The sequence below is a fragment of the Hemitrygon akajei genome, chromosome 29 (genome assembly GCF_048418815.1).
Source record: "Hemitrygon akajei chromosome 29, sHemAka1.3, whole genome shotgun sequence".
In the NCBI taxonomy this organism is placed as follows: domain Eukaryota; kingdom Metazoa; phylum Chordata; class Chondrichthyes; order Myliobatiformes; family Dasyatidae; genus Hemitrygon; species Hemitrygon akajei.
Genome location: NC_133152.1, coordinates 5,661,858 through 6,815,290, shown reverse-complemented (window position 1 = coordinate 6,815,290; position 1,153,433 = coordinate 5,661,858). Strand labels below are relative to the sequence as shown.

General features: G+C 42.3%; 1 protein-coding gene and 1 long non-coding RNA gene across 4 annotated transcripts; one reads left to right on the top strand and one right to left on the bottom strand.

Annotated features, from left to right (window-relative positions):
• The first annotated feature begins 188,872 nt into the window (after window positions 1–188,872).
• On the top strand, window positions 188,873–294,438 carry LOC140718210 (uncharacterized). 2 transcript variants are annotated; one of them, XR_012096651.1, is made up of 7 exons: window positions 188,873–188,992; window positions 195,750–195,983; window positions 196,931–197,037; window positions 259,626–259,911; window positions 275,458–275,765; window positions 279,258–279,358; window positions 292,337–294,438. It is a non-coding gene; the product is annotated as an uncharacterized lncRNA (long non-coding RNA). The 2 variants fall into 2 exon arrangements; XR_012096652.1 differs by lacking the exon at window positions 292,337–294,438 and adding an exon at window positions 283,400–283,502.
• epha8 (eph receptor A8) lies at window positions 248,765–816,164 on the bottom strand. Of its 2 annotated transcripts, none has more exons than XM_073031661.1 (17): window positions 816,031–816,164; window positions 802,985–803,049; window positions 631,927–632,590; window positions 414,186–414,341; window positions 398,101–398,436; window positions 394,748–394,872; window positions 380,667–380,829; window positions 379,218–379,314; window positions 373,262–373,329; window positions 369,425–369,550; window positions 368,650–368,835; window positions 360,287–360,348; window positions 357,752–357,961; window positions 312,731–312,880; window positions 297,954–298,144; window positions 283,377–283,532; window positions 248,765–258,004 (listed from the first exon to the last, which is right to left on the bottom strand). In XM_073031661.1, exons 1-17 carry the CDS (start codon window positions 816,110–816,112, stop codon window positions 257,890–257,892), a joined length of 2,952 nt encoding a protein of 983 aa, XP_072887762.1. In that variant the 5' UTR covers window positions 816,113–816,164; the 3' UTR covers window positions 248,765–257,889. The 2 variants fall into 2 exon arrangements, with proteins under 2 accessions (XP_072887762.1, XP_072887763.1); XM_073031662.1 differs by having other exon boundaries at window positions 380,667–380,736.
• Between the last annotated feature and the right edge of the window lie 337,269 nt (window positions 816,165–1,153,433).

Below are 1,153,433 nucleotides of genomic sequence, written 5' to 3'. Positions count from 1 at the left end.
ACCCAAGTACTCCATACTAGTTATTTTTATCAGTTACAGGAACATCAGCATGGAGATCTGTGATGACAGGACCCAAGACCACAATACTACATATTTATATCAGTCACAGGAACATCAGCATGGAGATCTGTGATGACAGGACCCAAGTACTCCATACTAGTTATTTTTATCAGTCACAGGAACATCAGCATGGAGATCTGTGATGACAGGATCCAAGTACTCCATACTAGTTATTTTTATCAGTCACATGAACATCAGCATGGAGATCTGAGATGACAGGACCCAAGACCACCATACTACATATTTATATATGTCACAAGAACATCAGCATGGAGATCTGTGATGACAGGACCCAAGACCACCATACTACATATTTATATCAGCAAACTCACCATCAGTCGCAGGAAAATCAGCATGGAGATCTGTGACTAAAGGACCCAAGACCAGCATACTACATATTTATATCAGTCACCGTAACATCAGCATGGAGATCTTTGATGACAGGACTCAAGACCAGCATACAACATATTTATATCAGCAAACTCACCATCAGTCGCAGGAACATCAGCATGGAGATCTGTGATGACAGGACTCAGGACCACCATACTACATATTTATATCAGTCACAGGAATATCAGCATGGAGATATGTAATGACAGGACCCAGTACCACCATACTACATATTTATATCAGTCAAAGGAACATCAGTATGGAGATCTGTGATGACAGGAACCAAGTCCACCACACTACAAATTTATAAAAGTCACAGGAACATAAGCATGGAGATCTCTGATGACAGGATCCAGGACCACCATACTACATATTTATATCAGTAACAGGAACATCAGCATGGAGATCTGTGAAGACATGTCCCAAGACTACAATACTACACATTTTCTGAGTCACAGGAACATAAGCATGGAGATCTGTGAAGACAGGTCCGAAGACTACAATACTACAGATTTATATTAGTCACAGGAATATCAGCATGGACATCTGCGACGACAGGACCCAAGACCACCATACTACATATTTATATCAGTCACAGGAACATCAGCATGGACATCCGTGATGACAGGACCCAAGTACTCCATACTACTTATTTTTATCAGTTACAGGAACATCAGCATGGAGATCTGTGATGACAGAACCCAAGTCCACCATACTACATATTTATATCAGTCACAGGAACATCAGCATGGAGATCTGAGATGACAAGACCCAAGACCACCATACTACATATTTATATATGTCGCAAGAACATCAGCATGGAGATCTGTGATGACAGGACTCAAGACCAACATACGACATATTTATATCAGCAAACTCACCATCAGTCGCAGGAACATCAGCATGGAGATCTGTGACGAAAGGAACCAGGACCAGCATACTACATATTTATATCAGTCACAGTAACATCAGCATGGAGATCTGTGATGACAGGACTCAAGACCACCATACGACATACTTATATCAGCAAACTCACCATCAGTCACAGGAACATCAGCATGGAGATCTGTGATTACAGGACTCAGGACCACCAGACTACATATTTATATCAGTCACAGGAATATCAGCATGGAGATATGTAATGACAGGACCCAGTACCACCATACTACATATTTATATCAGTCAAATGAACATCAGTATGGAGATCTGTGATGACAGGAAACAAGTCCACCACACTACAAATTTATAAAAGTCCCAGGAACATAAGCATAGAGATCTCTGATGACAGAACCCAAGACCACCATACAACATATTTTATATCAGTCATAGGAACAACAGCATGGAGATCTCTGATGACAGGATCCAGGACCACCATACTACATAATTATATCAGTAACAGGAACATCAGCATGGAGATCTGTGAAGACAGGTCCCAAGACTACAATACTACACATTTATATCAGTCACTGGAAAATCAGCATGGAGATCTGTGATCACAGGACCGAAGACAGTCGTACTACATATTTACATCAGTATACTGACCATCAGCATGCTGATCTGTGATGACAGGAACCAAGACTACCAGACTACATATTTATAAAAGTCACAGGAACATCAGCATGGAGATCTGTGATGACCGGACCCAAGAACACCATACTACACACTTATGTAAGCAAACTGACCATCAGCATTGAGATATGTCATGACAGGACCCAAGACCACCATACTACATATTTATATCAGTCACAGGAACATCAGCATGGAGATTTGTGATGACAGGACTCAAGACCACCATACGACATATTTATATCAGCAAACTCACCATTAGTCGCAGGAACATCAGCATGGAGGTCTGGGAAGGCTGCACCCAGGACCACCATACTACATATTTATTTCAGTCACAGGAACATCAGCATGGATATCTGTGATGACAGGAACCAAGACAAACATACTACATACTTATATCAGCAAACTGACCATCAGAGTGGAGATTTGTGATGACAGGACCCAAGACCACCCTATTACATATTTATATCAGTCACAGGAACATCAACATGGACATCTGCGACGAAAGGACCCAAGACCACCATACTACATATTTATATCAGTCACAGGAACATCAGCATGGAGATCTGAGATGACAGGACCCAAGACCAACATACTACATATTTATATCAGTCACACGAATATCAGCATGGACATCTGCGACGACAGGACCCAAGACCAACATACTACATATTTATATCAGTCACAGGAACATCAGCATGGAGATCTGTGATGACAGGACCCAAGTACTCCATACTAGTTATTTTTATCAGTTACAGAAACATCAGCATGGAGATCTGTGATGACAGGACCCAAGACCACCATACTACATATTTATATCAGTCACAGGAACATCAGCATGGAGATCTGTGATGACAGGACCCAAGACCACCATACTACATATTTATATCAGTCACAGGAACATCAGCATGGACATCCGTGATGACAGGACCCAAGTACTCCATACTACTTATTTTTATCAGTTACAGGAACATCAGCATGGAGATCTGTGATGACAGAACCCAAGTCCACCATACTACATATTTATATCAGTCACAGGAACATCAGCATGGAGATCTGAGATGACAAGACCCAAGACCACCATACTACATATTTATATATGTCGCAAGAACATCAGCATGGAGATCTGTGATGACAGGACTCAAGACCAACATACGACATATTTATATCAGCAAACTCACCATCAGTCGCAGGAACATCAGCATGGAGATCTGTGACGAAAGGAACCAAGACCAGCATACTACATATTTATATCAGTCACAGTAACATCAGCATGGAGATCTGTGATGACAGGACTCAAGACCACCATACGACATACTTATATCAGCAAACTCACCATCAGTCACAGGAACATCAGCATGGAGATCTGTGATTAGAGGACTCAGGACCACCAGACTACATATTTATATCAGTCACAGGAATATCAGCATGGAGATATGTAATGACAGGACCCAGTACCACCATACTACATATTTATATCAGTCAAATGAACATCAGTATGGAGATCTGTGATGACAGGAAACAAGTCCACCACACTACAAATTTATAAAAGTCCCAGGAACATAAGCATAGAGATCTCTGATGACAGAACCCAAGACCACCATACAACATATTTTATATCAGTCATAGGAACAACAGCATGGAGATCTCTGATGACAGGATCCAGGACCACCATACTACATAATTATATCAGTAACAGGAACATCAGCATGGAGATCTGTGAAGACAGGTCCCAAGACTACAATACTACACATTTATAACAGTCACTGGAAAATCAGCATGGAGATCTGTGATCACAGGACCGAAGACAGTCGTACTACATATTTACATCAGTATACTGACCATCAGCATGCTGATCTGTGATGACAGGACCCAAGACTACCAGACTACATATTTATAAAAGTCACAGGAACATCAGCATGGAGATCTGAGATGACAGGACCCAAGACCAACATACTACATATTTATATCAGTCACACGAATATCAGCATGGACATCTGCGACGACAGGACCCAAGACCAACATACTACATATTTATATCAGTCACAGGAACATCAGCATGGAGATCTGTGATGACAGGTCCCAAGTACTCCATACTAGTTATTTTTATCAGTTACAGGAACATCAGCATGGAGATCTGTGATGACAGGACCCAAGACCACCATACTACATATTTATATCAGTCACAGGAACATCAGCATGGAGATCTGTGATGACAGGACCCAAGTACTCCATACTAGTTATTTTTATCAGTCACAGGAACATCAGCATGGAGATCTGTGATGACAGGATCCAAGTACTCCATACTAGTTATTTTTATCAGTCACATGAACATCAGCATGGAGATCTGAGATGACAGGACCCAAGACCACCATACTACATATTTATATATGTCACAAGAACATCAGCATGGAGATCTGTGATGACAGGACCCAAGACCACCATACTACATATTTATATCAGCAAACTCACCATCAGTCGCAGGAAAATCAGCATGGAGATCTGTGACTAAAGGACCCAAGACCAGCATACTACATATTTATATCAGTCACCGTAACATCAGCATGGAGATCTTTGATGACAGGACTCAAGACCAGCATACGACATATTTATATCAGCAAACTCACCATCAGTCGCAGGAACATCAGCATGGAGATCTGTGATGACAGGACTCAGGACCACCATACTACATATTTATATCAGTCACAGGAATATCAGCATGGAGATATGTAATGACAGGACCCAGTACCACCATACTACATATTTATATCAGTCAAAGGAACATCAGTATGGAGATCTGTGATGACAGGAACCAAGTCCACCAAACTACAAATTTATAAAAGTCACAGGAACATAAGCATGGAGATCTCTGATGACAGGATCCAGGACCACCATACTACATATTTATATCAGTAACAGGAACATCAGCATGGAGATCTGTGAAGACATGTCCCAAGACTACAATACTACACATTTTCTGAGTCACAGGAACATCAGCATGGAGATCTGTGAAGACAGGACCCAAGACCACCATACTACATATTTATATCAGTCACAGGAATATCAGCATGGACATCTGCGACGACAGGACCCAAGACCACCATACTACATATTTATATCAGTCACAGGAACATCAGCATGGACATCCGTGATGACAGGACCCAAGTACTCCATACTACTTATTTTTATCAGTTACAGGAACATCAGCATGGAGATCTGTGATGACAGAACCCAAGTCCACCATACTACATATTTATATCAGTCACAGGAACATCAGCATGGAGATCTGAGATGACAAGACCCAAGACCACCATACTACATATTTATATATGTCGCAAGAACATCAGCATGGAGATCTGTGATGACAGGACTCAAGACCAACATACGACATATTTATATCAGCAAACTCACCATCAGTCGCAGGAACATCAGCATGGAGATCTGTGACGAAAGGAACCAAGACCAGCATACTACATATTTATATCAGTCACAGTAACATCAGCATGGAGATCTGTGATGACAGGACTCAAGACCAACATACGACATACTTATATCAGCAAACTCACCATCAGTCACAGGAACATCAGCATGGAGATCTGTAATGACAGGACCCAGTACCACCATACTACATATTTATATCAGTCAAATGAACATCAGTATGGAGATCTGTGATGACAGGAAACAAGTCCACCACACTACAAATTTATAAAAGTCCCAGGAACATAAGCATAGAGATCTCTGATGACAGAACCCAAGACCACCATACAACATATTTTATATCAGTCATAGGAACAACAGCATGGAGATCTCTGATGACAGGATCCAGGACCACCATACTACATATTTATATCAGTCACAGGAACATCAGCATGGAGATCTGTGATGACAGGACCCAAGTACTCCATACTAGTTATTTTTATCAGTCACAGGAACATCAGCATGGAGATCTGTGATGACAGGATCCAAGTACTCCATACTAGTTATTTTTATCAGTCACATGAACATCAGCATGGAGATCTGAGATGACAGGACCCAAGACCACCATACTACATATTTATATATGTCACAAGAACATCAGCATGGAGATCTGTGATGACAGGACCCAAGACCACCATACTACATATTTATATCAGCAAACTCACCATCAGTCGCAGGAAAATCAGCATGGAGATCTGTGACTAAAGGACCCAAGACCAGCATACTACATATTTATACCAGTCACCGTAACATCAGCATGGAGATCTTTGATGACAGGACTCAAGACCAGCATACGACATATTTATATCAGCAAACTCACCATCAGTCGCAGGAACATCAGCATGGAGATCTGTGATGACAGGACTCAGGACCACCATACTACATATTTATATCAGTCACAGGAATATCAGCATGGAGATATGTAATGACAGGACCCAGTACCACCATACTACATATTTATATCAGTCAAAGGAACATCAGTATGGAGATCTGTGATGACAGGAACCAAGTCCACCACACTACAAATTTATAAAAGTGACAGGAACATAAGCATGGAGATCTCTGATGACAGGATCCAGGACCACCATACTACATATTTATATCAGTAACAGGAACATCAGCATGGAGATCTGTGAAGACATGTCCCAAGACTACAATACTACACATTTTCTGAGTCACAGGAACATCAGCATGGACATCTGCGACGACAGGACCCAGTACCACCATACTACATATTTATATCAGTCACAGGAACATCAGCATGGAGATCTGTGACGACAGGAACCAAAACCACCATACTACATACTTATATCAGCAAACTGACCATCAGAGTGGAGATTTGTGATGACAGGACCCAAGACCACCCTATTACATATTTATATCAGTCACAGCAACATCAGCATGGAGATCTGAGATGACAGGACCCAAGAACACCATACTACATATTTATATCAGTCACAGGAATATCAGCATGGACATCTGCGACGACAGGAGCCAAGACCACCATACTACATATTTATATCAGTCACAGGAACATCAGCATGGACATCTGCGACGACAGGACCCAGTACCACCATACTACATATTTATATCAGTCACAGGAAAATCAGCATGGAGATCTGTGATGACAGGACTCAAGACCAACATACGACATATTTATATCAGAAAACTCACCATCAGTCGCAGGAACATCAGCATGGAGATCTGTGACGAAAGGAACCAAGACCAGCATACTACATATTTATATCAGTCACAGTAACATCAGCATGGAGATCTGTGATGACAGGACCCAAGACCACCATACTACATATTTATATTAGTCACAGGAATATCAGCATGGACATCTGCGACGACAGGACCCAGTACCACCATACTACATATTTATATCAGTCACAGGAACATCAGCATGGAGATCTGTGACGACAGGAACCAAAACCACCTTACTACATACTTATATCAGCAAACTGACCATCAGAGTGGAGATTTGTGATGACAGGACCCAAGACCACCCTATTACATATTTATATCAGTCACAGCAACATCAGCATGGAGATCTGAGATGACAGGACCCAAGAACACCATACTACATATTTATATCAGTCACAGGAATATCAGCATGGAGATCTGAGATGACAGGACCCAAGACCACCATACTACATATTTATATATGTCACAAGAACATCAGCATGGAGATCTGTGATGACAGGACCCAAGACCACCATACTACATATTTATATCAGCAAACTCACCATCAGTCGCAGGAAAATCAGCATGGAGATCTGTGACTAAAGGACCCAAGACCAGCATACTACATATTTATATCAGTCACAGCAACATCAGCATGGAGATCTGAGATGACAGGACCCAAGAACACCATACTACATATTTATATCAGTCACAGGAATATCAGCATGGACATCTGCGACGACAGGACCCAAGACCACCATACTACATATTTATATCAGTCACAGGAACATCAGCATGGACATCCGTGATGACAGGACCCAAGTACTCCATACTACTTATTTTTATCAGATACAGGAACTTCAGCATGGACATCTGTGATGACAGATCCCAAGTCCACCATACTACATATTTATATCAGTCACAGGAACATCAGCATGGAGATCTGATATGACAAGACCCAAGACCACCATACTACATATTTATATATGTCGCAAGAACATCAGCATGGAGATCTGTGATGACAGGACTCAAGACCAACATACGACATATTTATATCAGCAAACTCACCATCAGTCGCAGGAACATCAGCATGGAGATCTGTGACGAAAGGAACCAAGACCAGCATACTACATATTTATATCAGTCACAGTAACATCAGCATGGAGATCTGTGATGACAGGACTCAAGACCACCATACGACATACTTATATCAGCAAACTCACCATCAGTCACAGGAACATCAGCATGGAGATCTGTGATTACAGGACTCAGGACCACCAGACTACATATTTATATCAGTCACAGGAATATCAGCATGGAGATATGTAATGACAGGACCCAGTACCACCATACTACATATTTATATCAGTCAAATGAACATCAGTATGGAGATCTGTGATGACAGGAAACAAGTCCACCACACTACAAATTTATAAAAGTCCCAGGAACATAAGCATAGAGATCTCTGATGACAGGATCCAGGACCACCATACTACATATTTATATCAGTAACAGGAACATCAGCATGGAGATCTGTGATGACAGGACCCAAGACGACCAGACTACACATTTTCTGAGTCACAGGAACATAAGCATGGAGATCTGTGAAGACAGGTCCCAAGACTACAATACTACAGATTTATATCAGTCACAGGAACATCAGCATGGAGATCTGAGATGACAAGACCCAAGACCACCATACTACATATTTATATATGTCGCAAGAACATCAGCATGGAGATCTGTGATGACAGGACTCAAGACCAACATACGACATATTTATATCAGCAAACTCACCATCAGTCGCAGGAACATCAGCATGGAGATCTGTGATGACCGGAACCAAGACCAGCATACTACATATTTATTTCAGTCACAGTAACATCAGCATGGAGATTTGTGATGACAGGACTCAAGACCACCATACGACATATTTATATCAGCAAACTCACCATTAGTCGCAGGAACATCAGCATGGAGATCTGGGAAGGCAGCACCCAGGACCACCATACTACATATTTATTTCAGTCACAGGAACATCAGCATGGATATCTGTGATGACAGGAACCAAGTCCACCACACTACAAATTTATAAAAGTCCCAGGAACATAAGCATAGAGATCTCTGATGACAGAACCCAAGACCACCATACAACATATTTTATATCAGTCATAGGAACAACAGCATGGAGATCTCTGATGACAGAATCCAGGACCACCATACTACATAATTATATCAGTAACAGGAACATCAGCATGGAGATCTGTGAAGACAGGTCCCAAGACTACAATACTACACATTTATATCAGTCACTGGAAAATCAGCATGGAGATCTGTGATCACAGGACCGAAGACAGTCGTACTACATATTTACATCAGTATACTGACCATCAGCATGCTGATCTGTGATGACAGGAACCAAGACTAACAGACTACATATTTATATCAGTCACAGTAACATCAGCATGGAGATTTGTGATGACAGGACTCAAGACCACCATACGACATATTTATATCAGCAAACTCACCATTAGTCGCAGGAACATCAGCATGGAGATCTGGGAAGGCAGCACCCAGGACCACCATACTACATATTTATTTCAGTCACAGGAACATCAGCATGGATATCTGTGATGACAGGAACCAAGACAAACATACTACATACTTATATCAGCAAACTGACCATCAGAGTGGAGATTTGTGATGACAGGACCCAAGACCACCCTATTACATATTTATATCAGTCACAGGAACATCAACATGGACATCTGCGACGAATGGACCCAAGACCACCATACTACATATTTATATCAGTCACAGGAACATCAGCATGGAGATCTGAGATGACAGGACCCAAGACCAACATACTACATATTTATATCAGTCACACGAATATCAGCATGGACATCTGCGACGACAGGACCCAAGACCAACATACTACATATTTATATCAGTCACAGGAACATCAGCATGGAGATCTGTGATGACAGGACCCAAGTACTCCATACTAGTTATTTTTATCAGTTACAGGAACATCAGCATGGAGATCTGTGATGACAGGACCCAAGACCACCATACTACATATTTATATCAGTCACAGGAACATCAGCATGGAGATCTGTGATGACAGGACCCAAGTACTCCATACTAGTTATTTTTATCAGTCACAGGAACATCAGCATGGAGATCTGTGATGACAGGATCCAAGTACTCCATACTAGTTATTTTTATCAGTCACATGAACATCAGCATGGAGATCTGAGATGACAGGACCCAAGACCACCATACTACATATTTATATATGTCACAAGAACATCAGCATGGAGATCTGTGATGACAGGACCCAAGACCACCATACTACATATTTATATCAGCAAACTCACCATCAGTCGCAGGAAAATCAGCATGGAGATCTGTGACTAAAGGTCCCAAGACCAGCATACTACATATTTATATCAGTCACCGTAACATCAGCATGGAGATCTTTGATGACAGGACTCAAGACCAGCATACGACATATTTATATCAGCAAACTCACCATCAGTCGCAGGAACATCAGCATGGAGATCTGTGATGACAGGACTCAGGACCTCCATACTACATATTTATATCAGTCACAGGAATATCAGCATGGAGATATGTAATGACAGGACCCAGTACCACCATACTACATATTTATATCAGTCAAAGGAACATCAGTATGGAGATCTGTGATGACAGGAACCAAGTCCACCACACTACAAATTTATAAAAGTCACAGGAACATAAGCATGGAGATCTCTGATGACAGGATCCAGGACCACCATACTACATATTTATATCAGTAACAGGAACATCAGCATGGAGATCTGTGAAGACATGTCCCAAGACTACAATACTACACATTTTCTGAGTCACAGGAATATCAGCATGGACATCTGCGACGACAGGACCCAGTACCACCATACTACATATTTATATCAGTCACAGGAACATCAGCATGGAGATCTGGGAAGACAGGACCCAGGACCACCATACTACTTATTTATATCAGTCACAGGAACATCAGCATGGAGATCTGTGACGACAGGAACCAAGACCACCATACTACATACTTATATCAGCAAACTGACCATCAGAGTGGAGATTTGTGATGACAGGACCCAAGACCACCCTATTACATATTTATATCTGTCACAGCAACATCAGCATGGAGATCTGAGATGACAGGACCCAAGAACACCATACTACATATTTATATCAGTCACAGGAATATCAGCATGGACATCTGCGACGACAGGAGCCAAGACCACCATACTACATATTTATATCAGTCACAGGAACATCAGCATGGACATCTGCGACGACAGGACCCAGTACCACCATACTACATATTTATATCAGTCACAGGAACATCAGCATGGAGATCTGTGATGACAGGACTCAAGACCAACATACGACATATTTATATCAGCAAACTCACCATCAGTCGCAGGAACATCTGCATGGAGATCTGTGACGAAAGGAACCAAGACCAGCATACTACATATTTATATCAGTCACAGTAACATCAGCATGGAGATCTGTGATGACAGGACTCAAGACCACCATACGACATACTTATATCAGCAAACTCACCATCAGTCACAGGAACATCAGCATGGAGATCTGTGATGACAGGACCCAAGACCACCATACCACATATTTATATCAGTCACAGGAACATCAGCATGGAGATCTGTGATGACAGGACCCAAGTACTCCATACTAGTTATTTTTATCAGTCACAGGAACATCAGCATGGAGATCTGTGATGACAGGATCCAAGTACTCCATACTAGTTATTTTTATCAGTCACATGAACATCAGCATGGAGATCTGAGATGACAGGACCCAAGACCACCATACTACATATTTATATATGTCACAAGAACATCAGCATGGAGATCTGTGATGACAGGACCCAAGACCACCATACTACATATTTATATCAGCAAACTCACCATCAGTCGCAGGAAAATCAGCATGGAGATCTGTGACTAAAGGACCCAAGACCAGCATACTACATATTTATATCAGTCACCGTAACATCAGCATGGAGATCTGTGATGACAGGACTCAGGACCACCATACTACATATTTATATCAGTCACAGGAATATCAGCATGGAGATATGTAATGACAGGACCCAGTACCACCATACCACATATTTATATCAGTCAAAGGAACATCAGTATGGAGATCTGTGATGACAGGAACCAAGTCCACCACACTACAAATTTATAAAAGTCACAGGAACATAAGCATGGAGATCTCTGATGACAGGATCCAGGACCACCATACTACATATTTATATCAGTAACAGGAACATCAGCATGGAGATCTGTGAAGACATGTCCCAAGACAACAATACTACACATTTTCTGAGTAACAGGAACATCAGCATGGAGATCTGTGAAGACAGGTCCGAAGACTACAATACTACAGATTTATATTAGTCACAGGAATATCAGCATGGACATCTGCGACGACAGGACCCAGTACCACCATACTACATATTTATATCAGTCACAGGAACATCAGCATGGAGATCTGGGAAGACAGGACCCAGGACCACCATACTACTTATTTATATCAGTCACAGGAACATCAGCATGGAGATCTGTGACGACAGGAACCAAGACCACCATACTACATACTTATATCAGCAAACTGACCATCAGAGTGGAGATTTGTGATGACAGGACCCAAGACCACCCTATTACATATTTATATCAGTCACAGCAACATCAGCATGGAGATCTGAGATGACAGGACCCAAGAACACCATACTACATATTTATATCAGTCACAGGAATATCAGCATGGACATCTGCGACGACAGGACCCAAGACCACCATACTACATATTTATATCAGTCACAGGAACATCAGCATGGACATCCGTGATGACAGGACCCAAGTACTCCATACTACTTATTTTTATCAGTTACAGGAACATCAGCATGGAGATCTGTGATGACAGAAACCAAGTCCACCATACTACATATTTATATCAGTCACAGGAACATCAGCATGGAGATCTGAGATGACAAGACCCAAGACCACCATACTACATATGTATATATGGCGCAAGAACATCAGCATGGAGATCTGTGATGACAGGACTCAAGACCAACATACGACATATTTATATCAGCAAACTCACCATCAGTCGCAGGAACATCAGCATGGAGATCTGTGACGAAAGGAACCAAGACCAGCATACTACATATTTATATCAGTCACAGTAACATCAGCATGGAGATCTGTGATGACAGGACTCAAGACCACCATACGACATACTTATATCAGCAAACTCACCATCAGTCACAGGAACATCAGCATGGAGATCTGTGATTACAGGACTCAGGACCACCAGACTACATATTTATATCAGTCACAGGAATATCAGCATGGAGATATGTAATGACAGGACCCAGTACCACCATACTACATATTTATATCAGTCAAATGAACATCAGTATGGAGATCTGTGATGACAGGAAACAAGTCCACCACACTACAAATTTATAAAAGTCCCAGGAACATAAGCATAGAGATCTCTGATGACAGGATCCAGGACCACCATACTACATATTTATATCAGTAACAGGAACATCAGCATGGAGTTCTGTGATGACAGGACCCAAGACGACCAGACTACACATTTTCTGAGTCACAGGAACATAAGCATGGAGATCTGTGAAGACAGGTCCCAAGACTACAATACTACAGATTTATATCAGTCACAGGAATATCAGCATGGACATCTGCGACGACAGGACCCAAGACCACCATACTACATATTTATATCAGTCACAGGAACATCAGCATGGAGATCTGTGATGAAAGGACCCAAGACCAGCATACTACATATTTATATCAGTCACATTAACATCAGCATGGAGAGCTGTGATGACAGAACCCAAGACCACCATACAACATATTTTATATCAGTCACTGGAAAATCAGCATGGAGATCTGTGATCACAGGACCGAAGACAGTCGTACTACATATTTACATCAGCAAAGTGACCATCAGCATGCTGATCTGTGATGACAGGACCCAAGACTACCAGACTACATATTTATAAAAGTCACAGGAACATCAGCATGGAGATCTGTGATGACCGGACCCAAGAACACCATACTACACACTTATGTCAGCAAACTGACCATCAGCATGGAGATATGTCATGACAGGACCCAAGACCACCATACTACATATTTATATCAGTCACAGGAACATCAGCATGGAGATCTGTGATGACTAGACTCAAGACCACCATACGACATATTTATATCAGCAAACTCACCATCAGTCGCAGGAACATCAGCATGGAGATCTGTGATGAAAGGACCCAAGACCAGCATACTACATATTTATATCAGTCACAGTAACATCAGCATGGAGATCTGTGACGAAAGAACCCAAGACCACCATACTACATATTTATATAAGTCACAGGAACATCAGCATGGAGAGCTGTGATGACAGGACTCAAGACCAACATACGACATATTTATATCAGCAAACTCACCATCAGTCGCAGGAACATCAGCATGGAGATCTGTGACGAAAGGAACCAAGACCAGCATACTACATATTTATATCAGTCACAGTAACATCAGCATGGAGATCTGTGATGACAGGACTCAAGACCACCATACGACATACTTATATCAGCAAACTCACCATCAGTCACAGGAACATCAGCATGGAGATCTGTGATTACAGGACTCAGGACCACCAGACTACATATTTATATCAGTCACAGGAATATCAGCATGGAGATATGTAATGACAGGACCCAGTACCACCATACTACATATTTATATCAGTCACAGGAACATCAGCATCGAGATCTGTGATGACAGGACCCAAGTACTCGATACTACATATTTTAATCAGTTACAGGAACATCAGCATGGAGAGCTCTGATGACAGGACCCAAGACCACCTACTACATATTTATATCAGGCACAGGAATATCAGCATGGAGATATGTAATGACAGGACCCAGTACCACCATACTACATATTTATATCAGTCACAGGAACATCAGCATGGAGATCTGTGATGACAGGACTCAAGACCACCATACGACATATTTATATCAGTCACATTAACATCAGCATGGAGAGCTGTGATGACAGAATCCAAGACCACCATACAACATATTTTATATCAGTCATAGGAACAACAGCATGGAGATCTCTGATGACAGGATCCAGGACCACCATACTACATAATTATATCAGTAACAGGAACATCAGCATGGAGATCTGTGAAGACAGGTCCCAAGACTACAATACTACACATTTATATCAGTCACTGGAAAATCAGCAAGGAGATCTGTGATCACAGGACCGAAGACAGTCGTACTACATATTTACATCAGCAAAGTGACCATCAGCATGCTGATCTGTGATGACAGGACCCAAGACTACCAGACTACATATTTATAAAAGTCACAGGAACATCAGCATGGAGATCTGTGATGACCGGACCCAAGAACACCATACTACACACTTATGTCAGCAAACTGACCATCAGCATGGAGATATGTCATGACAGGACCCAAGACCACCATACTACATATTTATATCAGTCACAGGAACATCAGCATGGAGATCTGTGATGACTAGACTCAAGACCACCATACGACATATTTATATCAGCAAACTCACCATCAGTCGCAGGAACATCAGCATGGAGATCTGTGATGAAAGGACCCAAGACCAGCATACTACATATTTATATCAGTCACAGTAACATCAGCATGGAGATCTGTGACGAAAGAACCAAAGACCACCATACTACATATTTATATAAGTCACAGGAACATCAGCATGGAGAGCTGTGATAACAGGACCCAAGACCACCTACTACATATTTATATCAGGCACAGGAATATCAGCATGGAGATATGTAATTACAGGACCCAGTACCACCATACTACATACTTATATCAGTCACAGGAACATCAGCATGGAGATCTGTGATGACAGGACTCAAGACCAACATACGACATATTTATATCAGCAAACTCACCATCAGTCGCAGGAACATCAGCATGGAGATCTGCGACGAAAGGACCCAAGACCACCATACTACATATTTATATAAGTCACAGGAACATCAGCATGGAGAGCTGTGATGACAGGACCCAAGACCACCTACTACATATTTATATCAGGCACAGGAATATCAGCATGGAAATATGTAATGACAGGACCCAGTACCACCATACTACATATTTATATCAGTTACAGGAACATCAGCAAGGAGATCTGTGATCACAGGACCGAAGACAGTCGTACTACATATTTACATCAGTAAACTGACCATCAGCATGCTGATCTGTGATGACAGGACCCAAGACTACCAGACTACATATTTATAAATGTCATGGGAACATCAGCATGGAGATCTGTGATGACCGGACCCAAGAACACCATACTACATATTTATATCAGGCACAGGATTATCAGCATGGAGATATGTAATTACAGGACCCAGTACCACCATACTACATACTTATATCAGTCACAGGAACATCAGCATGGAGATCTGTGATGACAGGACTCAAGACCAACATACGACATATTTATATCAGTAACAGGAACATCAGCTTGGAGATCTGTGATGACAGGACCCAAGACCACCTACTACATATTTATATCAGCAAACTCACTATCAGTCGCAGGAACATCAGCATGGAGATCTGTGATGACAGGACCCAAGACCACCTACTACATATTTATATCAGCAAACTCACCATCAGTCGCAGGAACATCAGCATGGAGATCTGTGATGACAGGACCCAAGACCACCTACTACATATTTATATCAGCAAACTCACCATCAGTCGCAGGAACATCAGCATGGAGATCTGTGACGAAAGGAACCAAGACCAGCATACTAAATATTTATATCAGTCACAGTAACATCAGCATGGAGATCTGTGATGACAGGACTCAAGACCACCATACGACATACAAATATCAGCAAACTCACCATCAGTCACAGGAACATCAGCATGGAGATCTGTGATTACAGGACTCAGGACCACCAGACTACATATTTATATCAGTCACAGGAATATCAGCATGGAGATATGTAATGACAGGACCCAGTACCACCATACTACATATTTATATCAGTCAAATGAACATCAGTATGGAGATCTGTGATGACAGGAACCAAGTCCACCACACTACAAATTTATAAAAGTCCCAGGAACATAAGCATAGAGATCTCTGATGACAGGATCCAGGACCACCATACTACATATTTATATCAGTAACAGGAACATCAGCATGGAGATCTGTGATGACAGGACCCAAGACAACCAGACTACACATTTTCTGAGTCACAGGAACATAAGCATGGAGATCTGTGAAGACAGGTCCCAAGACTCCAATACTACAGATTTATATCAGTCACAGGAATATCAGCATGGAGATCTGTGATGACAGGACCCAAGTACTCGATACTACATATTTTAATCAGTTACAGGAACATCAGCATGGAGAGCTCTGATGACAGGACCCAAGACCACCTACTACATATTTATATCAGGCACAGGAATATCAGCATGGAGATATGTAATGACAGGACCCAGTACCACCATACTACATATTTATATCAGTCACAGGAACATCAGCATGGAGATCTGTGATGACAGGACTCAAGACCACCATACGACATATTTATATCAGTCACATTAACATCAGCATGGAGAGCTGTGATGACAGAACCCAAGACCACCATACAACATATTTTATATCAGTCATAGGAACAACAGCATGGAGATCTCTGATGACAGGATCCAGGACCACCATACTACATAATTATATCAGTAACAGGAACATCAGCATGGAGATCTGTGAAGACAGGTCCCAAGACTACAATACTACACATTTATATCAGTCACTGGAAAATCAGCATGGAGATCTGTGATCACAGGACCGAAGACAGTCGTACTACATATTTACATCAGCAAACTGACCATCAGCATGCTGATCTGTGATGACAGGACCCAAGACTACCAGACTACATATTTATAAAAGTCACAGGAACATCAGCATGGAGATCTGTGATGACCGGACCCAAGAACACCATACTACACACTTATGTCAGCAAACTGACCATCAGCATGGAGATATGTCATGACAGGACCCAAGACCACCATACTACATATTTATATCAGTCACAGGAACATCAGCATGGAGATCTGTGATGACTAGACTCAAGACCACCATACGACATATTTATATCAGCAAACTCACCATCAGTCGCAGGAACATCAGCATGGAGATCTGTGATGAAAGGACCCAAGACCAGCATACTACATATTTATATCAGTCACAGTAACATCAGCATGGAGATCTGTGACGAAAGAACCAAAGACCACCATACTACATATTTATATAAGTCACAGGAACATCAGCATGGAGATCTGTGATAACAGGACCCAAGTACTCCATACTAGTTATTTTTATCAGTCACATGAACATCAGCATGGAGATCTGAGATGACAGGACCCAAGACCACCATACTACATATTTATATATGTCACAAGAACATCAGCATGGAGATCTGTGATGACAGGACTCAAGACCAACATACGACATATTTATATCAGCAAACTCACCATCAGTCGCAGGAACATCAGCATGGAGATCTGTGACGAAAGGACCCAAGACCAGCATACTACATATTTATATCAGTCACAGTAACATCAGCATGGAGATCTGTGATGACAGGACTCAAGACCCCCATACTACATACTTATATCAGCAAACTCACCATCAGTCGCAGGAACATCAGCATGGAGATCTGTGATTACAGGACTCAGGACCACCATACTACATATTTATAAAAGTCACAGGAACATCAGCATGGAGATCTCTGATGACAGGATCCAGGACCACCATACTACATATTTATATCAGTAACAGGAACATCAGCATGGAGATCTGTAAAGACATATCCCAAGACTACAATACTACACATTTTAATCAGTCACAGGAACATAAGCATGGAGATCTGTGATGACAGGACCCAAGACCACCATACTACATATTTATATCAGTCACAGGAATATCAGCATGGAGATCTGGGATGACAGGACCCAAGTACTCGATACTACATATTTTAATCAGTTACAGGAACATCAGCATGGAGAGCTCTGATGACAGGACCCAAGACCACCTACTACATATTTATATCAGGCACAGGAATATCAGCATGGAGATATGTAATGACAGGACCCAGTACCACCATACTACATATTTATATCAGTCACAGGAACATCAGCATGGAGATCTGTGATAACAGGAGTCAAGACCACCATACGACATATTTATATCAGCAAACTCACCATCAGTCGCAGGAACATCAGCATGGAGATCTGTGATGAAAGGACCCAAGACCAGCATACTACATATTTATATCAGTCACAGTAACATCAGCATGTAGAGCTGTGATGACAGAACCCAAGACCACCATACAACATATTTTATATCAGTCATAGGAACAACAGCATGGAGATCTCTGATGACAGGATCCAGGACCACCATACTACATAATTATATCAGTAACAGGAACATCAGCATGGAGATCTGTGAAGACAGGTCCCAAGACTACAATACTACACATTTATATCAGTCACTGGAAAATCAGCATGGAGATCTGTGATCACAGGACCGAAGACAGTCGTACTACATATTTACATCAGTAAACTGACCATCAGCATGCTGATCTGTGATGACAGGAACCAAGACTACCAGACTACATATTTATAAAAGTCACAGGAACATCAGCATGGAGATCTGTGATGACCGGACCCAAGAACACCATACTACATATTTATATCAGTCACAGGAATATCAGCATGGACATCTGCGACGACAGGACCCAAGACCACCATACTACATATTTATATCAGCAAACTGACCATCAGAGTGGAGATTTGTGATGACAGGACCCAAGACCACCCTATTACATATTTATATCAGTCACAGCAACATCAGCATGGAGATCTGAGATGACAGGACCCAAGAACACCATACTACATATTTATATCAGTCACAGGAATATCAGCATGGACATCTGCGACAACAGGACCCAAGACCACCATACTACATATTTATATCAGTCACAGGAACATCAGCATGGAGATCTGTGATGACAGGACCCAAGTACTCCATACTACTTATTTTTATCAGTTACAGGAACATCAGCATGGAGATCTGTGATGACAGAAACCAAGTCCACCATACTACATATTTATATCAGTCACAGGAACATCAGCATGGAGATCTGAGATGACAAGACCCAAGACCACCATACTACATATGTATATATGGCGCAAGAACATCAGCATGGAGATCTGTGATGACAGGACTCAAGACCAACATACGACATATTTATATCAGCAAACTCACCATCAGTCGCAGGAACATCAGCATGGAGATCTGTGACGAAAGGAACCAAGACCAGCATACTACATATTTATATCAGTCACAGTAACATCAGCATGGAGATCTGTGATGACAGGACTCAAGACCACCATACGACATACTTATATCAGCAAACTCACCATCAGTCACAGGAACATCAGCATGGAGATCTGTGATTACAGGACTCAGGACCACCAGACTACATATTTATATCAGTCACAGGAATATCAGCATGGAGATATGTAATGACAGGACCCAGTACCACCATACTACATATTTATATCAGTCAAATGAACATCAGTATGGAGATCTGTGATGACAGGAAACAAGTCCACCACACTACAAATTTATAAAAGTCCCAGGAACATAAGCATAGAGATCTCTGATGACAGGATCCAGGACCACCATACTACATATTTATATCAGTAACAGGAACATCAGCATGGAGTTCTGTGATGACAGGACCCAAGACGACCAGACTACACATTTTCTGAGTCACAGGAACATAAGCATGGAGATCTGTGAAGACAGGTCCCAAGACTACAATACTACAGATTTATATCAGTCACAGGAATATCAGCATGGACATCTGCGACGACAGGACCCAAGACCACCATACTACATATTTATATCAGTCACAGGAACATCAGCATGGAGATCTGTGATGACAGAACCCAAGACCACCATACAACATATTTTATATCAGTCACTGGAAAATCAGCATGGAGATCTGTGATCACAGGACCGAAGACAGTCGTACTACATATTTACATCAGCAAAGTGACCATCAGCATGCTGATCTGTGATGACAGGACCCAAGACTACCAGACTACATATTTATAAAAGTCACAGGAACATCAGCATGGAGATCTGTGATGACCGGACCCAAGAACACCATACTACACACTTATGTCAGCAAACTGACCATCAGCATGGAGATATGTCATGACAGGACCCAAGACCACCATACTACATATTTATATCAGTCACAGGAACATCAGCATGGAGATCTGTGATGACTAGACTCAAGACCACCATACGACATATTTATATCAGCAAACTCACCATCAGTCGCAGGAACATCAGCATGGAGATCTGTGATGAAAGGACCCAAGACCAGCATACTACATATTTATATCAGTCACAGTAACATCAGCATGGAGATCTGTGACGAAAGAACCCAAGACCACCATACTACATATTTATATAAGTCACAGGAACATCAGCATGGAGAGCTGTGATGACAGGACTCAAGACCAACATACGACATATTTATATCAGCAAACTCACCATCAGTCGCAGGAACATCAGCATGGAGATCTGTGACGAAAGGAACCAAGACCAGCATACTACATATTTATATCAGTCACAGTAACATCAGCATGGAGATCTGTGATGACAGGACTCAAGACCACCATACGACATACTTATATCAGCAAACTCACCATCAGTCACAGGAACATCAGCATGGAGATCTGTGATTACAGGACTCAGGACCACCAGACTACATATTTATATCAGTCACAGGAATATCAGCATGGAGATATGTAATGACAGGACCCAGTACCAACATACTACATATTTATATCAGTCACAGGAACATCAGCATCGAGATCTGTGATGACAGGACCCAAGTACTCGATACTACATATTTTAATCAGTTACAGGAACATCAGCATGGAGAGCTCTGATGACAGGACCCAAGACCACCTACTACATATTTATATCAGGCACAGGAATATCAGCATGGAGATATGTAATGACAGGACCCAGTACCACCATACTACATATTTATATCAGTCACAGGAACATCAGCATGGAGATCTGTGATGACAGGACTCAAGACCACCATACGATATATTTATATCAGTCACATTAACATCAGCATGGAGAGCTGTGATGACAGAATCCAAGACCACCATACAACATATTTTATATCAGTCATAGGAACAACAGCATGGAGATCTCTGATGACAGGATCCAGGACCACCATACTACATAATTATATCAGTAACAGGAACATCAGCATGGAGATCTGTGAAGACAGGTCCCAAGACTACAATACTACACATTTATATCAGTCACTGGAAAATCAGCAAGGAGATCTGTGATCACAGGACCGAAGACAGTCGTACTACATATTTACATCAGCAAAGTGACCATCAGCATGCTGATCTGTGATGACAGGACCCAAGACTACCAGACTACATATTTATAAAAGTCACAGGAACATCAGCATGGAGATCTGTGATGACCGGACCCAAGAACACCATACTACACACTTATGTCAGCAAACTGACCATCAGCATGGAGATATGTCATGACAGGACCCAAGACCACCATACTACATATTTATATCAGTCACAGGAACATCAGCATGGAGATCTGTGATGACTAGACTCAAGACCACCATACGACATATTTATATCAGCAAACTCACCATCAGTCGCAGGAACATCAGCATGGAGATCTGTGATGAAAGGACCCAAGACCAGCATACTACATATTTATATCAGTCACAGTAACATCAGCATGGAGATCTGTGACGAAAGAACCAAAGACCACCATACTACATATTTATATAAGTCACAGGAACATCAGCATGGAGAGCTGTGATAACAGGACCCAAGACCACCTACTACATATTTATATCAGGCACAGGAATATCAGCATGGAGATATGTAATTACAGGACCCAGTACCACCATACTACATACTTATATCAGTCACAGGAACATCAGCATGGAGATCTGTGATGACAGGACTCAAGACCACCATACGACATATTTATATCAGCAAACTCACCATCAGTCGCAGGAACATCAGCATGGAGATCTGCGACGAAAGGACCCAAGACCACCATACTACATATTTATATAAGTCACAGGAACATCAGCATGGAGAGCTGTGATGACAGGACCCAAGACCACCTACTACATATTTATATCAGGCACAGGAATATCAGCATGGAAATATGTAATGACAGGACCCAGTACCACCATACTACATATTTATATCAGTTACAGGAACATCAGCAAGGAGATCTGTGATCACAGGACCGAAGACAGTCGTACTACATATTTACATCAGTAAACTGACCATCAGCATGCTGATCTGTGATGACAGGACCCAAGACTACCAGACTACATATTTATAAATGTCATGGGAACATCAGCATGGAGATCTGTGATGACCGGACCCAAGAACACCATACTACATATTTATATCAGGCACAGGATTATCAGCATGGAGATATGTAATTACAGGACCCAGTACCACCATACTACATACTTATATCAGTCACAGGAACATCAGCATGGAGATCTGTGATGACAGGACTCAAGACCAACATACGACATATTTATATCAGTAACAGGAACATCAGCTTGGAGATCTGTGATGACAGGACCCAAGACCACCTACTACATATTTATATCAGCAAACTCACTATCAGTCGCAGGAACATCAGCATGGAGATCTGTGATGACAGGACCCAAGACCACCTACTACATATTTATATCAGCAAACTCACCATCAGTCGCAGGAACATCAGCATGGAGATCTGTGACGAAAGGAACCAAGACCAGCATACTAAATATTTATATCAGTCACAGTAACATCAGCATGGAGATCTGTGATGACAGGACTCAAGACCACCATACGACATACAAATATCAGCAAACTCACCATCAGTCACAGGAACATCAGCATGGAGATCTGTGATTACAGGACTCAGGACCACCAGACTACATATTTATATCAGTCACAGGAATATCAGCATGGAGATATGTAATGACAGGACCCAGTACCACCATACTACATATTTATATCAGTCAAATGAACATCAGTATGGAGATCTGTGATGACAGGAACCAAGTCCACCACACTACAAATTTATAAAAGTCCCAGGAACATAAGCATAGAGATCTCTGATGACAGGATCCAGGACCACCATACTACATATTTATATCAGTAACAGGAACATCAGCATGGAGATCTGTGATGACAGGACCCAAGACGACCAGACTACACATTTTCTGAGTCACAGGAACATAAGCATGGAGATCTGTGAAGACAGGTCCCAAGACTCCAATACTACAGATTTATATCAGTCACAGGAATATCAGCATGGAGATCTGTGATGACAGGACCCAAGTACTCGATACTACATATTTTAATCAGTTACAGGAACATCAGCATGGAGAGCTCTGATGACAGGACCCAAGACCACCTACTACATATTTATATCAGGCACAGGAATATCAGCATGGAGATATGTAATGACAGGACCCAGTACCACCATACTACATATTTATATCAGTCACAGGAACATCAGCATGGAGATCTGTGATGACAGGACTCAAGACCACCATACGACATATTTATATCAGTCACATTAACATCAGCATGGAGAGCTGTGATGACAGAACCCAAGACCACCATACAACATATTTTATATCAGTCATAGGAACAACAGCATGGAGATCTCTGATGACAGGATCCAGGACCACCATACTACATAATTATATCAGTAACAGGAACATCAGCATGGAGATCTGTGAAGACAGGTCCCAAGACTACAATACTACACATTTATATCAGTCACTGGAAAATCAGCATGGAGATCTGTGATCACAGGACCGAAGACAGTCGTACTACATATTTACATCAGCAAACTGACCATCAGCATGCTGATCTGTGATGACAGGACCCAAGACTACCAGACTACATATTTATAAAAGTCACAGGAACATCAGCATGGAGATCTGTGATGACCGGACCCAAGAACACCATACTACACACTTATGTCAGCAAACTGACCATCAGCATGGAGATATGTCATGACAGGACCCAAGACCACCATACTACATATTTATATCAGTCACAGGAACATCAGCATGGAGATCTGTGATGACTAGACTCAAGACCACCATACGACATATTTATATCAGCAAACTCACCATCAGTCGCAGGAACATCAGCATGGAGATCTGTGATGAAAGGACCCAAGACCAGCATACTACATATTTATATCAGTCACAGTAACATCAGCATGGAGATCTGTGACGAAAGAACCAAAGACCACCATACTACATATTTATATAAGTCACATGAACATCAGCATGGAGATCTGTGATGACAGGAACCAAGACTACCAGACTACATATTTATAAAAGTCACAGGAACATCAGCATGGAGATCTGTGATGACCGGACCCAAGAACACCATACTACATATTTATATCAGTCACAGGAACATCAGCATGGAGATCTGTGATGACAGGACACAAGAACACCATACTACACACTTATGTCAGCAAACTGACCATCAGCATGGAGATATGTCATGACAGGACCCAAGACCACCATACTACAGATTTATATCAGTCACAGGAACATCAGCATGGACATCTGCGACGACAGGACACAAGACCACCATACTACATATTTATATCAGTCACAGGAACATCAGCATGGAGATCTGTGATGACAGAACCCAAGTCCACCATACTACATATTTATATCAGTCACAGGAACATCAGCATGGAGATCTGTGATGACAGGACTCAAGACCAACATACGACATATTTATATCAGCAAACTCACCATCAGTCGCAGGAACATCAGCATGGAGATCTGTGACGAAAGGACCCAAGACCAGCATACTACATATTTATATCAGTCACAGTAACATCAGCATGGAGATCTGTGATGACAGGACTCAAGACCACCATACGACATATTTATATCAGCAAACTCACCATCAGTCGCAGGAACATCAGCATGGAGATCTGTGATTACAGGACTCAGGACCACCATACTACATATTTATAAAAGTCACAGGAACATCAGCATGGAGATCTCTGATGACAGGATCCAGGACCACCATACTACATATTTATATCAGTAACAGGAACATCAGCATGGAGATCTGTAAAGACATGTCCCAAGACTACAATACTACACATTTTAATCAGTCACAGGAACATAAGCATGGAGATCTCTGATGACAGGACCCAAGACGACCAGACTACACATTTTCTGAGTCACAGGAACATAAGCATGGAGATCTGTGATGACAGGACCCAAGACCACCACACTACATATTTACATCAGTCACAGGAATATCAGCATGGAGATCTGGGAAGACAGGACCCAAGTACTCGATACTACATATTTTAATCAGTTACAGGAACATCAGCATGGAGAGCTCTGATGACAGGACCCAAGACCACCTACTACATATTTATATCAGGCACAGGAATATCAGCATGGAGATATGTAATGACAGGACCCAGTACCACCATACTACATATTTATATCAGTCACCGTAACATCAGCATGGAGATCTTTGATGACAGGACTCAAGACCAGCATACGACATATTTATATCAGCAAACTCACCATCAGTCGAAGGAACATCAGCATGGAGATCTGTGATGACAGGACTCAGGACCACCATACTACATATTTATATCAGTCACAGGAATATCAGCATGGAGATATGTAATGACAGGACCCAGTACCACCATACTACATATTTATATCAGTCAAAGGAACATCAGTATGGAGATCTGTGATGACAGGAACCAAGTCCACCACACTACAAATTTATAAAAGTCACAGGAACATAAGCATGGAGATCTCTGATGACAGGATCCAGGACCACCATACTACATATTTATATCAGTAACAGGAACATCAGCATGGAGATCTGTGAAGACATGTCCCAAGACTACAATACTACACATTTTCTGAGTCACAGGAACATCAGCATGGAGATCTGTGAAGACAGGTCCGAAGACTACAATACTACAGATTTATATTAGTCACAGGAATATCAGCATGGACATCTGCCACGACAGGACCCAGTACCACCATACTACATACTTATATCAGCAAACTGACCATCAGAGTGGAGATTTGTGATGACAGGACCCAAGACCACCCTATTACATATTTATATCAGTCACAGCAACATCAGCATGGAGATCTGAGATGACAGGACCCAAGAACACCATACTACATATTTATATCAGTCACAGGAATATCAGCATGGACATCCGTGATGACAGGACCCAAGTACTCCATACTACATATTTTTATCAGTTACAGGAACATCAGCATGGAGATCTGTGATGACAGAACCCAAGTCCACCATACTACATATTTATATCAGTCACAGGAACATCAGCATGGAGATCTGAGATGACAAGACCCAAGACCACCATACTACATATTTATATATGTCGCAAGAACATCAGCATGGAGATCTGTGATGACAGGACTCAAGACCAACATACGACATACTTATATCAGCAAACTCACCATCAGTCGCAGGAACATCAGCATGGAGATCTGTGACGAAAGGAACCAAGACCAGCATACTACATATTTATATCAGTCACAGTAACATCAGCATGGAGATCTGTGATGACAGGACTCAAGACCACCATACGACATACTTATATCAGCAAACTCACCATCAGTCACAGGAACATCAGCATGGAGATCTGTGATTACAGGACTCAGGACCACCAGACTACATATTTATATCAGTCACAGGAATATCAGCATGGAGATATGTAATGACAGGACCCAGTACCACCATACTACATATTTATATCAGTCAAATGAACATCAGTATGGAGATCTGTGATGACAGGAAACAAGTCCACCACACTACAAATTTATAAAAGTCCCAGGAACATAAGCATAGAGATCTCTGATGACAGAACCCAAGACCACCATACAACATATTTTATATCAGTCATAGGAACAACAGCATGGAGATCTCTGATGACAGGATCCAGGACCACCATACTACATAATTATATCAGTAACAGGAACATCAGCATGGAGATCTGTGAAGACAGGTCCCAAGACTACAATACTACACATTTATATCAGTCACTGGAAAATCAGCATGGAGATCTGTGATCACAGGACCGAAGACAGTCGTACTACATATTTACATCAGTATACTGACCATCAGCATGCTGATCTGTGATGACAGGAACCAAGACTACCAGACTACATATTTATAATAGTCACAGGAACATCAGCATGGAGATCTGTGATGACCGGCCCCAAGAACACCATACTACACACTTATGTCAGCAAACTGACCATCAGCATGGAGATATGTCATGACAGGACCCAAGACCACCATACTACATATTTATATCAGTCACAGGAACATCAGCATGGAGATATGTCATGACAGGACCCAAGACCACCATACGACATATTTATATCAGTCACAGGAACATCAGCATGGAGATTTGTGATGACAGGACTCAAGACCACCATACGACATATTTATATCAGCAAACTCACCATTAGTCGCAGGAACATCAGCATGGAGATCTGGGAAGGCAGCACCCAGGACCACCATACTACATATTTATTTCAGTCACAGGAACATCAGCATGGATATCTGTGATGACAGGAACCAAGACAAACATACTACATACTTATATCAGCAAACTGACCATCAGAGTGGAGATTTGTGATGACAGGACCCAAGACCACCCTATTACATATTTATATCAGTCACAGGAACATCAACATGGACATCTGCGATGAAAGGACCCAAGACCACCATACTACATATTTATATCAGTCACAGGAACATCAGCATGGAGATCTGAGATGACAGGACCCAAGACCAACATACTACATATTTATATCAGTCACACGAATATCAGCATGGACATCTGCGACGACAGGACCCAAGACCAACATACTACATATTTATATCAGTCACAGGAACATCAGCATGGAGATCTGTGATGACAGGACCCAAGTACTCCATACTAGTTATTTTTATCAGTTACAGGAACATCAGCATGGAGATCTGTGATGACAGGACCCAAGACCACAATACTACATATTTATATCAGTCACAGGAACATCAGCATGGAGATCTGTGATGACAGGACCCAAGTACTCCATACTAGTTATTTTTATCAGTCACAGGAACATCAGCATGGAGATCTGTGATGACAGGATCCAAGTACTCCATACTAGTTATTTTTATCAGTCACATGAACATCAGCATGGAGATCTGAGATGACAGGACCCAAGACCACCATACTACATATTTATATATGTCACAAGAACATCAGCATGGAGATCTGTGATGACAGGACCCAAGACCACCATACTACATATTTATATCAGCAAACTCACCATCAGTCGCAGGAAAATCAGCATGGAGATCTGTGACTAAAGGACCCAAGACCAGCATACTACATATTTATATCAGTCACCGTAACATCAGCACGGAGATCTTTGATGACAGGACTCAAGACCAGCATACAACATATTTATATCAGCAAACTCACCATCAGTCGCAGGAACATCAGCATGGAGATCTGTGATGACAGGACTCAGGACCACCATACTACATATTTATATCAGTCACAGGAATATCAGCATGGAGATATGTAATGACAGGACCCAGTACCACCATACTACATATTTATATCAGTCAAAGGAACATCAGTATGGAGATCTGTGATGACAGGAACCAAGTCCACCACACTACAAATTTATAAAAGTCACAGGAACATAAGCATGGAGATCTCTGATGACAGGATCCAGGACCACCATACTACATATTTATATCAGTAACAGGAACATCAGCATGGAGATCTGTGAAGACATGTCCCAAGACTACAATACTACACATTTTCTGAGTCACAGGAACATCAGCATGGAGATCTGTGAAGACAGGTCCGAAGACTACAATACTACAGATTTATATTAGTCACAGGAATATCAGCATGGACATCTGCGACGACAGGACCCAAGACCACCATACTACATATTTATATCAGTCACAGGAACATCAGCATGGACATCCGTGATGACAGGACCCAAGTACTCCATACTACTTATTTTTATCAGTTACAGGAACATCAGCATGGAGATCTGTGATGACAGAACCCAAGTCCACCATACTACATATTTATATCAGTCACAGGAACATCAGCATGGAGATCTGAGATGACAAGACCCAAGACCACCATACTACATATTTATATATGTCGCAAGAACATCAGCATGGAGATCTGTGATGACAGGACTCAAGACCAACATACGACATATTTATATCAGCAAACTCACCATCAGTCGCAGGAACATCAGCATGGAGATCTGTGACGAAAGGAACCAGGACCAGCATACTACATATTTATATCAGTCACAGTAACATCAGCATGGAGATCTGTGATGACAGGACTCAAGACCACCATACGACATACTTATATCAGCAAACTCACCATCAGTCACAGGAACATCAGCATGGAGATCTGTGATTACAGGACTCAGGACCACCAGACTACATATTTATATCAGTCACAGGAATATCAGCATGGAGATATGTAATGACAGGACCCAGTACCACCATACTACATATTTATATCAGTCAAATGAACATCAGTATGGAGATCTGTGATGACAGGAAACAAGTCCACCACACTACAAATTTATAAAAGTCCCAGGAACATAAGCATAGAGATCTCTGATGACAGAACCCAAGACCACCATACAACATATTTTATATCAGTCATAGGAACAACAGCATGGAGATCTCTGATGACAGGATCCAGGACCACCATACTACATAATTATATCAGTAACAGGAACATCAGCATGGAGATCTGTGAAGACAGGTCCCAAGACTACAATACTACACATTTATATCAGTCACTGGAAAATCAGCATGGAGATCTGTGATCACAGGACCGAAGACAGTCGTACTACATATTTACATCAGTATACTGACCATCAGCATGCTGATCTGTGATGACAGGAACCAAGACTACCAGACTACATATTTATAAAAGTCACAGGAACATCAGCATGGAGATCTGTGATGACCGGACCCAAGAACACCATACTACACACTTATGTAAGCAAACTGACCATCAGCATTGAGATATGTCATGACAGGACCCAAGACCACCATACTACATATTTATATCAGTCACAGGAACATCAGCATGGAGATTTGTGATGACAGGACTCAAGACCACCATACGACATATTTATATCAGCAAACTCACCATTAGTCGCAGGAACATCAGCATGGAGGTCTGGGAAGGCTGCACCCAGGACCACCATACTACATATTTATTTCAGTCACAGGAACATCAGCATGGATATCTGTGATGACAGGAACCAAGACAAACATACTACATACTTATATCAGCAAACTGACCATCAGAGTGGAGATTTGTGATGACAGGACCCAAGACCACCCTATTACATATTTATATCAGTCACAGGAACATCAACATGGACATCTGCGACGAAAGGACCCAAGACCACCATACTACATATTTATATCAGTCACAGGAACATCAGCATGGAGATCTGAGATGACAGGACCCAAGACCAACATACTACATATTTATATCAGTCACACGAATATCAGCATGGACATCTGCGACGACAGGACCCAAGACCAACATACTACATATTTATATCAGTCACAGGAACATCAGCATGGAGATCTGTGATGACAGGACCCAAGTACTCCATACTAGTTATTTTTATCAGTTACAGGAACATCAGCATGGAGATCTGTGATGACAGGACCCAAGACCACCATACTACATATTTATATCAGTCACAGGAACATCAGCATGGAGATCTGTGATGACAGGACCCAAGACCACCATACTACATATTTATATCAGTCACAGGAACATCAGCATGGACATCCGTGATGACAGGACCCAAGTACTCCATACTACTTATTTTTATCAGTTACAGGAACATCAGCATGGAGATCTGTGATGACAGAACCCAAGTCCACCATACTACATATTTATATCAGTCACAGGAACATCAGCATGGAGATCTGAGATGACAAGACCCAAGACCACCATACTACATATTTATATATGTCGCAAGAACATCAGCATGGAGATCTGTGATGACAGGACTCAAGACCAACATACGACATATTTATATCAGCAAACTCACCATCAGTCGCAGGAACATCAGCATGGAGATCTGTGATGACAGGATCCAAGTACTCCATACTAGTTATTTTTATCAGTCACATGAACATCAGCATGGAGATCTGAGATGACAGGACCCAAGACCACCATACTACATATTTATATATGTCACAAGAACATCAGCATGGAGATCTGTGATGACAGGACCCAAGACCACCATACTACATATTTATATCAGCAAACTCACCATCAGTCGCAGGAAAATCAGCATGGAGATCTGTGACTAAAGGACCCAAGACCAGCATACTACATATTTATATCAGTCACCGTAACATCAGCATGGAGATCTTTGATGACAGGACTCAAGACCAGCATACAACATATTTATATCAGCAAACTCACCATCAGTCGCAGGAACATCAGCATGGAGATCTGTGATGACAGGACTCAGGACCACCATACTACATATTTATATCAGTCACAGGAATATCAGCATGGAGATATGTAATGACAGGACCCAGTACCACCATACTACATATTTATATCAGTCAAAGGAACATCAGTATGGAGATCTGTGATGACAGGAACCAAGTCCACCACACTACAAATTTATAAAAGTCACAGGAACATAAGCATGGAGATCTCTGATGACAGGATCCAGGACCACCATACTACATATTTATATCAGTAACAGGAACATCAGCATGGAGATCTGTGAAGACATGTCCCAAGACTACAATACTACACATTTTCTGAGTCACAGGAACATCAGCATGGAGATCTGTGAAGACAGGTCCGAAGACTACAATACTACAGATTTATAATAGTCACAGGAATATCAGCATGGACATCTGCGACGACAGGACCCAAGACCACCATACTACATATTTATATCAGTCACAGGAACATCAGCATGGACATCCGTGATGACAGGACCCAAGTACTCCATACTACTTATTTTTATCAGTTACAGGAACATCAGCATGGAGATCTGTGATGACAGAACCCAAGTCCACCATACTACATATTTATATCAGTCACAGGAACATCAGCATGGAGATCTGAGATGACAAGACCCAAGACCACCATACTACATATTTATATATGTCGCAAGAACATCAGCATGGAGATCTGTGATGACAGGACTCAAGACCAACATACGACATATTTATATCAGCAAACTCACCATCAGTCGCAGGAACATCAGCATGGAGATCTGTGACGAAAGGAACCAGGACCAGCATACTACATATTTATATCAGTCACAGTAACATCAGCATGGAGATCTGTGATGACAGGACTCAAGACCACCATACGACATACTTATATCAGCAAACTCACCATCAGTCACAGGAACATCAGCATGGAGATCTGTGATTACAGGACTCAGGACCACCAGACTACATATTTATATCAGTCACAGGAATATCAGCATGGAGATATGTAATGACAGGACCCAGTACCACCATACTACATATTTATATCAGTCAAATGAACATCAGTATGGAGATCTGTGATGACAGGAAACAAGTCCACCACACTACAAATTTATAAAAGTCCCAGGAACATAAGCATAGAGATCTCTGATGACAGAACCCAAGACCACCATACAACATATTTTATATCAGTCATAGGAACAACAGCATGGAGATCTCTGATGACAGGATCCAGGACCACCATACTACATAATTATATCAGTAACAGGAACATCAGCATGGAGATCTGTGAAGACAGGTCCCAAGACTACAATACTACACATTTATATCAGTCACTGGAAAATCAGCATGGAGATCTGTGATCACAGGACCGAAGACAGTCGTACTACATATTTACATCAGTATACTGACCATCAGCATGCTGATCTGTGATGACAGGAACCAAGACTACCAGACTACATATTTATAAAAGTCACAGGAACATCAGCATGGAGATCTGTGATGACCGGACCCAAGAACACCATACTACACACTTATGTAAGCAAACTGACCATCAGCATTGAGATATGTCATGACAGGACCCAAGACCACCATACTACATATTTATATCAGTCACAGGAACATCAGCATGGAGATTTGTGATGACAGGACTCAAGACCACCATACGACATATTTATATCAGCAAACTCACCATTAGTCGCAGGAACATCAGCATGGAGGTCTGGGAAGGCTGCACCCAGGACCACCATACTACATATTTATTTCAGTCACAGGAACATCAGCATGGATATCTGTGATGACAGGAACCAAGACAAACATACTACATACTTATATCAGCAAACTGACCATCAGAGTGGAGATTTGTGATGACAGGACCCAAGACCACCCTATTACATATTTATATCAGTCACAGGAACATCAACATGGACATCTGCAACGAAAGGACCCAAGACCACCATACTACATATTTATATCAGTCACAGGAACATCAGCATGGAGATCTGAGATGACAGGACCCAAGACCAACATACTACATATTTATATCAGTCACACGAATATCAGCATGGACATCTGCGACGACAGGACCCAAGACCAACATACTACATATTTATATCAGTCACAGGAACATCAGCATGGAGATCTGTGATGACAGGACCCAAGTACTCCATACTAGTTATTTTTATCAGTTACAGGAACATCAGCATGGAGATCTGTGATGACAGGACCCAAGACCACCATACTACATATTTATATCAGTCACAGGAACATCAGCATGGAGATCTGTGATGACAGGACCCAAGACCACCATACTACATATTTATATCAGTCACAGGAACATCAGCATGGACATCCGTGATGACAGGACCCAAGTACTCCATACTACTTATTTTTATCAGTTACAGGAACATCAGCATGGAGATCTGTGATGACAGAACCCAAGTCCACCATACTACATATTTATATCAGTCACAGGAACATCAGCATGGAGATCTGAGATGACAAGACCCAAGACCACCATACTACATATTTATATATGTCGCAAGAACATCAGCATGGAGATCTGTGATGACAGGACTCAAGACCAACATACGACATATTTATATCAGCAAACTCACCATCAGTCGCAGGAACATCAGCATGGAGATCTGTGACGAAAGGAACCAAGACCAGCATACTACATATTTATATCAGTCACAGTAACATCAGCATGGAGATCTGTGATGACAGGACTCAAGACCACCATACGACATACTTATATCAGCAAACTCACCATCAGTCACAGGAACATCAGCATGGAGATCTGTGATTACAGGACTCAGGACCACCAGACTACATATTTATATCAGTCACAGGAATATCAGCATGGAGATATGTAATGACAGGACCCAGTACCACCATACTACATATTTATATCAGTCAAATGAACATCAGTATGGAGATCTGTGATGACAGGAAACAAGTCCACCACACTACAAATTTATAAAAGTCCCAGGAACATAAGCATAGAGATCTCTGAGGACAGAACCCAAGACCACCATACAACATATTTTATATCAGTCATAGGAACAACAGCATGGAGATCTCTGATGACAGGATCCAGGACCACCATACTACATAATTATATCAGTAACAGGAACATCAGCATGGAGATCTGTGAAGACAGGTCCCAAGACTACAATACTACACATTTATAACAGTCACTGGAAAATCAGCATGGAGATCTGTGATCACAGGACCGAAGACAGTCGTACTACATATTTACATCAGTATACTGACCATCAGCATGCTGATCTGTGATGACAGGACCCAAGACTACCAGACTACATATTTATAAAAGTCACAGGAACATCAGCATGGAGATCTGAGATGACAGGACCCAAGACCAACATACTACATATTTATATCAGTCACACGAATATCAGCATGGACATCTGCGACGACAGGACCCAAGACCAACATACTACATATTTATATCAGTCACAGGAACATCAGCATGGAGATCTGTGATGACAGGTCCCAAGTACTCCATACTAGTTATTTTTATCAGTTACAGGAACATCAGCATGGAGATCTGTGATGACAGGACCCAAGACCACCATACTACATATTTATATCAGTCACAGGAACATCAGCATGGAGATCTGTGATGACAGGACCCAAGTACTCCATACTAGTTATTTTTATCAGTCACAGGAACATCAGCATGGAGATCTGTGATGACAGGATCCAAGTACTCCATACTAGTTATTTTTATCAGTCACATGAACATCAGCATGGAGATCTGAGATGACAGGACCCAAGACCACCATACTACATATTTATATATGTCACAAGAACATCAGCATGGAGATCTGTGATGACAGGACCCAAGACCACCATACTACATATTTATATCAGCAAACTCACCATCAGTCGCAGGAACATCAGCATGGAGATCTGTGACTAAAGGACCCAAGACCAGCATACTACATATTTATATCAGTCACCGTAACATCAGCATGGAGATCTTTGATGACAGGACTCAAGACCAGCATACGACATATTTATATCAGCAAACTCACCATCAGTCGCAGGAACATCAGCATGGAGATCTGTGATGACAGGACTCAGGACCACCATACTACATATTTATATCAGTCACAGGAATATCAGCATGGAGATATGTAATGACAGGACCCAGTACCACCATACTACATATTTATATCAGTCAAAGGAACATCAGTATGGAGATCTGTGATGACAGGAACCAAGTCCACCAAACTACAAATTTATAAAAGTCACAGGAACATAAGCATGGAGATCTCTGATGACAGGATCCAGGACCACCATACTACATATTTATATCAGTAACAGGAACATCAGCATGGAGATCTGTGAAGACATGTCCCAAGACTACAATACTACACATTTTCTGAGTCACAGGAACATCAGCATGGAGATCTGTGAAGACAGGACCCAAGACCACCATACTACATATTTATATCAGTCACAGGAATATCAGCATGGACATCTGCGACGACAGGACCCAAGACCACCATACTACATATTTATATCAGTCACAGGAACATCAGCATGGACATCCGTGATGACAGGACCCAAGTACTCCATACTACTTATTTTTATCAGTTACAGGAACATCAGCATGGAGATCTGTGATGACAGAACCCAAGTCCACCATACTACATATTTATATCAGTCACAGGAACATCAGCATGGAGATCTGAGATGACAAGACCCAAGACCACCATACTACATATTTATATATGTCGCAAGAACATCAGCATGGAGATCTGTGATGACAGGACTCAAGACCAACATACGACATATTTATATCAGCAAACTCACCATCAGTCACAGGAACATCAGCATGGACATCCGTGATGACAGGACCCAAGTACTCCATACTACTTATTTTTATCAGTTACAGGAACATCAGCATGGAGATCTGTGATGACAGAACCCAAGTCCACCATACTACATATTTATATCAGTCACAGGAACATCAGCATGGAGATCTGAGATGACAAGACCCAAGACCACCATACTACATATTTATATATGTCGCAAGAACATCAGCATGGAGATCTGTGATGACAGGACTCAAGACCAACATACGACATATTTATATCAGCAAACTCACCATCAGTCGCAGGAACATCAGCATGGAGATCTGTGACGAAAGGAACCAAGACCAGCATACTACATATTTATATCAGTCACAGTAACATCAGCATGGAGATCTGTGATGACAGGACTCAAGACCAACATACGACATACTTATATCAGCAAACTCACCATCAGTCACAGGAACATCAGCATGGAGATCTGTAATGACAGGACCCAGTACCACCATACTACATATTTATATCAGTCAAATGAACATCAGTATGGAGATCTGTGATGACAGGAAACAAGTCCACCACACTACAAATTTATAAAAGTCCCAGGAACATAAGCATAGAGATCTCTGATGACAGAACCCAAGACCACCATACAACATATTTTATATCAGTCATAGGAACAACAGCATGGAGATCTCTGATGACAGGATCCAGGACCACCATACTACATATTTATATCAGTCACAGGAACATCAGCATGGAGATCTGTGATGACAGGACCCAAGTACTCCATACTAGTTATTTTTATCAGTCACAGGAACATCAGCATGGAGATCTGTGATGACAGGATCCAAGTACTCCATACTAGTTATTTTTATCAGTCACATGAACATCAGCATGGAGATCTGAGATGACAGGACCCAAGACCACCATACTACATATTTATATATGTCACAAGAACATCAGCATGGAGATCTGTGATGACAGGACCCAAGACCACCATACTACATATTTATATCAGCAAACTCACCATCAGTCGCAGGAAAATCAGCATGGAGATCTGTGACTAAAGGACCCAAGACCAGCATACTACATATTTATACCAGTCACCGTAACATCAGCATGGAGATCTTTGATGACAGGACTCAAGACCAGCATACGACATATTTATATCAGCAAACTCACCATCAGTCGCAGGAACATCAGCATGGAGATCTGTGATGACAGGACTCAGGACCACCATACTACATATTTATATCAGTCACAGGAATATCAGCATGGAGATATGTAATGACAGGACCCAGTACCACCATACTACATATTTATATCAGTCAAAGGAACATCAGTATGGAGATCTGTGATGACAGGAACCAAGTCCACCACACTACAAATTTATAAAAGTGACAGGAACATAAGCATGGAGATCTCTGATGACAGGATCCAGGACCACCATACTACATATTTATATCAGTAACAGGAACATCAGCATGGAGATCTGTGAAGACATGTCCCAAGACTACAATACTACACATTTTCTGAGTCACAGGAACATCAGCATGGAGATCTGTGAAGACAGGTCCCAAGACTACAATACTACAGATTTATATTAGTCACAGGAATATCAGCATGGACATCTGCGACGACAGGACCCAGTACCACCATACTACATATTTATATCAGTCACAGGAACATCAGCATGGAGATCTGTGACGACAGGAACCAAAACCACCATACTACATACTTATATCAGCAAACTGACCATCAGAGTGGAGATTTGTGATGACAGGACCCAAGACCACCCTATTACATATTTATATCAGTCACAGCAACATCAGCATGGAGATCTGAGATGACAGGACCCAAGAACACCATACTACATATTTATATCAGTTACAGGAATATCAGCATGGACATCTGCGACGACAGGAGCCAAGACCACCATACTACATATTTATATCAGTCACAGGAACATCAGCATGGACATCTGCGACGACAGGACCCAGTACCACCATACTACATATTTATATCAGTCACAGGAAAATCAGCATGGAGATCTGTGATGACAGGACTCAAGACCAACATACGACATATTTATATCAGAAAACTCACCATCAGTCGCAGGAACATCAGCATGGAGATCTGTGACGAAAGGAACCAAGACCAGCATACTACATATTTATATCAGTCACAGTAACATCAGCATGGAGATCTGTGATGACAGGACCCAAGACCACCATACTACATATTTATATTAGTCACAGGAATATCAGCATGGACATCTGCGACGACAGGACCCAGTACCACCATACTACATATTTATATCAGTCACAGGAACATCAGCATGGAGATCTGTGACGACAGGAACCAAAACCACCTTACTACATACTTATATCAGCAAACTGACCATCAGAGTGGAGATTTGTGATGACAGGACCCAAGACCACCCTATTACATATTTATATCAGTCACAGCAACATCAGCATGGAGATCTGAGATGACAGGACCCAAGAACACCATACTACATATTTATATCAGTCACAGGAATATCAGCATGGAGATCTGAGATGACAGGACCCAAGACCACCATACTACATATTTATATATGTCACAAGAACATCAGCATGGAGATCTGTGATGACAGGACCCAAGACCACCATACTACATATTTATATCAGCAAACTCACCATCAGTCGCAGGAAAATCAGCATGGAGATCTGTGACTAAAGGACCCAAGACCAGCATACTACATATTTATATCAGTCACAGCAACATCAGCATGGAGATCTGAGATGACAGGACCCAAGAACACCATACTACATATTTATATCAGTCACAGGAATATCAGCATGGACATCTGCGACGACAGGACCCAAGACCACCATACTACATATTTATATCAGTCACAGGAACATCAGCATGGACATCCGTGATGACAGGACCCAAGTACTCCATACTACTTATTTTTATCAGATACAGGAACTTCAGCATGGACATCTGTGATGACAGATCCCAAGTCCACCATACTACATATTTATATCAGTCACAGGAACATCAGCATGGAGATCTGAGATGACAAGACCCAAGACCACCATACTACATATTTATATATGTCGCAAGAACATCAGCATGGAGATCTGTGATGACAGGACTCAAGACCAACATACGACATATTTATATCAGCAAACTCACCATCAGTCGCAGGAACATCAGCATGGAGATCTGTGACGAAAGGAACCAAGACCAGCATACTACATATTTATATCAGTCACAGTAACATCAGCATGGAGATCTGTGATGACAGGACTCAAGACCACCATACGACATACTTATATCAGCAAACTCACCATCAGTCACAGGAACATCAGCATGGAGATCTGTGATTACAGGACTCAGGACCACCAGACTACATATTTATATCAGTCACAGGAATATCAGCATGGAGATATGTAATGACAGGACCCAGTACCACCATACTACATATTTATATCAGTCAAATGAACATCAGTATGGAGATCTGTGATGACAGGAAACAAGTCCACCACACTACAAATTTATAAAAGTCCCAGGAACATAAGCATAGAGATCTCTGATGACAGGACCCAGTACCACCATACTACATATTTATTTCAGTCACAGTAACATCAGCATGGAGATTTGTGATGACAGGACTCAAGACCACCATACGACATATTTATATCAGCAAACTCACCATTAGTCGCAGGAACATCAGCATGGAGATCTGGGAAGGCAGCACCCAGGACCACCATACTACATATTTATTTCAGTCACAGGAACATCAGCATGGATATCTGTGATGACAGGAACCAAGTCCACCACACTACAAATTTATAAAAGTCCCAGGAACATAAGCATAGAGATCTCTGATGACAGAACCCAAGACCACCATACAACATATTTTATATCAGTCATAGGAACAACAGCATGGAGATCTCTGATGACAGAATCCAGGACCACCATACTACATAATTATATCAGTAACAGGAACATCAGCATGGAGATCTGTGAAGACAGGTCCCAAGACTACAATACTACACATTTATATCAGTCACTGGAAAATCAGCATGGAGATCTGTGATCACAGGACCGAAGACAGTCGTACTACATATTTACATCAGTATACTGACCATCAGCATGCTGATCTGTGATGACAGGAACCAAGACTAACAGACTACATATTTATAAAAGTCACAGGAACATCAGCATGGAGATCTGTGATGACCGGACCCAAGAACACCATACTACATATTTATATCAGTCACAGTAACATCAGCATGGAGATTTGTGATGACAGGACTCAAGACCACCATACGACATATTTATATCAGCAAACTCACCATTAGTCGCAGGAACATCAGCATGGAGATCTGGGAAGGCAGCACCCAGGACCACCATACTACATATTTATTTCAGTCACAGGAACATCAGCATGGATATCTGTGATGACAGGAACCAAGACAAACATACTACATACTTATATCAGCAAACTGACCATCAGAGTGGAGATTTGTGATGACAGGACCCAAGACCACCCTATTACATATTTATATCAGTCACAGGAACATCAACATGGACATCTGCGACGAATGGACCCAAGACCACCATACTACATATTTATATCAGTCACAGGAACATCAGCATGGAGATCTGAGATGACAGGACCCAAGACCAACATACTACATATTTATATCAGTCACACGAATATCAGCATGGACATCTGCGACGACAGGACCCAAGACCAACATACTACATATTTATATCAGTCACAGGAACATCAGCATGGAGATCTGTGATGACAGGACCCAAGTACTCCATACTAGTTATTTTTATCAGTTACAGGAACATCGGAATGGAGATCTGTGATGACAGGACCCAAGACCACCATACTACATATTTATATCAGTCACAGGAACATCAGCATGGAGATCTGTGATGACAGGACCCAAGTACTCCATACTAGTTATTTTTATCAGTCACAGGAACATCAGCATGGAGATCTGTGATGACAGGATCCAAGTACTCCATACTAGTTATTTTTATCAGTCACATGAACATCAGCATGGAGATCTGAGATGACAGGACCCAAGACCACCATACTACATATTTATATATGTCACAAGAACATCAGCATGGAGATCTGTGATGACAGGACCCAAGACCACCATACTACATATTTATATCAGCAAACTCACCATCAGTCGCAGGAAAATCAGCATGGAGATCTGTGACTAAAGGTCCCAAGACCAGCATACTACATATTTATATCAGTCACCGTAACATCAGCATGGAGATCTTTGATGACAGGACTCAAGACCAGCATACGACATATTTATATCAGCAAACTCACCATCAGTCGCAGGAACATCAGCATGGAGATCTGTGATGACAGGACTCAGGACCTCCATACTACATATTTATATCAGTCACAGGAATATCAGCATGGAGATATGTAATGACAGGACCCAGTACCACCATACTACATATTTATATCAGTCATAGGAACATCAGTATGGAGATCTGTGATGACAGGAACCAAGTCCACCACACTACAAATTTATAAAAGTCACAGGAACATAAGCATGGAGATCTCTGATGACAGGATCCAGGACCACCATACTACATATTTATATCAGTAACAGGAACATCAGCATGGAGATCTGTGAAGACATGTCCCAAGACTACAATACTACACATTTTCTGAGTCACAGGAATATCAGCATGGACATCTGCGACGACAGGACCCAGTACCACCATACTACATATTTATATCAGTCACAGGAACATCAGCATGGAGATCTGGGAAGACAGGACCCAGGACCACCATACTACTTATTTATATCAGTCACAGGAACATCAGCATGGAGATCTGTGACGACAGGAACCAAGACCACCATACTACATACTTATATCAGCAAACTGACCATCAGAGTGGAGATTTGTGATGACAGGACCCAAGACCACCCTATTACATATTTATATCTGTCACAGCAACATCAGCATGGAGATCTGAGATGACAGGACCCAAGAACACCATACTACATATTTATATCAGTCACAGGAATATCAGCATGGACATCTGCGACGACAGGAGCCAAGACCACCATACTACATATTTATATCAGTCACAGGAACATCAGCATGGACATCTGCGACGACAGGACCCAGTACCACCATACTACATATTTATATCAGTCACAGGAACATCAGCATGGAGATCTGTGATGACAGGACTCAAGACCAACATACGACATATTTATATCAGCAAACTCACCATCAGTCGCAGGAACATCAGCATGGAGATCTGTGACGAAAGGAACCAAGACCAGCATACTACATATTTATATCAGTCACAGTAACATCAGCATGGAGATCTGTGATGACAGGACTCAAGACCACCATACGACATACTTATATCAGCAAACTCACCATCAGTCACAGGAACATCAGCATGGAGATCTGTGATGACAGGACCCAAGACCACCATACCACATATTTATATCAGTCACAGGAACATCAGCATGGAGATCTGTGATGACAGGACCCAAGTACTCCATACTAGTTATTTTTATCAGTCACAGGAACATCAGCATGGAGATCTGTGATGACAGGATCCAAGTACTCCATACTAGTTATTTTTATCAGTCACATGAACATCAGCATGGAGATCTGAGATGACAGGACCCAAGACCACCATACTACATATTTATATATGTCACAAGAACATCAGCATGGAGATCTGTGATGACAAGACCCAAGACCACCATACTACATATTTATATCAGCAAACTCACCATCAGTCGCAGGAACATCAGCATGGAGATCTGTGACGAAAGGAACCAGGACCAGCATACTACATATTTATATCAGTCACAGTAACATCAGCATGGAGATCTGTGATGACAGGACTCAAGACCACCATACGACATACTTATATCAGCAAACTCACCATCAGTCACAGGAACATCAGCATGGAGATCTGTGATTACAGGACTCAGGACCACCAGACTACATATTTATATCAGTCACAGGAATATCAGCATGGAGATATGTAATGACAGGACCCAGTACCACCATACTACATATTTATATCAGTCAAATGAACATCAGTATGGAGATCTGTGATGACAGGAAACAAGTCCACCACACTACAAATTTATAAAAGTCCCAGGAACATAAGCATAGAGATCTCTGATGACAGAACCCAAGACCACCATACAACATATTTTATATCAGTCATAGGAACAACAGCATGGAGATCTCTGATGACAGGATCCAGGACCACCATACTACATAATTATATCAGTAACAGGAACATCAGCATGGAGATCTGTGAAGACAGGTCCCAAGACTACAATACTACACATTTATATCAGTCACTGGAAAATCAGCATGGAGATCTGTGATCACAGGACCGAAGACAGTCGTACTACATATTTACATCAGTATACTGACCATCAGCATGCTGATCTGTGATGACAGGAACCAAGACTACCAGACTACATATTTATAAAAGTCACAGGAACATCAGCATGGAGATCTGTGATGACCGGACCCAAGAACACCATACTACACACTTATGTAAGCAAACTGACCATCAGCATTGAGATATGTCATGACAGGACCCAAGACCACCATACTACATATTTATATCAGTCACAGGAACATCAGCATGGAGATTTGTGATGACAGGACTCAAGACCACCATACGACATATTTATATCAGCAAACTCACCATTAGTCGCAGGAACATCAGCATGGAGGTCTGGGAAGGCTGCACCCAGGACCACCATACTACATATTTATTTCAGTCACAGGAACATCAGCATGGATATCTGTGATGACAGGAACCAAGACAAACATACTACATACTTATATCAGCAAACTGACCATCAGAGTGGAGATTTGTGATGACAGGACCCAAGACCACCCTATTACATATTTATATCAGTCACAGGAACATCAACATGGACATCTGCGACGAAAGGACCCAAGACCACCATACTACATATTTATATCAGTCACAGGAACATCAGCATGGAGATCTGAGATGACAGGACCCAAGACCAACATACTACATATTTATATCAGTCACACGAATATCAGCATGGACATCTGCGACGACAGGACCCAAGACCAACATACTACATATTTATATCAGTCACAGGAACATCAGCATGGAGATCTGTGATGACAGGACCCAAGTACTCCATACTAGTTATTTTTATCAGTTACAGGAACATCAGCATGGAGATCTGTGATGACAGGACCCAAGACCACCATACTACATATTTATATCAGTCACAGGAACATCAGCATGGAGATCTGTGATGACAGGACCCAAGACCACCATACTACATATTTATATCAGTCACAGGAACATCAGCATGGACATCCGTGATGACAGGACCCAAGTACTCCATACTACTTATTTTTATCAGTTACAGGAACATCAGCATGGAGATCTGTGATGACAGAACCCAAGTCCACCATACTACATATTTATATCAGTCACAGGAACATCAGCATGGAGATCTGAGATGACAAGACCCAAGACCACCATACTACATATTTATATATGTCGCAAGAACATCAGCATGGAGATCTGTGATGACAGGACTCAAGACCAACATACGACATATTTATATCAGCAAACTCACCATCAGTCGCAGGAACATCAGCATGGAGATCTGTGACGAAAGGAACCAAGACCAGCATACTACATATTTATATCAGTCACAGTAACATCAGCATGGAGATCTGTGATGACAGGACTCAAGACCACCATACGACATACTTATATCAGCAAACTCACCATCAGTCACAGGAACATCAGCATGGAGATCTGTGATTACAGGACTCAGGACCACCAGACTACATATTTATATCAGTCACAGGAATATCAGCATGGAGATATGTAATGACAGGACCCAGTACCACCATACTACATATTTATATCAGTCAAATGAACATCAGTATGGAGATCTGTGATGACAGGAAACAAGTCCACCACACTACAAATTTATATCAGTCACACGAATATCAGCATGGACATCTGCGACGACAGGACCCAAGACCAACATACAACATATTTTATATCAGTCATAGGAACAACAGCATGGAGATCTCTGATGACAGGATCCAGGACCACCATACTACATAATTATATCAGTAACAGGAACATCAGCATGGAGATCTGTGAAGACAGGTCCCAAGACTACAATACTACACATTTATAACAGTCACTGGAAAATCAGCATGGAGATCTGTGATCACAGGACCGAAGACAGTCGTACTACATATTTACATCAGTATACTGACCATCAGCATGCTGATCTGTGATGACAGGACCCAAGACTACCAGACTACATATTTATAAAAGTCACAGGAACATCAGCATGGAGATCTGAGATGACAGGACCCAAGACCAACATACTACATATTTATATCAGTCACACGAATATCAGCATGGACATCTGCGACGACAGGACCCAAGACCAACATACTACATATTTATATCAGTCACAGGAACATCAGCATGGAGATCTGTGATGACAGGTCCCAAGTACTCCATACTAGTTATTTTTATCAGTTACAGGAACATCAGCATGGAGATCTGTGATGACAGGACCCAAGACCACCATACTACATATTTATATCAGTCACAGGAACATCAGCATGGAGATCTGTGATGACAGGACCCAAGTACTCCATACTAGTTATTTTTATCAGTCACAGGAACATCAGCATGGAGATCTGTGATGACAGGATCCAAGTACTCCATACTAGTTATTTTTATCAGTCACATGAACATCAGCATGGAGATCTGAGATGACAGGACCCAAGACCACCATACTACATATTTATATATGTCACAAGAACATCAGCATGGAGATCTGTGATGACAGGACCCAAGACCACCATACTACATATTTATATCAGCAAACTCACCATCAGTCGCAGGAAAATCAGCATGGAGATCTGTGACTAAAGGACCCAAGACCAGCATACTACATATTTATATCAGTCACCGTAACATCAGCATGGAGATCTTTGATGACAGGACTCAAGACCAGCATACGACATATTTATATCAGCAAACTCACCATCAGTCGCAGGAACATCAGCATGGAGATCTGTGATGACAGGACTCAGGACCACCATACTACATATTTATATCAGTCACAGGAATATCAGCATGGAGATATGTAATGACAGGACCCAGTACCACCATACTACATATTTATATCAGTCAAAGGAACATCAGTATGGAGATCTGTGATGACAGGAACCAAGTCCACCAAACTACAAATTTATAAAAGTCACAGGAACATAACCATGGAGATCTCTGATGACAGGATCCAGGACCACCATACTACATATTTATATCAGTAACAGGAACATCAGCATGGAGATCTGTGAAGACATGTCCCAAGACTACAATACTACACATTTTCTGAGTCACAGGAACATCAGCATGGAGATCTGTGAAGACAGGACCCAAGACCACCATACTACATATTTATATCAGTCACAGGAATATCAGCATGGACATCTGCGACGACAGGACCCAAGACCACCATACTACATATTTATATCAGTCACAGGAACATCAGCATGGACATCCGTGATGACAGGACCCAAGTACTCCATACTACTTATTTTTATCAGTTACAGGAACATCAGCATGGAGATCTGTGATGACAGAACCCAAGTCCACCATACTACATATTTATATCAGTCACAGGAACATCAGCATGGAGATCTGAGATGACAAGACCCAAGACCACCATACTACATATTTATATATGTCGCAAGAACATCAGCATGGAGATCTGTGATGACAGGACTCAAGACCAACATACGACATATTTATATCAGCAAACTCACCATCAGTCACAGGAACATCAGCATGGACATCCGTGATGACAGGACCCAAGTACTCCATACTACTTATTTTTATCAGTTACAGGAACATCAGCATGGAGATCTGTGATGACAGAACCCAAGTCCACCATACTACATATTTATATCAGTCACAGGAACATCAGCATGGAGATCTGAGATGACAAGACCCAAGACCACCATACTACATATTTATATATGTCGCAAGAACATCAGCATGGAGATCTGTGATGACAGGACTCAAGACCAACATACGACATATTTATATCAGCAAACTCACCATCAGTCGCAGGAACATCAGCATGGAGATCTGTGACGAAAGGAACCAAGACCAGCATACTACATATTTATATCAGTCACAGTAACATCAGCATGGAGATCTGTGATGACAGGACTCAAGACCAACATACGACATACTTATATCAGCAAACTCACCATCAGTCACAGGAACATCAGCATGGAGATCTGTAATGACAGGACCCAGTACCACCATACTACATATTTATATCAGTCAAATGAACATCAGTATGGAGATCTGTGATGACAGGAAACAAGTCCACCACACTACAAATTTATAAAAGTCCCAGGAACATAAGCATAGAGATCTCTGATGACAGAACCCAAGACCACCATACAACATATTTTATATCAGTCATAGGAACAACAGCATGGAGATCTCTGATGACAGGATCCAGGACCACCATACTACATATTTATATCAGTCACAGGAACATCAGCATGGAGATCTGTGATGACAGGACCCAAGTACTCCATACTAGTTATTTTTATCAGTCACAGGAACATCAGCATGGAGATCTGTGATGACAGGATCCAAGTACTCCATACTAGTTATTTTTATCAGTCACATGAACATCAGCATGGAGATCTGAGATGACAGGACCCAAGACCACCATACTACATATTTATATATGTCACAAGAACATCAGCATGGAGATCTGTGATGACAGGACCCAAGACCACCATACTACATATTTATATCAGCAAACTCACCATCAGTCGCAGGAAAATCAGCATGGAGATCTGTGACTAAAGGACCCAAGACCAGCATACTACATATTTATACCAGTCACCGTAACATCAGCATGGAGATCTTTGATGACAGGACTCAAGACCAGCATACGACATATTTATATCAGCAAACTCACCATCAGTCGCAGGAACATCAGCATGGAGATCTGTGATGACAGGACTCAGGACCACCATACTACATATTTATATCAGTCACAGGAATATCAGCATGGAGATATGTAATGACAGGACCCAGTACCACCATACTACATATTTATATCAGTCAAAGGAACATCAGTATGGAGATCTGTGATGACAGGAACCAAGTCCACCACACTACAAATTTATAAAAGTGACAGGAACATAAGCATGGAGATCTCTGATGACAGGATCCAGGACCACCATACTACATATTTATATCAGTAACAGGAACATCAGCATGGAGATCTGTGAAGACATGTCCCAAGACTACAATCCTACACATTTTCTGAGTCACAGGAACATCAGCATGGAGATCTGTGAAGACAGGTCCCAAGACTACAATACTACAGATTTATATTAGTCACAGGAATATCAGCATGGACATCTGCGACGACAGGACCCAGTACCACCATACTACATATTTATATCAGTCACAGGAACATCAGCATGGAGATCTGTGACGACAGGAACCAAAACCACCATACTACATACTTATATCAGCAAACTGACCATCAGAGTGGAGATTTGTGATGACAGGACCCAAGACCACCCTATTACATATTTATATCAGTCACAGCAACATCAGCATGGAGATCTGAGATGACAGGACCCAAGAACACCATACTACATATTTATATCAGTTACAGGAATATCAGCATGGACATCTGCGACGACAGGAGCCAAGACCACCATACTACATATTTATATCAGTCACAGGAACATCAGCATGGACATCTGCGACGACAGGACCCAGTACCACCATACTACATATTTATATCAGTCACAGGAAAATCAGCATGGAGATCTGTGATGACAGGACTCAAGACCAACATACGACATATTTATATCAGAAAACTCACCATCAGTCGCAGGAACATCAGCATGGAGATCTGTGACGAAAGGAACCAAGACCAGCATACTACATATTTATATCAGTCACAGTAACATCAGCATGGAGATCTGTGATGACAGGACCCAAGACCACCATACTACATATTTATATTAGTCACAGGAATATCAGCATGGACATCTGCGACGACAGGACCCAGTACCACCATACTACATATTTATATCAGTCACAGGAACATCAGCATGGAGATCTGTGACGACAGGAACCAAAACCACCTTACTACATACTTATATCAGCAAACTGACCATCAGAGTGGAGATTTGTGATGACAGGACCCAAGACCACCCTATTACATATTTATATCAGTCACAGCAACATCAGCATGGAGATCTGAGATGACAGGACCCAAGAACACCATACTACATATTTATATCAGTCACAGGAATATCAGCATGGAGATCTGAGATGACAGGACCCAAGACCACCATACTACATATTTATATATGTCACAAGAACATCAGCATGGAGATCTGTGATGACAGGACCCAAGACCACCATACTACATATTTATATCAGCAAACTCACCATCAGTCGCAGGAAAATCAGCATGGAGATCTGTGACTAAAGGACCCAAGACCAGCATACTACATATTTATATCAGTCACAGCAACATCAGCATGGAGATCTGAGATGACAGGACCCAAGAACACCATACTACATATTTATATCAGTCACAGGAATATCAGCATGGACATCTGCGACGACAGGACCCAAGACCACCATACTACATATTTATATCAGTCACAGGAACATCAGCATGGACATCCGTGATGACAGGACCCAAGTACTCCATACTACTTATTTTTATCAGATACAGGAACTTCAGCATGGACATCTGTGATGACAGATCCCAAGTCCACCATACTACATATTTATATCAGTCACAGGAACATCAGCATGGAGATCTGAGATCACAAGACCCAAGACCACCATACTACATATTTATATATGTCGCAAGAACATCAGCATGGAGATCTGTGATGACAGGACTCAAGACCAACATACGACATATTTATATCAGCAAACTCACCATCAGTCGCAGGAACATCAGCATGGAGATCTGTGACGAAAGGAACCAAGACCAGCATACTACATATTTATATCAGTCACAGTAACATCAGCATGGAGATCTGTGATGACAGGACTCAAGACCACCATACGACATACTTATATCAGCAAACTCACCATCAGTCACAGGAACATCAGCATGGAGATCTGTGATTACAGGACTCAGGACCACCAGACTACATATTTATATCAGTCACAGGAATATCAGCATGGAGATATGTAATGACAGGACCCAGTACCACCATACTACATATTTATATCAGTCAAATGAACATCAGTATGGAGATCTGTGATGACAGGAAACAAGTCCACCACACTACAAATTTATAAAAGTCCCAGGAACATAAGCATAGAGATCTCTGATGACAGGACCCAGTACCACCATACTACATATTTATTTCAGTCACAGTAACATCAGCATGGAGATTTGTGATGACAGGACTCAAGACCACCATACGACATATTTATATCAGCAAACTCACCATTAGTCGCAGGAACATCAGCATGGAGATCTGGGAAGGCAGCACCCAGGACCACCATACTACATATTTATTTCAGTCACAGGAACATCAGCATGGATATCTGTGATGACAGGAACCAAGTCCACCACACTACAAATTTATAAAAGTCCCAGGAACATAAGCATAGAGATCTCTGATGACAGAACCCAAGACCACCATACAACATATTTTATATCAGTCATAGGAACAACAGCATGGAGATCTCTGATGACAGAATCCAGGACCACCATACTACATAATTATATCAGTAACAGGAACATCAGCATGGAGATCTGTGAAGACAGGTCCCAAGACTACAATACTACACATTTATATCAGTCACTGGAAAATCAGCATGGAGATCTGTGATCACAGGACCGAAGACAGTCGTACTACATATTTACATCAGTATACTGACCATCAGCATGCTGATCTGTGATGACAGGAACCAAGACTAACAGACTACATATTTATAAAAGTCACAGGAACATCAGCATGGAGATCTGTGATGACCGGACCCAAGAACACCATACTACATATTTATATCAGTCACAGTAACATCAGCATGGAGATTTGTGATGACAGGACTCAAGACCACCATACGACATATTTATATCAGCAAACTCACCATTAGTCGCAGGAACATCAGCATGGAGATCTGGGAAGGCAGCACCCAGGACCACCATACTACATATTTATTTCAGTCACAGGAACATCAGCATGGATATCTGTGATGACAGGAACCAAGACAAACATACTACATACTTATATCAGCAAACTGACCATCAGAGTGGAGATTTGTGATGACAGGACCCAAGACCACCCTATTACATATTTATATCAGTCACAGGAACATCAACATGGACATCTGCGACGAATGGACCCAAGACCACCATACTACATATTTATATCAGTCACAGGAACATCAGCATGGAGATCTGAGATGACAGGACCCAAGACCAACATACTACATATTTATATCAGTCACACGAATATCAGCATGGACATCTGCGACGACAGGACCCAAGACCAACATACTACATATTTATATCAGTCACAGGAACATCAGCATGGAGATCTGTGATGACAGGACCCAAGTACTCCATACTAGTTATTTTTATCAGTTACAGGAACATCGGAATGGAGATCTGTGATGACAGGACCCAAGACCACCATACTACATATTTATATCAGTCACAGGAACATCAGCATGGAGATCTGTGATGACAGGACCCAAGTACTCCATACTAGTTATTTTTATCAGTCACAGGAACATCAGCATGGAGATCTGTGATGACAGGATCCAAGTACTCCATACTAGTTATTTTTATCAGTCACATGAACATCAGCATGGAGATCTGAGATGACAGGACCCAAGACCACCATACTACATATTTATATATGTCACAAGAACATCAGCATGGAGATCTGTGATGACAGGACCCAAGACCACCATACTACATATTTATATCAGCAAACTCACCATCAGTCGCAGGAAAATCAGCATGGAGATCTGTGACTAAAGGTCCCAAGACCAGCATACTACATATTTATATCAGTCACCGTAACATCAGCATGGAGATCTTTGATGACAGGACTCAAGACCAGCATACGACATATTTATATCAGCAAACTCACCATCAGTCGCAGGAACATCAGCATGGAGATCTGTGATGACAGGACTCAGGACCTCCATACTACATATTTATATCAGTCACAGGAATATCAGCATGGAGATATGTAATGACAGGACCCAGTACCACCATACTACATATTTATATCAGTCAAAGGAACATCAGTATGGAGATCTGTGATGACAGGAACCAAGTCCACCACACTACAAATTTATAAAAGTCACAGGAACATAAGCATGGAGATCTCTGATGACAGGATCCAGGACCACCATACTACATATTTATATCAGTAACAGGAACATCAGCATGGAGATCTGTGAAGACATGTCCCAAGACTACAATACTACACATTTTCTGAGTCACAGGAATATCAGCATGGACATCTGCGACGACAGGACCCAGTACCACCATACTACATATTTATATCAGTCACAGGAACATCAGCATGGAGATCTGGGAAGACAGGACCCAGGACCACCATACTACTTATTTATATCAGTCACAGGAACATCAGCATGGAGATCTGTGATGACAGGACTCAAGACCAACATACGACATATTTATATCAGCAAACTCACCATCAGTCGCAGGAACATCAGCATGGAGATCTGTGACGAAAGGAACCAAGACCAGCATACTACATATTTATATCAGTCACAGTAACATCAGCATGGAGATCTGTGATGACAGGACTCAAGACCACCATACGACATACTTATATCAGCAAACTCACCATCAGTCACAGGAACATCAGCATGGAGATCTGTGATGACAGGACCCAAGACCACCATACCACATATTTATATCAGTCACAGGAACATCAGCATGGAGATCTGTGATGACAGGACCCAAGTACTCCATACTAGTTATTTTTATCAGTCACAGGAACATCAGCATGGAGATCTGTGATGACAGGATCCAAGTACTCCATACTAGTTATTTTTATCAGTCACATGAACATCAGCATGGAGATCTGAGATGACAGGACCCAAGACCACCATACTACATATTTATATATGTCACAAGAACATCAGCATGGAGATCTGTGATGACAGGACCCAAGACCACCATACTACATATTTATATCAGCAAACTCACCATCAGTCGCAGGAAAATCAGCATGGAGATCTGTGACTAAAGGACCCAAGACCAGCATACTACATATTTATATCAGTCACCGTAACATCAGCATGGAGATCTGTGATGACAGGACTCAGGACCACCATACCACATATTTATATCAGTAACAGGAACATCAGCATGGAGATCTGTGAAGACATGTCCCAAGACAACAATACTACACATTTTCTGAGTAACAGGAACATCAGCATGGAGATCTGTGAAGACAGGTCCGAAGACTACAATACTACAGATTTATATTAGTCACAGGAATATCAGCATGGACATCTGCGACGACAGGACCCAGTACCACCATACTACATATTTATATCAGTCACAGGAACATCAGCATGGAGATCTGGGAAGACAGGACCCAGGACCACCATACTACTTATTTATATCAGTCACAGGAACATCAGCATGGAGATCTGTGACGACAGGAACCAAGACCACCATACTACATACTTATATCAGCAAACTGACCATCAGAGTGGAGATTTGTGATGACAGGACCCAAGACCACCCTATTACATATTTATATCAGTCACAGCAACATCAGCATGGAGATCTGAGATGACAGGACCCAAGAACACCATACTACATATTTATATCAGTCACAGGAATATCAGCATGGACATCTGCGACGACAGGACCCAAGACCACCATACTACATATTTATATCAGTCACAGGAACATCAGCATGGACATCCGTGATGACAGGACCCAAGTACTCCATACTACTTATTTTTATCAGTTACAGGAACATCAGCATGGAGATCTGTGATGACAGAAACCAAGTCCACCATACTACATATTTATATCAGTCACAGGAACATCAGCATGGAGATCTGAGATGACAAGACCCAAGACCACCATACTACATATGTATATATGGCGCAAGAACATCAGCATGGAGATCTGTGATGACAGGACTCAAGACCAACATACGACATATTTATATCAGCAAACTCACCATCAGTCGCAGGAACATCAGCATGGAGATCTGTGACGAAAGGAACCAAGACCAGCATACTACATATTTATATCAGTCACAGTAACATCAGCATGGAGATCTGTGATGACAGGACTCAAGACCACCATACGACATACTTATATCAGCAAACTCACCATCAGTCACAGGAACATCAGCATGGAGATCTGTGATTACAGGACTCAGGACCACCAGACTACATATTTATATCAGTCACAGGAATATCAGCATGGAGATATGTAATGACAGGACCCAGTACCACCATACTACATATTTATATCAGTCAAATGAACATCAGTATGGAGATCTGTGATGACAGGAAACAAGTCCACCACACTACAAATTTATAAAAGTCCCAGGAACATAAGCATAGAGATCTCTGATGACAGGATCCAGGACCACCATACTACATATTTATATCAGTAACAGGAACATCAGCATGGAGTTCTGTGATGACAGGACCCAAGACGACCAGACTACACATTTTCTGAGTCACAGGAACATAAGCATGGAGATCTGTGAAGACAGGTCCCAAGACTACAATACTACAGATTTATATCAGTCACAGGAATATCAGCATGGACATCTGCGACGACAGGACCCAATACCACCATACTACATATTTATATCAGTCACAGGAATATCAGCATGGACATCTGCGACGACAGGACCCAAGACCACCATACTACATATTTATATCAGTCACAGGAACATCAGCATGGAGATCTGTGATGAAAGGACCCAAGACCAGCATACTACATATTTATATCAGTCACATTAACATCAGCATGGAGAGCTGTGATGACAGAACCCAAGACCACCATACAACATATTTTATATCAGTCACTGGAAAATCAGCATGGAGATCTGTGATCACAGGACCGAAGACAGTCGTACTACATATTTACATCAGCAAAGTGACCATCAGCATGCTGATCTGTGATGACAGGACCCAAGACTACCAGACTACATATTTATAAAAGTCACAGGAACATCAGCATGGAGATCTGTGATGACCGGACCCAAGAACACCATACTACACACTTATGTCAGCAAACTGACCATCAGCATGGAGATATGTCATGACAGGACCCAAGACCACCATACTACATATTTATATCAGTCACAGGAACATCAGCATGGAGATCTGTGATGACTAGACTCAAGACCACCATACGACATATTTATATCAGCAAACTCACCATCAGTCGCAGGAACATCAGCATGGAGATCTGTGATGAAAGGACCCAAGACCAGCATACTACATATTTATATCAGTCACAGTAACATCAGCATGGAGATCTGTGATGACAGGACTCAAGACCACCATACGACATACTTATATCAGCAAACTCACCATCAGTCACAGGAACATCAGCATGGAGATCTGTGATTACAGGACTCAGGACCACCAGACTACATATTTATATCAGTCACAGGAATATCAGCATGGAGATATGTAATGACAGGACCCAGTACCACCATACTACATATTTATATCAGTCACAGGAATATCAGCATGGAGATATGTAATGACAGGACCCAGTACCACCATACTACATATTTATATCAGTCAAATGAACATCAGTATGGAGATCTGTGATGACAGGAACCAAGTCCACCACACTACAAATTTATAAAAGTCCCAGGAACATAAGCATAGAGATCTCTGATGACAGGATCCAGGACCACCATACTACATATTTATATCAGTAACAGGAACATCAGCATGGAGATCTGTGATGACAGGACCCAAGACGACCAGACTACACATTTTCTGAGTCACAGGAACATAAGCATGGAGATCTGTGAAGACAGGTCCCAAGACTACAATACTACAGATTTATATCAGTCACAGGAATATCAGCATGGACATCTGCGACGACAGGACCCAATACCACCATACTACATATTTATATCAGTCACAGGAACATCAGCATCGAGATCTGTGATGACAGGACCCAAGTACTCGATACTACATATTTTAATCAGTTACAGGAACATCAGCATGGAGAGCTCTGATGACAGGACCCAAGACCACCTACTACATATTTATATCAGGCACAGGAATATCAGCATGGAGATATGTAATGACAGGACCCAGTACCACCATACTACATATTTATATCAGTCACAGGAACATCAGCATGGAGATCTGTGATGACAGGACTCAAGACCACCATACGACATATTTATATCAGTCACATTAACATCAGCATGGAGAGCTGTGATGACAGAACCCAAGACCACCATACAACATATTTTATATCAGTCATAGGAACAACAGCATGGAGATCTCTGATGACAGGATCCAGGACCACCATACTACATAATTATATCAGTAACAGGAACATCAGCATGGAGATCTGTGAAGACAGGTCCCAAGACTACAATACTACACATTTATATCAGTCACTGGAAAATCAGCAAGGAGATCTGTGATCACAGGACCGAAGACAGTCGTACTACATATTTACATCAGCAAAGTGACCATCAGCATGCTGATCTGTGATGACAGGACCCAAGACTACCAGACTACATATTTATAAAAGTCACAGGAACATCAGCATGGAGATCTGTGATGACCGGACCCAAGAACACCATACTACACACTTATGTCAGCAAACTGACCATCAGCATGGAGATATGTCATGACAGGACCCAAGACCACCATACTACATATTTATATCAGTCACAGGAACATCAGCATGGAGATCTGTGATGACTAGACTCAAGACCACCATACGACATATTTATATCAGCAAACTCACCATCAGTCGCAGGAACATCAGCATGGAGATCTGTGATGAAAGGACCCAAGACCAGCATACTACATATTTATATCAGTCACAGTAACATCAGCATGGAGATCTGTGACGAAAGAACCAAAGACCACCATACTACATATTTATATAAGTCACAGGAACATCAGCATGGAGAGCTGTGATAACAGGACCCAAGACCACCTACTACATATTTATATCAGGCACAGGAATATCAGCATGGAGATATGTAATTACAGGACCCAGTACCACCATACTACATACTTATATCAGTCACAGGAACATCAGCATGGAGATCTGTGATGACAGGACTCAAGACCACCATACGACATATTTATATCAGCAAACTCCCCATCAGTCGCAGGAACATCAGCATGGAGATCTGCGACGAAAGGACCCAAGACCACCATACTACATATTTATATAAGTCACAGGAACATCAGCATGGAGAGCTGTGATGACAGGACCCAAGACCACCTACTACATATTTATATCAGGCACAGGAATATCAGCATGGAAATATGTAATGACAGGACCCAGTACCACCATACTACATATTTATATCAGTTACAGGAACATCAGCAAGGAGATCTGTGATCACAGGACCGAAGACAGTCGTACTACATATTTACATCAGTAAACTGACCATCAGCATGCTGATCTGTGATGACAGGACCCAAGACTACCAGACTACATATTTATAAATGTCATGGGAACATCAGCATGGAGATCTGTGATGACCGGACCCAAGAACACCATACTACATATTTATATCAGGCACAGGATTATCAGCATGGAGATATGTAATTACAGGACCCAGTACCACCATACTACATACTTATATCAGTCACAGGAACATCAGCATGGAGATCTGTGATGACAGGACTCAAGACCAACATACGACATATTTATATCAGTAACAGGAACATCAGCTTGGAGATCTGTGATGACAGGACCCAAGACCACCTACTACATATTTATATCAGCAAACTCACCATCAGTCGCAGGAACATCAGCATGGAGATCTGTGATGACAGGACCCAAGACCACCTACTACATATTTATATCAGCAAACTCACCATCAGTCGCAGGAACATCAGCATGGAGATCTGTGACGAAAGGAACCAAGACCAGCATACTAAATATTTATATCAGTCACAGTAACATCAGCATGGAGATCTGTGATGACAGGACTCAAGACCACCATACGACATACAAATATCAGCAAACTCACCATCAGTCACAGGAACATCAGCATGGAGATCTGTGATTACAGGACTCAGGACCACCAGACTACATATTTATATCAGTCACAGGAATATCAGCATGGAGATATGTAATGACAGGACCCAGTACCACCATACTACATATTTATATCAGTCAAATGAACATCAGTATGGAGATCTGTGATGACAGGAACCAAGTCCACCACACTACAAATTTATAAAAGTCCCAGGAACATAAGCATAGAGATCTCTGATGACAGGATCCAGGACCACCATACTACATATTTATATCAGTAACAGGAACATCAGCATGGAGATCTGTGATGACAGGACCCAAGACGACCAGACTACACATTTTCTGAGTCACAGGAACATAAGCATGGAGATCTGTGAAGACAGGTCCCAAGACTCCAATACTACAGATTTATATCAGTCACAGGAATATCAGCATGGAGATCTGTGATGACAGGACCCAAGTACTCGATACTACATATTTTAATCAGTTACAGGAACATCAGCATGGAGAGCTCTGATGACAGGACCCAAGACCACCTACTACATATTTATATCAGGCACAGGAATATCAGCATGGAGATATGTAATGACAGGACCCAGTACCACCATACTACATATTTATATCAGTCACAGGAACATCAGCATGGAGATCTGTGATGACAGGACTCAAGACCACCATACGACATATTTATATCAGTCACATTAACATCAGCATGGAGAGCTGTGATGACAGAACCCAAGACCACCATACAACATATTTTATATCAGTCATAGGAACAACAGCATGGAGATCTCTGATGACAGGATCCAGGACCACCATACTACATAATTATATCAGTAACAGGAACATCAGCATGGAGATCTGTGAAGACAGGTCCCAAGACTACAATACTACACATTTATATCAGTCACTGGAAAATCAGCATGGAGATCTGTGATCACAGGACCGAAGACAGTCGTACTACATATTTACATCAGCAAACTGACCATCAGCATGCTGATCTGTGATGACAGGACCCAAGACTACCAGACTACATATTTATAAAAGTCACAGGAACATCAGCATGGAGATCTGTGATGACCGGACCCAAGAACACCATACTACACACTTATGTCAGCAAACTGACCATCAGCATGGAGATATGTCATGACAGGACCCAAGACCACCATACTACATATTTATATCAGTCACAGGAACATCAGCATGGAGATCTGTGATGACTAGACTCAAGACCACCATACGACATATTTATATCAGCAAACTCACCATCAGTCGCAGGAACATCAGCATGGAGATCTGTGATGAAAGGACCCAAGACCAGCATACTACATATTTATATCAGTCACAGTAACATCAGCATGGAGATCTGTGACGAAAGAACCAAAGACCACCATACTACATATTTATATAAGTCAAAGGAACATCAGCATGGAGATCTGAGATGACAGGACCCAAGACCACCATACTACATATTTATATATGTCACAAGAACATCAGCATGGAGATCTGTGATGACAGGACCCAAGACCACCATACTACATATTTATATCAGCAAACTCACCATCAGTCGCAGGAAAATCAGCATGGAGATCTGTGACTAAAGGACCCAAGACCAGCATACTACATATTTATATCAGTCACCGTAACATCAGCATGGAGATCTGTGATGACAGGACTCAGGACCACCATACTACATATTTATATCAGTCACAGGAATATCAGCATGGAGATATGTAATGACAGGACCCAGTACCACCATACTACATATTTATATCAGTCAAAGGAACATCAGTATGGAGATCTGTGATGACAGGAACCAAGTCCACCACACTACAAATTTATAAAAGTCACAGGAACATAAGCATGGAGATCTCTGATGACAGGATCCAGGACCACCATACTACATATTTATATCAGTAACAGGAACATCAGCATGGAGATCTGTGAAGACATGTCCCAAGACTACAATACTACACATTTTCTGAGTCACAGGAACATCAGCATGGAGATCTGTGAAGACAGGTCCGAAGACTACAATACTACAGATTTATATTAGTCACAGGAATATCAGCATGGACATCTGCGACGACAGGACCCAGTACCACCATACTACATATTTATATCAGTCACAGGAACATCAGCATGGAGATCTGGGAAGACAGGACCCAGGACCACCATACTACTTATTTATATCAGTCACAGGAACATCAGCATGGAGATCTGTGACGACAGGAACCAAGACCACCATACTACATACTTATATCAGCAAACTGACCATCAGAGTGGAGATTTGTGATGACAGGACCCAAGACCACCCTATTACATATTTATATCAGTCACAGCAACATCAGCATGGAGATCTGAGATGACAGGACCCAAGAACACCATACTACATATTTATATCAGTCACAGGAATATCAGCATGGACATCTGCGACGACAGGACCCAAGACCACCATACTACATATTTATATCAGTCACAGGAACATCAGCATGGACATCCGTGATGACAGGACCCAAGTACTCCATACTACATATTTATATCAGTCAAATGAACATCAGTATGGAGATCTGTGATGACAGGAAACAAGTCCACCACACTACAAATTTATAAAAGTCCCAGGAACATAAGCATAGAGATCTCTGATGACAGGATCCAGGACCACCATACTACATATTTATATCAGTAACAGGAACATCAGCATGGAGTTCTGTGATGACAGGACCCAAGACAACCAGACTACACATTTTCTGAGTCACAGGAACATAAGCATGGAGATCTGTGAAGACAGGTCCCAAGACTACAATACTACAGATTTATATCAGTCACAGGAATATCAGCATGGACATCTGCGACGACAGGACCCAAGACCACCATACTACATATTTATATCAGTCACAGAAACATCAGCATGGAGATCTGTGATGAAAGGACCCAAGACCAGCATACTACATATTTATATCAGTCACATTAACATCAGCATGGAGAGCTGTGATGACAGAACCCAAGACCACCATACAACATATTTTATATCAGTCATAGGAACAACAGCATGGATATCTCTGATGACAGGATCCAGGACCACCATACTACATAATTATATCAGTAACAGGAACATCAGCATGGAGATCTGTGAAGACAGGTCCCAAGACTACAATACTACACATTTATATCAGTCACTGGAAAATCAGCATGGAGATCTGTGATCACAGGACCTAAGACAGTCGTACTACATATTTACATCAGCAAAGTGACCATCAGCATGCTGATCTGTGATGACAGGACCCAAGACTACCAGACTACATATTTATAAAAGTCACAGGAACATCAGCATGGAGATCTGTGATGACCGGACCCAAGAACACCATACTACACACTTATGTCAGCAAACTGACCATCAGCATGGAGATATGTCATGACAGGACCCAAGACCACCATACGACATATTTATATCAGTCACAGGAACAACAGCATGGAGATCTGTGATGACTAGACTCAAGACCACCATACGACATATTTATATCAGCAAACTCACCATCAGTCGCAGGAACATCAGCATGGAGATCTGTGACGAAAGAACCCAAGACCACCATACTACATATTTATATAAGTCACAGGAACATCAGCATGGAGAGCTGTGATAACAGGACCCAAGACCACCTACTACATATTTATATCAGTCACAGGAACATCAGCATGGAGATCTGTGATGACAGGACTCAAGACCAACATACGACATATTTATATCAGCAAACTCACCATCAGTCGCAGGAACATCAGCATGGAGATCTGTGATTACAGGACTCAGGACCACCAGACTACATATTTATATCAGTCACAGGAATATCAGCATGGAGATATGTAATGACAGGACCCAGTACCACCATACTACATATTTATATCAGTCAAATGAACATCTGTATGGAGATCTGTGATGACAGGAAACAAGTCCACCACACTACAAATTTATAAAAGTCCCAGGAACATAAGCATAGAGATCTCTGATGACAGGATCCAGGACCACCATATTACATATTTATATCAGTAACAGGAACATCAGCATGGAGATCTGTGATGACAGGACCCAAGACGACCAGACTACACATTTTCTGAGTCACAGGAACATAAGCATGGAGATCTGTGAAGACAGGTCCCAAGACTACAATACTACAGATTTATATCAGTCACAGGAATATCAGCATGGACATCTGCGACGACAGGACCCAATACCACCATACTACATATTTATATCAGTCACAGGAACATCAGCATGGAGATCTGTGATGACAGGACCCAGTAACACCGTACAACATATTTATATCAGTCACAGGAACATCAGCATGGAGATCTGTGATGACAGGAAACAAGTCCACCTACTACATATTTATATCAGGCACAGGAATATCAGCATGGAAATATGTAATGACAGGACCCAGTACCACCATACTACATATTTATATCAGTTACAGGAACATCAGCAAGGAGATCTGTGATCACAGGACCGAAGACAGTCGTACTACATATTTACATCAGTAAACTGACCATCAGCATGCTGATCTGTGATGACAGGACCCAAGACTACCAGACTACATATTTATAAATGTCATAGGAACATCAGCATGGAGATCTGTGATGACCGGACCCAAGAACACCATACTACATATTTATATCAGGCACAGGATTATCAGCATGGAGATATGTAATTACAGGACCCAGTACCACCATACTACATACTTATATCAGTCACAGGAACATCAGCATGGAGATCTGTGATGACAGGACTCAAGACCAACATACGACATATTTATATCAGCAAACTCACCATCAGTCGCAGGAACATCAGCATGGAGATCTGTGACGAAAGGAACCAAGACCAGCATACTACATATTTATATCAGTCACAGTAACATCAGCATGGAGATCTGTGATGACAGGACTCAAGACCACCATACGACATACTTATATCAGCAAACTCACCATCAGTCACAGGAACATCAGCATGGAGATCTGTGATTACAGGACTCAGGACCACCAGACTACATATTTATATCAGTCACAGGAATATCAGCATGGAGATATGTAATGACAGGACCCAGTACCACCATACTACATATTTATATCAGTCAAATGAACATCAGTATGGAGATCTGTGATGACAGGAACCAAGTCCACCACACTACAAATTTATAAAAGTCCCAGGAACATAAGCATAGAGATCTCTGATGACAGGATCCAGGAACACCATACTACATATTTATATCAGTAACAGGAACATCAGCATGGAGATCTGTGATGACAGGACCCAAGACGACCAGACTACACATTTTCTGAGTCACAGGAACATAAGCATGGAGATCTGTGAAGACAGGTCCCAAGACTACAATACTACAGATTTATATCAGTCACAGGAATATCAGCATGGACATCTGCGACGACAGGACCCAATACCACCATACTACATATTTATATCAGTCACAGGAACATCAGCATGGAGATCTGTGATGACAGGACCCAAGTACTCGATACTACATATTTTAATCAGTTACAGGAACATCAGCATGGAGAGCTCTGATGACAGGACCCAAGACCACCTACTACATATTTATATCAGGCACAGGAATATCAGCATGGAGATATGTAATGACAGGACCCAGTACCACCATACTACATATTTATATCAGTCACAGGAACATCAGCATGGAGATCTGTGATGACAGGACTCAAGACCACCATACGACATATTTATATCAGTCACATTAACATCAGCATGGAGAGCTGTGATGACAGAACCCAAGACCACCATACAACATATTTTATATCAGTCATAGGAACAACAGCATGGAGATCTCTGATGACAGGATCCAGGACCACCATACTACATAATTATATCAGTAACAGGAACATCAGCATGGAGATCTGTGAAGACAGGTCCCAAGACTACAATACTACACATTTATATCAGTCACTGGAAAATCAGCATGGAGATCTGTGATCACAGGACCGAAGACAGTCGTACTACATATTTACATCAGCAAACTGACCATTAGCATGCTGATCTGTGATGACAGGACCCAAGACTACCAGTCTACATATTTATAAAAGTCACAGGAACATCAGCATGGAGATCTGTGATGACCGGACCCAAGAACACCATACTACACACTTATGTCAGCAAACTGACCATCAGCATGGAGATATGTCATGACAGGACCCAAGACCACCATACTACATATTTATATCAGTCACAGGAACATCAGCATGGAGATCTGTGATGACTAGACTCAAGACCACCATACGACATATTTATATCAGCAAACTCACCATCAGTCGCAGGAACATCAGCATGGAGATCTGTGATGAAAGGACCCAAGACCAGCATACTACATATTTATATCAGTCACAGTAACATCAGCATGGAGATCTGTGACGAAAGAACCAAAGACCACCATACTACATATTTATATAAGTCACAGGAACATCAGCATGGAGAGCTGTGATAACAGGACCCAAGACCACCTACTACATATTTATATCAGGCACAGGAATATCAGCATGGAGATATGTAATTACAGGACCCAGTACCACCATACTACATATTTATATCAGTCACAGGAACATCAGCATGGAGATCTGTGATGACAGGACTCAAGACCACCATACGACATATTTATATCAGCAAACTCACCATCAGTCGCAGGAACATCAGCATGGAGATCTGCGACGAAAGGACCCAAGACCACCATACTACATATTTATATAAGTCACAGGAACATCAGCATGGAGAGCTGTGATGACAGGACCCAAGACCACCTACTACATATTTATATCAGGCACAGGAATATCAGCATGGAAATATGTAATGACAGGACCCAGTACCACCATACTACGTATTTATATCAGTTACAGGAACATCAGCAAGGAGATCTGTGATCACAGGACCGAAGACAGTCGTACTACATATTTACATCAGTAAACTGACCATCAGCATGCTGATCAGTGATGACAGGACCCAAGACTACCAGACTACATATTTATAAATGTCATAGGAACATCAGCATGGAGATCTGTGATGACCGGACCCAAGAACACCATACTACATATTTATATCAGGCACAGGATTATCAGCATGGAGATATTTAATGACAGGACCCAGTACCACCATACTACATATTTATATCAGTCACAGGAACATCAGCATGGAGATCTGTGATGACAGGACTCAAGACCATCATACTACATATTTATATCAGCAAACTCACCATCAGTCGCAGGAACATCAGCATGGAGATCTGTGATGACAGAAACCAAGAACACCATACTACACACTTATGTCAGCAAACTGACCATCAGCATGGAGATATGTCATGACAGGACCCAAGACCACCATACTACATATTTATATCAGTCACAGGAACATCAGCATGGAGATCTGTGATGACAGGACCCAAGACCACCTACTACATATTTATATCAGTCACAGGAACATCAGCATGGAGATCTGTGATGACTGGACTCAGGACCACCATACTACATATTTATATCAGTCACAGGAACATCAGCATGGAGATCTGTGATGACAGGAAACAAGTCCACCTACTACATATTTATATCAGGCACAGGAATATCAGCATGGAAATATGTAATGACAGGACCCAGTACCACCATACTACATATTTATATCAGTTACAGGAACATCAGCAAGGAGATCTGTGATCACAGGACCGAAGACAGTCGTACTACATATTTACATCAGTAAACTGACCATCAGCATGCTGATCTGTGATGACAGGACCCAAGACTACCAGACTACATATTTATAAATGTCATAGGAACATCAGCATGGAGATCTGTGATGACCGGACCCAAGAACACCATACTACATATTTATATCAGGCACAGGATTATCAGCATGGAGATATGTAATTACAGGACCCAGTACCACCATACTACATACTTATATCAGTCACAGGAACATCAGCATGGAGATCTGTGATGACAGGACTCAAGACCAACATACGACATATTTATATCAGCAAACTCACCATCAGTCGCAGGAACATCAGCATGGAGATCTGTGACGAAAGGAACCAAGAACAGCATACTACATATTTATATCAGTCACAGTAACATCAGCATGGAGATCTGTGATGACAGGACTCAAGACCACCATACGACATACTTATATCGGCAAACTCACCATCAGTCACAGGAACATCAGCATGGAGATCTGTGATTACAGGACTCAGGACCACCAGACTACATATTTATATCAGTCACAGGAATATCAGCATGGAGATATGTAATGACAGGACCCAGTACCACCATACTACATATTTATATCAGTCAAATGAACATCAGTATGGAGATCTGTGATGACAGGAACCAAGTCCACCACACTACAAATTTATAAAAGTCCCAGGAACATAAGCATAGAGATCTCTGATGACAGGATCCAGGACCACCATACTACACATTTATATCAGTAACAGGAACATCAGCATGGAGATCTGTGATGACAGGACCCAAGACGACCAGACTACACATTTTCTGAGTCACAGGAACATAAGCATGGAGATCTGTGAAGACAGGTCCCAAGACTACAATACTACAGATTTATATCAGTCACAGGAATATCAGCATGGACATCTGCGACGACAGGACCCAATACCACCATACTACATATTTATATCAGTCACAGGAACATCAGCATGGAGATCTGTGATGACAGGACCCAAGTACTCGATACTACATATTTTAATCAGTTACAGGAACATCAGCATGGAGAGCTCTGATGACAGGACCCAAGACCACCTACTACATATTTATATCAGGCACAGGAATATCAGCATGGAGATATGTAATGACAGGACCCAGTTCCACCATACTACATATTTATATCAGTCACAGGAACATCAGCATGGAGATCTGTGATGACAGGACTCAAGACCACCATACGACATATTTATATCAGTCACATTAACATCAGCATGGAGAGCTGTGATGACAGAACCCAAGACCACCATACAACATATTTTATATCAGTCATAGGAACAACAGCATGGAGATCTCTGATGACAGGATCCAGGACCACCATACTACATAATTATATCAGTAACAGGAACATCAGCATGGAGATCTGTGAAGACAGGTCCCAAGACTACAATACTACACATTTATATCAGTCACTGGAAAATCAGCATGGAGATCTGTGATCACAGGACCGAAGACAGTCGTACTACATATTTACATCAGCAAACTGACCATCAGCATGCTGATCTGTGATGACAGGACCCAAGACTACCAGACTACATATTTATAAAAGTCACAGGAACATCAGCATGGAGATCTGTGATGACCGGACCCAAGAACACCATACTACACACTTATGTCAGCAAACTGACCATCAGCATGGAGATATGTCATGACAGGACCCAAGACCACCATACTACATATTTATATCAGTCACAGGAACATCAGCATGGAGATCTGTGATGAAAGGACCCAAGACCACCATACTACATATTTATATAAGTCACAGGAACATCAGCATGGAGAGCTGTGATGACAGGACCCAAGACCACCTACTACATATTTATATCAGGCACAGGAATATCAGCATGGAAATATGTAATGACAGGACCCAGTACCACCATACTACGTATTTATATCAGTTACAGGAACATCAGCAAGGAGATCTGTGATCACAGGACCGAAGACAGTCGTACTACATATTTACATCAGTAAACTGACCATCAGCATGCTGATCTGTGATGACAGGACCCAAGACTACCAGACTACATATTTATAAATGTCATAGGAACATCAGCATGGAGATCTGTGATGACCGGACCCAAGAACACCATACTACATATTTATATCAGGCACAGGATTATCAGCATGGAGATATGTAATTACAGGACCCAGTACCACCATACTACATATTTATATCAGTCACAGGAACATCAGCATGGAGATCTGTGATGACAGGACTCAAGACCATCATACTACATATTTATATCAGCAAACTCACCATCAGTCGCAGGAACATCAGCATGGAGATCTGCGACGAAAGGACCCAAGACCACCATACTACATATTTATATAAGTCACAGGAACATCAGCATGCAGAGCTGTGATAACAGGACCCAAGACCACCTACTACATATTTATATCAGGCACAGGAATATCAGCATGGAAATATGTAATGACAGGACCCAGTACCACCATACTACATATTTATATCAGTTACAGGAACATCAGCAAGGAGATCTGTGATCACAGGACCGAAGACAGTCGTACTACATATTTACATCAGTAAACTGACCATCAGCATGCTGATCTGTGATGACAGGACCCAAGACTACCAGACTACATATTTATAAATGTCATAGGAACATCAGCATGGAGATCTGTGATGACCGGACCCAAGAACACCATACTACATATTTATATCAGGCACAGGATTATCAGCATGGAGATATGTAATTACAGGACCCAGTACCACCATACTACATACTTATATCAGTCACAGGAACATCAGCATGGAGATCTGTGATGACAGGACTCAAGACCAACATACGACATATTTATATCAGCAAACTCACCATCAGTCGCAGGAACATCAGCATGGAGATCTGTGACGAAAGGAACCAAGACCAGCATACTACATATTTATATCAGTCACAGTAACATCAGCATGGAGATCTGTGATGACAGGACTCAAGACCACCATACGACATACTTATATCAGCAAACTCACCATCAGTCACAGGAACATCAGCATGGAGATCTGTGATTACAGGACTCAGGACCACCAGACTACATATTTATATCAGTCACAGGAATATCAGCATGGAGATATGTAATGACAGGACCCAGTACCACCATACTACATATTTATATCAGTCAAATGAACATCAGTATGGAGATCTGTGATGACAGGAACCAAGTCCACCACACTACAAATTTATAAAAGTCCCAGGAACATAAGCATAGAGATCTCTGATGACAGGATCCAGGACCACCATACTACACATTTATATCAGTAACAGGAACATCAGCATGGAGATCTGTGATGACAGGACCCAAGACGACCAGACTACACATTTTCTGAGTCACAGGAACATAAGCATGGAGATCTGTGAAGACAGGTCCCAAGACTACAATACTACAGATTTATATCAGTCACAGGAATATCAGCATGGACATCTGCGACGACAGGACCCAATACCACCATACTACATATTTATATCAGTCACAGGAACATCAGCATGGAGATCTGTGATGACAGGACCCAAGTACTCGATACTACATATTTTAATCAGTTACAGGAACATCAGCATGGAGAGCTCTGATGACAGGACCCAAGACCACCTACTACATATTTATATCAGGCACAGGAATATCAGCATGGAGATATGTAATGACAGGACCCAGTTCCACCATACTACATATTTATATCAGTCACAGGAACATCAGCATGGAGATCTGTGATGACAGGACTCAAGACCACCATACGACATATTTATATCAGTCACATTAACATCAGCATGGAGAGCTGTGATGACAGAACCCAAGACCACCATACAACATATTTTATATCAGTCATAGGAACAACAGCATGGAGATCTCTGATGACAGGATCCAGGACCACCATACTACATAATTATATCAGTAACAGGAACATCAGCATGGAGATCTGTGAAGACAGGTCCCAAGACTACAATACTACACATTTATATCAGTCACTGGAAAATCAGCATGGAGATCTGTGATCACAGGACCGAAGACAGTCGTACTACATATTTACATCAGCAAACTGACCATCAGCATGCTGATCTGTGATGACAGGACCCAAGACTACCAGACTACATATTTATAAAAGTCACAGGAACATCAGCATGGAGATCTGTGATGACCGGACCCAAGAACACCATACTACACACTTATGTCAGCAAACTGACCATCAGCATGGAGATATGTCATGACAGGACCCAAGACCACCATACTACATATTTATATCAGTCACAGGAACATCAGCATGGAGATCTGTGATGACAGGACTCAAGACCACCATACGACATATTTATATCAGCAAACTCACCATCAGTCGCAGGAACATCAGCATGGAGATCTGCGACGAAAGGACCCAAGACCACCAAACTACATATTTATATAAGTCACAGGAACATCAGCATGGAGAGCTGTGATGACAGGACCCAAGACCACCTACTACATATTTATATCAGGCACAGGAATATCAGCATGGAAATATGTAATGACAGGACCCAGTACCACCATACTACATATTTATATCAGTTACAGGAACATCAGCAAGGAGATCTGTGATCACAGGACCGAAGACAGTCGTACTACATATTTACATCAGTAAACTGACCATCAGCATGCTGATCTGTGATGACAGGACCCAAGACTACCAGACTACATATTTATAAATGTCATAGGAACATCAGCATGGAGATCTGTGATGACCGGACCCAAGAACACCATACTACATATTTATATCAGGCACAGGATTATCAGCATGGAGATATGTAATTACAGGACCCAGTACCACCATACTACATATTTATATCAGTCACAGGAACATCAGCATGGAGATCTGTGATGACAGGACTCAAGACCAACATACGACATATTTATATCAGCAAACTCACCATCAGTCGCAGGAACATCAGCATGGAGATCTGTGACGAAAGGAACCAAGACCAGCATACTACATATTTATATCAGTCACAGTAACATCAGCATGGAGATCTGTGATGACAGGACTCAAGACCACCATACGACATACTTATATCAGCAAACTCACCATCAGTCACAGGAACATCAGCATGGAGATCTGTGATTACAGGACTCAGGACCACCAGACTACATATTTATATCAGTCACAGGAATATCAGCATGGAGATATGTAATGACAGGACCCAGTACCACCATACTACATATTTATATCAGTCAAATGAACATCAGTATGGAGATCTGTGATGACAGGAACCAAGTCCACCACACTACAAATTTATAAAAGTCCCAGGAACATAAGCATAGAGATCTCTGATGACAGGATCCAGGACCACCATACTACACATTTATATCAGTAACAGGAACATCAGCATGGAGATCTGTGATGACAGGACCCAAGACGACCAGACTACACATTTTCTGAGTCACAGGAACATAAGCATGGAGATCTGTGAAGACAGGTCCCAAGACTACAATACTACAGATTTATATCAGTCACAGGAATATCAGCATGGACATCTGCGACGACAGGACCCAATACCACCATACTACATATTTATATCAGTCACAGGAACATCAGCATGGAGATCTGTGATGACAGGACCCAAGTACTCGATACTACATATTTTAATCAGTTACAGGAACATCAGCATGGAGAGCTCTGATGACAGGACCCAAGACCACCTACTACATATTTATATCAGGCACAGGAATATCAGCATGGAGATATGTAATGACAGGACCCAGTTCCACCATACTACATATTTATATCAGTCACAGGAACATCAGCATGGAGATCTGTGATGACAGGACTCAAGACCACCATACGACATATTTATATCAGTCATAGGAACAACAGCATGGAGATCTCTGATGACAGGATCCAGGACCACCATACTACATAATTATATCAGTAACAGGAACATCAGCATGGAGATCTGTGAAGACAGGTCCCAAGACTACAATACTACACATTTATATCAGTCACTGGAAAATCATCATGGAGATCTGTGATCACAGGACCGAAGACAGTCGTACTACATATTTACATCAGCAAACTGACCATCAGCATGCTGATCTGTGATGACAGGACCCAAGACTACCAGACTACATATTTATAAAAGTCACAGGAACATCAGCATGGAGATCTGTGATGACCGGACCCAAGAACACCATACTACACACTTATGTCAGCAAACTGACCATCAGCATGGAGATATGTCATGACAGGACCCAAGACCACCATACTACATATTTATATCAGTCACAGGAACATCAGCATGGAGATCTGTGATGACAGGACTCAAGACCACCATACGACATATTTATATCAGCAAACTCACCATCAGTCGCAGGAACATCAGCATGGAGATCTGTGATGAAAGGACCCAAGACCACCATACTACATATTTATATAAGTCACAGGAACATCAGCATGGAGAGCTGTGATGACAGGACCCAAGACCACCTACTACATATTTATATCAGGCACAGGAATATCAGCATGGAAATATGTAATGACAGGACCCAGTACCACCATACTACGTATTTATATCAGTTACAGGAACATCAGCAAGGAGATCTGTGATCACAGGACCGAAGACAGTCGTACTACATATTTACATCAGTAAACTGACCATCAGCATGCTGATCTGTGATGACAGGACCCAAGACTACCAGACTACATATTTATAAATGTCATAGGAACATCAGCATGGAGATCTGTGATGACCGGACCCAAGAACACCATACTACATATTTATATCAGGCACAGGATTATCAGCATGGAGATATGTAATTACAGGACCCAGTACCACCATACTACATATTTATATCAGTCACAGGAACATCAGCATGGAGATCTGTGATGACAGGACTCAAGACCATCATACTACATATTTATATCAGCAAACTCACCATCAGTCGCAGGAACATCAGCATGGAGATCTGTGACGAAAGGAACCAAGACCAGCATACTACATATTTATATCAGTCACAGTAACATCAGCATGGAGATCTGTGATGACAGGACTCAAGACCACCATACGACATACTTATATCGGCAAACTCACCATCAGTCACAGGAACATCAGCATGGAGATCTGTGATTACAGGACTCAGGACCACCAGACTACATATTTATATCAGTCACAGGAATATCAGCATGGAGATATGTAATGACAGGACCCAGTACCACCATACTACATATTTATATCAGTCAAATGAACATCAGTATGGAGATCTGTGATGACAGGAACCAAGTCCACCACACTACAAATTTATAAAAGTCCCAGGAACATAAGCATAGAGATCTCTGATGACAGGATCCAGGACCACCATACTACACATTTATATCAGTAACAGGAACATCAGCATGGAGATCTGTGATGACAGGACCCAAGACGACCAGACTACACATTTTCTGAGTCACAGGAACATAAGCATGGAGATCTGTGAAGACAGGTCCCAAGACTACAATACTACAGATTTATATCAGTCACAGGAATATCAGCATGGACATCTGCGACGACAGGACCCAATACCACCATACTACATATTTATATCAGTCACAGGAACATCAGCATGGAGATCTGTGATGACAGGACCCAAGTACTCGATACTACATATTTTAATCAGTTACAGGAACATCAGCATGGAGAGCTCTGATGACAGGACCCAAGACCACCTACTACATATTTATATCAGGCACAGGAATATCAGCATGGAGATATGTAATGACAGGACCCAGTTCCACCATACTACATATTTATATCAGTCACAGGAACATCAGCATGGAGATCTGTGATGACAGGACTCAAGACCACCATACGACATATTTATATCAGTCACATTAACATCAGCATGGAGAGCTGTGATGACAGAACCCAAGACCACCATACGACATATTTTATATCAGTCATAGGAACAACAGCATGGAGATCTCTGATGACAGGATCCAGGACCACCATACTACATAATTATATCAGTAACAGGAACATCAGCATGGAGATCTGTGAAGACAGGTCCCAAGACTACAATACTACACATTTATATCAGTCACAGGAAAATCAGCATGGAGATCTGTGATCACAGGACCGAAGACAGTCGTACTACATATTTACATCAGCAAACTGACCATCAGCATGCTGATCTGTGATGACAGGACCCAAGACTACCAGACTACATATTTATAAAAGTCACAGGAACATCAGCATGGAGATCTGTGATGACCGGACCCAAGAACACCATACTACACACTTATGTCAGCAAACTGACCATCAGCATGGAGATATGTCATGACAGGACCCAAGACCACCATACTACATATTTATATCAGTCACAGGAACATCAGCATGGAGATCTGTGATGACAGGACTCAAGACCACCATACGACATATTTATATCAGCAAACTCACTATCAGTCGCAGGAACATCAGCATGGAGATCTGTGATGAAAGGACCCAAGACCACCATACTACATATTTATATAAGTCACAGGAACATCAGCATGGAGAGCTGTGATGACAGGACCCAAGACCACCTACTACATATTTATATCAGGCACAGGAATATCAGCATGGAAATATGTAATGACAGGACCCAGTACCACCATACTACGTATTTATATCAGTTACAGGAACATCAGCAAGGAGATCTGTGATCACAGGACCGAAGACAGTCGTACTACATATTTACATCAGTAAACTGACCATCAGCATGCTGATCTGTGATGACAGGACCCAAGACTACCAGACTACATATTTATAAATGTCATAGGAACATCAGCATGGAGATCTGTGATGACCGGACCCAAGAACACCATACTACATATTTATATCAGGCACAGGATTATCAGCATGGAGATATGTAATTACAGGACCCAGTACCACCATACTACATATTTATATCAGTCACAGGAACATCAGCATGGAGATCTGTGATGACAGGACTCAAGACCATCATACTACATATTTATATCAGCAAACTCACCATCAGTCGCAGGAACATCAGCATGGAGATCTGCGACGAAAGGACCCAAGACCACCATACTACATATTTATATAAGTCACAGGAACATCAGCATGGAGAGCTGTGATAACAGGACCCAAGACCACCTACTACATATTTATATCAGGCACAGGAATATCAGCATGGAGATATGTAATTACAGGACCCAGTACCACCATACTACATATTTATATCAGTCACAGGAACATCAGCATGGAGATCTGTGATGACAGGACTCAAGACCACCATACGACATATTTATATCAGCAAACTCACCATCAGTCGCAGGAACATCAGCATGGAGATCTGCGACGAAAGGACCCAAGACCACCAAACTACATATTTATATAAGTCACAGGAACATCAGCATGGAGAGCTGTGATGACAGGACCCAAGACCACCTACTACATATTTATATCAGGCACAGGAATATCAGCATGGAAATATGTAATGACAGGACCCAGTACCACCATACTACATATTTATATCAGTTACAGGAACATCAGCAAGGAGATCTGTGATCACAGGACCGAAGACAGTCGTACTACATATTTACATCAGTAAACTGACCATCAGCATGCTGATCTGTGATGACAGGACCCAAGACTACCAGACTACATATTTATAAATGTCATAGGAACATCAGCATGGAGATCTGTGATGACCGGACCCAAGAACACCATACTACATATTTATATCAGGCACAGGATTATCAGCATGGAGATATGTAATTACAGGACCCAGTACCACCATACTACATATTTATATCAGTCACAGGAACATCAGCATGGAGATCTGTGATGACAGGACTCAAGACCAACATACGACATATTTATATCAGCAAACTCACCATCAGTCGCAGGAACATCAGCATGGAGATCTGTGACGAAAGGAACCAAGACCAGCATACTACATATTTATATCAGTCACAGTAACATCAGCATGGAGATCTGTGATGACAGGACTCAAGACCACCATACGACATACTTATATCAGCAAACTCACCATCAGTCACAGGAACATCAGCATGGAGATCTGTGATTACAGGACTCAGGACCACCAGACTACATATTTATATCAGTCACAGGAATATCAGCATGGAGATATGTAATGACAGGACCCAGTACCACCATACTACATATTTATATCAGTCAAATGAACATCAGTATGGAGATCTGTGATGACAGGAACCAAGTCCACCACACTACAAATTTATAAAAGTCCCAGGAACATAAGCATAGAGATCTCTGATGACAGGATCCAGGACCACCATACTACATATTTATATCAGTAACAGGAACATCAGCATGGAGATCTGTGATGACAGGACCCAAGACGACCAGACTACACATTTTCTGAGTCACAGGAACATAAGCATGGAGATCTGTGAAGACAGGTCCCAAGACTACAATACTACAGATTTATATCAGTCACAGGAATATCAGCATGGACATCTGCGACGACAGGACCCAATACCACCATACTACATTTTTATATCAGTCACAGGAACATCAGCATGGAGATCTGTGATGACAGGACCCAAGTACTCGATACTACATATTTTAATCAGTTACAGGAACATCAGCATGGAGAGCTCTGATGACAGGACCCAAGACCACCTACTACATATTTATATCAGGCACAGGAATATCAGCATGGAGATATGTAATGACAGGACCCAGTTCCACCATACTACATATTTATATCAGTCACAGGAACATCAGCATGGAGATCTGTGATGACAGGACTCAAGACCACCATACGACATATTTATATCAGTCACATTAACATCAGCATGGAGAGCTGTGATGACAGAACCCAAGACCACCATACAACATATTTTATATCAGTCATAGGAACAACAGCATGGAGATCTCTGATGACAGGATCCAGGACCACCATACTACATAATTATATCAGTAACAGGAACATCAACATGGAGATCTGTGAAGACAGGTCCCAAGACTACAATACTACACATTTATATCAGTCACTGGAAAATCAGCATGGAGATCTGTGATCACAGGACCGAAGACAGTCGTACTACATATTTACATCAGCAAACTGACCATCAGCATGCTGATCTGTGATGACAGGACCCAAGACTACCAGACTACATATTTATAAAAGTCACAGGAACATCAGCATGGAGATCTGTGATGACCGGACCCAAGAACACCATACTACACACTTATGTCAGCAAACTGACCATCAGCATGGAGATCTGTGATGACAGGACCCAAGACCACCATACGACATATTTATATCAGCAAACTCACCATCAGTCGCAGGAACATCAGCATGGAGATCTGTGATGAAAGGACCCAAGACCAGCATACTACATATTTATATCAGTCACAGTAACATCAGCATGGAGATCTGTGACGAAAGAACCAAAGACCACCATACTACATATTTATATAAGTCACAGGAACATCAGCATGGAGAGCTGTGATAACAGGACCCAAGACCACCTACCACATATTTATATCAGGCACAGGAATATCAGCATGGAGATATGTAATTACAGGACCCAGTACCACCATACTACATATTTATATCAGTCACAGGAACATCAGCATGGAGATCTGTGATCACAGGACCGAAGACAGTCGTACTACATATTTACATCAGTAAACTGACCATCAGCATGCTGATCTGTGATGACAGAAACCAAGACTACCAGACTACATATTTATAAATGTCATAGGAACATCAGCATGGAGATCTGTGATGACCGGACCCAAGAACACCATACTACATATTTATATCAGGCACAGGATTATCAGCATGGAGATATGTAATTACAGGACCCAGTACCACCATACTACATATTTATATCAGTCACAGGAACATCAGCATGGAGATCTGTGATGACAGGACTCAAGACCATCATACTACATATTTATATCAGCAAACTCACCATCAGTCGCAGGAACATCAGCATGGAGATCTGTGATGAAAGGACCCAAGACCACCATACTACATATTTATATAAGTCACAGGAACATCAGCATGGAGAGCTGTGATGACAGGACCCAAGACCACCTACTACATATTTATATCAGGCACAGGAATATCAGCATGGAAATATGTAACGACAGGACCCAGTACCACCATACTACGTATTTATATCAGTTACAGGAACATCAGCAAGGAGATCTGTGATCACAGGACCGAAGACAGTCGTACTACATATTTACATCAGTAAACTGACCATCAGCATGCTGATCTGTGATGACAGGACCCAAGACTACCAGACTACATATTTATAAATGTCATAGGAACATCAGCATGGAGATCTGTGATGACCGGACCCAAGAACACCATACTACATATTTATATCAGGCACAGGATTATCAGCATGGAGATATGTAATTACAGGACCCAGTACCACCATACTACATATTTATATCAGTCACAGGAACATCAGCATGGAGATCTGTGATGACAGGACTCAAGACCATCATACTACATATTTATATCAGCAAACTCACCATCAGTCGCAGGAACATCAGCATGGAGATCTGCGACGAAAGGACCCAAGACCACCATACTACATATTTATATAAGTCACAGGAACATCAGCATGGAGAGCTGTGATAACAGGACCCAAGACCACCTACTACATATTTATATCAGGCACAGGAATATCAGCATGGAGATATGTAATTACAGGACCCAGTACCACCATACTACATATTTATATCAGTCACAGGAACATCAGCATGGAGATCTTTGATGACAGGACCCAAGACCACCATACGACATATTTATATCAGCAAACTCACCATCAGTCGCAGGAACATCAGCATGGAGATCTGCGACGAAAGGACCCAAGACCACCAAACTACATATTTATATAAGTCACAGGAACATCAGCATGGAGAGCTGTGATGACAGGACCCAAGACCACCTACTACATATTTATATCAGGCACAGGAATATCAGCATGGAAATATGTAATGACAGGACCCAGTACCACCATACTACATATTTATATCAGTTACAGGAACATCAGCAAGGAGATCTGTGATCACAGGACCGAAGACTACCAGACTACATATTTATAAATGTCATAGGAACATCAGCATGGAGATCTGTGATGACCGGACCCAAGAACACCATACTACATATTTATATCAGGCACAGGATTATCAGCATGGAGATATGTAATTACAGGACCCAGTACCACCATACTACATACTTATATCAGTCACAGGAACATCAGCATGGAGATCTGTGATGACAGGACTCAAGACCAACATACGACATATTTATATCAGCAAACTCACCATCAGTCGCAGGAACATCAGCATGGAGATCTGTGACGAAAGGAACCAAGACCAGCATACTACATATTTATATCAGTCACAGTAACATCAGCATGGAGATCTGTGATGACAGGACTCAAGACCACCATACGACATACTTATATCAGCAAACTCACCATCAGTCACAGGAACATCAGCATGGAGATCTGTGATTACAGGACTCAGGACCACCAGACTACATATTTATATCAGTCACAGGAATATCAGCATGGAGATATGTAATGACAGGACCCAGTACCACCATACTACATATTTATATCAGTCAAATGAACATCAGTATGGAGATCTGTGATGACAGGAACCAAGTCCACCACACTACAAATTTATAAAAGTCCCAGGAACATAAGCATAGAGATCTCTGATGACAGGATCCAGGACCACCATACTACATATTTATATCAGTAACAGGAACATCAGCATGGAGATCTGTGATGACAGGACCCAAGACGACCAGACTACACATTTTCTGAGTCACAGGAACATAAGCATGGAGATCTGTGAAGACAGGTCCCAAGACTACAATACTACAGATTTATATCAGTCACAGGAATATCAGCATGGACATCTGCGACGACAGGACCCAATACCACCATACTACATTTTTATATCAGTCACAGGAACATCAGCATGGAGATCTGTGATGACAGGACCCAAGTACTCGATACTACATATTTTAATCAGTTACAGGAACATCAGCATGGAGAGCTCTGATGACAGGACCCAAGACCACCTACTACATATTTATATCAGGCACAGGAATATCAGCATGGAGATATGTAATGACAGGACCCAGTTCCACCATACTACATATTTATATCAGTCACAGGAACATCAGCATGGAGATCTGTGATGACAGGACTCAAGACCACCATACGACATATTTATATCAGTCACATTAACATCAGCATGGAGAGCTGTGATGACAGAACCCAAGACCACCATACAACATATTTTATATCAGTCATAGGAACAACAGCATGGAGATCTCTGATGACAGGATCCAGGACCACCATACTACATAATTATATCAGTAACAGGAACATCAGCATGGAGATCTGTGAAGACAGGTCCCAAGACTACAATACTACACATTTATATCAGTCACTGGAAAATCAGCATGGAGATCTGTGATCACAGGACCGAAGACAGTCGTACTACATATTTACATCAGCAAACTGACCATCAGCATGCTGATCTGTGATGACAGGACCCAAGACTACCAGACTACATATTTATAAAAGTCACAGGAACATCAGCATGGAGATCTGTGATGACCGGACCCAAGAACACCATACTACACACTTATGTCAGCAAACTGACCATCAGCATGGAGATATGTCATGACAGGACCCAAGACCACCATACTACATATTTATATCAGCAAACTCACCATCAGTCGCAGGAACATCAGCATGGAGATCTGTGATGAAAGGACCCAAGACCAGCATACTACATATTTATATCAGTCACAGTAACATCAGCATGGAGATCTGTGACGAAAGAACCAAAGACCACCATACTACATATTTATATAAGTCACAGGAACATCAGCATGGAGAGCTGTGATAACAGGACCCAAGACCACCTACCACATATTTATATCAGGCACAGGAATATCAGCATGGAGATATGTAATTACAGGACCCAGTACCACCATACTACATATTTATATCAGTCACAGGAACATCAGCATGGAGATCTGTGATCACAGGACCGAAGACAGTCGTACTACATATTTACATCAGTAAACTGACCATCAGCATGCTGATCTGTGATGACAGGAACCAAGACTACCAGACTACATATTTATAAATGTCATAGGAACATCAGCATGGAGATCTGTGATGACCGGACCCAAGAACACCATACTACATATTTATATCAGGCACAGGATTATCAGCATGGAGATATGTAATTACAGGACCCAGTACCACCATACTACATATTTATATCAGTCACAGGAACATCAGCATGGAGATCTGTGATGACAGGACTCAAGACCATCATACTACATATTTATATCAGCAAACTCACCATCAGTCGCAGGAACATCAGCATGGAGATCTGTGATTACAGAAACCAAGAACACCATACTACACACTTATGTCAGCAAACTGACCATCAGCATGGAGATCTGTGATGACTGGACTCAGGACCACCATACTACATATTTATATCAGTCACAGGAATATCAGCATGGAGATATTTAATGACAGGACCCAGTAACACCATACAACATATTTATATCAGTCACAGGAACATCAGCATGGAGATCTGTGATGACAGGAAACAAGTCCACCTACTACATATTTATATCAGGCACAGGAATATCAGCATGGAAATATGTAATGACAGGACCCAGTACCACCATACTACATATTTATATCAGTTACAGGAACATCAGCAAGGAGATCTGTGATCACAGGACCGAAGACAGTCGTACTACATATTTACATCAGTAAACTGACCATCAGCATGCTGATCTGTGATGACAGGACCCAAGACTACCAGACTACATATTTATAAATGTCATAGGAACATCAGCATGGAGATCTGTGATGACCGGACCCAAGAACACCATACTACATATTTATATCAGGCACAGGATTATCAGCATGGAGATATGTAATTACAGGACCCAGTACCACCATACTACATATTTATATCAGTCACAGGAACATCAGCATGGAGATCTGTGATGACAGGACTCAAGACCAACATACGACATATTTATATCAGCAAACTCACCATCAGTCGCAGGAACATCAGCATGGAGATCTGTGATGAAAGGACCCAAGACCAGCATACTACATATTTATATCAGTCACAGTAACATCAGCATGGAGAGCTGTGATGACAGAACCCAAGACCACCATACAACATATTTTATATCAGTCATAGGAACAACAGCATGGAGATCTCTGATGACAGGATCCAGGACCACCATACTACATAATTATATCAGTAACAGGAACATCAGCATGGAGATCTGTGAAGACAGGTCCCAAGACTACAATACTACACATTTATATCAGTCACTGGAAAATCAGCATGGAGATCTGTGATCACAGGACCGAAGACAGTCGTACTACATATTTACATCAGCAAACTGACCATCAGCATGCTGATCTGTGATGACAGGACCCAAGACTACCAGACTACATATTTATAAATGTCATAGGAACATCAGCATGGAGATCTGTGATGACTACACTCAAGACCACCATACGACATATTTATATCCGCAAACTCACCATCAGTCGCAGGAACATCAGCATGGAGATCTGTGATGAAAGGAACCAAGACCAGCATACTACATATTTATATCAGTCACAGTAACATCAGCATGGAGATCTGTGACGAAAGAACCAAAGACCACCATACTACATATTTATATAAGTCACAGGAACATCAGCATGGAGAGCTGTGATAACAGGACCCAAGACCACCTACTACATATTTATATCAGGCACAGGAATATCAGCATGGAGATATGTAATTACAGGACCCAGTACCACCATACTACATATTTATATCAGTCACAGGAACATCAGCATGGAGATCTGTGATGACAGGTCTCAAGACCACCATACGACATATTTATATCAGCAAACTCACCATCAGTCGCAGGAACATCAGCATGGAGATCTGCGACGAAAGGACCCAAGACCACCATACTACATATTTATATAAGTCACAGAAAGATCAGCATGGAGAGCTGTGATGACAGGACCCAAGACCACCTACTACATATTTATATCAGGCACAGGAATATCAGCATGGAAATATGTAATGACAGGACCCAGTACCACCATACTACGTATTTATATCAGTTACAGGAACATCAGCAAGGAGATCTGTGATCACAGGACCGAAGACAGTCGTACTACATATTTACATCAGTAAACTGACCATCAGCATGCTGATCTGTGATGACAGGACCCAAGACTACCAGACTACATATTTATAAATGTCATAGGAACATCAGCATGGAGATCTGTGATGACCGGACCCAAGAACACCATACTACATATTTATATCAGGCACAGGATTATCAGCATGGAGATATGTAATTATAGGACCCAGTACCACCATACTACATATTTATATCAGTCACAGGAACATCAGCATGGAGATCTGTGATGACAGGACTCAAGACCATCATACTACATATTTATATCAGCAAACTCACCATCAGTCGCAGGAACATCAGCATGGAGATCTGTGATGACAGAAACCAAGAACACCATACTACACACTTATGTCAGCAAACTGACCATCAGCATGGAGATATGTCATGACAGGACCCAAGACCACCTACTACATATTTATATCAGTCACAGGAACATCAGCATGGAGATCTGTGATCACAGGACCGAAGACAGTCGTACTACATATTTACATCAGTAAACTGACCATCAGCATGCTGATCTGTGATGACAGGACCCAAGACTACCAGACTACATATTTATAAATGTCATAGGAACATCAGCATGGAGATCTGTGATGACCGGACCCAAGAACACCATACTACATATTTATATCAGGCACAGGATTATCAGCATGGAGATATGTAATTAGAGGACCCAGTACCACCATACTACATACTTATATCAGTCACAGGAACATCAGCATGGAGATCTGTGATGACAGGACTCAAGACCAACATACGACATATTTATATCAGCAAACTCACCATCAGTCGCAGGAACATCAGCATGGAGATCTGTGACGAAAGGAACCAAGACCAGCATACTACATATTTATATCAGTCACAGTAACATCAGCATGGAGATCTGTGATGACAGGACTCAAGACCACCATACGACATACTTATATCAGCAAACTCACCATCAGTCACAGGAACATCAGCATGGAGATCTGTGATTACAGGACTCAGGACCACCAGACTACATATTTATATCAGTCACAGGAATATCAGCATGGAGATCTGTGATGACAGGACCCAAGTACTCGATACTACATATTTTAATCAGTTACAGGAACATCAGCATGGAGAGCTCTGATGACAGGACCCAAGACCACCTACTACATATTTATATCAGGCACAGGAATATCAGCATGGAGATATGTAATGACAGGACCCAGTTCCACCATACTACATCTTTATATCAGTCACAGGAACATCAGCATGGAGATCTGTGATGACAGGACTCAAGACCACCATACGACATATTTATATCAGTCACATTAACATCAGCATGGAGAGCTGTGATGACAGAACCCAAGACCACCATACAACATATTTTATATCAGTCATAGGAACAACAGCATGGAGATCTCTGATGACAGGATCCAGGACCACCATACTACATAATTATATCAGTAACAGGAACATCAGCATGGAGATCTGTGAAGACAGGTTGCAAGACTACAATACTACACATTTATATCAGTCACTGGAAAATCAGCATGGAGATCTGTGATCACAGGACCGAAGACAGTCGTACTACATATTTACATCAGCAAACTGACCATCAGCATGCTGATCTGTGATGACAGGACCCAAGACTACCAGACTACATATTTATAAAAGTCACAGGACCATCAGCATGGAGATATGTCATGACAGGACCCAAGACCACCATACTACATATTTATATCAGTCACTGGAACATCAGCATGGAGATCTGTGATGACTAGACTCAAGACCACCATACGACATATTTATATCAGCAAACTCACCATCAGTCGCAGGAACATCAGCATGGAGATCTGTGATGAAAGGACCCAAGACCAGCATACTACATATTTATATCAGTCACAGTAACATCAGCATGGAGATCTGTGACGAAAGAACCAAAGACCACCATACTACATATTTATATAAGTCACAGGAACATCAGCATGGAGAGCTGTGATAACAGGACCCAAGACCACCTACTACATATTTATATCAGGCACAGGAATATCAGCATGGAGATATGTAATTACAGGACCCAGTACCACCATACTACATATTTATATCAGTCACAGGAACATCAGCATGGAGTTCTGTGATGACAGGACTCAAGACCACCATACGACATATTTATATCAGCAAACTCACCATCAGTCGCAGGAACATCAGCATGGAGATCTGCGACGAAAGGACCCAAGACCACCATACTACATATTTATATAAGTCACAGGAACATCAGCATGGAGAGCTGTGATGACAGGACCCAAGACCACCTACTACATATTTATATCAGGCACAGGAATATCAGCATGGAAATATGTAATGACAGGACCCAGTACCACCATACTACATATTTATATCAGTTACAGGAACATCAGCAAGGAGATCTGTGATCACAGGACCGAAGACAGTCGTACTACATATTTACATCAGTAAACTGACCATCAGCATGCTGATCTGTGATGACAGGACCCAAGACTACCAGACTACATATTTATAAATGTCATAGGAACATCAGCATGGAGATCTGTGATGACCGGACCCAAGAACACCATACTACATATTTATATCAGTCACAGGAACATCAGCATGGAGATCTGTGATGACAGGACTCAAGACCATCATACTACATATTTATATCAGCAAACTCACCATCAGTCACAGGAACATCAGCATGGAGATCTGCGATGACAGAAACCAAGAACACCATACTACACACTTATGTCAGCAAACTGACCATCAGCATGGAGATCTGTGATGACAGGAAACAAGTCCACCACACTACAAATTTATAAAAGTCACAGGAACATAAGCATGGAGATCTCTGATGACAGGATCCAGGACCACCATACTACATATTTATATCAGTAACAGGAACATCAGCATGGAGATCTGTGAAGACATGTCCCAAGACTACAATACTACACATGTTAATCAGTCACAGGAACATAAGCATGGAGATCTCTGATGACAGGGCCCAAGACGACCAGACTACACATTTTCTGAGTCACAGGAACATCTGCATGGAGATCTGTGAAGACAGGTCCCAAGACTACAATACTACAGATTTATATCAGTCACAGGAATATCAGCATGGAGATCTGTGATGACAGGACCCAAGTACTCTATACTACATATTTTAATCAGTTACACGAACATCAGCATGGAGAGCTGTGATGACAGGACCCAAGACCACCTACTACATATTTATATCAGGCACAGGAATCTCAACATGGAGATATGTAATGACAGGACCCAGTACCACCATACTACATATTTATATCAGTCACAGGAACATCAGCATGGAGATCTGTGATGACAGGACTCAAGACCACCATACGACATATTTATATCAGCAAACTCCCCATCAGTCGCAGGAACATCAGCATGGAGATCTGTGACGAAAGGACCCAAGACCAGCATACTACATATTTATATCAGTCACAGTAACATCAGCATGGAGATCTGTGATGACAGGATCCAAGACCAGCATACTACATATTTATATCAGTCACAGTAACATCAGCATGGAGAGCTGTGATGACAGAACCCAAGACCACCATACAACATATTTATATCAGTCATAGGAACAACAGCATGGAGATCTCTGTTGACACGATCCATGACCACCATACTACATAATTATATCAGTAACAGGAACATCAGCATGGAGATCTGTGAAGACAGGTCCCAAGACTACAATACTACACATTTATATCAGTCACTGGAAAATCAGCATGGAGATCTGTGATCACAGGACCGAAGACAGTCGTACTACATATTTACATCAGTAAACTGACCATCAGCATGCTGATCTGTGATGACAGGACCCAAGACTACCAGACTACATATTTATAAAAGTCACAGGAACATCAGCATGGAGATCTGTGATGACCGGACCCAAGAACACCATACTACACACTTATGTCAGCAAACTGACCATCAGCATGGAGATATGTCATGACAGGACCCAAGACCACCTACTACATATTTATATCAGTCACAGGAATATCAGCATGGGGATATGTAATGACAGGACCCAGTACCACCATACTACATATTTATATCAGTCACAGGAACATCAGCATGGAGAGCTGTGATGACAGAAACCAAGTCCAGCACACTACAAATTTATATAAGTCATAGGAACAACAGCATGGAGATCTCTCATGACAGGACCCAGTACCACCATACTACATATTTATATCAGTCACAGGAACATCAGCATGGAGATCTGTGATGACAGGACTCAAGACCACCATACGACATATTTATATCAGCAAACTCTCCATCAGTCGCAGGAACATCAGCATGGAGATCTGTGATGACAGGACTCAGGACCACCATACTACATATTTATATCAGTCACAGGAATATCAGCATGGGGATATGTAATTACAGGACTCAGTACCAACATACTACATATTTATATCAGTCACAGGAACATCAGCATGGAGATCTGTGATGACAGGACTCTAGACCACCATACGACATATTTATATCAGCAAACTCACCATCAGTCGCAGGAACATCAGCATGGAGATCTGTGATGAAAGGACCTAAGACCACCATACAACATATTTATATAAGTCACAGGAACATCAGCATGGAGAACTGTGATGACAGGACCCAAGACCACCTACTACATATTTATATCAGGCACAGGAATATCAGCATGGAGATATGTAATGACAGGACCCAGTACCACCATACTACATATTTGTATCAGTCACAGGAACATCAGCATGGAGAGCTGTGATGACAGAAACCAAGTCCACCACACTACAAATTTATATCAGTCATAGGAACAACAGCATGGAGATCTCTCATGACAGGATCCAGGACCACCATACGACATATTTATATCAGCAAACTCACCATCAGTCGCAGGAAAATCAGCATGGAGATCTGTGACGAAAGGACCCAAGACCAGCATACTACATATTTGTATCAGTCACAGGAACATCAGCATGGAGATCTGTGATGACCGGACCCAAGAACACCATACTACACACTTATGTCAGCAAACTGACCATCAGCATGGAGATATGTCATGACAGGACCCAAGACCACCATACTACATATTTATATCAGTCACAGGAACATCAGCATGGAGATCTGTGATGACTAGACTCAAGACCACCATACGACATATTTATATCAGCAAACTCACCATCAGTCGCAGGAACATCAGCATGGAGATCTGTGATGAAAGGACCCAAGACCAGCATACTACATATTTATATCAGTCACAGTAACATCAGCATGGAGATCTGTGACGAAAGAACCAAAGACCACCATACTACATATTTATATAAGTCACAGGAACATCAGCATGGAGAGCTGTGATAACAGGACCCAAGACCACCTACTACATATTTATATCAGGCACAGGAATATCAGCATGGAGATATGTAATTACAGGACCCAGTACCACCATACTACATATTTATATCAGTCACAGGAACATCAGCATGGAGATCTGTGATGACAGGACTCAAGACCACCATACGACATATTTATATCAGCAAACTCACCATCAGTCGCAGGAACATCAGCATGGAGATCTGCGACGAAAGGACCCAAGACCACCATACTACATATTTATATAAGTCACAGGAACATCAGCATGGAGAGCTGTGATGACAGGACCCAAGACCACCTACTACATATTTATATCAGGCACAGGAATATCAGCATGGAAATATGTAATGACAGGACCCAGTACCACCATACTACATATTTATATCAGTTACAGGAACATCAGCAAGGAGATCTGTGATCACAGGACCGAAGACAGTCGTACTACATATTTACATCAGTAAACTGACCATCAGCATGCTGATCTGTGATGACAGGACCCAAGACTACCAGACTACATATTTATAAATGTCATAGGAACATCAGCATGGAGATCTGTGATGACCGGACCCAAGAACACCATACTACATATTTATATCAGGCACAGGATTATCAGCATGGAGATATGTAATTACAGGACCCAGTACCACCATACTACATATTTATATCAGTCACAGGAACATCAGCATGGAGATCTGTGATGACAGGACTCAAGACCATCATACTACATATTTATATCAGCAAACTCACCATCAGTCGCAGGAACATCAGCATGAAGATCTGTGATGACAGAAACCAAGAACACCATACTACACACTTATGTCAGCAAACTGACCATCAGCATGGAGATATGTCATGACAGGACCCAAGACCACCATACTACATAATTATATCAGTCGCAGGAACATCAGCATGGAGATCTGTGATGACAGGACCCAAGACAACCTACTACATATTTATATCAGTCACAGGAACATCAGCATGGAGATCTGTGATGACTGGACTCAGGACCACCATACTACATATTTATATCAGTCACAGGAATATCAGCATGGAGATATTTAATGACAGAACCCAGTAACACCATACAACATATTTATATCAGTCACAGGAACATCAGCATGGAGATCTGTGATGACAGGAAACAAGTCCACCACACTACAAATTTATAAAAGTCACAGGAACATAAGCATGGAGATCTCTGATGACAGGATCCAGGACCACCATACTACATATTTATATCAGTAACAGGAACATCAGCATGGAGATCTGTGAAGACATGTCCCAAGACTACAATACTACACATGTTAATCAGTCACAGGAACATAAGCATGGAGATCTCTGATGACAGGGCCCAAGACGACCAGACTACACATTTTCTGAGTCACAGGAACATCAGCATGGAGATCTGTGAAGACAGGTCCCAAGACTACAATACTACAGATTTATATCAGTCACAGGAATATCAGCATGGACATCTGCGACGACAGGACCTAAGACCACCATACTACATATTTATATCAGTCACAGTAACATCAGCATGGAGATCTGTGATGACAGGACTCAAGACCACCATACGACATATTTATATCAGCATACTCCCCATCAGTCGCAGGAACATCAGCATGGAGATCTGTGACGAAAGGACCCAAGACCAGCATACTACATATTTATATCAGTCACAGTAACATCAGCATGGAGATCTGTGACGAAAGGATCCAAGACCAGCATACTACATATTTATATCAGTCACAGTAACATCAGCATGGAGAGCTGTGATGACAGGACCCAAGACCACCTACTACATATTTATATCAGGCACAGGAATCTCAACATGGAGATATGTAATGACAGGACCCAGTACCACCATACTACATATTTATATCAGTCACAGTAACATCAGCATGGAGATCTGTGATGACAGGACTCAAGACCACCATACGACATATTTATATCAGCATACTCCCCATCAGTCGCAGGAACATCAGCATGGAGATCTGTGACGAAAGGACCCAAGACCAGCATACTACATATTTATATCAGTCACAGTAACATCAGCATGGAGATCTGTGACGAAAGGATCCAAGACCAGCATACTACATATTTATATCAGTCACAGTAACATCAGCATGGAGAGCTGTGATGACAGAACCCAAGACCACCATACAACATATTTATATCAGTCATAGGAACAACAGCATGGAGATCTCTGTTGACACGATCCATGACCACCATACTACATAATTATATCAGTAACAGGAACATCAGCATGGAGATCTGTGAAGACAGGTCCCAAGACTACAATACTACACATTTATATCAGTCACTGGAAAATCAGCATGGAGATCTGTGATCACAGGACCGAAGACAGTCGTACTACATATTTACATCAGTAAACTGACCATCAGCATGCTGATCTGTGATGACAGGACCCAAGACTACCAGACTACATATTTATAAAAGTCACAGGAACATCAGCATGGAGATCTGTGATGACCGGACCCAAGAACACCATACTACACACTTATGTCAGCAAACTGACCATCAGCATGGAGATATGTCATGACAGGACCCAAGACCACCATACTACATATTTATATCAGTCACAGGAACATCAGCATGGAGATATGTCATGACAGGACCCAAGACCACCATACTACATATGTATATCAGTCACAGTAACATCAGCATGGAGAACTGTGAGAACAGGACCCAAGACCACCTACTACATATTTATATCAGGCACAGGAATATCAGCATGGAGATATGTAATTACAGGACCCAGTACCACCATACTACATATTTATATCAGTCACAGGAACATCAGCATGGAGATCTGTGATGACAGGACTCAAGACCACCATACGACATATTTATATCAGCAAACTCTCCATCAGTCGCAGGAACATGAGCATGGAGATCTTTGATGACAGGACTCAGGACCACCATACTACATATTTATATAAGTCACAGGAACATCAGCATGGAGAACTGTGATGACAGGATCCAAGACCACCTACTACATATTTATATCAGGCACAGGAATATCAGCATGGAGATATGTAATGACAGGACCCAGTACCACCATACTACATATTTATATCAGTCACAGGAACATCAGCATGGAGATCTGTGATGAAAGGACCCAAGACCACCATACGACATATTTATATCAATCACAGAAACATCAGCATGGAGAGCTGTGATGACAGAAACCAAGTCCAGCACACTACAAATTTATATCAGTCATAGGAACAACAGCATGGAGATCTCTCATGACATGACCCAGTACCACCATACTACATATTTATATCAGTCACAGGAACATCAGCATGGAGATCTGTGATGACAGGACTCAAGACCACCATACGACATATTTATATCAGCAAACTCTCCATCAGTCGCAGGAACATCAGCATGGAGATCTGTGATGAAAGGACCTAAGACCACCATACAACATATTTATATAAGTCACAGGAATATCAGCATGGAGAACTGTGATGACAGGACCCAAGACCACCTACTACATATTTATATCAGTCACAGGAACATCAGCATGGAGATCTGTGATGACAGTACTCAAGACCACCATACGACATATTTATATCAGCAAACTCACCATCAGTCGCAGGAACATCAGCATGGAGATCTGTGACCAAAGGACCCAAGACCAGCATACTACATATTTGTATCAGTCACAGGAACATCAGCATGGAGATCTGTGACGAAAGGACCCAAGACCACCATACAACATATTTATATCAGTCACAGAAACATCAGCATGGAGAGCTGTGATGACAGAAACCAAGTCCACCACACTACAAATTTATATCAGTCATAGGAACAACAGCATGGAGATCTCTCATGACAGGATCCAGGACCACCATACTACATAATTATATCAGACATAGGAACAACAGCATGGAGATCTCCGATGACAGGATCCAGGACCACCATACTACATAATTATATCAGTAACAGGAACATCAGCATGGAGATCTGTGAAGACCGGTCCCAAGACTACAATACTACACATTTATATCAGTCACAGGAAAATCAGCATGGAGATCTGTGATGATAGGACCCAAGACCATCATACTACATATTTGTATCAGTAAACTGACCATCTGCATGTAGATCTGTGATGACAGGGATCAGGACCACAATACGACACATTTATATCAGTCACTGGAAAATCAGCATGGAGATCTGTGATCACAGGACCGAAGACCATCGTACTACATATTTACATCAGTAAACTGACCATCAGGATGCAGATCTGTGATGACAGGACCAAAGACTACCATACTACATATTTAAAAAAGTCACAGGAACATCAGCATGGAGATCTGTGATGACCAGACTCAAGACCACCATAGTACACATTTATATCAGCCTACTGACCATCAGTGACAGGAACATCAGCATGAAGATCTGTGACAACAGGACCCAAGACCACCATACTACATATTTATATAAGTCACAGGAACATCAGCATGGAGATCTGTGATGACAGGACCCAGTACAACCATACTACATATTTATATCAGTCACAGGAACATAAGCATGGAGATCTCTGATGACAGGATCCAGGACCACCATACTACATATTTTAATCAGTCACAGGAACATAAGCATGGAGATCTCTGATGACAGGGCCCAAGACGACCAGACTACACATTTTCTGAGTCACAGGAACATCAGCATGGAGATCTCTGAAGACTGGTCCCAAGACTACAATACTACAGATTTATATCAGTCACAGGAATATCAGCATGGAGATATGTAATTACAGGACCCAGTACCACCATACTACATATTTATATCAGTCACAGGAACATCAGCATGGAGATCTGTGATGACAGGACTCAAGACCACCATACGACATATTTATATCAGCAAACTCACCATCAGTCGCAGGAACATCAGCATGGAGATCTGCGACGAAAGGACCCAAGACCACCATACTACATATTTATATAAGTCACAGGAACATCAGCATGGAGAGCTGTGATGACAGGACCCAAGACCACCTACTACATATTTATATCAGGCACAGGAATATCAGCATGGAAATATGTAATGACAGGACCCAGTACCACCATACTACATATTTATATCAGTTACAGGAACATCAGCAAGGAGATCTGTGATCACAGGACCGAAGACAGTCGTACTACATATTTACATCAGTAAACTGACCATCAGCATGCTGATCTGTGATGACAGGACCCAAGACTACCAGACTACATATTTATAAATGTCATAGGAACATCAGCATGGAGATCTGTGATGACCGGACCCAAGAACACCATACTACATATTTATATCAGGCACAGGATTATCAGCATGGAGATATGTAATTACAGGACCCAGTACCACCATACTACATATTTATATCAGTCACAGGAACATCAGCATGGAGATCTGTGATGACAGGACTCAAGACCATCATACTACATATTTATATCAGCAAACTCACCATCAGTCGCAGGAACATCAGCATGGAGATCTGTGATGACAGAAACCAAGAACACCATACTACACACTTATGTCAGCAAACTGACCATCAGCATGGAGATATGTCATGACAGGACCCAAGACCACCATACTACATATTTATATCAGTCACAGGAACATCAGCATGGAGATCTGTGATGACTGGACTCAGGACCACCATACTACATATTTATATCAGTCACAGGAATATCAGCATGGAGATATTTAATGACAGAACCCAGTAACACCATACAACATATTTATATCAGTCACAGGAACATCAGCATGGAGATCTGTGATGACAGGAAACAAGTCCACCACACTACAAATTTATAAAAGTCACAGGAACATAAGCATGGAGATCTCTGATGACAGGATCCAGGACCACCATACTACATATTTATATCAGTAACAGGAACATCAGCATGGAGATCTGTGAAGACATGTCCCAAGACTACAATACTACACATGTTAATCAGTCACAGGAACATAAGCATGGAGATCTCTGATGACAGGGCCCAAGACGACCAGACTACACATTTTCTGAGTCACAGGAACATCAGCATGGAGATCTGTGAAGACAGGTCCCAAGACTACAATACTACAGAATTATATCAGTCACAGGAATATCAGCATGGACATCTGCGACGACAGGACCTAAGACCACCATACTACATATTTATATCAGTCACAGTAACATCAGCATGGAGATCTGTGATGACAGGACCCAAGTACTCTATACTACATATTTTAATCAGTTACAGGAACATCAGCATGGAGAGCTGTGATGACAGGACCCAAGACCACCTACTACATATTTATATCAGGCACAGGAATCTCAACATGGAGATATGTAATGACAGGACCCAGTACCACCATACTACATATTTATATCAGTCACAGTAACATCAGCATGGAGATCTGTGATGACAGGACTCAAGACCACCATACGACATATTTATATCAGCATACTCCCCATCAGTCGCAGGAACATCAGCATGGAGATCTGTGACGAAAGGACCCAAGACCAGCATACTACATATTTATATCAGTCACAGTAACATCAGCATGGAGATCTGTGACGAAAGGATCCAAGACCAGCATACTACATATTTATATCAGTCACAGTAACATCAGCATGGAGATCTGTGATGACAGAACCCAAGACCACCATACAACATATTTATATCAGTCATAGGAACAACAGCATGGAGATCTCTGTTGACACGATCCATGACCACCATACTACATAATTATATCAGTAACAGGAACATCAGCATGGAGATCTGTGAAGACAGGTCCCAAGACTACAATACTACACATTTATATCAGTCACTGGAAAATCAGCATGGAGATCTGTGATCACAGGACCGAAGACAGTCGTACTACATATTTACATCAGTAAACTGACCATCAGCATGCTGATCTGTGATGACAGGACCCAAGACTACCAGACTACATATTTATAAAAGTCACAGGAACATCAGCATGGAGATCTGTGATGACCGGACCCAAGAACACCATACTACACACTTATGTCAGCAAACTGACCATCAGCATGGAGATATGTCATGACAGGACCCAAGACCACCATACTACATATTTATATCAGTCACAGGAACATCAGCATGGAGATATGTCATGACAGGACCCAAGACCACCATACTACATATGTATATCAGTCGCAGGAACATCAGCATAGAGATCTGTGATGAAAGGACCCAAGACCAGCATACTACATATTTATATCAGTCACAGTAACATCAGCATGGAGAGCTGTGAGAACAGGACCCAAGACCACCTACTACATATTTATATCAGGCACAGGAATATCAGCATGGAGATATGTAATTACAGGACCCAGTACCACCATACTACATATTTATATCAGTCACAGGAACATCAGCATGGAGATCTGTGATGACAGGACTCAAGACCACCATACGACATATTTATATCAGCAAACTCTCCATCAGTCGCAGGAACATGAGCATGGAGATCTGTGATGACAGGACTCAGGACCACCATACTACATATTTATATAAGTCACAGGAACATCAGCATGGAGAACTGTGATGACAGGATCCAAGACCACCTACTACATATTTATATCAGGCACAGGAATATCAGCATGGAGATATGTAATGACAGGACCCAGTACCACCATACTACATATTTATATCAGTCACAGGAACATCAGCATGGAGATCTGTGATGAAAGGACTCAAGACCACCATACGACATATTTATATCAGTCACAGAAACATCAGCATGGAGAGCTGTGATGACAGAAACCAAGTCCAGCACACTACAAATTTATATCAGTCATAGGAACAACAGCATGGAGATCTCTCATGACATGACCCAGTACCACCATACTACATATTTATATCAGTCACAGGAACATCAGCATGGAGATCTGTGATGACAGGACTCAAGACCACCATACGACATATTTATATCAGCAAACTCTCCATCAGTCGCAGGAACATCAGCATGGAGATCTGTGATGAAAGGACCTAAGACCACCATACAACATATTTATATAAGTCACAGGAATATCAGCATGGAGAACTGTGATGACAGGACCCAAGACCACCTACTACATATTTATATCAGGCACAGGAATATCAGCATGGAGATATGTAATGACAGGACCCAGTACCACCATACTACATATTTATATCAGTCACAGGAACATCAGCATGGAGATCTGTGATGACAGTACTCAAGACCACCATACGACATATTTATATCAGCAAACTCACCATCAGTCGCAGGAACATCAGCATGGAGATCTGTGACCAAAGGACCCAAGACCAGCATACTACATATTTGTATCAGTCACAGGAACATCAGCATGGAGATCTGTGACGAAAGGACCCAAGACCACCATACGACATATTTATATCAGTCACAGAAACATCAGCATGGAGAGCTGTGATGACAGAAACCAAGTCCACCACACTACAAATTTATATCAGTCATAGGAACAACAGCATGGAGATCTCTCAAGACAGGATCCAGGACCACCATACTACATAATTATATCAGACATAGGAACAACAGCATGGAGATCTCCGATGACAGGATCCAGGACCACCATACTACATAATTATATCAGTAACAGGAACATCAGCATGGAGATCTGTGAAGACCGGTCCCAAGACTACAATACTACATATTTATATCAGTCACAGGAAAATCAGCATGGAGATCTGTGATGATAGGACCCAAGACCATCATACTACATATTTGTATCAGTAAACTGACCATCTGCATGTAGATCTGTGATGACAGGGATCAGGACCACAATACAACACATTTATATCAGTCACTGGAAAATCAGCATGGAGATCTGTGATCACAGGACCGAAGACCATCGTACTACATATTTACATCAGTAAACTGACCATCAGGATGCAGATCTGTGATGACAGGACCAAAGACTACCATACTACATATTTAAAAAAGTCACAGGAACATCAGCATGGAGATCTGTGATGACCAGACTCAAGACCACCATAGTACACATTTATATCAGCCTACTGACCATCAGTGACAGGAACATCAGCATGAAGATCTGTGACAACAGGACCCAAGACCACCATACTACATATTTATATAAGTCACAGGAACATCAGCATGGAGATCTGTGATGACAGGACCCAGTACAACCATACTACATATTTATATCAGTCACAGGAACATAAGCATGGAGATCTCTGATGACAGGATCCAGGACCACCATACTACATATTTTAATCAGTCACAGGAACATAAGCATGGAGATCTCTGATGACAGGGCCCAAGACGACCAGACTACACATTTTCTGAGTCACAGGAACATCAGCATGGAGATCTCTGAAGACTGGTCCCAAGACTACAATACTACAGATTTATATCAGTCACAGGAATATCAGCATGGACATCTGCGACGACAGGACCTAAGACCACCATACTACATATTTATATCAGTCACAGTAACATCAGCATGGAGATCTGTGATGAGAGGACCCAAGTACTCTATACTACATATTTTAATCAGTTACAGGAACATCAGCATGGAGAGCTGTGATGACAGGACCCAAGACCACCATACGACATATTTATATCAGTCATAGAAACATCAGCATGGAGAGCTGTGATGACAGGACCCAGTACCACCATACTACATATTTATATCAGTCACAGGAACATAAGCATGGAGATCTCTGATGACAGGATCCAGGACCACCATACTACATATTTATATCAGTCACAGTAACATCAGCATGGAGATCTGTGATGACAGGACCCAAGTACTCTATACTACATATTTTAAATCAGTTACAGGAACATCAGCATGGAGAGCTGTGATGACAGGACCCAAGACCACCATACGACATATTTATATCAGTCACGGAAACATCAGCATGGAGAGCTGTGATGACAGAAACCAAGTCCACCACACTACAAATTTATATCAGTCATAGGAACAACAGCATGGAGATCTCTCATGACAGGATCCAGGACCACCATACTACATAATTATATCAGACATAGGAACAACAGCATGGAGATCTCCGATGACAGGATCCAGGACCACCATACTACATAATTATATCAGTAACAGGAACATCAGCATGGAGATCTGTGAAGACCGGTCCCAAGACTACAATACTACACATTTATATCAGTCACAGGAAAATCAGCATGGAGATCTGTGATGATAGGACCCAAGACCATCATACTACATATTTGTATCAGTAAACTGACCATCTGCATGTAGATCTGTGATGACAGGGATCAGGACCACAATACTACATATTTATATCAGTCACAGTAACATCAGCATGGAGATCTGTGAAGACAGGTCCCAATACTACAATACGACACATTTATATCAGTCACTGGAAAATCAGCATGGAGATCTGTGATCACAGCACCGAAGACCATCGTACTACATATTTACATCAGTAAACTGACCATCAGGATGCAGATCTGTGATGACAGAACCAAAGACTACCATACTACATATTTAAAAAAGTCACAGGAACATCAGCATGGAGATCTGTGATGACCGGACTCAAGACCACCATAGTACACATTTATATCAGCCTACTGACCATCAGTGACAGGAACATCAGCATGAAGATCTGTGACGACAGGACCCAAGACCACCATACTACATATTTATATCAGTCACAGGAACATCAGCATGGAGATCTGTGATGACTGGACTCAGGACCACCATACTACATATTTATATCAGTCACAGGAATATCAGCATGGAGATATTTAATGACAGAACCCAGTAACACCATACAACATATTTATATCAGTCACAGGAACATCAGCATGGAGATCTGTGATGACAGGAAACAAGTCCACCACACTACAAATTTATAAAAGTCACAGGAACATAAGCATGGAGATCTCTGATGACAGGATCCAGGACCACCATACTACATATTTATATCAGTAACAGGAACATCAGCATGGAGATCTGTGAAGACATGTCCCAAGACTACAATACTACACATGTTAATCAGTCACAGGAACATAAGCATGGAGATCTCTGATGACAGGGCCCAAGACGACCAGACTACACATTTTCTGAGTCACAGGAACATCAGCATGGAGATCTGTGAAGACAGGTCCCAAGACTACAATACTACAGAATTATATCAGTCACAGGAATATCAGCATGGACATCTGCGACGACAGGACCTAAGACCACCATACTACATATTTATATCAGTCACAGTAACATCAGCATGGAGATCTGTGATGACAGGACCCAAGTACTCTATACTACATATTTTAATCAGTTACAGGAACATCAGCATGGAGAGCTGTGATGACAGGACCCAAGACCACCTACTACATATTTATATCAGGCACAGGAATCTCAACATGGAGATATGTAATGACAGGACCCAGTACCACCATACTACATATTTATATCAGTCACAGTAACATCAGCATGGAGATCTGTGATGACAGGACTCAAGACCACCATACGACATATTTATATCAGCATACTCCCCATCAGTCGCAGGAACATCAGCATGGAGATCTGTGACGAAAGGACCCAAGACCAGCATACTACATATTTATATCAGTCACAGTAACATCAGCATGGAGATCTGTGACGAAAGGATCCAAGACCAGCATACTACATATTTATATCAGTCACAGTAACATCAGCATGGAGAGCTGTGATGACAGAACCCAAGACCACCATACAACATATTTATATCAGTCATAGGAACAACAGCATGGAGATCTCTGTTGACACGATCCATGACCACCATACTACATAATTATATCAGTCACTGGAAAATCAGCATGGAGATCTGTGATCACAGGACCGAAGACAGTCGTACTACATATTTACATCAGTAAACTGACCATCAGCATGCCGATCTGTGATGACAGGACCCAAGACTACCAGACTACATATTTATAAAAGTCACAGGAACATCAGCATGGAGATCTGTGATGACCGGACCCAAGAACACCATACTACACACTTATGTCAGCAAACTGACCATCAGCATGGAGATATGTCATGACAGGACCCAAGACCACCATACTACATATTTATATCAGTCACAGGAACATCAGCATGGAGATATGTCATGACAGGACCCAAGACCACCATACTACATATGTATATCAGTCGCAGGAACATCAGCATAGAGATCTGTGATGAAAGGACCCAAGACCAGCATACTACATATTTATATCAGTCACAGTAACATCAGCATGGAGAGCTGTGAGAACAGGACCCAAGACCACCTACTACATATTTATATCAGGCACAGGAATATCAGCATGGAGATATGTAATTACAGGACCCAGTACCACCATACTACATATTTATATCAGTCACAGGAACATCAGCATGGAGATCTGTGATGACAGGACTCAAGACCACCATACGACATATTTATATCAGCAAACTCTCCATCAGTCGCAGGAACATGAGCATGGAGATCTGTGATGACAGGACTCAGGACCACCATACTACATATTTATATAAGTCACAGGAACATCAGCATGGAGAACTGTGATGACAGGATCCAAGACCACCTACTACATATTTATATCAGGCACAGGAATATCAGCATGGAGATATGTAATGACAGGACCCAGTACCACCATACTACATATTTATATCAGTCACAGGAACATCAGCATGGAGATCTGTGATGAAAGGACTCAAGACCACCATACGACATATTTATATCAGTCACAGAAACATCAGCATGGAGAGCTGTGATGACAGAAACCAAGTCCAGCACACTACAAATTTATATCAGTCATACGAACAACAGCATGGAGATCTCTCATGACATGACCCAGTACCACCATACTACATATTTATATCAGTCACAGGAACATCAGCATGGAGATCTGTGATGACAGGACTCAAGACCACCATACGACATATTTATATCAGCAAACTCTCCATCAGTCGCAGGAACATCAGCATGGAGATCTGTGATGAAAGGACCTAAGACCACCATACAACATATTTATATAAGTCACAGGAATATCAGCATGGAGAACTGTGATGACAGGACCCAAGACCACCTACTACATATTTATATCAGGCACAGGAATATCAGCATGGAGATATGTAATGACAGGACCCAGTACCACCATACTACATATTTATATCAGTCACAGGAACATCAGCATGGAGATCTGTGATGACAGTACTCAAGACCACCATACGACATATTTATATCAGCAAACTCACCATCAGTCGCAGGAACATCAGCATGGAGATCTGTGACCAAAGGACCCAAGACCAGCATACTACATATTTGTATCAGTCACAGGAACATCAGCATGGAGATCTGTGACGAAAGGACCCAAGACCACCATACGACATATTTATATCAGTCACAGAAACATCAGCATGGAGAGCTGTGATGACAGAAACCAAGTCCACCACACTACAAATTTATATCAGTCATAGGAACAACAGCATGGAGATCTCTCAAGACAGGATCCAGGACCACCATACTACATAATTATATCAGACATAGGAACAACAGCATGGAGATCTCCGATGACAGGATCCAGGACCACCATACTACATAATTATATCAGTAACAGGAACATCAGCATGGAGATCTGTGAAGACCGGTCCCAAGACTACAATACTACATATTTATATCAGTCACAGGAAAATCAGCATGGAGATCTGTGATGATAGGACCCAAGACCATCATACTACATATTTGTATCAGTAAACTGACCATCTGCATGTAGATCTGTGATGACAGGGATCAGGACCACAATACAACACATTTATATCAGTCACTGGAAAATCAGCATGGAGATCTGTGATCACAGGACCGAAGACCATCGTACTACATATTTACATCAGTAAACTGACCATCAGGATGCAGATCTGTGATGACAGGACCAAAGACTACCATACTACATATTTAAAAAAGTCACAGGAACATCAGCATGGAGATCTGTGATGACCAGACTCAAGACCACCATAGTACACATTTATATCAGCCTACTGACCATCAGTGACAGGAACATCAGCATGAAGATCTGTGACAACAGGACCCAAGACCACCATACTACATATTTATATAAGTCACAGGAACATCAGCATGGAGATCTGTGATGACAGGACCCAGTACAACCATACTACATATTTATATCAGTCACAGGAACATAAGCATGGAGATCTCTGATGACAGGATCCAGGACCACCATACTACATATTTTAATCAGTCACAGGAACATAAGCATGGAGATCTCTGATGACAAGGCCCAAGACGACCAGACTACACATTTTCTGAGTCACAGGAACATCAGCATGGAGATCTCTGAAGACTGGTCCCAAGACTACAATACTACAGATTTATATCAGTCACAGGAATATCAGCATGGACATCTGCGACGACAGGACCTAAGACCACCATACTACATATTTATATCAGTCACAGTAACATCAGCATGGAGATCTGTGATGACAGGACCCAAGTACTCTATACTACATATTTTAATCAGTTACAGGAACATCAGCATGGAGAGCTGTGATGACAGGACCCAAGACCACCATACGACATATTTATATCAGTCATAGAAACATCAGCATGGAGAGCTGTGATGACAGAAACCAAGTCCACCACACTACAAATTTATATCAGTCATAGGAACAACAGCATGGAGATCTCTCATGACAGGATCCAGGACCACCATACTACATAATTATATCAGACATAGGAACAACAGCATGGAGATCTCCGATGACAGGATCCAGGACCACCATACTACATAATTATATCAGTAACAGGAACATCAGCATGGAGATCTGTGAAGACAGGACTCAAGACCACCATACGACATATTTATATCAGCAAACTCTCCATCAGTCGCAGGAACATCAGCATGGAGATCTGTGATGAAAGGACCTAAGACCACCATACAACATATTTATATAAGTCACAGGAATATCAGCATGGAGAACTGTGATGACAGGACCCAAGACCACCTACTACATATTTATATCAGTCACAGGAACATCAGCATGGAGATCTGTGATGACAGTACTCAAGACCACCATACGACATATTTATATCAGCAAACTCACCATCAGTCGCAGGAACATCAGCATGGAGATCTGTGACCAAAGGACCCAAGACCAGCATACTACATATTTGTATCAGTCACAGGAACATCAGCATGGAGATCTGTGACGAAAGGACCCAAGACCACCATACAACATATTTATATCAGTCACAGAAACATCAGCATGGAGAGCTGTGATGACAGAAACCAAGTCCACCACACTACAAATTTATATCAGTCATAGGAACAACAGCATGGAGATCTCTCATGACAGGATCCAGGACCACCATACTACATAATTATATCAGACATAGGAACAACAGCATGGAGATCTCCGATGACAGGATCCAGGACCACCATACTACATAATTATATCAGTAACAGGAACATCAGCATGGAGATCTGTGAAGACCGGTCCCAAGACTACAATACTACACATTTATATCAGTCACAGGAAAATCAGCATGGAGATCTGTGATGATAGGACCCAAGACCATCATACTACATATTTGTATCAGTAAACTGACCATCTGCATGTAGATCTGTGATGACAGGGATCAGGACCACAATACGACACATTTATATCAGTCACTGGAAAATCAGCATGGAGATCTGTGATCACAGGACCGAAGACCATCGTACTACATATTTACATCAGTAAACTGACCATCAGGATGCAGATCTGTGATGACAGGACCAAAGACTACCATACTACATATTTAAAAAAGTCACAGGAACATCAGCATGGAGATCTGTGATGACCAGACTCAAGACCACCATAGTACACATTTATATCAGCCTACTGACCATCAGTGACAGGAACATCAGCATGAAGATCTGTGACAACAGGACCCAAGACCACCATACTACATATTTATATAAGTCACAGGAACATCAGCATGGAGATCTGTGATGACAGGACCCAGTACAACCATACTACATATTTATATCAGTCACAGGAACATAAGCATGGAGATCTCTGATGACAGGATCCAGGACCACCATACTACATATTTTAATCAGTCACAGGAACATAAGCATGGAGATCTCTGATGACAGGGCCCAAGACGACCAGACTACACATTTTCTGAGTCACAGGAACATCAGCATGGAGATCTCTGAAGACTGGTCCCAAGACTACAATACTACAGATTTATATCAGTCACAGGAATATCAGCATGGAGATATGTAATTACAGGACCCAGTACCACCATACTACATATTTATATCAGTCACAGGAACATCAGCATGGAGATCTGTGATGACAGGACTCAAGACCACCATACGACATATTTATATCAGCAAACTCACCATCAGTCGCAGGAACATCAGCATGGAGATCTGCGACGAAAGGACCCAAGACCACCATACTACATATTTATATAAGTCACAGGAACATCAGCATGGAGAGCTGTGATGACAGGACCCAAGACCACCTACTACATATTTATATCAGGCACAGGAATATCAGCATGGAAATATGTAATGACAGGACCCAGTACCACCATACTACATATTTATATCAGTTACAGGAACATCAGCAAGGAGATCTGTGATCACAGGACCGAAGACAGTCGTACTACATATTTACATCAGTAAACTGACCATCAGCATGCTGATCTGTGATGACAGGACCCAAGACTACCAGACTACATATTTATAAATGTCATAGGAACATCAGCATGGAGATCTGTGATGACCGGACCCAAGAACACCATACTACATATTTATATCAGGCACAGGATTATCAGCATGGAGATATGTAATTACAGGACCCAGTACCACCATACTACATATTTATATCAGTCACAGGAACATCAGCATGGAGATCTGTGATGACAGGACTCAAGACCATCATACTACATATTTATATCAGCAAACTCACCATCAGTCGCAGGAACATCAGCATGGAGATCTGTGATGACAGAAACCAAGAACACCATACTACACACTTATGTCAGCAAACTGACCATCAGCATGGAGATATGTCATGACAGGACCCAAGACCACCATACTACATATTTATATCAGTCACAGGAACATCAGCATGGAGATCTGTGATGACTGGACTCAGGACCACCATACTACATATTTATATCAGTCACAGGAATATCAGCATGGAGATATTTAATGACAGAACCCAGTAACACCATACAACATATTTATATCAGTCACAGGAACATCAGCATGGAGATCTGTGATGACAGGAAACAAGTCCACCACACTACAAATTTATAAAAGTCACAGGAACATAAGCATGGAGATCTCTGATGACAGGATCCAGGACCACCATACTACATATTTATATCAGTAACAGGAACATCAGCATGGAGATCTGTGAAGACATGTCCCAAGACTACAATACTACACATGTTAATCAGTCACAGGAACATAAGCATGGAGATCTCTGATGACAGGGCCCAAGACGACCAGACTACACATTTTCTGAGTCACAGGAACATCAGCATGGAGATCTGTGAAGACAGGTCCCAAGACTACAATACTACAGAATTATATCAGTCACAGGAATATCAGCATGGACATCTGCGACGACAGGACCTAAGACCACCATACTACATATTTATATCAGTCACAGTAACATCAGCATGGAGATCTGTGATGACAGGACCCAAGTACTCTATACTACATATTTTAATCAGTTACAGGAACATCAGCATGGAGAGCTGTGATGACAGGACCCAAGACCACCTACTACATATTTATATCAGGCACAGGAATCTCAACATGGAGATATGTAATGACAGGACCCAGTACCACCATACTACATATTTATATCAGTCACAGTAACATCAGCATGGAGATCTGTGATGACAGGACTCAAGACCACCATACGACATATTTATATCAGCATACTCCCCATCAGTCGCAGGAACATCAGCATGGAGATCTGTGACGAAAGAACCCAAGACCAGCATACTACATATTTATATCAGTCACAGTAACATCAGCATGGAGATCTGTGACGAAAGGATCCAAGACCAGCATACTACATATTTATATCAGTCACAGTAACATCAGCATGGAGATCTGTGATGACAGAACCCAAGACCACCATACAACATATTTATATCAGTCATAGGAACAACAGCATGGAGATCTCTGTTGACACGATCCATGACCACCATACTACATAATTATATCAGTAACAGGAACATCAGCATGGAGATCTGTGAAGACAGGTCCCAAGACTACAATACTACACATTTATATCAGTCACTGGAAAATCAGCATGGAGATCTGTGATCACAGGACCGAAGACAGTCGTACTACATATTTACATCAGTAAACTGACCATCAGCATGCTGATCTGTGATGACAGGACCCAAGACTACCAGACTACATATTTATAAAAGTCACAGGAACATCAGCATGGAGATCTGTGATGACCGGACCCAAGAACACCATACTACACACTTATGTCAGCAAACTGACCATCAGCATGGAGATATGTCATGACAGGACCCAAGACCACCATACTACATATTTATATCAGTCACAGGAACATCAGCATGGAGATATGTCATGACAGGACCCAAGACCACCATACTACATATGTATATCAGTCGCAGGAACATCAGCATAGAGATCTGTGATGAAAGGACCCAAGACCAGCATACTACATATTTATATCAGTCACAGTAACATCAGCATGGAGAGCTGTGAGAACAGGACCCAAGACCACCTACTACATATTTATATCAGGCACAGGAATATCAGCATGGAGATATGTAATTACAGGACCCAGTACCACCATACTACATATTTATATCAGTCACAGGAACATCAGCATGGAGATCTGTGATGACAGGACTCAAGACCACCATACGACATATTTATATCAGCAAACTCTCCATCAGTCGCAGGAACATGAGCATGGAGATCTGTGATGACAGGACTCAGGACCACCATACTACATATTTATATAAGTCACAGGAACATCAGCATGGAGAACTGTGATGACAGGATCCAAGACCACCTACTACATATTTATATCAGGCACAGGAATATCAGCATGGAGATATGTAATGACAGGACCCAGTACCACCATACTACATATTTATATCAGTCACAGGAACATCAGCATGGAGATCTGTGATGAAAGGACTCAAGACCACCATACGACATATTTATATCAGTCACAGAAACATCAGCATGGAGAGCTGTGATGACAGAAACCAAGTCCAGCACACTACAAATTTATATCAGTCATAGGAACAACAGCATGGAGATCTCTCATGACATGACCCAGTACCACCATACTACATATTTATATCAGTCACAGGAACATCAGCATGGAGATCTGTGATGACAGGACTCAAGACCACCATACGACATATTTATATCAGCAAACTCTCCATCAGTCGCAGGAACATCAGCATGGAGATCTGTGATGAAAGGACCTAAGACCACCATACAACATATTTATATAAGTCACAGGAATATCAGCATGGAGAACTGTGATGACAGGACCCAAGACCACCTACTACATATTTATATCAGGCACAGGAATATCAGCATGGAGATATGTAATGACAGGACCCAGTACCACCATACTACATATTTATATCAGTCACAGGAACATCAGCATGGAGATCTGTGATGACAGTACTCAAGACCACCATACGACATATTTATATCAGCAAACTCACCATCAGTCGCAGGAACATCAGCATGGAGATCTGTGACCAAAGGACCCAAGACCAGCATACTACATATTTGTATCAGTCAGAGGAACATCAGCATGGAGATCTGTGACGAAAGGACCCAAGACCACCATACGACATATTTATATCAGTCACAGAAACATCAGCATGGAGAGCTGTGATGACAGAAACCAAGTCCACCACACTACAAATTTATATCAGTCATAGGAACAACAGCATGGAGATCTCTCAAGACAGGATCCAGGACCACCATACTACATAATTATATCAGACATAGGAACAACAGCATGGAGATCTCCGATGACAGGATCCAGGACCACCATACTACATAATTATATCAGTAACAGGAACATCAGCATGGAGATCTGTGAAGACCGGTCCCAAGACTACAATACTACATATTTATATCAGTCACAGGAAAATCAGCATGGAGATCTGTGATGATAGGACCCAAGACCATCATACTACATATTTGTATCAGTAAACTGACCATCTGCATGTAGATCTGTGATGACAGGGATCAGGACCACAATACAACACATTTATATCAGTCACTGGAAAATCAGCATGGAGATCTGTGATCACAGGACCGAAGACCATCGTACTACATATTTACATCAGTAAACTGACCATCAGGATGCAGATCTGTGATGACAGGACCAAAGACTACCATACTACATATTTAAAAAAGTCACAGGAACATCAGCATGGAGATCTGTGATGACCAGACTCAAGACCACCATAGTACACATTTATATCAGCCTACTGACCATCAGTGACAGGAACATCAGCATGAAGATCTGTGACAACAGGACCCAAGACCACCATACTACATATTTATATAAGTCACAGGAACATCAGCATGGAGATCTGTGATGACAGGACCCAGTACAACCATACTACATATTTATATCAGTCACAGGAACATAAGCATGGAGATCTCTGATGACAGGATCCAGGACCACCATACTACATATTTTAATCAGTCACAGGAACATAAGCATGGAGATCTCTGATGACAGGGCCCAAGACGACCAGACTACACATTTTCTGAGTCACAGGAACATCAGCATGGAGATCTCTGAAGACTGGTCCCAAGACTACAATACTACAGATTTATATCAGTCACAGGAATATCAGCATGGACATCTGCGACGACAGGACCTAAGACCACCATACTACATATTTATATCAGTCACAGTAACATCAGCATGGAGATCTGTGATGACAGGACCCAAGTACTCTATACTACATATTTTAATCAGTTACAGGAACATCAGCATGGAGAGCTGTGATGACAGGACCCAAGACCACCATACGACATATTTATATCAGTCATAGAAACATCAGCATGGAGAGCTGTGATGACAGAAACCAAGTCCACCACACTACAAATTTATATCAGTCATAGGAACAACAGCATGGAGATCTCTCATGACAGGATCCAGGACCACCATACTACATAATTATATCAGACATAGGAACAACAGCATGGAGATCTCCGATGACAGGATCCAGGACCACCATACTACATAATTATATCAGTAACAGGAACATCAGCATGGAGATCTGTGAAGACCGGTCCCAAGACTACAATACTACACATTTATATCAGTCACAGGAAAATCAGCATGGAGATCTGTGATGATAGGACCCAAGACCATCATACTACATATTTGTATCAGTAAACTGACCATCTGCATGTAGATCTGTGATGACAGGGATCAGGACCACAATACTACATATTTATATCAGTCACAGTAACATCAGCATGGAGATCTGTGAAGACAGGTCCCAATACTACAATACGACACATTTATATCAGTCACTGGAAAATCAGCATGGAGATCTGTGATCACAGGACCGAAGACCATCGTACTACATATTTACATCAGTAAACTGACCATCAGGATGCAGATCTGTGATGACAGGACCAAAGACTACCATACTACATATTTAAAAAAGTCACAGGAACATCAGCATGGAGATCTGTGATGACCGGACTCAAGACCACCATAGTACACATTTATATCAGCCTACTGACCATCAGTGACAGGAACATCAGCATGAAGATCTGTGACGACAGGACCCAAGACCACCATACTACATATTTATATAAGTCACAGGAACATCAGCATGGAGATCTGTGATGACAGGACCCAGTACCACCATACTACATATTTATATCAGTCACAGGAACATAAGCATGGAGATCTCTGATGACAGGATCCAGGACCACCATACTACATATTTATATCAGTCACAGTAACATCAGCATGGAGATCTGTGATGACAGGACCCAAGTACTCTATACTACATATTTTAAATCAGTTACAGGAACATCAGCATGGAGAGCTGTGATGACAGGACCCAAGACCACCATACGACATATTTATATCAGTCACGGAAACATCAGCATGGAGAGCTGTGATGACAGAAACCAAGTCCACCACACTACAAATTTATATCAGTCATAGGAACAACAGCATGGAGATCTCTCATGACAGGATCCAGGACCACCATACTACATAATTATATCAGACATAGGAACAACAGCATGGAGATCTCCGATGACAGGATCCAGGACCACCATACTACATAATTATATCAGTAACAGGAACATCAGCATGGAGATCTGTGAAGACCGGTCCCAAGACTACAATACTACACATTTATATCAGTCACAGGAAAATCAGCATGGAGATCTGTGATGATAGGACCCAAGACCATCATACTACATATTTGTATCAGTAAACTGACCATCTGCATGTAGATCTGTGATGACAGGGATCAGGACCACAATACTACATATTTATATCAGTCACAGTAACATCAGCATGGAGATCTGTGAAGACAGGTCCCAATACTACAATACGACACATTTATATCAGTCACTGGAAAATCAGCATGGAGATCTGTGATCACAGCACCGAAGACCATCGTACTACATATTTACATCAGTAAACTGACCATCAGGATGCAGATCTGTGATGACAGAACCAAAGACTACCATACTACATATTTAAAAAAGTCACAGGAACATCAGCATGGAGATCTGTGATGACCGGACTCAAGACCACCATAGTACACATTTATATCAGCCTACTGACCATCAGTGACAGGAACATCAGCATGAAGATCTGTGACGACAGGACCCAAGACCACCATACTACATATTTATATCAGTCACAGGAACATCAGCATGGAGATCTGTGATGACTGGACTCAGGACCACCATACTACATATTTATATCAGTCACAGGAATATCAGCATGGAGATATTTAATGACAGAACCCAGTAACACCATACAACATATTTATATCAGTCACAGGAACATCAGCATGGAGATCTGTGATGACAGGAAACAAGTCCACCACACTACAAATTTATAAAAGTCACAGGAACATAAGCATGGAGATCTCTGATGACAGGATCCAGGACCACCATACTACATATTTATATCAGTAACAGGAACATCAGCATGGAGATCTGTGAAGACATGTCCCAAGACTACAATACTACACATGTTAATCAGTCACAGGAACATAAGCATGGAGATCTCTGATGACAGGGCCCAAGACGACCAGACTACACATTTTCTGAGTCACAGGAACATCAGCATGGAGATCTGTGAAGACAGGTCCCAAGACTACAATACTACAGAATTATATCAGTCACAGGAATATCAGCATGGACATCTGCGACGACAGGACCTAAGACCACCATACTACATATTTATATCAGTCACAGTAACATCAGCATGGAGATCTGTGATGACAGGACCCAAGTACTCTATACTACATATTTTAATCAGTTACAGGAACATCAGCATGGAGAGCTGTGATGACAGGACCCAAGACCACCTACTACATATTTATATCAGGCACAGGAATCTCAACATGGAGATATGTAATGACAGGACCCAGTACCACCATACTACATATTTATATCAGTCACAGTAACATCAGCATGGAGATCTCCGATGACAGGATCCAGGACCACCATACTACATAATTATATCAGTAACAGGAACATCAGCATGGAGATCTGTGAAGACCGGTCCCAAGACTACAATACTACACATTTATATCAGTCACAGGAAAATCAGCATGGAGATCTGTGATGATAGGACCCAAGACCATCATACTACATATTTGTATCAGTAAACTGACCATCTGCATGTAGATCTGTGATGACAGGGATCAGGACCACAATACTACATATTTATATCAGTCACAGTAACATCAGCATGGAGATCTGTGAAGACAGGTCCCAATACTACAATACGACACATTTATATCAGTCACTGGAAAATCAGCATGGAGATCTGTGATCACAGCACCGAAGACCATCGTACTACATATTTACATCAGTAAACTGACCATCAGGATGCAGATCTGTGATGACAGAACCAAAGACTACCATACTACATATTTAAAAAAGTCACAGGAACATCAGCATGGAGATCTGTGATGACCGGACTCAAGACCACCATAGTACACATTTATATCAGCCTACTGACCATCAGTGACAGGAACATCAGCATGAAGATCTGTGACGACAGGACCCAAGACCACCATACTACATATTTATATCAGTCACAGGAACATCAGCATGGAGATCTGTGATGACTGGACTCAGGACCACCATACTACATATTTATATCAGTCACAGGAATATCAGCATGGAGATATTTAATGACAGAACCCAGTAACACCATACAACATATTTATATCAGTCACAGGAACATCAGCATGGAGATCTGTGATGACAGGAAACAAGTCCACCACACTACAAATTTATAAAAGTCACAGGAACATAAGCATGGAGATCTCTGATGACAGGATCCAGGACCACCATACTACATATTTATATCAGTAACAGGAACATCAGCATGGAGATCTGTGAAGACATGTCCCAAGACTACAATACTACACATGTTAATCAGTCACAGGAACATAAGCATGGAGATCTCTGATGACAGGGCCCAAGACGACCAGACTACACATTTTCTGAGTCACAGGAACATCAGCATGGAGATCTGTGAAGACAGGTCCCAAGACTACAATACTACAGAATTATATCAGTCACAGGAATATCAGCATGGACATCTGCGACGACAGGACCTAAGACCACCATACTACATATTTATATCAGTCACAGTAACATCAGCATGGAGATCTGTGATGACAGGACCCAAGTACTCTATACTACATATTTTAATCAGTTACAGGAACATCAGCATGGAGAGCTGTGATGACAGGACCCAAGACCACCTACTACATATTTATATCAGGCACAGGAATCTCAACATGGAGATATGTAATGACAGGACCCAGTACCACCATACTACATATTTATATCAGTCACAGTAACATCAGCATGGAGATCTGTGATGACAGGACTCAAGACCACCATACGACATATTTATATCAGCATACTCCCCATCAGTCGCAGGAACATCAGCATGGAGATCTGTGACGAAAGGACCCAAGACCAGCATACTACATATTTATATCAGTCACAGTAACATCAGCATGGAGATCTGTGACGAAAGGATCCAAGACCAGCATACTACATATTTATATCAGTCACAGTAACATCAGCATGGAGAGCTGTGATGACAGAACCCAAGACCACCATACAACATATTTATATCAGTCATAGGAACAACAGCATGGAGATCTCTGTTGACACGATCCATGACCACCATACTACATAATTATATCAGTAACAGGAACATCAGCATGGAGATCTGTGAAGACAGGTCCCAAGACTACAATACTACACATTTATATCAGTCACTGGAAAATCAGCATGGAGATCTGTGATCACAGGACCGAAGACAGTCGTACTACATATTTACATCAGTAAACTGACCATCAGCATGCTGATCTGTGATGACAGGACCCAAGACTACCAGACTACATATTTATAAAAGTCACAGGAACATCAGCATGGAGATCTGTGATGACCGGACCCAAGAACACCATACTACACACTTATGTCAGCAAACTGACCATCAGCATGGAGATATGTCATGACAGGACCCAAGACCACCATACTACATATTTATATCAGTTACAGGAACATCAGCATGGAGATATGTCATGACAGGACCCAAGACCACCATACTACATATGTATATCAGTCGCAGGAACATCAGCATAGAGATCTGTGATGAAAGGACCCAAGACCAGCATACTACATATTTATATCAGTCACAGTAACATCAGCATGGAGAGCTGTGAGAACAGGACCCAAGACCACCTACTACATATTTATATCAGGCACAGGAATATCAGCATGGAGATATGTAATTACAGGACCCAGTACCACCATACTACATATTTATATCAGTCACAGGAACATCAGCATGGAGATCTGTGATGACAGGACTCAAGACCACCATACGACATATTTATATCAGCAAACTCTCCATCAGTCGCAGGAACATGAGCATGGAGATCTGTGATGACAGGACTCAGGACCACCATACTACATATTTATATAAGTCACAGGAACATCAGCATGGAGAACTGTGATGACAGGATCCAAGACCACCTACTACATATTTATATCAGGCACAGGAATATCAGCATGGAGATATGTAATGACAGGACCCAGTACCACCATACTACATATTTATATCAGTCACAGGAACATCAGCATGGAGATCTGTGATGAAAGGACCCAAGACCACCATACGACATATTTATATCAGTCACAGAAACATCAGCATGGAGAGCTGTGATGACAGAAACCAAGTCCAGCACACTACAAATTTATATCAGTCATAGGAACAACAGCATGGAGATCTCTCATGACATGACCCAGTACCACCATACTACATATTTATATCAGTCACAGGAACATCAGCATGGAGATCTGTGATGACAGGACTCAAGACCACCATACGACATATTTATATCAGCAAACTCTCCATCAGTCGCAGGAACATCAGCATGGAGATCTGTGATGAAAGGACCTAAGACCACCATACAACATATTTATATAAGTCACAGGAATATCAGCATGGAGAACTGTGATGACAGGACCCAAGACCACCTACTACATATTTATATCAGGCACAGGAATATCAGCATGGAGATATGTAATGACAGGACCCAGTACCACCATACTACATATTTATATCAGTCACAGGAACATCAGCATGGAGATCTGTGATGACAGTACTCAAGACCACCATACGACATATTTATATCAGCAAACTCACCATCAGTCGCAGGAACATCAGCATGGAGATCTGTGACCAAAGGACCCAAGACCAGCATACTACATATTTGTATCAGTCACAGGAACATCAGCATGGAGATCTGTGACGAAAGGACCCAAGACCACCATACGACATATTTATATCAGTCACAGAAACATCAGCATGGAGAGCTGTGATGACAGAAACCAAGTCCACCACACTACAAATTTATATCAGTCATAGGAACAACAGCATGGAGATCTCTCAAGACAGGATCCAGGACCACCATACTACATAATTATATCAGACATAGGAACAACAGCATGGAGATCTCCGATGACAGGATCCAGGACCACCATACTACATAATTATATCAGTAACAGGAACATCAGCATGGAGATCTGTGAAGACCGGTCCCAAGACTACAATACTACATATTTATATCAGTCACAGGAAAATCAGCATGGAGATCTGTGATGATAGGACCCAAGACCATCATACTACATATTTGTATCAGTAAACTGACCATCTGCATGTAGATCTGTGATGACAGGGATCAGGACCACAATACAACACATTTATATCAGTCACTGGAAAATCAGCATGGAGATCTGTGATCACAGGACCGAAGACCATCGTACTACATATTTACATCAGTAAACTGACCATCAGGATGCAGATCTGTGATGACAGGACCAAAGACTACCATACTACATATTTAAAAAAGTCACAGGAACATCAGCATGGAGATCTGTGATGACCAGACTCAAGACCACCATAGTACACATTTATATCAGCCTACTGACCATCAGTGACAGGAACATCAGCATGAAGATCTGTGACAACAGGACCCAAGACCACCATACTACATATTTATATAAGTCACAGGAACATCAGCATGGAGATCTGTGATGACAGGACCCAGTACAACCATACTACATATTTATATCAGTCACAGGAACATAAGCATGGAGATCTCTGATGACAGGATCCAGGACCACCATACTACATATTTTAATCAGTCACAGGAACATAAGCATGGAGATCTCTGATGACAGGGCCCAAGACGACCAGACTACACATTTTCTGAGTCACAGGAACATCAGCATGGAGATCTCTGAAGACTGGTCCCAAGACTACAATACTACAGATTTATATCAGTCACAGGAATATCAGCATGGACATCTGCGACGACAGGACCTAAGACCACCATACTACATATTTATATCAGTCACAGTAACATCAGCATGGAGATCTGTGATGACAGGACCCAAGTACTCTATACTACATATTTTAATCAGTTACAGGAACATCAGCATGGAGAGCTGTGATGACAGGACCCAAGACCACCATACGACATATTTATATCAGTCATAGAAACATCAGCATGGAGAGCTGTGATGACAGAAACCAAGTCCACCACACTACAAATTTATATCAGTCATAGGAACAACAGCATGGAGATCTCTCATGACAGGATCCAGGACCACCATACTACATAATTATATCAGACATAGGAACAACAGCATGGAGATCTCCGATGACAGGATCCAGGACCACCATACTACATAATTATATCAGTAACAGGAACATCAGCATGGAGATCTGTGAAGACCGGTCCCAAGACTACAATACTACACATTTATATCAGTCACAGGAAAATCAGCATGGAGATCTGTGATGATAGGACCCAAGACCATCATACTACATATTTGTATCAGTAAACTGACCATCTGCATGTAGATCTGTGATGACAGGGATCAGGACCACAATACTACATATTTATATCAGTCACAGTAACATCAGCATGGAGATCTGTGAAGACAGGTCCCAATACTACAATACGACACATTTATATCAGTCACTGGAAAATCAGCATGGAGATCTGTGATCACAGGACCGAAGACCATCGTACTACATATTTACATCAGTAAACTGACCATCAGGATGCAGATCTGTGATGACAGGACCAAAGACTACCATACTACATATTTAAAAAAGTCACAGGAACATCAGCATGGAGATCTGTGATGACCGGACTCAAGACCACCATAGTACACATTTATATCAGCCTACTGACCATCAGTGACAGGAACATCAGCATGAAGATCTGTGACGACAGGACCCAAGACCACCATACTACATATTTATATAAGTCACAGGAACATCAGCATGGAGATCTGTGATGACAGGACCCAGTACCACCATACTACATATTTATATCAGTCACAGGAACATAAGCATGGAGATCTCTGATGACAGGATCCAGGACCACCATACTACATATTTATATCAGTCACAGTAACATCAGCATGGAGATCTGTGATGACAGGACCCAAGTACTCTATACTACATATTTTAAATCAGTTACAGGAACATCAGCATGGAGAGCTGTGATGACAGGACCCAAGACCACCATACGACATATTTATATCAGTCACGGAAACATCAGCATGGAGAGCTGTGATGACAGAAACCAAGTCCACCACACTACAAATTTATATCAGTCATAGGAACAACAGCATGGAGATCTCTCATGACAGGATCCAGGACCACCATACTACATAATTATATCAGACATAGGAACAACAGCATGGAGATCTCCGATGACAGGATCCAGGACCACCATACTACATAATTATATCAGTAACAGGAACATCAGCATGGAGATCTGTGAAGACCGGTCCCAAGACTACAATACTACACATTTATATCAGTCACAGGAAAATCAGCATGGAGATCTGTGATGATAGGACCCAAGACCATCATACTACATATTTGTATCAGTAAACTGACCATCTGCATGTAGATCTGTGATGACAGGGATCAGGACCACAATACTACATATTTATATCAGTCACAGTAACATCAGCATGGAGATCTGTGAAGACAGGTCCCAATACTACAATACGACACATTTATATCAGTCACTGGAAAATCAGCATGGAGATCTGTGATCACAGGACCGAAGACCATCGTACTACATATTTACATCAGTAAACTGACCATCAGGATGCAGATCTGTGATGACAGGACCAAAGACTACCATACTACATATTTAAAAAAGTCACAGGAACATCAGCATGGAGATCTGTGATGACCGGACTCAAGACCACCATAGTACACATTTATATCAGCCTACTGACCATCAGTGACAGGAACATCAGCATGAAGATCTGTGACGACAGGACCCAAGACCACCATACTACATATTTATATAAGTCACAGGAACATCAGCATGGAGATCTGTGATGACAGGACCCAGTACCACCATACTACATATTTATATCAGTCACAGGAACATAAGCATGGAGATCTCTGATGACAGGATCCAGGACCACCATACTACATATTTATATCAGTCACAGTAACATCAGCATGGAGATCTGTGATGACAGGACCCAAGTACTCTATACTACATATTTTAAATCAGTTACAGGAACATCAGCATGGAGAGCTGTGATGACAGGACCCAAGACCACCATACGACATATTTATATCAGTCACGGAAACATCAGCATGGAGAGCTGTGATGACAGAAACCAAGTCCACCACACTACAAATTTATATCAGTCATAGGAACAACAGCATGGAGATCTCTCATGACAGGATCCAGGACCACCATACTACATAATTATATCAGACATAGGAACAACAGCATGGAGATCTCCGATGACAGGATCCAGGACCACCATACTACATAATTATATCAGTAACAGGAACATCAGCATGGAGATCTGTGAAGACCGGTCCCAAGACTACAATACTACACATTTATATCAGTCACAGGAAAATCAGCATGGAGATCTGTGATGATAGGACCCAAGACCATCATACTACATATTTGTATCAGTAAACTGACCATCTGCATGTAGATCTGTGATGACAGGGATCAGGACCACAATACTACATATTTATATCAGTCACAGTAACATCAGCATGGAGATCTGTGAAGACAGGTCCCAATACTACAATACGACACATTTATATCAGTCACTGGAAAATCAGCATGGAGATCTGTGATCACAGCACCGAAGACCATCGTACTACATATTTACATCAGTAAACTGACCATCAGGATGCAGATCTGTGATGACAGAACCAAAGACTACCATACTACATATTTAAAAAAGTCACAGGAACATCAGCATGGAGATCTGTGATGACCGGACTCAAGACCACCATAGTACACATTTATATCAGCCTACTGACCATCAGTGACAGGAACATCAGCATGAAGATCTGTGACGACAGGACCCAAGACCACCATACTACATATTTATATAAGTCACAGGAACATCAGCATGGAAATCTGTGATGACAGGACCCAGTACCACCATACTACATATTTATATCAGTCACAGGAACATAAGCATGGAGATCTCTGATGACAGGATCCAGGACCACCATACTACATATTTATATCAGTAACAGGAACATCAGCATGGAGATCTGTGAAGACATGTCCAAAGACTACAATACTACACATTTTAATCAGTCACAGGAACATAAGCATGGAGATCTCTGATGACAGGGCCCAAGACGACCAGACTACACATTTTCTGAGTCACAGGAACATCAGCATGGAGATCTCTGAAGACTGGTCCCAAGACTACAATACTACAGATTTATATCAGTCACAGGAATATCAGCATGGACATCTGCGACGACAGGACCTAAGACCACCATACTACATATTTATATCAGTCACAGGAACATCAGCATGGACATCTGCGACGACAGGACCCAAGACCACCATACTACATATTTATATCAGTCGCAGGAACATCTGCATGGAGATCTGTGATGACAGGACCCAAGTACTCTATACTACATATTTTAATCAGTTACAGGAACATCAGCATGGAGAGCTGTGATGACAGGACCCAAGACCACCATACGACATATTTATATCAGTCACAGAAACATCAGCATGGAGAGCTGTGATGACAGAAACCAAGTCCACCACACTACAAATTTATATCAGTCATAGGAACAACAGCATGGAGATCTCTCATGACAGGATCCAGGACCACCATACTACATAATTATATCAGACATAGGAACAACAGCATGGAGATCTCCGATGACAGGATCCAGGACCACCATACTACATAATTATATCAGTAACAGGAACATCAGCATGGAGATCTGTGAAGACCGGTCCCAAGACTACAATACTACACATTTATATCAGTCACAGGAAAATCAGCATGGAGATCTGTGATGATAGGACCCAAGACCATCATACTACATATTTGTATCAGTAAACTGACCATCTGCATGTAGATCTGTGATGACAGGGATCAGGACCACAATACTACATATTTATATCAGTCACAGTAACATCAGCATGGAGATCTGTGAAGACAGGTCACAATACTACAATACGACACATTTATATCAGTCACTGGAAAATCAGCATGGAGATCTGTGATCACAGGACCGAAGACCATCGTACTACATATTTACATCAGTAAACTGACCATCAGGATGCAGATCTGTGATGACAGGACCAAAGACTACCATACTACATATTTAAAAAAGTCACAGGAACATCAGCATGGAGATCTGTGATGACCGGACTCAAGACCACCATAGTACACATTTATATCAGCCTACTGACCATCAGTGACAGGAACATCAGCATGAAGATCTGTGACGACAGGACCCAAGACCACCATACTACATATTTATATAAGTCACAGGAAAATCAGCATGGAGATATGTCATGACAGGACCCAAGACCACCATACTACATATGTATATCAGTCGCAGGAACATCAGCATAGAGATCTGTGATGAAAGGACCCAAGACCAGCATACTACATATGTATATCAGTCGCAGGAACATCAGCATAGAGATCTGTGATGAAAGGACCCAAGACCAGCATACTACATATTTATATCAGTCACAGTAACATCAGCATGGAGAGCTGTGAGAACAGGACCCAAGACCACCTACTACATATTTATATCAGGCACAGGAATATCAGCATGGAGATATGTAATTACAGGACCCAGTACCACCATACTACATATTTATATCAGTCACAGGAACATCAGCATGGAGATCTGTGATGACAGGACTCAAGACCACCATACGACATATTTATATCAGCAAACTCTCCATCAGTCGCAGGAACATGAGCATGGAGATCTGTGATGACAGGACTCAGGACCACCATACTACATATTTATATAAGTCACAGGAACATCAGCATGGAGAACTGTGATGACAGGATCCAAGACCACCTACTACATATTTATATCAGGCACAGGAATATCAGCATGGAGATATGTAATGACAGGACCCAGTACCACCATACTACATATTTATATCAGTCACAGGAACATCAGCATGGAGATCTGTGATGAAAGGACTCAAGACCACCATACGACATATTTATATCAGTCACAGAAACATCAGCATGGAGAGCTGTGATGACAGAAACCAAGTCCAGCACACTACAAATTTATATCAGTCATAGGAACAACAGCATGGAGATCTCTCATGACATGACCCAGTACCACCATACTACATATTTATATCAGTCACAGGAACATCAGCATGGAGATCTGTGATGACAGGACTCAAGACCACCATACGACATATTTATATCAGCAAACTCTCCATCAGTCGCAGGAACATCAGCATGGAGATCTGTGATGAAAGGACCTAAGACCACCATACAACATATTTATATAAGTCACAGGAATATCAGCATGGAGAACTGTGATGACAGGACCCAAGACCACCTACTACATATTTATATCAGGCACAGGAATATCAGCATGGAGATATGTAATGACAGGACCCAGTACCACCATACTACATATTTATATCAGTCACAGGAACATCAGCATGGAGATCTGTGATGACAGTACTCAAGACCACCATACGACATATTTATATCAGCAAACTCACCATCAGTCGCAGGAACATCAGCATGGAGATCTGTGACCAAAGGACCCAAGACCAGCATACTACATATTTGTATCAGTCACAGGAACATCAGCATGGAGATCTGTGACGAAAGGACCCAAGACCACCATACGACATATTTATATCAGTCACAGAAACATCAGCATGGAGAGCTGTGATGACAGAAACCAAGTCCACCACACTACAAATTTATATCAGTCATAGGAACAACAGCATGGAGATCTCTCAAGACAGGATCCAGGACCACCATACTACATAATTATATCAGACATAGGAACAACAGCATGGAGATCTCCGATGACAGGATCCAGGACCACCATACTACATAATTATATCAGTAACAGGAACATCAGCATGGAGATCTGTGAAGACCGGTCCCAAGACTACAATACTACATATTTATATCAGTCACAGGAAAATCAGCATGGAGATCTGTGATGATAGGACCCAAGACCATCATACTACATATTTGTATCAGTAAACTGACCATCTGCATGTAGATCTGTGATGACAGGGATCAGGACCACAATACAACACATTTATATCAGTCACTGGAAAATCAGCATGGAGATCTGTGATCACAGGACCGAAGACCATCGTACTACATATTTACATCAGTAAACTGACCATCAGGATGCAGATCTGTGATGACAGGACCAAAGACTACCATACTACATATTTAAAAAAGTCACAGGAACATCAGCATGGAGATCTGTGATGACCAGACTCAAGACCACCATAGTACACATTTATATCAGCCTACTGACCATCAGTGACAGGAACATCAGCATGAAGATCTGTGACAACAGGACCCAAGACCACCATACTACATATTTATATAAGTCACAGGAACATCAGCATGGAGATCTGTGATGACAGGACCCAGTACAACCATACTACATATTTATATCAGTCACAGGAACATAAGCATGGAGATCTCTGATGACAGGATCCAGGACCACCATACTACATATTTTAATCAGTCACAGGAACATAAGCATGGAGATCTCTGATGACAGGGCCCAAGACGACCAGACTACACATTTTCTGAGTCACAGGAACATCAGCATGGAGATCTCTGAAGACTGGTCCCAAGACTACAATACTACAGATTTATATCAGTCACAGGAATATCAGCATGGACATCTGCGACGACAGGACCTAAGACCACCATACTACATATTTATATCAGTCACAGTAACATCAGCATGGAGATCTGTGATGACAGGACCCAAGTACTCTATACTACATATTTTAATCAGTTACAGGAACATCAGCATGGAGAGCTGTGATGACAGGACCCAAGACCACCATACGACATATTTATATCAGTCATAGAAACATCAGCATGGAGAGCTGTGATGACAGAAACCAAGTCCACCACACTACAAATTTATATCAGTCATAGGAACAACAGCATGGAGATCTCTCATGACAGGATCCAGGACCACCATACTACATAATTATATCAGACATAGGAACAACAGCATGGAGATCTCCGATGACAGGATCCAGGACCACCATACTACATAATTATATCAGTAACAGGAACATCAGCATGGAGATCTGTGAAGACCGGTCCCAAGACTACAATACTACACATTTATATCAGTCACAGGAAAATCAGCATGGAGATCTGTGATGATAGGACCCAAGACCATCATACTACATATTTGTATCAGTAAACTGACCATCTGCATGTAGATCTGTGATGACAGGGATCAGGACCACAATACTACATATTTATATCAGTCACAGTAACATCAGCATGGAGATCTGTGAAGACAGGTCCCAATACTACAATACGACACATTTATATCAGTCACTGGAAAATCAGCATGGAGATCTGTGATCACAGGACCGAAGACCATCGTACTACATATTTACATCAGTAAACTGACCATCAGGATGCAGATCTGTGATGACAGGACCAAAGACTACCATACTACATATTTAAAAAAGTCACAGGAACATCAGCATGGAGATCTGTGATGACCGGACTCAAGACCACCATAGTACACATTTATATCAGCCTACTGACCATCAGTGACAGGAACATCAGCATGAAGATCTGTGACGACAGGACCCAAGACCACCATACTACATATTTATATAAGTCACAGGAACATCAGCATGGAGATCTGTGATGACAGGACCCAGTACCACCATACTACATATTTATATCAGTCACAGGAACATAAGCATGGAGATCTCTGATGACAGGATCCAGGACCACCATACTACATATTTATATCAGTCACAGTAACATCAGCATGGAGATCTGTGATGACAGGACCCAAGTACTCTATACTACATATTTTAAATCAGTTACAGGAACATCAGCATGGAGAGCTGTGATGACAGGACCCAAGACCACCATACGACATATTTATATCAGTCACGGAAACATCAGCATGGAGAGCTGTGATGACAGAAACCAAGTCCACCACACTACAAATTTATATCAGTCATAGGAACAACAGCATGGAGATCTCTCATGACAGGATCCAGGACCACCATACTACATAATTATATCAGACATAGGAACAACAGCATGGAGATCTCCGATGACAGGATCCAGGACCACCATACTACATAATTATATCAGTAACAGGAACATCAGCATGGAGATCTGTGAAGACCGGTCCCAAGACTACAATACTACACATTTATATCAGTCACAGGAAAATCAGCATGGAGATCTGTGATGATAGGACCCAAGACCATCATACTACATATTTGTATCAGTAAACTGACCATCTGCATGTAGATCTGTGATGACAGGGATCAGGACCACAATACTACATATTTATATCAGTCACAGTAACATCAGCATGGAGATCTGTGAAGACAGGTCCCAATACTACAATACGACACATTTATATCAGTCACTGGAAAATCAGCATGGAGATCTGTGATCACAGGACCGAAGACCATCGTACTACATATTTACATCAGTAAACTGACCATCAGGATGCAGATCTGTGATGACAGGACCAAAGACTACCATACTACATATTTAAAAAAGTCACAGGAACATCAGCATGGAGATCTGTGATGACCGGACTCAAGACCACCATAGTACACATTTATATCAGCCTACTGACCATCAGTGACAGGAACATCAGCATGAAGATCTGTGACGACAGGACCCAAGACCACCATACTACATATTTATATAAGTCACAGGAACATCAGCATGGAGATCTGTGATGACAGGACCCAGTACCACCATACTACATATTTATATCAGTCACAGGAACATAAGCATGGAGATCTCTGATGACAGGATCCAGGACCACCATACTACATATTTATATCAGTCACAGTAACATCAGCATGGAGATCTGTGATGACAGGACCCAAGTACTCTATACTACATATTTTAAATCAGTTACAGGAACATCAGCATGGAGAGCTGTGATGACAGGACCCAAGACCACCATACGACATATTTATATCAGTCACGGAAACATCAGCATGGAGAGCTGTGATGACAGAAACCAAGTCCACCACACTACAAATTTATATCAGTCATAGGAACAACAGCATGGAGATCTCTCATGACAGGATCCAGGACCACCATACTACATAATTATATCAGACATAGGAACAACAGCATGGAGATCTCCGATGACAGGATCCAGGACCACCATACTACATAATTATATCAGTAACAGGAACATCAGCATGGAGATCTGTGAAGACCGGTCCCAAGACTACAATACTACACATTTATATCAGTCACAGGAAAATCAGCATGGAGATCTGTGATGATAGGACCCAAGACCATCATACTACATATTTGTATCAGTAAACTGACCATCTGCATGTAGATCTGTGATGACAGGGATCAGGACCACAATACTACATATTTATATCAGTCACAGTAACATCAGCATGGAGATCTGTGAAGACAGGTCCCAATACTACAATACGACACATTTATATCAGTCACTGGAAAATCAGCATGGAGATCTGTGATCACAGCACCGAAGACCATCGTACTACATATTTACATCAGTAAACTGACCATCAGGATGCAGATCTGTGATGACAGAACCAAAGACTACCATACTACATATTTAAAAAAGTCACAGGAACATCAGCATGGAGATCTGTGATGACCGGACTCAAGACCACCATAGTACACATTTATATCAGCCTACTGACCATCAGTGACAGGAACATCAGCATGAAGATCTGTGACGACAGGACCCAAGACCACCATACTACATATTTATATAAGTCACAGGAACATCAGCATGGAAATCTGTGATGACAGGACCCAGTACCACCATACTACATATTTATATCAGTCACAGGAACATAAGCATGGAGATCTCTGATGACAGGATCCAGGACCACCATACTACATATTTATATCAGTAACAGGAACATCAGCATGGAGATCTGTGAAGACATGTCCAAAGACTACAATACTACACATTTTAATCAGTCACAGGAACATAAGCATGGAGATCTCTGATGACAGGGCCCAAGACGACCAGACTACACATTTTCTGAGTCACAGGAACATCAGCATGGAGATCTCTGAAGACTGGTCCCAAGACTACAATACTACAGATTTATATCAGTCACAGGAATATCAGCATGGACATCTGCGACGACAGGACCTAAGACCACCATACTACATATTTATATCAGTCACAGGAACATCAGCATGGACATCTGCGACGACAGGACCCAAGACCACCATACTACATATTTATATCAGTCGCAGGAACATCTGCATGGAGATCTGTGATGACAGGACCCAAGTACTCTATACTACATATTTTAATCAGTTACAGGAACATCAGCATGGAGAGCTGTGATGACAGGACCCAAGACCACCATACGACATATTTATATCAGTCACAGAAACATCAGCATGGAGAGCTGTGATGACAGAAACCAAGTCCACCACACTACAAATTTATATCAGTCATAGGAACAACAGCATGGAGATCTCTCATGACAGGATCCAGGACCACCATACTACATAATTATATCAGACATAGGAACAACAGCATGGAGATCTCCGATGACAGGATCCAGGACCACCATACTACATAATTATATCAGTAACAGGAACATCAGCATGGAGATCTGTGAAGACCGGTCCCAAGACTACAATACTACACATTTATATCAGTCACAGGAAAATCAGCATGGAGATCTGTGATGATAGGACCCAAGACCATCATACTACATATTTGTATCAGTAAACTGACCATCTGCATGTAGATCTGTGATGACAGGGATCAGGACCACAATACTACATATTTATATCAGTCACAGTAACATCAGCATGGAGATCTGTGAAGACAGGTCACAATACTACAATACGACACATTTATATCAGTCACTGGAAAATCAGCATGGAGATCTGTGATCACAGGACCGAAGACCATCGTACTACATATTTACATCAGTAAACTGACCATCAGGATGCAGATCTGTGATGACAGGACCAAAGACTACCATACTACATATTTAAAAAAGTCACAGGAACATCAGCATGGAGATCTGTGATGACCGGACTCAAGACCACCATAGTACACATTTATATCAGCCTACTGACCATCAGTGACAGGAACATCAGCATGAAGATCTGTGACGACAGGACCCAAGACCACCATACTACATATTTATATAAGTCACAGGAAAATCAGCATGGAGATCTGTGATGACAGGACCCAGTACCACCATACTACATATTTATATCAGTCACAGGAACATAAGCATGGAGATCTCTGATGACAGGGCCCAAGACGACCAGACTACACATTTTCTGAGTCACAGGAACATCAGCATGGAGATCTCTGAAGACTGGTCCCAAGACTACAATACTACAGATTTATATCAGTCACAGGAATATCAGCATGGACATCTGCGACGACAGGACCTAAGACCACCATACTACATATTTATATCAGTCACAGTAACATCAGCATGGAGATCTGTGATGACAGGACCCAAGTACTCTATACTACATATTTTAATCAGTTACAGGAACATCAGCATGGAGAGCTGTGATGACAGGACCCAAGACCACCATACGACATATTTATATCAGTCACAGAAACATCAGCATGGAGAGCTGTGATGACAGAAACCAAGTCCACCACACTACAAATTTATATCAGTCATAGGAACAACAGCATGGAGATCTCTCATGACAGGATCCAGGACCACCATACTACATAATTATATCAGACATAGGAACAACAGCATGGAGATCTCCGATGACAGGATCCAGGACCACCATACTACATAATTATATCAGTAACAGGAACATCAGCATGGAGATCTGTGAAGACCGGTCCCAAGACTACAATACTACACATTTATATCAGTCACAGGAAAATCAGCATGGAGATCTGTGATGATAGGACCCAAGACCATCATACTACATATTTGTATCAGTAAACTGACCATCTGCATGTAGATCTGTGATGACAGGGATCAGGACCACAATACTACATATTTATATCAGTCACAGTAACATCAGCATGGAGATCTGTGAAGACAGGTCCCAATACTACAATACGACACATTTATATCAGTCACTGGAAAATCAGCATGGAGATCTGTGATCACAGGACCGAAGACCATCGTACTACATATTTACATCAGTAAACTGACCATCAGGATGCAGATCTGTGATGACAGGACCAAAGACTACCATACTACATATTTAAAAAAGTCACAGGAACATCAGCATGGAGATCTGTGATGACCGGACTCAAGACCACCATAGTACACATTTATATCAGCCTACTGACCATCAGTGACAGGAACATCAGCATGAAGATCTGTGACGACAGGACCCAAGACCACCATACTACATATTTATATAAGTCACAGGAAAATCAGCATGGAGATCTGTGATGACAGGACCCAGTACCACCATACTACATATTTATATCAGTCACAGGAACATAAGCATGGAGATCTCTGTTGACACGATCCATGACCACCATACTACATAATTATATCAGTAACAGGAACATCAGCATGGAGATCTGTGAAGACAGGTCCCAAGACTACAATACTACACATTTATATCAGTCACTGGAAAATCAGCATGGAGATCTGTGATCACAGGACCGAAGACAGTCGTACTACATATTTACATCAGTAAACTGACCATCAGCATGCTGATCTGTGATGACAGGACCCAAGACTACCAGACTACATATTTATAAAAGTCACAGGAACATCAGCATGGAGATCTGTGATGACCGGACCCAAGAACACCATACTACACACTTATGTCAGCAAACTGACCATCAGCATGGAGATATGTCATGACAGGACCCAAGACCACCATACTACATATTTATATCAGTCACAGGAACATCAGCATGGAGATATGTCATGACAGGACCCAAGACCACCATACTACATATGTATATCAGTCGCAGGAACATCAGCATAGAGATCTGTGATGAAAGGACCCAAGACCAGCATACTACATATTTATATCAGTCACAGTAACATCAGCATGGAGAGCTGTGAGAACAGGACCCAAGACCACCTACTACATATTTATATCAGGCACAGGAATATCAGCATGGAGATATGTAATTACAGGACCCAGTACCACCATACTACATATTTATATCAGTCACAGGAACATCAGCATGGAGATCTGTGATGACAGGACTCAAGACCACCATACGACATATTTATATCAGCAAACTCTCCATCAGTCGCAGGAACATGAGCATGGAGATCTGTGATGACAGGACTCAGGACCACCATACTACATATTTATATAAGTCACAGGAACATCAGCATGGAGAACTGTGATGACAGGATCCAAGACCACCTACTACATATTTATATCAGGCACAGGAATATCAGCATGGAGATATGTAATGACAGGACCCAGTACCACCATACTACATATTTATATCAGTCACAGGAACATCAGCATGGAGATCTGTGATGAAAGGACTCAAGACCACCATACGACATATTTATATCAGTCACAGAAACATCAGCATGGAGAGCTGTGATGACAGAAACCAAGTCCAGCACACTACAAATTTATATCAGTCATAGGAACAACAGCATGGAGATCTCTCATGACATGACCCAGTACCACCATACTACATATTTATATCAGTCACAGGAACATCAGCATGGAGATCTGTGATGACAGGACTCAAGACCACCATACGACATATTTATATCAGCAAACTCTCCATCAGTCGCAGGAACATCAGCATGGAGATCTGTGATGAAAGGACCTAAGACCACCATACAACATATTTATATAAGTCACAGGAATATCAGCATGGAGAACTGTGATGACAGGACCCAAGACCACCTACTACATATTTATATCAGGCACAGGAATATCAGCATGGAGATATGTAATGACAGGACCCAGTACCACCATACTACATATTTATATCAGTCACAGGAACATCAGCATGGAGATCTGTGATGACAGTACTCAAGACCACCATACGACATATTTATATCAGCAAACTCACCATCAGTCGCAGGAACATCAGCATGGAGATCTGTGACCAAAGGACCCAAGACCAGCATACTACATATTTGTATCAGTCACAGGAACATCAGCATGGAGATCTGTGACGAAAGGACCCAAGACCACCATACGACATATTTATATCAGTCACAGAAACATCAGCATGGAGAGCTGTGATGACAGAAACCAAGTCCACCACACTACAAATTTATATCAGTCATAGGAACAACAGCATGGAGATCTCTCAAGACAGGATCCAGGACCACCATACTACATAATTATATCAGACATAGGAACAACAGCATGGAGATCTCCGATGACAGGATCCAGGACCACCATACTACATAATTATATCAGTAACAGGAACATCAGCATGGAGATCTGTGAAGACCGGTCCCAAGACTACAATACTACATATTTATATCAGTCACAGGAAAATCAGCATGGAGATCTGTGATGATAGGACCCAAGACCATCATACTACATATTTGTATCAGTAAACTGACCATCTGCATGTAGATCTGTGATGACAGGGATCAGGACCACAATACAACACATTTATATCAGTCACTGGAAAATCAGCATGGAGATCTGTGATCACAGGACCGAAGACCATCGTACTACATATTTACATCAGTAAACTGACCATCAGGATGCAGATCTGTGATGACAGGACCAAAGACTACCATACTACATATTTAAAAAAGTCACAGGAACATCAGCATGGAGATCTGTGATGACCAGACTCAAGACCACCATAGTACACATTTATATCAGCCTACTGACCATCAGTGACAGGAACATCAGCATGAAGATCTGTGACAACAGGACCCAAGACCACCATACTACATATTTATATAAGTCACAGGAACATCAGCATGGAGATCTGTGATGACAGGACCCAGTACAACCATACTACATATTTATATCAGTCACAGGAACATAAGCATGGAGATCTCTGATGACAGGATCCAGGACCACCATACTACATATTTTAATCAGTCACAGGAACATAAGCATGGAGATCTCTGATGACAGGGCCCAAGACGACCAGACTACACATTTTCTGAGTCACAGGAACATCAGCATGGAGATCTCTGAAGACTGGTCCCAAGACTACAATACTACAGATTTATATCAGTCACAGGAATATCAGCATGGACATCTGCGACGACAGGACCTAAGACCACCATACTACATATTTATATCAGTCACAGTAACATCAGCATGGAGATCTGTGATGACAGGACCCAAGTACTCTATACTACATATTTTAATCAGTTACAGGAACATCAGCATGGAGAGCTGTGATGACAGGACCCAAGACCACCATACGACATATTTATATCAGTCATAGAAACATCAGCATGGAGAGCTGTGATGACAGAAACCAAGTCCACCACACTACAAATTTATATCAGTCATAGGAACAACAGCATGGAGATCTCTCATGACAGGATCCAGGACCACCATACTACATAATTATATCAGACATAGGAACAACAGCATGGAGATCTCCGATGACAGGATCCAGGACCACCATACTACATAATTATATCAGTAACAGGAACATCAGCATGGAGATCTGTGAAGACCGGTCCCAAGACTACAATACTACACATTTATATCAGTCACAGGAAAATCAGCATGGAGATCTGTGATGATAGGACCCAAGACCATCATACTACATATTTGTATCAGTAAACTGACCATCTGCATGTAGATCTGTGATGACAGGGATCAGGACCACAATACTACATATTTATATCAGTCACAGTAACATCAGCATGGAGATCTGTGAAGACAGGTCCCAATACTACAATACGACACATTTATATCAGTCACTGGAAAATCAGCATGGAGATCTGTGATCACAGGACCGAAGACCATCGTACTACATATTTACATCAGTAAACTGACCATCAGGATGCAGATCTGTGATGACAGGACCAAAGACTACCATACTACATATTTAAAAAAGTCACAGGAACATCAGCATGGAGATCTGTGATGACCGGACTCAAGACCACCATAGTACACATTTATATCAGCCTACTGACCATCAGTGACAGGAACATCAGCATGAAGATCTGTGACGACAGGACCCAAGACCACCATACTACATATTTATATAAGTCACAGGAACATCAGCATGGAGATCTGTGATGACAGGACCCAGTACCACCATACTACATATTTATATCAGTCACAGGAACATAAGCATGGAGATCTCTGATGACAGGATCCAGGACCACCATACTACATATTTATATCAGTCACAGTAACATCAGCATGGAGATCTGTGATGACAGGACCCAAGTACTCTATACTACATATTTTAAATCAGTTACAGGAACATCAGCATGGAGAGCTGTGATGACAGGACCCAAGACCACCATACGACATATTTATATCAGTCACGGAAACATCAGCATGGAGAGCTGTGATGACAGAAACCAAGTCCACCACACTACAAATTTATATCAGTCATAGGAACAACAGCATGGAGATCTCTCATGACAGGATCCAGGACCACCATACTACATAATTATATCAGACATAGGAACAACAGCATGGAGATCTCCGATGACAGGATCCAGGACCACCATACTACATAATTATATCAGTAACAGGAACATCAGCATGGAGATCTGTGAAGACCGGTCCCAAGACTACAATACTACACATTTATATCAGTCACAGGAAAATCAGCATGGAGATCTGTGATGATAGGACCCAAGACCATCATACTACATATTTGTATCAGTAAACTGACCATCTGCATGTAGATCTGTGATGACAGGGATCAGGACCACAATACTACATATTTATATCAGTCACAGTAACATCAGCATGGAGATCTGTGAAGACAGGTCCCAATACTACAATACGACACATTTATATCAGTCACTGGAAAATCAGCATGGAGATCTGTGATCACAGCACCGAAGACCATCGTACTACATATTTACATCAGTAAACTGACCATCAGGATGCAGATCTGTGATGACAGAACCAAAGACTACCATACTACATATTTAAAAAAGTCACAGGAACATCAGCATGGAGATCTGTGATGACCGGACTCAAGACCACCATAGTACACATTTATATCAGCCTACTGACCATCAGTGACAGGAACATCAGCATGAAGATCTGTGACGACAGGACCCAAGACCACCATACTACATATTTATATAAGTCACAGGAACATCAGCATGGAAATCTGTGATGACAGGACCCAGTACCACCATACTACATATTTATATCAGTCACAGGAACATAAGCATGGAGATCTCTGATGACAGGATCCAGGACCACCATACTACATATTTATATCAGTAACAGGAACATCAGCATGGAGATCTGTGAAGACATGTCCAAAGACTACAATACTACACATTTTAATCAGTCACAGGAACATAAGCATGGAGATCTCTGATGACAGGGCCCAAGACGACCAGACTACACATTTTCTGAGTCACAGGAACATCAGCATGGAGATCTCTGAAGACTGGTCCCAAGACTACAATACTACAGATTTATATCAGTCACAGGAACATCAGCATGGACATCTGCGACGACAGGACCCAAGACCACCATACTACATATTTATATCAGTCGCAGGAACATCTGCATGGAGATCTGTGATGACAGGACCCAAGTACTCTATACTACATATTTTAATCAGTTACAGGAACATCAGCATGGAGAGCTGTGATGACAGGACCCAAGACCACCATACGACATATTTATATCAGTCACAGAAACATCAGCATGGAGAGCTGTGATGACAGAAACCAAGTCCACCACACTACAAATTTATATCAGTCATAGGAACAACAGCATGGAGATCTCTCATGACAGGATCCAGGACCACCATACTACATAATTATATCAGACATAGGAACAACAGCATGGAGATCTCCGATGACAGGATCCAGGACCACCATACTACATAATTATATCAGTAACAGGAACATCAGCATGGAGATCTGTGAAGACCGGTCCCAAGACTACAATACTACACATTTATATCAGTCACAGGAAAATCAGCATGGAGATCTGTGATGATAGGACCCAAGACCATCATACTACATATTTGTATCAGTAAACTGACCATCTGCATGTAGATCTGTGATGACAGGGATCAGGACCACAATACTACATATTTATATCAGTCACAGTAACATCAGCATGGAGATCTGTGAAGACAGGTCCCAATACTACAATACGACACATTTATATCAGTCACTGGAAAATCAGCATGGAGATCTGTGATCACAGGACCGAAGACCATCGTACTACATATTTACATCAGTAAACTGACCATCAGGATGCAGATCTGTGATGACAGGACCAAAGACTACCATACTACATATTTAAAAAAGTCACAGGAACATCAGCATGGAGATCTGTGATGACCGGACTCAAGACCACCATAGTACACATTTATATCAGCCTACTGACCATCAGTGACAGGAACATCAGCATGAAGATCTGTGACGACAGGACCCAAGACCACCATACTACATATTTATATAAGTCACAGGAAAATCAGCATGGAGATCTGTGATGACAGGACCCAGTACCACCATACTACATATTTATATCAGTCACAGGAACATAAGCATGGAGATCTCTGATGACAGGGCCCAAGACGACCAGACTACACATTTTCTGAGTCACAGGAACATCAGCATGGAGATCTCTGAAGACTGGTCCCAAGACTACAATACTACAGATTTATATCAGTCACAGGAATATCAGCATGGACATCTGCGACGACAGGACCTAAGACCACCATACTACATATTTATATCAGTCACAGTAACATCAGCATGGAGATCTGTGATGACAGGACCCAAGTACTCTATACTACATATTTTAATCAGTTACAGGAACATCAGCATGGAGAGCTGTGATGACAGGACCCAAGACCACCATACGACATATTTATATCAGTCACAGAAACATCAGCATGGAGAGCTGTGATGACAGAAACCAAGTCCACCACACTACAAATTTATATCAGTCATAGGAACAACAGCATGGAGATCTCTCATGACAGGATCCAGGACCACCATACTACATAATTATATCAGACATAGGAACAACAGCATGGAGATCTCCGATGACAGGATCCAGGACCACCATACTACATAATTATATCAGTAACAGGAACATCAGCATGGAGATCTGTGAAGACCGGTCCCAAGACTACAATACTACACATTTATATCAGTCACAGGAAAATCAGCATGGAGATCTGTGATGATAGGACCCAAGACCATCATACTACATATTTGTATCAGTAAACTGACCATCTGCATGTAGATCTGTGATGACAGGGATCAGGACCACAATACTACATATTTATATCAGTCACAGTAACATCAGCATGGAGATCTGTGAAGACAGGTCCCAATACTACAATACGACACATTTATATCAGTCACTGGAAAATCAGCATGGAGATCTGTGATCACAGGACCGAAGACCATCGTACTACATATTTACATCAGTAAACTGACCATCAGGATGCAGATCTGTGATGACAGGACCAAAGACTACCATACTACATATTTAAAAAAGTCACAGGAACATCAGCATGGAGATCTGTGATGACCGGACTCAAGACCACCATAGTACACATTTATATCAGCCTACTGACCATCAGTGACAGGAACATCAGCATGAAGATCTGTGACGACAGGACCCAAGACCACCATACTACATATTTATATAAGTCACAGGAAAATCAGCATGGAGATCTGTGATGACAGGACCCAGTACCACCATACTACATATTTATATCAGTCACAGGAACATAAGCATGGAGATCTCTGATGACAGGGCCCAAGACGACCAGACTACACATTTTCTGAGTCACAGGAACATCAGCATGGAGATCTCTGAAGACTGGTCCCAAGACTACAATACTACAGATTTATATCAGTCACAGGAATATCAGCATGGACATCTGCGACGACAGGACCTAAGACCACCATACTACATATTTATATCAGTCACAGTAACATCAGCATGGAGATCTGTGATGACAGGACCCAACTACTCTATACTACATATTTTAATCAGTTACAGGAACATCAGCATGGAGAGCTGTGATGACAGGACCCAAGACCACCATACGACATATTTATATCAGTCACAGAAACATCAGCATGGAGAGCTGTGATGACAGAAACCAAGTCCACCACACTACAAATTTATATCAGTCATAGGAACAACAGCATGGAGATCTCTCATGACAGGATCCAGGACCACCATACTACATAATTATATCAGACATAGGAACAACAGCATGGAGATCTCCGATGACAGGATCCAGGACCACCATACTACATAATTATATCAGTAACAGGAACATCAGCATGGAGATCTGTGAAGACCGGTCCCAAGACTACAATACTACACATTTATATCAGTCACAGGAAAATCAGCATGGAGATCTGTGATGATAGGACCCAAGACCATCATACTACATATTTGTATCAGTAAACTGACCATCTGCATGTAGATCTGTGATGACAGGGATCAGGACCACAATACTACATATTTATATCAGTCACAGTAACATCAGCATGGAGATCTGTGAAGACAGGTCCCAATACTACAATACGACACATTTATATCAGTCACTGGAAAATCAGCATGGAGATCTGTGATCACAGGACCGAAGACCATCGTACTACATATTTACATCAGTAAACTGACCATCAGGATGCAGATCTGTGATGACAGGACCAAAGACTACCATACTACATATTTAAAAAAGTCACAGGAACATCAGCATGGAGATCTGTGATGACCGGACTCAAGACCACCATAGTACACATTTATATCAGCCTACTGACCATCAGTGACAGGAACATCAGCATGAAGATCTGTGACGACAGGACCCAAGACCACCATACTACATATTTATATAAGTCACAGGAAAATCAGCATGGAGATCTGTGATGACAGGACCCAGTACCACCATACTACATATTTATATCAGTCACAGGAACATAAGCATGGAGATCTCTGATGACAGGATCCAGGACCACCATACTACATATTTATATCAGTAACAGGAACATCAGCATGGAGATCTGTGAAGACATGTCCAAAGACTACAATACTACACATTTTAATCAGTCACAGGAACATAAGCATGGAGATCTCTGATGACAGGGCCCAAGACGACCAGACTACACATTTTCTGAGTCACAGGAACATCAGCATGGAGATCTCTGAAGACTGGTCCCAAGACTACAATACTACAGATTTATATCAGTCACAGGAATATCAGCATGGACATCTGCGACGACAGGACCTAAGACCACCATACTACATATTTATATCAGTCACAGTAACATCAGCATGGAGATCTGTGATGACAGGACCCAAGTACTCTATACTACATATTTTAATCAGTTACAGGAACATCAGCATGGAGAGCTGTGATGACAGGACCCAAGACCACCATACGACATATTTATATCAGTCACAGAAACATCAGCATGGAGATCTGTGATGACAGGAACCAAGACGACCAGACTATACATTTTCTGAGTCACAGGAAAATCAGCATGGAGATCTGTGATGATAGGACCCAAGACCATCATACTACATATTTGTATCAGCAAACTGACCATCTGCATGTAGATCTGTGATAATAGGAATCAGGACCACAATACGACACATTTATATCAGTCACTGGAAAATCAGCATGGAGATCTGTGATCACAGGACTGAAGACCATCGTACTACATATTTACATCAGTAAACTGACCATCAACATGCAGATCTGTGATGACAGGACCCAAGACTACCGGACTACATATTTATAAAAGTCACAGTAACATCAGCATGGAGATCTGTGATGACCGGACCCAAGAACACCATACTACACACTTATGTAAGCAAACTGACCATCAGCATGGAGATATGTCATGACAGGAACCAAGACCACCATACTACATAATTATATCAGTAACAGGAACATCAGCATGGAGATCTGTGAAGACTGATCCCAAGTACTCCATACTACTTATTTTTATCAGTTACAGGAACATCAGCATGGAGACCTGTGATGACCGGACCCAAGTCCACCATACTACATATTTATATCAGTCACAGGAACATCAGCATGGAGATCTCTGATGACAGGACTCAAGACCACCATACGACATATTTATATCAGCAAACTCTCCATCAGTCGCAGGAACATCAGCATGGAGATCTGTGATGACAGGACTCAGGACCACCATGCTACATATTTATATCAGTCACAGGAATATCAGCATGGAGATATGTAATGACAGGTCCCAGTACCACCATACTACATATTTATATCAGTCACAGGAACATCAGCATGGAGATCTGTGATGACAGGAACCAGGACCACCATACTACATATTTATATCAGTAACAGGAACATCATCATGGAGATCTGTGAAGACATGTCCCAAGACTACAACGCTACACATTTTAATCAGTCACAGGAACATAAGCATGGAGATCTCTGATGACAGGGCCCAAGACGACCAGACTACATATTTTCAGAGTCACAAGAACATCAGCATGGAGATCTGTGAAGACAGGTCCCAAGACTACAATACTACAGATTTATATCAGTCACAGGAATATCAGCATGGACATCTACGACGACAGGACCCAAGACCACCATACTACATATTTATATCAGTCACAGTAACATCAGCATGGAGATCTGTGATGACAGGACCCAAGTACTCTATACTACATATTTTAATCAGTTACAGGAACATCAGCATGGAGAGCTGTGATGACAGGACAGAAGACCAACTACTACATATTTATATCAGGCACAGGAATATCAGCATGGAGATATGTAATGACGGGACCCAGTACCACCATACTACATATTTATATCAGTCACATGAACATCAGCATGGAGATGTGTGTTGACATGACTCAAGACCACCATACGACATATTTATATAAGTCACAGGAACATCAGCATGGAGAGCTGTGATGACAGGAACCAGTACCACCATACTACATATTTATATCAGTCACAGGAACATCAGCATGGAGATCTGTGATGACAGGACTCAAGACCACCATACGACATATTTATATAAGTCACAGGAACATCAGCATGGAGAGCTGTGATGACAGGAACCAGTACCACCGTACGACATATTTATATCAGTCACAGGAACATCAGCATGGAGATCTGTGTTGACAGGACTCAAGACCACCATACGATATATTTATATCAGCAAACTCTCCATCAGTCGCAGGAACATCAGCATGGAGATCTGTGATGACAGGACTCAGGACCACCATACTACATATTTATATCAGTCACAGGAATATCAGCATGGGGATATGTAATGACAGGACCCAGTACCACCATACTACATATTTATATCAGTCACAGGAACATCAGCATGGAGATCTGTGATGACAGGAACCAAGTCCACCACACTACAAATTTATAAAAGTCACAGGACCATAAGCATGGAGATCTCTGATGATAGGATCCAGGACCACCATACTACATATTTATATCAGTAACAGGAACATCATCATGGAGATCTCTGAAGACATGTCCCAAGACTACAACACTACACATTTTAATCAGTCACAGGAACATAAGCATGGAGATGTCTGATGACAGGGCCCAAGACTACCAGACTACAGATTTTCTGAGTCACAGGAACATCAGCATGGAGATCTGTGAAGACAGGTTGCAAGACTACAATACTACACATTTATATCAGTCACAGGAATATCAGCATGGACATCTGCGACGACAGGAACCAAGACCACCATACTACATATTTATATCAGTCACAGTAACATCAGCATGGAGATCTGTGATGACAGGACCCAAGTACTCTATACTACATATTTTAATCAGTTACAGGAACATCAGCATGGAGAGCTGTGATGACAGGACCCAAGACCACCATACTACATATTTATATCAGGCACAGGAATCTCAACATGGAGATCTGTGATGACAGGACCCAAGACCAGCATACTACATATTTATATCAGTCACAGTAACATCAGCATGGAGAGCTGTGATGACAGAACCCAAGACCACCATACAACATATTTATATCAGTCATAGTAACAACAGCATGGAGATCTCTGATGACAGGAACCAGGACCACCATACTACATAATTATATCAGTAACAGGAACATCAGCATGGAGATCTGTGAAGACAGGTCCCAAGACTACAATACTACATATTTATATCAGTCACAGGAATATCAGCATGGACATCTGCGACGACAGGACCCAAGACCACCATACTACATATTTATATCAGTCACAGTCACATCAGCATGGAGATCTGTGATGACAGGACCCAAGTACTCTATACTACATATTTTAATCAGTTACAGGAACATCAGCATGGAGAGCTGTGATGACAGGACCCAAGACCACCTACTACATATTTATATCAGGCACAGGAATCTCAACATGGAGATATGTAATGACAGGACCCAGTACCACTATACTACATATTTATATCAGTCACAGGAACATCAGCATGGAGATCTGTGATGACAGGACTCAAGACCACCATACGACATATTTATATCAGCAAACTCACCATCAGTCGCAGGAACATCAGCATGGAGATCTGTGACGAAAGGACCCAAGACCAGCATACTACATATTTATATCAGTCACAGTAACATCAGCATGGAGATCTGTGATGACAGGACCCAAGACCAGCATACTACATATTTATATCAGTCACAGTAACATCAGCATGGAGAGCTGTGATGACAGAACCCAAGACCACCATACAACATATTTATATCAGTCATAGGAACAACAGCATGGAGATCTCTGATGACAGGATCCAGGACCACCATACTACATAATTATATCAGTAACAGGAACATCAGCATGGAGATCTGTGAAGACAGGTCCCAAGACTACAATACTACACATTTATATCAGTCACAGGAACATAAGCATGGAGATCTGTGATGACAGGAACCAAGACGAGCAGACTATACATTTTCTGAGTCACAGGAAAATCAGCATGGAGATCTGTGATGATAGGACCCAAGACCATCATACTACATATTTGTATCTGCAAACTGACCATCTGCATGTAGATCTGTGATGACAGGAATCAGGACCACAATACGACACATTTATATCAGTCACTGGAAAATCAGCATGGAGATCTGTGATCACAGGACTGAAGACCATCGTACTACATATTTACATCTGTAAACTGACCATCAGCATGCAGATCTGTGATGACAGGACCCAAGACTACCTGACTACATATTTATAAAAGTCACAGGAACATCAGCATGGAGATCTGTGATGACCGGACCCAAGAACACCATACTGCACACTTATGTAAGCAAACTGACCATCAGCATGGAGATATGTCATGACAGGTCCCAAGACCACCATACTACATAATTATATCTGTAACAGGAACATCAGCATGGAGATTTGTGATGACAGGACCCAAGTCCACCATACTACATATTTATATCAGTCACAGGAACATCAGCATGGAGATCTGTGATGACAGGACTCAAGACCACCATACGACATATTTATATCAGCAAACTCTCCATCAGTCGCAGGAACATCAGCATGGAGATCTGTGATGACAGGACTCAGGACCACCATACTACATAATTATATCAGTAACAGGAACATCAGCATGGAGATCTGTGAAGACAGGTCCCAAGACTACAATACTACACATTTATATCAGTCACAGGAACATAAGCATGGAGATATGTGATGACAGGAACCTAGACGACCAGACTACACATTTTCTGAGTCACAGGAAAATCAGCATGGAGATCTGTGATGACAGGAACCAAGACCATCATACTACATATTAGTATCAGCAAACTGTCCATCTGCATGTAGATATGTGATGACAGGAATCAAGACCACAATACTACATATTTATATCAGTCACAGGAACATCAGCATGGAGATATGTGATGACAGGAACCAAGTCCACCACACTACAAATTTATAAAAGTCACAGGACCATAAGCATGGAGATCTCTGATGATAGGATCCAGGACCACCATACTACATATTTATATCAGTAACAGGAACATCATCATGGAGATCTCTGAAGACATGTCCCAAGACTACAACAATACACATTTTAATCAGTCACAGGAACATAAGCATGGAGATGTCTGATGACAGGGCCCAAGACTACCAGACTACAGATATTCGGAGTCACAGGAACATCAGCATGGAGATCTGTGAAGACAGGTCGCAAGACTACAATACGACACATTTATATCAGTCACAGGAATATCAGCATGGACATCTGCGACGACAGGACCCAAGACCACCATACTACGTATTTATTTCAGTCACAGGAACATCAGCATGGAGATATGTAATGACAGGACCCAGTACCAACATACTACATATTTATATCAGTCACAGGAACATCAGCATGGAGATGTGTGATGACATGACTCAAGACCACCATACGACATATTTATATCAGCCAACTCACCATCAGTCGCAGGAACATCAGCATGGAGATCTGTGATGACAGGACCCAAGACCAGCATATTACATATTTATATCAGTAACAGGAACATCAGCATGGAGATCTGTGATGACAGGACTCAAGACCACCATACGACATATTTATATCAGGAAACACACCATCAGTAGCAGGAACATCAGCATGGAGATCTGTGACGAAAGGACCCAGTACCAGCATACTACATATTTATATCAGACACAGTAACATCAGCATGGAGATCTGTGATGACAGGACTCAAGACCATCATACGTCATATTTATATCAGCAAACTCACTATCAGTCGCAGGATCATCAGCATGGAGATCTGTGATGACAGGACTCTGGACCACCATACTACATAATTATATCAGTAACAGGAACATCAGCATGGAGATCTGTGAAGACAGGTCCCAAGACTACAATACTACACATTTATATCAGTCACAGGAAAATCAGCATGGAGATCTGTGATGACAGGAACCAAGACCATCATACTACATATTAGTATCAGCAAACTGTCCATCTGCATGTAGATATGTGATGACAGGAATCAAGACCACAATACTACATATTTATATCAGTCACAGGAACATCAGCATGGAGATCTGTGATGACAGGAACCAAGTCCACCACACTATAAATTTATAAAAGTCACAGGACCATAAGCATGGAGATCTCTGATGATAGGATCCAGGACCACCATACTACATATTTATATCAGTAACAGGAACATCATCATGGAGATCTCTGAAGACATGTCCCAAGACTACAACACTACACATTTTAATCAGTCACAGGAACATAAGCATGGAGATGTCTGATGACAGGGCCCAAGACTACCAGACTACAGATATTCGGAGTCACAGGAACATCAGCATGGACATCTGCGACGACAGGACCCAAGACCACCATACTACATATTTATATCAGTCACAGTAACATCAGCATGGAGAGCTGTGATGACAGGACCCAAGACCACCTACTACATATTTATATCAGGCACAGGAATCTCAACATGGAGATCTGTGATGACAGGACTCAAGACCACCATACGACATATTTATATCAGCAAACTCACCATCAGTCGCAGGAACATCAGCATGGAGATCTGTGACGAAAGGACCCAAGACCAGCATACTACATATTTATATCAGTCACAGTAACATCAGCATGGAGATCTGTGATGACAGGACCCAAGACCAGCATACTACATATTTATATCAGTCACAGTAACATCAGCATGGAGAGCTGTGATGACAGAACCCAAGACCACCATACAACATATTTATATCAGTCATAGGAACAACAGCATGGAGATCTCTGATGACAGGATCCAGGACCACCATACTACATAATTATATCAGTAACAGGAACATCAGCATGGAGATCTGTGAAGACAGGTCCCAAGACTACAATACTACACATTTATATCAGTCACAGGAACATAAGCATGGAGATCTGTGATGACAGGAACCAAGACGACCAGACTATACATTTTCTGAGTCACAGGAAAATCAGCATGGAGATCTGTGATGATAGGACCCAAGACCATCATACTACATATTTGTATCTGCAAACTGACCATCTGCATGTAGATCTGTGATGACAGGAATCAGGACCACAATACGACACATTTATATCAGTCACTGGAAAATCAGCATGGAGATCTGTGATCACAGGACTGAAGACCATCGTACTACATATTTACATCAGTAAACTGACCATCAGCATGCAGATCTGTGATGACAGGACCCAAGACTACCTGACTACATATTTATAAAAGTCACAGGAACATCAGCATGGAGATCTGTGATGACCGGACCCAAGAACACCATACTGCACACTTATGTAAGCAAACTGACCATCAGCATGGAGATATGTCATGACAGGTCCCAAGACCACCATACTACATAATTATATCAGTAACCGGAACATCAGCATGGAGATTTGTGATGACAGGACCCAAGTCCACCATACTACATATTTATATCAGTCACAGGAACATCAGCATGGAGATCTGTGATGACAGGACTCAAGACCACCATACGACATATTTATATCAGCAAACTCTCCATCAGTCGCAGGAACATCAGCATGGAGATCTGTGATGACAGGACTCAGGACCACCATACTACATATTTATATCAGTCACAGGAACATCAGCATGGAGATCTGTGATGACAGGAACCAAGTCCACCACACTACAAATTTATAAAAGTCACAGGACCATAAGCATGGAGATCTCTGATGACAGGATCCAGGACCACCATACTACATATTTTTATCAGTAACAGGAACATCATCATGGAGATCTGTGAAGACATGTCCCAAGACTACAACACTACACATTTTAATCAGTCACAGGAACATAAGCATGGAGATCTCTGATGACAGGGCCCAAGACGACCAGACTACACATTTTCTGAGTCACAAGAACATCAGCATGGAGATCTGTGAAGACAGGTCCCAAGACTACAATACTACAGATTTATATCAGTCACAGGAATATCAGCATGGAGATATGTAATGAGAGGACCCAGTACCACCATACTACATATTTATATCAGTCACATGAACATCAGCATGGAGATGTGTGATGACATGAATCAAGACCACCATTCGACATATTTATATAAGTCACAGGAACATCAGCATGGAGAGCTGTGATGACAGGACCCAGTACCACCATACTACATATTTATATCAGTCACAGGAACATCAGCATGGAGATCTGTGATGACAGGACTCAGGACCACCATACTACATATTTATATCAGTCACAGGAGTATCAGCATGGGGATATGTAATGACAGGACCCAGTACCACCATACTACATATTTATATCAGTCACAGGAACATCAGCATGGAGATCTGTGATGACAGGAACCAAGTCCACCACACTACAAATTGATAAAAGTCACAGGACCATAAGCATGGAGATATGTGATGACAGGACCCAGGACCACCATACTACATATTTATATCAGTCACAGGAACATCACCATGGAAATCTGTGAAGACAGGTCCCAAGACTGCAATACTACACATTTATATCAGTCACAGGAACATCAGCGTGGAGATCTGTGATGAAAGGACCCAAGACCAGCATACTATATATTTATATCAGTCACAGTAACATCAGCATGGAGATCTGTGATGACAGGACCCAAGACCAGCATATTACATATTTATATCAGTAGCAGGAACATCAGCATGGAGATCTGTGACGAAAGGTCCCAGTACCAGCATACTACATATTTATATCAGACACAGTAACATCAGCATGGAGATCTGTGATGACAGGACTCAAGACCATCATACGTCATATTTATATCAGCAAACTCACTATCAGTCGCAGGATCATCAGCATGGAGATCTGTGATGACAGGACTCAGGACCACCATACTACATAATTATATCAGTAACAGGAACATCAGCATGGAGATCTGTGAAGACAGGTCCCAAGACTACAGTACTACACATTTATATCAGTCACAGGAACATAAGCATGGAGATATGTGATGACAGGAACCTAGACGACCAGTCTACACATTTTCTGAGTCACAGGAAAATCAGCATGGAGATCTGTGATGACAGGAACCAAGACCATCATACTACATATTAATATCAGCAAACTGTCCATCTGCATGTAGATATGTGATGACAGGAATCAAGACCACAATACTACATATTTATATCAGTCACAGGAACATCAGCATGGAGAGCTGTGATGACAGAACCCAAGACCACCATACAACATATTTATATCAGTCATAGGACCATAAGCATGGAGATATGTGATGACAGGACCCAGGACCACCATACTACATATTTATATCAGTCACTGGAACATCAGCATGTAGATCTCTGGTGATAGGACCCAAGACCACCATACTACATACTTATATCAGCAAACTGACCATCAGCATGGAGATCTGTGATGAGTGGACCCAAGACCACCATACTACATATTTATATCAGTCACAGGAAGATCAGCATGGAGATATGTGATGACGGGACTCAAGACCACCATACGACATATTTATATCAGCAAACTCTCCATCAGTCGCAGGAACATCAGCATGGAGATCTGTGATGACAGGACTCAGGACCACCATACTACATATTTATATCAGTCACAGGAACATCAGCATGGAGATCTGTGATGACAGGAACCAAGTCCACCACACTACAAATTTATAAAAGTCACAGGACCATAAGCATGGAGATCTCTGATGACAGGATCCAGGACCACCATACTACATATTTATATCAGTCACTGGAACATGAGCATGTAGATCTCTGGTGATAGGACCCAAGACCACCATACTGCATACTTATATCAGCAAACTGACCATCAGCATGGAGATCTATGATGACAGGACCCAAGACCACCATATTACCTATTTATTTCAGTCACAGGAACTTCAGCATGGAGATCTGTGATGACAGGACCCAAGACCCAGATCCTGCACCTAAGAAATAATGCATATTCTTTCTAATTATCCAGTATTATACTTTCAATTTTTGATGTGAGAATGGTGCAAGTTGGCATCTTAGAGAGTTACCTAACTAGTATGAAAGTTTGGAGCTTATGATAAAGCATATTCAGTCTACAGTTCTTCTTTTAGGACAAAAGCCTTGTTTAAGTTAAGGGTTACAGTGAAAATGTGGTTGATAAAAATGAAGCCGTACAATCAGTGAAATGGAGATCAGCGTAGGTTTCTCTTTGTGACTCCAGAATCCTGGAATATTAAGGCACAGAAGGATGTATCTGGATGATCTTATGTGGAGCCCGGAATGCTTGGATGCTGCCCATTATTTCTTCACTGTAAAACAGCCTATCATCAGAGAAAATCTACATGCCCATGCATCTTATCACTTTCTGCCCAAAGTGGAGGTGAATTCCTCGCTCCAGGTAATGGCAAGCCTTCTGGTGCCAAGCAAGGCTAAATATTATTCCCTTGATGATGTAATAGATTGCAGAATCACTTAACTCAGACACCAAGGTGCAATTTAAGAATCAGAATGCAAAGTTTGCACAAAACCATTATTGATGATGCTGCGGTATTGAAGAACCTGTCCCAATGTTGTAATTGTCGTGCTTTTTTGAACAGAGCAAAGGTTGTATGAGTTTCAATAGACCAACAATTTCAATCTAAGTTACAAAACGTGCAAGACTCAAAATCTGAGCCTGTGAAATTACAGCATCAGTGGAGGCGGCTTCCAAAACACAGAAGAAATTTGTTAATGTTGTGCTCTTGACAGCAGCAGCAAAGGCGGAAGCTCCAATGTTCATCTGGACTCATATAAGTGAATTTCACACAAATTGTAGGACTGATGGGGAGAGTTATGAGCAATGCGTATGAGATTATCCATCACTGGGATGCCAATAAATGCAGTGGGACATTTCTGTTGTGAAAAGAAAAAAGCATGTGACCTGAGTGCGAGAGGACTGGCCACTGCAAGCCAGAATAAGATCAAAACTTCAGCAGTGGGAAGGATTGAAAAATTGAAGTGCATCGATGATCAGTGTATTTGATCTGAAGTTAGAAGAGACCGCGAACGCTAAAATGTGAAGTAAAATACAAAGTACTGGAGGACCTCACCAAGTCAGATTATATCTGTGATGGGAAACGGACATTGAATGGTTTGGATCAAAAGCCTTCACCTGCACAAAATGAAAAACTATACGCCTGTTCAATCTTGATGATGAGCAGAGATTTGTACATCAAGCCATTAAGAAATGTGGCATTTACATAAAAGCAAATTGATTCAAAGACCATATTCTGGTGAGACACAGAGGAAGCTGAGGTCAGGCACGATCCCTCATTTCCAAAAACTAATGTTTCCTCTGTGTTTTCTGAAACATATGGAAGAGTGAAGCTGCCAATCAGCAGCTGACTACACAAAGAGAATAAATCAGTTAGAAGAAGATTGAAGTATTTGAGGTGAATTGGAAGGATATATTTATTTTGAGCTCCATATTTGGATCTGCTTCCAGGGCAATATGAAGATAGATCCAAAGAAATTTAAAAGAGCACTGAGGCACACATTCCCTTTGCATTATGAAATACTACGCCCATTCAAGCACAAACCTAAAGGCTCAGGCAGAGGAGATGAACAAGCCTGAATGATGCCACACATTCATCAAAACTGTACTGAATCTTTGTCTTGAATCCCACTGACGATTAAAGTGAAGATTTCCCTGGATGCTACCTGACCTGCCGAATTCCTCCAGCATTTTGTGTGTTTTGCTGACGATTAAAGTGTCCAGTTTTGTGGGGATTATGAGGCAGCTTAAAATCATGGCATGGGTCTGAATAGTACTCTTTACCTAACTTCCAAGATTTGCATGCTGAATTGACAGTGGGTAGACTCATGCAATAACATACTTCAACATGAGCTTTAAATGAGCTAACACTGTTCCTCATTCACCACGCTGCACTGTGCTTCAGCAATCTTTGCACTTTAGGCCTCTGCGACATTGAGCTAAATGAAAACGACCACTATCACTGCAACTGAGGTGATGTTTTGATTGCAACCATCATTTAGAAGGAAAATGCCACACTACATCAAAAGGTTTAAGGATTCTCAAGAGCATAGCATTAAGTTGCAGAGGTATAAAGGTGTCTTTGGAAGTAGTTTACATGCACTGATCTAGGAAAAGGCTGAGTTCATTCTTAAGGATATCAAAACTGAGTATGTCACTGAAGTATAATACTTCCAAGATACATTCCAAGATTCTGTCAGTCACGACACCACTGTTTCTACACCTGAAATATGAATGATTAGGGTAGGGGGACAGTTTGCAGAAGAAGAACCTCCATTTGGGAAGTCATAACTCTGGAGCCCACCACCTGTATGAAGTGTTACACACCAAAACAGTAACATATAATTTACGAGCAGGTGATGATTTATCCCCTGAAGCATAACCTGCCAGTCAACAAGATCATGACTGACCTGACTAACCTTAACTTTGTACTTTTATAAACCTTTGTATATCAAGAATCATTTTACCTCCATCTTAAAAGTATAAATGACTCTGACTGCACAGCTGTTCGGGATTTCAAAGAGTCACAACATCTGAGAGATTAAGATATCTTCAAGAACCCAAAACTAGTCAAATGGGCAGTTATGTCACATCATCTTTCCTGTTATCCACATGAACAAATAGTGAGAGGAAGAATGTTCAGATAAAAGAGTAATCATCGAGTAATACACTTGGAAGCAAAAGTTTTGTTAAATCAATCATTTATGTTGGTCACTGACCATATACTTTTAGTTATTCCTGGATCCAGGTCATTCCCATACTGGTGGTAAGAATTCAGCAGTGGTCATCTTCCTGAACTTACATTGAATATTGAGCCTAAACAAAGTTTACAATGGATGCATTATCGGAACTGTAGTTTGAAGACACTGATATTGACAGAGTGTGCAGTAGTGAAATGGAGATAATGATGCTGTTGCAGAACAATTGGACATTGAAATGAGTATGAGTATACTTAGGCGGCTGAAATGATTCTGACACCAAATTTGGACGAGAATATGAAGTTTCTTCATCGCAGATGTTACAAGCATTGCAGAGCAAGATATAGGTCCTAAGGGCAAAATTGCTGTATTAGAGGGAAATGAGAGATTTCTGCATTTTCAGTTTCATTGAGACTTGGCTCAACCCACACACTGGACACTGGATGCAAGGGGTTCTCAATCCCCCATATGGACCAGACAATCTCATCAGGAAAGTGGTACTGTCTTCATGATAAATTCATCATGATGTTTGGATATAATGGTCTTTTCTCACTCTTATTCACCCGACCAGAAACATCTTATGATTAAGTGCTGGCTGTACTACTTACCAAGAGAGTTGACCTTTGTAATCCTGACTGCAGATTATGTACAAACAGAGGTAGACATCAAGCATGCATTCAATGTATTGAGTGCCATGATTAACAAACAAGAAACAGCCTATTCTGATGCCTTTTGCATCCTTCCCTGGGACTTCAACATGGCTAGCTTGAAGCTGTTCTGCAAAGTTCCCATCAGCACATGACCTGCAGCTCTAAATGACCCAACATATTCAACCACTGCTACACTACCATCAAGAAGGCCTACTGCTCTATCCTTCAACTATGTTTCAGGAAATCTGAACATCTGGCTATCCTCCTCCTACCTGGAAAGGCAAAGACTAAATAGCATGGCACTAAGACGTAAGGACAACAAAAAGATGGTCACAGGAGGCACAGGGATTGCTTCGAGTTGGTAGACTGGGCCATGTTCAAGGACTCAGAAGAGGACCTGAATGAACTTGCCACAGTTGTCATGGACTTTATAAATACATTTATTGATAAGTGTGTTCTCACAAAATCATTTAGAGTCTTCCCCAATCATAAGCCCTGGATGAACCACGTGATTCAAAATCTACTGAGAGTAAATCAGTGGCTTTTAGGACTGGAGATCCAGCAAAGTAAAATAGGTCCAGGTCTATGTTCCCGTAAGCTGTGCGCGTGTGCGCATACAAACACGTTTTTCAACCAGCGCACAAAGTTAATGTGCGCACAAAAGGTTAGTTACCTAAAGTAATGCAGCAATTAATAATTATACTTATTAAAAACAATCTTTTAGCTAAATGTTTCTGTTAACTAGTTAGTTGGTTTTTCAAATACCACAATGCACGTCACTAATTTATGTCACCTCACCTTTCCTGTTCTGGTTTGTACAGCTGCATCACGGCGGCAGCCATCTTTGGCAGACAGTGTTCATATCATAAAGTTTACAAAGATCTGTTTCAAATCCTGTAGATAGCTTACTAAGTTTTTATTGAAAAAAATATTGATTCACTATGTCGAATTCAAAAGAAGCAAATAGCATGAAGCGCAAATTTGTTTAAAGTTAAATGGCTTAACAAAATAGTAGAAACTGCTACACCGGAAGCTCATGAGGTCATGAACGTTCAGCTACGAGAAATACTTATGTATGATTCGGAAACCAGAGTTATCTGTTTGTATTGTTGTGATGCGAAAGTTGCTGGAGAATTTGCTAATGGAACCAAGTGGAATGATATTTGGAAGCTTGACTTTTTGAAGCGTCATTTGGCAAGTAAATCGCATTTGGATAGTGTACAAAAGCTCAGGCAACTGAACCCATCATTACCCGTTACAGGAGTGCTATGCATGTTACGGTTGAGTGCAGATGAGCAAGAGCGAAAACGATCAAACCCAGAGGAGATCAAAGAATGGGTAAATGCCAAAGACAGGAGAGAGAAAAAATAACTGAGTGACTTAAATATGTATGTTATTTTGTTGTTATTCTGTGCAGTTTTATGTCAAATATTTTGTAAACCCACATAAACTGTGCCATGTGTGTACTCAGTGCGCACATACTTTTGTCACAGGAAAAAATTTGCACAACATAAGATTTTTGTGGACAATGACTACTAAAAATTAGACAGAACATTGGTCCAGGTATAACCAGCTGAAAGCCATGTTACACTCAAAGTGGCAATTCCAAACTAAACTTGAATCACAGAAGGTCAACGGCTGAGCAGGGCTTGAATACCATTACTTCCTATTAAGCAAAACCAAGCAAGAAAAATGACACCAAGATCACCAAGAACTCAAAATGCACAGTGCAGAGTATTCTAACTAGTTTCATCATGACCTGGTATGGTACACCTGGTACACCAATGGTATAGGAAGTGTGGATACAGCCAGTACATCACAGGGAAAGCCCTCCATTGCCACAAGAAAGCAGCATTAATCATCAAAGATCCACACCATCCAGACTACGGTCTTACAACTACCATTGGCAGGAGGTACGAAAGCCTTATCCCACATCACCAGGTACAGAAACAGTTATTACTCTACAACCATCAAGCTCCTGAACTAGCATGGATACCACAACTCTGAACTGATTCTACAACCAACAGACTCAATTTCAAGGACATTTTACAACTCATGTTCTCAGTATTATTTTATATATTTGCACAGTTTGTCTTCTTTTGCACATTAGTTGTTAGTCTTGGTTTATGTATAGTTCTTATTTGTAAATCACTGTCTAGTATAGGGTGGGGGGCTACTGTACAGGACCAAAAGAAGCTGCAGAGGGTTGTAAATTTAGTGGCTCCATCTTGGGTACTAGCCTACAAAGTACCCAGGACATTTTCAAGGAGCGGTGTCTCAGAAAGGCAGCTTTCATTATTAAGGACCTCCAGCACCCAGGACATGCCCTTTTCTCACTGTTACCATCAGGTAGGAGGTACAGAAGCCTAAAGGCACACACTCAGTGATTCAGGAACAGCTTCTTCCCCTCTGCCATCTGATTCCTAAATGGACATTGAACCCTTGAACACTACCTCACTTTTTTGATATATATTATTTGTTTATTGCAATTTTTGATCTATTCAATGTGCTTATACTGTAATGGATTTATTTATTTTTTGCATCTCTATTATGTATTGCATTGAACTGCTGCTGCTAAGTTAACAAATCTGACCTTCAGTGAGATGTCCTATGCAGTATACTATTTTCTCAGAAATTATGTCCTATATTTGCAAAAAACATTTAAACTGGAATAACTAGCTTTAATATAGTAACATGACAAAGAAAAAATGCTATTTTGGCTCATTGAAGTTATGCTGACTCACAAAGAAATCCCATTGTCCAATGATTTTCCTATTTTCCCCATATTCCCATCAACTCCCTCCCCACCACCACAAAAATTCTCGTACACACCTCCATTAGGGGGTCTTGGCCCAAAATGTGGACTGTTCATTTCTCTTCACTGATCTTGCCTGACCTGCTGAGTTCCTCCAGCATTTTTGTGTACTACAACAGTCAGTGACTTTACCAAATCATGTCTTTGAGATGTGACAGAGTCTATGAGCAACGCATGCTGTAACATGCTGAGCATCCTAACTCAGCCCAGAAATGGACAAGGATTACAGGAACTGTGCAGTGGTGGCTCCACTAACTGCTTTATAATGCCAATAATATGGCCTCATGTGGGCAAACGTTGTGGCCAATCTTTTTTAAAATATAAAAGTGGAGAAGTTTGACATCTGAAGAGTGACAATAAAAGAATGACACAGAGTTCTGAATACAGACCTGATAGTATTGACGACAAAGATTGAGTCTTATGTGTGAAGTGAATCAAGAAACATGAAGGAGAGGATGGAGTTAAAGACAAAAATCAGTCAGGGTGTTATTAAGTGGTTGAACCAGACTGAAGACTGGAATGGTCCACAATGCTACCAATTCTTGTATAAGACAATGAAAGGACACATACCTCTTTGCAGAAGGAGTTTTGATATACTGTAAAAAAAAGTGGCAGAAAGGTTTGTGGAGTCTGAGTAAAGTACTTCTTCACCAAAGTAATATCAAGGGTTCAGAACTCGTTACCTGAAGGGGTGGAGGCAGGGACCACTACAAGATTTAAAAGAAACTGAATATGCAACGTGCTCTGCTGTGATGGTTACAGGCGGAGCAGCGGCGCAGCGGGTAGTGCTGCTGCCTCACTTCTCCAGAGACCTGGCTTCGACCCTGACCGATTCTGCCTGTGTAGAGTTCACGTGTTGTCCCTCTGACCAAATGGGTTTTCCCTGAGTGCTTCTGTTTTCCCCCGCATCCCAAAGACATTTGGTCAATGTGAGTCACGAGATGGGCAGTAAGAGAAGCAAAGTGGAGTAAGTGGGCTCATGAGATTGTTATACATAGTCAGCATGAACTTGATGGGCTGAATGCCCTTCTATGTGTTAAAAATATATAAAATATAGGACACTTAAAAGAGAAATACAAATAAGCTGTTTATCTTCTGCTCAGTTGGAATGGACACAAAGTATTAATTGTGTTTTTTGTCTGAGGATTCTATAATCTTTGGAACCTTATGACTTTGGCTTCATTTCAAGCACAGCAAAAATGCATGAAAATGGTGAATTAGGATTACTGTTTAAGTTTGGCCAATATGTGCACAACAGATGTGAGTTTTCTCCTGAGTTCCATTTACTATCAGGTATGTAAAGGCGCCATTGCTTGCATAGGTCATTATCAGAAACCACAGTTAAAGTGCTCCAGTCTGCGGTATTTAGATGGAACAGTGGCATTCCTCACTCTCCAATCTAGCTGGTTACATAACTTTCTCTTTAATTTCTATTTCTAAATAGCATGTTCCGCAGACTTCAACACTCGGCTCCCAGGTGCATAACGGCTGAGATTTTGTGCTGAAGAACCCCCCCCCCCCCCATCATCCTGAGTGTGTTCAAATATGAACATGTAGCCTGTAAATCAACACATAGTAAAACACCACATCACTTCTACTCCTTGTGCTGACATCTACTTCAAGGACAAACACGCCTTCTTCAGAAAATGTCGTTGGGCTTGGACAATTAACAGCATTCATTGCATATATAGCTTAATATTTACATTCAAACTGAGCTATACCCAGGTTTTCAGAAGATGAAATGATTCCAACCTGGAACAAATGATAAATCCCTCTTCAAACTGTCAGTGAGTATGATACCTTTGAGTTTGCAGCATTTGCAGTTCTTCATCAATGCCAATTCCTTCTAAACCTGTTGACTGTATCTCTACTGAGTATCAATTAGCTTCAGTCACAATGAAGAAATCTTCCAGTCAGATAAATGCAAATAAGTTCTTCTCACATACACCTTAGATTGATAAAACATCACATAAATCTCAGCAAGCTCTCTTTAATTAATTGGTCTGTCAGTAACTGTAGCTTTGCACACAGCACATCTGTTGTTGTAAGGTATGTTTAAACCTCTCAGTGGACTGTCAGTGCATCTTAACTACCAAACACACATTCACAAAATATCATTAAAGCCTGATGGTAAAAGGAAATTTTCAAACTGCTAACTCAGCTGCTTTGAACTTTATCCAATTAAATAAACATTATCAGACTATTGTAGCATTCAATATCTCATAAGCATAAGAAATTTTGTAGATGCTGGAAATCCAAAGCAACATACACAAAATGCTGGAGGAACTCAGCAGGTCAGGCAGCACCGAATCTTTTGGGTCAAGACACTTCTGAAGTTTGTGTAGATTTGGCACGTCACCAAAAACTCTGACAAACTACTATAGATGCACAGTGGAAAGTATCCTAACTAGTTTCATTATGATCTAGTGAATCACATCCCATCTCTTAAATAATTTGAAGTGACTCAGTAACTCAGCTGTTGAGCCAGCTGTCAATATGAAAATATTAATATAAAGTCATTACTTTATATTAAAAATATATTTGTAAAAAATCAGTAATTGTACAATATATAATATGTACAATACAATGGGCAATATAATATTATATGTAAGGAAGGATGTGCTGACTATGAGGAGGGTCCAGAGGAGATACACAAGAATTATTCTGGGAATGAAAGGATTAACCGAGAGGTTAATCAACTGCTATCTCAATGGAGTTCAGAAAGATAAGGGGGGATCTTATTGAAACCTTCCAAATACTTCAAGACCTGGATAGAGTGGACTCGGAGAGAATGTTTTCATCAGTAGGTGAATTTAAAGTCTGAGGGCACAGCATCAGAATAAAAGGATGTCGCTTTGTAACTGAGATAAGAGAGATTTCTTCAGCTAGAAGGTGCTGAATGGTGGAATTCATTCCAATGGAGACGGTAGAGCCAAGTCATTGGGTGTATTTAAGGCAGCAATTGACAGGTTTTTGGTTGGTAAAGGGGTTAAGGGTTATGTAGAGAAGGCAGGAGAATGCAGTTTAGAAATATCAGCCATGATTGGTGGAGCAGACATGATTGGCTAAATTGTCCACACTTCACTGGCTTCAGACAATGCACATACTGAACTCTACACATACATTGGACATGCAATATCCACTGGGTGGCCTAGAGTTACTGCAAGCATTAAACCCATTGGAGATCATGCATTCAATGCCATACTACTATCACTCAAAGGACATCAGAAGCAGCACAAATTGCACTCGTGTTATACAATATGATTAAAGTGTTGTTGCCATTTAACAGCTGGAAGTAATGCTGCTTCCAGCCCATTCACTGGAATGATTACACACATTTAGTCTTTGAAAGTGACCTTGGGAAACTCTGAGACAGCATTGGTAAAGGGATAAATAAAGAAATTTCTCAAAGCATTTCTTTCACTGCTTAAAGTGTCTAAAATCAGAGTGGATATCTTGTAGGTACAACATTAGACTGATCTACTGCAAGCTCAGGTCAAACTTTCAACACTGCAATTTGCTGCAGGTGTGAGTTTCTAATGATCTGCCAAAGCTTGGGGCCATATGTATATCTCCAAAATCAAAGTGAGCTATCTGAAGCAGAAAGGGGAGAGGGATATATTCAGTTCCGGAGGAAGGGGGAGGAGTATTACATTATAACTCAGCCTAAACCCTGATGTTAATGGAGAGCATGCAAAATGTTGGCAACTGATTTTCTCCCATCGAGTTGTTCCTGAACTCCTCGTTTCATTCACTGGTGATCCTGGAAATCATAGCTGATCGATCAGCTCTGTTGGCAGGCGCAAGCCTGGGACCCCAGGAGTTCCAAGTTGTTAGTAACTATAGTGTTGTTGACAAAACGTGACCTGACCACACAGCCCCTCTCCCAAACTCTCCTTTTGGCTGGACTTAAATCAGCAGCCTCACAGACTAATGGATGGACAACTAGGTAGTGTATCTATTAGCCAGCCTATAATCAGCTACTTAAACAATCTGTCAGTTCAAATTCAAACCCATTCTCTATAGAGATGGAGACAAAGACAACATTAAATCTTCAAATTATTTAAGAGATGGGATGTGATTCACTAGACCATAATGAAACTAGTTAGGATACTTTCCACTGTGCATCTATAGTAGTTTGTCAGAGTTTTTGGTGACGTGCCAAATCTACACAAACTTCTAAGAGGTGCTTCTTTGTGATGACACTTTGTGTTGGCCCCAGGCAGATCCCTTGATGTACTCATGCTAAGGATGAAAGCTATTGACCTTGGTACCTCTATTTCCCTGTTGAGGACTGGCTCATAGACCCCCGGCTTCTTCGTCCTGTAGTCAATAATGAGCTCTTCAGTTTTGCTGTTACTGAGTTAAAAGGTTGTTCTCGCAGCACTCAACCAAATTTTCATTCTGCCTCTCTATATGTCGATTTGTCGCCATCTTTGATTCGGGTAGTGACAGTGGTGTTGGCAGCAAACTTAAAATAAGGCATTGGAGCTGTACTTAGCCACAGAATAGTAAATATAAAGTGAGTAGAGCAAGGAAGCTAAGCACACAGGAACATGGTGCACCCGTGCTGATGGTGAATGGAGAGGTAGTGTTATTGGACATCCAAATTGCCAGTGAGGAAATTGCAGATCCAGTTACACAAGGAGCCACCAAGGCCTGGTCTTGGAGCTTAGAGATGCGTTTTGAGGGGGTGACAGTGTTGAATACTGAGCTGTAGTTGATGAAGAACATCCTGATGAACACATCTTCATTGTCCAGATGTAACCGAGCTGAGTGAAAAGCCAATGAAATGGCATCTGCTGTTGGCATGTTGTGATAGTAGGCAAATCGGAGTAGATGCGGGTCACTTCTTAAACAGTACTGGATACGCTTCATGATTTACTTCTGATTGCACTTCACCATGGTGGATGTACAGTAATTGATACTGTACAATAGTCATTGAGACAGGTTAACACACTCCTCCTGGGCACCGGTATGATTGATGCCTGCTTGAATCAAGTGCCTAGGCGAGAGTTTGAAGATATTGGTAAACACTCCAGCAATTTGATTCACTGTATCCACTGGATATAATGCTAACTCTAGGTCCACTGAACATACTGCAATTATTGGGGATAATCTCTGGATGCACAGCATTCTATTGACACCCTGCACGAACCTGTGGCTCTGCTTTTATTACTGGATGCATTAAACTCATTTACATGTTGCACTTATTTGTGTTCTGAAACACAGCACACTATTGCCTCACTGATTAAATACACTGTTTCCATGGGCACACTCCACAGCATGCTGTCCTAGCTCCAGATATTGCAGGATTATTGAAGGGAATGACACACGAGTTACATTTGACTGACTTAACATACTGCGTTCACCAGCCTCCCTCACACCTTGCAACAATGAAACTGGATACCAACCTACAAGTAGCTGCCCCCTGTCTTAAGTTTGTCATATTCTTTATAATGATAATAGAATCAGCCTTCCCTCAATTGAGGACTTTAATTTACAGATCATCTTATCTTTTCTCATTACGATCTTGAAATATTCAGTGTTTCTCGTCGCTACCTGCGAAAATGCTCTTCCAGTGGCGCTCCAACCAGTTCCCAGCTGCTCTCAAGTGCTGGGTTAGTTTCAGCGCAGCCCTTCTTTAGTAGGATTATCTACGTACCAGCTCAAAACACCCTCTTGGAAACATGTTAAGAGTGCCACCCCCCCCCCCCCCCCCACAATCCTTCCACAGAGTGTTCCCAGATAATATTGGGGAAGATTGAATTCCCTACCGCTCTAACGCTTTTGCACCTTCACCTCTCCGTGCTTTGTCTACATATCTGCTGCACTATCTTCTGCCGATTCTTTGGAGGTTGGTATTATACATCCTGCATCGCGAATGGCCCTTTTTGTTTGTAATCTCTACCCACGTGGCCTCAGTAGAAGAGATTTCTAGCCACCTGAACTCTACACTCTGTACAGAATGGACTCACTCTAAACATCTGATACAGTGCCTACTCCACACTACTGAAATTGTTCCCACTAAATGCACAGCACTCATGAAAAAATCAGTTGTACTATTGGCAATGAGGAGGATAGTCTTAGGCAAAGAGATGACGCTGAAATGGGCAGAATAACATCAGATGGAATACAATCCTCAGTGGACATCCTACCATAGGCTCCACTCACGAGTCACTGGATGCCCTGTAGTCACTGAGTACTGAGCACACATGGAATAAACTGCACATAGCTCTCACCAATTGGACTGTATAGACAGGTCATACTGATTGAATGTACCACGCTGAACACTTTAGAGTACAACATGCATTAGTCTCCTTGTCCATTGCAAATCACATACACATTGAACCACCTGCACTGACTGGAGACCCAGCACTCGCTAAACACAAAGCATTTATTACAACTCTTTTCTAACTGGTCACACATCACCTACTACCTGTGCTCATGTAGGTTCTGAATATCTGAATATTCTGAGCACCTGGGCTCCTGAATATCCTGCGCTCAGTACACACTTCATCCAATACACCACTGCACTCAATATATTCTGTACACAGTATAGCCTCCACCCAATATACCCCTCATACAATCCACACAGCATCCAATAGACCCTATACTCAATAAATTCTGCATCTAATACACCAGTGCACCCAATATACCCTTCATGCAATACACACTGCACCCAATGCATACTTCCCATAATACACCAGTGCACCCAATACACCCTTCATGCAATACACACTTCATCCAATACACCACTGCACTCAATATATTCTGTACCCAGGATAGCCTCCACCCAATATACCCATCATACAATCCACACAGCATCCAATAGACCCTATACTCAATAAATTCTGCATCTAATACACCTTGCACCTAATACACACTTCATGCAATACACCTTGCACCCAATACACACTTCATGCAATACACACTGCACCCAATGCACACTTCCCATAATACACCTTGCACCCAGTGCACCCTTCATGCAATACACACTGCACCCAATGCACACTTCCCATAATACACCTTGCACCCAGTGCACCCTTCATGCAATACACACTGCACCCAATGCACCCTTCATGCAATACACACTGCACCCAATGCACACTTCCCATAATACACCTTGCACCCAATACACTCTACATTCAATACAAATGAAGGAGGAGATATAAAATTATAGGAAACTTACAATGCAGAACAAACCAGCCAGTCGATTGAGTCACGGTTGATGAGAGAAGATCTATATGTATTGAAAATCACCCCAACCGCCAGCAATGGAACATCAGCTTCTTCAAAAGCAATGTCACCCTTTCAGTCACTTGAATTCCAGATCTACACCACCTTTGGTGAGAAAAATATTCTTTTATCTTCAGTCTGTCCCTTTAACAATTATTCAAATCCACTCCCTTTGGGTTTTGATCCCTTTGTCAAGGGAGATAGATCCACCTCACTTCAGTTAGGGTCCACATGATTGCACACACTTCCCATTTCTGTCCCCTCAAGCCTTCCCCCTTTAGTCCCAGAAACACCCTGACCCCGTACATCCTCACATCCTCTGCACCTCCCTAAGCACATTTGTCCTATAATCTGATTAACCATTGTTGTGTACACTTCCAGCCCACAGGCAACCACACAGCCAACTTTCTGTATCATCTGTTAATATCTTTATCATGGTCCCCATATTTAAATTAATATTTAATGTATATCAGAAATCAAGTGACCAAGTTTTGAGCCCTGTGAAACTGCACTAACAACAGCTTTCTAGTATAAAAGCACCAGTTAATCAATCTCCTTTGCTTCCTGTCTTTCAGCCATTTCAGGATCCAGTTTGTTCCTTTCGCTTGGATTTCACATCCCCCTTTGTACTTGCCTGTCTTGTGAGATGTAATCACATCAGATTTTACTGTCCATATCAATTTTTGAATATGAATGGAATAAAGGGAAATGTGGATTTGAATGATATTACCAAAGTTCTGGAATTTGTGGATTTGTGGACTGTGAATTTCAGTTCAAATTGGTCTCTTTTAGTGTTAAGTTTTTTTATATTCTGTGTTTTAGCCCATTCTTTCTTGTTGCCATTCTGCACTATTTGTTAGTTTTGTTGTGCAGAGGGGGTTGGGGTTTGATGTTCTTGCAGTTTGCTTCACTGCATAGAGGGAGGATTCTTGATGCTATTTGCAATTTTTTTTTTGCGTAGGGGGCTTGATTATCATGCTGCCGTTTGCATGATTTGCTTTTTTTGTGCATTGTTGATATTTTTCTTTGAATGACTTCCATGGTTTTCTTTGTTTTGTGGCTATCTGGACAAGACAATCACAGAGTTGTATACTGGATACATACTTCAATAATAAATGAACAGTTGAACTTTTGAACCTTTGAGGGAAAGTGGTACATTGCAAGTTATCAGTCATAGTCTGGCTCAACCTTTTTGGCTTACTGGCACCGTGGCTCGACACCACACCCACATTGCCACATAAGAACATAAAAAATGGGAGCAGGAGTAGGCCATATCTGACCCATTGAGCCTAATCTGCCATTCAATAAGATCGTGGCTGATGTGGCCATCGACTCATCTCCACCTACCTGCCTTTTCCCCATAACCCTTAATTCCCCCACTATGCAAAAATCTATGCAACCTTGTCTTAAATATATTTACTGAGGTAGCTTCCACTGCTTCATTGGGCAGAACATTCCACTGCTTCACCAGTCTTTGGGATAACAGTTCCTCCTCTTTCTTTATCAAGTTTTTTATTAATTAAAAAAACAGTACATATACATATACATATATATATAAAGAGGAGAATTATCTCAAATATCTATATCAATAGCAATTCATATAAAAGGTAAAATAAACATTATCAAGATCGTACATAGTATTAATCTAATAGTATGCAATAAAGAATAAGATAATTGATTCTCCTCTTATCATTCCATGAAAAGAAAAAAATAGATAAAGAAACTTTTATAATTTTTATATACATAAAAAAGCCACTAAACAAAACAAAAACAAAAAAAGAGAAAAAAAGGAACTGGGCAGCTCATACTGAGAGTGAAAGCAGGATAAAAGAAAAACTTTCTGATCAAATCCAACATTTTGAGGAGGTAACTGGAAGAGCCATAAATCAAACCATATGAAAATATTGAATAAAAGGTCACCAAGTTTCTTCAAATTTAAGTGATGTATCAAATGTCCAACTTCTTATTTTCTCTAAACTTAAACAGGGCATAATGGAAGTTCCTCCTCATCTCCAACCTAAATCTACTCCCTCGAAACTTGAGGCTGTGTCCCCTAGTTCTAGTCTCACCTACTAATGGAAACAACTTTCCTCCCTCTACCTATCCCTTTCATGATTGTATATGTTTGTATAAAATCTCCCCTCATCCTTCTGAATTCCAGCGAGTATAGTCCCAGGTGACTTAATCTCTGCTCATAATCTAACCCCCTCATCTCTGGAATCAACCTGGTGAACCTCCTCTGCACTGCCTCCAAAGCCGGTATATCCTTCCTCAAGCAAGGAGACCAGAACTGCACGCAGCACTCCAGAATTAATTTAAAAACTGCTCTTAAATTCAATCCCTCTAGCAATGAAGGCCAACATTCCCTGTGCCTGCTGCACCTGCAAGCCAAATTTTTGCAACTCATGCACAAGCATTCCCAAGTCCTTCTACATAGCAGCATCTGCAGTCTTTTACCATTTAAATAATAATCTGATCTTCCATTTTTTCTTCCACGTGGATGACCTCACAAGGTTAATTCCCGGAATGGCGGGACTGTCATATGTTGAAAGATTGGAGCGACTGGGCTTATATACACTGGAATTTAGAAGGATGAGAGGGGATCTGATTGAAACATATAAGATTATTAAGGGATTGGACACGCTGGAGGCAGGAAGCATGGTCCCGCTGATGGGTGAGTCCAGAACTAGAGGCCCCAGTTTAAGAATAAGGGGTAAGCCATTTAGAACAGAGATGCGGAAAAACTTTTTCACCCAGAGAGTGGTGGATATGTGGAATGCTCTGCCCCAGAAGGCAGAAGGCAGTCTCTGGATGCATTCAAGAGAGAGTTAGATAGAGCTCTTGTAGGTAGCAGAGTCAAGGGATATGGGGAGAGGGCAGGAACAGGGTAGTGATTGTGTATGATCAGCCATGATCACAGTGAATGGTGGTACTGGCTAGAAGGGCCAAATGGCCTACTCCTGCACCTACTGTCTATTGTCTATTGTCTATTTACCAACATTCTAGTCCATTTGCCAGACCCTTGCCTGCTCACTTAATCTATCCATATCTCTCTGTATCCTCTGCACAATTTGCTTTTACACTTGTTATGCCCGCAGCCCCCTCCTTTGTGAGAATCGCAAGAGCACTAGTGGGGGTGGGTCAGTGGACCCAGGAAATGGGAGAGAGATGTGCCGGATGCCTCGTTCCCCGGCGATGCAAAATAACACGACATTGGCCATTGTCTCTTGGAGACACATTTGTGGATTGGGGACTAGGCTACGTGCAAGCCCTCAGGCAAAGTGGGCTGGTTGAGGGAGAGATTGCATCACCCCCAACCTGATTGACATCTACTACCCTGCGAGTCAAGATAAAAGAGGGGCTGTAGAGACGGCCCCTCAGACGCACCAGAAGACACGCTAGCGATCCCGTAATAGCAGGCAGCCATTTGAAGGAAGCCACGTGCGTTCGGTTCCCTTGCCTGGGAGCCAGTGGCAGGTACCACAGAAACAATTTTCTTGAACTAACAACGGGGAACCAACTCCCCCGACTCAATGGATTGGCCTCATCAAAAGACCTGGGCAAGTTTCTTTTCTCACAAATCTCTCTCTCTCCAACAAGTGAAAACCCAGCGGTCCCAAAAGGCTGAAGCCTTCAGGAACTGAGTGACTTTTATTTTTCCAAAGGACAATACAGAAACCCCTAGACAAACGACAGAGCTATTTCTTATTGATGATTATTACCATACCCGCGCTTTTAGATTGAGTATTGACGACGTATATTATCTGAATGTTTGTATTAATCTTATTTTTGTGCCCCTTTATAAATAAAGACTTTTAAAAATAGTACCATCAGACTTCAACGGACCTCTCTATCTTTGCTGGTAAGTGACCCAGTTACGGGGTACGTAACACACTCAATTTAGTGTCATCAACAAACTTAGATACACTGCACTCAGTCCCCTCTTCCAGATCGTTAATGTATATTGTGAACAGTTGCAGGCCCAGCACCGACCCCTGTGGCACACCACTCACCACTGACTGCCAACCAGAGAAACACCCATGCATCCCAGCTCTCTGCTTTCTATTGTGCGAATACCTATAATGTGATTACCAGTCTAACCGTTGTTGTGTACACTTCCAGCCCACTGGCAACCACGCAGACAACTTTCTGTATCATCTGCTAACTTCTTTATCATGGTCCCTAACATTTAAATTGATATTTAATACATGTCAAAAGTCCAGTGACCAAGTTTTGAGCCCTGCAGAACTGCACTAATAACAGCCTTCTAGTATAAAAGCATCTGTCAATCAATCTCCTTTGCTTCCTGTCTTGTGAGACATAGTCACATCAGACTTTACTGTCCATATCGATTTTGAATATGAGTGGAATAAAGGGAAATGTGGATTTGAATGATATTACCAAAGTCCTTTCCCTTTCCAGCCATTACCCAAAAACAATGAAGAATTTTGATTTACAATACACAATGAAAGAAAATAGGAACCGCAAATTAAAAGCAGTGGCAAATAATTGTATAAATTATTCAAATCTTTTTAAAGGTACAAATAAAATTATTTTTGACTTAATTACAATAAAAACAATTTCCATGAACAAATTTACAGTGTGCATCCATCTATTTACTACTTCATTGCTTTTTCACCTTTCAATGAGATGGATGAGTTTGGGGCAATGATATCAGCTTCTCGACATCAGGCTGAATGTTCCTCAGGAGGAATCTCAGATCCCCACATTCAGTAATTTGCCGTCTGTTTCTTTGATATAAAAGAAGTTGAGTGACTGCACTGAAACTGATGTTGGATAGGCAACAAAGAACATCTTGACCTTTTTCCGTAGGGCAGGATTGCATTCAGATATTCTTTTCTGCAACCAAAAGTCATGATATGAACCTCAACTTCATCTCAAAGTCATTTTGTAGCAAGATCAGCTCTTCCTTTATCCTTCCTGTTAATTCCTCATCACAAGTGTTGAGGAATGGATTTAATATCCTGTCTGGGATCTGGATGGAAGGAAGACCCTGAATCTCCTTTACATGTCTTTATGCAGCTCATCCAGGTGGGCACAGTATATTTAAATATCATCATCCGGTATTCTTTCTTTCTCTTCCAACACAGAGAGGCTCAGAAACTGGAAAAGGTCTTGACAGCCAATGGTGTACTTAAATCAGGTTAACTTGGACGGAAATGTGGAGATGACAGATTTGACTTTAATAAGATTCACATCATTCCCTTGCAATTAAAGACTGATTTCGACAGACAGACAGACATACCTTATTGATCCCGAGGGAAATTGGGTTTCATTACAGCCGCACCAGCCAAGAATAGTGAAGAAATATAGCAATATAAAACCATAAATAATTAAATAATAATGAGTTAATCATGCCAAGTGGAAATAAGTCCAGGACCAGCCTATTGGGTCAGGGTGTCTGACACTCCGAGGGAGGAGTTGTAAAGTTTGATGGCCACAGGTAGGAATGACTTCCTATGACACTCAGTGTTGCATCTCGGTGGAATGAGTCTCTGACTGAATGTACTCCTGTGCCCTAACCAGTACATTTCATTAAACTTTGAGAGTAATTCTGAAAAACAAGCCATGTCATGCCTAATATTCTTGAGTATTCTGAATGAAGCATTTGAGTCTTCAAAGAATTTTATGACAGTTTTAAAAGCACATAAAATCACTCAAGCAGTTTGCTTTTGAAAGCCATCAGACTTCTGTGTGCATCAGCAAGTGTTCCAACTGTTCATCATTCTCAGTAAAAAGCTCTTAAAATAGTTGAGAATGAACTTGATTTTATTTACCACAATGATAACAGTATTTCATAATTTGTGCAGCCAATCACCTTTTTTGCAACAAGAGGTTGTCTGTGAATTACACGATAAATGGTATATATGATAGGTACAGCTTTTTTCAAGAATCTAAGAGCATCGCGATGGTCCATCATCTGTTATTGCACAAGCAAGAATGTCAGTGAAAGAAATGTCCTTCTCTTTGAAAAATTGCACAACAACCCAAAACATTGCCTTTCCCTTCACATCGGTTTCTAGTCCCCTTGCAAACAGTGACTGTTGAATAATCTTTTATGAAACAAATTTTCCGAGTTGCCTGGAAAAGTTGACTCATCAACTGCAGAGCAAATTATGTTGTACAATGTGTCTTCCACATTGTTAGGGGACTGCTAGAGCCTGCGGTTTACAATTTGGAGTTAGTTTGAGTGATCCAGTGTCTTGCTGAGTCTGAGAAGATTCCAGGAAGCAAGCACGTACTCAGACGGCTTCGATGCGAAGAAACTTCATAACGGTTTGTGGGCCAATGTTCAACTCCATTTTGCTGTTTAAAGCATCTATTAATAGCCGATTAAAGCATTGAGGAAGATTGAGACATTGTGATAAATACAAAAGGCAAGCAAGAGTTTCAGCATCAAATGCTTTTTGATTGCTATCAGAGAAGGAATCTGTGAGTGGCCTGTTTCTGTGTGGCTCACTGTGGCAGGTGGGTAGACCTCTCTGCCTCTTTTTCAATGAATATTGGTGATATCATAGGATGGTATCTTGGTTCTGCGTTTGTGGATTGGATTATTTCATTTATAGACTGCTGACTTTTTTCAGACTCAAGCTTTTTATATAGTGTTTTTTATCGCCTGTTTCTTTACCTTTTTGTGTGAGGGGACAACATTTGGGGGTTGATATTCTGGTTCCTTTTTCTGCGAGGAGAAGGGGATTTTGGGGCAGTTGATGATCAGGGCTGCCATTCATTTTTCTGGGGGGGTGTGTTTGATATTTCTCTCTGAACAACTTTCATGTTCTTTCTTTTTTTTATGGCTACCTGGAGAATGCAGATTTGTATAGGGATACATGCTTTGATAATAAATAAACTTTTGAACCTTTTTGAACAATCTCAGACTTTTCATCTATTCACCTTTGAACAGATTTGTCACTGAGTAGAATCTGAGACTGACAATAAGACCAGTTCTTGTTTGCTTTAAGAATGTGTTCTTTTAAAATATTCAATCATGGTTTCAATGTCTCATTTTTCAAAAAAAAACTTTTTCATACAACAGGCATATTTGCTGCTTTTTCTTGCATGGTATTGATATAAATCAAATCAAATCATATCAAATTCCAGTTTAACTATTATTCAACCATACATAAATACAGGCAAATGAAATGCATTCCTCTGGGGACAAGGTGCAAAACATACACAGCACATTCAAAATAGCGAGCAAAAAGAAAGACGCAAAGGAAAGACCCTGAGCGAAATGTCCCGAAGGTTGATTGTACTGATTACTGGTGGTGTGCAGCAACTGAAATCCAGCCTGTCAGTCCACTGATCGAAGATGGAGAGCAGCACCAACAGGAGAGGCCAGACCCAGCTGAGTATGTACACATTACTGTCCTTATTCAATCAAATCCTCTACATTATGATTGGACCTGACGATCTCCCTCAGGGTGAACAAGAACAGAAAGGAAACCCTTGAGAAGAATTAGGACTGGCCACACAAATGAACCCTCATTCTATCCCCTTGCTGCTTCATCACTGATATTAACAATAACAAAATAAAGCATTGCATATTTGGTTCAGTTTGTGCTGTAAGTACTGTAGTAGAAGAAAAAAATGCTGGGAACACTCAGAGAAGGAACTCCAGGTTAAAGAAACTTCCTATTTTTTTATTATCCAGGGGAAACTTCAGGGGAGGGGGATTATTGAAAAGCTCCCTTTATGGTTGACACAAGTGAGTGGGATGAAGATTCTGTTTTGGGGCTAATAGATTGCATGATAGTGTCCTAGTCCTTGTGCAAACTTAATTATATACAGGATTTTACATTTAGGTAAGAGACTTAACTTTGCCCAGAGGGATGTGTTGCTTGCTTTATTCAAAGATAAGCTCTCTCACTTGATAACATCATCTGCTGATTTGAAATAGGCAATCCAAAACTATATTCTCATCAGTTTTCAAAACTTAATTCAAATCCAAACATTTGAGTAATCTCACAGGAAAATTAGGTTGCTAATATTAAAAAGCCAGAGTTATGAGTAATAAAGTGAAGATAAATACAACGGAATCAAATTTTGGCAAATGGCTACCAGGCAATTGCTACATTGAGCAACAGCTGGAAATGGGAAAGTTCAGTACTTATGTTCTTCAGTCATCTGATACAGTCCTGAGCAACAAGCAATCTGTTGGAGAAACTTAGTAGGTCATGTATGCAAACAGTGCTCAACCCACTGAGTTCCTCCAGCAGATGATGAGTGTAACATGAATGTGAGGAAGAACAAGCCAATGGTGCTGTTTTTAAATATTCATAGCATTCAGAATAAGGTCAACAAACTCGAGGCACAAGTAGAAATTGATCGGTATGATTGAGTCGTGGCTGAAAGAAGGCCATAGTTGGGAGTTTAACATCAAAGGATATACCATCAGAGGTTCACAAGGATGATTCCAGGAATGAAAGGACTAACATATGAGGAGCATTTGCCAGCTTTGGGCCAGTACTCACTGGAATTTAAAAGAATGCAGGGGGATCTTACTGAAACCTACTGAATGTTGAAAGGACTAGATGGGTTGGATGTGGAGAGGATGTTTCCTATGGTGGGGGTATCAAGAACTAGAGGACACAGCCTCAAAACTGAGGGATGACCCCTTATAACAGAGATAAGGCAGAATTTTTTAGCTACAGAATAGGCCAAGGCCATGTCTATATTTAATGCGGAAGTTTATTGTTTCCTGATCAGTCAGGACATCAAAGAATATAGTGAGACGGCAGAATCGAAGAATATGGTGTATGGGTTTGAGTGGATCTGGGACCAGCCATGATGGAATGGCAGTGCAGACTCGATGGCCCGAATGGCCTAATTCTGCTCCTATGTCCTACGGTCTTAACAGATTATTCATTGCTCCAGATTCCAGCACTTGTGTGTTTCTTCAACGTATGTCAATGTCAAGGTGCGTTTCTTCAAGGTTTGACAAAGTTTTCCTCCTCTCTCTGAGGAGGTTCTGTGAGACACTCTCTGCCTGATCCCCATCTGTGGTGTTCTTTCTTGCCGCTCCCCTACTCCTCTTTATATCAGCCATCTCTCTTGGTCCTGATGCAAGGTTTCAACTGAAAACTTCAAAAATTTATTTTTTTCCACGGATGCTACTCGATTTGCTGAGTTCCTCCAGCAGATTGTCGCTCCAGATTCCAGCATCTGCAGTCTCTTGTGTGTTCATATAACCTTGTGGCTCTCCAATTGCATTCAAGTCTGTTGTCATTCCAGAACTTTCTCTTTTCTTCAGCAGAGTTAAATCTTCAGAGAATTTGTCAGTTAATTCAGTCAACACATTAACCAAGCACAATTCGATAGTTTTGCAATAAGCAGTGGGAATAAAAAGTTATAGTGTGCAAAATACACTTTGTTTCACTACAATAATAATGTTGCTGAATAATGCCACACATGGCCTATATTTATTATTTTACACTGGGCAAAAGCCTCTGACCAATTCAAATTTATAAGATTGGGAGAACAGCATAAGTAATTTATTTCTGATTGCCAGTGCCATGTGATCATTCAGGGGTGACCCATGTTATTTCTGTTTCCTGAAGCTGTGTATTCACAACCAGTCACCAATGAAATGTGGCACTGTGTAGTGTGTTAATGAAGGTGTGCTAACAAGACAGTAAAGATTTTATGATGTATTTGCAAATTGGTTGGTTATTATATGCAGCACTAGTTCTGCCTTGGGTGATAATGTGCAATTCTATCAGTGAACATTTGTGGGGGTGATCGTAGACATGTGCAATTGTGTAAAATATTCAATAGTGAATCAATGGGAATTGAAATTGCCTGATATGCAAATCCAAGATACCTTTTCGTTATCACTCATTTTATGCTGCTACCCAATGACCTAATCATAATGATAAATCAACAGATCTACGCATTACGTGTTTAACATGAAACCTTTTTCAGCTTATTATGACTGACTCTGATAATTTAGATACATCTGATAATTCTACAGACGTACCATTCTGACTGGTTCCATGCATATTATCAATAGAGGCTGTAGGGGGTTAAAGACTCCCTATGTGTGTATGTGTGTGGGGGTTGAAGACTCAGACATCATGGGAAAAGCCCACCATTGAGGACATCTCCTGACAAAGGGTCTCGGCCTGAAACGTCGACATCGCTTCTCCCTATAGATGCTGCCTAGCCTGCTGTGTTCTACCAGCATTTTGTGTGTGTTGTTGTTCAAAGGGTGGTGTCTGATCAAGGACCCTCACCATCTGGGACATGCCCGCTTCTCGCTACTACCACCAGAGCGGAATCTGAAGAGCCTCACTCAGCATCTTTCACTTTGCCATTAGATTTGTGTGTGTGTGTGTGTGTGTGTGTGTGTGTGTGTGTGTGTGTGTGTGTGTGTGTGTGTGTGTGTGTGTGTGAGTATGTGTGTGTGCATGTGTGAGTGTGTATGTGTGTGTGTGTGTGTGTATGTGGTGTGTGTGCATGTGTGTGTGAGTGTGTGTGTGATTGTGTGCGTATGTGTGTGTGTGATTGTGTGGGTGTGTGTGCATGTGTGAGTGTGTGTGTGATTGTGTGTGTGTGGGTGTGTGTGTGTGAGTATGTGAGTGTGGGTGTGTATGTGTGTGTGGGTGTGGGTGTATGTGTGTGTATTTGTGTGTGTGATTGTGTGCATGTGTGAGTGTGTGTGTGTGCATTTTTTTCTTCCTTTCTTACTTTTTTTCTTCTTTGTTTTCTTTCTAATTTTGACTTACACTAAGTTTTATATGTATTGCACTGTACTGGTGCCACAAAACAACACATTTCATGACATGTCAGAGACTGTAGATGTAACTCTGATTCTGATATTACTGTGAACGTTTATTAGTTGCTTTTTCCTCCACTCTCAATTTGCCTTTCTAGTCCACTCACAATCATGTTAATTGCATTGGAAAGCCCTTTTTCTCACTGGAATAAAATATCAATACAAGAGTCATAGTGTGAAGAAATACTGTCACTCATTTTCTAAACATCGCTTTTTACAACTCCTACGGTGAGTTTTATCTGAAACACTGGCTTCAAGGCATCTGTACATTCCTTGACTTCTGATTCAGGTGTTATCAGATCCATCCCAGAGGCCTAAGCACATAATCCAGCGGCAGCTCAAAGAGAAGTTGTGAATCAAGTCATTTACTGCGGTGCCAGAAAACAGCAACCTGCAACATAGGGACCTGTCTTTGGCACTGTCAGCAACGCCATCTTTCAAATGAAGGTCATGTAGGCACTTTGGAAGAATGAGAAAACTGCCTCACCACTTTCAAAAGTAAAAGGAGCCAAAACTGATATCTAAAACAAGCCTTCTATGAAGAGATGACTGGCCATTTGACACTTGCTGTTTACTGGGATCTTGCTATGCATAATTCAGCTATCAGTGTTTCCTTCCATTTGAACAGGGATTGCATTTCAAAAATACTCCTGGGAAAATGGAACTGAGCTTCTGAAAAATGATTTCGAAGTTTATTTTCAATATCTCTCATTATAATTCACAATAGGAATAAATTCAGGCTTTTAATATGTGCTTGTGTGTGTGTGTGGTGGTGGTGGTGGTGGTGGTGGTGGTGGTGGTGGTGTGTGTGTGTGTGTGTGTGTGTGTGTGTGTGTGTGTGTGTGTGTGTGTGTGTGTGTGTGTGTGTGTGTGTGTGTGTGTGTGTGTGTGTGTGTGTGTGTGTGTGTGTGTGTGTGTGTGTGTGTGTGTGTGTTTTAGAGTTTGCCAGCTGTCATAGTCAAATATTGCAGGAACATCTATGTAGAAATTGATGTGTCAATTTGAAATGCAGAGCTCAAAAGGACGATGAATTCAATTTGATAATGTGCATTTTGAGGTCAGGTTTCATTCACCTCGGGACAGCCAGAAAGCTGTGAATAAAATCACTTAAAATGGTATCAGGGAGCCTGCATCCTGCAACATGTTTGGCACTGTCAGCAAATGCAAAATTCATGACATCTTCTGAGGGGCTTAGAGGTGTGAAGTGGAAGCGATCAACAAATTCTCCAGAAGATCAAAAGGAAATAAATGATTAGCCGGGTCAAAAGTCAGAGATTGTTACTGTCAAAACTGAGCTGGCAGGGATAACAAAAACATTGCAAATCACTCACTCCCAGGCAGGAGAGAAATACCCAAACAACACACGCTCTGGAACGTGGATATGGAATACAGAGACTCAATAAGCAGTTCCTCCGAAGGAAAACCCAAATTAATTCCATATACACATAACGTAATAAGTATGAAATATGAATGATGACTACTTCACTTAAAATTTTTTTAAGAGAGGGAGGGTGGAAAGAAGAGGATACCAGAGACAGACAGACAGTGACAAATAAGGAGAAAGAGAGGGGGCAGGCTGAAGCCACAGAAAGATACCAGTAGAGTGAGCGGGATAAAGTCTTTTGGTCGTATAAAAGGAAAGACAGGTGTGGTTCTTTGTTGTTTAGGTTTCTGGAACGGATACTTTGGCACTAAGCTGAAGATATAGAAATATTGCTTCCCATTCACTTCGAAGGATTCCCCATAATGATACTTCAGCACAATTTCCACAATTAGAGTCTGTGATGGTGTTGTCATACATTTTCCCAGACAATGAATGCCAGCAAAAGAATCTGAGCTGTTAACTGAGGTGAGGAAAATTCCTTTCTGTTTCCCTTTCGAACAAAAGAACGTTTGAACAATAAAGAAACAAAATACACTCTAAAGAAAATAATCATAAGATTTCCTAAATCACAAGTATTCAAAACTTCTCAGAGATTTCAGTATCATTGCTGTGACAGTAACTTTCAGGGTATTAATCATTTAAAAATTAGTCTTACTGAAAGACAACAGCCACTTCAAACAAAGCCACAGAACACAAGAGCTAGAACTTGGGGAAGGGAAATAATCAGAAATTGAATATTTGAAAGGCTGAGTGATGTTATCTTTACCTCATCACCAGACTGACAGTATTATAGAAACATGCAGAATGGGAACAGGTGATGTTCACTCGTCCCTCCGCGGCGCTGAGCCTGTGAGAGTGCACTGGCTGCCACGTGCTTCATATCTGCAAACGTCACAGCAATTCACCCACGATATGATGAATTGAGATCAAAGCTTTGCGTTTACTCTGGCTGTTCCAGGCTTTGGGTCAGTCTGGTTCGGAATGCTGTTGACGTTGCTGGCTTCTATTGTTGGCATGATTTGTGTTTTATTCTCTCTTCCTCCGCGTATTGGGCATTGGTCTTTCTTTTTAATTGGGTTATTTCGGGTTTCTTGCTTTGTAAGCAGATGAATCTCAAGGTGGTACAATTTAAACAATGTACTTTGAATCCTTTGAAGCTCTTGGCCCATTTAGTACATGCTGACCTTCAAGCACATGTTCATACTAATCCTACCATAAACCCATTTTCTTCTCCCATCAGTTCCCCACTCATTTGGAGCAAGTGGCAGAGGCCAATTAACTTTCCAAGTTGCATGATCTGGAGAGAGGCAGAGCACCCAGAGGAAACACATGCCATAACAAAGGGTTCCACTTAATCAGCAGCAGAGCTCAGTGTCAAACCCAAGTATTTTGAGCAGGGAAGTGACATCCCCACCAGGCACAGAAAAGCCATTCACCCCACCACATGTGAGATAAAAGATTGTTTCTGTAATCATCATCCCAAATTCTTATTTTGAAACTCTTCCAATTAGCTTGCACGTGAACACAAAAGGGAATCTTGCAGGCATTAAGTAAGCTCTATTAAAATTTCGGCGTATACTTAACATTTTTTTTCAAAATACTAGTTGATAGGATATTTTGATTATAATTACTATTAAGAATCCACTAACAAATGTTTAACAGCTGAAGCAGACTTTTATTTTGAAATGTTCAATATGTCTTACGTAAATGAGAAATTTGCCAGTGATTATATATTGTAGAAAATAACTTGATTGATTAAAGTGGTGCTGGTTATACACTGTGTATAAATGATGGGCACTTAATTCAGGGTAATTAATGATAAATTGCAAACCTGATTAAGAACAGCTTTAACAATGGAGAGCAGAATGTGAGGATAATTGAGAAAATTAGGGGAGGATTAAAGCCATCTTGTTGGGGGTGGGGGGAGCTGAGTAAAGATGAGTGAAGAGGGAAGTCAAACTGGAACTAGATGAGCAAGATAGGAAATGGATACAAGATGGCAGTTGGTAGGTACGTTTTCCTAGCTGTGTACAAATGTTGTAGTTACACTTTGACTATGCTAAGTGCAATAAGACCATAGAACATAGGAGCACAATTAGGCCTTTTGAGCTAAAGAGTTTGCTCTTGATCATGGCTGATTAATTTTCTCTCTCAATTCTGTTCTCCATAGCTTTTGATGCACTTAAGTACCCATCAACCTCAACTTTAAATGTAGCCAATGAAGACTTCCACTGCACCTGTGACAATGAATTCCACAGATTATTCACCCTCTAGCTAAGGAAATTGCTCGTCATCTGTGTTCTGAAGTGTGTCCTGCTATTCTGAAGCTGTGTCCTCTGGTCCCAGATTCTCACACTATTGGAAACATCCTCTGCATACCCACTCAATTTAGGCCTTTCAATATTCAGTAGCTTTAAATTAGATACTTCCTCATTCTTCAAAACTCCAGCGAGTACTGAGGCAGAACCATCAAACGCTCCTCACACATTAACCTTTCATTTCTGGGATCATTCTTATAAACTTCCTCTGGACCCTCTCCAATGTCAGCACACCCTTTCTTAGATAAAGGGGCCCAAAACTGCTCACACTTTCTGTTTAATCCAGCTCTTGAATCCAAGAGCTACCTTGATTCTGTTCTTATGAAATAGAAGGGGGTCATTTAACTTATCAAGTTTATGCCAGCCCTCAGAACTATCCCTTTAACCCATTCATTCTGATAGGCTTCTTCACTATCAAAAGATGACATCATTGGCCATCCTGGTGGACAGGCCAGCAGTGAACGACCCTTCCTACCCACTATGAGATCCTACAGTCATCTCAGCCTGGATGCAAGGCTGTTGGAAAAGGTTGAGAGCATCGGTAAGAGAGAAAGGCATTCAGAATGAATAGTTGGTGACCAGTGTGAACCATTACTGGACTTCATTTCTTGAAGTGCAGGAGAACGGGGGAAGATCTTGTAGAGGTATACAGTCGGCTCCCCTTATCCACGAGGGATTGGTTCCGGGACCCCTCGCGGATACCAAATTTTGCGGATGCTCAAGTCCCTTATTCAACCTGGCTTAATGCGCTGGACCTTAGGACCCTGTGGAACCCAGACCTTATTTAGCCTGTCTCAGTGCAGTGGACATTAGGACCTGGCAGCAGAGGTCTGAATCTGCAGTGTTTCTGTTCACAAAAATAATCACCATCTCGACTGAAAATAAAGTGGAAATAAAGTGATCGGAAAGAGGTGGAAGGCCATCGGTCATTGGAAAAGCATTAGGCTATGTCAGTGAACGATCAGAACAATTTTAAAGGATAAAGTGAGAAAGGCTCTGCCCCGATGAAAGCTACAATTATTACTAAGCAACGCAGTGGTTTAATTATTGGGTTTTGGGTTTTTGATCCTCCACATCGATGGAGAGCGCACTTGGGAGCGGTCTGTCACTGGATCAAACTCAGGAACTTCCATTCCCGAGCCCGACGCTGAAACATATGTTCTTAAATGTTTTATGTGCATAGAAAGGTAAAATATATACTATATACTAAGACAAATGTTTGACTAACTGACGCTAAATTATACCGGATGTACCTGTTCCGACTTACCTAGTAAGAGAACTTCTGATTTTTTTCGATCCCGATGCACGATAACCCACGCACATCCTCCCGTATACTTTAAATCGTCTCTAGATTACTTATAATACCTAATACAATGTAAATGCTATCTAAATAGTTGTTATACAGCATTGTTTAGGGAATAAAGACAAGAAAAAAAATCTGTACATGCTCAAACAACAAGTGCTGGAAGAGCACTTCTGGGTTTTCGTGATTCGCGGTTGGTTGAATTTGCGCATGCTGAGTTTGCAGATAAGGAGAGCCGACTGTACAAAATTATGAGGGTATGGACTGGGTTAATGTATAAGGGCTTTTTCCCACTAGGTTGGGTGAGACTAGAATTGGAGGTCACAAATTTAGCAATGATAGGTGAAGTATTGAAGAAGGATCTGAGGGGGACATTCTTCAATCAGAGGGTCATGGAAGCATGAAGTGAACTGCCAGCAGAAGTGGTAGATCTGGGTGCAGTTGTAACACTTAAGAGAAGTTTGGATAGGTACATGGATAAGAGGGGTGTGGTGGGCTGTGGTCTGGGTGCAGGTAGATGGGACCTGGCAGGAGGTCAGACTGGCACAGTCCAGATGGGCCAATGGGCCTGTTTATCTGTTGTAGTAACACACCCCAAATGGTTTTGTATTTGCTTATCTTGTTCTTTGGGCGATTGTTTTCAGCAGATGCATGTTACAAAATGATTGTTTGTCTACATGTAGAGTCATTCAGCAAAGCAACTGGTCCTTTGGCCCAAATGGTCCATGCTAGCCAAGATTCCCATCTAAGCTATATGTCCACGTTTGGCCTATAACCACCTAAACCTTTCTATATATGTACCTGTCCAAGTATTTTTTTTTAAATGTTGTTACTGTTCCTGCCCAGCCACTTCCTCCAACAGCTCATTCCATATACTGACCACCCTCTGAGTGAAAATGATGCGCCTCAACTTCTTACTAAATCTCTCCCCTCTCACCTTAAACCTCTGCACTCTAGTGCTCGACTCATCGGCCCTGGGGGGAAAAACCCACACATTCACCCTGCCTATGCTCCTGATTATTTCATACAGTCCTCTCCCTCAGCCTTTGAGGGGTTATGAATAGACAGCGAACATTCTTCGATGGTGAATGAAGGGGTGCTGAACAAAGAGAAGATGAATCAATTGCAGGATGTATGGGAAATATGGCAACGTTGATACAGGGAGAAAGCTGTCATTGGTCAGTGTAGTGTTGAGGAGATATGAGTAATCTCCAGATGTTATTGGTTGTGCTGAAGTCATACTTGGAATTCCTACACATAGTGGAATTGATATCAAACAACATGCAGCATCAAAGTGGTGGCTCAGACTAATTGGGCCCATTGTCCTGGAAATGAAAAGCATATCAATCCGCATTGTTGGAAATCAGCAAATTCCAGAAAAACTCTACAGGCCAGGCACTTCTTGAAACAAAAGAAATAGAAGCACCATTTCAAGTCAAAGTCTCTCAATAAAAACTGCTTAACAAAATATGTTATAATATAATGGAGGCAATGATGGAGGGGGGATGTGGGTGGATAGAACAAAGGGAAAGCACTAGACAGCATCAGCGGAGAATTGTTTTGGAGCAAATAGGCTTTTGATGTTATCTGCTTTTTTTTAAAGATCAATGGGGGAATTTAAAGAGAACACAATGGAACTTAAAATCTGCAAAGTTTAGAGCTGTCTTGCAGTGGTTGGTTAAAACATTGCCCCAATCAGAAACATTCTCAACATGCTGGAACATTTGGTGCAACAGTTGTACTTTTGGCAAGGAAAACTCTTGCAAACAGAGCTGAAAGCACCTGAGAATTTAAGGTTCATTTGCATGTTATTGCCCCCACTTTGTTCATTTCCTGCTTTTGAGGCTGGCTTGACATCTGAATGGTTGATGTAAAATGTCAATTAGTCCCCAGACACCCAACTGAAATTAGAGTTTGGGAGTTGGAGTCTGAAAGCAGAGAGCCAGCCTCCATCAACACAGGCAGTTGTTCAGTGTTTGGGAAAAGGGATTTGTGCAATATTTAATGACACTTTTTGAACTTTTCTAGACATTATTAAGGCATTTTCCAAGGATCTGTCAAATTTCATTTGCATTGAGCCCTGAGAAAATCGAGAGAGTTGAGAGGCTCATATTGATTTACATTATTTCACAGAAGTCAATGCATTTTCAAACTTATCCAATCCCTAGACCTGTTAATAACTGTAATTATTTACAGTATGTATATTGTTTAACCATTAGCGACACTCTCCCTCGATGCTGAAATTAATAGGCGTATCAGCAAAGTAGCATAGATCCTTGCTTGACTCTCCTCTCGGGTCTGGGAGAATTCAAAACTCACTACAAAGACCAAGACTGCCGTGTACAATGCATGCGTTATCAGCACCCTCCTGTATGGTAACGAGACTTGGACCATCTACTCCAAGCAGGAGAGGAAACTCAATAGTTTTTACCTGCGCAGCCTTCGCCGCATCCTCGGCGTCACCTGGAGAGACAAAGTCCCAAACCCTGAGGTCCTCTCCTGCGCTGGACTTCCTACAATGTTCACACTTTTAAGACAACACAGACTGCGCTGGCTGGGCCACGTCCATCGTATGAAGGATGGTAGACTGCCAAAGGACATCCTCTACGGAGAACTAGCAACATGCAAGAGAATCGTTAGTAGACCCCAGCTTCACTTCAAGGACCTCTGCAAGCGTGACAGGGAAGCCTTAAAAATCAACACAGAGTGCTGGGAGGACACAGCAGATGACCGCAACAAATGGCAAGGTACTCTTCAGCAAGACCTAGAGCAAGGTGAAAGAGTGATCCTGAGTCAGTATGAGGAGCGGAGAGCACAGCGGACAACGGACAGCAATTCCACGATGCCCTACGCATGTAGCAACTGTGGCAACCCTACCATTCCACGATCAGCCTCAATAGCCACAGTCGACATTGCTCAACAAACCAGTGACTACCAGAGGCACAGTACCCATGGTCGACCACGACCGCCGGAGGCCGCACATTGTTTAACTTCTGACCCACATGTATTCTAAACTTATGGCTATCAGAAGCCTCAGAATTTTGCATGTGGTGCTGCGGTATATATAGATATCCCATTCACATCTTTCCATGAAAGTTGTAATTTATTTGGATAACCACCTAGCAACACAAGTTAGTGTTGAATTAGTGGAATTTGTTACCACAGGCAGCTGTGGAGGCCAGGTCATTGGGTGTATTTAAGGCAGAGGTTGATAGGTTCTTGATTGGCCATGGCATCGAAGGTTGCGGGGAGAAGGCCAGGGAATGTGGATTGAGGAGGGGAGAAAGGTTCAGCCATGTTTGAATGGCAGAGAAGACTCAATGGGCCAAATGGTCTAATTCTGCTCCTATGTCCTCTGGTCTTAACCCAAAGTACAATACTAATGTAGCATCCATGCCCCCGTTCGCCTAGGGTGAACCACCATCACCCTGCCAACAGTGTAAACGGTGTAAATACGGAGTAATGCCCCCCAAGCACACGCTCGCAACACAAATACCAGACAATACACCAAAGGCGAGTAAACAATTGCAACTTTATAGTTATTTCTTAGTGATGGGTTAGTTAGAAACTGATAACCTAAAGGCACTAAATCAGTAAGTTTATCAGTTTTTGCACATTATATTTTAAGACGTTGGAGCTCACGCCTCCAGTTCCATCCACAACGACCTTCCGAGCTTTCGGCCACCGTCCGAACCGTCGACGTCTGATATCCGCCACCCTGGAACCGCTGACCGCTCCTCACGTCTGTCCTCCTCACTCGCCTCCCAAAAAAGACCACAAACTCCCACTCAGCTCACACTTACAAGATAGCAGAACAATTCTCCATTGGTTAGATCCCCCTTATCAGCAGTCGTAACCCAAACATACCAGACACAAAAACCCAGTACAGCATTAAGTAAGATTACAGAGAAGCCATTTTGTTAGCCTGAACAGTTAACACCATAGCTACTGGTTCTGAGAGCCCTACACTAATTTGATTTTGGGATCAAAATTCAATTTTCCTTCTTTGTAACACTGACAATCAAGTTTCTAGCCATAGCCTCAGAATATTACTGACGTGAACATAAATACACAGAGGTGGTGCACCTTTGGAATCATTACCCAAGAGGGCAGTGGAGGCTCATTCACTCAGCTACTCCAGAGAAAACTCTGAAAACAGTAACATCTTTTTTGTCTTTCTAATAGCCCTTTTACTTACGGAGACAGTTCACTGCCATTGTGAATGTGGCTGTATGCATCCCCCAAGCTGTGCAAACATTGGGGAAGTAATGAGAGAAGTCAATGGCACCAGTAGTCACTTGCAAACCACACACCCCGCTGGGTTCTTAATTGTTGTTGGCAACTTTAACCTTGATAACTTCTCTCCGCATGTTCAATTTGCTACCCGAGGCAAGAGCACATTAGACCTAGTTTATACCAACATCCATAGTGTATACAGAGCTTTGGCTTGACCCACTTTGGGTGCTCTGACCACCCATCTGTTATGCTAGTTCTTGCCGACTGACCATTGACCAAATGAGTCAAGCCAACTCAAAGGAAGATAATGACCTGGCCAGAAGGAGCAACCTCAGCAATGCCAAACTCTTTTAAATGCACAGTCTGGAACATGTTCCACGGGCCGGCTACCCAGGATCATCATGTAGCGTTGATGAATATTCCGGATCTGTGAATGGCTATATAAAGAAGTGCACAGAGGACACATCTGTGAGAACACATCCGAATCCAGGGTTGGTAGCAGAGGTCCAAACCTGGCTGAGAGATCGGGATGCTACCTTTGGATTGGGGGATAAGCAAGCTCTCGGGTCAGCAAGAGATGTGCCTTCCAGAGCCACCAGGAATGCAGAATGGGATTATTCACAGAGAATATAAAGCCATTTCTGTGCCACCGGAGACACGAAGCACATGTAGTGGGGCATTTAGACCATGATGGGCAACAAATATATCAATGATCGTGATGCCTCTCTTCCTGATGAGCTGAAAGCCTTTTACGCTCAGTATGATGCGTGGAACGATGTGCCGGCAAGGAAGACCACCCCCACTCCCACCAAAGAGTCTGGCCACAGCTGATGTAAGGAAGACCCTAGCCAGGGTCAACCCGTGTAAAGCTATGGCATTTAATAGCACACATGATCGGGTGTTGAGGGTCTGTGCAGCTCAGTTAACAGAAGTTCTGTCAGACATCTTCACCAACTGTCTGGAACAGTACACTATCCTCACAGACTTCAAGGCTCCACCATCATTCCAGTGCCCAAGAGGACAACAGTAACCTGTCTTAATAACTACCGTCCAGAGGCACTGACCTCAACAATATTGAAATATTTTGAATGGATGGTTATGGGTCGCATGAAATCCCATCCTCCTGCAACATTGGACTCTTTCCAGTCCGTTCATCACTCAAAAAATTCCCGTTTTAAGATGGTGTTACCGAATGCATGCTTACTGGTAGTTTGAAACGCAAGAAATTTAACTAAAACATTACTAATAACACCTTTTCTGAAGAAAATTGTAGTAAATTATCATCACATTCAATGAAGAAACAGGCGGAGGTGAAGCTAATTGGGAGGATGGGTCTTGCAGCTGCAGGGCAAACGCAAAGCACAATGTGTTCAACACGGAGTTGCAGATGGAGTTGTTATCGCTGTGGGAGATGAAGCTGGAGTGAGCAATTTGGAGAGAAGTAGATGCGGAAGAGTTTCGATGCCCATTCACCTAACCCGGGTGCAGGGTTGTACTGCTCCAAGCGCCGAGCCAGTTTGTTGAGATCGAGAATGGCTTTGGGCTGGGCATCCAAGCGCACCATGGCCAGGGTTCAGTTCCTAGAGTGAGGTACTACCCAGTGCTTTGACAATTTAAACCCTGATCCAGATAGACTGGAAAGCCTGAGTGGCTGGACTGGAGGTGAGAGTCCAGCTGAGTTTGCTCACTCTCCTGCCGAGGTTCATTCACCTTGGCGGTAAACTGCTCTGGCTGCTGTGCTACTGAGACCAAGGCTTGGGCCTACTCTAGCTGCTCCGGAGAGTGGATCTAAGGACTCAATGTGTTTCAGAACGCTGTCGCTTGCTTCCTTAGTTTGCATGATTGTGCTTTTTTTTCACCCTCTTCCTTTGCACACTGGTTTTGGTCCTTTTTATTCGGTTCTCTAGATTGCTTGCTTAGTGGCTGCCAATGCAGACAAATCTCAAGGTGTATAATTTATACATCCTTCGATGATAAATGTACTTTAAATTTCTGAATCTTTGATATCAGTCCACTAATGACGCCATAGCCTCTGCCCTCCACTCCATCATATCCTACCGGGAAAATGGTCCCTTATACATCAGCATGCTTTATATCAATTTCAGCTTGGTATTTAATACTATCATCCCTCAAAAGCTGATGGGTAAACTGTCCTTGTTGCATCTCAACACCTGCCTCTGTAATTCGATCTAGGACTTTGTGACAGGAAGACCACAGTTAGTGTGGTTGGCAGTAACATCTCTAGCTCCATCACACTGAGCACCGGCTACCCCCAGAGCTGCATGTTCAGCCCACTGCTGTACACGTGCTAACTCAGTTCCAACCGAGTCACCACGTTCGCGCATGATACAATAGTGGTTAATCTCGTCAACAACGATGATGAGATGGCCTACATGGAGGAGCTGGAGCCTCTGGTGGAATGGTGTGAGCTGAACAACTTGAGTCTCTATGAAGACAAGACTAAAGACCTGATTGTGAACTTCAGGAAGGTGTAGCCTGACCACTCCTCACTACACATACACGGCTCCTCCATAGAGAGAGTTAGGAGCACTAACTGGGAGTGCACATAATGGACGATTTCACCTCATCCCTCAACACCTCAACATGTTACTGGAAGCACAGTAACATCTCCACTTCCAGAGAAGACTGAGGCAAACGAGTCTCCCCCACCCCTTTTCTAACCAATTACAGGAGCAACATCATGAGTGTACTGACCAGTTGACCAGCTGCCTCACTGTATGGTGTGGGAATTGTAAGGCATCTGAGCTCAAGGCCCTACAAAGGGTTGTGAGGACTACTGAGTGGATCATTGGGGTTTCTATTCCATTCATCCGAGATACTTAAACCAGGAGCATTGCATATGCAGGGCTCTTGTCAATGATCTCTCCCTTGTATCCACCAATCTCTTTGCTCCCCCCCCACTCCCCACCATCAAGCAAGAGGTAACGTAGTATTAGTTCAGGGACTGTTAGGATGGGAAACAGCTTCTTTCCCCAGGCCAAGAGACTACTGAACTCCCTGCCGTCACACAGGTCTCACCACATGTGAAACCGGAGCAGCGTTATACTGTTTACTTTTTAACTTGTGGTGTAAATGCACCTTATACTTTATTAATTTATTTGTTGTAAAATTACTTTGTGTTGTTTGTAAGTCATACATACTGTGTTATGCACTTTGATCTGGTGGAATGTCATAGACTTGTATATGGTTGAAATGACAATAAATTTGAACTTGATAGATTTTTGAGCCTGCCCTCTAACATTTCTGGATTATTAGCAGGTAATATTGAATGTATCACAGGTGTTACAATAGGAGAAAGAAGTGTTGGAAAAACAATATTAATTGCTTTTCACCTCTCCTCCTCTTGGTTTCACCTATCACCTACCACCTTGTATTTCTTCCTCCCCTCCCCCCACCTTCTTACTCTGATCTCTCATCATCTTTCTCCAGTTCTGATGAAGGGTCTCGCCTTGTTTACTCTTTCCCATAGATGCTACCTGGCCTGCTGAGTTCCTCCAGCATATTGCTTAGGGCGGATCCACTAGCTCTGAGGGCTGGACAATTGGATAAGGCATGGTAAACTGTGGATAGATTTGAATGCAAACTAAGTGTTTAAAATCTGAATCGCTGACAAACTGAGACACAACAGAGGTCACAGATTATTAGAGTGAGACAGAAGCAGATCTTGATATGAACCAAGATTCAGACAGCAGTGTTTTAATCAAATGATTCAAAGAGATTGATTCAAAGGGGTTTGATCAGGAAAATGGTGCGGGGCTCAAGTCAACTAGTAGCAAAGGCCAGAGTAAAGCATCAGAATGTAAAGGGTTAAACCTGGGATGCAAACTAAGGATCCTCACCACCTGGGACATGTTCTCTTCTCATTACTAGCATCGAGGAAGAGTTATAGACCTACACTCAATGAGACAAGAACAGCTTCTTCCCCTCTGCCATCAGATTTCTGAATGATCCACGAACACTAGCTCACTATTCCTCTTTTGCACTATTTGTTCACTTTTGTAACTTTGAGCAGTATCACATATTCAGTGATAAATCTGATTCTGATTTACATGTTGATATTTTAACTCTTTGGGCATGTCCTGAGCAATGTTCACTCAAGGTCACTGCAGTGACATTTGAAACTGTATGATTGTCAAAGCCCACTCTTGATTTTCATGTTGCAAGGTGTCCACGCAAGGCTGACAAACCTTGCAGGAGTCTGATTATCTTCCACACAACAACCAACGGTGAGGATGTGATCAACAATGTCAATGTTCATCTGTGCCCTGAGGCCACAATTAGTTCTGGTTGGTTCTTTACAACAGCAAGTCAGAGGACCACCTTCCTCCCCCCCATAATTCTGCCAAACCCACTCAGACATTGAGCCAGTTTTGAAGAAACTGGGTTTATAATGGGCTTTCTCACATTTGTATTGCTGTCCAAGACCAATTAGAACTTCTCCCTTTGTCTTTCATTGTGATCAGACCTTCAGCTGAAGTCAAAAACATAAACATATTAATGTGTACCGGTACCAGAGAAGGGTTATTATGTTTCCTCATATTTGATTCCCCAAATAGAAGAAAAAGGTCTCTTGTTGCTCAACCATATCCATTTCCCTTAATATCTCGAAAGCTTAAATTCATGCTCTTCTAGGGTGTTACTGGAAGTAACTGAATCACCCCACTGCAGATCCCTTACTTGTGTATTCTCTCTTCCTAATTTAACTCTTGTTGCATTAAACCCAGTTAATGTTCTGGTAAATCGATGGTGTTCTATCGAGGCCAATGCATACTTCCTGAAGTATGCTACCCAGATCTCTTGGGACAGTAGGACAGGTACGTGGACAGGAAATGTTTAGAAAGTATTGGGCCACACGCTGGCAGGTGAGATTAGCTTGGGCGGGGGCATCTTGGTTGGCATGGTCCAGCTGGGCTGTAGGGCTTGTTTCCCCACTGTATAACTCTGTGACTGTTTAACTAATCAAAGTTTTATACATCTCCAGCAGAAGCTCTCCCTTTCTGCATTATAGTCTAGATGAGAACACCAGGATTTCATCCACCTTTTCAATATGTTCTTTACTTATCGGTGACAGGTTAATCCTTTGCCTGTCTGTGAATTCCCAACTCAGACTTGTGCTGCAGTGTGCCAAGAGCCCAAAGACTGAAACACCGAGCAGAGAGATTCTACAGCAGCAGAGAGGCGGTAGTTCTACTTCCAGCATTCCCACTGAGTTTAACTTCATAACTTACAGAGATGAATTAAACATGGAGCGAGGTCGGGTGAGTATATTAAATTGGAGTTTCATCACAAGAGCTTATTAAATGTTTTATGTGGCTTTTATGGATGAAGCCGGATTGAGTTCTCAAAGAGCTGGGGCTGTAGTGTGACCACGCTGAAATGTTGTGCAGAGGGAAGTTAATAAGTAAACAATCAACCACTGACCTGCTTGTCCTCTATTAAGCATCCAACCTTATGCAGTACTGCCTCAGGGTGCTGAGATATATTTTCATGAGGGGTATTCACATAAAATGCAATAGCTTTAACAGCTCCAGGATGGTCCAGCATCAAAAATCCTATTGCATAACTCTCAATCCAGCTTCGCACTCCTTCCATCTATCACAGGGAAATCGCACACGACTTTTGTGCCATCTGCTTGGAGTTGTTGCAGAATCTTTATAGGTCTCATGCACTGTTCTACAAAACAGGCAATTGAAAAATGGCTCTGCCGTTACCAGAGCAATTTGATCTATTATCATACAGGGCCTCTTGCACTTACCGGCTTGTCAGATAACCATCCATAGTCTGACAGTTAGTGAGGACAAATGGTTGGTTATATTGGATGTGCATATTTCTCTTCAGTTTGAAAAAGCTGATGTCGGTGGATATTTTTAAGATGTAACTGAATGTATCATCCATTGTGTATGCTCTGGGGCATACTTCTTGTATGCTCACCCACTCTGTCAAGCATTCTGAAGTGTTTTGCCACCATACCCTTGTCCATTACATTAACCATTGTCAGAAGACCAGAAATCTATTTCAATAACTGAAATTACAACAGGGACGGCAAAAGTAGTCCCTTACATCATCCAGGGACCCTGCTGATCCAAATGTGGAACACTGATAAAATACCAGGAGTTCCAGCCTCTGAGTCCATGAAAAGAAGCAATTTCATTGCATATGAAGCAACAAGTTGTGGCAAGCATTTGGTGGTCCATACAAACAACTCGTTTAACTCAACTGCGTTGTTCAGTCTCCTGCAGATGGGGAGGTGATTATCACACACCCCAACCTCTGGCTCGGGAGGGGAGCCAAGCACCAGATCCACTGGCGTGCTCATCTCCTGCGCAAACACGAGCACAGTCAGTGAACACCTGATGCCCACAACACTAGGGGTAGGTAACAATCCCAGCTAATGGGGATTTCAAGCTGCCCAGCCAGGGTGCGGTTAAAGCGCTCCGGCAGCCCGTCGCTTTGCGGGTGAAGGAGGGTGGTTTGCATTTTGGTGATTCCTGGCCGCCTGCAGTCCTCACTAAACGCCTGTGCCTCGAAGTCGTGCTCACAGTGGAAATCCTCAGGAGTGCTGAAATGGCAGAAGTCTCTCAGCGGAGGTGTGGGCACTCTGGTCCAGGACCACACGTACCTCTGCCACTTTGTGAAGTAACCCACGGCCTCAAGAACGTAGCAGCTCTCGGCATCGGTGCAGGGGAAGGGGCTCAGGATGTCCACCCCTCTGTGCTCCATTGGGCCCCTCCAGGTGCTGCTGCATTGGTGCCCCAGACTAGCAGCCGGCCTGAGCCCTCTGGGACCTGCCAATTAAACCAATTGTGCAACTTGCCCAACTTCTTTGCGACCCCGATATGGCCAGACCCCTCCAGCCTGTGCACCAACCGCAGCGCTGTGGCACAGAGTCCCTGGGGAACCAGCACGTCGTTCACCATTGGGAAACTGCCAGCAATGGAACAGCTACCCGTCGCACACCTCCAGCATGTCCCACTGTGAGTATAGGACTTTTGTCACTGGATTCAGGGCAGAGGCCTCCCCCACCCCGGTCACTGTCTCACGCCCAGCCATTCCCTCACCCGGGACCGCAAGGGATCGTTGCACAGCTGCTGCTGGTCAATGGTCGGGTGCTCACCACAGGCTGCCACCGTCCCCTGGCCCCACTCAAGGAGGCGGAGACGGTAGTGATACTTGTGGCCTCACAGACACAACAAGAGAGGGTGTCAGCATTGCTGTGGTGCTGCCCCTCAAAACCGTAGTTCTGGAGGGCCTCCAACCCCCTCGGGCCCTCTGAGGTTTAACAGCCGGGTCAGTGACACATGGTCCATACAAAGCAGGAAACATCGGCCGAAGAGTTAGGGGCGGAAGTGGCGGAGGGACTGGACCTTGGCCAAGCGCTCCCAGAGGGTGACACAATAGTTCCGTTCAGGCAGTATAGCGTGCAGCTGAATTTTGCCACAATGCGTTCTCCATGGTCCCTCTCCTGTGACAGCACTGCCCCGAGCCCCCCGTTGCTGCGGTCTGTGTCGGCAATGAAGGGACGTGATGGATCAGAGTACACCAGCACCGGGGCCTCCTGTGACAGGACTGCCCCGAGACCCCCTTTGCTGCGGTCTGTGTCGGCAATGAAGGGACGTACTGGATCAGAGTACACCAGCACCGGGGTCTCCTGTGACAGCACTGTCCCGAGACCCCCGTTGCTGCGGTCTGTGTCGGTAATGAAGGGACGTGCTGGATCAGAGTACGCCAGTACCGGGGCCTGAGTGAACGCACTGCCCCGAGACCCCCGTTGCTGCGGTCTGTGTCGGCAATGAAGGGACGTGCTGGATCAGAGTACGCCAGCACCGGGGCCTCCTGTGACAGCACTGCCCCGAGACCCCCGTTGCTGCGGTCTGTGTCGGCAATGAAGGGACGTGCTGGATCAGAGTACACCAGCACCGGGGCCTCCTGTGACAGCACTGCCCCGAGACCCCCGTTGCTGCGGTCTGTGTCGGCAATGAAGGGACGTGCTGGATCAGAGTACACCAGCACCGGGGCCTCCTGTGACAGCACTGCCCCGAGCCCCCCGTTGCTGCGGTCTGTGTCAGCAATGAAGGGACGTGCTGGATCAGAGTACACCAGCACCGGGGCCTGAGTGACAGCACTGCCCCGAGACCCCTGTTGCTGCGGTCTGTGTCAGCAATGAAGGGACGTGCTGGATCAGAGTACACCAGCACCGGGGCCTCCTGTGACAGCACTGCCCCGAGACCCCCGTTGCTGCGGTCTGTGTCAGCAATGAAGGGATGTGCTGGATCAGAGTACGCCAGCACCGGGGCCTGAGTGAACGCAGCTCGGAGCTGATGGAAGGCAGCAGTACAGATGTCAGTCCAGGCAGAGGGCCTTCCCTTCTCGGTGAGCTGGTGCAGGGAACTAACGATGGTGGCAAAGCCCTCAATAAACAGGTGGTAGCTCCAGCCAGCTCCAGGAAGCTACAAAGCTCAGAGACATCGAGGGGGGCCATTTGTTGATCACCACCACCCATCGCCACTCCTTCCGCCTTCACCATGTGCCCAGGAACTTTGGCTGGCCGCGCAGCTGGGACAGCCTTTCGCACGGTTGGTGCACAGGTTTGCCTGGACGATGGCGGTGAAGACCTCTTCCAAATCCTGCAGGGTATCATCAACAATGGTGGCGGAATACCAGAACCTCATCCAATTAGAAGACACAGCAACTCCATGGAATGTGAGCCATCAGCCTCTGGAATGTGGCAGTGGCATTAACCGGGCCAAACGGCATTACCCATAGCCCTTGACCAATGGTGAAGGCAAATCACTGCGGAAATCGAGAGAGCTGAACCAGGTCCAGCTTGCAATACAGTTCAGGGCATCCTCAATTCGGGGCAGCGGGTAGGAGACCTTCTGGGTCACAGCATTGAAACAACGGTAGCTTACGCAGAATCATCTTTCTACCTGACCGACACCACGGGGGCTGCCCACGGGCTGTCAGAGGGCTTGATGATGGTGATTTCAGGCAAACATACTGCCAAAGGTGGTCCAGCATCAGTGCCTTTACAAAGGCAAGGAGGGCAAGCTCTTCCTGGGCCGTGGGAGGGAACTGGGGGTAGCCATGCTGAGCACAGTGGCAATAATCTGCTGTGAATGCCCCTCAAACTTTCTCCCAATTGGCACCACTTACTGCCCAACTCTTCCCTCATTGCTTCTGCCAGTGGCCTCTGCTTGAAACACTGCTCCAGGGGCACTACGAGGGCCCTGTCATCACACTGCTGCGCTTGTATTAAGTCGAGGAGGGCTTGTAGGACATCCGCCTCCAGCACCAGGGCAGCCATCAGGTGGGGCTGCAGGCAGATGGTACCATTCTCTCCGGGAGCTTCATGGTGGACCTTGTGGTGTTTATTGCCGAGTCCTGTTGGCTTTCCTCTTGCTTAGACGTTGTTGGTGATGCCTGCAACATTAGACATCCTCCCGTGGCTGCAGCAAATTGGGTTCCCCACTGTGGGACATGAGGGAGGTGGTGATGCACGTTGCCGTGTCCCCTAGGTTGGGGATCTTCAGTATGCTCACCCCGTCGGAGTTCCCTGGTCTTATCTCCGGGCTGGAGTCCAGCCCAGCCCTTCAACTTATTCCCCAGGTCTTAAAGGGATCCGTCCGATGTCATAACTCTTCAATCTCACCATCAATTTCTAATCCCACTCCTGACCCCAATGCAGCGTGCCTTTGATACTTGGCGACAGAGAAGTAAAACTCTTCTAGCTCAACAGCCATTTTTATACGCACAAAAACAGACCGGGCACTATGACCCGGGGAGAGAACTCACCCAGTCACATTCAAGTGCAGGAGGTGATTATCACACACCCTGCTTACAGTCGGGTGGCCCACAAGCAGACAAGTGAACGGCTGTATAACCCCGGCTAAAATGTAACAGTAACTGAACTTGAACATCCCACCATAATCCCACGAACACATTTTCAAACAAGAACAATAAGAAGCGCTGGCTGCCAGGAATGCTGGGATGAGCTGACAACCACGCCTCCCTCTTCCACCGCACCCCCACACCCGGGAAAGCCAAGGGTGTATGTGGTGACAGGCATGTACCACAATATATTAAGGTGGCATTTCAGTGTGAAAAAAGATCACAATAAGGAAGGAAAGTTGTCCAGAGCAAAATGTAACCAGCAGAACAAGCAGCAGTGAAATTGGAATTATAAGCATGATTCATGGAATTTAAGTGATCTTTGACCTCCAATAGTTGACGTTTATATGTTTGTGGGTAAAAGACATTGGACTTGATACTGGTATTCAAATCCTGGTGGAAGCATGTGGAGGAGGGAGGTCGTGACACTGATTGGTATACAGAATTGGCTTGACCTCAGTATTGCATCTGCGAGCTCTCCTTTACATCCAGTCCTTTCTCTTTGATTTGTACTGGGGTACATTTTCAGCAGCATTTTACACGTTTCTTATTTCAGATGTACAATAAGAAAGATAGGATCCGTTTCTACAGAGTATACGGATTAATCATTCCTTCTCTGTTGACTCTGTGCTTGCCTCACACATGCAAAGTTCAACGTAAAATTTATTATCAAAGTAGATACACATCGCCAAATACAACCCTGAGATTCTTTTTCTGCAGGCATACATATATAGAACAGTAACCGTAAATAGGATCTGTAAACTGTAAACTGTACAAACTGTGCAAATGCCAATAATAAATAAATAACAAGATGAAAGGGTCCTTAAATGAGTGTAGTTATCCCCAAGAGCCTGGTGATTGATGAGTAGTAACTGTTCTTGAACCTGGTGGTGCAAGTACTGAGGCACCTCTAGCTTAAGTTAGATATGGCCCTTGTGGCTAAAGGGATCAGGGGGTATGGAGAGAAAGCAGGTACAGGGTTCTGAGTTGGATGATCAGCCATGATCATACTGAATGGCGGTGCAGGCTCGAAGGGCCAAATGGCCTACTCCTGCACCTATTTTCTATGTTTCTATGTTTCTACCTGATGGCAGCAGCGTGGAAAGACATGGCCTGGGTGGTGAGGATCTTTGCTCTTTCTTTACATAAACTTCAAGCAATGGGAAGAACTCTCACTGTTGCTGTTTAAAGAGATTATCTGCTATTGGGTTTTTTTCTTTGCCAAGCAGCTCCAGCGATGCTTTTTCAAGAGTTTTGCCATTTCTAAGATTGTTTTTAATTCAATAAGTCTCTGGAGAGTATTGCTGTAAGTTGTGAAGCTTTTCTTTTTGCAGAATTCTAGGTTTCTATGTTTTTGCCAGTTTATATCTACAGTATAACCCCAGTACGTTCAAAGCTAGCCAGCTGTTATGGTTATACGGAATCAAAATGACCACTTAAGTGTCTTTGAAGGATTTATGGACTGCATTGGGCCACATCTGGAAGAGCTATTGCCTCACAGTGCCAGGAACCGGCTTCAGTCCTGCTCTCTAGTGCTGCTTATGTGGGCTTTGCTTGTTTCCCCTTGGATCGCAAGGGCTTCCCCCAAATGTTTTATTTCCCTCCCACATCCCAAAGGTGTGCTGGTTGGTGAGTTCATTGGCTGATGGAAATTGCCCCTGGTGTGTCGGTGAGTGGTAGAATCTGTAGGGACTGGTATAGAATATTGGGAGAATGAAAAATGATTAGCATAAATCATTGCCTGAATAGCACGAACTCAATGGGCTGATAGATCTGTTTCCATGCTGTGTATGTCTCTGTGACTCAATGGCTTATGAGTATTACAATGAGTTTTCTGGCATCAAAAATGAATTATTTTGAGGAGATTGTGTGAAACCAAAGGACCAGTGAAGCGTTCAGATATATAATTTTAAAAATGCTATATTGTGCACGGAGGTGTAAGAAAGGGAAATTTCATTGATACAAAATTTGTGCCTCTGATAATCAAAATCAATCCAGTAAATAACTCTTTTTGACTGGACAATATTGAAGCATCTCTTATCTCCACTGTTCTGTGTGCTTTAAAACATTAACACCATCAGACATTGGAATATAGTTATAAAACCTTCTCTATTTATTTGATTCTAGTGTTGGATGTGAGCAATGTGAGGCTCTCTGTCCAGTCGACCATCAGTTGCTGGGAAGAGCTGTGAAATATGATGCAGATTGAATGAGAAAGCAGCAGGACCAGGAAGCAATGAGCTCTTTCAGTGAATCCCATCTGAATTGATCCAACAGAACCAGTTCACTGAGTAGGATAATTCACTGGGTATGTGATGTGACTCAGTTCCTTCTCTTCAACTTGAGGTTGTCCTTGCACAGGTGAGCAAGGCTCTCTACCAGATTACCATCTTCTAGTATAAATTTGTTTTGTGTCACATCAAGTAATTCATAGAAGCCTCAAAATGAAAGGCTGCTTATAAATGTATCCAAAAGGGTCTGATCTGATGCCTCTCTGCCTACAGGGAGTTATTAAATGCAGTTTGATTTTCTGTTAGGGCTTATTCTGTACATTGTACATCAGATATAAAACTGTATACCACGATACAGGTTCTTCCGCCTACAGTGCTGTGCCAACCAATGTAATCCTATCCCATGACGAATCTAACCCTTCCCTCCTACACAGCCCATAAGACTCCATTTTATTTTACATCCATGTGTCTATCTCAGAATCTCTTAAATTTCTGTGTTGTATTGGCTTCTACACTCACCCCTGGCAGTGCGTTCCAGCCACTTCCCTCTCTCAGACCTACCTTTGACACCTCCCCTCCCCTCAAAACATATAACGTCAGCCTAATCTTTACAATGACTACTTGCTGAGGATGGACCCAGATTTCTGGATCTTGGCCTGTGGATCAGCCTCTGTCATTCATGTTTCTGCTTTCTACTTTTTTTGTTGCTATTTTGGGCGACTTTGTTTGGGGCGGCCTGCAGAAGATGAACTGAGCATCCCTACCTCTTCGATTTTGTGTTTTATATTCTGTGATTCTCGCTTGTCTTTTTCATTGCTGTTTGCGTGATTTTTGTTACACACATGGGAGGATTGATGTTTTTCTTTGAACAGGTTCACGGTTTTCTTTGTTTCGTGGCTGTCTGTGGGGAAGGCTTTGAATCTTTATCCCTTGAACCCCAGCGGCTGGCAAAAAGTGGAAATCAATAAAACTGCAGATGTGCTGAATCTGAAATAAAAATGAAAGTCACTGAAAACACTTAACAGTATCCGATGAGGGGTTCCTTGACTTGCTAAGTTATCTCTGCTTGAACCCTAGGAGAGACTGACATGTGATTTCGTTAGCATTCTCAGAAACTGACTCTTACCCAGGCACAGGGAGAACATCAGTACCACGGGTGGCCCAGAAGTCAATGTTTGTGACAGGTAAGGCCATCATATAGTGTCACGGAAAGTCTGTCTGTCTTGTTGAAACTGATCAGTAGAGGGGTTCACAATGGGAAGGAAAGGGGAAGCCACTGACTCCTCTTTCTCCTGGCCCTGAAAACCTAATGAAGAAGTTAATCTTGTGTCAAGAATCCCGCTAGGCTCCGGAAGGGTATTCTGCTCCCTACAGAGAGGGGTTCTGGGTATGACGCCACAAAACTGCACAAGATCAACAGCTGATGAGGACACAGCTAAAACAGCTTTATGGTAAAGTGATTTGACTGTGAGGAACAGAATGAGCGAGGTAAGGGTGTCTGATCTTGTGAACAGACTTCCTGATGAAAGGAAGTACCAACAGATGTCCTTACAGTAAAGAGCTCACCAGCTGATCAGGAAAGAGGATATGTGTTGTCCCTCCAGTCCACCGATGAGTGACAACTCAAAATGATTAACTTCAGAACTGCAAGAGACCCAGCGTAGATTAAGAACAAAAGAAAGCTTTGCAAAGACAGGAGAACAATTATAGAAAAGATGAGCAATCTGAGACATCAGGAGCACCAACTTGAGCACAACCATTCTAAGAAGGAGGCTTGTGAGTTCGGAACTGTGAAGCTGACTAATTTTCTCTCATATGGGGAGTATTTATGTACAAGCCATGAGTCTTGTGAATGAATATAAAATGTGATAATTTGGAACAGTAATTCAAACATGGCATTGTTGGAAGTCAGTGATCCACATACATACTTCAGTCATTTGTATACCAATAGAGATAAGGTTGCACTAAAGCTTTGTTTAGGGTGGGGGTTCCCAACGTTTTTCATGCCATGGATCCCTACTATGAACCTCAAGTTGGGAACCCGTGATTTAGTGTCTCTTTTTTTTCCAACGTGTTAGTTGAACCCCCCCCCCCCCCCCTGTCGAGGGAATAGGGTCCACACTGGGTGCTGTTGTCACCAGTTATGTGATCCATAGCTAAGCTTGTGGGGAAGACGGTGCATGTGAGTCACGGAGACACAGACTGGTGCAAGATCTGACAGCAAATGCTCCAGGAATATTCCACGGTTAATGAGAGGTGAAGTCTGATCTTATGTAGGACAAGATGGACAACTCTTAACCTCACAATCTACCTTGTTATAATCTTTTACCTTATTGTCTAGCTGTGCTGCAAATTCTCTGAGATGTTATGCTTTATTGAGCATCGTTAATGTTTTCCCTTGTTTTTCCTCAATGCACTGTGTAATGATTGTATGAACAAGCTGTGTGAGCAAGACAAGGTTTTCACTGTAACTCAGTACATGTGACAATAATAAACCAATTCCAATCCTGATTCTGCTTGGTCCAGAAAAAGTGTTGACATTTCTTTTAGTAAAGAAGCAGGTTGAAAGCTTCCCAAAATGGAAGAAGCACACTTCATGGGCCTGGGGGAGTTACAGCAGTTTAGTGCATGATCTGGGTAAGTGAAGTTAGTGAATCAAGTAGCATCTGGTAGATCAAAGCTAAGGGGAATGGAGTGGACAGACAAGCAAATGAAGAATATTTCAGTACATGTGTGGGTGAAGGAAAGGGATAGCAAAGGAAGAGAGCAGACAGATCTGGGGACGTCAACCATCAGTGGAACAGATACAGGAATGGAGGGAGTAAAAAATGTAATATCTGAGCTTGTGGAAGCAAACACCAAGAAAACTGTTTAGTGGAGAATTGACCCACGTATGCTAAGATATCAGATTCCACAACAGCAAACAATTGTAAAATTACTTAAAGTGAAAACATAAAATGCCCATCAAGCCATTGAGCATCTGTGAATACACTTTGATTTTGACCTTTAGCTCTTTTTCTCTCCTCACAGATGCCTTCTCTGTTGCTGAGTATTGCTCATAATTGCCCCTTGCTCAGATTTTCAGCATCTTCAGTTTTTTTTCTTTAATTTTCTTCTGAAGGAAGTTGCTTTACGTATTCACAAAGTAGGCCTTGTATCTCCAGTTAGAGCCTAATTCAGAGGAGTGACACCAAGACTGTTCAGAGAAGTTGGAGAAGGATTGGGTGGTTACAAAGGAGAGAAATGATTAATGGAAACTGTGATGCTCATGGGTCTCAGATCCACAAATGCTATAACACATGCACCATCTGATGTTACTGAACCTGCCCTGTGGCCCTGGTGTGTTTGCATATCATCTCCACAGAAGATATCTCTAAGAAGATTGATGGAAGTGGACTACATGTTCACAGATGATCTTTGATGGACCGGAGAACAAAAATAGATAGAAATGAGATATAACTTTGTTTGAATGGACAGTTCACTCCGTCTTATCTTGCCATTAATGTCACAGAGTTAGTATCATATGGTTGAATGATAATTGCAGAGTAGAATCTGGGGAGCCTTCACAGGGATTTTGGATCTTTCACATCCACCTGAGAAGGTAAATCAGGAATTGATTTAACTCTTGGGTTGAGGACGGAGGCACATTTGAGCAGATGATTACAACTTTGTCATTGAAAATATAAAACAACATTGGAAGTCTTGTGGATGGAACAGTACTGCCGCTATCACACTGTACCGGAGACGGCTCAATTCTGATGTTCGGGTGCTGTGGGTGTGGAGTTGGCATGTTCTCCCCGTGTTCATATGTGTTTCCTCTGAGTAAGGTGGTTTCTTCCAACACTCCAAACATGTGGGTTTGGTCACTGTAAAGTTCCCCTAGTGTGTAGAATCTGGGAGGAGTAGGCAGGAGTCCACAAGAATAAAATGGATGGTTGATGTTTGACACATAGTGGAGCAATGGGCGTATTTCTGTGCTGTTTCTCTCTATAACGGCATCTACAAGAAGGTTCATGAAAGCTGAATCTATCACTGAGGATCTCCACCACCTAGGCTATACTGTTTACTTGCTGCTACCGTCAGGCAGGAGGTACAGAAGTCTGAAGCCTTATACCTCCGGCTTCAGGAACCATTGGGGTCTAGGACCAACCTGCCAAATCGTAACCCTGCCTCAGATAGTGTCTTTGATTTTTTTTTACACCAAGGTCTTGCTATTGCAGTCTACTTATTCATTGTATGGTATAATGTCATGCGTAACTTGTGTATAAACTATGTTCTGTGTGATGTCTGAAGCTACGGGTTTGTGATACTACTGCAAGGAAATTTTTCATCATTCCTGCACCTCACCATAATTGTGCACTTGACAATAAACTCACCTAAACCCTAGAAATCCGTGCCAAGGTGAGAGACTTCTCCAACCTATCGGGGTGAGAGGGGGGAGGATTCACTTGCTCTGGTTCGTAATGGTGCCAATAATTTGGGGTGCAGTAAGCAAGTGGTCCTGTTTAGAGACAGCATGGCACTGGGAATTAAGTTAACAAGATCTCCAGTGAAACTGTCTGGATTATTATCCAAGACAGATGCAAAAAAAAAAAGAGGATGGATAAACCGATTCAGGTGATTTTTGTAGAATGTGCTCATGTGGGAAAAGAGATTTCATTGCACGAGCATTTGTTTCAGTATTGGCATAGCAGGAAGTATCATTGACATAGACTTCACCTTAACTAACGTGGAAGCAGGGTCCAGCCAACAGGGTAAGTGACAAAGATCAGGGAAGGGGGGAGATGTATGTGAGGTAAGAGGCTGAGAAGAGAAGTTACACCAGTAACAGCTCAAAGACTAATGATCAGGACAAGTATTAAGTAATAGACCTCTGGTTAACAAAACAATATGTAAGTTCATTAAAGTGAGAGGGAGAAGTAAGAAATCTGTTAGTAACACAAGAGAGCTGAAGGGTGCAGCCCAGGTAAGTGTCCATTTAGAGAGAATGAATTCCAGGGAGACTGGAAACAGAGGCTCTTCAGAAATATAGTGAATGTTTCCTAACCTAAGTGAGAGTCTCTGCAGCAGCAGCTATATTCCTCGAAGAGGAGCAGGTATGGAGCACTTGTGTGTTGTCAATATCTACATGCCAGTGAAGTTGTTGCAAATACGTTTTTCATTATAGTGTTCATAACAGTAGCTCAACTGGGCTTGAGAAACCCATGTTTCTTGACTTGTTCCTTGTCCCAAGGTGAGGGACATCTCAAATGAACTTCAGTGAAAGGGTGGGTGTGGGGGTTGGGGGGGTTCACTTGCTCTCCACATAAGGACACACACAGATGGAGAAAACCAGCTTTAGCTAAACAAGATACTCGTCAACCTGAAGCAATGATCCAATGACAATCATGGCTACTGCTGAATGTCCACAGATACTGATGCATGGGCAACATTGTGAACAAACTGCACAAGTAACTACTACTTCTAACTCGCAGGAAACAAAACGAAGAATACAACAAGATACTTCACTAAGAACAAAGAATACAACAAGATACTTCATTAAGAATACTTTTTCTTGTAAAATTTATGGTAAATGATCACCACAAAAAATGGAGAGGCGAGTGAAGGCAAGGTTGAGTTGAGGGTCGAAGGGTACGGGTGCAAGGCAAAGTTGAGGTGAGGTTGAGGCATGTTCGAGGCAAAGTCAGGGCGAGCAGAGTGGAGGGGTGGCTTATTCGAAGTCCGTTCACCTAAATTGAGAGTGAGGATTGATCAGTCTAAGTGCCAGGCTGATTTGGAAAGGTCGGGTACAGGCCGCATTGTGGTGATGGTGTCCAAGCCCAGAGCTTATCGATACAGCAGGCCTGGGTCCTAGTGTGAGGAACAGCCCGATGTTTGGATGATTTAAAAGCCAGGACATATGGATTGCCTGCCAAGTCAGGGTGTCAGGACAAGAGGTGAAGGTTGGGCTGGTTCTATTGGCTGCTCCACGATGTTTACTTGGCTCTACACCAAACTGAGACTGAGGCTGTGGCCTGCTCTGGTCTTCGTGTCTCTGGCTCACTTTTGTTCTGAATGCTATATGCTTCCTTTACTTGTTTGTACAATTTGGTTTTTTTTTCCTCTCTGTACATTGGGAGTTTGAAGGTCTTTTTTTATAGGTTATTTTGGGCTTCTTTGTTTTGTGGCTGCCTGTGAGGAGATGAATCTCAAGGTTGTACCATATTACATATATATACACTTCGATAATAAATGTACTTTGAACTTTGAAGTGAACTACCCCTTAAAATCACCATCTCTATCTACCATGCTTTTGAAATGAGCCTTAAAAATGCTTTGGAATGTTCTCCTTTCTCCATTAATTTCTATATATTCCATCCTATGCTATTGTTTGAAAATTTGCAATGACCTTGACCTTTCTTAATTAAGTTCATCAACAGTATTGCATCATGCTAGTACCCAGTAAAGAATGGGATCACCAAGCTGGAGAGAAATTATTTATCAATGTATTTATTTATAGAAGCATTTTGACACACATTAATCATGAATTTGCAAAATCATGTGCTGAAGTGAATTTTGAAAATGAATCTTCGAGTAAGTGGTTTTGATCATGCAAATAACTGACCTTTGGTAATAGCTTTGTATGACTAAATTAAAGGTATTTTAATAAAGATCATTTTCTTTAAACCTCTGGCATAATTGCAGGTCTTATTGGCACTTGTTAATTAATGGAGCTGGAAGAGGTAGGCTTGTAAGATATCTTAATTAACTAATCTGTCCAACCAAGATTTGTATTTCATTTCCATTATTTATTATCTAATAGCTTCCTGAGTAGAGATATTTCATTCAGAAAAAAAACATACATTATTAACCAGTCACAAGAGGCTCGTTAACTGCAACACCTTCTATTCGGGTTTGTGAGTTCAGAAGGTCTCTGCCTGTTGACTTTATTTTACTTCTGAGTTCAATTAAAGGTATGTACTGCCTTTGAGAAACTACCGTTTGGTGTGACAGAAAATGCTCTAGCTATCTGCTGCTGTTTAGTTACCAATGCTTAATATTGAGACATATGAGGAGTGACATATGCCATCTCCAATAATTATAGGACCATAACTCATAGGAACAGAATTAGGCCATTTGGCCAATCGAGTCTGCTCCACCATTCAATCCTGGCTGATCCTTTTATCTTCTCCTCTGCCCCACTCCCCAGCCTTCTCCCTGTAACCTTTGATACCATGTACAATCAAGAATTCAGCAAGTTCTGCCTTAAATACACCCAACAACCTGGCCCCCATAGATGTCTGTGGTAATAAATGCTGCAAATTCACCACACTCTAGCTAAAGAAATTTCTCCACATCTCTGTTTTAAACGGATGCCCCTCTAACCTGAGTTTGTGCCCTCTTGTCCTAGACTCCCCCACCATGGGAAACAGTCTTTCCACCTCTAGGCCTTTCAACATCCAAAAGGATTCAATGAGATCCTCCCTCATCCTTCTAAGTTCCAATGAGTACAAACCCAGAACAATCAAACATTCCTCGTATGATAACCATTTCATTCCCAGAAATATCCTTGTGACCCTCCTCTGAACTCTTTCCAATGCCAGCACATCTTTCCTCAGATGAGCAGCCCAAAGCTTTTCACAATACCCAAGGTGAGTCTTCACCAGTACCTTATAACATCTCCACTTCACATCACTGCTCTTCTATTCAAGACCTCTAAAAATGAATGCTAACGTCGCGTTGCCTTCCTCACCAATGACTCTACCTGCAGGATTTTCTCCCAGTTTAGAAAATAGTTTGCACAAATGTTTCTACTCCCAAAGTGCATGACCATTCATTTTTCAACATTATATTTCATTTGCCACTTTCTTGCACATTCTCCTACTCTAAGTCCTTCTTCAGCCTACTTGTTTCCTCAACACTATCTGCCGCTCCACCAATCTTCATATCATCTGAAAATGTGGCAACGAAGTCATCATTTAAATCATTGATATACAGCATAAAAAGAAGCAGTTCCAACAACGACCCCTGCAGAACACCACTAGTCACTGGCAGCCAACCAGAAAAGGGTCCTTTTATTCCCACTCACTGCCTCCTATCAATCAGTCAATGCCAGTAACTTTCCTGTAATGCCATGGACTCATAATTTGGTAAGCAGCCTCATGTGTGGCACCTTGTCAAAGGCCTTCTGAAGGTCCAAATATACAACATCCACTATACACCCTTTATCTATCTTACATGTAATTTCCTCAAAGAATTCCAACAGGTTTGTCAGGTAAGTTTTTCCCTTTGCTGGCTTTGTCCTATCTTGTCCCGAGTCATCAAGTACTCCATAACCTCATCCTCAATATTTGACTCCAACATCTTCCCAACCACTGAGGTCAGGCTAACTGGTCTATAATTTCCTTTCTGCTGCCTTCCTCCTTTCTTAAAGAGTGGAGTGACATTTGCAATTTGCAGTCTTCTGGAACCATGCCAGAGTCCAACGATTTTTGGAAGATCATTACTAATGCCTCCACAATCTCTGCCGCTACCTCTTTCACAACCCTAGGGAGCAGCTCATCTAGCCCATGTTCCCATAGATCTTTCAGCTTTTTGAGCACCTTCTCCCTCCTTATAGTAACTGCACTCACTTCTCTTTGCTCACACTCTTCAATATCTGGCACATCCAGCTCTCTAATATTTTAGCAAAAATTGTATATGAGTATTTAAATCTGCAGGAATTTCCATGTGTATTTGAAATTATGCATTTGTGTGCATTTATCTAAATACACACAGACTGACTACATTTACTTGATAGTACATACTTATTGTCCATTATGTCACTGACATTTAGGGCAGCAATGACTGTCCTCCATCTCTGACAGTGTTCAGGGCTTCCTTCATCATGTCAGTAGCTTTTCCTCAGTTTTCACTGCTGTCAGTCACGTAAATCCTGTGTGGAGACTCGAGAATACTGTACCACTCAGATGTGGGATTCTTCATTGCCATTTTGTTTTACCAGTCAGGGTTGTTAGCCCTAAGCTGAACCCCCGAACTTGGTGGACTGGTGGACATTCTTCATCTGTCCTCTACCCCTTGGTCTGTTTGGCCCTACCAACAGCCAGAGCATTAAACCCTGACTTCAGCCAACAAAGTTGAAGCATTGATTGGAGTCCTGCACAGACACAACAGAGTGTTCCCGCACAGGTCCGACAAAAAGCTTGGAAACGCCTCAGATTTTCCGATGGAAGTCATTGATTGGAGTACTGCACAGACGGAACAGGAACATTTCTGTACAGGCCCAACAAAGAGCTTTTTAAAAACCAGGTCCCTATAAAAGAGAGGTACCGCCTAGCAGAGCGAACGTCGCGGGAGCGGTTATTGTAGGAATAGTCTTGAGTCAGAGTAGTAAGGTTTGGTGAGAACAGGCAGAGGCTGAGTAGTAGACTTCCAGCCTCCCCAGTGGCCGCATCTGCACCAGGTACCTCAAGAAGTCGCTCCGCAGAGACTGTGTTAGGGAACCTGAGCTGCAGCTCGATAACTTTCGGTTTGTTAGGGAAACTGAAGCAGTGGTAGACAGGAGCTACAGGGAGGAAGTCACACCAAGGCTACAAGAGACAGATAAGTTGTGACTGTCAGGAGAGGGAAGGGGGAACATCAGATAGTGGAGAGTACCTCTGTGGCCAATCTCCTCAACAATAAGTATTCCATTTTGTGTAATGTTAGAGGGGACGACCTACCTGGGGGAAGCAACAACGGCTGTGCCTCTGGCACTCAGTCTGGCCCCGTGGCTCAGAAGTGTAGGGAACTGAAGAGAATGGCCACAGTTATAGGGAACTCTATAGTCAGGGGACATATAGGCTATTTTGTGGAACCGAAAAGGAAGCACGAATGGTATTTTGCTTCCCAGGTGCCAGAGTCCAAGATATTTCTGGACGCATCCACAATATCCTGAAAAGGAAGGGTGGCAGGCAGAAGTCGTGGTACGTATTGGTATCTATGACATAGAGAGAAAGAGGCAGGAGTTCCTGAATACAAGGAGTTAGGAAGGAAGCTGAGAAGCAGGACGCCTAGCAGAAGCAAGAAGCAAGAGTAGTAATTTTAGGATTGCTGCCTATGCCACACAACAGTGAGGATAGGAGTAGAATGAGGTGGCAGATAAATGCATGGCTGAAGAATTGGAGCAGGGGACAGGAATTCAGATTTCTGGATCTTTGGGACCTCTTCTGGGGCAGATGGAAGTGTTAGAGTCTATTATTAAAGATTAGGTTTTGAGGTACTTGGAGACTAATGAGAAAATAAGTCAAAGTCAGCATAGTTTCTGTTAAGGGAATTTTGCTGACAAATCTGCAAGAGTTCTTTAAGGAAGTAACAGGCAGTGGATGTCACTTGCTTGGATTTTCAGAAGGCATTAGATAAGGTGCCACACATGAGGTTGCTTAACAAGATAAAATCCTATGGCATTACAGAAAGATATTGGCATGGATAGTGGAATGGCTAACAGACAGGAGGCAGCGACAGGGAATAAAAGCGGACTTAGCTGGTTGTCTACCGGTGACTAGTGGTGTTCCTCAGGAGTCTGTATTGGGTCTGCTACATTTCACATTGTTTGTCAAGGATTTAGATAATGGAATTCAATCACAAACAAGAGAAAATCTGCAGATCCTGGAAATCCAAGCAACACACACAAACTGCTGGAGTAGCTATGGAGGCCAGGAAGCATCTATGGAAAAGAGTACAGTCAATGTTTCAGGACCCTTTGGCAGTCCTGAAATATTTACTATATTCTTTTCCATAGATGCTGCCTGGCCTGCTGAGTTCCTCCAGCATTTTGAGAATGGAATTGATGGCTTTGTGGCAAAAGTTGCGGATGATACGAAGATAGGTGAAGGGGTAGGTAGTACTGAGGAAGCAATGCAATTGTAGCAGGACTTAGAAAAATTGTAAGAATGAACAAAGAGGTGGCAGATGGAATACAGTTTTAGGAAATGTATGAAAATGCATTTTGGTAAAAGGAACAATAATGTGGACTACAATCTAAATGGGGAAAAGGTTCAAACATCTTTGATGCAGAGAGATTTAGCAGTCCTCGTGCAGAACTCCTAGAAGGTTAATTTATACGTTGCATCTGTGGTAAAGAAGGCAAATGCAATGTTGGCATTTATTTCAAGAGGAATAGAATATAAAAGCAAGGAGATAATGCTGAGCCTTTATAGGACACTTGTCAGGCCACACTTGGAATATTGTCAACAGTTTTGGGCCCCATATCTCAGAAAGGATGTGTTGTCATTGGAGACAGTCCAGAGGAGGTTTACAAGGATGATATCAGGAATGAAGGAGTTAAGATATAAGGAGCGTTTGGCAGCTTTGGGCCTGTAATCACTGGAATTTAGAAGAATGCAGGGGATCTTATTGAAACATACTGAACATTGAAAGGACTAGAACGGGTGGATGTGGAGAGGATGGAGTATCCAGATGTTTGGGGTATCCAGAACTAGAGGGCACAGCCTCAAAATTGAGGGATGACCCTTTAAAATGGAGTTAAGGAGGAATTTTTTTAGCCTGAGAGTAGTAAATCTGTAGAATGCTCCCACAGACTGTGCTGGAGGCTAAGTCCATGGATCTACTTAAAGTGGAAGTTGATTATTTCTTGATCGGTCAGGGCATCAATGGATCAGTTTTGGTCATCCTGCTGTCATTGAAATGGAAAGAGTGCAGAAGAGATTTTCAGTCACTGAGACTTAAGGGAGCTATGGAAAGGGACTGGGTGGGCTAGGACTTCATTCATTCTAGCACAGGACGTGAAAGCTGATATTGTGGTAAGCATTTGGTCCAGAATGAGTAACGAGGAAGCTCGTTAAACACAAACCGGACTGGGCAGGAACACAGACAGGAAAGGAACTTTAGGGTGATATGGACAAAATGCAGGCAAATGAGACTCACTGAAATGGGTGTCATGGTTAGCATAGGTCAGGTGGGCTGAAGGGCCTGTTTCCATGTAGTATGACTCTATGGTTCTATGACCCTACACAAGCTGTGTGTACGGTATATATTTAAACACCTGTATGCAGTATTTGAACTTAAGCAGGCAATGTATTTCTTGTATACTATTTTAACACAGTGAAGATGTTCTTGTATGCATCAGTATGCAGCATACCTACTTTTAGTCTCTGTTTATCTATTTACCTGTTGGGTTGATGTAAATAGAATCAGCCATTTTTGTCAGTTCTCTGAGAACCAAAGATAGTATCCTGAGATGCTGGAAGCCTAATTGTGGATGTGTGTGTTGTTTAGCAAGTCAGCCCCCCTCTAAGGAGGGGTATACGTAGTCGATGATTCAGGCTAAGGCCCTTCATCTGCCCAAGGCAGTTAAAACCAGTGTAATTAGTTTGACACAGCATTATGGGCCATGGGGTCTGGTCCTGTGCTGGACTCTTCTAAGTTCCATTTTCTCAAGTCAAGTCAAGTCACTTTTTATTGTCATTTTGACCATAATTGCTGGTACAGTACACAGTAAAAATGAGACAACATTTTTCAGGACCATGGTGCTACATGAACAATACAAAAACTACACTGAACTACATAAACCAACACAAAAACTGCACTAGACTACAGACCTACCGGGACTGCATAAAGTACATAGAACAGTGCAGTCATTACAATAAATAACAAACAAGGCAATAGGCACAGCAGAGGGCAGTAGGTTGGTAATCCAATGGCTTAGGGGAAAATCTGTTACATAAATAAACAGCTGAATGGCGGCGTCCGGGATTCCGTCCGTTTCTGTACTCTTGCCGAGTATTTTGTTACCACAGATGTAGTCCAATTTAATGTCCATTGGAGACCCTACATTCTGTGAGAAGGTTCATAGTTGTCAAAGGGAAAAAACAAAGTGTTCCGATTGGTAATTTTTTAGAATTCAGCAAAGGATGATCATGGAATTGATGAAGAAAGGGAAATAGAATATTAAATAAAGCAGTGAGAACCAAAAATAAAACAGATAAATCAAATGTTCTAATGTAGAAAAGGAAAAGACTATTCAGGGTAAAAGTGGTTCCATGGCAGACAGTAAAGGAGAATTCAGAATGGAAATAAAAGTTTTGTGTCTGACTACAAAAACCTCTCTGATATACTGCAGCATGAAGAACAGAAATCCTGTTAAGTGCTGACAACAGGCTGAGAAAATGAAGGGCAACGCACCTACAGAATACTGGCGTGCGTTTTGTACACACTGCTCCAAATTGCCAGCATTTGTAGAAACTCTTGTGTCTCTAAGAAAATAATGGAATATTTAAAAATAATTTTCAAGACACTTAGAAAATAATAATAGGACTGTACAAAGTCATCATGGAAAAATGAAAGTAAATAATGTTTGATTTATTAATCAAAGTTTTTTTGAGGATATGCCAGCTGGAGTAGGTGAGAGGGAATAAGTGGATTTTCGGAAAGCTTTCAGTATGGTCCCACACAGGATCGGCGAACAAGGTTAGCAGATACGGAATTGAGGATAATGTACAGAATTGGTGAAAAGAAGGTTTACAGGATTGAGATAGTTGTTTGAATAAAGATGATTGACTCCTCTTCGCTATAAAAGCTTCCATTGTTTGCCAATTAAAGCAACAGGGGAGATAGAAACATCGAGGCAAATGCAGAAGGTGAGTGATTGTTCAGTGCAGGCTACCTGTCTATCGAACCCTCTGCTGCCGGAGGAGCCTGTGTGGCCTATCGCTGTGCCCAGAGAATAGGCCTGTGTGCTCGAGCTGAGACTCTCTCCTTCAGTGATGTTGAAGGATGTTACCAAGATTCTCCGTTTATGGATTTGGACTATGGACTTTTTCAGTCTTGTGGTTTTTATATTCTATGCTTTTGCCCATTCTTTCTGATTGTTTTTGTACGGGGAGGGGGATTTGGGGGTCGAAGTTTCCTATTGCGTTTTTGTGCCGAGTAAGGAGGTTTGGGGGCTGATGTTCTTGCTGCAATTTTGTTAGCTTTTGTGGGGGGGGGGAGGATTTGGGGGCCAATATTGTTATTGAGATTTTTGTGAGGAAGGAGGGGGTTTGGGAGTCAATGTTAATGTTGCGTTTTTGTGTGTGGGAGGTGGGTTTTCAGTTTTTCTTTGTTTCATGGCTGTCTGGAGAAGAAGAATCTCAGTTTTATGTTGCATACATACTTGGATAACAAATCACCCTTTGAACTTTGAAATTTTGTATAGTATCACAAGAACAACATCACACTCAATGTCAGGGATTGAGTGTGGATTTCAGGAAGGGAAGTCAGGAGCAGACACACCAGTCCTCATTGAGGGATCTGTGGTGGAAAAGGTGAGCAGCCTCAACTTTCTGGGAGTCATCATCTTAGAGAATCCAACTTGGACCCAGCACATTGCCACCTGAGATGTGCTCGCTTCATGTTACTACCATCAGGAGGCGGTACAAGAGCCTGAAGACCTACACTCATTGCTTTAAGAACAGATTCTTCCCCTCCATCATCAGATTTCTGAATGGTCCATGAAATTATGAACACTACCCCACTATTTTTCACACTATTTATTTATTATTGTAACTTTTAATCATTTTTATGTCTTGCGCTGTACTGCTGCCACAAAGCAACAATATCACAGCATAAGTCAATGATAATAAACCCAATTTTGATTCTGATTCTGATTCTGTAGTGGCTTGGAGTGACCGTAGCCAGTTCCCTCCATTTCATTGTGAATGCTATTTGTTCTGTCTACAAAATGCACTGCAGTTATCCATCTCAGTTAACATCGCTCAGACTCACAACCTCCACTACTGCCAACAACAGCAGCACGAGAACACCACCATCCACAGGAACTCCTTCAAGCCAGTGACCATTCTGACCTGGAAATAGCTGTACATGCAGTTTTTAATATCTCCTGCAGGAAAATCCAGATCACTACTTGTGCCCGACTCACAGGACCACTCCAGGCTTTAAAAGATCAAGTATAATGTCAAGTTCATGTTTATGGTCATCACATGGTCGCATCCACGCAAACACGTGGCTAAATGTGTTTATGTGCACATATACAATCAAATGGAACAACGTTCCTCCAGACTAGAGTGCACCCACAAAACATATATGACACACAGCACATAAACCAAAATGTCAGCATAAATACAGTAAGTTAGTAAAATATTCCAAAGGCATGGAGTGCACAGCACAGATGAACAGTGAACAGTAGACTGATCACTACCTTAGTGATGAGAGGGCGGTGGCGGCAGGGCATTCATTAGTCTCAGAGCCTGAAGGAAGAGGCCGTTACCCAGTCTGGCAGTCCTAATCCTGGCGTATCTGTACTTCCTTCCTGACAGTAGTGGGTCAAGGAGATTGTCAGATGGGTGGTAGGGATCCTCAGTGATCCAATGCTCCCAGTAAATGTCACAAATTGTGGTGAGGGAGACCCTGGTGATCCTCTCAGTGGCTTTTACTGTCCTCTGTAGGCCGTGTGCTCTGATGTCTCACAGCTTCCACGCCACACAATGAGGCAGCCAGACAGGGCACTCTCGATGGCGCTCCTGTAGAAAGTTGTTCAAATGGAAGTGGGGAGCCTTGCATGCCTCAGTCTCCTCAGGAAGTGTCGATATTGGCTTCTTGACTAGTGAGGAGCTGTTGTGGGTCCAGGTTAGATTGTCCATTATCTGCTCACCAAGGAACTTCATGCTCTTCACTTTCTCCACAGCAGAGCCACTGATGTGCAATGGAGAATGGTTGAATTGTGCCTTCCTGAAGTCCACAATCATCTCTTTTTGTCTTGTCCATGTTGACACACCATTTGGCAAGACTCCCTAGCTCCTCTCAGTATGCTGACGTCAGCACTGTGGTAGCATCAGTGAACTTGATGAAGTGGTTTGAGCTGGACCCAGCGATGCAGTCATAAGCCAGCAGTATGAACAGCAGAAAGCTGAACAGACTGCCATGGAGGCATGATGGATCTTGACGTGTTGCTGCCAACTTGGAGTGACTAGGTTGTTCCATTGAGAAGTCAAGGGTGTTGAGTCCCACGATCTTCTGATGGAGATGAAGTCAATGAACAATATCTTGGCATATGAGGCAACATTTCTGAGGTGGGGGATGACAGAATGGAGGGCTAAGGCTATGGCATCATCAGTGGACCTCTTTGAGTGGGAGGTGGACGGGAAAGGGTCCAATGTAGCTGGAATGTGGGAATATATACGATCCATTACAAGCTGTTCGAAGCACTTCCTGATTGTTGAGGTGAGTACCACTGGGCACCAATTGTTTAGGCCAGTAACCATCACTCTCTTGGGCACTGGAATAATGGTGGCTGCCTTGAAGCCTACAGGGATAGCAGACTTTTTCAAAGAGATATTAAAAATAATCATTGAGACCTCTGCTAGATGGGCTGCCAATCCCTCAGCATGGGGCTGGGTATATTATCTGGCCTTGTAGCTTTGTGTGAGTTTACCCTGGCTATGATACTCCTCACCTCGGCTACAGCTACAGCCAGACAAAGTGCGTGTTCTTCGGGGGGGTGGGGGGGTGAGTGGGTTTCCCCAATGTCACATCATTCAAAGCATCAAATCTTGCAGGGAAGGCGTTTAATCTATCAGGAGGGGAGGCGTCACCGCTGTTGATATGCAGGGTGGACTTGTAATTGACTATTGTTCGGATACTATGCCACGTGTCCCTGGTGTCACAAATGTATCTGTGAGTTTTCTGTGCGTACTCATGCTTTGCCTTTTGGATGGCCCAGGAGAGGGTGGCTTTGCTGACCTTAGAGTCGTCCTGTCCCCCAATATGGAGGCAGCGTCCTGATATCTAAGCAGTGAACATCTGCAGTCAACCATGGCCTCTGATTTCCCTGGCGGTGTAGTGTTTAATCATGGTCACATCCTCAATGCATTTTCCTATGTGGCCAGTCACCGATCCTGCTTATTCATCAATGTTGACGTGATGATGCCTCCCTGAATATGCTCCAGTCTGTGCTTTCAAAATAGTCCTGGAGACTAGAGGTGGCACCTTCTGGCCAGATCCTGATCTCCTTGGTTGAACTCATTTAACCTGTGGTCTGAATGCAAAGATTAGCAAAATGGATATGTGGTCCGAGTATCCACGGTGAGGTAGGGGAGGGTAGCCTTGTAGACTCTGTGAACATTGGTATAAACCAGTTCTGATATATTCTCTCCTCTGATTGCAAAGTTGTCATGCTGGAAGAACTTGGGCAGGGCTGCTTTTAATTTGGCATGATTGATGTCACCAGCAATAATTTGAATTTTGAATTTATTTAAATCTTACATCCACAACGTGAAAGAGTAAAAATCTTTGTGTTATGACTCCGTCACAATGTACAGACATGTGAATTTGTAAGTCTAATGGCTTGTAGAAAGAAGCTGTCCGGTGGCCTTTTGGTCCTGGCTTTAATGCTGCAGTACTGTTTGCCATATCCAAGCAACTTAAGCAGTTTATGGTTGGGGTGACTGGTGTCCCTGATGATCTTCTAGGCTTTCTTTATGCACCTGCTGCTATGAATGTCCTCAATGGGGGGAAGTTCACATCCACAGATGTGCTGGGCTGTCTATACTACTCTCTGCAGTGCCCACTGATCAAGGTTGGTACAGTTCCCATACCAGGTGGTGATGCAGCCAGTCAGGATGCTCTCAATCGTGCCCCTGTAGAAGACCTTGAGGGTTTGGGGGCCAATGCTGAACCTGTTCAGTTGCTTGAGATGGAAGAGATGCTGTTGTGCTTTTTTTACTGCACAGCTGGTGCATACAGTCCAAGAAGACACCACTGGGGTGAGTGGCTTCAAGGTTGCAGATGGCAGGACCAGCCAGGGTAGATCTCATGCAGTGAATGGTAGGGCAATGAGGAGTGCGGTAGAACAAAGAGATCTGGAAATACCGGTACATAATTCATTAAAAGTGGTGTTACAGCTAGTTAGGGTGGTAAAGAAATCTTTTGGCACATTGGCCTTCATAAATCAAAGGACTGAGTACAGGAAATGGGATGTTATCTTGAAGTTGGATAAGACATTGATGAGGCCTAATTTGGAGTATTGTGAGCAGTTTAGGTCACTACCTACAGGAAAGATGTAAATAAGATTGAAAGGGAACAGAGAAGATTTACAAGGATGTGGCTGGGACTGGAGGACCTGAGTTCTAGGGGAAAAAATTGAATAGGTTATGACTTTATTCTTTGGAATGTACTGCAGAGGATTGAGAGGAGATTTGATAGAGGTATGCAAGACTATGAGGGTTGTGGACAGGGTAAATGCAAGCAGGCTTTTTCCACTGAGGTTATGTGGGACTACAAGTAGAGGTCATGGGTTAAGGGTGAAAGGTGAGATGTTTAAGGGGAACATGATGGAAAACTTCTTCACTCAGAGGCTTGTGAGAGCTGCCAGCATAGGAGCTTGATTTCAGCGTTTAAGAGAAGTTTCGATAGGTTCTTCAATGGCAAGGGTGTGGAGGGCTATGGTCTATGTGCAAGTTGATGGGAGTAGGCGATTTAAATGGTTCAGCACAGATGAGATGGGCTGAAGGGTCTGTTTCTTTGCTGTACTGTCCTATAACTCTATGGCACTGCAAAGCTCCTGCAGTACTTTCCCAGTGTTAGCACGGTGCAGAGGTGGGGGGGGGGGGGGGGGCGGTGTTTGTATAAACAGCAATAATCACAATTGCGGTGAACTCCTTTGGTAGGTAGAAGGGTTTGTACTCACCATGGAAATCTCTGTCTGTGGTGGGCAGTGGATCATTATTGCCAAGGCATTCACGCACCAGTTCTTACTGACATAGTCACACAGATTCCTCTGTGGGTCTTGCCAGAAGTCAGACCAATTCTGTCCACCCAAAAGGAGATTAGGCCAAGTCTGGAGTGGTGTCCTGCAGCCATGCTTGTGTCAGGATGAGTGTGCAGCAGACCCTCATCAGACGCAGGTTTAGGTAATCCAGTTTATTCTCTAGTGATTGAATTTTGGAGCATAGGATCACAGGGAGTGCAGGCCTGCAGGAAGCTGTGTTAGGCCTTGCACAAATACTGGCACACTTATCGTGCCTGTGTGTTCTTGCACAATTACTGGCACACTTATCGTGTCTATGTGTTCTTGCACCCCAGGTCTGATGGCCATTTCCCGTAAGCAGCTGTAGCAGGCTGTGACACAGAGCGAACCCCTCGTTAGTCTGAAACTGCGCAGAATCTTCATTATTCTACTTGCTAGATTTCAGTCTTGTTTATGATCAGTGTTTTTCGGTCATAGAAAAGATGAACAGGACAAGAAATGTCACTGTTGATTGGAGCCAGAGAGGCCACTGTGACCTTGCGCACCGCCATCTTGTGACTGCCCCTCCCACACATTTTATAATATTATTATTATAAAGTAATAATCACAGCTTAAAGGAATTCAATTAATAGATGAAACAAAATTTGATAAAGGGGATTTAGGGAGCTTTTGATGTAGATGTGCCTGATGAAAGATGTTTCAAAACAAAGTAGTATACACACAATTGAGCCATACTCTGCCTGAGGCCAAGTGTGAAGAGGTTTCAGTGAGCTGTTGTGATTCTCAGCCACGCTTTGAAGTTAGAAATGTTGAGTTGAATGGCTGTGTTTGAAGTTAAAATGGGATTGGCATTTCGAAGTAGAGAACTTTCATTGTGATAGGAGAGAGAGTCAGTGATAAACTGTCAGTAGAGTGAAGTGAGGTGAAGGACAGGGAGCAGAGTATGATGAAGTTCAAGGGGTAATTACAAGAAATCCCTCAGTGAATTATAATCAAGGGCTTCAGATGAGGAAACTGAACATCAAGCAGCTTATTAAATGTCTCCTTTAGTTAACACTTCCAATGTTATTTACATTTTAAGTGAGAAGGTGATTATGTGCCTTGCCTTTTAATACACCCACCATTAAGGCTGGCAAGCTGCCAATCAGCACTGCCCATGCTTGCAATAATATTATGTGGGTGACAAATAATGTGGTTTCATAGACTGTTAGTTTTGTGACATAAATGCACAGTAATTTTTAGCAATGAATTATAGAAAACAGTAGCACAATGGAATTACATTCAACAATGTACATTAAATGTCTGATTTTACTACCATGCCCTTGAGATCTCCACTAGAGTTGCTCACAATTGTCACATCAACCATTCAGATGGTTTGACAAATCATCCTGGAGCTTTGGAAGCAATGCTGCATATCTCTTAATATGGGCTACCTTCGCAATTCTCTGGGTTACCCTAAATCATAAAACAGGTTATTCTTCATACAGATGACCCATCTCCTCTTATTCCTAATTCTCCTTCTGTGTCTAAAGAGATAATTAACTTCACCGTGAAGCATTATTACCCAGCTCAGCCTGAAACGTTCATTCCCATTCATGGATGCTGCCAGCACATTGTATGTATTGCTCTAGATCTCTAGCATCTGCAGTACCTCTTGTGATTATTATTACCATCTCCTTCTCCCTTACGTGCTAGATGTGGCACTCTTATCTGTGAGCCACCTCACTCCAGAGAACTCTTTTCCATAGATGCTGCCTGGCCTGCAGAGTTCCTCCAGCAGTTTGTGTGTCGTGCTTGGATTTCCAGCATCTGCGGTTTTTCCCTTGCCCCTGACCTGTGTTCTTCAGTCATGTCGTGGCCACAGAGAGAGATTAATGTTTCACCACTGGAACATCAATGTGTTGATGAGCAGCTGATTAGTTCTCTGTACTTTTGAGCAATGAGTAACTTTGACCAACTTCGTAAGATGTGTGGTGGAAAGTGTGTGGACTGGCTGCATTATGGCCTGGTATGGTATTGAGCACATCTACTGAAACTTTGTCATAGAAAAGCAGCATCCATCATCAAAGATCCTCACCACCCAGGCCGTGCTCTTTTCTCACTGCTGCCATCAGGTAAAAGGTACAGGTGCCTCAGGACTCGCACCACCAGGTTCAAGGACAGTTACTACCCCTCAACCATCAGGCTGTTGAACAAAAAGGGGATAACTTCACTCATTCAGTTCCTGGTGTTCCCACAACCGATGGTCTTATTTTAAGGACTTGTTATTTTGTTATTTCATGCTCGTTATTTATTGTTATTTATTTATACATGCATTTGCACAGTTTGTTGTTTACAGTTAGTTTTATAAATTTGTGGTATATGTCTGCAGGAAAAAGAATCTCAGGGTTGTTTGTGCTGACATTGTACGCACTCTGATAATAACTTTTACTTTGCGCTTTGAGGGATCAGTTTTGCTGACCGCTGCCTGTATTAAAATCCCGTGCCTGCCGGTTGTTCATCCTCACAAAGGGCTTTGGAATGGATGCAAGATGAAGACTGCAGGATTGAGATTTGTGACCAGATACATTAGACCTGCATCTACATATCCAAAGGATTTAATGTAAGGGGGAAGAAGACAACTGAGAAAGTTGTTCACACAAAACCAAGGCGAGTACCCAGAATTCACTGTCTGAGTGACTGGTGGAAGCAGAGTCACCAACAACATTTAAGAAATCTTTTGATGAACACTCGAAAGACTCTTCCCAACACAGACGTTCTCTCTTCACCCTTTCTGTCAGGCAGAAGATGCAAAGATTTGAAGGCTTAAGAGGAGTTTCTGCCCCTCTGTTATAGAGCTACTGAATGGACCTCTTGTATGAGAAGATGGATTCTTGACCTAGCAATCTACCATGTCATAGTCCTTGCACCATACTTCCTTCTGCCACTGTCGCTGTGACACCATATTCCATTATTTGCTGTTTATTTTGTCCTTTCAATTACCTCGAGCACTGCAGCAGTGGACAACCAGTGCTTTTTTTCCCCAGAGGTGGAAATGGCTAATTCAAGAAGGCATGATTTTAAGCTGGTTGGAGGAAAGTATAGATGGAATTTCAGAGATAGGTTTTTTTGCACAAAGAGCGATGGGTGTGTGGAGCATGCAGCCAGGGGTGGTGGTAGGGACAGATGCATTAGGGACATTTAGGGGACTCTTAGATTGGCACATAGAGGGCTATGTGGGAAGGAAGCATTAGATTGATCTTGGAGTATGACAAAAGGTTGTTACAACTTTGTGGGCCATAGGTCTTGTACTGTACTGTATGTTCTATGCTCTGTGCACTGTGGGAAGGGGTGCTGATGAATGATGGTGAATGAAATTGACAGCGGTTGTTGAAGTAAATAGTCATTTAAATTTACAACAGGCTGGTGATTAGCAGGGAAGGTAGACAATGGAATGGCAAATGGGACTTCACTAAAACAAAATCATTTTGGGAAGCTAAACCAGCTGTACACAGTAAAAGGCAAAGCCCTGGGAATTGTTGAGGAGAGGCATTCGGGTTTGACTCCATGAAAGTGGCAACATAGGTAGATAGAGTGGTGAACAAGGGGATGGCATGCTGGATCTCATTAGCTGAGGCTTTGAGTACAAATTATGGTACATTATGTCACAGTAGTATAAACACTGGTTAGGTCACGTTTGGAATATTGTGTGTGGTTCTGGTTGGAGAAATGCGATGGGTGCAGAAAAGATTCATAAGGATTGAAGTGATTAAGTTGTAGGGAGAGACGGGATATGCTGAGTCTATTTTCCCTGGAGTGAAGGAGCCACAGAATCAGAGAACACTACAGCCTGGTAACAAGCCCTTTAGCCCATCTAGTCTGTGTCAAACTATTTATCTGCCTAGTCCCATTGACCAGAGAAGCTGAGAGCTGATATGAAAGAGGTGTATAAATTATCAGACACAAAGATAAGGTAGATAGCCAGTTGGTTTTCCCATGGTAGGGGTGCCTAAAGCAAGAAAGCAAGGGTTAAAGATGAAATAGAGAGAGCTTAAAGGGGATTTGAGGGGTAAGTTTTTCACTCACAGAGTAGCCGGTACCTGGAATCAATTGCCAGAGGAGATGGTGGAGGCGGGAACAGTAACAATATTTAAGACATCTGGACAATTATTTGAATGAGCAGGACACGGGGGTGTGGGGAATATGGAAATTACTGAGAGAATGGGATTAATATTTCAGCATGGAAATGGTCTGTTTTTACGCTGGACCACACTTTGGCTCTGTGACACCCAGTAGGTAAACCACTGAACAGTTTGAGAGCCGCTATTCACTCTCTCTTCCAGGGCAGTTTCTCCACCATAGGATGTGGAAAGTTCACTACCAGCTGGTTTCCTGCACTGAGATACAAGGAGAAGTAGCCCATACACATCAAACCGGAGACACTGGGGTTGGAGGATGAGGGTACAAAGTCAGCAGTTTGAAGAGGGGCAGCTTCCGCATTGTGATATGAAAGATAAACAACGCTTGTTTTGCCGTGGAGTGTTGCTATTTATTCAGCAGGTTAAATGGGTCTCCTTCACAACTGAAAAGGATTACAATTTACATCCTTTGGGATGGATCAATTCATTTCTGTGTACTTTGCACTGACCTTGCAGGTAGACTGAGCTGGAAAATCTCCAAAAACACTATTGTAATAAGCAGAAAGAGCCTCTCATAGCAATGGTGCTACTCTGCTGTCGCTCCCTCAGGCTATGTTTACTTTGTCACTGCTGACAGCACTTGTACGTGGAGTGGAGGGAAGTGGGAGAGTTGTGATGGGGTTAATTTATGGTCTATAGTGTAAAACTTGAGCTACTGATGCATTGTCAGGGCATTGAGAATGTAATGTCCTCAAACGCCAAAACATCTTCATCCTGTAGTTTCACACTGCGCTCTGCCAGAGTGAACATCGTGTACCGTAGGCTGTTTGGCTGGTTACGGCTGTGGGTCAGTAATTACTGTCCTAGGAGAATAATTAGCCAGTTTTCCTGGATCAGTGCCTGAGTAAAGTGAGTTACAGAGGCACATCAGAAACTCCAGGTATGTCAGGAAGCTCCCTGTTCCAGACCAGAATCTGTCCATCCACCAACACAACTAGAACTGTGTTACAATGTGAAATTTACACTGTGTGCTGACGTTACAATGTGAAATTTACCGTCAGATTTCACTCTCTCGCTTCCTTCTCTGGGGTTCAGAAATGCACAGAAAGTTTATCAGGTTAGAGGTCATGTCTTTCCTCACCGTTCGTCAGAATTGGAATTTGTTCATTCTTGTCACAGGCACTGAAATGCAATGAAAAGCGTTTCCCGCATGCCTTTCATACAGATTAAATCATTGCACAGTGCACTGAGGTTGAAAAGGGTGAAACTATCAATACAGAATAAAGCGTAACCGTCACAGGGACAGCGCAGTGCAGGGAAACAATAAGGCACAAGATCGTAATGAGGCAGACTGTGAGGTGGAACACTGAGCCCATTGCATACATGCCACCCACACCCACAGGAGGTTCATATCATTCTGTATCTCGCTTATTTATTTGTCTGACCAAATTTCTTTAAAACACAGAATTGTATCTGGTTCAGCCACCACCTCTGGCAGCACATTCCAGATATCAACCTCTCTCCATGCAAAAAGGATTGCCCCTCAGGTCCTCTTTTAAACTCTTTCCTCCAGCCTTAATCTCCTCTTGTTTGATACCCAACTGTTGCATTATAAAAATATTACATTCTATATCTAATTTAGTTTGCCAGTGTGCAACTTGTAAGTAAGACATTCTGTCTCTCCACTTGCATATTTCTAGAGACTGTCACATTATCCCTGGAAATATTTATGAATGAAAAAGACAACCCAGACTGTGTGCTACCTTTCCGTGAATAAGTCACTGCCATGTAGTCACTTTATTGATCCCAGAGGAAATGTAAGTGCAGAATCTGTATTCACACAGTAATTACATTGGAGAATCTGTTGTCGAGTTCTCTGCTAACATCCTACCAATATGTAGCTTTCTATTATCTAGTCTGACATTCAAGACAGAGTCACGCAGTAACACGCTCTTCTGCACAACTGATCCGTATTGCCCAGGTGCTGTATCCAAGCTAGCTGCACTTGCCTGCTTTTGATCGATAACTTTGCAAGCTGTCCTACTAGTTCACCTGTCAAACTGTCTCTTAAATTATGTAATTGTACTTGCCTCAACCACTTCCAGTTGATTCTAAATACAGTGCCGATAATAAAAAGTTTTCTCCTCCCCTGGAGGTTTTCACGTTTTATTGTTTTACAACATTGAATCGCAGTGGACTTAATTTGCCTTTTTTGACACTGACCAACAGAAAAAGACTCTTTCGTGTCAGAGTGTAACTCACTCGAGAGGCAGAGCAAGCATGAGAAAACCTGCAGATGCTGGAAGTCCAAAGCAATAGACACAAAATGCTGGAGGAACTCAGCAGGCCAAGCAGCATCTATGGAGAAGAGTACAATCAGCGTTTCAAGCTGAGACCCTTTATCTGTATTGGAGAGGAAGAGAGTTAGTTGGGGGAAGGAGAAGAAGGTGATAGGTGAAACCAGTTGAGGGGGAGCAATAAAGTAAAGAGTTTGGAAGTTGATTGGTGAAAGAGATAAAGGGCTGGAGAAGGGGGAATCTGATAGGAGAGGACAGAAGACTACAGAAAGAAGGGAAAGGGGAGGAGCACCAGAGGGAGGTAATAGGCAGGAAAGGAGATGAGGAAGAGATGAAAACAGGAAAGGGGAATGGCGAAGGAGGGGCAATTACCAGAAGTTAAAGAAATCAATGTTTTTGCCTTGAAGTTGGAGGCTACCCAGATAGATTATGTGGTTGCTTCTCCAACCTGACTGTGGCCTCATCGTGGCAGTAGAGGAGGCTATGGACTGACATGTTGGAATGGGAATGGAAAGTAGAAGTTGAAATGGGAGGCCACTCGCATCTTGTGGTGGATGGAGCGAAGGTACTTGGTGAAGCTGTCTCCCAATCTACGTCCGGTCTCACCAATATACAGGAAGCCACACCAGAAGCACCAGATACAGTAGATGACCCCAACACACTCAGCGGTGAAGTGTCGCCTTACCCCCATCAGGAGGGCCTTAATGCTCTTCGCTTCTTTCTGGAAAACAGATGCAACCAGTTCCCCTCCACTACCACTCTCCTTTGTCTGGCAGAACTGCTCCTCACCCTCAATAGTTTCTCCTTCAGCTCCTCCCATTTCCTTCAAACCAAAGGTGTAGCCATGGGCACTCGAATGGATCCCAGCTCTGCCTGCCTTTTCTTCGTGTATGTGGATCAGTTCATGTTCCAAACCTATACCAGCATTGCTCCCCAACTCTTTCTACACTACATTGACAACTGCATTGGTGCTGCTTCCTGCACCCATGCTGAGCTTGTCGGTTTCATCAACTTTGCCTCCAACTTCCATCCTGTCCTCAAATGTACATGGTCCCTATCTGACAACTCTCTCGCATTTCTCGATCTTTCTATCTCCATCTCTGGAGACAGCCTATCTACTGATATCTTCTACAATCCCACTGACTCTCTCAGTTATCTGGAGCAGAACTCTTCCCACCCTATCACTTATAAAAATGCTATCCCCTTCTCTCAGTTCCTCCATCTCTGTTGTATCTGCCCTCACTTTGCTTCCGAGTCTACTGTATCCAGTGCTCCCAGTGTGGCCTGCTGTATATCAGTGACCCGGCGCAGATTGGGAGACTGTTTAGCTACGCACCTTCGCTCCATCTGCCACAAAAATTGGGATCATCCGGTGGCCCCCACTTCAATTCTACTTCCAAATCCCATTCTGACATGTCAGTCCATGGCCTCCTCTACTGCCGTGATGAGGAGACAGTCAGGTTGGAGGAGCAATACATTATATTCTGTTTGGGTAGCCTCCAACCTGGTGGCATGACCATCGATTTCTCAAACTTTTGGTAATCGCCCCCTCCACCTTCATCATTCCCCATCTCTGTTTCCCTCTCTCACCTTTTCTACTTACCTGCCCATCAGTTCCCTCTGGTGGCCCCTCCCCTATGGTCTTCTGTCCACTCCTATCAGATTCCTCCTTCTCTAGCTCTTTATCTCTTTCACCAACCACCTTCCCAGTTCTTTACTTCACCGTTAACCACCATTCCCAGTTTTACCTATCACCTGCCACCTTGTACTCACCTCGCCTCCCCCCACCTTTTTATTCTGACTTCTCCCCTTCCTCTCCAGTCCTGATGAAGGATCTCGGTCCAAAACACGACTGTTTACTCTTCTTCTTATACGATGACTGTCCTGCTGATTTCTTCCAGCATTTTGTCTGAGAGGCAGAGCAGTCTTCTTAAAACGGGAACTGATGAGTTAAGCAAATTTCAGAGCAATGAGGAGAAAGAGAGCAGTCCAGGGATTTGTAGTTAGTTCATGAAGGTTTCTTCAACTCTCTATACTACCTGTTTCTTTTGCAGTATCTTTCGTGAAGCCAGTGGTTTCTTGCTGGAAATGGCCCATGGATTCAGATCTTTTTTACTCCACCTGGTTAGCATTTATCCTGTGGCAAGTGAGAAGACTATTTGACTGCGAATTACTAATAATACGTCATCTGACACGACCAGGACAAGCAATTCAGAACAATTTCCCATCCTTAACCAATGAGCCTATTCTAGACTTTTGCTACCTCAAGCTAGATTTTTAAATGTACCATCATTCAAAGGTTAAATCTATTTAATTCCTGGTCTGTTTTTTTTCTCTGATGGGCACTGGCTTAACTGTCAGGGCATGTGCAAATTATTTTCCTTCAAAACTAGCAGATCTTAGTTTTTGGAATCTTCCTCTCATCTAGGTATTCAAAGAATCTACTGGAGGAACTCAGTAGATGTAACGACTGACGCAGGACTTTGATCTGAAGCATTGACAATTCCTTCCCCCCACAGATGTTGCTCGACTTGTTGTGTTCCTCCAGCAGACTGTTGCTCCAGATTCCAGCATCTGCAAGTCTGTTATGCCTCTAGTATTTGAAGATTTCTTTAAGCAAACTATAAAGAATTCTTGCTGGTATAAAAACCAGAGATTTTCTGATAAAGTTGAGAAGAGCAGAAATAATAAATTAAGGCAGAAAATATGCACTTACATAAAAATGTACTTCCAAAATTTCCTTGCTGCTATAATTCAAGGCTTCCTATCAGCCACAAATGCCTGAATTAAGTTTTAAAACATGAATTCATTTTTTCACTGACTTTTAATGATTTAAAATAGCTCGACAATTTGAGCTTCAGCTGAGATGAGGGTGGATCAGAAAAATGGTGATAAATTTGGATAATTGGCTTTTGTTTTAGTTAAAGAGATGTCAAGCCCAGGAGACTCTGATATTGTAGAGACATAACACTAAAAGTAGGAAATGTACTTGGTATTATTTGCATATTCTACACTTAAAGGTGTTCAGGGCTCCACTCAGGTTTTGAAGTAGAGAATAATCTTCATTGCTGAAATGGAAATGACATCCATGAAGAGTGATGTAACTTGCCCTGGAGATTGACGTGAATTTAACAGCACTCATCAACAACGTGTTATGCACAGCGGTGATCGAGCAGTGGCTGTAGAGGGTGTGCTTTTCATTAATATGCTCATTCTGGTTCCCCAAGATTGTCTGTGGAGCTGTCAAATTTTGTAGGCTCTGTGTAACTTTTTGATTTCTTTGCTTCAATCTCACTCATTCAAGCAATTTCTTGCTCAAAGACAGTGACAAGGCTATTTCCTCCTTAGCCTGTCTCGTGGTTAGACAGATAATGATATGTTCTGCACATCCTTTGGCACTTTGATGCAGTCCATGTTCCATTTGACCTGCAAGTTACCCTGCATCCAACTGAGGTAAGATCAATCAGCTCCCACAATGTGTGGAAAAGGACTCATTAGCAGATGAAGCCAGGAGACTGGGCAGCAGTAAAGACCTTAACTAAAGAAGGAAGTGAAAAAAAGTGAACAATTAAAGTAAATTAGTATTTCCGTAATAATAATTAATAGAGGAAGAAAGAACAAGTTCACTCTTTAAAAGACACCACAAGGAACAAATCCTTTGATCTGCATAAATCTTCCATTTCATTACGTTTGCCTTAAAAGTGGATTGCAGAATTCTAGCCAACCTGAAAATGGACTCAACCTGGAGTATTTCACATCCACAATGCTTTCAGTGAGAAATCGTGTTGATTGTGAAATCTGACCGTGCACTTCCTTGACAAAATGCATGCCAACATAGTTCTCAGCTTCAGATATCCATCTCCTGACAAATCATTATACAGGGTTATTTTCTAGCTTCAGCGTACAAAGATCAAAGTAAATTTATTATCAAAGTGCACATATGTCACCATACACTACCCTGAGATTCATTTTGTTGTGGATATTCACAGAGCTACGAATAAATACAATGGAATCAATGAAAAACTACACACAGAGACGGCCAAACAACTATTGTGGCTTCTGACTTAACAATAGATCTTCCAGGTTGAGAAGCAAAGCCACCAAGAAGCAAAGAGCAGAACTCATAATGTTCTCCTTTTCCGGGTCCCTTCAGCCAGCAACTGCAGACTTCAGAGATCAGGTTAGAGCTCACTGAAGACAGCCCTCTTACTTTCCCAGGTGTTCACCTTTTACCAAAACTAATGGCTGAGGATTGTTCATGAACTGCCCTCCTGGGCATTGCTGCAGTTATTCAGCCAGCAGTCACATTGAGTGGGAGCTTCAGATTTGTCATCGGAGGAACTCAGAGAGAACCCTGAGCTCCAACTTAGTCATGGAAACAGTAAGGGTCTGTAGATGCCGTTACCTGGAGCAACATGCGAATTGCTGGAGGACCTCAGTGGGTCAGGCAGCACCCGTGGAGGGAATTGGACAGTCAGTGTTTCTAGTTGGGACTCTCCATCTATCCAGGTGAAGGATCGTGACCAGAAATGTCAACTGCCCATTTCTGTTCACAGATCCAGCTAAATTTTTCCAGCAGTTTCTGGGTTGCTCCAACTTGATCATTCCTTTTTATGTGTTATTGTTCCTCCACCTATCACTCTTTATCTCTGTCTTTACTTATTCTAAATCAAACCAATCAATATTCAGAGAAATCTCCTCATACTGCAACTCATTTAGTGTTATTCTGATGAATTAATGCTTCAGCTCCTCAGATTTAGTGAAGTTGTAGCATTTGTACATGTATTATTTAATCAAAGGTTTGTAATAATATTTCCTATATGTTGGTGCTAGGGACTGTAGAGAAGCAAAGTTGTGGCTGTGAGGACAAAATCACCCCCAATTTGGTAGCCAGTATCAAAAAGGAAGTAAGCCCTTTATCTTATGGGCTGGAGTACAAAAGAAGAGAGTTATGCTGCAAATCATAAGAACAAGAGATTCTGCAGATGCTGGAATTCCAGTGTAACACACACAAAATACTAATGGAATTCAGTAGGTTAGGCAGCATCCATGGAAATGTCAAAAACAGTCTACATTTTGTACAAAACGGGAAATGCCAGATAAGAAGGTGGACAGAAGGGAAGGATTACAAGCTAGAAGGTGATAGGTGGAAAAGGTAAAGGGTTAAAGAAGAAGGTATCTGATAGGAGAGGAAAGTGGAATATGGGAGAAAGGAAAAGAGGAGAGCCATCTCTATGTGGCCTCAGAAATATTAAACTCAGTCTCTCAGCAAGGATCCATTCCATTGCACTGGGAGGGACATAACTCCAGTTTTTAAAGAGCTGGAGTTAAATGGTAAGAGCCTATCGCACAGACCAAATGTTTGTGCCCTTCTTGCCCATCTAAGTACTTAGTGCATACACACTCCTTTTCTCTGAGGTTGGCCTAATTCTGCTTGTGTGGTCTACAAGCAGTCTTTTAACTACAATCCCTTGTCTCTCGATCTCTGTTTCCCCAGCATTAACATCCAGGCACCCCTGTAGCCACATTCAAAAGCCTCCTAAAGGTTATTCCCATCTTGGAACCCTTGCTGTCTTCTTTCTTTTTCAGACCACAAAAAGATCATGAGACATTGGAGCAGAATTATGCCAGCCATAGCTGATTTATTTACCATCTCAATCACCTTCTCCTGCCGTCTCTCTATAACCTTTGACATCCTTATTATTAAAGGAATTATCAACCTCCGCTTTAAATATATCCAATGACAGCCTCCATAGCTGTCTGTGACAATATATTCCACAGGTTCAACACCCTCTGATGAAAGAAATTTCTCCTGATCTCAGCACTAAAAAGATGTCCTTCTACACTGCGGCTGTACCCTCAGGTCCTAGACTTCCCTATTATTGAAAGCATCACTTCTACATCCACTCTATCTAGCCCTTTTTATATTCAATAGGTTTCAGTGAGATCCCCTTCATTCTTCTAAACTCCAGTGAGTTCAGGACCAGAGCAATCGAACGCTCCTCATATGATAACCTTTTCATTCCCGGGATCATTCTCATAAAATGAGGGATATTTTTTCTCCTGTTCATTGTCAATTCTTTGACTGTGCCTCCATGATGTCCATTTCTCCTCACAGTGGTTTCTCTGCAGAGTACTTTTCTTCTAATTCTGATGGCAATAATTTACGCATTCCTGATTCTTTTTAATGGAAAGGTAAAATATTAAAAAAACAGAGAAAGACGAAGCTTCCTTTGGTTATAACAGTTGGATGAGGAGCTGATGTTTGATGATCTCCTGTGGATTGGTTTAGTCTCTGCTGGATATTCTCTGAAAGCTATCGACTTCACTTTAGTGTGTGGTTTTTAAGTGGAGACACAAGGGACTGCAGATGCTGGTATTCAGAGCAAACAGTGAGCTGTTGGAGGAACTACACAGATTCTGTATAACGCACTGAACTTTTCCAGCAGCTCAGTTATTGCTGAGCTGTGTGTGCGTTGGCTCTCATCACCCCACATTGAGCTGTGACCTTGGGTGTCACGACTGATCCTTCTGCATGGTGTCATACTTGGGCAATACCTTCATGTATAAAGTATGTCCCTTCCAAAAATTCTGGAGGCCAGTAGCAACAATACAAGTGCTGTCCCTGAGCTCAGTCAATATAGCCAGGTCTGCTGTTTAAACTGGGACTATCCTACCGTGTAACCATTTGCAATTCACTTAGCCAAATGTGTAATGCATGTACTAATTTAATATGCTTGCATTGGCACTCTCAAAACCTCAAGGATAATTGGTAAAGAAAATCAAACACTGTTGAGGTATTTTCAACTTTATGTCTAAAGACAGTAGCCCAATGTGACTTTCTCTCTGTTTTTCCAAACATCCTTTTAATTTCTGAAAGTAAAGGGCTGTAAAGAATATCTCATCGCAACAAGGCAGATTTTCAAGTTCACCTAACTCAGCGCCAAACCTTTAAGTCACAGGTTGTGTCACCTCTGAAACAATCATGCCATCACTCTTTGTTTCTGGTCAGAGAACTTCAGGTTCATTCAGTCACCATCCTCGAGATTTTAGGTCTGAGTGTTGAATATGTGTTTGTCCTCTGGTAAATAATTCATAGCTCCTTTCCCAATATAATGTAAGAAGATAAAATTTGCATTCCAAAATCTCTCTGGAATATATTTGTACCTGCCTTGGTTTCTTGTGAATATTAACCAACCCGTAGACATATGTTCTATATGACAGGTAGAAGCAGCCATCAGTAACTAACCTTAACTATCTATGTGCAGACTGAGCCCAGAAGACTGGAATTCATCACAAAATGCAACAGCAATTAACTGAGCCTGTGATAAATCTTCTTTTTAAATAGGAAATAAAAAATGAAAACAAGAAAATAGACAGCATTTCATTAATATTAACATTGCTGGAGTTATGAACACATTAATCCACCAGATTAAATACTTGAAGCAACATTAGAAAGCAGGACGTAGGTCCAATAACAAGAGTAATGACCAGGGTTTCAGTGGTCTGTCCCATAACACATTCTGTTTGCACCATCGCGAAATCCTGTCAGAGAGAAGCCACTTCTTGGTGATCTATCAGTAACATATTCAAGATCTTTCATCTGTAGAAGTTCCCATTAAGCCTTTCATGTTCTTATCTCTGCATTTAATGATATTTGTTATACAAACAGCAAGGTTTATCTGCAGCTTCCCGCTGGCACAGACTTTGTGGTGCTCAGTCTACATTTTACAGCCAATCCAACTTATGACCAACCCTCCACCTCTATTCTACCTTTATGACGTAACTCAAATGAATAACATAACACCGACGTGGCTCTGAAGAAAAGCAGGTCGGAAGTGAGCTGCTCTATTATGGTTATCCTCCATTCCTCTCTTGTGATTGCACCTGCCCTGGATCAACACGATAACTGCACTCCTCTCCTCATTCCTTGCCACTCAGCCTAAAAGTGGGTCATTTGGTCCAATTGCTTGTTTTATAATCTCCATGACTTTACTCACCATTCCTTAAAGTGGGGTTAACTCAGGAGGCAGATTAGCCTGTCCATCCTAACCCATCCCCATTTTCCATTTAATAACTGACAATGCATTTGTCATACAGGAATGTGCTCAGAATTTTATGACCCACACGTTCTGTACACAGCACATTATTTCACCTTGTCATATTTCATTCCATCACATTTCTTTCATTTGCCACCTTTTGTGCCATACAGGAATTGTTTAAGGAACAATTGATGTACTTTTGAACATTAAGAATATATCAAGGAATGATCATGCAATAGGAACAGAGACAGAAAGGAGTGTGAATATTAAATCAAAAGATTATGTGATCAAGTGCAGTCCGTAAAGATAGTTCAGCATAAATCTAGAATAATATTACACTCTTGGGGATAGTTTCTTTTAAATGAAATGTCAAACAAAATTCAGTTTGTCTGCTCAAGTAAATGTGAAGTTTCTCATTAAGCTACTTTGAGTAGCTCTTCTCTTAGAGGAGTCCTTCTTGGTATTCTTGGCAAGACTTATCCTTTAACCAGCACCATTAAAACTATTGGTGCAGCATGGTAGTGTAGAGGTTAGCTCAAGGCTTTACTGTACAGTGACCAGGGTTCAAATTCCACCACTGCCTGTAAGGCGATCTAACATTCTCTGTGTGACCACCTGACTTTCCTTTGGGTGCTCTGGGCTCCTCCCACAGTCTAAAGATATACCACTTGGTAGGTTAATTGGTCGTTTTAAATTGCCCAATAATTAAAGTAGTATTAGTTTTGGGTGATTGTTGGCTCAAAAGGCCGGAGAAGTCTATTCTGGGCTGTATCTCTTTTTCTTCTTGCACCCTTAACTCCAGTTGGAGTTGTCGGGGCATTGTCATGACAAGCTTTGCACCAGTCTGTTCTATCTGTCGCGGTTGTGTGCCAGAGCCTGGGTCACCGTAAATGTTTTCCCTGTCCATTCTTTAATGTTGTCCGTCCATCTTTTCCTCTGTCCGCCTCTCCTTCTTTTCTCCTCCACAGTTCCTTGTAGAACAGTCTTTGCAAGGCCACTGGATCTTGTTACGTGGCCGTTCCATCTCAGCTTTCTTTTCTTCACCGTTGTGAGAAGGTCATCATGGGGGCCAATGTGGTGCTGGATGGACTTGCGGACCTGCTCGTTTGTGATGTGGTCCAAGTATGAGATGCCCAAGATGTTGCGATAGCATCTCATTTCCAACGCCTGTATCTTCCTCTGTAGCTCTGCTGGGATGGTCCATGACTTGCATGCGTACAGGAAGATGGAGAATATCAATGCATGCAGGAGTCCTCCTGCTGTATATCAGTAAATAATTAAAAAATTGAAAAATAAATTCTTGCAGATGCTGTAATTCTGAAATAAAAGCTGACACCTCTGATTATATTCAACAAGTCAGGCAGCACCTAGAGAGAAAGAAATGGTTAACATTTTTCTTTTTGTATATGACCTACTAACCACATCCAATAGAGCTATTTGATATTATTTCAATTGTGTTGTGGGACACTGCACTGCAAAAATGGCCTACTCTCTGCACGTAATTAGCAACTGGGTCAACTGCTTTGGAGTGTTCCATGACTGTGCAAGAAGCTCCTTAAGCAACAATCTTTCCTCCTTCCTGGTTGATCGCAGCTTTGCCCTTTAATCTCAGTAAGGAAGAGCTTTAACTCTGGGGCTTCAACAAAGTCTTGAATGTATGGGCATCCAATGGCAAAGCAAAACTAAACAGATGATTTTTTTCATCAAAACAGTTAACAGAATCAGTGATACTAGTTAAGCAAAGGGAAAGGGTGGCATCCATCACTAAAGACCCATCCAGGACATGCTCCCTTCTCGTTATTAACATTGGGAAGGTTAGAGAAGCCCCACTCCTTTATTCAGGAACAAGTTCTTCCCTTCTGCCATCAGTTTTCTGAATGGCCCATGAACCCATGAAAATGACCTCATCATTCCTTTTTTAAATTAGTTTTGTAATTAAAGATAAATTTATGCATCTGCACTGTACTCTGGCTGTAAAACAACAAATTTCATGTTATTTAAGTCGCATAATTTCCTGCCATGTAATAAACCTGATTCTGATTCTCAATTTGCTGTTCTTTGAAAACCTTGTTTAGATCTGGAGATTAATGGCAGTGCATGAATTTTGCTATGTTCTGTTCAAAAGGAGACAATTATATTGAAGAGTTCTCAGAAAAGGGTGAAAGGATTCACTTCAATTAAAAGGGCACAAATTAAGCTAACTTAGCTAGAGTGAAGATGAGTGAAAGATCCCAAAAAGCAAGTAAGAGAAATGCAGAGATGATATAATTACAGGCAGAATGTTGACTTGGGTCTACCGGAGAAGTAGAAAACATTAGTACAAAATTAATGTTATTTAATTGAGAGCAGAGTTCAGAAGGATGTTTTTGTGTGTTTGCACACAACATTGAACAGGCTCTGAGTAAAACTAATTATTGACAAAGTGATTGAGATCTTTAAAAAATATCTGGGCAATTATCTGTTTTGAAGCATGTTTGATGACAATTGATAAAGATACTCAATGGACTTTTTCATCCGTGTTTGAAAATGGTGCAATGGACAATAGACAAGCAAATGTATGTAAGCGCAGCAAGTGGTAGGAACTTTTTGGGGAGTGTGTTAGAATTTCTTTCCCTTAAGATTGAAGTAGAGTTATTTATATTGAGATGAATCAGATTACTAAGGTTTAGGCACTCTTATTACATCCCAAGAATATGGATTATATTCAGGAAAATGCAGGGTATCCAGTTTGATTCAGATAGGGTTCAATAAAGCAGAAATGTGGTTCATATTAGAGTTGGCTTTCCATGCATTGTGCAGTGACTGTAAGGCAGGGAGGGGCTCCTTACCTGGGTCTATGGACCCCTTGGTTAATGGCAGGGGTTCATGGCAGAGAAATGGTTGGGACCCCCTGTTCTAAGTTAATGGTACGTACTTATGCTATAGGGAAGGTTTTACATTCAACGTAACGAGAATGACAGCTATCCAGACCCCATGTGCAAGAGATCAGGAAAGAGGAGTCAATGGTTAGGATGTCAGCTTCATCAGTGTAGCTGGAACACAAAGTGGCGCCTGAAACAGAAGACCGAATCAATGGATAAGAATGTTCTTTCAAAGTTTAGCTTCCGGAGGAATTATTATACGAAAAAATTTTGATACTATTTTGATACGGTTGTATCACCTTATATGTGTTTCACCGCGTCTGTCATTTCAACATGCCCACTGTCTGATGTAATCAGCCTTTCAACAACCTTCTCATTTCACAGCAACACACACAAAATGCTGAAGGAACTCAGCAGCTCAGGCAGCTTATATGGAAATGAGTAAAAAGTCAATGTTTCAGACCAAGACATTTCTTTGAGGCTGAAATGGAAGGGGAAAGATGCCAGAATAAAAAGGTGGCCAGAGGGGAAGGAGAGGAAGGTGAAAGGTGAAGCCAAGTAGGTGGAAAAGGTCAAGGGATGGAGATGAAGCAATGTGATAGGAGAGGACAGTGGACCATAGGAGAAAGGGAAGGAGGAGGAGACCCAGGGGGAAGTGATAGGCAGGTAAGAAGACCTAAGAGGCCAGAATGGGGAATAGAAGAAGAGGAAAAGGGGAAGGAAAAATTACTGGAAGGAGAAATTGATATTCATGCCACCAGGGTGGGGAATATAAGGTATTGCTCCTCCACCTTGAAGATGGCCTCATCTTGACATACGAGTAGGTCATGGACTGATATTTCAAAACGTGAATAGGAATTGCAATTGAAATGTTTGGCCATCAGGAAGTTCCGCTCTTGGCGGATGGAGCTCATTTCACATGTGGACATTTTGTTTCCTGGGACAGCTTGCTACACAATCTGACACCGGCAATAAAAGGTATATTCTTAATCATGGAGTCCACAAGGAGATTGTGGATGAAACACTGAGCCCACGAGAGTATCTACTGCAGATGGAACATTTTTAACACAGCACAAGGACAATTCTTACGGAACGTTTCCTCAAGGGAGCCAATAAATTGGGTCAGCTTCAGAAGTCATCAGAGACCAAGTTATTCTTGAGTTAGTGAATTCCCACCTTTTGCTGATGTTCAAAGGGTAGTCAAGAGACATCACTACATATTTTATGTTTGTGTCAAGAATCATCGAGTAGCACAGCACAGAGATGTGCCACTGCTCACCTTTTTGCCTACCTATACTAATCCCAGTTGATCACAATAACATAGTAATTGTATGTCTGACACCATCATCTCCCCTGGCAGCACATTCCAGATATCAATCACAATCTGTGTAAGAATCTTATCCTCTAAATTCACTTTAAAACTCCTTTCTCTCACCTTCAACCTATGCCGCCTTGTTTTAGATAGTTCTACCAGGGGAAACAGTCCAGCCTACCTATGTTTCTCATAATCTTATACTTTTATAATTTCACCCTTCAGCCTAGGGAAAACAAGCCCCTGCTATCCAATCTCTCCCAATAAGGTAAGAACTCTAACCAATGTAACATCTTGGTGAAGACACAAGAGGCTGCAGATGCTGGAATCTGGAACAAAAAGAAAACAAACTGCTGGAGGAGCTCCACATGTCGAACAGAATTTCAAAGTTTAAAGTACAAAGTACATTTATTATCATAGTATATATGCAACTCTGAGATGCATCTTCTCCATTTATGGAGGAAGCACCTCTCCATCTATTATCCTTCTTCACCTGGATCCATCTATCTCCTGCCAGCTCTTGCCCACCCTTTTTCCACACTGTCACCACCCTATCTTTCAGTCCAGATGAAAGGTCTTGACCTGAAACCTTTGCTGCCCCTTTCCCTCCACAGATGCTGCCTGACCCCTCTAAGTTCTTCCAGCATTTGTGATTTTCTCCTTCCTTAACAACCCTGACGAAAATCATCAGTTCCTTGGAATGTCAGTCTTTGATGAAATACCAGTAATAATTAGGTGAGTGTTAATCACTAATTCAATATTAGATCCTGGGATTTTGAGTATGCTCAGGGCTTTTCTCTCCTGTAAATACCAATGTAAATTCATTCTTCAACATATCCACTATTTTCATATTTTCATTTACATTGTAACCATCAGTTATTTTCAAGAGTCCACACTGGTCGTGCCAACCTTTGCAAGTAAAATATATCTGTGCGTAGTTTTGATACAGTCGTGAGTGTAGAGAAACTGGAGAAGTGGACTGAGTACACATCCTAGCGGTGCACTATGTTGATCGTCAGAGAGGAGGAGATGTTATTCCCAATCCTCACTGCCTGTGGTCTTCTGATAAGGAAGTCAAGGATCCATGTGCGGGGAAAGAGTAGTGAGCAAGGTTTTGAAGCTTGTTGATTAGTAGTCAAGGGATGATAGTGCTGGATGTTGAACTGTAATCAATAAACGGCAGCTTAACTTATGCTCTTAGGGCCCTTGGCCCTTTGGGGTATCAAGTAAAATAACTCCTTTAGAATCATTAACAGATTTGCCCAGTTTAATGTGGACAGTCTGTAGCAGGCTAAGCTAATTTTTAAACATTAGAAATACTTCGAATTTCCTTCATTTTGTATACAGTTAGGTTACAGTTTCACCTGGCTCTTAGCTAAATACGGATTATTGCTCAGTACCAAATGTGTTCTGAACCATTTGTGGTTCCAGGATAGAATACTAATAGAAACTCTTCTGAAAAGATTCTAGCTGCATAAGTGGACAGCATTGTGCAAAGAATGGAAGAAAACAATTCCCTCATTCATATCATTAATAAACAGTATAACATGAATCCAAGATGGGTGTCAGTGGAATGCCTCTAATCGTCAGCATCCAAAAAGAAACAAACCCTTAATTCCCCTTTATTACCACACTTTGCCTCCTGCCAGTCAGCCAATCTGTTATGCATGCTAGTATTTTTCCTGTAATACCATGGTTTCTTACCCTGTTTAGCAGCCTCATGTGTGACACCTTGTCAAAGGCCTTCTGAAAATCCAAGTAAACAACATTCATGCCTCTCTGTCTATCCTTCCAGTTATTTCTTCAAGGAATTATAACAGATTTGTCAGGAAAGATTTCCCCCAAAGGAAAAATGGCTGACTTTACCCTATTTTATCACATGCCTCCAACATCATTCTTAATAATAGACTCCAAAATCTTCCCAGCCACTGAAGTCAGGCTAACTGGCCTATAATTTCCTGTCTTCTGCCTCCCTCCCTTCTTAAACAGTGGAATGACATTTGCACTTTTCCAATTCTCAGTAACCATTACAGAACCTAGTGATTCTTGAAAGATCCCTACAAATGCTTCCATAATCTCATCAGCCATTTCTTTCAGAACCCTGGGTTCAGTTGACTTGGTCCAGGTGACTTATCTACTTCAGATCTTTCAGTTTCCCAAGCACCTTTTTCTTAGTAATAGTAACTTGTTACGTACCCCGTAACTGGGTCACTTGCCAGCAAAGATAGAGAGGTCTGTTGAAGTCTGATGGTACTATTTTTAACAGTATTTATTGATAAAAATACACAAAAATAATATCAATGCAAACATACAGATAATATACGTCATCAATACTAAATCTAAAAGCGCGGGTATAATAATAATCAATAAGAAATAGCTCTATCGTTGTCTAGGGGATAATGTATTGTCCAATGGAAATATAAAAGTCACTTTAGTTCATTTAAGTTGCAGCTTTTTGGTTGGAGAGAAAGACGGGTTAAAACTTGCCCATTCCTTTTATGATGTCAATCATTCGAGAGTCGTTCGGAGTTGATTTCCCTGTTGTTAGCTAAAAACCGTTCTTCCGGGGTAGAGGCCCACCGATTCCGGGGCAAATGGAAAAGGACGCACGTGGCCTTCCCCCCCGGTTTTTGCTATTACGGGATCGCTAGCGTTTCTTCTGGTGCGTCTGAAGGGGCTGTTCCCCAGACCCTCTTTTATCCTGACTCACAGGGTCTCAGATGTCAATCAGGGTGGGATGATGCAATCCCTCCTCCAACCCCCCCTCGGTTCATTTCCTGGGGGCTTCGATGCATCGTACAGGATTCAATACACGTCCGTCTCCAAGAGACAATAGCCGTTATCAATGGTTCCGCCTTTCGGAGGCCAGGACACATTCCAAACTCTTTGTGGATTCTGCATGTCTTTCTCTCATTTCCTGGGTCTCCTGACTCGAATCAATAGCGATCCTGCCATTCTCAAAAAGGAGGGGGCCACGGGCGTCACAAACTACATACACTTATGATCCCCTAACACTCTTGAATTTCTGGCATTCTGCTGTTGTCTTCTATAGAGAAGACGGATGAAATATACTTACTAAGTTCATCTGCCAATTCTTTGTCCCCTATTATTATCTCCACAAAGTAATTTTCCAGTGACCCATTATCCACTCACACCTCTCTTTTATTCTTAATATATGTGAAAAATCTTTTGGTATCTTTTTTTATATTATTGGCTTGCCAATACCTTCATATTTCATCGTTTCTCCCCTTATAGCTTTTTAGTTGCCTTCCGTTACCTTTTAAAAGCTTCCCAATCCTTCAGCTTGCAACAACCTTCTCTTCAAATGTAGGGTAACGTAATTGGGAGAAATGTCCATAATACACAACCACCAATATTGAGTTGGGGTTTCACTCTAAGAGGCTGGTCTGACCTGATGATGTTATTATGTAAAGATTTTTAGTGCTCTTTTGGTCTTTTGGTTTTGGAATTCAATAAAATGTTTATAGGTTTCATTAAACATAAAACGCCTCATTTCATTTTATTTGTGAAAACCTACACTGGTGACTCTGATGCTCTAGGATGAATTACTCAGCATGTTGGCCAACGCAGTCGCTTTGAAAATGCTGGAGTTTTGGGAGCAAAATGCCATTGCTTGTTTTGTACAAGCTGAGGCTCAATTTGCACTTTGAGAAATCTTTGCTGATGACATGAAATATTTCTACGTAGTACCATTTTTCCACAGCTGTGAGAGTGGTGAGTCTGCTTGAACACCTGCCTGAATACAATAAATGCTGATCAGTGAAAACTCACCTATCGCAGACTGTTTGGACTATCGAAGTCTGAGTGTGCCAAGCCGTTACTCTCCTTGCCCAGTCTCAGTGATGGGAAGTTTTCAGAGCAAATGGACCACATGCTGTGTCTCCTGGGAAATCTACATCCTTGTTTTGTTTTTAAAGATCTCTTCTTGCAGCAAATGCCTGATCAAGTTAGCATAGCCCTCATAATGTAGTCAAGAAGGACTATAGGAAGCTTGCTAAAATGGCTGATAGTCTTCTCTCAGCTGGGCAGCGATGCATCATTCCTCCTCCTTTCTCAACCTCAATAAGCCTGGTCAGCAAGGCCCCAACATAAGGACACCCGCGGCTGGGAAACAGATGACACTGGGCCTGTGCTTTTACCACACTTATGGACACTATGAAGTGCCAACCGCCTTGCAGCCTCAACAGTGCCAGCGAATTGGGACATCAGAGGTCTGTGAACACTGTGGCTTCCAGCTACCAGCAACATCTACTGTTCATTACGGACACCCTTTCAACGCGACGCTTCCTGTGTGACACGGGTGTTCAAGTGTGTGTAGTACCAGCATCACTTACTGATGAGAAGGCAAAGAGCGACAAAGCCTCGCTGGAGGTCACCAATGGCAGCAGGATCTGGGCTCACGGGACACGACGGGTGACACTCTGCTTCAGTGGGCGACGTTACACATGGGATTTCATCCTTACTAAAGTGGCTAGACCTCTGCTTGGTGCAAATTTCCTATGTATCCAAGGACTGTTAATCGACCTTAAGAAATGCTGGCTTGTAGACGTCAAGGACTTTGGGTCGCTACCCTGCTCCCCCAGAAAGTTCCCCACAATGACTCTGTCAAGCACGTATGTGAGTGCTGGGCAAATTCCCAGACTTCACCAAGCCCACATTCTCCACGACAGTCACAAAACATGGGGGTCGAAAACCACATTCCCACAACTAGCCTGCCAGTCCATACCTCTGCACATAACTGTACCCAGAAAAGCTGGAAACTATGAAGGCTGACATGGAAATACTCAAATAGCCTCTGGGCTTCGCCCTTCCATATGGTCCCTAAGTCCAAAGGTGGTTATCGCCTATTTGGGGATCAGCGACACCTTAACTCCTGATCATTACTTAGTCACACACATTCAAGCCCATTCAGCATATTTAGCCAGAAAGTTAATTTTTTCCAAACTCTATCTAGTTCCTGTGTGGTCAGAGGTCATTCCAAAAAAGCTGTGATAACCGCATCTGGCCTTTTTCAGTTTCTGTGCATGCCATTTGGACTGGAGAATGCAGCACAGACTTGCCCTGGATTAAAAGACTTAGATTTTCTTTTCTTTAACCTGGATGTGTGACCAAAACTGAACACATGTCACATCTCTGCACACTTCTTGAGCGCTTAAGCCAATGGGTTGATTATTAACCCTGTTAAGTGCCAGTTTGGGTTGTCAACCATTGACTTTCTCAGCCACTGCACCTCTGCAGGAGGTGCGAAACCCCTCCTATCAACAGTAGCCGCTATTATGGATTTCTTACCGCCCACAGACAAATAAAAACACTACAGGAGTGTGTGTTCTCTGGACCTCTCGCCCTGAAGTCTCATGTCGGTACACCACCAGCCGGCAGGCTGCCCCTATATAGTAGGCTTAAATGCAATACTCCTCATCAAGTGCTTGGCTGGTCAGTGGATATCACCAAGGCATTTGATAATACCAAACATGGCAGCGTGTAGTGTCTGAATACCTCTGTCAATAACATAGTACACTGTTTTATAGACAAGAGAAAATCTGCAGATGCTGGAAATCCAAGCAACACACACAAAATGCTGGGGGAGCTCAGCAGAACAGGCAGCATCTGTGGAAATGAGTACAGCCAATGTTTTGGGCTAAGACCCTTCAGCAGGACAGGAGACAAAAAGATGAGGGGTAGAGTTAAAAGGTGGAGGGGATGGGAAGGAGAGACACAAGGAGAATGGTGAAACCGGGAGGAGGAGGGGTGAAGTGAAAAGCTGGGAAGTTCATTGGTGAAAGAGGTACAGGTTTGGAGAAGGGGGAATCTAATAGGAGTGGACAGAAAGTCATGGAAGAAAGGAAATAGGGGAGGAGCACCAGAGGGAGGCTATGAGTGGGCAAGGAGCTAAGGTGAGAGAGGGAAAAGGGGATGGGGACTGGTGAAGGTGGTGTGGGGTATTATCAGAAGTTCAAAAATCGATATGCCATCAGGTTTGCTACCCAGACAAAATATAAGGTGTTGTTCCTCCAACCTGAGTGTGACCTCATCGTGACAGTAGGGGAGGCCATCGATAGACAAATCAGAGTGGGAATGAGAAGTGGGTGGCCACTGGGAGATCCCACTTTTTCTGGCAGGCAGAGCGTAGGTGCTCAGTGAAGCAGTCTCCCAATCTACTTTGGGTCTCGCGAGACCACACCAGGAGCACAGGACCCCAACAGATTCACAGGTACAGTGTCACTTCACATGGAAGGACGGTTTGGGGCCCTGAACGGTAGTGAGGGAGGATGTGTAGCACTTGTTCCACTCGCGAGGGTAAGTGTCAGCAGGGAGATCAGTGGGGAGGGATGAATGGACAAGGGGGTCAAAAAGGGAGTGATCATTGTGGAAAGCAGAAAGTGGGGGGAGAAGGAAAGTTATGCTCGGTGATGGGACCCTGTTAGGGATGGCAGAAATTGCAGGAAATTGTATGCTTGATGCAGAGATTGGTGGGGTGGTATGTGAGGACAAGAGGAACCCTCTCCCTGGTAGGGTAGCGGGAGGATGGGGTGAGGGTAGACATGCATGGAATGGGAGAGCTGTGGTTGAGGGTAGTGTTGATAGTGGAGGAAGGGAAGGCCCTTTCTCTGAAGAAGGAGGCCATTGCCTTTGTTCTGGAATGAAAAGCCTCATCCTGAGAGCAGATGCGGTGGAGACAGAGGGATTGAGAGAAGGAGATGGCATTTTTACAATTAACCAGGCGGGAGAAGGTATAGTGCAAGTAGCTGAGAGAGTCAGTGGGTTTCTAGACATCAGTAGATAAGCTGTCTCCAGGGATAAAGATAGTAAGATTGAGAAAGGGAAAGGAGGTGTCAAAAATGGACCAGGTAAATTTGAGGGCAGGGTCAAAGTGGGAGACAAAGTTGATGAAATCGACAAGGTCCACATGGGTACAGGAAGCTGAACCAATGTAGTTGTCAGGAAAAGTGGGGGATAGACACCAATGTAAGCTTGGAACATAGACTGTTCCATGTAACCGACAAACAAGCAGGCATAGCTAGGACCCATGCGAGTGCCCATGGCTACACTCTTTGTTTGAAGGAAGTGTGAGGAGCCAAAAGAGTAATTATTAAGAATGAGGACAAGTTCTGCTAGCTGAAGGAGAGTGGTGGTGGAAGGAAGCTGGTTGGGTCAAGTGTCCAGAAAGAAATGGAAGCCTTTCTGGTGGAGGATGGAGGCGTATCCTGGACATCGATAATAAAAATAAGATGATGGAGGTCAGAACTTTGAAATCTTTGAAATGATCCAGAGCAGGGAAAGTGTCACGAGTGTAAGTAGGAAGTTACTGAACTAGGGGGAATAAAACAGAATTGAGGTACGCAGATATAAGTTCAGTGGAGCAGGAACAAGCTGAAACAATGGGTCTACCTGGACAAGTGGGTTTGTGGATCTTGGGTAGGAGATAGAAATGGGAGTGTGTGCAGGATCTATGAGGTTTGTGGCAGTGGATGGGAGATCCCCAGAGCTAATGAGATCGTTGATGGTGTGGGAGACAATGGCCTGGTGTTTCTTAGTGGGGTCCTGTTTGAGGGGTAAGTAAAAGGTGGTGTCTGGGAGTTGCCACTGGGCCTCGGCAAGATAGAGGTCAGTCTGCCAGACACTACAGTGGGTGATTTCAGTATGTTCAGTAAATTCAGACTATCTGCCAGTTTGATTGTGAGGTTAGGTTTAGTGCAGAGGGAGTGGAGAGCAGAGCATTCAGAAGAGGTGAGGTTGGAATCGGAGAGAGGAGTGCTAAAATCGAGATGGTTGATGTCCCAGCAGTAGTTGGCAATGAGAAGATCCAGAGGAGGCAGAAGACCATGGTGGCATGTCCAGGAAGAGGAGGAGGGTTGAAGATGGGAGAATGAGCCGTTGGTGTAGGGAGGAGAATCCTTGCCAAAGCAGTAGGCTCAGAGACAGGGGCGGCAGAAGAGAAGCTCAGAGTCATGGTGGGCATGGAACTCACTGAGGTATGGGCGCAGGGGGATGAAGGTGAGGCCCTTAATGATGACGGAATGTTCTGCCTGAGAGAGGGCAAGGTCAGAGGGAATTGTGAAGACCTGGCATGGAAGAGAGCTGAGATCAGATGGGGAAAGGGGGTTTGGGGTTTTCAAGGATGCTGAGATGAGAGGAAGCTCATGCAGGTTAAAGGAGCAGCACCTTATATTGCGTCTGGGTAGCCTCCAACCTGAACATCGATTTCTTGAACTTCCGTTAATTGCTGTCTCCCTTCACCATTCCCCTTCCCCTTTTCCCTCTCTCACCTTCCCTCCTTACCTGCCCATCACCTCTGTCTGGTGCTCCTCCCCCTTTTCATCTTTCCATGGCCTTCTGTCCTCTCCTATCAGACTCCCCCTTCTCCAGCTCTGTATCTCTTTCACCAATCAACTTCCCAGCTCGTTACTTTACCCCCCTCCCTCTCCAGGTTTCACCTATCATTTTATGTTTCTCCCTCCTCTCCCGCACCTTTTAACTCTGCTCCTCACCTTTTTTTCTCCAGTCCTGCCGAAAGGTCTCGGCCTGAAATGTCAACTGTCCTCTTTTCCATAGATGCTGCCTGGCCTGCTGAGTTCCTCCAGCATTTTGTGTGTGTTGCACAGTTTATAGTATTGTAGTGGTATTGGTAGTGTGCTAATTTGTTCTGTATTGCATTTAAATACATAATTGTTTGATCAGTCAATGGTAGTTGGTCTTTTTTAAACTAGTTAGCTGAAACTTCAGCTAATTGGTGCAGCTTCTTAATTGGGCCAAAACATACTGATCCTGAAGCGTCCCAATTAATCGGAATCCACTGTACTTATATATCCAGTCCCTTTGAATACCTTCGAATAACTTACCAGCTATATGATGTCAGGCTCACTGGCCTATGATTTCCTGGTTTATTCTTCAAGCCTTTCTTAAACAACGAAACAACTTCCAGTTCTCCAGTGCCTCACCAGTGGCTCAGGATGATTTAAGTACCTCTGCTAGTTCCCCTGCAATTTCTGCATTCACTTCCCACAAGGTCCAAGGGAACAACGTGTCAGGCTCTGAGTATTTATCCACCCTAATTTGCATCAAAATAGCAGACGCCTCTTCCTTTGTAATCTGTATAGGGTCCATGACTTTGCAACACTTCTGTAGACTGTGTCTGTCTCCTGAGTGCACAAAAATCCATTTCAGATCTCTCCAGTTCCTTCGGCTCTATGCACAGATGACTACTCTGAGCTTCCAGAGGACCAACTTTGTCCCTTGCTATCATTTTGCCCTTACTGTATTTGAAGAAGCCCTCGGGATTCTCCTTAACTGTGTTTGCAAGAGTAATCTCATGCTTTCTTTTAGCTCTCCTGGTTTCCATCTTAAGTTTTCTCTTGCATTTCTTATACTCCTCAAATACCTCATTTGTTCCTACCTGCTATGCACCTCCTTCTTTTCCTTAACTAGGGCCTCAGTATCTCTCAAAAACCAAGATTCCCTGTACCTGATATCCTTGCCTTTTATTCTGACAGGAACATTCAAACTCTATATTCTCAAAATCTCATTTTGAAAGCCTTCCACTTACCAACTACACCTTTGCCAGAAAACAACCTGCCCACACGTGCCAGATGCTTTCTGATACCATCAAAGTTGGCCTTTCTCCAATTCAGAATCTCAACCCAAGGACCAGACCTATCCTTTTCCAAAATTACCTTGAAGTTAATAGCATCACGATCACTGGATGCAAAATGATCCCCAACACAAACTTCTGTCACCTGCCTGTCTCATTCCCTAAGAGATCTGGTGTCACACTCTTGAGTTGAGACCTCTATGTACTGATTAAGGAAACTTTCCTGAATACGTTTGACAAACTCTATCCCATCCAGCCCTTTTACAGTGTGAGTCCTAATCAATATATTGAAAGTTCGAATCACCTATTATCACAATCTTATGTTGCTTGCAACTGTCTGTGATTTCTCTACAAATTTGCTCTTCTAAATCCCTTAGGCTATTGTGTGGTCTGTAATATAATCCCATTAAAATGCTCATCCCTTGCTTATTCTCAGCTTCTCCCATATAGCCTCAGTACATGAACTCTCCAATCTATCCTGTCGGAAAACTGCCGTGACATTTTCCCTGACTAATAATGCCACCTTTCATCCTGCCCACTCTGTTTTGTCTAAAAGAACAGAGCCCCAGAACATGAGATGCCAGTTCTGCCTATTCTGCAACCAAGTCTCAATAATGGCTACAATGTGGTAATTCTGTGTGCTGCTCCATGCCCTGAGATCATCTGCCTTTCCTACAATACTGCTTGCTTTGAAACAGATCTCAGAACATTAGTACTATCATGCTCTTTCTTTCGATTCCTGACTCTATATAGGCTTGAAAACATCTATCCCCACAACCATCCACTATCTTCTCTGGCACTTTGGTTCCCATCGCACTGCAACTCTAATTTAACTGCCCCACAGATTAACAAGCCTTCCCGCAAGGATATTAGTCCCTCTGCGGTTCAGGGGCAAACTTTCCCTTCTGTACAGGTCTCTCCTTCCTTGGAAGAGAGTCCAATGATCCAAAAATTTGAAGCCCTCCCTCCTGCAGTATTTCCTTAGCCATGTGTTAAATGTATGATCTTCCTATTTCTGACAATGTCACTCTTTCTACCCATGTCATTGGCACTGAAACGGGCACAACTTCTGGCTGCTCCCCCTCCCACTTAAGGATCGATCTGAGATGTCCCTGACCCTGCACCTGGGAGGCAACATACTATCAGTGATTCTCACTCTCATCCATAGAACCTCCTGACTGTTCCCCTAAGCAACAAATCCAAATCAATACAACTTGCCTCTTCTTCCCCCTTCCCTTCTATTTTTCCCTCAGCTTGGTCAACAGTATCCAAAGCTGCTTTTGAGGGAAATGGAGTTAGATGTATTCTGCACTGGCTGCCTATTCACCTTCCCTCTCTTGATGGTCACCCAGTTACCTGTGTGCTGCACCTTGAGTGTAACTACCTCCCTGTATGTCATATCAATCATCCCCTCACTCTCCCAAATGGTCTGCAGTTCATCCATTTCCAGCTCCAATTCCATAACATGGTCTGAAAGAAGCTGCAGCTGGATTCACTTCTGGCAGCTGTTGTTATCAGGAACACTGGAGGTCTCCCTGCCTCCCACCATCCTGCAAGAGCATTCCTGTACCCTGCCTTGCATCCCCACATCTCCGTGCAATAAGAAAGGAAAAAAAGAGCAAAAAATCTACTTATAGCCTTTGCCTCTCCTCACCAAGCCCTCTATGAGCTCAAGCTTGATCTCCCAACTCTAACACTGGCCCACTCACTCCCCTTAAACCCGCTGAAGGGTTTCGGCCTGAAATCTCAACTGTACTCTTTTCCTAGATGCTGCCTGGCCTGCTGAGTCGCTCCAGCATTTTGTGTGTGTTGCTCCACTTAAATCCAACTTCTTTTTTTATTGACCCTTACCAAGTGCCTAATTATGTATAATCTAATGTCTCCTTGGACACTGTGTCACATTAAGTGTCTTAACTGCCTCCACTCGCTTTGTTTGAAATCTCTTCCTGCTTCACGATCCAATGCTTTTTATACAGATGGTTCAGAAGATCCAGTCATAGGTCGTTCAGCTGGTTCTGTTTATGTTGCATTTCAGGTGACCATTAAGAAAGGATTATCAAGCAAATTATCAGTATTCATGTCTGAGGTGGTTGCTATAATTTTAGCCTTGGTATGAATTGAAGAAGTACACCCTGGTTATGTACTACATCCTTAGTTTTGACATCTATTAAAAAGGGTATTTCAAACTGTAGGCCAGACACTCTTCTTGAGATTGGGCAACATCTGTTGAGGCTGCAGGGTCTAGGCTTGTGTATCCATTTCTTGTGGTTCCCTGCTCATGTTGGGGTTGAAGGAAACAAGGTGGCAGATATTCAAGTATTCAATCACTCAGACTTAAGGATGGAAACGTAGTGGTGCCTTTGCGTAAAGGGAAGGTGAAAGTCGTAATTAAAAGGTCCATTCAATCATTGTGGCAACATAGCTGGGGTAAGGGAAAGAGAGGATGGCATTTACATACATGAAATTCAGAAGATCGTGGAAGCTCAGCTGGGGGAAGGGAATAAAAGAAGGGAGTAAGCTACAATTACACCTTGTGCACTGGACATGCAAGGCTGAATGTTCAGAATTAATATGCATGATACAAACATTTGTAGGGAGAGTACAGGTCAAGAAATGGTGCAGCATATGTTTTGCTTGAATGCAGATCCTATGAGTTGCAAAGAAATACTAAATTAAGGTCTTTAGGACAGACAGGGTTTAATATGGACAGTTTGTTAGGATCACTGTTGTTTTAATGTATACAAGTACGTTCTTGACTTTCTCAAAAGCATTTGACTCTTTAATAGTATTTGAGTTTTTTGGTGGTGAATAAAAGTGGGTATACTTCCTGTCCCTTTGCTCCACACTGCACCTCAATAGATGGTGGTATCCACCTTATGTTGGTCTGCCAATGGCCATTGGACTTTACAACAAGAAGAACAATCCAATGTCTCCTCAGGAACTGTGGCATGCTGAATGTCCTGCCTGTGAACACTCACTTCTTTTAAAATCTTTCTCTCACTATGCAATCCAACATCTCCTTGGGAAGTATGGTGCACAGAATGTCCCAACTACTCCCTCTCACAGTTTTGAAAATCTCTCCTGCTGCGCAATCCAACGTCTCCTTGGGAACTGTGGAGACACTGGTCCATGCACACCCTTGTGCTGACTCCCTCTTGTCAATGGCCACAAGTCAAATTTGAAGTAATTCATGTCATGGATATTCCTGCATCCTGTTCAGGTAACTCTCCCTCTCCATGATGCATAGTAGTGTTTAACACAATGGGGTCCACCAGCTCCTACATCACTTGATCCTGCATCCCTATTTTTATGTATTTTGTCTCATTTGGTAATTTTGTAGTTTAAATTTAAAAAAACCTTACCTGCAACTCACCTGTTCCGCCTTACTGAAACCTTTTGAGACAAAGCCTTAGATCTCAGATTCCTTCGCTGGCCCAGTCACATAATGGCTGATCTAAGATTGTCTCTGGAATCAAGATACTCTCCTGTGCCTCTTCTCACCAAATCCTCTTGGGCCAAAACTCAGTTTGTCACTCTAACTCTGTCCACTCCGCTTCTTGGCCCAAGTGAAACTCACAGAAAATGAGACTTGCTACTTTCAATGGTTCCTGCTCTGGCTCTCATCTCAGATCCTGCTACTTTTCACTCCATTCCATCCAGGCCAATCAGTATTCAATGAAATCCTCCTCATCCTTCTGAACTACATCAAGGGTGGACTCAAGAGTCACAAACACACCTTATACATTAAGTCTTTCATTCTTGTGAACCTCCTCTGGCCCCTCTCCAGGGCCAACACATCTTTCCTTCAATATGGGGCCAACTGGATACACAAGATGGAAAATGACTCTGGCCTCCTAGAAGGTGAGAGTTAGTTGTCCTCATCAATCTTTGTTATAGATTCAAAGAGTTACACAGCACAGATGCTGTATAGCAGGCTCTTTAGCACAATGATCCATGCCAATCAATATGTCCATCCAAGAGAGTGCCATTTGCCAGTGTTTGGCACATAACCTTCTCAACCTTTCCTATCCATGTATCTGTTGTTCACACTGTGGTAGGCGTCTAACAGAACTCTGTAGTTGGCCTCAGTATGCGTCTTTCTCTAGCCAACAAGAAAGACTCAATCCAAACCCGAGAAAGGCCAGTCAAGATATGATGGTAATGAGAGAACTATGTGTGGTGGTGAGGCCAAGTGCAGAGTACGGCTTAGAATTAACTCAAAGACTCAGACTTGAAATAACAAGATGGCACAAACAAAATCCAAAGGCAAAATCTCAAACAGTAGTACTAGAAATGAATAAGCTCTGAAGGCTCAGCACGAGGCCTTCAGGTACAAGCTATCTACAAAGGAATGTGGCAGGCAAAATTGGCATTCTAAATCTTAAAGGGACAATAGCAGCTAACCATACTCCAGGGGTTAGGAGAGCTGAAATTTGGATGCCTGCCGCTGTTCAGTCAGGACCATGACAATGATGTATCAGAGAACTATGGGAGCCCTGGAAAGTCAGCTTAATCAGATAGAGGTAGGATGGTCTGAGATTGTGAATTATGCCCTCAGTATGATGTACTCTCCACAGGCAATCTTCTGCCTTCTATAATGTGAAATTATTTGTGTGAAGTGGACATGCCCACCATTTCAGGCCTCTCTGCTCTATAAAACTCCCGGGGCCCTGTCATTCACTGTTCATGCTCTGCCCTGGTTTAGCTTCCAAAAATGCATCATTTTTCACATGCCTGAGTAAAATTCTACCTGCATTCTAGATCCTGCTGTAACCTAAACAATCTTCTTCCCTGTCAAGTACACCACCAATTTTAGTGTCATCCAAAAAGTTACTAAACCATGCCAGCTGAATTCTCATCCAAATTGTCAATATAGATGACAAACAACAGAGGACCCTATGGTACATCACTTATTACAGGCTTCCAATCTGAAAAACAATCCTCCACTATTACTCTTTGATCCTTTCCACCTCACCAAATTTCTTTCTAATTGACTGACTTATTCCATCTAGCCTACTATGCAGAACCTTATCAAAGACTTATCAAAGTCTATGTAGACAATATCTACAGTCCTGCCCTCATCAAACATCTTGATCACCTCTTCAAAAATCACAATCAAATATGCAAATCATTATTTCCCTCACATAAAGCCATGGTGACTATCCTTGACTGCCTGAAGATCAAGTGATAACCAGACATAGACTCGGTAATGTTCCAGTACTACAATGTGGCAGGTTTTGTGCAGTGAGTACCTTCAATCCTACATTTTACAAAATAATCTACAGATTCTGCATCAGGTCCAAAGCGAAACATCAGCTTCTGTGATCTACCACCATCCTGATGTTCCTTAGAAAACATCAGTTCATCTGCTGGGATCACTTTGGAACAGATTTACATTCACGTGGCAGGGAGGAGCAGAGAGGCAAAGTAATGATGCACAATAGCTGTTAGGACTTTGACTACTGAAAACAATTACGAGAAGAACCAGTGGTGGAAATTGCTTCATGCATTGCCATACAGGGACTTACTGTCCCAGTGGGATCTTCTTTGCCAGACTCTGTGGCCTTAGCCCAGGCTCTTTAAGTAATCCAAGTCAAATGCACTCAATAGCCCTCTTCTACAGTGTACGATTCTATGATTCAATGAAATTGGTTTCAGGAAACAGGGTTCATTTCTTTGGTGGCAAAATTATATCCAGTAAAGCTACTCAAAAGACTAAGAATTTCACTGAGAGAGCATTGCTTACACTAAACAGGAGGGAGTGACTTAAAATATATACAGTATGTATATACCCATGGCACAAGGTTACCAATAAATCTCCATTCATTTCTCAGTACCGATTCTGTTGGATAAAAATTATGTATTAACAACTTAGATAGCAATTAGAGCTATTACATTAGCAAGACAAGGTAGATGGAGAAATCGGTCAAACAGTAAAAAATTCCTGGAGTTTCATGAGCAGAATAATGCCACATTTATTAAGAACAGAAAGCAAATAAATAAAAGACAAAGTAAAGCAGCAGAAGAACAGTTAAAATGCAAGTGCAAATATCCTTCTTGTACACAGCAACATGGAAAGCACAATGAAATCTTTGGTTTGTAATTGACAATTCTGTACAGTAAATAATCCCAACTCTTAGCATTTACATTGGCATTTTTCATAAATAAAGTAGAAAAATAGATCAATGCAAGAAGAGGTCATGTACCTTAAAGATTTAAGAAACAAAGACAGATTTTTTTTTATTTTTTTTATCTGAACAAAAGCTAAACTTTAAAAATAATAACACATTATATCTGCTTACACATCTTCCATGGGAAGAGATCAAAGACATAATTTGAGCATCATTTCATTGAACAATAGAATGACTTGGCTGTTTTCTCTTTCTATGTCAGACACAGAAATAACTCCATAATCCTTATTGCTTTGATTTGAACTCCAAATTCCCTTCAGTAGAGAAATTGTTAAACTAGGGAAGAGGAATTAATAATTGACTGTGATCGACCCAGGAATTTTGGAAAGATAGATTCTCAGGTCTAGATGGATATCTGTGAGTTTGCACCCAGAATGTAAGTTTGGACTTCCCTAACAAATATTCCCCATGTCTTTGAAAGTCCACGTAGAATCCATTCATCTGGGAGGATTTTGTGCCTTTAGCCAAAACCGCTTTCAAAACCCCATTCAAAATCACCTGGTATTCAGTCCCTTTTTCTTTAAAGTAGAAAGTTTACTTTTAAAATTACACAAATAAAGATTATTATATATATATATATATATATATATATATGCTTGAGTTGTAGCCAATCAAGCGACTTAGTGATTACAGATCACTACAGCCATCAGCTTAATTTCATACCTTAATCTAATGTCAGCTGAAAGATGATAAACTTGACTCAGCTGCAATAGTGTTAATAGAGAAAAGAAGTATCAATATTTATATTTTTAACTCTTCAGTGTGATAGGTGTATATTGATAAAATAGTTAATTTATAACTGAGTGAATGAACTACCAATCTCAGAGGAAGGATGAAGTGTTTCCGAAAGTATTAGTCCATATCAGTGACACAATGGTAATCCAGGGACTTTTTTTTTGCTTTTATGATATCCTATCTTATGCAAAATTTCCATTTTGAGATACCCTACTCCGCCCAAAAGCTGTGTAATATTTGGATGGGATCATATTAACGCTCCCATCCTCGAATTAGCAGAGTTAAACCAATAGAACTGCAACACAAAGGAGGCAATGATGTCTTTACCCGATGAGTTTTGCCTGGCAGGATTTTACATGCCTTCAGTTCTTTCATAGCCTGTATGCATGCTGGGGGATATGTGGAGGATGATGAGAAGGGAACTGACATGGGCTAACGCTTTGTAGATAGATGATTTTTAGATAACTCTTAAGTCTGAGTTGCAACAAGAAAGCAAGTTTGCAAATTCTGGTGTGTTCTGATAAAGGATGGGTATATTTTGCATCTATCATTGGCCAATTAAGTTCACATCAAATTTCTCCAGTCAGTCTGAACAATTTCTCAAGTAGGTTATCACACAGAAAAAAGAACTGCTATATTTACAAAAATACAGTAAAAACTCCCAACTTTCAGTTGACACAATTCCCTTCAGGGAACTCAACCTACAAAGACACTGACAAGAACCTTGTGACTATTGCTGTGCTTGGTGGGTTCATGTGCAAACCGTAACAAGCGTCTGTACATACACCTCCACCTGCTAATCAAAAGATTTCTTTATGATGTGAATTCAGCTGTAGTGAATCTATGTAAGCTAGAATGCAGTAGTTTAGCTGCAAACATGAAACCACAGCACTGTGCTTCACTCAGGAACTATGTTACACAGTCCCAACAAATTATATCATTCTCTTTTGAAAGGAATCAGTCCTCATTTTTAAGGCTAATTTTTTCTTAACTGCCTGTGCTTGATAAACAGCGTGATAAAATTGCTGAGTGCCATCTTGTCATTTTTAGATTGGTTTCTATTGACTACAGTAAAGCATAAGTAAGATTTACAGATCCATGCTAAGCAACAATGCAAGCTATCTATAAAGGTCACTAAATACCCACTGAAATCCTGAGCCCACATTGAATTTTTCGTATGGACAGACAATGCCTCATTAGTACCACGTCCCATTTCATTTCAAGAGATATCAGTTAATCCCTGAAGCCTTAAATCAGCCTTGGCAAAAAGAATTGATGAAAGGTTCAGACACTGCAAACCTGCAGCTGAGCCTGTATTATATCTTTTCTTAAAGGGATAAAAAAGAAATCTATTTCAAAAATATTTGTTCCATGAAAAGAAGTTCTGTCTGGCTAAGACCCCTCCAATTGGAAATGCTAATGACATTTTGGTGTCTTTTTCTCACTAGTACATGAGCTAAGTCATCTCACTGTGTGATGTCAAGATGGAAGCACAGTGCAGTAGGACCACGTCAGTAATAAATCTCTCAAGTGGACTTGGAAAGACGTCAACTAAATTAGCCTCACAAATCCCCTCTACACCCATTATTCATAAAGGTTTGCTTTACTGCATTATTTATTGCCCATTCCTTGCTAACACTACACATATTGAAATTTCCAAAGTAAATTATAATTAATGTAATCAATCAATTGCAAAGCCTCCCATGTAGAATATGATTACCTTCACTTAACAAGATTAAAATTTTATTGAGTTTCTGTAAGAAATAGGGAAGAGCATGCATTTATATATAAAAACGTCTCATGTCCTTATGATTCTACAAGGTAACTTCACAGCTAATTAATTGTTTCTGAAACATTGTCAATATTTTGATTTTAATGGAAATGGAAGTTGGATGGACTATGAAATACTCAGACCATGCAGGGTCATAGACAAGGTACCCCTGCACCAAGACAACCTGTAACCTCCAAAACATACACTACAGTGTCTTTCAAACACCAATGAAACAAATGACTGGCCTATCTGTTTCAGAACTGTTGATCAAAGGATAACAGCCTGGCCATCAGAATAAATATTATTATTATTTCCTTGTGTGCATGTGAAAGGCAAGCCAGAATTTGGCCTAATAATTGTTAAATTGCAACACTAGCTCAGTAATGTACTTCTGCATAATGTGGTTATCACCCGGGGAAAAGAAAAACACAAATTTTAAAAGGTGTATTTGTGCAACCTCTCGTATCCAATACATTCATTCTACTTCAAAGGCCTTTCCAGGAATTGGGTAGACAAGGGTGCAAGCTTTGATAATTTGACCATGATTGAAATGAGTAACTCTATTACAGGATCAAACGAGGAAGCCGTCTCCTTCTTGGAGGCAATGTTCTCACCGTTTTGACCATGACCATGATAGGGTGCTGATGGGGAGATCAGCCCGCTGTTTCTCTCCGTGGGATGCTGATTTTAACCACTTCTGCTGGTGAATGTGATAGGCAATTGTGGCAGGGCAGATGAATGGAGGGTCCACCCCCGAAGTATTACAAGTCGAACTGGTGTTTGGTGTTCCAGAATTGCCAGGCCAATATCCAAAAGCCTGATTGCTTGCTGCTGCAGTTAGCAGAAAGCAAGACCCAGGGTGTGAAGAATTGGCTGCTGCCCAGCTTGAAGCAGCATCCTGTTACCACCCAAGTCTCCCCACCAGTATTTCTTGACCCAGTGGCACCTTTGAATGTGTCCTGTATTGAACACTTCCACTACTTTTGATCTTGTTTAGTTTTAAGAACAATCCCTTGCTAAGTGCTAGTTAAGGAAATAAAATACGTTAACCTTTACGTCAGCTTGGTAAATTGTTCATGATGATGTCACCTGCCAGGGTTTACACCGATTGCAACAATAAACACTCCCAACACTTCCAATCTCCTGTCACGTTCATTCTCAATCCTGTTCCCAATCTGCTATCTGTACAGGCATTGCTGTTCCAATGCAGACCAACTTAAGAAGAAGGAACCTGCACCTCATCTTCTAACGCAGCACTTTACACCTGTCAGAACTCAATTTCAAATTCTACTATTTCAGATAACCAGCCTTCCCTGTTTGTGTGAGCAGTAAGTGCCTACATACATTTCCCAACAGTTGCTGAGTACTGCATCACACAGACAGTACTAACAGAACCGCTGACACCCAGAGAATCTAGATCTCCACTCCATCACAGACATTCTCCTCTTTGGAATTTAACACAGTGGTTTCTTTAATCTCCGATTTCTGGAGAACGACTAGCCTCCTGAAACATTAACCCTTTTTCTCTCTCTCCAATGATGCTGCTTCACATACTGACTGTTTTCAGCATTTTCTTTCTTTTTATTTTGGAAAATCCTGACAATTTTTCACAGCTGTTTGAAAATTACAGCACAGTTCATGGTTAAATATAGTGTATCTCTAGATTCATAGTGTCAATGGGAAGCACTTAAGATTCTCTTCATAATCATCTCTCTGATTAAATTCATTCCAGTCTCTGGGATGGCAGAGTGGTTGACAGCAAATAAGTGATCAGTTGCTTTTTACACATCCATAATTTCAGTGGAGAGCAACATCAAACAGGTGAGTTGTGTCTGGCTGCATTTATTATATAACTTGTTACCTGCAAAACCTTTACTTCACAACATCCAGGCTGTATTCATTCATAAATAATAATAATTAAACTGTAGTAAATGAATGTTAATTAAATCATGCAAGCTCTATGTTGGTGGCATTTTCACTGACATGATCTTTTTATCAAGTTACTTTTCTCTAAACAACCCTTCGTTACCAGGAGATTGGATGCTGTAATCATTGTTGCTAATTGTCTTTATGCATGCAAATGTGGTGTAAATAAGAAAGATTCTACTCATACAGTAATTAAAACTAACAATGACTTCCCCCGCCCAGGGTGTAAATAGCTAATACAAAATGACATAATTTTAAGGTGATTGGAGAGAAGTTTAGAGGGGATGTCAGAGGGAGGTTTTTTTTAACATAAAGAAATGATGGATGCTTGGAACGTGCTGCCAGGTGTGATGGTAGAGGCAGATACATTAGGGATGTTTAAGAACTCAGACAGGCATACAGTTGAAAGAGAAAAAGGAGGGCTATGTGAAAGGGATAGGTTGGGTTGATCTTGGAGTAGGTTAAAAGCTCAGCACAGCATGTGGACCCAAACAAACCGCACTGTGCAGTATTCTTCTGTGTTCCACTATCTATGCCAACCAAAACACAATAATCCAGTCAGGAGGCTCAGGCAATGAACTGAGGAGACCACTGAAGTCAGCGCTGCTGTAACAATCTACATTTACATTATTATATATTTTTATTTCTGATGGTTATCCTAATCTGGTTTGTGAAGTTGACATGCTGCACAATTGTAAAATGACTCTACTAAATTGATCACTTCAATGGAAGTCCTTGAGTGGTTATTGATTGGACTCATTAACTTTCTTTTCTCTTTGCAAGTGTTGCTTACCAGTATCCAGTGTTTTCTCTTTGAAGTGAGGTCATTTGAATTAAACTAACTAATTTAAGTAATTAGTTTTTCCGATCCGTGGTAACTGTGGGTGAGCACAATAGCTCCACACCAATTAATAAACGTTCATATTCTAATTTCAAAGGAATTGATGAAAAATAATTTGGGCCACTGGTCATCAACATCAGATGCTGATGGTTATGCTGTGGTTAGTAATGAACACTTTGTGACACTGTTGCTACAGAGTTATGAGGTGACCATTCAAAGTGAGTTAGCTAACATTTCAGTGTCCTATATTAATTTAATAAAATTCATTTTGCATACCGTATGTCACACTCTCTCAGTTTAGTTATTTCATACAATGCAGTGTCAGTGAATGCGATAAATCCAATAAGAAATGTTAACTTAATAGTTTGTAGAAAATACAGAGATCTTTATGAAGTTGAGCTAAGGGTGGCCTTGCCTGTAAGGTTTATTCAGCAGCAAAACTCATTAAGATCCCTACTGTATCCAGCTTTCTTAAGCATGTCTTGTTTAAAGGTGTTCAGCACAATGGCCTTTCCATTGCTGCTGTAAGTATTAATAAGCAGAATATTAAGCACTCCTCAGCATCACTAAACCTATAAGGTGAGAACAGAAGTCCTTTAACCATTGCCACATTAACTCATTTGGTCTCACCCCATTAGAGATATTCCATATTTTACCCACCAATAAAAACTAATTTGTTTTCTCCCTTTCCCAAAGCCGATGAAGGGTTTGGGATCTAGAACATTAACAGCCACAGGTACAGCCTGACCTGCTGAGTGTCTGTGGCATTTTCTGATTAAATTCTGCTGGAAATGTGGTTGTGGGGAATGTAGAAATGTCTTCTCTGCTGTATGCCAAGTCAATTTCACTGTTCATTTGGGTTACTTACAAAATGTATTTCAATTCAACCAATTATTGCCCAAAGTTCATTGATATTGTCACATGAAATATTGAGATCAATTAAAATGATGATACAGTTTCTGAGAGGAAAGATTGTGGTTTCAAATATCTACAAAAAGCAGAGAAAATATATCAAGAGCAACAATTACTGCACAGATCTTCCTTAAGTTTTCACTCTAGAGTGCCTGGAAATCCAGTGGAGACTTTCCAGAGAGTGTAACTCTAGAGAAGTATTTAAAGGCCAGAATTCCACTTGAGAATCTCGTAGGGAAAACACCTCAGTGACTCAAACTTCAACACAGACCCGCAGAATCTGGACCATCAGTACAAACCCTCAGACCCTTCCTCTTCAATAGAGTGCCAATCTAAAACATAATAGTAACAAATTAACTGCTCCAAGATGCAAACCGTGAACAGAGAGAGGCTCAGCCAAAATTGCCCATCACAGTCTACTGATCATGGAACATTAGAGATTCGTGTTATGTAGGCAATTCCTTAAAAACCTTAGGTTCCTGCTTTTTTAACAGATACAAGAAGAACTATGAAAAGACAATTCTCAGAGAAACTGAGGTCTGGGATAATCACAAATTTTATCATTTTTCAATTTTCTTTGGGGCACAATGAAATGAAGAGATCGATAAAAATAAACAATGAGACATGGAAGTATAAACGTAGTGGAGCTTACATGCCTACCAATACCCTTAACCTTGCAGCATGTTATCTCATCAAGTTGCTAAAGGATAGATATCATTCCTCAATGCATATTACCATCAAGTTTCATATTGTTCATAAAATGTACTCATTAGATCATAGTATTCTCCTTAATATCCATATTTTACAAATGTATTCACTCTGTAGTTAGATGCATTGTAGAGAACTAACTGTCAATAGCTTCATGGCGTAATGTAATTGGGAGAAACCCATATATGGATGTTAAGAATGCCCCTCTCTGCCTGCTCTATGGAAGTGTTTTTACATTTCACTAATTCTAATCTATAACTATTGAACTATTGAAACTTCTATCCGTGTAATAGTGAGGTACATAAATGAAATAGATGTAAACATTGCAATTCATATAAGAACATCGCCATTAGCCTTGGAATCTCTCATAGCGTTGTGTTCTAGCACGGGTCTTGGAAGAGGAGAACTGCAACACTGTTCCCTATGTTTCTTTCAACTTCAAATAGCATTTTACAAGCTAGTCATATAAATTACAAATCTAACATCCATTCTGTTCTGCACACCTACAGTAAATGAACTCTGCCATATAAAGAATAAATTTTAGATAAAGACATGTCTCTGTCAAACATTGAGTCAATATACCAATAAATATGCCTGTCCCCCTTGGCACTACCCATTACTTGTGGGTTTAATGTTTCAAAACTTTATACTCTCAGCTCAGCTCAGCATCCAATACTGAATTCAATGCATCAAGTTTTAGGAAGGGTGTGAGGCTAAAATGACATTCTGCTTAGAATGACTTTAACACATTGGTTACTGAAAGTGCTTGGACATTGGCACTGAATTACTATATAATTATATTATGGTAGTAACTTTTAAAGACCAAATTCAATGTGTAGACAACAAAACAATCACTACAGAGCTAGAGACCTGAAACTGATAAGCACGGCAGCCCTTCTGGTCCTTTGTGCAATTTTAGCACCAGAGGCTGCAATTGACTTGTTGGATAACTATTATAACAGGCATGATTCCTAACAAGACCCAGAGCTCACTTGGAATAACCTCTGCGGCTATTGCTATTCAGGAGGCACTGAAACTCCTAATCAAATGAACAGTGTAAACCTTTGCATTACTGAGCCAAACTTGTTGGTCATACCTTATGTCTCACAAGGTCTAGAAAAGTGTAATTATTTTAATAAGAGGGGAGGCTGCAATTTGTAGACTGGTGTGATGTAATATGTATGATTTACTGATAAATACACAGATCCGACACACTTCTTTCAGATCCTAATGCTGCTGTCTGAGCAGGTCAAATAGTTTCCCGGTCAGAATCTCATATCATCTTAAAACTACAGCACCAAGCAAAAGGACAACAGTAAAGGGTCTGCACTGTCCATACTATCGTTCAGTGGAGAAGAAACAAATAAATCTTTTTTTATGTTTTGAAAATTAATTATTTTTAAGCCATCAGCCAAATTCCTCATATCATTAACATTCTTGTCGGAGCTGCATATTAAAATTGAGCTCCGTTTCAGAATTTCACAAAAAAGATGGGCACCATCTTTCAGATTGAGTTCCATCCCATCATAAGTGTCGGAGCTGTCCTGCGATATTTCCACAGTTGCTGGCAGTATTAACTGGGGCTCAGTCATTCCCCTGTAGACCACTTCCTCAATGCAAGACCATCTCTTCCTTGGTGACGTTCTGGCAGAGTACTTGCTTATTCCATTTTCCACAACTCTCCCAATCCCGGTTGGCTCCGGATCAGGATCATCCAGCAAGTAGAGAACAGCGCCATTACACATCCAGGCATGGCTCAGGTTTCTGGAGAAACTCATTGACTTTAGGGAGATCTTCATAATATAATTGATAATGATGCTGGATTTCCAAGAGGTTCTCTCATGAGAGAGGCAGTACCCATCTTTTGCTTTTGTAAATCTTTTACATTTTGTATTAAAGGCAAGATTGTAAAGGTTCGCTGTGCAGGCATTTTGATTCCATTGTGCCATCAGTTTTGAGTTACTGTACATTCTGAAATGACATCTTTGTGGCTATACATGTATACCTGGGCCATTTGCGCACATTAGTTGTGTCCTCATGATCTGGATGCTGCTGAGAATCTTCTTCTGATGTCCCATCAGTGTTATTCCCAGTCTTCGGACATCCCTGTGATAGAGTGACAAAGAAAAGGCAGTGAAATGTTTATGCCCACAGTAAAGAGCTTAGTGTTCCCAAAGTTTGTGCATCATTATTACATTAGATCCTGCACTGATCTTTAAATTGTGTTTCAAAGTCAGTGCAAAAACTGCTGGCCACCGTGCTTCAAGTATTGATAGTAACATTGGAAATAGCAGGGTAAAATTAATTCATTTTTGCTTTGGAACACTTTACAAAGTGACACAGGCAAAATGCTGGAGGAACTCAGCAGATCAGGTAGCATCTATGGAAATGAATGGATAGTCAATGTTTTGGGCCGAGACTCTCCTTCAGGACTGAGAAGGAAGGGTGAAGATGCCAGAATAAGATGGTGGAGGGAGGGGAAAGGGGCTTGACTTCAGTTTAGCACCTTTTAGGCTGAGATATTAAGTGTAGGAGAAAGAGAAAATATCTTGAGATGGAGGGTTCAGCACAACTATAGAGAGTTCTTGCGGAGGTTGGAAGGTATGGTACGTAGACAACCACCTTTCCAAATAAAGCTCAAATCAGTTTTGGCGGTGTCATGTGTGAACTCTCTGATGGTGCTGTATGTTCCTTCATTTACATAACCTGATGTAAAGTTACTAATTTCACTGAGGGAACAAATAACCACGCTTTCATCTCCTGACACCTGGTTACAGCGTGAACTTTTCAGAGTTGCTGCAACGAAGTCTACCCAGCCCCAGCTTTTACCTCTTTCCTCCACATTCTCCCAACGCTGAACTGTTATCTCACACACACACACACACACACACACACACACACACACACACACACACACACACACACACACACACACACACACACACACACACACACACACACACACACACACACACACACACACACACACACACCAAAGTCTACCCAGCCCCAGCTTTTACCTCTTTCCTCCACATTCTCCCAACGCTGAACTGTTATCTCACACACACACTCACACACACACACACACACACACACACACACACACACACACACACACACACACACACACACACACACACACACACACACATCTATCCAGCCCCAGCTTTTACTTCTTTCCTCCACATTCTCACACACACACACACACGGGGGGGGGGGGGGGGGGGGTGATACAAAGATTTGTACTGACATTATATTTATCATAAATGTGTAGCACACAGGGCAGCAAGAACAATGTAAGCCAAAGGAGGTCTTATTAATTCACTCAAGATTTAAAGCTATTCCTCCTATAAGCATTGTTCCACTTGAAATATGATCATTGTAGTTCAAGACAGATTCCTTTTCCATAGTCTGTGAAGTCCCTCATCAATGATCTCAGCATTGAAATCCATGTAAGGATGTGGAGAAAGATATTTACTTATGGAACATCAGATTCTTTCTGAGATAAGCAATAGTTTTCATGGTGTGATCAATCATAATTAATTCCGAAGAACTGACAAGCCCTAAAATGTTTATATTACAAGTATGAAGTTTCATTCCTTTAAAATATAATCTTAATTTCTATCTGCATTGTTATATGTCTATTTTACCCTTCCCTTTATTTCATTTTTCTTTCCGTGTAGTTTATTACATGTGACTACAATCTAATTTATGTTTCTTCATTTAGGCTCTGTGGATCAGTTGAATGGACTGGAGAATGTTGCCATTGCTCAGGTTACTCAGACACAGCAGAGGCCTTGCACAAAGAACCAGGTTGAATCAAGCACCCAACAACAGCAAAATGATTCCAAAAAAAAGTCAAAATGTCTTTGAGCATCTGCCGGCACAGTGAGAGGTGTACCTTTGCTCCTAAGTACTTATTCCAAGCCTTCACGGCAAAAGCTTATGAGAAAATTCCTCTAACAGTTGCAAGCAGACTTCAAACCTTGGGGAACATAAATTAATCAAACCTGGTATGTCTTATATTACTGTTACTTTTATAATAAGGAATTCCCCAATCTGAAAGTAACTTCACACACACACTGATGTTTTAAATTTGAAGCTCTTGTTCCATTGAGGATTGATTATCATCACATGTCTACTTTTTAATTAGACATGATAATAAAGAAATGGCTTGTTAAAGTTCTTCTGGTTGAAGGATGGACTATTTCATCCTCACAGGCAGAAACATCTCAATCACAGTGACAGTCTACTTTGTTTACGTGGGTAAGGCAGATTATTGATTGATGTTGATTGGGCAGATGGCAGGTTGGTCTTTTCTTCCTTCTGAAGAATGATCAAAGGGAGATGAATTTCAACAATTTCACTTGCATTTCCCAAGGATACTGGCCAATGGTGTAGAAATTGTAGTGATTTGCCAACAACCTCATTCAAAGATATTCAAAGGGGTCAAGTGACTTTATAAATTAAAACTTGTCCTTCCAGTGAAGGCTACAGTCAGCAAAGGAGTTTTATTATTTCAGAATAAACTGATGAGAAAATATTGCAGTTTAAAAAAATCACTTCTTTAGCTCACCCTGTGCTTCAGATATTGCGCAGTGATGGGTGTGGTTGATCTAAAGGTTACTGATTTAGTTATATCTCAGAACAGTGGTCCAGATGGCAGGGAGACTGGTAACCAAGTCCTAAAGCAACAGTCTCCCCTGGTCCCAGTGAGACTCACTGGTATTGCTTCTGAAATACTTAACAGAACAAAACACGTGTATTTTTTATTTGAAATGCATTAAAGATTTGATGAAGCAGAGAAAGCAATAGATGAAGAAATCAAGTTATAGCAGCAATGTAAGAAGAGTTCTTCCATCTGAGCCAGAATCCCATTGCATCAGGCCGATGGGAGTTCGGAGAGCTGGGTTAAACACAATAGGCAGCGATTCAAACAGAGAGAGGAGAAATGGGTTAAAAATTCTATATCTGAATGCACGAAGTGTCAGGAATAAGGCGGATGAGCTTGAAGCCCAGGTGCGAATGGGTAACGATGATGTTGTTGGGATAACGGAGACATGGCTGCAGGGAGATCAGACCTGGGAAATGAATGTACAAGGGTATACGTGCTATCGTAGGGACAGAAATGTGGGCAGAGGGGGTGGGGTGGCCCTGTTGGTGAGGAATGGGATTCAGTCCTTTGCAAGGGGGGACATAGGGTCAGGAGAAGTAGAGTCTGTGTGGATAGAACTGAGGAACAGTAAGGGCAAAAGGACCCAAATGGGCGTTGTCTACAGGCCACCAAACTGTAGCATAGATATTGGGTGCAAGTTGAATAGGGAGTTAACATTGGCATGTGGCAAAGGTAATGTCGCAGTAGATATGGGGGATTTCAACATGCAGGTGAACTGGGAGAATCAGGTTGGTGCTGGACCACAGGATAGGGAGTTTGTAGAGTGCCTACGGGATGCATTCTTGGAACAACTTGTACGAGAGCTGACCAGCGACAAGACTATTCTGGATTTAGTGTTATGTAATGAACGGGATTTGATAAGCGATCTCGCAGTAAAGGAGCCATTAGGAGGTAGTGATCACAATATGATAAGCTTTTATCTGCAATTTGAGAAGGATAAGGGCATCTCAGAGGTGTCAGTGTTGCAGATGAACAGGGGAAACTATGGAGCCTTGAGGGAGGAGCTGGCCAAAGTTGACTGGATGGATAGCCTAGCAGAAAAGACAGTGGAACAGCAATGGCAGGTATTCTTGGGAATAATGCACAAGGTGCAAAATCAGTTCATCCCCCAGAGAAGGAAGGATTCAAAGCAGGGAAAGGGGCCTCAGTGGTTGACAAAGGAAGTCAGAGATTGCATAGCATTAAAAAAAAGGAAATATGACGGAGCTAAGGTGAGTGGGAGAACAGATGATTGGGAAGTTTTTAAGGAACAACAGAACTTAACTAAAAAGACAATACGGGGAGAAAAAATGAGGTACGAACGCAAGCTAGCCAGGAATATAAAGGAAGATAGCAAAAGCTTTTTTAGGTATGTGAAGAGAAAGAAGATAGTTAAGAACAATGTTGGGCCCTTGAAGAATGAATTGGGTGAAATTGTTATGGGAAACAGAGAAATGGCAGAAGAATTTAATGAGTACTTTAGATCTGTTTTCACTAAGGAAGACACAAGCAATCTCCCAGATGTATGGATGGGCCAAGGACATAGGGTAACAGAGGAAATGAAACAGATTGACATTCGGAAGGAAACGGTGATGAGAAGACTGATGGGATTGAAGGCTGACAAATCCCCAGGTCCAGATGGTCTGCACTCTAGGGTACTAAAGGAGGTGGCCCTGGAAATTGCGGATGCATTGGTAATCATTTTCCAATGTTCCTTAGATTCAGGATCAGTTCCTGAGGATTGGAGAATGGCTAATGTTATCCCACTTTTTAAGAAAGGAGGGAGGGAGAAAACAGAGAACTATCGACCTGTCAGCCTGACATCGGTGGTGGGAAAGATGCTAGAGTCCATTATTAAGGATGAAATAGTGGCATATCTAGATAGCAGTGATAGGATTGGGCCGAGCCAGCATGGATTTACCAAGGGTAAATCATGCTTGACTAATCTGTTGGAGTTTTTCGAGGATGTAACCAGGAAGTTAGATGGGGGAGATCCAGTGGATGTAGTGTACCTCGATTTTCAGAAGGCATTTGATAAGGTCCCACATAGAAGATTGGTGGGTAAAATCAAAGCTCAAGGCATCGGGGGGAAGGCATTGACATGGATAGAAAACTGGTTGGCAGATAGAAAGCAAAGGGTAGCGGTGAATGGGTGTTTCTCAGAATGGCAGGTGGTGACTAGTGAGGTGCCACAGGGCTCGGTATTGGGACCACAGCTGTTTACCATTTACGTTAATGATTTGGATGAAGGCATAGAATATAACATCAGCAAATTTGCTGATGATACTAAGCTGGGTGGCAGTGTGACATGTGATGAGGATGTTAGGAGAATTCAGGGTGACTTGGATAGGCTGGGTGAGTGGGCAGATACTTGGCAGATGGCGTTTAATGTGAATAACGTCGCACGTGATGAAGACCATGGAGCGGCTGATAATACAGAATCTGAGGCCACAAACCAGGCACGCCCAGGATCCTCTTCAGTTTGCGTATAAGGAGAAGGTGGGAGTGGAGGATGCTATCACGTATTTGCTGCACAAATCACTCTCTCACCTAGATGGGGTCAGTTGTGCTGTGAGGATTACATTCCTTGACTTCTCTAGTGCCTTTAACACCATCCAGCCCAAGATCTTAAGGCACAAACTAACGGAGATGGGAGTAGACTCTCACATGGTGGATTGGATAGTGGACTACTTGACAGATAGACCTCAGTATGTGCGGTTGGGAGACTGTAGGTCTGACACGGTGGTCAGCAGCACAGGAGCGCCGCAGGGAACCGTACTCTCTCCGGTCCTGTTCACCCTGTACACATCAGACTTCCAATATAACTCGGAGTCCTGCCATGTGCAGAAGTTCGCTGATGACACGGCCATAGTGGGGTGTGTCAGGAATGGACAGGAGGAGGAGTACAGGAAACTGATACAGGACTTTGTGATATGGTGCAACTCAAACTACCTGCGTCTCAATATCACCAAGACCAAGGAGATGGTGGTGGACTTTAGGAGATCTTGGCCTCATATGGAGCCAGTGATCATTAATGGAGAATGTGTGGAGCAGGTTAAGACCTACAAGTATCTGGAAGTACAGTTAGACGAGAAGCTAGACTGGACTGCCAACACAGATGCCTTGTGCAGGAAGGCACAGAGTCGACTGTACTTCCTTAGAAGGTTGGCGTCATTCAATGTCTGTAGTGAGATGCTGAAGATGTTCTATAGGTCAGTTGTGGAGAGCGCCCTCTTCTTTGTGGTGGCGTGTTGGGGAGGAAGCATTAAGAAGAGGGACGCCTCACGTCTTAATAAGCTGGTAAGGAAGGCGGGCTCTGTCGTGGGCAAAGTACTCGAGAGTTTAACATCGGTAGCTGAGCGAAGGGCGCTGAGTAGGCTACGGTCAATTATGGATAACTCTGAACATCCTCTACATAGCACCATCCAGAGACAGAGAAGCAGTTTCAGCGACAGGTTACTATCGATGCAATGCTCCTCAGACAGGATGAAGAGGTCAATACTCCCCAATGCCATTAGGCTTTACAATTCAACCGCCAGGACTTAAGAACTTTTTAAAAGCTATTATTAATGCTTTTTGAGATAGTGATTTAGATGCATATCATATTTTTTACTGAGTTAAGTATTGTATGTAATTAGTTTTGCTACAACAAGTGTATGGGACATTGGAAAAAAGTTGAATTTCCCCATGGGGATGAATAAAGTATCTATCTATCTATCTATCTATCTATAAGTGTGAGGTTATCCACTTTGGGAGTAAGAACAGGAAGGCAGATTATTATCTGAACGGTATAGAGTTGGGTAAGGGAGAAATACAAAGAGATCTCAGAGTCCTTGTTCATCAGTCACTGAAGGTGAATGAGCAAGTGCAGCAGGCAGTGAAGAAGGCTAATGGAATGTTGGCCTTTATTACAAAGGGAATTGAGTACAAGAGCAAGGAAATCCTCTTACATTTGTACAGAGCCCTGGTGAGACCACACCTGGAGTATTGTGTACAGTTTTGGTCTCCAGGGTTAAGGAAGGACATCCTGGCTATAGAGGAAGTGCAGCGTAGATTCACAAGGTTAATTCCTGGGATGTCTGGACTGTCTTACGCAGAGAGGTTAGAGAGACTGGGCTTGTACACGCTGGAATTAAGGAGATTGAGAGGGGATGTGATAGAAACATATAAGATTATTAAGGGATTGGACAAGATAGAGGCAGGAAATATGTTCCAGATGCTGGGAGAGTCCAGTACCAGAGGGCATGGTTTGAGAATAAGGGGTAGGTCATTTAGGACAGAGTTAAGGAAAAACTTCTTCTCCCAGAGAGTTGTGGGGGTCTGGAATGCACTGCCTCGGAAGGTAGTGGAGGCCAATTCTCTGGATGCTTTCAAGAAGGAGCTAGATAGGTATCTTATGGATAGGGGAATCAAGGGATATGGGGACAAGGCAGGAACCGGGTATTGATAGTATTTGATCAGCCATGATCTCAAAATGGCGGTGCAGGCTCGAAGGGCCAAATGGTCTACTTCTGCACCTATTGTCTATTGTGTGTCATCAGTCTTAACTAAACAAAAAGCCTGAGACAAGGATCCAAACATGCTCCCTGTTGTTCACTAAAGGATTGTTTCTATTTATGGAAGTGTTCATTCCTCTGAATGTCATCCTTAATAAATGATGATGAGTCTGGTATTGATAGCATTTACAAGGAATTATTTTTAATCGGTATCTTAAAGGGCTCCTTTTTAAATTTCTTAGTATCTGTGCATATCAGCCTGGAGCAGTGTGTGAATTCTGAAACACTCTATGGAGCCGACATTGTTAAAATATTCTTGATATTCTTGTCAAAGTAAGTTAATTGAAGCTGGTTCATTTGTACTGACATTAGCTCAGCTGAAACTAAGCCATTTAGTTAACCATGGACTGATCTCATCCAAGGACATTGCATAATCCTGCGGCATAATTCCTACCTGGGTGTGAATGCGTCTGCCCTGTGATAGAAGGAACAGAATCAGTGGGATGTCTCATGTGTGAGTTAGTGTCTGGGGTGAATGTATGTTAGAAAGGTGGAATGCGAGATGTCAGCATGTTTCATTGTTTAGCAAAGCTTCCATCCAGGCCATCCAATTCTCCAGTGAGTGTTAAGAAGGAATTTCACAAGGAACAATAGAGGGAATGAGCTGGATTGAAAAGGAGTTATTATACTATTTGCATGGAATCACACAAATTCTTAGGGTGAAGCAATTTTTCTTCTTCATCATGTGCCCCCTCCCAAATATAATTCAGCAATCAGTGGGACTATTCTGTCCTCTGCATACATTTGCGTGTATTCATATTGCGATCGAATTGGACAGAAGAGTCATGTGGTGTGTCTGCATCGTGGCAATGTAACACGGTCACTGCCAGTACATCAGCTTAGAACCTCAGTACAAGAATATGGTTTAACTGGCCCTTCTTGCAAATTAATACTACCTCGTTATACAAATATGTTATATACTGATTGTGTCTCAATAAATTTGTGTTGGCTTTAAGAAATAAGAAATTAACCCATGATAAAATAGTCACCTTTTGTAATTTGTGTCAATGCATGTGCCTGAATGCTATGAACTATTGTACACTCATTTACACACACTGTATGGCATGTACAAATAAGGCATACACACTGTCTGCTTCTATTCTGCTCGTGTGTAAATTCTGGACTAGACGGATAATGGCATCACCTTTATCCACATGCCACACAGCAAAGATGCCTTCCTTCCATCAGCGACCCAACAATCCTCATTTTCTGTCTCCTAGTCAATATACAGTAATAAACTTCTGTGAATATCATCTCCCTGTCGTTGTGGTGAGGCTTGTGAGTTCTTGAGAGCAATGGCCTCTGGAGCTTCATTCCGGGTATGGCCACCCATGACGGTACTGTCATAGGGGAGTTCCAGATAAAGACCTCAAAAGTAGAGCTTGCCGAAGATGATGACAAATCACAATGGCAATGAAGGTGGAGGTAGGCTGCAGCAGTCATCTCAGAGACCATGCCACTGGACCCTAACCACAATCAGTCAAGGACTGTGTGATGGTTGTCTGTTCATCAGGCTGAACATCAAACAAAGTCACACACAGGCTTTCTCCATTAAGGGAATAACCATTTGGGAGAACATCATACTAGTGACCTCACTACTGCTACAGCAGAACTATTCTCACACTACACCAGTCCTCCTTCCTACTTTATCAATTACTGAAAAATTTAAAAAATATATATTTATATAAAACAGTGCATAATATATGACTATAAAATTGAGACTAATTAGAACCCCACACACTATACAATTACTCATTACTTCTTTAATCCCATTTTACCTGAAGAGGAAGATAATTAAATCAATTTCACTGTATGAAACTTTAGCTTCAGTATTATATTTTTGAAAAGCTCATTTTAATGAGATTGCGTGTGAATTGTAGAGAAATAATGGAACAAAAGCAATTAGTTGATTATTTGGTTGATTACACATTTAATAAATGTTATTACTTTTAGTTTTAATCAAAAAATAAGAACCTTTTGAATATTAATGTATGTATTAATTTGCTAGGAAAATATAATAACTTATTAATTACACCTTAATTATTGTTATGCATAACATGCCAACCAAAGAAGATTGAGCTTAGTCGCATGAATTGGTTTGCATTTGCACAAATATAAATGTACAAAACAGTTTCACTAGCTGGGATCTGGTGCTGGTCGAATCCAGAACTGTTGTTTCAATCCAGAGATGTGCACTTAGCAGGGAAGCGATAGTTCTTCATTTAATGCAGTAGTTCTACATCTGCAGCATGCTACCACACACACTGGGCCCCCTATAATTCACCTACCCAATGCCGTAGCCACACCACTACACACTGTCCTCACTCACCTGGAGAAGAGGGGTGCTTTAGTCCAGAATGGTGTTAGACCATAAGACATAGGAGCAGGATTAAGCCATTCAGTCCATCGAGTCTGCTCTGCCAATTCATCATGGCTGATCCTGTATCCCATCCAACATACACTTGCCCTCTCACCATATCCCTTGATGCCCCAACCTTTCAAGATTCTATTAAGTTTCATTTTAAACATACCCACAAACTTGGCCTCTACTGCAGACTGTGGCAGAGCATTCCACAGATTCTCCGCTCTTCAGCTAAAAAAATTCCTCCTTACTTCTGTTCTAAAAGTTCACCCCTCTAGATCTGGATAACCCCACCAGAGGAAACATCCTCTCCACATCCACCTTAACTAGTCCTTTCAACATTCGGTAGGTCTCAATGATATTCCCCCACATCTGTTCTTGGACTACAGTTCAGCATTCAACACCGTAACTCCCCCAGGTTCAACAAGTAGCTTAGAGACCTCGGTCTGCACCTTGTCTTGTGCAGCTGGATCCTGGACTTCCTGTCGGTTCGCCAGCAGGTGGAAAGGATGGGTACCCTCACTTTTGCCTCTCTGACCCTCAACACAGGAGCCCCCTTGGGCTGTGTCCTGAGCCCCGTCCTCTACACCCTATACACCCATGACTGTGTTGCCATGCACAGCTCCAATATGCTGATCAAATTTGCAGATGACACAACATTGATAGGCCTTATTTCCAACAATGATGAAGTAGCCTAAAGAGGAGAAGTCAACACCCTAACACAGTCGTGTCAAGAAAACAACCTCTCTGTCAGTTTTGAAAAAGAAAAGGAGTAGATCATGGATTACAGGAGGAACAGAGACAGCAATGGGGCCGTAGTTGAGAGGGTGAGTAGTTTCAAGTTCCTCAGTATACACATCACCAAGGATCTCGCTTGGTCTACACATACTGGCTGTGTGGTGATAAAAGCACAATAGTGCCTCTTTCACCTCAGACGGCTGAAGAAGTTTGGCATGAGTCCCCAGATCCTTAGGAATTTCTACAGGGCACCATCAAGAGTATCCTGACTGGCTGTGTCACCACCTGTACAGTACTACCCTCAATCGCAGAGAGTGGCCTGGTCAGCCCAGTGCATCTGTGAATGTGAACCTTCCTCTATTCAGGACTTTTACAGCAGCAGTTGCATAAATAGAGGATCATCAGGGACTCCAAACACCCCAACTACAAACTGTTTCAGCTGCTTCCATCTGGCAAACCGTACCACAGTGTTAAGGCCAGGACCGGCAGGCTCTAGAGCAGCTTCTTCCACCAGACCCTCAGACTGATCAATACATATTGATCGGATTGCATATCTGACTGTATATACACATATACAAAACAATTATGTGTACATTCTTAGTGTTTGGGTAATATCTTCTCACATTTCCCTTCCTTATTGCTTGTACGTAGCGACAGAGACGCAACATAAAGATTTTTACTCCCTCATGCTGTGAGATGGATGTAAGAAATAAAAATTCAAATTCTAATTCTTATATGATGATGGTTCACATCAGTCCATCTCTGTTTTAAGAAGCCATATAGAACCTCAGCATGGCCTTGGAGAGAGTCAAGAGGTGGTTAATAAGAATGCTCCAGGGAATGAAAGGGTTAACATATCAGGAACATTTGAGTCTGTAGTTGCTGGAGTTTACAAGAATGGGGGATCTCATTGAAATGTATGGAAAATTGAAAGGCCTCAACAGGGTGGACGTGGAGAAGATGTTTCCCTTTGTGGGCAAGTCTGGAACCTCAGAGGTACATCTGAGGTACATCCCTTTCGAACAGAGATGAGGAGGAATTTCTTCAGCCAAAGGGTGGTGAATCTGTAGAATTCATTGCCACAGGTGATTGTGGAGACCAAGCCACTGCTTAAATTTAAAGTGGAGTTTTATTAGTCAGGATGTCAAAGGTTATGGGGGGGGGGGGGGGGAGGGAGGCCAGAGAATGTGTTTGAGAAGGATAATATATCACCCATGATGGGATGGCAGAACAGACTCGATGGGCCAAATAGCCTAATTCTACTCCCATGTTTATGGTCAAAGTAATTGAATATCACTCCATACAAAGTAGGAGTGAAAAAGATTTTATTTAATGTCATTACATTATTAATGAAGAATTGAAATCACATAAAGTTCTCTGCCTTACTGTCACGTGCCTTCTCTCATTTTGTGACCAGGCCACTGTGCCCTAATAATATATTTTTACTTTATCTTTGGCACAGTACTGTCACAGGTAGAGGTTAGACATGACTGATGGTTGCAGTTATTCTGGTTGCCTCTCCCACTTTTATGTCTGGGTGGCTCTGAAGAGGAGGGTATAGTTGCTGCCAGGACCCAGGGTACCCTCCATGACATCTTGGTACTGCAGATATAGGAGGAAGAAGTGGATATGTAAAATTAGGACAGAAATACCTATGTAAGAATAGGAAGAGGTGATGCTGACCATTTATTGAAATCAGGTCTTGTAATTCAAGCTCTTATATTCACCCTTATGGGTGGTAGGACGGAGATACATCGCTACCAAAGGAGGTGTAAGGTACTCCTTCCCTCCATTAGCTTGCGGGTTACACCTTAGCACCTGATTATCCTTCCCTCCCCACCCCCCGAAATCAGGGTCACCTGAAGCCATGGGAGCAGTTGGTGGATGGTCGTCTGAGCAGCGGGTGTACATCACAAATCCTAGTTATGTGACCATTGACATTAGGCGGGCAATCTCTGAAGTGTAGTGATATTGGGGTAGTGGGGTCACCTGTCTTGTAAAAATACTGCCCAGAGGAAGACAGTGGCAAACTACTTCTGTAGAAAGATTTGTTAAGATCAATCATGGTCACGGATACGACCATGTTCGTCCATATCATAATGACACAGCACATAATGATGCTGATATTCACCCTAGATCTATTTCCCTTAAAATGCAATTCCAACAAATCTCTATCAAGTTCAATCTGGAAAATTCTAAAAGTTCCAACATCCATTGCCTTTGGAATGGAGTCTTCCAGAGTCACACGATTCTTGTGAGTCAAGTTGTTTCCTGCATAGGCCAGTTCCACTGCTTTTAAAATTCTCTCCCAATCTTCTACAGCTATCTCTCCGAGGGAAGTTCTATATCGATGTTAGAAAACCCATTCTTTTTGAATATACATTTAAATACCCTTTAGATCCCATCACACTTTAGGGCTTTGGTAAATCCTAGATAAGGTATTATATTATCTTATCACCTTAATTCAGGATGTGGGCTTTACAGACTGGGCCTACACTTAGCTACACATCCGTCACTGCCTTTGAAAATGAGCATCCTTCTTGAATCACTGCAGATCTTCATAATTGAACCTTTTATGTCCTGCTACAGTGATGAACAATAAATGCTGCCCATGTCTGCTGGAGAGACACAGACTACACAGCATCTGTGGGAGGAAAGCAATTATCAATATTTCAGGTCAAAGCACTGCATCAGGGCTGACAATGCTGCTTGATCCACCAAGTTCTCCCAGAAGGCAGTTCTGTTGCTCCAGATTCCAGAAGCTACAGTCTCTTGTGTCTCCTGCAACATTTGCATCCCATGACTGATAGCAATAAACCCTTTCATTGTGTATATGTGCGCAATAAAAATAGTGTTGCCTGGGAAGCTGCTCAGGATGGAGAGTCTCAGCTATGAAGTGAGACTGAAATGTAGAAGATTGAGAGGAGATTTGACAGAGCTATACTAAAGTTATGAGGGCTATAGATAGAGTAAATACAAGCAGGCATTTTTCCACTGAGGTTGGTGGGACTACAACCAGAGATCATGGGTTAAGGGTTAAGGGTGGAAAGTTTAATGGGAACATGAGGGACAAGCTCTTCACTCAGAGGGTCATGAGAGTGTGGAAAGAGTTGCCAGTGCAAGTGGTGCTTGTGAACTTAATTTCAACATTTAAGGGAAGTTTGGGTAGGTATCTGGATGGTAGCGGTATGGAGGGCTATAGTCCTGGTGCAGGTCAATAGGAGTAGGCAACTTAAATGGTTTGGCACAGACTAGATGGGCCAAAAGGCCTGTTTCTGTGCTGTGCTTTCCTATGACTCTATGGACAGGCTGTGATTGTTTTATCTGAGTTGAGATGGCTGAGTGATCTAAATGAGATACAAAATCAGGAAAGATCTATAGAGAGTAATTAGTAAGTAGCTTCGAGAGATAGCTGTGACCTAAGGTTGTAGGTTTAAGGTACAGGAGAGGAAATATTGAAGGGACAAGGAAGAATTTTGTTACCCAGATGGTACTGAAATCCGGAATGCATTGCGAAAGAGGGTGATGGTGGCAGGAGCTCTCACAACATTTAAAAGATACTAAGATCAGTACTTGATATTCCACAGCAAAAAAGGCTACCAGCCGAAAATTGGGAAATATAGTCATAGTCACAGCACAGAACTTAGTACTTTGGCCTAACTAGTCCTTGCCAACCAAGATTCCCATTTGTCCATATTTGGTCCATATCCCTCCAGACCTTTTCTGTCTGTGTATCTGTCCAAGTACCTTCTATAGGATGGGATGGGATTGATATAGACAGACACTCCATGATATTGATGTAATGGGCTGAAGGGCCTGTTCTTGTGTTGTATAACTCTATGGCTCATTGACTCTATCCCAAAGTTACTTCCCGTAGTACAGCACAGAAACCAAAGTCCTAGAAGCCAGATGATGACTGAGCATGGCAGCCTCTGTCTTCAGTTTCTTTTAAGAACGATCAACTGGGGACACAAAACAAAGTTATCAAAGAAACACTGTGACAGAATGAGGCCATTCAGTCCATAGTGTTTGTGCTGGTCGTAAAATTCCAATCCTACCTTCAGCATTAGGTGCTCAGATTTGAAGGTCATGACTCTTTGAACAGACTTGGAAGTTAAATGTGGTGAAATACTGCCTTCTGCATCATTTCAGGTGGAAAGTTCAATCACTTTTCACCATCTTGATTTCTTTTTTGTTCTTATTTTCCCTCTAATCATTCTTCCAATTAGTTTAGTTCTTTGAAATACCGAGGTGTAAAGAATCAGCTAACTTCTGTTGCTATGTTAGAATTGGGAGCCTTCCCTTGGATTGAGCATTTGATCAGAAATGCCCAACAGCACATCTGCAGAAAATGTGCTTTGCATTCCACTGTCATTGCAGAGCGAGTCTGTGTGATGCCTCATTCAAATCAGCACTTGTGCTGATTCACCAACTGGCCAGCCCTTGATTAGTGGGATGCTGTGGGATGAAGTCATTCAACACTTACAGAGACAATGCCTAGCGAGGACAGTCCATATGGGTAATAGTTTAACTCTACTTTGTGGAATGCAAAGCGACACTGAAAGACTTGCACTGAAAATGATGGCATATGATTTGAAGCAATGCTTGCGTAGTCTCAGACAATTTGCAGGTGGACAGGGGTTCATCCAAAGGAGACTTCATTCATTTATTTATTGAGATACAGTGTGGAATAGGCTCTTCCGGCCCTTCAATCAATGCCGCCCAGCAATCTCCCAATTTACACCTAGCCTAATCACAGGACAATTTTCAATGACCAATCAACCTACCAACTGGTATGTCTTTGGACTGTAGGAGGAAACCCACATGATCTCGGGGACGGGGGAACATACAAGCTCCTCACAGCCAGCAGTGGGAATTGAACCTGGGTCACTTGCACTAAAGCATTGTGCTAGCTACTGCATTGTCCATGCTGAGAATTCATCGCTGATGTATATAAATGATCTCAACATAGGTAAAATAAATAATTGAGGTTTTACTTATATTTACTTTGAAGGAATTATGAATGAAAGACTGCAAGTTATTGATTGAGTCAGTGTGCAGGGTCACGGGCAATTCAGGGCACATCAGTGTGAATTTTTTATGAAGAAAGGAACAGGAAAAGAAAAATAACCCCAAAAGTGAATACCTTATTTCCTCAAGACATTCACCATAATCTACAACAGGCCCAGGCCAATTTGGTGATGGAAGATGGGAAAATGTGGCAGTCAGGCAGTTTGGGTCAGATGATCAGAGTTGATTGTTGACTTCTGAAAGGGGAAGGAGGGCAGCCATGCATCAGTCTGTATTGGGAAATCCAGAGTTGAGGAAGTCATCAGCTTTAAATTCCTGGGTGTTAATGTTCAGCGCTCAGCACACAGATTTCTGGGGCCTCACCGACATTTATCGATGCACCGTAGAGTGTATCCTATCCGGATACAGTATAGCTGGGTAGGGCAAGTGTGCTGCCCATGACCACAAGAAACAGCAGAGAGTGGTGGTCACAGCTCAGCATATCAGAGAAACCAGACTTCCCTCCATGGATTCTGTTTGCATTCCTCACTAGAGCAACAACCCACCCTAGTCATCCTCTCTTAACGCCCTTACAACAAGCAGAAGGTACAAAAGCATGAAAGCATGTACCACTAAGCTCAAGGACTGTTTCTATCCTGCTGTTAGAACTCGATTGAATGGTTTCCACAGTATGATATGATGGACTCCTGACAGTCTACCTCACTACGACCTTGCACCTTATTGTCTGTATGTTCTGCACTTTCTCTGTAAATCTAACTCTTTATTCTGCATCCCATTATTCATTTATCTAGTACTATCTTAATGCATTGTGTAATGAATTAATCTGTATGAACAGCACGCAAGTCAAGTTCTTCACAGTATCTCAGTACATGCAACAATAACAAACGTTTTACAATTTCGATACATTAACAGGGAAGGTGCATCAACATCTGTACTTTCTTTGAAGGTTAAGGAGGTTTGGTTTGTCAATGAACACTCTACAAATTTCTACAGATGGACTGTTAAAAGTATTTTGACTGGTGGCATCATAGTTTGGTACAGCACAGGAACGGAGGAAGCTGCAGAGAATTGTGGACTCAACCCAGTACATCGTGAGCATATTCCTCCCTTCATCAGTTGTATTTACATGAGGCACTGCCTAAAGACAATAACATCTATCATCAAAGATCCCCAGCATCTAGGCTATGCATCTTCTCACAGCTGCCATCAACAAGGAGGCACAGGAACCTGAAATCCAACACCATGGGTTCAATTACACTTCAATCATTTGCTTCTTGAGTTAACACTGCAGTTTAGCAATACTGTGATCACTTGGGGTAATTTTCCACCACTTTTTCATCTCATGCTTATTGCCTTCTCCCTTGTAAAAATTGAGTATAACTTATATTTAGACCATAAGATAAAGGAGCAGAATTAGGCCATTCGGCCCATTGAGTCTGCTACACAGATTTATATTTCCCCATGAATGCTGTTTATATGATGCTTTGTGCCCATAATGCTGCTACAAGTTAGTTTTTAAGGGCACATATGCATACATGTGACATTAACCTCAACTTTGACTTTAGATTTTATTTCAACAAATGCTTTTGGAGATGACTTTGACTTTGATCATCTAGTATGGAGCAGATTTGTGCTGGAGGGGGAACCACGGTCACAGAGGCATCAACACTCCCAACTAACACCCTCCAACTTCAGTAATGGCATGATAAATGAAGAGGGGTGCATATGTATGGGTTTCTATGCTGGAAGTATAGCCATTGAAACAATGGTTCTGCAGGATTTTTACAGTGGGGGATTGAATATGGATTTAGGAAATGCTGTTGAACTTTGTATTTCTGGAAGGGATACAACTGTGTAACTGTCCAGTTCTGAGTAGTCCATTATAACTGTGTTATTAAAACCCTGGAAAACTATGGAGAAAACTCAATAAAGTAATTGAGATGTTTTCCACAGAAGGTGGATTTTGACTGTTAATAAATCAAAGGATGTCAGGATTTTGAAATAAAAATAGAAAATGCTGGAGACAGCATGTCAGACAGCATCTGTGGAGAAAATAACATAATTAATATTTCTGCTGATAAACTCTTTCCACTGATTCTGCCTAAGCTATTGAGTGCTTCCACTGTTTTCTATTTTAGTATTTGGTGATGAGATCTGTACTGTTACATTTAAAACTATCATTACTGCCCATGGCCTTACTTTTCTTTCCTCTCTTCAGCTAAAGAATCCAGTCAGGTGTACAGCAGTCTGACTTACTATTCATTTGGAGGAATGCACTCCTTACAACACCAATGTTAAATATGCAATCAAACATCAAATCCAGGATAACAACAGCCCGCGGGTGAATGTCCCTCAAAGAATGGATTGTACAAGGGCATGCTCCTTTCACACAAGAAGCTTAGAGCGTGCTCACAAGATTTCTTGAGGACTGATTTCAATCTGGACCCGGGATTGTTGAATAATTCAAACTAGTACTGACAAAGGAAGATCAGATGCTTGATAAAGTGGGCCAAAGAAGATTAAGGGGTAAGAAAATAGAGGTTTTGAAATTGTAAAAGACTGTGTAAAGGTGAAAGATTTGATTCAAAGTAATCTCTTGGAAAAGAAAGTGAATAATTGTACAGAATAAAAGGAATAATGCATGGGAGAAGCATGTAGTTCAAATACAGGACACCATCTGAGACCTATCCAAATGCAACATAAGAAACAGGAGTAAAATAACTGGGCCTCTCAGGTTATGCATTGTCCATTTTAATGCCAAGGCTCCATATTTTCTCAGCTATTCATTGAAATGTTGCCAATTTAGTTTATGTTAGCTTTCAGAGCAATCCCATTAATCCCATTCCTCATTTACTTCCAATAACCCATTCACTCCCACATGTCCATCAATACTACCCAATCATCTGCACTTGAATTAATTTACTACTGAGAAGTGAGATAAATAGGAACTCCCAGGGAAATCCATATCATCACAAGGAAAATGTGCAAATTCCTTACAGAATGCATTTAATGTCAGGATTGATTCCAGGTTTCTGGAGCTACGAGAGCACCAGAATCTGTAATGGCACTCTACTATCTTCTGAGAGCCAACAAGTGCTTAAGGCATCATTGCAGATTGAACAAGATCTATGGTAGAGAAATCCAAAGATTTAGAAACTTCTGCATAAGAATATTTCTTTTCGCCTTAGAATGAAATCACCTTCTCCTTCTTCTAAGCTGCAGCTCCCTGACCCTGGTCTTTGTCAAACCTCAGTACCTCCCTGTCAATGCTTTCCTGATTTCTTGTTTGCTTCTTTAAATGGGTATAACACCATCTCACCCAAACTTTCTTCACAGAACAGCCTCTCATCCTCGGAATCAACCAAAATTAATCCATGATTTGTTTCGCAGTCTCTCACATTCTTTTTCAATATTTTGACACATTATTAACCCTGTGTGAGGTAGGAGAAGCAAGTTTAAGTTATAAATATAAGCAAACACTTTTCTTTGTTTTGAGCTACACCATTAAATTATACTTGATAGGGTGTTTAAAAGTGTGCGTCTTCATTGAAACTGAAGACTGCAAGGTGATAGTTTCCTGCAGTTTCTTGTGTCTTTGGAAACTGTCAAGGTAATCACTTCAGTGGCCCCACACTGTGAACCAGTAGCTGCAGTATTCTCTTTATTGTTGAAAGAGAACCCATCACATAGGAATGTATTTCCACTTATAACATAAGCTTTAATGGGAATTGGGGCTTTGCATTGTGGAATATCATAATGTTATAGTGTTCTGGCAATCCAAATCTCCATAATGCGAGTCTGGCCTACATTGTTCTCCAACCTGAAAACTTACAATTTTTGTTAATCCTAGTCTACTTTTTATTCTTTAACTAAACCTATTTTGGTGTTAAACTGATATATCAGTCCTTCAAGCCCTTAGTTTCTGTTGTAATAAACTATCATTAACCAGATATACAATATCTACATATTCCCCATCTACTCTTTATTTATATACTCAAGAATAAAGCTGATTAAATTTGTTAAATGTGACTTTCCCCTCATAAACACTCTGTCAAATCATACTGTGATTTATTAAATCTATGTCACCATGTCAATGATGGATTTTTCTTAAATTGCGTTATATCATGATTAAAGCCCCATGGCTTACTAATTTTTTGAAGACTGTCTGGGCTCTCAGCCCACTTCCTGATGACCCAGTCAGTCAACTGGCTGCCTTTCAGTTCCAAATACATAATTATCATTAATTGTATTAAATATAAGACCATAAGATATAGGGGCAGAATTAGACTAATCAGCCCATCAAGCCTGCTCCGCCATTTCATCGTGACTGATCAATTTTTCCTCTCAGTACCAATCTCCTGCTTTATCTCTGTATCCCTTCTTGCCCTGAGCAATCAAGAATCTATCCACCTCTGCCTTAAATATATGGAAAGACATGGCCTCCATAGCTGCCTTGGGAACAAATTTCACAGATTCACCACTCTCTGGCTAAAGAAATTCATCCTCATTTCCATTCTAAAAGGACATCCCTCTATTCTGAGGCTGTGTCCTCTTGCCCTAGACTTTCCACCTGAGGAAACATCCTCTCCACATCCACTCTATAAAGGCTTTTCAATATTCGATAGGTTTCAATTAGGTCACTCCTCACTCTATCGCCCAGTAGCACTCACATCTATAGTGATGAAATGCTTTGAGAGGTTAATCGTAGATAGGATGAACTCTTGCCTCAGCAAGGACCTGAACCCACTGTAATTTGCCTATCACCACAATAGGTGTACGGCAGACACTACTTCAATGGCTCTTCACATGGCCTTAGAACATTTGGACAATATAAACACCTATGTCGGGATGCTGTTCGTTGCCTATAGCTCAGCATTTAACACCATTATTCCCATAGTCCTGATCGATAAGCTACAGAACCTAGGCCTCAGTAGCTCCCTCTGGAACTGGATCCTCAACTTACTAATTGGAAGACCACAATCTGTGCAGATTGGTGATAATATCTCCACCTCACTGATGATCAACAGTAGCACACCTCACGGGTGTGTGCATAGTCCACTGCTCTCTTCTCTCTATACACATGACTGTGTGGCTAGGTACAGCTCAAATATCATCTATAAGTTTGCTGATGATTGTTGGTAGAATCTCTAATAGAGATGACAGGGCATACAGGAGTGGGATATACCATCCAGCTGAGTGATGTCGCAGCAACAACCTTGCACTCAATGTCAGTAAGACCAAAGAGTTGATTGTGAACTTCAGGAAGGGTAAGATGAGGGAACACAAACTAATCCCCATAGAGTGATCAGAAATGGAGAAGGTGAACAATTTCAAGTTCCTTGGTGTCAAGATCTTTGAGGATCTAACTTGGTCCCAACATATCAATGCAGCTAAAAAGAAGGCAAGATAGTGACTATATTTCATTAGGAGTTTGAGGAGATTTGGTTTGTCACCTAAAACACTCAAAAACTTCTACAGATGTACTGTGGAGAGCATTCTGACAGGCTACATCACTGTCTGGTATGGGGGGGGAGCTACTGCACAGGACTGAAAGAAACTACAGAAAGTTGCAAGTTTAGTCAGCTCCATCTTGGGTACCAGCCTCCGTAGTACCCAAGATATCTTCAACGAGCAGGATGCAGGAAGGCAAAGTCCATTATTTAAGACTCCCATTACACAGGGCATGCCTTCTTCTCATTGTTACTGTCAGGAAGGAGGTACTGAAGCCTGAAGGCACACACAGTGCGATTCAGGAATAGCTTCTTTCCCTCTGTCATATGATTCTAAATGGACAACCCATGAACACAACCTCACTTTTTTAATATGTATTATTTCAGTTTTTGCACTATTTTTAATCTATTGAATATATATATATCTTACTGTGATTGATTCACTTATTTTTTATTTTTTCTATATTATCATGTATTGCATTGAACTGCTGCTGCTAAGTTAACACATTTCACAACATATGCCAGTGATAATAAACCCAATTCTGATACTGATTCTTCTGAATTCTAGGTGAATACAGGCCCAGAGCTATCAAACGCTCAATACGACAAGCCATAAAATCCTGGAAAAACTTTTGTGAACTTCTTTTGAACCCTCTCCAGTTTCAGCAGGTACTTTCTAAGATAAAGAGCCCAAAACTGCTAACAGTACTCCAAGTGAGGCCTCACCAGTGTTTTATGAAGTCTCAACATTACATCCTTGCTTTTATATTCCAGTCACCTTGAAATGAATCTTAACATCGCATTTGCCTTCCTCACCACAGATTCAACCTGTAAACTAACCTTTTAGGGAATCCTTCACACAAGGACTCCAAAATCCCTTTGCACCTCAGATTCTTGAATTTTTTCTTCATTTAGAAGATAGTCTAACCTCGTATTTCTTCTACCAAAGTGCATGACCATATATTTCCTGGCACTGTGTCCCATTTGCTGCTTTATTTGCTCACTCTGATCATCTGTCTAGGTCCTTCTGTAGCCTCTCTGCTTCCTCAAAACTTCCTGCCCCTCCACCTATCCTCGTATCATCCGTAAACTTTGCAACCAAGCCACCAATTCCGACATCTAAATCGTTGACAAATGACAAAAAGAAGTGGTCCCAACACAGACCCTTATGGAACACCACTAGTCACTGGCAGCCAACCAGAAAAGACTCCCTTTATTCCTACTCTTTGTCTCCTGCCAGTTAGACACTGCTCTATCTAAGGTAGTATCTTTCCTGTAATACCATGGGCTCTTAACGTGTTAAGTAGTCTCACATATGGCACCTTGTCAAAGGCCTTCTATAAATCCAAGTACACAAAATCAACCATTTCTCCTTTGTCTATCCTGCTTGTTATTTCTTCAGATTTGTCAGGCAAGATTTCCCCTGAGAAAACCATGATGACTACAGCCCTATTTCATCATGTGCCTCCAAGTATCCTGAAATCACACTCCAGCCTCTTCCCAACCACTGAAGTCAGACTAACTGGCCTGTAGTTTCCTTTCTTCTGCCTCTCTCCTTTCTTGAAGAATGGGATGGCATTTGTAATTTTCCAGTCTTCTGGAACCATTCCAGAATCTAGTGATTCTTGAAAGATCATTACTAATGCCTCCATGATCTCTTCAGCCACCTCTTTCAGATCCCTGGGGTGTAGACCATCTAGGCCAGGTGACTTATCTACCTTCAGACCTTTCAGTTTCCCAAGAACTTTCTTACTAGTAACGACAACTTCACTCACTTCATGACCCCTGACTCCCTGGAACTTCTACCATACTGCTGGTGTCTTTCACAATGAAGACTGTTGCAAAATATTTATTCATTTTGTCCGCCATTTCCTTGTCCCCATTACTACCTCTTTAGCATCATTTTCCAGTGGTGTGATATCCATTCTTGCCTACTCTCTATGTATTGATATTATTGGCTAGCTTACTTTTGCATTCTATCAGTTCCTTTTAAATGACCATTTTAGTTGCATTCTGTTGGTTTTTAAAAGCTTTTCAATCCTCTAACTTCCCACAAAGTTTTGCTCTGTTCTTTGCCCTCTCTTTGGCTTTTATGTTGGCGTTAACTTCTCTCATTAACTGCGGTTGTGTCACCTTGCCTTCAAAATACACCCTCCTCTTTTGGATGCACAATGCCTATAAAAAGTATTCATCCCCTTTGGGAATTTTCATGTCTTATTGTTTTACAGTACTGAATCACCGTGGATTGAATGTGGCTTTTTTTTTGATACTGATCAACAGAAAAAGACTCTTTTGTGTCAAAGTGAAAACAGATCTCAACTAAGTGATCTAAATTAATTACAAATATAAAACACCAAATAATCGATTGCATAAGTATTCATCTCTTCAAATCAGTATTTAGTAGATGCTCCTTGGGCGGCAAATACAGCTTTGAGTCTGTGTGGATAGGTCTCTACCAGCTTTGCACATCTGGACACTGCAATTCTCCCCCATTCTTTTTTACAAAACTGCACAAGCTCTGTCAGATTGAATGGGGATCATGAGTAAACAGTCCTTTTCAAGACCAGCCACATATTCTCAATTGGATTGACGTCTGGACTCTGAATGGACCACTCCAGAACATCAACTTCAATGTTGTAAAGTAATAAAATATGAAAGCTTCCATATGAAAACTTTCACTACACACATGATTGAAAAACTCTAGCAAACCTGCCCTCAAGGATATTGGAAACCCTTGGGCTCGGGTGTAACCCATCCTTTTTGCAATTTCTGTTCCTCTGGGTATGGAATCTCTGATTAAACCTTCAGTCCTCTTCACGCTCACCTATTCTGAGCCACAGCACCAGACTCAGTGCCAGACACCCAGTCGCTGTGGCTTCCCCGGTAGATTGTCCCACTCAACAATATCTAAAGTGGTATACTTATTACTGAGGGGAATGGCCTCAGGTGTACTCTGCTCTGGCTGTGCATTTCCCATCCTTCTCCTGACAGTCACTCAGTTAACTGTCTCCTGAAATCTAGGGGAGACTAACTCCCTGTAGCTCCTATCTATCACCTCTTCATTCTCCTGTGTGAGTCAAAGGTCATCAAGTTATAACTCCAGTTCCTTAATATGTTTGGTCAGGAGCTGCAGCTTGGTGTACTTTGTGCAAATGTGTTTATCTGGGAGACCTCTAGCCTCCCAGACTTCCCACATCCCATACAGATTACAAAACACTGCCCCTGGAGCCATTCTTATTATACTACTATGCCCTACCAGCTGAGGAATGAAGAAATAAGAACAAAAAGAGATAAACTTACTGGATACCTTTCCTCGCCCAAGCTGATCGTGCTAGAATGATGAGCCAAAGCCTTGACCCATTCAAAAGAATGGCCGCTCAACTTGCACGTGCCATTTTTATTTGCCCTTTATTTTATATGATGAATTATTGTGAATGAATAATGTGATGAATTGTTCAGTATTTTATCATCCTTGAGCACTTTAACCATTGGAGACATTTCCAGTTAGAATGTACATTTTTGTCTAAATAAAAACTTGTGGATTGGGATTGATAACAGAAAAACATGTTATCATCAGAAAACATAGAGGTAAACACATGGTAGAAACAAATACTAAACAAAGAAAATATTGGTTTCTGGACATAGTATTGGTGCACCTGCATGTGGATCCACACCGTGTTTCCCAGCTCTCTGATCCAAGCAACCTGCCTTTTCCTCCACCTGTACACATGCACGCACACACACACACACACACGCGCGCGCGCGCACACACACGCACGCACACACACACACACACGCGCGCGCACACACACACACACACACGCGCGCGCACACACACACACACACACGCGCGCGCACACACACGCGCGCACACACACGCACGCACACACACGCACACACACACACGAATGGCACATGCACACTCTTGTCCTCAGCAGCATACTCTTGCTTTTTTCTCTTTTTTCCTACCCATATCCCTCTCTCTCTGCTCCCATTTCCGACTCCTCACTGCACTGTGGTTCGTTGCCTCTTTTCTCAGATTATACCTACAAGCACTGCAACTTCCATCCTGTTGCCTTATTGCCATCCTTGCCTCCAGCCTCATCATCCTATAGCCACACCCTATGTCCTCTGACCAACTTTATTTCTCTTGTGTCGAGACAACTGCTTCACGGTCAGTCACTGACCTTACCAGTCCCAACTGCCCTGTCATCTGTGGCCGATAGCCTTGTTGGGCTCCCCCAGCTTGTCCCACAGATAAACCCTCTGGGAGCTGAGATTCCAACAGTGGCCGGAGTGGGAGGCTGTGATCACCTGGTGCTGGATGTGAATGGTCAAGATGACAGTATCTGAGTGAGGGAGAGTGGACCCACTGGATAATTGTAGCCTCTCTTACTCCATTTGAACCTGCCAACACTATCAAAGTCAGAGAACTGCTGTCCCCATCATCTTCAGATGTTCCACAAACAGCTCTCCCATTTGAAAATGAATCAAAAGTTTTAGATTTAATTTTTTCCAAATAAAGGAAATGATCAGTGATCTCAGAATCCCACACGCAACATGATTTATTGGCAGGGGAGAAATGAATGTTAAGTTTCATTTAATAGTACATTTCACTGCAAAAATGAGCATTTTAATCCATCATATTAATTCAGAGTATTAATCATTGCATTTTCCTGGTACTTACTCCATGTTCATTCTCATTACCAGACCCAGTGATAAATAACCTGCAGCTGCAAAGTTGTCTTTATAACGTCCCATTTTAATGACATCCAGCCATTCATCCACAGACGCAAAGGATGTGAAGTTGGGGCTATTTCTGTTCAGGAGTGGGCTGTTCATTCTGCAAGATAAGAAGTGCGTGGTAACATAAAATGAGTACTGAGAATTCTATTATACTACATTGGACTCTATTCAGTGTCAGCTTTATACATTCAATATATTCTATTATGCCTCATCTAAGAGAAATATGCCCTTGCCTGTAGCATAGAAACCCTAATTATGACCTTTAATTCACATGACAGTAGCCCTATTGCTCCCATATCCTCTATCTAGAATGGTACATTTAACTTCTGAATACGTAGCTTGTCCTTTTCCAAACTTGCCAGCAGGTTAAATATCTTAGCTCATTGTGGATAAATTACAAATTAAGTCAGAGAAATCATTTTCTGCTGAGGGCAATGTTTTTGGGAAGAACTTGAGTGCCATGCAGGTGTCAGTGGGACATTAGTTACTGACAGTCATGAGAACAGATGGAAGTCTCTAGCCACACACAGAAAACGCTGGAAGAGCTCAGCAAGTCAGATAGCATCTATGGAGGGGAATACACAGCTGATGTCTCAGCTTGAGACCCTTTCGGTCAGTTTGCACAATCATCGGAAAAGTCTGTCACCCAGAAAAAAGTTTCCATTCCAATCCCTCTCCTGGGTCATTAGATTTGTTGACCACTTTGGTCCAAATTAGTAGACCTCAGCTGATCATGCAGTGTAATCCTATGAACCTTTAGGCCTGGGCAGGGAGCAGAAGCTAATTGTCAGTCTTTTTCTGGACTTAGTTCCTCTTTATTGCTGTGTATACATGCATAGACTAGAGGCAGGGAGAGGTTACTTCCATCTGAGATGCCCTGTGAAGAGTATGCGAAAGGTGACAACTTGGAAAAGTTAATTCAGTGCTGCTGACTCTTTTTGGAATTGAATTCACACAATATCAAGTCCACTCTTGGGTCATAGAGGAAATTGCAAATATAAGTGGAATTTGACAATGTTTTTAAAATTTGTTCTCAGATTGCAGATGTTTTGATAAGGTTGTTAAAATGTATGGAGGATACAGGCTTTGAGGAATAGAGTAATATTATATAAAAGAAAAAGTTGTTCCCTGTTAGAGTGATTTTTGGGTTTAGGTCATTTACATTTAGCAAATGGCTTTGGCAACCAGTCTTCAGTTCCTTGATAGTGTATTGTGGATTTAATTTGGAACAATGCATTTCCTAAAAAGCTGCGAATCACAGTCCAAACTATGCTGGTATCTGTGAGATGGATGCGAATCAGAAGGTGTGAAGTTTGTATGTAGTTTCAAAAGAAAGCATTGTGAATAATTTTGCTTTATTAATTGGTAAGCATTATGGACAACTCCAAGTATCAGAAAAGATACATACAAGGTGTGTCTGTGTTCTTGACTTGGAATATGAGTGAGACAGAGAATATGGAAATACAGTAAAAATGTGGACATCCTACTCTACGTGCCCACATCATCAATCCTGCAGAGATATGGAGAGATGCTGCAACACGTGCATGGTTTATTCACCTCATTGAATACACAGCACAGCATGAATTCAGATCCAACGTACATCACAATAAGCTCACTCTGGTGTAAAGAACCACAGAAAAGTTACAGAGAAGATTTACAAGATTGTAACCAGGGTTGAGTGACTGTGGTTATGAAGAAAGATTGGAAAAGCAGGTTTGTTTCCCTGATAACACAAAAGCATAAGAGAAGGAAAGACCCGTGCTAGTATCATGTCTTCACCACATCCAAAAATACCTCAGAAGTGATCCAGCAGCAGCAAAATGATGAGAGCTTCTAAAAAGTTGAAAATTGTTCCCTCTTGCAAATATGTTAATAACCAAAGGTTTCAGATTCATAACTGCTTCTTAGAATATCTAGTGCAAATCAAACGTTGCCATTTATCACACATAGAGAGTTGCTGGAATTTGTCAAAAAACAACGTAAAATATGCTAAGAGCTGATTCTGCAAATGAAATCAGGAAGATACACGAAGATAAGATGAAGATAAGGTCGGCAGGGTAGCATACTGCTTAGCACAACACTTTATAGTACAGGTGACCCAGGTTCAATTCCCACTGCTGTCTGTAAGGAGTTTGTACTTTCTCCCTGTGACTAGGTTTCCTCCCACAGTCCAGAGGCATACTGGTTGGTAGGTTAATTGATCAATGTAAATTGTCCCATTATTAGGCTAGGGTTAAATCGGGGTTACTGGGCAGCATAGATCAAAGGGCCAGAAGGGCCTATTCCACATTGTATCACAATAAATAAATAAATACATAAATAAGGTAAATGAAAGCCAGTAACACTGATGTGGGATCAAACACTGGGTTCACATCCCACAACATGCAAAATTTGCTGCCCAGTCTCCTTCTCAGTTGTAAGTTTCCATAAATCTCAAAACACCCTTCAGTCCCTATAGAAGATGATTAAACTTTTCTCCTAAGACCATTGCATTCCTTATTGTGATGGTATGAAACAGGCTGGACATCAAATAAATTGTTCTGTCAGTCAGAGCCCTTCCCCTGAGCTCTGTACGTGACTGTTACACACTCAATACTGGCTATAAACAAGAGATTGTTTTAAATGTTGGAAATCCAGAGCAACACGCACAAAAAGAAACATCCACTAGCAGCTACAGAAATTAATAAAGAGTCGATGTTTCAGGCAGAGACCCTTCATTTGGACTGGAAAGGCAGGTGGAAAGAAGCCAGAAGAAGAAGATTGAGGGAGGGGTAGAAGTACAAGATAGGGGATTGGTGAAACTAGGTTGGTGGGGGAGGTTGAACAAAGTAAGAAGCTGGGAGGTGATAAATGGAAAAGGAAAAGCACTGGAGAAGAAGGTACCTGATAGGAGAGGAGAGTGGACCATGGGAGAAAGGGAAGGAGGAGGGGTACCAGGGGCAGGTGAGGAAAATAGGTAAGAGGGCAAACAGAATGGGGAGTGGGAAAGGGGAGGGAGAAATCACCAGGTTGGAGGCTACCTATACATTATATGAAATGTTGCTCCTCACACCTGAGTGTGGCCTCATCATGGCAGAAGAAGAGGCCATGAAGCAATATGTTGGAATGGGAATGGAGATTGGAATTAAAATGGTTGGCCACCAGGAAATCTGGCTTGTTTCACATGGAGCAAAGGTGCTTGACAAAGCAGTCTGCCAACCTACACAGTGTCTCATCACGGTCAAGGAGGTCACATCAGGAGGGCAGATACAACAAATGATCCCAAAAGATTAACAGATGAAGAGTTGCTTCACCTGGAAGGTCTGTTTGTGGTCCTGAGTGAAGTTGAGGGAGGAGATTAATGGGCATGTATGGCATTTCTCTCACTTGCAGGGATATTAGTGGAGAGGGACAAATGGACAAGGAATCTCGGAGGAAGCGATCCCTACAGAAAGCGAGGGGGGTGGGTTAAAGATGTACAGTCCCATTGAAGACATGCTGGATGTGGAGACTCATTGTGATAGGTCAGGACAAAAGGAACTCTATCCCTGTTAAGGCAATAGGAAGATGAGGTGAACACAGATGCCCAGGAAATGGAGGAGATGCCAGTGAGGGCTGCTTCAATAGTGGAGGAAGGAAAACCCCATTCTTTGAAGAAGGAGGACATCTCTGATGTCCTGGAAATGATAGACTCATCCTGAGATGCAGTGGAGATGTAGGAACTGAGAAAGGGGAATGGCATTTTTACAGGAGACAGCGTGGGAAGAGGCACAGTGCGAGTTGACAAGTTTATAATAGATACCAGTAGACAGTTTGTCTCCAGAGAAGGAGGTAGAGAGAGAGATTGAGAAAGGGGAGAGAGTGTCAGAAATAGACCAAGTGAATTTAAAGGAAGGGTGAAAATTGAAGGCAAAGTTGATAAAATTGTGGAGCTCAGCATGGGTGCATGAAGCAGCACCAATGCAGTCGTCAATGTAGCACAGAAAGAGTAGGGATCATTACCAGAGAAGGTATGGAACATGGACTGCTCCACCAAGCCAAAGAAAAGGCTGGCATAGCTGGGGCCAATGTGGATGCCCATGGCTACCTCTTGAGAGAAGGCGAAAGAGAAATTGTTGAGTGTGAGGACTAGTTTTGTCAGATGGAGATGGGTTATGGTGGTTGGGTTCTGACCAGTTCAGCATGTGTGTTGCTCTGGTTGTGAACAGTAGGCTTTTCTTTGTACTGGATACCTCCTTACAATTTCTAGTCTGGCTCACTGTATCTGAGTGGTGTAGATGCAGCTGACTGTGACCTTACCAAAGGTAATTCTTATTTCTTATTAAGGCTGTTGTGTCAGAATGACAAGAACAAGAAATGGGAGCAGGAGTGGACCATGTGTGGTTCTCAAGCCTGTAAATGCTACTTATAACATCCTGGCTGAATTTTTACATCCTTCACTTCCTTCTTAAAGCTCCATATCACAATGCCCTCAGTGTCCAACAAGTAATTGGCCTCAGTGTGGAATAGATATAGTCCCATGCTGTTTGAGAGCATGAACAATATATCCTATTCATTCTAACAGGTTCCAGTGCTTTAGATGCATGGAATTAGGTTTAATTTAATTCATTCAATTTGTTTAACATGATCTGAATAGAAGAGCATTTCAAAGTACATGGTTCTCAATACAAACTGCCAGCACGAAGCATCAGTCAGTTGTTTTATGATTTATTACAGAATTTCAATCAAAGCAAGTGTTTTTCTGAGAGTATTTTTGAGCATCTTCATTAAATTCCACAAGGCTTGAGGCAGAAACAAATAATCTTCCTTCTGTTCAGTAAAAAGCTATTGCTTAAAACGTGACTGATTTTGATCTTACAGAGAATTAGCACATCCTTTATTAGAAAGACTTTGATGAAAATTGGACAGAGGGTGGGATTGACGTGTTGATGTTTACAAGTAGATAAGATAATAGGGAATTATACCCACAGTTACAGCAGGTTGAAGTGTTTCAAATGATGGAAGGATTGCTCAAACAACAACGCATTTAACCTGCTTCTTTGGGGCAAACATTTATATTCAGCTTGGAAGTATATGTTTACGCTGGTGGCTTTCACGTGCAGGATGGTGTTGGTTTCTTCTATTTGGATACATCCCAGATAATAATGATAACTGCTCTGCCCAGGACTGTAAGTTATGAATGAGGCCTAGCAAGCCACTTTCCTCTCTATTGACACAGTCTACACTTCCTGCTGCCTGAGTTAAAGCAGCCATCACAGTCAAAGACCCACCCCACCCTCGTCATTCTCTTCCTCCCTTCTCTCATCAGTTAGAAGCTGCATAAGCTTGGTAGCATGCACCACCAGGCACAAGGGCAGTTTTTATTCTGTTGTTATCAGACTCCTGAACAGATCTCTTGTTTGCTAAAACTGAATTCCTGATCTCCTAATCAATCTCAGCATGATCCTAGCACTTTGTTTGTCTTCTTGCACTGCACTTTCTCTGCAGATACAGCCTGATATTCTGCATTCTGTTTTCTTTTGACTACCTCAGTTAAATTATAAGAGAAAAAAAATGCCTAGATGGCACAGAAAGCAAAGTTTCTCACTGTATCTCAGTACACTTAACATTAATAATCAACAACAATCTTCCAGGACTTAAATAAACAACCAAAGAAAATGAATAGGTAGAAACTCAGAATAACTGGCAGTACAAATTGCACCAAAAGTAGGACATTCTGGTCACAATGACCTTTGCTGTTAATTATGAATTGATTCAAGGTGAATGGCAACAATTTCTTCCTAATATTGAAACCTGATAGATGTTCTTTTAAGAGCAGCATAATTTCAACGGTTTATAATATTTGGCTTTGGCTTTGATTCAATAATTGTGTTTTTGTTGTTATTGATAGGGCTCTCTGACCATCCCATGTTCCATTGTCTCTCTGTGGACAGGAAAATCAAGTGCTGGAGCTACTCAAGCACAGTGTCCCAGACAACCAGACTGAGTTGGGCATTGAACACTTTCAGATATCCTTCAACTCTGCAATTGGCTGAACTGCTAAAAAAAAAACAGCTTTTTAAAGCATCTGATAATTTTAAATTTATGATGTCTGAGAAACAGGTTGAAAATATACTGGATGTATCCATACACTGGACGGACTGCTGAATGTAACTGGATCTCATGAACAGAGATCCTTATGGGGAATGTTTAAGTAACTCCCAGAGCAAGCAATGAGATTAAAAATAGGAGAAATGCATATATAAGTTAAGTGACTAGGTATTTAAATGTTCAACCTTCTATTCTTGCATGAGTTAGAATTGGAATTGGAATTGGAACTGTTTTGTTATTGTCACATGCACTGAGATACAGAGGAAATCTGTTTTGCATTCTATCCAGACAGATCACTTCAAACATAAGTACATTCAGGTTGTACGTAGGAAAAAGCAATAACAGAATGCACAATAGCATGTTTCAATTACAGAGAAACTGAAATACTGTATTAGCTGTAAAGTGCCTTGGGGTGTTAAAAGGTGACAGAAATTATCATCTTTCTGTTTTTATTGCTGCCTTTAAGATACATAACAGAATTTCTTCGGGATGTCCAAGTAATGCAGGGTTACTTCATACAGGCTGATTTGTGCTCAGTGTGTAATTTTTCCAAGTGTTTACTGGAAAAATTGCACCAACTTCCACCATTGGTCTCTTTGAAAACTTCGGAAGCTTTGCTTCAATATTCACTATGGAAAAGGATCTTGGCAATTGTAGGGATGCCTTACCGAGGACTGAAAAGCTTGAGCATATAGACATTAAGATAGAGGATGTGCTGGAGCTTTTGAAAGCATCACGTTGGATAGGTTACCGGGTCCAGATGAGATGTACCCCAGGCTACTGTGTGAAATGAGGGAGGAGATTACTGAGCCTCTGGTGATGATCTTTGCATCATCAATGGGGACAGGAGAGGTTCCGGTAGATTGGAGGGTTGCAGATGTTGTTCCCTTATTCAAGAAAGGGAGTAGAGATAGCCCAGGAAATTATAGACCAGTGAGTCTTACTTCAGTGGTTGGCAGGTTGATGGAAAAGATCCTGAGAGGCAGGATTTATGAACAATTGGAGAGGCATAATATGATTAGGAATAGTCAGCATGGCTTTGTCAAAGGCAGGTTGTGTCTTATGAGCCTGATTGAATTTTTTGAGGATATCACTAAACACATTGATGATGGTAGAACAGTAGATGTAGTGTACATGGATTTCAGCAAGGCATTTGATAAGGTACACCATACAAGGCTTATTGAGAAAGTAAGGAGGCATGGGATCCAAGGGGACATTGTTTTGTGGATCCAGAAATGGCTTGTGCACAGAAGGGCAAAGAGTGGCCATATTCTGCATGGAGTGCCTCAGGGATCTGTTCTAGGACCCCTTCTCCTCGTGATTTTTATAAATGACCTGGATAAGGAAGTGGAGGGATGGGTTAGTAAATTTGCTGATGACACTAAAGCTGGGGGTGTTGTGGATAGTGTGGAGGGCTGTCATAGGTTACAGTGGGATATCGATAGGATGCAAAACTAGGCTGAGAAGTGGCAGATGGAGTTCAACCCAGATAAGTGTGAAGTTGTTCATTTTGGTAGGTCAAATATGATGGCAGAATATATTATTAATGGTAAGACTATTGGCAGTGTGGAGGATCAGAGGGATCTTGGGGTCCGAGTCCATAGGACACTCAAAGCAGCTGCGCAGTTTGACTCTGTGGTTAAGAAGGCATACGGTGCATTGGCCTTCATCAATCGTGGAATTGAATTTAGGAGCCAAGAGGTAATGCTGCAGCTATATAGGATCCTGGTCAGACCCCACTTGGTGTGCTGTGCTCAGTTCTGGTTGCCTCACTACAGGAAGGACGTGGAAACCATCAAAAGGGTGTAGAGAAGATTTGCAAGGATGTTGCCTGTATTGGGGAGCATGCCTTATAAGAATAGGTTGAGTGAACTCGGCCTTTTCTCCTTGAAGGAACAGAGGATGAGAGGTGACCTATTAGAGGTATATAAGATGATGAGAGGCATTGATCATGTGGATAGTCAGAGGCTTTTTTCCCCGGGTTGAAATGGCTAACACTAGAAGGCACAGTTTTAGGGTGTGCAAGTAGGTGTGGAAGAGGGTACAGAGGAGATGTCAGGGTTAAGTTTTTTTACGCAGAGTGTGGTGAGTATATGGAATGGGCTGCCAGTGACAATGATGGAGGTGGATAAAATAGGATCTTTCAAGAGACTCCTGGTTAGGTGCATGGTGCTTAGAAAAATAGAGGGCTATGGATAACACTAGGTAATATCTAAAGTAAGTACATGTTCAGCACAGCATTGTGGGCCAAAGGGCTTGTATTGTGCTGTAGGTTTTCTATGTTTCTACAACCAATAACTGTTTCCAAATACCCCCCTTGTAAGAGCAACTAAGGGTTAACTTTGAAATCTTGAAGCCGTCTATGCCCCTGCTGTACCATTGATAGTTACCTACATTCTTGCTCTTTCATCGCTGTCCTGACAATGTACCCATCCCATTCAGTCATTTCTGGATATTATCTCTTCAGGCAGTATTTTTTTTAGCTCATGATAACTTCTTGCCCAAGAAATTCTTCCCATCTGACTTTCAGCTTTTAACAAAATAAATTTCAGGGAGGAGAAGAGTTTTAGACCCTTTCTCCAGACAACCTACAATATTTTCTTGGAAAATAAAGAGACTACAGCTGCTGAAATCTGGAGCAACAATACATGAGAGGAATTCAAGTCCGGATAAAGGGTCTCGACCTGAAATGTTGATTTCCAATTTCACTCTGCAGATGCCTGGCCCATTGAGAGCCCCCAGCATTTTGTTTGTTCTATCTCAATACAAACCAATTTTGCTTGTTTTCTCCCCCTTTAAGTATTCCTGACTCCTTTCTCTGTCTCGTTTCAGCTCCTCTGTCACGACTCCTTACATGATGCTTGTTGAAGCAGATTTAACTGTAGCAACACATGCAAAATGCTGGAGGGAATCAGGAGGTCGGGATGTTCCACATCAACAGCCGAAACCCTTCTCCTGTGGTGCTCTACGTGTGTATGATGACAGTTGAATATTACACGCCAATCAATATGGCAATAGATTGAATTCTCTGCTACTGATGAAACAAATTATATTGTATCACTTCAGACTACAGACATCTTCAACAGTGTATGAACCTCTGGCAATAGATGGGATCTTGCCGATAAAAGAAAGTAGCTTTTTTTGTTCCTAACAGCCTGTGTGAGAGAACTAACATAGTTTCAAATGAAGTGGAAACCTTATGTCATCACAATATTGCAATGCGGATTGGTTGCCGGTAAGGGAGCATGCTCTTTCTCTTCACTACAGGTGTGGTAACAGTATCGACTTTCTCTCACAGGGTAGTACGTTAGACAAACCAGCTCTGGAAACATGCTGAGATGCTCAATGAGAAATTGAAAGATAAAATATTAACACAAATTGAAACAAGAATATCTTACTCCACAAAATACATCAGAGTGTAAAAATTGACTTCATGTATTCACTCAATGTGTCAGTGCTAAGTACCTCTAGCTCCATTTATGTCTAATCGAAAATGAAAGCAATTCCACAGGAAGAATGAAAGGATCATTCAGGAGAGAAAAACACTTTAATGCTGTGTACTCTGTAACACTGGTTAATGTTTGTTGTAAGGCAATGGAGTGATGAACAGGTGGCACTTAAAAACAATACCACCAGTACCATTGACAGACACTGCTGAGGAATTTTACACCATTTGTCCACAGTAAAGATTTATAGAAGGATTGCATTTTTACACACTTTTTTAAGGCATTAAGACCAGGAGGAAGTTTAAATGCATCAATGCAGTTTCCTTAAGGACTGCAACTTAGGGACAAATAACGTTCCCTCTGTAACCAATGTCATGAGTGTTGACCAATCAGCAAGCCGCACAAGATTACCCTTCCTCTTTCTTTTTAAGTACATGGAGATGGAAAGTGGAAATGGGCCATTGAATCACTGAGATTTTACAAAAACTAAAGCTGAATGGGTCATTACATCAAGCAAAAGGGCTAGGATGCAGCATGATTTCCCTAACCTCTGGTAATCAACCATCCCGCGTGCCCCCTTCCACTTCTGTTTTCCCTCATTTTGGTGGTCCTCTCACCCTTCTCTTTCCCGCCCCACTCTCATGACATGCCCATCATCTCTCTTACTTTCCCACCATCCCTCGCTTTATTCCACTGTCTTCTCCTTCTTCCTTCTTCTTCTTCAGCCCTTTAACTCTTCTACCTATCACCTCCACTCTTCTCATATCCCCCCCCCCACCTACCCGTCTTCCCCTTCACCTAGCCTCACCTGTCACCTGCCAGCTTGTACTCCCTCCCCTCACCCAATGTTTTATTTAGGCTTTTGCGCCATTCCTTTACAGTTGTGATAGAGTATCTCAGCCTGAAATGTTGACTATTTATTTACCTTCATTGATGCTGCCTGACTGGCTCAGTTCATTTAGCATTTTGTGTGTGTTGTTCGGGATACAAGTTAACAGTTAGAGAACATATTAAGATCAGCCAGGACAAAGCATAATATTTTAATTACAGCAGAATATCATGCGAGGATGGTTTAAGTGATTAACTGGGTTCAATGTACAGAATTATCTCCCGTGTCAGTATTTGTGAGTGAGTCTGACCTCACCTGTTCACTCACTTCATGGTAGCACCTTGTAATTGTAATCTCAGGTGTTTCCTTGAAACACACGAGGCACCACAAAGGAACTCAGTCCCTAGTTTGTAGTGTGGAAGGGAGCATGTTTCACACTGCTGTATTAGACAGCAATCGATTTGTAAATAAATGTACAACTTGTCTGTGCACCACACTGCCACCTCCACCTGGACCTTAATTAAAGCCAGAGCTTGTTCTCCAGCTGCGGCAGCTGAAGGATTGTCACATTAGCTTTGTGCAGCTGGTGCTGTTGCTATCAAAGGAAATGCTCCCTTTCGTCATTTTTCTGTTAACTTGATAGTGTAAATATTCAATAAATTGCCATTGTTTCAACATTTACAACAATGTTCTGAAACCTACTCTAATGAAGGGAAAGTTTCACAGCAGTGCTCGGACAAGACAGACTGGGCTAGTGAGCCCTTATGTGTAGAAGTGAGGAATAAGAAAGGTATAACCACCGTAATGGGATTATATTATAGACTACCCGCCGGTCCGCAGGATTTAGAGGAAGAACATTGCAGAGAGATTGCAAAATGTTGCAAGAAACATAAGGTTGTGATAGTAAGTGATTTTAATTTTCCATATACTGTAAAAAGGCTGGATGGATAAGAGATTGTTAAACATGTTTAGGAAATTTTCTCTAATCAGTACATTAGGGCAGGTGACAGAAGTTTGTGTAGGGGAACACCTTGGATCTAGTGATCATTATGCCGTTAATTTCAAGATAATTACGGAAAAAGACAGGTCTTGTCTTCAGGTTGAGATTCTAAATGGGAGAAAGGCCAATTTTTATGGTATCAGAAAGGATCTGTGGATTGGAACAGGTTTTTTTCCCCAGCAAAGGTGTACTTGGTAAGTGGGAGGCCTTCAAAAATGAAATTTTGAAAGTATAGTTTGTATGTTGCTGTCTGAATAAAAGGCAGAGATAACACGTTTAGGGAACCTTGGTTTTTGAGTGATATTGAGGAGCTGGTTAAGAAAAAGGAGGTACATAGCAGGTATAGGCAGCTGGGAACAAATGAGGTACTAGAGGAGTATAAGAAATGCAAGAGAACACTTAAGAAGGTAATCAGGAGAGTTAAAGGGAGCTATGAGGTTGCTCTAGCAGACAAGATGAAGGAGAATCCCAAAGGCTTCTACAGATATAGTAAGAGCAAGAGGATAGCGAGAGACAAAATTGGTCCTGTGGAAGATCAGAGTTGTTTATGTATGTCTAGATGGGGGTGATCTGAAATGGCTTTTTTGCATCTCTATTTCCTCAGTAAGTGGACACAGGGTCTATAGAAGTGAGGCAAAGCAGCAGCAAGGTCATGGACCTTAGGCAGATTGCAAAAAAGGAGGTGTTTGCTGCCTTGAGGCAAGTTAGACTGTATAAATCCCTAGGGGCAGACAAGATGTTCCCTCGCACCTGTGGAAAGCTAGAGCGGAATTTGCAGGGGCCTGAACAGAGAAATTTAAAACATCTTTAGCCATAGGTGAGGAGCTAGAGGATTGGAGGATAGCTAAAATTGTTCCATTTTTACAGAAAGGCTCTAATAATAAGCCTGGGAATCATAGACCGGTGAGCCTGACATCAGGAGTGGGGAAGTTATTGGAAGGTATTCTAGGTATTTGGATAGACATTGGGATAGTCAACATGGCTTTGTGCACGGTAGGTTGTTTGTAACCAGCCTTATAGAGTTTTTCAAGAAAGTTACGCGGGAAGTTGATGAAGTCCATATGAACTTTAGCAAAGCATTTGACAAGTTCCCACATGGGAGGTCAGTCAAGAAAGTTCCGTTGCTCGGCATTCAAGATAGGGTAGTAAAATGGATTCGTCTTTGGCTTTGTGGGAGAAGCCAGAGTGGCAGATGGTTGCCTCCTTGTCTAGAGGCCTGTAACTAGTGGAGTGCCACAGGGATCAGTACTAGGTCTGCTGCTGTTTGTCACCTATATCAACAACTTGACGATAACATGGTGAACCGGATCATAAACTTTCGGCTGACACCAAGATTGGGAGTATAGTGGATATTGAGGAAGACTATCAAAACCACAGTGGGTCTGGACCAGCTGCAAAAATGGACTGAAAAATGGCAGATTTAATTTAATGTAGACAAATGTGAGGTGTTGTACTTTGGGAGGACCAACCAGAGCAGATCTTACGCAGTGAATGATAGGGCACTGAGGAGTGCAGTAGAACAGAGGATTTACCTTTACCTTGTAAGAAATATTTACAAGGAAATCGCTGGGTCTGGAGGGCCTGAGTTATAAGGAAATAATAAATAGGTTAGGATGGTATTCTTTAGAACATAAAAGATTGACAGGAGATTTGATAGAGGTATACAAAATGATGAGGGAGATAGGGTAAATGCAAGCAGGCTTTTTCCACTGAGGTTTGGTGAGACTACAACTAGAGGTCATGGGTCAAGAGTGAAATCTGAAATATTTAAGGGGAACACGAGGAGGAATTTCTTCACTCAGAGGGTGGTGAGTGTGTGGAACGAGCTGCCAGAGTTAGTGGTAGTGGCAGATTGAATTTCAACATTTAAGAGAAATTTGGATCAGTGCATGGATGGGCGGGGGATGGAAGGCTATGGTCTGGGTGCAGGTCGACGGGATCGGGCAGATTAATGGTACGGCATGCACTAAATTGGCCAAAGGGCTTGTTTCTGAGTTGTAGTTTTCTACAACTCTTTGAAGCAAAATAGTGAAGGGACCATCAATCCTTTTATAAACCACTTTAATTTTGAATTATTATTGTCTATTAATAATTTAAGACAAGTGGGATAATGATGCAAACACCACTGGAGATGTTTGAAGTAATAAGTTAGGACCTGGCTGTGTGTGCTAGATTAAAATGTCTCGAGTCACATCCTTCCTGATTGATTTCAATGGAAATGATGTAAGCAGACCACTTACTTATTATTTCTTCTGATGAAGGGTCTCGGTTTTGTACCATTAACCTTATTTCTCCTTCCAGTGACACTGCCTGACTGCTAAGTGGTTCCAGCACTTTCTGCTTCTATTTCAGATATTCTGCATTTGTAGTTTTTTTTTTAATCTGGTTGTTTATTTTAGATCTCCCAGTATCTCAGTCTGCCAAGGTGGCCTGATCATTGGAACAGCAGCATGGTAACGCCCTGTGTTGAAATTGAAGGGGGTAAGACTACAGTGGCTAATGTAGTGAAGGAGGCAATAGGATACTGGCCTTCCTCCACCAGGCAGTGAATAAAAGAGCAGAGAGGTTATGCTCCAGGGTTTTAACATATTGGCCAGACCGCAGCTGGAGTACTCCAAGTAGGTGTGGTTATATCACTATAGAGAGGATGTAACAGTGCTGGAGAGGGTGCACAGGCTCACCAGGTTGGAAGGAATGAACTGTTTTAGTTACAAGGATAGACTGGAGTGATGGGGTAGGTTTACCCTGGAGCAGAGGAGGTTAAAAGGGTTCATGACTGAGATATATAAAATTCTAAGGGGTATAGATATGGCAGACTGCAGGATACTTTACCCTAAATCAGAGGCCATTAACATAAGAGTACATAGAGTTAGGGTAAGGGATAAATAACTCAGAGATTTTAGGGGAACCTTTCAGTAAATAGATGAAATAAACTGACTGAGAGATTGGGGCAAGCAGAATTGCTGACAGCATTTAAGAAGTGACTGGACAACCACTTGAATCACCTAGGCAAAACAGTCTATGGGCCAATTAATGGAACATGGGATTAGTACAGATGGTTGCCCACTGGTTGCCATGGAAATGGAAGGCTGAATGGCCTGATTTCATTCATGGTGACTCAGTGACCCTATCAGTCTTCCCGAGCACACAAAGCTGCTGTTGCTGGCTTCTTACCTGCTCATGGTCTCAAAAATTTTGAGGCTGGTGGGGTTCCTAATCAGCTTGTCCAACACACCAACGATCTGGATGAACTTGGGCCTCTCATTGCGGTCTTTCTGCCAACAGTCCAACATTAGCTGATGCAGGGCAGCGGGGCAGCCCATGGGAGCTGGAAGGCGATAACCTTCTTCCACTGATCTAATCACCTGCAACACAAATCAGGGATGAGTGGGAACTCAGTGGTAAGGTTCAATGAGTTAGCAACACGAACAGACACTAGGGAACATCACAATATTTCCATACACCGGGCCATATCATATCATGAGCCAGCAGAGGAAACCTGAGGCACTCACAGATGCCCAATGGGATTTACTCATCTTTAGCATGGTCTATCACCCTACTTTCATGGAGATACATGGAGGGTACTCATCACACGGCAATATCAAGTAAGTTTTTCATTGCACCTGTGCACACATATACATATGACAATAAACTTGACTTTGTCATTGACTCTGGCAAACGGGCTCTTCTTCCCGTTTGCCTACTTGCATTTATCTAACTCTAATCGCATGTTGGTCTTTTGACATTCTCACTGAGATGCTATCACTCACCTACACACTATGAGCAGTTTACAGTGGGCAATTAACCTGTTAACCTGCACATCTTTTGTGAAATGGGAGGGAACTGAACAATCTGAGAATCATAGAGTTATCGAATACTACAGCACAAAAACAGGCCCTTCAGCCCACATAGTGCATGCTAGCCTGGTTTTCTGCCTAATCCCATCTTCTTACACCCAGACCATAGTCCTCCACACCTCTACACCCAGTGAAAATCTACAGAGAAAGTGGCAAAGCTCAGCACCCGAAGCCAACATTCAACTGGTACCCTGTGGCAGTGGATCTGCCAGCGGTGCCACCCCTCCAGTCACTCAGAGCCGTATTTCATTCTGCTCCAGGCTGTATAGTGAAGTCTTATTTTTGGTATTCACTGGGGATCGGAGGGTCAGGGTTGGGATGGTGAGGTGAGGAGAGGACAAGATAGGAGGGGCGATAAGGCAGGGTCTGTGCAGGGACGAGGGCTGATATGGGTCCAGAGGCATTACTAAGTCATGAGATTTGGGAATGACACTAAGTTCTGGTTCCATAATGCTTTAAACAGGTGGCCTTTAGAGAAGGCAAAGTGATTACAGGCTTGGCTCCCAGATTTGAGGGGAATACTCAGAAAGAAAACTGATTACCGGCTTCCAGGCAGGAAGGAAAAACTTTAGAACAGGCCTGAGAGTCAGCAGGGGTAAATTTGTCCCTAGAGAAATGGGAAAAGGGTACCCAATAGGAATGTATATGAGTAGGGGCAGTAGTGGTCAGTAAACTGGGGGGAGAGGGAAGTGGGGGTTGTGGACAGTTATCTGAAGCCATTGGTAATTTCAGGGAGTATGGTGACAGTATAGATGATGGGGCGGTGTGGCGACTGAAGGAGATCTAGTTGCTCTTGGGGGATGCAGAAAGGGTCAGGTATATTTGGGTAAAGAGGTGTCTGGAGAGGAGAAGCAGCAGTTCAAAACAGGCTCAGTGCCAGTCAGTGAAGAGACACAGAAACCCACAAGGCTTACTTCCCCCGACAGCAGGCCTCATCTCCCATCAGCTACCAGATGTCTTGAGGCCTGATAAATGCAGCCACCCAGGTGCCAGTGAAAACAGAGCCTCCAACAATTGGGTTGGCTGACTCTGCCCATAGTTAATCAAAAATGGAGCTGGATATATTCTTGGTAGGTTGGATTTGCGTTTGTGTCCATAAACATATTTACTTCCAACTTTCAGAACAGATATGTTTTAAAGGCATGTGTCCAGGAGGCCCTGGAAGTAATATTTGATCTTACACGAGGCCCATGATGTTGTGCCTGACAGAGAGAAACTCATACAGGCTTTCCCCTGAGTGGCCCAACTGATTATCAGCCACGTGTCCCCATGGCATTGGGCTTCACATACAGCAAATTTTAGTTTTAGTGGATCGTTGGTCACACGAGAGAGATGCCCTGCATGTAAAGGGGCAGGAAAGAGCATAAACATGGCACAGTTGATTAAAAACCTGCGGAGCAGTGCACAGACGGCTTTATAAGATTTTATATAGTATAAATGACATTAAAGACTTGCTTTTCTGACAAGTCTTTTGTTCATCTACTCTGTAATGAATGAGCTGTGGCGGCACGTTAGTGTAGCAGCAACACCACGCATTACAGCACCAGCTGTAAGATGGACATTTGGTTCCTACCACTGTCTGTAAGCAGTTTGCACATTCTCCGCGTGATCACAAGAGCTTTCTTCGGGTTCTCCGGTTTCCTCCCACACTCCAAAGAAATACAGTTTGTGTTATGCTCTGTGGGGCACAGGCCATGTTGACACCAGAAATATGGCTACACTTGCAGGCTGCCCAGCTCAAATCTTGTTGATTTGATTTGATGCAAATGAAGCGTTTCACTGCCTGTTTCAATGAGATTGTGACAAATAAAGTTAATCTCTTGGACTTTATTTTTAAGATTAACTGCAGGGAGACTTCGTAACACGGATGGCAAAGATGTTGATGACTAAATGAAAAATTTGACAGAGTTTATTGGCTGATCAACTTATGAAAACCTGAACTTGCATTGAATACCAACAAGTACAACACAGCAATAGGCTTTGTTATACCACAACACACTTGGCTCACAATGTGCTCAGCAAGATGCATGCAATCCACATCACTCCATTCTCTGCATATGTGTGTGTCTATCTAACAGCCTTTTAAACAACTCTGTAATATCTAATTCCCCCACAACTCCTGGTCCTCACCACTCTCTATGTAAAAACTTGCCTCACACATCTTCTTTAAACTTGACCCTTCTCATCTTCTGGACTTCCACCTGGGACTTTGTCAAAGACCTTGCTAAAGTTTATGCAGACAATTTTCACTCCTTTTATTTTAGCAACTTACAGACAGACAGACATACTTTATTGTTCCCGAGGGAAATTGGGTTTCATTACAGTCGCACCAACCAAGAATAGTGTAGAAATATGGCAAAATAAAAACCATAAATAATTAAATAATAATAAGTAAATTATTCCAAGTGGAAATTAGTCCAGGACCAGCCTATTGGCTCAGGGTGTCTGACACTCCGAGGGAGGAGTTGTAAAGTTTGATGGCCACAGGCAGGAATGACTTCCTATGACACTCAGTGTTACATCTCGGTGGAATGAGTCTCTGGCTGAATGTACTCCTGTGCCTAACCAGTACATTATGGAGTGGATGGGAGACATTGTCCAAGATGGCATGCAACTTGGACAGCATCTTATTTTCAGACACCACCATCAGAGAGTCCAGACCACAAAGTCATGTTAACTATCTCTAATCAGACCCTGCCTATCCAAGCCCTTATATATCTAGTCCTTTACAATACCTTCCAATAATTTGCCCACTAATGACATCAGGCTCACCAACCCATTATTTCCCAACTTATTCTTAAAGCCTTTCTTGAACAACAGAATAACACAAGCTATCCTCCTGCATATCACAGATGGCTAAAAATGTTATAAATACTTTGCCAGAGCACCTGCAATTCCTACTCAAGCCTCCCACAGGATCTGGCTGAACACCTTATCAGAACCTGGGGACTTATTTCCCCTAATTTTCCTCAAGATGACAAGTACCTCCTCTTCAGTAATCAGGATATGGTTCACAACCTCACTATTGTTTTGCCTCAGTTCCACAGACTCCATGCCCATCTCTGAGAGACTCTACATCTGTCTTCTATGTTCTACACATACGTCTAAAGTAAAAAGCTCTAAGTACCAGACCAACATAGGATATTGGGAGAATGAAGAAAGCGCTGCAAAATCAGGCCTGTTTCTCAATACAACAAGCATTGCAAGACAAACAATTGCATACTGATAGTTAGAATTACGGCAAGCTTCACCATCTGACCGTTCAGTAGCACTAACAAAGAACCAGACCAGAGCCTGATCGGAAACAGGAGTTATTTAGTAACAAGACTTCAAAAATAGCCTCTTGTACATAAAATAATAGGCTTGAGAACAATACACTGCATTGAGACAGGACATTGAGGATGCAGACAATAGATGTTCATGTACCAACTTCTGAAGTTAATGTGTACATGCAAAAACACTGATGAAACTGATTTGCTTCCTTGCTTTTTAAGCTATAACAGCAGGTAGAACAATTCTTTTTCGCATTTCAGTAATGATAATTCTATGCTATTTTATTATTTCTGTAATATTTTATATAATTTTATATTATCTATTTGGTTTAGATAGGACTTGATGGGTGAAATGAACCTAAGGGTCTATTTATGTGCAGTATGACTCTATACATCCATTCAATATCAAAACAAAATTCCTAATTAATCAACTCGGTTTCTATGGACACCATTGATCTCACAGTCTCAACTGAAGCCAAATCTATTTTTTGTGCATTTAAACTTTAACCAGTTTATAAAAATGGTACCATTGCTCATTTTCAATGTTCAGTGAAGAATGTGTTTTATTTATCATATTCCATTTTCTGTCACAGTATAATGCCTGAAGAAAATCAATTTTACAGAAATTTTATGTGAGGAAGTGGCAGATTGTGTGATGAATCTGAAAAAATCATTCATTTCTCAAAGAACTGACAGAGGCATTCATTTCCCAGAAAGGTTTCTGCACAACATTGGATTGACTCTGTACCATACTCCCGCAACTTATCTCCGTTCTTCAACTTGCTCCATGATGCACAGTACCATTCACACCAGGCCCCATCGAATACACTTGGGGTATCTGAAGCTGCTAATGTTTTAATCATTTGTTACAACACCAAAGGAGATGAATAATTCAACCGACTGACAATGGTATCAGCCTTGCTTAACTCTGAGCACCAGCAGAGTCCACCAGCGGTTCATCAAGTTTCAGATGATAGTCAAGATAGTTTGATAACTGTGATCAAAGCAGCGGTGTGCCTTTTAGATTTCATTTCCCACTTTTGATAAAGCCTTCTATCTGAAATGTAGATCGTGCATCACATGACTGGAAACCTGATCCTTATCAGAAGGGTTGAGTCCATTGTGCTCGCAGATATTTTATGTTTTCTTTCAGTCGTTTCCCCTGCCCGGATCTGTCAGGTAACATCATCACCGCAAGATGATAACTAGAGGAATGTTCTCACAGCCCAGAGCAGATTGGGATAACAGTGTCACCACAGCAAGTCACAAAATGGTAATACAGCTGTTGATAAACATGCAATGAATTAACAAATACTGGAATCCTTCACAATATGCACTCACAGGCTTTCACTCAAGTTGGTGTCTATCACAGGGTGGTTAAATTTAGTTTCACAGTTTGAAGGCAGATAGATAACTGACGATTGTATGATCCTTCCTTTATTCCAATATTCCTTGACATCGGATTAACAGAAATATACTTACATAGTTTCTGGGGTTCATCAAAGCCTTTGTATAAGATAATATGAAGCAAGATTATTCCATTAACTGTTTGGCACGAGTCTATTACTGGATAGAAAATGCACAATAGAAGTGAGCCAGAAACTGATCATTCTAATGTCAATTAGCACTGAATGTTCCTCGGAGATTTGAAGGGATTAGGAGTTATGAAATTGAAATGTCATGGTTTTTCTGAAGGGTTTGGTTACTTTGTCAAGCACTGCTTTACCTCCAGTATGTTCTTGATATCAGGTTGAAACTCTGGGCCTCAGCCATCAGAAGCAATGCACACAAAATGCTGAAGGAACTCAGCAAATTATGCAGCAGATATGAAGGCGAATAAACAGCTACCTTTTCAGGCTGAGACCCTTCACTGGGACCCAATGCAAAGCAGTATTTTGTCCCAAAACTTAGACTGCTTGTTTCCCTCCATAGATCTGCCTGACCTGCTGAGTCACACCAGCATTTTGTGTGTGTTGCTCCTGATTTTCAGCATCTGCAGAATCTCTTGTGTTTATGCTCAAACATCAAAAGCAAGCTCGCTCGCTGAGAGGGAGAATGATGGGAGACTTGAATATCTGCCTTGAATCTGCTCTCGCCACCATTTCTCTTAAATCAGTTGAGCCTCCTCTATATTTTGCTTTCATGTATTCGATAATTACTTTCTCCTTTTGTACTTTTTAGGAGTAGAGCTTGGAGAATGGGGAGAGGAAGGGTGAGTAACTTGGTGGGGGTGGAGGGAGTTTAGGGGGCAGGACGGTGGGGGGGGGGGGGGCTGCTGCACCAGATTCTAAACTTCATCATTTTTCACATTTACAGTATTCTCTTCAAACATCTTTCTCATAGGTTCTTTCCCAGGGTTACTTCCCTTAAAAATGTTTCATCTTCCAGCATGTCACAGACCTAATAAAAGTTCACTGACGTCAGACACTGCCCCCGGTTCGCTCTCCACAGACTCCACTTGACCTCCTTGCCTCCTCCAGCAACATCATGTCTTAAGCTCAGTTCAGGTCACATGGCCAAAGAGTGAACGGCTCAGAAATATTCAACGGAGAGGTAGCGTATAAACACCTAACCACAGAATGATTCTCCACTTATCCCAATGTTCCTTGACAGTAGATTGGCAGGAATTCACTCATACAGCCCTGGCAAAGAAGGTTTGATCTCGGCCTCGGGTACTGTCCTTTTAGTGTCTGCGTGTGGCCAGCTGGGCTTCCCTCCGGTACTCCAGCTTCCTCAGAAATCCCGAATGGATGCTGGCTGGTGGATGTAAATGATCCCTGATGTAGCTGGGTGGAAGAAGGGGGTACTGATGGGTGTGTGAGTAGTGGAAAGCAAACAAAGCAATGGAACTGCTGGAAAAAGTCGGAGAGTTATCATAGACACCATGGGCGAAATGGCTTCCTTCTATATGGCTGTGAGATAGAAAATGATGTTGAATTTAAAATCAAAGTTCAAAATACATTTACTATCTAAGTATGTACAACCTTGAGATTCATCTTCCTGCAAGCAGCTACAAAGCAAAGAAACAAAATAGAATCCACAAAAAAAAACCATCAAAGACCGTCAAACATCCAATGTGCGGAAAGAGAAGCAATTGTACAAACAATAAAAAGTAAATGCCATTTTATTGTAGCGGTAGGTGAGATGCTCTGACAGCTCAGGGTGTTCCGGAGTTCAGCGTTCAGTGTTCTGCCGCCGTTCGGGAAGGAGTGTCTGTAATTCCTCACCGTGGAATGCGTAGCTTTTCTCCAGGACCTCCCACCGGGAGGTTACTGTAGAGTTGTCCCGTGATTATGTTAGGGTTAATCAGGTTTGCTGGGGGCTGCTAGGACAGTGTAGCTTGAAGGGCCAGAAGGGCCTATTCCATGCGGTATCACAAAATAAATACACAAACAAATAATAGACAGAATATGAACCACAGTGAGCAAGGTGAGTGAAGATAGTTCAGGAGCCCAATGACTGCAGGCTACAGCCACAGAGCCAGTTCAGTGCTGAAGTGATTAATTTGTCCTTTGCCCTTGACCTCGAGGCCTTAATGTTTTTAATCTGGCTTGGCACTTGAATTCGCTAAACATTGGTTCATTTTCTACTCTCAAACCCAGGCTCCGCTGCTTCAATCTGGCCCAAAATTTCAATTTAGACTGAGGTCCATTTCAACAATGCTGCCAAGGCCATACAGATAGTTCAAAAGCCCAACTCCCAAAAGGAAATTACAGGCTACGAATCACTGTGGTCATAGTCCAGAAAATGTACATGTAAACAAATAGATTGTTACTTTATTTGTGGCCTGCAAAACGTCACTGTGTTTCGCTAGTGCCACTTTAGGAATATGATCATATAATACACTTCAGGAAAGAATCTCTTTTCTCTTGAGAAAAGGCTGAGGTGTGATCTATTAGAGGTCTTTAAAATAATGAAAGTATTGACAGTGATACAGAGAGAGGGGATCTACTTGTGGGGAGGAACATAACCAGAGACAACCAGCATAAGATGGGCATCAAGAGATTGAGTAGAGAATTCAGAAGAAATTACTTTACTCAACGAGTACTGAAATTATACCAAGTGGTTGGAGCAGATAGTCTGTATGCATTTCAGAGGAGGCTGGATCAATACATGAAGGGAAAGGAGAGAGGTTTTGGTGAATCAAGATATAGATAAGTAAAGACGGGAGGAGCTTTGAGGAAAGCATTAAAGTTGACAGGAAGTGGAAGGGCCAAATGGCCTTTGTATATCCTATCAGATCTGATACAGTGTACAGTATCCCTTCCTCTTTGGTAGGAAGTCACATATGATTCAGAGCAGCTAAGGACAGGTTTATAATGTCAATCTTCCAGTTTCGCTGTCTAAATTACTGCTGCAAATAATGTATTCCAAATTTATTTAATTGATTGAATCTAAATAAACCAGTGGTTGCAGTGGGTTTTGATGCCCCCAGATCATTAGCCTGGGCTTTTGGATTATTACGTTGTTAGTCTGAGCCTCTGGTTTACTAGTCCAGTAATTTGATCATGAAACTACTTCAGTACAGCAACACTTGCTGCTTTATATGTATTACTGTAACTCCCTGCACTCCCCTGATGTCTCAAAGCAGCAAGATTTACATTTATATAGTGTCCTTAGAATACAAATTGTCCAAGATTCTCCATGGAAACATCCGGCATTTTTAAGTTTCCATATCAATTGACTTCATACTTTTGAGTTGAGCCAATGTAATGTTGCTATTCAGTGCCCTTCAGTGAGAACTCCAGCTCATGACTTTTGTCAGTCTCTTCTGATGAGTGGGCCTGCCCCGTGAGAAGACTCTTGTTCCTGATGTCTGTGGCCTACCATTCAGAGACAGAAATAAATGAAAACACAGGATTTTGTTTGTCTCGCCAAGACTTATAAACACCCAGTAGGTGTGGAATGGGGGTACAGCCCACAGAAATGAATTGAAAACTTGCAAGAACCCCAGTGGCTTCCTTGCCCTGTGCATGAATATAAATGAATCTAATCAGTGCTAAACACCATGGTTCCACCTGATTTAGCTGACAACTCAAACGTTGAAATGATTGACTGATTCCAATGGGTGGAGTGAGAAAGAAGCATTTGATTAAATGTGGCAATAAGGACTCCTGGTGAAATTGAATCAAAAGGGCACCAGGAGCACACAACAGTGACAAGAGTCGCAAAGGAAGGTGGTTGTTATCGCTAACAGCCAATCATCTCAATATCAGGGCGTCACAGAAAAAGTTCAGGGTATTCTCAAAGGTTCCAACATCATCAGCTTCCTCATCAATGACCTTTGTTCTGTTTCATTGCATCTGGTTCTGTTCCATTCACAACCTCCAGGTAGTAAGACAGTGTATGTCTGCATGTACCAAAACTAACATTTAGCCCTGATTATATATAACACACAGTATTTACACAATGACCGTATCCAATCAGTATCTTTTTGTTATACTTAGTTTCATTAAAAATACCCTTCCATTAATCCAATGTCCTATTGGCCAGTATTCTATCTGGACCAGTGATATAAGTACTACCACCACAAGAGGAGCACAAACGCTGGGAACTCTCTGAACTTTCTGGCTCCCTAAAGAGGTTCTCATATTGACAGCGACAAAATTGGCACGAGATGGGATACTGTCCATTTGCAACATACACAAAATGCCTGAGGAAATATGCAGGTCAGGCAGCATCTATGGAAATGAAAAAAAACAGTCGATGATTTGGGCTGAGACCCTTCATCAAGTCCTGATGAAGCGTGCTGAGCCAAAATGTCAACTGCTCATTTTCCTCTATAGAGTCATAGAGAAGTACAGCACAAAAACAGGTCCTTCGGCCCATCTATCTATCCCCATCAACCTGCACCAGAACCATAGCCCTCCATATACCTACTATCCATGTACTTATCCAAACTTCTCTCAAACATTGAGCTTACATAAACTACTTGTCCTGGCAGCTCAATCCACATTCTCACAACCCTCTGAGTGAAGAAGTTTCCCCTCATCCTCCCCTTAAACTTCTCATCTTTCACCCTTAACCCATAATCTCTGGTTGTAGTCCCACCCAACCTCAGTGGAAAAAAGCCTGCTTGCATTTAACTTGTTTATAACCCTCATAATTTAGTATACCTCTCTTAAATCTCCTGTCAATCTTCTATGTTCTAAAGAACACAGTCCTAACCTATTCAATATTTCCTTATAAGTCAGGTCTGCCAGCCCCAGCACCATTCTTGTAAATTTTCTCTGTATTCTTTCAACCTTGTTTACATATTTTTATGTAGGTGACCAAAATACTTAATACTCCGAATTAGGCCTCACCTACGTCTCATACAACTTCAACATCTCCATTTGTTCATAGTCCGCAGACCTAAATGGTAGAAGACTCTTTCCAACAGCATTGTGGTTATCCCTTCACTACAGAAATCCAATAGATTGAGGTGATGGCTCATAAGGACCTAAAGGGCAATGATAAATACACAGTAAATGTCATAGGTCTCTGAAAGCCAACTTACTGAAGCCTGAGGCAGTCGAGAAGGCAAACAATATGTTTCTCTTTATTGCAGATGTAAGTGAATAAGAAATCATAAAGAGTCTTGCTGAGAGCATACCTAGTCTCCTTTTCACTGAGGGAGTGTAATGAAAGTTCAATGGACTGTTTCCCGGGATGTCAGCTTAGTGACTGAGTAGACTAGACCTCTTTTCTCTGGAGCTCAAGAAAATGTGAGATGATGTTATTGAAACATACAGGCACTTAGAAGATCCAACAAAGTAGAAGGAGATGTTTTGAAAGGCAGGAGAGCATAATACGAAGAGCTACCATCTCAACATAAGAGGTAAGCAAATTAGGATGAGGGTAAGAAATATTCCTTTTCACTCAGCTGATGATAAATCCAGAAGTCAGTAATTTTACTGAGAAATCAGAACGTATAGAGCTCAGGATATGAGGTATCTTTGTGAAAGAATATGGAAACTTTAGATAGGGTACGGAGAAGTATTACGAGGATACCTGGAGTAGAGATTGTGTCCTTGGAGGAAACTTTGAATAAGCTAAAGCTTTTCTCTTTGGAATGATGAAGGATGAGAGGCAATTTGATAGAGGTGTAAAAGATTATTAGAGGCAGCGACATGATGGACGGCCAACACCTTTTTTTCCCAGGGTGGCATTGGCCAACAGCAGAGAAGATTTGTTACAGGTGAGTGGAGGAAAGTTTAGGGGAGGTGTCAGAGTTAGGTTTTTCTACAGAGGACTGTGGCTGCCTGGAATGCACTTTTAGAGGTGGTGGTAGAGGCTGATATAATAAGTACATGTAAAAGATTCTTAGATAGGTACAAGGGTCTCAGCCTGAAATGTTGACTCTTTGCTCATTTCCATAGATGCTGCCTAACATGCTCAGTTCCTCCAGCATTTTGTGTGTGTTGCTTTGGATTTCCACCATCTATAGACTTTTTTGTACATAAGGAAAATGCAGGTTTATGGGCTCTGTGGGGATGGGGGGAAGGGTTACAATGCAACATCATGGGCAGACAGACCCATACTGTGTTGTACCATTTTATGCTGTATGATTTGAAGCATAGGGTCCTAACGCAAGAAAATGGGGCTTAGGTAGAAGATCAGCTATAATCTTGATGAACGATGGAACAGGCTCAAAGAGCTCACTCCTGTTCCTACCTTCTCGGGGTAATTGGAGATGCACAACAAATACTTGCCCTTCTACTGGGGCTTAGCTTCCAATAGTAGAATGTAAATAAAATCATAGTTTCTGCAAAAGTCAAAGGAAATCCCAGAGATCCTCGGTGGAGTTGCAAGAGTGGACCTAGGCTCAGTGTGCTACACTAAGTGAGTACTGGAGAACCCTGGACCACTCAGTGAGCTGAGTAACAGAGTCATAGAGTGACAGAGGACAGAAACAGTTCCTGTGGCATTCTCTTTCCCTCCCAAGTACACATCAACCATCAACTTACACTTACCCTTCCCTAACCCCATCCAATTCTACCACATTTCCACTGACTCCTTCTGGAGCCTATGACTCACCTACTAACGAGGGGTAATTTATACTGGTCTCTATCCGTCTAATAGGAGTCACCTGCAACTTATTTCTAGCACATCACCTGCAGCCTATTTAAACCCAGCTCTCATACATAATCTTTCTTCCAGCCAGATCAACCAGTTGCTCCTAGCCTTCAGTTACCTCATTGCCTGTTGCGTTTAGTATCTGTTCTGTCTTGTTTTGAGACCTCATGTGGCTTGTTATTTTTGCAGTCCATTATTAAAGTTATCGCTTATCACTGAGTCCTTTCTGCTGCTCTGCTTTTGGGTCAAGCCTCCTCTACGTTTCCTGACAGGGATCTCACATGTGATCACAGAGGGAATGTGTAAATTCCACACTGGTAGCAACTGAGATCAAGATGGACCCTGGGCCTCTGGAGCTCTGCTTGTTTTGCCACAATGCTGCCCCTGACTTCTGGCCTCCTGGCAGATTAGTGTACCTAGCACAATGCTGGATTAAAGCAGAAGATCCAGTATGCAGGCAGTCAGTGTTCTTAAGGTTATGGATAATCTTCCTCGCTAATTTTTGTTTACATTCAACCATTTAATTGACTATTAATCACTTTTGAAAGTTTCTGAAATATAGGGACACAAAAACACCTTTAATTTTTTACGACACAAAAGATTCTGCAGATGCTGGAAATATTGCGCAATGCACACAAAATGCTGGAGGAGTTCAGCAGGTCAGGCAGCATCGATGGAGATAAATAAACAGTCAATATCCTGATGAAAGGTGTTGGCCTAAAGCATCAACTGTATTATATGTAATTGAGAGAGAGTCTGGGAGAGTTAATGGGAATGTGGAAAGAAAAAAATGTAGAAGTGTCGGAATGGTGTATATGGATGTTTGATGATCAGCACACGCTCCTGGGCTGCGGAGAATGTCTCCCTACAGTATGACTTCTTGACTCTAAGAATAAGTACATGAATGCCAGAGGTGGGTTTATTTGGCTTACAGCTGGCAGCAAGTTCTACAGCGATATTTATATATCTTGTGGATTTTTCAGTATTTTGACAAAGAAAATCAGACTGGAGTTTCTCACTCGGTTACCTGTCAGGAAGAAGTTGCTGAAAGCACTGGCAAATTCAAAAGCAAAGTAAGTTATGTCCATTCCACTGAATACAGTCATTCAATACTAAAATAATATTGGTTTGGACAAAGCTATGGATTTGACAAGAGACATGCTGCAGTTTAAAGGTTTATGGCAGCAATAAGTCAGAACCAGGTCAAACCAGCAGAAATTGCTGAAGATACCTCATCAGCTCTGTTAAGTCTCCCTAGTCCTCTCTTTGCTCCAGGATTGCCTGTCGTCCCTTCACTATAAAAGTCACCCCCTCAGTCCTTCTGCCTCTCTACCTTTGTCCTCCTCTTTTGAAAGCTTTCAAGTTCAAAGTAAGTTTATTATCAAAGTACATACAGGTCACCATATACAGACCCAAGATGCATTTTCTTGCAGGCATTCTCAATAAATCCAAAACAAAATAACCATATAGAATCAATAAAAGACCGCACCAACTTGAGCATTCAGCCAGTGTGTAAAAGGCAATAAGCTGTGCAAATATCAAAAGAAAGGAATAATAAATATCAAATACACGAGATGAAGAGTCCTTGAAAGTGAGTCCATTGGCTATGGGACCATTTCAATGATGGGGCAAGTGAAGTTGAGTGAAGTTATCCTCTTTGTTTCAAGAGCCTGCAGTCTGAGGGTAATAACTATTCCGGAACTTGGTGGTGTTAGTCCTGAGGCTCCTGTGTCTTCTTCCTGATGTTAGCATTGAGAAGACAGCATGACCCGTGTGAAGGGTTCCCTGATTATGGATGCTGCTTTCCTGTAACAATGTTTCATGTAGATGGTGGGAAGGGTTTTACCTGTGATGGACTGGGCTGTAACCACCACTTTTTGTATGATTTTCCTTTCAAGGGCATTGTTGTTTCCATATCAGGTTGTGATGCAGCCCCTCAATACACTCTCCACCACATGAGATGTTTGTCAAAGTTTTAGATGTCATATCACATCTTTGAAAACTCGTAAGGAAGTAGAGGTGCTATTGTGCTTTCTTTGTAATCGTACTTACATGCTGGGCCCAGGACAGGTCCTCTGAAGTGATAACACTGAGGAATTTAAAGTTACTGACCCTCTCCACATCTAATCCTCCAATGAACACTGGTTCATAGACCTCTAGTTTCCTTTTCCTGAAGTCAATCATCTATTCCTTGGTCTTGCAGACATTGAGTAAGAGGTTGTTGTGGCACTGCTCAATCAAATTTTCATTCTTCCTCCTATATGCTGATTTATCGTCAGCTTTGTGGTCAGCAAACTTGAATATAGCATTAGAGCTACACTTAGCCATACAGTCGTAAGTGTAAAGCGAGTAGACCAGGGGGCTAAACACACAGCCTTGTGGTGCACCTGTGCTGATATTGATTGTGGAGGAGATGTTGTTGCCAATCCAAATTGACTGGGATCTGCAAGTGGGGAAATCGAGGATCCAATGGCACAAGGAGGTACTGAAGCCAAGGTCCTGAAGCTTTTTGATTAGTGTTGGATGCATGACAGTATTGAATACCAAGCTGTAGTCCATAAAGAGAATCCTAATGTACTGATGGAATTCAAAATACTTAAATGAGCAGAACCAAAATCATAAATATACTCATGATTTGGAAGGTGATTGTATCTGTAGCTAGAATCTCTTTTTTAAATATTTTTAAGTGTTCTAGTGGAAATAAAGATGACCCTTCGAAGCGTTTACTCACATCAACATGTCTGAAGCAGAAGTCAATACTCACGTCTCGGTTTGTCATATTCCAATACGGCCTCTCTCCGTATGAAGTGACCTCCCACATGACCACCCCGTAGCTCCACACATCACTGGCTGAGGAGAACTTGCGATATGTTATGGCCTCTGGAGCTGTCCAGCGAATTGGAATCTTTCCTCCCTGCAGAAAAGGTTTTACAATTAGGGCAAGTTCAAAAACTAAAATCCTGATTGTTCTCTCTATGTCTAAAGCAGACTGACAATATTCTAGACATGAGATATTACATTAAATATTGATTAATTGATTAGTACTTGAAAGGAGAACAGGTTTCACTGAGAAGGGAGAGCAGGGGAGTACAAGCTGGTAATGTGAAAAATGACTTTCTACCATTTTGTGTGATTTGAAGGCTCAATGAATATATAAGGTTCATAATCTAAAACCCTGTGAAGATAAAGAAGTAGTACGCACTGTGCAATGAGTTTAACATCAGGATCCTAAACTACAGGGTATGAAGCTTGCTCCTGCCACTCTTTACACTAACCCCCCCCCACATAAACACACCCATACCAACACTCCTGAATCCTACAATACTCTGCCTGTGAACATACTGTGTTGCCTGTAAAGAGACAGATCTCAAGGTTGCATATAGTTTACCCTGACATATTTAGTTGTTTGTTTTTTTTTCTCTCTCTCTGCCTGTTCTCCATTTCCCTCTGGTGCTCCCCTCCCCCTTTCTTTCTCCCAAGGCCTCCTGTCCCATGATCCTTTCCCTTCTCCAACTCTGTATCCCTTTCACCAATCACCTTTCCAGCTCTTAGCTTTATCCCACCCCCTCCGGTCTTCCCCTATCATTTTGCATTTCTCCCTCCCCTCACTACTTTCAAATCTCTTACTATCTTTCCTTTCGATTAGTCCTGACGAAGGGTCTCGGCCCGAAACGTTGACAGTGCTTCTCCCTATAGATGCTGCCTGGCCTGCTGTGTTCCACCAGCATTTTGTGTGTTGTTGTTTGAACTTCGTACTCTGTATGGAAGAAGACTTTGGGCAGGGAGGACCACAGAATTCAGGCATATACACGAATGCAGTTCAGCCCAGGGCATCAAATGACTATTTAACAAACTAACAACGGTTGTAACCAGAGCAAGTTTAATCGATAACCACAAAATCAAAAATTCCTCTTTGGACTGGTGATTTACAGTAGATTTTAAAGTCTCTTTATCACTCCATTCACCTGCAGTAAAAACTAAGACCAGTTATAAACACATGAAAGTTTGCAGATGCTGGAAATACAAAGTAACACACACAAATCGCTGGAGGAACCCAGCAGGTCAGGTAGTGTCTATGGAAATGAATAAACAATCGATGTTACGGGCCAAGACACTTCTTCAGGACCACATTGAGACCAATTTTACAGTGCTTACTGTTAGTCACAAAGATTAATATTCAGTACATGGAAAACAATATATGTGTCGACAAGCAGGGGCAAAAGAGTGTCAACAATATGACAAGTCCCTACTATAAGCTGGCCACACCACATATGGCGCATCCAGAATGCACAGTTAAGAATATTAATATAGCATAGGAGATTCTAAACCATAGCACAATATGGACTTTTGAAGTACGGCCACTGTGTAACATCCATAGCCAATCTACACACAATGAGGTGTCAGAAGCAATGACATAATTATGATATTGTTTATAGAAACAAAGGAATCATACAGGATGGAACCAGGCCCTTTAGCCCCTAGACTCTGTGCCAACCATTATACACTATTTCTACCAATCCTTCCTGAAAGCTGTTTTATTCTCTCCACATTCTCATCAAATCTCCCCAGGTCCAACCACTCACCTATGCACAGTAGGGGTGATTTACAGCCATGAATTAGCCCACTAATCCACACTTCTTTGGGAGGTGTGAGGAACCCTGAGCACCATGGGAAATCTCATGCAGTTATAAGGAAAATGTATAAACTCTGTACTGACAGCCCTGAAGTTCAGGATTGAACCTGGGAACATGGAACCATGCTGCACGGGATAAGCATTGGCCAGGAAGCTGGTATTATCTCTACACCAGTGGTGCCATGGAACCTGTTATGCCTGCCTCAGAAAGCATACAGGGGCTGCAGTTAATGTCCTACAAGTGGACATCTTTCCAAACAACCTGGCCTCACTCACTGGTACCTACTTGGATTATGTGCTCACACTCCTGAAGTGGGATTTGAACCCAATAGCTCTGCCTCAGAACTGAGAGGAACAGCTGCACATTGAGCCACAGCTAACAGCTTAGATAAGACAGCAGAAATACAACCCTGCACTACAAGAGGGCAGTATGACAGGACAGCTGAGAATGGAGAGGAAGTAATACCACAGGGCTGATAAGAACTGGCAGATCATATGGTCCTTTAAGTCTGCTTTCATCATTTAAGAAGACCATGGACGAGTTGGTTTCGACTGCCCTATTGCCATACTTAATTTACCTGGGAAGTTCCCTATTTTTTCTCATTTTGTCCGTTTTTTTCTAAACATCAAGGGCACTGAGATATACTTCCCCCAACTTTGGTTGCAGTGCAATAGCATTGGTATAATGACTATTAAATCAGTCATTCACAACAAGTAGTCATAGAATTAATTGAACTGGGCCAGTGCCCAGGGAACATTCACACTTGATCCGTAGTGACGTCAGATGCACAGGGCTGGTTATAGTACAGAAGCAGACCATTCAGCCCACCATATCCATGCTGGCTATCTACCAGAGCAATTAACAAATCCCATGCTGTAACACCTATTTTCCTGTTGCCTTGCAAGTTTTACTTCATTATAATTTTATCCAATTTCTCTCTGGAATGCCACAGTGGAGTCTGCCTCCACCACATCTGTAGTCAGTACATTCCAGATTCCAGTCAAAAGCTATGCAATAGGTTTAATTCCTTAACCATGCATTCTCTTCCCCTTGTGTCCTCAACACTTCCACCAGGGAGAGCGGCCTCCACAATATCCAGACCCCCATTATTGTATATTTATCAAATCTTCTGTAATCTTCTTTTAAAGAAAATAGTCACAACCTCTCTAATCTATCCTTCTAAATGTAGTTTCTCATCCTGGGAAGTAATTTTGTAAATCTTCTCAGGACCCCTTCTAATGCCCTCACATTCCTCCTATAGTGAGGCAATCAGAACTGAACACAATGCTCCGTTTGTGGCCTGACCAGTGTTTTATAAAGGTTCATATATCCAAGTCACTGGGTAACAGGATACAATGCACACATTTACATATGGCTAGATGCAAAGCCAATCAATGCTCCGAAGAGATAAATTAAAATGGAACTGCATAGACTAGAACAAAATGGTGTGCTTGTAACTACTGGCTAGAGGGGGAGGCATGCCAATTGTGGTTGTTCTAAACTTAGACAAAACAGTGAAGCTGTGTGGAAATGATAAATTAATGCAAAGTCAAATTATTGAGTAATATTTACCTCTTTCTTCATAAGAGAAATGCAGAGTCAATAGAATTAAAGGTATCCATGGAATTAAATCTCACCCATGCCTATACACAACCGAATGTCAGAAAACATAACAGTATCACCATTAATGTACACAAAAGGCTCTATTCCAGAAGACTAACCCCAACGAGTTATGTCAGCTCAAATGAAGGGTCTCAGAGCTGAAATGTTACCTCTGTTTCCACCTTTACTGCCTGCCTTGTTGCACATTCCAGCATCTTCTGTTTTTGTTTCAGGTTTCCAGCATCTGCATCTTTTTGATATTCATATATTGAGGCTCCTGTGTCACTATGTCCTGGGCTACCTGATTCATTATCATAACCTTCTGACCTCAACCAATGCTCAAATGCAATCTAAGGGAGGTGATTCACTCCTTTCCTCCACATCCCTTAGTTTATAGTATTTAGTCAGCTGTAAGACTTTATGCAAAAATACATTAACTTAGAACCATAGAACACTACAGCACAATACAGGCCCTTCAGCCCTCCATGTTGTGCCGACCCATATAATCCTTAAAAAAAATAAGTACTAAACCCACACTACCCCATAACCCTCCATTTTTCTTTCATCCATGTGCCCGTCCAAGAGGCTCTTAAATACCCCTAATGTTTTAGCCTCCACCACCATCCCTGACAAGTCATTCCAGGCACTCACAACCCTCTGTGTAAAAACTTACCCCTGATGTCTCCCCTAAACTTCCCTCCCTTAATTTTGTACATATGCCCTCTGGTGTTTGTTATTGGTGCCCTGGGAAACAGGTACTGACTATCCACCCTATCTATGCTTCTCATAATCTTGTAGACCTCTATCAAGTCCCCTCTCATTCTTCTACGCTCCAAAGAGAAAAGTCCCAGCAATGCTAACCTTGCTTCATATGACTTGTTCTCCAATCCAGGCAACATCCTGGTAAATCTTCTCTGCACCCTCTCCATAGCTTCCACATCCTTCCTATTATGAGGTGACCAGAATTGAACACAATACTCTAAGTGCGGTCTCACCAGAGATTTGTAGAGTTGCAACATGACCTCTCTACTCTTGAACTCAGTCCCCCTGTTAATGAAGCCTAGCGTCCCATAGGCCTTCTTAACTACCCTATCAACCTGTACCGTGACCTTGAGGGATGTATGGATTTGAACCCCAAGGTCCCCTTGTTCATCCATACTCTTAAGTAACTGACCATTAATCCTGTACTCAGTCTTCTGGTTTGTCCTTCCAAAATGCATCACCTCACACTTGTCCAGATTGAACTCCATCTGCCATTTTTCTGCCCAACTCTGCAGCCTGTCTATATCCTCTTGTAACCTTTGACAACCTACAGCTCCATCCACAACTCCTCCAATCTTCGTGTCATCTGCAAACTTACTCACCCATCCTTCCACCTCTACATCCAGGTCATTTATAAAAATCATAAGTAGCAGGGGTCCCAGGACAGATCACTATGGCACTCCACTAGTCACCAACCTCTAGGCAGAATATTTTTCTTCCACAACTACCCCCTGCTTTCTTCCTTTAAACCAATTTTTTATCCAAACAGCCAAGGTTCCACTTATCCCATGCCTCATGACTTTCTGGATGAGTCTCTCATGAGAGACCTTGTCAAATGCTTTGCTAAAGTCCATGTAGACCACATCCACTGCCCTACCCTCATCAATTTCTTTTGTTACCTCTTCAAAAAACTCAATTAGGCTCATGAGGCACGATCTTCCCTTCACAAAGCCATGTTGACTATCCAAGAGTAGACTGTACTTCTCCAAATGCTCATAGATCCTATCCTTAAGAATCCTTTCCAGTAGTTTGCATACCACTTACGTAAAACTCACCGTCTATAGTTCCCAGGTCTCTCCCTATTACCTTTTTTAAACAACGGAACTATATTTGCCATTCTCCAGTCCTCCAGCACTTCCCCTGCAGCCAAAGAGGATTCAGCAATCATGGCTAATGCTCCTGTGATCTCTTCTCTCAATTCCCACAACAACCTGGGGTGTATCATATCCGGCCCTGGGGATTTATCAATCTTAATGTTTTTAAGAAGATCCAGAACTTCTTCTTCCTTAACCTCCACACTGTCCAGCACACAGGCCCGCTCTACTTCGACCTCATCCTGATCAAGATCCTTTTCACTTGTGAATACTGAAGCAAAGTATTCATTTAGGACCTCCCCAACCTCCTCCACCTCCAGGCACATGTTGCCCTCTTTATCCTTTAGCGGTCCCACCTTCGTTCTCATCATCCTCTTATTCTTCACATATGCATAGAACGCCTTGGGGTTCTCCTTAATCCTACATGCCAAGGCCTTCTCATGCCCCCTTCAAGCTCTCCTAAGTCCTTTCCTTAGCTCCTTCCTGGCTACCCTATTTTTCTCATAAGCCCCTCCTACTTTCTGCTTCTTATATCTAACATATGCTTCCTTTTTCCTCTTGACGAGTTGCCTCACATGTTTCGTCAGCCATGGTTCCCTTTTCCTACCATTTTTTTCCTTGCCTCAGTGGGACGAACCTATCCTGATCCCAGCTCAAGTGGTCCTTAAACTTCTCCCACATTACTTCTGTGCTTTCCCCTTTGAACATCTGTTTTCAATTTACTCTCGCTAGTTCCTGCCTCATCCCTTCAAAGTTAGCCTTTCCCCAGTTAAGCACTTTACCATTTCGTCTGATTTTATCCCTTTCCATAGCTATGCTGAAGCTAAGGGAGTTGTGGTCACTCTCACCAAAATGCTCCCCCACCAAGAGGTCTGTCACCTGACCAGGTTCATTACCCAGAACTAGATCCAGTATAGCCTCTCCTCTCGTCGGCCGGTCCACATACTGTGTCAGGAATCCTTCTTGAACATACCTGACAAATTCAGCCCCATCTATCCCCCTTGCACTCAGGAGAACTTATAAGACAAAATTGTAAATCTTACTGTGAGAAATTTGCACAGACCGGAAGTTTGGGAAGCAGTGTAGATGAGTTCCTTTTCCTGCAATAGAGGCCCGTAATTGAGATGGTAAATCTCCAACAAACAAAACTGTAGATTGAAGTGTAAAGTGACTCCATCTATGGTGTTTACAATTGCCTAGATAGGAGCCAGAGTGAGGGTATTTCTGACATACTGTCTTTTAAAGAGTTACTTTATTATTAGCAAAATAAAACAAGGTATGCAATAGTTCAATGTGAAGAAGAACAAAAATGAAAATATGAAATAAATAAACCTTGACTGAGACCCTCACCAATGTAATTTCCCTCTGCTTTTTCTAGACTCTTAGAAATAAATCTTGCAAGTAATAAAGAACATAAAAGATTATTATTTCCCTCTGATTTTCAGGTGGACATTAAATTTATCAGAAGGATATGGAATTCTGCATGTGAGGTTTTTAGGAAGGGAAAATTTTTATTCGTATGAAAACTTTCATGTCCTAATTTGGATACTGCTCTTTATCTCAAATTCTTTCTCATCATGGCCTTGCACCTTATTGGCTGCCTGCACTGCACCTTCTCTATAACTGTAACACTTTTTTCCGCATTCTGTTAATGATTTCTCTTGAACTACCTCAGTGCATTGTTGTAATGAAATGATCTGTATGGTTGGCATGCAAAACAAAAGTTTTCACTGTAGATCAGTACATGTAACAATGGTAAAGCAATTTACCAATACTATCCAATGGATTATTTTTTCTTTTCTTTCTTTTTCAATATTTTTATTAACTTCTTACATAAAGCATACAGGGTACAGTAAGACATATAATATATATCGATTACAATATATTGAAGTATTTTTGATATGGCATGACTATTTCATAAGGTGTCAATTTGCCAGTAGCAAACTTCTCACCAAAAGCAATGAGGCAAGTGACTAATTAATCAATTTTAATGAGGCCAGGGGACCAAGGTAAGCTAAGAATCAAAAAGAGTTGCAGATGCTGGAAATCTGAAATAAAAACAGAAAATTCTGAATACACTCAATATCTGTGCAAAGAAAGTTGAAAACCATTTTCTGACCAATATGAGTTGCCTTGCATTTTTTCATTGCTGGCATGCAGGCATTTTTGTGTCAATTTAAGACAACAAACAGAGAGAGCCTTGCTCTAACATATCACTTGAAAGACACTGCCTCTGATCATGTGGTTTTCCTTCAGCACTGTTACCCTGGGCTGCATGTTCAGACTCAAAGTGAACCTTAGCTTTCAAGAGCCAATGAAATAAATATACTAAGATATTATGTACTCGTTTACATGTCAATACAAAAGATCCAGGGCAATGACAACATACTCAGAGAAAGCAACACACACAAAATACTGGAGGAGCTCAGCAGGCCAGGCAGCATCTGCGGAAATGAATAAACAGTCAACATTTCAGGCCGAGACCCTTCATCAGGACTGAGAAGGAAGGGGGGGAAGACGGCAGAATAAAAAGGAGGGACGAGGGGAAGGAGGCTAGCTGGAGGTGATAAGAGAAGCCAGGTGGGTGGGAAAGGTCAAGAGTATGAGAAGAAGGAACCTGATAGGAGAGGAGAATGGACAATGGGAGAAAAGGAAGGAAGAGAGGATACAGGGAGAAATAATAGGCAGGTGAGAAGAAGTAAAAGGTCAGAGTGGGGAATAGAGGAAGGGGGGAGATATTTTTAATAGAAGGAGAAATCGATATTCATGCCATCAGATTGGAGGTTACCCAAATGGAATATGCGTGTCACTTCTCCATCCAGAGGATGGCCTCATCTTGAGACAAGAGGGTCCCCTGGACCGACATGTTGGAATGGGAATGGGAATTAGAGTAAAAATATTTGGCCATTGGGAATATTATTTCTGGATGTAATACGTTTTGAACATGTGTTATCCATATTTTAGAAACTAATGTCAAAATTTTGTGTCCGAAGCACTTCATTCTGGTGTTACACTGCTATCTCTGAACAAGGCATTTAGTTCTGAGACTTGCAATTAAGATATAATATTGAAACATTGAACCGAGACCAGGAGAATGCTCAGGAATGAGAGGAGAAAGCTGAATATTACATTAGGAATTATCAGTTCCTAATTATGAAAGGTTTGTGCAGGTAAATTGTGAAGTGTTACTTCTTGTGGTCAATGGATCTTGACAAGAAGTTAGGAGCAGCACTGCATGCAGAAATGGAGCAGTAACTCCTTTCTGTTAGCAAGGTGTTGTGGAAGATGGAAGGCAGTGAAAGTAAATGACAACTGGAGCTTAGTCATATGAGAATGAATTACAAAAACACTTGACACGAAACAGGACTAGTGGGTCGAAACTAAATTAAATCAGCCAGACCTAAGGCAGAAATGATGAAGATAAAGCTGCCCTGTACTGAAATTTCTATAAGTTAGTGATTTATTCCAGGCAATGTAGGGTGGGCTGGCTGACAGTGCTCTTTGAAGAAAATCTCCAAAGTGAAATTAAGCTTCTATTCTGGATCACATTAAAAATGCTCATCTGAACTAGTTCAAACTTTAATTTGTAATGAATGAGCTGATTTCAGATCATTTCTTAAAGTAACTTCAGTTCCTGAAAGCACTTCTGTTAAGAGCCAATTAATATATGAATAAGGAGATTGCACTCAGTTCTTCTGTCAAGAGACTCACTATTTGAAACAATCACCTCACATCACAGGAGACTGCAGATGTTGGAATTTGGAGCAACAGTCTGCTGGAGGAACTCAACAGGCTGAGCAGCATCTGCAGAGGGGAAGGAACACAAGCACAGTTTTGCATCTTTCCCCCGGAGATGCTGTTCAGCCTGTTGGGGTTATCTAGCAAATTGGTTATAAACAACCTTATGTTGCTTTGTTCGAACACCATGGGTTGCCTGGCAATGCCAGAGAAGTGAAACGATGGAATTAATTTGATAATAACCACACAGCTTTATGTGTCAGGAATGAGGGGCCATTTACAGAAAGTGAAATGCAGGAAGTGTAACATGGCAAGCAGGGGGATGTTCACTCAGAGATCACTGAGGTAAAAGAGTCATAGAGACAAAGAGCAATACAGCATCGTGTCAGGCTGTTCAGCCCACATATCCATGCTAATCACGGTGCCCACTCTTTTACACCCAGTTTCCTGCATTCATAGAACATACAGCATAGACCAGTACAACAGAGTATTGGCCCTTCTGCCCATGATGTTGTGCTAATCAATATAAGCTCCATAATCAATTTAACCCTTCCCTCCTATGCAGTTCAAAACCCTCTTACATCCATGTGGCTAAGATTTTTTTAAATGTCGCTATGTAGCAACCTCTACTACCATCCCTACCCTGTCAAAAAGCCCACTTCATCACATTATCAAGTTCTGTAACATCACCCATTGTTCTCCAGACTCTCAGCTTACAGAGTTCACTCCCTAGTTCAGATCTATAGTATCATCCAAGGCTGGTTGTGGATAAAATGACAAAGGGAGGACAAAGCACTGTCTATTAGCTCACATGAAGGTTAGCTCACTAGGTGGAAAGGCCTCTTTCAGGGTCGTTAATTCTGTACAGTTCTGGCCTCAGTTACTGTCTGTGTGGCGTTTGCATGCACTCCCGTTGACCACAGGGATTGTCTCTTATCACACAGTGGATGTCAGTAGATTAACTAGCTACTGTAAGTGTGGAGGGATGGCAGAACTAACGGGAATGTGAAGACACTTGGTTACAGGGGAAGTCGAGGTGGATGATGGATTTACTGAGATTCAGCAAGGGCTTGCTAGGCTGAAGGAAGTATCAATGATGAATTGATAATCTCCCAGGAGCTGCACTGTGTATGATGAGTACTAGTGAATTGGTAACTTCTCTCATTAAAATTGGGAGTGGTGAAAGACATGCCAGTCCATTACTGTGCAATGTTACACAATTGCACGAACTACATCCACCTTATAGAGTTAAGGCTTAGTAAGGGCTAGCAGAGATGGTTCAGATTCAGTTTTGTGTATTTTATCACATGTACATTGAAGGATACAGTGAAATAGCCGACACACCTAAGGATGTGCTGGAGTCAAGCTCACAAATGGACCAGAATGCGGTCGGTTCCCATTTAAAACCACATACCTTGTCCTCAATCTTGACATGAATTCCCACACCCACATTTATACTGAAAACTGCCAGCGTAAACTGGTCAAAATATAAGAGCACCTTCTGAAACAGCATCTCTGCAATATTGCAGAAAAAAACAGGAAATTGGTAATCAAAGCATCAATAAAATAGTGACCCGTATAATATTGCAATAGAGAATATGTTGGATGTTATGGTTATTAAATCTAACACAATTTTATTAAAACAAAGTAAAGTAATAATCTGGTGATAGAAGCTCAAAAAGGTTAGTCTTATATAAAGCTGATTCAATAAGAGCTGACACAGCAGCTTTCCACACAAGGTAACTGCTGTGGGCCCAGGGGACACAGCAGAGCACGAGGCTCGAAATGTACACCCTGGCAACTCAACCTGAGGTCAGTCTTTGTTCTTGTATACCGGGGAGTTGTACCATGTTTAAACCAATTTGGCATTCCTAAGAGATAGACAATGAGAATTCAACCGTAAAACCACCAGGTCAAGTGGCAGACTGAAACAGAAAGACGGATATTCTTCACAGCCAACTTTCCATGGCAACATTATTTGTATAATTGTAGTTCTGAGTTTGGTACAACTAAAACGCATGCCAATTAAAATTAAAGTGTGGGAACATTTTCCTTGGAGTCAGGAGGTGGAGTTGTTACCTTACAGACATTTATAAAGATATTTATGAAGAGTGTAGATAAGATGAATAGCCAAAGTGTTTTCCCAGAGTGTGGTAGTCCAAATCTAGAGGGCATTAGTTCAAAGTGAGAGGGGAAAGATTTAAAAGGGATGAGAAAGGCAACTTTTTCATACATTCTGGGTACCTGTCTCAAGCACTTCCTCTAGCAACTTATTCCATGTTCATACAACCTCTTGTTGAATGTTTGCCCCCCACCCCCCGAGTTCCAATTAACTCTCTCCCCTTTCACTTTAAACCTATGCTCTCTCCAACTTTTTGATTCTCCAACACTGGAAAAAAGACAGTGCTTTCACCTCATCTGTTCTGCTCATGATTTTACACATGCTGGGAAAGGAAATGGAATTTAGTCAAAGGTCTAACACTGACAATAGCATTGGTATAATGGTCTCCATCTATGAATCTACTGAACTCACAATCAGAATCAGGTTTAATATCATTGGCATATATCATGAAAGTTGTTCTTATGTGGCAGCAGTATATTGCAATATACAATAATAAAACCTGTAGATTATGCTATGCATATATATATGTATGTTTTTAATGTTAAATTAAATAAGTAGTGGTGAGATAGTGTTCTTGGGTTCTATTACCATTTAGGAATCCGATGGCAGAGGAGAAGAATCATTGAGTGTGCATGTGCCTTCAGGCTTCTGTATCTCCTCCCTTATGGTAGCAATGAGAAGAGGGCATGGCCTGAGTGATGGGGGTCCTTAATGTTGGATACCACCTTTTTGAGGCAAAGCTCCTTGAAGGTGTCCTGGATGCTGGGGAGGCTAGTGCCTATGATGGAGCTGCCTGAGTTTACAACTCTCTGCAGCTAACTATGATCCTGTGCAGACCCCACCCCCATACCAAGCAGTTAGAATGCTCTCCACGGTACGTCTGTGCAAACTTGTGAGCTCTTAGTAAAACATCACAGCAGACCAAAGTCAGAGACAGGAGAGAAGTGAGATTCTACTGACGGACATCTTTGAGAAATGGTGTTTGTCTCCGATTGGATTAACTACTGGATCATAAGTTATCTCAATTCCCAATACTCCCCAAACTTTGAGAATTAATAAATGAAAAGTCGAAAGAAAATATTTTTTTTTGTTTTGTTCCATTTGTCTTGGGCTGCACACAGCAATGCTTTGGAGATCCAATCCAAACTAAGTCTTTGTGCCAGACCAAGAGCAACTTCTTTACATTGCAAAGTAGTAGCCCGGTTGGTTGGAACTTTATGGGGCAATTGGGGATGGATCGGCAGTTAGGAGTAGCAGAGATCAGAAACAGTTTGCCAGTGTTAAAAGCACTTTATCTGGAAAAAATCAATGGCAATTTCACCCAGACATGAGTGATTTTTTTATATATGGCAGCTAACTTAGTAATGTTTTTCAAAGGTTCTTTTGTTTCAATTTAAATTTACAAATTCTTTTCCCTAGTGGTTTGGCCTGTATTTTTCTAAATGTTTTTGACTGACAAGTTCCTTCTCTGCCAGTACAAAAATCTGCTGGTGTTTGTCCTTGGAGGATTGAATGCAAACACTAAATTCCACTTCATTACTCCCATTTACATGGGAAAATTGAGCGTGTGTAGATCAATTTGTATTAATGCGGATCAGTGACCATATAAATGACCTCAAGAATCATCTCAAAGGTGGCCTCACGACTGATTTTCTTTCCCAACCTTAACACTTTGAGATCCAGAAGTTTTTCTGTTAACCAACATCTCCACATGTTGAAAAACTAATTTATAAAGTAGATGAAGAGCAATATATAGTATCAAAGGTGCGGATAGAAGTCCTACAGACAGGCAGGTGTTGATTTTCAATTTAAGCTGTTGCAGTGTGACTTGTTGCCACGGTGCTGTACATGTCCTGGCAGGATGAATTGAATGCATAGTGATTAGAAGACAAGTTAGAAATCATTATGTTGCTGGCTCAGGAGACTCAATGAAATTCCTGTTCTGTCTGAGAGAGATCTCATTGCATCACTTTTCCACTACAAACGTCCATGCCCAAAATCATATCAGCAGCTGCTGATTCTGATCTTCCCTGTAGCAGCGTCCGCAGGTCTGATTTTTATCTGGAGTCTCTGGGGTGAAGTGGGCTAGGGAAGCAAACCTAATGCCAGACCACTGACGTGCCCTCTTTATGCCTCTCTGTGTCCTCTTTGCCACAGACAATGTCCAGAGTCGTGCACGTGCCAGACCCTGTTTGAGGCGTTCTTGATGCAATGTGGCATTATAGCATATCAATTTCACAGCTGATGTGAGATGGTCTTCTGTGCAGTGTCATATTAGACTGCAACATCAGCCAGCAGAGGAAAGCAGAAAGTACAGGAAATGAATTCCTAAAGGAATTACAGGCAGCATGTAATTTACTGTTGACTGTTACATCAAATCAGCCGTCACAAGATACCACTTTCAATTACTCCATACACCTGCATGAGATTATTTATATACACCTAAAATTGTGCAAACTTTGATTCTTCCCCTTATGTCCTTAATGAACATACGGCATGATCTGGTATCAGCCTTGCGTTAGTCACTGTTACCCATGAATGAGTAAACACCATTGAAATGAGCATGAAATCGGGGAAATTACCCACTTCAATAAGAGGAAGTGTTGCTGTCTTTGTTGCTTTGCTAGAGTGTGTATGGTGTTATATATTGGAGCAAATATTGAAACAGTGCTCTGCCTGCTCTCTCAACTGGGTTTATGGTATTCCATGGCTGTGGATTCTCCTCGGATGACACGGCAATAATCACTCTCCCCTGAGTATTAGATACAGTCCAAAGGAGATAAATAAATTAGATCAATTTTATAATGGCTTTAATAATTAGAAGCATGGGGAGAGATCTTATTGAAACAAATGAACTTCTGAGGGAGCATTATAGGGCAGATGGTGAGATGTTTCCACTCGTGAGAGAATCTCAAACAAAGATACATAGTTAACAAGATAAGAGCCAATCATTTATGAGTAATTTTCTCACAGAGGGTGGGGAAACTCGATTCTCCAATTCACAAGGTTGGATTATTGGGGCCATTTAGAAACATAGAAAACTACAGCACAATACAGGCCCTTTGCTCCAGAAAGCTGTGCCAAACATGTCCTTACCTTAGAAATTACCAAGGATTACCCATAGCCCTCTAATCTTCTAAGCTCCATGTACCTATCCAGGAGTCTCATAAAAGACCCTATCGTATCTGCCTCCACCACTGTCACCGGCAGCCTATTCCATGCACTCACCACTCTCTGCGTAAAAAAACTTACCCCTGACATCTCCCCTGAACCTACTTCCAAGCACCTTAAAACTATGCCCTCTCGTGCTAGCCATCTCAGCCCTGGGAAAAAGCCTCTGACTATCCACACGATCAATGCCTCTCATTATCTAATACACCTCTATCAGGTCACCTCTCATCCTCCATCGCTCCAAGGAGAAAAGGCTGAGTTCACTCGACATATTCTCCTAAGGCATGCTCCCCAATCAAGGCAACATCCTTGTAAATCTCCTCTGCACCCTTTCTATGATTTCCACATCCTTCCTGTAGTGAGGCGACCAGAACTGAGCACAATACGCCAAGTGGGGTCTGATCAGGGTCCTATATAGCTGCAACATTACCTCTCAGCTCCTAAACTCAGTCCCATGATTGATGAAGGCCAATGCACCGTATGCCTTCTTAACCACAGTCAACCTGCTTAGCAGCTTTGAGTGTCCTATGGACTCAGACCCCAAGAGCCCTCTGATCCTCCACACTGCCAAGAGTCTTACCATTAATACTATATTCTGCCATCATATTTGACCTACCAAAATGAACCACTTCACACTTATCTGGGTTGAACTCCATCTTCCACTTCTCAGCCTAGTTTTGCATCTTATCAATGTCCCGCTGTAACCTCTGACAGCCCTCCACACTATTCACAACACCCCCAACCTTTGTTTCATCAGCAAACTTACTAACCCATCCCTCCACTTTCTCATCCAGGTCATTTATAAAAATCACAAAGAGTAGGGATCCCAGAACAGATCCCTGAGGCACACCACTGGTCACTGACCTCCATGCAGAATATGACCCGGCTGTAACCACTCTTTGCCTTCTGTGGGTAAGCCAGTTCTGGATCCCCATAGCAATGCTCCTTGGATCCCATGCCTCCTAACATTGTCAATAAGTCTTGTACAGGGTACTTTATCAAATGCCTTGCTGAAATCCATATACACTACATTTACGGCTCTACCTTCACAAATGTGTTTAGTCACATCCTCAAAAAATTCAGTCAGGCTTGTAAGCCATGACCTGCCTTTGACAAAGCCATGCTGACTATTCCTAATCACATTATGCCTCTCCAAATGTTCATAAATCCTGCCTCTCAGGATCTTTTCCATCAATTTACCAACCACTTAAGTAAGACTCTCTGGTCTATAATTTCCTGGGCTAGCTCTACTCCCTTTCTGGAATAAGGGAGCAACATCCGCAACCCTCCAATCCTCCTGAACCTCTCCTGTCCCCAATGATGATGCAAAGATCATCGCCCGAGGCTCAGCAATTTCCTCTCCTGCCTCCCACAGTAGCCTGGGGTACATCTCATCTGGTCCCCGTGACTTATCCAACTTGATGCTTTCCAAAAAGTCCAGCACATCCTCTTCCTTAATATCTACATGCTCAAACTTTTCAGTCCACTGTAAGTCATCCCTACAATTGCCAAGATTCTTTTCCATAGTGACTAAGCACCTCTGCTATCTCCTCTGGTTCCATACACACTTTTCCACAGTAACACTTGATTGGTCCTATTCTCCATGCCTTATCCTCTTACTCTTGACATACTTGTAGAATGCCTTGGGGTTTTCCTTAATGCTGTCTGTCAAGGCCTTCTCATGGTCCCTTCTGGTTCCCCTAATTTCATTCTTAATCTCCTCCCTGCTAGTTTTATAATTTTATAGATCTCTGTCATTGCCTAGTTTTTTGAACTTTTCGTAAGCTCTTCTTTTCTTCTTGACTAGCATTTGTACACCATGGTTCCAGTACCCTACCATCCTTTCCTTGTCTCATTGGAACCTACCTATGCAGACCCCACGCAAATATCCCCTGAACATTTGCCACATTTCTTCCATACATTTCCCCAAGAACAAATGTTTCCAATTGATGGTTCCAAGTTCCTGTCTGATAGCCTCATATCCTAACTTATCTGTTCCTATCACTCTCCAAAACTATGATAAAGGATATAGAACTGTGATCACTATCTCCAAAATGCTCTCCCACTGAGAGATCTGACACCTGACCAGGTTCATTTCCCAATAACAGATCAAGTAAGACTCTCCTCTTGTAGGCTTATCTACATAGTTTGTCAAGAAACCTTCCTGAACACACCTAACAAACTCTACTCCATCTGAACGCCTCATTCTAGGGAGATGCCAATCAATATTTGGGAAATTAAAATCTCCCACCATGACATCCTGTTATTATTACACCTTTCCAGAGTCTGTCTCCCTATCTGCTCCTCGATGTCCCTGTTACTATTGGGTGGCCTATAAAAACAACCAGTAGAATTGTTGACCCCTTCCTATGTCTAACTTCCACCCACAGAGACTCTGTAGACAATTCCTCCATGTCTTCCTCCTTTTCTGCAGCCGTGTCACTATCTCTGATAAACAGTGCCACACTCCCACCACTTTTGCCTCCTTCCCTGTCCTTGCTGTAACATCTAAAACCTGAAGCATTTAAAGTGGAAGTAGAAGTTTTTTTTTGTAATTGGGCACCTGAGGAATATGGGGAACTGGTACACATGGGGGGATGAGGACTGGGGCAGATCAGAAGTGAATTATATCAAAAGGCAGGGCAGGCTTGAGGAGCTGAGTGGCCTACGCCAACTCTAATATTAACAGACAAAAAAACCAGGTATACTATTTATTAATATGTTAATGAAGACTTTGGGCAAAAATGGCCAATGTATTTCCTCTCTTACAGCAGTAATTGAGCTCCAGAAATATTAAGCCATCAAGGTTTAGGTAGAGATAAGTAAGCAAAGGGTGTTCTGTAAAAAAAGTTCTCACTTTCTATGCTCTCTAACTTCTCTCCCAGTCTCAGAATTGGATATATCTGTCATTCTGCACTCCAATTGATGCAAACAGTCTGCACAGCTTTTGTACTGAGTAAAAACACAAAATGCTGGCAGAACTGAGCAGGCCAGACAGCATCTATGAGAGGAGGTAGTGACGACGTTTCCGGCTGAAACCCTTCATCAGGAGTGAAGTAACATGGGATGGTGGAGAGGGGATAAGAAGTGGGGGGAGGGATGAAGAGGAGAGCTGGGAAGTGATAGGCTGGAGGGAAATGGGCTAGGGGGAAGGTGGAGAATTATGGGAAATAAAAAAGAAAGAAAGGTAGGGCTGGGGGGAAATTATAGTGAGGGGGGAGAAAAGAGAGAGAAAGAGAACCAGACTAAAATAATAGATAGGGATGGGGGTAAGGGGAGGCAGGGGTATCAACAGAGGTCTGTGAGCTGGATCTTCATGCCGGCAGGCAGGAGGCTACCATCTATCCTCTCTCCACCATCCCATGTTACTTCACTCCTGATGAAGGGTTTCGGCCCAAAACGTTGTCACTACCTCCTCCCATAGATGCTGTCTGGCCTACTGAGTTCCACCAGCATTTTGTGTTTTTATTTATTTCCAGCATCTGCAGATTCACTCGTGTGCTTTTGTACTGAGTAGTTACCTTTGTGGCATTTCACATTCTATCGAGTGTTGTACCCTTTCCTTCAGACAGGAAATGATTCTTGTTCCCTCTAAAGCAGGTCATACTGCACAGGTAGCACAACTGACAGACTTACAGTGCATCAGTTAACAGCATGAATGATGATTAATCTTTGAACAATGCAACAAATCTACACAGACACAAGTTCAAGTTTGGGAGTTTTTTTTTCCTTATTCAAATACGTCATACTCTCAGCTACTCTTTTTCCATCTTTGTTGCATATTCTCTGATGCCCTGGTTGAACTGTTTCAATTCCCACAGCTTTCTAAGACTAAGAGAGAGACCAAGATGTCTGCTGTCCTTCCAGGCCCACATAATAAGACTGAGTCTCTTATGCTGAATTGGCTACTGAAATAAATTCTCTCAATGTCAAGTTTAAAATGGCTTCTTTGTTTTAGTCATCAGTTAGATCTTCTTTCAGCTTTCTAAACTCAAAGAAATAAGCCCAAACATTCTCAGTGCAGAAGGTTATTTTAAGGTCGAGAAAACAATTCCGATTGAGGTTAGAGACAGAATTGGATGCACGTCAACACTGACAGAATTTGCAGGCCACTACTTCCTGCAAAGAAAAACCTAACTTCAGGAACGCCTATGATACTTCACTCCCCGACAAGCTCAAAACCTTTTAAGCATGGTTTGAAAGAGAGATTAAAGCTACACCTGTGCGAATCCCTGCAGCATCTAGTGACCCTGTGATCTCTGTCTTGGAAGCTAACTTCAGAACATCTTTCAAGAGAGTGAACCTTCACCAGGCATCAGGCCCTGATGGTGTACTTGAAAACGTGTGCCAATCAACTAGCGGGAGTGCTCAAAGGCATCTTCTATCTCTCACTCTGCAGTTAGAGGTTCCCACATGCTTCAAAGGGGTGACAATCATACCAGTGCTCGAGAAGAGGAGAGGCAGTTGTCTCATTGACTAATGCCTAGTTGCACTTACGTCTACTGTCATGAAGTGCTTTGAGAAGTTATTCATGCCTAGAATCAACACCTGCATAAGTAAGGACCTGGATTGGCTGCAATTTGCCTATTGCCATAATAGGTCAATCATGGATATAATTTCATTAGCTCTCCACTTGGCTTTGGTTCTCCTGGACAACAGCAATATCTACATCAAGCTGCTGTTTGTTCACTACAGCTCAGCACAGTCCATACCCTCAGTTCTAATCAACAAGCTCCAAAACCATGGCTTCTGCAACTGGATCCTTGATATCTTCGCCGGGAGACCACAATCGGGGTGGATCGGAAATAACATCTCCTCCTCACTGACGGTCAACATTTGCGCACCTCAGGGATGTGTGCTTACCCCACTGCTCTACTCTCTCTACACCCATGACTGTTTGGCCAGGCACAGCTCAAATGCCAGCAATACATTTGCTGATGACACAACTATTGTTGGCAGAATTTCAGATGGTGATGAGAAGATGTACAAAAGTGAGATATATCAGTGAGTTGAGTGGTGTCACACTAACAATTTTGCATTCAGTGTCAGTAAGGCCAGGGAATGGATTATGGAATTCAGGAAAAGGAAGTCAAGAGAACACACACAAGTCCTCATCGAGGGATCAGAAGTGGAGAGTGCAATTTCAAGTTCCTGGGTGTCAACATTTCTGAGGATCTATCCTGAGCCCAACATATTGATGTAATTACAATCATTGACTATACTTCATTCGGAGTTTGAGGAGAATTGATATGTCACCAAAGAGATTTGCAAATTTTTACAGGTGTACCATGGACAGCATTCTAAGTGGTTGCATCACCATCTGGTATGAAGAGGTCACTGCACAGGATGGGAAAAAGCTACAGAAAGTTGCAAACTCAGCCGGCTCCATCACGGGCACCAGACTCCCCAGCATCCAGGACACCATCATTACGAAACCCCATCGCCCAGGACATACCCTCTTCTCATTGCTACCATGAAGGAGCCTGAGGCACATGCTCAACATTTCAGGAACGGTTCCTTCCCCTCTGCCATCTGACTTCAGAATGGACAATGAACCCATGAATCAACACGTACAAACAAGCTGGATGAACTCAGCAGGTCAGGCAGCATCCGTTGAAATGAGCAGTCAACGTTTCGGGCTGAGACCCTATTTTTCTCTCTTTTTGCAGTACGTATTTAATTTCATTTAACTTTCTCTCTCTCTCTCTAAATATATATATATATATATATATATATATACACATACATCTTTTAGTAATTCATAGTTTTTATTATTATGTATTGCAATGTACTACTGCCGCAAAACAACAAATTTCACAACATAAACCTGATTCTGATTCAATTCATGATTCAGTTTTTTCAGGCCCACTCGCATCCTGGTCTCTCTCCTGTTTCTCTATACAAAGTCAATCAACCTTTCCTGAATTGCATCTTTATACTTCGACTGAAACGGGAGGTGTAAATTGAATAAAAAAGGAGAAACACAATCTATCCTTTCCCCCCTCCAGTACTGGATCGTTCAGTTAAATCGTGGCTGCTCTGTCGCTCGAAACATTCAGCTGCCACTCAGTTTTATCAAAGCTCTACAGCACACGATAACACCAAGAATAATGACAGATGGGCCACTTGGCAATACCTACAAAATGGATTCAGATATGACACAGGACCAGTTGACCCTGCAAATTCCTGACATAAACATCTGGGCGCTGTTGTCGAAATTGGGAGATCTGCTCCACAAACTGACGCAGCAACGCTCTCAGAGTCTGATCCTCGTTCAGAGCTCCTCAATAATCAACGGACACATTTAATGATGAATACATACGCACTTATAATTTGTATCTGGTTATCGTTTCCCTACAAAGACAGTTAAATTTAAATCTCTGAGGACATATCAGTCATAACTTTCAGCTAATGTTCCGGAGTCATTAATCAAGACTGCTGCGCATATCCTTCTATGGTAGGTCAGAGCCACCTGGTGATTTGTAGAGTTGGTGAGAAAGAGTAATCTTAAGAGGCTTTGCGTCAACTCCAGACTCCATCAAACTTAATGTTAGTCATGTTGAAACACTGAGGCTATGTCACAACCACGGACTCTGCCACGGAGTCCAGGCGCCATTGCAGTCGGGTAGGCAATTGCACATGAAACAATGCACATTCCAGCCAATTAGGGTTTATTTATTGTTATATTTAATGCCCTTCCTCTTGTTTCAGTCTTGTTGAGTCTTGACCAAAGCATAGTTCAAGTTTAATTATCAAGAATACCAATGAATACAGCCAAAGGAAGCAGTGTTCCTCCAGGGTCAAGGTGCAAAATGCAGTCCCACACAGCACACTGCACATATCAGATGGCAGTAAACAAACAGTCACACCAAATAAGTAGCGACAGCAATGCTCCCTGCTTATCCAAGTCCACGTTTCGGGAAAGAAGATTACAATTTAGATTAGCACTTCAAAGGAGCGTTTATTTAGTATTGTTACTGTTTCTGAGCTACAGAGGCTCAGGAGTGGCTCAGATGTTAGTTTGAGAATTTTCATCAGTGGCCTTGCTGACCTCATGTTTATTACTTTCCTTTGATTGTGTACAGTTCTTATTAAAACTCAGTGAACTGTTCATCCTGCTGCTGTGTCTCTCCCTCTGCACTTCAGCTATCACTGAACACCATGTCAGCAAGACTAAACATGGTCAGCAAGAAAATGGCCCCATCGCAGAGAGCACAGATGACCTCAGCCCTGAATTCCACTGGTCAGGCAGACGAGAAGTTAAAGTCAGTGGAGGCTTGGCTGGCAGGAGTGGCTTAGGCAGTGCAACAACTAATCACAGAGTGGCCAGCCCAGCCCAAACCAAAGTTCATTGGTAGAGAAGTCAATGTCAGTGGAGTTGGGGTTAGCAGAAATAGCTCGTGCAATGGGAATATTACTTTTAGAGCAACAAGCTCAGTCCAAGTAGAAAGAATGTGTGTGTATCAGTGCTCACAGTGAGATCTCTACCTCACCACAGACTGCCAGTACCACTCTCACTGCTGCTATTCAGCAGCTCACTACTGACATTACTGCACTCACTGCCACAATTCATCAGCCTCCTGCCAGGAGAGTGCCACTCCCAGCAGCAGGCTCTCGCTCTCACGCCTCCTCCTCCATGACAGTCTCCTCAGCCTCAGCCACTATGGTCCAAACTCAGATGGCAGCTTCTGGACCAGAATTGTGCATGCTCCACCAGTCAGATGCTCTGGTGACCCTGACAGCTGTAGGAATTGTATTATCTAGTGTGAATTGACTGTCTAAGCCCAGGCAGGTTAGTTTGGTGATGATACATGTAAACTAGCTTAGACTAGCTTAGATGAATCTCTTAGACTTGTTCAATGTTCTACAAGAGCAAGTTTTCTCAGCAGCCTGGCCTTTCCAGCAATTTGATGTCGAATTTAGAAGAGCATTTAATCTTCTAGTGTGGGGCAAGGAGGCTGCCCACTGACTCCTGGACCTTTGCCAAGGGAAAGAGACAGTGAAGGCCCATGCAGTAAAGTTCTGCACACTTGTGGTTGAGAAGGAGTGGAACAAGAGATTACTCATCACTGCTTTCCAGCATGGGCTGAGTGCAGAGGTCTGATTTGAGATCGCAGTGCGTAATGAACAGGACAGTCTGGATGATCTCATAAATCTGGCCATTTGAATTGACAACCAGGTAAATGAATGGCAAAGCGAGAGAAAGCCCTGAGGATCCTACTCTTTAGATAACGATCTGCTGTCACCCTTTCTCTCATCACCCATTACACAGCCTGCGGAGGAGCCTACGCAGGTGGGGGGAGGGGTGTAACTATCTCAGGAGGAATGAGAATGGTGCAGGAGAACAGGTTGCTGCCTCCTCTGTGGTGCTCCAGGACACTTCCAGCCATCAAGTCCCAAGCACTCAGTAAAAGAGGATACCCATCAGCAGGAAGGGTCACTTCTTCCTGCGAGCATCTTCCCCTAATCGAAGTATAAAAAGATATTCCTTGCCTCAAACACTGTCAAACCAGGATTTTTCAAGTTCAAGTTCAATTATCATTCAACCATACACAAATACAGTCAAACCAAAGTGTTCCTCCAGGACTACGGTTGCCAAACACATTACCAACAGCACACTGTACAAACAGAACATATGGCTATATCATGAGTTTTATCACACAAAACGTTGGAAGTGTATCAGCAAATAATACCATGTGGACAGAAAATCAGGTTTTATCAGATATTGTTGAATCCCTTTATAAAAATCACACAAATGGACAGAAAGTAAGGTTTTAAGGAGCCTTCTAAGCATGGGAGAGAAAAGTGGAGCTTAAAAAGGGAATCCCAGAGTCTTGGTGGCTGAAGACAAGTCAGTATTAATGGACTTAAAAGAAACATACCGGTACTTTAAAGTCCAGACTGCAAGGGCGTAGTTGAACAGGATTTCCATATTCATTATTTTTCATTATATTTCAGTATTTCCCATATTCATTTTTGTGCCTAATTCTTTGAGGTAAATGGGTGACTATAAATGTATATATTGTGACTAGGAAAAAGACTATTTCTTCATGGGTTTTCAGTATAACTAGAGAATGCACTCAGTATTTGAATTCAACAATTTCTTATTTTTCAGGGGAACAAAATGACACATTTTACTTCAGACTGAGGAAGTGTTTTCCATAAGTCATTATTTGCTCTTCATTGTGAGAATTCGTAAATATTAAACGTTAACTCATTTTTTCGGAGGTGCAAGTTTGAAATTGGAGCATATTTGTACAATGACAGTGCTTGCAAAGTGAAATAATATTATGGATCTTATGTTTTACATTCACCAGAACCCATTTCCTAACCTTCAATCTTCAATTCGATTACACAGCAAATTATGGGAACAGGAATAACACTGATGTAAATAGAAATGGAAACACAATTAAAGTAACTACTGAAGAAAATAGTTCTTTGACATTAACAAGCTGGAGTTTGATATACTCCTTATATAAAAAAAACACACTCAACTGAGATTGTGGGACAGCTAATGGGAAAATGAGCAGTAAGTGTTCTGGAGAGTTTATTAGATTTTATATGTTTTTGCCTCTCATTCAATATAAAATATTATAAAAATTATAACATACAAAGAAACACATATTTCATAAATTGATTTTAATTTCAGAGTACTGACAAAGAATCATAGATCCAAAGCATTGACAGCTTCTCCTTCCACGTTTGTTGTTTGTGCTTTCAGTGCTTTGTATCAACTTTATGCTTCCTTCTTTTGCCTCAACAAGCCCTTAATAATTCCTGACTTCCAGGATTCCCTGGGCTTAGTGGCCTTGCCTTAAGATCTGTTTTTCAGATTCGCTATCCTCTCTGGGGAATTCATTAACTAGAAGATATACAGTACTTCTGAAATGTGGTTGTGAACTTGGATTATATGGCCTGCAGCTCAGGAAACTCAGCAGCTGAAGGGACGGAGGTCACTTCATCCAGAAAATAAGTAAACGTTGTGTGCGAGTCATGATGATTTTCCCTTGGCCAACTAGACAAGGCAGCTACGGTCTGACATTGCTCACAGGCGTTCTCTCCCTTGCAAAGAACTCTCTTTCCCTCTTCTCCACCCCTTAAGCCCTCGCCCTGCACAGGCCCAGGTCTGAGTGAACACCAAAACCTCATGTCAGACATGAATCCCTTTGGTAACTAGGAGACAGATCTCTAAAATAATTTCCAGAAGTAGAGAAGGGAAGATGAGGAGAATTATTTTGTTATACACTATATTATTATGTTTTGGAAAACTGCCGAAGAGTGATAGAAATGGATGTAAGGGTAACTTTTCACAGAGGGATTGATCTAAACAGGAAAAGGAGAAATCAGTGGGGCTACAGCAAAGAAACAGGCATATGGACCCAATTGGTTAGCTCTTTCAAAGAAGCTTAAGGGGCTAATGGTTTTCTTGTGCAAATGTACTCGAAGGTTGCGTGCTGATTGCTGCTGAGTTAGCTGCAGAGAGCAGGACATGCAGAAAAGGGGGAATGTTCAGTGGCTCCTACATTAGTCAATATCTCATGTCCAATGTGTAGCACGTGTGTGTGTGTGTGTCTGTGTGTGTGCGTGCGTCTGTCTGTGTGTGTGTGTGTGCACACGCGTCTGTGTGTGTCTGTCTGTATGTCTGTGAGTTTCTGTGTGTGTGTGTGTGTGCGAGTGTGCATTTGCGAGTGGGTGTGCGTGTGTGTCTGTGTGTGTGTGTGTATGCGTGTGTGTGTGTGTTTCTGTGTGTATACGTGTGTGTGTGTTTCTGTGTGTATGTGTGTGTGTGTATGCGTGTGTGTGTGTGTTTCTGTGTGTATGTGTGTGTGTATGCGTGTGTGTGTGTGTTTCTGTGTGTATGTGTGTGTGTGTGTGTATGCATGTGTGTGTGTGTGTTTCTGTGTGTATGTGTGTGTGTGTGTGTGTGTGTGTGTGTGAGAGAGAAAGAAAGAGAGAGGGGAGTTTGCTGCGGCACATGTGTCGGTAAAATTTCATTCCTCAGCTGAGATACTCAGCTTACTCGTTACTTGTGCACCCATGGAACACACCCCATGAGCAGTTATCAGATTTCTGGCACAGTCCAGGATAGAGTGCGGGGGCCATGTGAGCAGATCTTCTTCAACCAAAAGGGGACCATCGGGGGATAGTGGCGGGGAAATATAACACTCAACAGACTGAAATACTTGAAACATAAACAAATAAAAATATTAAAACAAAAAAAAGATTTATTTTATTTTCTATTTAATTCAGAGATTCAGCACAGTAATAGGCCCTTCTAGGTCAAGGAGTCCGTGCCAACCAGTAACACCAGGTAACCAACTAATCTACTAATCGTACATCTTTGGATTGTGGGGGAAACTGGAGCACCCGGAGGAAACCCCCACATTCTTGGGGAGAAGGTACAAACTCCTTACAGAGCATGGAGGAATTGAACTTGGGTCACTGGTGCTGTATTAGCGTTATGCTAACTAACTGCTATGCGACTAAAACGCCCCCAGACAACTTAAGTTGCAATTTATTGTCACTTAAAACATTACAATAATGTTAATCATGGACAAAGCCACTGTCACCTTTTCCAACAGGATTGGAAGACCTATTCATTTCCATCCATGACCCAAACATTATTGGATCCCCTGCTCTACAAACCACAGCCATGCCTCTGTCTTCAGTGGTGCACCGGTCAGCAGCACTAGTTCTGACTCTTGCATCTCTAGGATTTCTCCTTTGGCTCGGCAGCCTCCAAATTTCGTGATATATTAAGGTCACAGGTGCAACTTCCCAGCAGGACCAATTGTCAGTCGAAATGCTTCAACCAGCCAAGTAGCCAAAGGTGAATTACAGTCATAGAGCAGGACAGCACAACAGGTCTTTTGACGAACCTTGTGCTGAACTGATGTTCTGACTAATCCTATCAACCTGCACCTGGACCTTGGCCCTCCATACCCTCTCATCCATGTACTTGTTTTAAATGTTGAAACTGAACCCGCACCCACCACTCCTGCCGGCAGCTCGTTCCACACTCTCACCACCTTCTGAGTGAAGAGGTTCCCCTTGAACACCACCCTTCATCACCAACATACCACCTCGTCTTACCCAGCCTCACTGGAAAATGCTTGTTTGCCTTCACCCTATTTGTACCCCTCAATTTTATATCAAATCTCACTCCTTCTCCTACATTCTAGGGAATAAAATCCTAGCCTATTCAACCTTTCCCTATATCTCAGGTTCTCAAGTCCCGGCAACATCCTTGCCACTTTTCTGTGTACTCTTTCAATTTTATTGATAACTTTCCAGTAGGTGGGGGACCAGGACTCAAGGCCTCACCAACAACTTCAACATAGCATCGATTTACGTCAACGATTTAGATGAAGGCATTGAGAATAACATCAGCAAGTTTGCTGATGATACTAAGCTGGGTGGCAGTGTGACATGTGATGAGGATGTTAGGAGAATTCAGGGTGACTTGGATAGGCTGGGTGAGTGGGCAGATACTTGGCAGATGACGTTTAATGTGAATAAGTGTGAGGTTATCCACTTTGGGAGTAAGAACAGGAAGGCAGATTATTATCTGAACGGTGTAAAGTTAGGTAAGGGGGAAATACAAAGAGATCTAGGAGTCCTTGTTCATCAGTCACTGAAGGTGAATGAGCAAGTGCAGCAGGCAGTGAAGAAGGCTAATGGAATGTTGGCCTTTATTACAAAGGGAATTGAGTACAAGAGCAAGGAAATCCTCTTGCATTTGTACAGGGCCCTGATGAGACCACACCTGGAGTATTGTATACAGTTTTGGTCTCCAGGGTTAAGGAAGGACATCCTGGCTGTAGAGGAAGTGCAGCGTAGATTCACAAGGTTAATTCCTGGGATGTCAGGACTGTCTTACGCAGAGAGGTTAGAGAGACTGGGCTTGTACACGCTGGAATTAAGGAGATTGAGAGGGGATCTGATTGCAACAGAAAAGATTATTAAGGGATTGGACAAGATAGAGGCAGGAAATATGTTCCAGATGCTGGGAGAGTCCAGTACCAGAGGGCATGGTTTGAGAATAAGGGGTAGGTCATTTAGGACAGAGTTAAGGAAAAACTTCTCCCAGAGAGTTGTGGGGGTCTGGAATGCACTGTCTCGGAAGGCAGTGGAGGCCAATTCTCTGGATGCTTTCAAGAAGGAGCTAGATAGGTATCTTATGGATAGGGGAATCAAGGGATATGGGGACAAGGCAGGAACCGGGTATTGATAGTAGATGATCAGCCATGATCTCAAAATGGCAGTGCAGGCTCGAAGAGCTGAATGGTCTACTTCTGCACCTATTGTCTATTGTCTAAATCCTGGATTCAATACTTTGATTTATAATGGCAAATGTGCCAAAAGCTTTTTTTACGATGTTATACCTGCGACACCACTTTCAATGAATGTTAGATCTACATTTCCAGATCTCACTGTTCTACCATACTCCTTAGTGCCTGACCATTCACTAAGTAAGCCCTACCCTGGTTGGTCCCTCTAAAGTGTAAAGCCTCACATGAGTCTGTTTTAAATTCTATCTGCCACTTTCCAGCTTATTTTTCCAGCTGGCCCATATCTTGAAGGTTTGATTGCCTTCCTCACTCTCCACTCAGTCTTAGTGTTATCCACAAATTTGCAGATGCAGTTTGCCACATTATCATCCAGATCATTGATAAACAGCAACAGACCCAGAACTGACCCCTGTGGTACACAACTAGTCGCAGGCCTCCAGTCAGAGAGGCAACCCTCTTTCACCACACCCAAAATGCTGGAGGAACTTAACAGGCCAATCAGCAACTATGGAAAACAGTACAGTCGACGTTTTGGGCAGAAATCCTTTGGCAAGGCTGGAGGAGAAAGCTGAGGAGTAGATTTAAAAGGGAAGGGGAGTGAGAAATACAAGGTGAAAGGTGAAAGCTGGAGGAGAAGGAATGAAGAGAAAACATAGAACCATAGAACATTACAGCACAGAAACAGGCCTTTTTGCCCTTCGTGGTTGTGCCGAACCATTTTTCTGCCTAATCCCACTGACCTGCACCTGAGCCATATCCCTCCAAACCTCTCTCATCCGTATACCTGGCCTCAGTGGAAAAAATCTGCTTGCATTCACTCTATCTGACCCATCATAATTTTATATACCTCTATCAAATCACCCCTCATTCTCCAAAGCTCCAGGGAATAAAGTCATAACCTATTCAAACTTTCTCTGTAACTCAGTTTCTCAAGTCCCGGCAACATCCTTGTAAACCTTCTCTGCACTCTTTCAACCTTATTAATATGTTTCCTGTAATTAGGTGACCAAAACTGCACACAATACTCCAAATTCGGTCTCACCAATGTCTTATACAACCTCACCATTACATTCCAACTCTTATACTCAATACTTTTTGATTTATAAAGGCCAATGTACCAAAAGCTCTCTTTACAACCCTATCCACCTGTGATGCCACTTTTAGGGAATTATGTATCTGTACTCCCAGATCCCTCTGTTCTACTGCACTCCTCAGTGTCCTACCACTTACCTTGTATGTTCTACCTTGGTTTGACCTTCCAAAGTGCAATACCTCACACTTGTCCACATTAAACTCCATCTGCCATTTTTCTGCCCATTCCTCCAACTGTTCCAAATCCCTTTGCAGGCTTTGAAAACCTTCCTCACTGTCCACTACACCTCCAATCTTGGTATCATCAGCAAATTTACTGATCCAATTTGCTACATTATCATCCAGATCATTGATATAGATGACAAATAACAATGGACCCAGTGCCATTCCCTATGGCACACCACTAGTCACAGGCCTCCACTCAGAGTAGCAATCCTCCACTACCACTCTCTGGCTTCTTCCATTGAGCCAATGTCTAATCCAATTTACTACCTCTCCATGTATACCTAGCGACTGAATCTTCCTAACTAACCTCCCATGTGGGACCTTGTCAAAGGCCTTACTGAAGTCCATGTATACAACATCCACTGCCTTCCCTTCATCCACTTTCCTGGTAACTTCCTCGAAAAACTCTAATAGATTGGTTAAACATGACCTACCAGGCACAAAGCCATGCTGACTGTTTCTAATAAGTCCCTGTCTATTCAAATACTTGTAGATCCTATCTCTTAGTATTCTTTCCAATAACTTACCTACTACCGATGTCAAACTTACCGGTCTATAATTTCCCGGCTTACTTTTTGAACCTTTTTTAAACAACAGAACTACATGAGCTATCCTGTAGATAGAGAGCTGGGAAATAAACTGGTAACAGAAACAGAAGACCATGGAGGAAAGAAAAGTGGGGAGGAGCATCAGAGGGAGGCGGTGGCTGGTCAGGGACATAAGGTGGGGGAGGGAAAAGGGGATGGGAAATGGTGAAGGGGGGTGATCATTACTGTAAGTTTGAGAAATCAATGTTCATGCCATCAGATTGGAGCCTACCCAGACGGAATATGTTTTTCCCCCAGTCTAAGTGTGGCCTCATCATGACAGTGGAGGAGGCCATGGATAGACATATTGGAATGGGAATGGGAAGTGGAATTAAAATGGGTGGCGATTGGGAGATCCCACTGTTTCAGGCAGACAAAGCGTAGTTGATCAGCGAAGCGATCTCCCAATCTACGTTGGGTCTCACTGATATACAGGAGGCCACACCAGAGCATTAAACACAGTATATAACCCCAACAGACTCATAAGTGAAGTGTTGCCTCACCTGGAGGGACTATTTAGGGCCCTGAATGACAGTGGGGAAGGAGGTGTAGGGGCAGGTGTAGCACTTGTTCTGCTTGCAAGGATAAGTACCAGGAGGGAGATCAGTGGGAAGGGGGCAAATGGACAAGGGAGTTTCATAGAGAGCGATCACTGTAGAAAGCGGTTAGTGGCAGTGGGGAGGGAGAAAGATATGTGCTCCCACACATACTGAGGATCCTAAGGGGTATCTACTCTTCAGCTTCTTTTCTCCAGTCCTGCTGAAGAGTTTCAGCCCAAAACATTGACTGTACATTTTCCCTAGATGCTGCCTGACCTGCTGAGTTCCTCCAGCATTTTGTGCATGTTGCTGGAGTTTCCAGATTCTGCAAATTTTCTCTTGTTTGTGATTGGGCATCTGCTACCACTCTCTGACTTCTCCCACAAAGCCAATGTCTAACCCAATATGCTACCTCATCCCGAATGCTGAGTGATGGAACCTTCTTGACCATCTTCCCATGTGGGACCTTGTCAAAGAAATTGGCAGGTATGACCTTATGGGAATCACTGAATCGTGGATGAAAGAAAATCACAGTTGGGAGCTTAACATCCAAGGATGTACATTGTATTGAAAAAACAGTCAGGTAGGCTGAGGGGGTGGGGTGGCTCTGTTGGTAAAAACTGAAATCAAATCGTTAGAAAGACAGAGGATCAGAAGATGTAGAATCTTTGTGGGTAGAGTTAAGAAACTGTGAGGTTAAAATGACACTGGGGGAATTATATACAGACTTCCAAACAGTAGCCAGACTGTGGGCTACAATGCAACGGGAGATATAAAAGGGACAGTCTGTTCTAATGTCTTGTGGCCTTATGATAATTGGAATAACGTATCTTCATCGTGATGAATAAGGATATTCTAGATATGGGGCCACCAGAATGGCCACGAGGCAGAGGCTTGTAAGCATCAGAAAGTCTAAATGGTTCCGTTTATAATCAGTGAATATATACAGTACACAACCTGAAGTACTTCACATCCACAAAACCAGAAGAACACCAAAAGAATGAATGACAGAAAAAGCATTCAAACTCCCCCCTCCCCTGCGCAAGCAGCAGCAGAGCCACAACGCATCACGTATGAGATTACATGTAAGCAGGATGTTGTCAGAGTTAACTGATCACATGTCTACTCATCGTGGGATGGTCAAGAAGTGATAGTCATAGGTTGTTCCCCTTACCTCTAAATGTACATAAAAATGCTGTGAATGATAGTGAACAGGCTTACCATTTCCACTTCAAGGAGAAAGATCAATCGAATAAATACCATAGACTCACAGATTCATGCAGCATTGAAATAAATACTTCACTCTACCAAGCTTTACCCCAGCATCAAACCCCCGTTTAATCCTAGCCTAGCCTCATTGTATTCTCTCCATGTTCCCCACAACTCCCCCCAGATCCCACCTCTGGCTAATTACCATGCCAACCTGTATGTCTTTCGGATGTAGCGGAAAACTAGAGCACCAGGGAGAACATGCAAACTCCACACAGACAGTAACAAAGGCCAAGATTGAACTGGGCCACTAGAGGTATAAGACCTGTACCACTGTGCTCTGTACAAGGGCTGACCTGCTTACAGGCTGTTTTACAACCCAAAACCAGCAACGTGGAAGCTGGACTGTTTTATGTCAATTATAAGGAATTCCATTCGAGTTAGGTTTTCACAGACAATTCAAAGAAGAGCAGAAACCAGTCCCCATTTAATGAAAAACTGCTTCCATCTGAAGACAAGTCAGTGCATTCGCCATCATCACAAACAGTTTTCCCAATTAAGTCCTAGTCATTTCCATTTTTATGAAAAAATAGACAGTTTCTCAGATTCTGATTAACAAGCCCTGCAGTGTGGCTAAAAATCTCACAATCCAATGTAATAAAAACAGAACTCGACTCTGTCACCATAAGGCAGCAGCATCAAATATGAGTTTTCAGCTATCAATTACCATATTACGCATGCCAAAACCAATAAGTGATTTGAGCTACTTAATCCTCTTTGCTAGTTATAATGGTATATCACTTTCACCACACTTCCTTCAGGGGAGCAATTAGGCAGTCAGTTTAAATCATTGTAGACAGCCTTTAACTCAAATCTTGAATTATCATTTGAAAATGTTGATATTCACCAATGCTGAGCAGTTCATTTTAACAGGTACTTTGGAGGATTATTTTAACTGTATTACAACTTTGTGGAAGGAATTATGGCCCAGATCATTTTAGACAAAACTTAGAGAGAATTACAAGAAGTTAAGATGGCACTAAGAGGCTGCCTCTTTGAGCTCATCTGTGGAAACAGCTTAAATTCCTCTCTTTAATGTCTTTTTTTTCCTTTTCAAGGTGGTTGGTGTTTGATTGAGGTCGTGATCTGCAAGTGGCACTCAGACAGCGTTTTTTTTTACATGGATGAGTTCCCACTCCTGGAGCTCGTTGGACGACTGTCTTCTGATATTCTCCAGGTGTGGATAGGAAGGTGGTGTTTCCAGGGTGCGGCCCCGTGGATGACCGATTCCAGGCTGGAGATTGAATGTTGCAGCAGATTTTTGGAAAACAATACAGCAGACTGTAATATTGTAACGGTGTCCGTCAGTCTCCCCTTTTGCTGTGAAAGTGGGTTACGTCACTGTCTCTCGTTAGCGAGAGAGAGTCAGCTTGTGGCATATCGAACTGTTGGGTGAACAATAGTTCTTGTTGACTGCAGATCATGGTCTCTCTTTGGATGCTTTGCTATTGCTTGGTGGGTGGTGGGCGCTGCTGAAACAAATGGAGAGGGGGAGTTTGATGCATTAATGCTTGCTGCTGCTTGTGCATGGGAGGGGAGGAGAGGGGGTGTTGGGGTTCATTCTCTTAGGGTTCTTCTGCTTTTCGTGGACATCTGCGAAGACAAGTATTTCAGGTTGTATTCTATATACATTCTCCGCTAATACACGGACCCAGTTGAATTTGAAATTGAACAATGTGCAAGAAGAACCAATGGGAATACTTTGCACAGAACATATTATTTTGATTCTGAACAGCTTGATGTATACACATGTTGATGATATCTGCAAGCAAATATAAACACCAACGAGGAAAGTCATTTGTTCACCATAGCACGATTGTCCAACTTGTCTCAAGTTCTGAAGGTTTAATCAATTCCAAGTTTATTGTCTGTACAGTTTGCACATCTCACCTGATTGTAGCCTGTGCATTCTCCTGGCCTGTCTGTGTGTGACTGTCCTCTTATGGGTCCACACTCGTTGTAATTCCAGCCAACTGCTTTCAATATATCTTTTCAAATCAGGTCCTGTTCTGGAAGTAATTTCACTTTCTTCTTTGATATATCAATGACCTGAATGAATACAGCTTGGAAGTTTGTTGATGATGTTGATCTCATAAATCACGATCAAAGGGAAGCAGATACATGAAGCACAGTAGACTGACAAACTGATGAAATGGGTAGCCATGTGTGAAAAGAAAGTAATCTTAAATCATGGAATCGAACAGTAGTAATTGCAGATAAGGGATCCAGCAGACCATGGATTCTTGTAAACAATTCAATCCCATTAGCCTAAGGTTTCTTCACAGATCTACAGCCTATCTTCCTTCAGTACTTGTCTTTGATCTGATCAAATACCCATTTGGAAGCCCTGATAGGTTTTTCTTCACATCCAACTGCAAGCTTAGCCCTTCACTTTAAGTCTGTGTCTCCTGGGTCTTGACCCATCATTAGTGAGAAGAGTTTCCCTCCTCCTAACCATTCTGAAACAACTATGATCTTATCCATCTCCGTCAAATCTCCTCAGTCTCGTCTTCAGTAAGGGCAGCTTTTCCAGTCAAACTAGGAGCTGACGTCCCACATTCCATATCTGTGGGACTGCTGTGCCTTCATGGTCTTTATAAAATCATAAGCGACTGGAAATGAACGTAAGAGCTGTGGCTCAAGTGTTTTCATGAGATCCCAACCTGGAGTCCACAGCATAAAAAACGGGTTGGGAACACCTGTTTTAAAGGATCAATATAGTCTTGCTCCATACCACAGATTAGGAAACTCAAATCCATTCTCTTAACTAGCTGTGACTTTCAGATACTGTATATGCCACTGCAAACTTGACTCCCTCTGTTCCTGCACATCCTTCATTACTGTGTCACTAAGATCACATTATTTCCCTTTATCCTTTCTGCAAAAATTTATCACTTCACATTTCTCTGAATTAAATGACACCTAACATTAGTCTCAGATTCCATCCGTAATCTTTTGCTGCCTGTTAGCATCCTTCTCACTATTTACCACACACGCAGCTCCTCGAAACTTGTTTAAATGCTAACCTACACATCCCTGTCAATAATACTTGAAAACCAGTTGGTCCCAGTGCAAGCCCCTGAGAAACTGCATTGTTGGCCAGCCTTTAATCTTACAAACAAAATTGTTGCCAATTCTGTTTTCTACCCTTGAGCCAATTTTACATTTACCTGTTTGTGCTGCCACTGATCCATTTGTCCCATGGGCCTGTTTTGTTAACTAGCTCCTTATTTGTTAACTGTCTTCTGAAAATCCATATAAACATCGACTGCATTCACTTCAGCTACTTCCCAAATTACTGCGTTCAAAAATTCAATCATATTAGTCAAACACAACTTGCTTTTAACAACTCTGAAATGACTATTTGTTTTTCACTTACTTTTTCCTCACACTTTAGGTTTCTTTGTTGTTGGACATTGTCTTAGAACTGTCATTAAGCAAATATTGCCTTTTCTTATCATTTTGTTACTATATTGAGGTTAAAACCCAACATACATCAACTGAGTATTTCTTTGAAAAAAGATGTTACATTTCCCATTCCTCACAACTCTAACCTGTATTCAGCAAAGATTACAACTTCTGCTGAACTCTTGGTGACACCTCTCATAAAAACTTGGGATCTTTTTCATCTGGAGCTGGTGGCATGCCTGCATTAAATGTGGTCAAAACCTACTTAGTACAACCTCATTAATATCCACTTTCTCCATTAACTCTACTATATCCACTTCGACTGAGATGGTCATTCCCCCCCCCCCCCACCCCCGTAAAATCCAATACGCAGGATGCAAACACGAGGAGATCTGCAGATGCTGGAAATTCAAGTAACACACACAAAATGCTGGTGGAACACAGCAGGCCAGGCAGCATCTATAAGGAGAAGCACTGTCAACGTTTCGGGCCGAGGCCCTTTGTCAGGTCAAAGGGATGCATGCAGGTTTGCTCTCCACTTCTCTACACAGATGATGTCCTTGTTCTCCAATCATTCTCTTTAGGGCAGTGTTGGTTCCTTTCATGTCATATGCTCTCTATTCCATTCTCTCTTTGCCCAGCTCCTTTCCTCTGGTCCTCATGTGTCTTTTCCACATGGGTCCTAAAATTCTTGTTTTGCTATCCAAAGTGGTGTAGCTTCCCTTACCATTCTCCCCTGTGGAGCCCACTGTGACCATCCCTGAAACACCTCAGTTTGAAAGGCCGCCTGTTATTCGGCAGTGGTTTACCTATAATTTTTTTAATTCCAAAAAAAAACTGCAAATGCTGAAAATCGGAAATAATCTAAAACAGAATATGCTTGAAACACAGTGTTTCAGACAGCACTCTTGGAGAGACAAACTGAGTTCGCATTCAGATCAATATCCTAATGGAAGGTTGTTTAGCTGAAACACTCCGTGCTGTTCTTTGCACGGACAACTGTCTGGTCTCCTGTGTGCTTCCAGAAGTTTCTGCTTTTATTTGCATTTACAACCCTTGGAAATGGGTGAGCAAGCTGAACATGTATTCAGTGAGGCATTCAGCATGTAAATAGGGTCAATTAATACATTTGTAAATAGGCCAATTATTACATAATCAAGTCTTGATGAACCTGTGAAAAGATCTGCTTAGATTTAGACTAGAAGACATGACAACAGAATTAGGCCATTCAGCCCATTGATTCTGCCCCACCATTCAATCATGTCTGATCTATTACCCTTCTCAATCCCAATCTTCTGCCTTCTCCTCTAAAACTTCGACATCCTTACTAATCAAGGACCAATCAACTTCAAAATATACTCAATGTCTTGGCCTCCACTGCCATCTCTGGCAAAGAATTCCACAGACTCACTATCCTCTGGCTAAAGAAATTCCTCATCTTTGTTCTAAATGCACATCCTTCTATTATGAGGCTGCGTCTTCTGGTCCTAGACTCTCCCATATCCACTGTATCTAGCCTTATCGATATTCAATAGGTTTCAATGAGATCCCCCCCCTCAGCACCATTCTTCTAAACACCATCAAGTACGGACCCAGAGCCATCAAACACTTCTCATATGCTAATCTTTTCATTCCCATGATCATTCTCATGAACTTCCTCTGGATCCTTTCCAACATCAGCACATCCATTCTTAGGTATGGAGGCAACAAAAACTGCTCACAGTACTCCAAATGTGATCTGAGCAATGCTTTATAAGGCCTTAACATTGCATTCTTGCCTTTGTATTCTCGTCCTCTCAAAATGAATGCTAAGATTGCATTTGCCTTCCTCACCACTGACTCAATCTGCAAACTAACCTTTAGGGAATCCTGCAAGAGGACTCACAAGTCTCTTTGGATTTCTGACTTTTTCTCCATTTAGAAAACTGTTTATGCCTTAATTCCTTCTACCAAATTGCACTTCCCTAAATTATATTCCATTTGCCACTTCTTTGCCCATTCTCTTAATCTGTCTAAATCATCTGCAGACACCTTTCTTCCTCAACTCTACCTGCCCCCCAACCCATCTTTGTATCATCCACAGTCTTGCTTTAAACACATTTCAGAACAACATGGCTCAGGAAGGAGGACAGGTTCTGAGAAGACCCAGGTCAGTTTCATAGGGATTGTGCTGCCAGGAGTGAGGGGTTTTGGCCGTGAGCGGTGACTGGATGAGGGAACTGTGAACCTTGCTGAAAAAGATATCAGTGGAAGGAGACAGGAAATAGCAGAAATGCACCTTTCTCCCAGGGCAGCAATGGCCAATACAAGATGTCGTCCTTTAAAGATGATTGAAGGATAGTTTAGGGGTGATGTCAGAGGCTGATTTTACACAGAGTGAGTTAAGTACCAGGAATGCAGTGCCAGGGGTGGTAGCAGAAGCTGAAACATCAGTAACACTTAAGAGATTCTTAGGTAGGCACAGATCTATGTATGAAAGAAAAATGGAGGGCTATGGGCTGTGTAGGAGTGAATGGTCAGAATGATCTTGGAATAGCTTAAAATTCAGCACAACATCATGGGTTGAAGAGCCCTCACTATGCTGGGCTGTTCTATGCTCAGACTGGAACCCTTGAAGCTTAGGGAAGCCCATCAGAGAATCTCTGTGCGATGTCAAAGAGCATTACGCAGAGAAGCAGCGATTCTCACAGGTTTTAAAGCCCATTCGGTCCAGTGTGGTGCTCAGTTATCTGGGAAGTGGCCAAAATGTGGGTTTTGTTCTGATTCTTACTAATATCATGTAATGAGCCCCTTTGTAAAAGTAATGGATATGTTTTGGAATGACACCTGATACTCTCAGTAAATCCCAGGACTTTGCCAAGTATGGAAAACAAATCCATTCCTGCCAGCCAGCCATCCATAAACTAAATGGAGTGCTCCAGGGAATACAATACACAGCAGTGAAGAATGAACCTGCTTTTTTAAAGCCTTTTTCAGAATGGCCTAAAGAAGTTTGTCACCAATCAGATTCATGAAGTACAAAGATTGATATAATGTATGGATTGAGCAGCTAATTTACATATGGAATGACCCCACAGAGAGAAAATGAATTAGTTAATGATCATTTAGTTATTTTTTGATACTGATTGAATGATTATTATTACTGAGACTCCCTGCACCTTTTTTTAAAAAAAGAATCACATCTTTTACATCCAGCTTAAAGGAACAGACAGGACACTGGTTAAATTCTCACATGTGAACCGCACCCCTGATACTGTGGGTCTCCTGTCATGTTGCACTGCACTGGATTACAAACACAAAACCTGGGCTAAGAGTTGAGTCTGAAACCTATGAATTAAACATACTCTGAGTAAGGGTGTGGCCAGGAGGGACAGATTAATTCTTCTGAGGTCTCCAATAACCAATTAGAATTACTCAGTAAAAGCCCATGCTTCTAAATGGGAATACTATTTGTGTTGTGTGTCAATCTCAGTTTCCAGGTGACGACACATAAGAGAATGGAATCAGGAGCCTCAAACAACCTGCTGGAGGAACTCAACAGGTTGAGCCAATCTGTGGAGAAAAGGGAATGGCTGATGCTTCACACCCAAACATTGAAAAGACCTTTCCTTCCACAGATGATGCCCATGACCTATGCCAGCGATATTAAACCGGATTCTGATTCAGGCTATTTGTTGATGACGTAGCAATGTTCTGGTCCATTACTTTTGTTGCCCTGTGATGCCAGAACGAGTGGCAGAAATGGTGCGAGAAGCGGTTGCCTCTGCTGAAGTATAACTTGCCTGAAACTCATTCTGTCACTAGTAAGATCCCTATTTTCAATACTTGAATTGTGACTGGAGAAAATGTATTGAATTTCAAATTCAATCATAACTGGAGAACACAGATAATGAGGTAGCACATTTACAGGTACTCTTCTTTGTAAACTATCAAGCATCTATTTAAAATTAAGCAATGAGAAAACAGCATGATCCAGTGCTTGAGTGCTTGTCAAAGCCACAGGGAATTGTGCATACATTGGTAATCATGTTTCAGCAACTTTTATGGGCTAGATGGACATTGCAATCTCATATCAGAAAACAGGAGCATTTATCAGCTCAAACTGGGTCACCAAACACCAAATTATCCCCTTCCAATGATCAGGGACCAGGAAACTCCTTATTCCATCCTCGTATGTTATTCAACATTGAGGCCCAGTTAGTGAATTTGTTGACAATGTATTAAACAGGGATTGTTACCTAGGGTTTGCTTAAAGCATTTGCAGATGTCGAAGGGCACAAAATGAGCACAACTAAGATCTTCTGAGTGTTGCAGTTCCTTCCTCATGTTGGTTAGTAAATTGATCATTTCCTTTAAGTCACCCTGTAGGTGTATGACATGATAATTGGGGGGAGTTTGATAGACAGTTGATAAAGAATACATAGACTGATGGGAATGCTCTAGGAACTAACATAGTGTTTTGGGGCTAAATGGCCTTCTTCTCTGTTGTGAGAAATATGAGAAAATGTTTACTTTTTTTACTTTACTGCTGTGAAAACACTGAACACTTACTCAAAGTGCAAAACATTAATTCATCTCCAAAACTCAAACTCCTCTGTAATCCTGCAATCTGCTACCAGGACCAGCTCCGTAATATTGTACTGTTTCAGTAAACTTTATGGCTCGAATTGCTACAGTTTTCATGTTTCCAAAATTGGGATTACTTTGTCATTGTCTTTCCGTACTGCTGTTGAATAATGCCACAAAAGTTTGCAATTTAATTGCAGCAGGAATGGACTTCCGGATGAACAATGGCAAAAAGGAAAGCTATTAACATTGTAATTTGTCTCTATATTTTCAATTATGTTGAAGTGCGTTTGCTTTCCTTGTCTCTTGCACTAATTTGTCGTGTCACAGCAACAATGTTGATCAATGGGGGAAAGCGTGGGGGGAAAGAACAGGAGCCCGCACCTTTCAGAAATACAGGAACAACTGGTTAGGTGGATTCATTTTCTGGGAAGCAGAAAAGGCTGATAGGACCTGTCAATGGTGGTCATAGGTAGGGTAGGTAAAAGCAAACTTTACCCTAGAGCAGAAATATCTCTGAATTAGAGGGCATGGGTAGGGTAAGGGGGAGGATGTTTAAAGGGGATCTGAGGAAGAACATTTTTCTCCAGAGGGTGAGTGGAATCTGGAACATACTGCCTGAAGAGATATAGGAAAACTGCTCTTACGTCTGTAGAGCAACATTTGAATTGCCAAGGCATTGAAGGATCTGGACGAAGTGCAAGTAAATGGGATTGATATTAGTTACTACTTGCTGGACAGAATTGATCTGATGGGCTGAAGGAGCTGCTTCTAGCTCTATGACCCTAAATGTTATCCAGCCGTATGTCTTGATTCATGCTATCCTAGTCTGTGTCTCTTCATCGATATACTATCTGTCAAATGACACTGTGGTTCAGAATAGAACTCATTTTGCAGGAACTCACTAATTGTTATTGTGGACACAGTGTGCACTTTTTCCTAGATACAGTTTGCAAAATCCTTGATAGCATCTGCACACCCCACCTCTGCACCACGAGGAAAGCACAGCTGGTTGCTGGGTGCATGTCACCTTACCTTCTCCCAGTCACTCTGATTTACGACTCTGAACTACACCAGTATTTGCTGGCTTAGTTCTGGAGCAGCCACTCAGTTACACAACAGAAGTACTTCATACAGGGTTCAAGAAAATTGCCTACTTTCTGTGAAAGTCAATTTCCTGAGGGAACACATATTGGGAAGGGTTCATTGTACCCCTTTCCCAATGCCCGCCCCATCTTCTTATTAACACCATAAGACCATAAGATACAGTTGCAGAAGCAGGCCATCCGACCCATCGAGTTGGCTCTGCCATTCAATCATGGGCTGATCCAATTTTTCCAGTCATCCGCACTCCCCTGTCTTCTCCCCATACTCTTCGATGCCCTGGCTAATCAAGAAGCTATCTATCTCTGCCTTAAATACACTCAATGTCTTGGCCTCCACAGCCACTCGTGGCAATAATTTCCATAGATTTACTACCCTCTGATTAAAGTAATTTCTCCGCATCTCAGTTCTAAATGGACGTCCTTCAATCCTGAAGTCATTCCTTCTTGTCCTAGACTCCCCTACCATGGGAAATAACTTTGCCATATCTAATCTGTTCAGGCCTTTTAACATTTGGAATGTTTCTATGAGATCCCCCCCCTCATTCTCCTGAACTCCAGGGAATACAGCCCAAGAGCTACCAGACATTCCTCATACGGTAACCCTTTCATTCCTGGAATCATTTTTGTGAATCTTCTCTGAACGCTCTCCAATGTCAGTATATCCTTTCTAAAATACGGAGCCCAAAACTGCATACAATACTCCAAGTGTGGTCTCACAAGTGCCTTATCGAGCCTTAACATCACATCCCTGCTCTTATTTTCCATACCTTTAGAAATGAATGCCAACATTGCATTCGCCTTCTTCACCACCAACTCAACCTGGAGGTTAACCTTTAGGGTATCTTGCACAAGGTTATGTTCCAGCAGAAGCAACCCTAAATCTCTCATGTAGCTGTATCTAGAAACAAAGAATTCTCTCCCCATCTTAATAATAGTTTGCCCATTTATTTCTTCCACCAAAATTCATGATCATACACTTTCCAACATTGTATTTCATTTGCTACTTCTTTGCCCATTCCCCTAAACTAAACTGATGAAGGATCTCGGCCTGAAATGTTGACTGTTTTGCTGACTTGCTGAGGTTCTCCAGCATTTTGTGTGCTTGCGACTTGGGAGTCCTTGTTTTTCTGAGATGAAGGATATCAGAAACATGGAAAGAGACGTGGAGAATGGAACACAGGGAGCAAGAATTACCAGCAGCTAATGGAAAGTGGTGTTAACGGAAAGTGTGGCAAAAGGATAGCTTCAGCTACCCAAGGCCAAAGTATGTAGTATAAGACAAGGGTAAAAAAGGTATCAACAAGTAACAATGTTAGATGGGAATTAGAGGTTAGTTTCCAATGTTAGAGTATATTTCCTGGCATCTATTCCTTGACAGAATGTGTGTATCATTAGCAATGTCTGGATTTGTTGTCCAATTCTAACTGCCTGAACTGAAATGGCCTGTGAAAGATGACCAAAGAGTCAGATATTAAACATCAACTGTTGTTACCCTCTACAGATGCTGGCTGACCCAATGAATCCTGCAGCATATTTTGTGTTGCCCCAGATTCCAGCATTTGGAGTCTCTTTTAAATCCAGAGTTGTGTTTGGAGTCACATTTCAACCCTAATTGGGTAGAATTATAGAATACCTCTTGTGGGGCATCAGTGAATTTTCACAACTTCAGCTACACAGTCACTTTTACTTAACTCCTGCTCTGTTTAGTTACAGGAATTTAAATTTCTCGGCTGGCATGCTGGGTTCAGTCTCAGGTCCCTGGATTGATGGCTGAAAAGTCAGGATGTTATTGCAGTAACTGAATAATTACAGCAGATTTTGGAATATCCAATATAAATGTCAACCTTAGCTCAGTGTCCTGTTTGCTGCAGATCACCCTGCAGTCCTGAGGTCAAGATTTAGGTTGACACTGAACACAGCCCTGAGGAATGTCACAAAGCCAACAAGCAATGAAAATAAGGGACTGTCAATCACACACAGGCCAACTGAAGAGTAGCAGGGCAGCTTAGCACAATATCTCAATCAAGGCCAACTCCTCCATTAGCCCCACTGAAACTCCTCAGCTTGCATCATTGAACTGAATATCAACAGTTTGCCTTTAGATGACCAACATTTACCCATGCAACTGCAGTGGTTTGGGACTCCCAAATTAAGAAGCAAGTGCCAAACTTCCAGCTGCTTTGCGGTCAACAACATCGTATCTCAGGGAGGGAGCTCGAACCTCGTGGGTGTCTCATCCCCTGGTCTGAGAAACTTGCAGGAGAATCTGGTCCCGTCAATCTAATTGTTTCATTGTAAAGTGAGTGGTTGCAGGATGGAAGATAAACAGGATTAAACAGAGTTTGCTGAAGTGGATATAAAATAAGTGTTCATTTATTTAAATTTATATCCATGACGCATTTTTGTTAGTGTTTCTCATCTTTAATGGTTGGGGCAATCAATTTCTTTGATAGTTTTGACAGCTAGTAAGGAGGGGAAAAGCAGAAGCTGGCCATTTACAACTGAAACCATTTTTTTACTGTACCAGGGAGCTGGCCACCACGGGAGATTATCCTCAGGACATGGCCCAGAGCAGAAGGTAAATTAGCAGTGAGTCTGTGGCTCCGACTGAGTTAACATCTGCAGGTACACCTAACGCAGGCTCAGAGATATTGATGATGGAAGGGAAGTGAATTTTCTGAACCTGATCAGTGGCATGGGATAAAGTTGTTCCAGTTTATTCAATTCAGAATCTTAACAGCCAACATATCCTCAACACAATCTCAAGTGGGTGGTGGGCCCTATTGTCTTGTTTATTATTTATTGTAATTCCTGCACTGTTTTGTGCACTTTATGCAGCCCTGGGTAGGTCTGTAGTCTAGTGTGGTTTTTTTCTGTGTTGCTTTTTACATAGTTCAGTCTAGTTTTTGTACTGTGTCATGTAACACCATGGTCCTGAAAAACACTGTCTTGTTTTTACTGTGTACTGTACCAGCAGTTATGGTCAAAATGACAATAAAAAGTAACTTGACTTGACTTGGCAGTGTAGTGGGGCAAAGTAACTATCACCTGATCAAGCGTGGGCTCATTCATTGAATCTGGAACAGTACTGCACCGTACACTGTTTCACAGTGTTTTGCTTATCTTTTAACCAGCTCCAACCTATCCCCCGACTCATGCATTCTTTCTCTGCGTCCTGTCCCATGTACTGTATTCACTCTGCTCTACCCTACCCGGCCCTCTGCACCCATCCCTAATTCATTGACTCTGAACCCTTCCTCATACTAGGTCCCCTGTACACTTCCACCATCCCCATTCCCTGAAATCCTCTCTGTCCTCCAGTCGACCCTCACCAATTTATATCAATGCACCATAGAAAAAGTTCTATCTGCAGGTATCATGGCTTGGGTGCCACAACAGCTCTGCACGTGATCGTGAGAAACCAGATTCCTCCATGGACTCTGTCTATACCTCTCAGTGCCTCAGTAAAGCAGCCAGAAAAATCAAAAACCCCACCCACCCTGGACATTCCCTTTTCTCCCCCTCTCCTGCCAAGCAAAAGACACAAAAGCCTGAAAGCACCAGGCTCAAGGGCAGCTTCTGTCTTGCTCTAATCAGATTCTTGAACAGATCTCATTGATTGAACTCTTGACCTCACAACCTCACTTGTTATGATTTTGCATTTTATTGTTTTACATGCATGGAACGTACTTCATAGCTTTTACACTTACACTCTGCATTTTACCTTGTTCTGCTTCAAAGCATTGTGTAATGGTTTGATCTATATGAACAATGAGCGAAACAAGCTTTTCACTGTATCTCTGAACATGGAACAATAATAAACCAACACAAAACTAGTACAGTTGTAACCATACTCCTGACCCCTCTACCTTACCTCCAGGACATATCCTTTCCTCTCGTGTTCTTAACCACTGTATACTTCTAGAAGGACTATAACTATTCTCTCCATTCCCACATTCTACCCTACTCACAAAGACTATATCCATTCTGTCCATTCCCTTCTCACAAAGACTATATCCATTCTGTCCATTCCCTTCTCACAAAGACTGTATCCATTCTGTCCATTCCCTTCTCACAAAGACTGTATCCATTCTGTCCATTCCCTTCTCACAAAAACTATATCCATTCTGTCCATTCCCTTCTCACAAAGACTGTATCCATTCTGTCCATTCCCTTCTCACAAAGACTGTATCCACCCTGTCCGTTCCCTTCTCACAAAGACTGTATCCATTCTGTCCATTCCCTTCTCACAAAGACTGTATCCATTCTGTCCATTCCCTTCTCACAAAGACTGTATCCACTCTGTCCATTCCCTTCTCACAAAGACTGTATCCACTCTGTCCATGCCCTTCTCACAAAGACTATATCCATTCTGTCCATGCCCTTCTCACAAAGACTATATCCATTCTGTCCATTCCCTTCTCACAAAGACTGTATCCGCTCTGTCCATTCCCTTCTCACAAAGACTGTATCCACTCTGTCCATGCCACTGCACTGCTGTCTCATTTGTTCTGTCACAGTAGTTGTAAACAGCATTATCCCTGCCAACTTATGACTGATTAAAATTCCAAACCGTACCGTGGTGGTGTAGGCTGCATCTGGATCATCTTCTAAAATTCGGGACAGGCCAAAGTCCGACACTTTACACACCAAGTTGCTGTTCACCAGGATGTTTCTAGCCGCAAGGTCCCTGTGGATGTATCCCAAGTCAGACAGGTATTTCATTCCCGCAGCAATGCCACGCAGCATTCCGACCAGCTGGATCACTGTAAATTGTCCATCATGTTTCTACAGGAACAGAGATAGTATCAGTCACTCTCTTCCGAACTCCAAAGTTCGCCTTCATAAATGGAAGAGAAATGTTATTAAGTATTTCAAATGGAAAACGTTAAACCTGGCCCGGGAAAGTATTTCTCTCAAGTTGTTACAATATGCAGAGGTACAAGTTATTGATTCACCCTGTCACCGATGGTCTTTGTCAACAGGACGATGGACAATCTCCAGGTTACAGTAGAGCCACTGCCTCCTAGCTCCAGAACCCAGGTTCAGTCCTGACCTCCAGTTCAGTCTGTGTGAATACTACATACCCACCCTGTGATTACGACAGTTTCTCCTGGGACCCTGCATTTCTTCCCACTTCACAAAGCTGGGGCTTGGTGGCCTGAGAGAACTTAATAGACATGTGAAGTATATATGGAAATTGAATTTAATTCAAGAAATAAATGTTTAAATTATGGATTAAATTCCATTTAATCCAAAGAATATGAGAAGTGCTCAAAGGAATATACAATAAACAAAATATTAAGAGGTTAGATTGAATAAAGGGACCTAGGAGGGTATATTTACAGATCCTTACAAATATTAGGACCGGTTAACAGATGATTAAAATGTATTATCGATGCTTTCTATTACTAGGTAAGGTTATATAACTGCATTCTATACAGTCGTGGTTAGGCCACAGTTTGAGTACCGAGTTCCTACTCACCGACAGGAAAGACGTGATTGCGAAAGTCAGAGGGCAGAGATTCAAAATAATTGAAAAACAAGAGGGAAAAGGAAGAAAGATATTTTTCCACGCAAAGGTGGTGTTTCTAGAGTTCACTGTCTAAGAGGATGGTTGAGGCAGAAACCTTAAACAGACTTAAATAGTACTTGGCCCTTCCTGAGACAATGGAATGAATTTTCCTTATTTCACCATTTTGCCATCGGCAGTGCCAGACTCCACCATTTATCTACCTGCAAGTGGCAATTTACAGAGGACAAGTAATGCATGCCTTTGGGACGTGGGGGTAAACAGGAGCACCCGGACACATGGAAAACATTGAAACTCCACGTAGATGGAAGTTAGGATCGGAACTGAACGTGGGTCTCTGGCACTGTAAGGCAGCAACTCTACTCACTGATTTTTGCCAGGAGGATGACAATGACACAGGACAGTTACAGGCTCACACCGCTCATGACACTATAGAATGGCTGGGAAGGTTTTTGAAGAAAGGTTGAAGGACACTGGTGGGGTGTTAAGCTCTTTTATCTGTTTCCCTGTTAACAATGCTCACAGATCCAAGAAAATGAGCTTTGATACAGGTGATCCAGCTCAGATCCATGGTCCAGAATACTTCCCTCCACAGATGCTGTATGACCCACTGGGTTCTTCCAATGTCTTAATGTGGATCCGGATTCCAGCATCTGCTGACTTTTGTGTCTCCCATTCAGATCCAACTAGTTCTGGTCTATTCACAGGACTGTAGCGGAAATAATGCCTGGCTCTTTTGAAGCCTGTCAGCTTCCCCTGGATGCCCGGCTGGGTGTAATGGCCATGACTATCCTGTCCCGTTCACTGGTGGCAGATGTACAGGCACAGTATTTCACAAAGGAAACAATGCATAGCAAAGTGGGAATAAACGCACAGTAATCAGTCACACAAAGTACATTTTCTTGTAATTAAATTCTGCATGAATGAAACGAAAATACCATTGCAATTTCAATATTGTGTATTTATGAGGTGTTGGCTGAAAGCACAGCAAAATATATAAATCATAATTTAATAACATTTTCTTATTACCACTGAATATAACATTTCTGCGGGATGTCTAGATTTCACTTTTCCTTCCACTGACATTTTCATTTGACTTTGAGTGTGAGTGGACAGAAATGTAATGCTATTTGGTATTATTTCCAGGGTTTGATCCTTTGCCGGTATAGTTAAATTTAGTTTTAAAATAAAATTTGAGACACATTTTGAACTATGTGCATAACTTCTGATCTACAGTCACATTATAAATGGCAGTGTTTGTAAAACCTAATTTAGAACAAAAGATTTAAGCGTGACTGTTATGAAATATAGGGCTACTTCACTTGAGTGCTCCATTAAATAAACTCACTGAAGAAGTAAACTTATTTATAATGAGGAGAGAAATCTGTAAAATAATTGAATCAGTCAGAAAATTGATTTTTTACTCATTTGAAATACTCTCTTTACTTTTAATTTAGTTCCAAAAAGCAGTCATCTCTGAAGCTGCCCATCTCAGATATTCAGCAGAGCAAATGAAGCAAACAGGTGTTTAGAAGCTATATTGTCTAAAATGAAAAATATTAATCCTACAATCAGCTTACCCTCAAAAATGAATCCAGTGACCCATTCTCCATGTAGTCTGTAACTATCATCACTGGTTTACCTGCAAATAAGAGAGTCAGGGAGTCAAGCATGGTATTGCACTATCCTGGACAGACTTATTCTGCAGTGGTGATACATCAGTCAGGGTAAAACGGAAGGAGAAAATGAAAGCAGAGGATTCCATAAATACTTAGAAACCACTTCTTCCTTCTCCTTTTGGCTTCTTCTCCTGTCACCAGATAAAAGTCTGAGGTTGTGTCTGAGTATCCTGAGTATCTGGATGACTGGGTTGTAAATCCTTTTACAAATCAGATGCCCTGAACCTGAGATCCTGTTGCTATCAATTAGGCAATGTTGAATCCCACTGGTTTTCTGCTGCAAAATTTGGGTCATGCAGACGCATCACACAGTTTCAGAACTTTCCATAACCTTTGTAACTAGGGGGGGCTCCTGTGTTAGGAACAGCTGCTGGGCAACACTACTTGGATATAACTAAGTCAGTGGGAAAGATTAAGGAGAATTTAACATACAATCTGGGATGTTAGTGAGCAGAACTGCAATGTATTCCATTCAATCAAAGTGTTAAACAGCATGTGTTAAGGTCTTGAACAAGATATGGAATATAATTGACATATGTGTTCCACCAAATGCATAGCAGGGATTTCAATGATCAGAGTTGATTCTGGATATCAGAAAAGGAACAGATGAAGACTTCTTAAACTTGAAAAACATTCATCAACATTTCCCTAGAACAACAGCTGGATTAAAGTTAAAAGTAACTTTATTATCGAAGTGAACAGGTTCATGGACCTCCCATTTCCTCCATGTGAAGTCAATAATCAGCTTCTTGGTCTTGCTGACACTGAGTGAGAGATAGCTGTTGTGGCACCACTCAGCCAGATTTTCAACTGATATGCTGAATCATCATCACCTTAGATTTGGCCAACAATAGTGGTGTCATCAGCAAACTTAAATATGGCTTTGGAGCTGTGCTTGGCCCCACAGTCGTAAGAATAAAGTGAGAACAACAGGGGGCTAAGCACAGCCTTGTGGTGCACTTGTGCTGAGGGAGATTGTGGAGGAGATATTGTTGCTAATCCAAACTGACTTGGGTCTTCAAGTGAAGAAATCGAGGATCCAATTGCAAAAGGAAGCATTGAGGCTAAGGTCTTGAAGCTTATTGGTTAGTTTTGAGGGGATGATGGTATTGAACGGTGAGCTGTAGTCGATAAGAAGCAACCTGATGTATGCACTTCTGCTTTTCAGATGTTCAACAATTAAAGAGGCTGGTTTATACTGTTGGGTGACCTTGAACTATTTCGCTAGGGTTTGAGGAGGTGAACCAGAGAACATAATGTTAATATAGTTGTGAACTGCTAGACCTGAGAGGGAGATGACTGGCCCCTTTCCCCAAGGGACAGAGACTTAAACTGTTCAAAATAAATTTTTTATCCAAGTACATATATGCCAAATTGTCACCATACCTGAGATGTGTTTTCTTGCAGGCATACACAGTAAATCCAAGAAAAACAATAGAATCGGTGAAAGACCACACCCAACAGGATGGACAAATGACCAAACCACTAAAGCCAATAATGATAAATAAATAAGCAATAAATATCAAGAACATGAGGTACAGAGTCCTTTGGTTATGTGAATAGTTCAGTGTTGGGCCAAGTGAAGTTGAGTTAAGTTATCCGCTCTGGTATTTAAAATCCAATTTGCAAGGGAGAAGAGTAACCCTGCAAAAGAAATATTTAGCAAAGTGTGCAAATATTGTGCAGCATACCGTCTCAGATCCTGGAGATGCAAAGGAAAATCGAGGTTCATAAAAATGATTGCAAGTTTGGGAAGCACAGAGAAATGGAGGAAAGTTGTGGAACTGAATTTAAAAATGAAGAGGCGACAATGGAAAATGAAAAGATGGACTATGGGCAGTGAGGTAAACATTGACACATTTATCATAGTCTAATTTTTTTCTCGTGATGCTTAAGCAGATGTAAGTGGGGGCAGTTAGTTTCAAAGAAGGACCAGGTTCTGTGGGTCTGTTTATGTGTCCTCGCATTTCTTGCCAGGCTTGCTGTGACTGTTCCTTCAGCACATCAAACACAGCAGTTGAACAAGAAGGGCTAATAATATCCATTCAATAAATGATGATGTTGCCACCTAAGCCAACACTGTGACCATTTAATAAAAAGAACATGAAGAGATTCCAGAGGAATGCTGAACTTTGCTGTAAAGTTATTACAACATCATAAGCCTTAAAGGGTGGATCATTCCTCCTGAGCTGAGAAGCAATTAACTAAAGTGATGGAAAAACAATTCCGCAAAATGCTGGCTGGCAACAGGTTAACAGTTCCTGAAGTCAGATGGAAAATCAGAGGAAGATTAAACCTGAAGTCAGACATTTTTCTCCAGTAGGTGTTAAATTTCAAACAGATATGCAGATCAGTTAAGCACCAGGAATCCAATACCTCCTGTTTTATGTTGAGATCAGCATCAGGGACCACATAACTTAATGCCTTTAGTAATGCTTCATAGCCCACATAGTGTGTGTGTGTGTGTGTGTGTGTGTGTGTGTGTGTGTGTGTGTGTGTGTGTGTGTGTGTGTGTGTGTGTGTGTGTGTGTGTGTGTGTGTGTGTGTGTGTGTGTGTGTGTGTGTGTGTGTGTGTGTGTGTGTGTGTGTGTGTGTGTGTACATGCATGCCATTTTTGGGACAAATAGAGTGGAAAAGAAACAGGATTAGGTAGGGAGAATGGAGGGACTGGTGGGCCACGATGTTATCTGAGGAAGGATTGGCACTGAGGCTGGGGTTGCTGTCCTTTAGAGGGCAGTGAGTCAGGTCAGAATTAGTTGCAGGATAGGTTGTCCAGTGTTAGTTGAGAGTGGGATGGATACAGCGGGTGAATACAATCATATAAGAAAGAGCAAAGAAGAGGGATTTTCTATATCACCTTACATCAATCCGAAGTTACCTTCTATTCACTATTAGGTTCAAAATGTATACAATTAAAACCAGGCTGGTCACAGCATGGCATGTGCTTTACTAAGTGGAGCTCCAAACTCAGTAACCAAAGATACAATGACATTGATGTGCAGACTTAGATCGATAGCCTTGCCATCCATTCATTAATTTCATGGGAACAACACACTGCATTTCATTCACAAGAAGTGAACAAGTTTGCAATCTCCAGACTGACTAAGCTGTTTAAGTAAAAGGAGGCCATCCAATGATGAGTATTTCATTTGTGCTTTGACTAATTGACCCATTATGCATTCAAGTCAGACCCTTTAGCTTTGAGCAGCATAGACATACTTGTTGCACAACAAAGTTTGATTAGGTCTTATTAAAAGCTGAAAGTATATATACTCCATTCCAGCTTGAGATTCATTTTCTTGCAGGCAGCCACAAAACAAAGATACACAACAGAATCCACAAGTAAACCCACAGCAGAAAGACGGTCAAACATCCAATATGCAAGAAAAGGACAAGTTACGCAAACAATAAAAAGAGTAAACAAATGAACCGAAGAGTTGCCGAAAGAGAGTCCACAGACGGAATCAGTTCGGTGATGCAGTCAGTCCAGGAGTCCAAAAGTCAGCCCAGCGCTGAAGCAAGTGAAGCTGGTACAGGAACATGTCAGCTGTGTTCGTTCTCTGTCCTCGGCCTTAACGCTTTAATCTTTTAATCTGGCTCAGTGCTTAAATCGGCTAAGCATCAGTTCACTTTTTTGCTCTCGGGGCCTGAACCTGTCACTTCAATCCAGCCTGAAGCTTCAGTCCAGCCCTACATCCATCTAGCAGTGGCCACCATGGCCGTCCCTGCACTCCGGATACCGCAAAAACGCCGGGTTGTGCAGTACGGACGGTGAAAAGCACAGCTCCCAGACCCAAATTACAGGCTTCGGTTCGCAATAATCGTACTCCAGAAAAAGTATTTTTAATCAAATAGTTAGTCATTTTGTTTGTTGCCAACTAAATGTGGCCAAGTCTCTCCAGCACCATTTTGGGACTTAAATTGAGGAAATGGTACCCGTTAAATGAATGAGTGATGCAATCACAGCTATTGAAAGCATATCAATTGCATTTCATTAATGACTGATTTTGTGTGGAATCGATACAAATGTTATTTTATGGAATTAAGTGATGCCAATTTATTTACAATTAAGTGTATGACTGTTTTCAACATGAAGGATGAAGGACTATAGACTAGGTCAAGTCCTAAATCTTAACCAGCAATTGGGTCAGACATTGGGAGAAAGGGTCCTGCCTCAGGTCTGGACACATTGTACTGAGAACCACCTTGATGTTTTAAGAGGAAAGGACAGATTTAGAGCAAATCTTTATTCCAGAGCAAATCAGTGTTAAGGCTATATACAAAACGCTGGAGGAACTCAGCAAATCAGGCAACAGGAACTGATGAAGGCTGTTGCCTGAAATGTTGACGGTTTATTCCCTTCTGCTGGACTGATGAGTTCTGCAGAACCCCTTGTATTTATGAGGCTGTTACTGGGACTGAAGGTTTTGGGTGGATGGGCTGGGGTAATTTTCCCTGGAGTGTAGGGTCTGAGAATTGGCCCCATAGAGGTCTATAAAATCACGAGAGGCAAAGATAAGGTGAATAGCTGAAGTGTTTTCCCCAGGGCGTGAGAGTCCAATACCCGACGGCATATTGAAAGAGGGAAGATTTCAATGGGAACTAAGGGGTAACTTTTTCACACGGGGGTGACGTGTGTTGTCAAAGTGATTGAGGCAGGTAAAACTGCAATGTTTAGACATACAGGTAAACCTGGATAGAGGGATTTTGGCAAAAGACAGGAAAATAGGATTTGGCTCGATCAGTTAGGTGACTCGTTTGACAAGTACAAGATGGGGCAAAGGGCCTGTTTCCCTGCCGGATAACTCCAGGTCTCTGGGACTCCAATAATTCTAAGAATTTGTTGGGAATGGGAAAACTCATTTGAGCATTTTTAACTCCTTGAAGTGTGACTGCAGGCAGACTGAATCACACGCTGGATAAATTAGACTGAAATGGCTCAGGGACAAATAGTTTTCAATGTTTAATTACAAAAAGAAACGGTGAGTGTGAATGATGATCTGCTGTTTCTGAAAGGTATTTAGAAAGGAGGTAATAGAGCAGGTTGCATGGTAAGGGTAAATAGCTGAAGTTCATCATAGGCAGTTAAGCTTTTTGATTTTAGGTGACAACTGCAAGCTCATTTTAAGCATGCTGGGTTTCTTATTTCCACTATTACATAGGGTGGCATGGTGTCACTGTGGTTAGCACAACACTTTACACTGCCAGTAACCTGGCTTCAGTTCCCACCGCTGCTTGCAAGGAATGTGTATGTTCTCCCCACCAACGCATGGGTTTCCTCCAGATGCTCCAGTTTCCACCCACAGTCCAAAGACACGCCGGTTGGTAGGTTAATTGGCCATTGTAAACTGTCCTGTGATTAGGCTGGGATTAAATTGGGGGATTGCGGGGAGGCGTCGTTCAAAGGGTCGGAAGGGCCTATTCCACACTGTATTTGAATAAGTAAATAAATTACAATCAGTTACAGTCACACAGCAGGCAATTAGGAAATAGGCCCTCTGGCCCAACTCAACATGCTAGCAAGTTCATCCCATCTAACCATGTTTGGCCCACGGCCCTCTGAAACCTCTCTGATCCATGTACTTATCTAGATAGCTCTTCAGGTGGCCACCTCAACCACCATTTCTGGCAGCTCATTCCAAATATACACCAGTTTGCATGAAGAAGCTGCTACTGATGTACCTTTTAAATATCTGCATCTTAAATCTTATGGCCTCTCATTTTAAGCACCCCCTCCCTAAGAATCCTTGCCCTAATTCTAACATGCATCGTTGGCAGATACAGTGCAGTCAAGGAGACAAAATTATTGAAACAAAACATACTGGGAAATCTCCACAGATCAGGCAGCAACTGCACAAAATGAAACGGCTCATGTTTCCAGCTGGAAACTCTTTATCAGAATTGATAAAGATACTCTAACCATAGATGTTGACACTGTTCCTTTATCCACAAATGCTCCTTACCTGCTGAGTGTTTTCAGTATTCTTTGATTTTATTTTATATTTTTACACCTGCAGTTTTTTATTTTTTTCCCACAAGGTGAAGTATTGGACTGAAGTCTGTGTGGGAATGCCAGGAATTTGGTAGGAGAATGTGGGCAATTGCTTGTGGCATCAAGGTAAGGATTCTCACACAATTCTAGGACATTATGATTCCTTTTCACTAGACTGTGTTGGAACTGCCCATGGAGACCCAAAGAGGGCCAACCTGCGGTGCTGGTGGGAAGTCTGCAAATGGGACCCAGCAGGAATGGCTCTGCAACTTCATGTGTGAGGCAAAAGATGAAGAGTGCATTGTTCCACTTTAGGTCTTTGGGGATTACTTTCTCGATTAACTAAGTTTAGTTAAATGATTTTAATTGCTTAAAACTTCTTTTGCATTTTAATTCAGTTTCTGTCTCTTGGATTTTAGTAATTTTAAGAAATTCTCCATTGTTAGATTGAAACAGTTTCTGAATGCCAGAAACATTTAGAAGGACAGGTCTGACCGCCGGTTATGTCAGGAGCATTGGTGGCTCCTGTGAAGACTTGCTGGTCCACTATGCCTGGAGAGGGACAAGAGAGTATAAGGATCCAATACTAAATTCTCTTACACAAACATTTCCCAGTGTCGAGAACCTTATGATCAATAGTCATTGGTCAAATCAAGCCTGTTCAGGTCTTGGATACACCTGAAAGGAGAACGTTCAGAGGTCTCTGCTGGGTCATTGAAAGAAGCAACCAGCTTGGGCCTCCTCCCACCTTTTTCCCATAATTTACAGTATATCATTCCTTTCTCAACTTTCCATTGAATCTGCATAATGGATCATATGAGTCCACTGTATGACAAGTCTCATCTCATCAATACCCCGCCCCACCTCCCCCACCATTCTTGGGTCAGTGACTGTAATGGGAGATGGTGTGCTGGGCATTGGCGCCTGTACTTGCCAAGGTGTGTTAGGCAGTGCCGATGCGGTGGGCTCTCAGTTTGTCCATGGGCGCAGCATGATGACATTCAGTGGCACACGGGCCTTGTGTATTACCCTTCCCCAGCAAAGCTTTCTACCACTGAGAAGTGTACAAACAAAACTCAAAAGGCTTGGTGGGATGCAGCTGGAGAGGGGAAGTCCAGATGAGTGAGTAGAGGGATTGTGATGAGGGTCAGCTGTTGTGGCTTGCTGCTGAGATGGGCTGTAATCATCATTTAGGCCTTGAGGCTGATGTGGATGCTGAGGAAGGGATCTTTGATCAGCCTTGAGTTCTACAACAAAGAAACAGGCTCTTAGGCTAGTAAATCTGTGCTGACTATCAAACACCCATTTACACTGATATTAGACTGAAACCATTTTACCACTCCTCCATCTTATCACTTGCCTACAATCATCGACACACTAGCAGCAATTCACAGAGGTCAATTGACTGACTAAGCAGCATGTCTTTGAGATGAGGGAGGAAACTGGAGGGAGAACATGTAAACATCACACCGGCAGCAGCTGACATCAAGACCGGACTCTGTCAGCAGTCGGTGTAGTTGCTGGTTTGAGCTGGATCTTGTGACCAGTGTGTGGAGTCGAGATTTAGTGAGGGCAATGATATTGTTGGCTGTTAGGGTGTGCACCTGAAGCTAGGGAGTGAAGAGAAGCAAGTAAATATATCACTTAAGGAGGATGTATTGGTTTATGTTTCTAGTTCTGAGATTGGACCTGTGCAGGGAGTCCTTAGAAGCCAACCTCTCCAGCATTTGGGACTCCCACAAGTGAACAGTTCACACCAAATGAAAAATCTCAGGTAGACCACTGAACAATGAATTGGCTGCTATTGCACACCTAGTATTCTCCACACCACATGTATGAAGCCCCTAACTTTCATTCAAGTGTTCCCTTTCAGGGAAATTAGGTATGTAGCACACAAGAACATACCACAGTGCTTGAACCAATTTCCAAGCCATGGTGCTTGGTACTTATGAGTTTTAAATTTGTTCTCACCTAGATTACTTGATGTTATAATCATTCACTGTTCCATCATCAGTTCCTGAACAATCAAAGTCCCATGAATGATCAAAGTAATATCAATATTTCTGAGTATTTATCTATTAAGTGAAATCACTCAGAGTTTCTCCAGAGGTATTCTATAACTTCACTGCAGCTTTGGTGTGGAATGGGAGCAATTCTAGGAAACTCTCTGCCAGTGAATTGATTTCCAACAAGACAGGTATTACAGTAAAGTACAGCTATTGTTGAAATGAGTAATAACTATCTTTGAAACTACAGCCATTTCAGTACTCACTTCGAGTGACAACTCCTTCCAGTCGGATGATGTTGGGATGGTCAAATTGGCCCATGATACTGGCCTCACTCAGGAAGTCCCGCCGCTGTTTTTCTGTATATCCTACTTTGAGAGTTTTTAAAGCAACAGGGATCTCTCGTTTTGCTGGCAATTTCAGACGACCGTAGCATACTTCACCAAATTCACCTGTATAACAGATAAGTGTTGAAAGCGACAGTCCAAATCTAATGGATTCCAACAGAGAGCATTTGCTTTGGGTGTTGGTGCTAAGTCAACAACATTGGCTTAATATTCAGTTTCATGGAAATGAATATTGGATAGGAACATAACATCTTATTCTCGTAACAACATGCACTCAACCATACCAGCTTCGGAGGTTTAGATGCTCTAACTTTCAGGAATATGGATAGGGGGTGCAGCCCCTTTAAAGATTCAGGCCACCCCATTAATTGGCAGCCATGTTTTGGCATCAAGATTTAATATTTAAAGAGTACCTGAACTGAAGTTTGGTACTCAATCATTCAGCTCAATTTTGGATTCTCGTCTAGCATCTCATTTAGAATCCTGTCTTCATTTCAGTTGTGTCTCACTTCTAGTCCCGGCACTTGACTCCTAATTATCCTCATCTCGGTCTCCCATCACAGTTATCCTCCAAACAGCTGAGTAAAGGGTATAAATAATGCCCTCTAATGACCCAAGAATAAATAATCACGGAAGCATCTGCAATAATTATTTACATTGCTAAAAGGGAAAGAGAAGCAAATGAATTTCTCACCTGAACCAATAACTTTCTCAATTTTTATTCGTGATGCCTCTATTTCTCGGGCAAATTCTCGGACAGCGAGACCTGGGTCTTCGTAGGTGTGAGGGTCAACGTAAATCTTTGGGTCTGGGAATCTGACTGTTAAAGCAACAGCACAACAGTTTCTGTGACACTATTTCAAACATTATGGCAAGATATGAATTAGTCATGCTTGGCCCGAGTATCAGGGTTCCAGAACCTGGGTGAAGAAAATGAATGCTCCGTACGTTGGAGTGCCAAACAGTCCTACCTTGTCCTGCATATAATTAGCTTTATTGAGTATTTTTGGAGTGGGATTAATTCAGGTAAGCCACAGCACTATACCAGTACCTTCAGATGGAATTACATCTTTAGAAAGAGGTGACATAGGGTCAGAGAATGTAGAATCTTTGTGGGTGGAGTTAAAAAAAGCCATGATGGGAATCATATATAGGCCTCCAAATAGTAGCCAGGATGTGGGGTTGAGATTGCAAAGGGAGCTAGAAAAGGCACGTAATAAGGGTAATGACACAATTGTAATGGGGGCATTCAATTTGCAAGGAAATTGGGAAAATCAGATTGGTGTCGGATTGAAAGAGAGGGAATTTGTTGAATGCATACGAGATGGCTTTTTACAGCAGCTTGTGCTTGAGCCTACTCAGGGAAAAATTATCTTAGATTGGGTGTTGTATATTAACACAGACCTTATTAGGGAGCTTAATGTAAAGGAAACATTAGGAGGCAGTGATCATAATGTGACTGAATTCATACTGCAATTTGAGAGGGAGAAGCATAACTCACATGCATCAGTATTGCAATGGAATAAAGGGAATTACAGAGACATGAGAGAGGAGCTTGCCCAGGTGGATTGGAAGAGGATACTGGTGAGGATGACGGCAGAGCAGAGATGGCTGAAGTTTCTGGGAATAGTTCACAAGGCGCAGGATAGATAAGTCCCACAGAGAATGAAGTTCTCAAATGGCGAGGGTAGGTAACCATGGCTGACAAGGGAAGTTAAGGATTGCATAAAAGCCAAGGAAAGGGCACGTAATGTAGTAAAAGTGAGTGGGCAGTTGGATGACTGGGAAGCTTTTAAAAACCAAAAAAAGGCAACTAAAAAAGCTATAAGAAGGTAAAAGATGAAATATAAGTGCAAACTAGCCAATAATTTAAAGCAGGTTACTCAAATTTTTTGGTTATATAAAGAGTAAAAAGGGAAATAAGAGTTGATATTGGACCATGATATTGGACAATGATGCTGGTGAGGTAATAATGGGGGACAAAGAAATGGCAGGTGCACTTAATGGCTATTGCATCTGTTTTCACTGTGTAAGACACTATCTGTGTGCCTGAGATCCATGAGTGTCAGGGAGCAGGAGTGAGTGTCAATTAAATTACAAAGGAAGAAGTCCATGGCAAGCTCAAAGGTCCTAAGGTGGATAAGTCACCTGGACCAGATGGACTACATCCCAGAGTCCTGTGAGAGCTTGCTGAAGAGATAACAGATGAAATGGGCAAGATCTTTCAAGAATCACTGATTCTGGCACGGTACTGGAAGACTGGAAGATTGTAAAGGTCACTCCACTTTTCAAGAAGGGAGGAAGGCAAAAGAAAGGAAATTTAAAGGCCAGTTAGCCTAATGTCAGTGGTTGGGAAAGTGCTGGAGTCTATTATTAAGGATGAAGTTTTGGGGTACTTTGAGACTAACGATAAAATAAGTCAAGGTCAGCATGGTAAAGGAAAATCTTGCCTGACAAATCTATTAGAGTTCTTTGATTTAGTAGCAAGCAGGATGGATAAAGGAGAGGCAATGGATGTCATTTACTTGGATTTTCAGAAAGCATTTGATCAGGTGCCACACATGAGGCTGCTTAACAAGATAAAATCCTGTGACGTTACAGGAAAGATACTGGCATGGATAGCGGAATGGCTGACAGGCAGGAGGCAGTGAGTGGGAATTATAGGGACTTTTTCTGGCTGGCTGCCAGTGACTAGTGGTGTTCCTCAGGGTCAGTATTGGGACTGATACTTTTCACATTGTTTGTCAATGATTTGAATAATGGAATTAATGGCTTAATGGCAAAATTTGTGGAGGATATGAAGATAAGTGGAGGGGTATGTAGTGCCAAGGAAGAAATGTGATTGCAACATGATTTTGACAAATTGGAAGAATGAGCAAAAAGTGGTGTATGGAATACAGTGTTGGGAAATGTATGATAATGCATTTTAATAAAAGGAACATCAGTGCGGACTAAAATCTAAATAGGAAGAAGGTTCAAACATCCGAGGTGCAGAGAGACTTGGAAATCCTCATGCAAGAATCCCAGAAGGTTAATTTACAGGTTGAGTCTGTGGTAAAGGTGGCAAATGCAAACTTGACATTTATTTTTGAGGGGGATAGAATATAAAACTAAGGAGATAATGCTGAGCGTTTATAAGACACTAGTCAGGCCACACTTGCAGTAATGTCAACAGTTTTGGTCCCCAAAACTGTTGTCATTGGAGAGAGTACAGAGGAGGTATATGAGAACTATTCCAGCAATGAAAGGGTTGACATATCAATGTTTGGCAGCTTTGGGCCTGTACTCACTGGAATTTAGAAGAATATATGGGGATCTCATTGAAATGTACTGAACATTGAAAGGACCAGACAGTTGGATGTGGAGAGGATGTTTCCTATGTTGGGGGTATCCAGAAGTAGTGGGCACAGCCTCAAAATTGAGGGGTGCCATTTTTGAACAGAGGTAAGGAGGAATTGCTTTAGCCAGAGAGTAGTGCATCTGTGGAATGCTCTGCCACAGACTGCAGTGGAGGCCAAGTCTGTGCGTATTCTTAAAGCAGAAGTTGATCATTTCCTGATCGGTCAGGGAATCAAAAGATATAGTGAGAAGGCAGGTGTATGGGGTTGAATGGGATCCGGGATCAGCCATGATGGAATGGTGGAGCAGATTCAATGGGCTGAATGGCCTAATTCCACTACTATGCCTTATGGTCTTATGATCTTCATTAGAAGGAATGCAATGGTTCAAGAGTTCACTCATTGCCATCTCCTCAGAGGGTCAGAAAATGCTGAACTTATCAAGGATGCCATTATCCTATAAGCTGATTAAAAGAAAACCAAGCATTAGAATCAGAACTTAAATTTGGCACTTTCTTTACTTATATTGCTAAATATATGTCATATTTCTGTTTAAATTGAATGATTTATTGAACTGAATATTTCTTCAGTTTTCACATAGATTTAAAAAGAATCAAGTGAACAAGAGCTATTGCCCGCTGTCTGGATCACCATAATGTCACTTTGGATAGGTCTATTCAGGAAAAGCCAGAAATGTGAGATACATCTCAGGCCACACTGTAGTTGTGTCTCCTCCCTGTGGAATGGGAGTTTGAATTAAGTTCCAACCTACAAGCTGCATAGATGTAAATCATCCTGATAGTATTTGAATAAGAACTTGCAGTTCCTTTCTTGACTTGCCTTCTATTTATTTCTATCTTAGCCATTGGTACTCAGACCAAATGATTTGGACAGTCGGTCATTCATTTGGCATGTGTGTGATTACCTGTGTGAAAATTAGTTGTTTTACATACCCTACCTCTCATAAACATGATGCTAACTTAACTGGCTACTCTAAGTTATTCCTTGTGAGTGTAGTGAACATGTGGCGTGCGAGGGAGAATGGACTATGAGGAAATCAGGAGGAGGTTATAGAACAAATAGTCTCCGCCCATGTCAAAGAAAGCAAATCTATAATACGATATAAAAGACATCTCATTCTCCATGATCTAATGTCAACTTCTTAATGAAGCGAATATTATTCCTGTACTTACGGTGTCCATTTTGGTAATACATCTTCTCTTCGTCAGGATCCTGAAATGCTTTACTGTACCCACACCTCCTGTAAGAAAGATTTAACCATGTTACAGTAACTCTAGAGGGATCTTCAGTTTGAACAGTGTCTGCTCAGTAACACAGCCCACCGTGTGACTCTTACACGGCATGCATTTAATCACTAGGCCTGCTATTAATGTGCCATCAAGATCAATAGCTTCTTGTAAAACCTTTCTTTGAAATTGAAACTGTGGTTTGTAATAGTTGAAAACAAGACAGAGAGATTACTGCGCATCACAGAAATTGTCAAATTGGAATTTCAAAAGAGAAAGTCTTCCTCTTGCCATGGATGCTGTCTGACTAGCTGCGTTTATTTCAATGTTTATTGTTTTTATTTCATGCTTCCAACATCTGTGTTACTTTTTTACATTTTCATTTGAATTATCATTTATCTTGGCTCTCATTCTACGAAACAAAGCAATCTTCAATACTTGCCAGATCCTTGGACAGTTAGTTTTGGACAATTATAATGCTTGTTTAAAAAGTATAATTTATTGGAGTAATTTTAAAAAAATATTTAAAAGGCCAGGTGGAGTCTGGAGAGAAAGAAATCAAGTCAACTGAACTACAGGTGCTGAAAAAGAGTTATTGACTTGAAACTCTAACTCATCCCAAAAGTGCTGCTTGACCTGCTGAGTTTGTTCAGAGCTTTCATAAGAACATAAGGAGTAGGCCATTCGGCCCATCGAGCCTGCTCTGCCATTCAATAAGATCATGGCTGATCTAACCATGGACTCAGCTCCACCTACCTGCCTTTTCCCCATAACCCTTAATTCCCCTACTATGCAAAAATCTACCCATCCATGTCTTAAATATATTTACTGAGGTAGCCTCCGCTGCTTCATTGAGCAGAAAGTTCCACAGATTCACCACTCTCTGGGAAAAGCAGTTCCTCCTCATGTCCGTCCTAAATCTACTCCCCCGAATCCTGAGGCTACGTCCCCTAGTTCTAGTCTCACCTACCAGTGGGAACAACTTTCCTGCCTCTTTCTTATCTATCTCTTCCATAATTTTATATGTTTCTATAAGATCTCCTCTCATTGTTCTGAATTCCAGTGAGTACAGTCCCAGGCAACTCAATCTCTCCTCATAGTCTAACCCCCCTCATCTCTGAATTAACCTGGTGAACCTCCTCTGCACCGTCTCCAAAGGCAGTATATCCTTCCTCAAGTAAACAGACCAGAACTGCACGCAGTACACCAGGTGTGGCCTCACCAGTATCCTATTAAGTTGCAGTATAGCCTCCCTGCTCTTAAATTCAATCCCTCTACCAACATTCCATTTGTCTTCTTGATAGCCTGCTGCACCTGCAAACCAACTTCTGTGATTCATGCACAAACACTCCCAAGTCCCTCTGCACAGCAGCATGCTGCAATCTTTTTTACCATTTAGATAATAATCTGCTCTTTCATCTTTCCTTCTAAAGTGGATGACCTTGCATTTACCAACATTGTACTCCATCTGCCAGACCCTTGCCCACTCACTTAACCTATCTATATCTCTCTGCAGACTCTCTGTAGCTTCTGCACAATTTGCTTTGCCACTCAATTTAGTATCATCAGCAAACACTCGGTCCCCTCTTCCAGATCGTTAATGTATATCATGAGCAGTTGCAGGCCCAGCACCGACCCCTGTGGCACACTGCTCACCACTGATTACCAACAAGAGTAACACCCATGTATTCCAACTCTCTGCTTCCTATTAGTTAACCAGTACTCTAGTATAATCTAATATATCACCTCCAATTCCATGCATTCTTATGGACAAGTCTTTTACGTGGCACCTTATCGAACACCTTCTCGAAATCCAAGGAAGTAATGTCCATCTGTTCCCTTCTATCCACTGTGCTCGTCAGATCCTCAAAGAGCTTCAGTAAGTTTGTCAAACAGTTCTTTCACAAGAACACAAAAAATATGGGAGCAAGAATAGACCACTCAGCCCCTAATTCCTGAACCAGTGTTCAATACTGACCCACTGCTTCAGCTCCTCTTCTGTGCCAGTTCCAAATAACCCTCAATCCCCTGAACTTTCAAATATTTATCTATCGCTGCCTTAAGCGTATCCAATGATCAGGCCTCCATTATTCCTTCCAGAGATTCACTACCCTCTAAAAGATAAAAAACATCTCCATGCCTTACTTTTAAATGAACAGCCGTTTGTTTGCCATTATACCCATATGTATGTACTTTTATTTCAGGTCTCCTGCATTTACATTTTTCTGCTTTTTAGTTTTTGATAATTACTTGGCTTTACTCCAGAAAATTACCATAAAATGTGTGGATGGACTGAAATACCCCCCACCCCCCCACAGACAGCTCTTTCCAGCCATGTCTCCATCCATGTCTCCATATTGTCATATTCTATATAGGCATCCGTTAGTCTCATGAGACCATGGATTTGCACCTTGGAAGGTTTTTCCAGGGCGCAGGCCTGGGCAGGGTTGTATGGGAGTTGCCCAAGCTGCAAGCCTTCCCCTCTCCATGCCACCGATGCTGTCCAAGGGAAGGGCACTAGGACCCATGCAGCTTGGCACCGGTGTCATCACAGAGCAATGTGTTGTTAAGTGCCTTGCTCAGCTGAGGCTCGAACCAGTGAAGTTCAGATCACTAGACCGATGCCTTATCCACTAGGCCACGCACCAACACCGTCAGTGCAATATAAAATACCAACCGGTTCCTTTTTCTGACTGCTGGTGTTCTAAGAATGAAAGTGTTCGAAATTGAATTAGAAATTTCAACCATGGTTTAAATAGTCATTATTAATTATTGAATTAGTAAAACTGAAATTTGCACATCCTGTTCATAGCAACGGATTTACCTTCAATCACCACATTCAACTTACAAGTCTTATAGAACGGAACAACATTCTCATTGGACAGAGGAATCAGGAATAGGAGTAGACAGTCCAGCTCTGTTCCGCCATTCAACAAGATTGGTTCAGGTCTTCTACCTCAGTAATGTTTTCCTGATTCTCTTCATGTCAGAAAGTACCTAAGTGCTGTAAATAGGTTCTCCAATTGTCCTACTGAAATGCCTACAGTGAGCTGCAGATGTGGTCTGTACCTTGACTATAGACTTGGGCACAATTGGGTTACACCTTTTCCTTAATTAGCAAAGGAATCAGTGAAACGTTAATTTTGGGGTATTCTTTGGCTATGGCTGGAAGTTATATATATAGGCATCCGTTAGTCTTGAGAGACCATGGATTTGTGCCTTGGAAAGTTTCCAGGGCGCTGGCCTGGGCAGGGTTGTATGGGAGACCGGCAGTTGCCCAAGCTGCAAGTCTCCCCTCTCCACACCACCGATGTTGTCCAAGGGAAGGGCAAGGGTCGATACAGCTTGGCACCCGTGTGGTTAGGAGCCTTGCTCAAGGTCACAATACGCTGCCTTAGCTGACGCTCGAACTAGCGACCTTCGGATCACTAGACCAACGCCTTAACCACTTGGCCACACTGGAAGTAGATCAAGCAGTTTATACTTAAGGCAGGTCAGTATAGGAAGAGGAACAGCAGGCTTTGCAAAACAGAGTAAAATTAAACATAAATCTAGGCAGGCAAGTGAAACCAAAATGAAGAGTAAATGAATTGGATTTAATTAGGTGTCCTAGGATTGATCTTACAACTAACAACCATTGTAACTTTTTCACAGTAATGTTTTATGTTCTGATTATATGTAAACAAGACAGAAAAGCAAGTTCCCTGTAGCTGTGGGGAGTGTGGGAAATCTCTTATTTAAACAGAAACACCATACCTACATCTATATTCTGATGCATAAATCTATATATATCTGCACATGAATATTTCTACTACTTTTTTTTAGCACACTGCAGCAGCCTTTTACACACATACATACATTTCACAGAAATAAGAGCACCTCCAATGTCATCATTTTCTACACTGCAGAGAAATGTAATCAAGTAAACATGAGGCTCTGGGGTAGGATGTTAATCTGGGCTGGTGTGCACATTGAACTGATCAGCTTCCATCAGAGAATCACTGACATGCACTGATCAAAAAGCAACACAGGAACAGACTCAATCATTTTGTAATGTGTAAAAAGGTAAGGGTCTTTTTCTCCTCCCAACGAGGAACAGCTGCCACAGCTGAGATGTGGTGTTTATAGTCAATAACTACAATCTCAAAAAGCTCTGTGCAATCTTTAAGTTATTTCTACAAGAGTGTGTACATATGTAAACTTTCAGGGCAAGATTTCCATTGGTAAGAATTATCACAGCTCAGTGAAATAAAAATAATAATTCTGACAGAGAAATTATTCTAGCATAAAGGCCCTCTCTGATCTATTTCAGTTGATGAAAGTATCAAAATTTTTGCCCTGTAGTTACCATGGTGACCTTAAATGTACACACCATAACCTGCATTCAACAACAGGACCAAGGGAAAAGCATTTATGTGTGGCCTATTGAGCCATTCATCCAGGAGGACCACAACCTTGTCATAGGGTTTCGAGGCTTGCGTGCCTAGTGACCCGGAGACCTAGGTTGGCTGGAGTCAGGGCTTCTGCTCTGGCTCTTAGCAGGGTCACCCATGCCAAACAGGTCAATGAGTAGAGGCCAGATGAAAAGTGGCCCACTGGTCCTCTGGACCTCCAGCTTTGGGGCTTCAGCTCAGGGTTTGCTACCCTGACTGGTCAAAAACAATCGTTAGGGTAAAAGCAATGAAGAGTTCTTTTATATAGACAGAGTTGGAGGCCGCTCATTGCTGCCCCAAATGCCAGTGGCATACCAGTAATTAAAGTTGTTCCATTCCTGTCCATCACAAGGCAGAATATGTGCATTAATAGGGAGAAGGACTCGCAATTCCTCCCCAAACTTTCTTCTGCGAAGCTTCATTCATCAAAGTACAGTATTAAGCACTGTAATGTTTGCTTTGAATCTCTATTTGGCTGCATTTGTTTGTAACCAAGGCTGAAAGAAGATGTGGTTTTCCATATGCAGCTTGCTCTGAATATTTGAATGTTCATCAAAATACTGATCTAAGCAGCAGGAATTGATAGCTCTTCCCATCATGTCTGGAGGACAGGTGAGCTGAAAGTCTCAGCTCTGAGATTATAATGTAGTTAAGTGACTGGTCTGAATATGACTTGATTATGCTAATATAAAATACAAAATAAAAAATATACAATGGGCAGAGTTGACTGAAAAGTTGAGGGGAATCATCCTATAAACTGACACAAAGTATTTGAAGGTATGCACATGGTTCCCCTGGAATTTAACTTCTAAATAAAACTGTAGGACATGAGAATACAAAGTCAAACCAGAGAAAGGTAACTGTCACGAAGGAAGGCCTCCCACACCAGATTACAACCTTTGTTGGGATTCATTCTATAGATTTGATGAGTAGGCCCACAACAAAATGAATCTCAAGGTTGTATGTAGTGACGTGTATGTACTTTGATAACAAAATTTGCTTTGAACTTTGAACTTGGGAAAACAATAATAAAATACAGAATAAAATGTTACGGTTACAGAGAAAGTGCAGTAAGGCCGATAATAAGATACGAGGCAGATTTTGAGATCAAGAGTCCACTTTCTTGCCCTAGGGTCAGTCCAGTACTCTCATGGCACTGCCACTGAGTCTAATGGCAGACGCCTTCAGGCTTTTGTACGTTCTGCCCAATGGGAGGGGGAGAAGACAGAATGCTGCTTTGTTTTAAAAATAATTAAATGTAGCAAAGACCTGATGGTTCAAGGTGGCTGATAGATGACAATGAAATGACTGGCTCTCTGCCCTGTACTGAGCTGGCAATGAGAACATAATAAGCCTTTTTCAGATCCAGCCTGGATTGGTATTGTGCTGAGGATCTCTGCACTATAATACATTAAATGAAGAAGGTGAAATGGATCCAAACAATTATCATGTTATTTCCCCCATTTTACCTTTTCCTGCAGATAAACATTGCAAGGAGAATGATCAGGCCCGTCACCAAAGCAAAGCAGATCCAGATTATTGTGGTGGTATTATATCGGAGGGAGACTAAAAGGAACAAGATACATGTTGTTAAACTGATACCTCCAATTTGTTGTCACTCTACAATTAGGCAGCAATTAAACAAATGAAGAATCAAATATTTTCCTTTAATAACTAATGATTGAGACAAATGTGATGCCAATTTTCAGTAATGCAATTATTTTTACTATGGTTACTATGGAGATCAACCTTAATCAAATAATGCATCTGAACAGATATCTTAATTATAAAAAGAGCTAAACAGTTTCTGAGTAGTTATGGCAGATTTTATTCAAATATTTTGCTACAATTGAGGCTTGAGATTATTGTCCTTTGGTTACCATGGTGACCTTGAATGTGCACACCATAATCTGCATTCAACAATAGAACCAAAGGCAGTGCATTTATGTGTGGCTTGTTGAGCCATTCCCATACATCACAGGGTATAATCTGTGCATTAACTCGGGAGGGCAACTCTGGTTCCCTCATGAAATGCTACTACATCAAAGAAACAGTGCAGAGAAAAGGATGGTTATAAATCTTAACTTGACGCCAACTCACAAGAAAGGCCAGAAGAAGTTGATTTAGACTAGAGAACCAGGCTCTGCTAGGGATGAGTCTCCAGGATCCCGGGAATGTTAGAGTGTGTGTCTGTGGGTTTTGAGAATGTTGGAATGCAATTTCTTAAAATGTTGGAGCATGAATGTGGGAATGTCAGGGAGTTTTGGGGCTTCTACCTAGTAATGTCAGGATGTGGGTGAGAGAATGTTGGAGTGTGTGCCTCACAAAATGTCAGTGTGTATATATCCCAGAATGACAGTGTGTGTGTCACAAAATGTTGGGGTGCAGGTCTGCGAATGTCAGAGTTCATGTCTCGGGATGTTGATGTGTCTGTGTCTGGGGACGTCATGGTGTAGGTCTTGGAAATATTGTGGTGTGTAGCTGGGAATGTCAGGGTGTGGGTTCAATGTAAATAATGATTTGCCTTCTCATTCGTTCTCCCAAATTGGGTAACCTCTAATCTCCATGTATTAAACTTCCATCTTGTCCCCTCACTTCACCTGTGCGTCCTCTTTGCCTTTCCACTTTGTACCGTCAAGCTGATTCCCGGGATGGAGGCTCTGGTGTATGAAGGGTGGTACAGAAGGATGTGCAGACACACAATGGGATATGGATAAAGGAGTGGTGTTCGCATAGAAGAATCTGTGGATGAATGGTGACCAACCCAGCACTGGCTTCACTGAGATTAGAGTTGAGCTGGTTTACTGTTGCATTAAAGCAGTTCCCTAGAGTAAGTTGTTCAATGTGAGGACATGCATGTGTACATAACCCTCAGCACTGCCCTGGTCCTCCTCTCTATGAGGATTCAGAGCACCTACCTATTTTCCCAGTTTCAATCTCGACAGTCTGACTGAAGCGGCCGCACCCAGCCGATGTTCGCGCTCGCACCTGAAATACATAACGGGTTCCAGGTTTCAGGTTGGAGACAGTCACACTTGTCCCCCTGGCTTTCAGTGTGGAGTAACTCTGTTGTTCCTTACCCTGTGGGACAGTAAAAATACTCCATTTTTAGGAGCAGCTTTTGGTAAAACCATACCGCAAGATATCAGCTACAAATTCAGAGATAAAATCACAAATTTGGCTTACAGCCCTGTTTCATTTAGATTTATCACACAATCATTTATGGTAACATCATCCAGCTGTGTCTTTCATTGCCTGACAAAGCTCTCATCAATTCACTGGCCTAAAACATCTACAATCCTGCTCCTTCGCCTCTCCCTTCTCTTTTATTCTGGTTTCTGCCTCCTTCCTTTCCAGTCCTCATGAAGGACCTTGGTTGTTGACTGTTCATTTTCCACCACAGATGCTGTCTGACCTGCTGAGTTCCTCCAGTATTTTATGCATGTTGTTCCATAATCCTCCACACTCTGAAAGCCACTGCATTTGTAATATGCGTTTTTAGTGACTGCTTAAGGAATGGCTACATCCTCCTTTATTTTGTTATCGTTTCTTACTGGGCTGGTCAGACAAAGGAGAAGGAAATGCTTCTCAAGTTACTCACAGGTGTACCTGGAAGGATAAACGGAATGGGGGGGAACCACAGGGCAATCCAAAAGTAACAATAGAAAACTTGTTTTAAGCAGCAAGTAATAATAGCCTGTGAAGCAACGGCACAGGTTGTAGCAGAGTTAGGTCCAGTGAAAGGAAAGTGGACAAATCAGAAGTTCATGGACATGTGAGACAACTCCAAGAAATAAGTCTCACTTTTATACACTTCTATCTGCCACCCTCTGGCTAAAGAATATCTTCTTCATCTCTGTTATAAATGGATGCCCCTCAATTTTGAGGCTGTGCCCTCTGGTCCAAGATGCACCCACTATAGGAAACATACTCCCCACATCCACTCAATCTAGGCCTTCAATATTCGATAGGTTTCAATGAGATCCCCCCCTCAATCTACTAATCTCTAATGAATACAGGCCCAGAGCCATCAAAGACTCCTTATATGTTAAGCCTTTCATTCCTGAAATCATTCGCATGAAACTCCTCTGGATCCTCTCCAAAGCCAGTATGTCCTTTCTTAGATAAGGGGCCCAATGCTGCTCACTGAACTCCATGTGTGGTCTGATCAATGACTTAGCTTCACATCCTTACTCTTATATTCTAATCCTCTCAAAATGAAGGCTAGCATTGTACTGAGAGAATCTGCAGATGCTGGAAATCCAAGCAACACACACAAAATGCTGGAGGAATTCAGCAGGCCGGGCAGCATCTGTGGAAGAGTACAGTTGACGTTCCTCCAGCATTTTGTGTGTGTTGGTAACATTGCATTTGCCTTTTTTTTTTACCACCAACTCAACCTGCACATTAAACTTTAAGGAATCCTGCAAAGGGACTCCCAAGTCCTTTTGAAATCTGGTGTTTGAATTTTCCTGCTATTTAGAAAATAGCCTATGAATTTAATCCTTCTACCAAGGTGCACGACTGTACACTTCCCTACATTATAATCCATCTGCCATATCTTTGTCCATTTTCACAATCTAAGTCCTCCGGCGGACACCCTGCATCCACAAATTTACCCGCCCATCCACCTAAATCAGAAGAAGAGGGCCTTTAAAGATGGTGATCGGTTGGAGCTTAAAAGAGTTCAGAAGGAACTCAGAGTACAGATAAGGGGGGCAAAGGAGCAGTATAGGAGGAAGCTAGAACAAAAGCTGCAGAAAAAAAGCATGAAGGAGGTGTGGGATGGGATGAAGATCATCACCGGCTGCGGTGCAAAGCGGGGGGCAAACATAAGTGGAGATGTGGAGAAAGCGAACCAGCTGAACAACTTCTTCAATAGGTTCGACAGCACAATCTCATCCTCACCGCAGAACTCCACACCAGGCTTGTCTTTCTACTCATCCTCCCTCTTACTTCCCTCACAGGAAAATAGCCACTCACAGGAGACCTTGCCCACGCCCAGGATTACGGCTGCACAGGTGGAAGGTCAACTGAGGAAGATCTGTACCAGCAAGGCGGCTGGACCGGATGGAGTATCCCCACGATTACTGAGGGCCTGTGCGACTGAGCTGGGAGAACCACTACAGCGCATCTTCAACATGAGCCTGGAGCAGAGAAGAGTACCCAGACAGTGGAAAACATCCTGTATTGTCCCGGTACCGAAGAAACCACAACCAAAGGAGTTGAATGACTTCAGACCTGTTGCCTTGACGTCGCACGTGATGAAGACCATGGAGCGGCTGATAATACAGAATCTGAGGCCACAAACCAGGCACGCCCGGGATCCTCTTCAGTTTGCGTATAAGGAGAAGGTGGGAGTGGAGGATGCTATCATGTATTTGCTGCACAAATCCCTCTCTCACCTGGATGGGGTCAGTGGTGCTGTGAGGATTACATTCCTGGACTTCTCTAGTGCCTTTAACACCATCCAGCCCAAGATCTTAAGGCACAAACTAACGGAGATGGGAGTAGACTCTCACATGGTGGATTGGATAGTAGACTACTTGACAGATAGACCTCAGTATGTGCGGTTGGGAGACTGTAGGTCTGACACGGTGGTCAGCAGCACAGGAGCGCCGCAGGGGACCGTGCTCTCTCCGGTCCTGTTCACCCTGTACACATCAGACTTCCAATATAACTCGGAGTCCTGCCATGTGCAGAAGTTCGCTGATGACACGGCCATAGTGGGGTGTGTCAGGAATGGACAGGAGGAAGAGTATAGGAAACTGATACAGGACTTTGTGATATGGTGCAACTCAAACTACCTGCGTCTCAATATCACCAAGACCAAGGAGATGGTGGTGGACTTTAGGAGATCTAGGCCTCATATGGAGCGAGTGATCATTAATGGAGAATGTGTGGAGCAGGTTAAGACCTACAAGTATCTGGGAGTACAGTTAGACGAGAAGCTAGACTGGACTGCCAACACAAATGCCTTGTGCAGGAAGTCGACTGTACTTCCTTAGAAGGTTGGCATCATTCAATGTTTGTAGTGAGATGCTGAAGATGTTCTATAGGTCAGTTGTGGAGAGCGCCCTCTTCTTTGTGGTGGCGTGTTGGGGAGGCAGCATTAAGAAGAGGGACGCCTCACGTCTTAATAAGCTGGTAAGGAAGGCGGGCTCTGTCGTGGGCAAAGTACTGGAGAGTTTAACATCGGTAGCTGAGCGAAGGGCGCTGAGTAGGCTACGGTCAATTATGGAAAACCCTGAACATCCTCTACATAGCACCATCCAGAGACAGAGAAGCAGTTTCAGCGACAGGTTACTATCGATGCAATGCTCCTCAGACAGGATGAAGAGATCAATACTCCCCAATGCCATTCGGCTTTACAATTCAACCGCCAGGAGTAAGATATGTTAAAGTGCCGGGGTTGATTGTATTTAATGTATTTAAGTAAACTACTTAAGAACTTTTTAAAAGCTATTTATTAATGCTTTTTGAGAGGGTGATTTTAGATGCATATCATATTTTTACTGAGTTAAGTATTGTATGTAATTAGTTTTGCTACAATAAGTGTATGGGACATTGGAAAAAATGTTGAATTTCCCCATGGGGATGAATAAAGTATCTATCTATCTATCTATCTATCTATCTATCTATCTATCTATCTATCTATCTATCTATCTATCTACCTACCTATCTTTGTATCATCTGCAAACATGGCCACAAAACCATCAATTCCATCAACCAAATCATTGATATATAATTGGAAAGATGAAGTCCCAGTAACAGCCCCTTTGGAACACCACTGGTCAATGATAGCCAAGCAGAACTGGCCCATGTTATTCCCATTCTTTGCCTCCTGCCAGTTAGCCAATCTTCTATACATTATAGTATGTTTCCTGTAATATCTCAGGCTCTTATCTTATTAAACAGCCTCATGTGCGCACCTTGTCAAAGGCCTTCTGAAATTCCAAGGAGACAACATCCACTGAATCTCCTTTGTCTATCTTGCATGTTTTTTCCTCAAAGAATTCCAACAGATCTGCCAGGCAAAATTTCCCCTTAAGAAAGCCTTGCTGACTTTGGCTTACCTTATCATTGTCCTCCAAGGAAACAAAACTTCATCCTTAATGATGGACTCCAACATCTTCCAACCATTGAAATCAGGCTAACTGGCCTATAATTTCATTTCCTCTGCCTCCCTCCCTTCTTAAAGAATGGAGTGATATTTCCAATTTACCAGTCCTCAAGAACCATGCCAGAATGTACTGGTTCTTGAAAGATCATTACTAATGCCTCCAGATTCTCTACAGCTATCTCTTTTAGAACCTTGGGTTAAAGTCCATCTGGTCCAGGGGACTCATTTACCTTCAGACCTTTCAGCCTCCCAAGCATCCTTGCCTTAGTATCAGCCACTACACTCACTTCTGCCCCCTGACATTCCCGAATTTTTGACATACTGCTAGTTTCTTCCACAGGGAAGACTGATGTAAACCACTTATTAAGTTCATCTGTCATTTCTTTAACCCCATTACTACCCTTCCAGCATCATTTCCCAGTGGTCTGGTATCCACTCTCACATCTAAGAACATAAGAAATAGGAGCAGGAGTAGGCCAACTGACCTGTTGAACCTGCTCTGCCACTCAATAAGAGCATGGCTGATTTGACTATGAACACATCTCCTCCGAATCTATCTTTTCCCCATAACCCTTAATCCCCCTGCTATGCACAAACACTCCTAAGTCCTTCTGCACAGCAGCCTGCTGCAATCCTTTCCCATTTAAATAATTATCTGATCTTCCATTCTTCCTTCCAAAGTGGAAAAGCTCACATTTACCATCATTGTATCCATCTGCCAACTCTTGCCCACTCATTTAACCTTTCTATATCTCTCTGCAGACTCTCCATATCCTCTACATGATCTGCATTTCCACTCAATTTAGTGTCATCAGCAAACTTAAATATCTACACTGGGTCCCCTCTTCCAGATCGTTAATGTATATCGTGAACATTTGCGGGCCCAGCGCCGACCCCTGTGGCACACCGCTCACCTCTGATTGCTAACCAGAGTAACACCCATGTATGCCAACTCCCTGCTTTCTATTGGTTAACCAATCTTCTATCCATGTTAATAAATCATCCCCAACTCTATGCATCCTTATCTCATGGATAAGTCTTTTATGTGGCACCTTATCGGACGCCTCCTGGAAATCCACGTAAATAACATCCATCTGTTCCCCTCTATCCACTGTGCTTATTTTGTCCTCAAAGAACTCCAGTTAGTTTGTCAAACAGGACCTGCTTTTGCTGAATCCATGCCACGTCTGTGTGACGGATCCATTTCTTTCCAGATGCCTCATTATTTCTTCTTTAATAATACCTTCAGGCATTTTCTGAACTACAGATGTTAAACTAACTGGCCTATTATTATATGAATTTTGCCTACAACCTTTTTTGAACAGTGGCATGACATTCACCTTCTTCCAATCTGCTGGAACCTGCCGCCCGGTGTCCAGAGAATTTTGGTAAATTGACACCAAAACCTCAACTATAACCTCTGCCATTTCTTTTAGTACCCTGGGATGGATTCCATCAGGACCAGGGGACTTGTTTGTCTTTAGGCCCACAAGTTTGCTCAGCACTACCTATTTACTGATAGCTACTGTATTGAGGTCACTAGACACTAGAATACTACAGCACAGTATAGGCCCGTCGGCCCTCAATGTTGTGCCAAACCATATATTCCTTTAAAAAAAGTACTAAACCCACACTACCCCGTAACCCTCTAATTTTCTTTCATCCATGTGCCTGTCTGAGAGGCTCTTAAATACCCCTAATGTTTTATCCACCATCATCTCTGGTAAGTCATTCCAAGAACCCACAACCTTCTGTGTAAAAAACTTACCCCTGATGTCTCCCCTAAACTTCCCTCCCTTAACTTTGTACATATGCCCTCTGGCGTTTGCTATTTGTGCCCTGGGAAACAGGTACTGGCTATCCAACCTATCTATGGCTCTCATAATTTTGTAGACCTCTAACAAGTCCCCTCTCATCCTTCTATGCTCCAAAGAGAAAAGTCCCAGCTCTGCTAACCTTGCCTCATAAGACTTCTTTTCCAAGCCAGACAGCATCCTGGTAAATCTCCTCTGCACCCTCTCCATAGCTTCCACATCCTTCCTATAATGAGGTGACCAGAAATCAATACAATACTCTAAGTGTGGTCTCACCAGAGATTTGTAGAGTTGCAACATGACCTCTCTACTCTTGAACTCAGTTGCTCTATTAATGAAGCCTAGCATCCCATAGGCCTTCTTAACTACCCTATCGACCAGCGCAGCGACATTGAGGGATGTATGGATTTGAACCCCAAGATCCCTCTGTTCATCCGCACTCTTAAATAACTGACCATTAACCCTGTACTCAGCCTTCTGGTTTGTCCTTCCAAAATGCATCACTTCACACTTATCCAGATTGAACTCCATCTGCCACTTTTCTGGCCAACTCTGCAGCCTGTCTATATCCTCTTGTAACCTTCGACAACCTACAGCTCCATCCACAACTCCTCCAATCTTCGTGTCATCCGCAAACTTACTCACCCATCCTTCTGCCTCTTCATCCAGGTCATTTATAAAAATCACAAAGAGCAGGGTTCCCAGGACAGATCCTTTTGGCACTCCACTAGTCACTGACCTCCAGGCAGAATACTTTCCTTCCACTACTACCCTCTGCTTTCTTCCTGTAAACCAATTTTTACACCTCCTATCACATCCATATCACCTCTTTTCGGCAAGTTAGATGTGTCCTCCACTATGAAGACTGACACAAAATAGTCATTCAAAGCTTTAGCTATTTCCTCAATACCCAATATCAGTCCTCCTTCTTGTCCTCCAAGAGAACTATGTTCACTTTGGCCACCCTTTCTGCTTTATATATTTATAAAAACTTTTACTATCCATTTTTATATTTTGTGCTAGTTTCTTTTTACCCTTTATATATCTGAAAAAAAACCTCTTTTATATAATTGTCTAGTTCCTTATGGCCTTTTTAGTTGCCTGTTGGTTTTTAAAAGCTTCCCAATCCTTCACCTTCCCATGAATATTTGCTATATTATACACCCTCTCATTTGCTTTTATGCTATCTTTGACTTCCCTTGCTTTCCAGTTGTCTCATCTTCCTTTTAGAATTCTTCTTCATCTTTGGGATGTATCTATCCTGCACCTTCTGAATTGCCCCCAGGAACTCCAGCCATTTCTGTTCTGCCATCATCCCTGCTAGTGTCCCGTTTCAATCAATTTTGGCCAGCTCCTCTCTCATGCCTCTGTAAATTGCTTCACTCCACTGGAATACTGATACATCTGACTTTACCTTCTCTCTCTCAAACTGTATGGTGAAGTCTATCATGTTATGATCACTGGCTCCTAAGCCACTTTAAGCTCCCTAATCAAATCTGGAAATCATACTTGAGGAAATTTAAAACAGCCAATTCATCTACCAAGCAGTATGTCTTTGGGGTAAATGAGGAAACTGAAAGAAATCTCACAAGCCACAGGGAGAATGTGTACACTGTGCACAGGAGGCACTCGAGTTTGGGATTGAATCCGGCTCTCTGAGCCGCGAGGCAGCGTTTCTACCACCTGCTCCACTCTGAAAGGAAATAATTTGCTCTGGTTATTAGAAGAGTTTAAGGGAGTGCGATAAGTTAGATTCCCCTTACATAGAGCTGGTATGGACTCAATAGGTCAAATGTTACCATTTTAGAACTTACCTGAGTTTGAATTCCAAGTTCAAGAGTAAAAGGAGAAGTTCAATGAAGATGAAGCAAAAACTATTAACATCAGGGAAAGCTGCAGAAAAGTGATTTCAGAGGAGCAATGGTATTTTGTCTCAAGCTACTGAACAGCCAATGGCTTAAAAAATTGAAAAAGGTGAGCAAACCACAAGAAAAACAACTTGATATCGAGAATGATTTAACACAAGAGAAGTTGTATTTAACACAACCTAGGTGTAGGACGTAGGACACCCCATATCTAAAGTAGTCAAGTTATCATTTTAATGTTAACTATATCAAGATGCCAAAATAATGGTTAGAGAATTGGGTTTTAAGAAGTGTCTTAAAGGAAGAACAGAATGCAGAGAGGCAAGGATTAAAGGCACAATTTCTGAGCTGAATGTTCAGGTGGCTGAAGTCATAATTGCCAATGAAGAGATTTTAGTCTTTATAACTAGTAGTGTTGATTGTTTGACAAGAGAGTGCAGAGATGGAGACCTGGTGGAGAAATATCTCCATTAAAGTCAGACCTGCCTGGCTGACCAGCCCTTTCAATTAACAGACCTAATTTGTGATGTGCCTGCATTACCCTTCTCTGTGTTTGGCCCGAACCAACACTGAAAAGGGATTCGTAAACACAACATTCTCTGAGTGGAGTTTGTCTGCCAAAAGCTAATCCAATGTTCTTAAATAACTGCAGTGCATTGATTTGAAGTTCAAGAAGTGGCAAGCATTTATCCCAAGCAATCTCACAACATGGCTCAGTTGAATTATCCTCCATTTTAGAAACACTCACGTTTAGGATTTCTGTGACAAACTGCTTGGTTTTAATGCTCCGTGGTAGTTGGGGTAAGTTTTGGAGGAACATTGAGCAGTAGGATATCTGTTCAGTGTCATTGGTGTTAGCATAAGGTCTTCAACAGAGACAGATTGTGGGCAGCTGTGTTTTGGTAGGGTCTCCAATGTGTATGTGTTATGATTTAGCGAATATTTTACTGACAATTAACAATAAATGTAATAAAATAAACCTCATCTAGAAACGGTTCCACTTAAATGGTCAATGTGTTGAACTGGAGCCTTGTGGCAATGTGAACACAGGTGTACTGCACCACGACAAGGGGAGCCCAACAGGATGAATGTAACGGTCTATATTAAAATAAATGATAATGAGTGGATTGTTTCTCAATGACGAGCTCTCTCTGTGGAATGCAATGTCTCACAATTGTATTATTGATGATATCTACATCTTGCATTACATTCTCCCTTAATCACCATTCCCTGTGTCAACATTATTTAAAATGGGCCTTGACAACATGTGTATATAAATGTACAAGTCACTGCCAGATGATCATGGCTTGAGAAACACTCCTTTCAGAAGTGAATCACTCAGTTAAATTCTGTTCTGAATCTAAACTGGACAGCTTCAGTCCAAAGTGAGTTAGTAATTGTTAATGAAGGACAGTTTGGGATTTGCATAGTTCATCACAAAGAAACAACAATAATTACAAATGTTTAGCATATCACACCCATGAAACCAGCAACCAGTGGTCAGAGCGAACCAAACACGAAGTGTATTGATCAGAATCAGGTGGAAACACGGCCAGCTCCAGCTGTGCAGTCTGGTGTAAGAACATCCCAGTAACCAACTTGCCACCGTCAGCCAGTAATTCATCTATTTCCAGACAGTCCTAATATTTCATGTGGCATCAAGAGTAGGTGAGAGAATCTGACACAAGGATTATGGAACACACCACTCCCCACTCACAAGTGAAGAAACAATACCAAGGTAGTTTCAATGGCATTGAAAATTGCTCAGATACGGATTGTCCACCAAAAGCAGCACTCAAGCCCAAATCTCAACTAACCCAATTACTATCCTGATGGAACATCTCTGATCCAGTGGGAATCTGTACACAGCAACCTCCCATAAATAATAAGGACAAGTTAATCAGATCTATACAGTGTGTGCATATGATTCTGCTTGTGCTTTCTCTAGTGTCACCTTCATCCTCCCCCTGAAAATGACAAGCTTCCACACATTGACGACTACTTTTTCTGATTGACCAAGACCATTCAGTCAGCTGGAAGTTCGGCTGAAAAGGCAAACATTCAACATATTTGCTAACTGATGCCTGACTGATGTAGATTCAATGTGACTCTGTAGACAATGTGAATGATAGCAAGGAGGCAAGGCACAGTGCGGAAAGCACAGAGAAAAAGAGATGGAATTTATCAGTGGAGAGTGAAGAATTTTATAACCCCTTGTAATATAACACATACAACAATATATATTTCATCTCAAAATGAAATATAAGTTACTCTGTATGACAAACAACATCCATGGTTTACAAGTAATTTGTCTGGTGTTTATACTTCTGTGAACTTGATGGAGAATAAAATTATTGGATTGTAATCCAATCCTATCAATACCCTGCTCAGTGAGTTAGATTCAAGTTATCCAAGATGCCCTTGCTCGTGGTTAGTTTGTATGGCTTTTCAGTGTTGTGTGCTTTCTTGATTTAATATCCAACAAATCAATCTGTCAATTTATAGTCTGAAGCTTAATTCACACAATGATCATTCCTCTGTGATGGGGAACTTGGCAGCACGGGTGTCTTGTCCAATGGATAGCAACAGTGATAACCAGCAATACACAAGTACAGCATAAAAGACCCTAAATTTGATCAGATTAAGAGTGAGGAACACAGGGGACAATTTCTGAATCTTCCAGTCTAGTGAGAGTCACACTTGGTGATTGGAGCCAGTAATGCTTTCATCTCTCTGGATCCTTGTTATTCTTGTCAATTAAATCTTTCAAATCCAGGTCTGAAGTTCTCTCCAGGAAAAACATTTCCTTAAAGGCAGCAATTGACTCAAGCCTCTTCATCTGGAATGATGCAATACAGTATGCACTTGAATCCAATTGAAGGATCACAACTCCAAACATTGACTACCCATTTCCTTCCAAAGATACTCCTCGAACTGTTGAATTTTTCCAGCATTTTGTTCTTGTTCTATATAAGTCATGGGGAGCTTCTTTTTCCATTGGAAGACTTTACAAAGCAATTATGACAATATGTTCTCAATAAATGGGGTCCCACTATGGCTTGCTGTCAACAGAAATGCCCTCTGCTTTGGGACAGGCATGTTTGTGTGATAAAACATGGGCCACAGCTCTGAATCACTGATACTGGTGAGCTGCTGGAAGATTATCCCATGCCTGAATGTTGCCTTCTAAGATCATTAATTGGACAGTTTGACAGTCCGATAGAAAGGCTGTTAATTATGACTGACTAGATGGTTTGAGTATGTGAATGGCAGGACCCTTGAGGCAGAGAGAAGATTCTGCTCTATATTTTTTTTGCTGTATTGGTGTAACAGTTTAAATAATTCCATTCTAATGTGCAGAAGCATCTATCACAATAAAATTAAATGTGATTGTTCTCTTCTAGGTCTGCCTTTAACGGAAGTCTACACCACAGCTAGTCACAGTGAAGAAGAAAAAATTAAATAGCGAGTAGAGCTCCTCAGATCAGGAAGGGGAAAAAAAAACTTTAATCAACTTTACCAACAGTGCTCGCCAACCCATCTGTCAATGTCAAAAAAGTCATGTGGAATTATATCACCTGGTTTGGAGAGGGTCTGAATTCAGAAACGGTAGATAACAGATGAACATTCAGCCCATCAATCCATGCCAGCCACTACCCTTTCCTGCTCTGATTTCCTTGCAACCCTTATTCCTTCTAATTTCCCATCAGCTCCCATTTGAACCTTTTATCACTTACGAAGTCATTCACTGTGGCCAATGATCCTACAACATATCTCAGGAAAATGAGAGGAAAAAAATTCAGACAACCTCTGGGGAGACTCATCCAGTAATGGAGAGAATGTGTAAGCTTTGCACAGTTGACACCTGAGGTCACATTTGAACACTGACCTCTTGAGTTCTCAGTCCACCAGCTGTGCTATGATATAACTAGCCCAATGTAAAAATGCACATGGGTGACAGTCATTTGAGTAACCTCCTCTAGAGGCAAGCGAATCATTTCAATAATATTTTTATTTTGCAATTGTGTCTCTGATCCCGCCAGCCTATTAGCTTCACTGGCCATGGGTTTGGTTTCTCAAGACGGGAGGAGGACTCCAGGAGTTGGAGAAAGAGCGAAGCAGTCAGCTTCAATAACTTCTCCAACCAAATCTTAGTTGATCATTTATTCTATGGCCGTACATTTAATACATGGATTTTGAAGCTTCCAAATAAGCTTGTAAGTACTTCTGTATCACAAAATTTGGCAACAGGTGGATGATAAGGGTTCCAGCTGCCTCCAATATCTCAAAGATGTGCTGATGGATAAAATGGCCACAATAACTTACTGCTTAGCATACACGAGTGACAAAGAAATGAAAGAGAAGTTGATGGCTAGGTGAAAGAATAAATGAAAGGATCACAGGAAATTAAATTTGAAATGCTACAGATAAGAGCAGCCCAGTACAGGCACAACAGGTCCAGTACTGTCCTTCCATTTAGTGAACTCCTATGCTGAGTTAGTGTGGATGGCTGCTTGCAGGAAGCCATCCTCACTAAAATTGTTTACAATCTCAAGTCCCATCCAAATCAAAAACTTTACTGTATTATGTGGGTAGAACTGAAATATTGCCAGAACTTTCTCTGGACTTTGGAAAAGGGAAGTGCCCAAGGCTCTCTATTCCTACGGAGTTTCATTTCATTTCATTCTTAGTATCAAGACAGCAGATGACTGGTCAAGTGCATGGATGTCCAAGACTTGCTGCTTTTCCCAAGCAATACAAGTTCCAATAAGTGACAACACTCTGCAGTATTTTTTATGTAGCATTAAAGCTTCAGTTTTATTTCTGCAGCTGAAACTTCCTCCCTCAGTGCTTCTCTTGCAGCGACACATTGATCTGTGCTGGATTCTGCCTGCCAATTTGGCTGATATATTTCCCTCTTGAAGACTTCTTTTAAAGGTAGTTTGATTATTGATCAAACAAAACTTGATTAAACTTCATTTTATGAAAGGTGATCAAAATCTAAAGAGAAAAAAAGATCAGTTGTTTGAAGCATAAGAGGTAGGGAGAGAGGCAGAGGGACAAGTGTGGGTACAGGACTTGAAGTGAAAGGCACATTCACCTGTTAAAATGGTGGTCATCAAGATAGGATATCAAAATGGTGGGTAAGGTGAGGAGAGAAGATAGCAAAGCTGGGAAGGATTACAAGAACAAGGAGGGGAAGATAGTGGAAGGATGCAAAAGGAAGAGGGAATTTAAAAGAACTGTACCAGAATGAGAGACAAAAATGTGACCAGAGTAGTGCTGGAGTAACAGGACTTGATGTGACCCAGGACATGAGCATGAATGGTTTAGATGAAGTTTTTTATGAAGAGTGGAAGTCGGGAGGTCAGCTAGCTCATGAATACTGCAGAAGGAGGTCTCCATTCATCCATTGCCAGAGCTATTTTCTCAGAGGATAGATTAGAGTGTTACAGTCCTATATTGACACGATTGTGGGTTGTAACCTCTGGGGTTTTACAGACTAACATTGAATGAAATCTCTCTTTCAAGAAGCTTCACAATTCGCATTTGCTTTTCAGATGACGGATGTGGGACTGGGCTCTATAAAGACTGGCAGGACGGAGGGTGGGGAAAGTTGTGGGGTTGGACTTTACTCCACCCATCCTCTAGAAACCAAGCAGGCAGGTAGTTAACATAATTTATAATCCTCAGAGTGGAACTTCTGTCCTCCCCTCCTTCTGTTCAAATGTAGGCACTTTCTGAGCAGGAGCTGGAAAACCACGAGTTCAGTCACAGTGAATGAATGTCCATCACACATCTCAAGAACACAATCAGCACATTCTGTGAGCATCATTCACTCTCATCCTGCATGTTAGAAGTTGCCTCCCATCAAATGCAAGTGGGGGATTCCTTTCCCTTTCCTGGACTATAACTAAGACAGTCACATTTGTGGAAATTGGCTCAATTTCAAGCCCAACCTTGATCTGAGAGTGAAAATGAACAGTTAACAAGCTATTTAAAAACGGCTTTGAGTATATTTTCTTATAAGAAATAACAGATTTGTGGTTGCAAAGTAACCTCAGAGGAACATGAGGATGGGGGTGTAAAGAGGTACCTCATGCCAGTTCCTTGTCCTGCAGTCAATGACACAGCAATTGCACCACTCTACACACACAGTTATGATTTATTTAAGGAGACAAAAGGAAAATGTTTACCTTCTCAAAGTACTTGATCTCATACTCCAATATGATGCCATTGGGCTGGGCGGGTTCATGCCACATCAACGTTACACTGTTCTGGCTGGTGTTTTCTTGCTTGACCACTAAGATCTGCGATGGGGCTGAAGGCACGCAGACACCCATGGGCAAAAATAAAACACAGCGATCAGACTGGATATTACAGCATTAGTGAGAAGCAGCGAGTTTTAACAGCTCACAAGAGGTAAACTGGATTAAAACAGACACACAAGAGTTTTCAATCCAGAGGACAACTTAGGGTACTGCAGTCATGTCAGTGCATCAACACATTTCCAAGATCTGCGTACGCACTTATCTTGGGCACAGGAGTATGTGAAACTAAGCTAAGTTTACCCTGTAATGGACTGTCATTTACTGTGACAAGGCAGGTTACACATACTGCAGGCCTTCAATAACCAGAAGATTTTCATTAGCTGAATACCAGCTCAACGACTGCTAAAACAAAGTGATGGAGAAGCAATGTCTCGCACCTTGTGGGGACATGGGAAAATTAGGCTTCAATACCAAATTCACAAAGAGAATCATTTTAGGCAGAGCCAGGTGGCGGAGAAGCTGATAATGTCAGCAGGTTTCCCCTTCCAAGTTACAGCCTGGCAGTAACGCTCGCAGATATGGCAAACAATCACCAGATGATCTGTAGGCAAAACAGGCTTCCTGGTCTGGAAGCACTGCAGAAAATAAAGCTTAAAAACAGTGTTTTCCAGCAGAACAAAAAGATCTTACAGCAGAGAGAGTCAAACTTGTCATTATAAATAATAACTCAAAAAGAAAAAAATCTTTACTGCAGACTTCTTCATGAAAGCTTCTGTTAAAAGGAAGAAGATGACAGAATATTTTCTGAGTATTTGGGAGTTCTCATGTGGCATTGTTCTAGGAAGTTTGATGCCCTGAGTAGACTCGTTTTCAATCTAGATATAATAGTTGATCCACTACTATATTACTCATGGAGCAGGATAGTGGTAACACTTCTTCGCAGAGTGATAGTATCAGGGCTTTATTAGTGTTACATTTGACCAAGTGCAGGGGAGTCAGACAGAGTCAGAATAGAGGGATGTTCATTTAGAGAAGAGATGAGGAGGAATTTCTTTAGCCGGAGATTTGTGAATTTGTGGAGTCCAATGTCGCAGATGGCTGCGGAGACCATGTAAATGAGCAGATTTAAAGCAAGATAGATAAGTTCCTGATTAATCAGGGTGTCGAATGTTAGAGGGAGAAGACAAGAGAATGTGGCTGAGAGGGATAGTAAGATGATGGAATGGTGGAGCAGACTCCAAGTGGCCTAATTGTGCTCCTATGTCTTATGGTCTTATTCAGTACATGTTGTTCTGGTCTGCATAGAGGTGAGCCAAGAAATAGACAGACCCAGAGCTCCAACACATTGAGGTCAGTGATGTTGGACTTTGGTCTGTCCTTTCAGCCCACATGGGGGTTTCCTCAAACCAGGGCAATCACCCATTTCAAGCTCACTTCCTATTCGCACATTGACATGTCGGTACATGTCCTCCTCTATTGCCATGTTGAGGCCAAAAGCAGGTTGGAGGAACAGCACGCCATATTCCATCTTAGTAACCTACAACCTGATGGCAAGAACATCAGCTTCTCCAACTTCCAGTAACCACTCCCTTCGTCAACCCTCCCCCACTTTGTTTTTCCTCATTCTGCTGATCATCTCACCCCTTCCCTTCCCCTCCTCTGTCCTCACAACCTGTCCATCACTTCTCTTAATTCCATCATCTACTGTCCTCTCTGATCAGATTCTTTCTTCTGCAGCCCATTAACTTTTCGACCTATCACTTCTCAGGAATTCCATCATTCCTTTTCATCCCCCTCTCCTCCACCCACCTACCTTTCTCCTCGCCTGGATTCATATATCACCTACATGAGAAAATCTGCAGATGCTGGAAATCAAACAAAGGAACTCAGAGGCCAGGCGGCATCTTTGTAAAAGAGAAACAGTCAATGTTTTGGGGACTGAGACTCTTCATCAGGATCCCGATGAAAGGTCTCGGCCTGAAACATTGATTGTTTGCTCTTTTACATAGATGCTGCCTGGCCCGCTGAGTTCCTCCAGCATTTTGTGGTTGTTGTCTTCACATATCATCTGCCAGCAGGTACGCCTGCCTCCCTCCCCGCCGCATCTTTTTATTTTGGCTTCTGCCTCTGTCCTTTCTGCTTCCGATGAAGGGTCTTGGCCTGAAACATTGGCTCTTTATTTCCCTCTGTAGATTCTTCCTGACCTGCTGAGTTTCTTGAACATTAAATGTTTGCTTCTCAAGATTTCCAGCATTTGCAGAACGTCTTGTGTCTTGTGTGCTATCACCTTGGGACTGGACATGATTTTGCAGGAGCAGATAATCCCCAGCCTGTTTCTACCCACATCCCATTGCCTGATGCCTGTGGACTATTACTGCTATTGGTCCCAGCCCTCCCCTCTCCGGTGCAAAGAAGCAAAACGCCACAGGCTGAACTGCAAAGGTTGAATCTAGGTAAGTAACGCTCACAAAGAATAACAAGTAATCACGATCTTCCATGATATTAGTAACAGCACGTTTAAATACAGGCACCACTCTGAACATTCCTTGAAGCCAGTTTCCACCTGAATCCAACCAAGAGAGATTTTACTCACCAGGAGCATTGGCTAAGGTGTCAGGTCTATCACTCTAAACCAGCATTAGGCTGCTCGCAACCAACAGACAGTGACTAATGAGCCAGCCTCCTGCCCACATCATACAACACTAGTTCCAACTGAACAAGTGGTTAGAATGGCAGCTGAGATCGTTAAAGTGTGTTTAGACGGCAATTTAAATCCCTTATCTTTAATACTTGCATCCTTGGCCACCTTACCCTAAAGCCGCTAGTGTTTTAACTGGCGTGTACCTCAGTCTTGCAACCAGTGAATACATTCCAACGAAACTATCAATAGAAGAGGCAACCCAGCTCTACCTCTGAGCTAGAAGGGGGTGATTATTTTCACCCTAATGTCATACTTAGGGCATTATAAAAGGCACAGAATGAGCAAGAGAACATGTGCTTTGAATGTTAATGCCTTCACTTAGCTTCTGCGCTTAATAAAATCAAAATTAAAATATGAAATGTCAAAACCAATGTAAATTTCAGGAGGAAACTAATAATACATGCTTTGAAAATGCAAGCCTTTAGAAAAAGTGAATTATAAATAGGCTAGATTGGTCTGTTCACATGTCTCGAGGTGATGGCACATAGAATTGATGGTCAATGAACCTAATTCACACACACCATAACATTCAACGTGGTAATGTAGAACTTAACTAAATCAGACTTATCTTTCATACCTGCCTGGTTAGTGGTGATATTAAGTGAAACAAACTGCCGGGGCTCCAAGCTGAGATCAGAAACGCCATTCACTGCCTCAACCTGCAGTGTATAGTTGGTGTGTGCCAGTAGGTTTACTATACTGATGGCTGGCTCGGTCAATCCCATCTGCTTCGGGCTGTATCTTATCTGGTTCCCACACGCTTCGCACTGACTTGACTCCCAAGCACACTTCCTGCAGATGACGTTGTATCGGACGTCACTCCTCCCTCCACTGTTGGCAGGTGGGCTCCACTCCAAGAATACCGAAGTTCCATTCACACTGGATAGGGCATTTACTGGGGCAGTGGGTGGTCCTGGTGTGTTGGGAGAATCAAAGATGCTTAAAGTCAAAGTACAATTGAAATGTCACACAGTATTGCAAATATATTTACACAATAGCATAGGAACATTTTTGAAAGCTCAGAGGCAAAAAAATCCCATTAATATTTTCTGTTAGTTCAAATTCTTTCTGAGAGAGCAACATAAAACATTAACACAAGAAAATCTGTCAAGCTGGAGATCCAGTGCAACACACACAAAATGCTGGAGGTCAGGCAGCATCTATGGAAATGAATAAACAGTCAATGTTACGGGCTCACTATTTTCAGCAATTCAAGATTCCAGACCCGAAGAAGGGTCCTGGCCCAAAACGTCGACTATTTAGTCATTTCTAAAGTTAGTGCCTGAGCTGCTGAGCTCCTCCACCATTTTGTGTGAGTAGCATAAAACATTTCTGTGGAATTGTTCATTTCAAAATGTCAACTCAGCTCTCCACACCATTAACAATAACATGGGATTCAATAATATTCAACAACAGTAGTTAGTGCGATGCTATTACAACTTGGGGCAATTTGGAGTTTGGAGCTCAATTCTGGCGCAGTTCTGTAAGGAGTCTCTGTATGTCCTCCATGTGGAATGCGTGGGTTTCTCCCGTGTGTTCTCGTTTCCTCCCACAGACCAAAGACGTACCAGGTAGGTTAACTGGTCATTGCAAATTGTTGTGTAATTAGGTTAGGGTTCATCAGATTTGTCAGGGAATCTGGGGCGGCATGGCTCAAAGGGCTAGAAGGGCCTACTCCATGCTGAGTAAAATCTCTCATCCAATTCTAATCTTCCCGACAGTGCATTAAACTTATCATCCCACTCTCCAAGGGGACAAAATGACTTGTAAAACAGCGGGGAAGGGAAAACTCTGAAATTTTCCTCCAGCCCAAAAGCAATTGAGAAAGATTGCTCAACGCGACTGATTAATCCTAGCATTAAGCCTTTCAGTCCTAGCAGGATTCCAGTCCTATCAATCATCCACAGGCTTAAAATGCACAGTGATGTGACAGAGTGAAGACTGAAATCACCATTCAGCTCAGTGAACCAGCAAGGTCAGGGGGTTGCCCAAAATACTTGGGGTTGATCTTCAGACATTGCAATTGTATTTGAAGTAATGTACAGCTCAAATGGCAATGGGGTGTGAGAGAGGAACAGGGCATTTCAACATGTTGTCCAATAGGAATCATTGATGAACCACAAGGGTATGATGGTGGCACCATTTTAATCACATGGGCTCAGTGGGATGGATATCTCCATGTCAGCCATCACTCTGCCACCTCCAACTCCACCCGGATACAACAGTTAAATAGATCAAAGAGCAGAGTATTAAAACTCGGTCTTCTAGAATGCCCAAGACTCTCTCTAGTGCTGGGAGGTGGACCTCCAGCTAATCGGGGAGGAGTTGTTCAGCAAAATGCCTTTTTGCTTCAGAATAGTCATGAGGTCACACCTCCAGCCTCTCCCAGGCAGCTTTTGAGTCTATAAAATCCCTACAGACATCAAGAGGCTAGGATACCTCAGTTATTCTGCATGTTTTTCAAAGAATTGTGCAAGAATTGATAGGGTTGTCAGTAGACAATCCATAACTTGCATAATGTAACTGTACGTTGTGGGTCAAGTGATTCATAGGCATTCTTTGCAGCTGATTAAGATGCCCATGGCATAAACATTTGAAATAGCTCTTACACTTACTGCTACTAATGGATACTGCTGTTACTGATATCTCAGTCCGATTGGTTTCACAACAGTCTCTTTTAAGAATTGTAGATTGGATTCCTTGTCCCTGACCCACACAAAGGATGAATCCCGATTTGTTACGTATGAGCATCTCTGGCATCTTTCCTCTACTAGAACCCTCCACTTCAAGTCCGCAAACATCAGTGAATGCCCAGAAGCATATCCATAAAAGTGGCAGTTAATCAACTAACCCTGGTGTAACTGTCAAAGACAGAATGTGGGCTCTATTTGTGATAAGTTCCCTTAAATAGCTCAAAATAGCTCAGCATTAAAATAGGTCACACTCAGCCAATTTGACAACCAGAAACCAGCATAATCGAGGAGGTTTGTCCTGCCAGACACATTCGACCCTGGATATTTTCTTTCCTTCCCTCTCCTGTCAGGCAGAAGATGACAAAATCTGAAAGCATGTATCACCAGATTCAAGGACAGCTTCTACTTAGCTGTAATAAGATGATGAATTGATTCCCTAGTACAATCCTGACCTCATAATCTACCTCGTTGTAATCTTGCATTTTACTGTTTACCCATGTTGTGCTTTTAGTATTTCAGTAATGTTTGTGTGATATTGTAAATATATTGTTTGATTAAGCATTTGTTGTTGTTTACATAATTCATTATGGATTACATGTAAAAGTACATGAATGGCGTATGTCATTATGTGCGCAGCTCACTAAAGTAAGAATGAAGTGGACATATTTATCCCTGTGGATCATGTGTTTTCTTTCGATTAGTATTGGAGTTACAAAACATGACAACCTGCATGCACTTCATCTGTAGCTGTTACACTTTATTCTGCATTGTTGATGTTCTACCTCGATTCTCTGTGTAATGATTCGACCTGTACGGACAGTATGCAAGGCTAGCTTTCCACTCTATTTTAGTACATGTAACAATAATAAACCAATAGGACTACCAATGGAAAAAGTAGAAGATCTTCTGTCATTTCAGGAGTGTCTAATCTTCAGTGACATAATAGAAGCAGCAGCAGCTTTGGGTGAATTAGACCACAGAATGATTGCAATAAGCACCACTCGTGCTGGCAGCTCAGTCCACATTCTAACAACCCTCTGAGTGAAGAATTTCCCCTTCATGTTACTCTTAGACATTTCACCTTTCATCCTTAACCCAAGACCTCTGGTTGTAGTCCCACCCAACCTCAGTGGAAAAATTCTGCTTGGATTTACCATATCTACATTCCCTCAAATCACCTCTGAATTTTCTATGTTCCAAGGAATAAGATCCTAACCTATTCAATCTTTCTTTAAAACTCAGGTCCTCCAGACCTGGCAACATCCTCGTAAATTTTCTCTGTACTCCTTCAACCTTATTTGCATCTTTCCTGTAGTCAGGTAACCAGAATTGCACATAATACTCCAAATTAGGCCTCACCAATGTCTTATACAACTTCGATGTAACATCCCATCTCCTGTACTCAATACTTTGATTCAAGAAGGGTCCTACAAGTAGGACAGCAAGGAGAAGCTAGGGAACTAGATTGCAGTGGGACTAACATTAGTGGTGGGATAGATACTGGAGGGGATTCTGAGAGAAATGATCTACCTGCAATTGAAAAGCATGGACTGGACAGGCATGGTCAACGTGGCTTTGTGCAGGAAATAACGTGTTATGAATTTGACTGAATTTTTTGAAGAGTTGACTGAGAGGTTTGCTATGTAGCTCTGCCTCTGATTCATCGATTGTACTTGGTCTAATTAGAGTTGAATTCTACCACATTTCCTCCCATAATTCCCGTTATATGGCCCAAGAAGACAAGTCAATCCCTGGATCGGTGCCAGCTTTTCTTTCTTCTGTTGCATCCGCATCACAGCTTCATGTTTCAGTCTGACAACTCACTAACTTTATTTGTGACCTTATACTGTAGACTTTGATAGCTTTTGTACAATTTGTATCTTTTTGATAATTCTGCAATATCCTCACTCTGGTCCCTCTAGATCTCAAAATATTTCTAATTTAACTACTTTAACCACATTCACACCTTGGCACTTGAAAGTTTCCTTCCTCGAAGGACATTGCGGACATGGATGTTTTTCTGACAACTTAACAAGTTCAATTTTCTATTCCTAGCAAGTAAGGTGGCTACAAAGCACCTTAAAGCCTTAAAGCATTAAACATATAAAAATAACCCATAGAACAAAACATGTGTAATAGAACAATGATTTCAAGATGATTTTCTTGAACCGTGGAGGTTCATTGTGCTGAAAGGAGGAGAGAGCTCTCCTGTCAGTGAGTTTAGGGGTATATTCGTAAAGGAGTGGAAATAACTGCATCAGTAACTAGTGGAGTAGAGTGACTCCAAACTTTGCTTCAGATACAGGAGGGCTTCCTGCCTTGTGTAGGGTCCCTCTCTTTCGATGAATGTCAGTGATATTGTGGTTCAGCATTTACGGATTAGGCTATTGCCTTTATGGACTGTAGACTTTTTCAGACGTACGGTTTTTAGAACCTGTGTTTTTAGTGCCCAGTCCTCTTCGGTTTTGTTGTGCAAGGGGAGGGTGTTTTGGGATTGGTGTTCTGTTTGCTTTTCTCGTGTGGGGGAGGGATCATTTTTGGCAGTCAATAATCCTGTTCCGTTTTGTGCGGGGGGAGGGAGGATTGGGGGGTGTTTGATGATTGGGATGCCGTTCTTTTATGCGTGAGGGGAGGGGTGAGTTTGATGTTTCTTTCTTAACGACTGTCATGTTCTTTTGTTTCATGGCTATCTGGAGAAGACAAATTTCAGAGTTGTATATGGATACATTTCGAATATAAATGAACCCTTGAACCTTGGAACGTTTGAGATTATCCAGCTGCATTTCTGATAAAAGGATTGTTTCTCTCACTCTTTTGCAGGTGGTCCAGACAGAATAATTTATATCAGGGACAGCAAAATCATGCCCATGACCTGATTATGCTCCTAACAGTGCAATTACTTTCCTGTTTTAGAAATTCTGCTTCTGACAGTTGAATTGTGTTTATGATATTATCATTATGTTTGTGACAAAATGGTTGTAACTGGGACATTTGGATGGTGTTCCTTATCTGGGGAAAGTATTTTAGTGTCCAATTAAGTTTCCCAACCATCAAAGTGATAGTTGTTTGCCCATCGGCCTGATTGTGTTTCTGACTCAATGGTTGTGACTTTAAAAATGAATTGCAGCTGTTTTTATTTGAGTACCTCCTTGCTTGAGTGTTATGGTTCTGACAATGGTGTCATTCTCTTGACAAAATGACGGTCCAACAGTAGGATTTTGCACTAAACCTAGTGATTGCGTTCCTAACATTTGAGTGATGCTCCTGGCACCAGGATGATACTTCAGCCCACCAAATGATAGGCATTTCTGCATCTCTGCTTTTGCTCTGGGCAGTGGATTTGTGTTCTGGACCAGAAAGGTCCTAGGGCTCGTGAATGTGATCCTTTCAGCAGGGTGGGTTGGGAGAGCGGCTCAATAGCAGAATGGGTACTGGATTCTATATATAGAGCCATTCAGGACCAGGTGTGAGGAAATGCTGGTTTGGTCACATAATGTAGTACTGTGATGGTACTGGGTTCACTGTCCACAGCTCTAAACGCAAAAGGAGTTATCTGATACATGTATCTCTATGTATTCCCACTATTTGGATCAACCTACTCTTCAAAGACTAGTTTACACCCCTGTCTGGTTTCCGTGGCAAGGCCTAGCTGCCTATTCCCTCTACTTGAGTAGTGGGTCCCTCCTCCCGACCAAGAGAAAGATACTTGCAGCTAACTAAGCTATTTAAACACAGGTTATTTCATTGTTAACTATATACATTTAAATATAAACAACTACTTCTTAATACACATTTACAAGCCACTATAGCGTAATGGTTAGTGCAACACTGTTACAGCTTAGGGTGTCGGAGTTCAAAGTTCAATCCTGGAGTCCTCTGTAAGGAGTTTATATGTCCTCCCTATGGAATGTGTGGGTTCCTCCAGTTTCCTCCCACAGTCCAAAGATGTATAGGTTGGTAGATTAAATGATCATTGTAAGTTGTTCTGTGCTTAGGCTAAGATTGAATGGGGGCTTGCTAGCAGCTTGGCTCAAAGAGCCAGAAGGACCTAATCTGTGCTCTATGTCTAAAAAAACAAATAAAACACAGAACATTTCTTATTTATAAAGGATTTTCAGATGATAAAAGAATTATAAACTATGAAGGATTTCCTAACACACGTGCAATTCTTATGAAATAATATATGAGAAACAAAATGAGTTGCAGATGAATGAGTCATCTGTCACAGAAGCCAAAGATTGAGGAATGAATTTTAGTTCTTCTTTCTGTTACCCTGTCTTTCAGTCATTCTTGTCATTCTTAACAATCCCCAATGTTTTCTAACTGTTTTACTACTAGTTGACCTTATCTGTGTGTGATATTAGTCAGATACTTTTGCTGGGATAAAGTAATTCACACAGATGGCCTAAAAGCTTCTGGGGACATGCAGTAGATCCCAGACACCCAAACTTAATGGTGTGAGGGCTGACTCGCGGAGTACACAAATATCCCAACTATTGATTGATCGCTTATACCTGTGACCAGATTTGATGTGATAAGTGATAAAATCAGTCTGGTCTGCAAACTTCCTTGAACCTGTGCACAATGGTGCAAATAATTTAGTTAACATTGTCTGGTTTGAAGCAGGCCAATTAACATAACCACACTGTCCTAAATTAAACATAGACCTACAAGACCTCACTGTTTGTTGTTTACCAGAAGCTGAGCAAAGAAATATTGGTAAAAAGTTTAACTTGGTCAATAAACAATTTTGGAAAGATTATGTCACTGAGCTAGAAAGCTAAGGTTAGCACTAAGGCTCTTAGGCACATGAAACTGCTGGGGAAAAGCCAGTGATTTTATGGTAAATAAGCCGACGTTTGACAGACAGATAAGTTACAGTAAAACTCTGATAATCCAGTACCTGTGAGACTTTGGTGGTGCTGGATTTTTCAGATAACTGGGGGCTACTCCTATTAATATCCAGCCATGCATTTCCTTCACTTTATTTTAATATGTTACACAATGGCACAACAAATTATCCAGTGAGCTCTGTTTAAATAAATGGAGTGCAAACTGAGACCGAAGAGTTCAAAGGAATCTGGAACTAGAATTCAGTGAGCTTCAGTTTGTAAATCCGTCCTTACTGTCCAGCTCTGGAGTTCCCAACCCAATCCTGACCCACATACTTGCACTTCAAATTCCCGCCTCACATTACTCACAAGTGAGTGAGTCAGATGCTAAACCATTGGGATGCCCATACACTTGCATCCTGGATTGTTGGAGTTCTACTGTAACAGAACAATACTGCCAGCATGTACAAACAAGGGGGATGAACTCAGCAGGTCGGGCAGCATCCGTTGAAATGAGCAGTCAACGTTTCGGGCCGAGACCCTTCGTCAGGACCTGCTGAGTTCATCCAGCTTGTTTGTACGTGTGGATTTGACCACAGCATCTGCAGTGTACTTTGTGAATACTACCAGCATCTGCTCATTTCTTGTTACTGAGCCAGCAGGGATCAGCCATGATTCCTGCGGGGTTTTGGAGCTTTCTTGCAATTGCCTGAAGTTGCTATGCTTGGTGCAAAAGAATTTGTGCTTACTGTAAGTCTCGTCCATAGACATGGGTCAGAGTGGGTATTCCCTTGGAGAATGAGCAGATGCCACAAACATCAAGAAAAACTGCTTCATGAGAGAAGAGTGCATGTGGTCAAGACCACCCAATTTATGCAGCAACCTTGACCTGTGGTTCCTAGGTCACAGAATGAACTCCCTTTGAAGGGATGGAGGATCGGAGGATGGCCTTAAATGAACCACTGGTCTCTCAAATTTTCCAGCACCTCCAGGTGTACACAGTTACTCAAAAGTGTAGTTAGTGCAGGAGGCTACATGTGCTTATCAATTGGGTTTGCTTTGAAACAATCATGCAGCTGAATTACCCATTAGGATCTCCACATCTGTTTTCAGGGGCCATTAAAGTTAGATATGTCCTCATATTTCTACCATCAGGGAGGAGGAGGTACAGGAGTCTGAAGATGTACATTCAACTTTGCAGGAACAGCTTCTTCCTCTCTGCTATTAGATTTCCAATGGTCCATGAACTCATGAAAACTACCTCACTATTCCTTTTCTACACTATTTACTTAAGTTTTTATTGTAACATAGTAATTTTTTATACTAAGCACTGTACTGCTGCTGCAAAACAACCAAAATCACGACATATATCAGTGATAAAAACCTGATTCTGATTCTGAGATTCCGATATTTGTAGACTTTTCTAGTCCTCATAAATGTCGTAACATCCAGCAAAATGCAAGTGCCTTTATTCCCGTAGTATGTTTGGTTAAGTATTATTGTAATATTGAATGCTGAAGTAAAACAATATTCAACTGTTGTTTCACTCACAGAATCAGGGAATTATACAGCACAGAAGAGGATTCACTCAGCCCACTTCATCTGTGCTCTCTGTAATGTCTTTCTATCCTATTCTCATTTGCCTACACTGGACCAATATCCCTCTATGCCTTTTCTATCTTCTACCTCCTCAGACAACTCATTCTCAATCACCACAACCGTTTCCCTCACATCTGCTTTAGATTACTCTCCACCTACCTTAAATATTTTCCCTCTTGTTCTAGACTCACTTTCCCTGCAAAAAAATACTCTATTTAATCCTACTTGTAGGTTTCATACTTTTATAAGCTTCTATAAGATCATCCCCAGGCTTCCTATGTTCCTTGGGAATAATAGGGTAGACAAGGAGTTTGTTTTTCACAGGGTTGAAATATCTAATACCAGAGGGCATGCATTGAAAGTGAGACGGGATAGGAGCAAAGGTGATGTGGGGGGTAAGTTTTTTACTCAGAGAGTGGTGGATACCTGTAATGTACTGCCTGGTGTGGTGGTAGAGGCAAATACATTAGAGGCTTTTAAGAGATGTTTGGATAGGCACATGAATATGAGGAAGATGGAGGGATAGGGACATAGTGTAGGTAGGAGGGATTAGTTTTTTTTTAAATTTACTTTTTAGCTGGTTTGGCACGGCATTGTGGGCTAAGAGGCCTGTTCCTGTATTGTACTGTTCTATGTTCCATGTTCTAAACATTATTGATCCATTCGCTCCTTTAAACTACAGCCCTCCATTCCAGGCAACATCCTGCTGAATCTCTTCTGCACTGTCTCCATTGCTACTGCCTCCTTCCTGAAGTGGATAAACTTGCCCTTCAGCTGCAACAGAAATCTATGAAGAATCATTTGATAATATGGCAGGAATTTGTTTCCACTGGCTTTAGATGTCAGCCCGCCTTGGAGCAGGTGATAATTGTCAACTTTGCTACCATCTTGAGGAGAATACAATGTGAAGTGGTCACTGAATCACCTACTGGGAATGGCTGGTCATTGTTGTTGGATGCCTCCTCTCTCGATACATTCAATGAGATGATTCCAGAATGCCTTCTAAACATCTACCAGAATAATAGTGCAGTCCAGCAAGAGAGGCCACATGAAAATTCGGCTGTAAAATCTAGCAACTGAGCAGAAATGTTTCCTTACTGTAATAAGATGGACTCTTGACCTCACAGTCTACTTTGTTACGAGCTTGCACCTCTTGTCCGCCAGCACTGCACTTTCTCAGTACCTATTCTACTTTATTCGGCACTCTGTTATTGTTTTGCCTCATTCTATCACAATGCACTGTGGAGTGATTTGATTTGTGTCAACGGCATGCAAAACAAGCTTTTCACTTCATCTGGATACACGTGACAAAAATTAACTAATTCCAATTGCAATTCAAGCTTCAAAGAAAGTCTGGATGATTGACAATGATTCTGATGTGATGCTTAAATTGTACTGAGGTCGGAGGGGAGTATTTATGCAGTGCATTGAAAGGGGATGTGATAATCACCTGGTGCGATGATTGAGTGTTAATCAGGCCTGGAATCTATGCTAAGGATTCCAAGGGCTGCTTGCTCCTACCTATAAACCTTTGCTCCTTCCTCCCTGGTGGATCCACCCCAGCTCTGAGACAGGATGTAAACTCATTTCCACCAGCAAAATGCCTCGATCTCCACCCATCAGCTCAGGACAGCTCTCACATTTCCTAGTTCAGTTCCACTTCAACTGGAGCAGCTTTCTGTTCACAACCCAGTGCCAGCTGATGATACTAACTCTGCCCCAGCTCAGTGCCAGCTGATGATACTAACTCTGCCCCAGCTCAGTGCCAGCTGATGATACTAGATCTGTCCCAGCTCAGTGCCAGCTGATGATACTAACTCTGTCCCAGCTCAGTGCCAGCTGATGATACTAACTCTATCCCAGCTCAGTGCCAGCTGATGATACTAGCTCTGTCCCAGCTCAGTGCCAGCTGATGATACTAACTCTGTCCCAGCTCAGTGCCAGCTGATGATACTAACTCTGTCCCAGCTCAGTGCCAGCTGATGATACTAGATCTGTCCCAGCTCAGTGCCAGCTGATGATACTAACTCTGTCCCAGCTCAGTGCCAGCTGATGATACTAACTCTGTCCCAGCTCAGTGCCAGCTGATGATACTAACTCTGCCCCAGCTCAGTGCCAGCTGATGATACTAACTCTGTCCCAGCTCAGTGCCAGCTGATGATACTAACTCTGCCCCAGCTCAGTGCCAGCTGATGATACTAACTCTGCCCCAGCTCAGTGCCAGCTGATGATACTAGATCTGTCCCAGCTCAGTGCCAGCTGATGATACTAGCTCTGTCCCAGCTCAGTGCCAGCTGATGATACTAACTCTGCCCCAGCTCAGTGCCAGCTGATGATACTAACTCTGTCCCAGCTCAGTGCCAGCTGATGATACTAACTCTGCCCCAGCTCAGTGCCAGCTGATGATACTAGATCTGTCCCAGCTCAGTGCCAGCTGATGATACTAACTCTGTCCCAGCTCAGTGCCAGCTGATGATACTAACTCTGTCCCAGCTCAGTGCCAGCTGATGATACTAGATCTGTCCCAGCTCAGTGCCAGCTGATGATACTAGCTCTGTCCCAGCTCAGTGCCAGCTGATGATACTAGATCTGTCCCAGCTCAGTGCCAGCTGATGATACTAGCTCTGTCCCAGCTCAGTGCCAGCTGATGATACTAGATCTGTCCCAGCTCAGTGCCAGCTGATGATACTAACTCTGTCCCAGCTCAGTGCCAGCTGATGATACTAGCTCTGTCCCAGCTCAGTGCCAGCTGATGATACTAACTCTGTCCCAGCTCAGTGCCAGCTGATGATACTAGCTCTGTCCCAGCTCAGTGCCAGCTGATGATACTAGCTCTGTCCCAGCTCAGTGCCAGCTGATGATACTAGCTCTGTCCCAGCTCAGTGCCAGCTGATGATACTAACTCTGCCCCAGCTCAGTGCCAGCTGATGATACTAGCGCTGTCCCAGCTCAGTGCCAGCTGATGATACTAACTCTGCCCCAGCTCAGTGCCAGCTGATGATACTAGCGCTGTCCCAGCTCAGTGCCAGCTGATGATACTAACTCTGCCCCAGCTCAGTGCCAGCTGATGATACTAACTCTGTCCCAGCTCAGTGCCAGCTGATGATACTAGCTCTGTCCCAGCTCAGTGGCAACCTGATGATACTAGATCTGTCCCAGCTCAGTGCCAGCTGATGATACTAGCTCTGTCCCAGCTCAGTGCCAGCTGATGATACTAGATCTGTCCCAGCTCAGTGCCAGCTGATGATACTAGCTCTGTCCCAGCTCAGTGCCAGCTGATGATACTAGCTCTGCCCCAGCTCAGTGCCAGCTGATGATACTAGATCTGTCCCAGCTCAGTGCCAGCTGATGATACTAACTCTGTCCCAGCTCAGTGCCAGCTGATGATACTAGCTCTGTCCCAGCTCAGTGCCAGCTGATGATACTAGCTCTGTCCCAGCTCAGTGCCAGCTGATGATACTAGCTCTGTCCCAGCTCAGTGCCAGCTGATGATACTAACTCTGCCCCAGCTCAGTGCCAGCTGATGATACTAGCGCTGTCCCAGCTCAGTGCCAGCTGATGATACTAACTCTGCCCCAGCTCAGTGCCAGCTGATGATACTAACTCTGTCCCAGCTCAGTGCCAGCTGATGATACTAGCTCTGTCCCAGCTCAGTGGCAACCTGATGATACTAGATCTGTCCCAGCTCAGTGCCAGCTGATGATACTAACTCTGCCCCAGCTCAGTGCCAGCTGATGATACTATCTCTGTCCCAGCTCAGTGCCAGCTGATGATACTAGATCTGTCCCAGCTCAGTGCCAGCTGATGATACTAGCTCTGTCCCAGCTCAGTGCCAGCTGATGATACTAACTCTGTCCCAGCTCAGTGCCAGCTGATGATACTAGCTCTGTCCCAGCTCAGTGCCAGCTGATGATACTAGATCTGTCCCAGCTCAGTGCCAGCTGATGATACTAGATCTGCCCCAGCTCAGTGCCAGCTGATGATACTAGATCTGTCCCAGCTCAGTGCCAGCTGATGATACTAGCTCTGCCCCAGCTCAGTGCCAGCTGATGATACTAGCTCTGTCCCAGCTCAGTGATGAGGAAGGCAAATGCCATGTTAGCATTCATTTCAAGAGGCCTAGAATACAAGAGCAAGGATGTGATGCTGAGGCTTTATAAGGCACTGGTGAGACCTCACATTGAGTATTGTGAACAGTTTTGGGCCCCTCATCTTAGAAAAGATGTGCTGGCATTGGAGGGGGTCCAGAGGAGGTTCACAAGGATGATTCCAGGAATGAAAGAGTTATCTTATGAGGAACGTTTGATGACTCTGTGTCTGTACTCACTGGAATTCAGAAGGATGAGGGGGTATCTCATTGAAACCTTTCGAATGTTGAAAGACCTAGACAGAGTAGATGTGGAAAAGATGTTTCCCATGGTGGGGGAGTCTAGGACAAGAGGGCACAGCCTCAGGATAGAGAGGCATCCATTTAAAACAGAGATGTGGAGAAATTTCTTTAGCCAAAGGCTGGTGAATTTGTGGAATTTATTGACACACGCAGCTGTGGAGGCTGGGTCGTTGGGTGTATTTAAAGTAGAGATTGATAGGTTCTTGATTGGACATGGCATCAAAGGTTACGGGGAGAAGGTCGGGAACTGGGGTTGAGGAGGAGAAAAAAAAGGATCTGCCATGATTGAACAGTGGAGAGACTCGATGGGCCGGATGGCCTAATTCTGCTCCTACGTCCTATGGTCTTGTGGCTTCGGTTTCCTCCTGCATCGCAGACTTCTGCAGAGGTAGGTCTTGATTTGGGAACAGCTCTTTTCTCTTCACCATTAGATCTCTGAATGTTCCATGAACCTACCAACACTACCTCATTACCTCTATGTAGATCCACCATGCCCATTCCCCGCATTTCCATGTTATGCTCTTTCACATGCTCTGATTATCAACCCAGTGTCAGAAACGTAGAGCTGCAATTGGACAGCGGAGAGGTGATTCAGTAATGCAAAGTGCTGAAACGGAGAGTGTCCTTTTCAATAATAATAACCTGTCTTGTCTGGTGGTGGAAGAGAAAACTACGAGAGCAGATAAAATAGGCACGAGTAACAAGGACAAAACAAAATCATAAAAACCACAGATCAGTGGTTGTACAAGTTATTGGTTGATCTGTACAGTAAATAAGAAATGTAGTAGATAGTAGAGAGCGGTGACTCCAGAGAGTTCTTATCTCATGGTGGTGTCAGGTATTTTTGAACAGAACAGAACTGATATCTGCTCAGAAATATGAGGTTGTCTGGAGATAAGGTAGAGCTTGCAGATTGGATAGGTCAGGCATGATTTCCTTGGAGCAGAGAGGGCCCTCACTAAGGGGACTAAGTAGAAGGTCAAAGGGCTAAGAAGAGGCTGGATGAAGGGAGCCTGGGGTGGGGTGGCAAGGAGTGGGGTAATGGGAGGAGGGGAGTCTGGCAAGGGACCAAAGTGCAAAGAAAAGAGCCTGGAAGTTGGAAAAAAAATGATGATGAGGATACCTGGAAAAAAGGAAAAGAGGGGAGAGGGGTTTGCAAGCACAGGAAGATGGGATAAGGGGAGAGGAGAACAACAGAAAGGGGAATTAGTAGTGGAGAATGAGAAGAGTGAAGAATGGTGGAAGGAGGGAATAGAAAGAACAGAAAGAGAAATACTGAGGTTTGAGGAAAACCAGGAGACAGGATTATGGGGAGAACTGGAAGATGGAAATGCTGGGAGAGGGGAATCTGAGAGTAAATAAAGTGAATAAAGGGAAGAATGAGATTAATGCTGAGGTTTATTTGATTTCTGTGTTGTGTTGAAGTAAAGAAGCCAGCATGACTGTAAAGTAATCCATCACTGTAACTACCAGATATTCATTTGGGGTATATGTAACCCTGAGGAGGTGATTGGGTTGAGGAGAAGTACAATGCATTGATAATGCAAAGTTATACCATAGACTTCACATCAATGAGCAAACAGCAGGTTGTCCCACTGGATTATGGAGCCATAGAGTGATGCAGCTGAGAAACAGGCCTATTGGCCCTGCTGGTCCAGGCTGACCACAGCATCCTCCCTGCTGGTCCCAGTTGCTTTCTCTTGGCCCATAACCGTTTATGTAGCTATTCAAATGCCTCTTAAATGTTGCAATTGTACCTGGCTTGACCATTTCCTCTGGCAACTCATTCCAGCTACTTCTTTGTGTAAAGAAGTTGCCTGTCAGGTCTCTGTTAAATGCCTCCCTTCTTTAACAGTATTTATACCCTCTAGTTCTGAATTCCCTAACCCTGGTAGAAGTCTATGACTGTCCACCTTATCCATACTCCTCATGACTTTATAAACTTCAATAAGATCACCCGTCATGCTCCAGGGAGTAAAGATCCAGCATGGCCTATCTCCCTCTATAACTTCTAGTCCTGGAAGCATCCTCGTAAAGCCCTTCTGCAACTTGACAATTTATTTTCTGTAACAGGCTGACCAAAACCGTACACAATACTCCCAAGTACAGCCTTACCAATGAATTATTATACCTGTAACATAACGTCAGTACACCTAAACTCGATGCCCTGACTGATGAAGGCCAGCATGCTATAAATACTATCTTCACCACCCCGTCTACTTTTGCAGCCACTTTCAGTGAACTGTGCCCTCATACTCCCAGGCCTCTGCTCCACAATACCTATCAGTACCGTCACCATTCACCGTAACAGTCCGTCCCTGGTTTGACTGTCCAAAATGCACCACCTTGCACTTAGCTAAGTTGAAATCCATTTCTCTTTTTGCTAACTGATCAATATCACTTTGTTTCAATGTGACCTGCTTCCCTAAGATTCCTTAATTTGGTATCATCAGCAAACATGCAAATTGTACCAGGGAAATTCACGTCCACATCATTTGCATAAATAATAAATAACTAGCTCCAACCATTGACAACTCGAGTACCTCATTAGTCACAGGCCTCCAATCAGCAAATCCACCTTCAACCAATACACTTTGCTTCTTTTCACCAAACCCGGTCTGAATCCACCTCGCTAGCTCCTCTGAATCCAATGTGACCTAATCTTCCAGATCAGCCTGCCATGTGATATCTTCTCAAATGCTTGACTGAAATAAAGCCTTTGACAAGCTATATAGATAATGGAAACCTCCTTACCTTTATCTATCTCCTTAATTATCTCTTTGCAAAAGCTCCTAAAGATTCATCATGCATGATCTCCCATGCACAACATTATGCAATTCCTGATTATCCAAGTGATAGTAGATCTTCACCCTCAGTATACCTTCCAGAAACTTCCCTACAACTGAAGTCAGGCTCATTGGTTTGTAGTTCCCCAGGCTGCCCTTCTTGAACAATGGAACTACATTAACCATCATGCACTCTGCTGAAACTTCACCAATGGCTAACAACAAAGCAAGTGCCTCTACAAGGGCCTCCACCACTTCTTCACTGGCATCCCACTAGTTCTAGGGATGAACGTGGTTATAGCCCTGGGTGTTGCCCACCTTAATGCGCTTCACGATGAAAAGAGATGAGTGATGTTACTCACTGGTACAAGGTGAAGAGGGTAAATCAGAAGGTGATCGGTAGTAGTTGGGGTCGCACTGGCAGAAGAGAGCACCCATCACATCTGAGTGACTGTGACGAGGGCATCTTGTGCAAAGCTGGTCTCCTGAGTTCGGCTTGAAGAATCCAGGCTCACAGGCTGGAATACAAACATAACAGATATCTCTCAATACTTCCCTTCAACAAAATCCTCAAACACATCAGTTATATATTCAAATCAATCACAGCTTTAAAGGTTGTTATATTTCATTGAATAATTATCGTGCTCACAGAACAGCAAAGCCTTGGAGACCTATGCATAATTTCCAGCTCCATTATGTCTCTGAGTGCCTGGTTCTGCTGCTGAATGTTTGTCTCCCTACAGAGCTCAGCTGGTGTTCCTGCTATGTGTGCAAAGAATTTGAAAGCTAGTTGGTGCAAAGGAGAGAAGTCAATGGAGATTACACTATCTGCATCAATAAAAGGTAGAGTTAGTTGCTGGACATCCCCTGTTAGATTCCTGTGGCATTCAGGAAGTTCTGAGCCGGGATTTTCCGTGGGTCACTTCCTTGGGCAGGACAACAAGGTCTCCCTTCATTTTTCTACCACTTGCAATGTTTAGTTAATCCAAAGGAAGCTCAGGAAAACATGGACAAAGATCCCAAGCAGTTAACGGAGGAGCATCTGTTGACATGTCCATGGTTTCAAGATAAGGAGCTAGTTTTTAAAACTGAGATTGTAGATTTTTTTTGTAGAAGGTCATGAACCTCTGGTATTTCCCCCTTCCAAAAAGGTTTTGATCATTAGTTGCCCCAAAGATGTGCTAGAAGTCTTGTGCAAAGCACACATAATGGGGGAGGAACCCAGTAGGTCAGGCAGCATCTATGGAAGGAACCAAATAGTCAATGTTTTGGGCTGAGACCTTCAATCAGGAACCTGCCCTTCATAGATGCTGCTTGCTTCTCAAAGTCCAGTCCTACATACCCGTCGTGAGAGGTGGCAAGCCAACAGCACTCTGGTGAAGCTGTATAGGCCCATCGCCTGTACAGTGGATGCAATAGACTGCAGAAGCATGATGAACTCCAGCCGTACCATCAGCTGCAGAGGACGATGGAGGCAGGAGGTTGACAATGGCCCATGCTCCAATTCAGAGCTAAGGGCCCAAGTAAGTATAGATGCTGACTGACATGCTGAATTCCTCCAGCATTTTGTGTGCATAGCTCAAATTGCAGTCGCTTCTTAACTTGTAATACTTCCAGGTTAATAAAACTTGTGTTTTCTTCTGTTTTAGGCAGCACAGTTGCACAGCCAGCAGAGCCCCTGCCTCACACCTCCAGTGACCAAGTCAGATTCAAGCCTCCAGAGGTGTCTACATGGTGTTTGTACGTTCTAACCATGATGGGTTTCCTCGTAGTACTCTGTTTTCCTCCCACGTCCCAGTGATGCACTGATAGGTTAATTGGCTACTGTAAATTACCCTCAGAATGGGGCGGGGTGTGCTAAAAATATCAGCAAGAATTTGATTGGAATGTGAGAGAAAGAATGAGTTGAAGCTATACCCCGAAATAAAGGGAGGGGAATGGGCCTAATAGGACTGCTCATCTGGGAGACAGCACTGACCTCTCTTCAGTGCAGTAAGTTTTCATGGAATTAAGTTTAACTATCTAAATCTGTTTGAGCAATGTTTAAAGATGAGACTGGGCATTTAAAAGAGCTCTGATGATCACCCAGGTGGTGAAAGCTGCCTGATGTTCTTGAGGTGGGAGGATTGAAGCCTTAGGCCTGCTCACTGCTCTCTGTCCCAAAGCAAGCTTGCTTGGTTCCCTCACCTCTCCTTCCCACACTCTCTATAATTTATTTAAACCTGTTCTTAGCAAACATATTCCAAGTCTGAAGGAGATCATGGTTATGGATGTTAACTCTGGTTCTCTCTCCGAAAATATTGTCTGCTCTGCGTAGTTCTCAAACATTTTGTGTTCGGTTATCACAGGAATACTATATTCCCTCTGAAATGCCACTGGTGAAGAAATTGCCATTAAACCCTTCAGAAATGTCTTTAGTGGAGAGACTATTCAATTTGCTCACTCTAGCATAGCTGGTTGCTATTAGGAACACCTGATGTTGTTTAAACAGTTTCTAAGCCTCATCCTTTCCTGGAGCTGAATTGGGAGGTAGAAATAAACATTAGAAGAAATTGGAGACTATTATAGCTACAAAGAAACAATTAAATCTCATCAAGTCACTATGCATAATAAAGAGGAATTTGCATTATCATATGTCAGGTAGATGAAAATGAATACAGAAAACACATTTTCAGAATTAATGCGCCATATGACCTGTGATCGTGGCATTTTCTCAAGTAACCCTTTCATTACACATATCTGCATATCTATTGCATAATTCATAGAGTGATGACTGCATTAAAGATGCAATGGGAGAGAAAAATGCAAATGAATGTTTGCTTTGACAACTTAATCAGCACAATTTAGACACATTGTCTTTTGCTTAAAGGATTTACTAATATTAATTACTCTCTAAATTGGTAATCTTCCCTGTAAACTCCAGCCCTAGTCAGGATTTTGAACTGCTAACACAAGATTAAAATCAGTGTTGCGCTATGAATGATAAAACTGAGGCAAATATTTAGATAACATACTTAAGAGTGCACATCTGCTTTTAAAAACTTGCTATGAGCATTGTAATGTGCATTTGGAGATAGCTGATAAATCTGCATATTTTCACTGCTTTGTATTTCTTTATATCAGCAAAGCGGCTTCACTTACAAAGTCATTATTTGCTTCTAGGCACAGCAATGTAGATTTTGCTCACCCCACGACCAATTGGTGATGATTAGGACAGCAGCTTCAATAAGATTGCAGTCTAGCTGGAACCTTGTTGTACAATAGGTGGAATCATAGAGTCACAACAGAAGCAGGTCTTTGAGTCTGTGAGGGTTACAATGATCATCACGTATCCACCTATACCCGGGCCACAGCTAACCTCTGATTCAATTACCATGCTCACCACAAGTAGGTTCCAACAGTATAGTGAAATTCGATCTTTCATCCACTGGTGGCTGCATGTTCCAATGCTGGACAACTGTAAGTACCAACTAAAAGCTGTCAAAGCTGAAAATGTATAGGTTTTTTTTCATTCGTTCAAGGGATGTGGACTTTGCAGGCTGAGCCAGCATTCAATTACCCATCCCTAATTGCCCCCTGGGAAGACTGGTGAGTTGCTGTGGATACACCCACAAGGTTGTTCATAACAGGTTAGGGAGAGAGCTCCAGGGCTTTAAGCCAGTAATGGTGAAGGAATGGCAATGTATCTTCAAGTCAGGATGGTGTGCATCTCGGAGGCAACTTCCAGACAGTGGCATTGCTATGCTTTTGTTGCCCTGGTCCTTCTGTCTGGCAGAGGTTGAAAGCTTGAAATGTGATGGGGTGACTATTATGGAAACTGCTTTGTCCAGAATAGTACCTGATTTTCTTGAGTATTGTTCAAGCTGCATTTATCTAAGCAAGCGGAGAGTGTTCCAACACAGAGCCTTCTAGATGGTGAGCAGGACTTTGGGAGTTAGGAAGCAAGTTACTCACCTGAGGATCCCCAGCCTCTGACCCACTCTTGTAATCACATTATGCATATGGCTACTGCAATTCGGTTTCTGGTCAATAGCAATCCCCAAGGTATCGACAGTGGGGAATAGATTGAATGTGAGGAGAGGCTCTTGTTAGATATTGTCACTTTAGTGGCACAAATGTTACTTGTCATCTATCAGCCCAGGCCTGGATATTGTGCAGGTCTTGCTCAATTTGGTTGTTTCTGCTTCATTATATGAGAACACTAAGTGCTGGAGGAACTCAGCAGGTCAGACAGCACCTACGGAAGGATAAGAACAGTCGATGTTTCAGCTCATACCCTTCATCAGCATTTTGTGCGTGCTGCTCAAGTTTTCCAGCATCTGCAGTCTCTCTTGTGTCTTCATTATCTGAGAAGTTGTGAATGGTGCTGAACATTGTGCAATCAGTTTAGGAATATGGATGGGATGAATAACTAATCTGCTAAATTTGCAAAAGAGTTTGTGACCCTCAAGCACTGAAATTGACCAAGGTTTTATATCTGCATATGCCATGAATAAACAACTCTCTCTATAAATGTACAGCTGTGAAAGGAGACAGATATTGGGATTTTAACCATGCTTTTTATTCTCTGACCCCTCTGTGGATTTTGACTCCTTCCCTGACAATAAAGCTCACAATGTAGAAACAAAATGGAGCTACAGATGTCTAGAACTGCATCAAAGACTTTGGAAGTGCTGAAGATCAAAGATTGTTAATGGTCTCTAGACGAGCACTTCAGTTATCCTAACAAACAGTCACTGTACAGTGTTCAAAGGACAGTTTGTTTACATTTGGAATTTCATGTCAATAAATAGTGAGCTCAATTCAATAAATGAACTTAAGCGCTGAAAAACCTTTAAGTTTGTGCTTCCCCATCTCAAATGATACCCTCATTGTAAATACGTAATTCTATTAACACTGCCCTTCTGTGAAGGGGAAACTCCATCATAACTAATGAAATTGTGTTTCACCACCTGGAATCTGATTCAGAATTGTGAATTTATAGTATTAAAATTTGTATCAAACATCGAGCACAGGAGAATGGGAAGAACAGGAAATTCTATTTGCTTGGGCCAGTGAGAGGGGAAGGCCAAAACTTAATGCCAAATAAAAGAGGAAAGTACAATTTTTATTGTCTTGGCAAGTGGTCTTTTAACTTACAAGTAAGACCTCTCAACTGTGAGTGTACATCCGTAAGATCACCAGAAGATCAATATATTGACTCCAAAGACATTTGTGAGTACACAGGACTCCCTCAAAACATAGAGGGGTAGATGGAAAGAAACTCCTAATTAAAGATATGTCACCTCAGGATAAAGTCCTGTCATTTACTAAAAATTATTACTCAGGACTTGTGAGCAACTAGCAGTAATTAAGTTATCAGCTATAACTGGTGAATGGGAGACCCTAGTCATTCTGGCCTGATGCACCAACTAGGAGCAAGACAGTGTTAATAATACTCTAGATGACATTGGATAAACTGGTAAGTTACCTCACAGGAGTTACATGAGGCTGAGTCAAGATCCAGGGCACACACTTAGGTCTTCACAAGGGAAAGCTGTATCTGGCAGATCCAGCACAGAAGGCAGAAAGAAAGGGAAGGGAAGCAGAGTTACAGTAATATGTGTCTAAGTTATGAAAGGAGTTGAGTGATGAGAGACAGTGGTAGAAGAACGTAGGAAAGAGTTAGATCAAGAGCGTTGTTCCAAGGGAAGATAAGAGGAGGGCACAGAGCTGCTGTCACAGTTCTAGACACCAGGTTTCAACTCTGACCTTTAGTTTTGTTTGCAAGCTCTCCTCGTGACCACATGGTTTTCTTCCGGGCGCTGCAGGTCCCAGGGACACGTCGTCTGGTAGGCTAATTGGTGGCTATAAATTCCACCAAGTACAAGCAGGTGATAGTTGACAGGAAAGTGGGGAGAGCAAGGCACACAAAAAATTAACTGAGAAAGAGGAATTGTCTGATGAGTCACCATGGCTGCCCTCTGAACAACAAGGAAACATAGTAGTGAAAGGAAAGATGGTAAACCATCAAAACGATGTAATAGATTTTTAAAGGAGAGGTTAGATTGGAGGATTGGTTCAGAGACCACAGAAAAATTGCTACATGATTTACAGACTGACTATTGGCCTGGGAGGAATGGAGCATCAGGATCCAGGAGGTGCTGTACAATGGCTGAGTATTTCAGTGCCAGGCTGATCCTGCAATATATAGACTAGGATCCGCAGAACAAGCTGGAAATATAAGTGACTGCATTGGAGCCAATGTTGTGTCATCTAGATGAATGAGAGCGAGGGATGGACAGGAAGCAAAGACAGTCCGGAGATAACAAATGGAGGAGACCAGGCTACAGATCATGACAACAACATTCTGGGTCACCTCCACTTGGTGTCAACCTTCAGCCAATGGGGAACCCAAGGGAGCTTAGGATGTCTTCAATCCTGTGTTTGTCCTCTAAAATTTGAATCAAGGCAGATAGCAGCGACACTGTCAAAGCTAGGGATAGGATAGATCTTACTGAGAATTTTCTAGATGTTGAGGAGAAGGTGGACTTGAGCAGGGGGAAAAGAATATACCGAATTGTCGTTGTAAACATTGAGTCATAACATATATATGGGGCTGTCTGCAGACACTAATCTAGGAAACAGGATCCATAAGAATTTAAAGGACAGGATGGTAGTGAAACTGTTAGCCATGGTTGGGGAGGGTGTAACTAACAAGAATTTAAAAAAGATTTTTCCTCATTCGTTGACTAACTGTGGTCAACGACAAAGAGGTTATGGGAAAGGTGCAGGGAGATCATGTAAAGTCCCAGTGGCCACTACTATATAACACCCACTGCCAGAACTGCACGATAGTTTTCCAGATTTTGATCCCAAGTATGATGATACCATTAAACAGACTGTGTAAAAGAAGCATTGGTCACAGTTTGATAAGCAGTAGGCCAATCTGAACAACAGAGGACTGAGAGGGGAAGACTGAGAGGCGAAGGAAGTATCTCACAGGAAGGAAGGAGCCAAAGACAAGAGCAGATGCTGGTGTTATATCAGTGGCCACAAAGGTACCTTTAAATGAGAATGTGAACAGCCACTCAAATATCAGGGAAGACTGCATTCCAACCAATCCTGTCCCAGTGAGATCAGCGTTAAGATCCTGATCAGACAGCATTAAGATCCTGTCCCAGTGAGGTCAGCGTTAACATCCTGATCAGACAGCATTAAGAACCTGTTACGCCTGTGGCCCCCTCCCTTTTGAGAATTGCAGGATCGCTATTGATTCGGGTCAGGAGACCCAGGAAATGAAAAAGAGACATGTAGATTCCTCAATGTTTGGAATGTGTCCTGGGCCTCTGAGAGACAAAGCCACGGATAACGGCCATTATCTCTTGGAGACGGAATTGTGTATTGAATACTGTACGATGCATCGAAGCCCCCAGGCAATGAACCGAGGGGGGGTTGGTGGAGGGATTGCATCATCCCACCCTGATTGACATCTGAGACCCTGTGAGTCAGGATAAAAGAGGGTCTGGGGAACAGCCCCTTTACACACGCACCAGGAGAAACGCTAGAAGTTCCGTGACAGCGTTTAATAGCAATTGCCGGTGGAGGACCCACGTGTGTCCTTTCCCGTTGCCCCGGGATTGAGGCCCTACCACGGAAGGCAGCTTAGCTAAGGAAGAGATCACCACCGATGCCATTTCGAAGGATCAACATCATAAAACGGAAAACCGGGCAAGTTCTAAGCCTCCGTCTCTCTCTCCAACCAAAAGCTGCAGCTTGAATGAACTAAAGTGACTTTTATATTTCCATCGGACAATACATTATCCCCTAGACAACGATAGAGCTATTTCTTATTGATTATTATTATACCCGCGCTTTTAGATTTAGTATTGACGACGTATATTATCTGTATGTTTGCATTGATATTATTTTTGTGTATTTCATCAATAAATACTGTTAAAAATAGTACCATCAGACTTCAACAGACCTCTCTATCTTTGCTGGTAAGTGACCCAGTTACGGGGTACGTAACAATCCTGTCCCAGTGAGATCAGGGTTAAAGTCCTGATCAGACAGTAGGGACCCGGAGTCTTACCCTTGAGATGCCTACATATGATATGGAAATCAGCATTTTTGAAGAGAGCACAGCCAGCCTAACTACCTATGCCTACTCATGTATGATCCCTGTGTGTAGTCAACATACTCAGGAGGAAGAGAAAGGATTTCTTGGTGGGATCAATAGCGATTCAATAATGGTCCACTCTGCTTCTGCCATGATATCTGCTCTGTTTTCTGTGTATTTCCTAGGATTTGGGCAGCAATACCATTGCCTTTAGAAGCAGAGGGTGGGCCTCTACAATCTAACAGAAAAGTATGTTTATCAAGTAGGATCAAGAGGATATGAGAATGCTGGTAACTCACTGTATGCTGATTTAATCAACCACCAAGGGTGTGAGCTATCTGTCTTAGGATTGTTTTAGGATGTCAAAACTGTTGCCAGGATCCAGGATGGCTGAGCTTTTCATTGGAAGATTATTTGCTCGACCATTGCTGGGTGTCAGGTGAGTAGTAAGACAAATCAGAGGTGGTCAGGAGGCAGTGATGAGGAGAAGCCAGGTATTGTCAGGGTGCACGGTTGACCTGGTATCTTTTCCGATGTTGCTGTAGTTCCTTCACCAGCTAGGAGAAGAAGGGAGCACTTGCAGTGGTATTGTGCTTTACTTAGCCGCAGCAAATCACTTTGGCAATCAAGACACTGTTGCTTTTTAGCAAAACATATCAGCCACCTGCAAAATCCCAGAAGCAACAAATACGATATGACAATTGGCCAGCTAATCTGTTTTAAATTGAAGGAAGCTTGTTGGTCTGGATACTGTGAGAACTGCTGCCTCTCCTGTGTATAATACCCTGGGACATTGTACGTCCACCTGGCTCACTGCAAGGCGGAAACAGAACTCTTGTTAATAACTAACTCGTGAGACAATCCTTTACTCCTTAACTACTGCTGTGAGGGGATGGCACACGGCTAGTGCACATTCAGAGCCTTCGGTCTCTGAGCTAAGTATTCTGTTTGAGAGCCAAAGCTGGACATTTAGCCCTTTTCCTAATTTTATGCTGTTACAAAGCTTTCTTAATTACAATGTTGCAAAAGATCATTTGCCCAGAATTTTCTGAAGCAATCTTAAAAATGCTGAGTGCCCCTCACTGCCTCACCTCAATCCCAACTAGAAGCTGAAGTTAAAGATACATTTATTATCAAAGTATGTATGCAGTATACAACTCTGAGATTTGTCTTCTCCAGATAGCCACAAAACAAAGAAAACCAGGGAAGCTGGTCAAAGAAACACATCAACCCTCCCCCATGCGCATAAAAGAACAAATAGCCCAAACAGCAACAAAAATATCAACCCCCCATGTGCAAAAATAAATCGTGTAAATGGCAACAGGAAATCAAAGCCCCAACTCCAAACACCCCTGCCAACCCTGCAGAAAACAACAAACAAATCATACAACAAGGAAGAACTGGCGAAACACAAAACCAAAGGAGTCCAAGAAATTCACGGTCCAATCAATAAATCGCAGACCCAGAACTCCGGTGACATCTGAGAGTAAAGTTACAAGCATGAACAATCTGTGCAATGGCCTCTCAAAGCAGCTGAGCTATTAATTGAAGGATAGACATCAGTATAATGGGATGGGGCATTTCTTCCCTGCCGGCTCTGTTCAAATGTCAGTCGCTGGAGCTGACTCCACATTGGCAGTGCCTGTAGTGGCTTTGTATCAGTCGTGGCAGCAGCTGCTTGCTTGTTGCCAAGAGGTACGGGGGGTTGTGTGGCACCGATAGCCGCGGCTGATTGTGCATTGCCAATGGCTGCAGATGTTGGTAACGGCTGCCAAGGAGTACAACTGGTTGCATTTTCCTGACAGCTGCAGCTGTTTGCATGCTTACCGCTAGCTGCAGATGTTGGCAACGGATGCAGCTGTCGGTGTCTGGCCAAATGCTTGTACCTGTGTACTTCTTCCACTGTAAATTCCACAAGGAGTTCTTCGCAGAGCGTCAACAGTTTTGAGGTGACAGCAGACAACAAGCTCCAAGTGAGAAGGTGACATTTTCTTTATATCATCTGAGCACAGGCAATTGTCCATGTGAACTCGATCCAGCCTGTGAGAGGATGGTCGATATTTTCATCAACATGATTTGGTCTGAGTTGAAAGTAATGGATATTTTAATAATGGATGAAGTAAACACAAGAGATTGGTTAAGATTCAGATTTCCCATACATAGTTTTCAAGTGAATGATGAAAGCAAAAATTGTCTTAAACCATGTTAATCAGCACAGAATGCTGAGGCAGCCAGGGGTATTCTCCTGTTCCTGTTAAATACTGTCATCTAATCTTTTACTTTCACCTGAGTCAGAGGCAGAACTTTAATTTGATACTGTAGCTACAACTGCTATCCCTAACGGTACAACGCTTCTTCAGTACTTTGGTCTCGAGTTGGACTGCTGCTTCAGGTCAAGTGCACCAAAACTAAACCACACTAACACTCCCTTTCAAAGTAAGCCAACAGAAGTGGGAAGGATGGGGAAACCAGACAGAAGCAATGATGAAAGTCATGAGGCCTGGGCAGATGTCCTTAAGCTAGAAAGAGCACAAAGAAGACTTCCAAGAATATTGCCAGAACTGGGGGGTCTGAGTTATGGGGAGAGGATGGGCAGGCTAGGACTTTGTTCATTGTGATGTAGGAGGCTGAGGAGGTGACCTTTCAGAGCTGCATGAATAAATTTTTGAGTAGCATAGATAGAGTTAATGTGCACAGTATATTTTTGCCTCAGGGAAAGGGAACCAAAAGGTAGAGGGAATAGGCTTAAGGTGAGAGGAAAAAGATTTAAATGGGGCAGCCTCTTCCCAGAGAGAGTGGTGCCCATATAGAATAAGCTGCGAGAGGAATGTTGAGTCAGCTACATTTACAATTTTTAAAAGACATTTGGACCAGTACATGGATAGGGAAGGGTTAGAGGAATATCGGCCAACAGTGACAAACTTGGGTGGGGCACATTGGCATGTTGGGCCAGAATGACTGTTTAGTTCTGTATCACTTTCTAACACCGTGACCACAGTACATCCAGACACAGACTCCGAGGTTCAGGAATCATTTCCCTTTATGATTCCAACTTGCTGCAGGTCTGCTCAGTTTGAATTTCCTCAGTCTGAGAGATTGGAATAGGTTGTTCATGGATAAAATTTATATAAGAAACACAGAACTGTTTCAGTACTCAGCTTCAGGTATTTGTGAATTAACAGTTCTGAGGGTTAAAGGATGATGGGTTAAACAATGGATTTCTTCACACTGGCGTTTTACAGCAGAGCGACTCTTCCTAAAGTGGTGAAGATGCCTTTTGTTGTACTTAAAACTGAAATGGAAATTTGGCTAGTTCCTGCTTCATGTTCAGCACTCACTTTATTCTCTCCTCTAGAGGTGCCTTTACTAACTTTTGATTCCAGGCCCAGCTTCAAATGGAACCAATCGTACCTACCACCCTTACCAGCATCAAAACTCAACTTCCAATGACTTGTCCACTCCACCTGCTCCAATTTCTGATCAGCAGCATCCTGCCCCAGTAATAACCCTGTGTCCCCCCTCCCCAACTCCAATTCATTATCATACCCCATCTCTGATTACAATCACCCCCACCTTGTGACAATCACCATTATCTTCCAACTCATCATCTCCCCAAGTCCAACTCACATGTCTCTGTGAGTGCAATTTTGCTGCTCGTAGTATGTTTGCACAACTCTCCTCGGCCATTTTCGCCAGTAACCCCTGACCTATAAATCCTCCTCTCAACTCCCAAGCTACTGAACAGGACACAACCACAGGCCTCCTGCCCAATATCCAACTATGTTGGTGCCAATGCTCTTTGGCCTTGACGTTAAAGGCCAAAATAACAACAGTTTTTTCCCCTCCATAGCTGCTGCCTGACCTGCTGTGGTCCTCCAACACTTGCGTGTGTTACTCAAGATTTGCAGCATCTGCAGAATCTTGGGTTATTCAATCTTTCTAATGTTACAATGTTATTCTTCTATACTCAGGCACTCCCGGTTTCATTGTACACACAGGAAGCCTTAAGAATAGGTTACAATGATGAGCCCCCCCCACCCCCCGCAAACTAGCACCTGATCAGCCAATGATGTGAGATGAGGAGAGCTCCTTGTATTGACCCAACATCACAGGCACCTCAGGTGAGGGAAACAGAGAAAAGAAGGAAGAAAGTGAAAAGACCTTTCCTGCTCCGTTCTGTATAAAGTGTCACACAGAGTCACACAGCATAAAAGGAGACCTTTTTGTCCATTGGATGCACAACCATCAAGCATCCATTTGGCACAAAGGAACCTGCAGCAAAAAATAACAAACAGCAGGCCAGGCAGCATCTGTGGAGCATTTGGCATTTCAGGTTGACAGCCTTCATCAGGATTTATTCTATTTGATCCTTCCCCACATTCACACCAACTCTCTCCAGATTCTACCACTCATCTACCCTACCAAACTATGCATCACTGGGATGTGAGAAGGATCGGGAGCATTCAGAGCAAACCCATGCAGTCACAGGAAGAACATGCAAACACAACACAGACAGCACTAAAGCTCAGGAATGAACTAAAGCTGCTCAAGTTGTGATGTAGCAGCAGCTCCGTCAGTTCTCCCATCCTTGGCAATATTTCCCAAGTGAAGAAGCCACTTCTGTGCCTAAGTAAAATTCCAGTGGATGTCACCACAATCTCAATGTCAGTCATCAGGACTGTTGGAAGAATTCACACTAAACCAAAGGCTCACTGCTTTTCTCCTTGATGATGCCACTGAACCTCTTGGGAGTGTTAAGTGGAGGTCTGATCCACTGCTCACCAATAACACTGCTGACACATTTCCTGGAAACGTCCTTAAGACACAAATAAGAAACATTCCGAGTTACTCACAGAGCCATGATGATGTATCCCACCGCCCCAGCTTCCCTTGACTGAAAGGATTGGTGAAGGAGGCAACAAGGTTACTGGAGATTCTAGTGAATGGTCTCCATCCTTATTGGCTGAAACCCCATTTCCTGCTTAAGCTTCTGAGAAATTGTATGCCGTTTCCAATGTTCCCAGACCTGTGTAAATGAGGTGCTCAGCAAAGCAATTTATAAGCACTTCACTCGCTGTGAAGTGAGTGAAGTGTTTTTTGTGGTACAACAGGGTACAGGAAATTTGTGCCCTATATGCATCATTGAGCTTCAGTTGCTGTGCACGTTGCTGTCTACATCAAAGGACTGTACTTCACTCTACTGCAGACCTTGCCTTTTTTCCGAGGCTGCCTTGTAAAACAAATTAATTCTTTGTGGTGTCACATAGGTAAATTAGTCCAAATAACCCTGCACCATCAAACATTAGATCAATGCAGTAACAAGTCATTATTTCCTGACTTAACTGTTAATGTCATTGACGATGGCACATTTATTGATGTGCTATGAAACTGTTATCAGCCTGAATTAGAGGATGAAGTGATTTCTCTATCACTCAACAAAGGCTTCACAACAGAGAAAGAGCACTCTTTCATAATACAACAGCACTGGAATTTAAAAGTGAGTACTGAGACAATTTCAAAGCTTTTATTCTGTAAGGTGTATCTCCTCCCATACTACAACCACAGACTGGATCCCTTGGATTAAATAAATTAGACAAGGACTCATTTGTGCTGCACTTTCCGCTATTGGTAAATGCTCAAGAAGGGTCTACTTGTGCTCCTGGATGTAATCTCCTTGTACGTCCCACAAAACAAACACACACTTGGTCATAATGATTGGTGTTAACAGGAAGGAAGATAACCCAGTCTTTTGTATCTTTGCTATTGATACACCTTGATTTTTCAAAACAATTGCTGACAAATTTTAAAGAATTCAAAGTGCTATGTGTTTGGGGGGGGGGGTGGCGTTTAGGACCAGCAACCCTCCTGTACAAAGATGCTGTGCGTAGCACAACACTCCATCCCTCAGTACCATCTAGAACACACATTATCTCTGCATTACCAACAGTGCAACCTTGGAATCTCCTTCAGCACCACCTCAGTTCTAACAACAGGACAGCACACGTTCAGCATCACCAATACCTCAGCCCTCCCTCACCACCACCAACAATGCAGCACTGCCAAGTCACACTCACTCAGTACTTTGATGGTGCAGTGTTCCCTCAGCTACCAACAGTGTAGTATTTCCTTAACAATGTTTTTGCGGATAAATTTATGGGTTCTGATGGAGCTGATGTGGCCAATGTAGGAACCATTGAGAAATTGTTGGGTAGTTTACAAACTGGTCCCACATAGGTTCTATGTGCTCCATGGTTTCAATGCCACCTTGAACACTCCGTCTGCATTTTGAGCTGTCAGGGATCTGAATGCATCAGCGGAGATTGTCTTCCTTCCCAAGGAGACATATGAGAAGATCTTTGACTCTTTATTAACTGTTAAACTTTTCCCATCATGGAGCTCAGGGCAGAGTGTTTGTTTTTAGTAACATGATCTTTATTATATGACAACTCTATGTAAAGTGGCAGGCAGCAGCACTAACCACCATCCAGGCATTGTGCACCCAAAACAGATGGTGCTTTTCACCAGAGGATGAATTAATTGCCCCAGTGTCAGAGTCAAAATGTCTCTTCTCTGTCAGTGAACAAGTCTCTTCCTCGAGTCAGAAGTCCACTTTGTTGGAACCTTTGCTTACCCCAAGCCTCTCTTGGTTCCATCAATTAGAATGGATTGCTCTGATGTGCGAGTAAGTTCTACATGTTTTCCAAGTTGGAAGAAATAATAAGGTAGTTGAAAGTGGCAGAATTTCCCCAAAGGTGTGATCAGCTGTTGGCCTGAAGCTGACATGGCCCCCTCTTTCCTCTCTGAACCAAAGAGCACCAATAGGCAAGAACAGAATTAGGTCCCCAACCCTTTAAGCCTGTCCAATCATTCAATATTCATGGCTGATCTATGCTGACCTCAAATCTTCTCTGTAACAGTTCCCATAATTCCTAAATCTTTCAAATATACACCTCCACCTGAAATACCTCCAAATGATCCAGGCTTCCCTACTGTTCAGAGCTCAGAATTCCAGATATTGTCTGCTCTCTGAGAGATGAAATCTCTATGCACCTCCATTTTAAATCATTGGCCACTTATTTTGTAGTCATGTCCTCTCTGCCAATAAGAACATTCAACATCCATCCTTAGGACTGTATATGTTTGAATAAGATTACCCCATATTCTTCAACTATTCTTCATTAAGAGTTTGAGAAAATTTGGTATGTCAACAAAGACATTTAGAAATGTCCACAGATGTACATTGTGAGTAAGGGTTGCATCACTACCTAATATGGAGGCTCCTATGCATAGTGTCAAAACAAGCTAGAGAGGGTTGTATTCTCAGCCAGCTCCATCATGGGCACTAGCCTCTCCACCATCAAGGACATCTCCAAAAAGCAGTGCCTCAGGAAGGTGGCTTCCATCTCTGCAAACCCTCACCTTCCAGGACAATGCCTTCTTCTCATTGCTGCCACCAAGAGCCTAAAGATACATACTCAATATCTAAAGAACAGCTTCTTCCCCTCACCAGATTTCTAAACAGTCCACAAACTCATGAACACAACCTCACTATTTTGCTCTCTTTTTTGCACTATTTTCAATATATATTTCTTATTGTAACTTAATACTATTTTGTGTGTTACTCTGCACTGCCGTCTCAAAACAACAAATTACACAACGTATGTAGTGATAATAAATCTGATTCTGACTCTAAACTTCAAGAAAACCCAATCCAAGCAGCCCAGCTTCTCCTCACAAGACATTCCTCTCATCCCAGGAAGTAATCTGGTCAATCTTCCTTGCACTGCCTCCAATGTGACAATATTCCTGGAGATCCCTCTGAACTTCGCTCACTTCCAATCACTCTCCATTTGGGTAACAACATGCCTTTGGACTCCTTGTTTTAAAGTGCATGACCTCACACATCCACGCATTAGCAAGGGTTTTTCACCCAAACACTCAATCTATCTCTATCCCAGTGCAGTATCACATGACCTGATACAAGTATATAGGATTATGAAGGGTATAGAGAGGGTAGACAGTCAAAATCTGATCCCCATGGCTAGGGAATCAAAAACAAACACAGATTTAAGGTGGCAAAAAGGAGTCTTAAAAAGGATCTAAGGAAAAGGCTTTTCACACAGAAAGTGGTTAATATACATACAGCATTGCACAGGTACAAAATCTAATCCTTCCATCTCCCGCATATACATGTGCTTATAAATGTCTCATAAAAGCCTCTAATGTATTCAAGTCAAGTGAAGTCAAGTCAAGTCACTTTTTATTGTCATTTCAACCATAACTGCTGGTACAGTACACAGTAAAAATGAGACAACATTTTTCAGGACCATGGTGCTACATGAAACAATACAAAAACTACACTGAAACTACGTAAAACAACACAAAAACTACACTAGACTACAGGCCTACACAGGACTGCATAAAGTGCACAAAACAGTGCAGGCATTACAATAAATAATAAACAAGACAATAGGGCAGTAAGGTGTCAGTCCAGGCTCTGGGTATTGAGGAGTCTGATAGCTTTGGGGAAGAAACTGTTACATAGTCTGGTCGTGAGAGCCCGAATGCTTCGGTGCCTTTTCCCAGGCAGCAGGAGGGAGAAGAGTTTGTATGAGGGGTGCACAGGGTCCTTCATAATGCTGTTTGCTTTGTGGATGCAGCCTGTGGTGTAAATGTCTGTAATGGCAGGAAGAGAGACCCCGATGATCTTCTCAGCTGACCTCACTATCCGCTGCAGGATCTTGCGATCCGAGATGGTGCAATTTCCCAACCAATTGCCTGTATCACCATACCAAGCAGTGCATTCCAGGCATTCACCACTCTTTGAGTGAAAAACTTAACCCTCACATCCCCTTTGTACCTACCCCCCTCACCTTCAATGCATGCCCTCTGGTACGAGACATTTCTACCCTGGGAAACAGATGCTCCCCGTTTACTCTATCTATTTCTCTCATAATCTTATAAACGACTATCAGATCGCCCTTCAGCCTCCAACACTCCAGAAAAAACAACCCAGGTCTGTCCAGCCTCTCATGATAGCACCTGCCCTCTATACAAAGCAGTGGTAAACCTCTTCTGCACCCTCTCCAAAGCCTCAACATTCTTCCTGTAGTGGGGCAACCAGAACTGTATGCAACACTTTAGATGTGGCCTAACTGGAGCTCTATAAAATTGCAACATAACCTCCTGACTTTTGAACTCAATGCCTTGACTAATAAAAGCAAGCATTCCATAAGCCTTCTTAACCACCTTATCAACTGTATAGCCACTTTCATAGAGCTATGAACTTTACAGAACTCTGAATCTGGAACATTCCTACTAGATAGTGGAATCACCTGCAATAACCATAGCTGAGAGACATTTAGACACTTAAATAGGCAAGGCATAGGATACAATCCTAATGTGGGCCAATGGGATTAGTGTAGACGGACAGAAAGGTCAACATGGACATAGCATGCCCAAGGGCCGATTTCTGTGCTCATATTCTTGTGTCATTGGCAAACCATGGGACCTTGTATTTCAGTCCCTCCTCACAGGTATCAATGCAAATAATAAACCGACAAGGCCCAGTATTGATACCTGGGACACTGCACTAATTACATCCATCCAACATGAAAAGTACCCAATTATTCCTTCTCCCGATTTTCTACATGATAGTCAATATTCAATCAATGCTAACACACTTCCTCCAATACCTTGGGGTCTTAAGTTATGCATCTCCTTTTTATGTGGCACGTGGCACCTTGTTAAATGTCTTTTGAAAAGCTAAGTACACCATAAATACACTTTCCTCTCTGTCATCTCTCCCTGTCACATCCTCAAAAAATTGAGCAACTTTGCTAAACATTATTTACTTTTTGTAAAACCACACTGACTAGATTTGATTGCACCAGATTTCCTAAATGGTTTGTTATTTTCTCTTTGATTATTGTCTTGAACATCTTGCCAACAATCAGTGTTGAACCTTATCAGCCTCTTGTTTCCCACCTTCTGTGTTCCTTCCATTTGGACATGGAGTCACTTTGGCTGGCTTCCAACCTTCTGGCAGAATTCAGTAAGTTTTGAAAAATTGGGTCCACTTTCTCTGCAGGCATTTCCTTTAAAACTCTTGGGTGCAGCTCTGGGTCCTGGAAACTTGTTTGCCTTTAGCCATATGAGTTTCTCTAAAACTTTCTCCCTTATGATTGGGATAAATCCTCCTTGTTCCTTGAAATTAGCCCAAGTATAACCTTAGGGACATTTACAGTGAAGAATGGTGCAAAAATAAAACATTTCTTTTTCTCCTGTTATTAATTCACCAGTCAGGTTCTCTAGAGGTCCAATATGTACCTTAGCTGCTTTCCTCATATTTATATATCTATGGAAACTTTTACCATTTGTTTTGATAACACATGTTTTCTCTCAAAACAAATTTTCTCCCTTCCCATGAGCTTTTCTTTTTAGTTTTTTTTTGCTACAGAATCGCAAAATAACTCCATTTTGTATGCCCTGTTTTTCAATTTAACATTTATCCTTGGCCTTCTTTGTTTACCACAGATTGCATCTCTTTTCCAAGGAATTTTGTCCTAATTGGAATTCATTCCTGCTGTGTGTTATGGACCAGTTGTTTGACTATCGGCCACCGCTCATCTATCTTGGATTATTTTCCCAGTCCACCTTAGATAACTCCACTTTCATGCCATTATAACTGAACACTGGTTATGGTCCTGTAGACTCAATCTGCGTCTGGAATCCAGTCATAATGTAGTTATAACTTCCCAAGGGACCTTTAACCATAAAATGACTGATTAATCCTTACTCATTTCATGACTAAATTTAAACTAGCCTGTTCTTGGTTAAGTTCCATAACATACTGCTCTGAGAAGCAATCCCTGACACACCACAAATCTTTTACAATACCCTTGACAGTTTGGCTCATCTAATTATTATATAGATTAAAGTCCCCCATGACAATAGCAGCTCCCTTCAAATGTCCTATCAAGAGGTAACATTTTGGGGACTTACGGACAATACTCACCTATTCCTTCTTTTCCTTGTTATTTATAATTTCACACTAAAATGATTCTATGTTATTGTCCACTCCCTCTGTATCATGACTCAGCAATGCCTGCAACCTTCTGTAAATGACACAATCTCACCTCTTTTCCTTTTTGGTCTATTCTTCTGAAATATCATATAATCTGAGCGGCCAGTCCTGGTCACCCTGTTAGCATGGTTCTGTAATGGCTATTAGATCACACTTATCTTTACTGTCAACTCACTTATCTTGTTGCAAATGCTACATACATTCAAATAAAGAACATTAATTGTAAGCTCTAACGTTTATTACTCACTCAGAGTATGCTCAGTGTTCTGTAACTTTGTTTCCACTTTCCATACCAACTTGTTATACACTGCTGGCAATTTCCCCCTCACTATCTTGTGCCAGCATTCTCTCACTTCCTTTTGATCACCAAACACCTCATTCTTGGATCCCTCCTCCGTCCTATTTACATTTTGCTAATCTGCTGGTGGTCCAGTTATAATCTGGAGATTTTCAGCCTTGTGCCTCTGCTTTCAAATTTGCTCACAGCTCCTCATAATCCCTCATCAGAGGTTCCTTCCAGTCCTTCTATGCCTTTAGTGCCTACATGGACCACAAGATTGGATCATTCCACTCTTACTCCGAATTTTTCTCCAGTCCGGAAGAGATGTTGTTCGTCCCACCACCAGGCAGGCAACCTTTGGAACTCCGTCTTTGCGGCAGAAGATACTGTCTGTTCTTCTAACGATGCTACCCTCCATGATAACCACATTTCTCTTTTCTCTTCCCACTCCTTATAAATCCTGCAGTCCCCACCCTCTCCCACTCAGGAACCAAGAATCTTACATGTTGCACAAGGAGAAGAGATGAGACTCATCCAGAACTACCCACTAGATTGGAATTGGAATTGGTTTATTACAGATACGTACATAATGTTCATACAGATCATTCATTGAAGTAGTGCAAGGTCAAACAATAAAGGACGCAGAAAGAAGTGTAACAGCTTTACAGAAATGGCAGTGCAGGTAGACGGTATGGTGGAAGATGAAAATGAGGTGGACTATGAGGACAAGAATCCATCTTTAACAATTTAGGGAACCATTCCATAGTCTTAAACAGTAGGGGAGAAGTTGTTGTTGAACCTGATGGCATTCACTTTCAGGCTTTTGTCTCTATGACTGATGGGAGAGGGAAAACAAGATCATGGCAGTGGTGGGTGGGGTCTTTGATTATGCTGGCTACTTTACGGAGGTATTCTCTATCTGCCCTTCCTTCATTCACAGTCTCCTGTCCCAGATCATTTGGTGAGTTCAAGGCAGTTAGGGCAGTGTTGCAGGTGGAAAACTTTGTGAGCTGGAACGCCAACATTGAATGTATGAGGCATTCAGAACTTCAAGAATTTAGATCTTGCAGAAAGTTTAAATAACGTCCCAACAGTCAAATGGGAAATATTGGGTTGCTGCATTGAAGAACTGCTGATAATTTCAGAAACTTCTGGTGACAGCTAGTTTCTCTCCCATGCACATCATGGTTAGACCACAAGAACATCTCCTAACAAGAATGCAGCACCAACATTTGGTGCAACTTGCATTTGTGAGATTTACCTACTATTTAACTTTGCTACACGCATCCTTTCACCTTCTTTTACTTTACATTTATTCTGAAGGCAACAGAAAATTGTTATGATTCTCACTCTGATTGACTGGATTGTGAGTGGTACTGAACATCACTTTATTGACTCACTGAGGACAAATGATGTTACCAACAATTTTCTTCTCTTACTTTCATCTTAAATTGTGTGTTATATATTTTTTTGTTCTTGTGAGGCAATGTCAGTCTCTAAGCTAGTCATCATGAAAATTATCATTCAGAAACCAAATGACAGGTGATTGACTGAGTTGCATTTTATCAATCATTTACATTTCCACCAGACTGTTATTTCATCAATCATGAACAAATTAAACTAACCAGCAACTGGTCAGATTGACATCAGAAACAGACAGGTGTAATTTTTTTTCAGGAAATCCAACCCTAAGAATGTAAATCGTGGGTGACATGACTGAAGTGTCTATGATTGCAAAAGGATTGCTAACAGAAGCACGTTGGCTGTGGGATCATGAAATTAGAGGTAGCAGAACAAGTCTATATGTAAGGCATACAGAGCAGAGACAGATGGGCCATTCTCACAAGCTATGCCTTCCTTTCACGGGATGGATGGAATGAGAGACAAGGGATGAACAGGATTGGAAGTGTTGACTCATGGAAAAGGTAAACATGAAAGAGTTGTTGGGCCAGAAGGTACTTCGTGAAGTGGAAGCACAGCAGTGGGTAGCTGTGTTCTCTCCTAGCACTGAACTTCTTTTCTCTAAATTATCTCTTGTAGTGTTAAAGGTAACACAGAACAGGACTGAGCAGGCAGTGAATGGTATTGAGATACAACAGCAACTGTGACTGATTCATTTGCAGCCTCACTTGAAATGCCTGATCTCAGGTGGATATCTGTATCCACCAACAAGACGGAAGTCTCCGGTATACATGGATCCCACCCAATCCACTCTACAGCAATGTAGTATCTGTTAAAATGTGGTCGCTGGTATTGCAGCCAATTTTCAAACACTAAGATCCCAGAAACAGAAACGAGATATTGAGTGGCTAATCAGGTCTTGTAGTGAACGTAAGTATCAGCCATGGTGCTGGGTTGGACAGTGAAGGGCAGGGAGATGGAGGGGAGCTCCTTGCTCTTCCTGTTATTCCTGTGGCATATTTTATGTGTTGTCTTGAGAGGAGGCTGTGGTTCACAGAGCAGAAATAGCAGTTGCTTCCAGCCCTGGCTGTGGGCCAGGAAACTCTGCTGGAAGTATAGATACAGCAGGAATCAGGGACTAGGGGTCTCTGACTCATGCAGTTGTCCAATTAGGATTGAAGTGAAGAGACACCTGCACTTACAGGGTGATAAATCTTTGCAAATTTCCACCGTGGTGGGATTAGAGGCTCAGTCACTGTCTGCATTCAGAAGTGAAATCAATCGACTTCTGGAAACTGGAAGAATGGGTTAGCACAGGAAATTACTTGTTGAGTTGGGCAGCTGACTTGAAGGCCAGAGAAATCTACTCCTGTTGCTACTCTTGCACCCGGGGTCACAGAGATCTCCACACAAAGACGTGGTGCTGGCTCGCGTGAAGAATAGATGAAAATGTCACCAGAGTTTATATCAGGTGAAGAGTTTACATCTGCAACAACCAAACCAAGTTAGATATGTTCAGCAACATCTTAAATCGTTTTGCACAGTAGTTACTGCAAGCACCCCGGTCCTCACTGTGAGCAGGTCACCTGTCAACCAGATGACCAGCACCTTGGCCACTAGAATTCTGGACAAACCAGAAACAAATCATAATGGACATTCAGATCGTTTTGCTGACGTTCTGGGCAGGCCTTAGGCTTCATGCTTGTGAACAGTGCTCTACTTCTATAGGGATGTGAGGAGGAGAATTGTCACAATGGATTGGAATATTTTTGTTAAACTGACAGTATTGATCCACAAGAGATGACAATTGTTTATAGATTTGTGGATGAAAATGAAACATTTGCATTTATTATCCAACTCCAGTTTCCTTCGAGAGCAAGGCATTGAGCTACCTTAATATGGCTGAAGAGGTGTGAGGGTTGAGATGGCCTACCATTCCTTTAATGTTATACATGTAGCACTAACAGGGACTGAGGAACAGCCCGCACATCGCAGACCATCCCATACATTTCTTGTATTTTCTATAAACATAAAAGGAGGCTATTTGGTCCATTGAGTCTATTCTGCCCCTCAAAGCATTCCATATAACCATATAACAATCACAGCACGGAAACAGGCCATTCCGGCCCTCCTAGTCCATGCCGAACTCTTAATCTCACCTAGTCCCACCTACCCGCACTCAGCCCATAACCCTCCACTCCTTTCCTGTCCATTCTCATCACTTATTCCTCCACTTGTTCCTCTGCAATCTATCTTCTCTTCCTTCTGCCCATCAACTCCTCCCCGACTCACCTACCACCCACCAACACTGGAGATAATTCACAATAAGCACACACCTCAGGCGTGGGTAGAACCCAGAGCACCTGAGGAAAGCCGGTCAGTCACAGAGGGAGGATATGGACTCCACACAGACAGCACCAGAGGTCAGGATCGAGCCTGGGTTATTGGGCTTCTAAGGCAGCAACACCAACTGCAACACCACTGCCCCATACTTCTGAGAAAAATCACTGACGCAGGGAGGGACAAGGCCTGATGTGAGGGGAAGTGAATCACTGAGGGTGGGACAGAGGAGAGAAGCACCATCTGCTCTCAATAAAGACATCCAAACGTTTGCAGTCTGACATTTTAAGAATGAGCCTTGATTACAGCCTTCCAGCTGCACTCACGTGAGGAAAGCAGGATTTCTGGCAGTGAGAGAGCTGTGAACAACTCACAGGAGAAAACTAAATGAACATTGGAAACAGCATCTCCTGTTGCAAAGAACAAACTTCTAAAGCACTGCTGGTTATCCCAGATGCATCAAGTGTTGCCATCGACGGAATCATCGCCTCATGAGCTCACTTCCTCTCAAAGACAGGCCACTCTCCGCAGTGAGAGCTAACCTGCTCAGCTTCCTGATCTCAAAACTGTCCATAGTCAACTAGCGTCAGGCCACCATCCGTGGGAGGGTAACACTGGGAGTTACAAGGGAACTCCCGGCCAGCAGTGCAGCACAGTCATGTCTAGTGATGGAGCACAAATCACTGATATACTGACAGCAACTGCGTCTGAGGCACAAACCTGTGTCTCCATCCTTCACTTTGTAAGAGACCTTCGAATTCATTACTCTGATGTCCATCCCATGCATTTGAATTTAAATAACTGAATTTCCATCCAAAATGTTCACGAGATAGGACAATCATCCAACAGTGAATTTGTAATCACATTCAAATTGATTTCTTTCTCTTTCTGTGTTGGAAAGGTTTTTAAGAAACATAGTCTGGGACTTTTTGATGAGCAAGACCAGTGCTGTCATTCTTTCCTTGATGATATTTACAGGTGTCACACACCTTCAGGTCAAGGCTGATATTTATTTAAACAGATCAAAACAAGAGTACCTCAATGTTCTGTCTGAGTATTCCTCCATGGTAAAATATACACATCTTACTTAAATAAAAGGCCATTTTGCCCATCAGGTTCATGCTAGCTCCTATCCATCCTGTAGCTCAGCAAGTTTCCTCTCCCACCCCTCTTTGGTTCTTTACTTTCCCATTTAATAACCCCTGGAGATAACTTGCAGTAGTCAGTTAACCAGCAAAACATCATTGGGATGCGGGAGGGAAGGGGGTCATGCAGGAAAACTCATGTGGTCACAGGGAGAAGTCTGCACAGTCAGTTTCAGGGATCAAGATCAAATCTGTGTCCCCGAGAGCTGTGAGACTGCCTGCGGCAGATGGTGGTGTGTGGAGCAATACGTGCTTTGTGTCTGGCTTCAGGTTCTAGCACTTGCAAACTCTAGTGTCTCCATCCAGCACCACTGGCTGACCCACAACGTCAGCCTTTCCATCTGGACTTTTCCCCAACAAGCCATGTTTACTGGGCATGTTGAATATTTCTGAGGAAACCGATGTCTCTTGTACCTAATTTTCTTCCATGTGGTGCCATGTCTGACACTGTTCAATAGTTGTGACTTCTCTCATTATGGACAGCCTTTGCCTTGTTCTGTGTCATGACTGGGAGTTGTGTTCCTGCACATCTGCTGCCAATGATGTTATCACTCCATTCAGTCAGAAAGATTGCCAATTTAATATATGAGGAACTGGGAAAACAAATGATAGATGGAATTGCTGCTAAAAAAAAAGTCAGTATTTTGATATTTCAATTAGGTCTCTGGATAGGAATTGTCAAGTAATTGTGTGTGGATCTTACTCTTAGAGTCATGGAGTGGCACGGTATAGAATCTGGCCTTTTGTCTCATTATGTCAATGCTAACATTTTTGCTTTGCTTTGAAGCAGCGGAGGCTGAGGGAAGGTCTGATTATAAGATTATGAGGGGCATAGATAGAGTAGACAGGGAGTATCTTTTTCCCAGGTTGAATTGTCTAATACTAGAGGGCATGCATTGAAGGTGAGAGGAGGTAGGTTTAAGCAAGATGTGAGGGTAAGTTTTTACTCAGAGAGTCATGGATGTCTGGAATACACTGCCTGGTATGGTGGTAGAGGCAAGTACATCAGAGGCTTTTAGGTAGACACATGAATGTGAGGAAGATGGAGGGAGATGGACATTGTGTAGACAGGAGGGATTAGTTTTGGGTTTTTTAAAATTTACTTTATCGCTGGTTCTGCGCAACATTGTGGTCTGAAGAGCCAGTCCCTGTACTGTACTGTTAGATGTTTTAATCCCATTTGCCAACATTAAGACCATAAATGCTTCTTTAAAAGAGTAATTCTATTTGACCATGTGTTCCAAATATCAACCACTATCTTTGTAAAAACACCGCTTGGACAAAATATCTTCCTTTCAAATAAACCCTACACCTTCTTGTTTCTGGTACCCCCATCGTGGAAAAAAAGTGTCTGATTATCCATCTCGTCTATGGCTGTTCTAAAGTGATATACTTCTCTCAGGTCAGCTCTGAACCTCCTTTGCTCCAGTAAGACCAGCTTATCCAGTCCAGCTGAAGTCATTCAATCCAGGCACCATTGTGAAGAAACCTCACTGTATTCAACACAGCGTAACCACATCCTTTCTATAGGGTGGTGACCAGAACCATGAGCAAAAAAAATTAAAGAAGCACTATTTTAGTGATTAGTCAAATCCCAGTCCACACTAGTCCCTGGGTGCCCTGCAGAGTAAGGCTGGAAACCCCAGGTAGGTATTGGAGAATGGAATTTTAAAAGGGATGGTGCTAATTAAAGATAAACTTAATATTTGCTCCCTAACCAGCAAGGAATGAGATTTACATCCTGTATTCATATTGGAAAATGCAACAATACCAATATGTTCCCCAGACCTGCTTTGAAAACAAAACTCTGAATAGACTGGCACAAAAGGACTCGACCTGACGAAGGGTCTCGGCCCGAAACGCCGACAGTGCTCCTCCTTATAGATGCTGCTTGGCCTGCTGTGTTCCACCAGCATTTTGTGTGTGTTGTTTGAATTTCCAGCATCTGCAGATTTCCTCGTGTTTGCTTTGAATATACTGGGATTGTTTTGAAGGTAAACCTCTATGTAGAGATTTGGTTACTATCGCTCAAGCACCTGCCAGAAATTTCGAAGTAATGAAAAACATTTCAGAGTACTGTGTGTCACTTAGAGAGCAGAAGGCACAGTTTAAGGCCCTTTGTTAATTGGGGTTGACCATAAATATGGCGCCTAGCTGTCCGCATAATACGCAAGCCAGTACATAAGCCAGCATAACAAGATAGAGCAAGCTGTTGCCCTTGTAGCAGGCTCCCCCTCTGCACGCAGCTGATGAATATAAAGGAATGGCAGGGACTGATTCAGTTGGGCACCAGCGCCATCACAAGATTTGCCAGTCAGCATTGAACTCAACTTTGGATTGCCTAGGTGTCTCCAGCTCCAGATGTTTTGCTCAGGGTTTACTCCCAAGGCCTTCTGGCCAAACTCAGCGACAATAGACAATAGACAATAGGTGCAGGAGTAGGCCATTTGCCCCTTCGAGCCAGTACCGCCATTCACTGTGATCATGGCTGATCATCCACAATCAGTACCCCATTCCTGTCTTCTCCCCATATCCCTTGACTCCACTATCTTTAAGAGCTCTATCTAACTCTTTCTTGAAAGCATCCAGAGAATTGGCCTCCACTACCTTCTGAGGCAGAGCATTCCATAGATCCACAACTCTCTGGGTGAAAAAGCTTTTCCTGAACTCCGTTCTAAATGGCCTACCCCTTATTCTTAAACTGTGGCCTTTGGTTCTGGACTCGCCCAACATCGGGGACATGTTTCCTGCCTCTATCGTGTCCAATCTCCTAATAATCTTATATGTTTCAATCAGATCCCCTCTCATCCTTCTAAATTCCAGTGTATACAAACCCAGTCGCTCCAATCTTTCAACATATGACACTCATATGACATATGAGTGGGTATAGCCACAAGGTAATGGAGGTTTGAGATCAGAGTTTCCCTTCTCCTGGATGAGCTGCCAACAACGACTGATGAGCCTGCCCAAAGCAACTGGTTTTAAGGCACCAGTAGCCCGCCCTTGCCTCTTCTCCTGACTGTAGAGATGGTTCCGCCAGGCTTAGTTGTCAGAGGCTATTTGAGACACACACCATTGGGAGTATTTAATGGACCGAGGAAGCTCATCTCCACTACCTCCTCTGACTATGACAACCTTAAAGAACTTGCAATTGCAGAGACAACTCATCCCCAAACAGATTAACCCGGAGCAGAATAGTGGTTGGAGTTCAGAATTCAATCCCAGTGTCCTCTGTAAGGAGTCTCGGTGCGCCCTCCCCATGGCACACGTGCGTTTTCTCTGGGTGCTCCAGTTTCCTCCCACAGTCATTGTGATTCGTCTTGTCATTAGATTAGGCCTGAATCAGGGTCGTTGGAGATTGCAGGGGTGGAAGGGCTTATTTCATGCTATATCTCTAAATAAAATCAATAATCTGGCTCAGGTGTGGGCAGTCATGATGCCACACTAACCTGCTGTGCCAGTCTATGCAGGTTTTCAACATATTGGATTAAAATTATCAAAGCATTAGGGCTGCTTCCTGATCCATCAGAAAGGATTGCCCAGATAAATGCTTTACTTTTGGTGTCTTATTTAACTTATGAATAATCCTGCAGAAGCAGGTGGGGTCTCACCACGATGGTACACCAGCATTATCAGCCCATACAGATGCAGGGATCAGTGCTGGGACCTTACGTTTTGTAACAGATATAAATGACATGGTAGGTGATAAGATTAGAAAGCTGGCAGACAACATGAAAATCTGGCCAGTCATAGGGAGTGAAGAAGTTTGTTTAAAGATATGGCAGGACACAGAACAGCAGGAAAATTGAGTGAAATGGCAGCAGATAGAACTTAATCCAGACAGGCGTGAGGCAGTGCACCTTGAGAGGCCAAATTCTGTTTGGATATATAGAATAAGTCACAGAGACCTTAAGATAGTTGATGTACAGTGAGACCTTGGGATTCAAGTGCATAGGTAGTTCCCTAAAAGTGAATACACAGGTGGACCCCTGTTTCGATCTAAGGGGTCAGTGTGGACATGGTGGAGGATTACAAATACATGGGGATACAAATTGATGATAAACTGGACTGGTCAAAGAACACTGAGGCTGTCTACAAGAAGGGTCAGAGCCGTCTCTATTTCCTGAGGAGACTGAGGCTCTTTAACATCTGCCGGACAATGATGAGGATGTTCTACGAGTCTGTGGTGGCCAGTGCGATCATGTTTGCTGCTGTGTGCTGGGACAGCAGTCTGAGGGTAGCAGACACCAACAGAATCAACAAACTCATTCGTAAGGCCAGTGATGTTGTGGGGGTGGAACTGGACTCTCTGACGGTGGTGTCTGAAAAGAGGATGCTGTCCAAGTTGCATGCCATCTTGGACAATGTCTCCCATCCACTCCATAATGTACTGGTTAGGCACAGGAGTACATTCAGCCAGAGACTCATTCCACCGAGATGCAACACTAAGCGTCATAGAAAGTCATTCCTGCCTGTGGCCATCAAACTTTACAGCTCCTCCCTCGGAATGTCAGACACCCTGAGCCAATTGGCTGCTCCTGGACTTACTTCCACTTGGCATGAATAACTTTTTATTATTTAATTATTTACGGTTTTATATTGCTATATTTCTTCACTATTCTTGGTGTGGCTGTAATGAAACCTAATTTCCCTCGGGATCAATAAAGTATGTCTGTCTGTCTGACAGGGTAATGAAAAAGGTGTTGGCTGAAGCATTGACTATTAGAGTTGGGGAATCATGTTGCAGTTGTACAAAATGTTGGTTGGACTTCACTGAAGTACAGGTCTGTGTAGACCGGTGTACACTGAAGAGTACTGTGTACAGGTCTAGTCACCACACTGCAGGACAGATATAGCAATAGAGAGAGATACACTGACATGTGGCCTGCAATAGAAGGTTGGAGTTGTAATGAGAGATTGGTTAGGGTGGGTTTAATCTCAGTGCAACACACACATTGAGGAGTAACATTTTTGAGGTTTATGAAACCATGAAGGGCAGAAATAGCATAGGTAGTGTCATTTCCCCAAGATATTTCGGTCTAAAACTAGAAGAGACAGGTTTAAGAAGAAGAAGGGGAAAATATAAGGGAATTTAACAGCTAAACTTTTCAAACAGAAGATGGTGAATAGTCCAAAGTTCAAAATAAATTTAACAGCTACCAGAGTTGGTAATGGGGGAATATACTATTACAATGTTTAAAAAACATTTGGACAGGAAAGGAGTGGAGGAGCATGAGCTTAATAGAGGCAAATGGGATTAGTGATGATGGTCAGTGTGGACACAGTGCACAGAAAGGGCCCGGTTCTGTGCTCTACATCCCCTTGATTCAATGATCTTGCGTTCAGTAGTGACTAATGATTATGCACTGAGTTGCATGCGCAGTTCACTGTGATTTACTCTGATTTGGGGTAAGTTATCTCTTCAATCGGTTCCATAGTAAATCATATTTGGTGAAAGGAAAACACAGGGATGTTATGGTTGAAGAACTCATCCATTTGTGGTAACTGCACTCCAGAGATAACCACAACAGATGTGCTGAAGAGCCCAGAAAGCGATGTGGGTAGTGGTCTGGTTCCGTGGCTTGACGGCCACCGTCACTTTGAGGCACTTCAAACTGCATCGGTTCATGCAAAGGTTTGTAGATTTACAGCCCATGACTTCCCTGCTCATGCCTGGCGATACTATAACCATTTAACTATTCTTTGGATGCTTGATAGAAAACATAGTGGGGTTATCTCCGGAGTGTGCCAGTCTCATCCATCAGAGGTTATCTTTAGTACCTCCTGATCAGACCCAGCTCTGCTTCACCTGATTATATAATGTGACTTATCCAATAATTCCCTTGTTCATCTGTTTATTAACAATCTGCACCTGTTGCCTCAGCACCCTCCCCATAACCTTCTTGCCCTATTCAGAGATTAGTGCCTTCTCTGTGGCATTACTTTCCAATTTCCAAACCCAGTCCTCACAAATTCTAATAACTTTACTGAAGATTCTTGTCTATCAATTTGGAGACAATTAATCTATTGATTAATTTTCTAATGGTTTCCACTTTTGTTTCTCACTGTGGAATGATATATCAGAGAAAAAGACCTTTCAGCCCACTCTCTCCATCCTACCCATTCAACATACCTTTGGGTTTGGAGCTTTCAGGGCTGGCACATCGAAACTACTGCAAATGGTTCATGCAATCTTAAAACATGTCTGAACATTAAAACACCATCATTCGACATTATGCTGGAATCAACTATGAAGATTTGATTTCCACAGACTCTCTGTGCGCTTTGAGAGAGAGCGTGTGTGGAATTCTTGCCCTTAATGGTTTGAAACATGTGAGAGAGAACCTTTCATAGTGTCATCTGCCTTACTGCTATGGGAAGGGAAACAAAGATGGAAAAGAGGGAGGAAAGATTCTTCCAATGACCATCTGTAACTGCCTACATTTATCATATTGTTCCTTAGAGATTAAACAACATCTGTTAATAAGCCGTAAGAATTGAGTGGATGATGAATGAGCCAACCCTTGGAGTCATCTTTGGAAATCAGGCATTTGTTTCTCTAACTGACAGTACTACTTCAATAGTATTTAAAACAGTCTTCGCTTCCACATAATTTAATGAGACTATGTCAGTCAGACCCAATGGATGATGGAGTTTGTTTTTAATCTGAAAGCGGAAGAATTTTGCATAGCGCTTGCCAAAATCTTAATAATAACATTTCCTGGGCTTGAATGCCAGCGTTCTTTTTCCTCGTTAATTAAGTTCCCATAAAACTTCCCTATGAGCACACCGCAGTCTAAAAGCTTTGTTGAAAGTAGTTGGCAACTACCAGTAAATAGTTCTAAAAATACAGTTTATCACAGAATAATTTCACAATCTCTCCCTCTCTGGGGACAACATGGTATTCAATGCATCAATTCCCTTCCATACACGATGTACCACTCTCAGGCAAGTTCCAGTGGAATGGGGTTAAAATTATTTCCAACTCAATAAAGAAAGAGGAACACCAGGCGCAAAGTGATTAATAGGTGAACAAACTATGCAATCCCATCCCTACAACAAACCAAAGGCAAAATCCTCTTTTCTAAAAATAATTGAGGGGGAAAAAAACCGAAGAGACTTTGGAAAATTGCAAAGGTAACAGCAACACTGGCAGGATAAAACAATGAATTTTATATAGAGTAATAGATAATGTAGCATTGAGACAGGCCATTCAGCCTTGAGGCTATGTCAACCATCCACTTTATTCTCCTTATATTCCCAGCAACTCCCCCATATTCTACCACTATTCTAATTTATAGTGTCCAACATACCAGCCAAATTCTTTGGGATGTGGGAGGAAACCAGAAGGAGGGACAATGTACAAACCCAGCAGATGTGGGGAAGGAAAGGATCACCAGAATAGTATAGCAGCAGCAGTACTAGCTGTGCCACCCTGATCTGATGTGGGCTCTCGACCTGAATCACGAACAGCTTTTTGCCCTACAGATGCTGCTCGTCTCACCGAGCTCCTCCAGCAGATTTGTTTGTTGCTCCAGATTGGAGCATCTACTGTCTCTTGTGTCCCTGGATAGTGAATCCTATTGACAGCAAGATGCTTGAAAGGCCTCTTGCCAGCGGTGAAGCTGCAGATAAATGTAAAAGGTTTGGCAAACAGTGTGAGATACTTACAATGAGGCTGAGTCAATTATTTTTAAAGAATTTGTCGATTGAAAGTGAAGAGTCAAATGAAAACAGTTACTGTGCCTATACTGTAAAAGTATTCAACCGCTTGGAAGCTCTCATGTTTTATTGTTTTACAACATTCCATCACAGGGGATTTAACTTGGCTTTCTTGATACTGATCAACAGAGAAAGACTCTTCTGTATTAAAGTGAAAACAGATCTCTACAAAATGATCTAAATTAATTACAAATATAAAACACAAAATTTATTGATTTCATAGTATTCACCCCCTTCAAGTCAGTATTTAGTAGATACTCCTTTGGCAGCAATTACAGCCTTGAGTCTGTGTGGATGGGTCTCAATCAGCTTTGCACATCTGGACACTGCAATTTTCCCCATTCTTCTTCACAAAACTGCTCAGGCTCTGTCAGATTGCACAGGGGTCATGAGTGAACGGCCTTTTTCAAGTCCAGCCACAAATTCTCAATTGGATTGAGGTCTGGACTCTGACTTGGCCACTCCAGGACATTAACTTTGTTGTTTTGAAACCACTCCTGTGCAGCTTTGGCTTTATATGTGGGATCATTGTCTTGCAGGAAAACAAATCTTCTCCCAAGTAGCTATTCTCTTGAAGACTGCATCAGGTTTTCCTCTAGGATTTCTTTGTGTTTTGCTGCATTCATTTCACCCTCTACCTTCACAAGCCTTCCAGGGCCTCTGCAGTGAAGTATCCCCACAGAATGATGCAGCCACCACCATGCTTCACAGTAGGGATGGTGCATTTTTAATGATATACAATGTTGGGCTTGTGCTTTGACTGATCGTGTTTTGACTGATGACCAAAAAGCTCAATTTTGGTTTCCTCAAAACATAGAACTCCTTCCAGCTGACTTCAGAGTCTCCCACATGTCTTCTGGCAAACTCTAGCTGAGATTTCATGTGAGATTTTTTTCAGCAGTGGCTTTCTCTTTACCACTCTCCCATAAAGCTGCAACTGGTGAAGCACCTGGGCAATAGTTGTATGCGTAGTTTCTTGCAGCTCAACCACTGAAGCTTGTAAAACCGCCTCAGAGTTGTCATAGGTCTCTTGGTGGCCTCCGTCACTAGTCCCTTTCTTGCACAGTCACTCAGTTTTTGAGGATGGCCTGCTCTAGGCAAATTTACAACTGTGCCATATTCTTTCCATTTCTTGATGATTGACTTGACAGCTATATAGGGCCCTGGTCAGACTCCACTTGGAGTACTGTGCTCAGTTCTGGTTGCCTCACTACAGGAAGGATTTGGAAACCATAGAAAGGGTGCAGAGGAAATTTACAAGGATGTTGCCTGGATTGGGGAGCATGCCTTATGAGAACAGGTTGAGCGAACTCAGCCTTTTTTCCTTGGAGCAACTGAGGATGAGGGGTGACCTAATAGAGGTGTATAAGATGATGAGAGGAATTGATCGTGTGGATAGTCAGAGGCTTTTTCCCAGGGCTGAAATGGCTAACATGAGAGGGCATAGTTTTAAGGTGCTTGGAAGCAGGTACAGAGGAGATGTCAGGGGTAAGTTTTTTACGCAGAGTATGGTGAGTGCACGGAATGGGCTGCCGGCGACGGTGGTGGAGGTGGATACAATAGGGTCTTTTAAGAGACTCCTGGACAGGTACATGGAGCTCAGTAAAATAGAGGGCTATGGGTAACCCTAGGTAATTTCTAAGGTAAGGACATGTTCATCACAGCTTTGTGGGCCAAAGGGCCTGTATTGTGCTGTAGGTTTGCTATGTTTCAATGTTAACTGTACTCCAAAGGATATTCAGTGACTCTGAATTTTTCTCGTATCTATCTCCTGACCTGTGCTTTTGAATAACATTTTCACGGAGTTGCTTAGAATGTTCTTTTGTCTTCATGGTGTAGTTTTTGCCAGGATACTGACTCACCAGCAGTTGGACTTTCCAGATACAGGTATATTTTTACTATAATCATTCAAAACACATTGACTGTACACAGTTCTCCAAAGACAGATCTCCACTAAACTAATTATGTGACTTCTGAAACCTAATGGCTGTACCAGTGATGATTTGGTGTGTCATATTAAAGCGCGTGAATACGTATGTAATCAATTATTTTGTGTTTTATTAGTAATTGATTTAGATCACTTTCTAGATATCTGTTTTCACTTTGACATGAAAGAGACTGTTTCTGTTGATCAGTGTCAAAAAACCCCCAAATTAAATCCATTGTGATTCAATGTTGTAAAACAATAAAACATGAAAGCTTCCAAGGGGTATGAATACTTTTGAAAGGCCCTGTACATCCATGAAGTGAGAGGAATAGGTTTATGTCAGAGGTTAGTGCTTCATACTAAATGAGGAACAGGAGCCTATACAGACTACCTTTCACCACACCACCATTCACAGTTCCAATTTCACCACCTTCTGTCCTGACAAAGACAAATTAACTGAAGGCTTAATTGTGTTTCCCTTTTCACAGATGATGTCTGATTTGCAGAGTGTTTGCAGAATCTTCTGCTTTTATTTCAGATTTCCAGCATCCCGTTGGGTTGCCACATGGCTTGCTCTGCCCGTGACCCCAGGAAACTGCAAAGAGTTGTGGACACAGCTCAGCACATCATGGAAACCATCTGCCCCTCTACGGACTCTGAGTATAGTTCTCACTCCCTCAGTAAAGCAACCAGAAATATCAAGGACCCCATCCACCCTGGACATTCCCTTTCTCCCCTCTCTGATCAAACATAAGGTACAAAAGCCCAGAGAGCACCGGGCTTACGGGAAGTGTCTATGCCACAATAATAAGACCAGGTTCCCTAGTACCTTAAGATGAATTTACAGTCCACCACTTTATAATCTTGCACCTTATCGTTTACCTGCACTGTACGTTCTCTGTAGCTGTTACACTTTATTCTGTTATAGTGTTACCTTATTCTACCTCAATGCACTGTGTAACGATTTGATCTTTATGAACAGTTTGCAAGACAAGCTTTTCACTGTACCTTGGTACATGTGGCAGCAATAAAACAATCCTAATCTTCACCAGTTTCTCACTCTCTCCTCATGCCCCTGACACTTACAGTTTAAGCTTCCATCTGTTTCTGCCTTGAATATATTCAAAGCCTCTTCCTGCACAGTTCTCTGGTGAATTCCAAAGATCCTCAACTCTCTGAGAGAAGAAATTCCTTTTTATCTCCATCCGACAAGTTATCCTGAAGCTATGCCTTCTACTTATAAATATCACTCCTCCAGAGAACATCCTCTCGGCATCCACCCTCTCAGTCCTCCCTCAAAATTTCACATGTTTCAACTAGATTATCTCTCATTTTTCTATTCTCCAATGAGTTTCGGCCCAGTCCCTCTTTGTTCATCAACCATATCACCTCAGGAATCAACTCATCATCTTCCTCTGCACTCCCTCCAAGACAAGGACAGTGCAATCCCTGGAATGAGATGAGGACAACCTTTCTCATTCAATCGTGAATTTATGGAATTCTCTACCACTAGAACAAGGTAAAACAGTAACAGAATGTGGATTAAAGTGTGACACTACAGAGAAAGTACAGTGAACTTAAACAATAAAGTGCAAGATCATAATGTGGTAGATTGTAAGTTCAAGAGTTCACCTTATGGTACTAGGAAACAATTTAATAGTCTTATTATAGCCTAGAAACTTTCCTTGAGCCTGCTGCTTTCAGGCTTTTGTATCTTCTGTCTGATGGGAGAGGGGAGGGAAGGGAATGTGGGGTCTTTGATTATGCTGGCTGCCAAATCATTGAATATTTTGTGTGAAATGGATGGATTTTAGTCATCAAGGGCTACAGAGGAGAGAGTGGGAATATAATATTGGCATAAAGAGTCATCATTAATCTCATTGAATGGTAGACCAGGCTAAAAGGGTCAAGTAGCTTAATTTGTCCTGTCTTCTGTTTCTATCATTCTAGTGTTTCCAGCTTTCCTCCAACATTAAGATTAAAAGTGTATGAAATGTTGCAGAATATTGGTAGCTCGGTTTGACTATTTGGAAGTTTGGTTGATCACCAAGCTTAGCAAAACGTTGGCGGACATTTCGGCTCCAATCGAGAAGCCTGTGCACTGTGCCTGCAATCATTTTGCCAAGCTCAGCGATCAACTAACTTTCCAAATCAGAAGTGCATGTACAGCTGCAGGTACTTTTTCACTTCCAAAGTTGCATTAAAACTTCCCTAAATTTATGCAATCACAACAATTTGTTTTCCCCCACAGATACTGCTCAACACAATGAGTTCACGATTGCTGCTCCAAATTCTAGCAACTGCAGTCTCTTGTGTTTTCCCTACATTTATACTGTACGTTATCCCCCTTGCAATTAGGGCCAGCGTTCCATGAGCTACCCAAATCCGTTGCTGTAACGGCATGTCAGATCTTTTTATACATTTATTGAGATCCCCTAGTTCCTCAGTGCAATTTGTGGTCTCACCTCATTTACAGTTAATAATCATTTGGTTTTCCATTTCTTCTTCCAAAGAAGGTAATCTCACATTTCCCACGTTATACTCCATTTGCCGATTTTCTGCCCACTTACTTAATGTAGCTACATCCTCTGCTGCCTCTTTGTCCTCTTCATAATTTTTGAACCCACTACACAGTGCATCAACAAATCTTTCGACAGTACACTTAGTGCCTTCTCCAGGTCACTGGTGACAATTGTAAGTAGTGGCATCACTGGGACAATCCCTGAAGGACCTTGTTAGTTACTGATCACAAATCCAAAAATGATCAATTTAACCATACCCTCACAACACACACAAAATGCTGGTGGAACACAGCAGGCCAGGCAGCATCTAAAAGGAGAAGCACTGTCGACGTTTCGGGCCGAGACCCTTCGTCAGGACTAACTGAAACGAAAGATAGTAAGAGATTTGAAAGTAGTGGGGGGAGGGGGAAATGCAAAATGAGCGGAGAAGACCGGAGGGGGCGGGATGAAGCTAAGAGCTGGAAAGGTGATTGGCGAATTCCTCCACCATCAACTCTGCTCTCAAACGCTTCTCTCCCATTTCCTGCACATCTACCCTCACCCCATTCGCCCGCCACTCCACTCGGGATAGGGTTCCCCTTGTCCTCACCTACCACCCCACCAGCCTCCAGTTCCAACATATAATTCTCCATAACTTCCGCCACCTCCAACGGGATCCCACTACTAAGCACATCTTTCCCTCCCTCCCTCTTTCTGCTTTCCGCAGGGATCGCTCCCTACGCGACTCCCTTGTCCATTCGTCCCCCCCATCCCTTCCCACTGATCTCCCTCCTGGAACTTATCCTTGTAAGCGAAACAAGTGCTACACCTGCCCTTACACTTCCCTCACCACCATTCAGGGCCCCAGACAGTCCTTCCAGGTGAGGCGACCCTTCACCTGTGAGTCGGCTGGTGTGGTATACTGCATCCGGTGCTCCCGGTGTGGCCTTTTATATATTGGTGAGACCCGACGCAGACTGGGAGACCGTTTCGCTGAACACCTACACTCGGTCCGCCAGAGAAAGCAGGATCTCCCAGTGGCCACACATTTTAATTCCACATCCCATTCCCATTCTGATATGTGTATTCATGGCCTCCTCTACTGTCAAAACGAATCCAAACTCAGGTTGGAGGAACAACACCTTATATACCAGCTGGGTAGCCTCCAACCTGATGGCATGAACATTGACTTCTCTAACTTCCGTTAATGCCCCTCCTCCCCTTCTTACCCCATTCCTGACATATTTAGTTGTTTGCCTGTTCTCCACCTGTTCTCTGGTGTTTCCCCCCTCCCCCTTTCTTTCTCCCGAGGCCTCCCGTCCCATGATCCTTTCCCTTCTCCAGCTCTGTATCACTTTCGCCAATCACTTTTTCAGCTCAGCTTCATCCCACCCCCTCCGGTCTTCTCCTATCATTTTGCATTTCCCCCTCCCCCCACTACTTTCAAAGCTCTTAATATCTTTCCTTTCAGTTAGTCCTGACGAAGGGTCTCGGCCCGAAACTTACAGATGCTGCCTGGCCTGCTGTGTTCCACCAGCATTTTGTGTGTGTTGTTTGAATTTCCAGCATCTGCAGATTTCCTCGTGTTAACCATACCCTCTGTTTCTTGTTAGACAATCACCTATCTGCAGCATGCCAATATATTAACCCTACAATATGCATACTTATTTTGTGCAGAAACCTTTTCTGTGGCACCATATCAAATGTTTTCTGGAACTCTGCTGGTTTCCTTTCATCTCCTGTTTGTTACATCACCTAGATTGCAAGCGTAGATTCACAGCACTGTACAGCACAGAAATATGCCCTTCAGCCATCACTTGCAGGCCAAATCTTTTTACCTATCTTCAAAAATCCTTTGCCCGCTTTTGGATTGAATCCTTCTACACTCAAAGTTCAAAGTTCATATTTAAAGTATCAAAGTACAGATATGTTACCACAAACAATGCTGAGATTCATTTCCTTGTGAGCATACTCAATAAATCCTTAATAGAATAATAACCATAATAGAATCAATGAAAGACACCACCAACTTGAGCGTTCAACCAGAGTGCGAAAGCCAACAAACTGTGCAAATAAAAAAGGATAAGCAATAAATATCGAGAACATGAGATGAAGAGTCCATAGGTTGTGGGAACATCTCAACGATGGGGCAAGTGAAGTTGTGTGAATCCTTTGGTTCAAGAGCCCGATGGTTAAGGGGAATTAACTGTTCCTGAACCTGGTGATGTGGGTCCTGAGCCTCCTGTATCTTCTTCCTGATACCAGCAGCAAAAAGAGAGCATGTTCAGGGTGATGATAGATGTGACAGCACTTCATGTAGATGTGCTCAGTGGTGGGGAGGGTTTTACTCATGATGGATTGGGCTTCTTGTAGGATTTTCTTAAGGGCATTGTGATGCAGCCAGTCAATATACTCTCCAGTATACATCTGTAGAAATTTGTCAAAGTTTCAGATGTCATGCTGAATCTTTGCAAACTCCTAAAGAAGTAGAGGTGCTGCTGTGCTTTCTTCATAATTGCAATTACATGCTGGGTCCAGGACTGATTCTCCAAAATAATAACATCGAGGAATTTAATGTTGCTGACCCTTTTCACCTTTGATCCTCCAAAAGAGGACTGGCTCATGGATGTTTGGTTTCCTCCTCCTCAAGTTATTAATCAGCTCCTTGGCCTTGCTGATACAGGTAGTCCCCGAGTTACAAATGTCCGACTTACAGACAACTCGTACTTACGAACCGAGGAAGGAGAACGCCATCCATCATTTTAAGTCAGATCGCGATGCCCCCCCGCCATTTTAAGTTGTTGCCATTGACACTGTGTTGAGTGTGTAACTTTGTATTTGGTTTAAATTTTTCTTAGCAAGATTCACCCAGACCCCGCACCCCGCCCCCCCACCCCCCCCCCAGTTCCAGTCGGCTGGTGGCGCAGTGAGATCAGCACTGGGCTGGAGAACGGAGGTTTCCGAGTTCGATCCAGTGACAGACCGCTCCCATGCCAGGTTGATGCCGATCCAGTGACTCCTGTACCATCCGTGCCGGGTTGATGTTGAGCTCGCAACTCGACCTCATAAAAAAAACGCTGCCACCTCCAGTTTAAATTCCCACGTGGAATATTGTGGATGATCAAATAACCAAACCCAGCACAGCCTCCACTTGTCCCATTTAACCTGTCTCAGTGCAGTGGAGTTTAGGACCTGGGGAATTCAATCGCGATTGAAAATAAAGTGTAAATAATAAAGTGTTTGGAAAGAGGTGAAACGTCATCGGTCATTGGAAAAGTGTTAGGCTACAGTCGGTCAATGATTGGAACAATTTTAAAGGATAAAGGATAATGGAGCATGTGAAAGGCCCTTCCCCGATGAAAGCTACAATTATTACTAAGCAATGCTGTGGTTTAATTATTGGAATACATACACTTCTTAAGTGTTTTATATGCATAGAAAGGTAAAATATATACTATATACTGCAGAATGAGCCTGTCTTCAATGATCCCTTCAAACAATATCTATTTGAGAGCTAATAAGACATTTGCCATATTTCAACAGTAGTTAGTAGCAGCCAAAAGTCAACCACAAGAAACTTGCTAATTTAACAATGCAGAGCTGAAAAAGAAACTGATACATATATCTCCTCCTGCTCTTGCTCCTACTCACTTGTGAACTGCCAAATGGTTGGTAAAAGAGGCGATATTTCAGGAAGCTGGCATCCAACTTTAGGGGTCCCCACCATCTGGGCACTGCTGCCATAGGTACAGGAGCCTGAAGACCCACACTTCAAAGTTCAACAGTAGCTTCTTGCACTTGCCTCAAGAGTCCTAACACTACGTTGAAGTATAGTTCATTTTCTCTCTTTCTCTCTCTTCTCAACTTTAAACATGGTGTTTATTTTGTTGTGCAAGTTATCTATAATTAATCTTAATTTATGTTAAATTATGTTTATTATGTTGGTAATGTATGGCGCTGCTACTGCAAACAAGTTAATGGTCAGGGCATTTACAGTAGATCCTCTGTATGTGTTTGGAAATAAATGAACTTGAATAGAAATGAGGGTGGTTCCCCATGATCATCGACCAGTTTGATTGCCCTGGATGGACAGCCACAACTCGGAGGGGTCATTGAGCTGCCCAGGATTCAGACGCATCATCGGGGTCCACACCCCACAGCGCAACATTGATGGGGAAGAGGGAAATGAAGATGAGTTGGGAACTGGTACAGTGAGTGAGGAGGATGTCCTCTCACAGGTAGCGGAGCGGAGAAAGACCATTCTGAGCTGAGAGGACCCACGTGGTGGGTGGGGTGGAAATCCCTCGATGAACGTGACAAGCACACCTCGATGTCGGTTGAAAACAGGAATGGAGACCTTTCTTGGCTGAATCTGTCCACGTTTAAAGCTGCAGACATGTCAACACAGTACAAGCAGTGACCAGTAAGACTGGCTGGTCAGAATACTGCAAGTCAATGCCATGAATGATATGTCTGCGGTGTTAGCTAAGCCCGCCACTTCACGTATTCTTGGAATGCTTTATAGGACTATAACTGTACCACAATATCAAGATGCCAAACAGGCACAACCCTCCGCACCATTGAGGACATCTTCGAAAGGTAATGCTTCATGAAGGCTCCTCACATCCCGGACATGCCTCTTGTCATTACTACCATCAGAAGCTTCAGGAACCTGAAGAACCACTCTCAATGTTTTAGGAACAGTTTTTTTCCCCTCTCTCAACAGATTTCTGAACAGGGTACAAGCTGATGAGCACTCCCTTGTTATTCCTCTATAGAGCCGTGTAGGAGTGTCGACAAAAATCAATACGAGTGTCATTCCTTCCATCGTTCACTTTATTAACCCCCATTCTGCTTAATGAAATGAAGGAGTCCTACACATGCCCCCCTCAGAATTCGCCCTAGCAGATAAAGTCAGATGAGCAGTGGCCTGCAAAACTCAGCCGAACCTCCTCCTGCCTTCACGGGCAGGTGCCGGGTAGGAAGAACAGTCAATGTCAGAAGCTCTGGAGGTGGGAGGCCAGTCCCTCCACGGGGGCTGTGCCACTTCCACTGGAGAGTCCAGGTCCAAATGGGCAGGCTTGAGATGACCCACAGAAACACCATCCGGGATACCTCCAAAAGCACAGTGTAAAAAACTATCCCTCACTTCCAACATGCAGAACGAGCCGTCATAAGGCGGTGCCAGGGGACCCCGATGATGGACAAAACCCTGGCAGCAGGTGTGACCACGGCAGGACATGCTGCGTTGGGGGAACTGGGGCGAAAGTTTTGGTGCTGTCGATAAAACCCGACCGCTGCTGTGAAGCGGAACGTGGGACCATAGATGTTGGGAGAAACTCCCCCGGCACCCACAGGGGTTGCCTGAAAATGAGGCAGAAAATGACCGAAGATCCACCTTAAGGGCCATCGTCAGGCCCAACATGACCCACGGCAGCCTGTCCAGCCAACAACCATCACAGAGCGGCTTTCACACAGACCATTGGCCTGAGGGTGATAAGCGGTGGTCTGGTTCAGTTTAAGCCCCAGATCACGGGCAACCGCTCACCAAAGCTCGAACGTAAACTGCATTCCTCAGTCTGAAGAGATATTGAATGGGATGCCGAACATAGCGATCGACGAGCCACCTCTGCAGCTGAAATGAACGACAGTGGCACTGTCTCCAGCTAACGTGTGGTCCTATCAACGATGGCGAGGAGCTGAGTAAACCTGTGGGACAGGGACAATGTGCCAACCAAATCCACATTCATGTGGTCCAGATGCCACACAAGGACCACAAAGGGAGTTAAAGGAGCCGTGGTATGGCAATACACTTTTACTTGTTGACACGCCAAACTAGCACCAGCCTAGTCCGACATGCTTCTTAAGCCTGTGCCACACAAACTTTTCTGTCACCAGTTTCCGTGATGCCCTCTGACCCGGGTGAGAGAGCCAGTGGACCACATTGAAAATGCACCGTAGCCAGCTTGCTGGCACAACCAGCCTGGTTCACCCTGTCGACACGTCACACGGTAGTGAAACGCCGCTGTCACCAAAAGCAACGTCCACCGATTTTAACTCTGTAGCTGCTGAACACAGCTCCCGCACGCTGGGGTCTGAAACCTGGCCTGCTCCCATCTGAGCACAGCCACAGCACCAGTGAGGGACCAGGAAAGGCAGTCAGCCACGAGGTCGCGATGTGCTGGGTGTCCGCGGTGAACTCTGAAATAAAAGAAAGATGGTGCTGCTGTCGAGCAGACCAGGGTTCAGAGACCTTAGCCATGGCGAATGTTAGGGGCTAATGTTCCACAAAAGCCGTGTGGATGGCCCTCTCGGGGAAAACAAAAACACCACACAGCCAAGTACAGGCCGAGAAGCTCACAGTCGAACGTGCTGAGAAGCTGACGGCTAAAAAAGGCGAGAGGCTGCCAAACGCCGATGGCCGGCTGTCCACGCACCACGCGGACTGTGCAATCTGACACATCCGTGGTGAGAGTGATCGGCGTGTCTGGGAGGGGGGCACCAGCAGCACTGCATTAGACAATGCCTGCTCAGTGACCAAGAACCCCTTGGATCTGTCCTCTGTCCAGTCCATGACGTGCTTGGCCGCTTTCTGCTTAAGGGCCTTGTAGAGGGAGCACATGAGCTGAGCCGCTTTAGGGATGACAAAATGGTGATAAAAGTTCACCATGCTCAAAAACCCCTGCAGGGCCTGAACGGTGACTGGCAAGGGAAGCACTTATTGGCCTCAACTTTAGCCGGCAGGGGAACAGCCCCTGCTGCATTTATGCAGTGTCCGAGGAAATCGACCACGGACAGTCCAGACTGGCACTTCACCGGGTTGACGATAAGACCGTGCTGATTAAGGCATTTGAAAAAGGTTCTTAGGTGTAAGAGGTGTTTGTTCCCAGAAGAGTTGGCTACCAAAATATCATATAGGTGGACAAACAGGAATGGCAAACCCCTGAGATTACTGTCCATGAGGTGCTGAAAGGTCTGGGCCATGTTCTTCAAACCCAATGGCATTTGAAGGAACTGAACCAAACCCAACGGCATAAGAACAGCGGTTTTAGGAATGTCACTCAGGTTGATAGGGACCTGGTGATAACCGCGAATGAGGTCCGCCTTGAAGAAAATAATTTTCCCTGTCAGGTGGGCAGAGAAATCCTGGATGTGCGGGATTGGGCATTGGTCAGGGGTTGTGGAGTCACTGAGGCAGTGGCAATCACCACATGGATGTCACCCGACCGCCAGTTTTCACACAATATAAAGAGGGGAAGTCCGTGGACTGTTGGACTGCAAGACGATGCTCGATGACGTCCAACTTAGCTTTGGGGACAGCTGGCTGCTCTGGGTTGAGGCGCCTGGTGCTGGCGTGAACGAGCGGGTCGGTGGTGAGGATGAGGTGCTCCACCCCATGTTTAGCAGTGGAAGAGGAGAAGGTGGGCTCGTTCAGATCTGGGAACTCATCGAGGAGGTGGAGGAAGTTATCGGAGGCGGAAAGGGTGCTGGAGAACTTTGAAGTGCCGTTGAATCAGTGCTGGATGTATGACACAAGAAGATGTCAGAATGTGCTTTTTGTTCGAGGTGGTGTTTTATTACGCATGGACATTGAAGCACAAGCTGTATCTGTTTTTGGTGGCATTGGCTGAGGCTGGAAGTGTGGTCAGAGGAACTTGTATCAGCCAAAGCATGTGGCTCCATTCACTTTTTTTCTTAATGGAAATGAGTATAAAGCTACACGATTGATACTAATCAGTATCACTGCATTCAAGCCAGAAATAACACTGACAGGTTAGTGGTAATGTATTGGGTTTAACAATGACTTTGGTAAGGAAATTTGTTCTGAAATGATGCATATCAGCAGAAGCCTCTCAGAATTGAAAGTATTTACACAAAGTACACCATGGAAGGTTTGGAATGATGAGTAAGTTAGACACTGCTTGTGTCTACATGGAGCTGGAATCTTTTAACCATGGGGCACAGAGGTAGCGGAAAGATGGTGGGGGATAGGATCGTGGTGGGGAAACAAGTCCATCAGCCCATTAAGACCTCACCCAACTCATCCATTTACATCATTCCAACAGACATCTCATCATATTCTTCCCACAACCTTGTCAACTCCAGATCCCAGCATTTATTGCCCTAGGGGCAATTTTCCATTCACCTACCACCTGCATCTTTGGGTTGTGAGAGGAGACCTGACCTCCAGGGATAATCCCACACAGTCACAGGGAGAATGTGCAAACTTCACACAGACACGAAAGTCAGGATTGAACCAGGGATTGCTGGGGAAGTGAGGCAGTGACTCTACTATCTGTTCCAGTGTGATGACCCAATCTTGCAGGTGGTAGGGCAGAGGCTGGAGTGATAACTTTTCACTCATGAGGTGGTTGGAGGCTAGAGATTAGATATAATTACAATGTTCAGAAAGAATTCGGACTGTACTTATATAGGAAAAGCTCAGAGGGATATGGGACTAATGTAGAAAAATTGGAATAACATAGGTTGGCATCACAATTGGCATGGATGGGATTTCTTCTGCAGTGCTCTATCATCTTGGTTAGCCAAAGAATGGATCCTTCACTTTCTCACCGGAGTATCACAGTTCTGCGTGGATCGGAAATAACATCTCCACCTCCCTGACAATCAACACTTAGCCCACTGCTCTACTCTCTCTACACCCATGACTGGGTGGCTAGACACAGCTCAAATGCCACCTATAAACTTGCTAATGACATGGCTATTGTTGGCAGAATTTCAGGTGGTGACGAGAAGGTGTACAAGAGTGAGAAATACCAGCTAGTTGAGTGGTGTCACAGAAACAACCTTGCACTCAGTAAGACCAAAGAACTGGTTGTGGATTTCGGAAAGGGTAAGATGAGGGAACACAAACCCATCCTCCTCGAGGGTCAGAAGTGGAAAGGGTGAACGATTTCAAGTTCCTGGGTGTCAACATCTCTGAAGATCTATCCTGTTCCCAACATATCGATGCAGTTACAAAGAAGGAACAACAGCAGCTAAATTTCAGTATGCCACCAAAAACACTCTACAGATGTACCATGGAGATCATTCCAACTTGCTGCAGCACCATCTGGTATGAGACGAGCTGAGGGGGGGCACTGCACAGGACTGAAATAAGTGTAAACTCAGTCAACTGCATCATCCAGGGCTCCTTCAAGGACTGATGCCTGAAAAAGCATCCATCATTAAGGACCCCATCACTCAGGACATGCCATCTTCTCATTGCTACCACCAGCGAGGAGCCATAAGAGAAACGCTCAACAATTCAGAAATAGCTTCCTCCCCTCTGCTATCGGATTCCTGAATGGACATTGAACCCACGCACACTACCTCACTATCTTTGTTTCTTTTTTTCGCTACTTATTTAATTTAACTTGTTTTATATACAGGTTTCCCCCACCATCCGAAGGTGGAGCATTCATATGAAACCGTTTGTAAGCGGGAATGTCATAAAGTTAAGAAGCAATTACTATTTATTTGTTCGGGAAAAATTTGTGAGCATTCACAGACAGACAGACAGACATACTTTATTGATCCCGATGGAAATTGGGTTTCATTACAGTCACACCAACCAAGAATAGTGTAGAAATATAGCAATATAAAACCATAAATAATTAAATAATGATAAGTTTTTCATGCCAGGTGGAAATAAGTCCAGGACCAGCGTATTGGCTCAGGGTGTCTGACACTCCGAGGGAGGAGTTGTAAAGTTTGATGGCCACTGGCAGGAATGACTTCCTGTGATGCTCAGTGTTGCATCTCGGTGGAATGAGTCTCTGGCTGAACATACTCCTGTGCCTAACCAGTACATTATGGAGTGGATGGGAGACATTGTCCAAGATGGCATGCAACTTGGACAGCATCCTCTTTTCAGACACCACCATCAGAGAGTCCAGTTCCACCCCCACAACATCACTGGCCTTACGAATGAGTTTGTTGATTCTGTTGGTGTCTGCTACGCTCAGCCTGCTGCCCCAGCACACAACAGCAAACATGATAGCACTGGCCACCACAGCCTTGTAGAACATCCTCAGCATTGTCCAGCAGATGTTAAAGGACCTCAGTCTCCTCAGGAAATAGAGATGGCTCTGGCCCTTCTTGTAGACAGCCTCAGTGTTCTTTGACCAGTCCAGTTTATTGTTCATTCGTATCCCCAGGTATTTGTAATCCTCCACCATGTCCACACTGACCCAAAATATAACCTACCAAATCATGCCAAATAACACATAAAACCTAAAATAACAGTAACATATAGTAAAAGAAGGAATGATGTGATAAATACACAGCGTACATAAAGTAGAAATACTTTTCTGCAATCATTGCAGCACTGTCCACCGTAGTGAAAATCACTCCAACGCTCTCGGCAGAAACACTCTCTCCAGTATCCTTTAAGCTATGAAGCTGCCAAATTGTACCAAATAACACATAAAAATACACAGCCTATATAAAGCAGAAATAATGTATGTACAGTGTAGTATCGGGAAGACAGTGAGCACACTGATGATGGTGTGTTAGGCTGAGTCGTCGGTAGTTGGAGTGGTGGGACACTGGGGTGTCATCTCATTGTCGTCTATTTCCATCAGGGCAGGCAGGTTATCTTCTTCATGTCTGCCTGCCTTGATGTCGGAAGTCGAGGTTCGTTGTCTGCTGGGGCTGATGTGGAAGGCTTGAAAAACGACAGTATGCTTGACTGCTTAGCCTCGTACATTTTTCTATCATACAGTTATTTGTAAGCACTCAAACCATCCTGCAAATATGCCCTAAACCTACGTACCCTGTCAAAATTAAAGTCGTGCTTTTCTGCAATCATTGCAGCATTGTCAATCGCAATGAAAATCTCATGCAGTTGCTTCACGTTCAGTTCCTGAATGACTTCACTTTCGGTCCGTTCGCTACTGCGCTCGGTTTTGATTGTTATCCTTTCCTCTTCATCAGCTCTTCATCTGTCAGTTCTTGGTCATGGGATGCCAAAGCCTCTTCAACATCATCTTCGTCAACTTCCTTAGCCAAACTCACTACATCCTTACTTCGTTCACCACGATCAAAACACGTAATTATGTCTAGTTTTACGTGAAGTGTAACACCCTTACGAGCTCTTTTAGGCTTTTCCGATACCTTAGAACTCATCTTGCTAACGGATGCACAAAATAAGTCGAGATAAAGCACAGATGCTCACAGGCACGTGTTTAAGCAATGGCGGCTAGAATGCAGTTCCAGGGGAGGAGCTTGGCTGCTTGGGGTGCGAGCTGCCTTTTTCGTAACAGTGAAAACACCTTCTGTAAGCAAAAACAGGTAACTAATGTACGTCTTTGGTAACAGCGAGGTATCATAAAGCGAACGTTCGAAAAACAGGGGCACGTACGTGTGTGTGTGTGTGTGTGTGTGTGTGTGTGTGTGTGTACTGCTGCTATGTAACAACAAATTTCATTACATATGCCAGTGATATTAAACCTGACTCTGCTTCTTTCCAAAACTGCAAAAAAATTACTTAGGGTTTGGAGTCACTCATTTAAACACCTGCAGGATGAGAAACAATTAGAAGATTGGTTTCTTTTTTCAGGATGACCTTTTTGGCCTCTCAGCGACGGCAAACATTTTGCAACTTAAAGTCTGTCATTCCTAGCATTAGAAACAAAGTGAAATTTACGACTATTTTTATAATCCCCTCAAGGATCTAGTCTTCAAAGACAAGAGCTGGTTCAGACATGGGATAGAGCAAAATAAATGGGAAAAAAAAATCACCAGAACTGCTTTGAGCATCAGATAAATGTGCCTGTCAAATTGTACTTTAAAAGAAAGGCACACACATGACACCTGATGGATAAGTTATTGACTTTATCTGACATTAATTTTGCTTCTAGCAAGCAAGCTATTTTTACAGCTTGCCTTAATCATCAGCTAACAATGTAGCAATGCTCTCGGAAAAGACAGCAACAAACAATGTATTCATGCTGAGTAAATAAAGTTGCAAATGTCTAAAATTAAGAATTTATTTGGATATGCACATCACCTACAAATTGCTTGTGGGTTTCCAGACAACAACATCCAGTGAACTCCAGAATTTTAATTGGTCTGTTTGAACTGGAATTATGCAAGGAAATTATTGTACATTTATATAGCAGCCTTTATAGATGGCATGGTACTGCAGCTCTTAACCTAAATGAGTTGTAACTCTAAATAAATAATTAAATGAGCTACAGTTGCAAAAACATTACAAAACCGAAGAAGCAAATTTGTGTACTGTGATACACAAAAAAATAAGGACCTTTCAGTGTGTTTGTAGTTATATGGGTTGAAGAAGGTGAAAGCCAGGAATGTAGGAAACTTCTCTTCTATAAACGTTGCCTTAGATACGTACATCAACCTGAGGGATACATGAGATCGCTTTTGATTTCTTTCTGGGATGTGTCCGTCTCTGGCAAGGCCTGCATCTATGGCCTGTGAGAAGGAGAAAATAATCCGCTTCTCGAAGCACAGCTGGTGAGGATCCTCCCAAACTGCTGTTGGATAGGAGTTCTGAAAATTAAGCTGTGAAAGAGCGACTGCAGTGCTCTCTCCGGATGGTACGTACTGTGGCCCACGATGCTGTGCTGACCTTTTAACCTACTCTAAGATCAACCTAACTCTTCCCCTCTAAATGTTCTCCATTTATCAATCACTCGTATGCCTGTCTAGAAGCTTCTGAAAAGTCCCGACTGTATCTGCCTCTACCACCACCCCTGGCAGTGTGTTTCATGCACTTACCATTCACTATGTAAAAAAAAAGTACCTCTGACATCCCACCAATGCATTCCTCCAATCACCTTAAAATTATGCCCCCTTGTATGAGCCCTGGGAAAAAGTCTCTGGCGATCCACTCGATCTATGCCTCTTAACACCTTGTAGACCTCTCATCCTCCTCTGTCCAAAGAGAAAAGCCCGAGCTCCTTATAAGACATGTTCTCTAGTCCAGGTGGTTCAGGGAAATCTCTACACACCTCTAAAGCTTCCACATCCTTCCTATAATGAGGCGACCCAATCTGAACACAGTATTTCACATGTGATGTAACAAGGGTTTTATAGAGCTGCAACATTTGCCCCATGATGGGACAAAGGCAGTGAAGAGCTCTGGAGTGAGTGGTCCTGGTCAAAACGGTTCATGACCTGGTGTTGGTCAGTGCTACTTGACAGCATTGCCAAAGATGGCTTCCAACACTCTGCTGATGCCTGAAATTTGCCTGATGGGTGACGATCGGTTGGATCGGATCTAATCTGCTTTTTGCTCCTGGACAGACTCCAGTGCCATAACTGCAGTGGAATGGCTTGGCTGGAGACACAGCAGACTTTGCAGTGCTGGTCTTCGGTATAGCAGCTGGGATGCTGTCCGCTTCTTAAGCCTTGGAGTTTCCAAAGCTCTCAGCTGTGGTGCACAGTTATATTGTAGTGAGGGCCAGATTTTCAATCCAAAATCCTCCCAACAAGCACATTGAACTTCAGCTGTACGTTTTAAAGGCAAGAAATCCCCCCTCCCCTCACTCTCCCTCGATGCCCCTATTGATTCTATTTCCTCCTCACTTTCTAAAAGTCCTCTCTCTGCTCTCTGACTTCCCCCTTATTGCTCCCACATTTGCTCCTCACTACCCACTCATTTATCTCCCCACTCCCTCTCACTGCTGCCTCATTCTCCCCTCACTTTTCACCATTGTTCCCTCCCCTCACTACCTCCCCTCTGCGTCTTTGCTCCCTCTCACTCCCATATCGCTCGCCTCTTACCACCTCCTCACTACTCCATTCATCACATTGCTCAGAATAAAGCTAACAACAAGGCCCTGCACGGTTGTCACAATTAGTAAGTGACATGAAAATGGGTCGTGTTGTGGAGAATGAGGAAGGTTGTCAAAGGGAACAGTAGGATATACAGTAGATGAGCTGGAAAAGTGGTAGGAGCAATGGCAAACATAATTTAATGCCATGAGATGTAGTTTGGGAATCCACGTAGGGTTGGGATATATACAGATAAAAAGCAGGCCACGAAGGAAAATTAATGAACGGAGATACCTAGGGTAGTCTATACTGGAAGTGGCAATACAGGGAGATAGGTGGTGAAGAGGACATACAGCGTGCATGCCTTTAGAGATTGAAGAATAGACTATAAAAGTTGGGTTGTTACGTTGTAACTTTACAAAGTATTGGTTACTCTCTGCTTAGAGTATTAGGTAGAGTTCTGGTCACTACACCACGGGAAGGATGAAATTGCACTGGAGTAGTGCATATGGGGAGAGAGTGAACAGGCTGGGTTTGTTTTCCCTGGATTGAGGGAGGTGATTAAGGGTGTCTCAATGGCATATAAAATTATGATAGGACAAATAGTGAAAATAGTTCTCCCATGGTTGGGGCATCAAAAATGAGGATAACATTTTATGTTGAGAAGAAGTTTCAAAGGAGATTTGAGGGTAAAGTTTTTTAAGCAGACAGCTGGAACTCTGTGCCCGAGGAGGTGGTAAAATCAGATTCAAACACTAGGTCCAAAAGACATTTAGACAGACATATATAGGCAAGGCATAAGAGGATAGAGCCTAATCTGAGCAGTGTAGATAGGTAAGATAGTTGGTATAGACGTAGAGGGTCCAGGCACCAGTTTCTATATTGTAAGAATATAGAACTCTGAAAAATCTCCTTCACACATTTACAGTCTGACCAAACTATCCCCCTGAATTATACAACAGACCTCTGCCCAAATGAATTCTCCCCCCGTTATACAATAACAGAATATTTGCCCATATGAACTGCCCCCTTGTACTATATAACTACAGAACACTTCCCATATGAATTTCCCCCCTGTGTTATACATCAATAGGACATTTGCCAAATGAACTGTCCCCTCTGTGTTATACAACAACAGAACATTTGCCAAATGAACTGTCCCCTCTATATTATACAACAACAGGACATTTGCCTATATGAACTGTCCCCTCTATGTTATACAACAACAGGACATTTGCCAAATGAACTGTCCCCTCTGTGTTATACAACAACAGGACATTTGCCAAATGAACTGTCCCCCCTGTGTTATACAACAACAGGACATTTGCCTATATGAACTGTCCCCTCTGTGTTATACAACAATAGGACATTTGCCAAATGAACTGTCCCCTCTGTGTTATACAACAACAGGACATTTGCCTATATGAACTGTCCCCTCTGTGTTATACAACAATAGGACATTTGCCAAATGAACTGTCCCCTCTGTGTTATACAACAATAGGACATTTGCCTATATGAACTGTCCCCTGTGTGTTATACAACAACAGGACATTTGCCTATATGAACTGTCCCCTCTGTGTTATACAACAATAGGACATTTGCCAAATGAACTGTCCCCTCTGTGTTATACAACAATAGGACATTTGCCAAATGAACTATCCCCTCTGTGTTATACAACAACAGGACATTTGCCTATATGAACTGTCCCCTCTGTGTTATACAACAATAGGACATTTGCCAAATGAACTGTCCCCTCTGTGTTATACAACAATAGGACATTTGCCTATATGAACTGTCCCCTCTGTGTTATACAACAGCAGGACATTTGCCAAATGAACTGTCCCCTCTGTGTTATACAACAACAGGCCATTTGCCAAATGAACTGTCCCCTCTGTGTTATACAACAATAGGACATTTGCCTATATGAACTGTCCCCTCTGTGTTATACAACAACAGGACATTTGCCAAATGAACTGTCCCCTCTGTGTTATACAACAACAGGACATTTGCCAAATGAACTGTCCCCTCTGTGTTATACAACAACAGGACATTTGCCTATATGAACTGTCCCCTCTATGTTATACAACAGCAGGACATTTGCCAAATGAACTGTCCCCTCTGTGTTATACAACAATAGGACATTTGCCTATATGAACTGTCCCCTCTATGTTATACAACAATAGGACATTTGCCTATATGAACTGTCCCCTCTATGTTATACAACAACAGGACATTTGCCAAATGAACTGTCCCCTCTGTGTTATACAACAATAGGACATTTGCCTATATGAACTGTCCCCTCTATGTTATACAACAACAGGACATTTGCCAAATGAACTGTCCCCTCTGTGTAATACAACAACAGGACATTTGCCTATATGAACTGTCCCCTCTGTGTTATACAACAATAGGACATTTGCCTATATGTACTGTCCCCTCTGTGTTATACAACAACAGGACATTTGCCAAATGAACTGTCCCCTCTGTGTTATACAACAATAGGACATTTGCCTATATGAACTGTCCCCTCTGTGTTATACAACAACAGGACATTTGCCAAATGAACTGTCCCCTCTGTGTTATACAACAATAGGACATTTGCCTATATGTACTGTCCCCTCTGTGTTATACAACAATAGGACATTTGCCTATATGAACTGTCCCCTCTATGTTATACAACAACAGGACATTTGCCAAATGAACTGTCCCCTCTGTGTTATACAACAACAGGACATTTGCCAAATGAACTGTCCCCCCTGTGTTATACAACAACAGGACATTTGCCTATATGAACTGTCCCCTCTGTGTTATACAACAATAGGACATTTGCCAAATGAACTGTCCCCTCTGTGTTATACAACAACAGGACATTTGCCTATATGAACTGTCCCCTCTGTGTTATACAACAATAGGACATTTGCCAAATGAACTGTCCCCTCTGTGTTATACAACAATAGGACATTTGCCTATATGAACTGTCCCCTGTGTGTTATACAACAACAGGACATTTGCCTATATGAACTGTCCCCTCTGTGTTATACAACAATAGGACATTTGCCAAATGAACTGTCCCCTCTGTGTTATACAACAATAGGACATTTGCCAAATGAACTGTCCCCTCTGTGTTATACAACAACAGGACATTTGCCTATATGAACTGTCCCCTCTGTGTTATACAACAATAGGACATTTGCCAAATGAACTGTCCCCTCTGTGTTATACAACAATAGGACATTTGCCTATATGAACTGTCCCCTCTGTGTTATACAACAGCAGGACATTTGCCAAATGAACTGTCCCCTCTGTGTTATACAACAACAGGCCATTTGCCAAATGAACTGTCCCCTCTGTGTTATACAACAATAGGACATTTGCCTATATGAACTGTCCCCTCTGTGTTATACAACAACAGGACATTTGCCAAATGAACTGTCCCCTCTGTGTTATACAACAACAGGACATTTGCCAAATGAACTGTCCCCTCTGTGTTATACAACAACGGGACATTTGCCTATATGAACTGTCCCCTCTATGTTATACAACAGCAGGACATTTGCCAAATGAACTGTCCCCTCTGTGTTATACAACAATAGGACATTTGCCTATATGAACTGTCCCCTCTATGTTATACAACAATAGGACATTTGCCTATATGAACTGTCCCCTCTATGTTATACAACAACAGGACATTTGCCAAATGAACTGTCCCCTCTGTGTTATACAACAATAGGACATTTGCCTATATGAACTGTCCCCTCTATGTTATATAACAACAGGACATTTGCCAAATGAACTGTCCCCTCTGTGTAATACAACAACAGGACATTTGCCTATATGAACTGTCCCCTCTGTGTTATACAACAATAGGACATTTGCCTATATGTACTGTCCCCTCTGTGTTATACAACAACAGGACATTTGCCAAATGAACTGTCCCCTCTGTGTTATACAACAATAGGACATTTGCCTATATGAACTGTCCCCTCTGTGTTATACAACAACAGGACATTTGCCAAATGAACTGTCCCCTCTGTGTTATACAACAATAGGACATTTGCCTATATGTACTGTCCCCTCTGTGTTATACAACAATAGGACATTTGCCTATATGAACTGTCCCCTCTATGTTATACAACAACAGGACATTTGCCAAATGAACTGTCCCCTCTGTGTTATACAACAACAGGACATTTGCCAAATGAACTGTCCCCTCTGTGTTATACAACAACAGGACATTTGCCAAATGAACTGTCCCCTCTATATTATACAACAACAGGACATTTGCCAAATGAACTGTCCCCTCTATATTATACAACAATAGGACATTTGCCTATATGAACTGTCCCCTCTATGTTATACAACAACAGGACATTTGCCAAATGAACTGTCCCCTCTGTGTTATACAACAACAGGACATTTGCCAAATGAACTGTCCCCTCTGTGTTATACAACAACAGGACATTTTCCAAATGAACTGTCCCCTCTGTGTTATACAACAACAGGACATTTGCCAAATGAACTGTCCCCTCTGTGTTATACAACAACAGGACATTTGCCAAATGAACTGTCCCCTCTGTGTTATACAACAATAGGACATTTGCCAAATGAACTGTCCCCTCTGTGTTATACAACAACAGGACATTTGCCAAATGAACTGTCCCCTCTGTGTTATACAACAATAGGACATTTGCCTATATGAACTGTCCCCTCTATATTATACAACAATAGGACATTTGCCTATATGAACTGTCCCCTCTATGTTATACAACAACAGGACATTTGCCAAATGAACTGTCCCCTCTGTGTTATACAACAACAGGACATTTGCCAAATGAACTGTCCCCTCTGTGTTATACAACAATAGGACATTTGCCAAATGAACTGTCCCCTCTGTGTTATACAACAACAGGACATTTGCCAAATGAACTGTCCCCTCTGTGTTATACAACAATAGGACATTTGCCAAATGAACTGCCCCCTCTGTGCTGTACATGAACAGACTCCACCCCACAAGTCCAGCACTTGCACTTTGGTCCAAAGAAGGACCAGGTCTGATATGAGCTTTGGATTTCTGGTTCCTTAATATCTCATTTCCAGGAACAGACCCCAGCTCCACTCTGTTCCCTGGACTTTAACTCAGCATTAGTTTGGAATTGGTATTGGAACTGGTTTATTATTGTCAAATGTACCAAGCTGCAGTGAAAACATTGTCTTGTATACTGTTCATACAGATCAATTCATTACAACAGAGCATTGAGATAGTACAAAGTAAAACAATAATAGAATGAAGAGTAAAGTGGCACGAACAAGAGAAAGTCTGCAGATGCTGTAAATCCTAGCAACACACACAAAATGCCGGAGGAACTCAGCAGGCATTGCAGCATCTATGGGTCCTCTCCTCCTTTATCTTCCTTCCGTGGCCTTCTGTCCTCTCCTATCAGATTCCCCCTTCTCCAGCCCTGTATCTCTTTCACTAATCAACCTCCCAACTCTTTACTTCCCCCCTCACCCCCTTCCTAGTTTCACCATTCACCTTGTGTTTCTGTCTCCCCTCCCCCCACCTTCTAACTCTAACTCCTCATCTGTTTTTCCAGTCCTGCTGAAGGGTCTCAGCCCGAAAAATCAACTGTACTCTTTTCCGCAGATGCTGACTAGCCTGCTGAGTTCCTCCAGCATTTTGTGTGTGTTGCAGAATAAAGTGTAATAGTTGCAAAGAAAGTGCAGTACTGGGAGATACTGAGGTGCAGGATCATAATGAGGTATTTTGTGAGGTCAGAAGTGCACCTTATTATACTGGGGACTAGAATCTGTCCTTGAGCTTGGTGGGACATACTTCCACGCTTTTGTATCTCCTGCCTGGTCGAAGAAGGCGTGTCCCGGATAGGAGAGGTCTTTGATTATGCTGGCCAGCTCTACTGAGGCAGCAAGAAGTACAGACAATGTCCATGGAGAGGAGGCTGCTCTCCATGATGCTCTGCAGAGCAGTTACCATACTAAACAGCAACGTATCCAGATGGGGCATTGATAAAAACTGGTGACATCTGATGAGGACATACCAGATTTTAGCAGTGAAACCTTACAGTGTGTTACATAAGGAAGTAGAGGTGGTCTCAAACCCTAGTACTGAGGCAGTCCTGACACCAGATTAGACCATTCCTGGGGTCCAGGACCATCCTTTGAATAGATCTTGAGGATTGGCACCTAGTGCTATATAGGGCCTTGCATTAGATAGGCCATGAATTCTGTCCTAGGTGAGCCACAAGGATGTGGTCCTTGCATTGGATGTAAGGTTACTGTAAACCATAGGTTTAGCATCCTTACTGCTTACCGACAGTGAGGCACCCCACATTGGTGTTTGTCAGTCTGAAATGTGTTCCCAGTCTGGGATCAGAAATATTTTTATTACCCCCATCCAAAAAATTGCTTAATTCCAACGTGTCAATCTTCCATCCCCAAATTTCTGTCCGAGGATGTTAGATTTTTCTACTTCCTCTCTGGAACCTGGCATTAGGACACAAAACTGGAATTTCATTCTTGCTTTGTGCCATCTATGGGCACTAGCCAGCAGCTTTGGTTAGATATATTCCTACAAATTTCCCACATCCCTCACCACATCAGCAGTTACTTAGTTGGCACCATTTTCAAAATGATTTGCTTTTCTGATTTTTGCTGTTATCATTTAGTGTAATTCAGATTCATATTCAGCCCAAGATGACTATGCTGAACGTGATGCTGATTAAGCTAAATCTCTCCTGCATGCACATGATCCATATCCTCCAACTACTGCGTACACTCGTGCTCAGCTAATGACTCTTAAACACTACTGTCATATGTGTTTCCACCATCACTTCTGGCAGCCTGATCCTGGCATCCATGACACTCTGTGTAAAAAAATCCCTTTAAACTTTCCCTTCTCTCAATTGAAATACACCTCTAGTACATGACATTTCTATCCTTAGAAAAAGATTCTGACTTTTTTCCCTACTTACGCATCTCATAATTCTATAAACTATCAGGTCTCCCCTTGATGAGAAAACAACTGGATTTATCCAACCTCTCCTTATCGCTCATTCCCCTAATCCAGGCAGCATCTGTACACTCTCCAAGGCCTCCGTGTCCTTCCGATAATGAGGCAACCAGAATATTTCACTCTTGCCCACATCCTAGCCCGCTGAAGAGCCTTTGTGTCTTCCTTACATTTCCAGCTTGTTTTTGTATCATTTTACAGATTTAGTTACTTTTATTTATTGTCTGTTTATTTATTGAGATGCAGTAATAGCAATCCCAGCCTAGTCACGGGACTACTTACAATGACAATTTACAATTTACCAACCGGCTGTGAGAGGAAACCCAGATGGTAACGGGCAGAATGTATGAAATCCTTACAGGCGGTGGTGGGAACTCAACCTGGGTTGTCTATACTGTAAAGTGTTGTGCTAACCATGATGCCAGCATGCCACTCCACACTTAGACTTTGCATCCATGATATCTGAGGAGCCTGTGCTGATCCTGGTGACACTGCACTCATCTGCTAGCCTCAGAAAATCTGTTCCTTCTTGCCCTATTTCCTGTCCTTTAACCATTCACTTCATTTCAATGCCTTGCACCTCATCCTATGAGTTCTATTGTGTGGAACATTATTCGGTGCCTTTTGATAATCTACATAACCTCCAATAATTTGCATCCAATTGTTTGCAAATCCTGATGCTGAGATATTTGGCTTACTCGTTAGTATGAGGGGTGACATCTGTAGCCTTGGGTCAGAGCCAATGACGGGAGGGCACAGGATGGCCAGATGAATCAGAGCCAACCAAATCGAAGCAGAATGTGCAAAACTGAAAAGGAAAATCTGTAGTAATGGAGGTTTTCAGGAGGTGAACAAAGGAGGAGTCTGGAGACAAACAAGTCAGAACTCACGAGAGATCAACTTTCACAAGGAAGATCAATGTCCCTGGGGCAAGAAGGAAAAGAAATTGGTAAGCCAGCAGGTCATCCCTATTACAGTGTGTGAGGTTGGTTCAGTATTGACCAAAAAGGAATGGCAGAATTCAAGAATTAGGTAGTAATTTCAATTTAATATGATGAGTTGATGCTTAACTTGTGAGTAGCTTGAAGTAATTTTTCATCTAACCTAAGCTGACCAAGGTCAATAAGTGCAAGTGGGGTGTGTTGCTGGTGTTGGTGTCCAGTCTGTGGGCTGAGTGTGCAGCTGAAGCTGGGTCATGACCTGGGTCACAAGAGATCTGGGGTGTGAGTCGGTTTATTGTTGGAAATGAAATAGATAGTATCACCCTTCAACACACCAGGTTCACTTGAAAACTTTTCAATGTGTTGAAAAGCGAAATAAACATCAGTTTGGTGTTTGTGGAAGTAACAGCCAGCAAATCTACAAGTCCAGCATCACCAAAATCCCAAGAACGTAAGTTATCAAAGTTTTACCGGACACCATATTCACTTGTGCAAATTTATCTAATCTGCCAGGCATACTGTCCAATAAAATCCAGCAATTATCCTTTCATGCAAATACTCTCACTCTACCTCAACCAATGAGATTTTAGGGTTTCCTTTGGCCTTCACATTGCAGCATTTTGCTAACAACAATATTAGACAAATTGAGTTAGTTGTGTTACATCTGCTGCTCTTCAATTTGTTTGAATGACCCACAGCCCTGGACATTTTGGAACTGCATTACTGATGTCTTCACCTCTGTAGCTCCAATCTAAATTTTCATGTGTTGGGCATTTGACTGTTTTTAATTTCCTTCAGAACTTCATTTTCAGTTCTATTAAATACATTAAGGTCCTTGCTTCCATTTGACTCTCACAAAGCCAAGTTTACAAACCTTACATTATGGTGTAGATTTGTGTGTCTATATTTAATAATTTATTGTTAATCCTGTTGCAATTCCATTAACATACAGTACTATAATATATAATGCTGTTTGAAGTCTGTGCAACACTGATATAAAGGGATGTGTAAAATAATAAAGATCAGATAAAGTGTGAGGGGATGTTCTGACTGGGCTCACAGTAAGGGTGCCCAGCTTTGCCTCTGTAACAGAACCTTCAGCCTGCTCAAACAAGTGGATATTAATCCCTCTCCCCACTGACCGTTATTGTACATTTTGCCCAGCACAGCATTAATCTTTGCACAGCTGTTTGCTAATCTACCTACTAGTTTTCGGATGCAGTGACAAACCCCGCAGCTCACAACAATAAATGACACCCCGAGTGAGGGGCAAGCATCGTGTTTGTCAATTTTCTTCAATTATTTTGCAGAAGGATTTTTGACTATGTTTGTCAGCTGGCCCTTTTTATCCCATCTAGAAGTGACATTAGGCACTTCCCTTGCATCTGTGGTAAAATACTGGATTATTTATATCTAATTAAGCATGACAAGCAAAACCTATCTGTACCATCCTTTGGCACACACAGTGCACCATCTTCACACACAGTGTAAATGCACTGAGCATCCATTTCTACATCAGCAGGCTCAACGACTCCAGGAGTGACGGCAGCTGCAGTGGAAACATTTTCATGAGCATCACTGCATCAAAACTGACATTCCATTAACCCAGTGCTGGCTGGTGTTTAAAGTCCATTAAAAACACCAGATCCAGCACTATGGGCTGTGTCTGCACAGAACAGAGAGATTTAAAGGAACGAAGCATGTCCTAGAACTGGGCTTCCGACTGTTAGAGTTAGGCGTCCTCCTTCAGCACTGACCTTTGTGCTTCTGATTCTGTCTGGGGACAGGACCATTCATTTCCCATCTCATAGAATCGCAGAGTAATGCAGCGTGGAAACCCATCTTGTCCACAGCAACAAAGGTGTCCCAGTCGTGAGGAGCCCATACACAGGCTCGTCCCAGTTGCCTGCATTTGACCTGTAACCCTCTAAACCTTTCCTATCTACATACCTGTCCAAAGCACACATTCATGGCTGAAAATAATGAGATGCCATGGAGACAGAATAGTTCCCACTGCCGCCCTAGAGCTCCAGGGATCAATCCTGGTGCTGCCTGCGTGGAATTTGCACATTCTCCCTGTGGGTTTCTGCTCAAAGCTATAGTTTCCTCCGGTTAGTTTATTGACCACTGTAAGTTATCTTATAGTGCTGGTAAGCCAGTAGGGAAAAGGTTCTTTGGCCGATATGTGTCCATGCTGACCAGAGTGTACGCTCAGTGATCACATGATTAGGTATTTACTGTTCCTAATAAAGTGGCCACTGAGTGTATGGTCGTGGTCTTCTGATGCTGTAGCCCAAGGTTCAACATGTTGTGGATTCAGGGATGCTCTTCTGCACACCACTGTTGGAATGTGTGGTCATCTGCCTTCAGCTTGAACCAGTCTGGCCCTTCTCCTCTGACTTCTCTCATTATCAAGGTGTTTTTGCCCACAGAACTGCCACGCACTGGATTTTTTTTATTTTTCACACCATTCTCTGTAAACTCTAGAGACTGTTATGTGTGAAAATTACAAGAGATCAGTTTCTGAGTTACTCAAACCACTCTGTTTAGCAACACGGTCGAAGTCACTTAGATAACATTTCTTCCCCATTCTGATATTTGGTCTGACTTACACCTGAACCTCTTGACCATAAGGAATACAGTGTCACAAACAAGAGAAAATCTGCCGTGGATTATGTGATGCTATTCATGTGTAGTTAGTAACAAGCTACATGAACATGTGGAATTTTCCTGCAATGCACAGTGAGTTATAACCTCTTAAAACCAAACACAAAGACAATTAATGTTGACACCTATTGAGCCTGATTTAGAATCAAAGATTCTCCAAACAAGCGACATAGGAGCAGAATTAGGCTATTCGGCCCATCACATTTGCTCTGCCATTTGATCATGGCTGATTTATTTTCTCACTCAGTCCCATTCTCCTGCCTTCTGCCCATAACCTTTAATGCCCTTACTAATTATCAATCACAGTTTTAAATATACTCAATAATCTGGAGTCCAGCTGCCTGTGGCAATGAATTCTAAAGATTCACAACCCTCTGGCTAAAGAAATTCCTCCTCATATTTATTCTAAAGGGATGTTATTCTCTTCTGAGGCTGTGCTTTCTGGTCCTACTGTTGGAAACATCCTCTCCGTGTCCACTCTATCTAAGCCTTTCAATATTCAATACATTACCATGAGATTGCCCCTCATTATTCTAAACTCAAGCGAGTACAGCCCAAAGCCAATAAATGCTCCTCAGATGTTAGTCCTTTCTTTGTTAGGACCACACAAAGCAGGAAGACTGAAAACCAGGACAGCGGGTGAGTAAGTATCACACATATTGGCACCATCCTAGACACTCCATCTCTTCAAGCGTATCAATGAAGTTCTGGCTTTTAATAAAACACTGTTGGTCAGTTCTACTTTTCAGTTTGTGTAATTGGAAGTTTCCAACTCAAATTCAGATACTCAGTCAAGATTTAAATCTGGATTAGGTTCTTTGGTCTAAATTACTGCTTCAGTAAAACAGAACCAATCTTCTCTTACTAACAATAGCATAATCCATGAAAAGAATAATTTATGCAGGATTAGTGGTTGATTGTCAGCATGGATTCAATGGGCCGATGGGACTGTTTCTATGTTGCATCTCTTTATGACTCTCTTACCATCTACAAAGAGATCAGAAATGAAATCCATTATAATAGTTGAGACAGTAGCACCATGGCTGTCTAAACTGCAAACAACAGCTATTGACAAATCTTCCTCAACAATTGGTCAAATGTGGCGGATTGAGTGTGTAGTGAACACAATGGCACTTCCACAGATGGTTGCTATGTCAGAGGTTGCTTAGATGTGCAATCACTTTTGATCAATTGTAACCAATGTGAATCCCTGCCCTGTTATCCATCACTTTAAAAAGTATCTACACTTAAGAAAGATTTGTAACAAAACAAAAATAAAAACAAAAGAGTTGGTTGTTAACTTCAGGAGGGCATGGAGCGACCACTCCCTGCTGAACATCGACGGCTCCTCGGTAGAGATCGTAAAGAGAACCAAATTTCTTGGTGTTCACCTGATGAAGAATCTCACCTGATCCCTCAACACCAGCTCCATAGCAAAGAAAGCCCAGCAGCATCTCTACTTTTTGCGAAGGCTGAGGAAAGTCCATCTCCCCCCACCCCCCCCCCACCCCCATCCTCATCACATTCTACAGGGGTTGTATTGAGAGCATCCTGAGCAGCTGCATCACTGCCTAGTTCGGAAATTGCACCATCTCGGATCGCAAGACCCTGCAGCGGATAGTGAGGTCAGTTGAGAAGATCATCGGGGTCTTTTTTCCTGCCATCACGGACATTTACACTACACGCTGCATCCGCAAAGCAAACAGCATTATGAAGGACCCCACAAACCCCTCATACAAACTCTTCTCCCTCCTGCCATCTGGGAAAAGGCTCCGAAGCATTCAGGCTCTCACGATCAGACTACAGTAACAGTTTCTTCTCCCATTCTATCAGACTCCTCAATACCCGAAGCCTGGACTGACACCTTGCCCTACTGTCCTGTTTATTATTTATTGTAATGCCTGCACTGTTTTTGTGCACTTTATGCAGTCCAGTGTAGGTCTAGTGTAGCTTTCTCTGTGTTGTATTTTTTTTATTACATAGTTCAGTCTAGTTTATTGTACTATGTCATGTAACACCATGGTCCTGAAAAACGTTGTCTCATTTTTACTATGCACTGTACCAGCAGTTATGGTCAAAATGACAATAAAAGTTGCCTTGAATTGATTTGACTTGACTTGACTTGACTTGACTTGTAATGAAGTACATCGGAAGTAAGATTTGGCCATTCCACTGTTTTGTTCTGTAGTTTGATACATCATGCCTGATTTGATTTTTGTCTTAACTCTTATTTCCTGCTCGTCATCTGCAGCATTATTTCCAAATCCTATATAGTTTATATAGTTGATACAGAATATAGTTTTTGACTCTGTTTCCATGGCTGCAAGAGGCAGAAACCTGCAAAATGTTATCCCCCAAAAGAAGAAATTCCTCAATTTGAAGTAGTGGATTCCTTATCTTGAGTGTACCTCTTACTTCTAGACTCCCTCAGCAGAGGAAGCATTTTCACAGAATCCATGCTGATTCAATGGAATCACCTCTCATTCTTCAAAACTCCAATTTACCCCAGCTCATTCTGCTCAATTTCCCCTGGAAGATGATCCACTCATCCCCGCAAGTAAACAGAATTCTTCAAAGAATACTCATCATATCTCCTGGAAACTTCATCCAACAGCTGACATATAACTAGTTACTTTAAGATGGGTCACCTGCTGTTAGATAGATATAGACATTAACTGCAGTCAATTTCACAAGAGTACATATAGGACCTCAACGTGAAGGAGACTAATGGTTCATAAAAACTTTCTCACACACAAAAAATGATCAATTGTTTTTCTGTGTGATTGGTGTTAAATACATGTGTATTCTAATCGAGTGATGGTCTTAGATGACCTACAGTTCCGATTGATACATCACAACTACAAGCAAGCAAAAAGCTATTTTTTTATTGAGGAGTAGCACTCCCATTATCAGCTATGTGGTTCAGCATTCCAATGCTGGCACATGTAGAAGTAACTAGAGGAAACTGTAGGTACCAATATCAAGATCTAATTGCACCATTGTTTAAAAGATGCTTTCTAAGTCAATAAATTCCTTCCACTGTGTAAAACTGGCTGCCCTGTGTTCTTGTCAGAGTCTGTGGATCTGTGAATCACCTCTAAACTCTCCCGTGGATCCACAGGCTGACAAACAGAAGTGCCATGATGTGGGAAATGCAAGAATAATCAGATGAAAAGTCTGAATGTGTTTGCAAACCATCTCTAACAAAGTGAATAGCTGTTTATCAAATAAACATAAAGAGTGTTTGGGGATCTCATTAGAAAGGAGCTGCATTTCAGAGCATGGGTTTGTAGATACTAAGGTCTGCCTCCAGCCTGTTGAGCACACAGCCTTGGCTGCACAACATTGAAGTGTAGTTCTTGGTCTTTGGTAAAGCCTGGGCAAAAAAACTCACCAGGGTGAGATAACTGACCAAGGGAGCACCTCACCAGGGAGACCTCGCTGAGGTGAGTCCCTCACCAGGGAGACCTCGCTGAGGTGAGTCCCTCACCAGGGAGACCTCGCTGAGGTGAGTCCCTCACCAGGGAGGTTTCGCTGAGGTGAGTCCCTCACCAGGGAGACCTCGCTGAGGTGAGTCCCTCACCAGGGAGGTCTTGCTGAGGTGAGTCCCTCACCAGGGAGGTCTCGCTGAGGTGAGTCCCTCACCAGGGAGACCTCGCTGAGGTGAGTCCCTCACCAGGGAGACCTCACTGAGATGAGTCCCTCACCAGGGAGGTCTCGCTGAGGTGAGTCCCTCACCAAGGAGACCTCGCTGAGGTGAGTCCCTCACCAGGGAGACCTCGCTGAGGTGAGTCCCTCACCAGGGAGACCTCGCTGAGGTGAGTCCCTCACCAGGGAGGTTTCGCTGAGGTGAGTCCCTCACCAGGGAGACCTCGCTGAGGTGAGTCCCTCACCAGGGAGGTCTTGCTGAGGTGAGTCCCTCACCAGGGAGGTCTCGCTGAGGTGAGTCCCTCACCAGGGAGACCTCGCTGAGGTGAGTCCCTCACCAGGGAGACCTCGCTGAGATGAGTCCCTCACCAGGGAGACCTCGCTGAGGCAAAGTCCCTCACCAAGGAGACCTCGCTGAGGTGAGTCCCTCACCAGGGAGACCTCGCTGAGGCGAAGTGCCTCACCAGGGAGACCTCGCTGAGGTGAGTCCCTCACCAGGGAGACCTCGCTGAGATGAGTCCCTCACCAGGGAGACCTCGCTGAGGCGGAGTCCCTCACCAGGGAGACCTCACTGAGGCGAAGTGCCTCACCAGGGAGAACTCACTGAGGTGAAGTCCCTCACCAGGGAGACCTCGCTGAGGTGAGTCCCTCACCAGGGAGACCTCACTGAGGTGAGTCCCTCACCAGGGAGACCTCACTGAGGCGAAGTCCCTCACCAAGGAGACCTCGCTGAGGTGAGTCCCTCACCAGGGAGACCTCGCTGAGATGAGTCCCTCACCAGGGAGACCTCGCTGAGGCGGAGTCCCTCACCAAGGAGACCTCGCTGAGGTGAGTCCCTCACCAGGGAGACCTCGCTGAGGCGAAGTGCCTCACCAGGGAGACCTCACTGAGGTGAGTACCTCACCAGGGAGGTCTCGCTGAGGTGAGTCCCTCACCAGGGAGACCTCACTGAGGTGAGTCCCTCACGAGGGAGACCTCACTGAGGCGAAGTCCCTCACCAAGGAGACCTCGCTGAGGTGAGTCCCTCACCAGGGAGACCTCGCTGAGATGAGTCCCTCACCAGGGAGACCTCGCTGAGGCAAAGTCCCTCACCAAGGAGACCTCGCTGAGGTGAGTCCCTCACCAGGGAGACCTCGCTGAGGCGAAGTGCCTCACCAGGGAGACCTCGCTGAGGTGAGTCCCTCACCAGGGAGACCTCGCTGAGATGAGTCCCTCACCAGGGAGACCTCGCTGAGGCAAAGTCCCTCACCAAGGAGACCTCGCTGAGGTGAGTCCCTCACCAGGGAGACCTCGCTGAGGCGAAGTGCCTCACCAGGGAGACCTCACTGAGGTGAGTACCTCACCAGGGAGGTCTCGCTGAGGTGAGTCCCTCACCAGGGAGACCTCACTGAGGTGAGTCCCTCACCAGGGAGACCTCACTGAGGCGAAGTCCCTCACCAAGGAGACCTCGCTGAGGTGAGTCCCTCACCAGGGAGACCTCGCTGAGGCGAAGTCCCTCACCAAGGAGACCTCGCTGAGATGAGTCCCTCACCAGGGAGACCTCGCTGAGGCAAAGTCCCTCACCAAGGAGACCTCGCTGAGGTGAGTCCCTCACCAGGGAGACCTCGCTGAGGCGAAGTGCCTCACCAGGGAGACCTCACTGAGGTGAGTACCTCACCAGGGAGGTCTCGCTGAGGTGAGTCCCTCACCAGGGAGACCTCGCTGAGGCGGAGTCCCTCACCAGGGAGACCTCGTTGAGGCGAAGTCCCTCACCAGGGAGACCTCACTGAGGCGAAGTGCCTCACCAGGGAGACCTCGCTGAGGTGAGTCCCTCACCAGGGAGACCTCGCTGAGATGAGTCCCTCACCAGGGAGACCTCGCTGAGGCAAAGTCCCTCACCAAGGAGACCTCGCTGAGGTGAGTCCCTCACCAGGGAGACCTCGCTGAGGCGAAGTGCCTCACCAGGGAGACCTCACTGAGGTGAGTACCTCACCAGGGAGGTCTCGCTGAGGTGAGTCCCTCACCAGGGAGACCTCGCTGAGGCGGAGTCCCTCACCAGGGAGACCTCGCTGAGGTGAAGTCCCTCACCAGGGAGACCTCGCTGAGGTGAGTCCCTCACCAGGGAGACCTCACTGAGGTGAGTCCCTCACCAGGGAGACCTCACTGAGGCGAAGTCCCTCACCAAGGAGACCTCGCTGAGGTGAGTCCCTCACCAGGGAGACCTCGCTGAGATGAGTCCCTCACCAGGGAGACCTCGCTGAGGCAAAGTCCCTCACCAAGGAGACCTCGCTGAGGTGAGTCCCTCACCAGGGAGACCTCGCTGAGGCGAAGTGCCTCACCAGGGAGACCTCACTGAGGTGAGTACCTCACCAGGGAGGTCTCGCTGAGGTGAGTCCCTCACCAGGGAGACCTCGCTGAGGCGGAGTCCCTCACCAGGGAGACCTCGTTGAGGTGAAGTCCCTCACCAGGGAGACCTCACTGAGGCGAAGTGCCTCACCAGGGAGAACTCACTGAGGTGAAGTCCCTCACCAGGGAGACCTCGCTGAGGTGAGTCCCTCACCAGGGAGACCTCACTGAGGTGAGTCCCTCACCAGGGAGACCTCGCTGAGGCGAAGTCCCTCACCAGGGAGACCTCGCTGAGGCGAAGTCCCTCACCAAGGAGACCTCGCTGAGGTGAGTCCCTCAACAGGGAGACCTCGCTGAGGTGAATCCCTCACCAGGGAGACCTCACTGAGGTGAAGTCCCTCACCAGGGAGACCTCGCTGAGGCGAAGTGCCTCACCAGGGAGACCTCACTGAGGCGAAGTCCCTCACCAGGGAGACCTCGCTGAGGTGAGTCCCTCACCAGGGAGACCTCGTTGAGGTGAAGCACCTCACCAGGGAGACCTCGCTGAGGCAAAGTCCCTCACCAAGGAGACCTCGCTGAGGTGAGTCCCTCACCAGGGAGACCTCGCTGAGGCGGAGTCCCTCACCAGGGAGACCTCGTTGAGGTGAAGTCCCTCACCAGGGAGACCTCACTGAGGCGAAGTGCCTCACCAGGGAGAACTCACTGAGGTGAAGTCCCTCACCAGGGAGACCTCGCTGAGGTGAGTCCCTCACCAGGGAGACCTCACTGAGGTGAGTCCCTCACCAGGGAGACCTCGCTGAGGCGAAGTCCCTCACCAGGGAGACCTCGCTGAGGCGAAGTCCCTCACCAAGGAGACCTCGCTGAGGTGAGTCCCTCAACAGGGAGACCTCGCTGAGGTGAATCCCTCACCAGGGAGACCTCACTGAGGTGAAGTCCCTCACCAGGGAGACCTCGCTGAGGCGAAGTGCCTCACCAGGGAGACCTCACTGAGGCGAAGTCCCTCACCAGGGAGACCTCGCTGAGGTGAGTCCCTCACCAGGGAGACCTCGTTGAGGTGAAGCACCTCACCAGGGAGACCTCGCTGAGGCAAAGTGCCTCACCGGGGAGACCTTACTGAGGCAAAGTACCTCATCAAGCTTACCATCAACAATAAAATGCTGGAAGAACTCAGAAGGCCAGGCAGTGTCTATGGAAAAGAGTAAGCAGCTGATGTTTCAGGCTGAGACCCTTACTTAGTCCTGATGAATGGTCTCGGCCCGAAACGTCAACTGTTTACTCTTTTACATAGATGCTGTAAGGCATTCCTTCAGTTCCTCCAGCATCTTATGTATGTTGCTTGGATTTCCAGCATCTGCAGATCTTCTCATGTTTGACTATCAACAATGCATTTATACTACTTCTACAATAATCTATTTTATATTCTCCTCAGCTTCTTATCAGCTACCCCCAGGATCAACTCATCACCTCCACAGGAACAGCAGCAATTTACAACAATCACTTCGCATACAGACACACATACTGTATATTTGGAAAGAGGTAGTACATTTAGCACCCGGAGAAAATCCACGCAGACATGGGGAAAATGTGCAGACTCTGCACAGATAACATCAAAAGTCAGTCTCAAGAGTCAAAGGTAACAGTTCTCCTGACTGTGCCTCTGTGTTGCCAATACATTGAAGGTGACAGGGCAAGTTACTAAAACTGAAAATAATTTACAAGGTCTTTAATCAATAGTTTATTCAAAGTGAAAGTGAGAAGGTTAATTCCCTGCTGGAAAAATATGACTGATCCAACTACAACACTTTCTGACATTATCAATAACCTTGGAGTGTGGAAATGATATTATGTGGAGATGATGGGACAACTCTCTTTGCAGGCCAGGAAGAGATATAACAAAACTTTTTTTTTAAATAATGAGGAGGTTTGACAGAGTAATAGGGTGAAATTGATTCAATTGCTGGACAGGTTGGTAATTAGATGCCATTGTAGCTAAAAAGGAAAGATGGATAGTGTTTTAAGTAGAATGCTGTCATCAGAAATTGATAGGCCAACAGCAGGACTGAAATAGAAGCAATTGTGTCTTTCAAAAGAGAATTTTTTGATAAGAGAGTTGTGGGGGATAAAAGCAGAGTGTGTCTAATTGGCTGAGACTTTCAAACAGATGGTGTAGGGATGATTGACCAGTGGGCTGACATACTGTACTTTACCATTTAAATAAACAAGAAGCATATCTCTGATCATTACATAAACCCATGAAATTAGCTTAATATAATCAGAAAGTTTACTGCAGTATTTAGTCAACTCTGTGGAAAGCTTCTGAGGCTATTGCTCGTAACTAATTCCATATGCGTTTGCAATCAAATCCAAAAATATCAAAGGTTACAGTCGTTTCCCATTTAAAATTAGAAATAGACTAAACAGAATGTAGTACAGTAATAAGATTAAACATCAAACAACTATTTCCACATTGGTTAATGTTTGTCATAAACAAGATCACCGCATAATAGCGTTGAAATATACAATTCCAGTCTGGTGTTATAGAACACTTACAGAACGTTTCTTTCACTGTCTCTAATTATAATCAGAGACTGTTTAGGGAATGGATAAGGAAATGCAGTTTTTTTCAGCAAGGGGATAGTCTGTTCAACTCTGTGGTTGAACCTGGTGTATGAAGCTATGTTGGACGTAAATGCAAGACTCAGATATAAGAAGTGCAAGTTAAAATCATTAAAAATCTATGAACTGAATATTCACAATCAGTTAGTCTACTTCATTGTCCAAGATCTGTGCTAATGCCAGTGCAGACTGTGAATTAGTCCATGGCACAGTAGCATAGCAGTTAGCACAATGCTTTACAGTACCGGTGACCCAGACTGAATTCCTGCCACTGCCTGTAAGGATTTTATACATTTTCCCTGTGTTTGCTTGGGTTTCCTCCGGATGCTCCAATTTCCTCCCACTTTCCAAAGACATGGGAGTTTTGGTAGCTTAATTGGTCTTTGTAAATTGTCCAGGGATTAGGCTGGGTGGCTCGACTTGAAGGACCAGAAGGGCCTACTCTGTGCTGTATCTCAAACCATAAATAATGAAATAAATCCCAGAGCTGCCATGGTACAGTCAGAGAAACACAGAGTTACTGTACATTGGATAGAAACAGGTCCTACAGAGATGGTCGACAGCTTCATGTTCCTTGGCATCCACATCATCAGCAATCTCTGCTGGTCCCTCCATACTGATGTGATGATCAGTTTTGGGCTCCTTATTTTATATATGACATTGGAGAGGGTTCAGAGAAGATTCACGAGAATGATTCCAGGAATGAAATAGGAATGTCCGGCAGCTCTTGGGCTGTATTCCCTGGAGTTCAGGAGATCTGACAGAAACATTCCGAACGTTAAAGGCCTGAACAGATTAGATATGGCAAAGTTATTTCCCATGGTAGGGGAGTCTACGACAAGAGGGCACGACTTCAGGATTGAAGGGTGTCCATTTAGAACAGAGATGTGGAGAAACTATTTTAGTCAGAGGGTGGTAAATCTGTGGAGTTTGTTGCCATGAGCAGCTGTGGAGGCCAAGTCATTGGGTGTATTTAAGGCAGAGATAGATAGGTTGTTGATTAGCCAGGGCATCAAAGAGTATGGGGAGGGGGGGATGAGTGTAAGAATTGGATCAGCCGATGATTGAATGGCGGAGCAGACTTGCTGGGCTGAATGGCCTACCTCTGCTCATATATCGTACAGTCTTATGGTCTAAGAAAGTGCATCTTGGTGTCTGAAGAGATTCTCTTGAGCTTCTATGGATGTATCATACAAAGTATTCTCACAGGTTGCATCTCAGCCTGGAGCGGCAACTATCTGCTCTGGACTGACCGAAGATGCTGGCAGTGGGGAGTAGGCTCATCATTCCTTCCATCCACTTCATCACAGTGCGGCTAACTGTGTCATTAAGGAAGCCTGCCACCCTGGCTGCTCCACTCTATCTCTTTGACCTTCTAGGAGAAGCTACACATGGTTGAAAGCCCAGAGGATACCTCCCCACTGCTATCAGACTTCTGAACCAATCACCTCTTTCACATTCACTTCCAGGTGGTGCTGCAACATTCTCAAACTCTTAGCTCTGTCTCACTTGGCTATTCTGTGTTATCACTTTAGCCTCTCCTTTTGCACTGCCTCAGCTTGTATGAATGTACTTTGCACCATTTTGCTGTTTTGCATTCATTGCTGTATTTCTTGTATTTATTATTACCATATACACTGTTTACTCTGTAAGCAAGGAAATTCATTGCACCATGGTGTATATGACAATGAACTAATCTGAATCCGAATTTGTCCACAGATTTAACAACAATGTCAAACAAATCAATAATACGTGTGAGAAACAACCATGGATCCAGTACCTATCGCTTCAGCATGCCACTTGTCACAGGTTTCTGAATCTGAAATACAAACTTCCACTATCACCAAACCAATTGTTTTCTCCAATTGGCTAACTCACTCACCATGGATCCCATGTGATCTAACTCCCTGTCAAGCCAAGCACGTGGGACCTTTTCAATGACCTTGCAGAAATCTACGTAGACTTCGGAAAGCACAGGATAGATACATCCCAAAGATGAAAAAATATTCTAGAGGGAGGGTGAGGCAACCGTAGCCGACAAGGGAAGTCAAAGGCAGCATAAAAGCAAACGAGAGGGCATATAGAACAAAAATGAGTGGGAAGTTAGAGGATTCAGAAGCTTTTAAAAACTGTCAGAAGGTAACTAAGAAAGCAATAAGGAGAGGAAAGATTAAATATGAAGATAAGCTAGTCAACAATATCAAAGAGGGTAACAAAGTTTGGTTTCAGATAGACAAAGAGTAAAAAAGAGGAGAGAGTGGATTTGGACCATTGAAAAATGATGCTGGTGAGATAGCAATAGGGGACAAAGAGACTGCAGACAAACTTAATTAGTATTTTGTGACAGCCTTCACTGTGGAGGACACTAGAGGTATGCCAGAAATTCAAGAATGTCATGGGCAGAAGTTAGTGCAGTTGCTATTACCAAGGAGAAGGTGCTTGGGAAGCTGAAAGGTCTGAAGGTAAATAAGTCACCTGGGCCAGATGGACTACACCACAGGGTTCTGAGAGAGGTAGCTGAAGAGAATAAAGAGGCATTTGTAATGATCTTGCAAGAATCACTAGATTCTGGAACGGTTCCAGAGGACTGGAAAATTACAAATGTCACTCCACTCCTTAAGGGAACTTCAGTAGCTGGGAAGATGTTGGAGTCCATTATTAAGGATGAGCTTTTGGAGTAATTTGTAGGCACATGAGAAGATAGACCAAAGTCAGCTTGGTTTCCTTAAGGGAAAAATTTGCCTGACAAATCTATTGGAATTCTTTGTGAAAATAACAGGCAAGATAGATAAAGGAGAGTTGGTAGATGTTGTTTATTTGGATTTTTAGAAGGCCTTTGACAAGGTGCTGCACCTGAGGCTGCCTAGCAAGGTAAGAGCCCATGGTATTACAGGGAAAATACTAGCACGGATAGAAGATCGGTTGACTGGCAGGAGGCAAAAAGTTGGAATAAAGGGGGCCTATTTTAGTTGGCTGCAAGTGACAAGTGGTGTTCTGTAGGGGTCAGTATTGGGAGTGTTTCTTTTCACATTGTATGTCAATTATTTGGATGATGGAATTAATGGTTCTTTGGCCAAATTTGCAGATGATACGAAGATAGGTGGAGGGACAGGTAGAGTCCTGGAAGCAGGGAATCTGCAGAAGAACTTAGGTGGATTGGGAGACTGGGCAAAGAAGGGACAGGTGGAATAATGTGAAGGGGAGTGTATGGTCATGCATTTTGGTAGAATAAATAATGGCAGAGAACTTTCTAAATGGGAAGAATATTCAAAAATCTGATGCACAAAGGGACTAGGGAGTCCTTGTACAGGATTCTCTAAAGGTTAGCTTGCAGATTGAGTCGGTGGTAAGGATGGGAAATTGCAATACAGGTGTCTCCCACCCCACCTTTACAAAGGTAGAGCATTCCTATGAAACCTTCCTTAAGCCGAAATGGCGCAAAGCGAAGAACCATTAATTTATAAGGGAAAAATTTCCATAAAGGCGAAAATCCTCTTTGTAATGCGAAAACAGGTTACTAATGTAGGTCTTTTGCAAAAGCGAAGTGGTGTAAAGCGAACATTCGTAAAGTGGGGACACCTGTATTTGCATTCATTTTGAAAAGACTAGAATATAAGCTTTCATGTGGTGCTGAAGCTTTATAAGGCACTTTTCAGACCTCACTTGGAGTATTGTAAGCAATCTTGTGCCCCTTATCTATGTAAAGTTATGCTGGCATTGTAGAGGGCCCAGTGCAGGTTCACTAGAATGATTCTGAGAATCAAAAGTTAACACATGAGGAGTGTTTGATGGCTCTGCGACTGGGCTCATCAGAGTTTAGAAGAATGACAGGGGATCTCATTGAAACCTATTGAATATTGAAATGCCAAGACAGAGTGGATGTGGAGAGGATATTTTCTACAGTAGATGAGTCCAAGAATTTCTTTAGCCAGAGGGTGGTGAATCTGTGAAATTAATTGTCAAGGACATCTGTGGAGGCCAAGTCTCTGAGTATATTTAAAGCAGAGGCTGAAAGGTTTTTGGTTAGTCGTGGTATCAAAAGTTACGGGGAGAAGGCAGGAGAATGGTGGTGAGAGGAATAATAAATCAGCCATGATGGAATGACAGAACAGATTCAATGGGCCGAATGGCCAAATCTGCTCTTATGTCTTACAGGCTTGTAGACATCGACTGCCTAGTCCTCATCAGTTTTCTTTGATGCCGCTTCATAAAGCTCAATCGAATTAGCAAGGCGTGATTTCCCACCCACAAATTCATGCTAACACTTCTATCAGTCTTAGCTTTTTCAAATGCATCTAGATCCTTTCCCTCAGAATCCTACAATCCCTCCCACCCCCACCCTTCTCAACACTGATGGCCTGTAGCTCCTGGTTAAATGAAGATGAGCCTTTTATATATACTGTAGTACCTACAATACCTGCAGGAAATCCTAAACATCTTCATGGGCAGCAAAATTTACTTTCCAACCAAGTCACTAAGAGCTGGAAAAGGCCAGAACCAGCTTGTACACAGAAAGTTTTGTGTATAGGTCAATGTTCTTTGATGTTGGTTGAGGGTTGCTCTGAGCAGTGGGAATCTCAAGGTATGGAAACACTGATCCACCAGAAGGATACTGAACCATTGTCAGTGTCCTCCCTCAGGCCTGCATCCCCAGTCGCTCACTAAGGACACGAATGCTGTGTACATACTGACAGCAGCCCAGTGTAAGTGCTGGAAGCATGGAACCACCTCACTTCACAAGCTACACAACAGCCTATCAAGCTCTCCTGCCTTATTTGTGGGTAAATCTGTGATTCCCAGAATTGCCACATCAGAAACCCACAAGATGGGGGGAAGAAACAAGTTGTCCTCGATCCAGAGCACTACCTTGGAAGAAAAGGACAAGGTTGTGAGATGAACTTTTTCCTCAGTCACTGAGATCTCCAAATTTCCTCCTTCCACATCACCAGGGAGTATCACCGTTAAAATTATAAATTGCTGGAGGAACTGACTAAGAGATGGGGGGGGGGGGGGGGGTTATGTATTTATTTTTATTTAACGATTCAAGGCAGAGTAGGTCCTTCTGGCCCTTTGAGTCGCAGCACCCTAGCAACTCTGACAACCCCGATTAACCCTAACTTAATCACAGGACAATTTGCAATGACTGGTTAACCTCCCTGGTGCATCTTTGGACTTTGGGAGGAAACTGGAGCGCCCAGGGAAAACCCACAGGTTCCACGGGGAGAACATACAGACACTCCTCACAGGATGGAACTGGAAAGCAGTTGAACTTCAGGCTCTGGAGCACCCCAAGCTGTAACAGTGATGCGCCAACTGCTTCTCTACCTTTAGGTCGAGACCCCGCATATCTTCTCTACCAGAAATATCAATCATCCCTCTGCACCCGCAGATGCTGCCCGACCCACTGAGACCCTCCAGCAATTAGTTCTTCAATCTACATTCCAGCAGCTGCAGTCTTTTGTATCTTGATTATTTATTTTCAGATGAGAGGGAGGTCTTGTTTTGACCCTTCATATGAAAAGAAGCTGTATCAATAAAGCACTCATTTGGTACTGCAGCAATATGCCAGTGTAGATCCTGTGAAGTTTGTGTCTTGGACGGGGGTTGGGGGTGGTCACCATGGTAGCATAGCCAATAGAGCAACACAACCACAGCTCGGGGTATTCCAGAGTTCAGTTCTGTACGGAGTCTCCGTACATCCTCCCTGTGGAATACATAGCTTTTCTCCAGGTCTCCTGGTTTCCTCCCACAGTTCAAAGGCGTACAGGGTAGGTTGATTGGTCATTGTCATTGTTCGTGATTAGGTCAGGGTTAATTGGGATTCTTGGGGGCTGGTGGCACGCGTGGCTCAAAGAACTGGAAGGGCCTTCTCCACGCTGTTTACACTCAGTGGCCACTTTATTGGGTACATCTATACGCCTGCTCGTTAAAGCAGATATCTAATCAGTCAATCACATGCCAGCAGCTCGATGCATAAAAGCATGTAGATATGGTCAAAAGGTTCAGGTGTTGGTTAGACCAAATATTAGAATGGGGAAAAATTGTAATCTAAGTGACTTTGACAATGGAATGATTGTTGGTGCCAGACAGAGTATTTGAGTACCTCAGAAACTGGTGACTGCCTGGGATTTTCATGCATAACATCTTCTAGTCCTTACAGAGAATGGTGCAAAAATCAAAAAATTGGCAGTTCTGTGAGCTTGTTACTGAAAGAGGTCACAGGAGAATAGCCAGACTGCTTTAACATGACAGGTGGATGACAGTAACTCAAATAACCACATCTTTGAAAGCAGAACACGTTGAACCTTGAAGAGGATGGGCTGCAGCAGTGGGAGATTACAAACATACACTCAATGGTCACTTTATGATGTAAAGGAGCTACCTCCTAAAGTGTCATTGGAGGCTGTCGCATTAGCATAGACCTACACCACGAGGTGGAGTTACCGGCTGATGCTCTTGAAGTTTATATGGAGTTATTTAAACAAATCTATTGATATTTATGACATGAAGACAAGCTCCTTGAGCTTGTAGTTCTTACATCTAACTCTTACACTTCATGTGTATTTAAAGATCTGACCCACAACCTATCAATCAAAGAATGAAGACATCTAGACCCTCTCTCTTTCTTGTCCTGATTGCTGCTTCTCTCACATGCAAGTGGACTGGCCGCTGTAGTTGTTTCTAGTGTAGATAAGTTTCAAAAGAAGCAGAAGGGTGCTTGATGAACATGGGAGTGAGAACAGGTTATGTTCTAGGGAATGGGAGTAGTGGTTATGCTCTGCCAGCCAACAGATCAGCTGAATGGCCTCTATATATGTTGAAAGTCAGACTGTTGGGTTTCTGTGACCTTCAGAGAGTTCACAATGTTGATAGGTTAAAATCACACCATTTCTTCCACATAACATCAGGGTCAGAAGCAGTTGAGTTAAAAATACTCCTGTCTCCTGCACCAGGCGCTGAGCATCCAGGTTCCACTTCAGAGGCTTCAGCACTGGAATCAATGCAGTGACGTTCCAGCGTTGTGCTGGAGCAGTGCTGCATTGTCAGAAGAGCCTTCTGTCAGATGAGACATTGAACCAAGGAGCTGCCTGCTCGTTATGTTCACTTCAAACAAGTGTGATTATCCCCAAGAGGGCAAGAGCATAGGGCCAACCAAGTGTGACAGTGGAAAAGTGTATGTGGAACTGGAGGAGAAAGCAGAGATACTTATGAATAATTTGCTTCAGTATTCACTACGGAAAAGGATCTTGGCGATTGTAGAGATAACTTACAGCGGATGGAAAAGCTTGAGCATATAGACATTAAGAAAGAGGATGTGCTGGAGTTGGATAAGTCTCCAGGACCGGACGGGATGTACCCCAGGCTAATGTGGGAGGTGAGGGAGGAGTTTGCTGAGCCTCTAGCAATGATCTTAGCATCATCAATGGGGACGGGAGAGGTTCCAGAGGATTGGAGGGTTGCGAATGTTGTTCCTTTATTCAAGGAAGGGAGTAGAGATAGCCCAGGAAATTATAGACCAGTGAGTCGTACTTCAGTGGTTGGTAAGCTGATGGAAAAGATCCTGAGAGGCAGGATTTATGAACATTTGGAGAGGCATAATATGATTAGGAATAGTCAGCATGGCTTTGTCAAGGGCAGGTCGTTCCTTACGAGCCTGATTGAATTTTTTGAGGATGTGACTAAACATATTGATAAAGGTAGAGCAGTAGGTGTACTGTATATGGATTTCAGCAAGCCATTTGATAAGGTACGCCATACAAGGCTTATTGAGTAAGTAAGGAGGCATGGGACCCAAGGGGACCTTGCTTTGTGGATCCAGAATTAGCATGCTCACAGAAGACAAAGAGTCGTTGTAGACGCGTCACATTCTGCATGGAGGTTGGTGACCTGTGTGTGCCTCAGGGATCTGTTCTGGGACCCTTACTCTTCGTGATTTTTATGAACAACCTGGATGAGGAATTGGAGGAATGGGTTAGTAAATTTGCTAATGACACAAAGGTTGGAGGTGTTGTGGATAGTGTGGAAGGCTGTCAGAGGTTACACTGGGACATTGATAGGATGCAAAACTGGGCTGAGAAGTGGCAGATGAGTTCAACCCAGATAAGTGTGAGGTAGTTCATTTTGGTAGGTCAAATATGATGGCAGAATATGGTATTAATGGTAAGACTCTTGGCAGAGTGGAGGATCAGAGGGATCTTGGAGTCCAAGTCCATAGGACACTCAAAGCAGCTGCGCAGGTTGACTCTGTGGTTAAGAAGGCATACAGTGTATTGGCCTTCATCAATTGTTGGATTGAGTTAAAGAGCCAAGAGGTAATGTTGCAGCTATATAGGACCCTGGTCAGACCCCACTTGGAGTACTGTGTTCAGTTCTGGTCGCCTCACTACAGGAAGGATGTGGAAACTACAGAAAGGGTGTAGAGGAGATTTACAAGGATGTTACCTGGATTGGGGAGCATGCCTTATGAGAATAGGTTGAGTGAACTCGGCCTTTTATCCTTGGAGCATCGGAGGTTGAGAGGTGACCTGATAGAGGTGTTTAAGATGATGAGAGGCATTGATTGTGTGGATAGTCAGAGGCTTTTTCCCAGGGCTGAAATGGCTAACACGAGAGGGCACAGTTTTAAGTTGCTTGGAAATAGGTACAAAGGAGATAATCAGGGGTTAGATTTTTACGCAGAGAGTGGTGAGTGCGTGGAATGGGCTGCTGGTGATGGTGGTGGAGGTGGATACAATAGGGTCTTTTAAGAGACTCCTGAACAGGTACATGGAGCTCAGAAAAATAGAGGGCTGGGTAATTTCTGAAGGAAGTACATGTTCAGAACAGCATTGTGGGCCGAATAGCCTGTATTGTGCTCTAGGTTTTGTATGTTTCGAAGTTTTTATGTTTCCCCATGGGTGACACTGCAGCTTGGAAAACTAGAGCACCTTCAGGGTCCCGAATTTTCATGGGTCTGTAGGTGGGCGGATTCAAGGCTGCTGCCTGATGCGTTGTGAGAAACGGATTTTCAGGATGTATATTGTATACATTTCTCTGACATTAAATGTACCTTTGAAATCTATTGACATTAATCCTTCAGTTAATGTTAGAAAATGGTTTTGGTTATTCCCATAATACTAGTGGTGGGAGCTTGCTGTGTGCATAAAATGGCTGGTGCATTTACTACATTACAATAATACTTCATTGGATGAATGGGATTTTACCTCAATTATAAACCTTATTTTACTTTCTATTTCATGGGTGTAATCAGTTTGGTCAGGTTCAGACACATGATCTCCTGTTGGGTTACTGGGTCTTTCTTTTAAATTCAGTACAGGTACTCGCAGAGGGATCTCACCAACCTGTCCCTGGGTTCTGATTAAATGCAAAAAGACATCATAAAGAAGATGATAGCAGACTGAAAATTCTTAAAGGAGCTTGAAGTAAAATGGCCATATTAAGTGTGATCACGTCTTAGGTGGCAGTGATTGTAACTGTGTGTCATTAGGTATCTTTCTAACTATCAGAAAGGTTCAGCCTTAAAGTACCATCCATTGGTTGGTCTAGAATGTATGAAAGAAGGGAGAAAGGAAGCTGATGGGATTGTACAGAAAGAGTTGAGGCTAGAAATAAAAAAGTATGGAACATCAATAGAAGTTGAAAAAAAGTATCCTAGTACAGTACAATGAGTAGCTGTTTTTAATGATTTTAGCTGGTCATACCTCAACTTTTCCAAAGTGCATTTATGTACCGCTGTTGCTAGCTAAATGAGTTGCAGGAATACGATGAAAGAGAGAAGCAGGATAGCAGAGAGTTGTTATGTCTAGGCCCATGAAGCTGATGGTGCAATGGTGAAAATTGAATTGGCACCTGAGATAAGAGTTGGGGGGGGGGGGGGCCCACAAATCCTAGATGATCATAAGACCAGAGGATGAGGAGGAGGGGTTGTTAATGAGGACAATAATTTTTAATTTGAGCCAGTGACAACGTAAAAGAATGGGAACAGGTAGTAGAATAAGACTTGGTGGGGAGTCAGGATGGGAGCAAGGAAGATAAAAGTCAGTTTTATCAAGTACAGAGTTCATGAAATAAGCAGTTTTAGTGGAGTGTGCGTGCTTTGTCGGTACAGTGTATCTGGATCCCAGGCAAACCAAGTTCCACCTGGCTCACTGTCAAACTTTGTCTTTGGATGAAGACTCTGAAATAATTTTGTGCACATCTCAGACTTGGATTAATCTGTCCCTTCAGTTCCAATTTTAAGGTGTTCAATCTCAGCAGTAGTCATTGAATAACGATTAAGATGGATTTGTTTGATTGTTAGCTCAAATTTCTCAGAAGCAGAATGGAGCTGACCTGCAGGCACTTTGTGATTGAGAATGACAGAGCAGATCTTGAAATAAAATGGGATATTGATAAACATGTAAATATACATCTCACGTCTGATAGATGGCTCAGGCTGTGCAAAAGATAACAATTTACTTCTGCTTGTTGAGTGAATTTGCATGCTCAAACAGTTGTACATCCAGCTCTAAAGAGAAGCTATGGGCCATTTATAAATACCATTGGTAATACAGTAAGGGAAAAATGTAAGCTTAGGCATTAGGTTAGGGCAAGCACAGATTGGTATATTTTTATAAACACCAGTAGACCACTGTATCACTCAGACATGCTCTATATGCAACTTATAAAACATATATTCTAAGTGTCAACCACACGTGTGATGCAACCTCATAAAATAAATATGGTGTGAAGTACAAATTTGAATCTGAAAGTGCAACTAAGAAGGAGGAATAAACCGGTGGCATTGATGTAAAATTCCATACTCCACGTGAATTACCAACCTCAGCTTAACATCAGTCTCTGACGCATGGCTGAAGTAGTTCCAGCCATGATGAATGCAGTATATAGACAGAACTTAGAACAGCACAGCACAGGAACAGGCTCTTCAATATACCCTGTCTATGCTGAACATGGAGATAATCTACCAATCCCATCTGCCTGCACATTCTCCGTATCTCTCTACACCAGATGAGACAAAGCCTCCTGCAGATTTCTGTTGTACATTCAGTGCTCCGGATGTGGCCTGCTCTACATCAGTGAGACCAAGCCCAGGCTAGGTGACCTATTTACAGAGTAGCACTGCTCTTTATGCAGTGCTCATCCCAAAGTACCACTGCACGCCATTTCGATTTCCCTTCTCATTCCCACACTAACCTGTCCATCCTTAGTCTTATCCACTGCTTGGCACAGGACCAAAGCAAACTAGGAGAACACCTCATCTACAGCCTGGGTAGTCTACTACCCAAAGGTATGAATTATATATTTTTCAGATACATGTAACCCTTACCTCCTGTTCCCCTTCTGATTCACCTCTGGTTTCATGTTTTTGTTCCCTTGCCCATGCTCCACCACACCTCTTCAACCTCCTTCTGGTTCCTCCATTTTTACTCCATATACTTTACCTACCATATTCCCTCCACCGTCAGGTTCCACCTGCTCCTCTTGTGGTTTCTTGTATGTTTTCCACTGATCATCCACCGCCCATTCCCCAACTGCACCCTTCCCCCTCCCCCATCGGACTCCTCCTGTTCATCAACCCCCACCTCATCTGGTTCCACTAATCAGCCACTGGCCCCCATCTCACCCCACCTCCTCTCCTCTTAATATCAGCTACCTTCCTTCTGCACTTTGAGCCCTAATGCAGGACCTTGACCTGATGTGAAGCACTGATAATTCGTTTTCCTCCACAGATGCTGTTTGACCCGTTAGTGCATCCACAATCTGTTCAGCTACCTCTCTTAGAACTCTGGGGTGTAGTTCATCTGGTCCAGATGACATATCCACCATCAGTCCTTTCAGCTTCTCAAGCGCCTTCTCCTTAGTAATAGCAGCAACATTCATACCACCCCGACACTCTCAAATTTCTGGCATACTGCTAGGGTCTTCCATCATGAAGACTGACACAAAGTACTTAAAAGTCCACCATTTTTTTGTTTCCTATTAATACCTCTCCAGTGTCATCTTCCAGGAGTACAACATCCACTCTCACAACTCTTTATATATCTGAACAAACCTTTGGTATCCTCTGATATTATTGGCTAGCTTACCTTCATATTTCATCTTTTCTCTCATGGCTTTCTTAGTTGCCTTCTGTTGATTTTTAAAAGCTTCCCAATCGTCTAACTTCCCACTAATTTTTGCTGTGTTATACTTTTATGTGGTTATGCTCCTTTGTCAGACACTGTTGATTCATTCTTCCTTTAGAATACTTCTTTATCTTTGGGATGTATCCATCCTGCGCCTTCTGAATTGCCCCCAGGAACTCCAGTCATTGCTGTCATCCCTGCTGGTGTCCCTTTCCAATCAACTTTGGGCAGTTCCTCTTTCAAGGCTCTGCAATTCCCTTTATAGCACTGTAATACTGATATATCTGACCTCATCCTCTCACTTTCAATCTGTAGGGTGAATTCTATCATCACCGCCTAGGGGTTCCTTTACCTTGAACCCCCTAATCAAATCGGGTTCAGTCCAGAATAGCTTTCTGCTCTAAAAAACTGTAGGCTTTCTACGAATTCCCCCTCTTGAGATCCAACACCAATATGATTTTACCAATCTACATGCATGTTGTAATCTCCCAATACTATTGCAACATTGTCGTCTTTACATCCTCCATTTTTTATCCCATGTGTTGACTGCTGTTTTGAGTCCTGTAATAACTCCCATCAGGGTCTTTTTACACTTGCAGTTTCTTTACTCTACCCACAAGGATTCTGCATCTTCAACCCTATGTCATCTCTTCCTAAGGATTTGATTTCTTTTTTTTACCAACAGAGCTACCCACCCCTTCTGCCCATATGCCTGTCCTTTCAAAACAATGTGCATCCTAGGATGTTAAGTTCTCAACGATTATCTTCTTTCAGCCAAGAATCAGTGATGCTCACAACATCATACCTGCGAATCTCTAATTGTGCAAAAGATCATCTACCTTATTCCATGTACTGCATGTACAGTATTCAAATATAACACCTCCAATACTGTTTTCATCACCCATGATCTTATTAAATGGCAGAACAGTCACAAGTAACCAAGTGGCCTGCTCTTGTTCCTAACACATCCTCACATGCATAAACCAATAGTTTACCACTCAAGCTAGATCATAATGCTTTAAGTCACTTGGATAGTAATAACAGAATTTAAAAGAAAAGTAGATTATCCAAGATAAACTTTCAAGAAAAAGGAAAACAAATTAAAGAAAAGGTTTTATTATTGTAAGAACAAACAAGGGTCTATTATAGCGTATATTGTTATAAGCCATTTAATGCTCACTAGTGTTTTGTATTCTGTATAGTGAGCACACATTGTAAGCATATGATTTATGGACATGTGATCTAAAGCAAAGATTTCAGCCTTTTAGTGTAACTAAGAAACAGTGCTGGTGAATCAATGAGACACAACATCAACGATGCTGGATGTTCTTCTGTTAAATCACTATAAAATGCTTCATGTCCATTGTCGTCCTTCCAATGTGTCACTCTTCCACTCTTCAGCATTTCAGCCTAGATTGTGACTTAATGGAGCAGATCATCCAATCATAGGGTAACACACCACTGTGGATCCTGCAAGACTTCACATGTGGTTCAATACTTGTCCAGCATCTGTGTTTGGATGAGCTGGAACTTCTTCCAGTTAACCAATGGGAAACTAAAGTCATGATCAGGGCCATGGCCATAAGCTCTTTAGCTTGATCCCCAACCTTGCCCCTTGTCAGCAGCACCCTCAGCTAGAATCAAATTGCATGTAACTTCTTCAATCGGCTTCTTCCTAATCTCAGTTTCTAAATTAGCTTTTCAACTACAAGACTGCATGAAACACAGCAGGTTGATGACTGTCGTCAGGGAGATCCTGCCACCGTGACCTTCCTGGATGTGATGTGATTCCCACCGTGTGTTACGTGGTTGGCTCAATCCACTCCACCTGTTCTAAAACCATAATCCAATTCCAGTCCTTCCAGGCTTCCAGCATCATCTCCTTCAGTGTCCCTCAGTACCTTCCTCTCCTTCACACTTCATCTTCTTTGGCTCAGTCAGAACTCATTCTCTCCAGCTATCACTGTTTTATGGACATACAGTTGTTCCCAGTTCTCAAGTGCCTCTCACTTACAATTCCAATTCTCTTGCTTAAAGCTCTCTCAGTCTTTTCCAATACTTCCTCTCTAACAATCCATCTGACCCTTCGCTCTTTTGACTACTCCTCCACCCATTAGATAGATGCTTTACCTTCAGTGATATCTACCCACAGCATCATCCCTACTTCTAATTTCCTTGAAACCCATGCTGAAAGTCTGAAAACCTTCGGTCACCATCTCTTGAGTTAGCACCTTCAGTTAGTCTATTATCGTGAATCACATTGCCGTTTAATGGTAAAGTACTACGGATCTGGGCTGTAAAGTAAGCAAAATAATTGATTTTGATATTCCACCAATGGAATATCCTGCCTGAAGGTGTTGTGCAGACAGGTCCAAATGTTCAAAAGTGAATTGATTGAAGACAAAATTATACAGTGCTGTGGGAAATTGCAGAGCACCAAGCAGGCAAAATGTGCTTGAATAATCCCCTTCTGTGATAAGCTTTCTTTCTTGCAGGTTCATTGGTGGAAACTCTGGAGTGGTCATGATATTGCAGAGGTTCTGAAAATGGTGCAGATCAGGTTTGCCTTCCTTGGCTGTGACCCAAAGCCAGCAAGTTTATCCATGTTTTAATGCAAATCGGATCAAACTTACAAATCAGGCAGACTCTCACTTTTGATCGTGCAAGGAAAATTGCAACAGCTTGGGAACAGCATGAGGAACACCGAAGGATTTCATCAACACAAGATACACACATAATAGCAGGTTACTGCCACCAAATAGGACCAAATTCAAAAGCAGAACCAGAACCAGGTAGATAAGAGCGAGAGAGTTGCTGCTGTTAATGTAATGGAAACTCTCTGTGTTACCTAAGCTGAGCCAAAACAGCAAAATGTATTAACAATCAGAAAATGGCCAACATTCTTGATATGCAAGTCTAAAGCCAAAATATTTATCGTAACAGTTGAAGTAACACTATTACAGTGCCAGTGAAACAGGTTCAATTTAGTCGCTGTCTGCATGGAGTTTCTGCTTTCTCCCTGTTTCCTCATGTTTCCTCCGGGTGCTCTGATTTCCTCCAAATATGTACAGGTTAGTAGATTAATTGGTTACATGGATGTAATTGGCTGGTGCAGATTCATTGGCTGGATGGGTCTGTTACAGTGTAGCTCAAAATAAAGAGAGAGATTGAAAGAGCGTGAGGAGCGAAAGAAGTTACGTTAATCTACCAACCTTATGTAAAAGTATTCAATCACATAGTAAGTAATTCTGCTTTTAAAACCCCAGCCAATAGTACTCAATCACCAGCCATTGTAAACATGGGTGGTGAGGAGAGACCTCCAGTATCCTCATGAAGTGCACCAGGCTGCAGCTCCTCAGAGACTGAAGCTGCACCTCAATGACTTTCGGCTCAATGGGAGAATGCAGAGGTGATACAGGGAGGTAGTCACCCTAAATTGCAGGAGGCAGGTACCTAGGTAACGTTCAGAGGAAGGAAAGGAAAGAGGCAGCCAGTGCAGAGTAAAGCAAAATAGCAAGGGACAAAATTGGACTTCTGGAAGATCAGATTGGTCAACTATGTGTGAAACTGAAAGAGATGGGGGAGATTTGAAATGCATTTTTTTGCATTTGTATTTACTCAGGAGATGGATATAGATGGTGGAAATGAAGCAGGAAGATCATTGACCCTATATATACAGATTACAGAGGAGGAGGAGTTTGCTGTCTTGAGGCAAATTAGCGTGGGTAAATCCCCAGGGCCTGACAAGGTGTTCCCTTGAACCCCGTGGGAAGCAAGTGCAGAAATTGCAGTTGCCCTAGCAAAGATATTTAAAATATCCTTAGCCAAGGGTTGGGTGCCAGAGGATTGGAGGATTGCTAATATTGTTCTGTTGTTTAAGAAAGCATCTAAGAATAAGCCAGGAATTTATAGGCTGCTGAGCCTGATATCATTGATGGGAAAGTAATTGGAAAGTTTTCTAACGGACCAAATATGTAAGTATTTAGTTAGAAAAGGACTGATTAGGGATAGTCAACATGACTTTTTGTGTGGTAACCAATCTTATAGAGTTTTTGAGGACATTACCAGGAAAGCTGATGAAGGTAAGACAGAGAATATTGTCTGTATGGACCTTAGCAAGATCTTTGACAAGGTTCCGCATGGGAGGTTGGTAAAGAAGATTCCGTCACTTGGCATTCAGGATGGGGTAGCAATTTTGATTAAACATGGGCTTCCCAGAAGAAGCCAGACAGCAGCTGTAGATGGTTGCCTCTCTGACTGGAGTCCTGCGACTAGTGGTGTGCCTCAGTGATTGGTGCTGGGTCCAATTTTGTTTGTCATCTACTTCAACACTCTGGATGATAATGTGATAAACTGGGTCAGGAAATTTGCTGATGACACCAAGATTGGGGGTATAGTGGACAACGAAGAAGACTATCAAAGCTTGCAGTGGGGTCTGGACCAGCTGGAAAAATGGCAGATGGAATTTAACGTAGTCAAGTGTGAAGTGTTGCACTTTGGGAAGACCAGCCAGGGCAGGTCTTACACAGAGGTAGGGCACTGAGGAGTGCAGTTGAAGAAAGGGATCTGGGATTACAGATTTATAATTCCTTGTAAGTGGCACCACAGGTAGATAGGGTCGTAAAGAAAGCTTTTGGCACATTGGTCTTCATAAATCAATATACAAGAACACAGGAGTTGCAAAGTTATGATGAAATTGTGTTGGTGAAGCCTAATTTGGAGTATTGTGCACATTTTTGGTCACCTATGACCAGGAAAGATATAAATAAGACTGAAGGAAATCAGAGAAAATGAACAAGGATGTTGCCAGTACTTCAAGACCTAAGTTATAGGGAAAGGTTCAATAGGTTAGTACTTTATTCCCTAGAACATAGAAGATTGAGGGGTGATTTTATAGAGGTATAGAAAATTATGAAGGTATAGATAGGGTAAATGCAAGCAGGCTTTTTTTTCACTGTGGTTGGGTGAGAGTACAACTAGGTTAAGTGTGAAAGGTGAAATGTTTAAGGGAAACTCTTCACACAGAGGGTGGAGAGAGTCTTGTACAAGTGGCGGATTTCAATTTCAATTTCAATATTTAAAAGAGATTTGGATAGTTACGTGGATGAGAGGGCATGTAGGGCTATGGTCCAGGTGCGATCAATGGGACTAGGCAGATTAATGGTTCAGCACAGACTAGATGGGTCCAAGGACCTGTTTCTAGGTTGTGGTTTTCTATGACTCAATGAGATGCAGATCCTACATTAGTTCAGCCACTCAACGAAAAGGAATACCTGACAATCAATAAACATAAGGGCCAGTATTTGTATATTGAACTAGCTTCCCTTTTAAGGAACTTTTAAACTGCCACAAATGAGATAATACAAGTGTAGAACCGTACAGCTGTAGAGAGTATTAGTGACACCACATCTAAGGTACTGCATGCAGTTGTGGTCTCTTTGTTTAGTTGTGTAGGAGGCAGATGGTTCACTGGGTTGATTCCAGAAGCTTAGCAGTTGTTTGGTGTGTGATGGTTCAGCAGAGTAGGTCGCCACTGATGGAGTTAGGAAGAATACAAAGTGACCTTACAGAATATATATAACTCTGACAGGCCTGAAAATAACAGATGCTGATAGAAACTTGCCACCCATGGAAAAATCTGGAAACAACGTATAATGTCTCAGATTAAAGGATCTATAATGTATGTAGATCAAGCCCTACCGGGCACATAGCCAAACCCTACTCCCAGCTCTTAGGTTCTCATGTTGGAGTTTATATCACAGATACCTGTAACATTGAGGCAGAGAGAAATCCATGCGGAAGGGAGTTTCCATGTTAAAGTCTCATGAACCCAATGAAGAAACAAATGGCAAACACGAGGAAATCTGCAGATGCTGGAAATTCAAACAACACACACAAAATGCTGGTGGAACACAGCAGGCCAGGCAGCATCTATAAGGAGAAGCACTGTCGACGTTTCAGGCTGAGACCCTTCGTCAGGACTGCACAAAATGCTGGTGGAACACAGCAGGCCAGGCAAACAGTTTCACTGCCTGACGAAGCCTGATGAAGGGTCTCAGCCTGAAACGTCGACAGTGCTTCTCCTTATAGATGCTGCCTGGCCTGCTGTGTTCCACCAGCATTTTGTGTGTGTTGAAGAAACAAATGGCCAGGTTTATCTTTTGTAGTTATGTGCCACAGATATATATGAGCGATCATGGGCAGGGACAGTATTGAGTTGCTGGGACTGAAGGACTACATGAAAGAAAACAGTTTCATTTAAATAGAGATGACCTGCAGAAAGCGGTCGCACAAAAGTACACAGTAGGTTAGTGTCAAATGATAGGAAGTAAAAAGACAAGGAATTATTGGTCCTTATTTCAAGGTACTTGTAGTGTAAGTCTTGGGATGCAGGCCAAAGGGAGGAGACTGGGATAAGCTCAGGTAGGTAACTTCGTCAGAATGAATGAGTTCGGCTGAAGGGCCTCTTTCTATGCTCTAGAACTCTATGGCTCCATGACAAAGTCTTTCAAAGCATGATTGTAACCACATCTAGAGCACTACAAACAGTTTTAGTCCTTTTTTAAAGGAAAAATATGATGTAATTGGAGGTGATTCCAAGAAGGTTCTTGAGGATAATCCTGGGTATAAAGGAACTAATTTATAATTTATCGTAATTACTCTTTTAAACCTTCTTGGAGTGATCCAATTTTTTTACTTTGGAAAAATAAAGGTATTAATTCTTTTTTGGACTTATTTAAAGAAGGCAGATTGATGTCTTTTGAACAATTAGTCGATAAGTACTCTCTCTCATATTCACACTTTTTACAATATCTTCAAGTTAGACATTTTTTACAAAAATATTTAAGTAATTTTCCTTACATATTGGAGGCTGACTTGTTAGATACTATTATGAATATGAACCCCTCATTGAAAGGTTCTATTGGAAGAATTTATAATTTATTATTACAATGGAATAAGCGTCCTTTACTTAAGATTAAACAGGATTGGGAGAAGGTACTCAATTTGACTTTTATATGGGAGGATTGGACACGGATTCTGAAGCTGGTTAACTCTTCTTCGATCTGTGCTAGTCATTCACTGATTCAGTTTAAAATTGTACATCGTTCGAAGGAGAGACTTTCTAAAATATTTCCCAATGTTGACAAGTATTGTGATAGATGTAAAGCTGAGATAGGTACACTGACACATATGTTCTGGTCATGTTCTATATTAAAACAGTTTTGGAAGACAGTCTTTTTGACAATTTCTAAAGCACTCAGAATCAATTTACAACCTAATAAATTGACTGTGTTTTTTGGAATAGTTCCTCAAAATATCCATGGTACTTCTGTGTCTGACCAACATGTTATTGCGTTTGTTACATTGATAGCTAGGAGGGCCATCTTGTTGAAATGGAAGGATATATCAGCTCCTACTTTGTCACAATGGTTTTCTCAAGTGATGCTGTGTCTTAGCTTGGAGAAGATTAGAAGTCAAACCTTTGAACCTTTATTTGATTTTGAGAAGAGATGGGGCTCATTTGCTTGTTATTATCATTTCAGTTAACTGATAGATTTCCTCCACGATCTAAAAGTAAATTTTTTTGATATATCTTTTTTTCTTGTTGGTGGTTGATGATTATTTTTAGAAGCTTTTTGTATGACGCATGGCTCCGGGGTTGTACCTCCAATGGGTTTCTTTTTTTCCTCACTTTTCTTGCTTAGTAGGGTTTTTTTTAGTCACAAAATTTTCAATCCTTAAGATAATTTCCTCTTTTATGAGGCATTGTAACTGTTGTTACTTCGATGTACTTGTGCTATTTTTGAATAATAATAATAATAATAATAAAAAGATTTGAAAAGAAAGGAACTAACTAATAATGAAATGCAAAACATGCCATGACAACCCAACTAATCTATAAATATAAACATGGCTGTCGACTTACGACTCTACTTATGTGACCAGAAGAATGAGAAGTGACTCAGTGAAATATAAGGTTCTTAAGAGGAGAAATAAGATAAATGCTAAGAGGATGTTTTCTCTCATGGCCAAGTCCAGGGTCAGAGGGCATGGTCTCAGAATGAGGAGGCATCTAAGATAAGGATTTTTTTTTCTTCCCGAGGGTTGTGAACTCCTTATCACAGAGAGATGTCAGGCAGAGTACATGTGTATATTTAAGGATGGTCAGTGAGTGAATCAAGAGTTCTGGGGAAAAGGTAGGAAACAAGATTTATGGAATGCCAGATCACTGAAAATCCGGTTGCAAAGTAGAGACGGTGTGAAGGGCTGAATTTCTGATTCCTTTTCCTCTTTCTTATGCCTCGTGATCTAATGGAGAAGATGTCAGCACTGGGCCGTGAAGGGACTGTTAGCCGTGTCAGAGGTGGACTTGACAGGTGCAAAGAGGAACGTGGAGGTCACAGGCATTGCTGGAACAGAATCACTGGCCACTCTAGCAGCCTCAGTGAATGAGACACCAATGGACAGCTTCTCACAACTTACAGAACAAATGGGGAGGAAAGTTTCATGAGGTAGATGCAATTATCATCATTTCGACTCTAAAACTCCATTATAGGCAGAGTTTGAGGGTGATCTATCTGAAGAGCAGTGTGAAACCTGGCCCTAAAGGTGAGATGTCAGACCTGTCTAAGAGGAAGTGAGACAAGTGTTGGTGCAAATGCCTACAAAGGGTGGTTACTGAGGGGGCCAAGTACTGTATATCCCAGAGCTGTAGTGGATGAAAGGTCACACTTCCTGAGGTGGGCTTCGCTCTGTTTATAATACCAATGGGGACACACCTTCAATCACATAAACATTTTTCAAAACTGGGGATGCCCTAAATATCATATCTAGTACTAAACATCATAAGTTGTGTTATAATTCCTTCTTCTTGAAGCTGCCATCATTGTCCATCTGCTCCCTCTCTGTCTCATATTTTGATTTCCATTTCCTTTAGAATCCAAACTTCTTTTCTCTCAATCTCTTTTACTGAAAGAAAGTCAGAGCCTTTGTTTCCAGTGCTCATAATTCAGCCAGACCTGTTTGCAGCCTACATTGCTGCAGTGTGGGACATTTCTGAATGACATTGTGCAGGGCTCCATAGTTTTGCCATTGCCAGTGCTTGGACCTTGGAGACCTTCTGTGCCAGGATCTCCCCACCTACAGGATTTGCTGTCTGTATTTACTTGTTTATTGTACACCAATTGGCTGCTGCATTTCCTGCACTACAGTACTGATTTTATTTCGGAAGTGTTTTATTGGCCATGAGATGCTTCAGAATCTCCGGAGGCTGTAAATAGTTCTGTTTAAAACCCAGTTCTTTCTTTTATGAGTACTTATAATGTATTAAGTGCCTGTTAGGAATCAACAACTCCAGTGTGGCAATCTAAATCAAAATGACAAAAGGATTACTCGTCAATATCCAATGGATTTGTCACTTCAAACTGCTAGAAGTTCAAAACCTCATGGGCACGGGAAAAATCTTTGGAACCATTTGCTGGAGTGAAGGAAGGAAAGTAATTGACATTATTCCTTTCTCATCTATCAATTAGCACAATGACAACATCTAGTCGAGCACCAGCCTCATGGAGCCAGAGGTCTGAGCTCAATGTTAACCTCTGACACTGTTAGTGTGGAGTTTGCACGTTCTCTCTGTGACCACAGATGTTTCCCCAGGGTGCTCTAGTTTACCCCACTTCGCAAAGGTATGCCATTCAGGTGGATTAACAGGTCTCCGTACACTGTCCCATCCCAAAGTGGGTGGTAGAACCTGGGAGGCATTGATGAGATTGTGTGAAGTATAAAAATTTGGATTACTGAAGGATTATTGTCACGGTGTGGCTGAGAGTTAGTGTGGACATGATGGATCAAAAGGCCTGCTGCCATGCAGGATCTCTCAATGGATAAAGAGTTTTTGTTTGCAGCAAGTAATTAGCCATTGTATTGTGGACATTGCATCTTAAAAACAAAGCAGGTTATGTACACCATGGAGACCATCACCATCATCTCTTACTCCTTAAATTGTTCATAGAATGCTTGATGCTATACTCAAGAGACTAGGCATTCAGAAAGGTTATGCAATAACCTCTTGCCCTTACTATTTTTATTTGGCCAAGAAACCACAATGAACAAATGATACCTCTAAATTTGGGGCTGAAAAGCAAATCCAATTAGGCCATAGTTTCTTTCAGTAAGTGGACAGAGCTACCACTCTTCATAAATTCAGAGAGTCAAAGAATCATGTAACATAGAAAGAGGCCCTTTGGCCCATCATATCTATATCGATAATCAAACACTCAACGCTAATCCCATTAACCAGCACTTGATCTGTATTCTTCCCTGCCTTGTGCAGAAGGATCCAAGCTCTTGTTTCAGAGAGTCACCTCGGACTTCAAAGTTTGCCCAGGGTGTAAGTGATGTCACATATCTCTCAACTTGCTTGGACAGAATCACGGCATAATGTGACTGTTGATGTAATGCATGGATCTATTTCTTTTAGAGCAATGACACCAACACCCCCCCCCCCCAACGTTATGTATTGATCTGTTATCTCCCGATGTGCTGCTGCCTACACGTGCATTGCTCTCTCTCTCACACTGCAATCTGAATTCACCAGTTAGAGCCGTCACTCGCCCGCGTGCTTTTATTTAAGTGATATAGTTGTATGTAAACACAACAAAGTGGCAATGAGTACGAACTTGAATGTCAGAAAATATCATGAACTACACCAACAGTCAAGACAAAAACAGCAGGAGTTAAACAGCACGAGAAAGCCGAATGACGTGAGAAACAGTGAAAGAAACACTGAATTTAAAGTGAAAATAATGTGGCAATGGCTTCAGTCTGGAAAGCTGATGAATTTGATAGCATAAATGACGCCTGGGAGTCGTATATCAAGAGGGTTGAACAGTACTGTAATGCGAACAACATGGAGGAGAAAAACAGCCCCAGCACTTCTTAGCTTAATGGGCGCAAGGACGTATGGTTTCTCACGCAACTTAGTAATTCATGAAAAGCCAGCAAACAAGACATTCAACAAAATTGTTACAATGTTACAAAATCACTTGAGCCTAAACTGTTAACAATAGCTGAGATTTAGATTTTACAAAAGCAACCAGTCAAAAGATGAAAGCATTTCTGAATATATTGCAGAATTGCACAAACTTCCCCAGTACTGTGGCTTTAGAGATGGACTTCCTGGTGCATTAAGGGATAGGCTTGTAAGAGGCATACATAGTCAAAGCACTCAAAAGAGGCTACTATCCAAAAGAGAACTAACCTTAGAACGGGCATTAAACATTGCAATATCATTAGAGACTGCAACAAACAATGCAGCAGGAGGACAGAAAAGGAGGTTAGAATGCACCATTCATGCAAAAACTGTCCCTGAATGGTGCAAAAAGCCAAAAATGTTATCGATGTGGCAATTCCTTCCAAGTTACAAATGACAGTTGGGTCGACGGAAAGGCCTGTAGGAAGTGTCACAGACAAGGTCATAGATAGAGACTGTGCAAGGCAGACTAAAATCACAACTGAGTGAAAAGTCTCAAACACAAAACTAAGCAAATGCATAAAGTTACCGAATGTAAAACAGAATCAGACAACACAGAGTGTGACAAAGGTGAACTGTCATGCCTAGAACTGCATAGTGTAACTGAAGCAGATCATAAATCATCTGGATCACAATAGATGTGTCTGGTGTAAAACTGAAAATGGAGCTGGACACAGGATCATCTTTGTCTATAATTCCAGAGGCTGACTACAACAGTTTTTTTCTAAGATACCATTACAGAAGACCTCATTGATGCTAAAGGCCTACACGAGTGAAAAAGTGTCTCCCAAAGGCAAACTGAAAGCAAATGTGATGTATGGAGGCCAAACACAAGCTACTTAATGCTAATGAGAAGGTGTCTGAAAAGGGTATCGGCAAACTCAAAGGCATGAAGGCCAGAATTGGACTGGATGAAACAGCAACACCAAGATTTCATAAAACAATCCAATGCCTTACACATTACATTCAAGAGTGGATGCTGAACTGCAGAGCTTGGAGGGATCTGAAATTCCCTCTAATGTTGACTGGACCGATTGGGCCATGCCTGTTGCCCCAGTGATCAAGAAAGGGAAGGCTGGAGCCGTTCACATGTGTGGGGATTTCAAGGTGAGCACTGACCCAGTGTTGTGTATTGTGCAGTTTCCCCTGACACAAATACAGGACACTTTTGCATTTTTGGTAGGTTGGGAGAGGTTTTCAAAAATTGACTTGTCACAAGCCTATCTGCAAATGGAGTCTGAGGAGTCAAGCAGGAAGTTCCTCACATTCAACGCTCACAAGGGACTGTTCCAGTGTAATCGTCTCATCTTTGGCGTCACATCAGCTCCAGCAATTTGACAAAGATCAATGGACCAAGTGCTCCAGGGATCGGTTCTGGGACCTCTACTTTTCGTGATTTTTATTAATGACCTGGATGTGGGGGTAAAAGGGTGGGTTGGCAAGTTTGCAGATGACACAAAGGTTAGTGGTGTTGTGGATAGTGTTGAGAATTGTTGAAGATTGCAGAGAGTCATTGAAAGGATGCAGAAGTGGGCTGAGAAGTGGCAGATGGAATTCAACCCAGAGAAGTGTGAGGTAGTACACTTTGGAAGGACAAACTCCAAGGCAGAGTACAAAGTAAATGGCAGGATACTTGGGAGTGTGGAGAAGCAGAGGGATCTGGGAGTACATGTCCACAGATCCCTGAAAGTTGCCTCACAGGTAGATAGGGTAGTTAAGAAAGCTTATGGAGTGTTAGCTTTCATAAGTCGAAGGATAGAGTTTAAGAGTCGCGGGGTAATGATGTAGCTCTATAAACCTCTGGTTAGGCCACACTTGGAGTACTGTGTCCAGTTCTGGTCGCCTCACTATAGAAAGGATGTGAAAGCATTGGAAAGGGTACAGAGGAGATTTACCAGGATGCTGCCTGGTTTAGAGAGTATGCATTATGATCAGAGATTAAGGGAGCTAGGGCTTTACTCTTTGGAGAGAAGGAGGATGAGAGGAGACATGATAGAGGTATAGAAGATATTAAGAGGAATAGATAGAGTGGACAGACAGTGCCTCTTCCCCAGGGCACCACTGCTCAATACAAGAGGACATGGCTTTAAGGTAAGGGGTGGAAAGTTCAAGGGGGATATTAGCAGAAGGTTTTTTACTCAGAGAGTGGTTGGTGCATGGAATGCACTGCCTGAGTCAGTGGTGGAGGCAGATACTCTAGTAAAATTTAAGAGACTACTAGACAGGTATATGGAGGAATTTCAGGTGGAGGGTTATATGGGAGGCAGGGTTTGAGGGTCAGCACAACATTGTGGGCCAAAGGGCCTGTACTGTGCAGTATTGTTCTATGTTCTATGTGTCTCAGGAGCAAAATGTTACCTTGATGACATCATCCTGACTGACAAAAATGATGAAGAGCATCTCCTTGGTAAAGTGCTAACCAGGCGGCGTGAGTATGGTCTTCTCGCAAAGAGAGAGAAATGTGAGTTTTTCAAGAATGAAATCTCATATTATGGATATGTCATTGACAACCATGGCTTACATAATACACAAGAGAAGACTGAAGCAGTGCTACAGGCACCCAAACCGGAAAATGTGTCATAACTCAGGTCGTATTTGGTCCTTGTAAACCACTACCACCGGTTTCTCGCAAACATTGCGACAATTCTGCATCCATTGAATGCACTGTTACAGACAGGAGCAAAATGGGAATGGTCACAAAGATGTGAAAAAGCATTCAAGGAAACAAAGAGACTAATAATATCCGATGAACTGTTCACCCATTGTGACACATCCTTGCCTATCAGACAGGCGTGCGATGCATCCCTTTATGGCATTGGGGCCGTTTTGTCTCACATTATATAAGATGGATCTGAAGGCCCGATTGCATTTGCTTCAAGATCACTGATGAGCACAGAACCAACTACGTGCAGATTGACCGAGAGGCCTTTAGTCTACTTCTGTGAACAAAAGTTTACACTGGTGACAGATCAACAGCCTCTTGTGTCCATTTTCAATCCCAGGAAGGGATTCCAGTGATGACTGCTACCTGGTTACCACATTGGGCAACATTCCTATTCTTATGACATGTATGAACCAAACAACACAGCAATGCCGATGGCTTGTCACTATTGGCAACTGAAGAAGAAAAGTCTTCGTACTGTAACCCAGCAGAGGAGTTCCACACTACATTGATGGACCAGTGGCCGGTAACAAATTCCAAAATACAAAGGAAATAAAGAATGGTGGAGCGGACTTAATGGGCTTAATGGCCTAATTTTGCTCCTATGTCTTGTGGTCTTATAGCCTAGATCACCATGCAAGGACAGCCAGCTCATGTTTCCAGAGCTCAGCAAGACGAGACCAACTGTTGATATGTCAAGGAGCGCTGATGTGTGTATCTCATCTCATGGTTCCCTCTAAACTGCGCATCAGAGTGTCAAAAAATCTGCAGGAAGGACACTTGGGTACAGTCAAGATGAAGAGTCTCGCCCGGAGGTATATGTAGTGGCTGGGAATAGATAAACTGAATGAAAACTTGGCCAAAAGCTATTCAGGATGCCAAGAAAGTTGAAAATGCACCCCTACATGCCCCACTACACCTGCGGAAGTGGCTGTCATTACCATGGCAAAGAGTACATATAGACTTTGTATATATATACATATATACATGGACTCCATGTTTCTGGTTGCTGTAGGATGTTCATTCAAAGTGGTCAGAGGTTCTACCACCTCAGCAAAGACGGTCTCCACCCTGAGGATATTTTCACCAGAAATGACTTACCAGAACAAATCGTGAGTGACAATGGACCACAATACACGTGAGAAGAATTCTGACTGTTTATGAAGAAAAATGGCATCAGACATTTCAAGTCAGCTCCTCACCACCCAGCAACAAATAGGTTAACTGAAAGGTTTATCTAAATCTTCAAATTTCAGTAAAGCAATGTATAAGGAGGACATTTCTCTACAGCACAAGGTAGACAATTTCCTTTCTGAGTATCGTAACTCTGTTCTTGCGATGACAGATCAAACACCTGCAATGCTGTTCATGAGCAGGAGTCTGAGATCTCACATAGACCTCCTGAAACCAGACCTCCAGAGGGAAGTACAGAATAAACAGTTCAGCCAGTTGACATGTGAAGTTGCAAGGAACTTCGAGACTGAGCAGGAAGTCCTAGCACATGATTACCAAGAAGACAAGTGGACACCCAGTAGGATAGCTGCAAGAATTGGACCACTGATGTACACAGTAGATGGAAACATAGAAAACCTACAGCACAATACAGGCCCTTTGGCCCACAAAGTTGTGCCGAACATGTCCCTACCTCAAAAATTACTAGGCTTACCTATAGCCCTCTATTTTACTAAGCTCCATGTACCTATCTAAAAGCCTCTTAAAAGACCCTATCGTATCTGCCTCCACCACCTTTGCCAGCAGCCCATTCCACACACTCACCACTCTCTGAGTAAAAAACTTACTCCTGACATCTCCTCTGTACCTACTCCCCAGCACCTTAAACCTGTGTCCTCTTGTGGCAACCATTCCAGCTCTGGGAAAAAGCCTCTGACTATCCACACGATCAGTGCCTCTCATCATCTTGTATACCTCTATCAGGTCACCTCTCATCCTCCTTCGCTCCAAGGAGAAAAGGTACTCAACTTATTCTCATAAGGCATGCTCCCCAATCCAGGCAACATCCTTGTAAATCTCCTCTGCATGCTTTCTATGGCTTCCACATCTTTCCGGTAGTGCGGCGACCAGAACTGAGCACAGTACTCCAAGTATGTTGATCCAAGATGTTGGAGATCCAACCTGGAGACATCATGTGGACAAGATCCTGGATGCTCAACTGAAGAATGCACCTAAGTTGACTGCATCCAACAAGACGGACACATTACAGTCACCAGACTTGCCTCTCAGTGATGATGTCACTGACACAGCAATGTGACACCAGAAACCAAAAACATAGTCAGAGACAAGACACCTACCAAACCTGAAGCCACTCCACAGGTCCAAGGGCACTATTCTGAAGGAAACAGAGCACCACCCAAAGGACTGAACCTTTAGAACTGTGAAGTTAGTTGTGGACTAAGTTAGTTACTGTGAAAGCATGGTTATTTGGAATATGGGTTGTGAAAGGGAAATTGAATGTTTTGTGCATATACTGTTTTATGTTTCAGTAGTCTAAAGGGGGAGAAAGTGTACTATATGGATCTATTTCCGTCAGAGCAATGACCCTTAGCACTACATATTGATCTGTTGTCTATACATTCATCTCCCTCTCACTGCGATGTGAACACATCAGTTAAAGCCATCTCCCACTTGTGTGCTTTTATTTAATAGACACGTAGTTGTGCACAGACACAACAGTTTACCTAGACATAAGTCTAGAAATCAAAGACATTTGGTGGCTTCCGTGACTTTGTAAAATTTTACATTTTGACTAGTACACAGTTGTCACAGTGAGTTGGCATGGCAGCATTTCAAATTCACAGAGTAATAGCGTTATACAGAGGGAAACATTCACATTGACCAAGGTGCCTACCCAAGGTAATCCCATTTGTCTGCATTTGGCCCATATGCCTCCAAACCTTTCCTATCCATTTACCTGTACAGTTCAGTCAAATACCACTTCCTCATCTGGTCTTTCAAACATGGACTAGACCAAGGCAGGACTGCAGAGTGAATAGATCTGTGTTTACAACAAACTAGAAGTTTTGTTGTCTTGATTACATATGATTTGTTTTTTTTTCTCAACGTCCACATTATTAAATGAATATAAATTCCACAGTGGGAATTGAACTTAGAGCCCAAGATTACAAGCAACCAGTGCAGCACCTCTGTGCACCACACACTTTCCCATGCCTTCCAAAACCCACAGTCGATGCAGTGAGGTCTCCCCATAAAGTGAGGTCTCCAGAGAGGTTTCCCCTTGTGAGGACACAAAACAACTTTCACCAGATGTGTAGATTCAGAGTATTACAGCACAGAAACAGGCCCTTTGACCCATCTAGTCCATACTGACCTGAACTTCTCTCTAGTTCCATCGAACTGCACCTGGACAATATCTCTGCCAACCCCTCCCATCCATGTACAGCACCTATCGAACCTTCTGTTAAATGTTACAATTGAACTATCATCTTTCACTGCTGCTGGCAACTCATTCCACACTCACAGCACCCTCTGAGTGAAGAAGTTTCTCTTCAGATCCCCTTCAAATATTTCACCTTTCACCCTGAACCTATGGCCGCTAGTTCTAGTCTCACCCAACCTGAAAGGAAAAGCCTGCATGCATTCATCTTATCTATACCCCTCATAATTCTGTAAACCTCTATAAGATCTTTCCTTTAAGATCTTACACAGCATGAAGCTGAACTCCCAGCTTATGTCAATTCTGTTTCTAAAGGTACTTCCTATGGAGTTGATAGAACTTTATTTGCCTTGCATTTATCCTTACTGAAGGATAGTGACTGCGTTATTTCTCCTCACATGAAATATTTCGCATTCAGGAACTGAAACATTCATATACTCTTTAATACAGGCTGCTTTCAGGTTGATAACCGTGCAGCCTTCAGCGATGTACCTGTTTGAAATCACAGGTATTGAATTATAATGTCACAGCAAGAACTTTAGCAACCAGAAGGATTCTGTCTTTCTTCTGTAGTTTAACATCAATTGAACTTTAATGAGAAGTACACAAGCTTGAAGAAAAGTTATTCAACAAAAATCAAATACAAATTCCTGTACAAATGAATGTACAGGAACTCAAAATGGAAATTCTAGTGCTAAGCTGCTGTGCTCGTTATGAATTCAGATGGTGCTTGATGAAATGGCTGCAAATTTGCCTATTGGCCATGGTGTCACAGGTAGTGTACCTGGACTTTCAGAAAGCCTTTGATAAGGTCCCACATAGGAGATTAATGGGCAAAATTAGAGCACATGGTATTGGGGGTAGGGTACTGACATGAATAGAAAATTGGTAGGCAGACAGGAAACAAACAGTAGGGATTAACGGGTCCTTTTCAGAATGGCCGGCAGTGACTAGTGGGGTACCTCAAGGCTCGGTGCTGGGACCGCAGCTATTTACAATATACATTAATGATTTAGATGAAGGGATTAAAAGTAACATTAGCAAATTTGCAGATGACATAAAGCTGGGTGGCAGTGTGAAATATGAGGAGGATGTTAGGAGAATGCAGGGTGACTTGGACAGGTTGGGTGAGTGGGCAGATGAATGGCAGATGCAGTTTAATGTGGATAAATGTGAGGTTATCCACTTTGGTGGCAAGAACAGGAAGGCAGATTACTATTTGAATGGTGTCAAGTTAGGAAAAGAGGAAGTACAACGAGATCTAGATGTTCCTGTACATCAGTCACTGAAAGTAAGCATGCAGGTACAGCAGGCAGTGAAGAAAGCTAATGGCATGCTGCCCTTTATAACAAGGGGAGTTGAGTATAGGAGCAAAGAGGTCCTTCTGCAGTTCTACAGGGCCCTGCTGAGACCAAACCTGGAGTATTGTGTTCAGTTTTGGTCTCCAAATTTGAGGAAAGACATTCTTGCTATTGAGGGAGTGCAGTGTAGGTTCACAAGGTTAATTCCTGGGATGGTGGGACTGTCATATGTTGAAAGGTTGGAGCGACTGGGCTTGTATACTCTGGAATTTAGAAGGATAAGAGGGGATCTGATCGAAACATATAAGATTATTACGGGATTGGACACGCTAGAGGCAGGAAACATGTTCCCGATGTTGGGGGAGTCCAGAACCAAAGGCCGCAGTTTAAGAATAAGGGGTAGGCCATTTAGAATGGAGCTGAGGAAAAACTTTTTCACCCAGAGAGTTGTGGATCTATGGAATGCTCTGCCTCAGAATGCAGTGGAGGCCAATTCTCTGGATACTTTCAAGAAAGATTTAGATAGAGCTCTTAAAGATAGTGGAGTCAAGGGAATATGGGGAGAAGGCAGGAACGGGGTACTGATTGTGGATGATCAGCCATGATCAAATTGATTGGCGGTGCTGGCTTGAAGGGCTGAATGGCCTACTCCTGCACCTATTGTCTATTGTCTATTAAACTCAAGCTCATCTGCACCCAAAAACCTCTTAATCTCATACCCCCACCTAACCCCAGCATCACAAAGATTGTGAGCTGTGAAAAGCAAGAGGTTGGACCTCAATGAGTTCCTTGAAGGTAACTCCTCTTTCTGAGAGGGAGGGTAGGGAACTTGTCAGCTTCCACACCCCCTCAGATGCACCATTCGAAGTGGCCAAAGCAACGTGCCAGCTACAGATCCAGGCCACAACGCATGTGATTTGATTCACTCAGGACCCACTCGCTTTATAAGTACTATTGCTAGAGGTCTACAAGGTTATGAGAGGCATAGATAGGGTGGATAGTCAGTACCTGTTTCACAGGGCACCAACAGCAAACACCAGAGGGCATATGTACAAAATTAAGGGAGGGAAATTTAGGGGAGTCATCAGGGGTAAGTTTTTTACACAGAGGGTTGTGAGTGCCTGGAATCAGATGAAGGTACAGACTCTGTGCCAAGGTAAGCACCAGAATTTGAGCAAAGCTATGTTTGAAAGGCTGCAGTTTACAGTGGAAAGGCTGAAGGAGAGAAAGGGCTCCTGGACTTGGAAATGTTGGAAAAGCATGAACTAGTGAAGTACTGAGTGACATGGGATTTAAAGAGACCAGGGCCACATCTGGGATTTACTCTGACAGATTTCAGTACTTCATAGTAAGTGTTTATAGCCCTGTAAAATAATGAGGAATATTATTACATTTGTTATTTTACAGCATGTTAGATATATAAAACTCCTTGCGGGAAAATGAAGCAGTATTTATTTTTGTGCAATATGAAATTTCATCAGATGAAAATGTCGCAGGGCTATTAACAGGAAGGATATCAAATGATCTTTTATTTGAATGAAGTGTGACTGAAGCAGAGAGTATGTTGTGCATTGCTGTGCCATGTCCTGGCAACCCCTCTGGCAGCATTCACATCTCTGGATAATAAGGCTCCACACTATGCTGGGAGGAGGGTAACAACAGCAACAACTCGCATTTATATAAAGCCTTTATGCAGTAAATGCAGCAAACTATTTCACCGGTGCACAGATAGGGAAAATTTACCATCCTAAGAAAATAGGATAGAAAAATTGCTTCTCTACAATTTAATTTCTAACTTTTCTCAATTGTGTTGAAATGTCACCAACTGCAAACATTAACCTTACTTCTCCTCCCCTGTGGATGTTGTGTCATTTGCTGAGAATTTCCAGCATTGAATGTTTGTACTTGAGAAACGGTGAGCTCTTGCTGTGCTGAAATTCTGAGGCCATGTTGTGCAGTTTAAAGAAGGAGAATAGGGCACATTATTTAAGAGTAAGGATTCGTCTCTGCAAATAGAAATGAAAATGTAGCTAGCATCCCATTTCTGGGAAAACTGGTTCACTTAATCTTCCATAAATGTTTGCACAAGCAGCATTGCGGTGTTTGTTCTGCACCTTGAGATGTTCGCTATCAAATAGTCCATTTCTCAAAAGTATCAGGTCATGAGTTTGTGCTAGCCCAATAGTGATCAAAGATGCCTAATCTTCAGAAATCAACTTCAGAGTACCAACAATGTTTATGTCCAAGTGTAGAAGCTGAGTAACAAGATTTCATCACCTCTTTTACTGGGACACCTGACCTTCTACTGAACGTGTGGTCCTCCAGCAACCTGTCCCCACTGCACCACGCTGCCCTCCCATGGTGAAACCCTGAACCACCTCTCGATGGTGAATTAAAGCTGCGCTGTTACTCAAATCAAAGTGAGTAGATAAATCAGGATTCTGAAGGGAAAGTAGGCTGGTGATCTGGGAGTTAGAAGTGATCAGTGAAATCCTCAGAAACAGCATCTTCGATTATGTTGGGTTGAGAGAAGAAATAAATTAAATATATTTTATTCTTTGCATCTGATTTCTGAATTTGTCCTGGCAACAATCATTGAAATAAGGGCACGTTTTACTCCATCTTCTCAGTGACCACTATGAATCAAATCTTTTGAGAAGTAAGGTCATGCTTGCAGCGAACTAGGAAAGAACAAATCTGGACCATCAGGACGGTGATTGCTACCATCACACACATTGTCTTTCTCCAGGCTTTGCATAGATTCATTAATCCCAGCCTGATTTTACCTGATTTATCTGCAAATGCTGCTGTCAATGTCATGTGCTGAAGCCCTAGGGTAGGGAATGATAACTGAAAAAAAAACCGATGACCTGAGTTTCTCACTGGGTTTGAGATTAATTCAAAGGAATGAAAGAAAATATACAAAATTCAGATTATTCCTAAACCACTCCATTTTAGAAAATGACAAATATCAGAATTGTAATTTGAGTCAAGCTATTTTATATGTGAGTTTGTTGCCTCTGTTTTGTTTTAGAGTGTAACGTCAACTCAGCCAGCTTCATCATGGGTGCAAATTCCCCCACAATTGCAAACATCTTCAAGGGGTGCCTCGCTAAGAAGGCAGTATGCACCACTAAGGAAAGGCATCATTCAGAATGTGCCCTCTTCATGTTAACATACAAGAGCCTGACGACCCACACTCAGTAATTCAGAAACAGCTTCTTGCCCTCTGGCATAAGATTGCTGAGTACTCCATGAATGCTGTTTTGTTATTCTTCATTTTCTTGCATTATTTATTTATTTCAGTTATCTATAGTAATTTTATCTCTTTGTACTGTACTATTACTGCAAACAACAAATTTCATGTCATATAAATTAAACCCGATTCTGATTCTAAATTGTTCCTGGGATTGTACATCAGACCTGCTCTCAGCATTGATTCTCTGATTCTACATTCTCTGATACTTCAGCTTCCATCAGTTGTGCTCTTGCACAACCACCCCACACTCACACTTGCCCTGCTCCTTTGCACTGTTACCTTCCTACGACCATCTGCCTTAGAGCTAATTTGCTCGGGAATATTCAAATTCAGTATCAGGTTTATGATCACTGACACATGTCATGAAATTTGTTGTTTTGTGGCAGCTGCTCAGCACAAGACCTAAAATGTGCTATAAATTACAACAAAGAAATAAATAAATCATGCGAAAGGTGAACAGTGAGGTCGTGTTCATGGACTGTTTGGCAATCTGATGGTGGAGGGAAGGAGCTGTTCTAAAATTCTGAGTGTGGGCCACCAGGCCCCTGTACCTACTGGCCGATGCTGGTAATGAGAAGACAGCATGTCCTGGAAAGTCTTTAAAGATGGATGATGCCTTCTTGAGGCAACGCCTCCTGAATGACGCAAAACACACAAAATGCTGGAGGAACTCAGCGGGTCGGGCATGTCTATGGAAATGAATAAACAGTCGACGTTTCAGGACGAGACCATTCTTCAGGACTGAGAGGGAAGATGCCAAAGTAAAAAGGTGAGGGAGGGGAAGGAGGCTAATTAGAAAGTGCTAGGTGAAGCCATGTTGGTGGGAAAGGTAAAGGGCTGGAGAAGAAGAAATCTAATAGGAGAGGACAGTGGGACATAAGAGAAAGGGAGGAAGAGGAGACTCATGGGGAAGTAATAGGTAGGTGACAAGATGTAGTGGGTCGGGGGGGAATAGAGGAAGAGGGGAGGGAGGAAATTTGTTTACCCCTTTCTTCTCAGTCCTGATGAAGGGTTTCTGCCCAAAACAGCAAAAGCATTTATTTCCACAGATGCTGCTTGACCTGCTGAGTTCCTCCAGCATTTTGTACGTGTTGCTCGGGATTTCCAGCATCTACAGACTTTCCCGTGTTTATGATTCTCTTGAGCCTCTTGAATGAAGATGTCCTCAGTCATGGGGAGGGTTGTCCCCATGACAGAGTGAGAGAATATTTCCATATTCTACTGCAAAATGACCCTCCCGTTTCCATCGCTCTGTCATCCTCCACTACCTGTACTGTTGTTCTGTATTCTCTGCTAAATATCCCTTATTCTCCACCCACATGAAAAACACCATTCATTCTAAGTCTATGCTGCTCCCAGAGCAGTTCCCTTCCCCACATATTTTCTCTATGGTGAAGAGATGTCATGAGCACGTTAGAGTAAATGTGGCTTTGTGCCTGAGGGCATCTGTACATCGAGTCCACTGTCAAAGTGTGGAAGGGCAAGGAGTCTGTCCCTGCAGTCCATGCATCAACCACCAATCTATATCTATCCTATGCTAATTTCATTTCACCCACCTCAGCAACTATCGCCAGATGCAACCACTCACTTCACACAAGGAGTGACTAGTCAAACCTACCAACTTGTCAGTCTTTGGATGTGTCAGCAAACCGAAACAGTGACGAAGGAGCTGTCAGCTAGGATCCCTGCACCAACCCCACGCTCTGCTGGAAATATTTGACCATGTCGGTGTCATGGTTTGAGGTGAAACTAAAATAAATCAGGCAGACCCTCTGGGACTCTGTCTTTTCTGTGTACTGATCTGCACGTGTTACTAGAGACGAGGAATTCATGGCTGCAGACATGGCACACATCTGATCTGCTTAGCTTCAAGGCAGCAGCAGAATATTTGCTTTAACACCAGCTCAGAACCAATGCCTGTGCAAGTCAAGGTGAAACATCAATCCAATTGTCAGTGAGCTTCACCAGCTACAGAGGTGAGTCTCTACACTGCACGCACAATGGAACAAACGTCATTTCAGCTTACGCAAAAGAAGCAGAATGGAGTTTCAGGGCTCGTCAAAGACAACAAACGATTGAACAGAGTGGCAGTTTTAGGCATCAGCTGATGGTGCCCTGCTTTGAGGCGTTACATTTCCCACTCAGATGCTTATTTAACAGACAAGTCTGCAGCATGTAAGCAAAAGAACAACCTAGTGCAAGCTGTCATTGAACTGCAGGTGCAGCTAAAGAGGCAGCTCAGTAATATTTTCTATAACCTTCTTTCAGACAAAATAGCCAAAACACTCCATCAGGAGCCTGCATTGGTAAGCACAGAGCAAAGGAGATTGAGCAATGATCTCTGAAGGGAGAGGAGATTAGGCAGGCAGACTGTGAGTCATGGAGCTCACAGAGAGCCGGGTTCACATCCAGGCTTCCACGTTGCCGTGTGCATCACAGAAAGTGGAAAACTTGCCTTCGGGGAAGGATTAATTCCCGATAATTATATAGCACGGAAGCTTGTGCTTTTAAGGGAAACTTAATTCAGAAACACAATAGGGCTCATCTTGACTCTATACAGAGTTAAAGCAAAGTCATTGGTAAGATGCATGCTTCAATAAAGCTGACTTTTTAAAATTTCTTGCTGTTTCCACAGACCACTTAGAGAGTTGCCAGTGCCCAGGGGATTTCACTGCACCAATATCTGTTTCCACCATGAAGCTGATGCAGAGAATACTCAGCTTTCTGCTTTGTCATGGGGGAATATCCTGCCAAATCTCACCGTCAGTTTAACACCTCCTGTTATGAATTCTGTGATGTGGTCGGCATGAATAATTGCAGATACCGAGGCAAAGGAAAGTTACACGCCTGGAACTTCCTCTCTGGATTTACTTTGGAGCAGTCCCATTTCTTTATATGAAAGATTTGTTGATGTTCTTTTTGAAAGTTCTTGTTAACTTCGGTGAGCATGAATACTGGCAGATAAACAGATGATGACGGCCCACAACCAGTCTCAACACAGTGACACTACAGGGGATTGAAAGTAAATCAGACAGCCACTATTAGTCCCTATGAATTCAGAAATTCCTCTTGCAAGGTCATGACCTGAAACATTAAATGTCCCTTTCCCGTCATAGAGGCTGCCAAACGCATCGAGTTCCTCCAGCATTTTGTTATTTTTTGCTGTAGTTTCCAGCACCTGCAATCTCTTGTGACTCCAGGAGTTAAAGAAACAGAACTCGAAGAGGCTACTTCTCTGTGAGTTAACAGCTCAGTCATAGCCAATCCTCTACCTCACAGCCAAAGGTGTGAGGTGAATCAGGTATGGGATGTGGAAGGCAGGTGATGGATGAAGAGGAAGTTGGGAAGGAATACACAGAACAGACAAACTAAAAAGCAATAATAATCTCATTCTACTGCTTTTTCATGTCACATCCGGTGTATCAGGGCCTGACTCACTCCTGGTACACCTGGCATCGCTAGCACTGGCAGTATTTTGGGGAAACTTTTCAGAGAGACATCGGTCGCGTATTTCAGGGACAACAAGAGCACAATGGAGTCCCTATGAGCTGAGTTTCGTATCAGCCTAGGATGTTACAAGTAACCCATGACTACTCCACCAGCTCTCCTCCCATCACAAACCAAGGAGGCAGTCAGAACCTCATGCTTCATTTACTCTGAACTTCCTCGCAACCACACGCCCCTCACCACCCAGTCCCACAGCTGTGCTTTCTATATTTGTCTTTCAAATGTTGACTTTCCTGAGCCAGCAGCACCCCTATGTAATATGCACTGAATCCTAACAATGAAACATCTTTCTAAGCCTTGAACTTGGTATTTGGCATGTCTCTGGTACAAAAATCTACCTTCTCAATGTTTAGGCTTGCTCTGGTATAAACTGCACCTTTTGTTCAAAAGCATGATGAGCATTGAAGACAAGGAGGTGAGTGCGCTTCACTTTCTGTTGAGTATTAGAATCGTGTGGGTTTGGTTGACTTAGAAGAACCCAGAGCTGAGCTCCTGGCCTTCATTATTAGGTGGCTTTGGCAGCTCTGAGATATTCACTTATGTGTTTGAACCAGCACACAGTGTAGTGAATGGACTGAGAGTCCATGAATGTGATGAAATGAAAGATCGATTTGTACACAGGGAGCAATAGAAGCAACATTTCCAGAAACACATCTTCCCCACTCTTGAAAGATCTATGGCCTATCCCCCTCACTGTGGGTTTTCAGGAAAACCTCCTCATACTCCAATTCATTCCTCTCCAGGCTTCAGTTATAAGGAGAGACTGGATGCTGGAGACTATTTTTTCCTGAAGTGAAAGAAGCTAAAGGGTAACCTTATAGAGATTTATAAAACTATGAGGACTATTAATAAGATGGAAGGTCGCAATCATTTTCCCAAGGTAGGGTAGCCTAAAACCAGAGAATATAAGTTTAATATAAGGGAAAGATTTATAAGGAACTTGAGGGGACAAATTTTTCACACAGTGGGTGATGGGTATGTAGAATTGAGGAAGTGGTTGAGGCTGGTACAATTACGACATTAAAGAGTAATTTGGGCAGGTGCATGGATAAGAAAAGTTTAGAGAGGTAAGAAAAAGGGGACTAGCTCAGGAAATCACTGTGGACAGTTGTTGGAGTTGTGGAGAATGAGAAAGGTTGTCTAAGGCTATAGAAGGAGATAGGTCAGATGGACCTCTGCAACAGGATACTAAACTTCCTGACTGGGAGACCTCAGTCAGTCTGGATCGGAGGCAGCATCTCCAACGCCATCACACTGAGCACGGGGGGCCCCCAGGGCTGTGTGCTTAATCCACTGCTGTTCACTCTGCTGACCCACGACTGTGCTGCAACACACAGCTCGAACCATATCATCAAGTTCGCCGATGACACGACCGTGGTGGGTCTCATTAGCAAGAATGATGAGTCAGCTTACAGAGAGGAGGGGCAGCTAACGGACTGGTGCAGAGCCAACAACCTGTCTCTAAATATGAACAAAACAAAAGAGATGGTTGTTGACTTCAGGAGGGCACAGAGCGACCACTCCCCACTGAACATCGACGGCTCCTCGGTAGAGGTTGTTAAGAGCACCAAATTTCTTGGTGTTTACCTGGGGGAGAATCTCACCTGGTCCCTCAACACCAGCTCCATAGCAAAGAAAGCCCAGCAGCGTCTCTACTTTCTGCGAAGGCTGAAGAAAGTCCATCTCCCACCCCCCCATCCTCATCACATTCTACAGAGGTTGTATTGAGAGCATCCTGAGCAGCTGCATCACTGCCTGGTTCGGAAATTGCACCATCTCGGATCGCAAGACCCTGCAGCGGATAGTGAGGTCAGCTGAGAAGATCATTGGGGTCTCTCTTCCCGCCATCACGGACATTTACACTACACGCTGCATCCGTAAAGCAAACAGCATTATGAAGGACCCCATGCACCCCTCATACAAACTCTTCTCCCTCCTGCCATCTGGGAAAAGGCACCAAAGCATTCGGGCTCTCACGACCAGACTATGTAACAGTTTCTTCCCCCAAGCTATCAGACTCCTCAATACCCAGAGCCTGGACTGACACCAACTTACTGCCCTCTACTGTGCCTATTGTCTTGTTTATTATTTATTGTAATGCCTGCACTGTTTTGTGCACTTTATGCAGTCCTGGGTAGGTCTGTAGTCTAGTGTAGTTTTTTTCTGTGTTGTTCTCAGGTATTTAAGTGTAGTTTTTATACTGTTTTATGCAGCACCATGAAAAACGTCTCGTTTTTACTGTGTACTGTACCAGCAGTTATGGTCAAAATGACAATATAAAGTGACTTGACTTGACTTGACTTGGAAAGCTGGACAGAGCATTCACAAATAGAATGTCAGGTGAGGCATTTTACGAAGGGAAATAAACCATAGAACACTACAGCACAGTACAGGCCCTTCAGCCCTCCATGTTGTGCCGACCCATATAATCCTTTAAAAAAAGTACTAAACCCACACTACCCCATAACCCTCTATTTTTCTTTCATCCATGTGCCTGTCCAAGAGGTTCTTAAATACCCCTAATGTTTTAGCCTCCACCACCATCCCTGGCAAGTCATTCCAGGCACTCACAACCCTCTGTGTAAAAAAAACTTACCCCTGATGTCTCCCCTAAACTTCCCTCCCTTAATTTTGTACATATGCCCTCTGGTGTTTGCTATTGGTGCCCTGGGAAACAGGTACAGACTATTCACCCTATCTATGCCTCTCATAATCTTGTAGACCTCTATCAAGTCCCCTCTCATTCTTCTACGCTCCAAAGAGAAAAGTCCCAGCTCTGCTAACCTTGCTTCATATGACTTGTTCTCCAATCCAGGCAACATCCTGGTAAATCTCCTCTGCACCTTCTCCATAGCTTCCACATCCTTCCTATAATGAGGTGACCAGAAATGAATACAATACTCTAAGTGCGGTCTCACCAGAGATTTGTAGAGTTGTAACATGACCTCTCTACTCTTGAACTCAATCCCCCTGTTAATGAAGCCTAGCGTCCCATAGGCCTTCTTAACTACCCTATCAACCTGTGCAGCGACCTTGAGGGATGTATGGATTTGAACCCCAATGTCCCCTTGTTCATCCACACTCTTAAGTAACTAACCATTAATCCTGTACTCAGTCTTCTGGTTTGTCCTTCCAAAATGCATCACCTCACACTTGTCCAGATTGAACTCCATCTGCCATTTTTCTGCCCAACTCTGCAGCCTGTCTATATCCTCTTGTAACCTTTGACAACCTACAGCTCCATCCACAACTCCTCCCATCTTCGTGTCATCCGCAAACTTACTCACCCATCCTTCCGCCTCTACATCCAGGTCATTTATAAAAATCACAAATAGCAGGGGTCCCAGGACAAATCCCTGCGGCACTCCACTAGTCACCGACCTCCAGGCAGAATACTTTCCTTCCACAACCACCCTCTGCTTTCTTCCTTTAAGCCAATTTTTTATCCAAACAGCCAAGGTTCCACTTATCCCATGCCTCATGACTTTCTGGATGGGTCTCTCATGAGGGACCTTGTCAAATGCTTAAGGAAATAAGGAAAGAAAATATACTGTAAATTGTAAAGCCCTGAGGAATGTTGATCAACAGAAGGACCTTGGGATCCTAGTCCATAGTTCCACTAAAATAACAACAAAGTTAGATGCTCTCCTTTTTAATTCAGGGCATGGGATATTAGATCTGGGATATCATATTGCAACTTTAAAGCGTACTGGATTGACAACACCTGGAGCATTGTGTACGATTCAGGTTGTCACACACCATAAGAAGAATCTGGTTGCACTGAAGAGAGTGCAGAGGAGATGCACCAGGATGTTGTGTGGAGTGTAGGACTTCAGTTATAGGAGGAGAGATTCTTTTCTCTAGAGCGAAGGAGGTGAAGGAATGACTTGTTGAAGGTACATTAAATTCTGAGAGGCACAGACAGAGTGCATAGTTGAAATCTTCCTCCCAGGGTACAGAATATCAAAACCAAGAGGGCTTAGATTTAAGGTGAGTGGAAGGAGTTTTAAAGTGGAAAGTTATTTTTTAACACAGAGATTAGCTGATATCTGGGTCGTGCTACTCGAGGAGGTGGTAGAGTTAGATACAGTTACTACATGGAAGAAGCTTTTAGATAAGGAATAAGCAAGGCATGAAGGATGGCAGCTTAATGTGGGCAAATAGGTGTACTGTAGATGGGGAAGACAGTTGGCAGGATTTTGTAGGCCTACTTCTGAACCTGCTGACTTCATAACTCTGCCTTTAGTCAATATCATACACTTCAGACGTAGTTAATTGTAGGAAAACACGTGATTGTGAAAATTGTTGTATTGAATACGAATCATTCTTCATTCACTATACAAGTTGAAATATTTTTTGTTTGCCCTATTTATTTATGGCCTTAAACAGAGGACAGGAAGGGGTGCAATGTGTCACGGTAGTGCATGTGTCACTACTCATAGCTCCTCAGTTCAACCCCGAGCTGAAGAGCTGTCTGTGCAAAGCATGTATATTCTCCCTGAGACACATGGGTTTCCCCTCAATGCTCTGCTTTTCTCCCACATCTGTACTGGTGGGTTAAATGATGAATTTGAATAACCCCTTGGAATGGCAAAATAAATTTAAAAGGATTTGATAGGGCCACAGGGAGAATATGTTAAGAAGAGGAGGAATGAGGTATTGGACTGCTCCACTGATAACTAACATCAAAGCTATGGGCTGAATGGCCTCCATCTGCATTATTGTGAGAATGAACCTTCCTTTACTCCTATAAATATTCCCCTCCATATCACTCTGATGTCTGATAAGCCATCACTGTTTTGCTCAAAGGAAGAGTGGGTCAGAGAATTGGGACTCCAACAGCGTTGGCTCTTTGGCCAGCACTCCCATTGAGTGTGTGGTGTCCTACTTACACAAGTACATTGACAATTCCTTCCCCTGCCCAACTACCAGTGATCTGCACAAAGATAAAGGAACAAGGTTTCTGTCAACAATCACAAATGCTGGAGGAACTCAGCAGGTCAGGCAGCATCTATGGAGGGAAATAAACAATCAATTTTGGGTCGAAACCCTTCATTATGACTGGAAAGGAAGGGGCAGAAACCAGAATAAGAAGTTGCAGGAGGGGGGAGAGGTGTAAGTCCAAGTCAGGAGAAAGCTTGGTGGGTGGGGGAGGAGGATGATGTGAGAAGCTGGGAGGTAACAGGTGGAAGATTTTAAGGGCTGATGAAGAAGGAATCAAAGAGGAGAGGAAAGTGGAATAAATGGAAGGACATGGGGAACCAAAGGAAGGTCATGAGGTCCTTTGCCATTGCTGATACTGGAAGATGCACAGATTTACCAGTATTGTAATCTTTTATTTCTCTATTTTCCATCGTACATCTGTTGTACGATGATCTGAAAGCATCAATGTGAAACTATCTTATCAGAAATAGTCTGTTAAATTGTCACATGACTCCATGGAGCAAAGTTACAGGAAATTAAAATGTTAATTTCCTCCTGCATGTTTTAAAGATGGTTAAAGATTGCAGCAAATGTGATTGCTGAAAATTATTTAAGCAAATTAACAAACACCAAAAGTAAGTCTTAGAGGGCTCTGATTTGTCATCAAAATCTTTCTAAGATGAAATAAATGGCTGTAGCACAAATCTTTTAATTTCATTTGATGGGTTTCATGAATCAAACACATTTTTTTTCCTGGTTTTGCAATTTGTACTGTAAGGCCGTTTGCTTTTCTCATGAATTTCATCAGGAAGATGACAAAAATGATCACGTAGAATCTCCCGGACAGTGGAAGCCAATGTCACTGAAAGAAGTTATGGCGCAAAACAGGGAATTTATACTTGGACTATCAAAGATATTCATATGTGTACAGATGTTTATATCTCAATTACGAGTAATCACATCGTAGCATATTAGATTTCAGTAATGTAAAATTATTAGCAACCGGTAGATGTGGCCTGGTGTCAGCATTCACTGCAGGAGTTGAAAGCAGCTCTGTGGGACTTAATTAAACTGGGTTACAGATGCCAACATGGTCTGCAAAGACTTTGATGATAATTGATTCACTTTGATCTAATAATTGATTGATTTACATCTCTAATATTTCTGGTGAAAGTATCATTCAACCATGGCACAAACCGACAGCCAACGTAAACAACACTGGGTTGTTGTATGATCTGTGGAGCTAAAACTGACACATAATTACATTTGGACATTTTTGTTCTTGTTGGTAACAATTATTTTGTTCTCTTTTACACTAGTGTACTGAAAATGACATTGGACAATCTTGAATCTCACTCAGACGTTGTCATATATCAGCTGTTGAATTTGTGTCGGCAATCTCTCTGAGGTCATAACTCAATGCTGTCGCTGGCGTACAGTGGTAATTTTTTTTTTCAAAAATCTGCAAGCATTGTTTTGTTTACGGGATGGTTTCTGAAGCAGGGAGAGCTGGGCATCCTCTGGAAGAGGACATCCCTTTCCTAATTGCCTTCCAATTTTAATGCAGATTCATTGACAAGATGGTGGCATTCTCCTCACTAGCAAGCTGCATCAGATTTACAGCTATGAGTTCATTAGCAAACTCTCTTCTGGATACTAGACTTCAGATCATGGAATTATCAAGCCAGAGCCAGAGAGCACGAGGGTCGCATTTCACATACAGAGGTGGGGGAATTGCAACCTCACCAGCAGACCTGCTGGGGTAGATGATGAATCAAATCATGATCGAGCTGCTGCGCAGTGATAAGGCTATCTACCTAACGACTATAGTGAGTGTCTTATTTGGCATCTACTTCCCATTTGCACAGTGAATCTGGAAGAATTCCAGACTCTTTGACAAGGTGCCGCGCATGAGGTTGCTTTACAATATCAAGCATGGCATTACAGGAAATATACTAGCATGTGGGTAGAAGATTGGCTGACTGGCAGGAGGCGGGGAATGGGAATAAAGGGGGCCTTTTCTGGTTACTAGTGGTGTTCCAGAGGTGTCAGTTTGGACCACTTCTTTTCATGATGTATGTCAATGATTTGGATGACGGAATTGATGGCTTTGTGGCCAAGTTTGCAGATGATAGGTGGAGGGGCAGGTAGTGTTGAGAAAGCAGTGAGTCTGAAGGACACACAGATTGGAAGAAAGGGCATAAAAGAGGCAGGTAGAATATAATGTAGGGAAATATATGGCCATGCCCATCCACCTATCTTTGTATCATCTGCAAACTTTAGTAGAAGGAATAAAGGCATAGACTATTTTCGAAACAAGAAGAAAATACAAAAATCAGAGGTGAAAAGGCACTTGGAAGCTTTGTGCAGATTCCCTAAAAGTTAACTTGCGGGTCAAGTCAGTGGTAAGGAAGGCAAATACAATATTAGCATTCATTTTGAGAGGACTAGAATACAAAAGCAAGGACTTAGTACTGATGCTTTATTAGGCATTGGTCAGTATTGTGAGCTGTTTCCAACCCGTTATTTAAGAAAAGATGTGCTGACATTGGAGAGGATCCAAAAGAGGTTCATGAGATGATCTCAGAGTGAAAGGGTTAACATATTTGGAGCATTTTATGGCACTGGACCTGTACTTGGGGGAGTTTGGAAGAATGACGGGGCAACCTCATTGAAGCTTACATATTGAAAGACCTATATAAAGTGGATGTGGGGAGGAGGTTTCCTATAGCAGGGAAATTCTCAGACTAGAGGACACTCAGAATAGAGAGACTCCCATTTTGAACAGAGATAGGGAGGAATTCTTTTAACCAGAGTGTGGTGAATCTGAGTATTTCAATGCAGCCAGTGGCTGTGGAGGCCAAGTCATTTGGGTATTTTTAAAGTGGCATTTGATAAGTTCCTGATTATTCAGGGAGTCAAAGCTTACAGAGAATGGGGCTCAGAGGGATAATAAATCAGCCATGATGTAATAGTGGAGCAGAGTCGATGGGATGAATGGCCTAATTCTGTTCCTATGTCTTATGATTTATGGTCTTATGGAATTCAGCATGGTTCATGAGTCAAGGTTATGTACATGATTGGCAATGATATCCCAGTAAAATTCTACCACACAGCACCAGTTAATGTTGCACTCACTGATATATTTTTGCACCTCACAACCTTAGGATTACTCAGAGCACTTTACACTCATTTAAGTCTTTAACAACGTGTTGCCACTGTTGTTCTGTGCCTGAAATTCTACAGCCAGTTTTCTCATAGTTAGTTTCTAGAAACAGGGACACGAGGTACAGGCAATTATAATAACTGTGGAAGATGCAATTTTGCTTCCTCTTGTGGTTGGCAGATTAATGCAATCCAGACAGAATTTCCAGTAACGTTGTGAGAAACAAATTTCTGCAGATGTACCGTAGTGAGCATTCTGACTGATTGTATCACAGCCCGCACAGAGTTGAGGATCCAACGCGCAGGACTGAAAGAGGCTTCAGAGCATTGAATACTCACAGGTACAAGCCTGTCCTCCGTCAAGGACATCTTCAAAGGGCTATTCCTCAAGAAAGTGGCATCAATCATTAAGGCCCCTCGCTATTCGGAACAACCCCCCTTCTGATTACTACCATCAGGGAAAAGGAACAGAAGCTTGAAGATATACACTTAATGCATAGGTTCCTCCCCTGCACCGTCAGATTTCGGAACAGTTTGTGAGCTCGTGAACACTACCTCACTTTTCCTCTTTACACTATTAACTTACAGCATTTTATTTTTTTTATTATTGTACCTTATGTCTGGCACTTCTGCTGCTGCAAAAACAACATATTTCATAATATATGTCAGTACTAATAAACTCATTTTGATTCTGATCTTGAGCATGTGAAGTCACTTGTCCATTTCTTTCCACAGGCCTCATCTTTCAAAGTTACCTTACAAACTTACATGGCTCTGTACACACTCATAATCTAACCTGCTGGTGATTCAGTGCCCCTTTTCAGCCACACCGAATCAAAGAACATTTGCTCAACCCAGTCACGATTCTTTAAACCATCACTGGGGCCAGGGCCTGCAAGAACCAAAGGAGAGATGTCTAGGATATCTTAACCCCCACTCTCAAACTTTTAATGTAATCTTTTTCTAAATATGTACCCAATTCTGTTCAGAATGATTATTTGACAATGCCTCACTTACTTTTGGTGAGAGTTTATTTTGCATTCCATCTGTAATTATCCCCCAGCCAGAGCTCAGAGCATGAGTTTAAGATTAGAAGGGGACACTTTATTGGAGATTTATGAAGTGAGTTTCTTACAGAGTATGGCTGGTGTGATAACGTTCAAGCAGCATTTTGTGAGGAACATGAACAGCCAGGTAATGGAGGGATAGAGACTTTGTGCAGGCTCGTGGAATTTGTTTAAATTAGCAGTATGGGCCGTAGGTCTGTTCATATGCTGTACTGTTATTTATTCTGTGTATGCATTACTCAAGGCCCTGAATCTTGAGTATTGGTGTTTGTATATTATGGTCACATTTACCAAGATGAAGTGAAAAGCTTCTCTTGCATTATGTTCATACAAATCAAATCACTACACAGTGTTTTGAACTAGAATAAGGAAGACAATAATAATGCAGAATAAAGTGTAAAAGCTATTGAAATAGTGCAGCGCAGTTAAACAATAAAGTGCAAGGTCATGACCAGTTAGATAGTGAGTCTAATAACAGTGGGATCGAAGCTGTCGTTGTCCCTCATAGGACATACTTTCAAGCTTTTGTAACTTCTGTCTGATGGGAGAAGGGAGAAGTGTGAATGCCTGGGGAGGGTTGGGTCTTTGAGTTCTTATACTTCAATTACTCTCCACAGTGCCAAATCTTTGGAATAGTTTATTTAGAAGTGCATAGGTTAAAATCATCTAGGTTTTTGAAATAGTTTCTATAGAGCTTCTATACCACTTACTGATTGCACAGTGACAGAACACCTGCAGCACTCTGACACAACAAGGTCCCCAGCACACGAGGTTCAGTCCAGTCCTGAGGTGCTGTCTGTGTGGAGTCTACGTGTTTCCCCAGGGGTCCTCCTGCTTCCTCCCAACACGCACATTGGTAGGTGAATGTAAATGACCCCCCATCCAGGTGGGGAAATCATCATGGTTTTCATGTGTGTGTGAGAGAGAGAAGATCACAAAGCAACGTGTGGGAGAATGGAAATGGGAGGGGGAGTATTCTGACAGCAAGCAAGTGGCCAAATTACCTCCTTCTATGTAGTTATGGAAGCTTTGTAAAAGGAAATAGTATTCCCTGACATGGGATGAGTGTACCCCTTGATAGTCTGAGGAGCCTGACTGTGGAAAGGATTTGTACTCATCTGAAATGCCACAGATTTCCAAACACCATCTACCTCGAGACCAATTGGATCCTTTCCGTCCTTTTCTCCTTTTGGTTTATACAAATTCATAATGGAGACTGTAGGGAACAGAAAGTCAACCTCGAGCCCTCCCGCAGTCTCTCTGTGATGACTCTGCACTTGAATCAGGGGTAATATGTTCCAACTGCAGTAATGATCCCAATGGAAAGTCACCGGATGGTGCCAAAGTTTCAGCTCTAAATCTGGTCTGGAATGGCAAGCCAAAAGTCAAAGAAAATAACAACGTTGATAAGGGATTGACAGAGTTCAGAAGAGTTCTGACTGTCATTATTTCTTGACCAAGCTCACTTTGGTTAGAAACAGAAGAGATGATGAAAATCTAGAGCAACACACACACAATGCTCCAGGAACTCAATGAATCACAAAGCATTTATGGAGGAGAACAAAAGTCGACATTTTAGGCCGAAACCCAAAATCGAGTCCTAATGTAGAGTCTCAGCCTCTAATGACTCTATTCCCCTCCATAGAAGCTGCCTGACCCGCTGAATTCCTGCAGAATTTTGTGCATGTGGTCTTGAATTAGGTTGTTCTTTTCTTTTTTCTTTCAACCCTGCATTGACTGTTGTTTTTTATACCAGTAAATTCAAAAATACTTCACTAGCTGTAAACTCTTTGGGACGTCCTGAGGTCATGCTCCTTCCTGCATTCTCTCGTAGTATAGAATATAAATCAATAACCTTCAACAATACAAGCAGCAAGACTAATGAAAGTAGATCCAAAATGGACCTAACAACGAGTTTGTTGAGTATTAGCCCTGCAGTGATTTTGAAAATCGTGGTTGAGGTCAGTTACTCTGCACTGATACAGGATCAAGGTGCCCCTTGATTTAAGCTGTAATCGCAATCATTCCAAGCTTTATAATTTTTGATTTTTTAAATGGTAGAATGTGTATCAGTGTGATTCAATGCATTATTAACACTGTGGTGCCTGGACGTTCTTGCACAGTCGCAAAGTGAAGATGTGATGGGACCACAACCAATGTGAAACATTGTCTGCTCTCCAGTTTGGAACACAGCCATTGACCAGATGGGCTTTCTATCAGTGACAGAGGCAGCTTTTGCTTGCATGTGGGAGAGGCTGAAACTGGACTGGCAGTTTTTGTGAGCTGGTGCGAAAGTTGAAGGGTGTGGATGTTGTAGGCATTGAATATGACGGAATGGAATCCACTGGGAGCCTGGCTAGCAGCTGGACACTGTGGATGGTGGAGTGAGGGAGTGCTGTCATTGAAGCAGCCCAAGGGTTTATTCCGGATCAGGAAGTGGCGGCAGATGAGAGTGAAGGGGCTATAAGGGGTAGGGATGCAGGCTGGAGGTAGTTTGTGAGGGAGTTTTGGGGTTGTTAAAGGTGACTGGGTGGATGAACAAGTTGTTTGGACACATTCAGTTCTAACAGGTTGTTGTGTTTTTAAAGGCATGCTCTCCCAGGAAAAGCCAGAGTCAGAAACCCATGACAACGTGATCCAAGTTCCCCGACAAATACTTGGGTAAGAAGGTAGAGACCGGAAAGGATCCTGAGAGAGGACAGCACCTGCCTGAGAGAGCAGTGGCAGCAGAGTTGCCGACAGCATTTCAGTGTTCAGACAAGCACTGAAATTGTCTCAGAAGAGAAGGCTATGAGCAGAGTGTTGGCAGATGGAATTAATACAGGTCGGTGCCTGATCGGGTCAGCTGAATGGCCTGTTCCCAGGCTGTATGATACCATGACTATTTTTCCTTCCCAAAGTGCATTACTGAACCCGATGGATTTTTGGTGCCAATCCAGTGGTTTGAAGGTCACCACTTTTTTCAAATTTCCCAACTGCCATGATGGGATTTGAAGTCCTGGGCAGAGCTCTGGCTGCTGACCCAGTGGCTGTGCTGGCAGGAATGTTAATCTCAGGCCTCCCGTTCTCCAACACGTTGCCTGTTTGGTGCCACACACTACTCATTAACTGTGGCTGTTGGAGGCAACTGGGTTTAAACTGCAATGTTGCTCTAGGTTTGAGCTGTCATGAACATTTATCATGATGTGAAGCAAATTGCACACAGACAGGCTCATCTGTAAAATATTATAGCTTGCAGGTGACACGAATCTCTCAGAGAAAACAATCAATAATAAAAAAAATCAAAATGGAACATCTGTATGTAATTTCTCTAGAATTTAACCGGTATGTACACATATCAATCCAGAGCATCTGAAAGATGTTCCCTCTGTACTAACACCTTAAAATAAACTAGTCACCTGAGATATCTAGTGCACATCAGGGAGGTTAAAAATCCAATAATTTTCAAGCAGAGCCACATGGCTGACACTTCTCAAAATTTATTTAACTGTCCAGATGGTCGGCAGAATTAAAATTGCTCTTCTCCATCTGCTTATTGATTTTCCTTCCAGAATGTGACTTCCTTCCTGCGACTTCCTGTCAAAGTAACTGCCTGATATTTGGTGATGCTGAGGTCAGGGGCAAGCATCGGAATGTACAGAAAGCTGGTTGTAAGTAGGAAACAGGAAAGGAGCGATCTAGTTGGTCAGAATGACATAAGAGTTGTGCTCCAAGGATGTAGGGTGAACAATGGTCAGCAGGTTTACTCACTAATAACTTGCTGAGAATTATATTTATTTCTTGAGTTTTAACTAGTGCAGGTTGAGTACCCTTTATCTGAAATTCCGAAATCTGAAAATCTCTGAAATCTGATTTATTTTTGAGCAACGACATGAAGTCACAAATGAAAATTCCACAAGGCACTGGCAATATGCAGGTCTCTGGAACCACTGACAGTTCTGAGAAGTGACCTCACATATGTAAGAACACAAGCTGATGAAAAATAGAAAACCAGTGTATAAAGTGAAAAATGAAGATCTCAAACGTGTATTGAAAGAGTGGATTTATCAGTGTTGGAGTTTCTGTATGCCACTTAACGATATACTGATCATGAAACAAGCAAAGATCTATCACAATGAACTGAAAATTGAAGGTAATTGTTGATATTCACAATTTAAGAAAAGGTATGGCTTTAGATTTTAAAAGCTTTAAAGGTAACTGATCAAAGAGCATCGAGAAGTTTATGAAGATTGTCGCTGATGAAAATCTAACACCAGAGCAAGTCTACAATGCTGGTAGTTTTTATACTTTACATAAAACCTTTAAAAAAAGTAAAATACTGTACAAATACAGTTCTATGATCTATATTCAGAATACAGAAGCTTTTCATCAAAACATAGCATCTCAGGTGGAAACTGAAAGCCTGTTGTTGTTTGTTGTTGTTTAACAGCTGATTCTGGTATTTTCCTGATGCTGCAGTGCTGTACTTGTTACCCTGCAAACAATATATTAAAGGAATATAGTAATTTTTATTGTGATATGCGATGAACAAATGTAAGATAACGATTGCTTACCGGTAGCTCATAAATTCAGAGTCGGAAATGATGGTAATCCCAAGCTATCTCATTAAATATATCTGAAAAAATCCAAAATCCAGAACACTCTGGCCCCAATCTTTTCAGATCAGGGGCACTCCTTCTGTATTTCTCTTACTCTTCAAAGAGGTTCATCAAGATTCCTTTCAGAAATCAATGGTGACTATCCATTGTTACATTTTCATTATCAAGATATTTTCTCCATTAAATAATCTTTCCTACTGCCAAATATTCATCGACCTATATAGAGACTCAGGAACCACACCACATCCAAGTGCAGGGTCCTTATTCGAAATGCCAACAATTCATTTTGCCCAGTGAGCTATACTTCCTTTTACTAGGGTCTCCAAATAGAGGAATTACATTTACTGTCAGCTTATCAGGCAAGGCCCCATGCCAAAGAAGTCTTCAGTGTCCTGCCTAAATGACTACCGTTGCATTCATGAAGTGTTTCAAGAGGCTCATCATTAGGCACATCAAGACCCTGCTGCCCCCCTCACTGGACCCCCTACAGTTTGCATACCGTCCCAAACGCTCAACAGATGATGCCATTGCCATCACCCTCCACCTGGCCCTAATCCACCTGGACAAAAAAGACACGTACGTTCGAATGCTGTTCATAGACTTCAGTTCAGCATTCAACACAATCATCCCTCAGAAACTGATTGGAAAGCTGAGCCTACTGGGCCTGAACACCTCCCTCTGCAACTGGATCCTAGACTTCCTGACTGGGAGACCACAGTCAGTCCGGATCGGGAGAAGCATCTCCAACACCATCACACTGAGCACGGGGGCTCCCCAGGGCTGTGTGCTCAGTCCACTGCTGTTCACTCTGCTGACCCACGACTGTGCTGCAACACACAGCTCGAAGCACATCATCAAGTTCGCCGATGACACCACCGTGGTGGGTCTCATCAGCAAGAACGACGAGTCAGCATACAGAGAGGAGGTGCAGCAGCTAACGGACTGGTGCAGAGCCAACAACCCATCTCTGAATGTGAACAAAACAAAAGAGATGGTTGTTGACTTCAGGAGGGCATGGAGCGACCACTCGCCGCTGAACATCGACGGCTCCTCGGTAAGAGCACCAAATTTCTTGGTGTTCACCTGGCGGAGGATCTCACCTGGTCCCTCAAACACCACCTCCATAGTAAAGAAAGCCTAGTAGCATCTCTACTTTCTGCGAAGGCTGAGGAGAGTCCATCTCCCCCCCCCCCCCCATCCTCATCACATTCTACAGGGGTTGTATCGAGAGTATCCTGAGCAGCTGCATCATTGCCTGTTTTGGAAATTGCATCATCTCAGATTGCAAGACCTTGCAGCGGATAGTGAGGTCAGCTAAGAAGATCATCAGGGTCTCTCTTCCTGCCATCACGGACATTTACACTACACGCTGCATCCGCAAAGCAAACAGCATTATGAAGGACCCCACGCACCCCTCATACAAACTCTTCTCCCTCCTGCCATCTGGGAAAAGGCACCGAAGCATTTGGGCTCTCACGACCAGACTATGTAACAGTTTCTTCCCCCAATCAGAATCCTCAATACCCAGAGCCTGGACTGACACCTTACTGCCCTATTGTCTTGTTTATTATTTCTTCTAATGCCTGCACAGTTTTGTGCAATTTATGCAGTCCTGGGTAGGTCTGTAGTCTAGTGTAGTTTTTTTTTCTGTGTTTTTTTTTACATAGTTCAGTCTAGTTTTTGTACTGTGTCATGTAACACCATGGTCCTGAAAAATTTGTCACATTTTTACTATGTACTGTACCAGCAGTTATGGTCGAAATGACAATAAAAGTGACTTTACTTGATTAGAAGTTTGAGGAGATTTGGTTTCTCATCTGAAACACTTGAAACCTCTACAGATGTACCGTGGAGAGCATTCTGACAGGCTACATCACTGTCTGGTATAGTGGAGGTTGGGGGTCTACTGCACAGGATTGAAAGAAGTTCCAGAAAGTTGTAAAACTAGTCAGCTCCATTATTGGTACTAGCCTCTGTAGTATCCAAGACATCTTCAAAGAATGGTGTCTTAGAAAGACAATATCTATTATTAAAAACACCCATCACCAAAGACATGTCCTCTTTTCATTGCTACCATCAGGAAAGAGATACAGGAGCCCGAAGGCACACACACAGTGATTCAAGAACAGCTTCTTCCCCTCTGCCATCCGATTTCTAAATGGACATTGAACCCATGAACACTACCTCACTTTTTTTATTATTTCAGTTTTTTGCACTATTTTTAATGTAACTATTTAATAAATATCTGTACTTACTGTAATTCATTTATTTATTTCTATATTTATCATGTATTGCACTGTCCTGCTGCCACTAAGTTGACAAATTTCACAGAATATACCGGTGGTATTAGACCTGATTATCATTCCCTTATCCTCATATGCACCTACATGCAAAACAGACAGCGCACGTAAACATCAGATTTTTTTCTGAAAATGTTTTACCTCTTCATTTTCTCAGCCTTTCAAATCTCTCCAGAACCTACCTTTTCATGAAGCCTTGTTGAAATAGAAACAGGAATAGGCTGTCCAGCCCTTCAAGCCTGCTCCACCATTCATCCAGTTTGAGGCTTATCTACCAGCAATGCCATTTTCAGCATCATTCCTATATCCCATGATTTCTTTGATGTCCACAAATCTGTGAATCTCTGTTTAAGTGAGTGTAGCTCTCACAGCCATCAGAAGTACATATTTCTAAAAGTTCGTCACCCTCTTAGTGAAGCAATTTCTCCTCATCTCAGTCTGAAATGACCAAGACTTTTTTCAAAACGTGCCCCTGATCCTTGACTTCTTGCACAAGGATTCTGCCTGCAACTAACCTGTCAAGCTTTATAAAAAGTGTGCAAGTTTCAATAAGATTTTCTCTCATGAATCTAAGCTCAGAACACAGTCCCATTCTTTCAGTCTTTCCTCATCCTTATTGTACTCCATCAATGGCAAGTACATCCTTTCACAGATAAGGAAACCTTAGTGGTACACAACGTTCCTGCCGCAGTCTCACTGGGGACCCGTACAATTATAATAAGTTTTCCTCAATCCAGACTAAATAGGCCATTTGGTTTCTTAATCACCGGCACATGTCGTCCTTCAGTCACTTGTTTCCAAGCACACTTAGGTTCCTTTGAGCATCGCACTGTGCAGGTGCAGTCTCTCACCAATTAACACAACCTTTTCTGTTACCTACACTAATCTATCTGACATCACCTTTTCACACTTTCAGTTAATTGCTTTGACTCATTCTTAATCCTTATCATTCTGCTTTCTTTTGGGAGTTTGATTTGTTGTCGGAGAACACAGGTTTCTGTCTGGAGATCGCCACAAGAGCAGGACATCATTGAGGAGGAGAGAAGGACACAAGATACACAGCACCATGGAATTATATGTAAATTATATTGATATTGTCCTGTCTGTAGCCAAACCATCCAGGGAGGCTACAAGAGACTAATATTAAGCAGCAAGCCCTGCACATCACGGAGCTGTTGCTGCAGTGGTGTCATTTCAGAACTAATGATGTCAGTAAGGATTCCTATTTTCAATTTCCTTTGCTTTTATGTTTATGTCACTTGTGACTCTGAAATATTTCAGCTGCTAAACCCTCATGGGCAGGCATGGCATATATTAGAAAATTGATGCACTTTAAAAACTTTCCACTTAGTTCCTGTGCATAACGTCCTTGGATTCCAAAGATCTAAGGATGATATATGGGCATCCAGCAGTAAATATTTAAAAAAATTAACTGAAATGTGGAGATAATTTCTGGAGTGACATTGACTGTAATCAGGAATATGCAGCAAAACCAGAAGACCATGCTTCTGAAGTAAATCAATAGAGGTTTATGCTGGAGTCATCACAATAAAAAATAAAAATAACTGATTTAAGAATCTAAGGAGAGTTCATACACGATTGTTCTCCTTGGAACTGAGAAGGTGAAGGATTAAAGCAAAGTCAAAATTAGGAATAAGAGTAACCGAGATAAACAAAGAGCTGGAGGAACTCAGCAAGACAGAGACACCAAGGATTACTGATGCTGGAATCTGGGGCAACACACAACATCTCTGAATGGAAATGACATTTCAGGTTGAGATACTTTCCCTGGACTGAATGATAAATGGGAGATACCCAATATAAAGAAGTGAAGAGTCGAGGCAAGGTGTTCCATCTTTCTAGTAAGTCCTTTACCAAACAACACGGACAAAGGCCTTTTGGAAAAGAATGAACATTTGTAGCATGTTGCCATGAGTTGGAAGGACAGCATGATGAGACTTAGCAATAAATAGGAGTGTGGAATATAACTCACACGTAGACAACCAGCACGAGCGTGATGAGCTGAGTGGTCTCATCCTGTATGGTGAGCATCTGTGACTGAGTGATCCAGGAACATAGTTTGCCAGCCCAGAAAGGTCACCAAACTGTTTCCGAAGATGAATGAGGCAGATTATTTGTTTATTTGCTGACGTACAGTGCGGAATACTCCCTTCTGGTCCTTCGAGCCACCCTGTCCAGAAACCCCCACTTTAACCCGAGCCTAATCACAGGGCAATTCACAATCACCAATTACTCTGCCAACTGGAACATATTTGGACTGTGGGAGGAAACTAGAGCACCCAAAGGAAACCTACACAGTCACTGGGAGAACATACAAACTCCCGACAGGCAGCAGTGGGAATTGAACCCAGGTCACTGGTACTGTGAAGTGCTGTGCTAACCACTATGCTATCCAGAATCTGGGAAGTTGTGGGGAGAACAAAAATGTGATTAATGTAAATTCATGTAAATGGCTGGTTGATGCTCAGCACAGACTTGCTGGGCTGAAGGGCCTGATTCTGAGCTGTATGGCTCTGTGACTTAAAGACACTACTTGAAAGCTTGGGCCACCAAGTCAGCAAGCAAATCCATGCCTTCCCTGGGTCTCCTCCCTAATGATATCAACAAAAAGAAGGTAAGGTCCATATACCATGTCCAATCAGTTCACTGTGACCTGTCATGATCCTCTGACAGGGGCAATTTACAAAACTTCTTTTAGCCACATTTAGAATATCGCCTTTGGTTTTGTTTATAGCACCACAGGAAGAATGTGGAAGCTCTGGAGTGGATGCAAAGGAGGTTTACCATGATGCTGCCTGGTCTACAGGAGATATGCTACGTGGAGAGGCTGGATAAACTGCATCTGTTTTCTCTGAAGTGGCGAAGGCTGAGGGGAGTTTTGATAGAAGCTTCTAGAATTATCATCATCATCATCACTAAGTGCCGAGTCTATGACTTGGGCGACCACGATGCATAACCATGTTTGTTCTTGGCAAGTATTTCTACAGGAGTGGCTTCATCTGGGCAGTGTCTTTACGATACTCTCCAGAGATTGTCTGCCTGGCATCAGTGGTCACATAACCAGGACTTGTGATACGCACCGGTGCTCATACGACCATCCACCACCTGCCCCCATGGCTTTACATGACCCTGATTGGGGGTGGGGGGAAAGATGGGGGCTATGTAGGTGCCACACTTGGCCCAAGGGTGACCTGCAGGCTAGTAGTGGGAAGGAGCACCTTACACCTCCTTTTGGTACAGAAGTTCTGTATCTCCATCTCCACCCCGGCACTCATATAAAAGTATATAAGGTCAAACAGAGTTGACAGCCAGTATCTTTTTTACTCCAGGATTGTTATGCCTAGTGCTAGAGGGCATGCATTTATAACCAAAGGTAGAAAAATAAAACAAACAAGATGTTTGAGGTGAGTTTTTTTTACAGAGTATGGTGGGTAGTTGGAATGTACTGCCAGGGATGGTGCTGAAGGCAGGTAGCATAAGAGCCTCTGACAGAGAAGGGTAGGATCAGGGGAAAAGGGTTTAATTAATCAGGAGTGATTGGTTGAATTAGTTTCATTAAATGGCCTGCCCTGCACTGTACTATTCTCTGGTGTATAAGACAATTGTTGCTGAATTAGTTAAATTGATTCTTAAAGCAGTATTTGAGCAGGAGAGATGAAGGAGCCAATGTTTTTCAGTGTTTCCCCATTCACAGCTCACTCTCTTTGTCACCTCTGCATCTGCCATGTCCCACAACCTGAGGTTCTCCAAACACCCAGTGAAGATCAATCAACTAGCTTTAATTCTGGCCATTGACTCTCATCCACAGCCCTCCAGAGTATAAAATTCTAAAAGTTTGCACTGTTTCCAGTCAGACCATCCTTCTGCTTTCATTCCTCTCTTTCCCTGAGTTGATGACCTCTATTTCCCAGTTCTCCGGTAACATAAATCAGCATACATTCTGCCATGCTCTCTAACAACTTTACATGTTTCATTATAATGGGCAACTGGATGGTGCCACAAACAAGAGAAAATCTGCAGATGCTGGAGATCCAAAGCAACACAGACAAAATGCTGGAGGAACTCAGCAGGCCAGGCAGCATCTGTGGAAAAGAGTAAACAGTCGACGTTTTGAGCTGTCACCGTTTCTGGCCAGCTGAGTTCCTCCAGTACTTTGTGTGTGTTGCCTTGAGCAGGAGAGAAGTTCAACTTTGATCAATAACATGGGTGCTGTCTATGTGGAGTTTTCCTATGACTGCTTGGACTTGCTTCAGATGCTCTGGTGTCCTCCCACATTCTGAAAATGTGCTGGTTGGTTAATTTACTATTGTAAATTATCTTTCTGCCTCATTAAGTGGTAAATGTAAATCAATAAGGTGTTGACGTGTATGTGTGAGCTATTGGGAAATAAGGGCAGAGGAAAAGCATCGGAATGATGAGATTGTCTTCTGGTTAATTAGCTTCCTTTTGTGTTGTAATGAGTAACAAATCATTTCATTGTTTGAAATACCAGGATTATGGATCTATGCAACACAGCAGACTGGCAGCCTGTCTGTAGTCTTGCCACTTAATACACATAGGGTACCAACTGGGCATCACACTGCAGATTTGTAGTTAAAGTTTCTGGGATTGAATTTTGTAAGCAGACTGAAACGCATAGCATTAAATATTGACCTTGCCCAAGGTAACTACATCCCATAAATGAACAACAAAATTACATTAGCTGAATTCTGTATCGAAGCAGCAATGTGTCTGTGTTACCAAGCACCATATATAAACATTTCAGCGCTGACTCCATATTGATTGAATCTGCTTTGATCTATTCACTTAGCAAAGACAAATGAAAACTTTTGATAAATAATTATATAGTAAATTATTGCCAAGAAACCTTACATTAAGTTCGTTTCTGTATTTAAGAAAAATTTCAGAGATATATAAACACACTAGGTAATTGACTCAAACCAATCCACTTTTTGAACAAGAATACAATGAAAGTGAAGTCAGTGACCTTCGGAACACAGAGATAATCACTCTTGTACTGACTATCACATTGACATTATGAAGGCTATTCATTCTGAAAATTTTGTTAAACTTGTTTGTTTATTTATTATTTATTGGGTAGGCCCTTCTGGCCCTTTGAGCCACACCACCCAGCAATTCCCCGATTTAATCCAAGCCTAATCACTGGACAATCTACAAACGTTTGTACCAACCGGTAAGCCTTTGGTCTGTGGGGTGAAACTGGAGCACCCGATAGAAACCCACGTAGTCACAGAAAGAACGTACAAACTCCTGACAGACAGTCGTGGGAATTGAACCTGGGCCGCTTGTACTGTAAACCGTTATGCTAACCACTATGCTACCATGTCACCTCAGCCAAGCTATAAACTTGGACTAAGTATTAGTGTTTGGTTAGAACTTTTGCCATCTTTTGCATATTTCCCCCAAAGACTTTCTTATATATCATTCGGTCATACAGCACAAACAATGCGGTTTGGCCCAGTGTCTGTGACAGCTCTCTGAAAGAGCTATTCATTTGGTTCCTTTCTCCTGCCCTTTCTTCCTCCTAATTCTTCTTTTTCAAGTCAGTTTTGTAAAGTAAAACCAGTTCTACACTATTTCAAATAGTGGATTTCAGATCAACTACTCATTGTAAAAAAACAGATTCCTGATCACAAACATAAGAGATTCTGCAGATACTAGAAACTGTTTTGTTTACAATATTTAAGCCTACTTCCTTTGATTATTGATCCTAATATTGATAGAAACCATTTCTCCCTAAATTCTCCACTAATCCTCTAGTAACTTGGAACCTTCTCTACTCAAGAAAGAACAATTTTTCCCTCTCTAGTCTCTCCAGATAAATGAACTTAGGTATGAAGCCATGACCTTCTTTCTTAAGAGGGTTAGAGGTTAGAGGGTTTCACTCAACTGGCAGAGGTTGCTAAATCCAACAGTCAAATAAAGAGCTCAAAAGTTAACTACTTCATAATTGGGAATTTTTATTCAAGCATTCCTGTTTTAAGAAGAACAATCATAGTTTGCTTTGTCTCTCTTCATTTCTGATACTTCTCTGCCAAATCTTTGCGCTATCTTCAAGATCTTGATATCTGAATGTATGGAGCTGATAAATGGACATTATAATACTAGTAACAGACACATAGTACTGGAAGAACACAGCAAGTCAGGCAGCATCCATGGAAATAAACAATTGACGTTTCAAGCTGAGACCCTTCTCCAGGACTGAAAAGGAAGGGGGAAGATGCTAAACAGAAAGGTGGTGGGAGGGTAAGAAGGATAGCTAGGAGGTGATAGGTGAAGCCAGGTGAGTGGGAAAGGTAAAAGGTTGGAGATGAAGGAAACTGATAGGAGAACAAAGTGGACTATAGGAGAAAGGGAAGGAGGAGGGCAGCAGAAGAGGTGATAGACAGTTGAGTAGAGGTCAGAGGCCAGAGTGGGGAAAAGAAGAAGAGAGGAGGGAGAGAGAGAGAAATCAACATGGATGCCATCAGGTTGGAGGCTACCCAGACCTAATATAAGGCATGGCTCCTCCACCCTGAGGGTGACCAGGGACCAACATTTTTCAGAATGGCAATGGGAATCAGAAGTAAAATGTCAGGCCATCAGGAAGTTTCACTTTTGGTGGATGGAGCAGAATTGTTCGACGAATCAGTCCCCAACTTCTGACGCGTGTCACCAGTGCAGAGGAATACTGATCACAACAGACAACACCAGCAGATTTGCAGCTGAGGAGTTGTCTCACCTGGAAAGACTGATTGGGGCCCTGAATGGAGGTAAGAGATGAGGCGAATGGGTAGGAGTTGCACTTTGGCCACTTGCAAGGGCTGGAGAGAAATTAGTGGGAAGGGACGACCGGACAGAATTTTCCCTCTCCTTCCCCTCTTCTTTTCCACAGTCTGGCCTCTTATGTCTTCTCACCTGCCTATCACCTTCTCTGGTGCCTCTGCTCCATCCCTTTCTCCTATGGTCCACTCTCCTCTCCCATAATTCCTTCATCTCCGGCCCTTTACCTTTCCCACACACCTGGTTTCACCTATCACCTTCCAGCTATCCTCCTTCCTCTCCCCTACCTTTTAGTTCTGGCATCTTCCCCATTCTTTTCCAGTCTTGAAGAAGGGTCCCACTCCGAAACATCAACTGTTTGCTCTTTTCCATGGATGCTGAGTTTTGCCAGCATTTTGTGTGTGTTGCTTTGGATGTTCAGCATCTGGGGAATTTCTTGTATTTACTCGTAGTTTACAACAGTTTACCATAATATTCTTACATCATTCTAATGATTATTAGTACAGAAACGGATGTCCGACTGAAGAGTGTTCTGATGATTGAACCCTGACCTGAAATGTTGGCTCTACTTCTCTCTCGATAGAGAAATCCAGGTCTTCATTTTGTTTGGGGCATTTTCTTTATTTCAATTGTCAATCATCTAAATTGGTTTGTTCATGACCTGCTTAAATAAATATGTTAAAGAAATGGTCTGCAAGCCCAGCTTGAAGGTTATTAGCGTCCACGTGAAGATTCTTCCCATGGACACAGCTCAGAGTATCACTGGAACCAACCTCCCCTCTGTGCACTCTGTCCATATTTCTTGCTACCTCCATAAAGCAACCAGCAAAATAAAAAAACCCACCCATCCCAGACATTCTTGCACTTTATCGTATACCTGCACTACACTTTCTTGGTAGCTTTTAGACTTTATTCTGCATTGTTATCATTTTTACTTGTCTACCTCAATGCACTCTGTAATTGATCTGTATGAACAGAACGCAAGACAAGTTTTTCACTGCATCTTGATACCTGTGAATAATAAAGCAATACCAGTCACCAATTCCAACCTAGAGATTGGTTTCATAACACTAAACTGTTGTGCAAGTTGAAAGTGTCTTCAACTTGAAGTAGGACATAATTAGACCATTTCTATCCTATAGTGGGAAATTACATCCCTAAATTTTCATCTGATTTTCATTTCTGTTCAAAATGTGGTCCAGTGTGAAAATTCATCCCCAGAAGATCAACAATAATACCATGCCACCTTGAGACTCAAAAAGATTTGCAAATTCATAGAATTTTTAATGAAAGCTTAGTTTTTAGTCTAAAATCGTTTAGCTTTACTGTGGAAAACTCCCAAAACAATATTTTTGCAAAGCAGTTCTTCAGAACCCTTGATACATCGCTGCTTATTCTAAACAGTGCTGATCTTGTATAGAACTGCACTCTGAAGATACAGTACTTTCTGGGGCAATTAAAATGTTTCTGTTGTGGGGAACATGGAGATGATCCATCAAGCTGAAATACACCACAGGCAGACAACAGAATCACAAGGTCACTGGCCATTCAGTCCCTCAATCTGTTCTTCACACCATTTAATATGATAATGGCTAACTTACCCAGGCCTCTATGTCAATCCCCATAGCACAAGGGATGCTGTGCCTTTATAAGACCTTGGTCATTTGAAGTATTGTAAGCAGTTTGGGGCCCTATATCTAAGAAAGGATGTGCTGGCATTTGAACAAGTCTAGAGGATGTTCATAAGAATGATCACAGACATGAAAGGGTTAACATATGAGGAGAATTTGATGGTTCTGGGCCTGTACTCACTGGAATTTAGAAGAATGAGAGTGGATCTAATTGAATCCTATCAAATATTGAAAGGTATCATCTCCCATGCATAAGGATTAAATTTGAGATGCCAGTCTATCCCCATCAAACCAACTGAGCTATCTAATAGTCTCAACTACCTTCCAAACTATCAACAACTCTTCCTGTCATCTGCATAGTTAATGACCATGGAGCCTCTATCACAGGGGTGTCAAACTCATTTTAGGTCAGGGGCCAGATTGAGCAAAATGCAGCTTCATGCGGGCTGGATCAGTCGGACGCGTGTGAACGCAGCTTTCGTTGCCTCCGTTTTTTCAGCCTGCTCTCATGTGTCTCAGTCTCTGCTATAACTACAAAGTGTCTCACTTTACAAATTCCATTTCTTATGAAGAAGACTGCTGAGCAAGACTGCTGAATAAACACTAAAAACCCTGAAAACCTGGTACCTGAATAAACTCAGCATTAGCCATATCATACGCCATAGGCGCTCCAATTACTGGGGACAGCTTTAATAGTAATTAAATATTATCTCGCGGGCCAAAGGTAATTCCACTGCGGGCCGGATTTGGCCCGCGGGCCTTGAGTTTGACATATATGCTCTATCAATATCCAGATTATTAATGAATACAGCTAGCAGAACGGTTCCCAGTGCAGATCCGAGTGGTGCAGATCCACTGGTCACAGATTTCCACTGGATATACCATTACACTCCATGATCTCCACCTGCCTCCTATCACCAAGGCAATTTACCAACATGCCTTAAATCCCATCGGCTCTATGTTCTTGGACCAGTCTTCCATTTGGGGCTTTGTCAACACTCTTACTGGAATCCATATAGACAACACCAACTGTATTGCTTTCATCAATATATATCAATAAATTACATTTCAAAAAATCAAATCAAATTATCCAGATATGCTTCTCCGTATCAAAGCCATGCTATCTTCAGGCACTGACAATGGCAGAGGGGATGAAACTGTTCTTGAATCATTCAGTGTGGGTCTTCAGGCTTCTGTTCCTCCTCCCTGATGTTAGCAATGAGAAGAGGGCATGTCCTGGTTGATGGGGATCCTCAGTGATGCATGTTTCCTTTTTAAGGCATTGGTCCTTGAAGATGTCCTGGATGCTGGGCAGGCTAGTGCCCATGATGGAGCTGGCTGAGTTTACAACCTTTTGCAGCTTATTTCAATCTTATGCGGTGTCCCCACCCCCCAATACCAGGCGGTGATGTAGTCAGTTAGAACACACCCGGTGGTGCATCTACAGAAATGTGTGAGTGTCTTTGGTGGCATACCAAATCTCCTCAAACTCCAAACGAAATGTAACCGCTGTGTTGATGATTCTACCTGTCCTCCCACCACTAACCAGTCCCATCCTCATAGCAACTCTACCTACTCACCAATTAGACTTCATTATCTCTCAGTCAAACATTAATTTGCTTGCCTGCGATTTTTTTTTCAGGATTGCTGCAATATTCAAGAAGCTCCTGAATCTCCTTGATAATCCAGACGACTGACAACCCTTGAATTTTGCCAGCACAGCTGTTAGTGTTGTCACCCAAAGTACAAAGATCTAGATGATTGATTTCATTGCCAGCTCCATAGAAACTACGATTGGAAAAAACAAAAATGAAAATCCTTTACAGTCACTTGAAATGTTACATATGTTTGGCTCGATTAAAGTTACACTATCATGGACTGGTGTTTGTATTTTCAAATTCATGTTTCACAGTGCATGAAGTTAACAGTGATCAGACTTGCAAAGTATTCATGCCTGCACAGAAACTCAATTTACATACCTAGTAATTTAATTGTGAAACAGCTCTTATTATTTAGGTTTAATCTTTTGAACTTGCTGGTACTGAGTATGCATGAAGCCATGATGTGGTTTTACCCCAGATAACTTAGCTGTCCGATGCTGTCTGATACAAAGTTGCCCACACAAGTGTGCTGCAGGAGCATGACAAGAGTTAGTCAGATGTTTTAATGTGACGGGAATCAATGAAGATAAAGGTCCAAGAAGGAAACAAGACCAATGCATAAGAAGCTTCAAGAACTGTGCAAAAGCTAAGCACAATTTCTGATATTAGTCAAGCATCAGTTTTTGATGACTCTTGCAGTAGACTGAGAGCTGAGATCAGAGTGGCTGGAGTCGCTACTCGATGCATAAAAACAATTAACACTGGAGCACAGCTAGCAAACAACAGCTATGCCCTCATCTCTGGATATTCCTAATTGGACCAGGCTTCAATTATATTTCATCAATGTATGACTGAAGGAGAAATAACATTAGTCACGTGTTTATTAGCCATAGAATACACAGTTATAGACAATGGATTACAAGTAAAGAGACTGCACAGGGATTTTAAGGTGAAACGTTAGTATGAAACAACCTCTGACTCTTTTAACCACCCACTGACTTTCATAAACACTTAATAGAATCCTGTTGAAGAAGAAGATGAAATAAGTGAACAATGAAAAAAGCAATGTGTGAATACTCTGTATCGAAATGTCCATGAATGTTTAACACACAATTACGAATGAACTCTAAAGCTCCAGAGCAGCATTGAAGATAAGCCATTCAGAATGTGAAAAGACAGTCGGACCAGCGACTGTCCCACTGGGCTATCCAGACCATCACAAGAGCCAGGTCACACGTCCAGGGGAAGGACAGAGGTTGACATTCAGCTGGCAGAGACTCACACATGGGATGGTTCAGAGTCCTGGGCAAAGGGTCCCTCCTTCTTCTGTGGTCTCATAATATAACATTTTCATTTAGCATTGAGTCATACAGCACGGAAACAAGCCCATAAACCTATTGTCGACACTGACCATTTACACTAGTCTGACATGGATCCTATCCAAACCGCTGGAGAAGGACAGTCACACTGTTTATCTCTCTCCATGGATGCTGCCTGACCTGCTGAGTTCCTCCTGCATCTTGTGTGTGCTTCATAAAATTTCCAACATTTGTTCCCATCTTTAATTTCAAATTAATTTCTGATTTTTTAATTTAATTTCTAAAGCTGTGGTTAAACGATGGGGCGGTTTCGATGGGTAAGTTCTGATCCACCCAGGTCTCTCACAACTCTTGTTTTCCAATCCCTGCCCACAATTACCAAAATTTGTTCCCCTCATTCTCCTGATTACAACTCACCGCCTTGGTAAAGCAGCCAGCATGGGCATTTTCTCTTCTCCCCTCTCTCTTTGGACAGAAGATACAAAAGTCTGAAAGCACCTACCACTAGGCTCAAGGACAGCATCTATCCAGCTGTTATAAGACTATTGAACAGTTCCCTAGTACAATGAGATGGACTCTTGACTTCACAATCTACCTTGCTATGATCTTGTACTTTATTGTTTACCAGCACTGCACATTTTCTGCAGTTATTAACCCTTGTTTTACATTTATTATTGTTTTAGCTTGTTCTTCTTCAATGCACTGTGTAATGATCTGACCCGTATGAACAGAATCAGAATCAGGTTTAATATCACTGGCATATGTTGTGCAATTTGTTATGTGGCAGTAGTTAAATGCCACATATGATAAAAAAAAAGCTATAAGTAATAATATATATATATATAGAATTAAATGAGTAGTGCAAAAAGAGAGCAAAATAAAGTGAGGTAGTGTACGTGGGACATGGGTTCATTGTCCATTCAGAAATCTGAAGGCAGAGGGGGAGAAGCTGTTCCTAGAACCTTGAGGGTGTGCCTTCAGGCCCCTGTTCTTCCTCCTGAATGGTAGCAATGAGAAGAAGGCATGTCCTGGGTGATGGGGGTCCTCAAAGATGGATGCCGCCTTTTTGAGGCATCACCTTTTGAAGGTGTCCTTGATGCTGGGGAGGCTAATGCCCATGATGGAGCTAACTGAGTTGTCAACTTTCTGCAGCTTTTTTCGATCCTGTGCAGTGGCCCCTCCACACCAAATGGTGATGCAACGTTAGAATAGTCTCATCGGTACACCTATAGAAATTTGCAAGAATCTTTGGTGACATACAAAATGCCCTCAAACTCCAAATGAAATGTAGCCGGTGTTGTGCCTTCTTTGTCATTGCATCAACATATTGTGCCCAGAATAGATCTTGAGAGATGTTGACACCCAGGAACTTGAAACTCCTCACCCTTTCCACTGCTGATCCCTCAATGAGGACTGGTGTGTGTTCCCTCGACTTCCCATTCCTGAAGTTCATAAGCAATTTCTTGGTCTTACTGACATTGAATGCAAGGTTGTTGCTGTGACACCACTCAACTAGCTAATCTATCTCGCTCCTGTAAGCCTTCTCATCATCTGAGATTCCACCAACAATAGTTGTGTCATGGGCAAACTCATAGATGGTATTTGAGCTGTGCCTAGCCACACAAGCGTGGGTGTGGAGAGAGTAGAGCAGTGGGCTAAGCATGTATCCTTGAGGTACATTAGTGTTGATTGTCAGTGAGGAGAAGATGTTATTTCTGATCCACACTGACTGTGGTCTCCCAATGAGGAAATAAAAAGATCCAGTTTCAGAGGGTGGTACGGAGGCCCAGTTTTGGAGCTTGTTGATTAGGACTGATGGTAGATTGCGCTGAACACTGAGCTGTAATCAATAAACAGCAGCCTGTTGCAGGGATTGTTATTGACCACGTGACCCAAGGCTGAGTGGAGAGCCCGTGAGGTTGCATCCACAGTAAACCTATTGTGGGATAGGCAAGTTGCAGTGCGCCTATGTCCTTGCTTGGGCAGGAGTTGATTCGAGCTATGACTAACCTTTCAAAGCACTTCATCACAGTAAATGTGAGTGCAACTGGGGGACAGTGGTTGAGGCAGCTCACCCTGCTCTTCTTGGGTACTAGTATGACTGTCACACTTTTGAAGTCATGAGAAATTGAAAATTTACTTGAACGCTCCTGCCAGTTGGTTGACATGGTTTTCAGTGCCCTACCAGGTACACCATCAGGACCAACCTCGTGATGATTCACTGTCTTGAAACATGTTCTCATGTTGACCTCCTAGACAGAAATCACAGGGTTACCAGATGCCAATTCGCAGAGATGTAAGTTTTATTCTCCCTTTTAAAGTGTGCATAAAAGGCATTGAGCTCATCTGGGATGAAGCACCACAGCCATTCATGATGTTAGGTTTCACCTTGTAGGAAGTAATGGCCTGCAAACCCTGCCAGAGGTGATGTACATCTGAATCCATTTTTAACTTCAATTGGAATTGTTTTATTGCTCTAAAATAGTCTTCTGTAGGTTGTACCTGGACTTCTTGCATAGTTCTGGATCACTGGTTTTGAATGCCACAGATCTAGCCCTCAGCAGACTGCAATCTTCTGGTTCACACAGCATGCAAGACAATCTTTTCACTGCATCCAGATACATGTAACAATCATAAACCAATATCAATTCTATATCTAATACCTATCACCCACATACTTAACCTACTAGTTGTCTTATTTCCTCCCCAGCTAGTTCCACCAGTCTTTCAACCCTCCTGTACCTAGTTCCACATCTGCTTCCTTACTTATCAGATTTTGGTACCTGCAGCCTTTTGTTTCTACTTACCATCTTCCAGTCTCTGTCTCTGCCTCCATCTTCTTCTTCTCCCATCCTTATCTATCTCTGCCTGTTACCCTCAGCTCCTTCTATTTCATTTCTTTCTCTTTCTTTCTTTCTTTTTTTCTTTAGTTATTATCCACCAATCTCCATCTCCCAACTCCACCTCTCCCCTCCCCTCCAGAGTACTCTCTGCCCATCATCTCCCTCTTCAATGGGACCGGTCATGTCCCTCTCATATTTGCAACAGCTTCTCTACACCCTCAGTCTTGAGGCAGGATTTTGGCTCCAAATGACAACCATTCCTCTGCCTCAACAGATTTGAGGCCTTTCATCAATTTGTTTATTTTTGTTCCAACCATTGCACCTGCTGACTCTCCACTCTTGGGATATTCTCAAAGATTCAAAGAACGTTTATTGTCAAAGTCTGTATGCAGTATACAACCCTGAGATTCATCTTCCCACAGACAGCCATGAAACAAAGAAAACCATGGAACCTATTTAATAGAAAGCATCAAATCCCCAATGTGCGACTAAAAGAACCAATCGCACAAATGGCAAGGGAAAAAAGGGCGAAAAACACAGAATACAAAACACCAAATCACAAGGCATCAAACGAGTCCAGCGGCATATTCAGTTCAGCCCAATTTAGTTTAATCCAGTGCCGTCTCTCTGATTATCTGCAGACTGCAGCGCTCGTCTGCCCCAATCAAATTCACACAAAACAGCAACAAAAAAGGGATAGTTTATTCTGATGCATTTCCTCCCAATTTTAAGCTCTAACTGTGTGATATTCTTTCCATCCGTATGGATGCCATTAGATTGCAGATGGTACATGAAATCTGCAGCTGTAGACAAAGCCCATGTTTGAATGTGCTGATTCCTGGCGAGTCAAGAGTTCTCAGGATCAAATTCTATCTGTCAATATCTCTCCATTCGCAATCTCATGCTGCCTGTTAGCCAGTCGGGCAGAGGTGAGAACCTGCACTCGTGGAATGAAGCTGACTGATGCTCCAGGACAGAGCAGTAGGAGGTGACATTTTCAAAGTTCTCTCTCAGATGAGATGTAGCATGCAGAATATTCTGACTGGTTGTATCAGCCTCTGATAAAGAGGTTCCAATGCACAGGATCAGAGGCTACGGGGGTTGTATTCTCAGTCAGCTTTATCACAGAGACAACTCTCGAAGATGTCTTCAAAAGTCAACGCTTCAAGAAGGTGTCATCCTTCATTAAGGACTCTCACCATCCGGGACGTACTCTCTTCTCATTACTACCATCAGGGAGGAGGTACAGGAGCCTGAAGATGCATATTCAACATCTTAGGAACAGCTTCCCCTCTGCCAATAGATTTCTAAATGGTGCATTAACCCATAAACACAACCTCACTACAGTATTGATAATAAACCTGATTCTGATTCTGACATCCTATTTTCTTATAATGAATGGTAAACAGTTGAGCATGCTGTGGTTATAAAGCCCTCAATACCACCAACAACACAGCAGGTCATATAGTCATCAACCTTTATCAGCTAACTGGCTGCTCAAACTTCCTCTGAAGCACTAAGGAGCAGGTGAGAGTCTGTCAACCTGTTCTGAAGTCAGTTTGATCATGGCTACTCTGAATTTCATCCATTTCCCTTACTGTCTAGAAATTTTATGCCATTACACAGTTTTTTCCAGCACAATACGGTTAAAAACTGGGTTTTTTTACCCCTAGAGTGAAACAGCAGTGAACATCTTATTTCACATCACTTTGAAAATTCAACTGGGAACAAGTCACCTTGCAGGCCTGAGGTAATTTCTATGTCAGTTGAGCCTGGGCTGAGATCTTTCCCTTAGAAAGGGTGGCATGCAGCCCCTGTGAGCCAGATTCCAACCCATGCTGTCTGTGTGGAGTCAGTACATTCTTCCCGAGAGTAGGTTTCTTCCAGGTTTTCCAGCTGCTCCACACCTCACCCTGTCATCCCACGTACTTGAGAGGTCACATGTTCGAATTCTAATTCCCCCTCATACATAGAATATAGTGACTTATATTCTCATATGCTGATGAGAATATGGGAAGAATAAAATGGTGCTTGGATGATAAATAGCGACTTGGAGAACCAAAGAGTTTTTTTCATGTTGCATGACTCTTCAACCAAAGCTTCTTTCACTATTGCATCATCAGGTTGAATGATCCATGTACCCACGAACACTACCTCACTATTCCTATTTCGCACTATCTGTCTATCTATCTATTTATTTATTATCTATCTATTTATTTAATAAATTGTAATTTTATGTCCTGCTGCCACAAAACAACAAATTTCATGACATACATCATTGATAATAAACCTGATTCTGATTCTTATTTAATCTTGACCTTTCAGCTTCTCATACCCAGCAGCACTGTACTCTCACCCTGACCTGGTGATCCCACTCATGCAGGTCATGACCACATGATCCTCTGATCCCAAGATCATTCTTCGCTCTGCTTCCCCCAGAGGATCTGCTAGTTCCCCCCGATCTTTCTGTTCTTGTACCTCTTGAATTTGAACTTGTACCAAAGTATGCCCTTTGGTATATACAGCCTTATTTAATTCTTTCTCCAAACAAATAACACTTTGCAGTTGTCTGTATTAGGTCCCATCTGCTACCTACCTGCACATTCCACCAGCTGGACCATGGAGATCCCCAAAGAGCATTGCCATTTTCGACATCGTTTACCACGTCCCAAACTTAGCATCATCACACTGTTCAAAAAGCAATCTGAGAATCACTTCTGCCACTACAGTCCATTTGCTTACCAGAAGCCCAGTGCGGGATCAGGACATTTTCGGTCCAGCTTTAGGTCCTGGATGAATGAGATCTATTCACTATTTACCTCAGTTGTTGTAGTATGAGCTTTAGTTTCTTTTATGAAAATTTTCTGCCTCCAATTGAACTACCTGCCAAAAAACTTCACTTAATTTCTCATCTGAATAATGTGCTTATACATGGAAGCTCCCTCAGCATATACTGGATTGATAATGGATGGAAAATCTCGAACAAGACTCAAACACACTGTCATTTAAATTGTTAGCGAGAATGCTACCAGTTGATTCAACTTCATACTTGTCAATCATTGGCTGAAATTGTGGTCACTGTTCCAGCTTGCCAATCAGGCATCATTAGCAACAATCCCAAACATGTACCACCTTGAATGACAAGGGCAAATTTGAAAGAATAATAACTCTGTCTAAGTCTCTTCTAATTAATGCAACATGTAGACAGCAGTGATTTGAGAACCAAGCCTCTATCACCTCTATGTCAATGATGCTTATATTCTAAATAATGGTCTAGAAAAAGAACAGTCAACAGGGAACCAAAATCTGTCAGAAATATCTGAGTCTGCAAAGAATTAATCAAAATGCAACAAGTTAACTTATGAAAATTTAGAAAATTATGATGAAATCATTTATAATTATTCACACACATGTTCATTTTGGAGTCTGCTGATGTTATGTCCACAACCTTAAACTTAATACATTTAACTTTCAAGAATTAACACAACAAGCAAACAGCAATCGACCACAGCTATTGATCCAACTCGGCACAACTTTCCATTCTTCTCAACATCTTGTCAAAGATGTCATATCTCTGCTCAAAACATGTCAATTGACTTTATATCAATAAGGTGCCAGTGTAATCCACATACTCAAGAGGTTGAAGCATTTTTAAAAAATAAACTTGTTTTAGTTAAAAGCTTAAGTCACCACAATCAGACAAATGATTTTGAGATCTGTCTCTTTGCTCTTCTGGCCTTCAGTGTTTGGAGGTCTCCTTTGTTTCAATGACTGAACTGGACCCAGTGGCCGAGGTATTGTGACAGAGATTTGTACAGTCTAATCATTTGCTTTTCCAAGTTGAGCTCTACAGTACGAGATATACAGCAGCGATAAACTTTTTGGATTTGTGAATTAATGCTCAACACTGGTTGAACATGTTGAATATCAATGCCTACAAACTAATCCCTAGCTAGTAGCGCTAAATACCCGATAGAATTGCATGAGTATGTTACATAGTGATTTCAAAATTCATTCTATTTAGGTAACACTGATATTCCAAATGCTCTTTCTATATTTCAAATACTTATGGACTAGGAATTTCAATGACTCTTTGAGAGCATCCATTCCTGATGAGGAAAATAATGTTAGGCATAAAAATCCACAGCAGAAACTGGGTGATTCTTCATTCAGCCTCCATCACCTCCACTGCAGATCCAGCATCAGACAGCAAACTGGAGAGTACAAATAATCCCTCCATATGCATACATTTGGAAGCAAGGCTCCAAGGTATCATTGGCCATTGAAGCATAAAGTCCTGGTACCAAGCTCACCTTGCTGCATAGCAACGTTGGTACAGGGATAAAGTGGACTATATATCATATCTCTAGAGCTACCTTTCAGTGAAGGCAAATGATAAAATTTATTTACACCTTCAGTGGATTAGCATTCCATTTGGTCATCCAGGGAAAAGGGTATCTCAGTGAATTTTTAACGTGACACTAAACTTACAGCTTTCTGCAGTTACACTCACATTCATATAGGCTTCTGAGGTTTGGACTACCTGGAGTACACACCTTGAAATCCTGGAGACATATCACAAACCCTGTCTCTGCAAAAACTCCAGATTCACCAGAGTGATAGTTGAAGTAATGCCAGTATCCAATTCTCGGCACTGTTTTTAAATATACTTGGTAGTTCCATTGGACAGACTATATTTTCTGCATATCCAGCAAAAAAATAGACACTCTACTCTGAGCTTGAAAAGGGCAAACAGTTACCAGCTTGACAGAGGAGTGATTCAGGGATGATCTCAAAGTCTTCTTGAAAATTCACCACCGACTTGTCAGTGACTGCTCAGAAAGGAGAAGGCGAATTTCAAATGCAGCTGAGAACCTCAGACTATTTGCTGGAGTATTCAGAAGATGAGTGATAACATTGGAAAGAGTTCACCTCATCCCAAACTAGCTAATGCCCATTCCATCAAGCTTATTCTTCCCAAATGTGTCAAAATTTTAAGAACCTATATTGTTCTCATCAGCTACCTCAGAATTAGAATGAAAATTCTGGATCAACTGCACCTTTAACTCCCACTTTATCTTCAGCTCCCTTAAAATCAATGGAGTAGAATATTAGGTGTATTGTATATAAGCGGACCACAATTCCACCACTCTCTGCTACCAAAGATTAAAATGTATCTTTCTTTCCCAGTTCTGACAATGGTGTTGCAGACACAGAACATTGATTGCTCCTCTTTCCATGGATCTATCTGTCCTGCTGAGTTTTTTCAGTACTGTGTTTTGGTTTTTTTTTGACAGATTTCCAGCCTCTGCAATTATTTGACTGATTTTCACAAGTCCATATACATTGTGCTACAGGCCAGGGTAAATATGTATCTAATCCATGGTGTCTGGCAAACCACTGTTTGAAATATCTCTGCATCTGAAAGGTCTTCCTTCTCTCTAAACCAAGAATTCCTCTTTTTGTTAACAAAGGCCTTGACTGCATCCCATCCAATTTCCACACTTCTGCTCTCTTCTGGGACAGAACAAGGATAAAGCTCCCTGGTCCTTCCACACACCAGTCTCAACAGATCATCCTCCACAATTTCTTCAGCCTTCAAAGAGATTCCACTACCTTTCAGCATTTCTCAGAGACTATTCCCTTTATTGCTCCTGATCCATTCTTCTCTCCTGTTTCCTGCACACTCCCAGGCAACTATGGTGATTCAACACCTCAGCTTTTACCTCTTCCCATCCTGTCATCCAGGGACACAATCTTTCCAGGTGATACAGTGATCGACTTGCACTTTTTCCAGTCCCGTGCACTGCATTCTGCTTTCACAATATGGCCTGCTTGGCACTGGAGAAGCTAAATGTAGATTGAGTGACCACTTTGTGGAGCACCCATGTTCCGTCTGTAGGGGCAACCATGAGCTTCCCATTTCCTACCACTTTAGTTCCCTATTCCATACCTGCTCTGACCTATCACTGTGGCCGTTTGTACATTTGCAGTGAGAATCAATGCAAGATCGAGTAAAACTACCTCATCTGTCTGGGATTATTACAGCCTTTCGGATTTAATACTGCATTCTACAATTTCAAGTACAGTACATCGATTTCTTTGCCTGTGTCAATCATCTGTTTGTAATATTAGCTCCGCTGGTTGTCTTTGCTTTCCCTTTTCTTTATTTCCTCAGGGAATGAAGGGCACACCTAGGCTGATTGGCCAGACATGTTTTCAAGCTCTGCATTTCACAACTCCGACATTCTTCGCCTCTGTTCTCACTCTGTAACCTCTCCCAGTGACTTCACTGATCAGATAACCTTACTTCCAGTTTATTCCATGGCCACACCCAGTTTTATCCTATCAGAGACACTGCTTAATTTATCCACCACCGCCCCTCTCCCTGCACTCCAACGAGCTTCTTTTGTCTTTTTCCAGTTCTGGTGAAGGCATTTGACCTGAACAGCTAACTTAGTTTCCCTAACCACAGAAGTGGTCAAAGCTGCTGAGAATTTGCAGCATTCTCTGTATTTATTTTATTCGGTTATTTAAGCAGACATTTCACATATCATTTATCTTGCAATTATATGCTACTTCACATTAATCTAGCCAGGGAGTTCTACTCCATATACTTCATCGTGTGTTTTTCACAAGTATTCGAGCATTCGAGTCCCCAAGGACAGTTCAGTCCGGTGAAATTCAGTTGGGTCGGTCACTTGTTGACAGGTCACTGAAGGGTTACAAAGATACTTTCAGTGAGAAAAGACTCACTGATTTTCTTAGAAAAGAAAATCAATCCATTACTTACAAACCCTACTGTGTGAGCACTCAGAAAGAAAAATGTAAGCTACATTTCACATGAAATGGCCCTCTGATTAATTACAAAGTACATTCTCACCAGTTTCAGTGTGCTTGAAAACCCAAAGGCAGTTGACACTCATTTGTTTTGGTCAGGCTGCAAACCCCAAGCTGGCTAATGCAGACCTCAAAGCCCATAGAACTAGGTCCTAATTGCATCTGTGATTTTATTACCGGCTAGTCCAACCTGCTTAACTTTTGTGGACAGAGAGGCCTGGTTTTGGCTCTGTTGATGAAGAAATACTGAGTCAGAACACTTCAACTTGCTCAGATCAGGGACGTCAGGCAATGACAATGAATAGCGATAGAAATTTAAGTATGTTGAGGAAGAGACACACTTCCAAAATTAAATGCAAGTGTATCCTGTACCTACCTGTTTATGGGATGTTTCCTAGTTTTAGCATATTTTCAATAATGGGAATGTTGGTCTTCACTTCGTTATTGCTTTAATGAGAGTAACAACAGAAAATATTCTGCAAGTCAGCGACCAGATGTGGCGAGAGAAAGAATGTCTCACGTCAGAGATCATACATCAGGCCGGCAAGGTTAAAGAATGGTAAAGTTTTGACTTGCAAAGAGGAGTGGAGTATCTCGGGTTGAAGCAGCTGAGGGAGGGTGAGGAAGAGGGTGAAGTCTTGTTCATTGAACAGATGACGGAAGAAGGGGAAGCAGTTGCTTTGCTGGGTGGTGAGGGTGGAGCAAACTACAAAGAGTGCTGTAGCAGGTGCGGACTTCGGTAGCGGGGACGGTGAAGCAAAGAGAGTTCCACATGACAGTGGTCAAGATCAAAAATGTGGGAAGTGGAAAAGAAAAGTTTGGGAGTCCCACCAACAGTTCAGGGTATGAAGGAAAACATTCCAAGGCATCAGGGTGGCAGGGGATTTCTTCAGAAGAGACCTAGGGAAACTAATGGGATCCTTATGGGAAACAGGGTTGGAAGAGGTAGACACAAGGTAGCTGGTGGAATCCGTTGGCTTCGTAGTGGAAATTCGTCAGTATCCTATCTTCTGGAGTGGAGATAGTAAAGCCGGAGAGGGAAGTATCAGGTGTGGGCTCAGTAAATCTAAGAGCATGGTGGGGAATTGGCAGCAAAGGTGATTAAACTTCTGAGTTCTCTGTGCAGGTAGCACCAATGCAGTCATCAATATACACAGGAGAGAGGTGATGGAGGACACCCACACAGGACTGGCACAGTTTGGACCCGTGTGAGTCCCATCGCTACAATTTTGAAGTGAGTAGTGTTAGAAGAGAGGTTGTTTCAGGTAAGAACAAGCCAGCCTGGTGAAAAAGGTCAGTGACGGAGGGAGCCGGTTGGATCTTTGTTGAAGGGAATTCAGGCCATCCTTGTGTTGGACATAAAATTGGAGATTGGTTTATTATTGTCACCACGGACTGAGATGCAGTGAAAAATGAGTTTCATATGGTTCATATGGATCAATTCATTACAACGGTACATTAAGGTAGTACAAAATAAAACAGTAACAGAGTGCAGAATAAAGTGGTACAAAACTGAGAGAGTGCAATGCCGATAAATAGTCAGGTGCAAGGTCACAACAAGATGCACTGTGAAACTAAGAGTCCATCTCATCAGTCCATCTTAGAGGAAGATTCAAAAATCAAAGTTCAAAGTAAATTTATTATCAAAGCACATACATGTCACCGTATACAACCCTAAGATCCATTTTCTTGCTGTTATACATAGAAAATCTAAGAAACACAATGGAATCAATAAAAAACTGCACCCAATAGGACAAACAACCAATGTGCAAAAGACAACAAACTGAGCAAATAAAAAATAAAATAATAATAATAATTATCAGCTCATAGCCAAGCACACTCATTTCCCAATTGCTAGAAATTTTCAGACAACTCTAGTGGTGTTTAGTATTGTGGCTTTCTGAAGATTTACAGAAATATTGCTGTGTAGGGCTAATTGTTTAATGCTATTATGTAGTGACTTTGGGATATTATTATTATTATGATTACTGTTATCACTTGCCTAAAATTATTTGTGTTTTGTCTAGCTTTATACACATTCTCTGATTTACTGTTTCAGACAAAAATTGGATATCAAATCAGAAACAAACAAATGAATCATACCTTGACACACCTTCTGGACATGGACAATTAAATAACAAATTTTAGAAAACACTATGTACACTTGTATACACTTGGATTAATGCTACCTAGGGCAGAAGGAGGAAGAGGAATATAAAATTTACACAACAGGCAGATAAAACTTCCAAGGGTATATTTTCATCAGCACTCCATGTGGGCATATGCAATTCTGGTAAGAAGTACACACCCTTAAACTTAAATGAGAGCACAAACCAGAAGAATGAAGAAATTATCACTACAGAAGTGAAAGTCAACCAATGGAAGAGCATGACTCTCCATGGAAGAACATCCCCATGATCTGAGCAGAATAGATGTTGAACGCCTGGCTCAGACTGGAGACCTATTTGCAGAAAGATAGGGGCTCCTTGTGGCTCCAGATGGGTATCAAACATACTTAATAAAAGACCTACAAATTCAAGATGATAAATGCAGAAAATGCCAAGAGAAACCAGAAACATTATGGAATTACAAGAGTTTAACTCAATCTGATTACCTACATAGGCACAATCAAGTGACAAACATCATTCACCAAAATCCTCCTTTAAAATACAAACTCATAAAAGACACCCTGCCTGACTATAAATACAAGCCAGTTACAGCTTTAGAGTCAGAGTCCCACAAATTATATTACTATCCATCATTACAGGTAGAACAATCCATAATCACCATCTGCATATAATAGAACAGGATAAATTACAGGACAACTTACTTATTAGATGTGCCATTCTGAACACACATAACATATAGAAATCAGTAAGTGAAAAACACCATAAAGATGCTGAATTAAAAAAGGAAATTGAAGGACTTTGGAACATAAACAGGGGACACATTGACCCAGTAGTAATATCCACAACAAGTATCACTCTGAAGTCACTACAAAGTTAGGCCCACACAGCAATATTTATGTAAATCTCCAAAAGCCATAAATTAAATACCACTAGAATAGTCCAAAAGTTCCTAGCAGCTGAGAAATGCTATGCCCATACTTCAGGTTGCACCAGCGTGAGCTGAGAAAAATTAAAATTAGTAATAAATAAATCAGAAATAAATATTGAGAACAAAGAGGTAAAGAGTCATTGAAAGTCCATGGTGAATGTCTGCAGTGTTTTGAACCTCACAATTTCAGCACTGAGTCTTTACACTCTCTATCTTTACTTATATCTCATCCTAATGGACAACGAGCCTTCACCACCCTCCCTCAACAACCACCAGCAATTCCTACAAAACTATCACACACAATGTGCTTTGTTCTAATGAAAGATCATAGACCTAACACATTAGGACTGCTTTTCTGTCTAACAGAAGCTATCTGACCTGCTGGATATCTCAAGCATTTCCATTTTAATTTTGCAGCTCCAGCATCTGCAAGCATTTGTTTCAACAGAGGCCGATTTGAGAAAATCAAACTATTCCTGGTAAAATGACAGATCATAATATAACAAGCCAGTAAGAGGGCTAGGAAACAGTATGCTTAGCCATTCAGGGATCTGGACAATGTACCACTACAATTCCTTAAATGTTTGCATGGACTAGAAGTTTAATTTTGACTTAAAGTCATAGAACCACACTGCATGGCTGTAAGCCTTTCATTCCAACCAGTCAATGCTGAACACGGTGTCCATCCAGTTAGTCCCAATTTCCTGTATTTGGCCCAAATCCCTCTAATCCCTGCCTCAATGTACCTATCCGTGAGTTTCCTAAATTATTCTATCATATGTGCCTCAATCACTTCCTCTGGCAGCTCGTCCTATATACTCACCATCATCTGTGGGAAATGGATGCCCCTTGGATCTCTTTAAATCTTTCCCTTCTCACCCTAATCCTATGTCTCCTTGTTTCGGTCTCCCCTGTCCAGGGGAAATGACTGTAATCATCCATTCTTGTCTTTGCCTCACATAATTTAAATACTTCTCTAAGTTTGCCCTCTCATTCTCCTCCTTTCCAAGGAATGAAGATCTAGCCTGGCTAATCTACCCCTTTAGTCCTGGCAGTATCCTCATAAATCTTTTTCTGTACTCTTTCCAATTTAACCACATCTTTTTTATAAGAGGACAATCATAAACTGTACACAGTACTTCAAGTGTGGCCTCACCAATTACTTTATTTTCATTGTGTCCAAATTCCTCACATGGACATCTCAAATTAAAATGCCATGCATCTATCACCCCAGGACATAAATGCAGTTCAAACAACGTCTGTTCCTTTGAAGATAATGAGCAACTCATCTCAATCCTACTTTTTCATTTGAGAATACAATTTTTTAAATGTGTTATTAAAACCATTTTGTGTAAGGTCAAAAGGTTAACAATGAAGCCTATGATAATAGTAGTATCTCTAGTTCCACATTTACTGGTGGTAACTAAAGGATCAGAACTACAGTATTTATTTGAACCTCTGCATTTTTCAGGTTTTAAGAACTAGACTGTCAGCGTGTTAAGCTTAAATATACCAAAGGCTTTGCAGGTCAATCAATAATGACGAATACAAGCTGAATCAGCAAAATGTTAATGATTGCCTTCTGCATGATAAAAACATAAAAATATGAAAACCAAAAGCCTGACTGCCCTTCAAGTCCTCTCTTTTCAAAATAATTTAATTCACTATTCCACCCAACCCTTTATCTCTTAATGCTCAGTCGCCAAATGTCTTATACATTATCACTTAACTTGCATGGTCTTTTGGGGCAATCTGAAACAAGAACAGACATTTTGGAGGAACTCAATCAATATCTGTGGAAAGAGAACTTCTTAGGACCAGGGACCCTTTCTCAGGATTGGGGTAAATGCAGGGGGACTGCAGTTGACAAACCAGAGACTGAGCAGTGAGATAAAAGTCTGTATGGGGATTGATTAAGAGAGATCAGGTGAGAAGGAGCATGATTACTGACCATTTTAAAGAGCTGGCCTGAGAACGGGGCAAAAGGAGGATATAGAAAGTGATGAGAGAGCAGTTATCCTGAAGTAGAACAATTAAATCCTCTTTCAGGTGAACTGCTCTCTCAACATTTTCCATTATTGTGTTTAGGTCCATTTCTCACCCTGGTTCCTCACAATGCCTTGTGAACAGTCAGCTCTCATACTCTTTACTTCTTGATCTGTCTCAACCTATCCCCTCTAGTCCTTTATCTCACTCTTCCCCTAGCTCTGCTCTCCTGAGAAAGGGTTCCTGAACCGAACAGTTGCTGGCCGCTTCTTTTTGCACACATACTGTCTGAATGATTTAGTTTTTCCAGCATTTCTGTTTCCATTTCAAATTCCAACTTCTACAGTCTTACACAATTTCATTTCAGGATTGTTTGAAAAGCTCACAACTGAGAAACAGACTTAAATTGAAATGGAACAAAAAGCAAATGGCTAAAGGAACTCATTGGAGTTCAATAAAAACCTAAGTAGGAGAACGTGGGGCTGAGTGTATAGAAGTGTTAAATGGAGGCAAATGGACAGTCTAAGCTTTGGGTCAAGACCCTTCAGCTGGACTGTAAGATAGAGGGGACAAAATGCATAAAGAGATAAGGAAGAGGGGTGTGAGCTGGCAAATGATATGTGGATCCAGGTGGGGAGGGCTGACAGGCGGAGGAAAGAATGATTGGCAACAGATATTGGGAGGCGGAGGCCACAAAGGGGCTGCAGATGATGGAATTCATAGGAAAGGAAGGTGGAGCATGGAACCAGATAGAGGAGGTGGGGAGGGCAGATGGGAACAGGAAGGGAAGCGGGCACAGAGGGAGGAGTGTGTGGGTGATGGGCAAATGGAGTAGGAGGAGCAGGGAAAAGAAACAGGGTGATGGAGGTTTGAGAGGTAGTAGGTAGGTGGGTGGGTAGGAGGAACTGGATAGATCAGGAGCAGAGACAAAGTGACAGAGGGGTGGCAGGTACTTAGAATTGGAGAATTCAATGTTCATACCATCAGGTTGCAGACCATCCAGCCAGAATATGAGGTGCTGTTCCTCTGGTTCGGGTTTGGCCTCATCGTGGCAGGTTGAGGACAATCATGTTGGAATGGGAATGGGAGGGCAACTAAAATGGCATGTAACTGGGAGCTCAGGATGGTCATGGTGGATGGAGCACACAGTAAATTACCACAAAGCAGTTGTCCAGGCTATGTTTGGTCTCATTGATGTGAATGCTGTCTCAAAAGACTGGGATTTTCCAAAGTACTTAGCAAAAAAATTTGAATAACTTTGAGTTACAGTTGTGAGAAAGTTCTCCTTTATTCTGAGACATTCAGTTCTAGGCTCCTGGGCCAGGGAAATATCCTCCCATCATTAGCCATATATAACCATATAACAATTACAGCATGGAAACAAGCCATCTCGGCCCTTCTAGTCTGTGCTGAACATTTACTCTCACCTAGTCCCACTGACCTGCACTCAGTCCATAACCCTCCATTCCTTTCCTGTCCATATACCCATCCAATTTTACTTTAAATGACAATATCGAACCTGCCTCTACCTGCTTCTACTGGAAGCTTGTTCCACCCAGCTACCACTCTCTGAGTAAAGAAATTCCCCCTCATGTTACCCCTAAACTTTTGCCCCCTAACTCTCAATTCATGTCCTTTTGTTTGAATCTCCCCTACTCTCAATGGAAAAAGCCTATCAATGTCAATTCTATCCCTCTCATATTTTTAAATACCTCTATCAAGTCCCCCCTCAACCTTCTATGCTCCAAAGAATAAAGACCTAACTTGTTCAACCTTTCTCTGTAACTTAGGTGTTGAAACCCAGGTAACAGTCTAGTAAATCTTCTCTGTACTCTCTCAGTTTTGTTGACATCTTTCCTATAATTCGGTGACCAGAACTGTACACAATACTCCAAATTTGGCCTTACCAATGCCTTGTACAATTTTAACATTACATCCCAACTCCTATACTCAATTTACTGTTGCTAGACTGGACTGCCAACACAGATGCCTTGTGCAGGAAGGCACAGAGTCGACTGTACTTCCTTAGAAGGTTGGCGTCATTCAATGTCTGTAGTGAGATGCTGAAGATGTTCTATAGGTCAGTTGTGGAGAGCGCCAAGCATTAAGAAGAGGGACGCCTCACGTCTTAATAAGCTGGTAAGGAAGGCGGGCTCTGTCGTGGGCAAAGTACTGGAGAGTTTAACATCGGTAGCTGAGCGAAGGGCGCTGAGTAGGCTACGGTCAATTATGGAAAACTCTGAACATCCTCTACATAGCACCATCCAGAGACAGAGAAGCAGTTTCAACGACAGGTTACTATCGATGCAATGCTCCTCAGACAGGATGAAGAGGTCAATACTCCCCAATGCCATTAGGCTTTACAATTCAACCGCCAGGACTTAAGAACTTTTTAAAAGCTATTATTAATGCTTTTTGAGATAGTGATTTAGATGCATATTTTTTACTGAGTTAAGTATTGTATGTAATTAGTTTTGCTACAACAAGTGTATGGGACATTGGAAAAAAGTTGAATTTCCCCATGGGGATGAATAAAGTATCTATCTATCTATCTATCTATCTATCTATCTATCTATCTACCTACGCTCTGTCCACCAGAGAAAACAGGATCTCCCAGTGGCCACATATTTTAATTCCACGTCCCATTCCCATTCTGATATTCATTCCATGGCCTCCTCTACTGTCAAGATGAAGCCACACTCAGGTTGGAGGAACAACATCTTATATACCGGCTGGGCAGCCCCCAACCTGATGGCATGAACATTGACTTCTCTAACTTCCGTTAATGCCCCTCCTCCCCTTCTTACCCCATCCCTGATATATTTAGTTTTTTTCCCCCTCCCTTTTTTTCTCTCTTTCTGCCCATCACTCTGCATGTTCTCCATCTCCCTCTGGTGTTCCCCTCCCTCTTTCTTTCTCCCTAGGCCTCCCATCCCATGATCCTTTCCCTTCTCCAGCTATGTACCCCTTTTGCCAATCACCTTTCCGGCTCTCAGCTTCACCCCACCCCCTCTGGTCTTCTCCTATCATTTTGCATTTACCCCTCCCCCTCCTACTTTCAAATCTCTTACTATCTTTCCTTTCAGTTAGTCCTGATGAAGGGTCTCAGCCTGAAACGTCGACAGTGCTTCTCTGTATAGATGCTGGCTAGCCTGCTGCGTTCCACCAGCATTTTGTGTGTGTTCCTATACTCAATGCTCTGATTTATAAAGGCCAGCATACCAAAAGCTTTCTTCACCACCCTATCCACATGAGATTCCACCTTTAGCGAACTATGCACCATTATTCCTAGATCATTCTGTTCTACTGCATTCTTCAATGCCCTACCATTTACCATGTATGTCCTATTTTGATTATTCCTACCAAAATGTAGCACCTCACACTTATCAGCATTAAACTCCATCTGCCATCTTTCAGCCCACTCTTCTAACTGGCCTAAATCTCTATGCAAGCTTTGAAAACCTACTTCATTATCCGCAACACCACCTATCATAGTATCATCTGCATACTTACTAATCCAATTTACCACCCCATCATCCAGATCATTAATTTATATGACAAACAACATTGAACCCAGTACAAATCCCTGAGGCACACCACTAGTCACCGGCCTCCAACCTGACAAACAGTTATCCACCACTACTCTCTGGCATATCCCATCCAGCCATTGTTGAATCCATTTTACTATTTCAATATTAATACCTAACAATTGAACCCTTCTAAATAACCTTCCGTGTGGAACCTTGCCAAAGGCCTTACTGAAGTCCATATAGACAACATCCACTGCTTTACCCTTGTCAGCTTTCCTCTTAACCTCTTCAAAAAATTCAATAAGATTTGTCAAATATGACCTTCCACGCACAAATCCATGTTGACTGTTCCTAATCAGACCCTGTCTATCCAGATAATTATATATACCATCTCTAAGAATACGTTCCATTAATTTACCCACCACTGACGTCAAACTTATAGACCGATAACTGCCAGGTTTACTCTTAGAACACTTTTCAAACAATGGAACAACATGAGCAATACGCCAATCCTCCAGAACCATCCCCATTTCTAATGACATTTGAAATATTTCTGTCAGAGCCCCTGCTATTTCTACACTAACTTCCCTCAAGATCCTAGGGAATATCCTGTCAGGATCTGGAGATTTATCCACTTCTATATTCCTTAAAAGCGCCAGCACTTCCTCTTCTTTAATCATCATAGTTTCCATAACTTCTTTACTCGTTTCCCTTACCTTACACAATTCAATATCCTTCTCCTTAGTGAGTACCGAAGAAAAGAAATTGTTCAAAATGTCCTCCATCTCTTTTGGCTCCACACATAGCTGTCCACTCTGATTCTCTAAGGGACCAATTTTATCCCCACTATCCTTTTGCTATTAATATAACTGTAGAAACCTTTGGATTTATTTTCACCTTACTTGCCAAAGCAACCATGTATCTTCTTTTAGCTTTTCTAATTTCTTTCTTAAGATTCTTTTTACATTCTTTATATTCCTCAAACACCTCATGCTGCCTATATTTATTGTAGATCTCTTTCTTTTTCTCTGTTTCCAATATCCCTTGAAAACCATGGCCCTCTCAAACTTTTAACCTTTCCTTTCAACCTAACAGGAACATAAAGATTCTGTACCCTCAAAATTTCACCTTTAAATGACCTCCATTTCTCTATTACATCCTTCCCATAAAACAAATTGCCCCAATCCACTCCTTCTAAATCTTTTCGCAGCTCCTCAAAGTTAGCCTTTCTCCAATCAAAAATCTCAACCCTGGGTCCAGTCTTATCCTTCTCCATAATTATATTGAAACTAATGGCATTGTGATCACTGGACCCGAAGTGCTCCCCAATACATACCTGACCTATCTCATTCCCTAACAGGAGATCCAACACTGCCCCTTCTCTAGTTGGTACCTCTATGTATTGCTGCAAAAAACTATCCTGTACACATTTTACAAACTCCAAACCATGCAGCCCTTTTACAGTATGGGCTTCCCAGTCTATGAGTGGAAAATTAAAACCTCCCACAATCACAACCCTGTGCTTACTACAAATATCTGCTATCTCCTTACAAATTTGCTCCTCCAATTCTCGCTCCCCATTAGATGGTCTATAACACACCCCTATAAGTGTTACTACACCTTTCCCATTCGTCAATTCCACCCAAATAGCCTCCCTAGACGAGCCCTCTAATCTAACCTGTCAGAGCACTGCTGTAATATTTTCTCTGACAAGCAATGCAACACTTCCTCCTCTTGTCCCTCCAATATCACACCCGAAGCAACAAAATCCAGGAATATTTAGCTCCACATGGACTTATTGGGCTGGGTAGCATCTTGTTTTTGTACAGCAAGCTAATTAATTTCATTATAAAAATAATTGCAAGAGAAAACCATAGTTTAATTGGGAGTTCCACAAAGTCTGAGATTTTCCCTGTGCATTTAACTGTAAAATACAGAAGCCTAAATATCCTTAGTGATATCCAGTGGTCACAGTGCAGGTTTAAAAGTCGCCCATGACTCTGGTCCAAGGTGGTGCCTTACCTGGGCCAGATCTTTCAGACAGAAGCTGGCCTTCATTCCAATTGTCAGGAATGTCATAGTAAATGTGGGGTTGCTTGAGCAAGACTATCTCATCTCATTTAAACCTTATAAATGGTCAATGAGGATCAATGTCCCCCTTTACTGGATCGTCTTCACCACCCCAGCTCAAAAGCAACCCTGGTATCTCCTGTGATCCCAATTACCCACACTCCTCGCCTACCTGAACTCCCTAATGATCGCTCACTCCTGGTTATCCAACACAGCTTGCCACTGCCCAAATCAATCTGCTAGCAGCCACTTCCTCCAAAGACCTGCTGCTCCATGCTCATCTCCTTTGACCTGTGCTTTCCACAGCTGTCACTCTTCCCTTTCATCTTTCCTGCACTCAGACTTAGCTGCTTTGGGTCAGGCATGTAAAAGAAGAAAGTGCCTTAATCAGGTTGAGGCCTGAAAATGAATAACCAAGGCAGTACAAAAGCCTAAACTGTGTGGTATTGAAAATGGGTTCATGGATAAAAAACGTTTAGAGGAATATAAGCCAAAACAAGGCAAATGGGCCAAGCTCAGACTGACGTCTTGTTAGCATGGTTGAGTTGAGCTGAAAGGCCTGTTTTTCATTCAGAAAGTAGTAAGGACAAAAACAGTGAGGGAAGTACAGAGCAAGGTGGTAATTTCAAATGCAGAGGATTCAGGAAGAGGCAGAAATTAACAATTAATTGTAACAGAGAACACATTACTCTTATCAAATCAAAGAAAAGTAATAGAAATGATCAAAGCTATATTCACACTATTTCAATGTGCGAAGCATTCGCAACAAAATGTATGGACTGTACAAATAGAAATAAATGGATCTGGTATATCACCATTACAGAACCTCATTACTGAGTGATCGAGAGAGCCCGACATTTAGAAGAGGTAAGTGAAATGGAAAAGCAGGTGATTGTCAGTTCTGTGGTGATGAGGTTAGGGTTGGGTAGGTGTTCTGATAGGGAAGAAGATAGAATCTTTCTTTCAGGATTTATTAAGCAGGAACTTACAACAGAAAAGCTCTTTTCTCCCCAGAATAGGGTTTGCAAGGAATTCCATTGCGCATCAGTGTGTATGACAATAAAATAAACAAATTTGATCAAATCTGATCTGTTCCGATTTGATCCAAACCATATCCCCTTCCTGCAACACCACTGTTTCACCCATGGGGTGAAACATCTAATCTGTTTCCCCATGACAGTTTTATACAGGAATGCAGTAACATCCCTGAGATTAATACCAGTATAGTTTAGTTTCAACCTTACTTTGCCCTTCAAGCTTTCTGAGCAGAACCTTTTTCCAAGTTCTACCATTGTCATTGGTTCGTACAAGACACTAGGGAACAGAAATCATCTCCCCACCCCTTTTCAACTGTTTCTCCAATAGTGAGGACCACAGGCCCTCAACTCTGGCACTAGATGGTCTACAGAACTGCTTTGATAGGAGCACCCAACAAGATAAAGAATAAAAACAGAAAACACTGGAAAAACTCAGCTGCTTAAGAGAAATGTCTCAGGACCAGGATTCTTCATCAGAATTTGGAAAGAGAGAAACAAGTTGGTTTAAGTAACAGAGCAGGTGAGGGAGGGTCAAAGTTTATTTAGTGTAGAAGGCAGGGATACTACCCAAAACATCTTATTTCTCTCATTCCCCATTGAAGGGTCTCAGATCAGAAACATTAACTGCTTCTCTTTCTGCTGACACTGCCACAACTGTTGAGCATTTCTAGCATTTTCTGTTTTTACTTCAGTTGATTTTCTTCCATTGGCTTTCATTGACCCGATGTAAACTTGACGAGGGGATTTCCCAAGCACTGCTGAAACTTCATAGTACCTTTTGGAACAAGTATTTTTTACATCAGAGTATTTCTTTGTGGGGATACTTAGAACATAAGACCTTGAGAAAACAGGAGCAGGAGTGGACACTCAGCCCCTCAAAATGCCCTGCTGTTGCTGATTTATTGCCTCAAATCCTCATTATGTCAGTTCCCCCTAAGCCTCAATCTCCTGATTTTTCAAAAGTGCATCTACTTTCATTTGAAGTACCCCAATGATCAAGTCTCAAAAACTCTCTGGAATAGGGAATTCCAAAGAGCCACTATTCCCTGTAAGAGGGAGAGTCAAAATATTGATGTAGGGCTGTTACAATTGCTTTAAAATGTATTGCTCTGCAATAAGTTCACATGGATGGAAAATTAGGTATCAGAAGAGAAGCAGATCCATTTGTCTTCAGAGGTGAATGTCTCCCTTTGGAGTATCCTGTGGGGTTGCAGGATCAATTCTCGTTGTCCCAGAATACTCTATTTTGTAGTTTTCACCATTCCTTGCTCAAAGTGTTTGACTGGCCTGCATTGGCTGTTGCCTCGGTTACAGCTAGATTGCTGGAGATGCTATTAAACATGGTTACACAGGAGACTGCAGAAGCTGGAATCTGAATCTGCTGAAGGAAATCCTCGACTTTAGGTAAACATTCCTGCCTCCTGCCTCTAGCCAAGGATGTCTTCACCGCCACACCCACCCCTTTCAGCCATCTGGTAGGAGGGAGCTGGACCAGCCTAACCGTACATACAGCCAAGTTCTGCAATAAGCTTCACTAAGCTTTCTTGTCATTTTTGAACTCAAAAGCATCCTTGCAGTAGACACCATGGCTTTGATCTTTTATGCTACAGAAGTTCAGTTGTCTAATTGCTGAAAGCCAGATGGAGGGGCAAGGGTACTTCATGAGAGTATATAATCCAGGCAAAAACAATCAATGGGCAAGCCCTGATACATTCTACTGGGATCTGCACTAGGACCTCTGCTGTTTCTGGTGTACATACATGTCCTGGATGAAAATGTAGATAGGTGGGGTAGTAAATTTGGAGATGATTCCAAGATTGGAGGAGTTGTGAATAGTATAGAAGGCCAGCAAACAATACAGTGCAATATAGATCATTTGCAGATATGGGCAGATGGGGTTTAACCCAGATAAATGAGAGGTGTTGCACCTCAGCAGGGCAAATTCAAGGAGACAGTACACTGTTAAAGACATGTCCTTGGACAAGTCCTTACCAGTGTTGCTGAGCATAGAGCTCTCAGGATTCAAGTTCAACACTCCTTGAAAGGCTGATAAAGTGGTTAAGAAGACTGATGCAATGCTTGATTTTATTAGTTGAGTCATTGAGATCAAAAGTCAAAATCAGCCATAATTGAATGGTGGAGCAGACTCGATGGGCAAAATGGCCTAATTCTGCGTGTTTTATGGTCTTATAGAATTTTAGTTAGGCCACACCTGAAGGATTGCATACAGTTCTGGTCACCCCTCAATAGGAAGGATAATAAGGCTTTGGAGCAGCTGCAGAAGAGGTTTACCAGGATTCTGTCTGGTTAGAGGGCATGTGCTATCACAAAAGACTGGATAAACTGGGTTGTTTTCTCTAGAGTGTCAGAGAGATCTGAGAGAGGTTTACAAGATTATGAAAGGCATAGATAGAGTGGATATCTGTTTCTCTGGGTTGAAATGTCTAATGCCAGTGGGCATACATTGAAGGTGAGTGGAGGTAGGTTTAAGGGGAATGTGAGGGTAAGTTCTTTACTCAGAGAGTGGTGGATGGCTGGAATGCGCTGCCTGGTATGGTGGTAGAGCCAAATACATTAGAGGTTTTTAAGAGGCATTTGGATAGGCAGATGGATGGAAGGAAGATGGAGGGATCTGGACATGGTGTAGGTAGGAGGGATTAGTGTTTGGGTGTTTTTGATTTGCTTTTTAGCTGGTTCAGCACAACTTTGTGGGCTGAATGGCCAGTCCCTGTGCTGTAATCTTCTAAGTTTTATGTTCATGGAATATACAGTATATCAAAGACAGAGGAATTAATTGCAGGAATATATTTACATTTGAGAAAGCTTGTCTATGTATTTCCACAGCATTGTGCTACTACTTAAGCTGTGAGCAGGATTATTAAATTCAGAAAAGGAAATAACATCTTTGCTCCTTTTATATTTGCTTTGCACTTCTAAATATGTAGAGAATTCATAATAACCATTCAAGCAGTATCTTGTTATCCTGATATAAATTGAACCATTTCCTCTTTAATTGACCAGCGAACAGCAGCAAAGTCAATCTAATGTTCTGGAGTGGAACTAGTCTGGTAGAAAGAATCAAACAAGACAAAATGCTTCTTACTGACAACCATTAAATCATTCCTAATTATTCCAATGAACAGCTGCCTGGATTTAATCATGCATAATTGATTCCAATCTTTATAACTTCATTAACTTGCCACAAAACACAAAAATAATAGATTTGTTTACTTTTTATGCCTAGGGTTCTAATAGGTTGTCGTATATGAAGTTAATCCTTCTTCTGCACCAATGAACGATTAGAATAGAAAATGAATTTATCAGGAACTTATTTGGTGATTAATCCTGAACAGCAGCTCCTGCTTTTGTTTGTCGTAACTTCTTTAACATTAGCCTTTCAAGAACTGCAACTTTAAATTTGGAATGTATGGAAAGAATTAGTCATTATTTCCCTACACCGTCTCCAGTTGCTGAACTAAGGGCACACAGTGTGTTTTGACAGAGAAATTTACCATTATGTCTATTTACACTTTACAATTTATATTTTAGTAACTGGTTGATATATTAAGTGTTAGTTGTCTTGGTGGGAAGCTGTTTCATCTCTATGTCAAAAGGGTGTGGGTTCAAAGCCAGTTCTAAGGAGCTGAACCCAGGCTGATGCCTTGGTGCTGCATTTTTAGAGTTGCCATCTTTTGAGGAACAGATATAAAATATATTCCTCTGAGCGAAAGAAGGGAATGACCTCTGTGCGACCTGGTTTATATTTATCCTTTAATCAACATCAGAAAATGATCTCTTTACTACTGGTGAGGTGGAGGTGTACTTCTGGTGGTTTATGTGACACACTTCAATAAAGATATCATCACCACTTAAGAAAAACCTGACAACGAAAGGTGCTGACTCAATGCAGCTTTCTTTGTCAACAGAGGAGCTACGCAATTGATGAAACAGAAGGGGCAACAGGTTCAGAACTGAAATGAGAGGTCAGCCTCTTTCAGTGATTCAAGGTCAGGAGTACACTGCCCTCTCTGTCCTTGGCTTTGTACCCAGCCCTCAGCAATCTCAACTTCTCTGTCATCAGATCTGGAGGCTAACCTCATGCATTGTCAAGGAACCCTCATGCCCTCCTTTGACAATCAATAAGTCATGGCTTGTCTTTGACCTCAGTGCCAATTTCCTGCATTAACACATTATCCTTAATTTCCTTAATATTCGAAATATATTTATCTCTGCTTGAATGCACTCAGCTACTGAGCCCTCATAACCCCTTTGGCTGGAGATTCACCACTCCTCGGGTAGTGCTTGGCCCTACACTTACAATCTCATGGTGTCACAGAAGATGATGTTTATTTACTGAGCTTCCTATATGTCAGGTCTCTCAGCAGGCCAATGCATCCCACAAATATACCTTCCAATAGTAGCTACTTAGATGAGCAGCCATTTCTTATCCTTCCAACCTCTTTTCACCACAATCCCCATCACTGCTTGGCTTGGGACAGGAATCGGATTGGAGAACCTTTGATCCATGCAGCTCAGTGTCCTTCCAATCGAGGCTCTTACTCAGGGTCTGATTGGCTCTGTCACAGGGTATCACTTTTACTTCAAAGCTTATGAGTCAAGACCAATTTCATTGCATGATTTCAGGAAGTTAAGTTGTAATATGCTTTGGATGCAGTACAACCAGTGTGTAAAAATGAATGAAAAGAAAACACCCCAGATTTAACTGCAAAACATAGACAATTATAATTGATAAAAATCCATTAATTGTGAAAATATTTAGAACCTGGAAGGGACTGTATCAAGTCAAGATAGTTTTTAAACCTAGCTTCATTGTTTAAAGGCTTTAGTCTTTACTATGAAAAGAATATTAGCAATAAGATAGAGCCACATTTGAATGGCAAGGAAATTAAAGCAGCATATACTGGAAAGTTAAGCTCTTTCTGGAAGTAATTGAATAAGATTGTTAGATTAAAATGAAAATCAGCTTAAATCCTAGCCCTCATGCAGTAATGTTTGTTGGAAGGAGTCTAGTTAACTGCTAAGATCATGTTTGGCTTTTATGGGAAATGAGATAAAGGTCTCTTAATTTCTTTTGTATCTCACGTGGCCACTGTTATATTTTTTAACTCCAAAAATTAATTGAAAGAAAAACACAGGAACCAGAAATACAGACCTACGTAATTTTTCTTTTAATGAGGGGCTCACATTTGATGTGGTGGCATAATGACGTACGGCATTCACGTACTTCTTAGATACAACCTGCATGGATTATGTACACAAACAAGAATGCTTCATCAAACAATATTACTCAAACATCACTGCAATATTAAATGCACAACACTCTTCCGAGCTAGCTATATACTCCAACTCATACAGCATGCATCTCAACTCAAATATGTAACATATGACTCTCCAGTATATATCACAGTATACTGTATATTACAATTACTATGTAGACATCCACAGCATAGTAAATTGGCCCATTCAGGTCTAAAGATTTAATCACTATGGAGAAGTGGGATAACATCTTTCCTGACCGGTGGGGGGTGTGGGGGCCTTGCTTGAGGAGCCTAGCTGTTTGTCGTGCATTTCTTTCTCAGATTGGGTTTGAGGAGCTCCAAGCATGAACACAAGGGATGACCCTGGTGAGCTGTCAATTGTGGAGTGAGCTACATTGCAACATGTAAGGAGTAAGTTGGCAAGTTTCCGATTCTGTGTCAGTGTCGTGTGTTGCTGACTTTGCTCACGTGCACTCTTTTAGACCGCACAACTCTTTCCCTCGAGCCACTTGTAGCTGGATGGTGCTGTGCAGATGTAAGGTGTCTTATTCCATTCATTTTCAGGAATGACTGAAACTGGTCCACAATAAAATGTGGTCCATTGTCACTGATTCGATGTTCTGGAAGTGGTTTCTCAACTCATCAGCAGTTTGCAAGGCTGCAGTGGAGGCTATTGGGAACACTTCCGGCCACTTCCAGTGGCATCCAGTACTACCAAGAAATTTCTGTCCATGAGACAGGAATCCTCTGCCAGGCCATTCCCAGGGACAAAAAGGCACCTGTCTGGGCATTCCAGCCCGATCAGCTTATCTATCCCAAGCCACCAGACAAAGCTTCGTGCCAACACTTTCATTTCGACCACACCTTGAGGACCAGCATGTACCTCCTCTAATTGTTTAACTCTCAATTTTGGATGGTATAACGACTCTCATCCATGCATAAGGCAACCCCATCAAGGGCAATCATTGCTGGTAAAAATGGGGGAATTGGAGTGTCCACTGCACATCCAACCATTTTGGGTGGCCAAGTAGACCTGAAACAGTGTGGAGTCTTTTCTGGTTTCTCTTTGGATCATTGCTGCCGTAATTTTTCAGCACCCTTGTGTAATCCTTGTGGTCCAATAGTGTGTCCACAGTAAGTGATGCTTGGTTTAAAGAACTCACACTTGTTGCGTTGTGCTCTGAGCCCATAATATTATAATGATTTTAACACTATCTTGAGATTTTGGAGATCTTCCTTGTCATCCAGGTAACACTCAGTGCCTGGGCAGCATTGCAGCACCTCGTCAGTAGCTTTCCACCAGAGTGCAGGTGCAGGTGCTACTCCAAAACTAAGTTATTATGGTGATAAAGCCCTTTGTGAGCGTTTATGGTGAGAAATACTTCAGATGCTTCTTCCATTTCCATCTGTAGGCAAGCCTCACTAAGTCCTCTTTCCTGAAGTGTTTTCCTCCAGAAAGACGTCCTCTATCTTGAGCAGAGAGTATTGATCTACCTTCAGGACGGGGTTGACAGTGACCTGAAAATCTCCACATATCCTGACAGACAAATACTCCTTGGCAACTGGGACCACTGCTGGTGCCCATGGCCTCCACCCATCCTTGGAAAGAATTCCTTCAGCCTCCATGCGATCCAGCTCACTGGCTACTTTATCACAGAAGGTATAAGGAAATAGACGTGCTTTGTAAAACTTAGGTGTGGCATTTTCATTTAACATTATTTTACCCTTCAGATGACAGAGTTTTCCAATGCCATCCTTGAACACTGCAGTAGCATCACCCGGTACTTTCTTAATTTGCCTTCATTTGACTCTATATTAGGGGATGTAGCATGCAAATAGTGTATGGATCTCTAATCAAGTTGTAGTTGTCTCAGCCAATCACGACCCCACAATGGTGTCCCTCATGTTTTTACCATATACAACTCCAATATGGCTCATTGGTTGTTGTATTTCACTGTTACGAGTGTCATTCACACAGGAGTTATCTTTTCTCCAGTATCAATTCTTAGTTGGATATCTGCGGGCTTCATTTCAGTATCTTTGAAATGTTACTTAAACTTATTTTGCACAATGACTGAAACAGCCGATCTAGTATTCAATTCCATTTTAATTAATTTGCCATTCACTTCTGGTATAAGCCATATTGTTTGTCACTTGTTAGTTTTCACATTGTAAATTCAAGGAAACCAAGTCCTGTGTTATTCTCATCATTATCAGATTTTTCAACAGCAGCATGCAGAATAGTGCTCTTTCTGAAACTGCAAGTTGACTTTTTATCTTTTTTTCTTTTACCTGTGCTGTTCATTTATTTTTGTCTACACAACATGCTCTTAGTATGTGTCCTACTTTGTTATATTTTTTACAAGTTTCACTCTTAAACCTGCATTGGTCTGGTATATATGAGCCCTTGCCACAACATTAACACAATTTGTTCAGCCAGGCAGGTTTCTATTTGGATATTGTAAGTTTTTTCATGCTCACTTTCATTCCTGACTGCAACTCAATTGTTTCCATTGATACAGCAATTTAGCTGCTCTTTTAAATGTGAGTTGTGCTTCAATTAGGAGCTTTCTTGTAAGAATCCACCATCCAAACCATCTCTCAGTACATCATTAAGCCCATCATGGAACTGACAATTCTCAGACGATTTCTTCAGTTCCACCATGGGCTCCCCTTGCTTTTGCTTCCACCTATGGAACCTAAACTTTCTGCAATCAACAATATTTTCAGTTCAAATCTTCTTGCATTACTTTCACAATATCATCAAAACTCATTTCAGCTGGTTTGGTTGGAGCAGATAAACTTCAAAGAAAACTGTATGCTTTTCCACTCAGTAACACTGGCACTTGCTTTTCATTCACTATTTCATTTGCTTCAAACACAGTTCAATTTGTTCTGTATACATCATCCATTTATCTGTTGTGTAATTGAAGGTGTTTATCTTCTCGATGTAGCCAGCCATTTCTGCTTTTTATGAATTTATTACTATTAACACCCACTACTTACAGTATATCAACTCATTAATGTTATCCATTTTCTGCCTTTTTTAAACTTATCCTTCTCTCTTCTCTTCTGAAAAAAAAACATGCTCTGCTTTTTATTTAACTCAAACGTGTCTCTTCCCTTGCAATGATAAAAACATGCCATGCTTCAACAGATAGGTAGTCATCGGGTTCATTTTAAAACTACTTCAATACCATTGCTACGTTTCGTAACTCAAAAAAAATAATCGGAAGTAAAACACAGGAGCTGGGGATATGGGTCTCCTTTGCTTTTTTTTAGTCTAGTCATGTAGTGGCATAATAACAAATATCATTCGCATATCTCTTGCATATAATCCGTAATGAATAATATAAACAAATAAGAATGTTTAATAAAACAATATATTTAATATATTTACAATATTACTTAAATATTATATACATCTCAGTGACTTTGGAACAAATGAAATGGGTTTAACCAGTGAAGGAAGGACTTGTTGGGCTTGACTGGTGTTGAATTTGTTCCAATCCAGACAGTCCCCAATCAACACAAAACAACCAGAGAACCAAAGGCATTCATTTTAAAAACACTTTGGGGACAGAAGAAAAATAACATAAATAGTTTAGTGGAGGTAATATCTCACACATCTCCCTGCAGTATATCTGAATGGTGAGTATTCAATTTGCAAATTTATTTGATTTCCTCAGAGAGGCTACACATTTAAGATATAAATTTGAAAAAAAAAGAAAACTACAGTAAATATCTTGTCACTTCATGCTGGAAACCATAGAGAGGGTGCAGAGGAGATTTACAAGCATGTTGCCTGGATTGGGGAGCATGCCTTATGAAAACAGGTCGAGTGAACTCAGCCTTCTCTCCTTGGAGTGATGGAGGATGAGAGGTGACCTGATAGAGGTGCACAAGATAATGAGAGGCTTTGATTGTGGGGATAGTCAGAGGCTTTTTCCCAGGGCTGAAATGGCTGCCACAAGAGAGCACAGGTTTACGGTGCTTGGGAGTAGGTACAGAGGAGATGTCAGGGGTAAGTTGTTTTTTTTACGCAGAGAGTGGTGAGTGCATGGAATGGGCTGCCGGCAACGGTGGTGGAGGCGGATACAATAGGGTCTTTTAAGGTACTTTTGGATAGGTACATGGAGCTTAGAGAAATAGAGGGCTATGGGTAACCCTAATAATTTCTAAGGTAAGAACATGTTCGGCACAACTTTGTAGGCTGAAGGGCCTGTATTGTGCTGTAGGTTTTCTATGTTTCTATGAGATCTGGAAATACAGATCCATAATTCCTTATTATGGATAATAAGTGGCATCACAGGTAGATCAGAGCACATCAGCCTTCTTAAATCAATGTACTGAGTCCAGGAGTTGGGGTGCTGTTCACAATATTCCAAGGACATATTCGACTCAGCTTTGTGTGCCAAAGGGCCTGTATTGTGCTGCAGGTTTTCTATGTTTTATACTATAAGCTTATCTCTTGCAACACTGAAAAGCTATAAGAGATAAGAGCTCCTTTTCTGCTTAGAACACATTAAGGCAGAGCTCTATAAAGCTTGCAAACTTTCTCTCTCTTAATAATGCAACACAACCTCCAAGTTGCACGTAATAATTTTTCTTTGTTTTTGCAATTCCCTAACCTCTCTGTGATGCTCTCTCTTCATGTTTTTGTCTCCTCAGTCTCCGACTGGATGTTACTATCCTGTCCCTAAATTTGATGCCATCCTTTCAGTTCAACCTGACCAACTCCCTTTTTCCTCTCCACTCCAATTAATTCTCTTCTTTATCTTGTCTGTTCTTCATTATCCCAGTATCACTAGTCACCTGCATATTAGTAATTCTCTGCTCTCTGCTCCTCTGCTTGTTCATCTTTGTTGATATGCATGGATTCCTTAAGATTCACAGAAACTTAAAGGTGTTATGTTTTTTTATTATAATGAACACAGAAATAAGCTAGAGAAATGCATGAGTCCATCCAGCAAATTACACTTCAATTTGATTATTAATTGCTCCCTCATTTAACTTCCAAATTAAAAGCTGGAAAGTTGTCACAAAGTAGAAGTCATAACAAGATTACTCATTTAACATGCTCTGTCGGTACTTTATATTGGAGAATTTGTTTTCCATTGAACTTGTCACAAAGTAAAAAGTATTATCAGAGTACATATATGTCACCATATACAACCCTGAGGTTCATTTTTCCTGTGGGAATACTCAGCAAATCTCCAGAATAGTGACTATAACAGGATCAATGAAAGATCAACCAGAGTGCAGAACATAACAAACACTGCAAATGCAAATATAATAGCAAAAAATAACGAGAACATGAGAAAACAAAATAAAGAGTCCTTAAAGTGAGATCAAACTGTGAGATTAAACAGTGGATAATGACGCTACACCACAAATTCCACTTGCCAATCCTCACAGACGATTTGGAATCTTCTCACGATGGGATAGGGATCGCTGACTGCTGTTTCTAACGGCAGCCAGTTCAGTCCACTGTGGAAACAGTTGTGTAGCACATTTAAAATGGAAGCTTCCTGAAGAATTCTACCACTTGTGTGGTAGCCTTGCTGAATCTCAATATTACAGGCAGGAACGTAAACTGAAAGGACATAACTCAACTCCAGCAACTGCGTTCAATCCTAAACTTAACTGCAGTCTACACAGGGCTTACTCAGCCCTCTGATAACCAGGCCAGTTCCCTACTGGATGTTCCTGATATCCCCAACATGCTGGTAGGCTAATTGGCTACTCTGCAATACCCCTGATGTAAGGGAAAAATTGGGGTAAGAGAGGAGTTGTGAGAGAGAACAGTTATTACAGAGAAATAATTGAGGGAATGGGACTGATGGATTTTTTCCTAAGAGTCAGCTTGGTCTCCAGGGGCCAAATAGCTTTCTTCTACAGTATGCTGTAAGAGAATGTGGAATATGAGAAAAATAAGAATGCATTGTAATATTAAAATGACTATATAATATTGTACTATTAAAATGACTAATAACTAAAAATCCATTGGCATCAGTGTTTCAATCACATGATTACAATCCTCATGTTAAATGTAGTGGCTTGGGCTCTTTCAGAATTGGTGTCACTTTGATGCCAGTATTAACAGGGTGATAAAACTCACAAACATACCCCCTCTGGGGGCATAAGAACAGGAAGTGGCAGTGAAAAAACTCGCATCATGCAGTTCTCCTGTACGTCTTTTGCTTTGGATTCACTTTTATCACTATATATGAATGGCCTATAAAAATAAAGGCATAATTGTGTTTTATTTTTAGCATTTCTTACCCTCACTCCCGCCCCTTCCCCACCACATGTCAAGAAGATGAATTAGGAAAGATGCAAGAGATCTGGCTGAAATTTCGGGGGAGGGTAAGTGGACATTGAGCATAATTAATCTAAATCTTAGGGAAGGACAGAATGATTGCTTCCTCAGAATGTCTCTGAACTCTCATTCCTACAGGGCAGTCTGCACGACAATTAGCACTAATTAAAGCCTAGCTACAGATACTGTTTCCAAAAAAAAGTTTCTTTGTTGCAGTGAAGGTTAACAGGACATGGAGTTTCCAGGCTTGGCAAACCAATGTCAAAGCATCTTCCAGGCCTCCACAGACACTCGCAACAAATCAAAAGAGGAAACTTGGAGGGTGGGGGGAGTGTTGAACCTCAAGCACGGTGAAAAGGAAAGAATTGTTTTCTTTGCCAGAAATGAATTTAAGGTAATTGGTAGAAGAGGAGAACTAAGAACCATTTTTTCCTAAACCAAGAAGTTTCAAAGTCTGAAACTTTACCACTTACACAGTGGGGGTAGAAATTCCCATTTCATTGAAGAAATATCTAAGGCTGGAAAAGCTGTGATCTGCGGGGGTACAAGATTGGAAAATGAGATTAGTCTCAATAGTAAGTAAATATTGCTTCATGTGCCTTTTGAGACAATCACAGTTACTCTCTGGGTCGTGAACTATCTTTCTTCTGTGGAGTAGGGGAGTGCGGTGGGGGCCATAACTTACGTAACTCATGCTGCTTCAGATGGGGGCTGTTCACTCTCAGGGCCAGAATCCCGAAAATGTAGGAAACACTCAGGAGGTCAGGGAGCAACTGCAGAGACAGAAACAGTCAACATTTCAGTCCAAGACCTTTCATCAGTTTTGATGAAAGATCTTGGAACTGAAAAGTTAATTGCTCCTTCCACTTAAGCTGCCTGATCTGCAGAGTGCCTCCAGCATTTTCTCTGTTCATTAGTACCAAAATCTTCTGTGTGCCTGTGTTTCTTCTAGATGCTTCAGTTTCCTCCCACATCCCAAAGACATCTGGGTTGGTAGGTTCATTATCCCTAGTGTGGCGGTGTATCAAAAAGGCACTCAGGACTTTCACCATCCAGGACGTGTCCTCTTCTCATCATTACCATCAAGGAAGAGGTACAGGAGCCTGAAGACCCACACTTAACAATTCAGGAACAACTTTTTCCCCTCTGCCATCAGATTTGTAAACGGTACATCGTTATTTCTTTAATTTTACACTATTTATTTATGTTTGTAAGTTATAGTCACTTTATGCTTTTATGCTATACTGCTGCTGCCAAACAACAAATTTCACATCACGAGTTGTGATCAATCTATGAGTTGAATCTGCAGCTTAATGTGAAACAGGCTAAGGAGCTGGTGGTGGACCTGAGGAGAGCTTAGGCACCGGTGACCCATTTCCATCCAAGGGGTCAGTGTGGACATGGTGGAGGATTACAAATACCTGGGGATAAGAGTGGACAATAAACTGGACTGGTCAAAGAACATTGAGGCTGTCTACAAGGAGGGTCAGAGCCATCTCTATTTCCTGAGAAGACTGAGGTCCTTTAACATCTGCCGGACGATGCTGAGGATGTTCTACGAGGCTGTGGTGGCCAGTGCTATCATGTTTGCTGTTGTGTGCTGGGGCAGCAGGCTCAGGGTAGCAGACACCAACAGAATCAACAAACTCATTCGTAAGGCCAGTGATGTTGTGGGGGTGGAACTGGACTCTCTGACGGTTGTGTCTGAAAAGAGGATGCTGTCCAAGTTGCATGCCATCTTGGACAATGGCTCCCATCCACTCCATAATGTGCTGGTTAGGCACAGGAGTACGTTCAGCCAGAGACTCATTCCACCGAGATGCAACACTGAGAGTCATAGGAAGTCATTCCTGCCTGTGGCCATCAAACTTTACAACTGCTCCCTCGGAGTGTCAGACACCCTGAGCCAATAGGCTGGTCCTGGACTTATTTCCACTTGGCATGATTAACTTATTATTATTTAATTATTTATGGTTTTATATCGCTATATTTCTTCACTATTCTTGGTTGGTGCAGCTGTAACGAAACCCAATGTCTGTCTGTCTGAATACTGCAAACAAACTTTGAGAATAAATGTACTTTGAAAATGTTCAGTGATAATAAATCTGATTCTCTTTCAGAGTGATTCAATCTGGAGAAGCTGATGAGAAAGAGGGAAGAATGAAGGGGGAAGATTGCAAGTAGGTGGTTGAAGATTAGTAAGCACTAATGGCTGAATGGCCTATTTCTATACTGTGTCTTTATGTCGATGGCAAATGTACACAGTCAGCTCCCATAAAGAGCATCACAGGGGCAGCCAGTTCATTTGTTTTAGTGATTATTGCTTTCCATTGACCTAGTCACCAAGACAACATTCGCTGGCTCTTCCTCGGTATCGTCTGACTGAGGCAATTAATCAGAGACAAACCAAAACCGCATAACTAGCATTCCAAGGAGCAAAGCAAAGCCGGTACTGAACTGGACATTCAGGGATTAAGATAATATGGCAACGTTTTAACACTTTGGTATTAAGGATTTGACAGTTTTAACATGATGTTATTCTGCATAACTGCATTAATTATCAGAGGAATCATTCTCACTTTACAAGTTGTATCTGTGAATTATTCATCCACTGGAAATTTTAATGAATTTGGTTTTAACTAATTTGCTGTATGATTCCTCAATGCTGCTCTGGGCTTTAAATTATAGGCTAGAATTACAAATTAAATAATAAGAAAATACACCTTGAACATAGGCACAGCGAGGGATTAAGATTTAATAAAACACAGGAAATGGAGTCAGAAGTCAATGTACTGAAATCCCATCTGCACCAGGTTTTATCAGCTAGCACCAACCGCTGAGGGCAATTAGTGGAAGCAAGATTTCAATGAGCTCTTTCTTCTCCTCAATGGCAACGATTACAAGAGAGGCAACATCACCTTGACCTCTTCCTTTAACCGACAGGTTCTGCAGCAGTCCGTATAATTATAAAGAGCTAAATAATCCATGTTAAAAACACATTTAGCACACGGCTTGTTAAAAGGAGGCTGGTGTGGTTCCTGAGACTGCGGTTCGGACTGCAATAATGATTTCATATTTACTTAGTGCTCATTCCATCACCTTCTGAATAGAAGTGATTTTTCTCAGGTTTATAAATTACAGATGTAGAAGACTCTCCAGCCTATGTTCAGCCATCTATGGAACACTAACCACCCCACCCCCGCCATCACCATCACCACCTCCCAAATCTCAACACCATACCTAATTGTTTACATAACTCAGTGATTTATACCTCATCGACTGTGCCTCCACCAGGCACTGATTGACCCCATGTGACAAAGTAGCTCTTGATATTGGTCCCAAGACTGTCTTTTCCCAGGTACTTGTGCTTCCTTGCTCTATTTTCAGTGTTTAATTTAAAACTGATTTACAGGTTAACCTGTTCATTACCATCTACCACTTACATACTTATCTGGAACATAAACTTAGCGTTGTCTCCCATTAATGCTCACAACTCCTTTTCTCCCTCTGATCCCTAACAGTCAAAAGATTCTTCTCCAGACAGTCACTTGAATGTTTCTCCTGTGTTTTGGTGATTGCTGTGCTCATGCTGTAGTCTGTACTCCTTTCTCATCTCATAGTTCACTGGCTTTTCTGCTGGCTAAACATATTGATGAAGGAAGAGCAGTAGATGTAGCGTATATGGATTTCAGCAAGGCATTTGATAAGGTACCCCATGCAAGGCTCATTGAGAAACTAAGGAGGCATGGGATCCAAGGGGACATTGCTTTGTGGATTCAGAACTGACTTGCCCACAGAATGCAAAGAGTGGTTGTAGACAGGTCATATTCTGCATGGAGGTCGGTGACCAGTGGAGTGCCTCAGGGATCTGTTCTGGGATCCTTAGTCTTCGTGATTTTTATAAATGACCTGGATGAGGAAGTGAAGGGATGGGTTAGTAAGTTTGCTGATGACACAAGGTTGGAGGTGTTGTGGATAGAGTGGAGGGCTGTCAGAGGTTAGAGCGGGACATTGATAAGATGCAAAACTGAGCTGAGAAGTGGAAGATGGAGTTCAACCCAGATAAGTGTGAGGTGGTTCATTTTGGTAGGTCGAATATGATGGCAGATTATAGTATTAATGGAAAGACTCTTGGCAATGGGGAGGATCAGAGGGATCTTGGGTTCCTAGTCCACAGGACAATCAAAGCAGCTGCACAGTTTGACTCAGTGGTTAAGAAGGCGTACAGTGTATTGGCCTTCATCAATCGTGGAATTCAATTTAGGAGCCGAGAGGTAATGTTGCAGCTATATAGGACCCCGGTCACACCCCACTTGGAGTACTGTGCTCAGTTTTGGTTGTCTCACTACAGGAAGGATGTGGAAGCCATAGAAAGGGTGCAGAGGAGATTTACAAGGGTGTTGCTTGGATTGGGGAGCATACCTTATGAAAACAGGTTGAGTGAACTCAGCCTTTTCTCCTTGGAGCGACTGAGGATGAGAAGTGACCTGATAGAGGTGTATAAGATTATGAGAGGCATTGATCGTGTGGATAGTCAGAGGCTTTTTCCCAGGGCTGAAATGGCTGCCACAAGAGAGTACAGATTTAAGGTGCTGGGGAGTAGGTACAGAGGAGATGTCAGGGGTAAGTTTTTTACTCAAATAGTGGTGAGTGCATGGAATGGGCTGCTGGCAAAGGTGGTGGAGGCTGATACGATAGGGTCTTTTAAGCAAATATTGGATAGGTACGTGGAGCTTAGAAAAATAGAGGGCTATAGGTAAGCCTAGTAATTTCTAGGGTAGGGACATGTTCGGCACAACTTTGTGGGCCAAAGGGCCTGTATTGTACTGTAAGTTTTCCATAGTTCTATGTTTCTATGGCTCTGATCAATTCTATTCTGCATTGTTTAGAGACGTTGAGAACTGAGTTTGTTAACACTTCTAAGTCACCTCACTGTTCATGTAATATTCTCTGTAGGCGCAGTATTTTCTCATTTTATTCATATGCATTAGATACTCTTCGGGTTCTCAGCTTCTTTTGCCAATTCCACTGTCTCCTCAGGTCTACTATCATCTTCCGGGAGGTTCAGAACCTTTATCCTGCCTGTTGGTAGAACATCCTCAGACAATGCTGAGGATGTTCTACGAGGCTGTGGTGGCCAGTGCTATCATGTCTGTTGTTGTGTGCTGGGGCAGCAGGCTCAGGGTAGCAAACACCAACAGAATCAACAAACTCATTCGTAAGGCCAGTGATGTTGTGGGGGTGGAACTGGACTCTCTGACGGTGGTGTCGGAAAAGAGGATGCTGTCCAAGTTGCATGACATCTTGGACAATGACTCCCATCCACTCCATAATGTTGTCTTGGTAACAGCAGTACAGTGCAATATGTAGTTAATAAAGATTAGTTCAACCACCTTCCCCCCCCCATCTATCTTTCCCTCAAATGGCTTCACCTATCACCTTCTAGCTTGTTTTCCTTTCCCTCCCCTAACTTCTTATTTTGGCTTCTTCCTCCTTCCTTTCCAGTCCTGATGAAGAGACTTAGCCCAAAACATTGACTTTTTATTCCTTTCTCTGGTAGTTGCCTGACCTGCTGAGTTTCTCTATCATTTTGTGGGTATCCCTCTGGGTTTCGAGCATCTGCAGAATCTCTTGTGTTTGAGTCCAACTAATTTTTGTTCCTTTCCCAGGATTTGGGATTTTTTGAGGATCAGGGGTCCCTTGAGATCAATGATGATCCACCAATCCAATTTAATGGGAAATAAGCCAGTGTGGGAATTACAAGGCTAAGTGTGCTGTGATCAGTAAGGTGGTGGTTGTTTGAGAAATGGTTCACCCCTTCCGCAGGGTCTTTGTGCATTCCTCTTCCATCAGCTCATGACTCCAAATATCATCCTGAATGCCCCTTTTCCAATATAAATGACAATTGGATCAGAGGTTTCCAGTTGGTGGAGATGTTGCATTTCCTCAGGGAAGCTTTGAGAACATCCCAGAATTATTTTTTTCTGACAACCGAGTATTCTCCTTCCATTAAGGAACTCAGAATAGAACAGATCCATGTTTTCTCAAGGATTTCACCACTGCCACTGTCATATTACGTCCTCCGAAACAGTTGAGTACATCGTTCTGGATTCCTTCTGAATCCCTGTGTAGCTAATAATTATTACGTAGATTTTTGTTATTTAGTCCACTTTTTTTGCATCAATGGAAAATCCATTGATATCTCTATTGACCCTGTGTCTCCCCAATCATGACGATACAACTTCACAAATGCCATCTTTTATTAGTTTTCAGATATAATAATATTTGTCTCAATCCCTGCTAACCTTCCATCTCATACACCTATAAATGCTAAGTTGACTCTGGTTAATCTTGTTTGGAGAGGGCAGGTTCACATCTCCCCTCATCAATATCTCGAGGAAGTAATTTTTTAGAACATCAGATATCTTGTGTTAAATCTCAGCTGAAGCTCCTGCAGCATTCAGTGTGATTCCTACTCTTCACTGCCTGCCCCCATTATTGATCTTTTCATTACGATATTCAGCTTTTTCCAATATCTTTTAATTATTTGTCTCCTTATCAACATTTTAATATATATCTGTATTCTCTAATATTTAACCCAGTGAGTCCCTTTGCATATTTCTCTGCAAGATTTGTTGAGATTACTTTATGGTTTTCAATATGTTTAGTCTGGTCATTCACTCATTTTGGCAGGAGTTAACTTCCTTTTGGTACAGTTATCCTGGATCTCAACACTATCTCCAAAGTTCTGCATCACTCCAGTAGAGAACAACCTTCCTATTTGCTTTCATTATTCCTTCATTTTATTGTCAAGCAATTAAATCATATATCAAATTTCCTCCATTTGGTATATCTGACTTCCAGATTACTTTACATCTCATCACTCTGAAGACACCCAACCTCCAAGTAAAGAACAAATCACTGGAGGAACTCCACGGATCAGGCAAAACCTGTGGAGGAAATGAATAGTCCTGTCTAGATGAACGGTCTCAATCTGAAACATTGACCATTGATTTCCCTTCACAGATGCTGCCTGATCCACTGAGTTCCTCTAGCTGATAGGTTCTTGCTCTGGATTGCAACATCTGTTATCTCTTGTGTTTCCATGTTTTTCTGTCTTAACTAAATAAAATACTGGTCAATGTGAATACTACTTTTTGTTGTCTTTCTCTGATGCCGCAGCATATTAAGTTGACTAAAGTCTCCAGCCAAGTAACTTGGGTTTTCTCAGGTACTCTGTCTGTGCTTTCATTGGACAGTCTACCCTGCTGCCTGAATGGTGAGGTAGCTACACTTCAGATCTAAGACTGTAAAACTATAAGTAGCAGAATTAGACCATTTGGCCCATTGAGTTTGCTCTGCCATTCAATCGTGGCTGATCTTTTCTCCCCTCCTCAGCCCCACAAACAAAGTAACATTACTGATTTCATGAAACACTTGACAGATGGAGTTAGCAGTGACCCAGAGTCTTCCAAAGAGGGCATCTGCTCTTTACGTGTACAAAAGGAAAGAAGCTACAAAAGTTGCAATGCCAGGTGGATGGAGATACAGTGATAAAGACAAAAATGGTAAAAGCTGTTAGGAAACCAGTCAAGGTTGTCAGAGTATGTATGGAAGTCCTCTCACTACAAACCTTTAGTTACTCACTAGTTTGTACCTTTTAGTTGCCATCTTCAGTACTCAATCTCTCATATCCTCCATCCATAGACCTTCCATTTTTGTTCTCACTTCCCCTTTCCATCTTACTCTGCAGCTTGAATATCTTCTCCCCTCTTACTTGTCCCAGTTCTAATGAAAGGTGACCAATAAGAGTATTAATTCAGTTTCCCCTTCTCAACTAAGGCCATGGCCTTTCAAGGCAGGTGTACCAAATGCTTTCTTTCCTATCCTCTACATCAGTATCAACACTTTTGGGGAGCTATGGACTGAAATCCCAAGGTCTCTCTGAACATCAATACTCCTAATTTGCATACATTTACTCAGTACATCCAGCCAGAATTTGTTCTCCCAAAGCTCACTTCTTCATCTTATAATCTATCTACCATCACTCAACCCAGTCATCCATTGATCTCTGTCCCTCAGTATTCTTTTCTTTGCCATATGGTAGACAACCTTCTTCCCAGAGTCCTCAGGGTGCAAGGATAGCGTGTCCAGGGCTGGGACTGTGAGCTGGGAACGTATCCAGAGCTGGGAGAGACTCCAGAAAACTGGGATCAGCCGAGCAGCTTTGCAGCCAGTGCTAGAGTCCAGAGTGTTTGCATAATTCCCACTTTCCTGAAATTCACTGGGTTCACCAGAAAATGCATTATATCTGATGCAACCTGCAAAAAATGTTTCTGGATGGTAATGGAACTCGTATCCAATAGCTTTGAAGATCTGCCAGGTCAACACCACCAAAGTCACAAGAGTGACAGATGATTGGAATTTTGCTGTATAATTTAATATAGATCCAACACCTAGTATGTGCTCTTTCCCAATCACTGGATTTATGCATGATTTCAACAAACTTTCATGTGCTCATTGTTCTTCCTCATTTGGGTGTTTGTTCTGAACAACAACTGAACCTCTTGACTCTATCTGCATGCTTTTATGCATTGAGTTGCCGCCCCATGACTGGCTGATTAGATATTTGCTTTAACGAGCAGTAGTTTAGGCATACCTAATAATGTGGCCACTGAGTGTATATAAATAAGGAGCAAGCAGCCTTCTCTCCTTGGAGAACAGCATCCAATTCTCTTCACATGACTAAAGCCAACTCTTCCTTGGCTTCTGCGTCATGTCTTAAGGCCTTTACTTCCTTTTGGAAGAGACAAACTCAAAGTGGAATTCAATTCTGCATCTGTGGCACAACAGATAAACTCTAATGATTCAACTTAAGTTCCTTGTTTATGCACTCAAGGCAGCTACACACAAACCCCAATGATTCTGATCCTCTTTTCAATAATTTTCTCAGCTTGGCCGATTGTAGACATTAAACCTTAGTTTCTTTGGTATGCCCACTTTAAAATGGTGTCATTTTGTTCCTTATCTTCCAACTAAACATAGAAAAAACATAGAACATAGAAAAACATAGAAAACCTACAGCACAATACAGGCCCTTCAGCCCACAAAGCTGTGCCGAACATGTTCCTAACTTAGAACTACCTAGGCTTTACCCATAGCCCTCTATTCTTCTAAGATCCATGTACCTATCCAGGAGTCTCTTAAAAGACCCTATTGTTTCTGCCTCCACCACCACCCCTGGCAGCCCATTCCACATACTCACCACTCTCTGCGTAAAAAACTTACCCCTGACATCTCCTCTATACCTAGTTCCAAACACCTTAAAACTATGCCCTCTCGTGCTAGCTATTTCAGCCCTAGAGAAAAGCCTCTGACTATCCACACAATCAATGCCGCTCATTATCTTGTACACTTCTATCAGGTCACCTCTCATCCTCCGTCGCTCCAAGGAGAAAAGACCGAGTTCACTCAACCTATTCTCATAAGGCATGCTCCCCAATTCAGGCAACATCTTTGTAATTCTTCTTTGCACATATAGACACTTGGAAAAAGTATTCAGTCCTCATAGCTATTTGTCACATTTTACTGTCTCATTTTCTAAATTTCAAATATACTGCTGTAGGGTTTTTCAGCTAATCTACAAAACACTGTGCATCATGTCAAATCAAAAGAAAAAATTCCAAAGCCTGTCATCAATATCCAAAAAAATTAAAAACCAAAATTGTGAGGCTGTAAATGTATTCATCCCCTTTGTAATTACTGCACTACCTTTGTGCAGGTGCAATACTGATTACCTGACCAACACCCAATTTGGTGATGTTGAAAGTTGGAGGATCACCCATTTCCCATGAATTCATAAGAATCTCTCTGTCAGGTCCTACAGTAAGGTAGATTTTCAACAGATCAAACCGAAATGACGACAATTTGGAAATGATAAGAGACACGCAAATCTGGGGAAGGGTACAAGACCATTTCAAAGGCACTGGAGAAACCTTAAAGCTCAGTGCAGTTTATTGTGAAAAAGTGGAAAAAATATGAAATAACAGGTCAGGGCGCTCCTCTAAAGTTAGTCACCGGAGAAGAATGGCTACTGTGACACCCACATTCACCGAGTGGGCTGCAGAAATGTGGCTTCAGCTGGAGATGACACTTGTGGCTCCACAATCCCTAAAGCCTTGGGTATTTATGGAATAGTGGCAAGAAAGAAGCCCCAGCTTAAAAAAAAAAGCAAATCATTGTCCATAAGTACATTGCAAAGCACCACTTGTAAGATACTGTAAAGATGTGGAAGAAGGCATTGTGGTCAGATAAGCCTAAAGTGGAACTTTTTGGCCTCAACACCACGCTGTAGTGGGGTAAATCTAATACTGTGCACCAGCCTGGTAACACCATTCCTACTGTAACATATGGTGGAGGTTGCATAATGCTATGGGGATGCTTTTCAGCAGTAGGTTCTGGAAATCTGATCAGGATTAATGGGAAGACGACTGCTGCTAAATACAGAGAGAGATTCTGGATTTAAGAAAACCTGCTAGCCTCTGCCAGAAAGCTTAAATTGGGGAGGAGATTTGTCTTTCAGCAGGACAACAACTCAAAGCACACCACAGAATAACCACAGAGTGACTTGAAATGAAGAAAATTAATGTCCATGAGTGGCCCTGTCAGAGTCCTCACCTTAACCCAATTGAACATCTCTGACATGACTCAAGATTGTTGTTCACCACCGCTCCTCAACTAACCTGGCAGAGCTTGTGCAATTTTGCAAGGAGAAATGGGACAATCTTGCTCCATCACATTGTGCAAAGCTAATAGAGACTTATCCAAAATGATTACTGGCTGTAATAGCTGCGAGAGGTGGTTCAACTAAGTACAGAGCCAAGGGGGATTAATACCTCTGAACTGCTGACATCTCAGTTTTTGAATTATTAGTTTTTCATGCCTTACAATTTCCCTGTTTTTGGTCTGTACTGTGAAAAAAAGGAGCATGTGTTTCTCAAATAAAAATTCTCTGTTAAATATCCCTGGTTGTAATACTCACTTACGTGTGCAAAGGGTTGGGGGCTGAATACTTTCACAAAGCACTGTAGAAGACTTAGGAACACAATTAGGCCATTCAGCCCATCCAGACTGCTCTGGCATTTGATCATGACTGATCTATTTCCATCTCAACCTGATTCTCATACCTTCTCCCAATAACCTCTCATGGCCGACTTAAGAATCTATCAAATTCCACATTAAATACACCCAATGACTTGGCCTCCATAGACATCTGTGGCAACAAATTCCACAGATTCACCACCTTTGAGCTAAATTAATCCTTCCTCATCTCCATTCTAAATGGACATCCATTTATAGAGGTGTATAAGATGATGACAGCCATTGATCGTGTGGACAGCCAGAGACTTTTTTACCCCAGGGCTGAAATGGTTAACTCAAGAAGACACAGTTTTAAGGTGCTTGGAAGTAGGTACAGATGGGATGTCAGGGGTAAGTTTTTCACACAGAGCGTGGTGGGTGCATGGAATGCACTGCCAGTGACAGTGGTGGAGGCGGATACAATAGGGTCTTTTAATAGACTCTTAGATAGGTACACGGAGCTTAGAAAAATTGAGGGCTATGCGGTAGGGAAATTCTAGGCAGCTTCTAGAGTAGGTTACATGGTCGGCACAACATTGTGGGTCGAAGGGCCTGTAATGTGCTGTAGATTTCTATGTTCTATTATTGTGCCCTCTGGTCCTAGATTCCCATACCATAGGATATATCCTCTCCACATCCATCTATCTAGGCTTTTCAACATTCGATAGATTTCAATGAGATCCCTTCTCATTCTTCTATATTCCAGCAAGTAAAAGCTCTGAGACATCAAGCACTCATCATACGATAAGCCTTTCATTCCTAGAATCATTTTTGTGAATCTCCTTTGAACCATCTCCAATGCCAACACATCCTTTCTCAGAAAAGGGTCCAAAACTACTCACAATACTCCAAGTGAGGGCTCATCAGCGCCTTATAAAGCCTCAGCACTACATCCTTGTTTTTATGTTCCAGTCCTCATTATATCTGCCTTCCTCTCCGCTGACTCAGCCATTAGAGAATCCTGCACAAGGACTCCCAAGTCCCTTTGCACATCTGATTTTTGAATTTTCTTCCTGTTTAGAAAATAATCTAGGCTTTTATTCCTTCTACCAAACTGCATGACCATACAATTACCAGCACTCCATTCCATCTGCCACTTCAAAGGTTCAATTTAATGTCAGAGAAATGTATACAATATACATCCTGAAATGCTTTTTCTTCACAAAACAGCCCAGGAAAACAGAGAAGTGCCCCAAAGAATGAACGACAGTTAAATGTGAGAACCACAAAGTCCACCCACAGCTCCCCCTCAGGCGTAAGCGACGGTGAGCAACAATCCCCCCTCCCCCATTGGCAAAGAGAGCGCACCTGCTACCGAGCACAAGCGTGAGCTAAGCGATAGCAAAGACACAGACCGTGCAGTTACCTCAAAGACTATCGCAATTCATCCGGCATTTGGCAACCCACAGGTTCTCTCTCTCCCTAATAGGGAAGAGGGAGGTGTCCCCATTCTCACAGCAAGCAGAGGACTTTGCCTGTTCTCCTAATCTGTCTGCCCTTCTGCAGCCTCCCTGCTTCCTATGTATTACCTGCCCCTCCACCTATCATCTGCAAACAAAGCCATCAATTCTGTCATCCAAATCATTGACATGCAACACAAAAAGAATCAGTTCCAAACAGACCCCTGTGGAACACCATTAGTCACTGGCAACCTCCATGCTAGAATTTTTCTTGTAATACCATGAACTTTTATCTTGCTAAGCAGCCTCATGCACAGCACCTTGTCAAAGGCCTTCTGAGAGTCCAAGTACACAACATGCACTGACTCTTGTTATGAATGTGCCACAACTCTGAGGGGCCGAAGGGTACAAAGTCGCCCCCTCCTTTTTGAGAATCGCAAGATCGCTATTAATTCGGGTCTGGGACCCAGGAAATGAGAGAGAATCCACAAGGTTTGGAATGTGTCCTGGCCTCAGTGAAACAAAGGCGCTGATAACGGCTATTGTCTCTTGGAGACGGAATTGTGTATTGAGTACTGTACTATTCATTGAAGCCCCTCAGGGGACGACCAGAGTGGGCTGGTCGAGGGATTGCATCATCCCAACCTGATTGACATCTGAGACCCCGTGAGTAAGGATAAAAGAGGGTCTGAGGAACAACCCCTTTAGACGCACCAGGAGAAACGCTAGAAATCCTGTGACAGCGTTTAATAGCGACAGCCGGTGGGGGGGCTCGTATGCGTCCTTCCCTTGCCTGGGATTGGCGGGCTCGCCACGGAAGAACGGCTTAGCTAAAGGAGAGGCCACAAGTGAACGGCCACACCAACGAGACTCTGACGGATCGAAATCATAAAAGGAAAGCGGGCAAGTTTCTCAAAAATCTCTCTCTCTCTCCAACCATTGAAAACCCAGCGGTCCCCAAAGGCTGCAGCCTGCATGAACTGAGTGAACTTTATATTTCCATCAGACAATACATTATCCCCTAGACAACGATAGAGCTTATTTCTTATTGATTATTATTATACCCGCACTTTTAGATTTAGTATTGACAACGTATATTATCTGTATGTTTGCATTGATATTACTTTTGTGTATTTTTACTAATAAATCCTATTAAAAATCATATCATCAGGCTTCAACGGACCTCTCTATCTTTGCTGGTAAGTGATCCAGTTACGGGGTTTGTAACACTCTCCTTTGTCTATCCTGCTTGTTATTTCCTCAAAGAATTCCAACAGATTTGTTGGGCAAGATTTTTCCTTAAGGAAACCATGCTACTTTTGACTTATTTTATCATGTGCCTCCAAGTACCCAGAAACCTCATCCTTAACAAACGACTCCAACATTTTCCCAAACACTGAGATCAGACTAACTGGCCTATAATTTCCTTTCTTCTGCCTCTCTCCCTTCTTGAAGAGTGGAGTGACATTTGCAATTTTCCAGTCCTCCAGAACCATGCCAGAATCTAGTGATTCTTGAAAGATCACCACTAATACCTCCACAATCTCTTCAGCTATCACCTTCAGAAAATTAAGGTGGAGTCCATTTGGTCAAGGTGACTTATCTGCCTTCAGACCTTTCAGCTTCTCCAACACCTTCTTTCTAGCAATAGTAACTGCACTCACTTCTGCCCCATGACACTCACGAACATCCGACATACTGCTAGTGTCTTCCACAGTAAAGACTGATGCAAAATACTTATTCAAATTATCCACCACTTCCTTGTTCCCCCATTACTATCTCTCCAGCATCGTTTTACAGTGGTCTGATATCCACTCTTGCTTCTCTGGTACCCTTCATATATATCTGAAAAAGTTTTCTGGTATCTTTTGATATTATTGGCTAGTTTACCTTCATATTTCATCTTTTCCCATCTCATTGTTTTTTTAATTATCTTCCATTAGTTTTTGAAATCCTTTAACTTACCTCTAATCTTTGTTCAATTATCTGGACTCTCTTTTGCTTTTATGTTGGCATTGACTTCCCTTGTCGGCCACAGTTGTCTCATCATGCCTTTAGATTCTTTGGGATGTACAGCATCTAAACCGTGCCTTCGGAATTTATTTCTTTATTGAGACACAGTGTGGAACAGGCCCTTCTGGCCTTTTGAGCCACACCACCCAGCAAGACCCTGATTTAACCCCAGCCTAGTTACAGGACAATTAACAATGACCAATTAACCTACCAACTGGTGGGTCTTTGGACTCCAGAGCAGCTGGAGGAAACCCACACGGTCATGGGAGAATGTACAAACTCCTTACATACAGCAGCAGGAATTGAACCTGGGTTAGTGGTACTCTAAAGTGTTGTGGTCACCACTACACTACCCAGCCACCCCAATTTTAGCCCCTTTGCTGTTCTCCCACTCTCACTGAATTATGTACTCTCTTATTGACTTTTCTTTTAATATTTGATTGATATTTTGAAATTTGTTTTATTTATGGCGTACTTTATCACAATTAGTGATAGTGCCACGTGTCCTGGGGCTTGCCGTACAACGTAGATCTTCTACATTTTGTTCCCAGCCATTGCTGCTGTGCCATCAGACCTGCTGGTGTTCGCTTCCAATCAACTTTGGCCAGCTCCTCTCTCATGCCTCAGTGATTCCCTGTTGCTTCACACATTCCTGTATTAAACTGCCATGCATCTGCCTATTTTTACTGATCTGTATTTTACTCTTCACTGCTACATTTCTAGTTATTGCCTCCAGAAAATAATGAAACCGTTCCTCATATGTTCACCTCACCTTGAGACCCTCTAGTTCCGAAAACAATCATTCAGTTCTAGTCTGCTTTCTGTTTCTCATCAACACAGCTTTTGACTGCTGGGTTTCAATTAGGCCGAAGAGTCCACCAGCTTGAATGGTGAGATTAGCATATTGCAAATGTTATAAATGGAAAAAATATTAATGCCCAGATGATCTGTCTGGAGTTAGTGAAACAGATGCCACTAGATCTTCAACATCCACCCTTTAACCTCCGCCGACTAAAAGGCAGCACCTCCCGTGACGTGACGCCTGCCTGCGGCAGAGCTGAATTGTAAACCTAGATTATGTGCCTGCCTCCTGGTTGAGAACTTGAATTCACAGTCTTCTGACTGAGTGGCATGAATGCATAAGCCAAGTGAGACTTGTAACAAAAGTGCCATTCATGCCTTTTGTTGTTGTCTCTGGACAGTTTTAAAAGTCTAATGGGCAGCTCTGATTGTAATCTGTCAAAGAGATGGGCCCAACAAAGTCAGTCTGCTTCTCCGTGGGGATGGAGAGCGCGATTACAAGGAATGACCCCAAGAGTTTGTTCACCTTTAGAAGCACTGGGACAATGGGATTGACTATCATGTCATGTCAATGTACACAGACTGTCAGCACTTGCCAAATTTAGAGAAGAACAGCAAAATAAAAGTCAAAGGAAATAATTTGCAGCCAGCTATTTAACATTAATCTAAAATGGCCAGTGAGAAAAAAGCAACCCCTCATTTTACTTTAAATCTTTTACCAGCTGTTGTCCTGTTCAACACAGTTTCCAAGGCTACAGATTCAGCTTCTTCTGCATCAGAAGCTGCAAGTGGTTCCTGTTTGACATTTCATTGTTGCCAAGGTTACCAATGCTTGGGATCTGTCAACAGATCTTTTATGCCTTTGCTTGGGCAGATTTGCTTTACTAATGTCATGAGTTATACTGTTCCGAACATTGTGGTTGGTGGCAAGTGAATAGTACTTGCCGCCATTGCACTCACAGCTGTCCATGACCTTGTGGGCTGCAGCTAACTATGATTAGAAATTCATTTCATCATGTCATCCCTTCTGGAGGAACAGGGACCTGCATCAACATATTTAACAAAGGCATGTCCTTTTACCAAGTAAGTCTGAGAAACCCTCACTGAAACTCACAGGGGCAGTGATTTCTCTAAACAGATTGTATACTCAACTGCACAAGTTTAAAAAAGAAATCAGAATTAAATGAGAATGAAGGTATGCATCTCACTTTAACATAATGTCAGGACTGGGTGACAAGGGAAGGTCAATCTACAATAAAATGAATATTGTGAGATAGTGTTGCATCAACAAGTATCATTACAGTGTCATAGGTTCTCATTCCACGCAATCTTCCTCACTCCCTTGCTTTTTCACTCACTTCGTTTTGCACTCCCCCTCCCTCACACAACACACACACAAGAGCACTCACATATTCACACTTTTTCACAGGCACACTTCCATTCTCTCACTTACACACGCAAACTCACTCACTGTGGTGAACTACATATACCTGTCTGGACTGCTTCTGTGGCTCCTCCCACAGACCCCTGTATAAAGGCGATTGAGGCCTGATGCCCGGCCTCATTCTCCAGGATGTTGTGTTGTTCATTCTTCCAGTCAATAAAAGCCGATACCTCGCTTCTTACGTCTCAGAGTGAGTTATTGATGGTGCATCACTCACACACGTGCACACACTCACACACACATACACATATATTTACGCTCTCGCTCAGACAAAATAAGAAAGGCAATGGATGATCAACTGTAAATGGAAATGGTGCATCCATCTCAGTGATTGATAAAGCAGTGGCAGAAACTTAAGAGATGCCACGATCCATCCATGGCAGCAGGTAGGCTGTATTCCATTCCATCTCACTCTGCTGGTATTACTGATCCGGAGGACAAACCCTGGCTCAGTGTGGATGGGCAGCGTTTGTTTGTTTGTGTGTAGCATCAAAGGGCCCTGATGGCAATAAAGTCAATGGCTATTAAGGGTAAAATTTCACTGGTTGGGGTTCACATCTTTTAAAGAGCAAACATGAGGAAATCTGCAGATGCTGGAAATTCAAACAACAACACACACAAAATGCTGGTAGAACACAGCAGGTTAGGCAGCATCTATAGGGAGAAGCGATGTCAACGATCTCTTAATCTCTTACTATCTTTCCTTTCGGTTAGTCCTGAGGAAGGGTCTCGGCCCGAAACATCGACAGTGCTTCTCCCTATAGATGCTGCCTAACCTGCTGTGTTCTACCAGCATTTTGTGTGTGTTGTTGTTCACATCTTTTTGTTGTGTTGTGTTGTTGGAAGTCAATCACTGTCATAGTTGCTCAGTTTTGCAGACCCAGCCATCTTCAGCTGTTTCATCAATGGCCTTCATCTCCTTATAAGGTCAAAACTGGGCTGCTTGCTGATGATTCCATCCCCAGCTCCTCAGGTAACAGTAGCCATGCTTTCAGGATTTTGTATCTCCTGCCCAATGGGAGAGGCAAGAAGAGAGAATGTTGGGAATGTGGGGTGGGTCTTTCATTATGCTGAGGCAGTGAGGAGTACAGACAGAATCTATAGAGGGGAGGCTGTCCTGAGATGTCCTGAGCTGTGTCCACAGCTCTCTGCAGTCTCCTACAGTCACATACCAAGCTGCCATGCAACCCAACGTATGTGAATGAGATTTAGGCCAGAACATTCCTTTTGCCATATTTTAATATTAAGCCACGAATAAAGGGCTCAATGTAGGATTTAGTCTGCAATCCAGTTTCCACCTTACTGTGCTCTCCTGACTGTAGACGGTATTCAATCCTTGTGAAGATGATCTGGCCTATTGCAAAGAGCCATGCTCTTCATTGAGTCTGCAAAGTCTTCTTTTCCTGCAACAGGCACTCTTCATAGAGAGCTCTGTGATTTGGTCCCAGTCAGTCAGAGCGGCAGCAGTTTTGTTATCTCTCATTCCAAAGTGTAATACCAACAGTCCATTCACTTTCCACTCAGTATCGGACAGTAGAATTCTTAGCCTGATTCATGAGCTACCTCTGGGCCAATATCCTTGTCATCAGCCACAGAAAAATACAAGTATACTGCAATTCTTAGAGAATGGGGGGTGTGTGGAACTTGCTTCCATGGATTGGTGGAGGAGGATTGGGTAGATTCAGTAAAGGATAGCCAAATAAACACATGACTTTGAGGGGATATTATGATCTATAAACGGCGTCACATGAGATAGTGTGGGAAAAGACTAGTGTAGAACATGTACACTAGCACTGATACCAGTCACCTGGCTGGCTGTAAATTCTCTATAATCACACAAAATTCAGTTAGCACTAACTGCCATTGAAACAAGATTCTACAGCAAAAATAAAGGCGCTGGCATGTCTTAAATTTAAGAGAAAGTGGCAGTGATCAAATTCACTAAAAAGTTGAAAATGTCTGGGATACTTCTAAAAAGATTGTTAAAGCCGCTGAGGTGATTTATATCCTGAGAGTGAAAGCAGGAAATGAAAAATTACGCTAACAGCAGCATCAGATACAGCTTCCATTGCAGCAGAGAGCAATTAAAAATGTAACTTTTCAAATCTGACATTTAATCCATGACCATGAATTACATGGGGCAACTGTTAACTTTTAATTAAAGCATATATATTTACAGAAATCATGAACAAACATGTCGATATTATGCGTGAGAAGGGGGATCGTGTAGATGCCCAATGTTTAATCATAGACTATTAGTATCATTTTGAGAGCTTTATTCTCTTGTGACTGATGTTTTTGTAGTTTGCTTTGCCCTGTGATTGGAACAGTCGTCAATTTTGTTGAGGGTAACTCATAAAACCAGCAAACAGAGTTCTTGTGTACAAAACCATGGTCTCCCAGCTGCAATAATACTAGCTTCTGAAACTAATACTGTGGGTATGGTATCCATCTGTGAAGGGAAGCACACGCTAAAAAAGAGATAAATAAAAGGAACACATGGAACAGTCAGAGAAATCTGAATTTAAAAAAAATAAAAAGCACTAAAAACATTTTCCCTCTTTGTCTCACTTTCTATCAATCTCATATTTCTATTTTTTTATTTTAAAATTGTGTACCTGTGTTTAAATTCTGTTAAATATGTTAACTACTCTAATGAGTTAGTTAAGACATCCACTGATCTGATCATTTCAGAATAGTTGTCACTGATGATTCTGTTGTTAGTGGTCACCATTCCCAGAGACCCATTATTTGCCTCATTACCTCCACTCTGCCATCTTCACCCATTTTGTTATTTAATCCTTCATGCCTTCCATCCTATTGCAAATCTAGCTGTTTGTTCTTTAATCCCTTACTCTTTCCTACCTCTGCAAAAACTCATTTTTACTCTAACATTTTCCAGTTGAAGAAAGGTCACCAACCCAAAATATTAACATGACCTCTCTTGTCACATAAACTGACCTGCTGAGAATTTTGATTGCTTTCAGTTTATGGCCTAAAAATTGCTTTACCGCCTTTTTAGTGGCCTTACAACTGTGCTTAAGGTCATCCTAATGTTCTGTGGAAATTCGCTAGAGGTTTTCGACTGGGAGGTTTACAGACCAGCATTGTTGGATTTCCCTGCATATCACTTTACTGAAACAGGTGGTGGTGTTTTCAGCTGAACCACTGATCGTTCTCACAGCTGCCAGCATCTAGCCATGCAGGATTAATCTCTGCAGCCAGCATTGAAAAAGCCATACCACTGTAGAGGGTAGGTTATGTGTGGTATCAGCCCCTGGCACAGGCAGTCTACACTGGAGTAAGGGCAAATATGCCAGCTCATCAGTGGAGCAGGGAGACATGTAAGTCTCCAGAGGACTCAAGAGTGGCAGCCTAAAACCAAGGGGTAATGAATATAGGGATCTAGAAGGTTCAGGACAGTATCATGCCTATGTTACCATGAAGATTTGGGGAAATGGCACCAGAGATGATTCTGAATCATGCTTAGATGATGTCCAGCTCCATTTCAACCATCATACAGTATCGATACCATAGGAGCACAGGAAGAAACCAACCCACTTATGAGCACCACAGGGGAAATTTCAGTATCAGGTGGTATCAGGGAGTTGTACTGCCTGCTGCCATGTAGAATCACACATCTCTCAGAGAGGCTGTGTTAGTACCAGAACACTTCAACAATCTGCCACAAATTATCTTGGGGACTGATTGTTTTGCCTCAAGATTCCCGATCCCACCAGTTGTCCTCCAACAGCATTTGCTTTTGCTTTAATTATCCCCATGTAGTAGAACTAGTGTTAGTGTAGAGAGCAAAACATAGAAGGAATTGCTGGAATATGTCCTCGAGAATTTTACCTGATCAGTATGCTTTCAGACCAGTGAAGGTCAAGGGGGAGAGTGGGAGAGGATGTACTTCCTCAATGTCTCATAGCCATGTACTGGTCTGTTCACAGACTCTAATCACAGTTAGTTTTCAGTTTGTGGAGGTGCAACAAATTGGGATATTGAGGATGGGCTGAAGGATGAGGTGTGCTCTGAACCTACCACACAATGGAAGCCTTGCCGAAGGACAATCATTATCTGTTCAGTTATGTAAACAGTATGTGCCCAGCATTGCTTTGTGGACATACAATCAATGGATGTTTATAAGCTATCTTACATATTTATATTTATTGTGCTTTTTATTATTATTGTGCTTTTTATCTTTTTTTGTGCCGCATTAGATCCGAAGTAATAATTATTTTGTTCTCCATTACACTTATGTACTGGAAATGGCATTAAACAATTTTGAATCTTGAATGTTAAGGGTGGAAGATAATTTCATAAAGTTTGTATTCTCAATGTGTTAAGCAGATATTCTTTGTTAACTAATTGCAAACTTTTGACCTGACCTAAATTTAAGGGCTAGAGTTACTTTCATGACGGAATCGCAACCACTCAACATTGACCACTATTTTCCCCTGACTATTGAAAAAAGAAAAAAACCCACATCAATGGGTGGTACCCATTTGGTTTTGAACCTCTAAGCTGACTAATCAAGCACTTGAGATACTGCATAATGCTGTCTCCAAAAAAGGAAAGAGTCCACACTGATGCATTTCAAATCATAGTCAAGGACTACAATCAGGCTTGCTTGAAGAAAACCCTGCCCAATTACCATTAGCATATAACCTGTAGCACCAGAGATCCCAACACACTGGACCACTGTTATACTAAGGTAAGGAATACTTACCATTTCATGCGCTGACTGCATTTTGGAAAATCTGATCACTTGGTTGTCCTTCTCCTACCTGCATACAGGCAGAGGCTAAAGAGCAAAGATCCAGAGATTAGGACAATGAAGAGGTGACTGCAGGAAGCAGAGGAGCAGTTATGGGATTGCTTCAAGTCGGTGGACTGGGCTGTGTTCAAGGATGTGGATCTGAATGAATACACCGTGGTTGTCATGAACTGTATTAAAACAGTTGAAGATGAGTGTGCCTTCACAAGATCATTCAGCGTCTTCTCCAATCAAAAGATCTGGATGAACCATGAGATCCACAATCTGCTGAGAGCCAGATCAGAGGTATTCAAGTCTGGTGACCAAGAAACTTACAAGAGGTCCAGGTACAATCTCTGGAAAGCTATCTCATGGGCGAAGTGGCAATTCCAGACTAGACTGGAATCACAAAGGGTGCTCAAAGGTGGTGGCAGGGTTTGACCTCTTATAAAGTAAAATCAAGCGACTTTGGTGACACGTGTGGTAGCGTCCAGATGAGCTCAATGCCCTCCATGTTTGTTTTGACAGTCAAGGCTTGGAGGATCCATCGTGAACTCCCACAGTCCCCAATTACCCTGCGATGAGGCCGACGTGTGGGCAGCCATCAGGAGGGTGAACTACCAAAAATCATCTGGCCCAGATGGGATACCTGGCCAAGTACTAAAAGGACCTGTCTGATAAACTGGCTGGTATGTTCACTGAGATCTTAATCATCTCGCTTTGGTGTTCTGAGATACCCACCTGCTTCAGGCAGACTTCACTTATATCAGTGCCTGAGAAAAACGTGGTGACCCGTCTCAGTGACTATCGTCCAGTAGTGCTTATAGCCACAGCAATGAAGTGTTTTGAGAGGTTGGTCTTTAAACATATTAACTCCTTCCTGAGCAGCGACTTCTAGCCACTCCAATTTGCCTAACAGAGCAACAGGTTGACAGTAGATGCCATCTGATTGGCTCTTCACTAAACCTTGGAACATCTGGACAGCAAAGATTCATACATCAGGATGCTCTTAATCGACTGCAGCTCTGCACTCAATACCATCATCCCCACAAAAATAATCAATAAGCTTCAAGACTTTGACCTTAATATCTCCTTGTGCATTTGGATCCTCAGTTTCCTCACTAGAAGACCTTAGTCAGTTTCAAATTGGCAAAAATATCTCTTCCACAATCTGCATCAGCACAGGTGCACCACAAGGCTGTCTGCTCAGTCCTTGCTCTGCCTGCTTTACACTTGTGACTGTGTGGCTAAGCACTGCTCCAATGCCACATTCAAGTTTGCTGATGACACCACTGTTGTAAATTGAATCAAAGGTGGTGGTGAATCAGAACACAGGAGGGAGAGTGGTGGCATAACAAGAACACCTCACTCAATGTCAGCAAACCGAGGCGCTGATTATTGACTTAAGGAGCAGGAAACCAGAGGAAACCCATTAAATTACTCGGTGTTGTCAATCTGGAGGACCTGTGAGTGCAATTATGAAGAAAGCACGGCAGCACCTCTACTTCCTTAGGAGTTTGTGAAGATTTAGCACGACATCAAAACCTTTGACAAACTTCTATAGATGTGCAGTGGAGAGAGTACATTAACTGGCTGCATTACAACCTGATATGGAAATACCAATGCCATTGAATGGAAATCCTACAAAAATTCGTGAACACAGTCCAGTCCACCATAAGTAAAGCCCTCCCCAGAATTGAGCACATCTACATGAAGTGTTTTTGCAATAAATCAGGACACCCATCTCCCTGGTCATGCTCTCTTCTCACTGCTGCCATCAAGAAAAAGGTCCAGGAGCCTCAGGATTCACAGCACCAGGTTCAGGAACCCTTCAGCCATCATACTCTTGAGCCAAAGGGGATAACATCATCCAACTTCTCTTGCCCCATCATTGAAATGTTGCCACAACCAATGGACTCACTTGCAAGGACTCTTCATCTCATGTTCTGGATATTTATTATTTGCACAGTTTGCTGTCTTTTGCATGCTGGTTGAACCCACAAGTCAATGTGGTCTTTCATTGATTCTGTGAATAATGTGATCATCATTCTAGTATGGATCTATTGAGTATGCACGCAAGAAAATGAATCTCGGGGCTGTATATGATGACATATGTGGACTTTGAAAATAAAGGACTTTGTCAGCATCTCCGTGATGCTGGCAGACATTGATTCCTTGGAGCATGAGGAAGTCCAGTATCCTGCCTACTTACTGCTCTTTATCTTCAGAAGATGCTTTTCTTTCTCAGGGCTGAGGAGTGATGAACTAGAGCATATTGGTGTAAGCTGAGGGGAGAAAGATTTAAAAGGAACTTGGGGGCAACTTTTTACTTATGTATGTATATGGAATGAGCTACCAGATGAACTGGTTGAGATAAGGAAAATAACAACTTTTAAGAAACAGCTGACGAGGTATACGGATTGGATGGGTTTAGAAGGTTTTTGGTTAAAGGCAGGGCAAATGAGTTTGGCTTGCATGAGGTATCTTGGTTGGCACGGACCACTTGGGCCAAATGGGCCTGTTTCCATGCTATATAACCCAATGATTCAATGTGATAATTTGCTTCTCCTCAGCTATGGATCTCATTAAAAGGTGCTGTAATGGAAAAGCTGGGATGTCAGTTATGCTTTCAACATCAGAAAGTAATTAAAATGTTGACTGCCACTTACAAAGCTCTGCTAATCCCACTGTGGAGGAACAGGCGCATGATCAACAACATTTGCCAAATATCTCTACATATGATCTCCAAGAAGTATTTCCCCAAGCATCAGTGATCTGTCATATTCATATAGAAACACTAAAAACATGTAACCTGGAGAAGAGTCTCCTCCTCCTTCCTCTTCCATGATCTGACCACATTGTCCTGCTGGGACATGCCTCTTCTCCCTGTTCCTCCCCTAAATTAGACCACCCAAAACCTCTGACATCCAAATTCAAGTGAATATCTACCTTTAACCATGGTACTCCTTCAAGACTTCCCGAATTATACGGTTCCCAACAACATAATCCCACAACTCTCCTTCCAGTCACTCATCAACAAGCAACACCATTGAGTGGAGATAGGGAGTTTGTTAGATTTGCTGTGAGTGCTTTATACATGTCACTGGCTGGCTTATCCAATCAGCAGCACTGCCTTAGCAGCATTGCAATGATATAATTATCTGGTTATCATATCATTGCACACTTCCAAGGAGCAGACATGCTTAAGTTAAAAAATTGCCCCTGTAAGACTGAATCACATGACATTTTGCAGCCCATTGTTGTAGTCATAGAGAGAAACAGCATGGAAACAGGTTCTTCAGCCCACTGAATCCCTGCTGACCATCGAGCCCTCATTTAAATAATCCTGTGTTAAAATTCCCCACACTGACATTAACTCCTCCCATATTCTATCATTCACCTACACAATATGGGCAAATTACAGTGGCCAATTAACCTACCAGCCTGCACGTATTGGGATGTGGGAGGAAACCCAAGGAGCCACAGGAAGAACATTTAAACTCCATATAGGCAGCACTTAACATGGGTTTGATCTTGGGCCTCTAGCACTATCAAGCAGAAGCTACATCGCCATACCACCCTAACAGGAGTAATTAGATTTTTTTGTCTGATCCGATGAGGAAACAAGCCATTGCTCATCTTGTTTCCAGTGCCCAAAATTCCCCACTCTCTGATTATCACATCAAACATAGAGACTCACAGAAGAGCAATGAATGCTTAGCTACATTCATTTACTGCTGATTGCAAAATCCAGGGCACTGATTTTCAAATGGGAAAAGAATTACAACAAATTATTCTCCACCCTCTAATCATACCTCAGACTTGAATCCTGAATGTATAAAGTAATAAAGAAATCAAGCAATTAAGTATAAATTTGCATTTTTGTACGGGAACTGTGCAAATACTAATTCATCCATTACTGCACAGTTCGCAAATTACCCACACAGGCAAGCAGATATTAGATCTGAAGACATTACACTGGGAGGCAGTATACCAAGGAAATTTGGGCCAGCTCTAAAATAGTTCATAAATGTTCCTTTTATTTCCTCAGAGAATGTGTCTGAAAAATGCTGATCATATCGTTAGGTTATTTCTATTCTCCAGACAAGTCATATCAGAATATTTCATCGAGCTGTCCCTTGTTTAAGGATACCAAGGAGAAAGCACTTGCAGCTGTAAAAGTGCTCAATGGATTTTTTTGTCCCACAGAACCTGGTATCTACTGTATATACTTTTTTTAGCCAATGAGAACTCGCCGGTGGTCAGGATTGGCAGCAAAATGCCGACAGAAGCACTACCCTTCACCCAGTGCACATCTCAATGTTCCTGATCTATTCCTGTGCCAGTCACCATTACAGAGACCAGACAATTGTTCAGTGTTGCTTGTGCTGTCAGGGGGAGAGGGGAGCTATTTTATAGCATAATGGCTTTATTGGTATTGGTATTGGATTACTATTGTCACATGAACTGAGATAAAGTGTAAAGCTTGTCTTGCAAACGGTACAAATCATTGCACAGTATATTGAGGTCAAACAAGGTAAAACTATAGCAATGCAGAAGAAAAGTGTACAAGCTACAGAGAAAGTGCGGTGCAGGTAAATAATGAGGTGCAAGATCAGAACGAGGTAGACTGTGAAGTCAAAAGTCCATTGTATCATACTGGAGAACCATTTAAATACTGGGGTAGACACTGCCCTCGTGCTTTCAGTCTTTTGTATCTTCTGCCTGATCGGAAGTGGGAGAAGGGACAATGTCCAGGGTTGGGGGGTCTTTGACTGTGCTGGCTGCTTTACTTGGGCATCAAAGAGTATAGACAGTGAACGTATCTTTTTTAGATCTTGTATCTTTTTTATATCTTTTAACGTATGACATATTGAAGCTGACTTGCTATGGTAGAACAAGGCCAACAGAAGCTACCTTGTGACTGGTTACATTGGAACATTTTGGACTGAATTTCAAATGTTGCACACTTAGCTACCTTGCTCTTTCTTTCAGACAAAAGGAACTGACCATTGCTGCCATCCCTGTTGCAGGTTCAGCTTTTTTCTTTCTTTTTAGTAGGCTGTAGCTGGTTGGGAATATGTCACAGCCCTGCTATTAGCAGTATTTATCACATTCAAAGAAACATAATCTGCTTCTACCCACCACGTTTACCCATTCGTTCTCACCATTCTTACTCCACGAAAATGTGATGTTGTTGATAGTACAGAGGGTTGTCCAACAGTTGTGACCCTTTCTCTTGGGCAGAGCAAGAATGGAATTCCCTTGGTCTCCACCTTCACTCCACTAGCATTCAACGTTTGTTCAGTTTCCACCAGATCCAACAAGATTAAACCACCAGATACACCCCTTCCTTTAAATTTCAATGTTTGAAAGGAATCACTTCCACATGACTCCCTAGAATAACTCTACTCTTTTCTATAGATGCTGCCTGGCCTGCTAAGTTTCTTCAGTATTCTGTGTGTGTTGCTTCGATTTCCAGCATCTGCAGATTTTCTGTTGTTTGACAGTAGATTGGGTGACTGCTTTGCAGAACATCTGTGCTTATTCCACAAGAGTGACCCTGAGTTTCTCGTTACTCATTCCACACCATTTGATACTGACTATCTCTCCTCTTTCTTGCCAATTAAGGGAGTGTTATTGCCCCATTAATGCCCATTTCATTTCATCTTCTCACCGCCATTTCCCTGCCCCGCCATGGCGCCCCAATGTACACAGAGTCATGGAAAACTGCAGCACAGAAACAGACTCTTTGGCCCATCTAGTCTGTGTTGAACCATTTAACCAGCCTGGTCCCATTGACCTGCACCTGGACTATAACTCTTCACACCCCTCCCATCCGTATACCTATCCAAACTTCTCTTAAATGATGACATCGAAATCACATCCATCACTTGCACTGGCAGCTCATTCCACACTCTCATCATCCTCTAAGTGAAGAAATTTTATCCTTAAGCATTTCACCTTTTACCATATAACCCATGACCTCTGGTTGTAGTCTCACCCATCCTCGGTGGAAAAGCCTGCTTGCACTTACCCTATCTATATCCCTCATAATTTTGTATATCTCTATCAAATCCCCCTTCAATCTTCTATATTCTGGCAAATAAAGTTCTAACCTATTCAATCCTTCCTTATAACTCAGGTCCTCCAGTGCCAGCAACTTTCCTCTGTACTCTTTCAATCTGTACATCTTTCCTGTGGATAGGTGACGAAAACTACACACAGTACTCCAAATTCGGCATCACCAATGTCTTATACAACTTTAACATAACATCCCAACTTCTGTACTCAGTATTTTGATTTATGAAGGCCAATGTGCCAAACACAATCTTTATAACCTTATCTCTCAGGGACACCACTTCCAATGAACTATGGACCTGTATTCCCAAGGTCTTTTTAAACTACTGCTCTCCTCAGTGCCCTAGCATTCACTCTATAAGACCTACCCTGGCTGGTCCTCCCAAAGTACAACACCTCATCCTTGTCTGGATTAAATTCCATTGGCCATTTTTCAGCCCAGTTTTCCAGTCGGTCCAGATCCAACTGCAAACTCTGATAGTGTTCTTTGCTGTCCACTATACCTCCAATCTTGGTGTCATCTGCAAATCTGCTGATGCAGCTAACCACATTGTCATCCAGATCGTTGATATATTGTAGATGACAAACATCAATGGACCTGACACTGATCCCTGTGTCACTCCACTAGTCACAGGCCTCCAGTAAGAGAGAAAATTATCTACTACCATTCTCTGGCTTCTCCCACAAAGCCAATGTCTAATCCAATTTACATAACATTGTTTTCTTGCTTCTAATTTCTGCTGAGGCACCTTCCACCTGAAACACTTATTTTCTAGTTTCTAGTATCTACAGATGTTGTATTTCAAGTCTTTTTAGTGACAAATTAGAACATAGAACAGTACTGAACAATACAGGCTCTACAGCCCATGGTGTTGTCCCAACCTTCTAACCTACTTCACAATCAATCTATCCCCATCACCGACCCAGCCTATAACCTTGCATTGCTCTTTCATCCTTGAGCCTGTTGAAGAGTCCCTGATGTATCAGACTCTACTATCACCCCCAGGAGTGCATTTCAGGCATGTACCACTCTCTGTGTAAAGATAAAACTACCTTTGACATCTTCCCTAAACTTTCCTCAACTCACCTTTAACAGATACCCTCTGCTATTCACCATTGACACCCTAGAACAAAGGTGTTGGCTGCCCACTCACCCTATGCTTTTCATAACCTTATATACTTTTAGTTATGTTGAACTTTGGGCAATGTTGCTGAGGCCTAAATAAAGCAAAGTGATCATCTCCCTCTGGTATCACTTATCGTGCAGTCTACCATCACCACTCCAGTTGGCTGTCCACGCACATCAAAGGGAATATTTTGTCCCCTCCATCCAAAGTCTTTTTGACATCAAACTGTTAACACTGGAAAAATAAAACACCAATGCAGAAATGTTGTTCCTGAAAAGGTGTAAGTTCTCCTCTTGAAAGAGCCAAAGGACTGAACTGATCAGGTATGTGAGGGCCTAGAGAAAGACTAGCCTCAATGGTCAGAGTGGAGTTCAGAAAATCATAAAATTCTGTCCAAGTACAATGTTTATCTTCTATATTTGCATAAAAATTAACATAATTTAGATCTGAATGGCAAAGAAGAACGAAAGTGTAAATTTCACATTCTTTAACTGATTATATGATAAAAATTCCAATCAAATGGGACTTTTTTAATTCTACTAACTTCAGTTCTCTCATTACTGCTCCTTGATCATTGATCAGAAATAGAGTGTTTCTGTGTTTTTCAATCTTACCTGAATTTGGCAAACTCATATCAGAAGTGGAGGAAAGTCTGAAGATAACTCAGGTTTTTTTTTTCCTATTCGTCAAATGAGTAGGGCTGAGATAACTGTTTTGATTGACACAAGAGAGAATTCTTATCTCCAAATCAGGACTGGGTATTGTACATCATCTAGAAGGTACATATAGCTACCACAGCATGAATTAGTCTGATTCATTTCTTAATTTAAGAAAACTTTAATGGAGATTTAGAAGGAAAAAGTAGCAATTTGAAATGTTTTCATCATAACTCATCATTCAGTCAGAAATTCCCAGCTTCATTTAATGTAAAACATTACTAATCTCTGTAATGGCATTCCACACATTTATGCAGATAATTATTGGAAGAAGCTGTTTCCAACTAATAGCCTGCAGAAGGCAGAAGACACATTACCATATTCTACTCTTAACATCTTTTACATTGCTTTTGATAACCCCAATCTTGTTCGGAATGAAGTTGGGACGCACTAGATTTTAAAGTCTTTCCTTTAAAAAAAAACTTTTATGGCTGTCTAGCTTTTTCAGAATAGTTGGAATACGATACAGCAAACTGTCATAATGCTGTCTGCGGCAGTATCTTGTGAAAGGAGGAAACCACCCTGTTCTGTTCCAAATAGGAATTCATTTCAGCTGTGAACCTGAATTTATTACATACATCTGCTTCAGGTTGTCCACCATCTGCTCCAGGTCTGTTAGTGTGCACTGCTATCAAACAGGACTAAGTACTTAGCTTTGCAAAATTACCATTTTATCAAGGAAGGAATAGGGTGGTAGAAACCACGCTGAATGACTTTGGTCTTTTGACAGGTAGAAATAATGAAATTATGTTACAATCTTAAAATTCAGAAAGCAATATTTTGCAGCAAACTGGAATACATTTCCAGTGGCTATGTTGCAATGCTTTGAGATGATGCTTTTTCATGAACTTTTTTGGTTACACAAACTTTGCCTTTTCTCTGATTTATCAGTGGCTGGAAAAGGAACAAACCCATTCCGTAGGGCATTTTGATCATTCCAACACAGCAAGAATAGTGGGATGGTGTCAGCAGGGATGTCCACAGAATATTGTGATTTCAAAAAGTGGAAGATGATTGCCCTGTGAGTATGTAACTAGTGGAGATGCAACTAGAGGAATGGGTGAAGACTGTCAAGAAATGAAGACTGTTGGGTGAGTATTGTGACCGTAAAGGACTGGGTTAAGATTGTCCAGTGAATGATGTAACTATGGGAGACATGATTAGAGAGAGGGTAAGGATGGCTTGATGTGTGATGAGAGAAGTGTGTGAAGATTGTCCAGTCAGTGAATTAATTATACAGCAATGGTCCAATGAGTGATGTAATTATAGCAGTGATTGTCCAATGAGTGGTGACTGACCACTGTACATTTTACACAATCATCTATCAATGATGAAGCTGATTTTGCTTCCCTGGTATATTTATGACTGTCTGGCCAGTGTGAGCAAAGACAGAAGATGACATAGCCAGGGTCAGCAACCTTGTATCTCACTGTGGCCCCTTAAATACCTGTGGAATGTCAGGCTTTGAGAAAGAACCAATAAGTTACAACTATCTCCTCACAGAGATCATTCTTATTGAAGTCATATTTAGGTTCCCACAATGATTAGAATGCAGACCATCAGTCACCAGGTATGCATTTTGTTCGAAATAGAACAATCACATTAATCACAAACAACATAAAACAGGTAAAAGAGTTTGGCAGTAAAATATGCTCTCGGCATGAACCTGGAATCACAAGGAAATGACTAATGTATGACATAGCTCCATACAGCCAGATTCACCTGTATCTCTTAAAACCTTTCATTAACAGATACCCAACAACTACTGATTGAGTAAACAACTGACCCAGCATCACCTCCCATCTATGGACAGGAGTGCCAAACTTTAGTCACATGTTTGGATATAAATGTCTACCACTTTCATCCATTGAAGGCTTGGCCCTAATTTGTAGTCTTTGTTTATTGCCCTAGGTTCCATCGACAGTTTTTCTTAACAGTTACCTTGAATAAATTAACCCATAATCTATTGATCATTTACAGAATACAAATTTGGTTTGTGTAACCTTTCCCAACAAATTATCCCTTGGAATCTGCCATACTCCAGTAAAACTTGATCATTTTTCCTGCAAGGTTCTGCCTAAAGTGTTATTGTATAGACAGAATGGTAACAGGCCCTTCAGCCCATTGATTCTGTGCTGACCATTAATCACTTATTTAAAATACTCCTTTACAAATCTCATTATGTTCCTCTTCTTTGTGGTGGCATGTTGGGGAGGAAGCATTAAGAAGAGGGATGCCTCACGTCTTAATAAGCTGGTAAGGAAGGCGGGCTCTGTCGTGGGCAAAGTACTGGAGAGTTTAACATCGGTAGCTGAGCGAAGGGCGCTGAGTAGGCTACAGTCAATTATGGATAACTCTGAACATCCTCTACATAGCACCATCCAGAGACAGAGAAGCAGTTTCAGCGACAGGTTACTATCGATGCAATGCTCCTCAGACAGGATGAAGAGGTCAATACTCCCCAATGCCATTAGGCTTTACAATTCTACCGCCAGGACTTAAGAACTTTTTAAAAGCTATTATTAATGCTTTTTGAGATAGTGATTTAGATGCATATAATATTTTTTTACTGAGTTAAGTATTGTATGTAATTAGTTATGCTACAACAAGTGTATGGGACATTGGAAAAAAAGTTGAATTTCCCCATGGGGATGAATAAAGTATCTATCTATCTATCTATCTATCTATCTATCTATTAACTCCCCACAGATTCTGCCACCGCCCTACCCAAGACTTTGCTTGGTGGTGCCATTATTCAAACCACCTCCTCAACCACGGAGGAGATGGGGCGCCATTGTAGTGCAGCAGCATTACAGCTCAGGGCATCAGACCAGAGTTTAATTCTAGTGCCATCTGAAAGAAGTTAGTGCTTTCTTGCTGTGAGTGTGTGGCCGTTCTGGTTCCCAAAGACGTACCAGTTAGTCATCGTAAATTGTCCTGTGACTAGGCTATAGTTAAATAGGTGGGTTGTAGGGCTGTTGATTCATTGGACCAGGTGCACCTGTTTTGTGTTGTCACACTACATCCAGGGTTCCCAATCTGCAGTCCTTGGACCCCTTGCTTAATGGTATTGGTCCATGGCATAAAAAATGGTTGTGAACTCCTGCTCTAAATAAAGAAACATTTTGCTGCTGGTGAGGGTGAACTGCATGCAAACTAGATTAGTGTTTGCTGCTAATTACAAAGACTGAAACTCCATAGGCAACTGATTGGACGTACAGAACAGGGGCTCCCAACCTGGGGTCCATGGACCCCTTGCTAAATGGTATTGGTCCATGACATAAGAAAGGTTTGGGGCCCCTGAGGCAAGAGATGTAGAACGTTCTGTAGGGAATTCTGGGTGGCAGAACTCTCTTGCTCTATCCTGACCTCTGAAGCTGTCTGTGTGCAGTCTGCACATTCTCCCTGTGACCACGTGGGCTTTCCTCTCACATCCGAGGTGGCAGGTTGGCCAGCAATAGTGTGTGGGTGAGTGACTGAGTTATTGGGGTGGGGTGGGGCGGGGGGGAGTTGAAGATAAATTGTAGAAGATAAATATAGGATAAATGCAGGATTAATATAAGTGAATAATTTATAGCTGCTACTAACATACTGGACCATAGGGTCTGCTTTAGTGCTGATTCTCTTTATAATTTTATTTCTTTTGATATGTTCAAACCAGCAATGTATAATCCTACTGGTACCTACAAAACAACAAACATCGCAATATGTGCCCATAAACTGGAAGCAAGTGCGAACCAGGGGCACCTTGCTGTGCAGAGTACACCAGCATCCTGTCTTGCTTCTCCCTCTGACTGCAACTGTGTTGATTAAAGTGCAAGGACGCAGGGAAAGAGAGAGAGGGGAATCAGGCTGATGAGAGTGTTGTAACTGGATTAAAGCCCATGAGGGGAATGATAGATATGGAACAGTACAGCAGTGTACCATGAGGGTCTCCTGACCATGTAAACCACTCCAAGATCAATCTAACCATTCCCTCCTACATGGGCCTAAATTTCCCTTTCATCTATGTGCATCACTAAGAATACCCTAAATGTCCCCAATGTATCTGCCTCTACCACGACCCCTGGCACTCCGTGTACCAGTCCGTGCATAAAACTTACCTCTGACATCCCCTCTATATTTCTTCCAATCACCTTAAAATTATGCCCTCTCGTTTTAGCCATTTCTACCCTGGGCTATCCACTCTACCTATGCCTCTTATCATCTTATAGCTAGATGGATAGATATGTAACCAGGTGACTGTTAAGTGTTATATTTTATTGTTGATGTGCATGTGTACATTCACTCTGAAAACACTAAAATAGCTGCCTGTGCCTTTAAGAGAAAACAGTGACGTCATTGTGCACGTGCAGAGTAGAAAAAGTAGGTACAATGTTCTGGAAAGCACATCAAGTATTGGGAGCTGCTTTTTCCTCCCCGAGGAGTAGTGGACATAGGGTGAGGAAAGGTGAATAATATTTAATAATATCCATGTAAATTTGGATATACTTGTTTGAAAGTCTTGAATATCGGTAATTTGACATGTTTTACAAGTGGATGCTTTAGATTTTCACGAGTAAGGATTTGGTGCTGGATAGTGTGGTTGTGCGAAGTTCCCCATCAGTCTAGTAGGTTATTCTTCCTAGTGATTTAACTACAAGACTGTGGCGACTCACTTTCTACGCAGGCGAACCGGCTCATAAAATGGCAGGCACATCGGCAGAGAGGCCAGCCCCAAAATGGCGCTGGGCCTTCTTCTTCACTAGCAAGGGGAGAAAGCCCACACGCAGGAAGAGACTTTTGTAATGCACCTCTGACATCCTTTCTGCCCAGAGAAGGCAGGAACTGAACTGCGTAAAAGCCAGTGTCGCGAAGTTTGAATAAACTAGTCTGGAGTGCAACTTACAGAGTGTGTATCGTTATTTCCAGCTCTGTGTGTAGCACATCGCTGCAAGACAATATATTGTAAAAGTTTTTATAGAAGTTTATTTTTGTCTTACCTTATTGTTTCATGACCGGATGTGAATGTGTTAATCTCTGTTCACGTCATGTGAGCAAGGAGATCTCGTTTCAGGGACTAGTCTATACGTGTTTGAAAGTTAAGCATGTATGTGCCAAAGTAAGATGAAATGCATTTATTTATATTTTATGTTGTATATAAGGTGTAGGGTTGGTGGGATTCGAATGTTGTTTGTATTGTTTTTCTAGAATTGCCACTACTGTATTGGTTTTGTATAGTTTGTTTTATTTATTTTCATACTGCATACGTAACTAGGGTGTGGACCAAAATTAAGCTGAAATTGTAACAACAGGAATTGTGTTTTTTTAAATTCATTTTGTTGTTTTTATTTTGATACCCTCTTTCTGCATTAAAAGATCTAAAACAGATAAAGGATTTCAATACCTGAAAAAGTCCTTGTTGTCCTGAGTGTTTATTTTTCCCAGGCTACAAAAGCCAGATACTTTATTGATCCCAAAGGAAATTACAATGTCACAGTAGCATTACAGGTGCGTGAATATATATAAATATTAGAAGAGAAGTGGAAAGAATAAAAACTAAGTTACCTCGAAGAGTCTAACAGGAGGGGGTCATCACTTCCCTGGCTGGAGGTTGACTCATTATAGAGCCCAATAGACAAGAATAAGAATGACCTCGTATTGCGCTCTTTGGAGCAGTTGTCTTGGTCACCTCTATCATGTCACCTCTCATCCTCCTTCACTCCAAAGAGAAAAGCCATAGTTTACTCAATTCATCCTCTAAGCCATGCTCTCTAATCCAGGCAGCATCCTAGTAAATACACTCCTAAAGCTTACACATCCTGACCAGAACTGAACACAATATTGCAAGTGTGGTCTAGTCATGTCTTGAGCTCAATCCCCCAAATAACATACCATACACCATCTTAGCAACCCTATTGTGCTCAGCAACTTTGAGGGATTTATAGGTGTGAACCCCAAATTCCCTCTGTGCTTCCACACTGTTAAGAGTCTCGCCATTAACCTGTATTTTGCCTTCAAGTTCGAACTCCAAGGTGAATCACTTTATATTTTTACAGTTTGAAATACACCTGCTACTTCCCAGCCTAGCTCTGCATCTTATCAATGTCCTTTTTGCATCCTAATGACAAGTTGCTATATTATCCCCGCACCACCAACTTTTGGTCATCTGCTAACTTATTAACTCGCCCTTTCACTTCTCATCAAAATCATTTATGAAACATCACAGAGGAGTTGTCCCTGTGGAACATCACTAGTCACTGACCTTTTGCAGAACACGTTCCATCTACTACCACCCTCTTCCTTCTGCCAATTCTGAATCCACACAGTCATTTTTCCCTGGATCCCATGCCTCCTGACTTTCTGAATAAGCCTACCATGGGAATCCTTGATAAATGCCTTACTAAAATCCATATACACCACATTCACTGCTCTACCTTCATCAATTTGTTTCGTCAATTCCCTGAAGAATCCGATCAGGCTTGTAGGCATGGACAACCCGTCACAAAGCCATACTGACTATCCCTAATCAGACTAGGCTTCTCCAAATGCTTATAAATTCTAACTTCTCAGAATCCTCTCGTATAGTTTGCACACTACTGGCATAAAATTCACTGATCTAGAATTCCTTGGATTATCCCTATTCCTTTTCTTGAACAAAGGAATAACATTTGCCACCTTCCAATCTTCTCATACTACTCCTGTGGCTAGTGAGGATGCAAAGATCATCACCAAAGGGGCAGCAAACTCTTCTTTTGCTTCCCATAGCAACTGGGGTATATCCTGTCCAGCCCCAAGGACTTATCCACCCTAATGTTTCTCAAGAGTTCCAGCAATCCTCCTTCTTAATGTCCATGTGTTTCAGCATTTCAGTCTTTTTTACACTGTTCTCACATCTGTCACGTTCCCTCTCTCTGGTAGTTACTGAAGCAAAGTATTCATTAAGGATCTCCCCTACCTTCTCTAACTCTCAGCACGTTTCCTTTTTTTTAATCACTGATTGGTCCTAACCTCACTCTAGTTACCCTTCTGTTTTTTTTTCATGTACCCTAGGCAGGATTGGGATTTTCTTCAACCCTATTTGCCAAGACCATCTTGTATCCCCTACTAGCACACCAAGTCCCTTGTTAAGCTCCTTTTTAGCTATTTTATATTCCAGAGGCCTGTCTGATCCCTGCTTCCAAAGCCTTCAGTATGCTTCTTTCTTTTGCCACTTCTCTCATCAATGATAGTTCCTTCACCTTGCTATCCTTTCTCTGCCTCAGTGGGAGGAACCACAAGCAACTGCTCCCTAAACCTCTACATTTCCATTGTAACTTTCATGAGTACTTGTGTTTCCAAATTGTATTTCCAAGTTCCTAGCTAATAACATCACAATTTTCTCTCTCAATTAAATAGTTCCATATTTTCTGCTCCTATCTCTGTCCAAAGCATTTGTAAAACTCTGGAAATTGTGGTCACTGATCTGAAGAAAGCGGTGAAGATCTCAGGCAGGGATATCTGAGGGCCAAAAGCGACAATGAAATGTCCTTGGTAAATGGGATCAAAGAGAATGCCTAAGCATGTTTATGAAGTACATTAAAAACAAGTGGGCAACTATGGTAGGGGTAGGACCACTCAAAGATAAAGGAGAGAATTTGTGTTTGAAGGATGTCAACAATGTTCTAAGTGAGTACAGAATTTTACTTCAGTATACACTTAGGAGTAGGGCACATTCAGAAGTAAGAGTAGTGCTGGAGATTTTAATATCCTAGGACATTTTGAGATCATGAAGGAGATGGGGCTGGATCTCTTGAAGAGCACTAAGTGAATAAATCGACAGGCCCTAATTGAATCTATCTCAGGTTATTGAGAAAGGCAAGAGAGGAGACTAATCAGGCTTTGACAAAAATCCTTCTATCCAGTGAGCTTCACAGCTGTGGCAGAAAAGATATTGGACAGGATATTAAGGACAGGATTGACTTGTATTTAGAAGAACATCAGTCAACGTGGCTTTTTCGTGGGGCTGGTCATGTCTTGGTAACTTGATTGAGCTGATTTTAGAAGGTGACCAAGGAGGTTGATAAGAGTAAAGCTGTGAATGCTGTCTACACGAACAATATCCCTTATGGTAAATTGATTAGAATACATAGGTGATTTGGTGGTCTAGATTTAGAATTGATTTGCCCATTAAAAACTGAAGATATCAATGGGAAGGTGTTTTCAGTGATGACTAGTGGTGTTCCACAAGGATCTGTTGTTTGTGATATATATATAAATGATTTAAGACAAAAGTGTAAATGGGTTGTACAGTAAATTTGCAGACGATACAAAAATTTGTGGAACAGTAGTCAATGAAGAAGATCATTAAAGCGTACAGCAGGATATAGATCACTTAAAGTTATGGACAGGAAATGGTAGATGGAAGCAGGCAACTGAGATGTTGCACTTTGGGAGGACAGATATGAAAGTATATGATAATGACAGGACATCCAACGGCACAAATGGATGAAAGGATGTTGGAATCCAAGTCCATGCATCCCGTAAATGGCAGCACAAGTAGGTAAGGAGGTAACAAAGGTGTATGGTATGCTTACCTTCATCACTAGGGATTGTAGGAGTTAGAAAGTCATGTGGCAGTTGTATAAAAAAAAAACTTTAATTGGGATTCATTTGAAGTATTGTGTGCATTTCTGGCCACCCCATTACAGGAAGGATGTAGAGGCTTTGGAGAGGCTTCAGGAGAGATTTGCCAGGACACTGCCTGGATTAGAGAGCATTAGCTATAAGGAGAGGTTAGACAAACCTGAGAATAGATGTTTGAGGGGAGATCTTATAGAGGTTTATATGACATTATGAGAGGCATAGATGGGGCAACCAGCCAGAATCTTTCCCCAGGGCAGAAACGTTGAATACTTAGAGGCATTCTTCAGTAGATTTAAGGTGAGAGGAGGAAGTTTAAAAGAGATGTATTCAGAAAACAGAAAGAAATATCACACTTTATGCCATTGCATATGCATTTTAGTTATGCAGTGAATTATTTTCCACTTCCCAATGTTTTACATTAGCAAATTTATGTAAAATACTTTTGATAATTTACCTGGTTTGTGTTATAAATGTACTTTCTTATGTAAGTAATTTTGCCACTAACTTCTTTGAACATAAAATATTTTAACATCTAGTTTTAACCAATGAAGCCTCTGAAACTCAGTGTCCCATCAGTCCCTATCCTTATAGTTTATGCACACTTGAACTTAGCAGAGATACTGGAAGTGCAGCTTCAGCATTTTACTCCCAGGTAACTTTCTCCTCTTCCCTCCCAACCTTGGGTATTTAGCAATGTTCCACTGAATTTGGTATTAGTCCTTTCTCTCATATGACCTGTAGGGCTACTGCTGTTTCATTGTGGACTCTTCAGAAAAAGGCACAATGTGGTACACTGCTTTTAGACAACTAAACCCTTAAGATCAAAATGCTTTTACTACAATGTTGAATTGTTGCTTCATCAAATGGTGTAATAGGTCTGAGAATGTGAATTATTTCATCCCAATCCCAGCCTCAAATGGTTAGGGTATCTTGTGCATCCAGACCAGAGGAAGCTTCTGTGCTGTACTTGCTAATCAGCAAGTATAGTTAATACAAATGAGAATGAAATCTCTAATTCCATCACGGAAAAAACAAGACTGCCATTTGTTTTTTCTTGAGCATACCATCAGATTGGCTACCCTCAAAGGAGGATTAAATAGCAGTCAGAATCTGACTTTGAAACTTCCTCTAGATGCACCTACACTGTGGGGTTTTTTTCTCTCTGTGGTCTGCTTAATAATCACATTGGAAATGAATCTTTGTTTGCATTACTTAAATAAGTCAAGTTGTGGAAGTAAAGAGCTTCAGTGAAAACATGAAGCCTTCCTGGGACACCACAGCAACGTAGTGGTTAGCACGACTCTACCACAGCTCAGGGCGTCAAGAGTTCAATTCCAGCGGAGTCCGCAAGTTGCTTGTACATTCTCACTGAGATCGCGTGGATTTCCTCTGGGTGCTCGGGTTTCCTCATACGTTCCAAAGTCAAACTGATCAGTAGGTTAATTAGTCATTGTAAATTGTCCTGTGATTAGGCTAAGGTTAAAGAGCTGGGTTGCTGGGTGGTGCAGATCATTGAGCTGGGAAGGTCTGTTCTGCGCCGTTTCGCTGAATAAATAAATAAATATAGATTTAATGAGATTTTTAATGAGATTTAAAAATCGCTGAACTCAGATGACAATTAAATTAATGAGGGGTCTCTTGCACCGCATTAAATACACATTACAAAATATTAGTGTTTTCTCCATCATCTTTCATGCTTTCATTTAACGTGTAATTTATGTATGAAGTAGTAAGTTCATTAGTTTTATTAATAGGAATATGCGAATGCTGTTGTTAGATTTACTAATAATCAATTACTACGAAACGTGTCTTACCCTATCTTAGACCCTCCAGCTCTTCACACTTAAGTAGCATTTCTTTCAATCAATTTTGTTCAACTGAAGATGAAATTGGATTAACTTCTGACTTCAGGATTTACACTCATTTGCAGACTGATGGATGAAGGTACTGAGTCATTTCAGTGACTGGGGAACTCCTGAACATCTAAACATAGGGCCACCTTTCCGCAGTGGAAGAAGGTTGATCATGGTATCCACAACAACACCACTCTTCACAGCTTGCCCTAACCGTTCAGACTCTGAAATCAAGAATACGCCAAGAAACCTAACAGGGACTGAGTTGGATCTTCAAACAGAAGAGTATAGAAAGTCACAGGAGGGCATTAACAAACTTGTGAAAAAATGATTGGCAATTACACTGAAATACTGATAAATGCAAAGTCAAATGGTGTACTTTTGGTGAAACAGAAATAGAAGCCACTTGTAACTTGAAGTTATGATGGTGAACAGAGAGCTTAGGAAAGAGTCAAGGTATGTCCAAATGGGTAAACAGAATTATAAACAAAACACTTGGAGTTTGTAGATCCCTACATACTTTGAAACTCCTGAGCTTGTGCCTTCATTCCTTGCCCACTTTCTTCACAAATTTGCTGACTTAATTCACAGGCATAGTTCCTTTTTCGGACACAAGGGACTGCAGTGCTGGAGCAACAGACAATTTGCTGGAAGAGCTCAGCGTAAAAATCCTGCACTGAAAGCTGTGGTGCTGATACAAGCTTCCAGCCAGAGGCATTGACAGTTCCTTTCCTCTCACAGTGGCTACCTGACCTGCTGTGTTTCTCCAGCAGATTGTCTGCAGCGCCTTTCCTCAAGCAGGAAGCATTCGTACAGCCCTCACTTGCGGGTGTCGGGTCTGAAGCCTTTGGTGGGCAGAGGACAAAGTTCAGTCCTTGAGGTTGCAGAGGGTTTGTTTCCAGAGCTGATGAGGCCTAAGGTGTGAAGGTGGTGGGTAGTCTGAAGTGGAGAGTATAATTCCAGGGAGTAGACTGGGGAGTCATAAGGAAGAAGAGTTACAAAGACATTTGCCTTCTTTTAAGTTTTCTGACCCTTGTGAAACATGTTACAAAAGTTATATATGAATGCCCAGCCCTCTTTACCCATACTTCATTCAAAGTTCAAAGTAAATTTATTATCAAAGTACATATATGCCACCATAAGCAACTCTGAGATTCATATTTTTGCGGGCATATTCATTAAATCCAATAACCACAATAGAATCAATGAAAGAGCACACCCAACAGAGCAGAAAAGCAACCGACAGTGCAAAGAAAAAGAAAATAAATAATAATAATTAATTAATAAATAAGCAATAAATATCAAGAACTTGGGATGAAGAGTCCTTGAAAGTGAGTCCATAGGTTGTGGGAACAGTTCAGTTATAGGGCAAGTGAAGTTGAGTAAAGTTATCCCCACTGGTTCAGGAGCCTGATGTTTGAGAGGTAGAAACTGATCCTGAATCTGGTGGTGAGAGTCCTGAGGCTCCTGTACCTGATTCCTGATGCCAACAGTGAGAAAGGAACATGATTTGGGTGGTGAATGTCCCTGATGATGGATGCTGCTTTCCTGTGACAATGCTCAGTGGTGGGAAGAACAAAACATCACCAGTGAATGGGGTTGGCTGGTACTTTGGCCCGGCTGTTGTCAACTTGACATCACATAATAGTTGATTTCACCAACAACTGATTCTCCATATTTCTATCAGATGCATATAACTAACATGTCTTCACACTATCCAATCTGTCAAGTTGTGCTAGTCACGTTAAGAATGTGTTCTCATGACTCATAATTGAAATTGGAATCAAATTAACATCTATATCATCAGGAAAGATGCCACATAATGATGTAATTTCATGGTTAAATTTTTTTCAGAAACAGATGGACATGGCATTAGATGTCGCAATTAGTAGTGATCTAAGGGCATTTAAAATATAAAGAGGTTATATTAAATAAACCAATCAAACTCACGATAAAAATTCTGTTTGCAACAGATTGCATTCACACATTTCAATAGAATTGTGGAACCAAATAGCAGAGATATTGTTGCAGATATTTAATTATTCATGGGGAAGTGTAACATCCAAAGCCTGGTGGATAGCTAACATAATGCATTATAGAACTTGTCTAGGGAATTGCAGACTGAGCAGTTTAACCATAATGGTAGGAAAAATAATGGAATCCCTACTAAAGGAGAAACTTTTTTAAAAAAACAACCAAAAGTGAGAAGAATAGTGATGAATTTTCTGTGTAGGCTTCAAAAGGAAATATTTTATTTGACTAGTCTTATTTCATTTCTTGGAGAGGTGACAGGGAGTATAGATGGTGGCACAGTAGCAGTTATTATCTGGATTTTCAAGAGGGTAAAGTGGCCCATAATAGTCCAATGAATGAGGGCAGAGAGTACAATCAGGACACAAGCATCAGAATGGATAACCCACTGATTTCAGGACTGAGTGCAAATTGGAAGACAAGGTTAACTGTCCACAGTGGGACGAAGTAGGTCATGGTGGCCACATGAATCAGTGACAGACTGGATCCCAGGATGCTAAAGTAAATAGTGTAGATGTATTTAAAGGGAAGCTGGGTAAGGAAATGAGAGAGGTGAGAATAGGGGAAAGATAGAGGGAGATTGAGTGGGGCTTATGGACTGATAGGCCTGAATAGTCTGTGCCATATCCTGTTGTAGGTGAAGAAGCTCTGCCACAGATACTTTGTAATTCTCATACTTAGCAAACATCATTGGTTCCTTTATTGCCCAACTGTTTGAGTTATGACTCTGAAGTTATTTGGGAGATGAATGCTGTACTGAAAGAAGCTAAGTCTAATGGGATTGCATGGACTAATTCAAGGGTTGGGCTGATAAATACAAATGAACCTCTGCAATGGGTAGTTGATATTGCATACTACCACCACTTCTTACTCATGCTTTTTCCTTGTCTGCCTCGCCCCAGGAGTTCGCTTCACTAACTGGGGCAGAGGAATGGTCCAGAATTGGACATAACTCAGATCAGTACCGAAGAAATACTGGGCAAATAGGAACTGTCAATTCTTGTTAAGAGTTAGGTAAAATTTAGTAGGTTTCCATCTCATACACATATCCCTCCTCCTGCATCGAATTAAAGTACCCAAAATTATTCCCAAATGAGGGAATGCCAAAGGCTTTGCCATCTGGATAGGTCTAACCAAAGTGCAGATAATGTAGTTTGTGACAATATCTGAACAACGTAGGTATTATTTCAGGTTTCTTGACAGCACATTTCTGGATTTTCTGAAAATCAGTCTCAGTATTATCAGTGGGACCTAGCTGCTTGCAAATACTCTTTAGTGATAATGTGGCTGCATTTTCAAAGTAATCTTTACTTAACATTTTACAATAACTGTATTAAATAATATCTGTTTTTAAAAAGCAGAAGTTGTTTTAATAAAGATTCATCAACAAAAACATTAATTTCTCACTCCATAGGTGCTGCCTGTTGTATTGAGCATTTCTGGCATTTTCTATTTATAATGCAGTTTTATTGCATTGTGGAAACATCTTGATTGCATGTATGGAGAGAAAACAAAACTTTAATTACAAATCCTGCAATGTTCTTTGATCCTAAAATAGAGCAAACCATTGAATGAAAAACATTCTCAGCAACTTCAGCTTTTGCCTCTGGCAAGCTGATCACTGAAGTCTGAACTTTCAGTTATAACTTTTTAGTGAATTGTCATTCTCCCAAGTTGCTCTTCATTAGTACATGATATTAAAACAGAAACCTACTGTATGCAACAATTTGTAGTCTGCTACATTCCAAAATGTTGCCGTTTTCTAGTATACTATACACGATTGCTTACTGGAGCCCTCCACTCTATGGGCTTATCAATATCATCTACTACACTATAGCGTGCTTGTTCCTCTGAATATTATTACCCCTACATTGTAGTTTGAGAAGCAGTCTTTTTTCCCCACTGCAACTAGAGATTGAGTTAAGGGTGAAATGTGAAATATTTAAGGGGAGCATGAGGAGAAACTTCTTCACAATATGGAATGAGCTGCTAGTGCAAGTGATTTTGAAGTCAATGTTTAAAAGAACTTTGGGATAGGGACATGGATAGGTGGGGTATGAAGAGCTATGGTCTGGGAGCAGGTCAATGGAACTAGGCAGTTTAAACAGTTCAGCATAGACTAAATGGACTGAAGGGCCTCTTTCTGCATCACAGTTTTCTATGACTATCCCTCTGTGCAGCCGATTACCAGAGTTCTACATTCTCCTGTCAGCTATGACAGATAGTGTCCCATATAGCAACAAAATTTACATTGCTTGGGTATCTCAGTAACCTGAGTAGCAGGCATACAGGTCGTGCACAACGAGTTAAACAGAGCTTTCATATTGCGGCATGGTACCTTGTCAGATCCATTTCTGCAGTGATAAATAGTTGGAAGAGATTAATAAAGATAAAAAACATAAATTGATTATGGTGATTAAATGTCAAAACAGGAATAGAACCATGGCTGGTACAGTGATTAAGAAGGATTAAAAGGTTTATTTTGTTATCACCTAATGTGCTATATCAGTTTCATTGTTTTCAAAGTCTTAGAATTTAACAATTTTTGTTGAATGTCAGTTTGAATATGAGGAACATTCGTATGAGGACCAGGAGTATGTGATAACTAAAAGTCCAGAGTCTTCTTTGTGAAAACTGCCTGCAGTGCAAATTTAGTTGTTTAATGTAACAATTTAAATCAGAGCAGCCAAACTTCCAGGAGCTGGGGAGGTCACAGTCTGTGGATTAGTCCACGTGAGAACAGATATGGAAAATTGGGCCATGGGCATGGCTCATGAGGGGCACCTTCAGATTCCAGGGGCACTGGGACCATTTCTTGACATGAACGGCCATTTCAAGATGGATGCTTTATAATTCAAAAGGGCTGGAGTCAATATCTTTTGGAGAGATTCACATGAGCCCAGCAGACAGCCACAGATGGTAATTACAGCATCTAAACAACCCACAGTTATTAGAGGCTGTAAGGACAGTAAAATCTGTTAGTCTGGCAGCCTTCAAACTTTGGTAATACTGGGCTGGGAGGTTTGCCAGACTAATGGATATTACTCCCAATAAGAAATATCACAACACCTTCACAGAGATATTTCAGGTACAGAGCAGATATCCTCCCAAAGTGATAAGTAGTTTAGCCAAATTTGCTGCTCTCTCAATGATAAAATTGTTAGAAAATATGATGCAACCAAGAAGCAGGTGGGAGATGTCTCAGGTAATAACCCAATCAAGATCTAAGTGACTATAGTAAACAGAAAGGGAAGGTTATGTCAAAAAATAAAGAGGAGATTTGACTCAAGAGTAGAGTTATGAAGATGATTTAGCAGTAAGTGATACTTTACTAATAAACTACAAAATAACAAGCCTCAAGGTGTCACAAAACAAGAGAGACCAGATACTTCATGCAACAAGGTAGCGAGGTAACTGAAGGCTAGGAGCAACAGGTTGAGGTTCAATGGGTGAAGAGAGGACTGTGGATGAGAGCTGGGTTTAAATAGGCTGCAGGTGACGAGTTGGAAATGAGTGGCAGGTGACTCTTGTTAGATGGGTGGAAACCAGGAGGTACTGCCTATGCAGGCCTGAGAGGGTAAAAGGAAAATAAAGTGGGTAGCTAGAAAATAGAATTGGAGAAAGAGAAAAGACAACCTAAACAGGCATTTGAAGAGTGATGGTGAGTGAGAGGGGAGATGGACATGGCTGGATGATTTATGAATTGAGGAGGATGACAAAGCTGGAATAAGTAACCTTGCACAGAGAATCTTTGGTCAATGATGATGTGTGAATTTTTTAAATCTCTTAGATCAATCTAATGCTTCCCTACCACCTAGCCCTCCATTTTCCTTTCATCCATGAGCTTATGAGTCTCTAGAATATCCCCAATGCATCCTCCTCTACCACCATCCCCAACAGGCTTTACCATCCGCTTACCTTTCTCCGTATAAAAAAAACCTACCTCTGACATCCACCCTGTACATTAATCCTCCAATTACATTAAAGTTATGCACACAAGATGCTGGAGGAACTCAGTGGGTCAGGAGGCTTCTATGGAAATGAATACGCAGTTGGCATTTTTGGCCAAGACTGGAAAGGAAGGGGGAAGACACCAGAGTAAGAAGGTGGGGGAGAGGTAGGAGGCTATCTTCCTTACCCTCCCTTTACCTTTTTTATTCTGACACCCTAGCTATCCTTCTTCCCAGTCATCTGGTCCAGGTATAATATATCCTGGTTTGCTGAAAGAGATAGAGGGGTGAAGAATACCGGACTTCCAGCTCCCTTCAGATATGTGGGGTCTATCAGAGGACTGGAGAATGGAAAACCTGACATCTGTGTTAACCTTCGACACATGAGTTCAACTGTGGGAGTGTTTCTAGATGGAGAAGATACAATAAAAGGAGAGGACTGGAAACACCAAACTACTAAAGAAACAATCAGTATCTGCTAAGGATTATTGAATAAGATATGTTCTGAAACAAAGAACAAAATAGGGGCAGTTACACAGCTGGAAATGTATTACAGAGACTCACAGAGCCTGGGGGAAATTGAAGAGCAAATGTAGAGACAATATGTGAGAGTACATAGGCACCTGGAAGAGATCATGTCAATAATTAGTCGGTATCGGTAGCACAGGTGGGAAAGAATTCCTGAACTGCATTTGGGTGAATATTTTGCATCCTGTATAGCAGGTTCAACTAAAGAGAAATACAATTCTGGTCTGATTACTGGGGAATAAATCTGGTCACACTACTGGAATCAGTTCTGAGGGATAGTGTAAATCTCTGTTTAGAAAAGCAAAGATTATTCAGGCATTTTGTTTAGGGAAGATAATATCTAACAAAGTTTACATAAGTGTTGGTGGGAATAACAAGGTGACCAATGAGGGAAGAGTGTTTCAGGTAATCTACATGGATTAGATGTGTGACACTGTCTCTCATTGCAAGTTGCAGTAGAGGGGATAATGGAAAATGGGGTGGATTGCAGGTTGGTATAAATAAACCAGTTTGTTTTAATCCAGAATAAATGTGAGGCAATATGTTTAGGAAGATGCTATAAAGTATGGAAATACACAACTAATGGATGACAATGAGCGATAAGAAGACTGTTGAAGTTCACGTCTATAAATCCTGTTTGGAAAGATTAAACAACTATGGTTATTCCCTTCCAAACAGAAGAGACTGAGGGTATTCCTTATGACATTAGGAGGGGCCTGAGAAAAATAAATGAAATCAATATTTCCTTCAGCAAAAGATGTCAAAATCCAGGGAGAACAGATTTCTGGTGATTGGTATAAGGAATAATAGGAGATGAGGGAAGAGATTTTCACCAAGAGTGCGGTCTGGCCTGGAACTCACTGCCCAAGTGGCTGCTGAAGGTTTTAAATTTTACCAGTACTTCAGGAGCTGCAGGGCTGTGGATGATGCTTACAAGACCATGGTAGGTTTAGATAGGGTAGAGTCTGCTCCTTTTAGTGCATCGGTCAATGATGAAATTATAAAAGAGAAAATGTTATGCAGAAATTGACTATGAACTGGAAATGTCTACTCACAATGGAGATGGAAATAAAGCCATTTAGAGTTTGGAGAGGGAATTGGATAAGCACCTGGATGGAGTAATGGATGACACAGTGGCACATCTAGTGGAACTGCTGCCTCTGGTATTCTGTGTAGAGTTTGTATATTCTCCCTGTGGCTGCTGTGTTCTCTAAGATGCTCCGGTTCTGTCTAAATCCCAAAGATGTGGGTTGATAGGTTGATTGGAAAACCTAGAGGAGGATAGAGTGAGTGATAGGATCTGGGGAGAGATGAGTGATAAAATAAAGTAGGATTAGCGTAGGATGGGAGATGCAAGCAGAACTGAATTAACTTTATTTCTTAAATCCTTCACATGCATGAGTAAAATTATTTTTTTCTCCATCTAAATGTGCAATGTGCCATTAATAGTAATTTGTAATAAATATTATGTACAACAGGTCAATATAGCATAGAAATACAATTGTATCAGCGTGAGTTAATCAGTCTGACCACCTGGTGGAAGAAGCTGTCCTGGAGCCGGTTGGTCCTGGCTTTAATCCTGCGGTACCATTTCCCAGATGGTAGCAGCTGGAACAGTTTGTGGTTGGGGTGACTCCAGTCCCCAATGACCCTTCGAGCCCTTTTTACTCGCTTGCCTCTGCAAATGTCTTAAATAGTGAGAAGTTCCCAACTACAGATGTGTTGGGCTGTCCGCACCACTCCCTGCAGAGTCCTGTGATTGAGGGAAGTACAGTTCCCATAACAGGCAGTGATGCAGCCAGTCAGGATGCTCTCAATTGTGCCCCTGTAGAAAGTCCTTCGGATTTGACGACTCATGCCAAACCTCTTCAACTATCTCAGGTGAACAAGGCACTGTTGTGTATTTTTCACCACACAGCCAGTATGTACAGACCGTGTGAGATCCTCGATGATGTGTATGCTGAGGAACATAAAGCTGTTCACCCCCTCAACCCCAGATCCATTGATGTCAATAGGGGTTACCCTCCCTCCATTCCTCCTGTAGTCCACAACCAGCTCCTCTGTTTTTGCGACATTGAGGGAGAGGTTGTTCTCTTGACACCACTGTGTCAGAGTAATGATGACTTCTGTGTAGGCTGCCTCGTTATTATTTGAGATTAGGCCAATCAATGTAGTGTCATCAGCAAATTTAATTAGCAGTTTGGAGCTGTGGGTGGCGACACTGTCATGGGTAAACAGAGAGTAAAGCAGGGGGCTTAGTACACAGCCCTGTGGGGCTCCTGTATTGAGAGTCAGAGGGGTGGAGATGAGAGAGCCCACTCTTACCACCTGTCGGCAATCTGACAGGAAGTCCAGGATCCAGCTGCACAAGGCAGGGTGAAGGCTGAGGTCTCAGCTTCTTTTCAAGCCTGGATGGAATTATGATGTTGAATGCTGAACTGTAGTCCAAGAACAGCATTCTCACTTAAGTATCCTTCCTCTCCAGATGTGTAGAGCTGTGGCTATTGCATCATCTGTCGATCAGCTGCGTTGGTAGGTAAATTGTAGGAGGTCCACTGTGGGTGGTAGCATGCTGCAGATGTAGTCCTTGGCCAGCTTCTCAAAGCATTTGATTAGTACTGAGGTGAGTCCAACAGGACGCCAGTCGTTCAGACATGTTACCTTGGTCTTTTGGGTACAGACACAATGGTGGATGCTTTGAAGCAGAAGGGCTCTCTACACTGGGAGAGGGAGAGATTAAAAATGTCTGTAAACACACCTGCCAGTTGGGCCGTACACATCCTGAGTACCCGCCCTGGGATGCCGTCCTTTTTATAACTCTACAGCTCTATGAGTGGGTATTGTTTTACAAATTGCAGATTAACAATGGCAGGATTAGGAAATAAAGTCATAGAGTACCACAGCAGGAAAGCAGGCCAAGAGTAGGTTAAAAACAGAGCCTTAATATAATCCAGTGTGACTCACACTCTCTTCTTAAATAGCAGGCCTTCTGCATGATTAGACAATAAAATACAATGCCTAGCCAAAGGTATAAGTGAAATGTAGGTGCTTAGTGAGTTCACAGATGGCACAGATGTTCTGAACATCTGTCTACAGTTTGAAGGTTGGTTAGACTTCGCCAGGTTAACACAGGGATCAGGAATCAATTAACAGGCAAGGTGTATGTTATTAAACTAAGTGTAGGTAATCTTATCATATGATTAAATCATGATGAATACTGGCAAATGGAGCAGGTGAGATAGTTTAAAATATAATTTCCTACCATCTAATGAGCAGTGAATTTTGAACTGTGCAGTCTATTTTATTTTCTTTATTATATCTTGGTGCTTCGATGAATTGATGTAGGAGATACTTAGCTTTATGATCCATTAAACCATTTTCTCTTGTGTTAGTTTTGGATTTAGATTTTGTAGATCTTTATTTTCTACAATAAAGATAATTCAATGCAGCAACCATCTTTCTCTCTGATAAAGGTTTTTTGCAGTTCCCTCCACACCTCACAGATCCTTTAGAAATATTCAAACTGTAATGAAATGCACTTTCCCCTTTGAGCCGCCGGTGACGCACTGTGCACTGGCACAGTATGGAAGACAAGCCCCTGTTCCAGCACATTTCCCCTGTAGTCACATCTTGTCACTTCATTACTCACTTTTCACCTTCACAAGAAGAAAACCGACCTCAAGCAAGCAATCGCAAAGCGCTGATAAAATTCCAGAACATGCAATCCCAAAGGTTACTTTTAATTCCTGTTAGAAATAACAAGCCTTCTGTGTAAATTGTTAAACTTGCAGGCTACTTCAGATGGTGATGTTTGGTAAGATCTGGCAGGAAATTTCCCTTCTCTTTTGTTGCAGTCAACACTGAGTGAAATAGATCGCGATTCATGGATACAGATCAATCCATGACAGGCATGGTCCTCCCCACCAGTGAGTACATTTACACAGAGCACTGCCACAAGAAAGCAACAACCATCATCAACGACCCCGGCAGGAACAGTTATTACCCTACAAGCATAAGGCTCCTGAACTTGCATGGAAAGTTTAATTCACCACTGCTCTGAAACTGATTTTATAACCTACAGACTCACTCCCTGGTCTCATGTTCTCAGTATTAATTTCATTTACAGTCTGTCTTTTGCAAAGATTGTTTACCAATCTTTTTGATGTGTTGTTTTTCTTAATGTTATTATGCTTTTCTTTTCTGTAAATGCCTGAAAGAAAATGAATCTCAGGCCAGTATATGGCAACACATACATACATACGTCGATAATAAATTCACTTTCCTCTTTGAACAAATAAGTTTTTAACCCTCCTGACGGCAGGCAATGCAGTGATGATGCAGATCATCATGATTCTCAGCAATTAACCTCAATTATTTAGTCTGGCAACAGATTTAAGGATGAGCTGAGGCTGAACTACTAACCGGAAGATTTGAGAGCCTCTAATACAAAGTCATCCATTGCTACATCATCCAAATCACACGAGGAAGAGATTTTAAGCCGAAAAATGTCTTACCTTGGCAACTATCTCTTTGCTCCTCATAGCCAGCACTGCAGACGCATTTCCCAATGGGAACAAGCCACTCCCCCTCTGCACTGCAATACATCTTGGGCGTATCTCGCTCTTCACTGTGGTCCACACATTGACCTTGAACTTCGACCAGGGACGAGGAGTCAGCCCCAGTCACTGCATCCGGAAATACAGCCAAGTTCCGAATTGTGGCCGGGCATTTCTTGTAATAGACCCTCACAGACACTACGGCGATGCAAGCTCCTATATCCTGGAAAGCCAGGTAGAAGCCTTTTTTCTTCAGTGGACCCACTCCACGAACTTCAGTGTTTAATTTCAGCTTGCGCACTCCCAGGTCTACACTGGTGAAGCTTTCATCAGCTGCCACTGTGTCAATCTTGACAAACTGGTTCTCCCACACATGAGGACCAATATCTCTGTCAGACTCAAAGTAATACAGGTTGAACGTCTCCTTGCAGGTCCCCACAACTCCTGGCATGCTGTTGCAGTCTCGCAGGGTGAACTTTATTTCTATGTATATTCGGTGTGCCCCATTCCGCTGGAGCCAATTAGTCCTCAGCCAGTTGTTTTGGTTTGGCGACATGACATTGCAGACTTGATAGGTGTGGATTGGAGTGAAGAATTCATCCATCTCACTGATAGCATCCCACTGGAAAGGAAAACAACTGGATTTAATAATGCTTTTACATGTGCTTCAGAGGGGATAAAAAATGGTTATAAAGCAGAAATACTGGAGATATCATACTCAACATGTCAGGCAGAGAGCTAAGCAGAATCCACATTTCATGTCACTGACCCTACATCAGTACGTACCCTGGTTCCAACATATGATTTCATTTGTATTTTGTAGGAAAGCTTAAAGTCTGCTCCAGGTCTCACTGGACAGGTACCATCCACATAACCCACACTTGCATCTACAATACTTTCTGTATCTCCTGCCAGGTTGTCATCACTGGGTCTCCAGATTCTGGCAATTCATTCCATCCGTCCTATGGCAACTCTAAGAAAGACCAATCCAATGAGATGCACTCCCCTGCTCTTTCTCCATTGCCGTCAATTATTTCCTTTTTTGAACTTTTCTGCATTAGTTTTCCACATACTCTGGAGACATTACATTGTCAATTAGGATAGCTGACCAGAAAAGAGCTGCTCATCTTGCCTTTGGCTCCTATGTTAAATTCACTATATCTGTGTGCTCTGGTAGCCACCATCCTTGACTGTGAAAAGAGCCTTGCTCGAATTATCCATTCTGAATCCAGTAAAATGCCATTAAATCAGCACCCTCTGGGCTTTGGTTATTTCAGACGGGCAGATGCTTTAGAATATTGAATGTTGATCATGCTCAACACACTTAAAATTGTTTTAGTTGCTTCTCATTTGGATAATAAATCTAGTGTACACATGTACTTTTGTGGGGTGGGGATGTGGGCACGGGAATTGTGATTCAGGAAATAGAATCCAGTGAATTTAGAGCATGTAGGGAACAAGTCACGAGTGAGTTTTAAGGGAGCGAGGGAATTAGAGCACCAGAGAGTCTAAAATGAAAATGGGAAATGGGGCACTACTGAGCTTAATAGTAATATATGAAATGAAGATCTAGCATATTTTAGGGGAAGTTTGGAAACATCGCCCAGTAAATCTCTTGTGCCCTGTCTACAGCCTTGACATACTGATGCTTACACTTAATGTCCCAGCTGGTACCCAACCACTGAGTTCCTCTCATTAGCTCAACTACCTTGTACTGGATTTTCAAACAAGAGTTGTGGCTCAGACAGACCTGGGAGTTATTGCATATGTATCACTAGAACCTTTAGGTGCAGCAAGCAATTGTTATGCTGATCCATATTGTAAGGGAATTTGAGCACAAAAGTAAAGATATCTTCCTGCAGTTACATAGAAACACTGGCTCTGGGCCCAGCACATAGAAGCAATCACAAGGAAGGTGCGCCAGCATCTTTACGCTTTTAAGAGATTCCGGGAAGGAGGTTCAGTTTATCACCGAACCCACCTGTCTAACCCTAGCCTAATCACAGGACAATTTGCAATGACCAATAGCCAATACAACTTCAGAATGTGGGAGGAAACTAGAGCACCTGGAGGAGACCAACACACTTCAAGGGAGAGCATACAAACTCCTCAAAGCGGTGGGAATTGAATCCAAGTCGCTGGTGCTGGAAATTGTTACACCAGCAGCTAAACTACTGTCTCGCACATTCTCCTTCTAAACCTCATTCTCCTGTCTTCTCATTTTATCCCTAACGATGTTAAAAGTTTTCTTAAAAATGCCTGCTAATTGTCTACCTAATTTGATTGGTCAATGCAATTAATTTGTTAGTAACTCATTTACATTCTCATCATTATATATGCTTGATCTATCACATATCAATATTGGTGTCTTTTCCACCACCATTAGGTTGTTTCTTCGCATGTGAAGTGTTTCTTATGTGAAGTGTTCAAGCTGTCACATTGAGGGATACAAAGATTAAAGTGGGCCTGTAAGGCTTTAATAGTATTCTAAATAGCAAGTTTACAAAGTGTATTGGAGAGTAGTAGACTCAGCTCAACACATCATGAACACATAACCCCTCACTATCAGTAAATCTACGCGAGGCACTTCCTCAAGAAGACCCCCACCATCATGTCATCTTTCATCTGGGCAGGAGGTACAGAAGACTGAAGTCTCACACCACCAGGTTCAAGAACTGCTACTTCCCTTAAGCTATTTGCTTCTTGAACCAACATGCACAACCCATATCATTAGAGGTAACACACAGAAAATGCTGAAGGAACTCAGTAGGTCAGGAAACATCTATGGAAAGGAATAAACAGTCAACATTTTGGGCCAAGATCCCCCTTGTGTTTCTAGATCTCATTACTGAGATTCAATGTCACTCGATCCAGCCTCTTTGTTGTGGCACAAGCCTTCATTATCCTGGTCCATGCCTTTACTGGGAGCTTCTTCATCCACTTTAGATTTTTGGGTTACGAATATGCTAAGGTGGTTCTTCATGGTTAGTTTTGGGGGGGATGGTTGGTTTGACTGTAGGGAATGAGTGCTCTGATTTGGGGCATGTGGGCCAGAGTTTGTGGGGATGTTGAGGGAAGGGTTGGCGGCTGGAGGTGAAGGCCTCCTGGTGAGGAGAGAGAGGGGGAACGTGGCACAGAGTCTGGAGGGGCAGATGCTGGTGGAGGGAAAGCAAGAGATGGTGGGACAACCTGGTGGGGAGGGAGAGAGAGAGGGTGAGACCTTGCAGAGAGAGATGGTGGAAAACCTGGTGGGGGGGGGGAGGGGGGAAGTCTGTACCTGGATGACCTGTTGTTTCATAAGTTCTGCATTATGATCTGCATTTTTATTTTAAATACCCTGACCAATATCCCACTGTCTTCAGGATTTTGTGGGTAGATAGCTCAGGTCTTTTGCTTCTTGTCTCCTTTAAAATTGCAACAGTTCACATTGGCTATGCTACATCTTCCTCTGGAAATAGATTACCTCACATGACAGTAATGGTGAACCTACTGCTTGGAGCAGAGCATGGGGGAATAATCAGGCCCTGCTCTCTGGATTATTTGTGCCAATATTTAGGTTTAATTATTAAACATAAAAACATTTAATCCAAAGGTTTTGCAAACTCCCATTGAGCACTGTATGTGATGATGGTTCATGAAGAGTACAGGATGGAATGATCCCCTCACCGAGAGGCCAATTCTCTTGGACCCTGACCGGGAAACTGACTCGAAGTACTTGAACAGTTCAGTTCACCCACTTGAACTAATCACAATGATACATCAGAAACTTCTTCACTTTATTCATCCCAGGTACACTTTATAAACTCACATTTCACAAACAAGTGACTTGCGGATATTCATGTATTGAAAACATGACCTCTGCACAAAAGAAGTTGCAAATGCAAAGCCTGGGTAAATGATAGTTTATGTTGGACCATTTGTAAACAATTGGTGCTAAATTCCTTTTTATTTGCATTTGTGAATCATTGGATTTCTGTGTAGCACTGGGTTTGTCACCTCTCCTCACTTTCTTCCAAAATGCATCATCACCCTTCCCAGCAATGAAGTCTGTCACCTTGAACCTGTCCTTTTCATCAGCCTGTCAATATCTCCCTGAAGCCTTGTGCTACCCTGTAGACCTCAGAACTTCCCTTCATAGTACCTGTTACTCCTTTCTCAAGGACACTCTACCTTCTAACGTGTCTGTCATTTCCACATTCACCTTGCTCTGTCACTGTGCTATTGAACCCATGAACACTACCTCACTGCTTTTTATTTTATTTACGTGTTTTTTGCCATATTTATTTTAACTTAGCTATTTAATAGTCATAATGTATATACTTTATTTCAGTTTTTATCTCTATATTTACTTATGTATTGTACTGCAGCTGTAAATTAACAAATTTCACAACATACATAATATATGCCGATAATGTTAAGCCCAATTCTGATTCGTTTCAATGCCTTTGGTCTCTCAGAGTTCCACTTCTGACCCTTCTACTTTTCATATTCAATAGAAAAATTTCTAGTCTGTTTCGTTGATCATTTAATTGAATTGCCAAAAAGCATTTGCAATCCCCCTGGAATAGAGGTTTCTTTCTAACTCACTGAAATTAGGCTTCTTCAAGCTGTTTATCCAGTGGTTACAGATAACATTTTTTAAAAGAGGCCAAAAGTGACCTTGTATGCAAAAAGGTTAAGGAAAATTTGCCAGGAACACTGTTTTATCTCGATGCAAGTCATTTGCAAAGGCCTGGTGTGAAAAGCCTGGTCGACCACCAACGTAATATTTGTATTTCAAAAGAATGATAGAAGGCATTCAGGAAACCATAAACCCTTTAACTTTATACCACTAGAACTAGAAGTGTGTAAAAACTGGCAGATAAAGCTGCTACTTCACAGCTCCTGTGACCTGGGTTCAATCCTGAGCTCTACAGAGTGCACATTCTCATGTGACCTTGGAGGATTCCTCTTGGAGACAAATAAGAGAAATACGGAAATATATTATGAGAAAACCCAAAAGTGCTGCAAGTACTCATCTGGACTGAAATAGAGATGAGAAAGCCAGTACTAAAAGGTGGGAAAAAGGGGTGTGGCTAGAGCTGGCAAGTGACAGGTGAGGAGCTGAACTTGGTTTCAACCTATAACGTCAACTGCCCATTTCGCTCCATCTAACACACTGAGTTCCTCCAGCAGCTTATTGTTATCTCAGAGAGAGATGAACAAAGTTAACATTTCAGCTCAATGACCTTCCTTCTAAACCAATGACATGTCATCAAACTGAAACATTCACTCAATTTCTCTCTCCACGTATGCTGCCTGACCTGCTGAGTGTTTCCCACGCCTTTCGTTTTTACTCCAGATTTCCAGCATCTTCTATTTTTCAGTATGAAGATGTTGCACTCCTTCTACTGGTGTGATAGCTCTGCCAGTGAGTCTCTGTTGCTCAGAAAATGAATAGTCTCAATCCTCTAGGATTTGAATTGGATTTGGTTATGTAGAAAATGTCAAATTTTAAATTTAATTTGTTTTTCTACTTCCCTTTTCCTTTCTTTGATCTTTATCTTCCTCTGTTATTGTTCTGTCTTTATCTGCTTCGCATTGAATACACTTATGTACCCTCCTTACAGCCCTTGCTAAGTTCACTCCTCACTCTTTGTATGTTATCGGTTCTGTTGTTCATGAGGTCCAGATGGCCTCACATTTCCAGCAGCTTTATCATTGCACTTCTGACAGACAGTAGCGTCATTCTTGTCTGAAATTTTATGTGCAAATCACGCAAGACCTTGTAAATAACAGGAATGTTGCAATCAAAGTCCCATCTGTCATTTACAGGCAGTGGAAGGGGTAGTTCAACCAGTCAGCTCAGGGATTCACCAACTCATGCAAGGTTCCTTCATCCCACCACAGTTACTGACTACGCTGTTACTTGTGTCAGGTTGGCCGGGGCTAAAAAGCATCTCAGCATCTGAGGTGGAATGTTAATTAGTCTATTCCAGGAAAAAATGGCACCAATTCACATGCTTCAGATATAATCTTCTCTTCTGATGGGCCAGCTGGTTGTTTTCAACAGGGCCCTACTTTCAGACTGTGTTTGTGCTTCTCTGCATATGTTCTGCTGTACGAAACACTAGCTTTTGCATTTAAATATTCTTCAGTTGCTTTTAGTGGCCCTTCATTGGTTCACCAAATAGAAACTAATTAGGATTGGTTTCCTGTAAATGGAATCTCTCTCAATAAGAAGTGATGGTATTCATGGATCATAATGTCTGGCCTGAACATGCTGCGTGCTCCCACCAGGTGAACTCCTGCCATATGTTGCTCACAGCTAAAGACCACAATTGTAGTAGGATTTCTGTGAGCTTTACCTGATCTTTGCCTTCAGTAACTGTTAAGAAATCTGAAGAAATATCTATTTTTAGTGATGACCCTATATTGCAAATAGTTAAAAATAGTACATTGGGAGAATCCTTTTGCTGGAAACTTTCTTCACCTTCTATTTCACGCTCCAATTAGTATTGCTTCTGTTCCTCTTCATTCCTTCTCTTCGTTCCCTATTTTTTGTCCTATTCCCTCGGCACAGAACAATACAGTAATGGACAGTCCATTTGGCCCACAATGTTGTGCTGATCTTGAAGTCAATTTCTGCTAAATGTCTTCCTCCGGTGTATTATCTATTACTCTCCATTCCCCTCAAAATTATCTGCCTATCTAAAAGCCTCTTAAACTCTTCAATGTGCCGACTCTACCACTACCCCTAGTAACTTATTCCAGTCACCTACCACTCTGTGTTTAAAAAAAAACAGCCTGCTCCTGACATCACCTTTAAACTCCCACCACACCAATCGTAAAAGCATGTTGTCTGGTATTTGGTATTTCTACCCTGGGGAACAAGTTTTACCTGTCTACACTATAATATTAAAAACATACATCAGGTCTCCCCTCACCCTCCAATGCCTACCCTACCTTTCTTTATAACTCATACCCTTTAATCCACACAGCATCCTGGTAACTCCAGCACACCCTTCACAGCCTCCACATCCTTCCTGTAATGGGACAACCATCTCCATTTCTTTCTCTTCTCTTTGCTCTGTTATTGCTTCCTGTACCTTTCCATAACTCCATACCTTCTCCCATCCCCCTTTATTCACATTTATTTTGCAAATGAGAATAGATTAAGCTGGAATAAAGTCACATTGGATCCATGTTATTTCCCAATGGGGAAGGAGGGCTTCTATCAAGGTTAGTGTTGCTGTGAGATGGGGCTTTCTGCTGTGAAATTTATCCTATTTTGCATCAACAGGAGTGCAGCTTCAGTTTTTGCCTTCATCCTCGAAATCAAGCAAGAGAAAATCTGCAGATGTTGGAAATCCAAGGAACACACACAAAATGCTGGAGGAACTCAGCAAAGCAGGCAGCATCTATGGAAAAAGTACAGTACTGTGCTTAAAAAAAAGTACATTTTTAAAAGGACTACTTTTTTCCCGTAGCTGCTGCCTGGCTTGCTGAGTTCCTCATTTATTTACAGAAATAAACTGTCAGCCTGCATTTTTGCAGGGTTGTTCTAAAGAATTCTGAAGGTTCACTTCATACTCTGCACACTAGTCACACTAATTTCAGTGCTTTTGATTTTCATCTTCGTTATATGCTGTTGTTCACTCCAGTGCAGATTATCTACATCCAACACTCTTTGAACTGGTGTCATGGAGATGATCCACTGGGCTCAGAGGTACTGGCCTGGACATGTGTTGAATCTCCTCAGAGGAATAGAAGCATAGGCAAAAGGATGAGGTGAAGACAGGTGGGGTGAGCTCCTGTGGAGAGTAGATGCTGGCATGGGCCACTCCACACCAAAATCAACCACCCCATGACTGAGAGCATCGATATGCTACCCCAAGAGATCAATAAGGATTCCAAGTTTCGGACCATCATGTCTTCTCACTGCTACAGTCAGGCTGGAAGCACTTTCCTACAACCATCAACTTCTTCAGCCAACATGCTTAACCTCAACCCTACCTCTGCAACAGAACACTAGAGACCATGTCTTGCACCGTGAAATTGTTTTTGATTGTGCTTATTTTTGCACTAAGGTCATGTTTTACATAGAGATTTTTCTTCACTGTCTTGTGTAATACATGTATGATTTATATTCTGTATGATGTCTGAATCTACATGCATGTGATGTGCTGCATTATACCTGTACCTCACAATGCTTGTGCACATGACAGTAAATTTCCAATTGTTACATGATAATTCAATCACAAGCTCTTGGTAACCATCACAGGGGGAAAACTGCTTGAAAAAGATGAATGAAATTCATTTTGCTTTCATTCAGACCTTGACTTTGAAGCTTATTGTTTCCATTTTTGGATTTGTAAGTATACATTTCTGAAGGGGATGGAGATTATAGTTTTGATCAGAAATTGTACAATTAGGAACTGTAATCTGCACCCCCAATATTCATGAAGGACATCGAACAAATATATAATGATATATCTCTTCACGTTCCTCAGTTCCAAAAGTCTGATCAAGACTTTGGTTTCTTGACAAATATTCAATGCTTTAACTGGTTATGTTGGCTTCTGAAGGAATGTTAACATGAAAATTATAACCTGATCACTGGGCACACAATCAGACACCATACAGACGCTGCACATCTTCTATTCAGATGTTAGTACTGAGAAGCCACCTAACCCTGGGCTCTACTGGTCAGATGTAAGATTGAATGTGAATCAGCTCTTGCATTTTAAATTTGTGAAGGAGAAATGTGGAAGTTGCAGTAAGGCAAGGGTTAAAGACAAGAATACCCTGGGGCAGTTGTAGTCAAGTGAGACCTTTGAAGTGAGACTATTGGAGACACCTCTGCTTACTACAGACAAGATAGGCTGGAGTAAGTGTGGCAGTGTGTACTCAAGCAAGATGAATGAGCCCTCTGTAGTGAGCCTTTTTCCCAGAAAGGTCTTCCTAAAACATAGTGTCCCTTTAAACAATAGGGTTGCCAGGGACAGATGAGGTAAGAATAATGGAAGAATGTGAAACATTCCCAACAACTAAAGCACAATTATCTTTATTAACTTCAAAATATTGTCATCCGCCCACTTCAAGCTTTGATAAACTTTTAACGCCTCTGTTGTCCTTACTCATTTAAATATATCATTGGCTGTCCACTCAACGCTTCGACTGGCTTTTAACGTCTCTGTTGTGAATGGTGATAGATCTTACAAGTAAGGAATTCAAACATATACAATTTACAATGATCAATATCCATAAATGCTAAGCCAATTTTGTTTAAAACTAGCAGTTTTCTGTTCAGCCTTCAGACAGAGTGGATGAAATGGGCCTGTGCTTTCTCCTTGAGCACGTAAAATAAGAATGTTTTAAGAGCATGTGTGTTCTGCGCCCAGTTACTTTAGTTATTTTATTTATTATTAGAAAGAACCTACAAATCTATTTCCAGGCCTGGGGCAGTGGCATAGCAGAAAAAATTCCATCTCATAGCCTCAAGGAACAGGTGACCTGATCATCCTTTGCATTTGAACTCGGTGATCTCAACATCAATTTAACAGCCTTCCATTGCCGGCTGGTTCCAAAAGTTCCTTTCACATTGTAGGGAAGGTACAGTACTTACATAAATTAGGACAACACCGTAACCACTAGAAGTTCAGTCCTAGGTCATGTCACCTCCATGCTTCCAAACCCCGCATTTGCTCAGGAACCAGAGCAATGCACACAAAACGCTGGAGGAACACAGCAGGTCAGGCAGCCTCCATGGAGAGTAATAAACAGTTGCTGTTTCAGGCTGCCTCCTGATAAAGAGTCTCAGCCCAATTCATTCCTCTCCATAGATGCTGCCTGACCTGCTGAGTTCGTCCAGCATTATGTAGATGAAAGCTCTTTGACCCACCTGAGATAATTTTACCGAATCGCCATTAACTCTGGGCTGTTTCAATGTGTCCATGGGACTACTGGCAAAATTGCTGTCGGAGGGCAGTGCTGGCAGAATGTTCAGTGAGGGTGAGAAGGAGAGACCTGTGCCACTGAGACACAGACCTAAATTTTAAAAGAGGACAGCTGGTATAGCTACTACATCGCACTGCCGGAGAATCGGGTTCAATCCCAACCAAATGTGTTGTCCGAGTGGAGTTTCCAAGTGGGTTTCCTGCAAGTGCTCCAGTTTTACCCCACATCCTAAGGATATGCAGGGTGCCAGGTTAAATCAAGTTCAAGTTTAATTGTCATTCAGCTAAATGAAACATCATTCCTCTGGGGCAAAGGTGCAAAACGCATTACATACAGTTGGACTCGGCATGTATACTTATAATAGCAAAATAACATTAGCACAGTTCCCTGAGTGTCATGGCCTGAAGATCGTTGTGTATGGGATGTTTTCCTGGAGCCATGTTTCTACCAGAACAAGAACGCAGCAGTTCCTCATCTTGTGCTGGGTCAGTCACAGATGAAAGAAAACCTGCTTGTCTTTCAGCGAGCGAGCACTGTAGAGCAGTACCAACAGGGCAGCTGTTCTGAAGGGGCAGACCCCAACCCAGCACGGACTCTAACCATGCCTCTGTTCTCTCCCACACTGCTTTCCCTACGTAGCTGTGCCAAGCGATGCGGTGGCATGAGGGCCTGATCCAGCAACAGGCGAGGCCACGCAACTCCCCCGTCATCATTGCTTTAGACCGCATCCCACGTTGTGGTCAGATGGTCCTCAAAGGTATTCACTATTAACGGGAGGCAGCCGGGTGAATTTACAGCCTCTGCAGGCCAATGAAACATTAATCAGACAGAACCTAAACTGGGCAGTGAGTTAATGCAGGCTGACACTTTATTTTTGCCAGCTTCATACCAAGAAGCAATTTCAGATCAGGAGCTATGGCAGTGAGTTTTGGCAGGAGAAGAGAAATTCTCCACTACAATAATCAGGCAGGTTATATGAAAAAAACATTAAAGATTTTCCTTGAAAACTCTACACCTTTTAGACCTTTGAACATTGAACAGTGTAGCACTGGACAGGCCATTCAGTCCATGAAGTTGTGTTGATCTTGGTGCCAATTTATATTAAATGTCCTCCTCCTGTGTACCATCCATATCCCTCCATTCTCCTCATACTCATGTGTCTAAAACTCTACCAAACTGGCTGCTACCACTCGTACTCCTGATTACCTACTGTATAAAAAAACTTGACCCTCAGGTCAGCTTCAGACTTCCCTACACCCCACGCTCCTCCAACCTTAAAAGCATGTCCTCTGGTTCTCTAGATGCTGCCTGGCCTGCAGGATAGGCTGGGCTTATTTTCCTCGGAGGGGAGGAGGCTGAGGGGTGACCTGGTGGAAGTACACAAGATTGTGACAGCCATAGATAGGGTAGATACTCAAGTCTTTTTCCCATGGTGGAGGCATCAAAAACAAGTTTCAAGGTGAGAGGAGTGAGTTTTAAAGGGGTTCTGGGGTGTTTTTTTTTACAGAGTTTAGTTGACATCAGAAGCTTGCTGCCAGAACTGATGGAGTCAGATACAATTACAATCTGCAAGCGGCCTTTAAAAAGACACTTCAATCGGTAAGATACGGTGCTAATGTGGACAAATGGGATCAGTGTATGGAAGCAATAGCCTGTTTCTGAGGTGTACAGTTCTATGACTTGGAAATCATTTAAAATGACAATAAATCACCAAAAACCACTGTTGCCCCCTTACGTGTTATCTGTACTCGCCTTCCCCTACCTTTCCAGTCCTAATGAAGGGTCTCAGCCCAAAATGTTGACTGCCTATTCCCCTCCATAGATGCTCCTGATCTGCTGATTCCCTACAGCAGTTTGTGTGAGTGACTGTGTTTCCAAATTTAAAAATCTATTAAAATGAGTTTCTGCTTGCAAAAGCAGGAAACTCATGTACAAGGCTCAGTAGAGTGTAGCAGAACTAATATTATGCGTAAGGATGTCTTCACTGAAAGAAGTCATTAGAGGACAGTAGAAAATTGAAGAGGTTTTACTTGCACAGGTAACACACACCAAAATCCTTGGTGGTCTTTGAAACCATTTTTTCTTGTCAGCCAGATTCTGGTTATCTGTGGATAGAAACGTGTGGAAAATTCCAGGACAAGGAATTAAGAAGAAGCCTCAGCACTCCAAGGATTTCTTGATTTAACTCTCATGTTTCCCAGACACACTGATCACTGTAAACTTGAAAATATTAGACCATTTTGCTGATTACAAGCACACCTACAGTGTGAGAAATTGTGCCATTTTAAGGATTTGTCAGCTAAGCCCTCAGCTCATTGTAGTAGGCAGACATTTCTGGGTTGATTCTCATCTATAAAACAGACATAGTGTTATTGTGTACTATCTGAAAGATAAGTAAGGAAAGTGCAAACTGCTGTGTAGGAGTAATAAGCAAGCCATTCAATACAAGTTTATTTTCAATGAGAACTGCGAGCAATTTAGAGCAAATGCTATACAGTTAATTGTGAAATTTCATGGTCTGTTTCAGATAGCACACTAACAAATTTACCATGTGTTTCTGTGTCTTAAATTTGCACGGCCTCCTTTGACAAATCTAAATTTGAGGCAAAATTGTCATTTAAAGTCATAAAAACCAAATTGAATTGAATGAAATCGGATCTCTGTCGACAGCTCTGACGTGAGCAGCCTGGCTGATTCTTTGTAGCTTCAGATGTTGCTTCTACACTGCAGGTCCTGCCTCCCGTTTCCTAACACTCATCTTCTCTATTTTTCCATGTGCTCCAAAGCCTAAAATTATCTCTGCTTTTTCACCTTATTAAATCTATTGGAATTATCACAAATAAAAAATGATAAATGCAAGGCATAGTACCCTGTGATAAAGCATTAACATCTGTACAGTATAAAAACTGCTCACAGGACCAGAGGAACAAGAGTTCAAACATTTTACTCTCCCTGTATTTATTAGATGGTGGGTGATTATATTTCAGCACAATGAGACTCTGAAAGGGACTTATAAATGTCAGAAACTTGTCACTTTCAATATCAGTGCAGTTAAAAAGTAAACAGATACAAAGACAAAATAATATAATGTTTTTCTGAAGAGACTATTCTAAAGCATTAGATTCCATTGGATGGAATCCATGGCTTTATTAAGTTTGGTTAAACGGAAGCAATGATAAAGCTTTAAATAACAGGCTTTACCCATGCTAAAAGGGAAAGAGCTTCAACAAAGTATTTCTAAACTCTAGAGTCCTCATTGTGGGCCACAGTCGAGTTATAGAAAGTGTGAAAAGGTAAAGACATACCAAATCAACGCAAGTGTCAGCTCCAATGGGGCTGTATTTAAATAGAGGAAATGAAATCTCAGTTTTTCATGGAAAACTGTTTGGAATAATCTATCAGGTAAAATGTTTGGGTAAACATTTTGAAAATTTAATGTGCAGGTGAAAGGTGTAGGGGAATACAAGGGATGGAATGGAGAAGTTCTGCTGCCTGATGGCCTTTACTGGACACTGGCCCCCTCCTCATTTCAGTCTCCTCTGCATATACAGAAGATCTTTTTTCCAAATATAAAATAAAAAGTCTTGCGGAACACCAGAAATATAATATCAACCGTAAACAAACTCTATGACCTCACTGTGGCTTACTGGACTGGATCAAATGCAAACATTAACTGTTTGAAATGTCAGTATCCTATGGAACACCAGGTTCAAGAACATTCATCTGTGCCTGCGTTGCAAGATTCTCCAGCCGTAGCATCAGAAAATATAGGTCCTGTTCATCCATATTCCTCAGGCTTGTTTACATTGGCTGCATTGATTATCAACGCTGGCTTTCAGTCCCTAATTCTTCATCATTCTTTTGAAATCTCCCCACGGTCTCAATACACTCTGTCCCCACCTCCAGAACAACCCTGTCTCCCACCACCTTCCTCCCTTCTGAAAATCTGGTACGGATGCAGAGAAGTTACGGAAGAAATAATCTATAGGCCCAGGCTAACAATTGACTGATGACACCATATCCCACATTGGCAACTTCATGCTAACAACCTGGTGTTTTAACAACCGGTGGCCCTTGAAATGATGACTATGAAACCACCAGACTGTTGTAAAAACATGCCTAGCTCACTGCCTGCAGGAGAGGAAGTTGGCCCCTCCTCCTTCCCTTTCTCCTATGGTCCGTGCTCCTCTCCTGTGAGATTCCTTCCTCTCCAGTCCCACACACCTGGCTTACTTATCATCTTCTGGCTTTCCTTCTTCCCCTCTCCCAGCCTTTTTTATTCTGGCATCATCCCACTTCCTTTCCAATCCTGAAGAATGCTCTTGGCCCAAAATGCCAACTGTTTATTCATTTCCATTGATACTGCCTGACCTGCTGAGTCCCTCCAGCATTTTGTGTGTGTTGCTTTGGATTTCCAGCATCTTCAGACTTTCTCATGTCTACCATTCTGTGTGCCCATTACAAAGGACGGTAGCCTAGACTTTCCCGAGGCCCGCCCCACTGGGGTGCAGTGGAATGCCCCAGTGTGCTGCCAGTGGCACTGGATCCCAGCATTTGGGACAGTGTGGAATGAGAGAAGGAGAGCAGAAGTTGGTGGGAGGGATTGTGGAGAGACACTGGGATGTCGGATGGAGGGGCAGCAGGAATCCTCAGGACACTGAGTGTGGAGCTAACTGGGACAATTGTGGAGCTTGAGCTAGCGAAATCAGCACAATGTAGAGTAGAGGGCACAAGGATGAAGCTTGGTAGTTGTATTCTTTAATGGTGTTCCCCCCCTAACCTGCTCTGATAGGTTCAAATCATTACACAATAGTCCAACCAGGGAGCCCTGCATCAACGTGCTCCAAGTTCCCTCTCAAGTTCAAGTTCAGTTTATTGTCATTCATTTATACCACCAAACAAAACAACATTCCTCCAGAACAAAGTGCACACCATACAGATAACTTGCTCACATAGCACATAAAGTAATATTACCACAAATAAATTAACGAATAGCAACAACTTTACTGAGGCTGGATGTGGTCCTTTATTCAGTGTCCTCAAAGCAGGTTGTCTTCATCAAGTTGAGGACCGCATTGATGAGGCAAATGAGTGGAAGCGGGCCAAGTACCAGGAGCTGGTGGAGCAATGCTGGAGGCAAGGCTGAAGGCTCACTGCGAGTCCATCGAAGTAGGGTGCAGGGGTTTTCAGAGTCCACACCCTACTTGGCATCAGTGGGGCCGGCAAGAGGAAAGCGATCAGGACCATCACAGAGGCCGCTGAAAGAGATTCCAGACGGCTATGGATCAGGAGGGGTGATCCGCGGGCCAATGCTGCTGGGACACAAGCTGGGGTCTGATCAACCCCGGATGGGTCGCCTGGGCAAGGGTGTATGACGTTGAAAGACCCGAAACACCCGACGACCCCAGGTTACATCACTGGTGATGTGTTCCAGCGCATCCACAGGATGTATCTCAGAATCAGGTGCATTTATGATACAGGTTAAAAATCAAACAGCATAATACCACTGGTACTTCATATGTGATGAGACCTGGGTGGTGACAGGGAGTTCAGTAGTCTCACAGCCTGGGGGAAGAAGCTGTCGCCCATCCTAACAGTTCTTGTCCTAGACTATGGAGCCTCCTGCCTGACGGTAGGGGGCTCAAAGAGAGGGGTGGGAGGGTTCAGTGACAATGCATATATGGTGCTTGTGATTAATATCTCTAATGAGTGAAAAGAAACCCCAGTGATGCTCTCAGAAGTCCTCGCAATCCTTTGTTGGGACATGTACTCAGATGCCTTGTCGTTCCCGTACCAGACAGTGATGCAGCTGCTCAGGACATTCAAATGGGGTATCATAGAGACCCACGATGGCCTGTGTGCCCCCACGGAGGAACCACACCAGACCCACAAGGGGCACTCGCAACAAGAAGAGTTTCTTTCCACCCACTCGCAAAGTGTGGATGCTGCTGACTCGAGAAAAAAAAATCAATTTTCAGTTGCAAAAATCCGAAAGAAACAGCAAGCTATGATTGAATTTCCAGCAGTGGTTCTTAACATTTGAAAAGTTAACATTAGAGCATGTGTTTTTATAACCATTTTGTTTTCCTTTCTAGTCAACGGTGTGAAATCAGCCTGTTGTGAGCAGAACAAACTCACAGTACCAACGTTAAAGAGAACATTTTGCCTGCAGACAGCTTCTCTGGGAGCTGCTCTCACATTGTACAATTTCCTTCTTTCTCCTAACATTTTGCAAAATTGTCCTCATTGTGACACATATCAAGAAGCCAGGTGGCAAGCTGGCATATTTAAGAGAAGCTGGTTTAATTTCACCATCAAAATGCTTACAGTACGTGTGGTGTCTCTAGTTAGGGCATCAAGACTTTGCCTTCAGTAGGAAGTTCCTTCCTTCCTCTCCCATGGAAACTTCTCCATGGGCAATGCACTAAAAATTTCATTAAGGTCCAGGAGCCTCAGGACTCGCACCACCGGCTTCAGGGACAGTTAATACCCCTCAGCCATCAGGTACAAAGTACACTCATTCTATTCCTGGTGTTCCCACAACCGATGGTCTCACTTTAAGGATTCCTTATCCTGTTATTTCATGCTCTTTCATTTCATGTTATTTCATACTTGTTATTTATAACTATTTATTTATATTTGCATTTGCACAATTTGTTGCTCATTGATCCTGTTTGCAGTTACTGCTTTGTTAAGTATGCCCGCAGGAAGAAGAATCTCAGTGTTGCATGTGGAAACATGTACGTACTCTGATAATAAATTTTACTTTGAACTTTGAACCACATAAACTAATGGTTTCTGATACAGGAAGTACAACCTTTCCTTTCAACCTCAATGTTTTATCTCTTGGGAAAACAATTAGCATACGTACAGGCATACAAAATTAATTTATACCCTTTTGGCCTACTTTGTATCAACTAGTCACTGTTAAAGCTTCTGTGTTTGTTACAAAACTTGTCTATATCCAGAGTAACACATACAAAATGCTAGAGGAACTCAGCATGTCAGGCAGCATCAATGGCAGTGAATAGAAAGCTGACGTTTCAGACTGAGCAAACACGAGGTCCTGACGAAGGGTCTCGGCCTGAAACGTCGACAGCGCTTCTCCCTATAGATGCTGCCTGGCCTGCTGTGTTCCACCAGCATTTTGTGTGAGTTGTTGTTTCAGACTGAGACCCTTCTTCACGACTGGGAAGGAAGAAGAAATCAGAATAAGAAGGTGGGGGTAAAAAGGGAAGAAATACAAGCGAGAAGGTGATAGGTGAGGCCTGGTGGGTTGTGGGTGAAATAAGAAGCTGGAAAGTGCTGTGTGGAAAAGAAGGAATCTGCTAGAAGGGAAGAGTGGGCCATGGGAGAAAGGGAAGGAGGTGAGGAGAGGAAAAGGGGTAAGAAGGGAGCCAGAGTGGGGAATAGAAGAGGGAATGGGGAGGAGGCGGAGGAAGAATTCCTGGAAGTTAGAGAAATCAATGTTCATGAAATCAGGTTGGAGGCTACTTAGGTGGAACTCCTCCAACCTGAGAGTGGCTTCATCATGACAGTAGAGGAGACCATTGACCAACATGTCTGAATGAGATTGGGGACTGGAGTTAAAATAGTTGACGACTACAAAACCCGCTTGCACTTTAAACACAGAAAGAGAGTGATGTAGATGTTAGAGCAGTTTCCCCACAGCTCAAGAAAACCAGGTTTGATCCTGCCTTGCGGTGCTGTCTGTGTGAAACTCACACTCTGTCTGCGACTGCATCGACCTCCTCCAGGTGCTACAGTTTCCTCCCACATCCTGATGCTGGCCGATTGGTGCCCGTGAACTACCCCGTGTGGGAAAAGGGGTGCGATTCAGTGAGGGTGAGAATGTGGCAACAATAACGGGTACAAGTGTAACTGGATGTTAAACACAAAAGATCCTGCAGATGCTGGGAACCCAGAGCAACACCCACAAAAAGCTGGAGCAACTCAGCGGGTCAGGCAGCACCTATGGAATGAAATAAACTGTCAATATTTCAGATCAAGACCCTTCATCGGGACTCAGATGTTTGATGGTTGGCACAGATTAGATGGGCCAAAGGGTCAGTTCCCAGGCCGTATAACTCTGTGACGGCACAATCAAAAGTTGCTGTTGCACAATAAAACTGGTGAAGGGTCTAAAGTGAAGTAAAGAAGTTCCTGGGAAATAAATATTTGCCTTTGCTGCACCTTTCACAAACTCAGGTCCTTCCAGGGTGAATGTTTCCAGTGAAGTGCTGCAATGTTATAATGTACGAAATACAGTGAAATACAGCAACTCCCTCAGTGAAACATGGACAGATTACCAACCAATCTGTTCATATTTAGTTTCTTGAGGGGCTGATGAACCTCCTGCTCATTTTTGTATGCTGCTTTAGGGGGGTTTATACTTCCAATTGAGGAAGTACATTGCCCCAAAGTAGCAGTGCTCCCTAAGGCTCAACAAAGAACCAGACTAGATTATGTGCTCAAGTTTAACGTCTGATCTAAACCCATTAGTCTTCTGATTTAGAGGCTCCTGACCCTGAGTTGACCACATATGATGTTTAGCTTGTAATTCACTTTGCATCTCTCTGTAACTTTGGTGCTCTGATTGCGAGAAATCACTGGCTGCCACAAGAAAGAAATATGATTTCCATATATTTATCTTAATTGGCTTCTTTCGTTGTTAACGGCAGCATCTAAAATAAGGCTTTTATGAAACATTTTCAATAATTATGTAGTTAATTATGGCTCTGTCACATTTAAATGGTTCCAGGTGTTTCTTCGTGATGTGAATGCTTGAGGTGTTGCAAAGTCTATCTGAAGCCTTTACTGTAGACCACAGGCAATATATGAACCCTACCATTGTCAGATCAACTGCAAAATCTGATTAATGCTCACCTACCAGTAGACTGGGCAATAACATATGCTGGCCCTTCACTGGCAAAAAAAATGTCAACAGGAATCCAATTTAACTGGTAATTTCATTTTGAAATGCATTACATATGTAGATTTAAAGATTTTTCTTTGTATAAGAGAAACAAGCCTGCTGATAGCAGGGTTGATTAGTTGCTAACAGCCTCTATCTATCAAAACAATGTACTTTCCTGACATAGTTCCATTAATCACTATGGAACAGTGCCACTAATGGAAAAATTATCCTTTACTCTAATTGAGGATGAGATGAAAAAGTACTTCATTTTCTTTCTTTGACAATGCACCATTCCAGACTTTAAACTGTAAAAATCAAGATCAGTATCTCTGTAAACTGTTATTTGCTGAAATCTAGGCTCAGTTTCACCAGCACTACAATCAGTTTGGTCCTAATATTGAGACCGACTGTGAGAATGTCCCTCTCTCATATTCCAATGTCATTCCGACAATTCATGTAGATCATCGAGTAGCACAGCTCTTCGGCCCACAACGTCTGTGCTGAACACAATGCTGAATTAAATTAATTCTCTTCTGCCTGCTCATGATGCATATTCCTCCATTCACTGCCTATTCACTTGTCAATCTAACAGGTTCTTAGATGCCTTCAGCTTCCACCACTATCCCTGGCAACCCATTCCAAGCAGCCACCATTCTCCATGTAAAAAAAACTTGCCCCATACATCTCCTTTGAACTTTCTCCCTCTCACCTTAAATTCATATTCCCTAGTACATGACACTTCCATCCCAGGAAAAAAAGGATTCTGATTATCTAGTAATTTCTGACTCTTACAGTTTTATAAGCTTCTACCTGCGTGCGTAGAAGGTCATGTTTGACAATCTTATTGAATTTTTTGAAGAGGTTACAAGGAAAGTTGACGAGGGTAAAGCAGTGGATGTTGTCTATATGGACTTCAGTAAGGCCTTCGACAAGGTTCCGCACGGAAGGTTGGTTAGGAAGGTTCAATCGTTGGGTATTAATATTGAAGTAGTAAAATGGATTCAACAATGGCTGGATGGGAGATGCCAGAGAATAGTGATGGATAACTGTTTGTCAGGTTGGAGGCCGGTGACTAGTGGTGTGCCCTAGGGACCTGTACTGGGTCCAATGTTATTTGTCATATACATTAATGATCTGGATGATGGGGTGGTAAATTGGATTAGTAAGTATGCAGATGATACCAAGGTAGGTAGCGTTGTGGATAATGAAGTAGGTTTTCAAAGCTTTCAAAGAGATTTAGGCCAGGTAGAAGAGTGGGCTGAAAGATGGCAGATGGAGTTTAATGCTGATAAGTGTCAGGTGCTACATTTTGTTAGGAATAATCCAAATAGGACATACATGGTAAATGGTAATGCATTGAAGAATGCAGTAGAACAGAGTGATCTAGGAATAATGATGCATAGTTCCCTGAAGTTTGAATCTCATGTGGATAGGATGGTGAAGAAAGCTTTTGGTATGCTGGCCTTCATAAATCAGGGCCTTGAGTATAGGAGTTGGCATGTAATGTTAAAATTGTACAATGCATTGGTAAGGCTGAATTTGGAGTATTGTGTACAGTTCTGGTCACCAAATTATAGGAAAGATGTCAACAAAATAGAGAGAGTACAGAAAAGATTTACTAGAATGTTACCTGTGTTTCAGCACCTAAGTTACAGGGAAAGGTTGAACAAGTTAGGTCTTTATTCTTTGGAGCGTAGAAGTTTGAGGGCAGACTTGACAGAGGTATTTAAAATAACGAGGGGGTTAGATAGAGTTGACATGGATAGTCTTTTTCCATTGAGAGTAGGGGAGATTCAAACGAGAGGACATGATTTGAGAGTTAGGAGGCAAAAGTTTAAGGGTAACACGAGGGGGAATTTCTTTACTCAGAGAGTGGTAGCTGTGTGGAACGAGTTTCCAGTAGAAGTGGTAGAGGCAGGTTGGGTATTGTCATTTAAAGTAAAATTGGATAGGTATATGGACAGGAAAGGAATGGAGGATTATGGGCTGAGTGCAGGTCAGTGGGACTAGGTGAAAGTAAGTGTTCGGCATGGACTTAAAGGGCCGAGATGGCCTGATTCTGTGCTGTAATTGTTATATGGTTATATGGTTATCCTCAGCCTCACCTCAGTATCCGATGCTCCAGAGAAAACAATCCAAGTTTGTCCAACCTCTCTCTTTGCTTGATGGCTATATTAGTGGCATTTAGGCCAGCAATCTAGGAAAGTACGAAAGGTCCAGGTATGACTTCCAGAAAGTCATCATACATGAGGAATAGCAATTCCAGACCAAACCTGAATCACAGAAGGATGCTCATGAGTGCTATTGCCTCTTACAAACTAAAACCAAGCAACATACGTGGCAACAAGGTTTCACTTCCAGATGAGCTCAATGGAAGTTTGCCCAACAGAACATGGAGACACCTTCACTAACTCCTACAGCCCCCCGTGACCCTGTGATTGTAATCTCTAAGGCCGACATGAGAGCATCCTCCTGGACAGTGAATCCACAAAAGTACCTGGCACAGTTCAGAAGAGTGTTTACTGACACCTTTAACCTCTCACTTCAGCAGTTTGTGTCATGGTCCTGGCTGGCATTCCCCACCTTTTCCCTGTCCTCCCTAACTGGTCCTTAAACCCCACACTTGATTCCCAATCTTTCCCAATTCCTCTCAATCACCAGCACCTGATTTCCATTAGCTACCAGAGGATAAGACTCCGACAGCTCCGGTCAGCCCTTGCCAGATTGTTAGTCAACTCTCAAAGAGAGAGAAAGGAGCCTTGCTCTAAGTCTTCAACCCCGTATCTCTTTGTAAACCAAGTCTCCCAGGTCCTGACTCAGCCTGGTCCTGATTCTACACTCACTATGGAGATTCTGCCTCCTGATCCTGCCTCTGCGTCGGAGTCCTGCACTTGGGTTCATTTTCCTGCCACGTCCCTGTCACGGTCTGAGGTTCCCACCTGCTTCAAGCAGGCTTCAGGCCCAAGAAGAACGTGGTAACTTGCCTCAATGACTTGTCCAATAGTACTTGCATCCACTAAGATGAAATGCTTTGACAGGATAGTCATGAAACATATCAACTCTAGCCTGAGAAGTAACTTGGATCTGCTTGAATTTGCCTACTAACACACAGGTCAACAGCAATTGCCAATTCATTTGCTCCTCACTCAGCTGTGAAACATCTGAACAGTGAAGATGCATATAGCAGGATGCTCTTCATTGAATACAGCTCTACATTCAACACAATCATCCCCTCAAAAGGTAATCAAGCTCCAAGACATAGGCCTTGATACCTCCTTATGCAAATGGATCCTTGATTTCCTCACTTGAAGACCCCAGTCAGTTCAGACTGGCAACAATATCTCCTCCACCAGTGCACCACAATGGGGTGTGCTTAGGCCACTTCTGTACTTGCTTTATACTAATGACTGTGAGGTTAAGTACAGCTCCAATGCCATAGATAAATTTGCTGATGTTGGTTGAATCAAGAGAGATGACAAATCAGTATATTGAAAGGAGATTGACTATCTGGTTGACTGTTGTGATATTCAGCTAAACCAAAGAGCTGATTACCGACTACAAGAGGAGGAAACCGGAATCAGAAGACCATGAACCAGTCCTTCTGGGGAATCAGAGTGGGCAGGGTCAGTAACGTTTAATTCTTCAGTGTTATCATTTCAGAGGATCTGTCCTAAGACCAGCACATAAGTACCTTCACAAAGAAGGAACAATAGTGTCTGTACTTTCTTAGAAGTTTGTGCAGATTCAGCATTTCATCTAAAACTTTGACAAACCTCTATAGATGCATGGTGCAGAGTATCCTGATTGGTTGCATCACTGCCTGGCATAGAAACTCCAATGCCCACGAACAGAAATAATGGATAGAACCAGTCCATCACAGGTAGAGCCCTCCCCATCAATGAGCACATCTACAAGTAGTAATGCCACAAGAAAGCAGCATCTATCATCAAGATCCCTCACCATCCAGGCTATGCTCCCTCCTCACTGCTGCCATTGGGAAGAGGAGTATAGGAGCGTTAGGTCCCATACACCAGATTCAGAAACAATTATTATCCTTCAACCATCAAACTCCTGAACCAGTGTGGATAACTTCACTCATTCCACAACCTATAGACTCACTTTCAAGGACTCTACAATGCATGTTCTCAATATAATTTTTTACTTAGTTATTATTATTAGTGTTTGTTTTTGCACATTGTTGCACAGTTTGTCTTCTTTTGCACATCTGTTGTTTGTCAGTCTTGGTGTGTATTCTTCTCATTTATTCCATTGCATTTCTTTGTACCTGCTGTGAATACCCACAAGAAAATGCATCTCAGGGTAGGATATTGTGACATATGTACTTTTTCCAAAGTCTCCACATCCTTCCTGTATGGGACAATGAGAAGATTTTTACTTCAAGCTGGTTTCAAAATGTTCCAGTCCCTTTTAAAGTATTGGGCCAAGAGGTGTGGTGGGAAGCTAGAGACATAAGAACTGGAATCTGGAACAATAAGCAGACAGCTGAAAGAAGTCAGTGGGTTGAGGAGCACTGGAAAGGGACCATTGGCATTACAGGTTGAAAACCTGCAGTAGGACAAGAGGGTAGACGGCCAGTATAAAAAGGAGAGGAGGAGTGGTAAAGTAGGTTTCTGCTTTGTTCTTGTGTGTCCAGTGAGACCATCCCTCATGATAATGGAGTGTCAGTGCACCCTAACCTACCATTCTTTGTAGCATGTATCCCACTGATTTTCTGAATGACTAATTGTCCCTCTGCCAGGCCTGACCTTCGCAGATTCCCAGTGGAGCCATGAATTCGGGTGAATCATTATGGTACAAAATAAATACAATCTGTTCTTCCACCATGGAAGCATTCCAACCAGAAAGCCAAACCTGTGTTGGGAGATGTGGTATTTATTCATGTCAAGATGTTCTATGAAGTGCACTGATCACATAAGAATACTAATAACTCAGCTTGTAAATTCAGACCAAAATGTGTCTAGAAATTCCAGTAAAGAAGAAATGCATATATTACATCAATCAAATCATTTGATATGTAGCCAAAAGTTTGGACTTGCTCGTCCAAAGGCATGAATTCAAATCTCTTAATGGCAGCAGCGGAATTTAAATTAATTTGGAATAAACAAAATAGTAACAGTAATCATGATCATGAAACTAACAGATTGCTTTAAAAATCCACTGACTTCATTAAAATCCTTCTGGGGAAGGAAACTGTCATGTTTACCTGCTCTAAATGTGCCTTCGGATTCATCAATGTGGTTAACTGTAAACTGGCTTCAGAAATCATTCACTTTAAAGAACAATTAGGAAAGGATGTTAAGTGCAGTCCCTGGCACTATCACCCCCATCCCATAAACAAATTAGAATTAGAGACACTGGTGATTTACTTCCCATAGCTGTCTGAGTGATTATACTTCAGTCACAGCTTATGTAGGCTGTCTGCTGTGCGACCAAACCTCAGATTTCATCATTAGAAATGTTAATCAGTCCAATCCTGACTACAATTATGCTCCGCACAGTCCTCAGCTATCTTTCTTTGAAATTACTGCCTTTTTCAAATCCCTCCAACAAGCTTAACGGGGGGGGGGGGGGGGGGGGGGGGGATAGGAAATTGAGGGGAGAGTCAGGAGGGAGAGAAACAAAGTTGGAATTACAACTTTGAATTGAAGTGCGCTAAGTATTTAGGCACAGAAAAAAGAGAAGGAGCAAGTAGGGTCAGAACAAAGAAAAATATCAAAAGGCCAAATTAAAAACCACAATATCAAAGTGCATATTACATCCAGAACAAGGTGAACAGTTTAACATCATAAACAGTCGCAAACTTCAAAAGACCTGCAGTGCAATTGGAAACCAAGCAAAACTATGAAGGTTACGTGGGGCAGGTTTGGAATCTATATTAAAGCTGACAGGCAATGGTCAGCATTTACAGAAATATTACATACAACATAATATTCTCGATGTATAACTTCAATATACACAGATACAGTAGGAAAAGAGGTCCAGTACAGGAAATTAAATAAATATGGAGTTAATTAAAGCTTCAATCAGGCCAATCCTGACTGCAACTATGCTTCGCACAGTCCTCAGCTATCTTGCTTTGAAATTAATGCCTTTTTCAAATCCCTCAAATCCCTTTTTTACAAAAGGTTTGTAAAATTGAAAAGACAGCTCATGGCAAATGTGTCTGCCTAACACAGAAAACAGAAAATTTTGATGGGGAATAAAGAAATAACAGAGGAATTAAATGAATACTAGGTATTGATCTTCACAGAAAATACTCCCAGAAATAATCAAACAGAAGCAGAATCAGGTTTAATATCACCAGCATGTGTTCTGAAATTTGCTGTCTTTGCAGTAGCAGTACAATACATAAAAACAGAGAAAAAATGTGAATGGCAGCAAGTATATACAGTATATATTAAGTAGTGCAAAAATAGAAATAAACAAGTAGTGAGGTAGAGTTGATAGTCTCAGTGTCCAATCAGAAATCGGATGGCAGAGGGAGGAAGTTGTTCCTGAATCGCCCAGCGTGAGCCTTCGGGCTCCTGTACCTGCTTCCTGATGGGAGCAAGGAGAACAAGGCATGACCTGATAGATGATCAAGGAACCAGGGCAAGTGTAAAAGCAACAGAAATTAGTATCAAAAATATTACCAGAGAAATTAATGAGCTTTGGTGGAAGAAAAAATGCCAAACGATTTCAAATGTGAGTGGCTAGATGTACTGATGGCCAGAGAGACTGGGCATCCTTGAAAAAGACACTGAATGCCATCATACAGGTGCAGGAGGCAAGGTGACTGAAATGTAATGGGAACTAAATACTAATGTTATATGTCTTATTATAATCAGATAGGGCATTGGTTAGACCACACTTTATGTATTGGGTGCAATTTTGGTCTCCTTACTCAAAACATTTTACTTGCAACATGTTGGAGTGCAATGGAGATTCATCATACTGGTACCTGGGATATCCTAGTTGTCACTTAAGTAAGAAAAGCTTCTGATTTTTACAGTTTAGAAGAATACAAGGTAAATTCATTGGAATATACAGAATTCTTAGAGGATTTGTCAGCATAGAAATGGGGGGTGATGTTTTCCTGGTTGAGAGGACTAGAATACATCAAGTTCCAAATATAAAGGGTTGACTATTTAGGAGTTAAATAACCAAGATATATACACCTTCTCATTCAGAGAGTGGTGAAGATTTGGAGGGCAATGGAGGTTCAGTCAGGGACTGCATTCAAAACCAACATCAATAGGTATCTGGATGTTAAAGGTTTCATGCAATGAGAATAGGGCAGCAAATGGATTTTGAGGTAAAAGGTCAATCATGATCTTCCAGCACAGAAACAACCAACCAGGCCCTTGCCCAGCATCAAATATCTATTGATACTAATGGTCTGTAACCTACTGTGACTTGGTGATTCAAATGTTTGGCCAGATGCTTTCTAAATGTTGTGAGGGTACCTGCTTCTGATACCTCCTTGGGCAATGGATTCCAGATTCCAACCACCCACTAGGTGAAACAATTCTTCCTCTGATCCCCTCTAAAACACTTGCTTATCAATGCAAACTTGTGGCTTCTGATCTCAATATACCTGTGCAATGGGAAAAAGTTATTTATACCATCTGTACCTGTGTCTGTTATAATTTTGTATTCCTATAACTGTACTAATTGTACTAAGGCCTGCCATGGCTTACTGCAGAAATCCATGCATAACTGAGGGATCGGGATGATCGGGCGGACATGACAGCTCTCAGGGAAGCAGGGACTGTGCTTTCCTGCTCCATCAGGAAGGTGAAATAGGAGCATTCTTAGAGAAGTTACAGCCAGTTATGTGATACCAGAGACACAAGGTGTATGTGGCAGAGAATTCAGAGGATTACAGACTATAAAACCTCCCTCTGCAACAGGATTCTGGACTTCTTAAGAGAAAGGCCATAGTCAGTCCATGTGGGCAGCAATGTCTCTGGTCCCATTATGCTGAGCACCAGCACTGCCCAACACTGTGTAATTACCCCAGTGCTGTTCACACTGCTGAAGCATGTCTGTGCTGCAGGATCCAGCTTAAACCGTGTCACCAGGTTTGGGAATGACACAACAGTAGTTGGCCTTATCAACGACAATGATGAGTGAGAGTACAGAGGAAGTGGAGCAGCTGGTGGACTGATGTGAGAACAACAACCCAAGTCTGAACATGGAGAAGACCAAGCAAATGTGGACTTCAGTGAGGTTCTCCTCTGTGAATATATCCTCCTCCATAGAGAGAGTTAGTAACACCAAGTTCCTGAGAGTTCACACTAAGGATGATCTCATCTGGTCCCTCAATACCACCTCCCTACATAAGAAGACACAGCAGAGCCTCCACTTCCTACAGAGGTTGAGATAAGACAGGCTTCCCTCCCCCAATCTTACAGGAAGACCATTGAGAGCGATCTGACCAGATGCATCTCCATGTGGTCTGGGAGCAGCAGAGCATCTGACCAGAAGTCCCTACAAAGGACTGTGAAAATGGCTGAGTGGATCATAGGGGTCTCCCTATCATCCACCCATCAAGGACATTTATCAGAAGCGCTGTGTTTGCAGGGCCCTTAATATTAAGATGGATCCCATCCATCCAGTCTCCTCTTTGAAATTCTACCATCAGACAGAAGACTGTGATGCATAAAGACAAGAACGGGCAGGATGGGAAACAGCTTCTTCCCTCAGGCCATTAGTCTTCTGAACTCCCTGCCCCATCATATTTGAAATGTCACTGGATAATTTATACTGTACCCTACAATATTTAATTTATGCACTTTACTTGGTTTATCTGTGTGTAATTCATTTGTAGATTTAATTCTTGCTTTCCGAAGTTATTGTGTGTCATAGGCACTACTGTACTTTGCAGCCAGGTGGTCTGGAATAACATTGTCTCGTTTGATAGTATACATGTATATATAGTTAAATGACAATAAGCATGACTTGCTTCTATTCTATGCCCCAGCTAATGAAGACAAGCTTCCTGTATATCTTCACAGGCATCTGCCTGTGCTACTACATGCAAGGATCTTTGGACTTATACACCAAAGACTATTTGCACCTCAGTACTTCTTCAGGTCCTACCACGTATGATATACTCTCAGTGGCCACTTTATTAGGCACACCTGTACACCTGCATGTTAATGCAATATCTAATTAGTCAGTTATACGACAGCAACCCAATGCATAAAAGCATGCTGACAGGTTCAAGAGGTTCAGCCGTTGTTCAGACCAAACATCAGAATGGGGAAGAAATGAGATCTTAGTGACTTTGACCATGGAACGACTGTTGGTGCCTGACGGGGTGGTTTGAGTATCTCAGAATCATAACAGTCTCCAGAGTTTACAGAGAATTGTGTGATACAACAAAAGCAAAATATTCAGTGAATGGCACTTGTGTGAGCAAAAATGCCTTGTTAATGAGAGCGGTCAGAGGAGAATGGCCAGACTGGTTCAAGCTGACAGGAACGTAACTGAAACTCAAACAACCAAACATGACTGCAGTAGTGTGCAGAAGAACATCAGACGTTGAAATGGATGGGCTACAGCAGCAGCAGACCACAACCATACACTCTCTGGCCACTTTATTACATGCAGGAAGTACATAAAAAAGTGACAACTGAACGTATGTCTTATCCTTATGAGACCCATCCAAAATGCATCACCTCATATTTAACAGGATAAATTTCATTGGCCCAACTTTCCAGATGATCAATATCATCCTGCAGCCTGAGACTACTATAATCACCCTCAACAAACCAATTATTTTTGTGTCATCTGTAACCTTAGTATGTAATCATGCCTCCTACATTGACATCAACTAATATTCCTTGTGGAAACTTATCAAGGCTTATTGAAGTCCATACAAAACATGTCATCTGCACTGACCTCATCAATATATTTAGGTACCTCTTTGAAGAATTCGATCAAATTGTTTAGACAGGATTTCCTGCTGTCAAGTCCATACTGACTATCCCTGATCAATCCCTAACTTTCTAAATGTAGGCTAATCTTGCCTGTCAAATTTCTTCCAATACATTTCCTGTATTTGCATTAAATAACTAATGTATAATAACCTGGTTTATCCCTGTTGCCCTCTTGAACAAAGTTAATAAATTAACAACGTTCAGTCATTGTGCACCTCACCAGCTAAGATTTAAACATTTACATCTGAACCCAAGAAATCTCCTTTGTCATCTTTTAGCAGACCTGAGATATATCACATCAGGCCTTAGAGATTTATTTACTCTTATGCCACAAAAAATTGAATATTTCCTCCTTTTTAATCTTAATGTGCCTCTTGAATTTCACTATCCCAAATGAAATCTCCAACTGCAATGTCTTTTTTCTTTAATGAATGCAGATGAAAAGCATCCAAGATCTTGCCCACATCTTCTGGCTCCACACACAGATTGATCCTTTGTCATTTATGGGCATCACCCTCTCCCTCATTATACTTTTGTTCTGTTTGTACTAATAAAATGCATTGGGATTTTCCTTAATCTAATCTGTCACTACCGTTTTGGCACTTTGACTCTGCCCACATTTCATTTCATGAGATCCTGCCTCCACTCTCTGTGCTCCTTCCTATTTCAATGCTGGGTACATAGTTCCTTTTTTTTTAATCAATCTCACAATATCCCTGGACATCTAAGGCTCCTCAAATTTGTATCCTAACTCTTTACTTATGGGAACTCATTGGATTTGAACTCTCGCTGTTTCACTTTTAATAGACTCCATGCCCTGAATGAAAATTTATCTGCAAGTAGGTACTCTTATTTTATGTTTGTCTGGCTTTATCAAATAATATTGAAGTCAGCCTTTCCCAAGTCACGTAGTTAATGTTTGAATTATTGTTATATTATTTACATATTATTTTAAAATATATTAAGTTACGGTCATTGACTTCAGGAAAAGGGACAGTGCACATGATCCACATCACTGATGCTGAGGTTAAAATAGTTGAGAGCTTCAAGTTCTGAGGAGTAAACATCAAAATTGGCCTGTCCTGGTCCAACCATGTTACTGCTCCAACTAAGAAAGTGCACCAGCTCTTCTACTTCCTCAGAAGGATGAAGAAACTCGGCATGTCCTATTAGACCTTCATCCACTTTTATAGATGCACCATAGATGACAAGAAATTGCAGGGAGTTGTGGACATCATGGAAGCCAGCTCCCCTCTTTAGACTTTGTCAATACCTCCCTCTGCCTCAGTAAAGCAACCAGCATATTCAAAAGGTCCTGGATACTCTCTCCTCGTCCCCGTCCCCCCTCACCTACAACTGGGCAAAAGGTACAGACACCTGAAAGCAACTACTAATTTATTTTCTCATGTTACCATGTTCTCTATGTTCTTGACTTCCCCTGGCTCTGTAATGCGCCCCAACTTTTATGTCCATAGAGATGGTTCTGCTCTTTAAGCTTGTGTTCCAGATCATCCCCAGTTTTTTATTACTCCTCAGTGGGTCTTTGATTTGGGTCAAAACTTAGAAATTTCCTTCCTAGATCAATCTTCTTCTCCATATCTCCTTGTTTAAATCACTCCTGTTAAAGCCTTCTCTTTGTTCAAGTGTCTGACTGTCTCATGTTGTGCAGCATTCCGTTCTTTGCTAATAGTTCAAAAAAATACTTGGATGAACTATAACTGCTCTAAAATGTTTGTATTTCAAATAGGACCTATATTTCCTATGTAATGCTAAAGCAACTTGTATCTATCTTCACAAAGTCACCGCTTCCACTTCACTCTCCTCTGATGACAGCATCATTGTTGTTTTGATGATTTTCCACAGTTACACAAAAGAAGCTGGAGGAAGACAAAGGGCCAGGTAGCATCGATGGAGGGAATAGATAGTTGATGTTTTAGGTTGCAATTCTTCATGTGGATTGGAAGGAAAGGGGGAGGTAGCCAGTATAAAAAGGTAGAGAGAAGGGCTGGAAGAGGAGTTGCCAGGTAACACATGGATTCAGGTGGGGAAGGGGTGATGTCAGAAGCTGGGAGATGATAGGTGGAAGTGACAAAGGATGGAAGATGAGGGAATTATCACATTTTGTGTTGCTCCTGATTCCAGTATCTTCGGTCTCTGGTGTTTCCTCGATAATTTTCTGATTTGATCTCACCAGTGCTCCTGAACTCAAGTCTGCTCTTCTTCTTTTCCTCCCATGAACCCAGGTTCCCAAATTCCAGTGAAGAGTCAGCGCTCAGTGAATTGCGCTGTAGGTGGACAAATGTCACTTCCACATTTTTGAGCAGTCCCAATTTTATCCCAATATGTCTGATTTTAAGCTATCTTAGTCTACAGGTTCCAAAGTACTTGAAGTTTCAGTGACTGCCCAAAATACCTTAAATATTTATCTTTAACTGGTGCCCATGACACAGTGATAGCACATTCTAATAAAGGACGAGGTCATAATTCAGCAGCTGTTGTCCTCCCTTTGTATTGGAGTGGCCCAAACATTCCCTTTCCTGTGCACAAACAAGGCTGAGTGAATCGACGACACTGCTGCAGGAAGTACTATCTTGATCTTGCACTGAGGGGTTCACAGAGGTGCCATGCTCGCAATTGTAACAACAATTTGTTAGCATCAGTGTGTGCTTTCTATTGAACTATAGACACATGCACAATGTTAGCAACATTCTTTCACACACTAGAGAGTGCTGCTTCCTCAACAATAGCATTGATGAGAGACGTGGGAGAGCTTGTTTGCAGGGCAGAAGATAGGAATGTGGTCAGGCTGGTAGAGTATATTACCCAAACAAGCCAAATGCACTTGAAAACAGACTACCATAATACTTGCAAGTGCATGTGTTTTGTGAATATTCCAATTGTTCCCATACTCTTTACTCTTGCAGATTAATGGAAAATAAACTCATTGGTCAAGAGGAAAACATTTCATATGCTTAATATCTGAAATGAAACAGAAAATGCGAGAGATATACAGGAGGTCTTGCACCATGTATGGAGAGTAAAATAGAGTCAATTGTTTCAGGCCAATGACCTATTAAAAGCAGAAGAGTGAGGAAAAAGTTGCAGTAAAGAAGGAAGGATGGAGACAACAAGAAGAATACTGTATCTGCAATGCAGAAGAAACTAAAATTGGCTGGATAGCCCATTGAGTCTGCTCTGTCATTCCATCATGGCTGATCCTGAATCCCATTCAATCCCATCCACCTCCCTTCTCACCATATACTTTGATGCCCTGGCAATCAGAAAACAACCAACTTCTGCCTTAAATATACCCACAGACTAGGCCTCCACCACAGTCTCTGGCAGATCGTTCCACTGATTCACTACTCTCTGGCTAAAAAAAATTTCTCCTTACCCCTTCAATTTTGAAGCTGTGCTCTCTAGTTCTGGATAACCCCACCATAGGAAACATCCTCTCCACATCCAAATTATCTAGCCCTTTCAACGTTCAATAGGTTTCAATGAGATCTCCACACATTCTTCTAAATTTCAATGAGTACGGGACCAAGGCTGCCAAACGCTCCTCACATGTTAACCCCTTCATTCCCGGAATCATCCTCATGAACCTCCTCTGGACTCTCTCCAATGACAACACATCCTTTCTGAGATATGGGGCCCAAAACTGTTGACAATACTCCAAGTGTGGCCTGACTAGTGTCTTACAATGCCTAAGCATTACCTTGATATTATATTACTGAGGGCCTGTGCGACTGAGCTGGGAGAACCACTACAGCGCATCTTCAACATGAGCCTGGAGCAGAGAAGAGTACCCAGACAGTGGAAAACATCCTGTATTGTCCCGGTACCAAAGAAACCACAACCAAAGGAGTTGAATGACTTCAGACCTGTTGCCTTGACGTCGCACGTGATGAAGACCATGGAGCGGCTGATAATACAGAATCTGAGGCCACAAACCAGGCACGCCCAGGATCCTCTTCAGTTTGCTTATAAGGAGAAGGTGGGAGTGGAGGATGCTATCACGTATTTGCTGCACAAATCACTCTCTCACCTAGATGGGGTCAGTTGTGCTGTGAGGATTACATTCCTTGACTTCTCTAGTGCCTTTAACACCATCCAGCCCAAGATCTTAAGGCACAAACTAACGGAGATGGGAGTAGACTCTCACATGGTGGATTGGATAGTGGACTACTTGACAGATAGACCTCAGTATGTGCGGTTGGGAGACTGTAGGTCTGACACGGTGGTCAGAAGCACAGGAGCGCTGCAGGGAACCGTACTCTCTCCGGTCCTGTTCACCCTGTACACATCTGACTTCCAATATAACTCGGAGTCCTGCCATGTGCAGAAGTTCGCTGATGACACGGCCATAGTGGGGTGTGTCAGGAATGGACAGGAGGAGGAGTATAGGAAACTGATACAGGACTTTGTGATATGGTGCAACTCAAACTACCTGCGTCTCAATATCACCAAGACCAAGGAGATGGTGGTGGACTTTAGAAGATCTAGGCCTCATATGGAGCCAGTGATCATTAATGGAGAATGTGTGGAGCAGGTTAAGACCTACAAGTATCTGGGAGTACAGTTAGACGAGAAGCTAGACTGGACTGCCAACACAGATGCCTTGTGCAGGAAGGCACAGAGTCGACTGTACTTCCTTAGAAGGTTGGCGTCATTCAATGTCTGTAGTGAGATGCTGAAGATGTTCTATAGGTCAGTTGTGGAGAGCGCCCTCTTCTTCGTGGTGGCGTGTTGGGGAGGAAGCATTAAGAAGAGGGACGCCTCATGTCTTAATAAGCTGGTAAGGAAGGCGGGCTCTGTCGTGGGCAAAGTACTGGAGAGTTTAACATCGGTAGCTGAGCGAAGGGCGCTGAGTAGGCTACGGTCAATTATGGAAAACTCTGAACATCCTCTACATAGCACCATCCAGAGACAGAGAAGCAGTTTCAGCGACAGGTTACTATCGATGCAATGCTCCTCAGACAGGATGAAGAGGTCAATACTCCCCAATGCCATTAGGCTTTACAATTCAACCGCCAGGACTTAAGAACTTTTTAAAAACTATTATTAATGCTTTGTGAGATAGTGATTTAGATGCATATCATATTTTTTACTGAGTTAAGTATTGTATGTAATTATTTTTGCTACAACAAGTGTATGGGACATTGGAAAAAAAGTTGAATTTCCCCATGGGGATGAATAAAGTATCTATCTATCTATCTATCTATCTATCTATCTATCTATCTATCTATCTATCTATCTATCTATCTATCTATCTATCTATCTATCTATCTCCATGAAATAAATGCCAACATTGCATTTGCCTTCTCTATCACAGACTCAACCTGTAAATTAACTTTCTGGGAGTCTTGCACGAGGACTCCCAAGTCCCTCTGTACTTCTGATGTTTGAACTTCCTCCCCATTTAGATAATAGTCTGCACTATTGTTCCTTTTACCAAAATGCATTATCATTCATTTCCCAACACTGTATTCCATCTGCCACTTTTTTGCCCATTCTTCCAATTTGTCTAAGTCTTGCTGCAAATCGCATTGCTTCCTCAGCCCTATCTACCACTCCACCTATCTTCGTATCGTCTGAAAACTCTTCACAAAGCCATCATTTCCATCATCCATATCATTGAAAAACAATGCAAGAAGTAGTGGCCCCAATACTGATGCCTGAGGAACACCACTTGTCACTTGCTGCCAACTTGAAAAGGCCCCCTTCATCCCACGCACTGCCTCCTACCTGTCAGCCATTCCTCTATCCATGCCAGTACCTTTCCTGTAACACAATTGGATTTTATCTTGTTAAGCAGCTTCATTTGTGGCACCTTATCAAACACCTTCTGAATATCCAAGTAAATGATATCCACTGCCTCTCCTTTGTCCACCCTGCTTGTTACTTCCTCGAAGAACTCTAACAGATTTGTCAGGTAAGATTTCCCTTTACAGAAACCATACTGACTTTGACTTATTTTATTGTTAGTCTCCAAGTACCACAAAACCTCATCATTAATAATAGACTCCAACACTTCAACACTTTCCCAACCACTGAGGTTAGGCTACTGGGCTATAATTTCCTTTCTTTTGCCTTCTTCCCTTCTTAAAGACTGTAGTGACATTTGCAATGTTCCAGTCCTCCATTCTTGAAAGAACATGACTAATACATCCCTTATCTCTTCAGCAACTTTGCTCAGGACTCTGTGGTGTGGTCCATCTGGTTCAGGTGACTCATCCACCTTAGGAGCTTTGAGTTTGCCTAGCACTTTTTCCTTTGTAATAGCAATGGCACTCACTTATCTTCCAGTGGTCCAATATGAACTCTCACCTCCCTTTTACTCCTTATATAACTGAAAAAGCTTTTAGTATCTTGCTTTATATTATTGGCTAGTCTGCCCTCATATTTCATCTTTTCCCTTCTTATAACTTTTTAGTTGCCTTTTGTTGGATTTTAAAAGCTTCACAATCATTCAACTTCTCACTCACTTTTGCTACCTTATATGCTCTTTTCTTGGCTTTTATGCAGTCTTTAACTTCCCTTGTCAGTCACGCCTGCCTTCTCCTGCCACTTGACAACTTCTTTTTCTGTAGGACATATCTATCCTGTGCCTTTAATTCCCAGAAACCTCAGCCACCTCTGCTCTGCTGTCAGCCCTGCCAGTACCCTCCAATCCACCTGCACAAGCTCCCTTCTCATGCCTCTGTAATTCCTTTTATTCCAATGCGAACTGATACATGTGAGTTATGCTTCACCCTCTCAAATTGCAGTATGAATTCAATCTTATGATCACTACCTCCTTAAGGTTGCTTTACATTGAGCTCACCAATAAGGCAAATGGTGATGAATTGTTCATTGCAGTCGATCTGCATGGAGGAGGTGTGAAAAACAAGAACAGAGGAGAGAGAGGATACTACAAGAAATAAGAGGAGGAAACCAACAGTTGCCAGAAATTTGCAATTAAGGAGAAAATTAGAAGGTCAGTCAACATCTGCAATCAATCAGAGACATTTGGACGGCCTTATATCAGAACCAACCAGTTCTGATGCAGAGTAGAAAGCCTGAAATTGTCAAAGTCAAGTTAAGTCCCAGGGCTGTAATGTGCTTGCTTCGATGAGAAACTGTCCCTTCATCTTACAATGGGCCTGACTGAACAAGGAAGAGGACAAAGTCAGAGAGGTTAATGTGGAAATGGGACAGAGAATTAAAGTGAGAGTGCCTCCAGTTCTCTTAAGCTGGCATTTCTGTGACAAGAGTGTCACCTGCCACCTATCACCCCTTCAGTGAATCCTGTCTAGTTCTTCCTTCATTTAGGTATGGACTTTCAGGTAAAGAGCTCTAAAGGAAAATACACACTCTAAAGTTTCAAAGCTTACAGAAGGAGGGTCACTGATAAAACAGGTGATTAGGCCCAGGACACTGTCCTGAGAAACTCCTGCAATGATGTATTGGAGCTGGAAATGTAAGCTTCTAATAAGCATGACAATCTTACTCTGTCAGAGGCTTGACTCCACCCTTGGGGTGTTGGCAATTGAAACCCATTCAACTTGGTTTTATTTCAGTTCATCAAATCTACCTTAGTATCAAGGGCAATCACTCTCATCTCACCTCTGGAATTCAGTTCCTTGGCCCACATTTGGATCAAGGCTGTGATGTCAAACACAAAGTGGGCATTGGTGAGTAAGTTTGATAGATCTGCTGATAGAGTCATAGTGTACAGAGTTGTACAGCATAGAAACATACCCTTCACTTCACTGTTTCTATGCCTGTCCATACTAACCGTAATTGCCTGCCTCCAGATGCCTCTTAACCATCTCCTTGTCTTCATCATCTCCTCCAGCAGCTGATTCCAGATTCCAGCTGTTCCTTGTGTGACAAATGTGTCCCACAGACCCCGTTTAACCCCTCTCACATTGAGCTTATGCCTTCCAGTTCAAGACTATGGATATCTGCCTCTCATCATCTTATACTCCTCTGTCAGGTCACGTCTCATCCTCCGTCGCTCCAAGGAGAAAAGCTCATGTTCACGCAACCTATTCTTATGTGGCACACTCTCCAATTGAGGCAACATCCTTGTAAATCTGCATTCTTTCTATAGTATGCACATCCTTCCTGTAGTGAGGTGACCAGAACTGAACACAGTACTCCAAGTGGAGTCTGCTAAGGTCTTATATAGCTGTCACATTACCTGACAGATAAAGCTAGCAAACACAAAAAAATTAGAATTTATAAATTTAAGATCTCTATAATTATCTTGAGATAGCGACATCTTCCCATTTGAAGACTCAGAAATAAGAAACAGTTGGCTTGAGCCTATCCTATATTTTCTTATAACTCACAAACACTCTGCCTTCTACCACCAAGCCAATCTGCATCCAATTAGATCCACTCATGCTGGAACATCACGTGATCCTACATTCTGGGACAGCCTACCCATGGGACACCTTGTTAAAGCCATTGCTGAAATCTATGTGGACAACATCTACTACTCTGCCCATGTCAGTCCTCCTAGTCACCTCTTCAAAAACTCAATCAAATTTCTGAGACATGATTTCCCATGCACAAAGTGATGATGTCTATCGCTATTCAATCCTGCAATTCAAAATGCAGATAAATCCTATCCCTGCTAAAAACTTGGGAATTTTTTGTTGCATTATTGGATTGGATAGATATATTGGAACCTTTCTAAAATCACTGATGTAAGGCTCACAGGTATAACAAATTAACTATCCTCTGGTCTTCCAGTATCTCACATGAGGCTAACCCCTGGCCCCAGCAATCTCTTGTGTTGCTTCCCATAACATCCTAGGATACACCTGATCAAATATTAGGTAATTATCCATCTTCATACATTTCAAGGCTTCCAAAATATCCTCATTTGTAATGTCAATATGCACTAGGATATCACTGTTCCCGGTCCTACTGACACCAACTTCCATGTCCTTCTCCACAGTAAATACAGATGAGAAGTGTGTATGGATAGGACCTTGTAGAGGCAGGTTATGTCTTCCTGGCTTGATTGAATTTTTTGAGAAGTTGACCAAGGTGATTGATAAAGGTAGAACAGGGGATGTGGACTATATTTATTTCAGTAAGGTATTTGAAAAGGTTCCTCATGACAGGCTCATCCAGATGATTATGATGCATGGACTCCACGTGACTTGGTGTCTGGATTCACAAACGGTTTGTGCATAGTGGTGGAAGGATGCTTTTCCTTCTGGAAGTTGGTGCCCAGTGGTATTTTACAGGGATCAGTGCTGGGACTTGTGTGGTTGGTGATATATATAAATGACTTAGTCAAAAATGTAGATGGGTTGGTTAGTAAGTTTGGATATTATACAAAAACTGGTGCAATTATTGGCAGTGAAGAAAGTCGTCAAAGGATGTAGCAGGATATAGGTCAAAGATATATAGCAGGATACAGGATATAGCAGGACATAACAATGGAAAAATGGCAGATGAAATTTGATCTGTGCAAGTGTGAGGTGTTGTACTTTGGCGGATCACATGTAAAGGGCAGGACTCTCAACAGCGTTGATATCAAAGGGATCTTGGGGTCCAGCTCCATGGCTCCCTGGAAGTGCTCACAGAAGGTGGTAGAGAAGGCATGTGGCATGCTTGCTTTCTTTAGCTGAAGAACTGAGTACAGGAATTAGGAAGTTATGTGCTTTTTAAAATCCTGGTTAGACCGCATTATTACATTTGATATGGTCACCCCTTTGTAGAAAGGATGGGGGATCTTTGGAGAGTTTGTAGAGCTTTAAGATGCTGCCTGGATTAGACTGGTTGGGCACAACTGGGTTGTTTAGTCTGGAGCAGCGGAGGCTGAGGGGAGACCTGGCAAAAGTTTATAAAGCTATGAGACGCAAGACAGAGTAGATATCTGGTAGCTTTCTCCCAGGGTTGGTATGGTGAAAGGGATTAAGTTCAAAGGAGACATGAAGAGCAAATATTTTTTATTCAGAGAGCGGTGAATGCGCTCTCAGGTATGGTGGAGGCAGACATGCCAGAAATGTTGAAGTGGTTCTTCGATAGGCACATAAATATGCAGAGAACTGAGGGTAGAGACTATGTACTGTTCCATATTCTGTGCTCAGAGAACAAGATTACTAACCAGACAATGATAAAGATTCAAAAGTATGTTCATATGCTCCTTGAAGAAATTCAACTCCCACTGATTCCTGGGAATCCACCATCCAGTCAAAGTGTATTCAAGATGGCACGAGGAACGTTAGCCTTCCCCTTCTGTGCTTCCAACAACGGTCTCAAGAGCCACCTCAGAAACCACTCAACCAGAGTGGAAGCAAGTGAGCCTTCATCCTGAGGATCTGCTTCATACTATAAAGAATATAAACACTGGGGATATGGTCACAATGCAGATCATATATGCATTTCAATCTTGATTAGATTAATGGCTTTCATTGAATTTTGGTTAGAGATAAATATTGTGGAGCAGAATGGAGGGTTCTTGGCACAACATTCCCCTACACTTGAACTTCTTTGCATAGTGTTGTGGGATCTTTGCATCCTCCAGATAAGACCGATAAGATTGGTTTTATTATCCCAGTGGCAAAAGTGATTTGAATCTCCTGAGCAGATACATTCAATGGCTAAATTTTTGGTGCACCTGCACACCTGGTCAATCATGCAAATATCTAATCAGTCAATCATGGGGCAGCAACTCAAAGCATAAAAGCATGCAGACAGGCTCAAGAGGTCAGTTGTTGTTCAGATCAAACATGAGAATGGGGAAGAAAAGTGATCTAAGTGAATTTGACTGTGGAATGATTGTTGAAGCCAGAAAGGTTGGTTTGAGTATCTAAGAAACTGCTGACCCCCTGAGATGTTCACACACACCCGTCTCTAGAGTATACAGAGAATGGTGTGACTGGTAGTTCTTGGGTGAAGAAACGTTGCTAATGGGAGAGGTCAGAGGAGAATGGCCAGAATGGTTCAAGCCGACAGGAAGGTGACAGTAATTCAAATAACCACTTTACAACAGTGATGTGCAGAAGAACATCTCTGAATTCACGACTTGTTAAAACTTGAAGTGGATGGGCTACAGCAGCAGAGGTACACTCAGAGCTAGTTTATCAGGTACAGGATATACACTCAGGGCTAGATTACTAGGTACAGGATATACACTCAGAGCTAATTTATTAGGTACAGGATATACACTCAGGTCTAGTTTACTAGGTACAGGATATACACTCAGAGCTAATTTATTAGGTACAGGATATACACTCAGGTCTAGTTTACTAGGTACAGGAGGTACACTCAGGGCTAGTTTACTAGGTACAGGATATACACTCAGGGCTAGTTTATTAGGTACAGGATATACACTCAGGTCTAGTTTACTAGGTACAGGAGGTACACTCAGGGCTAGTTTACTAGGTACAGGATATACACTCAGGGCTAGTTTATTAGGTACAGGATATACACTCAGGGCTAGTTTACTAGGTACAGGATATACACCCAGGTCTAGTTTACTAGGTACAGGAGGTACACTCAGGGCTAGTTTATTAGGTACAGGATATACACTCAGGGCTAGTTTACTAGGTACAGGATATACACTCAGGGCTAGTTTATTAGGTACAGGATATACACTCAGGGCTAATTTATTAGGTACAGGATATACACTCAGGGCTAGTTTACTAGGTACAGGATATACACTCAGGGCTAGTTTATTAGGTACAGGATATACACACAGAGCTAGTTTACTAGGTACAGGATATACACTCAGGGCTAGTTTATTAGATACAGGATATACACTCAGGGCTAGTATATTAGGTACAGGATATACACTCAGGGCTAGTGTACTAGGTACAGGATATACACTCAGGGCTAGTTTATTAGGTACAGGATATACACTCAGGGCTAGTTTACTAGGTACAGGATATACACTCAGGGCTAGTTTACTAGGTACAGGATATACACTCAGGGCTAGTTTATTAGGTACAGGATATACACTCAGGTCTAGTTTACTAGGTACAGGATATACACTCAGGGCTAGTTTACTAGGTACAGGATATACACTCAGGGCTAGTTTATTAGGTACAGGATATACACTCAGGGCTAGTTTACTAGGTACAGGATATACACTCAGGGCTAGTTTACTAGGTACAGGATATACACTCAGAGCTAGTTTATTAGGTACAGGATATACACTCAGGGCTGGTTTACTAGGTACAGGATATACACTCAGAGCTAGTTTATTAGGTACAGGATATACACTCAGGTCTAGTTTACTAGGTACAGGATATACACTCAGAGCTAGTTTATTAGGTACAGGATATACACTCAGGGCTGGTTTACTAGGTACAGGATATACACTCAGAGCTAGTTTACTAGGTACAGGATATACACTCAGGGCTAGTTTATTAGGTACAGGATATACACTCAGGGCTAGTTTATTAGGTACAGGATATACACTCAGGTCTAGTTTACTAGGTACAGGATATACACTCAGGGCTAGTTTATTAGGTACAGGATATACACTCAGGGCTAGTTTACTAGGTACAGGATATACACTCAGGGCTAGTTTACTAGGTACAGGATATACACTCAGAGCTAGTTTATTAGGTACAGGATATACACTCAGGGCTGGTTTACTAGGTACAGGATATACACTCAGAGCTAGTTTATTAGGTACAGGATATACACTCAGGTCTAGTTTACTAGGTACAGGATATACACTCAGAGCTAGTTTATTAGGTACAGGATATACACTCAGGGCTGGTTTACTAGGTACAGGATATACACTCAGAGCTAGTTTACTAGGTACAGGATATACACTCAGGTCTAGTTTACTAGGTACAGGATATACACTCAGGGCTAGTTTATTAGGTACAGGATATACACTCAGGGCTAGTTTACTAGGTACAGGATATACACTCAGGGCTAGTTTATTAGGTACAGGATATACACTCAGAGCTAGTTTATTAGGTACAGGATATACACTCGGCTAGTTTATTAGGTACAGGATGTACACTCAGTTCTAGTTTACTAGGTACAGGATATACACTCAGGTCTAGTTTACTAGGTACAGGATATACACTCAGAGCTAGTTTATTAGGTACAGGATATACACTCAGGTCTAGTTTACTAGGTACAGGATATACACTCAGGTCTAGTTTACTAGGTACAGGATATACACTCAGGGCTAGTTTATTAGGTACAGGATATACACTCAGGTCTAGTTTACTAGGTACAGGATATACACTCAGGGCTAGTTTATTAGGTACAGGATATACACTCAGGGCTAGTTTACTAGGTACAGGATATACACTCAGGGCTAGTTTACTAGGTACAGGATATACACTCAGGGCTAGTTTACTAGGTACAGGATATACACTCAGGGCTAGTTTATTAGGTACAGGATATACACTCAGAGCTAGTTTAGTAGGTACAGGATATACACTCAGGGCTGGTTTACTAGGTACAGGATATACACTCAGAGCTAGTTTATTAGGTACAGGATATACACTCAGGTCTAGTTTACTAGGTACAGGATATACACTCGGGCTAGTTTACTAGGTACAGGATATACACTCAGAGCTAGTTTATTAGGTACAGGATATACAATCAGGTCTAGTTTACTAGGTACAGGATTTACACTCAGGTCTAGTTTACTAGGTACAGGATATACACTCAGGGCTAGTTTATTAGGTACAGGATATACACTCAGAGCTAGTTTACTAGGTACAGGATATACACTCACGGCTAGTTTACTAGGTACAGGATATACACTCAGGGCTAGTTTATTAGGTACAGGATGTACACTCAGGGCTAGTTTATTAGGTACAGGATATACACTCAGGGCTAGTTTATTAGGTACAGGATATACACTCAGGTCTAGTTTATTAGGTACAGGATGTACACTGAGGGCTGGTTTACTAAGTACAGGATATACACTCAGGTCTAGTATATTAGGTACAGGATATACACTCAGGGCTAGTTTATTAGGTACAGGATGTACACTCAGGGCTAGTTTATTAGGTACAGGATGTACACTGAGGGCTGGTTTACTAAGTACAGGATATACACTCAGGTCTAGTATATTAGGTACAGGATATACACTCAGGGCTAGTTTATTAGGTACAGGATATACACTCAGGGCTAGTATATTAGGTACAGGATATACACTCAGGGCTAGTTTATTAGGTACAGGATATACACTCAGGTCTAGTTTATTAGGTACAGGATATACACTCAGGGCTAGTTTACTAGGTACAGGATATACACTCAGGGCTAGTTTATTAGGTACAGGATATACACTCAGGGCTAGTTTACTAGGTACAGGATATACACTCAGGGCTCGTTTACTAGGTACAGGATTTACACTCAGGGCTAGTTTACTAGGTACAGGAGATACACTCAGGTCTAGTTTACTAGGTACAGGATATACACTCAGGGCTAGTTTACTAGGTACAGGATATACACTCAGCTCTAGTTTACTAGGTACAGGATATACACTCAGGGCTAGTTTATTAGGTACAGGATATACACTCAGGGCTAGTTTATTAGGTACAGGATATACACTCAGGGCTAGTTTATTAGGTACAGGATATACACTCAGGGCTAGTTTACTAGGTACAGGATATACACTCAGGGCTAGTTTATTAGGTACAGGATATACACTCAGGTCTAGTTTACTAGGTACAGGATATACACTCAGGTCTAGTTTACTAGGTACAGGATATACACTCAGGTCTAGTTTACTAGGTACAGGAGGTACACTCAGGGCTAGTTTACTAGGTACAGGATATACACTCAGGGCTAGTTTATTAGGTACAGGATATACACTCAGGGCTAGTTTACTAGGTACAGGATATACACTCAGGTCTAGTTTACTAGGTACAGGAGGTACACTCAGGGCTAGTTTATTAGGTACAGGATATACACTCAGGGCTAGTTTACTAGGTACAGGATATACACTCAGGGCTAGTTTATTAGGTACAGGATATACACTCAGGGCTAATTTATTAGGTACAGGATATACACTCAGGGCTAGTTTACTAGGTACAGGATATACACTCAGGTCTAGTTTATTAGGTACAGGATATACACTCAGGGCTAATTTATTAGGTACAGGATATACACTCAGGGCTAGTTTACTAGGTACAGGATATGCACTCAGGGCTAGTTTATTAGGTACAGGATATACACACAGGGCTAGTTTACTAGGTACAGGATATACACTCAGGGCTAGTTTATTAGGTACAGGATAAACACTCAGGGCTAGTATATTAGGTACAGGATATACACTCAGGGCTAGTTTACTAGGTACAGGATATACACTCAGGGCTAGTTTATTAGGTACAGGATATACACTCAGGGCTAGTTTACTAGGTACAGGATATACACTCAGGGCTAGTTTACTAGGTACAGGATATACACTCAGGGCTAGTTTATTAGGTACAGGATATACACTCAGGTCTAGTTTACTAGGTACAGGATATACACTCAGGGCTAGTTTACTAGGTACAGGATATACACTCAGGGCTAGTTTATTAGGTACAGGATATACACTCAGGGCTAGTTTACTAGGTACAGGATATACACTCAGGGCTAGTTTACTAGGTACAGGATATACACTCAGAGCTAGTTTATTAGGTACAGGATATACACTCAGGGCTGGTTTACTAGGTACAGGATATACACTCAGAGCTAGTTTATTAGGTACAGGATATACACTCAGGTCTAGTTTACTAGGTACAGGATATACACTCAGAGCTAGTTTATTAGGTACAGGATATACACTCAGGGCTGGTTTACTAGGTACAGGATATACACTCAGAGCTAGTTTACTAGGTACAGGATATACACTCAGGGCTAGTTTATTAGGTACAGGATATACACTCAGGGCTAGTTTATTAGGTACAGGATATACACTCAGGTCTAGTTTACTAGGTACAGGATATACACTCAGGGCTAGTTTATTAGGTACAGGATATACACTCAGGGCTAGTTTACTAGGTACAGGATATACACTCAGGGCTAGTTTACTAGGTACAGGATATACACTCAGAGCTAGTTTATTAGGTACAGGATAAACACTCAGGGCTGGTTTACTAGGTACAGGATATACACTCAGAGCTAGTTTATTAGGTACAGGATATACACTCAGGTCTAGTTTACTAGGTACAGGATATACACTCAGAGCTAGTTTATTAGGTACAGGATATACACTCAGGGCTGGTTTACTAGGTACAGGATATACACTCAGAGCTAGTTTACTAGGTACAGGATATACACTCAGGTCTAGTTTACTAGGTACAGGATATACACTCAGGGCTAGTTTATTAGGTACAGGATATACACTCAGGGCTAGTTTACTAGGTACAGGATATACACTCAGGGCTAGTTTATTAGGTACAGGATATACACTCAGAGCTAGTTTATTAGGTACAGGATATACACTCAGGGCTAGTTTACTAGGTACAGGATATACACTCAGGGCTAGTTTATTAGGTACAGGATATACACTCAGGGCTAATTTATTAGGTACAGGATATACACTCAGGGCTAGTTTACTAGGTACAGGATATACACTCAGGTCTAGTTTATTAGGTACAGGATATACACTCAGGGCTAATTTATTAGGTACAGGATATACACTCAGGGCTAGTTTACTAGGTACAGGATATGCACTCAGGGCTAGTTTATTAGGTACAGGATATACACACAGGGCTAGTTTACTAGGTACAGGATATACACTCAGGGCTAGTTTATTAGGTACAGGATAAACACTCAGGGCTAGTATATTAGGTACAGGATATACACTCAGGGCTAGTTTACTAGGTACAGGATATACACTCAGGGCTAGTTTATTAGGTACAGGATATACACTCAGGGCTAGTTTACTAGGTACAGGATATACACTCAGGGCTAGTTTACTAGGTACAGGATATACACTCAGGGCTAGTTTATTAGGTACAGGATATACACTCAGGTCTAGTTTACTAGGTACAGGATATACACTCAGGGCTAGTTTACTAGGTACAGGATATACACTCAGGGCTAGTTTATTAGGTACAGGATATACACTCAGGGCTAGTTTACTAGGTACAGGATATACACTCAGGGCTAGTTTACTAGGTACAGGATATACACTCAGAGCTAGTTTATTAGGTACAGGATATACACTCAGGGCTGGTTTACTAGGTACAGGATATACACTCAGAGCTAGTTTATTAGGTACAGGATATACACTCAGGTCTAGTTTACTAGGTACAGGATATACACTCAGAGCTAGTTTATTAGGTACAGGATATACACTCAGGGCTGGTTTACTAGGTACAGGATATACACTCAGAGCTAGTTTACTAGGTACAGGATATACACTCAGGGCTAGTTTATTAGGTACAGGATATACACTCAGGGCTAGTTTATTAGGTACAGGATATACACTCAGGTCTAGTTTACTAGGTACAGGATATACACTCAGGGCTAGTTTATTAGGTACAGGATATACACTCAGGGCTAGTTTACTAGGTACAGGATATACACTCAGGGCTAGTTTACTAGGTACAGGATATACACTCAGAGCTAGTTTATTAGGTACAGGATAAACACTCAGGGCTGGTTTACTAGGTACAGGATATACACTCAGAGCTAGTTTATTAGGTACAGGATATACACTCAGGTCTAGTTTACTAGGTACAGGATATACACTCAGAGCTAGTTTATTAGGTACAGGATATACACTCAGGGCTGGTTTACTAGGTACAGGATATACACTCAGAGCTAGTTTACTAGGTACAGGATATACACTCAGGTCTAGTTTACTAGGTACAGGATATACACTCAGGGCTAGTTTATTAGGTACAGGATATACACTCAGGGCTAGTTTACTAGGTACAGGATATACACTCAGGGCTAGTTTATTAGGTACAGGATATACACTCAGAGCTAGTTTATTAGGTACAGGATATACACTCAGAGCTAGTTTATTAGGTACAGGATATACACTCGGCTAGTTTACTATGTACAGGATGTACACTCAGTTCTAGTTTACTATGTACAGGATATACACTCAGAGCTAGTTTATTAGGTACAGGATATACACTCAGGTCTAGTTTACTAGGTACAGGATATACACTCAGGTCTAGTTTACTAGGTACAGGATATACACTCAGGGCTAGTTTATTAGGTACAGGATATACACTCAGGTCTAGTTTACTAGGTACAGGATATACACTCAGGGCTAGTTTATTAGGTACAGGATATACACTCAGGGCTAGTTTACTAGGTACAGGATATACACTCAGGGCTAGTTTACTAGGTACAGGATATACACTCAGGGCTAGTTTACTAGGTACAGGATATACACTCAGGGCTAGTTTATTAGGTACAGGATATACACTCAGAGCTAGTTTATTAGGTACAGGATATACACTCAGGGCTGGTTTACTAGGTACAGGATATACACTCAGAGCTAGTTTATTAGGTACAGGATATACACTCAGGTCTAGTTTACTAGGTACAGGATATACACTCGGGCTAGTTTACTAGGTACAGGATATACACTCAGAGCAAGTTTATTAGGTACAGGATATACAATCAGGTCTAGTTTACTAGGTACAGGATTTACACTCAGGTCTAGTTTACTAGGTACAGGATATACACTCAGGGCTAGTTTATTAGGTACAGGATATACACTCAGAGCTAGTTTACTAGGTACAGGATATACACTCACGGCTAGTTTACTAGGTACAGGATATACACTCAGGGCTAGTTTATTAGGTACAGGATGTACACTCAGGGCTAGTTTATTAGGTACAGGATATACACTCAGGGCTAGTTTATTAGGTACAGGATATACACTCAGGTCTAGTTTATTAGGTACAGGATGTACACTGAGGGCTGGTTTACTAAGTACAGGATATACACTCAGGTCTAGTATATTAGGTACAGGATATACACTCACGGCTAGTTTATTAGGTACAGGATGTACACTCAGGGCTAGTTTATTAGGTACAGGATGTACACTAAGGGCTGGTTTACTAAGTACAGGATATACACTCAGGTCTAGTATATTAGGTACAGGATATACACTCAGGGCTAGTTTATTAGGTACAGGATATACACTCAGGGCTAGTATATTAGGTACAGGATATACACTCAGGGCTAGTTTATTAGGTACAGGATATACACTCAGGTCTAGTTTATTAGGTACAGGATATACACTCAGGGCTAGTTTACTAGGTACAGGATATACACTCAGGGCTAGTTTATTAGGTACAGGATATACACTCAGGGCTAGTTTACTAGGTACAGGATATACACTCAGGGCTCGTTTACTAGGTACAGGATTTACACTCAGGGCTAGTTTACTAGGTACAGGATATACACTCAGGTCTAGTTTACTAGGTACAGGATATACACTCAGGGCTAGTTTACTAGGTACAGGATATACACTCAGCTCTAGTTTACTAGGTACAGGATATACACTCAGGGCTAGTTTATTAGGTACAGGATATACACTCAGGGCTAGTTTATTAGGTACAGGATATACACTCAGGGCTAGTTTACTAGGTACAGGATATACACTCAGGGCTAGTTTATTAGGTACAGGATATACACTCAGGTCTAGTTTACTAGGTACAGGATATACACTCAGGGCTAGTTTATTAGGTACAGGATATACACTCAGGTCTAGTTTACTAGGTACAGGATATACACTCAGGGCTAGTTTATTAGGTGCAGGATATACACTCAGGGCTAGTTTCGTAGGTACAGGATATACACTCAGGTCTAGTTTACTAGGTACAGGATATACACTCAGGGCTAGTTTATTAGGTACAGGATATACACTCAGGTCTAGTTTACTAGGTACAGGATATACACTCAGGGCTAGTTTACTAGGTACAGGATATACCCTCAGCTCTAGTTTATTAGGTACAGGATATACACTCAGGGCTAGTTTATTAGGTACAGGATATACACTCAGGGCTAGTTTACTAGGTACAGGATATACACTCAGGGCTAGTTTACTAGGTGCAGGATATACACTCAGGGCTAGTTTATTAGGTGCAGGATATACACTCAGGGCTAGTTTATTAGGTACAGGATATACACTCAGGTCTAGTTTATTAGGTACAGGATATACACTCAGCTCTAGTTTATTAGGTACAGGATATACACTCAGGTCTAGTATATTAGGTACAGGATATACACTCAGGGCTAGTTTATTAGGTACAGGATATACACTCAGGGCTAGTTTATTAGGTACAGGATATACACTCAGCTCTAGTTTATTAGGTACAGGATATACACTCAGCTCTAGTTTATTAGGTACAGGATATACACTCAGGTCTAGTATATTAGGTACAGGATATACACTCAGGTCTAGTATATTAGGTACAGGATATACACTCAGGGCTAGTTTACTAGGTACAGGATATACACTGAGGGCTGGTTTACTAAGTACAGGATATACACTCAGGTCTAGTATATTAGGTACAGGATATACACTCAGGGCTAGTTTACTAGGTACAGGATATACACTGAGGGCTGGTTTACATATACAGGATATACACTCAGGTCTAGTATATTAGGTACAGGATATACACTCAGGGCTAGTTTATTAGGTACAGGATGTACACTCAGGTCTAGTATATTAGGTACAGGATATACACTCAGGGCTAGTTTACTAGGTACAGGATATACACTCAGGTCTAGTTTATTAGGTACAGGATATACACTCAGGTCTGGTATATTAGGTACAGGATATACACTCAGGGCTAGTTTATTAGGTACAGGATATACACTCAGAGCTAGTTTATTAGGTACAGGATATACACTCAGGGCTAGTTTATTAGGTACAGGATGTACACACAGGGCTAGTTTACTAGGTACAGGATATACACTCAGGGCTAGTTTATTAGGTACAGGATTTACACTCAGGTCTAGTATATTAGGTACAGGATATACACTCAGGGCTAGTTTATTAGGTACAGGATATACACTCAGGGCTAGTTTATTAGGTACAGGATATACACTCAGGTCTAGTTTATTAGGTACAGGATGTACACTGAGGGCTGGTTTACTAAGTACAGGATATACACTCAGGTCTAGTATATTAGGTACAGGATATACACTCAGGTCTAGTATATTAGGTACAGGATATACACTCAGAGCTAGTTTATTAGGTACAGGATATACACTCAGGTCTAGTTTACTAGGTACAGGATATACACTCAGGGCTAGTTTACTAGGTACAGGATATACACTCAGCTCTAGTTTACTAGGTACAGGATATACACTCAGGGCTAGTTTATTAGGTACAGGATATACACTCAGGGCTAGTTTATTAGGTACAGGATATACACTCAGGGCTAGTTTACTAGGTACAGGATATACACTCAGGGCTAGTTTATTAGGTACAGGATATACACTCAGGTCTAGTTTACTAGGTACAGGATATACACTCAGGGCTAGTTTATTAGGTACAGGATATACACTCAGGTCTAGTTTACTAGGTACAGGATATACACTCAGGGCTAGTTTATTAGGTGCAGGATATACACTCAGGGCTAGTTTATTAGGTACAGGATATACACTCAGGTCTAGTTTACTAGGTACAGGATATACACTCAGGGCTAGTTTATTAGGTACAGGATATACACTCAGGTCCAGTTTACTAGGTACAGGATATACACTCAGGGCTAGTTTACTAGGTACAGGATATACACTCAGCTCTAGTTTATTAGGTACAGGATATACACTCAGGGCTAGTTTATTAGGTACAGGATATACACTCAGGGCTAGTTTACTAGGTACAGGATATACACTCAGGGCTAGTTTACTAGGTGCAGGATATACACTCAGGGCTAGTTTATTAGGTGCAGGATATACACTCAGGGCTAGTTTATTAGGTACAGGATATACACTCAGGTCTAGTTTATTAGGTACAGGATATACACTCAGCTCTAGTTTATTAGGTACAGGATATACACTCAGGTCTAGTATATTAGGTACAGGATATACACTCAGGGCTAGTTTATTAGGTACAGGATATACACTCAGGGCTAGTTTATTAGGTACAGGATATACACTCAGCTCTAGTTTATTAGGTACAGGATATACACTCAGGGCTAATTTATTAGGTACAGGATGTACACTCAGGTCTAGTTTATTAGGTACAGGATATACACTCAGGGCTAGTTTATTAGGTACAGGATATACACTCAGGTCTAGTATATTAGGTACAGGATATACACTCAGGGCTAGTTTACTAGGTACAGGATATACACTGAGGGCTGGTTTACTAAGTACAGGATATACACTCAGGTCTAGTATATTAGGTACAGGATATACACTCAGGGCTAGTTTACTAGGTACAGGATATACACTGAGGGCTGGTTTACTAAGTACAGGATATACACTCAGGTCTAGTATATTAGGTACAGGATATACACTCAGGGCTAGTTTATTAGGTACAGGATGTACACTCAGGTCTAGTATATTAGGTACAGGATATACACTCAGGGCTAGTTTACTAGGTACAGGATATACACTCAGGTCTAGTTTATTAGGTACAGGATATACACTCAGGTCTAGTATATTAGGTACAGGATATACACTCAGGGCTAGTTTATTAGGTACAGGATATACACTCAGAGCTAGTTTATTAGGTACAGGATATACACTCAGGGCTAGTTTATTAGGTACAGGATGTACACACAGGGCTAGTTTACTAGGTACAGGATATACACTCAGGGCTAGTTTATTAGGTACAGGATTTACACTCAGTTCTAGTATATTAGGTACAGGATATACACTCAGGGCTAGTTTATTAGGTACAGGATATACACTCAGGGCTAGTTTATTAGTTACAGGATATACACTCAGGTCTAGTTTATTAGGTACAGGATGTACACTGAGGGCTGGTTTACTAAGTACAGGATATACACTCAGGTCTAGTATATTAGGTACAGGATATACACTCAGGTCTAGTATATTAGGTACAGGATATACACTCAGGGCTAGTTTATTAGGTACAGGATGTACACTCAGGGCTAGTTTATTAGGTACAGGATGTACACTGAGGGCTGGTTTACTAAGTACAGGATATACACTCAGGTCTAGTATATTAGGTACAGGATATACACTCAGGGCTAGTTTTTTGGTACAGGATATACACTCAGGGCTAGTATATTAGGTACAGGATATACACTCAGGGCTAGTTTATTAGGTACAGGATATACACTCAGGTCTAGTTTATTAGGTACAGGATATACACTCAGGGCTAGTTTACTAGGTACAGGATATACACTCAGGGCTAGTTTATTAGGTACAGGATATACACTCAGGGCTAGTTTACTAGGTACAGGATATACACTCAGGGCTCGTTTACTAGGTACAGGATTTACACTCAGGGCTAGTTTACTAGGTACAGGATATACACTCAGGTCTAGTTTACTAGGTACAGGATATACACTCTGGGCTAGTTTATTAGGTACAGGATATACACTCAGAGCTAGTTTACTAGGTACAGGATATACACTCACGGCTAGTTTACTAGGTACAGGATATACACTCAGGGCTAGTTTATTAGGTACAGGATGTACACTCAGGGCTAGTTTATTAGGTACAGGATATACACTCAGGGCTAGTTTATTAGGTACAGGATATACACTCAGGTCTAGTTTATTAGGTACAGGATGTACACTGAGGGCTGGTTTACTAAGTACAGGATATACACTCAGGTCTAGTATATTAGGTACAGGATATACACTCAGGGCTAGTTTATTAGGTACAGGATGTACACTCAGGGCTAGTTTATTAGGTACAGGATGTACACTGAGGGCTGGTTTACTAAGTACAGGATGTACACTCAGGTCTAGTATATTAGGTACAGGATATACACTCAGGGCTAGTTTATTAGGTACAGGATATACACTCAGGGCTAGTATATTAGGTACAGGATATACACTCAGGGCTAGTTTATTAGGTACAGGATATACACTCAGGTCTAGTTTATTAGGTACAGGATATACACTCAGGGCTAGTTTACTAGGTACAGGATATACACTCAGGGCTAGTTTATTAGGTACAGGATATACACTCAGGGCTAGTTTACTAGGTACAGGATATACACTCAGGGCTCGTTTACTAGGTACAGGATTTACACTCAGGGCTAGTTTACTAGGTACAGGAGATACACTCAGGTCTAGTTTACTAGGTACAGGATATACACTCAGGGCTAGTTTACTAGGTACAGGATATACACTCAGCTCTAGTTTACTAGGTACAGGATATACACTCAGGGCTAGTTTATTAGGTACAGGATATACACTCAGGGCTAGTTTATTAGGTACAGGATATACACTCAGGGCTAGTTTACTAGGTACAGGATATACACTCAGGGCTAGTTTATTAGGTACAGGATATACACTCAGGTCTAGTTTACTAGGTACAGGATATACACTCAGGTCTAGTTTACTAGGTACAGGAGGTACACTCAGGGCTAGTTTACTAGGTACAGGATATACACTCAGGGCTAGTTTATTAGGTACAGGATATACACTCAGGGCTAGTTTACTAGGTACAGGATATACACTCAGGTCTAGTTTACTAGGTACAGGAGGTACACTCAGGGCTAGTTTATTAGGTACAGGATATACACTCAGGGCTAGTTTACTAGGTACAGGATATACACTCAGGGCTAGTTTATTAGGTACAGTATATACACTCAGGGCTAATTTATTAGGTACAGGATATACACTCAGGGCTAGTTTACTAGGTACAGGATATACACTCAGGTCTAGTTTATTAGGTACAGGATATACACTCAGGGCTAATTTATTAGGTACAGGATATACACTCAGGGCTAGTTTACTAGGTACAGGATATGCACTCAGGGCTAGTTTATTAGGTACAGGATATACACACAGGGCTAGTTTACTAGGTACAGGATATACACTCAGGGCTAGTTTATTAGGTACAGGATATACACTCAGGGCTAGTATATTAGGTACAGGATATACACTCAGGGCTAGTTTACTAGGTACAGGATATACACTCAGGGCTAGTTTATTAGGTACAGGATATACACTCAGGGCTAGTTTACTAGGTACAGGATATACACTCAGGGCTAGTTTACTAGGTACAGGATATACACTCAGGGCTAGTTTATTAGGTACAGGATATACACTCAGGTCTAGTTTACTAGGTACAGGATATACACTCAGGGCTAGTTTACTAGGTACAGGATATACACTCAGGGCTAGTTTATTAGGTACAGGATATACACTCAGGGCTAGTTTACTAGGTACAGGATATACACTCAGGGCTAGTTTACTAGGTACAGGATATACACTCAGAGCTAGTTTATTAGGTACAGGATATACACTCAGGGCTGGTTTACTAGGTACAGGATATACACTCAGAGCTAGTTTATTAGGTACAGGATATACACTCAGGTCTAGTTTACTAGGTACAGGATATACACTCAGAGCTAGTTTATTAGGTACAGGATATACACTCAGGGCTGGTTTACTAGGTACAGGATATACACTCAGAGCTAGTTTACTAGGTACAGGATATACACTCAGGGCTAGTTTATTAGGTACAGGATATACACTCAGGGCTAGTTTATTAGGTACAGGATATACACTCAGGTCTAGTTTACTAGGTACAGGATATACACTCAGGGCTAGTTTATTAGGTACAGGATATACACTCAGGGCTAGTTTACTAGGTACAGGATATACACTCAGGGCTAGTTTACTAGGTACAGGATATACACTCAGAGCTAGTTTATTAGGTACAGGATAAACACTCAGGGCTGGTTTACTAGGTACAGGATATACACTCAGAGCTAGTTTATTAGGTACAGGATATACACTCAGGTCTAGTTTACTAGGTACAGGATATACACTCAGAGCTAGTTTATTAGGTACAGGATATACACTCAGGGCTGGTTTACTAGGTACAGGATATACACTCAGAGCTAGTTTACTAGGTACAGGATATACACTCAGGTCTAGTTTACTAGGTACAGGATATACACTCAGGGCTAGTTTATTAGGTACAGGATATACACTCAGGGCTAGTTTACTAGGTACAGGATATACACTCAGGGCTAGTTTATTAGGTACAGGATATACACTCAGAGCTAGTTTATTAGGTACAGGATATACACTCAGAGCTAGTGTATTAGGTACAGGATATACACTCGGCTAGTTTACTATGTACAGGATGTACACTCAGTTCTAGTTTACTATGTACAGGATATACACTCAGAGCTAGTTTATTAGGTACAGGATATACACTCAGGTCTAGTTTACTAGGTACAGGATATACACTCAGGTCTAGTTTACTAGGTACAGGATATACACTCAGGGCTAGTTTATTAGGTACAGGATATACACTCAGGTCTAGTTTACTAGGTACAGGATATACACTCAGGGCTAGTTTATTAGGTACAGGATATACACTCAGGGCTAGTTTACTAGGTACAGGATATACACTCAGGGCTAGTTTACTAGGTACAGGATATACACTCAGGGCTAGTTTACTAGGTACAGGATATACACTCAGGGCTAGTTTATTAGGTACAGGATATACACTCAGAGCTAGTTTATTAGGTACAGGATATACACTCAGGGCTGGTTTACTAGGTACAGGATATACACTCAGAGCTAGTTTATTAGGTACAGGATATACACTCAGGTCTAGTTTACTAGGTACAGGATATACACTCGGGCTAGTTTACTAGGTACAGGATATACACTCAGAGCAAGTTTATTAGGTACAGGATATACAATCAGGTCTAGTTTACTAGGTACAGGATTTACACTCAGGTCTAGTTTACTAGGTACAGGATATACACTCAGGGCTAGTTTATTAGGTACAGGATATACACTCAGAGCTAGTTTACTAGGTACAGGATATACACTCACGGCTAGTTTACTAGGTACAGGATATACACTCAGGGCTAGTTTATTAGGTACAGGATGTACACTCAGGGCTAGTTTATTAGGTACAGGATATACACTCAGGGCTAGTTTATTAGGTACAGGATATACACTCAGGTCTAGTTTATTAGGTACAGGATGTACACTGAGGGCTGGTTTACTAAGTACAGGATATACACTCAGGTCTAGTATATTAGGTACAGGATATACACTCAGGGCTAGTTTATTAGGTACAGGATGTACACTCAGGGCTGGTTTATTAGGTACAGGATGTACACTAAGGGCTGGTTTACTAAGTACAGGATATACACTCAGGTCTAGTATATTAGGTACAGGATATACACTCAGGGCTAGTTTATTAGGTACAGGATATACACTCAGGGCTAGTATATTAGGTACAGGATATACACTCAGGGCTAGTTTATTAGGTACAGGATATACACTCAGGTCTAGTTTATTAGGTACAGGATATACACTCAGGGCTAGTTTACTAGGTACAGGATATACACTCAGGGCTAGTTTATTAGGTACAGGATATACACTCAGGGCTAGTTTACTAGGTACAGGATATACACTCAGGGCTCGTTTACTAGGTACAGGATTTACACTCAGGGCTAGTTTACTAGGTACAGGATATACACTCAGGTCTAGTTTACTAGGTACAGGATATACACTCAGGGCTAGTTTACTAGGTACAGGATATACACTCAGCTCTAGTTTACTAGGTACAGGATATACACTCAGGGCTAGTTTATTAGGTACAGGATATACACTCAGGGCTAGTTTATTAGGTACAGGATATACACTCAGGGCTAGTTTACTAGGTACAGGATATACACTCAGGGCTAGTTTATTAGGTACAGGATATACACTCAGGTCTAGTTTACTAGGTACAGGATATACACTCAGGGCTAGTTTATTAGGTACAGGATATACACTCAGGTCTAGTTTACTAGGTACAGGATATACACTCAGGGCTAGTTTATTAGGTGCAGGATATACACTCAGGGCTAGTTTATTAGGTACAGGATATACACTCAGGTCTAGTTTACTAGGTACAGGATATACACTCAGGGCTAGTTTATTAGGTACAGGATATACACTCAGGTCTAGTTTACTAGGTACAGGATATACACTCAGGGCTAGTTTACTAGGTACAGGATATACCCTCAGCTCTAGTTTATTAGGTACAGGATATACACTCAGGGCTAGTTTATTAGGTACAGGATATACACTCAGGGCTAGTTTACTAGGTACAGGATATACACTCAGGGCTAGTTTACTAGGTGCAGGATATACACTCAGGGCTAGTTTATTAGGTGCAGGATATACACTCAGGGCTAGTTTATTAGGTACAGGATATACACTCAGGTCTAGTTTATTAGGTACAGGATATACACTCAGCTCTAGTTTATTAGGTACAGGATATACACTCAGGTCTAGTATATTAGGTACAGGATATACACTCAGGGCTAGTTTATTAGGTACAGGATATACACTCAGGGCTAGTTTATTAGGTACAGGATATACACTCAGCTCTAGTTTATTAGGTACAGGATATACACTCAGCTCTAGTTTATTAGGTACAGGATATACACTCAGGTCTAGTATATTAGGTACAGGATATACACTCAGGTCTAGTATATTAGGTACAGGATATACACTCAGGGCTAGTTTACTAGGTACAGGATATACACTGAGGGCTGGTTTACTAAGTACAGGATATACACTCAGGTCTAGTATATTAGGTACAGGATATACACTGAGGGCTGGTTTACATATACAGGATATACACTCAGGTCTAGTATATTAGGTACAGGATATACACTCAGGGCTAGTTTATTAGGTACAGGATGTACACTCAGGTCTAGTATATTAGGTACAGGATATACACTCAGGGCTAGTTTACTAGGTACAGGATATACACTCAGGTCTAGTTTATTAGGTACAGGATATACACTCAGGTCTGGTATATTAGGTACAGGATATACACTCAGGGCTAGTTTATTAGGTACAGGATATACACTCAGAGCTAGTTTATTAGGTACAGGATATACACTCAGGGCTAGTTTATTAGGTACAGGATGTACACACAGGGCTAGTTTACTAGGTACAGGATATACACTCAGGGCTAGTTTATTAGGTACAGGATTTACACTCAGGTCTAGTATATTAGGTACAGGATATACACTCAGGGCTAGTTTATTAGGTACAGGATATACACTCAGGGCTAGTTTATTAGGTACAGGATATACACTCAGGTCTAGTTTATTAGGTACAGGATGTACACTGAGGGCTGGTTTACTAAGTACAGGATATACACTCAGGTCTAGTATATTAGGTACAGGATATACACTCAGGTCTAGTATATTAGGTACAGGATATACACTCAGAGCTAGTTTATTAGGTACAGGATATACACTCAGGTCTAGTTTACTAGGTACAGGATATACACTCAGGGCTAGTTTACTAGGTACAGGATATACACTCAGCTCTAGTTTACTAGGTACAGGATATACACTCAGGGCTAGTTTATTAGGTACAGGATATACACTCAGGGCTAGTTTATTAGGTACAGGATATACACTCAGGGCTAGTTTACTAGGTACAGGATATACACTCAGGGCTAGTTTATTAGGTACAGGATATACACTCAGGTCTAGTTTACTAGGTACAGGATATACACTCAGGGCTAGTTTATTAGGTACAGGATATACACTCAGGTCTAGTTTACTAGGTACAGGATATACACTCAGGGCTAGTTTATTAGGTGCAGGATATACACTCAGGGCTAGTTTATTAGGTACAGGATATACACTCAGGGCTAGTTTACTAGGTACAGGATATACACTCTGGGCTAGTTTATTAGGTACAGGATATACACTCAGAGCTAGTTTACTAGGTACAGGATATACACTCACGGCTAGTTTACTAGGTACAGGATATACACTCAGGGCTAGTTTATTAGGTACAGGATGTACACTCAGGGCTAGTTTATTAGGTACAGGATATACACTCAGGGCTAGTTTACTAGGTACAGGATATACACTCAGGGCTAGTTTATTAGGTACAGGATATACACTCAGGTCTAGTTTACTAGGTACAGGATATACACTCAGGGCTAGTTTATTAGGTACAGGATATACACTCAGGTCTAGTTTACTAGGTACAGGATATACACTCAGGGCTAGTTTATTAGGTGCAGGATATACACTCAGGGCTAGTTTATTAGGTACAGGATATACACTCAGGGCTAGTTTACTAGGTACAGGATATACACTCTGGGCTAGTTTATTAGGTACAGGATATACACTCAGAGCTAGTTTACTAGGTACAGGATATACACTCACGGCTAGTTTACTAGGTACAGGATATACACTCAGGGCTAGTTTATTAGGTACAGGATGTACACTCAGGGCTAGTTTATTAGGTACAGGATATACACTCAGGGCTAGTTTATTAGGTACAGGATATACACTCAGGTCTAGTTTATTAGGTACAGGATGTACACTGAGGGCTGGTTTACTAAGTACAGGATATACACTCAGGTCTAGTATATTAGGTACAGGATATACACTCAGGGCTAGTTTATTAGGTACAGGATGTACACTCAGGGCTAGTTTATTAGGTACAGGATGTACACTGAGGGCTGGTTTACTAAGTACAGGATATACACTCAGGTCTAGTATATTAGGTACAGGATATACACTCAGGGCTAGTTTATTAGGTACAGGATATACACTCAGGGCTAGTATATTAGGTACAGGATATACACTCAGGGCTAGTTTATTAGGTACAGGATATACACTCAGGTCTAGTTTATTAGGTACAGGATATACACTCAGGGCTAGTTTACTAGGTACAGGATATACACTCAGGGCTAGTTTATTAGGTACAGGATATACACTCAGGGCTAGTTTACTAGGTACAGGATATACACTCAGGGCTCGTTTACTAGGTACAGGATTTACACTCAGGGCTAGTTTACTAGGTACAGGAGATACACTCAGGTCTAGTTTACTAGGTACAGGATATACACTCAGGGCTAGTTTACTAGGTACAGGATATACACTCAGCTCTAGTTTACTAGGTACAGGATATACACTCAGGGCTAGTTTATTAGGTACAGGATATACACTCAGGGCTAGTTTATTAGGTACAGGATATACACTCAGGGCTAGTTTATTAGGTACAGGATATACACTCAGGGCTAGTTTACTAGGTACAGGATATACACTCAGGGCTAGTTTATTAGGTACAGGATATACACTCAGGTCTAGTTTACTAGGTACAGGATATACACTCAGGTCTAGTTTACTAGGTACAGGAGGTACACTCAGGGCTAGTTTACTAGGTACAGGATATACACTCAGGGCTAGTTTATTAGGTACAGGATATACACTCAGGGCTAGTTTACTAGGTACAGGATATACACTCAGGTCTAGTTTACTAGGTACAGGAGGTACACTCAGGGCTAGTTTATTAGGTACAGGATATACACTCAGGGCTAGTTTACTAGGTACAGGATATACACTCAGGGCTAGTTTATTAGGTACAGGATATACACTCAGGGCTAATTTATTAGGTACAGGATATACACTCAGGGCTAGTTTACTAGGTACAGGATATACACTCAGGTCTAGTTTATTAGGTACAGGATATACACTCAGGGCTAATTTATTAGGTACAGGATATACACTCAGGGCTAGTTTACTAGGTACAGGATATGCACTCAGGGCTAGTTTATTAGGTACAGGATATACACACAGGGCTAGTTTACTAGGTACAGGATATACACTCAGGGCTAGTTTATTAGGTACAGGATATACACTCAGGGCTAGTATATTAGGTACAGGATATACACTCAGGGCTAGTTTACTAGGTACAGGATATACACTCAGGGCTAGTTTATTAGGTACAGGATATACACTCAGGGCTAGTTTACTAGGTACAGGATATACACTCAGGGCTAGTTTACTAGGTACAGGATATACACTCAGGGCTAGTTTATTAGGTACAGGATATACACTCAGGTCTAGTTTACTAGGTACAGGATATACACTCAGGGCTAGTTTACTAGGTACAGGATATACACTCAGGGCTAGTTTATTAGGTACAGGATATACACTCAGGGCTAGTTTACTAGGTACAGGATATACACTCAGGGCTAGTTTACTAGGTACAGGATATACACTCAGAGCTAGTTTATTAGGTACAGGATATACACTCAGGGCTGGTTTACTAGGTACAGGATATACACTCAGAGCTAGTTTATTAGGTACAGGATATACACTCAGGTCTAGTTTACTAGGTACAGGATATACACTCAGAGCTAGTTTATTAGGTACAGGATATACACTCAGGGCTGGTTTACTAGGTACAGGATATACACTCAGAGCTAGTTTACTAGGTACAGGATATACACTCAGGGCTAGTTTATTAGGTACAGGATATACACTCAGGGCTAGTTTATTAGGTACAGGATATACACTCAGGTCTAGTTTACTAGGTACAGGATATACACTCAGGGCTAGTTTATTAGGTACAGGATATACACTCAGGGCTAGTTTACTAGGTACAGGATATACACTCAGGGCTAGTTTACTAGGTACAGGATATACACTCAGAGCTAGTTTATTAGGTACAGGATAAACACTCAGGGCTGGTTTACTAGGTACAGGATATACACTCAGAGCTAGTTTATTAGGTACAGGATATACACTCAGGTCTAGTTTACTAGGTACAGGATATACACTCAGAGCTAGTTTATTAGGTACAGGATATACACTCAGGGCTGGTTTACTAGGTACAGGATATACACTCAGAGCTAGTTTACTAGGTACAGGATATACACTCAGGTCTAGTTTACTAGGTACAGGATATACACTCAGGGCTAGTTTATTAGGTACAGGATATACACTCAGGGCTAGTTTACTAGGTACAGGATATACACTCAGGGCTAGTTTATTAGGTACAGGATATACACTCAGAGCTAGTTTATTAGGTACAGGATATACACTCAGAGCTAGTTTATTAGGTACAGGATATACACTCGGCTAGTTTACTATGTACAGGATGTACACTCAGTTCTAGTTTACTATGTACAGGATATACACTCAGAGCTAGTTTATTAGGTACAGGATATACACTCAGGTCTAGTTTACTAGGTACAGGATATACACTCAGGTCTAGTTTACTAGGTACAGGATATACACTCAGGGCTAGTTTATTAGGTACAGGATATACACTCAGGTCTAGTTTACTAGGTACAGGATATACACTCAGGGCTAGTTTATTAGGTACAGGATATACACTCAGGGCTAGTTTACTAGGTACAGGATATACACTCAGGGCTAGTTTACTAGGTACAGGATATACACTCAGGGCTAGTTTACTAGGTACAGGATATACACTCAGGGCTAGTTTATTAGGTACAGGATATACACTCAGAGCTAGTTTATTAGGTACAGGATATACACTCAGGGCTGGTTTACTAGGTACAGGATATACACTCAGAGCTAGTTTATTAGGTACAGGATATACACTCAGGTCTAGTTTACTAGGTACAGGATATACACTCGGGCTAGTTTACTAGGTACAGGATATACACTCAGAGCAAGTTTATTAGGTACAGGATATACAATCAGGTCTAGTTTACTAGGTACAGGATTTACACTCAGGTCTAGTTTACTAGGTACAGGATATACACTCAGGGCTAGTTTATTAGGTACAGGATATACACTCAGAGCTAGTTTACTAGGTACAGGATATACACTCACGGCTAGTTTACTAGGTACAGGATATACACTCAGGGCTAGTTTATTAGGTACAGGATGTACACTCAGGGCTAGTTTATTAGGTACAGGATATACACTCAGGGCTAGTTTATTAGGTACAGGATATACACTCAGGTCTAGTTTATTAGGTACAGGATGTACACTGAGGGCTGGTTTACTAAGTACAGGATATACACTCAGGTCTAGTATATTAGGTACAGGATATACACTCAGGGCTAGTTTATTAGGTACAGGATGTACACTCAGGGCTAGTTTATTAGGTACAGGATGTACACTAAGGGCTGGTTTACTAAGTACAGGATATACACTCAGGTCTAGTATATTAGGTACAGGATATACACTCAGGGCTAGTTTATTAGGTACAGGATATACACTCAGGGCTAGTATATTAGGTACAGGATATACACTCAGGGCTAGTTTATTAGGTACAGGATATACACTCAGGTCTAGTTTATTAGGTACAGGATATACACTCAGGGCTAGTTTACTATGTACAGGAATATACACTCAGGGCTAGTTTATTAGGTACAGGATATACACTCAGGGCTAGTTTACTAGGTACAGGATATACACTCAGGGCTCGTTTACTAGGTACAGGATTTACACTCAGGGCTAGTTTACTAGGTACAGGATATACACTCAGGTCTAGTTTACTAGGTACAGGATATACACTCAGGGCTAGTTTACTAGGTACAGGATATACACTCAGCTCTAGTTTACTAGGTACAGGATATAAACTCAGGGCTAGTTTATTAGGTACAGGATATACACTCAGGGCTAGTTTATTAGGTACAGGATATACACTCAGGGCTAGTTTACTAGGTACAGGATATACACTCAGGGCTAGTTTATTAGGTACAGGATATACACTCAGGTCTAGTTTACTAGGTACAGGATATACACTCAGGGCTAGTTTATTAGGTACAGGATATACACTCAGGTCTAGTTTACTAGGTACAGGATATACACTCAGGGCTAGTTTATTAGGTGCAGGATATACACTCAGGGCTAGTTTATTAGGTACAGGATATACACTCAGGTCTAGTTTACTAGGTACAGGATATACACTCAGGGCTAGTTTATTAGGTACAGGATATACACTCAGGTCTAGTTTACTAGGTACAGGATATACACTCAGGGCTAGTTTACTAGGTACAGGATATACCCTCAGCTCTAGTTTATTAGGTACAGGATATACACTCAGGGCTAGTTTATTAGGTACAGGATATACACTCAGGGCTAGTTTACTAGGTACAGGATATACACTCAGGGCTAGTTTACTAGGTGCAGGATATACACTCAGGGCTAGTTTATTAGGTGCAGGATATACACTCAGGGCTAGTTTATTAGGTACAGGATATACACTCAGGTCTAGTTTATTAGGTACAGGATATACACTCAGCTCTAGTTTATTAGGTACAGGATATACACTCAGGTCTAGTATATTAGGTACAGGATATACACTCAGGGCTAGTTTATTAGGTACAGGATATACACTCAGGGCTAGTTTATTAGGTACAGGATATACACTCAGCTCTAGTTTATTAGGTACAGGATATACACTCAGCTCTAGTTTATTAGGTACAGGATATACACTCAGGTCTAGTATATTAGGTACAGGATATACACTCAGGTCTAGTATATTAGGTACAGGATATACACTCAGGGCTAGTTTACTAGGTACAGGATATACACTGAGGGCTGGTTTACTAAGTACAGGATATACACTCAGGTCTAGTATATTAGGTACAGGATATACACTCAGGGCTAGTTTACTAGGTACAGGATATACACTGAGGGCTGGTTTACATATACAGGATATACACTCAGGTCTAGTATATTAGGTACAGGATATACACTCAGGGCTAGTTTATTAGGTACAGGATGTACACTCAGGTCTAGTATATTAGGTACAGGATATACACTCAGGGCTAGTTTACTAGGTACAGGATATACACTCAGGTCTAGTTTATTAGGTACAGGATATACACTCAGGTCTGGTATATTAGGTACAGGATATACACTCAGGGCTAGTTTATTAGGTACAGGATATACACTCAGAGCTAGTTTATTAGGTACAGGATATACACTCAGGGCTAGTTTATTAGGTACAGGATGTACACACAGGGCTAGTTTACTAGGTACAGGATATACACTCAGGGCTAGTTTATTAGGTACAGGATTTACACTCAGGTCTAGTATATTAGGTACAGGATATACACTCAGGGCTAGTTTATTAGGTACAGGATATACACTCAGGGCTAGTTTATTAGGTACAGGATATACACTCAGGTCTAGTTTATTAGGTACAGGATGTACACTGAGGGCTGGTTTACTAAGTACAGGATATACACTCAGGTCTAGTATATTAGGTACAGGATATACACTCAGGTCTAGTATATTAGGTACAGGATATACACTCAGAGCTAGTTTATTAGGTACAGGATATACACTCAGGTCTAGTTTACTAGGTACAGGATATACACTCAGGGCTAGTTTACTAGGTACAGGATATACACTCAGCTCTAGTTTACTAGGTACAGGATATACACTCAGGGCTAGTTTATTAGGTACAGGATATACACTCAGGGCTAGTTTATTAGGTACAGGATATACACTCAGGGCTAGTTTACTAGGTACAGGATATACACTCAGGGCTAGTTTATTAGGTACAGGATATACACTCAGGTCTAGTTTACTAGGTACAGGATATACACTCAGGGCTAGTTTATTAGGTACAGGATATACACTCAGGTCTAGTTTACTAGGTACAGGATATACACTCAGGGCTAGTTTATTAGGTGCAGGATATACACTCAGGGCTAGTTTATTAGGTACAGGATATACACTCAGGTCTAGTTTACTAGGTACAGGATATACACTCAGGGCTAGTTTATTAGGTACAGGATATACACTCAGGTCCAGTTTACTAGGTACAGGATATACACTCAGGGCTAGTTTACTAGGTACAGGATATACACTCAGCTCTAGTTTATTAGGTACAGGATATACACTCAGGGCTAGTTTATTAGGTACAGGATATACACTCAGGGCTAGTTTACTAGGTACAGGATATACACTCAGGGCTAGTTTACTAGGTGCAGGATATACACTCAGGGCTAGTTTATTAGGTGCAGGATATACACTCAGGGCTAGTTTATTAGGTACAGGATATACACTCAGGTCTAGTTTATTAGGTACAGGATATACACTCAGCTCTAGTTTATTAGGTACAGGATATACACTCAGGTCTAGTATATTAGGTACAGGATATACACTCAGGGCTAGTTTATTAGGTACAGGATATACACTCAGGGCTAGTTTATTAGGTACAGGATATACACTCAGCTCTAGTTTATTAGGTACAGGATATACACTCAGGGCTAATTTATTAGGTACAGGATGTACACTCAGGTCTAGTTTATTAGGTACAGGATATACACTCAGGGCTAGTTTATTAGGTACAGGATATACACTCAGGTCTAGTATATTAGGTACAGGATATACACTCAGGGCTAGTTTACTAGGTACAGGATATACACTGAGGGCTGGTTTACTAAGTACAGGATATACACTCAGGTCTAGTATATTAGGTACAGGATATACACTCAGGGCTAGTTTACTAGGTACAGGATATACACTGAGGGCTGGTTTACTAAGTACAGGATATACACTCAGGTCTAGTATATTAGGTACAGGATATACACTCAGGGCTAGTTTATTAGGTACAGGATGTACACTCAGGTCTAGTATATTAGGTACAGGATATACACTCAGGGCTAGTTTACTAGGTACAGGATATACACTCAGGTCTAGTTTATTAGGTACAGGATATACACTCAGGTCTAGTATATTAGGTACAGGATATACACTCAGGGCTAGTTTATTAGGTACAGGATATACACTCAGAGCTAGTTTCTTAGGTACAGGATATACACTCAGGGCTAGTTTATTAGGTACAGGATGTACACACAGGGCTAGTTTACTAGGTACAGGATATACACTCAGGGCTAGTTTATTAGGTACAGGATTTACACTCAGGTCTAGTATATTAGGTACAGGATATACACTCAGGGCTAGTTTATTAGGTACAGGATATACACTCAGGGCTAGTTTATTAGTTACAGGATATACACTCAGGTCTAGTTTATTAGGTACAGGATGTACACTGAGGGCTGGTTTACTAAGTACAGGATATACACTCAGGTCTAGTATATTAGGTACAGGATATACACTCAGGTCTAGTATATTAGGTACAGGATATACACTCAGGGCTAGTTTATTAGGTACAGGATGTACACTCAGGGCTAGTTTATTAGGTACAGGATGTACACTGAGGGCTGGTTTACTAAGTACAGGATATACACTCAGGTCTAGTATATTAGGTACAGGATATACACTCAGGGCTAGTTTTTTGGTACAGGATATACACTCAGGGCTAGTATATTAGGTACAGGATATACACTCAGGGCTAGTTTATTAGGTACAGGATATACACTCAGGTCTAGTTTATTAGGTACAGGATATACACTCAGGGCTAGTTTACTAGGTACAGGATATACACTCAGGGCTAGTTTATTAGGTACAGGATATACACTCAGGGCTAGTTTACTAGGTACAGGATATACACTCAGGGCTCGTTTACTAGGTACAGGATTTACACTCAGGGCTAGTTTACTAGGTACAGGATATACACTCAGGTCTAGTTTACTAGGTACAGGATATACACTCTGGGCTAGTTTACTAGGTACAGGATATACACTCAGCTCTAGTTTACTAGGTACAGGATATACACTCAGGGCTAGTTTATTAGGTACAGGATATACACTCAGGGCTAGTTTATTAGGTACAGGATATACACTCAGGGCTAGTTTACTAGGTACAGGATATACACTCAGGGCTAGTTTATTAGGTACAGGATATACACTCAGGTCTAGTTTACTAGGTACAGGATATACACTCAGGGCTAGTTTATTAGGTACAGGATATACACTCAGGTCTAGTTTACTAGGTACAGGATATACACTCAGGGCTAGTTTATTAGGTACAGGATATACACTCAGGTCTAGTTTACTAGGTACAGGATATACACTCAGGGCTAGTTTATTAGGTACAGGATATACACTCAGGTCTAGTTTACTAGGTACAGGATATACACTCAGGGCTAGTTTACTAGGTACAGGATATACACTCAGCTCTAGTTTATTAGGTACAGGATATACACTCAGGGCTAGTTTATTAGGTACAGGATATACACTCAGGGCTAGTTTACTAGGTACAGGATATACACTCAGGGCTAGTTTACTAGGTGCAGGATATAAACTCAGTGCTAGTTTATTAGGTACAGGATATACACTCAGGGCTAGTTTATTAGGTACAGTATATACACTCAGGTCTAGTTTATTAGGTACAGGATATACACTCAGCTCTAGTTTATTAGGTACAGGATATACAGTCAGCTCTAGTTTATTAGGTACAGGATATACACTCAGGTCTAGTATATTAGGTACAGGATATACACTCAGGGCTAGTTTATTAGGTACAGGATATACACTCAGGTCTAGTTTATTAGGTACAGGATATACACTCAGGTCTAGTTTATTAGGTACAGGATATACACTCAGCTCTAGTTTATTAGGTACAGGATATACACTCAGGGCTAATTTATTAGGTACAGGATGTACACTCAGGGCTAGTTTATTAGGTACAGGATATACACTCAGGGCTAGTTTATTAGGTACAGGATATACACTCAGGGCTAGTTTATTAGGTACAGGATATACACTCAGGGCTAGTTTATTAGGTACAGGATATACACACAGGTCTAGTATATTAGGTACAGGATATACACTCAGGGCTAGTTTACTAGGTACAGGATATACACTGAGGGCTGGTTTACTAAGTATAGGATATACACTCAGGTCTAGTATATTAGGTACAGGATATACACTCAGGGCTAGTTTATTAGGTACAGGATGTACACTCAGGTCTAGTATATTAGGTACAGGATATACACTCAGGGCTAGTTTACTAGGTACAGGATATACACTCAGGTCTAGTTTATTAGGTACAGGATATACACTCAGGTCTAGTATATTAGGTACAGGATATACACTCAGGGCTAGTTTACTAGGTACAGGATATACACTCAGGGCTAGTTTATTAGGTACAGGATATACACTCAGGGCTAGTTTACCAGGTACAGGATATACACTCAGGGCTAGTTTATTAGGTACAGGATATACACTCAGGGCTAGTTTACTAGGTACAGGATATACACTCAGGGCTAGTTTATTAGGTACAGGATATACACTCAGGGCTCGTTTACTAGGTACAGGATATACACTCAGGGCTAGTTTATTAGGTACAGGATATACACTCAGGGCTAGTTTACTAGGTACAGGATATACACTCAGGGCTAGTTTACTAGGTACAGGATATACACTCAGGTCTAGTTTACTAGGTACAGGATATACACTCAGGGCTAGTTTATTAGGTACAGGATATACATTCAGGGCTAGTTTACTAGGTACAGGATATACACTCAGGGCTCGTTTACTAGGTACAGGATAAACACTCAGGGCTAGTTTATTAGGTACAGGATATACACTCAGGTCTAGTTTACTAGGTACAGGATATACACTCAGAGCTAGTTTATTAGGTACAGGATATACACTCAGAGCTAGTTTACTAGGTACAGGATATACACTCAGGTCTAGTATATTAGGTACAGGATATACACTCAGGGCTAGTTTACTTGGTACAGGATATACACTCAGGTCTAGTTTATTAGGTACAGGATATACACTCAGGGCTAGTTTACTAGGTACAGGATATACACAGGTCTAGTTTATTAGGTACAGGATATACACTCAGGGCTAGTTTACTAGGTACAGGATGTACACTCAGGTCTAGTATATTAGGTACAGGATATACACTCAGGGCTAGTTTACTAGGTACAGGATATACACTCAGGTCTAGTATATTAGGTACAGGATATACACTCAGGGCTAGTTTACTAGGTACAGGATATACACTCAGGTCTAGTTTATTAGGTACAGGATATACACTCAGGGCTAGTTTATTAGGTACAGGATATACACTCAGGTCTAGTATATTAGGTACAGGATATACACTCAGAGCTAGTTTACTAGGTACAGGATATACACTCAGGTCTAGTATATTAGGTACAGGATATACACTCAGGGCTAGTTTACTAGGTACAGGATATACACTCAGGTCTAGTATATTAGGTACAGGATATACACTCAGGGCTAGTTTATTAGGTACAGGATATACACTCAGGTCTAGTATATTAGGTACAGGATATACACTCAGGGCTAGTTTATTAGGTACAGGATATACACTCAGGTCTAGTTTATTAGGTACAGGAGGTACACTCAGGTCTAGTTTACTAGGTACAGGATATACACTCAGGGCTAGTTTACTAGGTACAGGATATACACTCAGGTCTAGTTTACTAGGTACAGGATATACACTCAGGTCTAGTTTATTAGGTACAGGATGTACACACAGGGCTAGTTTATTTGGTACAGGATATACACTCAGGTCTAGTATATTAGGTACAGGATATACACTCAGGTCTAGTTTACTAGGTACAGGATATACACTCAGGGCTAGTTTATTAGGTACAGGATATACATTCAGGGCTAGTTTACTAGGTACAGGATATACACTCAGGGCTCGTTTACTAGGTACAGGATAAACACTCAGGGCTAGTTTATTAGGTACAGGATATACACTCAGGTCTAGTTTACTAGGTACAGGATATACACTCAGAGCTAGTTTATTAGGTACAGGATATACACTCAGAGCTAGTTTACTAGGTACAGGATATACACTCAGGTCTAGTATATTAGGTACAGGATATACACTCAGGGCTAGTTTACTAGGTACAGGATATACACTCAGGTCTAGTTTATTAGGTACAGGATATACACTCAGGGCTAGTTTACTAGGTACAGGATATACACAGGTCTAGTTTATTAGGTACAGGATATACACTCAGGGCTAGTTTACTAGGTACAGGATATACACTCAGGTCTAGTTTATTAGGTACAGGATATACACTCAGGGCTAGTTTACTAGGTACAGGATATACACTCAGGTCTAGTTTATTAGGTACAGGATATACACTCAGGGCTAGTTTATTAGGTACAGGATATACACTCAGGTCTAGTATATTAGGTACAGGATATACACTCAGAGCTAGTTTACTAGGTACAGGATATACACTCAGGTCTAGTATATTAGGTACAGGATATACACTCAGGGCTAGTTTACTAGGTACAGGATATACACTCAGGTCTAGTATATTAGGTACAGGATATACACTCAGGGCTAGTTTATTAGGTACAGGATATACACTCAGGTCTAGTATATTAGGTACAGGATATACACTCAGGGCTAGTTTATTAGGTACAGGATATACACTCAGGTCTAGTTTATTAGGTACAGGATGTACACACAGGGCTAGTTTACTAGGTACAGGATATACACTCAGGGCTAGTTTATTAGGTACAGGATTTACACTCAGGTCTAGTATATTAGGTACAGGATATACACTCAGGGCTAGTTTATTAGGTACAGGATATACACTCAGGGCTAGTTTATTAGGTACAGGATATACACTCAGGTCTAGTTTATTAGGTACAGGATGTACACTGAGGGCTGGTTTACTAAGTACAGGATATACACTCAGGTCTAGTATATTAGGTACAGGATATACACTCAGGTCTAGTATATTAGGTACAGGATATACACTCAGAGCTAGTTTATTAGGTACAGGATATACACTCAGGTCTAGTTTACTAGGTACAGGATATACACTCAGGGCTAGTTTACTAGGTACAGGATATACACTCAGCTCTAGTTTACTAGGTACAGGATATACACTCAGGGCTAGTTTATTAGGTACAGGATATACACTCAGGGCTAGTTTATTAGGTACAGGATATACACTCAGGGCTAGTTTACTAGGTACAGGATATACACTCAGGGCTAGTTTATTAGGTACAGGATATACACTCAGGTCTAGTTTACTAGGTACAGGATATACACTCAGGGCTAGTTTATTAGGTACAGGATATACACTCAGGTCTAGTTTACTAGGTACAGGATATACACTCAGGGCTAGTTTATTAGGTGCAGGATATACACTCAGGGCTAGTTTATTAGGTACAGGATATACACTCAGGTCTAGTTTACTAGGTACAGGATATACACTCAGGGCTAGTTTATTAGGTACAGGATATACACTCAGGTCCAGTTTACTAGGTACAGGATATACACTCAGGGCTAGTTTACTAGGTACAGGATATACACTCAGCTCTAGTTTATTAGGTACAGGATATACACTCAGGGCTAGTTTATTAGGTACAGGATATACACTCAGGGCTAGTTTACTAGGTACAGGATATACACTCAGGGCTAGTTTACTAGGTGCAGGATATACACTCAGGGCTAGTTTATTAGGTGCAGGATATACACTCAGGGCTAGTTTATTAGGTACAGGATATACACTCAGGTCTAGTTTATTAGGTACAGGATATACACTCAGCTCTAGTTTATTAGGTACAGGATATACACTCAGGTCTAGTATATTAGGTACAGGATATACACTCAGGGCTAGTTTATTAGGTACAGGATATACACTCAGGGCTAGTTTATTAGGTACAGGATATACACTCAGCTCTAGTTTATTAGGTACAGGATATACACTCAGGGCTAATTTATTAGGTACAGGATGTACACTCAGGTCTAGTTTATTAGGTACAGGATATACACTCAGGGCTAGTTTATTAGGTACAGGATATACACTCAGGTCTAGTATATTAGGTACAGGATATACACTCAGGGCTAGTTTACTAGGTACAGGATATACACTGAGGGCTGGTTTACTAAGTACAGGATATACACTCAGGTCTAGTATATTAGGTACAGGATATACACTCAGGGCTAGTTTACTAGGTACAGGATATACACTGAGGGCTGGTTTACTAAGTACAGGATATACACTCAGGTCTAGTATATTAGGTACAGGATATACACTCAGGGCTAGTTTATTAGGTACAGGATGTACACTCAGGTCTAGTATATTAGGTACAGGATATACACTCAGGGCTAGTTTACTAGGTACAGGATATACACTCAGGTCTAGTTTATTAGGTACAGGATATACACTCAGGTCTAGTATATTAGGTACAGGATATACACTCAGGGCTAGTTTATTAGGTACAGGATATACACTCAGAGCTAGTTTATTAGGTACAGGATATACACTCAGGGCTAGTTTATTAGGTACAGGATGTACACACAGGGCTAGTTTACTAGGTACAGGATATACACTCAGGGCTAGTTTATTAGGTACAGGATTTACACTCAGGTCTAGTATATTAGGTACAGGATATACACTCAGGGCTAGTTAATTAGGTACAGGATATACACTCAGGGCTAGTTTATTAGTTACAGGATATACACTCAGGTCTAGTTTATTAGGTACAGGATGTACACTGAGGGCTGGTTTACTAAGTACAGGATATACACTCAGGTCTAGTATATTAGGTACAGGATATACTCTCAGGTCTAGTATATTAGGTACAGGATATACACTCAGGGCTAGTTTATTAGGTACAGGATGTACACTCAGGGCTAGTTTATTAGGTACAGGATGTACACTGAGGGCTGGTTTACTAAGTACAGGATATACACTCAGGTCTAGTATATTAGGTACAGGATATACACTCAGGGCTCGTTTACTAGGTACAGGATTTACACTCAGGGCTAGTTTACTAGGTACAGGATATACACTCAGGTCTAGTTTACTAGGTACAGGATATACACTCTGGGCTAGTTTACTAGGTACAGGATATACACTCAGCTCTAGTTTACTAGGTACAGGATATACACTCAGGGCTAGTTTATTAGGTACAGGATATACACTCAGGGCTAGTTTATTAGGTACAGGATATACACTCAGGGCTAGTTTACTAGGTACAGGATATACACTCAGGGCTAGTTTATTAGGTACAGGATATACACTCAGGTCTAGTTTACTAGGTACAGGATATACACTCAGGGCTAGTTTATTAGGTACAGGATATACACTCAGGTCTAGTTTACTAGGTACAGGATATACACTCAGGGCTAGTTTATTAGGTACAGGATATACACTCAGGTCTAGTTTACTAGGTACAGGATATACACTCAGGGCTAGTTTATTAGGTACAGGATATACACTCAGGTCTAGTTTACTAGGTACAGGATATACACTCAGGGCTAGTTTACTAGGTACAGGATATACACTCAGCTCTAGTTTATTAGGTACAGGATATACACTCAGGGCTAGTTTATTAGGTACAGGATATACACTCAGGGCTAGTTTACTAGGTACAGGATATACACTCAGGGCTAGTTTACTAGGTGCAGGATATAAACTCAGTGCTAGTTTATTAGGTACAGGATATACACTCAGGGCTAGTTTATTAGGTACAGTATATACACTCAGGTCTAGTTTATTAGGTACAGGATATACACTCAGCTCTAGTTTATTAGGTACAGGATATACAGTCAGCTCTAGTTTATTAGGTACAGGATATACACTCAGGTCTAGTATATTAGGTACAGGATATACACTCAGGGCTAGTTTATTAGGTACAGGATATACACTCAGATCTAGTTTATTAGGTACAGGATATACACTCAGGTCTAGTTTATTAGGTACAGGATATACACTCAGCTCTAGTTTATTAGGTACAGGATATACACTCAGGGCTAATTTATTAGGTACAGGATGTACACTCAGGGCTAGTTTATTAGGTACAGGATATACACTCAGGGCTAGTTTATTAGGTACAGGATATACACACAGGTCTAGTATATTAGGTACAGGATATACACTCAGGGCTAGTTTACTAGGTACAGGATATACACTGAGGGCTGGTTTACTAAGTATAGGATATACACTCAGGTCTAGTATATTAGGTACAGGATATACACTCAGGGCTAGTTTATTAGGTACAGGATGTACACTCAGGTCTAGTATATTAGGTACAGGATATACACTCAGGGCTAGTTTACTAGGTACAGGATATACACTCAGGTCTAGTTTATTAGGTACAGGATATACACTCAGGTCTAGTATATTAGGTACAGGATATACACTCAGGGCTAGTTTACTAGGTACAGGATATACACTCAGGGCTAGTTTATTAGGTACAGGATATACACTCAGGGCTAGTTTACCAGGTACAGGATATACACTCAGGGCTAGTTTATTAGGTACAGGATATACACTCAGGGCTAGTTTACTAGGTACAGGATATACACTCAGGGCTAGTTTATTAGGTACAGGATATACACTCAGGGCTCGTTTACTAGGTACAGGATATACACTCAGGGCTAGTTTATTAGGTACAGGATATACACTCAGGGCTAGTTTACTAGGTACAGGATATACACTCAGGGCTAGTTTACTAGGTACAGGATATACACTCAGGTCTAGTTTACTAGGTACAGGATATACACTCAGGGCTAGTTTATTAGGTACAGGATATACATTCAGGGCTAGTTTACTAGGTACAGGATATACACTCAGGGCTCGTTTACTAGGTACAGGATAAACACTCAGGGCTAGTTTATTAGGTACAGGATATACACTCAGGTCTAGTTTACTAGGTACAGGATATACACTCAGAGCTAGTTTATTAGGTACAGGATATACACTCAGAGCTAGTTTACTAGGTACAGGATATACACTCAGGTCTAGTATATTAGGTACAGGATATACACTCAGGGCTAGTTTACTAGGTACAGGATATACACTCAGGTCTAGTTTATTAGGTACAGGATATACACTCAGGGCTAGTTTACTAGGTACAGGATATACACAGGTCTAGTTTATTAGGTACAGGATATACACTCAGGGCTAGTTTACTAGGTACAGGATGTACACTCAGGTCTAGTATATTAGGTACAGGATATACACTCAGGGCTAGTTTACTAGGTACAGGATATACACTCAGGTCTAGTATATTAGGTACAGGATATACACTCAGGGCTAGTTTACTAGGTACAGGATATACACTCAGGTCTAGTTTATTAGGTACAGGATATACACTCAGGGCTAGTTTATTAGGTACAGGATATACACTCAGGTCTAGTATATTAGGTACAGGATATACACTCAGAGCTAGTTTACTAGGTACAGGATATACACTCAGGTCTAGTATATTAGGTACAGGATATACACTCAGGGCTAGTTTACTAGGTACAGGATATACACTCAGGTCTAGTATATTAGGTACAGGATATACACTCAGGGCTAGTTTATTAGGTACAGGATATACACTCAGGTCTAGTATATTAGGTACAGGATATACACTCAGGGCTAGTTTATTAGGTACAGGATATACACTCAGGTCTAGTTTATTAGGTACAGGAGGTACACTCAGGTCTAGTTTACTAGGTACAGGATATACACTCAGGGCTAGTTTACTAGGTACAGGATATACACTCAGGTCTAGTTTACTAGGTAAAGGATATACACTCAGGTCTAGTTTATTAGGTACAGGATGTACACACAGGGCTAGTTTATTTGGTACAGGATATACACTCAGGTCTAGTATATTAGGTACAGGATATACACTCAGGTCTAGTTTACTAGGTACAGGATATACACTCAGGGCTAGTTTATTAGGTACAGGATATACATTCAGGGCTAGTTTACTAGGTACAGGATATACACTCAGGGCTCGTTTACTAGGTACAGGATAAACACTCAGGGCTAGTTTATTAGGTACAGGATATACACTCAGGTCTAGTTTACTAGGTACAGGATATACACTCAGAGCTAGTTTATTAGGTACAGGATATACACTCAGAGCTAGTTTACTAGGTACAGGATATACACTCAGGTCTAGTATATTAGGTACAGGATATACACTCAGGGCTAGTTTACTAGGTACAGGATATACACTCAGGTCTAGTTTATTAGGTACAGGATATACACTCAGGGCTAGTTTACTAGGTACAGGATATACACAGGTCTAGTTTATTAGGTACAGGATATACACTCAGGGCTAGTTTACTAGGTACAGGATGTACACTCAGGTCTAGTATATTAGGTACAGGATATACACTCAGGGCTAGTTTACTAGGTACAGGATATACACTCAGGTCTAGTATATTAGGTACAGGATATACACTCAGGGCTAGTTTACTAGGTACAGGATATACACTCAGGTCTAGTTTATTAGGTACAGGATATACACTCAGGGCTAGTTTATTAGGTACAGGATATACACTCAGGTCTAGTATATTAGGTACAGGATATACACTCAGAGCTAGTTTACTAGGTACAGGATATACACTCAGGTCTAGTATATTAGGTACAGGATATACACTCAGGGCTAGTTTACTAGGTACAGGATATACACTCAGGTCTAGTATATTAGGTACAGGATATACACTCAGGGCTAGTTTATTAGGTACAGGATATACACTCAGGTCTAGTATATTAGGTACAGGATATACACTCAGGGCTAGTTTATTAGGTACAGGATATACACTCAGGTCTAGTTTATTAGGTACAGGAGGTACACTCAGGTCTAGTTTACTAGGTACAGGATATACACTCAGGGCTAGTTTACTAGGTACAGGATATACACTCAGGTCTAGTTTACTAGGTACAGGATGTACACTCAGGTCTAGTTTATTAGGTACAGGATGTACACACAGGGCTAGTTTATTAGGTACAGGATATACACACAGGTCTAGTATATTAGGTACAGTATATACACTCAGGTCTAGTTTATTAGGTACAGGATGTACACACAGGGCTAGTTTATTTGGTACAGGATATACACTCAGGTCTAGTATATTAGGTACAGGATATACACTCAGGTCTAGTTTATTAGGTACAGGAGGTACACTCAGGTCTAGTTTACTAGGTACAGGATATACACTCAGGTCTAGTTTACTAGGTACAGGATATACACTCAGGGCTAGTTTATTAGGTACAGGATATACACTCAGGGCTAATTTATTAGGTACAGGATGTACACTCAGGGCTGGTTTACTAGGTACAGGATATACACTCAGAGCTAGTTTATTAGGTACAGGATATACACTCAGGTCTAGTTTACTAGGTACAGGATATACACTCAGGGCTAGTTTACTAGGTACAGGATATACACTCAGGGCTAGTTTATTAGGTACAGGATGTACACTCAGGGCTGGTTTACTAGGTACAGGATATACACTCAGAGCTAGTTTATTAGGTACAGGATATACACTCAGGTCTAGTTTACTAGGTACAGGATATACACTCAGGGCTAGTTTACTAGGTACAAGATATACACTCAGGGCTAGTTTATTAGGTACAGGATATACACTCAGGGCTAGTTTACTAGGTACAGGATGTACACTCAGGGCTAGTTTACTAGGTACAGGATATACACTCAATGCTAGTTTATTAGGTACAGGATATACACTCAGGGCTAGTTTATTAGGTACAGGATGTACACTCAGGGCTAGTTTACTAGGTACAGGATATACACTCAGGTCTAGTATATTAGGTACAGGATATACACTCAGGTCTAGTATATTAGGTACAGGAGGTACACTCAGGGCTAGTTTATTAGGTACAGGATATACACTCAGGGCTAGTTTATTAGGTACAGGATGTACACTCAGGTCTAGTATATTAGGTACAGGATATACACTCAGGTCTAGTATATTAGGTACAGGAGGTACACTCAGGGCTAGTTTATTAGGTACAGGATATACACTCAGGGCTAGTTTATTAGGTACAGGATATACACTCAGGGCTAGTTTACTAGGTACAGGATATACACTCCGGTCTAGTATATTAGGTACAGGATATACACTCAGGGCTAGTTTATTAGGTACAGGATGTACACTCAGGGCTAGTTTACTAGGTACAGGATATACACTCAGGTCTAGTATATTAGGTACAGGATATACACTCAGGGCTAGTTTACTAGGTACAGGACATACACTCAGGGCTAGTTTATTAGGTACAGGATATACACTCAGGGCTAGTTTACTAGGTACAGGATATACACTCAGGGCTAGTGTATTAGGTACAGGATATACACTCAGGGCTAGTTTACTAGGTACAGGATGTACACTCAGGGCTAGTTTACTATGTACAGGATGTACACTCAGGGCTAGTTTACTAGGTACAGGATATACACTCAGGGCATGTATATTAGGTACAGGATATACACTCAGGGCTAGTTTATTAGGTACAGGATGTACACTCAGGGCTAGTTTATTAGGTACAGGATGTACACTCAGGGCTAGTTTACTAGGTACAGGATATACACTCAGGGCTAGTTTACTAGGTACAGGATATACACTCAGGGCTAGTTTTTTAGGTACAGGATGTACACTCAGGGCTAGTTTACTAGGTACAGGATATACACTCAGGGCTAGTTTACTAGGTACAGGATATACACTCAGGTCTAGTATATTAGGTACAGGATATACACTCAGGGCTAGTTTATTAGGTACAGGATATACACTCAGGTCTAGTATATTAGGTACAGGATATACACTCAGGGCTAGTTTACTAGGTACAGGATATACACTCAGGTCTAGTTTATTAGGTACAGGATGTACACTCAGGTCTAGTATATTAGGTACAGGAGGTACACTCAGGGCTAATTTATTAGGTACAGGATATACACTCAGGGCTAGTTTATTAGGTACAGGATGTACACTCAGGTCTAGTATATTAGGTACAGGATATACACTCAGGGCTAGTTTACTAGGTACAGGATATACACTCAGGTCTAGTATATTAGGTACAGGATATACACTCAGGGCTAGTTTATTAGGTACAGGATGTACACTCAGGTCTAGTATATTAGGTACAGGATATACACTCAGGGCTAGTTTATTAGGTACAGGATATACACTCAGGGCTAGTTTACTAGGTACAGGATATACACTCAGGTCTAGTATATTAGGTACAGGATATACACTCAGGGCTAGTTTATTAGGTACAGGATGTACACTCAGGGCTAGTTTATTAGGTACAGGATATACACTCAGGGCTAGTTTACTAGGTACAGGATATACACTCAGGGCTAGTTTACTAGGTACAGGATATACACTCAGGGCTAGTTTATTAGGTACAGGATATACACTCAGGGCTAGTTTACTAGGTACAGGATGTACACTCAGGGCTAGTTTACTAGGTACAGGATATACACTCAATGCTAGTTTATTAGGTACAGGATATACACTCAGGGCTAGTTTATTAGGTACAGGATGTACACTCAGGGCTAGTTTACTAGGTACAGGATATACACTCAGGTCTAGTATATTAGGTACAGGATATACACTCAGGTCTAGTATATTAGGTACAGGAGGTACACTCAGGGCTAGTTTATTAGGTACAGGATATACACTCAGGGCTAGTTTATTAGGTACAGGATATACACTCAGGTCTAGTTTACTAGGTACAGGATATACACTCAGGGCTAGTTTATTAGGTACAGGATATACACTCAGGTCTAGTTTACTAGGTACAGGATATACACTCAGGGCTAGTTTATTAGGTACAGGATATACACTCAGGTCTAGTTTACTAGGTACAGGATATACACTCAGGGCTAGTTTATTAGGTACAGGATATACACTCAGGTCTAGTTTACTAGGTACAGGATATACACTCAGGGCTAGTTTACTAGGTACAGGATATACACTCAGCTCTAGTTTATTAGGTACAGGATATACACTCAGGGCTAGTTTATTAGGTACAGGATATACACTCAGGGCTAGTTTACTAGGTACAGGATATACACTCAGGGCTAGTTTACTAGGTGCAGGATATAAACTCAGTGCTAGTTTATTAGGTACAGGATATACACTCAGGGCTAGTTTATTAGGTACAGTATATACACTCAGGTCTAGTTTATTAGGTACAGGATATACACTCAGCTCTAGTTTATTAGGTACAGGATATACAGTCAGCTCTAGTTTATTAGGTACAGGATATACACTCAGGTCTAGTATATTAGGTACAGGATATACACTCAGGGCTAGTTTATTAGGTACAGGATATACACTCAGGTCTAGTTTATTAGGTACAGGATATACACTCAGGTCTAGTTTATTAGGTACAGGATATACACTCAGCTCTAGTTTATTAGGTACAGGATATACACTCAGGGCTAATTTATTAGGTACAGGATGTACACTCAGGGCTAGTTTATTAGGTACAGGATATACACTCAGGGCTAGTTTATTAGGTACAGGATATACACACAGGTCTAGTATATTAGGTACAGGATATACACTCAGGGCTAGTTTACTAGGTACAGGATATACACTGAGGGCTGGTTTACTAAGTATAGGATATACACTCAGGTCTAGTATATTAGGTACAGGATATACACTCAGGGCTAGTTTATTAGGTACAGGATGTACACTCAGGTCTAGTATATTAGGTACAGGATATACACTCAGGGCTAGTTTACTAGGTACAGGATATACACTCAGGTCTAGTTTATTAGGTACAGGATATACACTCAGGTCTAGTATATTAGGTACAGGATATACACTCAGGGCTAGTTTACTAGGTACAGGATATACACTCAGGGCTAGTTTATTAGGTACAGGATATACACTCAGGGCTAGTTTACCAGGTACAGGATATACACTCAGGGCTAGTTTATTAGGTACAGGATATACACTCAGGGCTAGTTTACTAGGTACAGGATATACACTCAGGGCTAGTTTATTAGGTACAGGATATACACTCAGGGCTTGTTTACTAGGTACAGGATATACACTCAGGGCTAGTTTATTAGGTACAGGATATACACTCAGGGCTAGTTTACTAGGTACAGGATATACACTCAGGGCTAGTTTACTAGGTACAGGATATACACTCAGGTCTAGTTTACTAGGTACAGGATATACACTCAGGGCTAGTTTATTAGGTACAGGATATACATTCAGGGCTAGTTTACTAGGTACAGGATATACACTCAGGTCTAGTATATTAGGTACAGGATATACACTCAGGGCTAGTTTACTAGGTACAGGATATACACTCAGGTCTAGTATATTAGGTACAGGATATACACTCAGGGCTAGTTTATTAGGTACAGGATATACACTCAGGTCTAGTATATTAGGTACAGGATATACACTCAGGGCTAGTTTATTAGGTACAGGATATACACTCAGGTCTAGTTTATTAGGTACAGGAGGTACACTCAGGTCTAGTTTACTAGGTACAGGATATACACTCAGGGCTAGTTTACTAGGTACAGGATATACACTCAGGTCTAGTTTACTAGGTACAGGATGTACACTCAGGTCTAGTTTATTAGGTACAGGATGTACACACAGGGCTAGTTTATTAGGTACAGGATATACACTCAGGTCTAGTATATTAGGTACAGTATATACACTCAGGTCTAGTTTATTAGGTACAGGATGTACACACAGGGCTAGTTTATTTGGTACAGGATATACACTCAGGTCTAGTATATTAGGTACAGGATATACACTCAGGTCTAGTTTATTAGGTACAGGAGGTACACTCAGGTCTAGTTTACTAGGTACAGGATATACACTCAGGTCTAGTTTACTAGGTACAGGATATACACTCAGGGCTAGTTTATTAGGTACAGGATATACACTCAGGGCTAATTTATTAGGTACAGGATGTACACTCAGGGCTGGTTTACTAGGTACAGGATATACACTCAGAGCTAGTTTATTAGGTACAGGATATACACTCAGGTCTAGTTTACTAGGTACAGGATATACACTCAGGGCTAGTTTACTAGGTACAGGATATACACTCAGGGCTAGTTTATTAGGTACAGGATGTACACTCAGGGCTGGTTTACTAGGTACAGGATATACACTCAGAGCTAGTTTATTAGGTACAGGATATACACTCAGGTCTAGTTTACTAGGTACAGGATATACACTCAGGGCTAGTTTACTAGGTACAGGATATACACTCAGGGCTAGTTTATTAGGTACAGGATATACACTCAGGGCTAGTTTACTAGGTACAGGATGTACACTCAGGGCTAGTTTACTAGGTACAGGATATACACTCAATGCTAGTTTATTAGGTACAGGATATACACTCAGGGCTAGTTTATTAGGTACAGGATGTACACTCAGGGCTAGTTTACTAGGTACAGGATATACACTCAGGTCTAGTATATTAGGTACAGGATATACACTCAGGTCTAGTATATTAGGTACAGGAGGTACACTCAGGGCTAGTTTATTAGGTACAGGATATACACTCAGGGCTAGTTTATTAGGTACAGGATGTACACTCAGGTCTAGTATATTAGGTACAGGATATACACTCAGGTCTAGTATATTAGGTACAGGAGGTACACTCAGGGCTAGTTTATTAGGTACAGGATATACACTCAGGGCTAGTTTATTAGGTACAGGATATACACTCAGGGCTAGTTTACTAGGTACAGGATATACACTCCGGTCTAGTATATTAGGTACAGGATATACACTCAGGGCTAGTTTATTAGGTACAGGATGTACACTCAGGGCTAGTTTACTAGGTACAGGATATACACTCAGGTCTAGTATATTAGGTACAGGATATACACTCAGGGCTAGTTTACTAGGTACAGGACATACACTCAGGGCTAGTTTATTAGGTACAGGATATACACTCAGGGCTAGTTTACTAGGTACAGGATATACACTCAGGGCTAGTGTATTAGGTACAGGATATACACTCAGGGCTAGTTTACTAGGTACAGGATATACACTCAGGGCTAGTTTATTAGGTACAGGATATACACTCAGGGCTAGTTTACTAGGTACAGGATATACACTCAGGGCTAGTTTATTAGGTACAGGATATACACTCAGGGCTAGTTTACTAGGTACAGGATATACACTCAGGGCTAGTTTACTAGGTACAGGATATACACTCAGGGCATGTATATTAGGTACAGGATATACACTCAGGGCTAGTTTATTAGGTACAGGATGTACACTCAGGGCTAGTTTATTAGGTACAGGATGTACACTCAGGGCTAGTTTACTAGGTACAGGATATACACTCAGGGCTAGTTTACTAGGTACAGGATATACACTCAGGGCTAGTTTTTTAGGTACAGGATGTACACTCAGGGCTAGTTTACTAGGTACAGGATATACACTCAGGGCTAGTTTACTAGGTACAGGATATACACTCAGGTCTAGTATATTAGGTACAGGATATACACTCAGGGCTAGTTTATTAGGTACAGGATATACACTCAGGTCTAGTATATTAGGTACAGGATATACACTCAGGGCTAGTTTACTAGGTACAGGATATACACTCAGGTCTAGTTTATTAGGTACAGGATGTACACTCAGGTCTAGTATATTAGGTACAGGAGGTACACTCAGGGCTAATTTATTAGGTACAGGATATACACTCAGGGCTAGTTTATTAGGTACAGGATGTACACTCAGGTCTAGTATATTAGGTACAGGATATACACTCAGGGCTAGTTTACTAGGTACAGGATATACACTCAGGTCTAGTATATTAGGTACAGGATATACACTCAGGGCTAGTTTATTAGGTACAGGATGTACACTCAGGTCTAGTATATTAGGTACAGGATATACACTCAGGGCTAGTTTATTAGGTACAGGATATACACTCAGGGCTAGTTTACTAGGTACAGGATATACACTCAGGTCTAGTATATTAGGTACAGGATATACACTCAGGGCTAGTTTATTAGGTACAGGATGTACACTCAGGGCTAGTTTATTAGGTACAGGATATACACTCAGGTCTAGTTTACTAGGTACAGGATATACACTCAGGGCTAGTTTACTAGGTACAGGATATACACTCAGGGCTAGTTTATTAGGTACAGGATGTACACTCAGGGCTGGTTTACTAGGTACAGGATATACACTCAGAGCTAGTTTATTAGGTACAGGATATACACTCAGGTCTAGTTTACTAGGTACAGGATATACACTCAGGGCTAGTTTACTAGGTACAGGATATACACTCAGGGCTAGTTTATTAGGTACAGGATATACACTCAGGGCTAGTTTACTAGGTACAGGATGTACACTCAGGGCTAGTTTACTAGGTACAGGATATACACTCAATGCTAGTTTATTAGGTACAGGATATACACTCAGGGCTAGTTTATTAGGTACAGGATGTACACTCAGGGCTAGTTTACTAGGTACAGGATATACACTCAGGTCTAGTATATTAGGTACAGGATATACACTCAGGTCTAGTATATTAGGTACAGGAGGTACACTCAGGGCTAGTTTATTAGGTACAGGATATACACTCAGGGCTAGTTTATTAGGTACAGGATGTACACTCAGGTCTAGTATATTAGGTACAGGATATACACTCAGGTCTAGTATATTAGGTACAGGAGGTACACTCAGGGCTAGTTTATTAGGTACAGGATATACACTCAGGGCTAGTTTATTAGGTACAGGATATACACTCAGGGCTAGTTTATTAGGTACAGGATGTACACTCAGGGCTAGTTTACTAGGTACAGGATATACACTCAGGTCTAGTATATTAGGTACAGGATATACACTCAGGGCTAGTTTACTAGGTACAGGACATACACTCAGGGCTAGTTTATTAGGTACAGGATATACACTCAGGGCTAGTTTACTAGGTACAGGATATACACTCAGGGCTAGTGTATTAGGTACAGGATATACACTCAGGGCTAGTTTACTAGGTACAGGATATACACTCAGGGCTAGTTTATTAGGTACAGGATATACACTCAGGGCTAGTTTACTAGGTACAGGATATACACTCAGGGCTAGTTTATTAGGTACAGGATATACACTCAGGGCTAGTTTACTAGGTACAGGATATACACTCAGGGCTAGTTTACTAGGTACAGGATATACACTCAGGGCATGTATATTAGGTACAGGATATACACTCAGGGCTAGTTTATTAGGTACAGGATGTACACTCAGGGCTAGTTTATTAGGTACAGGATGTACACTCAGGGCTAGTTTACTAGGTACAGGATATACACTCAGGGCTAGTTTACTAGGTACAGGATATACACTCAGGGCTAGTTTTTTAGGTACAGGATGTACACTCAGGGCTAGTTTACTAGGTACAGGATATACACTCAGGGCTAGTTTACTAGGTACAGGATATACACTCAGGTCTAGTATATTAGGTACAGGATATACACTCAGGGCTAGTTTATTAGGTACAGGATATACACTCAGGTCTAGTATATTAGGTACAGGATATACACTCAGGGCTAGTTTACTAGGTACAGGATATACACTCAGGTCTAGTTTATTAGGTACAGGATGTACACTCAGGTCTAGTATATTAGGTACAGGAGGTACACTCAGGGCTAATTTATTAGGTACAGGATATACACTCAGGGCTAGTTTATTAGGTACAGGATGTACACTCAGGTCTAGTATATTAGGTACAGGATATACACTCAGGGCTAGTTTACTAGGTACAGGATATACACTCAGGTCTAGTATATTAGGTACAGGATATACACTCAGGGCTAGTTTATTAGGTACAGGATGTACACTCAGGTCTAGTATATTAGGTACAGGATATACACTCAGGGCTAGTTTATTAGGTACAGGATATACACTCAGGGCTAGTTTACTAGGTACAGGATATACACTCAGGTCTAGTATATTAGGTACAGGATATACACTCAGGGCTAGTTTATTAGGTACAGGATGTACACTCAGGGCTAGTTTATTAGGTACAGGATATACACTCAGGGCTAGTTTACTAGGTACAGGATATACACTCAGGGCTAGTTTACTAGGTACAGGATATACACTCAGGGCTAGTTTATTAGGTACAGGATATACACTCAGGGCTAGTTTACTAGGTACAGGATGTACACTCAGGGCTAGTTTACTAGGTACAGGATATACACTCAATGCTAGTTTATTAGGTACAGGATATACACTCAGGGCTAGTTTATTAGGTACAGGATGTACACTCAGGGCTAGTTTACTAGGTACAGGATATACACTCAGGTCTAGTATATTAGGTACAGGATATACACTCAGGTCTAGTATATTAGGTACAGGAGGTACACTCAGGGCTAGTTTATTAGGTACAGGATATACACTCAGGGCTAGTTTTTTAGGTACAGGATATACACTCAGGTCTAGTTTACTAGGTACAGGATATACACTCAGGGCTAGTTTATTAGGTACAGGATATACACTCAGGTCTAGTTTACTAGGTACAGTATATACACTCAGGGCTAGTTTATTAGGTACAGGATATACACTCAGGTCTAGTTTACTAGGTACAGGATATACACTCAGGGCTAGTTTATTAGGTACAGGATATACACTCAGGTCTAGTTTACTAGGTACAGGATATACACTCAGGGCTAGTTTACTAGGTACAGGATATACACTCAGCTCTAGTTTATTAGGTACAGGATATACACTCAGGGCTAGTTTATTAGGTACAGGATATACACTCAGGGCTAGTTTACTAGGTACAGGATATACACTCAGGGCTAGTTTACTAGGTGCAGGATATAAACTCAGTGCTAGTTTATTAGGTACAGGATATACACTCAGGGCTAGTTTATTAGGTACAGTATATACACTCAGGTCTAGTTTATTAGGTACAGGATATACACTCAGCTCTAGTTTATTAGGTACAGGATATACAGTCAGCTCTAGTTTATTAGGTACAGGATATACACTCAGGTCTAGTATATTAGGTACAGGATATACACTCAGGGCTAGTTTATTAGGTACAGGATATACACTCAGGTCTAGTTTATTAGGTACAGGATATACACTCAGGTCTAGTTTATTAGGTACAGGATATACACTCAGCTCTAGTTTATTAGGTACAGGATATACACTCAGGGCTAATTTATTAGGTACAGGATGTACACTCAGGGCTAGTTTATTAGGTACAGGATATACACTCAGGGCTAGTTTATTAGGTACAGGATATACACACAGGTCTAGTATATTAGGTACAGGATATACACTCAGGGCTAGTTTACTAGGTACAGGATATACACTGAGGGCTGGTTTACTAAGTATAGGATATACACTCAGGTCTAGTATATTAGGTACAGGATATACACTCAGGGCTAGTTTATTAGGTACAGGATGTACACTCAGGTCTAGTATATTAGGTACAGGATATACACTCAGGGCTAGTTTACTAGGTACAGGATATACACTCAGGTCTAGTTTATTAGGTACAGGATATACACTCAGGTCTAGTATATTAGGTACAGGATATACACTCAGGGCTAGTTTACTAGGTACAGGATATAAACTCAGGGATAGTTTATTAGGTACAGGATATACACTCAGGGCTAGTTTACCAGGTACAGGATATACACTCAGGGCTAGTTTATTAGGTACAGGATATACACTCAGGGCTAGTTTACTAGGTACAGGATATACACTCAGGGCTAGTTTATTAGGTACAGGATATACACTCAGGGCTCGTTTACTAGGTACAGGATATACACTCAGGGCTAGTTTATTAGGTACAGGATATACACTCAGGGCTAGTTTACTAGGTACAGGATATACACTCAGGGCTAGTTTACTAGGTACAGGATATACACTCAGGTCTAGTTTACTAGGTACAGGATATACACTCAGGGCTAGTTTATTAGGTACAGGATATACATTCAGGGCTAGTTTACTAGGTACAGGATATACACTCAGGGCTCGTTTACTAGGTACAGGATAAACACTCAGGGCTAGTTTATTAGGTACAGGATATACACTCAGGTCTAGTTTACTAGGTACAGGATATACACTCAGAGCTAGTTTATTAGGTACAGGATATACACTCAGAGCTAGTTTACTAGGTACAGGATATACACTCAGGTCTAGTATATTAGGTACAGGATATACACTCAGGGCTAGTTTACTAGGTACAGGATATACACTCAGGTCTAGTTTATTAGGTACAGGATATACACTCAGGGCTAGTTTACTAGGTACAGGATATACACAGGTCTAGTTTATTAGGTACAGGATATACACTCAGGGCTAGTTTACTAGGTACAGGATGTACACTCAGGTCTAGTATATTAGGTACAGGATATACACTCAGGGCTAGTTTACTAGGTACAGGATATACACTCAGGTCTAGTATATTAGGTACAGGATATACACTCAGGGCTAGTTTACTAGGTACAGGATATACACTCAGGTCTAGTTTATTAGGTACAGGATATACACTCAGGGCTAGTTTATTAGGTACAGGATATACACTCAGGTCTAGTATATTAGGTACAGGATATACACTCAGAGCTAGTTTACTAGGTACAGGATATACACTCAGGTCTAGTATATTAGGTACAGGATATACACTCAGGGCTAGTTTACTAGGTACAGGATATACACTCAGGTCTAGTATATTAGGTACAGGATATACACTCAGGGCTAGTTTATTAGGTACAGGATATACACTCAGGTCTAGTATATTAGGTACAGGATATACACTCAGGGCTAGTTTATTAGGTACAGGATATACACTCAGGTCTAGTTTATTAGGTACAGGAGGTACACTCAGGTCTAGTTTACTAGGTACAGGATATACACTCAGGGCTAGTTTACTAGGTACAGGATATACACTCAGGTCTAGTTTACTAGGTACAGGATATACACTCAGGTCTAGTTTATTAGGTACAGGATGTACACACAGGGCTAGTTTATTTGGTACAGGATATACACTCAGGTCTAGTATATTAGGTACAGGATATACACTCAGGTCTAGTTTACTAGGTACAGGATATACACTCAGGGCTAGTTTATTAGGTACAGGATATACATTCAGGGCTAGTTTACTAGGTACAGGATATACACTCAGGGCTCGTTTACTAGGTACAGGATAAACACTCAGGGCTAGTTTATTAGGTACAGGATATACACTCAGGTCTAGTTTACTAGGTACAGGATATACACTCAGAGCTAGTTTATTAGGTACAGGATATACACTCAGAGCTAGTTTACTAGGTACAGGATATACACTCAGGTCTAGTATATTAGGTACAGGATATACACTCAGGGCTAGTTTACTAGGTACAGGATATACACTCAGGTCTAGTTTATTAGGTACAGGATATACACTCAGGGCTAGTTTACTAGGTACAGGATATACACAGGTCTAGTTTATTAGGTACAGGATATACACTCAGGGCTAGTTTACTAGGTACAGGATGTACACTCAGGTCTAGTATATTAGGTACAGGATATACACTCAGGGCTAGTTTACTAGGTACAGGATATACACTCAGGTCTAGTATATTAGGTACAGGATATACACTCAGGGCTAGTTTACTAGGTACAGGATATACACTCAGGTCTAGTTTATTAGGTACAGGATATACACTCAGGGCTAGTTTATTAGGTACAGGATATACACTCAGGTCTAGTATATTAGGTACAGGATATACACTCAGAGCTAGTTTACTAGGTACAGGATATACACTCAGGTCTAGTATATTAGGTACAGGATATACACTCAGGGCTAGTTTACTAGGTACAGGATATACACTCAGGTCTAGTATATTAGGTACAGGATATACACTCAGGGCTAGTTTATTAGGTACAGGATATACACTCAGGTCTAGTATATTAGGTACAGGATATACACTCAGGGCTAGTTTATTAGGTACAGGATATACACTCAGGTCTAGTTTATTAGGTACAGGAGGTACACTCAGGTCTAGTTTACTAGGTACAGGATATACACTCAGGGCTAGTTTACTAGGTACAGGATATACACTCAGGTCTAGTTTACTAGGTACAGGATGTACACTCAGGTCTAGTTTATTAGGTACAGGATGTACACACAGGGCTAGTTTATTAGGTACAGGATATACACTCAGGTCTAGTATATTAGGTACAGTATATACACTCAGGTCTAGTTTATTAGGTACAGGATGTACACACAGGGCTAGTTTATTTGGTACAGGATATACACTCAGGTCTAGTATATTAGGTACAGGATATACACTCAGGTCTAGTTTATTAGGTACAGGAGGTACACTCAGGTCTAGTTTACTAGGTACAGGATATACACTCAGGTCTAGTTTACTAGGTACAGGATATACACTCAGGGCTAGTTTATTAGGTACAGGATATACACTCAGGGCTAATTTATTAGGTACAGGATGTACACTCAGGGCTGGTTTACTAGGTACAGGATATACACTCAGAGCTAGTTTATTAGGTACAGGATATACACTCAGGTCTAGTTTACTAGGTACAGGATATACACTCAGGGCTAGTTTACTAGGTACAGGATATACACTCAGGGCTAGTTTATTAGGTACAGGATGTACACTCAGGGCTGGTTTACTAGGTACAGGATATACACTCAGAGCTAGTTTATTAGGTACAGGATATACACTCAGGTCTAGTTTACTAGGTACAGGATATACACTCAGGGCTAGTTTACTAGGTACAGGATATACACTCAGGGCTAGTTTATTAGGTACAGGATATACACTCAGGGCTAGTTTACTAGGTACAGGATGTACACTCAGGGCTAGTTTACTAGGTACAGGATATACACTCAATGCTAGTTTATTAGGTACAGGATATACACTCAGGGCTAGTTTATTAGGTACAGGATGTACACTCAGGGCTAGTTTACTAGGTACAGGATATACACTCAGGTCTAGTATATTAGGTACAGGATATACACTCAGGTCTAGTATATTAGGTACAGGAGGTACACTCAGGGCTAGTTTATTAGGTACAGGATATACACTCAGGGCTAGTTTATTAGGTACAGGATGTACACTCAGGTCTAGTATATTAGGTACAGGATATACACTCAGGTCTAGTATATTAGATACAGGAGGTACACTCAGGGCTAGTTTATTAGGTACAGGATATACACTCAGGGCTAGTTTATTAGGTACAGGATATACACTCAGGGCTAGTTTACTAGGTACAGGATATACACTCCGGTCTAGTATATTAGGTACAGGATATACACTCAGGGCTAGTTTATTAGGTACAGGATGTACACTCAGGGCTAGTTTACTAGGTACAGGATATACACTCAGGTCTAGTATATTAGGTACAGGATATACACTCAGGGCTAGTTTACTAGGTACAGGACATACACTCAGGGCTAGTTTATTAGGTACAGGATATACACTCAGGGCTAGTTTACTAGGTACAGGATATACACTCAGGGCTAGTGTATTAGGTACAGGATATACACTCAGGGCTAGTTTACTAGGTACAGGATATACACTCAGGGCTAGTTTATTAGGTACAGGATATACACTCAGGGCTAGTTTACTAGGTACAGGATATACACTCAGGGCTAGTTTATTAGGTACAGGATATACACTCAGGGCTAGTTTACTAGGTACAGGATATACACTCAGGGCTAGTTTACTAGGTACAGGATATACACTCAGGGCATGTATATTAGGTACAGGATATACACTCAGGGCTAGTTTATTAGGTACAGGATGTACACTCAGGGCTAGTTTATTAGGTACAGGATGTACACTCAGGGCTAGTTTACTAGGTACAGGATATACACTCAGGGCTAGTTTACTAGGTACAGGATATACACTCAGGGCTAGTTTTTTAGGTACAGGATGTACACTCAGGGCTAGTTTACTAGGTACAGGATATACACTCAGGGCTAGTTTACTAGGTACAGGATATACACTCAGGTCTAGTATATTAGGTACAGGATATACACTCAGGCCTAGTTTATTAGGTACAGGATATACACTCAGGTCTAGTATATTAGGTACAGGATATACACTCAGGGCTAGTTTACTAGGTACAGGATATACACTCAGGTCTAGTTTATTAGGTACAGGATGTACACTCAGGTCTAGTATATTAGGTACAGGAGGTACACTCAGGGCTAATTTATTAGGTACAGGATATACACTCAGGGCTAGTTTATTAGGTACAGGATGTACACTCAGGTCTAGTATATTAGGTACAGGATATACACTCAGGGCTAGTTTACTAGGTACAGGATATACACTCAGGTCTAGTATATTAGGTACAGGATATACACTCAGGGCTAGTTTATTAGGTACAGGATGTACACTCAGGTCTAGTATATTAGGTACAGGATATACACTCAGGGCTAGTTTATTAGGTACAGGATATACACTCAGGGCTAGTTTACTAGGTACAGGATATACACTCAGGTCTAGTATATTAGGTACAGGATATACACTCAGGGCTAGTTTATTAGGTACAGGATGTACACTCAGGGCTAGTTTATTAGGTACAGGATATACACTCAGGGCTAGTTTACTAGGTACAGGATATACACTCAGGGCTAGTTTACTAGGTACAGGATATACACTCAGGGCTAGTTTATTAGGTACAGGATATACACTCAGGGCTAGTTTACTAGGTACAGGATGTACACTCAGGGCTAGTTTACTAGGTACAGGATATACACTCAATGCTAGTTTATTAGGTACAGGATATACACTCAGGGCTAGTTTATTAGGTACAGGATGTACACTCAGGGCTAGTTTACTAGGTACAGGATATACACTCAGGTCTAGTATATTAGGTACAGGATATACACTCAGGTCTAGTATATTAGGTACAGGAGGTACACTCAGGGCTAGTTTATTAGGTACAGGATATACACTCAGGGCTAGTTTATTAGGTACAGGATGTACACTCAGGTCTAGTATATTAGGTACAGGATATACACTCAGGTCTAGTATATTAGGTACAGGAGGTACACTCAGGGCTAGTTTATTAGGTACAGGATATACACTCAGGGCTAGTTTATTAGGTACAGGATATACACTCAGGGCTAGTTTATTAGGTACAGGATATACACTCAGGGCTAGTTTACTAGGTACAGGATATACACTCCGGTCTAGTATATTAGGTACAGGATATACACTCAGGGCTAGTTTATTAGGTACAGGATGTACACTCAGGGCTAGTTTACTAGGTACAGGATATACACTCAGGTCTGGTATATTAGGTACAGGATATACACTCAGGGCTAGTTTACTAGGTACAGGACATACACTCAGGGCTAGTTTATTAGGTACAGGATATACACTCAGGGCTAGTTTACTAGGTACAGGATATACACTCAGGGCTAGTGTATTAGGTACAGGATATACACTCAGGGCTAGTTTACTAGGTACAGGATATACACTCAGGGCTAGTTTATTAGGTACAGGATATACACTCAGGGCTAGTTTACTAGGTACAGGATATACACTCAGGGCTAGTTTATTAGGTACAGGATATACACTCAGAGCTAGTTTACTAGGTACAGGATATACACTCAGGGCTAGTTTACTAGGTACAGGATATACACTCAGGGCATGTATATTAGGTACAGGATATACACTCAGGGCTAGTTTATTAGGTACAGGATGTACACTCAGGGCTAGTTTATTAGGTACAGGATGTACACTCAGGGCTAGTTTACCTAGGTACAGGATATACACTCAGGGCTAGTTTACTAGGTACAGGATATACACTCTAGGCTAGTTTTTTAGGTACAGGATGTACACTCAGGGCTAGTTTACTAGGTACAGGATATACACTCAGGGCTAGTTTACTAGGTACAGGATATACACTCAGGTCTAGTATATTAGGTACAGGATATACACTCAGGGCTAGTTTATTAGGTACAGGATATACACTCAGGTCTAGTATATTAGGTACAGGATATACACTCAGGGCTAGTTTACTAGGTACAGGATATACACTCAGGTCTAGTTTATTAGGTACAGGATGTACACTCAGGTCTAGTATATTAGGTACAGGAGGTACACTCAGGGCTAATTTATTAGGTACAGGATATACACTCAGGGCTAGTTTATTAGGTACAGGATGTACACTCAGGTCTAGTATATTAGGTACAGGATATACACTCAGGGCTAGTTTACTAGGTACAGGATATACACTCAGGTCTAGTATATTAGGTACAGGATATACACTCAGGGCTAGTTTATTAGGTACAGGATGTACACTCAGGTCTAGTATATTAGGTACAGGATATACACTCAGGGCTAGTTTATTAGGTACAGGATATACACTCAGGGCTAGTTTACTAGGTACAGGTTATACACTCAGGTCTAGTATATTAGGTACAGGATATACACTCAGGGCTAGTTTATTAGGTACAGGATGTACACTCAGGGCTAGTTTATTAGGTACAGGATATACACTCAGGGCTAGTTTACTAGGTACAGGATATACACTCAGGGCTAGTTTACTAGGTACAGGATTTACACTCAGGTCTAGTTTATTAGGTACAGGATATACACTCAGGGCTAGTTTATTAGGTACAGTATATACACTCAGGGCTAGTTTACTAGGTACAGGATATACACTCAAGGCTAGTTTACTAGGTACAGGATATACACTCAGGTCTAGTATATTAGGTACAGGATATACACTCAGGGCTAGTTTACTAGGTACAGGATATACACTCAGGTCTAGTTTATTAGGTACAGGATATACACTCAGGGCTAGTTTACTAGGTAGAGGATATACACTCAGGGCTAGTTTATTAGGTACAGGATGTACACTCAGGGCTAGTTTATTAGGTACAGGATATACACTCAGGGCTAGTTTACTAGGTACAGGATATACACTCAGGGCTAGTTTACTAGGTACAGGATATACACTCAGGGCTAGTTTACTAGGTACAGGATTTACACTCAGGTCTAGTTTATTAGGTACAGGATATACACTCAGGGCTAGTTTATTAGGTACAGGATATACACTCAGGGCTAGTTTACTAGGTACAGGATATACACTCAAGGCTAGTTTACTAGGTACAGGATATACACTCAGGTCTACTATATTAGGTACAGGATATACAATCAGGGCTAGTTTACTAGGTACAGGATATACACTCAGGTCTAATTTATTAGGTACAGGATATACACTCAGGGCTAGTTTACTAGGTACAGGATATACACTCAGGTCTAGTTTATTAGGTACAGGATATACACTCAGGGCTAGTTTACTAGGTACAGGATATACACTCAGGTCTAGTTTACTAGGTACAGGATATACACTCAGGGCTAGTTTACTAAGTACAGGATATACACTCAGGTCTAGTATATTAGGTACAGGATATACACTCAGGGCTAGTTTATTAGGTACATGATATACACTCAGGGCTAGTTTACTAGGTACAGGATATACACTCAGGGCTAGTATATTAGGTACAGGATGTACACTCAGGGCTAGTTTACTAGGTACAGGATATACACTCAGGGCTAGTTTACTAGGTACATTATTTACACTCAGGTCTAGTTTACTAGGTACAGGATATACACTCAGGTCTAGTTTACTAGGTACAGGATATACACTCAGGGCTAGTTTACTAGGTACAGGATATACACTCAGGTCTAGTATATTAGGTACAGGATATACACTCAGGTCTAGTATATTAGGTACAGGAGGTACACTCAGGGCTAGTTTATTAGGTACAGGATATACACTCAGGGCTAGTTTATTAGGTACAGGATGTACACTCAGGTCTAGTATATTAGGTACAGGATATACACTCAGGTCTAGTATATTAGGTACAGGAGGTACACTCAGGGCTAGTTTATTAGGTACAGGATATACACTCAGGGCTAGTTTATTAGGTACAGGATATACACTCAGGGCTAGTTTATTAGGTACAGGATATACACTCAGGGCTAGTTTACTAGGTACAGGATATACACTCCGGTCTAGTATATTAGGTACAGGATATACACTCAGGGCTAGTTTATTAGGTACAGGATGTACACTCAGGGCTAGTTTACTAGGTACAGGATATACACTCAGGTCTAGTATATTAGGTACAGGATATACACTCAGGGCTAGTTTACTAGGTACAGGACATACACTCAGGGCTAGTTTATTAGGTACAGGATATACACTCAGGGCTAGTTTACTAGGTACAGGATATACACTCAGGGCTAGTGTATTAGGTACAGGATATACACTCAGGGCTAGTTTACTAGGTACAGGATATACACTCAGGGCTAGTTTATTAGGTACAGGATATACACTCAGGGCTAGTTTACTAGGTACAGGATATACACTCAGGGCTAGTTTATTAGGTACAGGATATACACTCAGGGCTAGTTTACTAGGTACAGGATATACACTCAGGGCTAGTTTACTAGGTACAGGATATACACTCAGGGCATGTATATTAGGTACAGGATATACACTCAGGGCTAGTTTATTAGGTACAGGATGTACACTCAGGGCTAGTTTATTAGGTACAGGATGTACACTCAGGGCTAGTTTACTAGGTACAGGATATACACTCAGGGCTAGTTTACTAGGTACAGGATATACACTCAGGGCTAGTTTTTTAGGTACAGGATGTACACTCAGGGCTAGTTTACTAGGTACAGGATATACACTCAGGGCTAGTTTACTAGGTACAGGATATACACTCAGGTCTAGTATATTAGGTACAGGATATACACTCAGGGCTAGTTTATTAGGTACAGGATATACACTCAGGTCTAGTATATTAGGTACAGGATATACACTCAGGGCTAGTTTACTAGGTACAGGATATACACTCAGGTCAAGTTTATTAGGTACAGGATGTACACTCAGGTCTAGTATATTAGGTACAGGAGGTACACTCAGGGCTAATTTATTAGGTACAGGATATACACTCAGGGCTAGTTTATTAGGTACAGGATGTACACTCAGGTCTAGTATATTAGGTACAGGATATACACTCAGGGCTAGTTTACTAGGTACAGGATGTACACTCAGGTCTAGTATATTAGGTACAGGATATACACTCAGGGCTAGTTTATTAGGTACAGGATGTACACTCAGGTCTAGTATATTAGGTACAGGATATACACTCAGGGCTAGTTTATTAGGTACAGGATGTACACTCAGGTCTAGTATATTAGGTACAGGATATACACTCAGGGCTAGTTTATTAGGTACAGGATATACACTCAGGGCTAGTTTACTAGGTACAGGATATACACTCAGGTCTAGTATATTAGGTACAGGATATACACTCAGGGCTAGTTTATTAGGTACAGGATGTACACTCAGGGCTAGTTTATTAGGTACAGGATATACACTCAGGGCTAGTTTACTAGGTACAGGATATACACTCAGGGCTAGTTTACTAGGTACAGGATATACACTCAGGGCTAGTTTACTAGGTACAGGATTTACACTCAGGTCTAGTTTATTAGGTACAGGATATACACTCAGGGCTAGTTTATTAGGTACAGTATATACACTCAGGGCTAGTTTACTAGGTACAGGATATACACTCAAGGCTAGTTTACTAGGTACAGGATATACACTCAGGTCTAGTATATTAGGTACAGGATATACACTCAGGGCTAGTTTACTAGGTACAGGATATACACTCAGGTCTAGTTTATTAGGTACAGGATATACACTCAGGGCTAGTTTACTAGGTACAGGACATACACTCAGGGCTAGTTTATTAGGTACAGGATGTACACTCAGGGCTAGTTTATTAGGTACAGGATATACACTCAGGGCTAGTTTACTAGGTACAGGATATACACTCAGGGCTTGTTTACTAGGTACAGGATATACACTCAGGGCTAGTTTACTAGGTACAGGATTTACACTCAGGTCTAGTTTATTAGGTACAGGATATACACTCAGGGCTAGTTTATTAGGTACAGGATATACACTCAGGGCTAGTTTACTAGGTACAGGATATACACTCAAGGCTAGTTTACTAGGTACAGGATATACACTCAGGTCTTGTATATTAGGTACAGGATATACACTCAGGGCTAGTTTACTAGGTACAGGATATACACTCAGGTCTAGTTTATTAGGTACAGGATATACACTCAGGGCTAGTTTACTAGGTACAGGATATACACTCAGGTCTAGTTTATTAGGTACAGGATATACACTCAGGGCTAGTTTACTAGGTACAGGATATACACTCAGGTCTAGTTTACTAGGTACAGGATATACACTCAGGGCTAGTTTACTAAGTACAGGATATACACTCAGGTCTAGTATATTAGGTACAGGATATACACTCAGGGCTAGTTTATTAGGTACAGGATATACACTCAGGGCTAGTTTACTAGGTACAGGATATACACTCAGGGCTAGTATATTAGGTACAGGATGTACACTCAGGGCTAGTTTACTAGGTACAGGATATACACTCAGGGCTAGTTTACTAGGTACATTATTTACACTCAGGTCTAGTTTACTAGGTACAGGATATACACTCAGGTCTAGTTTACTAGGTACAGGATATACACTCAGGGCTAGTTTACTAGGTACAGGATATATACTCAGGGCTAGTTTACTAGGTACAGGATATACACTCAGGGCTAGTTTATTAGGTACAGGATATACACTCAGGGCTAGTTTATTAGGTACAGGATATACACTCAGGGCTAGTTTATTAGGTACAGGATGTACACTCAGGTCTAGTATATTAGGTACAGGAGGTACACTCAGGGCTAGTTTATTAGGTACAGGATATACACTCAGGGCTAGTTTATTAGGTACAGGATATACACTCAGGGCTAGTTTACTAGGTACAGGATATACACTCAGGTCTAGTATATTAGGTACAGGATATACACTCAGGGCTAGTTTATTAGGTACAGGATGTACACTCAGGGCTAGTTTATTAGGTACAGGATATACACTCAGGGCTAGTTTACTAGGTACAGGATATACACTCAGGGCTAGTTTACTAGGTACAGGTATACACTCAGGGCTAGTTTACTAGCTACAGGATTTACACTCAGGTCTAGTTTATTAGGTACAGGATATACACTCAGGGCTAGTTTATTAGGTACAGGATATACACTCAGGGCTAGTTTACTAGGTACAGGATATACACTCAAGGCTAGTTTACTAGGTACAGGATATACACTCAGGTCTAGTATATTAGGTACAGGATATACACTCAGGGCTAGTTTACTAGGTACAGGATATACACTCAGGGCTAGTATATTAGGTACAGGATGTACACTCAGGGCTAGTTTACTAGGTATTGGATATACACTCAGGGCTAGTTTACTAGGTACAGGATTTACACTCAGGTCTAGTTTACTAGGTACAGGATATACACTCAGGTCTAGTTTACTAGGTACAGGATATACACTCAGGGCTAGTTTACTAGGTACAGGATATACACTCAGGGCTAGTTTATTAGGTACAGGATATACACTCAGTGCTAGTTTATTAGGTACAGGATATACACTCAGGGCTAGTTTATTAGGTACAGGATATACACTCAGGGCTCGTTTACTAGGTACAGGATATACACAGGGCTAGTTTATTAGGTACAGGATGTACACTCAGGGCTAGTTTACTAGGTACAGGATGTACACTCAGGGCTAGTTTACTAGGTACAGGATATACACTCAGGTCTAGTATATTAGGTACAGGATGTATACTCAGGGCTAGTTTACTAGGTACAGGATATACACACATGGCTAGTTTACTATGTACAGGATGTATACTCAGGTCTAGTTTACTAGGTACAGGATATACACACAGGGCTAGTTTACTAGGTACAGGATGTATATTCAGGGCTAGTTTACTAGGTACAGGAGGTATATAATAATGTGGCCACTGAGTGTGTGAGCTCCTGTATCAGAGGTGGAGAGCTATTTTAGGGTCAAGGCTGATACTTCAGCCAAGCTCCACAGAGTGAAAGGGACCTGTTGCTTTCCACAGTGTGCCAAGGATTCCCACTGCACAGTTGTCAAACGAATTACATTGATTGCATCTGTGGAGACAGTTGTTAGCTGCCATCTGTGTCCCTTTGGCATTGTTGGTATGTAAATGTGAAGCAGGAGAAAGATGCAAATAATATCCCCCACTTCTTGAGAAGAGATAACAAAGGCTTGGATTGTGATTTGAAATTGCCCCTCTGTGAATGATGTTGATAAAGTACTTTATACTTTTTGAACACACAGGAACATGGATAATACATCATATCTCACGGGAACTCCTTTTTCAAATATTGCACTCAGATATAGATTCAAAATACACTTGTTTCAAATTACTAAGTAAATGTGCCACACTGTCAAAACTGAGTTCTCCTAAAGCACAAGTATTACAGACAAACAGATGACAAGAGACACCATGGAAATGGGCCCATGGGATAGACTGAATGTAGCAGGAAGGAGTCGAATTAGATCATAAATACTTGGCTTGGAAATTTATTCTCACAATACTAAAGAGCAGTTCCATTAAGTTGAAAATTGGCTTTGTGCAGAAGAGCACAAAATTACAGTCATTTAAGAAATGGTACACAACAAAGTGCTGACATTGTTGTGGTACCCACACCCAGGCTTCAGAACAAGAGGTCCTGGTTCAGATCCAGCCAGCTCCTTGCATGCTTTCCATCTGTGCTGGGTTTAGTGTTAAGCTAGCACCCTGGCCTCATAAAACAGACAAACCATAAAGAAATGGCAAGGTAGCCGCCCAATGCGCCAAACAAGGCATGAGGGAAAACTTGCCTTTTGCCTTTTACCTACTCAGCAATAACAGATGGGATCATGGCTCAGCGGTTACGGCTGCTGTATCACAGCTCCAGGTTCCTGGGTTTGATCCTCATCTCAGGTGTTGTCTGTATGAAACCCATGTTCTCCAAATGAATAAACGGGTTTCCCCAAGTGCCCAGCTTTTCTACTGCATTCCAAAGAATCTCTCTTAGGTTAATTGGTCTTTGTTATTGCTTAGCGTAGGGAGAAGACTGACACATGACAGATTAGGTTTTATGGATTCAGGGAGTTAAGGAGAGGGGAAGAGGAACTGATGAGATTTCTCTGACTGATAATAAAGTACTAAGGAAGTTTTGTATGTGTTACTAAGTAAAATTGTCCTGTCCAAGAGAAGCACAGAACAAATTCAGTCTACGTAACTATTAATCAATCAATTACATTACAGAGATCCAATATATTTTATAATTACATTAAGATTAAAAGTATAATGTATGAATCTATTCCTTCTAGAGAAATGACATCCCCTTTAGCACGATGTATTGATCTGTTGACTGCACATGTGTATTGACTTGTTGACTATGTATCTGCATTGGTCTCTCTCCCTATCTCATTGCCATGTGAATACACCAGTTAAAGCCATCTCTCATGTGTGTGCTTTTATTTAATTGATATGTAGTTATGCACAGACACAACAAATTGGCGACTGGTATAAAACAGAATCAGACAACATAAGAGTCTGGCACAGGTGAACTGTCATGCCCAGAACTGCATAGTACAACTGAAGTAGATCACAAAGTCATCTGGATCACAATAGCTATGTCGGGTGTAAAAATGAAAATGGAGCTGGATACAGGGTCAACTTTGTCCATAATTCCAAGGGGCTGACTACAACAGACTGTTTTCTTAGATACCATTAGAGAAAACCTCAGTGATGTATCTCCCAAAAGCAAACTGAAAGTAAATGTGACATATGGAGACCAAACACAACAGATAGAACTTTATGCCTTCTCTCTCCTTCTCTCGCTGCAATATGTAAAGGCCATCTCCCATGTGCGTGCTTTTATCTAATTGATATGTAGTTGTGCACGGATATAACAAAAGAGTAGATACAAAGAGAGTAGGTTCTTTTATGGAAAGTGGGCAATCTATGTGTGCAGTCACAGAAAATAGGTGAGGATGAGGAAATTCATTTAGAGATTATGTGTTGGGTTACCATGACCTGCCCCAAAAAAGCTAGCAGAGTGCAAATAGGCTCAACGTTCTCTTCTTTGGGATGAAGGAATATTCTTCTTTATCTAGTTCACTTGTTTGTTGCATACTGAGACCATGCTTGTAAGGTGTTTCAAATGGTCTGCAGGGTTGAAAGGTGCTACATAAACTCAAGCCATTTTTTTCCCTTTAAAATGTCTTGTCATTATAGCTGAAGATCATTGCCAGCTTAGAAATTCTATGGCCCATTGCTATTGTCTTTATTATTAACATTGTTGTTGTCACCCAGGGACATTTTGAGGTACCTTGAGGCCTTTTCTGTGGATGAACAAGCATTCTTGGCTCCAGAAATAAACAGTAAGATGGATTTCAGCATTACATTGAGTTGTGTTCAGGTTGAACCTTCACAGTTGACCGAGCTCCCAATCTCCAGCCAAGGGGAGTTCATCACCTACTGAGGTACATGACAGCCTAACTAAAGGTTCATTTAGAACATTCACCCTGCCATCCTTGTTCATCTGTGCAGGAAGTTGGGGGAGAGAAAAGGTTTCTGCCTGAATCACTTCCAATCTGAAGTGATGGGAAAGCCCATTCAAAAGAGGCTCCTCTTTAACTTTGTTGCACGTTCATCTATTCCCTTCATGATGACTAGAGTCATAGCAAAGTACAGCACAGAAGTAGGGCCTTCAGCCCATCTAGTCCATGCTGAACCATTTAAACTACCTACTATTGACCTACACCGGGACCACGGCTCTCCTTTCCCCTCCCATCCATGTGACTATCCGAACTTCTCTTAAACGTTGAAATCAAAATCACATCCACCACTTGTGCTGACAGATCATTCCACACTCTCACGACCCTCTGAGTGAAGAAGTTTCTCTTCATGTTTCCCTTAATCTTCTCACCTTTCACCCTTAGCCCATGACCTCTGCTTGTAGTCTCACTCAACCTCAGTGGAAAATGCCTGCTTGCATTTACCCTATCTATACCCCTCATAATTTTTTATAGCTCTATCAAACCTCCTCTCAGTCTGCAATGTTCCAAGGAATGAAGTCCTAACTAATTAAATCTTTCTTTATAACTCAAATTCTCCAGACCCAGCAACATCCTTGTGCATTTCCCTGTACTCTTTCAACCTTATTTACATCTTTCTTGTAGGTAGGTGACCAAAACTGCACACAATACTCGAAACTATGCCACGCCAATGTCTTATACAACTTCAACATAACATCCACTCTTCTGTACTCAATACTTAGATTTATGGAGGTCAATGTGCCATAAACTTTCTCTACAACCCTTCCTACCTATATTGCCACTTTCAATGAATTATGGACCTGTATTCCCAGATCCGTTTGTTCTACCACAATCCTCAGTATCCTAACTTTCACTGTGTAAGACTTATCCTGGCTGGTCTGACCAAAGTCCAACATCTCGCACTTGTCTACATTCAGTTCCATTTGCCACTTCTCAGCCCATTTTTCCAGCTGATCCAAATCCTGCTGCAAGCTATGATGGCCTTCCTCACTATTGACTACACACGCAATCTTGGTGTCATCCGCAAATTTGCTGATCCAGTTAACTTGTTATCATCAAGATCATTGATATAGATGACAAACATCCATTGTCTTGCCTTTATCTACTTTCCTGGTAATTTCCCCAAAAAATTCTATAAGATTGGTTAGACTTGACCTACCACACATGAACCCATGCTGACTATCCTTAATCAGTCCATGCCTATCCAAATACTTATATATCTAATTCCTTAGAATACCTTCCAGTTTCTTTCTTCCTACTGATGTCAGGCCTACTGACCTGTAATTTCCTGGTTTACTTTTATAGCCTTTCTTAAACAAGAATAACTTTAACTATTGTCCAATCCCATGGTATCTAATCTGTCACTAAGTATAATTTAATTATCTCTGCTAGGGCCCTGTAAATTTCTGCACTTGCATCCTGCAGTGTCCTAGGGAACATCTTGTCAGACCCTGGGGATTTATCCACCCTAATTTGCCTCAGGACAGCAAACACCTCCTCATTTCTATAATCAATCCTGCCCCTCCTGCAACCAAGTAGCACTAAAGGCTCACATATTATAATTCTGAGTGTCGATGTGAGCTCACCTGCCTTTCCAATGATACCTCTTGCATTGAATCTTGATTAAAAAAAGAATTCCAGAGTCCTGCTAAAATTCACAGATCTTGCACTACCCATTCAAAAAGTTTGTTCCAACACGAAGAACTCACTGCATTAACACAACCCTTCCCTCCCTTTGTCAGTCCACTTTCCCTTTCTCCTTTATCTCTTGTATTCATACTGTGTCCTCTGCTCATTGCTTTTTGGGCAGTGAGCAAAGGAAATCTTTCGATCTATTCCAGCCCTGCCCAGGTCTTTTTCTGAATGGTCTGCAAACTTTGCCAGTTAGCACCCACTGGCTGTGGTCTCATTCTTCATAAGAAAAGTCATTATTTGTAAATTTTTTGTGGACACAATTCACCACTGAGTTGAAATGATCTTGCTTGAGGTGAACTGAAGAGAACCATTTCCATCAAGGTCTGACGTACATACCTTTCCAGTTCTCTTCTGATCCCTCACATTTTCATAGATACTTAGTCAAAACCTTCATCTAAACCAAAAGGTTTGCTGTATTCAACCTGAGTGAAAAATATGTACATTAGAAAGAAAACTAACTCCTAGTAATTCAGAAAATTACTATACCAGCATACCAGCATTTTCCTCACGTTTCCAGAGCTATGACCTGGAATATTTGTGATTTCTGATGAGAACATATTTCACATTATGATACATTAAATAGGTTAAAGAAAAGGTACATGAAATCTTCAGTTTTTGTCAGTTGCAACTTGTAACAGACATACTGGGTGCTAGAAGCATCAGTTTGTTATAAACACCAGATTCTACTGATGCTGGAAATCCTGACCAACATGAATCAAATGCTGGAGGAACTCTGCATGACAGGCAGCAATGATGGAGGGGGAATAAACAGTCAATGTTTTGGGCTGAGACCCCTCATCAGGACCAGTCATCGCACCCCGAAACATTGACACTTTATTCACCTCCACAGATGCTGCCTGACTTGAATTTCTCTATCATTTTGTGTGTGTGTTGTAGTAAATCAGCTTGAATTGGTAAAAAGCCAATAATGCTGAATAGATTAAACAAAATGGCCAATCAACCAACCAACCTGTACAGCTTTGGAATTTGGGAGGAAACCACATTGTAAAGGTGCACAGAGCACCTGGCAGAGAATGGAAAGATCACACATAGACAGCACCAGAAGTCAGAATTGAACTGGGCTTACTGGTGCTGCCTAGCACTGTTCTCATGAGCCATCCGCTAACTAATGGCACGACTGAGCTCCCACTTTACTTGAGAAGATTAAATCGCATTCAGCTCTTCCCTCATGTAACAGTCCATTACCAGGTTTAAGAGGTCCTCACTAAATTTATTGGTGATAGGATCACTAATTTAAATTAGCCAGTATATTTCCTCTGTCTTAAGTTACACCTCCACTGTCACCGGCCCCCTGGAGCTGGAACAGTGCCATTCAACAAGTATCCAAGAGGAGCTTTCCGAAGCTCATTTTCAATAGTGAGTCTGCAGAATGTTCTGAGCCACAAACTGAACATCACGGTCTTTATCTAATAAATTAAATGTGTCCTTGAGCATGAAGATAGAATTAACAATGCACCACTTGGCTTCTGAATAAAACAGCACAAGTGTTTTGAATTTGATTTGCTGTAGATAGCTACGTTATACTGCAGCAAGCGGCAAAGTAGACCAACCCCTACTTTTCTACGATGTAGCTGATGGTGAGAAAAATAAAACTTACAACTATCTAACTATGGGCCAAGCAGACCGTTTGTTCCTGCCAGACATATGTGCATGGTGTCTGTGCAGGCTAAGAGGTCACCCAGTCTGGTGTAAGCCTGTTCCCAGTCTGGGCCTTGCTCCTCAGAAAGGAGGGAAGTGGAATGTATTTACAGCTGTGAGGATCCTGACTGCTGACCTTTGGCCTCCTGACCACAAAAATTCCCAATGACCAATTAGCCAACAGACCACCTACAAATCTATTAAACTGGGTGGTCCATACTCTTGCAGGAGCCCTCTCGTGTGAGGACAGTTTGACCATGGCCCAATCACAGATTCTCCGGTGACCTTGTGTGCTGGGATATTGAGACAGGAAGTTTATCCCACAGAAGCAAGGGCAGACTGCGCAGGATCTGACTATAGCTTCTCAGTCTTCCCCTGTTACAGGAGTGTTGTCAGAGGATTGAAGCACTAATAACATTATGCCTTTGAATAAAAACACTAAGAAGGTATCAGCCACACAGTTTCCCACTCAGTAAGTGGAACTTTAATGGTAGGGAAAGCATTTGTAATAATTTGGAGGAACAATGTAAAAGTCCATCAGAAAAGTGTGGGTTAAAAAGGACTGAAGATTCTAAACATCTGCGAATGGTTCCAATGGACTGGAAGGGAACAAATGGGAGCCACTGTTTTAAAAAATGGAATATAGAGAGAATGCAGGCTAATTACCCCAACAAGCAGCAGGAAAAAAAAGATGCAATGTTTTAGTAAGGAACTGACATTAGAAGAATCATAGAATTGACAGAGTCAACATAAATTAATGAAAAGGAAATCATGTTTGGCAAATCTGTTGCCGTTTTGTTGAGGCTATAACTCACAGATCAGCTGAGGATGAACGAATGGATGGATAGAGAAATGAATGGAATAGAAATGATTAGGTTCAGAAGGCCAGTGGGACTCTGCAGGGCTCTAACTGTTCTCAATCTGTATCAGCGAGTTTAAAAAGATTGACCACATATAATATATCCAAGCCTACTGGGATACAAAGCTGGCTACTAGTGTGGATTAAGAGGAGGATGCAGAAAGGTTTCTGGGGAATATAGACCAGATGAGTGAATGGGCAAGGGGGATTACAGATGGAATATAATGTGGGAGAGGGTAAGTTCATACACTTCTGTTTGATAAATAAAAAGTGTATCTTTGAATGCTGAGGACCATGTTCAGAAGAACCTCAGTGAGCTTGAATTACCAATAGTCCACATGCAGATTCAGTAAGTGATTAGGAATTTAAACAGTGTGTCGGCCATTATTACAAGAGCATTTAAGTACAAGAGAAAAGACATATTACTGCAAAAATACACCTAGAACAGGGGTTTTAATGCCATGGATCTTTACCATTAACCGAAGAGTCCATGGACCCCAGGTTGGGAACCCCTGATCTAGAGCATTATGTGTGTGTTGTGTTAGTTTCTGTGTGTTAACTTGAACATTATGTATAGATCCGTTTCCCTACCTGAGGGAAAATAGAGTGAGTGTATTTGACTGATCACTCGGTTAAGGTGTTTGCCTCATGATTAAATAGACTGAGCCTATGTGAAAAGTTTGGAAACTCCTGATTCAGAAGAATGAAAAGTACAAAACTGTTATGTGATGGAAGGATGATGCTTTCCCTTCTCTACGGTGTTTAGAACCGGGCATCACCGTCTCAAGGGAGTCAACCATTCAAGAAATGTTATGAATTTAAATTTCTTCACCTATCTCAGTCGCTCAGTATATTCAATATAGAGAGTTGATATAGATTTTAGGATATTCACGGCGAGTGTAGCTGAATAGAAGATGAGCTATGGTTCTGTTAAAGAGTGAAGCAAACACAAGGGGCTGAATGGCCCAGTTCTGCTTCTATTTCTTAGGTTCTATGTGAAATGGAAGATTCTCCTGGAGGTTTCAGAACATCAGTTTTATTTAAGACAGTTGTATAATTTCCCACTGGAACCTTTAAGTTAGAATGACTACAGAAAATAAACACTGCGATCATTTAAGCTTTCAACTGGACTTTGATTCACGCCTTTGATTCATTGTATGGAGAATCTGAAGGCTGGGTAGCTGAACAGTGCAATGAAGTGCCTTGAAGTTGATGTTTCTCTTCATGAGCTGTGCTGTGGAGACCCTGCAACGGACCATTCCCTTGACTTTTCAGCTCAGAGGTTGCAGGTGCTTGAACCCCTCAGGCTGCCAAACAAATCCAACAGGAGGACACACTTCACCCACGCACTATTGGCAAGATGTGCGGCTGTACCAGACAAATGCTTACTCTGAGCTCTACGTGGGAACAAGGGTTGCAGATGCATTATCACTGCTCATGTAAAACAGCCATTCTGTCTCCCAAAGCTCCTGTAATTTCACAGGCGAAGCTTCAGCCACCTGGAAAGAATGCTTTTGTTCCACTCCAACATGTCACATGCACACTCCATCATAATCTCCACTGAAGGTAAACCTTTCAATTCGCTGCTCAGAGCAACAGCTTTTGGTTGAAAACATCTCGAATCAATAAAGAATAACAAGATTCACTTACAGATAATGTCATTCACTTCACACCTTGAAAAACATTCATGGGAATTAGAGTTCAAGGCATTGGCTCTGGATGTCTAAATATATCAGAGCTTGGATGATGTTGTAGGTTGGGTTGTAGTATAAAATCAATGCTATCTATTCAGATGCCCACTATAAACCCACCTGATTTCCCCTTCCTCCCAAAGGAATGGAAAGTGAAATCAAATGTTGAGTATTGAGAGACTGAAAGGAGGACAAAATGAACAGAATTATCTACAGAGTACATCAATTAGTTCTACTGCTTCACAGCCCCCGGCCGAGTCCAATCCTGACCTATGTAGAGTTCACATGCTTTCCCTGTGTCCCCCACATCACAGAACCATGCCGGTAAGGTTAATCAGTAACTGTAAATGCCCACTAGCTCATGACAAAAGGGATGCTGATGAGCATTTGAGAATGCAAGTAAGTTGTACAGCAATAGGGAAAACAAAGAGAGAGAAATGATCTCTCCCTCTCTCTCACTAAATGTGGAAGTCTCACTTTAATGGAGATTTGAAGGTCTGGAGCTTGGCTTCCACATAAAAACCGACATATAAAGACAGCAAAAAAAATAGTTCAATATTATAGTGTAACTCTTGCTTTGGCTAGCGGCTTAATATAGGGGATGATAAACCCCGGCCTGGTCAAACTTAAGAAATCTCGTTTGGGTGGATGCAGCGCGATGTGTCCCCGTTACAAATTAGTACCCCGAAATAATTATCAGTACACCATATATAATTAAACGATTAAGCTTTATAATTCTTACTTTCACTATATGGTTAGTAAGGAACAGAAAAGGAGCCCAATCTTATGAAACAATCTATTGTGCAATGTTGAAGCGCACTGATAAGATGTTCGTCCACCATCGACCTCATCTGATCGTCACTGCCCTTTGGACCCTCGCTCCAAGTCCACCCTGTCCAGCGGTCTACCAAATCTCTCCATTTGCATCTTCTCTCCTCATCTCTCTCCGGCAAAAGACAGTGAAAATCTCTCTTCCAGACTCACAAGAAAGAACAGCAGCATTCCAAACCCTGTTATCTCTAGTCATAACCCAAACATTGCTGCTACAGAGAAACCATTACATTATCAGTGAAACCGTACAGCGTGTTACAATAGGAATGGAGAGTGAAGTTTCATTCTAGCAGATTCACATTTGACTGATTTTACTTTCACTATTCAATTCAAGTTTAATTGTCATTTCAACTGTACGTGGACATTCGTGATGAAGTCCATGGAGCGGCTGATAATACAGAATCTGAGGCCACAAACCAGGCATGCCCGGGATCCTCTTCAGTTTGCGTATAAGGAGAAGGTGGGAGTGGAAGATGCTATCACGTATTTGCTGCACAAATCACTCTCTCACCTAGAGGGGGTCAGTTGTGCTGTGAGGATTACAATCCTTGACTTCTCTAGTGCCTTTAACACCATCCAGCCCAAGATCTTAAGGCACAAACTAACGGAGATGGGAGTAGACTCTCACATGGTGGATTGGATAGTGGACTACTTGACAGATAGACCTCAGTATGTACGGTTGGGAGACTGTAGGTCTGACACGGTGGTCAGCAGCACAGGGGCGCTGCAGGGAACCGCACTCTCTCCGGTCCTGTTCACCCTGTACACATCAGACTTCCAATATAACTCGGAGTCCTGCCATGTGCAGAAGTTCGCTAATGACACGGCCATAGTGGGGTGTGTCAGGAATGGACAGGAGGAGGAGTATAGGAAACTGATACAGGACTTTGTGATATGGTGCAACTCAAACTACCTGCGTCTCAATATCACCAAGACCAAGGAGATGGTGGTGGACTTTAGGAGATCTAGGCCTCATATGGAGCCAGTGATCATTAATGGAGAATGTGTGGAGCAGGTTAAGACCTACAAGTATCTGGGAGTACAGTTAGACGAGAAGCTAGACTGGACTGCCAACACAGATGCCTTGTGCAGGAAGGCACAGAGTCGAATGTACTTCCTAAGAAGGTTGGCATCATTCAATGTCTGTAGTGAGATGCTGAAGATGTTCTATAGGTCAGTTGTGGAGAGTGCCCTCTTCTTTGTGGTGGCGTGTTGGGGAGGAAGCATTAAGAAGAGGGACGCCTCACGTCTTAATAAGCTGGTAAGGAAGGCGGGCTCTGTCGTGGGCAAAGTACTGGAGAGTTTAACATCGGTAGCTGAGCGAAGGGCGCTGAGTAGGCTACGGTCAATTATGGATAACTCTGAACATCCTCTACATAGCACCATCCAGAGACAGAGAAGCAGTTTCAGCGACAGGTTACTATCGATGCAATGCTCCTCAGACAGGATGAAGAGGTCAATACTCCCCAATGCCATTAGGCTTTACAATTCTACCGCCAGGACTTAAGAACTTTTTAAAAGCTATTATTAATGCTTTTTGAGATAGTGATTTAGATGCATATCATATTTTTTACTGAGTTAAGTATTGTATGTAATTAGTTTTGCTACAACAAGTGTATGGGACATTGGAAAAAAGTTGAATTTCCCCATGGGGATGAATAAAGTATCTATCTATCTATCTATCTATCTATCTATCTATTCATGAGTACAGACAAATGCAACAGAGTTACTACAGGGTCAAGGTGCAAAACACAGTACGGTCACATAGAGCACAAAATACACAAACATTATCACAGCACTATTAAAAAGTAGTGCAATGAAAATGTCAAAAAAAACCACAGTTGACTACAATAGACCCCAACTCCTCCAGGCTGGACACTGCACCCCCACCCCCAACAAGGCACAGCGCTTTGAGGCCCAGTCCACGCACATTCAAGCCTGCAAGCCTGTGTAGGATATCAAAAAAAAACAACCGCTCAGAATAGTCAGACACCCCCAGCCGATGGGAAACTTCAGTCAAACACAATATCTCAACCGACTCCCCACCCACCTCCAAACAGGTTTTTGATTGGCACAACACTGCTCCTAAGCCACCAGCACAAGTATCACATCAGAGAAAGATGACAGCTGAGACACCTGGCCAGTAATGCATTCTGAACACTGGTGGCTTGAGCCAGTCAAAGGCACTTTGAAAATATTCATATTCAGTTCCCTCAAACTCAAAATCAAATGTGGAGCCAAAAGAGACTGCAGATACTGGTTGTTAAGAACCAAATGTGTTGGACTCAAGGAGTGAAACTGGGAAACATAGACATTCAAAGACACTGGGGTGTCCCTATACGTGGTCACTGAAAATGTAGGGACTGCAGGCAATTAGCAAGTAGAGTACTGTGCAAATGTCTTAGGCACATTCAAAATAATTCTGTAAAGCAACTCTTTGTTCTTCTTTTCACTGAAGAGAGTTCTTTATGACCTTGGCTGTGTATTTGGGGTCATTGTCCTGCTGCAGAATTAAGTCAGGACAGATCAAAAGTCTCCCCGATGGTATTGCGTGATGGATGAGAATCTGCTTGTACTTCTCAGCATTGAGGATTGCATTAATCCTGACCCGATCACCAACTCCATTTGCAGAAATGTAGCCCCCAACCTGCAGGGAACCTCCACCATGCTTCACTGCTGGCTGCAGACATTCACGTCTTCCAGCTCTTCTACAGACAAGCTGCCCCCTATCTGAGCCAAACATTTCAAATTTTGACTACTCAGTCCAGAGCACTTGTGCCACTGTTCAGCACCCCACTCCTTGTGTTATTGTGTGTAGGTTAGTCTGTTGTCTTTCTTTCCACTTTGGAGGAATTACTTTTTTGGCAGCAACTCTTCCACGAAGACCGCCTCTGACAAGACTTCTCCAGACTGTAGAGGGGTGTACTTGGGTTCCAGTGGCTTCTGTGAGTTCAGAGCTGATAGCAGTGTTGGACATCTTCTGATTGAGAAGGGATGTCAGTTCGATGTATCTCTCACCTGCTGCACTCAGCTTCTGTGGCCAACCATTGTAATTGTTGGTCCTCAACCTTGCATGTTTCTTTGTGCTTCTTCAGAAGAGGATGGTCAGCACATCTCAAAATTCCTGTCTACTGCAAAATGTCTGCTTGTCAGAGACCTGGCTGATGTGACTTGTTACTATGCTCACTCTTGCCATGGTGTAAGAATTAATGATTTGAAAGTTAATCTCTCTGATCTGCAACACCCTCACCTTTTAGTTCAGTTGTCCTTCGTTCAGTCTGATTCCTTCTACACCCGTTTCTGATTCAGTTAATCAGTTTAGTTAATTCAGTTCAGTTATTGATCATTAGCACCTCTTTGTTATCTTTATTAAAACACACACTGGGTTATCAACCTACAAAGTCATCAAATTTTTATTTGAAAAGAGGTATATTACTTAACATTACTCCCTCACCTCCATTCAGGGCCCCAAACAGTCTTTCCAGGTGAGGCAACACTTCAATTGCAAATCTGATGGGGTTGTCTATTGTGTCCGGTGATCTCAATGCAGCCTCCTCTACATTTGTGAGGCCCGTCGTATATTAGGGGACTTCTTCATCAAGCACCTCCACTCCATCCACCAGAAGCAGAACTTCCTGGTGGCCAAACATTTTAATTCCCATTCCCATTCCAGCATGTCGGTCCACAGCCTCCTCTTGTGCCAAGATGAGGCCACCCTCAGGGTGGAGGAGCAACACCTTATATTCTGTCCGTGTAGCCTCTAATCTGATGGGATGGATATCACTTTCTCCTTCCAGTAACTTTTTCCCTCCCCCTCCCATCTTCTTCTTTTCCCCACTCTAGCCTACCTCTTCTCACCTACCTCTCACTTCGCCCTAGGTCCTCTCCTCCTTCCCTTTCTCCTATGGTCCACTCTCCTCTCCAGTCAGATTCCTTCCGCTCCAGTCCTTAACTTTCCCACCCACCCGGCTTCTACCGAGCCTTCTTCCCCTCCATACACCTTGTTATTCCGGCATTTTCCCCCTTCCTTCTCAGTCCTCAAGAAGGGTCTCAGCCTGTAATATCAACTGTTTATTCATTTCCATAGATGCTACCTGACCTGGTGAGTTCCTCCAGCATTTTGTGTGTGTTGCTTTGGATTTCCAGCACCTGCAGAATCTGTTATATTTACTATTACTTAATGTGTTACTTTCTTTAACAAAAAAACAAACATTTCTCAGTAGCATTTAATTTTTTGGAAAATGAATGTTTGGAAATCTAAAATTTGCTCTTTTCTTCTGACACACTAATGCAGAAGACAAAAAAATAAACATCTAAATCAAAATGGATATTAAAAAATCTAGGGTGCCTAAGACTTTTATGCTGTACTGTATATTTGTTTTCTTGTAAGTGAGCTTTGAGTACAAAAATAAAAATCTTACTGCTATTATTTAGGAGACCATGCCCAGGATTACACAAACATGTCTCGTCTCCTGACTAAGAAATGATACACTCACTACAGTGAGAATACAACAGACATAAAGAAGTCAGGCTCCTTCAATGGCACTTCTGTAGCTGGCTGTTTTCCCTCTGTCAGTCTGATTATGTTTATTTTGTTACTTGTTTTGTTCAGGTGAATGTCAGGTAAAATGACATGAGTCTATAGAGGGGAAGCTGCTTCCTGTAATGTGCTGCGCTGTGTCCACTACTCTCTGCAGTTTCTTGTGCCCATTAAGGCGTTAGGCATCTCGATAGAATGCTTCAATAAAATTTGGTTCAGGTCAATGGGAACATGACAAATTTCTTTAGCCTCCTGAGAAAATCGAGTCTTTGGTGAGCTTTCTTTCCTATAACATCAGTGTGGTCAGACCAGGACAGGCTAGTGGTTATATTCATTCCTAGAAACATGGAGCTCTCAACACCATTGATGTAGGCAGGAGAATGTGCACTGATTTGTTCTCATGACACCATGCCTCTAAGCTCTCTCTCTCCTTCCTGTACTCTGACTCACCAGAATTTGAGATACGGCCCACAACATAGTATCATCTGCAAACTTACAGATGGAATTAGAGCAGAATCTGGCCACACAGTCATGAGTGTACAGTGAGTAGAGCAGGGAGCTGAGGACACAATCTTGTCAAGCCCCAGTGTTTACAATAATCGTGGCAGAGGTGTTTTAGATTCTCCTTCCTGATTGTGGTCTGTTGGTCAGGAATTCAAGAATCTAGATGCAGAGGGAGGAATTGACTCTGAGAGTCCAGAGTTTGGTGATGAGTTTGCTTGGAATTGTACTATATTATTATAGTATAACCTGCTGTACTGCTCTGCAAAGAGCTAATTTATGTGGAATGTCTATGACACAACTATATTGAACTTAATAGAAAGAAAGATTGAAAGGAAGTTTTAAGGGAAGAAGGTGACCTTATTGAAATGTAAAAAAGATGTTTTGAGGGCTCAGCACATAAGGTGAGAAGAGGACGTTGGTCCTGCTGGAGGATCCTGACAGGAGAGGACACAGTCTCAACATTATGCGTCTAAATTTCAGGACCCAGAAGGCAGTGAAATTTGCTATCCCACAGGGGTATAGAGGATCAGTCACTGAGTTCATTCAGAATTTAAACTGATTTCTGGATCTTAGAGAAGTTGTAGTTTTTGTAGGGCAGGAAATGTTGCTATGGTGCAAGATCAGACATGACTTCAATGAATGGTGGAACAAACTCAAAAGATCCAGTGGCCTACTGTTGCTTCTGTTTATTGAGTGTTTTTATACAAGTTCTAAGCACAAAAAATAGCATTCAAGTTCTCGGTAAATGTCAAGTAACAACACCAATCTGTCATTTTCACTTAATATCTTGATTTTTTTTCTTAACTGCGCCTATTTTCAATTTAAGAGTTCTCATTCTTTTGCTGATTCAATATGTAAAGACAAAGGGAAAACTTTTCTTTTAAAAAAATTGGGTGGGAACATTTTGATAAATGACATTTAAAGAATCTTGCTCCAATAAATGGCAGATATCCTTCTGTGAATCTTTACATTGGCTAAAGAATTTGAGCTTCCTACAGTCTCCTTAAAACTGACACAGTCGTACGGCTGGTCAGGGTGCTGTCTCAAGAGGAAGGTTATCAAAATTTACAGTGGGATCTTTATCACCTGGGTAAGTAGACAGAAGATTGGCAAATGGAATCTGCTTCAGATAAGTACGAAGTGATGTATTTTGGAAAGTGAGATCCAGGCAGGACTTTCACAGTGAACGATAGGACCCTTGCAGAACAGAGGGACCTCGGATTACAAGAACTTGGTTTACTGAAAGAGGAGTCACAGGGAAATGCGGTGATGAAGAAGGCTTTTGGCACACTGGTCTTCATCAATCAGGACATGTGGTGCAGTTCTATATGACACTGGTGATGCTGCACTTGGAGTATTGTGTTCAACTTCAGTCTCCTAGCCATAGGAAAGATGTTATTAGACTGGAAAGAGAACAGAAAAGGACAGTGCCAGGAAAGGACTCAAGGTTGGCCAGGCTAGGATAATTTTACATGGAGCGTTATAGAGACTGGGAGATGATCTAATAGAGGTGTATACAATCAGAAGGGGCATAAATAAGGTGAATGCACCCAGTCTCCGCCCCAGGATTGGGAAATTATAAGCTAGAGGGCATGGGTTTAAGGTGAAGGGGAAAGATTTAGTAAGAATTTGAGAGGAAACATTTGTTACATAGAATGTGTATATGGAACGAACTACCAGGGGAAGTGGTTGAGGCAGGTAAAATTATAATTTTTAAAAGACAGTTAAACATGTACATGGATAGGAAAGGTTGAGAAACACATGGGGTAATAATTGTGAAAGGATCTTTCCCATGGTGGGAGAGGATGAGGGGGGACCTCATTGAAATCTTTCAAATATTGAAAGGCCTAGACCAGGGGTTGGCAACCTTTTTGCCTCTGTGGGCCGGATCGCGTATTAATGAGCGGACAGTGGGCCAGACAAATGCTATAAAAAACTTGAATTATGGGAATTATCCATTTAAATACATCTGGTTATGTTTTGCCTCAAATTAATGAATAACGCATGCTAGAAAATCATTTGTGCTTAAGGTTTCCAACCCCTGGCCTACACAGAGTAGATGTGGAAAGGATGTTTCCCATGGTGGGAGAGTCTCGGACAAGAGGGCATTACTTCAGGATAGAGGGGCGCCCTTTCAAAACAGAGATGCGGAGAGATTTCTTTAGCCAGAGTGTGGCGCATTTGTGGGATTTGTTGCCACATGCAGCTGTGGAGGCCAGGTCATTGGGCGTATTTAAGGCAGAGATTGGACACGGCATCAAAGGTTAAGGGGAGAAGGCCGGGAACTGGGGTTGAGGAGGAGATAGAGAAAAAGGATCAGGCATCACTGAATGGCAGAGAAGACTCGATGGGTCAGATGGCCTAATTCTGCTCCTACGTCTTACGGTAATGGAACTAGCTTGGGTGGACAACTTGACTGGCATGGACTCAGTTGAGCTATGATGCAGTTCCATCAGTTCTGACCTCCAGCATTGTTTGTGTGGAGTTAGCCTGTCGTTCGTGTGACTGCCTGAATTTTCTGTCCATATCCCAATGATTTAAAGATGTACAGATTGCTCAGTTAACTGGCCATTGTACATTGCCTCTAGAGTGTAGGTGAGTGACAGAATCTGCAGGGAGTTGGTGGGAATCTGGAGAGAAAAATTAAGACATGTAGGATTGGCATTAAAATGGTGTTTGATGGCAGGAACAGACTTGAAGGCCAAAGGTTCACTTTCTTTGCTTCCTGACTCTATGAATCTCAAACCTCACAAGCAAAAATAGACCAGAATTCCCCAGCAATAGATAAGGAGAGGCACTAGCAGTGAATTATTTGCATTTCTCATAATGCCTAGGTGTGTTATAATTAAATGAACAGTGTTAGCAAAAGAGGACTTTGGAAGTAAAAGAGCAATGAAGCAATAGCACCAAGTGAAAGCAGCAATTACCATAACAAAACTTCGGTTCTTTTCCAGTCAGTATGGGACAGAGATGATTAATGGGCAGCTTGGCATACTCCCTGTAGTTAAGGTTTTGTTATTTTAATGTTGCCTTTTGTTGAAGCTGTTACACCATCAACATGAGGAAGATATTAACCAGGACTCCAGTTTTCCATGGATTTTGGAAACAGAATTGTAATGATACAGTCAGTCAGCTCATCCAGTCCATGAAGCCTTGCTGTTGACCAGTCACTCTCCCCAATTACTTTGATGCTCTGCAAATTATGTTCCCTTTCTTCCCATCCAATCCCCTTTGGAAAGCCGTAAATAATTCTCCCTTCAGTCTGTGAGTTCCAGATCATCAGAACTCCTGATGTAAAGCTATTGTTCACAACTTTTATCATTTCGAGTGAGATAGATGATGGCCACTCAGCTTATCACATGTTTACTAGCTCTCAGAGCAATCCCATTTTCCATTTACTTCCCTGCAACCCATTCTCTGACACAGGCCCATCTACTTCAAGCTGATTCCCACACCAGCCATCTAGAGGACAACTTACAGAGAGCACTTAACCCAGCAACCCTCCCGTCTTTGGAACGTGTGAAGAAAGGAGTGCTCTTGAAGGAAATCCATTCTGTCACAAGGAGAACCTGCGAACTGCATGCAGGCAGAACCGGAGATCAGGATCAAAGCCATGTGGCATCATATCCGCAGGCTGCACCATGCACCTCACCCACACCGCCCTTCATTTTACTTCCACCTGTCAAGCATAAGCATCCTGGTTTTTAAGAAGCTGTCATGATTGCCATGGAGGGTCATGGAGGCCAAATGATTGGGTATATTTCAAGCAACGGTTGACAGGTGATTGATTAGTAATGGTGTCAAAGGTACAGGGAGAAGACAGGAGAATTGGTTGAGAGGGAATAATAAATCAGCCATGAATGAATGGCAGAGCAGACTCGATGGGCAAAATGGCCTAATTCTGGTCCTATGTCTTATGATGGGTCTTGCTTTTGCAATAGAGCATATAAGGGTAGAGCACAGAAACAGGCCCTTGATTAAACTGCTCGCCTGCCTGCACGTGGTCTGCATGTCTTGCCTGTCCATTACATCTGATGTGCTGTAAGTCATATTAGTTCATGTGTCTAACACTTCCTGCCATGAAGCTAGCTTGATTGGTTTAAACTCTGCTGTGACCTGTTCATCTACTGTAAGTACCTCTTCAGCATTGCTAACATATCTGCAACATAACACTAGAAACCTCGGCTGGATACTAACCTCTGCTGCTGCCCGGGAGGAGTATGCATGTTCTCCCTGTGATACCATTGGTTTCCTCCTATTCCCAGTGTAGATTGGTAGATTCTAGGCCGTTGTAAACTGTCCCTGATGTGTAGCTAAATGGTAGAATCTACTGAGTTTTGATGGCAGAGTGGCAAGAATAAAATGGGATTAGTCAGTGCACAGGAAGTCCCCAGGTTACTACGGTTCCTGAGAAATGATCATAACTGGAATTGATGTAATCTGGAAACAAAACAAGACAATGTGTGGAAGCAGATCACAGAAACAGCGGTGACAGGAGAGTGAGCAGTAAAGTAGCTCTTCTACCTGAAAGGAAAGTTCTGGAACCAAGTGGCACAGTTGCCACCATGGCCAAAGAGAGTGGTGAAGTGTCTGTGTGGAATGTGGACTGGGGGTGATTACAAAGGTGAACCTGAAAATATCTAATGGAATTCATGTGCTGTTCAGCTACTGGGGAATCAAAACAAGAGACAAAAGCAATATTGAAAGTCTATCGCTGAGAAGTATATTTTCATAATTAGAAATTGATAGTTCTCCTCCTAGAGGTCTAAAGATTCTAGAGCAAAGTTGTTTTTTTTTAATCCTGGGAGTAGTAGTTTTCTTTTAGTAAAGTGGCAGGAAAGCAGCAAGTATCAATCTGTACAACAGAGCAAGTCCGATGGGCTGAGAGGCCTTGTTAAGCTCTGTTACTAAGGGAACAGATAATAATAACTAGGGTTTGTGGACTAGTGACAGTGGATAGAATCTCTTTTACTGGTCCTGGTGATTAAGGTAACATGAATTTCCAGTGATATCTGTGTTCATTAACTGTGAGTACGACAGGATTAATATTTTCAGTCTTATTGTCAATTAACAATCTTTTGTAAAAGAAGATATTTCTCCCACGGGGAGCTGACAAATGAAATAGATCAGAACTAAAATATGTTTTATAAATTAGTCCCTTCTATAAATAGATGAATAACTACTTGGCTGGGAACCATACTGAAGGTTAGAGTGACAGATAAAAGCGGGATGGATGATCAAGCATTCTGCAGAGCACAGTCATCCATTTTGTATGAGACTGGAGCAGAGCACATGGAAGGGAATGGTACCATGCTGAAAGAAAAGATATCTTAGGCTTGGCAAACATTAAAGCTTTACTGAACAGGTCACAGCAGAGTTTAAACCAATCAAGCTAGCTTCATGGTAGGAAGTGTTAGACACATGAACTAATATGTCTTACAACACATCAGATGGAAACTGTTGAGGTCCCCCAGTTCTTTCCTCTTATGTACCTTCTATTCTGGAAACCAGATAAAAAGATGGGAGTGCAGTCAACACACCATACCAGCAGAAACTGGCCTGAAGGCTTTAAAATGGATTCTCCAGCTCTTCCACCCTGGTGATGTGGGTGACCTTTTTAACAGCTAATATCCATTTTTTTATAGATGTACCATAGGAAGTATCCTATCTAGATTGGTCTGGCAATTGCTCTGCCCAAGACCAACAACACAGCAATACCGACATCTGGCTGCTGTTTGTCGATTACAGCTCAGTGTTCAACACCAAAAACCTCTCAGCACCAATGGACAAGCTTCAAACCCTGGACCTCTGCAAGTGGAATTTTGTCTTCTTCATCGGGAGACAGCAGTCAGTTTACATATCTCCTGCTTGCTGACACTCAACCCAGGCACCATTCAAGAATATGTGCTTAGCCCATTGGTCTACTCTCTCTACACTCATGACTGTGTCACAAGGCACAGCTCGGATGCCATCTGTAAATTTGCCAATAAAACAACCGTTTGCTGGAAGAACCTCAGATGGTGACGAGCAGTGAGGATAGATCAGCTGACTGAGTGGTGTCACAACAACAATCCTGCACTCAATGTCAGCAAGATCAAGGAATTGGCTGTGGACTTCAGGAAGGAAAAGTCAAGAGAGAATGCACCTGTCATCACCGAGGAGTCAGCTGTGGAAATGATGAAAAGCTTCAAGTTCCTGGCCATTAACATCTTATGCCCAACATATTGAAGTGATAATGAAGAGGGCAAGCCAATGGCTAAACTTCATTAGGAATTTGAGGAGATTTGGTATGTTATCAAAGACTAGCAAATTTCTACAGATGTACCAAGGACAACATTCTGACTGGATGTATCACGGTCTGGTATGGAATCCAATGCACAGGATTGAGAACAGCTGCAGAGGGCTGCAGACTCAGCCACTTCCATCATAGTCAGTAGCCGCCTCAGTATCGAGGACATCTTCAAACGGTGGTACCTCAAGAAGCCGGCATCATTCATTAAGGACTCCCACCATTCAGACATGTCCTCTTCTCACTGCCACCACTGGGGAGCAGTACAAGAGCCTGAAGATGCACACTTAACACTTTAGAAACAGCTTCTTCTCCTCTGCCATCAGATTTCCAAACAATCCATGAACCCATGAATGCTACCTTGTTATTTATTCATCTTTAGCACTATTTATTTATTCTGTATTGCATTGTACTGCTGCTACAAAACAAATTTTGCAACATGTCAGAGATAATAAACTGGATGCTGATTGTAATCACATAAAAAACAGGCTCCCCTGCACTGCCTCCATCTACATTTCTCACTGCCTCAGTAAAGCAACCAACATAGTCAAAGTCCCCACCCACCCCAGACACACTCTTCTCCCCCCTTCCATCAGGAAGGAGATTGAAAGCACACACCACCAAGGTTACAAGATTATTGAACCGATTGCCTGTACGGTAAAGATCAACTCTTGATCTCATCATGGCTCTTGTGCCTTATTGTAGCTGAACCTGCAGCACTATATCTGCATTCTGTTATTGCTTTCCCGTAACGTGTGAAATGATCTGTACAGATGGAATACAACATAAAGTTTGTCGCTGTATCTCAGTACGTCAGACAATTATCAATTACTCAGAAGAAGTGGGAGCTCCCAGTGGCCAGCCATTTTAATTCCACTTCCCATTCCCATTCTGATATGTCTGTCCATGTTGTGATGAGGCCACACTTAGGTTGGAGGAACAGCACCTTATATTCCATCTGGGTAGCTTCCAACCTGATGGCATGAACACTGATTTCTCAAACTTCTGGTAATGCCCCCCCTTCACCATTCCACATCCTCTTTACCCTCTCTCGCCTTATCTCCTTGCCCTCCCATCAACTCCCTCTGGTTCTCCTTCGCCCTTTTCTTTCTTCCATGGCCTTCTATCCTCTCCTATCAGGCTCCCCTTCTCCAGCCCTGTATCTCTTTCACCAATCAACTTCCCAGCTCTTTACTTCATCCCTCCCCCTTCAGGTTTCACCATTCACCTTGTGTTTCTCTCTCCCCTCCCCACCCCACTTTTAAATCTACTCCTCAGCCTTTTTTTCTCCAGTCCTGCCGAAGGGTCTCGGCCAGAAACTTCAACCGTTCTCTTTTCCATAGATGCTGCCTGGCCTGCTGAGTTCCTCCAGCATTTTGTGTGTGTTACCAATTATCTGGAAGTGCAAGACTTTACGGGCAGAGGATGTGGATTAGTAGTTGTGAAAAAGATTGGGAAGACATCCAGGTTATGGGCAGTGGAAGTCCCAATCCTTGGGACTTTTCTGTCCACAGTACATTCTGCCCTGTCTTCAGACCATGTCTTCACGCATCAGAACTACATATGAATTTAAGTTCATACTGACTGCAATAATACAAAGCTTTTTCTCCCCTTAAAACCCATCTCCTTAAATGTTCCTTCAATGACCTGGTTCATCCATTTTGTTTCAGATGTGAAACAATGTTATTTATTTATTGGGATACTGCACAGAATTGGCCCTTCCAGCCCTTCATTCCACGTAGCCCAGCAATCCCCTGACTTAATCCGAGCCTAATCACGGGACAATTTACAATGACCAATTAACCTATCAACTGATACGTCTTTGGACTGTGAGAGGAAACCGGAGTCACAGGGAGAAGGTACAACCCCCTCACAGGCAGAGGCAGGAATCGACCACGGGTCACTTATACCATAGCGCTAACCACTATGTTACTATGCCACCTTCTTCAAAGCTAGAAGCAATGTAGGAATCCAAGTTGTTTTGAAAGGTCAACTATGCCTGAGAAATATTCTGGAGTTCTTTGGAAATGCAACAAGAAGTGTTGATGGCAGGCAACCTATAGGTTTAGTAAATTTAAAGTTTCCCGAGGCGTTTAATAAAATGGAACATACAGAGCTGGTGTACAATTAGAGTCTGTATCACTCAATGAATCGAGCTCCCAGTATGGGGTGGGGGGCAGGGAATGTGTTAGCACAGATTGAAAACTGAATGTCACTTAAAATAAAAAAAGCTGGAACAACGGGAACATTTTTGGACTGTTAGGATAGAATTAGTGAAGTTCGCTGATGGCACGTTATTGGCAGCAGGGTGCAACGCTGAGCAGGAGCCTTGTGGGATAAAGTAGTCATTAGAGAGAGCAAGTCTGATAGTCAGGGGAGTCAGGGGAAGCTCCAGCTTAAGTTCAGTTTATTTTCATTCACAACATTCCTCCAGACCAAGGTGCACAACACAGTACATAGAACTCACAAAAACTAATATTACATAAAGTGGCTGAGATTGGAGCAGGGGCAGAGCTTCAGATTTCTGCCTTTTCCTGGCCATTAACACCTTTTGGGGAAGGAGTGACCTGTACAAAAAGGACAGGTTGCACTTGAATCAGAGGGGACCAATATCCTAGCAGGGAGGTTTGCTAAGGCTATTGGGGAGAGTTTAAACTAGAATTGCTGGGGGGTGGGAACTGAACTGAAGAGATGGAGGAAGGGGCTGTTGGCTCACAAATAGAGAAAGCTTGTAGGCAGAGTGAGACGGAGGATAGGCAGGCGATAGAGAAGGGATGTGCTCAGACTGATGGTTTGAGATGTGTCTATTTTAATGCAAGGAGTATCATGAACAAAGCAGAAGAGTTCAGACGTGGATCAGTATTTGGAGTCATGACGCTGTGGCCATTACAGAGACTCAGGAGCAGGAATGGCTACTTACGAGTGCTAGGCTTTAGATGTTTCAGAAAGGACAGGGAGGGAGGGAAAAGAGCTGGGGGCGTGGCACTGCTGATCAGAGATAGTGTCACGGCTGCAAAAAAGGAGGAAATCATGGAGGGATTGTCTACTGAGTCTCTGTGGGTGGAAGTTAGAAACGGGAAGAGGTCAGTAACTCTACTGGGTGTTTTTTATAGACCTCCTAATGGCAACACAGACATCGAGGAGCAGACAGGGAAACAGATTCTGGAACGGTGCAATAATAACAGGGGTTTTTGTGATGGGAGACTTAAATTTCCCCAATATTGATTGGAATCTCCCTAGAGCAAGGAGTTTAGGTGGGTGGAGTTTGTTACGTGTGTTCGGGAAGGTTTCCTGACACAATATGTAGATAAGCCTACAAGAGGGGAGGCTGTACCTGATCTGGTATTGGGAAATGAACCTGGTCAGGTGTCAGGTCTCTCAGTGGGAGAGCATTTTGGAGATAATAATCATAATTTTATCTCCTTTACCATAGCACTGGAGAGGGGTAGGAATAGATAGTTTAATTGGATTAAGGGGAAATATGAAGCTATCAGGCAGGAACTTGGAAGCATAAATTGGGAACAGATGTTCTCAGGGAAATGTATGGAAGAAATGTGGCAGAGGATATTTACGTAGTGTTCTGCATAGGTATGTTCCAATGAGACAGGGAAAGGATGGCAGGGTACAGGAACCATGGTGTACAAAGGCTGTTGAAAATCTAGTCAAGAGAAGAAAAGCTTATGAAAGGTTCAAAAACTAGGTAATGATAGACATCTAGAAAATTATAAGGTTAGCAGGAAGAAGTTTAAGAATGAAATTAGGAGAGCCAGAAGGGGCCATGAGAAGGCCTTGGTGAGCAGGATTAAGGAAAACCCCAAGTCATTCTACAAGTATGTGAAGAACAAGAGGATAAGACGTGAGAGAATAGGACCGATCAAGTGTGACAGTGGAAAAATGTGCATGGAACCGGAGGAGAAAGCTGAAGTAAACGAGTACTTTGCTTCAGTATTCACTATGGAAAAAGACCTTGGCGATTGTAGAGATGACTTTCAGTGGACTGAAAAGCTTGAGCATATAGACATTAAGAAAGAGGATGTGCTGGAGCTTTTGGAAAGCATCAAGTTGCATAAGTCACCGGGACTGGACGAGATATTCCCCAGGCTACTGTGGGAGGCGAGGGAGGAGATTGCTGAGTCTCTTGAAATGATCTTTACATTATCAATGGGGCAGGAGAAGTTCTGGAAGGTTGGAGAGTTGGATGGGTTAGTAAATTTGCTGATGACACAAAGGTTGGTGGTGTTGTGAATAGTGTGGAGGGCCGTCGGAGGTTACAGTGGGACATCGATAGTATGCAAAACTGGGCTGAGAAGTGGCAGATGGAGTTCAACCCAATAAGTGTGAGGTGGTTCATTTTGGTAGGTCAAATATGATGGCAGAATATAGTATTAATGGTAAGACTCTCGGCAGTGTGGAGGATCAGAAGGATCTTGGGGTCTGAGTCCATAGGACACTCAAAGCTGCTTAAGAAGCTTTGACTGGTTAAGAAGGCATATAGTTTATTGGCCTTCATCAACCATGGGATTGAGTTCAAGAGCTGAGAGGTAATGTTACAGCTATCCAAGACCCTGGTCAGACTCCGCTTGGAGTACTGTACTTAGTTCTGGTCGCCTCACTATAGGAAGGACATGGAAACCATAGAAAGGGTGCAGAGGAGTTTTACAAGGATGTTGCCTGGATTGGGGAGCATGCCTTATGAGAACAGGTTGAGCAAACTTGGCCTAGGATGAGAGGATGAGAGGTGACCTGATAGAGGTGTATAAGATGATGACTGGTATTGATCGTGTGGATAGTCAGGGGCTTTTTTCCAGAGCTGAAATGGCTAAAATGAAGGGGCACAGTTTTAAGATGCTTGGAAGTAGGTACAGAGGAGATGTCAGGTGTAAGTTTTTTATGCAGAGAGTGGTGAGTGCGTGGAATGGGCTGTCAGCGACTGTGGTGGTGGATACAATAGGGACTTTTAAGAGACTCCTGGATGGCTACATGGAGCTTAGAAAAATAGAGGGCTATGGGTAACCCTGGGTAATTTCTGAAGTAAGTACATGTTCGGCACAGCATTGTGGGCCGAAGGGCCTGTATTGTGCTGTAGGTTTTCGATGTTTCTATGTTCCACAAGTAAATTAACAAATAATAAGATGCATTTACAACACAAGTTAAAAAGTAAACAGTATAATGCTGATGCTTCATGTGTAATGAGGCATGAATATCTATTTCTCTAACTTTCAGTAATTTTTCACACCTCCCCACTTCTTTCTTTTTCCATTCTCCATTCTGGCTCCTATCTTACACCTTTTCTTCTCTTCGCCTGCCTATTACCTACCTCTAGTGTCTCTCCTTCCTTTTCTTCCCTGGGCCACTGTCCATACCAATCAGATTTCTTCTTCTTCAGCCCTTTACTTCTTCCACCTATCACCTTCCAGCTTCTTACCCACCTTCCTCCCTCACCTGGTTTCACCTATCACCTGCCAGTTTCCCCTCCCCTCACCTTCTTATTCTGGCTGCTTCGCCTTTACTTTCCAGTCCCGATGAAGGATCTCGACCTGAAAAGTTGCTCGCCACAGATACTGCCTGACTTGCTGAGTTCCTCAAGCATTTTGTGTGTGTTACTTTGAAGGATAAAGAGGTTGGATCTGTATCCTCTGAAGTTTTGGAAGGATGAGGAGTGATCTTATTGAAATGAAAAAGTTGATAGAAGGCATTACAGGATAGAAGATGGCAAGAGAGTCCTTATTGAGGGATGTGGTTACAAGATAGGTAGCAACAATTTAAAACTGAAGTGAATGGAAACTTTTCACAAGGAGTAATGAATCTCTGGACTTCTCCTCCCTAAATGCTAGATCACTGGGGAATAATGGGGAATTACAATCTATAATGTATAATACCCTACACTGAACACACTCCAAATATGTGTCCCAACCATTTATGACCTTTGTTGAAATTGAATTGAATTGACTTTGTTTCTTACATCCTTCACGCACATGAGGAGTAAAAATCTTTACACATTTAGACAGACATATAATGTAATGTGCAATTTATAATAATTAAAATGTACAACAGGACAGTCAATATAACATAGAAATACAATTGTATCAGCATGAATTAATCAGTCTGATGGCCTGGTGGAAGAAGCTGTCCCGGAGCCTGTTGATCCTGGCTTTTTTGCTGTGCTACCATTTCCCAGATGGTAGCAACTGGTACAGTTTGTGGTTGGGGTGACTCGAGACCCAGTGATTATTCGGGCCCTTTTTGTGCACCTGTCTTTGTAAATGTCCTGAATAGTGGGAGGTTCACATGTATAGATGCTCCGGGCTGTCTGCACCACTCTCTACAGAGTCCTGCAATTGAGGGAAGTACAGTTCCCATAGCAGGCAGTGATGCAGCCAGTCAGGATGCTCTCAATTCTGCCCCTGTAGAAAGTCCTTAGGATTTGAGGACTCATACCAGACTTCTTCAAACGTCCAAGGTGAAAGAGGCACTGTTGTGCTTTTTTCACCACACAGCTGGTACGTACAGACCGTGTGAGATCCTCGGTGATGTTTATGCCGAGGAACTTAAAGCTGTTCACCCCCTCAACCCCAGATCCATTGATGTCAATAGGGGTTACCCTCCCTCCATTCCTCCTGTAGTCCACAACCAGCTCCTTTGTTTTTGCAGCATTGAAGGAGAGGTTGTTTTCTTGACACCACTGTGTCAGGGTGATGACTTCTTCTGTGTAGGCTGCCTCGTTATTATTTGAGATAAGGCCAATCAATGTAGGGTCATTAGCAAATTTAATTAGCAGTTTGGAGCTGTGGGTGGCGACACTGTCATGGGTAAACAGAGAGTAAAGCAGGGGGCTTAGTACACAGCCCTGTGGGGCTCCTGTATTGAGAGTCAGAGGGGTGGAGATGAGGTAGCCTTGTTGGAAATACCTGCGTACCTCAGCCTCAGAGATGACCAAGGTGCAGGCCGCTTTGGGGGTTCAGTGTCGGTGGCATCGAATGGAGTGTGAAAAAGATTTAGCTCACCTGGAGGAGAGGCAGCGACGTCGGCAGCACTACTGCACTTAGCTTTGAAGTCTGCGATGGTGTGCAGACCTTGCCGTAAGCTGCGTGTGTTGTTGGCGGAGAGTTGTGTCTGGATCGTGTCCCTGTATTGTCGCTTCTCTGCCTTGATGACTTTGCGCAGATCATAGCTGCATTTCTTGAGTTCCTGCTGATTACCAGTAATGTCAGCTCTGGGTCACGCAATAAGTGCTACTTGCACAGAACTGCTGATCCAGGGTTTCTGGTTTGGATAGATCCTGACCGATTTTTTTTTTTACTAATGATGGTATTCCTGGGGATGAGAGTTGATCCCCTATTCCAGCTAGAACACTAACTTGACAATATTGGTTTGAAATCATTTAGGATACACAATATATTTTGACAAAACAACAGTCAGATCTCTCAAGCTTATCTCACACTCATAGTGGTGGGAATTGAGAAGACCGTTCCTAATCTCCATGGCCATAATGTTTCTCAGGAAAAACAAAAGTATCATGACCCAATGGGGAGGCATACACTCTAATTCATTTACGGCATCCCGGGTACAGAGAGTCGTCCATGGGCTCATGAGATCATGCTCTCCCTCTGTCCAAATGTTCCTTTTCTATGACTTTGTCATCACCCAGAATCTTGTGCTGAAGATGTCAATGTCAAATTCTGATAAAACTACAAAAAAGTAGCATAGAATACAGGAAAACCTATCCGGGTGCATCACAAATTTATATGGAAACTCTTCTCCCCATGACCACAAGAAACTGCAGAGATTTGTTGAAACAGCTCATCACATTATGGAAACTAACCTTCCCTCTATGGACTCTGTCTATACTTCCTGTTACATTGGGACAGCAACCAATATGATCAGGAGTCCCTCTCACCCTGGAACTTCTCTGTTCTCCCCGCTTTAACTGGGTTAAGACATAAAGCCATGAAGCACATACCACCACGTTCAAACACAGCTTCTATCCTAACATTATCAGACTATTGAACAGCCTCCTAATGCTAGAAGATGAATTCTTGACCTCACAATCTACCTCATAATAGCTTAACCCTGTATTGTCTGCCTTCACTATGCTTTCTCTGTCATATTCTGATTCTGTTACTGATTTTCCTTTATAATATCCCGATGCACTGACGTGATGAAATGGACTGTACTTCATTACACGTGACAATAATAAACCACCGTAATCTTAATTTAATTACTCCTGCTGGGTAGCATCAGTGATAATGACATCCTGAAGAGGAGAAAGGACAAGCAAGTAGCAATTCAGGACAGGTGTAGGGAGAGGGAAGCAGGTTTAGCTGTAAAGGAGCTGTTTGCTCTCAGATCCTGAGTTTTTGATGTTTTTCTGTGAGCACAGAAAAGGGACAGCAGAGTCCAGCTCAGTGTATCTCCACTGGGAACTCAAACCTCTTTCATATGAATGCCATGTTTCTTGATGGTTATTACAGAAACCAAGGATAAAAATAAAAGATTTTCAAAGGAGCAATGTGAGGACATACAACTCCCCGGAGCAAAAGGATATAAATTTATGCTAGAAACTACGTGCATGAGTGTTCCTGATTCCAGTCACTGAGGCTAAATGCCCTCTAAGTGGATGAGGTGGGCCAGCTACTTATCTCCTCTTTTCCTGCAAGCTAAGTAGAGGATGGGGAATAGATTGCCCACTCGTCCTCAAATGGAAAGAGTGAGTAATCCAAGCAAAGACTGGGACAGAGCACAGAGAGAAACAAAATCTGCACGTAATCCATCATCCAGCAGTGTCACTTACACAGCATTTGTGATTGGTGGGACCCTTCGTAACACCATTTGATAAATGTGTACAGTCGCAGACAACAGATTCTGGTCACTTTTGCACAACATTATCCCTAAATTGGTCTATCTTAAAGCAAAATAAATCATGGATTTCTCATCAATTTCTGGAAATTGAAATCATGGATTTCTCATCAAATTATTTGTGAAAAAGCTAAACTAATATTCCTGGATATAATAGTAACCGAAAGATGCAGCTTGCTTCTGCTGTCAATGCACCAAAGTACTGCATGCACGTGTATGTATATGTGCGTATTTAATATATACCAGGGGGTTAAATTAATTGATACTAGTACTTGGGTCAGGATACTTCAAAAAAACATCTGTTCAATGTTTCTCCGCAGTGAAGAACCTAAAGAAATTAATCATTTCTGTCAAGTTATGAGTAAATGCCAAAGTTGCCTCACCCATGTGATGAATCTTGTGTCAATACCATGATAGCGAAATGCTTCTTCAGCAAGTCTGAGACTACAACTCCTGAAACTCCTGCTTACGTTACTTTTTTGGTTCTCTTGCCAATTCTGTTTTCTGCAGGAGTTCAGCTAACTGGAGCAATATTTTTTGACTGATGCTGAAATTCTCATTACGTGCCACTGCTAACAGTTTAAGAGAAAAAAGCTTGCTTTTAAAATTTGATGACTTTTTTATGTTCAGTCATAACTGACATTGTCTACTTTCAGTTGGGAATTAGTTGACTGAATAAAATGTCTTTTTTACTGAAAAGTAAAAGCTGAAAATTCTAATGTGCAGCAGTAGCACCTCAACCAACTGTCAGTCACAATTACTAAGGACCTATGTCTCCAGCTTTGTAAAGAGGTGTTACAAGTACCAGTGAAATTCAGTACATCCCTGAGGGTGTCATGGTGGCTTGTGCATTGAGCCTCTGCCTCACGGATCCAGCCACCGAAGTTTGAATCTGACTGTCCACTGCAACTTTGTGTAGTTTGCATGTTCATGTGGGTGCTAGGATTTCTTCCCACAAGTGAGGGTTGTAAATTCATTAGTTACTGCAAAATACCTAGGAGACAGAAGGATCTCAGTGGAGCTGGTGGGCATGTAAAAGGAATAGGTTACAAGGAATTAAATGGGAAAATAGGGTTGATGAATTTGCACTGAGAAACCCAGCATACACCAAATAATATCCTTCTATATTGCAAGAAAAGTTTTTAAATATTCCCTGGAGGGAAGAAGGGAGGAAAATCAAAGCATCATAGTTTCCTGTACAACAAACAAGGGTGAGAATATGAAGAAACAGAAACACATTGGAATAATTCAAGTGAGAAGCAGACCAAGAGAAGAAGTGAAAGGGGAAAAGACATTATGAGGACCGAGTGGCAATTAACATCAAAGGGAACCCAAAAGTGTTCTTTACACACGAACAGAAAGAATAGGAATAGAACGGAATAGAACAGGAAGAGGCTACTTAGAGGATGGGTCAGCCAGTTATAGACCCAAAGGATGATCCACGCATAGAGATGGAGAATACATATCTAATGAGTTCTTTGCATTGATCCTTAGAAGTAGATGCTGCTACTAGGTCAAACCTAAGGGAATAATGATAATGGTTGAAGTAAAATTTGATAAGGAAGAAGAAATTTGATAAAGAATGTTTAAAATGAACATCATCTAGTCTAGATGAAATGCTGTGGGTGAAGATTGCAAAGGGGTTTGCCACAATCTGCCAGTCCTTCCCAGAATCAGGGGAGGAGCCAGGGGTAGGAAAAATGCCAGATATGACACCCTTGTTCTGCATGCCAGGCATCTCCAGGTCAGTCAGATTAACCTCAGTTGTTGGGAAGTTTCTGAAAGCACATTGGAAAGATTTGAGTTAATAAAGACAAACCATCTGGATTTGTTAAGTACAAATCCTATTTAACAATTTGCTTCGATTGTCTTGCTAAGGTCTCGGAGGAGGTTGATGAAGGGAACAAAACAGATGGTTCCTACATGGATATTTTGAAGAGAAATTTCTGCATAAAACATTGGTTATCAAAGATGAGGCCTGTGAAATAAGGGAGCTGGTGAGTGTATGAATGAAATTGGGCGCAAGGGCAGAATCAGAGAGTTATGGTAACAGTTGCTTTATGAAGCATGTCACTCCACTGAGTTCAGAAACAGAACCTTCAGCTCATCAAACCTTTAGTCTGTGCTAACCATTGTTCACCCAGTCACATAAAGTCTACACTAACCCTCTTTATCTTGCATATAGATCCAACCACTCAACTACACATGAGGGACAAAAGGCACACTTGAGGGCCTCCATTCTATGGATTCTGTCTATACAACCTCAGTAAAGCAGTTGCATAATCAAAGACCCCACCCATCTGGGATTCTCTCTCTCCTCCCTTCTCCCATTGGGCAAGAGATACAAAAAACTGAAAGCACATACCACCAGACTCAAGGACAGCTTCTATCTCACTTGAACAATAAGATGAAATCTTGACCTCACAATATTCATCATTACAATCCTGCACTTTATTGTGTACCTGCATATATGGTAACTTACCTGTTCTTTGATAATAAAATTCACTTTGAACTTTGCACTGTTCTTTCTCTATAGCTTTAACTCTTTATTCTGCATTGTTATCGTTTTAATTTGTTCTTCTTTAATGCACTGCATAACAATTGTGATCTGTATGCAAGACATGCTTTGTACAGTTGACAGTAATAAAGCAATTCCATAATACTAACACCAATGCAAAGTGACAGATTCACCTACCAAGCTGCATACATTTGGGACGTGAGAGGAAACCAGAGCACCTTGAGGACACCCATGTGGTCACAGGACAGTAAACTCCACTCCCACAGTGCCAGAGATTAGGACTGAAATCATGTGGCTGGAGGTGTGAGACAGCAACTGTGCCAGCAGAGAGTGGCTGAAAACTTAGCAAATGGACCATTCTGTATTATGGTGAAGTGGGAGATCATACATCAAGAGGATTCCATTTTTTAACAAAGTGGGCTCAAAGACTGCAAATGAGAGAATTAAAGTGTTCAAGTGCATTAATCACAAAACACCCAAAGGTAGGTACACCAAGATGTCAAGAGGGCAATATTGCAGTGCAGCTGGAATTTAGAAAAGGGGAACTTTTTATATTTTATTAGGTGTTGGTGAGGCCTCCTCTGTAGTATTGTGCACAGTTTGTTTCCCCCTTACCTCAGAAAGTATGTTGTAGCATTCCATGCAGTCCAACAGAGATTCACCAAGCAAATCCTGGGATGAGAGGACAGTCTTACCATGAAACATGAAGCAGATTGAGTCTGCATTCTTTGGAGTTTAAAAGAATGAGGGTTGGATTATCAAAATATATAAAATCATAAGGGAGTGTGATAAGATAGATGTTGGAGTGTTTTCACTGGAGAGACAGCCTTGAATGAGACATCATTTCAAAATAGAGGCCGATTAATTTAAAACTTCCCTTTCGCAGAGTGGTGAACTTCCGGAATTCTCTTGTCCAGAGAGTTGTAGAGATTGAATCTTTAGAACTATTTGTTTTTGAAAGATCAGTGGATCGAAGTCCAAGGGAATCTGCACAGAGAGGAGTTAAGGCCAGCATAGATTAGCTATGACCATATTGAATGGTGGAGCAGGCCTGAGGGAGCTGGTGATGTAGCCTTTCTCCTTTTTTCCTGTGTGTTCTTGTGTTCTTCGACCAGGCTGGGGCATTACTGTATATTAGTGATTTGGAAATGTGTTAGAAAGCGAGGAGGACAGTACCAGACCACACAAGGACATACTCAGGGAGATATGAAAGAAAAGTGGCAAAAGAAATTTAATACAGAGAATATCAAGTGACTTATTTTGACAGGAAGAAGGATGAGAGACAATACAGGTTAAGCTGTAGCATTTTGTAGGTAAAATTGGAACAGATGGACCCCAGCATAAAAGTGCATAAATCTTTAAAAGTGGTAGGATATGTTGAAAATCAAAGTTAATAAAGCTGATTGGATGCTGAGTTTCATAAACCAATGTATAGTGTTCTAGGTGAGGAGGTGACATTGAACTGATATAATAGAGTACTGCATAATTTCTAGGAAAGACACGATGGAGTAGCCAAGGAGAGTAAATGCAATGCATGTTGAGAATGGTAAGCTGTCCAGCCATGGTATACCGGCAATGGAGACCATGACTACTGTGTTTCAGCCAACTGCTACGTGGAGAGTATTCCATCACATTCCTGACACCTGCTTTACCAATGGTGGAAAGGCTTCAAGAAATCAAGTGTCCCTCTCACTTCACCAAAGGAATTCAAATGTTTTGTCCATGCTAAGATCAAGACTGCAGTGAGGTGTGGAGGGGTTTGAACTCAAACTGCTCCATGGTGAGAAGGTGCTGTTTTGGAACCGCTGACAACTCCTTCTGTCACACTGTTGCTGAATAAGGGTTGAATGAAGTGGCAAGTATTAGGCTGAATTCAATTTGGTACAGAGAAGAGAAGTTGGGAATTTTCCACTCAGTCAGTGCTGTTGCTGTTAAAAAATTTAATTCAAGGCTCCATTCTCCACAACACCAGTATGTACCAATGCATCCAGATAGCACAATGGCCCATAGTTTTTCCTTTATGCAGGAATCCTTGCCATTCCTTTATTCCATACATGCAGTCAATTAGATTGGCATCAGATATGATGGAAATGCAAGAGGCTGAGTTGGATCAGATGGTTGGCATTTCAGACTAACATGCCTCACCCTGGTTTCTGACTTGGACTTCAATGCCCTATAATGTTTGTGGATCTTCCTCCTCCCAACAGTGCTTAACTGTCCCACCCTGCCAGATACAAAACATCATCTTAAACACAAGTGGTCTGATAGGCTTCGAAAAAACTATTTCTACTTAGAGCAATACTTTCTCAGTTGTTTTTCCATGATTTAAGATGCGCATTACAATTACTTGTGACATATTGGGATTGATTTCAATGAGTTAAAGGTTTCATTATAATTGAAAAGGAGAATCGTCATGGTTCTGTAATCTATGTTAAATAGAAGATTCTACTATGGAACAAACTAGCAAATTCTATTTGTAACGAAAAGAAACAATGTGTGGAAGAGCATCATAGAAATTGTGATGGGAGAGCGAGCAGCACTAGCTGGCCTCACTGAGGAAAGGAGTGGGTTTGCCCAACACCCCCAGCCCTCTGACTGTGGTGGCGCAGCAAGAGAGAGAGGAGAGAAGGCACATGGGAGTGCCTTTTCCCACCCAGCAGAAGAGACGTATAGCCCCGCAGCACCCAGCAAGTCTATGACCGTACATCCCAGTCTCCCTAAGGCTTGCTCTCATGAATGAGGAGCCCGTAAGTCCAGTGTTCATAACCCAGGGAGAACCGTAAATGTGGTACAATTTTTGTGTTCATATAAACTTGAGAGTGGAAGTATTAAATACTAGTCTAATCTACACTCATCCCACTCTTGCTGGCTGGGTTAGATTAGAGTTAGATCTCCAGGGCACTTTCCTCAGCAGTAAACTCGAAGTAAAATACAGCTTCTTGGTACTGTATAAAATGTCAACTGAGCATGAGTGAGTTACAGCCTGCCAAACATCCCTGGAGTGTTGACAACCTACAAGTACACTCAGCACATTGCTCTAGTGAATTGTTTTCATTTTCGGAGAGAGGGGTTGGGGGTGTATTTAAATCTCATTCCTATACTGGAGGGAGGGGTGTCAGGACCGGAGAATGTTTCTTCAGTCTTCCATCTAGTCTGTAGGAAGCATCCACAGATCAGATATTCGTTACAGTTCAGTCTTTTTTCTCTCTTTTTCCAACTGTCTTGGGGTCAAAAATCAACCAACCAGAAAGATGTTTTTAATCAAGTCAGTCCCTTCAGGACTAATGAGGCTTGTGACCATAGCTTTGCAACATCAGCTTTGATTTACTAATTAAACATTGCACGGAAGCTGAGCATAATCGGCAGATACCTGCTGAGCACATAATTGCAAATTGCAATGGGTTAAATCCCTCTCTCCAAAGATGCTGCTCTTGATAACTTAGCAGAGGTTTTATTGACTAGTAAAATGGAGCAAACCCTCCTCCAGAAATATCATTTTGTTGCTTGTGCTATGAGCGCTGCTAATCCTAATGATTCTCCGTCTGACTGCTCGGGGAAAGCGGAGGTCTGAAGCTGTCCTCCCTTTAAGTTCCATTTTTCCCAGACATCCAAAGCAATTAAGGCTCACTTATTCAATTGACCATGCATTCAGTGCTTTGCACACAAGACAGCACACAGTGTAAAGCACAACATAATTGGAAATTTAAATTACAGTGGATTTTGGTTAATTCGGACACATTGAGACCAGTATATTTTAGCCCAATTAAGCTGCCAGCCCAATTAGCTAAAATTTCGTGGAAATAGTTGAAAAGGTATGAAAAGGACAAACTACCATTTAACTGAGTAACAAACTTATTTAAATGAAATACAGAACAAATTAGAACACTATCAATACTACTTCAGTACTATAAATGTGTATTAGTTAATAATAGTAATCGATGGAGGAGTTCATTCAGTGCACACTGCCGTGTTCTTTTGTTTGACTGTAAATGAGCAAAACCTGTGCAAATGCCTAGTGCAGATAATGAACGCCTTCATGCAATGCTTTCAATGACTGCATCTTCCAAATTTTCATTTTCATTGTGACATTCAAAATGATTGTTGATATCTACAAATCCTTCATAGTTTCTAACTTACTGAAGTAGTGAAATCGTTTCATTTTCACTCCTGGTTCAACTCCTAAGTGAATGCTTAAAACAGCAGTGAACAAAACAATTCTGAATTGTTTTACTTTGTATTTCTCAACAACTATCAGTAACAAAAATCACTGCTTTTTGAACACAAACACATGTAACTGACACTATTTAAACTGCTTGCTCTAAGCATGGTGTAGTGCCCAGCTGCCACGTACATGCATGCAACTGACACCGGTTAGAAACCATTCGGTAATAGTCTCCAGTCCCAATTACAAGGCAGAGCATCCCAAATAAATGAAGGGATCCTGACTCTTTTCTCAATTAGTTTTTGTTCTTTCAGAGTTCTCCCAAATACATGGCTGCCCTAATTAACTGATGGCTCAATTGACCAGGATCCACTGTATACGAATTTTAAAATAATATAATTATGTCAACATTGTCACAGGCTGTGTAAAGGCTCAGGTCATGACAGGAAGGATCTTTCTTCATAGAGATACTGCTGGATTGAGAAAAGTGACTTTCATCAACAACTCGGGAAAGGCAACAGATTTGCAGTTGGGTAGACAATAACGACTTGCACATATATACTCCTCCTTCTAAAGCAGCCCATAGAGACTGAGGGTGACTCTTTCCACTCCAGTTTTGTGGGTTCGGAAGTTCAAATGAGACCAACATTGGAACCACTGACCCTGCCACATCGGGTGGGGGGGGGGGTATGTGGTAGGTATTTTACACAGTGCTTGCTCCTTCGCCACCCCCCCCCGCCAATCATACACTAGGTACCGATTCACAGTCTCAAGGCTCAAGTGCCTTGCCTTGAATGCTTGCTCTCCATTTTGAATAGTCATGGGTCAGAGATTCCCAAGAGGTAGAGAGGGTACTGCATATTTTAAAGGAACCGCTACAGCACTGAAAATTGGAAAAAAAATACATCTGATATTAAAAATATTCTGGTACTCATCTACTCTGGGTGGGTGAAGCTTAGGCCTCAATTTTCCAGAAGTCCCTAAACTTCCTTGAAGCTTCCATCTGATTCTTCTAGTGAGATGATTGTGTGCTCAGAAGATGGTTTCTCTGGGGCCTTCCAAAGATGTTATTGTCTTTTGTAAGTGTATTTTTTTATAATTGCAAGACCCTGCTGGACCTTATGAACTTAAAATACTGCCGATCTACCCCTTCAGTGGCGGAGAAACTGTAGGAGCTGGATGGCGTGGATCTTGCTGCGTGTGAGTCAGAGAGGCGTTGGAGGAGTCGGTACAGTAGGTAGTGTGCAGTCTAACAGCCAGTGATCATCTTAGTTGCTTTTCTTACGATCACAAGTCCTTGTTGGACACTGTTAAGTGGAATGCTGCAAGTCCAATTCACTGGTTTATGACGGGGTGGATGGGAGTGGGGAGCATAGCGAAGACAGGACCTCGAGCCATCGTGTCACCTCTTTACAGCCACCCAGGACAGCGGCGTTGGAGTCGGTGTACTCCACTGGAGTGCTGGGGGTGGTGCAGTGTGGCTCTCAAGCTGGAGTTGGTGCTGAACCGCAACCCCCCACCCCCACCCCAGAAGATAAGCCTTACTGTAGACGGCTGCAAAGACCATGGACTCAGCATGTTGGACTATACCTTCCACGTGACTGTATTTTACTGACTTTATCTTATATGTGCTATACGTAGCATTGTTGGTACTCTGTTTTGTACCTTGGCCCCAGAGTAACGCTCTTTTTTTTGCCTGTATTCATGTATGGTTCAATGTCAATTAAACTTGAAGTTGAACAATACGAGGGGTAATTGATAAGTTCGTGGCCTAAGGTAGAAGGAGTCAATTTTAGGAAACCTAGTACATTTATTTTTCAACATAGTCTCCTCCTACATTTACACACTTAGTCCAGTGATCGTGGAGCATACGGATCTTGGACCTCCAGAAAGTGTCCACAGCAGGGGTGATTGAAAAGTTCATGGCCAAAGGTAGAAAGAGATGAGTTATACAGCTCTTTGTTACATACACATGCAGGTCAGCTCTTTGAGTGATTATGCAGGAAGTTTGAAGTTAATAACTCATCTCCTTCTACCTTAGGCCATGAACTTATGTAAAGTGTGTAAATGTAGGAGGAGACTATGTTGAAAAATAAATGTACTAGGTTTCCTAAAATTGACTCCTTCTACCTTCGGCCAAAAACTTATCAATCACCCCTCGTGGATTGGAAAATAGCAAACTTAACTCCTTCTTTCAAAAGGGAAATGGTGGTCAAGAAACTAAAGGCCAGTCTGCTCAATATCTGCCATAAGGACTGTTAAAAGCTACTACTATCTATGTAGGCTGCTGAGGAAACTGAGTTTGCATAGGATCCAGGGACAGCTAATCAATAAGATACAGAATTGGCTTGATGCTTGGAAGCAGAGGGTAATGGTGCAAGGTTGTTTCTTGGACTAGAGGCCTGTGACAAATGGTGTTCCCCAAGGCTCTGTGCTGGGCACACTACTGTTCATCATCTATATCAATGATTTGGGTGAGAATGTACAAGGCGTGGTTACTAAGTTTGCAGATGACATTAAAATAGGTGATACACACAGTCCTGATGAAGGGTCATGGCCTGAAATGTCCACTGTTTATTCCCAACCATAGATGCTGCTTGCCCCACTGAGTTCCTCCGGCGCATTGCGCGTATTGCTCTAGATTTCCAGCATCTGCAGAACCTCTTGTTAAAATACACGGTGTCATTGGTTATTATGATTTATAGAAGGAGTTTGACCATCTGGGTTAGTGGGCCAAGGAATGGCAAGTGCTATTTATATCAGATAAATGTTAGTTGTTGCACTTTTGTGAAGACAATGAGGGCAGGACTTTCACAGTGAATGGTAGGGCCCCGGGGAAAAAGGAAGAAATCAAAAGAAGACAAAATATATTTGTTAGAAGTCTCATTAAGGTAAGTAATGTTTATCTTGTTTTTATATTAAATCAATATATCATGTGAAAATGCTTAACATATTTTTACAAGAATTGAATGGGGGTACAAGAGTATGGCGCATCTGAACTCGTGTGTGAAGAAATTGACTCATGGAATGTAAAAGGTTGGCCACCCCTGTGCTAGAGGAATGGTTGAGGCAGATACATTAATACATGGACAAGAAATGTTGAGAGAGATACGGCCCAAATACAGGAAAATGGGACCATCTTCAATGGGATCTTGGTCGCCATGAACCAGCTGGGTTGAAGGGCATGTTTCTGTATTGTATGGTGGTATGACTCTATTAAAGATATGATTGCAGGGCCCCTGGGGAAATAAAAATCAAAGTAATTAGGGTCGGAGCTCATGGTTTTGTGAGAAAACAACTGCTGAACCAGTTTATTGGTGTTCTTTGAAGAAGTAGCACAAGCTGTGGATGAAGGGGAAACAGTGGATTACTGTACTTAGATTTCCAAAAGGCATTTGATAAGGTGCTGCAGTCGTGGCAAATCAGAGTCATGGTGTAAGGGATGATACATACACATGCACAGAAGATAACCAAGTGGGCAGAAAAATGAGAGCAGGTGTAACTGGATCTTTTTCCTGCAATCAAGATGTAACAAATGTAAACTGGAATTGGTGCCGGTGCCTTAATTTCTAATAGTTTATATGACAACTTGGAAGAAGACGCTAAAGAGACTGTTGCCAAATTCACTGAAGGCAGTAAATTAAACTGTGAAGAGAACATAGCAAACTTCAAAGGGATATAGATGAGTTAAGTGAGTGGGCAAAGATTAGGCAAATGGGTTATATTGCAGGAAAATGTGAATGTTTCATTCCAGGGAAAAAAATTTAAAGCATCATCATTGCCCTAGCAGACAAGGTGAAGGAGAATCATGAGGGATTCTACAGATGTGTTCAGAGCAAAAGGATTACAATGGACAAATTTGGTCCTCTGGAATATCAGAATGGTAATATATGCATGGAGCCAAAAGAGATGGGGAGATCTTAAGTGCATTTTTTGCATCTATGTTCACTCATGAGATGGACACAGAGTCTATAGAAGTGAGGTGAAACAGCATCAGCTTCACAGACCCTACACAGTTTACAGAGGGGGAGGTGTTTGCTGTCTTGAGGCAAATTATGGTGGATAAATCCTCAGGGCCCGACAATCTGTTCCTCGGACCCTGTGGATGGCAAGTACAGAAACTGCAGGGGCCTCAGCAGAGTTAATTAAAGCATGCTTAGAGACAGGTGAGGTACTGGAGACTGGAGGGTAGCTAATGCTGTTCTGCTGTTTAAAAAAGGCTCTAAAAATAAACCAGGGAATTATAGGCCGGAGTGCCTAACATCAGTAGCTGGAAAGTCATTGGAAGGTATTTTAAGGAACTAGATATATGAGTATTTGAATAGACAGGGGCTGATTAGGGATAGTCAGCATGGATTTGTGCATGATAGGTCGTATCTAACCAGTTACCAGGAAAGTTGATGAAGGCGAGGCTGGGGATGCTGTCTACATGGACTACAGCAAGGCATTTGACAAGATGCCGGTTGGGAGGTTAGTTAGGAAGGTTCAGTTGCTTGGCAGACAAGATGAGGAACTAAAGTTGATTAGACATTGGCCTTGTGGGAGAAGCCAGAGAGTGGTGGAAGATGGTTGCCTCTCTGTCTGAAGGTCTGTGACTTGTGATTGGTGCTGGGTCCATTGTTATTTGACATTGGTGTCAATGATCTGAATGATAATGTGATTAACTGGATCAGCAAATTTGTAGAGGACACCAAGATTGGGGGTGTAATGGACAGCGAGGAAAACTATCAAAGCTTGCAGCAGGATCCAGACTAGCTGGATAAATGGGCTGAAAAAATGGCAGGTGGTACTTAAAACAAACAAGTGTGAGCTGTTGCATTTCATTAGGACCAAGCGTGGTAGGTCTTACACAGTGAACAGTAGGAGCACAGTAGAACAAAGGGATCTGGGAATACAGGTGCATGATTCATTGAAAGTGGCATCACAGGTAGACAGGGTCATAAAGAAAGCGTTTGGCGCATTGACCTTCATAAATCAGTGTATTGAGTACAGGAATTGGGATATTACGTTGAAGTTGTGTAAGATGCTGGTGAGGTCTAACTTGGGAGTATTTTGTACAATTTTTGTCACCTACTTACAGGAAAAATGTAATTAAGGTTGAAAGAGTAGAAAGAAGATTTGTAAGGTTGTTCCTGGAACAGGAGGACCTAAGTTATAAGGAAAGATTGAATAGGTTAGAACTTTATTCCTTGGAACAAAGAGCATTGAGGGGAAGGAGAGATCTGATAGAGGTGTACAAAATTGTGGGGTGTATAGATAAGGTAAATGCAAGCAGGTTTTTTCCACTGAGATTGGGTGGGACGACAACTAGAGGTCATGGGTTGAGGATGAAAGGTGAAAGGTTTAAGGGGAAAATAAGGGGAAACTTCTTCACTCAGAAGGTCGTGAATGTGTGGAGCGAGCTGCCAAAGCAAGAGGTGCATGCGAGTTCAATTTCAATGTTTCAGGAAAGCCTGGTAGGCACGTGGATGGGAGGGCTGTGGTTTGGGCGTAGGTCAATGGGACTAGGCAGTTTGAATGGTTTGGTATAGACTGGGTAGACCAAAGGGCCTGTTTCTGTACTATACTTCTCTATGACTCCATCTAAATGTGCGACTGCCAGACTGCGAGATACGAAGACATTTGAGTGCCCTGGTACATGATTCACAAAAGGTTAAGAATGAATGTGCAGCATGTAATTAGGAAGTTCACAGATTGTTAACATTTATTGTTAGGGGAATGGAATTTAAAAGTAAGGAACTAATGCTCTAGTTATATAGGACTTGGTGAGACCACATGTGGAGTACTTTATAGAGTATCGGCGTCCAGTGGGTTGGAAGCAGTTCAGAGAAGATTTATTAATTGGTTCACAAGAGACTGCAGATGCTGGAATCTGGAACAACAAGCAAGTTGCTGGAGGAACTCAGCAGGTTGAGCTGTATCAGTGGTGTGGTATGAAGTGTCAATGTTTCTGGTCAAAACCCTGTATCAGGACATATCCAGCAGATTGTATATTAGACTAAGACCCAGAACGAACCTGCTCTGTTATAATAAAAAAGACGGATAGGTTAATTTATATTTTCAGAATTATCGTCAGAGAGGAAGCCTTGATTGAATAAATTCAGAAGGGGTCTTCACTGCATGAATGTGGAGGGAAAGTTCCATCTTATGGGAGAATTTAGAAGAAGGGTTACTGTTTAAAAATTAAGGGTAGCCTGTTTAATGCAGACCAGGAAATTTGGAAGTTATGAGACTCTCCTTAAGGGCAGTGTAAGCAGTCTTGCCAAAGACTGCTTACCAAAACGCAAGAAGTGAGAGGTTTCTATAGGTACTATAGATGAGAATACAAGTTGAGGTTACAGTAAAAAACATGATCCATTGACTGGCAAAACAGACCCAGTGGTCTAATCCTGCTTCTGATTCTAATTTGTTGTTCATATCGCATGTGTGAAAAACTTCCTGCCCGAGTTTTACCTTGGAGATTCTTGGAAAGAGAGTTGGGCTCCTCAATAGCAGTAGTAGCTTGATCTATCTGCTCTCGCCACATCAAAACCCTCATCATAAATGCTCTTGTGTCAAAGAGCCATGGAGTCCTACAGCACAGTGACAGGCCCTTCAGCCCAACTGGTCCATGCTAACCAAGATGACTACTAAGCCAGTTTCTGCTGCCCATGTTCTAAAGCAGGGCTTCCCAACCTGGAGTTCATGGACCTTCTGCTTAATGGTAGTGGTCCATGGCATATAAAAGGTTGGGAGCACCTGTTCTAAACTTTTCCTATCCATGTACCTGTCCAACTCTCTTTTAGATGTAACTGTACCTGCCTCCAATAGTTTGAATTTCATTCGCACCATTCCCTGCATGAAGACATTTCCAATCATGTCCTCTTTTGAATCTTTCCCCTTTCACTTTAAATGTAAGCAGTCCAGGTTTTGATTCCCCAACCCCAGGAAAAAGATTGTGTGTTGTTGGGTTCGTCTATCAGAGGGACAGCATTTGATTATGATCACCAACTGTAGGAAGGATGTGAGGGTCCTAGAGTAAGCACATAGGATATTTATTGGAATGGAAATCTGAGCTGCAGGGTTAGACTCCAGAAGCTGGTGTCACTCTCTTTGGTTAACTCCATCAGCTTGATCCATCTCCTGTTAACTCTAGATAGGGGTAAAGATGGGGGTCTTCTGGCAACTCTAAATGGGTGAAGAGTGATGCACCATCAATAACTCTCCGAGACATGAAGTGAAATATAGGCTTTTATTGGCTGGAAGAAAGAACAAGCAGCAATTGACCACCATACTACATCCTGGAGACCGAGGGCAGGGCCCAGGCTCCAATCGCCTTTATACTGGGGTCTGTGGGAGGAGCCACGGTCAGTGGGAGGAGCCACAGGAGCAGTCAGCGGTGGGGGGTGGGGGGTGGGGGGGGGGGGTGTCCAGACAGGTATATGTAGTTCACCACAAAGAGAAAGCAGCAGATAGTCCTAGGACTGAAGTTCACTGATTCATAGTGATGGTTACACGATTCAGGAAAGGCATGAGGAGGAAATGTGGAACTAAATGTCAGGTATGGGCGGGGGGGGGGGGGGTTAGAGATGATGGTGGGAACAGAGATAATCGGAGAAGAAATTGGGAGAATGAGCTGCACATGGGGAAAGCGCAGGAGAAGTGGACAGAATGGTTTATCTTACAAGGAGCAGGCACCCATGATCAAACAGGTAGTCCCCTGTAATGCAACAATTCTCTGGAACGCACGCATTGCAGACATCAATTTGTGTCTGTCATAATAATCCTAATTTCTTGCATAGATGCTTTTCCCTGTCTTTAGACAATGACAAATGAAGTTCACTTAAAACATAGTATGCCCTCAGTAATGAACTGACGCATAGCCAAGATAACTTGAGACGTTCCGTGCCCTCAGCTTCCTGACTCAGGCTGGAGTGCTATCTGACAAGACACCCTACACCTTATCATATCCTCAGGATGTCTCAAAGCACTTAACCATTAATAGATTGCTGTCGACTTTCATCACTGTTGTTGTTTGGGCTTGTCAGCTCATCAGATTACTTTCTGTGTGATAGTCACTATCTCTAATGCATCTCGCTTCATAATTAGTCTCGTGTTCTGGAGTAAACTGAAGTGTTGTCGTTTTCTTCAACAGCTGCTGGATATTTAAACAGCTGAAGGAAACGATAATTACTATGAAATTAATGCCATTTTTATAAGTCCATTAATATTACTGCACGTTGACACACAGTTCCATGTCCAAGCTCTAGAATATGTAACTGCCATCAACGTTTAAACCAAAAAAAATCACATTTTAAATTTTGCAAGTACAATTGCTCCAAATATGTTCTGTGTTTTCAACAACTTCTGAGTCATTTGATGTATTACCACCTTGAACAACAAACCTGGTGTTGAATTTATCCAGATATATTCCCCATCCATTTCAACAATGAATTAAAAACTCCCAAAAAACAAAGTAGTCTTCTCTCCATGGGATGCTTATGAGTATTTCGGCTTCAATGATCAGTGAAATTGACTCCATCACAACCACATCAGCCGTGTCTGATACTCTAATCTCCCATGGACACTGTTGTCTACATTTATAACTGCCTGACTACAAGCATTCCTGGACCTTAAACTCCAGGGTCAACAGACAAGAAGACTTGGTGGTCACCATGTTCCTATAGATATACAATTTAAGAGCCGTAGGCCATTTGGCCCCTCAGGCCTGGACCACCATTTCATATGATCATGACAGACAGAACTGTAACCTCAACTCTGCAGTTCTTCCTACCCCTGAAAAACCTATATCCCCTTACTTATCAAAAATCTATCTACTGCTGCCTTAAAAATAAGCCAAAGCTTTACTTCAACTAGTGGCTTCGATTCTGAAGATGCTGATCCCCTGAGAAGAACAATTGCCTCATCTCTGTATTATTTTAAACAGCTTGTTGTTGTTGAATGCCGTCAAGTCATTCTCTCACAAGAGGAAATGTTCATCAGAATCTATTATGTTTCAAGTCAGATCATCTCAGGTGCTCACTTGCATTTAAACAGTCAGAAATCATTACAAGCATCAGAGTAAAATGAGTAAATTAACCTCACTTTCTCATCAGATTCCCTAGGCTGGAAATCCCCAGTAAAATGAAGGAGATCTCTGGTTCTGTGCTAAGTCTGACTGGTTTAAAATCTTGGTTCTATACTATTGAGTAACAGCTCAGCAGCCTTGCCCATTAGATTCATGCAGAGTCCAGACAGGACTAGAATCAAGCTGCACTGGACATCTCCAACCGACAATGGGTCAGTGCTGAGCATGATAGTTTCTTATGAGGGAGCGGCAATGTCAGTAAAACACAGATAATCCTCTATCCACAATCCTAGACACAAGAAATTCTGTGGAAGCTGAAATCAACACACAAAATTCTGTATCAACCAGGCAGGTCAGGCAGCATCCATGGAGGGGAATAAACGTTCACTGTTTTGGGCCAAGACCCTTCATTACAACTGGAAAAGAAGGGGGCAAATGCCAGAGGAAGAAGGTGGGGGAAAGGGCGCATCTCAGAATGAGGAAGTGGGGGCCTCCCCCACCCACCCACTTTCCCCCTCATCTGGTCTCACCTGTTACTGCCAGCCTGTACTTCCCCCCCCCCCCACCACCACCTTCTTTCCTGGCATCTGCCCCCTTCCCTTCCAGACCTGATGAAAAGTCTCAGCCCAAAACATCCACTGTTTATTTCCCTCCTTAGATGCTGCCTGACTTGCTGAGTTCCTCCAGAATTTTGTGTGTTATACTGAAATTTTGGTGGCTTACAGGCAATGTTTGATGTGGTCCCTTCCCACTCACCACATCTCCATTTCCTGCTCTTCCTTCCCACTTTCCAGGGCTTCAGATCCCACTTTGCCTTCACACTGGCAGAGGCCCAGATTCCTGCTGTCCTTCATTTAAGCTCTGGCACCAACAAATCCCAAATAATTTATTCTGTGGAATTCATTGCCACAGGCAGCTGTGAAGGCCAAGTCATTGGGTATAATTAAGGCAGATGTTGATAGATTCTTGATTTGTCAGGGAATGAAGGGATACGGGGAGAAGTAGGACACTGGGACTGAGAGGGAAAATGAATAGGCCATGATGAAATAGAGCAGATTCAATGGGCCAAATGGCCTATATCTGCTCCTATATCTTATGGTTTTATTATCTGGGTTATTGGAGTTTCCCTGTAGTCTCCTTCAGAACTGTTAACTGTAGCCAGAATTATTCAACATACTTTTCAGTTAGTTTATGAAAAAGCAATTTCTTAAATTCAATGTTAACCCTTAACATCATCAGGCTTCAGCTTTTCACTTGTGTGAGATCTTCCTTGTTGCTGTCACTTCTAAATAGTTGAGCTTCAAGTTTCTACTTTGTGTATCCCTCAAATGAGGGAAATGGCATCTATCCCATTAATTCACTTCAAGTGCTTGTAGTTAGTCAAACGTTCAAACTTATGGAAAAGTTATACAGGTTCAACTTCAAGTTTATTTTTACAGGCATACAGACAGTACAGAGAGCTTAATGTATGAAAATCGGGTTTTTGCAGGGGCAGTGCAGTATGAGATGAGGAGAGAAACTTGAAAATATGAACTGAAAGTAACATAAATTATACATCAACTATACAAAAATAAACAAACACAAGAGATTCTGCAGATACTAGATGGCAACTCACACAAAATGGTGGAGGAACTGAAGAAGTCGGGCACTATCCATGACGAATAAAGAGTTGATGTTTCAGGCTTCATTGGGAATGGAGAGGAAGCCAGAATGATGGTGGGGTGGGGGGGTAGGAGTACAAGCTGCAGGGGACAGGTGAGACCAGGTAAGGGAGAGGTGAATGGGTCGGGGAGGGGGGAATGAAGTAAGAAGCTGGGAGGGTTTAGAGCAGGTAAAGAGCTGAGGAAGAAGGAATCTAATAGTGGACCATGAAAGAAAGGGAAGGAGGGGAATCTACCGACACTAATGCAAGATGGAGAGAGAAATAAAAAAGACAGTCTGAGGTGGTATGAGGGGATCTCAGGTCAGTTCAGAAACCTAATGGCAGTGGGGAAGAAGCTATTGTTGAAACGAGGTGCGGATCTTCATAACTTAACCATAGGTATAAATTTCATGAACACCAGTACATGAAAATCTAAAAAAAATCTGAAGCTGCTGAACACCTGCAATAGGAAACCTCTGAAAATGTTAGCAGGGTGCGTGGAGAGAAAAACAATTAGCTCAAAGACCTTTCACCATATCTGACAAAGCACACCGTCTGCCTTCCAGGGCCAATGTACCCATCCTGAATTTACGTGATGGGAACTGGAAACAGAGTTCCCGAGGAAACCTGCAGTGTACATTTGGCACAGTCCTGTACCTAACCTATCTGTCATAAAGGTCAGTGTTCGCTTTGTTCCTACTACCTTGTCCAGCTAGTCACTGGCTTGTTGAGGTTTGGTTACCTTTCATCTAACATCTGTCATTCCTTACACATTTTTTAATAATTTTTATAGCTTTCCAAGTCTGTTGGATTTCTGATTTGCTTGCCCTTATTTCAGTGAATATGCTTTGCACCTCATTTGCTGTCTCCAGTTGCCTCACCGCACAAGTGAAGCCTTTGTCAGAGGTATCAGCTGGGCTTTACACTATATCAAGTACTTTGCTTCTCAAAGTAAGGTTTTCCCTTAGTACTTTCGTTCAGTTTGCTGCAATCATTTCATTCTTATGGCTTACTTAAATTTAAAACTTTGCCCTGTGGCTCTGCCTGCTTCCTCTAAAACCTAATCTCAAATTCAATCACTGCACAGATTAGCCTCTCCCCAGGTATACTCGCCAAGCTCCACTTTACTGCTGTTCCCTCCTGCCACAAACCCAGCTTTTCAGAGCACACGGGGACAGCGAGGAGAAGGAGAACTCCAGCTCTCTGCACACAGTGCCATCAATCACTGCTCGGCGCTCGTAAGTGAGGGCTCAGGGGCAGTTTTCCAAGCAAGGAAAGAGCACGCTTTTGGGGGGTGGGGAGTTCGAGGACATGTTGGCAAGGAGAACGGCAGGATGAGGTGGGAGAGGAAAGTAATAAATTTGGGCAAACACATGAACCTAAAGTGGAGCAGGATTTAATGGTTGGAAGATAAAGTGAGTCTAGTCAGCAAAAACTGCAATGGTTCTTAACAAACCTAAACATCATTGACATCAGGCATGAAAAATGTTTAAAATTAACTACAATGCTCTGTTCTTATTAATGCAATGTTCTTCCAATAGAGTGAAGACCCCAGTTGGTGCAGGGCAGTTTTGGGAAGAATCCTAAATTTGGCGGCTGCAGTTCTGAATGAAAATTATCAGTGAATTTAACTTCAGATCCTCTTTTTGTTAACTGAGAAACTTAGAATGTATTTTCATAAAGAAAGCCAATTACATATTACTTACTGTTGGATCTCTTGGGGTTTAAAATTCTAAGACAAGCATTTACTCCCAAAAAAATAGCTATTTTCCATAGCTTTCAGTAAAATATAAGGAAATTCCTTCAGTTCTGGTGCAGACTACGTTACTCATACGTTTCTGGTAGGTTTCTCCCAGAGATGAGAATCTACTATCAATACATTACAGGCTGTATCACCTCCTGTATGGAGTCTCCAATACACAAAGTCGCAAGAGGTTATACAGAGGGCTGTAGACTCAACCAGCCACACCATCGAGGCTAACTTCAACAGGTTGTATCTCAAGAAGGCACTATCCATCAATATTGGCCTTCTTCTCATTACAACCATAATGGAAGCCTAAAGGCCACACTCAGTAGTTTAGGAATAACTTCTTCACCTCTGCCATCAGATTTCTAAATGGACTACCTCAAACTCTACCTCATTATTCCTGTTTTTGCACTGTTTATTCATATCAGAATTTTCAGTAATTGTTATGTCCTTGCACTGCATCACTGCCACAAAAAAATAAATGTCATGTCATATCTGACAGAGATAATAAATTGGATTCAATTATATCTCCAGTAAACTTTGAGCTCTTCGTATTGGGAGACATTTGTCAGCGTTGTTGTGGTGAGGACCTGGTTTTCTGCTGCATCTTCCTATGATCCCAATTGGTGAGAGAATGGTTACCAGAAGGAGAAGATGACCTGAACAGTTTGCTTCTCCTGTTGTTGTTAGACCACTTTATGCAGCTCACTCTTTTCTTGTTAATTTACACATTATGAAAACACTTTTCCGTCTATGTTTTGAGATCACACATACAGGTACAATCATAGATTGAACTAAGATGGGCACATATGCATAAATGGCAGCAACTTCTGTAGCCTGCTACAATCTCCTGTTACATTTAGTTCCGATATTCTCTTCTGACGTAGCAGGAAGCCATGTTACCTATTGAGACGAGGCTGGCTTTTGAAGCAGGCCCATCGGTCCCTTTCCCCTCCTCATCTCAATGTGATATATTCTCTCTCTATGTCAATCCGCTCCTTCACCCCACCCATCCACACTGCAGCGGCCAGTTAACCTTCCGAGCAGCTTGGCTTTGGGATGTGGGCGAAAACGCCCTGAGTCATGGGAGAGCATGCGATGGAGATGGAGTTGTGCAGTAGCAGCACGAACCGCTGTGTGACTGTACCACTCAGGTGACAAAAAGCCGATGTAACTGAGATTTTAAATATATCATTTATGTCCTTGATGAGCCAAACCAATCCTCAACTCATAAGGACTAACTATGTCACCTCATTCAAGGTCTTCTTTGTTCCCTCCTGATGAGTTAACCTTAAAGAGGAGCTTTCTGTCAATCAATGGAAATCAAAACAAAAATGGAAGTGCTGGAAACCTGAAATTAAAAAAAAAAATGCTGTAAACACTCGGCAAGTTAGGCAGCATCTGTGGAGAGAGAACCAATCAACACTTCAGGTCTACAATTCAGGTCAGCTTGCTATTCTTCAGTTCTGGGTGGTAGAGTGGATATATGTCTCTACCAAAGGAGGTGTAAGGTGCTCCTTCCCTCCGCTAGCCTGCAGGTCTCCCTCAGGCGAGGTGTAGCACCTGCTTAGCCCTCCACCCCTCTGAACAGGATCATGTGAAGCCATGGGAGCAGGTGGTGGATGGTCGTATGAGCAGCCGGTGCATATCTCGTGTCCTGGTTATGCGACCACTGGCACCAGGCAGACAACCTCTGAAGAGCATTGATAATGACTGGGATCATCTTTCTTGTAAAAGCACTGCCCAGAAGAAGGCAATGGCAAACCATTTCCGTCAACAAATTTGCCAAGAGCAACCATGATCATGGTCACCTGTGTCATACACATAAAGAATGAACGAGCAATTCTTCAGCTGCCTTCAGATGGTTTACAGTAGGACTGGTATAGGTAGGTGCTTTCTGGTCAGTATAGACTGTGATCCAGAGGGTGTGCTTCTGTAATATCTGAAAGGTGCTCCAATTGCTAATGTTGTCATCGATCAAAGCTGATCGTTTGGGAGTGAAAACAAGGTTCTAGAGTTAAAATTTTGCCAGAGTTGAACTCATGCTAGCCAAGAATCTGTAAAATCTGCATCAGCCACACTTCCACCAGAATTAAAATAAGGGCTTTGTTGCCGTTTTTTTTCTTCTGTTGTAAGCAGCAGGGTATCTCTGTGCAGTTGGTCAGGTCAGATGCATTCCCTGGCAGTGAAGGTACAGCATCCTGCTTAGCTTCAAGAATTATGGTCATTCATAGCGTGTAGACCTGGAGATAGCCTTGGAACTGATTGCTGCAACACTCAGGGAATTAGATTTAAAACGGGTATCAATTTACAGATAGAATCAGCTCCTTCTTTATAATGTAAACAATTAAAAGGACAAGTAGTTACACATATCGTAAATTTTCCTTTAGAATACAGCATCTGTGGGGCTATATTGTTTAGCCAATCTCACCTCAAGTCATATACATTCAAATGTCATTTGCAAAGCTCATACTGAACAGATTTTGAGACATAATTCAGCCTGGTATTGAAAAATCCTCTTTTTAGCTCAGATCAACTTAAAAAATGTCCAGTGTAAAAATGTCATTGTATGTTACAGAAATTGCAACCTCCAATCATCATGTAAAGAAATGTTTCTATGCCATCCTGTCAGTCCTCTGTGCCATTAAGAACTACACCTGCAGTGATGGGGAACGCCTTACCTCTTTGTGAAATACAAGGGGCTAATTGACAGAGCCCTCCTATTTTCCTCTCCCATCACAAAAATGTCACCATTTCAGCACGTCTTGCCTCTGACCTGTAGTAAGCAGGTGAAACATGGGATTGACAGTACAAAAGCAGGCTGTACTGCCTCCTGCTGGTCGTACTGGTGATCCTCCTCCGCATCAGCTTTGCCCACAATGATCACCCATTCCCATATCTCTATAGACCCTTTATTCATTCCTGGAGCTTTCCTCAGATGCATCAATATGTTTTATTTTTGCCAGCGTCCTTGTGACTTGCACGAGTGACATTATGTTGTGTGAGTTATGTATAATTTATGATAATTTAATTATATGTTGTCTTACAGTTGTCATGCTTGTAATGCATTGTGCTGCCTTAAAAGAGCTGATTTCCATGGTATTTATACTTCGTGCCTATGATAACAAACGAAGTTGAACTTGAAGTTGGCAGTAACTTCCAAATTCTTACTATGCGGTATGTAGAGAAAACCTAGGCATTCTGGGAGGCAATACACGCAAGCAAATCACGTTGCCCTTAACTGATTTGACTGTGGCTTCCTGCACTTTTCCAGTGAGGCCCAGTGTAAACTTGGGGAACAGCACTTACCATCTCTCTGGCCATGTCACAGTTTTTCGGACTAATATCAAAATCACAACTTCACTTCCTCTGTTTGTGCCAGAACTGGCCAGTCCTCACACTGGTTATCCATTTGTAATAACACAATTCTTCTCTCCTCTTAGCAAACCTGACCCCATCTGATCAGAAGTATGCCTTTATCCTGTCTCGTCCTCTCTCTATCTTAACACTAAACTGTTTACTAAAGAGTCTTGGATCTGAAACATCAACCCTGTTTCTCTTTGCAAGAAAGTGTTGAATGTTTCCATCATTTTCTATTATTTCAATGTTTATGTTTCAGGTTAGGCTATGTTCTAAGATGACAATGAATTTCCACAAGAGTTATTGACATTGACACTTCATTACCATTAACATCCTTAATACATTCAAGTAAAAATATTACCAAACTGTAATTAACTGACTGTAACTCAGAGCTGAATTTCAGTAGCAAACAGGCAATGCTTCTGGGGCTACTATTTCACTGAAACATTAGGTAACCTGCTTCATGAGTTCCCAGTAACTTCACCATTACAGACAATGTGCAGTCTGCACTTTACTAGTCAGTGAAGTTTCAGATTGTAGCTACACGGGGATTAGAAACTCAAGAGTCACACCATGGGAACAGGCCCTTTCTCCCCACATTCAGATTGTAGCTACACAGGGATTAGAAACTCAAGAGTCACACCAGGGAAACAGGCCCTTTCACCCCACTTTCCCAGATTCTGCACGCTTACAAACTAGGGGCAACTCTCAGGAACTAATTGACCTGTAAAACTGTATGTCCATGGAAAGCAGGAAGAAACTAGAGTACTTGGACATAGTCCTCCATAATGCAGTCATCCAATGTGTATTTTGGTTAATCTAGGTAGAGTAGACTGCATCATGACCTAAGCTCTCCTTAGGTGCTTCAGTGTCAAGTACCTCTCCAGCTCTACCTATGAAATGATTTAAGATGTTGTACTGTGTTATAGATGTTTACTTATGCTGTTACAAACAGTATTTCTGCATTACTAAAAATATGAAATGTGTCTCCAATGTCTCAAAGTACAAAATCTGTGTGTTTTGTGTTAATTGAAACTGTGTGGCCTGTCACTATCACTAGTAATCTGATATTTGTGTTTTATAAACTAGCAGCCAGTATGAGTTTTGTCTGTTTCTGATTTGCACGATGTTTGTTAGTGAGTTATTGATTACGAGACATTACGCTTTCTCTCTGGTTAGCATTATGAAGACCTCGTTTTCACTGTTGTGACACTTGCTATTGCACCTGGCAATGTACAGGATGTGCTTGCACTGTCACTGGACTGCAAAGTCTCAACTAATAGGATGGAGTCTGCAGACTCGACAAAGTCTATGGAAACAGATGTAGAGTTAACAGTTCCAAGACAAGAATCCTCACAAAGGATCTTGTATTTGAAATGTTCACTCCTGTTTCTCTCTCCACAGATGCTGCCTGATCTGTTAAGCGTTGTCTTTTTAAAAAAATCTGATTGTTTGATTATCAAGTTGAAGTCTCATTTGTCCCTGACGTTTGTGTTGCTCCATCACATATGCAGGTAGAGGTCTGTATTTCTTCTGTTACTGTCTTTGTGATATACGCAAATTATTTTTACTTTCAGTTTTAGATTTTCATTTTATTGAGCAGGCAATGAGTTGTGTGCTATATACAAGCAATGGGTGATGTGTGTTCTCTGTAATGAATGCGGAGAAACCTGTGTTTTCTCTGTTTCTGACAACACAAGGACTGTGCTTTATTGGTTTACTGACCACGTGTGAGGTATGTGCCATTTGGTGTCTGTGTTTTATTGCTAGCAATACGTGGTCCTGCATTTTCCGGATTACTGACTGTGGGCTATCTATGGTTTCTTTGCTGCTGAGCATGAGGTTTGTCGTTTTGCTGGTGCTATATGCCGGGGCTACAGAATGAGGGCGAGAATGATGGCTTCTCTGTTACTGACACTGGGTGGCCTGTGTTCATCACACAATGTGGAGTGTGCTTTCTCTCTTCTTCTGAAAGCAGCTTCCCTGTACTCACATTGACTGAGTTAATGACAAGAGGAGCTTGTGTGTCTTTACCGATATTGGCAACGTGAAGTCTGGATTTTATTAGGTTACTGGAAGTATGACATCCATCTTCTAGATGGTAAACCAAGCACCTGTGTTACTGAGACTCCTGTAGTTACAACGTGATAGTTTTATTTTATGGGTTTACAACCGGTTCTTGCTTAGGTGAGGGCTGTCTTTTAATTGTTAATGCCAGAGTCATTATTTTCCTACCAGCTTGAAGCTTACACCGGATTGGGTCACTAACTGTGTGAAGACTGTGCACTTGCTGTTATTGAAGATGTTTGGTCACTGACCAGTGGAGAATGACATCTCCCCTCTGCGTGGTCGTGTCTGGTTTGCATTTCCTGATGATGCTGGTGTTTTCTGGGTATTGAGCACTGACATTGAAGATGTATTGATATTGGTTTATTATTATTGTCTCAGGTACCAAGATATAGTAAAACACTTGAGTTGCATTCTGTTCATACAGATTAAATCATTACACAGTGTATTCAGGCAGAACAATAACAATGCAGAATAAAGTATAAAAGCTGCAGAGAAAGGTGCAAGATCATAATGAAGTCAGCTGTAAGCCCAAGTGTCTGACAGCAGCAGAACAGAAAATATTCTGTCCAAATTACCAAACCTGAAGTCCAAATTACTAGTTTACAATCAATGCATGAACTGGACATGAAGATCAGTGTTCCCTGCTTTATTCACGGTGCACACAGTCCAGTACCTATTTTGTAAAATTTGTAGCTTTCCTACAGTGTCAGGGTTTTGTTGGATGGAGGAAGGTGGGAGATTTGTGCATTGAAACGTTATCAATTCCCTGATTTCTGCATTTAATTCACATCTCCAGGGAGATGGGTTGGTGATTTGTTTCTTTTTCCATAGATACTACCTGACCTGCTGAATCTTCTCTGTATTTTTTTTTTGTTTTTATGCATGATTACCAACATCTCCAAGGTTTTGTTTCTACCTGCAGCCAATATTCGCCCTTTTACCAACGTTCCGTGTTTGTGTTGCCAGGCGCCTGTGTCTTTTCTATTACTTTCACCACCCTGTGAATTCAAACCATTTCAGTAGAAGGAGCTCGTTTGCCCTGCAGCTAATAGTTGTGTGTTCTGCTTTACTGACAATGGGATTCACATTTGCCCAATCTCTGACAATGTAATGTCCCCATTTTCACTGTTATTCACAATGATTCCACGCTTATTCAGTTAAAAGCCAAGCACTGTGTATTCTCTGCTATGGATCTATCAGAATGTAATGCCCTGGTTAAGATTTTTACTGCTAAGCTGTAGCTATTCCATGTTAGCAGTTCTTTAAGAGCAGTCTGTTCTACTTTCAGTATGTGTGGGTTTGAGCTAAAGGTAAGGGGCTATGTTGTTCATTTTAGGAATGTTGAGTCAGCCAATCTGAATGGTGGAATTGGGACAAGGTGCTACAGAATACTGAGTGGAGAGGTTTTTATGAGGGGCACTTTTGGCAGGAGCTGAGACAACTTCAAAATGAGCTGCAACGTATGTGCATATTTGGTCTGGGACAACTCTAAATGGGCCATTTTTATTTTCTTCTTTTCTTTTTCCTACTAACTGTTCAATAAAGATGATATTTGTAAATGTACTTTCTTTATAATTGTATGCAGGGCACGCTCTGTTATTTTTTGCGATGGCTAATTGCATAGGGGCAGTATTTACACAGTATTCACACAGATCGTGATGGTTGAGCCATCCCGACTTCCCGTTTTGGTGGGACCCAAGTCATTCTGACCCTAGAAGCACGGAGTCTGAGGAAGTTGGTTTTCTCACTGCTCTGTCCAGAGGTTATTAGTGAGGGGTTATCTAGAGACGGCTGGTAAAAAGGGGTTTCAAGTACGTTGCTGGCTTCCAGATTGTACACCTGCTGCATTTTCACTTCTCTGCTTATACCGGGCTATTAGATGCTGCAGTTAGCAAAGCTGCTGCCTCACATCACCAGAGAGCTGGATTTAAGCCTGTCCTTTGGTGCTGTCTGTGTGGAGTTTGCATGTTCTCCCTGTGACTGTGTGGTTTTCTTTAGGTGTTCTGGTTTCCTCCGATGTCCGAACGATGTGCGGGTTGGTAGGTTAGTTAGCCATTGTATCCAGGTAAGCGGTAGCAATATGAAGTTCAGAATGTGGGAGAATGAGAAAACCATTAGTGAGAGTAGGTGGTTGATTAGCAGCATGAAGGCTGCGGGGTGGTGCTGAAGGACTCTTTCTGTGTTATATAATTCATTTACTGATTTCATTAGTTATATCTGAATCCTCTCACACCGGAGGAATGAGGTTCAAACTTCAAAGGAACACAACAACACAAACAAACAGGAGCACATCTGGGCGACCAGGCCTCTCAAGCCAGCACCATCATTCAATATGACCACAGCTGACCTCCATCAATTCACACAAAGCGCTTGAAGAATTCAGCGGGTCAAGCAGCATCTATGGAGGGAAATGAACAGTCAACAGATTGGGCCAAGATTCTTTAACAGGCTTGAAAAGAAATACAATAGAGGCCAGAATAAAAGGATAGGGGGTAGGGGAGGGAGAGGAAGCTGGCAGGTGGTAGATGAGTCCTGGTGAGAGAGTGGGGGGAGGACTGATCTGTGCTGGCCTTAACTCCTCTTCTGTGCCAATTCCACATAACCCTCATTTCCTCAGTCTTTACTGTATCTACTTCCAGCTTAAGTATATTTCCAGATAGGAGCTGAGCCACTGAACTCCCAGCTTTTTTGTTTGTTTAAGGAATAGTGATGCCACTAATTTGAGGTTACTGACAGAATGACAAGATTCAGTTCCTTGTATCAATTATGTATGGTCTGCATTTCACCGGGTACCAATTGTGGACTCCTCGTTAAATTCTCACTCTATCCACTATTGGCTACGTACTCTCACCACAGCTGACTTTGGGTTGTTTTGTGACACCACATCACTTGCAGAGATTTCGGAGGAGATGATCAAAAAGCTGGGCTGAAGAGGTAGATTTACAAAGCTCTAAAGGAAGAAAGAGAAGTGGAGCAAAGAAGTTTACAGAAAGAATTCCAGACTCGGTGTCCTGGCAACTGATGACATGGCTACTGGTGAAGCAGAGATTAAACTTGGGGGTTGATTCAAAGGTCAAAATGAGCTGTGTACAAACATCCCATACAGACATTACACAGAAGGGGGAAGCAAGGCTGTGGAAAGATTTGAAAATGACGCTGAGAGTTCTTAAATCTAGACCTTGTTTGGGAAACAGTTTACAGGTGAAATTGTGTCACCATTATATCACTTTTCCCAGCTTCTAAACAAAGCTCTTTTGGCCCCATGACTGCATCAAAAAGAACGATGGTTTCCGCCTCTTGAATATGATCAGATTTAATTGACACATTTGACATCGAAGTAGCCACACTGTGCATCTATGACTTGGCTATTCTATTCTATTCCTTTTTAACTCCTCTTCCCAATCCCACATTGACATGCTTCTCCACTTCTGAGTTGAGGCAAGGTGCAGACTAGAGAATCCGTTTCACATTTCCCACCTTGCTAATCTTTAACCTAATGCCATGAATGTTGATTCCTCTAACTTCAGGCAACCTCATCTCTCTGTCCCTTCCTTTTTTACCCTGATTGACTCACCTCAACACCCTATCTGATCCCCCTCCCCTCCATCTGTATCTGACCATTACCCGCACACTCCTCCCACCAGTTCCCCTTTATTCTGTGCTTCACTGTCCTGTCCTATCAGATGCCATCTTCTTCAGCCCTTTGTAACTTTCACCTGTTGCCTCCCAGCTTTTAACATCAATTCCAGACTCCCCTCTCCCTCATCCACCTATCACCTCCCAGCTCTTTCATCACCCCTTCCCCACCCCCACTAGCTATCACTGCTTTTTCTTTCCAGTCCCGATGAAGGGTCTGGAATCAAAACGCTGACTGTTCATTTTCCTCCACAGATGCTGCCTGACCCACTGATTTCTTCCAGCCACTTTGTGTGTTATGATAAGAGGAATATAATGTTGTCAGTATTATTGGAGGTTACTCAAGAATATAATAGAATAGCAACATCATATGATGTGAATGTTTTAGCATCAAATGGGTCAGTCAGATCTGATCGTGTTAAAGGGATGAAAACAGAATTATTTGTGACATACTCTAAACCGTTCTTGGTGTCAAATGGGACACATAGTTCATGAACGGTCTGGTTTGCCTTTGTTCGGGTGCAGGGGGAGTGATGCAGTGCTGGAAATTGAACACACACCAATCCTCATAGAGGGATCAGAAGTGGAGAGAGTGAGCAGCTTCAAGTTTCTGGGTGTCACGATCTCTGAGGATCGAACCTGGTCCCAACACAATGATGTAGTCATAAAGAAGGCAAGACAGCAGTTATACTTCATTAGGAGTTTGAAGAGATTTGGCATGTCAACAAATAAACTCAAAAGCTTCTATAGTTGTACCACGGAGAGCATTCTGACAGGCTACATCACTGTCTGGTATGGAAGGGCTCCTGCACAGGACCAAAAGAAGCTGCAGAAGGTTGTAAATCTAGTCAGCTCCATCTTGGGCACTAGCCTACAAAATCCCCAGACATCTTTAGGGAGTGGTGTCTCAGAAAGGTAGCATCCATTATTAAGGACCTCCAGCACCCAGAGCATGCCCTTTTCTCACTGTTACTATCAGGTAGGAGGTACAGAAGCCTGAAGGCACACACTCAGTGATTCAGGAACAGCTTCTTCCCCTCTGCCATCTGATTCCTAAATGGACATTGAAGCTTTGGACACTACCTCACTTTTTTTTAATATACAGTATTTCTGTTTTTGCACATTTTTAAATAATCTATTCAATATACATAATTGATTTACTTGTTTATTTATTATGTTTTATTTTATTTATTATTATTTTTTCTCTCTCTGCTAGATTATGTATTGCATTGAACTGCTGCTGCTAAGTTAACAAATTTCACGTCACATGCCGGTGATAATAAACCCGATTCTGATTCTGAAGAAGCAAAGGCCTCTGAGTTTCCAGTGTTCAATGAGAAAGTGTGATGACAGCATGACCTCTGTGAATTCAGTTCATCATCAATGAGAATTCAATCCGATTTCCATTGTTCTCCCCCCCGAGGTACTAGAAAAGTGAGTGGTGCATATTCACTGTGACACCCATGCCTTCTGTTACAAAAAATGTGCAGCGTGCTTACTGTTTTGTTACTGACTCTCTGATCTGCAGCTGATGCTTTAAGTTTTGGATTTATTTGCTTCCATTGCAGGCAGTCTTACGGTTCTGACAGGATGCAGTTGGTGTTGTTTGAATTACTGACACTGTGAAATGTCTGTTTGTTTTGCATTTTATTTGGTTACTGTCTGTACGGAAACAGCATATTCATACACAATACGTCAGCGTTTCATTGGTTTGCTGTTTGCACAGGGACTGCAGGTTCTCACTTGCTGAATGAGTTTTCAACCTGCAGACCAGATTTCTTCTGACATGTCAGTATGAGTACTGTGTTTGCTTTTTTTAAAAAACTATTTCTTAATGATTCTGTATTTTCAACATTAATCTTCAAGTGTCGTGCGTTTCCTAAGCAGTCTACTAGTAAGAATAGGTCAAAGTAAAAACAGAAAGTACTGAAGCTACTCGACATTACCCTGCTCCTGATGAAAACCTCTCAGACTGCCACGATGTTTTTGGTAGATATTTTCATTAATTTTCATAAATATGCATATCTCACCAAAGCATTCAGTCTGTTACCATAAAGTGGGGTATCACCATAGATAAAACAAGCAGGAAACTCTATGCTTCTTTCTTTTATTTATTAATTTAGAGACACTGTGTGTAGAAAAAGCCTTTCTGGTCCTTTGAGCAGCATCAACAAGTAACCCCCGATTTAACCCTAACCTGATCACAGGATAATTTACAATGACCTATTCATCTACTAACCGGCACCTCTTTAGACTGTGGGAGGAAACTAGAGGACCTGGAAAAAACCCGTGCGTGCTAAGGGGAAGACTTACCTTACAGATGACGTCGGAATCGACCTCCAAACTCCGACTCCCTGATCTGTAAGAGCACTGTGCTAACTGCTATGTTACTGTGTTCCCCTCTTACAATTAAAGTCTTATACCATCTGCCCATCAGGACCAATCCAGCTAGTACCATTCCACCACTCCTCATTTCCCTCTTCCCTGAAACTTGTTCTTTCAACAACTTCCCTTTGCCATTTGCCATTACCCAATATTAGCTTCCAACAGCTAATTAACTATCAGCATAACTTTGGGATGCCGGATGTATCTGGAGATCCAGAGGAAGAAGGCACGGTCACAAAGAGTACACACAAGCACATAATGTGCAAGACATATCTTATATCAGGGATTCTTCACCATGAGGAAAGCCCAGAGACCTGGGGTTGTATACTGGAAAGGAGCTACCTGAGAGGTGAACTTATGGAACTCACCAATAGTAAACAACTATGAAGAATGTGAATTAGGAGTGTTACTTCAAGATAACCCATGGCTGGAAGGGTAAAATATAAACTAAGGTAAGGTATTTGATCAGATCCCATTCAGAAAGGGGGCTGAAATCTGGCACGATTTCAGGTGGATTTCCAGAACTGGGCCCCAGACAGACTGATCCAGAATAAAGAATGTACTGTATCTAGCTGAGAGATAAAGTGCATAACTTAGAACTTGGTAAATCAAGGATTTCAAAGATAGGCCAATACTAAGTTTAAAATAAAGTTTATCTTTCTGAACCAAGTTATTGTATTTTTTGATTTGGCTTTACATGATTTTATGTCCTGTAGTCATAGAAGGAGCTCAGGTTCAGGTAGGGTAAATCTACATATCTGAAGAGGTGATAAAACAGAAAGTATCTGGATAAAATTGTGTAATTTATATCTGGAAGGACTTAAATACAGTAGTTTAGCATCCTGATCAAGGTCTACCAGATGAAAAATTATGAATTGTTGAAATACATTACTTTTGAATGTATGAAGCATTTGTAACAGGGTAATTACCAAATACAATAATAGACTAATATGATCTCATGCTACATACAGAGAGTGCTGGATGAACTCAGCAGGTCAGGCAGCATCTGTGGAAATGAATAAACAGTCGCTGTTTCAGAGTGAAACTTTTCATTGGGACTGATAAGGAGGAGGTCAGAAACCAGAATAAGATGGGAGGGGGTGGAGAAAAGCTGGCAGGTGATAGGCATTCTGTCTTCCATCCCCTTCCTTTCCAGTCCTGCTGAAGGGTCTGGGTCCAAACTGTCGACTGTTTATTCTCCTTCACTGATGCTGCCTGACATGCTGAGTTCTTCCAGCATTTTGAATATGTTGCTCAAGATTGCAGTTGCTGCAGAACCTCTTGTGTTCTGAAAGGTGGAAAACATGACATTCCTAGTTATGCAAAATGTAAAAGGAACTGAACTCGAGAAAGGAGAGCAGACAGAAACATCTGGATGTGGAACTGCTGGGTTGCAGATAAGAAACAGAAAAGGCAGAAATGCAACAAATAGTAATTTATGGACTTTTTAATAGTATTCCTGATACCAGCCAGTGTATAGATCAGGAGATTAGAGAAGCATGTACAATGGTCTATTCAATATGCACATGGGATTTGAATCATTATTAATGTTTACAATTTATATTAATAATTAAGATACTGAAATCAACAAAGCCATTAATAATTTACAGATGCCATTAAATTGGGTGAGACTGTTAATACAGAGAGCTGTAACAAATTACAGAATGTTTATATATTTGAAAAATTGACATATTTGATAAATGGTTTTCAATACAGAATGAACCTGCATTTCAATGGGGAAAAACGTTATTAAGAGACAAACGGAAACTGCAAATCTAGATTGGAGGGGTCAAGAACCAAAGGGACCTTGGAGAACAAAGCAGAAATCAGAGACACTGGTTAATAAAGCTGCACAAATGGAAGCCATACACAAGGGTTTATTTCTAGAAAGTTCAAAAGTTCAAGGTTCAAAGTAAAATTTATTATCAGAGTACATACAACCCTGAGATTCGTTCTCCTGTGGGCATACTCAGCAACTCTACAGTAACTGTAAACAGGATCACAGAAGACAACAAACTGTTGAAATGCAACTGTAAATAAATAGCAATAAATAACAAGATAAAATGCCTTAAAGTGAGATCATTGGCTGTGGGAGCATCTCAATAGATGAGTGAGAGAACTAAAATTTTGTTAAGCTTTGTTACACTAATTTATACAATGCTATTGGATGAGTTATGGTGAGGAGATAAAGACTCTGCAAAGGATACAAAAAATGACATGGACGGTGTCAGAAATGCAAAGTTACAACTAACGAAAAGGAAGGAGACCTAGAATTCTTGAAAAGCCAAATATGAATAATAATGATGGTCATCATGGTTTTGAAGGAAAAAAAAACAGAGGGAGCATTCCTTCTTATTGGTCAGAGCACAGCTATTGGTCATCAATGCAAGAGAATCATTGCAAGGTCTTCCTGCTTCTACCTAGAGAGGGTTAAGAACATGAAGCTCACTGGGCGTACCTCTAGCCAACGGTAGTCAGAGTTATCAAATTGTAGAGCATAGAAACAGGCCCTTCAGACCACCATGCCTTTCACATTCCAATCACTCTCCAGAAACTAAATGAATGCCCCCTCGGATCTCCTCTAAACCTCCTGCCTTTCACCTTAAACCAAAGCCCTTGTATGTTAGGCAAATAGCCAGTCACTAGAGATGGCTGTCCTGCTGTAGCAATGATGCCACTGAGCTGGAAATTTTCACGAGGACATTACCAGATCCGGAGGGCTTGAGTTATAGAGAGACTGGATAGATTGTGGGATCTTTCTCTTCTGGAGTGAGGGTGGCTGAGGACTGACCTTACAGAATTATACAAAATTATAAGAAGTAAGATAAGGCAAATGGTTACAATCTTTTTTCCCCACGGTAGGGAGCCTAAAACAAGAAGGGACAAGTTTAAGGTAGAAGAGTAACGGGATAAAGGGAACCTGATCTTTTTCACACAGATGGTGGTGGGTATATAGAATGATCTCCCAGTGGTAGTGCTAGATCCATATATGACTACAATACTTAAACCTTTTGAGCATTTGGTCAGATGGATAGATAGGAAAGTTAGTGACATGGGTCTAAGGCAGGCAAATGGGACAAACTCAAGTAGACAACTGCTTAGCACAGAAGAGTTGGGCTGAAAGGCCTATTTCTATACTGTATAATCCATGAAATTATGACTCCTAAGGTGTTCACCCTGGGGCAAGGATTCTTACAACGTAACCTATCTAAACCCCTCATCATTTGGTATATAGATGTAATGCAAAAGAAAGCTAAGAGAAGCAGTTATGGAATGATGTTGGGGGGTTAGAGTGGAGCTCAGCTTTTCGTAAGAACTGTAAAGACTGAAAAATGAAAATCCAAAACTACAGTTTCTGAAATTTTAAATAAGCATAGAAAATACTTCACGTGCCTCTAAGCACAGACCCCTGCCCCTACCTTTCACTTGTCTGCTCACAGCAGGTGACTAAAAGGTTTCGGGAAGACCCGAGGGCTTCTTTCACTGAACTGATGATTTTCCAGCAGCAGCCGAAGTCTGCCTCAGTCTGCATTCCTGGGAACAGCCCAGAGATTACACAGTCCTCCGTTACATGAAAATTGATGAGGACATTGCACTGTCCATGAGGAAGTGGGCAATCATTGCATCCATACCACAGTACAACTCTGTGCAGGAAGGACTGGATGGGGAATGTTCCTTCCACAACCAGCCTAATGAGGGCTGTGAGTTCTGGGTGTTTTGCCAAATTATTTGACAGTCTGCCACAAACTGTTGCACAGAGTTAATCATGTCCTTCCCCTACAGGGCTTTAAGGACTTAGTGCTGACCACTGCCTGATGGACTTATGGCCAAAGGTGTTTTCCTGGAGAAACTTTGCTATAGAAGGTAGATGTGGCAAAGACCAGCTAGATGGAACAATGTGTAGCAACAAAACCAAGCCTACTTTTCAGGAAATCAGGGATAGATAGAGCCTCAGCACGCAGGGGAACAAGATGCTTGCATACTTTGCACAGCTTACTGCAGCCACGCACTGAGATGACCTACAGGACAAGGGCTACATTGGTAATGGATATTGTCTCTTCTCAGGAGACCTGTAGGCCACAACCCAACAAATGTGATCCAATCTGGATCTCCAGATGAAGTGGAAGATTTCTTGATAAACTACAGAGGTGCAGGAGTGGGTGTTTGAGTCATTCATGTACCATGTACAGCATCATCAGGAGAAGCTTGCATATGATTAACAGATACTTGTCTGCTATTGAGAGGGAACACTGCTCCCACATTCCCAGCTTCCGCTTTGCCTTGGCTGTCCATTCCAAACCAGGTTCCCAACCCCTTCACACAATCAGAGCCAATGATGAAGGGTATAGGGAATTAGTATTGAAACTTTGAGATTACAGAGGATTGATGACAAGTCTTGTGGTTGTCACCTGCTTCTACATCTCTCCACAGCGTACAGTAGCAGGAAAGCAGATGTTAACCAGAACAGTTCAGACCAAGGTCAGAACTTGGAAACCCCCTGACCACTAAGTACGCGTACAAAAACACCCAACTGGGATTGAAAGAGAAAAGCAATAACTGAGAAAGGATTATAGTTCATCCCCATTCCCCCACTGAGAAAGCCCTACCCTAAAATTAACTACTTTAGATTGCCATAAAACAAACTTTGTAACTAAAAACATTCTGCAAAGTTTTCATAATCAAGTTTAAACAGTGCAAATGTCCTCTGGGTAACAGCGATAAATGGGAAGTTACGTGGAGAAAGTGGGTACACAGAGTCTAGAACTGTACTCCAACCTTTTAGACATTCAACTCATGCCAGTGTGGCTGCCATCCCACTGAGACTGGAGAAACCCCACTGATCTTCAGGCTCCAGCAACAGAGATTTGATGCACCTCTGCTTATTAGGTATCAGCAACTTTGTCATTGGGATACATGATATATCAACCTAGAGGCTGCTTTGGCAATTGTGTTTCACTAACCCTTTAGACAACTATAAATGAGATAAACACGAGCTTGACAAGCATGACCTCATCTTTCATCCAGCTACGATGAAGTCCAGGAGACACTCTAATGAATGTAACAATTTCTGAAGAACAATTCCTTTATTTTCTAGTCTCCACAGCAAACTTTTCTATCAATTTATTAATTTTTCAGTTCTTAAAATTCATAACCAGAAGGCCAAAAGGAAATAGGGTCTGGAGTGTGCCAGCTGGCCATTCAAGCCTACCCCACCATTTGAAATGATCATGGCTGCCCTGTGCTGGCAAGTTCCTCTCTTGTGTCAGATCTCTATAACTTTCAATCCCCAATCTTCCAAAAATGTATCTACCTCTACTTTAAAACCTTCTAATGACCAACCTCCACAATTCTCTGGGGCAGAGATCCACACTCTCTGCAAGAAGTTCTATTAAATTCAGTTTTAAAAGCCTTTCCTCTTACCTTGTAACTTTGTCTCTCAACATCTACCTTAGGATCATATGTTTCAATACAGTCTCTTCTCATTCTTCCAAATTTCAAAGAATATAGACTCAACCCATTTATCCCCTCTTCATAGGATAATTCTCTGATGTTAGGAATTATCCTGATAAATCTCTTTCAGATCGCCTCCAATGCTACCACATCCTTTCTTAATTAAGAGGACCAAAATAGTGTGTAGTACAGCCTCAGCAACACCATGTAGAATTATAACAAAGCTTTGCAGTATCTAAACTCCAACCCCCAAGATTACAGCCAATATGTTCTAGATGCTCCTGCCAGCTCGTATTTTGTGGTTCATGTACCAGAACACCTAAATCCCTTAGAACTTTTCTTATTTTTAAGTCTCTTTTCATTTGGATAATCCTCTGCCTTTTGATTTCTCTTACCAAAATGCAAATTTTTCCCATGTTAAAATTTCCTCCGTTACTTTGACGATGTTTTGATCTCACCTTATCACAAATATGTCTTTCGTCCTCTCCACGCTTGTCTGCTCTTCCCAATTCTGACAAGGAGATCTTGAACCAAAATGCCAACTCTCCTCCTCTCCCTACTGTTCTGCTGGACCCACTGAGTGTCTCCAACATTGCCTGTTTATACAACTAATACGTTATTATTTTAATAGGATTGAAAGATTAAACTGGCTCATTGCTAAAAGTGGTGTTGATATATAAATGCAGTGAACTGACAAAAATTTGGCCTGACTGCCTTGTTGGGCTAGATTCCAGAGTAATTTCTGCCTTGTTCTTCATCCTTTATCTGCCTAAAAGTTGTATTTCTCTAGCCTTGGAAGTGTTGATAGATTAGACTTCAGAGCTCTGCAATCAAGGCCTTCCTTTCATCAGGAACAGCTCCTTTTATTCAGGCCAGTGGCTGCTGCAAATGGAATATGTGGTGTCTTTGGTGATGCTGCTGATACAACACTCTTGGGACCCCAGTGGTCAGAAAGTGAGGAGTGTCAGATACGGAGCAGCTTACCGCATTCAGTTCCTCTCACATCCATCCTGTTTAAAATGAGAAGTTGAGTGTTGATGTGGACCTAACACTCAAAGGTAACATGCAGGTACAGAATATAATGAGGAAGACAAACAACATGTTGGCTTCTATTGCAAAAGGATTTCAATATAATTGTAGAGAAGTCTTGCTCTAATTATAAAGGGACAGGTGAGACCACATCCAAAATATTGTGCATTGATCTGATCTCCAAACCTGAACAAGGATGTATTGTATAGCGATAGAGGGAAAAGTAGAAGTTCACTCCATTGTTTTGAAAAGTAAAAGGTACCTCAATGAAATGCATAAAAATTTCAATGGTCTGATAAGGTAGATGGCAAGTTGAAACAACACTTAGAGACAGTGGTCATGGTTTCAGAAACATTAGCCTTTATGACAATAAGAAAATGAGATCACCATATGAAGGTTTTCATGAGTCTTCTTCAGGACAGAAGAAACTTGCCATCACAAGGAAGATCACCATTCCCTCATACACTACAATCCCAGTGATTGAACATTATATCCAAATGCACACATAAGTTAACTGGATTTAATTCACATATTACAAACTAGAATTAAATTGTCTCTTGTAGCAGTTTTGTAAAAATGTAAATGATAAATGGTCTGAGTTTGGCATGAGTCCCCAAATCCTAAGGACTTTCTACAGGGGCACAATTGAGAGCATCCTGACTGGCTGTATCATTGCCTGCTATGGGAAATATACTCCCCTCAATTGCAGGACTCTGTAGAGAGTGAAGTGGATGGCCCAGCATATCTGTGGATGTGAATTTCCCACTATTCACGACATTTACAGTGACAGGTGTGTAAGGATCATTGGAGACTCAAGTCATCCCAACCACTAACTGACCCAATTGTATTTTTAAGCTATATTGACTGTTCTGTTGTATATCTTACTGTATTATTACAAATACTATCCTATTTGTTACACTATTTATTACAGATTACTAATTTGCACATTGCACCTTCAGATGGAGACGTAACAAAGATTTTTACTCCTCATGTATGTGAAGTATGTAAGAAATAATGTCAATTCAATTTAATGTCCTAATGAAGGGTCTCAGCCCGAAATGTTGACAGTGCTTCTCCTTATAGATGCTGCCTGGCCTGCTGTGTTCCACCAGCATTTTGTGTGTGTTGTCAATTCAATTTTAGAAGGTGGCAGATGAAAAGAAATTGGATCCTCTGGAAATATGCATGGGAACAATAATGCACAAGTTTTTGCACCAATCTGATCTAATGGACAGTGTAAAAGGTTGTCATTGGTTACAATGGGACATTGATAGCAAGCAAATCTGGGGGTGAGGTAGTGGAAAATTCCAGATGGTGTTCAATCTAGAGGAGTTATTAAGTGATTCACCTTGGAAGGTTGAACTTGAAGGCACAGTACAAGGTTAATATCAGGATTCTTAGCAATGTGGAGGAACAGCAAAATTTTGGGGTCCATGTACAAGGTTGTCATGCAAGTTGATAGGGTCGTTGAAAAGCCATATGGTGTGTTGGCCTTTGTTTGTCAGAGAATTGAGTTCAAGAGCCACTAGGTACCATTGCAGCTCTATAAAGCTCTGGTTCAACTACATCTGGAGTATTGAGTTCATTTCTGGTGTCCTCATTATGGTAAGGATACAGAAGCTTTAGAGACAGTGCAGAAGAGATTTAACAGAATGTTAACTGGATTAGAGAGCATGTCTGATGTGATTTGAGCTAGGCGGAGCAAGCTTGAGAATGCTATAGTTGATCTCCTATTAGGGGATGAGATAGGGCAGGTGTTGCAAGTTTCTGGGGAACACATGATCATAATGCTAGAATCTATGCAATAAACATTCCACTGGAGGAATTCAGTTGGTCAAGAGCACTCGTGGGAGGAAAGGAATTGCATCATGATGCTGTGACATCACAAAGTGCATGGCATTCTCTGCTCAGCCTAACTCATACCCCATTTCACTGTGCGGCTGATCACATCTAGACCTCATGGCATGTCATGTAACCGTGGGGGTTTTACATGTGGCAGGCATTGCTCAGTCACGTAGTCAACCCAGTCACTTATAAACACCAGAAATTCTGCAGATGCTGGTAATCCAGAGCATCATCCACAAAATGCCATAGGAACTCAGTAGGTCAGTATCTATGGAGTGGAGAAAAAGAGTTAATGTTTCTGACAGGTCTTGGCCCAAAACTTTTTATTCCTCTCCATTGATGCTGCCTGACCTGCTGAGTTCCACCAGCGTTTTCCTGTGTAAACACAGTCACTTACTGCTTTCTCTTTCTTATTGAAAAAAAACTGGCAGTGATCAATGGCAACACGAGTGAATCTGCAGATGCTGGAAATAAATAAAAAACACAAAATGCTGGCAGAACTCAGCAGGCCAGACAGCATCTATGGGAGGAGGTAATAACGACGTTTCGGGCCGAAACCCTTCATCAGGAGTGAAGTAACATGGGATGGTCGAGGGGGGATAAGAAGTGGGGGGAGGGATAAAGTAGTGAGTGGGAAGTGATAGGCTGGAGGGAAATGGGCTAGGGGGAAGGTGGAGAATTATGGGAAATAAAAGAGAAAGAAAGGTAGGGCTGGGGGGAGAGATTATAGTGAGGGGGAAAAGAGAGAGTGAACAGGAGGGAGAGCTGGCTGTTGTTCAGTGGTCACCCCAGGGTCAAATGCCAAAGCAACACAGTGATTACTGTGGGTCTGTTTTTGTGAGGTAAAACTCCACAAACTACATGGCAGAATTGGACAAAACGGTCTTGTCGGGGATCGTCAATTTCACACCTATCATTTGCCAACCTTACTTATCACATATCAGTCCATCAGTTATTACATAGTGAATTAGCTTCTTAAATGCCTCTGCTGTTCTGCAACCACAGAAGAGAAGAGCCCTTGCAGAATAGTAGGGTTATAGGAGGTATAGGAGGTGACAGGGCAGTGGGAGCCCTCATTTTCCCTCCAAATCTGTGCGATCAGAGCAATTCTAATGTCTGTTCCAGGGCTCCCGAAGATCATCTACAGTCAACTGTAACCAGCTATCGAACTTCAAGTGCAGGGGACTTGACTCCAGTTACTGGAGTCAGAATCTAGGGGTTAGAACATTGTTCAGTACATCAGCCACCAATTATCCAGCATTGAAGCTGAACTATGATCAGCTCTGCAGACCAACTTGGAATGAAGTTTAAAGCAGATGTGCGGGGCAAGTTTTTACATGGAGTAAGTCATGGAGTCATAGAACACTCTAGCAAAGAACCAGGTCCTTAAGCCCAGCTAGACCACGTTGAGCTAATAATCTGCTAGTCCCATCGACCTGCACACAGACCACAGCCTTTCATACCCCTCCCATCCATGTACCTATCCAAACTTGTTTTAATAGTCATATTCCAGTGCTGGGAATGTGCTGCAAATGTGGGAGTGGTAGAAATATGTATGATTAAAGAGTTTGAGGTTGTCAGACATATGAAAATGCAAGGAATGATGTGAATCATGTGCAGGCAAAAGAGATGAGTTTAATTTGGCATTGTGTTCAGTGCAAACATTGTGGACCAAATGACCTGTTCCTGTGGTGTACGGTTCTCTGTAAAAGCCTTAAGGCCCCTTTGTTGTACTACACTGTTCCCTATGAAATGATTCATGAACAGAGGGGTCCAAGCTTAAACATGGTCTTAATAGTCTCATTCCTGTCTTGCCATGGAAATAGCCTCCAGAAACACTGCTTCCTCATGCAAGTTTGCTCCCTAAACATTATGGAAAGATAGACCCTCCTGATCGGAAAGATCCTCATCCTCCTTCTGTAAAGTTATCCTTGCCTGAGGGATCTCTCCACCTTCAAGTCATGCTGGTAGTATCTAGTACCTGGCTATCCAATTGTGCAAATATTATCCAGTAATTCCCCATTTCTCCAATGCAACTGAAAACATACAACCTTGCTCAACCAACATACTTCATACCCTGAAGTGATGTCAGAAATTGAGATATTTAAAAGCTGAAGGTCACCTCAAAGTTCAATGACCTGCATAAGTAGAAAAGAAACTAAGGTTCTTTTAACAATGAAGGACACATTGAGAAGTCTCACCATTTCCTCACTAAGGTCAAAACTAAGCAGCAACAGTAAACATAGACTTCCATCATTCAAACTTTTGAAACAAATCTCATATTATAAAGTTTCTACATTGATTTAAAAGTTATCTTTGCAGAGTAACTTTACTCACCCCGTTGTGAGGATAAGTCACCCATCCCCAGTCTCCCTGTATTGATGTCGTATCTAACAGATTAACTGGAAAAGAAGAAAGAATATTTGTGATGTTTATAGCAGAAAGAACCTTTTAACTCCTTTATGCAAGACATTTTTGAACAAATGCTGTTAGTGTGCATAAGAACACATTTAAGAAGTGAAAGCATTGACTTAGTCTAGCCTTTTGGCTGATATATACAGTAATAAGAAATGAATTCTATTAAAAAAAATTACCTCAAAATATAACTGTAGGATGATCTTTATGGCAAGTGAACAAATTTCTATTAAGTTTGAAATTCACAATGTCCCTTTGGAAAAATTATCTGCCTACTGATTAATATTTTACTTCCCAGAATGTATATTTTCCCCAAGATATTCAGTCCACTGCTGCTCTAGGTTATATAAGCATGTAATGATTCCAATAGATGAGAGCAAATATTCATTTCAGCTGCAAATGGCCAAAACTATGTATAATTGTTTGGCTCAATAAGTAGGTTAGTTAGACACATAGTTATTAACACTAAAGTCTCCCCTGGTGAGACTGAAGGATAAGGGAGTGGAATTAGGTTGTGAGGCTGTTTTGATGATCTTGATGCAAAAGGCTGGATGGACTTTGTCACAGGATGCTCAGAATACCTACGTATACATTGCTAAAAAAGATTGCATGAACCCAAAAAATTTACATCTAGATTAGGGGATAGGGGGTGGTGGTAGAAATGGCAGCAGATGCAGTGGAAGAATACATTACAGTATAAAGGAAATGAAAAGGATAGGCTCACAGTTCCAACTGCACTTTCTTACAATTTCAGAATGTCCAAAAGGAAAACAAAAATAGCCAATGAAGCATTTTGTAGTGAAGCTATCTTTGAAGTAAGTATCCCCCGCACAATAATGAGCTACGTGACCTAATAACATGCTCGTTGTCACATTGGCTTAATAAAGCATGTTGGCTGGACACAGAAGTAATATGGGGATCTGCCTCCATTAACTGGGACAAAGAAATTAAGAGCAAAAAGGTTGTGGGATAGTTGTGGCACAGGAACAGGCCCTTCAGCCTACACTGCTTGTAACAAACATGGTGCTGAATTAAGTTAAATCTCTTCTGCTTGTTTACGATCCGTATTCCTGCATTCCCCGCATATTCAAGTGTCTACCTAATAGCATCTCAAGCTAAAGATTATTCAAATCATTAACTGCAAGAGTCTGTTCACACTAGAGGAAGGTTCAGAATCAGGTTTATTATTGACATATAGTCAGTTGTTTTTTTTTGTTTTGTGGCAGCAGTACAGTGGAGGATATAAAAATTACTTATGTCAGTTACAAAATAAATAAATAGTGCAAAAGACAAATAACACTGTTCTGAAATCTGATGGCTGAGAAAAAGCTGTTTTTCAGATTTTGATTGTACATCTTCAAGCTCCTGTATCTCCTCCCCGAAGGTAGTAGTGCAGATAACATCCACTAGCATGTGACCTGGAATGGATCGCTTCATGTATATGGAAAGGCAGGATAGGCTGGGTTTGCTTCCTTGGGCCAGGGGAGGCCAAGGGGGACTTGGTAGAGGTCTGTAAATTTATGAGGGGTATAAATGAGCCACATATAGAGGTAGGACATTTAGAAGATGCAAGATGGTGCTGGTGAACTACGGTGACATGTTGCAGGCACCTTACAAAACTTCCCAAAGCTCCAATTGCAATCTGCAGACTGTAATTCCTCTTTAAGTTGTGTGCTTTTTGATCCGTCTCAATGAACTAATGATTTCACAGTCTTCTCAAGGACTCAGTACATTTAACTCTCAAGCATACAGGTACAGCACCTTTAAGCAGATGAAGGTACATCACCACAGCCGAAAGGAAGGGGGGACTCCAAATTAGGCTAAAACTCTGGGCATGAAGCTTCCTCTACCCAGCAACTTGAAGCAAATGTACAGTCACTGGAGAACAAGATTGAGGACTAAGGGCAAGTTTGTGTATAGGAGGGAAATTAGGAACTGCTGTTTCACAGAGATATGGCTCACTCCGGACATGCTGAATACGTCAGCAAGAACCGAGGGCTTCTTGCTACACAGGATGTATGGGACGGCTGATTCGGAGAAGGCAAAAGGAGGGGGTCTGTCTGTTTATCATGATAAACTCTTTGTAGTGTCATATTCTTGTTCCCCAACCTGGAACATCTAACAATTAAATGCCAACTGTTCCACTTACCGAGAGAGTTCTCCTCCATTATCCTGACTGCAGTTTACATACCACCAAAGGCCAATGTCAAGCAGGCACTTGAGGCACTGAGTGTCACCATCAGCAAACAATAAGCAGCCTACCCAGACATCTTTCAAATCATTGTCAGCCACATCATTCAGGCTTGTTTGAAAAATCTCTTACCAATTATCAACATATAACCTGCAGCACCAGGGGTCCCAACCCACTCAACTATTGCCATTCTGTGATTTGGAATGCCTACCGTTTCATGCCCAGACCATACTTTGGGAAATCTGATCGCTTAGCATACAGACTAAGGCTAAAGAAAAACGCTCCAGAGTTAAAGACAACGAAGAGGCGGTAGTGGGAGGCAGAGGAGCAGCTACGGGATTGCTTTCAGTCAGTGGACCGGGCTGTGTTCAAGGGCTCATCAGATAATCTGAGCGGTTGTTCCCACAAAATCATGCAGAGTTCTCCCCACCCAGAAGCACTGCATGAACAATGAGATCCACATCAGATCAGTGGCATTCAGGCCTGGTGACCAAATAAAATACAAGATGTCCAGGTATGATCTCCAGAAAGCCATCCCATGTACAAAGTGGCAACTGTGACAGGGCTCGAATGTTTTCCCCTCTTACAAAGTCAATCCAAGTGACATAGTTGACAACAAGGCTTTGCTTCCCAATGAGCTCAATGCTTTTTATGCTTGTTTTGACCGTCAAAACATAGAGGCAGCTTCATCAACTCCCAGAGCCCCTGATGACCCATGATTTTAGTCTCTGATGCCAACATGAGAGCACCCTTCAGGAGGGTGAACCCACAGAAAGCATCAGCCCAGATGGGGAACTTGGCTGAGTACTATAGACCTGAGCTAGTCAACTAGATGGAGTATTTACTGAGATCTTAAACCTCTCACTTCAATAGTTTGAGCTATCCACCTGCTTCAAGCAGGTTTCAATTATACAGGTACCTAAGAAGTACATTGTAATCTGCCTTAATGACTATTGTCCAGTAGCACTTCCATCCACTGTGATGAAGTACCTTGAGAGGTTGATGATAAAACTCGTCAATTCCTGCCAGAGAAGCAACTTTGATATGCTTTGATTTGCCTAGTGTGACATCTGGTCAACAGCAGATGCCATTTCATTGGCTCTTTACTCAACCCTGGAGCATCTGAACAGCAAAGATGCTTTTCATCAACTCATCTTGGCATTCATCCTCTCAGAACTAAGTCACGCCATATTTAAGTTTGCTGATGACTCCTCTGTTGATGAATCAGCATATAGGAGTGAGATTGAAAATCTGGTTGAGTGGCGCTACAACAACCTTTCACTCAACATCAGCAAAAGGAGGAAACTGTGGTCCATATGTTTGTCCTTTTCAGGGGATTACAGGTATAGAGGATCAGCAACCTTAAAAATTCTTCAATGTTATCATTTCAGTGGATCTGTCCTAAGTCCAGCACGCAAGTCCCATTATGAAGAAAGCATGGCAACGCCACTACTTTCTTAGAAGTTTATGAAGGTTCGGCACATCATTTCAAATGTTGACAGTCTTCACTAGGTGTGTGGTGGAGAGTCTATTGCCTAGTTGCATCATGGCCTGATATGGAAACACCAACGCCCTTGAATGGAAAAGTCCATCATGGGTAGAGCCTTCCCCACCATTGAGCACATCTACAGAGAGTGCCGTCGCAGGAAAACAACATCCATCACAAAGGACCCCCTCCATCCAGGCCATTCTCTCTTTTTGTTGCTGCCCTCAGGAAGAAGATACAAGAGCTTCAGGACCCAAACCACCGGGTTCCAGACGGTTATTACCCCTCAACCATCAGGCTCTTGAACAAGAAGGGATAAACCCACTTGCAGCATTCGTGAACTGTTCCCACAACCTATGGACTCTTTTTCAAGCACACTTCATCTCATGTCCTCGATATTTATTGCTTATTCATTTATTATTATTATTATTATTATTTTCTTTTTGTATCTGCACAGTTTGTTGACTTTTGCACATTTCTCCACCCTGTTGCATATGGTCTTTCATTGATCCTATTGTGTTTCTTCTATCTACTGTGAGTGCTCACAAGAAAATGAATCTCAGGGTTGTATATGGTAACATATACACCATATATGTCAAACTCAAGGCCCGCGGGCCAAATCCGGCCCGCGGTGGAATTATCTTTGGCCCGCGAGATAATATCTAATTACTATTAAAGCTGGCCCCAGTAATCGAAGCACCTATGGCGTATGACATGTCTAATGCTGAGTTTATTCAGGTACCAGGTTTTCAAGGTTTTTAGTGTTTATTCGGCAGTCTTGCTCGGCAGTCTTCTTCATAAGAAACGGAATTTGTAAAGTGAAACACTTTGTAGTTATAGCAGAGACTGAGACACATGAGAGCAGGCTGAAAAAATGGAGGCAACGAAAGCTGCATTCGCACGCATCTGACTGATCCGGCCCGCATGAAGCTGCATTTTGCTCAATCCGGCCCATGACCTAAAACGAGTTTGACACCCCTGAATAATAAATTTACATTGAACATTGAGAAAGGCTATTTTTTTCACCAGCCAGAGGGGGCTTGACTTCTAAATGTACTGCTTCAGATAGGTGGTGGAGTAAGATATTCTCGTAACACTTCAGTAATATTTAGGCAATGTCATAGAAGGCCACAGGCTAGAAAATGGGATTAAATGGGAATTTGAGAGCTAGCATAGATATGGTGGGCTGAAGGGCCCAGCTCTCTGCTGGTTGACCCAGAGAACTTTCGTGATCTTCACTGAATACAATTTGCAAACAACTCAGGAAACCAATAAGATCCCAGATTAATGTCTCTTTTGAAGCAATGAGCCTCTGACATTGTCAGCTGAGTTAGAGATGAAAACAGCAGTATAAACCGTAACATGGAAATCTGCACACAAAGATGAAAAGATGAAGATATAAAAGAATTACTGTTCCCATTAAATTCTGCAAATAGAGTAAATTTAGCTTTCAATCCTGTCTGTAAATTCAGGCCACACAAAGTTAACAATTATGTTAAACTAAAACTGGTGACAATATACTCACAATCTGTTTGACATACTGGACAATTTCAGACCTGAATGATTTGTACCCCATTGATTGAACATCCACTACAATACACTATCCCCAGCACAGCCTAACGGCTGTAATTCCCAAATTACTGACTCGTATTTCCTCATTTTCTGTGTCTGTTTTCCCAAAGCTACTGTGCTCATAATTATATATTTACTAATGCCTCTAAATCATTTTCTTTTTACTATCATAGCTCATTCCCAATTACTAACACAACTAATTCTTCATATGCTGCTCCCCAACAACTCATTACTAAAGTTCACCATTTCCTGGTGCCCCCATTGCCTAGAAGAGCCCAAATGCCCCTAATAACCCATCACTGGGGGCATGAATCACACATTCGCTGATATTCCTCATTTGCCTTCTATCGTTGCCACATTTCCCAATGGAATACTGCTCCTCTCTTGGTTCATTGGTGTCCTTTAATTCTATGTTGGTAAGTGTCCATTTCACCACAGTTATGGCTGTTCAATTAAACCCTCCCCTTATTTCCCATTTCTAATGAGTGGTTCCTTTAAATTGTTTCTGAGGCTGCAAATGCCTCAGTTACGGGTGTTTTGATATTCCTCAATTCTTCCCCATGCACAACTGCCTTAAAATCCCTTACCTAAGTCTGATCACGCTGAAATCCCCGTTTATTTTTGCCCCTTGTTTCTAATTTATTTAGACAACTGAACATTACTTCCCCTGAGCGCCAACTATTCCATGTAAGCATTTGCACGAATAACTCAGTTACTGCAGACCCTCTTGCATCATTTTCTTGTGACCTAACTGCCAGTTACTGATGCTCTAATTCCCGATTTACTGTACCTATTATATCCTGTCTTAGGTCTCCCCATTTCTTTATTTGCACTGCTCTTAATTCCCCATATATTGGAGCCTTGATCTCCTGATTTACTGTTCCCTGATTCCCCATGTACTACTGCCCCCACTGGCCTGTTCATATTGCCCCTAATTTCCCACTTACTGATGCCCAAAGGAGCAGAATTAGGCCCTTCAGCCTATCAAGTCTGCTCTACCATTCCATGTGAATATCCTCAAGTAGGAGCCCCTAATTTGTAAAGTATTGCCACCCCCAATTGCCCATTTACTGAAACCGATACCTTATTTATATTGCTCGAAATTCCTCATGATCACTGACCAAACTCTCCAGCTACCAACACCCCAGTTACTGGTTCTATTTCCACATTTACTTGTGTCCATTTTTGAGATGTTCAAACTCCCAATTAATGGTGTTCATTATTGCTCATGTACTGGGGTTCTAAATACTTCATTTACTATATATTCCCTATTAATTTCTGACCTTAATTTCCTTAAATACCCTTTCTGTTACTGTTGCCCGTTCCGGCCTGACTGTGGTCAGGCTGAGGTAATTCAAGGTAAGGTTTGACTTATGTCATGACTTCTTCTCCCACTACTCCATGTGCCCCCCATAGGTATAGAGGAGATGTCAGGGGTAAGTTTTTCAGGCAGAGAGTGGTGAGTGCGTTGAATGGGCTGCGGGCGGCAGTGGCGGAGGTGGAAACGATAGGGTCTTGTAAGAGACTCCTGGATGGGCACGTGGAGCTTAGAAAAATAGAGGGTTATGGGTAAGCCGGAGTAAGGACATGTTGGGCACAGCTTTGTGGGCGGAAGGGCCTGTATTGTGCTGTAGGTTTTCTATAATTTCTAAACTGGTGTGCCGGATGAGCCAGAGAGGGAGCAGAGGTCGGGGGGACCGATACGGGGAGAGGGGAGGGGGCCGAGGTTCAGGAAGCAGAGGGGTGGTAATTATTGGGTATGAGGTCGTTGTTGAGACGGAGAGTCTGTGGTCACTGGAGGGTCAGCAGATAGGTCAGGCTGGCCGGTTTGTGACTGGAGACAATTTCTTATCCCACCGGGTAACTGTGACGAGGGGAGGACTGAGAACTGTAGCATGGACCCCTTGGGCCTCGCTGTGTAATTTCTGTCCGAAATAAACCGAGAAGAATTTATCCGAGTAGCAAGCACAGAGCAGCCCGAGCACAAGGGTCCCAGAGCACCAAAGTTCCTTGATTTTGGTAACCTGAATCCCACTTCAGTGCCGCTGTACAGGGCGGGCCGCCGGCACCAACGCCTCCTGACGCCTCCACACCACTCGCTTGGCGCTGCCCGAACTGCATGGCCCGCCGGACGAACTTCACCCAGGCAAACAGAGCAAAACAGCCACCGCTCCTAGTTCATTGCGGTCCCCACGGCCGTCGGCAGTTGGCAAGTTGCTCGTACAATCCACAGAAACAGGACGGTTCCGCCTCACTCGTTTATGCCAACCGTGACGCCCACGTACACTAACGCCATTTGCCCTCTATGCCTATCCCGTCCAAGTATCTGTCCAAATACCAACTACCTTGTCTCCACCTCCTCCGGCAGCTACTTCCAGGTAGCCGCACTCTCTCTGTATGAGAAACTTGCCCTTTAGATTTCCTTTAAAAATGTTCCCCTCTCACTGTAAACCTGTGCTCTCTAATTTTCTTTAACGCTCTCCTTGAAGAAAAGAACGATTTCATCTACCCCGTCGTTTTGCCTTGTAATTCTGTAAAACTCAATTAGATTTTAGTACCAGTGGGAACAAAACCAGTCTATCCAATCACTCCTTAAAACCGCTGCCTTCCACTGTAAACAGCATCTTTGTGGAACTGTCCACAATACTCGATGTGCGATCTAGTACAACTGCGACACGACGCCCCATCTCTGTCCTTCTTTCCTGAAACTCCGTCAAATGGCAACGTGTTGTCTGAGTATACTGTCCTCTCTACCACCTCCCCCAGATACCTGACCCTTCATCCAGCAACGCACTGAACCGTCCTGTACAACTGCAGATAACCTCGTGTCCAGTGCAGCAGAGGCAGAGATACGTTTCAGCAGTAACTGTTTGAACTGTTCCGACATCATTCCAAATGTCATTTGCAATGTTAGCGCTTCTTAGTTGTAAATTGGATTGGGAGTAATACAAATAAGGTTTACTAGACTAATTCTGGGATTGGCAGACATTTTTATGAAGAGAGATTACATAGATTAGGTTTTTTATCCGCTGGAATTTAGATCCAGAACATCTAACAGAGTGGAGGTGAGTAAGATGTTTCTAACTGCCGGAGAAGCGAGACGTGTTTGTGTGTGGTTGCAGGTCACTGTTTGAAATTAAGACTCGCCTATTTATGATTTGAGGTCAAATGTGTTCTTTCAGAAAGTCGTACATATTTTTACAACTCTCTTCCTCGGAGGCGTTTTATTAACTGAAGTGAGTGGAAGGTTACTGCGGGATTCCGACTGCTCAAATCGAATGCCCTTGCAAGCTCAAGAGGGCGAACGGATTGCTCCGGATGCTGATGTGACCTCGGTAGACTATCTATACCCGAGTGATCAGGCAAAGCGGGGTAGTCGCGCGGTAGATGCAGAGAACGGGAAAAAAACGAAAATATTTGCTAGAAAAGGACTGAGCTTTCGAAAAACAATGTACTGATTTTCCATTACCAGTATATGTATCACCGTTGTGCGAGAAATTTAAAAAGAACATCATCCTTTAAAACAAGTGCATTTTTCCGATATTTATTTTTCAAAAACTTTTTAAAATGTGGGTTGTTTCGGCGACTGATATAACCAGCATTTCTGGGGCAAGAAATGTTTGTAAATTTTGGGCGTTAATTTATCTCACTTGATGAGGTCAAGTCAACGAATGTTTCTGAAAAAAAATCTTGTCAAATTTGATTCCGTTGACTGCTTTTCTTCTGGCTCCGCGGGTGAAACTTTCAAAGCGCACGCAGCGGCTCAATTCTGGGATAGCAGTGGGTCACATCACAATTTAGCAACTGACTGCTGTCGTCAATTAACTTACTTAGGCTGGAAGTGTGTACGGTAAATTGTAAATTCACACAGTCGGAATAATGTCAACAGTTCTCCCTAACTCGCTTAATGACACAATTAATTTAACGTAAGTTTAACGTTCAATTTCAAACTGTGGCAGTAATTCTGGGTTCATACATACAATTGTTCGGAATTTTTAAATGCTTGAGCAAAAATTATTTATGCGCCCGTGAAAGTAATACCGAGCCTCTGAAACAGCGAGCGGGAGACGGACAGGGCAAATATAAATGATCGAATTTGCCGAATTATTTTTTCACTATTGAGGGGTATTTACGTTACCAATTGTGAAGTGTTTATTGGTCTGTCCATTGGCGAGTGCGAGGACGAAAGTATATCGCGGTCCTTGGGTGACGCGGCGGTGTCTGTAATTACTGCCATGAACTCTGCCCTGTGCCGACTTTACCCTGCGCCTTACCAAACCATGCTTGCCAGCTTGAAGGGTTTATTTATTTACTAATTCTTGCCCAGTTGGTTGTCCAGTGACCCGAAACCGCCACCTGTCCTCGCCACTCAACCTGCAGAAAGGGCATCCCGGACACAGACATTTATTAACAGTTTATTTATCTTGTTCTCGGTGCTTTTCGTAAATTTTAAAACAAGTCCCCAAACCAAACACAAAATAGGAATAAATTTTTTTTTAAAAAAACAAGCTTAGAATCAGAGCGAGCTTTCGCTCTAAGCAGAAGTGTTTAGAGAAGACGGAGTTGTTTATTTTGGTGGTTTGGAGAAAGTAAAATTAAGGAGAAAGTTAAGATGTTTACAGAGTGAATAAGGGAGTTTTCAGTGGTCGGAGGTCGGTGAAGAAGGCTCCGATCCCGGGTGACTGAGAAAAGGATCGATCGCAAAAGTTGTTTGACCTCTCTGAGGCGTGCGCTGAAGGGACAGAGGTAGTCGGGGAAAGTTTACCGGACCCTGGGAAGGAGGTTCAGTGACTGACACCGCGGAATGTAAGTCTGCATTCGATAATAATTCTTTCTGATCCTAAAATTTGTATCAATCATACTATGAGTATTTGATACGTGTATTTTCACGCGGTTTGAAACGTGTGTGGCTGTTTATTCTGTTGAGTTTGGATTCTGCGTTGCGGAAGGACACGTCACATTCCAGCCTGATGCACCTCGCGGTCTAAAACCTCTTCATTGCCCTTTCCGCTCAAGTGTAATTTAATAGCCATTTGCAGTAATGCCGCGAACATATCCTACAATTAGTGATGATTTAAAGTAATTTGATCTATCCTACTGCAGCCTACTCAATTGTTGATTATTTTATGCAAACCACTTGTGTTTGTTTAAACAGTGTTTGCTATTTTAAAGTGCCATTCCGCCCTTTTATTGATTGTTTGTCTATATTGAAAATCCAACTAAATTACAGGGTATCCGATGTGAAACGGAATCTACACTTGTGTAGGAATCGCAATCGGAGCAGAAGGTGAAGTGCTTGCTTCGGTGTTGGACATTCCTATACCAAGTTCTCGGGTTCTGAACGGATGGAAATGATACGGCGTTGTAACGTTGTAAAGTTGAAACGGCGTGGAACCGGCCGGCTCAAACGCCATTCCAGCAATTTTCTGAACATTCTGCTTTTGATTTTGAAATCTGAGACAGACATCGGCATGAGGCGAAGTTCCGCGTCAACTGCAAAACCCCGATTGTGTGCGTGAGATTGGGGACTGTTCACGAAATTGATACAGGAATTGTGTCAGTGAATTCTCATGAATATAACTGGGAATTAAACCTGTTTAAAGTATGAAGATAAATGAATATCCAAACATCGAAACAGTAACAGGCGCCAAACAGCTGATGTCCGTCCGCACTCAGAACTTGCATGGTTAATACCCTGTAATCTATTTTGTTTCAATAGCTTAAATTTGAAATTGTTGGCCCTATCGACAACATTCGTATGAATCAATGGCCGGCTGAAGTTGATGCAATTTAGTGCGTACGTGTATTAATATATTCTAAGTAATTCATTGCACGCGAAACTACGCTGAAACGTTTTCGGCTGGAAATTTTACGGGAAAAAAAATCGGCACTTAAAATAATTTCGCACATTGGACGAAGTAAGCCAGGGTTACGTCGCGCGTTTTGTCCAATTGCAAGTAGAAAAATGCGCAAATTGGGGGGAGAATAGGGAAACGAGGTTTGGTTTTTTTTCAGCTTGACCTTCCCGCTAGCCACATTGGTCTGACTAGTCCACACGCAGGTGACTTGTGAGGACACAGTTTGTTGACCCTACACCAGAAACAGTTCCCTCCTTCCCGGAGGGGAGCAGGTCTAGAGGAATATAAAAAATAACGATGCTGGAAATCTGAAATATAAACGGGAAATATTGGAAATAATCATAAGGTTAGATAGCATCAATGAGAGAGACAAACAATTTTAGAATTTATTGTGCGTGTGTATAATTATTCAATTAGACAATGGCCTTGAAATAAAGGAGAATTCTAAACAAAACTGGGTAGGGTATAAAATACAGGCAGAATTTAAAAGAAACGTGCTAAAATGTAGCTCAAAGCAGCAGAAACGATGTGAAGTGAGTGATTTAAGCTAATGGGACAACCGGGCAAATTGCGGGGTAATCTCCACAAGTTCGCGGCGTAAAACAAAAACTGACTTGAAATTTAAGGTGCTGCTTTGACCAGGTCCGTGAATTTTTTTTAGGCACCACAGAATAGTTGATTGTTCAAAAAGGGGCTTCGTTTTATTAAAACCAACTAATGTTGCATAACCGAGCCCCTGTCGGTCTGCGTTTGTTTAAATTATGGAGGTTTTGTGCTATCAAATAAGACATTTATTTCATGCGTTAAAACCTTATCTGGGTTTTGGAAATGCATGTTAAATAGGGGGCAGGGTCGGGGGGAGATTACACCATTTACTCAACCGGTTTACAAATATGTGGATTAAGAGAGTATAGAGAAAGCGTTTTGAACTGTTAAAAGATGCTACTTTTTTACTTTATGCTTTTTAAAAGGATTGTATATTTAAATGGGAGCTTTAGGCTTAGACGGCCAATGCACGCAATGCTGCTCCCCACACGTCCAGAATAATTTGGCTGAAAGATCGCCAGCACCATCTCCAGCGATAACAACTCTGAATTAGTTTCTAACCCAGCTTACTCTGATCAACATAAACAACCGTTATTTCTGTAATTGGCGGTGATCTTTTGCGTGAAATGTCAAACCGCTCGAGGACACTGTATCAATACCAGCCAAGAACTGAGAATATAAAGGACAAGTACGAATATCTTATACTTAATCTTACCCAATCTCATGTTAATAGACAAAATAGTTAGTAATTAGGTACGTGCCATACATAGAAACTATGCACTATGCACGTTTTATATTGCACATAAAACACTTATGGTAGATCCACAAACCTGAGCCATCAGCGGCACCTTAAACATAAACCTATGTAGTTGTCAACACACTGAGTTCCTGTTTCACGTGAATGAATGAACGCACAGCTGATTCGGACTGCCCCTTCGCACCGTTCAGCCTGCGCCGTCAGCGCCGGGGAGCTCCCAACAACCTGACAGCGAAACCTAAACATTCTCATCCCTATAAAGGCCAATGGTTCTGGTGTGTGTGTGTGTGTGGGGGGGGGGGGGTGTCAGGAAGGGGGCTTCAGTTTACCCTGCAATTAAAACCACCCCCCCCCCCCACCCCGTACACACACTGTTCCTTGCACCAGGCCTGCCTCCGGACAAAATAAACTTCTTAAAAACTGCATTTATAAGATGAGAGAACAAGAACCGATGTGTCTTTAAATTATGTGGCAGTGATGTTTTTCTCCGCCTTCTAATGCAATGAGATTATTTTTGTTTCTTTCAGTTACACGTTGCCGCGAGCTTTATCCGCTTACCTTCATTTGGTGGGAAGTAGATGCAGTGTGATCCACAGAACATATTCCACAGTAAAAGCCAAAGCCAGTATCCTAAAGCCATGGCTGCTGCTGACACTCTGTGCGCTAGCTCTGTGTACAAACACTACACTAGCAGCATTTCACCACCGCTCAATATACTTCAAACCGCAGCACAAACCAGGGGCTGGACCTGTTTGCTTCAACCGTCTGTCAAAGCTGCTATCCAATCACGTCCAAAGGATGCGTCGCAACATCCAATCATAGAGCGGGATACCAAACCTCGCCGTCCAATCGGGGATTTCAGGTTGAACTTGGCTATATTTCCAGACACACCAGCCGCAGGAGGACCCGCCGAAATGTTTGGTGTTGAGACAGAAGGTCCTGCACTTACCTGGAAAGGTCTCAGCAGAACCTCCCGCAGCACCTTTTCTTCCGATGCTTAATAAATTTGAAAAGATAACCCTGAATTCTGAAATCAATGGTCCCCACACGTTGGAAAAAGTGGGAACTTTATGATTATTTGTTGCAGGTTTTAACTTGAAACATCCAAGAGGAATTTAGTCACCAGGCGGCCGACTCAAATACGCCGGGGTCGCGTTTATGAAGAACCTTTGTTCTAAATTAATTCCGAGCGAATGATCACACCACGCCCACCGCAACATGTATACTTAATTTTACAGTTGTAATTTGTCTTGTTTTTCAGTAAATTGTATCTAATGACAGGCACTGTAGGAACAATATAGAAACGGCAGCGCTTCCTTTAGAATCACTGAGCTCACAATATCTCCCCTGTTAACTGGCGTTTATAGGCACTGGAATTCCCTGTTCTGTCCTGACTGCTCCACACATTTTGTTATATTCAGATCTTTATTTTTATTGGCATCCCTGAATTTTGTTTCGAGTTTTGCCCTCCAAGGTGTGCACTCACTGGACTTTCCTACCGAGCCTGGACTGAAATAATTTCAGTGCAAACTCTCTGTGGGTATACCTCACCGGGAATGAGAGCGAGAAGCAGTCGACTATTTTATGTGGTGATAAAGGACGAACGTTGTAGATCTTAATAGCCAAGGGACAGTTTGTAACACAGAAGTTTAGAATGCAACATAAATAAAGCACTGTTACTTTTAGTGCTATTTTTGTTCTTTTTCCGAACCGTTTGATTCCCGGACCGATTCTGCACCCTAACTCAATGTTGCATTCTCCAGTGCGGACTCGGTGTTTTTTAAATTGTGGCCACATCATCGGTGAATAAATTCTACACATACCTGCACTTTGCTGGAAAATATAGAGCATATCTCCACAAGGTCCACACATCTCCATGAAGACAAGATTGACTCATTGAATCATAATCCCTTTATAGTATTCTCAAGATAAAACATTCACTGACGAATTGCCTCGAAATGATCTATTTATGGCAAAATAGACGCCGGAGTCAGCTTCATGCTCCTGTACAATGCAGACGCAGTGACTTACCTGGCTAAATCTCATTAAAGCCTGTTAAAGTACCGTGAATCAGTTTAAAGAGAACTTTAATTATTGTGATCTCTCATAACGGGGCTTTGCTCTGAATTCATTGCCAAACGATTAAATAATCCGAAAACGGACCATTCGCAAATGATCGGTGAACCTTCCTACAACTGAAACCTCTTTCTTCGCCAATTGTTAACAATCAGCATACGCACTCTTCACCTATTACTGTAATACATTTTCTTCTGCTAATTTAAGCAATACAACTGAAACATATTGATGCATGCGTCCGATAAATTGAGGATTCCCGATGCGCTGCCAACATATAATCCGTTCAGCGATCACAATTTGGGGGCTGCAATTCTTTTAGTATTGCTTGCTATTCTTTATTTAGAAATTTTGATTTAATAACCAATATTTCCACAACAATATTAGACCCACAGGCTGTAAATTAATCCAGTTTTATCCTCTTTATAAAACTAAGATTATATTCCGTTTCAGAATGTAAAACAGGCACCAAATTCTTTTCCAAAGTTCTAGGCCTTCGCGGTAGAATATTTACAACGAACACGATACAGCGAGGGAGTAGAACAGTTAACCCAGAAATGTGTTTTTTTTTCATTTAGAAGAGTTAATTCCAAATTGGTAACTTAGATTGTAGCTTCTGATAAATGAAAGTTAAGCTCAGGGTGTCAGAAAAGCTCGGCCTAATTGAACTCATGACAACGACCAACTCTCTTAAATAATTGATCGGCTTTTCGTCTGGAGTATCAACGCTCACAGGTAGATTTCGTCAACAGAACACAGGTGCCATCAAAATTCAAACAACTGTTCCTAACTTTCAAGTATAACTGAGTTCTGAACGTGTGTGGCGGCATTTATGGCAGGGTGTAAGTTTAAAACTGCAATGTCCATTAAACTTTTCATGCCAGTAACCCCGCGCTCGACGCTGCACTGACCCCGAATCATATTACTCAAGATGTATTCAAATTAATGTAAACTGGACATTTGTGCAAGGGCTTTACCGTCCCTCCACAGATACCCTGCTTATCTTACACAGAGGTTTGCTAGGCCGCTCAAGAGGGCAGTTATCCGGTCTGTTGGATTGCTATCGATTCCAGCCTCAGATTTGGTGAAGGTATATTGTTAACCCCTGGTTTGACAATCTGACCGCCTTTTCTTTATTACTTTTATCAGTAACCGCTTTTTTAAAATTCGTGAATCTTAGTTTAAAGAAAGTCTAAACCACTTGGTTGGTGGAAAACAATCTCAGAAATCTACAGAAAATAATATTTTACGAAAGACTTTGTAAGATGAGTGTGATGAGGTTCAGCTCTCCAGCAGAGAGAGATTCGGGGAGGGGGGTGGTGGTTTGGACAACAGAAGGGACACTTTGCATCCCTGGGCTAGTGGACCACGCTCTGCCCTGTCGCCGAAACACGACTGTAATGTAAAACTCAAGGGTGCGGGGGCAGTTAACCCTTTCCAGAGTAAAAGCATAATTTATTCTTCCTGGGGATTATTGGCCTCAATGAAGACAGAGAGCGCCCCCTTAGGGATCCCGACCGGACTGCAGAAACAAAACCAACTTAAGTGGTCCTGAACTCATCTCACACACCCCAGCATCCGTCAGTCACCGGGCAGGTTCACTGATTTTACTAGTTATTGCAGAGAACAACAAAGCGCCGCTTTCTTTATTGAAGGGGAGCTGTTACTGAAGTTGGGGCAGTGCACTTTATTCGCAACCCCCCCCCACCCCACCCCACCAGTATCTTCCTATTTCTGCCGAGGAGGCCGCATTCAATTTCTCTGAACTTTCTGTGGGGTGTTTCTTTGTCAAAACGGCTGGAAGGACGAGTGTCTGCTTCCGTGAGTCGGGAGTGGGGAATGGTGCTTGAAGGGCGAAGGATTGCGGGCAAGAGATACCAGACACCCTGCTCTCGTCCCCCACCGCCGCCTCTTCCCAGCCCGACTGGCTGGAAGCTGGACCTTGCAGGCAGGGTTCAGTGGTAGTTGGAAAAGGTCGAGGGTACAAACGACTTGATTGGACTAGGTTTATATGCAGAACCCGTCCAAGCTCGGACGCGGCAGTCGTATCAGGTGTATCAGTCAAGCTGTGGAAATTCAAGCCGACCTATTCACATTAGAACAGATTCCAGTTCCACCCACGCAGTGGTACTGAGCCACTTGGAGCTTCGGGCTGTCTTGTTGCCCCTTTGTCTTTTACAATGAAACTTTTTATGAACCTTTCGAAGCACTTTATTGTTAAACATTGTCCTTGTTTTGCATCTGCAACCCCTTTCAACCCTTCTTGCCATCTAGAAGCTTTTACAAATCCCATAATTTTCATAGCCAATTTTAATTTAATTTTCACTTTCCAGGATTCCCTCGATTCAGAAAAAGTCCCATTAAATTGAAGATTAGTGCACCTAACTCCTTCATTCGAAATAGGAGGGTGAGAGAAAGTAGGAAACAGCAGGCCCATTGCCACTGGAAATATTTATCAAAAATGTTATTGCCAAAAATCAGTCAGTTTGGTTTTGCGATCAAGTTTTGCTGGGGATCTTTGAAAAAGTGTAAGTGCAGTGGAATTGATGGCTTTGTGGCAAAGTTTGCAAATGGTAGGAAGGTAGGTGGTGGGGTCGGTGGTGCTGAACAATGCGACTGTAGCAGGATTTAGGCAAATTGGAAGACTGGGCATAAAAGTAGCAGATGGAATACTGTGTTGGGAAATGTATGATAAAGCATTTTGGTAAAAGGTTTAATAGTGTGGACTATTATCTAAATGGCGAAAAGATTCAAATATCAGAGGTGCAGAGGGACTAAAGATTCCTTGTGCAAGACTCCCAGAAGGTTAATTTAGAGGTTGAGCCTGTGGTAAAGAAGGCAAATGCAATGTTGGCATTTATTTCAAGGGAAATGGAATATAAAAGCAAGGAGATAATGCTGAGCCTTTATAAGACACTGGACAGGCTGTACTTGGAGTATTGTCAACAGTTTTGGGCTTCTTATCTCAGAAAGGATGTGTTGTCATTGGAGAGAGTCCAGAGGAGGTTTACAAGGATGATTCCAGGAATGAAGGGGTTAACATATGAGAAGCATTTGGCAGGTTTGGGCCTGTACTCACTGGAATTTAGAAGAATGTGGGGGGATCTCTGAAACATACCAAATGTTGAAAGGGCTAGATAGGGTGGATGTGGAGAGGATGTTTCCTATGGTGGGGGTATCCAGAACTAGAGGGCATAGCCTCAAAATTGAGGTGTGAGCTTTTAGAACAGAGGTAAGGAAGATTTTTTTTAGTTAGAGAGTAGTAAATCTGTGGAATGCTATGCCACAGACTAAGGTGGAAGTTGATAGTTTCCTGATTGGTCAGGACATTAAAAGATATAGCAAGAAGGCAGATGCATGGGGTTGAGTGGGATCCAGGATCAGCAATGATGAATGATGGAGCAGACTTGATGGGCTGAATGGCCTAATTCTGCTCCTATGTCCTATGGTCTGATGAACAAAGGGAATATGCTATATTTAGATCTCCAGACGGTATCAGGTGAAGTGCTGCATGAATAGTTATTGTGGGAACTAAATGCTTGTGATACAGAATTTCCCATATTGGTGTGGAAGGTATATTGTTCCCTGTTAGCCCACTAGGAACTAGGTATAAATGTGTCTGCTTCTGCTTCTACCATTTGGAACCTTCATTGTTCATTTTATATAAGTGAAAGGAGCAGAGGTATGCCTGCTAAGTTTCCCAATGACACAAAGATAGGAAGGTAAGTTGTGAAGAGGATTTAAGGGGACTACAAGGAGATATCAAATCGAATAAATGTGTGAGTAATGATCAGAAAAGCTGAAAATAATGTGTTAATGAAGTGTTTTTAGATAATAATTATAATGAAGATACATCGATAATTATCCACAAAACGCAATGTCTCAGGAAGGTGACATCAGTCATCAAGGACCACCTCCATTAATGCTGCCATCAGACAGGAAGTACAAGAGCATGAAGACCTCCACCTCAAGCTTCAATAACAAGTTCTTCACCACTGTCATCAAGTTCTTGAACGACCCTGAAAAACTCTAATTCGTTTTCACTCTCTCTCTCGACTTGGACTAATGTCATTATGTTTATCTTGTTTATTTTTTCATGACAGTTATGCATCATCTATGTTAATTTAGTGTAATGTTTGTCATGTTCGTAAATGTACTGGGCTGCTGCTGTAAAAAGCCAGTTTTCATGGCATTCCTACCCTGTGTTTGCATGCCCACAACAATAATCTTAAATCTGATTAAGCTGAACTTGTGAAGTGGTGAGAGGATGCAGAGGGATCCAAAGGGATCACAGTACATAATTTGCAAAACAGGAAGATACAAGTGATTTGGAAAGCAAACCACATGTTATTGTATGTGGGGGGAATTGAGTACAAAAGTTGTGAATTCATACTCTGCATATATAGGGCATTGATAAGACCACAAATGGATAATGGGGGACATATCATTCTCCTTATTTAAAGAAGTAGATAAAAAAAAAGTTTTCAGCATTAATAGCTAGAATGGGCAGCTGTTGTTTAAGAGAAAAGTTGGACTGACTAGCTTCTATATGTTGGAGCTCAAAAGAGTGAAAGGGGACTCAGCTAAAACATTAAAAATTCCTGAGTGGTCTTGACAATTGGACATGGGGAGAATATTTCCTCATATTGGAGAATGTAGAACTAAAAGTCATTGCTTGAAAATAAATGGTTATGCAAATAAAAAAAGATGAGATGAATTTGTTGGAGTCTGGAACTCTTGGTGATGGAAGTAGGGTCACTGAAAATGTTTAAGGCATGGGTAGATAGCTTTTGGAGACACAAAGAGATGAAACACTGCTGGACAGGTGGGAATGTGAAGTTGAGGCATATTCAAATCAGCCATAAATTTTTTGAATGGTGGAAGGAGAACTAAAGGGACAAGTGGTTTCCTTCTCCTAATACTATGTTATGCATATTTGTGACTCAGTGATTGGCTGTATGTAGGCTTTCAGGGATATATGCTTGATAAAAGATTCTTACATTTTATTTCCCTCTGTTAAAACATCTAATAACATAATAATTCTACCCCCAGTGTACATACCCATATGTGATACCTGCATCCAGTGTTAGGAGAATCCAAAGCAAATACCCTGTTACTACTCTGCACACTTGCTGAAATGTAGGACCAAATATTAACCAGTTTTCACAGTTCACCTTGGACAGTGGAGAAATATACTTCTGCAGTAATTGTGGATGCCTTATTGCTAATGGGAAGAGATCTTCATTTGTCAATTAACATGTGACAATGACCCTCTCTCTCGCACTGGTTACTGCTGACATTTTATATTAAACCTGGAATGAAAATTGTTTGTTATATCTAATGCAAAAGCTGGACTTGTTTTTATGTCATGCATTACATTGTGAAATATCAGAAACCATGATTATAACAATAAAACTATAAGCTATTAATAGGGAGAGATTTAATATTGAGTAGAAAATGTAAAGGATTATACATGTTCTAACATTGTAGGACAAAAAAATCAAAGCCAATTAATTTAACCTAAATATGCAGAATAACTGTTTCAAAAAGTTTATGTGGCTTACTATATACATTCAAAGACAGACATGTCAAGCAACTTGCCTCCCTGGTTTGAAATAAGGATCACATAATGGCTAATCCAATTTTCTCACAAAAATATATATGTATACTGTATTCTTTTTGAAAAGGGAATGACCCCATTATCATGTTTTCTTTTTAAGAAAAAGAGAAAAAGATGTTTGGGAATATGCAATAGTTTATGGATGCTGAACAATTCCAGAGCTGTTTAGATCAGAAAAACATCTTTACTTGTTGATCTGTAATCACTTTAATAATTGGTTTTGTATAATTCAGCTCCAGGTGACCCATGATTAAACTGGATGATAATGGCTCTATTTTCTGAGTGTGGACAATTTTAACCTTCTTGTTAATTACAAAGTACCTTGAGCAATAAAGTCTATATTTGTAGTATTAATGTTTCCCTTGTATATATTTAACTAATTAATAAATCCACCAGTGAATCAGAAATAGCAATAAACTATGTATTAAGTGCATAGCTGTTTTTGGCAATAGTTAAACCTATAGTAGGCCTATAAAATATGTTGTACTAGGAGCAAGTTTAAAGTGGCTATGAGCCTGAAGACCGCTGGAAGCTGACTGCTGACAGCTTTGAAATCACGGTGGGTATTTGTCAAAGAATTCTGAAATAAAGTGGAGGAACAAAGTTTGAAGCAAGACTCACCCTGGGAATGGGATATGGTCATTGTTGTAGCTCATTGACTGATATCGCAGAGAAGCAACATTATTTAAATAGCTGAGTCTCCAATGTCATGCTGTTTTTCCATAGAGAAGGTTTGAACAAGAATTGAATTTAAATTTTAGGATTCAAATAAATTGAATCACAGAATGAGTTCATACAACTCAACCAGTCCTTAATAGAGTTTCTCTTAATAATTAAGATTCCTAATCACCTATGATGCTTATTCCCATATTCCTCCTTTTCTGTCACCACCTATTTATCTATTTATAAATGTTAGCAAGACTTCACCAGTTATTAATCAGTATATTAAATATACAGATGCAGGTATAGACAGAGATATGTCAGATGGAGTTTAACACAGATAAATGTGAGGTGTTGCACCTCAGTAAGGCAAATGCAAGGAGACAGCACACTGTTAAGGGCAAGATCCTTAACAGTGTTGCTCAGCAGAGAGATCTTGGGATCCACTTTCATAGCTCCATGAAGGTGGCTACACAGGTTGAAAGGGTGGTTAAGAAGGCTTATGGAATGCTTGCTTTCATTTGTCAAGGCACTGAGTTCAATAATGAAGAGGTTATGTTGCAACTTTATAAAAATCCCATCAGGAGTACTGTATACATTTCTGGTCGCCCCCACTATAGGAAGGATGTTGAGGCTCTGGAGAGGATGCAGAAGAGGTTTACCATGATGCTGCCTAGTTTAGAGGGCCTGTGCTAACATGAGAAGCTGGACAAACTTGGGTTATTGCCCTTGGAGCAGCAGAGGCTGAGGGGAGATCTGATAGAGGTTTATAAGGTTATGACAGGTATGGATAGAGTGCACAGAGACTATCTGAATTCCAGCGTTGAAATGTCTAATACCAGAGGGCATGCATTGAAGTTGAGAGGGGGTAGGTTCAAGGGGGATCTGAGGGGTAAGCTTTTTACTCAGAGAGTGGTGGATGCCAGGAATGCGCTGTCTGGTGTGGTGGTAGAGGCAAACATATTAGAGGTTTTTAAGAGGTGTTTACATAGGCATATGAATGTGATATGGACATTATTTAGGTCGGAGGGATTTGTTTTTTTGGAGATCTTTGATTGAATTTTTAGCTGGTTTGGCACAACATTGTGGGCTGAATGGCCTGTTTCTGTGCTGTACTGTTCTATGTTCTATGTTCTGTCCCCAAAACTTTTTGGCCTAATAGTTCTATTGTGAAGTAGTTGTTTAAGTGCATAAAATGACCGAATATCCGCAAAGCAAACTGATTAGGAATAAATTGCATTTATCACATGGACTACAATCCTTGAGTTTCCACAGAGACCTGCAGTGAACAAGCAGCTACCTGCTTCATGATCGTCATTCATATTTATGATAAATCTCTGATCCTGGACATTCACTGGAATAGTTAAAAGTTGATACTTAAAAAATATAAAGATTATGCCAGTAGATTAGTCATGCAGAAATGACAGAAGGAAAGGTACTTCAGACTCGGATGGAGAATGCAGCAGCTGATGCCCTGTGATATAAGGAAGTCCAGCAAGCTCATTAGTTTGATCTCTGTGTAACATGCAGACAAGTTGTACAAACTGAGCCAAGTAAAACTGATCTTCATTACTCTGGTCATTGGTTGTGAAATGGTGCAGTTTATCGTGAGAGAGTAGTTAACCTGTGACACACAGTAAAGAGATTGTGATTGGTTTCTGACTATTAATGGCAGTGATTTGGAAGATGTTTCAGTAACTAAGTAACACTTAAGGTCATAAAAATCATCAATTTCTTGACCATTAAGCAATGACTTTAGAAAGGTGTCCATTAGGGATGCAGGAAAATGATCATAACTGGCACATGAGTTGTAAGTAGTTACAGAGAGAGGATTTGTAAATTAATATTAAAGACTCTAAAGTGTATGAATTAGTGAAAGGAGGCATGAGGTTAAGTGGCAGATGCTTGGAAGTTACAGAGAAACAACTGAGGCAAACAGAATGTTGTAGAGGTAATAGTTAATATGAAGTACAGCAGAGAAGGCAAATGTTAGCAAGATAGAAACAGGCATTCTTGATGAAGAATGGAGTATGAAACTAATTCAGTTCAACAAAGCAGTTACAAATAGTGGCATAGAATTGCTAAACAGTTTTATTAATGTCTCGTGTACCAAGGTCCAATGAAAAACTTATCTTGCTTGACATCTTTACAGATCAACGGTGTATGATGGAGTATAAGATAAAACAATATTAGAGTGCAGAATAAAGTGTTACAGAATAGAGAAGGGGCAGTGCTGGTAGACAGTAAGGTGCAAGGTCACGACAAGGTAGACTGTGATGTCACATTTTCAAATTAATTAAATCACATCTTTTTCCAAATCTAGACTGGTTGGATTTACTTGAATTGAATTGAATTGACTTTATTTCTCACATCCATCTCATACATGAGGAGTAAAAATCTTTACGTTATGTCTTTGTATGAATGTGCAAATTACAGTAATTTGTAATAAATAGTATGTACAGTAAGATATACAACTGAACAGTCAATATAGCTGACAAATACAATTGTGTCAGTGTGAATTAATCAGTCTGATGGCCTGGTGGAAGAAGCTGTCCTGTAGCCTGTTGGTCCTGGCTTTAATGCTGTGGCATCCTTTCCCAGATGGCAGCAGCTGGAACAGTTTGTGGTTGGTTTGTGGTCCTCAATGATCTTTTGGGCCCTTTTTATGCACCTGTCACTGTAAATGTCCTGAATAGTGGAAAGCTCATACCTACAGATGCGCTGGGCTGTTGGCACCACTCTCTGCAGAATCCTGCGATTGACGGAATTACAGTTCCCATACCAGGCAGTGATACAGCCAGTCAGGATGCTCTCAACAGTGCCCCTGAAGAAGGTCCTTAGGATTTGGGGACTCATTCCGAACTTCTTCAACCGTCTGAGGTGAAAGAGGCACTGTTATGCCTTTTTCACCACACAGCCAGTATGTACAGACCAAGTGAGGCCCTCGATGATGTGTATGCTGAGGAACTTGAAGCTGTTCACCCTCTCAACCCCAGATCCATTGATGTCAATAGGGGTTAGCATGTCTCCATTCCTTCTGTAATCCACAACCAGCTCCTTTGGTTCTGCAACATTGAAGGAGAGGTTGTTTTCTTAACACCACTGTGTCAGGGTGATAGCTTCTTCTCTGTAGGCTGGCTTGTTATTATTTGAGATAAGGCCAATTAATGTAGTGTCATCTGCAAAGTTAATTAGCAGATTGGAGCTGTGGGTGGTGACACAGTTATGGGTATACAGAGAGTAAAGGAGGGGGCTCAGGACACAGTCCTGGGAGACTCCTGTGTTGAGTGTCAGAGGGACAGAGGTGAGGGAGCCCACTCTTACCACTTGTCGGCGATCTGACCGGAAGTCCAGGATCCAGCTGCACAAGTAAGGGTGAAGGCTGAGGTTTCTGAGCTTCTTGTCGAGCCTGGAGGGAATTATGATGTTGAATGCTGAACTGTAATCCAGGAACAGCATTCTCACATAAGCATCCTTCTTCTCCAGATGTGTAAGGCCGGTGTGTAGAGCTGTGGCTATTGCGTCATCAGTCGATCGGTTGTGTTGGTAGGCGAATTGTAGGGGGTCCAGGTTGGGTGATAGCATGTTGCAGATGTAGTCTTTGACCAGCCTCTCAAAGCATTTGCTAATTATTGAGGTGAGTGCAACAGGACGTCTGTCACTCAGACATGTTACCTTGGTCTTTTTAGATACAGACACAATGGTGGATGTTTTGAAGCAGGAGGGCATTCTACACTGGGAGAGGGAGAGATTAAAAACGCCTGCAAACACACCAGCCTGTTGTGCCACGCGTGCTCTGAGTACCCACCCTGGGATGCTGTTCGGTCCCGCGGCTGTCCACTCATTGGAAACACTCGTGCACTTCAACCTCAGAGACGACCAAGGTGCAGGCCGCATCGGCAGCTCTCCTCGGGGGCTCAGTGTTGGCAACATCGAACCGAGCACAAAAAGAATTTAGCTTACATAAATCTACAGATATTCTTCCTGCTTTCTTGGTTGCATCAATTCATACTTCTCCTGTATAAAGTTTAAAATTGGTCACTTTGCTGTCTCATTGAATTAAAACTCAAGCATAAGGTAATAGTGCATTACAGCACAGACATAGGCCATTCTGCCCCTCATCTGCGGCAAACTATTCACCTACCTAGTCCCATTGACATGCACCCTGACCCTAATGCACCTCCCATTTCTGTACTTATCCAAACTTCTCTTAAATATTGACATCAAATCCACCTCCACCGCTTGCGTTCACAACTTGTTCCACACTCTCACCACCCTCTGAGTGAAGGCATTCACTCTCATGTTCCCCTTAAATATTTTGCTTTTCTCCCTTAACACATGTGCTCTAGTTCTAGTCTCACTCAACCTCAACAGAAAAAGCCTGCTTGCTTTTAACATCTCTACACCACTCGTAATTTTGTATACCCCTATCAAATTTCCCCTTTCTCTCATTCTTTTATGTACCAAGGAATAAAGTCTTTAGCTATTCAATCTTTCCCTATAACTCAGGTCAAGTCCCAGCAACATTCTTGTAAATTTTCTCTTTCAATCTCATTGGTATCTTTCTTGTCGGTAGGTACCCATAACTGCACATGATACTTCAAATTTGAGCACAGGGCTGTGTGCTCAGTCCACTGCTGTTCACTCTGCTGACCCACGACTGTGCTGCCACACACAGCTCGAACCATATCATCAGGATCGCTGATGACACGACCGTAGTGGGTCTCATTAGCAAGAACGACGAGTCAGCATACAGAGAGGTAAACACAAAGTACACTGCAGATACTGTGGTCAAATCAAGACGTACAAACAAGCTGGATGAACTCAGCAGGTCGGGCAGCATCGCTGAAATTTCAACTGATGCTGCCCAGCCTGCTGAGTTCATCCAGCTTGTTTGTAAACATACAGAGAGGTGGTGCAGCGGCTAAAGGACTGGTGCAGAGCCAACAACCTGTCTCTGAATGTGAACAAAACAAAAGAGATGGTTGTTGACTTCAGGAGGGCACGGAGCGACCACTCTCCGCTGAACATCGACGGCTCCTCGGTAGAGATCGTTAAGAGCACCAAATTTCTTGGTGTTCACCTGGTGGAGAATCTCACCTGGTCCCTCAACACCAGCTCCATAGCAAAGAAAGCCCAGCAGCGTCTCTACTTTCTGTGAAGGCTGAGAAAAGTCCATCTCCCACCACCCATCGTCACCACATTCTATAGAGGTTGTATTGAGAGCATCCTGAGCAGCTGCATCACTGCCTGGTTCGGAAATTGCACCATCTCGGATCGCAAGACCCTGCAGCGGATAGTGAGGTCAGCTGAGAAGATCATTGGGGTCTCTCTTCCCGCCATCACGGACATTTACACTACACGCTGCATCCGCAAAGCAAACAGCATTATGAAGGACCCCTCCTGCCATCTGGGAAAAGGCACCGAAGCATTCGGGCTCTCACGACCAGACCATGTAACAGTTTCTTCCCCCAAGCTTCTTCAGGATTGTTAAGAGCAAAAGGATAGTAAGGGATAAAATTGGTCCTCTTGAAGATCAGAGTGGTCGGTTATGTATGGAACCAAAAGAATTGGGAGAGATATTAAATGGGTTTTTTGCATCTGTATTTACTAAGGAAACTGGAATGGAGTCTATGGAAACAAGGCAAACAAATAGGGAGGTCATGGAACTTATACAGATTAAAGGGGAAGAGGTGCTTGCTGCCTTGAGGCAAATCAGAGTAGATAAATCCCCAGGACCTAACAGGGTATTCCCTCGGACCTTGAGGGAGACTAGTGTTGAAATTCCAGGGGTCCTAGCAGAAATATTTAAAATGTAGATATCCACGGGTCAGGTGCCGGAGGATTGGAGGATAGCTCATGTAGTTCCGTTGATTAAAAAAGGCTCAAAAAGTAAGCCGGGAAATTATAGGCCGGTAAGTTTGACATCGGTAGTAGGTAAATTATTGGAAGGAATACTAAGAGATAGGATCTACAAGTATTTGGATAGACAGGGACTTATTAGAAACAGTCAGCATGACTTTGTGCGTTGTAAGTCATGTTTAACCAATCTATTGGAGTTTTTCAAGGAAGTTACCAGGAAAGTGGATGAAGGGAAGGCAGTGGATGTTGTAAACATGGACTTCAGTAAGGCCTTTGACAAGGTCCCACATGGGAGGTTAGTTAGGAAGATTCAGTCGCTAGGTATACATGGAGAGGTAGTAAATTGGATTAGACATTGGCTCAATGGAAGAAGCCAGAGAGTGGTAGTGGAGGATTGCTACTCTGAGTGGAGGCCGGTGACTGGTGGTGTGCCACAGGGATCAGTGCTGGGTCGATTGTTATTTGTCATCTATATCAATGATCTGAATGATAATGTGGCAAATTGGATCAGCAAATTTGCTGATGATACAAAGATTGGAGGTGAAGTGGATAGTGAGGAAGGTTTTCAAAGCTTGCAGAGGGATTTGGACCAGTTGGAGGAATGGGCAGAAAAATGGCAGATGGAGTTTAATGCGGACAAATGTGAGGTATTGCACTTCGGAAGGTCAAACCAAGGTAGAACATACAAGGTAAGTGGTAGGACACTGAGGAGTGCAGTAGAACAGAGGGATCTGGGAGTACAGATACATAATTCCCTAAAAGTGGTGTCACAAGTAGATAGGGTTGTAAAGAGAGCTTTTGGTACATTGGCCTTTATAAATCAAAGTATTGAGTATAAGAGTTGGAATGTAATGGTGAGGTTGTATAAGACATTGGTGAGACCGAATTTGGAATATTGTGTGTAGTTTTGGTCACCAAATTACAGGAAGAATATTAATAAGGTTGAAAGAGTGCAGAGAAGGTTTACAAGGATGTTGCCGGGACTTGAGAAACTGAGTTACAGAAAAAGGTTGAATAGGTTAGGACTTTATTCCCTGGAATTTAGGAGAATGAGGGATGATTTGATAGAGGTGTATAAAATTATGATGGGTATAGATAGAGTGAATGCAAGCAGGCTTTTTCCACTGAGGCCAGGGGAGAAAAAAACCAGAGGTCTTGGGTTAAGGGTGAAGGGGGAAAAGTTTAAAGGGAACATTGGGGGGGGCTTGTACATGCAGAGAGTAGTATGAGTGTGGAATGAGCTGCCAGATGAAGTGGTGAATGCAGGCTCACTTTTGACATTTAAGAAAAACTTGGACAGGTATATGGATGAGAGGGGTTTGGAGGGATATGGCCCACATGCAGGTCAGTGGGACTAGGAAGAAAAATGGTTCAGCACAGCCAAGAAGGGCCAAAAGGCCTGTTTCTGTGCTGTAATGTTCTATGGTTCTATGGTTCAAGCTATCAGACTCCCAGGTACCCAGAGTCTGGACTGACACCAACTTACTGCCCTCTACTGTGCCTTTTGTCTTGTTTATTATTTATTGTAATGCCTGCACTGTTTTGTGCACTTTATGCAGTCCTGGGTAGGTCTGTAGTCTAGTGTAGTTTTTGTGTTGTCTTACGTAGTTCAGAGTAGTTTTTGTATTGTTTCATGTAACACCATGGTCCTGAAAAACGTTGTCTCATTTTTACTGTGTACTGTACCAGCAGTTATGGTTGAAATGGCAACAAAAAGTGACTTGACTTGAAAAAAATTGGCCTCACCAGAGCCTTATAGAACTTCAACATTATCTCTCAACTCCTGTACTCAATACTTTGATTTATGAAGAACAATACGCCAGAAGCTCTCTTTACAAGCCTATCTACCTGTGACTCTACTTTCAAGGAATTATGGAACTGTATTCTCAGATCCCTCTGTTCTACCACACACCTCAGTGTCTCACTGTTCACTGTTGCTACCCCTGGCTTGTCCTCCCAAAATGCAACACCTCAGACTTGTCTGCATCCTCCAATTTTCAGCCCAGTTTTTTCCAGTTTCAAGCTTTGATAGTCTTCCTTGTTGTCCACGACACCCCAGTCTTGGTATCATCCACAAATTTGCTGATTCAATTTACCACATTGTCATCCAGATCATTGATTTAAGTAACCAACAGCAACAAACCTATCACAGTCTCAGGCCTCCAATTAGGGAGACAACTATCCACTACCTCTTTTTTTTTTGAAGAATATCTCCTCACAGCAAAGTCAATGCACATTTACAGATATAGTGTGTTCAAGAGGCTCCGCGAGGCGAAATGAGTAAGTTGCAGTTGCAGCATGATAAACAGAAAAATGACAAGCCAGCACTTTTCATGGCATTCGGGACTTTCAAATCCCTTGCAATCTTTACTGAGCGATGAAGAAACGTGTGATTTTGCAGAGTGAGAGAGGTACATTGCTCATTGCTCAGAGCTGCTGTTCTCAGAGAATTCGCTGCTTCACCCTGTTCTTCCTATCTTTGCAATTTTAAAAATTATACAAAGCATATAATCTGTGCCCGCCATCATGTCATACCAAACTAATCCCATCCATCTGCAATAATCTGATGGAAGAACTCAGCAAGCCAAGCAGCATCTGTGTGAGGAACGGATTTGTTGACATTGACAATTTGTTTCCTCTCAGACAAGCGGCTGAGATCTTGCAGCAGGTTCAAGGAGCTGCCGTCTCTTATATCCTCACATCCCTGCATATGATGCAGATCTTTCCATTCCCTGCCACTTCATCTGCCTGTCTAAATGCCTCTTAAACTTACTGTACCTGGTCTACCTCTTCCACATTTCAATTTTTAAACCAATTTTAATCAATATATTTTTTAAAGTTTTACTTTTTGTCACTTCTTTTTACTTCCTTCTAAAACGTAGAAAGATAAAATATAAAAGTCATTTCTACTTTTGTTTTATTTGGAAGGAAATTCCATGTAGTTGGCAATACATTGCAGCACAACATATTCCCAGACATTTCCTCATTATATTTCTGCATGATGATTTTATCGGAAAGGATATTTGGTGTGATTATTGGAAAACCAATACTGACACTGAAGGTATCAAGGAAAATTAAAGCTTTGATTAGTTACTTTGCAGCTGCTTTTAGTAGACTTAGTTTAATTTTATCTAGAAAGTGAAATGTTTTTGGGCTGGTGAAAAGTGACTCAAACAAAAAGCTGATTTCCATTGCTCTGTGTGTCTTTTTTGGGCAGTCAATAAATTGCAATACTGTGAAAACTTCAATATGCAGCAGGACAGCCATGAATGAAGTATCAGTGTGGATTGATTAGTTAGTAATTTGTGGACTTCATTCCTTCACTGCTAGGTCATTGATTTGACAGCCTGGGTAAAATTTACATTTCACTACTCTTTCACTGGATAAGTTCTGAATGAAGTTAATGAAGGGAAGGATACTATTTATTTTTTCAGATTTACTTCTCACAAAGTCCCACATGGCAGTCAGGTTTGGAAAGTACAATTGCTCAGCATTCAGGATGAAGCAGCAAATTAGTTTCAACATTGGCTTAGAGGGAAAAGCCAGAGAGTGGTAATAAATGGTTGCCCATCTGACTAGAGGCCGGTGACTAGTGGTGTGCCGCAGGGATCGGTGCTGGATCCATTGTTGATTGTCATCTATATTAATGATAAAGAAGGCAAGACAGCGACTATACTTCGTTAGGAGTTTGAAGACATTTGGCATGTCAACAAATACACCCAAGAACTTCTATAGATGTACCATGGAGAGCACACTGACAGGCTGCATCACTGTCTGGTATAGGTTGGGGGGTGGGGGGGGGGCTATTGCACAGGACCAGAAGAAGCTGCAGAGGGTTGTAAATCTAGTCAGCGCCATCTTGGGTGCTAGCCTATAAAGTACCCAGGACATCTTCAAGGACCGGTGTCTCAGAAAGGCGGCATCCATTATTAAGGACCTCCAGCACCCAGGGCATGCCCTTTTCTCACTGTTACCATCAGGTAGGAGGTACAGAAACCTGAAGGCACACAGTCAGCGATTCAGGAACAGCTTCTTCCCCTCTGCCATCCAATTCCTAAATGGACATTGAATCTTTGGGCACTACCTCACTTTTTAAATATATATTATTTCTGCTTTTTGCATTATTTTTAATGTATTCAATATACGTATACTGTAATTGATTTATTTATTTATTTAGTTATTATTATTTTGTTCCCTTTTATATTATGTATTGCATTGAACTGCTGCTGCTAAGTTAACAGATTTCTCGATGCATGCTGGTGACAATAAGCCTGATTCTGATTTGGATGATAATGTGGTAAACTGGATTTCGAAATTTGTGGCAGCAAGATTGGGGCCAAAGTGGACAGCGAGGAAGGCTGTCAAAGCTTGCCGTGGGATCTGGACCAGCTTGGTATTTAATGCAGACAGGTGTGAAGTGCTGCAGCTTCAGAGGAGACAGCAGGGCAGGAATGGTCGGGCACTGAGGAGTGCGGTAAACACAGGCTGGGAAACAGACCTATAATTTGTTGAAAGTGATGTCACAGGTGGATAGAGCGTAAAGACTGCTTTTGGGACTTCAATCTTCATAAATCAGAGTATTAAGTTCAGGAGTTGAGATGTTATGTTGAAGTTGTACAAGACATTGGTGAGGCCAAATTTGGAGTATTGTGTGTAGTTCTGGTCACTAGCTATAAGAATGATATCAATAAAATTGAAAGAGAATGGAGAAAATATACAAGGATATTGCTGGGACTTGAGGACCTGAGTTATTGGGGAAGATTGAATAGGTTAGGACTATTCCCTGGAGCAAAGGAAAACAAGGGGAGATTTGATAGAGGCATACAAAATTATGAGGAGTATAGATAGGTATATTTAAGAGAAAGCTGAGCAGGAATTTCTTTGCTCAGAGAGAGGTGCCAGTGTGGAATGAGCTGAAAATGAACGTGTTGGATTTGGATTTGATTGCATCAGTTAAGAGAAGTTTGGAAAACACAAGGGGTGTGTGATGCACCATCAATAACTCTCCGAGACGTGAGGCGAGATATAGGCTTTTATTGTCTGGAAGAAAGAACAAGCAGCAATTGACCACGACACTACATCCTGGAGACTGAGGCCAGGGCTCAGGCTCCAATCGCCTTTATACCGGGGTCCATGGGAGGAGCCACGGTCAGTGAGAGGAGCCACAGGAGCAGTCAGCCGGGGGGGGTGGGGGGGGGGGGGGGAGTGCGTGTCCAGACAGGTATATGTAGTTCACCACAGTGTGGAGGGCCATGGTTTTGGTACGGGTTGTTGGGACTAGGCACGGACCAGATGGTCTGAAAGGCTTGTTCCTGTATTGTAATGCTGTATGACTCTAAGACATAGACATTGAAACATACAGTGAAATGTGCTGTTTGCGTTGTTGACCTACACACCTAGGTATGTGCTGCGGCAGCTTGCAAGTGTAAGCAGACATTCTGACGCCAACTTAGCCTGCTTAATGTATAGCAGAACAACAGCAACTCAAGTCCTTTCCCCACCCACTTACACAGACGGAAAGGCCTTCAATTCCAGGTAGGCCACCTCCAGGCTTCCATTACTTGGCTCCAGACTTCCACACTTGTACACTTTGGGTTTCCACCTTCAGATTTCTCCACAAGACTCACCAATCAAGGATTTGACCTTTCAGATTCGTCCACCAGACTTGCACAGACCTCTGACCCTGGTGATCTAGGCCTTGTGACTCCTTCAGACCTCTAGTTTCTATTTTCAGCCTTCAGGTGTCTACCTCCAGACTCGCTGTGCTTTGGACTTTGGCAATTTAATCAAGGCATCAATCCATTCAAAGCAAATGGATTTTGGTTCAAAAACCGTTCCTTTGTGTGTGTGAGCCCTTAACTCCTGGTGGAGGAGTCACGGCGCTGTCTTTTTGCATCAATCTTTTTGATGATTTCTCATCGTTCAGCATGTCTTAGGCATCTGAAATCTGGCGGAGCCCATCCCTCTTTTTTTTACAAGGTTGAGTTGCTAGCTCAACACTCAACCCAGGAGAGTGTGCAAGGGAGCCGGCCAGCTTCGAACTTGGGACCTCTCGCCCCAAAGTCCAGCACTGATGCCACTACTCTACCAGCCGTTTTATGGTAAGAAAAAAAACCAGAATGATAATGAGTCAAAGAGTATGTCACATGTCATCAAAGACTACTACACATTTCTGCACGTGGAGAGCACTCTGACTGGCATGGAGGCTCCAATACACAGGATTGCAAGACACTGCAGAAGGTTGTAGTCAGCTCCAGCATAGGCAAAACCCTTACCATTACTGAGAACACCTTCAAGAGGAGGTGGCTCATGAAGGTCGCATCCATTACTAAGGACAGTCACCATCCGGGACATGCCCACTTCTCTACAACCATCAGGGAGGAGGTACAGGGACCTGAAGACAACCTGAAGAATTGAGGAACAGCTTCTTCACCTCCACCATCATATTTCTGAATCGTCCATGAATCCATGAACATGACCCCATTATGCCTTTAGTTTTGCGTTATTTATTTAATTTTGTACTTTATTTTAATTTTATGTCTGTATTTTGTATCATCTAAGTCAGTGATGATAAATTTGACTCTGATTCTGTTATTGAATTCACAATATATTTAAGGTCAGTTGTACCAACACATTACAGGGATAGCAACTGAAAATAATTCTTGTGACAAATTCCTGAAAATCCAACATCACATCAGCCTTTGCTCCTTGCATAAGTGACTAGAAATGAATGTTGCAGAGATTATAATTTAATGCCATCATTTCTATCTGAGCAATTATATTCTTGATAGCTGTTAACATCAATTGAAGCTCAGAACACAGCCTGATCAACAGTGGGAAGCAATGGAATAAAAATTCATTTGTTTTCAGTTCTATTTGGCCATTTTTCTCTCTAAATTATCAACTGGCATTCTCTTACTTCTCATGACATGATAGGAGCTATTGTGCCTATCTCAGCTCCTCTCAGAACAATCACATCAGTCACATTCTTTCACTTCTGTCCATACAATCGTTTTTCATGGAAAGAGGCCACCTTCTCATGCTGATCTATATTAAACCAATCACCCAGAACTTGGTCCATGGCCTTTCATGCCCAAGGGATTCATGAATTCTTTAAATTCTTCTTAAACATTCTCAGAGACCCAGCTTCACCTACTCTCTCGTCTAGCGTACTCTTTCAATCTTTTCCTTCAAACATGTCCAATTAACCAATCAACTTGTACATGGTGGGAGGAAACCAGAGCACTGAAGGGTTTTTCATGTCCCTTACCTCCTACCCATTTCTGTAGCAGACCTCCCTGTCTACAGGAAGGGAGCCAGAGAAATAGAGGACTACTAATTTTTAGTGTTGATTACTATTAGAGAGAACAGATAAACTACACAATTACAGACCATTGTAACACTGAGAGTGGACAACTTATGGAATCTATTCTAAGGAACATTTCAGTTCCCTTTTTCATTTTGAGCGAGGCAGATTCAGGGACAGTAAGCACAAATTTATTAGGGGTTAGTAGAATTGATCTGTTTTTGATTTCACCTTTTCGGGAACTAACGAGAGTGGTCAGTGAGGGCAGTGTGAAAGTGAAGAAATAAAATTGCTGGGAACACTTAGTAGCTCCAGCAGCATCTGTGGAAAAAGAAACAGTTAACATTTCAGGTCGGAAACATTTTGTCACATCTGGTAAAGGGTTAAAAAAAAAAGCTTTTTAGGGCAGTGTGCTTGAAGTAGTCTACATGGATTTAGTAAGGTTTTTAACAAGGTCAGACATGGCTGATTGGTCAGCAATGTAAAACCCAGTGGATCTAAAATCAGCTCAGTGGCAGGAAGCAAGGAGTAAAAGCTAATGAGTATTTTTGTGACTTGAAGGATGTTATCAGTAGTTTTCTACAGAGATCAGCACTCCATCCTTTTGTTTTTGTAATAACCATTAATAATCCTGATCTATGGGAAATATTGGGGCCGTGACAAAGAAATTTGTAGATGATACAGAAGGGCCATGTGGGAAAATTTCCGATAGAATATAGAACGATACAGCACAGCATCAGGCCCTTTGGCCCGTAATGTTGATGTCCAGAAGTCACCAGACTGTGTGGGCGGGTTGGCCTCAGCAATTCTGGGAGGCAGAAGAGGAGCTGAGGAGATGATACTCAAGTGCTTATCTCTGGTCAGGCTTCTGATTCTTCAACCATCAAGCATCTGTACCACAGGGTTCAATACTTGGGCCACTTCTGTTTTCCATTTTTATTGACGACTTGGTTGATGCATGCAGTAACGAGCTATACCTGTACGCTGATGACTCCACACTATTTGCACCAATTAGAGGAGGAGAGAGTAATCCAGTGGCAGCAGGCCTGACAGGATGAAAGCCTGGGCAGATGACTGGTATGTCACCGTTGAGCCTACTCAGTGCAAGGTGACGGTGATGTCTAGGAAGAGGAATCCATCTACCCCCAACCTGTACATCGGGAACTGCAAGCTGGATTTAAAGAAGGAGCTAGTAATCCTTGGTGTTAATATTGACAGCAAGTTGGTGTGGGATAAACACCTTCCCACTATTTCAAACAAGGCTGGACAAAGGCTTGGAGCTCTGTGGAAAGTAGCATCCAAACTAAACAAAGAGGGCAGAGCTGCGGTTTACAAAGCCCAGGTATGAAGTATCATGGAGTATGCCTGTTTATCATGGATGGATGCCTCCCAGAGTGTCCTCAGCCAGCTTGATTCCATTCAAAGAAAGGCTCTCAGGATTACAGGTGTAGATGAAGCCACAGCTCGTGAGAAGCGAGCCATCAGTAGCTTACACCACAGTCGACAGGTTGCTGCAGCTACTGTGCTATGCAAAATGCACACCAGCCACAGCGCTGCAGACCTTCGCGCCATGCTGCCTTCATCTTATGAGAGACGGCGCACCACACCATCAAGTTTATCTATGCCTGCTCATGCTGTTTCTATGCCTGATGCGAGAACCTACACACTGGATAGAAGCTTCCTTCATTGTGCTATCAGAACTTGGAACAGCCTTCCAGATGCTGTGGTTGGAAACATCTGCGACAATGGGGTCCAAGCCTTCAAGATTTGAATGCACAAACACCTATCATCTCTCGAAGGGAAATCACATGCTTCTTCATAAGCTATCAGATTCAGATTCAGATTTATTGTCATTTCGAAACCACAAATGCAATGCAGTTAAAAAATGAGACAACGTTCCTCCAGAATGATATCACAAAAGCACATGACAAAACAGACTACACCAGAAAATCCACATAACATTTGGCAATCCCCAATCCAGAGTCCGGAGAGGCTGCTGCATATTAATATCATGCTACCGTCTCAGCGCGTTCCCCGGAAAGGAGCTCCAATTCCACCAGACAAAACAAGACCAAAAACTAAAGCTACAAGACCTGCACAAAACCACATAGTTACAACAGTGCAAACAATACCATAATTGATTAAAAAAACAGACCATGGGCACAGTAAAAATAGTCCAAAGATGTTAAAAGACTATAAGTTCAGAAGAAACCACCACCCAGTTTCCACAAGTCCTCAGGGTCCCGATAGACTCGCCATTCCATGCCAGCGGCAGAAGGGAGTACCCCCGCTATGGACGTCCATGCCGCCACCCGACTCAGCCTTGCAGATGCAGCACACAATGAAAGCTCCGTCGAACCCAGCCTTGCAGACACAGCACACAATGAAAGCGCTCTGACCGTGAAGGGGACCAGGATGGCAATGCTTGGTCGTTGGTAGGTAGGGTTAATACCTGACTTTCAAGAGCACATGTGAGTTATGTTCCAGCTGGACTTAGTCCTTAAACTGCTGGAGAACAGTGTGGAAAGATCAGGTGCTGTTTTCTCCTGGTTGGGATTAGTTTTTAGTTCCAAGTGCTCCTGTCACGTTTTGTCACCCTGTAACCTTATCCTTCAATCTCTCTGAAATATGGAGGACGGCATGTGTATAAATGTCTCTCTCCAGCAGACTTCATCACGATCACCATGACTCCAGTATTTCTACTATTTTATTAATGTTTCTTAATTGTACATATGATTTTTTTATGTTCTATCGCTGAGCAGCTGTGAACCATCTGATTGGCCTATCAGAGTTCTCTTTGGGAACTAGTTGACTTGATCAGCATTTCTGATCTGGCTATTTTTCACGATTGCCCTTAATAAAAAAGAAGTGCTTGAAGTGGGATACATGGAATGTAGGATGAATCCGCATGGTGCTCGGGAGTTGGAGACGATAAGTAAATGGTTTGAAGTGACACACATTTTTGAAAGGGCCAATGTAACAAGGGGCCAAATTCTGGATTCAACCCACATGGGGAAATCCCTAGTTGAGAGCCAGACCCACTGACTAGAAAAATGTGCTGGTCCTTGTCTTTTCCACTGGTTGGCCTTGTCTCGTTGCCATGGATTGGCCAATAATGTCTCTCTTGCCTTAATCCATTTCCATAAGACCATAAGATATAGGAGCAGAAGTAGGCCATTCGGCCAATTTCTGGTGACAAATCTGGACCAGTTGTTCTGCCAATGGTACCTCCACCTCTGCTTTTTGTTTCGAGAACAGTGGAGGACAGTACCCAAATTGCCATTTGAAAGAGGACATCCTGACCAACGAATACTGAAGTGTGCTGCATGTAAGCTTTGCTCAGATCAGGCTGTCACTCCAGGTGGTAGGGTTCCCTGAGCGTAGACATCTGAGTGTTCTCTATAGGTCCTGGTAAGCCCTCTCCGTTTACCCATTGGTATACAGATGTAACTTGGATGACAGACTGGGAGAGGCCCAAAGAACTTACAAAAGACCTTCCAAAACCTAGAGACAAACTGGGAGCCACAGTCAGAGCCAATGTCCTGGGGAACCTGTGAATGCGAATGACATTGTAACATGAGCTTGGCAGTCTCTGAAGTCAATGATAGTTGAGGAAGTGGTACAAAAATGGCAGGGCTTGGAAAATCAGTCTATGTGATTACTGTATTACTCTGAGATGCTGGAAGACCAGTGGAAAAAGTCCATAAAAATGTGGGTCCAAGGGTGAGTAGGAATGGGGAGAAGCAGACCTTGAGGCTGTGTTCGGGTTTCTTTTCTTAGTACACAGACATCGCATGCTATGACATATTGCTGGACATCTTTAGTCATGTCTAGCCACCAGTAACTTCTCTTGACAAACTCTAGGATGTGAGCCACCCCTGGATAACTTACCAGGTTTGCCAGGTCTAGGGCTGAGAAATTATAGCTGACAGGATGTTTGGTTTTGACTTTTTGATCCTGGGCAGTAAGTAATAAGAAAGTTGAGCCTATTAAAGACTTGTGACCAATGTGTCTGTCAGGAAGTTAGCCTCTTCACATCCTGGATGTAGGCTAAATTTTTGTGGTTGGCGCCATGCCAGAAATAGACGTGTTGACCTCTCTAACCAGTGCCAGTTTAGCAGCCAACTATTCCCCATTCCCAATGTCATAGTTTGCCTCTGCGGGAGAAAGATACCTTAAGTAGAAGGCACAGGATGCAGGTTGTGGTCCAAGGCAAGTCATTGGGACAAGATGAACGCCTCGTCCCATGTCCAATGTGTTGACCTCCACCACGAAAGGTAAACCCAGGTCTGGTGGAACTAGGATAGGAGCAGATGTGAACCTTTGTTTTAACTCCACAAAAGCTGCTTCAGTCTCCAGGGTCCACCGGAATGGCCCAGTGGACTTCTTGGTGAGTGGTACTGCCACTGAACTGATGAAACACCTGTAAAAGTTGGCAAAACCTTCAAACTGCTGGAGCTGTTTCATTGAGATGAGTTGTGGCCAATTCTGCATGGCCGGGGTCTTATCAGGGTCTATTTGTAGTCTTCTCTTAGAGATAACAAACTCAAGGATGGATACATGGACTCTGATGAATAGCTGATTCTTGTGAAGCCATTCTAGAAGCGCCAGACATGCTCGACATGTTCTTTAGTGGAACGGGAAAATAATGAGTATGGTGCCTAGGTAGTCAGATATGAAGTGGTGTAGCATCTCCCAGAGCTTGTCATTGATGAAGGCTCAAAATACAACTGGAGCGTTTGCCAACATGAAAGGAATGACCACCGTGGTATTCGTGAGTGTTTCGTAGGGTGTTTTGAATGCCATTTTCCATCTGTTTCATGATGTTTTGAAGAGACTGCAGAGGAGATTTTCAAGAAAGTTGCCAAAGATCAAACTACAAAGTAAATTTATTATTGAAGTACATATATGTCACCATATACATTCACCCCGTGATTCATTTTCTTGCTGGCATTCACAGTAAACACAAAGAAACACATGGAATGAATGAAAAACCGCACACAGACAAAGACAGATCAATAACCAATGTGCAAAAGACACCAAATTGCACAAATACAAAAAGAACAATAAATAAATAATAAATATTGAGAACATGGGTTGCAGAGTCCTTGGAGGAGAATTCATAAGTTGTGAAATTGTTTCAGTGTTGAGATGAGTGATGTTATCCATGCTCGTTCAGGAGGCTAATTGCTGTTCCTGAACCTGATGGTGTGGGACCCAAGGCACTTCCTTCCTGATGGATGATAATGTCAAATGATAGAAAGATGGGGAAAGACTGGATCAGTTGAGGCTGCTTTTTTGTCACTTTGTAGGTCAGAGGAAACAGAGGAGGTACTTACCTGGACAGAATAGTCAGGAAGGTTTGCTTTGTTTAATCTTGTTTGGTTTATTACTGTCACTTGTACCGAGATACAGTGAAAAACTTCTGTTTTTGTGTGCCAGCCGGACAGATCATTCCATGCACAAGTAGAGAAAAGAGAATGTACAATATAATCTTACAGTTCCAGAGACAGTGTGGTCCCGGCAGACAGGTAAAGTGCCAGGGCCATGGTGAACTCGAACAGGTAGTGTGAAAAGGACAAACTCTACATGTTCATCTGACCAGAAGTGAATGGAAATAAAAGAACACAAAATCTGACAAAAGAGGCAGCCCCTGAAACCATCTGCACTCTTCCTCATCACTCTGACCACAGGGTGGTCAATGCAAGCAGTACTCTTTCAGCTGATGGAGAATGTTGGTGAGGAATTGCAGAGGGTTACAGTGACAGGCTAGTATGGGGGTGGTCAGGTCTTCCCATGCAGCAGGGATCTTTGTGATGAAAACTGCACACATGAGGCAGCCTCATTATTCACTTTTTGAAACCTGGCACTACTTCCAAATGCCCCTTCCAGGAGTGAATACAAGAGTTACAGTCACCAAATGCTGGAGCGTTAATTAACTCCCGCAGTTCTCAACAGTGGCAGTCTGAAAAGATCCTGAGGCCTGGTTTCTGTGAGTGAGAATGACCTTCAGTGACTCTGAGAGCAGTGCAGACACTTAAATGAACTTGTACATCGGTTTCCAAGATCACAAGGAAACTACAAGTATTTAGCTACGTTACCATTGCCCAGTGTTCCTGTGATGGAACAGTTCCACAAGCAAACCAGTTTAAAACTGGTGTTGACAAATTTGTACTTTTGTACTTTCTGAAAGTGTTAAGAAAAATGCCAATGCAAATAAAAAAATCAGTATGCCAGCGCATTGATTACTGCACGCACACTGGTGGAGCCTTTCAGTGTTGTTGCCTCTACAACTGCATATTTCACACACTGGTTCATGTAGCTAAGCACAGCCTAATGTACCACTGCATTAGATGTTGATGTCATCTCCATTTCAAGTGGTCCTTTAATGTTGGCTGCAGTGATAGAGCAAAGGCAAAGCCTGAAAAGGGCAGAGAAAGCATCAAATCAAGGTGCTTTTCCTTTTGCTGAAGACAAAGTAGCGACTGAGATGGAGCAGGATGGATGCAGGAAGCGGTAAATGGATCAAAGATACGGACATGGATCATTCGGAGACATTCTGCATTTATTCCATTTTACTGTAAATTCTTACATCCAAACTCCAGCTTTAAACTTGCTCACTAGAATTGCTGTCCAATGCAGATACTACTACATACCCAAATCTCATTATAAATGGGAGCTTGACTTTAAATCTGAGCTTGCAGATGGCTATCACTTGGCTTTCCTTAGCTAACCCAACACAGACCCAAAATTAGAAGTGTCACCCTCTCTGTCATCAAAGCTTGGGACCAGCATATAAAACCCTTGCAGGATTCCCTGTATAGTAAGTGCAGGAAAATGGCAGATGCTGGAAACCGGAAATAAAATGCTGAAATCTTCAGCAGCTAAGACAGTATTGTCTTCGCAGAGGATCTGTCCATGTACTGTAAATGCCATTATGAAGAAAGCACAGCAGCACCTCTGCATTCTTAGAAGTTTGCATAGATTCAACATATCATCTAAAAGTTTGACAAACTTCTGTAGATGTGTGGTGGAGAGTAGTTGACTGGTTATATCATGGCCTGGAATGGAAGCACCAATGCCCTTCAATGGAAAAGCCTACAAAAAGTAGTGGATAGAGCCAAGTCCATCACTCATAAGCCCTCCCCCCACCACTGAGCACATCTGCAAGGAATTCTGTCGCAGGAAAGCAGGGTCCATAATCAACAATCCCCACTATCCAGGCCACACCCTCTTCGTGCTGCTGCCATCAGGAAGAAGGTGCAGGAGCCTCAGGACCTGCACGATCAGGTTCAAAATCAGTTACTGCCTCTCAACCATCAGACTCTTGAACCAAAAAGGATAACTTCACTCACTTCACTCTCCTCGTCGCTGAACTGGACTCACTTTCAAGCATGCTTTAAGTCATATTCTTGATATTTATTGATTACATATTTTTACTGTTATTTTAATTTTTTTTCTCAACTCTAGCTGGTAAAACCTGAGGTATGGGCATAGCCAAGCACACACATTTCTCAATTGTTAGGACCTTTCAGACTATTCTAATAGTGTCTGAAGATTTGCATAAATATTGTTGTGTAGTCCTAATTGCTTAATGTTATTGTGTAGTGCCTTTGGGATGATACAAGTTGTAGATATTGCTATCAGGACAATGTATACCCTGTTCATGTTCCGTAGTTTTTCAATTTTAATTCAGCATATTTCTATTGTTTTTCACATTGATTTCTGTAAGTTATATGTGTTTGGAATGGCTATATCTATAAAATAAGTTGTTCTTGCTTGTTTCTCCTGTGTTATTATATCAGTACAGTTATTATGGATTGTTGTATCTGTAATAACTCATCAGTTGTAATATAATTTGTGGTATTCTGATTCTAAAACTGGATCAGGCTTGTATTTATAGTAAGGTGTGATTTCATTTATGAGCTTGTTTTTTAAAGCAAGCTTTTGATGAATGCTGTTTGTCACTTGATCGTGCCCATGTAAGTAATTGATTGTGTTAAACTGCTACAGGATTCTATAATGTGTTGGATTGTTCTTGTTTTTCGGGACACGTTCTACATTTATCATCTTGAATTTGTCAGTCTTTTTTTTAATGTATTTTTGATCTTTTTTAGTGTTAACCACCTGGTCCTGTGTTGCCACAAGGAACCCCTCTGTTTCTAGGAAGAGGTCTCCAACTCTGAGCCAGGTGTTTGACACTTCCTTGTGGACACCAAGTCTACTCAGACCATGGGGATGTCCTCCATGGAGTGTCATGCTCTTCTATTGGTTAACTTTTTCTTCAAAAGTTATCATTTTTTCATTTTTCTGTGCAATGCTCTCAATTATATTTAGTGGTGTATACTTCTTATCAAAATTGCATATGCTTGCGTGGAGTGCTGTTTTGGTTGATGAACTATACTCTTAGAAGTTTCATCTGACTGTTGTGTAGATTTTCAATGTCTGGTTATTCCTCTTACCCCTTCTGTCCTAGGTAGTGTTAATCTATGTGCATTTGAGTGAACAAAAATTTTCTGAAATTTGTCATTACATTTCTTATTTTTCTTTGTAAATTTTCCAGATCAGTTTCAGACCAAGATGTTATGCTAAAAGAATACATTAATGTAGGTGTAACGAAAGTGCTTATTGCCTTTGTTAATAATTTTACTGATGATCTCTGTTTGGCAGATTTTCTTAAGCCTTGAAGTAAATTCTGTCAAAAGTTCTTCATTTATCATGTTATGATCTATTTTCTTTTTGTGTTGATACCCAATACACTTACAAGTTTCATATTCATCAATCGGCTGTATTGTATCCTGCAGCTCTGTTTTGTATTGCACAGTAAGACATAAGACATAGGAACAGCATTAGGCCATTCAGCCCATTGAGTCTGCTCTGTCATTCCATCATGGCTGATCCCAGATTCCACTCAACCCCATACATCTCCCTTCTCACCATACACTTTGATGCCCTGACCAATCAGGAAACGATCACCCACCCTAAATATATGCATAGACTTGGGCTCCATCACAATCTGTGGCAGAGAATTCCACAGATTTATATTCTCTGGCTAAAAAAATTCCTCCTTACCTCTGTTCTAAAGGGTTGCCCCTCAATTTTGAGGCTGTGCCCTTTAGTTCTGGATAGCCCCACCATAGGAAACATCCTCTCCACATCCACCTTATCCAGTCCTTTCAACATTCTGTAGGTTTCTATCTATGAGATCCCCCCACATTCTTCTAAATTCCAGTGAGTACAGGTCCAAAGCTGCCAAACAGTCCTTCCTGATGTTAACACTTTCATTCCCAGAATCATCGTTGTGAACTCCTCTGGATTTTCTCCAATGACAGCACATCATTTCTGAGTTCTTCTGAATGAGGACTCCCAAGTTCCTCTGCACCTCTGATGTTTGAACCTTCTCCCCATTTAAATAACAGTCCGTACTATTGTTCCTTTTACCACAGTGTATTATCATACATTTCCCAACACTGTATTCCATCAGCCACTTTTTGCCCATCCTTCCAATTTGTCTAAGTCCTGCTACAATTGCATTGCTTCTTCAGAACTACCTATCCCTCCTCCTATCTTCGTATTATTGGCAAACTTTGCCACTAAGCCATCAATTGTCAGATTTGGAAACGTGAGGAAACAGGTGAGTAAATCACAGAGGTTTGCAAGGCAAAGGAGATAGATGGGAAACACATTGGAGAAAGGAACTGCATCTCAATCATGTTCTTAACTGATACTGGTTCCAGGTTCCTTAGCCAGGGGAAACACCCTCACTGCACCCACTCTAGAACAATTTCAGTGCAATTACTTTTCTTCTAAACTCTAGAGAAGCCATCCTACATTACTCAGTCTCTCCAATTATGACATACTTATCGACCCAGGAAACAAAATGATAAACCTTGGGGAATAACAGTGTACCAGTTTGTAACCATGGGGCCGAAATGTGGCATAAGGTCTTGTGGAAACAGCAGGCATCATGAAATGAGAGACCATGTTGTGAGTCATTAAACATTGGAATGAAAGTCTGTCCATAAAACCACAGTGATATTGTATAAACCACAGTTTTGAGTCACAGAACCTGTGTTGATATGTTGTTGATTACCCTGCCAGCTAATAGTATGGCTCTGAATGAGGCTGCCACAAGTTCCATATTAAATGTAGGTTCATTGAAAGAAAGATCCCATGCAATATTTTAGATACGTATAGATAAATTATCCCTAGGGTTCTTTTATCCAGTATATCATTATCTTATAGGAATTTGCTTTGCAGAGTTTGTGTTCCATGTTTCCAAAATTACAGAAATCAGAAAGTGATTTGTTCAAAACCGATTTGGCTTGCAGTTGAAACTGCCCCAACCTATTTAATGTAATATTTTTGCAAACTGAATAGAAAGAAGATTATCATGCCATTATATTGAATGAAATTCAAATTGAGATCCTTAATGTTAAGCTAATTACTTGTACTATTCACTGCTAAAAGAGGGTGGAGAATTTCAAAGTTTTCCCACCTCTGTTCCTAATAACATTTGAGGGTGTGTAATTTTTATCTTCAGATTAAATAGTTCACCTCAGATGGGTGAACTATTGGAGCAGTAAGTCACAATAAGCTGTCTTCCTGACCTTCATGCCACATCAGACTTGGTGGGAAATGAGTTATGCTCTTCCTTGGTGAAGAAGTTAAAAATTAGAACAGAGTCTCCATTCCAATCATTCATAGAAATGCATTGACTGTGACATGATTTAGGATGTGGTAGAAGTCAGGACATCAAGAAATTGGACAATGAGTCATAGAGCAAGTGTGACAACAATGAGTGACAATGAATAATATCCTATCTGATTTTCATTATGGACTTCAGGAAAGGGAAGGTGAGACAACACACACTAGTGCTTATTAAAGGGCCAGTGGTGGAATGAGAGAGCAGCTTCAGATTTCTGGGTGTCAACATCTCAAAGGATCTATCATGGGCCCAACAAATTAACAATATCATGAAGGCAGCATGGCAGCAGCTCTACTGTGTTTGTGGTTTGAATAGATTAGCTATGCTACCAATGTCTCTTGAAGTGTCTATGGAAGTATGGTGGACAGCGTTCTACAACACTCCCTGGTACGGTCGCTTCATTGCACAGGATTGGAAGAGGAAGCAAAGGGCTGTAGACTCAGCCAACTCCATTACAGACAAAACTCTCCTAACCATTGAGAACATCTTCAAAAGGGAGTGCCTCAAGAAGAAGGCATCCATCATAAAGGACCCTTACCATCCAGGACGTGTTCTCTTCTCATTGCTATTACCAGGGACGAGGAGCCTAAAGACACATACTCAGTGATTTAAGAACAAGTTCTTCCCTTCACCATCAGACTTCTGAACAGTCTATGAACCAATGAATACTACCATATTATTCCTTTTTGTATTAATTTATTTATTTGGTAATTTATAGCAGTTTTTATATCATTGTGTGATACTGTTGCTGCAAAACAACAAACTTCACACCATGTTCAGTAAGTCTCTAATAATGAGCCTGATTGACTTGGATTTTGATTCAAATTGAAAGAAATTGCTGATTCACTATTGTTTTGTATCACTTGGAATGTTTATTTCCTGCTGATAGGATTCCACTTGGCTCGAAACTGGAAACCCAGAAGCAGTCCCATTACTGCCTTTATGTAGGAGTGCAGTGGAAAGTACAAGTCAGTCTAAATAATTTAAAAATCATGCTGACTTAATTAACTCACACTGAAAAATATATCAAATTCCTTGAATGGGACTAGTCTTGGCAACTCAAAATTATCAGAATTAATTTGATCTGATATTCACCAATTAAGTACATAAGCACTTGTAGCAGTACTTCTGTCAATTGGACAGCACAGTGGCAGAACTCACAGAGCTGCTGTCGCTCAGCTCCAGCTCAGTCCTTACCTTGGGTGGCTCCTGCATGTTGCTTGCCCATTTCCCCCTGGGTTTTCTCTAGCTATTCTAGTTTCCTCCGTGTAGGTTGATTGAACACTGTTAATCATTTCTAGTGTATCACTGAGTGGTAGAATCTAGGGGAAGTTAGACCATAAGACATAGGAACAGAATTAGGCCGGTTGGACAATCAAATCTTCTCCACCATTCCATCATGGCTGATTTATTATCCCTCACAACCCCATTCTCCTGCCTTCTCCCCATAACCTTTGATGCCCTTGCTAACCAAGAACATTTTAAACTCTATTTTAAATATATTCAATGATTTGGCCTCCACAACCAACCATGACAATAGTTTCCATAGATTCACAATCTTCAGGCTAAAGAAATTTCTCCTCATTGCTGTTCTAAATGGATGTACCTCTATTTTTGAGGTTGTGCCTTTGAGCCCTAGACTCCCCCACATTCTCTCCACATTATTCTGTCTGGACATTTCAATATTCAATAGGTTTCAATGAAATGCCCCTCATTCTTCTAAACTCCAGTAAGTACAGGCCCAGAGCCATCAAATGCTCCTCATACATTAACCCTTTCATTCCCGGAATCATTCTCACGACCATCCTTAAAACCCTCTCCAATGCCAGCACATCTTTTCTTCGATAAGGGACACAAAATTGATCACAATACTCCAGGAGTGGTCGGACCAATCCCTTATAAAGCATCAACATCTTTGCACTTACATTCTAGTCCTCTCAAAATGAACGCTGACATTACATTTGCCTTCCTTACAACTGATTCTGATTCAACCTGCAAGTTAACCTTTAGGGAATGCTGCCCAAGTTCCTTTGCACCTTAGATTTTTGAATTTTTTCCCTGTCTAGAAAATAATCTATGCCTTTAATTTTTTCTACCAAAGTGCATGACCATACGCCTCCCAACACAATTCTCCACCAGCCACTTCTTTGTTCATTCCTCCAGTCTGTCCAAGTCCTTCTGCTGACTCCTAATTTCCTCAAAACTACCTGCTCCTCCATCTATCTTTGTATCATCTGCAAACTTGGCCATAAAACCATCAATTCCATTATCCAAATTGTTGACATATACTGCGAAATGAAGTGGTCCCAACCAGGGGTGCAGTGCTAATTTTTTAGGTGCAGGAGCTGACAAAATGCTTGCCATTTCCTATATCCTCTCTGTATATATGTCACATCCAATTTGTGTACCTGATCATTTCATGTACTAGGCAACTTCCTTGGCCCATTCATGTAATGAGCAGGTACACAAATTGGGTGTCTCTCTCATACACACACACACACACACACACACACACACACACACACACACACACACACACACACACACACACACACACACACACACACACACACACACACACACACACACACACACACACACACACACACACACGAATAGGGCTTCTCATAATGTCAAGCACTAAACCAAGATGAAAGAAATATATGAATTCCAGAGCTCAACAGAAATATAGTGATAGTTAAGATATTAACAAGATTATAGCCTATCACTACATTTCAGTGTATAACTGGTACAATAAAACATATAATACTTAATTTAATAATATGACAAAGTATTGCACAGTTGCACTAACTAATTATCATAAAATATAATTCTCAAGCAAGTAAAGAAAAAGACGGTAATCATGTATTTTACCAAGTTAAAAGTAATTACCTACTAACCAAATGCCACCAATGAGAAGTTTCACAATAATTTCCACAAAGGGTCAGGTGTAATACGTGTCTGGGGGTCTGAAGCACCTCTTCTGCTGGTCTGTGGTACCGTAACCACGATGTGACATAGGGCTCAGGATTCCACTGAACTAGAGGAGGTCTGTGTAGTTTAACAAATATAAATAATGATACATGATTTATGAGAATTATTGAACATGTTGTTGTTATTATCAAGTTCATGTGACTGAATCCTCTCTCACACTCAGCAGTACTAATAAGAATAACTTGTGAACAGCTCAGTAATGGGAGTAAATCTTGGGGGATGCGGTGTCCACCATCCTCCACGTAATCTCTGAAGGCATTTATTACAGAGGAGGAAGAAAGCTTAAGCCTCTAACAGAGAGATGATATTGCAGCTTCTCCATAACTAGCCAGTATTTCAGCAGGCCAGTTATCTTTATCAAGGACACACATTACATTTATCAGGGATTTATACATACTTTGAGGTTTAGAAGTTTGAGAACCTTTCAAGGATGTTGACATGAACATATGGTGCTGCAACTTGTTTATAAGACTAGGAAGAAGCTGTAGATAATTAATGGAGACAATTTTGTTGTTGCTTGTTAAGGTAATTTCTCCAAGCTTCCCCTTTTCAACTGCCTCTGAGCTTCTAGAGTTTTTGTACCAGCTTGCTCTTTCAGTCCATGCAGTGATCTTATGCTCCGTTGGATCAGTTTGTCTGCATAAACAATCGTAATAGTGCATTTCTGTAAACACTCTGACAGTAAACCAAGTTCATGCAAGGTGTCAAACATTAGAGCGAAGTCCAATGGAATCTGTTCTGAAGAGAGTCTGTTGAACAGACCTTCATAGGTTTTTCGGTCTCTCCCAGATCTTGTTACATCCTTCATTGCTTTTTCAAAATGAAAACCCAGTGCTTCATAATTTTGCAGTACTGCTGAAACTGTTTGAAACAAGCTAGCTACCCACCTGGTGCCCAGAACACGGACTATTTTGCAAATTTGTTGTTCTAGTTGAGAGGCACATTCAGACAGTTCCTTTTGATTTAGAGGTGATCTACTGTAAACAGAGTACAATTTGTCCATAAATGATTGAAAGTGATTTATTCCATGAATTTCTCTCACCGAATCACCTACTGCAAGTTCTAATCTGTGATTAGGACGGTGCCAAATTATCACATCAGGGTAACGTTCCTTGAGAATTGTAGCAACACCAGATTTGACATCAAGCATTATGCTCACCACATCACTAGCAAATGCTACAAGGTTCTATTTCAAGTAAGAGTCATCAAACCCATTGTTATTGAGACAGTTCAATAGATGCTTAGCAATAGTTGCAGCTTTCTGATCAGACAGTTCAATTAGATCTAAAAACATAAAATGGGGATCACCTTCCTTATCACTTTCACATTTTAAATAGACTATTAGGGTGGTCTCAATGCTCAGGCTTGTTGATTCATCAATGAGAACAGAAAATTTTCCATTTATCTGCTTGATATGCTGGCATATTTTCAAACACTCAAACAACGAGTGCTGGAGAGAGACTGAGGATCTATGAAATGGCAGGAGGCTACAGCTGGGTATGCTGGCACAATGGGTTGAGCAAGGAGAAATTGCATAAATACCTAAATAAAAAACAGTCACAGCTCCAGGATTTCACTAAAAATGATCAAATATTCTAATGTTATTAGTGGCATTTTCCCCACCAGCCATCACCCCCTCTCCCCAGCCCCCGCTTCCATAAGATTCCCTCTATTTAATATGCGGCCGCTGTTAAATTCCCTGCTTGTTTATTTGACTTCTTTTTACAGAGGCGCCGGAGTGGTGCTCCGTTGAGCTCCGGCAACACTGCAAATCTGGTCCCAACACTGACCAGCAGAACACCACTTGTCACCAGCAGCCAATCAGAATAAGCCCCATTTATTCCAGCTTTGCCTTCTGCCGATCAGCCGATCTATCCATACCACCATCTTTCCTGTATTACCATTGGCTCTTATCCTGTAAAAGCAGCTTCATGTGTGGCACCATTTAAAAATTAAGTAATCAACATCCACTGACTCTCCTTTGTCTACCCTGCCTGCTATTTTCTTAAAGAATTCCAACTGATTTGTCAGACAAGATATGCCCTTAAGGAAACCATGTGTACTGTGGCCTAATTTATCATACACCTACAAGTACCCCAAAACCTTATCCTTAATAATGGACTCCAAAATCTTTCCAAACCCTTCAATGAGTATAGTGGTATTTTGGAGAGAATAAAAAGAAAAGGATTTGTATAAATTGGTGGTGGATGGCTAACATGGACTCATAGGTCAATGGGCATGTTCTTACGTTGTATCTCTCTACCACTCTAATTTTTAGCTATCAAACATTTAAGGCATTGCCTCAGTAATGCTTCACAGTTCTGCAAAGCATAGATTTCTATTACTTTTAATATTGTGTTGATACATACTAGAATCAGTCATAGAGTCGTAGACAAGTACAGGCCCTTTGGCCCATCTAATCCATGCCAAACCATTCAAAGAGCCTATTCCTATCAACCTGAACCAGGACTATAGCTTTCTACAGCCCTGCCATTGTTGTACCTATCCAAACTTCTCTTAAAAGTTGAAATCAATCTTGCATGCACCACTTGTGCTGACAGCTTGTTGCGCACTCTCACAACTTTCTGAGTGAAGAAGTTTCCCCTCATGTTCCCGTTAATCTTTTCACCTTTCACCCTTAACCTATGACCTCTAGTTGTACTCCCACTCAACCTCAGTGGAAAAAGCCTACTTGCATTTAACTGATCTATATCCCTCATAATTATGTCTACTTTTATCAAACCTCCTTTCAATCTTCTACGTTCTAATAAATAAAGTCCTAACCTATTTAATCTTTCCTTATAACTCAGGTACTTCAAAAACAGAATATCCTTGTAAACTTTTTCCTGTACACTTTCAGACTTATTTACAAATTTCCTGTAGGTAGCTGATAAAAAACTGTATACAATACTCCAAATTAGGCCTCACTAATGTCTTATACAACTTCAACATAACAACCCCTCTCCTGTACTCAATACACTGATTTATGAAGGCCAAAGTGCCAAAAGCTTTCTTTATGATCCTATCTACCTGTGATGCCACTTTCAATGAAATATGGACCTGTATTCCCAGATCCCTTTGTTCGACACACTCCTCAGTGCCCGACCGTTCACTGAGTGAGACTTACCCTGGTTGGTCCAGACATCTCACACTTGTCTGCATTAAATTTCATCTGCCATTTTTCCAGCTGGTCCAGATCACTCTGCAAGCCATGATAGCCTTCTTCACTGTCCACTACACCCCCAAACTTGGTGTCATCCACAAATTTACTGATCAATTTAACCACATTATCATCCAGATCATTGATATAGATGACAAACAACAAATGACCCAGCACCGATCCCTATGGCATTCCGCTAGTCACAAGAGCCCTGTCAGAGAGGTAGTCATCTACTACCACTCTCTGGCTTCTCCCACAAAGCCAATGTCTAATCCTATTTACTAGCTCATCTTGAATGCCGAGCGACTGAAACTTCTTGACTGACAGCCTTGTCAAATGCCTTGCTCATGTAGATTATATCCACTGCGTTGCCTTCATCCACTTTCCAGGTAACTTCCTCAAAAACCTCTATAAGATTGGTTAGACATGACCTACCATGCACAAATCCATGCCAGCTCTCCTAAATGAGTCCATATCTATCCAAATACCCATATATCTTGTCCCTTGGAACACCTTCCGGTAACTTTTCCACTACTGATATCAGTCTCATTGGCCTATAATTTCCTGGTTTATTTTTAGAGCCTCTGTTAAACAATGGAACAACATTGGCTGTCCTCCACACCTCTGGTTCCCCACTTTCAGTGTCTCTGCTAGGGCCTGGCCATTCCTGCACTTTCCTCTTCGAGGCCCTGGGATATGTAATCTGCTGTTAACTTGTCTATGGAATCCCTTGGGATTCTCCTTCACCTTGTTTGCTAGGGCAACCTCATGTTTTCCTTTAGCCCTCCTGATTTCTTTCTTAAGTGTTCTCTTGCATTTCTTATAATCCATTAGCACCTCATTTGTTCCTACCGGATATGCACCTCCTTTGTTGACTCTTAACCAGGGTCTCCATATCTCTTGAAAGCCAAGGTTCCCTAAACCCGTTATCTATATTTTTTATTCTGACAGGCACTTTGTATTCTCAAAATTCACTTCTGAAGGCCTTTCACTTACCAGGTACACCTTGGCTAGAAAAACAGTCTTGTTCCAATCCACACATGCCAGATCTTTTGGTCTACCTCCATTTTAGGCTACATCCACACTAGACCGGATAATTTTGAAAATGCCGGTTTCGTGTAAAAATGATTGGCGTCCACACTATGCGTTTTTGAAAATATCCCTCTCCACACTGAAACGGAGATTTCGGTGAATCTCCTCCTCCTGCGCATGCGCAGGACACATCTTCCGAAAACAAGTGGCATGTTTGGTGTCGAATCTCGCCGTGAAAGTGCGCGTTCGTGTAGTTACAGACCAGAAAAACTTAAACAACGGGCAGCTGTTGGCTTTCGCGCAGGAGAACTTAAAACTAAAAAAAAACAAATACTGGACCGTACGGAGGCAACCGACAGGGAGTTCACGGACAGATTGACTTGGCTGACGACGAACATTGGAAAACTGACTAACTCTGTTGCACTAATAAAGCACCTTGTTAAATGTATAAAACATGTCTGCATCAGTGTTATCTTGTACTTCCAGACAATGTTACATTAGGCTGTTACACATTTATCGTCAGAGAAGTACTTGCATAAATAAGTAAACCACCTTCATACCAGCAAGGACAGAAAACAGGGCAAAGTGAGTATAGTATACTTATTTATTCAGTAAGTTATGGGTCAAAGTATTTGGTGAGTACATTTCTAACTCTTCTGGCTTCAGTCTGTTCTGAAATTGTTAGGCTGTGTTCAAGAAAACAATGAAATAACACGCTGCTGTCTGCCAGCGTTTTCAAAAGTCTTCGGTTACCCCGTCCACACTGATCTGCCCGAGCAGCATTTTCAAAAATACCCACCCTTGAAAGCGTTTCTGAAAAGCTCCGGTTTCAGGAGATGAAAACACCGTTTTAGTGTGGATGGAGGGTAAAAACGAAGAGAAAAAGCTTCGGTTACGGATTTATCCGGCGTAGTGTGGATGTAGCCTTAGAATCTCAACCCATGGACCAGACTTATCTTTTTGCATATTTACTTTGAATCTAATGGCATTGTGATCACAAACTTGTGTCAGCTGCCCTGACTCATTCCCTAAAAGCAGACCAAATATTGCACATTTTCTTGTTTGGACTTCTACAAACTGATTAAGGAAACTTTTGTGAGCACATTTGACAAATTCTATCCCATCTACTCCTTTTACATTATGAAAATCCCAGTCAATACGTGGAAAGTTAAAATCACCTACCATGGCAACCGTATATTTCTTGCAATAGTCTATGATCTCTGCAAATTTGTTCCTCCGACTCCCTAGGACTGTTGGGTGGTCTGTAAAACGGTCCCATTAATGTGGTCATAACTTTCTTATTATTGATTAATGTATTGTTATTGTTTTACCTTGTTCTACCTGCACTGTGCAGTGATTTGATCGGTATGAACAATATGCAAGACAAGCACTTTCATTATATCTTGGCACACATGAAAATAATAACTAATTCCAACTCCAATTTGAATTGCATATCTCCCCAGTCACCTACGATACAGTTGATGTTTCTTGGTTTATGGTGACCAATAATGATTTTTCATTTGTTATTCAACATGGGCAGAATATTTGCATTCTGGGCAACAAAAGACTGTTAGGACAGTTCTGTCAGAGCACAGAGTGTCCTCCTTTTGAATATACAGACAACAATGCTTCAGGCACCATCTTTATTACTATACTCTGAATGTGGCCCCTGGCAGAGCCTGCAGTCTAGAGTGACTCCAAGATAAACTGAGGTTTGTGCAGTGAATAATCCGGGCTGATTTCCAGTTGGAATTTAGTTTTGTGTCTGCATCACAAATGTCAAAATGGAAAGGGCTGGTGAGCAGCTTGAGTTTCCGAAAGTCAGCCGATCACTCCGACTGGTGCAGCTGCTGCTGGTGTGAACAAACTGGGCAAAGCCTGCTTCTCAGGCTGCTTTCATCCAGCCCTTGCTGTCATGGAGCTACATCGTAAATTTTCAAAACCAGCGAGGCAATTTATGATTACTAGTGCTGTCTTTACCTCCAATTGCAGTAAAAATCAATGGTTTCCCACAAGCTCATATAAACAAGTCCATCATCACATTGTAGGTTATGTTATTTTACACTAAAGTTTAAGGTTATTGGCCCAGGGGTTCCTGCAGTTAGTCAATTTATTTACTTAATGAGAAGTAGCATGGAGCAGGCCTTCTGGCCCTTCAAGCCATGCTGCCCAGCAATCCCCAATTAACCCTTGCCTAGTATTGGGATGATTTACAATGACCAGTTAACCTACCAACTGGTATATCTTTGGACAACAGGAGGAAACCGGAGGAAACCCACGTGCATCAGGGGGAGAAGTCCCTTACGGGGAATTGAACCCAGGTCACCCGTACTGTAAATCGTCGTGCTAACCACTGCGCTACCATGCCACCCCACATTAGAGTTAGTTAGACCTATCCCTGTTGGATTAATCTCCAAGTCAGTAAATGCACACAGAATTTTAGGGATGACTGTCTGCATATCTACTGAGATTATAGGATGGTGAAATTAACAGGCAAGATCCAAGCAGCGAGTATGAAGTAAAATAGAATATGCATTGTCAGTTCAAGTACAGAGGTTAACAGAGAGGAGAGGACTGAGGGATACAGAAAATATAACTATAAAATAATATTTGGACTTTGACTTTTAGGCGTCTCCAAAAATAATAAAAGGTCATTTGACTTGAAATTATTCTCATGTTCTTTAATTAATTGATACAATGCAAGTATAAAATCTAACATGACACAAAGCATTGCAGTAGAAAACAGCTGGCCAGGCAGTATGGTATAATTTCTCTGAAGATGTGAGAAGGGCAATGCTCCTCTAACACCAGTTTCCAATTGTCATGCTTGATTGTACACCTGCCCACACCTGAATTTGTTCTGACATTTGCACTTAAATATCAATGATGTGATTAGTCTCACTATTAGTTTAATAGCAATTTTCAAATCAACGTTATCTTTCACAAGACATTAATGGTGTCTCCATTTTCAGAAAAGCCAAAAGCTTTCCTCTATCTCAATTACAATAACTTGATTTAAATTGTATCTTGAAAATCACATTGAATGATTAGAATTATAAACAATGAGTCAGTTACGGCCAATGAAATATCACTTTATATTATGATATTTCCACATATAATTTACGTGCCTAAAGAACCCAGATGTTGTAAAATGTTGTTTTAATTTTCAGTTCAGGACTAGAGGTACCCTTCCCTACACACATGTCCCTTTGCACACTTCTCTGTCCCCATTTACCAATGCACATATCTCTCTTCAAAGTCACCTTCAAAAGGAAATCAAATGGTATGAAATGATCCAGTAGATAAAAGGGAGAAATTAGCCTCTGAGGTGCACAGTATGACCTCTCTATTTGTCTGAGAAAGGGGCATTGACTTCCTGAGGTGGTGAAGAGCACACAGGTAACACCAAGGCACACCATGGATATAGCAGCTCCATGTCTGTTTCAGCACGTCAAAGCAAGCTGAGGTGTACAATTCCAGATGGCATCTCCAACTGCAAACCTCCCCACGTTCTTGACACCAACCCTAGTGTGGTCTCTGGACCTCTGCACACTGATTGTGGATATTCTTCTAGGTGACAAGACAATGCAGTCCACCTCGAGGCAAACAGGACTCACTTGACACCATTGGAAAGAGGTCCAGAAGAGCGTACTACATGTCTAAAGGAATACACCATGTCTCCATATTGCTTGGGCAAACTTCTGAGTGTGCAAATCTGTTAATAACAGTAGTAAAGAGGACCTGCTGTACATCTGCAGGCACAATGCCTCCCAGGGAAACATATGGAGGACCAACTGAGTCAGAAGGTCTGTATTTGTGATCCCTCTCATTAAGGAAGATTCCGATGGACATGACACACACAGCATGGATAGATTATTTACACCACCCACATACATTAGCCATTTAATGCCTTTGGTATAATTTCAGAATGCCATACAGTAACTTTCCCTTGGCCTTAATCCCACAGCAGCTGCAAAACCACAAACAACATGGCATCCTCCTTCTTTTTCTGAGATGTCCGCCTACCCATTCATGTCCAAGTTCAAATTTCAAGGTTCAAGTTTCATGATCATTCAACCATACACGACTATAGCCAAACAAAGCAGTGTTCTTCTGGGGCTAATGTGCAAAACACATTACCAACAGTACACTGCGCATAGCACAAATAAGATATGCAGTGTGGTTATGATGTTATGATTTCAGAAAAATATACAGTCACAAAGATAAAAATTATGTCTATTATATATGGGAACTGGCTGCCCACAGGAAAGGCTGAGGATACTTAGTGGGTCAGGTATATCTGTGGGGTTACACCTGACTCCTCCAGTTAGCATTTCAGGATGATGATCCTGCATAGGAGAGGCTTGTCAATCTGAGCATAAAGTTCCATGTCTTCCTGACCCGTTGATTATTGCTGTAGGTACATGGGGCAGATGTGGCAGGGTTACAAGTATACCCTGAGCAACAATGACTGTGACAATTCTCTTCCTGATAGGTTGCAAGTCGATGAACGGAATAATGCACTGGCGAAGAAAACCCACCTTCCACCACCCTCCTCCACCCCACCGAGGAGCCACCATTCGGTCTGGCTGCAGCTTTTGTGAGGAAAACCCCAGCCAGGGTCAACCCGCGTAAAGCTGTGTGGCCTAATAACATACCTGGCTGGATGCTGAGGGGCTGTGCCGCCCAGTTAACTGAGGTTCCAACAGATCACCATCTCTCTGGAACAGTCCACTGTCACCTCAGGCTTCAAGGCAGCCACCATCATTCTGGTGCCCAAGAGGCACCTCCCTTAATGACTGCTGTCCTGAGGCACTGACCTCAACAATAATGAAGCATCTTGAACAGCTGGTTATGGATCGCATTAAAACCTATCTTCGTGCTACATTGAACCCTTTCCAATTTGCTTATCGTTCAAATCAGTCCACTGCTGATGCTGTAGCCTTTGCATTTCCCTCCATCTTGTCACACCTGGAAGATGGTGCCTCATGTTTATTGATATCAGCTTGGAGTTTAATATGATTATCCCTCAGAAGCTGCTGTCCTGCTCCTGGCGGCAGAAGGGATCAGCGGGGCGGCCATTGCTGTGAGTAGGCCAATGGTGAGAGTAGCTCAAAACAGACATTGGCTTTGGCAAGCATCTGTTAAGGTTCATTTTTTTCCCCTATCTTACTGTTCCTAATGGCTGTTATGTGTTCTTCATGCATTTGATAGAGTCCTGGGAGACAATGGAAGGAAAACCATAGAGGTCCTGAAAGAAGAATTTAGAGAGCTAGGTAGAAAGCTGAGAAGCAGGGCCTCCCGGGTAGTAATTTCTGGATTGCTGCCTGATCCACGTGTCAGTGAGGGTCAAAGCAGGGTTATTGGCAGCTTTGTGTGGCTGAGAAGCTGGTGCAGAGGACAGGGCTTCAGGTTCTTGGATCATTAGGATCTCTTCTGGGGGAGGTATGGTCTGTTCTAAAGTGTCGGGTTGCACCTGAACCCAAGGGTAACCAATATTCTCACGGGCAGGTTTGTTTGAGCTGTAGTTTAAACTAATTTGACAGGGGGAAGGGGGTGGGAACTGGAAAGAAGAGACTCAGGAGAGGATGGATGGTGAAAAAGCAAAGATGGCAGGCAGATGATAGGACATAATTGCAGCCAGTAGGGTGAGTATCAATTCATTAGGGATGCAGAATCAAAAAGGGTAGCAAATGCACCACTCAAAGTGTTATATCTCAATGCACAGAGAATAAGAAATAAGGTGGATGATCTTGTTGCACTTTTACACATTGTTGGGTATGATGTTGTGGCCTTCACTGAATCGTGGCTGAAGGATGGTTGTAGTTGGGAGCTGAATGTCCAAGGTTACACGTTGTATTGGAGGGATAGGAAGGTCAGCAGATGGGATGATGTGGCTCTGCTGGTAAAGAATGGCATCAAGAAGGTAGAAAGATGTGAAGTAGGATCAGAAGATGTTGAATCCTTGTGGGTTGAGTTAAGAAACTGCCGGGGTAAAAGGACCCTAATGACAATTATATACAGGCTGCCCACTAGTAGCTGGGATGTGGACCACAGGAGATAGAAAAGTCATGCCAAAAGGGCAAAGTTATGATAGTCATGGGAGATTGCAACATGCAGGTCGATTGGGAAAATCAGGTTGGTAATGGATCCCAAGAGAGTGAGTTTGTTGAATGCCTAAGAGATGGCTTTTTAGAGCAGTTTCTCATTGAGCCTAGGGGATCAGCTATACTGGATTGGGTGTTATGAAACGAACTGGAGGTGATTTGGGAGCTTAAGGTAAAAGAACCCTTTGGAGGCAATGATCATAATAGGATTGACTTCCACTTGAAATTTGATAGGGAGAAAGTAAAGTCTGATGTAGCAGTATTTCAGTGGAGTAAGGGAAATTAGAGTGGTATGAGAGAGGAGTTGGCCAAAGTAAACCGGAAGGAGCTGCTGGCAGGGATGACAGCAGAGTAGCAATGATGTGAGTTTCTAGGAAAAGTGAAGAAGGTGGAGGATAAATGTATTCCAAAAGCAAAGAAATATTCAAATTGCAAAATAGTACAACCGTGGCTGACAAGGGAAGTCAAAGCTGATGCAAAAGCAAAAAAGAGGGCATACAACAAAGCAATAACTAGTGGGAAGACAGAGGATTGAGAAGTTTTTAAAACCCTACAGAGGGCAATTAGAAGAATCATTAGGAGGGAAATGATGAAATATGAAAGCAAGCTAGCAAAGAATATCAAAGTGGATAGTAAAAGCTTTTTCAAGTATTTAAATCAAAAAGGAGAGATAAGAGAAGGTGAGAGAAGGATCGCTAGAAAATGAAGCCGGAGAAATAATAATGGGGGACAAGGAGATGGCGGGTGAACAAAATGAGTATCTTGCATCAGTCCTCACTGTGGAAGACACTAGCAGTGTGCCAGATGTTGAAGGGTGTGAGGGAAGAGACGTGAGTGCAGTGACTATTACAAGGGAGAAGGTGCTCAAAAAGCTGTAAGACCAAAGGGTACATAAATCACCCAGACCAGATGAACTGTACCCTAGGGTTCTGAAAGAGGCAGCGGTACAGATTTTGGAGGCATTAGTAACACTCTTTCAAGAATCATTGGACTCTGGCATGGTGCCAGCGGACTGGAAAATTGCAAATGTCACTCTACTCTTAAGAAGGAGGAAGGCAAGAGAAAGGAAATTATAGACCAGTTATAACTACATCGATTTGTTGGGACCGGGTTAGATCCTCAGAGATCTTGACACCCAGGAACTTGAAACTGCTCACTCTCTCCACTTCTGATCCCTCTGTGAGGATTGGTATGTGTTCCTTCATCTTACCCTTCCGGAAGTGCACAATCAGCTCTTTTGTCTTACTGACATTGAGTGCTAGGTTGTTACTGCGGCACCATTCCACTAGTTAGCATATCTCACTCCAGTACACCCTCTCCTCACCACCTGAGATTCTACCAACAATGGTCGTATCATCAGCAAATTTATAGATGGTAGTTGAGCTATGCCTAGCCACCCAGTCATGTGTATATAGAGAGTAGAGCAGTGGGCTAAACACATACCCCTGAGGTGCACCAGTATTGATCATCAGCGAGGAGGAGCTGTTATCACCAATCCGCACAGATTGTGGTCTTCAGGTTAGGAAGTCGAGGATCCATTTGCAGAGGGAGGTATGGAGGCCCAGGTCCTGCAACTTCTCAATCAGGATTGTGGGAATGATGGTATTAAATGCTGAGCTCTAGTCGATAAACAACATCCTGACGTTTGTGCTGTCCAGGCAGTCTAAGACCATGTGAAGAGTCATTGAGATTGCATCTGCCATTGACCTATAGAGGCAATAAGCAAATTGCAATGGTCCAGGTCCTTGCTGAGGCAGGAGTTCAGTCTAGTCATGATCAACATCTCAAAGAATTTAATCACTGTAGATGTGAGCGATAGTCAATCCTGGAATTATTTTTGTGAATCTCCTTTAAATCCTCTCCACTGTCAACACATCCTTTCTAAGTAAAGGTGCCTAAAACTACTCACAATACTCCAAGTGAGGACCCACCAGTGCTTCAAAAAGCCTCAACATTACATCCTTGCTTTTTATTCTAGTCCTCTTGAAATGAATGCTAACATCACAATTACCTTCCTCACCACTGACTCAACCTGCCAATTAACCTGTAGGGACTCATGTGCAAGGACTCCCAAGACACTTTGCACCTCAGAATTTTGAATTTTCTCTCCATTTAGAAAATTGTCTACCCTTTTATTTCTTCTACAAAAATGCATGACCACGTTCTTCCAATCACTGTATCCCAGCTGCCACCTCTCCTAATCTGTCTAAATCCCTCTGTAGCCTCTCTACTTCCTCAGAACTATCTGCCCTCCACCTCTCTTCATATCATCCACAAACTTTGCAACAAAACCATCAATTCCATCATCCAAGCCATTGATATATAATGTAAAAAGAAGCAGTTTTATCACAGACCCTGTGGTATATCTCTAGCCAGACAACATTCCCACCCTTTGCCTCCTGCTAATCAGCTTCTGCTTTATCCATGCCAGTGCCGCCCGCTCACCTGAGCTCATATGCCTGCTTGGCTTGTCAGCTAATGCTGCTAGAAGCCACGTGACTCGGCCCTGAACAGGTCACCTTTCCGGAGTTGGTATGGTTTGGGGTTCAATCAAAAAGGAAAGTTGGGAATCCTGATTGAAGAAACCTTGATTTGAGCAAATGCTGTGTAAATACTGCTCATACACAATTATCGGTTGCCAAGAAACAACAGATCGTACACCAGCATAAAGTTATGAAGTTATAAATATTGTATATTTACCAATTTTAGCTTTATTTAAGAGTTAATAGGAAACGATGAGAGAAAACGTAAGCCAGACTAAATGTGCACATACACATTGGAGCTCATGTGGTTGGTGTACTGCTTTATTCACGGCACTGAATTCTCATCACCAATCACAAGTAAAAGTTCCCTTCTTGGACTCCTTCATCTCGCAAAGCAATCCCTGCATCTTCCTTGAACCGTTCCTGTCTGCATCTCCCACCAAAAGACCACGAACCATCAGAAATCTCTCTAGAATCACGTACTTCTTGCCTTAAGGAATTCCAGTGGAGAATTTTGAGAGGACCATTCCTATCCTTTGGCTTCACCTGTAAAACTGGTACATTTGGCTTCTGGTTCTCCACTACATAAGGCACAGACACCCAGCAGTCAACCAAATTATGCTTCCCTGGTAGCCCCAAATTTCTTATTAAAGCTCTGCATCCAGGCAAGAAAACCTAAAATTTTGATCATACCTCTGCTCGTTTCCTTGGTTTTGCTTGGTTGCAGAAACCACTGCTAACTCACAAGCTTTGTGCTTTTCTTTCCTCATGTCAAGCATATACTTAAGATACGTCTTCTGCAACAAATCTTCACCACCAGCTCCAAAACAGAGATTTTCAGGAAAACTTGCTTCGCGTCCAACTTCGCATAAAATTGCTGCTGGTGAGTGTCCAGTAGTTTCATTCTGTGTACAATGTAGCAGTGTACAAAATACCCAAAAAGCTGACTCCACTTGTTCCTTATGTTGGCATCCGAGGTTCCAACCATGTCTAGCAAAGTCCAGTTAAACTTTATATTATGATATTTCCCTATTAATTTATATGTTTAAAAATACAGACTTTGTAACATGTTGTAATAGCTTCCAGTTAGGTATTGTTCCCTACACACATTTCTCTTTGCACACTTCTCTGTCCTCATTTACCAATGCACATATCTCTCTTCAAAGCCACCTTCAAAAGGAAACCAAATGGCATGAAATGATCCAGTAGATAAAAGGAAGAAATTAGCCTCTGCAACACATATTATGATCTCCATACGTGTGTCAGAAAGGAGCACTAATTCCTGTGGCTAAAAAGAGCACACAGGTAACACCAAGGCACACCACGTACATTTCACCATGTTGGAACAATCTGAAGTGCACAATTCTAGACAGCATCTCCAACTGCAAACCTCCCCATGTTCTTGACCCGAGCCCTGGCATGTCCTCCGGACCTCTGCTCTGGCTGCACACTGACCGTGGATATTCTTCTACGTGACAACACAAATAACCAAATGTAGTCCACCTCGAGGCAAACAGGATTCACTTGACACCATTGGAAAGAGATCTAGAGGATTTCCTGCTTTTCATGGATTCGCTCTCTTGAAGGAAGCCTGCACGTCATCTTCAGATACTGAGACCAAAGGATCTTTGGGAGACATATGGGTGCGTGGTGGTTCCTGCCTGTTCTGGTGATTAAAGCAAGCATAGAAGGCATTGAGCTCACCTGGAAGAGAAACTCTGCTGTCCACTGTGTAACAAGATTTAACTTTGTAGGAGATTAGGGCATTCAAACCTTGCCACAGCCATCAAGCATCCCTTGTTGATTCCAGTCTAGTCCTGAATCTCCACTTCTCCCAAGAGATGGCTTTCCAGAGATCCTACTTGTACCTCTTGTAGCATTTTTGATCTCCAGACCTGAATGCTTCCGATCTGGCTCTCAGCAAATTCCTGATTTCATTTTTCATCCAAGGCTTCTGATTGGAGAAAACCTTAATTTATTTTGTAGGGACATACTCATCTACAGCTGTTTTAATGAAGTCAGTAGTGACCTAGTATAGTCATTCAGGTCCTCAGATGAGTTCTTGAACATAGCCCAGTCCACTGACTTAAGCCAATCCTGTAACCATTCCTCCACCTCCCACGACCACCTCTTAATTGTCTTGATCTTTGGAGCCTTACCCTTTAGGCAATGTCTGAATGAAGGTAGTAGGAGTACAGCCAAATGATCCAACTTGGTAAAATACGCTCTCAGGAAGGAATGATAAGGATTCCTTAATGTGGTGTAGCAGTGGTCTGTTGTGTTGGGACCTCTGGTGCAACAGGTGATAATTGAGCAGTGTTTTCTTCAAACAGGCCTAGTTAAGTCATTGACTATAATTTGAAATGGGTTGAGATGAGCTGTTTCTTGTTTACAGACTGTTCAACGCAGTTTCACTAATGTTTGCTAATGGGCTGCTGGTGGTACATAAACTGTATTTAGGATCATGGATGAGAACTCCCAAAGCAAATAGAATGGTCTACATTAAATTGTTAGTTGTTCTAAGTTAGGGAAACAAGAAGCTAACATAACCCCAATGTCCATGCACCAATGAGAATTGACTAAAAAAAGGATATGCCACACCTCTTTCCTTTCCAGAGTTCACAGTTCAATTCAAACTGAAAATCGTGAAACCTCCCGGTCATATCATTGCACCTGGTGTATCCACATTTAACCAAGATTCAGTGCAACAAACAATTGAGGTCTGTCTCATCTGCCTCTGATTACCCATCTTATTTTCCAGTGACCGTACTTTTGCCAACAAGATAGTGGGTAGAGGAGACCTTATCCCCCTGTGCTTCAGCCAGGTTTGAATCCCACCTCTCCTGCTGTGTTTTTGGCCTTAGCCTTGGCATTGACCTTTATAGGCATCGCACTTAAAAATATTCCACATTTAATCATCGAAAGTGAGATCTGAACATCATTGATGTAATTTTGTTGCCTGTTATTAAGAAGAAATTTAGGTGCTGCAGATTGAGCAGAAGTATTTCAAAAGGAGCGTTTTAAAGAGGAAAACTGGTACAATTTTCTGCAGCCCACAGAAGCTTGCCAAGGTACGCTGGTGGCATATAGATTTCAGCTTGCCATTTAACATGGTCAAGCCTCAGAAGCTGATGGGTAAGCTGTACTTGTTGGGTTTCAGCACCTCTCTCTGTAACTGGATCCTGGACTTCCTGACAAAAAAGTCCCAGTCAGTCTGTGTTGGCAGAAATATCTCTAGCTCCATCGATCTGAGCACTGGCGTTCCCCAGGGCTGTGTGCTCAGCCCACTGCAGTTCATGCTGCTGATGCATGACTGCATTGCGGAATCATAAAGTTCGCTGATGACACAACAGTGTCATCAACAACAATAATGAGATGGCGATGAGGTCTAGGATCTAGTTACAGAGAGGAGGTAGAGTGGCTGGTGGAACATTCCGAGCATGACTTGAGTCACACAGCGAACAAGACCAAAGAGATGATTGTGGACTTTAGGAAGGTGCAGGCTGACCACTCCTCACTGAATGTACACGGCTCACCCATGGGGAGAGTTAGGATCACCAAGCTTCTGGGAGTGCGCATAATGGAGAATCTCACTTGGTCCCTCAACACGACGTCTTTGGTCAAGAAAGCACAGCAGCATCACCACTTCTGGAGGAAATTGAGGTGAGTGAGGCACATCCACCCCCCACTCTAACCAGTTGTTACAGGCATCATCAAGAGTGTACTGACCAGCTACATCACCATCTGATCCAGAAATTGTAAGGTATCTGAACACAGGGCTCTACAAAGGAGTGAAGAAACTGAGCAACACACACAAAATGCTTGAGGGACTCCAGCAGATCGGGCAGCATCTATAGAGGAAAATAAGTTGCTAATGTTTCAGCCTGAGACCATTCATTTGGACTTCAATAGTCCTGATGAAGCGTTTTGGCCTGAAATGTCAAATATCCATTTTCCTCCATAGATGCTGCCTAACCTGATAAGTTCCTCCAGCATTTTGTGTCTGCTGCTCTTATCTCACTCTCCCCAAATATTTTTGCTAGCCATCTGTTTAACCCTGATCCAGATAGGGTTAACTACTTACTTTTTCAAACTATGTAACCTATTTGGTTTCCAATTCATCATGGTCATTCTCCCAACCACTCCATGGTATTTCTAGGTTAGAACATGCCTCTTTTCCAATTGTTCCCACTTCTGTTGACAAGATAATGATTAAAACATTAACTCTTTTTCTCTCTTTGCAGATGCTGCCTGACTGGCTGAATGTTTTCAGCATTTTCTGTTTTTATTTTGGATTTCCAGCATCCGCCGTATCATTTTCTGTTTTCCTTTTCATAGGAGCTTCCCTCACTCTGTATAAAATAGTCACTCGCAATGTACTAGTCACATGTATAGTTATTTCTTCTCTCTTGGTAGAAATGTATAGGCAGCACTAAACTTGGCTAAACATTGAATAAACCACAGGAAGTAGTTTAAAAGGTATAGAGATATCCTTTGTTCATTTAAAAATTTAGCAGCAAGGAGTTGCTTTCGGATGTGAGTGGGGAGGAGTTCTTTCACATGGAGGAGTGAAGACATCACACACCTGATTATATAAAAAGGCAGGGAACAGGTTCTCATCATGACTTTGAGAAAATCCCCGTCTGATTTTCAGTGAGGGTCAATACTTCAATGAGTCGGCTTCAGTAATGATGCCGCATTTGAACAGTAACCATGTGGTAACGGGAACACTGATAGATCATTTAGCACTTTTGAAGTACTGTAGTTCTAATGCTGATCTGTGAATATTCTTGGGTATGATGGTGTAATGAATAGCAATCCGGAGGCTTGGAGAAATGATTACAAACTACACAATTACCATCGAATAACCCCAGCTGACATAGAGACAGGACTTTGAAGATAATTGTGCCAGGATACTACCCTGAGGAGATCTGAACAGGAATGTCCTGGACGTGAGCTTGTTGGCCTCGAACAACCCATCTTTTCTGTACCAGCTGTGACTCCAGCCAGTGGAGACTCTCTCCTTCTGTTTCTGAACTACACTGACCTCCTGTGGAGTGTCTGAGATCACTGTTGCTCCAACCCTTCGACATACACAAAGCATCAGGGAGTAGGGACACATGACTTCTGGTGTCAGCAACCACAACTATCCCACCTTTCAAAGTGAAGCTTCTTCTTATCTCAATGGTGAATGACCTGTTACATATTTTGAGACTGGATTCATTTATTCTCTCAAGCTCTTGTAAGATCTTGGTAATTTCATTGATAGAGCCTGTCTTCTTAATTACTCCTCATCAGGCCATCTCCCCAGTGAACCTTTGCTGGGTTATCTCCATCACAATCATAATCTCCCTTGTCTTTGGAGACCAGCCATAGCCTGGTATGTCACCAAAGATTCTCACAGATTTCTACAGACATACTGTGAAGAGCATTCTCACTGGTAGCATCTCTGTTTGGTATGGAGGAACGACTGCACAGGGGTGGGAAAATTGCAGAAAGCAGCAGACTCACTAGCTCCAACATGGGCATCAGCTCCCCAGTATAAAGGACATCTCCTTCAGCCGTTTGATCGGGGCACAACAGCGCAAGTGCGTGGACGTCAGCCAGTGAGAACAGTGAAAAGAGTTTAAAAGTGATAAGATTTTAAAAGGAAACTGTTATTTCTTCAGCGGTTTGATCAAGGCATGACTGTGCAAGCATGTGGATGTCAGCCAGTGAGAACAACAAGAAGAGTTTAAAAGGAGACAGCTTTATATAGCGGACGTTGGAGTAGAGGGAGGCAGAATAGGAAGGTTTTGGCTCAATGGGGCTTTGGCGATAACAGGTCGAAGCGAGGCAGGTTGCCTGTGTAGAATACGGACAGGAAGTATGTGTGTGAGGCCGGTTTTCTGGGCTCGGTGTCAGATGTGAGAGGTCCAGGAGATCCCAGCCTCCCGGACGGTCACATCTGCGGCAGGTGCGTCGAGCTGCAGCTCCTTAGGGACCGCGTTAGGGAAATGGAGATGCAGCTCGATGCCCTTCATCTGGTCAGGGAGAGTGAGGAGGTAATTGAGAGGGGCTACAGGCAGGAGGTCACACCGGGGCCTGGGGAGACAGATAAGTGGGTAACAGTCAGGAGAGGGAAGGGCAGGGGTATGAGGCTACAGAGTACCCCAGTGGCTGTCCCCCTTGTCAATAAGTACTCCTGTTTGAATACTGTTGGGGGGGACCAGCCTACCTGGGGGAAGCAACAGTGGCCGTTCCTCTGGCACAGAGTCTGGCCCTTTGGCGAGAAAGGCAGGGAAAGGAAGAGGAAGGCAGTAGTGATAGGGGACTCTATAGTTAGGGGGTCAGACAGGCAATTCTGTGGACGTAGGAAAGAAGCATGGAGGGTATTTTGCCTCCCAGGTGCCAGGGTCCGCGGAGGATGTTACTGATTGCATCCACGATATCCTGAAGATGGAAGGAGAACAGCCAGAGGTCATGGTACATATTGGTACCAACGACATGGGTAGGAAAAGGGAGGAGGGCCTGAAAACAGACTACAGGGAGTTAGGAAGGAAGTTGAGAAGCAGGACCTCAAAGGTAGTCATCTCGGGATTACTGCCTGTGCCCCACGATGGTGAGAATAGGAATAGAATGAGATGGAGGATAAATGTGTGGCTGAGGGATTGGAGCAGGGGGCAGGGATTCAGATTTCTAGATTATTGGGACCTCTTTTGGAGCAGGAGTGACCTGTACAAAAAGGACAGGTTGCACTTGAATCCCAGGGGGACCAATATCTTGGCGGGGAGATTTGCTAAGGCTATTGGGGAAAGTTTAAACTAGGATTGCTGGGGGGTGGGAACCACACTGAAGGAATGGAGGAACAAGCAGTTGGGCCACAAATAAAGAAAGCTTGTAGACAGTGCGAGAGGGAGGATAGGCAGCTGATAGAGAGGGGACACGCTCAGACCGATGGTTTGAGATGAGTCTATTTTAACGCAATGAGTATTATGAACAAAGCGGATGAGTTTAGAGTGTGGATCAATACTTGGAGCTATGATGTGGTGGCCATTACAGAGACTTGGATGGCTCAGGGGCAGGAATGGTTACTTCAAGTGCTGGGTTTTAGATGTTTCAGAAATGACAGGGGGGGAGGCAAAAATGGTGGGGGTGTGGCACTGTTGATCAGAGATAGTGTCACGGCTGTAGAAAAGGAGGAAGTCATGAAGGTATTGTCTACGGAGTCTCTGTGGGTGGAAGTTAGGAATAGGAAGGGGTCAATAACTCTACTGGGTGTTTTTTATAGACCACCCAATAGTAAGAGCAGATAGGGAGTCAGATTCTGGAAAGGTGTAATAATAACAGGGTTGTCGTGGTGGGAGATTCTAATTTCCCAAATATCGATTAGAGCGAGGGGTTCAGATAGGGTAGAGTTTGTTAGGTGTGTTCAGGAAGGTTTCTTGACACAATATGTAGATAAGCCTACAAGAGGAGAGGCTGTACTTGATCTGATATTGGGAAATAAACCTGGTCAGGAGTCAGATCTATTGGTGGGAGAGTATTTTGGAGATAGTGATCACATTTCTATCTCCTTTACCATAGCATTGGAGAGGGATGGGAACAGACAAGTTAAGAAAGTGTTTAATTGGAGTAAGGGGAAATATGAGACCAGCAGGTAGGAACTTGGAAGCATAAATTGGGAACAGATGTTGTCAGGGAAATGTACGGAAGAAATGTGGCAAATGTTCAGAGGATATTTGCGTGGTGTTCTGCATAGGTATGTTCCAATGAGACAGGGAAAGGATGGTATGGTACAGGGACCATGGTGTACAAAGGCTGTTGTAAATCTAGTAAAGAAGAAGAGCTTATGAAAGGTTCAAAAAACTAGGTAATAACAGAGATCTAGAAGATTATAAGGCTGGCAGGAAGGAGCTTAAGAAAGAAATTAGGAGAGCCAGAGGAGGCCATGAGAGGGCCTTGGTGGACAGGATTAAGGAAAACCCCAAGGCATTCTACAAGTATGTGAAGAGCAAGAGGATAAGATTGAGAGAATCGGACCAATCAAGTGTGACAGTGGAAAAGTCTGTATGGAACTGGAGGAGATAGCAGAGGTACTTAATGAGTGCTTTGCTTCAGTGTTCACTACAGTAAAAGATCTTGGCGATTGTATGGATGGCATACAGCGGACTGAAAAGATGTTGTTGAGCTTTTGGAAAGCATCAAGTTGGATAAGTCACTGGCACCAGACGAGATGTACCCCAGGGTACTGTGGGAGGTGAGGGTGGAGATTGCTGAGCCTCTGGCAATGATCTTTGCATCATCAATGGGGATGGAGGAGGTTCTGGGGGATTGGAGGGTTGCAGATGTTGGTCCCTTATTCAAGAAAGGGAGTAGAGATAACCCAGGAAATTAATGACCAGTGAGTCTTACTTCAGTGGTTGGTAAGTTGATGGAGAAGATCCTGAGAGGCAGGATTTATGAACATTTGGAAAGGCATAATATGTTTCAGAATAGTCAGCATGGTTTTGTCAAAGGCAGGTTGTGCCTTACGAGCCTGAATACATTTTTGTGGATGTAAATAAACACATTGATGAAGTAGATGTAGATGTAGATGTAGTGTATATGGATTTCAGCAAGGCATTTGGTAAGGTACCCCATGCAAGGCTTATTGAGAAAGTAAGGAGGCATGCGATCCAAGGGGACATTGCTTTGTGGATCCAGAACTGGCTTGCCCACAGAAGGCAAAGAGTGCTTGTAGATGGGTCATATTCTGCATGGAGGTCGGTCACAAGTGTGTGCCTCAGGGATCTGTTCTGGGACCCCTACTCTTAGTGATTTTTATAAATGACCTGGATGAAGAAGTGGAGGGATGGGTTGGTAAATTTCCTGATCACACAAAGGTTGGAGGTGTTGTGGATAGTGTGGAGGGCTGTCAGAGGTTACAGCTGGACACTGATAGGAAGCAAAACTGGGCTGAGAAGTGGCAGATGCAGTTCAACCCAGATAAGTGTGAGGTGGTTCATTTTGGTAGGACAAATATGATGATAGAATATAGTATTAATGGTAAGACTCTTGGTAGTGTGGAAGATCAGAGTGATCTTGGGGTCCTAGTCTATAGGGCACTCAAAGTTGCCGCACAGGTTGACTCTGTGGTTAAGAAAGCATACAGTGCATTGGCCTTCATCAATCGTGGGATTGAGTTTAGGTGCTGAGAGCTAATCTTGCTGCTGTATAGGACCATGGTCAGACACCACTTGGAGTACTGTGCTCAGTTCTGGTTGCCTCACTATAGGAAGGATGTGGAAGCCATAGAAAGGGTGCAGAGGAGTTTTACAAGGATGTTGCCTGGATTGGGGAGCATGCCTTATGAGAATAGGTTGAGTGAACTCGGCCTTTTCTCCTTGGAGTAACGGAGGATGAGAGGTGACCTGATAGAAGTGTATAAGATGATGAGAGGCATTGATTGTGTGGATAGTCAGAGACTTTTTCCCAGGGCTGAAAAGGCTAATACGAGAGGTCACAGTTTTAAGGTGCTTGGAAGTAGGCACAGAGGAGATGTCAGGCTTTTTTACGCTTGACTGTTAAGTGCGAGGCATGGGCTGCCAGTGATGGTGGTGGTGGCAGATACGATAAGGTCTTTTAAGAGACTCCTGGATAGGTACATGGAACTCAGAAAAATAGAGGGCTATGGGTAACCCAACGTAATTTCTAAGGTAAGGACATGTTCGGCACAGCTTTCTGGGTCAAAGGGCCTGTATTGTGCTGTAGTTTTTCTATGTTTCCAAGTTTCTATCTTCAAAGTAAATGTTATTACCAATGTACATACATGTTATGATATACATCTCTGAGATTCATTTCCTATGGGAATATTCAACACATTGAAAGAATAGTAACTATATCAGAATCAACAAAAGGCCACCCAACTAGGGCATTCAACCAGAGTGCAGAGGAGAACAAACTATGCGAATGCAAATATAAGTAAATAGCAATAAGTAATGAGAACATTGAGATAGAGAGTGCGTGAAAGTTAGTCAATTGTTCATGAGAACATTTCAATGATGGGCAAATGAATTTGAGTGAACTTATCCTTGTTTGTTCAAGAGCCTGATGACTGAAGGGTAGTAACTGTTCTTGAACCTGTTGGTGTGAGTCCTGAGGCTCTTCCTGACGACAGCAGTGAGAAGAGAGCATGATCTGGGTGGTGAGAACCCCTGATGATGGATCTGCCTTCCTATGACAGTGCAGTTATGCTCAGCGATGGGGATTGCTGTACCTGTGATGCAGCCAGTCAATGAGTGACTGAGACAGGGCCTCCTTTGGTCAGAGCTGACCATGGATATTGCGTCCTAGCTGTCTAGATGTCAAGTCAAGCCAAGTCATTTTTATTGTCATTTCAACTATAACTGCTGGTACAGTACATAGTAAAAACCAGACAACGTTTTTCAGGAGCATGGTGCTAAATGAAAGAATACAAAAACTACACTGAAACTATGTAAAACAACACAAAAACTACACTAGACTACAAACCTAAACAGGACTACATAAAATGCACAAAACAGTGCAGGCAGTACAATAAAGACAATAGGCACAGTAGAGGGCAGTAAGTTGGTATCAGTCCAGGCTCCGGGTATTGAGGAGTCTGATGGCTTGGGGGAAGAAACTGTTGCATAGTCTGATCGTGAGAGCCCAAATGCTTTGGTGCCTTTTCCCAGATGGCAGGAGGGAGAAGAGTTTGTATGAGGGGTGCGTGAGATCCTTCATAATGCTGTTTGTTTTGCGGATGCAGCGTGTGGTGTAAATGTCTGTAATGGTGGGAAGAGAGACCCCGATGATCTTCTCAGCTGACCTCACTATCCGGTGCAGGGTCTTGCGATCTGAGATGGTGAAATTTCCGAACCAGGCGGTGATGCAGCTGCTCGGGATGCTCTCAATACGACCCCTGTAGAATGTGGTGAGGATGGGGGAGGTGGGAGATCGACTTTCCTCAGCCTTTACAGAAAGCAGAGACACTGCTGGGCTTTTTTTGCTATGGAGCTGGTGTTGAGGAATCAGGTGAGATTCCCTGTCAGTTGAACACCAAGAAATTTGGTGCTCTCACGATCTCTACCGAGGAGCCGTCCATGTTCAATGGGGAGCTGTCGCTCCATGCCCTCCTGAAGTCAACAACCATCTCTTTTGTTTTATGCAAGTTAAGACAATATGGAGAGCAAGTCTTTGCTCAGATAGCAAGCTCCCCCTCTCCACACAACTGATGAACCAAAAGGATCGACAGAGACTGATAGTCTGGTACCAGCAGTGTCGCAGGAGTTGCCAGTCAGCACTGAACTGAACGTAGGACTGTCTTAGGGACTCCAGCTTCAGATTTTTCCCTCGGGGTTTACTCCCAAACCCTTCCCATGAGTGGGCATCGATGCAAGGAAGCAGAGGTTTGAGATCAGAGTTTTCCTTCTCCTAGATGAGCTGCCAACCATGGCTGACAAGCCCCAAGTGCCCAAAGTGGCTGGTTTTGAGGCGCCAGTAACCTGCCTTTGCCCGTTCTCCTGTCAGTAGAAACTGTTCCGCTGGGCTTAGTAGCTAAGCCACACTTGAAGGCCAGGAGCTAGATTTGATTGTCAGGGTCTTTTGGATGTGCACACCATTGGAAGCAATTAATAGGTAGTGGGAGCTTGTCCCCATCAGCAGCCCCAGCTATAACAACCTTAAGGAACCTGCCAATACACTCTCCAGTACACATCTATAGAAGTTTGTTGAAGTTTTAGATGTCATGCTGAATCTCCACAAACTCCTAAGGAAGCAGAGGCACTGTTGTGCTTTCATTGTAATTGACCTTATATGCTGGGTTCAGGGTAGGTCCTTTGAAATAGTAACACTTAGGAATTTAAAGTTGCTGAACCTCTGATCCTTCGATGAGGACCGGCTCCTGGATTTCTGTTTTTAGTTCCTTGATCTTGAGTGAGAGAATGTTGTTATTTAATTTTCCCTCCTTTCTGCTGGTTCATCACCACTGATGATTTGACTAACAACAGTGGTGTTATCAGTAAACTTAAATATTGCATTGGAGCTGTTCTTAGCCACACAGTTATAAGAGCAGGGGGCTAAGCACACATCCTAGTGGTGCACCTGTGCTGATGGAGACCATGGAGATGTTGTTGCCAATCCAAACTGACTGGGGTCTGCAAGTGAGGAAATTCAGGATCCAATTGCACAACGAAGCATTGAGGCTAAGGTCTTGGAGCTTATTGAGTAGTTTTGAGAGGATGATGGTATTCAATACTGAGCTGTAGTCAATAAATAGCCTCTTGATGTATGCATCTTTGCTGTCCAGATGTCACAGGGTTGAGTGGAGAGCCAGTGAGATTGCATCTGCTGTGGAGCTGTTAATTTGGATACACCAGGATCAGTACGTTTTGGCCCAATTAGTCGAAATTCCGTGGAATAGTTAAAAGATATAAAAAAGGCAAACTACTTTTTAATTCAATAAACTGAGGAACCTAGTGCAGATAATGAACTGCCTTAATTGCCCCTCTGCATGAAGTAGTGTTATAATCCAACAATAAAATTCCTGGCATCCTATATAGTCACTAGCTCAGGACTACTCTGTTAACTCTGCCAGGACTAGCTCTGTTACTGTCATCACTGTACCTAAATTTCTATTACCCGCCTTGGTGTTTTGATACAATTGCATCCCCCAAATCTCATTTTCTTTGTAACTTCCAAGATGATTGTTGATAACTTCAATTTCTTCCAAATTCCTATAACTTGTTGAAATTGTTTAATTTTCATTCCTGGCCATTTCCAACATCTCCAAGCCTACATGCTTGAAACTGCTGTGAGCAAAACAGTTCTGAATTGTCTTGCTGCTTACCTCTCACCGACAGTCACTGACACAGTGTAAAACATTAACCCTTGCATTCACTTTCCTGGCTGTTGAAGAAGAACTCAGCAGGTTTTCTTCAATTGCTTTGAAAATGCGGTTCACCAACATACCTCAATACATCATCATTAATTTTTTTATGGTTCTCACGTCTATTGGCTGCACTAAGGCTGTTATGTTGGCAGGCAGAAATTCTGGTTGGATGTTTCTCAAAAATTCTACATTTGGGTGTACTGCACAATTGTCAAGAAGTAGAAGAATTCTGCTTGATATCCACTGTAACTCCATAACCCAACTCATCGGCTAAATCTTAAAAATTTCAGAAGTCATCCACGCATTCTTATTAGCATAGTACTTGATCGGTAAACTATCCATTCTTAGCCCCTTAAAGCAATAATCAACCATTTCTTTTAATCTGTTCTTGATATATTTGAACAACACAATGCAGTTATTCAATCCATTGCTTTCTTTGAACCTGATAGTGTTGTGTGCAAAGGGAACAGTCTGGCGTGGCAGACTAAAACAAAAGGCCTGTTTCATTGGCATTGTAGATACCATCCGCACAAATTTTTGAAGCAAGTTTTGAGGAGTTTTTTAGATTTCCATGTTTCTGCTCTTACAGCATCAGCACTACCTTTCTTGCCATGTGCTTCCCTGAATTTAATGTGGTGCCTAGATTTCCATTGAGACAACCAACCATCTGTTGCTTTACAGTCTTCATGACCCAACTTCTTAGCTAGCTTCACTGACTTGTTTTGTAACATTGGTCCACAGATGCACACACCTTGTTGAGTTAAAATAGAAATCTATTGACTGACGACCTCTTCAACATCTGGACCCTTACCTCCACGTTTTCGTTTTGTGGAATCTCCCTGTTGTCCCTTGCATAATGTTAATTCTTCTCACAGTTTACCTTGCTGATGTACCAAGCATGCAATTGTAGATTTCATCACTCCAGTTATCTCTGCCAGCTGATGATGAGTGGAGTTAGGCTTTTCATTTGGTCCAGTAGGGTAATTTTTTTTCCGACTAATGCCAAATCTATTCAGGGCATCTTTGCAAGGGTCTCAAAAAAATTTTAAAGTTAAAATAAAAAACAAATGATCAAAAATCAGTGCTTTTTGAATTGACATCCATTGGCTCAACGAATAATTGTTCATTCTAAACACTGTGTAGTGTCTAACAGCCACACAACTGCATGTGACTGACTGTTTCCTGTCCCAGTTAAGCAGCACAGCATCTCAATTAAACTCTCTTTTCTTTTCATTCTCTCCTCATGCTTTCTCTGTGTCACTGTTTCTGTCTCCCCCACACTTCTCTCTCTCTCTTTCTCTTTCTTCCATTCTCTCTCCTCTCTATGTCTGTCCATCTATCTGTCTGTCTGTCTGTCTCTTCCTCTTGCCCTGCCCCACCCCAACAGCATTGTGGAACCCTTTCACCTGAAGGACTGCAGCATTGTGAAAAGACAATGCACCCTTGATTTCTCAAGGGCAAATATGAATAGGCTGTAAATGCCAATATTTAATTGGTGCAAGGTAAGGGGAAAGAGATTTAAAAAGGATTAGTGGGAGCACTAGGTCACCAGAGTGGTGAGTATCTGGAACACATTGCCTAAGGGAGTGGTTGAAGCAGACTTACTGACAGCATTTAGCTGTTCAGATGAACATTTGAATCACTCAGGCACAGAAGGTTATGGGTCAAGTGCTGGACGATGAGATGGATATAGATGGACGCCCATTGGTTGGTATGGACCTGGTGAGCTGATTGGCCTCTTTCCATGTTGCATGGGTCCATAACTCAATGCCTTTGACAGTGATGACCAGATCACAAAAATGAATTTAATATAAGTTTGATAAATATATTTCCCTAAAAGAGGGAGCGATGGATTATAAATTGTACTGTCTGAGTACAAACCTCACAGAAAATGAACAGGAAATTAAATTAGTAAAATGACCAGATGCAACCTTCAAAACAATAATGCAATATTACAGCATCTGGGAACATTACAAAATAGATAAATATTATAACTATCCAAAAAACTGTTAAAAGACTTTAAAAAAAGTATCCCAACTGAAGTCAAATCCAACTTAACCTGTACCGTCTCTGGGATCACTTAAATCATTAATAGTTTTATTCAAAATCGTTATCTTCTCCAATATCTCATGCTATTAATGTTTCTGTAATTATCCTTTTGCAAAAAGTCAAATCAGACCTTGCTGGAGTGGGTTTGGTAACTTTAACTTCACAGAATGAGTAGAGCTGTACTCTCTTGAAGTGTTGCTTTTGTTCATTAGTAGCTCTATTAACTTCAAGAGAAGCAGTGTGTGGCTTCCAAAACTGCTTCAGCACATTACTTTTACTGACTTTCAGAACTGTTCTAAGGGAGTGCTGCATTATTAGTGACGATGTCTCTGCTGAGATGTGAAGCCAAAGACTAGCAGAATATAAAAAATCTTATATAGTTGTTAAAAATGGTTCTATAAATTGTTGTTAATTGCTTTAATAACACTAATTTTCAATAAAATGTTCAACAATATGTAATTGGTAGTTAAAGTGAGGACAAGGAAATAAAAATAAGGACTACTGTGAGGATATTTATTTAACAGAAGGTGGCTCAGAAGTAGCATAACAGCTAGTAATATTTACACTGACCTTGGCAGTGGAACATAAATTTGGTATGCTATTTCTGTTCTTGCTTTCCTGTTTCTTTGTTAAAGGAAATTTTGAACATCAGGTGCCTGAAAGGTAACTCTTGGCATGCCTGGATATTTGTGCCTCATTAACTTTGGCATCTTCTACAACAGTTGGAAGTTATTTGCACTCTTTGAACATGTGATGTCCAGATTGATCATTCTAATAGGATAGTTTTGTCTGAATTAAGGATTATGAAGGGGTGTTTTACACATGCCTATTCCTTTTATCTTTGCTCTGTTCCCTCACACCTTCTGTCTTTGATACATATAATTTCTGTTTGTATTTGCATCAAGATTTTTCTCATCTTTCCCTGTAGTGATCTTTACTGTGGTACTTGACAAACAATGCAGGGTACAGGAAAATGTTGAGGATTTATCTGACTGATCATATGATTTTATAAGTAGTGGAGTCACACTCTGATATATAGAAACACCTTTAAAAAATGTGAATACTTTCAATAAGGACTTCCACAAGATAGGCACTGTTACTTTGGGATCATGAGATCTAGGCCCTGGAGCTAGGCTGATATGAGCCCACAGGCTCCTGCCTAAACAGCATTTTGGATTGATTATTTGTTGGGAAATTGGAGCTTTAGGCATCTACTCTTGAAACACAGACCTATGTTCAGTCAATAATCAATGCTACTGTCCTGCAGTGAAAGTGTTTTGCTTTTGAAACAAGACTGCACATTAAAACTTACATATACATTTGCATACAAATTAGGGGGAAGGTGAAGTATTGGCTCTTTAAGACTTCTTCCTCATTCAGTATATCAAGAGTCCCCTGAATGTAGCTTAAGATCCACTTTTCTGTCTCGCCTTCTTCCACTGTTGAGTAACTATCAACTTCTGTCATAAAACCTTTCAAAGACTCTGTTTTCATTTCCCATTGAGGATGAGAATTGCAGATACTCAGGATCCTCTGAGCAAAAAAAATTGTAACAAGCAAGAGAAAATCTGCAGACGCTGGAAATCTGAGCAACATGCACAAAATGCTAGAGGAACTCAGCAGGCTAGGCAGTATCTATGGAGAAAAAGTACAGACGACATTTCGGGCCAAAACCCTTCGTGTCACCTCTGTCTTAACTGAATTGTCCTTGTTTATGCACAGTGACTCTTATTTTCAGGTTCTCCCACATTCTCTCCAGACTTATCCTCATAAACCCATGATTTCTCATATAGAGTCCTGAAGAAATACAGCACAGAAACAGGCCATTTGGCCCATCTAGTCCATGCCAAAACCATTTAAATTGCATACTCCTGTCAACCTGTACCTGGACCATAACCCTCCATACACCTACTCTCCATGTCCTTATCCAAACTTCTTTTAAACATTGAAATCGGGCTCACATGCACCACTTGTGCTGGCAGCTCATTCCACATTCTCGTGACCCTCTGAATGAAGAACTTTCCCCTCATGCTCCCCTTAACCTTTTCACCTTTCACCCTGAACATATGACCTCTGGTTGTAGTCCCACCCAGTGGAAAAAGCCTGCTTGCATTTTCCCTATCTGTGCCCCTCATATGTTGTACAACTCTATCAAATCTCATCTCAATCTATCTCCTGAGGAATTCAGTCCTAAGCTATTCAATATTTCCTGATACAGAAACTTAGGTCCTTCAGACCCGGAAACATCTTTGTAAGTTTTCTCTGTACTCTTAACCGTGTTTATATCTTTTCTGCAGGTAGGTGACCAAAACTGCACACAATGCCTCACCAACATCTTAGACAACTTCAACATAAGATCCCATCTTCTGTACTCAATACTTTGATTTATCAAGGCCAATATGCCAAAAGCTTTCTTTATGACCCTATGTGCCTGTGATCCCACTTCCAATGAATTATGGACCTGTATTCTCAGATCCCATTGTTCTATTGCACTCCTCAGTGCCCTACGATTCAGGTAAGACCCTGGTTGGTCCTACTGAAGTGCAAAACCTCGCACTTGTCTGCATTAAATTTCATCTGCCATTTTTCAGCCCATTTTCCCAACTGATGCAGATTCTTCTGCAAGCCATGATAATCTTTCTCACTGCCCATTACAATCCCCAAACTTGGTGTCATCCGCAAATTTGCTGATCCAGTTAATCATTTTATCATTCAGATCATTAATATAGATGACAAACAACAATGGACTCAGCACTGATCTCTGCACACACCATTAGTCACAAGCCTCCAGTCAGAGAGGCAACCATCTACCACCACTCTCTGGCTTCCCTCGCGAAGCCAATATCTAATCCAACTTACATCCTCAACCTGAATGCCAAGTGATTGAACCTTCTTGACCAGCCTCCCATGTGGAAGCTTGTCAAATGCCTTACTAAAATCCATGTAGACAACATCCACAGCATTGTCTTGAAGCCATGCTGACTATCCTTAATCAGTCCATGTCTATCCAAACACTTATATATCCGGTCCCTTAGAACACCTTCCAATAACTTTCCCACAACTGATGTCGGACTCACTGGCCTGTAATTTGCTGCTTTATGTTCAGAGACTTTTTTAAACAGTGAAATATTGGCTATCCTCCAATCCTCTGGTACCACACTTGTGGCTAAGATTTTTAAAGTTTGATGGGTGGAGATCCAATGGCGTTAGGCAGCTACTTCTTCAAACTCACCTGTGGAAACAGCTTAATTTCTACCTTTAATGTCGAACTGTTTCTTTTTTAAGGTGGATGGGCTTCTGTCGAAGAGCCTGACATAGAGCTGCACTCAAACCTCGGTTCTTTACGATGTTGGTTCCTGCTCTCGGGACTCACCGGCCAGCTGTTTCTCGATATTCCAAGTCCACGACCTAAAAGATGAGCGTGCCTTCAGGGTTCTGCGGACAAGCAAATTTTAAGCTGGTGACACTGTCTGACGTGTCACTGGAGAAAATGGAATATCTGGAAGTGCAGATCAGTGGCCAGAGGCTCTGTACTTGGTAAAGGATAGTTTGTTGCCAATTCTCGAGTTGGAGAACTTGGAAAAAAAGTGACCCAGTGGACTTTAACACCATAAGTCAGCAGTTGCTTTGTTTATGTCTCCACTCTCACTGAGTCACTCTTCACTGTCCCTTTATTAGGGAGAGAGAGAGCCTGTGGTATGTCTAATTGTCAGGTGAATGATTAGTTTTTGTTGTGCTGCACATTATGGTCTTTCTTGGGGGTTTTGCAATTGCTTGCTTGATGGGTGGAGGCTGATGCTTTTTGCTGAAGTAAGTGGGGAGGGGGAAGGGTTGAGGCCTTGCTGCTGCTTTTGCATGGGAGAGGGGGAGTGGGGGTGCTTTGGGGGTTCTAACATTTTTACTGTCACTCATTGTTTGGGGCACTCTTCTGTTTTCGTGGATGTCTGTGAAGGACAAGAATTTCAGGTTGTATATTGTATCCATTCTCTGATATTAACTGGAACTATTGAACTACTGAAATATCACTGCTAGGGCCCCAGCAATTTCTGCACTTGCCTCCCACAGGGTGCGAGGGAACACTTACCAGGCCCTGAAGATTTATCCACCCTGATTTGCCTCAAGGTAGCAAACTCCTCCTCCTCTGTACAGGGTCCATGAAGTTGATGCCCCATTGCCTCACTTCTATAGACTCTGTGTCCATCTCTTAAGTAAATACAGATGCAAATAATTCATTTAAGATTTCCCCCAACTGTTTTGGCTCCACACTTGGATTACCATTCTGATCTTCCAGAGGACCAATTTTGTCCCTTGCAATCCTTTTGTTCTTAACATATTTGTAGAATCCCTAGTCTGCTAGAGCAACTTCATGCCTTCTTTTAGCCTTCCTGATTTCTTTCTGTAGTGTTCTCTTGCATTTCTTATATTTCATAAGCACTTTATGTGTTCCTACCTGCCTATACCTGCTATACGCCTACTTTTTTTTCTTAACCATTGCCTCAATATCTTTTGAAAACCAAGGTTCCCTACCCTTGCTATCTTTACCTTTTATTCTGACATAAAAGCTTTGTACTCTCAAAATTTCATATTTGAAGGGTTCCCACTTACCAAGTACATCTTGGCCAGAAAATAGTCTGTCCCAGTCCACACTTGACTGATCATTTCTGATATCATCAACATTGGCCTTTCTCCAATTTAGAATCTCAACCCACAGACCAGATCTATCTTTTTGCATATTTACTTTGAAACAAATGACACTGTGGTCACTGGATGCAAAAAAGTTCCCTAACACGAACCTCTGCAACCTGCTCTGTCTCATTCCCTAATAACGGATCCAGTATCGCACTCCCTCTCATTGGGATCTCTTTGTACTGATGCAAAAAACTTCCCTGAGCATATTTGACAAACTCTATCCCTTCCAGTCCTTTTAAAGAATGGGATTCCCGGTCAATCTGTGGAAAGTTTAAATCACCTATTATAACAACCGTAGGTTTCTTACAACAGTCTGTGATCTCTTTACAAAGCTGTTCTTCTAAATCCCTCGGACTGTTTGGTGGTCTGTAATATAGCCCTGTTAATGTGGTCATATCTTTCTCATTTCTGAGTTCCACCCATATCGCCTCACCAGTCAGTCCTGACAGAGCTCGGCTCTGACATTTCCCTTGTCTAGAAGTGCCACCCGTCCTCTTTTAATCCCTCCTGCCTGAAACAGCAGAGTACTGGAATACTGAGCTGCCAGTTCTGCCCCTCCTGCAACCAAGTCTTACTAATGGCTACAATATCATAATTCCAGGTGTTGATCCATGCCCTGATCTCATCTGCCTTTCCTACGACACTTGTTGCATTGAAATACATCTAATTACTGAGAAATAAATGTATTTATTTTATGAGAAATATCTGGATCTGGACGGGAACAAAGACGGAGTATTTCATATCGTGGGTCTAAAGCGGGTAGACAACGAATCAGAATCAACATCAGAATTAATTGTTGCCGCTGCTATTTGTCGTGAAATCCGTTGTTTTGTTGCAGCAGTACAGTGCATGACATACAAAATTACTATAGGTTACAGAAAATGCAAAAATAAAGAGGAATAGTGAGATAGTATTTATGGACTGTTCAGAATTCTGCAGGCAGAGGGGAAGAAGAGGTTCCTACAACATTGTAAATGTCTTCAGGGTCCTAGATCTTCTCCTGATGGAAATAATGAAAACAGGGCGTGTCCCAAAATGGTGAAGATACTTAATGATGGATGCTACATTTTTGAGGCACCATCTTTTGAAGATATCCTAGGTTTGTGTCAATGATGGAGTGGCTGAATCTACAGTCCTCTGCAGCCTCTTTCAATCCTGTGCATTGGTGCCTCCATACAAAGCAGTGATGGAGCTAGTCAGAATGCTTTTCATTGTACGTCTACAGACATTTGCTAGAGTTTTTGCTGAGATAGAAAATCTCCCCAAACTCCTAATGAGGTATAGCTGCTGGAGTGTACTCTTCATTATTGCTTCAATGTGCATAAATAGCATCGCAGAAAGCTAAAGGAATTCCACATGAGTAGTCTCCCTCCCCACCCTAGTTCAATTCCACCATTATGTCCCAATTTCATTCATAACAAGTTTCTGTAATTTGCAGAGAATTAATTATAAATGTACATTCTGACTATCGAACTACTTACAGCATACAATTCTTGCACTGGGATGCCACCGTAAATCCTACATTAATGGAAAAGTACATTTTCTTTCACTAAATCCAGTGGTTAACAAAAAGGTCTGTTTTTTATAAAAGTTCCTTCTCATCTGAAGTTAAATACAAGTTGAGACCGGATTTGTTTCCAACTCGTTCTAGGGTAAAACATTTGCTGCTCGGGTGACTTGAACTGTTTAGCATAGACTGACAGATACAAACACATGGCTGCTGAAAACATGAACTAGGCATCTGTCAAGTAGCTATGGTTGATTAGAGAAGACAATTCTGATACTTCTGGTATCAGCGGTCTGTGTTCTGTTTAATTATTTTACATTTGATCCTAAAACCAATGGTGACAGACAAGTGTAAGGAAGGGTAGATAACAGTGAAAGCTTGCAGGAGACATGCACAACACTGTGCTTCAGGAAACCAAATCACTGATCCATTCTGAGGAATACAGTGTTGAAACTAATCTTGCTTTTAACAGCACAAAGTGTGTAGAACCATTTTGACGTGCTCCTGTCTAATACAGGTTACACGGTACCACAGAAGTACCGCACAATACTGGGCTAGTGTAAAGTGTTCCCTTGTGCTTTGACTGAACATTCAGAGGGATTGTTCTCAGGTTACAGTGATTGGTCAACCATGTCATTTGTTTCTCTTCTGCTGATCCCTGGATCAAGGTTGGTGTATGGACACGGAGGGAAGCGTTGAGATGTTTGCAGCTCCTGCATTAATGATCCATCAGCTCCAGTGCAGAATGGCTTGTTCCTGTGCTGTACTCTTCTATGTTCTATGAAATACCGGATTGAAGAGGTAAGTGAAATTGAAGATCCTGGCACAAACTTCCCAGGTTACCATTGCCTAATGTCCTTACTTTGCTCAAATTTCCCACATCATGAAGACCTTGAAGAGACTTGTTCTAGAGCAGCTCCAGCCTATGGTTAGGCCACACTTAGACTCCCTCCAGTTCATCTACCAGCCCCGACTAAGAGTTGAGGATGCCATCGTCTACCTACTGAACCATGTCTACGCCCACCTGGACAAGCCAGCGAGCACTGTGACAGTCATGTTTTTTGACTTCTCCAGTGCGTTCAATACCATCCGCCCTGCTCTGCTGGGTGAGAAGCTGACAGTGATGCAGGTGGATGCTTCCCTGGTGTCATGGATTATTGATTACCTGACTGGCAGACCACTGTACGTGCGCTTGCAGCACTGTGTGTCAGACAGAGTGGTCAGCAGCACTGGGGCTCCACAGGGAACTGTCCTGTCTCCCTTTCTCTTCACCATCTACACCTCGGACTTCAACTACAACACAGAGTCTTGCCATCTTCAGAAGTTTTCTGATGACTCTGACATAGTTGGATGCATCAGCAAGGGAGATGAGGCGGAGTACAGGGCTACGGTGAGAAACTTTGTCACATGGTGTGAGCAGAATCATCTACAGCTTAATGTGAAAAAGACTAAGGAGCTGGTGGTGGACCTGAGGAGGGCTAAGGCACCGGTGACCCCTGTTTCCATCCAAGGGATCAGTGTGGACATGGTGGAGGATTACAAATACCTGGGGATATGAATTGACAATAAACTGGACTGGTCAAAGAACCCTGAGGCTGTCTGCACGAAGGGTCAGAGCCGTCTCTATTTCCTGAGGAGACTGAGGTCCTTTAACATCTGCCGGACGATGCTGAGGATGTTCTACGAGTCTGTGGTGGCCAGTGCTATCATGTTTGCTGTTGTGTGCTGGGGCAGCAGGCTGAGGGGTAGCAGACACCAACAGAATCAACAAACTCATTCGTAAGGCCAGTGATGTTGTGGGGGTGGAACTGGACTCTTTGACTGTGGTGTCTGAAAAGAGGATGCTGTCCAAATTGCATGCCATCTTGGACACTGTCTCCCATCCACTCCATAACGTACTGGTTGGGCACAGGAGTACACTCAGCCAGAGACTCATTCCACCGAGATGCAACACTGAGCGTCATAGGAAGTCATTCCTGCCGGTGGCCATCAAACTTTACAACTCCTCCCTCGGAGTGTCAGGCACCCTGACCCAATAGGCTGGTCCTGGACTTATTTCCACTTGGCATAATTTACTTATTATTATTTAATTATTTATGGTTTTATATTGTTATATTTCTACACTATTCTTGGCTGGTGCGACTGTAACAAAACCCGATTTCCCTCGGGATCAATAATGTATATCTGTCTGTCTGTCAAAAAACGAGAACTAAATTCTCCTGGTAACTGACACGGCCAGAGCAGATTGATTAACTATTTCTCTCATTTGTTCTTTCTGGAACCTTGCTGACCTCATACTGTTTGAACCTCTTTTATACATTACAAACAGCTGAGGTTCCAGCACAGATTCCGTGGATCTCCACTAATTACAGACTACCAGCTCAAATAAGTCCTATCAACCGCTACTCTCTGTCTTCTCTGCGCAAGTCAGGTCTGAATCCAAGCAGCCAATTCTTCATGGACCTATGCATCTCAATCTTCTGGATTAACCTCCCATGAGGGATTTTATCAAATGTGTTACTAAAATCCATGTAGACAACACCCACTACCCCACCCTCATCAATCTCTCTTGTCAACTTGTCACAAACTCAATCAAGCTGGTAAGACATGATTTGCCATGCACAAAGCCATGGAGTACTGTCAACAGTTTTGGGCCCCATATCTCAGAAAGGATGTGTTGTCATTGGAGAGAGTCCAGAGGAGGTTCACAAGGATTATTCTAGGAATGAAGGAATTAATATATGAGGAGAGTTTGGCAGCTTTGGGCCTGAAATCACTGGAATTTAGAAGAATGTGGGGGGGATCTCATTGAAATGTTGAAAGTACTAGATAAAGTGGATATGGAGAGGATGCTTCCTATGATGGGGACACAGAACTAGTGGACACAGCCTCAAAATTGAGGGATGAACTTTTAGAACAGAGGTAAGGAGGAATTTTTTAGCAAGAGAGTAGTGAATCTGTGGAATACTGTGCTACAGACTGCGATGGAGGCCAAGTACCTGGATATATTTAAGGCAGAAGTTGATATCTTCTTGATCAGTCTGGGCATCAAAGGATATGGCGAGAAGGCAGGTGTATGGGATTGAATGGGATCCGGGATCAGCTGTGACAGAATAGTAAAGCATACTCAGTGGGCTGAATGGTCTAATTCTGCTCCTATGTCTTATGGTCTTATGGCTCTTCCTAATTAGGCCATGAGTTTCCAAATGTTTATGTATCCTATCCCTAAGAATTTTCTCTAGCAATTTTCCTGGGACTGCTGTGAAACTCACAGGTCTATAGTTCCCAAGATTTTCCCTCGTTCTCTTCTTAAATAGAAGTACAATATTAGCCACTCACCAGTCCTCCAGGACCTGGTCTGTGGCTAGAGAGGACATTAAGGGCCCAGAAATTTCATCTCTTGCCTCCTTCAATAACTTGGGGTAAATCCCTTCAGTCCCTGGGGCTTATCGACCTTAATACTCATTAGGAGGCTCAACACTTCTTTCTTCTTGAACTCTAAATTCCTGAATGCATTTATACACTCAGCACTGACCTCCTGGTCCTCCATATCCTTTTCTTTGGTAAATACTGAAGCAAAGTGCTCTTTCAGTATCTCACGCATGTTCTCTGCATCCAAACAAATGTTCTTCCATTCATCCTTGAGTGATCCCATCTTCTCCCAAATTATCCTCTTTCTCTTGATGTATGTATAGAATGCCTTGGGATTCACCTTAATCCTACTTGCCAAAGATTTTCATAGCCCCTCCCGGCTTTCCTATTTCCCTTCTTTAGTTCTTCTCTGTCTTCTTTATACTTCCCATGAGTTTTGTTTGATCTTAACATTTGAAGCTTCACATACTTTTCCTTTTTCTTCTTGACTAAATTCATCACCTCCCTGGACATCCCAGCTTCCCTTATTCTTTCCATCCCATTTCTTCCTTCTAACAGGAATGCACCTTTCCTGTACTCTGTGCAACTGGTCGTTAAACACCCTCCATACGTCAGGTATGGATTTGCCAGAAAAAAGGTGTTCCCAATAAACGCTTTTTAGTTTCTGTCTAATGCCCTTGTAATGCCCTACTCCAATTTAAGACTCTCCCACATGGACCATACGTAACCTTATCTATAGCTGTCCTGAAAGTTAGGGAGTTGTGGTTACTATTCCTAACTGTTGACTCACTGAAAGGTCAGTTCCCTGGCTAGGCTCATTACACAGTAGCAGGTCCAGTATGGCCCCTCGGACTGTCCACGTACTGATTTATGAAATCTTCCAGGATACACTTAACAAATTCTGCCCCATCTAAATCCCTTACACTAAGAAGGCCCCCCAAGATAACAATCCTATTATTTTTACACATTTCCTTAATCTGATTACATATCCATTCCTTAATATCCTGGTGGTTATTTAGGGGCCTGTAGTACAATCTCATCAGTATGATCGCACCCTTACTATTCCTGAGTTCCATCCAAATGGACTCAGTGTCCGATCCCTCCATTATGTCACCCTGAGTGCAGAATTAAATACGATCCACATTCCCAATTCTTAATTACAACACCCATTTTATGATGTGAAGGAATATTTTCCCTTGCAATGAATATAGCTACAACTACGGCTGTGAAGATCCCTGCTGCACCTAATGACCCTCTGATATCTTTCCCAAAGGCCGATGATAGTCTGTCTTTAAAGAGAGTGAACCCTCGCAAGGTGGAAAGTCCTAATGGGGTACCTGGTAAGGCTCTGAAAACCTGTGCCAACCAACTGGCGAGGGTATTCAAGGACATTTTCAATCTCTCACTACTATGGGTGGTAGTTCCCACTTGCTTCAAAAAGGCAACAATTATAACAGTGCCTAAGAAGAATAACGTGAGCTTCCTTAGTGACTATCGCCAGTAGCACTCATATCTACAGTGATGACAAGCTTTGAGAGGTTGGTCATGACTAGACTGAACTCCTGCCTCAGTAAGGACCTGGACCCATCTACAAATTTGCCTATCACCACAATAGGTCAATGGCAGACGCAATCTCAATGGTTCACATGGCTTTAGACCAGCTGGACAACACAAACACCTACATCAGGATGCTGTTCATCGACTATAGCTCAGCATTTAATACCATCATTCCCACAATCCTGATTGAGATGTTGCAGAACCTGGGCCTCTGTACCTCCCTCTGCAACTGGATACTCGACTTCCTAACCTGCAGACCAGTATCTGTGTGGATTGGTGATAACATATCCTCCTCGCGGACGTTCAACACAGGTGCACCTCAGGGATATGTGCTTAGCCCACTGCTCTACTCCCTATATACCCATGACGGTGTGGCTAGGCATAGCTCAAATACCATCTATAAATTTGCTGACGATACAACCATTGTTTGTAGAATCTCAGGTGATGATGAGAGGGCATACAAGAGTGAGATGTGCCAACTATTGGAGTGGTGCTGCAGCAACAACCTGGCACTCAATGTCAGTAAGATGAAAGAGCTGATTGTGGAATTCAGGAAGGGTAAGACGAAGGAACACATACCACTCCTCACAGAGGGATCAGAAGTGGAGAGAGTGAGCAGTTTCAAGTTCCTGGGTGTCAAGATCTCTGAGAATCTTACCTGGTTCCAACATATTGATGCGGTTATAATAGGCAAGACAGTGGCTATACTTTACTAGGAATTTGAAGAGATTTGGTATGTCAACAAATACACTCAAAAACTTCTCTAGATGTATCATAGAGAGCATTCTGACAGGCTGCATCACTGTCTGCTATGGGGGGGTGGGGTGGGGCTACTGCTCAGGACCAAAAGAACCTGCAGAGGGTTGTAAATCTAGTCAGCTCCATCCTGGACACTAGCCTAGAAAGTACCCAGGACATCTTCAAGAAATGGTCTCTCAGAAAGGCAGTGTCCATTATTAAAGACCTCCAACACCCAGGGCATGTCCTTTTCTCACTGTTACCATACTCAGTGATTCAGGAACAGCTTCTTCCCCTCTGCCATCTGATTTCTAAATGGATATTGTACCCGTGGACACTGCCTCACTTTTTTAAAATATATAGCATTTCTGTTTTTTGCACTATTTTAATCTATTCAATATACGTATATTGTATGAAGTATACTGAATATAATTTATTTATTATTATTATTTTTTTCTTCTAAATTATGTATTGCATTGAACTGCAGCTGCTAAGTTAACAAATTTCACGTCACACGCCGGTGATAATAAACTTGACTCTGACTCTGCTGTTACGTTTACTGAGTTAATGTGAGAAGGACAGAAAACAAAGTGACATGCTAACACTGTGAAATATAACTCAAAGCTATTACTGAAACCTGAAACAAGGTGAATGCTGGAAATATCCAACAAATCTGACCGTGTCTGCAGAGATAAAAAAATAAGCTAATAATACAGATGGATTTATTGTCACCTGGTGACTGCTCTATTAACCTCTTCTGGAGGCAGGGACAAACAATATGTGTTCCCAAATATATCTGTCAGTCCCTAGGCTCTGTGCACCTGAATGTCAATGAAACGTCCTGAATATTTCTACACCGTCATGCCCGTACTAAAGAAACATACACTCAAGAAGGGTGTATGTTTTTTCTGAAGGCAAAAATTCCATTAGATGGGAGTTTAGTGATTTATAGTTGAGTCAGAATGATGCACCTGAGTGATTGTGTAAACTCACTGTTTTAACTCTCACTTTCCTTTATGTTAGATAAATTTGTATTGTGCTTGTGCAGAGGAAGCATCCCCTCCATCTGTGCTGGCCTTCCTTCTGACCAGATGCAACTCACTTTTGCCTGATTACTCACGTCACGTCCATATCTCTTTTACGCTGGTCTTTAAACCCTGTCTACTCTCAACGTCTGAGTTTGCAGCTGTGTGTGTTTTAGCAAATGACAATGTGATGACTTCTTGGAGAAGCTCAGATGGAGTGGGCGAAGATGTAGTAGGTGCCATTTACACCATTGCTGCCTTGTCAACTTGTACTGACTGTGGGGAAAAAGTGAATGGATCTCCAGGAGGAGGATCAGTCTTAAGAGATTCTGCAGATGCTGGAAATCTGGGGCAACAAACAAAACGCCCGAGGGACTTAATGGGTCACAGCGTATCTATGGAGTCAAATGGCAGTTAATGTTTCAGATCAAGACTCTTCTTCAGCATGGAACAAAAGAAGAGAGACAGTGCTGTAAAAAAGTTGGAGGAATGGGTGCAACAAGAGTTGGCAGGTGCTGAATGGATCTAGGTGAGGAGAGTTGAGAGGGAGATGGAGGAGGAGGGAGATGGAATGTATAGGGAGTTGGGAGGAGATAGTAGAAGAGACAAAAGGCTGAAGACAATGGAATCTGATAGGAGAGGACAGTGAACCATAGAATAAATAAGGTGAGGAGGGGAACCAGAGGAGGTTTGTGTTGGTGATGGGTATTTGCAGAAGGATAATGGGATTGGTTGGATTAAAAAATATTAGTTTGACTTCATCCCCACTAATCTGTGCCTCTTCCTTGCTGTTTTCATCTCTGACTATAACCCTCTGGACCCGCAGATTCCAAATCTCATTGTGCTGTCCCAGCTGACTGATTGTTCCCATCATTTCAGGGAAATGGAAATGGAGTGCCAAGTGTCTCATATACAGTAGTTGTTCCCCCTTTGGATCATATTCTTCATGTTTGTCTGTTGTTTCCCAACCTTTTGGTTTTAGTGACTGCTCCTATTGGGGCCATTAAACCGAGGAGTTTGCTAATTTTCTGAAGTTTTTCTTTCCTCCAGCCTTGTTTTTGTTTTTTACTTAACACCATTTACGGAGTGCATTTATCCATAATTTCTTGAACTTGATCAATTTTTTAAAAGAACTAGTGTTGCTCATTTCAGACAGAAGAGGCAAATTTTTCTTTCTTCAGAGATGTAAATCTTTAGAACACTTCTTCAAAGTGTGAAGAAAACAGAGTCATTGAATATTTTCTTGGCAGAGGGAGACGGATCCTTGAAAATCAAGGGCGTGGAGGATTATCATTGTGAGACAATGGGGTCAGCCGTGATGCTAAATGGCTGTAAACCTTGAGAGGCCGAGTGGTCCACAGCTCCCGATCCTTCTGTTCACCTTTCAGCAGAGATTAGGGCAGCTGGCACTGCAGCCTGAATGGCCACATCTTTCCTGATTGATCTTGTAATATTCTTTAACATTTCCAGAGTTTTGACGGCAAGATCCCAACAAGATTTCTATTTCTCAAGCACTGGCAGCCACCATTGGAAGAGATGATTAAGGCCCAGAAATCCCCTCTTAAAGTCAGTAGATGGATGTCTCTGAAGGTGGCGGCTGAGAATGAAACTTGAAGTAGTTGCCTGGGTGCCTGAAGTGTCATTATTCCTGCACCTCCTCCACTGATCCACGGTAGTGGGGGGGGGGGGGGGGGGGGCGGCACTGGGCAGAAAGCAGCCAATCTGCTGGGACCTGCGCAGCCCTTGCCCTCTTGTTCTAACTTTCAATGAGCAGAGTCTGGCCTTGAATCTGCACAGAGCAGGATTGACTTGTAAGGAACAATTATCACACCATCAAAGTGGGGCAATATCAAGTAAAACTCCCTGGTGAGATTTAGGTCTTTCTCATCACTGTGCATCTCTAATGCTGATCTCATGGATATTAGCTCCCGTCAAAGAATTCTGCACTGTTCAATATTATTGATTTAGTTCATTTGTTCAGTACTAAACTGTTTCCAAACCTTCCATAATTCTCTCTTGAAATATGCGACTGTCAAATCTTATGGTACCTTTTTGACCATTAAAGATGTCAATTGCATTAAAAATTTCAATAGTATATGTTTTTATATATCTCTCTCTCTACTCCTTATTTATATGTATGCAAGAAGATTAAAGAAATAGGGGAATGTGACAGATACACTGCACATATTGATAGAAGTGTGAAGAAATCATGTTTCTTGCATCATTAAAATCATAAGTGAGTTATGATGGCCTTCAAAGGTTTTAATATATCACCCTGTAGATCCTTGACTGAGATCACAAGGCTGTTCCATGGGAGATGAAGCCAGGTCTGTCTGTAACATGAATTTAGATGCGCCTCCTCCATACCCATCCAGAACTCTTGCTCTCCAGCCTACCCTTAGCAGAAATCTCACCTTCCCAAATTGCTGCCACACTTACAATGACGGAACAGGGATAATCTAGAGGAAATCCCCATTGTAAATTTCCTTATTAAAAAACAACTGCTTGGATGTAAAAATTCCATTGAGATGCCTCAAAATGCACAACAGTTCAAAGCAAATATGCTTTTCATATTTGGAAAGAGATGCCAGAGGAAATGTTTGAGGCAGGTACGGTACATTAACAAAACTTAAAGCACAGTGGACAGGTACATAGGTAGGAAATATTAATAGGGATACAGGCCAAACACAAGCAAATTGGTATCTTGGTATCTTAGATATGTGATGAGCAACCTTGACGAGGATGGTTTGGACCCAAGTGCTGGATCATCCGAGGCTGGAATCGAGACATGGTATGAAGCTGGAACGAGAGCTGAGCAAAAACAAAACTCTAGACAATATCTCTAATCAGGCTTACGACTGAGCAACAAACCTCAGTTCAAGTGCTCTTTAAATGCTCAATTCTTGGCACTCAAATCATGATTGCCAATAAGCTGGATGGTCCTGAACCCTCAAAGGGGCCACTCCTTTCAGCCGTCTCCTCCACAGATGATAACTTATCCAAGGCAATGAACTTGCAGGCCTTTGAAAATTGATCAACAATTACCATGATGGCGGTCTTACCTCTGGAAGGTAAAAGACCAGTGACAAAGTCCATGGCGTTAAGCGCCCATGGTCCGGCTGGAACAGATAAAGGATGGAGGAGCTCTTGAGGTTCGGTAGGGGGCTCGTTCTGGGCACACACGTCGCATCCCTGAACGTAGTGTCATTCCAGGCCACCAATATCTTCTCTTGATTAACTCGAGGGTCCTTGCAACCCCTGTGTGAGCAGTCATTCTCGGTAAATGTCCCCACTAGATCACAGTGTTTCCTGACAACACTGAGACAAACCTGGAGGACTGTCCTTAGGAGTTTTCCCTTGTGCCTGGGCCTTGCAAACAAGCTTGTCAATTACCCACGGATTGGCGCTATTACCTTCACTTGGGGCCAAGTTGCACCTCCTTTGGATTCATCGAACTGATGAGACAGGGCACTTGGTTTTCAATTCTTTGATCCCAGTCAATAGATCTGGACAAAGTTGAAATGATTGAAGAAAACAGACCACCTGGCCTGTCTAGAATTCAGTCTCTTGGCCTCCTGAATATAAGCCAGGTTCTTATGGTCTGTCCAGACAATAAAAGAGTTTTTGGCTCCCTCAAGCCAATGATGCCACTCCTCCAATGCCAACCTAACTGCTAATAGCTCCCGATTCTCAATGTCATAGTTTCTCTGTTGGGGATAGCTGCCTGGAGAAGAATGCACAGATGGGTGCAGGTGACCGTCCGAAGGAACAGAGCACCCATTCCGATGTCCAGACCATCCACCACCGTGACAAAGGGAAAGTCTAGGTTAGATGAAACCAAATGGGAGCTGATGTGAGCCGCTGCTTAAGCTTTGGTAGTCCAGACAATGGGACCTGTAGATCTCTTAGAGCCGTCAGCAGTGCAGCTACCTAGCTGAAATTCCTGACGAACTTCCAGTAAAAGTTAGCAAACGCCAGGAATCATTGGACTTATTTGACACTGGATGGTTGTGGCCAATGTCTGACTGTCTGGGTCTTTGTAGAGTCCAACTTGAGATTGCCATTGGAGATGATGAAACCTGAAAATGAAACAATTGTCAAGTGAAATTCGGACTCCCCAACTTGCCATGAAGTCCATAGCCTAGAAACTTCTTTAAAATGACCCTGATTGGAGCAACATGCTCCTTCATGTACTTTGAGCAGATTAGGATATCATCCAGGTAGACAAAGGCATACTTATGGAGAGTATCCTAGAACGTGTCATTTATGAAGGCCTGAAAAACTGCTGGAGAAAAACTTCTGTCACAAGGCTGAAGGGCATAAGCAGGTACTCGTAGTGCCCCTTCAGTGTATTGAATACAGTCATCACCTTCCCTTATATGGACCATATTCTGCACACAACGCTCCGTAGGTCTAGCTTAGCTAGCTCTTGCCCCTTGGAGAATCTCAAAGGCAGGGGAAGGGGAGTATGATTCTTAACTGTTATATTTAATCCTCTATGATCAATACATGGCCGCAAGCTCCCATCCTTCCTTTGTACGAAGAAGCCTGCATCAGCTGGTGTAGTGGGAGGGTGAGTGAATCCCATAGAAACAGCTTCCTTTATATATTCTTCCAATGTGCTTCTCTCTGGACCAGAAAGCGAGTATAATTGACCCCATGGAAGACAAGTACCAGGCAGAAGATCATAGGGTCGGTGTGCTGGAATAGTTGAAGCCTTTCTTTTGCTGAAGACAGCTTCCGAGTCCTTCCATACGGAAGGAATTTTGACTGGTCTGAGTGTTGCAACCCTCTGCCAAGGATGACTCCTGAAGTTTTGTAGGTGGTGGGGTAGTTCGACCGACCTTTGAGTCTCCTCCCTGGGGTCACTAGACTCTGTGGCACTCTCCAACGATGGCAATGAGGTATTACAGATGGTCTTTGCATCTCCGGGAACAAGCTCCACGGGTCTGTGTTTAGGAGCCTTCCCTTTAGTCGGGACCGAGCAACTGGATTCCTTAGGCTTAGGGTTCCATAACCACTCACTGAAGTCTGTCTCCTTGCTGGTCATTGGTCCTGGGAGAGTCTGGAGATCAGAACACCATGCCACAAATATACCCTCTTACAATAAATGGTCTCCCCTCCCTCCACTCCATGAATGAATTATGCTACAACAGCCAAGGGTACCCGAGCATCAGGGGTATGAGTGAAGAGCAAATGGTGTAGAAACTAACTTCTTGCACCTCATCCCCTATCCTCATTTGTAAAATCACAACCTACCCGGAACCTAGTGCGTGGTCATCCAAGACAGTTGTGAACATGGACTGGCTCAACTCTTATATGTCGAGCTGACGGGCAGTTCCAGAAAATTGATTCCAACATATGCTCCTCCCATCGATGGAGAGGCTTGTGTAACCAGTCTGCATAGGCACAATAGAGTCCTGAGCAGAGACACGCTGGTCATAGGGTGAGGGGGGAACCATAATGGATTGAGGCCAGGCTCTTGATAATCCTCTTCGGCCTTGTAATGTAGTTCAGGTGCTCTTTATGTACTCGATTCTTGACATACAAAACACAATTGCCAATTAGCGGGACAGTCACGAACTCTTAAAGGAGGCACACCAGCTATCCACATTCTGGAGAATTAGAGAGTCTAAACGCCAGAAGCTGGCGCAGTTGAGAACGTGTTGTAACAAGATAGGCATCTTGATCAGTATGGACTATTTATGCTGTATGACTCTATGAGTCTGTCAAGTTCAATGGTTAGCTCTAGCCATGAACTGCTAGCTTCATTACATAAACCGTGCAAGTCGAGTACCATTTCTGTCATGAAGTTTGGCAATATTTTTTCTGATGGCTTATTTTAAGTATAACTCAATGGGCCAACACTGATAGTGTGGTAGAAAAGTCTTCCTCAGCCCCAAAACTTTACAGAGTCCCTTGCTGCTAATTACATATTTTAATGCAAAAAATGGGGCAACTAGTTTTCTATATCAAATAAAATTTATTCATCATAAAAAAATTTCCAAGAATAAACCATGCAGTGCCATTTTCTTTCTTACATTCATAGTCAATGTATTAAGTAATGTTCAATTGCATGTGTTCAAACCCGATAGATTAGATTAGATTCAACTTTATTGTCACTGCTCCAAGTACAGATACAAAGCCAATGAAATGCAGTTAGCATCTAACCAGAAGTGCAAAGGAATAGTGTTATTTACAAAATAACTGCGAATAAAAAGTAAGTGCTACAGCACACAAATATTAAAGTACTGAGACAGTACAATACTGCTTAGCGCTGTGATGTGAGGTTCAGCAGGGTCACAGCCTCAGGGAAGAAGCTCTTCCGGTGCCTGCTGGTGTGGGAGCGGAGGCTCCTGTAGCACCTACCGGATGGGAGGAGAGTAAAAAGTCCATGGTTAAGGTGAGATGCATTCTTGATAATGCTTTTCGCCCTGCCCAGGCAGCGTTTATGGTAATTGTTCTCAATGGAGGGCAATTGGGTGCCGATAATCTGCTGGGCAGTTTTCACCACCCGCATTGCAGTCCGATATGGGACAGTTGCCATACCACACTGAGATGCGGTTGGTGAGGTGAGTATGCTCTCACTGGTACAGCGGTAAAAGTCCGTCAGTGTCCTTGGACAGAGCTGAGCTTTCTTGAGGCCCCGCAGGAAATAAAGGTGCTGTTGCCACTCATGTGGCCCCCTGGGGTGATACACTACTGCAATAATGGAGGGAGCTTCCTCCCCCAACCCAACTCCTCCTTGTGCAGTAGTAGGTCTGAGGGTGAGTGATGGAACAAATTTTAGATAATCTGCTTTCAATGAACTGCATCAAGGACTTTTTAATATCTGGTATACCACATGTGAGGGCAGTCATGTGTCTGGTTCTATGGACAGAAGCCATAAGGTTCTGCTGACATTAACAAGTTCTCAACATTGAATTAAAAATTTCAGAGAGAAGCCACTTGCTCCTAAAGATTTGAAAGAGATGGAAGATTGGCTACAGTAGTCCTTGTAGGACTACTCTAGTTTCATGGGAATCAGGTTTACATGAGGAGGATTTCATAGATCTTTCTGAGGGTCTCAGTGAATTTAGTGTCCTGGTTGGATCATTAGCCTTCTTGGGTCTGGCAGTTCACTAAACATTGCAAAAGAGTGTCATATCTTCTGACCTCTGACCTGGCTGACATTAGCCACCCACACATCCTCCAGGCTAATCAAAAGTGACATATGCTGATCTGTTCAATCCACCTGCTGCTGACCTCCCAACACAGTGCCTCTTTTGCACAGGCTGCCTCCCCAGAATGTACCTCTGTAGTCTTTCACAGCAGGATATAAGGACCAACAGGAATGAAGGTTGAAATCTTTGAAGATTTAGAAACGGTCAAGGAAATGATGAGCATTCAACCCTGGAGTTTTTGTGTTAACCCTTCCTGCAGAGCTGTGATGACAAAGAAATCTTGCATATTGTTGAGGACTGAAGTCTACTGAGCATTCTGATGTGTGAGGCATTTGTTTCATAATGATAACACCAAGAAAATGCAGTCAAATCCCAAAGCTCTCTTTCTGATGTAGGTGAGCTACCTCCCCAGACATTCTCATCTGGCAGAAGATACAAACTCCTGAGGACACATGTGACCAGATTCAAAGGCACCGTCTATCTTAACAGATCTTCTGTACGATAAAGTTGAACACTTTATTTCCCAGTCTACTCATCGCAGTCTACTCATCTTGTGTGTCTAGTGCACTGCACTTTCTCTGTAATAGGTTTTGAGGTACTTATGTATGGAATGAGCTGTCTGGGTGGCATGTAAACAAAGTGTATCTAAGTGGATATGACAATAATAAGCCAATTACCAATTAGCAACTACAGAATGTGGGGAGAATAATACAGATGGGATGAGTGTAAGTGAGCAGTAGATGGACGGTGCGCTGCTGTAAGACTTGGCATTCCTCATCAGCATTTGAAGGGCAGGAGGATGTCAGCTTCCTGGACCACTCAGGCAGAATTGACCCAGTGTCTAAATTCACATTCTCCTGTGAGCGCGCAGACAGCTGATGTTCTTACTCCGGATCCCAGTGTTCAAAGACGCTCGGAGTGTGGTGTGGCACTCTATCCTCTATTCATGATCGGCATTGCTCTGGATGGGTGGCTGAGATTCCATGTGGAACCAGCGATCTGAGCTCTATCCTGGGAGCAGCATTTGTGAAGCATGGCAGCCACATTTCTCCGTCAGTCAGGTGGAGCAGATCAGTACCCCTACAGTGAGGCAGTCCTGTCCAAAGCTGTGCCATCTAGCCTCAGAGACGTCTGAGGTTCCCGTTTACGGTCAGACCATCGACAATCACATCCACCGCAAGGGGGCAACTTCCTCCAGCTTGGCTACAACTCGTGAGTAGGCAGGGAGGAGCATCAGGAGGGCAAACAAAGGCAGAGGACATCTATAGAATAGTACCTGACTTGTGCTGGTATTGAATGGATGTGTGGGGACAGCTTGGTATGTTGATTTGCTTGAATTTGTGATGGTGAAGCAGATGCCAAGGGAAATCAATAAGGAAGCAATGGTACTGCAGGATTCCTGGCTCTCTGACTCAGTTTACCCATGGGATGAGAAAATTGCTACTGATTAGACCAAGGATCATTTCTAATTCATCCTCTCTATTAATTATGACACAGAAGCGAACCATTTGGCCAATTGAATCTATGCCAGCTTCCAGCAAGAGTATATTTACACTTCATAATATGTTCCTGCAAATCCACAATATTCTATTGTACATGACCATCAATTCCCCCTTCAATTTTTTGTGCCAGTTTTGTGCCAGTTGTAATTTGCAGGGGCCAGTTTACCTACACACATCATTGAGATGTGGGAAGAAATGCAATTGCTTGAAGGAAACGTAGGTTCTTACCCGGGGAATGTAGAACTACCACGCCGACAGCCACCATGACCAGGATTGAACCCAGACCTCTGGAGATGTGAGGTCACAGCTCTGCTGGCTGCACCAGAAATCAGCGCTGCACAAGCAATTGGTGAGATGTCATCTTCTTGTCCCAGGCCTGTGCTGGTGTTGAAGGAATCTCCACCATGTTATCAGGTAGAAAGTTTCAGAATTAGACTGTTCACATTCGGTGAAGGGCACCTGTCAGGTGGTGGAGCCCTCGCCGTATATTTGTCCACCTCTGTGCTAACGGAGCTTGTGGGTTTGAACGGCATTGTTGAGAAAGCTGTGGAGATTGCTACCAGATCGGGTGTGAGTCAGCTTCTACCTTCCCTAACCCACACACAGATTTCTTTCCCTTTGCTGACAGTTCCTTTCCTGCTCTGACTTCCATGTGGTAAATTTCTGACTCTGCTTTTCCAGGTCATGACTTCTCTGTCAAATCTTAATCAAAAACAAGCCCACAGATCCTCACAGCAACTATGACTCACACCCTGCTCAATGTAAGGACTTCATTGAATTCTGTTTCCTCTGTATCTGTTCTAACAATAAGACTTTTAATATCAGCGCTTCTGACATTCCTTCATTTCCCTTAAATTTGTCTTCACATCCTCCATTGTGGATAAGACTGTCAATCATGTCACCTTTGTTCTCTGAAAGATAAAGGCTTTTTTATCCACCCATCACCCCCCCACCTTTCTGGCCACCAGCTTCCATTTTGAACATGTCATCCCCTATATTTTCCACTACCTTCAGAGGGTCTCTCACCAGCAGACACGTCTAACTTACCCCTCCCCTTTTCAGTACTCTGAAGGAACTATTCCTTGCTTGACTTCCTGGGCTGCCCTTCCTTCTGCACCAGTTATTCCCCCTCTTTAGGCACTTTCTCATTTGCCTACCCTCTTACCCCTTCCCTTACCACCATCCAGGGACTCAACAGTCCTTCCTGGTAAGGTTGTCAGACTCTTTCAACCCTCCGAGTTTGCTGCCTTGCATTCTATGCTCAGGGTGTGGAAGTCTCCAAGCTAGAGAAAACCCAGAGATACTTATTGGGAAAATGCGCTGCAGACATCTCCATACAGCACACATAAAGACTTTTGTCCTTTCAGTTAACTGTCAAGTTTGTTCTGAATCCCACTCCATTTTGGTATTTTTAAGGCCACACATATCCAGACAAGAAACAAATGTTCTTCAGGGTAAATAGATTTGTACGCATTCCAGTGAGGATGGAGAACTCATTGTTGTCCAGTCCCTTCCCCTTACAGCTATGACATCTCTGATGTCCTCCACCACGCAGGTTCCTGATCACAACCAGCTCACCTTCACCATGGATGCTTTTCCCTCCAGATCTAATGTTGTCCCACTTTTCAAGAAAGGAGGGAGAGAGAAAACAGGGAATTATAGACCGGTTAGCCTGACGTCACTGGTGGGAAAGATGCTGGAGTCAATTATAAAAGAGGAAATTACGACACATTTGGATAGCAGTAGAAGGATCAGTCCGAGTCAGCATGGATTTATGAAGGGAAAGTCATGCTTGACTAATCTTTTGGAGTTTTTTTGAGGATGTAACTATGAAAATGAACAAGGGAAAGCCAGTAGGTGTAGTGCACCTGGACTTCCAGAAAGCTTTTGATACAGTCCCACATAGGAGAGTAGTGGGCAAAATTAGGGCACATGGTATTGGGGGCAGAGGACTGACTTGGATTGAAAATTGGCCGGCTGACAGGAAACAAAGAGTAGTGATTAACGGGTCCCTTTCGGAATGGCAGGCTGTGACCAGTGGGGTACTGCAAGGTTTGGTGCTGGGACCGCAGCTGTTTACAATATACATTAATGATTTAGATGAAGGTATTAAAAGTAACATTAGAAAATTTGCCAATGACACAAAGCTGTTTGGCAGTGTGAAATGTCAGGAGGACGTTCTGAGAATGGAGGGTGACTTGGACAGGTTGGGTGAGTGGGCAAATGTATGGCAGATGCAATTTAATGTGAATAAATGTGAGGTTATCCACTTTGGTGGCAAGAACAGGAAGGCAGATTACTATCTAAATGGAGTCAAGTTAGGAAAAGGGGAAGTACAACGAGATCTAGGTGTTCTTGTACATCAGTCAATGAAAGCAAGCATGCAGGTACAGCAGGTGGTGAAGAAAGCTAATGGCATGCTGGCCTTTATAACAAGAGGAATTGAGTATAGGCGTAAAGAGGTCCTTCTGCAGCTGTACAGGGCCCTGGTGAGACCCCACCTGGAGTATTGTGTGCAGTTTTGGTCTCCAAATTTGAGGAAGGACATTCTTGCTATTGAGGGAGTGCAGCGTAGGTTCACAAGGTTAATTCTCAGAATGGCGGGACTGTCATATGTTGAAAGATTGGAGCAACTGGGCTTGTATACACTGGAATTTAGAAGGATGAGAGGGGATCTGATTGAAACATATAAGATTATTAAGGGATTGGACACACTGGAGGCAGGAAGCATGTTCCCACTGATGGGTGAGTCCAGAACTAGAGGCCACAGTTTAAGAATAAGGGGTAGGCCATTTAGAACAGAGATGCGGAAAAACCTTTTCACCCAGAGAGCGGTGGATATGTGGAATGCTCTGCCCCAGAAGGCAGTGGAGGCCAAGTCTCTGGATGCATTCAAGAGAGAGTTAGATAGAGCTCTTATAGATAGCGGGGTCAAGGGATATGGGGACGGGGCAGGAACGGGGTACTGATGAGTGAGAGCCATGATCACAGTGAATGGCGGTGCTGGCTAGAAGGGCCAAATGGCCTACTCCTGCACCTACTGTCTATTGTCCATTCTATTCTGTTCAGATTTCCAACAATATTCTACACCTTATGTTCCTGCCTGGTTTCTATTTCTCTCTCCACTGCCCTTGCTTATCCACACCCGCTCTGCTGTATAAGGGGTCTGCTACTTATAAAATCCTTGTGGTGCTCAGACGTGATGGTTCCGGCAAGCTCCTACTCATCCAACTTGAAATATTCAATGTTACCCATGCTACCTGCCACAGTTCACTTTGGCGATCCTGACCATAGTCCACATCTTGCCTCTTGACATGAGGCCTGCACTCAGCATGGTGTCATCAACAGCCTCGAAGTGGATACCCAGAGGTTCTTTTCATCATTGTTGGTGACTTCAACCAGGCCAACTTCAAGAGTGTGTTGTTACAATACTATCAGCATGCGTCCTGCTCCATGCGAGACCTAAACACTCTCAACTATTGCTATACAACCATCGAATATGCCTACTGAGCCTCCCTCATGCACACTTGGGTAAGTCAGACCACGAGGCTGTCCTCTGCTCCCCGCATACAAACCATAGAAGCTGAAATGGAAGAATCCAGAACAGTGCTGGTGTGAGGAAACAGATGAGATTCTACATGACTGCTTTGAGTTGGTAGACTGGTTCATGTACAAAGACTCAGCAGCCAGCTTAGTACATCATTACTTTGGAGCATAGAAGGTTGAGGGGGGACTTGATAGAGGTGTTTAAAATTATGAGGGGGATAGATAGAGTTGACGTGGATAGGCTTTTTCCATTGAGCGTAGGGGAGATTCAAACAAGAGGACATGAGTTGAGAGTTAGGGGGCAAAAATTTAAGGGTAACACGAGGGGGAATTTCTTTACTCAGAGAGTGGTAGCTGTGTGGAACGAGCTTCCAGTAGAAGTGGTAGAGGCAGGTTCGGTATTGTCATTTAAAGGTAAAATTGGATAGGCATATGGACAAGAAAGGAATGGAGGGTTATGGGCTCAGCGGGGGTCAGTGGGACTAGGTGAGAGTAAGTGTTCGGCATGGACTATAAGGGCTGAGATGGCCTGTTTCTGTGCTTTAATTGTTATATGGTTATATGGTTATATGGTCATGGGTGTAAGATCAGTTTTCAGGAGGGTGAAGGATGTTTCTCAGAACCTCTGCAGATCAGCTAGCATGGGTATTTGAAGACATTTTTAAACTCTCTATGCCTCCAGCTGTGGTCCTTCCTGCTTTGTGAAGACCACAATCATCCTGGTACCCAAGGAAAACTGTCATGGTCCGGTCCGAAATCCGCATTCCGGTTCACGGTCCGGTCCGCGGACTCCGGACTCTGGGTCCTCTGACTGCCCCTTGTTTTGGTTTGGACTCAAGCATTTGCACCTGATGCTCATCCTGTTGGCTGGGAATATAAGTGGCTCTGGGATTGAGTGTAGTTGGGGGGTTGTATTGTCAGGATTTTTTTTTTTTTGGCCAGTCCCTGCTTGGAGTAACCAACTGTTGGAAGGCTAGTTCATTCTGTGAGTTATGGATTTGGTGGTTCTGTAACCTGCTGAGGTTGCTGGCTGCCTTGAGTCTTGGAGCCACCCCAGATTGAGCTCTCTTCCTGTCCCTTGCCTCTGTTGGGTAAGCCAGGCTGGATTGCTTTTACCCTGTGATTGGTTCTGTCCATTCCTGTCCCTTGCCTCTGTTGGGTTGTGTCCATCATCCTGCCCAGGAGTCCTGTGGCCTGCCTGGGAGGCTAGCTCCCAAGAACTCCAAGGCCTCCATGACCTCCAGGAACCCAAGTCTCCAACTCCTAGAACCCAGGCCTTGTCACGTCTTTGCCTGGTTTGGGGGTCCGAGCCTGAGATGAGGCCCAGGCTCTGGGTCTGTGTCCAGTCTTGAGCTTGGAGTCCACCCCAGGCTCCTTGTTCCCAATCCCTTGTCCTGGTCCTGCTTCCCCAGCCCTGTCTGTGACCTGTCCTGTCCTGCTCCTAGTACTTCAGTGTCTGTGTCCTACATTTGGGTCCAGTCCCAATGTCCTCCTTATGACAGAATGACCTGCCATTCATGGACCCAGCAATGGAAACACTGTTGTCTAACTCCTGTCACCCTGGGGTCCCCTCCTAATTGAACATCCCCCCCTGCACCTGCCTGAGTTGTCCCTAGTCCTGGAGAGCCTCTTCAGTTGCCTGGAGGCTCCCATAGAAGGGGGGGGGGCGGGTACTGTCATGGTCCGGTCTGAAATCTGCATTCCGGTTCACGGTCAGGTCTGCGGACTCTGGATTCCGGGTGCTCTGACTGCCCTTTGTTTTGGCTTGGACTCAAGCATTTGCATCTGATGCTCATCTTGTTGGCTGGGAATATAAGTGGCTCTGGGGGGTCATCTTGTCAAGAAACTTGCCAGTCCCTGCTTGGAGTAACCTGCTGGTGGAAAGCTAGTTTATTCTGAGAGTTATGGATTTGGTGGTTCTGTAACCTGCTGAGGTTGCTGGCTGCCTCGAGTCCTGGAGCCACCCCAGACCGAGCTCCCTTCCTGTCTCTCGTCTCCGTCGGGTAAGCCAGGCCGGTTGCCGATACCCTATGGTTGGTTCTGTCCCTTCCTGTTCCTTGCCTCTGTCAGGTTGTGTCCTGCGTCCTGCCCAGGTGTCCCGCATCCTGCCTGGGAAGCTAGCTCACATGGAATCCAAACCTGCACGGAATCCAAGGTCTCCAAGACCTCCAGGAACCCAAGTCTCCAACTCCTAGAACCCAGGCCTTGTCACGTCTCCGCCTGGTTTGAGGGTCCAAGCCTGAGACAAGGCCCAGGTTCTGGGTCCATGTCCAGTCTTGAGCTTGGAGTCCACCCCAGGCTCCTCATTCCCAGTACCTCGTCCCGGTCCTGCTTCCCCAGCCCTGTCTGTGACCTGTCCTGTCCTTTAGTTTTGTCCTGTCCTGCTCCTAGTACTTCAGTGTCTGCGTCCTGCATTTGGGTCCAGTCCCAACGCCCCCCTTATGACAAAAATAAGATAATGTAACTTAATGATTACCCCCCAGTGGCTCTAAACTCTACCACTCTGCTCTGTAGAACTCAAAGCAGCTGCACAGGTTGACTCTGTGGTGAAGAAGGGGTACTGTGTATTGGCCTTCATCAATCATGGAATTGAATTTAGGAGCCGAGAGGTAATGTTGCAGCTATGTGGGACCCTGGTCAGACCCCACTTGGAATACTGTGCTCAGTTCTGGTCGCCTCACTACAGGAAGGATGTAGGAACCATAGAAAGGGTGCAGAGGAGATTTACAAGGATGTTGCCTGGATTGGGGAGCATGCCTTATGAGAATAGGTTGAGTGAACTCGGCCTTTTCTCCTTGGAGCGACAGAGGATGAGAAGTGACCTGATAGGGGTGTACAAGATGATGAGAGGCATTGATTGTGTGGATAGTCAGGCTTTTTCACAGGGCTGAAATGGTTGGCATAAGAGGACACAGGTTTAAGGTGCTGGGGAGTAGGTACAGAGGAGAAGTCAGGGGTAAGTTTTTTATGCGGTGAGTGAGTGGAATGGGCTGCCAGCAACGGTGGTGGAGGTGGATACGATAGGGTTTTTTAAGAGACTTTTAGATAGGTACATGGAGCTTAGAGAAATAGAGGGCTATGGGTAAGCCTAGTAATTTCTAAGGCAAGGACATGTTCGGCACAACTTTGTGGGCCGAAGGGCCTGTATTGTGCTGTAGGGTTTCTATGTTTTTATGCTCTGGTTCTCTGCTTGCTCTGGATCATTTCATCTTGAACTGCTGATGAGATGTCAACTGTCTTGACTTCAGCACTCCCCTCTCCTCTTTGAAACTTAACCCCTCTGAGCACACTGCTCTCCACTCTCTTTGTACCATTCCTAACCTTCCCATCATGCCCACAGACAAAGTGGGTGTTGTTGTAGTATGATACACTGACCTCTGTCTTGCTAAGGCCAGGGGGCAACTCTCAGACACCTCCTCATAACTACCCCTTGATGAGAACCCCACTCCGGACCATCAGAAATTTATCACTGACCTCATCAACTCTGGAGAATTCCCATCTACTGCTACCAAACTCATAGTTCCCTTACCCCGCACTGCTCACTTCTACCTCCTACCCAATATCCACAAACCAGACTGTCCAGGTAGGCCCATTGTCTCTGCTGGTTCCTGCCTCACTGAACTCGTGTCTTCATACCTCGACTCCACTCTATTCCCTATGGTTCAGTCCCTTCCCACTTACATCCGTGACACCTCTCATGCCCATGATCTCCTCAGAAACTTCAATTCCCTGGTCCTCACCACCCCATCTTCACCATGGATGTTCAGTCCTTAAACACTTCTACCCCCCATAAAGAAGACTTCAAAGCTCTTCACTTCCTTCCTGACAAAAGAACCAGCTAATTCCCATCAACCACCACCCTCCTCCAATTGGCGGAACTGATCCACACCTTGAATCCTTTTTCCACCATGTCCTCCCACTTTCCCCAAACTCGAGGGGTATCACTGGCATAAGCCCCAGCTATGCCTGCCTCCTTGTTGGCTATGTTGAACAGTGCAAGTTCAAAGCCTTCCCTGATAATACTCCCTAACTCTTCCTCCACTTCACTGCCAACTGCATTGTGCTGCTTCATGTACCCATGCTGAGCTCAGCAATTTCATCAACTTTTCCTCTAACTTCCCTAAAATTTACTTGGTCCATCTCTGACACCTCTCTCCCTTTTCTCGATCTCTCTGTCTTCATCTCTGGAGACAAACATTCAACTGACATCTTTTATAAACCTACTGATTCCCACAGTTATCTTGACTACACCTCATCCCATCCTATCTCCCATAAGAATGCTATTCCCTTTCCTCAGTTCCTCTCTGCCACATCTATACCCAGGATGTTGGAGATGTCCTCCTTCTTCAAAGAACTGGGTTTCCCTCCATCTACTATTTATGCTTCCCTCATCTGCATCTCCTCCATTTCCTGAACACCTGTGCTCACCCTATCTTCCCACCACATTAACAGTTCCTCTTGTCCTTGCCTACCACACCATCAACCTCTGCATCCTACACATCATCTTCTGCCACCTCCAAAGGGATCCCACCGCTAAGCTTCTCTTTACTTCCCCACCCCTCTCTGCTTTCCACAGAGATCACTCCGTCCATGTCCATTCATCCCTCCCCACTAACCTCCGTCCAGGCACTTGCCCCTGCAAACAGCTCAAGTGCTACACCTGCCCATACACCTTTGCCCTCTCCTCCATTCAGGGCCCCAAATAGTCCTTCCACTTGAGGCAACACTTCACCTGCAAATCTGCTGGGGTCGTCCATTGTGTCTGGCACTCCCAAAGTGGCCTCCTATATATTGGTGAGACCCATCGTAAGTTGGGGGACTGCATGGTTGAGCACTTCCATTCCATCCACCACAAGGGGAATGCCCCAGTGGCCAAACGTTTTAATTCCAATTCCCATTCCTGTTCTGACATGTTGGTCCATGATCTCCTCTTGTGCCAAGATAAGGCCACCCTTAGTGGAGGAACAACATCTTATATTCTATCTGGGTACCCTGAAACATGATGGCATGAATATTGATTTCTCTTTCTGGTTAAAAAAAAATATTCTTCACCCTCACCTTCCTCTATTCCCCACTCTGACCATTCTCCTTTCCACATCTGCCTATCACTTCCCCCTGGTACCCTTCCTTCTTCCCTTTCTCCCATGGTCCACTCTCATCTTCTATCACATTCTTTCTTCTCGAGCCCTTGACCTTTCCCACCCACCTTCCAGCAAGCCTCCTTCCCCTCGGCCCCCCAGCTTTTTATTCTGTCATCTTCCCTCCTCCTCAGTCCTGTAGAAGGGTCTAGGCTCAAAATGCCGACTGTTCATTCACTTCCGTAGATGCTGCCTTCAGCATTTCGTGTTTGTTGATTTGGATTTCCAGCATCTGCAAACTTTCTCATGTTTATGATCTACCACATGTGAAGTGTTTCAAGAGGTTGGTCATGACACGATCAATTCCAGCTGTCCAGACAACCTCGGCCCTCTGCAATTTGTGTACCACCGACACAAGCCAACAGCAAGTTCCATCTTCAGCCCTGCACTCAACTCTGGAGCATCTGGACAGTAAAGAGCCTACATCAGACTATTGTTTATTGACAACAGTGCTGCCTTCAATACTATTATTCCAAGTAAACTCATCATCAAACTCTGGATCCTGGAAGTTAATGCATCCCTCTGCATCCTTGACTTTCTGACCAATAAGCTGCTATCAGTAAGGCCTTGCAGCAGCACCTCCACCTCAATTATTCTAAACACTCGAGCTCCACCAGGTTGCATCCTCAGCTCACTGCTCTACTCCCTGTGCACTCATAGATTTGTGGCCAGACTCTGCTTTATCTCCATCTCCAAGTTTGCAGATGATGCCACTATGTTATGTCTCTGTCGATTCTTACCAATCTTTATTAATGCACCATCGAAAGTATTCTGTCTGGATGGATGATAAGTTGGTATGGCAACTGCTCTGCATGTGACAGCAAAAAACTACACAGAGTTGCGGACACAACCCAGAACGTCACAGGAACCAGCCTCTCTTCTACAGATTCTGTCTATACTTCTCGCTGTCTCAGTATATCAGACAGCACAATGGCAGTTCCTACCCATCTCAGGCATTCCCTCTCCCATTTGGCAGAAGGTCCAAAAGTCTGAAAGCAAATGCAATCAGGCTCAAGGACAGCTTCCATCCTGGTGTTATCAGACTCTTCAACAGACCTCTACCATAAGATGGACTCGGCCTCACAATCTACCCTTTATGATTATGCACTTTATTGTTTACCTGCACTGCACGTTTTTGGTAGCGTTTACACTTTGTTCTGTATGATTTTACCTCATTTCTAGCTCTGCACCGTGTAATGATTTTGTATCCCTCGATTCGGCTGGCGGCTTAATCTAGGGGGTGATAGCCCCTGGCCCAGCCAAACTTAAGAAATCTTGTTTGGGTGGATGTTGTGTGATGTGTCCCCTGTTACAAGCAAGTACCACAAAATAACAAACAGTACACAATATGCAATTAAACGATTGAGCTTTATAATTCTTAATTTGACTACATGGTTAGTAAAGAAACAAAAGAAAAGAGAAGGGGCCATTCTCATGAAACAGTCAAATGCGCAAACGTTGGAGCTCACTGTGTCGTCCATTTGTTCCCGTCGTCCTCCTCCGAGTGTAACTGACCCTCGGACCCTTGCTCCTCAGTCCACTCCATCCGGCAGTCTACCAACTGTCTCCATTCACGTCCTCTCTCTTCATTGCTCCCTGACAAAAGACCACAAAATCCCTCTCCCAGACCCAAAAGAAAGAACAACATCCCACTTATTGGCTAACATGCCCCATTATCTCTAGTCATCACCCAAACGTTATTGCTACAGAGAAACCATTACCTTAGCCTTAGCAGTGAAACATTACAGAGAGGCCATTGCATCAGCAGTGAAACCTTACAGCGTGTTACACTTTGATCTGTATAAACAATCTGCAAGGCAAGCTTTACGTTGTACCTTTGTACATATGACAACAGTAGGTCAACACCAATACCAGTACCAATATCAAAATGTTCATTTTGCACTTGTAGAGTTCACCAAAAGCAATTGTGTCACCCAAGCAATCAGGGTCTATCACACACACAGTTCTTTTGACCTCTCTGCCCCTCCCTCCCTCTTGAATTTAAAATATGCAGTCTGAATAAAGGGACCACCTATCTTTTGCTGGGATTACTTTATAAATCGTATGCGGGATGTGAGGTACAATGTCAAACTTGCAGATGACTCGATTGTGGAGAAATGTGAAGTGGTGCAGATAGACATGAAGAATGGAGAGATTGAAACCGAGTGGCACAGTTCTGGTTCAGGAGCAGGAGCTCATGTACCTAGCTGTATCCTGAGATGGAACTTGCTCAGTGGTTTGCAAAGAAGGGTTGCGTGAAAGACGCAAAGAGTTCAAACACAGAAAGGTTATGTGGGACTTCTATAAAACACTGGTTTGGTCCTAATAGAAGATTGGGCCTATATCTAATCATGCCCCACCCCATTCCCTTTAGGAAGAATGTGTAGGAACTGTCATGTTCCTAGAGAATATGTAAAAAGAGATTAGCAAGAAAAAATCCATGGTGGAAAGATTTTGGTTAGAATGTCAAGATGCTATCAGTGTCCCTAGAGGATTTCTCAGTCATCAGGCCGCAAGATATAAGAACAAAATTAGACAATCAGCCTAATTTATTGTACGATTCAATCATGGCTGAATTTTTTTCAGCCACATTCTCTGCCTTTCCCTTATAACCCTTAACCCCCTTACTAATCCAGGACCAATTAATCGCTACCTTAAATAAACCCAGTCATTTGCCCTCCAATGTCCTCTGTGCCTCAGATTCACTACCCTCCAACTGAAGAAATACCTTATCATCTCAGTTCTAAATGGGCTCCCTTAAATCTGAGGCTGTGTCCCTAGATCTAGACTGTTGTTAATGGAGACATCTTCTCCACATCCATTCTCTCCGGGCCTTTCAGTATTTAGTAGGTTTAAATGGGATTCCACACTTTCCTCCACCACCATGCTTCTGAATTCCATTGAGTACCGGTTCTGAGCCATCAAAGGCCATCTGCCCTTGATATGTGCAAGCGCCCATTACAATTACTGAGAATTCATAGAGAAATTCCAATTGACATTGCTTAAAGCTTTTTATATTACTCCCTGGAGTAAAGTGAATAAATCAGAATCAGAAACAGATTGTGAAAATTGTACAACCTTGAGATTTTCCTGCTTACAGGCAGCCACAAAGCAAGAAACCTGAAAGAACCCAAGTTAAAAAAGGAAACACCAACACCCAATGTGCAGAGAAAGAGAAAAAAACACAAATCATGCAAGCAATAGAAGCATGCAACAACATTATGAACCAAATAGACGCCTTAGATCCAAATCCCCGGAGCAGCAGGAGTAGGCCCAAAGCCTCAGTCTCAGTTCATCACTTTAGCAGGGCGAATCGCCGTGAAGTGAGCAGCTGTGAAGCACATCAGCTGGAGCAGTCTCACAGCCTCGGCTGAGAGGAGTGAACATCGAGGCAGATTGAGCGAAGTTGGCCGAATGCTCGCCTCCAGTCCCGATACCTTGCCTTTCCAGTCTATCTGGGTTGGCGTTTAAATTGTCCAAACACTGGGTCATCCCTGTAGCACGACCCGGAACTCAGAGCAGTGATACTCTCTGGGCCTAGACATCACCACCCAGCATGAAGCCATTATCAGCAACTCCAAATACGCTCAGCACTCTTAACATCTAACCTTGCACCCGGGTTAGGTGGATGGGCATTGAAACTCCTCCACTTCGACTCCTCTCCAAATCACTCGCTCCAACTCCATCTCTGACAGCAACATCATCTCAGTCTGTGATTCCGTCTTGAATATGTTATGTTTTGACTTTGCATCGCACCAGCACGGCTCATTCCTCGAATCAGTGTGGCCATTCGTCGCCTCTTCATTGTTTGCAGTGGTAGTAAATTTACCACAATTTACTTCAGAAAAAGTGTCATTAATATTGCTTTTAGTCAGATTTCTTGTCTTTTGACTTGCCAGAAAGCTGTCACCCAACTTCAATAGTGCCATCTTAAACTGGAACTCTACAAGTCTACATAACTGTAGGAGTATAATAAGGTACAGAGGGAGCTTAAATTGACCTCTGTTACATGTCAGACAGGTAACAAGAGTGAAATCAGAAGGGCTGCTGATGAAACAATGGTGCCTCTAGCCCATTGTACCTGGATTCAATAATAAATGACATAGTGAACATCAGCTGCACAACAGGCAGAAATCAAATTCATCCCAGATGTGTGTGATGTGCACGAGTGTACTTTGAAGCCTCTCTTTCCTGAGGTGATTAGGAGACTTTATCATAATGTACAGAAGCCTAGGTAAATGCACAATACAGGCTGCTTGCTTGCATTTTCTGCCTCCTGTCTTTCCTTCTGGCTGTCCTAATGTCAACCATGGATAGCTGATACACCTATCCTCATTGTATGTGTCTCCAGACTATGCGGATTCACAGTTATGCAAGGAGCCTATTTCTACCAACGTCTCCTTATATGCATCCAAAACTCACAGTTATGCAAGAAGCCCTGCTTTCCCACCAATACAAGTCACATGCGCATGCCTCACAGTCTCACTCCTGCCAGACTCGCATTGGTTTTGGCAACGTGTGGATGTGAAATCTTGCGCTCTTAAACTTCTGTTGGTTTTACCTATGGTGCAGTGATTTTGTGCTTGAAATATTTAACCGTGCCTCCTAAGTGTCCAATGTCAGGTCCTGGGCCATCAGCCAAGTGGCAGAGAACCACTTTAACACTTGAAAAAAAGTTGGAAATTATAAACAGCGCGGCATCAGCTGAAGGTAACACAGCCCTGGGACGCTACTGCTGGGAACAGAATCTTGCCTTTAAAGTTCTTTTGTTGCTTGACAATGCGCCAGTCCATCTTAAACATTTGGACAGCATTCATCCTAACATAACAGTGCGTTTCCTGCCGCCTAACACAACAACGCTGATTCAACCACTCGACCAAGGTGTGATCCACATTCAAGGCATTTTTTTTTACGGTGAACTATCTCTCAGATGCTGCAAGCAACAGACGATTTTGAAACTCCTGGGAGTTTACCAACGGTGAGGGAATGGTGGAAGTTGGAACATTTGGCACAAATGGCGATGGACATAGACCCAAGTTTAGAGCGGAGTCAGCATTTCAGTCTTTCCCTGCTGTCAACCGTTCTTCCCTACAAGCAAATTGATGCTGAAAAGCAAAATGCTGCCAAGCAAACAATCCTCACCACTTTCTTCAAACCAGTGTCATCTCCTGCTGCCGGCAGTTCTAAGAGTTCTGTGAGTCTTCCTTCACCCCTTGCTGTGCTTGATATAATTCCGACACCACAACAACCATTCATCGCCCGGAGCAAACACTCCTGCCACTGTTGGTGAGCACTGTACACCCTAGTATGTTAACTTTCTATGATTTATTATGTTGAATTTTACCTTAAATTGATGAAATATAATACGAATATTGCCTTGCGGTACTGCTTTTGTGTTGTATTGGTATGAAAATGTGAAGAAATTACAGATAAAACATATTTAGGAAGCCCTCTGGAACGCATCACTATTTTCTCCATTTAAATAATTATTCACATTATGTGTCGACTGCAAGGAACATATCCCCCGCATATAACAAGGATAGGGTGTACTTAAATGAGGCACAGTATTATGTGGTCAGCAACAATGACTATAAAATTGAAGTAGGTTTTATAAACAAACATAAACATTTATTAAACTCTGCTCAAGAAAAGTGAAAAGTAAACAAATGACTAACTTAACTGTAAGTTAACTGCTATACGGCAATGTAACAAACAGCCAAACTCCGGAATAGTTTTTAAAGTGGTAAATTTGAACACAGTCTTAAAATGGTAAATTTGAAAGTCCAAGTGATTTATACAGTCAGAAAGCAGAGATTTCTCTGAAAACTGATTTCTTCGAAGACGTGATGTTAGTGCTGATCCTAGCCGAGATATGCCTTGTCCCAAAAGATTCACGATGAAGGAAATAAAACGGCTTAAAGGAACTGACCTTTTTTGCTGGAGGGTGAACACTGCACAAACCTTCCTGATCTTGCAGGGGTTAACTCAGATACAGGCCACTATTCCTGAACAAAGATTCAATAAGGTCGATCCTTTACATAACCACCGAACGACACCAACTTCACTCAATCCTTTGGGTTCCTGTGCTTCAGTAAAGTCTTCACTCTCCAATACTAGACTGTAAAGGTAAATCAAAGATGCATCAAATCAGAACTGGCAGTGATTTGCGAAACTGCCGGCACAACGGTTTTTTGCACCTTACAACAGAAAGTAAAAACTCCACTTTAAAACAAAGCTGCATCATGAGTCGAATACGCAGCAAAACTAACTAATGAACTAACCAAACTACCTGCATCACAACAGGGGTTTCCCCTTATATACCTGTTGGAACATGCCATCACATGACCTCACACCGGCGGGAAAATTACATCATGTGACCTCACACTGGCGGGAAAATTACATCACCCCACCATCACAAGACAACTACATCATGCTGACAAGATGCTCAAATACATTGTGGTCTTAAGACAGTCACAAGATACCCACGGGGTATGTAACAACGGTTACTTTTTAAGCCTCAACAGCTGAGGCAGCGTGTTGTGTCCTTGAGCAAGGCGCTTAACAACACATTGCTCTGCGACAACACCAGTGCCAAGCTGCTTGGGTCCTAGTGCCCTTCCCTGGGACATCAGTGGCGTTGAGAGGGGAGACTTACAGCTTGGGCAACTGCTGGTCTCCCATACAACCCTGCCTAGGCCTGCGCCCTGGAAACCTTCCAAGGCACAAATCCATGGTCTCACGAGACTAACGGGTACCTATTTAATTTAATTTACTTTTTAAGTGTAAGCAAGATTGAGAAGAGCTGAAAACACAAGTCTCATCTGTCCTTTGAAAAGACTGCATTTTCCACTAAAGTTACTGACAGAGCAAACTACTTGGGGAGAAAGTTAGGCTGTGGGTGACTCAGAAGGCAGAGCTGACAGAAGCAGAAACAAGAATTAAAAGAACAAACACTTGCATTGGAAGTGGTTGATGCTGGTATATCAGACGTGCTATACGTCCCTTCAAACAACAAAGCTTTCCCTCACACGCCGTTGCTGTCAACTTGGACATGGTAAATTCTCGTGGATCTGTCTGATATGCCCATCAGCCTCTGAGTGAAACTGAAGGAAAACCACTGCTTGACGATCCTGTGTCATCTCATGTATGGAGCATTACTTCATACTGATACACAGTAAAATCAGACAACTTATGCATGCTGGCCAACTCACGGTAACTCGAAACCTTATGTTGTTTCTGTAAGGAGAACACTTTACAAAAAAATGCATTTGATTCCTCCTTAGTAAGTGCAAAGTGTGTAGCACAGAATGGTGATTGTCAGACAGAGTAGTATCAGCTTGGAATGTGGTAATGCCTTGATGCTGTACTTGAGCACACGTTTCTGAGATTAGATACTCATGAAGATTTCCCTTTTACAGACTGCTTGTTTCTATTTGAGATATGCGCTTAGGCCAAGGGTCACAGACATTGGTGGGATATGAAATACGCTAGGGTTTTGAAAGGTATATAAAGGGACAACTTACTTGTGCAAATTGAAACCTTCCCTTAGGCTGAGTCGTGACTGGTGTTAGGAGACAGAGAGAAAACTGCAGAACAATCCGTCAGACATCCGAGATTCTCTCCACCCCAGAGGGTTCAAAGCAGGTTCACGAAAATAATTCCAGGCTTGAACCATTTGTCATATGAAGAGTGTTTGATGACTCTGGGCCTGTATTCACTGGAATTCAGAAGACCTCATTGAAACCTGTTGAATGTTGAAAGGCCTTGGATAGAGCGGATGTGGAGAGGATATTCTCTATGTGGGAGAGTCTAGGACCAGAGGGCATGGCCTCAGATTAGAAGTTGATCTCTTAGAATGGAGATGAGGAGGAATTTCTTTAGCCAAAGTGTGGCAATCCGTGGAATTCTTTTGCCACCGGCAGCTGTGGAGAACAAGGCTTTATGTATACCTAAGGCAGAGGTTAATAGATTCTTGATTGGTTAAGGCATGAAAGCATACAGGGAGAAGGCAGGAGATTGGGACTGAGAGGGAAAATCAGCCGTGATGAAATGGGGCAGCAGACCTGATGGGCCAAATGGCTTAATTCTGCTTCTATATCTTATGGCCTTATTATATAGATTGGCTCTAAGTATTATCTTGTTCCATCTCTATTTTATTAAGCATTTTCTTTCTTTATTTTATTCCTTATATAACTCTAATAAACTAATTTCATATAACCTGTAATACACATAGAGTTCATTCTTTCTTTGTGAATACCTGTTGCTGAATCAGGAAAGAACAAGGAACAAAATTTATAAATATTTTCAGTACAGTTGCTACACAATTAAGTAATGTCCTTGTGATAGTTGGAGATGAGAAACAAGCAGGTCTCAGCTTTGCTGCCCTTTCTGAGGTTTCAGTGTTGGGGTTTCTGTTTTGCAGCCTAACTCGTACTTGTCAATAAAGATGAGCTGGAGCTGAAATGTTGGAATTAATGCTTTCATCTCAAATCAGTGCCCAAAGTCAGGGTCAGACTCAGGGTTAGATTCAGTGTCTTTTGCACAATTAGAACCTTTGAGTCCTTTAAATCCACGTTGGACAGAATATATGAAAAGGATGGAGCTCTTTATTTCCTGCAAGTGACAGTCCATAAGAAAGGGAGAATTTTATGTTCCTCCTCCGTAGGAGGTACGCACGTTTATGACCATCTTGTATGCAGCTAGGCCTCGAGGCAAGAGTCACTTTGACAGATGGGATGCCATGCTTGTCCAACCTCCAGCCTCACTGTTCAATAGCTCGGACCGGCACCCAGCTGAAACTATTCCAGACCTTGTCCCAGACTTGCTGAGCATCGGGCTGCGAGGTTTGTGGCATTGCTCAATCTAATGTGCATGTTCAGAGGAGATTCTGTGAGAAGAATCTGTATTTCAGGCCCATGCTTTAAACTGCCTAGGCATCAGAAGCAGCAATGCAGCAATCATGGAGCAACACCCAGCAACACTTGGTGATAATGGAGTTCAAATGAGCTCTAGGGAAGGGGAGCTACCATCGTTGTCGCAGCAGCAGCAGCAGCACTGAGTTAATAAGTGCTGTTGCACAGTATACTTGCTTTCATCATGGGATCAAGAAAATTCAGTCAGTTCATTGAAAGTCGAGGAGCTGTTGGGCAAAGCCTCTTAGACAGGGCAGTATAGACCTCTGTGCACATTAATTAGGTGAAGAATCTTGTGACTTAGATGCACCATCTAGAGTCAGAAGTCTATTCATCGGAGGACAATGATGGAAAGACTGGTGCAGCAGTATTTGCAATGAGTGCACTGGAATTTAAGCAATGCTGGCTCACCAGTGCAGTAAGGTTGAAGGGGCCCCTGCCTCCTTCACAAAAGCACCAGAGGGAATTGTGTGAGGTAGGGTGAGGAGAGATGAGAGTGAACTACTCCAACTATCCCAGGACAAGGATCAAAATTAATGGACTAGATTGAGGAGAGGTAAATAAATGAAGAACCTGTATCAGTAATATCTGAGGAGAGTGGAACTGAGCTAAGAACAGGTAAAAGTAAGAAGGTGAATATTCCCCAGGAGGAGAATGCTGAACCTGAGTTCTTCAAAGCACGATGTGTAGATTACATACTGTCAACTGGAGAAGGAGGTAAGATTAATCCAGTTGATATTTCTGAGTGGGCTGCTCTTGCTGAAAGACAGGTGGCACCATTAGCCTGTGTGGAGATTATAAGATAATAACCAACAGAGAGAAAAGATGAAGTGACATCACTGCCTCTGCGGATGTATTGACCCAGTTTGATAGAGGTCAGAACTCATCACCCCTTTGCATTTCACATGCTTAACAGCAGATATAGTTAGACAAAGATTCAAGAAACAATACTCACCTTGGAACATTGCAACTTATAACCTGTCTTCAGTTAGGATCAGAACAACTGCAGGCAACTAATGGTGTGATCCAAGGTCTGCAGATTTAGTTGCCATCTTGGTCACTTGAAAAGCTGAGCAGAAGCACAAGGAGATTTGAGAAAATGAATGGTTCTAGGAATCTAAATACTGGGTGGGGGGGGGGGGGGGAAGACAAATGTGAGTTTGTTGCCTCCTAAGTTGTCTATCTTGACTATGCAAATGATGCTGAAGGACTCCAGTGAGATGAAGATGAGGTTGAAACAGTCTTGGATGCACCCTGATTGATCAAATGGACAACACAAAACCTCTTCAGCACTCATGTACATTTCCTACCATTTTTAAGCACTGATTTGGGAACTGCTGAATCACAAGGTGACTTGAAGTGGGAAAGAGCAGCTGTGCTTTGAGAGTGGAGGCAGTGGCTGCTGAGCTCACTGGTCCTGGTAAATAAATAATCAAGTGAAGTCATTGCTGCCATCCTGCATTTTGTTATGTTGTGGTACTGATGTTGGAGAACAGAAAACTGCTTTTACATTAAAAGTTCCTTCCAAAGCAGAGAAACACATTTCACAACTTCTCAGAATGTGGAGATTGTTTAGAGATTGCATGTATGTGTTTCTGGATAGATTTGCCTACTGAGTCAGGGACTGAAAGGTAGGGTAAAGGAACCATGGTTGACAAGACAGGTGTAACAGTTATTTAAGCAGATTTGAAGTTTAGGAAGCAAAGACCATGCAAAGCTCTGGAGAGATATAAAGTAGTCAGGAAGGAGCTTAAGAAGGTACTTAGGAAAGTGAGAAGGGGACATGAGAAGTCCTTTGTGAGTAGAATTAAGGAAAACCCATAGCAGTCTACAGGTACATGAGGAATAAGGGGATGACTAGGGTAAGGGTAGGAACATTCAAGGATAAAGAGGGAAAGATCTGCCTTAATGAATACCTTGTTTCACTGTTGACCAGAGAGAGGAATCTTGATGAACGTGAGGTCAGCATTGAAGAGACAAATATGTGATGTTGGAGCTTCTGAAAAACCTTAGGATAGATGGATCCCCAGGAGTGTTGATAGAGTGGTTAAGAAGGTGTTTGGTGCGCTGACCTTCATTAGTTGAGGGATTGAGTTCAAGAGCATGTGGTAATGTTGCAGTTCTATAAAATTCTAGTTAGAATACACCCATGATAGTTCTGGAAGGGTGTGGAATCATTAGAGAAGGTGCAGAGGAGATTTACCATGATTTGGCCTGAATCAGAGAACATGTCTTATGAGGAAAGATTAAGCAACCTCAGGGTTTTCTCTTTGGAGTAGAGGAGGATGAGGGGTGAATTGATTGAGGTGTGCAAGATTATCAGTCACCTACACATGTGGAGAGAAAATCATGATCATAACAAAATGGACCAGTTCTTGTGGACACTTGTTAAATGAAGAGACTTTAAGATTGAAAATAACCCTATTAATGTGGTTTTTGAGAGTTGTTTGTACATAGAATGGAAGCATCCTCCCCAGCAATGAATTTGCTGAATTCTTCAGTACAAATGGAATCAAGACTACACCGCCCGGTTTGGTGGCGCTATCAGTGCAGACTGTAAAATCTTTTGGTCAACTGGGCGTCAGTTAAGCAATCCAGAAATGCACCACTTTACTTGTCTAACTTGGACATCTCAGCCTTCGTATATGTACAAATTTATGAAGCAGAGAATCATTACTTTCAAATTCAGAGGCAATTAGGATGGCACTGAATCAGAACCTGAATTGTTTAATATCACTGGCAGACACATAGAAGTTTGTTGCCTTTGTACCAGCAGTACAATGCAATACATAATAATAGAGAAAAGACTGAATTACAGTAAGTATGTATATTAAATAAGTAATGCAAAAATAGAATTAAAGAAAGTAGTGAGGTAGTGTTCAAGGGCTCAATGTTCATTCAGAAATCGGATGGCAGAGGGGAAGAAGCTCTTCCTGAATTATTGAGTGTGTGCCTTCTTGCTTCTGTATCTCCTTCCTGATGGAAGCAATGAGAACAAGACATGACCTGGGTGATGGGGGTCCTTAATGATGGACAGTGCCTTTTTGAAGCATCACTCCTTGAAGATGTCCTGGATACTAGGAGGTTAGTGCTCATGGTGGAGCTGACTAAGTGTACAACTCTCTGCAGCTTACTTCGATCCTGTGCAGCAAACCCCACCCCTCCCCCCATACGTGATGGTCATTTAGATTTAGATTGATTTAGATTGTGAGGACACTCAGTCCTCGTTTATTGTCATTTAGTAATGCATGCATTAAGAAATGATACAATGTTCCTCCAGTATGATATCACAAAAACACAAGACAGACCAAGACTAACTTACAAAAACCACGTAATTATAACATACAGTTACAACAGTGCAAATCAACGCCATAATTTGATACGGACAGACCATGGACACGGTAAAAGAAAGTCTCAAAGTCCTTGATAGCCCATCATCTCACGTAGACGGTAGAAGGAAGAAAAACTCTTCCTGCCATGAACCTCCAGCGCCGCAAAGCTTCCCGGTGCAGCCTCTGGAAGCATCCGACCACAGCCAACTCTGAGTCCATCCAAAAAACTTCGAGGATCGAACCAGCCCTCCGACACCAAGCACTGAGCACCATCTCTGCCAAGCGTTTCGACCCCGGCCCCGTCCGCCTAGCAACAGGCAGAGCCGAGGATTCGGGGCCTTCCTCTCCGGAGATTTCTGATTGCACAGTAGCAGCGGCAGCGAAACAGGCATGTCAGAAGTTTCACCAGATGTTCCTCCGTGCTTCTCACGTCCGTCTCCATCAAATCAGGATTGTGCACGGCCCCTACTTACAGATAACAGATATTCATTCCTGGAGTGACCGCGCGCACTGCTGTTTATGCAGCCAGTTAAAATGTTCTCCATGGTACTCTAGAAATTTTCGAGTGTTTTTGGAGACATACCAAATCGTTTCAAACTCCTAATGAAATATAGTCGCTATTGTGCCTTCATTGTAGCTGTATCGATATGTTGGGTCCAGGTTAAATCCTCAGAGATATTGACACCCAGAAATTTGAAACTGCTCACGCTTTGTGCTTCTGACCCCTCTATGAGGACTGGTGTGTGTTTCCTTGTCTTACCCAGTCTGAAGTCCACAATAATTTCTTTGGTCTTACTGGTGTTGAGTGCAAGGTTGTTGCTATGACACCTCTCAAACAGCAGATATATCTCATTCCTGTACACCCTCTCATCACTGTCTGAAATTCTAACAGCAATAGTTGTATCATCACCAAATTTACAGGTGGCATTTGAGCTGTGTCTAGTCACACAGTCATGGCTGTAGGGACAGTGGAGCAGTGGGTAAGCGTATATCCCTCAGGTATGCCAGTGTTGATTGTCAGCAAGGTGAAAATGTTGTCTCTGATCTGCACAGGTTGTGGTCTATTGGTTAGGAAGTCGAGTATCCATTTGGAGAGAGAGGTACAGAGGCCCAGGAAAGAAGTAAGGATTGATACACCAGAGACTCTGCAGATGTTGGGATGGAGAAATTCACAAAACCTGCAGGGGGAACTCTGCAGGTCAGACAGCATCTATGGAGGGAAAGGAAGGTAGACATTTTTGGATCAAGACCCTTCATCAGGACTGGAAAGGAAGGGAGCAGAAACAAGAACCAAAGGGTGGGGTGTAGGTGAGGAACATAAGCTGGCAGGTGATAGGTGAAATCAGGTGAGAGGGGAAAATGTGTAGGTGGAGAAGTAGAAAAGATGGGAGAATCTAGGAGGTTGATAAATGGAAGGATATTCACTGACCTCCCCTTCCAAATGCAAGTTGACTCAAGTTTATTGTCATCTGTACAAGTCCATGTATGCACGGTTACAATGAAAATTGCAGCACTATCACTAGCACATACACAATAGAGCACAATATTCATAAGTTGGGGTTGCTGTGGATAGTCTGGAGGGATGTCAGAAGTTACAGCGGGACATCAACGGGATGCAGAACTGGGCTGAGAAGTGGCAGATGGAGTTCAACCCAGATAAGTGTGAAGTGGTTCATTTTGGTAGGTCAAATTTGAAGACAGAATATAATATTAATGATAAGACATTAGGCAGTGTGGAGGATCAGAGAGATCTTGGGATCCATGTCTATTGGACACTCAAAGTTGCTGTGCAGGTTGACAGTGTTGTTAAGAAGATGTATAGTGTGTTGGCATTCATCAACCATACAGCTATATAAGACCTTGTTCAGACCTCACTTGGAGTGCTGTGTTCAGTTCTGGTCACCTCACTACAGGAAAGATGTGGATACTATAGAAAGAGCGCAGAGGAGATTTACAAGGATGTTGCCTGTATTGGAGAACATGTCTTATGGGAATAGTTTGAGAACTTGGCCTTTTCTCCTTGGAGTGACGGAGGATGATAGGCGACCTGATTGGGCTGTAAAAGATGATGAGAGGCATTCATCGTTTGGATAGCCAGAGGCCTTTTCCCAGGGCTAAAATGACTAGCACAAGGGGGCATTGTTTTAAGGTGTTTAGAGGGAGGTACAGAGGGGATGTCAGGGGTAAGTTTTTCACACACAAAGTGGTGGGTGTATGGAATGTACTGTTGGCAACGCTGGTGGAGGTGGATACAATAGGGTCTTTTAAGAGACTCAGATATGTGCATGAAGCTTAGAAAAATAGAGGGTTATGTGGTAGGGTAATTCTAGTAGTTTCTAGAATAGGTTACATGGTTGGCAAAACATTGTGGGCCAAAGAGCCTGTATTGTGCTGTAGATTTCTATGTTATATAAGTAAAACATAAATTAAAATGCAAAATTATACAAGAAAGAACACAATCAGAACAAAAAAGCCCATTGTTATTCAAAGTGGCCATTGTGTTGCTAAATTGAGGTAGTGATTAGGGTTGTGCAGGTAGGTTCAGGAGTCAGGCATTTGAAGGGCAGTAACTGTTTTTGAACCTGATGGTGTTGAACTTCAAGTTTCTATATCTCCTGCCCGATGGTAGCTGCAGGAAGATGGTGATGATGTGGATTTTTGACAAAGGATGTTTCCTCGTTGAAGCATTGTTTCATCTATACACTGTTGATGGTGTGTATTGAGGCTCATCATCGTATTGCCATTGCTGAGGCTGGACTGGTCAGCATGGGTCACACATCCACCAGGCCACTGGAATCTCGCAGCTTCCCACCTTTCAGAAGTCCAGGAAGTATCACAATGCAAGGGATCCGGAGACTGGGCTCAACCCTGATCTCCGGGGTGCTGTCTATCGGAAGTTTGCACATCTTCCCTGTAACATGGGTTTTCTCCAGGTGCTCTGGTTTCTTCCTACGTTAAAAAAAAATGATTGTGGGTTAGTAAGTTATTGGGCTGCTGTGAACTACCCCTAGCTAGTCAGAGTTTGGGGATGTGGAAGTTGATAGAATAAACTGGGTGCTTGATGTCTGGCAGGAACCCAGTGGGCTGAAGGGTGCTGTGATGCTGATGACATTGTTACCTCTCGGCTTCTGAAATGTTGCAGACTGCAGACTGACTGCTACAGACTTCAGCCTCAACCTGCACCCATTGTTGTCCCCGGCTTATTGCTTCTTTACATGAAGTATTGGAGCTATTAATGAATTATTCACAAGACAAGAATCAGTTACTTTAATTTTAATTGGCTTTACTCTTCTCAGTGCTTGTGGGGAAATAAAATTTGCACTCTGGAAAAGGACTGAGTTTGGCAGAAAGAATTGCATTAACATTTCAGCTGAACCATTGTGCTGTCAACATAATCAGAGGCCAATTGCACTGTGTCTCCATCAGCTGCACACTCATCATGAGAAATGGCAGCTTTTGGACAACCTTTGAAGAAGCAGGCTTCAATATTTGATGAAGAGCTCACCTAGGTTAAATCCTTACAAGTTTGAGCCTGGAATTCAATAACTGCTTCTGGATTCATCCTCTGAGTTTTCCAGACTGCCTACAAAATCCAAGGGCTGCTGCTTTTCACAGATTAACTTTTTGTTAGCAAAGACAACGTGCAGACCATGAGTACAGTTTAAGGCTGAATGATTGATGAGAGATCGCTAATTATAGGGACCAACTGCTCCCCAAATCAGCACATGTAAGCAAAGGATAGCCATCAAAGGGCAATATGGTTGTAATTAAATTGGTAAATTGATTTATTATTATCACATGTACTGAGACGCAGTGAGAAGCTTTGCTTTTCCCTCCATTTAGACAGGTGAGTTTATCATATTAGTACCTTGAGCTAGTACAAAGGAAAACTCCAACAGAATAAAGTGTTAAAGTTTGTCCTGTGGGGGTGTTTCTTATTCTGATTGTCAAAAGTCGCTTCCATTGTGATTGGATAGTTTAGAGGCTGTATCTGCTTTTCCCACTGGATAGATGCCTGGTGTCCAGTTTCAAATATCCTGGGTATATAAAATAGCACATGGAAGGGGCTTGCTCTCTTCTTCCTTTGTTTAAGGCAAGGATGCACATAGCAATTGGGAAGCTATACTCTATGTGCACTTTTAACTAAGTATGTTTGTTGAATATTCAGCTTTGTAATGTCTATAACTTAGGGAACATGAACATTTGGTTGGAATTTTACTGTTTGTAAATAAATGATTAATATACCAACTCAAAGAGAGTGCTTTCTGTATCACTTGCCAGACCCATAAACCTGATTCAGCATTACGCAGATACAGAGAAAGTGCAGTGCAGGTAGAAAATAAGATCTCAGACCATAATAAGGAATATTTTGAGGCCAAGAGTCCATCTTATCACATTAGGGAACCATTCCAGCAGGACGGAAACGGTCCTTGATTCTAGCGGTATGCGCTTTCAGAAATTTGTGTGTTCTACCCATTTGGAGAAGGTGGAGCTGGGGGGGAAGAAGAGATCTTTGATTATGCTGAGCGCTCTATAGAGACAGCAGAAGTACAGACAGAATCTGTGGAGGGCCGGCTGGTTTTCGTGATGTGCAGTTTCTTGTGGTCGCAGGCAGAGTAGTTGCAACACCAATCCGTGATGCACCTCAGTAGGATGCTTTCCATTCTGCATCTATAAACATTGGTGAGGGTCAATGGGAAGATGCTGAATTTCTTTAGCTTCTTGAGGAAGTAGAGGTGCTGCTGAGCTTTCTAGATCATGGCATCCATGTGGTTGGATCAGGACAGGCTAATGATGATGTTCAGCTCAAGGAACATCAAACTCTCAACCCTTTCAAGCTCAGCACTGCAATTTAATGCTCGTTGCCTAAACTATCTACAAGTTCAGGCTCGGCTACACTCAAAGTAGCATGATCTACTTCTGCACTCCACTCTTCCCCATGGCATCTCGGTAATATCCCTCCTGCATAATCTATCCATTCCCATTGGGATTTTATGCACTTCAGTGAGGTTTCTTCACATATACCACTTCTTGTCCTTGATTCTTTAACCATCCTCTTCAAACTTCTATATCCTGTCACCTGATGGGGCAACTGTTGGGTGGGGAGTGGTGGGGACATTGTTGTGAGGTGTTTGCCAAATAAGCAGGGCCTTTGACTGTGTGAATTAGAATTGCAATGTCAGTGATGGCTCGCTTGTGAAGAAGGATTAAAGCACAGACATTCACTTTACGCTGGAAATGTCTGCAGAATGTGTGATTTCTCAGTAACCAACAGAGGCACTACGATGATTTTTAAGTAACACAGTGAAGTAGAAAAAAGGCTGGCGTTCAAAACAGGGCTAAGTAAGTGGCCAGAATTAGACAAGTGCAGAAGAGGGTTTGAAAGATTGGAAGCGAGGAACTTGTGGAACCATTTGAACATTTAAAAACTGAGGCATTGATGGATCAAATGAACACAGTCAGAGACCAGATGGATGATATGATGTGGTAGGGAAGACCCTTCTGCCCATTCTGATGATTCTACTTTATATTTCTCACAGACAAAAGGACACTGTTTGGCCCATCAGGTCTGTGTCAGTTCTCAGACCAAACCCATCAATCTCCTTTCTACGTAGTAACATATTGACGTTCCAACCACACACTGACACAGAAAGGGCAAAGTTTGAGATAAATGGTGATGATTCCCAGTTTGTTGGCATCCCTGACCTCACAGAGTAATGTGACACTCTCCTGGATCAGCAGAATCTTCATTGACATTTTCCAATGAGAACAATCAAAGGGCAATAAACAGTCCTGTCGTTTAGTACAGGATCTCCTCAATTGTTTTATTCTTTCACTGAAGTTAATCTCCAATCCCAGATTCGTTAGCAGAGGAAGGATCATGTGCAGAATTTCGCCAGAAAAATCAATCAATATTCCTAAGGTCAGAATCATTAAGGAACTGTGAAGTACAGTCCTCTGAAATATGCAGTTGTTACCTATTATTTAAATGCAGCTATGAGTAAAAAGTAAAGTTGCAGAAAAATAATTATACTGTGATAATTTTGTACACAGCTCCAAACGTATGGGAAGCATATAGTCAACCTAAACATTCAAATGGGGTTAGTAAGTGAAATTCTTACAGATTATAATTTGGAAAAGGAATCTATATGACTGCAAATTAAACAGGACCATCAATACAATAATATTTTATTATTTTGTGCTAATCTTTTTTCACATATAAAGAATAATTGTTGCTGGGAGATGGTGCTTCACCTTCCCTGAGAACTGTATATGAAGTATAATTTCATCATCTTCCAGTGGTAAAGTGAAAGGACAGACAAAAAGCCAGGAAGTCATCACAATTGGTACCTTACTGCTTTTGAATTTGCTCCAAGTATGCACGCTGCCTCTGTCTTAGGAGTGTTGGATACATGCTTATCTGATTTTCATTGTGCGCGCGCGTGTGTGTGTGTGTGCATGCTGTGTATATTTGTGTGGGAGTGTGTGTGTGTCTATGTGCATGTATGTATGCACTGTGAATCGGGGTGTGTGTGTGTGTGTGTATACGTATGGGAGTGTGTGTGAATACATACTGTATACCTGTGTGTATACACTGTGAATCTGTGTGTGCACGTTTAGGTGTTTGTGTGCATGCATATTTGTTGGTGTCTCTCAATTAAGTATAACAGATATAAAAGGCAAGCTAATTCTTCACTGAACTGGGCCACCTCTGTCGCCCAGTTTCAGAAACTGAGTGCCCTCTTCATGAGTGAGCATGCACCTGATATTCATGTCTGTGCATTTCTACTGGACTTCATGGACATGTTTGAGGCTGGAGACCAGTGCTACAGACTTCCTGCTCTGCTGCTGGCTCAGCCCTGAGTCCAGCAGTGGATCACAACTGCACCAAAATGAGGAGCTGGAAGCGCATTGTGTCAGACCTCCCATCTTGTCCTGCAGACACGAATGGTGGAATAGTGTTAGGGGTAATCCGAACCCAATTCATCAGATCACCAATCTGAGTAGAAATGGAGGTAGGTGGTTGGTTAATTCTTGCTGTATTTGTTTCTGTTGAAGTTTCGGTAGTTGAATGTTTTTAAGTGTTTGTTTAGAGTCATAAACACACACAGCTCCAAAGGAGGTCCTTCGCACCCCCACCTCCATGCCAAATTATTAGCACTACACTCTTCTACGCCCTTCCTTTTTAAACATCTGTCTAAATTTTACTTTGATTCCTTTCAGAATTCTTAATTGTAATTTTTATCTGTGTCAATTATTTTCAAATACGCTTTGTGATGGAGCTAGCTGCAGAGAACAACTCCCTAACTGTTTCAAGAAATCTACCACCTAAGGTCCAGTGGCCACCCATCCCCTGCTCCACTTTGTGGCTTGGCTCAGTGGAACTGTAGGTGGTTAGTGATATTGCAGAAAGCCTTATGTGTCTGGGGAGGGGGGTGTGTATGTGAGGAGCAGTATGGGTGAGTGCAGCCAAAGGGATGGATTATGTGTGCTTAGTGTAGTTATAAAACCTTCACAAAAAGAGGGTTTGCTCGTTTGTGATCCCATTAGTTCCCAATGTCCTCATTCTTTTCTAAAGCTTGCAAAGAAACAGGGGCAGTTTTGTGTCACTCTTAATGGAATCAGGACATTTCAAAAGTCCACATTGAAGGTTAATGATAATTGAAGTTGCCACTAACTCCATTTTCAGGCAATTACCAATTAATTACATTGAAACATCAAAACATACCGTGAAATGTGCCTTTTGCATCAAGGACCAGCAATGTCCAAGGATGCCCGTAAGAGTTGCCATGCTGCTGGTGCCAACATAGTATGGCCACAACTTACTGACCGATATGTCTTTTGAATGAAGAAAGAAACTGGACCATCCAGAGGGAAATCCATATGGTCACAGGGAAAACATACGACTGCTTTACAGACGGCAACAGGGATTGAACTCCGATCACTGGTGCTGTAAAGCATCACACTAACTGCTATGCTACTGTGACCAATCTCATGAACTATACTGCTGTTATTTGAAATTTCAAGCCCTCTCCCAGCTTCAACACATCTATTAAATCCAGAGTTAACCTTCCCTGTTTTAAGGAGAATTGTCCTGGCTTCTTCAGTCTCTCCACATAACTGAGATTCCTATCTCCTTTCATATATAATAAAAAGATCATCCGGTGCAGTTGTGATTACTGCTAAGGACTTCATGCCCTTAGTCTTTACACCACTGATTCATCTTTGAATGAAAACCACAGTTGAGTCAATAATCTGTCCCGACGAAGTATAATTATAAAGTATAACGAAGGAATAAGTAGTCCTGACGAAGGGTCTCGGCTCGAAACGTCAACAGCGCTTCTCCCTATAGATGCTGCCTGGCCTGCTGTGTTCCACCAGCATTTTGTGTGTGTTGCTTGAGTCAATAATCTGTTTCTTTTTTGCACATTTGGGCTGCTTTTACTATTTCATTTATTAAGGGTAATTTTCTGCTAGAAATACATTTCACTGAGGGTCCACCAACAAAGGGCCAGACGTTGTTCCATCTCGTTATATAAAGGACTGGAACTCCTGTCCTGGAGGACCCTGGAGGGTGATATAAAAGAGACGTTTAATATAAAACTGCTTTCTTTCAGGACTTGATATGTACTTCCAGTACAGTAATTATGTCCTTTAAACCATCACCTGAATAATAACTTACCACTCCCAATGATATCACCTGACTCTTCACATCAGCGTGCTGTGATCAATAATTGGATGAATTTATCTCACCACCACTATGAATCTGACAGATTTATTGGAAGCTTCAGTGTTATCCTTCTTGTAAGGTGTTGGACTTCTTTAGTGTGGACTGACTTTATTTAAAGATGTAGTGTGTGACAGAGGAGTTGGGAATGACCAAGAGAAATCGGGTGGTACTTTGACACCAAAGTGTTTCTTGGAAAGGTAAAGGACAAGATTAACAAAGATTAACAAAGATTAACAAAGATATAACAAACTTTGGTTGGATAGTAGGTTAATCCAAGTGAGTCTGAAAAAGGAATTTTCAATTGCCGAGGAGAAGTGGCTAAGTGACCTATACCCTTCTGGGTTACCTTTCCTGCATCATGCTGTTTAGCTCATCACTTATGACCAAAAAGTTGCGTCAATGACTGCAGCTGGCAAAGGATATGGAAAGCAACACACTGACTCTTGTCCATTCTCATCCTCAGTATTCAATGGTGAGCCAACTGCTGACCATCTCCCCACAGTGAGGGCAGGCTTTTTTTGAGTTAAGCTGTGGGAAGGTGGCCAGGAATGTAATCAGTGCGCATGAGCTGGAGACATGAAATCAAATCCTAATACAGCAGTTGAGAGTTGACGCACAAGTGGTGAATTCACAAAACAGTAAAGCCAAACAGAAGATAATATTCCAGAATGCAACATCCTGGCCAACTCCTGAGATTCTCCGGCTCAAAGGCAAGGCGGCACTCTCGAGACCATGAATCACAATCATGTTGAAGTGTATCCTCTCACATTCTGCTCACTGATCTCCCCATCAACCATCTGAAAAAGCTCTCATCAGCCATAAAATCGAAGTGAAATCATCCTTAATTCCAAAGGAATACCCAAGAGGTCAACTGATATCAAAAGTTAAAATCAGTATGGGTGGCCATGGAAGACCAGGCTGTTGGTAAATATATGTAGCACATTAATGTATTTTTGGGAGGGAAATGCATCCAACTTATTGACTCCAGACCCAAAGGAAGGGTCAAATCTAAAATCTTTCAGCAAACTATTCAGTTCAGTTTCAGTATTTTTATTTGTGTTGCTTTGGATTTCCAGCATCTACATATTTTCTCATGTGTGTGATCACTGACCTCAATGACTTCCAGGGGGTTCATCGAGGTGAACCTGATGTAAAGCCCTGGACTTACCAAGTAACCTTGATACAGAGGCGAACTAGCCAGCCCAGCCTCTACTCTGACTAATAGGGACTAACAGGAGAGGAAGAAGCGTAGTTATAGATTGACTGGTAATCACTTCAATGCTGGCTTGCTGGAGCTTAAAAAAATCCTGTTATTGTGCTGTAGTAGAAAAGAAATTTACCCATTTTAATTAATAACATCATTTTCTATTCTTTATTAAAAAACTTTACAATCTTCCAGCAATGACATAAATATCTACTTTAATTATCTGAGTAGGTTAAGTGCCATTCTGAAAACCAACTGCAAGTATAGAAACAAGTTTCATATCTTTCTAAAATAACACAGCTCTAGTGAATGCTAGTTAATTGAAGCTGCTGAGCCATAAGTCTCTCTGCTTTAGGATATCATGAAAAACTGAGTTTCCATGAGAATTATAGAGGGACTCGGGGACCAAAAGTGCATGAATCAATGATGCATAGACAGTGTCAGACTGATCAAAGATATGCCCAAGGACAGGGATATCTACAGGGACAAGAAAGAGCATAAAGAGAGAGAGAGAAGAAAGAGAAAGAGAGAAAGAAAGAGAGGGAGAGAAAAGGAGAAAGAAGAGAAAGTGAGAGAGAAAGAGAGAAGAGAAAGGGGGAAGAGAAAAAGAAAGTGAAAGAGAGAGAGAGGGAGAGAGAGGGGAGTGGAAATTACCACTTAGATCGACTGAGAAGGTAAGGATATAGAGACACGGAGTAGCATCACAAATTGCGACAGCACTGCCTGTGGCAGGGCAGTTTTAGTAGCATAAAGCTAAATAATTGATTTGCATGTAAAGACAAGGTTGCAAAACACAAAAATGAAGTCATCAAGTTTCAGAGTCCCTGGATTTTCCTGCAGCAATCCCACATGTGACAGCTGCTTGTTGAGTTTGGAATTCTTTGTCCCTGGACTGATGGAATCAGGGGCTTTGGGAGCAATAATGTTCTCATTAATGACCCATATGATTGATCCAAGAAAAGCCAAAACTCCAATATCATTTCCCAGGGGAAATGTTCAAGCTCATAATCCTCTATTGCAGGAACTCCAACACCAGCTGCTGCCCTTTCTGTCTCTATTCACTCAGCTGCAGCTCTGCTGTCACTGTGGCTTGGTCTCTGCTGAACAAGTTTATTAAAGATAATTGACACTGGGCACAGAGCAATGACCCAGCTCTACAGTTCCTCCAGCCAAAGGGGGCCAAAGGCAGAAAGGAAATCGTAATTAACCATTAAAAATCTCAAAGGATACAAATGTACAATGTACCTTATGCTAAATTAATTAGAGCACATGAGAAACGAGCTAAGTATGATAGGATCAGAATGATATTTTGAAGTATGCTGTTGGTTCGGAGATTGTTACACCTCCTGTTTAAACCCTGACAAATTCAGTAACTGTGAGACCCTCAGTGCAGTGGGGCTGTAGCGGATGCTCGAGATCAGTGAGTTGCTAATCACAGCAAACTGCTAATGAGACCCACTAGAGTAACAAGAGGAGAAGAGTACAGGAATGCGATATGTGCAGCTTACATGCATGCCTTTGAATTTTTAAAGGTTGCTGCACCTCTTCAATATGAGATGAAGGAGTATCAGTGGCATGGTGAACCCATTGCCCAAGGTAGAAAGGATTCTGCCCTGTTAAAGAAAGAAGCAACCATTACATCAATTCCGCAGGATTTTGTCTGATTTTCAAGAGGTTTGCAAATTCATGAAATTAACATTTTGGGATTGTGAAATGGCTTAATATATGTTTTGAAAATCATTCTTTGTGTAAGGTTTGATGTGTGCTGCCAAAGACGAGCTACAATAAGCAAATCAATAAACTGCCTCAGGAATCAATAAATCTTTTATTTTGAGAAGTCTTTGGTAACTGGCACACAGCAGTATTTGACCCTTCTTGAATAGTCATTCATCTTCTCTTGGCATACTCCAAAGAGCTCATTACTTTGGGGTAGTGATAACAACCTTTCAATCTTAATCTTGCATGAACATTTCTGTTCAGAACACATAAATTTTGAATTTTCCCAGCACCCTTTCCCCTCTTATTCAATACCTCTCTGTAGTTCCCTCTATAACGTCTATTCATTTGAAGGCTCTGCTTTTGCCAGCCGTTAGCTTATTATTTTAGGTGATTGAATCAGTACCATGATCTGGTAAACTTTTGATGACAGGTGACGTCTTTCTTCATCTGAATTACTTCCATTGCTTGACCTATCTACCCCACCCCAGTCACACTACGGCCACTAACATCCATCCCATCTTGGTGTGTCCCACTAATCCTTCTTTCACCATGTTTTGTACCTCTGCCTAAGAATCCTTACTAACAATTGTGCCAAATTCGTCACCAGACTGAGAGGAGAAAGGGAGGTAGGTGAAAGGGGATATGAGAAAGTAACCACAGAGGACTTGGCATGACAGTGATAGGATGACATGTGAATCCAGAGATCATATTCAAGTCAGCTTCATCCACAGTTATCAGACTATAGAGTTGTTCCCTAGTATGATCAAATGGACTCTTGAAGTCACAGTCTATCTTGTAATGACCTTGCACCTTATTGCCTAACTGTAACACTGTATTCTGGAGTCTGTTAGTCTTTTACCTTGTACTAACTCAATGCACTGTTGGAATGCATTGATTTGTATGAACGGAATGCAGGATAATTTTTTCACTGCACCTTGGTACATGTGACAACAATAAACAGATTTATCAACTTACCAATTTATGTACATTTATTCTAAGGCTGTGACCTCAAATCCTAAACTCTCAGCACTCACTCTGCATCCAATCTATCCACAAACTATACACATTTTTTGGAATAAAGAAGACAATTAGAACAAATAAAAACAAAGTCCATTGTAGTGCAAGTGGTCAAAGTAGTTGTGGTATGGCTATACTGAGGTGGTGATTCAGATTGTGCAGGTTTGTTCAAGCAGTGAATGCTTGAATGGTAACTGTTCTTGAACCTGTTGGTGTGGGACTTCAGTTCTGTACATTTTGCTGATAATATCTGTGAGAAAATGGCATTACCTGGATGGTGGGGATCTTTGAAAACCATCTTTTCCATCACTTCACTCCACATACCACCAACTGTATGAAAAACTTGCCCCTCAGATCCCTTTAAACACTTGCCCTCTTACCTTACACCCATGCCCTGTAGAATACAGAACAGTACACCACAGGAGCAGGCCATTCAGTCCACAATGTTGTGCTGAACCAGTTAAAAAGTAAATTAAAAAATCCAGAAACGAATCTCTCCTACCTGCACAGTGCTCATATCCCTCCATCTTCCTCACATTCATGTGTCTTTCTAAACATCTCTTAATGTATTTGTCTCTACCACCACACCAGGCAGCACATTCCAGGCATCCACCACTCTCTGAGTAAAAACTTACCTCTCACATCCCCTTTCAATCTACATTCTCTTACCCTCAGGTATTAGACATTTCTACCCTGGGAAACATATACACTCTCCCCACTCTATCTGTGCGTCTCTATCAGATTTCCCCTCTGCCTCTGCCACTCCACAGAGAACAACCCAGGTTTCTCCAGCTTCTGATGATAGCACATGCCTTCTATACCAGGCAGTATCCTGGTAAACCGCTTCTGCAGTCTCTTCAAAAATTCAATATCTTTCTTACAGTGGGGCAACCAGAACTGTGTGCAATACTGAAGATGCAGCCTAACCAGAGTTCTATAAAATTGCAACATAACCTCCTGACTTTTGCACTCAATGCCTCAATTAATAAAAACAAGCATTCCATAGCCTTCTTAATCGCCCTATCAACCTGAGTAGCTACTTTCATGGAGCTGTGAACTTGGACTCCAAGATCCCGGTGCTCAGCAACACAGTTAATGGTCTTGCCCTTAACAGTGTACTGTCTCCATGAATTTGCCCTACCTAGGTGCAACACCTCTTGTGGGTTTCTGGGTTAAACTCCATCTGCCATTTCCCTGCCTATATCTGCAATGGATCTATATCACATTATATTTTTTGCCAGTCTTTTTGCACCATCCACAACTCTACCAATTTTGGTATCATTAGATTTTTTTTATTTAGACTTTCCTACCCTGGGGAAAAAAATTCCCTTCATAATTTTATAAATCTCTATAAGATCGCCCCGCGATCAAGAGATAGTAGGCTCAGCCTATTCAGTCACACTTTATAACACAAGCTCTCCAGTCCAGGAAAAGTCCTTGTCATTTTTTTCCTGTAACTTTTCTAGCATGATCAGAACATACTAAGTGCAGTCTAGCCAGTCTTTTGTCCAACCATGCCATACCGCTTCTTAAATGCCCTGTCTACCAATGTTTCCACTATGTTTTTATACCCCTAGGTCTTATTATTCAATAATACTCCAAAGGGCTCTGCCTTTCATTGTGTACATCTTGGTCTGATTTAACTTTCCAAAATGCTTATGCTTTGCACTTGTATGAGTTAAGTACCATCTGCGATTCATTAGCTCACTTTGTAGTTGATCTAGATCCTGTAGTTAATCTAGAACCTCAGACAACCTGCTTCACTGTCCACCACACCACCAGTTTTAGTGTCATTTGCAAACTTGCGGTCATCCAAATCATGAAAAACACCAGAAGACCCAGCATTAATCCCTATAGCACACTATTGGTCACAGGCCTCAAATCTGTAAACAACTAGCACCTCCTACCTGCTACCACTAAGCCAATTTTGCATCAGTTTTGCGATCATGTTCTGTCAATGTGTTTTCTAGCCTTTCATTTCAGCCCACAATGCATGACATTGTAAAAGGCTTTCCTAAAGTCCATAAGACCATAAGACATAGGAACAGAATAAGGCCATCTGGCCCATCGAGTCTTCTCTGCCATTCAATCATGGCTGATCCTTTTTTTTCTCCTCCTCAACCCCAGTTCCCGGCCTTCTCCCTGTAATCTTTGATGCCATCGCCAATCAAGAACCTATCAATCTCTGCCTTAAATACACCCAATGACTCAACCTCCATAGCTGCATGTGGCAATAAATTCCACAAATTCACCATCCTTTGGCTAAAGAAATTTCTCCACATCTCTGTGTTGAAAGGATCCTGAGGCTGTGCCCTCTTGATCTAGACTCTCCCACCATGGGAAACATCCTTTCCACGTTTACTTCATCCAGGCCTTTCAACATTCAAAAGGTTTCAATGAGATCTCCCCCATCCTTCTAAATTCTAGCAAGTACAGACCCAGAGCCATCAAATGTTCCTCGTATGATAATCCTTTAATTCCTGGAATCATCCTTGTGAACCTCCTCTGGACCCATTACAAGGCCAGCATATCTTTCCTAAAATGAGGGGCCCAAAACTGTTCACAATACCCAAGGTGAGGCCTCACCAGTGCCTTATAAAGCCTCAGCATCACATCCTGCTCCTGTATTCTACATCACTTGAGATGAATGCTAACATGGCATTTGCCTTCCTCACCACTAACTTAACCTGCAAGTTAACCTTTAGGGTGTTCTGCACAGGACTCCCAAGTCACTTTGTATCTCAGAGTTTTGGATTTTCTCCCCATTTAGAAAATAGTCTGCACATGTATTTCTACTACCAAAGTGAATGACCATGCATTTTCCAACACTGTATTTCATTTGCCACCTTCTCTGCCAGCAGCTCCTTCCAATTTAGTTTGGCCAACTCCTCTCTCATACCACTGTAATTTCGTTTACTCCACTGAAATACTTTCTCCCTATCAAATTTCAAGTCGAACTCAATCATATTGTGATCACTGGTTCCAAAGGATTCTTTTACCTTAATCTCCCTAATCGCCTCTGGTTCATTACATAACACCCAGTCCAGTATAGTCGATCCTCTAGTAGGCTCAATGATAAACTGCTCTAAAAGGCCATCTCTCAGACATTCAACAAACTCAGTCTCTTGAGATCTGATTTCCCCAATTGGCCTGCATGTTAAAATCCCTCATGACATTGTCCTTTGACTTGCCTTTTCTATTTCCTGTTGTACCCTGTGGTCCACCTCCCAGCCATTGTTGGGAGGCCTGTATATAACTGCCATCAGGGTCCTTTTAGCCTTGCAGTTTCTTAACTCAACCCACAAGGATTCAACATCTTCTGATCCTATGTCACATCTTTCTACTGATTTGTTGCTATTCATTACCGGTAGATCCACACCACCCTCTCTGCCTACCTTCCTATCCCTCTGTTATAATGTGTCACCTTAGACATCCAGCCCCCAACTGCAACCATTCTTCAGCCACAATTCAGTGAAGGCCACAACATCATACCTGACTATCTGTAATATTGCAACAAGATCATCCACCTTATTTCTTATACTACATGCATTTAGATACAACACCTAGAGTACCGTATTTGCTATCCTTTCTGATTCTGCATCCCTAATGATTTGATACTCAGCCTGTTGGGTGCAACTACGTCCCATCACCTGCCTGCTCTTCCTGACAGTCTGACTGCACGCTATCTTTACATTTTTACTATCCATCCTTTCCTGAACCCCTTCACTCTGGTTCCCACCCTCCTGCCAAGTTAGTTTCTACCCTCCACAACAAGACAAGCAAATCTGCCCGTGAGAATATTGGTTACCCTCAGGTTCAGATGCAACCCATTACCTTTGAACAGGTCATACCTCCCCCAGAAGAGATCCCAATGATCCAAGAACCTGAAGCCCTGCCCCCTGCACCAGCTTCTTAGCCACACAGTTATCTGCCAAATCATCCTGTTTTCACCCTCACTGGCACATGGCATAGACAGCAATCCAGAAATTACTACCTGGGAGGTCCTGCTCCTCAGTTTTCTACCTTGCTCTCTAAATTGTTTTCCCCTTTGCTTTTACTTCCTATGTCATTGGTACCAAAATGCGCCAAGACATCTGGCTGTTCCCCCTCCCTCGCCAAAATGTTATGGATGCCATCTGAGACATCCCTGGCTCTGACACCTGGGAGGCAACATACCATCTGGGTGTCCTGTTCATGTCCACAAATCTCCTGACTGTTCCCCTCACAATTGAGTCCCCTATCACTACCATTCCCTTCTCCCTCTTTCCCTCCTGCACCATGGACCCATGCTCAGTACCTGTAACTCGGACTCCGTGGCATTCTCCCGGGATGTCATCTCCCAGAGAAGTATCCAAAGCGGTATACTTGTTTTTGAGGGGAATGGTCACAGGGGTGCTCTGCTCTAACTGCCTATTTCCATTTCTCCTGACGGTCACCCAGTTACTGGCCTCCTGCAGCTTCGGGGTGACTACTTCCCTGTAACTTAGATCGATCATCTCCTCGCTCTCCCATACAAGCCGAAGGTCATCCAGTCGCTGCTCCAGATCCCTAACATGGTCTTTAAGGAGCGGCAGCCAGATGCACTAAAATCAAAGTTGCTGCAGATGACAGAAGTCAGATTGGAGGAGCAACATCTTCTATTCCATCTGGGTCACCTCCAATCTGAAGGGATAAACAGTGATTTCTCTCATTTCTGTTATTTTCTCCCCCCCCCCTTTTCTATTCCCATTCCCATATGGCTCCCCTTTTATCCCTTGACTTCTCCTCAACCCCTGCCTATCACCTCCCTCTAGTTCCCCTACTCATTCCCTTTCTCCCATGTTACAATCTCCTCCCGTATGGTCCACTTCTACAGATGTACCATGGAGAGAATTCTGACTGGCTGCATCACCATCTTGTAAGGTGGGGGTGGGCTACAAAACAAGCTACAGAGACTTGTAAAATTAATCAGCTCTATCATGGGTACTAACCAATAAAAACAGAAAACTTACAGCACAATACAGGCCCACAGTGCTGTGCCAAACATTTACTTACTTTAGAAATTACCTAGGGTTACCCATAGCCCTATATTTTTCTAAGCTCCATGTACCTATTCAGGAGTCTCTTAAAAGATCTGATTGTATCCACTTCCACCATTGTCGCCAGCAGCCCATTCCATGCACTCACTACTCTCTGCGTAAAAAACTTACCCCTGACATCACCTCTGTACCTACTTCCAAGCACCTTAAACCTGTGTCCTCTCGTGTTAGCCATTTCAGCCCTGGGAAAAAGCCTCTGACTATCCACACGATCAATGCCTCTCATCATCTTATACACCCCTATCAGGTCACCTCTCATCCTCCGCCGCTCCAAGGAGAAAAGGCCGAGTTCACTCAAACTATTCTCGTACGGCATGGCCCCCAATCCAGGCAACGTCCTTGTTAATCTCCTCTGTACCCTTTCTATGGTTTCCACATCCTTCCTGTAGTGAGGTGACCAGAACTGAACACAGTACTCCATGTGGGGTCTGACCAGGGTCCTATATAGCTGTAACATTACCTCTCGGCTCCTAAACTCAATCCCACGGTTGATGAAGGCCAATGCACTGTATGCCTTCTTAACCACAGAGTCAACCTGCGCAGCAGCTTTGAGTGTCCTATAGACTCGGACCCCAAGAACCCTCTGATCCTCCACACTGCCAAGAGACTAACCATTAATACTACATTCTATCATCATATTTGACCTACCAAAATGAACCACCTTTCACCGATCTGGGTTGAACTCCATCTGCCACTTCTCAGCCCAGTTTTGCATCCTATCGATGTCCCGCTGTAACCTCTGACAGCCCTCCACACTATCCACAATACCATCAACCTTTGTGTCATCAGCAAATTTACTAACCCATCCTTCCACTTCCTCATCCAGGTCATGTATAAAAATCACGAAGAGTAGGGGTCCCAGGATATGATCCGTCTACAACCAAACTTTGCCTTCTGTGGGCAAGCTAATTCTGGATCAACAAAGCAAGGTCCCCTTGGATCCCATGCCTTATCAAATGCCTTGCTGAAATCCACATATGCTACATCTACTGCTCTACCTTCATCAAAGTGTTTAGTCACATGCTCAAAAAATTCAATCAGTAAGGCACGACCTGCCTTTGACAAAGCCATGCTGACTATTCCTAATCATATTATGCCTCTCCAAATGTTCATAAATCCTGCCTCTCAGGAGCTTCTCCATCAAGTTACCAATCATTGAAATAAGACTACCTGATCTATAATTTCTTAGGCTCTCTCTTCTCCCTTTCTTGAATACGGGAACAACATCTGCAATCCTCCAATCATCTGGAACCTCTCCTGTTCCCTGCACACATCTTTTGCTCTAAGCACACAAAGGAATTTAAACTACATACAAAAGGTTGTCACCCTCTGCCTCGTTAGAATGTTAAGTATATTTCACAATCATACACAATTGCATTTCCTTTTCCGTTTTCTGATGCAGACGGTGTTGACAATGTGTGAGTTTGTGGTGGTTTGTCTGCAGATTTTAGAGCCGGGTGATTTATACTGTTTTTATTGAAATTATTGATTCACTATGTCAAATGCCAAAAAAGCAAAGGCCATGAAGCACAAAAGAACGACTAGTTTATTTAAAACAGAATGGCTTAATGAAACAGTAGAAATTGCTACACTGAAAGCCTATGAGGTCAGGAACTTTCAGCTATGAGAAACGTTTAGGTACAATACAGAAACTGGTGTTACTTGCAATGCTAGAGTTGCTGGAGAACTTGCAAGTGGGAAGAATCAAACTGAATTGAATTGACATTATTTCTTACATCCTTCACATACATGAGGAGTAAAAATCGTTATGTTACATCTCCATCTAAATATGCAATGTGCAATCATAGTAATTTGTAATAATTTATAATATATAGAACAGTCAATGTAATATAGAGTATATTCAAATCAGTGTGAGTTCATCAGTTTGACAGCCTGGTGGAAGAAGCTGTCCCAAAGCCTGTTGGTCCTGGCTTTTATTGTGCAGTACCGTTTCCCAGATGGTAGCAGCTGGAATAGATTGTGGTTGGGATGGTTTGAGTCCCCAATAATCCTACGGGCCCTTTTTACACACCTGTCCTTGCAGAATCCTGCGATTAATGGAGGTACAGTTCCCATACCCGGCAGTGATACAGCCAGTCAGGATGATCTCAATTGTGCCCCTGTGGAAAGTTTTTAGGATTCGGGGGCCCATACCAAACTTCCTGAACTGTCTGAGGTGGAAGAGATGCTGTTGTGCCTTTTTCACCACACAGCTGGTGTGTACAGACCACGTGAGGTCCTCGGTGATGTGGATGCTGAGGAACTTGAAGCTGTTTACCCTCTCAACCCCAGATCCATTGATGTCAATAGGGGTTAGTCCATCTCCATTGCTCCTGTAATCCACAACCAGCTCCTTTGTTTTTGCAACATTAAGGGAGGGGTTGTTTTCTTGACACCACTGTGTCATAGAGATGACTTCTTCCCTGTAGGCCACCTCGTTATTGTTTGAGATAAGGCCAATCAATGTAGTGTCGTCAGCAAGTTTAATTAGCAAATGGGAGCTGTGGGTGGTGAAGTGGAGTGATATTTGGAAACTTGACTTTTTAAAGCATAATTTAATGAGCAAATCACATTGGGATGGTGTGCAATAGCTTCATTACCCGCTACAGGTCTCCTAAGTATGTTTTGTGAGAGCGCAGATGAATGAGAGTGAAAACAATCATACCCTGTGGAGATCAAAATTCTTGTTGGCAGTGTTATGCTAGCTGTTAAAATGAGTACCTCTGTATATAAAATTCAGTCTGCACATGTTGTTGTCACTGGGCTAAAAATTGCACAGCACAAGATTTTTGCGCACACTGGTCACAACAAATTAGACAGAACATCTGTTCTAGCCTCAGTAGTATCGAAGACATCTTCAACCAGCGATACCTCAGAAAGTGCATCAATAAGGACCCCCAGCACCCAGGACGTACCCTCTTCTCATTGTTATCGTCAGGAAGGAGGGACAGAAGCCTGAAGGCACACACTTTGCAATTCAGGAACAGCTTTTTTCCCCCTCTGCCATCTGATTTCTAAATGGATAATGGACCCATGAACCCTGCCTCATTATATTTTTTTTAATTTCTGTTTTTGCCAGGAAGGAGCTCAAGAATGAAATTAGGAGAGCAGGAAGGAGGCGTGACAAGGTGTTGGTGAGCAGGATTAAGTAAAATCCCAAGGCATTCTGTAAGTATGTACAGAGCAAGAGGATGAGCTGTGTGAGAATAGGACCAATCAGGAGCGAGAGTGGAAACACATGCACGGAGCCGGAGGAGGTAGCGGATGTACTGGAACTTTTGAAAGGTACTAATTTAGATAAGTTGCCAGGACAGTGTTGTTAAGAAGGCAATGTTGTGTTGGCCTTCATCAACTGTGGAATTGAGTTCAAGAGCTGTGAGGTAACGTTACAGATATGTAAGACCTTAGACCCTACTTGGAGTACTGTGTTCAGTTCTGGTCACCTCACTACAGGAAGGATGTGGATTTTATAGAGAGAGTGCAGAGGAGAGTTACAAGGATGTTGCCTGAATTGGAGGGTGTACTTTATGAGAATAGATAGAGTGAACTTTGCCTTTTCTCCTTGGAGCAACGGAGGATCAGAGGTGTATAAGATGATGTAAGGCATTGATCATGTGGGTAGCCAGAAGCCTTTTCCCAGGGTTGAAGTGGCTAATTAGAGGGGGCATAATATTAAGGTGCTTGGAAGTAGGTACAAGGGGGAGGTCAGAGGTATGTTTTTCACACGGAGAGTGGTAGGTGCATGGAATTCACTGCCAGTGAAGGTGGTGGAGGCAGATACAATAGAGTCTTTTAAGTGACTCTTGGATAGATACATGGAGCTTAGAAAAATAGAGGGCCCTGCGGTAGTGAATTTCTCGACAGTTTCAGGAGTAGGTTACATGGTCAGCACAACATTGTGGGCCGAAGGGCCTGTAATGTGCTGTATATTTCTATGTTTCTATGTTTACTTATTTAATATACATATCACTTACTGTAAATCATTTTTCTACATTTATTATGTATTGCTTTGTACTGCTGCTGCAAAGTTAACAATTTTCACAACTTATGCTGGTGATGTTAAACCTGATTCTATTAGATTCCTTCTGCTACTTCACCACTTTACCTCTTCCACCCATCTCCTCTCAGATTCTCACTTCAACCCCACTCTCCCACCCACCCACCTTCCCCCCTAACCTGACTTGTACTCCTTCCCCTCCCCACACCTTCTTATTCTGCCTTCTTCCCCTTTCTTTCCAGTCCTGTTGAAGGGTCTTGCCCAGAAACATCAGCTGCTTATTCCTCTCCAGAGCTGCTGCCTGACCTGCTGAGTTCCTCCTGCATTTTGTGTGAATTAATCTGGATTTCCAGCATCTGCAGAATCTTTTGTGCTGATGACAGAAATTTTGGCATTTTCATATTCTGGTTTTTCATTACCCATTTCTTCCTGTACTCTCTAAAACCTTTCCATTACTGCGTGCAAAGCCCAGCTTTCAGTCATTTCTCCTAATACCTCCTTTCAGTTGACAGCAGAACTGCAGGACCCCAGAATACGTAAGTACGGTACCGGTATATTAAAGATGCTATTAGAAAGCATGGTGCACAGCACTAACCCTCCGCCACTGAGATAGGTAAAGCCAGAAGGGCTCTCTGATAGGTAATTTTGAAAGGTACTTAGTGAGATTTCATCAGATTCGGGGTAAGTGAAATAACAACATCAGACAGATGTTGGGAGGTGTTATTTTGTATGAATTCTGGAAGCAATGATTGAATTAGGTGTGTGAGAGTACAGAAATACCATTCTATACCCAAAATCAAAAACCTACACTCACTGGAAATCTGAAATATATAACGTGGCAGATATTGAAAACACTGCAGAAACGTTCAGAGAGGAAGAGTTAATGTTTCAGGTGGACAACCTTATTAACTTTATTTCTGACTCCACAGATGGTGCCAAAACGGCTCAGTGGTCTCAGCAGTTTGTGCTTTTACTCTGGCTCTCTGGCCCACACGCTGCTGCAGAGGTATAAACAATTAACATTAATTTCTCTCTTTCCAAATGAAGATGCTAAATGTCTACATTTAATAGAGAAAGAAATTCCTGCACTTCAACAGCAACATCCACAATACTTCCAGGATGTTCTGAAGTGCTTGTCAGCTAATGATATAGTTATGAAGTGTTATGACAGTTATAATAGAGGAAATGTGGCAGCCAAATTGTGCACAGCAAGCTCACAAAAACAGGCATGTAATAATGAGTGGACAACTTGTTTATAGCATTGATTATTAAGGATAAATATTGGTTAGTATTCTGGGAATAATAAAATCAAAATCGTCTGGAAATGATCAGCAGGTCTGACAGAATCTGTGAAAAGAGAAACTGAGTTAATATTTCAGGTTAGAGATCTAAAGTCAAAGTTCAAGGTACACCTACTATCAAAGTATTTATACTACATGCATTGAGATTCATCTTCTTATGGACAGCCACAAAACAAAGGTGCCCAACAGAACCCACTTACAAAACATCAAACACACGATGTGCAGGAAAAAGAACAAATTGTGCAAACAATTAAAGTAAGCAAATAACATTTAGAACTGAAATTCCCAAAAGTGAGCCCACAGCCCATAAAGCCAGTCCTGGAGCCTGTTAGTTGCAGGCCACAGCCTCAGTTCAGCTTGCTTCCAGCCCAACACCCTGACATGTACAACCTAGGCTGGTGCTTCAATCGGCCGAACAGAGGTCAATCCTCACTCTCGGACCCAGACCCTGCCACTTTAATACGCTCGTGCCTGGGACTGCTGCCTCGATTCAGCTCATACCCAACTTTTCCAATTCAGTCCAGTGCTTAACTCGGTCAAACCTCCGCTTGGTCCTCACTCTCGGACCTCACCGCCTCAACTCTGCCTCACCTCCCAAGCTTGCTCCAGCAGCCAAACATTGGCTCATTCCCCACTTCTTGCTGCCTCAATTCAGCCCGTACAGCCACACCACAACTGTCCTGCACCTTCGAGATTTCAGTTCATACCACAAAAATGTCAGGTTATGTGGGCGGATCAAAACTCGACTCTGAAAGGCGAGTTACAGGCTATTGATTGCAGTGATTGCTTTTGAGAAAAAGTGTGATTAATAAGTAACTAATAGTTGTTTTTGCTGCCAGCAAAGTCATAGCCATGCTTCACTAGTGCCATCTTAAATCAGATTCATCAAATTAAGTTCTGAAATTGAGACAAAATTTCTCAAACCTGAAATACTATCTTAATCCTTCCTTTCACTGATGTTGCTTGAAGGGCTGAGTTTTTTTTTGTATTTTCTGTTTTTAACAGCATCTTCACTTTTATAAACCTTCTACCTGGTGATAAAAGCTTTTGTTCTTGAAATAGGTCATAGATAAACCTGAACCCATCCAGGAGAACATGTTGGGCTTCATCAAAAGAAACTTTGCATGTCTCCTTTGAGCTTCACTAGTTTTTATTGCTGTGCCATAAGAAGCATTCTGTCTGGAAGTATCACGGCTTGGCATTGCCACAGCTCTGTCCAGGGAGATGTGGGCACATCTCAGCACAACACAGAAAGCAACCTCCACTCCTTGGTCCCTCTCTACATTTTTCATCACCAACTTGATCAAAGACTCCACCCACCCTAGGTATTCTCTCTTCTCCCCCCTCCCGCTGGGCAGAAGATACAAACGTATGAAAATATATACCACCGGCTCAAGGATAGCTTCTATCCTGATGAAGGGTCCCAGTATGGTAAAATGGACAATCTACCTCATCATAGCCTTGCACCTTATAGTGTGCTTGCACTACGCTTTCTGTCAAACTTTATTCTGCCTTCTTGTACTACCTCAATGCACTGTAATAATGAAATGATCTGTTTGGATATCATGCAAAGCTAAGTTTTTCACGCTACCTCGGTGCATATAAAAAGAAAAAGCCAAAATGCAAAGAACAGAGCATCTGGGAGAGTGCATTTCAAACAGTGCAGCATTTTCCCAGTGGTGTCAGCTGCCTAGACACCTGGACTGGGACTTGAATGTAAATCAGATGTAAGAGTGGTTCTTACAGAGCCACAGCTGACTCACTGAGCACAATAATGTATGCAAATACAGCACTGTGCAAAAGTCTTAGACACATATCTATAGCTAGGGTGCCTAAGACATTTGCACGGTACTGCAGTAATTATACTTATTATATGTATTGCACTGTATTGCTGCTGCAAAAAACAAATTTCATGGCATATGTGAGTGATGATCAAACTGATTCTGCTGTGGGTCTCTATTGTGGACTGAAAGTGGCAAGAGGGCAGGAAGAGAAAATCATGGTTGGGAAAAGGGGAAGGGAGAGGGGAGGGAGTAGGAAGCACCAGAGAAACATACTGTAATTATCAATATACTAATTGTTTGGAATCAAATAATCTTGCCTGATGTCTCAGGGATGGGTGTGTCTACACCCACGACCCTCTGCCCTTGGCAACTCTTCTCCGCCTCCTGTCCCACAACCCTCGCTGAGCCTGACACCCTCACCACCTGCAACATCCTTTGATCCTGTCAGGTTTACAAACTCGCTTTCCACTCCACACTCCCCTCCAGTACTGTACATAGGTCGTAAACAATCTCTCTCTCTCTCTCTCTCTCTCTCTCTCTCTCTCTCTCTCTCTCTATATATATATATATATATGCGACTAAGACTTTTGCACAGTATACATATATAAGGTGCAAACTCCCAATGTATATGACCTTAAATTTCCTGTGTTGTGCTGCCAAGGGAGATATGGCACAACTGCTGTTGGTGCTGCTGACTTGGGTTTGCTCCTGGAATTTATATGCCTAACGGTGATCCTGGTGAGACATCCCTGAATGTCTTAGTGTCTTCCCATACCCGAAGACAAAGGGCACGCTGATAGGTTGATTGGCTGCTGCAAATTATACCTTGGCGCAGGTAGGTGGCAAAGGAATCAGAATCAAAGGGGAGTTGGCAGGCATGAGAGAAAGAGAGAGAGAGAGATACAGATAGAGAGAGAAAGAGAGAGAAAGAGATACAGACAGATAAAGAGAATGACAGACAGATAGAGAGAGGTACAGATAGATAAAGAAAGAGAGACAGACAGACAGATAGGGAGAAAGAGAGGGCTAGGAATAAAGACAGTACAAGAGAGAAAAAAATGAAAGTGGAAAAGAGTAGGAGAAGAGAGAAAGAGGGTAAGTTACAGGGCTACAGAAAAGAAGCGGAGGTGGAAATTGTCTAATGGAGTTGTTCTGCAGGGACAGTATGAACCAAATAATTTCCATCTGTAAAATAGTAAATAAATAAGTGAGCAAATATAGAACAGAGTGGGGTCACAACTACAGAATGGAAGAAGCACATCATATTCTTGTACGTAGATCCTGTGGAGATAACCATCACAGTCAACACTGGAGATGGTTGGGATTTTAACCTGGCTTGTGGGTTCAAAATACTAATGTCTGCGTCAACACTGTCAAAAGCAAATACTTCTCTCAAACAGCAGGTGCAAGTACCAGAAATTTGTAAATGCCCTGAACTATTGATTTTTGCCAGCGATCTGAAACTGAGCTATTTCCACACCGTGATGTTGTACAAGAGTTTTATATTGTCTGTATGTACTCGATCCTCTGCTAGTTCTGCATGTAACATACCAGGGGTGGTTGATACGTTTGTGGCCTAGGGTAGAAGGAGTCAATTTTAGAAAACCTGGCATACTTATCTTTCAACATAGTCCCCTCCTACATTTACACACTTAGTCCAGCGGTCATGGAGCTTACGGATCTTGGACCTCCAGAAAGTGACAGCAGGATTGATTGATAAGTTTGTGGCCTAAGGAAGAAGGAGATGTTATTAACTTCAAACTTTCTGCATAATCACGCAAAGAGTTGAACTGCATGTGCATGTAACAAGAGCTGTATAACTCCTCTCCTTCTACCTTAGGCCACAAACTTATCAATCACCCTTTGCAAATAATGTTCCGATGCGCCGCCACTGATGTGATAACTTTGCCTCAGAACAAGCTCCAGGAGAGCTGCGATATTATGACTGGCAAGCTGCCATTCCTTTCTCTGCATTGAGATGACCAAAGCGAGGAATTATAGAGCAGTCATTACCTCCTTCCCAATGGATGAAGCCACTTCCACTTGTGAGTGTTCAAAATGAAGGGGAATGGCCAGACAGACAGACAGACATGCTTTATTGATCCTGAGGGAAATTGGGTACACATGACTGTAATATCAAGTAACTCCAGGAAGAATTTCTCTGTTGAGACAAATGAGAACAGAACTTGTTGGACGTGAGGCAAGGCGTGATGAGATGGGAATGAAGGATGGACAAAAGGGAGACTGGGGAACACACCTGTGGAATATGAATGATAGAATAAATCAAGAGAGTTGAATGATGTAATTATGGATGTTATTTAATCCTACATTAAGGAACATTTAAGAAGCTCTTAGATAGGCAAATGAATGGTAGAAAAATGGAGGGCTGTGTAGAAGGGAAGGGTTGGATTGATCTCTGAATAGGCTGAAAGGTCGGCACAATATCATAGGCTGAAGGGCTTGTACTGTGCTGTTGTATGAGGGGTGATTGATAAGTCCGTGGCCTAAGGTAGAAGGAGTCAATTTTAGAAAACCTAGCACATTCATTTTTCAACATAGTCCCCTCCTACATTTACACACTTAGTCCAGCGGTTGTGGAGCATATGGATCTTGGACCTCCAGAAAGTGTCCACAGATGGGTGGTTGATAAGTTTGTGGCCTAAGGTAGAAGGAGATGAGTTATACAGCTCTTGTTACATGCACATGCAGGACAACTCTTTGAGTGATTATGCAGAAAGTTTGAAGTTAATAACACATCTCTTTCTACCTTAGGCCACAAACTTATCAATCACCTCCAATGAGTTATTACCTGAGGAGTTCTTAACTTATCGATCACCCCTCGTATTCTATGTGCTATGTTCTATGTTTTATAATTTAAGTGAAACATTCCAATAAATGGACAAAGTGCTTTGTATGATAATCTGCAAGTGGTGGATCTGTAGTCTGGTACTCCACATATATATCTGAGTGTCTCATTATTTAATGATCAAGGTATCTCACTGTTGTATATATATCAAAGAAACGCCTTTCACAGCATCAGGGCATACTGATGTGTTATACTGATAATTACATCGATTTGAAACGAGGTACTGTGGTATAGTAGAAAGCAAGGCCAGCAGTTGCCACAGAAAGGGCCCACAACACCCACTAAGAGGATAGACAAGTAATTTCAGAATCAGAATCAGGTGTATTATCACTGACATATTGATGCACCATCAATAACTCTCCAAGACGTGAGGCGAGATATAGGCTTTTATTGGCTGGAAGAAAGAACAAGCAGCAATTGACCACCACACTACATGCTGGCGACTGAGGCCAGGGCTCAGGCTTCAATTGCCTTTATACAGGGGTCTGTGGGAGGAGCCACAGGAGCAGTCAGCAGGGGGGCGTGTCCAGACAGGTATATGTAGTTCACCACACATATGCCGTGATATTTGTTGTTTTGTGGCAGCAGTACAGTGCAAGACATCAAAAATGCTAAAAATTACAACAAATAGTTAAATAAATAATTAATGCAAAAGAGGAATAAAAGTGGAAACAAATGTTCATGGAGCATCCAGAAATCTGATAATAGAGAAGAAGAAGCTGTTCCTAATTTGTTGAGTTTACCTCCTTCCCAATGGTAGTAATGAGTTCAACCCTGATAAACGTGAAGAGTTGTACCTCAGTAAGGCAAATGCAAGAGAACAGAACTTGCTGGACGTGAGGCTGCTACATGCAAGTGTTGCTGAGCAGAGGGATGTTTGGATCCAGTTCATAGCTCCTTGAAAGTGGCTACACAGGTCAATAAAGAGGTTAAGAAGGCTTATGGAATGTTGGTTTTTATTGGTCAAGGCATTGAGTTCCAAAGTCAAGAGGTTATGTGGTAACTTCATTGAAGTCTGGTTAGACCACACCTGGCATATTGCATACAGTTCTGTTCGTCCCACTATCGATAGAATGTTGAGGCTTTTGAGGGTGCAAAAGAGGTTCACCAGGATGCTGCCTGGTTTAGAGGGAATGAGCTATCATGAAAGGATGGATAAACTTGGGTTGTTTTCTCTGGAGTGGCAGAGGCTGAAGGGAGATCTGATAGAGGTTTATAAAATTATAAGAGGATAGAGTAGACAGGGAATATTTGTTTCCTAGGGTTGAAATGTCTACTACCAGAGGTATGCATTGAAGGTGAGAGGAAATAGGTTCAAGGGGGATGTGAGGCGTAAGTTTTTTACTCAGAAGTCTGGAATGTGCTGCCTTGAATGGTGATAGAGGCAAATGCATTCAAAGCTTTCAAGAGATGTTTGAATGGGCAGATGGATATAAGGAAGATGGAAGGATATGGACATTGTGCAGGAAGGAGGGATTAGTGCCTGGGTGTTTTGATTTGTTTTTTCGCTAGTTCAGCACAACATTATGGGCTGAATGGCCTGCTTCCGTTCCGTACTGTTCTATGCTCTATATTTATGATGTTTAGTACAAGATTATTGTTACGACACCACTCAACCAGTTGATCTACTTCACTCCAGAAGGTACCCTCAACGCCATCTGAGATTCTACCACCAACAGCAGTGTCATTGACAAGCTCATGGACGGTCTTTGAACTGCCTAGACACACAGTCATGAGTGTATAGAGAGTAGAGCAATGGGCTAAGCATGCATCCTTGGGGTGAGACTGTGCTGATTGTCTCGAGGAGCAAATGTTACTATCAATACACACTGGCTGTGGTCTCCAAATGAGGATGCCAAGAGCCCATTTTCAGACGGTGGTACAGAGGTCCAGGCTTTGAAGCTTGTTATTCAGCACTGATGGGATTATGGTGTCAATACCAAGTTGTAATTGATAAACAGCAGCCTGATGCTGCTGTCCAGGTGTTGCAAAGCTGAATGGAGAGCCAGTGAAATTGCATCCAGTGTAGAACTGTTGTGGCAGTCGGCAAATTGCAGTGGGATCTGGTCCTTCCTCAGGCAGCAGGTAATTTTAACCATGACCAACCTCTCAAAGCACTTCATCACAGTAGATGTGAGGCTGTGATCACTGAGGCAGCTCACCTGCTCTTCTTGGGCACTGCTGTGACTGTTGCCTATCTGTCTCTAATGTTATACGGAATTGCCTTCTGCATCTTACAATGGTCTTCATCTGGGCTTCTGGATCACCAGTCTTGAATGCCACAGATCGATGCTTCAGTATATTGCAAATGTCCTGGTTCTGCATTGATGTGAGAATAGCATGCTGATGAACAGTAATGCTGCAAACAATGGTGCTTTTGCACGGCTTTAGTTACTGAGGTCTGATCCTGAAAGATGAATTTGCACGCTCTCTCTATAGCCATGTGACTTTCCATCAAGGGTTATGGTTTTCACCCACATCCAACAGACACACTGTTAGGCTAATTCTTCTCTACTTCTATTGCCCATTACACTGCTGGCTTCCTTCATCGTGTCAGTAGCTTCCTCTCAGTATACTGCCAGTCATGCAGGTCTTGGTAAGAACACAGGAATTCCGTCACACACAGATGTCGAAGTGTTTCATTAGTGCTTCATTAGGGTTTCTATAACAATAAAAAGTAAATATTCTGAGGGCCAGCATGGAATCAATGGGCTGAAAGGCCATTAAGAAAATATGAGAAAACATATGAATCCTAGATTGAAGAATTCTATCAGAACATTTACTGCCTTTGTTGAATGTCATACCTGAAGACATTGACTCTGCTCAAACTACAGAGATTCCAGAAACTTGGCCAATTGTATCAATGACTTATGGTTGGGTGCATAGATAGAGCCTCTGGTGACTCATGCAACTGACAGACAACCATTCAGTGTTGCCTGTGTTACTGTACTGAAAAACAGCCCAAATATTCTGTGCTCAGTTGGAATTTCAACCGAGTCTTCTAGTTGGAATGAAAGGAAGCCTCCGCTGAGACACAGGTAGCACGAGATGTGCAGTGACTCATCATGATCTGTCTATCAAATGAATTATCCTGGATAAAGGTTTTGCATTTTCACTTTAACATGTAGGTAATGCAAGATGACATTTCAAATGCAAATTAACGTAAGATGTGAAATGCTTTTATGGAGAGTTCATCTGGGTGTATTATTTGTCTGTGCAAGGGACAGGTCAGAAACTGATTATATGAAGAATAATGTCTTATTGCCGACAGTGTACCATCGCAAACCTAGCCCTTTCTGTTTGTGCTAATATTAGAAATAACGAGTCATAATGCTGAGCAGAGGCAGTAGGGAATTGAACTCTGGTCATTGCTATACTACACTATAACTCCAGTCCCTACACAGTCATGGCCAGCCCTCTGTTCCAGACAAAATCACAACTTGTTCCTTCTCCCACCAGAACCTGGTCACTGCTCACCAATGCAATTGCAAGTGCAGGTGCCCTTTAGAGCAGATTCATGTCCCACAGGAATTCTGTCCAAATTTTCCTCATCAGGGCAGAACACAAGACCACAAGAGGGGACTGTGACAGTGATCCTCAGTTGCACCAAGCAGGAGACCACATTCTTCCCAATGGGATCATGTCTGTTTTTTTTTCTGTTTCACTCCCTGTATCACCAGAATCTGATCAGCATCTTGTTCAGTGTAGACATAATGGGCTGAAGGCTCTGTTCAATGTTTCTTTGTCCTCCATTTTTTCCTTGTTCTTGGGAAGGAAACAGGTCCTTCGGCCCAGCTGGTTCATGCTGACCACAGCATCCTCCTTCTAGTCGCATTCGGCCCATAATCCTCCAAGCCCCTCCTCTCAATATACATATCAAATGCCTCTTAAATGTTGCAGTGATACTGCCTCAATCACTCACTCAGGCAGCTCACTCAGGGACTTGCCACCCTGTGCATAAAGAAGTTACCCCTCAGAACTCTTCTAAATCTCTTCCGTCTCATCTTGAATCTGTGCCCCCTCATTCTGGTATTCCCAATCCTGGGGGATAGACTTTGGCTATCCTCCTTATCCGGACCCCTCATGATCTTATAAACTTCTATGAGGGGTCCTCTGATTCTCTTGTGCTCTGTGGAATAAAGATGAGATCATTGAGAATCCCGCAAACTGACAAATGCCTGAGGAGAATATTCATCCCTCACTGGGCAAAGGTGATCCCAGCCCAATCCCCAGCCACCAGCCATGCCAACACAATAGCTGTTCTTCTTGTTCAGTCGTTAAGTCGAGTCCGACTCATACTGACCTCATGGACTCTTGCACACCACGCCCTCTTTTTGGAAACTGCTTCTCTAAGATCAACCACCCCAAGGTCATACACGTTGTCTGAGTAATATTATCTATTCATCAGAGCCTCTGCCGTTCTCTCCTTCTTCTACCTTCTACTTTCCCTAACATGGGAGTCTTCTCCAAGGAATCCTATCTTCTCATGCTGTGGCCAAAATACTTGAGCTTCTGTCTCATAATCAAGCCTCCTAGTGAGCAGTCTGGCTACATTTCTTCAAGTATTGACTTGCTGGGTCTTCTTGCTGTCCAAAGAACTCTTAACACTTTCCTCCAGCATCCAATTTCAAAGGCGTTTTCAGCCTTACAGCTCCAGCTCTCACAGCCATACATCACAACTGTAAATACCATAGACTTGACTGTACACATCTTCGCAGACAATGTTATATCTCTGCTCTTCAGTGTTTCATCTAGATGTGCCATTGCTGCCTTTGCCAGAAGTAAGCACCATTTAATATCGTGGCTGCAGTTACCATCTATAGAAATCTTTGAACCAAGGAAGACAAAATCTATCACTGACACAATAGCTACAAACACTTATTTCATTCCTGAGGGCTGGTATTCATTTCCAAATTGATAATTGATAAAGCAGCATGGGGCTCAATCCCATTGTATTAGCTTAAGATATTTTTCGGCTGTATTTATTGTAGTGAAGGAACAGTTTGCAATTTATTCCCACATTTGCTCTGACTTGCTATGATGCGTTCACTGGATTTTGATGGTGAGCAGCCACATCCTTCCGTAGTCTCATATACTGTAGCCTTCGACTTAGAGCAGCTCAATTGTGCAATGCCAGCACTCAACTCAAAAGGTCAAAGTTCAAAGTAAATTTATTATCAAAGTACGTAGGGATGTCAAAGTGTTCGGATGGGCAGTAGTTTTTGATGGACTCTAGACCATGGCCTTTGGGGGCTTGCTATTGCATGGTGGGTGGGGGGATGAAGCTTTTTGCTGGAACAAGTGGGGAGAAGGGAGGGGAAAGGGAAGGCTTGATGTTTTGTTGTTCTTTGTGTATGGGAGGGGGAGTGGGGCTTCGGGATTCTGACTTGTTCTGTCATTCATTCTTTGTTTATTTCTCTCAGTGTTTCGTGGCTGTCTGTGAAGAGTAAGGATTTCAGGTTATATACTGTATACTTTCTCTGGTACTAAATGGAACTATTGAACCATTTATGTTACCATGCACTAGCTTTAGGTTCATTTTCATGTAGACATTCACAGGAAGATAAAGAAATGCAATAGAATTTTATGAATTGTGTATGTTGAATTTTATGAATAATAGTTGGCCAATGTACCTCTGATAGGGGGACAGACTGATGTATGGAGTCAGATGCCGTAGCATTGTTGATGGGGTGAAGAACTATTGTTGCAACGCCGGGGTTTACAGCACCAGCATTAGAGAATCTTGCAGCAATTGTGCAATTACTCAGTACAGTCTGTTGTTCTGGTCTCCATACTTGGAGACAGTACTTGAACTAAGCGAGCAGCGAATGAGCAGCATGGCTCTGGTTTCTCGGGAGTTTGGAAGAAACAGAGATGATCAATTGACACACACAAAATGCTGGTGGAACACAGCAGGCCAGGCAGCATCTACAGGAAGAAGTACAGTCGACATTTCAGGCCGAGACCCTTCGTTAGGACTCTCGTCAGGAGCACCAGACGTCTGGGCCTGAAACGGTGACTGTACTTCTTCTTATAGTTGCTGTCTGGCCTGCTGCGTTCCACCAGCATTTTGTGTGTGTTGCTTGAATTTCCAGCATCTGCAGAGTTCCTCGTGTTTGCGATGATCAATTGAAATGTTTCTGAGAAGATCAAGTAGGGTCGGTGCTAAAAGGATACTAGAGTATTTGTAATTAGCCCTTCATTGGCAAGATGATCGGAAATATTTCCATTTAAAATCTTTCATCTTTGGAATACTCTCCCTCAGAGCTGTGAATACTTAGTCAATGCATGCCAGGACCAATAGATTTTTGGGCATAGATGTAATCTCGGGATATGAAGAATGGGTGGAAAAGTAAAGTTTGCATACAAGGTAAGCCATGAATTTACTGATGACAAAACATGGGGAATACCTTTTTGCCTTCTCCTTCCCCTCTCCTGTGTTGGATAGATATGCGATAGTTTTAAAGGGCGAATGCTTAATGGCCCAGAATACAGTGATGAAGGGAGTGTAAAGGAAGTGGGTATGTTCATCAGGAGTATTGAATGTATAGTGACTATGTCCCAATTGACTCTCGTTCGTCTAGGGTAAACTGACACCAATCCCGCCAACTCTGTAGTCGCGTTGGTGTGGACACGGTGTGATGCGCTCTGGTACACACCCACAACATAAAATATCAGACAGTACACAATATGCAAGTAAGTAATTACACTTCATAATTTTACTGGAACTAGAAGGTTAATAGAGAAACAAATACAAATACAAAAGTGAAAAAAATAAGGCACCACACTTATCAGAGTTTTTCAGTTCGTGCACAAAATCGTTGGAATCAAGAAGCAGGGTATTCTTTCCACCATTCGATCTCCACCGATCTCCCTGACCCTTGGCCTGGGAGCAACCACGGAGGTCGACCAGAGCACTTCCCGCACGACCTTCTTCCTCACCTCTCCGCTCTGAAGATTCCAAAACCCGCACAAACTAACAGCTTTAGACAGACAAGAAAGAATAACATCTCTCCAATTGGATAAAAGTCCCATTATCAGTAATCATAACCCAAACACGCTGCTACAGAAAATCCATTGCCCCAGCAGTTAACATTACAAAGAAGCCATCTTATTAGCAGTTAACAGTTAACATTACAGGTATTGGTACTAAGAACCCTACAAATGAAATATGCAATCATGTGCATTTTGGGTGTGTTTCTAATGGGTGGGTGCCTGAGATGTATTTATTTCACACATGCACACTTTCATGACATGCTTGGTGCTTGCAGTAAGCACACACCACAAAAGTACGGTTGACGTTTCAGGCTGAAACCCTACTGAAGTCCTACTGAAGGGTTTTGGCCCGAAATATCGACTGTACTTTTTTCCATAGATGCTGCCTGGCCTGCTGAGTTCCTCCAGCATTGTGTGTGTTGCTCAGATATCCAGCATCTGCAGATTTTTTCTTGTTTGTGATTTGATTACTGTGACTAGGCCCTCGTGAGCTCATTGAGATCACCACACAAACTTATGCTACCTCAGAAAGTAGATAGGGTAGTACAGATAGTCAGGGCATTGTTTATAAAAGTTGGCAAAACGTTTTACAGCTGTATAAAGCATTGTTTTAGCCACATTTGGAGCACAGTGTGTAACTGTGGTCATTGTAATGCAGAAAGGATGTGGAAGTTTTGGAGAAGGTGCCAAGAAAGATTCACCCGGATATTGCCAGGATGTTCCCTTTAAGGTGTGCACACATCTTTTGCTACTAGTGCACAAGGGAATTTAAATTGTGGACAGAAGTTTGTTACCCTCTACTTTGTTGGCATGTTAAGTATATTTCACATTGGTACACAATCACATTTCCTTTTCTGGTTTCTGATGTGAATGGGGTTCACAATGTGGAGTTTGCAATGATTTGTCTGAAGATTTTATAACTGGTTTATTTATAATGCTTTTGTTGAAAAAAATATTGATTCACTAGGTCAAATTCCAAAGAAGCAAAGGCACAAAGTGCAGATGAACTGCAGTTCATTTGAAGTGGAATGGCTTAATGAAACAGCTGAAATTATACACTGAAAGCTCATATGTACAGCGATGAAAAGTATTTATACAATACAGAAACTGGTGTTTCCTGCGTGTACTGTCGTGACATTGCTGGAGAATTTGCAAGTGGGAAGAAGTGGAGTGATAATTGTAAACTTGACTTTTTAAAGCATCATTTAGCAAGCAAACCACATATGGACGGTGTGCAAAAGCTCCGGTGAGAAAACCCTTCATTACCCATGTGGTGAACTACATATACCTGTCTGGACACGCCCCCTGATGACTGCTCCTGTGGCTCCTCCCACAGACCCCTGTATAAAGGTGATGGAGGTCTGAGCCCGGCCTCTCTGTCTCCAGGATGTAGTATGGTGGTCAACCACTGCTTGTTCCTTCTTCCAGTCAATAAAAGCCGATACCTCGTTTTTACGTCTCAGAGTGAGTTATTGATGGTGCATCAATCCGCTACAGGCCTGCTACCTATATTTTGTGAGAGTGCAGATGAACAAGAATGAAAACAATCAAAGGAGATCAAAGTTCTTATTGACAGTGTTTTGCTAGCTATTAAAATGAATGCCTCTATATATAAAATTCAGTGTGCATATGTTGTTGTCACTGGCAAAAAAATTGCACACACAAGATATTTGTGCACACTGGTCATCACAAGTTAGAGGAAACCTTGATACAAGACTATTAGCTACAAGACGAGGTTGGACAAACTGGGACTGTTTTCTCCAGAGTGTTGGAGGCTGGATGATGACCTAATGGAGTTATATAAAATTATGTCGGACATAGTTATCAGAGTATACTTCCCAGGATGGAAATGCCAGATTCTAGAGGGCATAGATTTAAGTTGTAAGAAAGGAAGTTTAAAGAGTATTTGCAAGACAAGTTTTTTATCGTCAAGCACACAGCCAAGGATGTGGTGGAAGCAGATACAGCAGCTACATTTAAAGAGCCATTTAGACAGGCATGGAACGGAGGGATATGGACCATGTGCAGGCGGGTGGAATTATTTTAAATGGGAATCATTATCAGCACAGACGTTGTGGGCTGAAGGGCCGGTTCCTGTACTATATTGTTTTATATTCTAAATGCCAGCCATGAGTGCAGGAAAAAACACACCAAAGCCTTGATTATACATTAAATGAAATTCCATCTGTAACCACCAACAAGGTAGGTAATGTAAATCTAATTACGTGCTGGTTAAATATTAAAACTGTACTATCAATACATCTGTAATAAATTCCTTTAAAATTGCGAAGAAAAATTGCATTATTTACCTAGAATAAAAGAGCTTTACTCTAATCACAATAAGATTTGTGAATTGCAGTGGGCATAAGTTACAGGAAGAAGATGCTTTCTGATTATTTCAAGTAAAGTCATTCTTCGAGACACAATACAAAAGGCAACGGAGATTATGTCAATTATTGTCTTTTGAGATTTTCTAACCTTTGCAAGCACAAGATGAAAAAGTTTTTCCAGGTATGATTACTGCACAGAAACCTCTTTCCCTTTCACCATAACTGACCTTTCGATAATCTCTTTTTTTTTACCCGTTCTTCTGTGAACTGAGGTCTATGTCATTTACATAATAAGAGCGGCAACCTTTAAAGACTTCATTTCTGTATGTAATGGGGAAGAGTTTGTGCAGTGGATGAAAATTAGTCAAAGATGACTTTTCTTTTTAATATTATTAAAATGGCAGTGAATGTAATTGCAAAACCAATTGTTCAAAAAAAATTGGCAGATCTTTTCAACCAATCTGCACCACATGGCATGAGAATGCATGTTATATTTCTTACACAAAACACAGGAGTATATTCCACCTATCAATCCCATTTCAGCTTTCAGTGGAGCAATTCCATCTGTCTCACTCTCTCCTTCTTATTTCTCTCTACCACTGCAACACATTCTCTTTCACAAATCACCAACAACTCTCCTTTGATTCTTAGTCTTTGGCCTACACTTCGGAATAATTTATAGGATCTGGTTATGCTGGTCAGGCTCGCCAGACCAGCTCTGGCATCCTCTGTTGGGAAGAATAAGTATCTCTTTCCAGCTGATAATTATGGTTGCCCAGACCGTAATGTGTTCTAGGTGTGTTTACTGACATTTGTAATCTCTGCCTCTCTCAGTGTAGAGTGCTCTCCTGCTTCAAATTATCCCCTATACCAAAAAAAGACCAAGGCGACATGCCTGAATGACTGGCGTCCTGTTGCACTCACCTCAATAATAAGCAAATACTTTGAGAGGCTGATCAAGGACTACATCTGCAGTATGCTACCACCCACATTGAACCCCCATACAATTCACCTACTGACACAACTGATCGACAGCCGACACAATAGGCACAGCTCTATACACCGTCCTTACACATCTGGAGAAGAAAGATGCTTATGTGAGAATGCTGTTCTTGGACTACAGTTCCAATCATGGGCTTCCTGTCAGATCAATGGCAGGTGGTAAGAGTGGGATCCCTCACCTCCACCCCTCTGACTCTCAACACAGGAGCCCCTCCGGGCTGTGTACTGTCCCCTCCTTTATTCCCTGTACACCCATGAGTGCATCACCACCCACAGCTCCAATCTGCTAATTAAATTTACCGATGACACTACATTGATTGACCTAATCTCAAACAATAACGAGGTGGCCTACAGGGAAGAAGTCATTTCTCTGACACAGTGGTGTCAAGAAAACAACCTCTCCCTCAATGTCACAAAAACAAAGTTGCTGGTTGTGGATTACAGGAGGAATGGAGACGGGCTAACCCCCAGTGACATCAATGGATTTGTTGACAGGGTGAACAGCTTCAAGTTTTTGCTTCCACATCACCGAGGACCTCACCTGGTCTGTACACACCAGCTGTGTGGTGAAAAAGCCCCAACAGTGCCTCTTCCACCTCAAACGGTTGAGGAAGTTTGGTATGGACACCCACATCCTAAGAACTTTCTACAGGGGCACAATTGAGAGCATCCTGACTGGCTGCATCACTGCCTGGTATGGGAACTGTACCTCCCTTAATCGCAGGATTCTGCAGAGAGTGGTGTGGACAGCCCAGCACATCTGAAGTTGTGAACTTCCCATGATTCAGGACACTTACAAGGACAGGTGTGAGAAAAGAGCCCGTAGGATCATTGGGGAACCGAGTCACCCCAATCACAATCTATTCCAGCTGGTACCATCCGGGAAACGGTATCGCAGCATAAAAGCCAGGACCGACAGGCTCCAGGACAGCTTCTTCCACCAGGCCATCAGACTGATTAATTCATGCTGACTTGTGGACCAGTGGACACGCTTTGGCCGTTGGTAGGCGCCTGGCAGCTCTGTAGATACATAGGGAGCTTCATTTCCTTGTATGTATGTGCATACATGCTGGCTAATCTATCTAAAACTCAGTGTATTCATCATTACCGTGCTAATCTTCAGTGCTACAGAATCGGTGAAGGTACCCTATACCCCACCCAGATCTCTATCCCACTTATCCGTCACTCTGCAGAGGACAAGAGGGAGGAGAAACAGTGGCATAAATACTGTTGCCCATGGGGCAGGGGGGTGGATTTGAAGAGCGTTCTTCATGGGGAAAGACAGCGTGGGAGAGAGTGCCCAGAGGCACTGCCTCAGATAATGGCCACAATAGTGGAGCGGACGAGAGAAGGTTGAAACTGACAGACTTTGAAATGCTTTGCAGATTGTTTGATCTATCAACCAGAATGCAAGAGAGATCAATTCATCCACATACCTACAGCCTTGGTGCATACCGATGCAGACCTCTGCTTTTCCGAGCTGGCATCGCTGGCTTCTGTTACTGTGCAGGCGTGTAGGGAGACTATCTGTGTGGTTACAGAGGCAAATGCTTCTTGCCCTTTGCACAGTACACTGCTGGTCTACGAGAGCAGAGGGTTGAACAATGGGGGAAAGCTGGGGAAGGTGATGGTGTTGGCGTGTTTCTGGGGATTTTGATCAGGGTCATGGAACATGTTCAGCTTGATCGTGTTGAGTGTTGTGGAGTGAGAAAGTACTGCACTCTTTCAGCATGTTGCAGCTCTCCCACCACGTTTGGCCATCAAGTAATTCCCCCTCTTGCGTCTTACTGCCTGAGAACTCTTTCATGTCTCAGTCACCTGTGAGCCTTCTTTGCCAAAGGCTAATCATAATCGTGCACTTCCACCAGCCTGACTTCATGGTCTGAGGAGGCATAGTGGGTCTTTCAAAAGGCACTCCAGGGGAATTAGTGCATCAGCAGTATGTTCCTTTGGTGCTATGTTTGGTCAAAACTATTCATCAGCTCACTAAAATATACAAATTAAATACCTCAGTAGAACATCTCACATGAGAAAGGTAGTGCAGTGATTGGAGAGGCTTCTGAAAGGTAGAAATGCATGTTGAAATGCACTTAACTTCCCCCTTTATGTTAAATATCGTGCAGTTCGCCCATGATTTCACTGAGGACCAGTTGCTGGGGCACCTTTCCATATCTCACCACTGAGGAGCTGAAAGTCTTACACTCAGTGGAAGGTGCCTGGGCAGTATTCTGACTCCACAGAAGAGTCTTGCACCAACCATTCATTTACTATCAATTTCACAATGCCTGGAGGAGGCAAAGACACCGTATGGCCTTGTTTGTGAGCTTTTAATGGAAAGTCAGATGTGGAGAATGATCACATGTAGGTTATGGGAAGGAAACATTCTGAAGGCTGAGTAAGCCAAACATTTCCCTGGATTGGGAATAGTCCTTGCTCCTTTAATGATATTGATAATTTCTGTCAATTACTGGGCTATAGGCACATTTTCAAAATTACCATATATAATGGCTGAAATTACCAACGCAATGTTTCAGTTCTGCCTTTCTAGATGTTTTCCTCAAGTACTTGTCATGCCGTAATGTAAGCTATTGTTTATAACTGTCTTGTATTTGTGAGGGTGACTGCAAAGTTAAGTAAGTGCAGCCAAAATCTGACCATCTGTGGCAGCTTCATTGCTGCCAACATTGTCAATCATGTTTTTGCTCAGTATAGTATTGAGACTTGGTCACAACAGTCACATGGATAAAACCGTTTGGGTGGAAATCTTTTCTATAAACAGGGTGACAAGAACTATCCTCCCAACTGCTTAAAGTTATGCTCCCTTGTATTAGCCCTTTCCATCCAGGAAAAATGTCATAGATTCATAGAGAAGTACAGCACAGAAACAGGCCTTTCAGTCCATCTAGTCCCTGCTGAAACCATTTAAACTGCATACTCCCAACGAGCTGCACTGGTAAAATACCCTACTAACCATGCACCTAACCAAACTTCTCTTAAGCATTGAAATTGAGCTCGAACAGACCACGTGAATTCGCAGCTTATTCTACGCTCTGACAACCCTCTGAATGAAGATGTTTCCCAGCTTGTTCCCCTTAAACTTTTCACCTTTCACCCTTAAGCCATGACTTCTGGTTGTGGTCCCACCCAACCTCAGTGGAAAAAGCCTGCTTTCATTTACCGTATCCATACCCCTCATGATTTTGTATACCACTATTAAATCTCCTCTCACTCTTTTAGACTCTAAAGAATACAGACCTAACCTGTTCAATCTTTCCTTATAACTCTAACCCTCCAGGTCTGGCACCATCCTTGTAAATTTTCTCTGCGCTCTTTCAACCTTGTTTACATTTTTCCTGGAGGTAGGTGACCAAATCTGACCATAATACTCCAAATTAGGCCTTACCAATGTCTTATACAAATTCAGCATAACATCCCATCTTCTGTACTGAATACATTGATTTATAAAGGTCAAAGTGCAAAAAGCTTTCTTTATGTCCCTATCCGCCTGTGATGCCACTTTCAACAAATTATATACCTGTATTGCCAGATTCCTTTGTTCTACCTCCCTCCCCAGTGCCCTACGGTTCACTGTGTAAGACCTACCCTGGTTGGTCCTACTGAAGCTGAAAAACCTCACACTTGTCTGCATTAAATTCCATCTGCCATTTCACCCCTTTCTTCCAGCTGATACAGATCCCTCTGGAAAAAAATGTCCACTGCACCCTGGATCTTGGTGTTATCTGCAAATTTGCTGATCCAGTTAATCACTTTCTCATCCAGATCATTGACATAGATGACAAACAGCAAAGGACCCAGCACCAATCCCTGCGGCACACCAATAGTCAGAGGTCTCCAGTTAGAGAGGCAGCTCCCTATTACCACTCTCTGTCTTCAGCCACAAAGCCAATTTCTGATCCTGTTTACAACCTCATCCTGAATGCTGAGGGACTGAACCTTCTTGACCAGTGTCCTATGTAGGACCTTGTCAAGTGCCTTACTGAGGTCCATGTAGACAATGTCCACTGGCCTTCATCCACTTTCCCGGTAACTTCCTTGAAATACTCTATCAGATTGTTTAGACATGACCTATCACACATGAAGCCGTGCTGACTATCCTTAATCAGAGGAGTCTATCCAAATACTTGTACATCCAGTCACTTAGAATACCTTCCAATAACATTCCCACAACTGATGTCAGACTCATTGGCCTGTAATTTCCAAGTTTCTGTTTAGAGCCTTTTTTAAACAGTGGAACAACACTGCCTATCCTTCAATCTTCTGGTACCTCTCCTATCGCTAAGGATGTTTTAAATATCTCTGCTAGGGCCCCGGCAATTTCTGCATGTACCTCCTTCGAGGGAATATCTCGTCAGGCCCTGGGAATTTATCCTCCATGATTTGCCTCAGAGTGGCAAACACCCCCTCCTCTGTAATCTGTACAGGGTCCATGAAATTGATGTTGCTTTGTCTCACTTCTATAGACTCTGTATAAGAATATAAGAACATAAGAAACAGGAGCAGGAGTAGGCCATCCGGCCCATCGAGCCTGCCCTGCCATTCAATAAGATCATAGCTAATCTGACTATGTGCTCATGTTCACCTACCTGCCTTTTTCCGATAACCCTTAATTCCCCTACTATGCAAAAATCTTTCCAAACTTGTCTTAACTATATTTACTGTGGCAGCCCCCACTGCTTAATCCAGCAGAGAATTCCACTGATTCACTACTCCCTGGGAAAAGCAGTTTCTCCTCAGCTCTGTCTTAAATCTACTCCCCCGAATCTTGAGGCTATGTCCCCTAGCTCTAATCTCACCTACTAGTGGAAACAGTCCTCCCTCTATCTTATCTATCCCTTTCATAATTTTATATGTTTCTATTAAGATCTCCTCTCATCTTTCTGAATTCCAATGAGTAAAGTTCCAGGCAACTCTATTTTTCCTCATCGTCTAACTGCCTCACCTCTGGAATCAACCTGGTGAACCTCCTCTGCACCGCCTGCAAAGCCATTATATCCTTCCTCAAATAAGAAAACCAGAACTGCATGCAGTACGTACTTCAGATGCGGCCTCACGTTTTAAGTTCACCACTATTTGAATAGTTCTTACATTAAAATAAACACATTTCAATCCATCCAACTGACTGCAATGATACACCTTCCAGGGCTTCGGCCTCTCTACACACTGCATTTACCTTTGCACCAACTGGCCCATATTCTGTTATATTCTGTCATCCAGGCTCCCATTCCTTGTGTCAGACTAGTTTAAACCCTCCCCAGCAGCTCTAGCAAACCTGCCTGCAAATTTACTAGTCCTCTTTGAGATTTGGGTGCATCCTATCCCTTTTATACAGATCAGAGGAGATCTCAATGATCTACAAACTTATTCTTCAGCACACATTCATCTGTCAAATCATCCTTTTCTTACCCTCGCTGGAGTGCGCAACAGGCAGCAATCTAGAGATTACTATCCTTTAGGGTCGACTTTTCAGCTTTTTACGTAGCTCCCCATATTCTGTCATCAGGACCTCATTCCTTTTTCTACCCCTGTCATTGATACAATATGTGCCACAACTTCCAACTGTTTTCCAGCTATTTTAGAATACTGTGAACCTGACCTGAGATGTTCCTGACCCTGGCACCTGGGAGGCAACAAGCCATCCGGGTGTCTCTTTCACATCCGCAGAATGTCCCGGGTCTGCTTCCCTAACTACTGAGTCCCTTCTTACCACTGCACTCCTCTTTATCCTGCTGCCCTTCTGAGCCACAGAGCCAGACTCAGTGCCAGAGACCTGGTCGCTGTAGCATTTCCACCCACCCACCCGTCCCCAATAGTGTGTTTGTTATGGAGGGGAATGGCCACAGGACTGCCCTGTACTAGCCTCGGACAGACATACAGTTACCTGTATCAACCTCCCTGTATCTCCTGTCAATCAACAGCCTAGTCGCCTGAACAATGCCAAGTTCACCCCACTCCAGCTCCAGTTCCCTTTTTCAGTCAGTTAGAAGTTGCAGCTGGGTGCTCTGCCTGCAGGTGTAGGTTGTCTTCCCACAACCTAAAAGAAGAGCATTCCACTCTCACCTGAATGACACTACCACAGCTCTAACTACAATACAAAGCGAGGAACTTACCAGAAAGTTAACCTAGCCTCCACCTCTCCTTATTGACACCTCTTGAGCCAAAGCACCCTCTCCACTCTAGCCCTGTCCCAACTGCAGCAATAGTCACTCAGTTTAAACCTAGCTTCTTCTCATTCATCCTTGCGAAGTGCCTAACTACCCAATGATTTCAAGCATGCCAACAGGCTCCGTTCACTTTTAAAATCTTGCACCGGCTCACCACAAGCGAAGGCTCACACAATCTCAAGCCCGCTGAAAAATCATTCTTGTTTTTACTTCAGATTTCCAGTACATGTTATTTTTGAATTGTGAATGATGTTTCCTTCAGAATCCATGCAGTTTTCCACCATTGCATACTTCTGTAAAATAAGGTGAATACAGACACACAGTGAAACCAATCAATAAAACAAATGAAGATTTTTGTTCAGGATACCTAGAATAATGTTGTCATTTAACAAAGGTTTATACCACCAGAGTGAAATAATCAGGAGACCTCATCTAAACTTGTCAAGGAAAAACCAGCACTAAGTGACAATGGTAAGAGAGAATGCTTCCAGAGATATTCCAAACAAAAGCAACCCTTCAAGAGTATTGTTGCGATTCTTTTGCAGTATTTGTGAAAACTTTCTGTCAACTCTCGCACCTGAGGGTCAGAGGACATAACATCATAACACACTCCAGAGACTTGCTCCAGAGACCTACGCTTTGAGTTAGTATCTTGTGGAGGGGACATTATGCAGAGGGCCTTTGTCCCATTACAAGAATACAAAAAGTCCCAAGCACGATTTGAAAAGGAGAATTCTCCCTTGTGTCTTAGTCATTATTTTTTCCTTGAGACACAAAAGAAGCAAATGTTATGGTAATTTATCTCATTGTCTCTTCTAGAACTTGCTGTGTGCCATTTCTGCAATGACACCATGTTAAAAATACTTGATTTTTTGAAAGGTAGTGAGGTTAGGACAGGTCATATAAAAAAAGCAAGTCTTTTCTTCACTTGTATTTACCATGATCATATCTAAAAGTGACAAATCTCTTTATCCTCTATCCTTTAAGTCTCTATTAACCACTGGGTGACAAAGTAGCCAAGCAACTAATACAGTCATTAACCTCAGTGGTAACCTGGTGTTGACCTCATTAGTAACTTAGCTAGTGACCTCTCAAGTGACCTGGGGAGTGACTTACATAGTCGTCCAACTAGTGATGTGAGTGGCCCATCTCAACACATCTTGGAGCACCCAGGAAAGTTCACTGAAGTGGCCATTTCATTCTGCCACAAATCATCCTGACTGTCAGTGACGGGGGATTGCCTGCAGTTAAGTTGTGGCGTCTCCTGAAGAGGCTGCATTTGTAACAAGGTAAGGCATCTGGGTGTCGCTGTGTAAAGATGGATGTGATTGGCTGATCAGGGACTGCTTACTCTTTCCTTACTCCTGCTCCCTCTGCACAATAACAACAGTTCCCAGCTACGTCCCAGGACCCTGACCTACACAGTTAAAGAAGAACTCCCCCTGCCTGAGATGTACGATTGTCTGAAATTTAAGCTGCTGGTCAGGGGCATCACGGGTAGAGTCTTAGCTCTGACTTGTCATGTTTCCTGGCTGCTGGACATTTTCATAAGCCAGGGAACAGCCGGTCGAGGCAGAATTACACATTGTGCACTTCCACTGTCAGTAACATCACACACCTGATCACACTCACACTCACACTCACCAAAGGGCTTGGACCGTATTAGTCAAGAGACAAGGCAATTTCAAGATGTGATTTCAATCATAAACAACGTGACAGATTTACAATCAACCAAAAAATGATTTGTTTTAATAACACCCAACTCATGAAGGTAAATTCGCCATACATTTTCTTTACCATCTGATCTGCTGATGTTGCCCAACAGGGAGCTAAGGACTTGACAACTAAGCAGGTGATGGTGTCCTCTCCTTTGTAATTGACTGCATCTCACACGTATTGTTTTTGGTTGCAATGTGTATAGTATAGCTGAAATTTTTGAAGTGTTTTTTCTGCACCGTAATGTAATGTGACACATATCGGCACAGAGCTTTATAAGACATATTTACAGTTTAGTGTAGAGCTGTGATCCAGTGTAGAATCCCTGGAGTCCTACGCTTCTTGAATGATCATAGAAATCCCGAACTTCATGAGGGGTGCTTCCAGTTTAGGATGTTGCACTCCTACAAAGACCGAAGATGGAGAGTTCTCTCTCTCCTTGGTCTCCATTGGAGTAAACCATCTAGCAGCTATCCACTGCTTCTGCTGGGAAATCTGCCCACTGAATCTGTGGCAGGTTTCAACAGGGACTCACAAAGATGGAGAGGAACAGGTAAGTTTAGCTGAGTTTGCTTATCTTGATTTATAAACTTATCCTAAATATGCATATTTGATAGTTCATAATTATTTCCAGTTGTTTCAAGTTTGTACTTCTAAAAACTTTCTACAGTTGCAGTAATAGTAGTTGTTGAGCTATTTTTGAATACAGCTGTGGTGATATCACGTGTAAGAGCGTGATTGGAGAGAGTTCTGAGCATGCGCAAAAATGATAGAAAGATCTTGAAGCATGTAAGACACATGTGATTGTTGCTGTTAAATAAAAGTTTTATTTCTTCCAGAATATGGTTCTTTATTAGAAACCCACGGTATGTATTAATATAAAGAACACAACATGGTGTCAGAAGTCGGTCTGGAAGAATAAAGCGTTACCTAACATGGGAGAATCGAAGATAATCAGAAAGAGTTCGAACTGTTTTGGTGTTTGCAAACAGTTTTACAAATGGAAGGGCTGCAACCTCCACCAACACTTCAATTGTCTGGGAACGTAGCTGAGAACTGGAGAAAATTTAAGCAACGTTTTGCATTGTATCTATCGGTGATTGAAGCAGATTCAAAAACGGAAAAAACGAAAGCTGTGCTTCTACTTCATGTAATAGGCGGTGACGCAATTGAGGTATATAATCATTTTATTTTTGAAAATGGATACATTTTAAATTTAAAATTGATAATGGACAAATTTGAAGCATTTAGTTTACCAAAGTGTAATGTGACGTATGAGCGGTACAAATGTTTTACATGTATGCAGAGAGCTGGTGAAACTATTGATCAATATGTTACTGATTTGAGACACCGGAGTAAAACATGCAAGTTTGGAGAACTGACAAACTCTCTCATTAAAGACAGAATTGTTTGTGGCATTCTAGAATATGGTCTGAGAGAAAGACTGTTAAGAGAACACAGTTAATAAATGAATTAGATGAAGAAAAGAAGATTTGTATTTCATTACAAATGGCAGTGGAAGGAATTAAGAAAGCTACAGTACTTGAAGAAGTAACCATATAACCATATAACAATTACAGCACGGAAACAGGCCATCTCGGACCTTCTAGTCCATGCTGAAAGCCTACTCTCATCTAATCCCACCAACCCGCACTCAGCCCATAACCCTCCATTCCTTTCCTGTCCATATACCTATCCAATTTTGCTTCAAATGACAATACCCAACCTGCCTCTACCACTTCTACTGGAAGCTCATTCCACACAGCTACCAGTCTCTGAGTAAAGAAATTCCCCCTCATGTTACCCTTAAACTTTTGCCCCCAAAGTCTCAACTCATGTCCTCTTGTTTGAATCTCCCCTACTCTCAATGGAAAAAGCCTATCCACGTCAACTCTATCTATCCCCCTCATAATTTTAAATACCTCTATCAATTACCCCCTCAACCTTCTACAATCCAAAGAATAAAGACCTAACTTGTTCAATCTTTCCCTGTAACTTAGGTGCTGAAACCCAGGTAACATTCTAGTAAATCTTCTCTGTACTCTCTCTATTTTGTTGACATCTTTCCTATAATTCGGTGACCGGAACTGTACACAATACTCCAAATTCGGCCTTACCAATGCCTTGTACAATTTTAACATTACATCCCAACTCCTATACTCAATGCTCTGATTTATGAAGGCCAACATACCAAAAGCTTTCTTTACCACCTTATCCACATGAAATTCCACCTTCAGGGAACTATGCACCATTATTCCTAGATCACTCTGTTCTACTGCATTCTTTAATGCCCTACCATTTACCATGTATGTCTTATTTGGATTATTCCTACCAAAATGTAGTGCCTCACACTTATCAGCATTAAACTCCATCTGCCATCGCTCAGCCCACTCTTCTAACTGGCCTAAATCTCTCTGCAAACTTTGAAAACCTACTTAATTATCCACAACGCCACCTACCTTAGTATCATCTGCATACTTACTAATCCAATTTACCACTTCATCATCCAGATCATTAATGTATATGACAAACAACATTGGACCCAGTACAGATCCCTGAGGCACACCACTAGTCACTGGCCTCCAACCTGACAAAACAGTTATCCACCACTACTCTCTAGCATCTCCCATACAGCCACTGTTGAATCCATTTTACTACTTCAGTATCAATACCTAATGATTGAACCTTCCTAACTAACCTTCCGTGTGGAACCTTGTTAAAGGCCATATAGACAAAATCCACTGCTCTACCCTTGTCAACTTTCCTTGTAACCTCTTCAAAAAATTCAATAAGATTTGTCAAACATGACCTTCCTGCACAAATCCATGTTGACTGTTCCTAATCAGACCCTGTCTATCCAGATAATTATATATACCATCTCTAAGAATACTTTCCATTAATTTACCCACCACTGTCATCAAACTGACAGGTCTGTAATTGCTAGGTTTACTCTTAGAACCCTTTTTAAACAATGGAACCAGATGAGCAATACGCCAACCTTCCAGCACCATCCCCGTTTCTAATTATATTTGAAATATTTCTGTCAGAGCCCCTGCTATTTCTACACTAACCTCCCTCAAGGTCCTAGGGAATATCCTGTCAGGACTGGAGATTTATCCACTTTTATATTCCTTAAAAGCGCCAGTACTTCCTCCCCTTTAATCGTCATAGTTTCCATAACCTCCCTACTTGTTTCCCTTACCTTACACAATTCAATATCCTTCTCCTTAGTGAATACCGAAGAAAAGAAATTGTTCAAAATCTCCCCCATCTCTTTCGGCTCCACACATAGCTGTCCACTTTGATTCTCTAAGGGACCAATTTTATCCCTCACTATCCTTTTGCTATTAATATAACTATAGAAACCCTCTGGATTTATTTTCACTTTACTTGACAAAGCAACCTCATATCTTCTTTTAGCTTTTCTAATTTCTTTCTTAAGATTCTCCTTACATTCTTTATGTTCCTCGAGCCCCTCATTTACTCCATGCTGCCTATATTTATTGTAGATATCTCTCTTTTTCCTAACCAAGTTTCCAATATCCCTTGAAAACCATGGCTCCCTCAAACTTTTAACCTTTCCTTTCAACCTAACAGGAACATAAAGATTCTGTACCCTCAAAATTTCACCTTTAAATGACTGCCATTTCTCTATTACATCCTTTGCATAAAATAAATTGTCCCAATCCACTTCTTCTAAATCCTTTTGCATCACCACCAATCTTCGTATCATCTGCAAACTTACTAACCACCCCCCATCTGCATTTTCATCCAGTTGGTTTATACACATATATAAATAGCAGTGCTCCTAGTCCAGATCCCCATAGAATACCACTAATCACAGACCTCCAACTAGAATAAGTCCTAGTTTGACCACATACACACACACACACAGTTCTGAACCCAAATGGCCAGTTCACCATGGATTCCATGCAGATGGTCAAGTGACTTTTCAAAACCTCAGGGCTTTTTTTTCTTTCTCCAATGTTAAATCTGCATTCCTTGCAATAAATAAACCACATATTCCATCTTCCCGCAAAACCGCAAAGATTATTCTCCCCATACTAAACTTGACAGAAGTTTCCTGCAAACAAACCACATTTTGATGTTTGTCTTTGCTTCTTTCTAGTAAAATTTGATATTTTCAATGACGTCCCAATCTTGAGCTTCGTTACCAAAGCACAAAATAATCCTGGATCCAAATGGACCCTTCATTTTTCACTAGTAACCACAACACCCTGGTAATAATGGATTTATTGGGAATGTTAGATTATTTTTTTCAAAAAATGCTCTGTACCTTTTCTTCCCAATGGGAGAGATTTTTTTAAGAGTAGGCATGAAATTTATAGTGATTAATCACACAAGATCTATGCTAGCCGGTTCCTGCTGTTCAGTTCTTTAGCTCCTGGTACTTCTGTTTTCCTCAGAGACGGGAAGCACTGGACGGTGCATAATACAAAATGATCAACTAACTCTTCCCGATTCCATATGAATATTCAGAGCAAACCAACAAAATTGCCTTTTGCTGAGTTGCTAACATTTACTACCCTGAATAAACTCATTGAATCCATATTATTTTTATTGGGTCTTTCTCAGAGTAATACCCAGCTAGTCATCCTAATTTCTCCCACATTCTCAGTCTTTTGCTCCCTACCTTTATCGATTTGTTTCTTCAAAGATGTTTTCTCACTTTATAACTTACTGTGAAGTGATGCAAGTTAAAATAGTAAGTAGAATAATTTGAATGTAACCCTCTCACTGGGGCTCATATACAAACTCAGCTCGTCAGCTAATTCTACGAACAGCCACATGACTCAGTGGTGAGAAGGCCACCTTCCATAAACGATGTACATCTCGGATCAGTAAGATTTGGAGTTCGACCAAACAGGAACATTGTAATGTTCCAATTAAAGAAAACTTGATTTGAGCAAATGCTGTGTAAATACTACCCATACACAGTTATCGTTAGCCCAGAAATGATAAAGATACAATGATAAAGATAATATATTTACCAAATTTTCAACTTTAACACAACAGTTACTGAAAAAGAAAGGAAAAACAAGATAGCCATTTATATTTAAACCAGTCCAATGTGCACTTAAATTTGAAGCTCTTTCTGGAATTCTCAGGGTATCTCTTTACTCACACACTGGACCCATGGTCTACTTGAAAGCACCCACTTCATTCCGAACTTCCTCCAAAGACCATCTTGAACAAGTTCTTTCTCTTTCAGGAGTATTGGCCATTTTGCCTTGGAGCTATTCATCTGCTCAAAACATTCTTGCAATACGACACTCTTTCCAACGGCACTCTGCGGCATCTGCCCTTGTACCCCGCTCACTGCTCTTGCAAAGTAAGCCCTGAACCAGACTACTATCCTTCAGAGAACTCTTCCCCACAGCTCTCTAGATCCTTCTTTCACATCCCACAATTCTGACTGGCTGAGACACATTCCCAAGTTGGACAATATGGCTCTCTCTCTTTAGCCAAAGTCAAAACGCTCATTCCAACATGGCACACAGCTTTTACAGAAAACTGCTAAAATAAACTACTTCACTGCATAGCAGTAGTAGTCTTAACCAGAGCCTTGCATTAATATTCTAGAAAGGACTGAGAATGGCCAAGAGGATCTAAACATCCATCAGAGGTATGTACAGCAGCATACGCAGGGCTCTTGGTTTTATCAAGGATCCCACCCATCCATCCAGTTCTCTACCTTCAGACAGAAGACTCTGATGCACAAAGACAAGAATGGGAAACAGCTTCTTCCTTCACAGCATTAGACTTCTGAACTACCTACCACATTGGGGTAGGAGTGTCACTGGATAATTTGTAATCAACCCTACAATATTTCATTTTGCCCAGAAGACCATATGTAGGAGCAGAATTAGGCCATTTGGCCCATCATGTCTGCTCCAGCATTTCATCATGGCTGCTCCAATTTTCCTCTCAGCCCCAATCTCCTGCCTTCTTCCTCTATCCATTCAAGCCCTGACCAGTCAAGAATCTATCAACCTCTGCCTTAAGTATACATAAAGACTTAGCTTCCACAGCTGCTCGTGGCAAAGAAGTCCACAGATTCCTCCTCATCTCCATTTTAAAAGGACACTCCTCTATTCTGAGGCTGTGTTCTCTGGTCTTAGACTTGCCCTGCATAGGAAACATTCTCTCCACATCCACCCTATCAAAGTCTTTCACCCCTTTCAAGGTTTCAATAAGGTCACCCCTTATTCTTCTGACTTCTAGTGAATACAGGCCCAAAGCCCTCAAATGCTCTTCATATGACAATCCATTCAATTCTGGAATCATTTCCATAAACCTCCTATGAATCCTCTCCAGATTCAGCACATTCTTTCTAAGATAAGGCACTCAAAATTGCTCACAATACTCCCAATGAGGCCTCACAAGTACTTTATAAAGTTTCAACATTACTTCCTTGCTTTTATATTCTATTCCTCTTGAAATGAATACTAACATTACATTTGTCTTCCTCTCCATAGACTCAACCTATAAATTAACTTTTAGGAAATCCTGCACAAGGACTCTCAAGTCCCTTTGCACCTCAGTTTTTTGTATTTTCTCTCTATCTATTCAGCCCTTTCATTTCTTCTACCAAAGTGCATGACCATACACTTCCATCTTCCAAATCATTAACATGTAACATAAAAAGAATCAGTACCGCTGTAGAACTCAACTAGTCACTGGCAGACAGCCAGAAAATGCTCCCTATATTCCTACTCTTTGCCACCTGCCAATCAGCCACTGATTTATCCATGCTAGAATCTTTCCTGTAATACCATGGGCTTGTAGCTTGTTAAGTAGCCTCATGTGTGGCACCTTGTCAAAGTCCTTCTGAAAATCCAAGTACGCAACATCAACCAATTCTCCTTTGTCTATTCTGCTTGTTACTTTTTCAAAGTGTTCCAACAAATTTGGCAGGCAAGATTTTCCCTTGAGGAAACCATGCTGACTATCACCTATTTTACCAGGTACCTCCATTTATACTGAGACCTTATCCTTAATAATAAACATGCTTCCTAACCACTGAGGTCACACTAACCAGCCTATAGTTTCCTTTCTTCTGCCTCTCTCCCTTCTTGAAGAGTGGAGTGACATTTGCAATTTTCCAGACTTTCAGAACCATTCCACTCCAGTGAATCTAGAAAGATCATTACTGATGCCTCCACAATCTCTCACCATGTTTTCACCATCTGATCCAGGTGACGTCTCTATTTTCAGAACTTTCAGTTTCCCAAGAACCTTCTCTCTAGTTATGGTAAATTCACCTACTTAATGCTCCCTGACACCTGGAACTTCCACCATACTGCTAGTGCCTTCCACCCTGAAGACTGTTGAAAATACTTATTCTGTTTGTCCACCATTTCATTCTCCTCCATTACTACTTATCCAGCAGTCCGACATCCACTCTCAACTCCCCTTTACACTTTATGTATCTGAAGAAACTTTTGGTATATTATAACTTCAGTATTATTGGCTAGCCTACTTTTATATCCCATCTTTGCCTTCTCAAAGAGGTTTTTAGTTGCCTTCTGCTGGTTTTTAAAACCTTCCCAATCCTCTAACTTCCCACTAACTTTGCTCAATTATATGACCCCTCTTTGGCATTTATGTTGGCTTTGACTTCTCTTCTTATCTTTTCTTTAGAATACTTCTTCCTCTTTGGGATTATTATATCCTTCCGAATTGCTTCCAGAAATTCCAGCCATTGCCGCTCTGCCATCATTCCTGCCGTTGTATTTTTCCCAGTCAATTCTAGCCAACTCCCCTCTCATGCCTCTGTAGTTCCCTTTACTCCATGGTAAAACTGATACATCAGACTTTGGCTTCTCCTTCTCAAATTTCAGGGTGAATTTGATCATATTATGATCAATTGGCCCTAAGGGTTCTTTTACCTTAAGTTCTATAATCAATTCTGGCTCATTGCACAACACCCAATCCAGGATAGCTAAAAAGCCATCTTATAGGCACTCTAGAAATTTCCCCTCCTGTTATCCAGCACCAACCTAATTTTCCTAGTCTACCTGCACATTGAAATCCTCAATGACTATTGCAAAATTGCCTTAGTGGCATCCATTTTATCTCCTAATATAATTTGTAGGCCACATCTTTACTACTGTTTGGGGGTCTGTGTACAACACCCACCAGGGGTCCTTAACCTTGCATTCCTTAGCTCTATCCACAATGACTCAACACCTTCTGACCCTATGTTACTTCTTTCTAATGATTTGATTTCATTTTTTACCAACAGAGAAATGGCATCCCCTCTGCCTTCCTGCCTGTCCTTTCGATACAATGTGTATCCTTGGACATTAAGCTCCCAGCTGTAATTTTCTTTCAGCCATGATTCAGTGACGTCTACATCATACCTGCCAATCAGCAACTGTTCCTCAAGTGCATCTACCTCATTCCGTATACCGTGCACATTTGGATACAACACCTTCAGTCCTGTATTCACCCTTTTCAATTTATGTTGCAACTCATCCTGTTGGCTGCAATTTTGCCCTGTCAACAGCCTCTCCTCGCTACATATTGCCTTTGTTTGTAAACCAGTTACCTCATCTTCAGCACTATCATCCACCTTTTCTACAATATTTCTTGCATGTGCAGCTCAAGACTCTAGTTGCACCATGCTCAACCTTTTGATTCCTAACTTTGAGTTCTTAACAACAATATCTGCCTCCACAACCTCTCCACTAACTGTTCTGGCACTCTGGTCTCATCCTCCTGCATCTCTAGTTTAAGCCCCACCATGCAGCATTTACAAAGCTTCCTACTAGGATATTAGTCCCCCTCCAGTTCGGGTGCAAGCCATTCCTTCTGTACAGGTAGCACCTTCCCTGGAAGAGAGCCCAATCATCCAAAAATCTTATGCCCTCTCTGCTACACCAATTCCTTATCTATGTGTTTAACTGTATAATCTTCCTCTTTCTGGTCTCACTAGCACACGGTATGGGTAACAATCCTGAGATCACAACTCTGTAGGTCCTGCCCTTTAACTTAGCACCTAACTCGCTGAACTCCCTATGCAGAACCTCGTCACTCGTCCCACCCATGTCATTGGTACCTACGTGGACTATGACTTCTGGCTGTTCACCCTCCCAATTAAGAATGCTGAGGACTCAATCTGAGATATCCCGCAACCTGGCACATGGGAGGCAATGTACCATCGCCCACAGAACCTGCTGTCCGTTCCCGTAACTAACAAATCCCCTAACACCACAGCGTCTCTCCCCCCCCCCCCCCACCCTTCTGAGTTGCAGAGGCAGACTCAGTGCCAGAGACTCATCCATTGCAACTTCACTCTGTTAGATCATCCATCCCCTCCCAGCAGTATCCAAAATGATATACCTTTTATTAAGTGGGATGGCCACAGGGGTACCCTGCACTGGCCCCTTAGTCCCTTTCCCCTTCCTGATTGTCACCCTATTTCCTGTGTCGTGCACCTTGGATGTAACTACCTCTCTATACGTCCTATCTTTCACCCCCTCGGCCTCCTGAATGATCCGGAGTTCATCCAGTTCCAGCTCCAACTTCTTAACGTGGCTTGTTAGAAACTGCAGCTGAATGCACTTCCGTCGTCGTCAGAGACACTGGAGCTCTTCCTGCCTCCCCACATCCTGCAAGAGGAGCATTTCACTATCCTGACTATCATCCCATCTGTCCTAGCTGAGTAGATATAAAGAAGAGAATGAAAAAAATGAGCTTTTCCTTCCTTTGCTTTCTCTGAGTGAAGCCTCCTTTTGCAGAAGCCTTGAGGAGCTAAAGCCTTAAGATCACCACTCTGACCACGTCCATTCACATGACAGCTGCAGCAACTATGGCCACTCCACCTGCCCCTGCCTCCCTTTCATTTGTTCTTACTAATCGATCCCAAACACCGAATGGTTGCTGGTGAAAGCTCTATTATGCTCCTGCTTTACCCTCGGACAGTGGACCTGATTGAAATCCCCTCTTCTTCAAACTTCCGACATCTGGATTGGCAGCTGGTCAAAGCTCTTTATGCACTTTAGTTTGTTTATCTATGCATAATTCATTTGTAGATTTAATTCTTATTTTCCTACATCATTGTGTGCTATATGTGTGTTATGCTGTGCTTTACACCCTGCTCTGGAGAAACATTTTCTCATTTGGTGTCATATATGTTTGTAGCTAAATGACAATAAACCTGACTTGACTTTCATATATTAATTTAACTTCAGTTTGATGGTAGCTGGGGAAGAGTGTATGATAGGCAAATGTGAGCATCTCTATTGATTCATTAACATTTCATGATGTAACACCTGGTTAATGTAGTTTGTTTTACTGGTGACTAAATCTTAGTCTGTTCTGGTGAAAGCCATTAAATATTAAAACACACCACGTGCTACTTTCTGAATATTTACTATGATTGCTGGTAAAATTATGCTACACTATATTACACATTTCTGTAACCCGTTTCACAGCATGAACAAAGCAGGATCATCAGCACGATACAAACCCAATACCTCAAACACGCAATTCCATGGGAAATATGTTTACTTAATTGGAAGAGTCACCTTATATTCCCGTGCCTCTCTTCTAAGAGAGTCTGCACTCTTTTCTAACCTGCCTCATTAATCAATGCACTAGGTCAACCTACAATCTCAAACTGTTTGCCGTACATTGCAAGCCTGTGTAATTTCATTTCCTTACCATAGATCCATGTCCTGTTCCTGCCAGGTCAGTGTGCAGCTCTAATTGCAAATGCACAGCTGGTTCACTGACACAAACTTGAAAAGGAAGATGAAAGGGGAGGTTGGAAATATGGCAGAATCAACCACACTCAGCAGTAGGATCCATCTTTCTGGAGTTAAAAATACCCTGTGTAGTTCTGCCCCAGAGATATGTCTATTCTACTTCTGATGAAGTGAGATTGTCCGGGAGTTTAGTTGTGTGAAGGTACTCCATTAAAATATAATGGGCGGAGTGCTCCAAAGTCCATTTTACGTAAGAACCGATTACCTCTGGTCATAAAAATTATGCTAAGCTGGACTCTCTTGCATTGAACTGGTATGGACTCAACAGGCCAAAATGCCTTCTCTCATGTTAAAATTGTTTTTTTACTGTGATCATATCTGTGCCTGAGATTTATTTGGTGCACATAACAAACTATCTGAAACCTTTTATCAGAAGAAACTTCCAAAATGCTGAAAGAAGAGGACAGGATCGGGAGGAGTGAACCAACTTTGCAAACTCCTGAAGCCCGGAAAGGAGATATTGGAAATTATTTTGTTGCAACGTTTGCTTTAGCTTCCATCAACTGAATTCACTGGTTCAATAAATAGATGTAAGCTACTTAACAAGTAAAAAAAAACAATTCTAAAGAATTGAAAATGCTTATTTTATTGTCAGGCTTTACCCTGTTTAGCTAGAAGCCAGCAGATCACTAAATACTCTCAATATGATTGTTGTTAGTTTTAACTTCAATTAATTAAGTACACTGGAAATAGCATTGCTGGAAGTCACCTGCACTAAGTGTTCAGGGTCTTTCATCACCTTTTTTTCCTGAGGGGAGCCCCATCCATGGGTGGAGGCTTCCTAATATCTAAATCTTCATCTAAGGATTCCTACAGGGTGCTGAATGAAGGCTTGTCTTATTTTAGGGACTGTTTGTTTTGCAGTTAAGATGATGGTGTACATTTCCGAGAAGGAGTGTGAGGTCAATTTTGAGGGGCTTGCATTTCCCCTGAGTAGCTCTCATGCCATAAGACCATAAGCTATAAGAGCTGAAACAGGGGGTGGAGTTGAGGAGACAATGGCGCCTAACGGCGACATCTTTGGAAACAGCTCTATTTCTGTCTTTAATATCTCTATTCTTCCCTTTCAGGGTTCTTTTGAAGACCTTGACCTGAAGTTACACACTGACTTTGGTTCTTTGCGGGATTGGGACCCATTCTCAGGGTCTCACGACTGGCTGTTATTCGACATACCAAGGAAATGGCCCAGAAGATTAGCTCGCCTTTGATGTTTTGTGATTTTGTGGTTCTGCAGTTGGGCGGACTCAAGGTCGGTGACTCTGCAGGAAAGCGGTGTGTCGTGGGAGATGGAAGATCGAAAGCAGCAAGCTGCCTGCTGGCTGTGTGCCCAGAGATCCGGGTTCTTTGGGCATAGAGCTCAGAAAAGGCGATGCAATGGACTTTTAACATGGTAAATCAGTGAGTTGTTTGTTATGTCACCCCTCTCACTGTGAAACGGAGCCACCTCTTTATCCATTACCAGAAAGAGAGAGTCTGTGGTATGTCGAATTACTGGCTGAATGAGTAGTCTTTTGGGCACTGCAAGTCTGTGTCTTCATTGATCTTTGATGCACACTTGAGTGCTCAGTGGGGGGGGACGCCGATATTTATTTTGCTGGTGGGGGAGGTGATTGTTGCTTTGCTGCTGCTTGTGTGTGGGAGGGGGGAGCTGGTCAGGGGCTTTGAGGTTCTAACATTTAACTGTCATTCATTTTTGGGGGCATTCCTCTGTTTTCTTCGATGGTTGCGAAGAAAAAGAATTTCAGGATGTATATTGCATACATTTCTCTGACATTAAGTGTACTTTGAAAGCTTTGAATCCTTTGAATTAGTTCTTTTGGCCCATCGAGTTTACTCCGCCATTTCATCATGGTTGATCAATTTCTGTCTAGCCCCAAACCCCTGTCTTTTCCTCATATCCCTTCCTCCTCATCTCTGTTCTTAATTAACATCCCCCTATTTTGAGGTTATGTCTTCTGGTCCTAATCTCCCCCACCATAGGAAACATCTTTTCCATATTCACTCTTTTGAGGGCTTTCAACATTCAATTGGTTTCAATGAGATCACCACTCATTCTTCTGAATTCTAGTGAGTACAGAGCCATCGAGCACTCCTCATATGATAAGCTTTTCAATCCCAGATCCCGATGATTCACTGTTAGTGCACATGAGGTTTCAAATACAATTGATGGTTTTATTATGGATGCAGCAGATGGCCCAGATGGTCTAAACTTGCCAGGGTCCACAACATGGACACCAATTTCTTGACTGTATGTTTTCCTCTTTGATTAAGGTGGAAAAACCCTCTACAATGAAAAATAGCCTGACAGTTCTAATTCCAAAAAGTTAAAATTGGTAGACAATTGGTGACCAACAGATGTACAGTGGAGAACATTCTGACAGGTTGCATCACCACCTGGTATGGAGGATCCAATGCACAGCGTTGTCAGGCTTTAGAGTGTTGTAGATGCAGCCAGCTCCACACAGACATAAAACTCCCCATCACTGAGAACATCTTCAAAAGGCTGTGCTTCAATAAGTTAGCATCCATCATGAAGGATCTTCTCTACTCAGGACATGTCCTCTTCTCATTCCTACCTTCAGGGAGGAGGTACAAGAGTCCGAAGACCCACATTCAACACTTTAGGAACAAATTTTTCTCCTTTGCCGTTTGATTTCTGAATGGTCCATGAACCCATGAACACTACCGCACACACGAGGAAATCTGCAGATGCTGGATATTCAAGCAACACACACAAAATGCTGGTGGAACGCAACAGGCCAGGCAGCATCTATAGTGAGAAGCGCTGTCAACGTTTCGGGCTGAGACCCTTTGCCAGGACTAACTGAAAGAAGAGACAGTAAGAGATCTGAAAGTGGGAGGGGGAGGGGGAGATCGGAAATGATAGGAGAAGACAGGAGGGGAAGGGATGAAGCTGAGAGTTGAAAAGTTGATTGGCAAAAGGGATACACAGTTGGAGAAGGGAGAGGATCATGGGATGGAAGGCCTAGGAAGAAAGAAAGGGGGAGGGTTGCACCTGAGTGAGGTGGAGAGCAGGCAAGGAGTGACTACTGCGTGATTTCCCTTCTGCACTAATGTAATTTTAAATTGCAACTTATAGTAATTTGTTATGCCTGCTTTAACACGACAAATTTCATGACTTATATCAATGACAATAAACCATCCTAATCACTAATGTATATATTATATTAAGATTATTTACAGAAATTTTAGTGAAAAAATCTAATGAATTAGCAGGTTGGAGATATGTCTCTACCAAAGGAAGTGTGAGGCGCTTCTTTCCTTCGCTAACTGCAGGTCACCCTTGGGTAAGGTGTAGTATATGCTTAGTCCCCCCCATCAGGATCACGGGAAGCCATGGGAGCAGCTGGTGCATATCACAAGTCCTGGTTGTGCAACCACTGACACGAGGCAGACAATCTCTGAAGAGAATTGATAATGGCTGGGGTCACCCGTCTTGTAAAGATGCTGCTCAGCAGAAGGCAATGACAAAACACTTCTGTCGAAATCTTTTCCAAGAACATTCATGGTCCTGGAAAAACCATGATTGCCCATGTCATACAATGTGGCACATGAGTGTTAAACAGCTGTCAGAAGAAATTTATTTTCTGTGGCCACCTCCAGTTGCAATAAAAATACAGCCATGTTAAATAATTTTATACAGGGGTCCCAAGAGGAACCATAATGATCTAGCCATTGTTTTTATTAATTCATCTGAAGCGTCTTTAGTCATAAGCTTATTGTTAAAGCTTGTTAGCTTGGATGGGGATCAATTCCTATTTCATCACTGATCTATATACAGACACTGGCACTTCTGTTGAGAATAGCAAGACCAGGATCAGATCCATATCTATATTCAGTGGGGTAGCGTGCGGGATTGGTTGAAATTGTGGGCATGGAGTTACATCTGCAGAATGCATGTTTCTTGTTACTTGCATATGGATGGCTGAAATGAGTTCCATTATTGTGCAGAATGAAAGCACATGAGATTGGGATTAAGGTACTGGCATGGAAATAGAAATGGTTGGCAGACACAAAGCAAAGGGCAGGAATAAACAGATCTCTTTCTGAGAGGCATGTAGTGAAGTACAACCATATCAAGCCAAATGAAACAGCGTTCCTCTGGGACCAGGGTGCAAAACACAGTTCCAACAGACACAGCACAAATAATTATGACAGCAGAAAAACATACAATTACAGGAAAAATAATAATATAGTCCAAGTCACAGAGTGTCATGCCTGTGGGTTGATAGTGCATGGATGTTGTTGTGGAGCCAAGTTTCTGTAAAAACAGCCTGCAGCAGTTCCTCATTTCCTTCAGTGCAGTCGCAGACAAGCCAATCCAGCTTGTCCACAGCAGGCGAACATTGGAGGGCAGCAGCGACGGGAGTGCCCAGCAGCACACCGCCAGTCCTGGCATCTCCTTCCTCAGCAGGTGAATGAGGGCCTGCTTCATGCCATAACCAAGATCACACTGTTCCCCCACCATCAGTCGAGTCAATGAACCACTAAATCAGACTCAGAGTATTCTACATTACCAATGTCCGACAGGGTCTTGCAATCACAACAGAAATGTCCAAAGCAATCACCTGGACTGTCCTCCGTGCACCGCCACTGACGCCTTCTTCCCTGGGTGGCAGAAGCAGACTGTTCCACTGCTCTACAGCAACTCAATAGTGGGTTAGACCTGTAGCACTGGTATTCTTGGTAACCAGCAGTGTCTTGCGATTGTGAAAAAGGATATAAAGGACAGGCAATTACATCTTTGGTTGGACCCAGTGCGGGCAATGCATCCGAACGTGCTGCCAACTTACTGACCCCAGCACCTGACCATACATGTTAATGGTTTAGGGAAGGGAAATAAATGTTTGCAGTCAGCACAAGGGTGGTAGGGTGATTTAGGGCAAATGCAATGAAAGAAAGTTACAGAGTGATTATCCACGTCAGTGGTCCAAAATGAGCAGGCAGCTAAGGCAGGAGGTGCGCTGAGACCCAAGTGTCCATGTGCACCTTTGTTGAAGGTAAGCATAGAGCTGTAGCAGGTGATTAGAAAGGTAAATGATAAGCTGTCCTTCAAAAGGGGATTTGAGTACAGGAGCAGAGCTATCTTGCTAAAACTGTACAGGGCCTTGGTAAGACCACAGTATGAGCTCTGTGTGCACTTTTGTTCTCTCTATTTGTGGAGGAGGAGCAGTGAAAGGTCACTGTACTATTTCCAGGGATGGGAAATCGGTTTGTATTCGGTATTCTGCATTTAGAGGCAGAGGGGATCTCATGAAAACCTACACAATTTTAACAGGCCTGGACAGACTTGATACTCCTAATGATGCGAGACACCAAGGTCAAGGGTCACAGTCCAGGGACACAAGGTAACTGAGATGAGAAGAAAGGTCTTCATATAGAAATTAATGAATGTGTGCAGAAGGAAGCTGAAGCCAAATCATTACATACACAAGGAGTTAAAGAGTTAGCTTTAATTCTTTGCATTAGGGGGATCAAGGGAGTGCAAAGAAACTAGGAAGAGGGGAGTTAATTTAAATGATCGGCCATGGTCAGATTGAATGGTGGAGCACCTGAATGGTTTGTTTCTGCTCCCAATTTCTCTGTTTCTGGGATAAATTTGGAATGGCATTGAATTCCATCAATGGACCAAGTTGACAGAAGGAAGGATCAGCTGAAGCAGGGAATGGTAATCCGATACAGGAGTGGAAAACAGTCTGGAGATCACCTGGAAACACTGACAATGATGTAAACAAATGAAGCGCCTGGAGCTTTTATTCACCACCATGCTGGGTGTCAGGCATCTACCAGGATAGATGTAGCCTTCCAAATGGAGCTGGATATGTACATATCCAGGAGAAGAAATGCAGGGCCACAGAAAAGGGACTGGATGTACTACTCTTACACTGAGCCAGTGTGGCTTCTTCTCATGCTGAATCTATTCTGTTACTGTGACCATGTGAAGGGCATTCATAAAGTTAGCCACAGTTGCCTCCCTAAAATGCTCTGATTTTATGTAAAATTCTGTTCAGAACATTTTTCCTTGGAAGAAAGATCAACAGTTCCAGCAGTCAGATCGTAAGCAAAAGATGATAACATGGAATGAGCTTGTCCACCTTCTAGTGTGTATGGGAAATGTATTTTTTCATAGCCACCAGTGCAACACATTTGTCCAAATACTCATACCACTCCACAGATGCAAAGAATTCACTCTGAGTGAAAATTATGTACTCATAATGCTGTCACATTCGACAAATGATGTAAAGAAATCAATACAAATGAAGATGTTATGCTTAATTAAGTGTTGCACAGGAGATATATTTAGGATTCTTACACATTATTCATGCTCTATTAATTAACCTGCTTGTAAATCTAATTAATATCCTGTCCATAAATGCAGGTATTCCTCTGTTGCTATCTCAAAGATAATGTTCCTTTCCTGGTGTTTAAATATTGCAGAAATTGATATTTTATTCTAAAAAAAAAAAATCCTGCTGTTTGTGTGTTTGTCTTTGATCCTGCCCCAATTTTAGAGGCTTCTTCACCTCCAAACTGAAACCTCTTCACTGAGTCAAGTACATGGCTAAAACATCCAGAAGAAGGGATAGGAGTTTTCTTGGGGACAGAGGCCAGGCAAGCAGCATGAGGCCAGAAGTGTTTCCATGCAAGACTGAAAATGGCCATCGTCAAGATCAAAATGAGCACATTTGTTCATCATCTTCCCATAGGATTATGAAAAGCTGTTGCATCAGAGATGCAATGGCCCAGAGTTGTTTCACTGTCTCTACAGGAATGATTGGTACACATTCAATCCACAGAACATGTTTGATATGAGGTCCTTTCTCCCCTCTTACATTATGTAGAAGATACAAAATTCTGGAAGCATGTAACAACAGGGTCAAGGACAGATTCTACCTGATGTTATAAGACTATTAAGTAGTTCCCTAGTACGATAAGTTAGACTTTGGACCTCACCTCCTATGTCGTTATGATCCTGCACCTTATTACTTAATGCACTGCATGTCCTCTGTAGCTTTTACACTTTATTCTACAGTGTTAGTGTTTTAACTTGCTCTACTCCTTTGCACTGTATAGATAGATAGATAGATAGATAGATACTTTATTCATCCCCATGGGGAAATTCAACTTTTTTCCAATGTCCCATACACTTGTTGTAGCAAAAACTCATTACATACAATACTTAACTCAGTAATAATATGATATGCATCTAAATCACTAACTCAAAAAGCATTAATAATAGCTTTAAAAAAGTTCTTAAGTCCTGGCAGTTGAATTGTAAAGCCTAATGGCATTGGGGAGTATTGACCTCTTCATCCTGTCTGAGGAGCATTGCATCGACAGTAACCTGTCGCTGAAACTGCTTCTCTGTCTCTGGATGGTGCTATGTAGAGGATGTTCAGGGTTTTCCATAATTGACCGTAGCCTACTCAGCGCCCTTCGCTCAGCTACCGATGTTAAACTCTCCAGTACTTTGCCCACGACAGAGCCCGCCTTCCTTATCAGCTTATTAAGACGTGAGGCGTCCTTCTTCTTAATGCTTCCTCCCCAACACGCCACCACAAAGAAGAGGGCGCTCTCAACAACTGACCTATAGAACATCTTCAGCATCTCACTGCAGACATTGAATGACGCCAACCTTCTAAGGAAGTACAGTCGACTCTGTGCCTTCCTGCACAAGGCATCTGTGTTGGCAGTCCAGTCTAGCTTCTCGTCCAACTGTACTCCCAGATACTTGTAGGTCTTAACCTGCTCCACACATTCTCCATTAATGATCACTGGCTCCATATGAGGCCTAGATCTCCTAAAGTCCACCACCATCTCCTTGGTCTTGGTGACATTGAGACGCAGGTAGTTTGAGTTGCACCATATCACAAAGTCCTGTATCAGTTTCCTATACTCCTCCTCCTGTCCATTCCTGACACACCCCACTATGGCCGTGTCATCAGCGAACTTCTGCACATGGCAGGACTCCGAGTTATATTGGAAGTCAGATGTGTACAGGGTGAACAGGACCGGAGAGAGTACGGTTCCCTGTGGCGCTCCTGTGCTGTTGACCACTGTGTCAGACCTACAGTCTCCCAACCGCACATACTGAGGTCTATCTGTCAAGTAGTCCACTATCCAATCCACCATGTGAGCTTTACTGTACAAATAGTATGCAAGACAGTCTTTTCACTGAGTCTTGTTTAATGTGACCATAATAAGTCGCTTCCAATTGCTGTTACTCCCACTGCAAGGTTCCTCGTGATCTGTCAGAATGAGGAAAGGAGAAATTCCTTCTCTGAGGGAAGTGAAACCAATGAATCTTATTAACACAGAGCAATGTAGAGGCCATATCACTGAGTACATTTAAGAAAGATGTTGATAGGAATCCTGATGAAAATTGCAGTGAGGAATATGGGGATCGAGTGGGAATATGGCATTGAGATAGAGAATCATCCATTCTTGTACTCAATAGTGGAACTGGTTTGAGGGGCTGAATAGTCTCCCCCACTTTGATTTTGCAACGTTTGCATGTAAGTAGTCAACAGGTATGTAGTATGTCATCAGAAAGGCTGACTGGATTGGTGGCCTGGCTGGAGAGAGGGAATTTTAGTGGAGTAATGGCGAGGACCCAAGTGTCAGCTGAATTTGTAAAATAAATTATAAAATTGGTTTATTATTGTTGCATGTACCTGGGAATAGTGAAAACTTTGTATGGTATGCCATCTAAACAGATCATTGTAGAACAGCACATTGAGATAGTACAGGGGAAGACAAAAACAAAATGCAGAATAAAATATTTCAGTTACAAAGAAAGCACAGTGCAAGGCCAACGATAAGGAATTGGGACTTCAGAGGTTGATTGGTCAGTCAAGCACAAATCAGAGGAGCAATGGTGGGAAGTTTTAATCAACATGTACCTAACTGAAACCTATTCCCAGCAGAAGATGCAGGCAAGACACCCAGACTGATGGTGCCTGAGGAGCTGGTGGAGTCAGGTACCAAATACAATGAGTCTAGTGGTTAATGTGATGGGCTCCCACCTGTGGATCTGTGGTTAGACCAGGTACCACACACAGGAGTTTGTACTGAGCTGTTCCCAGTATTCTTCAGCCCAAAGACTCCATCTTCACCAACAATCGAACCACTGGGTGACTCCCAGAATCATTTGTTACTGTTGAACATGTTACATTATGTGACAGGCCAGTTGAATACACTGCCTGCGTGGTGTATTAGTGCCTCACCAAGAGCTGGGAGAGAAATTCATCTCTGGTGTCCAACATTAAACACAGAGGAGGTATTGGTTATTACACACAAGATCTGGAGGAACTCAGTGGGCCAGGCAGCACCCATGGAAAAGAATACAGTCAGCATGTTGGGCTAAGACCCTTCGCCAGTCCAGATGAAGAGCCTTCAGCATTTTGTGTGTGTTGCTTGGATTTCCAGCATCTGCAGATTTTCTGTTGTTAGATATTGGTTATCTGATTGATTACCCTCCACATATTTAGTTCCACTGATGTCAGTGGTGTTTCCATTTCAATTATTCTTAAATAAATAAGACTTCTCTTACATTGAGGGTGAGGCAATGTAAGTGTAACAAAAGTACAACTGAGGTGTAAGGGGAAGTGCATTAAACACAATGTTTCTCAGATACGTGAGATTCTGGAGATGCTAGGAATCTTGAGCAACGCACAGAAATGAAGATGTTTCTCGCTGAGACTGTACATTTCCCTCCATAGCTGTTGCCTGCTTTGTGAGTTCCTGCAGAATTTTGTATGTGTTGCACAATGTTTCTCAGGCTTATCAAATGTCCAACAAACAGCATGTAGATCTTCTCTTCCTCACTGCTTGCCACGAGTTTGTGGACATTTAAGGGAGATGTACTTTCTATTCAATTTGCAATGGAAGCAACATGAGGGAGGTCATAAGGGTTTCCAGAGTCATTGTTTAGCCAGAACTCCCTTGAGACCAAAAATTATCCTGAATGCCTGGAGACTCCTGGTCAGATCTGGAAAGTTCTTGAATGTTCTAGGCACAAATGCATCAATATACAGTACTCAAACATTGCACAGATGTGCTGCCATTTAAGACCCAACATCTGATAAATAAAATAGTCTCTATTCATATAGTGCTTTTCACATGTCCCAAGACAACCCACAATCAGTATTTTGAGACAAGCTCTGTTGAAATATAGGGAAACGTAGTGGCCAATTTGTCCAGAACAATTTGATAAATGGCTTTTTTGAGTGACATTAAGTTGACTGGTGAATTTGCCCAGGAGTACTCCAGTTCTCTGGGTCTTCAGGGATCTCTGAGATCCATCAGAGCGAGTAATCAAGTCTCAGTTCCTTATCCCCTCAGAAAGACAGCATCTCAACAGTGCAGCACTCCCCCAGGGCTACACTAAACTGTTAATTGGAATTTCATGCTTCTGACTTCAGAGCTTGGCTGGAGCTCACCATCGATCTCAGTGAAGAGCCTCAGCAATGAGCCAAGGTGACTTTGCATCTCTTGCTCCCTGTCTGCTTCAGCAATGGTTTGAAGTCTTATGGCACATGGCCATGTTACATATGACCTCTTGCTGAAACCATATAGTTTTCAGTTATTGCAGATAATTTTCAAACCAACTTGAAGTCTGCAAGTGATTAAATTAATGAATATACATAGTGTTCACAACACTTAATAAGAAAGAACAAACAACAACTAGCATTGTCCTCAGATACCTGAAATATATTCCACTCATTGAATCATTTTCTAAAGCTAATTACAATTGCAGTTATGAAAAGCTGTAGCTAATTTGCACATAGTAAAGTATAACAGTAACAATGAAATATTGGGTTTTATGATTTAATTTGAAGGTTAAGTAGCAGTGTATTCATGTGAGAACTACAGTTAGGCCTGCATATGTAGGCACCTCCCAGTAACCGATGAAATAATAGGAGACACCTGCTCTTTATTCCAATCTCATCACCTGTGGCCTACTTAAACCCAATTCTCATTCACAGTCCTCCTTCACTCATCAATTTAGCTGGTGTCAACCAGTTGCTGGTAGCCTCCACTCTGTCTGTCTAAAGTTTACCTTGTTGCCTGCTGTGTTTAGTTCGGGTTCTCTCTTGCTTTGTGGTCCCTTGTAGTCTAGTACTAGACTTCACCACCGAATCATCTCCACTGCTCTGCTTTTGGGTCAAGCCTCCTCTACACTTCATGACAGGATGAGTGAACCATTAATTGACCCAGAAAAGCATGCTCACCGAAAGGAAGGTTTCCACTGACACGAGTAAATAATCCAGAAGCAGCGGGAACCCATTAACCATCTGCTTACCACGCTCTTCCAACTCTCCATCTCGGTGCAGCAACCCCATGCCAGTCATCCTCCTCCCCATGAGCCCAGATTCCTTGCCCAAATGCTTTGATGGATCTCTAACCTGATGCTGCAACCTCCTGTCCCAATGCATCATACTCTTCGAGCTGCAGTTGTCTCTCTATTGTATGGACTAGGCCAGGATAGCCTTTCTCATCTCTCTCTTGACTGGGTAAACTCTGACCTGGGCAACCACTGACTAGGACAATAAAATCCTCATTTGCAACAAACATGAGGATTTCACCATTGAGATGAGCCAGGTTTTCAGTCATCTGGGAAGTGGAATGGAAGCAGTGAATCTGATACTTCACCTGTGTCAAAGCTCATGATCTATGCTGGATTACACTGTGCAATTCAGGACCCTCAAGATGGAGTGCGGCTGGAAGCACTACTGGCCCACTACCATCGTGGCCTCTCCAAGTGTTTGAAAGATGACCTGACCACCCAGGAGGTACACACTGACCTTGAAAGCCTCATCACTCTGGCTCTTCGTATTGACAAGCGTTTTATGGAACAACCCTCCCGATCATTGGTCAAATCCCCAGTTCCATTTGCACAACCTCTTCCGGCTGTAGAACTCTCCAGATTATCTCAACACCTCCAGAACCCTGGCAGTTAGGGAGAGCTTCCTTAGCCCATGAAAAGTGTGAGCGTCGGTGGAGAAACAACTTGTGCATCTACTGCGGAGCAGCCAACCACCAATGCATGAAATGCCCCTTGCGTCCAGGAAAACTGCGCCTCTAGGTAGACATGATGGGCATCCAATCTGGCAAGCTCTCCCCAGCCCCTTGCTCCAGCACATTAGCCCGTCTCACTCTCTCTGTCCTCCTCCAAACTCCATTAGCCCTACATGCACGGGAGATCCTGATGAATTCCGTCACAGCAGGCAACTTTCTGGATTGATTCAAGATTCAAGATTCAAAAACTTTATTGTCATTCTAACCGTACATCAGCTCTGCAGGGCAAAATGAGACAGCGTTTCCCAGGAGCAGTGCAATCATAACATACCAAACGCAACACTAAATAATAAACATAACAATAAATAGTAAATAATAAATAGCAAAACGCAACAGCCACATGTCAGTTAAAAACATGTGGACTCTATGTGTACAGTTTGGGCTCCCTACCAAACCTATCTCTCACTCCCTCAGCATCACAGCCATTGATGGACCTGTGATGGTCAGAGTGTGCAAAAGGCCAATGCACATGAGATTCAGAGAGCAGCACAAGTCCATTCAGCTCCTCCTAATAAACTCACCCAACACTCTTCTCATCCTGGGTGAACTCCTGGCTCTTCTCTCATGACCCTCACTTCACCTTGGTCATCCCGTTCACTGATGATTTGGGGACCCACCTACCAGGCCACCTGCCTGCAACCACAGTTGACTTCACCCCTCAAATCCATGAAGACGGAGGAAACACTTAATCTCACCAGACTCCCAGAGGCATACCATGACTTTGCCATTACTTTCAGCAAAAGGGAAGCTAGCACCATTCCACCTCATAGGCCGCAGGACTGCACGATCAACAGCCATTCTTGCATCACCCCTCCCCAGGTTCTCCTCCTCTCCTCCCAAGTCCCAAGCCATGAGTGAATAACTTACTGAAGTGCTACAGCATGGTTTGCTTCACCCATCACAGTCCCCCACTGTTGCAGGATTCTTCTTTATCAAAAAGAAAGATGGGGGTCTTCATCCTTGAATTGACTAATGTGGACTCAACAGAATCACTATTAATAAGCACTACCCTCTCCCCTGATGGATAGTGCATTTGAAATACTCCGCGTGGCCCAGATCTTCACTAGATAGGATCTTCAGATTGTATACAACCTGACCCTCATCTGCTAGAGGATGAATGGAAGATGGTGTTCATAACACCAATTAGCCACTATAAATACCTGGTGATACCTTTTGGACTATTCAACAGCTCAGTCATTTTCCAAGCCTTTACTACTGAGATTCTCTGAGACATGCTAGACAGGTGTGCATTCATCTACCTTGATGACATCCTCATCTTCTTCCCAAGACCAATTCTGTCACATCCATTCAGTCCTTTAGTGTCTCCTTGTAGACCAACTGTACTGCGAGTTAGAAAAAAATGCCAGTTCCACACTCCAGTCATTCCCATCATGGGTTATGTCCTTTCACCCCCAAAGCATAACCAGGGACCAGGAGAAAATGCACACCATCACTGAATGGCACTGACCGCGCACCCTCAAACACTTACAGTGGTTCTTGGGCTTTTCCTTCCTCTACAACCATTTCATCAGTAACTACAGTCATATTGCCACACCTCTCACCTCCCTTACCAAAGTAACCATGTAAACTGATCTGTTGCCATGGATCATGTGTCTGAGGGGCTCAAGTGATGCTTCACTACCACTTCTATTCTCTGCCACCCAAACCCCTCCAGACCTTTTGTGGTAGAGGTGAATGCATCTAACATGGGAGCTGGGGCCATCCTATCCCAGGAGCACTAGATGGGAAAACACACATAGTGCCTTCTTCTCACACAAGTTCAAACCTACACAATGCCTCTACATTATGGAGGAGAAAGGGAACTACTCACTATCAAATGAACTTTGGAGGAATGGAGACATTGGCTAATGGGAAACACTGAGCCCTTCCTGATCTGGATAGACTACCAGAACCTCATATCCACACAAAAGACATGCCACCTCAACCCATATCAGACTTGCTGGGCCTTCTTCTTCAAACAATTCAACATCATCATCTGCTACCGACTCGGTTCCAAGAACACGATACTCTATCATGACAGTTCAACCTTGCTGAAATGGAGACTGACCTCATCCTCTCAGATCCTCGCCCCAATCAGTCGGGACCTTGAGAAAGATCAGCCAGGCCCTACAGCAAGAGCTTGCTCTGGCCGCCACACCTGACAACTGGCAAGCACTCTCAGGCACTCCACTGAGTCCACTTTTCACTGCAATGAGTTTCTGTGATGCCAGTTCTGGTGGTCCACCATAATCACAGATGTATATCATTTGTCTATGCCTGCCCTCAGTACACCCAGTCCAATCCATCCAACCAGCCCTCACCAGTCCCTTGAAGCCCACGTTCTCACAGCATTATGGATTTTGTCACAGGTTTGCCACTTTCTGATGGGGCCGCAGTGATCATGATGGTGGTGGACTGGTTCTCCAAGGCAGTTCTTTATTGCCTTCCCCAAGCTTCTGTCTGCTGCTGAGATGGCAGACGTGGTTCTCCAACATGGAGTTCACCACCATGACTTCCTTCAGGACTTAGTGTCAGACCAGGACCCACAATTCATCTCCCACTTCTGGAGAGCCTTCTGCTCTCTCCTCCATATCTCAGTGAGTTTTTCCTCTGGCTATCACCCACAGACCAATTATTAGTGGGAGAGAGGCAAACATAAGTGGAGATATTTCTGCAATGCTTTACAACATCTAACCCTTCCACATGGAAGAAGTATCTGACCTGGACCATGCTACCTCACAATCTACACACCTCCTCTGCCACAAGTATGTCTCCCTTTGAAGTGATAGCTACCAACCCAGATTCCTCCCTATGGAAGAGCCCAGGATGGAGGTCCCATCTGCCAGGGCCATGGTTTCCCACTCCTAGAATGCTAGGAGGAGGGTATAGAGGACTATCTTAGCTGCCAACTGCCGTTGGTGCCAAGCCAGTCTACTCCAACTTGGAGAACATGTCCGGCTGTCCACCCAAAATCTGCCCCTGCGCATCAACTCCCACAAGCTCTTGCCCCGGTCTGTCACTTCCTTCAAACTGACCCATCTCATCAATCCATTCGCTAAACATCTCCAGCTGCCATCACCCCTCAGGATCACACCTATATTCCTCGTGTCCTGCCTCAAGCCCATTATCCATGGATCACTCAATCCACCTGAGCCTGCACCTCTGGAAGGTAGTCTAGCATACATGTTTGTCAGTTGATGGATTAACTTCGCTGTGGATGGGGTGTATAGTACCTGACTGATTTTGAAGGGTTTGGCCCAGAGGAGAGGTCTTGGGTACAGTCCAGTTACATCTAGAACCCATCACTCACAAGATGTTCCACTGGACCCATCCAAATTGTCGAGGGCCATTTGTATGGAGGGGGTGGGTCCTTCCCAATCTCCACCCAGCTAATAGGAGTCACCTGCCACTCATTCCAGACTCATCACCTGCAGCCTATTTAAACCCAGTTCTCATCCACAGTTCTTGTTCACTCATCGAACCAGCAAGCTTCAACCTATTTCTCCTAGCTTTCATTCACCTTGCCAAAAGTTTACCTTGTTGCCTTAGTTTTTGTTCTCTCTTGTTTGGTGGCCCCTCGTGGTCTGTTATTAAAGTTATCATTCACTTCTGAATCATCTCTGCTGCTTTGTTTTTGGGTCAAGTCTCCTCTCTGGTTCTTGACAACTTCTCTGTTCTTCATAGTGCACTGGGATGTTTTACAATGAGAATCTGTTTAATATTACATTGCAAAACATTAGGCTGCAGCAGTTCCTTGGTATCGCGCTATTACAATCCAGACTCTGCCAGTTATACTTACAATAAGCTACAGTATCTAAGCAATAGCCATGACTTACACAACCACTTTAGCCAACACCTAAGTACTGGAACTACTGAAGCGTTTGAAACGTTGTGGCCAAACCTATGGAAGCAGAATCAGAATCAGGTTTATTATTACTGGAATAAGTCATGAATTTGTTGCATTTGTGGCAGCAGTGCAATGCAAGATTTAAATATTACTATAAATTGCAATAAAAATAAAATAAATAACAAGTGCAAAAGAGTAAGTTTTCTTGAGTTCATGAACCATACAGAGATCTGATGATGGAGGGGAAGAAGCTATTCCTAAAACATTGAAAGTGTGCCTTCAGGCTGCTGGACCACCTCCCTGATGGTAGTAATGATAAGAAGTCATGTCCAAAATGGTGAGAGTCCTTAATAATGGATACCAGCTCCCTGAAGAATCACCTTTTGAAATTGTCGGTGATGGAGCTGGCTCAGTCTATAACCCTTTACAGCCTCTTTCAATCCTGTGCATTAGAGCCTCCATTCCCAGCAACTTCTCAAGGAATCCATTAAAAATAGGGAAATGGTTAATTTTCTTCCAGTGCAGCAGCAGTGTTGTAAACATCTAGTTTAAGACAGAAAAAGCCAATTGACATCCACGAGTGTCTGCAGCTCAGAGCCCTGAGACCTTTCTCAAACAAGCTGTCAGATTGAGAGAGCTGAGATAAATGACGCGTATCCTGCTAACACAGTGATCACATCCTGACCCTGTGAGTGCCCTGCTTGTGGGGAAAGAATAGTTAAGGAGGTTTTGCTATCCTTCATTCCACTTATCCATGCAGCATCTTTGCTCAGCAATAACCTTGTCAGATTCAGGTCAGTTTCACAAAGTAAAAATCAACCATCCTGGATCTCTATATTGCTGAGTTAATTTAGCACTGGAGTCTCTCAGTAAATAGATCACTGCAATAACATATAGATAACTCAAAATAATAGGGGCTCAGAAAATAAAGGCAGCAGAGTGAAGACAAGGTCACATCTAGAGAAGAACAAACTGATTGGATATTTTACAACTCTTTCATGTGGAATTTGTTCATTCTGTGTTAATTTAAATTAGTTTCTCAAACTATTGTACTTTCAGATAGTTTTATAATCACACTCTTGCTCTGACAGAATTTAAAAGAACCAACAGAAAGTGCTGGAGATATGCACCAGCATCTGAAGGGTCTGGTGTTTGAAGATGCTTCATCAGCTCCAATCTGTTCACCTGCTCCTTCCCATTACCAACGTGGCAAAGGTAATTCAATTCATTGTACTTCATTACTCCAGAAACAATGTAAAGGAAAATAAATGCATTGGCAGAATGTTTCTTACAAATTCTCAAAGCAGTTCACAGCCACTGAAGTGGGCTGAAGTTTTTCTTTGCTTTAGGACTAAGAAATAGCACATACTATGTGAAATCCACTGACAATTGACACACCTCTCTCTCCCCCTCTTTGTGGAAATATTGGAATGTAATGCACATGTCTAATTTCAAATTGCCCATGTCTTCGTGAACTTCTATTTACATTTATCAGACCCTTTTGCTCAAGGAATATCTTTGGCCTGAGAATTGTCCTCAGCCCTGACTCTCTTGCAGCCATGCCTGTGGCCTTAAGGCAGAGTGGCTCAATTTTGGAAGGAATGTCCTGATGGAGGACTGATAATTTATTTCCTCCCATAGACACTGTTTGATCTGCTGAGTTCCCCCAGTGGATTGTTTGTTGCTGCATTTTCCAGCATCTGCAATCTCTTATGTCTCCATTTGTTTTTCATATGCAACAGGTAACAAAGCTATTTTTCTGACCACCCCCCCCCCCCCACTTTCCCAGTGCTGATGACCGGCCTGTGAACTAAAAATTTACTTCTTGTTCTCTTGACCAGGTGAATCTTTCCAGCAGCCTCTGTTTTAATTTTGGATTTCCAGTGTCTGCAGTATTTTTGATTTTTGGGCTTAATTTTCTAATTCTTTACATGCAATTGTTCCAGTGTTTTGAGGAGATGCCTGCTCTATGCCATTTCTTACCTTAAGTGCACTCTGTGGCCACATATTAAAACTATAATAGTTTCTCTCGTTACAGATTCTTAACATTGCTGGATGATTAAATAAACTGAAACATAGCTATTAAGACTGAAGGAAGAATTTATAGTGCTGGTGACTTCTGAACTATATGAAGTTGTAGAGAAATATAACTCAAAAAAAGGTTCTTTTTGACAAGTCCATGCCAAAATAAATCACTCAATTATGTTAATCTCATGCTCTTTCGTTCTCCCTGCTTTCCCATCACCTCACCTCAAACTCTGTCACCCACCCACACTCCAAGGGCAATTTACTGCAGCCAGTTAACCTACGAAAATACATGTCCTTATGATGTGGGAAGAAACGAGCACCAGAAGAAGCCCACACCATCTATGCCAGTGCCAGTGTCTGCTTAATTTGAATTTGTGATTTCTAAAGAAATTGGGAGGAATTTTGGGTGTAACTTCAGAAACACTGGTTGCTTAGTAAGGTCTAATTCCGTTGGAAACATTCTGCAAAACAATTCTGTCGCATGTAAAAGGAGTAAAAAGACACAGGTTATTTGGCATCTGCAGGTAAACAGAATGATTCAGAAAACCTGCATCTCATGATAAATTTCCCTGGAAAGACACAAAGGTTTCTGAGCTCCAACATGAAAAACAATTAACCTTTATTTGAACTCAAGCCAGTAGTTATTGATATATTAATGGTGTTTAATTATAGGGGTTATAACTTTAAAGAACCACACATCTGCGCTTTAATAAAAGACTAAAGTAATTTAACTGACATAATGTTTCTCTCTTGCAACTACACAAACTATGCAAACTCCAATACACCATGGAAAGGCAATGAAAGTTGACTATTATGTCAATATGTCCCATTTACAGACACTATATCTGTAGTTATGCCTTTCTTGAAGACCCTTTTACCTTAAAAGAATTTGCATTCATGTCCTTATATTTTATCTGAAAACTACAAAATCATGACAGCACTGTAGGAGGTCATTCAGCCCATTGAAGCCATACTGGCTCTCTGGTATTTGGCTATTAAGCATTTATTTTCTTTCCACCCGGTCACATAATACCGTCTGCTATGATATCAAGGTAGTAAGAAGGAAAAATAGAAAGCAGAACATCATGCTAAGGCTACAGAGAAAGCGCAGTGCAGGAAGGCAAAAGAGTCACAGCAATGACAAGGTAACTGAGAGATCGAGTTCATCTTTGGTTATGCGCGTGTCTGAAAACAGTAGGACAGAAGCTGTCCTTGAGCCTGGCACTGCGTGTTCTCAAGCTTTTGTACCTTCTGCCTCATGAAAAAGGAAGAAATAAGAATAGCTGGGATGGGAGGGGCCTTGATTATGCTGGCCACTTTGCCAAGGCAGACAGACATGTAGATAGAGTCACTGGAGATGAGGCTGGTTTTTGTAACGGACTGGGCTGTGGTTTATAACAATATAATTTTATAAACACAAGAAAGTCTGCAGATGCTGGAGATCCAAAGCAACCCACACAAAATTCTGGAGGAATTCAGCCGGTCAGGCAGCATCAATGGAAATAATAAATAGCCATTTTGGGCCAAGATCCTACATCAGGATTGAGAAGGAAGGGGGAAGATGCCAGAATAAAAAGGTGGGGGGGAGGGGAAGGAGACTAGCTGGAAGGTGATAAGTGAATTCAGGTGTTTTTTTTACAATCTTGAGTCTTGAGCAAATAAAAGGTAATCTGAATTTTATCTGAAGGACATAAGGACGGGTATTTGTAAGAATGGGGGAGTGGGGAATGCCTTCAGACACTGCTTAAAACAGACTCTGCCTTTTGTCTGTTCCCTGAAGTATTCTTCTCCAGAGGATGCTACACTTCTTTACATGTTCAATGGTGTTAAAGGCTCTATTTCTTTACTAAAGAGTTATTTGTTTGCTGCAAAGATTTATTTAATTCCCATTGTAGATATGACTTCCTTCAAAACATTGTTAGTTTACAGAGTGTATTTTTCAGTTTTGTAATGAGCAGCATTTTGCAAAGTTTATAACACTGCATTTTCTACAACTGTCATAATCAGGATATTCTCCAAATTCAAAATAATTTAAAAATAATCTTGGGGATATTCCAACAATTCTTAAATCACAAGGTATATTATTGATGTTCTAATGACTTCACCAGTTCAGCAGGTATTCAATAGATCATAAAAATTTGAACACCACAGGGCAGGAACAGGCTATTTGACACACAGTGCTGTGCCAAATATGAATGCAATTTAAACTAATTCCACCTGCCTGCACATGGTCCATATCCCTCCATTCCATGCCTGTTCATTTGCCAGTCTAAAGGCTTCTTTAAATGTTGCTCCTGTATCTGCTTCCACCACATCCCTGGCAGTGTGTTCTAGCTACCTACAACTCTCTGTGTAACAAAACTTGCCCTGTACATCTCCTTCAAACTAACCCCACTATTACATGATTAACCAGTGAGTGAACTGATCAAGAGACAGTTAAGGTTAGAATCACACTGCTGATTCCATTCAACTGTGAACATTGAGAAAAAAAGGTACATGACTCATTCTCCTCTGAGGAAATAAATTTGTATGTTTATCCTCTTTTAAGGTTTAAGGTTGACCCTATCTTAGGGCCAAAGTTTGTTTTCTCTCTGCTGCCATGGTTCAATTTATATTTACTTCTAATATGGACTACTCGTAGATTCCAGACTACAGAGTGCACCTGATTAAAAGCCGCAGGCTCTAATTTTAGAAAGAAAATCAATTTTGTACTTGTACAAGCCGCACCGGATTTTAAGCCGCAGGTGTCCCACGTTGTAATATGAGATATTTACACAGAAAGATATTACACGTGAGGATTTTTTAACTTTTAATTAAATCCGTATGGTAACATAAACAAATACATATTGCAAATGCTTTTTTTCGAACCTTGCCTGTAACACGGCTACTTTTAAATATACATACGTATCGGTAACACACAAATTACGTTGCGTATACTTTTTTACTGAACAGTGCACGAACAACATTCCAATATCTCCTAACGACTGGTAAAAAATATATATACTGCAGCCTACCAGGAAAAGTTATTGATCGCCTTTAACTTAAAAGCTGCATCATATGTTTGCAGCGTTCTCGCGTGGGTCTAATGCGCTCGCCCCCTCCTTTCCGTTTATCGCAAACCAGTATTTTCCCCACAAGACGCGGCGAAACCGGATGTGACGTCATAGCATCACGGGATGTAGTACAGAAAACAAATATACTTAAAACACTTCTAACTTTAACTAGAAAATGAATTACTAAGCGAAAATATTATAAACTAAATAACTGCCTTAAAGGCAGCACAATGCTTTTCTTCGAGTGTTTTCCATGTTGATGAGGGTGAGTACAAATGACTGATTTACAATAATTTAATTGTGAAAGTGCGCTTGATTTATCGTACAATTTCATTGGACCTCTGTGAACTACTCATCAATTTTATTGGTCTACTGTTACGAGGCAAAATGTTTTTGGCGGCATGAAAAAAAACCATGCATTAGCCGCACCGTATTAAAGGCCGCAGTGTTCAAAGCTGTTCAAAGCGTGGGAAAAAAGTAGCGGCTTATAATCCGAAATCTACGGTACTATTCTTATTCCCCAAAAGATGGCTTTCCAGATTTAAAGTGTTATAAAGCCTATGTTTCACAATCATTCCCTATGATGCAGTACTGGGATAATTTGTTGTCTTTCCTTCCAGGAAATCCGAGGTGTGATTGTGTCTTAATGACAGTGGTGGAAGTATTGTCCAACGGCAAAGTGATCCCCCTCATCCACCCCCACACTTTGTCTTCAGTAGTTTTGCATTCAGCTGCATTTGTGGCTTCTCTTATAAAACCCCTGCCCTTTGTGAACTGGAATAGAAATGCAAACATGCTAATATGTAATAAGTGGGAGCCTGTTAACAAATTTTTAATGTAAAAGAGACTTGAACATGGCTATTGACTCATTAAAACAAATAACAAAAAGTTTTTTATATTATGTAACACATTGAAAAAATCATATTTAAATTGTATGGGTAATATCAGGTTTTTGATCATTGTCTCAGTTATGCTTTACCCATTGCTGACAAATGTTCTCTGTGTCAGATTAAACAACTCTTCAGTGATGTTAGTGCCAATCTCTCTTTGAATTGTGTTGAAGAATATCAAGTTGGCGTCACATTACTGGGAATACATTACAAACCTCTGGGGAGAGAAGTGTGTGCACAATAGAAATATAAATTCCATTATATGGTATATATACAAAAGCGTGAAAGGCACTTAGATTGTAAATGGACTTAGATTGAACTTGGAATGGAGATACCCATATAGTCAGGTAGCATCTATGGAGAAAAAAAATAGCTCTTTAATATTTCCGCCATTTGTGGAAATTGTAGTGTCTCCAGAAAATGGCATCCATTACTAAAGACTCTCACATCCAAGATATCCCTCTTTCCATTACTATCATCAGGGAGGAGGCCTGAAGATTGACTCTCAAAGATTCGGAAACAGCTTCTTTCACACCTTTTCTTGCACTATTTATTCATGTTTGTAACTTACAGTAACTTTATGTCTTTGTCTGTACTTTTGCTGCAAAAGAACACACTTTACATCATCTAAATCAGTGATTAAAAATGGTACTCTGAATCTGCTTGATTTTTGAGTTTTGAGCGTCTATTACTATTTTTGTTCCTGTAGATACAGGCTAGGCAGGAAAGTGATCTTTTATAGAAAGGTAGAGCAGATAGAGATATAAGGGTTTGACCAGCTGAAACCTGCTTTGATATCTTACTTTTTTATAATGTTCCCATCAACAAGATGGAAAACTGAGCAAGTAAGTTGAGTTGAGGCCACTGTCAGACAGGGTCGCCCATGGATGTTGTGGGCTAGCTGTCTAGATACACAAGCCTGGGCAGTGCAATATGAAGAACAAGCTGTTGCCCATGTAGCAAGCTCCCCCTCTCCATGCACCTGAACCACCCCAAAGGAATGGCAGAGACCAGTACAAGTTGGCACCAGCAGTGTCGCAGAAGATGTCAGTCAGCATTGAACTCAACATGGGAACCCCTCAGGGTTTACTCTTAGACAATAGACAATAGACAATAGGTGCAGAAGTAGACCATTCGGCCCTTCGAGCCTGCACCCCCATTTTGAGATCATGGCTGATCAATTCCTATCAATACCCAGTTCCTGCCTTGTTCCCATATCCCTTGATTCCCCTATCCATAAGATACCTATCTAGCTCCTTCTTGAAAGCATCCAGAGAATTGGCCTCCACTACCTTCCGAGGCAGTGCATTCCAGACCCCCACAACTCTCTGGGAGAAGAAGTTTTTCCTTAACTCTGTCCTAAATGACCTACCCCTTATTCTCAAACCATGCCCTCTGGTACTGGACTCTCCCAGCATCTGGAACATATTTCCTGCCTCTATCTTGTCCAATCCCTTAATAATCTTATATGTTTCAATCAGATCCCCTCTCAATCTCCTTAATTCCAACGTGTACAAGCCCAGTCTCTCTAACCTCTCTGCGTAAGACAGTCCAGACATCCCAGCCAAGGATTAACTCTTGAAGCCTTCTCCTTAAGTGGGTACAGCCACAAAGCAGTGGAGGCTTGAGACTATCTTCTCCTGGGTGAGCTGCTAACCATGGCGGATGAGCCCCATCTGTCCAAATGAGCAAGTAAGCATCCTAAGAAAAAGCGGGAACTGTTGGGTAACAGAGAGTGCAATGCAATTAGTGTTAGCTTTGGAACAGAACAAGAAAAGAGGACAAGGACATTTTACTGATGATGAGCATATAAGGTGAATGAGAACTTCGCTCAGATTAAATGGAAGAAAAAAGCTTAATTGGATCAGTGAGTTGCCTTCTTTTGCATTAAGAAAATAATTCTGCATCTTATTTATACCGAGAATATTTTTCTCATGAAAGTAAACAAAAATAGCAAGACAAATGAGAAAGGAAAAATTGTAATTTGCATTTCCTTCCATGGCCTCAAACTGTCCCACAAACCAAAAATGTTCATAAGGAGGTTACTGCAGGAAAATATGACATCCTGTTTACATCGGGCAAAATTGTGGGAGTTATGAATCCTAGAAATTTGTTCAGATTATATGCAAAAAATGTGGCACAGATGCTAATTGCATGAATTAATTCCACATGTTTAATTGAGAATCACAGAGCTATACAACACAGAAGCTGAGCCTTCTAGCCCACCTCATCTGTGCGGATTAATAAATCCTGGGGTATATGGGATGTCCAAGGAGGTGGAGGGGCTTGCTGTTTCCATTCTGGGATAGCTCACTTACCTTTGGGCTCCTCTGGACACTCATCTCTCATGTTTGTCTCCAAGTAGCCTCTTTGCATGTGACAGCAGTTGCACCCCTGTCCACTGCTTCAACAGGCGAGCTAAACTAGGTGAAGGTAGCTGGTGGGCCTCATACCCCAGTGAGATTCCTATCCTAGCATGTGAAGTCAGCTCTGGTTGACTGGGTAGATGAGAACAACAGTGAGATCCACCGACCAGGAAGGTTCTTCATGGAGAGCAACAGTACAGTATGACAAGGCACAGAGGAAGACATGGTCATCCACTACAACCAAGGAAGACTTCAGTTTGTACCAGTGAACCCAGACTTCTGAGATCAAGAGAGTGGGACAACCTCAGTCCAACAAATTTCCACTTCAAAAACCTCTCCTCAATCTCCTCCTGTCATTGCTGGATATGATAGACAAATACCACATAATTCCTACTCTCCCACATTAGGCCTACATCCTTCTCCACCTTTCCTATCCAAGTATTTGTCCAAATCCTTGTAATTGCATCCTCCTCTATTGCATCCTGTAGCAACTTGTTCAAAATATTCACCACCATCAGTGTGAAAAATGTACCCCTCAGATTTCCTTTAAATTTTCTCTCCTCTCACCTTAATTATATACTCTATAGCTCTAGGCTCCTCTACCCTGACTCCAACTATCTTAATCATGCTCCTCATAATTTTATTAACCTCTTTAAGGTCACTCCTCAGTCTCCTATATTCCAATTAGAACATACCCAGCATCTTCTATAACTACTGCCCTCCATTCCAGGCAACATCCTGGTAAATTTCTTTTTTGCTCTCTTTGTTGCTAATACTTCCTTCCTGAAGGGTGGTGCTCCAAGTGCAGTCCGACAATGTATTGTAAGATTGCAATATAATATCTCAATATCTCAACTCTTATACTGAATGCCTTAGCCTATGAAGAGCGAATGGTTACCATCAGGGGCTGGACTTCTGGTGCAAGAAATGTTTTACCTGTCTAAAACCCTAATTAGGCTACTCAGCCCATTGAGTCTTCTTCACCATTCCATCTCAGCTGATTTATAACTCTTCTTAACTCCATACTCCTGCCTTCACCACATAATCGTTGACACCCTGACAAATGAGTGACCTATCAACCTTCAATTTAAATATACCTAGTGACTTGACCTCCAAAGCCATCTGTTGCAATGAATTCCACAGGTTCACAGCCTTCTGGCTAACAAAATTTCTCCCATTCTTTGTTATAGCTGGACATACCATAATTCTGAGTGTGCTGTCTGGCTCTAGACTTCTCACTACAGGAAACATTCTCTCTACATCCACTCTATCTAGGCCTTTCAATATTTGGTAGGTTTCAATGAGATCCCCCTCATTCTCCTACTGTCCAGTGTGTATAGGCCCAGAGCCATCAAACAGTCCTCAAACATTAGGATTTTGTTTTGCTGATGCCCATCTTGCTAAAATGATGGTAAAGGAAGGGAATTCCTGGTAAGATTTGTTACCACCTCTGCTTCACTCATAGCTGGTATTGTTCACTCACAGAAGGGGCCAGTTCTTATGAATGAAGAAGGCTCAGACTAAGTGGATCAGAGATCTCCCTTCTACAGAAATTCCCAGTGTCTATACAACTCACTACCAAATAAGCCTTCAGTAAATAGACCAAAACTGGAATCCCAGTCCCTACAACCTCAAGTTGTTTTGGGAGGTTTCTTCGCATAATTAAATGGTTGTAAATACCAGCAGGAAACAAATAAGAATAGTCGTGGTTGAATCACCAACAGGTCTTGATGAAGGGTCTCGGGCCAAAATGTCAATTGTTTATTCTTTTCCATAGATACTGCCTGACCTGCTGAGTTTCTCCAGCATTTTGCATGTGTTGCTCAAATAGTAGTGGTTCCTTGTTCATCTCTCAGAAATGACAGAAACATTGGAGAAGAAATTACGATGGAAGATGTGATACCAAAATGGCCAGGCAGGAAATGGCAGGAAATGGCCAGGGAGGGGTGTGTAAACACTTGAGTATTCATTGTGCACAGAGTTTCAGTGGAGTGAGCTAAAACATCCAGGAATGAAGGAAAAGTCAAAAACAGAAGGTTGCTCAAATTGCCCGAAAAGTTTATCTTGACATGTGGTACTTCTCAGCAGGGGCAGTCAGCAAGGATCCTGAGAAAGGTTTCTGAGAGTGAGTGTTATGCTGACTGTGTCCTTGAAGAACAGATCAGGCACCTGTGTTTGCTCTTTGTGGTTTACGAATTCAAAATTCCTTGAAGAAAATGTTCCTTTGTTTCCTCTGCATGTTAACCCTTGATCTGCTGACAATTTCAGAGCAGCTCCCATTGCCTGAGACAGTATGGTTTGTTTTCTATTCACAAACTGGCTTCATATTAAGGATAGCTGACAGAAACACAGGAAGAGGTAGATTCTGTGGGCCGAAGGACCTGTAATGTGCTGTTCTATGTTAAAATCAGGGACCAAAGGAAGAATACACCATTCGACCCTTCAGGCCTGTACTGCATTCAATAAAAGATCATAAGTCTTGCCATTTTTTCGAACTATTCCCATATCCTTGCTTCTCTGGAAACCTAAAAGACTATGCTTTTATCTTGAATACACTTGACACTGTCTCCATATTCTTTAAGTAGAATTCCAAAGATGCATTTTATTTTGAGTGAGGATTATTTCTTCCCATCTCAATCCTGAAGGGACGGCCCCTGACTCTGAGACTGTAACTACTGGGTAGTCAAGTTTTAGAGGAACATTCCTGGCGTGTCTTTGATAGTTCAGATGGATTGTCTCTTAATTTTCTGATCTCTCTCATGCTGTATTGTCCCCTCCCAATCCCAGGAATCAGAATGTTGCATCTTGCTTTAATCCCTTTCATGCAAGTATACTGTATGCATCCAAAGGAAGGAAGTCCAGATCTTTATACAATATTCCATTAAAAATATCTCACTAATGCCTTATAAATTGCTCCAAAATGCCCTTAGGCTTATAATCAGTCTTCTTGAAATAAAAACCAACATATCATCTGACTTTCCAATTACTTGTTGTATCCGTCAACCATCTGTGACTTACATACTAAGACATTCAGATCTCTCTAAATACCAAAAGGTCCCAATTTCTCATCATCTAAAAAATGCTCTGTCTTTCTATTGCTTCTAAACAAAAGTTGATTTCACAATTTTACACTTTGCTGTGCCCTTGTCTAGTCACAAAACTTGTGTATAATCCCTTCCAGATTCTCAGCATCCGCCATACAACAGATTAATTTGGATCAAGGCCACTAAGAATGATTCTCAGCAAATGCTCTGAGCTGAATAAAGGATTCAGCAGTGAATGCCAGCTCTGAGAGAGATTCATAGCATGGACTAGAAATTAGTCTGGAGCTGACGCAAGGAAGCATTATTTCATATCCTGCCCACAAGGACTTCAGTCAAAGAATGAAAGGGGGGTACAGGACAAAATCAGTCCCTTCATTAGCACTGTCTCCATATTATTTAAGTAGAATTCCAATCAGGAACATGTCATTCTCTCCATATCCCTTCAACTGCACCCAGGTCCTACTTACAAACTAGGGACGACTTACAGTGGAAAATTAACTTACAAGCCACCCATCATCAGGATGTGGGAGGAAACTGGAGCAGCAGGTGGAAATCGGCATAATCACAGGGAGAACATGTAAACTCCACACAGACAGTGCAGAAGATCAGGGCTGAACGTAAGTTACAACCACTCAGTGAGCAGAGCCATGATGCTGCCCGTGGGAAAGTCTATCTGCAACATTTACTGTGGTCACCCCTGGGCCACCTGTACCTTTAGCCATAGATTAGAACAAAAGCCATCAAATAATACAGCAGAGTAATAGGGTCTTTGGCCCACATTGTTTTAGTGAACAAATAAAACTAATGATTAAATTACTAACTAAACTAATCCATTCTACCTATATGATGTTTATATCCTTCCATTCTTTGCACATTCATGTGCCTCTTATCATAGTTACTACCACCACCTTCCCAGCGGCACATTTTAGGCACCCATCATGCTCTGTGTATAAAGCTTTCCCTCCACTTTCCCCCTCTGACCATAAAATGCATGCATTGTGTGTTGATCAAAATCTCCAGCACCTGTCGAATCTCTTGTGACCCCTGTGGCTGGTATAAGGCATCTGGATCCTGGGGAAAAAATACCGGCTGTCAAAAGATCCTGACTGTACCAGCTGTTGGTAATGACCAAGAAGGTCACTTTCTGCTGTGCGCCCATTGCTAAAATAAGGCCCATGTGATTAATCTGGCATTATTGATCACCATTGTAGTCTTGTTTCTGTCATCTTAAACTGGTAAGACAAAATGTAATCCAGCATTAATGGTGATACTTCATGTTCATGCTTATTTGTTTGGTTTCTATGAGGCATAAATCTCAGCCTCAGAAAGAACCCCTATTGTCCATTGACATTAAAAACTTCCAAACAGTGACTTCTCATCGATGAACTGAGCCAGGGAAAGCTGCAGTTCTAGGATACGCAGAATATTCAACTACATTTTTAGAATAACACTTCTAGTTGGGTATATTTAAAGTGAAGGTTGATAGGTTCATTTTAGTAAGGGTGTCATACGGTCTTATGGTTCTGTTTTCCCGATCTCTAGAAGTCACTGCAGGAAAAAATTAAATCAAAATTTATTTGCAGCGAAATGTCTCTTTTTCCCCAATGAAGCTGACAACCCATTCTTGTCACTGTTATACATCACATATTTTATGGTAGATCTTTGAACAATGATATTGGAATCGAAGGCTAGATCAGACAGCATTTTCTTACAGAAGATCATGAATTATTCAGATGAGATTTGTGGGGAGATGAATAGTAGTGGATGTAATTTGCAGAAACTTTGCATAATGACATCCATTTTTATCACAGGTCTTTTCATAATGCCAGCCCGTTTAACTACATGCCTTGAATCATTAGAAATAAATATGAAAAGAAGCCCAGAATGGAGAAAATAAAGAAATAGGGTTGCATTTTTGGGCAGTAGTATTTCAAAAAAGTTCCAAAATGTATTAAAATCATGGAAATACTAAACAGCCATGAAACGTGCAGATTCATTTCTCATTAATTGAGTTTAAAATGGCTGGTGCAAAGGGATAAATCTCCATTTTGGTTTCTGAACATTTTGTGGCCCTTCTATTACATGGATTATAAAGCTTTCAATTTTGTTGCTGTAAAGTGGAAATAAATTCTATTCCTTTGCAATATCCTGTCACTTCTTCTTAGCTTCTGCAAAACGGAATTTACTAAGTTCTTCTGCAAGGCTATAGTTATGCACCAGAGGAGCACTTGGACAGTGCTCGAGTTTGAAAAATGTGCTCTAAAAGACGACAGTAGAAGGATTCAACTATAAAACAGAAATTAAAATTTCCCACATGTGATGGTTAAAGTGAAGGTTAGCTATTTTGCAAACTGCATTGATGCAAGAACCAGAGGCATAGCCAAATTCAACATTTAAAAGTTCGGACTTCAAATCTATGTTCTTCCATCAGATATGGAACTTGATACCATCACTGGACACAGTCCTAAAATATAGTCTAGTTGTAAAGTCAAACCCTCAAAATGGTCTTTTGGATTTCTCTTATATAAACCAATAAAAAATGGATTTACCTTTCAGGCATTGTGTTAAAAAATAATGTATGGCATTGTGCAGGAATATTTTATGAGAGGTGTGATGTGTAAAGTGGGTCTCCCAAAGCCAATTGTTTTATGACTGTGTTTGATGCAGCCATCTGTCAACTCATTAGCCAATAAGCTCATTAAAATTAACTACTACAGCAAATCTTCAAAGAAATTGCTTTTATAGCAAAGGGATCAAGGCAACCCCCAGTGGTCAAGAGAACTGGCCGATACTGTAATGATAAATTTCTAATATTTTTTAATCCTTCGAACACAGTTGCAATTGTGACATTCTAAAGCATATACTTTGAAACAATATGATTCTTATGTCTTGAAAAATATTACTAATGCTCATGTTTATACCTTAGCTTATATCTGAATCAGAATCAGGTTTGCTGTCATTGACATATGTCATGCAAATTGTTGCTGCTTGTGCAAGACATAGAAAATGTCGGCGATACAAATAAACAAACAAACAATTAAGTAAATAGTGCAAAAGGGGAATAGTGAGGTCATGTACACCGTTTTATAGACCATTCAGAATCTGATGGTGGAGGATAAAAGATATTGAGTGTGGTTCTTCAGGTTTTTCTACCTCCTCCTTGATGTTGATAATGAGAAGTAGGCATGTCCCAGGTGGTGAGGATGTTTAATGATGGATGCCATCTTCTGGAAGCATTGCCTTTTGAAGATGTCCTCAATGATGTGGATTGTTGTCCCTGTGATAGAGCTGACGTAGTCTACAACCTGCTCTTGATCTGCCCATTGGAGCCTCCATACCAGGCTGTGATGCCACCAATTACAATGTTCTCCACCAGACATTTGTAGAAATTTGTTCCCTAATAATAATCTTTGGCGATATACCAAATTTCAAAAACTGATGGTTAATAAGATGTAAGTAATAATGTCAATAGTTCCATGAAGAAAGATATTTGTTGTTCAGTAGGTTATCATAGAAAAAAAGGGAAAAGATTCAAGAAAATGCTCAAAAATTTCATTAAAAATGTACCATTTCTCCAGACTCCTGGGAACATCTGACTCGTAACCATTTAAAGGGAGCAGGGGTATTCAAGATGGTAGTGAGAACTTTGAGTTCATACCTCAGAAGCCCATCATAAAGGGAAGAAGGAGCCTGTATTTTCATAAACTACCTACTAACCTGCCCTGTGTTCATATACCAAATTGGCTTCATAAGTTACCTCAGAACACATGGATCAAAGTAGAAAGCTTCTGTCACCATGGCTTTCCACTCATGACCCTCACACCGCATGGTCATCCAGTTCACTGCTGGTTTGGGGACCCACCTGTCTGCAACCTCGGCTGACTTAATTCCGTAAATCCATAGAGAAGGAGGAAACTCCAACAGAAGCACTATGACTTACCTATCGCCTTCAGTAAAAGGGAAGCCAGCACCCTGCCACCTCATAAACCATACAACTATATGATCGACCTCTTCCCAAGGTTGTCTGTAGTCCCCCTCCCTTCCTGAGACCCAAGCCATGAATGATTGCATTGCGGAAGTGCTACAACATGGCCTCAATCAACCTTCTCAGCCCACAGCCAGTGCAAGATTCTTCTTTGTCAAAAAGAAAGAATGGGGTTTTTGACCCTGCATTAATTACAGTAGACGGAACAAAATCACCATTAAGAAATGCTATCCTCTCTCCTTGATGGACAGTGCATTTGAAACACCCTGCGAATCTAGATCTTCACCAAACTGGATCCATGGAGCCTTTCATCTTTGCAACAGTCCAGCAGTTTCTACCTCTTTCAGAGCTCGGAGTGTAGTCCATCTAGTTAGGTGACTTATCTATCTTCAGGTCATTAAGCTTCCAGAGCATCTTCTTAGTAATAACAACATCTCTCATTTCTGCCCTCGAGGTTTTGTCAGGAAATACAGAGGAGACTTGACCCAAACACAGAGCCGTGGAGACAATTTAGCAGTGAGCAATCACTTAAAATAATAAACTGCAAAATAACAAGCTCAACCCACGACAGGCTCACTGGGCCCTCAGCTTTGAGCAATTCAACTTCACCCTCTCCTACTGACCCAGCTCCAAGAACTCTAAGGTGGATGACCTGAAATTATAGTTGGACCCAGCTGAAACAGTGATCAACCCTCAGCTTATCATTCCATCCTCCCAGATCCTTGCCCTGATTGTCTGGGACCTTGAGAACCAGATCTGCCAGGGTCCACATGTACATGTCAGCGGCTCTGCAGTGAGTCCACTCTGGCCATTCAAGTGCACCATGGACTCTGGATTTTCTATGACACTGGTTCTGGTGGCCCACCATGATTGCAAGTGTATGTCAGTTCATTGTTGCTTGCCAATCGTAGAAGGCAGAGGGTCCTTTCAGGCCTGCATAGGCAGGCACCTCCTCATCTCTACCCAGCTAACAGGAATCACCTACCACTCATATCCACCTCATCACCTGCAGCCTATTTAAACCCAGCTCTCATCCACAATCCTTGTTCACTCATCAAACTTGCCTAGCCTTTTCTGGTTGGCTGTTGTTGACAAGTGAGTGTTCTGCCAGGGGTCAGTGTTGGCATTGCTTCTTTTCATGTTATCTGTCAATGACTTAGATTACAGAATTGATGGCTTTTTGGTGAAGTTTGCGGACAGAGCTAAGATTGATGAGGGGAAAATAGTATTGAGGAAGCAGTGAGTCTGCAGAAAGAATCTGACGTGTAACGTATGAGTAGTGTTTCATGGCTCTGGGCCAGTACTTATTGGAGTTTAGAAAAATTAAGGAGTATCTCATTGTAACCTAGCAAATATTGAAAGATCTATGTAGCGTAGATGCAGAGAAGATGTTTCCTCTAGTGGTTGAGTCTTGGACCAGAGGACACAGCCTCAAAGTAGAGGGACATCCTTTTAGAAAAGAGATGAAGAGGAATTACCTTAGCCAGAGGGTAGTGAATCTGTGGAGTTCATTGCCATAGATGGCTGTGGAGGCCAACTCATTGGGTATATTTAAAGCAGAGGTTGATTGGTTCTTGATTAGTTGGGGTGTCCAAGGTTACAGCGAGAAGGCTGTTGAGGGGGAGCATAAATCAGCCACAACAGAAGGGTGGAAAAAACTAGATGGGCTGATTGGCTATTCTGCTTCTATGCCTTATGGTCTTATAGTTGAAATAAGATTGTGGCTACTGCTACTGTTATTACTAATAATCTCAGGTCTTCTTCTTTTTCACTTTCACGAGGTACTAGACAGGGGTGTCCATTAAGCTCTTTATTATTTAATCTTGTACTGGAGCCTTTGGACGTAACACTCCGTGAAGCTAAAAATATTCATGGTATCTCTATAAATGGGACCATACATAAGATTTCTCTTTACACAGATGATCTTTTGGTTTATATTTTGAACCCTGAAGAATCTATTTCTAATCTTTTGGAAATACTAAATGATTTTGGAAAATTTTCAGGATATGAACTTAACTTGAATGAAAGTTAATTGTTTCCATTAAATGCTCCTGTTTTTATATATAACGATATTCCATTTAGAATTGTTAATTCTTTTAAATACTTAAGTATTATAATTACTAAAAAATATAAAGATCTTTATAAAGCTAATGTAGTTCCTTTAATGGACTCTATGAGACAATTATTTTCTAGATGGAGCCCACTTACACTTTCTTTATAGGTCTTATCCATGCCATGAAAATGATGATTTTGCCTAGATTTTTATATATTTTTCAAAATATACCTATTTTTTTAACTAAATAATTTTTTGATCAAATTGACTCTATTATTTCATCCTTTATTTGGAACAATAAAAGACCAAGAATTAGTATATATCATTTACAAAAATCTAAAAAGATGGTGGACTTGCACTTCCTAATTTAAGAGTGTATTATTGGACTGTCAATATTCAACACTTATGTTTTTGGCTATATTGGCTCAATAAGAGCCAAAAACCAGCTTGGATTGATTTAGAATTAAAAACTATCAAACAATTTCATTTAACCTCATTACTAGGAGCTCCATTACCTATACAACTCTCTAAAATTCTAAATTTAAATCTCTACTCTGTTATTAAACAGTCCTTATGGATTTGGTTTCAGTTTCGCAATTTTTTAAATTTTAAACAGTTTAAATTGTCTAGCTCTTTATATCAATTTTTTTTATTTAAACCTTCAATAACCAATCCCATTTTTCTCTTATGGAGAAATAAGGGGATCTGCTTTTTTTTTGCAGGTTTATTTTGTAATGGTCGAGTGATGACTTTTGAAGAGTTGATTAGCAAATATTCTCTCTCTCATACACACTTTCTGCAATATCTTCAGTTTAGACATTTTTTACAAAAATACTTATCTAAGTTACTATATCTGATTTGTTGCATACTATTTTGAATATGAATCCTTTAGTAAGAGGTTCCATTGGTGGAATTTATAATTTATTTTTACTACAAAAAGATAACCTCTCACTAAAGGTTGAACAAGATTGGGAGAGACAAGTTAATATGACCGTTGTCAATGAAGATTGGTTGCGAGTTCTGAAAATGGTCAATTCTTCTTCGATATGTGCCAATCACTGTTTAATTCAATCTAAAATTGTTCACCGTCATTATTTAACAAAGGAGAAACTATCCAAAATATTTCCTAACATAGACAATTACTGCGATAGGTGTAAAACTGAAGTAGCCACTTTGTCACATATGTTCTGGTCATGTTCTTCATTAAAATTGTTTTGGAAATCTTTATTTTCTACAATTTCTAAAGCTCTGAAAATTAATTTACAACCTAATAGACTGACTGTTCTATTTGGAATAGTTCTGCATCAAATTCAGGGTATCTCATCTTCAGACCAATTGTATTTGTTACATTGTTGGCAAGAAGGGCTATTTTATTAAAATGAAAAGATACCTCTGTCCCTACATTAATTCAATGGTTTTCTCAAATAATGTCATGTCTTAGTTTGGAAAGAATTAGAAGTAGAACTTTTGATCCTTGATTTGATTTTGATAGAAGATGGGGCTCTTTTGCCAAATATTATCATTTAATTTACCGTATATTGTTATATGGTTTTGTTCCAATTTTATTTTATATAAATGTGACTTGGCGGTTGATGATTCTCCTTCTTTAAATCTATATATATAGATGATGATAAGACGTATTATTCCGGGGGTTGATTCCTAATGGGTTTTTTTGTCTTCTTTTTTTCTTTTTCCCTCTCTCGTAGTTAGTGGGGTTTCTTTTTTTTAGTTAGTTGGGGTTCTCTTTTTTCCTTTTCTTTATAATTTTTTTTCATTATCATATATTATTCTTTTTTGATAAGTTTTTCTTCAGCTTAATTAATTGTATATATCAACTTGTTAAAGTTTTGTATCATTTTGTAGCTGTAGAAAATTATGTATCAATAAAAAGATTCTAAAGATGAAAAAAAAGATTGTGGGAAACAGTTTTTCTTAAATATCCTAATAATAGATTTTTGAATTTTATCTTTTCTAATACTCCTGAAATTATGACTGGCAGTTGTCCTTTTCAATCCCTCTGCATCTTCTTTAATCTTGTGACTTTGTGTAATAATTCTGTATCTCTCCTGAGTGCTTGTCTGAACCCCATCAATGTGCACAGAATACTGAAGGTATCCCCACATCCTCCCCCCACTCTTGCCTACTGTGTAGAATCTGCAACTCGACCACCGTCTACAGCTCGGCCTGATGTTTGCAGAAATAGAACTGAAGAGTAAAGCATCGCTTGTTGATTCAAATTACTGCAGTGTTCACCTGACTGAGCCTCTGCCTTGTCCTCTGGGCTCTAGTGTAACTTTCATTAACATTCCATTCTCTGTTATTCTTTCTGTTAACCTTGTTGTCTGTTATAAATTGGTGTAATGCAAGCTGATATCAAAGGAAAATCCATGTGCATCTCCCCAGTGTTTGTGTGTCAATATATCTGCCCAGTCAATTTGTCCATTGGATTCCTCCAGCTTTTTGTGTGTTGCTCCAGTTTACAGAGCCTTAGGAACATGGAGTCATACAGCACAGAAAATGGCCCCTCAGCCCCACTGATCCATTCTGACCAAGATTCCAAACTCAGCTAGTCTCATTTGCCTGCATTTGGTATTCATTCCCCTAACCCTTTCCTTCCATATACAGCACCTGTCCAACTGTTTTATAAATCTTACCACTCTCTCATAACTCCCATTTTTGAGTGCAGGCAGCATCCTCCTCACTCTCTTTTGCACTCTTTCCAGCTTAATGGTATATTCCCTATAGCAGAGAAACCAGAATTAGACAGAATATAACAAATGCAGCCTTAGTAATGTCCTGTACAACTGCAACATATATTCTCAGCTTCTATATTCATTGTCCAGACTAAGGAAGGCCAGATTGCAAAATGCCTTGTTCACCGCCTCCTCTATTTGTGACGCCATTTTCATGGAAACATATATACTACTCCTTGGTTTCACAACACCTCCCAGGGCTCTCTTTCTACTGTGAAAATCTTACTGACATTTATCTTCCCAAAAGGCAACAATTCACTCTTATCCAAATTAATCTCCATTTGCCATTTCTCAGCCCACTTACCCAGCTGATCAAAATTCTTCTGTAAATTCTGATAACCACTGATATCTCCTTATCAGTGTATCTCTCTGATCTGTGTGAAATGTTTCTCATTAATTGCATTTTAATGTGAGATACTGTGAGGAAAACTACAAAGCTGAAAGCATTTTTCTATGGCAGGACTCCAAACGTTAGACTTTAGTGAAAGCAAGCCAACTTTCTAGAAGGCTGTCCTAGGTTACAATGGGACATTGATAGGATGTAGCGCTGGGCTGAGAAGTGGGAGATGGAGTTTGATTCAGAAAAATGTGAAGTGGTTCATTTTGGAAGGTCAAAATTGAGGGCAGAGTACGATGATAATGGAAGGATTCTTCAGTGTGGAGGAACAAAGACACAGAACCTTGGAGTTCAAATCCATAGATTCCTCAAAGTTGTTGCACAATTTGATAGGTTCTTAAGAAAGCATATGGTGCATTGGCCTTCATTAGTTGGGGGATTAAGTTCAGAGCTACGAGATAATGTTGCAGCTCTATGAAACTCTGGTAAAACCACACTTGAGCATTGTGTTGAGTTTTGGTCTCCTCATTATAGGAAGGATATGGAAGCCATAGAGAAGGTACAGGGAGATTTACCAGGATGCTGTCTGTATTAGAAAACATGACCTCTGAGGATAGGTTGGGTGATCTAGGGTTTTTCACTTTGAATCAAAGGAGGATGAGAGGTGAATTAATAGGGGTGTACTAGATGATAAATGGCATAGATAAAGTGGAAAGCCAGGGACTTTTTCCCAGGATGGAAATAGCTAATCCAAGGGAGCATAATTTTAAGGTGTTGTGAGGAAAATATAAGGTGAGTGTAAGAGGTAAACTTTTAACACGGGTTTCAGGTGTGTAGTGGTAGAAGCAGATAGATTAGGGACATTTAAGGGACTCTTTGATAGGCACATGTATGAAAGAAAAATAGAGGGTTATGTGGGTGAGAAGGATTAGATTTGTCTTGGAGAGGGCTAAAGATTTGGCACAACACTGTGAGCTGAAGAATCTGTGCTGTGTGCTGTACTACAATGTTCAACTCCAGTGCTTTGCACAGTTTGCCCAAACTCACTGACTTGTGATGATGGTGATCGATTGTCAGGGTCCGGTCCGGAATCCGCTTTCTGGGTTTTGATCCAGTCCGAGGGCTCTGGACTCCGGGTCCTGCAGTTGTCCCTCTCGTCACCTGTGATCTAGTTAGGACACTCCTGGCTCAAGGAGGCACACCTGTGACTCATTGAGCTGCAGGTGTTTATAAGGGGCCTTGGGACTGGGACCAGGCGGGTGGTTGTTTTGTTCTGTTTCTTGTTTCTCCGCCGGCTCCGAACTCTTCTCTACATTCTGTTATCCTGCCCGGGCTCAGATCTACTCTTCATCATGCTTCTCTGCCCCGTACCAGTACTGCCAGGTTGGTCCTCTCCCCCACCTTTCTTCCCATGCGCTGGTCCCGCTTCTCCGCTCGTTTGTTTTGTTCACGCGGTCGCACTGTCTGCCGGCCATTTCCGATTTTCCCGTTATCATGACTGTTGTGTTGGTCACCCTGGACCTATGCCCGTTCCTACCCCTTGCCTCCATCAGCTCTTGGTCACACATTGGAGAAGAGACTGGAGAATTCTGGACCCAGTTTCTGCAGTTCCAGGAGTGCTGTTTTCCCCAGTTCTTAAGCACCTTCAAGACTGTATCCTTGCATCAAATTTTTAAAGACAGGCTTGAGATAAACCTCAGAATCTTGCCAACATCAAGAAAGAACAAAAGATAATAAAGAAAAAAGAAAAACCACAACCGTTCATCCCAGTTTGAAATCTATTATTCCCTCCATCCCCCAGGTAAAGGAATGATGATTTCCTCATTTATCAAAGTGGGCAAGTGGAATCCCCTGATATCCAATCAACAATACGACTGGCCAATATCTTTTCAGCACAGACTTTCATTCCTTAAATGTATGGTATACTCAGATTGTAGTTGCATTCTCGTCTAATACTTAGCAGGCTTTATAAATTCATAATTAACATTGTGTAATGTTTGAAAGCCCAGCTGGAAACATAGTTAAAGCCAAAAAATTGTGCATGAAGTCAATGCTTTAGAGTTTTTATTAGCACTTTCCTGTAACTGTTTCAAAATGCAACATCTCCCAATTAGCATAAAGAGCATATAATTGTAACTAGCCCTGGTTGAATAGCAGAGAATAAAAATGGGAAGAAAGGCCTGTAGTTGATTTGTTCATCTCAGTTCTTCAGTGCCCTACAGGGCCAGTTGCAATCATTACAGGCTATAAAATTATAACTGCAATCAAGGAGCATTTCAACAGCAGAGTGAAATTGTTGGCAGTAATTTTAGCTTCATTTGGAGATTCTGTAGAGTCCACATAAGGTGCCCGTGCCCAGGAGAAAAGAAAGGATTCCCTACGCAGCTCTGGACATTACAATAGAAACTTGTCAAATTGAGCATGTCAGCAGTGATATGACTAATAACTTGTCAAATTGTCAGTCGTGATAACTTGGAAAGCCCAAAATAATATGAACAGCTTATTTGCATCAGAAAGAATCACTATCCACCTCCGGCTGTAGCAATGGGGATAGTTGTAGCTTTGGAACAGGCAAAATCATATAATTTATCCTTTGTACAACTCCTCTGAGCTTAATTTCCTCTGTCTTCCATGTATAATGGGCAGATGATCTGATATCTCTTCCCGAGACCACCATTGAATATCAAAATTACCCCTGTGTTTCTGTTTCATTCATTCTTGAGGGTGTGGACATTGTTTGCAGAGCCACATTTACTGACCATCCCTGCAGTCCTGGGAGACGGTCCTGAACCCATTTCATTCCTGAATGAGATGCATGTTAGACCATCCAGAGGGTACTCAGGAGTAAGCTAGGCCACTTGTGGAACAGGACTCACATAAAGAGCAGACGAAGTTAAGAACAGAACATTTCCCTTTCAAAAGGGAATTAGTCAACTGTCTATAATCCTGGTTTGACAATATTATAAATCTAGATGAGTGGGCAGTGATCTTCCACATCCATGTGACAGAGAAAATTGGTCCTTTCATCAAAATCTCAGAATCAGGCTTATTACCACTGACAGCTGCTGTGAAATTTGTGGTTTTGTGGCAGCAGTACAGTGCAAGACATAGGAATTACAACAAGTACAGAAAATAGTACAAATGATTAATACTGATCTGAGATAGTGCTCGTGGTAGCAAGAATCTTGGGTAACATCTCAATCTTCTCAATCTCCTAATGAAGTAGAGCCCTACCGTATCTTCTTTGTAATTGCATCAATGCGTTCGGCCCTGGATAGATCCTCAGAGATTTTGATTCACAAGAACTTGAAACTGCTCACCTGACCTCTGAATGAAAACTGGTGTTTGCTCTTTCAAATCCCCCTTCCTGAAGTTCACAATCAATTCCTGATGGTGGGCATAAGGTTGTTGTTGCAACACCACTCAAACAGCTGATCTATCTCACTCCTCATCTGTACACCTCTTTGTCACCAGCAGAGATTCTGCAAAACACAGGGGTGTCATTACACATTTATAGATGGTATTTGAGCCATGCCTAGCCACATGGTCATGAGTTTAGAGATAAGCACATGTCCTTAAGCATTTGAGAATTTAATCCCAATGAGACTATCACTCACCTTCCAGTCCCCAACCTATTACCTAAAGGGTCTCCATTATAACCTAGACCCCATGAATTGAGTCTGTGCTTGTCTTTTACCATATATTTTATTATGGATGTGGGTCCAGCACATAAGTGCCATTACAAAGAAAGCACAACAGGACCTCTGCTTTCTTAGAAGTTGGTGAAGATTCGGCATGAGATCTAAAATTTAGACAAACCCCTCTAGATGGAAGGTGGAGAATATATTGACTGGATGCATCATAGCCTATTAAGGAAACATCAATGCCCTTGAATGCACAAGGTAGTGGATGCAGCCCAGTCCATCACAGGTAAAGCTCTCCCCACCATTGAGAACGTCTGCAAGGAGCAATGACACAAGAAAGCAGGATCCATCATCAAGTACCCCCACCACCAAGACCATGCTCTCTCCTCACTGCTGCCATCAGGAAGGGGGTACAGGAGCCTCAGGACCTATACTGCCGGGTTCAGGAACAGTTATTACCCTACAAGTAGAGAGGATAACTTCACTCACCCCAACACTGAACTGTTCCCACAACCTATGGCTTCACTTTCAAGGACTTTTCAGCTTACTTTCTTGAAGTTTATTGTTTATTTATCGTTTCTGTTTGCATTTGCACAGTTTGTTGTCGTTTGCACTTTGGTTGTTTGTCTGTTTTGTTGTGTGTGGTTGTTCATTGATTATCTTGTTTCTTCGTATTTACTGTGAATTGCCCAAAAGTAAACAATAACCTCAGGGTAGTATATGGTGACATTTACGATATGTACTATGATAATAAATTTACTTTGAACTTTGAACCTTGAATAATTCTTTTACTCTTTGACTGAGAAGATTGCATCTGGCATCCTTTCAGTTTCTGCATATTGATCTAAATTTAATTCACTGGATTGATCTGAGATTCTTCTTTCATTTATATATAAATTGGTTGACAAATGAACTACTTGAGTGGAAAGACAGGTTCACAAGTCCTACAGGAGAGCCATTACAGGAATAAAAGTAATCAATTTTTAGGTTTTCTAGTAAAAAGAGGCTTGAGTATGTTAATGAGGAGCCTATGCTCTGATTGGAATAGTCTTCATTTTCAATGAGCGATATATCCCTCAAGCAACATTATCCAGCAAATGTCAGAAAGAGGAGTTTTGAATTTCAGTTTCAAAAAGGAGTGAATTTACTCAAACACCTCCTACTCCAATTTATTACCAATTCAATGAGAGGGTATGCCTTGAGGGAAACAAACAAGATGTTGTGTCAGAGGAGACTTAACTCAGTGTCACAGTATCATTTTCTCAGTATCAGAAAATTCACTTCCAATATGACTGTGGGAAACTGCACAATATCAACATGCTGATATGTATTAGGTACATGTTTTCTTCCAGTTCCAGCACTGTTATTCCTGGGGATCACAAATATCTGTTCTTGACTCGCTTGTGTTGCCCATAGAAAGCACAAATCCACAACATTCCTACTCCCTCTCCTAACCCTTCCCCAACCCTCCATCATCTTCTTGTGCGTTTGCTCACAACACTCAATTCCAATCCAGCAATGCCTTGTTTTCAAATCGTTAATCCAAGTCATTTTGCAACTTCCCTTGCACTGCGAGAGCGTTTAATGTCATCACATTATGAGGGGTATAGACAGGGTATACAGTCAGTCATTTTCCAATGGCAGGGAAATCTGAACTGGAGGGTACAGGTTTAAGTTGAGAGAGAATTTGAGGGCAAAGTTTTTTGTATAAAGAGTAATGAATGAGTTGCCAGAGGAGAAGTTAGAGGTAAGAACAATTGTAATGTTTATAAGATGCTTGGACAGCTACATGGAAAGGAAAGGTTTTGTACTTAGCACCAAACAAAGACAAATGTGTAGATCTTGGTCAGCAGGAACAAGTTGGGCTGAAGTGCCTAATTCCATTCTATATAACTTATGAATCAATAAATCTCTACGGCTAACCATCATCTCTGAACCCCTTGCATTTAAACACTCAATTACAGGTCAAGTGTTCAGCTGCCTAACCCCTAAAATCTGGGTATTAAACCTTTCTGTCACTCTTTCTCTTTCTTTAAACGAATCCACAAACCACATGTCTTTGACCAGGGTTCTGGTTCCCTGTCCTAAAATCCTTTTAAGTGAGTCAGTGTCAAATTATATTTGCCAACACTTACGGGTAGTGCCTTCACTCAGCTGAAGACGCTGCACAAATTCAAGTGATTGTTGAATGATTCCAAAGGAGAAGGGCTTCAGACCTCAGACTGAGGAGAACTTGCCCTTGGGTTTATGCTTGAAGGTCAATCCTTTGCTGGAAGGTCGCAAGTCATTGCAAGGCTTTCCTTCACCTTGAGCCCATTAATGACAGGAGGGGAGAATCTTTAAAAAACATAGATTATTGAGTGTCAGCTTCCAGTTATATCGCTTTGTAAAAGCTGCAAACCCTGGAACACAGTAAAATGTACAGCAGCTCGCCTCTCCTCCAGTACCCTTCGAGCAAAGCTTCTAATGAAGATGTATTCTCACATCGATGTTGGAATCATGACAGCCTTCATGTATAATTTAAATTTGCTGGTTTTAATCTCTTGCTTTCTGTTAAGTTGTCATTTTGCCTTCTGGAAAAATATATAGAAAATCCATGAAAGTGGGAAGATCATTATACTACCCAGGGTCTTGTTAAAAAAGAGTCATGCATATTTTACAAATACTAGCTCTTGAAACGAATTTGAAATATATGAATTAATTGGAAAGACCCCTAGATACAGTTGTTAATGAAATAATTATAGTCTGTTTTAACCCTATAAGAGCTACATTTCTACAGTGCAGTTACATAAAAAATAAAAATAGCCAGCAAAATGCAGTATTTAGCTAATCTGTTTGTGATGAGGGGTGATTATACAAGGAGTAATCAATGCACGGAGCTGGCATAGTTAAAAACAATTCTGCTGTCTCCCCACACCTCCCCCCACCCTCCACCCCGCTACATAGACATAGCCTGATCTGCTCATCTGATTTTCGAATTACAATGGTTTCAATCTATTCACATTTAAATTATGAAAATGCTTCAAATCTACCCAGAACGAATCCACTGAAAATGCTCTCCCTGTTCCCTGCTGATAGGGTCATCGGTCAGATCAGTTCATCCTCCATCCTTGATCTTAACCAGATCGGTAAATGGGGCACGCACTATATTTCGTCCCTAAATGCCCAGGTTTACATAGAACATAGAGCACAAAAAGTACAACACAGGAGCAAGCCCTTCTGCCCATAATGTTATCCCACAATAATTAAGCTAGTAATCAAGTGTGAATTAACTGATTCCTTCCACCTACAAAATGTCCATTTCCTTTCATTTCTCCACATTTCTGAGTCTAAGAGCCTCTTGAGTGTATTTGCCAGTCTATGCCAGTCATGATCTTACAGAGCTCGATCAGGTCTCCCCAAAGAGAAATCAAGCCAAGATTGTTCATATAGCACATGCCCTCTAATCCAGGCAGCACCCTGGTAAAGCTGTTCTGCACCCTCCCCAAACCCTCCACATCTGCTTTACAATGGAGTGAATGCAATACCACAGTTGCGGCCTAACTAGAGTTTTATTAAGCTCCAATATAACTTCCTGACTCTTGAATTCTATTCCTTGACTAATAAAGGCAAGCATGCCATATGGCTTCTTCACTGCCCCTATCAACCTATGTAGTCATATTAGGGAGCTATGGAATTAGACCCCAAGATCCCACTGCACATTAACACTGATAAGGGTCTTGCCATTAACAGTGTACTGTCTATTTAGAATGAGAATACAATTTATAATGTGAGGTGCAACTACTCACATTGGACTGAGTAAAGCTCCATTTTCTGCCCATATCTGCAACTGATCTATATCCTGTTATACTGCATCTTTTCCCAGAGTTTTATGTCACCAACAATTTTTGTATTGTCTGCAAACTTGCAAATCTACCCATCTAGTTTTTTCAAACAGGTCATTTTAATATATCATGGACAGCAGAGGTCCTAGTACAGATCTCTGCAGAACACCATGAATCCCAAACCTCCAGCTAGAATAAGTCACATCGACCATTACCCTCTTCCTTCTATGGACAAGACAATTTTGAAACCAAATGTCAATTCATCATAGATTCTATGCATCATAATGTTCTGGATGAGGCTCCCATGAGAGGTCCTGTCAAACGACTTATTAAAATTCATATAGACAACAACCACATCATCAATAACTTTTGTCATTTCATGAAAAACTCAACTGAGTTAACAAGACATGAGTTGCCCCACTCAAAGCCATGCAGACTGTCCCTGATTAGGTGATGGCTTTTCAATTGCTCATAAATCCTATCACTAAGAATCCTCTCCAGCAGCTTCACTACGACTGATGTGAGGCTCACTGGTCTATTGCTTCAGGATTATTCCTTTTCCCCTTCTTGAACAATGTTAGCTACTCACCAGTACACTCGGGTAATCAGCAGTAATTGCAGAGACATGAAGATATTGTTCTAGCTGCAGAACACTCATCTCTTGCCTCACTCAATGACCTGGGGTATCTCCCATCAGGCCCCTAGGTCTTATCCACCCTAATGTTGTTTAGGAGATCCAACACTACATCTTTCTTTGTCTCAAAATGCCTTAGCAAATTACCAAGCTCCACATGTGTTTAACAATCCTCCAAGTCCTTCTCCTTGGTAAATACTGATACAAAGCACTGCTTTAGCACCTCATCTACATATATTCCCCACCTCCAAACTCATGGAAACATAGAAATATAAAAAATCTACAGCGCAATACAGGCCCTTCGGCCCACAAAGTTGAGCCGAACATGTCCCTACCTTAGAAATTACTAGGCTTACCCATAGCCCTCTATTTTTCTAAGCTCTATGTACCTATCCAAAAGTTTCTTAAAAGACCCTATCTCTGCAAACTCTTAAGGAATTAGAGGCTCTGCCATGCTTACTTCGTAATTGCAATTATGTGCTCATATTCCCTCCTTTATCCTTCACTGGTCCTACCTGCTTCCCAGTTGTCCTCTTGTTCTTGATGAAAGTAAAAATTGCCTGTGGATTCTATCTATCCTACTTGCCAATGGCTTTTCAGGGCCTCTCCTGACTTCCTTAATTCCCTTCTTGAGTTCTTTTCTGACTTCTTTATAGTCAACAAAAGATCTTCTTCCTAAACCTTACATACATTTCCTTTCTGTTCTTGACTAAATTCAAAATATGTAAATAAACAAACAAACAAACAAATAAACAAACACATATATACATCTCTTAACATCCAAGGTTACCTTTCCTTGCCATCTTGTCCTTCCTTCTTACTGGAACATACCTGCCCTGTACTCTGTGCAGTTGGTCTTTAAACACCCACCACATGTCAGATATAGACTTGCACAAAAACTGCTGTTCCTAATTATTCCTGCCTATTATTCTCATAATTTGCCTGGATCTGCACCGGGAGACCACGATTATGGATTAAAGATTAGCTTTATTTGTCATGTATACAATAAAAACATAGAATGAAATGTGTCATTTGCATCAGATCAGATCAGTGAGGACTGTGTTTGGTAACCTGCAAAAGTTACCATGACTCCAGTGCTATCATAACATGCCATCAAATCCCTTATCCTAACCCATGTGCCTTTGGAATGTGGGAGGAAACTGGGAGCACTCAGAGGAAATTAATGCAGTCATGAGTCATGGGGTGAATGTACAAACTCTTTACAAGCAGTGGTGGGAATCGAACCCTGATCTCTAGCTGGCACTGTAAAACGATGAATCAACATCAATTTCTCCAACTTCAAGTCACCTCAGTTTTTCAGCACCTCTTTGCTTTCCCTCAGTCTGATGCTCCTCTCATCCTTTCTCTTCTGCTTCTCTGCCCCCCAAGCCCCTGCCCACGACCACCTCCTCCCCCGCACACTAGCCCCTGCCCTCCCTCCCCCCACAATGGTTTCCTTACCTCTTTTCCTTTTTTGCTGATCAAGGTCCTCTTCTCTCAGTTTCCTTCTTCTTCACTTATTCCGTCTTCCATCTATCACCTGCAAGCTTCTCACACCATTCCCTGTCATCCCAATCTCCTCCACCCACCTACCTTTCGTGCTCATCTGTACTCACCTACCACTTGCCAGCTTGTGCTCCTCTCCCTTCAACCAAACTTCAGTTTTGGCTTCAGCCACCTTCCATTCCAGTCCTAGTGAGGATGTCAGCCTGAAATGTCAAGATTTCTTTTCCCAGCACAGTAGCTGCCCAATCTGCTGAGCTGCCCCCAACATTTAGTGTGTACTACTCTAGATTTCCAGCATCTACCGAATCTCTTAAGTCAAAATAATACCTTACCTGTTCTTACCTTCTACTCTGAATATGAATTGCTTCAATGATAGATTTTGCACAAAAATATTTACCCTTGTGTATAAGTAGCTGACCTAAGTAAGAGCTTGCACAAGTATTCAATAACAATCGGAATCGTGTCAGCAGCTCCAAGGGCAGGGATGGGGAAAAATATTTCATCATTCGCTCTCATCACTTTCGTGAGACTTCTGCTGGAGGAAGATCACAGTCAGTTAAAGCACCACACAGCAGCTTATTACAACATACAGTGGGTTAGAACACCACAATCAGTTAGAACACCACAATCGGTTGGAACAGCACACTGGGTTAGAAAACCACACTGGGTTAGATCACCACACTGGGTTAGAACACCACACTGGGTTAGAATACCACACTGGGTTAGAAAACCACACTGGGTTAGAACAGCACACTGGGTTAGAACAGCACACTGGGTTGGAACAGCACACTGGGTTAGAAAAACCGCCCTGGGTTAGATCACCACACTGGGTTAGAACACCACACTGGGTTAGAATACCACATTGGGTTAGAACAGCACACTGGGTTAGAACAGCACACTGGGTTGGAACAGCACACTGGGTTAGAAAAACCGCCCTGGGTTAGATCACCACACTGGGTTAGAACACCACACTGGGTTAGAATACCACATTGGGTTAGAAAACCACACTGGGTTAGAACAGCACACTGGGTTAGAATACCACACTGGGTTAGAACAGCACACTGGGTTAGAACAGCACACTGGGTTAGAATACCACACTGGGTTAGAACACCACAATCGGTTAGAACACCACATTGGGTTAGAACACCATACTGGGTTAGAACAGCACACTGGGTTAGAACAGCACACTGGGTTAGAATACCACACTGGGTTAGAACACCACAATCGGTTAGAACACCACATTGGGTTAGAACACCATACTGGGTTAGAACAGCACACTGGGTTAGAACAGCACACTGTGTTGGAACACCACACTGGGTTAGAACAGCACATTGGGTTAGAACAGCACACTGTGTTGGAACACCACACTGGATTAGAACAGCACATTGGGTTAGAACAGCACACTGTGTTGGAACACCACACTGGGTTAGAACAGCACACTGGGTTAGAAAAACCGCCCTGGGTTAGATCACCACACTGGATCAGAACACCACACTGGGTTAGAACAGCACACTGTGTTGGAACACCACACTGGATTAGAACAGCACATTGGGCTAGAACAGCACACTGTGTTGGAACACCACACTGGGTTAGAACAGCTCACTGGGTTAGAAAAACCACCCTGGGTTAGATCACCACACTGGATCAGAACACCACACTGGGTTAGAAAACCACACTGGGTTAGAACAGCACACTGGGTTGGAACAGCACACTGGGTTAGAACAGCACATTGGGTTAGAACACCACAATCGGTTAGAACACCACATTGGGTTAGAACACCACACTGGGTTAGAACAGCACATTGGGTTAGAACACCACACTGGGTTAGAACACCACAATCGGTTGGAATACCACACTGGGTTAGAACACCACAATCGGTTGGAATACCACACGGGGTTAGAACACCACACTGGGTTAGAACACCACACTGGGTTAGAACACCACAATCGGTTGGAATACCACACTGGGTTAGAACACCACAATCGGTTGGAATACCACACGGGGTTAGAACACCACACTGGGTTAGAACACCACACTGGGTTAGATCTGCACACTGGGTTAGAACATCACACTGGGTTTGAACACCACACTGGGTTAGAACACCACAATCGGTTGGAATACCACACGGGGTTAGAACACCACAATCGGTTGGAATACCACACTGGGTTTGAACACCACACTGGGTTAGAACACCACAATCGGTTGGAATACCACACTGGGTTAGAACACCACAATCGGTTGGAATACCACACGGGGTTAGAACACCACACTGGGTTAGAACACCACACTGGGTTAGAACAGCACACTGGGTTTGAACACCACACTGGGTTAGAACACCACTCTGGCATAGAACAGCAAATTATGTTGGAATACCACACTGGGTTAGAACAGCACATTGGGTTAAGCAGTGAACTGTCCATCAGGGCTACGATCGAGACCGCACATCTCCCCCGCTCTCTTCTCCCCAGTAAACCAGTGAACAGTCCATCAAGGCTACGATCGAGACCGCACAGCTCCCCCGCTGTTCGTCTCCCCAGTAAACCAGTGAACTGCCTATCAGGGCTACGATCGAGACCGCACAGCTCCCCAGCTGTTCGTCTCCCCAGTAAACCAGTGAACTGTCCATCAGGGCTACGATGGAGACTGCACATCTCCCCCACTGTTCATCTCCCCAGCAAACCAGTGAACTGTCCACCCGGGCTCTATAATCTTAAGAAAAACAAGTAAGACAATCACTTGCTGTTAGACTGCACACTGCTTTTGAACATCAAATCTGAAGCAGGGAGCAACAGGGTCCACACCAAATCCAGTTCCTCAACTAGCAAACAATTTGGGTTCGGTACTCTTGCAGTCCTTGATTAGTTTTTGATGTCCAGTAGCATCCTGCAGCCATAAAAATGAGAATTTAGAAAGTCATGCCACTATCTTACATACGAGGTGGGCACCCAACCAGAAATGGGGTGAAAATCCCCAGGACCACTGATGTTTCTGGGAAAGATTCATCCCATTCTCCGCTGCAGCAATACCCCTCACAACACAGAAATTAGACAGCACCATAAGTGATCTGAAATGACTGTTTAATTGGAAATATGACCAGATACTGATCACTGATTTCACCATTGCCCTTGGCACTTTGGATCCTTCACCCACAGAATCTATGTGGTCTCCTCCTCATAATCAGGTTACTAATGGGTTAATGTCTTTACTTGTGTTGGTTGAAGTTTAAATTCTGATTGGGTACCAAGAGTCTCCTACCCCTTCATTAATCAAGAATGCTATTGGATGTTTTACAGCCAACCTAGAGAGCAAATAGGTTTTTTTTTAACCACTGTAGGATAAGACCAAAGAACTAATTATGGATTCAAAAGGGTAAGACGAGGGAACACAGACTAATCCTCATAGAGAGATCAGAAGTGGAAAGAGTGAGTAATTTTAAGTTTCTGTGTCTCAATATCTCTGAGTATCTAACCTGATGCAGCTGCAAAGTGGCTATCTTTCATTAGGAGTTTGAGAAAACTTGGTCTGTCATCAAAAACACTCGCAGACTTCTCCAGATGAACTGTGGAGAGCATTCTGCAACACGGCCTGGTATGGGGGAAGGGGGCCACTGCACTGGATCAACGTAAGCTGCAGAGAGCTATAAACTTAGTCAGCTCCATCATCAGCATGAGCCTCCTTAGTATCCAGGGCATCTTCAAGGAGCGAAGCTTCAAAAAGGCACTGTCCGTCATTAAGGGTTCCCATCACCCAAGTCGTTGCTACCATGAAGAAGGAGGTACAGAAGCCTGAAGACACACACTCAATGATTCAGGAACACTTTCTTTCCTTCTGCCATCCGATTTATTGAACGCATGAACACTACCTCACCACTTTTTCATTTCTATTTTAGTGCTACTTACTTAAGTTAACTACTTATATATACTGAATTTACTTACTGTAATTACAATTTTTCTCTATTATTATGTATTACTTTATACTGCTGCCACAAAGTCAACAAATCTCAGGACATATGCTGGTGATATTAAACCTGATTCGGATTCTGATTGTCAGCACATCTGACAAGCATTTCGCTCATTGCTGTTCCAGATCTGCCTTCAAGTGGCATTTGCGCTCATCATTTTCAGCTTTAAGTGAGAGATGGCTGACTTTCAAATGAATAGCATTCCTGGCATCATTTATGGTGAATGAGAATCCCTCAGTGGGAAAAGCACACCCGACCGTTGTGACGTTGTGGCTGGATTCAGACAGAACTTACTGCTCTTCTTAAGGATTCTGTTTGGTGTTACACTAGCCTATCAACTAAAATATGTCAGCCACTTTGAAATCATTCTAGATTTTGCAAAAATGCTGCAATATATTCTGTTGCTTTTATAAAATATTTCCACTAACCTGCGTAAAAGGTGCAGAATTTTAACCCACTTTAAAATTCGTTTTTGCATGTTTTGAGATGTTGAAACACAATTTAATGACAGGAACATAGATACATCAAAATTTTAATGAGGTGCTGTAATTTATTTGGGAAATACAGGATTTTTTTCTTCTAGTTATCTTGCAGCAGGTTTGGAAGGTCAACTGACAAACTGAAATGTTAAGGAAACTGACAAACAGTTCTAATTACGGTGTATGTACAATTCCAGTGCAATATATTGCTTATTACATCCCACTTAATTCTTAAAATGTAACTGTTGATAATTGCACAATCATTTATTTTCTTCTTAAACAACCTATTATTAATTCCAATGCAAATTGTGCAAACATTAACCACTTCTCTTCTTCAATGTTAAACCTCATTAAAATGTCACAAAGTTCATGTTATTTCACATTGATAATTAACACACTGATGGGGTTTTATGCTCTATGAGCCTCTGACAACACTGTTATTAGTCTAAGATTGGCAGAACACCTACTCCATGAACAAATTTCCTGGCAACAGCTAAATTATATGCCATTTAAATCTGCATATTCTGGCACAATGTTTTTGCACAGGTGTGACTGAGTGAGGGTGAGAAGTGGGCACAGCATGTACCTTCATTTTTCGGTGGCATTCTGTTGTGTATTTTAATTGAATTCTGCAAATATTCAGCAGTTAGCAGCTGAAAGGGTGAGCAGCTTCACGTTCCCGAGTGTCAATATCTCACAGACCTACCCTAGGCCAAACAGATCAATACAATCACAAAGGAGGCACACCAGCAGCCTTTCTTTGTTAGGAGCTTGAGGAGATTTGGCGTGTCACCAGAGACCCTTACAAATTTCTATAGATGTACGTGGAGAGCATTCTGACTGGTTGCATCACAGCATAATATGGAACCTCCAACGCACAGGATCGCAAGAGGCTGCAGAGTGCTGCAGACTTAACCAGCTCCATCATGGGCACAACCTTCCCCACTATTGTGGACATCCTCAAGAGGTAGTGCCTCAAGAAGGGGGTGTCCACATTAGGGACCTTCACCATCCAGGACTTGCATTCTTCTCATTGCTACCATCAGGGAGGAGGTACAGGAGCCTGAAGACCCACACTCATTGATTCAGAAACATCTTCTTCCCCTCTGAACAGTCTGTGAACCCACACTACCTTGTTATTCCTTTTTTTTGCACAACTTATTCATGTTTGCAATTTATAATAGCTTTCATGTTTTCGTGCTGTACTGCTGCCACAGAACAACAAATTCGCACCATATGTTATGATAATATATCTTATTCTGATTTCCTGATATCAGTCCTGGAACATCCTTATCTCTGAACCAGAGGGCTGTGACTGAAGTTGTCTCCTAATGTTGGAATAGGGATAACTGGTCCCCAATACAGAACCAAAGCCTGTGCAGCCTTTCAGAGGAGAAATGAAATTGAGGTGACATCTGGCATCTCGGGTGGATTTAATAGACTCATGGAATAACTTTGAAGAAGAGGAAGAGGATACTTCCCCAGTGCTCTGCTCAACATTTATCACTCAGTCGATGCCCTCTTCCCACTGCATCGTAGATCAGTCAATGTAATTAAAGAACCCAACAACCCTGGGCATTCTGTCTTCTCCCCTCTACCAACAGACAGAAGACACAAAAGGCCTGAAAGCATGTTCCATCAGGCTCAAGAACTGCTTCTATTCCATTTTTATAAGCCTGTTAAATGTTTTCCTAGTACAGTAAGTTGGACTCTTGACTTTACAATCTACCTTGCTAAGATCTTGCACCTTACTGCTTACCTGCACTACACTCTCCCTGTAGCTACACTTTACCTTGCATTGTTACTGTTCAAAGTTTAAAGTAAAATTATTGTCAAAGTATGTATATGTCACCATATACTACCCTGAGATTTGTTTTCTTGTGGGCATTCACAATAGACACGAAGAAATAGAAATGAAACAAAGAAAAAGCTACACACAAAGACTGACAAATAATCAATGTGTGAAAGATAAACTGTGCAATTCAAGAAAAATATAATAAATCATATTGAGAACATGAGTTGTGGAGTCCTTGGAAGTGGGCTTATAGGTTGTGGAATCAGTTCAGTGTTGATGCAAGTGAAGTTACCCATACTAGTTTGGGAGCCTAATGGCTGAAGGGTAATTACTGTTCTTGAACCTGATGGTGTGGCACCAAAGGCTCCTGTACCTCCTTCCTGATGGCAACAGCGTAAAGAGAGCATGATGCCGCTGGTGGGGTCCTTGATGATGGATGCTGTTTTCTTGGGGCATTGCTCCTTGTAGATGTGCTCAGTGGTGGGGAGAGCTCTGCCTGTGATGGACTAGGCTTGTACACACTACTTTTCATAGTCTTTTTTGTTCATGGGCATTCGTGTTTCCATACCAGACAGGATACTTCCCACTGTGCATCTAGAGAAATTTGTTGTGGTTTTAGATGACGTGCAGATTTTCCGCAAACTCCGAAGTAGAGACACTGCCATGTTCTCTTTGTGATGACACTGACATGCTGGTCCAGCAACAGATCCTCTGAAATGATAATCAACACGTACAAACAAGCTGGAGGAACTCAGCAGGTCGGGCAGCATCCGTTGAAACGAGCAGTCAATGTTTTGGGCCGAGATCCTTCATCAGGACTGAAGAAGGAGGGGGAAGGGGCCCTATAAAGAAGGTAGGGGGAGGGTGGAAGGTGCCAGGTGAAAAACCAATCAAAGGAAAGATCAAGGGGTGGGGGAGGGGAAGCAGGGAGGGGATAGGCCAGAGAGGTGAAGAAGGAATGTAAGGGGAAAGCACTATGGGTAGTTGAAGAAGGCAGAATCATGAGAGAGGTGATTGGAAGCTGGAAGAGGAGGCAGAGTGAAAGTGGGATGGGGGAAGAGAGAGGGAGGGAATTACCGGAAGTTGGAGACCCAACACAGATTGGGGGACTGCTTCGTCGAGCACCTCCACTCCATCCGCCACAACTGACAGGATCTCCCGGTTGCCACCCACTTCAACTCTGCTTCACATTTCCATTCCGATATGTTCATACATGGCCTCCTCTACTGCCATGATGAGACCAAACTCAGGTTGGAGGAGCAACACCTCATATACCGTCTGGGTAGTCTCCAGCCCCTTGGCATGAATTCTCCAACTTCCGATAATTCCCTCCCTCTCCCTTCCCCCATCCCACTTTCACTCTGCCTCCTCTTCCAGCTGCCTATCACCTCTCTCATGATTCTGCCTTCTACTACCCATAGTGCTTTCCCCTTACATTCCTTCTTCACTTTTCCTGCCTATCCACTCCCTGCTTCCCCTCCCCCACCCCTTGATCTTTCCTCTGATTGGTTTTTCACCTGGCACCTTCTTTATAGGGCCCCTGCTCCCTCTTTCTTCAGTCCTGACGAAGGGTCTCAGCCTGAAACGTTCACTGCTCGCTTCAACAGATGCTGCCCGACCTGCTGAGTTCCTCCAGCTTGTTTGTACGTGTTGATTTGACCACAGCATCTGCAGTGTACTTTGTGTTTACTTTGTGTTTAAAGTTACTGACCTTCTCCACCTCCGATCCCCTGACGAGGACTGGCTCATTAAATCCCCCCTAGATGGTATTCACGACCTGGTTTAATGTCTTACCTGAAAGCCCACACTTCCCTTGGTTCTGCACTGGGACTGGTTTTATGTTGTTCTACCCCAATGCACAATGCAATATGATCTGAGTGAACAATGCGCAAGACAAGCTTTTCACTATAGGCAACTTAGTCAACTTCAGTCAACGTGACAATAATAAACCAATTCCATTTCCAACCTCTAAAATAGATTGTCCCAGAAATTCTGATGCAGACCAGAATGCTTTTGTACATGATGCAAGAGTACTTAATTTTAACAAAAGCTGCATTGAGAAATACTTACTTTTGAACATCAAAAATAAAACTGCAGATGCTGGAAATCTGAAAATAGAAATACAATGGAAGCATCTGCAGAAAGAAAAACAAAGTTAATGTTCAGTTTGAATTTCTGATAAAGAGCCTTCAATCTGAAATGTTTCTCTGCTTTTCTCTCCACCAATGCAGCCTGACCTGCTGAGTGTTTCCAGCTTCTACAATTTTTATTTTAGAGATTTGACCTGTACCCGAAGCCACACCAGTAGCCACTGATATAAACAGCGGCAACAAACAGCATACGGCTGCTATTTTGATGCAGCCCTTGAATTTTGACACAGAGGACTTGAGGCTGTTGTGATGTTATGTCAAAGGCTTACTGCTGCCAAGCAACTGACAGCAAGACCAAAGAGGCCATCTTCTTTCAGGATGTGTCACCCTTCTCCTTGTTACTGATTACCCTCATCTTCCTCTTGATCAGTTTTTGGAAGGTGTTATTTAGGGATCAAGGCTTCCAATGAATTATTCTTCCCTGAATTATGCCATGTGATCTCCACACCCTTTTGAACAGAGAAGCCTTCAAGTAATCACAGAAAGACACAACGGCCAATAGTGGAGGCCTTGAGCAGTGGCTTAGGGTATGTGCTGAGGTTTATAGTAGTGTTTGAGAGAATGACTTTTACCCAGGGTTGAATGATGGTCAATACACTGAGCATTTGATATTCAGGTGATTAGGCACTGCTGAAATTGATGAAAACAAGCAATGGGCAAACACATATCTATGCCAAGTTGTACCCAATGTACATATTACACTGTAACATCAAAATAATCCCAGCTTCTTCTTAAAGATGTAAAGAAGGATTAAATATTCAGCAGCTTTTAATTGGTATCAGTTTATGCAAACCCTGTTTCCAAAATATCTAATCAAATACATAAAATGTTAAGCTTTCTACTGACTGACCATCATTGATAAATCTTGTCAGTACAGGAGCCTTTGCTTCCAGTGAATGTGGTAAAGTAAAATAATGGAAACTAATATCTGTACTTTAAGAGTTCCTGACAATGTCCACAGTAATGGTGAGTCCAGCTATTTACTGTCATCTAGGATGATTACCTGAAATGAAAATCAGGATGCCTGCCTTGGCCAATAGCAACCTTAAAATTTCTTTCAGACCCCTGAAGAAGTTCAAAGGATCAAATTGAGGTGGCATTTAGCTCAATGCTACTACTGTGATACAGGTTTAGTTCCTGCTGCTGCCTGTAAGGAGTTTGTATGTTCTCTCTGTGACTGTGTGGGTTTCCTCCAGATGCACTAATTTCCTCCTACATTCCAAAAACATACATGTTAATTGGTCACATAGGTGTAATTGGGCGGTATGGGCTTGTTAGGCTGGAAGGGCCTGTTACTGTGCTGAATCTGTAAATAACAGTTAAATTGTCATTATTGAGCCTGGGCTCCTTGGGTTTCCCAGAAGAGAACATGGCTCAGCATGTAACTCTACTGGACGTGATAAATGCAATTGATTCATGAAGGGCTGAAGTTTTCCATTAGGAACACTGCTGGAGAAACAACGGTGATCGGCTGTAACCAGGTTGGAGCAAATGATCATCTGGCACACCGCGTAAACTACTCCTTCGAAAAAGGGATGATTAACAATTGGAGTAGTTTTAAGTTCCTAGGTGTCAGCATTTCTGAAGATCTATCCTGGACCCAACATGCAATTATGATGAAGATAAGCCAGTGGCTATTCTCATGAGGAGTTTGGATTTGGTACATTACCAAAGACTTGAACAAATTTCGTGAAGAGCATGCTAACTGTTATTTACTTATTTAATTTAATTATATACAGTATGTATCAATATTTCTTGGTGTAACTTGTGGTATTTTTATGCATTGCACTGTAATGGTGCCACAAATCCACACAAATCAATCAGATGTCAGTGATATTGTCTGATTTAGATTCAGATTCTGGTTACTACAAGAGCCTACGGACAGAAGTGAGACTTGACATTGAGCAACACAGAAATGCTGGAGGAACTCAGCAGTTCAGGCAGCATCTTTGGAGGAGAATAAACTATCAAAGTTTTCGGCCGAGACCCTTCATCAGAACTCTAGCATTTTTTGCATGATGCCCAAGATTTCCAGCATCTGCAGAATCACTGCTGTCTAAACCTTGACAATGGGCAGAATCATGTGTTTGAACAAGGGAGGTTGCCTAGAAATGCTGGCTGATCAGTGGGCAGATTATCATATGGCAGCACGCCCTGGGAATGTCCCATTTCCAGATCATCACTAGCACTGTTGAAGTACCATGATAGAAATAGTTAACCCAATGAAGATTATCATGTTGTGTTGTTTACCTCGAGAATGTCATGAAGTAATAATTCTACAGCTCAACCTTATCAATTTTGTGCTTTAAAAGGTAATTTTTGAAGATATCATGCAATATATAATTAAGACTACTTTAAAAGCTGTTCATACTTTTCCATTCATGGAGTGAAGGAGTTTATTCCCCTGAAGCCTCTAACCCACACATGCACTCAGCTGATTAATAAACACATCTCTCAAGCCCCATTCCACATCTAACAAAAAACCTACCTTGACCACAACCCGCATTAAAAACAAATATTTACAAATGAGATAGTGATTTGCCAGAGTACCAAGTTCTTCAGTGCAATTGTTTAAGAATAGAACTGAATTTCCATAGCAACAAACTTCAAGGTTGCCAAAGATACAGCCAGGGCCTAGATGCACGTTTCCACAGGGAATGCAGATGTGCAAAAAGATATCTTTTGAGAATACTGAAATGGGAACAAGATGGGCTAATTTAGTTATTTATTCCATATTACATGTCTCTGTTATTTCAACAGCAGTTTTGGCCCACAGATCAATGGTGCCTTGTCACGTCAGGACTAAAAGTTGTTTCAAGCTACAATTAAAATGGTAATAGTCCCTCATACAGTTCTAGTTGTTTCAAAGTAAATGACAGTTTATCACACTTTTCATTGCTCCAGGTTGACATCTATCAGTACTTTCATTCATTAAAAGGCCAACAGGGTGCAATTTCCAGATTCCATGCTTGCTCTGAATTAGGAGACCATTCACCCATCGAGTCTATGCCGAATCACAGAACTATCGTATTACCACACTAATTCTTCTCGTAGTCCATGACCAATCTCCACAAGGAGCAATTTACAATGTAGTTGTCTTTGGGATATAGGAGGAAAGGAGTGTTCCCATAGTCACAGGGAGAACGTGTAACCTCCACACAGACTGCACCTGAGGCCGGGGGAACCTGGTCACAGGTGCTGTGAGGTTGTAGCTGTGACATCCAAATGGAATATGTTGTCAGAACCTGTGGAAATTATTTAATAGCTTTTGGCATTGTTGGTGGTTAGAGATGAGTGGAATTCATCAGTATTGTGAAATTGGGTAATTGCCAATAGGTAGCTCAAGGCAATGGATCAAACAGGCTGCATATTGGATGTTATCTCATCTGCACACATTCAACTGCAGCAGCACTTCACTCGTTCCCAGCATTCATGTCAAAATACATATAAAAATTTATGACCTATGGTGTAAAAATTATGACCTGTGACCAGAGCTGGTATTATCTTTTGATAGCTAACACAGTTTATCTAGTGGAGGCACAAGACACTCTGAAAGCTGGAATCTGGAGCAACACAAATTCTGCTTGGTGATCTCAGTAAGTCGAGCAGCAGACTGTATGCTGCTTCAGATTTCAGCATTTCTGGTCTCTTGTTCCGCCATATACTTCTCCACTGCAAAGTCTCCTCAAGGTAGCCTGACCTTTGAAGGAGTTTTCCATCATCTCTCCAGCGGGAGTTCTGTAAGACTCCCTCTCACTGCTCCCCATCTATAGTTTCTTTTCTAGTACTCCCCTTCTCCTCTTTTTACCAGTCATCTCACCTCTTCACTCTCAGTCCTGATGCAGGGCTTCAACCCAAAACATCAGCAGCTCCTTTCCTCCCACGGATCGAACAGCCAGCACCATTTTCCTAGGGCAGCATTGGCCAACTCCAGACGATATCTATTGAAGGTGAGTGATGGAAGCTTAGGGGAGATGTCAGAGGCGGGTTTTTCACTCAGATTGGGGGGTGCCTGGAACACACTGCCAAGCCCTGCAATAGCAGCTGATACAATAGGGACATTTAAAAACTCACGTGGATATAAGAAAAATGGAGAGTTATGGGCTGAATAGGAATGAAGGATTAGATTGATCATAGATTAGGTTTAAATATAGATCAGCACAACATTGTGGGCCGAGGGGTGGTACAGCTCTGTACGGTTCCATGTTCAATGTTCTAGATGCTGCTTGGGCAGGTTGCTTGTTGCTCGAGGTTTTGCAATGTGTTTGAGGCCAGGTTTAGGCAGAGCTCAACAACAAGGTCTGCAAGTTTAGTAATGGTTGTCCAATTCTCTTTGGGTCATTCTGCTTCTGTAGTGCCCTGGCTTAAGTTCCCCTGGAAATCAGGCATTATCAACGCATCATACACAACTTCTCTTCTCACTCTCCCTCCAACTTAAGACAACCCCTCTAATACTGACTTGAATTCAGCCCACGACTCTGTGGCACCTGGAGTACTGTGCAGAAACGGAGGCACATATTGTATCTATAGCCTGAGTGCCTAAGACGTATGCACAGGACTGTAGTAATTACATGTATTGCACTGTACTGCTGCCACAAAAAAAATTCATGACATATGTGAGTGATATTAAACCAGATTCTGAAATGATTTTCTGTTGTGGACCGAGAGTGAGAGGAATCATGGTTGGGAAAAGGGAAAAGGAGAGGGGAGGGAGCAGAAAACATCAAAGAGACATTCTGTAATGATCAACAAATCAATTGTTTGGAATCAAATGACCTTTCTTGATGTCTCAGGGCTGGGTATATCTACCCCCACACCACCACCCAGCCCTGGTTCTCCTCTTCCCCCAGTCCTACAGCGCTCCACCCTCGGCATTCCCGACATCCTTTGCTCCTGCCAGGTTTACAAACTCGCTCTCTGCTCCACGTTGACAAATACAGTCCTGTGCAAAAGTCTTAGGCACATAGATATAGCTAGGCTGTCTAAGAATCTTGCACAGTATGGTAGCAATTTTATGCATTGCACTGTACTGCTGCCACAAAAAAAAACAAATTTCACGACATATGTGAGTGATAGGATTCTGATATTGGTCTCTGTTATGGACTGAAAGGAGCAGGGAGAGGGAAATCATGGTTGGAACAAGAGGAAGGAAGAGAAGAGGGAGTGGGAAGCACTCGAGAGACATTCTGTGATGATCAATGAACCACTTGTCTGTCAATAAACCAAATGTTCAAAATCAAGTGTCCTTGCCTGGTGTCTCGGTGCTGAGAGTGTCTGCACCCATACCACGCCCCCCCCCCCCACCCGTTTCTGGCACCCCTTCTCTTCTATCTGTCCCACATGCCTCCCACTGCGCTCCACCCTCATCATTCCCAACATCCTTTGCTCCTGCCAAATTTACAAACTCTCTCTCTGCTCCATGTTGACAATACAGTCCTGTGCAAAAGTCTTATGGACCTGCCTATATACTGTACACAGTATAGTATGTGCCTATGACCTTTACATAGTTCTGTATATAATCATATAGTCTTTGCTCAAGGGATATACAATACAGGATATTAATATGCATTTAATGGATCTGAGGGTGCTTCAGCTGCTTTGGGCTACCACACAATTAATCACATCACGTCTGAATAATAAGATTCTCCAAAAAATTCGAATCGTTATCAGTAAATTTCTGAATAAATTCTGCACGAATTGCAATCCTGAGAAAAGTTAACCTTTTCACAAAGCATTTCTTCTTCACATCTAACTCCATTTACGAAAAACATAAGAAGGAGAAGTGTGAAGGTTAGGAACAAACTGAAGCAGAGAAATTACTTTCCACTCACTGAAGGCAGCAAAGGGCAGGCACACCAGACGCATTGTAGGAAAGCAAGCAGCTATCTTCTTTCTCAGTAATGTGACAATTATCTGCGGCTTCTTGTCACGTATCAGCATGTAGCATTTTGAAAATGGTTAGCTCAGCTTTGCTTGCTATTTATGTCACAGGAATAGTATAATAGAAGCATTGCTGTGGAACTGGGGATAAGGGACCTGGGTTCACAACCTATGGGCAACGCAGCAGAGGGCTCCAAATCAATTAACCAAGGCCAGGAACAGTTCTTCTCTGAACAAAACTCAATGCAGATAATGAGTTGGATACCTGTATATCAACATTTAGAGGACTCAAACTTTAATTCTGCAGTTTACCAGAAGCCAGAGGAGAGGTCCTCAAGATCTAAACATCGTTAGCATGCTGTGCAGTCTTGTCTGATCACAACATGTAGTGCCTTTAATGACACTCAAATAATGGGATTATGCATCTTTATGTATCAGTTCAGACTGGGTAAACTGTTAGCCGAATAGTTTATCCTTCTAAGCTGGCTCATCCAGTTTCACCATAAGATATAAGACCATAAGTTTAGGGAGCAGAATTAGGCCATTTGGCTCATTGAGTCTGCTCAGCCCCAATCTCTTGCCTTCTCCCGATATTCCTTCATGCCTCGTCGAATGAAGAATCTATCAAACTCTGCCTTAAATATACCCAGTGGCCTGGTCTCCACGGCCACCTGTGGCAATGAGTTCCACAGATTCACTATTCCATGGCTAAATAAATTCCTCCTCATCTCCATTCAAAATGGATGACCATCAATTCTAAGCCTGTGCCCTCTGGTCTTAGACTCCACCAACATAGGAAACATCCACTCCATCGAATTCTTTCAATATTTGATAGTTTCAATGAGATCCTCCCTCATTCTTCTGAATTCAGGCCAGTACAGGCCCAGAGCCATCAAGCTCTCCTCATGTCCATAATCATTGTTCTGAACATCCTTCGAACCCTCTCCAATATCAGCATATCTTTTCTTAAGTAAGGGCCCCAAAACTGCTCAGACAATTCCAAGTGAAGCCTCATCAGTGCCTTATAAAGCCTCAACATTACATCTTTGCCTTTATATTCTAGACCTCTCAAAATGAATGCTAACATTTCATTTCCCTTCCTTACTGTGGTGAACTACATATACCTGTCTGGACACGCCCCCCCCAGCTGACTGCTCCTGTGGCTCCTCCCACTGACCCCTGTATAAAGGCGATTGGAGGCACTGCTCCTCCCTCAGTCTCCAGGATGTTGTGTGGTGGTCTCTTGCTGCTGACGGTGCTTTCTTCCAGCTAGTAAAAGCCTATCTCGACACGTCTCCGAGAGTTATTGATGGTGCATCACTTACTACTGGCTCAACCTGCAAGCTAACCTTTAGGGAATCCTGCACAAGGACTCCCAAATCCCTTTGCACCTGAAATTTTAGAGTTTTCTCACCATTTAGAAAATAGCTTACACTTTTATTTCTTCTACCAAAGTGCATGGCCATATATTTCCTGACACTGTATTCCATCTGCCATTTCTTTGCCCATTCTCCTAATATTTCTAAGTAGACTCTTTACTTCCTCAAAACACCCTTCCCCTCTACCAATCTTTGTATCGTTCGCAAACTTGGCCACACAGCTTTTAATTCTGTCAGCCAAAATGAGCAGTCCCAACACAGACCCCGTGGAACACCACTAGTCAAAGACAGCCAACCAGAAAAGGTTCCTTTTAATCCCAAAATTTGCCTCCTGCCAATCACCCAGTGCTCTGACCATGCTAGCATTATCTTTACTGTAATACCAAAGGCTCTTAACTTGTTAAGCAGCCTCATGTGTGGCACCTTATCAAAGGCCTTCTGAAAATCCAAATACACAACATCAACTAATTCTCCTTTGTCTATCCCGCTAGTTATTTCTTCAAAGAATTTCAAAATATTTGTCAGGCAAGATTTTCCCTCAAAGAAACCATGCTACAGCCTATTTTATCATGTGCCTCCAAGTACCCTGAAACCACATTCTTAACAATCAGCTCCAACATCTTCCAGATCATTGAGAACAGACTAACTGGTCTATAATTTTCTTTTATTCTGCCTCTCTGCCTTCTTGGAGTGACATTTGCAATTTTTCAGTCCTCTCAAACCATGCCAGAATCCATTGATTCCTGAAAGATCATTACTGATGCTTCCACAGTCTCTTCAGCCACCTTTTTCAGAACCCTGGGGTGCAGACCATCTGGTCCAGGTGACTTGTCTACCTTCTGACATTTCAGTTTCCCAAGCAACTTGTCCCTAGTAATGGCAACTTCACACCCTTCTGCCTTTCTGACGCTCTCAAACTTCTGGCATACTACTAGTGTCTGCCACAGTGAAGACTGATGCAAAATACTCATTCAGTTCATCCACCATTTCCTTGTCTCCCATTAGTACCTCTCCAGCATCATTTTCCAACGTTGCGATATTTTTGCCAAAATCTTCAGGTCTCCTTTGACAAATGTTATTGTGCAGTTCTTACAAAAACGATGGTTCTGGTGGAGTCTGTTAGCTATTTCTGCCTCATCTACCAGTTAGTAAAGTCATAGCTGATACTTGTATAACCTCAGAACCACTTTCCTGCACTAAGCCCATGTCCTTTAATTTTCCTCATATACAAAAAAGCATTAATTTCTGCCTCACACACAAAATGCTCGAGGAACTCAGCAGGCCAGGCAGCATCTATGGAAAAGAGTAAACAGGTCTTGATGAAGGGTCTCGGCCCAAAAAAACAACTGTTAATTCTTTTCCATAGATGCTGCCTGGCCTGCTGAGTTCCTGCAGCATTTTGTGTGTGTTGTTTTGAGCTCCAGCATCTGCAGATTTTCTCTTGGTATTGATTTCTGTCTTGACTCTTCAGCAACTGAGTTTTCATAGATTCACTTCCTTGCGTGAAGTACTGTTTCCACACCTCAGTTCTGAATGGCTGTTTGGCACTGTGACCCCTGGTCCTGTTCCCCTCACTCTGGGGAAACATAACTACTGCACCTAGTGTGTGTCAAGCCTCATAGTATTACTGGTCGCACGAGGTCATCTTTAAATCTTCCAAATCTGAAGTCTGCTCACATGACAGGAATCCATTGGTGAAGCTCTGGTACTTCCCCTCTTTCAGAAAAGGACCCTGTGGGGACAACCCTTGAACCCTCCCAGTATATCAAGTCACTTATAGAACTATGGATTATGAAGCAAACGTCTTCTGCTTATTAATGCATGAGTAACATGCTACAGTTGTTCATTTTAATATTCAGACCAAGTCTTATTTTTCATTAATTCCCACTTCCCTCTGTACTATTAGCTTTCAGGAAAGATGCAGATAAAAGATGAGATGTAAGGTGCTCAGGACAAAGAGTAGAAGAGGTATTTCACCCCCTACCATCCCCCAGAGATTTGTGAGCTACAGAAGTAGTTATTTGAGGAAGCACAGGCAGTAGAGGCAAAGGAAAATTTGTGGCTTTTCAGAAGGCTTTGACAAGGTGCCGCACATGAGGCTGCTCAACAAGATAAGAGCCCATGATATTACAGAGAAGATACTGAACTGAAGATTGGCTGATAAAGGGTGGGAATAAAAGGGGCATTTATTGGTTGGCTCACGATGACTAGTGGTGTTCCACAGGGATTGGTGTTCAGTCCACTATTTTTCACATGATATGTTAATGATCTGGATGATAATTGATGGTTTTGTGCCCAGTTTTGTGGATGATACATGGATAGGTGGAAGTGCACATAATGCTGAGGAAACAGATGCTGCAGGAATTGGAGAGATAAGGAGAATGGGCAAAGAAGTGGCAGGTGCTTTGTTGTGTAGGGAATTGTATGATCATGCACTTTGGTAAGAGGAACACCAACATAGATTACATACTAAATGGGGAGCAATTTCAGAAGTTGGAAGTCTTTGTGCAGTATTCCCTAAAGTTTAACTTGCAGGTTGACTCAGGAGTAAGGAAAGCAAAGGAAATGTTAGAATTCATTTTGAGAGGACTAGAAAAATAAAAGCAAGGATGTAATGCTTGAGTGTTGTGAGCAGGTTTGGCCTCATATCTAAGATAGGATGTTTTGGCATTGGAGAGAGTCCAGGGGAGGTTTACGAGAATTATCCCAGGTATGAAAGGGTTAATACATGAGAAGCATTTGATGGCTCTGGGCCTGTGCTCGCTAGAGTTTAGAAAAATATAGGGAACCTCATTGAAACCCACCAAATATTGAAAGGTTAGATGGAGTGGATGTGGAGAGGAGAGAATAGAGCGTCAGAATAGAAAGAGGCACTTTAGAATAGAGGTAAGGTGAAATTTCTTTAGCCAGAGGGTAGTGAATCTACGGAATCATTGCCCCAGATGGCTGTGGAGGCCAGGTCATTGGGTCAATGGGGATGAGATGGAAAATAAATCAGCCCTGATCAAAATGGCAGATCAGTCTTGATGGGCTGAACAGCTTAATTCTGCTCCTCTGTCTTATGATCTTATAGGTTTCTTTGAAATTTCTGTTTGAAGGACAACCAATGATACTTCTGTACAGACACCAGAGGAAGGAGAATTGAGGGAGTTTACAAACAAGCACAGTGTTTGGACAGGAGACTGAAGGTAATTAGGAAAAAAGTGGATTTGGAGATGTTGGTCCTGTTGAAGATAAGCCTCAGAAGGATTGGCTTTCACTTTCTTTCCTTTACTCCATGTCTGAAAGCTAGCTCATCCTTTGTGATTTCAGTCTGAACACCCCATGTCCCCTCTTTTCAATTGCTGCTCCATTACCCCCTTAAACTTCTCCCTATGTAAAAACCCTCCCCATATTCACATTTGCCATGTCTCTCCTATATACCTCTCACTGTCTACCATCTCCCTGCTCATTTGCTGCCAAGTGGTTATTAGCAGTGGAAAAATAAAGTTCCCCCAGTATAATTTTGATAGATGCTGTTTATTTGCACCTTCTAACTCTCCCTCTGCCTTTCCATAATCTACAAGGCATAAATCAGAAGTAGATTGGAATATTACCTTCTTGCTAGATGAACACAGATTAACCCTGCTCTTTGAGGTGGCCATGTTTCCCCACTCTGCCTGCACATTGCCCCCATCACCAGCACTCAGAATAGCTGTAATATACAGTATCTGCAAAATCCACAGCAGCAACTCAACAAGGCTTCTTTGGCAGCAGCTCCCAAGTCCACATGTCCATTGAGCAAGAACAATACGGGCAGCTCCATGGCAACACTGCCCCTGGCAGAGTCTCCTCTGAGTCACACACAATCCTTCGCCATTTGCTGCGTCTGAGTCCTGGCTCTCTCTGCCCATTCAGCATTGTGGGGGAGCTTCCACCGCGAGGACCACAGTAGTTCAAGAATCATCCTCCGCACAATTCATAAAACAGTCCTAATGAAAGGCGTCAGCCTGAAATGCCAAGTGTTTATTTCCCTCCATAGATTCTGTCTAACCTGCTGAGCTTCTCCAGCATTTTGTGTGAGCTGTTCAAATTTCCAGCATCTGCAGAATCCCTTGTCTCTATACAACTTTCTCAAGGTCAATAAAGGTTGGAGAGTAAATGCTGGCCTTGCCACTGAATAACTTGACAAAACTTCTAAAACCCAACTGTTAAAGACAAATCTTTATTGTCAAAGTTAAGGCAAGAGTATGATTAGCTCTCTATCTTCTTAGGCGTGACTGTGACGGACACTCTTCACACACAGCTACACAGGATCTGCAAGCTTTCATTCCCCACTGTAAACACATCCAACTGACAGACAAGTACTCGGGAAAAGAAGTAACACACTTGTTCTCCTTTTCCTCTCACTGACAACATTAAATGTGCCTAAATGAGTTACAATCTGAACACTTCAGTGCACATTTCCCCCACGTTGACCTCTACAATATGACTGCAACTTAATTTCCAAAGCGGATTCCCTGTTATGCCATTCAAACACTTGAATGGCCTTGTTATGTTTTGAGAAGTCCCTCAGCTGAAGGCCATTGTAAATTGCTCCAAATTTGGGACAGACATTTACAGTATGGTGAAATACCATTCACCTAGGGTTGTTTCATGGTCTATTTCATTCATTGTAACAATATTAGTTAAGTGATGTGGAAGGAGAGGGGGAGGGTCACCTTGTTTAAAAAATGGCTGCCTGATTACAAAAGTGACAATCCCTTTGTCTAACCAAGACCCACCTGCTTGGGCCTTAATCTCACTGAAGATTGTTTATCTGCTGGTGTGCTGATCAAGGACTGAGAGGTATGTTATCGCATTCATCCAGTAACAGGGTGTTCCAGCATGTTTCCAGGGCCACTGTGGGAAATGCAAAAAGTGATTTTTAAGATCAGGAGAGCATCCAAATCGACTCTGCTCATAGCCTCATCCTCCACAGATCTCCCCAAAGGTTGCCACTCTGTTTCCTTTACTCCCCATAACCCACCACACCACAATCGTCCCACTTCATCTTTGCTCGACTACATAAACTCCACGGTAGATAGAGCCTGTGGATTTTCAAACTTCTCCAAGTAGAGGGGTGCTCACCGATGGCCAGGCCTCTTGGCTCCAGTGATGCCTCACCTGTCCCACACTTCCTTTGGGTAGAGGAGGCACGTCTTTGCAAGGAGAGTTTAATTCCCATCAAACAGAACAGTTCAATGAGAAGCATGTTGGGATGACATTCAGCTAGATTAAATCTGTTAACTTCTTAATTCAAAAGGTCCCTGCCCATTTTGCATTGGCATTGCAAACCCATCATTTCCCATGTACTGCAGTGCTTCTGAGCTGACTCACCTGGATTACCCTTATTAGTTTTTACGTCTGCACCACGTCTGTATCCTATCCAGCTTGTTATGGCAACGGCTCTGTCCGAGACCATAAGTAACTTCAGGGAGCTGAGAGCTCAGACATGCGCCAGCCTCCCCTCCCCTCTCTATTCTGTCTACACTACACACTGTGGTTGATGGTCTGACTTGATGGGCTGAAGGGACTCCTGTACCGTGTTACTCTGATTCTATGTTTGAAGAGCTGCTTATCCTCTAAGACTCTTAATCAAGCAACCTATATAAAATATCATAATTCCATCCCAGTCATTCTCTCTCCTCCCCTCACCAATTAGACAGAAGGTACAAAAGCTTGTATCAGCAGCTTCTATCCACCTGTAATAAAAATCTTGAACTGATCTCTCATATGCTGATGATGAATGCTTGGTCTCCCTATTCACTTCTCATGGCCCTTGAACTTTACTTGTCTTCCTCTTGCAACTTTCTCTGTAATTGTGTCACTACATTGTGCATTCTGTTTTACTATTTACTACCTGAGTGTGTTTATGTTTTCAGTGATCCATCCGGATGGCAGGCAAACAAAAGCTTTTCATGTGTCATGTGACAACAATAGACCAATACCAAAGTGCATCTCGAAGAAGCAAGGTAGATAAGCACCATGACTTCACCGACAGTTATGTCTCCTGAAAGATGCTGACTTCATCTGCAACATTCAAATATGCTTAAACACCCACATCCACATTGTCCAGACAGAGTCAAACATCTGGCATAGGAACATATAGTACCACATGAAATGTCCGGCACAGTTTTCAGCTAGTAGAACCACAGCCTGACAGCTACAGTTCGATCCTGACCTCAGCTTCTGTCTGCTTGGTGCTTACACATTCTCCCTGTGACTACATGGGTTTCCATGGATGCCCTGGTTTATCACACTGCCCACAGACCTGTAGATTTGTAGGTTATTGATCACTGTCAGTTTGCCCCTAGTGTGTAGTTACTAGTTGAACCTGGGGGGAAATTGATAGGAATCCGGAGAGAATAAAATGGGATCAGTGACTATGGGTGGTCTATGTCAGACTTGATGGGCCAAAGGGCCTCTTTCTGTGCAACTAGACTCTATATGTTAGAGATTCTAATTCTACTCACTATGAATCTAAAACAAGCACTCCCACACACACCATCACACACTTAAGCATACAGACATACATCAATACACACGTGAAGAATGGCAATGGCATTGAAAGATTGGCAAGAGAGATTATGCCTACAGGCTCAAGAGAGTCAAAGTGAGGGCATCCTGGATAATGGCAGAGCAGAAAGATCATTAATCTCTTCAGGGCATTATCATTGAATCTGGTACAGGTCTGCACTGTACCTGGGCTCAGGAAATCCTTGCACCTTTGTCTACCTGTGTAATCATTTTCTCCTGAAAGTGGCTACAGGGGTTGATAGGATGGCATGCTTGCCTTTATTAATCAAGCAACTGAGTTCAAGAGTTGAGAAGTTATACTGTGGCTTTATTGAACTTTAGTAAGGCCTCATCTGAAATAATCCATTCTATTCTAGTCACTCCATTAGAGGAAAGATGTTCTTTGGAAAGGATACTGGAGAAGTTTACAAGGACGGTACCTGGATTAGAGGGGTGCGATAAAGTAGAAGTTGGACAAACTTGAGTTATTTTCTCTGGAGCTGCAGATGCTGAAGCAAGACCTGATAGAAGTTTCTAAGATTATGAGAGGCATAGATAGAGTAGACAGACAATCTCTTTTCCCAGAGTTGAAATGTCTAATATCAGAGTCCGTCCATGCATTGAAGGTAAAAGGGATTAGGTTCAAAGGAGCTGTGCTTGGCAAGCATTGAACACAGAGTGGTGGGTGCCTGGGATGGTGGTGGTGAAGGGAAATACAACAGAGGAGACCAAATACAATTGGCCTCACAAATTGGACTTTGCCTAGTACCTTAAAGTCTGCCTGCACTGCACTTTTCACTCTAACTGTAACACTTCATTCTGTTATTGCTTTTCCTCTGAACTACATTGACGTGCTGATGTGACAAATACCATAAAACATTCTGAGGCTGCGCTGTCTGGTCCTAAACAGGGCTCAGGATAGACAGGGCTTGATTAAGGGTAGTCAATGTGGCTTTGTGCTTGGTAGGTCATGTCTGAAAAGTCTTACAGAGTTTTTCGAGAAGGATATGGGAAATTTGATGAAGGGAAAGCAGTGGAAATTGTCTACGTGGACATTAGCAAAGCCTCTGCAAGGGAGTTAAGTCCAGAAGGTTTAGTCACTTGGCATTTAAGATGAAGTAGTAAGTTAGATTCAACATTGGTGCTGTGCCATTTGGTTAGTGCTGGGTCTGTTGTTTGTCATTCATATTAGTGATTGAATGATGATGTGGTAAACTGGATCAGCAAATTTGCGGGTGACACAAAGACTGAGAACATAGAGGACAATGAGAAAGACTATCTAAGTTTGCAGTGGAATCTGGACCAGCTGGCAAAATGAGCTGGATAAAGGCAGTGTGAAATGTTGAACTTTGGGAGGACAAGCCAGGATAAGACTTACACAGTGGATGGTAGGGCACGGGGGAGTGCAGTAGAACAAATGGATTTGAGAATGCTTACATAACTTCTTGAAAGAGAGCTTTTGGCACATTGACCTTCATAAGTCGAAGTACTGAGTACAGAAATTGGGATGTTATGTTGAATTTGTATAAGATGCTGGTGACGCCAAAGATAGAGTATTGTGTGCCGTTCTGGTCACCTACCTTCAGGAAAGGTATCAAGACAATTGAAAGAGAAAATTTATGAGGAAGTTGCTGGGACTTGAAGATCTGAGTTACAGGGAAATGTTGAATATCTACACAAAACTATGAGGGGTATAGGAAGGGTAGATGCAAGCAGGCTCTTTTCCACTAAGGTTGGATGAGACTAAAACTAGAGGTTACAGGTTAACTGTGAAAGGTGAAATATTTAACGGGAATCTGAGGCTCAGAGACTCAGCAGTCACTCAGAGACTGCTGCGAGTGTGGAACGAGCTACCAGCAGAAGTGGTGGAATTTGGGTTGGTTCCAGCATTTAAGAAGGGGGTGGATAAATACATGGATGGCAGGGGTATAGAGAGCTATGGTCCAGGTGTAGGTTATAGAATTAGGCAAAATAATAGTTCAGCATGGATTAGATGGGCTGAAGGGCCTGATTTCTCTGCTGCAGTGCTGTATGACTCTATGACTCCCCCACTATTGGAAACATCTTCATGTTTGTTCTACCTAGGCCTTTCAGTATTTGGTAGGCTTCAATGAGATCCTCCCTCATTCTTCTAAACTTGGGCAAGTATTGTTCCAGAGCCATTAAATGCTCCACATCTGCTAACCCTTTTATTCCCGGCATCATTCTCATTAAACCTCCTCTGGGCCCTGTCCAATGACAGCACAGTCTTACAGGGCCCAACTGCTGTCAAAGCTCCATAGTTGGTCTGACCAATGCCCTATGAAATCTCAGCATTACATTCTTGCTTTATAGTCTAGTCTTCTTGAAACAAATGCTAATATTGCATTGGTTTTCTTTACCACTGACTCAACCTGCAAGTTGAGCTTTTGGGAATCCTGCACGAAGACTCTTAAGTCCCTTTGCACTTCCAATTTCTGAATTTGCTCCCTATTTAGAACATAGTCTAGGCCTTTATTCCTGTGAACAAAGTGCAGGACCATACACTTCCCCACACTGTATTCCGTCAGCCACTTCTTTGCCCATTCTTCTCTTTCCTTGATCTTCCATAAAATGCTGTATATCAATGGCATGCACATCAATTTTTTCACTGTAAGTTGAGATGTGTGACGATTATATACCAAATTACCATTTTTAAATTTATATTTACAGTTAGGTCAAATCACTATCAAAAAGTTTCCCCAGAAAAAGTCCCATTGCAATCATAATCTTACAATGGACGTAGGCAGCCCTGAGACCCTCAGTCCTCCGATTCCTTTGTTATCACAGACTCATCCACCAGATGTGCTCTTTTTGAAATGTCATCATTGTTAAAGCACATGAGAACTAATTATTAGCATCCCACGAGCATGCAATGAATGAGGTTTGTTGAACATGCTTCTCCATCCAGGCTGACTCCTGTGGCTTTGGAATATAACCAATAATGAGAAGGTAAGGTCCAAAATGGGTGAATTTCCCAGAGACTTTATATTCAATTTGACTGGTGTGAAAAATGTATTCATTGCTGAGCTTTAAGCTGGATCAGCTTTTTCCCATTATACTTACAGCTGGCATTACCTGCTACAGTCACCTTAAATAAGTTTCATGATCCTCTTTGTAATTAAATCCTGTGATGGTTGTTTGCAAATGTCTTTCCTGAGCATACCTGCAGACTTCAGGGAGTGAATTGATTGATAAGGAAAGAGTTGTTTGATGGTAACAAATTGTTCCTCTGAGGCAATGCTCCTTCTTGGGTGAAAAGCAACTGCAGCTGTTATGAGTTAATGTGCTAAGATCCCTCCACTGGGGCTCGTCCAGTCTCTCAGAGGAGAGGTGGCTTTAGTGGTGCACCTTGAAGAGCAGCTGCTTCACATCTCCAGACACTTGGGTTCACTCCTGCCCTCTGTTGTTCTCAAAGGTCCAATTTAATGTCAGAGAAATGTATACAATATACATCCTGAAATGCTTTTTCTTCACAAACATCCACGAAAACAGAGAAGTGCCCCAAAAAATGAATGACAGTTAAATGTTAAAACCTCAAAGTCCCCCACCCAGCTCCTTCCCTCCCGCACATAAATGGCAGCAAGCAACAATTCCCCCCTCCACCCACCGGAAAAAGAAAATCATTGGTACCCGTCACCAAGCACTGAAGCACGAGCAAAGCAACAACAAAGACACCCCTAAGACCTTGCGTTTCACCTGGTATATGACATACCACAGGCTCCCTCTCTCCCTAATAAGGGAGAAGGAGGTGTCTCCCTTTTCCCACTGAGTGGGGAGATATAACAAAACAACTTGCTGGTTTACAATGTTAAAACTCCGTTACGTTGCTTTTTCTGAGCTCTGTGCCTGAAGATCGCAAAGATTTTAGGTCTCCAGGCACAGAGTGGCAGATATCCCGACTCTCCCGATGACACACGGGTCTCCTGCCGTGATACCGACCCTCGATCTGCTCGTCTCCAGAGCCCTGAGATCCTAGGCTTTCAAATCGGAGCCGGACTCTTAGGCCGAGCCCTTGGCGTGCCAAACAACAGCTGGTTGTGAAACCCCAAGAGCGGGTCCCATTCCCACAAAGAACCGTAGTCAGCGTGTAAGTCCAGGTCAGGGTCTTCAAAAGAATACTGAAAGGGAAAAATAAAGATATTAAAGATAAAAATAGAGCTGTTTCCAAAGATGCAAGCAAAGGAGATGCCGTTTACCGCCATCATTACTCTGCTCTGCCTCGTCTTACGTGTGGAGTGTGTGCATTTCTCCCTTTGACCCAGGTGCTCTGGTTTCCTTCCATATCCTAAAGGAGGTGTTGGTATTAATAATACAGGAAGAGTGAAAACTGGTATTAACCTTGGATTTCTGTAAGTGTGGATTGATAATTGGCATGAACTCAAGGGCTGAAGGGCTTGCCTCAGTGTTATATCTCTCAAAGATTACATTGCAGGCATTGATTTGGAGTCAGGCTTACAACAATAATCAGTACATGTCCAAATTCACATCTTCAGTCATGTGCTCTGTCCTAATCTTTTAGCTTTTTAGCTGCAAGGCGATTTTAAGGCTTGTTGTTATTGGTTTCTTGTCCATGGTGAAACCATGACTGCAATGTGCTGCCCTGTCAAGTCCTTGCATAACAATATGTGTATAATGAGCTGCAATGATAATGGGAGTGTGCTTGTGCTGGTAAACCATCTATGACAGAGTGTGTGCTTCCAAGAGTACCACAACCTTGTAATAGGGTTTGGAGGCTTGCTTGTCTCTATGACCCAGAGGGCTATGTTGGCTCAAGTCAGGGTCCCTCCTGTCCTGTCTCAAACAACTGTCACATGTAATCCCAGATCTTTTCCTGTTTTTCTTCCCCCTTCTGTTCACCTTTGTGTTACAGTGTCCTGCGATGATGTTATGCAAGGTACAAGAGACCATGACTAGCTGCTGAAACTGTAGATCAATGTGCCCCAGGATTGGTGCAGAAAGTGTACTCCAATGCTAAGAGATTTATGACATTTCCATTGTGTTCCTGGTGTTGCTGAGGTTTCCATTATGGAGATGCTTTGTGGGATTTGGAGGCAAAGAACGCCGTATCAGGGCTGTCTTTTGTTACATTTTACTCCAGGTGTAGTGCATTTTCACATGATTTGTTGCAAAAGAAAATGTTTCTGTTCCCAACTCAGAAGAAAGACCAAGAGCCCAGTCGATCTTTCAGGAGCATCTGCTTCATGAGGATTTATGTCTAAGGTCACTTAGCCAGTCAGATTTTAAATCCTCCTCGACTTGTAATTCTGAATTACTTGTCATTTTGTTTGAGATCTACAGGAGTTCCATTTGTGCTATGCCACTTCTCCTGAATAGCTTGTGACCATAGCAAGCTGGCGGAACTGAAGAGCTTTCAGAGAAATGTCCTGATGTGCCTCAAGTTGTTTGGAGATATCAATGTGCTTTTACTTCATAAACAATGTCACTTTCCCCTGCAATTCCAGTTGCTCCAAAGCTGTTGCAAGCTCAGAATATGGGCTGCAATGAACAGACAGTCAATCCCCAAGGCACATGTTCTAAGGTCTTTATGTGGAGGAAGAGTAAAACCTCTGCTACTCAGACTGGCAGTTCACAACAGAGGCTACGATAGGAGCTTGAAAGGACTATGAATGATTCACAGAGCTGGTGACCTCTGACACAAATATGGTCAGCTTAGAAAACATACAGTTCCCATGTGCACTCAACTGTGTTGGCAGTAGTCATCACAATGATGGGAGTTCTTTACCACAGTCACTGACAAAGAGGCTGTTCAGCTGATGACTTGTCAAGTGCTTTGGTTTATAGGCTACATTATCCTTTCCCCAATTCAATCATTTACTGCAGATGTCGGTATGAAATTGGTGTCCCCTCTTGTCTGCTCATAAGTATGACTGTCAATTAATATTTTATAATTTATTAATGAGTGGTCGCTTAATGTATTCAGTGGATTAACATTGTCTCTGGATGTGTTTTGCAGCTTGTTACAACACCAATTCCCATACAGCCAATGAAACACCCAAATCCTGGCACAACCGGGGATCTAATTAGTCCTTCCTTCTCAGATGAGTTCATTTGAACACATTGCTTATCTATGTAAAAATATCAAAAGGAAAGACTCTAAATATTAATGTTGAGAGACTGCACCTGTAACTTTTGTCCGTCAGTTTGCAGTGGGCCAGCTACATTTAGTTCAATAGTGTGGACTGGGAAATTCAGAAGCACTCTCAAACAAATCTGAATGAGGGAAACTCCACCAAGAAGGAAATTGGACACATCAGGGCTGGAATGGAGCTACAGGGTTGCAGGGTGAGATTCCAGAAGGCAGCGGATGAGGTACCTTCATCAGTCCTGATCAGACTGTTTACTCTTTTCCATAGATGCTGCCTGACCTGCTGAGTTCCTCCAGCATTTTGTGTGTGGTGCTTTGGATTTTCAGCATCTGCAGATTTTCTCATGTTTGCAGAGAACACAAACACATCTGCTTAAATCAACACGTACAACACACTGGAGAATCTCAGCAGATCGGGCAGCATCCGTGGGAATGAGCAGTCAACGTTTTGGGCCGAGACCCTTCGTCAGGACCCTTCATCTCGGCCCGAAACGTTGACTGCTCGTCTCCACGGATGCTGCCCGACCTGATGAGTTCCTCCAGCTTGTTGTACATGGTTCCTTATCCCCAGCATCTGCAGTGCACTTTGTGTTTACACATGCTTAAATGACTTTCAATTACACTTCATTACTCATCAACATACAATTGTGTTGTGCACAAAGAATGGTGCTACATAAGATCAAATTTCAAAGTAAGTTTATTGTAAGGGTACATATATGTCACTATGTACTACATTGAGATTCATGTTTTAGCAGGCATTTACAGTAAAAACAAAAAATACAAGGGATCAATGAAAAACTACACACAAATACTGTCAAACAACCAATGTGTAAAAGAAGACAAACTGTGCAAATACAGCAATAATAATAATAAATAATATTGAGAATTTGAGTTGTGGAGTCCTTGAAGGTGAGTCCTATAGATTGTACAATCAGTTCAGAGTTGAGGTGAGTGAAGTTATCCATGCTGGTTTAGGAGCCTCGAAACAGTCCATTCCCATACACTGTATCATTAAGGTGCATAAAGATACATGAGCTATTCCCCATCAGAAGCCACCTCTAATAAGGACAATGGCAATTATCCTGTATACATATAGTGCATTACATTCAACGTTGGTATTTTGGTCTTACTCTGATTATATGCTGGTACATGGCATCCCTTATAAAGACCCCTTTTACAGTCCCATCAATAGTCATAGCTGACGGGTTCTAGACGATTCATTCCACGCCCAGTATTTGGTGCATTCAGAGGGATAGAGATCAGTGCTCCCTCACCTGAGTGCATTGAATATTCATACAACATTCTGAGAAAGTTATCAGTTGAGATCACTGTTGATGTGGTGGCAAGGCAAAGTGGCAATGTCATGGCCAGTTCTGCAAAAGTAAAACACAATCACTCACTTTTAGTTAATCATTTGACGTCCAGACATACTATTCCCTGTTCTCCCAGAAAAGCCATGCGCCGCATATTGCCCGACACCCGCGTCACAATCTCGCCCCTCTCAGGCAGCCCAGTTGGTTGTTGCATCCATACCTTCCACAACTTCTCTTTGAAATCCACAAGTTTCAGGTTCAAGTTTAAGTTTAATTGCTATTCAACCATTCATGAATATTTCAAGATGGCGGCGTGACGCAGCTTGCAGCGGCCACTCCGGAGCTGATATGTTATTTGTTAAGCGGGGGTGCCGTGTGCAATCCTAATCTAATGAAAAACGGACGTGGGAGCATGGAGCATGGAGGAACATCTGGAAATCTCCAGGAAGGCCCTCTTCGTTGCTGCTGCTGCTGTGAGGTCCGGGTCTCTGCTGAGAAGAACAGGCCCCCAGTCCTTGGGGTCGCGTTGCCGGTGGCCGTTGGCGGGACCATCTTAATACGCTCGGCAGAGGATGGTGCTCAGAGAAGCTGTGCCGGAGGGGATGGTCGTCGGCTCGGAGGTTCGACGGATTCGGAGTCCGCTGCGGTCAGGTCACTTTCATTGTGTGCTGCGTCTGCGAGGCTGAGTCGGGCGGCACCGTGGAAGTCCATAGCAGGGGTATTCCCTTCTGCCTCCGGCTTGGGATGGTGAGTCTGTCGGGACCCTGAGGACTTGTGGAAACTGTGTTTTGGTTTCTTTCGAACTTATAGTCTTTTAACATCTTTGGACTATTTTTACCATGCCCATGGTCTGTTTTTTTAATCAAATTATGGTATTGTTTGCACTGTTGTAACTATGTGGTTTTGTGCAGGTCTTGTAGCTTTAGTTTTTGGTCTTGTTTGTCTGGTGGATTTGGAGCTCCTTTCCGGGGACACGCTAAGATGATAGTGCGATATTAATACGCAGCAGCCTCTCCAGACTCTGGATTGGGGATTGCCAAACATTATGTGGATTTTCTGGTGTAGTCTGTTTTGTCATGTGCTTTTGTGATATCATTTCGGAGGAACGTTGTCTCATTTTTTTAACTGCATTGCATTTGTGGTTTTTAAAAGACAATAAACTGAATCTGAATCTGAACCTGAAAACAGCCAAACAAAACAACATTACTCAGGGACCAAGGTATCAACAATCATAAACATCATAAGGCACATATAGCTCATATAAGATGTCTGAAAAAAGAGTCTGAGACCCCGAGTCCATGAATGTTGCAGTAGTCTGCAGTTGAGCACAGTTTGTCTTCTGCCAAGGGAGCACTGAGGGGGCAGCACCGACTCCAGTATGGACGCTACACTACACTGCCTCTGGTGGAGTGCGCCAACTCCAGTGCCTCTCTCCCGGGCGGCAGGGAACAGACAACAACGCAGCTTGACACCTCGTCCTTGCTGCGACACAGCTCCCTTGCCATCTGCCAATGGAACAGAGAATCAGACTCAGAATGCTGGAGGAACTCAGCAGGCCAGGCAGCATCCATAGAACGGTCAATGTTTTGGGCTGAGACCCTTCAGTAGTACTGGAGAAAAAAAAAGATGAGGAGTAGAGTTAAAAGGTTGGGGGAGGGGAGGGAGAAACACAAGAGATAGGTGAAAACGGGAGGGGGAGGGGGAAGCAAAGAGCTGGGAAGTTGATTGGTGAAAGAGATACAGAGCTAGAGAAGCCCTCAGTGCTGCACTCAAATGCATCTCTTCCATTTCATGCCATATCTGCTCTTACCCGATCCTCCCACCACCCTACCAGGGATAAGGTTCCTCTTGTCCTCACCTACAACCCAACCAGCCTCCGTGTCCAGCATTTAATTCTCCACAACTTCCATCATCTCCAATGGGATCCCACCACCAAGCACATATTTCGATCCTCTTCAATTTCTGGTTTCCATACAGATCACTCCCCGCGCGACTCCCTTGTCTATTCATCCCTCCCCACTGATCTCCCTCCTGATACAAATCCTTGCAAGTAGAACAAGTATTACACTTGCCCCTACATCTTCTCCCTTACTACCATTCAGGGCACCAAACAGTTCTAGGTGAGGCAACACCTCACTTGTGAGTCTGTTGGGGGCATATACTGTGTCTGGTGCTCCTGGTGTGGCCTCCTGTATATTGGTGAGACCCAACGTAGACTGGGACACTGCTTCACCGAGCATCTATGCTCCATCTGCCAGAAAAAATGGGATCTCTGATTGGCCACCCATTTTAATTCCACATCCCATTCCCATTTTGACGTATCAGTCCATGACCTCCTAAACTGTTGTGATTGAGGCCACACTCAGCTTGGAGGAGCAACACCTTATATTCTGTCTGGATAGACTCCAGCCTGATGGCATGAACACTGATTTCTTGAACTTCCAGTAATGTCCCACCCCCCTCTCCTTTACAAGTCCCCTTCCCTTTTTCCCTCTCTCACCTTATCTCCTTGCCTGCTATCACCTTCCCGTGGTGCTCCACCCCCACTCCCCACCCCCATTTTTTTTCTTCCATGGCTTTCTGTCCTCCCCTACTAGATTCCCCCTTCTCCAGCCCTGTATCTCTTTCACCAATCAAATTCCCAACTCTTTAATTCTCCCCTCCTCTTCCCAGTTTCACTTATCACCTTGTGTTCCTCCCTCCCCTTCAACCACTTTTAACTCTACTCAGCTTAAGGGTCTGGGCTTAAAATGTGTGTGTTGCTTGGATTTCCAGCTTTGCAGATTTTCTCTTGTTCTGTGAATCAGACTTGCAGCGTTCCACATTAACAATACCCAAGAGGATCTTGTGATCAGAAGAGAAGTGACTAAGATGATCACTCGCTGTTAGACCGCACACTGCGGCCGTGCACCGACTCCTCTGACGCAGGCAGCAGTAAGATCTGCACCATCCAGCTCCGTCAGTTTCTCCACCAATGGCTAACGCACTGGTGGGTGCACTTGTTGTACTTTAACTTCTTAACGTCCAGCTGGGACTTGCAATTGTAAAAAATACACTTAAAAAGACAATAACACCTTTTGTTGACTCGCTAGAAGCCGCCGCGACTGAACGCCCTGTCATCTTATGAGCCACCTCTACCTCTGGGGGACCAGACACTGCTACATGTCAGGACATTGGGGACTTTCCGTGATCTGCAGGTCTGGAGTTCCAGCTGTCCACTTCCCAAATCTAGCCTGCCCCTGTACCCGTCTGGACTTCCCCAGGGGCCCACCAGCCAACCTCTTGGCTTCACCTGCTGGCATGTTGGACAATTTGCTGCCACGGTCTGGTGGTTTAGTTCGAAGTCTGTAGTCCGGTCCGCGGACCCCAGACTCCAGGTTTTCCGGCAGTCCTTCGACCCAAGTCTACAACATCTATCCTCAAGCCTCGAGTCAAGCCTGCAGCCTCAAGTCAAGCCGGCAGCCTCTAGCCTCAAGCCTCACATCAAGCCTGCAGTCTCTAGCCTCAAGCCTCGACCCAAGCCTGCAGCCTCTAGACCCCAAGCCTCGACCCAAGCCTGCAGCCTCTAGCCTCAAGCCTCGAGTCAAGCCTGCAGCCTCTAGACCCCAAGCCTCGAGTCAAGCCTGCAGCCTCTAGACCCCAAGTCCCTAGCCAAGCCTGCAGCCTCTAGCCTCAAGCCTCGAGTCAAGCCTGCAGCCTCTAGACCCCAAGTCCCTAGCCAAGCCTGCAGCCTCTAGCCTCAAGCCTCGTCAAGCCTGCAGCCTCTAGCCTCAAGCCTCAAGCCAAGCCTGCAGCCTCTAGACCCCGTCCCTAGCCAAGCCTGCAGCCTCTAGCCTCAAGCCTCAAGCCAAGCCTGCAGCCTCTAGACTCCAAGTCCCTAGCCAAGCCTGCAGCCTCTAGCCTCAAGCCTCAAGCCAAGCCTGCAGCCTCTAGACCCCAAGTCCCTAGCCAAGCCTGCAGCCTCAAGTCAAGCCTGCAACCTCTAGCCTCAAGCCTCAAGCCAAGCCTGCAGCCTCTAGCCTCAAGCCTCGAGTCAAGCCTGCAGCCTCTAGACCCCAAGTCCCTAGCCAAGCCTCATCATGTCCTCACTGGGTTTGGCGGTCCGAGCCCGAGGCAAGACCCAGGTTCTGGGTCCTTGTCCAGTCTCAGGCTCGGAGTCCACCCCAGGCTCCTTGTTCCCAGTCCCTCGTCCTGGTCCTGCTTCCCTTGCCTAGACTGCATCCCGTCCCGTCCTTGGGTTCCGTCTCGTCCTGGTTCTGGGACTCCAGTGTCTGTGTCCTGCCGTTGGGTCCTGATTCAACACCCGACTTATGACACACAGTCTGGGCTCCATCATCTGTCAGCACCACCCCTCGGGCCTCTGCCCATTTCTTCCACCCTAGATGCTCTTCTGATTTGCCCACAGAGCCAAACAACCCCGATCTTCATCTTCTGGGGTAGCCACGGTGTCATTATCTGATCAATGGCAGTGTTGTGTGCCGTTTGCTCGTGTCCATCAGACCATAAGACATAGGAGCAGAATTAGGCCATTCAGCCCATTGAGTCAGCTCCACCATGGCTGATTCCAGATGCCACTCAACCCCACACACCTGTCTTCTTGTCATATCCTTTAATGCCCTGACCGATCAGGAAATGATCATCCTCTGACTTAAATATACCCATGGATTTGGCCTCCACCGCAGTCTGTGGCAGAGCGTTCCACAGATTCACCACTCTCTAGCTAAGAAAATTCCTCCTTAAAGGGTTGCCCCTCAATTTTGAGGCTGTGCCCTCTAGTTCCGGATACCCCCACCATGGGAAACATACTCTCCACATCCACCCTACCTAGTCCTTTCAGCATTCAATGAGATCCCCATGCATTCTTTTAAATTCCTGTGCATACAGGCCCAAAGCTGCCAAATGCTCCTCATATGTTAACCCTTTCATTTCCAGAATCATCCTCATGAACTTTCTCTGGACTCTACAATGACAGCACATTTTTTCGGAGATATGGGGTCAAAACTGTTGGCAATACTTAAAGTGCGGCTTGAATAGTGTCCTATAAAGGCTCAGCATTATCTCCTTGCTATTATATTCCATTCCCCTTGAACTAAATGACAACATTGTATTTGCCTTCTTTATCACAGACTCAACCTGTAAATTAACCTTCAGGGAGTCTTGCACAAGGACTCCTAAGTCCCGCTGTACCTCTGATGTTTGAACCTTCTCCTCATTTAGATAATAGTCCGCACCATTGTTTCTGTTACCACACTGCATGATCATACGTTTCCCAACACTGTATTCCATCTGCCACTTTCTTGCTGATTCTTCCAAGTTGTCTAAGACCTGCTGCTATTGCATTGCTTTCTCAGCACTACCTACCCCTCCACCCATCTTCATTTCATCCGCAAACTTGGCCACAAAGCCATCAATTCCATATTCTAAATCACTGACAAACAATGTGAAAAGTAGCGGTCCCTGAGGAACACCACTGGTCACTGGTAGCCAACCAGAAAAGGCCCCTTTTATTCCCATTCACTGCCTCCTGCCTGTCAGCCATTCCTCTATCCATGCCAGTGTCTTTCCTGTAATCCCATAGGATTTTATCTTGTTAAGAAGCCTCACATGTGGCACCTTATCAAATACCTTCTGAAAATCCAAGTCATGAGATGTGTGGACATCTACATGGTAGACAGCGAAAACACAAAAATACAACTGCAGATGCTGTGGATCAAAGAATACGTATACAATGCTGGAAGAACTCAGCAGGCCAGGCAGCATCCGTGAGAAAAGAGTAGCCAATGTTTCGGGCCGAGACCCTTCATCAGGAATGGGGGGGGGGGGGGGGGGGAAGAGAGTTGCCGAACTGAGGGTAGACAGTGATCTACTGCAACAGGGCTTTGTCCCATATGTTTTCCCAATAAAATTGCCCCACAGGGGCCACCTATGTATCTCCCATCAGGGGGCATCCATACTGCCGTGCCACTTGCCACAGCCCAGGATTCGGTGTATGTTCGTACCGACCCTGTGATCTCATGTAGGTGCAGGGTTACAGTCATCAGTTCTGCCAGCTGGCTGGATCCTCCATTCCCTACAGTAACCACTGTTGGCCAGAAAGAACCACAGTCAATGAGCAGGAACAGAGGCAGCCATTTTGTGAGAGTCTTTGCAGCCACCATTTTTGACTGTTTGATGAATTGATTCTTCCTCTGGGATCACTGAATCTGAGCACTTGAATGTGGTCATAAGGAGTTTCTGCTAATGATCTGCTAAATTTGAAATTATTCTCTGATAAAAAGCTGTTTATTGTGTAAAATGGCAGTGATGCACCATCAATAACTCTCGGAGACGGGAGGCAAAAGATAGGCTTTTATTAGCTGCAAACGTGACCACGACATCTTGGAGACTGAGGGGGGAGCAGTACCTCTAATCGCCTTTATACAGGGGTCTGTGGGAGGAGCCACAGGAGCAGTCAGCAGAGGGGCAAGTCCAGACAGGTATACACATAGTTTACCACAGGCAGGTTTGTAGAAGTAATCTCGTCATCTGGTTTGACTGGTTTAAAACCATCAATAGAGTTCAATAGAACAAAATAGAAGAGAGCTATTCCATTATAAAAATTCACATGTGTTTTTAGTTGAGACCACAAAATCATCTGTCAGTAAATACAGATTCTCACAGTGCCTAACTGATCACTGTTACTAACATGATTCTTGTAACACCACTTGCCCTTTTGCAGGGTGAAGGGCAGCAGCCATCTACCCACTGGTTGCCACTCCACCAAAGGCTGGAACCGCCGGTGAATCGTCCACGCTGTTCTTCTCCGGGGTTAGCTGATCATATGGATTGCCCTATTGTATAGGCAAAGGGTCGAGAGCCACATCCTCATCAGAGTGGGCGAAGGTCTTTGGCAGGTAGGGACATAACCTGCTCATAGAAGTGGCTCACTCCATCATAGCTTTGCTCCACCCGATCTACAGTTAAATCTACAGTTTCCATTTGACTTTAGAAGCACGTTGAGCTCCGTCTACTTTGTGGTCACATCATGGGATTTTACCCATTGCATAACGAGTAGATGGTGTCTCAAGCCCAACATCTTTGCACCTCAGTGGGTTACAGGGCCCAGTAACAGGCTGAGAGCTGTCTCTCAAAGGGGTTATAACTGGTTTCAGCTTTGGGAATGGTCTTAGTCCAAAATCCCAGATGAACCCGATGACATTTCATTCAGCCACTCAAGATGTGGCAGAGTTCAAAAGTTATCCCATGTTACCTTGGGGCCAGGGGGAGAGCCTGTTCAACAGCTTGTGTGGCAGTCTCAAAGATGACTTGCTGGTTGGAACCCCACTGGAAAGTGGTCTTTTTCGGAGATACCTGATATAAATGTCTCAGTATAATTGTTACAGTGTCTATAAAAAGTATTCACCCCCTTGGAAGTTTTCATGTTTTATTGTTTTACAACATTGGATCACAGTGGATTTAATTCATCTTTCTTAACATCGTTTAACAGAAGAAGACTCTTTTGTTTTAAAGTGAAAACAAATCTCTAAAAAGTGATCTAAATTAATTACAAATACAAAACACAAAATAAGTGATTGCATAAAGTATTCACTCCCTTTAATATGACACACCAGATCATCACTGGTGCAGCCAATTGGTTTTAGAAGTCTCATAATTTGTTAAATGGAGTTCTGTTTTGGTGACCTATATGCAGTCAAGGGGGTTTCAATCGATTGTAGTAAAAATACAGCAATATCTGAAAGGTCCAACTGCTGGTGAGTCAGTATATTGGCAAAAACTACATCATGAAAACGAAAGAACACTCCAAGCAACTCTGTGGAAAGGTTATTGAAAAGCACAAGTCAGGAGATGGATACAAAAAAATTTCCAAGTCACTGAATATCACTTGGAATACAGTTAAGACAATCATCCTGAAATGGAAAGAATATGGCCCAGCTGTAAATCTGCCTAGAACAGGCCATCCTCAAAAACTGAGTGACCATGCAAGAAGGAGATGAGTGAAGGAGGCCACCAAAGACCTATGACAACTCTGGAGGGGTTACAAGCTTCAGTGTCTGAGAAGGGAGAGACTACATATTCAGCAACTGTTGCCTGGGTGCTAAACCAGTTGCAGCTTTATAGGAGAATGGCAAAGAGAAAGCCACTGTTGAAATCTCACCTAGAGTTTGCCAGAAGGCATGTGGGGACTCTGAAGTCAGCTGGAAGGAGGTTCTGTGATCTGATGAAACCAAACTTGAGCCTCTTGGCCATCAGACTACCACACATCAAAAACACACCATCCCTGCTGTGAAGCATGGTGGTGGCTGCATCATTCTGTGGGGGTGTTTCACTGCAGCAGGCCCTGGAAGGCTTATGAAGGTAGAGGGTAGAATGAAAGCAGCAAAATACAGGGAAATCCTGGAGGAAAAGCTAATGCAGTCTGCAAGAGAACTGTGACTTGGGAGAAGATTTGTTTTCCAGCAAGACAATGACCCCAAGCACAAAGCCAAAGCCACACAGGAATGGCCTAACAACAAAGCTAATGTCCTGGGGTGGCCAACACAGAGTCCAGACCTCAATCAAACTCAGAATTTGTGGCTGGACTTGAAAAGGGCTGTTCACTCACAATCCCCATGCAATCCAACAGTTCTTGAGCAGTTTTGTAACTGTTATAACTGTTATATAACTGTATCTACTATATACTATATACTACTATATACTAACTTGAAGGGACTGAATACTTATGCCATCAATTATTTTGTGTTTTACATTTGTATTAATTTAGATCACCTTGTAGAGATCTGTTTTCACTTTGACTCAGAAGAGTCTTTTCTGTTGATCAGTGTCAAAACAGCCAAATTAAATCCACAGTGATTCAATGTTGAAAAACAAAAAAACATGAAAACTTCAAGTGAGGTGAACAATTTTATAGGCAGAGAGAAGGAAGTTGTTGCAGGTCTCTAAGAGATTTCTGCAATGCCTCAAGTGAGGGTTATTTGGAGGAATCCTCCCCCCCCCCCAGGTTAGGGATTCAGCAGGAGCACCTGTGCCCCCCTGCATCTCCTCTCCCTTCTTAATTTGACAATGGTCTTTCGATTAAGCATGCAAGCCAACGGTTCACTCACTCCTTTGGGATGCCTGCCTTCAGCAGGCACAAAAACATCTCCTAACAGGTCATGTGGGACAACCCTCCATTGTGCCTCTCTATTTTTCTCACCCAGCAATGAGCCCCACCTACACGTTCCAACCCCTCCAAGAGCCTGATGGCTGTCCTACCTTCCACTGGCCCTGAGCTGTAGTATTATTCCCTTCAGATGGTAGGGTGGGGGGGTTGCCATTTTTACCAGGTACCCTACAAGGTTGATGTGAACTCTCGATCCACCAGCAGGTCACCCCCCACCCTCACAAATGTCAGTGATCAAGGTCCACTGACAGAGGGCCTTAGTCCATTCCTGCACTGGTTTCCACTCTTCTCGAGATTTAAAATCCCAATCTAACAGGGAGGGGTGTTTAACCTTTACTATGGCCATTACTCTGTCCCACAAAGATCTTTCCTCCCAGGACGTCCATTTCCCAGTCGGATAAGATCATGCCAGCTCCCCCTTTATTCCATATCCTTCACAACCACTGAACCAATGCTTCCCCCAGTTTCTGTCCGTACCGATTGCCCAGCTCCACCAGCTCCTGAGAGGTGTAATCCCTTGTCACCACCAAGGTGATCACTGTTTCAGATCTCCCCTCCCACTCTTTCTCAAGCCGGATGCACATGGTTCCAGGGTGTGGGATTGTCCCTGAGTGCTGGGAGACCCCACAGGCTGAGGGGTGCTTGGAGAACATGATTTGTCAGACCATGTTTCTGTGGACATAATAACACTAGTTGGTCATGCTTTCAAGGACTGGGGACATCAGGAGGAGAGCAAACTTCTCAGCCTCTCATCCTGATCCTCACCTCCAAACTAAATATCTCCATCCCAGGTAACCAGGTCATTCCACCCCCCCCCCCCCACACACACTTCCAAAATATGACCCCAGACAGCCCAGGCTTTCTCTGAGGGTTTGGTAGCCAATTAGCCCTATAGGCCGCTTCCTGCTGCTGGACATTGGTCGGGCGGTAGGTGATGTTGACACTCATTTCTTTCAGCTCCTCAGCTCAGGTCTGCATTGACGGGGCAGCCTCTGACATGGTCATGCAGTGTTGGTTCAATGCCTCTACCTCATGTATAAGATTCCCTATTTACCCTTTCTGAGGAATTGTCTCATATTGTTGATTTTTGATGGCTGCAAGCAGGCAAAACTCCCCCTCTGGTTCCTCGTCTTGAGCAAGAACCCTAACCCCTTTAGTACGGACATATCGTCACCCCTCAGCAGTCCAGCTTGCTTTCCCATCCATGGTCCACTAGAAATCTGGCCAGGCTGCCAAACCCACAGTGAACTGTCCACACAGGTAGTCAGTATTCATTGCAGAGGGTCTTCCTTCTTACTCTTACTGTTTTGCTTTTTACCACACCCACCAAAATATTACGTTACACAGATAGGCAAAAAGACACAAATTGTAATGATCTACATTTATTAGAGCAAAACAGAGCAAGCATTAAAATACATATCTAGGCAGGCACAGCCCCCCTCACTGCAGCACACCTCCAGTTCTGCCAATCCATGGTGACGTTCGCAACCAACTCATCGATAAAGCCCTGAAAAATTCCCTCAAGCACTCTGATCACTCCACTTTTATACCCATTCCACTGATATGAAGTGCTCCAGTAAGTGGACCAAAACTTTAGCAGCAGCTCGAACCACCGGACCAGAACCAATTATCACTTGTCAGCATACTTCACCTAACTTTCATGTTCCCATGGCTGTATTCCCATAGTCTCATCAAAGCTCCTGCAGCCAGTTCAAAATCACCATGATGGTGGAGGAATTCAACAAGCACAAAGCCTTTGCAATACACCCCTCCACTGTACTTAACTGAGATGCCAGTTGTAGTCTTGATTTTGCATATTACATGAAAGAATTTGGACATCAAGAGCAAAAGAATAATTAAGGAGGGGTTAGACTACTCAAGGATAAAGCAGGAAACACCTGCTTGGAGGTGGAGGCTATGGGGAAGGTCCCAAATGAATACTTTGTATTAGTATTTACTAAGCAGAAGGACATGGTGAATAGTGAGATTATTATGCATAGTAATATGCCAAGGAATTTTGAGATTAAAAAAACAGAAGTAGTGTTGGAGCTCTTAACAAACATTAAGATGAGTTATTTCCAAAACCTGATGATTATACCACAGGTTATTGAGAGAGGCAAGAGATGAGATTGCTGGGTCCTTGACAAATATTTGCGTCCTCTCTATGCCATGGGTGAAGTCCCAGTGGAGAAGCGAGCAGCTAATGTCATTTGTTATTCAAGAGAAATAAGGATAATCCTGGCCAGTGAGTCTTATGTCAGTGATTGGGACATTACAGGAGAAGATTCTTAAGAACAGAATATATGACCATTTGGAAAACCATTGCCTAATTACGGACAGACAGCGTGGCTGTGTAGGGGGCAAGACTTGTCTTACTGACTTGATTGAGCATTTCAAGGAGACAATAAGGATGATTGATGAAGGTAGAACTGTAGATATTCTTTATATGGATTTTAGTAAGGTGCATGACAAGGTCCCCAATGTTTGACTCATCCAGAAGACTAAGATGCATTCTATCCATTGTGAATTGGCCATTAGGATTCAGAACTGGCTTATCCACAGAAAACAAGAGGGCCGTGGTTGATGGGACTTCTAGCTGGAGGTCTGGAGCTTGTGGTGTTCAGCAGGGTCCACACTGGGATCTTTGCCACATATGAACGATCCTTGCTGAAAATATGGATGGCTGGGCTATGTAGTTCACAGACAATACAAAGACTGGAGGCATTCTTGATAGTGTAAAAGATTGCCAACGAGATATAGAGCAGGTTCAGATACAATTGTTGCATTTTGTAAGATCAAATGTAAACAGACAATACACCATTAATGGGAAGACCCTTAAAAGTGTTGATGTGCAGTGGGGTCTTGGGGTCCAAGTCCATTACTACTGAAATTGGCTGCACAAGTTGATTGAGTGGTGTAGAATATGTATGGTATGCTTGTCTTTATTAGTTGAGGCACCCTGTTCGAGCATCAGGAGGTTATGTTACAGCATTATAAAACTCTGATTAGGCCACATTGTGTTCAGTTCTGGTTGCCCCATTATGGGAAGGATGTGAAGGGATTTGCCATGATGTTGCCTGGATTAGAAGGCGTGTGCTATAAGGATCAGGTTTGTTTTCTCTGGAGCAGCTGAAGGTAACGGAAGACCTGATAGATGATCATAAGATTATGAAAGGCATAGACAGAGTCGACAGCCTGTAGCTTTTTCCGAGGGTTGAAATGTCTAATGCTAGAGGGCGTGCATTTAACCTAACAGGGGGTACATTCAAGGGAGATGTACAGGGCAAGCTGTTTTGCACAGAGTGATGGGTGTCTGGAATGAGTTGCCAGAGATGGTAGTGGAGGCAAATGTGACAGAGGCATTTTAAGAATCTCTTCAATAGGCACAGGTATGTGCAGAGAATGGAGGGTTAGACACATGATTAGGCAGAAGGGATTACTTTAGATTTTAATTAGTTCAGTACAACATTGTGGGCCTAAGAGTCAATTTCTGTGCTGTATAGGTCCATATTCCATGTTCAATGTTTATTTCAACAATGCAGGAAAACTTCTGTCCATTATTTATAAGTAGCCTGTGCTTGATAGGTAGTTTATATTTGTAAGATTCTCATCTGATTTTCAGTCAGACGTTCTTAATGTTAGCTTGAATATATAGTTAGGGAGATTGAGAACATCTCTGTATTTATTCACGTGAACTGGACTAATAATCATAGAGAAATGCGGCACAGAAACAGGCCCTTTGGCCCATCTAGTCTATGCCAAAACTATTTACACTGCCTACTCCAGTCGACCTGCACTGGGATCATAGCTCTCCATACACCTACTATATATGTACCTATCCAAACATTGAAATTGAGCTCACGTGCACCACTTGTACTGACAGCTCATTCCGTACCCTCATGACCCTCTGAGTGAAAAAGTTTGCCCTTATGTTCTCCTTCTCACTTTTCACCCTTAACCCATGACCTCTGGTTGTAGCACCCCCCCCCCCAACCTCAATGGAGAGAGCCTGCTTGCATTTACCCTATCTATTCCACTGATAATTTTGTATACCTCTATCAGATCTCCTGGCAACGTCACTGTAAGTTTTCTCTGCACTTTTTCAACCTTGTTTATATCTTTCCTGTAGGTAGGTGACCAAAACTGCACACAATACTCCAAATTAGACCTCACCAACATCTTATACAACTTCAATACAACATCCCATCTCCTGTAATCAATACATTGATTTATGAAAGCCAATATGCCAAAAGCTTTCTTTATGACTCCATCTACCTGTGATGCCACTTTCAATGAATTATGGACCTGTATTCCAAGATCCCTTTGCTGTACCATTCCCCTCAGTGCCGCAGTGTTCACTGTGTGTGACCTACCCTGGCTGATTCTGCTGAAGTGCAACACCTCACACTTAAATTCCATCTGCCATCTAATTCAATCAATTTTACAGTAATGAAAATTGAAAAGCAAACTGTAGGCGCTAATAGTAAACAAACTTATCATCCTAACTATTTAACGAATAAATATGGAACATTTTGAAATCACTCAACAGGCCAGGCAGCATCTGCAGAGGGGGAAACTGGATTAATGTTTAGATCTGAGATTCTTGGTTAGATGTTGCCTGGCCTGCTGAATATTTCCAGCATTTAGTTTTATTTAGGTCTTGTTTTCCAGATGGTTAATGATTGGGATAGATGATTGGTTAAATCTTTTGTTTCTTTTTGCTTATACAGTATATTACTGAAACAAATACTGGAAGAAAATGTTGCAAATGATGTCAGGTTGCAAAAGCAGAAGGCCAAGTTCAAGCTGTTAAAATAAATCTCCACATTATATTTAACTGTGTATTGATGCAGCTTGAAAGGATACAAGATTCAAAGACAATATTAACTCAGTCATCATGAAAGAGCTGCATGAATAGAGGGAGGCAATGGAATGCACACACAGATCTTTAAATATTGTGGCACATATGAAAAAGGGCTGTGATGCAGTAATGTTGAAGCTTTGTCAAACTCTAGTTAAGTCAAAGATGGAGAACTTTTTCCGTTTCTGGACACCAGAACTCATGGTGCAGAGCCAATGAAGTGAGTGTAGGATATTTCCAAAGTTCTACCATGGATAAGAGAGATAGGGATTATTCTCCTTGGAGAAGTGGATTCTCCAATGGAGTTGAAGGGATGACAAAAGTCATGGTACACAATGCAAAACTGACTTGGTTGACTGGAGGTTTACTAAACAAATTCATGATAGCAAAGTAATAGGCTGAGAGATGAGAATACAGTGTTTATGCAATGAGTTGTCATGAGGGGGAGGAAGGAGATCTTCTGTAAATGGTAGAATTTGCACTAGGACTCACTTTAAATTATGTTTTGAGGTGGGAGAGGTGGGAGAACAAAAGTGAAGGAGTATATAAGGATGGAAACCAAGTGAGACAGAATGGACTGAAGGAGAGAGTGTTGCTGGCAGAGAGAGTGTGAGAGTGGTTGATTGGTAAACAAAGGTCAGACTGGAGGCGATAAATCAAATCTGACATTACCAGAGGTGCAGAGAGACCCACTGAATCCATAAGTGTAAGTATATGGCAGGAATGGTCGATTCTCTGAAATTGTTCATTCACTTTTGATCCCAAATGATATAGTTTATCTGTCAGAAGATGAGGTTCTGTTTCTGGAGCAGTGAGTCAATGAGTGGAAGATCAGAGGGGGAAGAGACGACAAATTAGCAGGACTGGGAAGCAGAAGCTCAGGATCACACGTGTGAATGACTGTGATGCCAAAATGGATTCCGTCCCAACAACACTCAAAAAGTTTGACACTATTCCAGGCAAAGCATTGTACATGAATGGTATTTCATTCAGTAACCAGGCATATGGTAAGTCTTTAAAGTACAATATCAGCACTAAGCCACTCACCTCATTGAGTCTGCTCCACCATTCAATTGTGGTCAATTTCTTTTCCAACCGCTATCTCACCTTATTGCTGTAATCCTTAAACACCCCCTCCCTTACCCATCAATAATGCATTAATCTCTGCCTTAAGTACGCCCAGAGATTTTGTCTCCACAGCACCTTGTGCAATGAATCCCAAAGATTCACTGCCCTCTGGCTATACAAATTTCTCCTCATCTCAATTTTAACGGATCTTACCTTTATTCTGAGGCAGTGCCTTGGGATCCTCAACCCTCCTACTAATGGAAACATCCCCTCTGCATCTACTCTATCTAGACCTTTCAGTATTCGGAAGGTTTCAATGATATCCCCTTTCATCCTTCTGAACTCCATCGAGTACAGGCCCTGATTAGTGTCACTACAACAGCCTTGTATTTAATGTCAGCAAGACCAAGGAATTGATTGTGGACTTCAGGAAGACAAGTCAGGAGACCACACACCAGTCTTCATTGAGAGATCGGCAGTGGAAAGGGAGAACAGCTTCATGATCCTGGGGCTCAACCGCTCAAAGGATTTATCCTGTGCCCAACATATTGATGCAATCATGAAGAAGGCATACCAGCATTAGGAATTTGAGGAGAATTGGTATGTTACCAAATACTCCAGAAAAGCATTACAGATGTACTGTGGAGAGCATTCTGACTAGTTGCATCACATCCTTGTAGGAGGCACCAATGCACAGGATCAAAAAAGGCTGCAGATTGTTGTAGACCCAGCTAGTTCCATTACGAGCACAAGCTTCCCACGAGCAAGGACATCTTCAAAACACTGCCTCAAGAAGGTGACCATTATCACCCTCTTCCCATTACTACTGTCATGGAGGATGTACAGTAACCAGACCTACACTCAATTTTTTAGGAACAGCTTCTTTCCCTCCACCATTAGATTCTTGAACATTCCGTAAACCCATGAACACTACCTCACTATTCCTTTTATTTATTTCATTTTGTTGTAATTTTTTTGTATTTTTATGTCTTGTACTTTACTGCTGCCACAAAACAATAACTGGCACTCACATTCTTCACTAACGTTCAACAACCACTACTTACATTCTCTACCGTACAGTGTACCATCCACAAAATGCACCTCCAAAATACAACCACTAACATCAAGACTGACCATATAGAGAGTTCATGCATATCTCCTTGAAATTGCACACCATGCTGATTGGAAGTATATTTATGGAACTTTATCATCAAAATATGTAAACCTGGAACTCGTTCCAAGTAGCAGAGCACTGAAGGATTGCAATGGTTTAAGAAGGAAGCTCACCACCAGTGTTGTAAAGGTATTTAGAATTGGCAATGATCCAGAGATATCGAAATCCAATAAATTACTCCTAAAGTTTCCAGGTAAGTTTGACAGTAGTCTGGAATGACCTGCTGTTTGGATGTTTATTAGAATCTGAAGTTTAGGGAACACATTGGGACACCTGTGGAGAGGTAGGCAGTATGGAGAAGTTCAGTGAATCAAAGATGAAAAGAAATCTGCAGAAAGTGTTGCTGCACCTACTATTGGAAATAAAGAACAAGAAAATAAATATCTTCAAAAATTCCAAAACCATTTAAAATGTGTGAAAACAGCATCAAAGCATTTTAGGAAAGTAAAAATACTGAAGAAAATTTAGAGCAATTTAGGTATACATCACAATCAGAATCAGAGGTAATATCACCAATGTATGTTGTGAAATTTGTTAACTTTACAGCGGCAGTACAACGAAATACATGATAGATAAATAAATATAGGAGAAAAACTGAGTTACATTAAGTATGTCAATGTCTATTAAATAGCTAAGTTAAAATAAGTACTGCAAAAAAACAAAAATAAAAAAGTAGTGAGGTAGTGTTCATGGTTTCAATGTCCATTTAGAATCTGACAAGAGGGGATGAAGCTGTTCCTAAATTGTTGAGTGTGTACCACCAGGCTTCAGTACCTCCTTCTCAACAGTAACAGTGTGAACAGGGCATGTCCCGGGTAGGAGGGATCCCTAATGACGGATGCTCCTTGATGATGCCTTGGATACTATGGAGGTTGGCACCCCTGATGGAGCTGACTATTTTCATGCGTCTGCAACTTATTTTGATCTTGTGCAAAAGCTGCCCCACCCCCTAACATACCAGATGGTGATACAATCAGTCAGAATGTTGTAGAAGTTTTCATGTGTTTTAGATGGCAAACCAACTCTCCCAATGAAATATCGCCACTGTCATGCCTTTGTTATAGCTGCATCAATAAGCTGCATTCAGGTTAGGTCCTCAGAGATATCGTCACCCAGGTACTTGAAATTTCTCACTCTGTGCACTTCTGATCCCTCTATGAGGATTGTTTTATGCTCCCTCGTCTTACCCTTCCTGAAGTCCACAATCGGTTCTTGCTGACACTGAGTGTAAGGTTGTTGCTGTGACACTGCTCCACTAACTGGTATATTTTGCTCCTGTTCATCACTATCTGAAATTCTGCCAACAATGGTTGTGTCATCAGTTAACTTATAGATAGCATTTGAGCTATGCCTAGCCACACAGTCTTGGGTGTAGAGAGAGTAGAGCAGTGGGCTAAGCACCCATCCCTGTGGTATGCCATTGTCGATTGCCAGTGAGGTGGACATGTTATTTCCAATCTGCACAGAATGTGGTCTTCCAGTTAGGAAGTCGAGGAGCCAGTTGCAGAGGGAATTCCAGAGGTCTAGGTCCTGTAGCTTTTCAATCAGGACTGTAAGTTTTTAAATGCAGAGCTATAGTCAGCTTTCATGACATATATTAAAACATTCAGATAGACTCACTTAAAATATTCTAGTCTTGCAAATAATGTCATACATCTGTTCTTTGCATTGAACTCAGCACTAGAGAACTCCTGATGCCATGGTTTTTAAATGTATTTTCAAAGCAAATTCAGAGGATTTTTGTATCCTGCATAGGATTCCACAAGATGACAATCATTAATGCACAATTAGAAGATTACCTATGAAAAAGAATTCTGCAATCATACATAGATAGATAGATAGATAGATAGATAGATAGATAGATAGATACTTTATTCATCCCCATGGGGAAATTCAACTTTTTTCCAATGTCCCATACACTTGTTGTAGCAAAACTAATTACATACAATACTTAACTCAGTAAAAAATATGATATGCATCTAAATCACTATCTCAAAAAGCATTAATAATAGCTTTTAAAAAGTTCTTAAGTCCTGGCGGTAGAATTGTAAAGCCTAATGGCATTGGGGAGTATTGACCTCTTCATCCTGTCTGAGGAGCATTGCATCGATAGTAACCTGTCGCTGAAGCTGCTTCTCTGTCTCTGGATGGTGCTATGTAGAGGATGTTCAGAGTTATCCATAATTGACCGTAGCCTACTCAGCGCCCTTCGCTCAGCTACCGATGTTAAACTCTCCAGTACTTTGCCCACGACAGAGCCCGCCTTCCTTACCAGCTTATTAAGACGTGAGGTGTCCCTCTTCTTAATGCTTCCTCCCCAACACGCCACCACAAAGAAGAGGGCGCTCTCCACAACTGACCTATAGAACATCTTCAGCATCTCACTACAGACATTGAATGACGCCAACCTTCTTAGGAAGTACAGTCGACTCTGTGCCTTCCTGCACAAGGCATCTGTGTTGGCAGTCCAGTCTAGCTTCTCGTCTAACTGTACTCCCAGATACTTGTAGGTCTTAACCTGCTCCACACATTTTCCATTAATGATCACTGGCTCCATATGAGGCCTAGATCTCCTAAAGTCCACCACCATCTCCTTGGTCTTGGTGATATTGAGACGCAGGTAGTTTGAGTTGCACCATATCACAAAGTCCTGTATCAGTTTCCTATACTCCTCCTCCTGTCCATTCCTGACACACCCCACTATGGCCGTGTCATCAGCGAACTTCTGCACATGGCAGGACTCCGAGTTATATTGCACGAGTAAAAATTCTCAGCTTCCAGGCAAATGCCAACAGTGCTTCGTGTTGAGGTTTAGGGGAAGCTTGGTGCCACTGAAAGTTGATTTGTGGAGACAATGACTAATTAGGAAGGCAAACTCTGCTGGCCTTCACTCCAAGAGTATTTGAATACAGGGTTCAAGATATCACACTGCAGTTAGTAGGGCTTTGGTGAGAACTCATCTGGATAAGGTTCTCAACTCTAATCTTCACTCAAGGAGCGTTATACTTGATGGAAGAAGGCAGTAGTTCATCAGATTGGTTCTTTGGATGGTGGGTTTATTGCATGAGCTAAATGGTTCTTAAACCAATCTGTACAATCCCAATGACTACAGTTTATCAACACAATTACCATGTCAATCATTTTGCACTAAAATTGACTCTCTGTTTCCATTTGTGCTCTTTCTAATAAAACTTGTGGCTAAGTTATGTTGTGAATCTGATGCTATGTGCCTGTGACGCTGCTGGGCATATTATGATAAATGACTTTATATAGACTGAGTGTAAACTCCCTCAAAGAATTACAGGTAATGTGATTTAAATATACAAAATTCTACAAGATAGATGCCATGATGATATTTCCACTTGCTGGGAAGTCTAGATTCCAGGATTACAGTTGCAAAATAAAGGACTGGCCCGTTCAGGACAGAGTCAAGAACAAATTCCTCCACTCCATGTAGAGTGAATATTGGATTTCTCTACCCAAGGCTATGGAGTCCCAGAAGCCGTGTCTGTTTAAGATAGAGATTGATAAAGTTACGGAGTTAGTGTGAGGAAGTGTTGCTGATGTTAGAATTCAGATATGATCCTATGGAATAGTAGATCAAAGAGAGGCTGAATGTCCAACTCTTCTTTTTTCTTATGATCCTATATTATGTGGAATCCTGACCACTTAATTCCAGAGCTGTAGATGAGTGAACTGCACACTTCATACCAGCGGAAAGATTTTAAAACTCAGAACTTTGTTACTCACGACTTATCACGATGGGAATATATATGCTGTCCCACAGCCCCTTAGCTTACTCTTTACTTGTTTTATTTGGGATTTTGTTTCATATGACAAAGAATGCAACATTTTGACATTCTGGCCATCAAGAACATGAAAGATCATATTGGAAGTCTAAATAGCAACTATCAAGGGATCTGTCATCTGAAAGATCTGACAGGCTAATAGAAAGAGTCTGTGTAATAAATTAAATAAAATGAAATCTAACTTTTGATTTACCAGTTTTCCATGACATTTGACTTTCCCAGTGTGACAATGTGACCTTTGGGAAATGAGCAGGATCTGAAAGCTTGCATGGTGCGCAGAGTTTATTTTCAGTCTGACAAACACACTCCTTCTGTTCTGTAAAATTCTGTTTTTCACCTGCTAGTGGCATCCCAGGGAACTAAAGGCAGAAAGAGATTGCTGCCTGTGCTAGTGATACCCTTGCCTAAATGTAAATAAACAGACTTGTAAGCAAAGTACACCAGGGTCAGAGGCATGCTGCATACATCTATATCTGCAATGTCCAAGGCTGTGATGAAGGCAGAAATGACAATTTATTTGGGTCACAAGATGGGCAACACCAAAATGCTTGACCTTGTAGCAGATCATTTCCGTTATCTGTATAAACAATGCAAGTTGAAATTTGTTTTAAATGCCGTTCCCTTCCAATTACTCAATGAGTGAAATTTTAAGACATAAACATGTGAAAATCTGCCAATGCTGGAAATACAACATAACACACACAAAATGCTGGCGGAACTCAGCAGGTCAGTCAGCTTCTGTGGAAAAGAGTCGTCAGTCGACATTTCATGCCGAGATCCTTCTTCAAGACTGGGGTGGGGGGGGGGTGGATGCCTGAATTAAACAGTGGGGTAGAGGAAAGAAGCTGGCTGGAAGGTGATAGGTGAAGCCAAGTGGGGTGGGAAAGGTCAAGGGCTCAAGAAGAAAGAATCTGATAGGAGAGGAGAGTGGACCATAGGAGAAAGGGAAGGAGGAGGGTACTCAGTGGGTAGTAGTCGGCAGGTGAGAGGAAGTTAAAGGTCAGTGTTGGAAATAGTGGAAGAGGGGAGGAATATTTTGTTAATCGGAAGGAGAACTTGATATTCAAACTATCAGGTTGGAGGGTACCCAGATGGAATATAAGGTGTTGCTCCTCCACTCTGAAGGTGGCCTCATCTTGGTACAAGAAGAGGGCATAGACTGACAAGTCAGAATGGGAATGGAAACCAGAATTAAAATGTTTGTCCACCAGGAAATCGAGCTTGTGGCAGATTATGCAGAGGTACTTGACGAAGTGGTCCCTGAATTTACGACGAGTCTCACCAGTGCAGAGGAGGCTGCATCAGGAGCACTGGACGCAACAGACGACCCAAGCAGATTCACAGGTGAAGTGTTGCCTCATCTGGGAGGACTGTTTGGGGCACTAAATGGAGGTGAGGGAGGAGGGTATGGGCAGATGTAGCATTTAAACTGCTTGCAGGGATAAGTGCCGGGAGGGAGATTAATGGGGAAGGACGAATGGACAGGGGAATCGAGGAGGGAGCAATTTCTTTGGAAAGCAGAGGGTGTGGGGAGGTAAAGATAGATAGATAGATAGATAGATACTTTATTCATCCCCATGGGGAAATTCAACTTTTTTTTCCAATGTCCCATACACTTGTTGTAGCAAAACTAATTACATACAATACTTAACTCAGTAAAAAATATGATATGCATCTAAAAGATGAAATATTAAAGTAGTTTAGAGCTAGACATCCCTATTGCTAGTCGATCACCTCTTTTGATTGGCTGCCTTGCTGCTGTATTTCACATTTGCAGCCTTTGCAATTGTTTACTTTCTTTCAAGAGCCCTGACATTAGTTTTGTGGGCCTGATTGTCAAATGACTGACGACCAGCCTTATGTGTGTTGACCTGGGTGTTAGCTGAATGGCCATGGATGTTACTTAGATGATCAGTATCTATCTTCATGGTTTAAAACCTATCATAGAACCATAGAACACTACAGCACAGTACAGGCCCTTCAGCCCTCCATGTTGTGCCGACCCATATAATCCTTATAAACCCACACTACCCCATAACCCTCCATGTTTCTTTCATCCATGTGCCTGTCCAAGAGGTTCTTAAATACCCCTAATGTTTTAGCCTCCACCACCATCCCTGGCAAGTCATTCCAGGCACCCACAACTCTTTGTGTAAAAAACTTACCCCTGATGTCTCCCCTAAACTTCCCTCCCTTAATTTTGTACATATACCCTCTGGTATTTGCTATTTGTGCCCTGGGAAACAGGTACTGACTATCCACCCTATCTATGCCTCTCATAATCTTGTAGACCTCTATCAAGTTCCCTCTCATTCTTCTACGCTCCAAAGAGAAAAATCCCAGCTCTGCTGACCTTGCTTCATATGACTTGTTCTCCAAACTGGGCAACATCCTGGTAAATCTCCTCTGCACCCTCTCCATAGCTTCCACATCTTTCCTATAATGAGGTGACCAGAATTGAACACAATACTCTAAGTGCGGTCTCACCAGAGATTTGTAGAGTTGCAACATGACCTCTCTACTCTTGAACTCAATCCCCCATTAATGAAGCCTAGCTTCCCTTAGGCCTTCTTAACTACCCTATCAACCTGTACCGTGACCTTGAGGGATGTATGGATTTGAACCCCAGGGTCCCTTTGTTCATCCACACTCTTAAGTAGCAGACCATTAATCCTGTACTCAATCTTCTGGTTTGTCCTTCCAAAATGCATCACCTCACACTTGTCTGGATTGAACTCCATCTGCCATTTTTCTACCCAACTCTGCAGCCTGTCTATATCCTCTTGTAACCTTTGACAACCTACAGCTCCATCCACAACTCCTCCAATCTTCGTGTCATCCGCAAACTTACTCACCTATCCTTCCACCTCTACATCCAGGTCATTTATAAAAATCACAAATAGCAGGGGTCCCAGGACAGATCCCTGCGGCACTCCACTAGTCACCGACCTCCAGGCAGAATACTTTCCTTCCACAACTACCCTCTGCTTTCTTCCTTTAAGCCAATTTTTTATCCAAACAGCCAAGGTTCCACTTATCTCATGCCTCATGACCTTCTGGATGAGTCTCTCGTGAGGGACCTTGTCAAATGCTTTGCTAAAGTCCATGTAGACCACATCCACTGCCCTACCCTCATCATTTTCTTTTGTTACCTCTTCAAAAAACTCAATCAGGCTCGTGAGGCACGATCTTCTCTTCACAAAGCCATGTTGACTACCCATGAGTAGACTGAAAAAGAAACCATGTAAGTGATGAACTATGGCAAAAAAGTGCTTCAACACAAGGTGTTCCGGGGTAGAATCTAGCAGAGAAAGCAAGTGAATGCTCTTCAAACCTCTATGAAGCACAAGTCATCCTCTTATGATCCTGGTGCTGCTTGTCACCAAGACTCATAATTCTTCAATGGTTAGATTATAAATGGTGCGATTATAATATCCCTTTTATTTAATGAATGTACTTTACATATTTACCACTTCAGTGTGTTAGGGACGTGACACTTTGAAATCTGTATTCCCATTTTTTTCTTAGCCATTAATTTTATAGATGAAAGGAGGGTTCATGTTTCTATACCAGCAATTTGACTTGTATTTTTAGCTGAATATAAAAGACCAGATCATCACTCAGACAATCTCATTTTTCCTAATCTTATGCCTTGTTACTATAATAACAAGGCTCACAAATCAATGCTTGTTTTTAATTTAAACTCTATCTATCCTAAAAGTAATTATTGTATGCCGTAGCCAATGCAACATCATTCGACTGAAATTAAGGTAGCAACATTCACAGAGGATATTAAATTGAATCATGCTCAAAGTGGCCACTGTTTATGCTCCCTTCGTTCAGGCATGAGGGCTCAGCTTCATGGAGCTTGCATTCCCTGTTTGCAGCAACAGAATGCAGTGGTGTCTGAACTGTCCAAAGCCCTGGTCCCAGAGTGGCTGATTGCCTTTGACAAGAGGCCAGGGCTGTGGGTGGAGTCTCGCAGCCTATCTTTGCAAGGGTTAAAGATTTCTGTTTATAAAGACACTTAAACATTATTAAATTGGTGTAAATAACTTTTAATGTATGTAAATTTAACAAACACAAATTGTTATGATTAAAGTACACAAGGTGTAAATAACTGAATATAAATATGCATTTACATTAATCCTGCACTAATCCCATTCTTTATTCTTCCTGTGTTTCCATGAACCCTCCCCAATTCTATCACTCAACTACATGCTTGTGACCAATTAACCCATTAATCCACACATCTTCGGGATATGGGAGGAAACGGAAGGACACAGAGGAAATCCATGAGTTATGTCACACAGACATCACCCAAAAGGTCAGGGTTGAACCAGGGTCCGTGACATTGTGAGGCAATAGCTCTACCTGCAGCACCATGGTGTTCCTCAAGTCTCCTTGCTGGGAATCTCCATTCAAGTTAATGGAGATTTTAACGCAAGCCAAGTGACCAGTTCCTTGGCTCCCTTGGCTCATCCTAGGCACATGGTGGTATACTGAATTCAGGAACAGACATGCCTGCAGAAAAATGAAGACCGCTGGTTCCTCTTTGGATCTCCATTTAAAGCTCTCTCAATAAATCTTGTTGGAAATGCAGAGGAGTTGAAAACAAGGAAGTAGTGAGTAAACAATACATATAAAAGACCATGTGTGGTTCATTTAAAAGGAAAAAAAGGAGTTAAGATTTGGCTAAGACAAAGAGAAAAAAGTTGAAATACTTAATAGATTAGGCGGTGCTGTGCAGGAAGAAATGGAGCTAAACCTTTCATTAGAACTTGTAAACACAGTATTTCTGGAACTTGCCAAATTTATTTCAGATTTCTGGCATCTGTGGCATTTGACTTTTAAAATTCAGCTGTGGGTCTAGTCAGTGCTTGGTGTGGTGGAAGACTCCATAAAGGACTTAAAGCATTGCATTGACTCTGAATGTTGGAAGAGGGCACCAGCTAAGAGGAGGCAACAGAAAATTTGAATTTGACAAACATATAAAGGGACTTCATTTTCAAAGCAGAAATGCAATAACCTGTAGGTTGCTGAAGAAATTAACAGTGGGAAATGGCAGTCTCTGGCCACAGCTATTCAGTCTTGCTTCCATTACTGAAAGTCTGAAAATGTTACCCTCCTGTGTAAAGAATAGACAGATAAATTGGGTGGCTATGCAAAAGCCAGCCTAATGAGAATGGTGCATACCATTACAGTAACAGATGTGAAGAAACGTGTCCATTAAAATGGCCAGTCAAGCAGTAAATAACAAGATGTCTGATGTCAGCTGTGGGCTTTCACTGCTCAAGTTTCTTCCTTTAGGACTTCTTCAGATGGCCAAGGAACTTAGCTAGCACAAACCAATGACCCACCTTGAAGAGCTCTCAACAGCCACACTACCCTCCATACACAAACTTAAATACCTAATCTCAAAGTTTGGCAAATGCTTGATGCTGATCATCTCCTAATTACTTTAGCTCATTATAGACCAATCACAAATCAATAGATTTCTCTAACCAATTCATTGTTGCTTAAGTAATGTAGTTGTGACCCTTCCTTTATTTCTTGCTTTACTCAATTTGTCTTAGTGTCTTGTATATATAACTAAGTTCACTCTATTGGCACTAACTTAATTGACCCGCCATACCTGGCTAAATGTATTGATACAAGGTATAGTCTCCCATTCCATCCCAGCCAGTTTGGTGTGTTTATTGTTTCTCCCCAGAAAATGTCTCCAGGAAATGAGTTTTTGAGTTATAGGGAAAGGTTCTTCTTCACCAGCTCTTTGTCTTTTCTGCTAATCACCACCCGGCTTCTCACTTCATTCCCTTTCCCCCACCCTCCTAGCTTCACCTATCACCTTCTAGCTTGTTACTTCTTCCACTACTCCAACCTTCCTATTCTGGCTCCTCTCCGTTCCTTTCCAGTCCCAATAAAGGGTCTTAGCCTGAACTGTTGACTGTTAATTCATTTCCAGAGATACTGCTGAGGTCCCCTAGTACTTTGTGTGTGTTGCTTTGACTAGGTTAAGAATTTATTCCCAGAAGTTCAGGAGAAACCTGGGACTCTGTACCTCCCTCTGCTTACTTCTTCATTGGAACACTACAGCTTGTGCAAATTGGAAATAACTTCTCCTGCTCTCTGACAATCAGCATTAGTGCACCACATGGATGTGTGCTTAGCCCATCGTTCTGCTCTCTTTACATACATGACTGCCTGGCTAATCACAGCTCAAATGCCATATGGTTTGCAGAATTTTAGATAGTGAAGAAGAGGCAGACAGGAGTGAAAGAGATCAACTGGTTGAGTGGTGTTGCAAAAGCAGGTTGCACTCATCGTCAGTAGGACCAAGGAATTCATTGTGGACTTCATGAAGAGGATATCAAGGAAATATACAACAGTTCTCATCAAGGGATCAGCAGTGGAAAACATGAGCAGTTCCAAGTTCTGGGGAGCAAAGATCTCTCCTGGGCCTAACATATTGATGCAATTACGAGGAATGTACATCAGTGGCTATATTTCATTAGGAGCTTGAAGAGACTTGGTATGTCACCAAAACCCTAACAAATTTCTACAGATGTACCTTGGAGAGCATTCAAACTGGCTACATCACTGTCTAATATGGAGGAGCCACTGCACAGGACTGGAAAAAGCTGCAGGATGTTGTAAACCCAGCCAGTTCTGTAATGGGCAATGGTCTCCCAAGCACTGAGTACATCTTCAGAAGGCGATGCCTCAAAAAGGCGACAACCATCATTAAGGAACTCCTTCACCCAGGATATGCCCTCCTCTCATTGTCACCATCAAGGAGGAGGTGTAGGAGGCTAAAGACACACACTCAACATTTTAGGAACAATTTCTTCCACACATTGCCCATTTCTGAATGGACAACGTGCCCAAATACACTACCTCACTTTTCTTTTATTTTCTTTTGTTCTCTTTTTGGACTACTTATTTTCTTATTGTAGTTTGTAGTTGTTTTAATGTTATGTATTGCCCTGTACATAAATGCTCTGTGTGTATATTTTGTAGAACAACTACCACCCGTGGAGCCAGAGGACCCAGCACACTTGACCGCTGTTATACCATTAAAAACATTTAGCGTGCCATCCCACGCCTGGACTTCGGAAAATCTGGCTGTATTTCTACACTTGGCATATAGGCAGAGATTAAAGATTGCAGCCCCAGCGGTGAGGACCAATAAGGTATGATCAAGGGAGGTAGAGGAGCACCTAGATGAACCAGGAGCTTCATAGTCTGTTAAGGGCTAGATCTGGGAATTCAGGACCTGTGATCCAGACTATTCAAGAAGTCCAGGTGCAACATACGGAAGGTTATTTTAAGAGCCAAAAGAAATTCTAATTAAACTTAGAGACAGAAATGGACGCACATCAGCTCTGGCAGGATTTGCTGGCCATTACTTCCAACAAAGCCAAACCTAACATAAATGGCTGTGATGCTTCACTCCTAGACGAGCCCAATCCTTTTATACATGCTTTGAAAGACTACATCTGTGCAAATCCCTGCAGCATCTAGTAACTCTGTCTCAGAAACTGACATCAGAACATCTTTCAAGAGGGTGAACCTTCACAAAGTGTCAGGCCTTGATAATGTACCTGGTAGGGCACTGAAAATCTATACCAATCAACTGACAGGAGTATTCAAAGACATCTTCAATCTCTCACTGCTGCACTCAGAGATTCCCACCTGGCTCAAAAGGGCAACAATCGTATCAGTGTCTAAGAAGAGCAGGGTGAGCTGCCTCAATGATGATCTGCTGTGATGAAGTGCTTTGAGAGATTGGACACGGCTAGAAATAACTCTGGCCTAAGCACTATCTGGACCTGCTGCAATTTGCCTATCACCACAATAAGTCTACAGTGGATGCATTCTCACTCAGCCTTGGATCTCCTGGACAATAGTAATACCTATGTCAGGCTGCCATTTATTGATTATATCTCAGAGTTCAACACAATCATACCCTCAGTTCTCTGAAGATGTATTTGGGCCCAACATAATGATGCAATCACAAAGAATGCAAAATACTAGCTATATTTCATTAGGAATTTGAGAAGACTTGGTACGTTATCAAACTCACTCATTTCTAGAGATGTACTATGGAGAGCTTTTTAACTGATTGCATCACTATCTAGTATGGAGGGGCCACTGCACAGGATCAGAAAAAGCTGCAGTAAGTTGTAAACCCAGCCAGCTTCATCACGGGCACTAGTCTCCCTGGCATTGAGGACACTTCTAAAAGGTGGCAACCATCATTCAGGACATGCCCTCTTCTCATTGCTACCATTAAGGAAGAGGTACGGGAACCTAAAGGAACACATTCAATGTTTTAGGAACAGCTTCTTCCCATCTGCCGTCAGATTTCTGAATGGACAATGAACTCATGAATACTACCTCACCATTTTTTACTCTCTTTTTCCATTGCAATAATTATGTGTTGCAATGTACTGCTGCCACAAAGCGACAAATTTCACAACACATTCCAATGATATTAAACTGGATTTTGATTCTGACCTTACAGAGGTATACAAAATAATGTAGGACATTGAACATCGAATTCTCCAACTTCCGGTAATTCCCTCCCAATCCCTTCCCCCATCCCACTTTCACTCTGCCTCCTCTTCTAGCTGCCTATCACCTCTCTCATGATCCTGCCACCTTCTACTACCCTTAGTGCTTTACCCTTAGATTCCTTCTTCACCCCTCCTGCCTATCCCCTCCCTGCTTCCCCTCCCCCACCCCTTGATCTTTCCTCTGATTAGTTTTCCACCCTCCCCCCACCTTCTTTATGGGGCCCCTGCCTCCTCCTCCTTCAGTCCTGACGAAAGGTCTCGGCCCAAATCATTGACTAATTGTTTTAACGGATGGTGCTCGACCTGCTGAGTTCATCCAGCTTGTTTGTATGTGTTAATGCAGGACATAGATAGGGTGATGCAGGTTTTTCTTCCCTTCAGGTTTGGGTGAGAGAACTAGGAGTTTAGGATGAAAGATGACATTTGTAAGAAGAATTGAAGGGGAAACTTTATTCAGAGGGTGGCACAGGTGTGAAATGAGCTGCCAGTGGAAGTGGTAAATGTAACATTAAAGAATAGTTTCGATATGTACAAGGATGGGAGGTGTTTGGAGGAATGTGTGCAGGTAGATGTGACTAGGCCTAAGACCATGTCAGTATGGACCAGATGGGCTGAAGGTCCTGTTTCTGTACTCCGTGAGTCTATGACATGGTGGCCTGGTTTTGTCATGTACCAGGGCACAAGTTGCTGCTTTAACACCCCTTTCATTATCTGCATTCTTAGTTGTCCCTCTATTTCTCTGTTCCTTCATGATCTTCTCCCTGACCACAAAACCTTGGCTGCTGAAGTAACATTATGTGCTGCAGTAACCACATTCAACTCCAATCAAATAATCCATCACACCCCCTCATCCCTGTTGACTATGCAGTACCCAAACTGGAGGGAGGTACAGCAAGGAATCCCACTCAGAATCACAATCGGGTCTATTAGCAATGACACATCGTACGCTGTGGAACTTGTTGTTTTAAAGCAACAGTACAATGCAAGGCATTAGAATTACTATAATTCATGCAATAAATACATAATGCAAAAGAGGACTAGTAAACACAGGAAAGTCTGCAGATGCTGGAAATCCAAAGCAACACACACAAAATGCTGGAGGAACTCAGCAGGCCAGGCAGCATCTATGGAAAAGAGTCCGTTGATGTTTTGGGCCAAAACCCTTCAGTAGGACTGGAGAAAAAAAGATGAGGAGTTAACATTAGAGGCTGAGGGGAGGGGAGTTTCTTTAGGAATTTAAATGGTTGACCACTTGGAAATTCTGCTTTTAACAGATGGAGTGGAGAGACTCAACAAAGCCGTCCTCTAATTTATGATGGGTCTCATCATTGTAGAGAAGGCCACATCGGGAACATGGGATACAATGGGCGACCCCAACAGATTCACAGGTGAAGTGTTGCCTCACCGAGAAGGACTGTTTGGGGCTCTGAATGGAGGTGAGGGAGGAGGTGAACGGGCAGGAGTAGCACTGATGGTAATAACGAGAAGAAAACATGCCCAGAATGGTGAGTGTTTTCAATGAAGGATGGTGCCTTTCGTGAAGCGCTGTCTCATGAAGATGTCCTCGGTGGTGTGGAGGATAGTGCCCACAATGGAGCCAGCTGAGTCTACAGCTCTCTGCAGCTTTTTACTATCCTGTGCATTGGAGCCTCCAAGCAGGCAGTGATACTACCAGTTTGGATGCTCTCAACCATATATCTATAGAGATTTTCATGTCATGCTATGTGCTTATACCCAAACCTACATAAATAAAACCATAGACCATATACACCATATAAGTGCACAGGGAAACATTCAGTCTGGGCCAGTTGAAAAGGAGCTAAACTGAGACAGAAAAGACTGGTGATGCTGGAATATGGAGCAATAAATGAGTTCCTGATGAAATTCTGAGGATCAAGCCGCTTCTGTAAAGGGGCTGTCACAGATTTGGGCCAATTTCCTTTCCTTGGGTCCAAAAGAGTACCCAGGAGATGCTCAGTATAAAAAGGTGGAGGAAATGGGTGGAACAAGAGCTGACAAGTGATTGGTGGATCCAGATGAGGAAGGATGATAGGCAGATGGAGGGCGGGAGAGTAGAAACATTGGCAGAGGCCGGGTAGTGAGAGGCAACAAGGGGTTGTAGATGATAGAATCTGACAGGTGAGGAAGATGGAACATGAAACTAAATAAGGAAGATGGGGAGAGTGATGCACCATCAATAACTCACGCTGAGACTTAGGAAGTGAGATATCGGCTTTTATTGACTGAAGAACAACACTACATCCTGGGAAAATGAGGGAGAGCAGCAGACCACAGTCGCCTTTATACAGGGGTCTGTGGGTGGAGCCACAGGAGCAGTCAGCAGGGTCTGTGGGAGGAGCCACAGGAGCAGTCAGACAGGTATATCTAGTTCACCACAGAGAGCAGATGGGAACTTGGTTGGGAGGAGTGATCAGCAGATAGAGGAGACATGAAAGAATAGGTGAAAGAAGGCAGGGTTGAAGGTTGGAAGGAATTGTGGGAGGATATGGGTATAGCAGATGGGAACGAGGAAGGGACAGAGGGGGAGCTGGGTACCTGAAACCGGAGAATTCACTGTTTATGCCATCAGGGTGTAGACACACCTGTAAAATATGAACTGTCTTTCTTTACTTTAGAACACAGAAGAGTACAGCACAGGAACAGGCCCTGCAGCCACAATGTTGTACCCAACTAATTACAAACTGTCAGTAATCAAATACCCAACTGACTACCTTCTGTTACACAATGTCCATGTTTTTTTCATTTCCTGCACATTCATGTGCCTATCTAAGAGCCTCTTGAATGCCCCTAACATATTTGCCTCCATCACCCCCCCAGGCAGTGTAATTCATTCACGTACCACTCTCTACGTAAAGAAACTTGCCCTTTACATCCCCTTTAACTTTACCATATCATGTGTTTAATGTGTGCCCGCTGGTATTAGATTTTTCAACCCTAAGGAAAAGATACTGGCTGTCTATTTATGCCTTTCATAATTTTATAAACTTCTATCAGATCTCCTCTCGGCCTCCACTGCTCCAGAGAAAACAACCCAAGTTTGTCAAAACTCTCTTTATGCCTCCTAACCAGGTAGCATCCTGGTCAAGCTCTTCTGCACCCTCTCCAAAGCCTTGCAATCTTTCCTGTAATGAAGTGACAAGAATTAAATGCAATACTCCAGATGCAGATATGCCTTAAGCAGACTTTGATAAAACTGCAACATATTTACCTGACCTGAACTCAGTTCCTTGATTAATTAAGGCAAGCATACCATATGCCTTCTTAACCACCGTCTCAACCTGTTTGTTACTTTCTGGGAGCTACAGGCTTGGACCCGAAGATCCCACTGTTCATCAACACTGTTAAGGGAACAACCACTAACAGAGTACTGTCCTTTTGTGTTTCATCTCCCAAAGCAAAACATTTCTCATTTGGCCAGGTTAAACTCCAACTGTGTTGCTTTGCCTATATCTATAACAGATCTATATTCCACTGGCAGTCTTCTACACTATCCACAAAAATACTAATCTCCGCATCATCTGCAAAGTTAGCAACCCACCCATCTGCATCTTCATCCATGTCATTCATATATATCACAAACATCAGAACTCGCAGCATGGATCCCTACGGAATACCTCTAGTTGGGCGAGGTCCCATTGACCGCTACACTCTGTCTTCAATGGGCAAGTGAATTCTGAATCCTCACAACCGAGTCACCATCTGGATAATCTGAATGACCCTCCCATAAAGGACCTTGTCAATTGAGTTACTAAAATCCATGTAGACAACATCCACAGCTCTGCCTTCATCAAACACCTCCTTTGTGTTTGGAAAAACAGCTATCCATTCTAATCCCCTATTCTAATATTTGGATGACAGCCTGGAGGTGACTGCCCTTCAGAAGACAACCTGTAAGACTCAGGAGTGGAATGAGGCCATTCTGCCCATCGAGTTTGCTCTGTTGTTATATCATGGCTGATTTATTATCCTTCTCAACTGCATTCTCCTGCCCTTTCCTCATAATCTTTGAATCCCTGATCAATCAAGAGCCTAACAACCTACACTGCCAACTGTGGCAAAGAATTCAACAGACTCACCACCCTCTGGCTAAAGAAATGTTTCCTCATCTCTGTTCTAAATGGACATACCTCAATTCCGAGGCTGTGCCCTCTGGCCTTAGACTTCCCCACTATAAGAAACATCTTCTCCACATCCAATGTATCCATACCTTTCAATATTCAATAGGTTTCAATGAGAACCCCCCTCATTTTTCTAAATTCCAGTGAGTACAGGCCCAGAGCCATCAAATGCTCCTCATATGTTAACCTTTTTATTCTTCGGATCATTCTTATTAGCCTTTTATGGACTCTCTCCAATGCCAGCACATCCTTTCTTAGATAAGGGGCCTAAAATCTCTCAAAAACTCCAAGTGCAGTCTGCCAATGCCTTAAGAAGGCTCAGCATTACATCGCAAACACGAGGAAATCTGCAGATGCTGGAAGTTCAAGCGACACACAAAAATGTTGGTGGAACACAGCAGGCCAGGCAGCATCTATAGGACGAAGGGTCTCGGCCTGAAACGTCGACAGTGCTTCTCCCTATAGATGCTGCCTGGCCTGCTGTGTTCCACCAGCATTTTGTGTATGTTGTCAGCATTACATCCTTGCTTTTGCGTTCTAGTCCTTTCTTCAAGTAACATTCAAGAAGTTTTTAAATTCAGATTGGTAAGTTTAAGTTGGTGAATTGGTTTATAATTGTTACATGTACTGAGTTACCATGAAAAACAGTTTTGCATGCATCCAGATGTGAGCCATTCATACACTACAAGAGTGCACTGTGATAGCACAAGGGGAATGGAGAATTCATGTTACACTTACACAGAAAGTACTGTGCAAGCAGACAATGGTCATAACAAGATAGATTATCAGGTAGGGAGATCACCTTATTTTAGTAGGGGACTTTTCAACAATCTTATGGGTAGAAGCTATTCTTGAGCCTGATGGTATGTGCTTTCAGGCTGTTGTATCTGTTGCCTGATAGGAGAGGGAGAAGGGAGAAGGAAGTGGGTTGGGCGTTTGATTATGTTCTTGCTTATCAAAGTATCGAGAAGTATAGGCCAGGTCCACTGATTGGAGTTTGGTTTCTGTGATGCCTTGAGCAGTTTTTCTTCCATTAACCTCTAAGATTAAGCTCTATATTCATATCATCTCACCTCTCTTCTGATCCTTTTTCAATTATTTCAAACATTTGCCCCTACTTTATGATCTCTCTGCTAATGACATAAAATCGGAGAAGCTGTAATCATTGGGTGATATTGGAATAGGAAACAGACTCGTGCACTGGACAAATATACAGGAATTCAAAATAAAATATAACAGGTTTTCTTCAAGGTTTGTCATAAGGATGGAAAATCAGAGTGTAGTGGTGCTACACTGTAGCTTAAAATGGTGAAGTTAACTCTTTCAAATATGTCGTTAAATATATATAGTTCTGTGTGAAAGCCATTTTTATTTTGAGCACTCATCCACTTGGAGTACTGTGTCCAGTTCTGATCGCCTCGCTATAGGAAGGATGTAGAAGCACTGGAAAGGGTACAGAGGAGATTTACCAGGATGCTGCCTGGTTTAGAGTGTATGCATTATGATCAGAGATTAAGGGAGCTAGGGCTTTACTCTTTGGAGAGAAGGAGGATGAGAGGAGACATGATAGAGGTATACAAGATATTAAGAGGAATAGATAGAGTGGATAGCCAGCACCTCTTCCCCAGGGCACCACTGTTCAATACAAGAGGACATGGCTTTAAGGTAAGGGGTGGGAAGTTCAAGAGGGATATTAAAGGAAGGTTTTTCACTCAGAGAGTGGTTGGTGCGTGGAATGCACTGCCTGAGTCAGTGGTGGAGGAAGATACACTAGTGAAGTTTAAGAGTCTACTAGACAGGTATATGGAGGAATTTAAGGTGGGGGGTTATATGGGAGGCAAGGTTTAAGGGTGAGCACAACATTGTGGGCCAAAGGGCCTGTGCTGTGCTGTACTATTCTATGTTCTATGTAGATCATTGATAACAGCAGATTGTAACTTTGGTTCCCATCTGGGTCCTGATTTCATCAGAATACAGTTGAAGAAATCAGATGTTAACAGCAAATCAGTAATATTAGAACTTGCCTAGATACAAATTCAGCCTATCTAGTGACAAATAACATGGCTCAGGTGTGTAGGAACTTCAGCAGTGCCCTGGAACATCATACTTATCCTTTACCACTTCAGTGTCAGCAGCAGGTAAGCCAATATTTGGTGCTGTCAAGTACACACCTACATCAAAGTGGTATTCACAAATCCATATGGGAAGAACCACAGTATAAGGTTCTTCAACTACTGGAAAAAGGAGGGGCCAAGTTGGGTGAGGAAGCCCTCAATTACTGTCATAGTGTGCACCACAGGGGGCCACATGAGTGGCAACAGTCCTACAGGTTTTAAAGAATGTAATAGAACAGCACTGCATGTTTTTTTCTTGTAAGTTATTTTTTATACATCAGAAATGTTTGTTTTGATATATAAAAATGACTAACTCATCAGGTTTAACTACAGATTCATTGTCCTTCTGCTTTGCTTGTTTGGAAACAGAGACACTGAGCTCTGGCTTCATCACATCCAATTACCATCCATCATATCTTGCCATCTGGAAATCATTGGATTGATTTCCAAAAGGCGTAAAGTTAAAGATGACACATTTCTTTAATATTTTAAGCAAGATTACTTTTTTATTTCCATCTTTTACAGTTACAAAATAACAAAAAATGAAAAGGGCCCGAAGCAAAAGTTTGGGCACCCTGCATGGTCAGTACTTAGTATGTTATGTATTCAGTGCTGATGCATGACACGTACAGCTCCTGTCCTTTTTCGCCTCTGACCTTTCCACAAAATTAGAGTTTGAGTAACATGCAGCTTTGTGCAGATTGTGGTTCCAGTACTTACTGAGGAATTCAGCAGATTTCAAACTGATGGAATTGTTTTCATTATCCATCTCAATTAACTCTGGAAGACAAGACGAATGAAATGCAGAAGTGTCCACAGGAGAAGTTCCTTCCCACTTTGAATGTTCTTCTTCAGTGACTGTTTCTCCATAAGTGGACCCATAAAGTTCACAGGGATCCTCAGCCACTCTAGACTATTTTTGCCCTGAGCCAGGTATTCAGAGGAGCCACTGGAAGATTCTTGCAATAATTTTGACATTTTTAGCATCCTTTCCTGTTATATACAAACTCTTCCTCTTTCCAGACCGCCAGAAGAAACTTCTTACAATGTATTTGAGACAAGATACCCAGAGGTGTTCTTTATGTTCCTGTTGCTAAATAAGCCTCTTGTTCTTAGGCTCAGATGCAATTCTGAGTCCCTAAAGCATCATGTCATTCTGGATGCTGACTTGTAGTGGGTCATAACTGGTTATGGCAGCACACTATTGACTTGTGACTGGAGAACTGTCTATGTGTTCCAGCTGTGATGCATTCACACTAATATGAAGATCCATCAACTGACCGTCAATTTGATTCTCACTCCTCTACTTATATTTTCCACCTTTGTACTTTAGAACAATTCACACTCAGAGAATGTAGTGCACACCTCTACATTTGAGGCAATTGGATGAAACCCCACCAAGGCTTGTGGTCGATGATAGTTGTAGGATTTTCACCTATAGGCACTTGTGGAACTTCTCAACCCTGTTGATGATAGCTGGATATTTTTTGGCCCTTGTCTGTAAAGGTCCTTTATTGATGGAGACCTTGATATAAAATAGAATGGTTGTTCATCTCCATTCTTTATACAAATTGACATCACTCCACCGATACCATAAAGCAGCAATGGGATTAGTGTTTTACAACACAAGAAAGTGCCCCTCTGGCCTGCCGATCCTTGTCGCATTCACACAATTCATACATTCCCGTCATCTCCCCCTACTGCAACCATAACACTCAGTTTCAATGCAGGAGCAATTTAAAGTGGCCAATTAACCTATCAAGCCACATGTACTTCAGATGTGGGAGGAAATCCATTATCTTTTGTCATTAGTAAAGACAGTGAAGAAATGGTCTCTGGAAGCCATCAAGGCCTTAAGGGCTGCTTTGAGGTTACTGAGGTTTGTGAACCATTTGGGAGGACATTAACGGACTTACTGATCGCATCACGGGCTACAACAACTTCTGTAGGGATGCACTATCAATAACTCCAAAAGACTGGAAGTAGAGTAAATACTGAAAGGCTTTTATTAGCAGTGAAACGGAGCACGTCCATGCTGGATGACTGTGGGATGATTGAGGGAGGAGCAGTGACACAATCGCCTTTATCCAGGGGTCTGTGGGAGGAGCCACAGGAGCAGTCAGCAGAGGGCCGTGTCCAGACAGATATACATGGTTTACCACATTCACCCCTCCTTTTTAAAAAGAGAGTCCCGCCGGGTGAAGTGACTGACAATATTTAAGACAAGTATATTTACAGGTCAAGTCTATCAGGTGGTTGAGTCTGTCGCTGCGATCTACGTAGCACCGGTGCCGGTGGTGATTGCACCGGTGACGGTGGTTGTGCTGGCTCCGGCCTGACTTGAGGTGCCAGCCCGTTAGGCATCAGTAACCCCTCATGCGTGTGTGTGGCGCCTGGTATGGGAGTGTCGTGAGGAGTCTGTGTAGGGCTTGGTGTGCGCAGTGTCTCGTGGGTATATACATCGGTGGGTACGGGGTTCATGTCACCATGGAGTGTTCGGGGTAGTGGTCTGGTGCTCCTGCGGGTGCCAGGTCGCGGACGGAGACCGTGTCCTCCCGCCCATCAGGTAAGACCACGTAGGCATACTGGGGGTTCGCATGAAGTAGGTGAACCCTCTTGACCATCGGGGAGTGTTTATTGCTCCGCGCATGTTTCCGGAGCAGCACTGGCCCTGGGGATGTCAGCCAAGCAAGCAGGGTGGTCCCAGTGGCAGACTTCCTTGGAAAAGAAAAGAGTCGCTCATGAGGGGTGGCATTGGTGGACGTGCATAACAGGGAGCAGATGGAGTGGAGAGCCTCGAGGAGGACCTCCTGCCAGCAAGAGACTGGCAGTCTCTTTGACCTAAGGGCTAAGAGTGTGGCCTTCCACACCGTGGCATTCTCCCTCTCCACCTGTCCATTCCCCTGGGCCACGATCCTATAGCTCATGGTCCTACTAGTAGCAATACCTCTAGCCAGCAGGTATTGACGCAGCTCATCACTCACAAAACGAGGACCCTCTGTCACTGTGGATATAGCATGGTTATCTGAACAGAGTGAAGAGCTTGCGCAGGGCCTTTATGACGGATGTGGCAGTGGTATCGGGGCAAGGGATGGCAAAGGGGAACCGCGAGTACTCGTCGATTATGTTAAGGAAGTACACATTGCGGTTGGTGGAGGGAAGGGGGCCCTTAAAGTCAACACTCAGTCGCTCAAAGGGGCGGGTGGCCTTGATAAGTTGTGCCTTTTCGGGTTGGTAGAAGTGCGGTTTGCACTCTGTGGAGACTTGGCAGTCCCTGGTCATCGTCCTGATGTCCTCAAGGTAGTAAGGTAGGTTCCGGACTTTCATGAAGTGGAAAAGCTGGGTGACCCCCAGGTGGCAAAGATCTGCACGTACGGCGTATAGCTGGTCGACATGCGTGCTGGCACACGCTCCCCAGGGTAGGACATCGGAGGGCTCATTAAGCTTTCCGGGCCTGTACATGATGTCATAGTTGTAGGTGGAGAGTTCAATTCTCCACCTCAAAATTTTATCATTTTTGATTTTGCCCCGCTGTTGGTTGCTGAACATGAACGCAACCGAACACTGGTCGGTCAGCAAGGTGAACTTTTTGCCAGCGAGATAGTGCTTCCAGTGCCTAATAGCTTCCACTATGGCCTGGGCTTCTTTCTCCACCGCGGAGTGCCGAATTTCAGGGCCTTGAAGGGTACGGGAGAAGAACGCCACTGGCCTTCCTGCCTGGTTGAGGGTAGCAGCCAGCGCGCAGTCAGAGGCGTCTCTACTTGGAAGGGAATAGTCTTGTCCACCGCATGCATCGTTGTTTTGGCAATGTCCCCTTTAATGCGGCTGAAGGCCACGCGGGCCTCGGCTGAGAGGGGAAATGTGGTGGACTTAACCAGGGGGCGGGCCATGTCTGCATAGTTAGGGACCCATTGGGTGTAATAGGAAAAGAAGCCCAGGCACCTTTTGAGGGCTCTGAGGGTGGTGGGAAGAGGGAGTTCCAACAGGGGGCGCATACGGTCGGGGTCAGGGCCAATGACCCCGTTCTCCACGACACACCCAAGGATAGCAAGTCGGGTGGTTCCGAACACACACTTGTCCCTGTTACAGGTAAGATTAAAAGCTTTGGCTGCTTGGAAACATTTTTGGAGGTTGTTGTCATGATCCTGCTGGTCGTGACCACAGATGGTGATACTATCCAGATATGGGAAAGTGGCCTTCAGTTGGCACTGGTCCACCATCTGGTCCATTTCCCTCTGGAAGACAGAGACACCATTCGTGACACCAAAGGGGACGCGCAGAAAGTGATAGAGCCTGTCGCCCGCCTCGAAGGCGGTGTAGGGGCGGTCCTCCAGGCGGATGGGGAGCTGATGATAAGTGGATTTTAGGTCTATGGTCGAGTACACCTTGTACTGAGCTATCTGATTGACCATATCCGCGATGCGGGGTAGGGGGTACGCGTCAAGCTGCGTGATCCTATTGATGGTCTGGCTATAGTCCACGACCATCCTATTTTTCTGTCCGTTCCGAACAACAACCACCTGGGCCCTCCAAGGACTTGTGCTTGGCTCAATGATCCCCTCCCTGAGCAGCTGCTGCACCTCCGACTTAATGAAGGCCCTGTCCCCCGCGCTGTACCTCCTGCTTTTAGTTGCCACAGGTTTACAGTCGGGGGTCAGGTTGGCGAACAGCGGTGGGGGAGGGTGGAGAGGCTGCAAGTGGTGTCAGTAGCGCGGCTGTTGGCATGATGTTGGATGGGATGTGCGAGTTGGTGTGTGTGTGTGGTCAGTAGCGGGGTAAGTGACAAATTCCCACAGAACTGGGGATTTCTGACAGTGATTGGTGGGAGGGGCCCGTCATACTCCATTGTCACACTTTTCAGGTGGCTCTGGAAGTCGAGCCCCAATAGCACAGGGGCACACAGTTGAGGCATGACCAGTAACGCAAAGTCCCGATATTCTATGCCCTGCACCACCAATGTCGCTACACAACCCCCCCCCCGGATGTCTGTGGAATGTGATCCAGAAGCCGTGGCGACCCTTTGGCTTACCGGCCATGTCACAAGTCCACAGCGTTGCACTCTGTCCGGGTGAATAAAACTCTCAGTGCTGCCCGTGTCAAACAGGCAGCTAGTCCTGTGCCCCTCCACCAGGATGTCCATCATTGACCTTGCGAGCGGGTGGGGAGCGCTATGGTCGAGGGTCACAGAGGCCAGAGTTGAATCGCCATCTTGGTCCGGCGCAGTGAGGTGCCCAGTAAGACACCCATGGGTCATAAGCAGTGTGAGGTGGCGCTGACCAAAATGGCTGCCCCCATGCCACACACGCAGTGGCGGGCAGGCAAGATGGCGACAGCCAAGATGGCAATCCCCATGCCTCACACGTGGCGCTGCTCGGTCCCGCTCACGGTTTGGACTTACAGGCCTTGGCGAAGTGGCCCTTCTTTCCGCAGCTGGAGGAGGTAGCTTGTCGGGCTGGGCAGCGTTTTCGGGGGTGCTTCTCAAGTCTGCAGAAGTAACACTTTGTGGACTCGCGACTGGCAGCAGCCGAGGTCGATTCGCCAGCGGGTTGCGGGGTCTGCGGCGTCCACGAGGCCGGCAGGAGATTGCGCTCCTGGAGAGCGTCAGAGTTGTGCAGAGCAGCATCCAACGTGTCGGCCAGTTTAATCGCCGAATGTAAGGTAAGATCGGTGTGTTCCAGCAGCCGCTGGCACACGCGCACTGATCTGATCCCTGTGACGAAGGCGTCTCTTACTAGGAGCTCCGCATGCTGTTTGGCCGTCAGCCCCCAGCAATCGCAGGCCCGCACGAGTGTCTGTTGGGCCCGGACAAACCCAGCGCTCAACTCTCCTGCCCGCTGCCACCGTGTCGCTAAGTAATGTCTTGCATAGACGGTATTTACAGGCTGCAGTTATTGTCTTCTGAGGGCACTCATCGCGTTGTCGTAACTCAGCTGGTCTCTAACCATCGAGTAGACCCGTGGACTGACCCTGGAGAGGAGAACTCTGCGCTTCGTGGTGGACTCGGTCACTTCAATCTCCTCCAGGTATGATTCGAAGCAGGCTAGCCAGAGTTCGAAAGTGTTGCCGACCTCAGGTGTTCGCGGGTCGATGTCCAATTTGTCGGGTCTCAAAATGCTCTCCATGCTTTAAAATTACTGCTAATAAAATTGATGCACTATCAATAACTTCAAAAGACTGGAAGTAGAGTAAATACTGAAAGGCTTTTATTAGCAGTAAAATGGAGCACATCCATGCTGGATGACTGTGGGAGGAGCAGAGACATAATCACCTTTATCCAGGAGTCTGTGGGAGCAGGCAACAGAGGGGCGTGTCCAGACAGATATACATGGTTTACCACAAGTGGGGACACTGTAACACTATCAAGGACGGTTCGCTGCTTCCCCAACAACAAACCATGGGTCATCAGTGATCTAAAGACTCTTCTCAACCACACAAAGAGAACCTTTATATTGAGAGACAGGGAGGAACTGAAACATGTGCAGAGGGAGCTAAAGGAGAAGGTCAAGGTGGCTAAAGAGGAATACAGGAGAGAGCTGGAGAGTAAGCTTGGGTAGAGTAGTACACGGGAGGTGTGGAGAGACATGAAGAACATCACTAGCTTCAATCAGCCTAGCTACAGCGAGGCTTGTAATGCAACCGTGAATGAGCTTATGAGTTAAACCAATTCTCAATAGGTTTGACAATTGCCCTCCTGTTCACACCACCTTCAGCACACCAATCCAGGTTCAGCGGCACCCAATGCTCCCTCAGCACCAACGCCTCCCCTACTCCCACATCCGTCCTCCAATTCAACATGTGGAATAACAACACAGGCTGCCACTGTCAACATACCTTTCTTACCCTACACCTACCATCCACACCTCCACATATCAACTGCTATCCTCCTAATCTTCACCTCCCCACTCCTCACCTTCCACCAACTCCCCAATCATCATGGACTCATTACTGAGCAGGTGAGAAGGTCTCTGGGGAAACTCAGGCACAGCACTGGGACCAGATGGTGTGAACCCAAGGACCTGAAGGAATGTGCTCAGCCATTGTGTGGAGTTCTCTGGTGCACTTTCAATCCGAGGCTCAGCTCGGAAAGAGTCCTGACTGCATGGAAAACATCATGGGTGATCACCGTACCCGAGAAAGCCTTGAATGACTACTGTCCAATGGCCCTGACCTCACACATCATGGAGACCCTAGAGAGACTGGTTCTGGCTCACCTCCGACCCCTGTTCAGATCAGTCCTTGATCTTCTGCAGTTTGCCTACGAGGAGCACACTGGAGTTGATGATGCTGTCATCTACCAGCTGAACAGAGCCTACTCCCATTTGGGTGAGAGGACTGCACTGTGAGGATCATGTTTTTTTTATTTCTCAAGAGCTTTTGATATCATACAGTTGCTGGGGGAAAAGTTTCATTCAATACAGATTGGCACTGCCATTGCATCCTGGATAATTGACTACCTGACTGGCAAACCACAGTTTGTGAGGCTTCAGAATTGTGTGTTAGACATGGGGAAAAGCACCAATGCAGCCCCACAGGGGACTGTACTGACTCCTTTCCTGTTTATCCCATATACCTCAACTTCAGAGGAATGTCATCTGCAGAAATTCTCTAACTCAGCAACAGTTGGGTGTATAATGAGAGGATGGAAGGATGAATACAGAGGAGGTGGAGGACTTTGTCAAATGGTGCAGGCTGAATCATCTACAGCTTAACATCGGTAAGATAAATGAGATGGCAATGGACTTTAGGAAAACTAAGCCTGCGCTGCTCCCTGTTACTGTTGATGGTGAGGACGTTGATGTGGTGAGGACCTACAGGTACCTGGGGGTGCACCTGGATGAAGACTTGAGTGGAGCACCAAAATGGAGGTTGTGTATAAGAAGGGCCAGAGCTGCCTCTACTTCCTGAGGAGACTATGGTCTTTTGGATTATGCAGGCCTGTCTTTCATATGTTCTACCAGACTGATGTCACCAGTACAACCTTCTATGTGGTGGTGTGCTGGGGAAATGGCATCAACATGGGTGATGACAGCAGGCTCACTAAACTGATTAGAAATGCTGGCTCTGTTATAGGAGTCAAGCTAGACACACTGGAGGCTGTGGTAGAACAAAGGACCCTATGGAAAATGTTGGTAATTCTGGATAATGATGCTCACCCTCTGCATGCCACCTTGACTGAACAGAGGAGCACTTTTAGTGATAGACTGAGACAACTGCACTGCTCCGAAGAGCGCTACATGAGATCATTCTTACCCTCGGCCATTAGGCTCTATAATGAGTCAACCTATAGCCGGGGAAGTGATGATCCCCTCCTGTAGACTGTTTGTGGTAACTTATTTTTTATTCTTTCTAGTTCTCTTCTAATATTTATATCTGTGCACTTGTAATGCTATTGTGACACTGTAATTTCCTTTGGGATCAATAAAGTATCTTCCTATCTATCATTGTACCTGCCTTTCGCCAATTCCTCTGGTAGCTCATTCTACATGCATACCACTCAGTGTAAAAAAATTGTCCCTTGATTTCCTAATAAATCTTTCCCCTCTCACTTTAAATCTATGCCCTTTCATTCTTGATCCTACAGCTGTGAGAAAAAAAATGAGTGCACTCACCCTCTTTGCCACAGAGAGACCTTCAGCATCTACCATGAGAGCAAAATAACGTGCCTCTGTGTCTGTCTGAACTCCTGCTTCTTGGAATCATTGAACAGATCTTTCAGATTCTCCTTGTGTTCTCGCATTATCGAACAAACAGCAAAAACGTCCATCTAACCTTGAGTGAAACCATCCATTCTCCTCTGGAAAATCACTGGACCTGATGCAGTATCAAATGGAAACATGTCATATTGAATTGTTGGAGCTTAAGGATTTAGAATAGAGAACATACAGCACAGTAACAGGCCCTTTGGCAATTAAATTAGTAGCAAATGGCCAACTAAACTAAACTCTTCTGCCTACACAACGTCCATATCCTTCCACTTTCCTCACACTCATGTGCCTATTTAAACATCTCTTAAAAGTCTCTATTGTTTCGGTCTCGACCACTGTCCCAGGCAATGCATGCCAGGCACCCACCATTCTCCATGCAAAATACTTCTGCCTCACATCTTCTTTGAAATTATCCCCTCTCATTTTAAATGCATGCCCTCTGATAGTAGATATTTCCACCCTTTGAAAAATATATTGTCTATAAATACCTCTCACAATCTTATAAACCACTATCAGATCTTCCCTCAGCCTTCTCTGCATAAGAGAAAACAACTGAGTTTGTTCAACCTCTCCTTTTAGCACATGCCTTTAATCCAAGCAACATGCTGGTAAACCTCTTCTGCACCCAAAGCAAAGCCTCAACTTCATTCTTATAATGGGGCAACCAGAACTGTAAGTAACACTCCAGATATGGTTGAACTAGATTTTTAGAAAGCTGCTACATAACTTCATGACTTTTGAACTCAAAGCCTCAACTAATAATGGCTTCTAAACCACCTTATCAACCTGAATAGCCATGTTCAGGGAGCTATGAACTTGCACCACAAGCTCCCTCTATGCATCAACTCTGTTGATGTGCCCTTTTACTTTCTCCTTCCATTTGACCTACCAATGTGCAGGAACAGTCATTACCCCTCAAACATCAGGCTTTTGAACCAAAGGAGACAGTTTTGCTTGCCCCATCACTGAACTGTTCCCACAACCTATGGACTCACTTTCAAGGACACTTCACCTCATGTTCTCAATATTTATTTATTATTATTTCTTTTTGGATTTGCACAGTTTGTTGTCCTTGGCACATTGAATCATAATCAAAATCAGGTTTAATAACATTGGCAAATGTCATTGAATTTGTTGTTTTGTGGCAGCAGTACATTTCAGTACATTATAATAATTACAATAAGCAGTATATATAAAAATAAATTGAATTAAATAAGTAGTGCAAAAAGAGATGAAAAAAAATACTGAGGTAGCATTCATGGGTTCATTGTCCATTCATAAATCTGACAGTGGAGGTGAAGAGTCTGTTCCTGAAACAACGAGTGTGTGTCTTCAGAATCTTGTACTTCCTCCTTGATGGTAGCAATGAGAAGAGGACATGTCCTTAATGATGGATGTCACCTTTGTGAGGTTGTTTGTCCATCCTGTGTGTGTGGCCTTTCATTGATTCTACTGTGTTTCTTGTATTTACTGTCAATGCCTGCAAAAAAAAAAAGAATCTCATATTTGTAGATGGCGATGTACATATACATTGATAATAAATTTCCTTTGAATGCTGAACTCTGAAAAAAATGAAAAATTGTGATTGTATTTGTAGATAAAAATCCAGTAATCTGGAGGTAACGTCTGGATGGAGCCAGATTATGTGAAGATTGTTCTACTCAATCCGTTACTCATTTGAACAATGTAAGGCTAGTTGTGTCATTGTTGACATTATCAGAAGAGAGAAATTTGGTGAATTTTAACATAGTAAACGACACTGCTTGCCATTTCATAGGAAGAAAGCCAAGGACTCACTAAAGGCAAAGAAGACGTTTGCTAAAACCATCTTTTTTTTACTCTTTATTTATTTTCATTGCCATTAATGACAGGATTTTTGCCATTTTACAGAATAAAAACAGCTAACATTCAGCAGTTCAGCCTACCCAGATCTAAGAATGAAGTCATGCTTTTTGTATGTTCATCCAACAGAAGGCTTTGATAAGAAGAGAAATCCTCCCAGCATCCCTAGTTTATCACTGAGGGAGCAAAATAAACTCTGAAGTAGGAGGGAGAGGGAGAGGGAGAGTGAGAGAGGGGGGGAGAGAGAGAGAGATAGAGAGAAGGAGAGAGAGAGAGGGAGAGAGAGAGAGAGAAGGAGAGAAGACTGGGCAAACTGAAGTAAAAGTGCAATTTATTGCAGTATTGAGACGTGGTGCATTTGAAAGGAAGACTGAAAAGAGGCAATATAAATCACCCTAAAGTCACTAAGGAACAGAGGTTCAGACATGCAAATCCTTTATAGGCAGTAAGATGATGAAAATTTATTGTTAAATGTAAATGTGATACTGCCTGTTATAAATAGAAGCATGTAAGAGCAAGGAGGTTATGCTAATGCTGTATTAATTCACTGGATTATCCTTCCTGCTGTATTGTATATAATCCTGAACATATATAAATCTGAGGTTTTGTAAACTCAGACAACAAATCATTGCTAATGAGTTATTATTCAGGTACAAACAATTAGAAAGGCTGATCGAACATTGTCCTTTATTGTCAGGGCAATGGAGCATAAAAGCATAAAACTAGGAAAGGTTTGAAGCAGCTTTTCAGGACATTAATGAGACTGCACTTATAATTTTGATTCCTACGTTGAAGCAACAATGTAGTTGCACTGTAGACCTGATTCCTGGAATCACATAAGAGACTGCAAATGCTGGAGATCTGGAGCAACAGAAAGTGCTCAAGGAGCTCAGCAGGTTAGACAACTACTATGAAGGAAAATGAACAATCAAGACCTCATCTGAACTGGAAAGGAGGATGGCAGAATAAAAAAAAGTAGGAGGGAGGGGTGCAAGCTGGTGGATGATATGTGACACTAGGCAAAAGACAGAAGCTATGTTAATAGGAGAAGGAGGGAAAGTGGAAATGGTGTGAGAAGCTGGGAGATCATTGGTCAAAGATCAAGGGCTGAAAAAGGAGGAAGATGATAGGAGAGGATAGTAGACCATGGAATATAGGGAAACAGAGGGAGGAGATGAAGATGATTGGCAGAGGGATGAGAAAACTAAAGGGGAGGGGAAAATGAGGGTTACTAGAAGTTGGACATTGATACCATCAAGATTGAGACTACCAAGGCAGAATTTGAGGTATTGTTCTGATCCATGTCTAGCCTCAACTTGGCAGTGGAGAAGGCTGATGGGATTGATTCACAAATACAGGATGAGCAGGTAGGGCCTACACACAAAACACTTTAAATACATGAGAGATGATGATATTGAAACATGTTTTGAGAGGGATTAACAAGATGAATGCTGAGGGGATGTTTTTCATGGTAGGGGCATCTAGGAATTGGAAGCATTGATTCAGAATAAGTGTTTGAGATGAGAAAGAACTTCTTCTCAAAGAGGGTCATTAAGCATCTTCAAAACAGAGACTGACAATCATTTGAATGATAAAGGATGTCAAGAGGTTCACGAACACAGCAGGAAGTGGTATTGATAGCAACTTTCAATTCCCTGGCCTGAATGTCTCATTATCACCATAGATGCCCAGTCCCTATACACTTGTATCTCAATTAGGAACACCCTAAAGCTCTCTGCTGCTTTCTCAACAACAGACCTGATCTGTTCCCCTCCTCCATCTGGTAGAACTGGTCCTCACCGTCTACAATTTCTCTTTCATTTCCTCCCACTTACCCCAAATTCAATGTGTATCCATGGGCACCTGCATGGGCCCCAGCTATCCTTGCCTTTTTGTTGGCTGCATGGAACAGTCCATATTCTATGTCTTCTCTGGTGATGCTCCCCACTTTTTTCTGTGCTATATTGATGACTACATTGATGCTGTTTCATGCACCCATGCTGAGCTCATGAATTTGATCAATTTTGCCTTCAACTTCCACCCTGCACTTAAATTCACCTGATCCACTTTTGACACCTTGCTAACCTTTCTTGATTTCTCTGTGTCCATCTCTGGAGACAAACTTCCTGCCAAGTTTTTAATAAAGCTCCTGACTCTCATAGCTATCTTGACTATACTTCTTCCCACACCATCACCTGTAAAAATACCATTCCCTTTTCTCAGCTCCTTCATCCCCACCACATCCATCCCCAGGATGCTTTCCTTTCCAGAACATCAGATCCTTCTTCAAAGAATGGGGTTTCCATTCCTCCACCATTGATTTCCATTCCTCACCTACATTTCCTCCATTTCTGCCCTTGTCCCATTTTCCCACTGTCCTAAAAGGGATGTCGTTCTTTTTGTCCTTAACTGGCACTCATTGAGTCTCTGCATCAAGAACTTCTGCCATCTCCAATGGAATTCTACCAACAAACACATATTTACCTCCTCCCCACTCTACACATTCCACAATGATCACTCTCTCCATCGCTCCCTTGTCCATCCCTCCCTCCCCAATAATCCCTTCTTGGCACTCACTCCAACAAGTGGAACAAGTACCCATTAACCTCCTCCCTCCCCTACATTCTGATCTCCAAACAGTCCTTCCAGGTGAGACACACTTCACCCATGAATCTTTTGGGGTTGTCTGCTGTACCCGATACTCCCAATGTAACCTCCTGTACATTGGTGAAACCCCACATACTTTGTTGAGCACCATCCATCCATCCGAAACAAGCACTATTTCCCAATGGCCAATCATTTTTATTGCAGTCCTCATTCACATTCCAACATCTCAGTTCATGGTGGCCTCTACTGCCAAGATGAGGCTAATCTCAGGTTGGAGGAGAAACATCTCATATTCTGCCTGGGTGGCCTCCAACTTGATGGCATGAACATTGATTTCTTGAACTCTTGGTAATTTTTCATTGCCCCTCCCCCCCCCCCTTATTTTTCTATTCCCCAGTCTGGCTTCCCCTTATCTCTTCTCTTCTCCTTACTTGCCAATCAACTCTTCCTTGTGTCCCTCTTCCTTCCCTTTCTCCCATGGTCCACTCTCTGCTTTTTAAGGATTCCTTCTTCTCAGGCCTTTACCTTTTCCACATTCACCTTCCAGCTTCTCACCATACTGTTCCTCTCCCACCCACCTGGCTTCAGAATCAGAAACAGGTTTATTATCACCGGCATGTGACGTGAAATTTGTTAAATTAGCAGCTGCAGTTCAATGCAATACATAATCTAGCAGAGAGAGAGAAAAAAAAATTATAAATATATAAAATAAAACATAATAATGAATAAACAAGTAAATCAATTATATTGAATAGATTATTAAAAATGTGCAAAAATAGAAATACTGTATATTAAAAAAGTGAGGTAGTGTCCAAAGCTTCAAAGTCCATTTAGGAATAGGATGGCAGAGGGGAAGAAGCTGTTCCTGAATCACTGAGTGTGTGCCTTCAGGCTTCTGTACCTCCTACCTGATGGTAACAGTGAGAAAAGGCATGCCCTCAGTGATGGAGGTCCTGAATAATGGACACTGCCTTTCTGACACACCGTTCCTTAAAGATGTCCTGGGTACTTCTTTGCTAGTGCCCAAGATGGTGCTGACTAGATTTACAACCTTCTGCAGCTTCTTTCGGTCCTGTGCAGTAGCCCCTCCATACCAGACAGTGATGCAGCCTGTCAGAATGCTCTCCACGGTACAACTATAGAAGTTTTTGAGTGTATTTGTTGACATGCCAAATCTCTTCAAACTCCTAATAAAGTATAGCTGCTGCCTTGCCTTCTTTATGACTACATCGATATGTTGGGACCAGGTTAGATCCTCAGAGATCTTGACACGCAGGAACTTGAAGCTGCTCACTCTCTCCACTTCTGACCCCTCTATGAGGATTGGTACGTGTTCCTTCATCTTACCCTTCCTGAAGTCCACAATCAGCTCTTTCATCTTACTGACATTGAGTGCCAGGTTGTTGCTGTGGCACTATTCCACTAGTTGGCATATCTCACTCCTGTATGCCCTCTTGTCACCACCTGAGAGTCTACCAACAATGGATGGATCATCAGCAAAGTTCTAGATGGTATCTGAGCTATGCCTAGCCACACAGTCATGTGTATACAGAGAGTAGAGCAGTGGGCTAAGCACACACCCCTGACGTGCACCGGTGTTGATCGTCAGCAAAGCAGAGGATGTGTTCTCACCAATCTGCACAGGCTGTGGTCTTTCAGTTAGGAAGTGGAGGATCCAATTACAGGGGCAGGTACAGAGGCCCAGGTTCTGCAACTTCTCAATCAGGATTCTGGGAATGACGGTATTAAATGCTGAGCTATATTCGAACAGTATCCTGATGTAGGTGTTTGTGTTGTCTAGGTGGTCTAAAGCCGTGTGGAGAGCCATGGAGATTGCATCTGCCATTGACCCATTGTGGCAACAGGGAAATTGCAATGGGTCCAGGTCCTTGCTGAAGCAGGAGTTCAGTTTTGTCATAACCAACCACTCAAAGCATTTCATCACTGTCAATGTGAGTGCTACTGGGTGATAGTCGTTAAGGCAGCCCACATTATTCTTCTTTGGCACTGGTATAATTGTTGCCTTTTTGAAGCAAGTAGGAACTTCTGCCCATAGCAGTGAGAGGTTGAAACTGTCCTTGAATACTCCTGCTAGTTGGTTGGCACAGGTTTTCAGAGACTTACCAGGTACTCCATATTACCTTCTAACATGAATTCCTACCCCTTCTCCAACTTCATATTCTGGGTTCATCACCCATCCTTTCCAGGGCGGAAGAAGGGGCTTGGCCCAAAACACCAATTTTTATTCATTTCCATAGTAGCTGTCGGACCTACTGAGTTCCTTCAGCTTTTTGTGTGTGTAGCTTGTAGACAATGCGAGAGGGAGGATAGGCAGGTGATAGAGAAGGGACGCGTTCAGACCGAAGGTTTGAGATGTGTCTATTTTAATGCAAAGAGCGTGGTGAACAAAGCGGATGAGGTTAGAGTGCAGATCAGTACTTGGAGATATGATGTGGTGGCCATTATAGACACTTGGATGGCTCAGGGACGGGAATAGTTACTTCAAGTGCTGGGTTTTAGATATTTCAGAAAGGACAGGGAGGGAAAAGAGGTGGGGGCATGGCACTGTTGATCAGAGATAGTGTCATGGCTGCAGAAAAGGTAGACATCATGGAGGGATTGTGTACGGAGTCTCTATGGGTGGAGGTTAGGAACAGGAAAGGGTCAACAACTTTACTGGGTGTTTTTTATAGGCCATCCAATAGTAACAGGGATATCAAGGAGCAGATAGGGAAACAGATCCTGGAAAGGTGTAATAATAACAGAGTTGTTGTGATGGGAGATTTTAATTTCCCAAATATCGATTGGCATCTCTCTAGAGTAGTGGTCACCAACCTTTTTAAGCCCAAAATCCCCTACATCGGCCTTAGTGAAAGGCGAGATCAACCCCCGATCGATTAGTTACACGCATGCGCACTGGGGCAGAAAAGGCTGGAAGTAAAACCCCGCAACCTGGAAGTAGAAATAATGCATAAACACCAAGAGTACCCACCCTTTTATTGCACTACAGACCGGTTTAATATTGACAATATTCTTGCGGACTGGCTGATGCGAGCCAGTAGCATTGGCTGTTGCCACCGGCCGCGCTCCAGGCCAGTAGCATCGGCACTTCCCGCCGGCTGTGCTCCGGGCCAGTAGCATCGGCACTTCCCGCCGGCTGTGCTCCGGGCCGGTAGCATCGGCAGTTCTCGCCGGCTGCACTTCGGACCAATACCATTGGCATTTCCCGCTGACCGTGCTCCAGGCCAGTAGCATCGGCATTTCCCACCGGCTGTGCTCCAGGCCAGTAGCATCGGCACTTCCCGCTGGCTGTGCTCCGGGCCGGTAGCATCGGCAGTTCTCGCCGGCTGCACTTCGGACCAATACCATTGGCATTTCCCGCTGGCCGCGCTCCAGGCCAGTACCATTGGCATTTCCCACCGGCCGCGCTCCAGGCCAGTAGCATCGGCACTTCCCGCCGGCTGTGCTCCGGGCCGGTAGCATCGGCACTTCCTGCCGGCTGTGCTCCGGGCCGGTAGCATCGGCAGTTCTCGCCGGCTGCACTTCGGACCAATACCATTGGCATTTCCCGCTGACCGTGCTCCAGGCCAGTAGCATCGGCATTTCCCATCGGCCACGCTCCAGGCCAGTAGCATCGGCGGTTCTCGCCAGCCATGCGATCACAATCGACGGGTTGGCGACCACTACTCTAGAGCAAGGGATTTAGATGGGGTCGAGTTTGTTAGGTGTGTTCAGGAAGATTTCTTGACACAATATGTAGATAAGCCTACAAGAGGAGAGGCTGTACTTGATTTGGTATTGGGAAATGAACCTGGTCAGGTGTCAGATCTCTCAGTGGGAGAGCATTCTGGAGATAGTGATCATAATTCTGTCTCCTTTACAATAGAATTGGAGAGAGATAGGAACAGACAAATTATAAAAGTATTTAATTGGAGTAAGGGGAATTATGAGGCTATCGGGTAGGAAATTGGAGGCTTAAAGTGGAAACAGATGTTCTCAGGGAAAAGTACGGAAGAAATGTGGCAAATGTTCAGGGAATATTTGTGTAGAGTTCTGTATAGGTACGTTCCAATAAGACAGGGAAGTTACGGTAGAGTACAGGAATCATGGTGTACAAAGGCTGTAATAAATCTGGTCAAGAAGAAAAGAAAAGCTTACAAGTGGTTCAGAGAGCTAGGTAATGTTAGAGATCTAGAAGAGTATAAGGCTAATAGGAAGGAACGTAAGAAGAAAATTAGGAGAGTCAGAAGGGGCCATGAGGAGGCCTTGGCAGGCAGGATTAAGGAAAACCCCAAAGCATTCTACAAGTATGTGAGCAGCAAGAGGATAATACATGAAAGAAAAGGACCTATCAAGTGTGACCATGGGAAAGTATGTATGGAACCGTAGGAAATAGCAGAGGTACTTAATGAATACTTTACAATACTTCAGTATTCACTATGGAAAAGGACCTTGGTGATTGTAGTGCTGACTTGCAGCAGACTGAAAAGCTTGAGCATGTAGATATTAAGAAAGAGGATGTGCTGGAGCTTTTGGAAAGCATCGAGTTGGATAAGTCACCGGGACCGAATGAGATGTACCCCAGGCTACTGTGGGAGGTGAGGGAGGAGATTGCTGAGCCTCTGGTGATGATCTTTGCATCATCAATGGGAACGGGAGAGGTTCCAGAGCATTGGAGGGTTGTGGATATTGTTCCCTTATTCAAGAAAGGGAGTTGAGATAGCCCAGGAAGTTATAGACCAGTGAGTCTTACTTGGTTGGTAAGTTGATGGAGAGGCAGGATTTATGAACATTTGGAGAGGTATATTATGATAAGGAGCAGTCAGCATGGCTTTGTCAAGGGCAGGACATGCCTTACGAGCCTGATTGAATTTTTTGAAGATGTGACTAAACACATTGATAAAGGAAAAGCAGTAGATGTAGTGTATATGGAGTTCAGCAAGATAAAGTACCCCATGCAAAGCTTATTGAGAAAGCAAGGAGGCATGGGATCCAAGGGGACATTGCTTTATGGATCCAGAACTGGCTTGCCCACAGAAGCCAAAGAGTGGGTGCAGACAGATCATATTCTGCATGGAGGTCGGTGACCAGTGTGTGCTTCAGGGATCTGTTCTGGTACCCTTACTCTTCGTGATTTTTATAAGTGACCTGGATGAGGAAGTGGAGGAATGGTTTAGTAACTTTGCTGATGACACAAAGGTTGGAGGTGTTGTGGATAGTGTGGAGGGCTGACAGAGGTTACAGCGGGCCATTGATAGGATGCAAAACTGGGCTGAGAAGTGGAAGATCGAGTTCAACCCAAATAAGTGTGAAGTGGTTCATTTTGGTAGGTCAAATATGATGGCAGAATATAGTATTAATGGTAAGAGTCTTGGCAGTGTGGAGGATCAGAGGGATCTTGGGGTCCAAGTCCATAGGACGCTCAAAGCTGCTGCACCGGTTGACTGTGTGGTTAAGAAGGCTTATGATGTATTGGCCTTCATCAATCGTGGAATTCAATTTAAGAGCCGAGAGGTAATGTTGCAGCTATATAGGACCCTGGTCAAACCCCATTTGGAGTACTGTGCTCAGTTCTAGTTGCCTCACTACAGGAAGGATGTGGAAGCCATAGAAAGGGTGCAGAGGAGATTTACAAGGACGTTGCCTGGATTGGGGAGCATGCCTTATGAGAATAGGTTGAGCTCGGCCTTTTCTCCTTGGAGCGAAGGAGGATGAGAGGTGACCTGATAGAGGTGAATAAGATGATGAGAGGCATTGATTGTGAGGATAGTCAGAGGCTTTTTCCCAGGGCTGAAATGGTTGCCACAAGTAGACACAGGTTTAAGGTGCTGGGGAGTAGGCACAAAGGAGATGTCAGGGGTAAGTTTTTTACTCAGAGAGTGGTGAGTGTGCGCCGGCAATGGTGGTGGAGGCGGATACGATAGGGTCTTTTAAGAGACTTTTAGATAGGTACATAGAGCTTAGTAAAATAGAGGGCTATAGGTAAGCCTAGTAATTTCTAAGGTAGGGACATGTTCGGCACAACTTTGTGGGCCGAAGGACCTATATTGTGCTGTAGGTTTTCTATGTTTCTATGCTCTGGATTTCCAGCATCTGTAGAATCTCTTGTATTTCCAACTAAGTTCAATATCTATCACTGGAGTTCAAAAATGTATCAAGGCACGTGGAGACCAGTTAACACAGAGCATTTGGCCAATATCTCAAACAGGATACCAAAAGATTTTTCAGATATATAAAGAGTAAAAGAGAGACAAGAGTAGATATCAGACCGCTGGAAAATGATGCAAGGAGAAGTAGTAATAGGGGACAAAGAAATGCTGGATGAAGTTAATCAACACTTTGCATTTGTCTTCATTGTGGAAGACACTAGCAGTTTGCTGGCAGTTCAAAAGTGTCAAGGGGCAGAAGTGGGTGCAGTTGCTATGACTAGGGAGAAGATGCTTGGGAAGCTGAAAGGTCTGAATGTAGATAAGTTAGCTGGACCCGATGGACTACAACCCAGGTTTCTGAAAGAGGTAGCTGAACAGATTGTGGAGGCATAAGTAACGATCTTTTAGGAATCATTGGATTCTGGCATGGTTCCAGAGGACTGGAAAATTGCAAATGCCACTCCATTTTCAGGAAGGAGGGAGGCAGAAGAAAGGAAATTATATGCCAATTAGTCTGACCTCAGCGCTTGGAAAGATATTGGAGTCAATTGTTAAGGATGAGGGTTCAGGGCACTTGAAAGCACTTGATAGAACAGGCCAAAGTCAGCACGGTTTCCTTCAGGGAATATTTTGCCTGACAAATCTTTTGGAATTCTTAGAAATAACAACCACAATAGACAAACGAGAATTGGTGCATGTTGTGCAGTTGGATTTTCAGAAGGTCTTTGACTAGGTGCCACACGTAAGGTTGCTTAACAAGTTAACAGCTCATGGTAATACAGAAAAGATAATAGCATGGATTCAGCATTGAATGATTGGCAGGAGGTAAAGAGGGGAACTAAAGGGAGCCATTTCTGGTTGACTTCCTGTAACTAGAGGTGTTCTGTTAGGACTGCTTCTCTAAGTTAGACTCTATGCTGATGATTTGAATGACAGAATTCATTGCTTTATGGCCATATTTGCAGATGATATGAAGATAGGTGGAGGGGCAGGTAGTGTTGGGGAAGCAGGGAGGCTGCAGAAGGACTCAGACAGATTAGGAGAATGGGCAGAGAAACAGTAGATGGAATACAGTTTCAGGAAGTGTATGGTCATGCACTTTGGTTGAAGGAATGAAAGCTGAGTCTATTTTCTAAATGGACTGAGAATTCAATAATCTGAGGTGCAAAGGGGATAGGAAATCCTCATGCAGGATTCCCTAGTTTGCATGTTGAGTCGGTAGTGAGGAAGGCATACACAATGTTAGCATTCCTTTTGAGAGGATTAGAATATAAATGCTGAGGCATTGGTTAGAATATTGTGAGCAGTGTTGGGCCCCTTGTCTAAGAAAGAATATGTTGACTTTGGAGAAGGTGCAGAGGAGGTCCACGAGAATGATTCCAGGAATGAAATGCTTATCACATGAGGAGTGATTAATGACTCTGGGACTTCACTCACCAGAATTTAGAAGAATGAGTGGAGAGCTCATTAAAGTCTATTGAATGTTGAAGGTCTGAGATGGAGTGGAATGAACCGGTTATCGTATGAGAAGCGTTTGATGCCCGTACTTGCTAGAGCTTAGAAGAATGAGGGGAGATCTCATTAAAACCTATCAAATGTTGAAAGCCCTAGAGAGTGTGAATACGGAGAGGATGTTTTCTATGGAGGGAGAGTCTAGCACCTGAGAAACAGCCTCAGAATATGGCATGTTCATTTAGAATAGAGGTCAGGAGGGAGATTAATCTGTGGAATTTGTTTCCACAGGTGGCTGTGGAGGCCAGGTCATGGCATGTGTTTAAGGCAGAGGTTGATAGGTTCTTGGTTTGTTAGGGCATTAAGGGTTATAGGGAGAAGGCAGGAGAATGAGGTTGAGTGGGAAAATGGATCAGCCATGATGAAATGGCAGAACTGACTCGATGGGCCAAATGGTTTAATTCTGCTCCTATTTCTTATGGTCATGTGGTCTGACAGAGCAGTACAATCCTTTCTGGCCCACGATATCTGTCCTGATAATGAAGCCAATGCAAACTGATCCCATCTGCCTGCACATGATCTACTTCCTTCCATTCTCTGCCTGTCTAAACATTTCTTAAACATCGCTATCATAATATTGACTGTTTGGTTTAAGCATTAATTTTTTTTATTCTAAATAGTTTTTATTCACATTGGAGATGGGCTGCTGCAAAATCTTATTATGATAATAAGGGAATCTCTGAAAACAATTATAAACCAAGTGAACTTCTACTTAGAGCTTAACAGCAAACTTCAGTATATCAACTTAAAAACATTTCTACTTAGCTTTCATGAAATGGATGAGGCTGATCACCCATAACGAATGTGCTGCTCCACGTCGGGGCTGTTCAAGACTGAGGAACTTTCTCGAAGAACTGGCATTAGGTTGCACAGACCCAGTAGCAATGGACAATGAAGGTAATCATGTGACACAGAGGCAGAATTAGGCCATTTGGCCCATCAAGTCTGCTCCACTATTTCATCATAGCTGATTATTATCCCTCTTAATCGATTCTCCCTTTTCCCCATAATCTTTGACGCCTTGACTAATCAATAACATGTCAGCCTCTGCTTTAAATATACTCAGTGACTTGGCTTCCACAGCCATCTACAGCAATGAATTCCACAGATTCACTACCATAAGAAATAGGAGCATAATTAGATCATTTGACCCATCGAGTCTGCTCCACCATTTCATCAAGGCTGATCCATTTCCGCTCAGCCCCGATCTCCTGCCTTCTCCCCACATCCCTTCCTACCCTGACTAATAAAAAATCTATCAATCGCTGCCTTAAATATACCCAATGACTTGGCCTCCAATACCACTTGTGACAATGAATTCCACAGATTTACCACTCTCTGGCTAAAGAAGTTCCTCCTCATCTCTGTTTTAAAAGGATGTCTCTCTATTCTGCGACTGTGTTCTCTGGTCTTAGGCTCTCCCACCACAGGAAATATCCTGTCCGCATTCAGTCTGTCAAGGCCTTTCAACATTCAAAAGGTTGTCCCCTCTGGCTCCAGCAAGTACAGGTGAAACCCATAAACATGTTAACTGAGAATTTAACTGATGTGTATAAACTGGTGAAACTCTTACCTGTCCCTGTTATGAATCTGGCAGGCTAATTCAAATCACTCACTGAGAAGAACCAGAGCAGGGACTGGAAGGGGTTGAGATACTACAATCATTGTTCTAGTACTGGTCTGCAAAGAGGGGACAAGTATTTAACAGGGCACAATATCATCTTCACAGTATTTTAAAACAAGGATCTTTCATGGGCATATTTCCCTCTTATCCTTGAGAGAAAAAGACCAAGGTACGTCACACACGTTACAACTGTTACCTAAAGGGTTTGTTGCCAGGATACAAGCCTATGTCATTGTGATTTGATGTCGAAGTATTCTCTCCCTGGTCCTTCGACAGAGTTGAAGTACACCATGGGTAATTATTACTTGCATGTGCCAAGGAATGCATTTGTTCTTGAAATGACTCGTAGAACAATGAAAATGTAAATCGGGGCCTTTGCGAACACATTGTCATAATTTACATGAACAAATGGAAATTATTTAATGAGCTGCTAACTTCTTTAGTTACATAATAATCAATTAACAAGATAGTTCTGAAGTGGAAGGAAAACACCTGATAAAACATTAGGAAGCAGCTGGGCCTGCAATTAAAACTTGATTAAGTGACAAGGGAATCAGAGACTTTGATTCAATTACTACCCGAAATCAAGTGAAGCTGAATTGTCCTTGCTACAGAGATCCTGCTTCTGCCCATGGCTTTGATAGCTTCACTTTTCCCCACCACCAATGACTTTATTCAAAAATCTATTTTTTAAATAATCTAATTACTTGTGAGAGAGAAACTAATCAAATTCAGAATTTGCTGTCACTGTCTTTTGTGATGTGAAATTTTAAACACGAGGAATTCTGCAGATGCTGAAAATCCCATGCAACACACACAAAATGTTGGAGGAACTCAGCAGGTCAGGCAGCATCTATGGAAATGAATAAAGAGTTGACGTTTCGGGCTGAGACCCTTCTGTGAAATTTGTTGCTTTGATGCAGTAATACAGTGCAAAGGCTTAAAATTACTATAAATAATGAAACAAGTAAATAATGCAAAAATAAGGACTATTTGATCCCTTCATAATTTCTAAATGTGGTTTGATTTTCTGATTTTTAATCTATAATTTGGGTTGATTCAAGCTTTGATGAGGCTGGAGTGACTGCAATCAATTCAGCGAGTGGAGGTTACTAGTGACCAAACCACATGAGTAAGTCTGGATAGCGACAGTAAGTCTGATGGAGGAAGACCCTTCAGGTTGTGAGGTTACAGACTGGGTCACCCATTGCAGTGATGTGTCAACGCTATGTATCTTCAACTATGGACACCCACTGCATTGAATCACTTGAGTAGAGAGGCTGTATCGTTCATTAAACTGCAACAATGGAAGCTGATGAGATCTTGGAGTCAGCCCAAGGAGACGACTGGTCAGGCAGGCTCGAGAGATGCCAAGAAGTCAGGGGGCTGCATTGAAGTCAGGGAGCTGTTGTTATCTGCAGCTCCAGCAGGTCCTTCTGGAGATCAAAGCATTTGTTTTGCCTGCCTCTGTCCTTCCGACTCACTACCCACATGCATACACACGGACAGTCTTCTAACCCCAAGACAAACCATCACTGATCCTCCAGCCACCAGTGGATTTGTGGAATCTCAGACACTGGGCCTTTGACTTCCCAATGAACTCACAAACTCACCGACCCAAGGTTTCAGCCATTAGGCGTTGACTTCTGTACGTCCAATCAACTTTTTGGAATTTGATCTTTGGTATCGACTACAGAACTCGCTGATGACCCGGGATGAGGACCCAGAATTCCAGGCCTTTAACTCTGGACTCACCAATGACAGAACACTAGGCCTTGAACTCCAGTCTCATCGACACGCACCTGGGGGGGCCACCATCCTTCATGCTTCCTGCCCACATGCAAACTGGAACCATTCATTGACCTGGTGGGGGTGGAGGCACCAGCCCTTAGCCTCATTGACTCAACATCCGATCACAGATCTCCTTTGTCAGACATCCATGTTGCTAGCCTTCAAACACAGAGCACTGACTGGAGATCTAGACTTCAGCTGGACCTCTAATTCCCTTACATCCCTGTCCCTAAGCCCTAATCTGATCCATATCTCTGTCTCCAAAACCATTTCTACAAATCCAAGAAACAGATAAATCTAAACCATGGCTCAACAGAGTCTGAAGCTTGGCACCATCTTGACTGTATTCTGTACCCCCTGTCTGATGGCATGGCTTAGATGGCGGAGATCTTTGGTGATAGTTTGAGTCAGTATCTCCTGTAGGTAGTACCAATGGTTGGGAGAGATGTACCTGTGATGTATTGGGCAGAGTCCACTGCTCTCTGCAGCTTCATACCTTCCTGCACATTCAAATTGCCATATCAGACCAGGGTGCAATCAATCAGGATGGTTTTAACAATAAATCTGTAGAGCTTTGTTGGAGTATTCAGTGACAAGCTGAACCTCCTTATCCTCATAATAAAGATGCTGGAGTGCTTTCTTTATAATTATATCCTTATCATTGGAGAAAAGGTAAGGTGTCTTGTGATGTGGCTGGCGAAAGTTTATTACAGATCGAGTTTCAGGAGAGCTCATCTGGAACACGTGGTTTAGGCCTAAGATGTAGACAAGGCTATCTCAAAAGGAACAAAGCCAGAACTTGGGTCAATGCAAAGAAGGTCCTAAACTGCATAGCTTTAGGCGGCAGCGGGATTGCACAGTGGTCTGTGCAAATGTGAACCTCCCAGTGTGAAGCAGGGAGTACTAATGAATGTGAAATGAATTATTAGAACGTTTGCAGTGTTGACTGAGTGCTAACCAGCAAGAGGTGTGCATGTGTTCACTGCACAGATGACAGCAATCAGCGGTCCGGTGGCAGTGATGTAATGAAGGATTTCACCATGGCGGCATCTGCCGATGTTATCACACAGTGGAGAGGAGATGTTGCTGAGCACTAGACTAAGACGGCCAGGAATGGAAATCAGGCTGGGAAATGTTGGCATGATAAACAGTCGTCAATGGGCTGTGTGAGTCTGGGAAGCAGCAGAGTCAGTAATCTTGGTCCTCCTCAGTAATACGAGTGTCCACAGCTCTTTAGCTCACAGAAGTGTTAGGATAAGAATTGTACCTTTGCTAGAAGCCACAAGGTGCGAAGCTTGCCACAGGTTGGACAATGGGGGTTGGGGAGGACTGTGTCTGTTAGGAAAAGGATACTGTGTCTGCAAGATTTCTACAGTTAAGTGTTAACTGAACAAGGATCAGATCAGCTAACACCTTGAGGAGGATTGTGTTTGCAATACTGATGTTCTGGAATGATGCCACTCCAGTTCTAGCTGCATTGAAATTGGCTCAGTGGCTCAGCTGCCAGTGAGACTGAGGGGCATAATGATGGAATTATGAGCACTGCTAACCACCCAAAGGGATACCATTGAAGAGAATAACTTCCCTGCTTCAAAAGAGTCAGCAGAATAAAGGAGAGGTCTGAGAAATCCACAGAGTTGGTTGGGGGATGAAACATTTTGTGTGAAGGCAAGAAGATGGGAAGTAATAAAGCAATTTGGAAACTGTTCTTTTTGAATTTGTAATTAATTTGAATATTTGTCAAAGTATACTGATCAATAGTTGTATTGGTCTATTATAAATGTGGGATTTACAATGTATCTCATGGTTATATATAGTATATTAAAATTGTACTTTGGCACAGAATGTGAGATATATCATTTGTGAAGTTTATTGGAAAATTATTTCATTGGCATTATCAGCATATTGTCTGTTTGTTACTGCAGTGTAATTGCTATAGAGTTAGTGATATGGTGAAAAACAAGAGAAAGAGGCAATAAATCCACAAAAACTATCAAGCACTCATTTTACACTCTAATCTTATCCTAATCTACTTTATCTTCCCCACATTCCAATCAACTGCACATTCTACCACCTTTCTAAGCATTTGATAAAATTACCGTGTCCTTTTAACCAATGGTTGATTTATATTTAACTAGGTTTATAGCTATCAGTTGTGGCAGCTGACATTTGTGACAAGTTGTGACAGAGCTTGAATACTATCACATTTTATAAAGTGGAATCAAGTGACAGGCCTTCACTTCCAGATTATCTCAATGACTTCTATGCTCACTTTGACCATCAAAACACGGATGAACCATCACAAACTCCCATAGCCCCCAGTGATCCTGTTATTTCAGACTCTGAGGCTGATGTGTAAGCATTCTTCAGGAGTATGAACCCACAGAAAGCATCTGGCCCAGCTGGGGCTCCTGGCCAAGTATTAAGGACCTGTGCTGATCAACTGGCTGGCATGTTCATTGAAATCGTTATCGTTCGGTTTCAGCATTCTGAGATACCCACCTGGTAAAACAGGCTTCAATTATACTGATGTCTAAGAAGAACATGGAAATCTGCCTCAATGTCTATCGTCCAGTAGCACCTACATCCACTATGTTTTGAGAGGTTGCTGGTGAAATATATCAACTCCTGCCAGAGAAGCAACTATCATCTATTCAAAATGAATAAATAAGCTTCAAGTCCTTGGCCTTAATAACTCCTTGTGCACTTGGATCCTCAAAAATTTTCACTTGCAGATCGCATTCAGTTCATATTGGCAACGACATCTCCTCCACAATCTCCATCAGCACAGGTGCACTATTGGGTTGTGTGCTTAGCACCCTGCTCTACTCGCTTTACACCTATGATTGTACTGCAGAGCATAGCTCCAATGCCATATTCAAGTTTACTGACAACACCACTGTCGTAGGCTGAATCAAAGGTGATGATGAATCGGCATATAGGAAGGAGACTAAAAATCTGGTTGAATGGTGCCACAACTGTCAGTAAACCATGGAGCTGATAACTAACATCAGGAGGAGGAAACCAGAGGTCCGTAAGCCAGTGCTCATCAGAGGATCAGAGATGGAGAGTGTCACCAACTTTAAATTATCAGTTTTCTCATTTCGAAGGATCTGTCCTGAGTCAGGCACATAATAACAATTACAAAGAAAGCACTTTTTTCGAAGCTTGTGAAGGCTCAGCATGTCATCTAAAACTTGGCAAACTTCTATAGATGTATGTATGGTGGAGAGTATATTGACTGACCTGGTACAGAAACGCCAATGTCCTTGAAAGGAAAATCCTACAAAATGTAGTGGATATGGGTCAGTCAACCCTCACCACCACTGAGCACATCCACATGGATCGTTGTCGCAGGAAAGCAGTATCCTTCATCAGGGACCTCCACCATCTAATTCATACTCTCTTCTCACTGCTGCCAACAGGAAGAAGGTACAGGAGTCTCAGGGCTCACAACACCAGGTTCAGGAACAGTTATTACCCCTCAACCATCAGCTCTTGAACCAAAGGGGATAAATTCACTCAACTTCACTTGCCCCATCACGAAATGTTCCCACAGCCTATGGACTCACTTTCAAGGACTCTTGATCTCATGTTCTCAATATTTATTGTTTATTTATTTTGTAATTTTTTTTCTCATTCATCTTGTATTTGTACGGTTCATTGTCTTTTGAACATTGATTATATGTCCAGATGGTGGGGTCTGTCATTGATTCTATATGGTTATTGGATTTATTGAGTATTCCCACAAGGAAGTTAATCTCAGGGTTGTACTTTGTAACATATATCATCATTATCATTATGTGTCTTGTCGTATGATGCCAATGATCATGGTCCCACGACCATGATTGTTCTTGGCAAATTTTTCTACTGAAGTGGCTTGCTATTGCTTTCTTCTGGGAAGTGTCTTGGCCCCATCCATTATCAATACTCTTCAGAGTTTGTATGCCTAACGTTGGAGGTTGCATAAGCAGAATGTGTTATGGACCCCTCACTTGCTCTCATGGCTTCAAGAAACCCTGATCGGGAGGGGGTTGGGGGGGTGCTAAGCAGGTGATACACCTTGCCCAGGCTTACAGAGGGAAGGTGCGCCTTACACCTCCTTTGATAGAGACATATCACCAACCCAACACCAAGTGACATATATGTATTTTGATCATAACTTTACTTTGAACTTTGAACTTCTGAAACTTATTGACTGGGTATGCATATGCTTTTAAATAATTATTTATTCTAAAATATTAGAAAATATGCAGAGTATTAATTAATGAAATATAGAGTTATTGAGTCATAAAGTACTACAGTACAGAAAGAGGCTTTTCAGCCCATCTAGTTTGTGCCAGTATAGTACTCAGCCTAGTCCCATCTACCTGCACCCACAGTATAATTCTCCATAACCCTTTCATTCAAGCACTATGCATCAAACCTTCTCTTGACTGTTGCAATGGGATTGGGCTGGCGTTGAAGTCTATGTCTAAGTCATTGCTCTGCATTCGAAGACCAGCAGCATGGGCCGACTGGAGTTTGAGGCCCAGTTTATGGGGTTAATGTCATCTGTGAATCCAATGTTTGAGGGCTGGAGTTCTGGTCCCCATTCAGGCTTCTCATGCGTCATTATCTGCAGGACTCAGATTGAAGCCCAAAGATCGATTGAAAGTATGGATCTAAGTCAAAGGCTATTCAAAGGTCCAGATTGAAGGCTAAAGGTCAATTGAAAGTCCAGTCAAGGCCCGATGGCCAGAGTCTCCAAGTCTGCGAACCTCTGAAAGTTCAATGAGGGTCCAGTGTCTGCCAGTCTCTGAGCTGACTGGAGGCCGGAGACTGATGTCAGCCTGTCCTGGGATGAGAGGATTCTGTATGTGCATGTGTGGGAGGAAGGGAGGGAAGGAGGAAAGGGTCTTGTTATGCTGTTGTTGCTTGGTATGTTATGCTTTGCTGTGCTCCATGTTGTTCTGCTGAAAATTATGGGCTTGCTACGTTAGCGCACTTGTGGGCTGCCCCAGCACATCCTTGCGTGTGCTGGTTGTAAGCACAAATGAGACATTTCACTGTAGGTTTCGAGGTTATGTAATAAATAAATCTAAATCTCAATCTGAATTGAACTTGCCTCCATCACTTTCACTGGTAGCTCATTCTACACTTCCCCTTACAATGTAAGAAAGCACATGAGCAATTACATAAATTATATAATTACTGTTATAGGATTCCTTAGTTTTTAAGAGAAGGATTGCAGCATATTTGATCTATATAAACCTTTTCAGAATTATGAGTACCATGTGGTGCAAATTATGGTATGTTATGGTATCAGCCACTGTAGTTAGTTGAGTATTGTTCACATGCCATTAAGATGTTTGGCTGGAGGCTGTATATGTGACACTTGGCTCACTGACAGCAACATATGAGAGCTTGCAGAGGTTAAAAAGAAAATATTTTATGTGTTGAGAGTTGTCCTGTGGGGGCTGATGCCTCCACATTGTTGTTTGCCATGAATATCACTTTTGGATAGAAGTTCCTTATGTGGGGTGGATGGAGGAACATGATTGTTACTGAAGCTCTGGTCCATCTGTGATTCTTGGAGTCTTTGGCTTCCTAATCAGTTCTGAGTTCTCAGCACCATCTGTCCACCAGGTGGAAGATCCTTCTGGAGGACTGCAGCTGTAGAGAACTACAGGTGTGTTGCCCTGGTCATGAAGACCCTGTTGTCACGTTGGGTGAGTAGATGGCGATTCCTGTGAGCTTATATTTTTATACTCTTACAACTCTCTTAAAATGCAATTATTTGAAGGCCATTTGAATAGGCATTTACTGTTAAAGTTATTTAAGAATCCTTTAGGCATGTAAGATTTTAGTTTAATGGAAGTTCAGGCAAAATATCACCTGTAGCTCATCAAAGTACAGGTTCAAAGAAAATTAATTATCGAAGTACATTATGTTACAATATACTTCCTTGAAATTTATTTTCTTGCAGTCACTGGAAAAGAAATACTATAGAATTTCGGGGAAAAAATTAGTAGTAACTTTTTTAAAAGTTTTAATTCTAAAAGACAAAGATTGACAAACGACTAATGTGTTAAGAAGACAAAATTTGCAAATAAAAATGATACTGAGAACATGAGTTGTGAAGAGTCCTTGAAAGTGAGTCTGTCAGTTGTAGAATGAGTTCAGTTATCCATGCCAGTCAAGAGCCTGATAACTGTTGAGTAATAACTTCCCAAACCCGGTTGTGTAGGATCTAGGGGTTCTGTACCTCCTGCCTGATGGTAGTAGTGAGAAGAGGGCATGGACTGGATGGTAGGGGTATTTGATGATGGATGCTCCTTTCTTGTGGCAGTGCTCCATGTAAATGCACCCAGTGGCGGGGAAGTCATTGCTTGTGATGGAATGGGCTGTGTCCACCACTTCCGGTAGCCTTTTCTATTCCTGGGCATTGGTATTTCCAAACCAAACTGTGATGCAACCAGTTAGGATTCTCTCCACTGTACATTTATAGATAAGGCTTTTGGTGACATGCTGAATCTACACAAACTTTAAGGAAAGTACAGGCACTATCGTGTCTTTCTTTGTGATGACATTTACAACGTGTCTCAAGACAGATCCTCTGATGTGTAATCATCAAGGAATTTAAAGCTGCCTTCCTTCTCTACGTCCATTCCCTCAATAAGGACCAGCTCATGGAGCTCTGGCTTCTTTCTTCTGTAGTCGATAATCAGCTCTTTGGTTTCACTGATGTTGAGTAAGCATTTGTTGTTGGGGCACCATCCAATCAGATTTTCAATTGCCCTTCTATATGCCGATTCCTCACCACCTTTGATTCAGCAAACAATATTTATGTATATACAGAATCCTGTGTATGCATTCTGGTAAAAATACACCTAAGCATCCTTCCACGGGAAGCCGGCCGCTTGCAGGACTTGCAAAATGCTTGAGGGCAGAAGTTTAAGGTGAGTGGGGGAAATTTCAAAGGAAGTTTACAAGGCAATTTCTTTGAAGTAAAGAGTAGTGGATGCCTGGAACACTGTGCCAGTGGGACGGTGGGGGGTGGGGGGCATTGTGGAAGAGATACGAGAGCAGAGCTTAAGAGATACATGAACGGGCAGAGAATGGGTGCGGAGGGAGGGGTTGATGGGATATAGACCATATGCAGGTGGTTGGGATTAGTTTAACAGAGATCATCGATGCTGAGTTCCCTCAGCATTTTGTGCATGTGTTGTTTGGGATTAGTTTAATTTGACTTCATGATTGGCACAGACATTGTGGACTGAAGAGACTGGCCCTGTCCTGTACTGTTCTATGTGCTACACACAGAAAATGTCCAAAACATCGACTGTACTCTTTTCCATAGACGTCGTCTGTTCCTCTAGCATTTTGAGTGTGCTGCTCAGATTTCCAGCATCTGCAGATTGTCTCCTGTGTGCTGAGCTTCAGAAACCTTTCTCTGTGTTTCCGGTGGAGGACAACGAATGATACAAGCTTAGCCTCAGTCATTTCCTCAAAGAAGCGTACACCAGCAGATTGGTGTTTCTTGTGTTGGTCCCTCCAAGAGATGAAAGCTTTCCTCTAGCACAGCAGATGTGTGAACCCCGAACATAGTGGAGATAGAGACACCCAGTGTGTGCTCAGAGGACGTTACTATACTATCGTTTCCGATCTTTTGTCTCCTTCCAATGCTAGGACCAGGAGGTAAAACATCTTGAGTCAGCATCTCATGCTTTGGGCTAGGTTTAACACCTCACTTTGTTGTTGATCCCACTGAGTTTCAATGGAGCACGGGGCTTCCCCTGCCTCTGTTTTACAAGGCTCCATCATTTCAATGTTCACAACGGCAAAGATTGTCAGGGGTTAACCGCACGGCAGCACATGTCTTGTTCACCTCCCAGCAGACGGCAGAGCAGCAGCTGTGCAGGTTGCCCTGCTGGCCCTGAAATGAGAATCTAATAGAGATGAAATCATACAATTAGTCTTTGCTAGCACTAAATTGTCAATACAGTGGAATGCCTCAACTCCTGCACTGAGACAGACTGAAACTGCCTACATGTGTCAGCATTCCTTCAGGGATAGTTTGGCACAGCAAACTAAATAAATGTTTACACTGCAGATTTTGTTCTTCCCTTTTCAGTATTACATTTTTTCCCTATTGATTTTAATATGCCTTTGCAACAGTTCACTGTCCTTGCATACTTCAGGGCAGCCACTGTCATTCCAGTGCCCAAGAGAGTGATGGTAACTGGCTTAAACGATTACCGCCCGGTGGCAATGACCTCAACAATCATAAAGAGCTTTGAGCAGCTCGTAGCTAGCAGTCCCACCTTCTAGCTACACTGGGCCCTTTCTGCTTCACAACTCAGTCCACTGATGATGCCATAGCTTCAATCCTGCATGCCGTCCAGTCCCACCTAGAAAATGATAGCTCCTACGTGAGGACGTTCATTGACTTCAGCTGGGCATTCCTCAGATGCTGGTGGGCCAACTGCCCTCGCTGGGACTCAACATCCTTCTCTGTAACTGGATCTTGGGCTTCTTGATGGAAAAACCTAGTCGGTCTGAGCTGGCAGCCACATCTCAAGCTCCATCACGATGAGCACTGGTGTCCCCTAGAGATGTGTGTTCAGCCACTGCTGTTGATGCTGCTGACTCACGACTGCACTGCCAGATCCAGCTCAAACCGTACCCTCAAGTTTGTTAATGATACAACAGTGTTTGGCCTCATCAGTATCAATGATGAGTCAGCGCATAGAGAGGAGGCAGAGAGCATTGACAAATGGTGTGAGAACAACCTGAGCCTCAATGTGGACAAGGAAGAGGAGCTAGTGACACATACAAGATGCTGCAGGAACTCAACAGACCAGCAGCTTCTAAGGAGAAGAAAAAAGTCAACATTTCAGTCTGAGACCTTCATCAGGACTGGAAAAAAGAGATGAGAAGTCAGAGTAAGAAGGTGAGGGGAGCGGAGGAAGAACAACAAGATAGTAGATGACAGGTGAAACCCGTGTAATGCCCTGGTTAAGATTTCTACTGCTAATGCTGTGTGATTTTTCATTTAGTAGCTTCTGTAAAAGCAGTTTGTCCTACAGGTAGAATGTTTTGGTTTTAGCTAAAGATAAAGAGCTATGATATTCAACATAGGAATGTTGTATCAGCCAATCAGGATGTTGGAATTGGGAGAAGATTCTAGAGAGAGCTGGGTGGAAAGGGATTTGTGATGGACACTGGTGGTGTTGTATGGTCTTTTTGGCAGGAGATGCAGAGAGGAGAAGATCGGGAGAGATAGCCTTAGGACTCGATCCGAAGGGAAGATGCAATTGCAAGGAGTGCTTTATGAGATGAAGGAGTCCAAGATGGGATGTTCTACTAGTGATTGGTGATGAGAATTCAGCGCCATGAGTAACGGTCATATTCAGCTTATGGACAATACAAGCTCCAACTGCTTGTGCATGTTCAGACTGGTTTAATTGTAAAGGGCTCTTTTAGTCTTTTTTCTTTTCTTTCTCTTTATAACCGTTCAATAAAGCTGAAATTAGCAAATACACTTTCTTGATAATAATGTGTGGAGGACAGTCTGTTATTTTGTGCTGACTGATAATCATGTATGGGCAGTATTTACACAGCATTCACTCAAATCGGGATTCCGTTAGTCAAAACGTCCCAACCTTCCTGCTTGGTTGAACCCAAATCATACCAACTCGAGACTTGTATCATTTAAGAAAGGTGGCTTTCTTACCACTGAGTCACATGACTGTTAGCAGAGTTCACTATTGAGCCAGCTTTACATACAAGCCTGGTGTGGGGGGGGGGGGGGGGTGGTGGTGCGGGGAGTACACCAGGGAGGAGTGAAGTAAAGAACTGGGAAGTTGATGCGTCAAAGATATAATGGGCTGGAGAAGGGGGGATCTGATAGGAGAAGACAGAAGGCCGTGGAAAAAAGGGAAGGGGGAGGAGCACCAGAGGAAGGTGATCAGCAGTTAAGGAGTTACGGTGAGAGAGGGCAATGGGAATGGGGAATGGTGAAAGAGAAGTGGGGGGCAACTACCAGAAGTCTGAGAAATCAGTATTCATGTCATCAGGTTGGAGGCTACCCAGACGGAAATTAAGGTGTTGCTCTTCCAACCTGAGTGTGACCTCATCGCAGAAGTTGAGGAGGCCCTGTATTGACATGCTCAGCCCTGACTGGTAAGAGACAAGTGGAACAAATGCCACATCTATCCCAATACCTCCCTCACTACCACTCAGGGCCCCTACGTAGATTGGGAGACCACTTCACTGAGCACCTGCACTCCGTCCAACAGAAAAGTGGGATATCTTGGTGGCCATCTACTTCCCATTCCCATTCTGACATGTCAGTCCATGAGCCGCTCTACTGTCGCAATGAGGCCTCACTCACATTGGAGGAGCAACACTTTATATTCCGTCTGGGTAGCCTCCAACCTGATGGCATGAAAATTTATTTCTTGAATTTCTGGTAATAGCCCCACCCCCCCCACCTTCTCCTTCGCCATTCCACATTTCCAATTCCTTCTCTCACCTTACCTCTTTACCTGCTCATCACCTCTCTCTGCTGCTACTCCCCTTCCCTTTCTTCCATGACCTTCTGTCCTCTCTTATCAGATTACTGCTTTTCCAGCCCATTATCTCTTTCACCCATCGACTTCCCAGCTCTTTACTTCATCCCCCTCCTCCTGGTTTCACCTATCACCTACTATCTTGTACTTCTTCTTCCCCTCCCCTCACCATCTCCTCTCTTTGTCCAGTCCCAATGAAGACATTGACTGTTTACTCATTTCCGTGGATGCTGTCTGGCCCTCTGTGCTCCTTCACCATTTTGTGTGATTTTCAGCATCTGCAGATCTTTCTCTCGATTCTCAGTATACAGCCTTTCCAACAGCAGGCCTCATGTAGTGCCTCCTCGCTGGCGACACACAGAAACTGTCGAACTCAGGCTGAACTACAGAGGAGGGGGAGGAGGTCTGGCCCGTGCACACATAGCACTCAGGCCCATCAGTGTGTGGACACACCCTGGAGCTCGTGATCCAGATCCCCAGCTATGGGAAATAGTCCCACTGCCTGTGGTCAACCTTGGGAGAGATGAAGGCTTTGGGAGTAAATCCAGACAGCAAATCTGGAGTGGAGCCTCCAAGGTGGTTGGATGTCATTGAACATCCTTCTGGCAGCTCCTGCAGCCAAGCTGGTATCAGACATATTGCTTTATAAACTTTCCTTTGGACTACACTGGTGAGGTTGAAAGGGGGATCTTGATGACTGGGCGTCTCAGGATCTCCACGCCTTCTGCCCAGGCTGTGATGATGATTATCATCACCCATTGTCCTTCGAGACAGGCAGATGCCAATCATATTAACTATATATATCTATATACAATGCTGAGATTCACTTTCTTGAGGGCATACTCAATAACTCCATAATAGAATCCAAGAAAGACGGCACCATCTTGGGCATTCAATCACTGTGCAAATACAAAAAGAAAAATAAATAAATAAATAAATAAATAAGCAACAAATACCGAAAACATGAGATTAAGAGTCCTTGAAAGTGAGTCCGTAGGTTGTCAGAAAATTTCAATGATGGGGCAAGTGAAGTTGAGTGAAGTTATCCCCTTTGGTTCAAGAGCTTGGTGGTTGAGGGGTATTAATTCTTCTTGAATCTGGCATTGTGAGTCCTGAGGCTCCTGTGTCTTCTTCCTGATGGCAGCAGTGAGAAGGGAGCATGACCTGGGTAAACACAAAGTACACTGCAGATGCTGTGGTCAAATCAACACGTACAAACAAGCTGGATGAACTCAGCAGGTCAGGCAACATCTGTTGAAATGAGCAGTCAACGTTTCACCTCCATTTCCCGCACTTCGGCCCTCACCCCATCCTCCCGTCACCACAACAGGGACCATGTTCCCCTTGTCCTCACCTACCACCCCACCAGCCTCCGGATCCAGCATATTATCCTCCACAACTTCCTCCGCTTTCAACAGGACCCCACCACTAAGGACATCTTTCCCACTCTACCCCTCTCTCAGGGGTACCCCTCTTTTCGCAGGGATCGTTCCCTCCGCAACTGCCTGGTCCACACATCCCTCCCCACAGATCTCCCACCTCGCACTTATCCCTGCAAGCGTTAATTGCTACACCTGTCCCTACACCTCCTCTCTTACCACCATTCAGGGCCCCAAACAGTCCTTCCAGGTGAGGCAAAACTTCACTTGTGAGTCTGTTGGGGTAACCTATTGCATCCGGTGCTCCTGGTGCGGCCTCCTCTACATCGGCGAGACGACGCAGATTGGGGGACCGCTTCATCGAGCACCACCTCTGCTCCATCCGCAACAACAGACAGGATCTCCCGGTTGCCACCCACTTCAACTCTGCTTCACATTTCCATTCGGATATGTCCATACATGGCCTCCTCTACTGCCATGATGAGGCCAAACTCAGGTTGGAGGAGCAACGCCTCATATACCGTCTGGGTAATCTCCAGCCTCTTGGTATGAGCATCGAATTCTCCAACTTCCGGTAATTCCCTCCCTCTCCCTTCCCCCATCCCACTTTCACTCTGTCTCCTCTTCTAGCTGCCTATCACCTCTCTCATGATTCTGCCACTTTCTAATACCCATAGTGCTTTCCCCTTAGCTTCCTTCTTCATCCCTCCTGCCTATCTCCTCCCTGCTTCCCCTCCCCCACCCCTTGATCTTTCCTCTAATTGGTTTTCCACCTTCCCCCCCCACCTTCTTTATAGGGTCCTTACCCCCTCCTTCTTCAGTCCCGATGAAGGGTCTCAGCCTGAAACGTTGACTGCTCATTTCAATGGATGCTGCCCGACCTGCTGAGTTCTTCCAGCTTGTTTGCATGACCTGGGTGGTGGGAGTCTCTGATGACGGATGCTGCTTTCCTGTGATACACTCCATGTAGATGTGCTCAACGGTGGGGAGGGATTTACCCGTGATGGACTGGGCCATATTCACTACGTTTTTACAGGATTTTCCATTCAAGGGCTTTGGGCTTTCCATACAAGGCTGTGATGCAGCCAGTCAATATACTCTCCACCACAGATTATCAAAGTTTTTCTAAGTTTTAAATGAACATTCTGAATCTTCACAAACTCCTGGGGAAGTAGAGACATTGCCATGCTTTCTTGTTGGTTGTGTTTATGTTCTGGGCCCTGGAAAGGTTCTCCAAAATGATAACATTGAGGAATTTAAAGTTACTGTCCCACTCCATCTCTGACCTGCCAATGAGGACTGGCTCATGGACCTCCAGTTTTCTCCTCCTCAAGTCAATAATCAGCTCCTTGGACTTGCTGATCCTGAGTAAGAGGTTGCTGTTGTGGTAACACCCAGCCAGATTTTCCAGCTCCCTCCTATACTCCTCATGAACTTTGCGTCGTCCCACAACAGTGATGTTGTTATTAAAGTTGAATATGGCATTAGAGTTGTGCTCAGCCACAAGGTCATAAGAGTAAAGGGAGTAGAGCAAGGGGCTAAGGAGGTTAAGGCCAAGGTCTTGAAGCTTATTTATTAGTTTGACTGAGCTTTCACAGTCTTCCAGGGTTAAGATATCCCGAATATTCATACTGTCTGGAAGCCAACCATTGATCTGTGGTATTCTGCAAGTAACAGCTCAAATTCAAGAAGAATCAGTTGATTTTCACTCCTTGTTTTTGGTCCGATAGCCAATTCTGCATTAACATTAGTCTATTAGCCCAAATTCCACCTGTTCAAAACATTTCGGCCAACCTCCTATGTAAGATCTTGTTAAAAATCTAAACACTCTTATGTAAACTACTGGAGAAGATTTTTTGAACAATTCTTCAACCCTGTATTCTGTCAAAGTGATCCCCCTTGACTCTTTGGTCTTGACTCTTTGGTCTAGACTCTCTGCCACCCTTAACCAACACAATTACTCAATGACCCTGCTTCTACTTCCCTTTGAGGAAGAAGAGTTCCTGCCATCTGAGATACACCTCCCCTCAATGAAGTCCCACAACAAAATTGGATAAAAGGACAATACTTTGGGGGCCACTTGACAATGAAGATAAATTACACCACCGTTGTCCATGTCTTGGAACAGAGCTTGTCCACCTTAACAAAAAAAACATTTGATGATCAAGACCTTAGACTGAGCTCAAAGGTCAGTAAATACTGATCCCATCCTCCCATATATTTCTGAGACTTGGTCTATGCACAGAACAGTATAGAAAGCACTAATAAATTTACCAGAAAATCCTTCAAGTCAAGTGAAAGAATTTGTGAATTATTATCTGTGTCCACTCTCATAAGACCATTAGACGATAAGGCATTAGAACATTATTAAGCCATTCAGTCCATCAAGTCTGCTCTGCCATTTGATCATGGCTTATTTATTTTACCTCTCAACTCTGTTCTCCTGCCTTCTGTCTGCAAACTGTGATGCTTTTACTAATCAAGAACCTGCTTTAAATTGTGATGATACGGGCTTTGCTGACCGCAAAGTTCTGAACTCAAAGATCTTAAGCCTTATCTGACATAAACAGCTAAGGGGACCCTCACTAAAGGGAGGTTATACTGTAACTACACAATCTTCAAATACTACTTAATTTCCCAGTTTATCCTCCTTGACATGGTTAGCTGCCAATACCCATTACGTCAATGGTTGGTCTCCCCTCCCTATTAAGGATGAGATACGTCCAGCTAACAAAATAGTTTAAACACAGCTTAAAAACCCGGACTCCAGCGCCATCACCGCGTGTTCCAACGGCCATGGATTTGCCCCGGCCGTCGATCTTGGCTGCCCCAGCAACCCAGGGCATATTGAAAATCTGGACTCCAGCTCCATCAATGCAGGTTCCAACAACCATGGACAGCTTCAAAGCGATTGTGCAACCACCAACTGCGACTCCAGCCTTGAACTCCAGGCCGGGTCTTCACATGCTGCGATTGTGACTCCCGTCTCCCCTTCCCCCACCACCACTCTGCAATCCCCTCTCCCTCAGATCCCATCGTCAGCTCCTGGGCCCTCAGAGGCTCCATCTTCCTCTCACCCCAACCCTTCCCTCTCCACTGACACTACCAGCCTCCCTCCCCCCTCTGATCCCATCTCTTATCCGTGCCGGGTCTTTACCATTCCCTCCGACCTTCAACTCTCTGAGGCAGAGCGCTCTGTCCTCAGTAAGGGCCTCAGCTTTGTCCCCCTTCGCCCACACCTCAGCGAGTTCCGCGTACGCCATGACGCTGAACTCTTCTTCCGCCGGCTCCGTCTCCGAGCTTACTTCTTTGACAAGGACTCTCCTACCCCCACCGATGACCCCTTCTCCCGTCTTCAACCCTCCTCCTCTTCATGGACACCCCGCTCTGGTCTTCTGCCTGCTCTGGATCTCTTTATTGCTAATTGCCGATGGGACATCAACCGTCTTGACTTCACCACACCCTGTTCCAATTCCAACCTCACTCCTTCCGAACGTTCTGCTCTCCGCTCCCTCCGCACCAATCCCAACCTCATTATAAAACCTGCTGATAAGGGGGGAGCTGTTTTTGTCTGGCATACTGACCTCTACCTGGCTGAGGCACAGCAACAACTCTCTGATACCTCCTCTTATCATGACCCCACTAAGGAGCACCAGGCCATTGTCTCCTATACCATCACCAACCTTATCAGCTCTGGGGATCTCCCAACCACTGCCACCAACTTCATAGTTCCCACACCCCACACTTCCCGTTTCTACCTCCTACCCAAGATCCACAAACCTGCCTGTCCAGGTAGACCTATTGTCTCAGCTTGCTCCTGCCCCACTGAACTCATTTCTGCATACCTTGACACTGTCTTATCCCCCCTTGTTCAATCTCTTCCCTCCTATGTTCGTGACACTTCTCATGCTTTGAATTTTTTCAATGATTTTAAGTTCTCTGGACCCCACCGTCTTATTTTCACCATGGACGTCCAGTCCCTATATACCTCCATCTCCCAGGGAGATGGTCTTGAAGCTCTTCGCTTTTTTTTGGATTCCAGACCTAACCAATTCCCCTCTACCACCACTCTCCTCCGTCTAGCGGAATTAGTTCTTACTCTCAATAATTTCTCCTTTGGCTCCTCCCACTTCCTCCAAACCAAGGGTGTAGCCATGGGCACCCGTATGGGTCCCAGTTATGCCTGCCTTTTTGTTGTCTTTGTGGAACAATCCATGTTCCAAGTCCATACGGGTATCCATCCCCCTCTTTTCCTTCGCTACATCGACGACTGCATTGGCGCTGCCTCCTGCACGCATGCTGAGCTCGTTGACTTCATTAACTTTGCCTCCAACTTTCACCCTGCCCTCAAATTTACCTGGTCCATTTCCGACACCTCCCTCCCCTTTCTTGATCTTTCTGTCTCCATCTCTGGAGACGGCCTATCTACTGATATCTGCTATAAGCCTACAGATTCTCACAGCTACCTGGCCTATTCCTCTTCCCACCCTGTCTCTTGCAAAAATGCTATCCTCTTCTCACAATTCCTCCGTCTCTGCCGCATCTGCTCTCAGGATGAGGCTTTTCATTCCAGGACGAAGGAGATGTCTTCCTTTTTTAAACAAAGGGGCTTCCCTTCTTTCACCATCAACTCTGCTCTCAAACGCATCTCTCCCATTTCCCGCACATCTGCCCTCACTCCATCCACCCGCCACCCCACTCGGGATAGGGTTCCCCTTGTCCTTACCTACCACCCCACCAGCCTCCAGGTCCAAGGTATAATTCTCCGTAACTTCCGCCACCTCCCCCACTACCCAGCACATCTTTCCCTCCCCCCTCTTTCTGCTTTTCACAGGGATTGCTCCCTACGTGACTCCCTTGTCCACTCGTCCCCCCCATCCCTTCCCACCGATCTCCCTCCTGGCACTTATCCTTGCAAGCGAAACAAGTGCTACACCTGCCCTTACACTTCCTCCCTCACCACCATTCAGGGCCCCAGACAGTCCTTCCAGGTGAGGCGACATTTCTCCTGTGAGTCGGCTGGTGTGGTATACTGCGTCCGATGCTCCCGGTGTGGCCTTTTATATATTGGTGAGACCTGACGCAGACTGGGAGACCGTTTCGCTGAACACCTTCACTCGGTCCGCCAGAAAAAGCAGGATCTCCCAGTGGCCACACATTTTAATTCCACGTCCCATTCCCATTCTGATATGTCTATCCATGGCTTCCTCTACTGTCAAGATGAAGCCACACTCAGGTTGGAGGAACAACACCTTATATACCAGCTGGGTAGCCTCCAACCTGATGGCATGAACATTGACTTCTCTAACTTCCGTTAATGCCCCTCCTCCCCTTCTTACCCCATCCCTGACATATTTAGTTGTTTGCTTGTTCTCCATCTCCCTTTGGTGCTTCCCCCCCCCCCCTCCTTTCTTTCTCCCAAGGCCTCCCATCCCATGATCCTTTCCCTTCTCCAACTTTGTATCCCTTTCGCCAATCACCTTTCCAGCTCTTAGCTTCATCCCACCCCCTCCGGTCTTCTCCTATCATTTCGCATTTCTCCCTCCCCCCACTACTTTCAAATCTCTTACTATCTTTCCTTTTGGTTAGTCCTGACGCAGGGTCTCGGCCCGAAACGTCGACAGCGCTTCTCCCTATAGATGCTGCCTGGCCTGCTGTGTTCCACCAGCATTTTGTGTGTGTTGTTGTTTGAATTTCCAGCATCTGCAGATTTCCTCATGTAAACACAGTTTATTTGTTTTTAGTGATACATGTTTAAATCCTGACAAAATTCTTAAAGCATGTTTAAAACTCAGAAGATCTTTATCTTATAAAAGATTACCAAATTACAAATAATTTCTAAAAGTTAAAGGATTTTCAAAACACAGGTACAATTCCTATAAGCTAAAAAGACATACCTAAAAGTTGAAGATGAATGAATCATCCATTGTAGAAATCAAAGGCAGATTCTAATTCACCCAACACAAGTGAATCTGCAGATGCTGGAAATAAATAAAAACAAAACCCAGGGTTTCGGCCCAAAACGTCGTCACTACCTCCTCCCATAGATGCTGTCTGGCCTGCTGAGTTCTGTCAGCATTTTGTGTTTTTAATCTAATTCACCCAATCTTTTTGTCATTCTTCTTGATGTTCCAGGAGAATTCCTAAAAAACTCTCTACGCTTACACTATTTTTTTCACTTGGGTGACTTATCAAACCTGTCATATTCTTTTAAATACCTTTTTACACAAATGGTCTAAATGCGTCTGTTGATGAGTTCACAGGTAGCCACAATTAATTCTGTGAAGCTGACTCTTTGAGTACACAAATCTTCGAACTTTTAACAGATCAAATATTTGATATGCTAAATGATAACATCAACCTGGACTGCATGCTTCCTTGAAATAAATAATTGAGCCAGCATTGTCTGATTCGATACAAGCCAATTAACATAATCCCACTGTCTCTCTTGCCTTCTGTGTCTTTTGAGCAGTTTTTCCAGGTGCTGTGGACCAGCAAGTCTATGCTACAGACAGTTCAGTTGTCCTTTTAACTTCAAACTGATTACTGATTGCCATTTAAAATAAGAACTGAAGACCGGCTCCTGTTTATGATAAGCCTATTGGTTGTAAGTTTACTTTACTTCTTTGATCTCTAGAATTTCATATCTGCTCTGTTTGGAAAGCTGAGCATGTCAAAAATTAAAGGCCTCCTAACCCTGAACAGTCCATCACATAATGTACACAATAACCTGGCCTCCACAGCCGTCTGTGGCAATGAAGTCCACCAATTCTCCACCTTCTGGCTGAAGAAATCCCGCCTCATCTCTGTTTAAAGGAACATCCTTCTATTCTGAGGTTGTACCCTCTGGTCCTAGACTTCCCCCTCTATAGGAAACATCTTTGCCACGTCCTTTTTAATTTGGCCTTTGAATATTTGGTAGGTCTCAATGAGATTCCCGCATCATTCTTCAAAACTCCAGTGATTACAGATCCAAAGCCACCAAATGCAACTCACACCTTAACCCTTTCATTCCTGGGATCATACTTGTAAACCTCCTCTAGACCCTCTTCAATGTCAGCAGATCCATTCTTTAATATGGGGCCCAAAGCTGCTCACATTACTCCAAATATGATCTGATCATTGTCTTATGAAGCCTCAGTATTATATTCTTGCTTTCATATTCTAGTCCTTTGAAATTAATGCTAACATTAAACACCCTCAGAGAGGAAGAACATCACCTTATATTCCATCTAGGTAATCTGCAACCTGATGGCATGAATATCAGCTTCTCCTTCTAGGAAACAAATTCCCCTCCCATTCCCCGCTCTGGTCTTTTACCTCTTCTCACCTGCCTGTTACTTCCTCTTGGATCCTCTCATTCTTCTCTTCCTCCAGTGGTCCACTCCCCTCACCTATCACATTCATTCTTCTCGAGCCCTTGACCTTTTCCACCCAGCTGGCTTCACCTATCACCTTCCATCTATCCTCCTTTACCTCCTCCCTGCCACTTTTTTATTCTGGCACCTTCCCCTACATTTTCAATCCTGAAACATTTCAAATTAATACTGTGATGTCATTTTTATATAAACTACAATAAAGTACCATCTTCACTCTCAGGATTCTGAACAGACAGGTGTATGGGGTTGAGTGGGATCCGGGTTCAGCTATGATGGGCTGAATGGCCTAATTCTGCTCCGGTCTTGTGGTCTTTATGGTCTATCAAGGGAGGAACAAGAGATATTCAAGCTAATCAGCACCACCAATGCTGATTGTCTGTATTTAACTTGTTGCTCCACGTAATTATTTGTCTCATTTTCTTATATTACAGAAACTGATTACATTTCAAAAGTGCTTTATTAGAACTTTTTAAAACAAATTGGGGCATTCAGTGGATATAAAATCACTATATTAAAAGAATATTTTTTTACTTCATTTCACAATCCATCTCTTTGCCATTTTTAGTCTATCATACCTGCTCTGTTGGAGACCAACCACCACAGCTACCATCAGGTAGGAGGTTCAGAAGCCTGAAATCCCACATCAGCAGGTTCAAGAACAGCTTCTTCCCTTCAACCATTCAGTTCTTGAACCAACACGTATAACCCTAATCACTGAGTATAGCAACAATTTGATCATTTTGATCACTTTACACCACAATGGACTTTGAATCAGAATCTGAATCAGGTTTTAATCCCTCTGACATACATAGTGAAATTTGCCGCAATAACTTACAGTAATTGTTTATGTCTAGTGCAAGACATTAAAAATTACAATCATGTAAAAATAAAAAGTATAATAAATAAATAGTGAAAAATGCTTTGTGTATGTTTATTCTATTTGTACTTTTTCTGGTAAAAATTCTGTATGTTCTATGTAGTTTATTTTTCTTGTGTATTTGATGCCATGTGCCTGTGATGCTACTGCAAGTCAGTTTTTCGTGGCACCTGTACTTGTGCATATGAGAATAAATCTGACTTTGGCTTTGTCATTATTGGAAGAAGTCGTAAAGGATGTGGGATGGTTTCCTAGGCAGACTGTCCAAATCATCTCCAAATGCCTCATCAGCAGAACTCAGCAACAAGCACCCAGTCCTTACTTGGCCCTCTCCATCAGGTCCTTCCTGTGCAGGAAGAATCCCATTTCCAACACCCTCCGCCCTCAGGGCTGCGATGAGAGGACTCATCCAGAAACTTCCTTACGAGCTGTGTATGTGCAAAGAAAGTCAGGAGAAAGGTGCAAGCTGCCCAATTGCAGTTCATCCTGAGCTGGTGTGTAAGACAGGGCTCTCTAATCCACAGGCTGCTTCTCGGGGCACACACTAAGGCAGACGTCAAGTACTGCTGGAAAATCATTAACTCGGTGAAAGATATCTTTGTTCTGCCCAAAAAGTTTTGGTGTTCCAGTTCAATGGGATATCTGTAAGGGAATACTGCCAACTGGCACAGTCCAAGCTGCAGGAACAGGTGCTGAGGGAAGCACTGAAGCTCAGTGCAGCAAATACTAAGGTTCAGTGGGGTGGAAATGGACTCAGAAATCCTTCTACTGCTAGGCTGAGGGCTAAATCCAGTGAAAAATCCTCTCAAACACTTGGAGTTTGAAGCATCGCAGTATGATGCATTTAACAATGGTGCTCTTTACATAGAAGTGCATGAACAGAATGTACAGAATTGGTAATGCTGTGAATAGATGAATTGAACAGAACCATGAATATAAACAGAATTATGCACAGATTTTTAAAATATTTGTACATATTTCTCTGAATAAATTTTATTTTTTGAATTAAAAAAGATAACCCCCTCTCTTCTAAGCAAATGATTGGAATCTCTCTTTAAAGTTCCTTCACCATTAATATACAAAGTCCACCTGGAGAGTCTACATAGTCAGAATTTAATATCCAATATCTAGTCTAACCGATGATGCCCGAAGTAATCTCGGGGTTGAAACTCCTTGGAGAGGTTTTTTGGTTCATTTGTTCAAATCAAATCCGCATTTTATCATCGTTAGGATAAAGAGATTGGAAAATGCTGCACCAGAAATGTGATGCTGCACAAGAACAGGTGCACAGAAGCTTCTAAAACCTAATATTGGTGTTAAGAAACATGCTGGAATATTGAAGCAGGATTAGTAGGTTGCTGTCTGTTTAATTCACTGAGCATGAACTTCTGCTTCAATCAATATTCCTTCCTGAGTTTCAGCATAGCACTACAGTAGTCATTATTCCTGTATTAATATATCCACTACCCAATAAGATATAACGAATAATGCAGTCCAATGTCACAGAGTGAAAGATAATTTGAATCCAGGGATTAGGATTCTTTCAATGTGATAAAGTTATATTTCAACAAACACCACAGTGAAATGCAAATTGCAGTTTAATCCAATGATAAGCATCTGTGCAAGAAAGGATTTGAAGTATCCAGTCATTAAACCTCCAGAATGGAAACTGTATTCCCCTCGAGCAAGATCATTCGAACAATGCAGCCTTTATTACAAACTAGCTTGTCAGCTTGGAAAACAGATGTGATCAAATTGGCCATTTATTTTAAATACTACGTGTAAACACTGGGAGAAATGGTTTATGCAAAAATGTGTAATAAATGCATAAGACAACATATGAACAGCGTGTAAAGTGTGTAAAATGTGTACAAAGTATTATAATCCTAAATCAGTGTCTAAACTGTATGCACATATGGGCTGGTGTGAAATCAATCTACTACTTCATCTCAAATGCCAAGCGAACGCCAAGCGACTGGGACGGCATGATCAGAGTGTTAGCAGTGCACGGTGCATGCAACATCATGTGCATGGATCCAGACAAGGTGTAAACTGTATATAAACTACAGACAGCACACACAAAATGCTGGAGGAAATTAACAGATCAGTAGCAAAACAAACAGTCATCATTTCAGGCCCAAACAAGAGGAAATCTGCAGATGCTGAAAATCTGAGCAATGCACACAAAACGCTGGAGGAATTCAGCAGGTCAGGCAGCATTGATGGAAAAGAGTACAGTCGAAATGTTTTGGGTTTCTCCAGCATTTTGTGTGTATTGCATCACTTGAGGCTGAGACTTCTAGTCCCGATGAAGGATCTTGGCCCGAAATGTCATTTTCCTCCATGGATGCTGCCTGACCTGCTGTGCTCCCTCTGCATTTTGTGTGTCCCAGACCTGCTCAAGACTTCCAGCGTCTAACAGTGACTGTTAGAACAATGAGGAGTGTGATAGAACAAAAGGATTTCAGAATGTAGATCTATAATTTCTTGAAAGTGATATCACAGGTAGTTGGATCATAAAAAGAACTTTTGACACATTGGCCCTCATAAATCAGGATACTGAGTACAGGAGTTGGGATGTTATGTTGGTGAGGCCAAGTTTGGAGTATTGTGTGTACTTCTGATCACCCGCTTATAGGAAAAGTTTCAGTAAGTACAGAGAAAATTTACAAGGATATTACTGGGACTTGAGGACCTGTGTTACGGGGAAGGTACAAGAGGCTAGGACTTAATTCGCTAGAGTGTAGGAGAATGAGGGGAGATTTTATAGAGGTGTCAAAAATAATGAAGGGTATAGATAGCAAAATTCAATCAGGCTTTTACCACTATGGTTGGGTGAGAGAAGATCGAGATGTCATAGGTTAGGGGTAAAAGGTGAAAAATATAAGGGAACCTGAGGGCCAACATTTTCACTCAGAGGATGGTGCAAGTGTGGAATGATCTCCTAATGGAAGTGATGGATATGGATTTGATTGCAACATTTAAATTCAAAGTAATTTTATTATCAAAGTATATATATAACACTGAGATTCATTTTCTTGTGGGCATACTCAGTACCATAGAACCATAGAACATTGCAGCACAGAAACAGGTCTTTTGACCCTTCTTGGCTGTGCCGAACCATTTTTCTGTCTAGTTCCACTGACCTGCACCTGGACCATATTCCTCCATACACCTCTCATCTATGTACCTGTTAAATCCAAGAATAATGATAAATCAACAAAAGACTGCATCCAGCAGGGCGGGCAAACAACCAGCATGTAAAAGACAACAAACTGTGCAAAAACCGAGGAAGAAATGAAATAATAAATAAGTAAATAAATAGATAAATAGATAGACAGGAAGGAGGTGGACAGCTATGCTCCACATGCGGCTCAACAGACAAAGAAGAATAATAGTTTGGGATGGACTAGATAGAATCGGGTCTGTTTCTGTCCTGTAGTGCTCTGTGACTCTATTACCCAGCCATTGATGAGGTAGGAGCTTCTCCTCCTATTAGTTGTTGAATTGTCTACCACCATTCACAAGTGGATGTAGCAGCATTAGAGAGCTTTGATCTGCTTCTATTCCTCTAGGATGCTAAAGAAATTTGGCAGGTCCTTGTCTACACTTAGCAATTTTTACAGGTACACCATAGAGAATATCCTGTCTGGATGCATCACAGCTTGGTATGGCAACTACTCTGCCTGTGACCACACAAAGTTATACACAAGGCTCACCACATCACAGAAACCATCTTCCTCTCCACGGATTACCTATATTTCTCGCTGCATCAGGAAAGCAGCCAGCATAATGAAAGAGCCCACCACCCTAGACATTCTCTGTTCACCCACTTCCAAAAGTCTCAAAGCATATACCATCCAGGCAAAAGGACAATTTTGTTCCCTGCTGTTATAGAACAACTAAACAGTTCTGTAGTACATTATCATTTTGCACCTTATTATTCATCACTTTCTCTGTTGCTGTTACACTTTATTCTGCACTCCATTATTGTTTTACCTTGTTGACCTGTTTTCCAGCAAGAATGACAATCAGTGAACAGGAATGGATGTGGCCATTTTGTGAGACTGTCCTTGCAGCCACCATTTTGAAAACTGTTTGAATTGATTTCTTGCTCTGGGATAATTTAATGAGAGCAATGACATGTGGACACAAGGAGTTTTCTGCTAATGACCTGCTATACCTGAGACCATTCTCTGACAAGTAGCTACTTATTATGTAAAGTGGCAGGTTTGCAGTAGGAGCAATCTGTAATCTCATTAGGCTCATTGTCTGGGTCACCTAGTTTGATGGGTTTGAACCAGTCAGAGTTGAAAAGAACAAAAGGCATGAGACTGAGGGCAAAGGCCATAGAACAGAGCAATATGCCTTGGACCAGTGCCAATAAGAAGGTGACCAAGGTTGGTCAGGTGACCTTGAAGCAACGAGATTGAAACACAACATTTGAACTGGTGAGGAAAGAGCATATAAACTAAAAGCTTCAAATGCAAAGGAGCAACAACTCTCTGGAGACCAACCGTCGTGGATGAGGAGGATCCCATGTCGGACACGTGGAGATTAGACCTGGACCACAAGGAACACTTGGCCAGTGTAGTTTCCTTTCCTGGATATTACCTTTTCTATTCTTTGACTGTTCATAGATACTCAGGTACTTGGTTGTGTGAATGCATATGCTTTTGAACAGAGCCAATAAAGGTACTTGTCAGTAAGTACAGATTCTCTCTGTGCCTAACTGGTCATTATTACTAAGGGCCAGATCCTTGTACCTCACTCATCTGAACACTATGAACACAGCAGGTTCACTCTAATATACCAATATCTACCTGCATCTATAGCCTGTCAAATTGACTTGAGAAGTTTCCTTACAAATGTGGATATGGCAACTTATTCACATAAATTCAGCACTGTACAGCTCTAGCTAAAGTAAATAGTGTGTTTAAAGTAGGATTAGTGTGGTCAGCATGGAGTTGATAAGTCACAGATCCTTTTACCATGCTTTATCTCCCTAAAGACTCTGATAACAGACTGAAAGCAGGCCCTTCGATACAATGAGTGCACACTGAGCATCATGCACTTTTGTTATTAGGGCAGTTAATTATGGACTCTGTTTGCTCCACAGTGGCCCACCAGCCTGCATGTTTTTGTGAGGTGGGAGGAAAGCCGCATGGTCACAGGGAGAACGTGCAGACTCCGCGTGGGCAAAAACAGAGGTCAGCATTGGGTTGCTGAGCCTGTGAGGCAGAAGCTCTAGCAGCTGTACTATATCACTGTGTCACCCTGATTTACGGATGATTAAAGCAACGCAAGCAGATGCACGACTTTTCAACAATATACAAAGTACGTGAAAGAACTGTATTATCATAAACCTATCTGCTGTAGCTCTCTCACTGTCTCACACACAGACACCCAATAAGGGTGATTCCATGTTTCCTCACTTCTCCCCTGGTGGGAACCATACTCCCCATGTTCGGAATATGGTTGTAGGACTGGAATAGAAGTGACCTGTATTGTGACCCACTGTCTCCATCTGGAAGGGAAAGATCACTCAGATATGATCTATGCTGTAATAGGCAGATTTCCATTTAACACATGAAAGTTTTAATTTGATTTCATATATTTCACAGTGATTCATTTTAACTCCAATTAATTATAATCATCAGAACGTTCCGCTGGATAACTTCATCTCATTTTTAATTAACTGATTTTTTTTCCGAATTTCTGAGAACTTTCTCTTCGTGATAATGCATCAGTCGGTAAAAATCCTTCTTAACGTTATATGTGTCTCTTTCCTTTTTAAATGGAAAGATACACTGAATGATTTTCCCTCCTATTCCCACGATGGTCTGTTGCACAAACCAGCCAACAATTACTGGAAATCAGGGACCTCCATTGAAAAAATACTTGCAGCAGCATTCACAAGAGAAACATAAACATAAATCTTTTGTACATTGGCTGTTTGTCAGCCTTTATTTGTGTGTAGTTTATTCTTATTGATTTTACTATATTTCTCTTTTCTACTGTGAATGCTTACAAGAAAATAAATCTCTAGATAGTATGTGGTGATGTATGTATAAATTATTTAACCTTGAGATTAGCTTGCTCACAGGTAGCCACAAAGCAAGAACCCCGAAGGATCCCAATTAAAGAAAAAAAAGAATAAAAATAAAAATAAAAGACAAACATTCGATGCACAAGAGACAGAAAAAAATCCAAATCATGCAAACAACTGAAGCGAACAACAACATTCTGAACCAAGATTGAGTCCTCAGATCCGAACACCGGAGCAGCCTGGGGTAGGCCCAAAGCCTCGCTTATCAGTTCATCATAATAGTGGGCACAGAGCACATCAGCTGGGGTAGTCTTCACAGACTCGGAAATGACCATTGTGGAGAACTGGCAAAATTGGTTCTCATCCCGACCAACACCCTGTCTTTTCAGTCTATCTGCACCACAACTTAAATTACCCAAACAACAGAACAGTGCTGGTACTCTGCAGAGAGGAGTGAAGATTGTGGAGAGTGAGCAAAACTGGCTCTCACTTCTGATCTGAGCCACTGTTTAAATTTCCTAAACAGAGTATTGCACATTGCAGTAGGACCCAGGCACTGCTGCTACGAAAAGCTCTGGGCCTAGACCCCACTGCCTAGCAACTCGCTCTGGGCCCAGATTCCAACGCCCAGCACAAAGCCACTCTCAAGCTCTTCAGATCAACTCGGTGATCCAACCTCGCTCCCACGCCAGCTGTAGGGGCATCGGAACTCCATCTGCAACTCACTACCTCAGCTCATCCCTCAAACTTTTGGTGCCGTTGTGCACCCCTTCACCGTTTGCAGTGATAATTTAACACAATTTACCACAGAAAAGGTATTTTAGTGATGTTTTTAATCGTATTGCTTATCTTTTTGACTACCAAAAGCTGTTGCACACGTTTGGCGGTGCTACCTTAAGTGGAGGATACTTTGCATACTTTGATGCTAAATTTACTTTGAACCTTGAACTTCTATGTCGGAAAGATCCTATGACATTAGTTCAAAGAAAACTGAGGTGTTCCTCCCAGAGATCAGGCCAATATTTACTTTCTCCACAAAAAAATTAAAGAAATAAATGTCGCATTTGTTCTGCTCCTCAGATGGTGTTTGAAACCAGCAACGTCCTGTCCAATGCATGTTATTTTGCTAGGTCATCTACTTCAACAGTCAGCGAAGTGATGGCAAAGTACAGTGTATGATAGATGTGTGGTGAATTCACGCTGGAAGGGGCTGGGAGCATCAGTGTGTGAGAGAAGGTATCAACAGGCAGTCTATGCTACTTCATATCAAGATAAAAGAGGCATTGTGGCATGGGGTGATACTTGTGTAATCAGCTTTGGGATTGCGATCATATGCATCTGCTGGATTTTTTTGGACTTTGATGTGGTGATGGGTTTCCGAAGAAGCCCGTTTGTGATTGGGAAATTAGATGGAAAGGATACTAAAATTGTAAATGAGACTAACTACTTAGTACTCCAGATGCTGAACACCCTGGCAACAGATGTAAACTGGTTACCTGTAATGTACACTGAAGTATACCTTTCAGTTATTAGGGAAATATTTATGGCCTGCTTTTCCATGAGTGGTCCTTTCACAGGCCATGATGCCCAGAGAAGGGTAGTTCCCTGACAGTTATTGAAAATGTTGGGTGTTGTGTAAGTTTGGCTATAAATCTCATCATTTGCATAGGAGACTGAAAAGCAGGCGGGCTCTGTCGTGGGCAAAGTACTGGAGAGTTTAACATCGGTAGCTGAGCGAAGGGCGCTGAGTAGGCTACGGTCAATTATGGATAACTCTGAACATCCTCTACATAGCACCATCCAGAGACAGAGAAGCAGTTTCAGCGACAGGTTACTATCGATGCAATGCTCCTCAGACAGGATGAAGAGGTCAATACTCCCCAATGCCATTAGGCTTTACAATTCTACCGCCAGGACTTAAGAACTTTTTAAAGCTATTATTAATGCTTTTTGAGATGGTGATTTAGATGCATATCATATTTTTTTTACTGACTTAAGTATTGTATGTAATTAGTTTTGCTACAACAAGTGTATGGGACATTGGAAAAAAGTTGAATTTCCCCATGGGGATGAATAAAGTATCTATCTATCTATCTATCTAAACGCAAAGTCAAGTTCATTTTCATATTTAGTACATGTATGCATGAATACGATGAAATTACATGCAGTTGTATTCACAAGGAAAACATAAAATTGAAAAATAAATTGTACACAACTTTATAAGGAAGATAGCAATGAAAAATCTAAAATTAATTTTATTACAAAGTGATCACAGTGGTCATAAACTTGAGTGATTAGGGTTAGTTCAAGAACCAGATGGCTGAAGGGAAGGAGCCGTTCTTGTGCTTGGTGGTGTAGGACTCATGCTCGACGGTAGCAGCAAGAAGATGGCATGCCCTGCATGGTGAGGATCTTTGAAGACGAATGTTGCCTTTTGAGGCAATGCCTCCCGTGGGTAGGGATGTGCCTGTGATACACTGGGGCAGAGTCCACTACTTGCTGCACCTTCGTATGTTTCTGTACATTTCAAATTGCCATGGCTGTACAACAAGCGATCAATGACTAACAGTGATCAAATTAAACAGAAAAGTGTATCATATAGTGCGCAGATATGTGGTGTCACATTACAAGATTTCTGAGCCATTATCACCACCGTAATTATACTGTTTGTGGGACTTCTGGAGCACAGTTTAGCTGCTGTGTTTTTACATTACAGTAGTGATTGCAATTGAGTGAGCTTCATTGATTCTAATACACCTTGCAGAATCTCAAGATGTTGGAAGGAACATTATAAATGAACTCCCTGCCTTTTTTATTGTATAAAGTGCATTTCAGACATGTTATTGTATAGAAGACCAAATATAAAATGAAGGGTGTTGCTGATGTTACACAGAATGATGCTCTCCTGTCATGGGGGATCTGCCAGAAATAAATTACTCTCTTCAGTGTGGAGAATTTTTATTCTTTTATCATTAGCACTTTTATTTCTTTTCCCAGTAAATGTGCCATCATCTATGTCTGATATAGTCAGAAGACTCAGTCCTGATTAAGATATTTCACAACTAATGTGTGACCAATTATTTTTCCAGGTTTCAGTTATTCCTCCTATTTCTTTTCTATACCCAGTTATTCCCACACTTGCCTGAATTCCAATTGTTTATGTGGGTCTCCAAACATTAGCTTCAATTGAGGAGGCTCTTGTTATTGACACTGGCATCTCACATGAAATATTTGCAGGCATCATCACGACTGGCTTATCATTCATTCCCCACAGAAGGTGGATTCCACTGTGAAGTGTAACCAAACCTCAATCGAGCTGCAGAAAGAGGCAATGACCAAATAAGCTAACATATTTATAATGATATTTGCCTAAATTGTTATCATAAAATTTTCTGAAAGGAAAATTACACCATAAGGTAACATGTCATATTTATCACTTTATTCCTCTGTTGTCAGGCTGTCTCAAGAAGGAACCTAAGGCTGGCACTCGGTGAACCACTGTATTGAATCCTCTAACTAATAAATCCTCTCAGATAAACTTCCAGGTATTTTTGCAGCCGTTGTCGCTGCTGTTAGTTGTCAAGCTATATTTCAGAATGAGTTGAGGTAGTTAAATTCACACCCTGAATATTACGTGGATATTCCTCATAAATTAATAGCAGAGGGCCCTCTGTTTGAACCACAGCTTGGTCACTGCCAATTTCATTTCACAAAGCTGCAGCCAGTCTCCACCGTAAAGAGCCCTTTAATTTAGCCAATATTCCACTTCACTGCCTCAGCTCTGTTCCGAGCCTAATTTGTCAGTGTCCAGCTATGAGGTAAAGCTAGGGCCAAGCATGTTTGAACATGCAGCAAGCAACTGTTTGATGGTTCTACATGTTTATATTCAATCAGCCTGATTAAAAATATTCCCAGATTGTGTGACTTTATGCTCAAAATGAAAGAGTCAATAAAATACAAGTACAGTCCAATGTATTTGCATACGTGCGTGAAGCATTCACATTATTCACAAAATGTCCCAATCTCTTGGGTGAGGACTTGCTGTTGTCATATATGTCCTTGATGTGCAAAAGTAATTCCTAATTTACAGAGAGTTAAGGTGTGTAAAATTAATAATTCATTTCTCAAATAAATCAATGTAGGGAATACCCATCCGCAGGCGAAATGGTTAGTAATGATAAAATAATCAGAATTGCATTTTGACATAACCAAAGGAATTTGCTCCAAATCAATTAAATTTTTTTGGAAAACTCACAAAGTAGACCAAAAATCATGTTAATCTGGTTCTGGGTATAACTACATTAGCTGCCTTACATCAAGGTCTAGGACTCATCACTTCCCTCGGCAACTGACCAACAAACAATAATCAGTGAGAATAGGCTGCAACATGATTATACTTAAATCTGGTGCCCCACGAATAGTGTTCTCAGCCCTTTACTCACAACCCCATGGCCAGATTCTTCTCTAACTCCATCTACAAGTTCCCAGATGGCAACACCACTGTACTCAAACAACAGCGAGCTGGAGAGAGGAAGGAGGTAGAGACTCGTGGCATGATATCATGACAATGATTTTTCTCTCAGCATCAACAAAACAAAAGAGCAGGGCATTGACTTCCGGATTTCAGGTGGTGTACAATGGTGCTGAGGTGGAAATGGCTGACAGATTCTGGAACACAAAGACATTAAGGCCAAACAGCACACCAGTTTGCTCAGGTATAAAGCTCGCCAATAGCTTGTCCTGGTCCAACCACATAGATGTTACGGCCAAGAAAGCGCACCAGTTTCCTCATAAAGCTAAGGAACATGGTCCCCATTGACCTTCACTGATTTTTATAGGAAGCATCCAATCCAAACGCATCATAGCTTGCTATGGCAACTACTCTGCTTTACTGTATCTCACTACATACGGCAATAATAAATCAATTACATCTGGAAGCTCTTCTTGACAATTTTCTTTTTAGTCATTCTGACTTGTTACTATGTTTAGAATGGAGTCTACTTCTGCCAGCCTGTTGGCTTGGCTTTACAGCCTCTTGGCAGGATAGGCACCGTGGAACCTCTGGAAGAACAAGGGTATCTACTCAGAAACAGAATCCGGTTTATTACCACTCACATATGTCATGACATTTGTTGTTTGATGGCAGCAGTACCATGTAGGACATAAAAATTACTGTAAGTTACGATAGATATAGACACATAGAGCAGAAGAGGAACAGCAAGTTAGTGTTTGTGAATTCAGAAATTTGATGGCAGGTGTGAAGAGGCTCTTCCTGAAATGTTAAGTGTGGCTCTTCAGGACCCTGTACATCCTCCTTGATGGTAGTAATGAGAAGAAGGCATCTCTTGGATGGTGAAGCTTCTTAACGATGGATGGCAGCTTAGAGGCACCACCTTTTGAAGCTGTCCTCGATGATGGAGAAGGTTCGAATATTCATCTTAATATGTAGTAGAGACCTAGGACACACCAGCCGCACCCACAATTCCAACAGAGTAACATTGCACCTGAAATTGCAAACCTCCAGCACAGATACTAGTTCCATGGATTTGAGGTATGTAGAGAGTGAACAAACCTGACTGAGGAAAAAAAAAGCCAGTGTATCAGTTGGAGGGAGAAAGTGCAAATCAAACAAGAATCAAGTAATCTTTTTTCTCCAGTCCTGATGAAGGATCTTGGACGAAAACATCGACGGTACTATTTTCAACAGATGCTGCCTGGCCTGTTGAATTCCTCCAGCATTTTGTGTGTGTTGCTCAGATTTCCAACATCAGCAGATTTTCTCTTGTTTGAGAATCCAATCGGGTTTTGCTTTAATAGCACTGACAGACACTCCTTGGCCAGATTATTAGGTATCTCCTGTAAAGTGGCACTGAGCATATGTTTGTGTTCTTCTGCTGTTGTAGACCACGCCCTTCAGTGTCCGACGTGTTGTGAATTCATAGATGCTCTTCTGCACACCACTGTTGTACTGTGTGGCTATTTGAGTTACTGTCACCTTCCTGTCTGATTGAACCACTCTGACCTCTCTCATTAACAAGGCATTTTCAGCCTCAGAACTGCCACTCCCTGGATGTTTCTATTGCTTTTTTGCACCAGTCTCTGTAAATTCTAAGAGACTATTGTGTGTGAAAGTCCTAGGGATCAACAGTTTCCGAGATGCTCAAACCATCCCATCGGGTACCAATAATCATTCTGTTGGGGGTATGCTAGAGTGATGTGAATATCATCATCATTATGAGTCGTATGACGTGGGTGACCATGGTCTTCCATCTGTCTTTATATAGCAGCTATTAATTCAAACAAGAACCAGTCTTCAGTTTATATTGTAAATGCAGGAAACTTGCAATTAGCCTTGCTTTTTCATAAATTGCAAGCAGTAAACTGAAGTTTTACTGCACAGTTTAAGAGATTGTACGTGCAAGAGCCAATCATTAAAACAATGGGATTGTGTTTATTGGTTTGCATCAAACCCGGCAACTTGGCTGAGTTACTTGCACCATTATGACTTGAGTACAAGCTGGCGGACCAGGTAGATGTTGTCACTTAGCAAATCAAGCAGTCCCAGGTATAGGCAATCAATAGTTTTTCTGTACTTATTGCATTTGTGTACTCAGAGACAGCCCTGACAATGTCAATGTTGGGTGTCTGGGATTCCTGCCCCAGAAGCTTTCAGATGATTTGTGTGAATTACATTGTGAAAAAGGTGCTTGAACATCCAGAGATGTCTCACTGTAGATATCTAATTCAAAAGAAGCATTGTCAACTCAAAATATTGAAGAAAACAATGTCATTGTCCATATAGAAATTGTATCAGCTACTGTTATCTTTGATCTTACGGGTGTCAAATGTGACATGCCTTTGGGTTTGTGAGCCTCTACTGAGACTGTCTCCAGAATGATGCCGGCTTGTTGAGCTGAATAAATACTTCTACATCATCAGCTTCAGTGTCTCTCTGGTGGCTTTGCTCACAGTTACAACACTTCTATGGTTAAAGTCATTTAGATCACGTTTCTTCCCCACTGTATAAAAAGTGGATATGGCCCAGTCCATCATGGGTAAAGCCCTCCCCACCATTGAGCACATTGATACAGAGTACTGTCGCAGGAAAACGACATCCATCGTCAGAGACCCCCTGCACACAGGCCACATTCTCTTCTCTCGGCTGCTATCAAGCCTCAGGAGTCACACCACCAGGTTCAGAAACAGTTATTACCCCTCAACCATCAGGGTCTTGAACCAGACATAATAACTTCACTCAATTTCACTTGTCCCATCACTGAAATGTTTCCACAATCTACTGCCTCATTTTCAAGGACTTTTCATCTCATGTTCTCCATACTTGTTGCTTATTTATCTATAATTATCATTTCTTTCTTTTAGTATTTGCACAATTTGTTGTCCTTTGCACATGGGTTGAATGCCTAGTTGGACTAATCTTTCATTGATTCTCTTATGGTTACTATGGATTTATTGAGTATGCCCGCAAGAAAATGACTCTGGATTGTATATGGCAATAATATACTTTGATAATAAATTTACTTTGAACTTTGAACTGATGTTTGGTCTGAACAACAACCGAAACTCTTGACCATATTCTGCATGCTTTTATGCAGAGAGCTGCTGCTACATGATTGGCTGATTAGAGACTTGCATTAACAAACAGGTGTACTCGATGTAGTGGCCCCAAAGTGTAGATACTGAAATTTGTTGTATTGTGGCAGAAGCACTGTACAAATATATTTTAACGGAAATAAGTAAACAGTGCCAAAGAGGAATTGTAAGCTACTGTTCAGGGACCATTGAGAAATCTGATGGCAAAAGGGAAAAACCTGCTGCTGAATCACTGAGTGTGTAATTCTGTACTTCCTCCCTGATGGTAATAATGAGAAGAGGGCATGCCCTGGATGGGGAGGCATCTTAATGATGAATGCCACCATCTTCTGAGGTGTCCTCAATGGAGAGAGGAACCTATCCTTGATGGAGTCGGCTGAACCTACCTTCCTTTGCAGCCTCTTTCAATCCTGCATATTGGAGATCTCCACCATGCATCTGTATGCATTTGCTGGAGTCTTTGGTAACATACCAAATCTCCTCAAAATCCTAATGAACTACAGCTGCTGTTGTGTTTTCTTTATGATTGCATGAATGTGTTGGGCCCAGGATAGATTAGAATCAGAATCAGGTTTATTATCACCGGCATGTGACATGAAATTTGTTAACTTAGCAGCAACAGTTCAATGCAATATATAATCTAGCAGAAAAAAACATAAATAAAATAAAAAATCAAAATAATAATAAATAAACAAGTTAATCAATTACAGATATTGAATAGATTTTTTTTAAATGTGCAAAAACAGAAATATTGTATATTAAAAAAAAAGTGAGGTAGTGTCCAAAGATTCAATGTCCATTTAGGAATTGGATGGCAGAGGGGAAGAAGCTGTTCCTGAATCGCTGTGTGTGTGCCTTCAGGCTTCTGTACCTCCTACCTGATGGTAACAGTGAGAAAAGGGCATGCCCTGGGTGCTGGAGGTCCTTAATAATGGATGCTGCCTTTCTGAGACACCTCTCCCTAAAGATGTCCTGGGTACTTTGTAAGCTAGTACCCAAGATGGAGCTGAACAGAGTTATAACCTTCTGCAGCTTCTTTCGGTCCTGTGCAGTAGCCCCTCCATACCAGACAGTGATGCAGCCTGTCAGAATGCTCTCCACGGTACAACTATAGAAGTTTTTGAGTGTGTTTGTTAACATGCCAAATCTCTTCAAACTCCTAATAAAGTATAGCTGCTATCTTGCCTTCTTTATAGTGACATTGATATGTTGGGTCCAGATTAGATCCTCAGAGATCTTGACACCCAGGAACTTGAAACTGCTTACTCTCTCCACTTCTGATCCCTCTGTGAGGACTGGTATGTGTTCCTTAATCTTACACTTCCTGAAGTCCACAATCAGCTCTTTCGTCTTTCTGACGTTGAGTGCCAGGTTGTTGTTGCAGCACCACTCCACTAGTTAGCATATCTCACTCCCGTACACCCTCTCATCACCACCTGAGATTTTATCAATAATGGTTGTATCGTCAGCAAATTTATAGATGGCATTTGAGTTATGCATAGCCATACAGTCATGGTTATAGAGAGAGTAGAGCAGAGGGCTAAGCACACATCCCTGAGGTGCACCTGTGTTGATCGTCAGCAAGGAGGATACATTATCACCAATCTGCACAGATTGTTGTCTTCCGGTTAGGAAGTCGTGGATCCAATTGCAGAGGGAGGTACAGAGGCCCAGGTTCTGCAACTTCTCAATCAGGATTGTGGGAATGCTGGTATCCTTTGCATCCTCTGAGATGTGGTTACCCAGGAATCTGATGGGGAATTACCACTGTTGCAATTGCATATTTTGATTGTAAAGAAAAACATGATACATGTGAAATTATAATGGTATTTGTGGAGTCCATATTGTGAAAGGCTATTCCTTTTTGATGATTGCATCAGCCAATGATCTGGATCTACAGAAAAGTCAGGTTATAAAGCAGAGAAAACAGTCTTTATGACGGTAATTTATCTCAATAAGGAGAGAATAATTTCACATGGTAAATGCAGAAAGTACCTCACAACCTATCCCATTATGATCGTCTACTTGCACTGCACTTTCTCAACAGCTGTTGCACTTTTTTCTGCAATTTGTTATTGTTTGAACTTGCTCTCTCTCTCTCTGTGCACTGTGTAATGATTTGATCTGTATGAACAGTATGCAAGACTAGCTTTTCACTCTGTCTCTGTACATGTGACAATAATAAACCAATATCAATTCCATTTCCAATTCCACACACAATCATCTTCACTCACTTGCAGACGTACAGTCACAATACTGCAATTTCCCAGGGGCTCCAAAACATTGGGCCTACAACCAGGAGCTCCACACCTCACTGGAATGTGGGAGCACTTTGCACAGAGTGTTTAGGAGAGTATATTCTGAAGGTCAATAAACGACAGCCTTGTCACTTACCACTAGCTCAACGGCACTAGTCAGCACAGAGACTGTATGGATTCTATTGAGTTTTGTAGCCTGAAGAAACAGTCAAACCAGATGGTAGAATACCTGATCACCAGATTTGACCAAAAAGACTGGTAGTATTAAATTGAATTGAATTGACTTTATTACTTACATCCTTCATATACACGAGGAGTAACAATCTTTACATTACGTCTCCGTCTTAATGTGCAATGTGCAATTTATAGTAATTTATAATAAATAGTATGTACAACAGGACAGTCAATATAACATAGAAATACAGCTGCGTCAGTATGAGTTAAGCAGTCTGATGGCCTGGTAGAACAAGCAGTCCCGGAGACTATTGGTCCTGGCTTTTATGCTACAGTACCGTTTCCCGGATGGTAGCAGCTGGAACAGTTTGTGGTTGGGGTGACTCAGGTCTCCAATGATCCTTCAGGCCCTTTTTACACACCTGTCTTTGTAAAGATCTTAAATAGTGGGAAATTCACATCTACAGATGTGCTAGGCTGTCCGCACCACTCTCTGCAGAGTCCTGCCATTGAGGGAAGTACAGTTCCCATACCAGGCAGTGATGCAGCCAGTCAGGATGCTCTCAATCGTGCCCCTATAAAAAGTTTTTGGGATCTGGGGGCCCATACCAAACTTCTTCAACAATCTGAGGTGAAAGAGGTGCTGTTGTGCACATAAGAACCTCGAAGATGTGTATGTTGAGGAACTTAAAGCTCTGAAACACCAGATCTATTGATGACAATAGGGGTTAGTCTGTCTCTATTCTGCCTGTAGTCACAACCAGCTCCTTTGTTTTTGCAACATTTGCGAGGGAGAGGTTGTTTTCTAGACATCACTGTGTCAGGGTGATGACTTCTTCCCTGTAAACTGCCTCATTATTATTTGAGATTAGGCCAATCAGTGTAGTGTTGTCAGATTGGAGCTGTGGGTGGTGACACAGTCATGAGTACACAGAGAGTAAGGGAGAGGGCTTAGGACACAGCCCTAAGGGGCATCTGCTGGAGATCTGACAGGAAGTCCAGGATCCAGCTGCACAAGGCAGGGTGAAGGCCGAGGTCTCTGAGTTTCTTGTTAAGCCTGGAGGGGATTATGGTGTTGAATGCTGAACTGTAGACTGAGAACAGCATTCTCACATAAACATCCTTCTCCAGATGTGGAAGGACGGTGTGTAGAGCTATGGCCATTGCGTCATCTGTCGATCAGTTGTGTCAGAAGGTGAATTGTAGGGGGTCCAGTATGGGTGGTAATATGCTGCAGATGTAGCATCCTCCAAGTCAGAGCTTTACTTCTTTCTGTTGATACATCGCCCTCAATACATGCTTTCCTCAGGACGGCTGTGGTGGAGATGAAACCATCATCCACTTTTTTTTTTTTTAAAAACAGACTGTGGATTTGCTAAGAGGGTGAAGAGATGAATGCAAGGATCTGTGTCCTGGTCCCCAGCAGATATGTAACAGAGGACTTTCCTGATGTACATGCTGTTCCTGGGGACACACACCAAGACAGGCATCAAGTGATTCTGGAAGGTCATCAGCTGAGTGGAGGACACTCTTTGGTCTGCTGGGAGATGTCCATAAGGAAATGCTGACAACTGTCACATTCCAGGCTGCAGGAGTGCCTGAAACTCGGAGGATCCATTGCTAAGGCACTGTGGGGAATTACCACAGTCTAGGCTTCTTCCACTACCTCACATGGAGGGGCAGAACTGGATTGTAAAGCTCTTCATACAATGAAAGGTGTATCACCTCGGGGAACCAGTTGAAGGGAAATGGAGCTATGTTTGTGTTTTTTCTTTAAAGTTTACAGTTTTGCACTTTCTCTTCCTTCGTATATTTTACAATGAATGAAATCTATTTTTGAAATTAAATAATATAATGCCTGCATCCTGAGAATTAATAAGAATTGAATTGACTTTATTTCTTACATCCTTCACATACATGAGGAGAAGATCTTTACGTTATGTCTTCATCTAAATATGCAATCATAGTAATTTATAATAATTTATAATAAATAGAACAGTCAGTGTAATATAGAGCACACTCAAATCAGCATGAGTTCATCCGTCTGACGGCCTGGTGGAAGAAGCTGTCCTGGAGCTTGTTGGTCCTGGCTTTTATACTGCGATACAGTTTCCTGGATGGTAGCAGCTGGAACAGATTGTGATTGGGGTGATTCAGGTCCCCAATGATTTTCACACACCTTATTCTTGTAAGTGTCCTGAATCATGGGAGGTTCACAACTACAGATGCGCTGGGCTGTCTGCACCACTCTCTGCAGAGTCCTGCAATTGAGGGGAGTACAGTTCCCATACCAGGCAGTGATACAGCCAGTCAGGATGCTCTCAATTGTGCCCCTGTAGAAAGTTCTTGGGATTTAGGGGCCCATACCAAACTTCCTCAACCGTCTGAGGTGAAAGAGGCACCGTCGTGCCTTTTTCACCACATACTGGTGTGTACAGACCACATGAGGTCCTTGGTGATGTGGATGCTGAGGAACTTGAAGCTGTTTACCCTCTCAACCCCAGATCCATTGATGTCAATAGGGGTTAGTCCGTCTCCATTCCTCCTGTAATCCACAACCATCTCCTTTGTTTTTGCAACATTGAGGGAGAGGTTTTTTTCTTGACACCAGTGTCAGAGAGATGAGTTCTTCCCTTCTTGTTATTGTTTGAGATAAGGCCAATCAATGTAGCATCATCAGCAAATTTAATTAGGAGATTGGAGCTGTATTTCAAAGTAGAATTAGATCTTAGGATGCTTTCTCTCCCACCCATTCACCCTTCCAAATCCTCACGCACCTTGCCTCAGAAATTCCCCTGATTGCATCAACTTATCTGTTGCTTGGAGTAAGTTGCTTGCTGCTTGCAGCTTAAGTAAATGCAATGGAAACTGGCTAGTGAGGCCTGCAGTCTTGCAAGAGAAGACAATTGGAGGTGCAGGTGAGGAAAGGTTCTGTGGGAGACACTGGAAACTAGGTGGTGAAGATCTGCACAAAACTGGGAAAAGCGAAAGGGGGAAGGGATGAAATTGAAGGGCAGACTCTATCCAGAATCTTGCTGGGAGACCAAGTTAGTTTGAGAAAAAGAACAAAAATACATAGCCAAAATAAAAAGAATCAGAAAATAATCATTTGTAATTTAAGTGTTATTTCTTTGGCCAAGGATAAATAACAAAACTAGGCTGTTCATACAAGAGGAGGAAGGAGAATATTGGGAAATATGATCTACTTTAAAAATTCCCTATTTTACAATCCAAGTAAATCTTCCAGGTTATGTCCTCAGGATTAATGTTTGGGATTTAATATTCATGCGCAGGAAGAATCTGTGTTGCTTCAGTTTTTGTCAGTAGCCTATATTTCAGTGGTAACAACCAATTTCTGTATTAACCTCCAAGCACAGCAGTTATTTTATGAATTAGTAATTGCATTTATCTGCAACCCATGTTTCTTAATAATAAATTATTGATAATATTGTTATTCATCTCAAATGCTTCGGTTCAAATAATCACCTCTTCTCCTTGTGGCTCATCTCATCCAGCCCTCAGCTGTTAGCCGAGTCAGTTGTTATTGGGCTGCAATCTGATGGCAAAGTTATTGATCCCAGTTCTAGCCTTGACTGAAGGCACTGGAGGCTAAGTTGAAGCGTCCTGGAAAATCTGCAAAGGAATTACGATACATAATTAATCAGCTCTTGTTGGGCACACACGAAATTTACGTTGGTGGCTTATTATCAGGATTTAAGAGAAGGCTACACTGCTAAACGGGCTGTTAATTGTCCTGAGTGAGGACCACTTTCATATGTGGATAGCATCACTTCAATGCATTGATTAAACCCAAGCTGTATCTCTTAAAGGGAGGGTATTGTGTGACCTCAACTCATGATGGAACCCATTCCAAAGGATTTGGCAGCTTGAATCATGGAATCATATAAAACCATAGCATGAAAGTAAGCCATTCAGCCCATTGTCTCTGTGCTAGTTGACAAATATCTGCCCTACCTATTCCCACCCCTTACTCTAGATTCATTACACTGCAGGTTATCACTCTTCAAGAGCACAGTCAAGTACTATTTAAATGCAATGAAGGTTTCAATCACAACCTCTTGACTCAGTTAGCACATTTAATTATGTGGCCTCCATTAAGTTCTGTAGTAAACATCATCTCCATGTCCATCCTTATTAAGCCTCCTTAATATCTCATACAGTTCAATCAAGTCCCCCTTGTACCTCTAAACTGCAGTAGATGTAAGTTCAGACTGTCTAACCGTTTACCATAAGACAATTCACACATTTCAGGTATTTGTCCAGAATATGAAAACCAAAAATAAAACTCCAGATACTGAAAACCTGACATGAAAACAGAAATTACTGGAAACACTCAACAGGTCAGGCAGTATCTGTGGAGGGAGAAATGTTTCAAGTCAAAGACCCTCGACAGAGAGAAAATAAGGGCAAACTTTTCTAAAATTCATCAGGTAAACATTCACTGAACTACTTCCAATGTATTAAATTTTCCTTCAATAAGGAAACTAATACAGCTCATAAATGTCATCACCAATATTCCACATAGCAGAAGCTGTCATAAGGGTACAGGAGGCTGGACCCAAGTGCAGGACGCAGGCACTGAAGTACTAGGGGCAGGACGGGAACAACTAAACAATAGACAAGATGTGGTGATGGTGGTGTGCGTGAGGGACGTGACTTTCAAGGTGATTCTGGGGTTCCAGGAGGGTCTTAGAGTTCAGGCAACGAGGCG

What these genes read in the sequence shown, in the direction of transcription:
- epha8 (XM_073031661.1), bottom strand. Translation starts at nt 816,112, where the DNA reads ATGGCTTTAGGATACTGGCTTTGGCTTTTACTGTGGAATATGTTCTGT. An exon ending in ATTTTTGAGACCATGAGCAG is followed by an intron (nt 283,533 to 297,953) that starts GTAAGAAGCCAG and finishes CTTATCTTGCAG; the next exon opens with AATGAACAGCCCACTCCTGA. An exon ending in GTAATGAGAATGAACATGGA is followed by an intron (nt 258,005 to 283,376) that starts GTAAGTACCAGG and finishes ACTCTATCACAG; the next exon opens with GGATGTCCGAAGACTGGGAA.